The 1,153,433-nt window shown below is 40.7% G+C and overlaps 7 protein-coding genes, 1 non-coding gene and 1 pseudogene across 17 annotated transcripts; 4 read left to right on the top strand and 5 right to left on the bottom strand.

The window, feature by feature from the left end:
- Positions 1–120,538: 120,538 nt before the first annotated feature.
- LOC126161640 (dnaJ homolog shv) lies at positions 120,539–152,098 on the bottom strand. Its single transcript, XM_049917607.1, has 5 exons — positions 151,947–152,098; positions 151,262–151,643; positions 135,544–135,686; positions 134,905–135,317; positions 120,539–121,950 (listed from the first exon to the last, which is right to left on the bottom strand). Exons 1-5 carry the CDS (start codon positions 152,072–152,074, stop codon positions 121,886–121,888), a joined length of 1,131 nt encoding a protein of 376 aa, XP_049773564.1. The 5' UTR covers positions 152,075–152,098; the 3' UTR covers positions 120,539–121,885.
- A 42,667-nt stretch (positions 152,099–194,765) lies between these two features.
- LOC126161638 (alpha-methylacyl-CoA racemase) lies at positions 194,766–344,738 on the top strand. Of its 6 annotated transcripts, none has more exons than XM_049917603.1 (6): positions 194,766–194,832; positions 280,588–280,699; positions 280,776–280,914; positions 288,141–288,284; positions 303,085–303,328; positions 344,150–344,738. In XM_049917603.1, exons 2-6 carry the CDS (start codon positions 280,592–280,594, stop codon positions 344,658–344,660), a joined length of 1,146 nt encoding a protein of 381 aa, XP_049773560.1. In that variant the 5' UTR covers positions 194,766–194,832; positions 280,588–280,591; the 3' UTR covers positions 344,661–344,738. The 6 variants fall into 6 exon arrangements, with proteins under 6 accessions (XP_049773560.1, XP_049773562.1, XP_049773558.1 ...); XM_049917605.1 differs by having other exon boundaries at positions 194,813–194,836; XM_049917601.1 differs by lacking the exon at positions 194,766–194,832 and adding an exon at positions 253,555–253,867.
- Positions 340,955–341,027, bottom strand: Trnaa-cgc (transfer RNA alanine (anticodon CGC)). The gene has a single exon. It is a non-coding gene; the product is annotated as a tRNA-Ala (tRNA).
- A 4,660-nt stretch (positions 344,739–349,398) lies between the features above and the next one.
- On the bottom strand, positions 349,399–495,944 carry LOC126161637 (2-oxoglutarate and iron-dependent oxygenase JMJD4). The gene is made up of 5 exons (XM_049917600.1): positions 495,561–495,944; positions 439,028–439,176; positions 438,788–438,936; positions 385,755–386,022; positions 349,399–351,495 (listed from the first exon to the last, which is right to left on the bottom strand). The coding sequence occupies exons 1-5, from the start codon at positions 495,799–495,801 to the stop codon at positions 351,076–351,078; spliced, it is 1,227 nt and encodes a 408-aa protein (XP_049773557.1). The 5' UTR covers positions 495,802–495,944; the 3' UTR covers positions 349,399–351,075.
- Positions 495,945–496,031: 87 nt separating this feature from the next.
- Positions 496,032–579,448, top strand: LOC126161636 (2',3'-cyclic-nucleotide 3'-phosphodiesterase-like). Of its 3 annotated transcripts, XM_049917597.1 has the most exons (6): positions 496,033–496,221; positions 496,591–496,774; positions 513,880–513,971; positions 518,346–518,702; positions 542,595–543,025; positions 575,614–579,448. In XM_049917597.1, the coding sequence occupies exons 4-6, from the start codon at positions 518,395–518,397 to the stop codon at positions 576,240–576,242; spliced, it is 1,368 nt and encodes a 455-aa protein (XP_049773554.1). In that variant the 5' UTR covers positions 496,033–496,221; positions 496,591–496,774; positions 513,880–513,971; positions 518,346–518,394; the 3' UTR covers positions 576,243–579,448. The 3 variants fall into 3 exon arrangements, with proteins under 3 accessions (XP_049773556.1, XP_049773554.1, XP_049773555.1); XM_049917599.1 differs by lacking the exon at positions 513,880–513,971 and having other exon boundaries at positions 496,032–496,221; XM_049917598.1 differs by lacking the exon at positions 496,591–496,774.
- A 29,801-nt stretch (positions 579,449–609,249) lies between these two features.
- LOC126161635 (mRNA (2'-O-methyladenosine-N(6)-)-methyltransferase) lies at positions 609,250–769,956 on the bottom strand. 2 transcript variants are annotated; one of them, XM_049917595.1, is made up of 12 exons: positions 769,680–769,956; positions 769,216–769,457; positions 768,958–769,110; positions 731,261–731,400; positions 731,031–731,185; positions 715,083–715,314; positions 674,082–674,202; positions 673,740–673,881; positions 663,526–663,704; positions 622,821–623,092; positions 616,100–616,369; positions 609,251–610,731 (listed from the first exon to the last, which is right to left on the bottom strand). In XM_049917595.1, exons 2-12 carry the CDS (start codon positions 769,417–769,419, stop codon positions 610,467–610,469), a joined length of 2,133 nt encoding a protein of 710 aa, XP_049773552.1. In that variant the 5' UTR covers positions 769,420–769,457; positions 769,680–769,956; the 3' UTR covers positions 609,251–610,466. The 2 variants fall into 2 exon arrangements, with proteins under 2 accessions (XP_049773553.1, XP_049773552.1); XM_049917596.1 differs by lacking the exon at positions 769,680–769,956 and having other exon boundaries at positions 609,250–610,731; positions 769,216–769,669.
- Positions 769,957–770,089: 133 nt separating this feature from the next.
- Positions 770,090–869,074, top strand: LOC126161634 (trithorax group protein osa-like). 2 transcript variants are annotated; one of them, XM_049917594.1, is made up of 7 exons: positions 770,090–770,439; positions 770,553–770,629; positions 795,410–795,491; positions 823,535–823,724; positions 823,944–824,050; positions 836,044–836,851; positions 865,168–869,074. In XM_049917594.1, the coding sequence occupies exons 1-7, from the start codon at positions 770,380–770,382 to the stop codon at positions 866,976–866,978; spliced, it is 3,135 nt and encodes a 1,044-aa protein (XP_049773551.1). In that variant the 5' UTR covers positions 770,090–770,379; the 3' UTR covers positions 866,979–869,074. The 2 variants fall into 2 exon arrangements, with proteins under 2 accessions (XP_049773551.1, XP_049773550.1); XM_049917593.1 differs by having other exon boundaries at positions 823,517–823,724.
- A 37,610-nt stretch (positions 869,075–906,684) lies between these two features.
- Positions 906,685–907,743, bottom strand: LOC126153360 (cAMP-dependent protein kinase catalytic subunit 1-like). Its single transcript, XM_049916066.1, has one exon. The coding sequence runs from the start codon at positions 907,741–907,743 to the stop codon at positions 906,685–906,687; it is 1,059 nt and encodes a 352-aa protein (XP_049772023.1).
- Positions 907,744–1,014,629: 106,886 nt separating this feature from the next.
- On the top strand, positions 1,014,630–1,014,747 carry LOC126163596 (5S ribosomal RNA; annotated as a pseudogene).
- The last annotated feature ends 138,686 nt before the right edge of the window (positions 1,014,748–1,153,433 follow it).

Genomic DNA, 1,153,433 nt, shown 5'->3' with positions numbered 1-1,153,433 from the left:
GTTGCCAGTTGACATGGGAATGGCAGAAATGAAGACGAACTGCAAGGCGTTGCGTCAAGCGGGGTACTCGAATTGGATGTCTGGGTCGTGCAGTCCTTTGTCGCAACCTGTCTGATGGGACACAGCGGCTCCAGTAGTCCTTCTGAGATTATCTTCCAGTGCTCTGGCAGTATCCGTACGATACCGCAACACACAGATCGCCAGATATCGGTCTTCACGTGGGGTTGTAATGCGCCGGTGACCTTGTACAACCCGCCTCGTGTACTGACCTCTCTCCATGCAGCGTATCCACAGCTTATGGATGACACATGAAGAGGTATTGGTGTCTGCAGCGACATGACCGGAAGTCCAGCCTCTCTGGATTAAACAGACTGCCCTAGAAACTCGCACTGCATTAATATGTCGCATTACGTTTGCTTGGTTGAATACAACGTCCATACATGACTACTGCCATCCGTGTAACTCACTAGAAAACACTGGGACATCGATAGTCACTTTCTTATGAGGGGTCACCTCACACTGTAATGCATAACACACCAACAGATAGCGAATGATTTTAACTTTGCCAACACCGAAAGCGAAGATCAAAGCCATTCAATGAGACCACAGGTACCACCTACATCAAAATAGTTTTAACATGTCATGCGGGATACAAGTGTGCACCTAATTCATTTGAACAGTGGCCGCCCTCGGTAGCTGAGTGGTTAGCGCGACAGAATTTCAGTCCTAATGGCCCGGGTTCGATTTCCGGCTGGGTCGGAGAGTTTCTCCGCTCAGGGACTGGCTATGGTGTTGTCCTAATCATCATCATTTCATTCCCATCGACGCGCAAGTCGCCGAAGTGGCGTCAACTCGAAAGACTTGCACCCGGCGAACGGTCTACCTGGCGGGAGGCCCTAGTCACACGACATTTACAGTTTGAACAGAGTATAACTTTTCTGTTAGTGTCAGGTTTCTTGTTGCGTTTACTTCAGATAGTGCTGTGCTAGAATGTAGTATTGTCTGCCATTTGTAAGCTGCCATTTGTCGCTGTCGTGGGCTGTACACCGCACAGGCTTCAGCTGCGGAAGAGCGACTCACTACTAACATCACATCCTCTTTGTTCCCATAACTTTCGGTCACACATACACATACATACACACACATATAAACTGGTGTTACCTTCACAATTTGCTTATTAGATTGCAAGGATCGCGTACAGCGTCGCAGGAATCAGGCCAAGGGCGTCTCAAGCTCAGTGTTTCGGTTTCTGGATGGCAATTTGAGCGACGACACCACTCTCGAGGAGCCGGAGCGATAATAAGCATGCACTCGACAAAATCTGACGCGTCGAAACTCGAGAGCGCGGGTCGATACCTGGCGCCCTTGGCACGCTAGGGCGCTGCAGCCTCTGGCTAGCGATTGGTTCCGCTAGCAGCGTCTGCCTGTGATCATCGGCTCTGTTCGCGGCCGTTGCGAACCGGAAAGAAAACGCTTTGACACGACCAGCCAACAGCGATCTTCTCTTGCTGCGGCTGCCAAGGAACGGCGACTGTTTCAACTGCCTGTACCATCATCGCGATCATATGTGTATAGCGTTGTTCGTAGTCGACCACGGCTGTTAGATTAGCATATACGAGGGATAATAATACAGTTTTAATCATCACATTGAAAAAACATCACTTAACTATTTTTTCTTCATTTTTGCAGGTATGTGTCTGTAGGCGTGGTATGCAATGATATCTTCGCGTCATAACACCTTAGCACGTAGCAAGTGGGCGAAAAGCGATTGAGCAGCCCATTAAGTGGAGATGGAATGTATAATTTTGTTTTGGGTCTCCTTGCGGCGTGCTACGGTGCTGAGACGTGGGGATTTCAAAGCGTGCCACATGTGCAGACAGCTAATTGCAAACTGAAAAATTAATTTTTCGAGGTGATAGTTAAAATCTTGTGAAAACGTGTCGTGTGTAGTGATGTAAACAGAAACGCCACCCCAATCATATAAAGAACTGGTAAATACAGGGTGACCCAAAAGTCCGTTGATATTTGAAAATGCACTAATTCACGGAATAATGTAGGTAGAGAGGTAAAACTTGACACACACACCTCAAATGACATGAAACCAAAACCGAATGCAAAAACTGGCCGACATCTGACGCTGGACAGCAACACGTCAGTGACGCTGCAGGAAAATCGTGTATAAAATAAGCTGTAGTGAGAGAGGGAGTCATCTCATCTCCAGCCTGGCTGATAAACACCTGCTAGGAAATACGTGTGCTGACAGGTTACGTCCGTCAAGCTAAGCCTCCCAGGTCTCCAGACCTCAATCCGTGTGATTATTGGTTGTGAGGTTACCTGAAATCACAAGTCTACCGCGATTGTTGGCTCTTAAGACAACATTCGACGGCAGTTTCTCAGCACACTTGCCGATATGCCGTACACTGCTGTTCACAACACTGTCCCTTGACTACAGGCTTTGTTGATGAATCACGGCCGGCACGTTGAGCATTTGTTACAAACAATACCGTCTGCGCTAAAAATCAATTGATATGCTAATTATTGCTTTTGTACCATATGAAGCTCCAATGAAGGAGAGGTGCTGCAGACGATGTTAAGGTGTTAGCAAGACACTCGCGTCGGTCGTATGCTGCCATAGTCCGTCAACGCCAGATTTCGCCGTGCTGTCCTAACGGATACGTTCGTCGTACGTCTCGCATTGATTTCTGCGGTTATTTCACGCAGTGTTGCTTGTCTGTTATCGCTGACAGCTCCAAGCAAACGCCGCTGCCCTTGGTCGTCAAGTGAAGGCCGTCGGCACTGCGTTGTTCGTGGTGAGAGGTAATGCGTAAAATATGGTATTCTCGGCACACTCTTGACGCCGTGAATCTCGGGATACTGAATTCCCTAACGATTACCGAAATGGAATGTCCCATGCTTCTAGCTCCAACTACCATTCCGCATTCAGAGTCTGTTAATTTCCGTCGTGCGATCATAATCAAGTCGGAAACTTTTAATATGAATCACCTGAGTTTGTCTACCATGAAATTTTACGTCTAAGTTCTAGGAATTAAAGGACCTGCATTCATTAGTGCAATGCTAACCAATAAAATTTCAACACTAGAAAGAAATGGCTCTGAGCACTATGCGACTTAACTTCTGAGGTCATCAGTCGCCTAGAACTTAGAACTAATTAAACCTAACTAACCTAAGGACATCACACACATCCATGCCCGAGGCAGTATTCGAACCTGCGACCGTAGCGGATGCTCGGTTCCAGACTGCAGCGCCTAGAACCGCAAGGCCATTCAACACTAGAAAGGCTAGCAAATGACGAGACTTCACGTATTATGATGTACATTATAGTAACAAGAACACATGATTGAATTTGTAGATTATTTGGAGGTATACAGAATACGAAATATGGCACATAGAGCTACCATCTCTGGCAGCAACAGTGGCTCTAATCCATTCGAACTGAGCTTGGACGATAGATATAGGTACGCCATTCAAACTCTGGCACTTACAATTACTGTGTCTCGCGAGTGGTGATGAGCCAATCTCTTGAGAACCGATGACCAGATGTTGTCAACGGCAGAAAGGTCAGGAGAACATGCTGGCTAGGGCAACAGTCGAACACCTGTTTCGAGGTGTGTGAGGGCAGCATGGGCAACAACCGATCTTGAGTTATCTTGTAGAAAGATAACGTGAAGGATACCTGGAAGATTTCTTTTTTTGATACTCTAGTCAACAACTGTTGAGTCTGAACTACATATTCCTACAGGAGATAGTACTGGTCAAAACTAGAAGAAAAGTTCCTGTAACGATATGTCTGAAAACATTACCTGTGATGTATTTATTGTAAAATGTCATCTCATGGCCATACCTGTGTATTAGCCCTGTTTCACTTTATAGCGGCCTCAGCCAGTTCCCGCTTGCAGAGGGAAGCGGGATTTTGTTCGGCTAAAAATGATGGACGGCGTTTCCCTAATCCTGCTGTATGGTGTTGGTTGCAGCTTGCGTGGCGGGCTTGGCGAGAAAGTATCTTATGACAGCGGGAATGTCCTACCAGGAGGCAGTACCTGACAGAAGTGCTCTAAGCAGGTGCAGGGGAATGGTCAGTGACGATTTCTACGTTTTATTTTAGTTTCCTGAGCGACTAAAAGGCCTACAGTTTAAACAATTTCGTGGAGCGGTGGGAACAATTTCGTGGAGTGGCGGGGAACTCACGAAATCGCGGCAGCCGTTCGGCGGTCCGTGTGACCTCTGGGGCAGAGGTGGTATGTTTGGAGTGTATTCTGGAAGGCTGGGGTTCGAGATCAGCGTGCTTACGTACGTACAATACGGAAGACTAAGAGTATTCGTTGTGCGTTCTCGTGCGCGGGCAGTGGCTTCTGCTAAGACATTTTCCGGTTGTGCTTTGTGAATGGTGAGGAGTAACAGTGCTATATTGAGAACTGCATTACAAGAGGTGTGGGCAAAGGACGTACTATAATGCTGAAGACTAAAAACGGGAAAAAATCATCTGTAACGTAGATAAAATCGAATACCGGTGCTTTGGAAGGTACAAACATTTCTGGTCTTGCTGCCTCTGGTTTGTGGGTTTATCTGTGTGTCTTTATTTTGTAAAGAAACAATTTATTTTTGTGATACTTTCCTTAAAATAGTTTTCTGTTATTATCATTTGTTTCTTTAGGTTTACTTTTAGCACTAATCATAAGTTTTCGGTTCAATTCTCATATTTCAATACCAGCACAGAGTGTTATTTCACTGTTATTTCACTATTCTCACAGGGCTCTGATACACACCGTTAATTTACCATATTTTTTCCATTTTTAATTAGCAATTTGTTGTTATATTGCTATTGTTTGAACCATTAATAATAAACTGTGCTTTTTTGTTTATTTTTCTTTCAGTACCGTTGCGCACAGATTATTCTAGTTATGTTTAGCGAGTTTCTTCTTCTGTCTCCAGTGGGCTTTTCAATGACCAGTGCCTCGGCCTTGGCTACAGTACCTCCCTTGTCCCTGAAGACACCTGCGCTTTTTACTTCCGAGAACTTTGCTCTCTTACCTCCATCGAGCAACCCCTATGCTCTGTTCCCCCATCCTCACTGGTCTAGAGTCGCTAATGTTTAGCGGTGGCATTCTTGCGAGCTTCACATCCGAATACACTAAGCTACAGAGTCATGTATTTCAAGACACAGACATTCATATAATACTTCTTTTGGATACCTGTCTCAAACCAAGTATTCCCACATATTTGTTCAATCTAGACGGCTGTACTTTGTAAGACATGACAGATGTAGCCGACGAGACGCTGGAGTAGGGGCGTAGATAAGCTCTGATTTATTACCTACTGTGCAATAAACAATCAAAAATAATGATGCTAAACAAGTGGAATACATGTTCATAGAGATCAAATCCCTTAACAGAAAGTGCCTGATATGTGTCCTCTACAACCTCCTAAAGTAGGAAGGTTTGCCGGCATTGAAATTGCTCTTTCAAGTCTCGGATCGACATACGAGCATATAATTATAACTGGTGACATACATTTTCTATACAATAGTGCATCGAGTGTGGAATTTAAGCGGATGCTTTCTTTTTCAAACGCGTCCTACTTCAGCTTGCTGCTACCCATCATACAAACAGTAGTCAAACTAGATACATTTGGAACGAAATAACCAAAAAAAGTAATTCTAACTTCTCAAATATCAGTATCTGGCATGTCCGTCCACGACATAAGCAGAAGTGGACGGAATCAATCACGTTTTGAGAAATGCAGAACATAGGCGTGGCCATACGTTAACCGAACACAGAAAGAGACCATCTGTCCTATGGAAAAACCTGCGCCGTCTTGGTATAGGCAAAGTAAAAGCTGCAGATGATCCCATTGTGCCAGCCGATGAACTGAAACAGTACTTCACATTATCTACGATCACAATTGAAACACAAACGAGATATGGACTCATCTGAAGCATGTTGCAACACTATAAAAAAAACCATCATGCTTATCAGATCAGCATCTACTGGACATGACGACATCACATTTCAAATGATGAAGCTTATTATTGACCAACTACCGCCCACTATAAAAGATATCTTGAACCACTGCTAAATCACAAGGGTTTTCCCTGAAGCCTGGAAACAGGGGCTAGTCAAGCCATTACGTAAAATGAAACGTTGCCACAGCACCCTCTGATTACCGATCTATTTGCATTCTTTCTACGCTGTCGAAGGCCTTGTAATGCATAGTCTACGACCAGCTAACGAACTACCTAACCACAAACAACACACTAGACGATACTACAGCGCAACTACCTTAGTAGAGGTAACAGGCGACCTGAAGCTTGCCATGGAGCCATAGGAGGCAACTATGATGTGCTTCTTAGATTTTAGCAAAGCGTTTGACACTGTCGACTACAACATTTTACTTGCCAAACTTAGCAGCCTAAATTCATTGCTAAGTGCAGTGCAGTGGTATCGCTCATACCTGACATCTCACTAGCAATAAATCACCCCCGGCACCACAAAGACACAATGGAACCAGGTAGAATCAGGCGTCCTCTATGGTTCGGTATTAGGTCCCATACTAGTTTCGTTGTCAGTGTTTTCCTTGTTTAGTGAACTTAATGGGCTCATGTTGTGCTTTTAGATTAAATAAATCACTCATTTCACAACTCGTGCCTCGTCATCTCCGTGCTGATACCGTGATAGAGCTGTACTATGCCTTCAAAACAGATAAGCTAAACCGGGTCTCTTGCCCGTGTTCATATATAATCGAAAATTAGTAGTTAGCTTAGCAATGGATCGTGCGCTCAGCCATCGTCGTCTCGCTGGAACTGGCGTTCGGGTGAAGTTGTCTCAGTGCACCCCGGGTAGGGCTGCCTCTGATGACCATGCGACCGATCTCGTTCCCTGTTTCACTGTTGCTGTGGTAATCATGAGCGATAGATGTATAAGAGGGAGAGAGCTGGCGATGGCGCCAGCCGATTCATATCGATTCCAGCCTCGGTGCCGCGGCGCGCCTGCAGATACACGGGCGCCAGACCCGGCGCGCTCTCCAGCCTTGCGGGTTGCGACCCTCACAGGTGCCAAGGCGCTACTACTAAAGTGCTCCCAGCTGGCTACTAGTCAAGCAGAACATGCAAAATGTATCTTTGTTTCCTATCTTCAGGAAAAATCTGTATTGACCCCTTCCTGCCTTCCCATCACTACCATATTTCATAGCAACTGCGTTTACCATTTTTAAGTAATTCGACGTGGGAAAAGAGGATATAATTTATTAGTGAAGCTCACAGATAAAAGTCTACACCAAAATTCGCGGTTATTGCAACATCAGAAAACACATGTAACTGAAATGCACTTTTCACTACAGATCGGGTACATCGATTGTAGTAGGAAACACTTCGCAGCCTTAGTTGGATTTGGTTGTTTCGGGGAAGGAGACCAGACAGCGAGGTCATCGGTCTCATCGGATTAGGGAAGGACGGGGAAGGAAGTCGGCCGTGCCCTTTGAAAGGAACCATCCCGGCATTTTCCTGGAGCGATTTAGGGAAATCACGGAAAACCTAAATCAGGATGACCGGACATGGGATTGAACCGTCGTCCTCCCGAATGCGAGTCCAGTGTTTAACCACTGCGCCACCTCGCTCGGTATCCCAGCCTTAGTTCCCAAAACTAATATATACTACCCCTTGATATTATTTAAATAATGGTTATATCTTACCTAATTTCTAGAAGTTAACTTTATTGTGAAAAAAGTACTTTTTATTATTTTTTATACATTCTTCATTGGAATAGTAATAGAAACATTTTTTTCAGTAGGCGATAGTGCATAACTGCACTGAACGCCTGTTGGAAGTCAAGGAACACAGTATCAACATGGGCACTGATATCTACTGCTTTCTGTATCTGTTTGGAACAGTTTGTTAAAAGTAGGTTCTTAAATGTATTCATATGTAACTCCCTAATAGAGTATTTTCCAATCATTGTTCATATGGACCTTTCGTAATGTTCTGGTGTCAGGAATACTAGTTTATAAAGACGCTCTATGTTTTGAAAGCTACATTTTTATGGGCATTACCGTAGCATGTAAGTCAGGACCAGCATTCGATCAGACGAACACAGGAAACCTCCCGAAATCGGCCTGTATTGTCCGGTATAATGTATTTTTTACAGAATACGACTGAATCAAGGCGGTTCTCGTCTCTCCAGTCTGACACGTCTTATGCAGCCTTATCTACTGATATTTCCCGTCGATCTCGGTAATGTTAGTTCTACGGTTTCGTAGCTTCGCAGGCAATCATCGAATCATCGTTAGAAACGCGAGAAAAATTTTTACGAAAGCAAAAGTGTATAGGCCAGATTCTAAGATGGGTGAGGGCCTCTCCTCCCTACTCCCTCCTTCCTTCCATCTTCTTCCGTTCCCCCTTGCAAATGTCTGTATTCTCTAGTATGATTCCAGTCACTTTCATCGAATGTAACTTTGCATCGCCCCGTGGCACCAGAGTAACTAGAATTTAATGGCACGCACAGATTTTAAGAAACCTTCTTACTCAGTACCCTATAGCCTGCTGTATCGGATAGCTCTATAGATGCCAGGGGCAGGCACTTCTGGATGCAGTATTATCCTGCTTACTTGGAACTGTCTGTCGTTACCGGAAACTGATGGGCCGTTCTTGCTTTAGGTTAGTTTCAGGATACCAGAATGAGATTTTCACTCTGCAGCGGAGTGTGCGCTGATATGAAACTTCCTATCAGATTAAAACTGTGTGCCCGACCGAGACTCGAACTCGGGACCTCTGCAAGGTTCGCAGGAGAGCTTCTGTAAAGTTTGGAAGATAGGAGACGAGATGCTGGAAGAAGTAAAGCTGTGAGTACCGGGCGTGAGTCGTGCTTCGGTAGCTCAGATGGTAGAGCACTTGCCCGCGAAAGGCAAAGGTCCCGAGTTCGAGTCGCGGTCGGGCACACAGTTTTAATCTGCCAGGAAGTTTCAGTTTCAGGATATACTATCTTGGTGGGACAGGAAGCGAAAGATTGTTTAAGATTTTTTGTAAGTTGTACAGAAACCGTATTGCAATTATAAGAGTCGAAGGTCATGAAAAGAAGTAGTAGTTGTGCCAGATATTATTCATGCTGTATATTGAACTAGCAGTGAAGGATAAGCTGAACTTAAGGGGGAAGAAGAGGGGAAAACTGCGAAAGCGACGAATTTAAAAGTCAATGTAGTCGCACTGTATACAATCCGGTTTTATATTTCACATTTCTCAGCAATATATATCATAAACAAAACAAAATTCAATATCATTTAATTATTTTTGGCGCGCTGAAGACATAATACAATTATCTGGTATAAACTGTAAGCATACGGGCAGTCGCAGACAATTTCACATATTTTCGCACTCAGATTGCAACATAATAGTGACTTATTTAGCTTCACAATCGAAAAGACGTTTCCGCAAAAATATGTTGATCGAAATTGGAAATTTGGAAATTTTTGGTAAGATCTTATGGGAACAAACTGCTGAGGTCATCGGTTAATCTAACTTAAACTAACTTACGCTAAGGACGACACACACACCCATGCCCGAGGGAGGACTCGAACCTCCGACGGGTGAAGCCGCGCGGACTGTCACAAGACGCCATAGACCGCTCGGCTACCCCGCGCGGCTTGTTGATCGAAATCTTTTATCACGTTTGCCACGTCATTACGGAGATATGGAAACTCTTTCTGAGGAAAACAAACCTTAGACCTCCTGGACAGTTTTAACGTAAAAGAATTTGTCTTGTAAACGGGAATACATTGAAGATCAGTGAGTTCCATTTGCGCATGCACAAGGGCGCTTTCAGTTTCAACTGCAAACGGTCTCGTAAACAGACGTAACATTGGCAGTGTCCTCAAAACGTTTTCAAAACAGCCCTTGTAATTCTTTCAAGGCCACAATGAATTTTTCAATCCTGGCGGTTTCTTTACGTGAGCTTAGGTAAATGGACTGTGTTTTTTCTGAGAAATTATCCCTTCCACAAGGCGATTAGCTTTTTAAATGCATCTCCATCAAATCAGAAACAATTGTTTCTCACTTTGCAGTGTCTTACTGCGGGCAGTGTGCAGTGAAACCCAGTTAAAATGAGAGGTCTGCAATCCATTCCGGGTGACCTAATTAAATTGACCAACGTACTTGGCAGTATCATATAAAGTTTCCATATTCTGAGTTCAGTTCCTTCGAAAACTGTTTCATCTGATCACCAATTTCATCACGTGCTCCAGGGCTGAAAATTTGGCGCAAAGTGCTTCTTGATGTACAGAACGATGAATCCCGTCTGTGGATGCAATTTTTTGCTCTTTCATCGTCAACTGAGTCTTTAAATTCTTTCTGCATTGCGTTGTAATGCCGTTTCATAGCAAATTTCTTACAGCATTCAACTTAAAGTGCCCAAAATCGCTCGCTTGAGCTCTTCGCTGGGAAAGTCGCACTCCCCACTTGATTCCCGTAGTGTTTCGCTATTGTCTGCTTTTCCATTCGATTCTTTACGGCATAATAGCTGTTGAGGATTCTTATCCTTCTAGCCCATCATTCCCAGTCTATTTTAAAAGCTTGTGACGATAAATCGCTAGATTTCGTCTTTTTGTGCAGACAGCCACCGGACTTGTGATCTACTTTTATACCACACACAAGTAGCGAAGCATAAACAGCGCTGATACCGCGATTCTGCTGAACACAGGAAAATCCCGGCGACGGAAAAACGCCATGCCGCAATGCTAAATGAAACGTTGCGTTTCCCTTGGTGTCATTTGAAAGCTTATAATTCATGTGGTTGTCGGCAGGTTGCAACAGTACCGAACTATTTTGTGCTACAGAGTTGCTCTTCTAAACAGCATCCCATACGAGCAAACCAGTTGCATCCTTACCTGTGGTTATTCACACTTTAGGTACCTGAGCTTTGTACTGTTCTATTTAAAAAGAATGGCTGGATGTAGTCATAGGTTCAAGCAGCGCACGTCTGATTTCATGCCCCGCAGCTAATTCACTGCAAATAATAACCTGTAGCTGTGATACTGCACTCAAAAAGTCTATGCATTAGCTAGAATTGCAAGTTAATAAAGTAGACAAAAATATAAAATAAAAGTTAAATGAATAATTTAATAACAAGGGTTCTAATCTAACAAATGATGTGGACGGTGGGGAACAAGTTCAATAATGTTTATTCACAAATGGACATCTGAATAAATGTGAAATGGTCCTGTGATAATCAAGTATAATATAGGCAGAAATACTATTCTAAAATCCAGTAAAGTTACATCCAGTGTGTCACGAGAATGACAGCAAAACTAATTATTCATCAAAGATATGTGAAAACTGAGTCCATTTTGTAATCACAGTACACGAAATATTCATCTGCTCAAAACAGTTCAGAGTTCAACACGATAATTTAAAATTAACACATGTGATACAAAGAATAGTAATTCATACTCTTTCTGTCCTCACTTCCACAACAAAAGTGGAAAAACGTAAAGGTCTACTCTGGAGCACATTCAGTCCCCTGAAAATACAACGTCGGTTCAAAAGTTAAAGTATGGTAGCGGCTGTTCACCGCCCAGAATCAATCACCTATACGACTGAATCACACACGTTACGATACGGAGGTCTGCCTTCTTACAGCATTCAACATAAAGTGCCCAGAATCGCTCCCTTGAGCTCTTCACTCGAAAAGTCGCACTCCCCACTTGACTCCCGTAGTGTTTCGCTATCTTCTGCTTTTGCATTGGCTGAAAGCTGTCCTCACCAAAAATACGTTGTTCTTTCATCCTAAAGACATCCTTTGACTCAAATTGACCACTTCTCAGAGTAAACTAATGTATGACAACAAAATTTAAATAAAAGTATTATAAATATTCGGTCACATTCACATCACTCACAATAATTACAAACAAAGGTTTGTTGATAAATAAATAAGCTAGTATTCTTGCGCCAGTGTGCTCACTTTAAATGGCAACGAATTTTCGTTAATATTGTTTAAATAGTTATTTAGGCCTGCTTGTCAGAATACATCTTTTGGCATTTGTTTACAGAGGTAGTGTCAGACAGCACATGTGATTGACCACTTCTTAAATAACAATGATTTTGTAGTATCAATTGTAATTAATATTTAAATAAATTTTCTAGCAAAATAGTAAACTGTTCATTAAATAAATCCACAGGTATGATAAAATGTGAGGTATTCATTCTGTATTCATTTGTTGTGTGAGTGTAGAGGATACAATGTTCTGACAAACATCTGCATAGTGAAAAGACATTTGCGTAACATTACAAGGTGCAGCTAGCTCGCTCGCTCGTTCATTATCCATTGTACGTCGTAATGGCGACTACGCAGCAACAAAAGGAGTTTCCGATCTCCGTTTCAAGAGATATAGCTATAATGTAATGCTATCATTTGAGACATCATATGCTGAAACCGCATGAAGCATTCAAAAGTTGTTAATTCGGGGGTTCATTGTGAAAACGTTTACCGCTGTGAAATATTAACTTCTGTAGTTTTAGAGATATTGAAATACTGTTGTCATTAAATATGCCTCATTTTACTGAGATCGCAAATGCCTTCATGTTTGCTTTCACACTTGACTATAAATTATTGCAGATTCTCAAAGAGCTGTAAGAAGCCGTCTTTCAGCTCGTCTGACAGCCTTTCTGGTGCCTCTCCTGCACAAAGGCCCTGCGAGCAACAGACACCCAAATTCCCAGCTTTGGGATTCACCCACTTCCAGCGACGCTGCTCGTCTTTGCACCTGACTCGCCTAGCCGAACCTGCCGCGGTGCGGCTGAGTTCTGGTCCCGCTCGAGTTCATCGCTACAACAATTTCACCTTACCTCGAACCAGTTCTAGGCGGACGAATAGCTCGCTTACATACGCGTAACACTACAAGGGGCAGCTAGCTCGCTCTCTCGTTCATTACCCACTGTTCTTCGAGTGATGATGGCGACAACGCAGCATCAAAAGGCGTTTCCGATCTCCGTTTCTGCAGGTGCAGCTCAGTTGCAGCTATGAGGTGTGATGTTCGTCGTGAGAACGTTACTGTACCTCAGCACATCAGAGCATTCGACGATGGTACCAGCTGTCTCAGAACACTGGTTGTTTACGTACGGGGGAAACCACAGGTCAGCCCAGTGTGCTCGTTCAAGACAGAGGCGTTCAACAGTTCTGTAAGAAGTCCACAGAAGTCTACTCCTCGTGCAAGCCGAGAGTTAGCCATTCCTCGTGTATCTGTCTGGCGTGTTTTTCAGAGAGATTTGTGTTTCAAACAATACGGGATTCAGTTGCTACAAGAGCATCATTTATTTATTTTTATCGTATGGCAACGCACAGTAGTTATACATAGAATTTGAAAACAAACAAACATAAAATCGTACTGATGGTGAGAAATAATAACTTGTAGCGTTTTGTGGATTTATTCTGAGCGAGGAGATGGAAGATAACAATTTGTTTTCACACTTAGTTTTATTGTGATGCAGCTGCGTTCCATTTAAATGCAAAACCACCATAACATGAGAATATGGGGAGCACAACAGTCAAGTAGGGGACCGATGGTTAACATGGGGCACTTATTGCTTCTCGGTTTTGCTGTTAGACAGCGGACACATGCAAAGCTTTGAGTAAAGCGCACACATCACTCCGCCACTTGCACTTGAGTGATGTAGTGTAGAAGCTGGCGAACTGTGTAATTTTCAGAATCAGTTTATACTTCTAAAGGTAAGAAGTAATATTATCACACTAATATTAATATTTAAGGAGATCTTTTTTTTTAAAGGTTGCAAGTGTTTTGGAAGGCGAAACGATAGAAAGGACTGCTGGCGAGTGGTTTAATGTTCCTAAAGCAACACTGCAAAGGAGATTAAAATACGTTGTAGGTAATTAGCAAACATCTATGACTCTCCATAGGGGATTTTTCAAAGAAACATTTAGAGAAAATTACAAAGAAATGCTTGTAGCACACTGGAGATTTAGATTGAAGGTTAATGCCGCTACTTAAAGAGTTTCGGAAGCTGGCTTACGATTTGGCTGAAAATTTAAAAATTGCTTCACAGATTTAAAAGAAATGGACTGATAAAGATTTCTGTCAGAACTGCATTACGTGACAAATTAGTAAGGAAACAAGAAAGTAAAACGTTAAGTTCGAACAGCCGGCGTAACTCATTTACGCGGAAGTATTAACAGCTGCCAGTCAGAAAGTGTAAACATTTAAACACTGTTACTCGGTCAGTAAGACAGCAACTTCGACATTCTTGAGAGAGACTTCGAACGAGCTCAGCAGAACTGCCTTCGTGACTCTCGTAACGTTATGTAGGTAGGACGCAACATCGCCTAGCATGGGTCTAAGCAGTGAAGACACTCTGACAAATTCCTGAGGCAAATGTATCGGAACTGAAGGGCGCTGAGAACTCGAGAAGATCAGAATAGATTTGGTCATTACGAATGACGTGGTAGAGCGAAGCCTTTCCTCGACGATATCAATACTCCACCCCTACCAGCTCAGAGCATTCGATAAGTAGGACCAATGGCGTTCATCGTTAGCACTCGACTCTTTGGCTATGTTATGATAACATCTTGTGTGTGAGATTGTTATAGTGATGGTCTCAAATTTGCTGCCTTATGAGATCAGCGATCCGTAGCCACAGATGATGAAGTCCAGCAGCGAGTACTGAAATCATGACAGCAGGCAGCACTGATGGGTGGTCCGCGGATCTACCAACACGGCTCCGGTCCGGGTAGAAGCTGCCCTAAAACTCCAGCGGCGCGTGAGTCTGGCGGCCCGTAGTCCTGGCGGGGTAACTTCACCATTCAGCACGACATCGCGGCATTCGACATCGAGGTCTACCTGATGGGACAACACAGGGAGGGATTGAGTACTCCCCGAAACGGCGTGTGAATCGTACACTCACATCGCGGATATCACCAGGCCTACCGACGGGGCGTGGCTACCCCGCCAGCAGGAGACAAACCGCGGCACCGGGCACCCGTAACACCGCTATTGGATTCAGCGGATCTCTCTCCGTATTACGCAGCCAACAGTCGTCGCAGAAGACACAGCAACGACCTGTATTCTGAGTAATAAATAGAACAGTACTGAATACTGGTTTAGTGCGTCTGACGACGCCACACTGGTCGTGCATCCTCACAAGACAGTAGGGGTTTCCAGCTCGGTAGTGGGCGTCCCCTCAACTATATGAAAGAAGCACCCGGAACTGTCTTAGAGATAACCTCAGTCCACAAGTTTAATGCATTCACAGTTTCAATTGATCCCAGGTTTAAAGGTTTTTAAACAAGCTATTTTTATTATATTGTACCTTTGATAGTTAAATAATTTGTTTGTGAACCATTTTATATTTAAAATCTATTATTTTATTAAATGGTCCTTACTATCCGACACTCTTCTTAACAACCCGAATTGTAAATCTTGGAAAAACATTTCTCGCTGTGTGTCGGTTTGTTAAGAAATGCCGGCCGCTGTGGCCGTGCGGTTCTAGGCGCTTCAGTCCGGAACCGAGAGACTGCTACGGTCGCAGGTTCGAATCCTGCCTCGGGCATGGATGTGTGTGATGTCCTTAGGTCAGTTAGGTTTAAGTAGTTCTAAGTTCTAGGGGACTGATGACCTCAGATGTTAAGTCCCGTAGTGCTCAGAGCCATTTGAACCATTTTTTGTTAAGAAATCTTGTTTTCCACCATTTACACCAAAACAAATGTTCAATCAAAAGATTTTATGCAGTTACAAGTCACTTCAAAACAACAAAAGTTTTATACCAATTTTGGCCTAAGTGGCCCATACTAGCCGTCGTCCACATACCAAAGTCGAACACTAGGGACCCCCATAAGCTATAGTCTACGTGATTTACTTTGTCTTCCCACAAAACATTTACGGCCCGTTCTTTTTCTATAAAACGAAGGTTACAGAAATAACGTATCTGGAAATATTGGAGATTTTGCTGTTTCCCCAATTGCGAGAATTAGCTGAACATTTTAGTTTTCCACAGAACGAAGAGCTATCGCCCTGACACCCACATGAAGAGCATTTCTGAGCAATGACTTGCCTCCGCGATGGATCGGCCATAAGAAACGTACGGGTCTCGCATCACAGCATTGTCCTCTAAAGTAGCCTTACTTAATGGCATGTGGTTGTTCTATGGGAGATTGTGAAAGACTCCCTCTACGCGCCTCCCATTCTAACAACTTTGAGTGAAGTGCGACGCAGCCTCACAACAGCCGTAAATACCGTAACGCCATAAATGCTCGCAAAAGTATGAGACGAGTCTGGCTGTCGTCTGGTCGTTTAGCGTGAGTCCAGTGGACGGCTCACTGGACAGTTGTGGAAGATAAGTTAAAACTTTAACCCTCAACGTATCAGTAAAAAGTATACCTGTGTTACATGTGCACGAATTTAAAGAAACACCCTTGCAAAATCAGTCGGTTCCTTTGAAAATAAAAACCCCGCAGTTCTAAGCGTGACTTAAAGTTCAAGTGAAATGAGGCCGTTTGGACCTACAGAACAGATTTGTGACCTTTTTCATGGATCAGACTGTTAAGTCAATACAAGCCTGTTTATCGCTGCGGTAATAATTTGATCTGATAATGTCCGGAAAACCGAACCGGAAACCGATATTAATAAGATACCATGTGACAATGTCAAAATTTATCCCAACACGTAGTTAAGTACTGTTTCCTCTCATAGTTGAAGTGTGGTGATGAAATGGACTCGAATCCGGAACCTTGCCTTTCGTAGGCAATACTCTTACGAAATAAACTATCCAGTCAAGACTCATGACACTTCCTCACAGATTTACTTCATCCAGGATCTCACCTCCTATCTTCCCAACTTAACAGTAGCCTTGCTGAACACCATACTGCATATTGTGGAGAAATGGCGTAGCCACAGGCTGAGAGATTGTTTCCAGACTGAACCTCCACTTTGCAATTGAGTCGGCGCTCGTTTTGAAACTCCAGGAAAAAATCCCCCCTGGACTCTAGCTAAACTATTTCTTCGCAATCTCTTCTTTCCAGGAGTGTTAGTCCAGCAAAGTCTGCAGGAGAGCTTCTGTGGAGTTCGGAAAGCAGGGAGAGGGGAGAGGGGAGGGCAGTGCTGCACGTTAGAACACAGACTTTCGCCACTTACTAGCTCTGTAATGGAAGCTAATAAATTTTATTATTCAGTTTTGAAGTGATACAGTTCACTTTATGTGATCTGAATCTTCTTTTAAATCACATTTATTCCAGAAAATCAAGGTTTTCCCAAATGTCAAAAATTGTTCCAAGGTACAACATAGTCAACCGAGGAAAGCTTGTCAACACGGTATTTAATAATGTGTGTTTACACTATTACTCTAGACACACCAATATTCAGTAAGTGAAATAAAATTAAGAAATAGTGTTACCTAAATCCAGTTACAAAAAATTGCTCTGAGCACTATGGGACTTAACATCTGAGGTCATCAGTCCCCTAGAGCTTAGAACTACTTAAACCTAACTAACTTAAGGACATCACACACATCCATGCCCGAGGCAGGATTCGAACCTGCAACCGTAGCGGTCGCGCGGTTCCAGACTGAAGTGCCTAGAACCGATGGCCACATCGGCCGGCTAAATCCAGTTACAAATTAAAACATTTTGAAATAGATACTGTTGGCAAATAACACAAATTTCCATTTTAGAGACAGGGAAAATTGTAGAGACATTAAAACAACATATTTGCAAATGTTACGTGTTACATGGTAAAAACATCTTTCGTTTCAAGGTACATGATGGTGTACGACTAATGAAGTATGGCTTCGTGGTCAATAAGTTTGGTAACTAGTTTTAGAATTATACAGAATTTTCTCACCATAAGATTCTGTAACTTAAGAATTAATAATATCCTCAAATATATCGTTAGCACTTAAGTATGTAGAATTCGTAACATTCAAAAAACGCTGCACTAAATTCAACCACACGTCCCACAACAATAAAAACAATAGAAAATTCCGGTAGCTGCTTATGGGGGTCTCTAGGGCACAGTCCTTGATGAGACTCTAAAATCGGTTACTGTGGCCGGCCGCGGTGGCCGTGCGGTTATAGGCGCTGCAGTCCGGAACCGTGGGACTGCTACGGTCGCAGGTTCGAATCCTGCCCCGGGCATGGATGTGTGTGATGTCCTTAGGTTAGTTAGGTTTAAGTAGTTCTAAGTTCTAGGGGACTGATGACCTAAGAAGTCCCATAGTGCTCAGAGCCATTTGATCCACCATTCGGTTACTGTGTTGAAACACTGACCAGGAAACATCAAGTCTTCCAAGGTACACTGTCCTCCAGATACAACACTCCTGTAATAATTATTATTATTTGAAAAATTTTGGGTTCAAAGCACGAAACGGAATTTGGAAATTGAGATTCAGCAATTAGTTGTACGAAAACCTGTAATAGATACAATGAGGTGGAGGATTACATGTTGTGGCCATTTGAAAAGAATAAAGAACAAGAGACTGACAAAAAACATATTCACCTTCTTTGCCAGAAATACAGAAAAACATTTTATGGTTTATAGGCGTTAAGAAAGATCTACAGGGATTGGGAATAAAAGAAAAAGACATAAAAAACAGATATTAATTCACGGAAAAGGTAGAAAAAGCCAAGGATTTCCAGGAGAAAACACAAAAAAAGAGTGGAGGGAGAGAGACAGAAGAAAAAAGAGAACAACAGGGAGCAAGAATAAGGAAGTATTGGAAATCCAACCAAAAGGAAAAGAATATGCTGTCATAAATCAGATAATGGCAATACGTTCTACTAATGTACTACAGATACTGAAGCGTAAATACGAAGGATGTCTGGTTAGATGTAAAAGACGGTCTGAAGGCCGTAACGTTACCAGATGAAAGAAGTGCATGAATAAACAAAATAAATAAATTATGAAAGTCTGGACAGATACTGGACGGCAACTGACTACTAATGGTGCCGTCGTACTATATCTGGAGTTTTCTCTTATTTACGCGGATTACAGGTTATTTACGTTTAGGGTTATCATCCAGTCGTTGCACCAATTACTGAACTTCTGTAGCTCTTGCCGCATTTCGTAAGTTGTCTGGCCACGTGACGTTGTAGGAGTGCAGCATCTGGCTATACTGTGCACTTTGCTCGGTAGATTGGCTTCTTTAGAGTCCGTGTTATCCTGAAGTTATTGCGTGGCTTATTTACGGTCTGTGCTCTCCTGAAAAGTTATTGTGTCAGTTACGAGTAATTATTTTTAATGGGACATCGTCGAGAGCTTTCGAGAATGCATGTGGTTGGCTGTCTTTAACGATAACTATTCAAATATGTAGTTGTGTGGAGGTGCACAAGCCGCCGCTTTTGTCAAATATCGAATAAAGTGACGTTTTAAAACCGCTGCTGCACAGATAGAATTTACATGAGCTGTGAAGTTAGTAAAGTACTACGTTTCAAAAGACGCGTGTGCTAGCAGTAACGCCTATAGTTAGTGGCAAAAGTACAGACAGTAAAATGTTGCCCATTGTTAGTGTGAAACTAGAACCTCAACTACAAATTTGTAAATTACGAGCCAGCGACGTGCCTTGTTCCATCTCGGAAGGATAAATATGATAAAGATTGAAACAGTGTTACTGTCTGCTACCTATAGCATTGGCTTAAACTGTTTTCGTTTCAGAAAAATCTGCCACTTGTTCGCTAATAATATGAACAGTCATTGATATTAGGCATGTCATGGTCTAGAGGAGTGCATTTTTTCAATGTAAAACTAAATCTGACGTACAACTATTCAGATGTTTAGCATGATTACTCAGTCAGATGATAAGTGGCGCAAACACTGGCAAATTTAAAATGCAGACCTGACAAAACGAGAAAACGTGGTATCGTATAGTTCGAAAATATCAGTGACACACATTTGGAATCGGTCAATTCACACAAATAATCGAGCGCAACTGATTATAAGGATGTAAAATGGGATAATCACAGAGGCTCAGCCGGTGATTCGCGCACTGTAATTTATCTCCTTGCTTGTAAATAGGAAGCTTCATTCCATACGTCTCACATATGTCAACCCTGGCACCAAGTATTCATAAAATTTGCAAGTCTATGCTTTAGTTGATCAGACGTTTACATAATCAGCTCCATGTTTATATTATTAATAGTGCCCGGAGAGGTTTTGGTTTTCGTTTCTTGGATAACCTTTTGCAATTCCCCCATTGTTATCAGGTCTCCAGTGTCATTGGAACTTGTTTTTATTTCTCGTTCTTTTTCACTATCTCCGTATACATTTACAGTAGTTCCTCTTAGAACATTATGTCAAGTTAGATCTCGTTCTTGTTTTTTCAAGCGCTTCAACGATTTCGTATGCTTTGTTTCGTCTTCCGTGAATATCATGTTCCATTTCACAAATCGATCCCAACTCTCCCGTTTAATTTTTCATATTTGTTTCTTTATTAGATGTAGATTTACGTTTATGAGCCTCTCTGTAATTCATATTACTAGCAAATGGCAAAGTTTTTCAGTGCGCCTCCTTTTTTTATTTTATTAATTTGCTAATATGGTCGTTCCAAATCGTTAACCCCCTTTTAGAATATTTCTGCACTGACAGAAAAATATCGCAACATCAAAACATAATTAATGCAGAGTAATGAAATTTTGGAAATACATTTGTCTAGGTAAAATATTTAAGTGATTAACATTACAAGATCACAGGCTAATGTAAGCGCGAGATAAATCATTGCAAATGTGAAACGTTGGTACGTTAATAACCGGGGTAACCGTTAGAATATTAAATGCAAGATGCAAACGTGCATCCTGTTGTGTTTTACAGGTGCTGGATGTCAGTTTTTGGGAGGATGATGTTCCATGTCTGTTGCATTTGGTCGACCAACAACAAGGACGGCTAACACTGGTTGTGGATCAACCTGGAATTGTCATCCGATTATGCCGCATAAGTGCTTGATTGGAGCCAGATCTGATTAACGTGCAGGACCAGGCAACAAGTACAGGGTGACACATGGGAGACGGACGGCTTTGAACTGTGTGTACTGAGGGCGCGGTGGTGTGAGGTGTCGTGGTGGGGATAGTTCTGATCCACACAAAACGCCATTTCATTTACTCAGTCACTATGGAGCAGTGCGACTTGCAACGTCGAGTGTTTGTCTATGACAGTTTGGTGAAAAGTGGTGAGTCTACTATTGCGATGCAGCGATTGTTTCGTGCGCGGTTTAATGTCGGCGGCGGTCTAGCGGTTCTGGCGCTGCAGTCCGGAACCGCGGGACTGCTACGGTCGCAGGTTCGAATCCTGCCTCGGGCATGGGTGTGTGTGATGTCCTTAGGTTAGTTAGGTTTAAGTAGTTCTAAGTTCTAGGGGACTTACGACCTAAGATGTTGAGTCCCATAGTGCTCAGAGCCATTTGTTTAATGTCGGTCGACATGAAGCTGTTCCGAGCCGCAACACAATACTCAGATGGATGGAAAACTTCAGATCAACTGGAAACATACTGGATAAGAAGCATCCTGGCCCGAGACGCAGAGTGACGACACCAGAAAATGTTGAAAGGGTAAGGCAAGTGGCAGTCAGAAGCCCAGGACGGTCAGCTAGACGTCATGCTAGTGAGTTACGAATCAATCGTGAATCGGTTAGACGAATTTTGCATAAAGAACTAAAATTCCATCCCTATAAAATTCTCATTGTCCAACAACTTAATGAAACTGATTTTGCTGTACGACAAGACTTCGCTTACAGAAGGCAAATGATTTTGAGACCGAATGAAAATTAAATTTTATTGATGAGCGATGAAGCTCATTTTCATTTAAACGGGACCATGAATAAGCAAAACCTACGTTACTGGGCTCCAGAGCATCCACACCTTATCCACCAGCGTCCTGTACACTCAGAAAAAGTAGCATCCTGGTGTGCTCTTGGCTCTGTTGGCATTATTGGACCTTATTTTTTTGAAGAGAACGAGGCCACAGTTACTGTTAATTCGGTTCGTTACATTCGTATACTTGAAACATTCTTGAAACCAGAACTAAGAAGACGACGAATCTCTTTAAAACGCGTTTGGTTCCAGCAGGATGGAGCAACATCGCACACGGCAAACACCTCAATGACAGTTCTTAGACAGTTCTAGCCGGATTATCTCACGTTTTGGCAATGTTCCTTGGCCTCCCAGGTCTCCCGACTTGTCAGTAATGTGACTTTTTTTCTGTGAGTGTACCTTAAGAACTGTGTCTATAACCACAAACCACGAAATTTGGACGAGTTGAAGAATGCAATCATTCAAGAAATTGCTGCCATCCCTGCAGGGATTTTAGTCCGTGTGATGGAGGATTTTGAGAAGAGACTTGATCCTGCATTCAAAATGATGGACATCACCTTGATGACATTATTTTTCACAAATAACTTTGTTAACTAAAATGGCAAATAATGAGCTTTGATTTTGTGTAAATGAACATGCATTAATTTTAAAGTTGACTGAGTATTATTTCATTAAAAACCGTCCGTCTCCCGTGTGTCACCCTGTAGAAACACTGTAGAGCATGTTGGGTTACAATAGCGGTATGTGGGCGAGCGTTATCCTGGTGGAAAACACACTCTGGAATGCTGTTCATGAACGGCAGCACAACAGGTCGAATCACGAAACTGACGTATAAATTTGCAGTCAATGTGCGCGGAATAACCTCGAGAGTGCTCCTGCTGTCATACGAAATCGCACCGCAGACCACAATTCTAGGTGTAAGTCCAGTCTGTGTAGCACGCAGACAGGTTGATTTCAAGCCCTCAGCTGGCCTCTTAACCAATACAACGCCATCAGAGGCACCGAGGCAGAACCAGCTTTCATCGGTAAACACAACAGATCTCCAACCTGTCCATTATAATTATCCGGGCTGTTATGCCGTGGTCGGTTGATGAATTCTGTGGTGATTCCCAACGTTTCGTCTCCGACTGCGGGAGACATCTTCAAGGGGGTCCGTAGCTCGATGGAAGGTCCAACACACCCACTGGCTCGCTACTGACTGCCGCTAAATTCCGTGTCCGCGCGCTCCCGCGCCGCGGCGTGACGTCACGTGTTTTGAAAACGTCAGTGCAATTGGCCGCTGTCCGTCGCCGTCGATCGCCGTTGCCATCACCCAGTAGTGGACGGGTGGTACACATCTTCTTTAACACCGGCATCCATATACCGTTTAATTTCACGCCCTCCTCCTTTCGGTTGAAATTATTTGGATGTTTAGCGATTTCGATTGCCTCCCTGTAGAGCCTTTCGTAATATCCGCTCGTGGCCGCTACTACTTGCGTCTCCTCGAAACGAATATTGTGGTTCCCTGGCTGGAAAGCATGCTCCGCAACAGCTGATCGTTCCGTTTCTCCTCTTCTACAATTTCCCTTGTTCTCTTCCAAACGTTTAGAAACAGTTCTTTTAGTGGTACCCACATAAACATCACCACAGCTGCATGGGATCCTATACACTCCAGCTTTTTCCAATGGTTTGCGAGCGTCCTTGGCAGGCTTAAGGTATTCCTGTATCTTCCTGGTGCGCTTGTAAATTACGGTAATATTCCGCTTCGTCAAGATCCTCCCTATTCTTTCCGTTACATTTTTAACAAACGGCAGGAAAACCTTAGATTTTGCAGTAGCCTGTACGTCAGTATGATTTCTGCGTGGCTGCCTCAACGCACGTTTTATTTCGGCGGACGAATATCCGTTCTTCATTAGTCCATTGTGGAGATGTTCCATCTCAGCGTCGAGCAACTCAGGTTCACAAATATTTCTAGCTCTGTCCGCTAACGTCTTGATAACACCCCGCTTCTGTTGTGGGTGGTGGTTCGAATCACCACAGAATTCATCAACCGACCACGGCATAACAGCCCGGATAATTATAATGGACATGATATTTCCGGCCGTGAAAGTCTACATTTTAGATCTCCAACCTGCCGTCCAGTGATCTCTCGCTTAACACCACGGAAGTCGCAAATTGGGGTGGTTTGTGGTCAGCGGAATGCACGCTGCAGGGAGCTGTCCTTGAAGTAAAAGTTGGTTGTGTCACTGTGGTGCCAACTGCCGCATATGCAGTTCGATGCAACAGAGCCATACGCCGAACACGATGGTCTTCCCTTTCGATAGTGCCATGTGGCCGTCTCGAGACCTCGTTCAAACTCAGTGAGGTGTCAATAACGGCGTCTTTGTCGCCTTAAAGGTACTCTTAGCCAACGTCAAGTCACCACGTCCGATTTCAAAGGTAACTAACGCTCTCGGCCGTTACAGCGTGTATTTAAAGCAAACCTGATTTGCATTCTCATAGAGGCGCTGCTAGCGCCAGTCTTATGGGACTGGTGCGGATTTTGAATAGACATCATCTTTCAGATGTAGAAACACGCCTACCAACTTTCGTTTACGTCGCAAAACTCCTTTTTGGTGTTCCGAGTCAGTGTATGGACGTTCCTAATGCTTCAGCGGCTGTTTGCATCGTAATATGTACACTCCTGGAAATTGAAATAAGAACACCGTGAATTCATTGTCCCAGGAAGGGGAAACTTTATTGACACATTCCTGGGGTCAGATACATCACATGATCACACTGACAGAACCACAGGCACATAGACACAGGCAACAGAGCATGCACAATGTCGGCACTAGTACAGTGTATATCCACCTTTCGCAGCAATGCAGGCTGCTATTCTCCCATGGAGACGATCGTAGAGATGCTGGATGTAGTCCTGTGGAACGGCTTGCCATGCCATTTCCACCTGGCGCCTCAGTTGGACCAGCGTTCGTGCTGGACGTGCAGACCGCGTGAGACGACGCTTCATCCAGTCCCAAACATGCTCAATGGGGGAAAGTTTCGGAGATCTTGCTGGCCAGGGTAGTTGACTTACACCTTCTAGAGCACGTTGGGTGGCACGGGATACATGCGGACGTGCATTGTCCTGTTGGAACAGCAAGTTCCCTTGCCGGTCTAGGAATGGTAGAACGATGGGTTCGATGACGGTTTGGATGTACCGTGCACTATTCAGTGTCCCCTCGACGATCACCAGTGGTGTACGGCCAGTGTAGGAGATCGCTCCCCACACCATGATGCCGGGTGTTGGCCCTGTGTGCCTCGGTCGTATGCAGTCCTGATTGTGGCGCTCACCTGCACGGCGCCAAACACGCATACGACCATCATTGGCACCAAGGCAGAAGCGACTCTCATCGCTGAAGACGACACGTCTCCATTCGTCCCTCCATTCACGCCTGCCGCGACACCACTGGAGGCGGGCTGCACGATGTTGGGGCGTGAGCGGAAGACGGCCTAACGGTGTGCGGGACCGTAGCCCAGCTTCATGGAGACGGTTGCGAATGGTCCTCGCCGATACCCCAGGAGCAACAGTGTCCCTACTTTGCTGGGAAGTGGCGGTGCGGTCCCCTACGGTCCTGCGTAGGATCCTACGGTCTTGGCGTGCATCCGTGCGTCGCTGCGGTCCGGTCCCAGGTCGACGGGCACGTGCACCTTCCGCCGACCACTGGCGACAACATCGATGTACTGTGGAGACCTCACGCCCCACGTGTTGAGCAATTCGGCGGTACGTCCACCCGGCCTCCCGCATGCCCACTATACGCCCTCGCTCAAAGTCCGTCAACTGCACATACGGTTCACGTCCACGCTGTCGCGGCATGCTACCAGTGTTAAAGACTGCGATGGAGCTCCGTATGCCACGGCAAACTGGCTGACACTGACGGCGGCGGTGCACAAATGCTGCGCAGCTAGCGCCATTCGACGGCCAACACCGCGGTTCCTGGTGTGTCCGCTGTGCCGTGCGTGTGATCATTGCTTGTACAGCCCTCTCGCAGTGTCCGGAGCAAGTATGGTGGGTCTGACACACCGGTGTCAATGTGTTCGTTTTTCCATTTCCAGGAGTGTATTTAATATTTTTATTAATCTCTACAAAGTGTAAGAAATAATTTCTCACGTTGTCTTCTTTTCTGTTATATCTATCGAACAGGACTGCGGCAGTGCGAAGCCCATCTTGAGTAAAGCGAAGACGATCTGCGGAACCATCCTCTGTATAGTCGCTATCGCAGGAGCTTCGACTAGGAAGACTACGTCATCCTTGGGCATTGTTATTTAACTGTTATTAAAATAAATGAACTGAAATAACGGAATTGTTGAGCTTATGTTTAAAGTGCCTCTGTGTTGCATTTGATGTGCTGTTGTAAAAATGGTTTGTGGGGAGAAAGGGGGAGGGGGAAGAGGGTGACGCAGTACACGTTGCTCCGCACAAGCAGACGCTTTTCTGTCATTGTGCGTATGATGTCAAAGTGGAACTCTTCGCGCCCGTATTTGTATGTTAGAGGCTGTATGGTTTCGTGAGTGTTGTTTCCTCTTAGTTGCTCTTGTGTTGTGGCTTATCTGTAAGTGAAGGTATTATGATTGTGTGCAAGCAGTTTCAGTTTGTGCTGTAATTCTCACAATCGCAAAACCAAATCATTTTCATGCTTCCCCTCGCGAAGCAAGTCTGCAAAGGATTTGGCTGTCGGAATGCTGTAGAAAAGACGCTGTGAATGTTGAAAATGCTAGAATACGCTCTCGCCATTTCAAAGAAACTGATTATGTTAGAGGCTAGCGTTCGGAGCTGCTAAATTTACTGCAGAGATGAGTGCTTTAGGGCGATGCATTTCCGTCGTGTAATTTGCCTTGTAATTGTAACGCCAGTGTTAGCACACCACATGGAGCAGAAGGAGGGAGGAAATCTTTCAACAAATGTGAGATCCATAGAAAAAGCATAGAGACTTTGCAAAATCTTTCACCACAGAGGAAGAGCGCCGATAAATGTACATTTACAGATGTTCCGGGTGGTTCAGATAAAGCCAGTTTACAGAATTACGAGCGGTGTTACAGAGAAGAAATGCTCGTATGAAAAGCATGTGCATAAAACTGCAAGATCGTGCTAAAAATCTTCGAAGCCAGTTGTAATCAACGAAATGTCCTCACAATGAAGAAAGTAATAAAAAATGCACCTATGTCTCTTGAAATTAATCGAATACCGGGCAAAATATTTTCACCCAGTCAAATCAGAAGTTTTTCACAGGGTCAAAACGGATTCTATGAGTCGAAGAGGACATCATTTTGCAAGTCGATTTCTTTGCGCACCGTTGGGCGGAAAAATTAAATTTTTTTCAGGAAACAATTCGAATGCCGTCTAGCTGCAGTATCAATCCTGCATTCTTGGGTAAGCCCCAGTTTCAATTGCCACCTGGTATTTTCAGTGAAGTTCTGGTTTGATTAGGTAATTTAAATGCTTTCCAAACTAAACCGTTGCAGAAAATTGGGCTTAACTTGAGCAACGGCGCAGTAGATTCGATTTTTCAGGGCGGCCAAGTTGTTTGGTAAGGGAAAAACATATATATACGGTCTTTAATGAAGCCCCAGAGAAAGAAATCCAGTAATGTCAAGTCTAGAGAGCGAGGTGGGCATGTGATTGGCCCTTCACCGACCTGGGAAGCGATTATAGAGAAAACATCGAACTTCTGTGAGGAAATGAGATGGTGCCCCGTCTTGCTGGTAGTAAATCATCCCATCTCGGTCATATTCATCGATCGGTGGAATTAAAAAGTTTTCAAGCATATCCATATACACAATACCAGTGACCGTTACCTCCATGAAGAAGAAAGGGCCATACACTTTCAGTTTGCTAAAGGCACAGAACATTAACTTTGGGGCTATAGCAAATGTCTTCCAGCTGTGCACTATGCTGGCGCTCCTGGTGGCGGAATGATGTACTGATGCACTGCATACATCAGACTTGACGTTGTTTGCTACAGCATGACACAGCTACCGATTCTGTTAATTATATCAATAAATTCCTGTATTATATCAAAGTTGTAAAGCCATCTTTGAGTCGCCTGCACTTCGCGCTTTTTTTTTTTTTTGCAGGTTTTAATCGCAATGCGCTTGATTTTTTTTTTTTTAATCAGCAGTGTCTGTTTAAAATCTAATTACATTACTCGATCTAGAGGTGACATTCTAACAATAGCAGAATATCAATTTACATTTCATTATTTCTGTAGGAACTGAAATGTACCATAAATACGTCCATAAATGCGCGGTTCTCGTGTTATAGCGTTGTTCCCGAGTCAGACGCTTTGCCTTAGTGACGTCAGCGTAAGCCAGTAGCAGCACAGAATACTTACCGCCCAGCCTTATTTTTCTACGAACTTTGATCGTAAAGAGATGCTGTTCAGTTGTACTTCAGATTATAACTGCTGCCTTTGCAATTATAGTTGAAACTTCATTCAGTAAACATAATTTATTTTTTGTAATGAAAAGTATACATATAGTATCAAGGAAAAGTGTATTTGTTTGAAGATACGGAGTTACAGTGACTTTTTAAAATTATAGAAATTCGTTTTAGTTAAGATGCAGAAAGACGTCGGCACATATAATGGAAAAGTGTTCGGCATCGTTTAACCAGCTACTCGTAAAAGCGCGAAAGATTGGTCTGAGTAAAATAATTATTATCTATATGTGTAAACCAATTCCAGTTTGGACAAACCACTAAATAAATATGAAAATTTTTGATTGTTAAGAGCAAACGGCTCTTGAAAGAATATCTGCTTTACTTTGGCTTCTAGCATATAAACTTCTTAGCCATCACAACTTAAAAGAATTGACAAATATAGCAAGGTATAATTTCGCCTTCGTCATACATACGTTTTAGTGTATAGATGCGTAAATTTGTCCTAAGACTGAAACTGTTATATGTGATCAATTAGACTAATAGAGACAGTTGACAGCTAACCTCCTGTTTGTATTAAAACAGTCAATTTAGTTCATTGATTAAGTTCAATGACCATCATTCCTTTTAGATTGTTATGCAGTAAACCTGACTGTAGCGTCGCACGCACTCCTGGTCGTATATCCAAGTACTGGGATAGTGAAAAGTGGCTGGTAGTAACCGAGGTTCGAGAGCTCCTTTCAAAATTTGAGTCTGTATTTCTCGCAAAGCTTGCACTGAAATAGGATGTGATTTACATGGTCAATTGTGATGGCATCACACGGACAGTAAGGTGTCTCCAGTACGCCGATTTCATGGAAGTGTGCCTGGAAAGATCTATGGTTCAGGCGTGTTCTCGCAATGTAGGGCCTTTGCTATTATTTTCCTTGGTTTTCTGTACTTTACAAACCATGTTCTGTCTTGGTATGAATCATTGTATAATTGCATAGCATTTACCTCTTGTGTTTTGACTTTCGTCCTGTTCTTCCTGCCACGAAAAAATCGCTTGTTGTTTAAGTTTCAGGAGGTAATCTATGTATGGGAGTTACATGTCCAAATGTTTTTCGCTGGTAATTGCATCCCTCGCTAGTAGATCCGCATTGTCACTGTGTTTAGTGTTGGAATGAGATTTAATCCAAAGTGGCCAAAGTGGCCAAAGTGCCTCATGGATGACTGTGATGAATGTTTGGACATTGCAGTGTTGGGTTTGTGTTGTTACTGAAGGGAAGGGAGAGGGTGAAACCCGAAGCCTACTTCTCTCGAATAACACCAAGAGGGAAGCCGAGCTTAACGTCCTAATCCGTCCGTAATACTATTCAGCATTATAATCGCGGAAAGGGATACGACAAAGGCATTGCATATCACTTTTTACACTACTCCGAGTATTACGAAGCTGAGCCAGGACCAATAGTTCGACGGACTAGTGAAATTAATACGCGCTATATCAAGACAGTGTGCCACGAAGGAGCGCGTAACACTCCAAGAATCGGTAGTACGTGACAAAACTTACTGGACTGCGAGCGATAGCAGGCTAACAAAAAAAGAGAAAATCATATATATACATAAGGAAAGCAGTACGCCGAACGTCGTTCGATACTGGAGCCAGAGCGGAAAATCAGTACGTCGGAAAAGACTGACATTGGAGTGGAAAAGGATTAGTGAGTGTTTCCACCACAGTAGACAGTTAAACAAAAGTACAGACAATTTTTTTTCGCAAGAAATTCTTATACAGCATGAGTTAGCGTAGTGTACTGCCAATGTTGGCAGCATAAAATTGTCACGTGACATTTGCATAACGCCGTTTGCTTACATTTTGAGCTAAGACTGCACGTTTAATATTGGACTAACTTGCCGCATTTTTACGCATTTATTTACTGGTAACAGAAAAAGTGAATAATTGTTGCTGTTACGGATACAAGTCATGGAAATGGAAGAGGATGTAGATGAAGATGAAATGGGAGATATGATACTGCGTGAAGAGTTTGATAGAGCACTCAAAGACCTAAGTCGAAACAAGGCCCCGGGAGTAGACAACATTCCATTAGAACTACTGATATCCTTGGGAGAGCCAGCCCTCACAAAACTCAACCATCTAGTAAGCAAAATGTAAGATACAGGCGAAATACCCTCAGACTTCAAGAAGAATATAATAATTCCAATCGCAAAGAAAGCAGATGTTGACAGATGTGAACATTACCGAACTATCAGTTTAATAAGCCACGGATGCAAAATACTAACACGAATTCTTTACAGATGAATGGAAAAACTGGTAAAATCCGACCTCGTGGAAGATCAGTTTGGATTCCGTAGAAATGTTGGAACACATGAGGCAATACTGAGCCTAAGCCTTATCTTAGAAGATGGATTAAGCAAAGGCAAACCTACGTTTCTAGCATTTGTAGACTTAGAGAAAGCTTTTGACAATGTTGACTGGAATACTCTTCTGAAGGTGGCAGGGGTAAAATACAGGGAGAGAAAGGCTATTTAAAATTTGTACAGAAACCAGATGGCAGTTATAAGAGTCGAGGGGCATGAAAGGGAAGCAGTGGTTGGTAAGGGAGTGAGACAGGGTTGTAGCCTGTACCCGATGTTATTCAATCTGTATATTGAACAAGCAGTAAAGGAAACAAAAGAAAAATTCGGAGTAAAAATTGAAATCCATGGAGAAGGTATAAAAACTTTGAGGTTCGCCGATGACAATGTATTTCTGTCAGAGACAGCAAAGGACCTGGCAGAGCAACTGAACGGAATGGACTGTGTCTTGAAAAGAGGATATAAGATGAACATCAACAAAAGCAAAACGAGGATAATGGAATGTAGTCGAATTAAATCGGGTGATGCTGAGGGAATTAGATTAGGAAATGAGATGCTTAAAGTAGTAAAGGAGTTTTGCTACTTGGGGAGCAAAATAACTGATGATGGTCGAAGTAGAGAGGATATAAAGTGTAGAATGGCAATGGCAAGGAAAGCGTTTCTGAAGAAGAAAAATTTGTTAACATCGACTATAGATTTAAGTGTCAGTAAGTCGTTTCTGAAAGTATTTGTATGGAGTGTAGCCATGTATGGAAGTGAAACGTGGACGATAAATAGTTTAGACAAGAAGGGAATAGAAGCTTTCGAAATGTGGTGCTACAGAAGAATGCTGAAGATTATATGGGTAGATCACATAACTAATGACGAGGTATCGAATAGAATTGGGGAGAAGAGAAATTTGTGGCACAACTTGACTAGAGGAAGGGATCGCTTGGTAGGACATATTCTGAGGCATCACGGAATCACCAATTTAGTATTGGAGGGCAGCGTGGAGGGTAGAAGTCGTCGAGGGAGACCAAGACATGAATACACTAAACAGATTCAGAAGGATGTAGGTTGCAGTAGGTACTGGGAGATGAAGAAGCTTGCACAGGATAGAGTAGCATGGAGAGCTGCATCAAACCAGCCTCTGTACTGAAGACCACAACAACAACAACAACGGATACAAATCGAAAAACGTCAAAGGAAAAAAATAGTTTTCATAGCTAAGAACCACAAAGGTAGAATTCCAGTTGCGATACTGAAGAAAGCCGCTGTATGTATTGAAAATATTGAGACACAGTGTAATGAACATTAATATCGTAGGGCCAATTTATGTAACTGTGTGGCAATAATATTGGGCTTGGATGGATGACCTTCCGCCGAGCACTGTTGTCAAGCGGGGTGCACTCACCCCTTGTGAGACAAGTTGAGGAGCTACTTGATTCAGCAGTTGTGGCTCCGGTCACGAAATCTGACAACGGCCTCGGGAGAGCTGTGTGCTGGGCCCATGCCCCTCCTTGTCCACATCCAATGACGTCTATGGCTGAGGATAACAAGGCGGTAGGCCGGTGCCGTTGGGACTTCAGAGACCTGATCGAACGGAGTAATTTTTTTATGCCCGTTGATGCGAGAACAGTTTTCAATGATCTGAACAAGAACATGATGCAGATTACGTGTCTAAGGGAGATTCGTAACACTATAACAATGAATACTACCGTGAAATTACAATGAAATGAATACCCCTAGCTGCATACAGGCGTTGATATGTCAGCGGGAACAGTTGAAAATGTGTGCTCCGACGAGGATTCGAACCCGGGACCTCCTGCTTACAGGGCAGACGCTCTATCCATCTTTTTTTTGTTTTTTTGTTTTTTTTTATTCGGTGTAACAATAACAAACATAAACTGCTTCTAGCATTTTTTTTAATATATAAGACGATGACTTTATAAAATAAATTTTTTCTGGGAAACGTAAGTAAGTGGACTTTTTTTTATTTTACATGATAGTGAAAAAAATAAAATAAAATATCCTGCTTCTGTCAGTACAAAAGAATAACGGTCTACGTTCCTCTTTTAGGCGCGTACCTCGCTAATCCCGTCATACCTCGCGTCGGTGTCGGGTACGTCTTCACGTGTGTTTGTGGATCCTCTCCACTGTCCTGGTCCTTTCTTGTTCTGATACTTATAGACAATAATTACATTCACCTACCCGGGACACCCCAACTGGGTGTGGGATCAAGCAAGGCACTCCCTAAAAAATTTGCGTAATATGTTCGATATCTCGGATGTCTCACAAGCTGTGAGTGATGTTCCTGTAGTAAGGCCCAAAAGTCAAGCACATTCTTACTGCCGTCTCGGGAAAGATAACGCACAGTCAAACCTCGAATCCAAGGCAATGCGTTTGTCTTCGTTCGGGGATAATATGTCCTATCTGGGAGAAGTAGTGTGCGTGGTTCTATTGTTCGCGGCCCCACCCGAAGGAGGAAGGCGATCATTTTTTTGACCAAACACCATACGTCCGCCGAAGGACCGCATATCAGGCGATGCTCTTCAGTGTCTATAACATTGCACTGCGGACACAGTGGCTCGTCCGCCATATGAATTGTATGCAACCTGGAACGAGTCACATATTTCCCATTTACCACCTGATACCACAGTGCGCGCGTTCCCGTACCAAGGTGTGGGTGGTGCACTGTACGCCATACCACTGACCACGTAACTGTTGGTTGGCGGCGCTCTACGACATTATTCGGCCGTCGTCGAGTCAAGATGTGATATATATCACGTGCCGTTGCCGTCCTGGTAGTCGGTAGTTCCATATGTACATAACTGTGTTCCACAAAGAAGGTTCGCATATGGGCAAGCGATGGTGAGATGTGAGCCACCCCTACCGGAGCCGAACGAGAAGGTGGAGCGAGTTCGTCTATCAAGCTGCCCGTCAGACTTGTCTGGTGTCGTGTCCACATCTTTATCATTGTGGTTACATAAATAGCCACTGCTCGGTCGCGTACGTGGACTAGTCCAAGACCTCCACGACTACGAGGAAGGGTGAGGGTTTCGTATCCTACCTTAAAAAGCAGACCTGTGCTCACAAAATATCCTAGTGCCGCCAGAATTCGGCGGGCCAACACCACCGGCATAGGAAGAACTTGTGCCAGGTGGGGGATGCGAGAGGCTAGATAAGTGTTGGCAAAGGTGACCCGTTGTATCATATCCAGTGCCCTTAACCTGTGACTTCGGACACTCGCACGAATTGTTTGCAGAAGATGTCTGTATCTCAATGCCACCGTGCGTCGAACGTCTGTAGTGAAGATAATTCCTAGGCATTTCATCTTGTTGATCGACTGTAATGGTGCTACACTTCCTGTCGGGAGTCCTCTTCCGATGTTCATCGCTCCCGGCTTTGCCATGTTCAGGTGACTTCCCGTAGCCATACAATACAAATGAATCCAATGCAAGGCCGCTCTTGCCTCGTTGCCTGACCGTGCTAAAAACACTAGGTCATCTGCGTATGTTCGGCATATAAACTTGTTGTGCCTTATCGTCATTCCTTGGAGTTGATTCCGGAGCCCGCTAAGCAGCGGCTCTACAGCGATGGCATACAATATCGTTGACAGCGGGCACCCTTGTCTGACCGATCGTGAGATGGTGATGGGCCCCACCAAGCGTCCATTGATGAGCACTTTGGATGCGGCTCCGTGGAGTAGTCTCATGACGACGGTGACAAAACTTTCCGGAAACTTCATTTTCGTCATCACGTCCGTGAGATAAGCATGACTCAGCCTGTCAAATGCGCGATCGAAGTCTATCGATACCAATACACCCCGGAGACGACATGTTGAAGCCAGTGCGATAACATCGCGGTAGTCGCTGAGTGCCGTTTGTATATTGCTATCTCCTCCTAGCTGGGTTTGATCGAGTAAAATCACTTGGCGTATTACGCGTTTAAAGCGTGCTGCAAGTATCCTGGCGTAGATCTTGTAGTCGCAATTAAGAAGGGTCAGTGGCCGGTAGGCCTGTATCCCTGTGCAGCCAGATGGTTTGTGGATGGGGATGATCATTCCTTCCACGAAGGAGGGTGGAAGAGGCACGTTGGGAGACATCAATTCGCAGTACATGGCAGTCCATCGTGGAATCATGAGATCTTTAAATGTACGATAGAACTCTAACGGAAACCCGTCGGGCCCCGGCGATTTGTGCGACGCTTCCTTATCAATCGCTTCCATTACGTCGTCAACTGTGATTTCACCTGTTAACTCCAGTTGGCCGATTCGTCGAGACATGCGGAGAGCGTTCGTCGGACCTCATGAAAGGCTGCCTGATCGTGTGCCGCTTCTTCATAGAGATGACCGTAGTGTTCCACGAAAGCGTTGGCAATGTCTTTTTGCGTTGTCATGCGGCGACCATCTGGCAGTACGACCGTCTGTATTAAGGTTCTGCGGCTACGTTGTTTTTCTCTGATAACGTGATACATCGACGGGGATTCTCCACGGACTCGTTCAAAGGCCCTTGCACGGATTGCGACACCCTCCAGTCGGCGGCGCGTTATGGAAACTATTTGGGCCTGTGCTCGTTTTATACCGGCACGAAGCTCCTGTGAAGGTGCTTGTACAGAAAGTTCGCGGAGCATCGTGAAATAAAATTCCGTCGTGTATCGCCTCCACATCATCTGCTCTCTTCCGTATGCAATTAACGCTCGGCGCAATGCAGGCTTAACACATTCCAGCCACCACTGCAAAGTCGTCGGATATGTCGGGAGGCGTCGTTCACACACGTGCCAAATGTCTTCGACTAAGCGTCTGCACTCAGGTTCCCTAAGGTGTGCTGTATTCAGTTTCCAAACACTGCGACTCCTCCACACTTGTTGACGACCCAGGGAGACCGTGCTTATATATGCTATGTGATCTGAAAAGGCGACAGGCCACAATTCCGCATCGAGGATCGCAGGTTCGAGACGACGTGTTACGTAAATGCGATCGAGACGACTTGCAGAGTGACTCGTGACGTAGGTGTATCCACGTCTGCCGCCATGTATCTTCTCCCACGAATCAATGTGATTCATGTCCTGTATGAGTTGCCGCAGCTTCGGGCATGAAGTATAACGTGGGTGTTGATCTTTTGGTGCGAGCACGCAGTTGAAGTCGCCTCCAAATAAGACATGTTCATACCGACCTGAGAATAGTGTTGCAATCTCCTCTGCGTAAAATCGGGCTCGGTCGCGCCGTCTGTCTGACCCCGACGGCGCGTAAATGTTAACGAGCCGTACTCCCAGCATTGTGAGCGCCAGTCCTGGCGCTGACGGCAGGTACACCACGTCCTCGGCTACTATGCCGCTACGTAGAAGTATCGCTGTTCCGCTGCCGCCGTCGGTAGTAGGTGTAATGTACGTATCGTACTCATAGAGGTCGGGGAAGCTCTCAACACATACTTCCTGCAGCAGAACGATGTCGACGTCTGACGCATGCAACATGTCTCTTAATAATTGCAATTTGACAGGCGTTATGATCGTATTAATATTAACAGAGGCTGTTCGATATGCCTGCCGCTGTTCCTCAGTGCGTAAAGCGCACATGAACGCTTATATTAATTTGTGTGCTACTGCCCGGTGACATGCTGTCTGTGCGTCAGTCTGCATCTTCTGCGCGGTTAACATCCGGTGGACGCAGCACTCGCCATTGCGGGTGCGTCGTCGGTGTGGGTGTCAGTATCGGATTCGTCGGCCCAGTTCCTGTGCTGGAGGTCCAGCTCCCGTCGTGTCTCTCCGGCCGGGCTGGCCGAAGGCGGTGGCGTTGCCGCGGTGGGTGGAGGGACTCCTTCCGTCGGCTTTCCGTCCGGTGTGTCTGTATGCAGCCCCTGTGGAGCATGATTCGCGTCGTACTGCTGTGTGGGAGGTAGAACCTCCCGTTGCGCATCCGGATGCACTGTATCGACGTTACACCCAAGTCCATCTGACGTGGACTGCAGTAAGCAGGTATCCGACGGCGCTAGCCGTCGTTTCTTGTGGCGCTTCGACGATCGTTGTTTGCGCGTGTGCGCCTCCGTATCCGAGTGCGGAAGTGACTCCCGGTGCTCAGGGACGAAAGCAGCTGTCGGCACAACAGCAGGATCAATTTCCATTTCACCTACCGATCCTTTCCGCTCGGTTAAGTGCGTCGTCGGCGCCGGAGCGGCAGAGGTGTGCGTCGTTTCGTCACTGGAGGCTGTCTCTGCCGCAGTCGGTTGCCGTAAACTGTCAGGATTCTGTAGCTGGTCATTCTTCGGGATGGGATGCGTTCGAAATGCGTCCGCATACGTTAGTGGCAGCGGCGTCAACGTGGACGGAGGTACGGGTTCGCCGTTTGGAACTTGCACTATCCTCCGCTGCATACATTCGGAACGGACGTGGCCCTCTTTCCCGCAGCCTGAGCATGTTTTGGGTTGTCCATCGTAGATGATCGTCCATCGTAGATGACTATAGCTCTGCATCCGCCGATGAACAAGTACGAGGGTACATGTTGTGTCAGTTCGATTCTGATTTGACGCACCCCATTGAGAACGGGGTAAATCGTGAAGTTGGACCATTTTTCCTCAACGTGGCTAAGCACTCTTCCATATGGGCGTAAGGCGTCAACGACCAAGTCAGACGGAACCTCGAAGGGAAGTTCGAAAATACGTATGTTTCGTAAGCCCAGTCCTGCATGATCAATAGTTACTTCTCCAACATGTCCATCAGAGTGACGAAATTTGAGTCCATGTTTAGTATCTCGGATGATTCTGTCACATACTGCATCGTTAATCAGCTTGACGTAAACAACACTGCTCACTGTGGAGAGGTGGATGCCGATAAGTTCGTTGTAGTCAAGTTTAACTTCGTCTCGTAGGAACCTTTCTATTTCGTAGGCTTTCGGTCTCGCATATGCATTCGAAAAACTAATCTTGAGGGTCGACTTTCGGTATGCATGTGCCATTCTATATCGAGCCGTCTAAACGCACGAGTACGCCGAAGAGGTAAACAACTGCGCGAGCGCGAACTTCTCCGGCAGGAACGTAAACAGACGTCCGTGCCGTAGCACCGCCGAAGGCAGACTTCTAGCATTTGTAGACATAGAGAAAGCTTTTGACAATGTTGACTGGAATACTCTCTTTCAAATTCTGAAGGTGGCAGGGGTAAAATACAGGGAGAGAAAGGCTATTTAAAATTTGTACAGAAACCAGATGGCAGTTATAAGAGTCGAGGGGCATGAAAGGGAAGCAGTGGTTGGTAAGGGAGTGAGACAGGGTTGTAGCTTGTACCCGATGTTATTCAATCTGTATATTGAACAAGCAGTAAAGGAAACAAAAGAAAAATTCGAAGTAAAAATTGAAATCCATGGAGAAGGTATAAAAACTTTGAGGTTCGCCGATGACAATGTAATTCTGTCAGAGACAGCAAAGGACCTGGCAGAGTAACTGAACGGAATGGACTGTGTCTTGAAAAGAGGATATAAGGTGAACATCAACAAAAGCAAAACGAGGATAATGGAATGTAGTCGAATTAAATCGGGTGATGCTGAGGGAATTAGATTAGGAAATGAGATGCTTAAAGTAGTAAAGGAGTTTTGCTACTTGGGGAGCAAAATAACTGATGATGGTCGAAGTAGAGAGGATATAAAGTGTAGAATGGCAATGGCAAGGAAAGCGTTTCTGAAGAAGAAAAATTTGTTAACATCGACTATAGATTTAAGTGTCAGTAAGTCGTTTCTGAAAGTATTTGTATGGAGTGTAGCCATGTATGGAAGTGAAACGTGGACGATAAATAGTTTAGACAAGAAGAGAATAGAAGCTTTCGAAATGTGGTGCTACAGAAGAATGCTGAAATTATATGGGTAGATCACATAACTAATGACGAGGTATCGAATAGAATTGGGGAGAAGAGAAATTTGTGGCACAACTTGACTAGAGGAAGGGATCGCTTGGTCGGACATATTCTGAGGCATCAAGGAATCACCAATTTAGTATTGAAGGGCAGCGTGGAGGGTAAAAGTCGTCGAGGGAGACCAAGACATGAATACAATAAACAGATTCAGAAGGATGTAGGTTGCAGTAGGTACTGGGAGATGAAGAAGCTTGCACAGGATAGAGTAGCATGGAGAGCTGCATCAAACCAGCCTCTGTACTGAAGACCACAACAACAACAACAACGGATACAAATCGAAAAACGTCAAAGGAAAAAAATAGTTTTCATAGCTAAGAACCACAAAGGTAGAATTCCAGTTGCGATACTGAAGAAAGCCGCTGTATGTATTGAAAATATTGAGACACAGTGTAATGAACATTAATATCGTAGGGCCAATTTATTTAACTGTGTGGCAATAATATTGGGCTTGGATGGATGACCTTCCGCCGAGCGCTGTTGACAAGCGGGGTGCACTCAGCCCTTGTGAGACAAGTTGAGGAGCTACTTGATTCAGCAGTAGCGGCTCCGGTCACGAAATCTGACAACGGCCTCGGGAGAGCTGTGTGCTGGGCCCATGCCCCTCCTTGTCCACATCCAATGACGCCTATGGCTGAGGATAACAAGGCGGTAGGCCGGTGCCGTTGGGACTTCAGAGACCTGATCGAACGGAGTAATTTTTTTATGCCCGTTGATGTGAGAACAGTTTTCAATGATCTGAACAAGAACATGATGCAAATTACGCGTCTAAGGGAGATTCGTAACATTATAACAATGAATACTACCGTGAAATTACAATGAAATGAATACCCCTAGCTGCATACAGGCGTTGATATGTCAGCGGGAACAGTTGAAAATGTGAGCTCCGACGAGGATTCGAACCCGGGACCTCCTGCTTACATGGCAGACGCTCTATCCATCTGAGCCACCGAGGACACAGAGGATACTGCGACTTCACGCACTTATCTCTGGAACGCCTCCTGTGAGACCCACATTCCCAACTTATTGTCCCGCGGTATATTCATAGTGCCCCTTCCCATGGATAGAGCGTCTGCCATGTAAGCAGGAGATTTCTGGTTCGAGTCCCGGTCGGGGCACACATTTTCAACCGTCCCCGTTGACTTATATCAACGCCTATATGCAGCCAGGGGTATTCATTTCATTGTAGTTTCATTCTAACGAGCTGCATGGTCACCGATGGTATCTGTTCTTTCGCACATGTCCGAGATAACAGGTATCATCTTCATATATGAATACTACCGTTTTCACGGGATGAACGTAGAGGGTTGAGATGCAGGAATACTGCACCTCCGCTCGCGATAGAGCCGTAGTATAGATGATTTGCCGTTGCCTTCTTCCGACCTGCGATGAAGTGTCAACTGTGTTTCCGGGTCGTGTGGATGACCGTGTTAAGTGTTTCGACAGCGCAGTGTTAGGTTTGCGTTGTTGACGAAGGAAGGGGAGAGGGTGAAACCCGATGCCGGCACTTAGCCTACTTCTCTCGAATAGCATCATGAGGGCCGACGAGCTCAACGTACCCATCCGTCTGTAATACTATTCAGCATTATAATCGTTGAAAAGGATACTACTCCGAGAATTACGGAGGTGAACCGGGGCTTATAGTTCGACGAATTGCTGAATTTAATACACTATAACATACAGCATGCCGAGTAGGAACGCGTAACGCCCCAAGAATTGGTAGTACGTCACAGAACTTGCTGAACTGCGTGCAACAGAAGGTCAGCCGGAAAAAAAAAATGCGTGGTGTGATCAAAAAGTAACGGGCATCTTTTAATTTCGGTGTCTTTATAATGCGATTTTCCATTTTTATGTTGGTATACATGTTCCTGATATATGTTTGCATTTTCGGCTGTTTTGAATATTTAGTGTATTGTTGACAGTCGAAAAGGTTATACGTGTTTTCGAGTGCTCAGTGACTGTTACTTTCGAAAATGATGGATCAAAGAATTTGTGTTAAATGCTGCTTGAAAAATGGAATAAAGTGCACCACCGGATTCGAAGTGTTGAATGTGGCTTTTGGCGGATCTACTACGAGTAAGACAAGAGGTGTCCCCCCGGTTAGCCGTGCGATCTAACGCACGGCTTTCCGGAGTGGGAAGGAGCGCCTGGTCCCCGGTACGAATCCGCCCGGCGGACTTGTGTCGAGGTCCGGTGAGCCGGTCAGTCTGTGGATGCTTTTTAGGCGGTTTTCCATCTGCCTCGGCGAATCCAGGCTGGTTCCCCTTATTCCGCCTCAGCTACACTATGTCGGCGATTACTGCGCAAACAAGTTCTCCACGTAGGCGTACACCACAATTACTCTACCACGCAAACATAGGGGTTACACTCGTCTGGTGTGAGACGTTCCCTGGGGGGGTCCACCAGGATCGAACCGCACAATAAGCCTGAAAGAGGGGTTCGGTGTGGGGCGGCGGAGGGGTGAAGTGGACTGCGGTAGTCGTCGTGGGGTTGTGGACCACTGCAGGTGCGGCGGGGACGGAACCTCTCCGTCGTTTCTAGGACCCCGGTTAACATACAATACAATACATACAAGACAAGAGTTTACGATTGGTATAAACATTTCAAAGAGGGCTGAGAAGACGATGACCGCCCTGGACGCTCTAGCTCATCAGTTACTGACGGCAGTGTGGAAGAAAAAAAGAAAGTTGTTCTGTAAAATCGCCGAATCACTGATGATGGCATATTCTTTGACTCATACCAGGTATTTTTTATGTTTTGGTCACGACACCTGTAGCAGCAAAGTTTTTTTTTAAGAAATTGTTGAATTTAGAACAAAAACGACTTCGCACAGACGCCGCTTAGGAACTGCTGAATGAAGTCGAAACGACCCAGAACTTCTAAGGAAAGTTATAAGAGGTAACAAAACATGAATATACAGGTATGACGTCGAAAACAAGGCCCAGTCGTCCAAATGGAAACTGGGTGAAGAGCTGAGACCTAAAAAGATTCGACATGTTCCAGCCCATGTGAAGTTCCTTCTCACTGTTTTTAATTGCAGTGGGATAGTGTATTATGAGTTCCTGCCTTATGGTCGTACGGTCAATAAAGAAAACTACCTGGAAATTATGCGCCGTCTCCGTGAGATAATCCGAAGAAAACGACCAGAATTGTGGCAACACCAGTCGTGGAAATTGCATCGCAGTACTGCACCCACTTACACCTCCAGTGCTTGTTCGTCATTTTTTTTTGTCAAAAAACGAAAGCGTTATGTTGCCTCAGCCACTGCTCATCGGACGGTGCCCGCTACAACTTCTTTCTATTCTCGAGGCTGAAGAGAGCCATGAAAGGACGTCGTTTTGCTGCCATTGAGGAGATGGAAACAGTATTGCTGAAGCAGAACACCATAACGAGAAATGAGGTCCAGAAGTGCTTCCAAGATTGGAAAAAGAGCTGACAAAAGTATAGTACATTTCAGGGGAATTACTTCGAATGGTTCGAAGTTAATGTTGATGAATAAATAGAGATTCTTTAAGAAAAACAAAAATTCCCGTTACTTTTTGATCACACCTCGTATACCTAAGTGAAGTAGTACGCCGAACATCATTCGACATTGAAGCCAGAGCGGAAAATCCGTACATCGGCCGAGACCGACAGTGGAGCGGGAAAGCATTAGTGAATGTTTGCACCTCAGTCGCTAGTTACACAAAACTGCAGTCAATTTTTCCCCAAGATTTGCGCATACAACAGGAGGGAGCAGGATGAAGCATAGTGTACTGCGCAAGTCGAGAACGTCAAACTGCCACGTGACCTACTCATATCGCCGTTTGTTTACATTTTGAACTAAGACTGGCAGTTTGGCTCAAATGGTTCTGATCACTATGAGGCTTAACATCTGAGGTCATCAGTCCCCTAGAACTTAGAACTACTTAAACCTAACTAACCTAAGGGCATCACACACATCCATGCCCGAGGCAGGATTCGAACCTGCGACCGTAGCAGTCGCGCGGTTCCGGACTGAAGCGCCTACAACCGCTCGACCATCGCGGCCGGCTACTGGCAGTTTAATATTAGACTTATTTTCTAAGTTTTCATACATTTGGTTATTCGTAATAGAAAAGGTTAATTATTGTTGCTATTGCTACAGATACAAGTAGAAGTATGTCAGAGGAGAAAAAGTTACTTACCTAAGAACCACAAAGGTAGGATTCCAGTTACGACACCAAAGAGTGTCGCTCTGTGTGTTGAAAATATTAAGACACTGTATAATAAACATTAATATCGTAGGGCTAATTTGCGTAAATGTGTGGCAATAACGTACTCGTGAGACGAGTCCTGATGTAAGAGTGTGCTGCCAATCAATCCACTAAACGCATACACATTTGGAGTAGTTTTCACCCGCAGATGAGGTTTATATGTGACAGCCTGGGTCACTGCCTCTAGAAATACAAAAATCACCAAACCATCGTGCTTATTTTAAAGTAGTCACAGTAGGAAACTGTAGTACTAATATATATCCCATGGAGAATAAGTATGTGTGATTAATAAATTAGCTCTCGAAAACTAAACGTGTGGCACTAGACAGGAAAAAAAAAACGGATAAATTTCGCCCCTAAAATATTTCATTGTGTGATAAATCGCTAATTTCCTGCATGCCACAACTCAAAATTCGAAGTTAATTACGGGCAATTTTCACTTTGGCCTACTAGGAAAACATTCCCCAATGGCGCTGTAAAAGAAGTTACGAAAAAAGAGACTCGGAATACCGTCGCGTGCATTCTAAAGCTTATTAAACAGTAGTGGCCATCCCTTATTTTCTTGCAAGAAAAAATAGCAACCTTCGAGCTGTGACACTTATCGCAGTCAAGTGAAAAGTCCTTGCACTTATCTCTTCCAAAGCTTTAAGCCAAGTTCATTGCAGATATCGAATGCAAATTATTAAGATGCCAATGAAACAGGTTTACTTTTGAACGGGAACTGTGGTCGCTAGTGATGTAACAAATGGCATTCAAAATTTGCAGATCCCCAACGAAAAACCTTACGCAGTACCGTAGTCACGTGTCTTTTGGGGTCAGTGTAGAATGGTGACAAAAAAATCCGTTGTGCGCATATGCACGCTCATTTCCTAGATATTCCTACTGTCCGGAAATTGGCGCAGTGATGAGGTAGGGCAGCTCAGGTGCCGACGTGTCAGAGAGACAGAGTTACAGTACCTCGTCTGCGGCGCGGGGCGCAGCGCGCCGTGTGCGCCGCCGGCCGACTCCGACGCCGTCGCCGGGCTGTGGGGCGGCGCGGCGCTGCGGCTGCGGCTGCAGCGACGGAGCCGACTGCCCGCTGCGAGCAGACATCGATAGTCGCCGCTGCCGCTGCTGTCGCCGCCGCCGCCGCCGCCGCCGCCAGTGCGCAGTCGCGCGTCGCCATGGCGACGCCTGCCGGAGCTCAGGTGCGAGCAAACACTTGCGCGGGGAGAGCCAGCGCCATTGCCGAACCACTGCCGATTTCTGAGCTCACGTACAAGCAACACGTGGCAGCGACACCGCTCGTTCCAAACGTGTTACGCAACTTGCGATTTAGCTTCGTCCCAGGTTTGCAGTTCAGCTGTGCCTTACATGTTTTACTGAAATCTCACCCTCTCTCTCTCTGTCTCTCTCTCTCTCTCTCTCTCTCTCTCTCCACACACACACACACACACACACACACACACACACACACCATCTACACTGCTGGCTATTAAACTAGCGAAACAAGCGACGATAACAAATAACGAACTTTGTTTGCTGTGCATTTTTTTTTTTACATTCCATCGTTAATGGAGTTGTCGTCTACTGAGAGCGTCAGCAGATTAACACTGTGTTCTACAGCTTTTATTTTCTTTTTATCACGCCGGTGCATAACTTCGCAGCATGTTTGTTTTGCGCCACGCGGGATTAGCCGAGCGGTAGTGCTTAGATAGCTCAGTTGGCTCATCACCTGCCTGTGAATGCAAAAGCCTCAAGTTCGAGTGTCACCCCGGCACACAATTTTGCCGACACGGTAGCTCAGCGTGTGCGGTCAGAGGGTTAGCTGCCCTCCGTAATAAAACGGATGTCTTACGACGTCCGCCCCGAGCAGATGCAAAGGAGAAGAGCGAACAAAAAAAAAAAAAAAGGAAAGAAAAAAGCGGTCTAAGGCGCTGGAGTCATGAACTGTGTGGCTGGTCCCGGCGGAGGTTCGAGTCATCCCTCGGGCATGAGTGTGTGTGTGTGTGTGTGTGTGTTTGTCCTTACGATAATTTAGGTTAAGTAGCGTGTAAGCTTAGGGACTGATAACCGTAGCAGTTAAGTTCCATAAGATTTCAAACACATATGGACATTTGTTTGTTTAGCATGTTGGTATTCCGGCTGCTATGGGTTTATCTGTCGACTGTCATTTTTTATTTGCAACTCACTGACGCTATTTGGATTTACATATTGTCATTTTGTCACTGGGGGTGAGTGAATGGGAATCGTGGACGCTAGAAAATAGTGCCACGTGGAGATATGGGATCATTCCCACATATTGTTCTGTTTGAGTTCAGTAGAGGGCTGACAGCAGCGGGGGGAGCCAGCATAACTCAGTAGAAATACCATTTTCGATTGGAAAAGGTGGAGTAATTTTGTTTTCAGGTACGTTGTGTGATTACACCTCTCGTGAAAAATCCAAGTTTTAGATCTTTTCTCATTTGTGTGCTATCCGCCATCTTGAAAAAACCGCTAAGAAATGTCACTGTTTTCTGTTTTTCCTCAGTAACTCGCTTTCAGTGCATTTTAGGCAAAAATATGCCATTATCTGTTTTACAGAGAGTCGAATTTTCTGTGAGTTTCATATGTAACGTATTGGAAAATTCGGAACAGCTACTGAGATCGAGGCTGCGAAAATCTGTAAAAATGTAAAGAAATCGCAAAAAGTTCACCTATTTCTACATCATACTCCGCAAAGTCACCTAATGGTTTGCGGCGGAGGGTGCTTTTCGTACCGCTGAGCCCTCCCACCCTGTTCCAATCGCGAATAGCGCGTGGGAAGAATGATTATCGGTAAGCCCCTGTATTCGCTCTAATTTCTGGAACTTTTCATCGTCATTACGCTAGGCGTTTGTGGGGAAGTAATATATTGTCCGAGTCTTTCCGGAAGGTAATATCTCGAAATTTCAGTAGTGTATCTCTCCGTGATGCACAACGCTTCTTTTGTAATGTCTGCCAGTAGAGTTTATGGAGCATCTCCACAACGCTCTCGCGCCGATTCTGTGACGAAAGCGCTGCTCTTCGTTAGATCTTCTCCATCTCTTCTATCAGTCCTGCCTACGACAGATCATAGGCAGATGAATAATACTAAAGAATCGGTCGAACAAGCGCCTTAAAAGCCACTTCTTTCGTGGATGAGTTATATTTCAGTAAGATTATTCCTATGAGTCTGAGTGCGGCATCTGCTTTTTGTGTGGGTGAAATCTTATGGGACTTAACTGCCAAGGTCATCAGTCCCTAAGCTTACACACTACAGGGCTATTACAAATGATTGAAGCGATTTCATAAATTCACTGTAGCTCCATTCATTGACATATGGTCACGACACACTACAGATACGTAGAAAAACTCATAAAGTTTTGTTCAGCTGAAGCCGCACATCAGGTTTCTGCCGTCAGAGCGCTCGAGAGCGCAGTGAGACAAAATGGCGACAGGAGCCGAGAAAGCGTATGTCGTGCCTGAAATGCACTCACATCAGTCAGTCATAACAGTGCAACGACACTTCAGGACGAAGTTCAACAAAGATCCACCAACTGCTAACTCCATTCGGCGATGATGTGCGCAGTTTAAAGCTTCTGGATGCCTCTGTAAGGGGATATCAACGGGTCGGCCTGCAGTGAGCGAAGAAACAGTTGAACGCGTGCGGGCAAGTTTCACGCGTAGCCCGCGGAAAATTGGCTCATGCCACTACTGGAGACCGACAGCGCCGACTTCATCTTTCAACAGGATGGTGCTCCACCGTACTTTCATCATGATGTTCGGCATTTCTTAAACAGGAGATTGGAAAACCGATGGATCGGTCGTCGTGGAGATCACGATCAGCAATTCATGTCATGGCCTCCACGCTCTCCCGACTTAACCCCATGCGATTTCTTTCTGTGGGGTAATGTGAAAGATTCAGTGTTTAAACCTCCTCTACCAAAAAACGTGCCAGAACTGCGAGCTCGCATCAACGATGCTTTCGAACTCATTGATGGGGACATGCTGTGCCGAGTGTGGAAGGAACTTGATTATCGGCTTGATGTCTGCCGAATCACTAAAGGGGCACATATCGAACATTTGTGAATGCCTAAAAAACCTTTTTGAGTTTTTGTATGTGTGTGCAAAGCATTTTGAAAATATCTCAAATAATAAAGTTATTGTAGAACTGTGAAATCGCTTCAATCATTTGTAATAACCCTGTACTTAACCTAAATTATCCTAAGGACAAACACACACACCCATGCCCGAGGGAGGACTCGAACCTCCGCCGGAACCAGCCGCACAGTCCATGACTGCAGCTCCTCGGACCGCTCAGCTAATCCCGCGCGGCATCTGCTTTTTCCACTATTTGTTTTATGTGATCGTTCCACTTAACGCAGCTCTGGACAGTTACTCCTAGGTATTTTGCGGTAGATACTGTTTCCAGCGGTTTGTCATCAATAGTGTAGCCGTAAAGTAGTGGATTTCGTTTCCTATGTATGCGCAATATGTTACATATACAGGGTTATTACAAATGATTGAAGCGATTTCACAGCTCTACAATAACTTTATTATTTGAGATATTTTCAAAATGCTTTGCACACACATACAAAAACTCAAAAAGTTTTTTTAGGCATTCACAAATGTTCGATATGTGCCCCTTTAGTGATTCGGCAGACATCAAGCCGATAATCAAGTTCCTCCCACACTCGGCGCAGCATGTCCCCACCAATGAGTTCGAAAGCATCGTTGATGCGAGCTCGCAGTTCTGGCACGTTTCTTGGTAGAGGAGGTTTAAACACTGAATCTTTCACATAACCCCACAGAAAGAAATCGCATGGGGTTAAGTCGGGAGAGCGTGGAGGCCATGACATGAATTGCTGATCATGATCTCCACCACGACCGATCCATCGGTTTTCCAATCTCCTGTTTAAGAAATGCCGAACATCATGATGGAAGTGCGGTGAAGCACCATCCTGTTGAAAGATGAAGTCGGCACTGTCGGTCTCCAGTTGTGGCATGAGCCAATTTTCCAGCATGTCCAGATACACGTGTCCAGTAACGTTTTTTTTCACAGAAGAAAAAGGGGCTGTAAACTTTAAACCGTGAGATTGCACAAAACACGTTAACTTTTGGTGAATTGCGAATTTGCTGCACGAATGCGTGAGGATTCTCTACCGCCCAGATTCGCACATTGTGTCTGTTCACTTCACCATTAAGAAAAAATGTTGCTTCATCACTGAAAACACGTTTCGCATTGAACGCATCCTCTTCCATGAGCTGTTGCAACCGCGCCGAAAATTCAAAGCGTTTGACTTTGTCATCGGGTGTCAGGGCTTGTAGCAATTGTAAACGGTAAGGCTTCTGCTTTAGCCTTTTCCATAAGATTTTCCAAACCGTCGGCTGTGGTACGTTTAGCTCCCTGCTTGCTTCATTCGTCGACTTCCGCGGGCTGCGCGTGAAACTTGCCCGCACGCGTTCAACCGTTTCTTCGCTCACTGCAGGCCGACCCGTTGATATCCCCTTACAGAGGCATCCAGAAGCTTTAAACTGCGCATACCATCGCCGAATGGAGTTAGCAGTTGGTGGATCTTTGTTGAACTTCGTCGTGAAGTGTCGTTGCACTGTTATGACTGACTGATGTGAGTGCATTTCAAGCACGACATACGCTTTCTCGGCTCCTGTCGCCATTTTGTCTCACTGCGCTCTCGAGCGCTCTGGCTACTTTATTAGGGACAACGGTATCATATACGAACAGCCTTAAAGAGCACCCAACGCTTTCTACCAGATCATTTATAAATATTGTAAACAGTAACGGTCCAACTACACTTCCTTGGGATACTCCGGATATTACCTTTACATCTGTCGATTTTGTTCCGTTAAGGGCGACGTGTTGCGTTCTATCTGCAAGGAAATCTTGATTCCGATCGCAGATCTGCTTCCATACTCGATAGGCTCGTAATTTTTCATTAAACGGCAGTATGGAACGGTATCAAATGCCTTCCTGAAGTCAAAGAACACAGCGTCAACCAGAGCGCTGTTGTCTACGGTGCTGTGGATCTCGTGGAGGAACAGAACGAGCCGAGTTTCGCAGCATCTCTGTTTGCGGAATCCATCTTGATTTTTATAGAGGAGATTTTTCACTCCCTAAAAACGTCATAACCCTTGAGCTTTAAATATGTTCCATAATTCTACAACAGACTGACGTCGACGATATCGATCTATAATTGTGTGCATCTGTCCTACTGCCCTTCTTAAAAACGGGAGTGGCCTGCGCCTTTTCCCAGTCGTGAGGTACTCTTCGTCGCTCAAGCGATCTACGGTGAAGTACTGCAAGAAGTGGAGCAAGTTCTTCCGCATAATCGTTTTGGAAACTTATAGGTGTTTCATCTGGTCCTGACGCTTTTCCACTAATAAGCGATTGTAGTTTTTACATTCCGCGATAGGTTAACTCGAGATCTGTCATTTCGACGTTCGTATGACGGTTGACAGGAGGGACAGTGTAACGATCTTCATCGGTGAAACAATTTCGGAAGACCGTGTTCAGTATTTCGGATTTCTCTCTGCTATCTTCCGTTTCGGTGCCAGTACGGTCACTGAGTGACCAAATAGATGATTTTGACGCACTTACTGATTATACATACAATAAAAACCTCTTAAGGTGTTCACTCATATCGGTTCACAAAGTTTTACTTTCAAAGTCATTGAATGCTTCTTTCATTGCTCTCCTTACGCCTATTTTTGCTTCCAGAATGAAATTTCCACTCTGCAGCGGAGTGTGCGCTGATATTAACCTTCATGGCAGATGAAAACTGTGTACCGGACCGAGACTTGAACTCAGAACCTTTGCCTTTCGCGGGCAAGTGCTTCTGTGAGGTTGGAAAGGTAGGAGACGAGGTACTGGCAGAACTGAAGCTGTGAGCAAAAGAAGCCATCCGCCAAATAAGCAGAGGATGCCCTCAGAACCAAAGCGGCAGGCGTCACTCATGCCGACGTGTGCCACTATACACAGCCGGTTGCACTCATGGCGCTCGATAGCCGCCGGCAGGTCGTCTTCCACATCACGGACGAGACCCCCCCCCCCCCCCCCCCCGGCAAACACGTATCGTGCACACTGGCTTTCTTTCCCGCTTTGCCTGCTATTTCCGTGAGGGGCTGTATCACCCGCCTAACACTGAAGCTCCCAATGACAAGCACACCCAATCTGTGCACTTGTCTACTGGGCAAGAAAATCGGTCGCTGGCCCAACAGGAGAGTCAACCCGTGCTGGCTCACAGTTATCGACAATGTGTAGCACCTCGTACCTGCTGCTAAGGTGCCAGGAGCCAGCCGCGCTCTCTGCCAACTCTTTCGCCTTCCGCGCAGTTACACGCGAACTCACCACTGTCAGCCACCCACTCTCGAGTGAGGACGGACCGGTCACATGTTGCGCATCAGAAGATGCAGCGCCACCCGGGTCACCAGCGGATTCCAACGGCACCGAAGATGTTGCAGTTCTCGTCACCAGCGCCCCGATGTTCGCTGCAACTTTGAGCATTAGCCAACACAGCTAACAGCTGTTTACGGACAGCAGACAATTCTCCTTGGTCCTCTCACAACAAGCATAGTCCCTAGCCATATCGTAGTGTGTAAAAAATAGAATAAGATCTCAAATGGCGCTACTGAGTTTGGTATGTGCGCAAAATGTAACGAGGAAAATGAAGAAACACTAAAAATTGCTCTGCAGATTTCTCACTATACCCTGAAACTGTAAGCTCTTAAACAGAAATAAATTTCTATACTGAAGTGGATGTACCTACAGTTACCTGTTACTATGGCTCTGAGCATTATGGGACTTAACATCTATGGTCATCAGTCCCCTAGAACTTACAACTACTTAAACCTAACTAACCTAACTAACCTAATGACAACACACAACACCCAGTCAACACGAGGCAGAGAAAATCCCTGACCCCGCCGGGAATCGAACCCGGGAACCCCGGCGTGGGAAGCGACCTGTTACTAGATACTCTGCTTAGCCAAAGGATACTGCACGAGATATGTACGCAAACTATAATGCACTGATCTAAACTATATGCAGTGTACCAGCACGAGGTTTAAACTTAGTGCCGAGATGAGGATCTTCTGGCGGCGGGAAAATTACACTAGGAAGCCGCCTTACACAAGGATATGCACCAAGATTTAAGCAAAAACAAAGAGAAATTTGCTAACCACTAGTCCACAAAGTAAAACACACAAGTATAGTTCACTTCTTGGCAGAAGCACGTAAAAAAAAAGTACAGAAACTAAACTAAATTACTGTGTATCAGACAACTGCTGCTGCAGCTACCGCTGCTGGCGCGTCCGCTCGGCTCGGCGTCTGTCAGGGGTTACACCTTAATAACTTTTTGTTAATGCAGTTTTGTACAGAATGGATAATAACCAATGTTGCAGAGCATTTAAGCCGCCCCGAGTGGCCCCGCGGTTTGAGGCGCCATGTCACAGACTGCGCGCCCCCTTCCGCCGGATGTTCGAGTCCTCCCTCGGGCATGGGAGTGTGTGTCGTTCTTAGCATAAGTTAGTTTAAGTAGTGTGTAAGTCCAAGGGCCGATGATCTAGGCAGTTTGGTCCCTTAGGAATTCACACACATTCGAACATTTTAGAGGATTTAATTTCCTTCAAGATTCAGATAAAATATCTGAAATTACTCCCTACACGCGCTGAGAAACGTTGCATTAACAATTATATACCACTTTTACTATAACTGTTAATTTAACATTACGTATATTTTTTATGAATACTGAAGGAAATTACTCCTCTACAACACAGCTTATTATACATTCTACATTAAATGCATCAACAAAATGTTATTAAGGTGTAGCCACTGTTACATCTAACTTTTTGCGATTTCTTGACATTTTTACGGATTTTCACGGCCTCGTACCCCTGCAGCTGTTACCTAATTTTCCAACAAGACATATATCAAACTTGCAGGAAATTTAACTCTCTTTAAAATTGATACTAGAATTTTTGCCTAAAATTCACTGGAACCTATTTACTGAGGAAAAGCTGAAAAAGGGACATGGACTTTTTTTTTCAGAGTTGCGGCTAATGTACGAGGGAGAGAAAGTCTAAAACTAGGCTGTTTCACGAGAGGAGTAATACTTACAACATACCTGGAAATCAAAATTACTCCACGTTTTGTAACTCAACCCCATTTTCAAGCTTCCCGATGTGGCCGAGCGGTTCTTGGCGCTTCAGTCCGGAACCGCGCTGCTGCCACGGTCACAGGTTCGAATCCTGCCTCGGGCATGGATGTGTGTGATGTCCTTAGATTAGTTAGGTTCAAGTTGTTATTGGTCTAGGGGACTGATGACCTCAGATGTTAAGTCCCATAGTGCTTAGAGCCATTTGAACCAATTTTCAGAGCCATTTTTACTGGGCTATAAACATTAGCGCCTTGTATGGGGCCAGCTGGTATGGCCGTGCGGTTCTAGGCGCTTCAGTTTGGAACCGCGTGGCCGCTACCGTCGCAGGTTCGAATCCTGCCTCGGGCATGGATGTGTGTGATGTCCTTAGGTTAGTTAGGCTTACGTAGTTCTAAGTTCTAGGGGACTGATGACCACAGATGTTAAGTCCCATAGTGCTCAGAGCCATTTGAACCATTTTTGACCCTTGTATGGGGATAATGCCATGCCTTCACCGCACGAAAATGGTTGTCTCGTTTCAAGAAGAATCGTTTTGATATTTAGTGACTCCCCACTCTCAAGAAAACCTTAGGTGTTTGATGAAGATCGTTCAAGCGCATTAATCCACAATGGTCCACATTAGTGTACTCGAGAACTGGCAAATTTGATGAACTGTGATCATCCTACCATCGTGCGACGTTTGTGTGCAACGGTGAAGGTTCAAGAATCGGGTGTATGGGTACTGTATGCTCTTAGCCAGGGGTCTCCAAACTACGGGCTACACCAAGAAGATGACGTGCTACAGATGCGAAATTTAAGCGACAGGAAGAAGATGCTGTGATATGCACATGATTAGCTTTTCAAAGCATTCACACAAGGTTGACGCCGGTGGCAACACCTACAACGTGCTGACATGAAGTAAGTTTCCAACCGATAACTGCTACACAAACAGCAGTTGACCGGCGTTGCCTGGTGAAACGTTGTTGTGATGCCTCGTGTAAGGAGGAGAAATGCGTACTATCACGTTTACGACTTTGATAAAGGCCGGATTGTAGCCTATCGCGATTGCGGTTTATCGTATCGCGACATTGCTGCTCGCGTTGGTCGAGATCCAATGACTGTTGGCAGAATATGCAATCGGTGGGTTCAGTAGGATAATACGGAACGCCCTGCTGGATCCCAACGGCCTCGTATCACTAGCAGTCGAGCTGACAGGCATCTTACCGGCATGGCTGTAACGGATCGTGCAGCCACGTCTCGATCTCTAACAGATGGGGACGTTTGCAAGACAACAACCATCTGCACGAACAGTTCGACGACGTTTGCAGCAGCATGGACTATCAGCTCGGAGACCATGGCCTGCCGTTACCCTTGACGCTGCATCACAGACAGGAGCGCCTGGTGTTCTCAACGACGAACCTGGGTGCACGAATGACAAAACGTCATTTTTTCGGATGAATCCAGGTTCTGTTTACAGCATCATGATGGTCGCATCCGTGTATGGCGACATCGCGGTGAACGCACATTGGAAGCGTGTATTCGTCATCGCCATAGTGGCGCATCACCCGGCGTGATGGTATGGGGTGCCACTGGTTACTCGTCTCGGTCACCTCTTGTTGGCATTGACGGCACTTTGAATAGTGGACGTTACATTTCAAATGTGTTACGACCCGTGGCTCTACCCTTCATTCGATCCCTGCGAAACCTAGATTTCAGCAGGATAATGCACGACCGCATCTCGCAGGTCCTTTCTGTATATAGAAAATGTTCGAATGCTGCCCTGTCCAGCATATTCTCCAGATCTCTCACCAATTGAAAACGTCTGGTCACTGGCGGCCGAGCAACTGGCTCATCGCAATACGCCAGTCACTACTCTTGATGAACTGTGGTATCGTGTTGAAGCTGCATGGGCAGCTGTACCTATACACGCCATCCAAGCTCTGTTTGACTCAATGCCCAGGCGTATCAAGACAGTTATTATGCCAGAGGTGGTTGTTCTGGGTACTGATTTCACAGGATCTATGCACCCAAATTGCGTGAAAATATAATCACATGTCAGTTTTAGTATAATATATTTGTCCAATGAAACCCGTTTATCATCTGCATTTCTTCTTGGTGTAGCAATTTTATTGGCCAGTAGTCTATATCCTCCACTGCTAGTGCTGCCCCCTGATGTCTGTGAGTGGTTGTCGCACGATAACTTCGAACATAGGTTGTGGTATAGTAATGTGATCGGACCGTGTAAGGTACATACACTGAAGCGCCAAAGAATCTGGTATAGACATGCGTATTCAAATACAGAGATTTGTAAATACAGAATACGGCGCTGCGGTCAGCAACACCTATATAAGACAACAAGCATCTGACGCAGTTAGATCGGTTACTGCTGCTGCAATGGCAGGTTATCAAGATTTAAGTGAATTTGAATGTGGTGTTATAGACGGCGCACGAGCGATGAGACACAGCATCACCGAGGTAGCGATGAAGTGGGGGTTTTCCCCTACGACCATTTCACGAGTGTACCATGAATATCAGGAATCAGACATCGCAGCGGCTGGAAGAAGATCCTGCAAGAACGGGACCGACGACGACTGAAGATAATCGTTCATCGTGACAGAAGTGCAACCCTTCCGCAAATTGCTACAGATTTCAGTGCTGCGCCATCAACAAGTGTCAGCGTGCAATCCATTCAACGAAACATCATCCATATGGGTTTTCGGAGCCGAAGGCCCACTTGTGTACCCTTGATGGCTACACGACACAAAGCTTTACGTTTCGCCTGGGCCCGTCAATACCGACATTGGACTGTTGATGACTGGAAACATGTTGCCTGGTCGGACGAGACTCGTTTCAAATTGTTTCGATTGGATGGACGGGTATCGAGACAACCTCATATTCTATGGACCCTGCATGTTAACAGGGGACTGTTCAAGCTGGTGGAGGGTTTGTAATGGTGTGGGGCATGTGCAGTTGGAGTTATATGGGAGCCCTGATACGTCTAGATACGACTCTGGTAGGTGACACGTATCTCAGATCACCTGCATCCATTCATGTCCATTGTGTATTCCGACTTCGGCAGTTCCAGCAAGACAATACGACACCCCACTCGTCCAGACTTGCTACAGAGAGGCTCCAGGAACACTCTTCTGAGTTTAAGCACTTCCGCTGGCCACTAAATTCCCCAGACATGAGCATTATTGAGCATATTTGGGGGGCCTTGCAACGTGCTGCTGAGAAGAGATCTCCAACCTCTCATACTCTCAAGGATTTATGGGCAGTCCTGCAGGATTCATGGTGTCAGTTCCCTCCAGCACTACTCCAGAAATTAGTCGAGTCTGTGCCGCGTGGTGTTGCACCACTTCAGCGTGCTCGCTGGGGCACTACATGATATTAGGCAGGTGTACCAGTTTTTTTTGGCTTTTCAATGTATAAAAATGCTGGAGTACCATTGGATTTAGATAATACCTGTTTCATTATACTGACGTTCTGTACAGTTCGTTCTGTTTGTCTGGATATTCATGGTTCTGAGTAATCTAACGTAACAAATGTGTCAGAACAATAGTAGTTGGGAGACAGTGGAGTGAAAGATTCTGTATGTATAAGACTGTGGCCATTCTAAGCTATTTTTCGATGCAGTAATGATGTGTGTTGCTTATCTCATTCTGATTTATTACCGGTCTTGTTGATGTCATTGTCATCGTCGTCGTTGTTTATCAGTTTTCATCTTCGTCTGATTCAGCAAGTTCTATTAGGTTGATTGAGATTGGTATATTTTATGTTAGTCCTTGGAATCGAGCCGTGCGGCTTAGCTTCTTTAGAAATCCCTGGGTCTGTATGTCCATTGTTTGTTCACTTCTCAGGCGTTCTTGTTGTGGTGGAGGCGCTCTCGTCGTGGCGGCAGCTCGATTTCAGCGACAGAGGCTGCGACAGGGCACGATGGGCAGTATGGCAGACAGAGATATCGATGCAGGACAGTCAGGTAGAGAGGATCTGGCCAGATGGAAGTGACAGCATGAGTTAGGACGCGACTACCATAATGGACAGGAGGCGGGCCCATCGTTTTTCAGAACGAGATTGCCACTTATGTTTCATATGGTAGAACGGCATCATTGTCCGCCCTTTTCTTTTTTTCCACTGCCTAGTGACCTCGTTTAACTTCTGTTATTTGGTGGAGTGGCTTCACTGCTCTTATCCTGGACACAAATTTTGATCCTAGTTACAAACTCTGGCTTCCGGTTTAACTGTTTGCTTACATGAGTTCCTGAGAGAGTTAGCCTAGAAAGTGTCACCTTGCTGGCAGTTGTTTTATATTTATTCATTTAATCTCAAGGCTGATGCACTGTTCTATTCTAGATATTTCCTGACAATTTCAGGGTAAAGGGTGTGTATCATTAACCCACCCTTGAACTGTCCAAGTTGCTGCCTTCTCCAGACCTCACCTGAATTGATCGGCTGTCAACTTTAATCTATGCATCTGTCGGCTACCCCTTAAGTTGCTCTGGTCTCTGTAACGTCTCTCTTGTATTTTGGTTCGATACGGCCGCGTGGGATTGCGGGCCTTGGTTTCTACCTAATGTCTTTTGAGTCCGTCCCTGATAGCTCGGTCCTTCCATAGTGACTGTGGTTTCACAAAGGCACTGTGCTATTTCGCACTGTGCTATTTCGCTCCCGTGTGTGTTCATTGAAACTACTTCTCGACTAATGGTATCGAACCAGCCTTTAATACACGCCTTAGTGTGTTCCAGTTTTGCTGGCGTGAGAGCCACACCTTATAGAAGACGACACCAGTCTGACAGGGGGGAAGGATGATTGCACCTGCGACAACCGAGGGAAGACGGCTCTGTAAACGGCTCACCGAATCAAGAGTTACGTAAATTAATTATATATAACTGAAAGCTTGCGTTGAAGGTGTATTTTGGACGTGTTACTCAAATGGTTGTTCTTCTCTTAAATGGGTAATACCTTAAGAATTTTCTTTTTTTTTTAACTTAAGGAAATTGTAGATTTTATTAAATGTAGTCGAATAATTTTGATTTTAATATTTTATGCAGCCATACATAAGTCGACGCTTGCCTTGAAAGCGTATGTTGGGGGTGTCTCTTCAATGGTTGTTTTTATTAAGTGGTTAATGCCTTTTAAAAAATCCTGCTGTTTTTAATTGAGAGAAAATGTAAGTTTTGAATGTTAACACTTCTCTTAAGAATTGGGTAACTGTGAACCCTTCTGAAGCGCTTGATTTGGCCTGTGGGTTATGCTACGTGTTTTTTATTTAAATTATTTTTCTGAAGACACCGGGAACTTTTTTAATTGAAAAATTTTGGTTCTTGTTTAAACAAAGTGTGTAAATTGAAGAGAGAAAAATGTTTACCCTTACCCTTGCCTAGCCGTTCTACGTTCCCTTGGCCTTGTTTCTAAAACTTATTACTTTTCGTTTGGCCACTTCAGGAATTCTTCAGCCATGAGGTTTGTGTATAATTCTGCGGTTTTTTTTCTGCGCGGGGAGGAAGGGGGGGGCCGAGGTGATATATTTAAAATGTTATTTGGCGTTTGTCTTTAGCATGTCTTGCTTGTTCGGCAGAATAAGTTGTCTATGTCCTGTCCTGACTAACGCAGGTTCAGTTGGAATTGAGGTGATCCCTGCTGCTTCATATATGATGCTGTTTCTGAAAACAAGTTTGAGTGTGCTTCTGAATAGTCGTGTTCAGTTGTAAAGAGGTTGTGGATAATCATGATAGTAGAGCTAGTAGTGCAGATCATACTCCATAATGTGTCAGATGGACGACATGTTTATATGAATGGCTTTAGTGTCGGAACAGACATGGGTACGTTCTTGTACACTGGAGTCATGGGATAGCGATACGCACATCTACAGACGGCGATAGCATCGCGTACACAAAGTACAGAAAGGCAGTGCAGTGGTGAAGCTGTCATTTGTACTTAGGTGACTCGTGTGAAAAGGTTACCGACGCGATTATGACCGCACGACGGGAATTAACAGACTTTGAACATGGAATGATAATTGGAGATAGACACATGAATCATTCTATTTCGGACATAGTTAGGGAATTCATTGTCAACAGTGTGCCAAGAATGTCGCGTTTCAGGTATTACCTCTTACCACGGACAACGCAGTGGCCCACGGCCTTCACTTAACGACCGGGAGTAGCGGCGTTTGCGTAAAGTTGTCAGCGCTAACAGACAAGCAACACAGAGCGAAATAACCGCAAAATTCAATGTGGGACTTACGTCGAAGGTATCCGTTAGGACAGTGCGGCGAAATTTGGCGTTAATGGTCTATGGCAGCAGACGACCGACGCAAGTGCCTTTGCTAACAATACGACATCGTCTGCTTTGCCTCTCCTGGATTCGTGACCATATCGATTGGATCCTAGACGACTGGAAGACCGTGACCTGGTCACACAACTCCTGATTTCATTTGGTAAGAGCTGATGGTAGGATTCGAGTGCGGCGAAGACCCACGAAGCCACCGACCCAAGTTGTCAACAAGGCACTGTGTATGCTAACGGTGGCTCCATAATGGTGGTTTTTTTTTGGTGAATGAGCTGGGTCCTCTGGTCCTACTGACCTGATCACTGACGAAATGATTATGTTCGGATACTTGGAGACCAGTTGCAGCCATTCGTGAACTTCATGGTCACAGACATGTCAGTGGGCCACAATTGTTGGCGATTGGTTTGAATGGCGTTCTGGACCATTCGAGCGTATAATTTCGCCATCCAGATCGCCCGACATGACTCCCAACGAAAATTTATGGACCATAATAGAGAAGTCAATTGGTGCACAAAATCGTGCACCATGGACACTACCGCAGTTATGAACGGCTGTAGAGGCAGAATGACTCAGTAGGTCTACAGAGGACTTCCAACGACTTGTTAAGTCCATTATTTCTCGCGTGGTAAACTTGTGATTTTGAACGTGAACTCTTCGCTATGCGTGAGGCGTTACGAAGTTCAGAGTCGTTGCCTGTCTCGTGAACTAGAAACTGGTTACGTAACCGTGTTTGGTCACTCACTGTGAAGCACTAAACATTCAATTTAGTCATTCTATATTTTGCTTGTTGGCGTACCCTTAGAACTGAGTCTGTATGAATACTGAAATTCTTGTGTCCACGTGTATCTTGAACGCCAATTGCTCTGTTGCCTTTACATAATTAATTTGAAGGCAATATAGACAATTTAATTGCATTTCTGTTACTCATATCTACTTTCCCAAGTCATTATTTAAATATTCAAATATATATTGCGCAACAGAATTAAAGGATCTTTTCGAAACCCCGTAATTCCCACCCTCTACGACGCTTAAGTTTGGAAGTTTGGCTCAAAGATGCGTATAACCTTTCTCTGTAATGAAGGAAAAGCGTGGAGCCCTGCGACGTCACCCTCAGGCTCGACGACGCTTCAAACGCTAAGCTGTCGATACTTACTGTGGTTTGCGTACTGTAAGACCTTCGGTACACACACCATCAGATTATTTGACTTGTTGCTCTAACGAAGTAGTCGAGTGTCAGCAATATGTCTCGTGGTCTTATCGTGGCGTGTTTATCTTCTGCCGTTAGGTCAGACGATAGAAATGCCACTTGCACGCTTAGAGTAGCAGATTGACGGTGCCAACTTTAAACAGAACTTGATTTATTTTCACACACATTTATTAAAATAATAAAAAGCATAGACATTACGTAACTTAATTCTGGATGCTGTTTACAATTGACAATCTAAAGTTCCTTTGGTCTTGGTAAGTTAATCTTATTCTCACATATCTCTGATACTTGACAAAGTGTCTATACATTTATCTTCATGGCTATGTACAGGAATATGATAATCTTATTAGGCGTAGACTGAAACTTGACTATAGACTGGTACAGACTAATGCAGACTGGTGCAGACAAATGCAGACTCGTACAGACTAATGCAGACTGACTAATCGGAGGTCTGTACACTCATTATAATACCTCATGCCTTCAGGTATCACTGCGCAACTGTGATCCGCGAGGAGAAAAGGTTCTACGTTAGCAGCAATCTCATTGGCTGCATTACATATTAATATGCGGATCGGCGAAAGCAGAATTTGGTCCGTCTCTAAGGCAGCGCCATCTCGTAGTGCGGAGATGGACGAGCACTGTACCTGCGCTGTTGCGCTTAGCGGGGCGCACTCTAGTGGGAAAGTTGTGTACATGCTGACTATGCGGAACTATGTACACAACGAAACTTCCTGGCAGATTAAAACTGTGTGCCAGACCGAGACTCGAACTCGGGACCTTTGCCTTTCGCGGGCAAGCGCTCTACCGACAGAGCTACCTACCTATGACACGAGGTACTGGCGGAATTAAAGCTTGAGGACGGGGCGTGAGTCGTGCTTGGGTAGCTCAGTCGGTAGAGCGCTTGCCCGCGAAAAGCAAAGGTCCCGAGTTCGAGTCTCGGTCTGGCACACAGTTTTAATCTGCCAGTAAGTTTCATATAAGTGCACACTCCGCTGTAGAGTGAAAATTTCATTCTATGTACACAACACTTACGAAAACAAGGCCACAGCTCAGAAGTTCGTGTGACGTGTCAGGTGAGTGAATAGCGTCACATTGGCACCAAATTTCATCATACTTATTCCCAGTGGCACCTTGGACGTGTCACACGCTCGGAAAGTCATCACAGCCCCTCTTACCCATACTTCACCCCTTCATTTGATGCATCTGCGATGGAGGACAGAACAGCGACGCGCAGCGTTGAAATCACGCAGCTCTGTTCTGAGTGGCTGAGGAAAACATTAAAAACGCACTGACGCTCAGAATCGACACAAAAAGCCTTCAGGGGTGGCATAAATGGCGTCAGTGAAATCAGCCCTTCGCCTGGGACGTTGATTTACGGTCGAAAACGACAGTTCGCGGCGCGATGAGCAACACCAAGATGTTCTTGACAACCTTTGACACTGTGACACCATCTGGCATTTCACTCCTTCTCTAAGGACATTGCGGGGTTGCGTCGAGATGGAACGTGATCGCGCCCGTTTGGAGCGCAGAGCGACTGAAAATTTTGATCTCATGCGTAAGTTGGAACCTCTGGGGACACTTCAAAACCATTCGACGAAATTTGTGTGATTCTAAGCAGCTAAGGCTTATGCTATCTTAGCGCTTCCATTTTGTGTCCTTCTGTGTTATGATCACCGGGGGATGCGACATTGACTCATGTGTGAATAAAACAGCAAAGGGTTCCTCTAAGACCCCCAGTTCGGCAAAACCCTCAGTAGCACCCGCCCACCTCCGAGAATTTTAAAAATGTACAGACAGAACCCGTGTTGAGAATACCAGGCACCTGTAAGCAGCCTGCACTGCTGCTCTTTCGGCGCTACAATGCTGTTCTTGCCTCGGATAGTAGGCCATCAGGAACTGGAAGGTCTCGAATGGGTTGCCGATCGCTTCTTCCGTTGATACGCCACACAGACACAAACCTGCAGCGCTGAAAAACTATAAGCTCCTTTAACTGCCTTAGATCACCTTTAAATTTCGTCGAATGATTTTAAAGGGTCCGTGATGGTTCCAAACTGTACACGAGAGCAAAAATGAAGGTGTGTTCCAAACAGGTGCAGTAGCGTTCGATGGTGGTGCAGCCCACAAAGTCCATAGAGAAGGGCTGAAACACCCGAGGGTGTCAACAGTGTCAAAGGTTGTCAAGGACGTCTTGCTGTTGCAAATCGCATTGCAAACTGTCGTTTTCGACAGCGAAATGTTCGGCAATCAACGTCCCAGGTCAAGGGGTGGTTTCATAGACGCTGTTTATGCCACCCCCTGAAGCTTTTTGTGTTGTCTCTGGGCATCAGTGTGTCTGTAGTGTTTTCTTCTCCCACTCACAATAAAACCGCATGATTTAACTCTTGGCGTCGTGGTTCTGACCTCCATTGCTGTGGCTTCAAATGTGGGGTTGAAGTGTGGCTGAGAGTGGGTAAGAGGATCGTGTGACACGTTTACAATGACATTGGGCAGAACTGCGCTGAAATTTGGTGCCAGTGTGACATCATTAATACCCTTTTACACACCACAGAGGAAGGTTGTACATATCTTTGAGCCAAATTTGAAACTTAAGCATCGCAGGGGGTGGGAACTACGGGTTTTCCAAAAAATGATCCTTTAACTTTTTGTGTAGCGAATTTCTGGTGCAGCTTTTTTATCTGATCGCCATCTTAAGCACACATATTTGAGGAACCCCCTTTTTGTCTACTGATGATTGCAAACAGTGCAGATGATAAAATAATTAAGCTTCTGATACTGGGGATATTGTTGGAGGGTCATGTTTTTGAAGTAACAGTCCTTTTCAAATTGGAAGTACTGTAATTTTGAGATGTGATTACTTTAAGGGTTTTGATTATATTTGAAATTTATCTGCAGGTATGTTTTTAAATGTCATTACATTCTCGTCAGTTAGTTTTATCTATATTTTGATTACCATTTTTATGTTATTTTTGGACTGGTCTCAATGCTTTTATAAATCTTGTCATCATGTTTATAATTATTTGTAGTTGTTTCTGCATACCACCTGTTATTTATAACTGGCAGACTATGGGGGGCATGGGCAAGCATTCACAGAAATTAGTCTTCTGATGATTTTATACATTTACCTTTTTACTACTGGCATGTTATACTTAGTAATGATGATCTAGCGATTTTTGTATTTTATTGCAGTCAAGACTATTCAAATATTTATTTAAGTGCACAAGATGGATTACAGCACAGTTCATACTCATTCTGTTCCACAGAATTGCCCCCATTACCACACAAAAATTTATTTGTTGCTTATTTAGCCTGACCAGATTAGGGCCTTCAGTCTCGTAAACTGACATACAGCTGGGAGAGCGGTGTGCTGACCACATGCCCCTCTATATTTGCATCCAGTTATGCCTGTGGGCTGAGGATGACCTAGCAGCCAATCCGTAATGTTGGGCCTTCATGCCTTGTTCGGGTGGAGTTTAGTTTACTTTCTTCTGAGCAGGAACAACACATACCAAAGATACTTTTAAAAATTTACAATAATAATCATGGAAGAGATACTAGAAGGTATCAGATAGATTATATAATGGTAAGACAGAGATTTAGGAACCAGGTTTCGAATTGTAAGACATTTCCAGGGGCAGATGTGGACTCTGACCACAATCTATTGGTTATGAACTGTAGATTAAAACTGAAGAAACTGCAAAAAGGTGGGAATTTAAGGAGATGGGACTTGGATAAACTGAGTAAACCAGAGGTTGTACAGAGTTTCAGGGAGAGCATAAGGGAACAATTGGGGAAAGAAATACAGTAGAAGAAGAATGGGTAGCTCTGAGGGATGAAGTAGTAAAGGCAGCAGAGAATCAAGTAGGTAAAAAGACGAGGGCTAGTAGAAATCCTTGGGTAACAGAAAAAATATTGAATTTAATTGATGAAAGGAGAAAATATAAAAATGCAGTAAATGAAGCAGGCAAAAGGGAATACAAACATCTCAAAAATGAGATCGACAGGAAGTACAAAACTGCTAAGCAGGGATGGCTACAGGACAAATGGAAGGATGTAGAGGCTTATCTCACTAGGGGTAAGATAGATACTGCCTACAGGAAAATTAAAGAGACCTTTAGAGAAAAGAGAGCCACTTGTATGAATATCAAGAGCTCAGATGGAAACCCAGTTCTAAGCAAAGAACGGAAAGCAGAAAGGTGGAAGGACTATACAGAGGGTATATACAGTGGCGATGTACTTAAGGGAAATATTATGGAAATGGAAGAGGATGTAGATGAAGATAAAATGGGAGATACGATACTGCGTGAAGAGTTTGACAGAGCACTGAAAGACCTGAGTCGAAACAAGGCCCCGGGAGTAGACAACATTCCATTGGAACTACTGACGGCCTTGGGAGAGCCAGTCCTGACAAAACTCTACCATCTGGTGAGAAAGATGTATGAGACAGGCGAAATACCCTCAGACTTCAAGAAGAATATAATAATTCCAATCCCAAAGAAAGCAGGTGTTGACAGATGTGAAAATTACCGAACGATCAGTTTAATAAGCCACAGCTGCAAAATACTAACGTGAATTCTTTACAGACAAATGGAAAAACTGGTAGAAGCCGACCTCGGCAAAGATCAGTTTGGATTCCGAAGAAATGTTGCAACACGTGAGGCAATACTGACCCTACGACTTATCTTAGAAAATAGATTAAAAAAAGGCAAACCTACATTTCTAGCATTTGTAGACTAAGAGAAATCTTTTGACAATGTTGACTGGAATACTCTCTTTCAAATTCTAAAGGTGGCAGGGGTAAAATACAGGGAGTGAAAGGCTATTTACAATTTGTACAGAAACCAGATGGCAGTTATAAGAGTCGAGGGGCATGAAATGGAAGCAGTGGTTGGGAAGGGAGTGAAACAGGGTTGTAGCCTGTACCCGATGTTATTCAATCTGTATATTGAACAAGCAGTAAAGGAAACAAAAGAAAAATTCGGAGTAGGTATTAAAGTCCATGGAGAAGAAATAAAAACGTTGAGGTTCGCCGATGACATTGTAATTCTGTCAGAGACAGCTAAGGACTTGGAAGAGCAGTTGAATGGAATGGACAGTGTCTTGAAAGGAGGATATAAGATGAACATCAACAAAAGCAAAATGAGGATAGTGGAATGTAGTCGAATTAAGTCGGGTGATGCTGAGGGAATTAGATTAGGAAATGAGACACTTAAAATAGTAAAGGAGTTTTGCTATTTGGTGAGCAAAATAACTGATGATGGTCGAAGTAGAGAGGATGTAAAATGTAGACTGGCAATGGCAACGCAAGCATTTCTGAAGAAGAGAAATTTGTTAACATCGAGTATAGATTTAAGTGTTAGGAAGTCGTTTCTGAAAGTATTTGTATGGAGTGTAGCCACGTATGGAAGTGAAACATGGATGATAAATAGTTTGGACAAGAAGAAAATAGAAGCTTTCGAAATGTGGTGCTACAGAAGAATGTTGAAGATTAGGTGGGTAGATCACATAACTAATGAGGAGTTATTGAATAGAATTGGGGAGAAGAGGAGTTTGTGGCACAACTTGACAAGAAGAAGGGACCAGTTGGTAGGACATGTTCTGAGGCATCAAGGGATCACAAATTTAGCATTGGAGGGCAGCGTGGAGGGTAAAAATCGTAGAGGGAGACCGAGAGATGAATACACTAAGCAGATTCAGAAGGATGTAGGTTGCAGTAAGTATTGGGAGATGAAGCTTGCACAGGATAGAGTAGCATGGAGAGCTGCATCAAACCAGTCTCAGGACTGAAGACAACAACAACAACAACAACAACAACAACAACAACAACAATAATAATAATAATAATAATAATGACAATAATAATAATAATAAAACATCCAACACATGGCTAAGAAAAGGCAATATATACAGTGAGACGGAAGAATTCATGATTGCAATACAGGATCGAACATTAAACACCAGATATTACAGCAAGCATATTATTAAAGATCCCAATACAACAACAGATAAATGAAGACTTTGCAAACAACAAATAGAAACAGTAGAACACATCACAAGTGGATGTACAATACTAGCAAATACAGAATACCCCAGAAGACATGACAATGTAGCAAAAATAATACATCAACAACTTGCCATACAACATAAACTAATAAAACAACATGTTCCCACATACAAGTATGCACCACAAAATGTACTGGAGAATTATGAATACAAATTATACTGGAACAGAAACATAATAACAGATAAAACAACACCACATAACAAACCTGACATCATACTCACCAATAAAAAGAAGAAATTAACACAACTAATCGAAATATCCATACCCAATACAACAAATATACAGAAGAAAACAAGAGAAAAAATTGAAAAATACATCAAACTGGCTGAGGAAGTCAAGGACATGTGGCAGCAGGATAAAGTTGACATTATACCAATTATACTATCAACTGCAGGAGTCATACCACACAATATCCACCAGTATATCAACGCAATACAGCTACATCCAAACTTATATATACAACTACAGAAATCTGTAATTATTGATACATGTTCAATTAGCCAAAAGTTCCTAAATACAATGTAACACATACCGTACAGTTAAAAGGAAGTCACACTTGATCAAGGTCTGCGTCACTTTCCATTTTTAATCAGACATAACGTCTGAGAAAGGAAAGAAATTATAGTAATAGTAACAACGATAATAAAGACAACAATAACAATCATAATAATAATAGTAACAGTAGTAGTGGTAAAGGGCATTTAGAATGATACAGATTAGTTTGCAACATTAATAGCCATGTTTAGTAACATCAGAAATGGAAATGATAAAGTAAGATGAAATGACAGTGATAAAATATAAATAGAGAACTTTGCCTGCAATGGGAAGGGAAAAATTGTGGGCGAGGTCAGACTGACAAGAGTGAGCTTCTTTCTAAGCTCAAAAGGAAACACTTTCTTCATATTTCCATAGTGAATGTAGTGATGCTAACAACTTCTTACAGACTGGAGAATTATCCCCAAATTCTTTGCAGAAGATGAAAATAATGTTTCTGTGTCATTTAGGACGAAGTATGGAAGAGGTTCTCTGCACTGAGAGATATTCCTTATATATTTAGTGAGCAACTAATATTGCCAGTGTTTTAGATGGGTTAAGTTTGAAAACTACATTCTACACCCTTTCTGGTAAGGCAAGTAAATCAGCATTCACATAGTGGATGGCTGTATGGCTGTGCACAGGTTTGTTGGGCTTGCACATAGATATAACTGAAGGTCATCAACATACAGATGATATTTGCAGTTAGAGAGAATAGATGGCACTTCTTTACCATATAATGAGAAAAGTAATGGCCACAGTACTGATCCTTGTGAGGCCCCTGCCTGATACTACTTCCTTCCATAGTGATAGTTTTGTTCCAATCATTACATGCTGTTGGCAGGATGCGAGGTATGAGTGGAACCATTATACAGCACTTGAATAAAAATTTTGACTTGACAGTTTAGCATGTAGAATGCCAAAGTTGACTGTGTTAGCAGCTTTGCTGAAATCATAAAAAAACACAATAATGGAATGTAGTCGAATTAAATCGGGTGACGCTGAGGGAATTAGATTAGGAAATGAGATGCTTAAAGTAGGACAATAAATAATTTAGACAAGAAGAGAATAGAAGCTTTTGAAATGTAGTGCTACAGAAAAATGCTGAAGATTAGATGGGCGGATCACATAACTAATGAGGAGGCATTGAATAGAATTGGGGAGAAGAGAAATTTGTGGCACAACTTGACTAGAAGAAGGGATCGGTTGGTAGGACATATTCTTAGGGATCAAGGGATCACTAATTTAGTATTGGAGGGCAGCATGGAGAGTAACAATCAAAGAGGGAGACCAAGAGATGAATACACTAAGCAGATTCAGAAGGATGTAGGTTGCAGTAGGTACTGGGAGATGAAGAAGCTTGCACAGGATAGAGTAACATGGAGAGCTGCATCAAAGCAGTCTCTGGACTGAAGACCACGACTACAACAATAGTCACCTATTATTTGTTCATAGCTTGTTTCAGTTCATCAGTCACTTTTGTAAGAGCAGTTGTGCTGCAATTTTGCCAGATACCAGACTGGTACATCTAAATTATTATTTTATGTTAAATAATTAGTAACAACAATGTAGGAAAAGATAGATTGCTACTGACTGTAAAGATGACATGTTGAGTTGCAGACAGGCACAATTAAGACACTTCCACATAAGCTTTCAGCCACAGCCTCCACTAGAAAAAGAAAAAGAAACATACACCATTCATTCACACAAACAAGCACATATGACTGCCAACTCGGGCAGCTTGGACCAGAATGCAACTATCACATGGAATGGAAGCAGCAGTCTGGAGGAGGCAGTAAAGGGGAAGGAATAGCAGTGTACAGGTGGTGAAGAAGAGGAGTGCTGTCTGGCAATGTGTGCATGGACTAGAATTCCAATAGATGCAGCACCAGGAGGTTGTGGGCATGGAGGTGGGGAAAACGGTGCAAAAATGGAGAGGAGTGGCATAAGACAGGTGCGTGTATTGGCAGAGGGCAGCAAACAAAGAGGGTGGGAGATGAGAATGGGTAGGAGGTGATAGGACAGATGGGTTGAAACTGTTGGACGAAGAGTGTAGGGACAGTATGTTACCATAGGTTGAGGCTGGGATAATGATGGGAGTGGAGAATGTGTTGTAAGCATAATACCCATTTGCAAACTCCAGAAATAATTAATAAGCTATTCATAAACTGTATATTCTAAAGACTTGTAAAATTCTGGTGGAATGCAAATGAGCCTGTAGGTTATAAGTCTCTGCTTCCAAGCTATTGGTAAGATCAGAGAATGGTTAAAAATGTCCATTATTTTTTGCAGTAGTGGATAGAGGAGAAAACTGATTATCTGAACTGCAATATTATCATGTCCTGTGGCTTCTGAACGAATTTGTGCCATTGGTCTTCCAACCATGTTAGGGGATACTGGCTTCAGAAAAAAAAATTCATTTGTACCAACCACTGAAGCTTTAAGGGAATTGATGGTTTGTGCCCTTGTGTGTTGGTCAAGTAAAGAGGTTGGTTTGGCAAAATACTCTTTTGGATCCTCAACAGAAATTAAAGGTTCAGCTGTAGATTTGACTTTGCTTATTCCTAGACCTTGTATATTTTTTCCCACAGGACAGCAGGTGTGTGAAGGTCCTCATTTAGTGAGAGTAAATATCTGAGTTTTGCATTTCTCACAGATTGCCTAACTCAGTTGCATAGTTGCTTGTAGGTGAGATAGTTATCAGAGGTTGGGTCCCATTTGTAAGTCCTGTGTGCTGCATCTCTGACACTCGCAAGGTGTTTGAGGTGGCCTGTAAGTCATGGTGTCAGTTTTCTTCTTACTCATACTGTTTTTACAAGATCATGTTTCTCATACAACTTACTGAGTTTCTCTGTGAAATTAGATACTCCATTATTTATCTCAAAGTTACTTCCTACTTTTGTTTGTCAAGAAATATCACAGGTGTTAGCCGTAAGCTCAGATATAATCATGCATTTGAAATCTCTAAAAATCTCCATGTGTGGGTTGTTCTTTGGGCACTGTAATGTGTAAATCATTAACTAATAACATGGATCCAAGAAGCAGTCAACAGCAAATTGAATGTGCAGTGTTGTGCTACAGAGGCCATCGCTCTCGACAAGAATAACGAATACTTTGGAGAATCAACCACAAAATGTCAGATCAATAAAATAATGCATCAGCAGAACAAGAGCAATGTTTTTTTAGGACAATAAAACCTTCCACCAGTGCAACACCAGATTCAAGTGTATGTGTTTCATACATGCCTCAAAGAGACTTCAGTCCACATGGGAATAATTTATTACTTTTGCATTATAATGTACAGGGTTTAAGAAACAAAATAGATGCTTTTGAATCATTTCTCACAGAACTATCTCCACATGTAGTATCAGTTACAGAACACCAGTAACCAGTGAACAACATTCAATATTGCAAATTAGAAGGCTACAACCTAGCTACCTTCTACTGTAGAACACATAATAAAGGTGATGGTGTTGCCATGTTGCCATCTATTCAAGAAAATGTGAGTTCATAACCACCATGGAAAAAGTGCTGTGGGGGAACAATTTCTGTGTTGACAAAGATTTTGAAATCACAATTCTTAAACTCACATTTTGCACTGTTCCTTTCTATGGTGTATATAGAGCCACCTGTGGAAATTTTGGTGCTTTTCTGAAATCATGTTAACAGAATCCTCCATTGGTTCTTGGTAGAACAACATTATAATATATGAAAAACACTAGTTTGCTTTTGTTCTACAGTAATACTTTCATTGTGTGAACCAGATTTCGGCTTACAAGGCCATCTTCAGACATTAACTGAGTATTGTCACCACAGAAGTTACAATATTTGTAAACAACATTAGAAGAGAAGTTATACATCTAGAACATTTATATTGAAGCAGAAACATACAGTAAGTAACATCTTTGACAGTGTGTTGGTAATGCAATTAAAAACTGAAAAACTGAACAGTACGTAAATAAAAACAGAGTAGACAAGAAAAAACTTTAATACTAAATAGGAACTACATGCCTACATAACAGTTTTTATTAATAATCAAAACTAATAAAATAAAATAAAATTAGTACTTGACAAGGCTACTTCAGAAGGTATAAATCATGGAGAGTGATACACAAACCAATTTAAAGAACAAACAACATCAATGTGACTAGGGAATACATAAGGAACTTAAGCAACATCAATAAGATAAACATAAATAAATAAATGCATGAAAATGGAGGAGTTTGAAGGAACATACAGTAAATGCAACCTTTGAGAGTGTGGTGGTACTGCATTTTAAAAGATGAAAAGGCTGAACAATACACAAATACAAAAGGAGCAAACAGGAAAAACATGAACATTATACTCAAAACTGTGGCTATGTAACAGTTTGTATTAAATAAATGAACCAAGTAAAATATAAACAATATTTGATGAGACAACTACAAGATGTATTTAACATGGACAGTAATTTAAGTACCAGTTAAAAGAAAGATTTATCAATTGAAACTACAGTCTCTATGGAATACATAGATAACTTCAATAAAATAAAAGAATATAATGCATACAGGACAATGGGAATATGTAGGAACAGACAGTGTGGGAAGTAATGAAAAAAACAAAGATTATATGAAGTTTAGGAGAGGGGAAGTGTTGAGCAATATCTGGTCACTTAGGATTAGATCTTGACTGTGATCTATCTGTTTGTTAATTTTCAGAGCTTCTAGCAGTTTGAGTTTATGGCCTTTGTTTGCTAAGTGAAGGACTTGGCACACTGGCTGGTAGTTGTGACCCTCACTCAGTACATGCTCAGCAAATGCAGAGTCAGAATTCTGCAACCTTCAGCTGTGTTCATATTCAGCCAGCCTAGTTGCTATGTCTCTGCCTGACTGACCAATGTAAAGCTTGTCACAGTTAGAACAGGTAATTTTGTATACCCCACTGTTGGTTAATAACCAGATCTTATCTTTGCTATTGAAAAGCCAATGGGCTGTTGTGTTCTTAACATAGCAGGAAAGCCTATACTTGCAGGCTTTCAGTGCTTTGGCTACAATGTGTGATACCTCTCCTAGATATGGTAATGTACACCATTTCTTGCAGAAAGTGGATGCGGAAGCAGATGGGGCATAGTGGAGGGTTATAATTTTCCATTTTTGTTTCCCACATAAGAAGTGGTCAATAAGAAGTGGAGTGCAGCCATTGGTTGTGGCAATAAATTTTATTGTATCTAATTCTGTTTGAAACTCATCTCTGGACATGGGGATAGATATGAGACAGTGTACCATTGAGTGGAAAGCTGCATGTTTGTGAGCTATGAGGTGTTTTGAGCAAGAAGGTATTACTGGTCTGTAGTAGCTTTTCTATAAATTTTGAAATAATGGATGTTTTTACTGATGTCAGTGGTGAGATCTAAAAAGTTTATGGATTTGTTGCCAATCTCCATTTTGAACTGAAAATTTTTATGTTGACTGTTTAGGTTTTTCAAAGGTTTTTCTGAAATCACTTGATGGAGTTTTAAGTAAATTAATGTCAGGTTGTAGACATGTAAATCTTGTCACATTGGGAGATCTGAACATCAACACTTTACATGATGATCAGGAAAGCAAACCTTTTACAGATGTATCTTGTCTTATGGGCCTAAACACCTTCTTGGACTAGTACCCACCAGAATAATTAACAAACATAGTAGTTCAATTTATCATGTTATTACAAATTATGGTCACATCATCTCAACAGGTATCATAAATGGTAATCTCTCAGATCATTTGGACAAACACTAGTGCTAAAATGTAATATCAAATTCAAACCAAGAAAAATGTATGAGCACAGGTGAATACTATATGCAAACAATATTGTTACACTAAGACATAGTTTAAGCCAGGAATCATGGGAATCAGTTATGATTGTGTTCAGAAATTCTGACTGAGCACTTAAATAGAGCCATGCCATTAAAAAAAGTGAGTATCCTGAAAAATCAACCTTCAAAATCAAAACCTGTGCCATGAAATTTTAAAACAAAAGATCTGAAAGAAAAAATGGAAGGCATGTATAGCTTACACCGACTGGCTAACTCAAAGTTACATAAAAAAACTCTACAAGCAGTACAAATGCAAATACCGCAAAGAAGTCAGGAGATTGCAATCAGAAAGAAACAGCCAACCTATATGAGGTTCAGATAATGTTTCAAAGACTTGCTGGTCAATTGTAAATAAAATCAGAAACAGTGAAACAGAAACTAAAATTAATAATGTACAATTAACTGTGAATAATGATGATATCTCTGATCCCCTTCTAGTCAGAAATATTTTTAATAAATACATCATAGATACTGTCAAATGATGTCTCTATGAGACAGGATATACCGCACACACTTGAGTCCAGTAACAAACAGAACTGCAGTACACTACCCGCACTAAGCACATATGACATTCTACAGCTTATTGATAGCCTTAGAATAAAAAAATCAGCAGGATTAGATGAAATTTCTCCATCTCTATTGAATAAATGCAAGCATGAACTAATGAAAACACTATTTCATCTAATAAATCGTGTTCTTGGACATGGTGTGTTCCATGACAAGTTGAAACTGGCTGTAGTTAAACCAATACACAAAAATGGGGAAATAAAGAATATACAGAATTACAGACCCATTGCCCTAATCTCAACTTTCACAAGACTGATAGAGAAAATAATATTAAAAAAAGAAAACATCCTGGAACATTACAACAATGCTGATATTTTGATTTCCAGAATGGTTTTAGCCGAGGCCAAAGTACCAATGTCAGCAGCAGTACAATTTGTCCATCATGTACTTGAAAAAATAAATGAAAAATTGCAAGGAGCAGTAGTATTCCTGAACCCCTCAAGGGCTTTTGACAGGGTACGTCATGATGTGCTCTTATCAAAAATTGCTAGAAACATATTTAAATGATGGACAGCAGTGCACAGAGGTTATACACGCTAATGGAGAAGTACTGGAGAGGAGATCAAGCATAAGATATATACATTTCTGTATTCCTCAGGGTTCTATTTTGGGCCCATTCCTATTCATATGCTATGTAAATGATTTCTCTAGTTCTCCTGACAACATGCAATTGATCACTATGTATGCAAACAATACATCTGGTGTCTGCTATGCAGACAGTGAGCCCAGGCTGGTTGAAGAGACACACAATTTTACTGAAAAGGCAAGAGCTCACTTTGAAAGAGGCAACCCAAAAGTAAACATAGAAAAAATTAATATTATTCATTTTAAACCAAGTGGTCCAAACAGACAAGATATTGTAATTGATGAAATTTTACCAAAAACCTGTACAGACATACCAAAAACCTGTACAGTTTGTAAATTCTAGGATTTATGCATGCTATAACGTCCAGTTGAACACATATATCTCGAAACAATACAACACATATAAGTCACTGAGCAACTTGACAAAGCAATACATGTGAACATGGTAACATTCGAATGAGCACTGAGTCCAAGTCTAGCGGCCGCTGGCTGGCCGCTTAGGTGGCGCGGCTGCTCCATGGCTGGCAGACAGTGCCGCATGTAGACGACACGCGTAATTGCGCGGTGGCACTTTGAATGATTGGCGAGTCACAACAATGCATAGATGATCAACTTTCGCAGAAGCAGTAAGCTGATCATGTCTGTAAAAAAATTACACCCAGTCTGTATGTATTAAGAAGATTATCACCATATCTTAATTCTGAAACCCTAAGGACAGTATATTATGGATTATTGTACCCTTTCTTGTCTTATAGAATAGTACTGTGAGGTGGGACATGCCAAACTAATATGAAAATGGTTTTCATACAGCAGAAGTGAGGCTTGACGATCATAGCAAGAGCAAAACCAGGAGCTTCTTCCAAACCCCTATTCATTAGACATAATATTCTCACAGTTTATGCCATGCACATACTATAAACTATAATGCTAGTGAAAGAAGACACTAAGATCACAAAAAGAAACATGGACATTCACAACTATGAAACAAGGCATAGAAAAGACTTCTTTGTGGTTAACAGAAGATTAACTTTAATAGTGAAAGGCCCTTTGTCAAAGGAGCAGTTTTCAATAACTTGTTACCAAATGAAGTTAAGACATTGACAAGGGATACTTTTAAGATGCGAGTCATGTAGTGGCTTATCCAAAAATGCCCTTATAACTTGAATTTATCGTGAATTATAATGTAAGAAGAAATAATGTAAACTAAAAAATTGTAAGTGTAAAAAAATTATACTTAGCTGAAAAGGCACATGCATGTAAAATTACGTGTTATGAGCAATAAATTGAAATTTAAAATTTGCTGTCACCCTAGCCACTCAAGTGGCAACTTTTGGAGATGCCAAAGGTAGGGTCTCCCATGCTCTGTCTAGAAACGCTACACAGTTATTATCAAGAGAACCAACTGAAGCTGAATCCATTGAAACACAAGTCTGTGTCTCCCACCTCAAAGAGAGACATACAGCAAGACAACTGCAAGTGATCTGGGTAGGTAAGCAACTAGAACACTGCTTCAGTCCCATATATCTAGAAGTAACTCTTGACTGAGCACTCACCTACAGAATGCTGGAGGTCAAGTAGTCCCCCATTCGGATCTCCAGGCAGCATGTCACCACCAGGAGAAACAAAACTGGTGTTCTACAGATCAGAGTGTGTAATGTTAGCTCCCTTAACTGTGTAGGCAGGTTAGAAAATTTAAAAAGTGCAATGAATAAGTTGAACTTAAATATAGTGGGAATTAGTGAAGTTTGGCGGTAGGTGGAACAGGACTTCTGGTCAGATGGATACAGTACTATAAATACAAAATGAAATAGAGATAATGCAGGAGTGGGTTCAATAATGAACAGGAATGCAGACAGCTACTCTGAACAGCATACTGAACACATTATTGCCAAGAGAGGCAAAACGCCAACACCCACCACAGTAATACAAGTTTACATGCTAATTAGCTCCACAGATGATGAAGAGATTGAAGAAATGTATGGTGAGATAAAAGAAAATATTCAGATATTTAAGGGAGAGAAAAATTAGTGTTGGGGGACTGGAATTCAATAGGGAGAAAATGATGAGAAGGAAAAACTGTAGGTGAATGTGGACTGGGTGAAACTCAGTAAGGCCATGGGCATTAGGAATGTTAGTGTACTGCTATCGAATATTACCTTTCCAGATGTCCAATGGATTCCAAACTAACAACCTCCTTCCTAGTCTCCATGACCAACTATATCCTCACCCACAATTACTTCTCCTTTGGAGGCATTACCTACAAACAAATCCACGGTACGGCTATGGGCACCCACATGGCACCATCCTATGCTAACCTATTCATGGGCCATCTAGAGGAATTCTTCCTAAAAACCCAGAATCCTAAACGCCTCACCTGGTTCAGATTCATTGATGACATCTTTGCTATCTGGATTGAAGGTGAGGACACCTTATTCAAATTCCTCCAGAACCTCAACAACTTCTCCCCCATTTTCTTCACCTGGTCCTACTCAACCCAACAAGCCACCTTCCTAGATGTTGACCTCCACCTCAGAGATGGCTACATCAGTACCTCCATCCATATCAAACCTACTAACCACCAGCAATACCTCCACTTCGACAGCTGTCACCCATTTCATACCAAGAAGTCCCTTACGTACAGCCTAGCCACCCGTGGTCATCACATCTGCAGTGATGAGCAGTCCCTCTCTAAAATATACCAAAGGTCTCCCTGAAGCCTTCACTGACCCTAATTATCCTACCATCCCTGTACAAAAACAAATCTCCTGTGCCTTATCTTTCCAGTCTCTCACCACCTCCCAAAGCCTCACAGCCTTATCTTTCCAGTCTCCCACCACCTCCCAAAGCCCCACAGTCCGGCCACAGAGGAGCATTCCCCTCGTAACTCAGTACCATCCAGGACTGGAGCAACTGAATTACATTCTCTGCCAGAGTTTCGACTACCTCTCGTCGTGCCCTGAAATGAGAAATGCCCTACCCACTATCCTTCCCACCCCTCCTACCGTGGTATTCTGCCGTCCACCAAATCCACACAATATACTCGTCCATCCTTACGCAATCCCTGCTCACAATCTCTTACCTCATGGCTCATACCCCTGTAATAGACCTGTCCCATATATCCTCCTATCACCACCTACTCGAGTCAGGTCACTAGCATTACCTATCACATCAAAGGCAGGGCTACCTGTGAAACCAGTCATGTAATCTACAAGCTAAGCTGCAACCACTGTGCTGCATTCTATGTAGGCATGACAACCAACAAGCTGTATGTTCACATGAACGGCCACCAACAAACTGTGGCCAAAAATGAAGTGGACCACCCTGTAGCTGAACACGCTGCCAAACATGATACCCCTCATCTCAGCCTGTGCCATACGGATCCTTCCCACCAACACCAGCTTTTCTGAATTGCACAGGTGGGAACTTTCCCTGCAATACATCCTACAATCCTGTAACCCTCCTGGCCTCAACCTTCATTAGTCACTGTCCTCACTCATCCAGCCCCCTCCCTGTTCACATTCCAGCACTACACAGCCATCATTTCACTGCCACACCCAGTCTTTTAATTTCTTTTATTTCTATTTCTCTCCTTTCCGCTACTTACCCCCTCCGCATCTTCTCTCCTACCCTCCGTTTAAACTGCAACACTTCACTGTCCGCCACTCCCACCATACTATCCCTCCTCCTCCCTGCCCCAGCCTACTCCTTACCCCCACCCAGTCGCCACTCCCATCATGCACTGGTGCTGCTGATCACAATGTAGTTTCAGCTCTCTGTGACTGCAGATGTGTGTGCAAGTTGTGCTTGCATGAGTGTGTGTGTGCGCATGTGTGTATGTGTGTCTACTGCTGACAAAGGCCTTAGTGGCCAAAAGCTATGATTGTGTGAATCTTTTTATTGTGCCTATCGCGACTCAGCATCTCTGCTATATGGTGAGTAGTAACTTTCCTTCTCTTGTATTGTTACAGTCCATCCTGGATTTTCCATTGTTTGATATTACTATAAAGAGTCACCTTAGAAATATCTTGCCCAGCAACTGAATGCATTCATGTTGTTTAATCATTACTAATCTGAGTGGAAGCTGAGAAAACTGCTCCCATATTTTGTATGTTTTCCTGCACTTTTTTTATACATACCATTAAGCATATATTACTAACAGAATTCCTCGTCAGGAGTAAATACACAGTATTACTGTACCCAGAAGACAGAGCTCTTACAAAAGAAAACAAGGAAGATCACAAGAATCTAAAGGTTAAAGATACCAGTGATACCACACTCAATAGTGCCCATAACAAAGTATCTGCATGAACGTTTCTGGAAGTGCTAAAAACATAATTCAAGGTTTTTGTAAAGAAAGAAATAACTACCCTTTTATTATGAGAGCTACCTGGAAACCAACCTTCATTTTCATTTAGGATGGGAAATGGCAGGAGAGAGGAGGTAGGGGTGGTGGGTACTTTCAAACACAACAAACATGCACTATTCACATACAACAACTGTTCACAATTAATTGCAGCTGAAAATCTTTCCAAACTCCTTCAGTGACAAAGGTATTGTTATCTTTTTTTTTTTTTTTTTTTTGGGAGGTGGGGGGTGGAGGGGGGGGGATGCTGAAAGTATTTTGTATATCAATTTTATGAAATGAGGAAGGTCAATCAATTCTGAAGCATACTGCAAAACATTACAAAAGGTAGGAAGAACTGATTTGTCTCTCAACTACAGTGTTGCACTTTAACACTCTAATGGTCAGTCACATTCTGCCTCAAAAATGCGAGAGTTAGAGCATCAGTTCAAATGAGATGTTTCTAAACATTTGCCCTACTGCCCAAACTATGCTCCAGCTGATTTTTGCTATTTGTGCAGATGAAAAAGTGGCTTGTCCCTTCCGTACAACCTAGCCACCCATGGTCATCGGATCTGCAGAGACGAGCAGTAACTCTCTAAATATACCGAGGGTCTCACTGAAGCCTTCACTGACCATAATTATCCACCCATCCTTGTACAAAAACAAATCTCCCGTGCCTTATCTTTCCAGACTCCCACCACCTCCCAAAGTCCCACAGTCTGGCCACAGAGGCGCATTCCCCTCGTAACTCAGTACCGTCCAGGACTGGAGCAGGTGAATTACATTCTCCGACAGGGTTTTGATTACCTCTCGTCGTGCCCTGAAATGAAAACCGTCCTGCCCACTATCCTTCCCACCCCTCCTACTGTGGTATTCCGCCGTCCACTGAACCTACACAATACACTCATCCATCCTTACACAACCCCTGCTCCCAATCCCTTACCTCATGGGTCATACCCTGTAATAGACCTAGATTCAAGACCTGTCCCATACATCCTCCTACCACCACCTACTCCAGTCCGGTCAGTAACATCACCTATCCCACCACAGACAGGGCTACCTGTGAAACCAGTCATGTGATTTACAAGCTAAGCTGCAACCACTGTGCTGCACTCTATGTGGGCATGACAACCAACAAGCTGTCTGTCCACATGAACGGCCACCGACAGACTGTGGCCAAAAAACAAGTGGACCACCCTGTTGCTGAACACACTGCCAACATAATACCCCTCATCTCAATGCTTCACAGCCTGTGCCATATGGATCCTTCCCACCAACACCAGCTTTTCTGAATTGCTCAGATGGGAACTTTCCCTGCAATACATCTTATGTTCCCGTAACCCTCCTGGCCTCAACCTTCATTAGTCACTGTCCCCTCCCTGCTCCCATTCCAGCACTACACAGCCATCATTTCACCGCCACAGCCAGTCCTTTAATTTATTTTTATTTTTATGTTTATTTCTCTCCTTTCCGCTACTTACCCCCTCCCTCCTCCACACCTTCTCTCCTGCCCTCCATCTAAACTGCAACACTTCACTGTCCGCCCCTCCCACCATACTATTCGCCCCCCCCCCCCCTCCCCACCCCAGCCTCCTCCTTACCCCCACCCAGTCACCACTACCATCATGCACTGGTCCTGCTGCTCGCAGTGTAGTTTCAGCTCTCTGAGACTGCAGATGTGTGTGCAAGTTGCACTTGCGTTAGTGTGTGTGCATGTGTGTATGTGTGTCTACTGCTGACAAAGGCCTTAAAGGCCAAAAGCTATAATTGTGTGAATCTTTTTATTGTGCCTATCGCAACTCAGCATCTCCACTAGAGGTTATTTTTAATTAGCTATCAAACATTTCAGTAATAACTGCAAATCAGTATGACGAAAGTTAAGTCCAAAGTAATATATTGGCCAGAGATAACATTTATTGTGAAAGAGAGTTGTAAATGCGGCGAGAAGGAAATTCAATGTGTCTACAATGCTTGATCATGGAAATGTTAGTCGCCTGCTAGCTTGCTTGCTATCAAGTCATGAGAGAGCACCACTTGTTATAGTACTACAAACAGAATGCTACGAGATTGTTTCTGTTAAAAAAAAGTACAATTGCATGATAGTGATGTGTGGACTTTGTTCTCAGTTTTTCTGACTTGAGAACTTGAACTGAAGTGATATTCTGATAGTGTATGATGAGATAATGAACTTTACTTATTGGAGACATTATTGATGGACTCAACATTCATCAAAGTGAACAGTTACAATGAAGAATGGACATTAGTATCAAAGACTGCAATACCCGATTAGCCTTGAGTAGGAAACATAAATATGACCACACGAAGATAATACAAATACACCGATTGTAAGAGTTGTAATTGTCACGATCACCGAATTGAAAAGAATCATAATTGATCTGATCCATCTCAGTGCGTGTGGCATGGTGATTATAAACTAACTGCTAAGAAGGAATAATAAAAATTGTTCATCAGTAATGGAAATCTCATGTGTTGACTTCATCATTAATTGAACTGTGTGATAGTTGATAATCAAAATAATTGTGAACATTTTAATTGAAAGAGTGACTTGGTGAACATTGAGCATTGAAAGGAGTGTTTTGCTGAAACAATATTGCGACATATGAAAGCAAGATAGCATTATAGGTTATCTCTGGATTTGCGTCATGCCATAGTGAACAGTTCTACCTAGCAACGAAATAACAACTACTGATACTGAACCACAAATGAATTTTTCCTCACTTCAGTGGTATGAAACAAGGCTGGTGATGAATGATTCACTCAATACTGCAATAACTAACTAACCGGGCATAGCAAATCATCATAAAACCATAACAGACAATTAAAATCAGCAGTTCGCATAGCTGAGAAGACTGTGCGGACTCGCAAACGGACTATCTAACATAGATACTAAGATAGTGCAGCAGCAAGGTGCTATTGAAGCCAATTTTAGGGAACAACTACAAATCTTTGAAAATAAATTTGCAGAACAGCTAATGTAGTTGAGGATGTGGAATCTAGATTAAGTAAACGGGAAAAAGGAGGAAGTAAAAATTATCGACCATGTAGATAAAACACAGGAAAGTGTCGGTAATTTATCAGAGCAATTTGGAATACTATTAGAAAGGATTAATTCACTGGCAGAAACTAATAGTAATATTACAGATCATTTAGGTGAAATAGAGACTAAATCAGCTAAGAAGATAGATAATTACCTATTAGGTCAAAGCAAAAAGTTCAAAGAAGATCTCTCTGCGTGGATAGAGCTTAAGACCATAGAGACTGACGAAAAGGTGTGATCCACACTTAAGACCATGCAGAAAGTAGTGGAAGAATAGGCCCAGAAGGGTAACAAGTTTATAAATACTTTTGTTAATGAATTTAAACAAATTAAAAATAACACTCTCAAAAGGTAGTTTTCCTTGAACATGCAAGCAACAATTTGGTAGTGGCACTAAGCCAGAAAATGAATATATATGTAGCCAGTCAAAATTTAACTGCAAGAGGAAACATCCGCAAACACAACTTTGCGCGTATACCAGTGAACCGTGGGAAATAAACACACAATCGGATATAGAGGATGATCCCTATGTACTACGAAGTTGTATTTCTTCATTAGGGGTTGAACACAGTATTTTCAAGAGTAGACAATTCCTAGTTTTCTCTAGTGAAAAGAATAACATTAACCCAAAGGTATTTATCAATTCTTTTAAGAGAATATTTCCACGTAGTCAGACCGAGTTTGACAAGATCCAATTCATAGTGTCAAAAAATTATAGGAGAAGCTGCATTGTGAGCCGCTGAAATAAGCGAAACCTGCAATACATGCTCCGAGTTGGAGAAACTATTCTTAGCAAAATATTGGTCATTAAGTCAACAAGAGTGTTTACGTAAAGTGGTTTATCAGCCTGAGTTTTACAGTCCAAAGAAAGAGACCTTAAGACAATATTTTGAGCATTATTTTAACAAGACAAGATATTGGACTGAACCAATTTCGAGTCATGAAGTCATTAGAATATTAAAAGGTAGATTACTGTTCAATATAAGAGAGAAACAAAACAACAGCAATAATTATTATTCTAGGAATAATGGAGCTAATTGTCAATGGAGTCAGAATAAGAATAATAATAATCGTTCTCCAGACTTCAACGGAAATAACAATAATCCTCAAACTGGTAGTGGACAGATAGATCACATCCCAAAGAATAACCAGAATGGGAATGCGAATTACAATTATCCTAAAAGTTCATTCGTAGAAAATAATAATCAAATGGCAGGACCAAGTAGTTTTCAAAGGGTGAATTTGGTATCAACGAATAGGAAAAGGAAGTTTGGGGGGCAGCAATCGCCAAACCATACATGTTGTGACAATGGCCGAAGAAACAACTGTGCTCCCATGGAACCACCAAATAAGTCCATTTGGGGAACATGTCAAATGAATAACGTAGGTTGGAGAATTACCAATATTACAGGCACATCCTTTGAATCTAATAGACCTATACCATTAATGGATGGAAGAAATGTGGTGATAGACAGTGCATATCCCCAAAAGGTAAATGAAGTACATTTGGTAGAAGTGCATGAACCACAAAGGAAACTGAATGACGGATGGTCAAACGAGAACCAATCATTTTAGGCCTTCCTCGGATGGCGGGTAATGAGAAGGGAGGCAAGCTTTGTGAATCCATAAACATCCTTAGGCATAACAATGAATCAGATATAAGAGAAGATCTAATGAATGAACCAAGGGCTGAATTAAATAAGAAAGGGTATACTTTAAAGCTATTGTGGTAGCAAAAATCAATAAAATACAGGTAAATATACTAATTGATACGAGGTCAATGCTTAGTGTAATGACAATTAATTGCTTAAATGTGGTCAGTCAACAGCAGAAATTACTCACTTTGCCAGTATCAGGATGCACAGTATCAGGGGCATTTAGCGCTAAGGCGCAAAGGATAATTAAGCAGGTACGGGTAGCAGTGGAGCTACAAGGAGTCAAAATAGAATGTACTTTCTTGATACTATCCATCATGTTTACACCGTGCATATGGGGGATGGATTTTTTGTATGATTGTAGTGCAGTTCTTGATATTAAAGAAGGTGTCTGTACTTTGATTGTTAAAGACAAACCATTGAAGGTAACATCAATGAAGAAAAGAGTTATGTCAGGGAAATATTGTCAGCATTTAATTGTTAATTGTTTTCTGTCAGATGCTCTACATTGTCTGAATAATGACCATGTTAAGCCAACTGGTGCTGAGGCTGATATGTCGAGCATCGATGAGAAAGTCCAGGAATTGGAATATTTATCTACACAGTAACAAATAGAATTAAGAGAGGTTTTAAAATTATATTTACCAGTATTCAATAAAAAACCAGGTGTGATTAAAAACTTAGAGTATAATATTGAAACTTAGCCGTATACCATATTTTGGAAAACAACGTATTCAGTTCTGTGGTCAACAAGGGAAGCGGTAACTAGAGAAATAAAAACGATGTTGGACTGGGGAATTATCAAGACCTCAATGTCCGAATATTCTAGCCCACTATTAGCAGTAACAAAGCCTAATAGTGGTCTACAATGCTCAATCGTGGAGATGCTAGTCGCTTGCTAGCTTGCTTGCTATCAAGTCGAGAGAGAGAACCGTTTGTTACAGTACTACAAACGGAATGCTACGAGATAGTTTCTATTCAAAAAAAGGACTATTGCATGATAGAGATGTGCGGACTTTGTTCTATTCAAAAAAAGTACTATTGCATGATAGAGATGTGCGGACTTTGTTCTCAGTTATTCTGACTTGAGAACTTGAACTGAAGTGATATTCTGATAGCGTACGACAAGTTAATAAACTTTAATTTTTGGAGATATTATTGTTGGACTCAACATTCATCAAAGTGAACAGTTACAATGAAGAATGGACATAGTATCAAAGACTACAATACCTGATTAGCGTTGAGTAGGTAACATTAATACAATGACACAAAGATAATACAAATACACCGATTATAAAAGTTGCCGTAATTCTCATGATCACCGAACTGAAAAGAATCATAATTGATCTGATCAATCGCAGTGCATGTGGCGTGATGATTATAAACTGACTGTTAAGAAGGAACAATAAAAATTCAGTAATGGAAATCTCATGTGTTGACTTCATCATTAGTTGAACTGTGTGATGATTGATAATCAAAATAATTGTGAACATTTTAATTGAAAGAGTGACTTGGTGAACATTGAGCATTGAAAGGAGTGTTTTGCCGAAACAATATTGCGACATATGAAAGCAAGATAGCATTATAGGTTATCTCTGGATTTGCGTCATGCCGTAGTGAACAGTTCTACCTAGCAACAAAATAAAAACTACTGATACCGAACCACAAATGAATTTTTCCTCACTTCAGTGGTGTGAAACAAGGCTAGTGATGAATGATTCACTCAATACTGCAATAACTAACTAACCGGGCATAGCAAATCATCATAAAACCATAACAGACAATTAAAATCAGCAGTTCGCATAGCTGAGAAGACTGTGCCGACTTGCAAACGGACTTTCATATATTACGCGAGGAACAATTTTCTTTAAGACATTTTCAGGTGCTGTTCCACATTGTCCAACGGGGACAACCATAACTGCATGTCGCATCTCCTTTCCACCAACCGAGCTGTAGCAGTAGCTGCTCAACATCAACAGCGACAACAAAAGGGGAGAGGGGACATCACAACTCCCAAGAACCAGCCACAAAGGAGTGTCTCTTTCTTCAACCAGTGCAACCCCAGACAGGAAAGGCTGAACCACATCCCTCACCAGTTTCATTACCTATCATCATACTCTGAAATGAGGGACATCTTACCTGAGATACTTCCCAACCCTCCTAAAGTGGTGTCCCATCACCCATCCAACCTCCACAACACCCTAGTTTATCCCTTTGCCATTCCCAATCTCGCCCATCCCAATTCCAACCTGAAACCCAACTCCTTCCCGCAAGGATCATATCCCTGTGGAAGACCCAGGTACAAGACCTGTCCAATCCACCCACCCAGCACTTCCTGTTCCAGTCCTGTCAGAGGTTTATCCTATACCGTCAGTGAGCAGGCACCTGTGAAAGCAGCCATGTCATTTATGAGCTCTGCTACAATCATTGCACAGATTTTTATATTGGTATGGCTACCAACCAACTGTCCACTGCCAAACTGTGGCCAAGAGCAAAATTGACCACCCTATGGCACAACATGTAGCTGAACAAAACACACTTAAGTTCAATGGCTGCTTTAGTACCCAAGCCATCTGGATCCTCCCTCCTCCACTAGCTTCTCTGAACTGTGAAAATGGAATTTATTCTGACAACACATTCTCCACTACCATACTTAACCCGGCCTCAACCTATGGTGTCATACTGTCCCCACACATTCCACCAAACAGTTTCCACCTGCTCTGTCCTATCATCTCCTCCCTGTTCTGGTCTCCTACCCTGTTCTGGCAACACACCTGCCCACCTCCCTTCTCCTCTCCTTTTTCACTATTTTTTTCCACACCTCCCTGCCTCACAACCTCCTGACGCTGCACCTGCTGACATTCTAGTCCCTGCACACTCCAGCAGACAGTGTTCATCTCTCTTCCCACCCATAAACAACTATCCCTTGCCCACCCCCTCCAGAGTGCAGCTTGCATCCCACATGATAGTTGCATTTCAACCTGAGATGCTGTAGTTGGAACTCATGTACATGAGGTGTGCTTGCCTGTGTGTATGAATGGTGTGTCTTTCTCTTTTGCTGATGAAGGCTGTAGCCTAAAGCTTTATGTAAGTGTCTTTTAATTGTGCCCATCTGCAACTTATTTGTATTCTTTACAGTAAGTAGCAATCTGTTTTTTCCTACATTGTTGTTCATGGTAATTGTCACATGTTTTAGTGACCAGTTCTGTGTAAGTGTGTGGCAAACTGCTTGGAACACCCACATGTCATCAAATGTAGCTATGATGTATCATACCTGTGAAAGCATAACTGTCCATCATGTAGTATTTTATGACATATTATAAATATTTCATCTTTTTGTCAATGTTACATTATCTTAAGATACACTACATAGCTTTCTTGCTGTTTATTAAATGATCTTCTAATGTTGAGATTGTCTTTACACTTCCTAACAGTTACTAACTTTCCAAGGTGCTTGTTGCCACAATGTTTTCTTACAGTCTGAACCCTGACACATGTACTGACTACTTAATTCAATGTGGGTGGGAAGAGAATATAAGTGACTCCACATTTTAAAGTTTCTGTGAACCTTCATGACCCTCACGCCAACATGACTTTATTCAGTTACAACATTATAGATGAAATGAATTGTTTTATGATTCTTTTTTAAACTTTGTCACACCAGGACCACAGTGGTCTAATTATTTGTCTGATTGAAACACAACTTACATCTGTTACCTCACACTTAACGAGTTAATACCTGAATGAGCCATTAAATTACTACTTTGCCTTTTCTAAATGAAAGATACCACTTCTTACCCATCTATATGAAGCTTATCCAGGGAATATGATTGCCAATGTAAACTTTACCTGAAGGTCACAATTTATAGTGCCTTAAAATCTTAGTATTTTTCATTCCTGCTCAATGTAAATGTCAAGTGTGTGTGTGTGGGGGGGGGGGGGGGGGGGGGGGGGAGGCGGGGGGGTCTATTGTTCATGAAGGCCTTAATGGCCAAAAGCTTTAATTGTGAGAGTCTTTTTGTTGTTCCTATCTGCAACTCAGTATCTTTGCTATATGGTGAGTAGCAACTTTCCGTCTCATAATATTGTTACATTCCATTTCTGGATTTTCCATTCTTTGATTAATTATTATTTATCCTTTTTGCCGTATGTAACTAATTCAATGTGAATCAATTATCTAAAACATGTTTATACTAAAATGTCTACTCAAAGGTTTTAGGGGTGGAAGTAAAATGTATATAAATTGTCTGAATCACCTAAACTCTACCTAGTTATTATAATTCAATTCACTGACTGCACTCAAAAAATATAGTTTCTTATAACTGATAAATTCTACATTTGATGATTGACTGACCTGAACAGATACAGATCCAACTGTGTCACCTACAGGCAAATTTACGCTATGTGCTTCATCGAGTGAGTAACAGTGATTTCATACTTTAAATCATACCCACTGTTTATTCAAGAAATAGGATTTTACTACTGATTTGCAGTCTCATTGCATAATGATGTAATTGAATTAGCACACTTATTAGATGTGTTTAATGATGGTAAAATGTATTATGTCCTGGAAAGGAAAGCATGATGACGTATAATTGATCCATTGACACTGACTATCATGCTGTGGCGCTATACAGGATGTATCAAGAAGAATCACCCAATTTGGCCCATCTATATTTCTAAAACTAATGAACATATACAATTAATTTTGTTTTTTGATGTTTTGTACATCATGGAGTTCCACATGGGTCAGTCCTTGGTCCTCTCCTTTTTATTATGTATATTAATGACCTAGCCCTGTCCTCAAACAGTGCTAGCAATATCACAAGGTTTGCAGATGACACAAGTATAGTGATAGCCAGCAAAACCTCCACTGACATAGAGTTAAATACCAATCAAGCACTTGCAAATGCTCTGAACTGGTTCACAGCAAATTCTCTAGCAATAAACCTCAGTAAAACAAATTACATGCAGTTCCAATCCAGTTACATAAGCCAAGAAGAGATTAACATTGCACATGAGAGCCAACAGTTACAGAGCATTCAGTGCACAAAGTTCCTCGGAGTTCACATAGATAACTGGCTCAACTGGGAATTCCACATACAGCAAACACTTAAAAAGCTTAGCTCAGCAACATTTGCCATCCGAATAATCTTCAAAATTGGAGACATCAACATATCAAAGTCTGCATATTTTGGCTACTTTCATTCAGTGATGTGCTATGGAATAATCTTTTAGGGCAACTCACCAGTATCAAAAAAAATTTTTGTAAGCCAGAAAAAATTTGTCTGAATTATATGTAGTGTTCCTCCAAGAACCTCATCTCGCAATCTTTTTAAACAGTTAGGTATATTAACCACTACCTCACAATAACTCCTCTCACCCTTGGCTTTCAAACTTCTCAATTCCTCTGAATATGAAACAAATGAGGCATACCAACATTATAACACAAGACGGAAAGGTGACATGCTCTGTGAACGGAAAAATCTCTCTCTGGTACAAAATTGGGTAAAGTACACAAGTACAAAAATCTTTAACACACTCCCAAGTAATATAAAGTGTCCAAAAGGAAAGAAAATGCTATTTAAAAAAATCTAAAGGAATTCATACTGGAAAAATGTTTCTACTCTGTAGATGAATTCTTCAGAAGATATAAATAATTTGAGTAGTAATTCAGATTATTTCCTTTGTCACTGTATCTGTATTGTTTTTATCACTATTGTTTTTTTATATTGTATTGTTTATTATCTCTATTATATTGTTGCATTGTACCAGTTTTGAATCATTCATCTACCACGTGTAATATACCAGTATGTATTGTATTGTATGATACCTATATTGTATCTGCTTTGACTCGTTCCACATCCATGCGTAATCATGCCATACTGGATCTATGGAATATGTATCTCAAATAAAATAAAAAATAAAAGTAGGTGTTCAATATGTCCCCCCTTGAGATGCATGGCATATGTTAATGCAGTATTCAAATTGTTCCCACACTGCAGCAAGCATGTCTTCAGTTACAGCTGCTGTTATGCGATGTCTCAGTTCATTCATTGTTGTTGGTAATGGAGGCACATAAACACAGTCTTTTATAAACCCCCCAAGAAATAATCACATATAATCATGTCTGGTGACCTTGGAGGCTAATAATGTAAGGCTGAATCATTTGGTTCAGTGTGACCAAACCATTGTTCAGTTATCCTTTGATTTAAAAACTCCCACAGTTCCAGATGCCAGTGTGGTGGTGCCCCATCCTGTTGGTAAATGAAGTCGTTCAAATCAGTCTCCAACTGTGGGAAAGAAAGCTCTCCAGAATATCAAGGTGTATGCTTCCTGTAACAATATTCTCAGCAAAGAAAAATGGACTATACACCTTTTCCCATGAAACTGCACAAAACACATTAAATTTTGGAGAGTCCCTCTCATGTCGTACAACTTCATGAGGATGTTGTTCCATCCCCCTTATTCTCACATTTCCATTTAAATGAAATGTTGCCTCATCACTAAACACTATGCGTGGAAGAAAACTGACATCCTCCATCTTGCCAAGAATGAAGTTACAAAACTCCACACATTAGTGTTTGTCACCTTTACAAGAGCTTGCAGTAGCTGAATTTTGTATGGTTTCATGTGTAAATGTTGACACAACACATGCCAGATGGACATCGGGGGCATGTTGAGCTGCACAGGTAATGGATTTCTGCAGACTCCTTGTGAAACTATGGCAGATGCATTCGTCATCTCTGTCAGACATTCGGGGACGGCCTGGCGATTTGCCTTTACACAAACAGCCTGTTTCTCAGAACTGTTCATGACACCATCTAATACTCTGTGCTATATGAGAATCCACATCATACCTAGTACAAAAACCACCCTGAACAGTTATTATTGACCCGCACTGTATAAAATGTAGAACACAAAATGCTTTCTGTTGTCCCTACACCATTATTACTAGAACTGAAATGGGTGCACACTGCTGCTACCTAATAGGGACCATGTAAAACTCAAGAGTTTGCTCTTTCCAACAGTATGTTGTTCATGCACGTATCTCAAATAACATAAAAGCTATATTTTTTTTCATTCAATGACTCTTTTTGATACACCCTGTATACTGCAGAATGTCATTGCACCTATACGACAATATATTTTAATACATGCCACTGCACCCAATACAACACTGAAAATTATTATAGAGAAATGATAAAGCTAGAAAGTTTATTATAACAGAGGTGTGATGGAAATACACTCCTGGAAATGGAAAAAAGAACACATTGACACCGGTGTGTCAGACCCACCATACTTGCTCCGGACACTGCGAGAGGGCTGTACAAGCAATGATCACACGCACGGCACAGCGGACACACCAGGAACCGCGGTGTTGGCCATCGAATGGCGCTAGCTGCGCAGCATTTGTGCACCGCCGCCGTCAGTGTCAGCCAGTTTGCCGTGGCATACGGAGCTCCATCGCAGTCTTTAACACTGGTAGCATGCCGCGACAGCGTGGACGTGAAACGTATGTGCAGTTGACGGACTTTGAGCGAGGGCGTATAGTGGGCATGCGGGAGGCCGGGTGGACGTACCGCCGAATTGCTCAACACGTGGGGCGTGAGGTCTCCACAGTACATCGATGTTGTCGCCAGTGGTCGGCGGAAGGTGCACGTGCCCGTCGACCTGGGACCGGACCGCAGCGGCGCACGGATGCACGCCAAGACCGTAGGATCCTATGCAGTGCCGTAGGGGACCGCACCACCACTTCCCAGCAAATTAGGGACACTGTTGCTCCTGGGGTATCGGCGAGGACCATTCGCAACCGTCTCAATGAAGCTGGGCTACGGTCCCGCACACCGTTAGGCCGTCTTCCGCTCACGCCCCAACATCGTGCAGCCCACCTCCAGTGGTGTCGCGACAGGCGTGAATGGAGGGACGAATGGAGACGTGTCGTCTTCAGCGATGAGAGTCGCTTCTGCCTTGGTGCCAATGATGGTTGTATGCGTGTTTGGCGCCGTGCAGGTGAGCGCCACAATCAGGACTGCATACGACCGAGGCACACAGGGCCAACACCCGGCATCATGGTGTGGGAAGCGATCTCCTACACTGACCGTACACCACTGGTGATCATCGAGGGGACACTGAATAGTGCACGGTACATCCAAACCGTCATCGAACCCATCGTTCTACCATTCCTAGACCGGCAAGGGAACTTGCTGTTCCAACAGGACAATGCACGTCCGTATGTATCCCGTGCCACCCAACGTGCTCTAGAAGGTGTAAGTCAACTACCCTGGCCAGCAAGATCTCCGGATCTGTCCCCCATTGAGCATGTTTGGGACTGGATGAAGCGTTGTCTCACGCGGTCTGCACGTCCAGCACGAACGCTGGTCCAACTGAGGCACCAGGTGGAAATGGCATGGCAAGCCATTCCACAGGACTACATCCAGCATCTCTACAATCGTCTCCATGGGGGAATAGCAGCCTGCATTGCTGCGAAAGGTGGATATACACTGTACTAGTGCCGACATTGTGCATGCTCTGTTGCCTGTGTATGTGCCTGTGGTTCTGTCAGTGTGATCATGTGATGTATCTGACCCCAGGAATGTGTCAATAAAGTTTCCCCTTCCTGGGACAATGAATTCACGGTGTTCTTATTTCAATTTCCAGGAGTGTACATTGAACTTTAACATCATATAAGAAATAAGAGAAAGGAGAGAGATTAGTTCAGAATAGCAAAGCTAAACACTATGGAAAAATGTTGTGGATGTCCTTGTGTATAGAGAGTTCAATGGTAGATAAGTAACTGTCTGTGAAGAAATGGATCATATAATAGAACAATGTATAAAAAAACCAGACAGCCTTATAAAGTCTAGGATAATGGTATAAATATTTGTAAAGTATCTAAACTCTAGATAATTGTTTGGATTTTACTTGAAAGGCCATTGGGGAATCAGTTTCAGCTTCCTGCACGACACTCTCTCATTGCTTTTTCTCTGACTGAGCTGCTACCATATGGCAGTCTCATTTTATCATTACACTATTAGAGTAATAATAAGAGTGTAGGAAAAAATGATTGCTATTTATTGTAAAGATGATACATTAAGCTGCAGACAGGCACAATCAAAAGACACTTACATATTAGCTTTCGCCCACAGCCCTCGGATAAAGAAAGAGAAACACACATGCCACTCATTCACACAAGCAAGCACACCTTACGCATATGTGACTGCCAACTCTAGCAGCTTGGACCAGAATGCAGCTATCATGTGGAATGGAAGCAGTAGCCTGGAGGGGGTGGGAAAGGGGAAGGTATAGCAATGTATAGATGGGGGGAGAGAGAAGCACTGTCTTAACACTATTGTTAATCTTTCCACCAAAGCTCTTGGCTACATAGATGTTTCAGTCCTATCCAAGGGCCTCACCTTTAGTCCTACACTCCCTCCCACCAATGCCAACCTGATTTCAAAACTGAACCATGCCTCTCCCAGTTCATACTGCCATGATTGACCCCCCCCCCCTCCTCCTCCCCTGCCACACAACTAACCATCCACTTGTCACCTTCCAGAAATTCCTTACCTCCAACTTAGCCTCATAGTCGTTCCCCAAGTCCCTTCCTCAGAACACCAACCTTTCAGTGGAAGAAGGAATAGCTGTACGTAACCTCACATCAAATCCTGACCTAATCACCACACCAGCAGATGAGGTTCCACCATTGTTGTTATGAATCACAGTAACTACCTGGTGGAAGGCCTCTGCCAATTATCTAATTCCTCCACCTACAAACTCTGCAGAGTGATCCCATCCCAGAAGTCCAACACAACTTCCAATCCCTATTTAAAGCCTTAGGCTCTTCCCAGAACCTCTCCCCTGAATCCATTTCCCTCTTCACTCCTATGACCTCCAACACACCAACCTTCTACATGCTCCTCAAATCCACAAACCCAGCAATCCTGGATGCCCCATTGTGGCTGGTTATTGTGCCCCCACTGAAAGAATATTGGCCTTCACTGACCAGCACCTCCAACCAACTGCCCATAACCCAGATTTCCACATCAAAGACACCAACCACTTCACTGTCTCTCCAACATCCCCATCTCTTTACCTCCTAGGGCCCTGTTCATCACTGTTGACACTATCTCCCAACACACCATTTGTTTTATTTTGTTTTATTTTACCAACATCCTTCATGCCAATGGTCTTACTGCTATTGAACACTACCTTTCCCAGCATCCTTCAGACTCCAAATCCACTACCACTTACTAACTATATCCTAATTCACAGTTACCTTTCCTTTGAATGGAAGGTATATAAACGATTACATGGTGCAGTCATGGGCACCCACATGCCACCCTCCTATGCCAAAACTTTTATGGGCCATCTAGAGGAGACCCTCCTAGCCTCTCAAAATACTGAATCCCAGACTGGTTCAGGTTCACTGATGATATCTTCATGACCTGGGCCCAGGGCCAAACATCCTATCTTCATTCCTTCCAAACCTCAACACCTTCTCTCCCATGCATTTCACCTGGTCCTCCTCAACCCAGCATACCACATTCCTAGATGTTGACCTCCTCCTGTCTTATGGCTCCACCTGCACCTCTGTCCACATTAAACCCACCAACCACCAACAGTATCTGCTTTTCAACATTTGTCATACCTTTCACATCAAAGAAGTCCCTCCCTTATAGGCTTCCTACCCAGGGATGGTGTATCTGTGTTGACAAGAGCTCCCTTGCTCAGTATGCTGAGGGTCTCACCAAGATCTTCACAGACAGGCATTATCCCCCGGACCTAGCCCATAAACAGATCTTCTGTGCCATTTCCACTCACACCCCAAATCCTCACACTACCCCAAGAACCAGCCACAGAGGAGTGTTGCCTTCATCACCGAGTACCAAAACGCATTGGAACAACTGAACCTCATCCTTGATACCTATCATCATGCCCTGAAGCGAGGGAGATCCTACCCAAGATACTTCTCATCCCTCCTAAAGTGGTGTTTCTTCATGCACCCAACCTCCACAGCCCCCCTCATTCAGCCCTAGCCACTACCAACCTCAATGCATTGCCACAGGTATCATATCCCAGTGGAAAATCCAGGTGCAAGACCTGCCCAACCCATCCACCCAGCACTTCCTATTCCAGAACTGTCACAAGTTTATCCTACCCCACCAAGGGCCAGGCCAACTGTGAAAGCAGCCATGTCACATACCAGCTCTGCTGCAATCTCTGCACAGCTTTTTATATTGGTATGACTACCAACCAGCTGGCCACCACGAGGAATGGGCACTGTCAAACTATGGCTATGAGTAAAGTAGACCACCGTGTGGCACTACATACAGATGAATACTTTATTTCAATCACTGCTTCACTACCCGAGCCATCTGGATCCTTCCCTCCACCACCAGCTTTTCTGAACTGCACAGATAGAAATTATCCTTATAACACATTGTCCACTCCTGTAATCATCCCAGCCTCAATCTATGGTGTCATCCTATCTCCAAATACTCTTCCAAACAGTTTCCATCCGCTGTGATCTATCACCTCCTCCCCATTCTTGTCTCCCTCTCTCTTTTGTTTGATAACCTCTGGCAATGAACCCACCCATCTTTCGCCACTCCACTCCTTTCTCGCTCCAGTTTTGCTACCTCGTGCCCCTCAACCTCCTGACACTGCACCTGTTGGCAGTTTGGTCCCTGCATGAGGCATGCTTGCTTCTTTGCCTGAATGGTGGGTGTTTCTCTTTCTTTTTCTGATGAAAGCTGTGGCCAAAATCTTATGTGTAAGTGTCTTTTAATTGTTCCTGTCTGCAACTTAATGTATCATATCTTTATGGTAAGTAGCAATCTACCCTTTCCCACATTGTTATCTCAACTTGAAGTTTCCATTGTTAGACTAATAATAATTGCATGAAAGTCATAATGTATTTCTTTAATACTATCATTGTTCCCTGTCCTAAACTTGGTGGTTAAATATTTTTACTGCCTCTATTAATGGCAAATGTCAAACTCAGTTTGATGTTACTAATAAGATGATGCTATTGAACAGCTGCTATTGCTGCAGCCTTGATTGCACATCACACGGCCAATAAAAGAACCTGCATTTACTTTAAATTCCTGTAACAAGGTCTAATACTTTTTAATTGAATGTTGCAATGCAAAGCAATGCTAGCACTGAATTACTGATATTTGTTTTCACTATCCTACATCAAGCTCTTAAGAATAAGAAACAGTCACTGATTACATCGATTTCTACCTCAGCTTCTGTCATTAACAGAATTCCGCTTTCTCTTCTTGCCAATAATCATATAAAATTAACTTTTGTTATTATACAAGAGAAAGAGAAATTACAATGGCAAGATCACATCATAACAAGTAGATATTTTAGATTATCTGTTTTTATGTTTCTTGCCCAATGCACTGGTGGAGATGAGCCAATATGGGAAAAAATGCTAAAGAACAGCTGAATGGAGCAGAGAATAAATAAAAAGGAAAGAAAATAATTCACAAGAAAAAGAAAGAAAGGGAAACTGTTATTCAGAATCTACATCACATCACTACTTAAGGAAAGGACAACAGTTCTTTTTTGCTTATCCATTACAAATTTAAAAATCTTAATGTCAAATTATATAATTTTTCCTGTTTAGTGATTTTTTAGCCACAAGATGGCTATTTTAGTGATATGTAGCACACAATGGCAAAGTCACACCATCTTGTTATATGCACGACACTTAATTATTGTTAACTTATAAGCATAAATGTTAAGCACCATTACTGAGTAGATGCTCTTTCAGGTGATAATTTATTCAAAATTCTTGTTGATATTTTTACTTACTTTTGTGTTATGGTAAAAACAGAATGCATTACCAAAATGGCTATGGAAGAAAATTGTAATATAGAGATTAAAACAGACCAGAGTGATTTTACTAATATAGAAATTGAAAAGTCATGCATTTCAGAAAGCAATCTACAATCACCCTCTGAAAGCAACAAAAATACTGTAATTGATGATCGTCAATATCAAGTTGATATTTACAAGTACAATCCTTCAGGTAATGTAATTGTTCAGCTCAATAATGTTCCACATGAAGTAAATGTTCCAATGAATGATACATCACATGACATGAATATCCAAACAATTAATAATTTCATTGATTCAATTATACAAATATTACAAAGTTATCAAACAATGAAAGAAAGTATAAAAGGTCTTAAAACTGAACAACAAATGAACTTTACCAACATCGCAGTGTGATTAGAAAAGATCCAGTGATATAACAAAACTGATTATTGATTTTAACAAGTTATCATTGTAGTGTAGTGCCTTAACAGGTAAGTTTCACAGCTTAAGATGATTTATCAATGTCTTCTGGAAGCTATACCTGCTTTCTCTATGGGACAAAAACAAAAAATACTGTAGGACACTTAGAAAATAAAGTTGATACTTTTGTCAAGAGCAGGGGGATTAAATACAGACACAAAATGAAAATTGGTGCCAGGACACTGTTGTTCACTTTTTGCAATGGCTTTCACACAAGAATGAAGAATTAGTAGCAAACTCGATTCAGAATTAGAATGTGTCATAAATAAATCAGTCAGAGCTGCTATGTCCAAAAGGGACAATATTGGTGAATCAATAAAGTCAGACTTAACTGAAAGAAAATCTACTTTAAGCAAAGGTTTACCAGAATACCATGCCCAAGTTACAATGCAGATCACTACTCTGCAACAGGAATTCTGCACAGTTAAAGGAATAGGTCAAGACACCCCACAAACTGCTAATAAAATGTGATAGTTACAATAATCCTGCTGAGTATTGTGCAATGTACAATAAAAATGAATTCCAATGATTTATCATCAAACTGCAAAAAAGGGGTTGCACGTTTACTAGCCTCTATCCAACTTGAAGACAGTTTACTTAAGCACAGACAATTCCAGGTCTTTCACTGTTTAAACATACCCCACTTTCAGTTGTGTTCATAAAAGCTTCAGAGGTGTGCTACCTCAATCCTAGAATGAACAACAAAAGGTTCACTTCACAACAGGCTATATTAAGAGTGATGGGATCCTTTAGACAACTCAAATGGCTGAATCTTGTCAAACATATGAACAATTAGAGAAAATTTTTACATAAATATTGGTAAGGATGCATGCAGAAGAGACTCAGGAAACAGGTATTCAATTCTGAACCATTTCATGCTAAACAGGGTAGCCTCTTCAGATATTTTGAGAAGTACTTTGACAAAACTTCCTAGGTATTGGGAAGAGCCAATTTCTCATAAGTTGTGCTGAGAATTCTAAAGGCAAAGTTGCCTTTAGACCTCACAAAAAATTAGTAAATGTACGGGATGATAACTTAGAACATATTATGTACATACTTGACTCCACAGACCTGGTATATTAAGATGTATAGGTTAGTCATAATAACAGTATTGGCTACAATAGTGCAACCAGCAACAACTCAGCTGCGCATCAAAAATCACAATTCAGGCTGACCAAATGGCTACTGTGCTAGCTAAGTGATGTCACTTCCTATGTTGCTCTGCAATGACACACAGTGTACTGACCACTGCCTGTCAAATTTGAATAATGACAGAATAAGATACACTAATCAGTATCATCCTGGTTACCATTGAAATGTGGCAGACAGTTTTACAGAAATAACACTTACGGTTAGTGGAATTCATGTACTGCAAACCAGAACCAGGAGAATATGAATACTCATCCACAAAATAATCAGATACACCATGTTCCATCTGATAGTAGTCACCAAAATCAAAGCTAGTCACTAACCATTGTTGAAGTGACCAATGAGCCACAGCCAGCTACCAATAACCAAGCTTCATCAAACTAATCCTTGCCTCATTAAGCACTCCAATGACAGTCATTTCATGTGCTGGGGCAATCACACTAACTTGTTAAGATCTAATGGCAAAACTGATACAAGAGATGAACTGCATACGGATCAACACGTTTTCTCATCACCCGTAAGTATTGTTCAAGCTTAATGAAGGCCATACTTGGGAAAATTTGTACTTCAATTATTCTACGTACAGATGCCTCTGTTAATGTTATATCATAGAACTTGATCAACAAGATTAAGGAGATTAAAAAGTGCCGATTTACCCAGTGCAGAACTGTTGTGTAACCAGAGCTCTGGCTGCAAAACTGAAACTTGTCAAATGGCAGACACAAATGGTTGTTATAACTAGAAATCAAGTTATGCTATGCCAGTTCCTAATTTTGAGCAGTCTCAGTCAAACATTTCTTGGCATGGAGTTTTTCCAAGAAAAGTACGTAAAATTAGATTTTTTAAGATAAATACTATTTGTGCACTGAGGACAAAAATATCACAGTTGATTTAATACAAACCCCAGTATAACATGGAAATTCTATCAGAATTTTAAGATAAAATTTGTGAAACCAAAGAGTGCTCCTGAAAATAATTCTTCGAGTCTCTGTGGATAGTGTGAAAACAACAAAGCTTATACCTATGATAGAGTAATGGACTAATCATAACTCCATTCAGAACAACTAAAATTAAGCAATACACTTATGAAAAATTTACATGTATTTGATGAAAACTAGGTATAAAAATATGTATGTGTTCTATGTGGACGTGATGCCACATCACACATTTTGCCAAAAATCGTACTGCAGCACATGGGCAAAATGAGAGGCTGTTGTCCGAGAAATAAAATGAATGCTTCACTGGAATGCCATTGAACCGTCTCACTCCCTGCACGAGGTGCATTCAAGTTCTAAGGCCTCCGATTTTTTTCCCTGGACTGGAAAGAGATAGAAACATGCACACTGCTTTAAAATGAGGCCGCGTTCATTGTAAATATGTCCCAGAGATGGCAGCAGCGTACAGCCGATGCAATTTTACCGCCAGCGGCGAGAATGAGAAATGTTTTAAATACTTAAAATGGCGACATTTTCCTTACTTGAACAGCGTGCAGTCATTCGTTTTCTGAATTTGCGTGGTGTGAAACCAATTGAAATTAATCGGCAGTTGAAGGAGACATGTGATGGAGTTATGGATGTGTCGAAAGTGCGTTCATGGGTGCGAGAGTTTAATGAAGGCAGAACATCGTGTGACAACAAACCGAAACAACCTGGGGCTCGCACAAGCCGGTCTGACGACATGATCGAGAAAGTGGAGAGAATTGTTTTGGGGGATCGCCTCCAGAGTTGGCATTTCTGTGGGTTCTGTGCACACAGTCCTGCATGACGACCTGAAAATGCCAAAAGTGTCATCCAGGTGGGTGCCACGAATGCTGACGGACGACCACATGGCTGCCCGTGTGGCATGTTGCCAAGCAATGTTGACGCGCAACGACAGCATGAATGGGACTTTCTTTTCATCGGTTGTGACAATGGATGAGACTTGGATGCCATTTTTCAATCCCGAAACAAAGTGCCAGTCAGCTCAATGGAAGCACACAGATTCACCGCCACCAAAAAAATTACGGGTAACCGCCAGTGCTGAAAAAATTATGATGTCCATGTTCTGGGACAGCGAGGGCATAATCCTTACCCATTGCATTCCAAAGGGCACTACGGTAACAGGTGCATCCTACGAAAATGTTTTGAAGAACAAATTCCTTCCTGCACTGCAACGAAAATGTCAGGGAAGGGCTGCGCGTGTGCTGTTTCACCAAGACAACACACCCGCTTATCGAGCTAACGTTACGCAACAGTTTCTTCGTGATAACAACTTTTAAGTGATTCCTCATGCTCCCTACTCACCTGACCTGGCTCCTAGTGACTTTTGGCTTTTTCCAACAATGAAAGACACTCTCTGTGGCTGCACATTCACCAGCCGTGCTGCTATTGCCTCGGCGATTTTCCAGTGGTCAAAACAGACTCCTAAAGAAGCCTTCACCACTACCATGAAATCATGGCATCAGCGTTGTGAAATATGTGTACATCTGCAGGGCGATTACATCGAGAAGTAACGCCAGTTTCATCGATTTCGGGTGAGTAGTTAATTAGAAAAAAAATCGGAGGCCTTAGAACTTGAATGCACCTCATACTGTAGTTCATTATTAGCAATCAATAAGCCTTGTGGCCAAAGTCATTTAGTCCTGGGTGCATGTGCCATTAACAGAATAATTGTACCAGTCTATACAACCTGAAAATTTAGAGGGTCTAATGGAGAAGTTTCACAGTATATGCTTTCTGATGAGCATTAATCTCAAAGCTCCCTACTGGCAACTTCTATTGTCACTTCTATTGTCTAATGAATCTAGGAAATGTGTGGCTTTTGTCCATATTGGCAGAAGTTACCATTTTGTGTATTACTCTTTGAGCTCATTGTAAGTTATGGTATGTTTATTCTTGCACCAGACCTGATAGATAAAGTGGCACTATCTGTAGACAACATCTTAATTGCTACAACTATGTGGGAGGAACATCTTGATTTATTTGATGGAACATTATGTAAATTTCAACACTGACTGTCTTGGGACCAAAAATCAGTCCTTTATATATCCTCACAATAATAGGCACTGAAACTATACATTGTTTGATGTTTAAGTTATGGAAATTACGATTAAAACATAACTCATTCAATTAACTGAATACCTCAACAAATTCCTTCTTTTTAACAGTTTCTTCTATCACAAAGGTTAGGCTGAATTATTGTTTAAATAATGAAATTAACCAATATAGTTATACAAACAATACTTTTGACAAAGCTGGTAATTATTTTGGAATTAATTAAGGGCTGGCTTTGCTAATACGTTTTCAAATAAAACCAAATAAATACTTTAAGAATTCTAGTAGTTCTTCTTCCAAATGTTTATGATTAGTACACAATTTAAATGTGTTTATAAGTCAACAATAGAATTTAAGTCACTAAACAATTACTGATTTCACCCTACAACAAAAGTATTAACTAGGAATGGTCAAAATGAACTGGGAAATTAATTACATACATAAAGCTAACCACAAAATTAGACCTGGTGCTATATTCTCTAAGCCTGAGGGCCAACCTTTTTCTTTTATGGAAATGCTGATTATACTCATGCATGTTAATGGTAATTATTCAAAAAATTAAAATAAACTGATTTTAAGGAGGCAGATGGCAAAACAAGAGAGGAAGTAAAGAGATTGTAGCTAGCTTCATCACACATTTTGTGGTGTCCTTGAATCCATTTCAGTACATCATCATGTTGTTTGGTCCATTTTGCATCCAGTCCTCTATTTGCACATTGTCTTCTTCAGTTTAGTTCACCAACCACAAATGGTTTTTCTCTGTTGGTGAAGGGCTGAAATGCTGCTCAGCTGTTCTGTTTCCATGTTTGTCTGCCTATGCTATTACTTTCAATTTAAAGCCACATCATATGAATTAACACAAATCATTTTCATTTCGAGTTCACTGGCACCATAGATTGCAATGACAGTGTTCTGGGTTGCTGGTGGCCAGGCATGAAGCAAAGAGTGTTAGCAAGCTTGTGAATCCCCGCAACTGACGTTCGTCGTATTGGTGCACTGCTGCTGCCAGTTGAATACAATTTGCCAGATAGAGATAAGTTTCCCGTGGCATCAAATAAATAGCCATTTTTAAGACTGATGGGAATTTCAAGTCAAACACTGAAAATTTTTATATTAATTTCAACTATGAGATGCACCTGAATTTTGGAGGAAATTTTTCGAAGAAAAAAAAGGGTGTTTTATAGTCCATAAAATACAGTAATAAAATTTTATGGGAAGTATGAAGGTGTACCTTTTACTCAATTCACTTAGCACATTGAATTGTTCTTGTAAGGAATTCCAGCACGTCAAGGAAGAAAAATTTAAGTACCAGAGTTACACCACCCATCCAAACTGTTTGTATTTTGTCAATTTTTAACTGTGACAAACTTATAGAAATTATTTCCATTTATAAAAAAGAGGTTACATCTCACCTGTCTGCGGTGCTGTTCATGGAGTGAGGGGCATCAAATGCATTACCCAGTCTCAGTCCTCCCAAAATCTGAAGAGTCCCAGAGGCTTAAATTGTCACCCTATGCAACAGACATATGTCACCTGGGTGTTATAGAATTTCAGATGTTTCAAAGTAAGTCAAACAATGCATTAAAGAATATTACTGTTCTAGACTTTTGGACATGATCAAACCCATTCCATCAGATCTATTCACAACTATCTTGGAAGATATATTGTGGACATGTGGTATGTGGCTCCACTCAGTGCAGCCCACTCTTCAGTTGCCAGTGATTCCTGAATGGAAAAGATTTATCCAGTCTGCCAGTAACACAATCAGTGGTGAGAGAACACAGTAACTTTTTGGTCATTCATTAATTCACCACCATGTGACTAAAGCACAATTATAAGGCTTTATAATATGCTGTCAACAACATATAGCAGCAAGGTGCCAAATTTAACAATCAAATCCCTTTCCAGTGACACTATGTGTCACTGACAACATAACACTTACAAATTAAACATATGGAAACACATTTTACATAAAAGCTCTCATAACAACTGTAAGTAAGTTGCCATTTAATAAACTGAAAATAACATCACTATATAATCATATGCTCAATGAAGTTATTTTGTCTATTCACATACAATAACTGGACAGAAAATGACAGGGAGGTACAGTCTGTCTGTGAAATGACAATGGGTGTGCACTCATAGTGGAGAAAGTCACCTTTCCCAGAAGAACACTTCAGCTGCCATACAGGATGACTAAGAATCAATTTTCTCTCTAGTAGTGTAGAACAGAGTGCAGAGATTTACGTAGATTCCATCTACATGTATTAGTATTGTTACACTGCAGAAATGTACTGTGGGAAAATGCAAAATTTTCTCAAACTCAGACAGCATTAAGCTGAGACAAGCCAGGCCAACACTCCAGGCCACAATCAAAACAACAAACAGGCAGAGAGCCGGCTTTGCAGAAATCAGGACAAACCTGGAGGATACTGCCTCACCTCTTGCAAGCGAGAGACTGGACTCAAACTCAGCAATATGATCTGAGAGAGAAGAATATATCACATTATTCCAACAGCACAGCTTGATTTTGCAAGAGAGTGTAAAACTTTCACAAGAACACCTATCAGCCCACTAATGTGGAGGAAATGTAACAAACTGAAGCCCTGAAAGCCATTCTTGCAAAATAGAGGAGTGGCAAAGACTGCTGCTGATGAGCCCAGAAAGAAGGCCACAGGTATCCAAGTGGAGAAGGAATTAGCATATTTCATCAAAATATAAGAGGTATTATAGAGAAAGTTAGTGAACTGATCATAGATGTTGAATCTGACATTCTTGGTATATCGGAGCACCACTTAAATAATTTTACAATTCAGAGGCTTCCTTTACCAGGATACAAGTTGGCTGGCTGTTCTTTAATGAGTTCCTTGCAGAGAGGGGGAGTAGCCATGTACATAAAAAACAGCATTTCATTTGAGTCTGTAGACGTATCATGGCACTGCACTGAGCAGGTATTTGAATGTTGTACAGGGGCAGTTGAATTTAGTGAAACTTAACTTCTGATTGGTGTTGTTTGCGGGTCCCCTAACTCTTAACTTCAGGGCATTTCTGCTCAAGCTGGTTCACTTTATAGGAAGTACCAAAAATTAGTTATATGTGGTGACTTCAGTATTAATTTTGTATGTGACTGTGCAAGGAAAATGATGTTGGTAAATCTCCTAACTCATATGATCTGATGTAGATTGTGTTTTTTCCAACCCAGGTGCAGGGGAACAGTAACACAGCCATGGACAATATCTTTATTCATTCTTCATTACTAGATGGGCATTCTGTTAGTAAAAGGGTGAATGGCCTTTCAGGTCACGATGCACAAATTTTAACACTAAAAGGCTTTTGTACTGAAACAAAAGTTACATATAATTACAGCCTATGTCCCTGGGCAGTTGATAGACCTGCAACCAGGCACCTTCCCAGGTGGTGGATAGGGGAGTGCCTCTTAGATATAGGTGGTACCAAGAAAATGAAGCTGGCCAGTGTGGCCGAGCGGTTCTGGGCGCTTCAGTCTGCAACCGTGCGACCGCTACGGTCGCAGGTTCGAATCCTGCCTCGGGCATGGATGTGTGTGATTTCCTTAGGTTAGTTAGGTTTAACTAGTTCTAAGTTCTAGGGGACTGATGACCTCAGATGTTAAGTCCCATAGTGCTCAGAGCCATTTTGAGAAAATGAAATACTCGGGGCAGACCAAAACTATCAGTAGTGTCGGTTCCCACAATGAGCGGCTACAAAAGGCTTCTGTGTCGCATGTTAGTGGCGGCCTCAACAAACCTCCTGATCTGGAAAATCAGGTTGTACTCAGTAACACGCCAAAAATCCAACCATTAAACATCACAATAGAACAACGAGGAAAATCTCACTACCCCGGGCCCCAGCCAATAGACTGGAACAGTCGTGAGCATTGGATTCCGGGGTCTCACAGACATCATGAGAAGAATTGGAGCTTCTCAAACTCCCTCAAGACAAAAAGAAACACTACATCACAACACTCAATGTGAACACACTACTCAAGACAGGCAAGTGAAACAGCTCAGAGATACTTTAGACAGGTTCAAGATCAAAATTTGCACACTACAAGAAACAAGATTCCCAGATGAAGACCATTTCAGCACAGGGAACTACAGAATATACAAGGGAAAACCATTGGTACACAGGAACAACCTCAGGCCCTATGGCATAGGATTCTCAATACAGATGCAGTAATTGACTTCACATCGCCTAACAAAAGAATCAGCCCACTCACAATTAAGTCGGCAAATAGGGCATACACGACCATAAACATACACACACACACACCAACAAATGACCACAATAGGAAGGACCCAGACACCATTGAGGACAGTAATGGAGGAGACAATCAAGAAAATACCTACACACTGAACTAAAATTATTCTAGAGACTTCAATGCAAAACTAGGAAAAGAACAAAAATACAGACACATTACTGGAAGACACACGTCATACTGTGACACAAACCTAAACAGGAGAACCCTGATAGAATTCTGTGAGACCCATGACCTCAAAATCATGTCAACGAACTTCAATAAAACCCATACAAAAATTAACCACAAGGAAACTCCCAAATGTCAAAAGAGAATTACAGACCAGCCATGTCATAATACAAAGAGAAGCACAGAGGGAAATCCAGAATATCAACACATGAAAGGGCTTCTTTGACTCAGATCACCATCTACTACAGATAAAGACACACCTAATCGCTAGAGGAAACAACAGAAAACTAAGATCATTAGACCAGACCCAGAATATCTAACACTCAACCAAGGGAAAATACTGGAGAAAATTAAGATAGGAACAATGCAAAGCTGGGAACAGCTATCAGGAAAGCTTCATGAACCCATGAAATTAGCAATAGCACTGAGAACCAGGAGCCACACATGTGACCTAGCAATCGAAAGATGAATCAACACATGGAAGAAGTTCAATAGCAACAATACACCAGAAAACTGGCATGAATTTCTCAAAACACAGAAACAGACAAGTAAAATTATCTGTAAAGAAAAATGAAACTACAACAAACAAAAACTAGAAGAGATAGAAGCAGACTTCACAAGGAACAACAAGAGGAATTTCTACAGGACGTTCAGAAAGAAACAGTATGAAATACCAAGCAGCAAACCTCTGCTTTAGGAGGCCAGACAGTACACTAGAGACCAATACCAAGAACAACTGTAACCTCCTAGCGAAGTACTTTGAGAAACTCCTAAATGCAGAATAACCAAGAGACAAACTGGTCACAGAGGTATCCGCACCAAACCCAGATAGCGAACCGCCATTGACAGAAGTAGTAAGAGAAATCATCAAGAACCTCAAGAACAATGCAGCACCAGGAGAGGATGGAGTGATCATGGAATTCTGGAAGCTACAAGACCCAGATCTCACAGAACACATACACAACATCATGAAACAGATATGGGAAACAGAAGAGATACTGAAAGAATGGTGCACAGCACTGGTATACCCTCTACACAAGAGAGGGGATAAGTCAGACCCAAACAACTACATGGGCATCTCACTGTTACCTGTCACATGTAAGATACATTTGAAAGCACTGCTAAGTATATTAGAAAAGCAAACAGACCACCTGACTGGCAAATACCAGGCTGGGTTTCGTAAACAAAGGTCGTGCACTGAACAGATATGGAACCTTAATATGATACAGCAACACAAACAGAAAATAACCATCACCTTCATCGACTTCAAGAAGGCATACGACTAAACAGACAGAGAAACCCTCTTTACAATCCTGAAAGAATACAGAGTAGTTAGAAAGACACTAACCATAATTCAGCAAACACTAATAAACACAGCATCTAAAGTGGAGTTCTGTGGAGAGCTCTCAGAACAATTCAAAATCAGAACAGGATTCAGACAGGGCAACAGTCTCTCACCATTGCTGTTCAACATAGTACTGGACAAAATAGTGAAGGAACGGGAAGAGACACAGAAAAAGAGTCCAGTTAGGAAAAGTAAGAGTCAAGTGTCTAGCATTCACAGGTGATTTAGCCATCGTAACGGTATGAGAAACAGAAACAATAAGAGCCATAGAGGAACTACACGAAATTGCAGCCAAGACCAGACTACAGATATCTTACGAGAAAACACAGTACACAAGCACACAAGAACACTGATCACTACACACAAAATATGGGACAATACACAGAACAGAAAATTTCAAGTACTTAGGAGAAAAATACAGATTACAGGAAGAAATAAGTTACCTAATGAAGAGAGAAGAGCGAAACTAGAGAAGGGCTACAAACTGACTTGGAATAACTACAATAAGAAAGCTGTCTCACAAAATGCCAAGCTATGACACTATGAGACAGTGGTACTACCAGAAGCACTATACGCAGCTGAGACCACAGTAGTATAAGGACAGACACAAATCAAACACACAGAGAAGACGGAATGAAAAATAATCAGGAAAATATTCGGGGCAATGCAAAAAGACGGGGTATGGATAAAGAGGCCAGCTGAAGAATATATGAACACACAGAGAAAATAACAGACCAAATCAGGAAATGAAGGCTACAGTTTTATGGAAACCTTGGCAGAATGGCACCACATAGGATAACGACACGTGGGATAACGAGACAGATCTTGGGCTGGGTTAGCACAAGGAAAAACAACAAATGGATGAATGAAGTAAGAAATGACATGGAACAACACAACATCACACATGAACCAATACAAAACAAAACACTCTTTAAAAACCTGATCAGGAGAAACAAACTACAAGAGAAATCACACAACAAACGAACACAATGGACCGAACAGAGATGACAAGAACACAGCCAGAGGATGAGAGAACACTGGGCGTACAGGAAAAAAGAGAAGACAAAGAGAACACAGGCTCTAAAGTGGACCAAAGAACAGAAGCAGAAACACAATGCACAAATGAGGGAAGTTTGGGCATAACATAAAGAGAAAACAACAGGGAAATGGTCATGAAGTTTAGTCTTAATTTGCTCTTCAAGAGCATAACACAAATATTATTATTATTATTATTATGGACTATGTAGGAAAGCTAATCCGTCGACAATATAGAATTTTTTAAACCTCATTTAGGAACAAAAGTGGCAGGATTTTTAGAGTGCTGATAACATAAATGACAAATATAATGCTTTCTTTAAGACATTTCTCATGCACTTTGAGAGCTGCTTTCCATTACAACAGGGTTCTAGCAGTAAAAGGCAGCCTGGGTGGCCGACTAGTGGGAACAAAGTGGGAATTATATCAACATGTTAAAAGACGTCACAATCAAGCTACCATAGCCCATTATAAACAGTATTGTAAGGCACTTAAAAATGTTATTAGGAAGGCAAAGAGTATCTGGTAAACAAATAGAATAATTAATTCACAGGATAAAATCAAAACAATATGGTCAGTTGTGAAGGAAATGTCTGGTCAACAGCACAAGGTTGACAATATAAAGTCAGTTCATAGTAAAAATATTTCTGTTACTGGTAAGTCAGATATACTTACAGTACTAAACAATAATTTTCTGAACGTTTCTGGTGAATTAAATAAAAACTTAGTTTCTACAGGGAATCATATAACACTCTAGGAAAACACTTTTCGAGACTGATGTCTGAGATACTCCTCTGTGATACTGACAAGGGGGAGATTGAGTCAGCAATTAATTCCCTGAAGACTAAGGACTCTCGTGGATATGATGGAGTGCATATCAGAATATTAAAGTACTGTGCTGCATATGTTAGCCCTATACTTAGCCATATTTGTAATTTTTCCTTTAAGAATCGTCAGTTTCCTAAACGATTAAAATACTTAGTAGTAAAGTTGCTTTATACAAAGGGAAAAAGGGATAATGTAGGCAATTTTAGAACTGTTTCTATGCCATCAGTATTTGCTACATTTGTTGAAAGGGCTTTGTATGTAAGAATAAACAATCATTTTATATCACATAATTTGCTATCAAATGTACAGTTTGGCATTAGAAGTGGTTTAACAACTGAAAATTCTATATTCTCTTTTCTCTGTGAGGTACCGGATGGGTTAAACAAAAGGTTTTGAATGCTAGGCACATTTTTTAGTTTAACTAAGGCATTTGATTGTGTTGATCACAAAATATTGCTCCAGAAGTTCGACCTTTATTAAATACAGGGTGTAGCTCACAATTGGTTGACCTCTTAGTTTAAAAACAGACAGCAAAAGGTCATTATTCACAGTGTTGAGAATGGCTGTGATGTGGGGTCTGAGTGGGCCATGGTTCAGTGGGGGTGCTCCAGGGACCAATGTTGCGGCCAGTCCTGTTCCTTATTTATATAAATGGTATGCCGTATAGTATTACAGGTAATTCTAAAATATTTCTGTTTGCTCATGATACTAGCTTGGTAGTAAAGGATGTTGTGTGTAACATTGGCTCTGTTTCAAATAGTGCAGTTCATGACATTAAGTTCATGGCTTGTAGAGAATTAACACTAAAATAATCACAGTAACACTCAGTTTTTATAGTTTCTAATGCACAATTCAACAAAACCCAATGTTTTAATTTCACAGAATGGGCATATGATTAGTGAAACTGAACAGTTCAAATTTCTAGGTGTCAGACAGATAATAAACTGATTTGGAAAGTCCATGTTCAGGATCTTGTTCAAAGACTTAATGCTGCTATTTTTACTATTTGATTGGCATCTGATGCAAGTGATCATTTGACATGAAAATTAGTGTACTTTGCATATTTTCATTCACTTATGTTGTATGGTATTACATTTTGGGGTAACTCTTTCCATCCTCAAGGATGTTTTTGGTTCAGAAATGGGCAGTCCAGGCAATAAGAGGTGCAAGTTCGTGAACCTCTTGTCAACCCTTGTACACTAATCTGGGTATTCTGATATTATATATTCCTTACTGTTGTTTCTTATTTAAAATATCAGCTTATTCCCAGGAATTAGCAGCTTTCACTCAGTTAATACTAGGCAGAAATCCAATCTGCATTTGGATCGCACTTCCTTGACTCTTGTGCAGATAGGTGGGCAGTATACTGCAGCATCCTTTTTCAATACCCTACCACAAGAATTCAAAAATCTTAGCAGTAATCCACACGTTTTCAAATTGAAACTAAAGAGTTTCCTCATGGGTCACTCCTATTCTGTTAAGGAGTTTCTTGAAAAAATAAGCCAATTCCCGTGTTATATTGTTATTGTGTTTACTAAAACTTGTGGCTTGCCTTTTTTTTGGTTCACAAACATTTCATTTAATCTTTTATTACCTTTATGTAATAATTTCATGTACTGACACATTCCATGATCTTGGAGATTTGGTCCTCAGTTTGGTCCTACGGAAATAGACATGTAAAATAAAAAAAAAATTTAAAAATCTTTGGTCATCGTCAGCTGGCCAGATACACTACTGGCCATTAAAATTGCTACACCACGAAGATGACGTGCTACAGACACGAAATTTAACCGACAGGAAGGAGATGCTGTGATATGCAAATGATTAGCTTTTCAGAGCATTCACACAAGGTTGGCGCCGGTAGCGACACATACAACGTGCTGACATGAGGAAAGTTTCCAAACGATTTCTCATACACAAACAGCAGTTGACCGGCGTTGCCTCATATAATGTTGTTGTTGTGCCTCGTGTAAGGAGGAGGAATGCGTACCATCACGTTTCCAACTTTGATAAAGGTCGAATTGTAGCCTCTTAGTATTGCGGTTTATCGTATCACAACACTGCTGCTTGCGTTGGTCGAGATCCAATGACTGTTAGCAGAATACAGAATCGGTGGGTTCAGGAGGGTAATACGGAATGCTGTGCTGGATCCCAACAGCTTCATATCACTAGCAGTCGAGATGACAGGCATCTTATCCGCATGGCTGTAACGGATCGTGCAGCCACATCTTGATCCCTGACCCAACAGATGGGGATGTTAGCAAGACAACAACCATCTGCACAAACAGTTCGATGACATTTGCAACAGTCAGCTCACAGACCATGGCTGCGGTTACCCTTGATGCTGCATCACAGACAGGAGTGCCTGCGATGGTGTACTCAATGATGAACCTGGATGCACAAATGGCAAAATGTCATTTTTTCGGATGAATCCAGGTTCTGTTTAAAGCATCATGGTGGACGCATCCATGTTTGGCGACATCGCGGTGAACATACATAGGAAGCGTGTATTCGTCATCACCATACTGGCGTATCACCCGGCATGATTGTATAGGGTGCCTTTGGTTACATGTCTCGGTCACCTCTTGTTCGCATTGACAGCACTTTGAACAGTGGACGTTACATTTCAGATGTGTTACGACCCATGGCTCTACCCTTCATTCGATCCCTGTGATACCCTACATTTCAGCAGCATAATGCACGACTGCATGTTGCAGGTCCTGTACAGGCCTTTCTGGATACAGAAAATGTTCAACTGCTGCCCTGGCCAGCACATTCTCCAGGTCTCTCACTAATTGAAAACACCTGGTCAATGGTGGCCAAGGAACTGGCTTGTCACAATACGCCAGTCACTATTCTTGATGAACTGTGGTATCATGTTGAAGCTGCATGGGCAGCTGTACCTGTACACGCCATCCAAGTTCTGTTTGACTCAATGCCCAGGCATGTCAAGGCCATTATTACGGCCAGGTGTGTTTGTTCTGGGCACTGATTTCTCAGGATCTACGCACCCAAATTGCATGAAAATGTAATCACATGTCAGTTCTAGTATAATATATTTGTCCAATGAATACCCGTTTATCATTTGCATTTCTTCTTGGTGTAGCAATTTTAATGGCCAGTAGTGTATAATGACATTGCCTCAGACAAGCAGTAATAAATACTCAGGCCTCTAAGCCTTGATATCTTTACATTGCATTACACCAACTACGAGGCCAAACCAGTCATGCCCTGCCACCGTTCACCAAGATGACCTCTACCTTCGAGACTGCTGCTTCTCTGGTCTGCTCACAGCCACTGATGAGGAGACTTGGAGAATTCTACCTCTGGCTTGCTAAGCTGAACTGATGATGTTAGATGCACCATACACCTGTTGCAGTACTCAGGAGGTGCGCTAACCACAGCTGCTCTCAACTGGTACCTCCAAGCAGTCAACAACATCCTGGCCTTCTATGGTGGAAGGGTTACACTGTTGTTCATCTCCACATCGTGCAGTCGATGTCGTCCTCAAAAGTACTCTGGAAGTACACAGATGCTGTCCTGGGCAGCAATACCTGCTGACAGGTTACAACAGCCACCAGGGAGGCCTACTGCCTGGCCAACACCGTATTTGCATGAGCGGCTGCCTGTGGGCAGCGCCCTCTGTGAGACTGCTGAGACAGCATCAGCATGTTGTTCCATGGCCGAATGCTACACTGCAGCTGGCATGGGTGCCAACACTAAGATTGTACATATTAATGGCATAAATGCTCATTCCACTAACGTATCATTAGCACCCAGTGTGCTGACCAGCCTGATCCATTAGGCTCTACACTCCCTCATCCCAGCAACAGTAGGTGTCTCAACCCAGACCCCTTCTTTTTCTTTTGAGACTTCCGTCTTCTGACTGGCCCACCATGAATTATTCTCCTGTGCCAACCTCTTCATCTCAGAGTATCACTTGCAACCTACGTTGTCAAATTGTTTGCTGACGTATTCCAACCTCTGTCTTCCTCTACAGTTTTTACCCTCTACAGCTCCCTCAAGTACCTGGAAGTTATTACCTGATGTCTTAACAGATGTCGTGCCATCCTTCCCCTTCTTCCTGTCAGTATTTTCCATATACACTCCTGGAAATGGAAAAAAGAACACATTGACACCGGTGTGTCAGACCCACCATACTTGCTCCGGACACTGCGAGAGGGCTATACAAGCAATGATCACACGCACGGCACAGCGGACACACCAGGAACCGCGGTGTTGGCCGTCGAATGGCGCTAGCTGCGCAGCATTTGTGCACCGCCGCCGTCAGTGTCAGCCAGTTTGCCGTGGCATACGGAGCTCCATCGCAGTCTTTAACACTGGTAGCATGCCGCGACAGCGTGGACGTGAAACGTATGTGCAGTTGACGGACTTTGAGCGAGGGCGTATAGTGGGCATGCGGGAGGCCGGGTGGACGTACCGCCGAATTGCTCAACATGTGGGGCGTGAGGTCTCCACAGTACATCGATGTTGTCGCCAGTGGTCGGCGGAAGGTGCACGTGCCCGTCGACCTGGGACCGGACCGCAGCGACGCACGGATGCACGCCAAGACCGTAGGATCCTATGCAGTGCCGTAGGGGACCGCACCGCCACTTCCCAGCAAATTAGGGACACTGTTGCTCCTGGGGTATCGGCGAGGACCATTCGCAACCGTCTCCATGAAGCTGGGCTACGGTCCCGCACACCGTTAGGCCGTCTTCCGCTCACGCCCCAACATCGTGCAGCCCACCTCCAGTGGTGTCGCGACAGGCGTGAATGGAGGGACGAATGGAGACGTGTCGTCTTCAGCGATGAGAGTCGCTTCTGCCTTGGTGCCAATGATGGTTGTATGCGTGTTTGGCGCCGTGCAGGTGAGCGCCACAATCAGGACTGCATACGACCGAGGCACACAGGGCCAACACCCGGCATCATGGTGTGGGGAGCGATCTCCTACACTGGCCGTACACCACTGGTGATCGTCGAGGGGACACTGAATAGTGCACGGTACATCCAAACCGTCATCGAACCCATCGTACTACCATTCCTAGACCGGCAAGGGAACTTGCTGTTCCAACAGGACAATGCACGTCCGCATGTATCCCGTGCCACCCAACGTGCTCTAGAAGGTGTAAGTCAACTACCCTGGCCAGCAAGATCTCCGGATCTGTCCCCCATTGAGCATGTTTGGGACTGGATGAAGCGTCGTCTCACGCGGTCTGCACGTCCAGCACGAACGCTGGTCCAACTGAGGCGCCAGGTGGAAATGGCATGGCAAGCCGTTCCACAGGACTACATCCAGCATCTCTACGATCGTCTCCATGGGAGAATAGCAGCCTGCATTGCTGCGAAAGGTGGATATACACTGTACTAGTGCCGACATTGTGCATGCTCTGTTGCCTGTGTCTATGTGCCTGTGGTTCTGTCAGTGTGATCATGTGATGTATCTGACCCCAGGAATGTGTCAATAAAGTTTCCCCTTCCTGGGACAATGAATTCACGGTGTTCTTATTTCAATTTCCAGGAGTGTATTCCTTTCCTTTCTGATTCTGTAAAAAACCTTCTCATTCTTTTATTTATAAGTCCATCTAATTTTCAATATTCATCTGTAGACCACATCTCAAATGCTTTGATTCTCTTCTGTTGCAATTTTCCCATAGTGAATATTTCACTAGCATACAATGCTGTGTTCCAAACGTACATTCTCAGAAATTTCTTTCTCATATTAAAGCCTATGTTTGTTACTAATAGGAATGCCTTTTTCACCAGTGCTAGTCTGCTTTTTATGTCCTCCTTGCTCCATCCATCATAGGTTATTTTGCTGCCTAAATAGCAGAATTCCTTAACTTCGTCTACTTCATGACCAACAATTCTGATGTTACATTTCGCACTGTTTTCATTTCTGCTACTTCTCATTAGTTTCGTCTTTCTTCGACTTGCCATTAGACTCTTCATTCCATTAAACAGATCATGTATTTCTTTTTCACTTTCACTGAGGATAGCAAGGTCATCAACAAACATATCACCGATATCCCTTCACCTTGAATTTTAATTCCACTCTTGAACCTTTCTTTAGTTTCCATCATTGCTTCTTCAGTGTATAAATTGAACAATAAGAGTGAAAGACTACATCCCCATCTTATACCCTTTTTAATCTGAGCATTTCGTTCTTGGTCTTACTGTTCCAGCTTAGCTCTTGTAGATACTGTATGTTACCCGTCTCTCCCTATAGCTTATCCCTATTTTCCTCAGAATTTTGAACATCTTGCACCATTTGACACTGTCGAATGCATTTTCCAGGTTGACAAATCCTATGAACGTGTTTTGATTCTTCTTTACCGTTGCTTCCATTATCAACCACAATGTCAGAATTGCCTCTCTGGTCCTTTACCTTTCCTAAAGCCAAACCGATCATCATCTGACACATCCTCAATTTTCATTTCCAGTCTCCTGTGTGTTATTCCTGCCATCAACTTGGATGCATGAGCTGTTAAGCTGACTGTGCGTTAATTCTCCCACTTGTCAGCTCTTGCAGTCTTCCAAATTGTGTAGACCATATTTTTCCAAAAGTCAGATAGTACATTTCCAGATTCATACATTCTACACGCCAACATGAATAGTTATTTCGTTGCCATTTCCCCCAACGTCTTCAGAAATTCTGGAATCTTTTGCCAATGGAGAGGTCATCATGACTCTTTTTGAATTGCAGGCCACACAACCTGTGGATGTGCGTTGTGTGTCTTTAATGCAGTGATTTCTTTTGCCTTCTGCATTCTCATGTCATTGATCATTGCTGATTCTTCCGCCTCTGGGGACAGTTTCCCACCCCAAGGGCAAGAGTGTGCCCTAGACCTCTGTCCTGTCCTGTCCTCTGCCCTCTTTGACAAGGCTGTTAGCAGAATGAGTGTGACTTCTTATGCCAGAAGTCTTTGGCCGCCATTGCTGATTTTTATTCAGAATTTAAGTGGTGGCTGGGTTCGAACCTGCGAACGAGGATGTTTCGATTGCTAATCAAAGACACTACCCCTACACTATGAGCTCATGGTCCCAGACACCTACAGTATTAATAACAACTCATATCTGCTTTTTATGTAGCGTTAGTGTCAACAAACTTTGTGGAAAATGAACACCACCCCCAACCCCCAGGCATGTCTGTGCACTGAGTCACCTGTGATTCATAACGAATGCTGTGGAGGGTCAAAATAACTTTGTAAAACACCCTGTAGTCACTTTTTGTGATGTAGTGGGGCACACCGAGTGGAGAATCATCTGCTCGATCTTCAGTTTGCAGACGTATGAAGGAGGGAAGTACATGAACACAATATGGTAACCTACTTTCCCTTGCACTTCTACACTACTCATCCCCCCTCCCCCTCCCTCTCAATCCTGTTACACTTGCAGAATACAATTTATCCCTTAATAGAGCTCTAGCACACTCGGATGTGGTATAGGCCTATAACATTTGTTTTTAATCCGCTTTATTTAATGAAAAACATTAATTTTGTACCGTTAGAATTACTTTTTTTATGATCTACAATTTTTTCATCCCCTGCAACACGGAAACCGTTAGACCTTGAGAAAAAATGAGTAACACCTTTATCATACAGAATTTAATGTAGTTTAATTTTGTTCAAGGAAAGATTTTCGTTAGAAGCCAGCTTTTGAGATACAATAAAAAAATAAGACATTGACTTTTAATCCACGTTCACAAACACACTTGAAAAAAAATTTCACAATTTTAGTGAAATATTTCAATGTATCTTAAAGATACTGTAGTCTTGATCTAGCAGTGCTTTCTTTGATATCTCTACCTGCTATCGATGGGTCTTTCATTGGACAAATCACAATTAAAGCTAGCTAGTAGCAGTTGGTTTGAAGCAGTGTACATTGTTCCGTTTTTTCCACACATAGGATTTATTACATAGCAATGTCTTCTGTATTCCTGAAAACCTGCTTCACTTCTGTCTTACTCTGATTGATTGAGTTAGTAACATGCGAGTGGGTTAATTTTTTCATCAGGACTTTCTCTGCAAATATTAAGTCTTTTATAAGCAAGGTAATTTTTCTAATTGGGTTTTGTATATTGACTGAAGCAGTTGCATACACCAAGTACGTGACATGCTCTATCACATGCATAAGCGTATATAATTTTACAGGAAAGATCTGTCAGATGAATTGCTACTGACGTGGCTAGAAGAACCACTAGATGAGAATATCCACAGGTGGTGTCTTCTGACGCGCAATCTGAACATGAAGAAACTGACACAGCAACTTAGCAGCTGGACAGCGATTCTGAAACTGCGTCAATAGTACCTCCAACTTCGGCAAACCATGATCCATATTAGGGAAGGGATGGAAAACAAAATGGTTCAAGAATGGGGCGGCTTCTGCAAAAAGTTTGTCAGAATACTATCATACTTTTTCCAGGGTTAAAGGGGGAAACAAAAAAATGCATTGCTGGAAATTATTTCTTCCAGACATTGTAATTGACACAAACAAAGATCTTTTACACAGTATGGTAGCAGCTTGTTCACAGAGTACTTGAGATTGTCCACATAAAATTTTGGAGAAATATCAGCTCTCTGTGTTTTATACATATCTCACAGACATGAAAAAGTCACAAGAAGGTGAATCTAACTCAGAGTGGTAAAACAGAAGTGAGGTTCACATTAGTTGTTCACTACCTATAATTGTGTTGAAGTACTGTTAGGAGAGATGATGTGAATGGAATGCTAAACTATGACCATTACATAAATAAATATTTTTAGGTTAAACAATATACATGTTTCATTTAATGACCAATACATATTTATAATTTATTTGTAATAATGAAGAACAAATTTACTTGATAAATGTAGTTTTGTATGGAACTTCTAAAAACATAAAAGTTACCTTTGTTAGAAAATACCTAACATGGAAGTTATTGCTTGACCACAACAGGTGTGAGCAATTGTGGATTAAGCACCCCCCACCCCACCCCAACAGTCAGTATTTTCAGTATATTGTTCAGGACACTCCTTCTACTGTTGTGTAAAACTTTCCAACTACACGATTTCCAATCCTAATCGACCTATTCTGGTCTTTGTTGACTGGGCTGAGTATAATGATTTTGGTCTTGTAACATGGACAATTATCCTGCTGGAAGATACTTGAATGTCCCCAGTAGAATAATACTGCAGGTGCAGGCCAGTGGGAAACAGTGTTATTCTACTGGGGAGCATTATTATTCTACTGGGGAGCATTATTATTCTACTGGGGATATTCACCTATCTTCCAGCACGGTGCACATTTCAAGCAGCAGTTCATCTGGATGGTGGCACATTCTGAAGTGAGCATCCACCTTGTGTAACAAACAAGTGATTTGTCTGACCAGGTGATAAGTTTGCATTTATCCGTGGTCCAATCTCAATGCTCCGAAGCCCACTGCCATCTCAATTGAAGATATCGTTATATCAACAAAGGAAGATGTTAAGGTCACCTGCTATAGCAGCACCATGCTCAACAATGTGGTCTAACTGTTGTGCTCCAAAACATTTGCGCCTGCACCAGCACTGTTTGTCATTAAATCTGCCACAGATCATTAACTATCTTGCTTTAAACAGCAGGTAAGCCTCCAGTCTCCACATTTTCTGGTGAGACATGGATCTCCAACACATTGTTACCTGCTGGTGGTTCCACTGCCTTTCCAGTTTCCGTAGATGGTCATGACACTAGCACATGAACAGCCAACCTGATTCACCATTCCATAGATGCTTGTTTCCCAGCCAGTGGGTCACAACAATCTGCCCTTAAGTCAATGGACTTGCGGCCTATGTCATGACTAGAAGGATTTCCTCATTCATCTCTGCTATACTTTTATTACCAAGCAAAGTGCACACAGTGCAACCAGGCAGCATTCAGTCTTGAGGTGGGCAGTGGCCGTAATGTTTTGGCTCATCAGTTTATGTCATACTCTGAATATTAAGCATCATTCTGTGTATTGTCTCTCTCTTTTTTTATTTCTTTTCCTACCTTCATTTGAAATGTTACCCCTGAACAAATTTATTTCAATCTTCCACAACATATCTGTCTTTAGGTAAACATGCAGTTTGTTAAAGCCAAAATTTAATCAAACAGTTCTGCATAGTTATTCTACCCCATTTTCTATAATCAACTAATTAAAAATCAAACATCAAATAATGCTCTCCTAGATGAAACTGACATTTCTGAAAGGAAATATTCAGGAACTTAACTTACATGATTTAGGGAAATCATTGGAAAAGCTGAACCCAGATGGCTGAATATGAACTGCTCTCCTCCAGAATGCAAGTTAAGTAACATATCCCTATGGCCCCTCTCTTGGTTTTGTAGGAGATATAAGAGTAAACAGGTAGTGGAGATTATAGAGACTTCTAACCTCTGTTTTTTGTATCCAATTTGTAACTCAGTTCTAATAAAGAATGACATTTTTGAGTGCATAATCACACACAAATTTATTGACGAAATTAAGTAATTTATGTATTATTGTAGTGTACACTATGTGTGATTATGTACGAAATATGATACTACTCAAATGCCCTCTATGACTGCAAGCGCACACTCATTTCAATGAAATTTTTCCATAACCTCCTGGCAAACTTGCACCTCTAGTTCCAAAATTGCATTGAATCTTGGCCTAAAGCTCTGGAAGTAAACAGGTTTTGCTGACACATACACTCAAGATATAAAATGACCTCACAGAAAGAAATTACATGGTGTCAAATTACAAGATCTGAGTGGCCAATTCACATCATTGTTGTGAGAAATAACCCAGGCAGGGAACTTCTCTCATAAGGAGGTCACTGTTGCTATCAACGTGTGACAAGTTGCGCCATCTTGTTGAAACCACTCCTCTTCAGCATGCACATGATCCAGTTCAGATCACAAACTCTCCCAACATATTGCAATAGCATTCGCCATCCGCTGTTAATGTGTTTCCAGGACCATCTTCAAAGAAGTGCAGCCCTGTGAAGCCCTTAGCCCAAAAGCCACACCACACAATCACTCGTTATGGATGTAACATCTTCTCCAGAATTACTAGAGGGTTTTATGTGCCACAAATCCTGTAGTTTTGCTTCTTCATGAACCCATTCAGCAAAAAGTGCATCTCATCAGTGAACATTATTTTCTTGATGAAATTGTGTCCACTATCTGTTTCACAAACACTCAATGGGCAAAGGCTTGGGTCTTTTCATGATCAATTGGCTTCAATTCTTGTCAGTTGGATTTTTTAGGCCAAAAGGTGCAGATTATCTATCAGAATTCATTGCATGCTGGTGCTGGGAATATCCAATTATTGTGAATGTTAGCGAACAGATTGCAGTGGGTTTACAGCAACATCATCACTCACAGCAGTGATGTTTCCCACACAAGGGCTAACAGGCGGATGGTCCAAGGGTTTAATACCCATAACCAAACCAGTTTTCTTAAATTTAGCAACCAGTCTTAACACAGTCAACTTATTCGGTGTATTTGGTCAATCATTCCACAGAGTTGCGAAGTCTGTCACATTCACCACATTTTTAATAAGTTTTCACTTTGACAACATGCTGTCCCATCATGGGCTGCTCCATAGGTAAAAATCATGCAATGTTCGGGCACTTCCAACTTATGATAGGATGTTTGGAAAGTTCATGTGCAATTACAACCTATGTTGGAAATGACGTCAGTGGGCGGCTATGCAAGTCTGAATCAGCTTAATTTTATTGAAAAACATTTTCTGCAGATCTAGTTGTGACATGCTTCTTACATATGTAGTTGTTTTCATTTTTAAGTCCTGAAGCTGTATGTGGACAATTGTGATAAACTACAGATTTTGCTGCTCCCCAAAGGAAAAAGCCTGGTCGAGTAAGATCCAGCAAGTGAGTTGGCCACAGGTCTTTTGAGATCACACGTTTCCCAAAAACTCTTCCAGAAGACACATAACGCAGTTAGTTGTGCATGCAGTAGCAGCATTTTGTTGAAACCATGAGTACTAATTTTGTCTTCCTTTACAACATCAATGAAATCATGTATCATTTACCATTAAACAATAACGTCCACTGTTCATGGTCTCTTCAAAAAATACAGATCCAATAATGCACCATCTGGATTTTGCTACTCACACTCCATTTTTTGCTCATGTAATGGCGTTTCAAGCACAGCACAATGATTTTCTGTTGGCCATAATCAGGTGTTTTGTGTGCTAACATAACCAGTAAGATGGAACCAGAACCTTCTGTATAGAACACGACATCAAGGATATGGCATTCCTTTCCATAAAAGATGTAAACCATTTGCAGTTAGGGATTTGCTTTTCATGATAAGCATCTTTCTGTTCTTGCACAGCTGTAATTTCGGGGCTCTACGAATTTGTTCTGGATCTAACGCTCAACCTGTTTCTTGAAATTTCTCTGTAAGTCGTTATGGTACGATGAGATACAGTTGTTTTTGGGAACTTTTTAGGAAACCTCTCCCGCACTAAATCTGTGTATTATACCAACTTTTTTCTTTTTATTCTCTTCTACAATAGTGATGCAATTAAGGAAGTGTTCTTTTTCTGAAAGCTGAGCTACTTTTCTCCTTTGTCATTATGTTGTGCACCAGGCATGCATTCAACACTGCCATTACAATGCAATGAAAAGCCAGCTTTCTTCACCAATTAATTGTACTGTGTGCAGTGCCCCAATGTCAAACATTGATGAAACAGGTCACTCCACTCAGCAACTGCCACAGCTTTCATTTTAACAGTGGATGTCTTTGTTGTGATATTCTGCACTGTAGTTGTGTGTCTCTATTACCCTTCCAGTGCAATGCAAGAACACTTCTTTTGTGGCAGAAGACCTGTTCTCTTCCTTTCACCTTTGCATCCTTTAGTACTTTTGGAATTTTCTCCTCATAAGTAAACATCTTGAAATCAAAGCTACACAACACACAACATGCTGGAAAAAGAGTCAGCAAGTCCGCTAACATCTACAATTTGAGAGTAAAGAATGTTTCAGTACTAATGAATTTTTATCCAGATGCCAGCTGCTATCAACATGTAAGTCTGTATACCCAATACATGTTTGCAGAAATCAAAATGTATATTTAACACTGTGGAAAAACATGTTAACTGGCAAAACATAATATTACATCCACTGCACTTGCTTATTTCCCATATTATTCTAATATTACATCAACCATATAACAGTGTTAATGCTTTGTTGCTGTATCCACTGTGCATTGATTCTGCCAACAAAGATGAGTAGCTATGACACAAGAAAAAGATGAAACAACAGGAAGGCACAAGTGGATTAAAATTTTGTGCATTTTCACTGAAGCAGTAACGGAACATTGACAATACAGGTATCACAGTACTGGACAGATAAACCTTCCTTAATTGAATGTCTAGTTGCAATAATTTTTGCTTGGCTTTAGCATTAATTTGTAATCCGTATGCAATGGAAATTCAGAATCATTCAAACAGTCTTCAATACAACAGTAAATGTCATATTTATTCATACTGTCGATGCACACGTTCATACATTTTTCAAACACAAATAGTTTAATTTCAGTGGTGTGACCTAGGAAATGTTTGATTTGAGCATAATCTCCAATTAGGCTCAAAAAACATCTCTCTCTCTCTCTCTCTCTCTCTCTCTCTCTCTCTCTCTCTCTCTCTCTCTCTCCAGTACAATAATACAACAAAAAATTGTGTATAAATGGTATAGGGATCCAGTCGTTAAGGAGATCTAGTATGGCATATCAGTCTGTGGCAGTAACTTATTTGTGTGTAATAAAGAGAAGGCTTGTCTCACAAAACTGCAGGAACTATAATAAATCATCCTCAAAGGCAGTATGCAATGGAAGCAACAAAATACAGAGTTAGAAATCAAAATTATAAATTCTGTATGAAAATTTCAAAACAGCAACTATAAATTGATTTATAGATTATTTAAACATATTTGCAGCATTATAACTTTCATTTCTAAAACAATTACAGTCATAACTGTGTTATGTTGTGAAATTTCACACTTACTACAAAATTCTTCACAAAGCACCTTTTCATAAACATGGCTGTTAAATTAATGTAAGATTATATGTGAGAACTAAATCTCACTAGTAAACACACAGTCAGGTACAAAGGGATTCTTCAACAGAAAGTGAAACACTCTTGTACATTTAAAATTGTGAAGGTGTTTGGGAATGTGAAAATGTACTAAATGATGGGTCTCAATTCAATGATTGCAACAATTGTTACAAAAATTTGCAAGACTGAAGTAATATTATATCAGAAACATCTCCCATTCAAATGACTTGGTACATAGCTGCTTTAACACAAATGCCCAACAATTTCACTTCAAACATTTCTGACAGCTCCATAACAATAAATAAGCTACAAACTTCTGCAATTCATGCCGCAAAAACATAGAACTAATATCAGTTACGGTGCTCTACAACAAACAGGAGCATCATGCTTCAATGAATCCACATTTACCAAAGCTCCACTGTGAAGCTAAACAAGTTCTCAAAATGAAATCCCATTGTCTGTAAGGAACATATTGTATACAGCACACTACTTGGCACACGCAAATTACAAATGTACACAAGTATCTTGCAGCTGTTTAGGTCCTATACATAAAGTATCACATCAATACGCATGGTATGCAACACTGGTACATGAAGTTCACAATATTCAAAATACTTTCCATGTTTTATTCACACACTCCACACTTTCATTGACAAGATTCTCACACAATTGTCATTATTTCTTGAAAATATGTACAGGAAAGCATTTTCACAATGCCTTTGATTCAATTACAATAGTTGCAGATTTATCATCAAAATCCACGGAGACCATTGTACACTTTGTTATTTGAATTTTGGTTCAATATTCTCTTTATATCTGAAAAAAAAAACAGTTATTTAGATATGGTACACCATGCCAGGTATTACAGTTATGTTATATCACATTGGAAAATCATGGGTAGGACACAAGTAACAGTTGTAAACTAGTTTATACACCTAGCTTGTGTGCCTATCCACTGTTCAATGGCTTAGTTATGGTCCTTTCTAATATCATGGCTGATAAAGTAATAGACAAAACCCTACACACATCAGCAGGGTACTCAAATACTCTGTTCATAACATGTACAAAGGTGATAGCTGTGGCAATGAGCACTGATAAGCATATAAACAAGACTGAAAATGCTGCTAAGCTTTTGGTCAACTTCTTTCAGAGCTAAATATGAGCTACATTGTCCTCATATAGCAGCTCAGCTGACATTATGAGGTTATGTCAGATCAAGTGATGTGAGAGAGGAAGAAAGAGAGGAAGGGGAAGGGCAGGTTGGAGCAGAGCGCAGCTGAGGGCTGGATGGGACAGCCAGCAAGAGAAGATGATGAACATGTGGCACTGCTAGTGCTCCATGGCTCAGGTAGGTGGGAGGGGGGAGGAGGAAGAGAGAGACGATACGTCCTAGAAACATCTTGAAGTGAAGGAATGAAATGGGAGGGAAAATCAGAGTAGACAAAGGTCTCACCACTGTAATGATGAACCGTGTACGTACATGACAGAAGGTACCCCCAACTGTCTCTCTCTTCCGTGTGGAAGCCCTACCAAAGAGCTCACATCATAGAAGTCCAGCAAACTCCAGTCCCTACTGAAATCCCTAGGCCTCATTCAGAACCTCTTCCACCAACTCCATCTCCGTCCTCAGCCCAACTAACCACTTGCACGCTCACTTCCTACATTTCAAAATCACTTAGACCTAATCATACCATTGTATTGTGCTCCCATGGAAACAATCTTGGCTCTTACTGGCCAACACTTGCAACACACCAGCTGCACCCTAGCTTTCCATATTTACAGGAACCACTTCTGTCATCATCCCTCAACCGTCCCCATATCACTTCCAACAGGATACTGAATCATTACTTTTGATGCCACCTAAATACACAACAATATTCCCCATGTGCATGGTCTTGCAGTTGTCAAACACTACCCCTCCCAACACACCACCTCATACTTAATACATCAGGCCAACTAAATCCTTACCAACAACAAATGTCTTTCAAGAGCATGGCATACAACTAAATCTGCACCACAGACATTGGAAACTGCATATGCCAACTTGTTTACAAGACATCTATAAGATTCCCTCCTAGACTCACAAGCCCATCTTCATGATTCAGACCTCATTCTTCCACAGCCTCAGTACCTTCTCTCCTACATATTTCACACAGTCCTTGTAAGCTCAATGTACCACATTCCTGGATGTTGACCTCGTAATGAAACTGGACAATGTCTCACACTCATTTTTAGTACATCAGTTGATACATCACGTTAGTAAGCAAACTGATACACATATTTCACTTGTAATATGCACAAAGTCCTCATTCTCTGTCTGTTACCAGCAAGTTTGTTTGTTACCAGCAAGTTTGTTTGTTTTATTTTAGGGAGCAAAAACAACTGGGGTCATACACGCCCACTTCAAAACTATAGACAGGGTGTATATGTGGACAAGGAAAAAAAATTCCCAGATTTCCTGCTTAAAATTACACTTTCTCCCGGGTGAAAATACACTTTTTCCATGTTAAGTGACAGCACACTCTTATTCGGCACTGTAAAACTCATCAGTCCTTTGAATGTTTATGGTTTCATATACCAGAGTAGAATTTCCCGGCACTTTAGAAAACGAAACTCAGGAGGAAAAACACGTTTTGAAAGACCTTCGATGTACAGCAACATGTATGCTGCATATTTTCGTATTACGAAGATATAAATTCGAATTCCACCAAACACTGCAAGTCACTTTCCGAAGCCTTGAAATCGAGATTGCGATGCACTTTTTTAAGCCAGTCATAGCTCATGTCATGTGATCTCGCCAGCTGATGACAGCACAGGACACGTGATATAGTCAGCCAATAGTAAGATCACTGTTACGTAGCGTGAACACACAAATAAGAAAAGTTAATGGTTTAAATTAATATACATAGTATTCACATATAATATTGGTTTCGAAAATTAATAAGTTGAAAGAGAAGCTCAGCTTCCACATATAATGTTGATCTTTTTTGCGTTTGTTACACTTTAAGATACATCACACAAATTTGCCAGTAAAATTTTTAATAACGACGTAAATCTCTGATCTTCTGGGCTCAAAATTCTTCTAAATGGTCATCCACAAAGAGTTGACTTTTAAATGAGAGTCAAACGCTTTGTGATTTAAGAAATTCATCGTACATTCTCGCACATAGCTCATCTTACGTAAAAGGAAATCTGCGTTCAATGTAACGCTTTTCAAACCACCATTCGCAATATTTTCCCGCGACCTGTTAGAAATAGGTTCGTTTCAGCAGTTGCAAGAGAGCGCCAGATAACAGGCGTCACCGCGCTTGGGCACCTACGATGACGCAGGAAGCCCATATGTTCGTATGTGTCAAACATTAAAAGATCTTAAATTATGTCATAAAAGAAACAAGACATCAGAGGATATTTCAAGAGTGTTAGAATTTCGTGAACCATACTAAAACGCATAATTCGGCTTAAAATGCACGTTCCTATGTAAATTTTCTTGGAGTACCAGTACTGTATTATCTCATGTTTTGGTTCTTTCAAAAAATGGTTCAAATGGCTCTGAGCGCTATGGGACTTAACATCTGTGGTCATCAGTCCCCTAGAACTTAGAACTACTTAAACCCAACTAACCTAAGGACATCACATACATCCATGTCCGAGGCAGGATTCGAACCTGTGATCGTAGCGGTCGCACGGTTCCAGACTGAAGCACCTAGAACCGTACGGCCACACTGGCCGGCCTTTGGTTCTTTATTATGGCATAATGCCATACATGCATTTGCAATGTAGCGAACAGTTGAGACTAGCAAATAGTGTGAAATTAAACACTTCATTTCAAATAAATTGACTGCCTCAACAGAAATGATTAATAAAAGCCAAATCTCTTTAGCAAACTGGCATAAATAACTGCATTGTTCTGTAAGGCGATTAATGTTTGACTGTCAGAAAGGTGGAAGTAAAATCTAAAACTAATAACATATTTTAGCTTTCCGTAATTACGCAAACGTATTTTAATTCATTTGATAGCTCCTGGCTACAAAAATCCATTTTGTTATCATTTAACGTGAGAACAATAAACGGAGAGGAAACAACAAAAATCACTGAACGTCAACACCTGTCACGTGGAGAAGACCCACGTCCCCACCACAACTCAGACTGCTCTGTGCATCAGCCCCAGATTTACTAATTTCCGAACCGGGGCAATATTAAGTAGCGGTGCCCAGCCACACTTCTGTAACCAAAAGCGGGAGAAGGTACTTCTCATACGCGACTCAACTGCGCATGCACAAGAGCCCGCCCGCAACTGCTCAAACGAATCTAATTTAAACAGTTGTCACGCCACACTCATCGGAGGCAATTTGTTGTTACAAAGCATTGCATAGTCTTCCTAAAGCCTTTGACACAGTTTGCTGTTGGCATACGCTTTTATGAGCACTGTTTTGTTGTTGTATACGGCGCATTTCCTTTGCAACTTAAGTTTTATTTTATTTTTTTCTCTCGTTCATGTTTTGTTGCTGCAGTATTATTCTGCAGTAGCGGGATACAGTAATATTCTTTGTTAGAGTATTGGTTCTTATCACTCAAAATCACAAAAATTTAACTGAAAACTAAAACAATGAAAAATACCCAGAATTCTAAACAATTCCCAGGTTTTTCCCGGTTTTCTCCCGGATGAAAAAATTCCCGGGTTTTTCCCAGATCTCCCAGTTGTCCCGGGTTGTATACACCCTGTATAGAACATAAAAACAGTGAGGAGTTAAAAAAAAAAGAAAAGACTAAATGTCAATCCCAATTGACATAAGACAGCTAAAAATCAGTGTTGCAGAGAAAGAGCTACTAAAGACACCATACAGAAACAGAGGTCCAAAACTAAAAATTAAATGGTCTTTGCCACATTGCTTTGATGGATAAAAAGTAAAACGCGTTCGACAGCCCACACGTCATTTGCTAAAACGGCTGATACCTCATATGGCAAACCCAAGCAGGAACGTAACTGGTAAAAAAATGGACACTCCGTCAGGAAGTGGTGGACAGTTAAAACTTGGGTGCAATGTGTAAAAAGTGGTGGGAGAGCGCCACTTATCTAATGATACTGGCTAAAAAGGCAGTGCCCAATAAGCAGCCTAGTAAAAATGACCACCTCCTGGCAGGAGGGCTGAGAGGAGGTCGTCCAAGCCGCTGGGAGAGGCTTAATAATCCTGAGCTTATTCCCATGAAAGGAGGATCAATGGCGATGCCAAAGGCACACCACCACCTGATAGACAGGAACAAAGAGATCATCAGAGGGAACATAGGAACTCGCGGGTTGAGGTACGAGGACTGCAGTCTGGGCAGCAACATCAGGAGACAAACATGACTAGGAACCCACATAAACTGCACAGTGGCTCCACCAGGAGCAAGCAAATGAGCTTTCCTTGACCCGTTGCACTAAGGGATGGCCGGCGTACAGAGACTTTGAAGGGTGCTGAGAGAGTCTGAGCAGATGACACAATTGAAAAGTCGATGTCACCGGGTGCAGTCCGTGGCCTGATACAAGGCGACGAGCTCAGCTGTTAATACTGAGCAGTGTGCCGGAAGCTGTATCTAAATACGTGGGCGCCAGTGATGAAAGCACACCTGACACCACAGTCAGTCCAAGAGCCATCAGTGTACACAAAGGTGCTATCGCAAAATTTCATGCAAAGGTCATGAAACTGAAGGCAATAGAGCGAGGCTGGAGTAGTGTCCTTAGGAAGCCAATGAAGACCAACATTAACACGGGCCACTACACAAAGCCAAGGTGGTGAAGGGTTCACATCCACCAGGAAAGTTGCAGGTAGTGTGAAGTTGAGCTGCTGAAGAAAGCACTGAAAGCAGACTCCAGGAGGTAACAGAGAAGAGGGACACGCCCCACACTGGTCGTCGAAGAAATCATCAAAGAAGGAGGTATAGGATGGGTGGCCACACATGGCAAACAAATGGCATGCATACCTGCTGAGTAGAAAGTCACAGCTGTAGGACAGTGGTAGATCAGCAGCTTCAGCAAACAGACCGTGAACTGGGTTAGTGTAAAAGGCACCAGTGGCCAAATGGATGCCATGATGATGAACAGTATTGAGACCGCGTAAGAGGGACGGACGTGCAGATGCACAGACAAAGCACCCATAGTCTAGTTTCGAACGGATAAGGGACCGGTACAAACGGAGGAGGATGGTTCGATCGGCACTCCAGGAAGTACCATTGAGGACATGTATGGCACTGAGGGACTGCATACAGCAGGATGCCAGATAAGACACATGGTAGGATCACGAGTGTTTCGTATTGAGCATGAAGCCCAAGAATTTCGTAGTTTCAATGAACAGAAGGGCAACAGGCTCAAGGTGTAAAGATGGTGGGAGAACTCATTTGCACCGGCAGAAATTCATACAGACAGTTTTGTCAGTGGAAAAATGAAAGCCATTGTTGATGCTCTAGAAGTAAAGACAACCAAGACATTTCTGAAGATGTTGCTCAGTGAGACAGGTGCGTGGAAAACTGCAATAGATGATAAAATCTCCAACACAAAGGGAGCTGGAGATGCTTGGTGGGAGACAGGCCATTATGGGGTTAATGGTGATAGCAAAGAGGACGACACTCAGGACAGAACCCAGAGTCACACTGTTTTACTGGATGAAGGTGTCCAACAATGCACACACCTTGAAAACTCAGTCTTTTAAAAATTCCTGAAGGAAACAGGACAGGCGGTCACGGAAGCACCACGTATAAAGAGTACTGAGGATACCAGTTCTCCAGCTGGTGTCTAGGCCTTCTCCAAATCAAAAAATATGGCCACAATCTGAGATTTCCACAGAAAACCATTCATGACATGGGTGGACAAAGTAAAGAGATGGCCAACTGCAGGACACCGTGCTCAAAATCCATACTGTACAGTCGTTAGTAAACTATGAGACTCGAGCCAACATACCAGCCATGCATAGATTACACATTCCATCACCTTGCAACTGCAACTGGTGAGAGAGATGGGGGGTAGCTAGAAAGAAGGTTTGCATCCTTAGGGGGCTTAGGTATGGGTATGACGGTGGCTTCATGCCAAAATCCAGGAAATGTGCCCTCTGTCTAGGTGCGGTTGTATGTGTTAAGCAGAAATTGCTTGCCCACAAGAGTAAGGTGCTGCAACATCTGAATGTGGACAGCGTCTGGCCCTGTGGCAGAGAATCGGGATGAAGTGAGAGCATGATCTAGCTCCCTCATAGTAAAGGTGGCATTGTAGCACTTATCCCTCCACTTGTATCTGAAGGAGGAAGGCAGGTTAATAGTGGGAACAACTCGAAATTTCTGCAAAATGGCGGCCCAAGGTGTTGGAAATAGCAACAGGGCCCACGATAACATCGTCTGCTACTGTCAGGCCAGAAATTGGCGAATGTATCTTGATCCCAGAGTGCCGTCAGAAGTTGACCCACATGACAGAGGAAGGGGTGGAACTGTTGAAAGAACTAGTGAATGAAATCTAGCTAGCTTTTTTGCTATCCTGAAGAACGTGATGACACTTTGCACACATCTGTTTATAATAAATACCGTTTGCAATTGTAGGATGACTGTTAGAAATGCGGAGATCACATCTCCGTGCACAAAGTGCGTCACGGCATGCCTCAGTCCACCAAGGGACTCTGACACAGCATGGTAAAGAGAAATGCGAGGAATGGAATGTTCTGCAGTGGTGAGGATAACGTTTGTGAGATATTCCACCTTGTCATCACAGCTGCAGAAATCCTGTTCTTCAAAAGTCACCAGGGAGGAGTAAAGCTGCCAATCAGCCTTAGCAAGCTGCTGTTTGGGTGTGCACACAGGTGGGGAAGGAGTCAGCAAACAGATAGCATGTGGGAAATGGTTGCTCGGTGAAGTGTCAGAAAGAACGCACCATTCACGATGATGGGCAAGCTGGGCAGTGCAGAAGGATAGGTCCAAATGGGAAGAGGTGTGCGAGGCATCGGAAAGGAATCTGGGTGCTCCAGTGTTAAGGCAGAAGGGATTGAGTTGATTAAGAAGATCAGCCAAGAGGGCACCTCTCTGACAGGTTCTGGGAGAAGCCCAAAGGGTATGATACGCATTTAAGTCACTGAGTAGCTGAAATGGGGTAAGTAGTTGCCCAATAAGCTGAAGGAAGTCCACCCTGGTGACATCAAATGACGGAGGGACATAAATGATACAGAGAGAAAAAGTCACATGAGGAAGGAAAAGGCTAACATCAACAGCTTGAAGATGAGTAGTCAGGCAGATGGGTTTACTACAAAAGTAATCCCATATGAGCAGCATGACATCCCATAAGATGGAATGCTGACCTCAAGGGGAGCGTCAAAATGAACTGGGAAGAAATGTGAAAGCTCCAAGTGGCCGTGAAGATGCAATTTTGTTTCCTGAAGGCAGAGTAAAAGAGGACACTGTGATGCTGAAAGCAGCCGTAAATCCTCTCTCTGGGACCCAAGACCGGGAATGTTCCACTATAGGAGAGTCAAGATGAGGATGAGATGAAGGGGTATCACCTCGACAGCTGCCGAGCGACAGCTGCGAAAAGTCACTACTACAGGGCGCATGCAGGAGGATCGTGCTCCATAAGGTCTACAGAAGCACTGGCTTGCTTGTGCTGTCGGTCTGTGGAGTCCAACGCAGAAAAACGGTGATGGTGCACACTGGCGACACAGAGGCTGGCAAGACTAAGGTATCACATGGCAACACTGTCCAAGAGGATCTTCAAGTCAGTGAAGGAGAAGACCATCTGCCTTTCTGGTTAGCAAAAGGAGACTCAGATGATGTTTGGCTGGAGGAACGTAGAAAGTCTTCACAAGAGTATTCCTTTAGTCCTACCAGTTCTGTACCTGGTGGCTTTTCCCCTTGAGACGAGAGTTTGTGGCTGGATGGGGGAAAGCGATGCTAGCTTGACACTGGGCCATTTCGCAACCTCAGAGCTGAAATTGAAGTCGCATGTCTGCATGACCATGTCCTTCATGGATCGAGGGGTAACAAGAACAGAACTATAGGTGCCAGATGGGAGAATACAGGGTTTACAACTAGCCAATAACTTGCGAATCGACTGGGTAAGGCACTTTTCCTTTACCCGGATCTCTTGGACAGCCCAATCATCAAGACACACGGGGCAATCACAAGAGGAGGCTGCATGGTCGCCATTGCAATTGATACACCAGGGAGATGGGAATGGATAATCACCCTCAAGCGCATTCCTACCACAGGTTACGCATTTGGCTAGGTACCAACAAGACATTCTAGTGTGGTTGAAACAATGAGACTGGTAGCAACGCATCGGGTTTGGAATGTACGGTCAGACTGTGATAATTTCATAGCCTGCTTTGATCTTGGACAGAAGCACCACTCTATCAAAGATGAGAACAAGAGTGCAAATGAGAGCAGGATTTCACAAGGCCAGCAATTGCATCAACACCTTTCTGAAAAATAAATGGATTTACTGTGGCAAAGGACTGACTGTCTTCAGTACGTGAGACCACAAGGAACCGTGGTGCAGCTGGAATGGTCTGAATCAATAGCTTCATTATATTTACATTTCGTAGACACTGACTGTGAAGATGATTGGCTCATTGCAAGAAAATCCCCCACGATTGCCAGCATCTTCGATGGCACACTCCTTCCAATTGGTGGCCCCCTTCACAATGAGGTACACCAGCCTTAGGTGATTGTTCACACCTTCGAAACACGTGATGGAGGGACCAATTGGCCATTTGGGAAGTTTGTGGCTCAGGCAATCACCTCTCCTTTGGCATGGCCTGCACCAGGGGGTACACGCGACCCCTACCTGTCGACCTGGAGCTGGGAACTGCGCATTACCCAATCACCTGTCATGCATCAGATGCATGGGCCAGCCTTTAGGAGCACACAGGGAAGAAGAAGAAAAAGAGGAACCTCAAATGTTGAAGCAGAGTAACGAGAGGAGAAGGTAAACAAAGAAAGGAGTAGGGAACAAAAAACTGTGGTGAGACTGTTATTATGCCAGTGACAGACAATGCAGAACATTCCCAGTAACACCCCACACGTTCCCCAAGCAAGGGGAAAAAAGAGTAGCAAGAGGATAAACATGCAGCACGGAAGCGGAAAGATGCTGCAATGGCTGCAGCCCCGTGGTAGCCAAGCACGAACCCACGAAAGAGTGGCAAGCCCCCTGGGAGACTCCTACCAGGTCATTTATTTATGTATGCATACTACGTGTGTCTATGTAAAATGCTTTTGAGAACTGCATATTCATTACTTGAAAATTCTGTATGATTTGTTTATTATTGATATATTTAATTCTTTTGGATATTTTCTTTATTATAACACATTTACAACTGATATGATTCATTACTGATTACTTAATCAGCTTGGGCAACTGCTTTCAATAATCGAGTATCATAATTAGTCTAGCTGTGGCCAGGAGAGTGTGAGTGTAGGGGTCTGTGGTAGTGTTTGCGAGTGTGTGTACCTTTGCTAGAAAAATAGCTAGTGTTTGAAAGTTAGTGCGAATGCTGTTTTCTGTTACATGTGTCTGTACTCCACGCATCAATTCGATATGGGTGAGTGGTTGTCTTTCCTTTACTTCATGTACTGCTCAAGCTAGTGATTCTCATTACTGTTTTCAAAGAATTACATAGTGATCAGAAAGTACCTCTTAAAGTGGCAGTACAATATTTGCTGACTTAATTTGAAACTTTTAACTTTCAGTAAATAAGGGAGTGGTAGTTAGAAACTACACTTCCCCAGTGACTCCACAAAACCCTCTGTCCACATCAACCCACCAACAATCAACAGCACCTCCCATTTTGATAGCTGCTATCCGTTCTGCAACGATGACCAATCCTTTGCAAAGTGTGCTGAAACTCTTACTAAGACATTAAGACAGGTGGCACTACCCTTCATGACCAGTCTGCAAGCAAATTTTTTGTGGCGTCATATCCACATAATGCTTCTAATCCTCCAACCAACCATACGGATCAGCAGCAGATGGATCAGATAACCCTCCCCCTCCCAATTACCCATATCACCCTACACAGAAAGAACTTAATGTCAGTGGCCAAGCTTTACGTAAGAATCACTCATTAGAAAGTGGGAAGGATTGTGGGTTAGTTTTTCCTAATTTCTGAGCACAGAAATTAGAAATTGGGAATAACTAACCCACAATCCTTCCCACTTTCTAATGAGTGCCACACTGTGTAAGGGAGTAAGCAGATTTTTAATATAGTCTGGTGACAATTTATCATCTTTTCTTTATATTTCCACTGATTTGTAGTTATTTATTATGATTAATTACAGTATCATTTTGTTGTTGTTCCACTTGAAGGCAAATACAACTGACTGGTTACCACACAGAATTTTCTTTTTTTACTTCTTTTAGCAAATATAACAACATTTTGCTACATGTACAGTCGTTGATATGAAAAAATACTCTGTTCTTTGTATTCTGACCCATATTCATTACAAAAAAAGTTCTTTCCGTGCTGTCAATTTTGAATGCAAGATGCCTAATTAATATAAGGTTGAAACATCTTTGCAAGAGTTGCATGGGAGGGAATTACTATACTAGTATAATAAATGCACATTTCAAATGCATAAGTAAAATTATCTTCATCTGAGAAGAAACAGACTAAAAAAGAAAACAATGTATTTAACACCTATTCTTTTGTACGGCAAAGGCGACCATTGTAATTAAAAACAAATTATTTTATATGTAGAGGAGGACACTTAATTTGACTTCACTTGATTTCAGGCCTTTCCAGGATTGAAATTATTATGAAATCTAGACCTTTAGCTGCTTACAAGCACTGATAAATATCAATGGGGACAGTTGAAAAACTTGTGCCCTGACTAGGACTCAAACCCGGGACCTTCTGCTTACATGGCAGACGCTCTATCTGACTGAGCCACCGAGGACACAGACAATAGTGCGACTGCAGGGATTTATCTCTGTCACGCACCCCGTGAGACACACACTTTCCAACTTTCTGTCCACACACTACATTTGTAGTGCCCCTGGCCAGGATTGGTTCTGAAAATTTAATATTTTATGCTCATAGCCACTTTGTAAGAGACTGATTTGTAAACTTATTAAACTGTTCAGAACCACACAGCTGTTACTAGATCTACTTTTTTTTTTAATACTAGGAAAAATAATTTTGAATAGGGGTTTTGTGTAATCTGCAGTAACTATCTTCAAATGTAAATGTGGCTCATTAATCAGACCTTGATTTAAATGATTTTTTATGCACAAGCATAAGGATTTTTCATGTCTATGATGGAAACCAATTAATAAATGTTCCACTGATGACCTAGCTGTTTAGCAACCTCCACCATAAAGCATCATCATAATAGTAAATGCTCAGAATTTTAATCGCACATGGAAACATTATTTAAAAGGCTGAAATAATTATTCATTTTAAAGCCTACTATTCTGTGCTGATTTTTTGGCATCCCATTTTAATTTGGCACAAATCACCACCATTTTATGGAGTTCAGCATTTTCAACTATTCCTGACAAACGTTGAAGGAACCAAAACCAAAGTTCAAACATAACAGTTCTTACAGAAAAGATTCAGTACAGGATACAGTTTTGCAAGCTCTATCATATTGCACATGATTCCTTAACAGATTTAATTTTCTCAGTTTTTCAGAAGTCAAGTCATTTTGAGTTTATCATTCAGCTTCAACTAAACCTTCTGTTAACATATAACAATAGCTGCATAAAGTGTAACGCGTGATAGTGGTAGTCATCAGAACCTCTCCCAAAGTGTTATTCTGCCACTCAAAGAATCTAGGAAATCTCCTTATCTGTCCTTTTCTAATACTTACTCTCAACTTCTTCCCACATGTGTCTTACTCCTGTGGAAGAGCTATCCTACGCACACACCCAGCAAATCCTACTCCAGCTCTAACAGACATGTCCTTCCTTATCAAAGTAGAGCCACCTATGAAAACAGTCACATTATATACCAAGTCTGCTGTAGCGTTTGCACAGTCATTTATTTTGCAAGGCAGACAATCAACTGTCCACTTAGATGAATGGCCGCTGCCGAACCGTGGCCAAGAGCAGAACTGACCACCCAGTGACAGACCATACTAAACTTCACGGCTGTTCCACAACCTGAGTCACCTGGCTCTCCAAACCTCCCTAACCTCCCCTTTTCACCTCCGCAATATTACCAGCTTCTCTGATGTACGTAGAGGGAGGACTTATCCTGACTATAAGTCCTTTAATCCTGCAACACTCCAAACCTAAATTGCTGTTAGCTGCTGCCCCACATCCAATCCAACATTTGCCCCAACCCCTCTCCCTCCCCCTGTACACTCATTATACTCCTAACCCACTGTTCCATTTCTTTTTGGGCCACACGCAACCCCTCGTGACTTCACCAAGATGAGTTCACCAGTACCACTGTCCTACAATGTTCTCTTGCTATCTTCCCCTCCCAACCTTCAGCCACCCTTCCTTCTACCACTCAATGCCCCTCCTTGCTTCTCTAACCCACTCGCATGATACAAACCCTCACCCACTCACCCGACACAGCTCCTTATACTCTAGTCGAGGTGTAAAGCTGGGACAATGTAGTCGCCCAAGACAATGTAGCCCTTCAGACGAGTTTTTTTTCTGCACTAATTAGCTCTGAAAAAAGCTTAGTTATGTTATCGATCTTTTTTAAGCGCCCATAGAACACTCAATGCCTCAACTATACATTTACTTCTTCAGTTATTTGTATTCCATCCAAGACTTTCCATTATCACACAGAAATAACAGGTTTAGCTTACCTTCCCTCTGTTGTTCTGATAACTCTGTCTTCGGGAATTCAATATCAAATGTTATATACAATGTCCCATGCAAATTGTTATTTTCATAATTTGGCATTCCTTCTCCTTTCTTGCGAATTCTTGCTCCAGGCCACGTTATTTTATCTCTTGTTATCTGCACTTTATGGCCATCAAGATGCTCAATGTCCATTGAAAATCCCACCAAGGCATCTTGCAGTGATAGTGTAACATTTGTGTACAGATCATCACCTCGACGTTCAAACACTGGATGAGGCATTGTATTGATTTTCAAAATTAAATCACCAGGTTCACCATCAAGGTGAGGTTCTCCTTCAGCTACAAACCTAGTTTCTTGCCCATCAACCATTCCAGGTTCAATTTCAATCTCCAGAGTTCGTTCCTCATTAACCAACCTATCCAAAAAATGGAAAAGGATACTTGCATTAATACATATCATGCATCACAGAAAGAACACCCATTTATTGCATTTTTTATCTTTCTGCAACAATACCTTAACTAAAGCAGACATCAATCCGAAGATTGTTTTGAAGACCATGGTGCACTTAATTTTTAAAATGCTAATAATCCAATTGTCGCTTATAATTATTGCTTCCATATAACCTATAATATTGTGCTTACTTAACATTGGGGCATTCATCACAGACAGTCTGTTGCATCATCTGAAACCTTCCAGGTCCAAGATGCCTGGTGACCATCTCCTGGCGACAATTACATTGTCTTGTCCCTCTAGCTGGTTTCATAACAGGTTTATTCCTGGTAATCTAAGACAAAAAATTCATGTCCATTAATACATTATATACAAACTAAAATACTATATTTAAAGAAAAGAAGAAACAAAATGTTTGCCAACAACAATAAATACATCACAGTGAATAGGTTGATTAAAGCCCCCTGGACAAACCTACAATTACAATATGGAGTTCCACATATTCCTCATCGGTTAGCATACTTACATTTTCCTAAATTTTTTGCTGCTACCATAAACTTACTTCCTGAATGTTCTTTTGCTAAAAATGTATTACATTTTCTATAACAACCCAGAAAACTGGGGAAGAAAATCAGCATTCAGGAATTAAGTGTCCATACCTGACAGAAAGGTTATCGAGCAAGACTGACAGAGAGGGGGGAAGTGGAGAAGAAGAGAAGAAGTAATAAAATTGGAATAAACATGCACCAGGACAATACCAAGTACTCAGCTACTTTATTTATAAAAGAACAGAAGAAGTGAACAGACTAGCAAAATTGCGTAACAGAATCAAACAGCAAGGTGGTCACTTTCTGTAAATTCATTTCAATCATTGAACATTTAACTCAATTTTGTAAGTTGAGAATCATTTTTATTTTTTACTAGCTGAATACCCAGTGTTGCCTGGATATGAATGTAGCATAATTCTATTACTCTGTCCCTTACTCCCCCCCCCCCCCCGCCTCCCCTATTCATTTCCTCTGAACCCCACTCTGCCCATCTCCTTCAAAACCCCTCTCTTTGTACAACTCCTCCAACCCCACTCTTTGTTCATTTCCTCCTGTCCCTCTCTCTGTGCATCTCTCCTCCTTCCCTCAGTCTGTCTCCTCCTTCCCACTGTCTCTCTCTCTCTCTGTCCATCTGCTCCTCTCCACTGTCTCTCTCGATCCATCTGCTCCTCGTCTCTTTGTCCAGCTGTTCTTCCCCTTTTATCTACTCCTCACCATCCGCATCTACCCCTTCCCCCCTCTCTCTCTGTTCATACCCTTCTCCCCCCTGTCTGTCCATTTCCTTCTCACTGTCTTTGTCCACCTTCTCCCCCATCTCCATGACATCTCCTCCTTTCCCTTTTTCTCTGCCCATTTCCCCCTCCCCTACATCTCTCCTCCTCCTCCTCTATTTCTGTGTCCATCTCTTCCTCCCCCCTCCCCTCATTCTGTCTCCATGTTATCACCTTCTTACCAGTAGGAAGTTGCTGGTCCTTACCCTCATAGTATTTCTTTCCAGATAGTAATATGTGTACCAAGTCTCGTAGAAATCAATTGATCAATTATGATGTTTGTAGTTTGTCCAATTTTTCTGACTTTCGTTTGTAACTGTCCAATTTTTTTTCTATGGCCATAACCAACAAAATAAAAACACAAGTACTTTGTGTATCTATTGTTGGAATCATGTGTCATGGTGTCCAGTTCATATGAAAATCCCATAGAAAAAATCTCTTTCAGGTTTTCCTGAATTTTCTAATTTCCTGGGCAAGTTTTCCAATTTTTTCCCTAAAACTTATTTGAATTATTAGGAACTTTTTTTAAAAAATTAGTCAAATTGCTTCAGCTGTTCTCAATTGAAGCACTTACCACCAAACAGCATTTAATTTTTATTTACATATATTGAAAGGAGGGGCTAACGATAAGAAAGGGACAGAAAATAAGGATAGGCGTACATGAGTACGGAACCCAACAGAAGAAGAACAGGGCAGAGTACCTCACAACAGTGAAAAAACTCTCCCAATGGATGTGCCAGTAACATTGGAGGAGGACTGGGGTAGATTTAAGAAGGCACTAGTAAGTGCGGTGGAAATAGTACACGGGAGGACAAGCTACAGAAGGTGGAATGAAGAAATGAAAAATGTAGTGCCATGAAGAACAGCGCCTTTCTGGTTAGTTCCAGAATAGGATAGTATAGACAAAAATAAGAATACCAGACAAGAAAGAAACAGACAAAAAGATCTGTGGCAGAGAAGAGAAGAATGTGTGGATGGATGAGTGGACTAGAATGATGTAAGAAGATAGTGATGGTACAAAAAAGGTCCTATAAGGTAAAATTATAATAAAGATTACCTAGAGAGAGAAAATGAGAAGGAATTCAAGATCATGTTGGGGAGTATTTTGAAAAATGCTTTGACGCAAATGGAGACCTGGGTGAGCAGGGAGAAAATGAGGAGAAAGGAGAGGAACTGCAAACAGAAGAAGACAACACGAAGAGCAATGCAAGGTGCTTTGACAAAAATGAAAGGAGGGTGGCTCTATCAATGATAAAAATTGTGTGGAAAGAGAGGTGACCCCAGAAGACGAAATGAAGGAATAATTGTCACTATCTTCAAGGAAGGTAATAGGAAAGTGTATAGAAACTATCGAGGAATCACGGTCATGAGCCTTTATGCAAAGATCTTTGTGAACGTTTAGAAAACACGAATTCGAATAAAATTAGAAGGAAGACTGACAGAAGATCAACATGAGTTCACAGCAGAAAGGTACAGAGCAGATCTAATTTTCACTGTAAGGCATCAACAGGAACAACACTATGAATATGGACATTGGACATTGAAAAACCATATGACAGTGTATGCAAAAATAAATTATGGAAGTCCTTGGAGTACAAAGGAGTAAAAAAGCAGACTGTTAAGGATAAGAGAAATGTACAACAAGAGTGTGCTCTAAGTAAAAATGGAAGGAAGGCGATCACATTGGCTGGAAGAGAAGAATGGCTTAATGCACGAAAGACCACTCTCACCACACTCTCCATTGCGATGATGGATGAGATAATGGCCAGAGTGGCACGAGTAATTGGTGAAGGAAAGATGAAAGCAGTGGTGCTTGCACACTACTTTACGATTTGATAAAACAAGGAAAAGGAAGTGCAGGAGCAGTTGGATGTACAGTAAAAAATAGTACAATGATATGGGATGAAAGTCAGCATAAGTAAGTATGAAATAATTATCACAACCAGAAAGAAGGAGAGAATCATGACTGGAATAACAATTGGGGATGGTGGAGTGTTTCATGTATCAGGGAACCTTAATGAAAGAAACAACATAGAAGTAAATGAGTGAAAAAGATAAGCAGAAAAATTTCGGCAGACTGTACGAATCTTAATATGAAGCTAAGGTATTCCTCAAAACACCATATGGGTTACATATTGGGTGAACTATGTGTGAGGAGTATGTCTCGGTGACATGGGTGATGAAAGAGAGAGAAGCAAAATGCAAGCTAGTGAGATGAAATTCTTTAGAAATAGTACTGAAGTGAGAAAGATGGATAAGTTAATGAATGTGAAGATCACAGAATTAGTTAACAAGGAGACAATACAGGAAAGGCTAGAGGGATCACAGCTTAGATGTTATGAACATGTTAAGCAAATGAAGAAGATGAGAATACCCAGAAAGATACACAAGATGAAAAGGAAGGGAAAAAGACAAGGAAGACCGTAAGACAGGTAGCTGAAAGGAATAAAAGATTGCATGCAAAACAAAGAAGAATACTGGGTTAAGGTGCAGATGGACAGATGGTGGGAGGACAAGATGATTGAGAGGCTGCTGTTCCAAACAGACCCAACTAGCAGCTGGAAACAGTACAAGTTGCTGTTGACCTACTGAATATGAGATGTTTGGTAAACAATATTTTTAACTACACTTTAAGTTTCCTTGACTGTTTTATATAAGCAAACTGCAGCATGGTCACTAATATATTTGTGCTGTAGTGATTTTTTCCAAGCACAAAATTAAGTACTAGTCTTCCTTTAGACTGACTTCAAATAATTAATTACTTAAGATTGTCACATGATGTCAATTATCCTCCTGCCAGCAATACAGTAATCAGAAACTGGAATTCTTGGCCCTCATTCTGTTGCCACTTTCACTGCATAAAGAATTGTTCCTCCCAGTTCTCAAACAGAAAATCCTTCTGCGCAAAAAAAATTTCATGTATTTCAGATAAAACTATATCTCTAGCCCTAATTAAAATTAAGAACAAGTGTCTGCCACGCTTAGCAACACTATAGAGATACACCATATGTGAATTTCAGATTGTGTGTGTATGTAGGAGAGACTTTAAACCATATATTTGCTACGAGTTAAATATTGACAAAAATCTCAATTTTCTGAAGCTTGTAGATAACAAATGCAATGTGGCATGAAACTTTAAAAGGTCCTTTTGCTGAATCAGGTAGTTCACACAACCAACAAGAATAATATAAACTACGTCAATGAGTCCAATAATTTTTCTGATGTGGTGGCTGGTTGCTGACAATGCTAGTTGCAACACTGTTGCAAGTTTGGAGCTTAAATGTCGATTCCAACTAACTTAAATTGGTCTACACGTATTGAAAGTACTTTATTTACAATTCCAGTTGAAAACTTGGGAAACACACAGAGAGCAGATATGAAATATAAGGTATACTACCGGGTCTGCCTTGCCTTATCGTTCTGCTTTGCAGGGCAGCCTACATGTCACAGGCAAGAATATGTTCTATGTTGCGTTGGAGTAGTATTGGCCTGTCCTATCGACCTCCTCTGTAGTGCACCCTATACTTCAGGGGCAAAAAATGGTTTTCCAACCACTGACACTCAGGCTGCCCTTCATGATGGCCTGATTGTCGGAGTAGTATCGGCGAGCATTATCGACCCAGCTTGCAGGAGCTACATGTGTGTAAGGGCGAAGTTGAGGGAAGTTTGCAGTGGATAGAGGGAACAAATAGGAACAGAGGGTGGCAGGACGGGATGGACAAAGAAAGGGGTTTAGAAGGGGATAGATAAAGAGACGGGGAGGAGGTATGTTGTGTGAGTAGTATCAGCATGCCTTTCAGGGCCACATGTGCAAATGAACACCGGTAAGCAGTAGGAGGCGAGGCAGACGCTTAGTGAGAAAAGTAGACAGGATGCGGTGGACACAGGAAGGCAGAGGAGGAGATGGACAGACAGTTAGAGGAAGGAGGTAAAGGTCCAAAAAAGGAAGAGGAGGTGACGAGCAAAAAAAGGAAGAGGGGAGGAGGTGGAGGGGGGCAGGCAGTGACGGGCCAAAGGAAGGAAGGAGGTGACGGGCCAAAAGGGGGGGGAGGAGGTGGTGGAGGTGATGTGCCACAAGGGGGGGGGGAGGAAAAGGAGTTGATGGGACAAAGGGGGGGGGGGGGGGGAGGAGACGATGGGCCAAAGGGGAGAAGATACAGTTGAGGGGGAGGGGAGGAGGAGGACTAGGATGGGGGGGGGGGGGAGAGAGAGAGAGGAGATAGACAGAGAGAGTGTGAAGGAGCACATGTACAGACAAAGGCGGAAGGATGAGGTTATCAAAGAGACAGGGGGAGATAAAAGAGATGGTTACAGAAAGTGGGGAAGGAAGAGATGTGTGCAAGACGCGTGACAAAAGCATACTGGTGAAAAGGCATGTACATACTAGCCTTTCCCCCAGAGCTCTCCTGCGTATGCATTCAACATGTACATTGAACACAGAGCCTCCTCCCCTTCTCTGAAACCACCTCTTTCTGTCTCTGCCTGCCCACCTTATTCTCCCACCTTTATCCATCTCCTCCTTGCCACTTTGTCTCTTCACCTCCTCCTCCCTCGCTTTGTCCATTTCCCTCCATCGCTTTGTCCATTTCCTCCACCCCCTCTCTCTGATCATATCTTTCTCCCCTCCCTCTGTCCATACCCTCCTTTTCCCACTTGCCCACTATCCTTCTACACCTTCCACCCATCCCATACATCTCCCCTTCCTCTTCCCTCTCTGTCCACGTCCTCCTCGCAATCATTGGGTTCATCCCCTCCTCCACCCATATCAAACTGTCCCCAGCCATGTTCATTGGCCCATTTAACCCCTGCAATACAGTTCAATAAAGTGGGACAATACTCTTCCCACAACCTGCCTGCCACACAGTGCAAGCTGTACACCAGGGGCTTGAAAAATCATTTATTTGCCCCTGAAATACAGGCAGCATGCAGAACAGGTTAATATAGCACACTGATACTATTCCAACACGATATGTCTGTCACACAGGGCACCTTACATGTCAGACACTGGGAAACCTGCACCTGACATGTGGACTACCATGCAAAGCAAGTGGATTTGGAAGGTCAATACTGTTCCCACACAGTCGTGCAAGGCAGCCTATATGCCTGGGGCAGGAAAAGACTCATTTTGCCCACATCTCCGCTGTATTGGAGCTAGGAGGTTATAAATACCACAGTGCTGATACTTGTGAGGTCTGCTGTTTCTGTGCCAAATGTGGCTGCAATCGAGCCAAACCCAATTCCAACACTATTTGGCACAGAAATAGCAGGCCCCGACACACACACACACACACACACACACACACACACACACACACACACACACACAGATAGAGAGAGAGAGAGAGAGAGAGAGAGAGAGAGAGAGAGAGAGAGAGAGAGAGAGAGATTTAAAACTGTTTGTCTGAATGTCTGGCGAAATACACATCGGATTAAAAAAAAAGGAGTAATAAACGTTGTTCACATCCATTAGCATAATGTTCAAGTCCCCTGCACAACTCTCGGGCGTGGGCAAGGGGGGAGGGGGAGGGGGTGGTCACTTTGAAATCTTAAATAGGACTGCTCATTTTTTATTGCAGATTTGGATTCTTCATGAAAAAATATGTAACTTTTGTATGGAACATTTCTTTCATTTCATGACAGATGGCACTGTAATTGGCAAACATGGAAATGAGGTGACAATTGTTGCAGAACAGTAATATCTTAAACAAATATACATCCGATTAAGACGATTGAAGTACTTTTTTGATAATGCTACCATGTGACACCTCCACAATTTAATGAAGCACAGACCATGAGAATGCACTCACTCCGTGGTCACACTGTGCCAGTGATTCGGACTGTACATATCTCATCACGATTGTTCCACGATGTTAATGATTGCAGTAAGGTTCTATGTCAGTGCCGCGTATTTTCAGGCTCATAAAAATGTTGTTGAAGGTCGTCAAAGGCATGCTACTCTGTTCCCTGATATGATTGTTCCATCAGCAATGACGTTTCGCAGTACTGTCCACCAGTTTACTGAAACGGGAAGTGTTAAACCTAGAGAAAGAGTTCAACTGTGGACTGTGACAAACAAAAACAACAGAGTGAGCGTTTTAGCTGCGGTTGCCGCAAATCCTCACATTAGTTCTCGGCAAACCACAAGAGGTTCAGGAATTTCACAAAGAAGTGTTCTCAGGAATCTCACAAAGAAGTGTTCTCAGGAATCTCACAAAGAAGTGTTCTCAGGAATCTCACAAAGAAGTGTTCTCATGAATCTCACAAAGAAGTGTTCTCATGAATCTCACAAAGAAGTGTTAAGTGTTCTCATGAATCTCACAAAGAAGTGTTCTCATGAATCTCACAAAGAAGTGTTCTGCACATACTGCATTCATACAAATGGCATCCATTTCATTTATCGCTGCGTGAAGAACTGCATGGTGACAAACATCAACACCCATGGAGTGTCAACACTTGGTGCAGTATTTTAGGTACGCAGGCAACTTTCCTGCACTTCGTAGAAGGTAATGTACAGTGACATTGTGGACGATGTTTTATCCACAATAATGGACAATGTTCCACATGTTCACCCGATTTGACTTCTGCCAATTTTTTCTGTGGGGATGGCTAAAATAGAGAGTTTACATGGATGTACCAACAACCCCTTAAGAAATGCGGCGGTGAATTCACAATGAAAGTGCAAATATTAGTGCAGAGACATTAAAACATGTTGGATTGTCATTCACACACTGAGTTGCAATGTGTAAGAAGCAATGGCATTGAAACACTTGTGAGAGGCAAGGTGACTCAGTAATCAAGGACCGCGAGCTAGTGAGAGGCACGGGGACTCACAGTAATCAAGCATCGCGAAATGGTAACACTAAATGTAGTCCAAGAATGCATTGCGGGAGGGCAGACAATGTCACATGTTAGCATTTTCCCCAATATCAAATAATGTACTTTGATTTTCTGAACTGGATGAGCATTTTTGTGAGATATTACTGTTTTCCGACAATTTTCATCCCATATTCATATGTGCCGATTACGACGCTATCATGAAACTAAAGAAATGTTTCATACAAAAGTTATATATTTTTTCATGGAGAATCCAAATCTGCAATATGAAATAGGAGTTGCTATTTAAGATTTCAAAGTCAGACCCCCCTCCCCAGGGATGGTGCAGGGGAGTCGAGCGTTATGTTAATGGATGTCCCTCTTCGAGGTGAACAACATTTATTACCATTTTTTTTTTAATCTGATGAGCAGAGAGAGAGAGAGAGAGAGGCGGGGGGGGGGGGGGGGGGGGAGTGAAACACAATGTGCATGGGCTCTACACAACAATGACAAAAGAGAGGAAGATCAGAGTGTGATGTGTGGTTGATCTCCAGGGGTATCAGAATCACAGCACAAACTTGAAAAAAATTTCATGTCTACTGTGATGGAGGCATCCTGGCACTTGCCATAATTTATGAAAACCATGGAAAATCAAAATGTGGATGGTCAGACATGGTAACCGTACCATTCTCCTCCCCAATACAGGTCCAGTGTCTGAATCACTATGCTGCCTTGTTAGGTATAAAAACAAGTAGGGATAGGTGATCTCAAGGCATAACTAGATATACTTGGTATTAAAGGAAAACAAAGGGACAGTTAACCTCAAGAAATAACTACATATGGATGATACACTATTTAGACAAAAATGTTGTGCTACAGGCAAATATTGAAGATCATGTAGCTAATAAGGGGGTACTGAATAGAATTGGGGAGTCAAGAAATTTGTGGCACAACTTGACCAAAAAAAAAAAAAAAAGGATCAGTTGATAGGTCACATTGTGAGAATCAATGGACCACCAATCTAGTATTGGAGGGTAGTGTGGGGAGTAAAAATTGTAGGAGGAGACAGAGAGATGAATACAGCAAACAGATTAAGAAGGATATAGGTTGCACTGGTTATTCAGAGATGAAGAGGCTCGCACTGGATAGAGCAGCATGGAGGGGTGTATCAAACCATTCTTCAGATGGAAGACCACAACAACATAACTAGATATATACAACAACTGAATATTGCAATACACCAAGAGTACATGACTGATGAAAAAGGTTAATGAAGATGACAGGGAATATTTAAAATAAGCAATGTAATAGGATCCCACTGTCTCCCATGGCAAACATAAATAATATAAAGACCACTGGATTCCAGCTGGGCAAGTTTATGAAAAATTAAATGTAATGTAGCAAAAGAAAAGAAAGAAAAAAATATAATCCACAGTAAAGGTGGTCATTCTGGAACAGAGGTATAGAAAAGTTTCGAACAAGTCTTTGACATATTCACGATCTAGCACTGAACAGTCCATCCAAACAGCATTCATAAAGATCTAGGCAATTTTATTTGTTATGTAAGAACATTTTTACTGCATAAGCTGTACTTATAATAGTCACTCTAGTGTCTGGACAATTTCCACTTCTTTGTCATTACTAAACATGTATAATTAATTAGATGATGTCCCACACCACATAAAATAAAGAGAGATTATCAGGACAGGATTGTGAACAAATACCACAAAAGCAGCACATCCAGTGGTTCACATGCACTGTCACCAATATAATACCATAAAATGTATATACACACTCATTTTAACTGTGGACTCCAGGGTGCAAAAGCAATCCACTATTTTGTAGTACAATAACTTCCTGCTCAACTCATATCTCTGTCCATCCAACGTAACTTTACCAGCAATATTAGGAAAAGGATATTTCTTCCAATGCACAACGCAATAACTGTGTCTAACACACTCAGCTGTCACCACATAGTGGCTTATGAAGCCAAAATCTAGTTATTGATTAAATAGAAATTATTGTATAATGTCAAGGAAGTGTTCACTTTTCCATTCTTAGCAACCAATAGATTCTCAGGCCCACCTGATCAGCAACAAAAAAAACAAAAAAAAAATCTTTGTATCACTAGACACAACTGAGGTGTATCTGAGGATTTATTGTAATTTATGTTGCTGTCAAACTGTATAACTAAAAGATAAATAATGGCAATGATCAGCAGTTAAACATAAAAAAGATAAGAAAGTTAATTTTTTTTAATCATTGATGGAATGCAACAATGTAAGTCAAGTTGATAAATAAATTTGCCTCTGACTGGAAAAATAATCTTCAATTTCTTTTTATTGTGTTACAATCACAATTCAGAGCTACCAGCCCCATCCTCAGATGCATTTGGTATACACACAGCTAATCGACATGAGGTATGTTTTTCCTATAATCAGAGCTTGCTGTCGACAGTGTTCCAGCAACAGTGTCTGACTGTGTCCACAGTCCAAATTGGAAATAGAGCTCCTCATTGGTTGGCACCAGACTGCCCCTCCCCAGACGACAAATCTCAAGAGTAAAAAGTCATAAAACAAATTCAGATAACAGGTATTATGTGATATGACAAATCTTGACAGTTACTCAAATATACAAAGAGTTCAAGAGAATTTCATTAATGTGCAAAGATATGATATGACAGTTACTAATCACCACTAAAGTTATCATTATTTCAGACAAGTGTTTAATAACCAGCCACAAAAATCTTGGATTGTTTGCCTGGCAACACAAAAGGTCTTAGTGGAAAAAAAGCAAATCTTGAACTAAAACCATTTCCTCATGTCAACTTATTCCCTATAGACAAATTTTTATTTAAATCTAGTCACAAATTTAATATACAAAACAAGAATCTTCATTTTTATTGTTACATTTAAGTATATTTTGCCTGGGTCACAAATAGTGCCCAAGACAAATATATGGTCACTTTTATCGAATTTAAGCCAGAGTGCAACTTAATAACCTGCAAATGGCTAGCATCCAGCCATACTCACAAACAAATCCTGCGTATTAGTAACTGGACAAATGATGTATCGAACTAACACTTTGATTATTATTATTATTATTATTATTTTTTGGGAGGGGGGGGGGGGAAGGTGGAGGGGGGGGGGGTTACAATATTATTTGTGGTTAAACAGTTACTTGTGTGAGCTATTATTGTGATTTAAGGGTTGCATGTGTATTATCCTGTATTTGTGTGGTATATTTGTTTGGTTTCTTATCATACTGTGTTTGTGATAGGCTCATTGATATTTCAATAGTGATTGTGTATTGAGACTGTTCTGTATTAGTCATGATTTCCGTATTTTTGTAACAGACGCAACAGTTTTATCTTGTGAACAAAAGTTCTCACAACAGGTGAGGGACCCTGTGTCAAGTATTCAATTCTGCAGAAATTAGGAGTCATCAGCAATTACTGTAAGTAATACATATGTAGCTACTAATATGAAGTTGAGCAAGGCCCTCTTTCAAGAATATCTGATGCTGACACTGGTGGTCATTGTCATGTTGACTCATTTTCTTTACAAAATCATCTGCCTGCTACATCATGCATGAATCTGGGGTTGCTTGTGGTGCTGTTGTTGACTGGCTTTCTTTATGTTGAGAGGTTTGTGAGGAATTTATTAAGTATCGGGATTTAATGGATGGGGTGGGGGAAAAGGTTCACAGACTTTAAATTGATGAACCACATTTTAGGAAGAGAGGGAGTGGAAGGGGGCATGATGTTGTTGGCCTTGTGTCTCTGGACCAGTTATTTCAGGTAGGAGTTGTGCAAAGGTTGTTCTTATGGTAGCAATGAATCATACTACACAGGTTCTCACATCTTTAATAGAAGAGTATTTAGCAGAGGTGGCAACTATGATGTCTCATGCATTTTTGTCTTACAGGGGGTTGGGTCATAGGTGGCACAATCACTTGGTGGTGAATCATAACATTAAATTTAAGAATTATGAGACTGGAGTGTGAACCAACACTATTGAGGAATACTGAAGAGCCATTAAATCTGTTGTTGAAAGGGGTAAGAGGTGGTACTCTGTTCTTCAGGTCCATTTGCAAGAGTATTGTTGGAAAACAAGCATTCTGGAGAGGTTTTGTGTGTTTCAAGTTTTTATGAAATTATTTGGGAAAATGTACAGGCCACGTTTTCAGTTGAGTGTGGTTGGATTTTCTATTTTTGTAGTTTTTTGTATTTTGGTCCTTCTTTCAAGAGGTATGAAGGGGAATTTTTAACAGCTTTTGTTTAGTTGGGTGGAGAGGGTGGCTGGTTAGTTTGGCTCGGTTGAGGGAGGGAGCAGTTTGATTGGGTTGGTGCGGTGTGTTGTCTGTGTTCCTTGTGGAGAGGGTTCCAATAGGTGTGGGAGGTGTTTCATGGCTTGGCATTCCATTCTGTTAACTGCTGTGTATTACTATTGTTTTGATTCTTGTAGATTAAGTTGTATCTGAGTAGTTTAGTTTTCACTGTATTTTATGGTTTTTTTTTGGTGATGTATTGGTGTCAGCTTGATCTTTCACTCATCTGTAATTCCATGTCAAGTATGTTACATTTTTCTAATGAATCTAGTTTCCTTATGTTTTAGTTGCTTTTTCATTTTTGTTGTTAGCATCTTACCTTGTGTAATACACCTGAATTTATTTTTTCAATATTGCACTACGTTAGATTTTGTTATTTTATGTGAAGAGTGTGAGCGATCTTTAAAGGATTAGTTTTTTGGCATCTCTGTACTTCAGCCATACAGGTAAATTTTAGTTTCTGATTTCACATTCCATTTCTTTGTGATTAGTCATTAGAAGGGTATTGTGATTTTCTTTACGATTTACTTTTTTGGTATCTCTCTCTGTAACTGTGCTACACAGGTCAATTCTAACAGTCAATTCCAAGCTTTGTTACATTATGCGATTTTTGGCAATATCTTCTTCCTATCACTGTCGTTTTTCATGTATTTTACTAGTAATTAAGTTAGTTCTTAAGTTATATGTTAGTTTCAAGCCACCCAGAACCCCATTTTCTCACACTTGTCCTGTTTCTATATTCATTATTAACAGCTCCCACAATTTTGTAATTCGTGATTGCATTTTGGTACTGTGGAAACTTATGAGTATTTATTGCCATTATGAAATTCTGTGCATTTTTCACCAGTGGGTCCAGTACGATGCCACTGATCAAAGCTGGAATCATATGCTAGAATTTATCCTTGCAAACATGTTACCTTCAAGAGTTTTACTTCTATTTAAACAATGAAAAGTCCAGAGACATTATCTGCATCCCCTGACTTAAGTTCAATGACAAATGTGGACCACCTGTATCACAATAGTACAGTTAACATATACAGTATTAAGTGTAAATATTGCAGCAGGGTATCAACAACATCATGTAATAGCTAAAGAAGAAAGAAAAAGGATACAAGGAGCACTGATTTAGGTCCCACTTAGCCCAAGTTCTAAATCCCCTGTCCAGCCATCAAAATTTCCCTCGGCCAACTCTACTCTTCTCTCTGAAGATGTAAAATAAAAATCCAAAAGCTAGTAGTACTGCTATCTATATTTATTTGTTTTTATTGACTGTACTGTGAGTTAAACTAAGAGCAAGTACGGGAGTGAGAAACTGATGACAACAAATGCACTTCTGGTAAAGGTATTAGAACTACTGTTACATTTCAGCTGTGTAACTTAAGTAAGTTTAAAGTCAAATGTAGCCAACTGACAAACATTTACCCAATTTGAGCAGTCCAAAGCCTAGCTATACAATGCCTAACAACCCTGGGTAAAAAAGGAACTTCCACCACTAGTACAAGAATAGCTCAAAGAAACTATTACTCAATATGCAGTACTATCTCTTTATTTTATTAAAAAAAATTAAAGGGAGAACAAAAAAATAATGTAATTAAAAGTGCTTACATTAATACAACAAACACCCATTTTGCATTACACAACAGCACAGCAGGTACCAACCTTAGAGGCATTCATCAAATACTTGTCATAAGATATTACTGTAATGTCAAACTACTCATCAGCTTTCCACCTGCTGAAGAACACAGCATGTAAGAAATACAGTATATTTTGATAGTCACAGTAGACTGGGTGTTACTATAAAAAAAGTGGGTAGTCACACGTGTGAAAGCATGTAACAACATTCCACATAATGCTAAGGCAGACCAGTTAGCAAAACAAGCCGAGTACAAAGAGCAAAGACATCTTGATAAAGTCCTAGCATTCTACTTCACATCCTACTTAAAGCAATAAATTGTAAGAAGAATGTGCAGAACAATGGCAAACATATTATCTGGATTAAGTACACCACTACACAAACATATACAACCACAGATCCAGTGCTGAGACTGGTGCATAACAATGAAACGCCCCTAAAAAATATTCTACAACCATTCTGCGACTGAGATGTAATTATGTATGCTAAAAAAAGTGTTGCCATGAATATAACAAACTGCTTCTACCATAAAGAAGATAAAACACACTGTAAAAAGTTGTCAACCTGAAATATAGTTTGAACACCAGGCACCTATGGGAGATAAGATGCTCTTCCCTTGGTCTGATCTTTGAGTTGACTTACCCAGGCAGTTTCAGGGGGCCTAGAAATAATATAGACTCCAGGCCACAATGTGACTTGGTACTTTTCAAACTAACAAAGCACTTCCAGAGGTGAAAGAAGTGATACAGAATACATTAATTCTAGGAAGGACTCACATCATATAAACATGTACAAATACGTCTCTTGAAATTAGTGAATTTAAGAAAATGGTTGTGAGCTTGCGTAATTAACTATTAAGTGACCCAGGTACACAGCTGACTTCTACAGAGACCAAAATGCACAGCAATACACAATCATATCTAATCAATTAAAGAAGGACGTAAAAAAAAAATTTATAACAGTATGTAGCAATGAAACTATGTCACACAACTAAAACCTATAAGGGAAGAATATATATATATTTGAAGATATGAAATGCTGAATTAGTTTCCAATGACAAAATGAAAATTTAAAAATATGTTTTGGTCAACCTGCTAAGTCTCTCTGAATTCAACAGTTTTCAAGAAAGAGCCTTTTTTAATACGCTCAATCTCCCATAGATAACATCCAAAAATCTAGCAGCTCAACTAATATAATCTACAGCTTTACAAATAAAGGAGAATTCAAATTTTTACCAAATCTGCAACCGGTTTCGCACCACTTATCGGTGCATACTCAGGCAATCTGTACAAAAACTAATATAATAAGAGCTCATATAAACTATTCAATCCCCCAATTCTGATATGTAAATTAAACTTTTAAATAGCCAGTTTTTTTTAATGAAACACGAAAGTACTCACACTGTTTATAACATATGTTACTGTGTCTTGACGAAATTCACATAGACCCTAGTTCCCTGGATCACTTTTGATAGTGTTGTGTTTTGAGCAGATCTGATCAATTACATTATACTTACTCTGGCTATCTGCAAAATTGTACTACAAAAACTGTTTTGGGAGGGGTAGGTAGTGTACGAAGCCTCAGTCAAGACAAATATACAAACATTCTGAAAATTATTGAGTAACAGCAATATAAGCCCATTCAAACAGGTGATGAGAGCTGGTTCCTGTATGCAAATTAATTAACTAAGAAAACCCCAATCAAACATGCAATATTTCTGTAACACATATTCATAAACAAAAACCTGCAGGTAAAATGAATAAATAGATCACAAACAATGAAGATCGAAATTAACAATAAATTAGGTATAACTTACTTCCACGAAATTTCCACTATATAGTTCTTCCAATGTCACATACAAATCCATAATAATGGTAGCACCTTTAGGTGTTTCTTGCTGGTTGCTAGAACCTCCTCCAAAAAACCCAAAATCCCCAAAAAAGCTTGCAAATGGATCGGCGCCATTCATCATGCCATCCTTCTTCAAACACTCTTCGCCACACTGGTCGTATTTCCGCCTCTTCTCTTCATCTGAGAGAACTTCGTACGCGGCACCAAGGTCTTGAAACTTTTGTGAAGCATCAGGGTCATCAGGATTTTTATCCGGATGGAGCTCCTTAGCCAAACGGCGATACGCCTTCTTGATTTGATTTAAGTTTGCACTTCGTGATACTCCCAATATGTTGTAAAAATCACGTCTGCAATAAATAGTTGAAAGATTACAACAGGACTTCCTTAAACATGCACAACCTGCTGGGCACACCACTAGTGAAGGTACTAATAAGTGTGTTAGGAACCGTACACGCGCATACAACTTAATTAGTGAGAAATTTTCATTTTGTTAAGTGATACAGCTAATGCATTTTTTATTCTGATAAAATACTCCACGAACATGTGATTTACGATTCACTGTGTACAGACACACAACGTAAAAAAAATACTGCAGATATAAAATGCAGCTCCTCTACAAATAAGGTTTAACGTGTACTTTACATACTTACCCTGCCAGTACTATCAGTACATTAAAAAACAAATTTACACATAGCAGAAGACACACACCCGCAGATGCCATCCTCCCGCACGGCACAGTTGTTTTGGTTGGATGTGTTTGATGTTGATTGGTCCACATGCTACAGAAGCGCAAACGACGTGGCGCAAAAATGATATTCAATGACAGAAGGAAGTTATTGTTATTTCCATGTATTTTGCCATTTCTGTTCAAAATATTTGTAAAATAGTAATAATGTAAACGTAAAATAGTAATAATGTAACGTATTTTCACCGTACAAATACAAATTCTGTTTAATATTTTTTATCCGGAATGTTGTCAGTACTATGAATAGTCAAACTGTCAAAGCCGTCGATTGCCTTCTACAGCAAGATACAAAAACCGGAAAACTTTATCAACGAAAAATGAGAAATCTATCGAAATAACGAGAACATTGAATATGTTGACAACAGATCAGTTTTACGATACATTTTAACATAGATTACGACTGCAGAGAAAAATTAAAGAAACAATAGCTCTTATTGTCGATATACCGATTCCCCGTGTTACTTGAAACACTTTGGAAATTCGCAGATATGTAGTGAGACATACTTCCATGTAAATAATATAATCAGAATCATCAATTTGTAAATATCTTAAGAATATATGTGTTTAGTTAAAATGTGAATGTACATATACAACTTCAATAGACAAAGCCAAGTGCATAGCACACATGCTGAAAGGCTAATAAATAAACATCTTAACATCCACAACACAATCACTCATATGGGATTGTGAAATTCTGAAAAATTATATTTTCTGACTTTCTTCTTTGTTGATCTTTAAGCTCAGCTCTGGTTTGTTACTCTAGTATAGCCATCACTACAACAGAGATCATCTTCATAATTGATGGCCTGAACATTGTGTGAATACCATGTAGAATTTATATACTCAGCAAATGGCTTCATCATCAGAAAATAATATTACAATTATCTGTAGCTACAAACTAAAATTCAGGCTCAGAGGACATTCTTGAATGTAAATAAATAATCACACTTTAGATATAGAATCATTCAAAAAAGTAATTTTAACAAGCATGTTGAGATAACAAAGATTTATGAAAATGACATCACCAGCAACAGGATAGGCTGTGTTTGTGTGTTTATGTTTTAATAAAATTACGTGCAATTTCATATGCTGGCTTGCAGGAATGAAGTTTTCAGAGATAACTGTTCAGCTCTAAGATTGTCAACAATATTAAGGATATCTAGAGGGTAATCACTTCATTTATTCACTTCAGTTACTTGCTAAGTCTACTGCTCCTCCTATGGTTGTTCAATATAACACACAAAAACCAAGAATTATATTGCATACACTGTGATGCAAACATTAAAAACAAGTTAACAGAAAATCGTTTCAAGTTACTCCACCATTTCAAGTAACTGTATTTTATGCTAATTTGCTTTTCCTTATTTCTTGTCTGATGTATAAGTAATTTTAACATAATTTAATCCACACATACAATGCATACATAGTCATATAAACAGAGATTAGAAATTCCTACCCTATGCATATAACTGTGGATAATCACTCATTCATTGATTACATTGGTATATGTCCCATAACAAAATACCTCAGTGAGCTCACAGGAGGAGCCTTCAGATGTCTGAAACAGGTAAAAGCATACCTTAACAAAAGACAATCAGATCATATCAGCCTAGACCATAAACTTTATTACACTATGCCAATTAGGTGTGTATTACATTGTCAGAGGTTTGAATTTTTTTATGGCAGCAGTGACCACACTGCCTCTAATTAAATATATCACAAAAGTACAGCAGAACACTATAAAATCTTTTATAAAAAGTATTTTATAAAATATCTCTTGACAAAGTTATTTAACAGCATAATAGTGCCTTAATACTATTTACACTTACGCCATTTAAATGTAAACAAGGACTTATATTAGAAAGCAAGTGGCTAGTTGGGAAAAGGTTGCTGTTTTTTCATATAAATTAAATAACTGACATTTATCTAGTGTTGATAGGTATTAACCTATCAATACTAGTACATCTGATTAAACTGTTATTTTTTGGTCAGACCTTTCCTCTTCATCTTAAGTGTAGAGTCCAGTTTACAATATATTACTACTGGTCATTACAATAACAATGAACATTGCTGCCGACCACTGTGGCCAAGCAGTTCTAGGCGCTTCAGTCTGGAACCGCACTGCTGCTACAGTCACAGGTTCGAATCCTGCCTCGGGCATGGATGTGTGTGATGTCCTTAGATTAGTTAGGTTTAAGTAGTTCTAAGTCTAGGGGACTGATGACCTCAGATGTTAAGTCCCATAGTGCTTGGAGCCATTTGATATGATCATTGCTACATGCCATGTGACTGCCACGAAATCTACACTCCTTCAATCCAGATAAAACGAAGGAGCAGCTGATGAGTAATGTTTTTAAGTTTCTATTGAATTGATCATTATTCCCAGCTTGTATATTTCTTTCATCCATTTGATAATGTCAGCTGCAAAAATGTACTGTGATATTGGACACTGTAGTACCCTCTACTACAATATTAAAAATACATTTACATACTCAGCAGTACACTTCTGGATCTGAAATTTCTGTTCAGTACAACAATACTAGAAAAGAATTTTTCGTCTTGACTAAAGGAGTAGTTTTCAATGGTATACAGTTTTAGCCCCAAACTTTATTTACAATACAACAGTACACTGGAGGGATTGTTCGCCTCTCAGCATACAATAATATTTTGTGAGTTACTGTACATCATTCACATCTCTTCAAAAGAATAGAAATAGTTTTGTAGCAGATATGCACTAAGTGATCTCTGAACTAACTTTATCAACAGTGATCTTAATATGTACAGGTAATTTATAAAATAGCTCAGTTCCCAATTCAAAGTCCCTTTCCGATGAAAACTGAGTTCACATGTAGCAAATACAGTTTGTCTGCTTTCTTGGGCTACAATTGTGGACACCACTATTTATTTGTTTATTTATTTACTTATTTCGGCTGACATCAGCACTAAGATATTAGTTTTAAGAAATTTCATGAATATAGGGGCAAGATAACAGTAACATATCTAGTTTTCTATGAGGATGATAACGTTCTTCAAACTCAGCCACATCCTGCTGCATACGTTGGGGATTTCAATAGTCATCATGAACAGTGGAAGTATAAAGACAATGATGCAAATTGAGAAGCACTAGCAAAATGGGCAGAAGACGAATACTTATACGATGTATTCGATGCTAAGGATCGGTTTACGTTTAGATCAGCTGCCTGGAGACAGGAATACAACCGTGACCTGTGTTTCGTCTCGTGCAACAACAGAGACCAACCTCTCATGGCCTGGCATAGAGTTCTGTCCGACTTTCCACACAGTCAACACCGTCCAATCATAATAGAGGTAGGAACTCAAATTCCCCTAATTACCTCTATTCCTCGCCCATGATGGAATTTTAAAGAAGCCAATTGGACTGGGTTCTCCACAGATCTGGACAAATGTTTGAGATGGATACCACCAACAAGCAAAAATTACCAAAGATTTGTTGGTGCCACGATAAGCACGGCCAAGAAGCACATACCAAGAGGGTACCGCAAAGAATACATCGCTGGATGGTCCCAAACCAGCGAAGAACTATATCAGAGCTTCCTTGAATCCGGAGATCAGGAAATAGCGGATGAACTGATTCACAGCTTGGATGCTGCCAGAAGACAAAAGTGGATGGCAACTATAGACAGCCTCAATTTCCAAACATCTAGCAGGCAAGCATGGTCACTACTGAGAAAACTAGGTAGCAGCCCACTAGCACAACGACAAAAAGCAGCTGTAAGACCAAATGCCATAGCTGCACATCTAGTTAACACGTCTAGCACACCAAAGGCTAAAACTCATACAATCCAAGTGAAGCGAGAACTCAAAATCTTAAAACATGAAGCCACAGAAACTGAACACTCTCGCCCTTTCTCTAGCGAAGACATAAAAAAAAGCTTTGAAAGATGTCAAACCAACAAAGACACCAGGTTTCGACAACGTTCACCCTGAATTCATAATAAACTGTGGCAAGTATACAAAAGTATGGCTGGCTCAATTTTTCACAAACATAATGCAAATTGGCAATATCCCACATGAACTCAAACAATTTAAGGTAATAGCTATTCTATAGCCTGGGAAGACAGCTGACAACCCAAAAAGCTACAGACCAATTTCCCTGCTGTCTGTAATTTACAAATTACTAGAGAGGCTTATATACAGGGTGTCCCAGCTATCTTGTCCACTCAAAATATCTCTGGAACAATAACAGCTATTGGAAAACGACTTTCACCGGTATCAATGTAGGGCTGGGGCCCATGAATGTACATTCTAAAACGTAAGCATATGTGTTTTTTAACACAAACTTATGTTTTTTTAAATGGACCTTGTGGTGTCACCGCCAGACACCACACTTGCTAGGTGGTAGCCTTTAAATCGGCCGCGGTCCGTTAGTATACGTCGGACCCGCGTGTCGCACTGTCAGTGATTGCAGACCGAGCGCCGCCACACGGCAGGTCTAGAGAGACTTCCTAGCACTCGCACCAGTTGTACAGCCGACTTTGCTAGCGATGGTTCACTGACAAATTACGCTCTCATTTGCCGAGACGATAGTTAGCATAGCCTTCAGCTACATCATTTGCTACGACCTAGCAAGGCGCCATTACCAGTTACTATTGATGCTGTAAAACATGTACCGTCAAGAGCGCTGTCCACCAAATGGATTAAAGTTAAGTATTCCAGTAGCTACGTACGTTATTGGCTATTATAATTACCTTGTCCTGTTCCAGACCACACGCCAGCCTGCGTGAGCTTAAACGCGTGCCTTTCGGCTTCCTCCTAGTGGATTGGCTGTCTTGCCAATCCACAACAGACCTCCTACATTTTTTCTTCAGCAATCCATAGCATGACAAAGCACATACACAATGGAGTTGATTGCATTGCAATATTCCCATTAGATCCCGAGATATTAAGACGCGAAGTTGACGCTTGAAACACCCGACATGCGCTGCTAGCGCACGCCCTGAGGCTCAGGCGTGAACCCCATGCTGCCCGTAATCGCGATGTGATTGACATGCGTAATCACACTTCCATACTTATCAAGAGGTCCGAAACGAATAATGCGGTCTGCTGCCATCCTGCATTAACGTCGTACATTCCAGCAGGTATTTATACCATAGGCTAGGGGTGATGCTGTTCTGTAACATATCTGTGTACCGCAACGTTAGTCACAAAGTTAATTTCGCTTATCGTTAATCCGTTACTAAAAAGGTAATGCCGTCCAACGTTAAAACTTTACTTTACTGTAGATCTAGCGCAAGTGACAGTTAATCATTCACTCGTAATAGTAAAATTCATGTTGATGGTTTTAGTGAAACGAGCAAGTGGACTAAAAGTTTTACTGTTGTTTAGGTAAAAATGTTTTGATTTGGGAAGTTCAGGTAGGACATAGAAGATGAATGTAAACATGGTTCAAATCGTGCACTATGGGACTCAACTGCTGTGGTCATCAGTCCCCTAGAACTTAGAACTACTTAAACCTAACTAACCTAAGGACATCACATACACCCATGCCCGAGGCAGGACTCGAACCTGCGACCGTAGAAACAGCGCGGTTCCGGACTGGAGCGCCTAGAACCGCACGGCCACCGCGGCCGGCAATGTAAACATGTTTAACCAATTAGTTTTATTATCACATAACTATCAATGTTATGTTTATCTAATGCGTTAAATAACAAATTGTTGCAAACAAATGTTTCTTAACATCACTGGGTAAAATGGCCCGTTGTAGAAACTTCCACTGTGATACCAGCACTACATACTAAACATAGCGTTCACATCTCATGCTCAAAGTGATGTCCATTGTCTTGCATACATAGTTTCACTCTGCGGATGAAGGATGCCCTACTTCGTGCTACTGTTTCCTCTTTTGACAATAATGCGTTGCTTCATGTCCTCTGGTGTTGTTGGTTCATGTTGGTAAACAGCATCCTTCACTGCTCCCCAAAGAAAATAATCCAGCGGTGTAAGGTCCGGAGATCGGGCAGGCCACCTAACTGGGCCACCTCGTCCAATCCACCTACCAGGGAACTTACGGTTCAGAAGTCATCGTGCTCGTAAGGCGTTATGTGCAGGGCATCCGTCATGCTGATACCACATGACCATTCTCCGGTTCAGAGGTACAGTGTCGAAGAGAACAGGAGGATTGTGTCGTATAAATCTGGAGTATTGTCTGCCATTTTGGGTGCCATTTATAAAGAAAGGTCCGATAATGGTATCTCCAATAATCCCACACCAAACATTAACTTTCCACGGACGTTGATGCTCTACCTGACGGAGCCATTTGGATTGTCTGCGGACCAATAATGCATATTCCTCATATTGACAATTCCTTTGTTGGATAATGATGCCTCGTCGGTAAAGAGAACATCTGCAAAAAAATTTGGATTAGTCAGAAGTTTTTGCTGAGCCCACTGACAAAATGTTACCCTATTGCGGAAGTCACTTCCATGAAGATCCTGGTGTAAATGAACATGGCGCTTCCCGTTTCACGTAGACGAGATGTGAGACGACCAAACATCTGGCGCGTAGGCGATGGCTTGTCAGGGAATCGTCTTCTGTACAGTCGTTCTGCCTGAACAGCATTTCGTCCACCTACAACATGGTACAGTACAGGTATGTAGAGTAGGGTAGAAAACAGATTAACTTAACAATCATAATGTTCGCTAACAGTACTATCAACAAACAAGCAATCTCATAACGTATTTCCCGTCAACGTACATTCTCCATAGATCAGCAGCATTTCTACCATATCTTCATGTGTGTACATTATACTGTACAGTATAAGTTCCACAACACAACGTTTATTCACAATGTGTACTACCTCCGTGCCATCACTAGATTACTCTCATGCACGACTATACTGGCAAGTGGTGTACTGCACGCCAAAGCAACAACAAATGGGATGCTCGGAGGGTGGTGGAGTACAGGAGTTTGCATGGGTCGCTAATCATAAACAAGGCGAAGTGGTAACTGTGGCAGTAGTGGGAACTACGTTGGACACTTGACTAGGTAGAGCCAGGCCCTGCGCGACAGGCACAATGGGTCATATAACGCATTAGGTAAACCTTATTTTGGGTGTGCAGGATAAATAAGACAACCTGACGGGTGTACACCGATCGGTACTGGTTCATATTGTGTACGTAGATACGTAAAACGTGCAAGAGGGAAACCATTATGTGCTTATGAGAGTTGATGGCAGCAGACCGTATTATTCGTTTCCGACCTCTTGATAACGTATGGAGGTGTGATTACACATGTCAATCACATCGCGATTACGGGCAGCATGGGGTTCACGCCTGAGCCTCAGGACGTGCGCTAGCAGCGCATGTCGGGTGTTTCAAGTGCCAACTTCGCTTCTTAATATCTCGGGATGTAATGGGAAAATTGCGATGCAATCAACGCCATTGTGTATGTGCTTTGTCATGCTATGGATTGCTGAAGAAAAACTATAGAAGGTCCGTTTAAAAAAACATAAGTTTGTGTTAAAAAACACATATGCTTTCGTTTTAGAATGTTTCCAAATACACTCCTGGAAATGGAAAAAAGAACACATTGACACCGGTGTGTCAGACCCACCATACTTGCTCCGGACACTGCGAGAGGGCTGTACAAGCAATGATCACACGCACGGCACAGCGGACACACCAGGAACCGCGGTGTTGGCCGTCGAATGGCGCTAGCTGCGCAGCATTTGTGCACCGCCGCCGTCAGTGTCAGCCAGTTTGCCGTGGCATACGGAGCTCCATCGCAGTCTTTAACACTGGCAGCATGCCGCGACAGCGTGGACGTGAACCGTATGTGCAGTTGACGGACTTTGAGCGAGGGCGTATAGTGGGCATGCGGGAGGCCGGGTGGACGTACCGCCGAATTGCTCAACACGTGGGGCGTGAGGTCTCCACAGTACATCGATGTTGTCGCCAGTGGTCGGCGGAAGGTGCACGTGCCCGTCGACCTGGGACCGGACCGCAGCGACGCACGGATGCACGCCAAGACCGTAGGATCCTACGCAGTGCCGTAGGGGACCGCACCGCCACTTCCCAGCAAATTAGGGACACTGTTGTTCCTGGGGTATCGGCGAGGACCATTCGCAACCGTCTCCATGAAGCTGGGCTACGGTCCCGCACACCGTTAGGCCGTCTTCCGCTCACGCCCCAACATCGTGCAGCCCGCCTCCAGTGGTGTCGCGACAGGCGTGAATGGAGGGACGAATGGAGACGTGTCGTCTTCAGCGATGAGAGTCGCTTCTGCCTTGGTGCCAATGATGGTCGTATGCGTGTTTGGCGCCGTGCAGGTGAGCGCCACAATCAGGACTGCATACGACCGAGGCACACAGGGCCAACACCCGGCATCATGGTGTGGGGAGCGATCTCCTACACTGGCCGTACACCACTGGTGATCGTCGAGAGGACACTGAATAGTGCACGGTACATCCAAACCGTCATCGAACCCATCGTTCTACCATCCCTAGACCGGCAAGGGAACTTGCTGTTCCAACAGGACAATGCACGTCCGCATGTATCCCGTGCCACCCAACGTGCTCTACAAGGTGTAAGTCAACTACCCTGGCCAGCAAGATCTCCGGATCTGTCCTCCATTGAGCATGTTTGGGACTGGATGAAGCGTCGTCTCACGCGGTCTGCACGTCCAGCACGAACGCTGGTCCAACTGAGGCGCCAGGTGGAAATTGCATGGCAAGCCGTTCCACAGGACTACATCCAGCATCTCTACGATCGTCTCCATGGGAGAATAGCAGCCTGCATTGCTGCGAAAGGTGGATATACACTGTACTAGCGCCGACATTGTGCATGCTCTGTTGCCTGTGTCTATGTGCCTGTGGTTCTGTCAGTGTGATCATGTGATGTATCTGACCCCAGGAATGTGTCAATAAAGTTTCCCCTTCCTGGGACAATGAATTCACGGTGTTCTTATTTCAATTTCCAGGAGTGTATGTACATTCATGGGCCGCAGCCCTACATTGATACCGGTGAAAGTCGTTTTTCAGTAGCTGTTATTGTTCCAGAGATATTTTGGGTGGACAAGATAGCTGGGACACCCTGTATAACAGAATTAGCCCAGAATTGTTCAGGTCGATCCCAGTTGAACAGGCAGGCTTTCGGCCAGGAAGAAGTTGTACTGACCAGGTGTTGTCACTCACTACTTACGTTGAGGCGGGATTCCAGAGAAAATTGAAAACATCAGTCGCCTTTATTGATCTTTCAGCAGCTTACGACACTGTGTGGAGAGAAGGCATCATGTACAAAATTCTTCAAGTAATTCCTTGCAAATCTATAGCACGCTTAATAGACAGCAAGCTCAATGATAGGGTGTTCCAAATAAGTATGGACACTGACTACAGATCCATCAAAAAACTAAAGAATGGTTTACCACAAGGATCAGTGCTTGCACCACTGCTGTTTAGCCTCTATATTGCAGACCTGCCGGAAACATAATCAAGAAAGTTCGGGTATGCTGACGATTGGGCCCTCGCTACAAATGTAGCACAATTTAAGCATCTGAGGATATCGTAACGAAAGACCTGAAGATAATGGGTGAATATTTCCGTAAGTGGAGACTTCAACCATTTGCTTCCAAAACAGAGGTTAGTTTCTTCCATCTCAACAACAAACTCTCTGGAAAGGAACTCAACATTCGATTTGAAAACACCGTTCTCAGGCATAATAAAACTCCGAAGCACTTGGGCATGATGCTGGACAGAACACTATCTTTTAAAGAGCACCTAACAAAGACAGCCGAAAAATTAAAGACAAGAAACAACATTATTCAAAAGCTCTGTGGTACTACCTGGGGAGCAACAGCCTCCACTCTCTGCACCTCTGCTTTAGCAATTGTATTCTCGGCTGCCGAATACTGTGCTCCGATTTGGCTAAACAGCTCACATGTAAAAAAGGTGGATGTCCAGTTGCATAACACTCTAAGGATGATTTCTGGAGTAATTAAACCCACTCCAACGCAATGGCTCCCAATATTAAGCCACATCCCGCCGCCACACCTGCGACGTACTGACGCCCTTGTTCGTGAATACAAAAACATCGTGGGAAATCGAAGCCTGCCAATCCACCAAGGCACTGAGGTTGCAAACACTAATAGGCTTCGATCTAGGAACCTGCCAACAAGAACAGCAAGGAGCTGTGTACAAGAAGTTTCAGTATCACAAATGCATGGTCTGAAAAATGGAACGCATGGCAAAATCATAACATGCCTTGCGTCACACAAAAGCCACCTGGTTTTGACCTACCACGCAAAACGTGGTCCACTCTAAATAGGATTAGAACTTGTCATGACAGATGTGCTTACTTCCTGTATAAATGGGGTAAAATACCATCCCCTCAGTGTGACTGTGGAGAAAGTCAGACCATCAGCCACATTGTTGAAGAGTGTTCCAGAAGAGCCTATAATGGGAGCCCCGACGACTTCCTGCTCACAACTCCAGAGTCGATAGATTATATTAATAGACTTGATGTTTGTTTATAATCTGTAAACTTTGTTATATTAGTAATGTTGGTTTGCAATTATTAATGTTTGTTATATTAGTGATTTCTCTGTTTGTTTCTTATATGTCTGTATTGCCATACGATAAATAAATATGAGGATGATTAAAATGAAAATCCCAAAAAGCTCCATGAAGTTTCGAAAAATTGTGTGATAGTGTTGGTAGGTGGCAGTTGTGTTCTTTGAAGTTCAGAAAGTGACTGACAGGTGGCTGAGTGATGCTACAACGCAGGAGAAGGCAGCAGCGTCCACAACAAGATGGCTGCCCAACTGTCAACATTCTCAGAAAATAAGCAGCGATCTGTGATGCGTTTATTGCGTATCGAACATGTCCAACCAATAGAAATTCATCACACAATGATAGTGCAATACAGTGATTCGTGTTCATTGTTGCAGCACGTGTACAAAAGATACAGAAAATTTAAAAGTAGTGTAACTTCTGTAGAGAATGCTCCAAAACCACAGCAGCCTGAACATGTAGTTATGGATGAGAATATTGCGACATTGGAAGTGCTTGTAAAGGAGAACACGTGTGTAACTGAACGAAATGGCCATAAGTCTACAGATCAGTATTGGTTCAGTGCAGAATATTGTTCACAATGCACTGCACATCAATAAGGTGTAAGACCATCACATCAATGCTTTTGAAAAATTTCTGCATCATTTCCATAGAAAAGATGACGCATTTCTGGGAATAACTGTTACAGGAGGTGAGACTTTGGCCCACTATCACCAACCAGAAACGAAAACTTTAAGCAAGTAATGGCGTCACACCTCATCTACCGAAACCAAAAAAAATTTGCCCTCAGCTCTCTGTTGAAAAAGTCACCCTCTTTCTCTCTGGAGCATTACATGGATAGGGGACTGATGGTAACTGGTGCAACTTATTCAGACATGTCTTTGCCCTGCAATCAGGAGTAAATCATGGTGACTTGTGACTTCAGGAGCATTGCTACACCCTGACAATGCCTGACAGCATACAGCCCATAAGACATTTGAGACTGTCCAGGAAATTAAATCTGGATGTCCGGTACATCTTCCTTATTCATTAGACCTCGTTCCTAGTGACTTTCAACTGTTTGGTGCATTTAAAAAAGCAATAGGAGGCAGACATTATATAAGTGATTAAGAGGTGAAAACCATGCTGCACGATTGACTACACACATGACCAAAACAATTCTTTCATCATAGTATCTACGCACTTCCAAAGCAGTGGAATACATGCATTCAGTGCCAGGGAGACTATGCTGAAAAATGACATGTAAGTTTTTGGTCATTGTTACAATTAAAAATATTATAGCACATTTAAGGTTTTCATTTGAATCGCCCTCATAAATATGTGATTCCCTATTTTTTCCACCTTTTTTGCAGGTTATTCTACTAATAGCTCTCTTTTGCTTTTTGCTAGTATTTATTGCTGTTGGTGAGTTTTCCCAGAAGATGAGTCAGTGTGATGAGTGGCTATATAAAAATGAGTAGCATGCACTTTTTGCAGCACAGGTATGTAAGATTCCAAGTATTTTTCATGGCACCAAAGTTCACATGGAGGAGAAGGGGGGAAACTATTTTCTTTTTTTCTTCTCTCGGGGATCGCTAACCTGCTGGCCAAAGATCACAGTTGTAGCTTATACTTCATTTTTATTGTATTTTCACACCAGTAAAAAACATGAACATTATTCCGATGATCTGCAACGTCTATTAGTGAACTGTTATTACACCGGTACAACCTACATCATCAGACTAAACATTTTTCTAACAACGAAATAAATGACATAGACTGCATGCATCTGCCTATGCTGTAGCATTTATGAATGGAAGTTGCACCAGCAGACTAAGCAAACATCTTCTCTCATGGTTAAGGAAAGCTGTAGTAGACCAAATGTTGGTTCCCATAATTCTAACCATGATACATAACAGCCACTGCACTATTCTAAATGTGAAAATGGCTATGGTAACCTCACAAGTAGTCTCATTTGAAGATTTATTTATGGTTCTAGACACATAACACATTTCAGAGCTTGGGCAAGATTACTTGGCCCATGCACAGTAACACACTCTCATTCCCAGGGATGGGTAAGTCTACACCTTTCTTCTTAAGGACGGGGGGTGGGGGGGGGAGATTTAACTCAGTTTGCTGTTGTCTGCTGAGCTGTGTGCTTCATCTGTTATAAATGAAGTGTTCTCTGCCCACCTCAGATACACTGCGAGAATGGAGGCATGCACATGTCAGCTGCTCTGCAACCTTTCTCAAACGATTCTAAAGAAACTATTCAGTAAAAAAAAAAAAGAAAACTGGTTCTCAGGCAGCTCATTAACTCATTTGTCAGCTTCATGGTCGACTGTCTTCCATTCCATTAACGGTCATAGTCATTGTGCTGTTTCTATACCATGTAAGGTACTGAGCTATATTAGAATAGTTTGCTATGAAAAACAGGGGTCGCTACGAGTCTGAGTTAGGTTCATGCTACATCACATATTGCTGTATAGAAACTGGGGTGAATATATTGAATTCTTCTTTAAACTTGAGAAGAGATCTACACAGTAGTTGACCTCAGTATAAAGGCATGGATATTAACAAGAAAATTAACGATTTTGGTTGAAATAGTTGTGCAAAATGTATATGGAATGACATGAAATTCAGTATTGCGACAAATTTGGTCAAATGGTGCGCATTGATGTCAGTAGTAGAGTATAAAACAATAAATCAATGTTTTGGGTGGCAGAGGTTGGAACTCAGCATAAAGGCAGTCAGCTCTAAGCCATGTCAGTGTGTGCATATGTTCCTTTACTGCAGATAGGAAACACACAATTAGTGACTGTGGATGTTGAATATATAAACCACAATTGTGACAATGCCATACATAAAACGTTTATCATGTGATTATATGACAATGAAATGGGACATTCCAATCGACAAATTCTCAAGAAGATGAGCTGTTCATGTACAGCAATTGATATTGTCATTAGATTAGGCGCACAATGTGGACAGAATGGAAAATATGAGCAAAGTGGAAAATTATCTGAGGCATAGGAAGGGTTACTTTTGCACAAAGCAAGAGGCTAAAACCGTTATTCTTCTCAACTTGTTGCTCATTTACTGTTGCCAGTAACTGCCAGACGTTGTACGACAAATTTTGTCACACAAGAAACACTTTGCATTCAAAAACAACTGCGGAAACCTGCATTAAGACCCAAACATAAAAACGCTAGATTGGAGTTCTCTGAAAAACGTGTCATAGACTTCAGAATGGGATAAAGTGATCTTAATTGATGAGAAGAGGTTTAATGTAGATGGTCAGGATGGATTTCAGCATTACTGGCATGATCTGAGAAAAGAGCACTAGGAAAGAATGAGGACAAATTTTGTTGGTGGAAGTATTATGACTTGGACAGCATCCTGCGCTAAAGGTAAATCATGCATTGCTTAGCTAAACACGAGGACGAACTCTAATATGTACACTACCATACTAGGAATAGAAGTGATTAGAATGTGTGAGGACCTAGGAGACGAAAGTCTAATGCTTTAACAAGATAATGCATCTGTGTATGGTTCTGTTAGAACCAAAAAATGATTTGAAGATAAGGAGATCGATGTCTTATCCTGGCCTGCAAGTAGCCCAGGTCTGAACCCCGTGGAAAGCATCTGTAGAATACTTGCAAGAGCTGTTAATTACAATAGAAGGCAATTTGAGGCGATATAGGTGAGCTGAACAGAGCGATACAAGAAGAATGGGTGACAATATCACTGCAATAACTACAAACCTTAAGAAAATCAATGCTGAATATAATTTTTGAGACAATTAGGAAGAAGAGAGGCCTGACAGAGTACTAACAATGCAACAACATCATAACAGGACAGTAAGTATCTTAACATTAATTGGCGTTCAGGAAATGCTAAAGCCTTTCTTATTACTTGTGCTATGAAAGAAACTTTGTAATTCCATTATGATAGTTTATATTTTATATGTATCTACTACTTCCACAGTAAATTCTATCATGTGTGCTTCAGACATTGTACTATTACTTTCATGAATCCCTGCATTTAGAATGATTTACATTGCTGTCTTTGTATCTATCACCAGTCTCAAGAAAATGAACTGTATGTAGTGCACTTGGTTCAGATCACATGTGCTAATGATAGAGTGGAAGCGGTTCGAGATTCTAAAACAAATTTTTGGCAAATGATAGCATGTAAAGTAAAGAATATTTTGCTGAACAGCTAAACTGTGAAACTTTCTTATCTACTGCAATATATGAGTGACTCCAATTGTTTTCAATTAAGTAGTAGTAGTAGTGTAGTAGTAGTAGCTTTACCCATCTGTCGATCTCTTTTTATAGGGATATAGCACATGTCAATGTATTTATAAGTTTAGACCAACTTAAAATATGGTATTCGTATACACATAAATTTACAGACTTCTAGTTAGACATAATCATTACATTTACTCCTGGTACTTTTTTTACAAATAACTTATTAAATAATGTAATGCCACACCGTTCACTCATATCTCACTATCAGTCACTGTACACACTATACACACATTATTTCACAACACTTCACTCACTACACACACACACACACACACACACACACACACACACACACACACATACACACACACTGGTGATCTCTAGGCCATTTTCTGTACCGCAGCTTGCCATTTGCTATCCTGGAAAAGTGAGTCAGCATCCCTCCATAATGAGTGAGATGTTGAACTCAGAAAGAGGAAGAGGTGTTAGTATTGTGCTATGCATAGCTTGGGCATAAGTTTTTCTAGAAACGAAAAAAAGAAGGAAAGAAACATAAAGTGAAGGTGTCATGTGGAATGTTGGATGTTTTATAATCATCATTATTATTATCAATTTGTACAACATTTTTTATCAAACCCCTACTCTGTTTTAGCTAAGTAATCCTTCAATGTGTAAAATGTATTGCATAACAGGTACATTTTAGCTGCCTTTTTAAAATAACTGTATTTTTGCAATTTCTTTAATCTCTTTTGGTAATTTATTGTACAGTTTAATTCCTTGGTGGAAAATGCTGTTTTGAGTTTTATGTTTATTTTTCCTTGGTAAATGTAAGTTGAGTCTATCTCTTGTTGCATAGTCGTGGACAGAGCTGTTTGTGCAGTAATTTGCAATGTTATTTTTGATGTGTATAACTGGCTGCTAAATGTATTCGCATGGAGCAGTTAAAATCCCCAGTGTTTTGAATAGGTCTTTACAATGAGCTCAACTAGTATTTTTGGTTATTATTCTTATGGTTCTCTTCTGGAGTTTGAAAATTGTTTTCATATTTTGTGCATTTGTTCTCCCCAAAAAATAACGTAATTATTTTAAGGGCCATCAACAGCTGGTAAGAAGTGAATTAGTACGAGTTTATAACAACATTTTTTATTTTTGTATTGTGCATAGTAAATTATTATCCTTACTTGTTGATTAACAGCAGACTGTTTCAGGATTGTGTCACAATTGTAACTGCATTACTATGTTAGTGAGATGAAATTATATAAACCCCACTGTGTTTTTGGAAAAGAGACTAATTTTGGCATGGCAACAAGAGAAAGAAAGAAAATGTACAAGACAGGTGAAAATAAATCTTTCTCTCTATTGCAGTTCCAGCTGTGTTTTAAAACTAAATTTTTGACATATTACTGGTAATATGATCTATTCCAGACTCACTAGCTGTAGTTTACAATTTCTGTGTGGAAGCCATTTGTCTAAAGAATTCAGCATAGAACTAAACCCCCAGTACCACACTGTCCCATTGGCAAGGGAAGCCCCACAACTACCATCTGTGAAGCTAGGGCCCACAACAACCATCTGTGCAGCTAGGGCCAAATAATGTTGTGTGTACTCTACTCTGTTTTGAGTTCATGGGTTCAATGTTTACTCTATTTTATGTTAGTTTGGTTCCACATAAGCTAGAACTTACTGTTAGGCTCTTTACAGTCTTCAGAATAATTTTGCTGATTAATGCAGACTCTAGGATTATACATATATACAGGGTGATTCAAAAAGAATACCAAAACTTTAAAAATGTGTATTTAATGAATGAAACATAATATAACCTTCTGTTATACATCATTACAAAGAGTATTTAAAAAGGTTTTTTTTACTCAAAAACAAGTTCAGAGATGTTCAATATGGCCCCCTCCAGACACTCAAGCAATATCAACCCGATACTCCAACTCGTTCCACACTCTCTGTAGCATATCAGGCGTAACAGTTTGGATAGCTGCTGTTATTTCTCGTTTCAAATCATCAATGGTGGCTGGGAGAGGTGGCCGAAACACCATATCCTTAACATACCCCCATAAGAAAAAATCGCAGGGGGTAAGATCAGGGCTTCTTGGAGGCCAATGATGAAGTGCTCTGTCACGGGCTGCCTGGCGGCAGACGATAAGGTTTCATACCTAACCTTTTTCGTAGGACTCTCCATACAGTTGATTGTGGAATTTGCAGCTCTCTGCTAGCTCTGTGAGTCGATTTTCCTGGGCTGCGAACAAATGCTTGCTGGATGCGTGCTACATTTTCATCACTCGTTCTCGGCCGTCCAGAACTTTTCCCTTTGCACAAACACCCATTCTCTGTAAACTGTTTATACCAACGTTTAATACACCACCTATCAGGAAGTTTAACACCATACTTCGTTCGAAATGCACGCTGAACAACTGTCGTCGATTCACTTCTGCCGTACTCAATAACACAAAAAGCTTTCTGTTGAGCGGTCGCCATCTTAGCATCAACTGACGCTGACGCCTAGTCAATAGCGCCTCAAGCGAACAAATGTACAACTAAATGAAACTTTATAGCTCCCTTAATTCGCCGACAGATAGTGCTCTGCTCTGCCTTTTGTCGTTGCAGAGTTTTAAATTCCTAAAGTTGTGGTATTCTTTTTGAATCACCCTGTATATTCTTAATTGCTGAATGAAAGAAACTTAGAGAAACAGTTTAAATACTGTTGATCATAAGTTTGTTGTTACAAGCCCAGCTCCTCTGTTGAGTTTTAGCAGTATTTATTATTTCCTGATGTCATTCCATTCTTTAAACCTTGACTATTACTGGTGTATCTGCGAGCAGTGTTGTCTTATGTTCTTCTATATTCAGATCCTGATCATTTATGTAATAAGAGTAGAGGTCCCCAATACAGAACCTTGAGAGACAACATAGTGGGTGGTTATAAGTAAACTGGCAGAGTTTCGGACGATGCGGTACGGGCAATGTTCATCACAGGAATCTATGACATCGCAGGTGCTGTGTCGTTAGAACGAGACACAGCCAGGACAAAAGAAGCACAGGTGCAAAATGTGAGCTGGTGCCATTGCCATAGGGACTCACCATTTGTGCGAGTTCTAACGGTGCCATGGACGGCGCTGACGATGAAGGTATCGACTTCGCCTGGTCCAATTGCCGGCCGAGTACAATCCGCCAATGACAGGACAACGGATACTATCCTTCAGATCCAGAAGAGTCAGGGTACATCCCTGATAGACACAGATATCCCCACAGGGGATCTGGGAAGCCACATATCTTCCAATTGTCTAGGAATGATGCGGTCATCACCAAAGGCTTCTCGAAGAAAATCTTTCACCTGGCAAGCGACATGTGTCGCCACATCATGCATGAAAATAGTGGTGTGAACAGAGTTGCTTTCTTGCAAGGCTGAAATCACATGCTTCACATGGAGGTCCTTGAAATGTGCAGATGTGACTGTACACCTAACAGCCCCGCAAGGTGTCGTCTACTCGAAGAAAAACAGACCAAGAATGAAACGGCTTACTTAACCACACCATATAGTCACATAAGCCAAGTGTAGTGGATGTTCCTGCACAACATGTGGCAGAGTAGAACCCCGTATGTGGCAGGTAAGTGTATTCACAGTACCATGCAGAGTGAAAGGTGGCTCCTCCATTCTAAGAATATTCCCTGGCCACATGTCATCCATTTCCATGCATGCCAAAAATCGAAGGGAAAGTAACGGCGTTGTTGCCTATCTTGGGCGTTATTTGGGTGCACATTCTGAATCTTGTAGGGATACCAGTATAAAGTGTGACACAAAATCTTCTGAACTATTGATTGCGGAGAGGCAATCACTGTAACACAACTCAAGCACTGGTTGCAGAGTATAAGGCATGTGTTGCACGCTCAGCAACTTCATCAACAACTGTGATGGGAATAGGCCGCCTCCCTCCCCCTCCTGCATGACCTAATTCGCCTGTTTCTTCAAACTTCTTGATTTCGTACTTTCTTTTTCACACCTATTGTGTCTGTGATATTCCCGCCACGTAGCACTGCTATTGCTGCCATTCTGATAAAACGACTTTACCAATAGTGCACAGTCATTCTTCTCAATAGCCACTGCGTTGCTGACTCCTCCAGCCAGCAGCAGTGCACTGCGAAATAAGCATCTGTGGCTTGGATGTGACACAGTAGTTCAAACCAATTCCACCTCGCCATAGACCCCCCCCCCCCCAGTTTCAAAACCTACAGTACCTAATCTGAGACCGCGATGTTATTGACCATACACTTCGAATTTCTCACAAAAAATGTAGATTTCTCCCTTTTACACAAGTTATTTGGGGCTTTTTCACATCGCTTAAATATCGTTACTTGGTGTGAGAATCCTATAACAGTATGACATAGGGTACATTTCCTCTACGTATTCTCTCATCAAGTAGAAAAAAATGTGTTCCAATCAGCTTAATATCTGCTCTTCATGCATCATAGGACTAGAAAATTCAACTCATTTTTAGCTCATCACGGAGTTCTAAGATCTACCTCTGTCATAGGATATCTCCTCCCTTTCGAAAACCCTAAGGTAACCAAATGTCTTGCCACACACGAAGTCCCTTAAGATAACAGCACAGAGAAGTAGTAAATATCAGGTTTACACTACGTATAACTTTATAAATTTAGTAATACATCTGATTTTATTACGATGATTGTCTCTCCCTGTGCAGGTGGGAGATTGAAATTTCGTTAAAAAATATCGCCGCGACGAAAGAAATGCCTGATTACCGCTCCAAGTCAAGAACCATATCCATGGCGCCCTAGCCATCGCCTCCACCTGCCAGACAACATGTTATAGATTTTAAATTGGTAGGCCAATTAATTAGACTGATCAAGAGAGTCGCTTTACATGGTGAGTAATTTTTCTTTTCAGCAGTTGGATTGCACTCACCAGGTTGTTAAAATGAGAATCCCTGGAGGGAAGACAGTGTTCTTTTGAAGTAACACTATTGAGAATCGACATTTGAAGCTGACCACGGAAGGATTCTACCACCGCTACGTACATTGCCACGCGGGGTAGCCGAGCGGTCTCGCTACAGTTCGCGCGGCTTTCCCCATCGGAGGTTCGAGTCCTCCCTCGGGCATGTGTGTGTGTGTGTGTGTGTGTGTGTGTGTGTGTGTGTGTGTGTGTTGTCCTTAGCGTAAGTTAAAGTTAGATTAAGTAGTGTGCAAGCTTAGGGACCGATGACCTCAGCAATTTGGTCCCATAAGACCTTACCACATATTTCCAACATACATTTCGCCGAAGGAGCGCGCTATTAAAAACACTATCACAAAGTACATGTTACAGTCATCCTGTATAAAAAGCGGTCTTGGTTCTATAGGCACACACAAGAGTCGCTGATAGCGTTACGTTTTCTGGTAGAAACGCCGCCGTCTGCAATTTGCAACCAAGTCTATCCATTCAGCCACATAATTGCATTGGATCCTATAGAGATGTATTTTAAAGATCATATTTGTGCCACTCTCATATCTCGAAACGAGTCACCTTTTTCAAACGTATCTGCTGAGAATCCCATACAGCAATAACTCCAGCGTGGTTTTTTAGACAGTCCCTGTGCATCTTGTAACAGCTCCTCAGTCTCTACCCCACCCTCCCTGCAGTTATGTCCGTGTGATCATGACAATTTCATCCGGAACTGAATGGAAGTCAGAGAGTACTATATCTGAGACGTTCTGCCACCTTGGAGAAACAATGTGAGTTGAGTTAATGCGACAGAAAACCGAGTTTGACCATTCGGTGTAAAATGGGTACATGTTGTCGTAGTTCTTCCAACAATGTGTGATGTGTAAAGCCAATGCCATCAGTAGCCAGAGATGTGACAGTATTACTGCAGGTTACCACCGCCCCCAGTAACCTTCGTATTGCACACAGAAGTCATGGCCCAATGTTAAGTAATACTGCTCATGTGTGAGATAGTACTGCCACCTCGCCTTGACGCCACCTCTCTAGAATGTCTCCTCTCTCCACTATGAAGATGTGTATATGTAACATCAGTCTATTCTCCTCCTCCAGAAGGCTCTATCAGTTTTACTGATTTTTCTCAGAGCTGATTCCATGGTATTTTTCTCTAATTTTATGTATTCTTGTTCAGTTTCCGTAAGTTTAGTTGGTTTTCGCGATTTTACATATTTCATCGTATTTTGCTCAATTTTTTCGTATCTCATATAATTTTTTCGTGTCAATACCAGGTTTTCCTCGAATTTTACTGATTTTATGTCATTTCTCGTGTTTTTCGTCAGTTTTCCTTATGTATGTGGTCATATTATTGTCACCCATGTGCTGCTTGATTTTCTACGTGAATATTTGCAAATCTTCTGCACCAGCCTACTAAAAGTGCCTAAGGCTTGCCCTGTCCCCGATGATCCCCCACTCATGCATTTTGGATAGGACGAACACGAATAGTAGAGAAACAGTCACTTCGTACCTATATGAAACTGAAGACTCGATTTATGTCCAGCGTGTAACAGAGGAATGGAGTACTTCGTGGACATCTTCGTTCGTCTAGAGGAGAGTACCAAAGCAGGTTTTCCATCGATGGACATGTTTCATCGTCACACATGAATTGGACGTCCTCTGATGACACTGGTATGGAGAGGTTTGCTGTTAACGATCGCAGATAGATAGTACTCTAAGTCACACACAGAACAATTAATTATATAAGAGTCGATCGCAGGTTACACCACACAACTCATACACCATGAGAGAACAACGGAAAAATCGTTAAAGGCGTGTTAAAAGACCTGCAGCAACAACTCTGTCTCTAGAATGGGTCATCAGTCTACCATTACATCATAACTCGTCACAACCCATCTTAAACGATCGCACCATCTACTTTCTATCATTCTTTAATCCGGATCCATGACAGTTATGAGGAAGATAACTCTGTTTTCCAGGAAAGCATCAGAAACAGCAGTTAACTTGCATGTTTCACTATTACCTCAACAGATACACAGTACAATGTTGTTAAAAAACTATACAACAACTGTTTGTAAGGTATTTGTTAGCTGACACCGCATGGAGAGTACAAAGAAGCCCTATAGCAAATACTGATTGTTAAGGTTGAAAACACCTCAATTGTCCTGTACAGGGTCAAACACGCGATCCATTCTGTAGTTGTATACTGTAGTCACACCAGCTGGTAATGCAATACTCTTCAGCTAAGGCACTTTCTAAAAATTTATAAGGTGGTTGCTAATGAATTTGGCGTCACACCTCGGCAACATTATTGCTCTACATTTGCTGGTCATACATGTTAAACAATCTGTTCCAACTGTCTTATAGCTGTCGACGAAAAATGATTCTTTCCCTCGTTTCCAGTGCTTCCATGTCAACTTTTTCTCGTATTGCTCTTGCTATCACGTACTAGTCTCCTGTACAGTACAAGAATTTTCCTGCACCAAGCAGAGGAAATGCAATAGTCCGTCAATTGCCCCCCCCCCCCCATTCTACCTTAATTTACACATGCTTTCCATCTTTTATCGTAATTTTATAGATTTTATGTCACTTCTACTCATGCGATCATGATATCAAATGGTTCAAATGGCTCTGAGCACTATGGGACTTAACAGCTATGGTCATCAGTCCCCTAGAACTTAGAACTACTTAAACCTAACTAACCTAAGGACAGCACACAACACCCAGCCATCACGAGGCAAAGAAAATCCCTGACCCCGCCGGGAATCGAACCCGGGAACCCGGGCGTGGGAAGCGAGAACGCTACCGCACGACCACGAGATGCGGGCTGATCATGATATCACTTCTCGCCACGTCTCCTAGAATTGCTTGTAAATCTAGTGCAGTTATCAACACCTTGTACAAATGCACTGTTTTACTGGTCGGGCGGTATAGTGTAACACTGTACTCGATTGCAGTCAGTCACCTCTAACCACATATTCTACAGTTGCAGTGCGTTTGCTTGTTTTCTGTTAAGTCTGTGTCAGTGCTTGTGTCGCAGATGGCTCCAAAGTCCCATAGTACAGAGGTGGCGGCGTCAAGGCGAAACGGCAATATTATTGCGCACATGAGCGATACAGCTTAACATCGGGCTATGACTTCTGTGTGCAAGAGGAAGTTTATCGGGGGCGGTGGTAAACTGCGGTAAGACTGTTACATCTCTGGCTACTGATCGTACTGTTTATTTCCTCGTAACATGTCACTGTTTCTTGATATGCATTTTTGGTTGTCGATGATCATTTTATAGGGCTGTTGTGAACATATCATAATTTCCGAACCGTAACTGGTTTGAACTTTGTAAACAGCAGGCGTCATACACCTCTGGAAATCCATGTAGTGTTTGTGTTACAAAGAATCGAAGGTTGGTTGGTTGGTTGGTTTGGGGAAGGAGACCAGACAGCGTGGTCATCGGTCTCATCGGATTAGGGAAGGAAGTCGGCCGTGCCCTTTCAGAGGAACCATCCCGGCATTTGCCTGCAGTGATTTAGGGAAATCACGGAAAACCTAAATCAGGATGGCCGGACGCGGGATTGAACCGTCGTCCTCCCGAATGCGAGTCCAGTGTCTAACCACTGCGCCACCCCGCTCGGTCGAATCGAAGGTTTCTTTGGTGTGCAAGGTAGTAGTTTTAATACTTTACAGTTTGTCACCATAGTTTATCATAGAGAAACTTGCAGAGAGAATGTACGTCATGCACGGGGAATATATTAAGTGCAGAACAATGCAGCCTTAGGAATGTTTGTGTTTACGTTCCACGATCATTTATCTCTTACCGATACCTACTTGGTATTGACCCCAGGCACTAGAACGATACTTCTGAATTGACGGAGCAGTTGATTTACATAAAATGCTTCAAACTACATCCGTCTGGAGATCCATCATGCATAAACCACACATTTCTTCTTCATAAACGTCTGTTATGTCGTCACAACACTCTGATATCTACTATACACGGATAAGGGGTGGTAACCTCCTCGATATGCACGTCTGGAGAGATCACGTGCACTTGGATGGGCGCCGTGAGTAAGATTCGCGGGGAAAAGTCTTCGCTAAACAGTAGTTATGGACTCGGTTCACTTTGTTCCTTCACGAGACCTGGGAAGTAGTGCATATAGTAGCCTCTTACTTCTAGTCAGCTGTAAATTACGTCGGTCACAGTGGTGCAGGGAAGGTTGCTCAAAGACAATGTGGGGAGATCTTTCAGTCTCCAACTTTATCCTAAGAATGCGAGAATGCTCTGTGACTCTCATCGCATAGGGAAAGATGGGCAATCGTAATCGAAATTACGCACTATGATCGAAGTGCTAGAAATATGTAGATCGGTATACAGAATTAACAATGAATGTATGTACTGCACAGTCATCTACCCACATTCGCAATCTAATACGTGGTACTCACAAGTATGCAGCATTGAAATTACGGAAAACCTTGAAAAATTGATTGCACTATCGACTCTGATAAATATTACAGCACATTGTCCCTCATCAACGGTGTATTTTTCCATCCCAATCGTCCGCTGGTACGCTGTTGACTACCACATAATCATTGACTGACATCACTTGTTTGAGAGGAGAGAGAGTCTTAGTGGGAGCAACATCCTTCGGGATGACCTGCACTGAAATAGTGATGGCATACATGACTTCAATATAAGGGATCAATCGAAATGGAACGCCTAGTCATCTGCTACCAATTCACTCTGAAAGATAACTTTAAATGTAGAGGTCATCATTTACCCTCAGACAGCTAGAAAACTCTACCAATTTTCAAATGTCGCGATGTTTTCCACATTTTTTGTCAATAAGAAACACCGCCTCTGTCTTTTGTTTCAATCATTGTGTGTGCGTTGTGGAAGCAGTAGCAGCCTAATTTACACCCTGCTATGTATAGTTTTCTGTGAGAGCCAGTGGATCGAGAAGTGTTAATGTCAGTTTAGAACATGATGCAGACCTTGAAGTTGCGACGGTGGTGTATGCAGCTGTAGTCATACACCGCTCGGATGTGTTACATTAGAAAAAAGCAGTGTATCATACAACAACACAGGGACCTTTTCTTGCGGTGGATAGTCTGTGGGGTATGGTCCTCCTACACCACAGGTGACGAAGCTATACACTGGCTGTGGAAGCGATGTCCATCACGAGCCACCTGCTCCAATGAACGGATACTTGTGTATTTAAAAGGATAGCCACATATGGTCAATGCTGGCACACAGGCGGTATTTGTTTTCGATATACAGGGTGTTACAAAAAGGTACGGCCAAACTTTCAGGAAACATTCCTCACACACAAAGAAAGAAAACATGTTATGTGGACATGTGTCCGGAAACGCTTAATTTCCATGTTAGAGCTCATTTTAGTTTCGTCAGTATGTACTATACTTCCTCGATTCACCGACAGTTGGCCCAATTGAAGGAAGGTAATGTTAACTTCCGTGCTTGTGTTGACATGCGACTCATTGCTCTACAGTACTAGCATCAAGCACATCAGTACGTAGCATCAACAGGTTAGTGTTCATCACGAACGTGGTTTTGCAGTCAGTGCAATGTTTACAAATGCGGAGTTGGCAGATGCCCATTTGATGTATGGATTAGCACGTGGCAATAGCCGTGGCGCGGTACATTTGTATCGAGACAGATTTCCAGAACGAAGGTGTCCCGACAGGAAGACGTTCGAAGCAGTTGATCGGCGTCTTAGGGAGCACGGAACATTCCAGCCTATGACTGGAAGACCTAGAACGACGAGGACACCTGCAACGGACGAGGCAATTCTTCGTGCAGTTGACGATAACCCTAATGTCAGCGTCAGAGAAGTTGCTGCTGTACAAGGTAACGTTGACCACGTCACTGTATGGAGAGCGCTACGGGAAAAACCAGTTGTTTCCGTACCATGTACAGCGTTTGCAGGCACTATCAGCAGCTGATTGGCCTCCACGGGTACACTTCTGCGAATGGTTCATCGAACAATGTGTCAATCCTCGTTTCAGTGCAAATGTTCTCTTTACGGATGAGGCTTTATTCCAACGTGATCAAATTGTAAATTTTCACAATCAACATGTGTGGGCTGACGAGAATCCGCACGCAATTGCGCAATCACGTCATCAACACAGATTTTCTGTGAACGTTTGGGGAGGCATTGTTGGTGATGTCTTGATTGGGCCCCATGTTCTTCCACCTACGCTCAATGGAGCACGTTATCATGATTTCATACGGGATACTCTACCTGTGCTGCTAGAACATGTGCCTTTACAAGTACGACACAACATGTGCTTCATGAGCGATGGAGCTCCTGCACATTTCAGTCGAAGTGTTCGTACGCTTCTCAACAACAGATTCTGTGACCGATGGATTGGTAGAGGCGGACCAATTCCATGGCCTCCACGCTCTCCTGACCTCAACCCTCTTGACTTTCATTTATGGGGGCATTTGAAAGCTCTTGTCTATACAACCCCGGTACCAAATGTAGAGACTCTTCGTGCTCGTATTGTGGACGGCTGTGACACAATACGCCATTCTCCAGGGCTGCATCAGTGCATCAGGGATTCCATGCGACGGAGGGTGGATCTATGTATCCTCGCCAACGGAGGACATTTTGAACATTTCCTGTAACAAAGTGTTTGAAGTCACGCTGGTACGTTCTGTTGCTGTGTGTTTCCATTCCATGATTAATGTGATTTGAAGAGAAGTAATAAAATGAGCTGTAACATGGAAAGTAAGCGTTTTCGGACACATGTCCAAATAACATATTTTCTTTCTTTGTGTGTGAGGAATGTTTTCTGAAAGTTTGGCCGTACCTTTTTGAAACACCCTGTATATATCGGAAGACGGGAACGTAGTAAAATCTGATCGAGTTCTCTACCGGGTGACGTTAGTGGAGTTTCTATAGTTGGTAGTTTTTTCTCTCTGTTCGATGGTACAAAATAACGATGGTAGAGAGAATGGTTGGATGACATACGCGACTGCACCCTGAGTGATGCATATTTCCTTCAGACTTCTTATCTGTATGTAGTTTGGAGACATACCTCAGTGCAATAGCAAAATCATCATCCTTCTTCCAGTTCTTGTAACTGCTCATACTGTCTTTTCTAGTACCTAGCGCTGCAGGAGAAAGCTTAGTTTGGCACTGCCCTTACACATCGTACACGGTTGGCGGTGCTACGAGAGCACGTTCCCATTTTACGCCCAATGGTCAAAACATGGTCCTGTCGCAATAACTGAGCTCACACTGTTTCTCCATGGGAAACAGAAGGTCTTAGATATAGTGCTCTTCCTTTCAGTTCAGACTTAAATTGGGACAATGATATGGACGAAGATGCAGGGAGCTATTACAAGATGCACAGGGTCTGTCTAAAACACCGCACTGGAGTTTATGCTGTATGGTATACTTAGCAGATAGTTTAGAAAAAGGTGACTTGTTTCGAGGTTTGAGAGTGGCATGAACATGATTCTCCAGTGGCTTTAATCATTAAAAGAAGTCTCCATAGAATCCAAAGCAAGTATGTGGTTGATTGGATAGACTTAATTCCAAATTGCAGACGGCATTTCTACCAAAAAGCGTAACACTATCAGCGACTCTTGTGTGTGCCTATAGAACCAAGACCGCTTTTTGTGCAGAGTAACTGCAACATGGTCGTTGTGATAGTGTCTTTAATAGCGCGGTCCTCACGCAAAATGTATGTTCCCGGCGGTAGAATCCTTCTGTGGTCAGCATCATATGTCGGTTCTCAATACTGTTACTTGAAAAGAACATTGTCTTCCCTCCAGGGATTCCCATTTTAACAACCTGGTGAGTGCAGTCCAACTGCTGAAAAAGTAAATTACTCGCCATGTAAAGTGACTCTCATGATCAGTCTAATTAATTTGACTACCAATTTAATATCAATAACATGTTGTCTGGCAGGTGGAGGCAATGGCTAGGGCACCATGGATATGATTCTTGACTTGGAGCGGTAATCAGGCATTTCTTTCGTCGCGGCGATATTTTGCAACGAAATTTCAATTTCGCATCTACACATGGAGAAACAACCATCGGAATACAATCAGATGTAAATACTGAATTAAATTGATACATAATTGTTGTTGTTGTGGTCTTCAGTCCTGAGACTGGTTTGATGCAGCTCTCCATGCCACTCTATCCTGTGAAAGCTTCATCATTTCCCAGTACCTACTGAAGCCTACATCCTTCTGAATCTGCTTAGTGTACTCATCTCTTGGTCTCCCTCTACGACTTTTACCCTCCACGCTGCCCTCCAATGCTAAATTTGTAATCCCTTGATGCCTCAGAATATGTCCTACCAACTGGTCCCTTCTTCTAGTAAAGTTGTGCCACAAACTCCTCTTCTCTCCAATTCTATTCAATACCTCCTCATTAATTATGTGATCTACCCATCTAATCTTCAGCATTCTTCTGTAGCACCACATTTCGAAAGCTTCTATTCTCTTCTTGTCTAAACTATGACATCATAGTTATAACTTCTCTGTGCTGTTATCTTAAGAGACTCCGTATGTGGCGAGGCATTTGGTTACCTCAAGGGAGTTCGAAAGGGAGACAGAGGTAGATCTTAGCATTCCGTCATAAGCCAAAAAGCGTTGACAATTCTAGTCCTGTGATGAACGACGAACATCTATTAAGCTGATTAGAACAGATTTTTTTCTACTTGATGAGAGAATACTTAGAGGAAATGTAACCTATGCCATACTGTCACAGGATTTTCACAAAAAGTAACGATATTTAAAGCGATGTGAAAAAGCCCCAATTTCTTCTGTCCTCGGAAATAACTTGTGTAAAACGGAGATTTTGTGTGAGAAATTCGAGGTGTATGGTGAACAACATCGCTGCCTCAAATTGGGTAAAGTGGGTTTTGTAAACTGAGGAGGGGGGGGGGGGGGTCGGTGTATATCAGGGCGGAATCGGCTAGAGCTACTGTATACGTCCAAGCCGTACCTGCTTGATTCGCAGTGCACTGAGGATGGCCGCAGAGGCGGTTACGAGGAATCGGCAGCCGGAAGTAACGGATTAGCTCAGCATGTGAAGCGGGTTAGCTCAGCATGTGAAGCGGGTCTATGTACAAAGAATGCGCCTATCTGCCTGATCTGGTCCATGGTAGCGGGGGCTGGTGAAGTGACCAGTGAACCGTGAATTTACACTTTCAAAACTTTTTCTTAAGAAATTTACTTTATTTACTAACTCCCGTGGACTCGTGTGGGGACCTCTCATGCACCGACGCTCAAGACGGACTAGTCATCTTGTGTCCCAGTGCGCGACCGACCAACCGATCGATCCGACCGCCAATGACCATTGCCTGAACAAACTCGAGCAGACTGGCGGCCTAAGACATACTAGCACTCCGGACGACAGACAGACATTGACTGCCCCACACGGCTAACCAACTGACCCTCTCTGCCCCTAGCAAGCTCATAGCGCCCCTTAAATGCACGTGAACAGGCAACCTTTCTCCTTTCCCACCAGAGGGAGACACCAAAGCTGCGATTGTCACAGCGGCGCCACCGCCAGAAACGGAGGGCGACTGCTTCACACTACGCGCTGTGGCGCGCTCTTCAAAACAGCAATTTTTACCAAGGCTCAACCAGTCTGCTGGGAGAGCAGTTGGAGAAGCGGATATATGAGTTGTGTGCGAGAATACTCAAAATGATGGGTGTTTACGCTGTATGTATTGATAACTTCTGAATTCCTACCACTCCAGTCATCACCTTCTGAGGCCATGGATGGTGCACTCTGGCTTACATGCACTTCCACCTCTGTAGCTGCGGCCACGACGGAAGTTTTCAACGATCTCTGAGCGTTGGCACAGGTGGCATATGACAGGATTGGCGCACTGCGTGTGGACCTCGGGACATGAGCATGCGGGATGTGCGAGTGTTTCAGCGATCTCCGACATCTAACCACGACAACTACTGCTATAGACTGGTTCGTGGTTAAAGTGGTCGTGTTTAGTGCTTCTCAATCCATTGCAGTGGAATTTGTCTTGTAGTGGTATTTGCCGTTGTGTCTATTCGGTCATGTAGAAGGCCCTTCCTCCTCCTTTCGAATGTAGGAGAGAGAACGAATTTAGGAATTCTGTAGCTCTTGAAAAGTCTAATCGCGACGTCAAATTCCCGTGTGACTGCGACCTCGGGCACCTATCCATGACAACGTATTACTACGGATTGGGTCGAGGTTTAGGTGTGTCCTGTTTAGTGCTTCTCAATACATCGCAATGGACTGTCTTGCAGCGGTATTTGCTGTTATTGTTACTATTCCTTCATGTGGTAGACCCTTTCCTCCCTCCTTCTTCGCGATGCTGTAGCAGAGAGAATCAGTTTAGGAATTCTATAATTCTTTAAAAAGAAAATACACTTAGCAGACCTGTAGTGGTCGGAAATTCCATAACCATGACGTATGAATTCATGTCGAAATTTGAAATTCCCACTATCTTTTCATTCGTCTTCGCTTCAAATCGTGATATCAAATAATAATAGGTTTGGATTATTTAATGAAATTTCTCGTCAGAAATATAACACTGTTGTTTATGCATGCAAACTGCTGTGCAGTGTCGATCTTTTTTTTTTTATTTCGAGCAGTTTTAAACCGTGTGAAGCAAATTGTTTGAACGCCTATATTAACGATTTAATCAATATTTCCTGTGCCACATCTTCTGAAGCAACATTTGTGACTTCTCGTGGATCTGATATTCGGCACCAGAATTAATAACTGCTGAAGCAGTTCGTGACGTGTACCACAGGAAAAGTGCACCAGGAAGGCTGGGGTAGTTTGGAGTACACGGCGGAATGAAATATCCCATGCCAGTTGTTACGTGATCTGCAAAGCAAACTACAGCTCTTCCTCTCAAACTCTCTCTCTTTCTTTGTAGGTGGCTATCTTTTCTAAGGCGTATTTCGAGTCAGCCTGCTATTAATTTTGTGACATCGTCAGTTTGTGTGTGTTCACAAATAGCTACCGCGACCGCCTTATATTCCCTACATGACGATTATGCGACCGGAAATTAATTATTAACTTCGGTAGTATTTCATGTATTTGCTTTGAAAGAAGGCGTCTTTCACGTGCTCTGGGATCAGACAGGTTGGTTCACACATGCAGAAACAGGACGTCACTTGAGATTTGGAGCCAACAACAGTGTGAGGAGCCAGGTGGTTCTTCCAAGTCCCTCCGGCTCGCCGTGACTCTGGACAGCCTGCGCAGGTGGCGAGACGCGAAAAGGTATTTCAGATATTCCTGAGACACTTGAACAGCCTCCATGCCAACATAGCATTTACCATGGAAGTAGAAAAAGACAAGAAACTGCCATTTCTAGATGTGCTGGTCACAAGGGACGGCGAAAACCTGGGACACAGCGTGTATCGAAAACCGACACACATGGACCGATACCTGCACAAACTGTCAAACCACCACCCGAGCCAAAAAAGAGGCATGATTAGTACGCTCGTAAAGAGAGCAGGACGAATATGTGAGCCTCAACACCTCAAACGAGAAATGCAACACCTGGAAACTGTTCTGAGGAGCAATGGGTACTCCACAAATTACATTAGAAGTGTAACAGAGCCAAACACTCGGCGAAGTAAGGAACCAGAAAAAGAACTGTCGGGTACGGCCTTTCTGCCATACATTCCCAGAGTGACGGACAGAATCGGCCGTATATTGCGCAAACACGGCGTAAAGACGATTTTCAAACCGACAAGGAAGATCAAAGAGTGTCTTAGATCGGCGAAGGAGAAAAGAGACCCACTTGCAATGTCGGGAATATACCGTATACCTTGCACATGCGGAAAAGTTTATGTCGGAATGACTGGACGATCCATTAACACCAGGATCAAAGAGCATAAGCGACATTGCAGGTTGGGGCAGGTGGAGAAATCGGCCGTGGCAGAGCACGCACTGAATGAGACCGACCACGTAATAAAATTCTCCGACACGGAAGTTCTGGCTGTAGAGAAGCACTATCACACGCGCTTGTTCAGAGAAGCTGTAGAAATCCAAAAACACGCGAACAGTTTCAACAAGAAGGAGGAAAGCCTTAAGGTAAACGGATCCTGGCTTCCCGTACTGCAGCGAACGACCGTCGCAGGTAGCAAGAGGAGAACCGCACCGGAAATGACCGTGGAGAAGCCCTCGGACGTTGGCGCGCCAGGTACATATAGTCTGCGGCCGCGAGCTCGCCTCCAGTTCACCACCGGCAATGGAGGGTGAAGCTTTGACAATGCCAGCCACTCGTGCTGGCGAAACGTCAGAAAAATCATTAGATGAACGTCGGCCGAAGAACCCGAGACAGAAGCCAATAGGCAGTTTGTCAACAAGTGGCCACGAAAGCCTCAACAATTTTGTATTTCAGATATGAAACTTCCTGGCAGATTAAAACTGTGTGCCGGACGGAGACTCGAACTCGGGATCTTCACATCAGCGCACACTCCGCTGCAGAGTGAAAATCTCATTCTGGAAACATCCCCAAGGCTGTGGCTAAGCCATGTCTCCGCAATATCCGTTCTTCCAGGAGTGCTAGTTCTACAAGGTCCGCAGAAGAGCTTCTGTGAAGTTTGGAAGGTAGGAGACGAGGTCAATTATTCAAAAACAGTCTTAATCGCATTTATTCTTCTTATTATTATACCGCCAACCGGTTTCAGCGCAACGTAGGGGTCATCTTCTGGGTGTTTACACCATTTGTCGACTGCTGGTGGTGTCACTCCTGTCTACATAATGGCAGGAAACTATGTTATGTAGACAGGAGTGACACCACCAGCAGTCGACCGATGGTGTAAACGCCCAGAAGATGACCCCTACGTTGGGTTGAAACCGGTTGGCGGTATCATAATAATAATAATAAATGCGAATTTTTGTATAATTGATTAATCATACTAATCGCTGCTTCATCTCCACAACCATGTTGTCCAAAACTCTAGGAGACGAGGTACTGGCAGAATTAAAGCCATGAGGACGGATTGTGAGCCGTGCTCGGATAGCTCAGGTGGCCAGCACGGTAGCTCGCCCTCTGTAATGGAAAAACTGAGTAAAGGAATCAACGATCAAACTGAACAGATGTCTTGTGACGTCCACCCAGACCGAACGCAATGAGCAATACCGAACAAAATGGAAGAAAATAAATAAAAAGGTGGTAGAGCACTTGCCCGCGAAAGGCAAAGGTCCAGAGTTCGAGTCTCGGTCCTGTACATAGTTTCAATCTGCCAGGAAGTTTTATATGAGCGCACACTCCGCTGCAGAGCGAAAATCGCATTCTATTTCAGATATCTTTAAGTGATCTATGCGGTTTAATTATGTGTTTCCTTACAAGAATTGTTTAAATATTCCGTACACCAACTTGCAGTGGCGGATACATAAAAACCTCAAGATATCTTGAGCTACCTTTAATTTTACCGTAATAAAAAATAATCAAGTCACATGCCAAGTTCAAGAAAGTTTTATTTTAACTGATTATACACAGATATAAGACAATGCTATCTTATGATATAAAAAGTTACAGTTGTTCTCTTCCTTAAATGATGAATTCTATGCGCGCGTTCTTCTGGCAAATTGGTTAATTACATCGTCAATAGGACAATCAATGTCAGGGTGAGCGTTCAACAGAGCTACGCCATTAAGTCGATTCCTATGTGCCAGGCAGAAACGTATAAAATACGCTGACACGGACACGCGTGCTACATAGGAAAGTAGAACTACTCGATATCTCGATTCAGTCAAGTCGACTAACAAAAGAAACGAACGAATAGAGGATGGGGTGAGTGGCAGGGGCGGCGCGGGTGGCAATGCAGGCGGCCCCCATATGTATTAGCCACTGCCACTTTGTATCCAGTAATTTATTAAAATAAACAATATTCCACATATTTTCTATACAGTTTGAACAATATTCCATAGACTGCAATCGATTTCCCGCCAAATTCTTTAAATAAATGGATAAACTATAATCCGCATACTGCCATACATCCCATAAACTGTTTAAATAAACAATATTAAACACGTTGTCTAAATTGTTTAATCAGTATTACATAGACTTCAACCGATTTCCGTCCAAATTCTTTATACAGGGTGATTATAATTAAAGGCAAACTTTCAAACCGCTGTAGAAATAACACTACTGGTCAGAAAGACGTCAAATTGCAACAGAATGTTATTCGAAAAGGGGGAAACGTATAGCAGAAGAAAGATAAATAGTTACAAAATGCAGCAATAGATAGTGCTGTAAGTATCATAATTTAATAGTGCTGTAAGTATCATAATTTAATAGTGGTCGACTACAAGTGACAAATGAGTCATACAACTATGACTAAGGTGTACGTTTGACGTTAAACGAACTGTACTGCTCAGTGTGCATGGGTGTACAGGTGTGATACCGTTAGTTACGTAAGCCCATCCACCACGGCAACGCCATATCACTTCGGATGGGAAGAATCGGTTTTTTACTGTCCTGAGGCCAAAAACCAGATAAAAAGCATCACTCACATCGATTTTTTATTGTGCTGAGGCCAAAAACCGCATAAAAAGCATCAATCACATCAGCTTTTAATTGCGCTGACCCCAAAAACCGCATAAATATCATCAATCAAAATCAAATCGGATTATTAATTTTCGTGTGACTGGTGCAAAACATGTTCAATATGCTTGGTTCAAATGGCTCTGAGCACTATGGGACTTAACTTTTGAGGTCATCATTCCCCTAGAACTTAGTACTACTTAAACCTAACTAACCTAAGGACAGCACACACATCCATGCCCGAGGCAGGATTCGAACCTGTGGCCGTAGCAGTCGCACGGTTCCAGACTGTAGCGCCTAGAACCGCTCGTCCACTCCGGCCGGCTGTTCAATATGCTGTAAGCGGCTCTAGGCACTATGGGACTTAACACTTGAGGTCATCAGTCTCCTAGATTTAGAACTACTTAAACCTAACTAACCTAAGGACATCACACACATCCATGCTCGATGCAGGATTCGAACCTGCGACCGTAGCAGCAGCGCGGTTCCGGACTGAAGCGCCTAGAACCGCTCGGTCACAGCGGCCGGCTCAATATGCTATCCACCGTTTTCCGCAACAAGTCGAAATCGAGAAGCAGCATGTTCCACAACTGATCGAAGAGTTTCTAGGGTCACCTTCACAATGTGCTGCGCAGTGCGTGCCTTCAATGCAGCTAAGTTTGCAATCGGAACACTGAACAGAACATCTTTCAGAAAAGCCCACAGCCAGAAGTCACACGGATTAAGATGAGGTGATCGGGACGGCCAGGCTGTAGGGAAATGGCGGCTGATAATTCTAGCATTACCAATATGGCACTTCAGCAGCTGCTTAACTAGGTTTGCAAAGTGCGGAGGTGTGCCATCTTGCATAAAAGTGATCGCATCCACACGCCCACGCTGTTGGAGAGCTGGAATGACGTGGTTTCGCAAAAGGCACTCATAGCACTTACCAGTGACAGCATATTACCAGTGACAGGACCGGAAGCACCTATCTCTTCGAAAAAATATGGCCCTATGATAAATGATGCCATAAACCCGTACCACACACTGACCTTTTCAGGATGAAGCCGTACTGATTGATTTGCGTGTGGATTTTCCGTTGCCCATATTCTGTGTATTGACATATCTTGTCAGATGGAAGTGGGCTTCGTCTGTCCACGAATCTTCCACGGTCAATCATTGTCCACTTCCATGCGAGCAAGAAATTCTACAGCAATGGTCTCCCTTGCTGGCAGGTCAACAGGAAGCAACTCGTACACATGGGTAATTTTGAATGGATAGCAAAAAAAGATGTTTCGTAGGATTTTATGCTCCATGCTCAGGAGTATGTCCAATGTTCGGGCAATTCTCCGTGCGCTACACGTTTGCACACCTCTATTCGTCTCCTCCCGCATTGCTGTGGGCACTGCTTCCACTGACGGCGAATCGTTTCCTCCCTCTACCAGGTTGCACACCAAAAGAAACCGTCTTTTCGAATTTCCGAATCATTTTCTCCAGACTCAAGGCAGTCATCGGATTAACGCCTTTTTTTCAAACCCTTCAGTGTCCGGAACTTCTGCAGAGCGACGTGTGCACTGTCATCATTCTTGTAATACAGCTTTACAAGCAGAGCGCGATCCTGCATTGAGACAATCATTGCAAACGTCGCAGACGCGCAAGGAGGAAAAGCCTTGTACCAGTCGTGTTTATACCAACTTCAGTGGATCGTGCCCATGAAAAGTGATTACACTTACGTATTCTGACACATACAGCGTCATCTATTGATCAACTTTCACACTATTTTTCTTCTTCTGCCATACGTTTTCCTCCTTCTCCGATAATATTCCGTTGCAATTTGACGTCATTCAGACCAGTGGTGTTATTTCTACAGCGTTTCGAAAGTTTAGCTTTAATTATAATCACCCTCTATAAATAAATATACTATATTCCATACATCGCCCTGTATCCCATAAATTGTTTAAATAAACAATATTCTACATATTTTCTAAATTGTTTAAACAATTAAACATACACTGATATCGATATCCCATCGAATTCTTTACATAAATAAACAAACTACACTCCTGGGAATTGAAATAAGAACACCGTGAATTCATTGTCCCAGGAAGGGGAAACTTTATTGACACATTCCTGGGGTCATATACATCACATGATCACACTGACAGAACCACAGGCACATAGACACAGGCAACAGAGCATGCACAATGTCGGCACTAGTACAGTGTATATCCACCTTTCGCAGCAATGCAGGCTGCTATTCTCCCATGGAGACGATCGTAGAGATGCTGGATGTAGTCCTGTGGAACGGCTTGCCATGCCATTTCCACCTGGCACCTCAGTTGGACCAGCGTTCGTGCTGGACGTGCAGACCGCGTGAGACGACGCTTCATCCAGTCCCAAACATGCTCAATGGGGGACAGATCCGGAGATCTTGCTGGCCAGGGTAGTTGACTTACACCTTCTAGAGCACGTTGGGTGGCACGGGATACATGCGGACGTGCATTGTCCTGTTGGAACAGCAAGTTCCCTTGCCGGTCTAGGAATGGTAGAACGATGGGTTCGATGACGGTTTGGATGTACCGTGCACTATTCAGTGTCCCCTCGACGATCACCAGTGGTGTACGGCCAGTGTAGGAGATCGCTCCCCACACCATGATGCCGGGTGTTGGCCCTGTGTGCCTCGGTCGTATGCAGTCCTGATTGTGGCGCTCACCTGCACGGCGCCAAACACGCATACGACCATCATTGGCACCAAGGCAGAAGCGACTCTCATCGCTGAAGACGACACGTCTCCATTCGTCCCTCCATTCACGCCTGTCGCGACACCACTGGAGGCGGGCTGCACGATGTTGGGGCATGAGCGGAAGACGGCCTAACGGTGTGCGGGACCGTAGCCTAGCTTCATGGAGACGGTTGCGAATGGTCCTCGCCGATACCCCAGGAGCAACAGTGTCCCTAATTTGCTGGGAAGTGGCGGTGCGGTCCCCTACGGCACTGCGTAGGATCCTACGGTCTTGGTGTGCATCCGTGCGTCGCTGCGGTCCGGTCCCAGGTCGACGGGCACGTGCACCTTCCGCCGACCACTGGCGACAACATCGATGTACTGTGGAGACCTCACGCCCCACGTGTTGAGCAATTCGGCGGTACGTCCACCCGGCCTCCCGCATGCCCACTATACGCCCTCGCTCAAAGTCCGTCAACTGCACATACGGTTCACGTCCACGCTGTCGCGGCATGCTACCAGTGTTAAAGACTGCGATGGAGCTCCGTATGCCACGGCAAACTGTCTGACACTGACGGCGGCGGTGCACAAATGCTGCGCAGCTAGCGCCATTCGACGGCCAACACCGCGGTTCCTGGTGTGTCCGCTGTGCCGTGCGTGTGATCATTGCTTGTACAGCCCTCTCGCAGTGTCCGGAGCAAGTATGGTGGGTCTGACACACCGGTGTCAATGTGTTCTTTTTTCCATTTCCAGGAGTGTATATACTACACAGTCTTGTATCCGACAAATTGTCTAAATGAACAATATTCCACACATAGACTAAATTGTTAAAACAATATTCCATACACTGCAACCTATTTACCGGCAAATGGCCAATCAGATGAGTCATTTTCCCGCCGTTTTCCATGTGGGGGAGTGGGGGGGGGAGGGAGAGCTGGGGGGTTTCCCATAGTGGGAGGAGTTAATTACTTGATTGATTTAATTATTTAATCAATCAAATTGATATCAAAAGTGTGCATGTAGCGGTAAGGGGTTTCCCAGAGGGGCGGGGGAGCAGGAGGGGGAGAGGGAGGAGGAGAGGGAGGGGGAGGGGTGTTTTTTTTCTGATAACCACTTAACAGAACATGTTAAGGACCTGTCAATTAAAAGGACGGACTATCTCCCAGTGTCATAATACTCTTAGCAGAACCACGTGTACCAACCGATAGACCACGCTGTATTGTAAGATGATTATTTGATTTTACTGATTAGGTTTTGACTATTGACGACAGAAAAATTATTTCGAAAAACTAGGGACTTTTTTATTTTATCGCCAATTGTCAAAACCTAATGAATAAAATCAACGATTTGCTGTGTGCTCATAATGCTAATTCTTTTCACTGATATTACGAACCTTCATACTAATGTACCTGTTCAAACAACTATAGACAGCATTAAAAAAATCTACATACTTTTAAAAAAGATATTTCTTATGAGCAAATCACTGACCTTATTCGTCTGCTAGGCACAGTAGTAAAATATAGGTATTTTGATTTCAGTGGCAAACTATACCATCAACCTGGCCGCCTGGCAATGGGTAATCTACTGGCCAATATTTTCATTAATTCGCTAGAAGAAAAATTCTTGATTAATTTTTCAGCTACTAAACTGGATATTGTGCCATATTCTCGGTACGTAGACGACATTTTGATCATATTCAATGGTTCCTGGGAAGGTGTTGAGCATTTGTTTGAAATTTTTGATAGCCTTCAAGCAAAAATCAGCTTGACTTGTGAATTAGAAAGTAATGATCGTCAGCTACGATACTTGGACCCCGTATTGCCATAGACAACGACAGACTTCCATTCGGCACTATTCGAGAAGTCACTAATAGAGATCAGATTATGACCGCTAGTTCAGTACGTCCTCATTTCCATAAAAAAGCATTTTTCTATTCAGTCATTCATCTTGGAGTTTCTGTGTCTTCGTCACCAGACAAGCTTAATGATGAGATGGATTTAATAAAGACTATTGTAGTTAATAACAGTTACGATTCTCTTCAGAGTTAAAACTGAAGCCAAAATGACTCTTTTAGGCATCAGTGCTGTTTCTGACAGTAACGAGTACAAAAATGTTTTTTCGATTCCATTGTTAGGGCCTGTTTCTTATAGAACTGCAGTTAATAACATTTATGAACGATCTTCAAAGTTAAAACTGACGCTAAAGTGACTCCTTTAGGCATCAGTCCTGTATCTGACACTAACGAATATAAAAAATATTATTCGATTCCAGTTTTAGGACCTGTTTCTTATAGAATTCTTCGTCTTATAGTTAAATAATATGGATTCAAAGTTGCCTTTTCTATAGGCAATAACTTGCAGAAAAACCCTATTCGCAATCTCAAGACGCTGTTGCTCCTATACACAGTTCAGAAGTTTATAAAATCACCTGTGATACTTGTCATGGTTATTACATAGGATAAACTGGAAATTTTTCATTGTCAAGTATGAAGAAGATTTACTGGGTAAAAGTGGCACTAATGTATATAGTTACACTTTTGCTGATCACAAACAGAAAAGTGTTGAAGAAATTTCCATTTTACTTAGGGAAAAGAAAGGTCAGCCTCGACGCACTCGAAGAGCTGGAGATTTTGAAGCATCTTTCTAAGAACGATGGCCTCATCCTCGACGAACAATTACAGTTACTTAACAAACATTTTTTCAATGGCTTTAATCCATTACTTTTGATTCCTCTATTTTTTTACTACGCTCTACTGCCTGTAGTTCTGAAACATCTTTTCTTCCAATCTCATATAGATATTAGAGATGGGGGATCCGCTCTTGAACTAATTCATATAGTTCAATCTTTCGAAGGAGTGAACTATCAGTGATTCAGAAAAAAAGAACGGTAGCCCCAAACGTTTCCCACGGCAGAGAGAGAGAGAGAGAGAGAGAGAGAGAGAGAGACGGAGCATATCAGCAGCGCCTCTGCTGGTCAGAGCACAGTGCACGCCACACAACACAGCCAGCGCCGGCCTCTGCCCTGCTTCTACCTTGGCTGCCTGCATTGTGCAGTGCCCCATTGGATTTTGTGTTTCACATATGCCGTGCCGTCTCTGTGCGTCGTCTGCAGTGTCTGGCGCAGCTTAACTTCGCATCGCACTCTGTCGGCGATCGTTTCAGTCGCACGTCCTGCCCTCTGGGCAGTTGATGCGAGCAACAGCACAGAGAGCCACCTAGCGGATAACATAGGAACTACTTGCAACAACCTGCTCGCAAGGGAACGGACGATTTGTCTCGGTGCGGGTGAGTTCACCGCTCCCCCCACCCTCGGAACTCGCCCGCTCAACGCTCACCCCACTGTCTTGACTCTAGCCAGAGCGTTGAGCAAAGCGACTCAGGTGTCACTGTGGTCTCTGCGGTCTCAGCTCACGTAGTAATACAGCTTGCAGCTCGACCTGCTCGACTCAGCGCCTCTGCATCGGAGTTCATCCCTACTGGATATTGTTCTTCGTAGTAATACCGCTATGTATATTACATTATTATGTTATGTATACATCAATTGTTTTATTTTATTTTTATTTGTTTAAACTGATTAGATTAGGTTCCTGATGACTCCTCTTACAATAGGATTTTTATTATGGACACTCGAATTTACGCTTTAATTATGAGCGAACCGATAAACGTATCGCAAAATGTGATACACCAATATTTTCCTTGTTTTATTCTGCGTAAGGCTATATGCAGCACTTTCGTTTTACAGTCAAATTTATATTTTTTTTCTTATTCTGGTACGGATTTTGCGATTTTAGGCGTCTTCGGAAGGAAACGTTCACTTTAAAAATATATGGCTTGCGATGTATTTGTATGAGGTTAATGAAATTTTAATACATTATAGCCAAATATATTGTTAATGTAAATCTCAAGTTACAACATTTTCCGATCACCCAAAAAACCACGATAGTGCAAAATAAATCAATAATCAAAAACTTTGTCATATCGTGGAAATTTCAATAAACAATACAAAACTCTTACTCATTATCTGTGTTACTTCAAAACAGGATCAAATAAGATCAAAATACAGGTATAGTACTGGAATAAACCAAGTTTAAAGGGCAATGTGCCTTCCATTTATTTTCTATTGTAAATGAGTGGTGAGTCATGAAAAAGAGCTAATTCATTTCAGGGAGTGAACAGTTCTGATCCAATCTCTGAAAAGAACAGTTTTGCCCATCTCTAATAGATATGCATTTGCTTTTTGGTCTGTGCAGCTGTTTGTGTAAATATTCTACAATATTCTGTACTTTGTGTAATTGGCATTTCCTAAAGCCCAATAGACGGTTCTTAGCACTACATCATACATCATTTACTTGACTACTTTGTACTTTCAAAAATATATTAAGCTCTCATCCTTTGAATATGGTGTTTTCATAATTAACTGTCTTTTAATTCGATTATTCCCGTTATAATGTTTCAAATGGGCACTGTCCGCACCAGGTAGGCGGCGCAACTTGTATCTTGTTTTCGTAGCAGCAATGTAAGCCACTGAGACGCTCAGTCTGACGTTGTTCCTTGCAAGGCGTATGTGCCAAAGACTGTGACGTTTTTTTTAAATTTTTGACTTGAGTATGTTTGCTCCAAAATTTGACTATTGCCTTCTCGCAGTGTAATTTACGTAAGTAATCTTTCTATGTTATGACATTTTTCATCTTGGCTAATGTTTCCGTCAAACTTATTTTTCTATTATTATTTTATAGGGCTTTAAATTTTTTATTCTGATAAAGACATCCTTAGAGGTGTCGAAAATAGATAAATATATTAAAAATTATTTTCAACCAGCTCGCTGTGTTATTATTCCACTGAAAATTTTCTGCAGAGCTATCACTTACAACAACTGCTGTGACAGTTTACGTGCAAAATGATCCACACAGTATCAAATCTTCTGGGCCCACAGTTTAAGGGAAGAGCTCATACTGCAAATGAGGAAAATCGAGCAATGGACTAAGCAGCATCACTAAGGAATTTACTTCTACTTGACTCCGGAATTATTGTGCCAAAATTTAGCGGAATTTTGAACTAGTGATGCTTTCTTGTCGGAAAATTACCCGTGGGCTGCTGCTAATCACATGTCTCCATAGAGCTGGTGGAGAAAACTGTGAATTAGGCAAACGCTGCGACAGAACACAACTGGTCCACTCATGGTCGGATTCACACAAGACCGAAGCAGTTTGGCTCCGGTACGGAGAGAAACACTGGCGTCAGTGCAGTGGGACCTCAGATACAGTTCTAATCTGACATATACACAAGATCCTCCAGAAAATACTTCTCTTTTATCGGATAATGATTCAGTGTAATGGCCGCCCGCATATTTCGAAGTTTGTAAATTTTTGTGTCATATCATCTCTCTGTTCGAACTTTGAAGAAATGCTGTGATCTTTTGTTGCTGCAATTATATCTTCCAGCCAAAATGTAAAACTATTGCCTTGAATAAAGAAAACAAAACAATTAAATAACACTATTGACTTTAAAACAACTGTTTTACACAAAAAAGTAAATTGTGAGCCTTTTTAATATAGTAAGTATTTAACTCTGTCGCGTCCATCCATTCGGATCATAGAAAATCGTTACGAGACGGCTTAAATCAACTTCTTGTTTTAAAGCAATCTTACTAAGCCGGCGCATCTCTACTGCGTTCGCACGCCACCCGTTGGACGAAGCAGCTCGGTGCCGCAAGCAGTGACGTAATCACGTGCGCCTGCTGCCGTGTTTCAGTTGTGTTGAGGTTGTCCGACGGCACACACATCCTGCCACCACAGCGGTAACTGCAGCCGAGCAGCCTACGTTAAGTGTAAGTAAGTGCCTGTTGATCGTGTGTTGCTAAGAAATATCCGCATTGGTATCCCTTAAGGTAGTCCGAAATCGCCAATGTCCTCGTTAATCAGTAGCTAGCCTAAAAAACAGATTTAACTCGCAAAGGCGTTTACGGTTCGTAAGCTGATCTGCTTCAAAATGCAGTATTTGTGAAGTTAAAGCCAGATCATTCCTGTGAAAGAATCACGGCTGAAAGCTAAGGGTGATTCCAAGAGGTGAAATAATCGAGGTTACGATCGCACTAGCTTGACTAGTGTGCGAACAATTGTCCTCTTTCACACGCAAGAGTTCAGCGGTACGGCGAACTGCTTTGTGCTGTGGTAACCGTTTTTTCACACGATCCAGCAATGAGCCGCGCCAGTAGCTGTGTGTCGGCGTGCCCAATTACATTGTTCTAAGACATTCTTATGTAAATTAGGGTGCCAGATCTGTTACGGGAGTACACGGCTCTGGTACCAATCACTTACCTTATCATTGTGATTATGAAATCTCAGTAGTCTGGCCTATGTATTTGATTCACAAATTATGTATTGTAAAAGTGTGATTGCATGTAACCTATCGTTCACTACATTTTAGACCATACATTACAGCATATGAAATGTTGCTGAAAATTTGGAAAAGTTTTTAAACTTAAATATCAGTGCATTTCTATCGCTGTAATGTGACAAGCAGACCTATAGCAGGTTTGAGGCGGGCAGTCATTTCTACAGTGGTAGATGAAAGTTCAGTGCTTTGTCTGCTCTGGACAATGGCTCCAGAGGGTCCACTGGGTTCGTTCCATAAATAAAAAAAAAAAAGAACAAATGTGAGTAGGACTAGCGCTTCGAGGGCTCCGTACAAACTTAGTAATCATATAGGTAAGTCGGCAGTAGCTTTCAGGAGTGAGTTTGTCAGTATTAAAAAATGTGACGTAAACGATCGCATCTTTTGACTTTGAAGCTTAAATTTTTAATAATGCCAAAGGCTGTTGAACTTAGTACTTGCGTGTTTGTGAATTCCTCACGGACCAAACAGCTGAGGCCATCGGTCCCTAGACTTACACACTACTTAAACTAACTTATGCTAAGAACACACACACACACACACACACACACACACACACACACACACACACACACACACATGCCCGAGGGGAGACTCGAAACTCCGGCGGGAGGGGACGCGCAGTCCGTGACATGGCGACCTTAGTATTTAACATAAATGTCAACTTGTAGTTGGGTCTTAACAGACGGACAGACACAACAGCAATAAGAATGTTTGAGACATTACAAATTAACAATTTTCACGTTTTTTCCTATGCTTATACTGTGAAACCTTGCTCCTTGCCAAATATCAATTCTAGGTCAACGGGAACTATCCTATAGGTTTTTCTGAGTGAGTTTGACAGTGTCAAAACATCTGACGGACATGGCCGTTATCTTTTGATTGCATTGAATAATAAGAAGATTAAATGTTTTGTATCGCCGAGAGACTGTAAATTTCAAGCTGATACCTCTACTAGCTCCTGAGAAAAAGGGGCTCAACAGACGGGCTGGCGGACAGACAAACGAACAACAAAGTGACATTGTAAAGATTCCGTTTTACGGATTAAGGTACGGAGCGCTAAAAAGAAAATGGTTCGATGCTTTTTAGCTGCGGTTTGAAGGGGTTAGAATAAACAAGAACAAATTATTTTTAATTTCTACTGGATGTCTGTTAAGTTTCGACAAGCTGCGTTATCGGTTGAAGAAAAATCTACAAACTTTGATGAAAAGCAATATGAACTACAGTTTGACAAACAGAGTGTCTGATTTCAGAGAGTACTACTTTTGTGCATGTCTGCAATCTTGCACCATAGCACAGGTCTTTTCTGTACCAAAGCAATTAATTTCAACATCCACTTCCCACGAACAGGAAAACATCGTACACACAACAAAGAATGGATGTGTTCTGTATTATCTGCCCGTAGCCTCTTTCATCGCGTTGGTTGAAGACTGCTAGTTGCCTGACATATGTCACTATAGGCAGACAATGAACTATACTCAGCGTAATACGGAACGATTTTGCAAATTAATCACTAATAGCGGTCCAACAACACCCATTTCAATGGCGTGTATGCGGTACAAATTCACTTGCAATAGCATGTCCCATTGTACATTATCCCTGGAACACTAAAGGGGGAAAATGTTACATTGCTCCTAACCATCGTAAATTTCAGTGTTCCAGATTTATGCAACGTCAATCATAATTCATAGGTTATGCATTAGTTACTTACAGTTATTAGATCTCCAATGATATGTTACGTACCAAATTAAGTAGAAAATGCTCTGCTTTATACCCTACCGCAATAGCTTGCGTGCGGAGGTGCTTGTGACACACCGCCTTCAGTATGCGGCCAAGATGGCCATTTGCATCTATCATAAAGCGGGATGCGTTACGAATGGGGAAATTGAATTGTGTTACACGACGGTTTCGATTGATAATAACCTTCTATTGTACTGTTAACTTTTTACCATAAACAAATTTTACAGAATACCACATAGTGCTGCCTATAACTGAGCTATGTGGTCAGCAGTTTAATTAAACCTTAACCTATGCTGTATGACCAACTGGTATATCAGAAAACTTCTTATCCTCTAACAATCATAGTGTCTCGCGCTGACCCTTACAAACATCCCCTGCGACAACTCGCCAAAGACTATGCCGACAGACTACCAGCGCCCTCGGCGATGAATACAGAGCAAACAACCCCACTGTTGAAGCCAGAGATGCAGTTTCTTATTCTCAACTCACCCACATAACTGTTCGTTAGGCTCGTATGCATACACGGACATTCCGACGTAGAGAAGTGCTAACATGCGACTCTTGGTTTTGGTGACAAAATTATGCAAACTACTCACATTGTCTACGATCCGTCCATATTCTTTTTCCTCTGACTGGCCTTTTTTATAGATACTTACAGCTCTTTGGAAATGTTATTAATGGCTTCATTTCAACGACAGAATCTATGTGATGACACTGATTTGTAGCGTAGCCTGAGGTCTACACCGAGCAAGGTGGGGCAGTGGTTAGCACACTGGACTCGCATTCGGGAGGACGACGGTTCAATCCCGCGTCCAACCATTCTGATTTAGGTTTTCCATGATTTCCCTAAATCACTCCAGGCAAATGCCTGGATGGTTCCTTTGAAAGGGCGCGACCGACTGCCTTCCCTGTCCTTCCCTAATTCGATGAGACCGACGACCACGCTCTTTGGTCTCTTCCGCCAAACAACCCAATCCCCGAGGTCTAAGTTACTTTGGAAGGTGATAATGTGGTTGCGAGTTGGCGAAACCAACGGACGTGAATATGGATTCTTGGTCGAGAGCGTTAATTACCTTCGAGACTGGTCGTGGTGCGTTGATCAGTCAAGAATGTCTTTAAGGCGACGAAGATGCCATTATCAGCACCTCACTGAGTTGCAGCGAGGTCGTAATAATAGGGCTACGAGATGCTGGATCTTCATTTTACGATACTCCAGAAAAGCTTGGCGGAAATGTAGCCACTACTCACGATTGCTGGCAGCGGTGGTCACGAGAATGTACGGTCTCAAGAAAACTGGGCTCCGGACGGCCACGTGGCACTAAAGACAGGGAAGACCATCGTATTCGGCGAATGGCTCTGGCACATCGTACTGCATCTGCAGCAGCAATCTGAGCAGCAGTTGCATAAAAAGTTCTCGGTTTACTTGCCGCGTCAAATTTGGATAAAATCCCAAGCTTTCGATGACTACCTCCGTCATCTTCGTCAGGGGTAAAACTGACTGTCGTGGACCGGTGAGGCTTCCGCTTTTATAAGCAGTGGACGGCTTCTCATTGGCTGGATGACGTCACGGTGAAACCGATGCGTACTGAGGTGGCGGCCTCTATATCCATAGATTTTGTTTGCGCGCTTTATCCAGCGTTGCTTGCAGCGCCATCCATCGCAACAGGCGGAGAACTGCGAGGAATGTAAGAAGTCTCCCTCTGCGCTCTTTCTATATCAATTGCGCGCTTCCATGCATTGCTGAGTGCATAACCGGAATCTCTGTTGAAATTATTTTCACAGAGTCTAATTTCAACTGCTTCCCTGATGACAGAGTCCCAATAGTTTGAAGCGTGAGCAAGTAGTCTTGTTTCATCTAATAAAATCTTATGTTTATTTAACAAACTGTGCTCAGCCACCGCTGATTTTTCTAGATACCTGTATTTCAGGTGACGCTGATGTTCCACACTGCGATCGGCGACAGTTCTTATAGACTGGCCCACATAACTTTTGCCACACTCGCAAGGAATGCTGTAAATTCCCGGTACTCTCAGGCCAAGATTATCTTTCACGGGTCGCAGCATTTCCTTAATCTTCCTGGGTGGCCGGAAGACTGGTCTGATTCCTTGCCGGCTTAGGACTCCGCCGATCTTGCTGGTCGTTGCACCGCAGAATGGTAGCCGCGCGATGTGTTGGTCCTCTTGATCGGTTCGAACAGCGTCCTTTCTTGGTTTCTTCGCCAGAGTAGATCTGATATCACGATCAGAATAACCATTTTTTATGAATACCGTCGTCAGATGGTTAATCTCAGAACCGAGATGATCCTTGTCCGAAATAGTCCTTGCTCTGTGTACCAAGGTGTTCAGCATAGCTCTCTTCTGAGCTGGGTGGTGAAAACTACGCGCGTTTAGATATAAATCTGTATGCGTCGGTTTTCTGTGCACGGAATGTCCGAGACGTCCATCTGATTTTCGCTCCACCAGTACATCTAAGAAGGGTAACTTTCCATCCTTCTCCACCTCCACTGTAAATCTTATGTTCTGATGTATACCATTCAAATGTTCAACCAACTGCTGCAGTGCCTCATTGCCATGTGGCCAGATTAAAAAAGTATCGTCGACATACCTGAAGAAGCAGGATGGACGTAAGGGAGCACTGTTCAACGCTCGTTCTTCGAAATCCTCCATGAAGAAGTTAGCTATGGCTGGTGACAGCGGCGAACCCATGGCTGTTCCGTCAATCATTTCATAATATTTTCCACCATACAAAAAATAGGTGGTCGTCAAAGTGTGTCGAAATAACTTTAGTATTTCAGGAGAGAAATGAGCAGCCAACATTTTTAACGTATCTTCCACTGGAACCTTTGTAAACAAAGAGACCACATCTAGGCTGATCATGATGTCATTCGGACCTATCCTCATCTGCTTTATAATGTCAACAAACATTTGTGAGTTAGTAATATGATGGCTGCAGTGGCCGACTATAGGTGCTAATAATTTGGTTAAGTATTTTGCCAACCGATATGTAGGAGACCCAATAGCACTAACAATAAGTCTCAACGGAACCCCATCCTTATGGACTTTGGGTAGACCATATAACCTGGGTGGCCTTGGTGCTCTTGGTCGTAGATTCTTGACTAGTTCTTCTGGGAGGCCAGAGTTTTTCAGTAGCTCCCCTGTCTTCCTACTAAGTGCTGCTGTGGGATCCCGTTTAAGAATACGGTACGTGGCATCTTCCAATAATATGGCCACTTTCTTATGATAATCGGTAGCATTGAGGATAACTGTGGCATTCCCTTTGTCGGCTGGTAGTACAACTAACTCTTCGTCTTTCCCCAACGATTTCAATGCTAGTTTCTCCACTCTGCTCACATTGGGCTTAGGAGGCTTGGCTGTTGCTAAAATCCGACTAGTTGCAAGCCTTACCTCATCTGCTGCCTCTTCAGGAAGGTGCCGAACCGCTTGTTCTACTCCACTGATAATCTCGGCCACAGGTAGCTTTTGTGGAGCTGGAGAAAAGTTCAGTCCCTTACTGAGAACCGAGATGGTGGCGTCGTCAATTTCCTTGTCGGAGAAGTTGATAACAGTGCGATGTGCGTCGCTGGACCCAGAAGTTCCTTTTCTCCGGTTTAGGCGCACAAATTTATCAGCCTGTTTTGCTGTAGTCTTGCTTAAATTAGCTCGCTGATGTGCAGCCAAGGTCGTGTCTACCCATTCCCAGTCCCAAGGTGACAAAACTGCAGACAAAAACAGATGGCAACTATATAAAGAGCGAGCGTTGGCATCCAGTTCATACCTCGTATGATGTATCCTCTCCCTGACGATCGCATGACTTGTCTTCCGCAAAATTCTATTCACTGCAGCAGTTCGGATGTGATGTTTGACAACTGCGAAATTTGGTACAACCTCCTTGTCACGACAACGTTGTAGAAAAGCCAGATTACTCAGCAGCTGTGACTGTTTCAAGCGCAGTTTCTCCAGCCGACGAACGCTGCGCGCTACATCCTCCCCGTAGAGGAAACTAATATGACTACGAAGTCTTTCGCGACGGAGTCCTTGCATAAAAAGTTCTCGGTTTACTTGCCGCGTCAAATTTGGATAAAATCCCAAGCTTTCGATGACTACCTCCGTCATCTTCGTCAGGGGTAAAACTGACTGTCGTGGACCGGTGAGGCTTCCGCTTTTATAAGCAGTGGACGGCTTCTCATTGGCTGGATGACGTCACGGTGAAACCGATGCGTACTGAGGTGGCGGCCTCTATATCCATAGATTTTGTTTGCGCGCTTTATCCAGCGTTGCTTGCAGCGCCATCCATCGCAACAGGCGGAGAACTGCGAGGAATGTAAGAAGTCTCCCTCTGCGCTCTTTCTATATCAATTGCGCGCTTCCATGCATTGCTGAGTGCATAACCGGAATCTCTGTTGAAATTATTTTCACAGAGTCTAATTTCAACTGCTTCCCTGATGACAGAGTCCCAATAGTTTGAAGCGTGAGCAAGTAGTCTTGTTTCATCTAATAAAATCTTATGTTTATTTAACAAACTGTGCTCAGCCACCGCTGATTTTTCTAGATACCTGTATTTCAGGTGACGCTGATGTTCCACACCGCGATCGGCGACAGTTCTTATAGACTGGCCCACATAACTTTTGCCACACTCGCAAGGAATGCTGTAAATTCCCGGTACTCTCAGGCCAAGATTATCTTTCACGGGTCGCAGCATTTCCTTAATCTTCCTGGGTGGCCGGAAGCAGTTGATGCCACAGTGACACAACGAACTCTTACAAATAGGTTACTTCAAGGACAGCTCCGAGCCAGACGCCCCGTGGCGTGCATTTCGGTGGTCCCAAGCCAGCGCCATTTGCGACTTCAGTAGTATCATTGATTCCTGGGCATTCATGTTAATGCCAATCATGATTAAGATATTTGCTATAAACTGCCTGTATTATACGTTAATATGCAAATAGAAAGAATATATCAGATCAACTGAAGTTTGTTCTTGTAGTAATTTATTTATTTCTTTATTTTATTTTGTGCTCTGATGTTGTCGCCAGTCCGATTAAAAGATTTGCCCTTATATGTCAAGATCTTTGTTACAAGTAACAGTTTTAAAGCGCATGCTGGATACTGGAAAAGTCTCGCTGTTCAAAAATGGTTCAAATGGCTCTGAGTACTATGGGACTTAACATCTGAGGTCTTCATCTACATCTACATCTACATGATTACTCTGCAATTCACATTTAAGTGCTTGGCAGAGGGTTCGTCGAACCACAATCATACTATCTCTCTACCATTCTACTCCCGAACAGCGCGCGGGAAAAACGAACACCTAAAGCTTTCTGTTCGAGCTCTGATTTCTCTTACTTTATTTTGATGATCGTTCCTACCTATGTAGCTTGGGCTCAACAAAATATTTTCGCATTCGGAAGAGAAAATTGGTGACTGAAATTTCGTAAATAGATCTCGTCGCGACGAAAAACGTCTTTGCTTTAATGACTTCCATCCCAACTCGCGTGTCATATCTGCCACTCTCTCTCCCCTATTACGTGATAATACAAAACGAGCTGCCCTTTTTTGCACTCTTTCGATGTCCTCCGTCAATCCCACCTGGTAAGGATCCCACACCGCGCAGCAATATTCTAACAGAGGACGAACGAGTGTAGTGTAAGCTGTCTCTTTAGTGGACTTGTTGCATCTTCTAAGTGTCCTGCCAATGAAACGCAACCTTTGGCTCGCCTTCCCCACAGTATTATCTATGTGGTCTTTCCAACTGAAGTTGTTCGTAATTTTTACCCCCAGGTACTTAGTTGAATTGACAGCCTTGAGAATTGTACTATTTATCGAGTAATCGAATTCCAACGGATTTCTTTTGGAACTCATGTAGATCACCTCACACTTTTTGTTATTTAGCGTCAACTGCCACCTGCCACACCATACAGCAATCTTTTCTAAATCGCTTTGCAACTGATACTGGTCTTCGGATGACCTTACTAGACGGTAAATTACAGCATCATCTGCGAACAACCTAAGAGAACTGCTCAGATTGTCACCCAGGTCATTTATATAGATCAGGAACAGCAGAGGTCCCAGGACGCTTCCCTGGGAAACACCTGATACCACCTCAGTTTTACTCGATGATTTGCCGTCTACTACAAACTGCGACCTTCCTGACAGGAAACCACGAATCCAGTCGCACATCTGGGCCCGCAGCTTGATTAGAAGTCGCTTGTGAGGAACGGTGTCAAAAGCTTTCCGGAAATCCAGAAATACGGAATAAACTTGAGATCCCCTGTCGATAGCGGCCATTACTTCGTGCGAATAAAGAGCCGGCTGCGTTGCACAAGAACGATGTTCTCTGAAACCATGCTGATTACGTATCAATAGATCGTTCCCTTACAGGTGATTCATAATGTTTGAATACAGTCCCCTATAACTTAGAACTACTTAAGCCTAACTAACCTAAGACATCACACACATCCAAGCCCGAGGCAGGATTCGAGCCTGCGATCGTAGCAGCAGCGCGGTTCCGGACTGAAGCGGCTAGAACCGCTCGGACAGCGGTCGGCTGCATCCATATCGACCGATAAGCAATAGTCATGGCGATACATTAAAGCGTGTTCCATCTTTTTGTCATAGGCGGTTACACAGGTTATTAATTTCACATCTGTAATGGCCTGTCTCTTGATTACTTTAACCTGTGATCTTGCAACGTTAATCACTTGTATGTATTACATAGACAAACATATTCTCGGAATTTCATTACCCTGCATTAATAATGTCTTGGTGTTGAGATTCTTACGTCAGTATAAAATACTGCTTCAGCCTGTTACAAGTTATAAATCACTGATTTTTTCGTACCTCTTAAAAGTCTTTTCACGTGTCGTCTTCACATTTGGAGGCAATACTGATATTGTCTCTGCAGTGAGCTGCAAATTCTTTCAAACTCCTCCGTATCATTTCGCAGATATTGAAGGGACCGTAGAATCCCTGCTCCAATTCTTGAACCATATCAGTGGGAGTGCTGTACAGTGACCCCAGTCAGAAAAACCCAGAGGACTGAGCTAGGGATACTTTGGGGGCCAAGGTACAGGCTGTATTTGACTACAGGCTGTATTGGACCCATCCATCTTGAACCAAACTGATGCGTTAGATGTCTTATATTAGCAGTAACATGTCTCGGAGCCACTTCATGCGTCTAGCACATACTCCAGCGTTGCGCAAAGTAACTTAGGACTTGGGTGTGTGGTGTTTTTTTTTTTTTAAATATACTCTCTTGTGAAGATTCACAAATCTGTTGTGAGTTTTGCACCACATCTTGGCGGGAAGAGCAAAGACTTTTCAAAAACTTAAGTACTGTATGTGATAGCTTGTATGTCACCTGAAATCGTGAAGACGTAACGTTCTCAAGATTAAGAACAGAGCTCGCATTGCCACTTAATTTATTTGTGTCGTGTTCATGTTCGATCACGACCGGATCTGAGACATAGCAACTACGAACAGAGAAACCTAAGGGATCAGACAGAGCTGGAAATTTTCTTTGCTATACTACACCACACATTAAAAGAAATTGGACTTAAATCACAAACAAGGTAAATGGCAATGCGCCTTCTGCCTTAACTAAGACGTTTGCCGACATGCAGTCGCTCCGTGGTGTCTGTATGAAAACTATGAAAACGCCGTTATTTCTGTTGCCATTAATAGGAGATGGATAGCATACAAATACTTAAAATAATAAGCAGGCACTACAGCATTTGTGAACACAATAACCAGTTTAATTACCTTAGTCAGTATTGCTAACAATAGGCTCCGTAACATTTCAATTTTCTATATTTAAAATAAAGTTCTTTAACATTTTCGACATTTCATATTAGCTGCACACACAAATTCTTACATAGCACTGAACAATAGTAATATTTTATAATAACTAATTAGTGATTGCGGACCACGCCACATACGCGTCCGCCGTCTTTAAAAAATACTTTAGGACTGTGGTAACAGAAGAGGATTAAAATTCTTCAGCTGTCAAAAAATAAGAAGCACAAAATGTCGCCATCGATACAATTTGTGAAGAATTCGTATTCTGCGCCGTGGCGCGTAAGAGATTGTTTGAAATAGCAGGTGGTCGCTGCTCAGCGACGATCTAAGAAATTTTTACACAAATTGTATGGCTTTTATGATCCTGCATGGTTAGATTATCGAATGTAAGTTTATTTACGCTGTCGAAACAGATACTAATATTACAGGTAAAATTTGAACCCAGTTAGATGGGGACTCAATCGAAAACTCTACATTTCAAATACATTTGTACCAGCTGGGACAATATTTCATACTGAAGTCAGTGGCGGTTCCTAAACAAACGTTCGTAATTATCTCACCAAAGACATGTTTGCAGGCCATTGTTTACTGGAACGTTTGAAAGCTGATTCGAAATAAATTCGCAAATGCAAATATGTTAGCTTGAACTGTATTAGGCAGAGATATACTACTTATTAGTGAAAAATTTGTGTCGGACTGGACACGAACTCGGATTTCCCACTTATCGCTAGCAGTCGTCTTCTACTTCCTTATACCATTGGAACCTTGCACGGATACCCGGAGTTGTTAAGGTGACCGCTCGTGATAAGCGGGAAATCCGAGTTATAGTCCTCGTCCGGCACAAATTTTCAAGATATTCGCAACTGCAAATTTATTTAGAATTAATTTCGTACAGAGGTCGATCGTCAATGTGAACAACAGACAGACATTAACCACGGTCTTCAGCAGACGACGTACTTGCTGAAGCAAAGATCCAGCGTGAGTATCGATATTCTTGAAGCACCTCTTTGCTAGTCTGGGGTGAGATTGCCTAACGAGTCTTTCCGGTGGCACAGAAGCGCCTGGTGGGAATAGACACTATCTGTACGACCACGTGACCAAGGTGATCCGGTACTGATGGGCTGCTCCTCAAGCTGTGAGTAACGTAATCTCCTTATTCCTTGTACGTGCTCCGCGAAAGGGCTTTTGCTCATTCCTATTGCTTTCTTTATTTGGTTATACTGAAGACACATTCAGGCTGTATTACAGCCACAGAATTTAGATTAGATGGTTTTCGCGAATCTTCTGTCTTGTAGGTACCTCTTTAAGCAGTTAGGCTTTTTAACTGCACGGTCGCAATACATACGAGAGTTATTCGGAAAGTAAGGAACGATAGGTCGCGAAATGGAAACCACAGTGCAAAACAAAACTGTTTTATTTGCAACAGTTAGCTACAACTTCCAGCTACTTATCTCCATAGTCGCCGATCCGACTTAGACATTTGTCTTAGCTTTGTACCACCTTTCCAATACCCTCGTTAGAGAAGGCAGCCGCCAGTGCTTTCCGCCAATTCTCTACGCTGGCCTACAGCTTGTTGTCTGTGCCACAATGTTGTCTTCATAGCCAGCGGTTCATGTGAGCAGAGATAAAACTCAGAGGGAGACAATTACGGGCTGTATTGTCGGTAATCAAACATTTCCAATTGAAAACGATGCAGGAGCATCTTCATTACCCCTGCAGAATGTGGCTGATAATTGTCTTGAAGAAGAAAACGCACGACAGTTATGTTGGCTGCATAGCTTCAGGCGAAATTTCTCACCAGGCCCTCGTACTTGGGGGGAGACACTATTGTTCTAGCTATCTTTATGTGCTCCCTGCGCGCTCAGAACTAAAAAGAACGACGTAATACTAGAGGCACTGCGCAACACACCTCTGCAAAACTTCATCGGATTTTCACAGTGGTTTCCATTTCGCGACCGATCGTTCCTTACTTTCCGAATAACCCTCGTACGATGGCATTCAATAAGCAATGAAACACATTTTCTTTTCGCCGACAATTTCGATGGAAAAAAATGCGGAATTTATTGTGGGACATCGTGAAATGTTTCGCTTCATCCTCTGTAGTTTCATGAAGTTCCTATAGATGGCGGCGCTATTCATAGCTTTCACAATGGCGACTGCAACGGAGACGCATTCCAAACAGAGAGCCATCATTGTGTTTCTTTCGGCGGAAGACCAGAGCATCGCAAATATTCGTAAGAGCTTGTAGAATGTCTACGGAGACCTAGCACTGAACAGAAGTACGGTGAATTACTGGGCGAGGCGTGTTGTCACCATAACAAGGTTGCGCAAACCTGTCCAACCTCCGGCGTGCCCACGAGCTGCCAACAGCTGTGCTACTGATACTAAAATGTAGACTTTCATGGCCGGAAATGTCATGTCCATTATAATTATCCAGACTGTTATGCTGTGGTCGGTTGATGAATTCTGTCAATTCCCAACGATTCGTCCCCGTCTGCGGAGGACATCTTCAAGGGGGTCTATAGCTCGATGGAAAGTCCAACACACCCACTGGCTCGCTACTGACAGTCAGTAGCGAGCCAGTGGGTGTGTTGAACCTTCCATCGAGCCACAGACCGCCTTGAAGATGTCCTTCGCAGACAGGGACGAAACGTTGGGAATTGACAGAATTCATCACCGACAATGGCATAACAGCCTGAATAATTACAAGAGTTAGCTGTGCTACTCTCAGGAAATTGAAGCAACGACTGCAGCGTGTTGGTCACCACAAAGAGTGCAAACGCACTTCTCCTTGAGAATGCTAGGCCTCATACAAGTTTGCGCACTCGAGAGGGACTTGCAGAACTTCTCTGGACTGTTCTTCCTCATCCATCCTACAGCCCGGATCTTGCACGTTCCGATTTTCATCTGTTTCGCCTACAGAAGAATTCACTCGGTGGGACGCAGTACGTGAATGATGGGACGGTTATTGATGCAGCAAGATGTTGGCTCCGACGTCAACCAGTAGAGTCTTACCATGCAAGGCATACAGGCCCTCCCAGTAAGGTGGCATAAGGCCGTCACACTGAAGGGAGATTATGTTGAAAAATAGGGTTTTGTAACCAGAAGAGTGTGGAATAATTGGTGCTTTGGAATCCTGAATAAAGCCAACCTGCTTTCCGATAAAAAAAAAATGTTGCATTACGTATTGAAGGCCCGTCGTATATTCGCTAAGAAATTCATCATAAATTATCCATCACAATTTGATAAAAACGGTAATGTACATATCTTCAACACTATAACAAAAGAATGTCCGGTATTACCGATTATTAAAGATGTCTTTAGCTTAGAAAGAATTTCAAAACACAGCAAAAAAATTTTTTGATCATTTGCCCAATGACCTGAATTGTGTCACAGGTATCAAAGCAAGTTTTAAATCTAATCTCAAATCATTGCTTCTGGACAACTCCTATTCCAGGGACGAATTTGTTTGAAAACTGGTAGCATGTGAAGAAACTTCTACTTAAGTGTACTTCCATGAGTACGATTTAAAAAAAAAATGGTTCAAATGGCTCTGAGCACTATGGGACTTAACATCTGAGGTCATCAGTCCCCTCTCTAAAATGTAGAAATAAGACATTACAATACAGCAGTGAAACCACAATGTATATATGCAAGCGAATCTTTAGCATTAAACTATAATTAACATAACTTAGAAATACTTGAAAGGTGAATCATTAGGAAAATACTGGGCCCACAGAACATTATAGAAGGTTGGAAATTACAAAGTAACGTTGAAATTTACCGAAATATTGAAAATATATCAGAAGTAATGAGAAACAAAACCAAACAGATCTTCAAATATTTTTTGTGGAATAAAAAGTCAACAAGTAGGATTTACGAAGTAAAAAAAGGATTTAGAAAGAATATGAAACCTGAAGACACAGCTGACAGAAGTGTTTAGGATAAAAGTATTGAATATAGAAGGATTCCTAGGTAAGGGAGTGAACAAAATTGGTGTGAAGTGGTTGGAAGACAGAAAGGAAAAACATAGTGAACAGATGGAAGAGTACTGGAAGAAAAAAGAACATTGAATAAGGAATTCAAAGTGGCACGTCGTCCTTAGTTGGCCCATCCAAGAAGAAGAGGAGTAAATAATGGTGGTGATTCCGTGACAGTCTATCAGAAGGTGAAGATTATCAAAAGCTGATTATTCAGTCTACACAACAGCAGGACCACGAACACTGAGGTTTTCTTGTAACTGAATCACTAAATTTACTGGCAAGGGGAGGCTACCGTCGACGATCCACAGATTTCGACGTGATTTAACGCACTGATTAAGGCTCACTCAAAAGCAACTCTTGTAAAAGGGTTTGGGTCATTAGGCCTTAGTTCCCGAAAACACATCATTGTGTATTATCGTTTAGTCTCTTTCTGAAAAATTTGGTGATAAATATCATAAAAGAATTCAAAGCATACAAATCTTCTACACCTTGCGTATTAAGACACTTTGGCGCATGCATATTATTTGTTTCGCCTGAAAGTTCGCGGAAAATGAACTAGGATCATAACCATGAAAACGCGTTAGTGTGTAATTAATTAGGAAATAGACTACTTGAATGATAACACGAAACAAAACGCCTAAGATTATCCATAACTTCATATCGTATTATTCTTACTTACATTAAATTATCTTTCAATTCTTGCACAAAGTAAAGTTAATCTTCAATTTTATTAAATGTTATTAATTATGCGTGATAAATAATCGTTCTAATCGCTGCACCAATTTTCCACATGGAAGTAGTAAAGCACTTAAAAGTGATGACTGTATGTTGTGATCTTTTGAAAACTCAGTTCTAGTGGTTTTACGGACACATTTAGAGAGACTAAATGGCTTAATTTCTACATCTACATCGTACTTCGCAAGTCACCTTATGTTAAATGGCCGAGGATACTTCTAGTACCATTAACTGGTTGCCCCACCTGTTCCACTCGCCAATGGCACGTCGGAAGATCGAATGTCGGTAAGCCCTGTATTTCAGTTCCACTCCTAAGTGTGATAAAAATAACTGGCAAAAAGTTGCATGGGGCCTGGTTCTCTATTTCCTTATATTATTTATCCCTGCGGTGTTTTTCTCGAATGTTATGCAATCACAATGTGAGAAATATTTAAGTGTTTAGCAGATCCAGAACATTTACGGACTGCATGCACGGAAAACTAAAACTCCTAATGAAAGTTGGAAGTCTGTGATACGGAAACGTTGCCCTATGACATTTATTTCTACAACTGCTGTTGAAATTGCAGCGTTGATACATGTTTAATTTTTAACTGTGCTAGTTTTGGAAGACTACGAAGTCTACAGAGACTAGAATTTGATCCAGGAGCTTTCACACTGTCGATATTGAAGGAAATCGATAACAGGAGAACTGCTGCAGCTTACATTATTGCTACCACAGTCTAACATAACAGTCGCGACACTCACTGCAGTAAAAGTTGTTACCGTTCGGCAGATGGAGTGACACTAGCGCTCCAAGTGGCGAGTAAGGTGAACGTCAGACGCGTCGTAAGTATAATGTTTGTTTTGCACCATTTCCTACTTAATTTACGAAATACTTGAGTTATTTTCTTGCCTCCAAGAGTTTGTGTAGTGTCAGAAGGCATATATATTTCTAAAATGATTCTAAAATAAGCGCAAGTATGGACAAAAACCGTGACTCGAGCGGCACGCTACAACACATTCGTGAAGAAACACTTGTGACGTTAGATAGAACTGCAGCTTACCACGTTGATATCAAAAGAATATAAACACACAGATTCACACGTAAGAAGCACAGACATGTACCTCTCCATGCATAAGCGATCGACAGCTCATTTGTCGTTCTGTAGGCGTATTGTGTTTGTCATTGTCGTCGCCTGTTGCCACAAGTACGACCTTCATCTTTATATTATTCTAAGTGGGACAAGCAAATGCCAAATAGTGGGAGAAATATGTTGAAAACATTATAATGAGCTGATTACATTACATTTCATGCAAAACCAAATATCTGAATAATTTATTTTCAAACAATCTGTCAGTGAACAAGGTGCTAACAAAAAAATGTCACCACACGAAGGAAGCAAGGAAAATTAACTGACTATCAACAGAAAGGAATGAAATACATACCAAACATTGCACTTAATCTAACCACTTAATCGTAAAAGCAGGTCTGTGTTGACGATTCACACGAATCTGGCACTGATACATGGAGAGTTGAACTGGCTACTTCTGTGTCATAGGACTGTTTTACAGCTTTAGATGGATTTTCGAATCTTTGTGGCAGTTTCCTCTTCGTCAGTTGACGTGGCTTACTTGGGATATCAAACAGTGTGGGTACTGCATTCCACACGATTTTATTATTGTCTGCGACCATGAACTGATTTTGTTCGAAATGTAGCGAACAAAATCTAATATTGCTATAGAGGTAAACTGGGTCTTTTTTCATAAGGCTTCTTGTCTGCTATTAACTAGCCGTTTTCTGCTCCTTAAGCGAAACACTAATCACTAACACGCATGTAGTTTGCAAGTGAATCCTGACGATACCGTTTAGTTACATGATGGTATATACCCCTCAGGATCCTTAGGAAACCTAAAAAAAGACAGCTGTCGTGTCTTCTTCCTGTTGTTGCTGCAATTTATTGCGCTACAATCGCTCCCGCTTGTAAAGACCATTGTAGGAATCAAAATAAACAACTACTATTCGCTTTCACGATCGCGCTGAACTCACAATTTAAGTTACTGGCCGCGTGGGGCGCTGCTGGCGCGGTAGGCAACAAAATCGAGGCGAAGTGTCGCGACTGTTACGTTAGACTGTGATTGCTTCTCACTTTGAAAATTCAGTTAACTAAAGAAGCCTAGCAAAGAAAGGACTGCTTGAGAATGAAGAGGAGAATGCATAAGATATGCACTACTCTCTCTCTCTCTCTGTCTTTTCTCACTGATCACAGGCCCTGCAGACCACGCGCTGCATCAGCGATCCACCGCCTTCTATCTCTCACAGCCTCTCTCCACCCAGCGGAAATTCCTAATGCTGCGATGTACTTCTCTGTCATCTTTCCACCTTGTACGAGGTCGGCTCAATGGTCATGTTGCCTGGAGATTTCCTTCAAATGATTTCTTGGTGATTCTGTTGTTTTCCATTCTGGCCACATGTCCAGGCCATTGCAGTCTCCTACTTTTTGATTTCTGGATGATAGTGGGTTGTTTCATTAACTGATAAATTTCATTGTTCTTTGGGATTCTCCATACGCCATTCTCCAACACAGGTCCCCAGATTTTTCTCATTACTTTTCATGCACTATTCACCCATATAAAATAAAGGCTATTGTAAACGCTGTCAAATAATTGCTTCAGGTTTCCCATAACTTAAATTTTCGATACTTTATGTACCGCTCCCTCACAAATCACTGACGTTATAATACTTACGGTTAGCATGCCACTACTCAATACTACAGTGAAACATTGTGTGGGAGGTATTTTCATTTAATATGATAATAAGACATTTATGAAAAAGATAAGCCTAAAATTTGGTGCATTTTTCAGATATTTGGGCAGCTATAAAAATTCTATTAGACAGATGAACGGTGTATCAAACTTTCTACAAAAATGCATTAATTTCGTTCTGATAGATTTCTGAAAAAGGGACAGTTTTACTCAACTTTTTGAAAAAATTCCGCTGTTTATAATTAAACTGATATAAATTCAATCAGCAAGAAAACTTGTGTGTATGCATATAACATTTCTTAAAAACTGTGCCAAATTTATTTACTGTCTTGAAAAATTTGGGTTTTGTAAGATGTTTTCAAAGTGTTGCAATTTCGCAATGTCCCCCCTTGAATTGAGTGCCTACAGAATATCATCTCAGCTATGTGACTGGATACCTGATTTCCTGTCAAAAAGGCCACAGTTCGTAATAACAGACAGAAAGACATCGAGTGAAACAAGTAATAACTAGCGTTCCCCAAGAAAGTGTTACAGATCCTCTATTTCCAGAATGAGATTTTCACTCTGCAGCGGAGTGTGTGCTGTTATGAAACTTCCTGGCAGATTAAAACTATGTGCCGGACCGTGACTCGAACTCGGGACCTTTGCCTTTCGCAGGCAAGTGCTCTACCATCTTAGCTACCCAAGCACGACTCACGACCCGCCCCCACATCTTCAATTCCGCTAGTACGTCGTCTCCTACCTTCCCAACTTCACAGAAGCTCTTCTGAGAACCTTGCAGAACTAGCACTCCTGAAAGAAAGGTAGGAAGGTAGAACACGAGGTACTGGAAGAATTGTAACTATGGGGGCGGGTCGTTAGTCGTGCTTCGGTAGCTCAGATGACAGAGCACTTGCCCGCGAATGGCAAAGGTCCCGAGTTCGAGTTTCGGTCCGGCACACAGTTTTAATCTGCGAGGAAGTTTCAGGCCCTCTGTTGTTGCTGATCTACATAAGCGATTTAGGAGACAATATGAATTGTCCTATTAGATTGTTTGCAGATGATGCTGTCATTTACCGTCGTGTAATGTGATCAGATGATCAAAACGAATTGCAAAATGATTTAGGCAAGATATTTGCGTGGTGCAAAAAGTGGCAATTGACTCTGTCATGAAAAATGTGAAGTCATCCGCATGAGCAATAAAAAGAATCCACTAAATTCCAATTACACAAAAAATCACACAAATCTAAACGCTGTAAACTCGACTAAATATTTAGGGATTACAGTTATAACTTAAACTGGAACGATCTCATAGGTAATGCTGTTGGGAAAGTGAACCAAAGACTGCGATTAATTGGCAGAACACTTAGAAACTATAACTGGTTTACTAAAGACACTGGTTACGCTACTCTTGTCCTCCCTCTTCTGTAGTATTGCCGTGCGATGTGGGAGCCACATAAGATAGAACAGACGGAGGGCTGCTTGATTTGTATCATAGCGAAATAGGGAGACAGTGCCACACATATAATGTACGAATTGGAGTGACAGTCACTAAAACAAAGGCGGTTTTCTCTGCGACAGGACCTGAAATGTGAATCACCAACTTCCTCCTCAGAGTCCGAAAATACACTCCTGGAAATGGGAAAAAGAACACATTGACACCGGTGTGTCAGACCCACCATACTTGCTCCGGACACTGCGAGAGGGCTGTACAAGCAATGATCACACGCACGGCACAGCGGACACACCAGGAACCGCGGTGTTGGCCGTCGAATGGCGCTAGCTGCGCAGAATTTGTGCACCGCCGCCGTCAGTGGCAGCCAGTTTGCCGTGGCATACGGAGCTCCATCGCAGTCTTTAACACTGGTAGCATGCCGCGACAGCGTGGACGTGAACCGTATGTGCAGTTGACGGACTTTGAGCGAGGGCGTATAGTGGGCATGCGGGAGGCCGGGTGGACGTACCGCCGAATTGCTCAACACGTGGGGCGTGAGGTCTCCACAGTACATCGATGTTGTCGCCAGTGGTCGGCGGAAGGTGCACGTTCCCGTCGACCTGGGACCGGACCGCAGCGACGCACGGATGCACGCCAAGACCGTAGGATCCTACGCAGTGCCGTAGGGGACCGCACCGCCACTTCCCAGCAAATTAGGGACACTGTTGCTCCTGGGGTATCGGCGAGGACCATTCGCAACCGTCTCCATGAAGCTGGGCTACGGTCCCGCACACCGCTAGGCCGTCTTCCGCTCACGCCCCAACATCGTGCAGCCCGCCTCCAGTGGTGTCGCGACAGGCGTGAATGGAGGGACGAATGGAGACGTGTCGTCTTCAGCGATGAGAGTCGCTTCTGCCTTGGTGCCAATGATGGTCGTATGCGTGTTTGGCGCCGTGCAGGTGAGCGCCACAATCAGGACTGCATACGACCAAGGCACACAGGGCCAACACCCGGCATCATGGTGTGGAGAGCGATCTCCTACACTGGCCGTACACCACTGGTGATCGTCGAGGGGACACTTAATAGTGCACGGTACATCCAAACCGTCATCGAACCCATCGTTCTACCATTCCTAGACCGGCAAGGGAACTTGCTGTTCCAACAGGACAATGCACGTCCGCATGTATCCCGTGCCACCCAACGTGCTCTAAAAGGTGTAAGTCAACTACCCTGGCCAGCAAGATCTCCGGATCTGTCCCCCATTGAGCATGTTTGGGACTGGATGAAGCGTCGTCTCACGCGGTCTGCACGTCCAGCACGAACGCTGGTCCAACTGAGGCGCCAGGTGGAAATGGCATGGCAAGCCGTTCCACAGGACTACATCCAGCATCTCTACGATCGTCTCCATGGGAGAATAGCAGCCTGCATTGCTGCGAAAGGTGGATATACACTGTACTAGTGCCGACATTGTGCATGCTCTGTTGCCTGTGTCTATGTGCCTGTGGTTCTGTCAGTGTGATCATGTGATGTATCTGACCCCAGGAATGTGTCAATAAAGTTTCCCCTTCCTGGGACAATGAATTCACGGTGTTCTTATTTCAATTTCCAGGAGTGTATTTTGTTGGTGCCCAGCTGCATAGGGAGATATGACCACCATAATAAAATAAGAGAAATCAGATATCGCACAGAAAGATTTAAGTGTTCGTTTTTTCCGCGCGCTATTGGAGAGTGGAACGGTAGAGAAGTAGCTTAAAGGTGGTTCGATAAATCCTCTGCCAGGCACTTAATTGTCAATTGCAGAGTAATCATGTAGACGGATATAGAACAAGCACCTTGTAAGCCACTTGTTTCCTGTGTGAGTTACATTTCCTCAAGATTATTCCTATAATCTGAGTTTTGTATCTATTTTTCCCACTGTCCTTACGTGGTCATTGTGGTGTCACCGCCAGACACCACACTTAGTAGGTGGTAGCTTTAAATCGGCCGCGGTCCATTAGTACATTTCGGACCCGCGTGTCGCCACAGTCAGTATTTGCAGACCGAGCGCCACCACACGGCAGGTCTAGAGAGGCGGACTAGCACTCGCCCCAGTTGTACGACGACTTTGCTAGCGACTACACTGACGAAGCCTTTCTCTCATTTGCCGAGAGACAGTTAGAATAGCCTTCAGCTAAGTCCATGGCTACGACCTAGCAAGGCGCCATTAACCATATCTGGAGAGAGTCTCATTTGTATAGTCAAGAGCGATGTACCTCAAGGATGAATTAAAGTTAAGTAAACAGACGATACGTACTTTTCTTTAGTGCATTCATAATGTATACTGTTCCAGACTTCACGCCCGTCTGCGTTAGATAGCGTGCATTTCGGCCTCCTCTATCTACAAGGTGTTGGCACATTTGCCAACACATCAGTCATCCCACTTAAGATCGCTCTGAATAGTTACTCCTAGATATTTTACGGTAGATACGGTTTCCAGAAATTTCTCATAAGTAGTGTAGTTGTACAGCAGTGGTTTTTTTCGTGACAGTTACGTCCAGCGTTAACTGCCAGAGCCTAGACCATTCATCAATCTTCTGCAGGTCATTCTGCAAATCGATATGGTTTTCTGGTGATGCTGCTTTGTTATAAACAATAGCATCATCTGCGAACAGCATTAAAGAGCACCAGACCCTTTTTGCTAGCTCATTTATATACGTTGTAAACGATAAGTCATATCACACTTCCTTCTGGTACTCCGGAAATGATCTTTACGTATGTTGATTTTGTTACGTTAAGAGCGACGTGCTGACTTCTATCGACAAAGAAGTCTTCAATCTAATTGAAAATTTGGTCTGGTACTTGATATACTCGTATTTTTTTCACTAAACGGTGGTGCGGTACGGTGTCAAATTCTGTCTTGAAGTGAAGAGACACGGCATCAACCTGAGCGCCGTTGTCTACGGCGCTATGGATCTAATGAAAGAACAGAGCGAGCTGAGTTTCGCAAGATCTCTTTTTGAGGAACCTATGCGTCTTTTATAGAGGAGATTTTCGTTCTCAAAAATAAATCTTATGGTCATCAGTCCCTAAGCTTACACACTACTTAACCTAAATTATCCTAAGGACAAACACACACACCCATGCCCGAGGGAGGACTCGAACCTCCGCCGGAGCAAGCCACACAGTCCATGACTGCAGCGCCGTAGACCGCTCGATTCTCCAAAAAATCATAATTCTTGAGCAAAAAACATGTTCCATAATTCTGCAACAGATTGATGTCAATGATTTGTCAATAACTGTGTGCACCTGCTCTACGGCCCTTCTTAAAAACTGGAATGACCTGAGATTTCTTTTTCCCAGTAGCTACGTACCCTTCGTTGCTCTAGCGATCAACGGTAAACTGCTGCTAAAAGGTGAGAAAGTTCAAATAGCTTTTGTAGAGTCTTATAGGTATTTCATCTGGTCCTGATGCCCTTCCACTAAGCGATTGTCCGTTGCTTTTCTGTCCCACGATCGGTTATCTCGGTGTTTGCCATTTCGACGTTCATACGATGACTGAAAGGAGAGATTACATTACGATCTTCCGCCTGCGAGGGCACATGTGAGGCGATTGATAAAAGAACGGAAGAGAGCTTCCTGGAAGAAATTCACGACTTCCATTAATCGATTCACTTCCCCTGCGCACTTTTCGGACTCAATAAGGCGGATTTTAGGCATGGGCAGTACAGGTCCACTTACGGGCTTGTCAGGTAATTGGATGTTGGTGGACAAGCCAGAAGACATGGCTCAAGTTTTAGCTGAACACTTTTTTACTATCACTACGTCATTCAGACAAGCTTCTGCTTTTCAGGTGTTCCGTAGGACTGTGGAGATGAAGTAGCTCCATTTCTTCTCGCATAATAAAGTCTACACCCTACCGTTCTTCATGTCGGAACTGGAATCAGCTGTCTCCGCCAGAGACACAGCTCCAGGACCTGATGAGATTATTATGCCATGCTTCGTCATCTGTGCCCTGACGCGAAAGGACACCTCCTCTCTTGTTTCAATCAGATCTGGTTTGATGGACAGTACTCCACGACTTGGAAGGAGGAACTATTAATTCCATTCTGGAAACCAGACAAGAACCGTGGCGCCCCTAATAGTTACTGGAGTGTAGCCCTTGCCATTTGTACGGGCAAGACTCTTGAACGAATGGTCAACCGCCGCCTCATCTGGCTACTCAGATCCCGAGTCACCTGAGCCGCTCCCAGTGCAGTTTCAGGCGTTATCGTTCCACCCTTGATAACTTAATTCTGCTGGAGACGGCGATACAGGGGTCGTTCTTACACCGAAACTATTTGCTTTGTGTGTTTGACCTCGAAAAAGCATACGACACTACTTGGAGGTATAACATCCTTCGCTCCTTTGCCAACTTCATGAGTGAGGACTATGTGGATGCTCGCCACTTCTTGTCCAATTCTTTATCAAGGAGCGGCGTTTTCGATATCGCGTGGACTATGCCTTATGTGACTGCAATGTTCAAGAGAACGGGGTCCCCCAAGGTGGTCACATTGTTTGTCAGCGCTATCAATGGCATTTCCTCCACAGTCAGGAGCCCTGTTAAATGCTCTTTGTTTGTGAATGACTTTGCAATCTTCTACTCTTCCTCTGATCTTGCGACGACGACGAGGCAGCTACAACTGACTATTAGGGGGCTGGAAACCTGGGCCCAGATAACTGGTTTGCGGTTCTCACCTGAGAAGACTGTGTGTGTCAATTTTAATTGTGCTCGTCGACGTTTTAACCAACCAGAGCTTACAACGGGGGACCGTATTTTACTATTTCAAGACACAGTGCAATTTTTGGGTTTATTATTTGACTCGAAATTAACATGGCTCCCACACATGAAAGACTTACGAACAAAGGGCTTCCGGTTCTTGAACATCTTGAAATGCCTTAGCGGAAAAACATAGGGAGCTGATAGGTCCCACCTCCTGCAGTTTTAGAGGGCATTTGTTCGATCACTTTTAGATTATCGCAGTGTGGTTTACGGATCAGTCTGTACTTCCCACCTTAAGATGCTAGACGCTCTCCAGTATGACAGCATTGGGATATTGACTAGAGCCTTCGGACTAGACCATTTCAGAGTCTGTGTGAAGAAGCTGATGAACCATCACTCTGGATTCAGCGATGTATCCTTTTGGCTCGACAGGCAGTGAAAATCTCAGCGTCACCTCAGCCATTGGAATTTAGAGCAGTGGTCCAACGGTTGTTTAGGAATTGGCCCCATGTGACCAAGCCATGCGACTTTGGCAACATGTACCCTGTATACTGATGTTACGGAAGCCCTCAGTATTGATGGAGATGTGCCTGTCATCCTCGATGCCGCTGATTCCAGTGTTACAAGAGTGATGAAATTTTGTGAACAGTCAGACCTCATCCCTAAATTGGTGGCGAAGGAAGGCAGATTTTAATACATTATAAACTGCTCTGCATGTGGGGACAGCCTTCATCCCCACCCATGAGATTGGCAAGATGACTTTTCGCCAGGGCGCTGATGACCAAGATGTTGAGCGCCCCTCACCTCAAATCATCATCGTTACGATCTTCCGCGGTGAAACAATTTCCTTGTGAGATTACCTTTTCCGAAGGCAAGAGTCATACTGGAGTAATTTATCACGTTAGATATTATTCGCGTATGTGGTGGCAGTATTCTGCTGCGTTGACTGATAGTCCAATGTGGCGAGTTATGTCATTGCATCATTCATTCCATAATAGCCTATGGAAGTACTTTGTTCAACCTCAGCAAACAGAACCACCTCCCTTTGACTTCAGCCTCATCAACAGTGTCATTTGCGACCGAGTCATTGCTTTTGTGGAGGCAGGGCATTCGACGACGCCGGAGACTGGGACATGGTACGGCGTTCCTAAGCTCAAAACGCAACGATGACTACTACTAAAACGAAATCGTGGTACTGGAGAACCCAGTAAGAATGTGTAACACTGGTTCAGAACAACGACATTGTAAACATATCACGGCAAAATCTTTTTTTAACGCGGTGCAATTAAAACACACTACTGCTAGTCCTGGGTCGGCAGACACTGTTTGGCGTTCGTTCGGGAGGTTGGAGCACGAAGTATAGGAGTGGCCGTCAGGGGATAATAACCAGCTCTACTGGCTAGCGTTTGTTGAGGAAACTAACTATCTGTCGTGACTGGCGAAATGAAACATTTTAGATAGTTAAAGATTTTCCATAACGGATGATGCTCCATTAAGAACATATATGCAGCATTATGTTAGTTTCGACCCCAAATACAGGGTGTTAAAAAAAACTATCCAATATTTCAGGGTATGATAGTATGCATCAAAACATAACAAAAATGTGTTGTGACCACAGGTCCTACAAAGCATAATTCTGACATAGGAACACGTGTTTGTAGGAGGTGTTCTTGTGACGTCATCCATGGCAATACATAACTTGTCATACTACAGATGACTACCCAATAATTAACGTTAACTACAACACATTGCATGGTGTACTGCGACGTAGGAAGGCTTCACGAACATGTGTTTGTAGATATGAGGACCATTGTTGCATTGACGCTCCATGTCATACCAGGGTCAAAAACACACTGGAATACTGCTGTGTAGTATTGATGTAAACATTAGTTGGCTCAGTAGTCTGCAGTGAGTTGTGTGATTGTACTGTAGTCTTGTTACATCTGTTTACTTTCACATACATTTCTCCTAACTCTGGATGTGTACTGTGATGTTTGACCTACCTACAGGTCATGTTTAAAACACATGTTATTGTAATGTTTGTGGTGCGGTACAACATGTTTTCTCTCCTGCAGAAACTCTGACGGAACATAACAATGCATGCCTTTTATTCTGCAAGGGAAATGCCACTCAATAAGATTTTGGGAGCTATGGCTGTTCACACGAGGTCGTCTCTGGATTTTATCGACTGTAATGTGTATCTCCCACCCATTGGTGAAGTGTCTCAGATCACATTCTCTGCACTGATATCTCAGATCCCCACACCATTCCTTATTTTGGATGACTTCAGTGCCAACAATCCATTGTGGGATGAAACTATGACCACTGGCGACAGTAAAATTATGGAAAGTTTGCTCAAAGAGCACTATCTTTGTCTCTTTAATGCTGGTGCTGCCACACATTACATTGCTACATATGGCTCTTATTCAGCTATTGGTCTTTCCATTTTTAGCCTTTTTCTACTCCCCTCCATCCACTGTAGAGTCCATGATGACCTGTGCGACAGTGATCATTTTGGGATCGTCCTGTCCCTCCCTCAGCATCACTGAGCTGGGCATCCAGTCAGATGGGCTCTCAACAATGCTGACTAGGATGACTTTGTCTCTACCATAGCCTTTAGCAACCCACCACGTGGAGGTATCAGTTTGGCTGTCCAGAGCATGGGTGCAGTCGTTGTATCAGCAGCAGACTTAGTGATACTCTATTCCTTAGGATCCCCCTGTCAGGAGACTACCTTGGTGGACTTTAGAAATCGCTGTGGCCATTAGAGATTGCAGACAGGCTCTCCAACGCTGTAAGTGGCATTCATCGATGGAGCACCTCAATGCCTTTGAACAACTCCATGCCCAGGTCTGATACCTAACAAAATAACAAACAAGAATACTGGGAATGGGATGTTATTACAATTGGGCCACATACCCCTTCTTCGCAGGTTTGGATAGAGTTTTGATACCTCTATAGACACTGGCCCACACAGGTGTACCATGTGTCTCCCTGAATGGATGTGTCTTCACTGACACAGACACTGACACCATTGCCAGACATTTCGCTCTGCATTGTGCTTGAACGTCTGCATGTGAGAAATATCAGCCTGTGTTTCGTGTCTTCAAACAGTGAATGGACCGAATTCACTTACTTTTCACTACTCATCACCTATACTCTAGGTCCTAGAGCCATATAAATCTCCATTCAGTGAGTGGGAATTCTTCAGTGCCATAGCCATTCGCCTTGACATGGCACACAGGTCAGAGTACATCCGCAGCCAAATGATCAGACCCTATTGGTGGATCGCCAATGTCATGTTCTTGCCGTTTTCAACCGCTGTCTCCTTCGACTTGCAATAGGCTTATGACACCACATGGCATCATCACATTCTTGTTACCGTACATGAGTGGGGTCTCTGGAGCCTGCGCCTGATTTTTGTCTGAAATTTACCATCACACTGTGTGCCCCTTTTTATAGTGGCTATAAAAGGTCTAGCTGCTGTGGAGTCTACAGTGTCATCCTCCTTGTATGCCAACGATATGTGAATTAACTATTGCCTCTCCACTATGGGTGTTGGTGAATGCCAACTGCTGGGTGACATATGAAAGGCACAGTCCTGGGTTCCCAAACATGGAATCGGGTTTTCAGCCATCAAGATGTGTCATGCGCTTCTGTCGCCATCATACTGTCTGTTCTCAACCAGAACTCTACCTCGATGACCAATTGCTCAATGTCATGGAGTCTTAGTACTTTTTTGGACTGGTCTTTGATGCCTAGTTGACATGACTACACTATATCGCCAACTTAAGCTGAAATGCTGGTGACACCTCAATACTCTTCAATGACTCAGTAATACCAACTAGGGCCCAGATAAGTTCAGCATCACTGCAGATGCTGGACCTGATACGCCATTGTGAGGTCTGACTTCCAGCATATGTCTTATGGACCAGCCCTACGAACAGCCCACTTATGGGCAGGAATCCCTCCACTACAGATCAGGTGTCAGCAACTGCTGCTCAGTTGTACTATACACATCATTACTCCCATGACCATCTGATCTAACATGTACGTTTATGTGGTAGCAAGATCCACCTCCTATAACAGAGACTCAGGACTGAAATCACAACTGTTCTGAACGTAAGTTCCTCCACTGTCGTCTATTTATAGGGAAAAACTGTTTATCCCCCAACAGTGTGTATTTCGTCCTCGAATCTGTCTCGACTACATGTCTCATGACTACATGTTTTTTCGCCGACCGTTTCTGGCTGTCCATGATGCTTTTCTGGGTTCAGAAGTGGTATACACTGATGGCTCTACAGTTTACGGATGAACCAGTGAACTAGGACTCCTACCAAACAGATGCAGTGTATTCACTGCAGCATTGACTTTCATCAGTTGAGCCCACAGTCGCATTCGTTTTTGCATGAGGCGTTCTTAGTCAGCGGTAACTCCTTGAGTAGTCTTCTGGCTATCATCCAACGCTACTCTCAACACCCACTGGTTATGACTAATCGGGATCAATTTTCTAACTTCCATCACGCTGGATGGTCGATCATCTTTGTCTGGACTTCCTTGTCATGGTGGGATCCCAGTGAATGAACGTGCTGACTGACTGACCACGTTGGCTACCAGGGTGTCAACTTTGGAGATGGATGTACCAGAACTGGACTCACAGTAGAATCTACACTGTCAATTTTTGGAGGCTTGGAACATGGGTTGGTGAACTCTGGTTTCTCCAAACAAACTGTGACGAATAAAAGGGATGACAAACATATGGCAGTCTTACCTTTGTGCTTCTCAGAGGGAATCTACTGTTCTAATGGCTTTGCATTGGCCGCACTTGGATGACACATAGCCACACCCAACAATGTGAGGATCAACCACACTGTTGGTGTGGTGGCCATTTGACAGCGGCCAACATCCTGCTCTAATATGGCCACCTTACGGCGAAACCTTGAACTTGCTGGCACACTGCCTCTCATTCTTGAGGTCAACGCTAAAGTGGGTGAATTGGTTTTACATTTTGCCCATGACGGTGGTTTCTACTCCTCTCTGTGAGGTAGATCCCCTGTCAGCCACTTGAGAGGTTGGGGGAGGTGCGTGCCCTGTTGGTTACACTGACCCAGAGTGTCCATGGCTGCCCTAGCTTGATTGTGCATCTTGTTTCCTGTCCTTCTCACCGTTTTAACTCTTCATATTCTTTTACATCTGTCGTTGGTTTACTATCTTGTCGTCGTCGTCCTCTTTCCTGAGATTTTATCAATTTGTCTGTGTTGCAAGCTTTTTCGTTGTAGTGGGCAGTGAGATTCAAAAGGTGCATCTCCCATTGCATAACATGCCTCAAGGGTCTCCAGATGTTTGCTGGAAGCACCTTTACGCTCATACCCATCTCTCACTTTTGCTAGTTTCTGTCTATTGGTTTTATTGATTCTCATTTGCAATGGAGTTCATGAAGATTTTTCTTCTGTCTTTCTTCTCTGAGGACTCTTCCCAGCTTGACACATGTAGGATGGAGTTACTGATGAGCACACAACATGGTCCCTTTAACTCCAAACTAATCTAATCATTTTTGGACTGTCTCCCCAGCTGCTTACCTGCTGGCAGTAAATAAGAGATATATCACCACCTCATAGACTGCGTTCCTTGCAGACTGCAGATGGTCATTAAAGTGGAATACCTTTGAACAGTATATTAAGAGTTAAAGGAACCAATGGTGTACTCTATGGAGGGTCGAAAAATCTTAAGATATGTGAACTATTTGTTCTGTTAGTTTCATATTTCTACAGGTTGAACATATTAACACATTTCACCAACTCAATTACATTCTCCACCAGTGTTTAAACTACCTCTCCTCATGCCCTGAAATGAGAAATGCCCTGACCACTATGCTTCCTACCCTTCCCACAGTGGTATTCCGCCATCCACCAAACCTACACAATAAAGCCCATGCTGCCAACCCATTACCTCATGGCTCGTACTCCTGTAATAGACTGAAATGCAAAACGTGTCCCATACATCCTCCCACCACCACCTACACCAATCCAGTACAAACATCACCTACCCGATCAAAGGCAGGTCTAACCTGTGAAACCAGACATGTGATCAACATGCTAAACTGTGCTGCATTCTATGTGGGCATGACAACCAACAAGCTGTCTGTCCACATGAATGGCCACCGTGAAACTGTGGCCAAGAAACAAGTGGACCACCCTGTTGCCGAGCACGCTGCCCTACACAACATCCTTCATTTCAGTGACTGCTTCACAGCCTGTGCCATATGGATCCTTCCTACCAACACCAGCTTTTCTGAATTGCGCAGGTGGGATCTTTCTCTGGAATATATCCTGCGCTCCTGTAACCCTCCTGGCCTCACCCTCCGTTAGTCATTGTCCTCACCCATCCAGCCCATTCCCTGTTCCCATTCCAGGACTACACACCCTAATTTCACCATCACACACAGTCTTTTTACTTCTCTCCTTTCTGCTACTTCCTCCCATCTTTCCCCTGCCCTCTCTCTAACCTCCTGACTGTACCTAGCTGCCTTACCCCCTCTCCACCTCGTTCCTGCAGACTCCTGAGCAGCACTTCACTGTCTCCCACCCCTACCTTACCATGTCTCCGCCTCCCCCCCACAGCTTCCTCCTTACCCCCACCCCACTTGCCACTCCCACCATGCACTGCTGCTGCTACTGTTTTCACAGTGTGGCTTCAGCTGCCAGATGGCAGCCACGTGTGTGTGTGTGTGTGTGTGTGTGTGTGTGTGTGTGTGTTTCATCTATTTTCGACAAAGGCATCTCCGCTACATGGTGAGTAGCCACTTTCATTTTCATAATATCGTAACTATTTATGCATATATTCGTGTCTGTATTTACAGGCAAGATGTGAAGAAACTAAAAAAAAATCGTGCAGAACGTTCAGGAGACGAAGGTGGTTTGCCACAGTTAGTCTACTTGACCATGGTACGAGGTACTGACATCCCTTACAGACATGACTCCACAGCAGACAAAAAGTAAGCAGAAGAAACAAACCACATCTCAACAAGCCGACGCACTATTGTCAACAGCTGTTACAGATACCCAGAGTGCTTCAAATAACGAGAGCAACCAGTGTTCATCAGAGGCTAACTGTCTGTGGCTGTTGGAAAGTTCAAAGGGCAACAGCTAAATGCCTCCACCCTCACTCTCCTCACACCCAGACAACCAAAATAAGAGACCAAGGAAATCTACAAATTCGGAGTTACTCAATACAGAAAAACAAAAACTGAAGCTTAAGGAGCAACAAAGGTCAAAAGGAGAAACGCAAGATGACAGTTATCATTTTGTTCTGAGTTTGTTGCCTGTTGGACGAAAACTATCACCTGAAGCTCAGTTGACCTAGAATCAAAATGTAGCAGATTTGATTAGAGGGATTGGAACATTGTTCACCCCCTTCAACTGTACATACTTTCATTATGGAACCTGAAATCAAGTTGAAAGCGTCGTTTTAAATCGAAATCGTCTGGAAACTTTGATACTTTCAGTGAACTGCCACGAGCATTATTTCGACGTCATTTTAGCTATGTTATAATTTAGAAAATGTCACATACTGTAAATTTCAGATGGTAAAATGCGGTTTGTAAATTTAACTGTGTGTACTTACCTGATAATGACCATAAATTTCTCTTCAGAGGTAACAGCCTTCCTGAATTTTGTTTCGCTCCTGTAATCTACTTCAAACAGACGACGCAATAAAATCAAACACGAGGGTTACTCGGAAAGTAAGGAACGATCGGTCGCGTAATGGAAACCACTGTGAAAATCCGATGAAGTTCTGCAGAGGTGGGTTGACTGTATCACTTTTATGCCCATCGATCGCGTTACGTCGTTCTTTTTAGTTCTGAGCACACAGGGAGCACGTAAAGATACCTAGAACAATAGTGTGTCCCGCCAAGTACGAGGGCCTGGTGAGAAATTTCGCCTGAAGCTATGCAGCCAACATTACATAACTTTCGTGCGTTTTCTTCTTCAAGACAAATCTCAGTCGCATTCTGCAGGGGCAATGAAGATGCTCCTGCATCTTTTTCAATAGGAAATGTTTGATTACCCACAATACAGCCCGTAACTGTCTCCCTCTGAGTGTCATCTCTGCTCACATGAACCGCTGGCTATGAAGACAACATTGTGGCACAGACAACAAGCTGTAGGCCAGCGTAGAGAATTGGCGGAAAGCACTGGCGGCTGCCTTCTCTAACGAGGGTATTGGAAAGGTGGTACAAAGCTAAGACAAACGTCAAAGTCGGATCGGCGACTATGGAGATAAGTAGCTGGAAGTTGTAGCTAACTGTTGCAAATAAAACAGTTTTGATTTTCACTGTGGTTTCCATTTTGCAACCTATCGTTCCTTACTTTCCGAATAGCCCTCGTGTCTCTGTACTCGTTTTGAAGTTATTCCAAAATTTGTCTTCATCTTTTGTCAAGCCACTGTACCAATAATGGAATTGTCCTATATCCCCCCTCCCCACTCTCCTTGTCAATTTCATGCACCCATTCACGACTGCCTTGCATTTTGAGAATATTGTTTCCTACTAAAATCGAATTTAGAGGGCCGAAGAAAAACGACATAGTCCCAAGAATGCTCAGCAACTACTACTCCTCAATGGCCTGATCGCATCATCACATCACATCGTGTTGGGTAATATTTCATATCGCTTTGCACCACGGGCAGAGTATGCTGGGGTTAAGTCTCATGGCAGGCTCAATCGTCAGTTTTGTCAAATGCAAATGGCTACCGCTCGAAGCAATGTCTGACAGAAAACTTCGTCACCACTCACCAATCTCAATCTTTCGAATCATGGAAACAATAACGAACGAACTACCACTAATCCAAAAGATTATATCTGCTATCAACAAGACATGCTCATAGGCTCCAGTGCTAGAACATAAGTAGCTATAGTAGCCATTTTCCACAGTAAATGCATCCCAACAATAAGAATTGACATACCAGAAGTGTTCTCCAAAACCCGAACCATCGTCCTCAGTTTTACACGAGCTACACACCACCAACATTCTTATGTTCTTCCACAAGAACATCTCCCAAAAGAAGTCCTAGACTTCATGAAGAGCCAGGCTACTTCATCATGAGAAATCCGAATGGGCGACAAGAAAATTTCAGCGACATACGCGCAACTGAAATGCCTACATATTACTGCAGTTCTTACAAAATGACACCGCAGTCGGGCTCCAATACGACTTCTTTATACTTATTAATCACAAAGGATCAAAAACACCAGACCCATTTTAGATCACTCATATGCAGGCAACTACTACTTCCCTAGCTATGCGACTGTATTGGAAGCGACCATCTGCGCCTAATTCTTACAGCAAACCTACTGCAAAAGACGAAGCTACAAACAGCGAAAGCCTATCGTAGACCTCGAAAACATCGATATCAAGAGGTATTAATAGGAACTTAGCCAAAATACTTCCCACCGTCTGGCACCGACGGCATCACTGGGCAGCACCTACGCATTGCTCCACGAAAGTTTACCAAAAGCTTACGAACACAGTCCAATGCTAAACTCAGTCAAAAAAATGGAAAAATTCAAAAATTGCTTTGCCGTCAAAACAGGGAATCTCCAGATGATCAGCTGTTCTGTATGCCCATTACTGTCCTCCCTGTTATAAGAAACTGCTACGAATGCATCGTCCTAGCTCGCTTCTGAAAATATGCTAAAAGGCGAAAAATCGCGATCTACTCCCATTAATACAAGCTGTTTTCAGGAAAGGACATGGTGCAGTGGACCCCATCTTGGGAGTATGTAGTGGGATGATTAGTGCCTTCAGTATTGCAGATTATGCATCAGCAGTTTTCTTGGTAAAGAATGGCATCAAGGGCTCTACTATAAATTTATCAAAGTGAGAATATCAACGCGACTTATCAATATCTTAGCCATCATATTCGATAAAAGACCATCAAGAGTCCTTACAAATAACATACCATCTAACATGGTTACCTGCCAGCTGGCATTCCAGAACAACATATACTTTCACCTCTCTTATATAGATATTACACTGGTGATATGTGATGGCCTGATACTATTTGCTCCCATCCCATGCACGCTCATCAAAAGAACTGAACCAACAAAGAGAAAAATTTATAGATTTTCTCAAACCTAGGCTCAACATTTGGAAGGTAAAACCAGATGCGCTGAAGACACAAATGGACGTTTTATGACATTAAATTTAAGGATGACAACCAAAGCAAAACACCAGTGAGGTGGAAGAAAGCATTTCAAACCTAGACGTCACATCATAAGATATCATGGAATATCTTGATATCACTTAGACAAAACTTTAAGCTAGACCAAGCACATGACTGATACGATCGCAAAAATAAACAGAATAATGAGCATGATAAGGCTATTCCATAAAGGCAGAGTAAATACGGAGACAATTATACGCACTTACACGAGCTTTGTGAGATTTCTTGTATAACATACTGTGCCGATTTGAATGGCCAATAAGATACCCCGAAAGACAACTAACAACTGAGAGAAGGATATTAAAGCTGGATCTTCTAAGAAACAATATAAAGCAGTCACCCATTACGCAGCAGCTGAACAGCAAGTTACGTACTTGGCTTTTTCTGTATTAATGTGTAGTTTGTCTTGAATTCGCTGAGTGTTTTTCTGTTTAAGATATGTAACCTCGCGAATTTGTAAAGCGTAAATTCACGCAGTCCATAGCACGATTGTCATTTCTTTTGAACGGCTAGCTACACAGCTCAGTAAGGCGTCAGACTCCATTTGTGACACGTCGGGAGGGTACCAAGATGCAAATTTGTTTTCTCTGTGTGCCTTTATAATTTACTTCTTATTTTTGCTGAGAATAGGATGTGTGGACGCTGTGTGCAGACGCAGGAGGAGCTGGTGTTATTTCGCACACAGCTGAAGATACTTTTGGCTATGGTCAGCAGTCTCCACAATGGAACAATAACGGAAAATCTGGTGTGACGCGTGAGACACCCAACGGGCTCTGTTGCCGGGGCACCTCCCATTGTACCCATTGTGGTAGATCCGCAAGGTGAGTGGCGGGTGGTAAGGCATTTGCTTCACTCGAGGCAGAAGGTCAGTGTGGAGACTGGCCATCTGGCCTTGCCCATTTACCCTGTGAGCGAACAAAAGGCCATTCTGCAGTTTCCAAGCAGCACAATGGGGCAGATGTTCTCTAGTTATTGGGGGCTCCAATATTGGTTGCCTTATGGGGACCCTTATGGAAATAGAATTCAGATTCCGAAAGAAATCCAATGTGCACTCAATATGACTGCTGGGGATCCTGACCTGAAAAGTGAAGGCAGCCCTACATGCGGCTATTGAGCATGCAGGGTGCATTTGTTTGCAAGTTGTGGCTCATGTCGGCACCAGTGACGTGTGTTGCTCGGGTTCTGAGGCCATTTTCGGTTCATATGGGCGGCTAGCGGAAGTGGTGAAGACTGCTGGTTTCTCACACGGGGTGCAAGCAGATGTCGCAAATTGGAGCATTGTTCCCAGGGTTGATAAAGGTCCTTTGCTTTGGGGCCGAGTGTAGGGTCTCAACCAAAGGCTTCAGTGACTCTACGATGGTCTTGGCTGCAGATTTCTGGACATCCGCTAATGGGTGGAGATTTGTTGAACTGCTGTTGATAGGTCAGGGGTGTATTATGCAAAGGAAGCAACTACCTGCATAGCAAATACTTGTGGAGTGCACATGGTGTTTTTTTGGCTAGGCAGTAGCCAGAGGTGCTTTGAACACTCGCCTTTCGAGAAGCAGAGAGTAAAATCAGACCACATTCAGAGTAAAGATACTTAAACTTTCAAATTTTATGAGTAAATTGTCAAAATACTCGTAACAAAATTCTCAAACTTACTGCCCTCCATGAAATTTGTCGTGTTCAAATTATTCTCTGGATCAAGAGCTGGCTGAAACCCGAAGTAGAATACTATCAAATATTTACCGAAGAATGGAACATATATCCAAAAGAGAGTTTAGTCATAATAGGAGGGAAAATGTTCTTTGCAGTTGGCAAAAGTATTGTCTCTGTTGAGGTCAAATATATGTGTGACTGAAGTTATCTGGATGCGTATAACAGATCTACGTGAAATGGAGTCAATTGTTGTTTGGTTTTAGCGGCCTCCCAATTCCATTGTGACAGTCTGTCATTAAAGGAATCGAATATAGGCTGGAACATCTATACAGACTTGTAAAGCACCTATGAACACGTTTTCTGAAAACTTTCTGGAGCAGCTACTTAGAGAACCCACACAGGAGAGAAATATTTTAGACTTTGTAGCTACAAACAGGCCTGACCTTATGGATGGTGTCAGTGTAGACAGGGTTCAGTGATCAATCGTGATGTTATCATGGTGACAATGGTTACTGAAGTGTGTTTTTGCTAGAAAGTGCAGATAATCAGTTGTTAGCACCCAAATTAGACAATGAATGGACACCATACAGCTCCAGTATGATGGGCGTAGAGGAATTATGGACAGTTTAAACGGATTGTGAATCGTATGTGCAGAGGTAATGCCAAGTAAGGGATTAAGGACGGAACAATGACAAATTTCAGAAAATGCTAAGGAAGCAAAGAATGTTCCACCCTCAGTTCAAAGGAGAATACAAAACGACAGGCTAAAGTTAATAGAGATTTGTGCGTCTATAAAAAGAGAAGCATCCAGCAAATATCACCATCATGCCTTGGCAAAAGATCTTGTCGAGAACCCGAGAAAAGTCTGATCCTACGTAAAGTTGCTCATTGGTTCGAAGGCTTCTGTCCAGTCACTCATTGACCAGTCTGGGCAGAAGATAACAAAATGAAATCTAAATTTTTATATTTCTCATTTAAAAAATTGTTTACATGGGAGGATCGTACAAACATACCTTAGTTTTACTATCAGACAAACTCCCGTATGGAGGACATAGTAATAGGCACTCCCAGGCATAGAGACACAACTGAAAGAGTTGAAAACAAAGAAGTCACCAGGTCCAGTGGAATTCCACTTCGATGTAACAAGGAGTATTCTTCAGCGTGGGCCCCTTGCTTTGCTTGCATTTATCGCGAATCTCTCGCCGGCTGCAAAGTCTCAAAAGTCTGGAAGAATGCGCAGGTGACTCTTGTGTTGAAGACAAGGATAAAAGAATGGACCTGAAACATTACAGACCAAGATACTTAACAACAGTTTGCAGCGGAATTCTTGAAAATTTTCTAAGAGTATGATAAATTTCCTTCAGACACAAGAGCTTCTGTCCACAAATCAGCATGGTTGTAAAAAGCTTCATTCATGCGAAACGCAACTTGCCCCATTTGTCACGTGATGCTCTGCGAACCGTGGATGGAGGGCAACAGGCAGCTTCCACATTCCTACATATCTGGAAAGCATTTCAGACACTGCCCCACCACAGACTGTTAATGAAGGTACGAGCATATGCAATAGGTTCCCAGATAAGTGAGCGGCTCAAAGACTTCTGAAGTAATCCAGTATGTTGTCCTCGACAGCGAGTTGTCATCAGACAAGAGTACCGCTAGCAGTGTCCCAGGGAGGTGTGAGAGGACCGCTATTATTATACAACGTATATTCGTAAATGATGTGACAGACAGGATTAGCAGCAAATTGTGGTTGTTTGCTGATAATGGGTGTATGGGAAGGTGTCGTCGTTGGGCGACTATGAGGATACAAGATGACTTGGACAAAATTTCTAGTTGGCACAATGTAGGGCAGCTAGCTCTAAATGTAGAAAATGTAAGTAAATGCGAATTAGTGGGAAGAACAATCCTGTAATGTTCGAATACAGCATTAGTATTTTGCAGTGTGGGGGTCGCCGCGATGGCCGCTGGCTACCTAATTCGGAGAGAAATCCGCCGAATCAAACAGCGGACTGAAGGCTGCTGAGGACGCTGCAGTAGCTCAGAGTGGAAGTCGATGAAATCCTGGTGCGGCGGTTTGCCGCCCTCTGGCGATGTAGGCACGCCTTGTCGTTAATCCTCCTTGCAGATGATGATGGCCGCGATGTATGTGTCGATTCACACGCCGTTTCAGGAAGTAGTCAGTCACTCCAAGATCACTGCTCACAGTGTCCTATTAGATGGACCGCGATGTCGGATGCCGTGATTTCGTGCTTAATGCTGAACCTGGCCAACCTGTATGGCAGGCCGCCGGACTCGTGCGACGCTGAAATTTAGGGCAGTTTCTGTCCTAAACTGGAGCCATGTTGCTAGAACCCTGGACTACCCCCCAGTGCCAGCTGCTGTGCTGACTTCACTACTGGTTGCTGGAATTCATTGCCATGGCTAAAGGTCGTTGATCTTCTCGTAAGGCAGCAAGTGCCAGACCAACGCTATAACAATCTCACACAAAACATGTTACCATACCATAAGCAGAGGATCAGTGCGAACGACATGTACGCCATCGATCCAGCTAGTGGGGATGGAATATTTATGACGTTGAGGAGGCGCTCCACTCCACGACGTCATTCGTAATGATTGAATCAGTTCTACTCTTCTCGAGCTGTCAGCAGTCTTCATTTCCACTAAATTTGCTTGACGAACTTGTTACAGTGTCTTCACTGCTTAATCAAACCCCTGCTAGGCAATGCTGCGTCCTGCTTAGTGTCTCTTAAACAATGTTAAAGGCGCGTGTCCACTAGCAAGTTAACTTCGGCAAGTCGGTTGCAGAAGCTACTTCTGCAAGTTTCGTCAGCTTGGAGAAGTAGCTTCCACAAGCTAGTGTAAACGGTTGTCCGTAGCTTGCTGCCATTACTTACTGGACTTGCCAGTTGCGGAAAGTTTTTTCGTAACTTTCAGAAGTGTATACAGTATGAAATGTCAGTCTTGAAGTTCGTATGAACAAGTGAAAAACACAATGGCTTATTCAGCGAATGGAGTGTTTTCCCGTGTTGTGGAACACACAACACATGGACTTTAAAAATCGGTTAAAAAAACAAGACGCATTGGAAATTATTGCGTCAGAATTCGTCACTGCAGAGCCAGAAATACGGAAAAAATCCACAATTTGCTTACGCAGTATAATCAAGAAATAAATAAATCGAAGAAAAGAAAAAGTGGACAAAGTTCAGACGACTTATATAAAAGTAAATGGGGAAATTTACGTTTCGTTCCTACACACGAAAGAAACCGAAGATAGTATGGTAAGTGAAACAAATTTAATATTCTGCATATAGTATTTATTACTTTTATTACAGATGTATTTATGTTTACACTCTCATCAGAAATCAATTGAAATTTAAAGGCGTCTGTATTGCCAGGCTACTTCCCCTTGTGGTGAAACAAAGTAGTTTGTGAATTCATTTCTAACTTCCTTGGCCATCTGTGGCCAATTATGTATGTATTGGTACCAGCGGTATATTCGTTTCTGTCCTTATGTCTTTGCGCCATGCTCCTTGCGTCTGTAAATCTTGAGAATCAAATGTGCCAGGTGGGGCATAAACGGAATTTCTGCTCTCTTCTGTGAGAAAAAAGTTGTGAAGAGCACAAATCGCTTTGACAATTTGCCTCGATATCTCTGGGTTTAGAAGAATTTCGTAATACTCGAAAACGTGTGCATATAAGCCCAAAACGTTTTCAGACACATTTCTTACTCTAGAGAGCCGATAGTTAAACACGCGATTTTGCACTGGTTGGCCTCTAAAAGGGTAGGGCTACATAATATATATTTTTTAGAACAAATGATCAGCAACAATGACGTAAGGTATCTGTGCAGTTCTACCAGGTAAATTTCGAGGAACTGATAAATTCAAAGAATTAGACTCAAGACATTCTGACAGTCTACAATTATTAAAAAAAAAAAAAAAAAAGGGTATGATTCCTGCTTCGGGTGCAGGACGTCCCGGGTTCAAATCCCGGACGAGCCCTTGCGTTTTGTACAACGGTGTGGTAACAAATCGCATGGTGGCGGCTGTTTCGCGCATTTCCAGGCCTCCAAGTCAGCGCTAAAATCCGACAACCAGTTCTGAAACAGTTTCATGTTTCATTTGAGCCCTGTGCACTCTGCTGGTGGAACGTTTGAAGTTGATTTAAATGGTCACAGTACAGATTGTAGCAAGTGTCTTGCTGAGTGCGACGAAAACGGGTTTCCGCCCGCATCGAACCGGGGACCTTCTGCGTGTTAGGCACGGCGCCTGGGCTCGGCGGCTGCTGCTGCTCTTTCTTTCCTTAAGAGATACCGTCGATTCGCGCCGTCGTTATTGCAAAAGATGTCACCAAAGGCAATCGCTTCGTTAGCGGCACGACACCATTACTGCCCACATCGAAGTATATAACTCTGTAGTCAGGTCCAATCAGTGCCAATAGTACAATATCGTGGTTGCCTTTATAATTAAAGTTCTTTCTTGGGAGCCTGTATATGTTTTCCATCCACAGCGCCAATAATGTTTGGAAAATCCCATCTATTCTCAAAATCAGTAGCGATTGGTAACCATTCTTCTTCTGTTGAGGTACCTAAAATTATAGAAAACAAAATTATACCTGAAATGTATCCCTTTGAAGATAAATATTACATTACAATGTTTGTTTTAGGGATCAGAAAATGGCAGGTAAGATAATGAGTGTGAGACAGATACAGTCTAGGGAAAAGCACAGGAAAGAAGAATTTTGAAAAGAATAAAAAAATACTGAGGAAAATTCAGACACTATTCTAAACAAGGCAATAGAAGCGATGCACAAACCCGTTGATGAACATCAGGTGTTTGGAGACTGTGTCATCGGAATTAAGGTTATTAACACAAGTGTCAATTCGAAAAAAAATTGAGAACGATAATACAAAAGGCAATACTCGAAGTATCTGAGGAAGATAAAACTATAACTAATTCTTGGATGTCAGGTGAAAGCAGTTTCATCTGCACACCGTCAGAGAAAGTAATTATTATTTCTGATACTACACAAGTGCATCATCCACAAGGTAACTGTTTCGTAAATTTTCTGCTTAAGCGAATTATTCGAGAGAGTTACGAAATATCAAAATACTAACCTTCAAATATCCTCTTTTCAAACATTCATATAGAGCCACACAGCAGTCCGTAACAACTCGAGAGATTGTGCAAACGGGCACTCGGAAAAGGAACATCGAAGAGTGAAAACTATCGCCCAAAAATTTTAAAAAAGTAATTCGGTTAAATAAATATAAATGTACGACTATTGACGTTAAATATTTATTTGACATTTACGTGTTTTGTTCTCTTACCTATGGCTAAAAATTGAAGAGTAATTAAAAGACGATCTTTTGGTGATATACACTCCTGGAAATGGAAAAAAGAACACATTGACACCGGTGTGTCAGACCCACCATACTTGCTCCGGACACTGCGAGAGGACTGTACAAGCAATGATCACACGCACGGCACAGCGGACACACCAGGAACCGCGGTGTTGGCCGTCGAATGGCGCTAGCTGCGCAGAATTTGTGCACCGCTGCCGTCAGTGTCAGCCAGTTTGCCGTGGCATACGGAGCTCCATCGCAGTCTTTAACACTGGTAGCATGCCGCGACAGCGTGGACGTGAACCGTATGTGCAGTTGACGGACTTTGAGCGAGGGCGTATAGTGGGCATGCGGGAGGCCGGGTGGACGTACCGCCGAATTGCTCAACACGTGGGGCGTGAGGTCTCCACAGTACATCGATGTTGTCGCCAGTGGTCGGCGGAAGGTGCACGTGCCCGTCGACCTGGGACCGGACCGCAGCGACGCACGGATGCACGCCAAGACCGTAGGATCCTACGCAGTGCCGTAGGGGACCGCACCGCCACTTCCCAGCAAATTAGGGACACTGTTGCTCCTGGGGCTCCTATCGGCGAGGACCATTCGCAACCGTCTCCATGAAGCTGGGCTACGGTCCCGCACACCGTTAGGCCGTCTTCCGCTCACGCCCCAACATCGTGCAGCCCGCCTCCAGTGGTGTCGCGACAGGCGTGAATGGAGGGACGAATGGAGACGTGTCGTCTTCAGCGATGAGAGTCGCTTCTGCCTTGGTGCCAATGATGGTCGTATGCGTGTTTGGCGCCATGCAGGTGAGCGCCACAATCAGGACTGCATACGACCGAGGCACACAGGGCCAACACCCGGCATCATGGTGTGGGGAGCGATCTCCTACACTGGCCGTACACCACTGGTGATCGTCGAGGGGACACTGAATAGTGCACGGTACATCCAAACCGTCATCGAACCCATCGTTCTACCATTCCTAGACCGGCAAGGGAACTTGCTGTTCCAACAGGACAATGCACGTCCGCATGTATCCCGTGCCACCCAACGTGCTCTAGAAGGTGTAAGTCAACTACCCTGGCCAGCAAGATCTCCGGATCTGTCCCCCATTGAGCATGTTTGGGACTGGATGAAGCGTCGTCTCACGCGGTCTGCACGTCCAGCACGAACGCTGGTCCAACTGAGGCGCCAGGTGGAAATGGCATGGCAAGCCGTTCCACAGGACTACATCCAGCATCTCTACGATCGTCTCCATGGGAGAATAGCAGCCTGCATTGCTGCGAAAGGTGGATATACACTGTACTAGTGCCGACATTGTGCATGCTCTGTTGCCTGTGTCTATGTGCCTGTGGTTCTGTCAGTGTGATCATGTGATGTATCTGACCCCAGGAATGTGTCGATAAAGTTTCCCCTTCCTGGAACAATGAATTCACGGTGTTCTTATTTCAATTTCCAGGAGTGTAGGTTGTCGCAGATTTGTATCCTGTTTCCGTGTATTTGATTCTACAATTGAGAAGAGGCGTACAAAACTTGCAAAAGACATTCTCAAAAAGTTTGTAATCTGAGCAAAATTCTCTAATTTCAATTCGTTCAGTAGTGTTTCTTGGAAACTTAAGCATGAACGCCTCTGTATCCATTTCTTTACCCAAACACTTCTCTTTTTCTTAAATTTTCGTTTTTCGTCGCGCTTTTTCTTTAACAATACAACAACACTGGCGGCTGCTCTGGTTTGTGCACACGACATTGTAATCTACAACGCGAGTACTTGCAGTAAGTTCGTGAAATTAATTTGCCGAAGCGACTAGCAGAAGTCAACTTGCGCAAGTTTTCATACTAATGTAAACACCTCAGCAAGTACTTGCAGAAGTTACTTGCTAGTGGACACGCGCCTTTATGAAGACAGTTCATTCTTCATTTTTGTAAAGATTTTTTGCTGAGCTCGCTCGCAGCCTCGCTCAAAAGTGTCGAGGTTGTTGTCTTCCTGATCGAGTAACAGTTTTGAAATGTTTAAGCTTCCCAGCGTGGGATCTAATGTATTATTCGGGTAGGTTATGTTGTCGGATAGGTAACACACTAAAACGTTTCTCGAGCCAATGCAACATTCGTCAGATTATTGTAGTTTTTGTGGTACCTGTAATCGTAGCCGGAAGCTGAAACTTTGTTCTCGCTGTATCACACATGATTCCATTTACTTATAATCCACTTTGTTTTAAGTCTAATTTAGTCATTCTCATAAATGTCTTACTGTACCAATTCACTATTTAACCAGTGACTGCTAGTCCACTAAAAATGTGGTTAGGATGTTGATACTACTTTTTTACTCTATGGTGCTTCCATATTTCCTAGGAACAACTCAGTTTGGCACGATCATTTGTCAGATCTAACCACTTGCATCGGATAAATGGTGACAAACTCCTTGACACCATTGCAAAGGTTTGCTATCACGATATATGCAATGCTTTGTTTTGACACAAGTAACACTTCATTAGTTTGCATTGTATCCGCTTATTGATAATTTTCCATTTGACTGGATACAGATGGACTATGAATCATTGGTAATGAAAATTTAATAATGTTCAAATGCGTGTGGATTCCTTTGGGTCCAAACAGCTGAGGTCATCGGGCTCTACACTTACACACTACTTAAACTAACGTATGCTAAGAACACACACACACACACACACACACACACATGCCCGAGGTAGGACTCGAACTCTAGCAGGTGGTGCCGCGCAAACCGTGACATGACGCCTCAAACCGCATCGCCACTCCGCGAGGCGAGAATTTAAACTTGCAGCTGGAAACTGTGCGTTAATATACACCTTAGCTCGATCTGAATAAACCTTAACTATAGAAATGTGAAAGCTGAATGCCATATTGATTTTCACTAATGAATAACATGTATTCCTGTTAGAAATTCTTTTCCCACTTGCTGCAGTCCCGATAGAAAATGTTGTGGTGTCAACAACGTTGTACTTAACTATTCCTATGAGGCATGATATATTGCTTCTTGTACCACTTCAATTTCTATTCTCCAATGGCTGGATTTTAATCACCTCTGCTTTACATATCTGCAAGAATATTGTATCCGTAATAGCATACTTTGATGTCATCTTCGACACCACTTAGGAGAAAGGAATTACCATAAATCCTCACCTTTCTCAGGACTAAAGTGTATGTCATAGAAAACTGCTATAGCAAACAAACAAAACCAATCTAGGTAACCCAACACAAAATTAAACACAGTACACTGCTGTTTCATCACTTATCTATAGATCTAATCTCATAAGTTATGCAATGTTCTACTCTCATTTTGTGTGGTAAGTTCTTTTTCTGCAGTACTGCAGTAATGATGTAGGTATTTGCAGGAACTGTGCCCTTTAAAGGTTCAAGTCGACTAATTTACAACCGATATTTTCGTTAGGAACTGCAACTTGAAATGTGACTGGTGAAGTCATCTGTACTGCTGGGAAGAGTCCTTGAAAGTTTATCAAGAATTTCTTGGTTTTACCCTTTGTGGTATATTAATTTGCTAGTAGCACACTTTGTCCTAATCTGCACTGTGGTAATTTACTCGTACCTTGTCCAATTCGCTCTTGATGTTCCAGTGCCTTCTTATTTGCATGTTTCACTCACAGCTAAATTTCTCTTGATGTTATAGTGAATTGCTTCAAATGTTCGCCCTGAGTTCCAATTTTTGGCTACACTAATTCAAAAGGTGATGGAATCTCTCACCCATACACTACTATGCATGGTTAAAAACTTGTACCTCTGTGGATTTTTTAGTTGTATGCACTCACCACAGCCTAAATAGAAATCCCAGTCTAAATGTGGACTATTCACATAGTGACTTAACATCTTCACTATGGTACAGGAGACTTATTCCAACTGACCATTAGCTTCTGGGCAGAACAGACTAGTATGTAGTTTCTTTACTTTCAGTAGACAACAGAACTGTTTCATCACATCAGGCACAAAGTTAGTTCCTTGACCTGTGACTATAGTTTCTAGCACACCAAACTTAAGTATACCATTGTTAACCACATCTTGAGCTACAGTGCTTCCTTTTTGGTCTGGTATTGCTATACAAGATCTCTTGAAAATAGCCGATTATCATCAGTACATACTTACTATCCACTAAACTTTTATTGAAAGGTCCTAGTAAATAAATTCCTATCATTTGAAAAGGTTTTTCCAAATCTGGTAATCTCTGAAGCTGTATCTATTGGCGAATCAAATCTGTTCATTGAACACATTAAATGTAATTTTTTACATATTGCTCCACATCGCCAAGTTGTGTTCATCTTTCTGCAACTTGTCTGTTTGACATTCTGTAGCTACTACTTGCACCTTTTTCAAAATTACTAAATGCAATCCCAATACTTGAAACACTGCAATTCTCTTACTGAGTATATCTGCATTCATGTGCATGACACCAGGCTTATGAACTACTTCACATTGAAATTCACTAGATTACAGTGCCCATCTTATTAATAGATTTAAGGGTCTTTTAGTTCTAATAACCACTTCAAGGATGCATAGTCTGTAAGAACTTTAAATTTAGGCTGTATAGGTAGTAGTGGAGTTACAAAATAGTATATATCGAAGCTAATATTTGCTTTTCTGTAGTAGAATAATTAGGCTCAGCATTATCCAGCTGGCAAGATGAATAAGGTACCACATGTTCTTCTCCAACTACAGTTGGATGTAAAATCACACCCAAAGCTGTGTTGCTTGCATCTCATGGTAATATGAATCATTTAGTAAGATCAGAAAAATTAATACACGCTCTGAAGTCAGTATCTCTTACAGACTTTGAAATGCTGCATCCAGTGGAACATAACCACTTTTCAGTAACCTAGTCAATGGCTGCACAATTTCCACAAAGCCTTTGACGAATTTTCGGTAATAATTTGTCAATCGAAGAAATGATTGTTTGTGGAACTGAAGAACCATGTGGAGATGAGGATCTGCCCTCACCCCTTGCTTAATAATAAGCCCCACATAAGTAACTTGTAAAGGGCAAAATGACATTTGTCAAAGCTTAATCTGAGACAAGCTGTTTTCAATCTATCACATACCAGTACTTCATTTAGACACTCTGACTATTCATCTGGATCTATTGGAAAAACGATATTGTCATCGCAATAGTCCATCCTTTTTTTATTTTAACCCTCAAAGGACTCAATCCAATAAGCGCTGAAATGCTGTGGGTGCGTTTTTTAACCTGAAAGGCGTTCTGGGATACTTGTGATGACCAGACAGTATTGTAAAAGCTGTTTTTGGCCTGCCTTCTGGACCTATTTCAATCTGGTGGAACCCACTCCTTAAATCTATTGTAGAAAATAATTTACACTGCCCAGTTTATCCAAAGTTTGTTATATTAGTAATCATATATGCATTGGGTACTGTATGCTCGTTTGAAAATCTGTAGTCGCAACAGAATTTATATTTTCTTGCTCTGCCAGGTGACATCTTTGGCATGATTACTATACTTGCTAACCAAGAACTATTTCTGTGCACTGTTATGCCTTCTTGATATACAAACTGTTCTATTAATGGCTGCAGACGTTTTGCTAACCTACCATGCTTATGGTGAACTGATGCATGATTGCCTTCTGCAAGACAATGCTGTATTATGGGCGTGACTGGTGAAGAACCTTCTGAATTAAACAAATCTCTGTACTGAACTAACAATGACTCCATGACTGATTGATCATTATCCTGTAAGTGACTAACTTTGTTATGTAGTTATGTATGTTATGAAAGTGGAAGTGAGTGAGAGTCAGTGATAATGAGTCTATGGCTATGGCAATGACAAGGAATATTATTTATTTATTTATTTATTTGACTCTTCAGCATCTAATGGCCATTTAGTCAGCTAAAACCTAAGTAAGAGCCATGTAGTGTAAATGACAAATTGATTACATAACAGCAATAAAATTATAACAATATTAACGATTAATATTGTTGTATGGGCACAAATATAAATAACGATTCACATACACATTTAACAAAGGTGTTGAACATCCTGTGTATTAATTTTACCCAGCACAAGTTAACAAAGAAACCTAAAAAAGGAACACTAGAAGCACCACTGTCCACAGCCTTAATTGATATAACTATACATATAAAACAGAGATTAACATGACATTTAACATAGTTCCCAGTGCTGGGTTATAATTACAAAAAGGAAGACAGAGATAATGACAAGAGAAGAGGCGGCAGCAGCAGTGAGAAGGCATGAATGAGATAGTACCAGTAAGAGGGAGCAAGAGTCAGACAGTGACAGTGAGAGAAGACAGTAGTAGTAGTAGTAGTAGTAGTAGTAGTAGTAGTAAACTGTGACTGTGAAACAGATTATAGTTACAGTTAGAGAACTACAAAGACATAATGACTGTGAGATTGGCTGAGTGAATTAGTGAGAATGTGCAAGTGAGAATGATGGATATGTGCGACCTACACTGAGGTGACAAAGGTACAAGATAGCATTATGCACCTATACAGATGGGGAAGAATTGCGTACACAAAATACAAAAGAGCATTGCATTGGCAGAACTACCATTTGTACTCAGATGATTCATGTAGAAAGGTTTCTGACATGATAGTGGCCACACAACAGGAATTAACAGACTTTGGACATAGACTGATATTTGGAAATACATGCATGAGACATTCCATTTTGTAAATCATTAGGGAATTCAGTATTTCTAGATCCACAGTGTCAAGAGCGTGCTGTGAATACCACATTTCAGGCATTACCTATCACCATGGACAATCTAGTGGCCGACGGCCTTCACTTAACAACCGAGAGCAGTGGTGTTTACGTAATGTCAGTGCTAGTAGACAAGCAACACTGCCTAAGATATTCACAGAACTCAATCAGGAACATATGACGAACGTATATGTTAGGACAATGCAGTGAAATGTGACGTAATGGGCTGTGGCAGCAAATGACTGATACGAATGCCTTTGTTAATAGCACAACATTGCCTACAGCATCTCTCCTGAGCTCGGCACCATATTGGTTGGCCCCTATGTTGTTGTTGTTGTTGTTGTTGTTGTTGTTGTTGTTGTTGTCTTCAGTCCTGAGACTGGTTTGATGCAGCTCTCCATTCTACCTTATCCTGTGCAAGCTTATTCATCTCTTGGTCTCACTCTACGATTTTTACCCTCCACGCTGCCCTCCAATGCTAAATTTGTGATCCCTTGATGCCTCAGAACATGTCCTACCAACCAATCCCTTCTTCTAGTCAAGTTGTGCCACAAACTCCTCTTCTCCCCAATTCTATTCAATACTTCCTCATTAGTTAGGTGATCTACCCATCTAATCTTCATTCAAGAAGAAGATTAGAAGATTAGGTGGTTGGACCCTAGACGACTGTAAAACCTGGTCAGATGAGTCCCGATATCAGCTGGTAACAGCTGATGGTAGGGTTCAAATGTGGCACAGATCCCACGAAGCTGTGGATCCAAGTTGTCAACATGACACTGTGCAAACTGGTGGTGGCTTCACAATGGTGTGGGCTGTTTTTTTCATTGAGTGGTCTGGGTTCTCTGGTAAAGCTGAACCAATCATTGCCTGGGAATGTTTATGTTCGGCTACTTGGAGATCATTTTCAGCCATTCATGGACTTCACTTTCCCAAACAATCATGGAATTTTTATGAAAGACAGTGCACCATGTCAGAACGTTCTGGACTATTCGAGTGATTGATTTGGCTAACCAGATCACCCAACACGGATACCATTGAAAATTTATTGGACATAACTGAGAGGTAGGTTGGTGTTCAAAATCCTGCATCAGCAACACTTTCGTGATGATGACGACTACAGAGGCTGCATAGCTCAATATTTCAGCAGGGGACTGTCAATGACTTGTTGAGTCCACGTCACGTTTAGTTTCTGCATTACGTTGGGCAAAAGAAGATTCAACGTGATACTAAGAAGTATCCCTTGACTTTTGTCACCTCAGTGTACAGCGATGAACTAGGGGGTGTGAATAAATTTCAGTTAAGAGAGCGTATGGGGGTGGGAGGTGAGTTGTATGATAAAAAGAACACGAATTTTTTCGCAAACCAAAATTTTTGGGAAAAGTTTTAAAAATGCTGAGCAAGGTAGAGAGTGAGACAGTGGGTACTCCACTTTCCAGTCAGCCTTTTGAAAAGGAGCACGTTGGTCTTTTTTATGCTCTGACTGCATTTTTCCGCTGCCTCTAATGTTGAATCTTCTCTTGAAGAACACTTTGACAATCCCGTGTTGTTCATTTTTTCTTAGGTAAGGGATAAATTAAATAGTCGCATATTTTTGGTTACTCAACATACTCAATGCTTGAAAAAATAAACAACAAATAGTGGTTTTTTTTAACACGGGAGAAATCTAGTGGCTGTGTTGCTTCTGAGCTTTTTAGTAGGAAATCCTATTTCACAGTTGGTGACACTGTAATCATTAATTTTTTCGTTTGTAGACAGAGTGACCAACTTCACGACACTCTCGCCAGATCTAGCGATTCTGAATTCGATCTGGGATCTAGATTTTACATTTTGTGCCATGTCCCATTTCTTGAGTTTTTAAATGCTGTTTAGTGACTAATCTGCAGTTTTTTATAGACTGGCAAGAAATTGCAAGTTTCAGTTGGACATGAAATACGAAATGACTGTCACAATTAACTTTTTTTCATAAAAGCATTTACCTCAGCTTTCATGGTCAACCGCCACCAGGGAAGACCCTGTTTCGTTGATTCAGCTCCCTCCTCCTGGCAACCAATAGAAACAGTATAAAACTGCCATAAGCAATACTTGGTTATTTTAACACTGCATGAAATCATACCTCACACATGTATAATTTGTGTGTGCACGCTTGTGGGTAGGGGATGAGGGCGGGGGGGGGGGTGTTGCTACCCAGTATCTGTATTTATATACATACTCCGAAAGCCACAGTGGAGGGTACCATGTACCACTACTAGTTATTTTATTTCCTGTTCCGTTCACAAATAGAGCAAGGGAAAAACGATGATCTGTATGCCTCCGTATGAGCCCTAAATTCTCTTACATTGTCTTCGTGGTCCTTACACAAAATGTTCTTTACTTGTTTTAATACGAGTCTTAGCTGTTAATTAGTGCATTTTTCTTTTATACTTGCTGTTCATGCCTATATGTTGTCGTTATTAACAGCATTTATTATTTCATAAAAAATTCGTTGTCACAAGTCTAGAGCTGAAAATAAATATTATACACTGAAGCGCCAAAGTTATGTAGCCAAAGTTATGTAAAAAGGCAGAAAACGACGCTGTGGTCGGCAGTGCGTGTATAAGAGCGTGTGTTGGCAGGTTATCAAGATTTAAGTGAGATTGGAGGTGGTGTTATAGTCTGCGAACAAGCGATGGGACACAGCATCTCAGAGGTAGCAATGAAATGGGGATGTTCTCGTACGACCATTTCACGAGTATACAGCGAATATCAGTAATCCGGCAAAACATCAGATCTCTGACATCGCTGCTGCCAGAAAAAGAACTGGACCACCGACAACTGAAGAGAATCGTTCAACGAGATAGAAGTGCAACCCTTCCACAAATTGCTGCAGATTTCAGCACTAGGCCATCAAAAAGTGTCAGCATGAGAAATATTCAACGAAACATCATCGATATGGATTTTCCGAGTTGAAGGCCCATCGTGTACCCTTGATTGCACGATACAAAGCTTTACGCCTCGCCTGGGACTATCAACACTAACATTGATTGTTGATGACTGGAAACATGTTGCCTGGTCGGGTGAATCTCGTTTCAAATTGTATCGAGCAGATGGACGTGTACGGGTATGGAGACAAGCTCAAGAATCCATGGACCCTGCATGTCAGCAGGGGGCTGTTCAAGCTGGTAGAGGCTCTGCAGTGGTGTGGGGCTTGTGCAGTTGGAGTGACATGGGACCCCTGATACTTTTAGATATGACTCTCACAGGTGAAACATACGTAAGGACTCTGTCTGATCACATGCACCATTCAAGTCCATTGTGCATTCCAACGGACTTGGGAAATTCTAGCAGGACAATGCGACACCCCACACATCCAGAATTTCTACAGAGTGGCTCCAGAAAAATTCATCTGAGTTTAAACACCTCCGCTGGCCACAAAACTCTCCAGACATGAACATTATTGTGCATATCTGGAATGCCTTGCAACGTGCTGTATAGAAGAGATCTCCACCCCCTCGTACTATTACGGATTTATGGACAGACCCACAAGATTCATGGTGTCAGTTCCCTCCAGCATTACTTCAGACATTAGTACAGTCTATGCCAGGGTCGTGTTGCAGCACTTCTGCGTGCTCGTGGGGGCCCTACACGTTATTGGGCAAGTGTACCAGTTTCTTTCGCTCGTCAGTGTATTAGGTTGCACAGTAACAATACCTGTCATAATTGAATAACAAAAGCGGCGCATTAAAGTTTAGGGATTACACAGTAGTAGCTGTAGGCCTAATAGAAGGGAGAAAAATACAAATCCATTCTAAAAACTAACGTTTCTAAGGAAGCAGGTATAAGATGGAGGCGCAACACACATAGTAGAGAAGAGGGCATTAACTGCGCTTTCTTCAAATGTGGCGGGGCTATAGCCTGTATTTCATCATACAATAAATAGCGTATCCAGATATTATACTAAAACTAAAAAGCTAACACCATCCAAACAGGCCTTTAAGGGCCAATGGAACCGACTGGCCGCCATGTCATCCTCAGTCCTTAGGTGTCACCGATTGCAGATATGTAGGGTCATGTGGTCAGCACACCACTTTCCCAGCTGCTGTCAGTTATCATGACCGGCGCCACCACTTATCAATCAAGGAGCTCCTCAATTGGCCTCACAATGGCTGAGTGCACCCTGCTTGCCAACAGCACTTGGCAGACTGGATGAGGACCCATCTGCGTGCAAGCCAAGCCTGACATCACTTTGGAGATCTGATGGAAACCGGTGTTGACACTGAGACAAGGCTGTCGGCATACTACGACCAAGAAAGACTTATTTTTTTAGTGTGCAGAACCTTCGATCACGAATTTTCATATTGTGAAGGCTCTAACTTGAATCAATAATTTTTGAAATTTGAAAGCAGAACTGTCAGACCACACAAATTTTAATTTGTGGATATTATGTCAATGCAAAGTTACATATTACCACGAAAAAGTAAAAGAGTTAGTAACATACATCATTCACAAGTGTTTTTAAATACCGCTTCAGCGATTATGATGCCAGGTAGTGGGAGCCATCACATTGAATGCAGTAAAACTAACTATGGAAACTCCCCATCGCACCCCCTGAGATTTAGTGGTTAGATGACCCAGTGAATAGCTTGTCAAAAACTGAACACAAATCAAGCGTGAAAACAGGAAGAAGGTGTACTGGACTGTGAAGCAAAATAGAAACAGTGAACAGTCCAAGCTCAAGATTTGCAACATTGAGCAAATTTGAACTGCCGAAGTGTTGCAGTTATGTGGTCATGGTGCTGGACTGCAATAGGGGAGGCCTGTGTTTTTCCCCACAAAATTATAAACTGTCCATCCTGTCATTGATAGATCTGTACACTGTATTCAGATTATTGTCATGGTGTAACATCAATTTGCAATAGCATGCTGTAAGGAAGGGACCTCCAGATGTATGTACCTTCTATTTGCCTCACACAAGGACCACATATTATTCCTCTTGAATTCCTTTGTTGCAACATAGCAACATCTGTTTATTTGTTTTAATTTCTGTGAAAGATCTATGCAGCATCTCACCTACTCTTACCATTCATCACATTTACTTGTGATGGTAATATATTCTTAGCACATGATCCACATTGTATAACCAATGTATAGTATGACAACTGCCAAGACTATGGGAGAACAGACAGATCCGTTACTGGACAGACAGTTGATAGATTTGTGGAAAAAAGGCATAAAGGAGATCTGAACACGAATCTACCACTTTACTGTTCAACACCATGACCACACAACCATAATGCTATGGCTTTTGCAGTCTGCTTGGTGTTGTATATTGTAAGTTTGGACCATTCACTGTTTCTATTTTGCCTCTTTTTTCACAGTTCAGGACACGTCTTTCTGTTTTCATGCTTGATCTGTATTCTGTTTTTAACAGGGTATCCACCGAGCCATTTCAACACTAAGTCTAAGGTGAATGTGATAGGGGGTTTTCTTTGTAACATACACTTTTAAACACTGTGGAAGCAGTTCCTTTTATACTAATTTCCTCAGAACACTGATTTAAAGGCACTCTGGAGCTTAGCTGAAAGAATGTGATGTTTAACATCAAACTGCACAAATAAGTGAAATGTTGCAATACAACTGTGAACTGCTGTGGTCTCGAGAAAATTTTCAGTCTACTCTAAGTACACTTATATGTTTCCTGTACCATACAGAATCGCAATGGTACAGCACCCTAAGCATATTAGGGAACTGACGTACATCAGATGACAATGAAGAAGTACAATTTCATATGATAACTTTTCCTCTGTTAGATGGTTTACATTATCACACGATAGGGGTAAACAACATAATTTCTGCAATTGCAGTTTTGTGTGCCTGTTCATAGTCACTGTGGGCATCCCTTTTTGTCAGCCACATGAACCAGAGTTGCCCTGTGATACAAGGACATACATATTTTCCCTGGGTTACCACCACTTGACACCAAAAGCTTAATGTTTAATTTATCAGCACTCAGGGCCTTAGTTCTTAGCATGGAGTCAAAGCGACAGTAAGAAAATAAATTTAGTTCTCATTCGCTGCTTTAAGAAGGTGGTTAGTATTAATAAAGTTATTGAAAAGGGTAAACTGCAGTACCTGCAAAGATTTGGAACAGAGTGGCTAAAAAATGAACACTATAAAAAGTGGTTGTGTATGGTGGAGGGAGACAACACAAAGTGCTATTATAAGTATTTTTAAAGTGCATGTTTAGGCATAATTACGTGATTTAACTATCAAGCATAAAAAGGCAGAAGCACCTTTCTGTGATCCACATCAACACATGTTACCATTCAAAACAATGAACATTGCAAGTGGAGACACAAATTGCATTATTCATTTCAAAGCAGTATTCTTTCAGAGTAGTGCGTTTTCTATAAACTGAGTTTTTTGTATAGAAGGGGTGCCAGTGAACTGAAGTTACACAGTACAAAATGTGCTGCTGTCATTTGCAATGTCATAGCACCACATTTTGAGGAACAGTTGTTAAAAGGTATTGGTAATAAGGTTACTGCTTACTCATTGATAAAAGTAATGATTGTTCAGTTGTAAAATTATTAGGTATAGCCATCAGGTACTGTTCACAAACAAAGAAATGCATTGTTACAACCTACTTGCAGTTAATGCAACTTAATGAATGCACCACTGCTGCTGCTCTTATCTCAGCCTTAAGGACTTGTATAAAGGGCAAATGTTTTAATTTTGCGAAATTAATGTCAATTGGGAGTGACAGTGCATCGATGATTACTAGTGTCAACAATGGCGTGTATGCCAAGCAGAAATCTGAATTTTCTCGCGCGCAGCTAATTAAATGCATGTGTCATTCTGTACAGCCAGAAATTTCCCATGACACTGCAGAATTTCTTGCTAGGAACTTAGATTTTCTAATCAGAGAAACCTACAAGAAGTTCTCTCATTTGTGAGTTGGGCAACTCGCATACAAGTATGTGTATGGAACAGTTAATGAAAGAGAACTCACTTTGAAAATTTAAGTGCAAGCGAAACTCATCGGCTGTTCATCACTATGTTTAAACTGGACCCCAAAGCCGGTTTTCGTAGCATGATTTTTCAATACCGCTTCTGGTTGGTCACGTAAACACTCAGAAATCGTTTTTGAAATCCAGATCTAGTTGTCGGTTTTCTATTCTCACACTCGATTTTCGCTCCCTTGTAAACGCACAACCGTTTTTTAAAAGTGCTTCGGTTGTCAGATTACGTCATGTTCTCAAAATATTCAGCTAATATGGATGGAGTTACTTTTATTTATTTACTTACTTATTTTGTTATTTACTTGTTGTGCAGTAAAGGAGAACCAGAAATATTACACTGAGCATGAAGCTGTCTACCTCTAGCAACTAAGTGCAGAGAAGTAGCGACTGTGCTAACTAAATCAGAACAGCTGTTTTCCATATGTAACTGGACTAGCAAATCCGCTTCACATCAACACGTAAACATGACAGCAACAAACGGTTACTGAAATTCGGTTTTCGTCTTTCAGATGTGTCGCATGTAAAGGTAGAGAGTTTCTGTAGCAGCGAACAGAATACTTAAACAGTCACTTGAGCTGAAAACTCATTTTAGTGTAGCTAGAATCAGTAAGCGTTGTTATCCCGAAGAGATCTGATACCAAATGTATGCAGACCGTCGTAATTATTTATTTATTGTTTTTCTTAAGTCGATACTCTAGAGTGTTATAGCTAGTTCATACGGCAAACTAAAACTTTGAAAGTGAAAATCAGGATCCCACAAAACTTCTAGATGATTTATTGCTGCTTATTAAATCTCTTATGTACAGTAATTGTGCTTCCGGATTAGATAGTAAACAGAAAGAACTGAAAGATCGTTTGGATACAAAACAGTACTTTGGCAATGAATTTGACTGAAGTGTCTCCTGAAATATTTCTTCAGAGAGTTGGGAGGGATATGCGTGAACGGTGTCTGTCTGGGCCTGTAAAACGGTCTGTATATGGAATATCATAACTGTTTACAGGCGGTAAAGATATATTAGCATCTGTTGAATCACAGTGGAAAAATTTACGCAGCGTAGTGGCAAGAACTGAATGACAGATTAGATTAGATTAGATTAGATTAATACTAGTTCCATGGATCATGAATACGATATTTCGTAATGATATGGAACAAGTCAAATTTTCCAATACATGACATAATTAAGTTAATTTAACAACATACTTAAGTTATTATAACAACTTTTTCATTTTTTTTGTGTTTTTTATTTTTATTTTTTTAAATATTTTTTTTTGTTTTTTTTTTTAATTTATATCTAAAAATTCCTCTATGGAGTAGAAGGAGTTGTCATTCAGAAATTCTTTTAATTTCTTCTTAAATACTTGTTGGTTATCTGTCAGACTTTTGATACTATTTGGTAAGTGACCAAAGACTTTAGTGCCAGTATAATTCACCCCTTTCTGTGCCAAAGTTAGATTTAATCTTGAATAGTGAAGATCATCCTTTCTTCTAGTATTGTAGTTATGCACACTGCTATTACTTTTGAATTGGGTTTGGTTGTTAATAACAAATTTCATAAGAGAGTATATATACTGAGAAGCTACTGTGAATATCCCTAGATCCTTAAATAAATGTCTGCAGAATGATCTTGGGTGGACTCCAGCTATTATTCTGATTACACGCTTTTGTGCAATAAATACTTTATTCCTCAGTGATGAATTACCCCAAAATATGATGCCATATGAAACAACGAGTGAAAATAGGCATAGTAAGATAATTTACTAAGATGTTTATCACCAAAATTTGCAATGACCCTTATTGCATAAGTAGCTGAACTCAAACATTTCAGCAGATCATCAATGTGTTTCTTCCAGTTTAATCTCTCATCAATGGACACACATAAAAATTTGGAATATTCTACCTTTATATGCTTCTGATTAAGGTCTATATTTATTAATGGCGTCATACCATTCACTGTACGGAACGGTATGTACTGTGTCTTATCAAAATTCAGTGAGAGTCCGTTTACAAGGAACCACTTAGTAATTTTTTGAAAGACAGTATTGACAATTTCATCAGTTAATTCTTGTTTGTCAAGTGTGATTACTATACTTGTATCATCAGCAAAGAGAACTAACTTTGCCTCTTCATGAATATAGAATGGCAAGTCATTAATATATATTAAGAACAACAAAGGACCCAAGACTGACCCTTGTGGAACACCATTCTTGTTAGTTCCCCAGTTTGAGGAATGTACTGATCTTTGCATATTATGAGAACTACTTACTTCAACTTTCTGCACTCTTCCAGTTAGGTACGAATTAAACCATTTGTGCACTGTTCCACTCATGTCGCAATACTTGAGCTTGTCTAGCAGAATTTCATGATTTACACAATCAAAAGCCTTTGAGAGATCACAAAAAATCCCAATGGGTGGTGTTCGGTTATTCAGATCATTCAAAATTTGATTAGTGAAAGCATATATGGCATTTTCTGTTGAAAAACCTTTCTGGAAACCAAACTGGCATTTTGTTAGTACTTCATTGTTACAGATATGTGAAGCTACTCTTGAACACATCACTTTCTCAAAAATTTTGGATAAAGCTGTTAGAAGGGAGATTGGACGGTAATTGTTGACATCAGATCTATCCCCCTTTTTATGCAAAGGTATAACAATAGCATATTTCAGTCTATCAGGGAAAATGCCCTGTTCCAGAGACCTTTTACACAGGTGGCTGAGAATCTTACTTATCTGTTGAGAACAAGCTTTTAGTATTTTGCTGGAAATGCCATCAATTCCATGTGAGTTTTTGCTTTTAAGCAAGTGTATTATTTTCCTAATTTCAGAGGGAGAAGTTGGTGAGATTTCAATTGTATCAAATTGCATAGGTATGGCCTCTTCCATTAACAGCTTAGCATCTTCTAATGAACACCTGGATCCTACTATATCCACAACATTTAGAAAATGATTATTAAAAATATTTTCAACTTCTGACTTTTTGTTTGTAAAGTTTTCATTCAATTTGATGGTAATACTGTCTTCCTGTGCTCTTGGTTGACCTGTTTCTCTTTTAATAATATTCCAAATTGTTTTAATTTTATTATCAGAGTTGCTGATTTCAGACATGATACACATACTTCTGGATTTTTTAATAACTTTTCTTAATATAACACAGTAGTTTTTATAATGTTTGATAGTTTCTGGGTCACTACTCTTTCTTGCTGTCAGATACATTTCCCTTTTCCGGTTACAAGATATTTTTATACCCTTAGTAAGCCATGGTTTGTTACAAGGTTTCTTACAAGTATATTTAACTATTTTCTTGGGGAAGCAGTTTTCAAGAAAATAGTTAAATATACTTGTAAAAAACCTTGTAACAAACTATGGATTACTAAGGGTATAAAAATATCTTGTAACCGGAAAAGTTAAATGTTGTGTAGACGTGTAATATTATAGACTCCAGAGAAAAAAATCTTTTCCAGAAACTAGCAGATTTCGCGGTAAATGTTAATCACTCCCACATTCTAATGCAGATGTCGAATGTATGTTCAGTTTTGTAAATAAGACGAAATCAAAAAAAGTACAGGATGAAAGTGAGGACATTACATTGCGTATTGTGTGACAAATATGCACTAAAAACGGAAAGCAACGGTTGCTATTCATATGAAATGCCGAAAGAGCTGTCTCAAAGGATAAGGGACAATCATGCAACTCTCTATCAACAACTTCAACTTGAGAATCAGCTTTAGCTCTATTCTTTGGACAGCGAATTCGAGGAAATATAATTGAGCACGAGGTGGTGACAGCAGAGGATAACAACACGTTTAAACAAGAACCCTATGTTTAATTTTAAGACAGTGTTACAATTTTAGTACTTACTGAACTAAAACTTATTAAAATCTATATTTGTGTATTACACATTCATTTGCACGTTTTGTAACATATTTGAGCGATAACTTTTTCCTATGTTTATTATATGCACAGTAAAATTATTTATTGATGTCAAAAATGTAGCGGCTTTCTAGAGATTTTTTATGTTCAAAATGGTGACAGGTAGAGCTCTCAAGTTGGTCACCCTGTTCAGGTTTTGTGTGCCGTAATACGTTTGTACGGTGGACAAATGGTTAGGTGAAATTACAGTGAAATCAGACCTTTAGTTGCTTGCAGGCGCTGATAAATAACAACCGGGACAGTTGAAAAAAAATGTGCCCCGACCGGGACTCGAACCCGCGACCTCCTGCTTCAATTGGTTAGGTTTCATAACTTTGGAAACGAAAGGAACTCTTTGTGGAAGGAGGAAATATTTTATAATAAAATTTTCGCGTAGGGGATTGCTGTGTTGATATATATTTAAATCGTTAAAACGCATGCGTTCATTCTACCAAATTCTGTAGTATGGCGATGAAGTTGATTTCAGCTTGTAGAGCGTAGGTATCTCAATCTGAAATGTGTTACGTCAATTAATCAAGGACTTTCACCTCGTGTCATTAATACGATAAAAAAGATAACAATGATACGCAAAGTTTGACTTGAGATCCATAGTACAATGAGGCGCACTTTTTGATGCGATGACTTGTCGTGAGGTATGTGTGTTAATCGTCTGCTACTGTTTGTTGTCGTTCAAGGAAGTAAATTACCGATATTAATAGCAGAAATTTGACATGTGTGCATCGTTTGTTGTCACTCGTGCGATTGTGTGGCAAAATTTAACTGAAGACTTAGTGGCGGGAAGACGAGATACGTTTTAAAAAGGCTCTCGGGATTAAATCCACTTCCGACTTGAGTATGTTGCCCTATTGCATGCGAAGGTTTTGTAGTACCGTTAATGTTATGTAGCTGTCAGTGATCGCAGTGGTTTTTTTTTCATAAACTGTCAAATTACTTTTTGGCAAGGATATACAAAAAGGATGAGTTGCTTATAAACCAAGAACTGGTCATATTTGAAGAAAAAATTGTTAATCCGAGCTTGCAAAATAAAATTATCTTCCCTTTGACACAAACTAACTAATTACTATATGTAACTTTGTTTCCTTCCACCATTTGTTGTGTGTGCCTGTTCACATAAAGCCAAAGCATGTTTGGAAAGTCCACAGGATAGAATCCTCAGTGAGTACACAAAAAATTAACCCTGTCGCGTCTCTAAATGCAGTTTTAATGGCTATCACAAACTGAAAATACTTGCTCGTACCTGAACTGTAAGTTTATCGGACCATGTGTAATCTCCTGCCTTCAGTTCGTTTTCCAAAAACTTCTTGCTTTAAATTTTGTCTTTTTAGGTTTAATAATACATTCGTGGCACTACAACTACTGAACATGTAACTTTGTTCATCAGTAACTCTCATGTTGGAGAGTTATTTGTGCTGACACATTAAACGTTTTTGAACTAAGTGCAAAGCAAATGCATAAATAAAGTGTTGCCAATTCTTAAACAGCTTTAGTCATTTTCTTTTTCCTATGTTTATTCCACTCTGCCTTTCAAAAATCACAAATCCCATATGCTTTATAGTTGTCAATAGTTGTGCGTTTGAAGGATTTTTGACAGTCTTTGAAAATTGCCGATTTGCTTCCAGAAATTAAGACTACAGTCAAGTAGAAGAATAATGTATATGAAATTGAGTGGAATATCTTATAGAGATAATGCACTGACAGTGACCCTTATGCATTTTGTATGTTAAGTTTGAAAACACTTCAAGTATTGTGGTACTTGACCTGAGGTACCCAATTTGAATCCTGTTGCAGGAAGAAATTCTAGTTTAAATATTATGCTGAAGGGAGGAGAGCTGCTGTTTCAAAGTCCCTAATCACCAGATGATTTACTTAAGTCCTGGCTCAAACCAAATCCTCTACAGTCTCTTGTGGAGTCAAAAGTTATGCCTGATCCATAGTGCTGTTTGAGAATAAAAGAGCCATAATATCACTAATAACTACCACAACAGCAATTAGTTTTGTGGTCTGTGAGCATGCCCCCGCTGTATCCAGTTTTTTTGCAGCCAGTCACTTTTCAGGCTATTGTAATTACAACTATTATACTGGTTGTTGGGACCTGAGCCTTCTTTTGTTCTTTTCATCTCTTCCCATCCACATATATTTAAAATTGTCATGCTTTCTGAGTACATGCTCATTCCAATTTTTTATCCTCTTTAATTACAACCAGTAGTTGCTTTTCTTCTCCCACTCTCCTCGGTGTTCTCAGCACCTCTTCATTTATCACTGTCCACCAGTTTGGCTTTATTTTCCACACCAAATCCACATTTCAGAAACCTCAAATTGCTTCATATCTTCTTTCCTATTCATGTAAGTTTTGGCTCTATATTGTTGGACACTCCAGAGAACACTTCATTAATCATTTCCGTAATCTTGTTTACACACAGCGCAGAAAATGCCTTTGGATAATACCAATTTTGCTGTTGCTATTTCTGATTTAATGTCTGTTGTTCCACCAGTTGATTTAGTCTCCATTTAACATTATTTTTATCCTTTCATCTTGTCTTTTTACTTTAATTTACTGATTGCTAATTTTAATCCTTTTCAACTTTTTTGGCCATCTCCACCACTTGTTGGAGTTTGTAGCCACTCCGGATTAGGAAAACCGTATTGTCTGTGAATCTTGAGCATTAACTACATTTTTTGGCCTCTTGAGTTTTACCCTCTTGATCGTTAAAAAACATTTAAAAAAATGTTTCAATGTATGTTGAAGAGTGTAGATGATAGACAAAAACTTTGGCTCTACATAATGAAGAGTGTGAGGTCATCACATGAGCGCTAAAAGGAATCTGTTGAACTTCGGTTACACAATAAATCAGTCAAATCTAAAGGCCATAAATTAAACTACATACCTAGGAATTACAATTGTGAACAACTTAAATTGGAAAGAACACATAGAAAATGTGGGGAAAGCAAACCAAAGATTGTGTTTTTTCGACAGAACACTTAGAAAATGTTACTGATGTACTAAAGAGACGGCCTACACTATGCTTGTCCGTCCTCTTTTGGAGTATTGCTGGGCAGTCTGGGATCCTTACCAGATAGGATTAACGGAGTACATTGAGAAAGTTCAAAGAAGAGCAGCACATTTTGCATTATCATCAAATCGAGGGGAGTGTGTCACTGACACAATACAGGATTTGAGGTGGACATAGTTCAAACAAAGACTTTTTTTGCTGTGGCTGAGTTTTCTCACAAAATTTCAATCACCATCTTTCTCTTCCGAATGCAAAAATATTTTGCTGACACCGATCTACATAGGGAAAAGCGATCATCATAATAAAATAAGGGAAATCAGGGCTTACACGGAAAGATATAAGTGTTCATTTTTTCCACTCGGTGTTCAAGACTGGAATAATAGAGAATTATTGTGAAGGTAGTTCCATGAACCCTCTGCCAGGCATTTACGTACAATTTGCAGAGTATCCATGCAGATGTAGATTTACATCTTTCCCTGATTCTATCCAGTTAATATTCTTTTCTTTCAGTTCTACTGAAGCTTTTTGGCTCATTTACGAGTTTATAAGTGAACTCAGTTTTCCTTCAATGCATTCATAAGATTTTTCCCAGTTCATGCTGTTGAAAGCTTCGTCAAATGTAGATACACATTCTTTTTCTTCTCAGTAAATCTCTCTCTTAGACTGCTTAAAAGCCCATTTCTTTTAAATCAAAATCTGTCTTCAGATGTTCCTTCCATTTTTATTTTCAGTGTCTATTTGCGGTTCTTAAACATCATCAGCATGAGAAATGAACCTGGTGGTTCAGTGTGCACTACTTTTTCTGATTCCCTGTTTCTTCCCTTGAGATTGTATAAGTTGCTACTGCTACCATTCTTTGTTGCAGTTAAAACAACCTTTACTTCCTCTACTAAGATGATGACCCCATGTCCTCCTCATCCACATCATTCAAAGACTCAAGTTGAAGCTTTGTACTTCATATCATAAAGCTGTTGCAAGTCTCATTTTTGTAGGACTCTCTCACAAACGTTGTGCATTTATTATTATTATCATTATTAATAATTTTTGCTAAATTCTCAAATCTGTGTTTGTATCATATTGTATATCTCAATCTTTAATACAGGATATCATAACGTATCTTCCTTTAAAGTACCTCAATTTCCTTCCATTCCACTTCATGCCACTTCTTTCCTGGCATGTTCAACTCATATCTGCAATTCATTATCTAGTCTTCTACTCATTCTCTTTGGTATTCCTTTTCTTGTCTGAATTTTCTTCTCCTGTCCATTGTATAAATCACTTCTTGTGTTTTTTGCTCATTTTCCATTCACATATCTTATAAATTTCTTTATTTGTGTTGTTCCTCCCTTAACCCTACTTGGGCTGTTCTTTGACAATGTCATGTATGCATGCATGCCTGCTTAGAGCACTGATCACTTCATTCGAGATATATCAGTATATATTTTCTTTCCCTTGCATAATTCTGTCTACATCAAACTTCCTTATTGTTGTAATCCTTTTCATTTTCTTTAGTTTTGTTTTTTATTTTGGCTTTTCATAAACTGTGATTACTATTAGTATTATTTGCCCTGGTAATGTGTGCACTTTCTGAATTCCATTTATATACCATTGATCCATCTGTATGAAGTTAAGCATTTTAGACGATGATACAACACTAACTGTTAACGAAAATACAAACACATGGAATAGGTTCCCAGATATGCGAGTGTGTCAAGACTTGTTAAGTGACAGAACCCAGTATGTTGTCATTGATGGCGAGTGTCCATCAGAGACAAGGATATCATCAGGAATGTCCCAGGGAACTTTGATAGGACCACTATTATTTTCTAGATACAGTAATGATTTAGCAGACAGGATGAGCAGCAATTTGTGGCTGTTTGCTGATGATGCTGTGGTGTTTTTGATGATATCATCGTTCACTGACTCAGAGGATACAAGAAGACTTGGACAAAATATCTAGTTGGTGTGATCAGTGGCAGCTAGCTGTAAATGTAGAAAAATATAATTTTTTACAGATGAGTAGGAAAAAATACCCATAATGTTAAAGAGTATAGCATTATTAGTGTGTTGCTTGACATGGTCACATCAATCAAATATCTAGGTGTAACGTTGCAGAACAATATGAAATGGAATGAGTGTGTAGGGATTGTTGTAGGGAAGGTGAATAAGTGACTTCAGTTTTTTGGGAGAATTTTATGAAAGTGTGGTTCATTTGTGAAGAAGACTGCATATGGGACACTATAGTCTGATTAAATTTACTTGATAGTTGGCACTTCACGCATTGGAGTTGGTTTCCTCCAATTGGCTTGCTCAATGTCATGCCTGAACCGTTCGCCGTTGCCAAACTGCCACAACCATCAGTCAGTTCACTTTCTGTTCCTTGTCAGACATTCTTTCTTGATGTGTTTGAATCTGAAACCATGGATCTGGCACTTTTATTTTGTATTTCATCATACATGATAACTACATCACAAACCACACACACACTATATAATGATGTTAACGAAATACACAAATTTCATACACAGCACTAACTAAACACCACTGGATACTTTGGCAGAAGACATGATTCAGCATCACATGTGCGGTATCATCATAGAGATCATAGAGCTTACATTAGATAAGTTTTGTATGACATTGCGTGAAACTAAGTTTTTGAAGGCTGCAATTCATAATTGTGACCAGGTGTTCACAGTAAAAAAATATAACAACTTGACTCAGTGATGTACTTTAACGCAACGGTTAGTGTAATAACTTGTCATGCTTAAGGTCACAGATTCACATCTCATCAAGTGTCATGATAATTTTTTAATGTCTAAATCTAATCAAAAGAGTTTGATTATCATTTTTATTCAATTAACTGGTTTAAATGTAACTTTTTTATTTCTATTTCTTTTGCCACATCATTTTCGTAATCACATTGACTTTTTTACTTGATCTTATTTTTCTACCTATCATTATCTTTTCATCTGGAATCTGCCTGTGTCGCCTATAATCTGTAACAAAGTGCCAGCGAGGACTGCTCGTCGGTTGGTAATGTGGCAGCTCATGTAGCCCTTGAGAGGACAGCTTTAGGTTAACAATGATAGCAAGAAATCACAGTTTGCTTTTAGCACTGAAACTGAAGTTTTTTCTGTCTTGGTTTGTTTGTAGAGGTTAGCTTTAATAGCCATGAACAAAGCGATCTTGATTTTAGTTCTGCTGCAGACTGTTGACCACCACTTTCTTGGATAGTGGATGGTTGTGGTTAGCTTAAGATATGTGTTTAAATTTAGGGCTACAAAAAGAGTGTGCTACAGCAGGTTAGTCATTGGTTGCCTAAAATCAGCTGTTGACAGAGCATCTCTCATTTCCAACATACATTGCTGCATCCACTTCCCACATTGCTCGTCACACATTAACAGCATTTGTGAACTGACTTGCTGTGTTTTGTGTGTTATTTATAAACGGCAGCCAATGTGGCAACACTGTAGTGGCAAGTGACAGACAAAAACTATCAAGTAATTTTAAACGGAGTATAGTGTAATCCATTGTTGAGTACTGTTAGAGTGTTTGGGATACGCATCAAGTCGGATTAAAGGAGGACATTGAAGCATTTCAGAGGCAGGTTGCTAGATTTGTTACCAATAGATTCAAACAACACGCAGGTATTATGGAGATGCTTTGAGAACTCAAATGGGCCACTTGATGGAAGGCGACATTCTTATCAAGAGGCACTATTGAGAAAATTTGGAGAACCAGCATTTAGGGCTGACTGCAGAACTTTTCTACTATTGCCAATGTACATTGTGTGTGCAGACTCTGAAGATAAGATTAGAGAGATTAAGGCTCAAATGGAGGCATACAGTAATTTTTACCATGCTCTATTTGCAAGTGGAACAGGAATGGAAATGACTGGTAATGGCACAGGGTAATCTCTGCCATGCACCATACGGTGGTTTGCGAAGTATGAATGAATGTAGGTGCTGATGTAGAATTTGATTTATGAAGTTATCTCCAGGTGGCTTGCAAGTGTATAATGTACTTTTATGATTTATGAACTAATACTAGATATTCCCCCCCCTGCAGAAATCAATCAGCCGCTCATCCATGTCCTTTCCTAATACAACCGCTTATGTGCTATGGCTCCTGTACTCTCTTCTCCAACAGTAGCATTCAAATAACTCATCACTACTGTGCAACAACTGCAAACTCCAAACTTCCTTCATAATTCTCTCTATAGTGGTATGTTTCCTTGATGAGTTGGTGCATATTCTTGGATAATTAAAAGATCATTTTGTGTACTCATGTCACTCACATACCTTGTACCATAGATTTATAAAACATTTCAGACATTACAAAATCAGCACTCTGTAATTCTCCACATTATCATTGGTTCTTTTCCATATCACTGTATAGAATACTTCTGGCATATCAAGCAGTGCTCAAAAGTAAGCCACCAAGGTGCATGCTCATCTGTATTTGAAAATTGAGAAGTATCCTGGAATGGGTAGATCACGTTACAATGGTGATCCACCAAGCTACCGATGAATCCATCCTGAAGTCTTCAGACTGTCTAAATAACCTGTGGCCTGGTAAAGTAAAGAGTGCCACTCCTGCAGCCACGGTCAGGTGGTTGACCCTGTGCACATTCGAATGCTGACCAACAGCAGAGAATCCAGATGGCATGGTTCCAATGACAGTGTATTAGTAATGAAGAGTAAATCAAGAATTCTTGAAATTATTGAACCAATTCACTATGTCAGATTAAGCCACCAGAACTATTTATGTAAAGCACATTTACCCTACCATGGAAGCAAATGTCTGCAGGCAACAAGGCCATTTGGGATCTGTGCAAAGCAGGACCTAATGGCACTTGGTATGTGAAGAGTACAAATTCTAATCCAGGGTTTGAGCCAACTTTTGTCCTGGTTACAGAAAGGGGCCAGAGTTATTTTATACTTACTGAAGCATACGGGTGTAACTTCTCCGTGATATGTTTTTAACTTAGAATTTTACAAGATATTGAATCATCTCTTCTACATATGGGTCTAAACAGGGGATACTGCTGGATGTTCAATGGTTTTTCCCAAGAATGTCCTCCAAATTGATTCACCATGTGAATTAATTCTGTTTGTTTTGGTATTATGTAATATTTAAAGGACACTGAAGAAGGTGGGACATATCTGTCCTATCTGCTCTGACTGACTTAGTGCTCCTGCCTCTATACAACACATATAATCAGCAAACAGATATGCCCAAAACAGCCATGGTTACCTGCTCTGCTTACACAGGCTGAGGAATGAGCTTTCATTCTGCAGGATATCAGGTTAGTTAGCAGATGTTGCAGCCTGTTAAGCATGTACTCAAAATCACATTGCTCAATGTGCCATTCTCCTGCTATTGAGGTACAGAGCTGTGTGTCAGTGGCTAAAAGTGATGGACAATAAGCTGTTGCTGTTAAAATCAACTACACAACAATGACATACTTCCTGCCAGCCACTGTGGCGAGATGTTCTTTTCGTTTGACTACAGGCAGGGCATAATCCAATGACATGGCTTCCTGCTTGGGTTTTTTGAAGTAATGAGCCACTCGTATTTCTCAGAGTTATGTTTCTCTGATATTCTATAGCTTGATTAGGATTTTAAAACAAAAAACACACACACACACACAGTGAGAGAGAGAGAGATTCACTTATCAAAGCCTTCGAACGTGAGAAGTGCAGTACTTACCGAAGCATTTCAAGGACTATTTTTCTTTGAATCAAAGTGGCTTAACTTGTTGCAATACTTTAGTTGTAGAAAACAGAAGATCACTTTGACAAACACCACCAAAAGAATAAACTAAACTCAGAATGGAGGAATTTAACTGCACAAATAATACTCTTCTAGTGATTTTAAAACAGTTTTCTAAAACTGCAGTGTTTGTTGGTGACACAGGCATACTAACAAATTGCCCATATTCAGCCATACATGAAGTAGTCCTAATGATAGCTGAACATGCTTGCAACTGGTTTACAAAGAACAATTTGTCTTAGTCCCACAAAGACTATTGTTGTAAAATTTCGAACAAATAGAAATTACCAGCTAGAATAGACACAATCAATCATATACTAAGTGAAGCACTAAGTGTGACTTTCCTTGGGACCCAGCTAATAAGGCATCAACACACAGAAAAATTGTTCAAGAAGCCCAGGGCCAGTGTATGTTACACTTAGTCTCTCTCATTACATTGATTTGAAAACCAGGGTATTGGCTTCTTACAGTTTTGTCATAATTAGTGTATTTCTTTTAATTTTACTGTGTTAAACTGAACTTGAGTAATGTCTACTCATTCCACATCTCTGAAGGTTCTCTTTCATTCAGCTGTCTGTGATATTGCCACATACTGTGCATCATGTTCATCAGTATAGTGGCCTAGCAGTTATAGTCACTGGCTAGTGGTATGTAGGTCACTAGTTTGAGTCCCGCTCCTGCAGTTATATTTGATTTCTTGAAGGTTCTGGGACCTTCTTATTTATCAAATATTGTAGGTCACTAGAAAATTCCATATATGTATAAATAAGAGCACTCACTACTGAAGCAGCAAGTGTGCTCCCTAAATGTCTCCTCAGGGTGAAGTATTAGTTCTTGTTGACAGCCCTTCTCTTATTACGGGTCCTATGTCACACTGTTTGTTGAAGATACCAGATATCATACACGTCGACATTGCCATGGCCCCAATAAGACTATATGAAAGCTGTGTCCTTCATGAGCAGGACCCAAATACAAACAATACATTCCTCCTGCATTCCCCATTGTCAGAGCACCACTGAATACTAAAACATTGGTGAGTGATTTGCACATTAGGGTCCCGCCAGTATTTTCATTAGATGCTGGCCAGGGTCTGATGAAATAGCTTAAAAGAATTTGACGGTACTGCTAAATACAATGGGTGGTTGTCTACTTTTACTTGGGTGGTACAACCCAGTAATGGTTTGTATACAGTGAGGAAGAGCTCAGGAGCTGGAACAACTGTCAAAAAAGAATAGGAACGGCAATTCATGGCATAACATAAATTTGAGACATGATGAAGAGAGTGAATTGTGACCTGCTGAGGACTGTAATGAAGAAGTTAACATTGAACCATGTGGATATAAACAGGACTGTGCAACACAGATAGGCCTTAAACAACAAAATATTACACTGCGGAAAGAGATTGAACAAAAAGTGATTGTGAACAGTAAAAACCTGCCAAACTCAAGCAAACAAATTGGGACGTTGTCTCCCATACAAAAAATGATCAAGGGCACTAGTTCAAAAGAAAGCATAGCAGTCCACAATAGTATTTTTGAAACATGTGAACTTCCCTCAAAAAGCACAGCTAAAATTGATCTGTTTACAGATAGTCAAGGACAAGGAATAGCCACCGAATTAAGTAATAGATGTATTTACAAAATTAACACCATTGTGAAACCATGTGCGAATTTCAAAGCTGTGACTGCAGTAAGCCATGAAAAAGTATTGGAATTGAGCACAAATGACTTCTGTTTTCCTCACTGGAACATACGGCAAAGGAACTCACGATTTCTCTTAAGCAAAGATTGCTTGAGTTCATAAACACAAATGTGATTGTTTTTTCAATTGCACATCACCATGACCTACCAGACTGGTCCTGTGTAAATGAAGAGCTACAAAAAGCAAACAAAGACATTCAAAATATCTGCAGAGGGTTTAAAAATGCAACATTCATGGATATAAGTGAACTTGGAAGAAGATTCCACCCAAATCATGGCCTCCATCTCAACAGAGTGGGAAAGAAATTCATTATTTGCAAGATTTTAGAAACAGTAGGTCAAAAACTACACCTGAAGCAGGATAGCCATACCTCTCAACGACAAATGTGTTGTGTCTAATTCTATAAATAAGAAGTTTATGGTAACAGAAGTGACATCTCTCTAGGCTGGAAGTGGACCATTTATCTCTGTGCCAGATGAGACTGAAAACCATCAAATGCAAGCAGCCAATGAGCCTGAGCAATCTAAGAAAATCTGCACAAATGATGGGGTGCAAGAAACCAACAACAGCACCACTAGAGAGGCAGCCACATGGATGAACATCTCAGGAGCAGAAAGCATTCCGAAGTCAAGACAGTTGTATGTATCTATTGCTCTCCAAATGGGAACTTTGAGGTATTTATCAATAAACTTGAAACATTACTAAATAGAATACATGTAGGCAAGAAATCAATAGTACCCTGTGGGGATTTCAACATTGACTTTCTTGCAACAAGCAGGAGAAAAGAACTGTTGCTCAACCTAACAGATACATTCAATTTAAAACAAACAGTTACAGCCCCAACAAGAATTACGAAAACTTCATCCACTACTGTGGACCAAATATTTGTTAACACACCCTATACTGCAAAATGTGTAAACACAAATTATAGTGATCTTGAAGCTCAAGTGGTAAACCTCTGACTGTTTACTACCCAGACAAAACCATAAAAGGACTGTGACTGGAAGTAGTTTCAACACACAAAGCATAGAAATATTCAATCACTTGTTATCAAGAGAAACGTGGGAAGAAGTTTCTCAGTTGCATGACATGAACAAAAAGCTTGAAAAGTTCTGACATCTTCAGTTATTATTTTGAAACAGTATTTCTCCTCAAAACACTGGTGACAAGGAACACAAATGTAAAACCAAAGTCATGGATAACAAGAGGCATAAGTCTCAAATAATTGGAAAAGAAAATTGGTCAGTTACAGAAAAAACCACAACATATCCTCTCTGCTCAACAGTTATATCACAAAATATATTCAAGTGTATAGAAAAGTCATACATCAGGCAAAAATAATGGCTAATGATAAGTTTATAACAGAGACAGAAAATAAAAGCAAAGCAATCTGGAAAATAATAAAGCAGGACAGAACTAGGAAAAAGGAAAATATCACACTAAACTGTGACAACAAGAGAATTACTGACCTGCAGCAGATTGCAAATCTCTTCAGGCAGTACTATGAAGACAATAGAAATAACCTAATAATTAATAATAAGAAAGACTGCCCAATTAACCAACAGAATAAAGTAAATTCTTGCCTCCACTCAATCTATCTCTACAACACATCCCCGAATGAAATTATTCACGCAGCAAAAACCTACAGAAAACATCCTCAGGAATTGATAGTATTCCATATTTTATCATAAAGGAATGTATTATAAACATTGCAACAACCCTTGCAGAGATAATCAACTTGTCTTTCTCAAGTGGAATCTTTCCTGAATGTATTAAAATTACCAAAGAGAACTATATTCATAAAAAAGGTGACAAAGCAAATTTGGAAAACTATAGGGCAGTCTCATTATTGTCAGTTTTTGCCAAACTCGTTGAAAGAATCACTTATAACAGATTAATGGAATTTCTGGATAAGAACAAAATCCTTGCTGATGCCAAACATGGCTTTCGGAAACATAAATCTACAACCAGTGCTATATATAAGTTCTTACAGAATACTCTAGAAGCACTGGATAATAAACAAAATGCTGCTGGTATTTTCTTAGATCTGAGTAAAGCTTTTGACATTTTGGGCCACAGAATCCTGTTGGAAAAACTCCAAAGGTATGGCATTAGAGGCACTGCATTAAAATGGTTCTCCTCATACCTGACAAATTGCTTTTCCTTCTGTATATAAATGACATAGATGTAAGCATAGAATTACAACTAAATATTTTGTGTACAGATGACACAAGTACAATCCTTACAGGGGATACACGAACACAGCTACAAGAAAACTTAAATAAAGCTACAGACCAGCTAAATGCCCCACTTTCAAGAGCCTTCCATCCTCCCTCTTCCCTGTCTTTTTATTCTAGAAGATTGTAAATATGTGGGGACAAACATCAAAGAGATAAATAAAAACTGTAATATACATGAATGTAACACCAGGCAAAAAGGAAACTCCATGTTCAGTCAGTACAGACAACAGCCTATAAACCTCCAGTACAAATAGTGCAATACAAATGTAAAATAGTCTGCCACATAAAATTAAAGTTATTACTTCATTTTCTCTGTTTCACAAATCCCTAAGGGCATTCTTATTAGATCACTGCCTCTATTCAGTGGTAGAATTCTTAAACCATGTGAAGTACAACAGACATAAAGCTAGAATATGCAAAAATTGTTACTGCTGCTAAACCAAGAATAAATATAATTGATTTATTGTACTATTAAAATAAATGTTGAAGTTACGTGTAACCTGTGTGTGTGTGTGTGTGTGTGTGTGTGTGTTTGTGTGTGTGTGTGTCATGCAAATGACATCCAACAATCTGTAGAGATTTATTGGATGAATAAATAAATTACCACTTTCATCCAAACTTTCAATTCAAATATTCTTCCAGAACACAAAAGTGTGTAGAGTGTAATAGCAAGGCAACATTGCAGCCAAAGAAGGAAAGAGGTGTATGAAGCACGAGTGTTATATGCGACACCAGACTTCTGTGTAAACCACTAGGTATTCATCCTGACTGGAGAATGAATTGATCGGTTTTTCTAGAAGAAAACAAAATTCAAGAAATTAAAGTGACCAAAAGAATTCTGCATACTGAGACAAAAAGGAATATAAGACCCTATAACGTCCAGTTTTCACAACTTCCTTTGCGTTTGCTCTGAGAAAAGGTGTAACAAAGTCAGTGCTACCACACAAACACAGGTGAAAGATATTGGCACAAGCAAGTGCACGTGTAAATGTACCTGCAACAATTACATTGTTGCTAAGCCTGCAGCTGATCTAGTATAGTGTAACATGGAGTGCACTAGCTTGGGAGACAGTAAGGTGAGCCAGACCAGGATCGAGTCCACATGGCAGATTGACTGTGGCTGGTGCACTGGCCAGCCTGAATGTGGTTCCTAGGTGGTTTCCCACACTCATTTAGGCAAATGCTGGGCTGGTCGCAAATTTCTGTATCAGAAAATATGATTCACAAGGAGTTAAAACATGATCGCACACTGAACAAAGTTTACATAATTCGTGGATGGGGGTCCATGCACATGACTCTCCTCTCTTAGGTAACTGGCCACTGTGATGACAGAAAGGGCACCTAACCACAAAGTTAAATAAATTTAAATTTTTAAATCATGAGTGCAACAGCTACAAAATAGCAGGTCAGCAACTGGAAGCAGTTAATACCATAAATTATCTGGGAGTAAGCATTAGGAGTGATTTAAAATGGAATGATCATATAATGTTGATCGTCAGTAAAGCAGATGCCAGACTGAGATTCATTGGAAGAATCCTAAGGAAATGCAATACGAAAACAAAGGAAGTGGGTTACAGTACGCTTGTTCGCCCACTGCTTGAGTACTGCTCAGCAGTGTGGGATCCGTACCAGATAGGGTTGATAGAAGATATAGAGAAGATCCAACGAGAACAGCGCGCTTCGTTACAGGATCATTTAGTAATCGCGAAAAGCGTTACGGAGATGATAGATAAACTCCAGTGGAAGACTCTGCAGGAGAGACCCTCAGTAGCTCGGTACGGGCTTTTGTCAAAGTTTCGAGAACATACCTTCACCGATGAGTCAAGCAGTATATTGCTCCCTCCTACGTATATCTTGCAAAGAGACCATGAGGATAAAATCAGAGAGATTAGAGCCCACACAGAGGCATACCGACAATCCTTCTTTCCACGAACAATATGAGACTGGAATAGAAGGGAGAACCGATAGAGGTACTCAAGGTACCCTCCGCCACACACCGTCAGGTGGCTTGCGGAGTATGGATGTAGATGTAGATGTAGATGTTACTTCAATGATTACAAAATCAAATTAGATATACCAAGAACTTGGCGTATCTGCCCACTTATCAGTATGATTATGTACCCCTCTGGCCTGGATGCATACATTAATTCAGACAGGAAGGGTGTCATAAAACCATTGTATCATCTCTTGAGGCAAACTAGCCCACAACTATTGTAACTGCTCCTAGATATCCTTGATACTGGGACAAAACTGAAGTTGAAGCTGGTCCTACACATGTGCTATTGGTAACGGATCTGAGGATCTTGCTGGCCACAGGAGTACCTTAACATCATGCAGACAGTTCATAGAGCTGTATGCCAAGTGAGAATGTGCACTTTCCTGATAAAAAAATGGTACTATGATACCGCCAGATGAGAGGTAACACAGGAGGATGCAAGATGTCTGTGATATAATGATGTGCCATCAAAGTTTGTTCAATCACTACCAACTCTGACCTGAGCTCATACCCAATAGTCACCAAGGATAACACCATTGTGCCTTTATGGAACACTGGAAGAATTGGGCCTCTCCCCAGGCCGCCTCCATACTCTCAGATGAGGGTCATCTGATGTAGTGGAGAACCATGATCCATCACTGAACACAATCCAGTGCCATTCATCAGTAGTCCATGCTTCTGTATCATAGCACCACTCCAAATGCAGTGTGTTGTGTTAATGGCAGCCTAATCATTCCAGCTACTGCTAGTCTCTGACCAATGGTGCAAGTTAATATAGACTGTACAGGGAGTCCATTACTTGTTTTCAGATAGCACACCCTGATGTAAAGGGTGTTACAGTGTGTTGGGTGCAAAATAAGTTGATCCTTTCTTACGGTAGTCAGATATGGCCAACTGGAACCGTAACAAAAGTAAACTTGCCCTCACACTCCCTCTGGGCTACTGTCATATCCAAATCCTTATGAATCTGGATACGGCACGAATCAATTAGATGGCAAAATAAAATGAGGCCTCCAACACCTGTCAGGTGCCAATAACACTGTCTCAATTGAATATGTGCCATCTCTGTGTCCTTCATAGTGATCACTAAACATCCAATGCTGTTGGCATTTGCATACCTATCAGGACATGTAACAATGCCAAAAATGAACACTAAAGCTCTCCAGTGGCCATTCTACCTGTCACTGAGAAATGAATCTCTAATCATTTACATACTAGTTAATGGAGTGTATGTGTGTGAAGGAATATTGACCTCTGACCATTTCTTCTGGGTGCTTCAGTTTGTCAGGTAGTGTATGTACTCTCAATGTTAACGTCTCAGTGGATGTTTTCCTGCTCATTATTGCTGTAGCTTCTCCAGCATTACTTATGACAATCGTTCATTGGAGCAAAGGAATCCAGGGTCTGCATATCTTGAGGTTTTCTTCTGTCTTATTAAAACTATTGTCATGTTTAAGAACTTCAGTGGCTTCCTTGAACAAATGTTAGTGGTGCTTCTCCAGAGCAAGGGCTTGTATGTCAGAAAATTTTATTACATGGATGGTCTCACACATCGCAAGCACTCCTAGCTCATTGACATATAAACTGGTGAAACTTTTGTCCACTGCTTCAGCCACACATTGAAAAGACTGGCACAAGCACAAAGGACTTGGGATATTTCATTGAGAAATGAAGAAACAGAAATGTGGACCCGATGAGATGCTAGTCAGCTTTTCTGCTGTTACGTTTTTTACCAAAGTGGCACTTAGTGGCTCTCTGTAGCATATCAATTCCATTTTTCCTACAGGATTTCACCAGGCTGTTTCATGCATGTCTTACCATGAGCTACTTGATGTGGAATGGTGATTGCTCTGAGCAGCTGAAGGGTGTTACCATGGGCAGTCCACTTTGTCCTATTGCAATTTCTTCATCGAGAATTTCAAAAGACAGACACTGGACTTGGCACCTTGTAAGCCTAAGGTGTGGTACAGGCACATCATGTGGATCCATGTTGAGGAACAACTTGGTAACTTCTTAAGACATTTGAACTGTTTCCATGCCAACATTAAATTTAGTATGGCGGTAGAAAAGTGGTAACAACTACCTTTTCTAGATGCTCTAGTTATGAAGAACGGTGAGAACCTGAGCAATAGCATACATCAAAAGCTGACACACATGGACTGATACCTGCAAGAACTTTCAAACCACCATCCAAGCAAGAAAACAGGTATGATAAATATGATCATAACAAGTGCAAGATGTGTATGTGAGTCATAGCACCTCTGATGCAATATGCAACACCTGGAATGTGTACTCCACCACTTATATAAGAAGTTTCATGAAACAACATGGAGGAATAACATGCCATAAGAAGAAAGGTTGGGTATGGCCTTTCTGCCATACGTCCCCAGGTTGATGGATGGAATCAACCATATTATTATATAAATATAGCTTGCAGACTACATACAAGCTTATGAAGATAATCGGAGTGTGTCTTAGATCAGCAAAGATCGAAAGAGATCCACTTGCAGTGATGGGTCTATACTGCATATCATGTACTTGTGGAAAAGTCTGTATTAGAATGACCATGTAATCCGTCAGTACCAGGATCAGTGAACGTACGGTACTGCAGTTTGGAACAGGTGGAGAAATTGGCAGTGGCGAAGCACACACAGAGACTGACCATGTAATAAAATTTGCTGACATGCAGGTTCTCACTGTGGAGCAGAGCTACTTCATCTATCTGTTACGGGAAGCCACTGAAATTTATAAACATGACAACAGATTTAATAGAAAAAAGAAAGCCTCTATATAAACAGAACCTGGACACACACAATAGGTACACACAAAAGTCAATAAGTGCAGGCTATGCCACGAGGGTGATGAAACTGCACCACATTTAATTTTCCAGTGAGAAGTGTTGGAGGCCAAAAGACAGTATATTCAGGTCATTAATTCCTGAAGGAACTGTCTCTAATAAATAATTATAAAAGAATTCCTACTACTCTTTAAAAGTACTGACTGTCTTTTCTAGAATTACAGGGATACAAATTGCACAATGAACTCAGTTTTGGTGTGGACAATGATGGGCTATGACCATTGTCGTCTTCCTGTGTAAATCAGTCAGTCAGTCAGTCAGTCAAAAAGGATCATTAACTATCTTTCATTCTACCTGGCTTTTTGTGTCACACGTTTGACAGTAAGAGGAGTAGTAGGACGACAACTTGCTTCATTAACATATGTATCCAATTCCATTTCAGAGTTATAATTGTCAGTTAATACTAATTTTGTCATATCTGACAGTTTTGTGAAGATTTCTGTAGATTTTGGGTTTTGTTGTGGTGTTGACTGCCTGCATAAGGTTGAACTGTGTTGTGGATCTAGCTTTATGGTTGAAGTTTGTCTTTGAATTTCATAGAAATCTCTGTTGAAACTGCTTTAGAAGTAATATCAAACTTAGTTCCTCTTTTACTGAGCATTAGTCCTGTCTAGGACAGGATCTGTTGCACTCATGATTTAAAAATTTAAATTTATTTAACTTTGTGGTTAGGTGCTCTTTCTGTCATCACAGTGGTCAGTTACCTAGGAGAGGAGAGTCATGTGCATGGACCCCCATCCACGAATTATGTAAACTTTGTTCTGTGTGCGATCATGTTTTAACTCCTTGTGAATCATATTTTCTGATACAGAAATTTGCGACCAGCCCAGCATTTGCCTAAATGAGTGTGGGAAACCACCTAGGAACCGCATTCAGGCTGGCCAGTGCACCAGCCACAGTCAATCTGCCATGTGGACTCGATCCTGGTCTGGCTCACCTTACTGTCTCCCAAGCTAGTGCACTCCATGTTACACTATACTAGATCAGCTGCAGGCTTAGCAACAATGTAATTGTTGCAGGTACATTTACACGTGCACTTGCTTGTGCCAATATCTTTCACCTGTGTTTGTGTGGTAGCACTGACTTTGTTACACCTTTTCTCAGAGCAAACGCAAAGGAAGTTGTGAAAACTGGACGTTATAGGGTCTTATATTCCTTTTTGTCTCAGTATGCAGAATTCTTTTGACCACTTTAATTTCTTGAATTTTGTTTTCTTCTAGAAAAACCGATCAATTCATTCTCCAGTCAGGATGAATACCTAGTGGTTTACACATATCCTCTCAACCCATGAAGTTTCATTTCATTTCTTCCTCCCCTCCTGTGCACATCATCCTCTCTCTCTCTTTCTTTTTCACAGGCAGTGTATAACCTCTGGCCACAGACTGAGCTCCAGTCTGCTACCAACAATGGAGGCTGAATTTTTAAAAATGTCAGTCAGCCACTCATGCTGGCAAAATGTCAGAAACAGATGTCTCTGTGAAAGTGACTACATATGCGGACACCACTTAAGGATGAAAGGTGCAGCATGCTACTTATTCATTGTAAAGAACCTTTTGCTGAAACCTGCACTGATAAATGTACATTCACTAGAAGTGGGTGTGTGAAGTCTACAATATGCCACACTAAAAAGATTACTTTGCAATACAGAATCAGCAACCAGCAGTGACGGGAGAGAAGCTTGCAGCTACAGAGAATAACCATACAGAAGCTGCACATTTCAACATTGTCAGATTCCAAGTTGAAGCTGCATGACACACACTTGAAACTCTTAAGATTTGACAGCACAAAGATGATTGTTTATGGCCACAATTGCAGGAGAAGGAAACCAACCTGAAAAGAAAGAAAATGGCATTATAGCACTGCATCTCAGCTTTGGTGATGCATATTTTCAAGCATGCTATAATTTGTTGATATACTTTCATGATATTCATGTGGTTTGACGAGGATTGCTGATTGCTGTGAAAAATAAAAACTGGTAATCTGCCCAATAACTGTGATTTTGTTGGCTGAACATGGATTTCTGAAATGAAATGAAATATTGGTAAACATGTCTATCAGGACATAATTTTGTGCTTTAAGAGAATAATTTATTTCTGCTGTTCATGACTTATTTCACTAAAACCTAATAAAAATCAAATATTGCACACAATAAAATGGTAATATGTAGCTTACTCTTACTGCATCTCAAAAAAATTGTATGAAATATAATAAAGCTTGCTGTTGTTTCAATTATTAAAATTAACCTTACATGACATATTCTACTTCTAAATACATACACCTCAAACTGTTGTGAAGTACATGGTAGAGGCTACTTAGCATGGTACACACGTTAGTTGTACACACGTTAGTTTCTTCCCATTAGAGTCACTGCACAGAAAGAGTAACTGCTTAAATGTAGTGCAGCTGTAATTAATGTATTTTTGTCTTCACGGTCCTTATGAGAGCAATATGTAGGGCAGTGAAGAATTTCTCAAGATTCTTCACTTAATGTGGCTTCATCAAACTTTGTAAGTGGGTTTTCATGGGATAATTGGCATCTATCTTAAAGCATCTACCAAATGAAGTTTTTCAACACTTTTGTGGCTCTTTCTTATGTGTCAGACCAAGCTGTGAACATTAGTGCCACCCTACTTTGTATACATAGAGTATTGCTTGTTAGTCCTAATCTGGTATGTATCCCACACACTTTAGCAATATTCTAATATGGGACACACAAATGACACATAAGCAATCTCCTTTACAGACTTACTGCATTTTCGTAGTATTCTGATAATGAACTGGCCTCCTACCTGCTTCACACATGACTGAGTCTAAGTGATCATTCCATTTCATACTCCTTCAAACTGTTGCTGCCAGGTTTTTGTACAAGTCAGCTGATCCTAATTGTGATTCACTGGTGTTGTAGAGGGGCACTACTTTTCAGCATTTTTGAAGTTTATGCTTTTACATTTCTGTACATTTAAAGCAAGGTGCCTTTATTTGCACCACATTGAAAACTTATCAAGATCTGATGGGATATATGTGAGCCTTTTTTCAGGCAGTATTTCATTTATAGATAACTGCATCGTCTGCAAAAATTCTGAGGTTATTATTAATATGGTCTGCCAAATCATTAATATACACTATGAAGAACAAAGATACCAACACATTTCCTTGGCATGCCTGAAGTTTTCTACTTTTTCATTGATGACTCTTAATCCATGAAAACATTTTGTGTCTCACCTGACAAGGAATCCACAATTGAGTCATATTTTTTTTTATTTATTTTGGAATACTCCATTTCATTGTAGTTTTGTTAAGAATCATTGGTCTGGAACAAGTCAAATGTTTTTTCAGAAGTCAAGAAATATTGCATCCACCTGACTCCCTCAATCCATGGTTTTTCGGATGTTATGACAAATGTGCAACTCGGGATTTACGTGATAGATATTTTTGGAACCCATGATGGTTGGCATGAAGCAGGTCATTCTGTTGAAGATAAGTCCTTATGTAAATACTTTAGGAGTAAAGGAGAGAACTCACTAAAGAGAGAACTCACTAAAGAGAGAAGTGTTGAGTCACTCCCCAAACTCTTGCTCTATTATCCAGATCATCTTATAACCACCTAACTCTTGCACTCATCAATTATCTGCATCACTTCCCGTTTACCTAACACCATCCCTACTCCAACTGACTCTTGCTCCATGCTTTTCAGTGAATGGTCTCCTTTCCTACAAAAAGATAACACTTCTGAGATCAGAATATGTTCTAGAATTCTACAAGAGATGGATGGCAATGAGTTGGGATGGAAATTTTGTGGATCATTTCTGTGACCCTTTTTGTGGTGTGGCCTGAGCTAAAGTCCAATTATTAGACACAGTTTTCTGTTCAAAGAACCTACAATATATTGTTGTTAAAATGGGAGCTAAATCGATTGTAAATTCTGTAGACACTAACAAGGATTCCATTGGGTCCTGGGGCTTTGTTTTTATTTCAGTGATTTTTAGATGTTTCTTAACACCACTGACACTAATGTCTACATCATGCATCTTTGCAATGGCGCAAGAAGCAAATTGGGCAGTACCTCTGTATTTCCCTTAGTAAAGGAACATATGTAAAAGGAATCCAGCATTTCTGCTTTTGCTTTACTACCATCAATTTTAGTTCTTGTGTCATCCATGAGTGTATAGTTGCTAACTTTGGTGCTACTGATAGCTCTTAAATATGACTTTCTGAGATCTAACAAAAAGATTCTGCTACAGTAGTAACTGCTGACTTCAAGCATTGCCCTCTTGACGGCCAAAGTAATTTCATTCAGCATATCTTTCTATAGCAATAATCTTGGTCTTACACCTATTATGTAACAGGTGCTGTTTCTTTAGGTTGACTGTATATGAAGGAGGGTCCACCCTTCATGAAATGTTCTACTACATATTTATCTAATCAATACATGCTCAACTATTCTTTTAAACTTGAACCAAGGTTCTTCTACATGCTCATGGCCAGAGTTAAGCATTTTGGATTCAGTAATGCCATTCTCCAATACAGTGTGTGGAAAACTTAGAGTGACAACAAAAATTGAAATTGCTTCTTTAGTCACATTACTTGGAAAATAAAATTAAAGCTCTCAGTGCAATAGATGATGATGAACCATGCTGTTGACTATATATAAATCTATCGAGAACTTTTGATGCTATCTGTCATCAGTCAATTATTGAGAAATATTGTTAACATGTCTAGGAAATGGCATGAACTGTTTCAAGTTTTGACTGCGAGACAGGTATCGGAAAGTACAGGTGTGCTATAAAGATGAAATATGTGACCCATCATTCACAAAATGAATCTATCAGACACCCCAAGAATTTTTTTGGGTCCATTGCTGTCCTTAATTTCTGTGTATGTTTTCTCTGCCCAGATGGTATCAATCAGTTTATTAAGAAATCAAGTAAAGATTGTCACAGGAATAGTCCATGTAAAAAACAGAAAAAATATAAAAACTGTGTGAAGGCAACAGTTTGGTGTGGGGGGAATGAGCTACAGCCTTGCAGGGAAGGACAAAATTAATGCAATAGTACAGTCTGGTTTCTGTACAAATATATTGTCCTTATATCTTAAAAAGAAAGTTGGGAACATCAATTCATATTCATCTAAAATGGTAAAAAAAATCATAGAAATCCTAATCAAAAAGTAGTTGTGATCTCAAAAAAATCAGCTAAAGACAGCAGGAGCACGGGATCAGAATGTGGTGTCATTAGGCTCCTTCTCACCACAGGCAGGTGGACTTTTGGGTAGCACACAATGTCGTAGAGGAGAGGACTAGAAGTGAGAGGTAAATCAGAGGATGGTTGTGGAGAAGATGTGAGAGTGCAAGATGAGTGAAGTTAGGGTTTTGGGGCAAGTGTGGAGTTTGGTGTGGGGAAGAGGCTAGCAGAAATTGAGGCAAAGATGATTAGGGGATCAAAGGATATAATATGATTGTTTCATGCCCATGTGTAGCTTACTGACATTTGTGGTAATTTAAAAAAGAAAGACTAATTCTTAAAACTGTAGAAGATCTTGTAATGTTTGCTAACATTTGAGACATTCAAATTGCAACCTATAATGCACCATGCACTAGCCATTACAAAAGCTATTGTTCCTTTTAGGCTGCAACAATGCTTTTCATTACCTGACTTTCTATTAGTGACAATATTAGTTAGATTCAGTATTGTAACATCTGCATCTTCAAAGCAAAGTTTATTGATGATACAAAGATCATTCTATGTGGCCAGCTGGCAAACTCTGTTCCCATTGTGCTAGGGACTAACTTAGCCACATCCTGGGGGATGTTTCCAGAATGAGATTTTCACTCTGCAGCAGAGTGTTCGCTGATATGAAACTTCCTGGCAGACTAAAACTGTGTGCCGGACCGAGACTCGAACTCGGGACCTTTGCCTTTCGCGGGAAAGTACTCTACCAACTGAGCTACCCGAGCATGACTCATGTCCCATCCTCACGTGGGCGTGAGTCGTTGATGTTGTTAAGTCTATTATTTGCAATTAAACATGTCATAGTTCTAGGTAGTCTGTAAGTTCACTTACTTGCAATGTCTTTCCAGCATTGTGCAACAGTACTGGTAGTCTATTTCTTTTTTTGGCAGTCCTGGAAGATACTTCCAGAATTCTGTTTGGTGGCCCACATTTGTGTGGGAGGAATTGTGTTGTCAGACAGCTCCCTACCTATTCTGATAATGTAATCCAGTAAATTTTCTGAAATAAAGTTTATAATGCACAGAATCAGTAATTTACAGTGATGATGAGTGGTTCAAATATATTTTATAAATAATGTATTTCCAGCAAACATGTATTTTATGTAAAAGCAATTCTGAACCATTGCTCCAGCTCTAAGATCAGGTGGTAAAATGTTCTTCCAGCAAGTCTGTGAAGCTACAGGGGTTGTTTCACAAGATGGCAACAGTCTTTTCCTTTATTTTATGCAGAAAATGGTGGCCTTCTTTACTTTCAAGACCAGTGCCCACAGAGTCAATGCTCCGTAGGTGTTGTGAGCTGAATTGGCATGTAATTCTGTAGGGAGTCTCCAAAACAGCATCAGAAGTTTTGCGTATAAAGGCAGGTCAGGTGGAGCTGGTGCCGCATCCTCCTTTGCCAGTTTGTGGTGAAGAACCCCAGCTGGCTGCAATGGATTTGCCCACTTGCAGCGTTGAGCCTTTGCATTTGTCAAACTTCAGCCACTTCTGTTTCACAAAGGATCCACCCTCGTGTGTCTTTCACCACTCACTGCACCCATGAAGAAATGCTCTCATTGGTCGTCTTTCAACCTACTTATTTACACTAATATTTTAGACCACAGGTGGGCAACCGGTGGCCCGTGGGCCAAATCCAGCCTGCAATTGATTTCAATCGGGCCTGCGAATGATATCCGTGGGAGAGGGCAAGACGCTCATACTGTGCTCCACCAAGGATGCATTTTCTGGTATTCCTGCCAATACTCGGCTAGGCTCAGCACAGGTTTGCAGCTCATGCTGCAGACTAGTGAAAGTCTTGCTTAAAGACTCAAACAGAACACAGCCTGGTGACACATCTAAGGCCATGGTGCTGAACAAACTAGTTCTCTGTTGTCAGTTCATGCGTGAAGTTCTGTGCTAGTTATTTCTTAATTTTGTGTGAGTGTCTCTGTGTGTCAAGTTTATTCACAAAATGGTTGGTGTTAAGAAGAGGAAAGTAAATGCTGAATGTCATCAGTTCCAGGAAAAATCAACTGAGGATTACTTCTTCACATGTACAGCAATAATGAAACTGTTTGCTTGTTGTGTAGTGAATCATTATCTGTTGTAAAAGAATATAACATGAAAAGGCAATTTTCTATGAAACACACTGCTCAACTACAGCTAACAGGATGACTGCAGAAAGACCAAATTAAGTTATTAATTTACAATTTGGACAAATGGGGACACAGTGCGACAGTTTGATTAAAGCTAGTTTTATAGTGAGCAGAAGCATTGACAAGCCATTAAAGCATTTTTCTGAAGGCAAATTTGTGGAGGAGTACCTTTGGATGTTGCAGATGTACCATGTCCTGATAAAAAAAAAGTTTGAACAAATAAGTTTGTCATGATGAACAGTAGTTTGTTGAACTAGGTTGATGGCTGGTGACATTAAAAAAAGTTTGCATGACCGTGCTGCCACATTCAAAGCATTTTCCATTGCTTTGGATGAGAGCACTCATTTGTCAGACACAGCTCAATTAACGATTTTTGTTCGTGGTGTAGATGTGGACTTCAAAATAACAGAAGAATTACTAGCATAATAGTCATCAAAAGGAACCACTGCTGGTGAAGATGTTTTTCATGAAGCTGGTGTGAGCAATTTTGGCCTTTCTGTGCAGTGTAAACAACATATGAGTTGTGCATACAATTAGAAATGATACAAATTTCACATAAATGTCAGGAGGCCCTCACAACTTCAATACTATTGTCAGTATGTCAATATAATGACCATCTGAGGGTGAGTGTTATCTTGTTATTAATACTATAAATATCGAGGAACTGTACTGATGTCATCCAAAATATTCTCAGTATTACCGACATGTGTTGTGTGGGAGGACAATTATTATCAGTTTGACCAATTGCCATTCTGTTCACATGTTTACAGTTCTTTCTTGCATAAACATTAGCAGCTAGTTCTTGACTGTTGTGGACATATTAGAACACTACAGCTGTTGAAATTGTGGGTAATTTATAATGAATTAGTGGCAATCAGTTATTTTTATAGGAATTTATTTCTCCATGATGACATTTCAAGAAGCCTGGCATCCCATCTTCATATAATTTCATTTATTTACATGTCATGAGCATAGTTTCTTTACTAACAGAGTTGCAGAATTTTCCAATGGAAGTTTTAAACCAGCCATTGCAAAAAGTCATAGAAAAAGACGCATTGTTTACGACGCACAAATAAATGAAAATGTGACCAATGGATGAACGTAAAGTTACATTCAACAGTGTTATTTTCGTATCATAATTTGTTGGTGTGGCTTGTTGGGAAAGAGGTGTCATTCATATTGGTCCGTTACCCCTTAAATACTAATGTCACAGGCCCATTAGTTTTGATCTTGTGTTAGGAGCACTGCTGCCATGTTATGTGGCCTGCGAGCTGAAATGTGTGTGTGAATCCAGTCCATAAGTCACCAAAGTTTGCTCATGCCCGTTTTAGTCCCTTGCGTGACTCAGAATAGCACAAAATTTATTCTAAATGTTATTTGTCTAAAATAAAAATAAAATATTAGTTAGTAATAAATGCAGCAGTATAATAGTCTATACAATAACATAAAAGATTCCTGTTTGGTACAATATCTGAGAAGCAAATTCAACGACAGGCTCTTGTTCGATCTTAACAATGGTCACTCTCTATGTCTTTGTTTCAAGTGTAAAAGACTTGAAGGCATCCATCTTTGTACCCTGCAACAGTACTGCACCATATTTGACAACGAGGAAAAACACTTGTCAAAGTAGAGTAGAATAGTTCTTCTGGAAATGAGCTTAACCAAAGATTGAGGATTTTGTTAACACACTACACAGATACTCATGATTATGAAATACAAGTAAGGTTAAACATTGATACAAAAATGCATGTGATAGCTTTGTGTTACAAAAATGCACTACAGCAATAAAACTTTTATTCATTGTGTTGCACAATTAAATCAACAGAATCCTTCAGTTATAAAGATGTACAACAGTTTGAACATGTTGATAGCTACAGCTTTTACAGTGCTGATGATTCTTTTTTTGTGCAGTGCTTTCATTCCAATCTTTATAAGCACTTTATAATTTCATATTTTTTACTCCAGCTCAGCAGGTGATTGTTAAAACATATTGTTATGCTGTTGATTGATTCTACCAAGCAGCAACAAATAAGCAAGTGATAATGCACATAAATTTCTTTGGTCTTAAAGGAGTATCTCCGTCTACTGTGATACAGTGATCTCAGATTTTGTAAGCTTTATAGGTTCTTGTTCATAACTACCACAAAGCGAATTAATATTTTCCCTAAGATTTTATAAAAAAATTTATGAAATCAAAGGAAACAACAAAGTCATGCTTTTGCATCAGTTACAGTATCAAAAAGACTTTTTTTTTCAGGAGAATGGCTCTCAAAGGACTTCATGTTGTTGAGCTGGCTGGCCTTGCTCCAGCACCATTCTGTGGTATGATTCTGGCTGAATTTGGAGCTACAGTTGTCAGAATAGATAAGGTATTATCGCTAACATTCTTTATCCATTATTCCATACCTCAGTTTATAATGACTCAATAAATATTTATTAATGCAGGTCAGTGATGGAAATGTATTTGAATGCATAGCAAATGGAAAGAAGTCAGTAGCAATTGACATAACTCATCCTAAAGGAGCAGCAATTTTCAGACACTTATGCAAAACTGCAGATGTTCTGATAGAACCATATAGAAAAGGTATGTACTGTACTGTATAAGTAGCATTAAAAAATCATCCATGATATAATTTTTCACCTGTTCGTATAAACAGAATCAGTGATTGTTATATTTATAAATACAAAGTATTATATTGCCCATTTACTTATCCATGCTGTGAAATGCACAAGCACAAACAGAGTGAGGTGAAGCAGTGGTTAATGCACTGGACTTGCATTCTAGAGGATGATGGTTCAGATCTGCATCTGGCCATCAAGATTTGAGTTTTCTGTGATTTTCCTAAATTGCTCCAGGTAAATGCCAGGGTGGTTGCTTTGAAAGGGCACAGATGATTTCCTTCATCATCACTGAAACAGCCCAAGCTTGTGCCCCATTTCTAATGATGGACCTTGGTGTTAATGAAGCAGTAAATCCTTATCTTCTTCTTTTTACAAAAGCCCAATGTCTAAGGTGATCAGATTTTGCTATAAAACTCATAAAAGTTTTGTCATATTCAGTAAACACTTTCACAAAAATATGAAAAAGGGAAATACTTATGAATAGTTGATTGATGTGTGGTGCTGACACACACTCAACAGCCAGGGACTTAACTACCTTATGAGCTAACACTCCATTTATTGAGTAAGAACACATACTCACACTTACAATTGTGTGATCAAGACTTTACTGTAACTATTTAAGTGCTGAACAAACACACACTGATGACACCACTTAGCTTCGGATTTCTTGTTTGAACTGGTTGAAATAATTGTGAAATATAATGCTATCCATAGTTTTATCATAGGTATACAGTCATCTATTAATTCTACAGGAAAAAACATATACATATGGCCACTGTCAACTATTAAATTTTTGTTGGTTCCGCCCATGTATGATGGGCAGTCATAAAGCTTAATCAACACCTAAAAAAATAGTTATTTAATTATTTTTCGTTTGTTTGTAGGTACATGTCTACAGTCCTGGTACACAATGAAATCACCAAAACAAAAAAACTGTAGCATGCCAATATAGTAGCCAAAACAAAATGGCACAACCCACCTCTGTTTTGTCAGTGGTCTGTGCTATTATATTTTGGCTCCTCCGGAGGCCTGCTGTGGTGCTTTGGTGTGGGGATTTCAATGTGTACCAGAACTGCTGACATGTACGTGCAAACAAACAAAAAATTAATAATGTAACTTTTTTTTTCAAGGTGATAACTTTGAATTAATGACTATCCCTCTTACTTGCTGGGCAGGAAATACTGTGTTTATTTTGTACGTGTATCATATTTTATTGTATTAGCTATGTCATCTTTACACAGTTTTAAACGAAATATTGTAATACTTCTCCTCCGGGCACTGTGGACAAGAGGGGACACTTAAGCCATAACTGGTATAACTCGTGTGTGAGTGTGTGTGTGTGTGTGTGTGTGTGTGTGTTTGTGTGTGTTCTTTGTTTGTTTCATGCATCATTTTCACGATAAACCTTAATGATGTGGAATGGGTCATTTTACATACATACCGAAACTTAAGTTTTAAATATGGCTACATTTTGAACATTTATAAAATTATTGTTCTTGTTTTTTTTTTAAAAAAAAAATCTGTAGATTTGAGTTAATAATTCCTAGCAACCTTTTACATGTTACACTAATAGAAATTATTTTGCAGAATAGAAGGAATTTTCTAAGAGAAACTTTTTTAGTATTTTTCAAAATTTTGCTTTATCTGTTAGACATTTTATATCACTGAATAAATTATCAAAGATTTATGTTGCAGCACAAAGGGTCCATTTTATGCTAGAAACAACCTTAATGTGGAGTAATGAATATCATTTTTCTTCTGGTATTGTAGTTATGTGCATCATTGTTTCTTTTGAACTGCAGTGGATGATTTACAACAAACTTTGTGAGGGAATAAATATGGTGTGAAGCAGTTGTCAGACTGACCAACTCCTGAAACAATGTCTACATGATGATCATAGGTGTGCACCACATATTGCTCTTACAGCACATTTTTAGTAATGAAGACTTTAAGAAAGAAAGACGAGTTGCCCCAGAACATAATTCCAGATGTCACTATTGACTGAAAATATACGAAATATGTCTGCTTACTGATTTGTCTCTTCCCAAAATTTGCAATGATTCCAAGTGCAAATGTGGCTGAACTAAGTTGTTTTAGGAGTTCCAAAATGTGCTTTTTTCCATTTTAAATTCTCACCAACATGAACATATTAGAATTTTGAAGTTTTCACCCTATTTATTATTTCCTCACCATTTGTTGCACTTATCATTGGTGTGGTACCCCTAAATGTGCAGAACTGACTATCTTGTGTCCATTTGAAATTGAGGGTGAGATCATTTACAGAAAACCAATCAGTGATACTTTTAAGAACATTGTTTACTAACTGTTTCTTCTGTTTCTGCATGTATTCTTGGACTGATTACAATACTAGTGCCATCTGCAAGAAAGACTAATTCTACTTGTATATTAAGCAGAAGATCATTTACATATATGAGGAACAATAGTGGGCCTAAGATTGAGCTTTGGGGAGCCCCATATGTGATTTCCTTCCAATCAGAATATTGTCCATGGTCTGCATTGGTTGAAATACGAACTACAACTTAGACTATGGGCATTCAGTGTGATCCGTTGCATGAATTTTTAAGCATCTGACTGCATTTCTTCACAGCATATGTGCATGAATTTATTAGGACTCTGTTACTTTAAGTTTTTAACTGAGAATACAACAATTTTGTCTAGTTCGTGTGTCCACGAAAGTCTCTGTTAATAGTGCAGCACAGTTTATCATTAAAAAGAGAATTATCTTGTATACGTACAAACTAGGTAGAGTTGATAATTTAAATTCTTTACACTTATATTCACAGGATTCTTGAAGTTTTAGTTTCCCTATGCATCTGATGGTTTTCTTTTGAAGTTTTAAAATGCTCATAATACATTCATCTGCTATTCCTCCCCAACTGGTATACAGTACAATGCGCATGGAAAGATAAGCCTGTAGTAAAATTTAAATAATGTTTCTGTATCCATTACAGAGGACATTTTCTTTTAAAAATATGTTTATACTTCATTATACTTCATTTGGAGTGGATCGTGGAAATGTTGTTTTTCCACATCAGAAATTTGTCACAACTTTTCAAAGAACCTATTACAATCCACCCTTATGTCTGTACCCCCAATGCTAAGAATAAGATACTCTGAGTTGTTGGTCTGGTTTGTTCAAAACTTTGTGCATGCTGTTTTCTTTTTATTTATGAGTAGGTTATTTTCTCTGAAATACTTTGTGCCATTTGTATTTCCTCACTGGCTCATCTCTCTCTAGTTCCTTTACTGTCATTACACACTAGTAGAGTTGTCATGGGCATACATGATCACCTTGCCATTTACTGGGCATATCACTTACATAAGAGTAAGAGTAGAGATCCTAGTACTGAACCCTGAGCTACTTCATATGTTACCTAAAAAAAAATCAGAATAAACACTTTTTCAAAATTACCAGAGTTATGGCTTTATTTTTCGGTGCTGCTGTATATTTTCAAGGAAAGTTTAAATGTTGGAAGAATTCACTCTTATGCCATAGCAGAGCATATTTCTCTCGAAGAATTCTCTAATTCAGTACAAGGTAAATTTTTTAAGATGATCATGAAATTATCCGTTTTACTATTTTTAGACTGTACCCATCTCACATTTTTAAGCAACTATATTACTTGTTAGTTACTAATTTTTTATAAACCGGGTGAGGATCCAGTGCCATGTTACAGCTTACTCTTGGCAGAATTAGTTTTATGGTCAGATAAGCCAATGGTGATATTGTGCAGTCACTTGCATGTTTCATAGATCATAATTGTGACCACTCACTATGATATGAAATGAATCAGTTTCATGATTATAATATACATTCTCATTGAAATCTCTCTCTCTCTCTCTCTCTCTCTCTCTCTCTCTCTCTCTCTCTCTCTAATAGGAAAAGTAATGTATGTCCAAAATCTGATATTGATATTGTCCATAATGCAAATGTTGCAGAGCCTACATGTTAAGATGATCTGTAATATGTGACACATTTTAAGATTCTTATGAATATAAATACCTAAGAATTTAGAATAATCTGCTTCACTATTTATTCACTCCCATGTATTGTTTATAATGATGTGGTCAGGTGTTGTGCATTACAGAACTGCATGTATTGTCCAGCGACACTCCACTTGTATATAATTAGTTACTAAAAACAAAGATGATGTAACTTACCAAATGAAAGCATTGGTATGTTGATAGAGACACTAACAAAGACAAACACACACACACACACACACACAAAATTCAAGCTTTCGCAACCCACGGTTGCTTCATCAGGAAAGAGGGAAGGAGAGGCAAAGACAAAAGGATGTGGGTTTTAAGGGAGAGGGTAAGGAGTCATTGAGTTCGGGCAGATGTCAGTCGAGGCGGAAGTACAGAGGCAAAGATGTTGTTGAATGACAGGTGAGGTATGAGCGGCAGCAACTTGAAATTAGTGGAGGTTGAGACCTGGTGGTTAACAGGAAGAGACGATATATTAAAGGGCAATTTCCCCTCTCCGGAGTTCTGATAGGTTGGTGTTAGTGGGAAGTATCCAGATAACCCGGACGGTGTAACACTGTGCCAAGATGTGCTGGCCGTGCACCAAATCATGTTTAGCCACAGGGTGATCCTCATTACCAACGAACACTGTCTGCCTGTGTCAGTTCATGCGAATGGACAGTTTGTTGCTGGTCATTTCCACATAGAAAGCTTCACAGTGTAGGCAGGTCAGTTGGTAAATCATGTGGGTGCTTTCACACGTGGCTCTGCCTTTGATCGTGTACACCTTCTGGTTTACAGGACTGGAGTAGTTTGTGGTGGGAGGGTGCATGGAACAGGTTTTACACTGGGGGCTGTTACAAGGGTAGGAGCCAGAGGTTAGGGAAGGTGGTTTGGGGATTTCATAGGGATGAACCAAGAGGTTACGAAGGTTAGGTGGACGGCGGAAAGACACTCTTGGTGGAGTGGGGAGGATTTCATGAAGGATGAATCTCATTTCAGGGCAGGATTTGAGGAAGTTGTATCCTTGCTGGAGAGCCACATTCAGAGTCTGATCCAGTCCCGGAAAGTATCCTGTCACAAGTGGGGTGCTTTTGGGGTTCTTCTGTGGGAGGTTCTGGGTTTGAGGGGATGAGGAAGTGGCTCTGGTTATTTGCTTCTGTACCAGGTCGGGAGGATAGTTGCGGGATGCGAAAGCTGTTTTGAGGTTGTTGGTGTAATGGTTCAGGGATTCAGGACTGGAGCAGATTCGTTTGCCACAAAGACCTAGGCTGTAGGGAAGGGACTGTTTGATATGGAATGGGTGGCAGCTGTCATAATGGAGGTACTGTTGCTTGTTGGTGGGTTTGATGTGGACGGATGTGTGAAGCTGGCCATTGGACAGGTGGAGGTCAACGTCAAGGAAAGTGGCATGGGATTTGGAGTAGGACCAGGTGAATCTGATGGAACCAAAGGAGTTGAGGTTGGAGAGGAAATTCTGGAGTCCTTCTTCACTGTGAGTCCAGATCATGAAGATGTCATCAATAAATCTGCACCAAACTTTGGGTTGGCAGGCCTGGATAACCAAGAAGGCTTCCTCTAAATGACCCATAAATAGGTTGGTGTATGAGGGGGCCATCCTGGTACCCATGGCTGTTCCCTTTAATTGTTGGTATGTCTGGCCTTCGAATGTGAAGAAGTCCTGAGTCAGGATGAAGCTGGCTAAGGTAATGAGGAAAGAGGTTTTAGGTAGGGTGGCAGGTGATCAGTGTGAAAGGAAGTGCTCCATCGCAGAGAGTCCCTGGGCGTGCAGAATATTTGTGTATAAGGAAATGGCATCAATGGTTACAAGGATGGTGTCCAGGGGTAACAGATTGGGTAAGGCTTCCAGGCGTTCGAGAAAGTGGTTGGTGTCTTTGATGAACCATGGGTTGCAAAAGCTTGAATTTTGTGTGTGTGTGTTTGTGTTTGTTAGTGTCTCTATCAATATACCAATGCTTTCGTTACATCAGCTTTGTTTTTAGATATATTTTCCCCACGTGGAATGTTTACCTCTATTATATTTAACTAGTTACTAACTTTGAAGTGTCAGAATTAATAAAGAAATAATCAACTGAGGGATGGGTTGTAACACACATTTGGGTAGCTGTGGTGGATGAATTTTCTAAATTATAACACTCTCAAATACTGAGTAGATTTTCACGATAGAAATTTTTGCATATGGAATCTATTAAAATCAATGCACATACGGGGTGAGCCCATGTCCAGTGATTGATAAATGCAGATGATGATTAATCTGAGTAGTGCAATTTCTACTATATAGTGCTCTGTGTTTGTCATCACTTAAAGACTACATTAAATTGTAAGCTGACTCTTGATAGAATTCATCTTCTTCTCCTGTAATCAGTTCTTTAGAATTTTTCTACAAAATGGCATCCTGACAGTGAACAGTGAGCAACATATTTGTCCCTGTCAATACTCAGCATTACAGACTGTAATACATTGTATTAATTATTTTTATTACCCAGCAAGTTATGGTAAAATGTAAATCATTTGGTGGATTAATGGCAATCACTCTCCAAATAGCAAGTGTCAAGTTGTTGACAGGCACACAAAACACATACAGTACACTGGCTGAAATAAAAATTTGTCCAAAAGCTAGCAAATTTTCATTCTTTTATGTGTACCTGTTGCAATGACTCAGTGCTTCAACTATTTGATGTTTGGTCTCATTTACTCCAAAAGTATTTTTATAAGAAGGTTATATTACTTTTCTTGCCTCAACCCTTTACTTATTTCTTGAAGTATTGTATAACTGTATGAAATGGCATACATAACTGTTTCAAGCTGTCTGTCACAAGACCCCAGTGTATGTGTATCAGTAGCATGGAATAGGATGAAAACAAGATTACTCACCACAGGATGTTTACTTATTTGAGAGTACCTGCTGTGTTCTGGTACACTGCTCAAAATGAATATATCAAAGACATTAATCAGAACTAACTTTGTAATAGAAACTAGTTGTTATCAGTAATTTATGGGTAACTAATGATTGTTGACTTGCAGCTGGTGATGTGCTTTCAGATGAAATATCATCCTTCAAAGTTTCGAAATATCCATAAAACTGATTCTCTTTTTTCTTAAAAAGATATGTTGCTAGTTCAAAGTGAAGTAACAAAATAGTTTTCCTAAAGTTTATCTGTATTCCATTTATGATAGGTGTGATGGAAAAGTTGGGACTTGGACCAGAAATACTGCTTTCTGACAATCCTTCTTTGATATATGCCAGACTTACAGGATATGGTCAGAGTGGCACCTATTGTGAAAAAGCAGGACATGATCTAAATTACGTGGCAATGAGTGGTAAGTAATGTTTAAGTCAGTAACTTATTAAGTAAAATGTGTTCAAGAAAATTAAATTCAAAAGTTTCTGCTGCAATGACAAATTGAAAAGAAATTCAAATTTTTAATTACAGCTAGCTTTCTCATGTTTTGAGGAGGTTCTCTTTGTGCTGCAATTACAATTTAAAATATGTTTATTCTGCACTGAGAGGGAATGTTACACGAACATTTGACAATATAAATTCTGATTATAATATGGTGCTGGGAATGCTGGATGGAAGATAAAAATCATGGCAGGAAATGACTCACACCAACCTATTGTACAATTCATTATGGTCTGTGTAAAAAGATTCAAACTTTGATATTAGCATTATGTGTTCAAAACAAATTCTTGCTTTTGTTGCTTCTCATAGTGAAAACTAATTTAGGAATTAAGAATGATGTAGCATCATTTAACCGCATCATACACTGCCGGGAAGGTAGGCATACAACCTGCTATTAGAGCAAAAATGGTGGCAGGTATTCCAGGCAGGGCAACATCTTGGAGTTTCTTCCAGCAACTGCTGGGGTGTGAACGCATTGCGTTTGGCAGTGCAAATGCCTGTTTGATACAGTGTCACACAGCACACACTGCAGAGTCTGGTTCACTCTGCATTAGTGTGTCCACAAACACACCCTTGTGTTTGGTACTGTGAGAAGTGAATGGGGAATCGAGTGCTTTTCTTGGGAGGAAAGGGCAGACATATACTGTGCTTATGGCACAATGGATAGAAATGCTCTCACTGCTCAACAGTTGTGGATTCAGCAATTTATGAATCAGCAAGTGCCAAATCCATGCACATTCACTGCCACCCACAGCTGCCTAAGAGAGATAGGTGCATTTCAGTTGTCCACTAATGTATTGTAATGGCACCTGTGCTTTTAAGGTCATCATTGAAACCCAGTAAATTCATTTTGCGATGCAGATACGAAGGCTGGACAGATGCGGTCATTAATGCACAGTGCATATGCCAGAGTTTGAAGAGAAGTTGATAGCACTACTGCAAAACACACCCTGAACGAGCTCACTGAGTGTTGCTTGCAAAGTGGATGTAAGCCGTTCCACAGTGTGCCATGTCTTCAAAAAGTTCTAGCACGTAACTTAGAAGATTTTCCACATTTCATCGACTTCTGCCAGTGGTTTTTGCAGAAGTGTGCCATTCAACCTGAATTCCCACACTTTATACATTGTACGGATGAGGCATCCTTTACAACCGAAGGTGTCTTCAAGAGCCACAAAATGTGGGCTTGGAAAGATCTGCACGTTACCTTTGTTCATGGTTATGAGGAGCACTTTGCTGTCATTGTTTGTGCTGGTTTGGTAGGTAATAATCTGATTGGTCCATACATGCACCCAGATGACTAAATGCAAACAAATGCTTAATCTTCTTTAGAAAAACACTGCCAAAATTCTTCAAAATGACCCACTCAACATGCAACAGTATTTGGTACAATGATCAAGCAATGTGAAATAATTTGTATGAGACCTTCGTTGAGAAGTGGATAGGGTGTGGTGAGCTGGTGGCATTGTCTGCATGTTCCCCCTGATTTGATGCCCCCTTGATTTTTTTCATCTGGGGATAGCTGAAATCTGTTATTTATAAAAGCCCTATTGATATGGATGAAGAGCTGATAGCACAAATTATGGCAACCTTTGATTCACTCTCACTGTGCCAGGTGCTTATCAAAGGGTGAAACAATCACTCCGGCATTGTTGCACAGTGTGGATTCAAACAAGAGTGCATAATTTTGAGCATTTATTTTGTAAATACACTACTGGAAATGGAAAAAAGAACACATTGACACCGGTGTGTCAGACCCACCATACTTGCTCCGGACACTGCGAGAGGGCTGTACAAGCAATGATCACACGCACGGCACAGCGGACACACCAGGAACCGTGGTGTTGGCCGTCGAATGGTGCTAGCTGCGCAGCATTTGTGCACCGCCGCCGTCAGTGTCAGCCAGTTTGCCGTGGCATACGGAGCTCCATCACAGTCTTTAACACTGGTAGCATGCCGCGACAGCGTGGACGTGAACCGTATGTGCAGTTGACGGACTTTGAGCGAGGGCGTATAGTGGGCATGTGGGAGGCCGGGTGGACGTACCGCCGAATTGCTCAACACGTGGGGCATGAGGTCTCCACAGTACATCAATGTTGTCGCCAGTGGTCGGCGGAAGGTGCACGTGCCCGTCGACCTGGGACCGGACCGCAGCGACGCACGGATGCACGCCAAGACCGTAGGATCCTACGCAGTGCCGTAGGGGACCGCACCGCCACTTCCCAGCAAATTAGGGACACTGTTGCTCCTGGGGTATCGGCGAGGACCATTCGCAACCGTCTCCATGAAGCTGGGCTACGGTCCCGCACACCGTTAGGCCGTCTTCCGCTCACGCCCCAACATCGTGCAGCCCGCCTCCAGTGGTGTCGCGACAGGCGTCAATGGAGGGACGAATGGAGACGTGTCGTCTTCAACGATGAGAGTCGCTTCTGCCTTGGTGCCAATGATGGTCGTATGCGTGTTTGGCGCTGTGCAGGTGAGCGCCACAATCAGGACTGCATACGACCGAGGCACACAGGGCCAACACCCGGTATCATGGTGTGGGGAGCGATCTCCTACACTGGCCGTACACCACTGGTGATCGTCAAGGGGACACTGAATAGTGCACGGTACATCCAAACCATCATCAAACCCATCGTTCTACCATTCCTAGACCGGCAAGGGAACTTGCTGTTCCAACAGGACAATGCACGTCCGCATGTATCCCGTGCCACCCAACATGCTCTAGAAGGTGTAAGTCAACTACCCTGGCCAGCAAGATCTCCGGATCTGTCCCCCATTGAGCATGTTTGGGACTGGATGAAGCGTCGTCTCACGCGGTCTGCACGTCCAGCACGAACGCTGGTCCAACTGAGGTGCCCGGTGGAAATGGCATGGCAAGCCGTTCCACAGGACTGCATCCAGCATCTCTATGATCGTCTCCATGGGAGAATAGCAGCCTGCATTGCTGCGAAAGGTGGATATACACTGTACTAGTGCCGACATTGTGCATGCTCTGTTGCCTGTGTCTATGTGCCTGTGGTTCTGTCAGTGTGATCATGTGATGTATCTGACCCCAGGAATGTGTCAATAAAGTTTCCCCTTCCTGGGACAATGAATTCACGGTGTTCTTATTTCAATTTCCAGGAGTGTATTTGAAATAAAGGTATGAAATGTCAACACCATCTCTCTGAAACCACACTGCGAACCGCAGCACCAGTGCATGATAGGAGTGGCGACTGGGTGGGGGTAAGGAGGAGGCTGTGGCGGGGAGGGGAAGGGATAGTATGGTGGGAGTGGCGGACAGTGAAGTGTTGCAGTTTAGATGGAGGGTAGGAGAGAAGGTGCGGAGGGGGGAAGGTGTAAGTAGCAGAATGGAGAGAAATAAAAGAAATGAGAAGAAATTAAAAGACTGGGTGTGGTGGTGAAATGACGGCTGTGTAGTGCTGGAATGGGATCAGGGAGGAAGCTGGATGGGTGAGGACAGTGACTAACGAAGGTTGAGGCCAGGAGGGTTACGGGAACGTAGGATGTATTGCAGGGAAAGTTCCCACAATGCTGCATCTACATCTGTACATATACTCTGCAAACTGCTGTTAGGTGCCTGGCAGAGGGTAGTTGCCATTGTACCAGTTATTATGGTTTCTTCCCATTCCATTCACATATGGAGTATTGGAAGGATGTGTGTTTAAATGCCTCTGTGCTTGTAGTAATTATTCTAATAATATTCTCATGATCACTAAGTGAGTGATGCACAGGAGATTGTAGTACATTTCTAGAGTCATCATTTAAAGCTGGTTTTCACAACTTCGTTAACAGACTTTCTTGGGAAAGTTTACATCTATCTTTTAAGAGTCTTCCAGTTCAGTTCCTTCAGTATTGCTGTGACACCCTCCCATGGATCAAAGAAACCTGTGACCATTTGTGCTGCCTTTGTTTGTATAAGTTCAGTATCCCCTGTATCCCCCAGCAAGGGCACTGCTGGCGGGCAGTGTGGTCCATCTATCAAGTTTTGATGCGTGCGCAGAATAGTTACAGCGTGCTATATATTGCAAAAAGGAGGACGTTTTCACCAGTCTGCGACGGCTCACCTGAATATGACTGGCAGGTGCCCAGTTGAAATATCATGCGAAGTATTAAACGACGACCGGCGCAGGCCCAAAATTTGTTTGAACAGTCAAACCACTGGGAAAATTTTAAAATTCACAACAAGTGAACTGATGTTTTCTCTAAAGTTTTTGGTTACCTTAGGAGATGAATTTGGTGGGCGAGAGAAGGATCCAGTTATCATTTTATGCCCACCCCTGATACTGAGTCTTGCCCACTCACATACAGCTTCAATTTATATCTCAGTGGATCTGAGTTTGTTGTCTACTGCGACAAAAACACCACCCCCATTTCTCATTTTCCTATCCTTTTGATATACATTTAAATTTTCCCCAGAAATCTCGCTGCTATCACTTTCAAGTTCCAACCAGTTTTGTGTACCTAATATTATGTGAGTTTCACCACTTTTCATGAGTGCTTCAAATTCTGACAATTCATTGCAAATGCTTCATCATTTTACCATTAGAATTTTAATAATCACCTATACAAGGCATTTCTTTTGATCTTATGCTGATGCTTGTGGATTTACTACAGCTATCATTATCTGGATCAGATGGAGAGGTGCTTAATCTAAAAAACCCTTGTGTGCACTCTACACACAGTCAACTACCTTAGTAGCAGCCTCTGATGTGTAGTGAACACCTGACCCATATAGGGGGACTCTACAGTATTCAAACATATGACACAAGTCCAGGAAATTGCAACCAAACTTGTCACAGAACATTCGGAGTCGCTGGTTCAGTCCTTCCATTTGATGCAGAACCATGGTCCATGATTAGTTCTGGGGAAAATGCTTTAATTGTGAGCTTTGTGGAAACCTATGTCCAATGCTGGTCTCTTCAAATTTTTTGCCAGTCACTGGAATGACTGAAGTATGACCTTGGAGCCCAGCAGTAGGCATATTTGTTCCAACGTGCACCACAATCTGCAATTGGTTGCACCCTGTTCCCTCATTGTTCACCGAGAGCCTCTTCAACTAGAGATGGGCAAAACTGTTCTTTTCAGAGATCGGATCAGAACTGTTCACTCCCTGAAATGAACTAGCTCTTTTTCATGACTCACCACTCATTCACAATAGAAAATAAATGGAAGGCACATTGCCCTTTAAACTTGGTTTATTCCAGTACTATACCTGTATTTTGATCTTATTTGATCCTATTTTGAAGTATCACAGATAATGAGTAAGAATTTTGTATTGTTTATTGAAATTTCCACGATATGACAAATTTTTTGATTATTGATTTATTTTGCACTATCGTGGTTTTTTGGGTGATCGGAAAATGTTGTAACTTGAGATTTACATTAAAAATATATTTGGCTATAATGTATTAAAATTTCATTAACCTCGTACAAATACATCGCAAGCCATATATTTTTAAAGTGAACGTTTCCTTCCGAAGACGCCTAAAATCGCAAAATCCGTCCCAGAATAAGAAAAAAAAATATATAAATTTGACTGTAAGACTAAAGTGCTGCATATAGCCTTACGCAGAATAAAACAAGGAAAATATTGGTGTATCACATTTTGCGATACGTTTATCGGTTCGCTCGTAATTAAAGCGTAAATTCGAGTGTCCATAATAAAAATCCTATAGTAAGAGGAGTCATCAGGGACCTAATATGATCAGTTTAAACAAATAAAAATAAAATAAAAACAAATGATGTATACATAACATAATAATGTAATATACATAGCGGTATTACTACGAAGAACAATATCCAGTAGAGACGAACTCTGATGCAGAGGCGCTGAGTCAGGCAGGTTGAGCCGCGAGCTGTATTACTGGGCGAGCTATGACCGCAGAGACCAGAGTGACACCTGAGTTGCTTTGCTCAATGCTCTGGCTAGAGTCGAGAACGGTGGGGTGAGCGTTGAGCGGGCGAGTTCCGAGGATGGGGGGAGCGGTGAACGGCCACCAGTCACCCGCTCCGAGACAAATCGTCCGTTCTCTTGCGAGCAGGTTGTTGCAAGTAGTTCTTATGTTCTCCGCTAGGAGGCTCTCTGTCCTGTTGCTCGCATCAACTGCCCAGAGGGCAGGGCGTGCGACTGACACGATCGCTGACAGAGTGCGATGCTAAGTTAAGCTGCGCCAGACACTGCACGTGGCAGAGCACGCACAGAGACGGCACGGCATATGTGAAACACAAAATCCAATGGGGCACTGCACAATGCGGGCAGCCAAGGTAGAAGCAGAGCAGAGGCCGGCGCCGGCTGTGTTGTGTGGCATGCACTGTGCTCTGACCGGTAGAGGCGTCGCTGATATGCTCCGTCTCTCTCTCTCTCTCTCTCTCTCTCTCTCTCTCTCTCTCTGCCGTGGGAAACGTTTGGAGCTACCGTTCTTTTTTTCTGAATCACTGATTGTTCACTCCTTTGAAAGATTCAACTCTATGAATCAGTTCAGGAGCGGATCCCCCATCTCTATCTTCAACGTGTTGAATGAGGCCCCCAAGGATACACGCTGAGTGCACTTGGTGTCCTTTCCTGCCTTTGCAGCCATTTCCCTGAGGGCTACCATCATTTACCGTATATTTGAATTGCTTACAATTAATAGATCCCTAATTAATAGACCCCTGCCCCCTAATTAATAGACCCCTACCCCTTTGTATTCGCATCCTCTTGACATCAGAAAAAACAGGTTTCCCAAAACAAGTGAGGTGAGTCCCACTGGCTCAGTTTCAGTTTGAGACAGGATCTCAAACTTATTGCACGCTGTGTCCTCCCTGGTCCCTGTGCACACTGTACAGGATGCCTGAATCTACCATTGACATGCCTGTCACAGTCAAACAGACAGCTGATGACAGATTCTATGCTTTCTGCAAAGGAGACAGGATTCACAGTAGTGGACTGTACTTGAGGTCCTTCTGGTACCGGTTTCACATGCACACAAATCTCAGAAGCTCTTCCAGCACACCAGTTCACAGCAGCTGCCAATCATTTGACAGTTGTCTGAATTCCAGCTGCTTACAAATGTCAACCAACTCATCCCATGTTCAAGAACAACATTCACAGTGTGGCTGCATTTTGACTGGTGCAGTGTATTACAAGGCACTGAACAAATAACTTTAAATCAAACCCACTGAGTGTCTTTCAATTTGTTGAGCTACAACATTGCTTATTTCACATGAGAAATGAAGCAAACACACAAAACAAGATTTCTGTTAAGGCAACACAAAAACCTGTGGTAAAAGCTACCAGTTTCCTAAAACATTTTGAGATTATTATAGTTGCTAGAAAACTCGAAAACCGAGTTAATTTATGATAAATGCAGATGATACATGCATTCCCTTTTTAAGGGAAAACTAGATGTAACACAATATGTTAGTTAGAATATCAGCTACAGTAACTAAATCACAAATGCTGATTTACTGCAGATTGTTCATAGATTATGCAAAGGACAGTAGTAGCTTCCAAAAATTCTAAAAATGCATGTTTATTTGCTTTGATATACAATGATATTCAGCAGTGATGTAGTCCTTAGCAGGACTGTGAACCACAAGCATTGATTCGCTATGAAAAAATTAAGTTTCCAAAACACTCGTACTGGTAACTTACAATGACCAGAAGTTCTCAAAAATGACATAATTGTGCAATGAAATTAGAGAATGATTGTTGTGAATGAGGCTAGGCATACTGTTCTCAAAAATTTTAGAAGAGCACAGTTCCATTTAAGCCTACAATTGACAATAACAATAAGAGTTTGCGGTACTCGCATATGTTTGAAATTTCATAATATATCACAATGCAAAGGGGTCTTCATATGATTAGTGAAAGATTAGGCAGAAGCAACGGAAACAGTAAAATATGTGAATCTAGAACTTCAAATCGACACACGAATCTTGTACATGTGATCTCACACAAAGGTAAATTCCAAAGTAAGCTTTTATGGAGAACTGTATGACTCATTCTCCCAGTCCTCTCATTTTTTTACTTTCATTTTAGAAACATCCTGCATAAAGAAAATAATAAAATGAATTACGGAATACTTAAAGTGAATATAATTCTAAGTCAGATCCACTTCATGTTTATTGCTGCCTAACAACTACACTCACATTATGAAGTAGGCATAACATTGCTGACACTTACTGAAACAGGATAGAAATATATTTCACAGTCAATCAGATGCAGTTAGTGGAGACTTCCTTGAAATATACATACTCTCAAGAAGAAATAAACTGTTGTAGGAAATACATTGCTTTTTTTTTATTGATATGCTATTTCCCTGGTTGTTTCATTGTTCCCTAGATAAAGTTCGTAACAATAATACTAATGATGATGATGATGATGATAATGATAATAATAATTATATGCTGGCCACTTACAGGTTTTTTTTCAATGACTATCTCTATTTAAAAATTCCTCTTTGGTAAAGAGAGAACTGTCAGGGAAACATGTTTAATATATATTTAAAAACACCTCTGCTATCTGTCATATATGTTATTCCTGTGGATATATAGTTGAAGAGTTTGTTAGCTGCATACTTTACTTCTTTCTGTGCCAAAGTTAGCATTAAAGGGTAATGCAAATGATTTTTCCTTCTAGTGTTGTAATTGTGAATATCCCTCTTATTCTCAAATTAGGACGGATTGTTGATGGCAAATTTCATAAGCGAATAAGTGTACTGTGAGGCTGTGGTTAATATTTCCAGTTGCTTAAAGGGGTACCTGCAAAATGTGAGTGAATTCCGTACTTAATTCTAATTGCTTTCTTTTGTGCAATGAATATATTTTGCCTAAGTGAGCAGTTACCTGAAATATTACCTATAAGATATCAGTGAATGAAAATATACAAACTATGATAACTTACTGACTTCTGTAGCCCTACAAATGGGAATTATTCTTGTGGCAAAAGTATCTTGAACCTAAATGTTGTAGCAGATGTATTATTTGGTTTTTCCAGTTTAAATTTTCATCAAACCTAAGAACTAAATTTTCTACCATGTTTATTATTTCTTGTTGACATACTAGGTTAATAGGAAGTGGGACATTTTTGACAGTATTAAACAGAATTAACTGCATTTTTTTCATAATTTAAAGCTAGCCCATTTGTGCAAAACCATTCAGTAATTTTCACAAAAACATCATTTATTATGTTCTCTGTTGATGCTTACTTCTCAAAATGCATGTATCATCTGCAAACAGATCTAACTTGGCCTCCTTATTCAAATAAAATGGCAGATCATTAACATAAAGCAAGTACAGCATTTGGTCAATAATTGAGCCGTGTGGCACTCCAATTGTAATTTCTCCGATGCAGATGATGCGGCAACCCTCATTGTATTACTAGGACATCCTAGAGTAACTTTCTGTTGGCTGTGAGCCCCAGGTGGTGCCAGTAAGTTTACATATGATGTTCTTGGCAGATACTTCTAGATTTGTTTCTTGGAAATGATCTCTCAGTGTAAGAATGTGGTCCAACTTTACTCCCAGGTATTTTGGAGTATTGTAGTGGCGTAATTATTGTCCTCTCCAGGTCTGTAAAGGACACAGTTTAGGCACTTTTGGTTACAGGATTTGGTATCCATGAACATGTATCCCACTTTTTTATCTTATAATTGTTGAATTTGTGTGGTAAGATAGGCAGTAAATCAGAGCTTATGTACACCTATACTCCACATCCTCATCTGTTACATCTGCCATGTGTTAGGAAGAAATGGTCAATTAGATTTATGGAACTGGTGGGAACGTTTGGTTTGAGCCAGCTCTGTGATAGAAGTATTAGGTAGATTTCTATATCTCGATAAATAAGGTGGAACTCATTAAGATGAGATGGAAGAGATCAGACGTTTGCATGTGTGACATGGTGCGTAGTGTGTTCAGGTAGAGTGTGCATGAGGACACTGCTGGTTGATATGACATCTGGCTTTGGGTCAGTGCCCACACAGGAATGTGCTGGGGTGGAGGATGCTGGAGATGAAAGCAGCTCAGGTAGTTTCTGGTTCGATGGACGTATTGTGCCCAAAGTCAGCTGGGTTTGCAGCACTCCTGAGAAAGCAGAGCGATGGTAGGAAAACAACTCTCACTATACAGAGCAAAAATAATTGACATGCAACAGTATTAAAAGTAAGGCAAAGAGAATAAAAACAGATTAATGGCACTAATGTTGAGTAACATCAATGATGACCATAAATTGCTGAATAAAAATGAAAGCAACAATAAGTTATTATACTAACTGGCAATGTGAATAAGAAATAAAGGAATAAGCAATGAGGTAAAGCAAACCAGTTAATATGTTAGTAATCTACAGTTGACTACAGAAACAATATAAACACACATAGAACTAGCTGCAACAAGAGTTGACAGCTTCTTAACCCCTAAAGCACAGGCTTTTAAGTTCATTTGCATTGTACATTGAGCTTCTTCCGTCATCTGTCTTATAGTTGTTCACTTTTTGTACTGTCTCCCATCAAACACAAATAATAAGTGTAAGACGGTGTATAAAGAGAAGAATATGCATCAACAAGCCACTATGTGACAAAGACTTAGCACTATAAAATATAAAATTACAGCCAAAGAAACTACTCTGTATATCATTTGTCTTTTCTTGAGTGAAAGTCACTTGTTTCTTTTCTAGATGAGTTCTTCCTTCTTCTCTTGTTGCTTGACTGGTAGGATGCATCTTGTCATGTAAGGAGCTTTATGTTAATAACAGTGTTTTAAGTCAAATGTGGTTGTTGTTATTGTGGTCTTCAGTCCTGAGACTGGTTTGATGCAGCTCTCCATGCTACTCTATCCTGTGCAAGCTTCTTCATCTCCCAGTACCTTCTGCAGCCTACATCCTGCTGAATCTGCTTAGTGTATTCATCTCTTGGTCTCCCTCTACGATTTTTACCCTCCACGCTGCCCTCCAGTACTAAATTGGTGATCCCTTGATGCCTCAGAACATGTCCTACCAACCGATCCCTTCTTCTAGTCAAGTTGTGCCACAAACTCCTCTTCTCCCCAATTCTATTCAATACCTCCTCGTTAGTTATGTGATCTACGTATCTAATCTTCAGCATTCTTCTGTAGCACCACATTTCAAAAGCTTCTATTCTCTTCTTGTCTAAACTATTTATCGTCCATGTTTCACTTCTGTACATGACTATACTCCATACAAATACTTTCAGAAAAGACTTCCTGACACTCAAATCAATACTCGATGTTAACAAATTTCTCTTCTTCAGAAACACTTTCCTTGCCATTGCGTCTACATTTTACATCCTCTCTACTTCGACCATCATCAGTTATTTTTCTCCCCAAATAGCAAAACTCATTTACTATTTTAAGTGTCTCATTTCCTAATCTAATTCCCTCAGCATCACCCGACTTAATTCGACTACATTCCATTATCCTCGTTTTGCTTTTGTTGATGTTCATCTTATACCCTCCTTTCAAGACACTATCCATTCCATTCAACTGCTCTTCCAAGTCCTTTGCTGTCTCTGACAGAATTACAATGTCATCGGCGAACCTCAAAAGTTTTTATTTCTTCTCCGTGGATTTTAATACCTATTCCGAACTTCTCCTTTGTTTCCTTTCCTGCTTGCTCAATATAGAGATTGAATAGCATCGGGGAGAGGCTACAACCCTGTCTTACTCCCTTCCCAACGACTGCTTCCCTCTCGTATCCCTTGACTCTTATAACTGCCATCTGGTTTCTGTAGAAATTGTAAATAGCCTTTCGCTCCCTGTATTTTACCCCTGCCACCTTCAGAATTTGAAAGAGAATATTCCAGTCAACATTGTCAAATGCTTTCTCTAAGTCTACAAATGCTAGAAACGTAGGTTTGCCTTTCCTTAATCTTTCTTCTAAGATAAGTCGTAGGGTCAGTATTGCCTCACATGTTCCTACATTTCTACGGAATCCAAACTGATCTTCCCCGAGGTCGGCTTCTACCAGTTTTTCCATTCGTCTGTAAAGAATTTGCGTTAGTATTTTGCAGCTGTGACTTATTAAACTGATAGTTCGGTAATTTTCACATCTGTCAACACCTGCTTTCTTTGGGATTGGAATTATTTGCATTAATTTTCAGTTCCATCACTTTTGAAGTGACTTATAGATATGATAATTTTATGTTTTTCTTTTTTTCTTTTCTCCTTGCAGTCACATACTTGAGAGATCAATCCCAAGGTTACCATAAAATATAGGTGAGAAAGTACACTTCACTCTTCACCATTGCACTTTCATCACCTCACCCATACATTGTGTGGTAAACCCGCAGTTACCACTACCTTTCGCTGTCCACCTTGCTCCACATCTGTTTGTTGCACAGTGTGCCAGCTGCATGTGCAACTACCTGCGCCAGCAAACCACAGATTTTACTTGATGCACTGAGCTATGGCTCTCTAGCTGTGGATGTAGGGATCGACACCAGAGGTTCCACCATTGGCCTCAAGTGCAAGTGTACAATACTGACTGTGCATGCCAATTCAAAACTAATGCTACCAACATCAGTGATGTCTACGCTTGTCTATATGTAGGCCAATGTGAGCTTCCTAGCTCAGTCCACACCATGCCTTCAACTGTTACTTATTGTGCAGCCTTCAAGATTTGGATGTTGTTATGCTACTGACACTGTATTACCTGTGGGCAGTTTCATTTTGTTGTACTTTGTGCAGTTGTGTGTTGTAGCCTATCAATAAACCAATTTGACAGCCAGTGTTCATTTGCGCTGTGTGCTACAACACATCATGTAGTTCAAATAAAATCTTCACCTACTGTCAGACCTGACTTCATTCTGCAGATTTCAATTCTTTTCCCATATGACAGAAACTTCACTAGTGTGGGTCTAGGTTTCACAGGATCTGGCATCCTGCATCCCACTCAATGACTTCTGTCGATGTTGTTCATTGTCACCTGCAGGCCTAGCTTCTTAAATACAAGATTCAGCACTATTTGATCTGTGATCTCTAGAATCTTGAACAATCTGAGATTATTGCATCTCTGATATTGTGCAAGCTTGTCAGGTTTCGTGGTTAACTTCTATTTGAGCAATCATGCTTTATTGTCAGTTTCTTTTAATGATTTGTTGAGAGCACAGGCATCACTCTTTAAAGTTTTCTGCATTTTTTTCCATTACTGGTGCAGTGGAAGATACGGCATGGGAGATCAACTTGCAACTATTTGGTAAGGTAACGTTTATCTGTGATAACTTTGATGAGAGCTGCACCATACAGGAAGTGAGATTGTTTGTCACCACAGATATAGTGTCAACAGATGACAAGGCTGGGGTAGGGGAGTGTGTGTGTGTGGGGGGGGGGGGGGATGGACAAGAACAGTTCTTTTTGGTGAGGAAGATTGACAGTTGTCAAACTGAATGAATGTTAGTCCAGTATAGAGAGTTAAAAGAGACCAAAGTTTTTGTAAACCATCAAAGAAGGCGACTTCCTGCACAGAAGAGTAAAACAAATTAGAAGTAATATGTTGTACTGAAGGAGTGATGGAAAGGGTGTCTTGGCTCTGAGTTCAGATCATAATAATAGTCATCCATTAACCTGGATCAAACTAGGTACTACGATTGTGTGTACTTGGAAAGGATTCCCTTTGATGGTCCATAAGCATTTTAATATAGAGAGGTACTGTACAGGTGCCTATGGCTTGTCATGGATATGTTTGAAAAACTATTGTTTTGTAGTATGCAGATGTTGAGGCAGATAGTGTTGATGATAGCAAAGACAATGCCACTGGAGTGTTTATAGGGAGATGATATCAACAGTAACAAGCAGAGCTCCTAGTGGTAACTGAATAACAACTTTGGAAAGTTGGTGGGGGGGATCAGTTGATGCCTTTATTGTAGGAACATATGCTGCTGACAATGTGCTGAAGATGTCCATATTTTAAAATATTCATAACTTCGTGATTCAGCTAGTTAAATAACCCATTAAACATAATGTTTTGTGGACTCCACTTCTCATTGTACAGTGTTTCCCTCATTTTATTTTACTTGATTATGATAGTTAGGTTTCTATAATTTTATTTATTTTCTTCTTTTATTATGTTTTTGATGAATATCTGAAATAGGCGGACTTATGTATTTAGAAAACTGTACAGTAGTACTTACATAAGAAGTACAGTAGTATTTAGTAATATTTACAAGGGCACAGATGAGAAAAAAATGTTTATGGAAGCTTATTATACAGTAACAGACAATAATGTACTTTAATAATGAAGTCCAGAATATTATATATGCCTGTACAAAAGGACACAGTCTAGTATGATTGTGGTTTTATTCCACACAAAGGTGACTGCACAAATGCTCTTCCAGATTCAGTGTATTAAGTTCATGAGTTTTACACAACCTTATTATAAATTCTCATTACACAAACTGAGGGCTTGTAGTGGCAACAGAGTATGTTTAAATCACGAAATGCTATTTTAAATAGCATTGAATTTGTTCTGAAAGATATGATTAGCTCTGAAACATCTTTCAGAATTGGCATACATATTGGGTAAGTGCATAAAGTGAAGTGAACAGAGTTAAAAGGAACATTCCCTGTGTAAATTAGTTTGTGAATAAAAACTTTATTCCCACATTTTATTGAAATGTGGTCACACATTATCAAAACAAATCAAACAACTTTATGTATTTTATTATTATGTACAAAATAAACAAAATTGTACAATCTGAACTATGCTTTCATATGATCACTTTCAGGATTATTGCCATTTCTCGGCAGGAAAAATGAGAAACCAACACCACCACTCAATTTACTTGCTGATTTTGGAGGCGGTGGCCTGATGTGTGCTTTGGGTATTGTAATGGCATTGTTGGAAAGATCTAAATCTGGAAAGGGACAAGTTATTGATGCAAGTATGGTAGAGGGTGCAGCATACTTGGGTAGCTGGATTTTACGTTCCCAGCATTTGCCTTTCTGGGGGAATTCCCGAGGAGAAAATCTGTAAGTCCATCTCCTCATAAGGAGAGTTGCTTTTAGTAAATATGCTGATAAGCTTCAATGGTTTATGCTTTCAAGCTGTTCATACACTTGTGTTTTAGCCATCATTACATTATTATCCATATGTTCACACTGTATATTTTCTGTGATACAAACAATAGCACATTAAATGCTAGTGAAACTAGGTATTTACAAAAAAATTATAGCACACATAATGTTCAAGAATCTCTTAAGTGAGGAAAAAGCTTTCAATTGATAAATTTTAATTTGTCCTTAAAAGGATTTCCATGATTTGCTCCATATCATTAGACAACATTTTTAAAGAAATGTATCAAAAAGAATGGAGACAAGTGGTTAACTGATGTTTTTCTGTTTTTATATTTTCACAAAAACAGATATTATTAAAAATATGTTTCAATCTCAGGTCACAAGTGGTATCTTTGTGACATCCAGTATGTGTTATTATGATATGTATTCAAACTGTGGAATAACAATAATATGAAAACAATAGGTTGTTACTCACCACATAGATAGGGCATTGACTGCCAGAAAGGCACAAAGAAAAATACTGCTGAATATTATTCAGCTATCAGATTAAGTCCTTAACCAGATGTAGACAACAAAAAACACACACACTCACATAAGCACCAGTCTCACACACATGACCACCGTTGTCTCTGGATACTAAGGCTTGTGACTGTTGATTGCATCTGAAGTGAGCATAGATCCTTGTTTTGGTGGTAAAGGGGGCTAAGAGGAGGCATGGGGTGGGGAGGGACAGCAGGTTAGAGGTGAGGAAAGATGCTGTGGGAGCATGCAGGGACAGAGTCAGAATAATGGGTTGCCAGGTGTAGCTTTAGGAGGTTCTATTGGAGGGGGAGATGACAAAAGAGGAAAGGAGACCAAGTAGGGAAGGGAAAAGGACTTTGTAGATGTCAGTAAAAACTTCTTGGTTTTCAAGCCATGTCAGTTCGAATAAAATCTCAAGCTTTCGATGGCTAGCTCTGCCTTCGTCATCAGGATTATAACTACTGAATGCCATGGCTGGCACTATTTCCTTCTTATATATCTACAATTATAGCTGCTGGCACCAATCAGAGAGGGCCGAAATAATGTGTGCATTGAAGGTGAGTTGGGCAGCTCATAGCACCTCCAGCATGCTGCAGGACCGAGTGTTGTCCAGCGGTGTGAGGGGCCAGTGCCACATCTGAAACTGCCACTCCTGCCTCCCTACAACTATTAAGCATCTGTCGTTGATTCCTTTTGACATCCAAAGCCTGCCTCCATGTCCTGCCTAGAGTGTACCCTGGTCTCTGTTGAAATTGTTGCTGTTCATTCAAATCTCAGCTGCCTCTTCTATATTAGAGTCTGTCTGTTGGTGCATGAGCCAAGACTCTTGTTTTCTCAGATTGTATTTTGTGACCGTTTTCGAGGCAATGCTCAGCTATGAGCAACTTGTTGAGCTCCCTTTGCTTAATATGTCTCTTGTGCTCAGTACAACACTCTGCAACTGTACGCATTGTCTGGCCTTTATAGATGCTGCCACACTTGCAAGGGATACCACACTCAACAGGCACATGAAGAGCTATGTGATCTTTAACAGGGTGCAACATATCTTGGGGGTGGGCGGAACACTGGTCCCAATCCACGTTTTTGCAGTACACTTCCTAACTTGCTGCTTGTTGCCCCACAGTATTTCAGGAAAGCTGCCAGCTTGGCTGTGTCTGCCGATTCACAGGGTGTCCTCCTCCTTCAGCAACAACTTAAAGCATTTGCAATATCTCTTTTGCTGTAGCCATTCTCCCTGAACACATGTCTCAAGTGCTGCAATTCAGACTGTAGGCTGCCGTCATCAGAAATAAGTTTGGCTTTGTGTATTAATGTGTTCAGCACCTCTTTCATGTGTACAGGGTGGTGAAAACTACCAGCAATCAAATATCGATAAGCCTACCTCCTGCCTTCCGCTCAATTAAAACACCTAAGAACAGTAGCTTGCCATACTTTTCCATGTCAGTGGTAAATTTAATGTTGGAATGGACATCGTTCATGTGATCCATGAACTGCTGCAGTGTATTTTTACTGTGAGGCCACATCAGGAATGTGTCATTGATGTACCTAATGAAGCAAGATGGACGCAACACCACAGAGTTCAGAACTTGCTCCTCAGAGTGCTCCATGAAAAAATTTGTCACTTTATATTAACAGAATCTTCTATCGGTTCATCGTAGAACATTATAATAAAAGAAAAGCACCAGTTTGCTTTGGGTCTACAGTATTAATCTTTATTGTGTTAACCGGTTTTCGGGTTACAAGTCCATCTGAAGTCATTTACTAAATATTGTCACTAAAGAAGTTACAATGTTTGCAAACAACATTGGAAGAGAAGTAACATGTCCAGACTGAAGCAGAAACATACAGTAAGTAACATATTTGACAGTGTGGTGGTAATGCATTGAAAAAGTAAAAAATTGAACTTCAAATAAATAAAGTGGAGTAGACAGGAAAACTTTAACACAGAATAGGAACAGAATGCCTACATAGCAGTTTGTATTAATAAACAAAACTAATAAAATAAAATAAAATTAGTACTTGACAAGGCTTCATCAGGAGGTATAAAACATGGAGAGTGATACAGAAACCAATTAAAAGAAGAAACATTTAGCAATGTATCTACAAAATACATAAGGAACTTGTGAAATATCAATAAGACAAACAGAAATAAATAAATACAGGAAAATGGAAGAGTTTAGGGGAACATACGCAGTCTTTGAGAGTGTGCTGGTACTGCATTTTAACATTAACTTTATATTCAAAACTGTGGCTATGTAACAGTTTGCATTAAATAAATGAACCAAGTAAAATATAAACAATATTTGATGAAGCAACTACAAGAGGTGTTAAACGTGGACAATAATAAAAGTACCAGTTAAAAGAAGGCCTTAACAATTGAAACTGCAGTCTATATGGAATACATAGACAACTTCAATAAAACAAAAGAATACAGCAAAATAGGAATATGTAGGAACAGATAGTGTGGGAAGTAATGAATGACAGAGATGATTATGTGAAGTTTAGGAGAGGGGAAGTGTTGAGCTGTGTCTGGTCATTTAGTATTAGATTCGGACAGTGAGCAAGATGTTTGTTAATTTCCAGGGCTTCCAGCAGGTTGAGTTTATGGTCTTTGTTTGCTAAGTGTAGTACATGGGACACTAGCTGGTAGTTGTGACCCTCACTCAGAACATGCTCAGCAAATGTGGAGTCAGAAGTTTGCAGCCTCCAGCTGCATTCATGTTCAGCCAGCCTAGTTGCTATGTCTCTGCCTGACTGACCGATGTAAAATTTGTGACAATTAGAACAGGTGATTTTGTATACCCCCACTGTTGGCTAATAAATGGACCTTATCCTTGCTATTAAAAATACACTGGGCTGTTGTGTTCTTTACATAGTAGGAAGCCTATACTTGCAGGCTTTCAGTGCTTTGGCTACAATCTGTGATACCTCACCTAGATATGGTAGTGTACACCATTTCTTGCAGACAGTGGACGGGGAAGTAGGTGAGGCATCGAGGAAGGGTACAATTTCATGTTTTTTGTTTCCTGTGCAAGATGTGGTCAATTAGAACTGGACTGTAGACATTGAGGTGGCAATAAATTTTATTGTATCTAATCCTACTTTAAAATCATCTCTGGACATGGAGATTGATAAGAGGTGGTGTACTATTGAGAGGAAAGCTGCATGTTTGTGAGCTATGGGGTGTTGTGAGCAAGAAGGTATTACTGTGTCTGTAGTTTTAGTTTTTCTGTAAATTTTGAAATAATGTGTGTGTGTACTGATGTCAGTGGTGAGATCTAAGAAGTTTATGGATTTGTTGCCAATCTTCATTGTGAACTGAATATTTTTATGTTGACTGTTCAGGTTTTAAAAAATGTGGTCCCGGTCGCCTACGGTGGACTGAAAGCCCGAGCGGTGACCTCTCCAGTTGTCAGGATGCTAGGAGATGGCTGTGGATGCATTAGAAACTCCAAAGAAACATTATTAATTCATAACACCTTTATTCCTGCTGAATACAATGTGGCTTGGTGATATCAACGACCTTCCCGAGTCCTCGCTGACTCGTAGTGATGACACCAGCTCCGGGCAGCACAGTCTTGCTAGTGCAGCGCCGCATACTGTGACGTAGCGGAGGAATGCCCTTACTTCAGCCGCGCATGGCTGGCGGCGCCCGGCTGGGCGGCCGACTCAGCTGTGGACAGCAAACTGTTGCGCGTGGAGGCTCCGGGTTGGAGTCCCGACGCTGTCGGCACGAGAGGCATTATCGTAGTGCGGAGTGTACTCCATCCCACCCCATCTTCTTCCCTGCTCCTCCTGCTGGCTCGTCCGCGGTGGACGGGCGGAACGGGCTGCAGTCCCCCAGCGTCGTCGGCGCACCCGGTTGTGACGGCGGATGCATAGGGCCTAGGCCCCGCACAATCTCGACGATGGCTCACTGATGTGGTCAGCATTGGCGGCGAGCGAGTCTGCCGTGATGTCTGCTAATCCTGAGTTGATGATTGACAGCGGCAGAAGAGAGGACCAGAGCTGGTAGTGTCCCCTCGTTTCTGCTGCTGGATGGGCCACCCTCACTGTAACACCTCCTTAATAAAGGTTAACATGTCGATAACTGAGCTGAGCGCTACGCAGTGACCCAGTACACATCTAACTCAAGTCTAACTGCGAGTGCCTTGTTGCTATCAAAGCTGGCGTATTTAAAGGAAGCACGAGCGATGTCCTGACGACATGCTCGTTTGTAATGACCGCATTTGTTCCACTTATACTGCTGATTCATCTGTCGTACTCGCCCCTTAGGTGTTCTTGCGACAGAGTTACGTGTTGTTATGGCAGACTTACGTGAAGTTGTGAAATGCAGTACAGCTGACGCTATACCTCTGTCTTGCACTGTACGAAAGTCTCCGTCTAACACAAACCTGCGTGCTAAGCAATTCTCTCTCGCCTGTTGTGTGTAACCAGGCCATTGCCCCTGCGTGACGACACATTCCGATATATGTGCAATCCTCTTAGCTCTTGGCTAACCTACTGCCTCTGGCTCTCGGCATAGGCAATGAAACTTTGACAATATTCCACATTTCCAACTCTTTACTATTCCGCGACACTACAGTGTTGAGTTTCTTGTAGTACAAGTCCACATCCACCACACATCATCTACATATATAAACCAGTATTTGATATTTGCACTCAAAGGTACTGTTTGTAAAAAATTTTGTTCAAAATGGTCCATAAATATTTCAGCCAACAGTGGACTAAGAGGGGAACCCAAAGCTAAGCCATTAAATTGTTTATAAAGAGTCCCTTGGAACTGGAAATAATTCTGTGCCAAGCATGTCTGAGTAGCCAGCCTCAAGTTATTCAATTCCACAGGAATTACAGTAGACTTGTGCATCAGCTCTGTCAGAATATCAATGCATCCACCACTGGTATGTTGGAAAACAAACTATAGACATCAAAGGATACTAATGTATCACTGTGTGAGACAGATATACCTTTTAACTTATTTATTAGATCCACGGAGTTTGAGATATCATGCTTTGGTTTGAATTTAGTCTTGCTCTTAATTAGGACATCCAATTTACTAGCTAGTTTGTAAGATGGAGCAGTGAATGATGATACAACTGGATGAATAGGGACAGCTTGTTTATGCAGTTTAGGAAGCCTATACGTTCTAGGAGGCACTGGGCTCATATTAGTTAACAGTTTGGCTTCAAACTCGGAATATACTTTTGCATGAACTGATTGCATCCTCTTTGAATAATTTAGTAGGATCTTTAGGAAGAACTTGGAAGCCTGTGGTATTCAGGAGATCATTAACTTTATCCACATAATCACATTTTTTCAAAAGTACTATAATGTTGCCTTTATCAGATTTTGTGGCAATGATATCTTGGTGTTGTAACTTCTGTTTTAAGGACTTGAGGGCGTGAAAGTCAATAGACTGTGGGGTGTTACACAAAAATCTGGTTTCATTCTTTAGTGCATGGGCAACTAAATATTTTGCAGTGGTGTCTTTCATTAGAGCATATTCAGTATCTACTTTCATAACATCCATTTGTTTTTCTGATGGAGGGTGGGGAGAAACATATTTAAAACCTTTCTCAAGCACTTTTTTGTTCATTTGGAGACAGAACCAAGTTCAGTAGGTTAATTACGCATTGGGAAAACTTTTGTTTACAATTTGAGGTTAGAGGTGCACTCATCACTTTCCTAATCATAGATAATTTCCTGTTCTACCGCAAAAATATGTATTGTCACCGCAGGAGACATGTTGCTGTGTCATCCTTCATTCCATAATATTCATAGTGGTACGAGAAGTATGTTGCCATTAGAACATGATGCAACAACCTGACAATTCCATATCGAAACTTAAGCCGAAAGATCGTGCATGTCTTGTACTGGCACCCTCATAAAAAGTGACACCACATCCAGACTAACTATTACATCATTTCAACCAATTTTCATTTGCTTGAGCCTTTCAACAAATGTCTGTGAGTTTCCAACATGGTGTTTACAATGACCCAGTTTCATTGCTAATAATCCTGCAAGATATTTTGCCACTCTGTAGGTGGGTGACTTGATTGCACTAACAATGAGTCTGAGGAACATGTTCCTTATGTATCTTTGGTAGTCCATAAAGCCTGGGAGGTCTGGTGGTGCGAGGCATTAATTTCTTCACCACTTCATCTGGTAAACCAGATTCCTTTAATAGCTTCCCTGTCTTCCTGACTATGGCCTTTGTCGGATTGCAACTTAGCTTCTGGTACGCATCATCTTCTAATAAATGTTGCTAGCACCTTCAGGTCGTAGTCTTCAGTGTTCAGAACCACAGTGGCATTCCCTTTGTTGGCTGGCAAGACAACCAAGTCATTGTACTCATGAAATAAGTGTAAGCCATGTTGTTCCTCCTGGCTAATATTTGATTTTGGTGGCTTAGCTTTCAATAGTATATGGCTGGCAGTTAGTCCAATGTCCTCAGCTGCATCGTGTGGGAGACGCTCAGTTGCAGAGCACTGTACCAAGCACAAGAGACATATTAAGCAAAGGGAGGTTGACAAGTTTGCCACAGCTAAGCAAGGCCTTGAAAACAAACACACAATAAATTTTGAGAACACAGGAGTCTTGGTTCATGTGTCAACATACTGGGACTCGTTATAAAAGAGGTGACTGAGTTTAGAATGAACAGCAACAATTTCAACAGAGACCAGAGATACACACTGAATGGGGCATGGGGGTGGGCTTTGGATGTCGAAAGGAAGCAATGATGGATGCTTAACACTTCTAGGGAGGCAGGAGTCGTAGTTTCAAACATGGTGCCAGCCCTCATGCCACCTGATGTCACTCAGTGCCATGGCGGGCTGGAGCAGCTATGGGCTGCCTCACCTTCCATGCACGGCGTTGTTTCGGCCCTCTCTGATTGGTGCCAGCAGCCATAATCATAGGTATATAAGTAGGAAATAGCGCCAGCCCTGGCAGTCAGTACTTTTGCTCTTAATGACTGTGGTGGAGCTAGCCATTGAAATCTTGAGAATTTTATTTGAACTGACGTGGTTTGAAAACCAAGATTTTATACAATTGTGCTGCTCATGCATCAACATACTGGGACTCCATTATAAAAGAGGCGGTTGATATTAGAATGAAAGCAACAATTTCTACAGTGACCAGGTCTCACAATTAATAAAATATTCTCAGCTATTATGCCATGATTGAATGCATTTCACTTTAAAACTCAATGTTTCATCCCCATTTGTGGAGGATGAATTGTCGGGTTTTAAAGTGAAAGCCATTCAACCATGGCACAATAGCCCGAAATATCTTATTAATTGTGACAATTCTGGCCCTGAAAGTTTACATTTTATGGAGACCAGGTGGGTAGGGCATGGGGGCAGGCTTCGGATGTCAAAAGGAAGCAACGGTAGATGCTTAATACTTGCAGGGAGGTGGGAGCAGCAGTTTCAAATGTGGCGCTAGCCCGTTGGGCCACCTGACATCACTTGATCCCGCGGGGGTCTGGAGCTGCTATGAGCTGCCCAACTCACCTTCCACACGTGCATCGTTTCAGCCCTCTCTGATTGGTGCCAGCAACTGTAATCATAGGTATATAAGCAGGAAATAGTGCCAGCCCCGACAGTCAGTAGTTTTACTCCTGATGATGATGGTGGAGGTAGCCATTGAAAGCTTGAGAATTTTATTGTAATTGATGTGGCTTGAAAACTGAGAAGATTTTATTCGGTCATGCCGCAGCAAAAGACTTTGAGGGCACTGTATAGATGTGTTAGCAGGATAGACGGCATGCATAGGGCTGAAGTGGGGGAAGGGAAGGAGATAGACAGTTAGAGGATAGGGACTGCTGATGGTAAGGCTAGGGGGTTCTAGGATTGGAGAATATGTTGAAGGGAGAGTTCCCACTTGAACAGTTCACTAAATCTGGTGTTGGTGGGAAGAAAACACAGCTATTGAAGTCAAGCACATTGTTTTGGACAGTTGGCTGAGCAACTAAGTGGTCCAGTTGTCTCTTAGCCACAGTTTGACAGTGGCCATTCATGCAGACAGATTTCTTGCTATTTGTCATGCCCACATATAAGCACCACAGTGGTTGCAGCTGAGTTAGTAGATCACATGGTTACTTTCACTAGTGCCCATGCCTCTGATGGGGTAGGAGATGCCTGTGGCACCACTGTAGTAGGTGGTAGTGGGAGGTTGTGTGGGACTGGTCATTCATTTACATCTATTACAAGGATATGAGACATAGGTCAGGTGGATTGTGAAATACCACTGTGGGAGGGATGGGGAGGCTATTCCTCATTTCAGAGCCGATAAGATTTAGCCACAAAACCTAGCAGGTAATGTGATTCAGTAGTCCAGTCCTGGAAGGTGCTGTATCATGAGGGGGGGTACTCTTCCATGGGTGGATAGTGGGTATGTGCAGGACAGCAGGTAATTGGGAGACAAGGCACAGAATATCTGTTTCTGTATAAGGTGGGGAGGGTAAATTCATTCAGAAGGCCTCAGTCAGACCCTTGTCATATTTGGAGATGGACATCTTGCCACTACAGATGCGACGGTTGTAGGTGACTAGGCTATATGGAAGGTACTTCTTGGTGTGAAATTGGTGGCAGCTGCCAAAGTAGAGGTGTTGTTGGCAGTTGATAAATTTGATATGGATGGAGGCTCCATCTCCGAGGAGGATGTCAACATCAAAAGAGGTGACTTGCTGGGCTGACAAGGAAAGATTCCTCTAGAAAGACCATGAATAGCTTGCATAGGGTGCTGCCCTGTACCAAGAATTTGTTTGTAAATCATGCCTTCAAAGGAAAAATAATGGTGGATGAAGATATATTTGTTCATGGTGACCAAGAAGAAGGTTGTAGGTTTGGAGCAAGTCAGCCATTGCTAAAGGTTATGCTCAGCAAGGCCATGAGCATAGGGGATGTTAGTATGGAGGGAGATGGCATTGACAGTGACATGTGGGATGTCAGTTGGTAAAGGAAGGAAGATTAGAGTTTAACACACCATAGAGAGTGCAGTCATTAGAAATTAATCACAGGCTTGTATTACAGAAGGGTGGTGAAGGAAATTGGCTGTGCCCTTTACAGAGGAACCATCCTGGCATTTACCTGGAGTGATTTAGGGAAGTCAGAGGAAACTTAAATTTGGATGCCCTCCCAAATGAGAGTCCAGTGTGTAAATCACTGTGCCACCACATGGATAGGTGGTAAAGGAACAGGCACTGTGGAGAGATGGTAGAGGAAATGGTTGGTGTCTTTTATATATGAGGGTAGGTTATTGGCATTAGGCTGAAGATGTTGGTTGACAAGGGTAGAGATTCTCTCTTTGGCGGTGCAGTAACCAGCCACAATGGGGTATCCTGTATGGTTGGGTGTATGTACATTAGGAAGCATGTAGAAAGTAGAAGTGCACGGAATGATGGGTGTAAGAGAGCTGAGGAGAGACTGGAGATAATGCTGGATTTCTGGAATGGCATCACAGTGGCAGAGCTTATATATGGATGTGCCTGACTGGTGACAGTCTCACCACCAGGTAATCTGTGCAACTCATAACCACAGTGGTGAAGTCTTTGTTGGCAGGTAGAATTATAAGGTCAGGATCAGTTTGCAAGTGGAACTGTTCTTTCTGTGATGTGAGGTTGGTTTTGATGTTGAATTTGAGGAAGGATGGGGAGGAAAGGTTACAGATTAGGAAATTCTGTAAAGTTAACAAGGGATGACTTGGTGGCAGTGGGAGGGGGGGGGGGAGACTACAGTTAAATGGAGCAGCAAAATCGCTCAGACAGGTATCAGTATTGGTTCTGAATTGAATCTGCCTTAATGACACCATTCCAGAAATCCAGCAGCATCTCCAGTCTCTCCTCAAATCCCTAAGTCCATCCTATAACTTCTCCCCTGAGTCTGTCTCCCTCCTCACCACCACCACCACCACCACCACCACTCCCTCCACACCTATCTTCTACATGCCTCTATCCACCCAGAACACCCATAATCTATGGTACAGCAACTGGCACCTGCATGGCACTGTCCTATGCAAACCTATTCATGGGCCCTATAGAGGACTCCCTCCTAACCACCCAGAATCCAAAACCACTCACCTGGTTCAAATTCATTGACAGAATCATTATACAGACCGAGGGTGAGGACACCCTAAGCACATTGTTCCAGAACCCCATTTGCTTCACCTGGTCATCCTCAGTCAACTAGCCACCTTCTTCAATGTCAACCTCCACCTCAAGGATGGCTACTTCACTACCTCTGTCTACATCAAACCTACCAACCACCAATAGTACCAGCCACCAAATCCACACCAATAAGTCTCTTCCATAGAGCCTAGTCGCCTATGCTCATCATGCCTGAAATGATGAGCAATCCTTTTCCTAGGATGCCTGTTATGTCCGCACAATAACACCACAAATATTCCGTGATAACCAAATTTACTTGACCTTGTGTCACTCAAAACAAAACTTAAGTTCTACTACACAAACACTTCACTGGCTGTAGCGCCAAGGAGAAATCAGAGTCACTAGTAGAGAATACAAGTCCAAACCACTGCCAACCAGTCGATACCGACGCATCCCAAGTTTCCAGCCAGGGAGGCCACAGTACGGTTCGGTCGTCGTGAATCCAGCAGCCGGGTAGTAACACAGTCATCAGCGAAGATTGGACTGGTTAAAAGGGCTCAGGGAGCTCGCTTAAATCCGCAGGTCCGGCCAATCAGAGTGTTGGTAGATGGTGACCTTATACGGTTGCTCACTCTGGTGGCAAGGGCAGCGCCGTCAGGGTAATCCGTATCGATAGTGGTGTGTATGCTGCCGCTAACCCTGCAACGACGCATTCACTTGCACCAGTTGTTGACATCAAGTGCGGCGCCAGTGGTACTCGCTGTATGCCACGTGTGTTGTAGCACGCCATGCCAAGTTGACGGCTGCTGTGCGGCGGCCAATACGACAGTGTCAAAGGTCTCACTGTGGCCTGCAGACCAAAATTACCATTTCAAGCTTGTCCAGAAACATATCTGCCATGCTCTGTCTCCTCGTTCACTTATGATTACCTCCATACCAGTTGTCTGGCCACAAAGGAGCACACCCTGTTACTCAGCACCACCCAGGACTGGAGCAACTGAATCACATCCTCAGCCAGGGTTTTGACTACCTCTTATTGTGGCCTGAAATGAGAAATATCCTCCACACCCCTCTCACAGTGGTATTCTTCAGTTCATCAAATCTTGTCCATCCTTATTCTACCCCTGCTTCTAAATTCTTGCCCCATGGCTCATATCCCCACAGTAGACCTAGATGCAAAACCTGTCCCATACATCCTCCCACTGTCATCTACTTTAGTCCTGTCACAGGCATCCCCTATCCCGTCAGAGAAAGGGTCACTTCTGAATGCAGTCATTACTAACTTAGCAGCAATGACTGTGCAACATCTGACATTGGCATCACAACTAACAAGCTATCTGCCCACATGAATGGTTACTGCAAACTGTGGCCAAGAGACAGCTGGATCACCCAGCTACTGAGCATGCGACCCAACATATTCTTGACTTTGGCTGCTTCATAGCCTGCCTGTGGCATCTGGATTCTTCCAACCACCACCAGCTTTTGTGAACTGCACAGGTTGGAACTCTCCCTGCAAAATATCCTTTGTTCCCTTAAACCCACAAACCCACTGGCCTCAACCTTCACTATCCCTGATATCCGCCTGCCTATCCCCTTCCTTTCCTTCATTCCAACTCTACACACATCTGCTACCCTGCCAACAAATCTGCATAATCTTTCACCTTCCCTACTTTTCTCCTATTCCCTTTGCTCCCCCACCTTCCCTCTCCACCTCCACCTCCACCCCCACCTTCCAAAATGCCATCTGATGCTGCACCTAGGAACCCATTATTCTGCACATCCCTGCATGCTCCCACATGCATTAGTAGCATCTTCACTCATGCCTACCCTCAGTCCCTCTCCCTCCCAACCCCAGTCTTCCTCTGTAGCCCCACTACCCAGTCCAGCCTGTTGAGCCTTGTTACAGCATTGACCATATGTGTATTATTTGTTGTTTATGTCTGATGAAGGATTATTCAGATAACTGAATAATATCCAGTATTTATTTTCATTGTGCAAATCTGCCACACTAAAACTCCCCTATATGGTGAGTATGTTATATATTCAAATAAACACTGTTGCATATAGAAATTAATTTGGTTTTCTAGTGTATTGCAGTCCCCTTTTTCTTCTTTTTTTTTATCTGCTGCTGATGATTTGTACTAAGTTGAAACCATTAAGGATATAACTTCTGTTGCCTGAGGCTGAAATATACAACTTAAGAAAAAGTTAAAAGATTGCCACAGTTTCCTCAAGGCAGTAGCCTAGTCTGTGTACATAAAGCAATGTTTTCCTGCAGGATGTATGTTGTGGTCCATAGCTCTTTTATTATTCAGTATCATATGATGATCATTTCTAGTTCATGAAATGTAGTGGTGAATTTGTCCATTCATGATGCTAACTCTTACACTCTACATTATGAACATAGGCTTACAGGCATACACAAATTATGTTGTTGTTGTTGTTGTTGTTGTTGTGGTCTTCAGTTCAGAGACCGGTTTGATGCAACTCTCCATGCTGCTCTATCCTGTGCAAGCTTCTTCATCTCTCAGTACCTACTGCAACCTACATCCTTCTGAATCTGCTTAGTGTATTCATCTCTTGGTCTCCCTCTAAGATTTTTACCCTCCAGACTACCCTCCAATACAAAATTGGTGATCCCTTGATGCCTCAGAACATGTCCTACCAACTGATCCCTTATTCTCGTCAAGTTGTGCCACAAATAAAGTCAGTAAATTATTCTTAGATTCTTAGTACAATTTTTCCTTCTAGATTCATGTTTTCTTGTATTAGCAATTATTCTAACCAACCAAACCTGATGATGTAGACTGCAGATGCCTCTCTTCAGATCTGAATCCCACATTGCAGACATGAGTGGTGTATCCATAGTACATTTATCATAGATCAGATGGAAATACTATAATTGCAAAACATTTTAAGAAGTAAATATTGCAGCTTGTTTTCTGAAAGATGCATCTGATATGTTCTTTCCTTGTCATATACCCATTCATCCTGTGTATGGATAGGGCAAATAGATGATAAACTTGAGTTTCTCAGTACCAGAAAATGAAAGAAGAGGGGCAGACTGAAAAAAGCTGGAATGAAAGAAGAAAAATGTTACAATCTTCAGAGATAGGCACAGCAAACCATCCCTGCCACTGTGAAATTACTCTGAAAGTATGTTGCTTTTCCCCACGTTTTGGAGGACTGAGGTGTTCATCAACCTTATAGAATAGACTTTTCTAATGCAGCCTGAAAATTGGTTTCAGCTGTCTGCTGTTCAAAGCAGTGCCTGTTGTTGACACTACATTTGAGCCCCTTTCAAAATTTCTTCATAGGTGTACCCAACATTGATTCCTCAAGCACCACAAGAATAACAATAGTTTAATTCTCCATTTACGTATGTTGGTAGTGGGTGAAAAGCATTAATTCTTGGCTTTGTCAGGAACTATTATGTTGTGGACTGATCATATACAGAAAAACTGTTTATTTTTGAGTGTTCTATGTATTCCATTTGAACGAAAATGGATCCTACACCATGGTCTTTGACCATAAATTAATTACAAAAGATTCCTAAGATCACAATTCAGACACCCTTGAAAATTTTCTTGACATCTGTATCCATTTCCAAAATATAGAGGTTGAAAGTTTCTCTACTTCTACACATAATATTCAGCATGAGGCAAAATCTAAATAATAAATAACCACAGCAAACTGCCCAAATTTTAAGGGTATATTCGTTAGACATTTATCTAGAAGAGCCATCTCCGTATTTTCAAAAATCTGAGTGAAAAGTGGTGTACCAGCTGCCTCATCTAGCTTCCTCAGCAACTTTAAAATTTTTCCCTAACGTTTTGGCATGTGAACATATTCGCGCAATTTTATGCTGAGAGAAAGACAATGGCACAGGGAAAGCGATGGCGAAGTAATACGAGGGCGGTTCAGAAAGTAACCTCCGATCGGTCACAGTGCGGGTTGTGGGGGGAGTAGCGACGCCATATGTGCGTTCACGCACTCAACAGGTCAGTCGGCATCAAGCCGTGGTCGAGTGAACGTCGTACCTGTGCTAGTTTAGTTTTTGTGGCAGTTTGAAATGTGTGCTGCAATAGAAAACCCCGCCAAATGTGAAGTGCGTGCTGTCATAAGGTTTTTTACAGCCAAAGGATATTCTGCAGCAGCTATTCATCGTGAGCTTTGTGCCGTGTACGGACCAAGAGTTATGAGTGAAGGAGTTGTCCGTGAATGGGTACGTTTATTTAAAAGTGGACGAGAAAATGTTCATGATGAAGAGAGGAGTGGTAGACCATCATTGGTGACTGACGAACTCGTTCAGACAGTTGATGCAAAAGTTCGTGAAAATCGACGTTTCTCAATGTCGGAGTTGTCTACTGGTTTTCCACAGATTTCTAAGACTCTCTTGTACGAGATAGTGACAGCAAGATTGGGTTACCGTAAGTTCTGTGCACGATGGGTGCCCAAAATTCTTACCGACCACCACAAAACTCAAAGAATGGCCTCTGCATTAGACTTTCTGTCACGTTATGAGGACGAAGGAGAACCATTGTTAAACAGAATTGTGACCGGTAACGAAACCTGGATTAAGTACGTGAACCCTGAGACAAAAGAACAATCAAAGATGTGGGCACATTCAAATTCGCCTACCAAACCAAGAAAAGCCTCGCAAGATTTTTCTGCCAGAAAACTGATGGCAACGGTGTTTTGGGATGCCAAAGGGGTGTTGTTGGTTGAATTCATGGAATGTGGTACCACCATTAATCAAGACGTGTACTGTGAAACAATAAAAAAGTTACGACGGGCTATACAGAACAAACGCCGTGGTATGCTGACTTCCGGTATCGTTTTTTTGCACGATAACGCCCGTCCTCACTCTGCTCGCAGAACAACGGCCCTTCTTGAGTCCTTCAAGTGGGATGTTATCAACCATCCACCTTACAGCCCAGACCTGGCGCCAAGTGATTATCACCTCTTCATGCATTTGAAGAAATGGCTCGGGTCACAGCGGTTTGATGACGACGAAGAGCTCAAAGATGCGGTCACAGGCTGGCTCCAGGCACAAGCGGGTGATTTTTATGCAGAAGGAATTTCAAAGCTTGTGAAGAGATACGATAAGTGCCTCAATCGCTATGGAGACTATGTAGAAAAATAGTGCAAAGATGTAGTTGTAAGATGTATATATTAAAATATTTTTATTTAACTTGGTGTATTTTTTTAAATCAACCGGAGGTTACTTTCTGAACGGCCCTCGTACATAGTAGAAGATAGTAGGCAGTGGTTGTGTTATAGAAAGAGCAAAGGAGACAGTGACAGTGAGATGAAACTGTAGTAATGGGGCAGAACAAAAGGGACTGTGTTGTGACACAAGAGACAGTCGGAGAGAGGCAGACAAAGAGATAATGACAATGAATAGAGCTGAAAGAGTGAGTGAGCGAGAAAGTGCAGCTGGGAGTGGATAGATATGAGCAACTTACAACAATGAACTAGTGGGTATGAGTGAGTTACTGTTATGGGAGCTTGTGGAAGTTTGAGGGGAATTGCATGGTGTGTGTGGCTTTTTATTTTTTTAACTTTTTTATTTGTATTTTAGTTTTTTAAAGAAAGAAACAATATGATCACTTTCCAAAATTTTTTAGAAAATTTTTAAAGGCGCTGAGGAAGGTAGAATGAGGCAGCTGGTACCTAACTTTTCAGTCAGTCTTTTAAATAAACAGGAATATATTCACATTTTTTGTGCTCGATATGAGCATTTTTCTGCTGGTGGTTACATCAGTTATGAAATTTCATACTTCCTGTTCAGTCTGAACATTTACCAATCTTAGCAAAGTAATTATTTGCAATTTAGACACCACCTTCAAAACTTTACTTTATGTAGCTGTTAATGCAAACATACTATTCAGAGTTACTCTTTGGAAATTATGAATCGAGAATAAAACAATAATTCCAAGTAGGCAATGATCATTTATATTTTTCTAAAAGTCTGTTTTGCAAGCCATTGGTGAGTAGGCTGCATTTTATCTTGTACTGGGATGATGTTAAAACTACAGTCTTGCTTAGCACTGGTAACTGTTCCAGTTTATTTGCCTGATCTCTTCACATAAATTACAAAGCATATGTATTCTTCTTTTTGCATATATGTAGTTTTATGGCACTGGTATGTGGAAGTAAGTAATGTAGTATGTGGTTATCACACACAGTCCATTACCATCACAATAAACTGTAAAGTAAGCTGTTTGAATCCTTACTCTATAACAATTATACCTTCAGTTGTCTCATCAGGCAATCTGTATTGATTTAAGAGATCCTCTGTACTCAGTACAAATTTTGGCTAACATGAATACACTGTACATCTTCCATTTTTAACAAGCTGTCTGCCAGCTCACTCTCACTCTCTCTCTCTCTCTCTCTCTCTCTCTCTCTGTATTTGAGTGTATATATAATGATTAAAGAAGGGAGGGAAGAAGATAGGGCTGGAGGTGGGTGTGGGGCAGAAGAAATTAGGAAAGGAAGATTGCAAGATAGATGAGAATTATTTTTACAACACATCCTTCTATGTAGTTCACAGAAGCTCATATTGGGGACGATCCATATGGCACAAGTTGTGAAGCAACCACTGAAATGGAGCATGTTCCACCACTGGATGGTCAACTTTGTTCTTGTTCTCAATTTGGCAGAGGCTGTTCTTTCTGGTGTACCGATAGCTGCTGGTCGTGCCCACATATAAGGCTGTGCAGACATTACAACAGAGCTGGTATATGCAAAACTGCTTCCATGGGGGGTCCTGCCTCTCATAGGATAGGATATGCGTGTGATAGGGTGGAAGCAGTACATGCTGGGTGGACACTGTGGGCTTTCAAATAGAAAATGTGGTGTGGCCCTCGACTTGTACCCTCAGACTCAGAGTTGAAATATTAAAAGTTTTGGCTGGTTTCATTGTCTAGGGGCTGGGATACGTAGTTGCTGCATTACAAGCCAAATACTGCTGAGTCTACAGGATACAATATGAATATACAAATGAATCGAATGGTCGAAGGTTCCTATCACTTGGCAATTGTGAATTTTGAACGTAACATAGAAATTTATAAATGAAAGATTGCAATTAAATAAAATCTGCAGGTACTATTTTTAACACATTTAAATGATGAATATGATAGCAGAAGGACCTTTAAGTATGCCGTTTATTACTGCAAAACACTTATTGGTGTCGATGGTCCAGCATTAAATAAAATATAAGTTGAATAACAGGGAAACAATAGAGTCCTACTTCACGTAATTAGTTATGAGCAGCAACATAGCTCATGAAATATTCACTTCTAAACGCATACTACATCTTCACTGCAGAAGCCATGGAAATCTCACAAGTGCCACAAGTCAGCACTACGAAATATTTCTATCTCCCGCGACCACGCGCAAACTGCTCAACACTCCACATAGTTCCTGCGAAACCAACAGTTGCTGCTTCCCATCCAGCACTCCCCGTGTCCTGTCTGCAACCCAATGGTCCTCCCCCACTTCCATGCAGTCTCTCCATTCTTCGGTAGTCGCCTACCGTAGTAACAAGCGCTGTGATTGACTAGAGCGCTCCCGCCATGTCTCCAAGCCAACGCACGCTTACTGATATATTGAAACACATACAAAATACTGGATATACATTTAAATAACTTGAAATTAAATAAATATTCCTACGGCTGGACCATAAACATGCTCTAACACACATTATTAAATCCATAAATAAATCAAATAAACATATATCAAAGGAACAGAAACAAAAGCAGGCCAGTAGCCTAATGTCTCTGTGCTTTCTAAAACACAGTAAATATTTGATCAATTTATTCATGAATAGTATATATCGGATATAAACAAAGACAGACGAATAAATATATTTATAAGCTTGCTACTACTGTGTTTTCGTGTAACTTTGGAGTTCTTATGGCCTGACGTGATCAATAGTAATTGGCCACTTTGACCTCCAATAACTCGTGTACAATTCAAGTTACATGCCTGTAATTCATACCAATTTAGGTTTGCACTAATAGCTTTCTAAACACACATCAATTGACAAAATCAGATGAACCATTTAGATTTTGGAAATTCATTGCTGGGTGTTAGTCAGATACTAAAGTTTAAACTAATAAAGATATTGAAAATCTGATTACACCATCAGAATCATCATGCAAATAATGGCAATGGGTAATGGGTAATGTACATGCTCACATGGATTTTAGCATGAAGTATAGCTCAACTAACATCAGTCTTTTGACCAGGTGCCTCACAGAAATCGTGTCTGCCTCTGAATTCTGAGCTCCACTGTTTATCGTGACAAATCTGTCTACAACGAAAATCAAAAGTAGAAACCCATCAACAAACCATTTCCCAAAACCAACCAGGATACTTGCTAAAGATTCCCTCCAGTAGAAAACGATCGTTTAAGAACAAAGTCACAAGGCAAATGACTGAATCACACTAAGCTCAAATTTCCACAAGTTCTTATAATTGACTTTAATAAATCCTTCCTACCTCCATGCACCAAAAAATGCATGCACATACAATTACAATTTTAATACCCTTCGAATTGACCACTAAATTCTTTGCCACACTCTTATACAAAGCATAAATCAATACGTATTTTACTTAAATCCATGAGGTCACTGACCTCCACACAACCTCAGTGCGTAAACTTGCCCCTCTTGCACATGTACAGTGCCACAACAAACTAACAAATTACTAATGAATCCCCAAGTAAAACATGTAAAATTATCCCTCCAAAATTAATACCACTAGTTACAATTTAGAACAGCTTTTTCATTCCCCCCCCCCTTTCTCTATATACAGCCTCAACTCCGTCACATTTCTTAGACCCAAAGGTGTCCCTGAGACAGGGTATTTTAAATGGTATGCATTTGGGTGAGGGCACTCTGCCACAACAAATGGTCCATAGTATAACTCAAACAATATGTTGATCTCCCTGTCCACTTTGCTGGAACGCTCTTTGGTGTGTACAAGCACTTTGTCCCCCACTTTGTACTTCATTGGTTTGCATCGCCCATCGTGTTGCCTTTTCCTTTCAGTGGCAAACTTTCTCACGTGGGCCGTTACTGCCTGCTCTCTTTCAGCAGCCAATTCAGCTTTTCACGGCAGGAATTCTACCGTTTCTGTGAGTACGAACTTTGGTTTCACATCGTTCATGACTTCCAAAGGTGAGTACTCTGTAGCCTTACTTTTTACACTGTCAAGTACATCCTCAAACACACTCACATACTCCACCCACTTGGAATGACGATTGCTGGCAGATGTCCTACATAAACATCCTACTTCTCACGTATACCATTCACACGGTTTGCACACAGTGTTGTAAACGGATATTTGGATATGTTGCACAGCCTGGTCATTCATGAACATGTTCTAATCGTTCAGAGTAAACTGTGATCCGTTGTCAGACAACAGCCTTACTGGTTTTACAATATTCTTGAAGAAATCCTCCTCCAGTTTGGCGATCAGAGTTTTAGTGTTTACTTTCTGTATCAGATACAGTTTAATGAAGTTAGAGAACACATCCACCACAGCAAAGATGTACTTCATCCTGCCACATCCTGTGGGTAGTGGGCCAAAGTTGTCCACAGCCAGTAACTCGCCCACATTAGTAGGTACAATGTTTTGCATTTTCCCATATTGTGTGGTCATGCAGTATTTGAACAATTGGCAAAGGTCACACGCCACCAGCTGTGCACGGACCCATCTGGCCAGGTTATTTATGGGCGCTTATTCCTCGATGATTTCGGTGCACTTTTCGGCCCCGTAATGTCCATGACTTAAATGGATGTAGTCTATTAACTGTTCCACATACCTATTGGGAAAACACAGTCTCCATTTGTCTGTCTCGTCATCTTTCTGCCGGAATAACACTCCCTTGTGTATCTTAAAATATTTGGGTACTTTCTCATATCCCTTGCTGTCGAAATTCACCTTAATGTGGTTCAAATCAGGATCATCATTTTGTGCTTGCCACATATCTTTTGCACACCTCACGAATTTCTTTCTCCCCCACTACCTCCTTCATATACAGTAGCTTAAATTCGTTCGGCTCCTCCCTTCCATCGTCTACCACCCCCACTGGTAATCTGGACAGAGCCATCAGTAACACAATTTTCTGTGCCCTTGATGTAGCAGATTTCATATTCAAATTGCTGCAATAACATTGCCCAACGCATTAAGCGGTCGTTCAGTATCCTGCATCCTGCAGTCCTGCAGATAACCCAGCGCCTTGTGGTCTGACAGCACTGTCACTTTTCTGCCCTCTAAATACATGCAGAATGTCTTAAATCCATACACAATCGCGAGCATCTCCTTCTCCAATATGCTGTATCCCCGTTTGTGCTTATTTAGCATAAGGCTGGAGAATGCCACATTACAGTGTTGAATTTTTCCATTGACTAGCTTTTCCTGAAATAGCTCACAGCCTATTCCCTAGTCCAAACTGTCTGACACTAAACAGAAAGGGAGATTCATATCCGGGTAGCACAACATCTTACTATTGCACAATTTGTCTTTTATACCCTGGAATTCCATTTGACATTCCTCGTTCAACCTCCAAGCTGCATTTTTCTTCAACAATTCGCCTAAATTCAGAAGATTCATTCCTCCCTCCCCCAAGAATTTTCTGTAGAAACCACACAAGCCCAAGTGTGACTTCAGTTATTTCCTAATTTTGGGTCTATTACATTCGGCAATGGACTTTAATTTTTCAGAACTAGGTAAAATTCCTTCTGAAGTAAGGATATGCCCAAGGGATTGAATTTTCTGCTCGAACAAACTCACATTTTGCGAGTTTTAAAATCATATCACCTCATCTCAGAGCCGTGAGTACCTCCTCCAAAACTCGACAATGCTCATTCCACATTTCTGTAGCGATCAATATATCATCTACGTGCATCACGAGTTTGCTCATTAGACCCTCCCCAGGACTTGACTCAACTCTCTTACAAAAACTGCCACAGAAATTGTAAATCCGGATGGTACTACCCTAAACTGGTAGCTTCACCCTTCAAAAAGGAAAGAAGTGTACCTTCTGTCTTCCTCTGCCAACGGGATCTGCCAAAATCCCAAGGTCATACCAACACTGGACATTAAATTGATATTATTAAAATTCTGTAGCAGTTCCTCCATATTGCCTGGCTGGTCTAATTCCCTTACAATTACTTTATTTATTTTTCTTGCGTTTAATACAATTCTGACCAAGTTATCACATTTTTAACAATAATGATAGGATTACAGTAATCGCTCCTACATTGTTAGACTATACCCCAATCCAACATTTGTTTTAATCGAACTCTGATGGCATCCCGATCAGCTATAGGTATTACATACAGTTTGTACTTTATTGGTTTGTGAGGTTTCGCTTTTATAGAGTACTCAAAATTGGTAACTTTACCAGGTCGATCCAAGAATATGTCCACGTTGCGATACAACAACCCACACAACTCCTCCTTTACTCCTTCTGATATAGCCTTGACTGCATCAATCACTTCCTTAATTCTGTTATGCATATCGACTTCCTCACTCCAAACCTCAGTAACAATGGCATGAGCAATCTGATTTTCACCTGTTAAAAGTCTTTTAAATTTTACTTGCCCTTTTTCATTCTGAAATTCAAATTCTGGGTACTTCCCTACACAATTAAGCGAAGTATTGTATTTGCACAGGAAGTCAGTTCCTAGAATTACCTCCTTTACCAGACCACTCGCTACAAAACATTCTATCTCTATTTTCTCCAAATTTAAATTCTAAAAGTATTTATTGTCTTATTGGCTTACTCATACCACCAACTGCCATTTTAATCTGAATGCTAGTGACTGGGAAGATTACTAGTTTCCTATTTTTGATCATGTTCATAAAACTTTGACACCGCTGACACATTACTACCTGAATCTAGAAGTGCCTCTAGAATTTCTTTGCTAACTTTAATTTCAATAATTAGCTGTACATTTACCATTTCCTTTCATTCTAAATATTTCTCCCTTAATAAATCATTTTCTACGTCTCGTCTCTCCTCTTCCAATTCTAGAGTACACACATCCTGTTCTATCCATCCCTTAATCTCATGTTCATCCCAAAATAATTCATTAAATATTTCCTTCACCCCAAATTCATTCCTTCCCTTTTCTAAACCTCTAGCAATTTTAAACTTCTCTCATTTCCACATATTCAGCAGTAATGACCGTAACGTTCTACCGTACCAATGCCAATCAGTCACACTAAAATCACACTCCTCCTTCATATACCAAATCATACAAACTTCATTACACAAAATATCCCCATCTACACTATTTACTTCAGCCCTCTCTAAATTTTCTGTTAGTTCTTCCACATCTTTTGCTGATTCACTACCCACAGCATGCACAACTTTACTGTTTCTCCCCTCCAAAATATTGACACTAGTAGCTTCAACAAAATTACACATCAATTCACTGTTAAACACTTTATCTTCCTAAAATAATACATTGATGCCTAAACCATCATCACCATAAATATTCATCTCAGCAACCTTATCTGCTGATACAACATTTAAATCATTACATAAATTCACATCAGAAACCTTACTTTCGTCCATCAACACATTAACTTTTTGTGAATTGAACACAACTTTATCCTCCACTGCTACATCACATAAATTGCTGCTGCCTTGTCATACAATTTGGGACTTCCAGACTTGCTACATTCCGCTGTGGTCAGACAAAAATCAGCACACACTACCATTTCTACACACTTTTCATCCAGATTAAACCTCGATCCTACTTTACATACATTCTCACATTTATACTCTGACGAACATTTTAGATCCACAAATTTATCAATAAGTTTCATTTTGCCTTCATTCGTGACTAGAAACGCGTAAATTTCTTCCTCCAAAGTATCAATACCAGTAGCTTTTACATTATTACATAAATTACCATTACTTGGTTCCTTTAAACAGAAATTATCTACCTCTGCCAATACATTTTTATCTTCAAATGCTGGTGAGACCAGTGCTAAGCCTTCCTTTGTAACATTGACACTTTCTGCCGAAACACAATCACCCTCACTTTCAGCTGGCGAGACCAAAGCTACGCCACCTGCACTAACATCAATGATTTTCGCCAACTCACAAATACTTGCTACTGCAACACCATCCTTACTGCAATTGCTACTATTTGTTAATACCTCTTCAGTACTCTTCACACAATTTGCTTTCACAAAATTCATCTCCTCTTTAACTTATTTTTGAACCACTGAATGTTTCCATGCATCACCATTCACACGCTCATTCATTACACATCCATAACTTACATCATTCCCCGCAAATTCATTCCTATTACTTTTACTTAAATCTCTGCTTCCACCACTTATGCCTGCTTTTATTGAAAGAGCCACCTATATAGCCATCCTCCATATTACATATTCGTCGCCTTTCTCCACACCTGTCAACATTTCTACCATTACGATTATCTCCAGTTCTTTTCATCGCCTGTTCAGATCGCCATCCTCGGACCTGAGATGTGGCGAACATCAGTTTCCCGACTGGTTGTTACACGACTACACTTCGCACGAATTTCCCCCGTCAAATATGCATTCTTTACTTGGGTCCTATTCTTGGAAGTTATCACTCCTGTTCAATCTCCAACCATCCTGCTCATTCCAGCTACTATCTCCCTTGAGAATTCCTTTGATTTCTCTCACGATTATTATTTTGGTGATGATTATTTGGATTCTCATTTTGATAACTACCACCCGGTTTGCTCTAAGGTTTGAAATTCAAAGTCTTCTCTAATTTTTCTACGAATTCTAGAAATTCGTCCACAGAATCACACGGACTATGGACAAGATCCCACTGCAAATTTTCGGGTAATAGCCTTCTTAACATGGTGATTTCCATTAAAACCCCCAATAGATGTTTCGAATGCATAAGCTTGCGAAGTTCGTGCTTGCAAAGATCTCTCATCGTCTCATTACCATACCTGTAACTCGGCCCATTTAAAAATTCATTTTGGATCCACGTCCAACTGACTGAAAACACTGCCTGGAATGCTGCTCATGAATTTTGGCACAGCAGGTTGAATCACCAGATGTACGTACAAATTTGCTGTCAGAGTGTGTGGGATAACTACGGGAGTACTCCTGCTGTCATACAAAATTGCACCCCAGACCCTAACTACAGGTGTACGTCCACTGCGTCTAGCATGCAGACAGGTTGGTTGTAGGCCCTCAGCTGGCATCTTTCTAAGCAAGATATGGCCATCAGTGGCACTGAGCCAGAACCAGCTTTCATCAGAAAACACAACAGACCTCCACCTTGCCCTCAGATGATCTCTTGCTTGACACCACTGAAGTCGCAAATGGTGGTGGTTTGGGGTCAGTGGAATGAACACTACAGGGCATCTGTCTCAGATCTGCCCTTAAAGTGATTGGTTTCTAGCAGTTTGTTGTGTCACTTTGGTGTCAGTTGTTGCTCAGCTTACTGCTGCAGATGCAGCACTATGTACCAGAGCCATACACCAAACAGAATGATGTTCCTTCATGGTAGTGTCACATGGACGTCCTGAGCCCGACCTTCTTGCAACCATACATTCTTGTGACCAGTGCTGCCAGCAGTCATGTACAGTGGTTAGATTCCTGCCAAATCTTTCTGCAGTAGTGCAGGAGGACCATCCAGCTTCTTGTAGCCAATTACACAACTTTGTTCAATATCAGTGAGGTGTTGATAATGGTGTCTTTGTCATCTTAAAGGTATTCATGACTTATATCAACTCATTGCCTCCAATCTAAAAGGTAACTAATGCTCACGATCATTACATTGTGTACTTGAAGCAGACGTGATTTGCATTGTCATAGTGGCGCTAGTAATGTCACCCTTGTGTGACATGCTCGAAATTTTAACAAGCATCATCTTTCATATGTAGAAACACACCTACCAACTTTTGTTCATGTTGCACAGCTCCTTCTTGATGCTGCAATCTTTTTCCATCAGTGTATTTTAAATATCCTTTTTATGTAATTTCTGCAAGGAATGGCTATCAATTACTATTTTATCTGAAACTTTTAAACTGCTGATCCTACCTTTTATAATCAGGATTGGCTTGTTTTCTGAAAGAAAATAAGAAAATGAGTGAGTCTCTCTCCTTCCCAGGTTGGCGTAGCTTGTAGAAGGACATAAGTTCAATGCAGACCAGTTATCACTAATGTAATGAAGGAAAAGTATTCAAGAAAACAGTGCTATTGTTGATGAAATGAAATAAATTCTGACATAATCCACAGCTGGGCACTGAAATGACTTTACTGTTAACGGGTGAAAACTTGTGCCAGACTTGGACTTTAACTTGAACTCGGATTTCCCACTTTATGTGAACAGTCACCTTCACTGCTTCGGCTATCTGAGCACACTTTCTGTCTGACCCAAATTTCCCACTTGTCACCACTATTTACTTACCTCCCCCTGTCCACCATACGTATATAAATATATACGACTTGATGCCCATTAAGATAATTTCAGTGCAAACGTACACTCTTTCATGAACTCTCGCAGAAATCCAGTGTGATGTGGGCAAGTAGTGAGTATGCTGGATGGGGCACTATGTAAGCAGTGTGTGAGATGTTGGGAATTTGGGTTGGACGGAAAAAGTGCTCAGGTAGCCGAAGCAGTTATGGTGACCGCTCACATAAACTGAGAAATCCAGATGCAAGTCCTGATCCAGCACAAATTTTCACTTGTCTCTGCAGTCCCCATTTGTGGCCGATGTCAGAATTTTTCATTTCATCATCTAAAAGTACAACTGCAGGATCAAGAAGTCCAAAAGAACACACACAGTGCGTAATAAGTGGTATTATTCATTGACTTATGGAACCAACATATTGTTACTATGATTGCATGCAAATCAATTCATACTGAGTATAAAATGTCAAGGCAAGCTATTTCATTCTCTGCTCTTATTGGAAAGTGACTCATGACTAATAATACTAATGTGAGCCAATGTAATAAGTCCTAACAGTATCCCTACCATAAATGATGCGAGAGCTTGCATGGAGAATTGTGTCCAATGCAGTCCACAAACAGTAAGTTGAAGTATAAAACTCATTTTGTTATAAATTACTTGTGCCAAAATATTTAAAAAGCCATATCTTAATCATCATATCAATGCTAATAATAAACCTGTAAAACTATCATGTCTGTCTGTTTGAACCTGCTTCTCTAAAACCGTCAGATGAACTTTCATAGAATTTTCGCAGGTAAAGTGAGCATAGCTTGGGGCACCATGTAGGCTTTAGTTCCTCAAAATTGGATTGTGGAAAAAATATGTGATTTAAAGTTTTATCTAAAATCATCATATCTGTCTGTTTCTCTGTTTGAACATGCTAATCTACAAAATTTGCTTTACCATAGCATGGGGCATCGTACAGGTTTCATTTCATCAAAATGTTATCATTTAAAGAAAAAAGAATACCATAAATGAAGTTCTGTTCATACTAATATTATGAATGCAAAAGTAACTCTGTCTGTTACATTTTCACAACCAACCAACTGTACAGATTTCGATGAAATTTGGTATGGAGATAGCTTGAATGCTAAGCAAGAACATAGGCTTCATTGGGACATATTTTAATACAATTTTAAGAATATTATATGAATTAGGGAAAAATATTTACTCTTTGGAAAAGCTATTTCTCTTTGATTTTTATTCTTTGCCATACCTATGAAAATGCTTTTATTGATTGATAAGTGCTATGTGATAGGATTCAAAGCATGAATACAATGATTATACAATCTGCAATGTGTTTAATCCATGCTTTCACAGTATTTGTTGCATAATGTACATGTTGTACAATGTAGAGCTACTTCATTATCACAATGGAAACAATGGAAAATCCAGGATAGAATAATGACAATATTATGAGGAGGATACATTGCTATTCACCATATATTGGATATGTTAAATCACAGACATGCACAACAAAAAGACAGCTTAACAAGTAAACTTTTGGCCTAAAGCCCTTCTTCTGAATTAGACAACATACACACACTCATTCAGTCAAACACAATTCACACATACACGACCATTGTCACTGATTGCTGAGGACAGACTGTACATACAGTAGCTTATTTACTCACAGTCATTCATCATAAAAAAAAAAGCTACTGATATGCGGGGCACCCATGGATAATAGCTAGTCTGGAATAAATTTTAGTATACTATGGGCTTAGACTACTTATGATAATTCTCAGAAATGAGGAACATAATCTTTCCCAAAGTGGTAGTTCACTATACATCCAAACTACTTGTACAAAACTTCTTGGTCCATCCTTATGCCATACCTACTCTCTCAGTCCCTTGCAACAAAATTCACTTACTCCTTAAAGATTTTTGTTGCTGACAATACATTGAAGTGTCAAAGAAACTGGTATAGGCATGCGTATTCAAATATAGAAATATGTAAATAGGATGTATACAGTGCCGTGATCTGCAATGCCTATATAAGACAAGTGTCTGGCGCAGTTGTTAGATTGGTTACTGCTGCTACAATGGCAGGTTATCAAGATTTAAGTGACTGTGAACATTGTGTTGTAGTCAGTGCATGAACAATGAGACGTAGCATCTCGAGGCAGCAATGAAGTGGGGATTTTCCCACACGACCATTTCAAGAGTGTACCATAAATATCAGAAATCTGGTAAAACATCAAATCTCTGACATCGCTGTGGCTGGAAAAAGATCCTGTAAGAACGAGACCAATGACGACTGAAGAGAATCGTTCAACATGACAGAAGTGCAGCCCTTTCACAAATCGCTGCAGATTTAAAGGCTGGGCCATCAACAAGTGTCAGCATACGAACCATTCAATGAAATATCATTGATATGGACTTTTGGAGGTGAAGGCTCACTTGTTTACCCTTGATGACTGCACAACACAAAGCTTTACACCTTGCCTGGCCCTGTCAACTTCGACATTGAACTGTTGATGATTGGAAACATGTCAGATGAGTCTCATTTCAAATTGTATCAAGTGGATGGATGTGTACGGGTATGGAGACAACCTCATGAATCCAGGGACCCTGCATGTCAGCAGGGGACTGTTCAAGCTGGTGGAGGCTCTGTAATGGTGTGAGGCATGTGCAGTTGGAGTGAAATGGGACCCTTGATACGTCTAGATACAACTCTCACAGGTGACCACACGTAAGCATTCTGCTGATCACCTGCATCCATTCATGTCCATTGTGCATTCCGATGGACTTGAAAGGAATTCCAGCAATGCGGCATCTCACACTTCCGGAATTGCTACAGAGTGGCTCCTGGAACACTCCTCTGAATTTAAACACTTCCACTGGCCATCAAGTTCCCCATCCATGAACATTGTTGGAATATCTGGGATACCTTGCAATGTGCTGTTCAGAAGAAATCTCCACCTCCTCACACTCTTACAGTTATGGACAGCCCTGCAAGAGTCATGGTGTCAATTCAATGCAGCACTACTTTAGACATTAGCCGAGTCAATGCCACATCGTGTTGCAGCACTTCTGCGTGCTCGTGGGGGCCCTAAATTATATTCGGCAGGTGCACCACTTCCTTTGGCTCTTCAGTGTAGAAATCAAATTCAGCTGCACGGTAATGTAGACAGTAACAACACAAGGCAAAAAATAATTTTCATGCAGAGTTTGCCTCCTCATCTAGGTTTCAGAATGGACTTATGTCCTCTCTGTAGTAAACATGAAGCAAGAAATTGGTAATCCCTATCAATTCAAAAGAAAATTAAAAACATACCTCATTAGCCACTCTTTATACAAATTCTGTGATTCAGGGGTTGAAATACACTCCTGCAAATTGAAATAAGAACACCGTGAATTCATTGTCCCAGGAAGGGGAAACTTTATTGACACATTCCTGGGGTCAGATACATCACATGATCACACTGACAGAACCACAAGCACATAGACACAGGCAACAGAGCATGCACAATGTCGGCACTAGTACAGTGTATATCCACCTTTCGCAGCAATGCAGGCTGCTATTCTCCCATGGAGACGATCGTAGAGATGCTGGATGTAGTCCTGTGGAGCGGCTTGCCATGCCATTTCCACCTGGCGCCTCAGTTGGACCAGCGTTCGTGCTGGACGTGCAGACCACGTGAGACGACGCTTCATCCAGTCCCAAACGTGCTCAATGGGGGACAGATCCGGAGATCTTGCTGGCCAGGGTAGTTGACTTACACCTTCTAGAGCACGTTGGGTGGCACGGGATACATGCGGACGTGCATTGTCCTGTTGGAACAGCAAGTTCCCTTGGCGGTCTAGGAATGGTAGAACGATGGGTTCGATGACGGTTTGGATGTACCGTGCACTATTCAGTGTCCCCTCGACGATCACCAGTGGTGTACGGCCAGTGTAGGAGATCGCTCCCCACACCATGATGCCGGGTGTTGGCCCTGTGTGCCTTGGTCGTATGCAGTCCTGATTGTGGCGCTCACCTGCACGGCGCCAAACACGCATACGACCATCATTGGCACCAAGGCAGAAGCGACTCTCATCGCTGAAGACGACACGTCTCCATTTGTCCCTCCATTCACGCCTGTCGCGACACCACTGGAGGCGGGCTGCACGATGTTGGGGCGTGAGCGGAAGACGGCCTAACGGTGTGCGGGACCGTAGCCCAGCTTCATGGAGACGGTTGCGAATGGTCCTCGCCGATACCCCAGGAGCAACAGTGTCCCTAATTTGCTGGGAAGTGGCGGTGCGGTCCCCTACGGCACTGCGTAGGATCCTACGGTCTTGGCGTGCATCCGTGCGTCGCTGCGGTCCGGTCCCAGGTCGACGGGCACGTGCACCTTCCGCCGACCACTGGCGACAACATCGATGTACTGTGGAGACCTCACGCCCCACGTGTTGAGCAATTCGGCGGTACATCCACCCAGCCTCCCGCATGCCCACTATACACCCTCGCTCAAAGTCCGTCAACTGCACATACGGTTCACGTCCACGCTGTCGCGGCATGCTACCAGTGTTAAAGACTGCGATGGAGCTCCGTATGCCACGGCAAACTGGCTGACACTGACGGCGGCGGTGCACACATGCTGCACAGCTAGCGCCATTCGACGGCCAACACCGCGGTTCCTGGTGTGTCCGCTGTGCCGTGCGTGTGATCATTGCTTGTACAGCCCTCTCGCAGTGTCCGGAGCAAGTATGGTGGGTCTGACACACCGGTGTCAATGTGTTCTTTTTTCCATTTCCAGGAGTGTATTAAGTCAGCTATGGTGCAAGCACCAAGGTTAGTTATAAACTGCATGACAAGTAGTAATGTAATATAAATAGGACTCAGTATTTATATAAGTAAAAAATATTTTCTTTGAAAAATACAATTGTAATGAAGTACATATTAAGCTATTAGCAGATGAACAGGAGGTGTACAGTATAACCTAAGGATGTAGTAGCTTCTTTCAACCTAACAGTTTTCTTACCCATTCAATCTGGAAAAAAATGCTACTGAAACCTATCTTTCATTAAAAGAAGGGTATGGAAAAGACTGTTTATCATGTACACAAGTTTAGGAGTGATTCAAGCATATGCAAGATGGCTGAGTAGAAATTGAAGATGACTTGCACCTGGGACACCCTTCAACATAAAAAATAGATGAACATATCACAAAAGTAGGTAATCTGATTCAATCTGACCATTGGTTTAGTATTTGACTGATTGCTGAAACTATAGGAATTGACATAGAATGTCTAAAGGAAATTTCACATAACGAATGTAACATATGAAAGGTGTGTGCGAAACTGGCGCTGAAAATTCTCACGTTTGAACAAAAGGAAGCTCATCAAAATGTTTGTATCTACACACTAAACAGCACTGAAAATGATCCTAATTTCTTGTAGAGAGTGATAATATGTGGTTTTATCCTTATGACCCAAGAAACTAAGTGCCAATTCATGCATTCATTGAAAGGGCCAAATTTCAACAAGAGCAAAAAAAGCTCGAATGAAAAAACTCGGGATTTAGAGTGATTATAATTGTTTTTGTAGATATTCAGGGAACTATCTATATTCAGTGGGTACTTTAATGACAAACTATTAATTGGCATTACTGACTTGAGGCTCTTGCTCAGCTCCATGACAAAATAAAAAAAAAATAAAAATAAAACTTGAATTGTGGAGAACAAGTCTTGTGTTTTGCATCAAGACAACACACTGCATTGTCTGTTAAGAGGGTTACAGGGAAGTACAGCATCCCAGTGTTAGACCACTCACCTTATTCAACTGACGTAGCACCATGTGACTTTTATGCATTCCCCAAGGGCAAATCTGCGTTAAATGGAACAAGATTTCAGTCCACTGAAACAATGAAAAAAAAAATGGCACTCATCATCAAGGAGCTCACAGGGTAAGACTTGCAGCACTGTTTCCATCAATAGAGAATTCACTTCCGAGCATTGCAGGGATAGAAGAGGGGATTATATTGAACTTGATAATAATTAAATGTATTTGATTTTGAAATAAATTTTTTTACAGAAATAGCCCCATTATTTTATAGCCACTCCTCATACATCACATCACTGAAATAATTTGTTTTGTTTTCATCCTAAATCAAACATTAAAATTAGTATTGTCTAATTTTCCTCTCCCCTCCATTCTCTCCTCACCCACTCCACCTGATACAATTCCCCATCTCATATGACCTGTAATGCTAGTACAATGTATTTGATGGGATGAAAGTGAATGTGTATTCTCTAACAATGGAAAGTCCAGGATGGAATAACAATAATATCAAAAGGATAGAGAGCTACTCGCCACATAGAGGAGGTGCTGAGTCACACACAGGGACAGTGAAGACTGCTAAAATATTAAAAATTTTGGACCAAGTCCTTCTTCAGCAGACACTTGGCCACTGCCTCAGGGCACCGGAGCATCCCCTGAGACAGTGCCCAAGTGTGTGTGAAATGTTCTTGTGTGACTGTGTATGTGCTTTCTACTGCAGAAGAACTTTGTCCAAAAACTTTAATATCCTAGCAGTCATTTTCATTGCGCCTGTCTGCAGCTCAACACCTCCTGTGTATAGTGGCTGTTGCAGAGCTGAGATTACATGCCTGTAGCTGTAGCAGTTCATCTAATTTAGTTTAGTCCTCGTTCCTCATGTACATCTGTGAATAAGTGAAATTTACCTGTCCATTTTATTGAACTTACTAGTATTTACTAACTTACTCTAAACTTTTTGTTTAAATTTTAGTGAATTATCTTTATACGAGGTTACTTTCTTGGGTAGTACAGACTAGAGGTAGCTTAGCAGCAGAACTTAGATTGCACCAGTGTTTTCTTGGATTAGTGTTACGTTACTTGTGGTTCAGACAAAAACTGAGATTAAAGATGGGTACAGACCATGCTGGTTGTGCACAGATGCAGGCATTGGCCTCTAGTCAATAAATAGCTGTGCTGGCCACAGCTGACAGACTTCAGGTTGCTGCCCTGGGCTGCGGTGGCTTTGCGGCACCTGAGATGAATGGTTTGGCACTTCTGTAACCTATAGCACTGCCTGGTATCCCAGGTGCTGTTGCGTCTTCAGATTCACATGCCCCTACCAGTTGACACTTGCCTGACAGTGACTGGCGAACAATGGCAGTCACAAATCTCTTGGTGGAAGGTGAAAGTGGATTCTGGCTTTATGGCTGTACCCTTGTGCATCGAAAATGGGTTTGAGGTATTGCCCACTGCTGAAAGTACATCTGAAGGTCTGGACAACTGCAGAGGGTGGGATTGCTTGTCATTGGGAGCTCCAGTGTTATGCAGGTGATGGAGCCCCTGAAGGAAATAGCAGGCAGGTCGAGAAAGGAGGCATGTTCACTCTGCTTGCCACGGGGTCTCATCTGAGATGTGGTGGAGGCTCAGCTGGCAGCGATTGAGCATATTGGGTGCACCTGGCTGCAAATTATAGCTCATGTCCGCACAAATAACACCTGCTGGGCCATCCTCAGTTCCTACAGGCAGCTGGTGATAAGGTGAAGACAGCTAGCTTTGGTCTCAGAGTGGTAGCAGAGCTATTGTTACATAGCTTCTTTCCCAGAACTGATTGTGGTCCTCTGGTTTGGGGCTAGGTGGAAGGCTTAAACCAGAGGCTCTGATTATTCTGTGCAATCTTGGATGCCAGTTTCTTCACCAGAACTATTGGGTGGAGAAATGTAGGACACCCTTCCCCCTCCTTAACAGGTCAGACATGCAAGAAGTGGCTATCAGGTTAACAGAGTACAGGGCTATTACAAATGATTGAAGCGATTTCATAAATTCACTGTAGCTCCATTCATTGACATATGGTCACGACACACTACAGATACGTAGAAAAACTCATAAAGTTTTGTTTGGCTGAAGCCGCACTTCAGGTTTCTGCTGTCAGAGCGCTCGAGAGCGCAGTGAGACAAAATGGCGACAGGAGCCGAGAAAGCGTATGTCGTGCTTGAAATGCACTCACATCAGTCAGTCATAACAGTGCAACGACACTTCAGGACGAAGTTCAACAAAGATCCACCAACTGCTAACTCCATTCGGTGATGGTATGCGCAGTTTAAAGCTTCTGGATGCCTCTGTAAGGGGAAATCAACGGGTCGGCCTGCAGTGAGCGAAGAAACGGTTGAACGCATGCGGGCAAGTTTAACACGTAGCCCGCGGAAAATTGGCTCATGCCAGAACTGGAGACCGACAGCGCCGACTTCATCTCTCAACAGGATGGTGCTCCACCGCACTTCCATCATGATGTTCGGCATTTCTTAAACAGGAGATTGGAAAACCGATGAATCGGTCGTGGTGGAGATCATGATCAGCAATTCATGTCATGGCCTCCACGCTCTCCCGACTTAGCCCCATGCGATTTCTTTCTGTGGGGTTATGTGAAAGATTCAGTGCTTAATCCTCCTCTACCAAGAAATGTGCCAGAACTGCGAGCTTGCATCAACGATGCTTTCGAACTCATTGATGGGGACATGCTGCGCCGAGTGTGGCAGGAACTTGATTATCGGCTTGATGTCTGCCAAATCACTAAAGGGGCACATATCAAACATTTGTGAATGCCTAAAAAAACTTTTTGAGTTTTTGTATGTGTGTGCAAAGCATTGTGAAAATATCTCAAATAATAAAGTTATTGTAGAGCTGTGAAATCGCTTCAATCATTTGTAATAACCCTGTACATGTGGTGTGCACATGGAGATTTTTTAGAATAGAGAAATCCCTTCACAGGTCCAATAAGATGCTTTCTGTGTGCAGACATGGTAGATTTCAATTTGACAGATCAGAGAAAGCAAATGTTAACATAGTATCAGCTAATGCCTGATCTATTGAAAGGTATCAGAAATAGTCTCACTTATAAATAGTAACAATGTCCACATAGTACTAAGGACAGAAATCACGCTGAGACCAAATGTTATGAGAAATGAAATTCTAAACTCAGACTGAAATATACAGGGTGATTCAAAAATGCATGTAAATATTTCAAGGGTGTATTTGTGAGGTAAATATAAGACAAAAATGTTCTATACAATTTTTTCCATACTTGGCTTATTACAGAGTTATGAACAAAACAGGATAATACATTCAATACAACGTAAGGTATTTAATTCCCAGAGTTCACAGTTTAATTACAGTGCATTTGGACTAACAACGCAAACTGATAAATAAACGTGACGTAACAAACTGAAACAATTCCTCGCGAACACTGTATTAATTTAGGTCCTGTTGATTGAACTACAGCAATGCACAATAACTAAGGAAAATTGAAGCATTTTACAGACTGTACTGAACTGTACTGTATTTGCACAAATCTTAATGCAATGCATGTTCAAAATGCTGTCCCTGAACTTGCAGACAGACCCATGCTCATCGCATCAATGATCTCTGCACATTACACAGTCCGTTCAACTCTCCACGAATAATTTCACAACCACCTTCAATTCTTTGTTGTAGCACTTCTCTGTTCGGTACTGCAGAAGAATACACCAATGTCTTTAGTCGGCCCCATAAATAAAAGTCTAAAGGGTTCAGGTCAGGTGATCTGGCTGGCCAAGCAATTGGTCCTCCGCGACCTATCCATCGATGTGGATACGCAGAATTGAGGTACGCCCTTACGTTGCGGCTGTAATGGGCGGGAGCACCATCGTGCATAAACCACATGGTGGCTCGTGTTGCAAGAGGGACATCCTGTAACAATCCAGGCAATTCTCCCTCCACAAATTCGCAGTACGCGTGCCCATTCAGCCTTGGAGGCAGAACATGAGGTCCGAGTAAGTAATTCCCCACAATACCACACCAAATGTTTATGGAGAATTGATGTTGATATCCACGCACAATTCTCGCGCCAGGATTCTCGACAGCCCACTGGTGCATATTATGCGAATTGATTACACCCACACGAGTAAACATGGCCTCATCTGTGAATAATATCCGCCGAATGAACATTGGATCATTCAAATGACGCTCTTGTAACCACTGGCAGAATTGCTGACGGCGAGGACAGTCTTCAGGTGTCAATTCGTGCACTTTTTGCAGGTGAAATGGATGCAACTGTTGTCTCCGAAGCAGCCGCCATACAGTAGATTGTGGAAGTCGTACAGCTGCACTAATTTGTCTCGTACTGATAGATGGATCTTGGTCTACCAGGTCCAAAACATGTTCCTCGACGTTCACTGCATGCTCAAGTGGTCAACCTGAATGCGGCCCAGGACGAATGCCATACTCCCGCATACGTCTGTCCACAGATACAAACGTCTGATGACTTGGTAACCGTCTTCCTGGAAACAGCTCACTGTACCTTCGTCTTGCTGCAAGTGCATTTCCATCTGCTGCACCATACACAAGGTGCATATCAGCATACTCACTGTTTGAGTACATCATGTGCACGAAACCTTTGGCCTTCCGACGATGAATGAACGACAGGACGTACTTTTCCGTTACCAACAACATCAGCGCCATCTTCCGTACAGTAGGAGTAAACATCACGTGCAAACAAAAACAAACACTATTCATGCAGTTTCGAATCAACTGTTGGGAGATACGTATGTGAATTACGTACCAGAATATGGCATCCTGCTGCTTGCACTGCCGTCGTTTTGATACGGACATGACTTTCGTATTTAACGATAACTCTGGAATTAAACGTTTATGGAAAAACATTTATAGAACATTTTTGTCTTATATTTACCTCACAAATACACCCTTAAAATATTTACATGCATTTTTGAATCACCCTGTATATCACAAAGCTAGGTTGATACTGAGATTAAAGATGGATAGGGGTCATGCTGGTTGTGTGTGGATGCAGGGGAACTGGCCGCTGGTTAATAAACAGCTGGAAGCTGTATTGGCCACAGTTGACACACTTCAGGCTGTGGTGGCTTTTCAACACCTTGTGGCTTGTCCAGACCTCTCAGAGAAATCGGGCACCACGCCAACAGGTGAAGCACCTATGCTAGCTCAGATGTACTTTCAGCAGTGGGCAATACCTCAATGTGTGCTTATAGGGATAAAAAATATGATAACACTGAGTGCTCTTAGTACAGATACAGAACACGAAATAATTTGGCTGAAGATAAGTGTTAAAGGTGGGCCAAACATGTCATTGGATTCTTTTATAGGCCGCCTGCCTCAGCAGCAGCAGCAGCTTGGAGAATATTTTACATAAATTTCCTGGCCAGTATAGTTTTAGGTGGTGATTTTAACTAACTAGCTATAGACTGGGAGACTCAAGTGATTCAGACAGGTACTAGGGGTAGTGTGAAATCGATCAAAGAGCATAAGAGGAGGAGGAGGTTAGTGTTTAACGTCCCGTTGACAACGAGGTTATTAGAGACGGAGTGCAAGCCCGGGTTAGGGAAGGATGGGGAAGGAAATCGGCCGTGCCCTTTCAAAGGAACCATCCCGGCATTGGCCTGAAACAATTTAGGGAAATCACGGAAAACCTAAATCAGGATGGCTGGAGACGGGATTGAACCGTCGTCCTCCCGAATGCGAGTCCAGTGTGCTAACCACTGCACCATCTCGCTCGGTCAAAGAGCATAAAGTGATTCATTAGAGAATGGACTCATGAAGGTAATATCTTCGATCTGCTGGTGACATACAGAGCTTAGCTTCTCAACTCAGTTGGCACAGAACCGGGAACCTTGGATCATAAGGCCATTACAGTTTTGCTGAATATCGCTATAATAGGTATATAAAGAAATGTAGGAAGATCTCTATGTTTAGCAAGAGTGACAAGATAGCTTTCAGATTAGCTGACTGGTCAGCATGAAAATTTCATCTCCAGTAATGACAGTGTTGGGCATCAATGAATAAATTCATCCAAGAGCGTCATGCAATATGCTTTAAACAGGTATATGCTGAGCAAAATTGTGAGGGATGGAAAAGATTTCAGGTGGTTTGATTACCATGTTAGAAAGCTTCTCTGGAAGCAAAGTGAGCTTCACTGCTAATTTAAACACAGCCAGATCCTCACAGACAAACAAAAAATAAATGAAGTCAAAATTAGCATAAGGACAGCTATGTGTGAACCGTTCAACAAATTCGAAAGTAAAATTCTATCTACTGACTTTACAGGAAACCTAAGAAGTTCTGGTCTTATGTTAAATCAGTAAATGGATCGAAGCCATCTGTCCAGACACTCTGTGACCATAATGGCATTGAAACAGCAGATGACACAGAAAAGGTCGAAATACTAAGTCTTTTTCCACAGCTGTTTCACAGAGGAGGATCATACTGTAGTCCTTCATATAAATATTCACACAAATGGCAAAATGACAGCTGTCTAAATAAGTGATAAGGGATAGAAAAGCAACTGAAATTGCTCAAAAGATGAAAGGCCACTGACCCGATGGGATATCAGTTCAGTTCTACACAGAATATGTGAAAGACCTTGCTTCTCTTCTAGCAGCAGTGTACTGTATGCATTTACAGGAGTAAAGCATTCCTAATGATTGGAAAAAACCCAGGTCATTCCTGTTTTCAGGAAGGGTCGTTGAACAGACGTGCAAAACTTTAAGCATATATCTCTGACATCAGCCTCTTGTAGAATTTTGGAACATGTTTTATGCTTGCATATTATGATGTTTCTGGGGACCAAAAACCTCCTGTAGGAATCAACATGGATTCTGGAAACAATGACCATGTGAAACCCAACCAGCTGTGATCATGCAAGAGACTCAAAAAGTAGTAGATGCAAGTGTCCAGCTAACTGCCATGTTAGTTGACTTTAAGAAGGCACTCAGTACAGTACCACATTGCCACCCTAATAGACAAAATAGAAGTGTAGAGAATATCAGACCATCTGTGTGACTGCATTGAAATGTTTCTAGCAAACAGAATGTAGCAAGTCATTCTGAATGGACAGAAGTCTTCAGGTGTAAAAGTAACTTCAGATGTGCTTAAAGAGAGTGATATAGGACCATTATTTTTTCAGAGTATATATATGTGACCTAGTAGACAATGTTCCACGAGGCTTTTTGCAGATTACAGAGTTGTAGACAGAAGTCGCAATGCTAGAAAATTGTATTGAAATGCAGGAAGCCATGCAGACGATAATAACTTGATGCAGGAAGTGGCAGTTGACCCCAACATAAACAAATGTAATGTATTATAAATGCATAGAAAGAAAGACACTTTATTTTATGATTACATGATTGCAGAAAAATCACTGGCAGCAGTTACTTCCATAAAATATGTATGAGTATGAATATGGTGTGATTTGAAGTGTAATGAACACACAGAATTAATTGCAGGTAAGGCATATGTCAGACTGAGATTAATTGGAAGAATCCTCAGGTAATGTAATCCATCAACAAAGGAAGTAGCTTACAACACTTGTTCGACCAATACTTGATTATTGCTCATCTGTCTGAGATCTGCACCAGATAGGCTTGACAGAGGAAACAGAGAAGATCCAAAGAAGAGCAGCACATTTCACTACAGGTTCACTTATAAAGTGCAAAAGCATTATGGAGATGCTCAGCCAACTCGACTGGCAGTCGCTACAGGAGAGGTATTCATTGCAGTATGGTCTAATGTTAAAGACCTGAGAGCTCACATTCCTAGGAAGAGTCAACCAATATATTGTCTCCTCCAATGTATATCTCGGAGAAAGATCATGGAGATAAAATTAGAGAGATTCAATACCGCACAGAAGCTTACCAGCAACTGTTGTTGCTGTGAACTGTACACGACTGGAACAGGAAAAGGAGGAAGTGACAGTGGCACACAAAGTACCCTCTGCCACAAACCGTAAGATGGCATGCTGAGTATAGATGTAGATATATGTGCTGAAGAGCAATCTATCCTTTCCTAATCTGTTAGCTCTGATGAATACTCCTCCAAAAGCTTAAAAATATATTTAGTCTTGCTTTATGCCTGTTAATCACTGTCTGTCTCATGCAAGTGGTGAGTTGCTACCTATACTTTTTTCTTTATTTATATTCCCCCAAAGTCTTTCCACTACTGTATTTATTTCTAACTTGTATTGCTTTTAAGACTGCGGTACAAAAAGGGACTTTTCCTTAAAGATTGTGATCTAGAGGATGTGGTATCTTCAATATTGGGAGAAGGACATTTTGCAACTCCCTGTAATGATGACCCATTGAGTTGCAGAGAGGCACGATGAAAAGACTGTTACACATTATAGCGTTAAGCTGAAGCCTTGTTCAGCAAAAGAACACACACACACACACACACACACACACACACACACACACACACACACACACACACACATACTTTCACACAAGCAAGCTCTTCTCATGCACTTGTGACCATTATCACTGGCACTCTGATCAGAGCTGACAATGGTAGTGATCATGTGTACATGAGTTGTGTTTGCTTTTGAGTGTGTGTGTGTGTTCTTTGCTGAAGAAGGCTTTGGTTGAAAGCTATAATGTGTAACAGTCTTTTCGTTGTGCCTCTCGGAAACTCAATGGGTCATCTCTACGGTGAGTAGCAATCTATCCTTTTTCTAATATTGTTGATATTCCAACCTGGAGTTTCCATTGTCAGATGTAGTATCTTGTAGTAAATAAGAATTTTTATTGTATTTCTTATATTCTTCAATGTAACTTTGTGTTTATTAACTTGACATTGCACAACTAATGGAAGTTACTAATATTGTATTTTATGCTCCTTGCAGGTTAGACACTGGTGTACATTTTTATGAAGTATATGAAACAAAAGATGGAAAGTACATGGCTGTTGGTGCTATAGAAAGTAAGTTCTATGATGAACTAATCAAAGGATTAGGTTTGTCTAGTGAAGAATGCCCACAGATCGGTGATTTCAATGAAGCAAAACTGATTTTTCAAGAAAAATTCCTTCAGAAAACACAGAAAGAATGGGTCAAAATATTTGATAGCCTTGATGCTTGTGTCACGCCAGTCTTATCACTCGAAGATGTTGCCACACATCCACATAATGCAAGCAGAAAGGCATTCATTAGCCCTGCAGATTCTCAAGTACCTGTTCCTTCACCTGCACCACGGCTTCTCAGAACACCAGCGATTTCCTTGGCATCACAGCCTCAACCAAAACATGGACAGCACACTGTGGAAATACTTCAGAGCCTCAATTACAGTTCTGATGAAATTATGTCTCTACATAAAAATGGAATTGTTAAATGTGACATGGGAAGATCTAGGATATAATTAAAAAAAAAAAAAGGTTATGTTCTCAGGTGTACATTATGGAAGTGTTTTTATGCAATCTATATGAAAAATAAAGAATAAAGTATCACCTGTGTCTTAACACAACTGTCTTATGAAAATGCTAGCCTAAAAGAAGTTATTCACAGATTTTTAATATATTTTTGGACTTCTGCAGCATTAAAAACCTTAGCATACAAATGAGTAGTAATTGCAACATTACATGTTGGAAACATCAAAAAAGAGCCACAAATATACATATTTATTTATCAATTCAGCCTCACAGTGGAGGGTCATATCACCAACAAAATATTAAGACACTTTTATACTTTATAAATTTGATAAGACCATGCTCAATGAATTGTTTCTACTCTCATACTGTAGGTAATTAATTTGAAAACTCAGTTTTATATTTTGTATTACACTCAACACTGGATAAGAGCACTTGTAAGTAATTAAATGAAGTTTTGTTTGGAGCAGCAAACACTTTCTAAAAAATTTATATCAGTTCAAGGTGCCCATCACTGTTGGCCACTGGCCAGGGCAAGCATATATGCCCCCGTTCAGCTGGTAACTTTATTCCATTTGAACCATGCATTCATTCAGTGCTGTCCCTGTGCCAGTCATCAGTAGAATGTGCAGCCAATTAGCTACAGCTTCATTTAGCAGCACCATCAACAAATGAAGATCTACGAGCCATCAGGAGGCCGTGATGGTTCCGGTTTCAAATTGGATTTGCTGGGTGAGGCCACCCATCATGTACCATTGCCTGGAATTCCAGCACATCTCGGAGAGTACTGGGTTCAATTATGTATTACACCCAGCCTCTTGGGCTGTGCTCACTGTACACCAACTCTGTTGTCTAACTACACTTGTTGTTGGGCAGACTCCTGACTTGCAGCAGCAAGGGCACTGTAGCCACCAATGCTGTTCTGCTGCCACAACATTCTGCTGCCACAATATTCTGCTATCACAATTTACTAAATCACTGCCCACTATCCATGGCTGCTTCTTGGGCCACAGTCATCAACCTCCAGTACGGAAGCTTATTAATAAACAATGTTGTTGTTGCGTAAGCATTGTTGTTGACTCTGCACTTGCCTCTCAGTACACTGGAGATCCCATCCCACAGCTACCTTCCTTCCCCCCCCCCCCCTCCCTCCCTCCCTGGCTCCATACAAACACATGCAACTTTGCAGACAGCTGCAACACTGGTGTCGGTAGCAGTCATGACACAAGCACGATACCATTACACTTGGAAAATGCTGCATTGTTATGACATTACAAATAATTTTTCCACAACCAATATTCTTGTTCAACATTTGTGACTTACTTGTAACTTCTTCACTTCTCCATTACAAAACTTTTCAGTAACAAATGTGTCAAACTGACCAAAATATCAACTGCATATTGCCAAAACTGCTCCTGCGGTCACAGCCATAATCACTTACATAACATTTCAACAATGTAAACAATCTTATGTCTTATTAGAAATGGTATTTCAAGGATTTTGCAATTAAAAAACTTATACAAAATAATTTAGCCACCAGATGCACAGTAAAAAACATAAAAAATTGTTTCATAGTTAGTTTGTAAAATAGTATCTTTGAGTACTAAACATTACATGATGAGTATTTTTAACAATAAATAATAAAGTTTGCAAATCCGAATTGATGTTGAATTTGCTTAAAATAGTGGTAGTGCCATTCACCAATCCCAATTTCCCTATACAAAATACACTATCCCAATTGTATTTAAAACTAGTAATTACCCCAGGTTTACTTAAAGAAAAATTGTTTGTCTTTTGTAAGGTTTGAAAAAAAATTCTATTAAAGTATTTTCTACATTGTCTCAAATATCATTAAACAATAATTAGTATAAGTTGAAAATCAAGACATGACCATAAATTTATGCAGCCACAAAATAAAATTTCAGTGTATAGTAGTGTATATTTACTGGATATATTGTATGCAGCAGGTGAATCTTCACCTGTTATATTACAACAGGACAGATTGTTTACTTTTCATACTTTCTCTTAATGTCATTATATCATGAGTGATGCCAAAAACTTTGTGACTGACTGCTATTATTAAAGAGAGCGGTGTGCTGACCACATGCCCCTCCTATCCGCATCCTCAACTGAGGATGACATGGCAGTCGGATGGTCCCGATCGGCCACTTGTGGCCTGAAGATGCAGTGCTATTATTAAATAATACTAACTTACCTGGGTACAGTGGTTTACCACTAAAGTATTGTCATCATGTTTTTCTTCTTTTTCCTGACCATGACCCCAGTGTCTCCATATGGTCAGCACTTTAATCTGGATTTGGCAGTGGTAGTGGGTGGCCAGTTGCCTACCGTCACCACCCCTTCTCCTTAGGACAGAACTTGTGTACTCCATCTGTCTGTGTCTAGAGTGCCATCTCGTCCAAAAGTGTGAGAATGTGCTCGAAACATTTGCAAATTGTGTAACTGAGGCAGGATGTGGGTACCAGCTCGGTATTCATATACTCCAATACAGGAAATCACCTAAAAACCACATCCAGGCTGACCGGCACACCAGATCTCATTGTTAATCCCCTGGGCAGTTTCGATTAGGGTGCCTCCCCAAAACTTGGATGTGGCATGCTAACCTGCATAGGTATCTGGGTAGGTCTGACATAAGGGTTTGACAGATAATAATAGTCACACTCTCAGTTTGCCTTCTTACTAAGCACTCAAAAGGGAATCGGACTGGATTAGAGGCACAAAGTGTAGTGGGGCTTAAACAAGAGTAACTGAAACTCTTCAGGCTTTCCCGGCAATCTAATGACATCTTGGGTTGTCGGGTGTTCTGCCGTATATCAGCGTCGTACTTGCATGATATTTCGGTCACGTAGCTCGTAACCTTCATCAGGTGCGACCTGAGACTGCTCCTCGAGTGGACCTGGTCCAGTATTTTGGCCTATGGCCTTCCCCCTCCACCATACCACCACAATACTGGACCAGGTCCACTCGAGGAGCAGTCTCAGGTCGCACCTGATGAAGGTTACGAGCTACATGACCGAAATATCGTGCAAGTACGACGCTGATATCCGGCAGAACACCCGACAACCCAAGATGTCAAGAGTAACTGATCTTAGAATCACATGCGACACTTATTAGGGCCTTTAACATATAAATTATGAAAAACATGATACAGAAATTCGTACATGATTGTTTTAAGAAACCTAAGCTCAGAATGGTGAAGACACCTCCGAAGTATGTACACTTGTTCTTTTATTTTATATAATGTACATAAGTATTGGCAACACATTGTCAAGTTATGCAGGCATTCCATATGCAATTACATCAGTAGCTGAACAGGAACATTATTTCCATGACATATTCTCACTCTGCAACAGAGTGAAATGTGTGCAGATTTGGAACTTCATGGCAGATTAAAACTGTATGTGGGACTGGGGCTTGAATCCAGGAACTCTGCCCTTGATGGATAAGTGCTCCGCTAACTAAGGTATCTAAGCATGGCTGATGAGCCATTATTCTGGAAACAATTCCCTATGCTGTGGCTAAGCCATTCACCACTATATATCCTTTCTTCCTAGAGTGCTAGTCCCACAAGCAAATGCAGGAGAATCTCTGTGAAGTTTAGAAGACAGGAGATAGTTACTGGCAGAAGCAAAGCTGTAAGACAGGATCATACATTGTGCTTTGTTAGCTCAGTTGGTAGAGCACTTACCCACAAAATGCGACAGTTCTAAGGTTGAGTCCTGGTCCTGCATATAGTTTTAATCTGCAGGAAGTTTCAGGAACATTTTTTTGTGAGTAACTCAACTCTGATATCCCCTTAGAAACCTATGTGATGCATTAAATCTAGAAAAGTAATGATGCTCTTCACTCATTTAAAACATTAGTACTGCATGACAGATACCGGAAAACAGTCATGTAAAATCCCTGGGTGAATGAATGTGGAATAAACAAAATGTCCACTACCCTTATTACATCGATTGAACAACAAGAATGCTGTTTATGATTTTCAGCATCAACTGTTTTCATTTTTATTAACACATAGTGGTAAAGTTTGGGATCTCTCAGTATACAAACTCTATTTTGCATTCCATTCCTTGTTGTGGTGTGGGACATTTTTCTTGGGTCGTACTGTGGGGGTTGCAAATAAATTTGTTTGACAAAAATAAGTCATTAAGTCATAAGGCTGTTATGCAGTTATGAGATGAAGGATATTTATGTTTTACGGCATTTTATCATGGTTTGGGCAGAAAAAATACAACAAAACATTGTCTTATTGTCTTTACTTTGCATTCTGTAAAGTCTTTGAGAAAGTATATACAATTTCACTGTGAGCATCTTTGACAATTTTGTCATAAAAAAATACAATTTTGCTCTTAAAATGTGTGTCTACACAATTAGTTTGTTAATTTTATTTTACAAATAATGTCTTGGTATTGTTAGACAAGATTATCGCACCTGCTCTTTTAGAGAAACACTGACTACGAAATCTGCCATCTTGTGGTTAACTGGCTGGAGTAGTGTGTGTGTGTGTGTGTGTGTGTGTGTGTGTGTGTGTGTGTGTGTCGGAAAATAAGATAGTTTGAGATATAAGCAGCAATTTGGAAGACATTCTCAAGTGTGTTTCGTGAATCTGTTATTAGTCTCCTACTGAAGATATATTATTGAATAACCAGTCCTTAAAATACTATGAAAGTTCAAAAGGAAAGGGGGAGGGGGAGGGAGTGGGGGGACAGCAGCTGAATATTGCAGGGACAATTCATCAAACAGTATATAAATACTGAAATGACAAAGAGCAACTAATTATCTTATTTACTAATTGAAACTATGACATTTGATTGCATTTGTTATTTTATGTTTTGTATTTGTTTGTGAATTGTCTTCTTATGCATAATCTATGCTGTGGTTTGTCTACAGTAAAATGAATCAGCATTACTATCCTGCTGTATTCAGCACATTTGACAAGCACGGTGCATGAGGTAATTCCTAATAGTGAGAAAAGGTGCTAATTGAATGATCAGATGGAGACAGGCATTTCTATGAAAGCAAAATTGCAAATTAATATAAATGTACAAACTGTTCTGCCTACCAGCACTTTGTCGTGCCTGTCCACAACCTTTATTACATCGATTGAACAACACGTATACTGTTTATGATTTTCAGAGTAAACTGTTTTCATTTTTATTAACACATTGTTCAAAGCTATTTGGAGAGAATTTGAGATCTGTCACAATTACTGTACATAAGTTAAACAGTACATGCTGTTACTCTGCTACATTGAACTTGTAATAATTAGGTTGGTCTGTGTATCAAACTCAAAAGTACTGTTTAGGAAAGTTCTTAGTCTTTCTCCATTTTATATTACAATTTTCTTGTAAAAGGAAGGAAGGAAGATTAGGGTTTACCATCCTGTCGATGCCGAGGTCATCAGAGACAGAGCACAAGCTCAGAATGTTTCAAAGATGGGAGAGGAAATCAACTGTGTTCTTTCAAAGGAACCATCCCGCCATTTGCCTGGAGTGTTTTATGGACATCACAGAAAACCTGTACCAGGACAGTCAGATCCTATGAAATGCAAGCCCAGTGTGCTAATAACCACACCACCTTGCTCGGTTTTCATGTACATACCTTGCAGATATATTATGAGACAAATACATCAACAGTTTCAATCCTGTTTTGTTTTTACAACAGACTGTCATGAATTTGCATATAATCATGAAAGAAAGAGTATAAATGCTGTACTATTACTTTCATAACCACGATAAAGTGGAAGATGATGATAGTACATGAAACTGGTTTTTGCTGCTGAAGTATTAAATTAGGAGCTCCAGTCATTGTTTCTATGCAGTACTCTGTAACTGAGTGATGAGGCTTTGGCAAGTCTCTCTGTGTGAAATTTCATGTGACCTGCTAAGACTATCATTACAAAGCTGATAGTTGCTAATGATGTAAGTAAACCAGTACTGCAGTTTTCCTGCTGTGAGAGGATTGTATGGGATGAGGAGAAAGGAGGAGGGGAGCAGGGCAGTGTATTAGACAAGGGTGGCTGATGGCTGGAAGAGAGTATGTGGGCAGCACACAAAAGTATGGAGGAGGTGATAGAATAGAGAACGAGGGAGCATATGGAGAAGAGGGTGTGAATGCAGGATGGGTGAAGTTAGGGTGAGTGAAGCTAGGGTGAGTGAGTCTCTCTCTCTCTCTCTCTCTCTCTCTCTCTCTCTCTCTCTCTCTCTCTGTGTGTGTGTGTGTGTGTGTGTGTGTGTGTGTCTATTATCACTGTCTTTGGTATGTTTCCCAGTTGATCTTTTCCATGTGTTCAGTACTTCAGACTCCTCTGCAAAACAATGTTATGAACCATGTTGCAGTATTGAAACTGTCACTATGGCACCATCTGCTTTCCCTCAGCTGAATTTATACCACTGAATTTATTTCAGACAACAGGTCTTTTGGTTTCTGTACATCCAGTTCCTTCAGTGCAATTTCACAGTCAGTGTCAGAGAGGAAGAGGTTCAAAACTTCATTTATCTTAAGCAAATCAAAAACAATATGATTTCTGCCAATTCTCCAATTTCCATAAACTATTAAATCATCCTTTCCATGAAGAGACTCAATTCTTTTCTTGCTAATATGTAATAAAAACCTATAAAATTCTTCATAGTCTAACCCAAAAGAAGCTCTAAGCATTATTTGACAGTGGCTATTCCATTCCTCCATTTCCTTGCAATCTTCTATTTCCTTTTTCACAGCAGCCAAATGATTCTTCAATGACAACCACATTGTTTTGATGTTGCAGCCATTAACCCAGTTGTGATTGATGGAAATTGTGTCTTTCTGCAACAATATCACTGTCTGAGAAAATACATTCAAATTTATATAGAAAATTTAAAATAGCAAAAAGTAAAAGAAAATAATTGTTTATGTATGTCACACAAGTTATTTATGATTACAATTAGATGCAGTCATATGCAAAATGGTTCAAGATATTATAGCCTCACACCCTACAATTATCCAATCTTTCCTGCCATCTGAGAAATGCTTCACTAGCAAAAAATTTACATTTCTAGTATATGTTGGTAGTGTTTGAAAATAGATGGAAGTATTAGTGATAGTGGAAGCTTGAGCCAGGCCACGAACTGCACTCAGGTACCCTAATAGCTAAGGCAACTTTTCTCGATAAGTGTGAAATACAGAATTGATCCTGGCACAAATTTTCAATTGTCACTACGTATTTATTACAATCCATCTTCATAGAAATATTTGTTTACATCACATGTAAACCAGTTGTCTTAATTATCTGTCAATAACAGGAAATGACAAAAGAATATCCTGAATCAAAAACATGAACCAAATAGTTGATAGTAACATAAGAGTTATCAATTAGCACAAAATATCCACACATAGCAAATGTACACTGATGAGACACAGCATTATGACCACTGCCCACCATGTTGTTGGATGCCGCCTGGTGGCATTGCAGGCACGTGACTTGGTAACAAAATTGTTTAATAGATATGGATGGGGATCACCTTAGCGAAGATGGGGGGAAATCCATCGTGGTGAGCGACTTTGACAAAGGCCAGATAATTATTACATACAGCCTGTGAACGAATATCTCAAAAATGGTGAAGCTGGTCAGATGCTTGTGTGCTACTGTTATGAGCATCTACAGAAAGAAGTAGCACTATGAAACTGCAACTAGGCGCTAATTGGTTGGAAGTCCATAACTCTTCACAGAATATGGGGTTCAGAGGCTTGTCTGCTATGTAAAGTAGGATAGATGGTGATCTATGGCATCTCTGCTCAAAAAGCACAATGCTGGTGCAAGCACAAGCGTTTTGGAGCACACCGTTTGTTGTAGATTGTTGAACATGGAGCTCTGCAGTAGACCATCCCTACGTGCTCACATTCTGACTCAATGACATTATCATTATGATTGCAATGGACAAGAGACCATTGGGATTTGAGCATCGATCAATAGAAATGTGTTGGCTCTTCAGGTGAATCATATTTTTGGTAGTCTACGTCGATGGTCACCTCCACAAATTCCGAAATCGAGCTGAACAGCGGCTCAAAACCTGCAGTGTGCCTCAGACCCAGGCTGATGGGACCAGTATGATGCCATGGGAGACATTCTCCTGTGCTTGGATGGAACCTGTGGTAGTAATTAACGATATACTGACAGCTGTCAACCACCTGCATCCCTTTATGCTTGATGTCTTCCCCGATAGCGATTACATCTTTAAGCAGTTTAACTGTCAGTGTCTCGGAGCCAGAACCATGCTTCAATGGTTTGAGGTGCATTATAGTTTACTCACACTGATGTCTCAATGACCAAAATCGCCTGTTGTAAATCTTATGGAACCCATCTGGATCACTGTCACGCACCATCACTGTGTACACAAATCAGCGGCATGTTATTTACACAAATTACATGACCTGTGCATTGACATCTAATGCCAAAACCTCCACAACCCTACTGACAAACTAACATAACCTTAATATGCAGAAATAGTGATGGATTTTGTTCCAAAGATGGACAAACAAGCTGTCAGGAGGTGGTCATTATGTTTTAGCTCATCAGTGTACAGGTGTAATAGGCGGGCAGAGCCGTATGGTGACAATTTGTCAGTAAATTTATGCCACACACAGATATTAACTAGAGCATCAGTAATATAAAATTAAACAGTCCTCTTTGAATTTTCTCATGCGCAGAATATTTTTTTAGACTCCAAATGGTATCTCTTGATATTTTCGACATGATGATCTGTTTTACATGCCTCACTGTGCTCTGTGTGTTACATAATTGATGCTGATAATAACTACACCCTGAAAATCACTGCAATACAAATAGCAGATGGCATATTTATTGCAACATATATTTAATTTCCTTCTTATTTAATTCAGATGTAGATTGTGGAAAGAATGACTGCTTATAATTCACAGTGCTACTTGTTATTAAAAAAATTATCTTTACAATCTCTCCAGGACCAATAGATAGGACTGTTGAAGAAATATCATAAATTCCAATCTGAAAAATGGTTATTGTAGTATCTTAAATACATTCCTATGAGATTTTAAGTATCTTTCTTTGAGTGGCTGCCCATTTGAATTTCTTCATATTTTTATTACACACTCAATGAGTCAAACATGCCTACTGTCCTTCGTTGTACATTCTTGGTGTATTCTATCAATCTAGTTTGATAGGTCTTGTAATCCTGCTGGATGCATTGAGTTAAAATATGGAATTATCGACAAGTGTTATTACATCTACACACAGCGAGGGCACTACCTTCACAGAAAACAGCATCTCCAACTGGTCAATCGCATGAGACCAGTGAGCTAGCCAGTTCAAGCCCAAGTGGCAAAAAATGACTCCATCCTCTGTGAGTCAGTCAATGTTATGTTCTGATCTTAACTGATGCTTTCCTAGATGACAATACTATATTTATGGACTATTCAGGTTATCGAATCCAACTGCTCTTACTGTTGTGCAAATATACTAGGCCTGCATTTGTGATAGCTGGAGTGAAGTTATACTTTGGTGCCTACGCTGAAAGTTTAATCAGAGATGTGGTAAGTAACCTGTTTAGCTTGCGATAAAGATTTTTGTACACAGAGTTTATGACAGTTCCACCCCTCTCAAACAAAATTGTTAAACACTACATGTGCTTTTGAAGTCGCACAGGTTGCACAGCAGGTGTTTTCTTCTGATTCCAAAATCTCCACTATAGCTCTGGCAAAAACACATCAGTGTAAAAGACTACCATGTCAGATTCTAATGCAATAAGCATGTCCTACACAGAGGCAGACTTTGAGCCCCATTGTGTTCTACATCAACATGTATTATATTGAGATGGGGGTTTCAGTTGTTCCTGAGTTGTCCAGACTTTTACATTGCATCCATTCCACAAAGTTTTCATTATGAAGCAAAATGCTGCAGTTGGTTTCACAAAGGAAAGATTGCAAAGTTATGTCAAGATGTGATAAGTATCAGACAATGTCCTTTGCCCACCGTGATTAATATTACAGACACTGACCATGTGGAAGCATCCAGAAAGATACTGTTAAATACAGAATTACAGAAAATGCCAGTGATGTTTCTTTTTGGTACTGGTGCACAGTCTCAATGATAAATCAGTCTGCTATTTCAGCATTTGTGCTCTGCCATTTGACAATGTGCAAACAAAAATGGATGTACGGACATCATGAGTTTCCACTGTTAGACCAGGTACAACTTTCAGTCAAACATAACAAAGTTACTCAGACACTGAAATCATGTCTTCAGTCTGCACCCTGTTTCCGATCTAACAGTCTCACTGTTAATTCTGGCTACAGGTGCTTCACTGCATGGCACTGAGGCCATCCTGCCTCATAAGCTTGCCAGTGGTGCTGTACAATCTAGTGTTTGTGTCCAAAATATTAAATCTGGGTAGGAATGTTGCTCACGAATTGGGAAAGAGGTGCTGACTATCATTTTTGGCATACACAAATTCCTTTTTCTTTCTTTCTTTCTTTTTTCTTTCTCTTTAAATGCAAAAGTTCCATCTAACTACACATCATAAACCATTATTACCACTGTTTAGGCTGCATCTTAAGTTCCAAGAATGCTGCATCTTAAGTTCCAAGAATGCCTGCATCAGTGAGCCATGTGTTTATCAAACTATCAGCACTCTACATAGTACTGACTGTCTACCTTGTCTCAACTTCCCCTGGATCTTTAAGTGGACCTGGACTTCAACTGGCAGGAAACAGTCTGTTTCCAAATGTACACCCACACAGAGCAATTCTTAGAAGATTTATCAACCAGTTCTAGAGATGCGGCAGTAGCATTCAGTCATTACCAACTTCCGCAGTGGATCTTCCAGTTTGAACATATGGGATGACTTTACCACACCAACACCAGCACCTTCATGCAATGACATAAACTTCATCTTCATCAGGATATCTTGCTAGTAATGCACAAAGGTGAAAACAGCCCAGTTGTGGCACCAAAATCCCTGCAACAACGGGTGTTGCAGCCACTCAACCAGTTGTATTTGGGGTCCACCTGGGTGAAGCAGCTGGCTTACTGCTATGTCTACTGACCACACATGGATGACAATGTCAAGCAGTAGTTCAGAACTATACAACCTGCCAAGCGCATCAGTCAGGCTACCCCCCCCCCCCCCTCCCTCCCCTGCCCCTTCTGTGCCAGACAAGTTGGCGTAGTGTTACTCAAGCAAAGGTAGGTCATTGTCCTACCTGTAATTCAAAGTCCACAGTTTTCTTGACCTATACATAATCACTTATGTTCACATATCACAACACATTTTTACTAACAAGTGTTTGTGTTGAGGAAGCAAGATTAGTGTTTAATGTTCCATGAATGACAAATCATCAGAGATGGAGCACACACTCAAATTGGGGAAGGAAATCAGCTGTGCCCTTTCATGTAACCATGGCTGTATTCATTCTAAACAATTTAGGGACATCACAGGAAACCTAAATGGTGGGATGGCTGGATGGAGATTTGAATTGTCCTCCCGAGTATGAGTTCAGGGTCATCCAGGGCCCTACCACTGTGCATCATCACATAGTGCTATTTGTATGGCAACACTATCTCATTAATCATGCAATCAGACACTATGACACAGAGTTGAGGCAAAACTGTTTGATATGTAGTGTTTTAACACTACTGCATTGTAACCTCAAAGATATGCAATGTAGGATCAGTCACACAGAAAACAAAACATTCACTCTGCACCACTGCAACATATCATTGGCTGCTAAAAAAGAATACTTGATTGTAATATGACTGTTGCATTCGAAGAGATTTCAGGATTGCAGCCAACCATCGTAAACTTCACTCCGCGAAATTTCAATTAGACACCTGCCAGTCATCTTCAGATGAGCCATTGCAGAAAACATAATTTAAATCTCAAATGACTGTTGTCTTCTACATCAAGAAGAAGATGTGCACATGCATCTGAAAATTTAAATCTACATCTACGTTTACATTCTGCAAATCTGCATGTTAGAGGGTGTACTTGTGCACATGCATCTGAAAATTTAAATCTACATCTTCGTTTACATTCTGCAAATCTGCACGTTAGAGGGTGTACTTCCGATTGAACCACATATTATGGTTTCTTTCTATTCCATTTGGTAATAACTGAAACATAGGGGGCTCCAGTATACTCTTAGTTTTCTCACTGAATATAGGGAATTTTGAAATATTCTTCATAAAATAGGTTACCCAATCTAGCCCTGTTGGTCAACATGAGACATTGCAGTGATATGTACTCTCACTGATCTCACTCATTCAAAGTTCCTAAAGTCATGGAATTACAAGAGTTAATTAAGATAACAAAAATCTCATCATGGTCCAAGCTCGAGATAAGATTTGACTGTGTGCTATAGTCAGAACTGACAGTAATGGGTGATGACTATGAGGAGCCATTGCCATGTGGTGTGGTGATGGAGCATCCAAAACTGGCAGGCATTATTGTGGGGGTTCAGAACCAGGCTTTGGGAACTCTGGAAGGCTGGTGTAAGAATATACAAGGAGTAACAACTAAATATTCGACACCTTGGTGGTGAACAGGAGGACCTGTTCCAGGCTGTGCAGCTCAGGAAAGGAAAATGGTCCCTCAGGAAAACATATTGTGTAAGAGTTAACTGGGATAGAAAATTATTTCAAATGCTGTAATGTAAGCATCTCCACTGGAGGAACAGATGTAAGAATCTATATTTACATAAAGGGAAAATATTAATAAAGTGGATTGGCTGATGTCACAGTAGCCCAAGAAACTTAGAAGTGGGTGTGATGGACCATTGTTTGCAAGAATGTGTCAGGTGTTGACAGAAGGAGAATGTGTGTCAAATGGCAGCTTCACATGGTTTGTGTAATAAGCTTGTCTTTGTTCATTTTCAGTTGCCTAAGTCTGATTAAGTACTGTTGCATAGGCTGTGGTTTTAAATGGAATTAATAAAAGTATAATGTGATAATGACAATATAATAAACAGAGGCAGGGTAATGTACGAAGCTTATGTCGTGTAATGAGCCTTCACTCAAACATACAGTCAATAAGTTACATGATCCTAATTATCTACGAGGTCTGTCCAGAAAGTAAGTAGTTTTGAGAGGAAAAAAAAGGGGGAGGGAGAGGCAGAGAGAGAGAGAGAGAGAGAGAGAGAGAGAGAGATCCTCATGAAACATTTTTTTCTTCAAACCAAAATTTATTTCTACAACAAAGAGCATTTCTTGATCTTTTTTTTTTTTTACATAGTTGCCACAATTGCTCAACCATTTGTCATAGCGACAAACCGGCTTTTCTATGCCCTCGTCATAGAGAATGCTGCCCCGGAAGACAGCCACTGCTCAAGACCATTTCTTGCATTCTGCTTGTTGAGCTCCTTCTCAGATGTGAAACCATCAGTGTGGTACGATACTGTGAAACAATGAGAAAACTTTGGAGCAAAATCAAAATATAAGGCGTAGAATGCTCAAGCAAGTCATTGTGTTGGTTCATGACAACACATGCTCACATTCTACTGGTGTCTCTCAAAACCTTATTCAGTAACTTGGTTGAGAGCAGTTTGATCACCTGCTATATGGCCATGATCTCACACCTTCTGCCTGCCATTTGTTCTTGAACTTGAAGCACAATTTGGAGGAAATCACTTTGATAGCAATGACGACGCAAAAAATGGTGTTCAGCAGTGGCTGTCTTCATTGGCAGCACCTTTCTATGAAGAGGACGTTCTCTATACTTTATACAGATCATTTGTTGCTGATGGCCTTCTGATCATGAGTGCGAGTTTGGAACAAGTCTGGCAAAGTGTGGTTCGTGAGCCATGCCCCTCCAGTGAGCGCTTCCCTTCAGACTCATGCACTGCTGGCATGGCCTTGTCACTGCCACACCAGCCAATTGCAAGGCCAACTGTTGATTATTGTGAATCATGAGCCCTATATGTAAATGTATCAATACATAAATTATTAAAACTTTGATTTGAATTTCATTATATGTGGCAAGGTTTACTTACATTAATGGGATACTTAAATATATAGGCTAGATTTTTTTGACTTGGTCTTGACAAAATCTGCGTATCAACTTCAGTTTGTGTTGTAGTGAAGCAAAGTTGATGTACCAATAATTCATTGTTCACTACTGCATGCTGAATAGGTTTAATGTACTTTCACATATATATGTTGGTCCAAAAGATGATTTTATTTTAAGACTGAAGTCATCAAGTTACGGGTAACGATTTTATAGCACGACTTACAAAATTTCAGCTTTTCTTACAGTTCTGGATAGTATGAATGGATATTTTTTAATTCCACATATCTTCTTGAAGGTCAATTTTCCAAATGCTTTGAAGACTAATCTTCATTGCATTATCAAAGAAAATGACATCCACTTCAAGAGATTTAAAATCTTTAAAATGACTATGAAACTTTTGGAGGCTTCATCAATAATGGAAGTAAATCTTGAAAATTTTAGTTCCTTGTATTCTTGTTTCAATGCATAGTATAACTTGAGAAATAAAAACGATTATTCTTATTTAGTTTCTATTTAAACAATGTATGTTACACTGGAATCCATTTGCAGCAAACATATCAGAACTATTGCATTCCTTTTGTTGAAGTCATAAATTCAAATTATTTATAAATGATTTTTAAAAACTGTTAGAAATGCTAATCTATAGCAAAAATTGAATCGTACAGTTTATTTTCAAATCCTGTAGTATCTGATTTCACTTCTTTATTTATAAACTTGAAACATACTTTTCTCAGTACAAAATTTTTTCCAAAAATTGGCCGGCCACAGTGGCTGAGCGATTCTAGGCGCTTCAGTCTGGAAACGCGCGACTGCTACGGTCACAGGTTCGAATCCTGCCTCGGGCATGGATGTGTGTGATGTCCTTAGGTTACTTAGGTTTAAGTAGTTCTAAGTTCTAGGGGGCTGACGACCTCAGATGTTAAGTCCCATAGTGCTCAGAGCCATTTGAACCAATTTCCAAAAATTGTTTACCTTGTCAATGAGATACTGATACATTTCCTCCACATATTATGTTCATAATATTTGGAGGTCTGTTACAGGGAGATAGCTGAGAGGCTCATATCTCTGTAATAGACCTAGATGTGAGACCTGTCCCATACATCCACCCATCACCAGCTACTCCAGTCCTGTCACAAATGTCACTTATCCCATCAAAGGCAGGGCTACCTGTCAAACCAGCCATGTGATCTACAAGCTAAGCTGCAACCTCTGTGCTGCATTCTATGAGGGCATGACAACCACAAGCTGTCTGTCTGTATGAATGACCACAGACAAACTGTAGCCAAGAAACATCTTGACCATCCTCTTCCTGAGCAGCTGCAAAAAATGATGTCCTTCATTTCAACAACTGCTTCACAGCCTGTGCCATCTGGATCCTTCTCACCAACACCAGCTTTTCTGAAATGCGCAGTTGTGAAATCTCCCTGTAATATATCCTACATTCCTATAACACTCCTGGTCTCAACCTTCATTAGTCATTGTCCTTACCCATTTGGCCCCCTCCCTGTTCTCATTCCAGCACTACACAACCCTCTATTCCACCAATGCACATCCTTTCAAGAACATTTTCATTTAAAGGACCGGTGGCACAACTACTGAGAGACAACATTAATCTACAGAGGCCCCCTTGGATCCTTAGATCTGTTGCCCCATTTGAGGAACAATATCAGACCTGATACAGTGTTTGTTTGTAGTAAGAACAGTGTGTAGAAGTGACTTTTAATAGAAAGTGGCACAAGTGGTGTTTACATATGCTTCTTTTAGATGAAGTGAAGAGCATTAAAAAAAATACTGATAGTGTTTATGAACAAGCGACTGTGAGAATATACTGTAACAAAGTGACTTTTAGTGGCATATTATCAGAAGTCCACATTAACAACTTACTGCGCAAGGAAACTTTGGTAAAGCACTTTAGGTGGGAACTTATGAAACATTCAAGTGACTTTTACCGGAGTGTACACTTATGTAAAGAACAAGAACATGACTGAGTGAAAGGTACAATGACAGGTAAAAAGTTTTTGGAACAAACTGACTATTTTGAAAGATAACTGGAGCTGGACAGTGAGGCAGAACAACAGAATAAAATCATGGAAATTATGAATAACTTGACCAATCTATAGGAGAGGGAATGCTGAATACTGGAGCAGCTGAAAGGGCAGGCATCTTGAAAACTGGACCAATTCCATGTTTGACATGCTGTAGCAGGTGGCAAAGCAGATGTTACCAGATAGTACCAAAAAGTTCTGGAGGTAGCATTGCTGAACTCATCAGGTAGCTGTATTTAAATACCACTGTTTAATTCAGCATGCGATTTAACTCTATAAAAATGATATGAAGAAGAGCGTTAGTGGTAAGAAAACTGTTGATGTAAAGGAATCGGTATAATAGTGTAACGGTTGTACCTAATTTTCTCATTAATATTGAAATTTTAAATGATACTGAGGTAGATAATGGAAGAAGTTCAAATGACAAGGGCTTCACCCACTAATGGGAAAAAAGTATGTGCTGAAAGTAGCTATGAACTGATACATCACTGTAATGTCAAGCAAGAACTTGTCAGTGACCAACTGTTTTAAAGTTAAAACAGAACAAAATGGTGGTATGGATAATAGTATGGCAATGGTAATAGCTTTGCTTAGTAATTTAAACAAAAAAATAAATAAACTAAAACGAGAAAATATTCAAACATGGGTGAAATAAACTGGGATATTGGCAATATAAAGAAAGAGCTGGGGGTTGTAAATGAAAATTTAACAAAATTTGACCAAAGAATTGTTGAAGTAGAAAGTAATTGTGAGAACCAGTTGAGTGAGGCTTATATAGAAACAGATTCTAAATTGGAGGAAGTAGCCAATCATTTAAAGCTAGTTAGGAAAATGTAACAATATGTAGGGATGGGTTGGAAGCAGTAAATGCTAACTATCAGGAAGTTCATGAGGATAACAAAACTTATGGTGACAAAAATAAAGATGATTTGAAAGCACAGTTAGAAGAGACAAAACAGGGAAAAATTCAATTCCAAATCTGGAAAGTAAAGTAGAAAATAAATGTATTTCTATAATTAAGGACAGTCTGTTGGGGGTTAATGAAATCATGAATTCAAAATCTACTGAACTTAAAAATAAGGTGAACCACAGTGTTGGTTGAAACAATTACTCCGTGCCAGATGTTTCATCTTTCATTATTTGTAAGAAATGTAACAATTTTGAACCTTGTGGCAATGTACACCTAATGGACTTTATTAGAAAATTTGATGATTTACCCAACAGATGGAATGAAAGAGAAAAAATGTCTTTTGTAGATGTTTTTATGAAAGGGGATACTTATGGTTGAGCAGCAGAAGTAGCAAGTGAATGTGGTTCTTGGGAAGAATTCAGAAAGGTCTTCCTAAAAGAATATTGGTCCAAACTAGAACAACAGAACATCTTTGGGGTAGAGACAAATATGACCACAAGAGAGGCACAATAAAATTGTTTAGTCAGTTTAAATAAACAAACTCAAATATATTGATCAGGATTTGGGTAGTGAATCATTTATCTTGGGGTTAGAAAACAAATTGCTCCAAAGAGTGAGAGAATTACTCTTGTCTGCCCTTAGAGAAAATTTAAATGATTTTTAACTTATATGGGAAGAGTAGAAAAAGCTAAACTAATTTTGGGGAATATGAACCCACTTCATCAAGGGAAAATGGGAGTAGCAATTATTACCAAATGAATAGGATCAGTAGATCAGATGACCAAAATAATCACTGGGATAACTGGAGAAGTAACAGTAACAGAAGAAGTAAGGACAGATATAGAAAATCGGGTAACTGGAATGGAAGGAGAAATGGTCATACAAATCAGGGTCAGGGAAACTAAGATTTGCACCAGTTAAGGGTCAAACTTGGGAAAAGGGTTGCAATGAGCAATAGAATTTCAAATATAACACTGGTTATGCACCAAAAAGTAGTGGAATTAAAAAAAGGACAATATCAACCCTATCTAACAGGTTAAGTTGAAAATGAAAATACAGTTCCACTGTTACAAATTGAAAACAATGGCAATCAAGAGGAGATACCAGAAGGTAAGTCCATACAAGGAGCACCAACTTTTGAAGTGTCTGGCTTTGTGGTCTAATAATAATGAAGAAAATGATCAGTTGGTTAACCAAATGTTGAATGATAATGATAGTGATACCAGTAGCAGTTCAGAAGATGAGGTGAATGATGAATCGTAAAGTAGTGATGATGAGGAAGAAGTAATTGAATTTGTTTATTATGAAATTAAAGTAATTTAATTACTAAAGAGAGAGTAATTCTGAAAAATTGGGATTTAATGAAGAGACGAGTACATATGTAGTAGATAGTGAGAAGGATCCTGCTATGTGTCACTTGACTTCAGCTGAAAACAACTTTGGTCATCCAGGTGACAGTTTTTCCAGAAGAAAAATAAATAGGCTTGGTGTATGAACCAGAAATTTCAGAGAATAACAATGAAATATGTAATCCTTTGGTTATGCCTAAGGTAGAAGAAGTAGTAGTTAAGTGCCTTTTGGACAGGGGGAGTGAATTAAACACAATATCTCAAGCATTTTTGGGTTCTATAAAAAAACAAAGGGGAGTGGTTGCCATGATGGTTTCTAGGATTCGTATTATTGGTGCGACTGGAAAAATGTCAAAGAACATTAAAGAAGAGGTAATGTTAACCACAGAAATGGCCGACGAAAGGTAATATGTACTTTTCAGAAGTGGGTTTTTGTGCAGATGGAATGTCAAAATTGATTTTGTTGCTGTAAAATTTTCTTTTGATTATAGTGGTAATACAATTCAAATAAATTTGCCTCGTAAAGTGGATAACGTGAAACATGTAGAAGGAGATTTTCTTCTAAGGTTTCTTGCTGTGGATAGTGGAAATAATAAGAGAGGAAGAGAAGACTATTGAACTTATCAGGGAAAAAGTAGAACACATTGATGGTTTAACAGTAGAACAAAAGGATTATTTAGCTAAAACATTAATGCAAAATAATTATGTAATCTCTGAAAAACCTGAATTAGTAAAAAAAACTTTGAGTGTAAATTAAAATTTAAAGATCACAAACCCTTTTTTTTTAAAGAAACCTTATGCAATACCATTTTCAAGAAAAGAGACAGTTAAAAGGGAAACAGAAAACAATGATTTCATGGGGAATTATAGAAGGATCTGATAGCAGATACAAAAACCCTTCAGTAGTAGTTGGCAAAAAGAATGGGGGTGTGAGACTAGTACTGAATGCCAAAAGACTAAATGAAATTGTGTTAAGAGAAAATGATAGGCCTGCTAATATACATGAAATTCTACAAAAATTCCATTGTCCAAAATTTTTAACTTCTTTTGATGTCAATTATGGGTAATGAAGTATTTGTTGTCTAAGGAATCAGGACTTGCACTGCTTTCCTAAATGACAGTAAGTGTTATCATTATTGTGTGGTGACTTTTGTACTGAACGTATCAGTTTGTATATTTGTCAGGGCTATGGACCAGGTGATGTGTAATGAATCACTAAATAGAATAACTGTTGATGTAGATGACATACTTATTGCAAATTCAAGCTGGTTTGAGCACTGTAGCTAAATAGATGAAGTTTTATGGCTATTCAAAAAGGGGGCCATGAAATTAAATGTATCCAAATCAGAGCTGGTTAAAAAGGAGATTGCATGGGACAGATAATGAATGAAACGGGAATCCATCCAGACCCCAAGAAATTAAAGGTTATACAAGATTTTCCATCTCATAGGAATAAAAACGAACTGAAAGCCATGTCGAGCTAGTTTGGTTTCTACTATAAGTTTGTATGTGATCAGTCATTTAGTCACCCACGTTTAGGGAATTTATTAAAGAAAAATGTAGTTTGGAATTGGACAGATGAATGTACAGAAACTTTTCAAAAATTAAAAGATCAATTGGTTAATAGTAAAATGCTGTATCATCCAGACTTTCTTTGCTGTTCTGTAGGAGTACTCATGCTAATTATTGTGGGACGAGGGTAGAAGTTTTTCAACTTGTCAAAACAGAAAACACAATTAACATAGGACCATACATAGCCTTTACCAGTCAAATGTTGCATTCTCACAAGAAAAATTATGGCGTTTCAGGGCTAAAAGCATTAACTGTTATATTTAGTTTTCAGAAATCTGAGGGATACTTATTAGGATACAAAACAATTGTTTATACTGATCACAGAGCTTTGAGTATTTTGCAGTAGTACAGATTGAAGCAGTACAGGTTGACAAGTTTGACCATGTGGTTGCAACAATTTGACGCAGAGGTAATACACATAAAAGAAAAGGATAATATTATAGCTGATGCACTGTCCCATTTATCAGAAGGGAGAAGGGGTATCATCCAAGAAACAGAAAGGGATTTGATAAAAATATTCTATATGCAAGGATTGAAGGAAGAAAAAACTATTAGAAGAATTTGCAAATACACGAGGAGAGAGCAAAATGCAGACCCCGAGATAAAACTTGTTAGACAATATTATAATTCTCATAATTTTCCAAAAATAAATAATATTATCTGATTGATTTTTAGAAGGAAGTCTGTAGAAAATCAGGAATGGAAATTACAGTATGTTGCCCAGAGCACATGTGGATACTTTGACTGATTACATGCATGAAATTATAGTCATTATGAAACAAGACATTCTTATGCTGAAGACTTCCGGCATAAAAAGTCACCCTTATTCAGCCAACGGCCTTGTCAAAGAGGGCGAAGGAACGGACAGTGGTTCAAGGCACTCTCTTGTCCTAGGGCTGGGAAACTACCCCTAAAGGCAGAAGAATCAGCAATGATGAACGGCATGAGGATGCAGAAGGCAATGGAAACCACTGCATTAAAGACACGTAATGTGCATCCACAGGACATGTGGTCTGTAATTGGAAAAGTGTCATGATGATATCTCCATTGGCAAAAGATTCCAGAATAGTCCCCCATTTGCATCTCTGGGATGGGACTGCCAAGGGGGAGATGACAATGAGAAAAAGATTGAATAATCAACAGAAGGATAATGTTCTATGAGTCAGGGCATGGACTGTCAGAAGCTTGAACGTGGCAGGGAAACTAGAATATCTAGATATAGTAGGGGTCAGTGAAGTGAAGTGGAAAGAAGACAAGGATTTCTGGTCAGATAAGTATAGAGGGTAATATCAACAGCAGCAGAAAATGGTATAACAGGAGTAGGATTCGTTATGAACAGGAAGGTACGGCAGAGAGTGTGTTACTGTGAGCATTTCATTGACAGGGTTGTTCTTATCACAATCGACAGCAAACCAACATTGACAATGATATGACAGGGTTGTTCTTATCAGAAATGACAGCAAACCAACACCGACAATTATAGTTCAGGTATACATGCCAATGTCGCAAGCTGAAGATGAAGAGAAAGAGAAAGTGTATGAAGATATTGGAAGTATGTAAAGGGGGATGAAAACCTAATAGACATGGGGGACTGGAAAGCAGTTGTAGGGGAAGGAGTAGAAGAAAAGTTTACAGGACAATATGGGTTTAGGACAAAGAAAGAGAGAAGTGAAAGATTAATTGAGTTCTGTAACAAGTCTCAGCTAGTAATAGTGAATACCCTGTTCAAGAATCACAAGAGGAGGAGGTATAGCCAGCCGGGATGGCCGAGTGGTTCTAGGCGCTACAGTCTGGAACCACCCGACCACTATGGTTGCAGGTTCAAATCCTGCCTCTGGCAAGGATGTGTGTGAGTCCTTAAGTTACGTAGGTTTAAGTAGTTCTAAGTTCTAGGGGACTGATGACATCAGCAGTTAAGTCCCATACTGCTCAGAGCTCAATTTGAGGAGGTATACTTGGAAAAGGCCGAGTGATATGGGAAGATTTCAGTTAGATTACATCAAGGTCAGACAGAAATTCCGAAATCAGATACTGGATTGTAAGGCATACCCAGGAGCAGATATAAACTCAGATCACAATATAGTAGTGATGAAGAGTACACTGACGTTTTAAGTCATTAGTTAGGAAGAATCAATACGCAAAGAAGTGAGTACAGAAGTACTAAGGGATGACGAGATATGTTTGAAGTTCTCTGAGTCTATAGCAGTAAGGAATAGCTCAGTAGGCAGTACAGTTGAAGAGGAATGGACATCTCTAAAAAGGGCCATCACAGAATTTTGGAAAGAAAAGATAGGTGCAAAGAAGGTAACTGCGAAGAAACCATGGGTAACAGAAGAAATAATTCACTTGATTGATGGTTGGAGGAAGTACAAAAATGTTCCGGGAAATTCAGGAATACATAAATACAAGTCGCTGAGGAATGAAATAAATAGGAAGTGCAGGGAAGCTAATATGAAATGGCTGCAGGAAAAATATGAAGACATCAAAAGAGAAATGATTGTCGGAAGGATGGACTTGGCATACAGGAAAGTCAAAACAACCTTCAGTGACATTAAATCAAGGGTGGTAACATTAAGAGTGCAATGGGAATTCCACCATTACATGCAGAGGAGAGAGCAGATATGTGGAAAAAATACACTGAAAGCCTCTGTGAGGCGGAAGATTTGTCTGATGTGATACAAGAAGAAACAGGAGTCGAGTTAGAAGAGATAGGGAATCCAGTATTAGAATCAGAATTTAAAAGAGCTTTGGAGGACTTAAAGTCAAATAAGGCAGAAGGGATAGATAACATTCCATCAGAATTTCTAAAATCATTTGGGGAAGTGGCAATAAAATGACTATTCACGTTGGTGTGTAGAATGTATGAGTCTGGTGACATACCATCTGACTTTCAGAAAAGCATCATTCACACCATTCCGAAGATGGCAAGAGCTGACAAGTGCGAGAATTATCACACAATCACCTTAACAGCTCATGCATCCAAGATGCTTACAAGAATAATATACAGAAGAATGGAAAAGAAAACTGAGGATGCACTAGATGACGATCAGTTTGGCTTTAGGAAAAGTAAAGGCATGAGAGAGGCAATTCTGACAATTCGTTTAATAATGGAAGCAATACTAAAGAAAAATCAAGACACGTTCATAGAATTTGTCAACCTGGAAAAAGTGTTCAACAATGTAAACTGATGCAAGATGTTCAAAATTCTGAAAAAAGTAGGGGTAAGCTATAGTGAGAGATGGGTCATATAAAATATTTACAACAGCCAAGAGGGAATAATAAGAGTGGATGACCAAGAACGAAGTGCTTGTATTAAAAAAGGTGTAAGACAAGGATGTAGCCTTTCACCCCCACTGTTCAATCTGTACATTGAGGAAGCAATGATGGAAATAAAAGAAAGTTTCAGGGGTGGAATTAAAATTCAAGGTGGAATGATGCAATGATACAATTCACTGATGACAATGCTATCCTGAGTGAAAGTGAAGAAGAATTACATGATCTGCTGAACAGAATGAACACAGTCTAATGAGTACACAGTATGGATTGAGACTAAATCGAAGAAAGATGAAGGTAATGAGAAGTAGTAGAAATGAGAACAGCGAGAAACTTAACATCAGGATTGATGGTCATGAAGTAGATGAGGTTAAGGAATTCTGCTACCTAGGCAGTAAAATAACTGATGTTGAATGGAGCAAGGAGGACATCAAAAGCAGACTAACTATGGCAAAAAAGGCATCCCTGGCCAAGAGAAGTCTACTAATATCAAATATCGACCTTAATTTGAGGAAGAAATTTCTGAGAATGTATGTCTGGAGTACAGCATTGAATGGTAGTGAAACATGGACTGTGGGAAAACCGGAACAGAAGAGAATCGAAGCATCTGAGATGTGGTGCTACAGATGAATGTTGAAAATTAGGTGGACTGGTAAGGTTCTGTGCAGAATCGGATAGGAAAGGAATAGGTGGAAAACACTGATAAGGAGAAGAGACAGGATGATAGGACATACGTTAAGACATGAGGAAATGGCTTCCATGGTACTAGAGGGAGCTGTAGAGCGCAAAAAATGTAGAGGAAGACAGAGATTGGAATACATTCAACAAATAATTGAGAATGTAGGTTGCAAGTTCTACTCTGATATGAAGAGGTTAGCACAGGAGGGGGGGAACCAAGAAAATTGACAGCTAAAATACAAGAGACAGCAGAGGACCTGGAAGAGCATTTGAACGGAAGGGACAGTGTTTTGAAGGGAGGATACGAGATGAACATCAACAAAAGCAAAACAAGGATAATGGAATTTAGTCGAATTAAATTGGGTGATGCTGAGGGAATTAGATTAGGAAATGAAACACTTAAAGTAGTAGATGAGTTTTGCTATTTGGGGAGCAAAATAACTGATGATGACCGAAGTAGAGAGGATATAAAATGTATACTGGCAATGACAAGGAAAGCATTTCTGAAGAAGAGAAATTTGTTAACATCACTTATAGATTTATGTATCAGGAAGTCGTTTCTGAAAGTATTTGTATGGCGTGTAGCTATGTATGGAAGTGAAACATGGATGATAAATAGTTTAGACAAGAAGAGAATAGAAGCTTTCAAAATGTGGTGCTACAGAAGAATGCTGAAGATGGGTAGATCAAATAAATAATTAGGAGGTACGGAATAGGTTGTGGAGAAGAGAGATTTGTGGCACAACATGACTAGAAGAAGGGATCGGTTGGTAGGACATATTCTGAGGCACCAAGGAATCACCAATTTAGTAACTGTTTTAATATTTAGCAAGGATTATTTACTCCAGATTTGGGGCATTGGATCCAGTCAGAAAAGAACACTTGCAAAATTTGTAATAGTAGTCTGATCACTTTCTTATGTCATTCTTTTGTTCTTGATAAAAGTATTACAATTACAGGTCAATAAGTAATCTTTAATAGCTCTGTTGCAGTAGGTTTCACATATACAGATTCTGCTTTAGTGACATTCTTCCTTTGATACCCTAGTTCTGGTCCAACACTCCCTTCAGAGATCCTTTTGCAGTTGCTTTAGTGTTATCTGTATCTTTGAAAACCATTAGTACCACTTCACTTATGGCCTTACCGGTATGGCTTACAGTCTTCGTCAAAAGAGGCAAATTTCATTGTTCATGTTTACAGTGTATTTTGTTAATTTTCTGAATATGTCGTGCTATTTTTAAAATTCTGCAAGGTAGAGGCTAGTTCACAAAAATTATTTCAATTATTATTATTATTATTATTATTATGTGTATTTCTATTTAAAAGCCTCATCAGTGGAGGCAAGATTCATAACATAAAACCCAAACAAATCAATACATATCTCTCTCTCTCTCTCTCTCTCTCTCTCTCTCTCTCTCTCTCTCTCCATCCCCCTCTTCGCATGCACGCGCGCGCGCACACACACACACACACACACACACACACACACACACACACACACACACACACAAAAGAACATACTTAGTGTATTCTTAGGCATGTTTATCGTAAGTTCTGATGAACTTAAATGTTTGTATTTACAAAAATTTTGCTCAAAAATAGAAAAAAAACTAATAGGTTTCCTTTGACTAATAAAAAGTCAATATATATTACTTCTACCAACAAACTGAATACTGTGTATTTTATATAAAAATATCTTCTATTTTTTTAAATGAAAGAATTATCTTACTTTGTCATGCTTGGTATTGATTCTGTTTACTTATATATTTCTGATAACTATTTTGCATTATGAGTGAAGTTAAATAAATCATCTGTTAGGAGTTTAGGGAAAAGTTTCAGTGATAAGGTTTCTTATGCTGCTGTTGAGGCACAACCACAACTGTCCATATCTGCCAATTCACATGATAAATTATACTGGTGGGTGGTTGCCGTTGCATGTTCCTCAGTTATTTTTCAAAGCCCTGCCATTTTAATTACTTACTCTTTTACCCTATCATTGAATCTATTCTTTCTTTCTTCTTGGTTGATGAGAGGGGACTTAGGCTAACCCTCTTCAGCATTATCACAGCTTTGTCTTCCCCCGCCCCCCCCCCCCCCCCCCAAAAAAAAAAAAAAAAAAAAAAAAAAAAAAAAAAGGCATTGTGCTTCTCTTGTAGCAGGAGCAGTGTTCTACCAAAACTCCTTGAAGTGATACCATTCAAATGTTAGAATAATAAATTTTGATAAAAGAATATTGTCTAGTGATTGTGTAGTGGTGGGTATGGACATTCTATATAAAACCATCAAGTGATGTTGTGAAAATGTTAGTATTTTGTGTATGGACAATGAAAAGTAGGTGAATAACTTTTTTCTTCTTTGCGAAGGATAATAATAACTGAAAATTTCAGGGTACAAATAAAATGTGGAGACAGGCAAAGAAAGAGGGCCTCAGTTACAAACGTTTACAAAATATGTGACACAAAACTGAGTTCACTGACACTGAGAAGAGGATGATTGGAGACTAAGATTTGCATTAAAGGAACATTTGAGTCCTGAGGGTAAAATAGGGACAGCTTCCAAACTATCCAACAGTTTATACGATTATTATTTTGGGGGGGGAGGGGGGCTAATAAAAGGTTTATGTACATATTTGTGCTTGTATTGGTATGTGTAAGATTAATTTTGTGAATGTAATGGCTTTTTATTTTTTAAATAAGAAACTGATTATGGTTTATTTTGTTTTTGTTTCATGTGATCATGAGTCAATACTGCTGCCGCTGGCTCAGACTGGGAAATCTGGGAAATGTAATAAGTGTAGAGAAGGTGAACTGGTGGAAAAATGACAGCTATTCATAGTAATTTGAATTTTGTAATTCTTTTAAATTTTAATTCTGCTGAATACTGATAATATGACACAAATAAAGACATTAAATTTTGCAGATGACCAAAGTCCAATGTCTCCAGTGACGTTTCACTGAAATTTGAGATATAATATTCAATATATTGACTTCACATGGTATAAAGGTAATTTTTTTTACCATGGAATTATCCAGGTTTTTATTTCATAATATCCACCTGTATAATTCCATGGGGTGGGGAGGGTGACAAAGCTGATTTGGCCCCCACCATCCTACTTCATCTTTTATACTCCTAATTTTAATAGCCAGGGTCTGTACTAGTTTTTTTCCTCCTCTTGCTGTCATTCTTCTCAAAAATTTTGATGACAGAATCCATTATCTGGGCACTAATTAATTTCCATTGTGAAACTATTTACTCAGGTTACACAATTCACTGTTCTGAATGTTTTGTATTAATTAGTTTTGCTGGAAATAATGTATTTCAAAAGTTATTTTATTTCAAAGTTTTTGATCTAGACAGCACCCTTAAAAAGGGCCGATAAAAGGATTCAGAAAAGTAGCTCATCTCTAAACTGTAGACCAATTTTTGCTCATTTCAATTATGTGTTTGTTTTATCACAAACCTATTTCATTCAGGAGATATAATTAACCAAAGATTCAACCACCCCAAACTTTCCACTCATATTGTGACCAAACCACTATAAATTTCTGGAATATGTTAACATACATCAACATATTATTGCTGTGCTAAATTTTCTGATCCCAATGATAGCAATACCAAATACATAATTGCCATAATTAAGAACTGCATAATTTTTAATGCACACATTCTAATAATCAGTATGGATACCATACTTAAAAGTTAATAACTTCCACAGTGTAAGTACAACTTGGTTCTGTATATTTTAATAGCTACTGCTCGTATCAGTAACTTAATTAACAAAGTCTGACAGTAATTATTACATCTGTTTAAAAAGGAATAATTTGACATAGGGAAATTTAAAACAGTAGTCAAATAAACAAAATCACATAATATTCTAGCGCACTTCTATATACGAGTGAAACATGTAGTATCGTGATTACGCTTCTTGGAGTTAAGTCATGGTCAGCATGCAACTTGCTCCAGGATCTCAGTATTCTCTAAACTGTGTGTTCTAATGTTGTTGTTCAGCCTAGCTTTGGGATTATTCAAGGATCTGAGCTGTGACTATCAGAATGTCATCAGCAAACCTCAAAGTTTTTATTTCCTCCCCATCGATTTTAATTCCTACTTCCTACAGGAAGCAATACACTTTTCTAATTTTCACACTGTATATGCCAAAAGGAGGAGAATCATGAATTAATTGGCACATTGTAATTCTGTCAGAGACAGCAAAAGACCTGGAAGAGCAGTTGAGTGGAATGGACAGTGTCTTGAAAATGAGGATATAAGATGAACATCAACAAAAGCAAAACGATGATAATGGAATGTAGTCAAATTAAATCATGTGATGCTGAGGGTATTAGATTAGGAAATGAGACACTTAAAATAGTAAATGAGTTTTGCTATTCAGGGAGCAAAATAACTGATGCTGGTCGAAGTAGAGAGGATATAAAATGTAGACTGGCTATGGCAAGGAAAGCATTTCTGAAGAAGAGAAATTTGTTAACATCAAGTATAGATTTAAGTGGCAGGAAGTCTTTTCTGAAAGTATTTGTATGGAGTGTAGTCATGTACAGAAGTGAAACATGGACGATAAACAGTGTAGACAAGAAGAGAATAGAAGCTTTTGAAATGTGGTGCTGCAGAAGAATGCTGAAGATTAGATAGGTAGATCAAGTAACTAATGAGGAGATACTGAATAGAATCAGGGAGAATAGGAATTTGTGGCACAACTTGACTATGAGAAGGGATCAGTTGGTGGGACATGTTCTGAGGCATCAAGGGATCACAAATTTCATACTGGAGGCAGACATGAAGGGTAAAAAACATAGAGGGAGACCAAGAGATGAATACACTAAGCAGATTCAGAAGGATGTAGGTTGCAGTAGTTATTCAGAAATGAAGAAGCTTGCACAGGATAGAGTAGCATGGAGAGCTGCATCAAACTAGTCTCTGGACTGAAGACCACAACAACAACATTGCTTCCTGTACCACGTGCAATGAAGTTATGGAACAGCTCAAAGTTGTGGCACTGGATGTTAAGGTGTGGGCTAGGAATGTGTGGCTCTGATCGTATGCATCAGATCATGTGCCAGTTGTCATCTTAGTCACCCCATTGGAATTGCAACTTAAATGAGAGCTACAGTTCTTCTACATGCTCATGCCAAATGCTAAGGTTTTTGAGCACCTCCTTGAGTTAAGACACTACTGGCCCTTTATCGACCTACTGGGGATGTAAACTTTCTACTTATTCTAGTTGCCCTCTTTTGCTCTGGTAATAGTGGTTGCTTCAATTACCTCACAGTCACTGTGGACATCCTTAAAGCAATCAGGTGTATTTGTTCCCTTAGGCCTAATATATTTTTGTCATGAATGGGCTTCCAAACTGTGTGATCTAATGAGGAGAACACAGCAAGTGCCTTAACCTGATTTCCCAAAAACTTCCGTAGGTGGAAGAGTATTCAAAATAAGTAAACACACATTTCAACTCTTATTCGTAGGTACTTGACTGTTCTGAAGAAATGACAGTCAAAGTTTTTTATTAATTTAAATGCCTTTCAGAGCACAATAATGTCAGTTGAAATAGTAGTACAGTAGCTAGCATCACGGCCTCTCACTTTTGCGCCCCAAGTTCGAAAACCGATTATTGCTATTATTTCATTTTTTTTTATTCCTCCATTTATCTGCATATGTCTGTAGAAGGTTAATACAAGAACATTTTTTATCAAGTTAGGAGATACAAGGGCGTTACATTAATTGTAAAATTACAACTGGGTTTCACACTGTCATATGTTTATTACATAATACATGTATGTGTGCATTTTCAGGGGTTACAATCTTTTTAAATTGTGATATTCCTATAATTCATTCTTATATCAATTCTTATATGTTTATTGTTCAGGAAGATTTGGTGCATTCCCTCGGATGATACTGAATGTAGAAACATTGGAAACATAGAAATTCCGAACACTGTGAGCACTGGCAAGTTAATGACACTTTTTTACATGAATCTCACTCGGGAAAGAAACATCATTAACTTTGTTGAAGATTTCATGTGTTGGCAATTATTTCACAGCAAATCACTATGGATCACTTTTCTGAAAACTGGGACTTGCAACTGAATTATGAATCAAGAAATACTACAGGAATTTTACTAAAAACAATTTCAAATAATTTTCTCATTCAATTTTTTTTTTAATTCATTCACCAAATATATAGTTAGTAGGACAATGCTATTTCAATATACCATGGAAAACATATGTGTAGCAATCTTCCACAGACACGGGTAAATAAATGATAAACAAAAATAAAAATGATAAGTGGGTTTCAAACATGGGAGCAAAAGCATGAAGCCATGATGCTAGCCACTATGCCACCATTTTGGTTTGAAGCATTTATTCACTAAAAGGCACATAAAGTACTTCAAAAACTTTGACCGTCGTTTTCTCAGAAACGGTCGAGTATCTACGTATAACCTGAGATACGTGTATGCTTATTTTGACTGCTCTTCCACTGAGGGAAGTTTCTGGAATATCAGGTTACAACACTTGCTGCGTTTTGCTCTTAAGTAGTTTTCAAAGAAAGCATTTAGTATCATTTCACAGGATGTCTTGTCAAGCCCACCACTTACAAAAGTGCAGTTCCCCAATCAATTGTTGGGGGGTTAAAATCTCCTCCAAAGGTGACAATATCACTGGGGAACATACGTATTAGAGAGATGTGGTTTCCTTTACAGTTTTTGTTTATATCTGGAAGGGAGTCTGTTAGTTGATATATTAATCCAGTTTATAGTCACACTTGCTATTTTGGCTTGGGCAAACAATCTAGCACACAGTTTCAATTCTTAACTGAGTGGATTTGAGTTTCTCCCTTACTCAATGACTACACCACCTCCTTTTGCCTGTCCTTTCAATGTACAATAAGATTTACTGCAAAAATCTCACAGCTGCCAATTCAGGCTTTGGCCAGCTTTCTGTACCTAGTATTACATGAGCTCCATTTCTTACAGGAATCCTTCAATCCTGTGACTTTGCTGCTAATGCTTTAACAGTCGATTACTACAATTTTAATAAACCTTTCTTTGTGGCCATTTTCTTGTACATCAGACAACTATCATTATCTGTAATGGATGGAGAATCACCTCATCTAAAAAAGAACCTTGTGTGCACCCCACATACTGTCAGCTACTTGGCTAGCAGCTTCTGATGTGTAGTGCACCCCTGATCCAATTATGGGGACCCTACAGTTACAACTCTATGGTGCACACCTGCTCTCTCAATGGTTGCCAGAACAGACTCTTAAACATTAGTGAGGCTGCCAGGCATACACAAAGAGTGTGTAAGGGGGTCCTTCTTACCCCTTGCCATTATTTCCCTGAGCTGTATCATTACCTGCTATACATCTGATCACTATTTTAAGAAGATGGTGGCCAGTTTAAAAGTATTTAATGCATCTAACTGTGTGCAAACAGTAAGAAGAAGATACCAAAACTAAATGAACATGTATCCATGTACAATACATAAACTGCTGACAAAGCAAAATGAGGCTAAAATTCTGCCAGAAACAGGGCTCTTTTCTGATAAATGGTCTACAGTTACCAAGGGCAAAGCTAAAAAAGTGCTGCAAGAAGAAACCAGTGTTACTAAGTTTAAAATCAGGGATTCAGAAACACAAGTGACTTGCTATGAATAAGAAGTAGTGAAGAATCTGAATTATGTTTCATATGGAAACACACAATACGTCAGGCCTACAATAACTGCTTCTAAAGAAGATAAAGTTCTTATCATATTTGATAGTCAAGATAAGAACTGTGGGAATATAGTAAAAGACAAATTCGGTAATAGGGTGTGCAAAGTATTGTAAAACCTGGTGCTCCAATTAACGAAGCTGTAAATACTGTGGACAAATTACGTGAAAACTTCTCAGTAAATGATGCATTGATTGTTATTGCGGACTCAAATGACAATGAAAAACCTCTGGGAGAATTACAGAGAAATTTGATGGATTCTCTCGACTGCATACTGAAACAAACAAAACGAACATCATAATTCACCCAGTACCTCTTAGACATGACATCCAAGGCTGAATGGAAGAATCAAGACTGTGAATCATGTCATGTTAAATAAAATCAATATTGATACAAATGTGTGTAGGAAGAGAGACTGTCTGTGAATCCCAAAATCAAACGATCAGAAAGAAACGAATATACGTCTCATGGACTCCATCTAAACAAATGAGGAAAGATTCACACTTGCAATAGGCTTGCCTCTTTCATACACATGGCAAAAATAGAAAAACCCAGTACAGAAATATAGCATATACAAACACACAAACAGTTAAAAAGTGACTGTCTTGAAGTGAAAGTACCACACAAGAAAGACAGACCATTATGGACCAGTATCTAAACAGAAAAAAAAACAGCAACACACTTACAAAGCTGAACTTCAAAACACAAAATACAGCACCAAGAGAATCATTAAAGGAAAGATGGGGGAAAACAAAATGTAATTAAGTGCAAAATGGCAACATCTCAACAGAAGAAAGGCAGAATCCCACAGCTAGTGAAAAAACAAGCCACAAGTAAAACATGAAGAATACCATCCCAGGAAAAAAATGAGGATTTTTTTCCACTTGAGTGACTAGTGTAAAAAGTGAGGTAAGTGATCAAGCAAGAAACATATGTATTCTGAGTTGCAGATAGGCGCCACAAAAAAACTGTCACAAATAAAGCTTTCACCCGTAAGGCCTTCGTCAAAAATAGATGACACAAGATCACACACACACACACACACACACACACACACACACACACAAAAACACAACCCTCAAGACTCAGGCAACTGAGCCACACTGCTAGAGTGGCTATAGTTGCCTGAGACTGTAGTCATTTATGTGTGAGTTGCATCATTTGTGTGTGTGTGTGTGTGTGTGTGTGTGTGTGTGTGTGTTGTGCGCGCGTGTGTCTACTGTCCATTTTTGATGAAGGCCTTACAGGCCAAAAGCTTTATTTGTGACAGTCTTTTTTTGTTGTGCCTATCTGCGACTCAGCATCTCTGCTATATGGTGAGTGGCAACTTTCCTTTTTCATAATACTGTTACATTCCATCTTGGATTTTCCACTGTTTGAAACATATTTATTCCCTGTACCTAATTTTGAATTGCTCCACCAGGATGTTCAATCACTGTACAATAAACTTAATGAAACAGAAATAATATTAAATTATCTGAATGATATTTCTGCCCTGTGGTTTACTGAACCCCGGCTTAAAAAAGATGCATCTGAGCTAACATACTTCCCTCAGTTCAAACTTGCAAGCATGTCTTGTAGGAAAATATCAAGTCATGGGGGCTCCTGTATATATGTTAAAGGAAATATTGAATTGTGCAGTTTAACTAAATACAATAATCTGTCCAGAGGAAAAGATATAGAACTTCCTATAGTTGAATTACCAAGGTAAAATACAATTATTATTTGTGTGTATAGGTCATCAGATGGGGACAAAACGTGTTTTATAATCTCATGTAGGAATTTCTGGGAGAAATTCACTCTCCCAAGAAAAATATAATTATATGTGGCGACTTCAATACTAATTTCTCACAATCCAATAAATTCGAAGATGATGATATAAATTTACTAAAGTAATTCAATGTAAGCTAAGCTGTAATTGAACCAATTTGAGAAACAACAACCCCTGCATCTATCATTGACCAGATTTTGATAAATACATGCAAATCTGTCTATAGCACACAAGTGGCACACACAGGTCTTAGTGACCACTGTGCTCAAATTCTTACAATGAATGCTGCAGGAAACTCAAAACTCAATGCAATAAGATGCTCTGTCTATATCACACAAGTGGAAAACACAGGTCTTAGTGATCACTGTGTTCAAATTCTTACAATGAATGCCACAGAAAACTGAAAACTCAATGGAATAAGATACACTGTAATACAAAAAATGTGGAATATTTTTGTTTTCTCCTGAAGGGTGAAAACCAGAATAATGTGTACAACTGCAAGGAACCAATGAAAAATATAAGTTTATGGCCACACATAAGCATTTCTTGAAATAGCTTTTTTCAAGAAAACAACATTTAACTCTATTCAAAAAACAAGCAAGTGAATTACAAAAGGGACATCACGTCAAAATAAGAGGAGATTGTATGAGTACTCCAAACAAAATACTAGTCCTGATTTTACTACCTATTTCAAAAGATACAAATGAATACTATCACAAGTTATCCATTTCAATATAGAGTTTATTATGGATAACAGTAAGCTAACTGACACCAGACAAGTGGCTAGTGCATTCAACCATTATTTTTCAAACAGAGCACAGCAGTTGATAACTACACATCATAACAAACAGCCAGATAGAAAGAGAATACATTCAGCTCAAAAAATTCATCCAAATACATTATTCATGTATCCAGTGATACCCAAGCAGCAGCCAAAAATCATTAAAGGACTGCCTAGTAGAAATAGTACATTCATTCATTTGGGAGCGATTATTTCCAAATAGTCTTAAAACTGCAAAAGTTACACCTCTGCATAAAAAATGTGCAAAATGTGAAATTTTTGATTACAGATCAGTTTCAGTTTTGTCAGGCATCAGCAAAATTATGGAAAAAATGTTCCTTAGGAGATTAATAGGCTTCTTAAAGAAAGGCTGATAAATGACTCACAACACGTGTTCAGAGCTGGAATGTCAACCCAGTCACAATCTTCGCCTTTTAAAATGAAATATTAAAAGTACTGGTTGATAAGCAACATGTATCTGGAATATTTCTTGATCTTAGTAAAGCCTTTGATGTTATTGATCATGAAATTCTCTTGCATTAGTTAAGTAATTATGGCAGTAGAAGCCAGTGTGAAAGATGGATCCAATCATACCTCAACAATTATCAACAAATTACAGAAATAAAATACAAAGACAGTGAATAACAAAAAATTCTAGTTTTTGCAGAAATGTGATAAAAAATCAAGTATGGAGTCTCACAAGAAACAGTGCTGGGCCCTGTCCTACTTCTGCTGTATGTAAATGACTTGGCTGGTAACATACATGATTGAACCACAGTGCTCTCTACAGATGACACTAATATTCTAATTGAATCACACAGTGAAGAAAATCTGCAGGAAATTGCAGCATCAGTTATGCATAGCTTAATACAGTGGTACAAGATCAATAGGGTCATCATAAATTCTGAAAAAAAAGAAGAAAAAATGGTGGCAATCAACTTTCATACAGTGCAAAACCTCCATCCTGCAAACCCTGTTTCCACTACTGAAGGCAAAAATGTCTCAAACATCAGTCATACAAAATTTTTAGGCACACATATTCAGGAGGATTTGAAATTGGAAATGCACCTTCACTAACCTTAATAAGAAACTGAATACACTAGTGGATGCTGCAGGAACTGGCACTCAAAATACAAGCTGCACATCAATGGTGACAATGTATAAAATTTTACACATGGGAGCATTTCAAAAATAAATAAATAAATGAACCTATTCAAAAATAAATATGGTATACATGCATATGAAACTAGGAAGAAGCTGAACTTACACATAAACACAATAAGCACAAACTTGTGCAGAAGAGCAGTGTATCATGCTGGAGTTATGTTATATAACCATATAACTTCATACTTAAAATGCCTACCAAGATTAAATGTGTTTAAGGTAAAGCTGAAATAGTTCTACTCTGTCCTGGAATTTCTGAAACATCATTATAAGTGAACCTCACTTACCAAATAGTGTTAATTATGTATTATAACAATGAAAATAATCCATATTTGACAATATAATGTAATTGAATAGATAAAAAAATCTACTCACCATATGGTGGCAGGAGAACACATAGGTAAAAGAAGGTTATGCTTATGCAAGCTTTCAGATCCAGTGACTCCTTCTTCCAGCAGAAGGGTTGAAGGGGAAGGAAGAAGGGTGAAGGAAAAGGACTGGAGAGGTTTAGGAAAAGGCGCAGATTTTGGAAAAGTCACCCAGAACTGTGGGTCTCGGGGAGGCTTACCAACGGGATGAGAAGGAAAGACTTATTCTTGAGGACTGCACTGGATGAGATTTTAAAACCTAAGAGCTTAAAGGTGGAAGACAGGGTAATATGCAAGACATAGATTACTTCTAAAATACCATGCATGAGTTAATAAAGAGTGAAAAGCTTAGTACATTGTACATAACAGAGATAGGAAGGGGGGTGGCGAACAATAGACAGGTCAGAAAATGAAAGATGTAGAAACCTAAAATGGAGTGAAGAAAGGAGTGGCTACTGTGAAGAAATGTTGACATGGAAGAATTAATGTAAATTAAGGCCATGAGGGTGGAAAGATCCAAGGATATGATGTAGCAGTAGTGCTCATCTCCAGAGTTCTGAAAAACTAGTGCTGAGGGAAGAATCCAGATGGCACAGGTAGTGAAACAGGCACTGAAGCCATGGCTGTCATGTTGTAGAGCACGCTCTGCAACAGGGTATTGTGTGTTGCTGGTATACACCCTCTGCCTACACCCATTCATCCTAACTGATAACTTGGTGATAGACATGCCAATGTAAAAAGATCTGTGTTCCCTAAAAGCTGATGACTCCATCAGCTGACAAAGGATCTACCACTGTGGTACTTGACCAACAGAAGCATATTAGTGAAGATCTATGCCAGCTGTCGGACACCTCTACATACAGCATAAGCTATCAAGATCACACTCAAACTGACCCGCAGACCCTACTTAAAACCTCAGGCCCCTCACAAGACTAACACCTCAATTCAAAGAACTTCTTACCCCACCCAAACCACACACCCCCACCTTTTACCTTCTTCCTAAGATCCATACACCTGATCATCCTGGCCGTCCTATAGTTGCTGGCTTCAAGGCACACACTGAATGTACACTGAAGCGCCAAAGAAACTGGTATAGGTAAGTTTATTCAAATGCAGAGACATGTAAATAGGCAGAATACAGCGCTGCAGTTGGCAGTGTCTAAATACGACAACAAGTGTCTGGCACAGTTGTTTACTGCTGCTACAGTGGCAGGTTATCAAGATTTAAGTGAGTCTGAACGTAATTTTACAGTTGGAGCAAGAACGATAGGACACAGTATTTCCGAGGTAGTGATGAAGTGCGGATTTTTCCATATGACCATTTCAGGAGTGTACTATGAATATCAGGGATCCAGTAAAACATCAAATCTCCAACATCGCTGCAGCCGAAAAAAGATCCTGCAAGAACGAGACCAACGATGACTGAAGATAATTGTTCAACGTGACATAAGTGCTATTCTTCCACAAATTGCAGTAAATTTCAATACTGGACCATCAACAAGTGTAAGTGTGTAAACCATTCAACAAAACACCATTGATAAGGGCTTCTGGAAGCAAATGCCCACTCGTATAGTCTTGATGACTCCATAATGCAACGCAAAGCTTTACACCTTCCTGGGATCATCAACTCTGACATTGGACTGTTGATGACTGGAAACATGTTGCCTAGTCGGACAAGTCTCATTTCAAACTGTATCGAGTGGATGGACGTGTATGGTATGGAGAATCCATGGACCCTGCATGTCAGCAGGGGACTGTTCAAGCTTGTGGAGGATTGTAATGCTGTGGATATGTGCAGCTGGAGTGATATGGGACCCCTGATACGTCTGGATATGACTCTTGACAGGTGACATGTATGTAGGCATCCTGTCTGTTCACCTGCATCCATGTCCATTGTGCATTCCGATGGACTTGGGCAATTCCAGCAGGACACTGCGATGCCCCAAAATACAGAATTACTATAGAGTGGCTCCAGGAAAACACATCTGAGTTTAAACACTTCCGTTGGCCACCAAACTCCCCAGACATGAACATTATTGCGCATATCTGGGATGCCTTGCAACGTGCTGTTCATAAGAGATCGTCACCCCCTCCTGCTCTTACAGATTCAGCCTCACGGTATCAGTTCCCTCCAGCACTACTTCAGACTTTAATTAAGTCCATGCCACATCATGTTGAGGCACTTCTGCAAGCTCGCAGGGCTCCTACACGATGCTAGGCAGGTGTACCAGTTTCTTTGGTTCTTCATTGTATATCTGCTTTAGTTGTTCAGCACCTGCAACCCATAATATACAGGCTTCCCTCCTATATTAAAGACACAGACAATTTCCTAGATCATTTGAAATCTGTGCCTGTCCCACTCTGACCACACACATTGCTTGCCACTACTCATTGCCACCTCCCTCTATACCAACATTTCCCATGTATTTTGTCTGTCTGTAGCTGAACATATCTTCAATCTGCACCAACTTGATTCCAAACCTATGATGTCCTTCCTAATTACTTCAATCAACTTTATACTCACCAGCAATTACTTTATCTTTGAAGGGCAGACAAACAAACAGATCAAGAGCACAGCCACGGGAACCAGGATGGCTCCTTCCCATGCTAACCTTTTCATGGGCCACTTGCAAGGGGCTTTCATAGGATCCATAAATCTTCAGCCCCTAGTTTGTTTTAGGTACACTGATGACATCTTTGCTGTAGGGATTTATGGTGAGGCTGATCTGTTAAAATTCTTGGAATCTCTAAATATATTCTGCCAATTAAATTTTACATGGTATTATTCTGAATCCAATGCCACTTTCATTAAGTTGACCTCATCTTCACCAAGGGTCAGATACACTTCTGTTCATATTAAAACTATTAAAAAACAACAGTACTTACATTTTGACAGTTGCATTCCTTTCCATGTCAAACTTTTCCTCCCTGCACCCTTGGCATTCAAGGCGAATGTATTTGTTTGGATGCAGGCTCTTTACAGTAATACACCACCACACTCAGCTCAGCCTTCACTGGATGTAATTTCCCCACTGGTCTAGTTCAAAAGCTGATTTTCTGGGCCATCAAATCCAATCCTGGTACTGCTGATACTTCTAAAAAAGAACCTCTGAGCACACCACTTGTCACTCAGTATTACCTTGGTCTTGAATGTATTAATCAGCTACTTTGATTTCCTAAAGTGAGATTGATTCTGCCTGATATTTTTCCCACCACACCTGGAATAGCTTTCACTGCCTTCCCAATCTCTGCAATATCCGTGTCAGACCCTATTCCTTGCCCCATTCACCCACCTACACCACTTATACCAGCCCTGTAACTGGTAAAACATACTATCAAAGGGAGAATTACCTGTGAAATGACATGTCATATACCAGCCGTTACGTAAACACTGCTTGATCTTTTACATCACATGACTGACACCAAGGTATCAGTTAGGATGAATGGGCACAGGCAGAGGGTGTATACCCCCAACACACAATATTCCATTGCAGAGCATGCTCTACAACATAACAGTCATGGCCCCAGTGCCTGTTTCATCACATGCACCATCGGGATTCTCCCCCCAGTCACCAGTTCCTCAGAACTCTGCAAGTAGGAACTAGCGCTACAACATGTCCTTGGTTCTCACCACCCACTTGGCCTTAATTTACGTTAATTTCTTCCATATTAGCATTTCTTCAGGAACTACTCCTTTCTTCACTCCGTTTCGGTTTTCCATATCTTTCATTTTCTGACCTGTCGGTTTTTTGCTATCCCCCTCCCACATCTGTTATGCACAATGCACTTAGCTTTCCACCCCTGTAACTTGTGCATGACATTTTAGCAGTTATCTCTATCTTGTATATTACCCTGTCTTCCACCTTTAAGCTGTCAGGTTTTCAAATCTCGTACGGGGCAGTCCCCAACACTCAATCTTTCCTTCTCATTGCGTCTGGTAAGTCTCCCTTGACCTGTAGTTCTGGGTGACTTTTCTGAACACTAACCTCTGCTATAAATTTAAAAGCAATGCAATATGTCAATTTGCCAATTAATATTAATATGCACTTCGACCGTGTTGACCATGCAGCCACAATGACAGCTGTAATTGTAAATTAATTATGTTTACCATTGTGCTACAGTATAAGAACAAACAATGGACTAAAAATGATTCTTGGACTAAATAAAAAAATAAAATGCCAATGATTATTTGACCCCTAGCTTTTGCTTTCACTTCCCCGTGGCTCCCCCCTGATGTGGGACACAGCTGGCTACCGCACAGATGAAGTGTTTAACACTGGCTCAGTTTCAGTATGAGTTGGAGACATCATCTCAAACCTGTCAATAAGGCACTTACTCGTCACTCAGAACTTATATGTCAAATAGTTACAGATCCTTTACTTCCTACGGAGGATGCAATATCCATAAGAGAGTATCATATTTGAGGTATTTTTGGTGTCTCTGATATGTGACTCCCTGTAGTTCACCCAGTACACCCATACACAACATCTTCCAGTAATTTGACAGCAAACAGAGCAATTTGTAGCTGCTTGCAAACAGCAGCCAAGTCATTCAGTGCTTGCAAACAGCACTCACAATGGGGCTGCATTCTGATTGGTAAAATGTATTTTTCAACAGCAAACACCTGGCGACTAACTTGAAATTAACATTACTGATTCTTTTCCGTTTCAGGATCTGTTACAGTACAAGAATTACAAGTTCTATTTCAAACTGAAACTACAATGGCCAAAGGTGGTTTTGTTTTGTAATGAGAGAAAAAATTGGGATAAAATGTATTGAACCCTTTGAAGCTATTTGGAAGTTTGTGACTGGAGCTTTTAGTTTGGTAAGTTTAAGCTTACTAACAGACTCACAGAATAAACTCATAAATGATGGAATTTGAGATAAAGAATGTGTATGCACAACTGTTGAAGGGGGCACTGGAACATAATATGATGCTTATACCATGCGCAAAACACAATATTACAACACAGCAGTCTGCTTTGTATGAGTTACATTTCATCATGATTGTAGGGTACTGAATACATCTTTAGAACAAACTTGTCAATGAGTGGAAAAAGGTGGAAATATTGCACTTGTAAATATATAAACACAATCTATCATGACGCTCAAAAGTTTTTGTATAAATCAATGAAAGGTAACAGCGAAAAGACACAAAAAATATTACAATAAAAAAACACAATCTACCATGACACTCAAAAGTTTTTGTATAAATAAATTAAAGGTAACAGTGAAAAGACACAAAAATATTAGAATCTAGAATGCCAAAGTAAATTTATCTGACACATGTGGTCCCACTTGTACACAAAGAAAGAAGAGGTTCTTTTATAAAGAGGCAGACTTCAAGTTTTATGTTTCTATTTACAGTTTAGGTATAAAATTTCTGCATATTAGATGTCTGGATTACACACCATGTTCCAAACTTGATGATGCCAGCCAGAAGGAACAAATACTGCTTCACCGGCTTGCTGTAATATTTCATATGGAGGATTTAATTTTTTATATTCTGGAAACAAATCTTCATTTTTAAGTTCATCACTTGTACAGTCATATGGTAAGTTTCCAAACTTATTTCTTAAAAAACTTTCCTGTCCTGGAGGAAACAGCAACCATCTCTTCTGACCGCAAATATTTACAGACCAACTAAATGATGTGAATACATCAGCATGAAATGGAGTCCTACAAAAGAAAAATGTTGTCCATTAATATGTATATCAAATACTGATTATTTTAAGAACAGATACAAACAGTATGGTTTCAAGTTCCTGTACCACTAAAACAATTTAATATACTGTGCTGTCAGCTATTAGTTTTGACTCTCCTCAGTGCATGTGGACAACCTCACAGACTTGGAATAACTGATGATGAATTTAACAAGGTACAAATTTATTTAAGTCACAAATACAGTTACTGTTTTGTTTTTTCCCTATTTTCTTTACTATCTACTGTATATCCAATATTGTACTATTACTTGTATCACACATCTGTATCTTTCTGTCTCGCTGATGATGTTGCGTATTTTGTGATAAACATATTCATAAACCTTTGAAATGTGAACATTCATTACTTTTTTGCAGTTTTCTATTTAATGTGAAAATAATTAAATCATCAAACATTAATCAAATGCGCCTTTATAGCACTATTAATTTTAAAACTGCCTCAATTTTATAGAGTATAATGCTTCAGTAAATAACTGTCACACACTTCACTTCGTAAGAAAATTATACAGAAGATGACTGTCTTTAGGTACTGAATTACATTGTCATTTCTCACTAGTAACTGTCTTTTGAAATTAATATATGCTGATTTCCATTAATAAGTCAATTACTGAAATTCATCTCCAACCAACAGATCAGCAGCCTTTAACAATAAATTCATTGTTGTTCATCTCTAACATCAGCGTACTTTATTCCTTAGCCCTGTCTACCTTCTCCCTACCTGCTGCAGACTGGCTTCTGATTTGGCATTGTGAGATGAGTGCAAACCAACTTTCACTCACACTTTATTGAAAGGGGCAGCTTTAGGGTACTGAATCACATTTTCATCTTAAGAATAAAGGGGATCACCTCATATTCTACAGCATTCTGCAGGTGTATTCAGTGGTTGTTGTGACGGAAGTAGCTAATGGAATGTTGAAAATAGCCTATTCCCCCCTTCCTCCTCACAGTGTGCCAGGTGTTAACCCAACTTTTTGATTGCATTTTTCTACATGAAATTTTGATGAGCAAACCAATCATCTTCTTCAGGTGCTGTGGACTATGGTATTAAGCACACTCGCCGCCTGGATATCAACCAGACTGCGAAGTACTGTTGGTGCCGCATTGCTATTTACAGCAGAGTTAGAATCCTGGCTCTGCTATGCCCTTTAATGCTAATTTGTGATTTTGGAGACTGCACTGTTATTCCATGAACACATATTCTCTCAGATTTTGTCAACTCAGATGGAGCAGACAGGCTATGAGATCTTAATAAATTGATGTCTGAACCCAAATCTTGATTATGTTCGAATCTCCATTCCAGTTGTAGGTTTTCTGACGTCTTTATTTTGACAGACTCTATGGCACAACACCAACAATACTTCACAGTCTAGTTTGGGTCAACCAAGATATCATACTAGAAAAATTCAAATTATAAAAGACACTCCCAGTGATCTTGTGTGAGCACATTCCAGTGACTTTTACAATTAGTTTATAGAGACTACAATTAACTTAAAACAAATGGTGCAAATTGCATGAGACACTGATGAAATCAGACTTCAAGTCTTAAAAAAAGTTTTGATTAACACTGAAAAACAACAAAAGTGCATTCTTAAGGTTCAACAGTATAATTCTTACTACCATGCCTGGAAATAAGGACCAATACATACACAATCCTACCCACCCCTCGAAAAACGGTATTCCACAGCCCACACAGTCTACAACATATCCTAGTCCATCCCCATACCACACCTTGACAAAAACATCATATACCAGTAGAAAATTAAGGTGCAAGATCTGTCCAATGCAATGACCCAGCGCATCCTACTCCATTTCCATTACAGGCATATCCTATCCCATCAGAGGCAGTGCCAACTATAGAAGGAAGGAGTTTAAGGGTGTTCAACAGTGAGGTTATCACTGAGGACCAATTGTGGAAGCAACTGTATCATATACCAGCTCCACACATGAGTCACTGATGTCTGCTTTGAATGCTCTTTCCAGCATCACAGAAAAATATACAGTTTTATTTTTAAAAAGTTGGTGTATAATCTGACAGCTACAAACATTAAAAATTGCATGTGTAGGCCAGAAAATTTGCCACATTGTCCCCTTGAGCTCGGTAACACCTACACCTCAACATACTCAATGATTCTCAATATATTTAGCATGTCTGGTTTTAATTGTCTCATCTTGTATAAGCCAGATGGCCCAACTACAGAAGTGGCTAACCTGTTGAGATGGTCTACGTGGAGCAGAGACTGAAGACTAAAAACCAACAGAATGTCAGTACTTCATCATTCTAGAAACTGAAACTTCACTTGACATTTCAATTGCAATTTACAGTTAGAAAGTGAAAATGGGCTCTGCAGTGTGAATAACTGCACAAAAATGTTCACAACAATTATTTTCTGATTAACACTCTACAGTGGTGAACAGTAAGGTTTCAGCTGTCTTGTATGAGAGAAATTGTGTGGAAAAATCTCACTATAGAGCACTTGGATAGTTCTAGTAAATATTGTTTCCAAATCAGTTTAAAAAGGAAGATTTTATTCATATCCATCCCTAAGTCCAAACTGCTTTTATCCACCTCGTCCTTTATCTAGACAATGCTTTTGCCAACCACCATTCCCAACTACTGTCTGTTCAGAATCCTCGACCATCCAGCACCTGGATCTTCTTGCTCCCTCAGTGTAATTCTTCTTGAAGCCAGCCATAAACTTGAACAAAACACTTCACACCAACTGTGGATGCACCCTGTTACTAAAATACTTCAAAAGTGGTGTCCCTTTCATATCCACTATCCACAACAGGATGGATATGGTGTTATGGGCGCTCAACAGTGTAGTCTTTAGCGCCCGAATGGAAACAACAATGGACGAGTGTCACTAAAATGCAGCAAGTGCAAAAATAGGACTAAAATTAAAGGTGACAGTCTACATAGGCAGTGTGCACGACAACAGTAGCAAAGTGGAAAGCAGCACATAAAGAGGAGAACTGCAAGAGACCGTAGGGGAAGGGGTTAAAAAGAAACACATAGCACATGCTTGGAAATGGCCTATTACAAGAATAAAAAGGGGTGGTCAGCCACTAAAATTTCCAACCTAAAATTTTAGGCTGAAGCCCAGAAACATCACAGTACCTTAAAACTTTCTTGACACTCGCCTCGTCATCGGCTAAAATTGAGAGCAGATCCCCACTAATATTAACTTCCGCCCTGACAGAACGATATAAATCACACTCAACTAAAATGTGGCGTACAGTGATTCGTACGCCACAGGCATCACACAGCGGGGGTTCCTCTTGCCATAGTAAGAAGCCATGCGTAAGAGGACAGTACCCTATGTGAAGACGTGTAAGGGTCACTTCGTCACGCCTAGGTGACCGGCAGGAGGAACACCACAGCTGGATGGTGGGTTTCACCAACCGCAGCTTATTTTCCCTCACCGCCAGCCATTCCTCCTCCCACAATTGCATATACTTCCGCCGCAGCACAGAAACGACACCTTGCAAAGGAATAGAACATTGTGTCACCTCCGGTAATCTGCAGGTGTCCTTGGCAGCTCTATCAGCTTGTTCATTTCCCCGTATACCCACATGCCCTGGCACCCAGCAAAAGGACACTTGCTTGCCCTGTCATTGGAGGATGTACAGTTGGTCATAAATCAGTTGTTCCAACTTCTCTGCTGGGTACAGGTTCTGCAGTGACTGTAATGCGCTCAGTGAGTCAGAGCAAATTAGGAAGTGTTTGCCCGGAGTACACCGTATCTGCTCCAATGCCTTCAGGATCGCGTGAAGTTCTGCGGAAAAAACAGTGTATTCCTGGGGAAGGCAAATCCTGATGACATGTTCGGGGAACACTACTGAGCAGCCAAGAAAATCCCCCTGTTGGGATCCATCAGTGTAGACTACTGTAAAATCATGATGTCTATCGAAAATGTTAAAAAACAAAGATTTGAAAGTGAATTCTGATGTACTGTCTTTCTTAAAATTTGCCAAATCTAAAATCAGTGTGGGCCTCTGGAGGATCCAAGGTGGATATCTGCTCCAACCTCGACGTGAAACATTAAAACCGGCTACACCCATCTCTAAAATGAACAAATCCCATAGGGCCTTGTTGCTCGTTGCCAGTTGCGAAAAAGCCTTTCCAGTGGAGGCCGAGCAACAGTGTGGTATGCAGGTGTGTATGGTGTGGATAATGTTTTATAGGCCTGGTGCACCATTAGTAGATGTTGCCGGAGGTGAAGTGGCGGTTCACCTACCTCTGCACAGAGGCTCGGTATGTGGCTCGTTCTGAATGCCCTAGTGGCCAACCAAATCCCCTCATGGTGCACCACATCCAACAGCTTCAAATAAGTGGGTCTTGCAGACCCATACACCGTGCATCCATAATCAAGCCGGGACCACACGAAGGCTCTGTAAAACTGGAGCAGACAAGTCCTGTCTGCTCCCCATGTGTGGTGACTACGACATTTTAAAATAGACAGCGCCTTAAGAGACCATTTTTTCAGTTCCTTAATGTGTGGCAGCCACGTAAGCTTAGAATCAAAAGTGAGGCCCAGAAACTTCACCGTGTCTTTAAAATTCAGAACGGTGTCCCTCATCCTCAACTCAAGCAAGTCAAAAACGGAACAAGAACGGTTAAAAAGAACACACACCGACTTATCAGTTGAAAACTTAAAACCACTCTTCTGTGCCCATTCATCCAAACATCGCAGAGTGAGTTGCAACTGACGAGTCATCGTTGCAAGGCTTGAAGAAGAGCAAAATACAGAGAAATCGTCCACACACAAGGAACACTGCACAGAACTTTTCACAACAGACGTAATACTATTAATAGCAATAGCAAAGACCGTCACACTTAAAACACTACCTTGAGGGAAACCATTCTCTTGTTCAAAGTGACTAGACAGTACATCTCCGACTCGGTACCGAAAATAACGTGGCAACAGGAAGGACCGAATACAATTGGGAAGACATCCACAAAAACCCCGTTCGTGGAGCTGCCTGATGATAAGATGCCTCTAAGTAGTGTCGTATGCCTTTTCAATGTCAAAAAATATTCCCAACAGGTGATGATGGCGCAGGAAAGCCTGTTGTATAGCCACCTCCAGGAGGGCCAGGTTATCAAAGGTGGAGCGATACCTCCTGAACCCACACTGAAAGCGACTAAGGAGTTGTCTGGATTCTAACATCCAGACAAGGCGGTGGTTGACCATCCACTCCAAGCTCTTTCCCACGCAGCTAGTGAGGGCAACACTACGGTAACTACTCGGGCACGTGCGGTCTTTCCCAGGTTTTAAAACAGGAATTAAAATAGCTTCACGCCACGAGTCGGGGAAGCGACTGGACATCCAAACAAGATTAAAAAGTCGGAGGAGGATTTCTTTATTTCTCCATGTGAGGTGCCGCAGCATGCTATAGTGGATTCTATCCTGACCAGGGGATGCATCACGAGCCCCACACAATGCAGAATCCAGTTCCCACATGGAAAATGGGCAGTTGTACTCTTCTGTATTGGGTGAGCGGAAGTCAAAACTGTTCCTCTCAGCAGCCACTATGTGGGGCTGGAAAGCTGGACTCTGACTGGCGGTTGCAGTAATAGCTGCAAAATGAGCTGCCATAGACTGGGCAATATCTTTTGGGGTCATTTGGAGAGTACCATTCCACATTATAGCAGCCATAGGGCACCTCCCACCTTTCCCAGAAATCCTCCTGATGGTCTCCCATACAATGGAACTTCGTGTAGAACGATTAATGGTGTTCAGGAACTGCTGCCACGACCTCTTCTTGCTCTCTCGTATAATCTGATGACACTTTGCCCTCGCCACCCGAAAGGCTGCAAGGTTCTCTACAGTTGGCCGGCATTTGAACCTATGCAGAGCTGCCTGCCTAGCCCTGATTGCAGAGCGGCATTCGTCGCTCCACCAAGGGACAGGCTGCCGCTTCGGTTGTCCCTTGGACTGTGGGATGGACGCTTCACTGGCGTGGTGGATCACTTCAGTAATATGATCCACCCATTCCTGGACACTGACCTGATGTTCAAACTGGGCTAGTTGACTATACAGTACCCAGTTGGCTCTACTGAGCACCCATCGAGGTGGTTTCCTTTCCGGTTCCACTGCATGTGGCAGGTGAATCCAGATGGGGAAGTGATTGCTGCCGTGTAAGTCATCAACCACTTCCCATGCAGCAGTGTGGGCGATGGCTGGAGAGCAAAGCGATAGATCAATGGCAGAGAACAACCCAGTTGCAATGCAAAAATGCGTGCTTTGACCTGTATTTAGCAAATAGGCACTGGAAGACAGAAGAAGCCTCTCGATTGCACTACCCCTGGGGCAAGTACTCACAGAGCCCCAAAGCATATTGTGTGCATTAAAATCACCACAGAGGATGAAGGGGTGGGGGAGCTGTGTAAGAAGATCACTGAGAGCCTCTTCGTCGAGCACATCATGTGGGGGCAGGTAAAGCGAACATACTGTTAGCATATGACGCACATGTACTAATATTGCAACTGCCTGTAAATTTGTCGTGAGGGAGAGAGGCGAGGAGTGGTAGTCGGTGTTGACGAAGATACCTACTCCTCCTCGAGCTCTCTGTCCACTCAGGTCGTCCTTTTTGTGGAGGACGTAACCACGTGGCTCAGGGGTGTATGTTTCACTGAAATTTGTCTCTTGCAGACATACACACATAGGTCTATCCTGAATCAACAGACGTAGTTCCTCCACATGTGTCCTGAACCCTTGCAGGTTCCATTGTAATATGGGAGCCATCATGGTGGTTGTATTTTCTGCCTCTCTTTCTGCCGAGGTGGGGAGACTGCAGCGGGTGGAGGCTCAGTCTTGGGGTGAGATGATTGCCCCATATCTCAGACTCCATGAGCTCTGGGGAAGAGTCTGATGAAGCGTCTAGTGGGACCACATTAACATGATCCGAGGGTTTACCAGCCGATTTAATCTGTTGGTGCTGCTTCACATGTGTTTTCCTTTGTTTAGAGGACTTTGCTGGAACTGGAGCTGGGTTGTTTATGACCATGCTGGGCTTTGGAACAGCCTCAGCAATCGGAGATGCCTGTGGCTCTTCAATATTAGCTACTGTACCTTTCTCTGCTGTTCGAGGAGGGGCTACAGGCTCTGATACACTTGTTGACTTGCAAGTGCACTGACATGTGCAGATGTTCGTGCCAACACTAACAACCTCAGTCTGTGTAGATGCATCAACTTTTGGAGGCGGCTTCTGAACAATGGAAGCAAAAGACGTAATGAATGTGGGGGGCTGCATAGCATTAAAGATCTTTTTGCCTTCACTGTAGTGAATATGCTTAGTTGTTTTTATTTCTTGTATTTTACGTTCCTCTAGGAAGATTCTACAGTCCCTACTCCAAACAGGGTGGCTTTCAGAACAGTTTATACATCTGACAGGCAACGAACAGTCAACTCCATCATGGGCAGCCTTACTACAGTTGCCACACATTGCTTCTCCTTTACACCGTAGAGTTGTATGCCCAAAACGCTGGCACTTAAAACAGCACATTGGGTTTGGGACATACGACCGGACGTTTAGTCGAAGAAATCCTGCCTTGACGTGTTCTGGGAGTTTGGGTGTACTGAAAGTAAGAATGAAGGAGTCAGATTTCACCAGGTTCCCATCCACCCTTTTCATGATTTTCTGAACGTCAACAATTCCCTCCTGAGCCCACTCACTCTTTAATTCTTCTACAGGAATGTCAACGAGATCCCTACAGGTAACAACACTCTTACTGGAGTTCAGGGTGCTGTGAAGCTCTGTATCGGTTGTGTATTCCCCCAAGCTTTTAGCTGTTTGAAGGTTAACTGCTTGCTGAGCAGTTGATGTTTCAACAAGCAGTGTCCCATTCCATAAACGCTTCACTGATTTTACAGTTCCAGCTATTCCTTCTAGACCCTTTTGGATATAGAATGGCGAAACCTTTTCAAAGGAACCCTCTTTCCTTTTTATTATTAAAAACACATTCTGGTTGTCAGTATGTTCTCTGTTACTCTGAACTGCTGTACGTTTGCTGACGCCTGAGTCAGGAGGACTGGCTAACCTAGCCCTCTTGTTGGATTGGGCGGTAGTGCCTACCAGCGGTCCACCCATCCCACTGGCCAACGCAAAATTAGAAGGAGGAAAAGAGGAAGAATTCGTGGTATCCATGGTCATCCCACGAGCAGCTAGGGAAACTTATGTCCATCCAGACAGAGCCCCGCATGCCTGGATAAGTCTTGTACAACTGAGGTGCAGCAGGTTCCACAGCGGTTGACCGCTAGTGACTGTTCCACCTCAACAGCCATGCATCTTATCGGCGCGCAGCACACCTTAAGATTGAAGGGTTTTTTATAGAGGTATGTACCGTCCTCGTGATCCAGGCAATCAAGCCAAGATCCCCGGTCCCTACGACACACAACGTTCCACCGTTGCGCCACACGGTGGTCGCTGAAGCATGCCCAGAGCTTACGGTATCAGCAGACTGGTGGTGCACACCAGTCCACAGCTCGAGGACCCCGGGTTCGCCAAGCCCATACCCAGCAAACTAATTCTGAGCCCCGTGAGGGATATCCACAACAACTTCCACTCCTATCCAACTAGTGTATTTTGATCGCCATATTTAACCTCCCAGTCCTATCATATACAATATTTACCTGATTGTAAGACAAAGTTTTTTTCCCAGATTTGTCATTCAAAAAATGAGTAGGTGTATGTTAACTGTTTAGGCGGAGAAAGTTCAGAATTTTAATTAGTCAGAATACATTAAAAATAAAGTTTTCTCAATGAATTTCTTAAAAAAAGTGTGTCGTCTTATATTCATGGTCGTCTTATAATTGGGTAATATACTATCAGGCCAAAGGCCAATCACAGCTCCAGCACCTTACAATCCCTGCCCCAATTCAGTCCTAAACCTCTCATCCAGACTGCTCTCCAATAAAAGGAAGCCCATTATTTCACAAGGCATAACAGTTAATTTCCCAGCCAAATTCAATCCCACTGCCTTGGACAAGGATCTCATCCCATTTATTTGTACCCCCAATTGGAAATGCCATTTCACTGGCCAGTTCCAACCCACTGCCAGAGCATCAAACCCTGCCATGAAGAATTCCAATCCAAATCCCAAAGAGACCTCCCTCCTCTTCTCCAAAAGTACCCATATGGATAAGTTTTACTGTTTTAAGAAGCTAGGGCATAAATTAGAATCTTTGATTAGAACTTGTGAAATCTGTCAGAAAATGAAAGAGAATATGCTCATGTGAAATACAAAATTTATCTGATTATTCCTAAGTCTTACACGATCTCACAGCAGCAGATTTTTTTGGACCAGTTCCAAAAGCAAAGGGAGGAGTGTCATACATTTTGGTCATCATAGAGTGTCGGTCAAAATATGTTAAGCTATATCCCATCAAAAAAGCAAATACGCAGACAGTTATACACCGTTTATAACAATACCATCTAGAAGTAGGTAAACCAAAACGGATTCTTATGGATAATGGTCCACAATTCGTGAGCAATGAATTTAAAGAATTTCTAGTGTGGGAAGGTATTTGTCAAGTGTTAATATCCAACTACAACACATACTCAAATCCGTGTGAATGAGCAATGAAGGAAATTGGAAAACTATGCCGTACCTACTACCATAAAAAACATACTTTATGGGCAATGAAAATTAAAGACTTTGAACTTATTCTAAATGACTTACCACATTTATTGACTGGGTTGACACCTTTAGAAGTAATAGGCAAACCCGTTGTAGGAGAATCTCTCATTAGATATTTTAGTTGGCCTGAACAACCGAGTGTAAATTACGAAATGAACCAGGAAATAGTTTATAGAATTTAGTTGAAAAGACACAACAAAGAGTAAGTAAACATAATGGAAAAGCTGTTGAAGCTCAGTACAAGGTTGATGACCTATTTCTGGTCAAACAACGTCTTCAAAGCTCTGCCTTGAAGAAAGAGACACACAAGTTTTTCCAAAAATATGAAGGACCATACGGAGTACAAAATGTAATACATCCCAAGACATTATTTTTAGTGGATCCTATAACTAGATCAGAAAAGGGAAAGTACAATGTAAAGGATGTATAGTTGTACAGCCCCCAGGGACGTTAACATTCTGAGTTAACAGGTGGAGTGACGACTGTCACATCCTGAGTTTTTTTTTGTGTTTATTCCAAAATAGTTCCCTGCACCGAATTCCTTGCAAATCTTAAACTATTCTGTCATCTATTCCTAAAATCTTAAATTATCTTATAATCTTATATATTAGAAAACCAGATATGACAGTCAAATAAAAAAACAATCCTAGAGAATCACAGATAAAAAGTGATATTTAGATAAAGTAAACTGAATGGAATATTATGTTTGGAGAAAATATAATATTGTGTGACTAGTTGAACAACTAATATATCGTAGTATATAGATTTTCTATATTGTATAGAATATTTTACACCTTTTGTGAGACTTGATATAAATGGGAGGGTTTGTATTACTAAAAAGACACACATCACACCTTTCACACAACCCTCACAAACAAGTGTGCCTGGTTCTTCATCATTTGCCATTTCCATAGGGTTGCTAAGTTTTCCTTCGGGGACCTCAACGATGAAGGTGGGAATGTCCGTTCTATAGGAGACAATTCACCAAACCTCCTCTGGCATCTCACTCCAGTACCTGCGAGGTATATATATATATATATATATATATATATATATATAAACAAAGATGATGTGACTTACCAAATGAAAGTGCTGGCAGGTCGACAGACACACAAACGAAGACAAACATACACACAAAATTCAAGCTTTCGCAACAAACTGTTGCCTCATCAGGAAAGAGGGAAGGAGAGGGAAAGACGAAAGGATGTGCTATAAAATCCACCGTTTCCAGTTCACAAACAGTTCCTTTCAGCTATTAAACAACCTTTTCGGCTAGTTTTAATATCTTTTGCTTTATTTCCATTTCCGTTTTTCTCACATCATCGATCATTTTTAGCCGCTTCCCACAGGTTTTAACGTCATTATTTCTTCATCAGACAATTGTTAGCTTCATTTCCATAATCTGCCACCACCAAACCACCCTTTTAATACATCCTCACGTAGTTTTTTCGAAATTTTCCCGTATTTCTCCACCCTTTAACGTGTTTTGGCGGCAACACAACCACCTAACCTTATGCACATCATTATCTACCTACACAAGTTCACCACAGGATCAACATAGCCCAGCTCTAACCAACCCTTTTTCGCCTTTTTTCACACCAGATCTCCATTTGCTTTCTAGTTTTACCTTTATCTCTCCACATATATTTTTATATTTATTTTCATTTTCATTTCAGCCTCGTGTTCCACTTTCCACCTTCTAGTACCATGTCACCCTCACAACACCTCCACAACGACCCCATCAAGTTTTATTTACATTCCCTCCGCAAACATGCCTTCGCCCTAGCCAGATCACACTCCCATATTTTATTTTCTCAGGCTTGTCTGACATTTGGCATCACCCCCAAAGGCCTCACACTTAAAGTTCCCATCTCTGGCTGCAACCCTTCTTTCCATCAGTCCCTATACCAGTTCCAAACCGAACAATCCATTGCCCTCACCCACCTAATCCTTCACCTACACATCCACTCAGCCAATCAACACACCCATCAACTCCTGTCCCTAATAAAAGTCCTCAATCTTTCCTCTCCCACATCCACACCGCTTGTTCAGAGCATCCTCCTACAGGCCAACCGCAAATTAGAACAGCATGCCACCCTCCACCTTAAAAAACTATCCAATCTCCTGGTTTCCCACCTCTGGAAAGGCAACTCACTCACCCTTCACAACCTTTCCAGCAAACCTCAACCTCCTCTCATTGCACACAAACCCAGTCTCTCCCATCTACTCAATCTCCCACTTCCAGCTCCACTCCCTCCAAAACCTCAAAATTCCAATCAACACAATCTGGAACCACAACACCCCAATTCAGTAGTTAACCTCTCCTCCAAACCTCTCTCCCAATCCGAAACCTCTGTCCTATCCAAAGGCCTCACCTTCAGCCCCACTCCCAGATTTAACCAAACAGCCCTTGTCAATGATTTACTGTCCTACACCCGTACTTTCTGCTGGAAATATCACTTTGCCACGAATAAAAATGATCCTAATCCTACTCCTAATGATCCAACTCCCCAAGATACTATCCAAATTGAACCCTGCCTGGAACAGTTCCGTCCTCCGTCACAGCTGGACCCACCTCCTCTTCCTCAATATCACCCTCTCCTAACCTTCCAGGAATTTCTGACTTCCAGCCTTGCCTCTCAATCCTTCTTAAAAAACCTTAATCCTACTCCCAACATCACCACTGCTGAAGCCCAGGCTATCCGTGATCTGAAGGCTGACCAATCCATCGTCATTCTTCCGGTGGACAAGGGTTCCACGACTGTGGTACTTGATCGTCGGGAGTATGTGGCTGAGGGACTGCGTCAGCTTTCAGACAACACTACTTACAAAGTTTGCCATGGTAATCCCATTCCTGATGTCCAGGCGGAGCTTCAAGGAATCCTCAGAACCTTAGGCCCCCTACAAAACCTTTCACCTGACTCCATCAACCTCCTGACCCCACCAACACCCCGCACCCCTACCTTCTACCTTCTTCCCAAAATTCACAAACCCAATCATCCCGGCCGTCCCATTGTAGCTGGTTACCAAGCCCCCACAGAACGCATCTCTGCCTACGTAGATCAACACCTTCAACCCATTACATGCAGTCTCCCATCCTTCATCAAAGACACCAACCACTTTCTCGAACACCTGGAATCCCTACCCAGTCTGTTACCCCCGGAAACCATCCTTGTAACCATTGATGCCACTTCCTTATACACAAATATTCCGCATGTCCAGGGCCTCGCTGCGATGGAGCACTTCCTTTCACGCCGATCACCTGCCGCCCTACCTAAAACCTCTTTCCTCATTACCTTAGCCAGCTTCATCCTGACCCACAACTTCTTCACTTTTGAAGGCCAGACATACCAACAATTAAAGGGAACAGCCATGGGTACCAGGATGGCCCCCTCGTACGCCAACCTATTCATGGGTCGCTTAGAGGAAGCCTTCTTGGTTACCCAGGCCTGCCAACCCAAAGTTTGGTACAGATTTATTGATGACATTTTCATGATCTGGACTCACAGTGAAGAACTCCAGAATTTCCTCTCCAACCTCAACTCCTTTGGTTCCATCAGATTCACCTGGTCCTACTCTAAATCCCATGCCACTTTCCTTGACGTTGACCTCCACCTGTCCAATGGCCAGCTTCACACGTCCGTCCACATCAAACCCACCAACAAGCAACAGTACCTCCATTATGACAGCTGCCACCCATTCCACATCAAACGGTCCCTTCCCTACAGCCTAGGTCTTCGTGGCAAACGAATCTGCTCCAGTCCGGAATCCTTGAACCATTACACCAACAACCTGAAAACAGCTTTTGCATCCCATAACTACCCTCCCGACCTGGTACAGAAGCAAATAACCAGAGCCACTTCCTCATCTCCTCAAACCCGGAACCTTCCACAGAAGAACCCCAAAAGTGCCCCACTTGTGACAGGATACTTTCCAGGACTGGATCAGATTCTGAATGTGGCTCTCCAGCAGGGATACGACTTCCTCAAATCCTGCCCTGAAATGAGATCCATCCTTCATGAAATCCTCCCCACTCCACCAAGAGTGTCTTTCCGCCGTCCACCTAACCTTCATAACCTCTTAGTTCATCCTTATGAAATCCCCAAACCACCTTCCCTACCCTCTGGCTCCTACCCCTGTAACCGCCCCCGGTGTAAAACCTGTCCCATGCACCCTCCCACCACCACCTACTCCAGCCCTGTAACCCGGAAGGTGTACACGATCAAAGGCAGAGCCACGTGTGAAAGCACCCACGTGATTTACCAACTGACCTGCTTACACTGTGAAGCGTTCTATGTGGGAATGACCAGCAACAAACTGTCCATTCGCATGAATGGACACAGGCAGACAGTGTTTGTTGGTAATGAGGATCACCCTGTGGCTAAACATGCCTTGGTGCACGGCCAGCACATCTTGGCACAGTGTTACACCGTCCGGCTTATCTGGATACTTCCCACTAACACCAACCTGTCAGAACTCCGGAGATGGGAACTTGCCCTTCAGCATATCCTCTCTTCTTGCTATCCGCCAGGCCTCAATCTCCGCTAATTTCTAATTTCAATCTGCCACCGCTCATACCTCACCTGTCTTTCAACATCATCTTTGCCTCTGTACTTCCGTCCCGACTGACATCTCTGCCCAAACTCTTTGCCTTTACAAATGTCTGCTTGTGTCTGTGTATGTGTGGATGGATATATGTGTGTGTGCAAGTGTATACCTGTCCTTTTTTCCCCCTAAGGTAGGTCTTTCCGCTCCCGGGATTGGAATAACTCCTTACCCTCTCCCTTAAAACCCATATCCTTTTGTCTTTCCTTCTCCTTCCCTCTTTCCTGACGAGGCAACGGTTGGTTGCGAAAGCTAGAATTTTGTGTGTATATTTGTGTTTGTTTGTGTGTCTATCGACCTGCCAGCGCTTTTGCTTGGTAAGTCTCATCATCTTTCTTTTTATATATATATATATATATATATATATATATATATATATATATATATATATATATATATATATATATATATATATATATCTGGTTACCAAGCCCCCACAGAACGCATCTCTGCCTACATAGATCAACACCTTCAACCCATTACATGCAGTCTCCCATCCTTCATCAAAGACACCAACCACTTTCTCGAACGCCTGGTATCCTTACCCAGTCTGTTACCCCCGGAAACCATCCTTGTAACCATTGATGCCACTTCCTTGTACACAAATATTCCGCATGCCCAGGGCCTCGCTGCGATGGAGCACTTCCTTTCACGTCGATCACCTGCCACCCTACCTAAAACCTCTTTCCTCATTACCTTAGCCAGCTTCATCCTGACCCACAACTTCTTCACTTTCGAAGGCCAGACATACCAACAATTAAAGGTAACAGCCATGGGTACCAGGATGGCCCCCTCGTACGCCAACCTATTCATGGGTCGCTTAGAGGAAGCCTTCTTGGTTACCCAGGCCTGCCAACCCAAAGTTTGGTACAGATTTATTGATGACATTTTCATGATCTGGACTCACAGTGAAGAAGAACTCCAGAATTTCCTCTCCAATCTCAACTCCTTTGGTTCCATCAGATTCACCTGGTCCTACTCTAAATCCCATGCCACTTTCCTTGACGTTGACCTCCACCTGTCCAATGGCCAGCTTCACACGTCCGTCCACATCAAACCCACCAACAAGCAACAGTACCTCCATTATGGCAGCTGCCACCCATTCCACATCAAACGGTCCCTTCCGTACAGCCTAGGTCTTCGTGGCAAACGAATCTGCTCCAGTCCGGAATCCTTGAACCATTACACCAACAACCTGAAAACAGCTTTTGCATCCCGTAACTACCCTCCCGACCTGGTACACAAGCAAATAACCAGAGCCACTTCCTCATCTCCTCAAACCCGGAACCTTCCACAGAAGAACCCCACAAGTGCCCCACTTGTGACAGGATACTTTCCAGGACTGGATCAGATTCTGAATGTGGCTCTCCAGCAGGGATACGACTTCCTCAAATCCTGCCCTGAAATGAGATCCATCCTTCATGAAATCCTCCCCACTCCACCAAGAGTGTCTTTCCGCCGTCCACCTAACCTTCGTAACTTCTTAGTTCATCCCTATGAAATCCCCAAACCACCTTCCCTACCCTCTGGCTCCCACCCTTGTAACCGCCCCCGGTGTAAAACCTGTCCCATGCACCCTCCCACCACCACCTACTCCAGTCCTGTAACCCGGAAGGTGTACACGATCAAAGGCAGAGCCACGTGTGAAAGCACCCACGTGATTTACCAACTGACCGGCCTACACTGTGAAGCACTCTAGGTGGGAATGACCAGCAACAAACTGTCCATTCGCATGAATGGACACAGGCAGACAGTGTTTGTTGGTAATGAGGATCACTCTGTGGCTAAACATACCTCGGTGCACGGCCAGCACATCTTGGCACAGTGTTACACCGTCTGGGTTATCTGGATACTTCCCACTAACACAACCTGTCAGAACTCCAGAGATGGGAACTTGCCCTTCAGCATATCCTCTCTTCTCGCTATCCGCCAGGCCTCAATCTCCGCTAATTTCTAATTTCAAATTGCCGCCGCTCATACCTCACCTGTCTTTCAACATCATCTTTGCCTCTGTACTTCCGCCTCGACTGACATCTCTGCCCAAACTCTTTGCCTTTACAAATGTCTGCTTGTGTCTGTGTATATGTGGATGGATATGTGTGTGGTTATAATAGAAGGAAACATTCCACGTAGGAAAAATATACCTAAAAACAAAGATGATGAGACTTACCAAATGAAGGTGCTGGCAGGTCGACAGACACACAAATGAACACAAACATACACACAAAATTCAAGCTTTCGCAACAAACTGTTGCCTCATCAGGAAAGAGGGAAGGAGAGGGAAAGACAAAAGGATGTGGGTTCTAAGGGAGAGGGCAAGGAGCCACCCCAGTCCCGGGAGCGGAAAGACCCACCCTAGGGGGAAAAAAGGACGGGCACACACCCGCACACACACACATATCCATCCACACATACACAGACACAAGCAGACATAATTCAAGCTTTCGCAACCAAAGGTTGCATCGTCAGGAAACAGGGAAGGAGAGGGAAAGACGAAAGTATGCGGGTTTTAAGGAAGAGGGTAAGGAGTCATTCCAATCCCGGGTGCGGAAAGACTTACCCTAGGGGGAAAAAAGGACAGGTATACACTCGCACACACACACATATCCATCCGCAACATACACAGACACAAGCAAACATTTTCATGAGTATGTGCGGATGGATATGTGTGTGTGTGCGAGTGTATACCTGTCCTTTTTTCCCCCTAAGGTAAGTCTTTCCACTCCCGGGATTGGAATGACTCCTTACCCTCTCCCTTAAAACCCACATCCTTTTGTCTTTCCCTCTCCTTCCCTCTTTCCTGATGAAGCAACCGTTTGTTGCGAAAGCTTGAATTTTGTGTGTACGTCTGTGTTTGTTTGTGTGTCTATCGACTGCCAGCACTTTCGTTTGGTAAGTCACATCATCTTTCTTTTTAGACATATTTTTCCCACGTGGAATGTTCCCCCCCCTCTCACTCTCTCTCTCTGTCTCTCTCTCTCTCTCTCTCTCTCTCTCTCTCTCTATATATATATATATATATATATGGAATGACTCCTTATCCTCTCCCTTAAAATCCACATCCTTTCATCTTTCCCTCTCCTTCCCTCTTTCCTGACGAAGCAACCAGGGGTTGCGAAAGCTCGAATTTTGTGTATATATAAGGAGTCATTCCAATCTCGGGAGCGGAAAGACTTACCTTAAGGGGAAAAAGGACAGGTATACACTCGCGCACACACACACACACACACACACACATACCCATCCACACATATACAGACACAAGCAGACATATTTAAAGGCAAAGAGTTTATCTTTGTTTTCCAATCCGCTCCCGGGATTGGAATGACTCCTTACCCTCTCCCTTAAAACCCACATCCTTTCGTCTTTCCCTCTCCTTCCCTCTTTCCTGACGAAGCAACCATTGGTTACGAAACCTTGAATTTTGTGTGTATGTTTGTGTTTGTTTGTGTGTCTGTGCCAAGATGTGCTGGCCGTGCACCAACCCGGAGGGTGTACACGATCAAAGGCAGAGCCACGTGTGAAAGCATCCAAGTGATTTACCAACGGACCTGCCTACACTGTGAAGCTTTCTATGTGGGAATGACCAGCAACAAACTGTCCATTCGCATGAATGGACACAGGCAGACAGTATTTGTTGGTAATGAGGATCACCCTCTGACTAAACATGCCTTGGTGCACGGCCAGCACATCTTAGCACAGTGTTACACCGTCCGGGTTATGTGGATACTTCCCACTAACACCAACCCGTCAGAACTCCAGAGATGGGAACTTGCCCTTCAGTATATCCTCTGTTCTCGTTATCCGCCAGGCCTCAATCTCCGCTAATTTCTAATTTCAAATTGCCGCCACTCATACCTCTCCTGTCTTTCAACAACATCTTTGCCTCTGCACTTCCGCCTCGACTGACATCTCTGCCCGAACTCTTTGCCTTTACAAATGTCTGCTTGTGTCTGTGTATGTGCGAATGGTTATGTGTGTGTGCACAATCCATAGCCCTCACCCACCTAATCCTTCACCTATACATCGACTCAGCCAATGAACACACCCGTCAACTCCTATCCCTAATCAAAGTCCTCAGTCTTTCCTCTCCCACATCCACACCGGCTGTTCATAGCATCCTCCTACAGGCCAACCGCAAATTAGAACAGCATGCCACCCTCCACCTCAAAAAAACTATCCAATCTCCTGGTTTCCCACCTCTGGAAAGGAAACTCACTCACCCTCCACAACCTTTCCAACAAACCTCAACCTCCTCTCATTGCACACAGACCCAGTCTCTCCCATCTACTCAATCTCCCACTTCCAGCTCCACTCCCCCCCAACACCTCAAAATTCTAGCCAACACAATGTGGAACCACAACACCCCAATTCAGTAGTTAACCTTTCCTCCAAACCTCTCTCCCAATCCGAAACCTCTGTCCTATCCAAAGGCCTCACCTTCAGCCCCACTCCCAGATTCAACCAAACTGCCCTTGTCAAAGATTTACTGTCCTACACTCGTAGTCTCTGCTGGAAATATCACTTTGCCATGAAGAAAAATAATCCTGATCCCACTCCTAATAATCCAACTCCCCAAGACACTATCCAAATTGAACCCTGCCTGGAACAGTTCCGTCCTCCGTCACAGCGGGACCCACCTCCTCTTCCTCAAAATCACCCTCTCCAAACCTTCCAGGAATTCCTCACTTCCAGCCTTGCCTCTCAATCTTTCTTGAAAAACCTTAATCCTACTCACAACATCACCACAGCCGAAGCCCAGGCTATCCGTGATCTGAAAGCTGTCCGATCCATCATCATTCTTCCGGTGGACAAGGGTTCCACGACCGTGGTACATGATCGTGGGGAGTATGTGGCTGAGGGACTGCGTCAGCTTTCAGACAACACTACATACAAAGTTTGCCAAGGTAATCCCATTCCTGATGTCCAGGCGGAGCTTCAAGGAATCCTCAGAACCTTAGGCCCCCTACAAAACCTTTCACCTGACTCCATCAACCTCCTGACCCCACAGACACCTTGCACCCCTACCTTCTACCTACTTCCTAAAATTCACAAACCCAAACATCCCTGCCGCCCCATTGTAGCTGGTTACCAAGCCCCCACAGAACATATCTCTGCCTTCAACCCATTACATGCAGTCTCCCATCCTTCATCAAAGACACCAACCACTTTCTCGAACACCTGGTATCCTTACCCAGTCTGTTACCCCCGGAAACCATCCTTGTAACCATTGATGCCACTTCGCTATACACAAATATCCCGCACGTCCAGGGCCTTGCTGCAATGGAGCACTTCCTTTCACGCTGATCACCTACCACCCTACCTAAAACCTCTTTCCTCATCACCTTAGCCAGCTTCATCCTGACTCACATCTTCTTCACTTTTGAAGGCCAGACATACCAACAATTAAAGGGAACAGCCATGGGTACCAGGATGGCCCCCTTGTATGCCAACCTATTTATGGGTCGCTTAGAGGAAGCCCTCTTGGTTACCCAAGCCTGCCAACCCAAAGTTTGGTACAGATTTATTGATGACATCTTCATGATCTGGACTCACAGTGAAGAAGAACTCCAGAATTTCCTCTCCAACCTCAACTCCTTTGGTTCCATCAGATTCACCTGGTCCTACTCCAAATCCCATGCCACTTTCCTTGACGTTGACCTCCATCTGTCCAATGGCCAGCTTCACACATCCGTCCACATCAAACCCACCAACAAGCAACAGTACCTCCATTATGACAGCTGCCACCCATTCCATATCAAACGGTCCCTTCCCTACAGCCTAGGCCTTCGTGGCAAACGAATCTGCTCCAGTCCTGAATCCCTGAACCATTACACCAACAACCTGACAACAGCTTTCGCATCCCGCAACTACCCTCCCGACCCGGTACAGAAGCAAATAACCAGAGCCACTTCCTCATCCCCTCAAACCCAGAACCTTGCACAGAAGAACCCCAAAAGTGCCCCACTTGTGACAGGATACTTCCGGACTGGATCAGACTCTGAATGTGGCTCTCCAGCAGGGATACGACTTCCTCAAATCCTGCCCCGAAATGAGATCCATCCTTCATGAAATCCTCCCCACTCCACCAAGAGTGTCTTTCCGCCGTCCATCTAACCTTCGTAACCTCTTGGTTCATCCCTTTGAATTCCCCAAACCACCTTCCCTACCCTCTGGCTCCTACCCTTGTAACTGCCCCCGGTGTAAAACCTGTCCCATGCACCCTCCCACCACCACTTACTCCAGTCCTGTAACCTGGAAGGTGTACACGATCAAAGGCTGAGCCACGTGTGAAAGCACCCACGTGATTTACCAACTGACCTGCCTACACTGTGACGATTTCTATGTGGGAATGACCAGCAACAAACTGTCCATTCGCATGAATGGACACAGGCAGACAGTGTTTGTTGGTAATGAGGATCACCCTGTGGCTAAACATGCCTTTTTGCATGGCCAGCACATCTTGGCACAGCGTTACACCATCCGGGTTATCTGGATACTTCCCACTAACACCAGCCTATCCGAACTCCGGAGATGAGAACTTGCCCTTCAATATATCCTCTCTTCCTGTTATCCACCAGGCCTCAATCTCTGCTAATTTCAAGTTGCCGCCACTCATACCTCACCTGTCATTCAACAACATCTTTGCCTCTGCACTTCCGCCTTGACTGACATCTCTGCCCAAACTCTTTTTCTTTAAATATGTCTGCTTGTGTCTGTATATGTGTGGATGGATATGTGTGTGTGTGTGTGTGTGTGTGTGTGTGTGTGTGTGTGTGTGTGTGTATACCTGCCCTTTTTTCCCCCTAAGGTAAGTCTTTCCGCTCCCGGGATTGGAATGACTCCTTACCCTCTCCCTTAAAACCCACATATATATATATATATACTATGATGATCGTACATCAAGTATACATAAAAAGGAGGCATGAGTAATGAAAGAGAATGCAAGCAAGATTGGAGTTTGTCGTGATGCTTATTTAAGACAAGTCAGTGTAACAAATACTCTGATAAATTGATGAATAGTAGGATACTGTTACTTGAATTATAGGTAGAGATAGTATATTTCTTTTTCTTCCTCTTTTTCCTTCACTCACTTTCATTCTTTTCACTTTTTATTTTCATCTTTAACTCTCTCTTTGGTTTCTCCTCAACTCTTTTTTCAGATTGTCTCCTTATTCTTAATTTCACTGCTCATTCAACTTCTCATTTCTCTTCCTCTCAACCCATCTCTATTTCTCACTCTGTCTTCCTATCACACACGGACTGAACCCAGAACAGAGCTTATCAGTGTACTATCCTTAGCCTTGAACTCTTAACACATAGCCCTCCATCTTTGTCTCCCTATCATTCTTACAACAGGTGGATACATCTCAACCAGGGTTCTGAGTGATCTGCCCCTTCTTCCCAACTTTCCAGAACATATCCTTTATTGGTCTCTCAAGAAGGAACTAACAGATCTGAATGCTATAGTTTTTTCTTATTCTAAATGTGTAATTTAGCATCACACTAAAGAGACCAAGTATTCTATTAAGAATGAATATAATACTCTCCAAGGGGGGACAAATGAAAAGAAAAAAAACATGGCACAGACCCCGAAGGAATTATCACTGGTCATCAGTATTCAATACGAAGCAGGACTCATCACTGAAGAAATTCTACTCCAGTCAATGAGATTCCAGGATGAAGATGTGTCTGAGAACAACATGTACAGCAGTGGGAAACCAACATGACTGTCACCAGCCAAATGGCTTGACAACCAGGAGTGATCATCTATGGTGCCATTTCATTTCACAGCAAAACCCCTTTGGTTGTCATCTGTGGCACCCTCATAGCACAATGCTATGTCACCTAAATTCTAAACCTCATTTTGTTGTCATTCATGGCAAACCATCCTGGGCTTGCAACAAGAACAAAGCGAGAATTTCTAGTCAGCTGCTGTGGCACTTCAGTCTGGAACCGCACTGCTGCTACGGGCACAGGTTCGAATCCTGCCTCGGGCATGGATATGTGTGATGTCCTTAGGTTAGTTAGGTTTAAGTAGTGCTAAGTTCTAGGGGACTGATGACCTCAGATGTTAAGTCCCATAGTGCTTAGGGACATTTGACAATTTCTACTGCTTTTATTCACACCTACCAAACCCTAAATTGGTCATCAATGTTTCCATATCTATTCCCAATTGAGAACATTTGGAACATCATGAGCAGCGCCCTTCAACCAGTTTGGGATTTTGGTGATCTAACACAGCAACTTGACAGGTTTTGGCATGCTATCCCTCAAGAGTTCATCCAACAATGTTATCAAACAGTGCCAGGCTGAATACCTGCTTTCATAAGGGTCAGAGGTGGATCAATGCATTATTGACTTGAATTTTGATTTTTTTTCTGTACATGTACATTAAATCCACTGATTACCATCCCATTTGGATAATTCCTTCGTGGAGAGTTGTTTTTCTGTCTTAGAATGCACATGTTTTGAGTCATGCCTTGAAGTTTCCATAATATAGAATTCATATGTCTCACACATATGAAAACATATGCAAATGTTTACAAAAAGTGACTCAGCTAAACAATGAGAGGGGATGGCGGGCACAGCCCTTCATTATGTATTAATGAGGATTAAAATCACTAATTTCAATCACGATATTCATGCCATTGCAGTGTTAGTACCCATAAGGTAATAATATACGTGGGCCTCTTTGAAGGGAACAAACCAAATCATGCACTGAAGATAAAGTGTGACTCAAAATCTGGCAAACTGTTGACTAAATGTACAGAATGGTCCATTGGCATGGAACTACCATTCTAAAACCAAAACAGGTGGATGAACAAAACTTAAAAGTCAAGCAGTATGAGATGGTAGAGTGGGAAAACTGCTGAGGCTGTTATCAACATGGTGGCCATTTCTCAAGCTGCTTTCGTAGATGTAACTCTCACAAAGTGAACTGTTTGAAATTATTTAACAAATTACCACCTACACACTCAATACACCTTTCAATAACTTTAAAAGTAAACTGAACAAATGATTAATAGACAATCCATACAACAGTCTTACAGAATTCTTGGATATTTGTAGAATAGAAATTGATTGCAATGCTGTACAATTGATTAATGTAGCGTAAATAATTTGTACTTGTAATGTAAACACTAGCTAATATAGTAATTTCTTATGTATCTTGACATCATTTATGCCTATTTCACTGCATGTGGTCAATGACAAATAAAACATCTGAATCTTGTAATTTCAAATGGGAAGGGTTCGTATAACATACCAAACAAACAGAGATTTACACAAGGAAAACAATGGTATCTTTCATATGAACATACCTTTATTCATTCTCGAGTTATGTCACTTTTGTACAGATGTTAATGACAACACATAGAGGCTATGGGATGTGCTTGATGTGTTGTCACCATGTTGTAAGGTCACTGTTATCCAGTTCATCGATTCCTCACAGAGTTTAACCAAAACACGTACTGGAATTTGAGCACAAGCGTAAAAATCTGCCCCATGAAATGTGCAATGGTTTTGATCTTCACCACATACAAAATTGTCTCCACATGTCCCCAAAGATAAAAATTAAATGATCTTAAATTTGGAGAATATGGTGGCCACTCCATGGAACCTCTATGACGTATCCATTTTTGGAGCAACAGAATATCCAGCTATTCCCACATGGCTAGCCTGTGATGAGGTGGGGCACTATCATGTTGAAAGAAATTTGGAAATGTCCCATCTTCAGACAGAAGCGATGGCAGCACATCTGTTCCAATACTTGCAGATAAAGGACTGCTATCAGTGTATCCTGAATAAAGAAGGACCCAACAATATGGGAACCCCATATGCCATACCAAACAACCACTTTCAATATACCAGCTATCTTTAATGGATCCATCCAGAAAGTGTTGACATATTACTAGTATCTAAATTTCTGTTTATTTACCTCTCCCTTCACACAGAAACCAGCTGCATCTGTAAGCAGTATGTCTTAGGGCAATTATGATTTTCATCCAGCTCACGTGTTACCTATTCTGAAAACTGAACTGAATAATCTGCATTGTCCTCAGTGAGATCCTGGAACATTTTTATTTTGTAAGGTTGTCAAAATTCTCATTACTGATGAAGAGCTAACCCTAGTCTCCTGCAAGATGCAGTGAGTACTATGCTCTGGACTCTTACTAAATGCTGTCAAAACTGCAGTTGATGCTGCTTCATCTACAGTCATTTTTGAATGTTCAGCTTTTGCTTTCTCTGAGGCAGAGCCAGTTTCATAGAACCTGAGAAAAGTTTCACCACCACACTGTGAGTAGTGAGTGGTCTGTCTGGATGGCAGTGATTGATATTGACACGGGTGCTCCTTCCTTCTGATATCACTACGATCTCAGTGTATTCTGTTTGTGTGAATGCTGTCAGCTTTCATGTAACCTGTAAGGAAGAAACATTAGTCATAACTCAAGAATGAATACAGTTATGCATATTTTTTAACTTTCTGATATGTCACATTGCCTCCTTTCCCTTTCAAAATTAAGAGCTTCAGCCAAGATGAGAGCTTCCAAAATGGCCTACTTGTTGGTAACAAAGCCTCAGAAATTTTACCCCTCTCCCATTGACTTTTACATTATGTTTATCCACTTATTCTTGTTTTAAAAGGATGGTTTTGCGCCCTGTTTCCTACATCTACATCGCCATGATTATTGTGATGTTCACACTTAAGTGTTCGGCAAAAGGTTTTAAAGAATCACTTTCACACTATTTCTTGACCGTTCCAATCTCAAACAGCATGTGGGAAAAATGTGCACCTAAATCTTTCTATGCAAGCTCTTATTTCTTTTATTTTATTACTATGATCATTTCTCCCTACGTAGATGGAAGTCAACAACATATTTTTTGCATTTAGAGAAGAAAAATTGTGATTAAAATTTTGGCAAAAGGTCACACCTTTCTTTTGACTGCCACCCCTACCCATTTATTATATCTGTAACACTCACTCTCCTATTTCGTGATATTACAAAAGAGCTGTACTTCTTTAAACTTTTACAATCTCCTCCATCAATCCTATGTGGTGTGGATCTCATAACTTGCATCAATGCTCCAAAGGAGGACAGACAAGCATAGTGTAAGCAATCTCTTTAGGAGATATGTTGCGTCTTCTATGTGTTGCTTCCATGTATCCCCTGTTAGACCTATTTGCTATGGATCCTGTAGACTTTCAGCAATATTCTAGCATGTGTTGCATGAATGTTTTGTCACCAATCTTATTTGTAGACTGACTGCAGTTTCCTAGTATCCCACAAATGAACCTAAGTCTGCTAACTGGTTTACCTTTGACTGAGTCTGTGTGTTCTTTCCATTTAATGTCCCCAAAAATTGTTAGAACCAGGTATTTATATGAATTGACTCCAAATAAGACTCGCTGATATTGTGGTCAGAGGGTGCTAATTTTCTTAGTCTTCCAAAGTGCACAACTTTACATTTCTGAACATTTAAAGCAAGATGACGGTCTATGCACCAATTTGAAATTTTATTGACATCTGATTGGATATTTGTGCAGCTTAGTAGATAACTGCATCATCTGCAAAAACTATCGAGTCTGTAATATCAATAATATATTATATGAACAGCAAGGATTTCAACACATTTCCCTTGGGCATCCTAAATTTATTTCTACATTTGTTGCTGAATCTGTATCCTCAATACAGTCACAAATTTTGTTTGATACCCCCAAAAATGTAATTTGTACTACCTTTTCCATGTGTGAATGTGTCATGACCAGCTCTATAAAGGTCATCTTATTTATTTGTCAGCTCTATAGTGATTTTTTTCATTTACACGTATGCTTTATAAACAAAATGGCTGATTATAATACCACCTGCTCAGAAAATATATTTATTGGAATTGTAATATTAGCAATAATGAACCAAAAATAATAATTTGCTACAGCACCAGGAAACAGCAGTGATTTTCACACATTCACTGTGAGTTGCACATATGGTGCATAATAGCAGTTTGTTTGGTGTCCCATATCTAGTACTTAATTGTGGAGTCCACTTTTGGGCTCTTTCTTAAATGTTTGCTAGGTGCTGAAATTTTTCTTTGCCTTTCGTTGTTCTGCACTTTTGTCTGGGTCCATCTTTATTTTATTTTTTTAAAATACACGATGCAAACATTTCACAGCAAGTAATGGTCAGCTACTTTGCCTCATACTTTATTAGTTTTCTTGACTGGATTTTCTTTTGACAAATGTTTGGCTTCTGAATATCGTTATTCTAATAGAATACTTCATAGTTCTATTAGAAGTCTCATTATGTTTTACTCAACTTATGAGTGACAGACACTACACTCATTAGCAACACACTTGTCTTTTTTGCACTCTTGTTCCTTTCAAGAGATAGATCATACAATAAACTCCTTTTACAGTCACATTATTGGAACTGATCCCCTTTTTTTGTCTTTTTATGAAGATGTCTGATAATGCTGTATTATTGACATAGTGTGATTCTTCCAAGAAGCAATCTGACTTCTTAGATGCCTTCCAATGTTTGCAAACAGTAGTAGCAGATGCAGTGTGAGTGAAGTTTCACAAGCTGCTGAAAAATGTGCTCAACATGCAGTTTACGTACGAGAAAATCGACAGCCCCCAAATGTCAGCAACTGTAATGAGTAAGTGGCATATAGTTCAACCTGCTGACTTACAAACACTCCAATTTGCAGGTGCAGAAAACCAAAAATCAGCCTTGTTACAAGGGACTCCTTTTGCATGTTTACAATTGTTTTTCTGTTCACCACTAATGAAACAAACCCGTACACTAAACACATTTTGCATGGAAGCCAAGGGGTCAACTCAAGAGCAAAAAAGTGGAAACTGTAAATTTATTCCACATAATGCTCAATAAATCACATATTTTTTATAACAGGTGCAGTGAGGCCTACACAATGAACATACATGATTTTCATATGTTTCAAAACTGCTACCTGAACACCACACAATGCCCAAAGTCATTTTTTTTTTTCATTTGCCAGCGTACTTGCCAAAGAACACAAACAACAAAATGCAAAGATAATTCTGCAAATTTTGCAGGGAAAAGAAGAAAATTAGAATAAGACCCCAGTTTTAGCTGCCCTTTAAATCCTAGTATCCCAAGATTCTGCATGACATCTTATTATTGGGAATTCTGTGGTTACTATTGACTCTCACCTATGATTATCACATTTCTGATCAATTTAGAACTGTATTCTTGTAGTATTTTTCTTTTTAACAAATTGTGTACTTCAAATTTTTTTATGTTACATAAGAATCATGACAACAACAACCTAATAAGTTCCTTTATTTTTTTTAATTCTTGACCGTGATACCTTCTAAAACTAATCAGATTTCTTCTTCACCAAATCTTGCACATAAATCAGAAAAGCCACACCACTTTTTAATCTTCAACCAAATAACACATGTTGTCCAAGTTGAATTACTAACTTGTATACTGACATCTTAAATATACATCAAAGAGACCTTCCATTAATCCTCATGATCAGCCACAGATTTCACTTGTTTCGCCTAACATAATGTCCTTTGTTCACATATTTAATCTTAGGAAGTCGGTACAACTTCAAAGCAGGTTGGCAATCTGTGGAACTTCTATTGTCATGCCTGAGCAGTTACTTACTCACACAAAGTTTCTGTGATCGCTGTCTTATGCTGAAGATGCACGTCATCCCTCGACATGACTTGTCACATGCAAATAAAAATAACAACCCCAAATAATACCTGTACTTTCATATCTGATACCTTATTTTATAAAATTTTTGTTGTGAGTATCACTTGTCAAAAAGAAGACAGAGGAATACACACCACTCCTCTGGAATAGTGTATATCACCATATACAACTCCCCCCACCCCACACTTTGACTTTGGCGAATGATGTATATACATCTACTTGCTCTATGTCCTAAGTAGTTTTTTCCATTTTTTTCATTAAATAGCCTTTGTCTATTAGTAATAAACTCTTTTGATACATGTCCCCATCTATAGTTATCCATAACATACCCAATCTGCTAAGTATGTTTTTTGTAATAATCCATTTGCATCTCTATAACTGCTGATATATTAGTAAATTAATAGCAACTATCCATGTCAATTCAACCAATCTGAGAGAATGTTCTAGCTGATAGTCTCAGATTTGGCTGAAATTTAGCACACCAATGCTACCAATTGTGGAACACTCATGTACAAAATTTTAAGTTCCCCTGCCAATTAGTTCCAGTATTATGGCTTGTGAAAGAAGGTGGCGTGACCCGGAAATTGCAACCCGCATCTGGCAATCTATCTTCAGACCCAACTTCAGGTCTTAATAAATTTGAAACTATTCCGCACAGTCCAGTGAATTTTTTACAACCCAGTAACATCCACTTACCAGAATGAGATTTTCACTCTGCAGCGGAGTGTGCGCTGATATGAAACTTTCTGGCAGATTAAAACTGTGTGCCCGACCGAGACTCGAACTCGGGACCTTTGCCTTTCGCGGGCAAGTGCTCTACCATCTGTGCTACCGAAGCACGACTCACGCCCAGTACTCACAGCTTTACTTCTGCCAGTATCTCGTCTCCCACCTTCCAAACTTTACAGAAGCTCTCCTGTGAACCTGGCAGAACTAGCACTCCTGAAAGAAAGGATATAGCGGAGACATGGCTTAGCCACAGCCTGGGGGTTGTTTCCAGAATGAGATTTTCACTCTGCAGTGGAGTGTGTGCTGATATGAAACTTCCTGGCAGATTAAAACTGTGTGCCCGACCGAGACTCGAACTCGGGACCTTTGCCTTTCACGGGCAAGTGCTCTACCATCTGAACTACCGAAGCACGACTCACACCCGGTACTCACAGCTTTACTTCTGCCAGTATCTTGTCTCCCACCTTCCAAACTTTACAGAAGCTCTCCTGCGAACCTGGCAGAACTAGCACTCCTGAAAGAAAGGATATAGCGGAGACATGGCTTAGCCACAGCCTGGGGGATGTTTCCACAATGAGATTTTCACTCTGCAGCCGAGTGTGCACTTATATGAAACTTCCTGGCAGATTAAAACTGTGTGCCTGACCGAGACTCGAACTCGGGACCTTTGCCTTTCGCGGGCAAGTGCTCTACCATCCGAGCTACCGAAGCACGACTCACGCCCGGTACTCACAGCATTCTGGAAACATCTCCCAGGCTGTGGCTAAGCCATGTCTCTGCTATATCCTTTCTTTCAGGAGTGCTAGTTCTGCCGGGTTCGCAGGAGAGCTTCTCTAAAGTTTGGAAGGTGGGAGACGAAATACTGGCAGAAGTAAAGCTGTGAGTACCGGGCGTGAGTCGTGCTTCGGTAGCTCAGATGGTAGAGCACTTGCCCGCAAAAGGCAAAGGTCCCGAGTTCGAGTCTCGGTCGGGCACACAGTTTTAATCTGCCAGGAAGTTTAACATCCACTTAGACAACACACTCTATGAATCAAAACACCAACAACATATTTCTAAGGGAAAATAAAAAATTCCAAAATGCGATTAAAGAAATGTAATGCATTAAAAGGTATTGCCCTCTATGCCAAATATAATTCACTCAACAAGGGTATAAATTTTTTTGTGGTAAGCTTAATGTGGCCTAAACACACACAGAACTCATCATGCCCATATCAGTCACACAAACAGAGTTACATGCACACGAAAATACAAATATTTGAAAAATTACCTGACAAACATGGATTTTCTAAGTGTGGTAGTACAAAAGGGACAAGTGATATCCAAGCCAAATTTCAAACACTGCATAAGTAGACCATAATATAATATGTGGCAAAATTTCAAATTGTTATTGCAAGGCATTTGTGTACAATAAAAGTTGACAGAGATGTATTTGGTTACATTTCTTTTAACACGATTTAGCAAGTAATAGTGATGATGCAGACAGCTTGTTTCAGATAAAGCTGCAGCAATTGTTGGGAACCATTAGGCAACAGAAAGTTAAACAATGGTAGTTTTCAGGGACAGAATGAGTTATTGTTAGGCAGGAACAACAAAGGAAACAAGCAACAATTACAGGTTACTCATGTTTTTAAGATTGTAGTTCAGACTGGTCAATACTGTTGTGGAAAGTCAGTATGGAGGCAGAAGAGTGTACAAGTGGTGCTTTTGTTCAAACAAGTTCCAGTATTGGTAGAGCACAAGCATCTGAATGTCATAAAACAACATATGAAAAAAAATGTGGCATTCACTTTGTACTGTATGATCTGGATGAATCGGACCAAGATTTGTTGCTATGGAGATCCGGGATACACCCTGTGGGCACAAAAAGTACAGTTCCAGGAAACTTTAGTGTTTGTTATCATCCTATGAAAGTGTTTCTGGATAAGTATTCTTTCCTACAAAGAAGTTGTTCTGATCCATTTCGGATTCATAAGAAGACAGTGAAGTGTAGCCTCAGAGAAATTGATATAAAATCAGTATTGAAAGTGAATCAGTGCATGGGACTTAACATGAAACCAGGACAAAAGTAATGTTCCAGGTGTGTTACACTGCTAAAGAATATTCTGATAATTTACATGACAGTGACGAAGAGTATCAGCCACCTACAACCACAGCAGATGAGCAATACTTCAGTGGCTGCTCTTGATTTGTCTCCCATGAAGACACACAAAGTTGGGAAAAGAAACAGGCCCAGCTATGGTAGAAGAAAACTACAAGAAGCTCAAACGGAATTAAAACACAAAATAGCTGACACACTAATGGTGGAAGAGGAAGAACTATCTGCTCCAAAGGAACAGAAATCATGCCAGAAATGCTCTGATTTGGGCAAAATTGTGCATGATTTGAAAGAAAAATGTGCCATATCCACACGCCAGAAAAAAGTAGCTATTCTTACCCTTGCACCTTCCAGTTGGTCTATTGACTACATTGCAAAGGAATTCAATGTTTCTACATATATGGTAAAGCAAGCTAGGAAAGTAAAAGCAACCCAAGGAGTGCTTCCACAACTTCAGCAGGCTCAGGTTAAGCAATTCTTTTCAGAAATAAAGATGCTAGTGTCGGAGTTCTATGAAAATAATGACTACAGCCGAATAATACCTGGAAAAGAAGACTATGTAATGGTGAAAATGGGAAATGTATGTGTACAGATGCAAAAAAGACTGTTGCTATGCAACATATCAGAACTATATGTAGAATTCAAGGAAAAGTATCACAATACCAAAGTAGGTTTATCATCTTTTTTCAGTCTTCAGCCAAAATGGGTTGTGCCTGTAAGTGCAAGGGGCACACACAATGTTTGTGTATGTGAGACCCATCAAAATGCTAAGCTGATGTTTGCTGCTATAAAGGATTCTGGTCTGAATTACATAGGTGCAATGAAGCTGCTAGTGTGTGACATCAGTTCCTACCAGTGCATGATACACAAGTGTGAAAAGTGTCCTGGTAAGGCAAATCTTGCAGAAAACATGAATAACAAACTTTATGGTGAACTCCTTATGGATGATGATGGACTTGTTTCTTATAAACAATGGACGCACATGGATCACACAAGTCTTGAAACAAAGCAAAGTACAGTGGAAGATTTTGTTGAAATGTGTTGTCAAAAAATGGACAGACTGACCACACACAGCTTCACAGCAACAGCACAATCAGCTTATCTCCAGTTTTCTCAGGATAATTTGAAACAAGATGAAATTATACTAATACTAGACTTTTCTGAAAATTATGCATTTATAGTTCAAGATGCTATTCAAGGATATCATTGGGACAACAGTCAAGCAACTCTCCAGCCATTTGCGATTTACTATAGGGGTGAATCAGGTGATGCGTCTGTCATGAACCTGCGCGTTTTTTGTGACTGTTTAATTCATGATGCCATTGCAGTACGTGCCCACATTCACTCTGTCATGGCATATGTGAAAAACAAGCTGCCTCACATACATTTTGCGAAAAACTTCAGTGATGGGGCAGCTAGTCAGTACAAAAACTGTAAAAATCTCAAAAATTTATGCACACATTACCATGACTTTCAGATTCACGCAGAATAAAATTTTTTCGCAACAAGTCATGGTAAAAATGTATGTGATGGTATTGGTGCTACCATTAAGCGCATGGCATCACGAGCTAGTCTGCAGCACCCTACAGAAGGTCACATTCTAACACCTCTTCAATTATTTACCTGGGTACAGAAAAATATCTCTGGCATACAATCATTCTATGTTTCAAACGATGAGGTGAAATCAGTCGAACAGTTGCTAAAGAGCAGACTAGAACACGCTAAAACTGTTGCAGGCACAAGGAGCCATCATCACTTCTCTCCAGCGGACTCTGACAATGTGCAGATGAGCAGACTGTCCGGTTATAACTATAGGTTCATGCACAGCATGTGTCTTCACAGTGTGTCTGACTCAGGATTCAGAAGCAAAAGCAGCAACATACAACCAGGTTGCTATGTTATTGCTGTTTATGATGACAAATGGTACTTAGGATGTGTTGCAGAATGCTGTGAAGCAGAAGGTGATTGTATTTGTGAACTTCATGGAACCAGCAGGACCAGCAAGATCATTTCATTGGCCACATTTGGCAGACAGGTGTTGGATTCCTTTTGAACATATTCTTAAGACAGTTCCAGTTCCTACCACAGTGTCAGCAAGGCAGTACAATTTGCCACTCAATGTACAGAGTACAATATCTAAAGTGTGGGAGAACTGTTCGAAGCACAATCGACTGGTTTTTAGCAGTTAAAGTGCAGTAAACATTAATAATAGGTTGTGTTAATCTGTCTATATGTTGTTGCTTAGTGATTAAACAGTTGTGGGAGAGGATAAGAAGAGGCAGAACAGTTTACGATATGTTTTTACAAAATTGTGTTTTGGAACAATGGCCACTTCACCAAATACATCTGTCAACATCCATTGTACACAAATGTCTTGCAATAACAAGTTGAAATTTTGCCACATATTATATTATGGTCTACTTATGCAGTGTTTGAAATTTGGCTCGGATACCACTTGTCCCTATTGTGCTACCACACTTAGAAAATCCATGTTTTTCAGGTAATTTTTCAAATATTTGTATTTTCGTGTGCATTAACTCAGTTTTTGTGACTAATATGGGCATGATGAGTTCTGTGTGTGTTTAGGCCATGTTAAGCTTACCACAAAAAAATTTATACCCTTTTTGAGTGAATTATATTTGGAAAGAGGGCAATACCTTTTAATGCATTACATTTCTTTAATCGCATTTTGGAATTTTTTATTTTCCCTCAGAAATATGTTGTTGGTGTTTTGATTAATAGAGTATGTTCTCTAAGTGGATGTTACTGGGTTGTAAAAAATTCACTGGACTGTGCGGAATAGTTCCAAAGTTATTAAGACCTGAAGTTGGGTCTGAAGATAGATTGCCAGATGCGGGTTGCAATTTCCGGGTCGCACCACCCTCTTTCACAAGTCATAATTCTGGAATTAATTGGCAGGGGAAACTAATACTTTGTACACAAGTGTTCCACACATGATAGAATTAGTGTACTGAATTTCAGTCAAATCTGAGACTATGAGCTGGAGCCCCTGGTTGAACTGACATGGAATGACCCAGGGAGATAATGTACTTCCCACTTGCACATATTATTTATTTCATCCTGGCAAATACTACAAAATGAATAACAACACTGTTATAGTTGAAGTAATATGGCTTTACACAAGCACAGTGTATTGGTTTTCATGACAAATCTTAGAAAATTAATGACAACTAACTATAGTGAGAGTTAGAGGCCCTCATGTTGAAGTCACAAGGAAGCATCTTCAAAACATTAATCTCTCATAAGTGCAGTAACAGACTCTGACTACCCTTACACTTCATAATGGGTTTTATATTCGGTTTAACACTTAACTTAGTGAAATTACATTCTGGGGTCTTATAATCTTAAACTTAACTCTCATCCCTTTGTCCTACTTGATTCTGTAATATTTCTGCGATATAATTTCAGACACTCTTCACATTCATAATATTTTCCTATGCTTAACTTCTTTAATTCAACTCAACTTACAATTCAAGCTGATTTTATTTTGCACAATGTTGAATTCCTCAAGAATCACACATTCCATTGCTATTTAAATTACCTCATACAACATTTCCTCAGGCACATGTACATCTCATTTCACATAAACTTTTATCCATTTCTCATCAGAGATTGTGTCCCTAGATACAGAATCCTCTAAACTATCCCACACCTTGCCAATGATGTAGGAAACCCTTCCTTGGTATACTACCCTATCTCATACCTCACTACAACTATTTATAATTGTTTGGGTTCACCACTCTGTTTCAAACCCACACCCTCTCCTCCTATTCATACACTTTTCCCCCCATGACACTCTTATTACTCTTACCTTGCAGAAAGGAAAATTAAACCACCTTTTTGTCATTTAATCTTACATCAGTCCTTTAAGAACTCATCTATCCCATTGTAGTCAGCAAACCTTGTTATTAAGTTACTCATTTTAAAATTATGTTACCATGCTATAAATATTATTTTAGTAGCATATGAACACATTATAATTATTATTTTAATGATATGTGAAAATCATAACTGTTTTTGGTGGTTGACTATCTTACTGATTCTTCCTCTTCTCAATGTGATGTTGCTAACATTTGAAAGCAAAAACTAAAACCAACAGCAGTGCAAACTGAAAAAGCATACTCGTCACAATTAACTTAACTGTACCATCAAGGAGAAAAAAATTAAGGAAAAGTCGCAACATGTCTTTGACAGAGTCAGTTTCTGTGGTGAATGTGTAATCGTAACTGTTAGTAATCAGTGCAAGCATGAAATAAAACATATATAGCAATCTTGTTTTGACAGAAAAGTATAGCACATGACTGTATAACCAAGTCTGTACAACAACTAACTTCTTTTCATTAATTTACTTTTTTTTAAAACCACATACCGATAGCAAAAGAAATTACAGACAGATATATACATTTGTAAGAGGGTCGGATTCACTTTATGGAATAAGAAATACGAAGAAATAAAATGTTCAGCTCAGGACTTTGTTGGCATCAGCTAAAAACTGACAAAGAATGTGAACTCCCTGAGGGAGCACTAAATCTGTTGGGTGGTTTTTTGGTTCTCTTTACTAATACATCCTACAGTACCTTTTCCACTATAGCTCCAATTTCAACCATAATGCTACTTTTACATTTTGCACACACTCTATCTTTCAATTCCATAGCTAAAGAGAAACCACGTAGTTTTTTTAAACAGGAACAAAACTAACTCTCCTTTCATTAGTAGCTCATTTGCTTACTGCTACTGTTAAAAGTCATAATTACATAGTTTCCACCAAAATCAAACATCCAACATCAATTAATACATGACAACCAAAGTAATTTCAATTAATTTTAAATTTTTTATAAAAGTATTTAGATTTTTTACCACCAGTCAAGCTGCAGTTTTGTAAAAATTTAAAAGGCTCTCTCAAACAGATTCCTTACATACCATAAAATTTAAATATATTTGCTTTCCAGTTAAGATTTTTGCTTCTCTTTTCTCAAGATCAACTGACAAATGAGGTGTAGAAATACATGACTCTGTTTTTCCTTGAATGTTTTGTACAGTCATATCACTTACACGTTCCTCCAATTTTGAGAAACTGAACCTGAGACAGCTATTATTTGTGTCTTTGCATCATTCTACAATGCTTAGCTTTACACTAGTATCTGATATTTGTTTGCCTATTTCTGCAAATTCTTGTTTAGTAGACTCTTTAATTTGTTTTATATCCATCGTTACTCCATTAAACTGTGTGTTTACTTCATTCTTCACTAAATAACTTTCTTTAATTACCTTAAACTGCAATTTAACTTTTAAATCTAATGCAGTGGATTTAAATTTTCATATTTTTCGATTTATCTCGAGCTTTTCCTGATGTGACTCGACAATATGTTCTTCTAACTTATTGTTTATTGGTCTAATTTGAACATTCATCTCAACAAAGCCTTTTTAAAACTCAACACGTGTGGCATTTATATTAACATTAGTTTGTTCTATCTGTGCTCCTTCATCAACCCTGGTTTGCCTTATCTTCTCATTAATTACATCTGACATTTAATTTTCAGATCTTATCTCTGCATCTGACTTGAACTGTTTTTCAAAAAATCATTCAAATGCTTTTTCATATTTCTGGTTAGTATCAGCATACAATCCAAACAATATTTCACATACACCACTTACCCCGTTCACAAAAGTTGCCTATAATTGTTTAGGAAATCACTCATTTGCTGTGCTACAAGTCGCATTGTAAGTGCCGCCATAACTATCAGTAATGCAGTGAAGTGGTTGCACATTCGTCTCTTGCACTGCAAATCACTGCATAGTTGCAGACTGCTCAGTGCAACTGGTCACCATCTGACAAAGCAGCTGTTGGTCTTCCATTTTGTTATCTTAAAAGAATCCTCTTGGATGGATACAATTCTGTGACTTTTCATTGAATGTCATCAGCAACAAATTTCTTGGTAAACTGCTTTTTGATGCATAGATTAACATTTGCACTTTCTTTCTTCAATCAATTAATTATTTTATTGCCACAGGCAACATCACAGTTTCACAATAGTTCTTCATGTAAATTGGTTTCTCTTCTTAAATACTTTCTTTCAATAACCAACAATACAATGCGACCAACAATAACCATCAATACATTGCATCCTGGATTTTCCATTGTTTGGTTCTTTCAATAACCTTCATTTTTAATTCTGGTTTAATATTTCTTGCTTTTATCACCTTAACGTTCAAGGACTGAAAGATAAAGAACTTATCATAAATGAGTTTGGTCTTGATAACCAGTTTGATATTTTTTGTCTGAGTGAACACTGGGCTAATGAGAATGAACTTGCAATTGCCAAATTTAACAATTTTAGTATAGTAAATAGCTACTGTAGGAAAAAGCACATTAGAGGTGGTGTGGCAATTTATTCCAACCAGTCACGCAATTGTACAATAACCAAACTAGACCTAAATTCCTTGTGTGATGAACAGCACTTTGAAGTTACGGGTATAATCATTAATAGTCATAAGCTAATAGTAGTATCCATGTACAGATCACCAAAGGGAAGCATTAACATATTTTTAGAAAAAATGGACATGCTATTGAGTGAATTAAGTAATATTAAATGGCTACACTATGATATTGCAATAGGAGGTGATTTGAATGCTGATTTTGATGTTACTAAATGTAAGGGTAGTGTTGCAGATCTGGAAAACTTACTAAGACAATACAATTTACATCATGTTAATAACAGGCCCACAAGAAACAAAGCATGTTTAGATAACATCTTTGTAAACTTCAAGACCACTGAAAACACATGCGAAGTTGTAGTGTTCCCATTCTCTGACCATGACTCCGTATCTCTAAATTATGCAAGTAAAATTCCCATCAATAGGATAAATGCAAACAGACCTGTCCCAACAGTTGTGATTACCAGACCTGTAACTGAGGATAAAATTAACACATTTCATAATTCCCTTGCTGACAGAGACTGGTTTGGCCATTGTAGTGCGATCGACATTACACTTCAAGTAATGACCTGCCAGCCAAAATAATATTTGATAGATTTTTTAATGCATTCTTGACCCTATTTAACTATAGTATTCCCATAAAGAAAATCAAAATAATGGACAGCAGCCACAAATCCAGATCTCAAAACAGACAAAATATATGGTACACTAAACAGCTGACAGATCTAAAGAAACAAGTTATGTTACTGTACAACATATACAATAGTATGAAGTCTGACTGTGCCAAATCAGCCTATGTGGAATGCAGGAATGAATACAAAAAAGCCATCCTGCAGGCCAAAAAAACCTACAATGCCAACAGCATACATAATTCCACCAATAAATGCAAAACCGCTTGGAAAGTAATTAACAGTGTTGCCACAGATACTAAAAAAGACAAAATTAATATCCCACCACAAACACTCAATGAGTTTTTTATTAATTCAGTGAAAGAAATAGGAGACACAATTATCAAACCAGACATTAGTCCATCTGAGTTACTCTCCCAAAATTGGGGTAGACAGTCACTAAATACAAGCATGCTAATCTTCTCCGAAGTAACGCCTAGATATGTACAAGGGGTCATAAAACAACTGAAATCATCTGATAGCTTAGATATATATGGCATATCATGCAACCTGCTAAAAAAAGTGTGTGATTGCATTCTGTACCCTTTAACCCGTTGCATAAACAAGTGCTTACTTGAGGGATATTTTCCTGATGAGTTAAAACTGTCTAGGGTCGTCCCAGTATACAAAAAGGGAGATAAAGACTCTCCATCTAGTTACAGGCCTATTTCAATAGTACCCGCATTCTCCAAGGTAATAGAATGCATCATGTACCAACAATTATCATCTCACTTTGAGAATCTAGGAATAATTAATGCTACACAATACGGGTTTAGGAAGAATCTGTCAACCATTGATGCAATCAACACGGTAGTCAGTTATATCCTCAAAGTTTTTGAGAACAAAGGCTTTGCTCAGGTCTCATTCTGTGACCTAAGCAAGGCCTTTGACTGTGTTGAGCACACGCCACTACTAGAGAAACTAGAATTCTACGGCATCAAAGGAAACAGTCTCAGACTATTAAAAGCTTACCTCAACAACCGTAAACAGGTAGTTTGTGTTGGTAAGGAAATGTCAAACATAGAAAATGTTAAAGTAGGTGTATCTCAGGGATCTGTACTGGGGCCCTTCCTGTTTCTGATAATGATCAATGTCCTCCCCTCGTTTATTAGATCCACCACTGTATTGTATGCAGATGATACGACTTTTCTTCATAGCAGTAACAATCTTAATTATCTTAAAACCTGTGCTGAAAATACACTCACTAATGCAGCATATTGGTTCAGAGCAAATGGTTTCCTGCTAAATGAAAATAAAACTCAGCAGATAATCTTCACTTTAAGAGACAAGCCACTATCTGATGACCCTAGTTCTGTTAAATTCCTGGGAGTTTATTTAGACGAAAAGCTATCCTGGGGCCAACATGTAAACTATATTAGTAGTAAGCTATCTAGAGTAATTTATTTATTAAGACAACTCAGAAATTGTGTACCTGAAACATACATCAGATCATTTTATTTTGCATTTTTCCAAAGTATAATATCCTATGGCATTATCTTGTGGGGTAACTTTAGTCATATACATGACATCCTATTATTGCAGAAGAAAGCCATTAGGATAATTACAAATTCTTCGCATAAGGCTCACTGCAAACCCTTATTTACCAAACAAAAAATTATGACTGTAATAAACCTCTATGTATACAATGTCTTAATCTTTACAAAGAAGAACCTACAAGATTTGAAACGTAGAGAAAATGTACATTGTTACAACACAAGAAGCGTCAAACACATATACACGCCTTACCACAGACTATCAAAATCAATAAATAGCTATGAAGTCACAGGGCACAAACTATTTAATAAGCTGCCACATGCCATACAGGATCTTCCTGAACATACATTCAAAGAAAGACTGCATGAATGGTTTATTGCCCACCCATTCTATGATATCAATGAATTCTTCAACTGTAAAATGCAGTAATCCAACAGATGATCCACTGTACATTTATTGTAATATAAGCTAAAATATTTCAGTAGTCAATACCTTATCACACTGTATTATAAATTGTAACTTCATTTGACGTTATCAATTGCTGTAATGGCCTAAAGACAATAAAATCTTTATTATTATTATTATTATTATTAATATTATTCTTAGTGGTGTACATCAGTCTCCTGTTTATTTTAAGTTGTCACACACCCTGCACTTGGGCACTACAAATGAAGTGTACTGGTGTGTAATACTAATTAGCTCTTCTTAAAGTTTTATTCTTGACTGTGGTATCTCCTAAGACTAATCAAATTTTTTCTTTGCTGAATCTTGCACTCGAATAAGAAAAGCTATATCACATTTTAAACTTCACCCAAATAACATGAGATTCCTGTTGAATGTCCACCTCAGGAACTCGAGGCACCTTCAAGACAGGCCAGTGACTGGTGGAGCTTATGTTTTTACATCCAAGCAGTTATTTCCTCTTCTGAAGTTGTTGTGATTGGTATCTGATACTGAAGATGCATGTCACTCCCTAACATGGTTCACCACATGCAAATTAAAATAATAATCCCACTCAATACATTTCATACCTTATTTTATTTTTATTTTAGTTGTATCATTCACCAATAAGAAGATGTAGGGATATGGATCACTCCTCTGGAGCAGTACATACCACTACAAAGTGTTATGCAAATCACAGGCAAATTCTCAAATAAATTACATATTTCACTGAAGTTGTATGTTATTTTCATATCTCTTAAAAATCACATGACATTGTTGTGAAAAAAGGCTTAAACTGATGTTACTGAACAAAAAAAAGTATTACTGTGAAGATGTTCCACAAAATTCTGCTTGATAATGTGAATGCTATAAAATGATGATTATTATGGAGGACAGGAGTTGTTGAGTAATAATGTGACATCCACCTCTATATACATACTCTGCAAACCACTGTAACATACATGGCAGATGGTACTTAGCATAGTAGTGCATGTTAGCGTTTCTTCCCATTTCAATCACTTATGGCGTGTGGTTAGAATGACTGCTTAAATGCCTCTGTGGATGCTGTAATTAGTCTAATACTATCTTTGCAGTCCCTATGGAAGTGATACATAAGGAGCTGAAGAATATCTCTAGAGCTTTCACTTTTTAGAATTTTATAAGTAGGCTTTTGCATGATAATTTCTGTTAATGATCCTACCAGTTCAGGTTTTTCAACATTTCTGTAGTACTCTTCTGGTGAGGCACACAAACATGTTACCATTCATGTTTACATTCTTTGTATACATTCAGTATCCCCTGTTAGTTGTATTTGGAACAGGGTCCACACACTTGAGCAGTATTTTGACTTGGGAAGCATAAGTGATTTTTAAGCAGGCTCCTTTGTAGACTGATAGCATTTTGCCAGTACCTTCAACGATTCACAAAAGTGGTACTTGATGCTCTTGACAAAGATCAGAATGTCACAGACATCATTTTAGATTTTTATAAGGCTTTTGATATTACTGACCATAAGATTGTACTAAATAAAAAAATATGCAAGAAACTTCCACAAGTAATCATAGACAAAAACAAAACACAAGACTTCAAGTGATACTCTTTGTTTGGAAAGTGTTTTTATACTGTAAAGGACTGCCTGAATTTATATGTAAGTATGTTGACAAATGTGTTAATCATTAACACTTATGTTTAAGAAGCATCTTACAATACAATCAAAACAATACTGAACAACTAGGAAACCTTCAGTTCTTTAAGGAATTGAACTCCCAAGTGTAAAACAGCTTCAGACATCTGATTACTTTACAAATGAGTTAACGTGTTAAATATTTGATGTTAAATATATACAAGAGTAAAAGTTTGAAATTATGTTTAAAAATTGTTGGAAGTCGCTTAGTGCTCTCATTGTGAAAGACTGGATGAGTATAGTCTGGGTAATTTGCACCCTGTTTTAAGCAAAACCTAGTTTTTCATGCATCTCAGTGTTTATGATGTCATATCTCCTGAAGTGTGTCGTATAATGATATAATTTTGCATGTCCATCCAGTGGTATATGTGGATACTGTCTGCAAAATGTGTTACGAACAGAATTAGAAGTAAAGAAGTAATAAATTATAAGTCATGCTGGATTCTGAAGCTATACTGGACGAACAGCAAAAATGTAGTATGCAATAAACTTTTTTCCTTTGATAATTTTGTGAGAGATGCCAGCAAGAAAAAGTTTTGTAAAGGTTTGAAATTATGTATAAAGATTGTTGGAAATCATGTCAGCAACCCTCATCCTCAGCTGTGGAAAGTTTGAAACAGAACATGAACAGTTAAACAGAACTCTCACAGGTTTCTTGGTTGAGAATTTAAGAGCTAGGAAAGCCTGTTGCATAGCCGTTTCCAAGAGGGCCATGATATGAAAGGTAAAGCGATATCTCAAGAACCTAAACTGAAAGCAACTAAGAAGCTGCCTGCATTCTATTATCCAAACAAAATGGCAGCTGTCCATTCACTCCATTATCTTTCCCATACAGCTAGTGAGGGCAACAACCCATATCCGGCCATCCAGATTTAGGTCTTCCATGATTTCCCTAAATCCCTTCAAATAAATGCTGGGTTGGTTCCTGTGAAAGGGCATGGCCAACTTCCTTCCCCATTCTTCCCTAATCTGATGGGACCTATGATCTCACTGTTTGGACTTCTCCTCTAAATCAATCAACCAACCAGCCAGCAAACCACCCAACTACAATAACTATTCACGTATCTGTGGTCCTTTCTGGGAACTAAAAGCAGAATTAAAATTTCCTTAGCCAGGGAAGTGTTGTGACACTCGAATGAGGTTAAAAAAGGCACATGGGATTTGTTTGCTCCACCATGTGAGGTGCCGTAACATACTATAATGGATCCTACCATGATCAGGTGACAAGTCATAAGCCGCAGATAATGCAGAATCCAGCTCCCATGTGGAGAAAGGGCAGTTGCATTCTTCATCAGTGGTGGAACTGAAGTCTCAACTGCCCCACTCAGCAGCCACTCTACGGTATCAAAATGCTGAATCCTGACTGGCAGTGGTGGTAAGCATGGCACATTAAGCTGCCACAGTCTTCGTAATGTCTCGTGTGTTGATCTGGAGTCTTCCACTCCCTATTATAGCAGCCACAGGCACCTCCCTCATCTCCCAGAAATACTGCTGGTGTTTTTCCACATGACTGTTTTCTTAATCAAATGGTTTATGGTGGCCAGGCTATGTTGTTCTGATCTCATCTTGCTCTCTACAATAATTTGGCGACATTTTTTCCCTTGCTACCTGAAAGGCTGTGAGGTTCTCCACAGTTGGCCAACATCGAACACATGGGCTAAAGAGAGTGGAATGGATGCTTTAGTGGAGTGGTGGATCATTTGTTCCACAGAGGAAGATCACACCGTAGTTCGTCCTTAAATCATCACATGAACAACAAAGTGACAGATATTGAAATAAGTGACCAAAGGATAGAAAAGCAACTCAAATCACTCAACAGAGGAGTGTCCACTTGCTGTGGTGGGATTCCAGTTCAATTCTACACAGAGTATGTAAAAGAACTTGCCCCTCATCTAGCAGCAGTGTACCATAGGTCCCTACAGGAGCGAAGCATTCCAAATGATTGGGAAAAAGTGTAGGTTATTCCCGTTTTTAAGAAGAGTTGTCGAACATACACAAAAAAAAGTACAGGCCTATATCTCTGACATCAGTATGTTGCAGAATTTTGGAACATGTTTTATGACTGCGTATTATGACATTAGTAGAGACCTAAAATCTCCTGTGTAGGCATCAATGTGGTTTCCAAAAACAATGATCGTGTGACCAGCTTGCTCTGTTTATCCAATAGACCTAGAAAGCAGCAGTAGATAGAGGTGCCCAGGTACATGCCGTGTTCCTTGACTTCCGGAAGGCATTCGATACAGTTCCATACTGCCGTTTGATGAAGAAAATACGAGCGTACTGAATTTCAGGCAAATTGTGTGATTGGATTGAAGAGTGTCTAGCAAAGAGAACACAGCATATCATTCTGAATGGAGAGATATCTTCAGATGTAAATGCAACTCTGGGCATGCGGAAGGGAATGTTATAGGACTATTAGTTTTTATAATATGTATATAGACACATACACGATTTAGTAGATAATGTTGGATGTTCCATGAAGCTCCTCACAGGTGATGCTATTGTGTACAGGGATGTCACAATGCTAAAAACTTGGTGCAAAATGTAGGAAGACCTAGAGGATCGACATTTGGTGTAGGGAGTGGCAACTGGCCCTCAACATAAACAAATGGAACATACTGCAAATACATAGGTTGAAATACACTTTATTGTATGATTACACAATTACAAAGCAATCACTGGAAACAGTTAGTTCCATAAAATAAATAGCAATATCTACAGAGCAGTGGTTCATGGTGTGGGTTCCTGTAGTCATGTCCTAGTTCATGAACCACGGGCAACGTATGAGTGGCCAAGTAAGTGGTCCCGACAGTCGGGATACCAATTACTTTGGAATAAGGCTGGGCATCTCGGACATATTCTGAGTCGTGGTCACCTTTGTGCTCATACGGCAAAGACTACCAAATCCACCGGTTAGTCCCTCAGCCGTTAGGGGTAAAACCCAATGGGACTCGGGGCAAGTAAGGCTAGCAACCTGCTTCCCTGGTACTTTAAATATGATGCTGGCAACAGAGCAAAATGCCTCGGACCTTTGGAGGTGATGGAGTCCCACCTCTAACTGACAAACCAGGGACTCCTAAGATACGACTTGGCAAACAAATGGTAATGAGATGGGGAGCTATTAATATCAATGGGGGCTACTCTGGGAAGAAGGTAGAGCTGGCAGAGGCTGCAAGTAAGATGGGGCTGGACGTTTTAGCTGTTAGTGACATTCGGGTAAGGGGTGAGAAAGAAGAAGAAGTGGGAGAATACAAGGTCTACCTGTCAGGAGTCAAAGCAGGAATAGCACAATGGGGTGTAGGGCTTTACATCAGGAAAGAAATGGAACCCAGCATAGTTGCAATAAGGTATGTAAACGAACGACTGATGTGGATAGATTTGACAGTGTCTAGCAAGAAAATTAGGATTGTGTCAGTATATTCGCATTTTGAAGGGACAGATCGAGATAAGATGGATAGTTTTTATGAGGCACTCAGTGATGTAGTTGTTAGAGTGAAGGACAAGGACAGTGTTCTGCTCATGGGTGATTTTAACGCCAGGATTGGAAATCGAACAGAAGGGTATGAAAAGGTTATGGGTAAATTTGGAGAGGATATGGAGGCCAACAGGAACGGGAAACAACTCTTGGATTTCTGTGCCAGTATGGGCTTAGTAATCACAAACTCCTTTTTTAAACATAAGAACATTCACCGGTATACTTGGGAAGGCAGGGGAACCAGATCTGTCATTGACTATATAATAACAGATCAGGAATTCAGGAAGGCTGTGAGGGACACACGTGTATTCAGGGGATTCTTTGATGACACTGATCATTATTTAATCTGCAGTGAAATTGGGATTGTGAGGCCGAAAGTGCAGGAGGTCAGGTCCATATGTAGGAGGATAAGAGTGGAGAAACTTCAGGATAAGGAAATCAGGCACAAGTACATAACAGCGATCTCAGAAAGGTACCAGTTAGTTGAATGTAGCCAATTACAGTCATTGGAAAAGGAATGGACAAGGTACAGGGACACAGTACTAGAAGTGGCTAAAGAATGTCTTGGAACAGTAGTGTGTAAAAGTAGGAAGAAGCAAACAGCTTGGTGGAATGATACAGTCAAGGCAGCCTGTAAAAGGAAAAAGAAGGCGTATCAAAAATGGCTACATACCAGAACCCAGGTAGACAGAGAAAGTTATGTTGAAGAAAGAAACAAAGCCAAACAGATAATTGCAGCATCCAAGAAGAAATCATGGGAAGACTTTGGAAACAGGTTGGAGACTATGGGTCAAGCTGCTGGAAAACCATTCTGGAGTGTAATTAGCAGTCTTCGAAAGGGAGGTAAGAAGGAAATGACAAGTATTTTGGACAGGTCAGGAAAACTGCTGGTGAATCCTGTGGATGCCTTTGGAAGATGGAGGGAATATTTTGAAGAGTTGCTCAATGTAGGTGAAAATGCGATCAGTAATGTTTCAGATTTCGAGGTAGAATGGGATAGGAATGATGATGGAAATAGGATCACATTTGAGGAAGTGGAAAAAATGGTCAATAGATTGCAGTGCAATAAAGCGGCTGGGGTGGATGAAATTAAGTCGGAACTCATCAAATACAGTGGAATGTCAGGTCTTAAATGGCTACACAGGATAGTTGAAATGGCCTGGGAGTCGGGACAGGTTCCATCAGACTGGACAAAAGCAGTAATCACACCAATCTTTAAACATGGAAACAGAAAAGATTGTAACAACTACAGAGGTATCTCTTTAATCAGCGTTGTGGGTAAAATCTTCTCAGGTATTGTTGAAAGGAAAGTGCGAGTATTAGTTGAGGACCAACTGGATGAAAATCAGTGTGGGTTTAGGCCTCTTAGAGGTTGTCAGGACCAGATCTTTAGCTTACGGCAAATAATGGAGAAGTGTTATGAGTGGAACAGGGAATTGTATCTATGCTTTATAGATATAGAAAAGGCATATGACCGGGTTCCTAGGAGGAAGTTATTGTCTGTTCTACAAGATTATGGAATAGGAGGCAAACTTTTGCAAGCAATTAAATGTCTTTACATGGATAGTCAGGCAGCAGTTAGAGTTGACGGTAAATTGAGTTCATGGTTCAGAGTAGTTTCAGGGGTAAGACAAGGCTGCAACCTGTCTCCACTGTTGTTCATATTATTCATGGATCATATGTTGAAAACAATAGACTGGCTGGGTGAGATTAAGATATGTGAACACAAAATAAGCAGTCTTGCATATGCGGATGACTTAGTTGTGATGGCAGATTCGATTGAAAGTTTGCAAAGTAATATTTCAGAGCTAGATCAGAAATGTAAGGACTATGGTATGAAGATTAGCATCTCCAAAACGAAAGTAATGTCAGTGGGAAAGAAATATAAATGGATTGAGTGCCAAATAGGAGGAACAAAGTTAGAACAGGTGGACGGTTTCAAGTACTTAGGATGCATATTCTCACAGGATGGCAACATAGTGAAAGAACTGGAAGCGAGGTGTAGCAAAGCTAATGTAGTGAGCGCTCAGCTACGATCTACTCTCTTCTGCAAGAAGGAAGTCAGTACCAAGACTAAGTTATCTGTGCACCGTTCAATCTTTCGACCAACTTTGTTGTATGGGAGCGAAAGCTGGGTGGATTCAGGTTACCTTATCAACAAGGTTGAGGTTACGGATATGAAAGTAGCTAGGATGATTGCAGGTACTAGCAGATGGGAACAATGGCGGGAGAGTGTCCACAATGAGGAAATCAAAGAAAAACTGGGAATGAACTCTATAGATGTAGCAGTCAGGGCGAACAGGCTTAGATGGTGTGGTCATGTTACACGCATGGGAGAAGCAAGGTTACCCAAGAGACTCATGGATTCAGCAGTAGAGGGTAGGAGGAGTCGGGGCAGACCGAGGAGAAGGTACCTGGATTCGGTTAAGAATGATTTTGAAGTAATAGGTTTAACATCAGAAGAGGCATCAATGTTAGCACTGAATAGGGGATCATGGAGGAACTGTATAAGGGGGGCTATGCTCCAGACTGAACGCTGAAAGGCATAATCAGTCTTAAATGATGATGATGATGATGATGATCTACAGAGCAATATGAAGTGGAATGACCACATACAAAATTAGTTACGGGTAGGGCAGATGCAAGACTGAGATTCATTGGTCGAATCCTCAGGAGATTTTCTCCATCAACAAAGGAAGTAGATTACAAAACACTTACATAGTTGTGTTTATCTTTATATGATACACTTCTTTACTTCTGTATGCATCCTCTTTGGTTTGAAGCTGGCACAGTGCTTACAGTAGAATATCTTTGGCTTCCCTCTGATGACCATGCCTCCATCCTTACTACCCTCCCTGTTTACCTTTCCCTGTTGTTTCATAACCTGGGTTGTGAGTAACTGAATCCACTTTCCCTTCTTCCCTTTTTCTCCTCTCTCCTCCCTGATGAAGGAACAAAGTTCCAAAAGCTAGGAATGTAAATTTTCTGATCTGTTTTGTGTATCTATCGGCTGTACTGAGCTGAGGCAAGTACTGGCCAGCCCCTCTATCTCTTTGTTAGTATTTGTAAAACACTTACTCAATCAGTACTTGAATACTGCTTGTCAGTCTGTGATCTGCACCAGATAGGGCTGATAGAGGAAATGGAAAACATCTGAAGAAGAGCAGTACATTTTGTTACAGGTTCATTTAGTAAGCACAAAAGCATCACAGGGATGCTCAGTTGGCTCCACTGGCACATACTCCAAGAGAGTTGTTCTGCACCATGGTAGGGTCTAGTGTTAAAATTTCAAGAGCGTATATTGCTAGAAGAGTCAACCAATACATTGCTTTGAGGATTACCAGCAATTGTTCTTCCTGCAAGCCATATTCAGCTGGAACAGGAAAAGGGGGAAGTGATAGTGGTACACAAAGTACCTGCCACCATATACCGTAAGGTGGCTTGCAGAGTATAGATGTACATGTGATTCACCCTTTCCTGGACAGTGTCGTGGTGTTCAAACACAGCAAGTTGGCTGTAAAGCATCTAATCTGTCCCACTGAGGACCCAGTTAAGCGGCTTTTTTTCAAGTACCACTCTGCAAAGGTGAATCCAAATCAGGAAGTGATCACTTGAATGCAAGTCATTGGCCACTTCCCATTGAGTGATGTGTGTGAGAGGTGGGGAGCATGCTGCGAGACTGATAGCAGGGAACAACCATGAAGTGTGTGTTCCACCTCATGCACACCATGTTCAATAAATGTGCACACGAGAAAGTTCTCAATTACAGTACCCCTCAGGGAGGTGGTTACATGGCCCCAAAGCACATAGTGTGTATTTAAATCATAACAGGGGATGAAAAGTTGGGGGGACTGAGTAAAGAGGTCATGGAGAGCCTCCTCATCTAGCACCTCATGTGGGAGAAGGCCTAGAGTCAACCAACTATCAACCTACAATGCACATGCACTGTTACAGTGATTGGTTGAGGCTGGTTGTCAAGTAGAGAAGCAAGTAATGGTAGGCATTGTTTACAAAACCAGCCACTCCTCCTTTAGATCTCTCTCCACTTAAGTTGTTCTTTTTGTGAAGAATATAGCCATGTAGCTCAGGGGTGTCAGAGAATTTAAAATGTGTCTCTTGAAGGCAGATACACATTGTCTATCCTTAGCCAGTAGATTTAGTTCCTACAGAGGTGTCCACAAGTTCCACTGAAGTATGGAAGCCATCTTAATGGTGAGGTTTCGCTCAGTCTTTCCTCTTGTTATTGCTCTGTGATGGGAAGATGGCAGCACAGAGGGGTTACTTGGGGGACTCAATGGTTCTCTATAAACCAAATGAGGTTCAAACAGACTGGCCTTGTATTTGGGAGGGTAGAGTCTCTAATGTTCATCCACCCATACTGATTTAGGACCTCTGTAGTTTTCTGAAATTACTTCAGGAAAATACCAAAAGTTCTGACTATAAAGGTGTAGCCGACTACCTATCCCATCCTTGTCAGACAAGATCTGTAATTAAGATGGGTGGAACTTTAATAGTAGCAACCATTTATTTAAAACTTATGTAAAATATATACATGTTTCAAAGTTTTGGTGTCATTCAAAGTAGTCACCAGCATTGCGTATAACCCACCACCGGTGATGAGGAAGTTGTAGGATACCCTTAGCAGCACCAGTTGTGGTGATACTTTGAGTGGAGCGGCCTATTGCCCAATGAACCGCTGTAACAGTTCCAAAGCAAATGCCATGAAGTGCTTCCATCAGTTTAGGAATGAAGTTAAAGTCACAAGGGCTTAAGTCTGGGGAGTGTGGTGGTGGGTGGACTGCACTTCCCATCCCAATCAATCCAAGAAATCAGTCAAAATTTACACCATATGCACCTGATGTTGTCCTGCAAAATGACAGGCAGGTCCTGCAGAAAGGTCACCACTTCTGTCTCTAAGTTGTTCACTTTTGGAGCACAACCTGCGATCAATTGGCTGTCTCACTAGCTACCTGCAGTCAATGGACCCTGTCACCTTCGGTCCAATTGTGGTCTTACTGTACACTCCCAGATCAAAAAAATTTACGAACTAAGTGCATATTCTACCAAGCAAAGGGCCTGGTCAAATCACACCTACTATCTGACAAACTCAGTTCTCATTCATGCAACATGCCTGTCATGTTACAGAATATCTTTCTCACAGCCTTCACTGTCTGCTACCAATTTTGCTTGCATTACGCGACAGTATATTTTCTGTAGGAATTTCACAAGTTCAGGTCACAGGGTTTTAAAAGCCGTATGACAACTAGTTAAAGAAATCTGGTGAAAACACTGGTTAGTGCTACAAGAAGGTAAGGCTTCATACATCTGCAGCAAATGTTTTAAGAGGTTCAACAGTTAAAAGAAACCTAGTTGGAGGTTTATGAAGTAACATTAGTACCTTAATAGATGAGATTCTTTTGGGTGCTACATGAAGATACATTTTATAAGTATTTTGGTTGACAGTCTCTTGTAATTGCAAACAGCCTGTTGGATAGTTGAGGAGGAGGAGAAAGAGGACGAAGGGGCATGACTGACGTTTGTATTTGACATCCTATGTTTTTCTGGATAATACCATAAACTGGAGGTTAAAACATAACAGTTATACAATTAATGGGGCTATGACTTCATAAATACAAAATATATCCCCTTGAATGATGAAAAAGTACCAGTTTGGTTTTGTAATTTTTTGTACACTAACATTATACTTGGTGTTTGTCCTCTATGCCGCACAACAGAACAGTCTGCCTGACTGCTTTCACCACAGTGGTGTCGAACATATATGGAGCCACCACTGTAGGACAAGTTCAAGCAGAACTTTGCAACTCAGCATGCCAGTGTCAGCATTCATATGTCCATTGCGGTCTGCAGCATTGGTGGTTCTGATCAATGGAAGTCGATGCAATGGCTTGTGTACCACGAGTCCAGCCTGCCTGAGATGATGTCAAACCGTCAATTCAGAAATGTCCACACTCGTTGCAGTACTCCAACATCATGCCAACAGTATGGATGAAGCTACTCTGTTCGTTAAGACTAAACAGACAAGGTGGTGATCATATCACACTGTGACCACGTAGTCTAGCCCAGTACGCCATTGGTGCTGAGTACGGCCGCCCCCTCTACACTGGTTCCACATATGCCTCACTGTTGAAGCAGTGTGCTCTGTACGAGCTGCAATGCCAGAGAATGAGAGGCCCACCACCTGAACCCCGATCTTTCTGACCAGTTTGAATGAACTCACATGTTGATATTCTACACTGTGATGACGGTGAGGCATGGTGGCACCTGATTACACTTTTGCACTTCTTACGATGGCTCTGAACTGACTGAGCATTGCATAATGGTGATCTGTCTAGTCATGCAAAAGAGGGCACTGTTGGGGCTACGTGCACACCATCTCTCTGCCTTTTAAATTACTTATTATGGTTCCGCTGTTCTACACATTCTTTTACCATGGTGTGCTGCAGACCATGCAGGTTTTATATTTGTATCAATAAAGAAACACATATTACACATGCAGTACGATTAACAGTCATTAATTTCTTCATGGTGTGGATTTTTGTGTCAGACAGCCGAACACGTGGAACATTTCAAAAACTGCAATTATTCATTTTCACAGTGCTTTTTGAAGTATTCAGGACATTGTAACTGAAGTATTCAGGATGTTGTAACTGAACGTAAGAGATATTCTATATTCCTTTTATGTAGTATTCAATAAAGTAGAAGTTTAATTAACATAAAATGATCATTTCAAAGCATTGGCTGCCAAAACCTCAACAAATTGGACATATAATGGTTGGCAATGTATAACAAAGATGAATCATCAATGAAAAGTCCAGGATGGTATAATGTCAATATGAAATAGGATAGATTGTTGCTCGCCACATAGAGGAGGCGATGAGTTATAGACAGATATAATCAAAAGCAGACTAAGCTATCAGACATAGTCTTTCTTCGGGTGTAGAAAAGCCACACACATATTCACACCCGCACAGCTCACATACACATGGGCACTGTCACTTCAGTAATGATGCCTTTACACCTGGAGATGAAAGTGGACACGTGTGTGTCCATTGCGCATGTATGCATGGGAGTAGTTTTTCTACATTTGGGAAGGACTTTGTCGAATAGCTTAATCTACTTTTATGTGTATTTATATATCTAAAAACAAAGATGATGTGACTTACCAAACGAAAGCGCTGGCACGTCAATAGACACACAAACAAACACAAACATAGGCACAAAATTCTAGCTTTCGCAACCAACGGCTGCTTCGTCAGGAAAGAGGGAAGGAGAGGGAAAGGCGAAAGGATGTGGGTAAGGTAAGTCTTTCCGCTCCCGGGATTGGAATGACTCCCTTAAAACCCACATCCTTTTGTCATTCCCTCTCCTTCCCTCTTTCCTGACGAAGCAGCCGTTGGTTGCGAAAGCTAGAATTTTGTGCATATGTTTGTGTTTGTTTGTGTGTCTATCGACGTGCCAGCACTTTCGTTTGGTAAGTCACATCATCTTTGTTTTTAGATATATTTTTCCCACGCGGAACGTTTCCCTCTATTATATTTATGTGTATTTAAATGCACCTGTCTGCTTCTCAATCCCTCCACTATGTGATGAGTAGAAATTTGTTCTTCATCACATTGCTGTTAAGAATGAAATGTCATTTACATAAAGGCACCACTTTCACTGACTAAACTATATTAAAATTGTTCTGTGTGTGGCTTTTAGTCTTACCATGAACCTTTAGGACCCATATACACAAATCTATAATCATCATTTTTATTTTTATGGTCATAATAGTATTCATTAAGCCAATCACTGGCAAAATACTGAGGAGTGCGGTAGATCAAATGTTGGGGAAAGTCTCTTGTGAAATGCCAGTCCTAAAAATCAAACACATTTACAAATTAATTATTTTATAAATAGTGAATGAGCTCAATCTTATAAAGTTACAGTACAACTTGAAAGGCACACCTTTAAGTAAAAGCACGGCATTGTCTCTGGGTAGTCATTTCTTATATAATCTGACCAATAATCAAGGTAATCACAAAGTTTAAATGTGCTTTTTTCCTGGACATTATAGTGTCTTCTACCACAATCAGCTACAGGTACTTCAGTTTGCCCTGGAAGAGAAGAATAAGTAGAAATGTTCATCATGAAAGATAAACTGTATTATTTATAATAGAAAATTTTAAACTCATTTGCATTTTAGATAAAAAAGAGACACTTTGCAACACTTAAATTTATATTCTTCGTCAACAAATTCCTTTTTTCCAGACATGTTTTTCTGGCTACTGTCAGTAAGCATATAATATTCTCTCTATTTCAGTCACCTTCAGTTATTTTGCTGCCCAATTAGCAAAACTCATCTACTATTTTTAGTGTCTTGTTTCCCAATATACATTTCCTAACCTTTACTGATTGCTCAATACACAGACTGAATAACATGGTATGCAGGTGGCAACCCCATCTCATTCCCTTCTCGACCACTGCCTCCTTTTCATGACCTTCCTCAACATCAGATCATTCTTTTTGACTAGATTTCATTACCTTTGTTTTACCTTTGTTGACATTCATTTTATAACCTCTTTTCAAGACACTATCCATTCCACTCAACTGATCTTCCAAGGCCAATGCCATCTGTCATGAATTTAAAATGGCAAACGTGAACCTAAACATTTCTTCTCTCTTAATTTTAATTTATTCTTCAGTCCCTTACACATCACTTTCATAGGAATTGGTTAGTAAAGTAATTACAGCACACACAAAGGCATTTAGACAGTTATTCTTCCCAGGTTCTATACACAACTGAAATGGGAAGAAACAATAATATGTAGTACCATGCTAAATACCCTCTGTTATGCATTTCAAAGAGAAATGTATGTATTTATGTATATATGTATGAAGATATATGTGTAACTTCCTTTTCAAAGTTTTCCTTAGTTTCCTTTACTGATCGCTCAATGCACAGATTGAATGACATGGTCTGCAGGCGACAACTCCATCTCATTCCCTTCTAGCCACTGCCTTCTTTTCATGCCCTTCAACTCTTACAACTGATGTCTAGTTTATGTACTGGTTGTAGATAACAATTTGTCCCCTGTATTTGATCGCCACTATCTTCAGAATTTCAAAGAGTTTATGTCCTTGTCAACACTATCAAAGGTTTCTTCCAGGTCTCCAAAGGCTAAAAATGTAGGTTTGCCTGTCTTCAGTTTACGTTTCAAGATAAATTGGAGCCCAAAGTGGTCTTCACCAAAGTCAGTTTGTACCAGTTTTCCACTCTTCTGTAAATAATTTGTGTCATATTTTGTGTGGCATAAACTGATGGTTTGAAACAATGGAAAATCCAGGATGGAACAATGACAATAACGGAAAGGTTACAATGCTAGTCACCAGAGGCTGGAGATGCTGAATCACAGAGAGGCACAACAAAAAGACTGCTAAACAAGAAAGTTTTTAACCAAAAGGTCTTCTTCTTGATTAGGTAACACACACACAAACACACACACACACACACACACACACACACACACACACACACACACACATATATATATATATATATATATATATATATATATATATATATAGAAGGAAACATTCCATGAAGGAAAAATATACCTAAAAACAAAGATGATGTGACTTACCAAATGAAAGTGCTGGCAGGTCGACAGACACACAAACGAACACAAACATACACACAAAATTCAAGCTTACCTTAGGGGGAAAAAAGGACGGGTATACACTCGCACACACACACATATCCATCCACACATATACAGACACAAGCAGACATATTTAAATAAATGTCGCCGCTCATACCTCACCTATCTTTCATCATCTTTGCCTCTGTACTTCCGCCCCGACTGACATCTCTGCCCAAACTCTTTGCCTTTACAAATGTCTGCTTGTGTCTGTGTATATGCGGATGGATATGTGTGTGTGTGCGAGTGTATACCTGTCCTTTTTTCCCCCTAAGGTAAGTCTTTCCGCTCCCGGGATTGGAATGACTCCCTACCCTATCCCTTAAAACCCAAATCCTTTTGTCTTTCCCTCTCCTTCCCTCTTTCCTGACGAGGCAACCGTTGGTTGCGAAAGCTAGAATTTTGTGTGTATGTTTGTGTTTGTTTGTGTGTCTATCAACCTGCCAGCGCTTTTGTTTGGTAAGTCTCATCATCTTTCTTATATATATATATATATATATATATATATATATATATATATATATATATATATATATAGCATGGGAGGTGTGGGGGATGCTGAAGTGCCTAGACAGAGACCAGTAAAAAACAGAAGGCTGTGTAGTGCTGGAGTGGGAACTCAGAAGGGGGTAGTGACTAATGAAGGTTGAGGACAGGAAGGTTACAGGAACATATGATGTATTGCAGGGAGAGATATACCTTTGCAATTCAGAAAAGCTGGTGACATATGAAGGATAAACATGGCACAGGCTGTGAAGCAGTCACTGAAATGAAGAACACGGTGTTGGACAGCAAGCTCAGAAACTGCGTTGTCCAGCTGTTTCTCAGCCACAGTTTGTCGGTGGTCATTCATGTGGACAGACAGCTTGTTGTTTGTCATGCTGATGTAGAATGCTTCACAGTGGTTGCAGATTAGTTTGTAGATCATATGACTGTTTTCACACATAACCCTGCCTTTAACAGGATAGTTGATACTTGTGACCGGACTGGAGTAGGTAGCGCTGGGAGGATGTATGGGACAGATCTTGCATCTAGGTCTATTAAGGAAATATGAGCTATGATGTAAGAGGTTGAGAGTAGGGGTTGAGTAAAATTGGACACGGATATTGTATAGGTCTGTGAGTGGCAGTATACCATTGTGGGAGGGGTAGGAAGAATAGTCAGTAGGACATACCTCATTTCAGGGCATGAGGAGGGGTAGTTGAAGCCCTGGCGGAACATGTGATTCAGTTGCTCCAGTCTTGGGTGGTACCAAGTCATGAGGGGAATGCTCCTTTGAAGGCACAACCTACAAACAAATCCAGAGAACGGCAATGGGCACCTGCACTGCATCATCCTATGCCAACGTATTCTTGGGCCATCTACAGGACCTTTTTCCTAATCAACCAGAATCCCTAACCCCTCACCTGGTTCAGATTCACTGAAGAAATTTTTTGTCTGGATCAAGGGTGATGACATTTATCCACATTCCTCCAGAGCCTCAACACCTTCTCCCCCATTCACTTCACCTGGTCTTACTCAACCCAACAGGCCACCTTCCTCAATGTTGATCTCCATCTCAAAGACGGCTACATCAGTACCTCTGTCCATACCAAACCTACCAACCACCAGCAATACCTCCCCTTTGACAGCTGCAACCCATTCCATGCCAAGACATTCTTCCCATGCAGCCTAGCCACCCATGGCCATTGCATCTGTAGTGAAGAGCATTCCCTCTCAAAATGTATCAAGGGTCTCACTGAGGTCTTCATAGACTCCAGTTACCCTCCCAACAGTATACAGAAACAGACCTCTCATGCCTATACCTCCAGTCATCCACCACCTCCCAAATTCCCATCGTCCAGCAACAGAGGAGTGTTCCCCTAGTGTCTCAGTACCATCCAGGACTTGGGCAACTGAATCACATACATGTTCCACCAGGATTTAGACTATCTCTCTTTGCGCCCTGAACATTTTTGTACTTCCTCCTTTCAGTGACTAACTGAAGTATTTGTTCTTTTACATGAGGAATGTCCTACCCACTAACCTTCCCACTCCTTCCACCATGGTATTCTGCTGCTCACAAAACCTACACAATATCCTCATCCATCCCTACTCAACCCTTGCTCCCAGCCACTTAAGTCATGGTTCACATCCCTCTAATAGACCCATAGTGTAGCGGTAGCATCTTTGATTAGTAATCAAAATGTCCTCTGTCCTCGGTTCAAAACCCGCCACTGAAATTTTGGTTAATAATCAGCATTGGTGGCCGAAGACTTCCGGCATAAGAAGTAATTCTGCCAACGGCCTTGTCAAAGAGAGCGGAGGAGCAGACAGAGGTTCAGGGCCCTCTCTTGTCCTAGGGGTGGAACCTTGCCTCTAAAGGCAGAAGAACCAGCAATGATCAACGGCACGAGGATGCAGAAGGCAATGGAAACCACTGCATTAAAGACAAGTAACGCGCATCAACAGGACATGTGGTCTGTAATTGGAAAAGTGTCATGATGATATCTCCATTGGCAAAAGATTCCATAATAGTCCCCCATTTGGATCTCCGGGAGGGGACTGCCAATGGGGAGATGACAATGAGAAAAAGATTGAATAATCAACGAAAGAATAACGTTCTATGAGTTAGCGCATGGAACGTCAGAAGTCTGAATGTGGTAGGGGAACTAGAAAATCTGAAAAGGGAAATGCTGAGGATCAATCTAGATATAGTAGGGGTCAGTGAAGTGAAGTGGAAAGAAGACAAGGATTTCTGGTCAGATGAGTATAGAGGGTAATATCAACAGCAGCAGAAAATGGCATAACAGGAGTAGGATTCGTTATGAATAGGAAGGCAGGGCAGAGAGTGTGCTACTGTGAACAGTTCTGTGATAAGGTTGTTCTAATCCGAATCGACAGCAAACCAACACTGGCATCAATAGTTCAGGTATACATGTCGATGTGGCAAGCTGAAGATGAATAGATAGACAAGGTATATTGAGGATATTGGAAGGGTAATACAGTACGTAAAGGGAGATGAATATCTAATAGTCATGGGGAAATGGAATGCAGTTGTAGGTGAAGGAGCAGAGGAAAAGATTACAGGAGAATATTGGCTTGAGACAAGTGATGAGAGAGGAGAAAGACTAATTGCGTTCTGTAATAAATTCGAGCTAATAATAGCGAATACTCTGTTCAAGAATCACAAGAGGAGGAGTACCCTTCTGAAAAGGCTGGGTGATATGGGAAGATTTCAGTTAGATTACATCATGGTCAGACAGAGATTCTCAAATCAGATACTAGATTGTAAGGCGTACCCAGGCGCAGATACAGACTCAGATCACAATATAGTAGTGATGAAAAGTAGGCTGAAGTTTAAGACATTAGTCAGGAAGAATCAATGCGCAAAAAAGTCGGATACGGAAGTACTAAGGAATGACGAGATATGTTTGAAGTTCTCTAAGGCTGTAGATAAGACAATAAGGAATAGCTCAGTAGACAGCAGAGTTGAAGAGAAATGGACATCTGTAAAAAGAGCAATCACAGAAGTTGGAAAGAAAAACATAGATACATAGAAGACTGCGAAGACACCATGGGTAAAAGAACAAATACTTCAGTTAATCACTAAAAGGAGGAAGTACAAAAATGTTCCGGGAAACTCATGAATACAGTTCACTGAAGAATGAAATAAATAGGAAGTGAAGGGAAGCTAAGACAAAAATGTGAAGAAATTGGAAAAGAAATGAATGTCGGATGGACAGACTCAGCATACAGGAAAGTCAAAACAACCTTCCGTGACATTAAAAGCAAGGGTGGTAACATTAAAACTGCAACAGGATTTCCACTGTTAAATGCAGAGGAGAGAGCAGATAGATGGTAAAAATACACTGAAAGCCTCTATGAGGAGGAAGATTTGTCTGATGTAATAGAAGAAGAAACACAAGTTGATTTAGAAGAGATAGGGACCAAGTATTAGAATCAAAATTTAAAAGAGCTTTGGAAGACTCAATGTCAAGTAAGGCAGAATGGATAGATAACATTCCATCAGCATTTCTAAAGACACTGGAGGAAATGGTAACAAAATAACTATTCATGCTGGCATGTGGAATGTAGGAGTCTGGCAGTATACTATCTGACTTTTGGAAAATATCATCCACACAATTTGGAAGACTGCAAGAGTTGACAAGTGTGAGAATTATCACACAGTCAGCTTAACAGCTCATGCACCCAAGTTGATGACAAGAATAATATACAGAAGAGTGGAAAAGAAAATTGAAGATGGGTTAGATGATGATCAGTTTGGCTTTAGGAAAGGTAAAGGACCAGAAAGGCTATTCTGACACTGTGGTTGATAATGGAAGCAACTCTAAAGAAGAATCAAGACATGTTCATAGGATTTATCAATCTGGAAAAAGGATTCGACAATGTCAAACGGTGCTAGATGTTCGAAATTCTGAGTTAAAATAGATGTAAGCTATGGGGGAGAGACAGGTAATATTCAATATCTATTAGAGCTAAGAAGGAACAGTAAGAGTGGAAGACCAAAAACGAAGTGCTCAAGTGCTCAGATTAAAAAGGGTGTGAGACAGGATGTAGTCTTTCGCCTCTATCCTTCAATCTACACTTTGAAGAAGCAATGGTGGAAACTACAGAAAGGTTCAAGTGGAATTAAAATTCAAGGTGAAAGGATATTAATGATACGTTCGTCGATAATACTGCTATCCTGAATGAAAGTGAAGAAGAATTACATGATCTGCCGACCAGAATGAACACTCTAATGAGCACAGAATATAGACTGAGAGTAAATCGAAGAAATACGAAAGTAATGAGAACAGTGATAAACTTAACATCAGGATTGATGGTCATGAAGTAGATGAAGTTAAGGAATTCTGCTATCTAGGCAGTAAAATAATTAATGTTGGATGGAGCAAGAAGGACATCAAAAGCAGACGAGCAATGGCAAAAAGAGCATTCCTGGCCAAGAGAAGTCTACTAGTATCAAACATAGGCCTTAATTTGAGAAAGAAATTTCTGAGAATGTATGTATGGAGTACAACATTGTATGGTAGTGAAACATGGAATGTGGGAAAACCGGAACAGAAGAGGATCGAAGCATTTGGGATGTGGCGCTACAGAGGAATGTTGAAAACTAGGTGGACTGATAAGGTAAGGAATGAGGAGGTTCTACACAGAATCGGATATGAAAGCAATATGTGGAAGACACTGATAAGGAGAAGAGACAGGATGATGGGACGTCTGTTAAGACATGAGAGAATGACTTCCATGGTAGTAGAGGGAGCTGTAGAGGGCAAAAACTATAGAAGAAGACAGAGATTGGAATACATCCAGCAAATAATTGAGGACGTAGGTTGCAAGTGCTACTCTGAGATGAAGAGGTTAGCTCAAGGAGAGGAATTCGTGGTGGGCCACATCAAACCAGTCAGAAGACTGATTGGGAAAAAAAAAAAAAAAAAAAAAAAAAAAAAAAAAAACATTTGACAATGGAATCCCCCATTGCCCTCTTAATGTTTCCACACTTGTTAATTTCACTGAAGGTTTTTGTGACTTTTCGCTATGCTGAGTCACTCCTTCCAACATTCATTTCTGATAAGGTTCTGCGCAGAATTGGAGAGGAAACGAATATGTGGAAAACACTGATATATAGAAGGGTCAGGATGATAGGATACCTGTTAAGACATGAGGGAATGACTTCCCTGATACTAGAGGGAGCTGTAGAGGGCAAAGACTGTAGAGGAAGACAGAGATTGGAATACATCCAGCAAATAATTGAAGATGTAGGTTGCAAGTGCTACTCTGAGATGAAGAGGTTGGCGCAGGAGGGGAGATGCAAGACCTGTCCCGTAAATCCGCCCACTACCACCTACTCCAGTCTGGTCACAAGCATCACCTATCCCATCAACTGCAGGGCTACTGTGAAACCAGTCATGTGATCTACGAGCTAGTCTGCAACCACTATGATACGTTCTTCGTGGGCATGACAACCAGAAAACTATCTGTCTGCATGAATGGCCACCAACAAACTGTTGCCAAGAAACAGTTGGGCCATCCAGTTGCTGAGCACGGTGCCCGACACTACAGTCTTCATTTCAATGACTGCTTCACAGCCTGTGCCATCTTGATCCTTCCTACAACATCAGTTTTTCTGAGTTATGCAGGTGGGAACTCTTTATGAAATACATCCTATGTTCCCATAACCCTCCTGGCCTCAATCTTCGTTACTCACCACCCTTCACCCGCCTGTTCCCACTCCAGCACTACACAGCGTTCTATTTCACTAACATACCCACAGTCTTTTTACTTCCCTCCTTTTCTGCTCCTCCCCCACACCCCACTCTGCCCTCCTGCTAATATTCTGACTGCACATAGCTGCCCTACCCTGACCTTTTGGCTGAAAGTTACTCACATTCAGGAGGTTGACTGTTCAAACCTGCGCCTGACCATCCTGATTTAAATTTTCCATAATTTCCCTATACCACTTGAGGCAAATACCGAGATGGTTCCTTTGAAAGGGCATGGCCAATTTCCTTCCCCATCCTTCCCTAATCCAAGCTTGTGCTCCATCTCTATGTTGATGGGATATTACACTCTAATCTTCTCCTTGGCTGAAAGTTTACTTGTTTAGCAGTGCTTTTGTTGTGTCTGTCTGTGACTTGGCTTCTGCACTATATAGTGAGTTGTAATCTATCTATTTCTTAATATTTTCATTGTACTGATGGTTTGGTAATATTCATTACTGTCAACATCTGTCCTCTTTGGAATTGAGATTATAATAGTCTTCTTAAAGTCTTATGCTATCTTGCTAGTTCCATATATCTTGTACACCCGGTGGAATAGTTTGGTCATGTTTGGTTCTAAATGTTGTTGAGAGATAAAAACGCAGAAGTAGCCACAAGGCACTAATATATATAAATTAGTTCTTACTTGAAGATTTAGAACTGATGAGGAGTGTGTGAACTGTACAACAGTGTGCAGCTTGGCTGATGAACTGAATAACGGAATCTCTCATGAAGAGAACTCCCTCATTCAGATCCATCATCTGTGGCAGTTATGGGGACAATAATGCAGCATGGAAAACTGTTCTGTCATGGTAAAGAAGTAGCATCTGTACTAAACTTATACAGAGGAACAGCCCTGTCACACTATTCTTTGAGAACTGAAGTTTCATGGAGTATATGTAAAATGAGTACCCACCACGCACCTGTTAAGCAAAATGTTCTTTGCGATATCATGCATCAGTAAGATGTTGATGGAATATTTTTGCAGTATATTTCTGGAGATGAGTCATTGGTACATTTTTATCAACCACTAGAATGGAATGGGACAAAGTAATGAATTAATGAATGGGAAGTACATTGGATCAAATTAAGCAACAATTTAAACATTTTGTAAGATGATGTTTATACCATTTAAACATTTTGTAAGATGATGTTTATGCCAACATAAATGAAAGAGGCAAATATTTAACAAAGGCACTTTGATAAAATTCGGCAAGGGAAACTAAAATGTTGTGGTATTAAAGGGCTCTCCCTTGCTTGGATAGAGTACCGGTATATCTAAATAACAGAAAACAGATTGTCATGTTAGCAAATGATACGACAGAAATAAGATTAAATTTCAGGGAAACATTAAATACAGTCTGCTGCAAGGTTTGATGCTTGGCTCACTCCTTTTCTTGATCTGTAGAAATGATTTACTGAGGATTCTTCAAAAACTGTAATATTCGCTGATCACCCAAGTATACTGATAAAAGGTCCAAACACAGCCACACCAGAAACAGCCAGCAGAATAGCAAAACTGGTTTACAACTGGTTCCCAACTAACAGCTATGCTCAAAAACTCATACTCAAATAAAAACACCTTACAAATACCAGAAGTAGAGATCAATGGTCATACACTGGATGAGGCTCAGTATGTGAAATTCCTGGGTGTCCAGATGGAAAATAAAATGGGTGTCCAGATGGAAAATAAAATGATGTGGCACCGGAATGTGGGTAAATCAACCAAAAAGCTTAGTTCTGGCTAGCTTGAACTCAGAAATCTCTCTCACTGTATTGACCTGCAGACAAGATTGCTAGCATATTTTCACTCATGTCTGTCCTACTGCATAATCTTCTGAGGCACTGCAGTGAAGGTGAAAACAAAATTCGTTCTACAAAAGCATGCTGTAAGAATATGTGTTATGTTTGTAACAGCCGTCTGCAGTGGCTGAGCGGTTCTAGGTGATCAGTCCGGAACCACGCAACTGCTGCGGTCGCAGGTTCGAATCCTGCCTCGGGCATGGATGTGTGTGATGCCCTTAGGTTAGTTAGGTTTAAGTAGTTCTAAGTTCTAGGGGACTGATGACCAAAGATGTTAAGTCCCATAGTGCTCAGAGCAATTTGAACCATTTGTTCGTAACCAAACATCTTCCAGAAGCCTTTTCAAGGACCTAGGGATTCTTAAACTTAGATGTCAAAACATACCTTACCTAATGGTATTTGTGGTTAACAATAAGAGTAGATTTAGGATGAACTTAGCAATTCAGAATCACAATATTAACTCTCTCTAGGGTTCAGAATGGAGTTTTATATTCTAATGTAGAGGTCTAAAACAGGATACCAAAGGACATCAAGCAGAAAACAGAACATCCTCAAATGCGAATGAAATTACACATTTTCAGAGACTTTACTGGTCTCATATTGGTATGATTTTATGTATACAGACTGAAGCGCCATGTGAAAATTTGTACCAGGGCTGGGAATTGAACCTGGGTCACCTGCTTCCCAGTCTTGGTACAAATTTTCACTCGCTGCTTCAGTCTATATATGTAAAAATGTCCCCAAATATTTAAAAACAAAGTAAAAGAATACCTCTTTAGCCACTCCCATAAATTATCAGAATACTTTGACTCAAGACTGTAAGTTTCTTACACCTCTGATAGTGGTCTGTGAAAGGTTGCGTAAATGTTCAAAGTATTTGGTAATAATAACAGCTGAATGGCAAAGAAAGAGGAGCAGTGGTATTTATTAAAGTACTCTATCTGTTTTTCTCCCTCCATATACATATATATACAGGGTGTTTCAAAAATGACCGGTATATTTGAAACGGCAATAAAAACTAAACGAGCAGCGATAGAAATACACCGTTTGTTGCAATATGCTTGGGACAACAGTACATTTTCAGGCAGACAAACTTTCGAAATTACAGTAGTTACAATTTTCAACAACAGATAGTGCTGCGGTCTGGGAAACTCTATAGTACGATATTTTCCACATATCCACCATGCGTAGCAATAATATGGCGCAGTCTCTGAATGAAATTACCCGAAACCTTTGACAACGTGTCTGGCGGAATGGCTTCACATGCAGATGAGATGTACTGCTTCAGCTGTTCAATTGTTTCTGGATTCTGGCGGTACACCTGGTCTTTCAAGTGTCCCCACAGAAAGAAGTCACAGGGGTTCATGCCTGGCGAATAGGGAGGCCAATCCACGCCGCCTCCTGTATGTTTCGGATAGCCTAAAGCAATCACACGATCATCGAAATATTCATTCAGGAAATTAAAGACATCGGCTGTGCGATGTGGCCGGGCACCATCTTGCATAAACCACGAGGTGTTCGCAGTGTCGTCTAAGGCAGTTTGTACCGCCACAAATTCACGAAGAATGTCCAGATAGCGTGATGCAGTAATCGTTTCGCATCTGAAAAATGGGCCAATGATTCCTTTGGAAGAAATGGCGGCCGAGACCAGTACTTTTTGAGGATGCAGGGACGATGGGACTGCAACATGGGGCTTTTCGGTTCCCCATATGCGCCAGTTCTGTTTATTGACGAAGCCATCCAGGTAAAAATAAGCTTCGTCAGTAAACCAAATGCTGCCCACATGCATATCGCCGTCATCAATCCTGTGCACTATATCGTTAGCGAATGTCTCTCGTGCAGCAATGGTAGCGGCGCTGAGGGGTTGCCGCGTTTGAATTTTGTATGGATAGAGGTGTAAACTCTGGCGCATGAGACGATACGTGGACTTTGGCGTCATTTGGACCGCAGCTGCAACACGGCGAACGGAAACCCGCGGCCGCTGTTGGATCACCTGCTGCACTAGCTGCGCGTTGCCCTCTGTGGTTACCGTACGCGGTCGCCCTACCTTTCCAGCACGTTCATCCGTCACGTTCCCAGTCCGTTGAAATTTTTCAAATAGATCCTTTATTGTATCGCTTTTCGGTCCTTTGGTTACATTAAACCTCCGTTGAAAACTTCGTCTTGTTGCAACAACACTGTGTTCTAGGCGGTGGAATTCCAACACCAGAAAAATCCTCTGTTCTAAGGAATAAACCATGTTGTCTACAGCACACTTGAACGTTGTAAACAGCACACACTTACAGCAGAAAGACGACGTACAGAATGGCGCACCCACAGACTGCGTTGTCTTCTATATCTTTCACATCACTTGCAGCGCCATCTGTTGTTGAAAATTGTAACTACTGTAATTTCGAAAGTTTGTCCGCCTGAAAATGTACTGTTGTCCCAAGCATATTGCAACAAATGGTGTATTTCTATCGCTGCTCGTTTAGTTTTTATTGCCGTTTCAAATATACCGGTCATTTTTTAAACACCCTGTATATACAAATTAATGAAGGAGTAACCATAATTATCAGTTTGAACAGATTAGCAATAGCCATAATTTGTTGTTAGTATATTTCACAAAAGCAATGGTTTCTTCTGTCTGTTGATGTATAACTTGTTATTGTTGTTGGTGGTGGTGGTAGTGGAATGTATAGGGCACTCAACCATAAGGCCATCAGCGCCATTACCAAATGAGGTGGGGATGAACATGGGTATTTTTCTGTTACTGGAGGGTATGGTTATAATTCGCAGCCATTCGGCTACATTGTATCCCACTCAAACTTCAATATAGAAGCCCAAAAGACATATGCCTCAAGTCATTTTATGGTTAAAATTCACAGACTCTACCTACACAACAATTAAAATAATGTAGCAAGGAACCATGTCTGCTTGATCAATAGAATAATAAAAGAGGTAGCAATCGCCCTGGAAACATATTAAAATCTTCTAAGAAACTATAAGACTGGACATCACATGGAATATTAAAACACAAATCACATTCAATTCATTGTCCCCTAAAAAAGAGAGCAGATCAGTGGGTAAGCTAATTGCAGATCTCATATCTTGATATAAAACACATTCTGTTAAAATGTGGTTTAGATATACCCATACACAACAAGCACTGCATACTGGTGGATTATGCCACTGGAGGAGGAATCCATGAAGCAGAGGACAGTGCCCCATAAGGATGCACGTTAAAGAGTACTTCTTCCATCACAATGGCCAAAAGGCAGAAAAAACATGGCTGTGTCACTCATTTCACTGAAAGCAACTTGTTATTCTGCAAGCCCACTCAGCCATCCTCCCACAGAGACATGATCCTGTACCTCAAAAGTGAGAAACTGCATATACAAGGGCAGTAAATTTGGTAAATATATTTTCCAAGCAAGCATTCTTAACTGCTTCATCTGTTGTTTCATTACCATGAATTCCCATGTACACTGGAACCTAGCAGAATGACTTTTCTTGCTCTAATTTTGTAAGTGGAAAAGGGTCTTGTGGATCATCTGAAGTATAACTAGACTTGTTCCACATCCCTATAGGCTCTTCTTCATAATAGAATTTACAGAACACAATATGTGAATGAATAAATGGTATGCATTAACATCAAAATATATTTTAAGAATGAAGAAATCAAAACAAAAGAAAATCTCAAACAGAAAAAGGCAAATAATTAAAGAGAAGATCAGAGTTTCAAGTAAATGATAATATGAATATGATACAATATGTTCAAACAAAATTATTGACAAATGTCTGCAAGAGTATGTAAGATGGTGTTGTGACTCGCCAATCATTCAAAGCGCCGCCGCGCAATTACGCGCGTCCTCTATGTGCGGCGCTGTCTGCCAGCCATGCAGCAGCTGCGCCATCTAAGCGGCCAGCCGAGCAGCGGCCGCTAGACTGGGACTCAGTGCTCATTCGAATGCTAACGTGTACACATGTCTTGCTTGTCAACTTACTCTGTGACTTATATGTGTTGTGTCGTTCTGAAATATATGTGTTAAACTTGACGTTATAACAGATGGTACCATGAAAATTTGATAAGACGAACAATAAGAATATGAAGAAAACAGAGAAGAAAATTATGTTGGGTAGCACTACTGTACTTATGGTTACCAAGTTCTGGTGTGCAGTTGTTTAAGATTTGTGTTGTTTATATTATGTCTGCAGTTAAGATGTGTCTTTATAAGTTCTGTGTTATTTACTTCCGATAAGACAGATAAATAAAAACTATAATCAAATAAGATGACAAATAATACAGTAACTGACATAAAGGAGAAAATTGATCAAGCATTTTAATAAGAAGCAAGGAAAGATCCTAGGAAATGATAGTGACTCAGTATATATGGTTAAAGCTGGAGGAAAAGTAGCACAATATTTGAAGAATGGTTGCAGAAGAAGACAATTCCTCAAAACTGGTAAAATGTTGAATTGTTTTACTTCACATAAAAGGAGACAGAAAAAAAACATAAAAAACTATAGGCCTATCAGCTTACTCTTCATAATGTACAAGATACTCATTAAAATAATAAAAAAAGAAAAAAAATAATATAAGCAGAAGTAGAACGACAAAGAAGAAGAGTAAAGGAACAAATTGTGCAGAGTAGAAAAATAACAGGGAGATAGGAGGTTTGTTGGGCAGCAAAGGCCTAAGGGTGGAATGGGGTGTAGTAGGTGGATACAAGTGGATGACAGGGAGAAGTGGAAACTGAAGAAGGGTGGAGTGGGAAGCAGAGGTGTTGGGATGGGAGTGTGGGGAGGGGTGACACTATGGACTGCATTCCTCATGGAGTAACTGCTGAAGCCAATCACATTATGCATTATCTTGCACAACCTGCTACACGCCAGCATGATATAATCATTGATGCCATTCACCTGAACGTGTTACTTGTTTATTAATGCTCATACTAACATAAATAGTTCAAAAGAGGTTTTGCACCACCCTTACCACATGATCGTATCTATATTCTGCATACCACTGTGAAGTGCATGACAGAGGGTGCTTTCCATTGTACCACAAATTAGGGATAATTCCCATTCCATTCACATATGGATTGCTGAAAGGAAGATTGTTAAAGTCCTCCGTGATCACTGTTATTAGTCTAACCTTGACTTTGCTCCCCTATGGGTGAAATATTATTTGGAAAATAGCATTTACAATCTCATTGTGTACAGCTCGAAAATGAGCTATGCTCGAAACTGGTAGCAATAAATAAAAAAGATACATAGAAAAGCAACTCTTGTGGAATGTTATTACAACACATTTTGTAAGAAGGCATTTGCGGAATATATGACTTATACCTTCAAGAGTCTGCCAGATCAGGTTTTTTGGCAGTTCTGCAATGCTCTACCATGAGTAAGAAACTCCTGTAACCAGCTGTTCTGCCTTCCTCAGTACAGATTCAGTATCACTAGTTAATCCTATTTGGTGTGTGATTCACATACTTCAGCAAAATTCTAGTATAGTATGCATGAGTGTTTTGTAAGCAGTCTACTTTATAACTGCATTTTCTCAATATCTTACCATCTGTCATCAATGAATTTGAAACAGATGATCTGTTTATGATTCTGGGAAGGTTTTCTTGTAAAGGCATATGAAAGGGTTAGCACAGGGCAGTGTCATTCTAGAGGCCATGACAGAATCACAAATTTACTTGTAGATAATACCTTCAAAGAAATTGTTGTAGGTGAATATATAGGCAGTCATGAAAAACTAAAAGAAAATTGGAGGCAAGACTATATACCTGGTGGTTAAAAAAAGGGGGTACCATCCAAAGCGGTAAACCATTAACGGCTGACGACAATGAGCAGGTAGTGGTGGGGGATCACCACCTAACAAATGACGATGTCTAAAATGACAGTGCCCAATATGCAACCTAATTAAAATGATCTCATGGCAAGAGGGCTGAGAGGAGGTTGACCAAGTTGCTGGGAGAGGTTTCATCACCCGGAGATTATTCCCATGCAGAGAGACACTACCTGTCAACAGACAGCAACATGTAGATTATCGGAAGGAGTGGAGGGGCTAGCGGGCTGATCTAGGAGGACTGCAGCCTTGGTAGCAGCCTTGTTTCCCATCAGACCAACAAGACCAGGAACCCACATAGACATCACAGCAGCTTCCTGAAGAGCAAGCAAGTGGAAGCTTTCTTAGACCCATTGCACTAAGGGGTCAACTATGTACAGCACACACAGGCTCTGATGGGCACTGAGAGAGTCAGAGAATATGACACTATTAAAAAGCCTGTGTCACCGAATGTACTGTGTGGCCTCATAGGCAATTTCAGTTAGGCTAATCAGTCGATAGCTATCAAGAGACGTTGCGTGCTTCCCAGGCTTAAGAATGGGGATAATTATGCTGTCTCACCATTGTGAGAGGAAGACAACCCATGAGCCAAATGCAGTTGATGACCCTGAGTAGATGTTGCCTCTGGGTAATATGCTAGTGTTGGATCATCAGGTTGTGGATGGAATCCGGGTCTGGGGCTGTGTCATGTGAAGAGATAAGAGCCTGCAAGAATTCCCATTCAGTGAAAGGTTCATTATAGGTTTCAGCTTGGTGGGGCTTCAATCTCAGGGGGGTTTCTTCAACATGTTGTTTCTGCTGGAAAAAAAGTAGCAGGATAGGAAGAGGACGCCAATGCTGTTGCAAAGTATGTTGCGAGGTGGTCTGCAAAGACCAATGGATCAGTACGCAAGCATCCTGTAGGATAAGACCCTGGAGAGTTGATTGTCACTGGTGACCCAGAAGGCTACAGAGCTTAGATCAAACCTGGGAGGAAGAGGCATATGTCCCCAGGGAGGAAACATAGCATACCCAGCATTCCTTTTTACTTTGCTTAATAAGGTAGCAAGCCTTAGCATGGACATGCTTAAAAGTAATAAGGTTGGTCTGTGAAGTGTGTCGTTTAGATCAATGTAGAGCCCGTCACTGGTCCTGGATAGTGACTGCTACATCCTTGGTCCACCATGGTAGTGGTTGACAATGAGGGAGACATGTGGATAGGGTGATGGCATTGGCAGCAGCATGAAGAACCATGACAGAGATGTCTTGCTCAGTGACATGAATGCAATCCAAGAGAGAGGTGTCAAAGTGCACAGAAAATGTATATAAAGGCTAATTGGCTCTGTGGAATGCCCAATTTGGGCCTTTCTGCTTGGTAGTGGCAGTGGAATGACAGAACAATTGGAAAGTGGTCACTGTCACAAAGATCATCAAGGGGTGACCAATGTAGTGAAACCACAAGAGTAGGAGAGGAATCACGAGATTGATAGCAGAAAAGGTGCCAGGAATGGCACTGCAGTGAGTAGGAGAACCATCATTGAGGAGACACAAATCAAAGTCTCAAATAAGTTGGTCAATTAGAAGACCCCTACCTGTTGAAGGGGCACTCCGCACAGGGGGTGGTGTGCACTGAAATCCTCGAGGAAGAGAAATGAGGGTGGGAGTTGCTGTATCAGGATAGGCATTTCAACATAAGGAAGGGGCCTACATGGAGAGAGATAGACACTGCAAATGGTGATTGCTGGGGTCGTTCACATTCATACGGATGTTGCTTCCAGGTTGATACGAAGGGCAGTGCAGTCACTAATGACACTGTATAATATGCATATTTGAATCATCAGCTGTTTTTTATTTTAAACCCAAATTCTACTGGTTTCAGCCTTGGACCATCTTCACGGATGAAGGGTTAAAATAGTTTAAGCCACCATATTGCCTTAGTCATTACTCAAAATGTGTAGGGAGATAGACATTGCAAATGGTGATTGCTGGGGTTGTTCACATTCATATGGTTGTTGCTTCTAGATTGATACAAAGGGCAGTCCAGTCACTAATGACACTGTACAATAAACCAAATTCTACTGGTTTCAGTCTTGGACCATCTTCATGGACAAAAGGTTAAAATGGTTTAAGCCACCATATTGCCTTAGTCATTACTTACATGTGTAGAGCATGTCATAAATATAAATATGTTGTTGTTGTGGTCTTCAGTCCTGAGACTGGTTTGATGCAGCTCTCCATGCTACTCTATCCTGTGCAAGCTTCTTCATCTCCCAGTACCTACTGTAACCTACATCCTTCTGAATCTGCTTAGTGTATTCATCTCTTGGTCTCCCCCTACGATTTTTACCCTCCACGCTGCCCTCCAATACTAAATTGGTGATCCCTTGATGCCTCAGAACATGTCCTACCAACTGATCCCTTCTTCTGGTCAAGTTGTGCCACAAACTTCTCTTCTCCCCAATCCTATTCAATACTTCCTCATTAGTTACGTGATCTACCCATCTAATCTTCAGCATTCTTCTGTAGCACCACATTTCGAAAGCTTCTATTCTCTTCTTGTCCAAACTATTTACCGTCCATGTTTCGCTTCCATACATGGCTACACTCCATACAAATACTTTCAGAAATGACTTCCTGACACTTAAATCTATACTCGATGTTAACAAATTTCTCTTCTTCAGAAACGCTTTCCTTGCCATTGCCAGTCTACATTTTATATCCTCTCTACTTTGACCATCATCAGTTATTTTGCTCCCCAAATAGCAAAACTCCTTTACTACTTTAAGTGTCTCATTTCTTAATCTAATACCCTCAACATCACCCGACTTAATTCGACTACATTCCATTATCCTCATTTTGCTTTTGTTGATGTTTATCTTATATCCTCCCTTCAAGACACCATCCATTCTGTTCAACTGCTCTTCCAAGTCCTTTGCTGTCTCTGACAGAATTACAATGTCATCGGCGAACCTAAAAGTTTTTATTTCTTCTCCATGGATTTTAATACCTACTCCGAAATTTTCTTTTGTTTCCTTTACTGCTTGCTCAATATACAGATTGAATAACATCGGGGAGAGGCTACAACCCTGTCTTACTCCCTTCCCAACCACTGCTTCCCTTTCATGTCCCTCGACTCTTATAACTGCCATCTGCTTTCTGTACAAATTGTAAACAGCCTTTCGCTCCCTGTATTTTACCCCTGCCACCTTTAGAATTTGAAAGAGAGTATTCCAGTCAACATTGTCAAAAGCTTTCTCTAAGTCTACAAATGCTAGAAATGTAGGTTTGCCTTTCCTTAATCTTTCTTCTAAGATAAGTCGTAAGGTCAGTATTGCCTCACGTGTTCCAGTATTTCTACGGAATCCAAACTGATCTTCCCCGAGGTCGGCTTCTACTAGTTTTTCCATTCGTCTGTAAAGAATTCGTGTTAGTATTTTGCAGCTGTGGCTTATTAAACTGATTGTTCGGTAATTTTCACATCTGTCAACACCTGCTTTCTTTGGGATTGGAATTACACTCCTGGAAATTGAAATAAGAACACCGTGAATTCATTGTCCCAGGAAGGGGAAACTTTATTGACACATTCCTGGGGTCAGATATATCACATGATCACACTGACAGAACCACAGGCACATAGAGACAGGCAACAGAGCATGCACAATGTCGGCACTAGTACAGTGTATATCCACCTTTCGCAGCAATGCAGGCTGCTATTCTCCCATGGAGGCGATCGTAGAGATGCTGGATGTAGTCCTGTGGAATGGCTTGCCATGCCATTTCCACCTGGCGCCTCAGTTGGACCAGCGTTCGTGCCGGACGTGCAGACCACATTAGACGACGCTTCATCCAGTCCCAAACATGCTCAATGGGGGACAGATCTGGAGATCTTGCTGGCCAGGGTAGTTGACTTACACCTTCTAGAGCATGTTGGGTGGCACGGGATACATGCGGACGTGCATTGTCCTGTTGGAACAGCAAGTTCCCTTGCCGGTCTAGGAATGGTAGAACGATGGGTTCGATGACGGTTTGGATGTACCGTGCACTATTCAGTGTTCCCTCGATGATCGCCAGTGGTGTACGGCCAGTGTAGGAGATCGCTCCCCACACCATGATGCCGGGTGTTGGCCCTGTGTGCCTCGGTCGTATGCAGTCCTGATTGTGGCGCTCACCTGCCTGTCGCGACACCACTGGAGGCGGGCTGCACGATGTTGGGGCGTGAGCGGAAGACGGCCTAACGGTGTGCGGGACCGTAGCCCAGCTTCATGGAGACGGTTGCGAATGGTCCTCGCTGATACCCCAGGAGCAACAGTGTCCCTAATTTGCTGGGAAGTGGCGGTGCGGTCCCCTACGGCACTGCGTAGGATCCTACGGTCTTGGCGTGCATCCGTGCGTCGCTGCGGTCCGGTCCCAGGTCGACGGGCACGTGCACCTTCCGCCGACCACTGGCGACAACATCGATGTACTGTGGAGACCTCACGCCCCACGTGTTGAGCAATTCGGCGGTACGTCCACCCGACCTCCTGCATGCCCACTATACGACCTCGCTCAAAGTCCGTCAACTGCACATACGGTTCACGTCCATGCTGTCGCGGCATGCTACCAGTGTTAAAGACTGCGATGGAGCTCCGTATGCCACGGCAAACTGGCTGACACTGACGGCGGCGGTGCACAAATGCTGTGCAGCTAGCGCCATTTGACGGCCAACACCGTGGTTCCTGGTGTGTCCACTGTGCCATGCGTGTGATCATTGCTTGTACAGCCCTCTCGCAGTGTCCGGAGCAAGTATGGTGGTTCTGACACACCGGTGTCAATGTGTTCTTTTTTCCATTTCCAGGAGTGTATTATATTCTTCTTGAAGTCTGAGGGTATTTCGGCTGTTTCATACATCTTGCTCACCAGATGGTAGAGTTTTGTCAGGACTGGCTCTCCCAAGGCCGTCAGTAGTTCCAATGGAATGTTGTCTACTCCGGGGGCCTTGTTTCAACTCAGGTCTTTCAGTGCTCTGTCAAACTCTTCACACAGTATCGTATCTCCCATTTCATCTTCATCTACATCCTCTTCCATTTCCATAATATTGTCCTCAAGTACATCGCCCTTGTATAGACCCTCTATATACTCCTTCCACCTTTCTGCCTTCCCTTCTTTGCTTAGAACTGGGTTTCCATCTGAGCTCTTGATGTTCATACAAGTGGTTCTCTTATCTCCAAAGGTGTCTTTAATTTTCCTGTAGGCAGTATCTATCTTACCTCTAGTGAGATAAGCCTCTACATCCTTGCATTTGCCCTCTAGCCATCCCAGCTTAGCCATTTTGCATTTCCTGTCGATCTCATTTTTGAGACGTTTGTATTCCTTTTTGCCCGCTTCATTTACTGCATTTTTATATTTTCTCCTTTCATCAATTAAATTCAATATTTCTTCTGTTACCCAAGGATTTCTACAAGCCCTCGTCTTTTTACCTACTTGATCCTCTGCTGCCTTCACTACTTCATCCCTCAAAGCTACCCATTCTTCTTCTACTGTATTTCTTTCCCCCATTCCTGTCAACTGTTCCCTTATGCTCTTCCTGAAACTCTGTACAACCTCTGGTTCTTTCAGTTTATCCAGGTCCCATCTCCTTAAATTCCCACCTTTTTGCAGTTTCTTCAGTTTTAATCTACAGGTCATAACCAACAGATTGTGGTCAGAGTCCACATCTGCCCCTGGAAATGTCTTACAATTTAAAACCTGGTTCCTAAATCTCTGTCTTACCATTATATAATCTATCTGATACCTTTTAGTATCTCCAGGGTTCTTACATGTATACAACCTTCTATCATGATTCTTAAACCACGTGTTAGCTATGATTAAGTTGTGCTCTGTGCAAAATTCTACCAGGCGGCTTCCTGTTTCATTTCTTAGCCCCAATCCATATTCACCTACTACGTTTCCTTCTCTCCCTTTTCCTACACTCGAATTCCAGTCACCCATGACTATTAAATTTTCGTCTCCCTTCACTATCTGAATAATTTCTTTTATTTCATCATACATTTCTTCGTCATCTGCAGAGCTAGTTAGCATATAAACTTGTACTACTGTAGTAGGTGTGGGCTTCGTATCCATCTTGGCCACAATAATGCGTTCACTATGCTGTTTGTAGTAGCTTACCCGCATTCCTATTTTCCTATTCATTATTAAACCTACTCCTGCATTACCCCTATTTGACTTTGTGTTTATAAAATATAAATATATGACACAGGAATTTGAAAGCAAACTTCCAAATACAAATTGTATCCCCTGTACACAATTTGTATTTGGATGTTTGCTTTCAAAATCCTGTGTCATATTTACATTCTTGAAACACACTACACATTTTAAGTAATGACTAAGGCAATATGGTGGCTTAAACCATTTTAACCCATCATCCGTGAAGATGCTCCAAAACCGAAACCAGTAGAATTTAGGTTTAAAATAAAAAACAGCTGAGGGTTCAGATGTGCATTTTATACATTACTTAATGGCTGTTTAAAACTAATGACATTGGTGTGAACCAAAGTGCAGACCCTTCCTCATACTACCTCGGGGCCAGCATGGTTCTGACAGAATGCCTGACAATTACGAAACATTGGAGAGTGGTCATCATGGAAATGTGTTTCTTGAAGAGCATGACAAAATGCAGAATAAGAGGAAAGAAGCTATTGTATTTCTGGTACGGGTCGGTAATATCTGTTGCGATTCCACTGGATTATCGTGTGGCAAGAGTCCAGGTTAGACATAAACAACCCAAGGGGGTGGTCATTGTCACCGGGTCACTGGTCATCACCGACATGGAGAGGGTGACATCCATAAAAACTGGGTCCGATTAGGAATGAAAAGAAGGGGGCGAGGCCCCCCGGGATGCCGGGGAAGCCTCGTCCTTGGACTTGCACTGCTTCTTATTCTCCCTCAGTAAAGGAACAGGTGGCAGCGACTTGCAGATTGAACTGAGAGTGAACGGCTTGGGGCCCTCAGAGTGTCGGTCCCTCATCCAACCTGAACTTCCTATCTTGAGAACACTGAGGAGGAGCGTTCTGAGAGGGAGCTCCATCCCTAGCAGAAGCCAGAGAAGAGGATTTCTTCTCTGGCTGAGGAGGTGGAGGAGGAGGAGCAGTTCCTTGAGAGTGGAACAGGTGGGAGGGGGGAGGAGGAAAGGGAAGGGGGGCAGGTTGGTCGTAAGGAGGAGGGGAAGACATAACTGAAGCAAAGGTCGATGGTATCGCATTGCGAGGACATGTGGCCAAACTTCAGGCAACTGAAGCAATTCATGGGAGATGGAATATACTGTTTGATGTCGCATCTGTATACCATTACCTTGACCTTCTTTGGCAGAGTACCCCCCCTCCCCTCCCTCTTAAAGGCCTGGAAGAAAGCGCCAGTGTATACACGATTGTCCTTAGGGCCTCTCTGGACACGTCAGATGAAATTAAAGCCATGTTGTTGGTTGGTTGGTTTGCGGGATTAAAGGGACCAGACTGCGATGGTCATCGGTCCCTTTTTCCAAAGAAATTAAAACCGCCCAAAGAGAAGAAAAACGAACAGCAGGAAAGATGTCAGACGACACGGGACAAGAAAGACTCCGACAGAGATCAGACAAAACAAATTAAAACACACAGAGAGTGACGGTGGTTGGCCGACCACAGAGAAAAAAAGAGGAAAAGCCAACCACCAAGAACACATTAAAAACTCAGGTTAAAATCAGAGGCTAAAAACCAGAATCGACACTAAAAAACATGAACACTCAGATTAAACGATAAAAACCCCCTGCCCGAATAAAACGCAAAACTAAGTCCACCATGGCAGAGTCATCTAGTAAAAGGGCAGGGAGCGTATCAGGCAGCGCAACTGTCTGCCTGAGCACAGTTAAAAGCGGACAAGTTAATAAAATGTGCACCACTGTCAAAACCGCCCCACAGCGACAGAGAGGCGGGTCCTCACGATGCAATAAATAACTGTGAGACAGTCGGGTGTGAGATGTCTGCTAAGCAGTCAGGCATAGAGGGAGGCCTTCTCACTGGCAGAACTTGTCTTTATAAGAAGGTAATGGGGGAGCCAGATCTTATCTTATTTAAGGACTCAACTTCACTGAACTTTTCTTCAATGTGTTCCACAAAAAAAGGTGTTTGGTGATGGCTAAAGTCTCCCCATCAGTCCTGGTACAGATCAGTAACTGTGAAAAGAGTTTTGCCCCAAGTTGGTGGACCTAGCTCTCCTTCTAGCTGTAGCCAAGGTGGGAAAGGCCAGGAAGGCAGAAACAGGATCTGAGGCAGAACTATTTGTAAGAAGAGACACAGCCATGAAAGAGTGGCCAGAGTGTTTAACACGTTTCATATGCCAAACTTCTGCCCTGGTACTGCCCACTCTATCTTGTGGGTGCCACAGCTACCTGACATGACGGTCATTTCTGGGAGTTCCAATGCCTCAAAAAGAAAGGCAACCACTCCTAGGCTTTCACAAGGTGTTAGCAGCACAGGTACCAGCAGTGCAATTCCTGTGTTGTCTGGGGGCTCAGCCAGATGGAAACACAACAGCTCCACTACATAGACTGGCTAATGGGCTGGTGACCTAGGAAGGAGGCAAAAGGGCTGTGGTGGGAAGGGTTGGCGAAGGGTGGAAAAGGAAAGGGAGAGGAGGAAGGAGGGAGAGGAACCCATGCCAAAGACGCCAGGGAGGGAGTTCTTCCCCATCTGGCTCATACTACAGATTTCAAATTTAAAGATGGACGTCATATCCCTAAGGCCAACCAAAACAGAAAAGCCGAAAAGGAGGAGGAAAAGCAAACAAACCAAAACTGCAAGATGAAACAGTCAGGAGGATAGCCGGGCTGACATAAATAAGAATAGCAAGAGAGAGAAAAGGAAAGGCAAAGTGAAAGGAATAAGGAAGGGAGGGAGAAGGATGGGCAAGGTAACGCAGGTTGGAAAAGAAGAAAGCCTACAATAGCTCAGGGACCTGTGCGTGCCACAAATGCACACACAAAAGAGTTGTGGGCCACCTGGAGGACAATGGATTTTTTATGGGGAATGTTCAAACTATAGTTTAGTGTGAAAATGGGGATTTTGATCAGTGATGTTAAGGATATATATATATATATATATATATATATATATATATATATATATATATATATATAAAACAGTTGTTGTTACAAGTTAGTTGGCTTCGCCGACTCAAAAACAGCCACCTTGCAAGTTAACACAGGCCTTGAGCTATGCTTCAATTCAGTCTGTTAGCACAGTCTTAGCAAAGGCATCGACTTGTACATAGGACTTAGAACCATTGTCTTGCACAGATGCCCAGTCCGCAGGCTGCGGCCGCACTGGACTACAACTGTCTTAGACCAAGCGACATCACCAAGGGCCGAGCAGTGCTGGTACGCATGCACCCTTGTGCTATGGGCTTGGCAGACTCGCGAATTGAGACGCACGCCATGGGCCGCAGCCGCACTGAGTGCGGCTGTGATGTCACTGCATGGACCGGCCAGTGCCGTGAGTAAGGTCGGTGCGCTACGGCCTACAGGCTGGTGCTACCGCTGATCGCCGTCGCGAGTTGCGGTCTACGAGCGCCGAATAGAGCAGTGCTTGTGGAGTGGTGCGACTTCTCCATTTCTTTCACAGAAAATGCGCGCGGAAACTAAACGGCGTGCGCAGAAGAAGAGTATGTCAAGAAAAGAGGGAGTAAAAGAAAAACTAATCAGTGGTGAGTACGGAACCACACAACCTGAAACGAATCTTAATAGTTTATTAAAGTTTCATTTGGATAGTATTTAAACCAATAGTAGGTGGCGATGGAAAAGACGTTGATTTTGTTTGCTGTTCGCTGAGAAATTTACGCTCATGCTAAAGGGTCAAGTGACACTTCGCACATTTCTCGCCATCCATGCCTGTCGAATAAATAACGCTCTTCTGTGTATGAGAAACAGCTTTCTGAACCTGCTCAGGAGATAATTGTCGATAAATGCACAGCTATGTGTGAGCGACGCATAAAGTCGTGCGGAATTATAGGCGGTGAAGGTTTTTTTCATCTTGTCCAGACGTTAGCCGACACTGGAACGACTTACGGAAAAGTAACCGCAAAGGCTATTATATCTCAGCCCACAACTGTGTTGCGGCACACGGCCGACTGTGCCAAAAGCCTAGAAGATATAATTATGGCTGAGCTAATTGTTCATGTAACAGAAGGTAAGTGCCCAGCAGCTACAGGCAAGTGGACATGCAGCGCAGGAAGAAACCAGTATCTGACATGTACAGCCTCCTATTTTGTTGACTGGACTCTCAAATCTCATATTTTGTTTGCAATCTAGTTTTCATATGAACCAAAAATAAGCGATAATATTCAAAGAAAGCTGGTGAATCGATTTATGGCTCTTAGTATCCACGACTCTGCTCTGAACGACATGCATTTTACGACTGATCAAAGTGCCAACATTGTCGCTGCACTGTGAGATTATTCATGACTGAAATTTTCCTGTCATGTGCTAAATATAGTTCGATGAAATTCTTTTAATGCAGAGTATATACTCACCAATTGTCTTCATAAGTTCATTGTCCTTCGACCTTGGCAAATGAACAGTCACTTACGCAAAGTAAAGTGGCCTTCTTAATGCGCTTGACAGAACTCTGGAACAGCCAACAATGCGCCGTTGACAATGTTAGAATAGATAGAAAGCCAATATTCGGCATCGTGCGAAAAGCCCTCAGAGAAAGGACAAATAGTTCGAACTGAAGGAATTGATATCACGCTGATGAACGAACTAATTTCTCTTCTCACGGTATTTATGCTATTCTATTATCATAATACTTACACGTTATCGTTTAGTTTATAGCTTTTAAAATATGACGATTTTTGCAGCCCTTCATGGAGTCATACAAGGAATTAGAGCTGGAGAACACCCACATTGAATTTTCTCTTGCCAGGAAAGATGACACTATTACAGCATTTGAATCAGGCGCCCCAGAACAGAGAAGCCTCTGAATAAGACTTTACGTAAACACCTCAAATTAAATTGTCTAGAGGTGCCACGAGGTAGCAACTTTTCTCTCGCCACCGCTTCATCATTTAAAAAGGTATCCGATGGGACATGAAGTCATGGCAGATGTAACACGTGCTACGCATTTATTGCCATGTTAATAGTTCCTCAGTGGCCAGTTCCAAAGGGAAGAGATGACTCTCAGTCGAAACCAAGGTCGGTCACAGAATCGAGTATAAGCCTCATGGGTTCAGAGTCAATGTTCCCTCTCCTAAAGGATAGCCGAATTTATGTGAATACTTTTATCAGATCGCCCGATCAAATTTGTGAGCTAAGTCAGCAGAGCCCTGAAATTGAGTGAAATAATTCAAATACCTTCAACAACAGAACATTTGGTTTTATTTTCCATAACCAGACAGAGTAAAGAAATTTGCTTTGTGAGAAGGTGTTGATGACAGTCTTACTCCATCTTCCCGGAAGACGAGCGAGCAAAATTTTCCGACTCTTCAGAATATCGCCAGAAATATACTGTGTAGCCTATACAAGCATCTAGCTCTGCTTCCGACAGATTTTAGTTCTGCCTGTTTTATTCTCAACGCAAGACGGTCCCTTTTACAACCGGACAATGTAGATGCTCTTCTTCTTATTCATAGTAACTGTGCCTGAAACAAGTGAGTGAAAAAGTACGCTAAAACTCTTTTGGTACATTAAGTTTCATTTTCCATTGTTTGTAGCAGCAGAAAAGTTTTCGTTTATTGCACATTTTGTTGCGTATGTTTGATTTACGTACACTGTTTTTCAAATTAGTTTTGAATTTTTAAAATGAAATAAATGTCACTTTACTTCCAAATTATTACAGAGCAGCAGGGTCAATATTGGCAGCTTAATTTCAGCATCAAGTTATCATGTTTTAAATTTAGCGTTTAGAAAAATATGTCATTTTATTCAAATTGTCTTGATTCACAGAATGGTCGGGGACTAGTATTGTTAGCCAATAAACAGATTGTAATAATAATTAGAAAGTTCATTTTTGTGCAACCATACACTTTATTAAATGGAACCATTCCTATTGGCATTGACAAACTAAAAGTAGGGTAAATTAGAATGTCAGTGGCGTTTGTTGCAGGATTTTGGTGCGAGTCGTTTATGACATCGTGTTTTGAAAAGTTTCCACACCGAAATTTGTTTGCGCATTCAATCTGCGTAGTTCCTAGGGTACAAGTTATGTTTGCTCACAAGTGTGCTCGTGTGTTTCTTGAGTGCACTGCGACTTGCTAGTCAGTGTGCGACAGTCCACGCAGTATGTTGTGAGTGTACGATCAGATTTACCAATGCAGAAAAAGCCGACATCTTCGTGGTATGAGGAATGTTGGAAGAATGCACTTTGTTCCTGTACGGTGTATGTGGCAAGATATCTCAACAGACGTCAACCATCTCGGCAATTATTTATCAACCTCTTCAACCAATTACTTGAAAGTGGTAATACATACCTAGTCAACGTAACAAAAGGAAACAATTGGCGACGGAAGAGGTGGAAATTAATGCTCTTGCTGCTGTTGTAATTGATCCGCATGTTAGCTCCCGCGTAATCGCACGAGGAAGTGGCATTAGTCATGCAAGTGTCCTATGCATTCTCCATTGACGTAGGTTCCATCCCTCACACCTCTCTCTCCATCAAGAGCTGTATAGAAATGACTATGACACTCGTGTTAACTTGTGTACATGGGCTTTAACACAGGATACTGCAGATGTGTCTTGTATTTGTTTAGCGATGAAGCCACGTTTACCAGTCATGGCCAGGCAAACCTCCAGAACATGCACTATTGGTCTGTTGACAATCGCAGTTGGCTTCGTCAGGTGGAACATTAGTGTCCATGGAGTGTAAACGTGTTATGTGGGATACTGAACCATCGGCTCACAGAGCTGTTTTTCATATAAGAACACTGAACGTCCACAAGTACTGCAGCCTCCTAACAGACAATCTTCCACAGATGCTAGATGTTCCTCTACAGACTAGGAGGAACCTGTGGTACCAACCAGACGGCTGTCCGGCCAATTGTGCACGAAGTACTACAGCATGTCTCCATGAACTGTTTCCAAATCGTTGGTTTGGACGCAGAGGACATGTAACATGGCTGGCCCGTTCCCCAGATTTGGCGCCTGTAGCCTTTTTTTCTGTGGGGAAAGCTGAAAGACGCTGTCTACAAGGGCTTACCAACTACGTCCGATGATGGTATGCAATGACATATTACAGCGGCCTGCTTGACCATCTCCCCTGAAATACTAGCACGCGTGCTGCAGTTGTTCCTTAGAAGACTGGAAGCGCGTACTGCTGCTGCCGGTGGTAATTTTGAACACAACCTGTGATGGTCAGTTGCCTCGTTACTGGCCAGAATCCACAACACTAGTGTATGCACTTGTGTTGTTCTTTAGTGGTTGCCACCAGAGGTTTGTACAAGAGTCAGTGTGGGAACTTTTCGAAATACAATATTTCGTAAGCGATTCGCACTAGAATACTGCAACAAACAACACTGGTATTCAGGGCCGGCCTTAGCCATCCAGGTGCCCCGGGCGAGTCGTCCAGTTGGCGCCCTTTATTGTATAAATAGCGAACCTGGCAGTGCTTTGCAACACGGTATTTGACTGTTTTCTAGAAATCGTCTTAAGTGGTTAATGGCGTCATCTTATGATCATAACATGGTTTTTTCCATCGTAAATTTGAGTATTTTATTTTTTTAAATGGAAATGAAATCCAAATAATCTGAAAGCCCGCTAAGACGCTCCATGTGAGTCTTGTGTAGCCTGTGACATCAGTCCAGCATGCTGCTGTCGCTGCCGTAACAGTCAGTATAGCAGTGATATATTGTTTGGGCATTCACGTTTTGGGAAATTGTCTAAAAATATTGCGTAGTACTGCACTGTACATCTACAAAAACTCCAGACAATTGTTTTTGCGTGTTCCAAACAAAGAAAAGATGCGTAAAATGTGATTGAAACAGGCTCGTATATCCCAAATATTTCTTTTCTTTTCTGAAGCACCCCTGTACTAAAGCGAACAAAACAAAACAAAAATTATTCAAATTGGTCAAGCCATTTCTTTGTTTTGGTGCGACTAGCACACAACAATTGATTTTTATATATAGGAGGTAATATGTATAACGAAAAAACACTAATTTTGAATTGGGTACCATATTTTTATTGAATTTAATATAACTGTAAGCCATAAACCTATATTTTCTGTCAGTCCGACCGGTAGTTTCTGTTGTGAACGAGAGATGGTGCGGCTGCATGGGATCTTCCTTGTTGCAGTTCTTGAAACAAATAAGAGAGGCGCTTTGGTAGAGCCCGTGCTAGCCCGCGTCAAACATGGATGGTTGCAGACAATACGAAGATTGCATTCAGCATGATTTCTCTTCTGCTACCCCGAATTCATCGTGCATTCGTGAGATTAGCGACGTATGTTGAATGAGACTGAATAATATTTTAGTTTCGCAAAATGGGTGATTGTAAATTGTATTTTTTTTTTTTTTTTTTTTACATGCGTTTAGTATGTGGCGCCCCTTGGGCCCCGGCGCCCTGGGCGACCGCCCGGGTCGCCCCACCCTAAAGCCGGCGCTGCTGGTATTCTCACTTAATTTCAACAGGCATTGTTCCATTTTAATACGTGTATTTTTGACAAAAAAGCTGCACATCAATAACACTTTCCACTTACACAATATTTGCCCAACGGTAATCACAAGAATTTTAACCAATACTCCCACTTCACTAACACAAACTCGGGAAAACTCCCCTTTATAAGATAAGGCGACACTGATCTCTCACAGTGTCCTAGCAACAGTGGACACCGAAAAATCCTGAAGGAGATCCGAGCAGAAGGGTCGAAACGTCGATTATTTTAGAAGGAAATACGACGCGGCCTAACAACCGAGATTTTAACTTGAGTGACAAACCACGAAAGCCTGCAGACTTAAGTACAGATACTGTTTGCCGATTTCTAATGTAGAGTCACCTTATCAGAACTAAAAATCCAGTAGTATCTTGTTACGAAATAACATGTAAAATCGTCATCAAACATTCACTGTTGATACTAAAATATAACTAACGACGTGAGCAAGACATCTGTGAGGGGAAAAAAGCTTTCAGCGATAATGCAGGTGACGGAGCAGTGGAAAGCGCATGTTGCACAGTGAAGTTCGGCGTGTTGCGTGCGCCCCTTCGGTAGTGCAGCACTTCGGTGGGCTGCTGCAGCCCAGAGCCACGGGCTGGCAGATGGCCGCGTTGAATGCGGCGGGCTGGGGTAGCCGCGGGCTCCATTACTGCGCGGCGAGCTACTCTGCACTGCTCTGCTGAGAACCCTAAATGGATCAAGGATGCACTACAGATCTGTAACTGCTCTTCCAGTGGCTCACGCTGTGTGGATGCACACAAGAGTTCACTTTTAGATTTGGGGGCACCCTCTACACAGTCGAGATAACGATGATTCCATTAGACCCAAGTACAGGGTGTCCCACAGAAAACCGGTACGCCTCACATATCAGTTAACTATCACTAATTGAATCGCTTGTGAAGTAGCAACGCTGTCTCGAAAGTTGGTTACACTGTATTTTATCGGAAAGTGGAGTGCAGCCGTGTGTTCGTGCGTCAGTTGTGAGGAGCTCTTAATGTTGTGTTTTAAAGACATGGGGGAGTTTGCATTAGAACAGCGAATTGATAGTGTGGAGTGTTACATAATGACAGGCACTATCAATGAATTTAAAGAAATGTTTCAAGTAAAAAATCCTGGTAGGAAACTTCCCACAACCGTGCTGTTTCGTTATCTGTATGAGAGATGGAGGTCTGTGGGTTCTGTTCAGGATATGCAGAGGAATAGGCAACCGACAGTGAGGACCACTGAAACTACAGACAGAATTTGCATGGACATCACGAGAAGTCACCGAGAGTCTAATCGACTAGGTTATTGAAGCAGGTAGGTATATCTCATACATCGTGTCATCATGTACTAAAAGATATGAAATTAAAAGCCTATCATGTGAGTGTGGTGCAAGAGTTGAAATTTGAGGATCAGGGAAGAAAGAGTTCATTATTGTCACAGGCTGTTAACATTAATCGGTAGCCATTACGTGCACCACTTGCTTTACTTCATGTCAAATGAGAACCGATTTCATTTGTCAGGTTATGTTAACTCCCAGAATTGCAGAAACTATCCACAGGACAACCCACATACTGTGCATGAAAAACCACTTCACTCAGAGAAGATAGGTGCTTGGTGTATGTGGTGCACATTGTTGTTGTTGTGGTCTTCAGTCCAAAGACTGGTTTGATGTAGTTCTCCACGCTACTCTATCCTGTACAGGTCTCTTCATCTCAGAGTAACTACTGCAACCTACATCCTTCTGAATCTGCTTACTGTATTCATCTCTTGGTCTCCCTCTACGATTTTTACCCTCACACTTCTCTCCAGTACTAAACTGGTGATCCTGTGATGTCTCAGAATATTCCCTACCAACCGATCCCTTCTTCTAGTCAGGTGCCACAAATTTCTTGCACCCCAATTCTATTCAGTATCTCTTCATTAGTTACGTGATCTATCCATCTAATCTCCAGCATTCTTCTGTAGCACCACATTTCAAAGGCTGCTATTCTCTTCTTGTCCAAACTGCTTATTGTCCACATTTCACTTCCATACATTGCCCCACTCTATACAAATACTTCTGAAAAAGACTTCCAGGCACTTAACTCTATACTGGATGTTAACAGATTTCTCTTCTTCAGAAACGCTTTTCTTGCCGTTCCCAGTTTACACTTTATATCCTCTCTACTTCTGCCATCATCTTTTTTTTTTCCTGCCCAGAAACTCATTTCCCCTTTAAGTGTGTCTTTTCCTAACCTAATTCCCTCAGCATCACCTGATGTAATTGGGATACATTACATTATCCTTGTTTTGCTTTTGTTGTTTATATTTGTCCTCCTTTCAAGATCCTGTCCATTCCATTCAAACTTTTCCAAGTCCTTTGCTGTCTCAGAGACATCAGCAAACCTCAAAGTTTTTATTTCTTCTCCCTGGACTTTTAATTACTAATCCAAATTATTCTTTTGTTTTAATTCCTGCTTGCTCGATGTACAGACTGGATAACATCGAGGATAGGCTACAACCCTGTCCCACTCCCTTCACAACCACTGCTTCCCTTTCATGTCCCTTGACTCCTGAAATGGCCGTTTGGTTTTTGTTCTAAACAGCCTTTCGCTCCCTGTATTTTACTCCTGCTATCCTCACAATTTCAAAGAGAGTATTCCAGTGAACACTGTCAAACACTTTCTCGAAGTTGACATATGCTATAAACTTGGCTTTTCATTTCCTTAATCTATCCTCTACGATAAGTCATAGGGTCAGTATTGCCTCACGTCTTCCTACATTTCTCCGAGGTCAGGTTATACCACGTTTTTCCATTTGTTGATAAAGAATTCATGTTAGTATTTTGCAAACATGACTTGTTACAATAACAGTTCAGTAATATTCACAACTGTCAGCACCTGCTTTCTTTGGAATGGAATTATTATATACACTCCTGGAAATTGAAATAAGAACACCGTGAATTCATTGTCCCAGGAAGGGGAAACTTTATTGACACATTCCTGGGATCAGATACATCACATGATCACACTGACAGAACCACAGGCACATAGACACAGGCAACAGAGCATGCACAATGTCGGCACTAGTACAGTGTATATCCACCTTTCGCAGCAATGCAGGCTGCTATTCTCCCATGGAGACGATCGAAGAGATGCTGGATGTAGTCCTGTGGAATGGCTTGCCATGCCATTTCCACCTGGCGCCTCAGTTGGACCAGCGTTCGTGCTGGACGTGCAGACCGCGTGAGACGACGCTTCATCCAGTCCCAAACATGCTCAATGGGGGACAGATCCGGAGATCTTGCTGGCCAGGGTAGTTGACTTACACCTTCTAGAGCACGTTGGGTGGCACGGGATACATGCGGACGTGCATTGTCCTGTTGGAACAGCAAGTTCCCTTGCCGGTCTAGGAATGGTAGAACGATGGGTTCGATGACGGTTTGGATGTACCGTGCACTATTCAGTGTCCCCTCGACGATCACCAGTGGTGTACGGCCAGTGTAGGAGATCACTCCCCACACCATGATGCCGGGTGTTGGCCCTGTGTGCCTCGGTCGTATGCAGTCCTGATTGTGGCGCTCACCTGCACGGCACCAAACATGCATACGACCATCATTGGCACCAAGGCAGAAGCGACTCTCATCGCTGAAGACGACACGTCTCCATTCGTCCCTCCATTCACGCCTGTCGCGACACCACTGGAGGCGGGCTGCACGATGTTGGGGCGTGAGCGGAAGACGGCCTAACGGTGTGCGGGACCGTAGCCCAGCTTCATGGAGACGGTTGCGAATGGTCCTCGCCGATACCCCAGGAGCAACAGTGTCCCTAATTTGCTGGGAAGTGGCGGTGCGGTCCCCTACGGCACTGCGTAGGATCCTACGGTCTTGGCGTGCATCCGTGCGTCGCTGCGGTCCGGTCCCAGGTCGACGGGCACGTGCACCTTCCGCCGACCACTGGCGACAACATCGATGTGCTGTGGAGACCTCACGCCCCACGTGTTGAGCAATTCGGCGGTACGTCCAACAGGCCTCCCGCATGCCCACTATATGCCCTCGCTCAAAGTCCGTCAACTGCACATACGGTTCACGTCCACGCTGTCGTGGCATGCTACCAGTGTTAAAGACTGCGATGGAGCTCCGTATGCCACGGCAAACTGGCTGACACTGACGGCGGCGGTGCACAAATGCTGTGCAGCTAGCGCCATTCGACGGCCAACACCGCGGTTCCTGGTGTGTCCGCTGTGCCGTGCGTGTGATCATTGCTTGTACAGCCCTCTCGCAGTGTCCGGAGCAAGTATGGTAGGTCTGACACACCGGTGTCAATGTGTTCTTTTTGCCATTTCCAGGAGTGTATTTTTGAAGTCTGAGGGTATTCTGTCTTTTTCATACATCTTGCTCACCAGATGGATGGAAGAGTTTTGTCGTGGCTGGCACGCCCAAGGCTATCAGTAGTTCTAATGCATTATTGGCCCAGTTTTCAATTACACCTTAAACAGTGCTAGATATCTAGAGATGTTTGACTCCTATGCACAATTAACAGATGCAGAGAAACTGTGGGCAGTATTCCAACAAGATAGAACAACTGCCCACACACTTACAACCAAACTAAGGCCCACATCACCAACAGAGTCCTTGAAGACAGACGTGCCCAGACTTAACACTGTGCGATATTTCTTTATGGGGTACACTAAAAAGCAAAGTGTATGTTGTTAATTTTCATGCAAAATTACAGTGTGTTGTTGGTAATGTCATCACACAAAGGCAGCGACACCTAAATGGCTGTGGCCACCACTTTCAGCATCTCTTATAAACAGGTAACAACATGTTTTTGAATGTTACTATTATTCATGCTTTTTTAGCTAGGCATGCTGGTTTTATGCGTGACATCCTGTGTTGTAAGACTCAAAGATATGTGCCACACATATAAGACTATTAAAATTCTAATGATCGAAAGAAATTGCAGCAAACAGAGTTTGAAGGACTCTTAAAAAGCAGTGGCACTCACTGAATACGAGTTACAGAAACTGGCTAAAGCCTGTAGTTGAGGGCGGTGAGATTATTGGGGTAAATCTAATTGTATGCCAAAGGATATGCTAATGGGAAATGGAGATGGTGTATCTGTTGCAGAAGACAAGAAGCTCAAATCTGCCAAGATAGAAATTGAAGGTGTATGTAACAATGTTTGGGCAAGACTCAGTATCAAGGATGGAAATAACTTGTAACTGGATCTTTCTGTACAGCACCTGCTTTATCCTCAAATCTAAGTGAAAAGATCACAGAAAATATCAGCTTGCTAGCGTATATATTCTCCAACCATACTGACATCACTGGAGGAGACTTTAATCATCCAACAATTGATTGTTACAATTTTTTATGTTGTGGGGGTGACACGACATCTTCTAAATAAATACTGAATGCCTTCTCTGAAAACTATCTAGAGCAGGCAGTCCAAAAGCTAACTCATGATGAAAATACATTGTATCTGATGGCAACAAATACACTTAAACTCTTTGGCGACGTCAATATTAAAACTGGTATCAAAGATCAACAGGTGGTTGTAGCATCAATGATTATCAATGTACAAAGGACAACTAAAACAAATAGAAAGATTTACACATTCAGCAAACCAAATAAAGGGCCAATAGTGTCATATCTCAACTAGGAACTTGAAACATTTACCTCTGGACAGGACCATGTAGAGAGATACTGGCAGAATTGAAGCAGCATCAGCGGCTCATCAGTTGGACCTGGATAACGCTAATGGTTCTGTGGCTCAAGTGTAAAAGAATAGTTGACCAATCAATGCCAACATATGTGGCACAAACTTGAAAGAATGATTGACCTTGCACTTGACATGCTTGCAATTTGCACCTAATATAACAATTCATGACTGAGGGGGAATCCTCCATGTATACAGTCACAGAAAAGAAACTTTTAAAGGCACAGTGACTACAACATAATAGATGTAGAACAAAGCATAGGTCTCTAGATAGATGTGCTGAATGAAATGCATTTGGCTGCCATGAAGGCAATGTGGTATTTTGGCAGATACCTACAGTTTCAGTGTTGGCAAACAAACATCACTTATCACGTCTTTCATGTGACTCCCAGTGCTGACAGGAAGGATGGGTCTGTTTCCTGTTGCAAACAAAATTATTTTTAAAGTGGAATTTTGCATGCTCACTTGATACAGCAGTCCCAGAATCAGTCTTATGTGACAATTGTTTCATTGATGTATTAACAGGGACAGTAAAACATGGTGAATATCAATAATCCAGCAAGCACTAATACATTGCGGCAGCAGTTAGTGCAGGCCACAACAGTGCTGTTGAGTTGGAGTATTGGTGGTTGTTCTTGTTTTACTGTTAATACATACTGATAAAACAAATATTGCACTATACTAATTTGGGACTGCTCTATCAAGTGGACATGTAAAATCCCACTCTTTTTTTTTTTTTTTTTAAGCAGGAAACAAATCGACACTTTCCTTCGACACTGGTCATCACATGAGATGCATGATGAGCAATATTTGTTCAGACATCAACTGCACCACAATTTGTTTGCATGCCTGCATCGAACTTTGTGTGAGTATTGGTCATTACACAGTGGCAGGGTATTACGAAATGGCAGTGAAAAAAGTGTTTTCGATGCTGTGGAGACTAATCCAAGCATCCCAATGACCATCCTGCACATGCGCATTTTGCAGAGTGGCCTCTGCATCAAAGCCGCCGAGACGTGCATTTTCCACCTTATGTATCATTCACTGATGCAGCCACATACGTTAGGAATGGCGTATTCAGTTGCCACAATGAGCATTTATGGGCACCAGAAAACCTCCACAGTGCGCAATACCACACAGCTTCACAGGTAATGTGTTGACAGGTGTGGTTGACAACTTCTTAGTCGGGCCGTACCTTTACTCTCCAACTTGACTGCTACAAATTATCAGATCTTTCTGGAAAAAGTTAACCCGGCTTGCCTGATGTTCCAACAAATGTAAGGTGCATCATGTGGTTCCGACATAATGTGGTACCTGTTAATTTTAGACTGACTGTTTGTATGCATTTGAACAGGTCATTCCCACATCAGTGGATTGGGTATGGTGGATTGGTTCTTAGTGCCCATGCTCACTGGATTTATTGAGGTTTGATTTTTTTCCATGGAGAGCTATGAAATCTCTCATGTATCACAAGCCTGTGGAGTCTGAAATGGATCTCACTGCAAGACTTGTCTACAGAGATGCTACAATCAAAGAAACCCCTGCCATGTTTAAGCAAGTCTGGCAGTCAGTGCTCCATCAGTGTCAGGCATGTTGCCATCTGATAATGCAAACTTCAAGCATCTGTTGTAACATTAGCACTGTATTCACGATGAACGCCATGTGTACATATTCAGTCCAATAATGTTTCAAATGAACTCTCTCTCTCTCTCTCTCTCTCTCTCACACACACACACACACACACACACACACACACACACACACACACACCTCTGAACACAGTCTCTGACTGGTGAGGCCAGACTCAGCAGTCAGAGACTGCGGTCTAGTGTGGGTGAATGGCATTTGCGCCTGTGTGTGTGTGTGTGTGGGGGGGGGGGGGGGGGGGGCGCTTAGTCTATTCCTGATGAAAGGCATTGTTGGCCAAAAGCTTCCTTTCTGACAGTCTTTTCGTTGTGCCTATCTGCGACTCAACGTCTCCACTCAACGTTTTAGTTGGGTATTATTTTTTGTATCAGTTGACATTGATTTCTGTGTGCACTGAATGCTTTTTGTAGGGAAAGTTGTTCTGAATTTATGAAGTACAGGGGAAAGCTGGAGAGGGTGCTTGTGGAAATAGAAGAGTCACAGATTGCAAAAAGAAGTTCACTCCTCGTTGCAGTTTCTGGGTGTGGGTGAGGGACTGTTGTGTCAGGGCTGGGTTTCCAGATGTTCTTTTCTGGTTGTTGAGAATAGGACGAAATGAATATGAGTGAGTTAGATTGAGGATGCAACTAAATTGAGAATACAACTAGATTGAGGATACAACTATGTTTTCTGAGGCCTTTTCTTCTTATAGGAATTTAGTGAAAAGAAGGTTTCAACATTTAGTGGCAAATCACAGTATTCTATTTAAGAATTATAGTACAATTAGTACTAGTAGTAGTATAGTAGAATTATAGTACAATTTAGTATTGGAAGGCAGCGTGGAGGGTAAAAATCATAGAGGGAGACTAAGAGATGAATACACTAAACAGATTCAGAAGGATGTAGGTTGTAGTAGGTATTGGGAGATGAAGAAGCTTGCACAGAATAGAGTAGTATGGAGAGCTGCATCAAACCAGTCTCTGGACTGAAGACCGCAACAACAGCAGTACTGGGGCTCATAATAATAACACTGAGAGGTATTGCGGGCTTTTAAATCTGTGGTAGTGAGGATGAAGAGGCACTCTCACACCTTGCAGTTTCATTTAGATGAGTGCTGATGGCAAAGATTGTTCTAGATAAGTTTTGCCCATTTCATTGTTTTTCACGTTTCTGAGGACTATAAAGAAAATGTATAGGCTGATATTTATTAGGTGAATAGAGGGCTTTCGTGTGTGGGGGGAGGGGGTGTGTGTTGTCTGAGGTGCATGGGAAATGGTTGAGGTTGGGTTTAGGAGTTATTCAGGTGTTTTTAAGGGTCCTGTGATTCAATCAGTAAAAACGGAACCCTTATAGGATCACTCTGTTGTCCGCCTGTCTGTATGTTTTCCTTAGGAAAGGGTGACAAATCACGTTGAAATTTATGTCACATACTAAGACCTATGTTCCATTGGCAGTGTAAAAAGTTGAAGCTTCTAAGTCAGCCATTTATGCCACATACTTTGATACTCGCAAACTCACTCATCAAATCCTATAGGGTACTTCCCGTTGGCCTGGAATCATGAAATTTGGCAAAACGAAAGATTTCACAGCACCACTACAGAAAAAAAATCCAAAAACTGTAAATCTGTAAATATATCACACGATTTTTTTCTGACACACTGTTCGTCTGTCTGTTAAGACCCCCCCCCCTTTTTCTCAGGAACGGGTAGACGTATCAAGACAAAATTTATGTCATATACTAAGGGCCATACGCCCGTGGTGGTGTAACAGTTTTAAACTTCTAAGTCAATGCAATCAAAAGATACGCCCATTTATGTCACATATTTTGATACTCACAAACTCGCTCAACAAAACCTACATGTAAGAAGTGAGGTTTCACAGTACAAGTAAAGGAAAAAACCCAAAAATTGTTAATTTGTTGTAATTATACCACAAAAAATTATTTCTTTTGTCATTATTTTTCATCCCAACCTGAAATGCCATATCTATGTGCAGTAAGCCCATCTAAAAATCTGATGATGGATAGGTTCCAAAATGCGTCATAAGAGCAATAAAGTCATTCATTGCCTGATGATTGACTTTTACCACTGCGACCCAGTCAGCCCACATGGAGAGCTACTGATTGTTATAACAATGGTCACCTGACTCCTGCATGACTTCATGTTAGATTTATATTATAGAAATTAAAATATTCTCGAAAATACTAAAATCTCTGGGGCTGATATCTTGCCAGTATCAATGTCAATAACAGGCAAAATTATTCATATTCTATATTCTTGGAATGGATGAACTGTCTACATACAAAATTAAGTTTGTACGGAACCCTCAATGTGTGAGTCCTACTTGCTCCTCGCCATTTTTATTTAGGATTGGTTCTTTCTTTGTGTTTTTAAAATATAAATGTTGTCAATTTTTATCAGTTATATTTTGTTTTGGGTATTAAGTTTAGTATGTGTATTAGTTGGGGCAAGGGGGTTTGGTGTTTTCGGGAAGGCTTTTTGTGTGGGTGGTATGGGTAATACTGAGGATTTTTTTAAAAGTGTGTGTGTGTGCGCGTGCGCACGCACGCATCTGCGGAGGAGGGGTTGGTCAGCCTAAATTTATGTGATGATGGCTTTGTCATGCATGTATTTCTTTGTGGTTTTATTTATTTCTTGTCTTAATAAACTGATGAGCCAAAACATTATGACGACCTGCTTAAAAGCTTGTTCATTCATCTTTGAAATGAAATACATCACTGATACTGCGTATCAGGGACCCGACAGTTTATTGGTAGATTTGTGGAGATATGTGGCATTAGATGTCTATGCACAGGTCATGAAACTCGTGTAAGTAACAGGCCAATAATTTGCGTACATGGTGATGGTGTCTGTTAGCGATACAATTGGGTTTCATAGGATTTACAATAGGTCGATTTAGTTGCCGAGACATTAATGTGAGTTCATTAAAATGCCAGTGTAGCAGGGTTATGGCTCTGAGAAAATGACAATTACGCTTCTGAAAGATGACGTCACTGGTGGGGAAGGCATCAAGTAAGAAGGGATGGTTTGCTGCTGTCATTGTGTCTTTGATTACTACCACAGGTCCTATGAAAGCACAGGAGAATGTCTCCCATAGCATAATACCATTCCCATGAGCCTGCGTCTGTTGTGCGCTGCACGTTTTAAGCCATTGTTCAGTTCGAGGACAGTGTTTGTTGAGACAACCATAGATGTAGTGAAGCAAAAATGTGATTTAGTCGAAGAGCCGACACATTTCTATTGACTGATGGTCAAATCCTGACGGTCACACGCTCATTGCAATCGTAACTGATGTCATTAGACCTGGCAAAGTGGAATTAAATGCTTCAGTTAATTCAGAAAATGTTCTAGGCTTCTATAGCAGATAGACATCAATGAGATAGGACTGTAACTTTGTTGATCTCTTCTAATATTCATCTAATACACATGTGTGATATTTGCTTCCTTCTCATCGTTGGGCTCAGTTAGGGGATCTATGGTATATTACAGTTACAATGGGAGCTAACTCAACAAAAAATTGTGCACAGAATCTTACAAGTATTCTATTGGTCCTTGGAGCATTGCATTGATTTTAGCTGTTTCTCAACACCATTGACACTAATGTTTATATCAAGATCCCAAGAAACCCATACACAGTACCACAAATTTCACTGGACTTCACTGAAGGTAAACCAATATCAACGACACCTGCCAGCCACAGTCCAACACAGTTATCAAACATTAACAAGAAAAACCTTAAAATCGATGAAAACTTGCATCATGACTGATAACTATAAACAGAAATACACGATTAGCCAAAACATAATGACCACTGCCCACCGCAAAGTTGGATGCCACCTATTGGTGTTGCAGGCATGTGACATGGTAACAAAAGTAAATAAGCAGAGCAGACACGAACAAAGGATCACCCTTTTGAAGATATGGGTTGCAAATGGGGAAATCCATTGAGATAAGCGACTTTGACAAGGGCAGATTATTATTATGCAGAGTCTGTGAATGAGTATCTCAAGAATGGCAAAGCTTGTCAAATGTTCGCGTGCTATTGTCATGAGCATCTGCAGAAAGAGGTAGCACAGCGAAACTACCACTATGCTCTAAATGGTTGGGCTCGCACGACTCTTCGCAGAATGTGGGGTTGGGAGGCTTCTCTACTCTGTAAAGTAGGGTAGATGGTGATCTGGGGCATCTCTGCCAAAAGAGCACAATGCGGGTGCATGGAAAAGTGTTTTGGAGCACACCATTCATCGTACATTGTTGAATATGGAGCTCCACAGCAGACCAGCCCTAAATGTTTAACACTGGACACTATCTTGCAGATGGACAGTGTCACTATATGAAGGTAACTGAATAGAATCAACCACTAGGATCCACCATTGAACTCATGATGTGGCAATATGTGTTGCTCCCTGTAGCACTGTCAACCTGGCACACATTGCTCTCTTTTGATGGTGACTGTTGTTAGTTGCAACCAAGAAAGTGTGAACATAAAAAAATCTGTAGTGCATCCATAACCTTCAGCGAGTGTACGGTTCAGCTCAGCTTGTATTTCTGCTAATAAATACATTAATCAGTATGCAGATCAATTTTGTTTGCATAACTGCAACAGTGCGTAGTAAACAAGTCTGTATTTGTAGTGAGAATGTTGTCAGACGTAGGACATATAAATATAAGAAAGCTTGCATACTTTCAGTCTACTTTACCATATGGAATCATATTCTGGGGTAACTCGTTAAACCGAGCAAACATTTTTATCGTGCAAAAGCTTGTAATAAAAACCATTTGTGGTGTAAATTCAAGATCGTGTATTCAAGGAACTTTGTATTCTAACCAGTGCTGCTAAGTATATTTATTCCTTAATGGAATTTGTTGCATGTAATATATCTCTATTTCCAACCAACAGCTCAACATACAGCATCAATACAATGAATCAGAACTGTCTAAACAAAGACCTAAAATCACTTACCTTTGTCTGGAAATGGGTCCAATATTCAGGGACACACATTTTCAATAAATTGCCAGCAACCATTAAAAACTTGGTTTCAGATAAAGCACAGTTTACCCAGGGTTTGAAAGACTTTTTGACGACCAACTCCTTATACTCTCTAGATGAATATCTTAACAGGAACTGTTAGACCAGACTAGGTAAAAATGTCGGTTACATATCAGTTTTGAGAGCACTTGGTCAAATAGTCAAGATTAGATGTTTTGTGTATGATAAATATATTAAAAGTGCACAATTATGTTTCATTCTGACAATGTATTAATTCTGTAAATATTAACAGTTCCAGTTTACTGGAATGTTTTCACCTATTTTGACAATCCCCTGATAAATGATCAGTATAGGGTGTATTATATTCAAATGTTTTATGTTTTTTATGTTATACTTTCTGACATGTTACACACCCATGAGAATCATTTAATTTATTGATCTATGGAATGAAAATCTAATCAAATCTAATGTTCTCACCTACATTTGAATGATAACAAATTAGTGTTTCCTTCATTTTGTTTTGTTCTAGTTCCTTGTGCTACTTTGAGTGTTGTAATCGAGTCATTCTCGTATTTTGAAAATGGACAATGTAAAGTGATGACTTATGAAGAATTCATGACTCTAGAATGTCTGTCTGGTGGTGAAGATCGCTTAGATTTCGACAATTCGGATAATAGTAAGCCTGAGGCTACTAGAGGAAATGCTACAAGCATCTCAAGATGCAGAAAAATTAAATCATTCAAAGAAGTGCTTTGATTCCTAATGAACCTGATATTGGAGCATTTGGAAATGTGATTCTTCTTGCACGGGAAATTCCAAGGCAGTCAGAACTACAGGATCTATTTTAATAGGTAACATATCAATATAGAAGGCCGTTCCATGCTAAGTGGTCTAATTTTGGAAAAAGTTCTTGCATGACCATCAAATTTTGCTGAAATTTTGTGTGTTCCCGATGAGCTTCAGTGAAGTTTTACTTTCACTAATACGGTACAGTAATTGCGGAGGTATAGTCCTTTGTTTAACCCCATAGTCCACCTATCAACAATGCACATTCGAATTTTTGGCAACATCCAGACAAATCACCTCCACCAATGTTACCTGAAGAGAAAGAAAACTAGGCCTATGCCATCATGTACAACTTTTTGGGCTCTATGGAATGAAATCTTAATAAAAAAAATACTTCCTGGCAATTTTCATATGGATAATTTGAAGCAAAGTTGGCTGCAAAATAGATGCTCGAAAATAATGTGAAGTTTATAGTTTTATATCTTCGGAAGTTATTGCAGGGTAAATCTGGAACTTTGGATGTACTACCAAAGATCTTAGAATATAAAATTTCATTCTCCTACTGCTTTTCAACAGTTTACAAATTGAGGACAAAGTTGATGATTTTTCTAAAACCTACAAGAGCTATTTTGGTCCACTTAAAGAAAAAAGTCTTCTGTAAACTCTTTTAAACCATTTTCTAAACCACCTAAAAAGCTATATTTGGTTTTCCAAATACTTCAGTTGATCGACAAAAGAGAAAAGTACAAAAATGTTCAGGGAAATACAGAAATCCAAGTCACTGAGGGGTGAAGTAAATAGGAAGTGCTTGAGAGCTAAGATGAAACGGCTGCATACATGAAAAATGTGAAGAAATCGAAAAAGTAATAATTATGGGCAGGACTGACTCAGCATTTAGGAAAGTCAAAACAACCTTCGGTGAAACTAAAAGCAAGTCTTTGCAAAAACAGACATAATATCTTATGGGATAACAGCAATCAGTGATTTTATAATGTTACTTAAAATCTGTCTTGATTGCAAGGTTTTTTTTTTTTTTTTTTTTTATTCATATGACCGGTTTTGGTTCATTCAGAACCATCTTCAGATCTGATATTTCAGTTACAGGAGTAACCCATCCAAATCCAGCAACTTTCACACAACTTTCACATGCTACGTCACATGTGACATTCAGAACCATCTTCAGATCTGATATTTCAGTTACAGGAGTAACCCATCCAAATCCAGCAACTTTCACACAACTTTCACATGCTACGTCACATGTGACATAGCATGTGAAAGTTGCTGGATTTGGACGGGTTACTCCTGTAACTGAAATATCAGATCTGAAGATGGTTCTGAATGAACCGAAACCGGTCATATGAATAATAAAAAAAAATTTGCAATCAAGACGGATTTTAAGTAACATTATAAAAGCAAGTCGATTTAGAAAAGATGGGTACACAGTACTAGAATCTGTATTTCTCCACCTGCCCAATTGACCGTGGCAGAGCATGCGCTGAGTGAGACCGACCATGTAATAAAATCCTCCGACACGGAAGTTCTAGCTGTAGAGAAGCACTATCACACCCGCTTGTTTAGAGAAGCTGTACAAATACACCAACACGGGAACAGCTTCAACACGAGAGAGGAAAGTCTTAAAGTAAATGGATCCTGGCTTCCCGTACTGCAGCGAACGACCGTCGCAGGTATTAAGAGGCGAACCACACCGGAAATGACCTCGGAGAAGCCCTTGGACATTGGCGCGCCAGGTACATATAGTCTGTGGCCGCGAGCTCGGCTCCAGTTCACCACCGGCAATGGAGGGCGAAGCTTTGACAATGTCAGCCAATCGTGCTGGCGAAATGTCAGTAAAATCATCAGACAAACGTCAGCCGAAGAACCCGAGACAGAAGCAAATAGGCAGTTTGTCAACAACTGGCCACGAAAGCCTTAACAATTTTGAGCATACTAATAGTTCTCTATAACATGAACTCAATCCAAAAAAACATCTGGAAGTCTGCTACGAGCTTCACCAAAATTTACACAATGTGACAATAGTGTAAAACCAGAAGGCTATTTATATGACGTGTGCTGCAGTTGTTGTGTACCAATTTTACTACCGTGATCTCTGCCACCTTGGTAATGCTTAACCAAATAGCAAAGTTTACAAACAGTTTGATTCTGTAGTTATAGCAGAACACCAGATTGAAATATGTCACAATGAGTCACGACAAAAGACACTCCTTATCTGAAGTTTTTTGAGTTATCAGATTTTACTTGTTTCTAGTTATCAAGACTTTCGAGATTGCTTTTCCCAGGGAGAACGAAACAAATTATTGAAGAATATGATAAAAGGTGTTGGACTTAATTTGAGTGCCAGCAGAATATGGGCCCATTTTAAATGCACCTCTGCCTTGTCATCATTTATTAGTGCCTTATATGATAAGTCATTTTAAGTTTTTAGAAAAATCGTAAACTTTGTCCTCAATTTGTAAACCGCTGGAAAGCATTAGGAGAATGAAATTTTATATTCTAAGACCTTGTTTGTATTGGTAAGACAAAACATACAAAATTTCAGATTTATCCCACAATAACTTACGGGGATATAAAAATTTAAACTTCACATTATTTTCGAGAATCTGTGTTTTTTTTTTTTTTTTTTTTTTTTTTTTTTTTTTTTTTTTTTTTTTTTTTTTTTTTTTTGCTTGACTTTACATCAAATTATCCATATGAAAATTGCTTGGGAAATCTTTTTTACTATTTCACTTAAGAGAGACAAAAAAGTTGTACATGATAGCCTAGTTTTGTTTCTTTCAAGAACATACTGGCGGAGACATAATGTCTCTGAACTGCGAAAACTCATGGGTGCACAGTTGTAGCTGCACTATAGAGTCCAACAAATGACTGTATCTCCAGAAGTATTGAATTAGTAATAGTGAAACTTTACCATTATTTACAGGGAAAATGTGTGATTGTTCATACAAAATTTCATCACAATCCGTGACAGTCGTGTGGAAACCTCTAGTCTAATTGGCATGGAATGACCCTAGATTTAGTGGTATACCTATTCAAGCTAGGGATTCAGCGTGTAGGAATGATTGTTGCAGGACTAGTTGCATTTATTAATTGCAACATAAAAACACACTGTAACTCATACAATTCCTTTACTAGAAAATTAAGCAACAGTACAGCATAAAAAGAAATGAGGAAACACAGGTCAGAGACTGTGCCAGAGATAACAACTACAAATGGCAATCACTCACACACAGCATTACACTGCACGTAACACTGCACTTCACCACTGCCCCCTTAGCATCAACGGTACTTTCTTTTGAAACAGACATGTTGTCCCAACCGGGTTATAACGGGTCATGCACAGGCTGCTGATGGTGCGTTAGAGGTAGCCTCAGACGTCCGTTGAGGCTGACATGTGACGTGCTTGGAGTGGCTGGAGCTTCGGTCATGTCCTTCTTGTGTGGAGATGCGTCCGTACCAGTTTAGGAAGCGCGGAAAGCTGGTTTGAGCCTGTCGACGGAGATGGTGGTTGGTGTACCCATCACACCGACATTGACTGTCTTGTCCTCCCTACTGATGACACGATAAGATCCATCGTAGGGTGACTGCAGCGGCTTGTGTACTGCTTCATGCTGCAAGAAGACATATTGGCATTCCCACAGCTCGTCAAACACAAATGGGTGACAGGTCTGCTGATCCCTTGGAGCAACGGGGCGTAGTTGCCAGATTTGTGTATGCAGCTTTTGCACTAAATCTGAAGTGTCAATGCAGTTGTCTGGCACATCAGCAAAGAACTCGCTGGGAAGTCATATTGGCAGGCTATAAACAAGTTCTGCAGTTGTGGTTTTCAGGTCTTCTTTCAGCGACACACGGAGACCCAGGAGGACAATGGGCAACGTCTCTGTCCACTGTAGTGAGTTGTGACATTGAAGCGACACTTTCAGTTGGCGGTGCATGCATTCAATTAAACCATTTGCTGACAGGTGGTAAGCTGTAGTTCTAATGCGCCTTGTACCCAGTAGAATAGAGAGTGTTTTGAACAAATACAACTCAAATTGTCTTCCTTGGTCTGTTGTGCTTAATAACGGCACTCAGAAAAAAGCGATCCATCCCGTGAAGAATGCAGTCCCGACACTTTCGGCGGTGATGTCGGTGATTAGGAACACCTCGGGCCAGCGTGTAAAATGATTGATGGCTGTAAGGCAGTAGGTGTATCCTTCCGATAGTGGGAGAGGTCCTACTAGGTCTAGGTGGACATGATCAAATCTCTGGTTTGGAGGAAGAAATGTGCCAAGAGGTGACCTAATGTGCCAGATAACTTTATTCCGTTGACAGGCCACACACTGTCGCACATATTGCTTGCAATTTTTGTCCATGTGTGGCTAGACAAAAGTTCACTTCACCATGCTGGTAGTGGCTCGTATTGCAGGGTGCGACAGTTATGTAAAGAGGCAATTGCCTGTTGGCGAAAGTCAATAGTCACAAAAGGTCTCAGTTTGTTGGTGGCGACATCACAATACAGCAGCATAGCTGACAGTGACAGTGTAATACAGCGGAGTTGTATGCCTGATGGTTGCGCCAACAAATCTTGGAGCTCACTATCAGATTGTTGCGCTATGGCGAGAGCTTCAAAATCAACTGCTTCAGTGATTGCTTCAATCCCGGAGAGTGCATCAGCTGGCTCATTTAGTTCTCCTCCAAATTGGACAATATTGGTGGTGAACTGTCCGATATAATCAAGGTGTGGCAGCCTTCTCAGGACAGTGGCGGAAAGCATATATTAGTGGCTTATGGTCTGTGATGAGAGTGAACTGCTGTCCTTCCAATATGTGACGAAATTTCTTAATAGCAGCATACGGTTTGCGGTCATATGTAGACAAATTCTGTTGAGATGGTGATGATAGCTTTTTACTGAAAAAGGCTAAGGGCTGCCAGTGCCCATCTATTTGCTGTTGCAGTGCAACACTGATTGCAGTTACAGATGCATTGAACATCAGGGCGAGAGGCGCCTGTGGAACTGAGTGTGCTAACAATGTAGCTTTTGCAATGGCAGTCCTCAGCTTGTTAAATGCCAACTCAGACTCACTGTAGCACTGGAGTTTGTCTTTCGGCTTCGGTGAAACTTGCAAGAACTTGTTCAGTGGAGTAGCTAGGAAGGCACGATTGTGAACAAATCTACGGTAAAAATTTTGTTATGCCAAGAAATCTACGTAATTCTTTAACCATTGTAGGCTGGGGAAAATTCAGTATAGCGTCTACTTTCTCCTGTGGCGGCCGTATGCCTTGAGCGTTGATAGCGTAGCCTATGAACTGTACATCAGCTGCTCCAAAAAATGCACTTTGACGGGTTGATAAGCAGGCTATGTGCATGTAAACGAGTGAAGATCTGTCATAAGTGTGATAGGTGTTCTGCCTCTGAATTTGACGTGACCAAAATATTGTCAATATACACATAACAGAAGTCTAAGTCATATGTCACTTCATCCATGACCTGTTGAAATGTTTGGGCAGCATTGCTAAGTCCAAAAGGCAACGGGTAAATTCAAAGAGTCCGAACGGAGTGTAGACGGCAGTCTTAGCAACGTCGTCAGGTGCCTCAGGTAAAACGCATGAACTCAGTCCAACGTCAAAAAGATTCGCTTACCGGGGACACTGAAAGTAAAATCTTTGATATGCGGGACTGGGTACCGATCTGGAATAGTTCTGGCATTGAGCTGTCTGCAGCTGCCGCATGGACGACATCCGTTATTCATTTTTGGTACCATGTGCCGAGGAGATGACCAACTACTGCCTGATGAGCGGCAGATTCCTTGTGCTAGCATGTACAAAAATTCCTGCTTAACTATCTTCAGTTTTTGGGGTGTCAAGCAGTGCAGTCGAGCATGTAGTGATGGCCCAGGTATAGTCAAAATATAGTGCAACGTTGAGTGCTGCACAGGTGCCTCCCGCCACACACCATCAGGTGGCTTGCGGAGTATGGATGCAGACGTAGATGCTAGTGTGGGAGTTTGGCATGTGATCCCTGGGAACTGTCTGAGGAGCTCTATAAATGGAGAATCACTAGTAACCACTCGTACTGCTATGTCTTTCACACAATGCACTCGATCTTGGCTTGCTAGGTTGGTAGTTGTGTCAAGAAGGCTTAGGCGTCAGTGACGGAGGTCAGGCAGGAGTCCATAAAATGATGAAAAAACTGCTCGAAGTATGGGGTACGTCACATCTGCTACGACAAATTGCCATTCAAATTTGTGCCGCAGGCCCATGTTCAAAACTAATGTGACACGACCATACATTGTTATTGTGGAACCATTGGCCGCGAAAAGGTGGCAATCATCACATTTGCAATGTGGCACACAGGCAGATGGATAGACTGTCAAGTCAGCACCCGTGTCTACCAAATACTGTAAATTTGTGCTATGTTCTGTTACAAGCAGTCAACGGCTGCCATCTGAAAAGCCAATGGCCGTCATCACTGATTTCCTGCTGAGTTTCCCTGTTCACACGGCAGTTTACACTTGCATGCCTCGGAACCATACTGTCGGTGATACTAACACATTCTTGTTGACAAAGGTGGGTGGCTGGGCTTATCTGGTGAGCGGTGGCGACGAGGTCCGAGGCTGGTAGTCTGGGTCCGAAATGCAGCTACTTGCGCGGTTAGATCGGCAACCTGTGCTTGTAGCGCGGCGTGAGTGTTATCTGCCCGAGGTTGTGAGCAAACCGTTGCGACGCATGTGGATGGATACATTTCCACTATGCGATCCGCAGTCTGCGCGAGTGCATCCAGATCACCGGCACATACTGTCAATATTTTTCTGCGACTCGGGTAGCAGACGCGATAGCCAAATATTCCGCAAAATGTCGTCACTGACCACATTGCTCGCTAATGTACGCAGTTGGCATAGTAGCTACAACGACGTGCGATTGCCTAGCTCCTTTGTGTGGAGAAGCTTCTCCAATCTCTTCGCCTCAGACTGCGAGAGCCGGGTTAATCAGAGCATTCTTGATGGCTGTGTAATGACCAGTACTTGGTGGTGACGCCAAAATATCTTTTACTTCTACGGCCATACCTTCATTGAGTGCAGCAACTACATAACTGTACTTTGTTTCGTCTGCAGTTGTGTGCGCTAGCACAAACTGACTTTCTGCTTGAGCAAGCCACAGCACAGGATTCTGTTGCCAAAACAGTGGCGGTTTTACTGTCATGTGATTAATTACTGCACCAGTATACACTTCTGCAGTTGGTGGTGGGTCTGCCATCATGAATTACGGCGAAATGGAACACGGAAGTTGCACGATGCAGCTGATGCGGATGTTCATATTTAAAGCGACGCGGCACAATACGGAGTGTTAGAGTTTGTCAAATTTCATGATAGTGACCATTGGACATCATGTCGGGGTCACCAATGTTGCGGGACTAGTTGTATTTACTTAATTGCAACATAAAAACACAGTGTAGCTCATACGACTCCTTTACTAGGAAATTAAACAACAGAACAGAATAAAAACAAATTAGGAAACATAAGTCAGAGACTGCGCCAGATATGATAATTACAAATGGCAATCACTCGCACACAGCATTACACTGCCCGTAACACTGCACTTCAACCTAAAGGAACTGGATACCAAACGGTAAATTTCAAAATGAAAAGGATCTGAAGAAAGAGGTACATAGGTATTCTGAAGAATCAATTACTACCACTGACAAAGTGCATATTTCCTCCATTTTGTATAAAGACAATAGCATTGTCCATTTTCTGCCTACATTTGCTGGCAAGTTGCCAAAATTTGAAGTGGAACGGTTTGACAGGCGGGAGAGAGAACACAGAGTGGTACAATGTCTGCTATGTTTCTGTTTACAGCTCACAAATGGTAAACATAGATAGCAACATTGGGAGATGTCATATAAAGATTACATCTAAATAATGGTATTTAAATCTGTTTCTCCTCTGATTGATGTAACTTTAATATATTCGTGGATTCTCTACAGAATGATACTCACTGTAAGACGAACAGCAGGCATGCCAATGAACCAGAAGTAGTTTATAACTGAATTGGCTAAAACTGTAAGCCAGACTGGTGCTGGAGCAAAAAAGCGAGATACACCAGGCAGCACAGATCCAATAGAGATCATCAGGGATCATCATTATCTCCAAAGGATGTAAGATTACATAGAGGTAAGATTACATAGAGGTAAGATTACATAGAGGTAAGATTACATAGAGGTGCAAATTAAACTTACTTTTACATAAAGGAAAAACAGCTATCTTGTATTCTATAGTATCTGAAGCCATGGGCTGTTCATCTAATTTCGACAGTACTACTGATTATATCATAACTGTTGTTCATTTGATCTTTACAACTATGTTTTTATACTTAACCAAAGTTTATTAATAGTGTAAATGTCATACGATTTTGCACGAGTGCAAAGTTTCATGTATGAGTCAAATGATAAGTTACACACAGTTTTGCATCAATTCAAAGAGTATAAACACTTTTTTTCCCTCAGAATTAAGAATGCATCTATTCACTTTTTTCAACATTTTCTCCTGTAACCCTGAACAATTTCCAATAAAGAAAATAATTTGGTGAAGAAAAAGTGGAAGAAGGGTTAACTCCCACACCAATGCAAAGGTGAATGAGATAGATATTAGTGTCAATGGCATTGAAGAACGACAGAAATTACTAAAGCTGAACAAAGGTCCTGTTGGAATCTGTGAGATTATATTCAGAATTCATGACAGTGTTAACTAGAGTATTTTGTATAACTGTTGAACAAAACCCAGTGCCTAGTACTTGGAAAAATTTTCCGTTCATGTTGGTTTACATGAAGAATAGCTGAAGACATCCACAAAACAATCACCAAATATCATCATCATTAGCATGTTGTAGAATTTTAGAAACTATTACGAGCTCACACACAATGAGGTGCATCAAACAGAATGACCTCCTCCATACCAACCAGCATGGATTCTGAAGACTCTGATCATGTGAAATGCAACTTGCTCTTTTCTCATGTGACATCTTGAGATCCACGGATCAACACACTCAGACAGATGCAGTTTTCTTTACTTCCACAAAGCATCTGCCTCAGAACCAAACCGACACTTATTATCATGCATATGATCACCAGGGTACGAAATGAAATATTTGATTGCATTGGCGATTTATTTGTTAGGAGGCCACATCATGTAATCTTTACAGGGAGAGTCCTCGACATACTCATCTTCAGGTATGCAACAGGGAATTTGGTTGGGGTGCTTTCTGTTCATGTACCAGTATGTTAATGACCTAGTAGACAATATTAGTAACTTCGTTGTTGTTGTTCTCTTCTTCAATCCAGAGACTATTTAGATGCAACTCTCCATGCTACTCTATCCTGTGCAAGCTTCACACAGCTTTATGAACTTTACCACATCATTGTCTTTATAGCAGTCATATGATCTCAGTTTGTTATCACCCTGCTTAGTAATTGTCCATGTTTCTATGCCGTAAGTAAGTACTGGGCGTATCAGCATTTTGTAAAGTTGGCACTTTGTCCCTCGTGATATAGGCTTGGATTTAAAATATCGGAACAGTCCTATATTTCTGTACAAATTTTAAATTGCCTTTTGCTCCCTGCATTTGACCCCTGCCACCTTCAGGATTTGAAAGAGAGTTTTCCAGTCAACATTGTCAAAAGCTTTCTCTAAGTCTACAAATTCTACAAACATAAGTTTGCCTTTCCTTAAACTATCCTATAAGATAAGTCGTAAGGTCAGTATTGCCTAATGCGTTCCAACATTTCTATGGAATCCAGACTGATCTTTCTCAAGGTCAGCTTCTAACAGTATTTCCATTCGTCTAAAGAAACCGTGTTAGTATTTTGCAGCCGTGATTTATTAAAAGTATAGTTTACTCATTTTCACACGTCTGTCAATGCCTGCTTTCTTTGGGATTGGAATTATTATATTCTTCTTGAAGTCTGAGGCTATTTCACCCGTTTCATACATCTTGCTCACTAGATGGTAGAGTTTTGTCAGGGCTGGCTCTCCCAAGACTATCAGTAGTACTATTGGGGCATTGTTTTGACTTAGGTCTTTCAGTGTTCTGTCAAACTCTTCACGCAGTATCGTATCTCCCATTTCATTTTCATCTACGACTTCTTCCATTTCCATAATATTGTCCTCAAGTACATTGCCCTTGTATAGACCCTCTATATACTCCTTCCACCTTTCTGATTTCCCTCTTTTGCTTAGAACTGGCTTTCCATCTGAGCTCTTGATGTTCATACAAGTGGTTCTCTTGTCTCCACAAGTCTCTTTAATTTTCCTATAGGCAGTATCTATCTTATTCCTAGTGATATATGGCTCTACATCCTTACATTTGGCTTCTAACCATCCCTGCTTAACCATTTTGCACTTCCTGTCAATCTCATTCTTGAGAATTTTGTATTCCTTTTTGCCTGCTTCATTTACTGCATTTTTATATTTTCTCCTTTCATCAATTACATGCAGTACCTCTTCTGTTACCCAAGGATTTCTACTACCCCTCGACTTTTTACCTACTTGATCCTCTGCTGCCTTCACTATTTCACCTCTCAAAGCTACCCATTCTTCTTCTACTGTATTTCTTTCCCCCGTTCTTGTCAATCATTCCCTAATACTCTCTCTGAAACTCTCTAAAACCTCTTGTAGTGTCAGTTTATCCAGGTCCCATCTCCTTAAATTCCCTCTTTTTTGCAGTTTCCTCAGTTTTAATCTGCAATTCATAACCAACAGATTGTGGTCAGAGTTCACATTTGCCTCTGGAAACATCTTACAATTTAAAACCTGGTTCCTGAATCTCTGTCTTGCCATTATGTAATCTATCTGAAACTGTATAGTGTCTCCAGGCCTCTTCCACATATACAACCTTCTTTCAAGATTCTTAAACCAAGTATCAGCTATGATTAAGTTTTGCTCTGTGCAAAATTCTACCAGGTGACTTCTTCTTTCATTCCTTACCTCCATTCCAGATTCACCTACTACTTTTCCTTCTCTTCCTTTTCCTACTATTGAATTCCAGTCCCCCATGAATATTAAATTTTCATCTCCCTTCACTATCTGAATAATTTCTTTTATCTCATCATACATTTCTTCAACCTCTTAGTCATCTGTGGAGCTAGTTGGCATATAAAGTTGTGCTACTGTGGTAGATGTGGGCTTCGTGCCTATCTTGGCTACAATAATGCATTCACTATGCTGTTTGCGGTACTTACCCATACTACTACTATTTTTTTAAAAATCCATAATTAAACCTACTCCTGCATCACTCCTATTTGATTTTGTGTTTAGAACCCCATATTCACCTGACCAGAAGTCTTTTTCCTCCTGCCACTGAATGGCACTACTTCCCACTATACCTTACCTATCCATTTCCCTTTTAAAATTTCAAACCTACCTGCCCAATTAAGGGATCGGACATTCCACGCTCCAATCCATAGAATGCCAGTTTTCTTTCTCCTGATAACGGCCTCCTCTTGAGTAGTCCCCACCTGGAGATCCAAATGGGGGATTATTCTACCTCCGGAATATTTTACCCCAGAGGATGCCATAATCATTTAACCATACAGTAAAGCTGCATGCCCTCGGGAAAAATTACAGCTGTAGTTTCCCCTTGCTTTCATCCGTTCACAATACCAGCACAGCAAGGCTGTTTTGGTTAACGTTACAGGGTCAGATCAGTCAATCATCCAGACTGTTACCCCTGCAACTACTGAAAAGGCTGCGGCCCCTCTTCAGGAACCACACGTTTGTCTGGCCTCTCAACAGATACCCCTCCATTGTGGTTGCACCTCAGTACGGCTATCTTTATTGCTGAGGCACACAAGCCTCCCCACCAACAGCAAGGTCCATGGTTATTGGGGGTAATTTAGTAACTTTAGACCTTCAACATTAGTAACTTAAGGTCTTCAGCTTATGTTGGAGTTATCTGTAAAGAAGTAGGTTACTGTCTGAAAACAGCAGCAACAATATTCAGTTACATCATGGTAAGATTGTGAAATGGTGCAAAATTGGCTATTTGCTTTATATGTTGAATAATGTAAAATTGTGCACTTCACAAAATGCAAAATCCTATGGCTACACTATCAGCAAGTCATAACTGGAATCAGCCAACTCATACAAATACCTGGGTGTAATAATGAGTGTGAATATGAAATAGACCAATCACAGAGGCTCAATCACTGGTAATGCACGTAGTAGATACAATTTCACTGGTACGACACTGGAAATTGCAGATTGTTTGCAAACATGATTACATACAAAACACTTATATGGCCCATGGTAACATACTGCTCCAGTGTATGGGACTTTGCTATACACTTTAAGTCTAATAGGTGATACACAAAGACTTTACTGAGAAGGGCAACATAAATAGTCACCTGTTTATTTCGACTCACGAGAAAGTGCAATGGATATGTTGAAGCACACTAACTAGCACTACTGTCCTGCAAAAACCTAAGATATTAGTTAGAATCACTAGTGTTCAAGCAATTAATTTTCTTATGCTCCAAATGCAAATGAAATTGGAAGACGACCTAATACAGTGGTACTACATAAACCCATAGAGGTCTAGCACAGAAAAAAAAAACACGATCAAAGTCAGCACCCACAAGAGAGAAACAATGTATTATAAACACAAAAATACAAGCGAAATATACAACTACAACATTCCGGCGACGATGGTTCCAAAATAAACAAAACCTTTTTCAATACTAATCAACTTGCGCATCCTAATAACACAAAACAAAAGAAAATTGGTGGTGATAATATTTACTAATACATCACACCATTCAAAAAAGCTGATACAAAGTATTGAGATTCATATTTTATATTACTGTGTTCTTGATACTCACAAATAACCGTTCCAGCTTCGAAGAACTAAAAACGAGTAATATATCTGCGAATTTTTTCTTTACAGTGACAAGATTGTTTTGCAGTATAGTCTTAGGTCTACGTTGGGTTGGAAGTTGAAAAGCTTTTCTTCGCGTTTGTACGTAAACTGCCTGAGGAAACGGAGGGGCCCGGCTGTACGTGTCTATATCCATTGTTAGTTCGTTTACACACGTTTTCTTTTGGATTGCCAGAACAGTTTGAATGAATGAATGAAGCACCATAAATTCGCGGACACTCATCAGAGAAAAAACACGAAAGCTTACCAAAATTTTCTTTAAGGTACGAAAACATGGGTTTATCATCTTTAACCCACTTTGTAGCGCTCTCCCATTCCTTTGTAAAATTACCCTTTATTATTACGGGATAATTTTTCAACATAAAATTCTCGAAGAATTCTGCATATGACAAATCATCTCCTACTAGTGGTATTCCGCAACTGGTCTGGCTACAATTTGATATTTCACTCTTTATATCAACTACAGAAGCTTGCTCTACGTTACACATTTCTGCCACTTATTTTCCACTCCGTGAACAAAACACATACCACCCGTAACAAAACAAACGCAGTTCTCAGCTTTCAGTACTGTTTCGTTCACGCAGCACTTTCAAAGGCTCTGATTATCCTATATATAGCAATTAGCGGGATCAAGGAGATCGTAATGTGGTAACACAGCCGAGTAGCCGACTATGATTGTGGGATAATTATAATCTTTGAATGTAATGTATGCACTTCGGAACCACATCATACGAAGTTCATTGACAAAAGCCGTTTGTTGGTGATTTGTGTTTATGTTGGGTTATATGTGCGAAGCATTTTTTTTTTTTTTTTAATGAATTATGCGGGTTTGAGCATCATGGGTTAGAAGCTACTTATATTTCTCAGAACTCCATACTGACTGGATAGTGCCACTGTCATAACAATAGGTAAAAAATTATAGTACTTAAAATAGTTGAATGTTATGAATTTTGAGTAAGACTTCAAATTTTCCAGATTGAAGGCAGGTAGTTTTAAGCCCTTCTGATAATGCCCGCGATATTGTCGGTATTTTAGTATTGTTACATCCTGTCCTCACATTATTTTGTTTGCTTTGTTTGGCATAAAGTGTGTGTCATTGTTACACTGTTGTAAGTTTGCTGTAGCACAGCAATTTTAATAAATATCCAAGCGTACATGGTTGAATTGTCTGCTCTATAAAGTCGGCTGTAGGCTTCTGCTGTACACGACTGGATTCGTACAGTACCACCGAACATTATATTTAACAGTCAACTAAAATAATGATACAAATGTTGCAGGGTGACGACAGTCGTATTTAAATGCCTGTATCTACGCATACACTTCCGTGCTGTCGGACAGGAGATGTTTCAAATGCGAGGAACGAATTTAGAAATACAAGAGCAGACAGAGATATTTTAAGAGAATTAATACAGAATTACATAAGCGGAAAGAGATGCATTAAAACAGCGTGTGCATGCTACGGTAAGATGTTTTGTTACTAGTGTTCAGTGTGGTGCCATAATCAAACAATGTGGAAAAACTGCGACCTTTTCACATTATTTAATTTCATGTCCAGAAATTGCTGTATAGAGTAGTGGTTGCCATACAACTATAAAGTAATTTTGTGTTGAAGTTACTTCACTATCTGTTAAATTCTTTCACGTGATAAGTGGATAAAGTTTTTATGAGCCACCTCTTTTGTTATAAGTATGAATGTTACTGTTATTTTTAAACTGCAATTGTTGACAGCAAACAGCATAAGGGGATAAAGGTGCTGTTAGTCTTGTTATTGTACACAACAGTTGAAAGAACTGCCCACCTATTGTCCCATTACACGCTTCTGTGTGCAACATTAACTTTCATCCCCAACGAAATATTTCCCAGTATATTATGTAACACAATGTTGAAAAAAGATAATTATTTTTTTGTCTTCAAAGTCTGCTATTACCCATAGCGCAGAAGTTGAAGAGCTAACGCACTTTTTTTTAGGAATGTGTATGATAAATGATTTCATGTTCAGATTTATCAGAATAAGAATTTAAAATATTCTTTTACATTTATTAATTTACACTAGTTCATTATTTCATCAAATTATGTGGTCAGGCATTGTGCAGTACAAAACTGCATGTTTTTGGTTTTATTTAAGTTCAGTGACATCCCATTTGCAGAGAACCATTTATCAATTTTCAAGACGATTTTGTTTGCATTTTCAGTCTCTCTGTTAGGTGCGATTATAATACATGCATCAGTCACAGATTGAAATGTTTCTGCTTCTTGGATGCTCACAGTTAGGAAGTCAAGAGAGGCCACCTCAAATGTACCTAGAATAAATAGCTGTATCAATGTATGGTTTCAATAAGTTAAGGTGGAAAATTAGACGAATTTTCTGTTTTAATCAACTAACTTTTAACGTTTATAGCTGTCAAATTATGACACCATCATTATAAAATGGAACTAGCCTGCGTACTTCTTTCTGTGACATTGGGAAGGACCTTTAAATAGGATTTCAGTGACATAACATGCTTGGGATAATAAGATATCAATGCGTCAAATCCTACACTGCTGCAGGAAAAGGCGATCCCACAAAGTCTGCTCCACTGTATCAGATGTAAGCAAATACATAACTTGAGAACAGCTACCGTATCTATTATGATAATGACTGCCATCTCAAGTGCTCAAAATCTGCATCTACATACATAGCCTACTTCGCAAGCCACCATATGGTGCCTGGCAGAGGGTACCACGTACCAGTACTAGTCATTTTCCTCCAAATGAGCCCTCATTGCACGTATCTTCATGATTCGTATGCGAGATGTATGTTGGTGGCAGTAGGATCCTTCTAGAGTTAGCTTTAATTGCCGGTTCTTTAAATTTCCGCAGTAGCTCTTCTAGAAAAGAATGTCGCCTTTCCTCCAGCAATTCCCATTTGATTTCCCGAAGCATGAAATGTTGGGATTACTGAAGAATGAGATACAACCTGACAGCTTTGACCGATGGCATCAGATGTTAGATGATGTACTGCACAGGTTTAACAGCAAAGATGAATGTTGAGAAACAAAGGAAAGCATGTCCAGCTCATCTCAGTCTACACAGCTTTATGAACTTTACCACATCATTCTCTTTATAACAGTCATATGATCTCATTGTTTGTGATCACCCTGCTTCGTAATTGTCCATGTTTCTATGCCGTAAGTAAGTACTGGGCGTATCAGCGTTTTGTAAAGTTGGCACTTTGTCCCTCATGATATAGGCTTGGATTTAAAATGTCGCAACAGTCCTATATTTCTGTACAAATTTTAAATAGTCTTTTGCTCCCTGCCTGTGACCCCTGCCACCTTCAGGATTTGAAAGAGAGTATTCCAGTCAACATTGTCAAAAGCTTTCTCTAAGTCTACAAATTCTACAAATGTAAGTTTGCTTTTCCTTAAACTATCTTCTAAGATAAGTCGTAAGGTCAGTATTGCCTAATGCGTTCCAACATTTCTATGGAATCCAGACTGATCTTTCTCAAGGTCAGCTTCTAACAGTTTTTCCATTCGTCTAAAGAAACCGTGTTAGTATTTTGCAGCCGTGATTTATTAAAAGTATAGTTTACTCATTTTCACACGTCTGTCAATGCCTGATTTCTTTGGGATTGGAATTATTATATTCTTCTTGAAGTCTGAGGGTATTTCACCTGTTTCATACATCTTGCTCACTAGACGGTAGAGTTTTGTCAAGGCTGGCTCTCCCAAGGCTATCAGTAGTTCTAATGGGGCATTGTTTTGACTTAGGTCTTTCAGTGTTCTGTCAAACTCTTCATGCAGTATCGTATCTCCCATTCCATTTTCATCTACGACTTCTTCCATTTCCATAATATTGTCCTCAAGTACATTGCCCTTGTATAGACCCTCTATACTCCTTCCACCTTTCTGATTTCCCTCTTTTGCTTAGAACTGGCTTTACATCTGAGCTCTTGATATTCATACAAGTGGTTCTCTTGTCTCTACAAGTCTCTTTAATTTTCCTATAGGCAGTATCTATCTTATTCCTAGTGATATATGGCTCTACATCCTTACATTTGGCCTCTAACCATCCCTGCTTAACCATTTTGCATTTCCTGTCGATCTCATTCTTGAGAATTTTGTATTCCTTTTTGCCTGCTTCATTTACTGCATTTTTATATTTTCTCCTTTCATCAATTAAATGCAGTACCTCTTCTGTTACCCAAGGATTTCTACTACCCCTCGACTTTTTACCTACTTGATCCTCTGGTGCCTTCACTATTTCACCTCCCAAAGCTACCCATTCTTCTTCTACTGTATTTCTTTCCCCCATTCCTGTCAATTGTTCCCTTATGCTCTCCCTGAAACTCTGTACAACCTCTGGTTCTTTCAGTTTATCCAGGTCCCATCTCCTTAAATTCCCACCTTTTTGCAGTTTCTTCAGTTTTAATCTACAGGTCATAACCAATAGATTGTGATCAGAGTCCACATCTGCCACTGGAAATGTCTTACAATTTAAAGCCTGGTTCCTACATCTCTGTCTTACCATTATGTAATCTATCTGAAACCTGTCAGTATCTCCAGGCTTCTTCCATGTATTCAAACTTCCTATTATGATTCTTGAACCAAGTGTTAGCTATGATTAAGTTGTGCTCTGTGCAAAATTCTACCAGGCGGCTTCCTCTTTCATTTTTTATCCCCAATCCATATTCACCTACTACATTTCTTTCTCAATTCCTACTATCGAATTCCAGTCACCCATGACTATTAAATTTTCGGCTCCCTTCACTGTCTGAATAATTTCTTTAATCTCATCATACATTTCTTCAATTTCTTCGTCATCTACAGAGCTAGTTGGCATATAGACTTGTACTAATGTCGTAGGCGTGGTCTTCGTGTCTATCTTGGCCAGAATAATGTGTTCACTATGCTGTTTGTAGTAGCTTACCCATTCATTATTAAACCTACTCCTGCATTACCCCTATTTGATTTTGTGTTTATAATCCTGTAGTCACCTGACCAGAAGTCTTGTTCCTCCTGCCACCCAATTTCACTAATTCCCACTATATCTAACTTTAACCTACTCATTCCCTTTTTAAATTTTCTGACCTACCTGCCCAGTTAAGCGATCTGACATTCCACGCTCCGATCCGTAGAATGCCAGGTTTCTTTCTCCTGGTAACGACGTCTTCCTGAGTAGTTTACCTCCGGAATATTTTACCCAAGAGGATGCCATCATCATTTAATCATACAGTAAATCTGCATGCCCTCGGGAAAAATTATGGCTGTAGTTTCCCCTTGCTTTCAGCCGTTCGCAGTACCACAACAGCAAGGGCGTTTTGGTTAGCATTACAAGGCCAGATCAGTCAATCACCAGACTGTTGCCCCTGCATCTACTGAAAAGGCTTCTGCCTCTCTTCAGGAACCACACATTTGTCTGGCCTCTCAACAGATACCCCTCCGTTATGGTTGCACCTACGGTACGGGTATCTGTATCGTTGAGGCATGCAAGCCTCCCCACCAACGGCAAGTTCCTTGGTTCGTGGGGGGGATTTATTATTATTATTATTAATTTTTTAAATTTATTATCTATGACTTGAAAATGAAGACATTTATTTCTGTGAGTTAATTTTAATGTCATTGGTCAAAGCTGACGCGTTGTCTCCCATTTTTTTGTTGACCCGAAATATACTTGAGGTCAGCAGTGTAAAGCAATTCTGTACAGGCGATACTGCATGTTAAATTGTATTTGGTGCAGCACAGGCCTGTGTTGCTTGGCGTTTCATGTCTTCAGAAGTTATCAGTATTACCTTGTAAACCTCTTTTAATTTTCTCTGTAGAGAAAAGTTAGGTGTTAAGTTTGATGGTTTTGCAGGTTGCGTTGTGTTTCTTCAGTGACTGACTCAGTGATCTTCAGTGTTCTGCTGCCTGTAATTATGTGTATGGAATAGGCAGGTCACATCCATCATGGTTTATTAGAGGCCATGTGTCTAGTGGGATGTCTTCCAGTAACTGTGGCAGCACATCTGTTAGGAACTTGGGGCCTGAAGTCCCATAAATAAAATGAATGAATGATGCCATTATTGGAAAGGCAGCAGTTTACATTGAGTGACTTAAGAACGTTGCCAGCTGTGCAGTGTAATTTATTCTCTTTTCTTTAACAATCTTGCAGGACAAAATCTGAAGTTGAATACTGTAGTTATCTTCTTTAATTTAAGGGGAAAAATTGATTATGTGCGTAAAATGGTATTCTTGCATAATTTGAAACATTGCAATAGTATTGTGAAAGTTCATTATTAATTTCTTATTTAATGGTGTTAGTTTGCTCTTCTTTCTTCCCTACCTTTTATATGTGTGTGATCTGGCACAAAAATTAATAAACCCATCCAGAATGTTTTGTTTGCAGTTGCAGAGAGTCATTGGGAAATGGGTAGAATATAATGCAGTAATATTAGCAGATAGTGTAGTGCATAACATAAGAGAGATGTGTTTTTCCCACCTGTAATAAAACACAGTACTTAGCAATTGGAAACACAGCACATGTCAAAATGTCTGTTTATTAGTGCAAGATAATCAAGGCATCAGTGAAGGTCTGTGTTTTAAATATGTAGGACTGAAGGGATACAAAGATATTTCTTTGCTAGTATGGCATTCAGGAACATACGTTGAAGCTGGGTGCTGCTGTCTTCATTGTCAGTAATATCCACTGTCATTGAAAATAAAAGACTAAAGTTTATTTAATTTGCTTATTTTCACTCTCTTATGCGGTAAGGTATTGTAATGTAACTGAATGCAGTTGCAAAAGTAATTCTTATATCTGTAAAGGGCTTGTAAAATGATTTATGTTGCCGTTACATAAGGGTCAGTCCAAATGAAGTGGTTTTTAAATATTTTAATTTTTTATATGTGCTTACCTATAATTGAGAAGTTCAAAACAGTTTAAAAAAAAAAATTCCGGTCACCTTTACTGAATGGCAGCCATTTTTGTTTGTAAGCGCGCAACAATGTTTCAGTTTAGAGACGTTAGCAAAAATATGAATATCTCTGCACTGAGTTAAGTTACAACATTACAATTGACATGATTGTTTTCAGAAAAGTGTCTCTACAACATTATCGATTACACAAAATACCCTAAATTCAAAAATAACCAGTCAAAATGACCTCCAAAATTTGTTATCCAATTTTCAAAAATTCGCATTTCAGGCCCAAAAATAACAAACAGGGAGTGATTTATGGGAATCTGTTTTTTTCCTATAGTTAGATATCATACACTACTAGTCTCATATAGAGCATGAACACTTATGTTTCCTTAATTTTTTATGAATTTTTGAAATTTGAAAAATTTCATTTTTTTTGTAAAGTTTGGGGTTAGTTATTCCAGGTGGGACTGAATATAAAAACATGAATTTTGCACAGTTTGTACACCTATATAATAGCAACGTACTGTAAAAATTTCAACATTGAAATCTGACTATGAACAAAGATACGAATTTTTTGAAAATGAGAAGATAATTCACATTACTATGAAACTGATCTTATGGCTGTTGCCTATTCATGTGTGATATTGGCGGGATATAATCAATTATTATTGAAGTAAGGTACTGAATTATATACAAAAAGTGGAAACATCACTGAAATTAACATTTATATTATTTTGAAATACTTAAAATAAATATTTTCAATTGACGTCCTTCGAGATTGAAACTGTTCCTAAACCTGGTGGTGAATGTTAAGAACACTTACTTCTTCAGACAGCTGCTGTGATTAAGAATAAGACCTCCCAGTTGCTGTGGTAAGTTCAAGCACTGAAAGTTTCCTTAAAACATTTTTCATTGATATCCAAACTTTGTCACTAGTAGATTTCTTGAATGGCGTCCTTGGACCAGCAGGGTGGTAAAAATGCACAAAAACATCATTGTTTTCAAAACTTATTCTTTCAACCTCTGCAAGCCACCACTGCCCATCATACACACATGCCACTATGTCATTCCATGTTCAAGACAGAGATGTAATTTTACTGACACAATGATGATCATAAATTTCGGTTTCTAATGTTACAACTAAGTTTTCTGCAGTGCCAAGCAATTTGTGGAAATGCCTTGTTCATTTTATTGCTATACAGTTTTCAAATCTGGTTTGAAGTGTTGTTTTCATATGCAGAACCACTTCTCCTTTCTTGATCATAAAATAGGTAATGCCTTTAATATTATCCTTGCAAAAGACATACATGTCCTGTACTGTGAGAATTTGGTCTGTGGTTGGTCTTTGTAGGCTGGCTTTACTTACTTCATGTTTTGTTGTACCTCCTACTCCATCCGGTGCACTTTTACCATGGCAAATGCAAAAAAGTTCCATTCAGCCTCCAACCCAGCCTACTTTGTGGTTGCAAAGATTTGAAAAATTATTTTTGTTCTTATACTCCCCCCATGAACCATGGACCTTGCCGTTGGAGGGGAGGCTTGCGTGCCTCAGCGATACAGATGGCCGTACCGTAGGTGCAACCACAACGGAGGGGTATCTGTTGAGAGGCCAGGCAAACATGTGGTTCCTGAAGAGGGGCAGCAGCCTTTTCAGTAGTTGCAGGGGCAACAGTCTGGATGATTGACTGATCTGGCCTTGTAACATAAACCAAAACGCCCTTGCTGTGCTGGTACTGCGAACGGCTGAAAGCAAGGGGAAACTACAGCCGTAATTTTTCCCGAGGACATGCAGCTCTACTGTATGATTAAATGATGATGGCGTCCTCTTGGGTAAAATATTCCGGAGGTAAAATAGTCCCCCATTCGGATCTCCGGGCGGGGACTACTCAAGAGAACGTCGTTATCAGGAGAAAGAAAACTGGCGTTCTACGGATCGGAGCGTGGAATGTCAGATCCCTTAATCGGGCAGGTAGGTTAGAAAATTTAAAAAGGGAGATGGATAGGTTAAAGTTAGATATAGTGGGAATTAGTGAAGTTCGGTGGCAGGAGGAACAAGACTTTTGGTCAGGTGATTACAGGGTTATAAATACAAAATCAAATAGGGGTAATGCAGGAGTAGGTTTAATAATGAATAAAAAAATAGGAGTGCGGGTAAGCTACTACAAACAGCATAGTGAACGCATTATTGTGGCCAAGATAGACACAAAGCCCATGCCTACTACAGTAGTACAAGTTTATATGCCAACTAGCTCTGCAGATGATGAAGAAATAGATGAAATGTATGACGAGATAAAAGAAATTATTCAGGTAGTGAAGGGAGACGAAAATTTAATAGTCATGGGTGACTGGAATTCGTCAGTAGGAAAAGGGAGAGAAGGAAACATAGTAGGTGAATATGGATTGGGGGGAAGGAATGAAAGAGGAAGCCGCCTTGTAGAATTTTGCACAGAGCATAACTTAATCATAGCTAACACTTGGTTCAAGAATCATGAAAGGAGGGTGTATACATGGAAGAAGCCTGGAGATACTGACAGGTTTCAGATAGATTATATAATGGTAAGACAGAGATTTAGGAACCAGGTTTTAAATTGTAAGACATTTCCAGGGGCAGATGTAGATTCTGACCACAATCTATTGGTTATGAACTGCAGATTGAAACTGAAGAAACTGCAAAAAGGTGGGAATTTGAGGAGATGGGACCTGGATAAACTGAAAGAACCAGAGGTTGTAGAGAGTTTCAGGGAGAGCATTAGGGAACAATTGACAGGAATGGGGGAAAGAAATACAGTAGAAGAAGAATGGGTAGCTCTGAGGGATGAAGTGGTGAAGGCAGCAGACGATCAAGTAGGTAAAAAGACGCGGGCTAATAGAAATCCTTGGGTAACAGAAGAAATATTGAATTTAATTGATGAAAGGAGAAAATATAAAAATGCAGTAAACGAAGCAGGCGAAAAGGAATACAAACGTCTCAAAAATGAAATCGACAGGAAGTGCAGAATGGCTAAGCAGGGATGGCTAGAGGACAAATGTAAGGATGTAGAGGCTTGTCTCACTAGGGGTAAGATAGATACTGCCTACAGGAAAATTAAAGAGACCTTTGGAGAGAAGAGAACCACTTGTATGAATATCAAGAACTCAGATGGCAACCCAGTTCTAAGCAAAGAAGGGAAAGCAGAAAGGTGGAAGGAGTATATAGAGGGTTTATACAAGGGCGATGTACTTGAGGACAATATTATGGAAATGGAAGATGATGTAGATGAATATGAAATGGGAGATAAGATACTGCGTGAAGAGTTTGACAGAGAACTGAAAGAGCTGAGTCAAAACAAGGCCCCGGGAGTAGACAACATTCCATTAGAACTACTGATGGCTTCGGGATAGCCAGTCATGACAAAACTCTACCATCTGGTGAGCACGATGTATGAGACAGGCGAAATACTCTCAGACTTCAAGAAGAATATAATAATTCCAATCCCAAAGAAAGCAGGTGTTGACAGATGTGAAAATTACCGAACAATCAGTTTAATAAGTCACAGCTGCAAAATACTAACGCGAATTCTTTACAGACGAATGGAAAAACTGGTAGAAGCCGACCTCGGGGAAGATCAGTTTGGATTCCGTAGAAATGTTGGAACACGTGAGGCAATACTGACCTTACGACTTATCTTGGAAGAAAGATTAAGGAAAGGCAAACCTACATTTCTAGCATTTGTAGACTTAGAGAAAGCTTTTGACAATGTTGACTGGAATACTCTCTTTCAAATTCTGAAGGTGGCAGGGGTAAAATACAGGGAGCGAAAGGCTATTTACAATTTGTACAGAAACCAGATGGCAGTTATAAGAGTCGAGGGGCATGAAAGGGAAGCAGTGGTTGGGAAAGGAGTGAGACAGGGTTGTAGCCTCTCCCCGATGTTATTCATTCTGTATATTGAGCAAGCAGTAAAGGAAACAAAAGAAAAATTCGGAGTAGGTATTAAAATTCATGGAGAAGAAGTAAATACTTTGAGGTTCGCCGATGACATTGTAATTCTGTCAGAGACAGCAAAGGACTTGGAAGAGCAGTTGAACGGAATAGACAGTGTCTTGAAAGGAGGATATAAGATGAACATCAACAAAAGCAAAACGAGGATAATGGAATGTAGTCAAATTAAGTCGGGTGATGCTGAGGGAATTAGATTAGGAAATGAGACACTTAAAGTAGTAAAGGAGTTTTGCTATTTAGGGAGTAAAATAACTGATGATGGTCGAAGTAGAGAGGATATAAAATGTAGACTGGCAATGGCAAGGAAAGCGTTTCTCAAGAAGAGAAATTTGTTAACATCGAATATAGATTTAGGTGTCAGGAAGTCGTTTCTGAAAGTATTTGTATGGAGTGTAGCCATGTATGGAAGTGAGACATGGACGATAACTAGATTGGACAAGAAGAGAATAGAAGCTTTCGAAATGTGGTGCTACAGAAGAATGCTGAAGATAAGGTGGGTAGATCACGTAACTAATGAGGAGGTATTGAATAGGATTGGGGAGAAGAGAAGTTTGTGGCACAACTTGACTAGAAGAAGGGATCGGTTGGTAGGACATGTTCTGAGGCATCAAGGGATCACAAATTTAGCATTGGAGGGCAGCGTGGAGGGTAAAAATCGTAGAGGGAGACCAAGAGATGAATACACTAAGCAGATTCAGAAGGATGTAGGTTGCAGTAGGTACTGGGAGATGAAGAAGCTTGCACAGGATAGGGTAGCATGGAGAGCTGCATCAAACCAGTCTCAGGACTGAAGACCACAACAACAACTGACTACCACTTCTGTTTGAAAAGTAATCGGCTTCTCAGCCTTGCGAAAATTTTCTTTTATGTTGTTTATTACATACTTTTTAAACACGTGTGCAGCCAAAGTGTTGTGCTCCAAGTAGAATGCAAATTGAAGAACTGCAAACTTCATCTTTCTCATTTTTAAAGTAGAGAATAAATGGATGCACTTTTGCATGGTCATTGACCCAGTGCTACCCTAGTATTGCATCATCAACCACGAATGTAAAATTTTCTGCAAAATCAGCTTGCACTATGAGTTCAGTTTCATGAAGTTCTGCCTTTTTGTACTTCAAAAACTTACTTTGGACTTCAGAAACATAGTGGTGACTTTTGAGTTCTTTTAAGTTATCAATTAAAGATTGCAAGTACTCTTCCTGAGATTTAACCACTGTTATCATTTCTTGCCTGTCAGTTGTGACCCACTGTTCGAAGGTAATACTGTCTGGCATTTTATCATCATATTTGTGAAACAGTTCAATAACAGTTCCCTTACCAGGGCATTTATTACACAAACTCGTCATGCATTCATAACTGTTAAGTGTCTCAAACCATTAAATCTAGTAACTCTTTGTAGTTAAGACCACTGAGTTTTGCACCCACAATCATAAGTTTGACATTTTGATGATATAAACAAGCACATGTCTGTTCCTGAGGATCCAACCAAAGTACACCACTTAGGGCGGAGGTCACAATATTTTGACCTTCCAATTTTGCATTCAGGATGAGAATTTTTGAAAGCTACATAAAGTTCATTTAAATTTGACAGCACTATTCGTTTCTGCTTTGTTACTTTTAACTCAATTTATAACAACTCTTTTGCTACCTTTGCAGCCTGGGCACACACTACTGTTTTCATCATCTTCAAAAAACTGCTGGATCTTTTATATTGTTTCTTCACCTATACCTGCTCCTTTCTTCTTTCCTAAAACTGGAAGAATGCCTTGCTGTTTCACTAATTTTTGGATTAGTTGAACCAAACAATGAGAAATGTTGAATTCCTTTTTTTTTTCTCTTGACCATGAGTTGGGGAGCAAACTTAAAATTTTAACTTTTTCCTCTTTAGATGTCAGTGAACATTTAATTTTTAATGTCTCTATGAAGCTCAAATATTCAGTGTCAGATGATGCTGGTGGTAGGTTTTCATCTTCTTTAGCAGTAATGTTGGTAAATGTATTATTAAAGCATGATTCTAAGTCTCTTTCTAATTTTGTCTGAAATTTGTTGTACCTTATTTTCAATAGCTGCTTTTCTTTTTCTGCTACTTAATTTTATTATTTTTGAAGCAGGAGATACGTCTAACTTAGAACAAGCAAAATCCAATATGCTAACAGTTTCCTCATTGGGAATATAAATGCCATTAACAAGGTTACATGATTCAGGTTCTGGATTCACAACAAATATTTTTTAGTAACAATTTGGGCACAGGGAATTTCCAGGAATTACATTATGTTTCACTGGGGGGGGGCTGTTTCACTCTCGCATAACAAGGACAAATGTCCATGTTTTATTTCTGTCAAACCTTTAGTAATAGGCTTTTTATGAACTTTAAGTGGATCACAGCACTTTCTTCCAAATATATTTCTTCTCGTGATACTTATACACTAATGATATGAATATAGAGGGAAACATTCCACGTGGGAAAAATATATCTAAAAAGAAAGATGATGAGACTTACCAAACAAAAGTGCTGGCAGGTCGATAGACACACAAACAAACACAAGCATACACACAAAATTCAAGCTTTCGCAACCAATGGTTGTCTCATCAGGAAAGAGGGAAGGAGAGGGAAAGACGAAAGGATTTGGGTTTTAAGGGAGATGTCTGCTTGTGCCTGTGTATATGCGGATGGATATGTGTGTGTGTGCGCGAGTGTATACCTGTCCTTTTTTCCCCCTAAGGTAAATCTTTCCGCTCCCGGGATTGGAATGACTCCTTACCCTCTCCCTTAAAACCCAAATCCTTTCGTCTTTCCCCCTCCTTCCCTCTTTCCTGATGAGGCAGCCGTTGGTTGCGAAAGCTTGAATTTTGTGTGTACGTTTGTGTTTGTTTGTGTGTCTATCGACCTGCCAGCGCTTTTGTTTGGTAAGTCTCATCATCTTTCTTTTTAGATATATTTATACACTAATGATATAGAAGAACTTACTCGAAATTTAAACAAAGTTTATGTAACTTCATCAAAGTCATTGACATTTTTCAAGCTTTTTTAAACTGAACCGTAAACTGTTTTGTGACACACTTCACTTGTTATCAGTCCAACAGAGCACTGTTCATCCATGTTATTGCATTCCAGTTAATCTCTCAAAATTAATTACAAATTACACACAGAACAAAGCACATAACACATTCTACACTCTCGATGAAGTATGTACATCCACTCTAACCGAGGTTTCAGAACATAACAGATACCATGCATCTCTCGTTTTTTTCTTTATACCTTCTTTTTCACCGTTCTTCGTTCCCCTCCCTCCCCTCTTTCAGATTTCTGTGTTTTTCTACTTTCCTAATTCTCAGTTGTACATCTTTGCATTGCCCTTGTTATTCCTCCACTGAATCTGGCACAAACGCTTTCCAGTGTACCATCGCTCACCTCATACTGTCTGTGACTTCTCTCCCTTCATCTTTGCCTATCTTCATCCTCACTGCAGGTGGTCCTTCTTCGAGTGGGGTATGAGTGTCCTGCCTTCCCCTTTTAACCTTCTGTACTTTGTTTCTCTCTCCTCCTCAAGGGAGGAACAAATTGTTTTAAGAGCTAGGATAGTGTCATCACTTGCACTGTTAAGTTTAGCAGTACTAAACATGTCGCATTCTGCAGCTAAGTACTGGCCTGCAGTTCTGTCTCTTGTTCTTAGTCTTCTTGTTGGAATTTTCATTATTATTAGGACAGATTGCTACTCACCATATAGTGGAGATGTTAAGTCACTGATAGGCACAACAGAAAGACTGTTAAACAAGTAAGCTTTCAGCCAAAAGGCCTTCTCCTGAATTAGACAAAACACACACACACACACACACACACACACACACACACGACCACTGTTTCTGTCTGGCCTCAGCAGCCAGAGGCAGAGGCTATGTGTTTGCGAGTTGGCATTTGTGTGAATGTGTATGTGTGTATGTTGCCTAATTCAGAAGAATGCCTTTTGCCGAGAAGCTTACTTGTTTAGCAGTCTTGTTTGTTGTGCCCGTCTGTGACTCAGCATCTCCACTACATGATGAGTAGCAATCTATTGTTTCCATAATATTGTCATTATTCCACCCTGGATTTTCCATTGTTTAATAGAATTTTCCTTTGATACCAATAATAATTATAATAATAAGGTAATTTTATAATAAATAGTTATCCTGATTTCATAAAAAGTTTGCTGAAGACATGAAAATCCAGGGTGTATCAAAAAGAATCATACGAATTAAAAAAAATTGTAACTATTATGTTATTTGAGATATGCGTGTGAACAGTGTACTTTTGGAAAGAGCAAACTCTCAAGTTTTACACGGTTCCTGCTATGTAGCACCAGTGCGGGAATTTTTAAATCAAAGGATTACTGAACGATGGATTGCTCGTACTGGACCAGATTACATTACTGACCTCAAAGGACACCGTACCTGACTGTATGTGATTATTTCTTGTGCGGAGGGGGGAGGGGGGGTTATAAAAGACTCTGTGTATGTGCGATTGTTACCAACAACAGTGAATGAATTGACATTGCATAACAGTGACTGTGGAAGCTATAACTCAAGACATGCTTGCTACAATGTGGGAACAATTTGAAAACTGCATTGCCATATGCCATGTATCTCAAGGGGGCATGGTATGAAAAAAAATCTTTTTGAGTTTCACATTCATAAAGAAACAAAATTCAGTGTCTATGTATATAGTTTCAGAAAGATAGACATGCCAAATTGGATGATTCTTTTTGATACATGTTGTATTTTGTATCTGATCCTTTGGGAACAGACCATACAGAGTAGAAGCCCTCTTCCCTTTTGACAAGGATCAGTTGTAACCAGTCATGCGGGGCTACAGGTGGATTGTGATATGTATTACAATGTAAGTGTTTGTGGTAACCCAAAAGCTATTAATGTCAGTACTGGGTTGCCATCCATTAAAATCTTCTCTAGAGAAAGATATATCATGTGTAAACATCACTTCATGTCTGAGTTCTGGATCTTAGAGTTAATTGGTGCCAAAATACACCGCAGAACTACATTCAATGAGCTTTGTTACTACAAGTTAGTTTCTATAGAATAACATCATGACAAGTGTGGAACATGAATCCTGATCATATGCTCAATCTTACTTGTAAGTGATACCTTGTGTACTGATGATGTACATTCGTTATCTGTTGTATCAACAAATTATTGTTCACTTAAGGATTGTTGATAATAGTGTTCACTGCCAGGAATGCATCCATATTGGCTACAATCTATTTCAAGAATTGTGTTAGAAGGGTAACAAAATTCCCCTAGACAGCAATTCAGTTGTGGGACTATTTTAGTATTGGGTATTGTGCTACACCGTGATACGCTCCTGATTGGCATTTCCATCAGAGCCCACAAACACTTTGCAGAACTCATTGAAATGAAACATAGCAAAAAAAAATTTTCTTTACAACTACATGACATTCTCTTCAGTTTCTTTCTGCTAATGCTTCTTTCAGTCAGTTTTAATCAGAGGGGTTTGTAGCAAAAAAGTGTTTCCACAGTACAAATTCAGTAAAGGAAGTAGATCCTTGACAAGTCTGATGTGACTGAATTTGGTGTGTGGGTTGAAAGTTAGAACTATCACAGGACTGAAACCTGTGTGGGATTAACATTCTTGGTGGATGGATTGACAACAATGCCCTGGGTTTGTTTGAGTTATGTTTTTTTATGTTTGAGGAGTGCTTTGTGGGAGGAGGCAGGTAAAAGAGGGTAAGATGTGAGTGTTAATGTGGGTTGACTTGCAGGTTTGCTGGAGGTAGGACAATTCTTGTGTAGCAGGGGGGCAGGAGATGGGGGTGGCCATTTAGAGATTTTCCATTCCAGCTTGCCTTTCTGACAATTCCAGCTGTCACATCTCTGAAACCTCCTTCCCTGCATTCCATAAAACCTAGAACCCAAACAAACACAGGACAGTGTTGTCAAGTTAAACATGAACCCTTTTGCAGGTCATGGGGAATATACTTCCCACTAAATGTATTTCTTTACAGCCTTTAAGGGAATATGTGTCACCACTTCCGTATGCTCCTGGCATCTAGTCGCAGTCTGCTGCAACAGCTACAGTTTATGTTTGTTTTGAAATATAGCCTTCAGGACTGTGGGAAGTATATGTCCCACCAAATAACGGTGTTTAAATGGTTATTGGGAAATATGGTTACTACCAAAGTAGTTTCTGGAAGGTGCTTGGGAAGTATACTTATTACAAAATTAGTCTGTCATTTGTGGTCCTTGGGAAACATATTTACCACTAAGTTAGGGGTAGCCAAAAGATTTTGGGAATACGTCTTAGCCTCTGTCTATGCCTGACATCATGTGGTAGTACACTGCACCGGAGGTATGAAAACTGTTACAGCACTAGTTTCTGTTTGTCATGAGATCACTACTGTTGTTGGAACATGTTGCTTTGTTTCTGTGATATACATTATTGTGACCTGCATCAGCTCGTATCTTTATTGTATGATAAAGTTTCAAGGATTGTTTTCACATTGTGGTAAATAAGCTTTAATATCCGAAGCAAATATTTTTTTAAATTAAGTAAAAGAAAACATAAAGTAAACACAGAAAATGCTGTTCCTTATTTTTTTTACGTGTAATGGCAACACATAACAGCTTACAAGTGGGCAATCCATTTACCCCCATCGTCTTAAAACCTAACAAAGGTGCTATGGTGATATATGTACCACCATAGTTTTTGGTCCTAAATCATAAAAATAAAATTATCAAAAAATAAATATAATCAGTTGATCACAATTGTAATAGGATAGAACAAAAATTATCTCCACTGAGTTGCCATGAAAAATGTCCCCTAAAAGGGTTAAGAACCTCAATCCCACAAAATTTTCAATACTCTCCTAAGGTCTCACTTTCAGCTCCAGACCCAGATTCCATCACCCTGTGCTGATCAAGGATGTGCCCCCTTCACTCAGACCTTACAAGGGAAACACCTTTTTAGCTGCAAACTGCTCCACGAAAAGCTAACCATGCCTCTCCTAGATCATACCACTGCCCTATCGTGACCTAACCATACTCAGATATAACAGCCACCTGGTTAACTTCAAGGAACACTTTACCTCCAACCAGCTTCATGTTCCTCTCCCAAATGTCTCAAATCCAGTGTAGGAAAAAAGCAGTCACCTACAATCTTAAAAGAGACCATGGTGTGATCATTCCTCCTTCCGTATAAAGGCTCCATACAGTTGTTCACAAACCACAGTTCTTACCTGACAGAGGGTCTCCATGAAATGTCTGATTTGGTTTTCAAGATTTGTTCAGAGATACTATTAAGATGCTTTTATTATTATTATTTTTCAACCCATGACAATTCATGTTATTGTACAGTAATACCCCGACTGACATTGCCCCATTTTACAAAAATCTGGAGTTAATGGCCAGCCGCTGCGGCCGAGCGGTTCTAGGCGCTTCAGTCCACAACCGCTATGGTCGCAGGTTCGAATCCTGCCTCGGGCGTGGATGTGTGTGATGTCCTTAGGTTAGTTAGGTTTAAGTAGTTCTAAGTCTAGGGGGCCGATGACCGCAGAGGTTAAGTCCCATAGTGCTTAGAGCCATTTGAGTTTTGGAGTTAACGCGATATTGCTGTTTGAGCACCACGCATCTCTCTTCATGCTCTCAGCCCACAAAGTGTTTGGCTTACAACAGATTTGGTCTTGTTACTTGCAGGTATGTGTTATCCATGGAGCTGGCTTGATTGAGAGATTCTAACTGTGCCATCCAAACGAAGCAGAACTGATTCATTTGCAGCAACAAGAAAAGTAAGTCATTATCATTGGAATGTGCACTTAACATTATCAAAGACTTCAATGCAAAAATTAAAATTTGTGAACTGGTAAAAATCTGTGAATTAGTAGAGAAGTTTGATCTGCTGGAATCAACTGTAGAATAATTATAACAGATGTGAAAAATGCTCAGTCTTTGAATTCTAGTAGCATTCGGGTGGAAACAATGTTAACAGTTATTGTGTGGTAATCAAGTACGAGTGAAAAATTGTCCTGTTGATTAGAACATGGTGTGCTTTCAAGCTAAGCTGATTTTTGAGAGACTGAAAGTAGTTCAGGAGATGGCCAAAGATAAAACGTTTAAAGCTAGTAATGGTTGATTTAGGCAATTCAAAAGTTGTTATAATTATTGTAGCATCGCAGAAAATGAAGCACCAAGCACTGTTAAAGAGACTGTGCATCTCTATTCAGAGAAGGCAATGATAGAAGAAGATGTCTGTACCAACCAAACCATTTTCAGTGTAAATGAAACTGATCTGTTCTGGAATAATATGCCTAAAAGAATTTTATATAGTGTGTAAAGAGAAAAACCTTTTAAGGTTGCATAGCATCCAAATATCAATTGACGGTGACAGCTGGTGTGAAAGCAGCTGGTGTGAAAGCAGCTGGTGATTGCAAATTAAAACCTCTCTTCGTTTACCACTCATGAAATCCAAAAGCTTCAAAAAATTAATGTAAAGCTGGGTTGCCCTTGATTTGGAAGTTAAATGCTAAAGTTTTGGTGACAGCTTCCCTTTTTGAGGACTGGTTTGGTCATCACTTCACACCTGAAGTGGAATGTTATTGCCAGTTAACACAGATTCCATTTGAAGTGGTTCTATTAATCAACAGTGCACGAGGTCATCATCCTGTTACTCTAATTAATTCCGATCTACACGTAAAAGTTTTACTTTTGCTGCTGAATGCAATCAGCTTCTTCAACCAGTGAACCAGGGAGCCATGAAAACATTTAAAGCTTACAACATGAGATGATAGTTTGCACATCTGCGTGAAGGTAACACTAACTTTAAATGGAATCTGGGAAAACCGCCCCCCCCCCCTCCCTCATTTTTTTTCTCCTACCACTGAAACCCAGGGGGAATCAGCACCAGGTTCTCATGAAATTGATAATGTGATGGAGGAAGTGGTCAATCTTGCCAGACAATTAAATTTAATGGTGGATAGCGATGACATTCAAGAACTGTCAGTTTCACACAGTCAGTTTCTGACAACTGACGAGCTTACAGAAGTGCTGAAGCAAAAGCAAAACATCGAACAGTGTGATTCTTTAGACATAGTTCAATCAGAAGATCAAATGATATGATAAATGCAAACTTGAGAGAAGGCCCCAGTGAAATTGAAAAAGGGTTAAAAATTTTAGACGAAATAAATTCCAACAAAATTTCACTTCTGCTTCATAATTGTGCTAAAAAAAATTATTGGCATGGTATGAGGAAATTTTGCTCAAGGGAAAAAATAGACTTTTCAGACAACATTATTAGTTTTAATGAAGCTTTTTATGTCATAATAACTTCGGTTTACATTGTTGCAGTGCATAATACTTTACTGTAATATAATTTTGTTATATTGTTGAACATTTTATTAAACATTTTTCTTCTAAATCACATAGTTTAATAATAATAATAATAATAATAATAATGATAATGATAATGATAATAAAATGATAATAATCCTTGTAATACATCTGTGTCAAAGTCATACTATACCAAAAGTCCAGCATAACCTCCAATTTCCACTAAAATTCCTTGGATCACCTCCAAACTTCTCTCCAAAATCCATCTCCCTGTTCATGTAAAGTATTCCCCACCCCCCTGTACTTTACAATACCTTTTGTACAGTTTTTAAAATCTACAAACATAATCACTCTGGACATTCCCTTGTAGTTGGTTACTACTCCCACAAAAGGAGGTTACTACTTCCACAAAAGGAAGTTTCTAGTTGACCAACAACCCATTACCCACATGCTAACTTCTTGTAACAATGATACAGACTACTTTCATTTGTCTATACCCATTGTTTTTGTGCCATTAAGTACTAATTCTCTAAATGTCCTGCTGACTCCAAATTCACAACCTCTTTCCTTATAAACTTAACTGTCCCTATCCTTATCCACAAGTATAGAAATAAATCAATGAGACAGCTGCCTGCATCCACACAGCACCTTCGTATACCAGTCTGTTTGTGGGCCATCTACAGAAAACTTTTTTAGACATGTAAGATGCTAGAAGCTTTTTCTTGTTTAAGATCATTGATGATCTCTTCTTGATGAGAACCCATTCTTTCACAGCCTTAACATTTTCATGCTTATCTGTTTCACTTGTCCTCTTCATCTCAGTGTACCATCCTCTTGTGTTTCCATCCCTCCGATAACTAAAAAAAACTCACACAGAAAGCCAACCAACCATCAACATTTCCTCTATGTTGATAGCAGCCATTCCTTCCATGCTACAAAGTGTTTCCCTTACAGCCTAGCCACTTATGGATGCTGCATCTGCTGTGTGGGTCATCAATCTTTTGGCCAGTATGTTGAAGCACACAAATGCCCATAAAACTTCCAACTAGCCCCACAATCCCTCCATATTGCACATTATCACCTGGGACTGGGAAAAGTTCATCACTTCATCTGCCAGGTTTTCTACTACCTTCCATCCTGCTCTGAACAACCTACCCACAATCTTTCCTTCCTATTCTAATGTAGCGTTCTGCCGGCCACTCAGTTTATGAATCGTTGTAGTTCATCCTTGTGGCACACCTACCCTAAAGCCCTTGTTACAGGGGTCATCCCTGTGAAAGCCCACGTAATTTTTACCCACCCAGTACATCCTCTTGTCTGGTATACCGTGCCCCATCAGTGGCAGGGCCACCTGGAAAAGCAGTCATGACATATACCAGCTCTACTGTAATTTTTGCACTGCTTTTAATGTGAACACCCAAATGGATGGCTGTCACCAAACTGTAGCCAACAACAAAGTTGACCACCCAGTGGCAGAGTATGCTGCTGTGCAAAACATGCTTAAATGCAGTTGCTGCTTTACAACTTGTTCAATCTTCATAATCCCCCACAATATCAGCTTCTATAAAGTATGCAGATGGGAATTGTCATTAGAATACATCCTTTGATTCTGTTCTCTTCCTGGCCTCAATCTCTGTTAGCCCCCTTCCCAAGCCTATCTCCATCCCTTCCCCCATGCTCCCAGTTGAGTCCATTAATCTACATCCATACCATTCTCTCTGAGGTCTCCCTGTTCCTGTGTGTTCTATCCTCCTCTCCCTTGCCTTTCCCAACCCACTCCTCTATTTGAGTGCCGCATGTAAGTAAAGTCATCCTCTTTTCCCTAACTCCTTCCAGCCCCTACCACCCTCTTTATTCCTTTCACCCGTTCCACCATTTACAACCCACACTTCAATCAATCTGCAGTGCTGGGACAGTCTAGCTTTACATGTGTTTGTGTTTGTCAGCTGTAGTTGTTTGGTGTTCAGTGCCTTTTAAAAACCTCTCTTCTGTCTCATCTCATTTGCTCCAACCTATTTAAGACAAGTATACAAAAACGTTTCCAATAATTTGAGTAGCAAAAAAAGCAGTGGTGGCAGATCAGCAGCTTGTACCAACAGAGCTAGCAGAGAAGCACAGTGAAGAAATGAGGAAGCAAGAAGTAAAAGAACAGTTACATTACTATTTTGCTGTTTACACCCAGATATAATCTGATTACTACAGGATTTTGATAATCAACTTCTTTATTTTTTAATTGTTCCTCTGGTAGTTTGATACCGCTGCTGGAGACTAAATTGTCTGGAAGGTTAGTGTATATTTTGGTATACAGTTCATTGTCCATTCATCTTAAGGGAAAAGAGAAAGAACAGTAAAGTTTTCTGTCATAGCTTTATTTTGTTTGTTTGACAAAACGTGATATCAATGTTGAGTTGGTGCCTGATTTTATTCAGAGACAGTACTCTGGTTGTTACCATATGACAAATATGTTGGAATTTAACTGTAACCAGTTACTTGTAATCTTTCTCAGCATTTTTTCAACTTATAATAAATTGTATTTCGTTTATTAGTTGGTTAATCAGACCATTAGGCAGTATTGAAGTAATGAATGTATCTTTAATGGTTTGTCAGTTATTAGGTATTTATGTTGCATTTTTGTTTTGTTTTTTGGCTTTCTTGTAGGTATTGTTTAAAATTCAGATTGTATTATCTACCTTAACCATTTGACTTTATTACTGACCATAATGTTTGTTTTTTTCTGTTTTATGTGACTAAGTGTAGCATAAAAATAGTTTGCACTTGACGCTTTAATGTTTCCTTTGTTCACAATTCTGATTATATAATTTTAAAATTCTTTACAGGATTTTGCATTTAGAACTTTGATCAGTTGAGTACACTTTTAATTTAAAAATGGGTCTGATATTTGGTAAAGCTCAAGATGAAGTGCAAGTTAAAAACAAAACTGTAGAAAATGCTACAGAACAGTGCCATCCGGCAACTGTTGAACCAGAAAAGAAAGTATCTACAAGTAAACAGTATTTAAACTTCACTTTTTTGATTGATCCATCTACAGTAGATTACATACGCACCTCAAAAACAATATTCATTTTACGCGGCCTTGCTGGCAGTGGAAAATCAACAATTGCAAAAGAAATTGAAGAGACATACAAAGGTGCTGTAATATGCTCCGCAGACCAATTCTTCACAGTCAGAGGCAGGTTAGTACTGACACAGATGTTATGATCATTTGCAGATCATTGTTTATAATGTTGATTATTCAAAAGACAATAAAAAATGATGCCAATTTGAAACTAACACTGCCATACAGGCAGTCATAGTAACTAAATAAATTTTTTTTTTTGACATGACTTGCCACCAACTAACACAGAGGGCACTACATTAAACTGTCTCTTATCTCCTTACGACTGTGCCCAATGTAATGTTACAGGTATGAATATGTAAACTTTCGTCATTCCGCATCTGCATATGAGCTTCAAAAGGCTAAAAAATGAGGTCATGAAAATAAAGAAATATTTCATAGGTAACTGGTCACAGCTATCCTTAGTTGGACTTCATGTAATATATAGTCATGATGTTATATAGTGTCCATTATGGATGCACGTAATTTGAATATTCATATGTAATAAAACTACCGCTTGTCAAGTTAATTAAGTTTTACATTTCAATGTTCAGCATACTTTCATGTTATCACACAACAGTGTTGTATGAGGCACGTCTAAAAGGTAACTCAAATTCCTATCCCAAAATCAGATACTGCCACACGTTAGTTTGAATCAGTGTATCGGTTATCTTTTAGGTCTACAGAAAATGTCAGTTCAGAGTGTTTGTTTTGTGATCACTGTTTGACATTTTTAGTAATTTTTCATTTGCGGATATGAAAGAGCAGTGAAGTAATATAAAATTTATATCTAAAATACTCTTAGGTGTTATTGTCAGAGGGTAATTTTCTTTTGAAACTTGTAGCAAAGTGTAATTGACTAGAAGGGATGATTATAAATTTACATTATTAAGTAAAGAGATTTTCGGGATTTGAAAACATGAGGTACACCAATATTTATGTGCATTATATTGTGCCCTGGTAACATTATTACACGTACGAAAAACAGTGTACATTATAAAACTTGTCACGGGCAGTTCATGGTTCTTACGACATGCAGTTTCCATTCGTTGGCAACATATAAATCATCTATATCAGCAATATAGGATGTGGAGTGGGTACTCATACATTGGAACAGGATGTTCAGCATAGTTTTCCATAACACCTGCCACTGCTGGATGAGCTCCATTTGGAGGGCAGTAATGGTCTGTGATACTGGTATTGGAGCTGAAAATTTTTGGCCTACAGCATCTTGTGTATGCTTTGTCTGATTTAAGTGTGATGAATGAGTTAGCAACTTTACACGTGTTGTCTTCATGTTCCAATAACTCTTCCACCAGAATTACCCTGTGTGGTCAAACTTTATAATTGATTAGATAAGATAAAAAAAAAAAAACTACTGGTACCATGATGCTATTCTCTTCACAGTGTTAACCAGATAGACCCCCCCCCCCCTCCCCAACAGCCATATATCTGTACTGTAGGTGTGACCACAGTGGAGGGGTATCTGTTGAGAGACTAGATAAATGTGTGGCTTCTAAAGAGGGCAGCAGCCTTTTCAGTAGTTTCAGGGGCAACAGTCTGGGTGATTTAACTAAACTAAAACTAAAGTGACCTGACTGTGCTGGTACTGTGAACAGCTGAAAGCAAGAGGAAACTACAGTTGTAATTTTTCTCAAGGGCATGCAACTCTACTGTATGATTAAATGATGATATTGTCTTGTGTAAAATATTCCAGAGGTAAAACAGTCCTCCCATTCAGGTCTTTAGGCAGGGACTACTCAGGAGGATGTTGTCATCAGGAGAAACAAAACTGGTGTACTGTGCGTTGGAGTGTGGAATGTTAGATTCCTTAAGAGGGTAGGCAGGCGGGAATTGTGAAATTCAGTGACTGGAGGAATAGGATTCTTGGTCAGGTGAATACAGGATTATAAATAAAAAAATCAAATAGGGGTAATGCAGTAGTAGGTGTAACAATGAATAAGAAAATAGGAATGTGGGTAAGCTACTGTGAAAACAGCATAGTAAACAAATTATTGTGGCCAAGATAGACACAAAACCTTCTTCCATTACAGTAGTAATATTTTATATGCCAGACAGCTCTGCATAAGATAAAGTGACTGAAGAAATGTGTGATGAGATAATAGAAATTATTCAGATAGGTAAGGCAGACGAAAATCTAATTGTGATGGAGGAGTAGAATTTGATAGTGGAAAAAGGAAGAGAGGGAAAAATACTAGGTGAATATGGACTGAGGGAAAGGAACCAAGGAAGAAGCAATGTGGTAGAATTTTGCACAGCTAACACTTGGTTTAAGAATCGTTAAAGAAGGTTGTATATGTGGAAGAGACCTTGAGGCACCAGAAGGTTTCTTGTTGATTATATGATGATAAGACAGAGGCTTAGGAAGAAGATTTTGCATGTAATCGATGAAAGGAGGAAATATATAGATGCGGTAAATGAAGCAGGTGAAAGTGAATACAAATATCTGAAAAATGAGACTGACAGGAAGCACAGAGCAGGAATGGCCATATGATAAATGTGAGGATATAGAAGTCTATATCACAAGGGGACAGATAGATGTCACCTACAGAAAAATTAAATTAGCCTTTGTCAGAAAGAGGTGCAGCTGTATGAATATTGAGAGCTCAGACAGAATACCAGTACCAAGCAAAGAAGGGAAAGCTGAAAAGTGGAAGAAGTACAGAGTGAACAGAAATAAAAGTGACAAACTGCAGGGACAGATCCGTGACTGGAAACGGAAGAAAAACTGCCCTATGAACATGTGTCCAGAAATTGACAGTGTGCATGCAACAAGAACAAAGTGTCCCAGAACACAGTACAGTGCAGCATTGCATCCACATCACAACAGATGTTCAATGTGGCTTCCATGGGATTACAGGTGATAGGGATACTAACAGTTGTCATGCACGATACGCACAATCGTACTCTGGCTTACAGTATGTTGGCGGGCCACTTGCCTGGAGCTTGTACTAGAGTTTGTCTCAATATCCTGTAGAAACTGGTCCTCCAAATCTGGTGTAAGCACAGTCCACTCCCTCCCTGCATGTTCGCCAGTCTCAAAACACCCATGATCACACGAATGCCCCAAAAAAGGCTTGAAATGTTACATGATTTGGATAGTGTCTGTGAGGATACTTGTTTTGGTACAGCCGTGCTGCCTTTCAGCTGTTTGCATCTTGGCTGGTTTCCAACTTGAATACCGGATCATTCTGCTGCTTACAGTATGCTGACCGAGCGTGGTGGCGCTGTGGTTGGACACTGGACTCGAATTCGGGAGGACGATGGTTCAATCCCGCGTCCGGCCATCCTGATTTAGGTTTTCCGTGATTTCGCTAAATCGCTTCAGGCAAATGCCGGGATGGTTCCTTTGAAAGGGCATGGCTGACTTCCTTCCCTAATCCTATGTGACCGATGACCTCACTGTCTGGTCTCCTTTCCCAAACAACCCAACCCCAACCCTACAGTATGCCGCGACAATCACAAAAGGAACATATGGCATGCCAGGGGAACTGTCATTTGTCAGTGCCATCTACTGTCGCAACAATGCATTTGTGGACACATATTCATAGGACCTTTTTTCCTCCATTCTCAGTCAGGATTCCAACCCTGCAGTTAGTCAATTTTACAAGGGAGATGAAGTTGAAGTTGATATTATAGAATGGGAAGAGGATGTGGATGAAGATAAGATGGGAGCTGTGATACTGTGAGAAGAATTTGACAGAGCACTGAAAGAGCTGAGGGGAAACAAGGCACATGGAGTCGGCAGTATTCTGTCAGATCTACTGATAGCCTTGGGAGAACCAGTCATGACAAAACTATTGCGTGTGGTGTGCCAGATGTAGGAGAGAGTTGAATGGAGTAATTCCAGTTCCAAAGAAAGCAGCATCTGACAGGTGTGAATATTACCAAACTATCTATGTCATAAATCATGGTTGCAAAACACTTACATGAATTCTTCGCAGAAGAATAGAAAAACTGGTGGAAGCCAATGTTGGGGAATGTCAGTTTGAATTCCAGAGAAATGTTGGAATACATGAGGCCATACTAACCCTACAACTTATCTCAGAAGGTATGTTAAGAAAGGCAAACCCATATTTATAGCATTTGTAGACTTAGAAAGCTCTTGACAATGCTGACTCTCTTTGAAATCCTGAAGGTAGCAGGGTAAAATAAAGGGAGTGAAAAGTTATTTACAACTTGTACAGAAGCCAGATGCCAGCTATAAAGAGTCGAGGGACATCGGAGGGAAGCTGTGGTTGAGAAGGGAATGAGACAGTGTTGTACGTTATTGCCAATGTCACTCAATCTGTATATTGAGCAATGAGTAAAACCAAAGAAAAATTTGGGGTTGGAATTTGAATTCAGGGTCAAGAAATAAAAACTTTGAGAATTGCTGGTGACATAATTCTGTTAGCGACAGGAAAGGACTTGGAAGATCAATTGAACGGAATGGACTGAGTCTTGGAAGGAGGATATAAGATAAATATCAACAAAAGCAAACCAAGGATAATGGAATGTAGTAGAATTAAGTCAGATGATGATTAGGAAACGGGACACTTAGAGTAGTAGATGAATTTTGCTATTTGGGCAGCAGATTAAATGTTGATGGCTACAGTAGGGAAAGCAGATTGGCAATGGCAATGAAAGTGTTTCTGAAGAAGCGAAATTTATGAACATGAAATATGATTTCAGTGTTAGGAAGTTTTTTTTTTAAAGGTATTTGTATGGGGTGTAGCCGTGTATGGAACTGAAACATGGACAATAAACAGTGTATACAAAAAGAGAATAGAAGCTTTTGAAATGGGGTGCTACCGGAGAATGATGAAGATCGGATGGGTAGGCCATGTAACTAATGAGGAGGTAATGAAGATAATTGAGAAGAAAATAAATTTGTGGCACATTGTGACTAAAAAAAAGAGACTGGTTGGTAGGACACATTGAGACGTCAGGAGATCACCAATTTAATATTGGAGGGAAGTGTGGAGGGTACAGAATCATAAGGGGACACTATGAGATGGATACATTAAGCAGATTCGGAAGGATGTAGGTAGCAGTATTTATTCAGAGATAAAAATCCTTGCACAGGACAGAGTAACATGGAGAGCTGCATCAAACTAGTCTTTGGGTTGAAGACCACCACCAACAACAGCAACAATGATGGAGTAGAATTTGTTCCAGGACAATCCAGACATGTAGAGCAGGGCTTCCCAACCTTTTCATCTGGTGGACCCCTTCTTCAGTCGAAAATCCATGGCAGACCCCTAGTCAGTCAAGTGCATAGTACCTCCCGCCGCGGAAGTTGAACACGCGCCAGAACAAATGGACGTAGCCAGCCCATAGAGGGCTCCGCGTCCGCTACAGCTCTTCCGCGCAGCGGCTCTCATGCAGCGAGGGCGCCACCCCCACACGACGTGCAGACCGCGCCCAATAGCTGCTCCCTCCGGTTTCGTATATAGGGACCCGCTCTGCCCTAGTCCAGTCAGTCTGGTACTCGCTTTGGATTGCGTCTCTATCTCGGCGGTACTGCGTTCTGGTCGTTGCTCGTTGTTGACATTTGCCTGGCACTGGTTCAGAGTGGATTTACTGATGGTGTTTGGTTTCTACAAGCCTCCATTGTTTATCTTTTCCTTGTTGTGTCAGTCATAGTCGGTCGTTGTTGGTTGTCGTTGGCCTGTCGTCCGACTCGTCCTTGTGTTTACCCGGTGGTGCGTGCTCCATCGCTGGCGGCTTACCCGCCTGACGGCTCCGATCCGCAGCCCAAAGCATTCCCGTGGTTGGTTTTGGTTACTACATTGGCGACGAGGTAAACGGAACATAGGAGTATGGAAGAGAAATTACTCACTCTCTTAGAGCAACAGCAGCAGCTCATGCGACAGCAGCAGCAGCAGCAGCAGCAGTTGGAGGTCTTTCAGACGTCGGTGCAGTTGCTCTTGGACAGGGTCAATAAGCGGGATTCCCTCCCATCTCCTCTCCCAGGTGCCCCGCTTTCAGACACGTTCCCAAGTCCGCCGTCGTTCCCACTGTTCAACGATGCAAAAGAGGATTGGGAAACATACCTGCATCATCTGAAACAACATTTCACGGTCTTTCAGGTGTCGGATGACTCTCTGCAGCAGTCATTATTCTTGCCTTGAGCCTCACCGGACACATTTATTTTGCTCCGCAAGTTGGCACCATTGGCTGACCCCGTGGCACTCTCCTTTCACGAGATCTGTGTGTTGCTAACTATTATTCCCAGTGCTACCACATGGTTGCATCTCGCTTGGAATTCCATCATTACCACAAGCAGCCGGGTCAGTCCGACCGTTCCTGGGTGACGAATTTGCAAGGCCTCAGCCACAAATGCAACTTCACGTGCACCAATCAGCAGTGCAAGGCGTCATATGCAGATTCGTTAATTTGAGATGTGGTCATTCAACTGGCACTCGATCTAGAGGTCCGCACTGCGGTGTTAAAGTTGGACAACCCCTTGTTGGAAGACATTCTGCGTATTGCCCATTCCTTCAAAATTGCTCAAGCGACGAACAAACGTCTCATGGCGCAGCCCCTGGTGACAGCGGTCGAGTCCACTTCCCGTTCCGCTCCTTCCCGCCGTCGATGGGGCGCAGTCTCCAGAGGGCACCGCCATCAAGGTTCCTCGCTGTCTGACGTCTATGGCGTCCGAACCGCCGGCCGCCCCTCAACGTCGGCCGCATGGCCCTGTCCCGTCGTGCCCCCAGTGCTTCTCGAGCCGACTGTCCCCATCGCTGGAAGACCTGTTCGCTCTGTGAGAAAGAAGGCCACCGTCGATCAGTCTGTCGTAGCCACTCGACCCGTCCCCGTCCCACCCCTGCAGGCCAACAGGAGGCCGTCCATGCTTTACACGCAGTCGACCCTCGGACTGACACATTGGCTCAAAAGTTATTCCTCACCCTACACATCTTTAACGAGGACGTCCGTTTCCAGGTCAATACGGGAGCCACCGTTTCTTTGGTCAATCTGGCGACGTATGCACGTCTCGGGTCACCAGAATTGTCCCCACCCTCTCGGAGGTTGGTCGCCTACGGCGACGGTTCCATCCCTCTCCCTGGACAGTTTTCTGTTATGGCCATCTACAAAAACGTTCCCCGGCCCCTTACCCTCTTTATGGTGGACCACCCGTCGGCTTCGGACATTTTCTGGACTAGGTGCGTTTACACGGTTTGGCTTTTCCATTCAAGACGAAGTCCAGTTCGTTTCAACTACGGTTCCATTTCAGGACCTAGACGATCTATGTGCGTCCTTTTCCTCCCTGTTTTCAGCAGACCTGAGCTGCGCTTCCGATTTCCAGGCACACATCACTTTACTGCCGAACGCATGGCCGCGCTTTTGTCAGGCTCGGCCTATTCCGGTAGCCTTGCATGTGGCCGTCAAGCAGGAACTTGATCGGCTCCAAGCTGCGGGGGTTATTGAGCCAGTGCAATCGAGTGCCTGGGCAACACCCTTAGTGGTCATCAAGAAACCCAATGGATCACTTCGGCTTTGTGGGGATTTTGGGGCTACAGTCAACGCTCAGTCTTTGGTCGAAAGTTATCCCATTCCTCGACAGGAAGACCTTCTCGCCAAACTGGCAGGTGGCGAGTACTTTTCTAAGATTGATCTGGCAGAAGCCTGTCACCAATTGCCGTTGGATGAGGAATCGCAGGCCATCATCGTCATCAACACACCTTTCGGTCTCTATAAATACAAGCGTCTTTCGTTTGGCATTTCCTCTGCCCCTGCGATTTTCCAGTGGTATCTTGAGCAATTTACACAACCAATACTGGCTTGTGTCAATTACCTCGATGATAACTTATTCGCGGAGCGCACGCGCCAGGAACATCTGTGCAACCTCAGTAACTTATTTCACGCCCTGCAGGCTGCGGGTTTACGTTGTCGGCTGGAGAAGTGCGGTTCTTTTCAACCGGAAGTGGAGTACTTAGGACATTGGCTCAGTAAAGATGGCATTCACACTTCGGACAACAATGTCTCAGCCATCGATGCCCTTCCCCGTCCACAAAACTTATCCGAACTCCAGGTATATTTGGGGAAAGTCAATTATTACTTAAAGTTCTTACCCCAAGCCGCCCACGTCATGCATCCCCTAAATTGCCTGCATCGCAAAGGGGTACCTTACACGTGGACTTCTGCCTGCGATCAGGCTTTCACCCGCCTGAAGACGTTGCTGAAAACTGCCCCTTGCCTTACGCCTTTCTCTCCGGATCGTCCCTTGGTGGTGGCCGCCGATGCCTCACCGTACGGGATTGGGGCAGTCCTGCCACACAGGAATGAGGGTGGGTCGGAACAACCTCTGGCATATGCATCCAAGACATTAACCACTGTGCAAAGGAATTACTCTCAGATCGAAAAGGAGGCTCTTGCCATTATTTTTGCAGTTCAGAAATTTTACATATACATGTTTGGGGTGCAGTTCACCCTCCTCACAGATCACAAGCCCTTAGTGTCGCTTTTCGGGCCCCATTCGCACCTCCCAGAATGGACGCCTCAGCGTCTTCAGTGCTGGGCGTTGTTCTTGCGTAATTACACTTACACCATCTGCTATAAGCTCACCAGTCAACACTCTAATGCAGATGCCTTGTCACGTCTCCCAACAGGACCCGATCCGGCGTTCGACCAGCAGGAAGTCCTGTGGTTCCACATCGATTCTGCCCGCTGAGAGACTCTCGATGGATTTCCTCTGACGGCTACGCAAATCGCCGCTTCCACGCACAGGGACCCCATTCTGCGGCAAGTCCTCCGCTATGTGACCCATGGTTGGCCTCCCTACCTTACCCGACGTTTGAAAACTGACTTCAGCCCATGGCGTCACGTCTCACACAGACTTTCGGTAATGGACAACATCCTCCTGTTGTCCATGGACTCGGATGCCCATCGGGCGGTCATCCCTCCGGACTTACGCCACCGAGTCGTGCACTTATTACACCACGGACACTGGGGGATGTCTCACATGAAGGCGTTGGCTCGACGACATGTCTATTGGCAAGGGATAGATGGAGAGCACCTGGTCCGTGGTTGCACATTGTGCGCGCGTCATCAGGCTAGTCCTCCACAATCTTTCACACCCTGGCCAACACCCAGCCAACCCTGGGACAGGATCCATCTAGATTTTGCAGGCCCCTTCTTAGGCTCCATGTGGCTCCTCATCGTTGATGCCTATTCCAAATACCCATATGTGGTCCGCATGGTGTCCACCACCACTGACGCCACCCTCACCACCTTGGCCCAGGTGTTGGCCATTGAAGGCCTTCCTCACACGTTGGTCACAGATAACGGGCCTCAATTCACGGTGTTCTCGTTCCAGAACTTCTGCTTAGCTAACGGTATCAACCACATTCACCCACCCCCCTTCCATCCTTCATCCAATGGCGTGGCAGAACACCTGGTCCGCACTTTCAAACAGCAGGTGATGAAATCAGTGGATCCGTTGGCCACCACCTCGGCCCTCACCTTGTTTCTAAGCACCTACCGCACTACGCCGGTGGCCGGTCATAGTCCTGCCGAACTCCTTCACAGGTGACAACCTTGGACCCTCCTCCACCTATTTACACCATCCCCTTCTGGGCCCCACTCTCGCCCCTCCCAGCACTACGCGCCGGGCATGGCCGTGTGGGCCTGCTCCTATGGCAGCACACCTGCATGGACGCCCACTACGGTGACGGCGGCTCATGGGCGGCGTGTGACGACCGTACAGACATACAGCGGGCTCGAGCGTCGCCACCATAACCAACTCCGCCCTCGGGCTCTCGCCTTGATTCCTCCCACACCGCCTTCCCTGCTTCCTGGTGCAGACACGTCCCTCGAGGCGGAGCCCTTCCCTTCAACCTCCATATCCTCGCCGGCTCTGCAGACACCCCTTCCGCCTCGCCAGGGTATAGAGACACCCTCTGACCCCCTGCCCTCTGGTGACACCCTGATGGATGCCACAGACAGTCTGCCCTCCCCTCCCCCAGTGGTCCCCTCGGATGTATCACAACCCGTGCCCTCGTTCCGCCCGCCTCGGCGTTGTCCGGGGCATTTCCGCCCCTATGCACCAATTTCGGGGGAGAGGGATCTAGTACCTCCCGCCGTGGAAGTCGAACACGCACCAGAACAAATGGACGAGGCCAGCCCATAGAGGGCTCTGCGTCCGCGGCGGCTCTTCCATGCAGCGAGGGCGCCACCACTACACCACGTGCAGACCGCGGCCAATAGCCGCTCCCTCCAGTTTCGTATATAGGGACCCACTCTGCCCTAGTCCAGTCAGTCTGGTACTCACTCTGGATTGCATCTCTATCTCAGCGGTACTGCGTTCTGGTCGTTGCTCGTTGTTGACATTTGCCTGGCTCTGGTTCCGAGTGGATTTACTGTTTGTGTTGGTGTTGTGGTTTCTAAAAGCCTCTGTTGTTTATCTCTTCCTTGTTGTGTCGCTCTTAGTCGGTCGTTGTCGGTTGTCGTTGGTCTGATGTCCGACTCGTCCTTGTGTTTACTCGGTGGTGCGTGCTCCACTACCGGCGGCTTCCCTGCCTGGTGGCTCCGATCTGCAGCCCAAGCCGTTCCCGCGGTTGGCTTTGGTTGCTACAAAGAGCATAGTAACATTAAATTTCAGAGCGAAACCCATGGGAACTGAAAGCTTCTTAAAGCAAATGCCATGTTCCCAATGCCCCCACTCCGGAAGTATCAATAGTCTTTGGTTTAGAGATGAATGAAAACACCTTGAAATTAACGATCCAATTTGAATTCCAACTGTATCCAGACACTTACTAGTGGATTTACTCCATTTATTCAGCACACTGTAGCCTGATTAAAATTTCTTGGTAATTGACATTTCACTCGCTGGAGCTGCCGCTTGTGGTCTGTTCACTTCCACTGTTTGGCTACAGTTGTGCAAGGAGCATGCATATTTTGTAACAGTTGTGTGTGTGTATGTGTGTGTGTGTGTGTGTGTGTGTGGTTTTTGTGAAATCCGAAGAAAAAAGTTCAACTGTATGTAAAGTCTATGGGATTTAACTGCTGAGGTCATCAGTCCCTAGTCTTACACACTATTAACCTAAGTTTAACTTCCGCTAAGGACAACACACACACACACACACACACACACACACACACACACACACACACGCCCGAGGGAGGACTCGAACCTACGGCGGGAGCAGCCACGCAATCCACGATGACATGGTTTCAATGCATCTAGCGCCGTGAGCCGTCACACAAACGACCCCCATATTGTTGTGAAACAGTCGATCAGAGAAGTCGCATTCTCCGTCACTAAACTGTGTAAGCGTTCTCACTTAGGAACTGCAAAGGCTTCTCGGGAATATGACCTGAAGTAAAACTACACATATTTTTCACACGAAAAAAAAAAAAAAAAAAAAAATTGATGAATTTGATTTTCACATTTTTATTCAATAATTTTACTCCTTATTTTACATGATTTGGTGAAAGGTGGCTGGCGGACCCTCTTGAAAGGGCTGGCGGACCCCTAAGGGGTCCGCAGACCACACGTTGGGAAGCCCTGGTGTAGAGGATGAAACTGATTCCAATATACACTGCCACTCAATTGTGTATAGAAACTCTTTGGCCTGCACATGGTTAACTCGATATCACATTTGCTGGGTCATTGCTGATGAGACGCAGTCTGATGGGAGATACGGAACCCAGATGCTGCTACAAAGTCTCTGCTCAGAGAAGTTGCTGTTCCTGGTTAAATGTTTTCAGAATTTTAAGGCAGTGATACAGGGTCACTCCACGTCAAAGGGAGCAATATTAAAAAGTATCCCCACTCGACTCTCTCCAAATCTAATGAAATTTTGTGTGAAGGTTCTATATGATCTTTGATGTTTATTTAGTGGATTTCAGTCCAGTATCTTCAGTGGTTGAAGTTTTAGGGGCTTTTAAAGAGAGGCTACTCATCTTCGCATCTCATACGAGGGTGCAAATGTGCCAAGTTTGCTAGGCTCTTTTAAAAGTTCTAGCAGACATTTGATCATTTGATTTAATGTACATAGACAGCTTAATCACACCTTGGCAAAAATTAGGAATGTAGCCACACCTAAATATAGATACAAAGCTCTAAAGTGGCTAAAAAATTTGTCGTGCTATTGCGAGAGCCAAGGTTTGACCGACCACTGCTACTTTTCATATGAACCAATCACACCAAAACCTCAGAGGGTTATTCCTACCTATTATGTCTATATGTGGATCAAAGTTAATTGAGATAGGATATCTAGATGAAAAGATATGCGTCTACAAATTTCGCCAAAATTATATACGTGCAAATTTTAGGGTATTTTGGGGGGGGGGGGGGTAATAACTCAAATGAGTCTTGTTTGGTCCTTTTTTCCTTACCACAGCTGGAAAGAGCATGCTTTAAGCTTTCCAAGCTCTATTGTGTAATTTCTGAATCTTGCATATTGATGAGTAAGAATACCTATCAAAAACAGGGAAAATGAATTATCGATAAATACAAAAAATTTATACAATTTGAAGTTGTAAATTAAAAAAATTTGTAACTGTAGTGTCTTTTAATAGTAGTATTTGCCTGTGGTTTTGGGAATGTAACTATGCTGATAAGAAGTGTTTTTTACATTATTTTCCAGTATAGAATATAAATATAGTAAAACCTCAGAAAATGCTCTTCAGATTATAACATCTAGAAGATCGCGACGATTAGCTATTTTACTTTAGGACACCCTACAAGTCTTGATGGTGCACATATATATTGTCAGCCACTTTCCATCAGAATTATAAAGCAGCATTAGTTTTTTGATGCTCTACTCTTGTAGCAGTGAGACATTGCTGAATCACCACTTTCAATTGTTGCTTTCGTTATTGTCAGTTTTCCCGGTGTCAGTCTTGTGCACAGTGTAATTTATGCTGTTGACTTACAATCTTTAGTGTTGAATCTGAGTGTTTGAATTATGAATAATCATTGTAGCTGAAGGTAAGCTCTGAAACAAGATGTTTTGATATGCTAGATTGTATATTTTTTATACAAACAAATCTGAATCTGCTATGCTTCAAGCCAGGATATTCACGAGCTTTCAAAATTGATTGTTATTTGTTAATAAACTATTGTACAAAAAGAACCAAGAGACCTATGCACTCTGCTGCTACTTTGGTGGATCAGATGGAGCTGATTAACCCATTGCAATGCTGATAGGCCGAAGTTACTGACTAATGAAGTTTTTAAACCTGGTCAGAAAATTTGTACCAAATGTAGACATGAAGTGGACCAAAAAGAATCATCCCACCAGGATAACCAAGAATCACCATCCACGGAAGATATGGATGTTGTTGATGCTTGCTTTACTGTTTACTTTTTCTTTCTTCGTTCTTTACTTCATTATCATCACATGGAGAGTCACCACTAAAGCTTCAACGGATCAGCAAAAGGGATTCAGTGGGATAGATAAAGTGCAAGGTTCTGAAAGCCCAAGGCAGCATTACTACGGTAATTGCCACTGATGCTGGTGTGAGCAAAGTAGATATTGCACAAATACAAACCAAAGAGTGCCAAAACTGTAAAGATACAGACATCTTAATTGAAGAACTTAAGATTAAACTTCATACTTCAAGTAATTGCAGTAAAGTTCAAATTTTGATCCTGGCCTCAAATAGCTGGACTATTGAAAAACTGGTTAAAGAATTTGCTGTTCTAGCTAAAACGGTGAAGAAGGCTAGGAAACTAGAGATGCAAGATGGGATTTTGGCAACACATGCAAACCGAAAATGTCCTCACTTTTTTTTTTAAGATGATGTTTTCTCATTTATGTCTCGACAAAGAGGATTGTGTTGCAGTAAGAATAAATGGGGAAAAGATTCACAAGCAGAAATGCCTGCTCCTTTGTAACCTGAAAGGAATGTTCATTGCTTATTGTAAACAACATGGAAATCAACTAAGCTTCTCAAAATTTTGTAAGCTTGGGCCCAAATGGTGTACTATAGTTTGTGCATCTGGATCACATTCAGTGTGTGTATGTGCAATTCTTCAAAATGTCAAATTAATGTTGGCTTCAGAAACACCCAACCAAGTTGACGACAAGGATTTGATGAAAAAAACTATGCAGTTTGGAATCAAAAGATGATGTGCTGCAATGTTTTGAGGAATGTCCAGGAAAAATGCAACTAGAAGCTTTTTTTGAAGATGTTTTTAAAGACTGTGACCCTGAAGAAACAGTAGAATACAAGCAATACAATATTGACAGAGATACCTAAGAGACATGTCAGAGAACTGTTGAATATTTCATGGAGGCACTAATTTTGAAAATTACCGGTTTGAGAAGCCATAACTTTCTGTCAAAACAAAAAGTTTATACCTTAAGCAGCTAAAAAGAAATCTTGCAGAAAATGAATTAATTATATTGATGGACTTTGCTGAGAATTCTTCATTTGTTGTTCAAGATGCTTGCAAGGATTTCATTGAGAGAATAGGCAGGCCACATTACATCCATTTGTTGTCTATTTTGGTAGCAAAAAATGTCAAGAATATTAGCATTTGTATGATCAGCAACTGTCTCCCTCATGATACCACTGCTGTTCATGCCTTTCAAATAAAGTTAATAGCATATTTAAAAACAAAGATTGAAAACATTAAGAACAATTATTACTGTAGTGATGGTTCAGCTGCTCAGTATAAGAATTTTAAAAATTTCATCAATTTATGTCTGCACGAAAAGGATTTTTGCATCACTGCTGAATGGAAATTTTTTTAACATGCCATGCTAGTCTTCAGAGGCCCTTAGACAACCAAATATTGACTCCATTGATTTATTCAAATTCTGTAATGTTGGTATTCTGGGCATAAAGTTTTTTTATGTAGCAAAAGAAGAGATTGAAAAAATTCTGCCTGATCAAGAAACAAGGTTTTCCATGGGGCATGCAATACCTGTGACAAGAGAAAGTCATCAATTTAAGCCGATTAATTGCAATCAGCTCAGAGTAAGCAGAGTTTCCAGTGACAGTACAGCATTCACAGTTCATGCCTTCGAAGCAGATGAAGAAACTCCAGCAATCTCAATTGCAAGTTTACAACCAGGACAATATGTTGCATGTATGTATGACAATTTTTGGTGTGTTGGAATGTGTGTGAAATTTCACATGAACAGCAAGATGTCCTCATCAACTTTATGCACCCACATGGTTCTGCTTATTCCTTCCACTGGCCAGCTGCTAAAGACACCTGCTGGATTCCTGAGCAACATATTTTCATGACTTTTTAGAAGCACCATCAACATCATCATCAGGAAGACAATACAGTTATCCACAATCTGCCCTTGACAAAATTTTAGAACTGTTCGACCAAAAATGGTACTGACTGTTAGCATTTTTGTTTTGCAAATTTTCTGTGTAGTGTATTACACTTGTTCTTAAGATGTGTTAAATTAATGTTTGAAACTGATTTATATACTGGAAAAAAATATTAATTGTAGGACTTAATCAGGAAAATATTTCACTTTTCAGTCTTCTCAAAGTGTTAAAATAGTAAATTTTGAAACATATTCTTACTCATCAAAATGCAGGATCCAGAAATCAAACAATATAGCTTGGGAAGCTTAAAGCATGCTCTTCCAACTATAGCAAGAAATAAAGGATTGAACGAGACACATTTGAGATATTTCCTCCTAAAAATAACCTAAAATTTGTACATAGAAAATTTTGGCCAATTTTGGAGAAGCATAGCTTTTCATCTAGGCGTCCAATCCTAACTAAATTTGATCCATATATAGAAATCACAGGTAGGAATAACCGTCTGAAGTTTTGGTGTGAGTGGTTCATATGAAAAGTAGCAATGGCTCTCAGAATAGTGCGCTGAGTTTTTTAGCCACTTTAGAGGCATGTATCTGTGTTTAGGTGTGGCTAAATCCCTAATTTCTGCTATGGTGAGATTCAGCATAAAACGTTGTCTATGTATATTAAAGCAAATGATCAAATGTATGCCAGAACTTTTCAAAAAGCATAGCAAACTTGGCACATTTGAACCTTCGCATGTGATGCGAAGATGAGTAGCTTCTCTTAAAATCCCTAAAAATTCAACCACTGAAGGCATTGGACTGAATTTTGGTGTACAACCATCTAAGACCATATAGAACCTTCACACCAAATTTCATTAGATTTGGAGAGGGTCAAGTGGGGACACCTGGTCCCCTTGACATGCAGTGACCCTATAATATGTGGCCAGCCATGCCAGTAATGTCATTCAGTGTTTCCTCCTTATTGGAATATTTTCCACAGCTGTGAAATAGACACAAGAGCCTTCCAATTTAAAAATTACGTCTTGCTTAGTATGGCCAGTTTTTCGATTGTTAATCATGTGCTGCTCATACCTGACGTTATCCAAATGTTCTCCCATTGCTTCCTTGTGTGACTCTCATACTGTGTGTCAAATGAATCCAACATGTTAGAACAGAAGTAATCAATGTGGTCCCTACTTCCCATTAGTGGGCATTCCAGCTTGCCTGATGGACACTAGGTGGTAGGGATTTTGAAAACATTTTCAGTAGGTTTTCATAAAATTTTAACATAAAATATAAGTCCTGTAATTATTATTGAGTGCTTTAACTTGCAGGAATTCTGCTTTGTGAAAGTTGTAAAGTAAAATTATTTCCCTACATTATAAATCACCATTTCTGTGGAATTAGTGGGTGGCTAGAAAATTTTACTACGAAAAGGGCTTCAAAAGTGAGCAGAGGCAGAAAAAAGTTTGTCTATCTCTGCAGTATAATGAGCATCTATATTAAAATTAATTATAATAAATTATCTACAGCTACAGAATCAAGTATATTGTTCCTGACAGTGTTATAGGCCCCATCATTGCATCACTTTTCTTGATCTGTGGAGATAGAGACTGGTTCACTTATATGAAGCTGGCTCCCATGATCTGTCTATTCACAGCGAGTGTTTCTTGCCTCTTTACATGTGCATCCTCTTCCAAAGGCTGTCTTCCTTTGCTTTTCTGTATACACTCTACTAATCTCTCCTCTTCAGTGTACCATCACATATTCCTCCTTTTGACATTATCATCCTTTCTTTATCTTTTGTTTCCATTGGTATCTTGTGATTCCTTTTAGCGTCTGTGTCTGAAGCTCTGTAGTCAGCACATCTGAGTGCCATGCACAGGTCCTGGGTTCAGTTCCCAACCCAGTACTGCTAAGAATTTTTCCTTGGTGTGATGACTGGTGTCCATTCTGCTTCGTGAATCCAGTGGAGAAGCTATTTGAATGAGAATTAGAGACTCCAAGGTCTGGGAAGCTGACAGTGGCCGGGAGAGCAGCGTGCTGGCCCCGTGCTCCTTCATACCTCATGCAAATGATACCATATGGCAGAGGATATCATGAGGACATGATCAACATCATGTGGTCCTCTAGGCCTGGTCACAAAGTTAGTTAGCTTTAAGGTAGATTTCACACAAAAGTTTGAGAATCAAGATTTAGAAATATACTGTAGGGAGAAAACTGGCTGTGAATATTGCCTGTCATCCACCACCATTAACTGTTGTAAATACAGTGTGTACATAAAGTCTGGGAACACTTTCAACTATTTATTGCACAAAAACTAAACATTGTACAGATGTCATACATATTGCATTTTGTAAAGAAACTCTGAAAGTTTTTTTCAAACATTTGATATGCGAAGCACCGATTTCTTTGGACTCGTTATGAATGTCTCTCGTATGCACTCCACATCCGTTTCACTCACACTGGGATGTCCACTTCTCTTTGCCGGGCACAAGCAACCCGTCCTAACGAATTTGTTGTGCCAGTGGTAAATGGCCTTCCTTGTTGGTGGCTTCTTACCATACTTGGTTCTAAACATCCGATGAATAGCTGTAGCACACTTGTTTTTGTCGAACTCCAGCACACAGAAAGCTCACTCTGCACCTGAACTTGCCATGTTTGTGACTAGTGCTGACTATTGGCAAATTACTAAACTATGCTGTGGTGGTATACGGTACGTGATATCTGTACAGTGTTTGGTTCTGGTACAATAAATAATCAAAAGTGTTCCCAGACTTTATGTACACCCTGTACTCTCAGAAGCTTTGAGCTTCACTCAGCAGGCTGATAGTGATTGTGGCAGCGGCGGCGGCCGTGGCGGCGGTGGTGGTGGTGGTGGTGGTGGTGATGCCGCCAACGATGATGCCGACTGCCGCCAGCATACACTATGCGTATAGACCACGAAGATAAGATATGAGTAATTAGGGCTCAACAACAGTCGTGTTTCCCTCGCTCTGTTTGCAAGTGGAAAAGGAAAGGAAATGACAAGAAGTGGTATGGGGTATACTCTGCCATGTACCATACAGTGGCTCACAGAGTATCTGTGTAGATGTAGGTGTAGATAATTTTATGGTGGTATGTTAAAATTGTAGCCATAAAGCTCCAATGACAGAAAAATGTACCTCCATAATAGTAGAACTATACAATTCAAGCAGGTTGTCATTAGACAGTACTTCACAAATGTAACTGCTGAAATACTGCCTAATGACAAGCAGAGTTATTTGCATGGTTTTACTATTTGTTGTTGTTTTGGTCTTCAGTCCTGAGACTGGTTTGATGTAGCTCTCCATGTTACTCTATCCTGTGCAAGCGTCTTCATCTCCCAGTACCTACTGCAACCTACATCCTTCTGAATCTGTTTAGTGTATTCATCTCTTGGTCTCCGTCTATGATTTTTACCCTCCACGCTGCCCTCCAATACTAAATTGGTGAGCCCTTGATGCCTCAGAAGATGTCCTACCAACCGATCCCTTCTTCTAGTTAAGTTGTGCCACAAACTTCTCTTCTCCCCAATCCTATTCAATAACTACTCATTAGTTATATGATCTACCCATCTAATCTTCAGCATTCTTCTGTAGCACCACATTTCGAAACCTTCTATTCTCTTCTTGTCCAAACTAGTTATCGTCCATGTTTCACTTCCATACATGGCTACGCTCCATAGAAATACTTTCAGAAACGACTTCCTGACACTTAAATCTATACTCGATGTTAACAAATTTCTCTTCTTCAGAAACGCTTTCCTTGCCATTGCCAGTCTACATTTTATATCCTCTCTACTTCGACCATCATCAGTTATTTTGCTCCCCAAATAGCAAAACTTCTTTACTACTTTAAGTGTCTCATTTCCTAATCTAATTCCTTCAGCATCACCCGACTTAATTCGACTACTTTCCATTATCCTCGTTTGGCTTTTGTTGATGTTTATCTTACACCCTCCTTTCATCACACTGTCCATTCCGTTCAACTGCTCTTCCAAGTCCTTTGCTGTCTCCGACAGAATTACAATGTCATCGGCGAACCTCAAAGTTTTTATTTCTTCTCCATGGATTTTAATACCTACTCCAAATTTTCTTTTGTTTCCTTTACTGCTTGCTCAATATACTGATTGAATAACATCGGGGAGAGGCTAGAAACCTGTCTCACTCCCTTCCCAACCACTGCTTCCCTTTCATGCCCCTCGACTCTTATACCGTATTTACTCGAATCTAAGCCGCACTTTTTTCCAGTTTTTGTAAGCCAAAAAAACCGCCTGCGGCTTAGAATCGAGTGCAAAGCAAGCGGAAGTTCTGAAAAATGTTGGTAGGTGCCGCCACAACTAACTTCTGCCGTCGAATATATGTAGCGCTACACAAGCATGCTTTGTGGGAACAAAGATAAATACTGGCGCCAAAACCTTCTTTTTTTTCTCCGCCCCGAGTTTCGACCACTGCATTTTCATTCATTGTCCAACGAAGTAAATACAAATTCCGTATTGTTCATCTTCGAATGTAGCAGAATTTCAATGTACTACGAAAATCCGACTGGCAAGACTGTTAGGGATGTTTGTCAATATGGCCAACTCTACGTTCCGAGTTTTTTCCTACCCGTGAGAAGAGATGGTTGCTAATAGGAACATGATGAAATGTGAATCACATGCAGTATTTTCTTCACCATAAGAATAATACGAAAATAAACATTTTGCCATGTATTCTTTCGTGTTTGCTGCTCTCATTTAAATCCTGTCTGCCTAATAAACTACGAAACTAGAGTGAAACAACAGCAAACGCGGAAGAATATACGTATCGTGTCATGTTTATATTTGTATTATTCTTATGCCTAATAGTGATATAGTCAGAAATGAAGCACGGCAACTGACTAGATTTTAAATGTAAGATGACTAATTTCTGTGCAGAATTTGATGTACTAAAGAAGCGGCCGCAAAGATTTTCAAACGGAGAAAAATTTGCGCCTAACTCTCGTTCAGAACATGTTCTATCATACGCAGTCTATTATTTGGTTCTTGTTGATCATTATCAAAGAAAGCAGCAGTGTAAGTAACAACAAACTGCAGTCTCTTGCCATTGTTTCGCACAAAAGCAAGTCATGCCGCGAGCGGCGACAGGCCGTACACACGCACTATCAGAATGCGACAAACAATGCATGACACAGTACAGTAATGCATTTTCAGCTTAGAGTGACGTAAACACCTATAACAAAGAAAACGGCACTTATTAGATCAAAGCAAAATAAGCAATAGATTCAAACCAGATGAAGCACGTGAAAAAGGAAGGGTACCCGTATAAATACGGACGGAGCGCCTGAGGCATAGCAATGGCTACCTGGTAAAGCTTAATTGCTAAGCTTACGACTCGAATCAAACTACTGTAGCTGTATAGTCTTTCATTCGACCTAAATTGTGTCTCGTATTACAATGGACCAACTTTGTTTCGATTTGGAGGCGCGGCCTAAAACTTTTCTCTCCCCTTGAATTTCGAGTCTCAAATTTCAGGTGCGGCTTAGATTCGGGAAATATTTTTTTTCCTTTATTTCAAGTCTCATTTTTCAGGTGCGGCTTAGATTCAAGTGCGGCTTAGATTCAAGTAAATACGGTAACTGCCATCTGGTTTCTGTACAAATTGTAAATAGCCTTTCGCTCCCTATATTTTACCCCTGCCACTTTTAGAATTTGGAAGAGAGTATTCCAGTCAACATTGTCAAAAGCTTTCTCTGAGTCTACAAATGCTACAAACATAGGTTTGTCTTTCCTTAATCTAGCTTCTAAGATAAGTCGTAGGGTCAGTATTGCCTCACGTGTTCCAGTATTTCTACAGAATCCAAACTGATCTTCCCCGAGGTCAGCTTCTACCAGTTTTTCCATTCGTCTGTAGAGAATACGCGTTAGTATTTTGCATCCGTGACTTATTAAATCTTGCTCACCAGATAGTAGAGTTTTGTCAGGACTGGCTCTCCCAAGGCCGTCAGTAGTTCTAATGGAATGTTGTCTGCTCCCAGGGCCTTGTTTCGACTCAGGTCTTTCAGTGCTCTGTCAAACTCTTCACGCAGTATCATATCTCCCATTTCATCTTCATCTACATCCTCTTCCATTTCCATAATATTGTCCTCAAGTACATTGCCCTTGTATAGGCCCTCTATATACTCCCTCCACCTTTCTGCTTTCCCTTCTTTGCTTAGAACTGGGTTTCCAGCTGAGCTCTTGATATTCATACAAGTGGTTCTCTTTTCTCCAAAGGTCTCTTTAATTTTCCTGTAGGCAATATCTACCTTCCCCCTAGTGAGATAAGCCTCTACATCCTTACATTTGTCCTCTAGCCATCCCTGCTTAGCCATTTTGCACTCCCTGTTGATCTCGTTTTTGGGACGTTTGTATTCCTTTTTGCCTGCTTCATTTACTGAATTTTTATATTTTCAGCTTTCATCAATTAAATTCAGTATTTCTTCTGTTACCCAAGGATTTCTACTAGCCTCATCTTTTTATCTACTAGGTCCTCTGCTGCCTCCACTACTTCATCTCTCAAAGCTACCCATTCTTCTTCTGCTGTATTTCTTTCCCCCATTCCTGTCAATTGTTCCCTTATGCTCACCCTGAACCTCTGTACAACCTCTGGTTTGGTCTGTTTATCCAGGTCCCATCTCCTTAAATTCCCACCTTTTTGCAGTTTCTTCAGTTTTAATCTACAGTTCATAACCGATAGATTGTGGTCAGAGTCCACATCTGCCCCTGGAAATGTCTTATAATTTAAAACCTGGTTCCTGAATCTCTGTCTTACCATTATGTAATCTATCTGAAACCTGTCAGTATCTCCAGGCTTCTTCCATGTATACAACCTTCTTTTATGATTCTTGAACCAAGTGTTAGCTATGATTAACTTGTGCTCTGTTTAAAATTCTGCCAGACGGCTTCCTCTTTCATTTCTTAGCCCCAATCCATATTTACCTACTACGTTTCCTTCTCTCTCTTCCAGTCACCCATGAGTATTAAATTTTTGCCACTCTTCACTATCTGAATAATTTCTTTTATTTCATCATACATTTCTTCAATTTCTTTGTCATCTGCAGAGCTAGTTGGCATATAAACTTGTACTACTGTAGTAGGAGTGGGCTTCTTGACTATCTTGACCACTTACCCGCACTCCTATTTTTTAGTCTTTATTAAACCTACTCCTGCAATACCCCGGGCTTCGTGTCTATCTTGGCCACAATAATGCGTTCACTATGCTGTTTGTAATAGGTTACCCGCACTCCTATTTTTTTATTCATTAATAAACCGACTCCTGCATTACCCCTATTTGATTTTGTATTTATAACCCTGTATTCACCTGACCAAAAGTCTTGTTTCTCCTGCTACCGAACTTCACTAATTCCTACTATATCTAACTTTAACCTATCCATTTCCCTTTTTAAATTTCTAACCTACCTGCCCGATTAGGGATCTGACATTCCACGCTCCGATCCGTAGAACGCCAGTTTTCTTTCTCCTGATAATGGGGGACTATTTTACCTCCGGAATATTTTACCCAAGAGGATGCCATCATCATTTAATAATACAGTAAAGCTGCATGCCCTCGGGAAAAATTACGGCCGTAGTTTCCCCTTGCTTTCAGCCGTTTGCAGTACCAGCACAGCAAGGCCGTTTTGGTTAGTGTTACAAGGCCAGATCAGTCAATCATCCCGACTGTTGCCCCTGCAACTACTGAAAAGGCTGCTGCCCCTCTTCAGGAACCACACGTTTTCCTGGCCTCTCAACATATACCCCTCCGTTGTGGTTGCACCTACGGTACGGCTATCTGTATCACTGAGGCACGCAAGCCTCCCCACCAACGACAAGGTCCATGGTTCTTGGGGAAGGGTTTTACTATTATGGATGTGAATTTTATCTTTCATTGGCACATTTTTAGTTTTTAATGTATCTCCACAACATTATATGTAACCAGTGTAACCATTGATCTTTCGAAGAAGACTTTTTAAGTATGTCAAAACATAGTTCAAGGAGTTTGAATGAACCCTTCATTTCTGCAACTGATTGGCTGTGTTCCACTTCATCCTCATCTCCACTATAGTGATATATGGACATGTACATTCAGAAAACCCAAAACTCAAATGTATGAATTGCAAACTAATACGCTTTAAATTTTTAGCGTCATGGAGAAGTGCTCATTAATTTTTCATTTCATTAAGTTTGTAATATGTGAGCTTGTGGAAGTTAGTGTTTTGTTGTTTGAAAAATAAAAAAAAAAAAAAACTCTTATTGGAATATTACATGGAGGAGAAAGTAATTTATATTCAAATTGAAGCCCACTCACAACTGCCATGCCCCACTCTCCTCCCACCTTCTTCTCCCTTTCTAAAATGAAAATCAATCAAACTGAAGTTTTTAAAATGAAGACAACAAACAGAAATATTTTCTTTATGTAAACTAAATGCTTTTTAAGCATCTCTGGCTCAATAAAGAAAATCCTCCTTTAAATGCTTATATGGAAGGAGAGGTGGGGGGGGGGGGGGGACTATTAAAAAGCTAGATAGCACATCATCTTACAGTGTTGAATTTTTGTATCTCATGACTAAGTTAATGTAGAAGTTAATGCAGTCAATACTAATTGTACTGGTGTTCTGGTTCCCTCTCCATTTTTTTCATTCAGCTTTTCAAGTGTAGTTTTATTTGGTCAATTTATCTGTGATTCATGAAAAATTGATTTCAGGTACATGTTTAATCCAAAGAAGCTGAGAGAGGCTCATGAATATTGTCAGGAGAAAGCGAGACGTGCTTGCATAAGAAATGAAAATGTTATAGTTATTGATAACACTAATGTTCAGAAGTGGCCAATGGAGTACTACTTTCTGTTAGCATTTAAAACTTGCTATACTGTTGTCCTAGTGGAACCACAGACGCCGTGGAAAGATGATCCCCTTTTTTTATCAATTAAGAATCAACATAATGTACGAGAAGAGACTATTCAGAAGAAATTGGAACAGTGGGAAACAGTCTTGCCACTTTATTTTGGCTGGTTTCTGAATGAATCTGATTCTCGTATGCTGTTACTTGTTGGCCAGGCGTATCTTGAAGAGTGCCTGAAGTTACCAGAATTTGAAGAAGATTTCCAGAGTTTTAGCTCATTGGAAGATAAGTCAGGTAATCACTTTTCATCATTTTTAAAACTATGTTTGGTCTCTTGATATTATATACTGTCACACAATTCCACACATCCAGAATGTCATTAAAATGTAGATTGTTGAGAAAAATAAGTAGATTAGTCAAATCAAAACAAAAGTAAACTGTGATTGTATGTTCTCATACTAGATAAATTGCTTATACATTGCTTGTGACTATTGTTTCCTAATGGGAAATTATGACAAATAACAAATATATGTATAACTTTACAAATGTGTTTCTGTGCTACCTCTGTACTTCAGATACGAACAACCAATTTGGCTCGTATTTGGCAGGTTGCTTGTGTGCAACCTAAAATGAAAGACTTAAGATATTTTGGCTCAGTATCCTACCTCCCCCATTTTGAGACAACCCATATCTAAATTTTGTGACACATAATTGACTAATTGGAAGGATTGGTAGATATTTGAAATTGTGGTTCACAAATGCGTATTTTCCCACAAATTGGAGAAAGAAACTGTTACGAGTGCTGTTTATGCACCCATAAGGTGAAGGCTGTTCAACGAAAGTACCACTAGTTTACCAACCAAGGGATCTGGCTGGGGAGGATAGAACCTTTGTTTGATTCCCAAATGCATTCTGCAAGTATATTCCCCCCTGCCCCTGTTGTAATTGATAGTAATAGGAGGGTTAATAACATGATCAGTAAGTAATAATTATAAGATAGGCAAATAAATTTTTCATGTGACATGGATTAGTAAAGAATTAAAATTTTAATCGTGATTGCCTTACAATGGCTCTTTCACACACACTGTTAAATGTCCTCAGTTTCCTTCAGTTAACTACAAGGGTGGTACTTGTCATGGAAACATATGAAGCTATACATGTGTCACCAAGAACATCTAATGAATGAAATCTTCGCACAATTAAATCGTTCCTTCAGAAAATTTTGCAAAAAACAGTATTCGTTTACATTTTAAAATATTTCATTTTATTATTATTTTTATTATTTTGAGCTTTTCCTCATTACAGAGGCTTATCTTCAACATAATAATTTACTTGGAAATTACAATACAAACAATAAACGTTCTTAAACTATACTCTCAAAATATTTCTCCAGGTGTTTCGATCTTGCGTGTCCTCTTCCTCTGCGCCCATTCTCCTCATTGTGTGCTGTACATTTTGGAGCCAGGTGGTCACAGGTCGTCCTCTTCTTCTTCTCCCCTCCGGTTCCCACTCCAGTATCAATTTTGGTATTCTGGCTTCCTCCATTCATTGTACATGCCCGTACCACTGTAATTTCTTCCTATCCATTACGTCATATATTCTTTCTTTTATTTCCATTCTCCTTATTACTTCGGTGTTCCTTATCTTTTCTTTCCTGGAGATTCTTGCCGATCTTCTCCAAAAGTCCATCTCTAGAGCTTGTAATTTTTTAATTTGCTTCATGTTAATTGTCCAGGTCTCCGCTCCATACAGAACCACACTCTCTACCCTCCGTCCGCTACTAATTCTTTTATTGATTTCTGACTCTGATTTTCCCTCGATTTCTAAAATGGATCCCAAATAACAGAAAGTGTTTATCTTTTTGATTTTCTTTCCTTCAATGTATAGCTCATCTGAATCATTAGTCAAGTATTCTGTTTTTTGGTAATTAATCTTCAAACCCCAAGTTTTGTATGCTACTGCTAGTTGATTGCACATATAGTTAGCATCCTCCCCATCTTGTGCTACGACTACTTGATCATCAGCAAATAATAAATGATGTAGGTAAACTCCATCTCTTATTTCTAAACCCATACTATTACATTTACGAGACCATGTTCTAAGGCTAATATCTATATAGATTTTAAATAATGATGGTGACATGGGACAGCCCTGTAAAAGGCCTTTGCTTGTTCTAAATTTCTGTGAAAGTTTATTACCAACTTTCACTTGGCAAATGTTATCTTTATACATCTGTTGTATTATTTTAATCAAGGAAGGTTTATGTTTGCCATATGTAGTGCTCTCCAAAGTAATTTTCTTGGAACAGTATCATACGCTTTTTCTAGATCTATGAAAATTAATCCTATACTTTTTGATTTTTCCCTATGTTTCTCCAAAATCTGTCGTAATGTGAAAATATGGTCTACACATGATCTCCCAGCCGTGAATCCACATTGTTCTTCTTGGGTTCTAAAATTTTTTTCCAGTTTGTTTTTAATTACTTTCGCAAAAATTCTCATTAATGTGTTTGTAACACAAATTCCTCGATAGTTTGAACAAATTTTGTGATCCCCTTTCTTAAATATTGTATTAATGTAACCTAGCTTCATCTCGTTGGGTATTGAATCTCCATGTATCATTTTGTTGAAGAGCTGTGTTAACAGTTTCACAATTTTGTCACCACCATATTTCAGACACTCCAGATTGATATTGCCTGGTCCCGGTGATTTACCATTCTTTCCTGTTCTCAACGCCTGAAGTACTTCACTTTCTAAAATATGGATCTCATCATCTTCATGTCCTTTATCTTCCCCTGTTCCTTCTTCTAGATATTCTTCTCTGTCCTCATTTAATAATTTTTGGAAATACTCTTCCCATTCCTTTTGTGTTATCAGTTGGAGATTAGTTTTGCTTTTTGTATCCTGTCGAAGCCCTTTCAATACTGACCATGCTTCTTTTGCTCTCCCATATCCTAATTTGCTATTCACCTTGGCACATGTTCTTTCCCATGCTTAATTTTTTGCCATCCTTATTTTTTCATCACTTCGTTCTTCTTTTCCTTGTATATTGACCTTGTTTCTTCTGATTTATCATTCAACCACTGAAGGAACGCATTTCGTTTTTCTGTAACGAGGACCTCTAGTTCCTCTGACCACCACTCTGCTGCACGGTTGTGGTTGCTATCTTTTTTACCCAACACCTCTGTTGCTATGATTTTCACATTAGCTTTTATATAGTCATATATTTCCTCTGTACTTCCTTCAATGATTCAACCAGTCTCCTTTCCATCCTGGCCGCAAAGAGTGTTCTGATACTTTCGTCTTGTAGGCTGTCAATATTAAAAGGTAAATTTTCATCTTTCTCAGTCTGGTTCGTTTTATTTATGTTACTTGTATCACTCCTTGCATTCTTCCATGCCCAGAAAGACGTCATTTTAACTAGATAGTGGTCTGATCCACACTGGGCTCCTCTATAAGATCTGACGTCTACTGCCTTGAAACTACTTGTTTGCCTAATGATAATATAATCTATTATAGAACGAAGTTCTTTGGTGTTCTGTTGCCAAGCATATTTATGAATATCCTTATGTTTGAAAAATGTGTTGGTAATTTTTAGATCAAATTGTTCACAAATTGCAATCAATCGTTCTCCATTGTCATTATATTCGTCCTCTCCATGTTTTCCTACTATTCTACAAGATTCTCTAATTCCTACCCTTCCATTCAGATCTCCCATGATAATCAGTTGCTTTCTTCTTGGGATTTTTTCAATAATCTCCCTGAGGGTGTCCCAAAATGTATCTTTCTCCTTATCTTTTGTGTCGTACGTGGGTGCATATACGCCAATAATCACAACTTCCCTAGCAAATAATGTCATTTCAACAGTTATTATACGTTGATCGATGAATGTCCAATTTGTGATTCTTTCTTTCCATGATTTCTTTATCATAATGGAGACTCCTGCTTTGGCTCTTACTGCTTTTGATACCCCACTCCAGATATGTACATAATTATCCAGTTCTTCTTCTCCTTGGCCTTTCTTCTTTGTTTCAGAGAGTACGACAACATCCATGTTGAACATGTCAAGTTCTGCAGGGAGTAAATTTATTTTAGTGGAAATACCTTGCACATTCCAGCATCCAAACATAATTTTCCGTTTCTCATTGCCACTTTGTCGTCCAAAGTTCCAATTTTTCCGAGGCATATTATTAGGTTTTTTAGCATTTTTATGTTTTTATGTGAGTGAGGAGCTGGCCCACTGCACAACCCCCAACCCGGAGGACCAGGTAATTTTTACTCAAGGTTTTCTTCCTTTAGCCTTTGATAAGCCAATATCATACTACAAGGCAGCAGTTGCTAGTTTTGGTCCACCCCGGGTATTTTATTTCCCAGGTACCCACCATATCTGGTGAGCATTCCCCTATCCGCCACCTGGGGAGGCGCCCGATGGGAGACCAGCAAACTCCACATGGGATATTTCATTTTTGTGAATTAATTTTAGTGTATAACCCTTGGTTTACATTTTAAAATATTTCATTTTTGTGAATTAATTTTAGTGTGTAACCCTCATATTACATAACCTGAAAAATCGATTCAGAAAGTTGATTATGAATTATAGTTTGAATCATTGTTGCACCCATGCAGTTGTGTAATCCCACTTGGTTTCCAGAAGCGCACTGCAATTTTGAAACTAAAATTCTGTACGACACTTCTCCTTAAATGAGCATAGCGCAGTTGGCTGTTGATGATCCTTTGGAAAGAATATGCAGCAATATCACTCGCAGTTGTTTTCATACAGTGAGATTTGACATTTTAATTCTTTACTAATCCAAGTCGTTAGTGAAATTTATTTGCCTACCTTGTTATTATTCCCTACTGATTATATTACTAACCCACCTATTCTTACTAATTTTGATAGGGATGAAACTATTAAAAAAAAAAAATGTGCAGAGTGCCTTGGTTGCTACATTAGTGACACTTTCATTTACTAACATAAACCTTTCTGGGATATAAGTGGCAGTCTTAACTTTTTGTTTCTTTGATTTATAGCAAAATTTGCATTTGCGGGCCACGTATATGATAATGAACAGTGCTCAGTTTTCAGTTACCTGCAGATCCTGTCACTTTTGATTCAGTTGTATACCCGGAACGTTAGGGACAGTTTTCTAAAACCCAGAGGTGTGTTGAGCCAAAATATCTTACACTCATCATTTCATCCCCATTGACCCGCAAGTCGCTGAAGTGGCATCAAATCGAAAGACTTGCACCCGGTGAATGGTCTACCCGACGGGAGGCCCTAGTCACACGACATTTACATTTGTCTTTCATTTTGTACACAAGCAACCTGCCAAATATGATCCAAATCCAGTTACCATATTTACTCGAATCTAAGCCGCACATGAAAAATGAGACTCGAACTCAAGGAAAAAAAAAATCTCGAATCTAAGCCGCACCTGAAATTTGAGACTCGAAATTCAAGGGGGGAGAGAAGTTTCAGGCCGCACCTCCAAATCGAAACAAAGTTGGTCCATTGTAATATGAGACACAATTTAGGTCGAATGAATGGCGATACAGCTACAGTAGTTTGGTTCGAGTCATAAGCTTAGCAGTTAAGCTTTACCAGGTAGCCAGGTTTCTTATTTTTCTTTGATCTGATTCGTGCCGTTCTTTTTGTTATAGGTGTTTACGTCACTCTAAGCTGAAAATGCATTATTGTATTGTGTCATGCATTGTTTGTCACATTCTGATAATGAGTGTCGCTCGCGGCATGGCTTGCTTTTGTGCGCACTACCGCCGCTTACAATTAAAATAAAAAGAGAAATCGTCTCATTAGCGAAACAATGGCAAGAGACTGCTATTTGTTGTTACTAACACTGCTGCTTTCTTTGATAATCATCAACAAGAACTAAATAATAGACTGTGTATGATAGACGATGTTCTGAACGAGAGTTTAGCGAAATTTTTTCTCCGTTTGAAAATCTTTATTTACTGACGCAGAGGTTTTGGCGCCAGTATTTATCATTGTGCCTGCAAAACATGCCTGTGTAGCGCTACATATATTCGACGGCAGAAGTTAGTTGTGGCGGCACCTACCAACATCAGAACTTCCGCTTACTATGCACTCGATTCTAAGCCGCAGGCGGTTTTTTGGATTACAAAAACCGGAAATAAAGTGCGGCTTAGATTCGAGTAAATACGGTAGTTGTCTCTGTCTAAGGCGTCTCCTTGTTAAGGAGGGAATGTATTTTTTATTGTACCATTGTTGAATATTTTCCACATTACATATGTGAATAATGTACATGGGAAGTGTGCATTAATTAACACTATGACTTCAGTCCATAGGAAGCTGTTAACTGTATTATTTGCAGAAACAGTTCTTAAAAAATTCTATGTGTGTGCCTGCAGAAAGCTTTACCTGTTACTTTTAATGTAAACTACTTTTTTGTGTACATTACAATGCTTAGAACAGAGCAAGCTAATGATACGAAACTTATTGGTCTATGAAAATAGTTTACTGTGTGTGAATGACTGTAATTGAACAGTGCAGTATATATGGTCAAATTAAGTTTCTAGAGGATTTTTGGGATTAGTATAACACTGTTCCCTAATTGTACATGTTACTGTGGCATTACTACACTTCATTGGCACAAGAGGATCTCATATAATCAAATTGCAGAGTTTGAACATTACTAATGATAAGCTTTTACAGATGTAATGTGCTTTGTTAAATTCATACAGAACACAATGCTATCAGGTATCTAGATGAGTCAGAAATTTAGCAGTAGATAAAGTAAGGTGTTAGCACCAGGCAACAGAAGACCCATGCCTTGATGGCGAGAGGAGGCCAAAGAGCTTCATCTTAAATGTCAGCACAGTGTTAGATTTCTGATCATGTGACTCAATTGGTCAGTGCTTAAGTGCCAGACTATGGTTACAAAGGTCTGGAGCTAAGTCCCCAGTCATCCAAGGATTTTTATCCCATAACTTCTGTTTCTTTCATGTTTGTCAATGTTGTTGTGAAAAATCCAGAGTTGCATTCTGAGTCCACATTAAACTATAGGCCACTTTATAACTGACTGGGCAAGTTACTTCAGAGATCAAAGGAAACCCAGAGCCAGAGATCAAAGGAAACCCAGAGCACAGTACCTCAAATAGGACCATGCCTAGAAAGCATTGTGGCGCCCAAAACAACTTTCTTGTTTACCTTATAAAGATAAGTCTGACCATACAGTTCAGTGGCACCTATTATGATCTTGTATGCACATTTTATTAGTTATTTATTGCTCTATTTCACTTTTAAGCTGCTGTTGTATTGCTAAGTTGGATTATGAGTTACACAATATATAGTATATAGTATGAAATTGAAAATTTGTAAATTGTTAACTATTTTCTAGTGCAATTTGTAGAATCAACTGAAATTTTAAAACTACTATATTTACTCGAATCTAAGCCGCACTCGAATCTAAGCCGCACCTGAAAAATGAGACTCGAAATCCAGGAAAAAAAAATTCCCGAATCTAAGCCGCACCTGAAATTTGAGACTCGAAATTCAAGGGGAGAGAAAAGTTTTGGGCCGCACCTCCAAATCGAACAAAGTTGGTCCATTGTAATTATTAGACACAATTTAGGTTGAATGAATGACTATACAGCTACAGTAGTTTGGTTCGAGTCATAAGCTTAAAAGTTAAGCTTTACCAGGTAGCCATTGCTATGTGTCAGGTGCTCCGTCCGTATTTATACGGGTACCCGTCCTTTTTCACGTGCTTCGTCTTGTTTGAATCGATTCTTATGGTGAAGAGAATACTGCATGTGATTCACAATTCATAAAAGTTCCTATTAGCAACCATCTCTTCTCACATGTAGAAAAAATTCTGAACGTAGGGATGTTTGTCAATATGGCCAACTCTAACAATCTTGCCAGTCGGATTTTCGTAGTACATTGAAACGCTGTAACATTCGAAGATGAACAATACGGAATTTGTGTTTACATCAATGGATAATGTATGAAATTGCAGTGGTCGAAACTCGGGGCGGAGGAAAAAAAGCTCGTCCTCCACCCCTCCCCCCCCCTTTTCTTTTTTTCTTTTTTTTTTTTTTAATATGATGCAGAGGTTTTGGCACCAGTATTTATCTTTGTGCCTGCAAAGCATGCCTGTGTAGCGCTACATATATTCGACGGCAGAAGTGGTCGCACCTCCCAACATTTTTCAGAACTTCCGCTTACTTTGCACTCGATTCTAAGTCGCAGGCGGTTTTTTGGATTACAAAAACCGGTAAAAAAGTGCGGCTTGGATTCGAATAAATACGGTAAATGATATACATAAAGTTTGAATAGGTACTTGAGAGCAGAAACATGATATGCTGTTTTAGAGTGGAAGGAAGAATCTTACTGACTGTAATGATTCTCAGAGGAGAAGCTGTTAGGTTAGATGAGAGTAAATAAAATTTGTGTTAATTTCTTCTGTAGCTACTGATTTGGGAATTGGTAGTGGCTGGAAATGGCAAATAATAAATTAATTACAGTTGTAGAAATCAGTCATCCGACCATAGTCAGTTCCTTGCAGTCACAGAGGCAGAATTAAGTGTCATTAAAGTCCTCCGTATCTTGACGCATAGGTTTCTCCTACAGGGGGAGAAATCACCAGTGTGAAGTGCTTGTGTTGCAGTGCTGACAGTGTGACATGCTTTAGTGAATATGTTCTATTTGTTGGCAGCAGTGCAGCCCCACAACAGCCTAAAGATTTGCCGTCTATTTTAGATGGTGACATAGCACACATTTTAAAAGTTGTGAATTAACATGACTGTTCCCTAAACCCCCCCAGTGGGTCCGGGGGTAAGAATAGGCCCGAGGTATTCCTACCTGTTGTAAGAGGCAACCAAAAGGAGTTTCACTCGTTTCGGCCTTTATGTGAAGGTTCCCTGTAGGGTATGACCTCCATTCTTCAAAATTTTCCTGAAGAGCGAGCCAATTGGGGAAGGGCACCGTACATGGTGCGTTGTGTCCATCGTGCATTGAGATCTTTAGCCCACTTTCTCGTCGTCGCATTTCAGTCCCACTCAATCTCCATCTCTTGTGCGAAGACACCTTCCTGGGTCTGTTTTCCGCCATGCGCTATGCAGTGTCGCTTTCTGCATTGATCTAAATTGGAAATTATTTTGTGTTAGGTCTGCTACTGATGTTCGACTGAATGGATAAGAAATGTTTTATTAGTATTTTTAGCTCACTCAAACAAGGAAAACATTTGTGGCTGCTAATAACCTAGACATTAAATGCCTGAAACCACATAAGTAGCAACCATCACAGGCTGGACACTGAATCAAGCATACCTGGACAACGTTTGTAAACTTAGTCAACCCTGCTCAGATCTACGAGTTTAGAGTTTGAATTACCCTTCTGGCTCCATTCCTAAATATCACTTATTCCAATATTATTACTGTTTTGTACACATTTGACTTTTCAACATGGTAACAGGTACGCCTTACAGTTACATTCAATATAAAAAATAGTATCGTATTCAACACACTATAAGATGCTACAGACTTTAAGACACACCTGAATCCTTAAGTTTCTTAGATAACATTTTTACAATTTTTATTATTAGATTGCAAAGCGAGACTACTGAAAATCATCATCTGAACTTTCTTCTTCTTCTTCAACCTCCTCCCCCCCCCCCCCCTCCTCTTCACCTATTCCTCTTCGTTGTCATCATGGGGCTCTTCATATACAAGATGGTCTTCACTGCCATCAAGAGCATTACATATGCCACACTTCTTGAAAGATTTAACAATAATGTCATCTCTCACTCTTGACCAGAGGTTCCCAACAAAATTTTCTCGAGGACCCCCTCATCTGTGAAAGCACTGGCTATAAAATAACAATAGGCGATTGTTGTCTGAAATGCAAGTTCTGTGTAAAGTGACTTGTCAGTTGTCAGCTGCAAAGAGGCAGCGCGCGCAGTCTAATGGCATAAAGCAGAACTATTTGCCTCTATCTAATTCTAGTTTTGCACTAGAGTGTGCTAGTGTCATTTGGCTCTAGAAAGATGCTAGAAGCAGAAGTTCACTAAAGTTCTGCTCATGCAGCAAGCGGCCAGAACAAAAAAATCTGTTATCATACGAAATATGAGTTGTTGTTGTTGTTGTTGTTGTGGTCTTCAGTCCTGAGACTGGTTTGATGCAGCTCTCCATGCTACTCTACCCTGTGCAAGCTTCATCTCCCAGTACTTACTGCAACCTACATCCTTCTGAATCTGCTTAGTGTATTCATCTCTTGGTCTCCCTCTACGATTTTTACCCTCCATGCTGCCCTCCAATGCTAAATTTGTGATTCCTTGATGCCTCAGAACATGTCCTACTAACCGATCCCTTCTTTTTGTCAAGTTGTGCCACATACTCCTCTTATCCCCAATTCTATTCAATACTTCATCATATCTACCCATCTAATCTTCAGCATTCTTCTGTAGCACCACATTTCGAAAACTTCTATTCTCTTCTTGTCCAAACTGTTTATTGTCCATGTTTCACTTCCATACATGGTTACACTCCATACAAATACTTTCAGAAACGACTTCCTGACACTTAAATCTATACTCGATGTTAACAAATTTCTCTTCTTCAGAAACGCTTTCCTTGCCATTGCCAGTCTACATTTGATATCCTCTCTACTTCGACCATCATCAGTTATTTTGCTCCCCAAACAGCAAAACTCGTTTACTACTTTACGTGTCTCATTTCTAATCTAATTCCCTCAGCATCAACCGACTTAATTCGACTACTTTCCATTATCCTCGTTTTGCTTTTGTTGATGTTCATCTTATACCCTCCTTTCAAGACACTATCCATTCCGTTCAGCTGCTCTTCCAAGACCTTTGCTGTCTCTGATAGAATTACAATGTCATCGGCGAACCTCAAAGTTTTTATTTCTTTTCCATGGATTTTAATACATACTCCGAAATTTTCTTTTGTTTCCTTTACTGCTTGCTCAATATACGGATTGAATAACATCGGGGAGAGGCTGCAACCCTGTCTCACTCCCTTCCCAACCACTGCTTCCCTTTCATGCCCCTCGACTCTTATAACTGCCATCTGGTTTCTGTACAAATTGTAAATAGCCTTTCGCTCCCTATATTTTATCCCTGCCACTTTTAGAATTTGAAAGAGAGTATTTCAGTCAACATTGTCAAAGGCTTTCTCTAAGTCTACAAATGCTAGAAACGTAGGTTTGCCTTTCCTTAATCTCTCTTCTAAAATAAGTCGTAAGGTCAGTATTGCCTCACGTGTTCCAATATTTCTACGGAATCCAAACTGATCTTCCCCGAGGTTGGCTTCTACCAGTTTTTCCATTCATCTGTAAAGAACTCGCGTTAGTATTTTGCAGCTGTGACTTACTAAACTGATAGTTCAGTAATTTTCACATCTGTCAACACCTGCTTTCTTTGAGATTGGAATTATTATATTCTTCTTGAAGTCTGAGGGTGAAGTCTGAGGGTATTTTGACTGTCTCATACATCTTGCTCACCAGATAGTAGAGTTTTGTCAGGACTGGCTCTTCCAAGGCCGTCAGTAGTTCTAATGGAATGTTGTCTACTCCCAGGGCCTTGTTTCGACTCAGGTCTTTCAGTGCTCTGTCAAACTCTTCACGCAGTATCGTATCTCCCATTTCATCTTCATCTACATCCTCTTCCATTTCCATAATATTGTCCTCAAGTACACCGCCTTTGTACAGACCCTCTATATAATCCTTCCACCTTTCTGCTTTCCCTTCTTTGCTTAGTACTGTTTTTCTATCTGAGCTCTTGATATTCATACAAGTGGTTCTCTTTTCTCCAAAGGTCTCTTTAATTTTCCTGTAGGCAGTATCTATCTTACCCCTAGTGAGATAAGCCTCTACATCCTTACATTTGCCCTCTAGCCATCCCTGCTTAGCCATTTTGCACTTCCTATCGATCTCATTTTTGAGACGTCTGTATTCCTTTTTGCCTGCTTCATTTACTGCATTTTCTCTTTTCATCAATTAAGTTCAATATTTCTTCTGTTACCCAAGGATTTCTACTAGCCCTTGTCTTTTTACCTACTTGATCCTCTGCTGCCTTCACTACTTCATCCCTCAGAGCTACCCATTCATCTTCTACTGTACTTCTTTCCCCCATTCCTGTCAATTGTTCCCTTATGCTCACCCTGAACCTCTGTACAACCTCTGGTTTGGTCAGTTTATCCAGGTCCCATCTCCTTAAATTCCCACCTTTTTGCAGTTTCTTCAGTTTTAATCTACAGTTCATAACCAACAGATTGTGGTCAGAGTCCACATCTGCCCCTGGAAATGTCTTACAATTTAAAACCTGGTTCCTAAATCTCTGTCTTACCATTATATAATCTATCTGATACCTTCTAGTGTCTCCAGGATTCTTCCATGTATACAACCTTCTTTTATGATTCTTGAACCAAGTGTTGGCTATGATTAACATATGCTCTGTGCAAAATTCTACCAGACGGCTTCCCCTTTCATTTCTTAGCCCCAATTCATATTCACCTACTGTTTCCTTCTCTCCCTTTTCCTACTCTCGAATTCCAGTCACCCATGACTTAAGTTTTCGTCTCCCTTCACCACCTGAATAATCTCTTTTATCTCATCATACATTTCTTCAATTTCTTCATCATCTGCAGAGTTAGTTGGCATATAAACTTGTACTACTGTAGTAGGCGTGGGCTTCGTGTCTATCTTGGCCACAATAATGCGTTCACTATGCTTTTTGTAGTAGCTTACCCGCAGTCCTATTTTTTTTATTCAATATTAAACCTACTCCTGCATTACCCCTATTTGATTTTGTGTTTATAACCCTGTATTCACCTGACCAAAAGTCTTGTTCATCCTGCCACCAAACTTCACTAATTCCCACTATATCTAACTTTAACCTGTCCACTTCCCTTTTTAAATTTTCTAACCTTCCTGCCCGTTTAAGGGATCTGACATTCCACGCTCCGAACCGTAGAACACCAGTTTTCTTTTTCCTGATAACGACGTCCTCTTGAGTAGTCCCCTCCCGGAGATCCGAATGGGGGACTATTTTACCTCCGGAATATTTTACCCAAGAGGACGCCATCATCATTTAATCATACAGTAAAGCTGCATGCCCTCGGGAAAAATTACGGCCGTAGTTTCCCCTTGCTTTCAGACGTTTGCAGTACCAGCACAGCAAGGCCGTTTTGGTTAATGTTGCAAGGCCAGATCAGTCGATCATCCCGACTGTTGCCCCTACAACTACTGAAAAGGCTGCTGCCCCTCTTTAGGAAACACACGTTTGTCTGGCCTCTCAACAGATACCCCTCCGTTGTGGTTGCACCTATGGTACGGCCGTCTGTATCGGTGAGGCACGCAAGTCTCCCCACCAACGGCAAGGTCCATGGTTCATGGGGAAGATACGAAATATAGTTAATATATTTTTTATTCTAATAGCATCTTGCGAACCCCTCTGGCATAGCTCGTGGACCCCTGGGGGTCCGTGGAACACCTGTTGGGAACCACTGCTCTAGACCGTGATTGTTTTATCCACTGACACGCTTGTTTGATTAGGTCATTTCAAAGCTCCCTTCAGTATGAATTTGTGTTGGGTTTCATACATCATCCATTTGTTAATTTCCTCTCTCAAATAGACTTCAAATGGTTTATTTACGAAGCCATGAAGTGGTTGCAGTTGTGGAGTAAGTTGTCCTATAATAACAGCAAGCTTTATGTTTCCCTATCTCAGTTTTCCTTGTTTTGTTTGTGAAAAATTATCGTTGGATTAAGTTTAGTACCATCACAACAACACAAAAGGATTTTTTCATGTCCACTTTTTTATAGTTATAGTTGTAGCACCTTCCATGGCAACAGTTCTGTTACTTGCCATGCCAAATGTCAGAGTTTCATCCATGTTAACTATTTGGCTTAGTTTCACACTGGTTTTCTTTCGTTACTAAATGATAAAGTGATCGAAAGATAATTGTTTCTCTTCATGTTGTGGTATCATTTTCCAAGATATTTTGGTTCATATGCTAAGTCCATGATGCTTCATAAACCTGTAGCACTGTCCAACTCCACCCTTAATCATTTTTGTATTGATTACAATACCATCTTCTAGTTTTGACCATTTTGCATTCAGTCCTCTGCAGCACTGCGATGTACATACTACAGGCAGACGTGGCAGAATGATGGTATTGGCTGGAGTGTCACATGGTACACCGGTCCCTGCCACTGTGCATCAACCCACCACCTCTGCAAACCTCTGCAGTGTTGGTACATCAGTTAAGACTTTTCTGTTTGTTTTATTCCAGTCTGTGATCTCAAAATAATTCTGTCCTCAGGCTATTGATTTCAGTCAGTGGTGACCACCTTCAAATCTGTAATTTCTCAGACTTTCCTGGCGATTTTGTGACACCTCATTGAATCGGGTGTACTGCCGGTGGTCTGCGTTTTTCTAACACAATATTTCGACGTCGTACCTCGGTGTCTTCATCAGGTGCTTCCTGTGACTGAACAACAGGCTGACCGTGTCCCGTATTTATGTCTGGACAGTGTCTGGCACTCCCTACGCCGTCCACTCCCGCTGCGACCGTGTCGGTTGGTCGCCAGACGTTCCGTCTTCTGTCCATGCCCGCATCCACTGTTTTCCCCAGTGGAAACCATTTCATGGCGTACCCTAAGAGGTCCGTGCCTGCCAGGTGCATTCCCAGCACTGTGCTAGAAACGCACTTGGTGGTTGCAGACCTAGTAGGGTACGTCATGAAACGGCAGCCACCGGGGAAAACAGCGCAAGCAGGTGCGGACGGAAGACAGAACATCCGGTGACCAACCGACACGGTCGCAGTGGGAGCGGACGGCCTAGGGAACGCCAGACACTGTCGAGACATAAAATACAGGACACAATCAGCCTGTCGTTCAGTCACAGGGAGCACCTGATGATGACGCTGAGGAAAAACGTTGAAATATTGTGTTAGAAAAACACAAACCACTGGCAGTACACCCGATTCAACGAGATGTCATCTTCAAATCTGTTTAAAAATAATCTATTACAGTAAGGCTAGAGTGACATTGTCAAGAAATACAAACAAAATCAACTAGTCATTGTGGAACATTACTAAAAATATGTTATGAACTACCGTATTTACTCGAATCTAAGCCGCACTTTTTTTCCGGTTTTTGTAATCCAAAAAGCCGCCTGCGGCTTAGAATCGAGTGCGAAGTAAGTGGAAGTTCTGAAAAATGTTGGTAGGTGCCGACACAATTAACTTCTGCCGTCGAAATTATGTAGCACTACACAGGCATGCTTTGCAGGCACAAAGATAAATACTGGTGCCAAAACCTCTGCGTCAGTAAATAAATTAAAAAAAAAAGTGGAAGACGAGCTTTTTTCTCCGCCCCGAGTTTTGACCACTGTATTTTCATACATTATCTAACGAAGTAAATACAAATTCCGTATTGTTCATCTTCAAATGTAGCATCGTTTCAATGTACTAAGAAAATCCGACTGGCAAAACTGTTTGGGATGCTTGTCAATATGGCCAACTCTACATTCTGAATTTTTTCCTACCTGTGATAAGAGATGGTTGCTAATAGGAACTTTTATGAATTGTGAATCACTTGCAGTATTCTCTTCACCATAAGAACAGTACATTTTGCCATGTATTCTTTCGTGTGTGCTGCTACCTCATTTAAATCCTGTCTGCCTAATAAACTACGAAACTAGAGTGAGACAACAGCAAACGCGGAAGAATATACATATCATGTCATGTTTATATTCGTATTATTCTTATGCCTAATAGTGATACAGTCAGAAATGAAGCACAGCAATTGACTAGATTTTTAAATCTAAGATGACTCTAATTTCTGTGCAGAATGTAATGTACTAAAGAGGCGTCTGCAAAGGTTTTCAAATGGAGAAAAACTTCCGCTAGACTCTCGTTCAGAACATCTTCTATCATACACAGTCTATTATTTGGTTCTTGTTGATCATTATCAAAGAAAGCAGCGGTGTAAGTAACAACAAATAGCAGTCTCTTGCCATTGTTTCACTAATGAGATGGCTCCTCTCTCTCTCTCTCTCTCTCTCTCTCTCTCTCTCTCTCTCTCTCTCTCTCTCTCCTCCCCCTTCCCCTCCCCTCCCCCTCCCCCACCCTCCCTCCCTCCATCCCTCCCTCCCTCCCTCCCTCCCTCCCTCCCTCTCTCCCTCTCCCTCTTTTAAAAAGCAGCAGTAGCGTGTACAAAAGCAAGTCATGCTGCGAGCGGCAACAGGTCGCAAACGCTCATTATCAGAATGCGACAAACAATGCATGACACAGTACAGTAATGCATTTTTAGCTTAGAGTGACGTTAACACCTATAACAAAGAGAACGGCACGTATCGGATCAAAGAAAACTAAGCTATCAATTCAAACCAGACGAAGCACGTGAAAAAGGAAGTGTACCCGTATAAATATGGACGGAGTGCCTGACGCATAGCAGTGGCTACCTGGTAAAGCTTAACTGCTAAGCTTACGACTCGAACCAAACTACTATAGCTGTACCGTCATTCATTCGACCTAAATTGTGTCTCATATTACAATGGACCAACTTTGTTTCGATTTGGACGTGCGGCCTAAAACTTTTCTCTCCCCTTGAATTTTGAGTCTCAAATTTCAGGTGCAGCTTAGATACGGGAAAATTTTTTTTTTCCTTGATTTCGAGTCTCATTTTTCAGGTGAGGCATAGATTCGAGTGCGGCTTAGATTCGACTAAATACGGTAACCATAGTGTTAGCTGAGTAACCATGTGAATGGTTACCTGAAGGTTTGGGGAGCAAAACCAGTGGACTTGCCAATTGTCTAGTTTGTATGGGCGCAGTAGCTCCGCTATCTTGCAATTCTTTAATTTCAACAGCGACTTTGTCCTGTAATGCAGTGGAAACTTTTCTGGGCTGGTAAAATTTCGGTTGAGCATTGTCTTTCATATTAATATGTACAACAAAATTGTTAGCCATGCCTAAACCTTCAGAAAAGGGTTCAGGGAATTCTTTCAGCAAACGAGCTACACAGCCGTTGGCATAGAATGCAGTCACTGACAACACATTGTCCTGAATTTGAAAGCCAAACAAATCAAGGCCAAATATGTTCTCACAATCACATGATTGTAGCACAGTGAAAGTCACAGTCCATGTATGCGAGTGATACATGGCAGGCAAAGTACATTTTTCGAGAATGGGAATGTCTTTCCCATTATAAGCTGCCAGGTGGTTGCTATTTTTAGACAGGCATGGGGAGCTTAACAGTTCATATGTGCTACGATTCAGCAATGTAACAGTTGCACCCATGTTCAACTGAAATGTCACATGTTTTCCACTAATATGCAAATGAATAAAAAATTTGATATACTGGTGTAGCACTGAAGAAACTGTTTGCTTGCTAGTTTTGTTAATGCCTGCAGCAGACTTTCAATACACTGCATTTACTATATGGGCCTTGTGACTAGATTTTTGTGAATGGGCAGAATTCTTACGTTTGTTCTGTTGCAAGTATACAGATTGCAAGTGACCTTATTGCCACAAGCGTAACACTGTGCTTGTCTGGACAGGCAATCTTGCGTTTTTGCTATGAATAGCATCGAGGGCATGACTTAAACCTGTTCACCAACGTAGCTGCCTGTTTAGAACCTGTTCACCGACGTAGCCGCCTGTTTAGAGAAATTTTTATGTGGATTGGCACTCGTGTGCTGTTGGTGCTTATTGGGCCAGTTGTGAGGAAGGGATGACTCATCCCGACAAATTGGTGGCTGTTCAAATTTATCAGCTGCTACTCACCTGAATCATACAGATCTGGAATTTGCACTATGTGATGAAATGATGGATCTGACTGTTTCAAGATCTGTTCTCTAAGTTTGACATCAGTTACATTGTGCAATATCACATCATGCAACATAACATCTGAATATAAAATACTACAAGCCCGTTTAAATTTGCATTTCCTTGTCATATCCTGCAAATCTGTTACTCGCGGTAAGGTTGTTCTGACCTTTTCTTGCAGTGAAAGAATTGGTACCTAGCTGCCACTACATTCACTTAGCGATCATAATAGTCAGAGAAACTACAATCTGATCATAGTAAAGTTCACTCGGAGTGGCGTTAGGGAACAGTTTGTGAATGAGGCGAAAGACTGCACTTCCTACTGTTGAAAAAGGTAATGTTGTTTCACAGTATCTGATATTATGTTAGCAATGATGTGGGGTTCATACTGTTGCAACCACTCCAGTCATTCCGCTTTGCTTTGTGTTAAACTGGTGAAAAGGCAGTATGGCACTTGGAGCTACATTTGTTGCATGCATTGCGTTTGTAGCCTGGTTGGTAACTGCTGTACCATGTTTAGATGGGTTGCAATCTTCTGTGTCTGAAACTGAAACACCTATGTTAGCGGCGTTGCATCTTTCGCTTGCAGCTGAGGCGGCTGAGCAGGGGGTGGGAGAGGTTTGTTGCCCTTTTTGGAGTAGGCAAAAGCAATAAACAGACGATGCAAGCAATAAAAATAATTACACAAGCAAAGAAAATTTTTGCAGCACCAACCTGAAAGCACAGAATATAAAAAACACTATAAGACACACGGAAACGTAAACATAGCCCTGCAAAGAAAAGACAAGGTAGAATTAAGGCGCCAGCAAAACACGAAAACTTTTGACAAAACAAAATCTGTGGTAGCTTGTGGCTCTGTTAACAGGTTGTCGCTATGGTATTCATTCACCTTGTCGCCAATCTTGTTGTGTCTAGGAATCCTGCCTACTTGATTCACTAGACAATCAATCAAACAAGTTCTATTAATGACTTTTATTACAATAAGAAAATTACAAGTACTTAACTTTGTTAAATGTGTTGCAAGCACAGGGCGACATACAAAATAATCAGTCTTCTTCCGAGTAGGCAAATACAAGTCTGTGCTACATAGAGAGCCCTAACAAAGTGACTAACATTGAAGCTGCTATCCAAGTGGGCCGCCACTAGATGGGGATGGCACTTATGCCCTATTCACCTAGGGGCCACTGCTGTTGAGTTGTCATCCTGGAACGGATGTCGGTCAGCATGTGATTGGCTGACCCTTTCTCGCAGGCTTCTCTGCTTTGTCATTGCTGATTGGCGTGCCAGCGCTTGACTATATGTCATAACACATAAATTGCCAAGAGGTCCACTACTGTTCAATTTCACTATTGGTGTTAAATCATTAGAAACATTAATTGCTGCAAACACCTTGCACTAACTATCCAGAATTACTTAATATAAGAAGATCACATAAGTCATAGGAAAAACAGCTGTCAAGTTGAGATTCATTTGGAAAATCTTAGGGAAATGAATTTCATCCATGAAAGAATTGATTACAAAACACTTGTTCGACTGGTTTTTGAGAGTATCGTCATCCGCCTCGGACTGTTACCAAGTGGAATTAATGAAAAGAGATACAGAGAAATCCAACAAAGAACAGCATGTTTCATCAAGTGATCTTTTACTGGTTGTATGAGCATTAAAGAGATGTTCAGCAAACTCCAGTAGCAGACACTACAGTTGAGACTTTGTGCATTACAGAGAGATTTGTTGTTAGAATTTTGAGAGCTTACGCTCCAAGCAGAGTTGGACAACATATTACTTCCTCCCACATATGTATCACAAAATAGCTATGATGAGAATATCATAGATATTGGAACTCATACAGAAGTTTGTCAGCAATCATTTTTCCTGGACACCAATTATGAATGAATTAATGAATGAATGAATGGAATAGCAGCTCCTTCTGCGAGTCCTTAGATGTGGAAAATCCAGAAATTGCTTCTTCCAGTTAGTGGAAACATTGTATTGCATCTTGTTGCAAGCACTCGCAGAACTTAACCAGTTGCTGGAAGTTTTTGTAAAACTTGGAAAAGTTTTGTGTTCAGTAGTGGTATAAAATATTAATGTCAAAAAGAATAATAGTTCAAAGACAGAGGAACAAAACAAATGCGCCATTGGAACTCGTAAGCATATTTGATGTCGTAACAACAATCAAATATATAACGTGAAAGCAGTATTGTCAATGAAGAACAGCACTTACCATTGAAAGCACATTTGTTACATGCGGGTAAAGCAGTACTGAAGTCCTAGATGGAGAGTGCTCCCATTTATCAAATGTATGAGAGATACTAAATAACAAATAATTGCTGGTGACAGAGTTAGGAAAACAATAGATTGCTTCTTACTGTAAACATGATCTATTGAGTTGCAGACAAGCACAACGAAAAGACTTGTACATGTTATAGCTTTCGTTCAAAACCTCCTTCAACAAAGAAAAAAAAGCGCGCGCGCGCGCACACACACACACACAAGCAAGCAACCACATCTCACACATGCATGACTGCTACCACTGGCAGTTCTGACTGGAATGCGACTGTCATGTGAATATGAATCGAGAGTGAGGTTGAAAGGTGAGAGGGATAGCGGGATGCAGGTGGAGGGAGAGACGAGTAGTGTCTAGCAGGGTGTGCAGGGTTACAGACTGTCAGGTCCAGTGTCAGGAAGGGGGGGGGGGGGGAGAAGGGGAAAGGACGTGCAGGTACATTGGCAGATGGTGGCACACAAAGAGGGTGAGGGAATGTGAAACGGGTAGAGGCGATAGGACAAGGGGGTGGAAACTAGTGGATGGAGAGGGTGTACCAAGATGTTTTTGGAAGTGGAAAATGTGTTGTAAGGATAACTCCTGTGGGTGTTTTTGAGAAAAGCTGGTATAGAGGGGAGGATCCAGATCTCCTGGCTTGTGAAGCAGCCATTGAAATCAAGGCTTTTGTGTTCAGTTGCACAGTGCGCCACAAGGTGATCTTCTTTACTCATGGCCACTGTTTGACAATCAGTCTGGGGGACAGTTTGTTGGTAATCACACCAATATAAAAAGCTGTGCAATGGTTTCAGCAGAGTTAGTATACAACATGGCTACTTTCACAGGTGGCCTGGCATTTGATGGGGTAAAATAAGCTTGTGACAGGACTGGAACAGAAAGTGCTTGGTGGGTGGATAGGGCAGGTCTTGCACCTGGATCTTCCACGGGGGAATGATCCCTGTGGCAAGGGGTTGGAATTGGGAATGGGATAGTGATGGACTAGGATGTTGTGAAGGTTGGGTGGGCGAAGGAACTCTAGTTTATGAGGATGGAAATGATTTTGGGTAGGATGCCCCTCATTTCAGGGCATGATGATAGGTAATCAAAGCTCTGACAAAGGGTCTCAACCAGAGGCTTCGTTGACTCTGTGACGGTCTTGGCTGCAGATTTCTAGACTTGCACCATTGAGTGGGGAATTGTAGGACGCCCCTAGATAGGTCAGGGGTTCACTACACAAAGGAAGAGGCTACTCGGGTAGCAGAGTACTTGAGGCGTGCACACGGGGTTTTTTTAGGCTAGGCAGTAGTGCGAGGTGTCCTGATGAACACTCACCAGCCGACATGCAGGCAGGGAAATCAGGACACGCTCAGTGTAAAGACACTTCAGCTATCAAGATATTAGCAGTAAATTTTCAGAGTGTTCGGAATAATGTTCCTGAATTTACTGCCCTCCAGGAAGTGTGTGGCACGCAAATTATTCTCGGGACTGAGATAAGAAGTTCTGAAATATTTAGTGAGGGTTGGAACGTGTATCGGAAAGACAGATTAGACACCGTAGGAGGTGGTGTCTTCATTGGAGTTGACACAAATATTGTGTCTACTGAGATTGAAGTAGAGTGTGATTGTGAAGTTATCTGGACACGTTTAACAGGGCTAGGAGGAATAAAGTTAATTGTTGGATGTTATTACCGGCCACCAGGTTCCACCGTGACAGTTCTAGAATCATTCAGAGGGAGTCTACACTCTGTTCAAAAATGGTTCAAATGGCTCTGAACACTATGGAATTTAACTTCAGAGGTCATCAGTCCCCTAGAACTTAGAACTGCTTAAACCTAACTAACTTAAGGACATCACACACATCCATGCCCGAGGCCTGATTTGAACCTGAGACCGTAGCGGCCGCGCAGTTCCAGACTGAAGCGCCTAGAACCGCTCGGCCACACTGTCCGGCCTACACTCTGTATCGCAGAAGTACCCGGATCATGCTATATTAGTTCGAGGTGACTTCAACCTACCTAGTATAGACTGGGATGTCTATGGATTCATTACAGGTGGTACAGACAAGCCATCGTGTGAATTACTTTTGAACACATTATCCAAAAACTGTCTTGAGCAGCTAAATCGACAGCCAACGCGTAATGGAAACATTTTAGATCTGGTAGCCACAAACAGACCAGACCTCATTGACAGTGTCAGAGTTGAAACAGGGATTAGTGATCATGATGTTGTCGTTAGGACTATGGTTACAAAAGTTAAAAAGTCGGTCAAGAAGGCTAGGAGAGTATTCTTAGTAGAAAGAGCAGATAAGCAGTTGTTAGCATCCCACTTAGTAAATGAATCGACTTCATTTACTTCCGGTACGATGGACATGGAAGAATTTTGGGCGAATTTTAAACACATTGTAAATCATGCATTGGAGAAGCATGTACCGAAAAAGTGGTTTACGGACAGAAAAGACCCACCGTGGTTTAACAGCGCAATTCGGAGAATGCTCAGAAAGCAAAGACAGTTGCACTTGCGGTACAAGAAAGATCGGGAGAATGAGGACAGGCAAAAGTTAGTAGAGATTTGTGCTGCTGTAAAAAGAGTGATGCGCGAAGCATACAACCACTACAACCGTCATACCTTAGCAAAAGATCTTGCTGAAAACCCAAGGAAATTCTGGTTTTACGTAAAATCGGTAAGCGGGTCGAAGGCTTCCATCCAGTCACTCACTGATCAGTCTGGCCTGGCAACGGAAGACAGCAAAACGAAAGCTGAAATTTTAAATTTAGCATTTGAGAAATCTTTCACACAGGAGGATCGTACAAACATATCATCGTACAAACATATCACCGTTTGAGTCTCGTACAGATTCCTGTGTGGAGGACATAGTTATAGACATACCTGGGGTTGTGAAGCAGCTGAATGGGTTGAAAATAAATAAATCACCAGGTCTGGATGGGATTTGAATTTGGTTTTACAGAGAGTACTCTACTGCATTGGCTCCTTACTTAGCTTGCATTTATCGCGAATCTCTTGCCCAACGTAAAGTCCCGAGCGACTGGAAAAAAGCACAGGTGGCGCCTGTATATAAGAAGGGTAGAAGGACAGATCCTCAAAATTAAAGACCAATATCCTTAACATCGGTTTGTTGCAGGATTCTCAAACATATTCTCAGTTCGAATATAATGAATTTCCTTGAGACAGAGAAGTTGCTGTCCATGCATCAGCACGGCTTTAGAAAGCATCGCTCCTGCGAAACGTAACTCGCCCTTTTTTCACATGATATCTTGCGAACCATGGATGAAGGGTATCAGACGGATGCCATGTTCCTTGACTTCCGGAAAGCGTTTGACTCGGTGCTCCACTGCAGACTCCCAACTAAAGTATGAGCATATGGGATTGGTTTCCAAATATGTGAGTGGATCGAAGACTTCTTAAGTAATAGAACCCAGTACATTGTTCTCGATGGTGAGTGTTCATCAGGAGCCGGCCGCGGTGGTCTAGCGGTTCTGGCGCTGCAGTCCGGAACCGCGGGACTGCTACGGTCGCAGGTTCGAATCCTGCCTCGGGCATGGGTGTGTGTGATGTCCTTAGGTTAGTTAGGTTTAAGTAGTTCTAAGTTCTAGGGGACTTATGACCTAAGATGTTGAGTCCCATAGTGCTCAGAGCCATTTGAGTGTTCATCGGAGGTGAGAGTATCATCTGGAGTGCCACAGGGAAGTGTGGTAGGTCCACTGTTGATTTCTATCTACATAAATGATCTTTTGGATAGGGTGGATACCAATGTGCGGCTGTTTGCTGATGATGCTGTGGTGTACGGAAAGGTGTCGTCGTTGAGTGACTGTAGGAGGATACAAGATGACTTGGACAGGATTTGTGATTGGTGTAAAGAATGGCAGCTAACTCTAAATATAGATAAAAGTAAATTGCAGATGAATAGGAAAAAGAATCCCGTAATGTTTGAATACTCCATTAGTAGTGTAGCGCTTGACACAGTCACGTCGATTAAATATTTGGGCGTGACATTGCAGAGCGATATGAAGTGGGACAAGCATGTAATGGCAAGTGTGGGAAAGGCGGATAGTCGTCTTCGGTTCATTGGTAGAATTTTGGGAAGATGTGGTTCATCTGTAAAGGAGACCTCTTATAAAACACTAATACGACCTATTCTTGAGTACTGCTCGAGCGTTTGGGATCGCTATCAGGTCGGATTGAGGGAGGACATAGAAGCAAATCAGAGGCGGGCTGGTAGATTTGTTACTGGTAGATTTGATCATCATGCGAATGTTACGGAAATGCTTCAGGAACTCAGGTGGGAATCTCTAGAGGAAAGGAGGTGTTCTTTTCATGAATCGCTACTGAGGAAATTTAGAGAACCAGCATTTGAGGCTGACTGCAGTACAATTTTACTGCTGCCAACATACATTTCGCGGAAATACCACAAAGATACGATAAGAGAGATTAGGGCTCATACAGAGGCATATAGGCATTCATTTTTCCCTCGTTCTGTTTGGTAGTGGAACAGGGAGAGAAGATGCTAGTTGTGGTACGAGGTACCCTCCGCCACGCACCGTATGGTAGGAATGCGGTGTATGTATGTAGATGTAAATGTAGATGTGGTTCAGTTGTTTCAGTCTGGGGTGGTATTGGGTGACACAGAGGCCACTCTTTTGTAGCTGGCTCTTGGAGATGTGTGGGGATTGGGGATGTGTGGGGGAAATGAAATGGCATGGGAAGTCTGCGGTCTGGAGATGGGTGCCGGTCTGTGAAGGCCTTGGTGAGAACTCAAGCATATTGGGAAAAGGATTTCTTGTCACTGCAGATATGCCATCTCCATGTGGCAAGGTTGTAAGGTGGGGATTTTTCGACGTGGGAGGGATGGCAGCTGTCAAAATGTAGTTACTGTTGGTGGCTGGTGCGTTTGATGTAGACAGAGTTGTGGATGGAGCCACCAGAGAGGAGGAGGAGGAGGAGGAGGAGGAGGAGGTCAATGTCTAGGAATGTGGCATGCTGTGTTGAGGAGGACTAGATGAAGTAGGCGGGAGAGAAAGGTGTGAGGAATGAGGTTAGGGTGTCTTAGCCTCTATCCAGGTCATGACCCTGAACCAGACCAGGGGTTTGGGAGACTGGGAGGGTTTCTTCTATATGTCCCATGAACAGGTTGGCATGGGCCTTAAAGGTGCGAGCATATGGGTAGAAGGACGGATCCTCAAAATTACAGACCAATATCCTTAACATCAGTTTGTTGCAGGGTTCTCGAACATATTCTCAGTTCAAATATAATGAATTTCCTTGAGACGTAGAAGTTGCTGTCCATGCATCAGCACAGCTTTAGAAAGCATAAAAGGGTAAAGTTGGTCAACCTGGGCCATCTGGATCCTCCCCTCCACCTTTAGCTTCTCTGAACTTTGCAGATGAGTGTTATCCTTATGGCATATTCTCCACTCCCAAAATTGTCCCAGCCTTAACCAACGGTAACTTATTATCTCCATCCCTCCACACAACAGTTTCCGCCCCCTTGTCCTATCACCTTCCCCCTTTTCATGCTTCCCTCACCCTCCTTGTGCACCGCTTTCTGTGTACATACCCACCTGTCCTTTCCTCTTCCCTGCTTCTCTCGTTTGCCACTCCTCTCCTCTTCCACTTCCTCTTCCACTTCCCCTTCCGTGTCCCACTTCTGATTGCTATTCATAAGACAGTAACATTTTGGTTGGAGCTGCCAGTGATATAGGTCAGGTGTGTGTGAGGTATGCGTATGTTTGTTAATGTGTGTTTTCTTTGCTGAAGAACGATTTGACCTAAAGCTATAATGTGTAAAATTCTTTTCGTTGTGCTTGTCTGCATCTCAACAGGTCATCATTATGGTGAATAGCAATCTGTCCTTTTTCCTAATATTGTTGATATTTCAACCTTGAGTTTCCATTGTCTAAGAAATTGCTGGTGCTTAGGTCTGAACTGGTGGGCCACAGCAGGCAAATTAACCATATTAACTGCTATGCCATGTTGCATGTAGAACAGCTTGTGGCATCACTCACGCTGCTGCGGAAGTAATGCCCCACTGTTTCAGAAGTTCTCATTGAGGCTAACTACAGCACCCTGGATGTAGATCTTGTTCTAGTTCTTGTTGATGGTCTTCTGTATGGCATCACAGTTGGATCCTTGCTTTCTGGTTGTTCTGTCACATCCTCTTCACTATGCTGAACTTTGCAGACGGACCCTCCCACAAAGGTTGGTGATCGTCAAAGGGTCTTTAGTTTCCTTGAATGAGAAACCTCTTTCATCAGTCTGAGGCTCAGGACTATAATGGTGCCTCATACAGGGTGTTTCAAAAATGACCGGTATATTTGAAACGGCAATAAAAACTAAACGAGCAGCAATAGAAATACACCGTTTGTTGCAATATGCTTGTGACAACAGTACATTTTCAGGCAGACAAACTTTCGAAATTACAGTAGTTACAATTTTCAACAACAGATGGCGCTGCGGTCTGGGAAACTCTATAGTACGATATTTTCCACATATCCACCATGCGTAGCAATAATATGGCGTAGTCTCTGAATGAAACTACCCGAAACCTTTGACAACGTGTCTGGCGGAATGGCTTCACATGCAGATGAGATGTACTGCTTCAGCTGTTCAATTGTTTCTGGATTCTGGCGGTACACCTGGTCTTTCAAGTGTCCCCACAGAAAGAAGTCACAGGGGTTCATGTCTGGCGAATAGGGAGGCCAATCCACGCCGCCTCCTGTATGTTTCGGATAGCCCAAAGCAATCACACGATCATCGAAATATTCATTCAGGAAATTAAAGACGTCGGCCGTGCGATGTGGCCGGGCACCATCTTGCATAAACCACGAGGTGTTCGCAGTGTCGTCTAAGGCAGTTTGTACCGCCACAAATTCACGAAGAATGTCCAGATAGCGTGATGCAGTAATCGTTTCGGATCTGAAAAATGGGCCAATGATTCCTTTGGAAGAAATGGCGGCCCAGACCAGTAGTTTTTGAGGATGCAGGGACGATGGGACTGCAACATGGGGCTTTTCGGTTCCCCATATGCGCCAGTTCTGTTTATTGACGAAGCCGTCCAGGTAAAAATAAGCTTCGTCAGTAAACCAAATGCTGCCCACATGCATATTGCCGTCATCAATCCTGTGCACTATATCGTTAGTGAATGTCTCTCGTGCAGCAATGGTAGCGGCGCTGAGGGGTTGCCGCGTTTGAATTTTGTATGGATAGAGGTGTAAACTCTGGCACATGAGACGATACGTGGACGTTGGCATCATTTGGACCGCAGCTGCAACACGGCGAACGGAAACCCGAGGCTGCTGTTGGATCACCTGCTGCACTAGCTGCACGTTGCCCTCTGTGGTTGCCGTACGCGGTCGCCCTTCCTTTCCAGCACGTTCATCCATCACGTTCCCAGTCCGTTGAAATTTTTCAAACAGATCCTTTATTGTATCGCTTTTCGGTCCTTTAGTTACATTAAACCTCGGTTGAAAACTTCGTCTTGTTGCAACAACACTGTGTTCTAGGCAGTGGAATCCCAACACCAGAAAAATCCTCTGTTCTAAGGAATAAACCATGTTGTCTACAGCACACTTGCAAGTTGTGAACAGCACACGCTTACAGCAGAAAGACGACGTACAGAATGGCGCACCCACAGACTGCGTTGTCTTCTATATCTTTCACATCACTTGCAGCGCCATCTGTAGTTGAAAATTGTAACTACTGTAATTTCGAAAGTTTGCCCGCCTGAAAATGTACTGTTGTCCCAAGCATATTGCAACAAACGGTGTATTTCTATCGCTGCTCGTTTAGTTTTTATTGCCGTTTCAAATATACCGGTCATTTTTGAAACACCCTGTATGACGGATGAAGGGTCACAATCCTTGACTTCACGCACAATGTCTGGTAATTGAGAGAGGATATGACTTGACATGCAGTAGTGCTTCTGTAACATTTCTGAGAGTCCCCCTGTAAATACAGACATAAAAATCCATACCAAGTCCCCAGGGTTGGTATCTCATTGGTTGGTGTTTGGTGTTATAGTGTTCTATCCTTCTTCTGGCCCTCCAGGGTTGTATGTGGGCTAACTGTTCTGTTGACAAGGTGTTCCACATAATCATTCGGAGTATGTTCTGGTTGAACCGCGAATGGTGTATGCATTGCCTTTTTGGCCTCACAACTGTATAGCAGAAAGAACGTTGTGAAGCCTATAGTGTCTTACTTCACTGTATTATATGCGAATGTCTCGATACGCAATATCGATTTATCTGTTTGACATTAACATACATTGAGAGGAAATCTGCCAACCTGTCTTTAAAAGAGTGAAGCAATTCGTCTGGATGGTGAGTTCTTGCATGATGATGCAACGTGAAAGTACCTCTGATATTAGTCATGGCTGGAAAACTTTTTAATGAACAGATATCATCACATGGAGTGCTCCGTGCTTCAAAATGGTGTTTTCTACCAAGAACAAGCATAGGAACTCGGGCTCAGGTTTAAAAGAATAGTTGACAATACACTGGATAGATATTTAACCAGACCAGTAGAACAGCTCATAATGGGAGGGAACCACCATGGTATACAACCACTGTAAATAAATTTATAAAGAAATAGAGATTACTTCATAATAGGTGTAAAACAAAATGTAGGGCTATAGATAGAGAGATGCTGAATGAAACGCACTTAGCTAGCAAGAGAGCAGTGTGTGATGACTTCAGTCACTACTGTAACAGAATATTGTCAAGAGATCTTTCACAGAACCCAAAGATATTCTGGTTGTATGTAAATGCTGCTGGTGCCAACAAAGTTAGTGTCCAGCCGCTAGTGAATGAGACAGAAACTGAAATTGAGGGTAGCAAAGCAAAAGCTGAAATACTTAACTCCATATTTAAGTGTTCCTTTACAAAGCAAAACATGGGAGAATTGCCCCAATTTAATCCTTGTACCACTGAACAGATGCATTAAATAAGTACTAAAGCCAGTGGTGTTGAGAAACAGCTGAAATCTTTAAAATTGAGCAAAGCTCCAGGGCCTGATGGAATCCGTGTCAGATTCTATACTGAATTTGCAGCTGAGTTAGCCCCTCTTCTAACTATAATGTGTTGTAGATCCCTCGAACAAAAAACTGTGCCCAGTTCTTGGATGAAGGCAAAGGTCACACAAGTCTATAAGAAGGGTAGTAGAAGTTGTTCACAAAACTATCATCCAGTTCCCCTGATATGGATTTGTTGTGGAATCTTATAACAAATACTGAGCTCAAATGTAAGATGTGATTTGAAGAGCATGACCTCAATGACAACTAGCATGGATTTCAAAAACATCTATCATGTGAAACCCAACCGCACTTTTATCATATGACACACTGAAAGCTTTATATCAAGGCAACCATGTAGGTGCAGTATTTCTTGATATCAGAAAAGCATTTGACTCAGTAATGCACCAACGGTAATTGTCAAAAGTATGATCATATGGGATATCAAGTGAAATTAGTGACTGGATTGAGGATTTTTTGATGGAGAGGACACAGCATGTTATCTTGGATGTAGAATCATCGTCAGATACTGAAGTAGCTTTGGGTGTGCTCCACGGAAATGTATTGGGACCTTTACTGTTCATGTTGTATATTAATGACCTTGTGGACAATATTAATAGTAAAATCAGGATTTTTGCAGATGATGCAGTTATCTACGATGAAGTACTATCTGAGAGAACCTGCATAAATATTCAGCGACATTGAGACAATATTTCAATGCAGAGTAGAGACTGGTAACTTGTTTTAAATGTTCAGAAATATAAAATTGTGCATTTCAAAAATGAAAAAAAAGGTCGTATCCTATGACTATAATATCAATGAGCTACTGTTGGAATTGACCAACTCATACAGATAGCTGGGTGTAACACTTTGTAGGGATATGAAATGGAATGATCACATAGGTTCAGTAGTGGCTACAGTAGGTATAGACTTTGATTTATTGGTAGAATACTGGGGAAGTGTAATCAGTCAACAAAGGATATTGCTTACAGATCACTCATGCAACTGATTCTAGACTGTTGATGAAGTGTGTGGTACCTGTACCATATAGGACTAACAGGGAATGTTGAACATATATAGAGAAGGGCAGCACCAGTGGTCACAGGTTTGTTTAATCTGTGGGAGTGTGTCTTGAAGGAAGTGAATTGGAAAACACTCGAAGATAGATGTAAACTATTCCAAGAAAACCTATTAACAAAGTTTGAAGAACCGGCTTTAATTATTATTGTAGGCATATACTACGATCCTCTGTGTATCTCACATGGTGTCATGAAGATAAGGTTATAATAATTACTGCGCACATAGAGGCAGTCAAACGTTCTTCCCGTGTTTCATATGTGAAGGGGACAGGAAGAAACCCTAATAACTGGTACAACGGGATGTACCCTCTGCCAGTTTCTGTAGTTTCGACAGTGGATACAGCTTTGGTGACAATGTAGTGAATAATATAGTTAGTGCAGACTATTATCCATCAATTCTCTTTTATCTTCTTCAGTACTCTCACCTAGAGGTTGATTTCCATTAGGTGGAATGGTGCTGCTGCAGATGGAATTGGTACCAGGTGTTTCAGGTAATTGCAGCATGTGTGTGCATTGCTGGCATTCCTTACAGTGGCTCTCATTGTGTCTAATGGATTGGTAGAACCTGACGAGTGATACTGCATCTGATTCTGTCTGAATGGTTTGTGATATAAATATGGCTGCAACTTGATGATGGCCGAAAAAATTGTGTAAGACACTCTTTCTTGGCTGCAGGATAATTCATCTTGGACTTGGAGAGTATGCTGGAAGAATAAGCGATCACTTTTTCAGCCCCTTCCTTAATTTGTACTAGAACTTCACCTATCCCGTAACTGCTAGAATTGGCATACAGCTTTATCCCTGCATGTTTGTCCTGCAATGCACTGGAGATGTTAGCACCTCCCTTGAGGACAAGGAAAGATTTTTTTGCACCTTGTTCCAGGAAAATTTGGCATCTCCCTTGTTTGGTTCTTGCAAGGGATGTGCCTTAATTCAGAAGTCCTCTTTGAACTGCCATTAGTACAGAAACATTCTGAGAAAGCATCTCACATCACAAATGTGTCAGCGAATCTGAAATCTGTCAGTGATCTTATTTTTTCTGGATTGGAACAGACTCCATCACAAGTAACCTTGCACCCCAAGATTTTTATTTTTTGGCTGACAAAGAGGCCCTTTTTCTGTTTCAGGCAGAGGCCTGCAGTTTGAACGCACTTCATCAAAGCTCTCAGGAAGTTAAGTTGTTCTTCAAATGTCTTTGAAAAAATGACTATGCCATCCATGTAGCAAAGACATATCATTCATTCCAGGTGTCGAAACAGGTTGTCCATCATTCACTCAGAGATGTCTGCAGCATTACATAGTCCAAACAGCGTAACTTTGATAGAGGCCATTCGGAATTATGAAATCAGTCTGTTTCCAGTCATTGTTATTAACCTTGATTTACCAGTATCCGTTTTGCGTGTTCATAATTGAGAAGTACATTGCTCCTTTCAAGCATTTAAGGTGTCATCACTGTGCGGCACCTCCACCTTGTTGTTGTTTTAAGGGCCTTATACGCTTGTATTACTAAACCAAATTTACTTTTACAGGTGGTTTGGAACATAGTCTTTTTAATGAAAACAGTTCAAAAGAGTTTGTAGAAGATGTTTTTACTTGTTAATTTATTAAGCTGAATAAAACTAACCGTATTTGGCATTTTTACAAAAATCATGAACTGTACTCTCAGTTTGCAAACTATTAGTAAGAAGTAGGAGAATCAAATTTTATATTCTGCAACCTTGTATTGATAAGTTATTGCGAAAAGTTTCAGGTTCATCCTGCAATTATTTCCGGAGATGTAAAAAGTTAAACTTCAGATATCTCGTAGTGTGTATTTTTTGGCTGACTTTGCTTCAAATTATCCACAAGAAAATTGCTCAAGAAACCTTCTTTTATCATTATTTCACTTGATAGAGCACAAAAAGTTGTACAAGATGGCCTTGTTTTGTTTCAGGAGAATATTGCCAGAAGAGTGGTGCACTTTTGATAGTTGTGGTGTGGCATCAAACAAATGTGTATATCTGTGGAAGTAAAACTTTTACTAATGTCCAGTGGGAACATGTGCAGATGTACACACTAAATTTGACCAAAATCTGTGAGGCCATGTGGAAACTTTATCCAAAATTAGACTATTTGACATGGAATGGCCCAGATAAATCTTGCATAATAGCTATAATAATAATGGATTAGATTAATTTGTGCTTATACAGATATGTAGGAACAATATTCCTTCCTACATATGATCTACAAATGGAATACAGAGGGGGGAAATCATTCTGTTGCTCTAACTACCCTTGTGTGCAAATTATTTGGTCACTTACCGAATGCAAATTTCATTGTATGTTGATGTTTTCCTTAAGTTATTTATTGGTATTAGGTTAGTGATTTGCCTGCTCAAGATTAATAAGTGAAATTGATGCCTTTGTTAACACTGTTATGGCAACATTAACACTGTTCTGGCAACAAACGCAAATCTTTCGATTAAAATTTTGTTTCACTCAGGTTGCTGAAAGCAAAATAACAGATTCTTAACTGGATCAGAAGCATCATATGCAGTTAATCTACTAATTTCCTCATGCTTTGATATCTCTTACAACTTTGTTGCATAATAATTTTGATTAATTAGTCAGTTAATCAGTTTCTGCTTAGCATTTCTGCTACATTCGTTGTGATATGGCTGTAGTAAATGACAGTAACCTACTATTTTCAGAGATGTTGGAGTACTACACTAAGAGGGGTAAGCTGTTACACTGCACGGCAAAGTTCTGTAAGTGTGGAGAAGTTCCAGATGCTGTGGAATATTCGTCAAAACGTGATGTTCTAGAAGCATATGGAAAATGTTATGATTTGAATGTAGTTGGATTTGTGATAACTCCAAGGACATTTGGAGCGCGAGTGAAGCTTAATTCTGAAGAGATGAAACTATGGGGAGGAGAACTGTCATCAGCCACATCTTCACCTCAGAATTCACCTAGAATGAAACAGAAAAGGAATGCAGATCTTTACATAGATGTCAGGGACAGAGAGAGCAAACATGTACCAAATTGTCAAGCATCTCTTATTTGTTTACCAGAGACTGATATTTCATTGCAGCCAACCAAAGGATTTGGTAGTAAAGCTCATATCACACTGGGATGTGCAGATGGGATACAGCCGGTCACAACAGGTTTAGACCTACTTAATGTTATTGATTGTGAAGCATTGTCACATGAAGGAGGTGAGTCTGTCAAAACATTTACATTTTCAAGGGGTATTCTGAGAAATTATGGACAATCAAGGTGGGTACTGTATCCAAACCAAAAAATTTTGGTGAAGTCAGTTTTTACGGGAAATTACTAGATATCATGTTGCTAATGGGATTTATTAAAATATTTGGTACAGTTACAGCCATACACTTGAGCTATCAAAAGAGTGTGGGAATTTGTATGTAGAATGTCAATAAGTTGTAGTGTGGAATGGTAAAACATGCAAGAAAAGTCAAACTATTGATATTTTTATTTCAAGGTTTGTCACGAAAATAAGTGTCATTGAATTCTTGCAAGACATTTCTGTCTGAAAAAGAGTTGTGTAATGCCACATAGTTTGATACTTCATTTATTGCATCACAGTCACTGGCTAAAAAATTTTTAATTACTAGTGTCTGTCAGCTGAACTGTCACTGCAGTTTCTTCTTTTTCTGATATAGAGATTTCTGAAGAAGTGCTTGTGAATAGGACATATTTTATTGGGGGGGGGGGGGGGATTTGAATGTTTTAACTTCTTAACATATGGTACAAACAGTAAAGTCTTGGAAACAGCTTACTTTTCTTGTGAGGTACAAAATGACCTTTTTGCATTCCACTCCCCCTCCCCTTGTGATAAATACCTCTTTCAGTGCTTTCATAGCTTCACTGGAGACAGGATGGAAGATATAGTTTGCACAATGATTTTGCTTCGGATTGTTACTTAATCTGCTGACCGAGACATTGAATAAAACTTTTGAATTTGGAAGATAAAAATAAAGTGATTATTCTGCACATCAGTGAAATGTGGTTTTCGTGATACAGTACAAGTAACAGCAAACTCATTGAAAAGATTTATAACAGGTTATTGAAGTAGTTAAGATCTAAATTACATTGCTTGTCTGCATAACTGAAATATGAAAATGTTGCTTCTCTCTCTCTCTCTCTCTCTCTCTCTCTCTCTCTCTCTCTCTGTGTGTGTGTGTGTGTGTGTGTGTGTGTGTGTGTGTGTGTTTTGTTCTTGGTTCATTGTCAGTCAGGTCTTAGCTCCGATCATTTGGGCATCCACAGCCTTTGTTTGTAATTTGTGACATCTACACCGTGTAGAATATGACTCAGACAAATTGTTCTGTTTTTAAGTCACTCAGCATGAGTGTATTACTAAATTTTTGCCTTTATTCACTGATCTCTTCTTGTGTCATAAATCGGAGAGTTTATGTTTTTATCTAGTTAAAAAGTTCAGTTGTTATGGTAGTTAATAATTAAGAAAATAAGTGACTGAAGATGATAGATGGCTTGCAAGGTCAAATATCAAGACTTATATGGGGCTGCAAATGGACAATTAAGATGAGCTATGGGCCTGAACATAAGATTAAATATAGTCTTTAATGGATTGGGGTGTCTGCATAAAGTGGACACCTTGTAGTGGGAAAGTGTGATATATGTAGTTCTGTACTCTTATCGTATACAATGACTTATGCAAAAAAGAAACAGAGCCCTTAGACAGAAATTTGAGCAAAGTGCTTCAGATGTGGGATTTATTTGATCAACAAAAATATTACTATTGGTCCATGAAATCACTACTTTTAAAATTTTACCCATCTACATTCCCTGAGATATAATCTTTAAACTATTTTCTTTTAGATGTGGCAATTGACTATGCATTTTGATATATTGTTTCTGCAGCATCTAGGTAATTGTACTTTTATTTTAAATCACTGTGATATCAGGCAGCATTAATTTAAGCCTTCTGTATTGGATGTGTGCGTAATGCATGTGTATGAGAATTATGGCATTCATAACCTAACAGTATGAAAGCAAAATTTCTTTCTCTTGCTTATTCTTCAGTAATGTATCCAAACAAATATTTGGATGTCATAATCATTGACTCATTCAGAAGCAGTATGCATAGAATAAATGCCTTCCCAACAGAAATATCAACCATACGCCAGACCAGTCTTACCCACCACCTTCCCGATTTTCTCTCAGTTGCAAAAAGCTATTTATAGACTCTATATGCATACACTCAAAATTATATTTTAATATTTCCAGATTTTTAGTGCACAGCCTTTGGCAAAGTGAAAAAAGTGTCAGTTCTGTTCTAAGTTGTACACCACTGGCTACTTTATATGGTAGTTACCATGGTGTAAATTATACCTTTGTTAAAATCTGACTCTACTGCTAGTTCTGTGTCTTCATCAATTTGGGTAAAAATACAGTAAGATGTAGGGTAGATGTGAACACTGCCTAACTATATATGTAAATGTAATATTAAGTTTTATTCTGGAAAGTGTGTACAGACTGAAAAAAACTCATTGTCTAACAATGACACAGATATTACTTACATATTTTTTAATTTTTTTTAAAATTTTAATTTTAAATGGATTGAATAATATGCTCTGATAACTATTGCAAGAACTGTTAAATACAAAATAGTGCCATTGTTGAAATTTTGTGAGAATTTTGCACAGTTGTATAATTATGCAAAATGTATGAATTAGTTTACTAGGTGTAGGAAGGAAACAGCCATTTTCCTGTTAAGTTGTGTGTTTATGAAATTGTGTTTATATGTATCCCTAAAGTTTGTGCAAAATCTATATCAGAATATTTGGCTCTGATATACCTTACTTCTTGAACATGTGTAATTTTGATTTATGCACTTAAGTAAGGGTAGTTACTACATATTTTCTGTCCCCCTCCCTCCTCCTCCTACATGTAACTCAATATTTTCTCATAACTTGATCCTTTGAGTGTCGCAGATGCTGTACGAAATAGAGATTCAAGATTTCAGAAAAATTTAGATAGTATATTTTCTATACTTCTAACTTTCGTATAAAATGGAGAGCGCTACATTAATTTTGAGTAGCTTTGTAGATGTATTAGTCAGTTGCTTTCTCATTGCCTATGATTAAACAAAGCTCTTAATAAGATTTAAATCTGAGAAGTGCACTATTTGTGGTTTGCTGTGTCTTGTTTTTGGATGCTATTTCATAATTGTACATATTAAGTATTTCCATTTCTTCCCATCTCCACATTTTATACATATTTTAGAAATATGCCAGTTCGTTCACAAAGCGTACAATCGTGTATGCTATTGTATTGAGGAAAAATGTCTTCAAGTATAAAACCATTTGGGTATAAGGCTGTGTCATTTTAAAATGTTAAAAGCAACTGTAAATTTAAGTGGTCTAATAGCTAAAAGGGTTTTCTTCAGATGGATACTGGCTGTGCAACCTTACATGCATACATCATGTTTTCAAGATGTCTGTGTTTATATATAAAGGTAAATATGTTGAAAAGTAAATAAAAAGTGTGTACTGCCAGTTTCTTCTATTACTTTTTTTTATGCCCATTGTCTTAATTTATTTTTCCGTATGAGGTTGCAGCTTCAGTAACTGTTCTCCCTTGTAGGTACTGTGCAGAGTTTAGACAAAGACCTTTGGAATAAAATACGAATTTCTGTGTTTTTACAGTAAATTCCTAGTCATTATTATTATCCTTTATAATTATGTATGTTTATGCTATTACCCTTAAAGTTTGTGTTTAACAATCGCTAAATTGTCCTTGGCCCAGAATCTACTTTAAAATGTAGGTCCCCCTGTAACTGGCTGGGTAAGTGAGATCAGAGGTTGATAGAAGGCAATGGCAGACCTTGTCCAACAAGATCATGCCTGTTCAAGTACTGTGGTGTTCAAAATCGTTTAGATTGATGACTGCTTTACTAAGTAAGTTCGCAAGATAGGAATCCTGTAGAATTTTTTAAGAAGATAGAGTACACGTGTCTAGTTACCATACACAATTGAAAATATGTCAACAACAGTGTGTCAAAAATGGCATCAAGAGAATAGAATAATTTAACATTGAAGACAGTAGTCTTGAAGAAATTACTATGTTTATGTTAAGTATTGTTTCCAGAGAAAAACCAAACATTAAGTATAGATTTAGATCTGACTACTCAATTACCTACAATAGTTTTCATTCTTTAGGTGATTAAAAGATGAGAAAAGTTTTATTTTTGCAGAAAGCAGATTTATAAAAACTATATTTGTTTTTCTGGTTCAAATAAAAATCAGAGAAGCTATATTCATTAAGGTGATAAATTCTGCTGCTTTAAGTAATAAGCAGTGCATATCTATGAATGAAGTATCTAAGTGAATTAATTCTTATTATGATTATTACCATTATTGAGTTTCCTTTTTTTATTAAGTGCAAATGCATATTCATACATGAAGTTGCACATTGTAAAATAAAGTGGTTAATTCCCTGTCATTGACCCCATCACTTTTGGTGGTCATGTTTGTTGCTCTAGCAGAAAATTACTGCTAGCGGCTACTTAAACATCTCAAGCAAACAGATGAGTCAGGTGGTTCAGTTGAAATTTCCAGAGAAGAATGCAATTACTCACCACGGCGTATCTCGGAGAAACTTTTCATTTTTTATTTATCTATTTATTTATTTATTTATTTATTTATTTTAAAAAAAAAGAGCGAGCTCACCAAAACTGCTACAGTGGATTTAGAAAAAAGATCCTCTTTCATTGTTGTTACAGTTTGTCCGACTGACAAACTGTATTTATTTTTCAAGTTTTGTGGAAAATTATTTTTAGGACAAATGCTGAGGAAATTATGAATGAGGTGTTACAGAAATGGCATGTAAATATTTTATAAAAAATTTTGCACTTCTATATAGATCTTTTTCCCTTTTTTTAATTTTTGGCTTTGTATGTGCCACATGTACATCTTGCATAAGATTTTACATTTTATTATCAATTAGTATAGTATGTACAGTGAAACAGTAGATCCATGGAGGAACTACAAGAGGCTTTGAATGGCGTGAAGAACAGAAAAGCTATTGGAATAAATGCAGAAGTAATTAAATATGGAGGGTTACTGCTAGTTAAAATACTTTTACAATTAATAAATGAATATTGGATGAACTGTAAGATCGCAGACCCTTGGTATACAGCAGATGTAATCTCTCTTTTCAAGTAAGGGAAACGTAACGACTGTGGAAACTAGCATGGTGTCAGTTGCCTAACACTGACTACAGACTGCAGTCAAAGATAATCAATAATCACATGAAAAATATCACAGAAGCTATTATTTATGAAGAACAGAATGGATTTAGAACAGGTCGTTCATGTTTAGGCAATGTGATTGTAATTGAAAACATTATAGAAAAACGCGGAGAATTTAATATAGAAACTCATATACGGCCTTTATCGACCTTGAGAAGGCTTTTGACAGTGTGTGTCATGATAACCTATGGAAGATAATGTCTGAATGTGAATATTACCACCACCTATTGGAAGTAGTGAAAAATCAGTACAAAACTACATGCATTGTAATAAACACAGGTGAAGATTGATTAGAAAAAATAATTATTAGCCAAGGTGTTACACACAAGTGGACTGTTGCCCACCCTTTTCAATATTTACATTGGCTGCACTCTTAGGAAATGGAAATGTGAAGTAAACAAAGCAATTAAGATAACAAATGAGGAATACATAAATGTACTTTTCTTTGGTGATGTCATTATTATTCCAAAGCATAAAGATGATCTCCAAAGTGCAGTATACCAGCTGCATAAAGTTTGTGGGAAGTACAACTTTAAAATTTCTAGTAATAAAATGAAAATAATGGCATTTGGAGGAAAATATCCAGTCAGATCACTAATTGTTTTGGATGATATAGTTTTAGAACAAGTGCCTCAAATCTCTTATTTAGGCTGTGCTATAAGTTTTGATATTGAAAATAAAATACACGAATTCCAAGCTGTCTGTGGTGCCATTTGCAAAACATGGGGCCATATAGTATGAAAAGATACCTTCATGAAACTCTTTAAGTAATGGCAATTCCTGTATCATCCTATGGAAGCAAAAGCTGTGTTATCACCAAAAAATAAAATTCAAATGGCAGAGATGAGTTTCCTAAGAAAGGCGAGGACCTGCACAAGAAGAGACATGCTTAGTAATGAAGATATTAGAACAGAATTAAATATTTTCAGCATGAATGAAAAAATCCAGAAAGATTGTGAAGTTAAAATGGAGACAATACCTCATGAGAATGCCAAGTTACAAAATTCCCCAGAAGATCATCACTTACAAGCCATTGAGAAAAGAGATATTGGAAGACCTCAAAAAAGATTAGACTGATTTTGTTTGTGAGCTTGGAACAGGCAACAGCCTAATCCTTGAAAGGACAATGACAACGACAACAATGATGATGATGATGATGTATATGCCACACACAGTTGCTTGATTATTCCTTTGATAAAAAATACTAGGACAGTTATCAAAAGTTTCACATTTTAAATCCCAGATAATTCTCAGTTTTTTTTCTTTATTAATTTGCTGTTACTTTCACTTATGGTGAATCTTTTAAAATGTAAAAATGTGATAAGCCTTTGATTAAATTCCTCCATAAACTGGAGTCATCAACATCTAACTTGTTGAAAAGCATAAGAAGACAGGAAAATAGCACTTCCACTAGAACTGTAATGTTGAACAATCCCTCTCCTCTCAGATGTACAATTGCTTTTAGTTGCTCAATGTCAGTGGACAGTTTAGCTGCCTGGGACAGCCTAGCCATGCATGTTTGTGTGCTTTTGGTGTTCCGTTAGTTCCAGAAACTTAACATTGATTACAGTCTTGTTTAAGTTCCTGTTGACAATGGAGAATGATTATTTTTAATCCTTCTATTATTTCTGTTTCACCAATCCAGAACTTAAACTGTTTCGTTAATATAGTTTTAACAGCATGCAGGCAGTGTAACTACGATTTATAAGTTGCTACTTAATATAAAATTAAGAAATGCGTCTCTTATTTCAGGATAACCAATATTCACTTGAAATTAATTGATACGTGCAGTGGAAATACATTTAGTCCAGTTAGCATGCTATGATGATGATGTATATGCCACACAGAGTGGCTTGGTTACTCCATTGTTTAAATACTAGGACAGTTATCAAAAGATTCAAGTTTCAGATACCAGTTAATTCTCAGCTTTTTTCATTATTAATTTGCTATAAAAACATGTCAACCATTGCCAAGTTACGGAGATCCAGAGTTTCACTCAAATTGTTAACTGCATGTACAGTTAGGAAGTAAACATTCAGTTTGAAAATCAAGTTCAGTTTTAGGATAGGAGGACAAGGACTGATATAAGTTATTTACAGTATTTATTCTTTGTAGAACTACTGCTGCATGCACGTCTTAACAACCAACTCAAATCAATCCAGTCTCAATCCATAGATTTTGTGTAAGCCAATACCTCTGTCGAATAAAATAATATATTTAATTTATTAACAAGTTTGAAGCACATTATGGCTTGCTTTTTACCAAAAGTGTATGAAAAACTATTGTAGAACAAATTCAACAGACCTGAAGGTAGCTCAGCTATTGAAACCAAACAATTATTTATCAAAAACTGAGACTGTTTTTAAATAATACAAGGAACGTGACACATTAAGCAAAATTTTTCTTGTTCTAAGTGTGTGCCATGTTATCTATTTGATGACACATGATGACGGACTTTATTATATCTGATACAGTTACTGAAAGAAACCACAATTGTTTTAATTAGTATATTATTTTTACTTTTACTAATTTATTTAAAATTTGGTACTTCTTTTTAGTTTCACTTCTGTGCCCATTTGAACTCCACTAACCCCCATACAGTAATTTACACTGATGACCTAAAATATTATAACTACCTGCTTAATAGCTTGTTTGTCCCTTGGGACTGAAACACATCTGGATATCAGGGATCCAACAGTTTGTAGGTAGGTTTGTAGAGTTATGTGACTTTAGATGTCTACACATAGGTCATGTAATTAGTGTAAATAACGGGCCTCTGATTTGCGTATGCTGTGATTGTACCCGACAGCGACCCAGATGACTTCCATAGGATTTACATCAGGCAGATTTGGTTGCTGGGACATCAATATGAGTGCACTATAATGTTCCTCAAACTACTTTAGCATTATTCTGGCTCCGAGGAATGGACAATTATGCTGCCAGAAGATGACATCACTGTCAGGGAAGATATCAAGCATGAAAGGACACAGGTGGTTCGCAGCTTTAAGGGTGTGTTCGATTACTACCACAGATTCCATACACGTGCGGAAGAATGTCTCCCATAGCATAATACTGCTCCCACCAGCCTGCGTCCGTGACGGGCTGCATGTTTGGAGCTGCCGTTCACCTCGATGACGGTTTTTGTGGAGGTGACCATTAACCTAGTGTACCAAAAATGTGATTCACATGAGGAGCCGACATGTTTCCATTGATCAATGGTTGAATGCAGGTGGTCCCTTGCCTGCTGCAGTTGTAATTGATGATGTCAACATGTGAACATGTAAGGGTGGTTTGCTGCGGAGCTCTATGTTCAACAATGTAGGATGAATGGTGTACTCCAAAACACTTTTGTGTGCATCAGCATTGTGCTCTTTCAGCAGAGATGCCACAGATCACCATCTATGTTACTGTACAGAGCAGACAAGCCTCCGAACTCCACGTTTTGTGAAGAGTCGTAGATGTTTATCTATTTAGTGCCTAGTGGTAGTTTCACTGTCCTTCTACCTCATTCCACAGGTGCTCACGACAGTAGCACCTTAACATTCGACCAGCTTTGTTCTGTTCGAGATACTCATTCACAGGCTTTGCGCAATAATAGTCTGCCCTTTGTCAAAGTCGCTTATCTCATTGGATTTCCCCATTTGCAGCCCATATCTTCGCTGGGGTGATCCCCCGTCCATGTATGCACTGCTTACTACCATCTCATGCACTGTCAGTGCAACCAGGTGGCAACCAATATCTCGGTGAGCAGTGGTCATAATGTTTTGGCTTATCAGTATAATAGTGCTGACTTCGTATTCTATTTGCTGCTAGTGTGTTGGTAGGAGAACTGCTGTTACACCTCTGTTTGAGCTCAAATTTCTCTAATTGTAGTGCCATTGTATATGTGAGGGGGAAACAAAATGTTTGTTTTGACTCATCTTGGAACAACATTTGCACAGTTGTAACAGTAGGCATTTTCATATTGCAAATATTTGTAATGTAGTATCTCTCACTGAGATTTTTACATATTTTATGACGTTTAGGTGCTGATGAAACTTTTCTCTTGTGGGTGGATTGCACTTTCTTAGTATTACTAACAATGTGCCAGAAAAATGAAATACAATTAAAAATACAATTCCGAAAACCTTTGAAGAAGAGACTGGAGAAGTAAAGAAGCTGTAAAATGGGAAAGAATAGTTTGCATCAAGTGCATTAGGTAAAATGGATAAATATAGGAAATAGAAGAATGCTCTCTCTACAGAAGACAGAAAAAAATCAGTAAGCAAAATTGAATAATGAAGTAAGATGATCAACTGATGAGGCTAGAGAGAAATTAGTAAGGAATCAGTGTTGAGCAGATTGAAGAAATGAAAAAGCAAAGAGAATTAGAAGCAATGTACAGAAGAGTTAATACAAAAAAGTGTGCATACATGGTTTACTCATTACAAATGGGAAGATGACATGCTTCCATAAAGGAGAATAAACAAGTATGGATTACATATGATGGAGAATTATGAGAGGCACAAGATCATTACTAGTAAGATTGAAGCATGAATTAGAATGTGACAAAATGGGCTGTGGGCTAAAGATCTTTAGATGTGAAGTGGAGAAAGCCATTAAGAATCTCATAAAAAAGACAGTAGGCTGTAACTAAATGCCAGTCGAAGGTCTAAAGGACTTGGGAAACGGAGCAGTATCCACACTGACCAACCTTATCAATAGAATATATGGTGAAGAGGTTTGTCTTGAAGATTTGGTATTCTAGTGTTTTTATCAAAGAACTACAATGTCAAAGATGCAAAGATAATAAGACAGTTAATTTCCTATGCCACTACAAAGGCTGTTTGAAGCCTTGTAATTGAAGATGATGAAGGAAATTGAGGAAAACTTGGCTAAGTGTCAGTTTGGACTTAGTAAAGGGAAAGAAACACAAGATGCTATCGAGGTTTGTCTTGAAGATTTGGTATTCTAGTGTTTTTATCAAAGAACTACAATGTCAAAGATGCAAAGATAATAAGACAGTTAATTTCCTATGCCACTACAAAGGCTGTTTGAAGCCTTGTAATTGAAGATGATGAAGGAAATTGAGGAAAACTTGGCTAAGTGTCAGTTTGGACTTAGTAAAGGGAAAGAAACACAAGATGCTATCCATTGTTTGAGACTATAACAAAGAAGTTAACAGAGATGCTTGCATCTGTTTCAGTGACCTGGGAAAAGCCTTTTGCAGAGAGGACTTGTGTATTCTACTGAAGACCTTGAATGATATTTAGTAGATGAGAATGACTGGAGGCTGATAAACTAACTCCAAGAGAAAAAAAAGTCACCAATACTGTACCCTAATTGTGCTGAGTTATTAGTTATTTAGGAAGTTTGGCAATTGAAAATAGAAGCTGTGTGGAGGAAATGGGAAAAAGAAGTTTCAAAAGTACTTGAATAATTCTAAAATTTGGTTATGGATAAACATGTTAAAAATGCAATTGACTGAAAGTGATGGATGAAGAAGCATTGCTAAGCTTTAGAGAGGAAGGAAAGCTATTGAAAATATTAGGAATGAAGGATAGTAGTACAAAGAAATTGCCTGAAAAGAAAAGCTGTTGAAGGAAAGATAGTAGGGAAGAGAGGGAGAGGAAGAAGAGAACTTGAAATACTGGATGACATTAAAAATAGAGTTGAATTACTAGCAAATTAAGGAAGAGGGATAGAGTAGATGAAAATTGAGAGACTCAGTACCTGTCATTAGGCAGATGTACTAAAGAAGAAATATTCTTACAAACTCACAATCTGACCTCTCTCTTGGGAGGTCATAGTACATATCAAAACTCACTCTCTTGCATTTGGAACAGAGAGAAAAATCATCTAAATGAAAGGGCTGCATTTCCTCCACTAGTCACAACTGGCAGAAATCGAGACTGGCACAGACATCCCGATGCCACCTGCATGTATGACATCAATGGGTGCTGTACTACTATGTGAAAGTCAGTGAGAAACCACCTCATTTAGCACATTCGAATGTTTACTAAAAATCATGATGGCTTCTTCCTTGGAGGAATATACTAGAGATAAAATTAGCTATTTAGGTGAGAACTACTTAGGAACAGCTATCAGACAAAAGAGAGTGGTAATTAAAATGGGCACGTAAAATGTTACAATGTTAAGGCATTTTGAAAAACTACAAAATGTAAATGGTAATGATTCAGATAGATATAAGCTGTTTTCAAAAAGAAACCAAGCTTTTGAAATAGTATGCCAACCTGCAGAGGGAGGGCACTGTTGCTATTGAGCACATTTAGCAAAAGGTTTGGACAACAAACTGCTACAGCCTCATTTCACTGTGACCATTAGTTCCTGAGCTACAGCCTTACAGTTGTTGAGTGGGTGGACAAAGGGTCATCTTGTCCAGCAAAACCATGCATCAGTCTGGTCAAAGATCGAGATGATGGTTGGTTGGTTGTGGTCATGTTTTTTTACTGCAAAGGCATTGTCCATTTAGGAGTTTGTACCACCTGGTCAGATGGTAAACAAGGAAGTCTACCAGCAAATATTAGCACGTTTCAGTGATGCTGTGTGCAAGAAAGGCCTGAATTGTGGAAAAACCAACTTGGATATTTCCTCATGACAGTACACTGGCACACATGTCACTCCTTGTTCCCAGCTATCAAGCAAAACATCACATTACCATTGTGCCCCATCCACCATATTGTCTAGACCTAGCCCCTGCAGACTTTTCTCTGTTTCCCAAACTTAAAACCACATTGAAAGAATGCTGTTTTCAAACCGAAGAAGAGACTGTGAACAGTGCAACAAGAGACTTGTGTGCCATTCCAGAAAATGCATTCCACCATGCTTTCCAAAAGTTTATACTTCTGTAAAACAAAGATCAGTTATCCAAGTATTGAGATTGATAGTGATCATAACCTAGTACTAACAAAATGCCGGTTGAAAAACAGCAAGAGTGGATAGATGTGAAAAATTACTGCAAAATTAGTGTAGTATCACATGCTTGAAAAGTACCTACACAGAAGACAGCAGCACTTTTGGGTTTCATCAAGATGACTTGGTACGCCACAAGGTTGGTGTTTACAAGATACCCTGCTAGTGTTGCCTTTCATTCACCAGGCAGGCAACATCTGCAGACCACAAGAGATGCATGGAATTGTAATTTGGAGGAAGTTTTCGATGATGTGGAACGCAAATGGAAAGAAATATTTTCCTTTCTTGAGTAGTGGTTGTACTATCAATGTGGATAGAAGTAATTGACATGTTTCAGTTCTCAAGTGATCAGTATCTGAATCAGGTGCTAATGAAATGGAAACCAGTTGGTGGCTGTAATAACATATAAACAAAAGGAAAACTAAGGTAATGGTGTGCACAGCAGATGGGCATGATGGATAGCTTAAACTTATACTTGGACAAGAAACTCTTGATGAGAAAGAACAAGTTTTGCTAACTTGGAAGTAGAATAGTTAAAAAGAGTGTGATGTAAGGCAGACATTGTAGGATTGGTTGCAGGAAGCAAAAGGGCATTGTTTAAAAAGAAACAGCTGCTAATATCTAAAAATATAAAAGTTGAGACCAAAAAAGATTCACGAAAAGCTACAAGTCTATGAAAGGTTATGTTACAGGAGACTGTGTAAGATCAGATGAATTGACTGAATAACAAATAATGTGAGGGAACAGTTGGGCACATAAGTCATTGCTGAAAACTGTAGTTGAAGGCATGGTCAAAGGAAAGAACTGGAGTGCAAGTCCTAAACATGAACATTAAGGAAAATCATTGATGATATAGGATGCAGCAGCTAAGTGTAAATGAAGGCAACAGCTGGTGAGCAACAGGAATGGAGATCATCTTAAAACAGGCTTGATGAACATAACAGCTGTATTTTTTGTGGGGCTCGACAGCTAAGTGGTGAATGTCTCGCTGCATATCTGAAAAGTCAAGAGATTCAACCTTTAGTTGGCTGGTCATAGGATTTTTCTGTCATTTGTTGGCTCTGTGATTTGTGCATGTGAAAAATACAAAGTTGTGCCACAATACAGAGTCCACATTAGACTGTATGTACTTGCAATTACTTCATTTTCTGTTCCATTCTTCTTCAAAAGACACAAGAAGTTTTGGCGTCAATAAAGGATTTGAAACATTTTTGGTGTGCAAAATTAATCACAGTATATACAAATAATAGTTTTTATCCCAAGTTTGAACTGAATCATCACCTTGGCCTCCTTATTAAGAGTTATAATTATACTTTATTAGGAAGCTTTTATTTTTAAAAGCATGAAAAAACAGTCTTTTGGATGATTTCAGATTATCAATACAGTTGTAATGTCACACATTCAGAAAGATCTGTATGTGGTACTTCTTTAAGAACCCAACAACTTGCCAGTGGTTTTTCTCTTAGATACTCATGGTACATCCTTGATGAGGTGGCATATAGGAAGCCCAATGCCTGTGTGACCTGAGAGAAATGTGTCCCATTTGTCTGATTGTGATGAAATGTCCTGATATTGCATGTGTTCGCATCCAATGCCTGACTGTCACACTAATGCCAAGTACAAAACTGACATTTCAGTCACAAGACATGCCGAATTATTCTGCTTGCTCTTTTGAGAGGATCACTGTATTGACTGTTCAGCAACTGTTTCTAGCACAATTGCTCTTTAGTGTAGAATAAGAGCAGAAGAAATGTTGTGTAATATAGAAAATAAATGCTGAGGGGACAAAGCCAACACTTTCACCAACCAGTGACACAGAAGAAAACTACTAACTCTTGCTTTTTTTAGTTTAATTTTGTTTTTGTCCTAGAAATATGACAAGCATTGCTTGAATCAAATGTTCATTTGAAGCACTGTAAGCAAGCCTCTTGGCCCAATACCCCTACCCCCAGCACCCTCCAATTTCTTGAGGATGTTACAAATTTTATGTGTGTAAATCTTCATGCATACACTGCTGCAGAAAGAAATATTCATGCCCTAAATCTGTAATTATTATTACTTTGCTTTACAGTTATGTTTCACAATGTCATTGCCATTGTCACTACCGAACAACCTCATTAATTTATTATATTTAAAAAGAAAGATGATGAGACTTACCAAACAAAAGCACTGGCAGGTCGATAGACACACAAACAAACACAAACATACACACAAAATCTAGCTTTCGCAACCAATGGTTGCCTCGTCAGGAAAGAGGGAAGGAGAGGGAAAGACAAAAGGATTTGGGTTTTAAGGGAGAGGGTAAGGAGTCATTCCAATCCCGGGAGCGGAAAGACTTACCTTAGGGGGAAAAAAGGACAGGTATACACTCGCACACACACACATATCCATATGAGGATGGATATGTGTGTGTGTGCGAGTGTATACCTGTCCTTTTTTCCCCCTAAGGTAAGTCTTTCCGCTCCCGGGATTGGAATGACTCCTTACCCTCTCCCTTAAAACCCAAATCCTTTTGTCTTTCCCTCTCCTTCCCTCTTTCCTGACGAGGCAACCATTGGTTGCGAAAGCTAGATTTTGTGTGTATGTTTGTGTTTGTTTGTGTGTCTATCGACCTGCCAGCGCTTTTGTTTGGTAAGTCTCATCATCTTTCTTTTTAAATATATTTTTCCCACGTGGAACGTTTCCCTCTATTATATTCATTAATTTATTATTAATTTATCAAGTTTATTGTTAAGATTGAATGCCTGTTAAAACTTTATTGACATGAAAAATTAGCCACAGTGTTTGCAACAGACATAATTCTTCAACGTGACCTTTCTTCCAGGAGTGGTAGTACAGCAATTATGCCAGAGAGCTTATGTGAAGTTTGCAAAGTAGGAACGAGCAGTTAGCAGAATTGAAGCTGTGAGAGCGAGTCGTGGTCCGTGCCTGGCTAAGTTGGTAAGCGCATTGTCCGTGAAATGCAAGGTTCTGGGTTCAAGCCTCGGCTCGACACACACTTTTAATCTGTCTAGAGATTTAATAATTGCAGATTGTGCATCCTCAACTTACATCACATATACATCTGTGAGTATCTCTGTAATTCTGTAGCTGTGAAGCTCCATTCAGCACTTCTTTTCAGACTATTTCCTCACATTAACAAATGTGTTATTAATATTTCGTTTTCTGTGGCTAACTAATATGTTTGTCTCTTATCTTCTCTTGCTGCTCCTGTCATGATGTAATTTTCCAGGAAAACATCTGTTACTATAGACAAAGTACATTTAGTTTGTATGCTGGCATCCAAGGTTTACAATTTACCATACTGATTGTATTATTTGTTTAAAGTGTGTACAATCACTTTGTATTATCTCTGTGTTAGATGCTCTGTGTTGAAGAGATATTAGTCCTTAAACTTAAGTCCATTTAAGATCCTGTGACTATCTCATTATCAGTATTTTTTTTCTGTGTTACAAAATCATTACAGATCCCTCGTCTATTGATATTCAGATCCATTCCACTCTATTCAGTTTCTCTTATCGAGTCCCTGCTCATATGCTCATGTTTTATACATTTCTGTTTCCTTGTAATGTTACACTATCTGCATATCAGAGGTTGACTGAATGTAGTTTCCTTCACAAAGGTCTCAGTGTTGGAAAATGTATGCTGATCTTATGCGCTGTCAACATTTAGGCATGTTGTTACTTACAGTATATAGTGCCCAGGAGTACGAGCTGTGTGCTCTGCATTTACCAACTGTGGAAACAAATGCCATTTCATGTGTGAATGCAAATTCTCACACCAGTGTGATTGAATATCATCATCTTGCTCTTCCATATATGGCTACATGTCCTTATCATGTAGTTATTTATTGTTAATGTTAGTACTGACAGCTTTTAAACATATTAAGAGCCTGAGAGGTCATTTTTTCATATGGGTACTCTTCTTGTTTGAGGTATCTTCAACTGAATCTCAGTTGAAGCATACAGTGGTGGATTGCAATTTAAATATTTTTGTGTGAAAGCAGTCAGTACAGGTGATGCTTGCATTATGTCTACCTATATACTGTGCATGATCATGTACAGAGCAGCAAGATGACTGCTTTATTGATTCCATGTGTGCTGCAATTAGTTTAATCTTATCTCTGCAGTTCTTTTGAGCGTGATAGAGATAGGTTGAACTATATGCCTTGATTCTTCACTTAATACTGCCTTTTTGCCCCTTTTTTAAATAGTTTCCGTACAAGTAAGCAAGCTATCATAGGTTGATTGGCATCTATTTTCAAATTTCTGCTAATTCACATTTTTCAGTATTTTGGTGACACTGTACTGTGAGTCTAGCAGATCTGTGATTATTTGTGCCACTCTACTTTGTGTATGTTCAATAAGCTCTGTTAGGTCTATTTTGTATGTGTCTTATGCACTAGGATAAGGTGGGATGGGATCCACAAACGAATTGTAAGAATGACTGCATTTTCCAAGTGTTTTGCCAATGAACCCAAGTCTTAACACCTGCTTCATCTAAGACTGAACTAATGTAATCATTCAATTTCATGTTCCCACAAATTGTTACACTCAGGTATTTGTAGGAGTTGATTGATTCCAGTTGTTACTCACTCGTATTGAAATCATAGGATACTACTATTTTGCATTTTGTAAAGTGCGGGGCTTTACATGTCTGTACATTTAAAGCAACTTGTCAGTCTTTGCACCACTTTGAAATCTTATCGAGATCTGATAGGGCATTTGTGCAGCTTTTTTCAGACATTTATCATAGATAACTACATCATCTGCAAAGAAACTGAAGTTACCATTAATGTTGTGTGTCAAAGCATTAATACACAAATTTATATCAAAAAACATTTTACTTTTACAAGAACTCTGTGTCAGAAACTCGCATTGCATTTTGTCGCATTTAACCCATTTCTGCCTGAATTAATTTTCACTTCTGAATTTTACAAATGAGATATTTATTTGTTCCTTATCATTGATGGAATGTACTATAACAAGCTAAACAAAAAAGTAATTCATGTTCCCACGAGGGTAACATATATGTCACACTAGGCAGATCATATATTTTAAGTGAAATATAAGACAGTTAATAAAATAAAGCAATGTATGTCATTTATATTACATGTAGGCAACAGCATTCATTTTCTGTGATAGTGGTATTAAACAATGCACGAACCAACATCACATTTGCAGCACTCTGTTCGTGGCGTTCCTTTGCAGTTTTCTGCAGTGCAGCGTTTTGTTTTTTTCTATAGCACCATAGCTACCAGATGATTTTTTTCGCCGTATCTGATGTCATGCAGCACTCTACCTTAATATAATAATGAAAACCTCAGGCACCTATCAAGGACAACACCCAAACCATGCAACCCCACCTTTTACCTTCTTCCTAACATTCACAAACCCAATCATCCTGGGCATCCTATAGTTCGTGGCTTCAAAGCACCCACCGAACGTAATTCTGCCTTAGTTGATCAGCATCTGCAACCCATAGTACAAAGACTCCTCTCCTATATCAAAGATGCCAATCATTTCCAAGATTGTCGGTAATCTGTGCCCATCCTACTTCCACCACACACCTTGCTTGTCACCATAGATGCCATCTCCCTCCATACCAACATCCCCCACATACATGGTCTGTCTACTGCTGAACATTTCCTCAGTCAGCACCCACCTGATTCCAAACCTATGACATCCTTACTACTCACCTTAATCATTTTTATACTTACCAACAACTGCTTCACATTTGAGAGGCAGACTTACAAACAGATCCATGGTACAGCCATGGTAACCAGGATGGCTCCTTCCTACACCAACCTTTTCATGGGTTGCTTGGAGGGGACTTTCCTGGGATCCATCGGCCTTCAGCTCGTGGTTTGGTTCAGATACATTGACGACATTTTTACCATATGGACTCATGGCGAGGCCGATTTGTTAAAATCTCTGGAATCTCTGAATACTGTCTCCCAATAAAATTTCACATGGTCCTATTCTGAGTCCCACGCCACTTTCTGTGATTTTGATCTCGTCCTCACCAAAGACCAGTTACACACTTCCGTCCACATTAAACCTACCAACAAACAACAGTACTTACATTTTGACAGTTGCCATCCTTTCCATGTCAAACATTCCCTTCCATACAGCCATGGCATCTGTGGCAAATGTATTTGTTTGGATGCAGACTCTTTACAGCAATACACCACACTCACTTCAGCCTTCACTGCACGTAATTACCCCACCAGCCTAGTTCAAAAGTAAATTTCCTGGGCCATCACATCTAATCCTGGTACTGCTGACCCCTCCAAAAAACAACTTCGGAGCACACCACTGGTGACTCAGTATTATCCCAATCTGGAATGTATTAATCAGCTACTTCAACAGGGGCGTGACTTCCTAAAATCATGCCCTGCAATGAGATCCATTCTGTCTGAAATTTTGCCCACCACACCTCGAATAGCTTTTCACCGCCCTCCCAATCTCCAAAATATTCTTTTCAGATCCAATCCTTCTGCACCCATCTCCCTACCCTATGGCTTGTGCCCCTGCGAACATCCCCACTGCAAGACTTGCCCTTTGCGCCCTCCTACCACCACTTACACAAGGGTTGGAACTTAAATAGTGGCAACTGTTTATTCACAACCGATACAAAAGAGTTACATGTTTGCACCTATTACTGTCCTTCAAAGTAGTCACTAGCATTGTGTAGAACCCATTGCCAGCGATATGGAAGGCGTAGTATACCGTTAGCAGAGCCTGTTCTGTTGATGGTGCGAATGGAGCGGTCTACTTCCTGTCGAATCTCTGGAACAGTTCTGAAGCGAATGCCACCAAGTGGTTCCTTCATCTTTGGAATTAAATTGAAGTCACAAGGACTAAGTCCGGGGAGTATGGTGGATGGTACAGTACTTCCCAGTCCCATCGACCAAACAGAGCAGCCACAGCTTGTGCTGTATGCACCCGCACATTGTTGTGCAAAATGATGGTGGATTGTGCAGAAAGTGTTGCCGCTTCTTTTGCAAAGCTGGTCACAGGTGATGTTCCAAAACGAACAGTAATACTGTGCATTTGATTCCAAAGATGATGGAACCACTTTGTGGCTCTCTCTTCAGAACTGTTCCAGAGATTCAACAGGCAGTAGACAGCTCTATTCGCACCATCAGCAGAACAGGCTCTGCTAACACTATACTGTGCCTTCCACATCGCGAGCAATGGGTTCTACACAAAACTGGTGACTACTTTGAAGGAGAGTAACAGGTGTAAACATGTAACTCTTTTGTATCGATTGTGAATAAATAGTTGCCACTATTTAAGTTCCAACCATCGTAACAACCCTGTAACTGTCAAGACATATACTATCAAAGGGAGAGCCACCTGTGAAAAGACACATGTCATGTACTAGCTGTTATGTAAACACTCTTCAGCCTTTTACATCGGCATGATTAACACCAAATTATCAGTTAGAATGAATGGGCATAGGCAGAGGGTGTATACTGGCAACACACAATATCCTATTGCAGAGCATGTTCTACAACATGACACATGACCTTGACACCTGTCTCACCATATGCGCCATTTAAATTCTTCCCCCAGACACCAGTTTCTCAAAATTCCACAGGAGGGAACTAGTGCTACAACACGTCCTTGGTTCTCGCCACTCACCTGGCCTTAATTTATGTTCATTTCTTCCATCTCAGCATTTCTTCACAGTAACTACTCTTTTCTTCACTCCTTTTCAGTTTTCTACATTTTTCATTGTTTTACCCATCTATTTTTTGCCCCCCCCCCCCCTCCCACCTTTGTTATGTACAATGCACTTAGCTTTTTGACTCTTATTAACTCATGCTTGGTGTTTAAGCAGTAATCTCTGACTGGCATATTACCCTGTATCCCACCTCTCTAAGCTCTCGGGTTTTCAAATCTCGTCCGATGCAGTCCCCAAGAATGTTTTGGGTGACTTTCCCAAAGTCGACTCATTGTCCTAGACCTCTCCAGTTCTTTTCCTCAACCTCTCTTCCTTCTCCTTCAACCCTTCTGCCTGAAGAAGGAGCCACTGGCTCTGAAAACTCGCTAATTACAATCTTCTTTTGTGTGTGTGTGTTTTGCCACCACGTGGTGAGTAGATTTTTTATCTATCCAGTTAAATTACTCTACCTTAATATGGATTACCTGCAGGGTGATAAGGACCTCTAGTGGTTGTTGCATTGAAAGTCAGGTAACATTTCATAATGTAGTGCTAAAATGGCAGTTGTGCCATATTCGTACCTGTTTTTCTGTAGAGAAGCCACGCATTATGTACAGACACAACCAGTAGCCACGTAAAAACTGGCCACCTCTAATACTCACTGTATATAACACTATATTTTCATCCACTTGGTCATTACGCTCTATATTTTTGTTGCCTTCTCCAATAACATGGGGTCCCGGTACAAGTATTCTTTTCTTCTTTTGTCTTGAATATCAACTCACAGAGCTCACTGGATTGATCCCATGGTTGGTCAAAGCAACTGTTGCTGCAGAATTATCTAGTCATCTGGTAATAATCATTCCACTTTCCTTGCTCCTCTTGTGATCAAAATCTCCTCTCTTATTTCTTTTGGACATTGTCTGAGGAGTAAGTTGACATTCTTTAGGCCAACGATTGTGACGAATAGTGCCAGTTGCACCATAACATCGTTATTTTAGGTGAACCAACAATGTTGGCAAGATAAACAGATTGTCAAAATAAAACCTGTAGGGCAGATTTTTATTTTTATCAGGAAGTGAATCAATCATCTGAACCAAAGGTGCAGCACATTTTCCAAATGCTTTCTTGTACACTTTGTTTCTTTCTTTCTATATTTGAAAATCCACTAGATAACCAGTGTTTGTGTTTAGGCACCATGCTTTGTACCAAAATCTAATGGGTTTATGTTTCAGAAATTGTTTGCATCCACGCATGCCAAAATGCTTTATTATGCTCTCATCATAATCCAAATCTTGCTCAGGCTGAAAGTGGAGAGAAAACACATTTCTTAACATTCTGTTAATCATCTCTCATGTTTAATGGAAGATCGTTGATACATACTGGCCTTCAAAGTAATCACTAACACACTTCTGAGCATCAGTTGTAAAACTGTTGGAATCTCGGACATCCAGCAACATGTGATCATGATGCTTCGAGAGATTCCACAAGAACTGTTTGCTGTCAGAAATGTGTTGGTGATTACCTTGATGGCCAGAAAATGTATTTTGCTTGTAGCTCTAAGTAGAAATATCAAAATATAGGAAAAGACAGATTGCTACTTACTGTAAAGAAAACACGTCAAGTTGCAGACAGGCATAATTAAAAGATATGTAAAGCTTACAGCCACGGCCTTCATCAGTAAAAGACACACACAAACACACACACACACACACACACACACACACACACACACACACACACACACACACACAAGCAAGCGCACCTCGCATGCACACGACCACCAACTCCAGCATCTCGGGCCAAGATGCTGGAGTTGGTGGTAGTGGATGTGTGGGGTGTGCTTGCTTGTGTGTGTGAATGGCATGTGTTATTTTACTTATGAAGGCTGTGGCCGAAAGCTTTATGTAGGTGTCTTTTAATTGTGGCTGTCTGCAACTTGACATGTCTTCTTTACGGTAAGTAGCAATCTGTCTTTTCCAACATTGTTACTCTTGTTTTCTGTAATTTCTGAGACCATTCACCAAATTTTTCAGATGCACCTTGTATTTCAAGAAAGGCATCCGACACAAAACAGAATTGATTGGCGACTCCATGGAGTGTAGTGTGCACCATGACCAAATAGTGGATAGAATTGGGAGGAAAAACAGCATTGGCCATATTTTGTTGTTTTATTGTCAGCAAAATTGATTTTCAGTCGCTTAATGACCATCCTCAGTGCCAAAAGTTAAAAATTTTCATATAACGATCAGATAGTATAAAACAGAAAATCACAACTACACCTGCGTGTGAACATAACAGTCGGTATGAACATACCTGTAATATACAATTAAAATTGGTAGGCACTGGTATCAAGCTATAACCACAAGCTTAGAGCGATCACATAAACTGAGGCTGCTGTTTACATGCACCTGTACAATAGACCTCGGTGTGACAGGGCTTGAAACGCCCTCTATGTGACGTGTCATGTGAAGATTTAATATTACTGGTTTTGCAAGATATTAACACAGAATACCTCTTGTGCATTTGTGAATCATGAAGTAATTCAAATTTAAAATGTACGTAAAAAACCTAGCAAACAAAGGGGGAAGGAAACATTTAAAATATACTGGCATATTGTTTGTAAAAAACCAACTTACAAAACATAAAACAGATCGATAATAAGTTGTCAGAGTGCAGGACAAGTAAAAGAGAAAAAGAAAACGAAAAAGAATAATATATGAATAACATGAACTGAGGTATAACACAGCTTTTTCAAAAACATAGTACCCACCATCTGGCTTGGAAGTTAGAAGTACAAGGTTCGTGATTTACGTAAAATGTTACGTTAAGACTAAGGAGTCAAATATATAAAAATAGTAATAGTACGAAGATGCCTTACGTAATAATTAAAATGCCGTGAAACACAATATTCATTACAAAAAAGTTTTGAAGGTGTAGACAAACAATTTTGTTATCATATTTAACAGACATGATGATGTACCTCTCATTTGTCCCTTTGGACAAGCTAACATTATTATAATAATGGTTATACACTTCCGCACAAGCACTGGGTCAGAACTCATACATACATGACATCTAACATACACGGTTGCTTAATGTAAAACATAGCACCCACAATTTGGCGTGGGAAGTTAGAAGTATATCGGTCTTGATTTACGTAAAATATTACGTTAAAACTGAGGAGTCGAATATATAAAAAAGTACTTCTAACTTCCCACGCCAGATGGTGGGTACTATGTTTCTTAAAAAACTGTGTTATACCTCATTTCATGTTATTCATATATTATTCTTTTTCGTTTTCTTCTTCTCTTTTACTTGTCCTGCACTCTGACAACTTATTATCGATCTGTTTTATGTTTTGTAAGTTGGATTTATACAAACAATACGCCAGTATATTTTAGATGTTTCCTTCCCCCATTGTTTGCTAGTTTTTTTTTAAGTACATTTTAAATTTGAATTACTTCATGATTCAAAAATGCACAAGAGGTACTTTGTGTTAATATCTTGCAAAACCAGTAATATTAAGTCTTCATGTGACACGTGTCACATAGAGGGCATTCCAAGCCCTGTCACACCGAGGTCTGCTGTACAGGTGCATGTAGACAGCAGCCTCAGTTTATGTGATCGCTCTAAGCTTGTGGTTATAGCTTGATACCAGTGCCTACCAATTTTAATTTTATATTACAGGTATGTTCATACTGACTGTTATGTTCATATGCAGGTGTAGTTGTGATTTTCTGTTTTATACTCTCTGATCGTTATGTGAAATTTTTTAACTTCTAGCACTGAGGATGGTCACTAAGTGACTGAAAATCGATTTTGCTGACAACAAAACAACAATATACGACCAATGCCAATTTTCCTTCCAATTCGATACAAAACAGAATGCTGTAGTATCTCTCCCTTACCCATCCCCATTTAACATGGTCCCAGTCAGATTCAACTCTCTTCCGTGTCTGTTGAGACCGGAAGACAGTTTTCTATTTAATACTTTCCAAACATGAACTGAACCATTGTTAAGCTTTTTCCGTACTCCCATAATGTTCCAACTTCTGTAAAAGTGTTCCATGGTCCACACAGTCAAGAAAATATCGACTGCCCTCAATCCGTTGTTCAGTCCTAATAACTTTTACTCTTTAGTTATTTAATAGTTGATTCAGTTTCTTATTTGTTAGTTTCCTGTTGCTGTATATGATATAATTGTCTCCAGACACCTGCTTAAGAGTTCTGTATATTTACCTGCACCAATAAAATTTTGATTTAACTTTTCGACTATTGATAAAAATATATATAATATTTTGCACGATTCTGCTAGTGACTAACAGTTTCATTCTCACATAAAAGAGGGATAGTGTGTTAAGCAGCAACTTTCTTCCCTTATTTATAATGAGCTTCCCAGTGTTCAGCCAAGCTCTTATTTCCATTTTGCGGACAGTATTTTGATGACCGAGCCAGCCGTCTTCCTTAGGTGCTGCAAGTTTTGCTATTATGTGTACTTGCTGCCTGGACTCCAACCAGACTGTGAGCAAACCTCACAGCACCTGAAGAAGACAGCTGGGTTGGTCATCGGAATATTGTGCAGATAATGGAAACAACAAACTGGTTGAAAACCCGAAGCACACTATTAATCAGTCACACCGAGGAATCCTGAGAGGTCACATTCTGCCCTAACACCTCTTTCACAATTAACCTCGTGGTATAATGCATTATCTTAGCCTGTCTGGTGACATTCTTTAGCAATTTGCAGTATTGTTTGTTGTGAAGTTCTATAATGTACTATGGCTGTCCGTCATATTACGATACAGCTATCATTTCATCCTACACGGTATTCTAATGTCATTAGTTATCCAAACTGTTTGCTTATTAGTACTGCATATCTGCCTGAATTTTTAATGGGAAAGACCAATCAAAGTAAAAGTATATAATATTTAATGTTCTGGTTGTCTGTATTGTGAATTTGTCACTAAGTTCAACCTTTGAGGCTGGCTTTAAGTTTTTGCATTGCAAGGTCACTTATTTAGTACTTTGGGATATGACAGTACTCAGTTCCTTTCAGTATTACTATCTGTGCATTATGATCTGACAGGCCATTTACTAAAATTTCTCACACTGTATGTGTTAACTAGAGCACTATCTGTGAAGATTTTGTCTATGGGCATGCTGCTGTTTCCCTGTAGTTGGAAAGTAGTTGGAAAGTAGTTGGAAAGTTCACTGCGTGTGCCAGGTTGTAAGATTCAAAGAAATCCATTAACATTCTTTTGTCTGCAGAATCACTCAGAAAATTTACAGTGAAATCCCTACTCGAAATTAGCCCAATGTCTACCTCAAGGATTGAGCCTACCTCAGCACTAAGTCGGAGAGGGAAACCCTGCAGTGTTAACTGGTGGAGGAGGGAATTGGTAGAGGCCAACAATCAAAAGTTTTTTCTTAGAAAATTCAGCTATGCCTGTAGCAAAACTTTCAAATATATTTACAATAACATAACTCATCTACTACGTCGATTGTTTATTTCCTAACATAATTGTCTTGGTACCAGCTGACTTAATTTGACTCACTCCATTACTGGTCTTTGACTTTTGTTGACATTATCTTATACTATCCTTTCCAGATGCTTTCCATTTAAGTTCAATTAATGTTCCAAGTCCTTTGCAACCAGGGGCTCCATCTATTCCTACGACAGTTTTGCCTGCAGATTTTTGGACCTGCATTAAAAGGTGGAGAATTGTAAGATTTACGTATATAAGGTCAGGGGTGCACTTCATAGAGGAAGCAGCTACTCGAATAACAGCACATACAAAATAAAGGTAATGTTCATTGCAATCAACAAAAATACATTGCCTATCCAGATCAAAATTGAATTTGACTGTGAAGTTATCTGGGCAGCAGTGACTGGTCTGGATGAACCCACATTAATCATTGGATGTTTGTGCTGGTCACCTAATTCTGCTGTAACAGTTATAGAATCATTCAGAGAATTTCATGCTTAGTAATGCGGAATAACCTAGTCATGTTATGTTAGTTGGCAGTAACAATAACAACTGAGTATAGACTGAGACATCTGTGGATTTGTTGGAAGACAGACAATTTTGCGAAGTATTTCTAAAAAAATTATCCGAAGACATCTTGAGCAACTATTTCGACAACCCACACATCTTGGAAATTTTTTAGATGTTCTAGCTACAAGTAGTGTTATCGACTGTGTCAGTATATAGACAGGGATTAGTGATCACAATGTCTTCACAGCCATGATGGTTAGAAAAGTTAATAAATTGTTCAAGAAGGCCAGCGGGGCTCTTATGTTGGGAAGAACAATAAGTAGTTGTTAGCGTTGTCCTCAGGCAGTGAATGCGTATCTTTTACTTCCAATTCGATGATGAATGTAGTGGAATTAAGAGCAAAAGTTAAATTGATTGTAAATTGTGCTCTGGAGAAGTATGTGCCGAGTAAGTGAAATAGGTGTGGAAAAGACTCGATGTGGTTTAACAACAGAATCTAAAAATACTGAGAAAAGAACAGAGATTGTTGAACTCTCGGTTTAAAAAAAGAAGACAGAAATATTGATGCCAATAGTTATTAGAAAATCTTGCATCAGTAAAAATGACAATGTGTGAAGCATATAATTTCAGTCATCAAATGTTAGCAAACATCTTGCCAAGAATCTTAGAAAGTTTAGTCCTATGTTAAATATCTATACAAGGTAGAAGGCCTTCTCTTCAGTCATTCATAAGACTGTCTGGTGTGACAAAAGAATACCCATACCTGCCAAATTTCAAAAACAGAAATCCAGAAGATCCCAAATTGCAAAAATTTAACACATGCATGCGTCGCAAGGTGTTCTAACATAGTGAGAGAAGACTACACAGAAAGAGATTACAGATACTGTTAACACATATAACGTAGGCTACATTTTAAGATCACTATTTTTGAACTCTGAATTAGGTACTTACATAAGTTACTTGGTGATGAGTGTTCATTTTTCGTCACTTAACATTGGGAACAGTTTACACACTACACAAAAATGAGCTTTTCACCTCATGATCTTGCAAGCCACAATATGAGGAACACTGTCAAAACTACTAAACTGAACATTTACTTACACTTATTTACAAAATATTCTCAAGTTCACAGAACACTGGCTATATACCCTCACAGGTTATAGAGGAGAGATGAAGATTAGTAGCTTTCTTCAGAAATTCTGAAGGAAAACTATTCATGTAACATGGACCGCTGATTCTTGTTTTCAAAACAGAAATGGAACCCAGAGTTTCATTCGACACGGACTACCTAAACTGATTCAGATTCTTCTTCACCGAGCTGAACACACGCTCACATTCAGCATTGTTGTGCGGTAAGAGTCAAAACATAAAGCATTAGCCTGGATAAGCTATCATACTTATGAACACCATCAGCTCCACGAATGCTCACCAAGCGAGTCCATTTGGTACCATCTGTCAAGTTCCCACTCTCAACAGTAGCAAAGTGTTTAATGGATTTATCATGATTTATTAACTTATTAATTCAGTTCTTTCTCCGTAAGCAATGTTTATATCACACGAACACATGGAACAGAACGTGAATGTTTCATCTTTCTGTGATCCCGTAATACACGGAAATTCAGCAGAATGTGCATCCCTGAAAGACTGATGATATCATTTCTTAGTTGAACTCATCACAAATACACTAAATCGCACAAAAATTTGTCACGCAATTGCACGAATACCAGAACATACAGCAAACACTGCATAAAAGCAAGCATAAACAAACCTTTCCTGCTAACATGCAGTCGAAGCACAAAGAGAATGAAACAATAACCTGTTGAGATGTGATTATCGATAGAACATTTGATTGACTTTTGGTGGCAGTGTTTCAAACACATACAGTTAATCACAAAATTGCCGCGATATTCTGGGAGAAGAGATTATCGACAGTATTATCAGTTGACTTTCCATTGAATTTCAAACAGTCGCATCTCAGAATAGCAGCTATTTATCGAAAGTCAGAACTGAAATGCGATATGAATGCAGTGGGCGGGAAAAAGCCTGGGAGATGAAAATCCGAAAAAATACGATGTTCAACATGAAAACCGGAAGACTACCCAAAAATTGGGTAATCTTCTGGGAAAACCGGAAAACTTGGCAGGTATGAATACCGCAAAAGGTAAGTTAGAGTTTTACGTTTTGCTTTTAAAAAATCATTCATGCAGGAAGATCATAAAGACATACTGTTGTTTGGGTGCTGCAGTAACTCCCATATGGACATATTGAAAAGTACCTGAAAGAGTTGAAACCAAATAAGCCACTAGGTCCATATGGTCTCCCAGTTTGGTATTGCGGCTTCCCAGTTTTGTTTTGCAGAGAATACCGTTCGACATTGGCCCCTTACTTGGCTTGCATTTATCACGAATCTCTCACTTAAGTGGAAGTCCCAAGTGAATGGAAAAAAAGTGCAGTGACTCCCAAATATATGTTGAAAGAATGGACCTGTAAAATTACAAATGAATATCCTTTCTGTTAATTTTTGGCAGAATTCATGAGCATATTCTAAGTTCAAATATGAATCTGCTTGAGGGGGAAAGCTTGTGTCCATAAATTAAACCAGATTTAGAAGGCATTGATATTGCAAAACTCAGCTTGGCCTACACTTGAACAATAGCCTGTAAATCATGGATGAAAGGAAACGGGCAGCTGCCGTACACCTTGGTTTCCGGAAAGCATACAACACAGTGCCACAGTGCAGATTGTTAACAGGGGTCTGAGCATATGGAAAAGATTCTCAGATATGTGAGTGGCTGGAAGACTTTTGAAGTAATAGAATCCAGTATGTCATCCAGAAAGGTGAGTGTTCATCACAAAGTTATTGTTAGGAGTGCCCAGGGGAAGTGAGAGGACCACTGTTGTTCTCTATACACATAATCAATCTGAAAGAGAGGGTGAATACCAATGTGTGACTGGTGACTGTTTTCTGATAATGCTTTAGTGTGTGGGAAAGTGTCGTACTAATATAGGAGGCTACAGGAAGACCTTAACTGAGTTTCTATTTGGTGAGATGAATGGCAGCTTACTCTAAATGTGGAAACATGTAATTTAATGCAGATGAACCGTAAAAACAAGCCTGTAGTGTCCAAATACTTGTTGCAGTCACATCAGTTAATATCTAGGTGTAATAATGTTGCAAAGCAAAATGGAGGAGAACAAGCACATAAGGTTGGTTGGAGGGAAAGTGAATGGTGCACTTCAGTTTATTGAGAAGGAGACTGCATATAGAACACTCGTACGACCCATTCTTGAGTACACCAAGAGGGCTTGGAATCCCAGCAGCTTGGATTATAGGAAGACACCAAAGCTATTCAGAGGTGTTCAGCTAGATTTGGTACCAGTATGTTCATTTAACGCCAGGAGCCTTGCCGCAGTGGTAATACCGATCCCCGTCAGATCACCGAAGTTAAGCGCTGTTGGACTCGGATAGCATCTGGATAGGTGACCATCCAGTCTGCTGAGCACTGTTGGCAAGTGGGATGCACTCAGCCCTTGTGAGGCAAACTGAGGAGCTACTTGATTGAGAAGTAGCGGCTCCGATCTTGTAAACTGACATACGTCCAGGGGAGCAGCGTGTTGACCACATGCCCCTCCATATCTGTATACAGTGACGCGTGTGGGTTTAGGATGACACAGCGTCCAGTTGGTACCGTTGGGCCTTTATGGCCTGTTCGGGTGGAGTTTAGTTTTTTATTTATAGTGAATGTTCAATTAATGTGTGAGTATTACAGAAATGTTCCGTGTACTCAAATGGGAAACACTGAAGGGAAGATGATGATCTTTTCAAAAAACACTGCTGAGAAGAATCTTTTGTTACATACTGCAGAAAAATCCTACCGCCACTGAAGATCGTCTTGCATAAGGACAATGAAGATGACAAGACAAGATAAGAGAAATCAGGTCTCATACAGAATCATTTAGACATTTACTTTTAACTTCCTCCATTTGCAAGTGGACCAGGAAAGCGAATAATTAGCAGTGACACAGGCACCCTCCACCTTGCAGAGTATATACATAGATGTAGATGTCTAACAGAATTACATTGCTGCTGATAAATCTTAAAGTTTTTTTCCTGTCAACCTAAATTTCAATTCCTTTCTTTCAGATTACTCCACAATTTTGTTTACTGCCTACTTTATGTACAGATTGAATAACTTTGCAGATAAGATACTACACTGTCTCTCTCCTTTTTTAACTACTGCCTCTTTTTCGTATTCTTCAAACCTTGCTGCACAAATTGTAGTTAACCTTTTGCTTTCTGTATTTTATTCCAAATAACTCCACAATGACACAGTGTGTGTTGCAGTCAACATTGTCAAAAACTTTTTCTGTATTATAGAGTACTATAAAAATCCCACAGATCTTAGCCACAAACAAATCTTCTGGGCAGTATCATCCTCTTTCCCCCAAAGTGTCCACTAACACTTGCTTCACTATAAAGCTTTATTTAGATCCTCCCAATTTATAATAGTTTCCCTGACCTCTGAAAACTTCCTCTCCAATGTCTCCTCAGATTCTGATACATTTTTGGAAATATACTTCATTTATTTACACCTCTCTCTGCTCACTGAATAAGGAAAAAGCTAGGATTAGTTCTTCCCCCTTGAAATGTGTGTGTGGGCAGTACTGTAATTTTGCCTCCTTAAGCTAATTACCAGCCAACCATTCTATCTCTCTGTTATTTACACTTATGGCATTTGCAGACCATAGTGTTGACATGCTTGCATAGCGATGAAATGATGGTTCAATAATCATTTGTTAAGGTATGTATAATGCCAAGAACATCCCTTTCCTAGTGTTTGTGATGAATAGTAGTTTCTGTGCAAAAACTGAACTGAATATCAGCTTCATTTCCTGTGGGATACTCCGAATTATGCTTGATTAGACTGAATTGAAAAAATAATGCACTTAATACCAAGATTTTAGATATTTTTATGTTATCATCACAGTTTTAAAGTGCCCACTAAATGGTCAGTGTTATTGCTCTCAATATTTCCAGATGTGCAATAATTTTGAATGAATGTGGGTTGGGTTGAGAAGCTGTTCAGTAACATTGAGATCAAAAACTTTTGGAATATATTGTGCCCCCAGAGAAATATTGTACCTTTTGTGGGCATTACGACAATATCACATGCTTTGTTGAAGTAGAGTCTGTTGTTTACACACTGAAATGAGTTCAAACTCAGAGAGAAAAAAAATCATTCATATGAGAATACATCTAAAGATACCAATCATTTCTGGCCTTATATGTGTTAGGGTTATTAGAATTTAAAAGCCAGAAAATTAAAAACTTATACTTTGGAGTTGTTTTTTACTAAATTTAAGAGCAAACAAAGGTGTTAGGGTTATTAGAATATAAAAGCCAGAAAATTAAAAACTTATACTTCGGAGTTGTTTTTTACTAAATTTAAGAGCAAACAAAGGTGCACCCATCTCCAGTAATTTATCAAATATCGGACTATCAACACCTAAAAAAGTTCTGAAAATCATTTATTTCATTTAATCTCAGTGCTCTCAACAAGTTTTTGTGAGCGAATGCCTAAGTCTCAAAATTTTTCATTCAGTCTTTTTCTGCTTGTAGCAAAATAGAGCAATTACCACAAGAGGATTGATTGTCCAACATTTCACACTAGAAAATATTGCACAAAAAATTGTTGCACAATACTACTGTCCATATTTGGGCCACTTTAATGGAGCACATATTGAAGAATCAATGAGTGGTTCTTTCGTAAGTACTCAGTGATGTAACCAGATTTTTTTCAAGTTTTGACCCACACATGGCCGGCCGCGGTGGTCTCGCGGTTCTAGGCGCTCAGTCTGGAACCGCGTGACTGCTACGGTCACAGGTTCGAATCCTGCCTCGGGCATGGATGTGTGTGATGTCCTTAGGTTAGTTAGGTTTAGGTAGTTCTAAGTTCTAGGGGACTGATGACCACAACAATTAAGTCCCATAGTGCTCAGAGCCATTTGAACTTTTTTTTTTTTTTTACCCACATATGAAATTTTGATTTAAAATGGAGAACTGTAGTGGATTCTGAAGACAGTAGAATGCTGAGATAGGATTGCAGGTAGATGTCTCATTTAATACTCTCTAAAGCAGATGTTTGCAACTTTTATACTTCCATTCTCCTGATACAGAAATGCAAGAAAGATTTAGTGTCATGCGTACAAGGGCAATGAAAATATAGACTCAAAAACTAATGAAGCTGTAGGTACACAGTTACTTTACTTCTCTCCTGGAGACTGTCATCTTACTATCAAGCCAAAGTCCACCCATTCCCAAGATGGGGATTGGGGGGGGGGGGGGGGTCAGGTAAAAGAAAGTAACTTCTTATTGGTGAAACGAATGTCCTGGCCACATTATACATCTCATCTATTATGGGATGAAGCAATCCTTTCTGTGGTTCATTATATAGACTTTATTATAATTCCAGTTTTGGATCACAATATTTATTTGTAATCAGTTAATTAATTTCGGTTGGTAATGACCATCTTCAGACCTAATGACCATCTTCAGACCTCTTAGGTCTGTTGCATTACATATATCATGCCATTACATGTGAAGGCACAGTCAAAATCGTAAGCCATTTCTGATTTGTCAAACAAATAAAATTATGGTATATAAAGAGCACCCAAGTGTGCACATGAAGAGAGACTCATTGTATTGAGATGCATGTATTTTTGCTGCTTTGGGAGAATTTACAGTTTGTGTTGTTCATATTTCAGTACACCATAGTTTACAGGAGATTCTTTTGAAGCCGTAAATGCAAGTAGGAAACTGCCCTGTACTTTAGCTGTTGAGATGAGGGTGCTTTTTTATGTGGCAGCTCCATGTGAACATTAAACCACACTCACTCGAACACAGAGCTGCAATATGCACCTGTTCACATGATTTTATGGCATATTGTAACAAGATATTTTTAACAATCCAGGAAAAGACAGATCGCTATTTACTGTAAAGAAGACACGTCAAGTTGCAGTTGGGCACAATTAAAAGACACATATTTTGACATGTCTTCTTTACGGTAAGTAGCAGTCTGTCTTTTCCTACATTGTTGATAGTCCTGCCTGGAGTTTCCATTGTTCAATGGTATTTTTAGTGTTTTTATCCACACACAGCTTGTGCAGGCACCAAAGAATTTTATTTTATCCACAAAGCATATGTACCGACTAGAGAATGGCTCAAAATTTCAGTCCTCTTTTACTCTTGCTATGGAAATACAAGGAGGATGTAGCAGTCATCTTCATACCTGACAATGGACTTATACCTATGAAAACCAATTAGGCTGAAAAATGCATTCTTTTTGTCACCCTTCTGAAATTACAAGGGCAAATGTGTAACTTTCATAATGAAATAAATGGACACAGGGCTGTGACCCACTTTATATAATTATCAGACATTTACAGAATGACTATATTGAAGAAAAGAAATAGGTATATGTTTGCATTATATATATTTGTGTTCTTAGAACAAATCTATCTTCTTTACACTTTAACATTTGTATCTTTTTACAACCAGTGTGGACATTTTTATATGTACAGATAAAAATTTCCTATTTTAAAAAAAATATAAGTATAATGCTCACATTTGGAAAACAGGGTGTTCCCTACTTTAACTATTAAAATATGGACAGTTGCCTTCTAAGTGTCTTCTAATATACATCTTCACTTGTGGTGCATTTTATATCAGATCTCTCTTACTTTTACAGGAATTAATAACTATCAACATTTGCACAGTTCAGCAACCATTTTTAAAACACATTGTGCAAGGAAGGTATGTGGGTTAGTAGAAACATTGCATAAAATTCCTATGAGCAACATGTTAGATTATTCAACTATCTACTGAGAAATCTTCACTTTGTATACATATATAAAATAGATTCTGCTGTTCATTTTATCAGTAAATTTACAGAATCTATTTTACTAAAAAAAATATAATTTATTTTATTTACAGTAAAATATTTACATTTAAAATTCATAAAATTCTATATACATTAAGAAGATGAACATGATTATCTAGATGTAACTGAATATAATACAAAGACTAGCACACATAAGAAGTCATGGGTCAAGTGATCACAGAGTAATATAAAATTAACAAGGAAAAGATCACTTGGAAATAGAATTGTTCTGATTCATACACTTCACTAACAAAAAAAGAAAATATCAGTTAAATTTATCTTAGAACAGTTAGTTTCAAAGATCAGGTACATGTAAGATGTCTTATGACTTCAAGAAAAAAAATTGCTTAAAATTATTTAAAAATGCCATTATCACGTTTATGTTGCATTGACTACTTTAAAGGACGCAAACAAGAGATGATAAAAATACAGATGCTGCTGTTCATATTGAACAGTTATAGTACCAGTCCTGTGGCTGATTGTAAATAAGCTTACGAATAATGCCTTCGATTTAAAAAAAAAAATCTGCTGAGCGATGATGATATAAAATACATTAAAATCAACACTTATAAAAGAATTATGAAATTAGGTGTCCTTGCTAGAGATCAAAACTTACACATCACTGCTGATGACAGAAACAGAAAAACAAAAAATTTTTCTGCATTAAGTCTGTCTTAGTCAGTTTCTTCGTACACCCTAATGTGTATTTTCAATATCACATGTGTATTCTGCAGTGCTAGGCGCTAAACAGGCCTCTGGTCTTGCACAACAATTGGAGGTTTGTCAGGTGTTTGTGGTGAGGGTACAGTTGTTGGCACTGGTTCAACCACATTATTTCTCTGTGGCGAAAGTAGTTCCTGACGATCCCTTTCCCTTTCTCGTCCTGGCCTGAATGCTTCCAATAACGATTCTACTCTCTCTTCCGTTGGACCCCATCGTTCGTAGCCAGCATTATTCTGTAGCCACACAACTAGTGTCCCATGTGGAGATCTGACATTCATGTCGCTCCTACAAAAGTAAATAATTCTGTTTTAAAATGGTATATATATTTGTAGTTAGTAAATTTATTATCATACAAAATTAATGACAGAATGAGTAAGTTTTAAACATTTTCCCATTATTAACTTCTTTTTGTTTGTGACAACCATACAAAATCACACTATAACGGTGGCAGGAAAAAGTGGTAAATTTTATTTGCAAAGATAACATGCGAGTAAAGCCCGCACTACATTGGTATATATGTATTGAAGCTGAACATTAAGAGTGATAGAACTGTGAGAGCTCCCTGCTTTTCACTGCAGGTGTTCGGCTATGTGTTATTCCATTAAAGCAAGTTTATATGAAATGGACAATTCATTAAGACAAGCATTTGGAGTAATATCTTGTCCAATTGCCGCTCTTGGGCTAGACAAGCTGAATCACATGTTTTCAAACATTGTTGGGTGATGACAAATGGTTTTATGGGTCACCTTGCCATGATGAACTGTTGCTGCATAAACCAATTGTCTTAAGTGTGACTGCAAATAATAATCCAAAATATTATGGTCATGGAATACGTTCTTTCCTACCAGTCTGACATGGTATGTATTATTTATAGCTTGTAACTGATATACACTTAACCACCATCATGTATGAATCACATACAGCTTTTTATTTACAGGGACAGCCCTTAAGCAGTTCTGGAATAGTGTCCTGAAAAATTTTGTTCGATACTTGTAAGATGTGCTGGGAAACCATACACCATCTGATCAAAAGTATCTGGAAACCTTTTAATGGACATTAATATGTGATGTGTCCCCCTTTAACCTTTATTGACAGCTTGGGCTCTGCTGTAAGGTGCCAGAATGATTTTGGAGGAATGGCAGCCCATTTTTCCTCTAGAGAGAAAATGAGAGACGGTAGTAATGTTGGACACTGGGATCTGGAGTGAATTCGATGTTCTAACTCATCTCAGAGGGGTTCCAAGAATGTTATTGACCACAAATGCTCAAATGCTCATTTACAGCTCAATGCATTGTCATGCTAAGTCATTGTCTCTGAACTGTTCTTCTACTGTTTACAGTACATTATGCTGAAAAATTTATTCATATCCTTCTGCATTTGTTGTTCTCTTAAGCACAGTAAGGGGGTAACACCTAACCACGAAACCGCCCCCTCCCCACATACCATAACACCAACTCCTCTGTACTTCACTATTGGCACTACACATGATCATGTTACCACAGGGTTCAACATCATTCATCACACCAAGTCACTCAGTTCCAGTCATCCTCTAGCCAGTGGCAGTGTTCTTTACACCAGCTCAACCATCATTTAGCACTGACTGCAGAAATGTATGGATTATGAGGGGCTGATTGACAATTATAGCCCATTCTTTTTAACTCCCTACAAAGTCCTAACTGGACTGCTGGCAGTACTTTGGAATTCACTTCCAAACTCACTTCCTTCCACTGGTTCATGCAATTTGTTATGATCGCCCTCGGCAGTACTTGATGGTCCCTTGTCTGTGAGTGCATGGGGTCCTTGTCTTGGTTTAACTGTGGCTGGGTTGTTCCTTCACAGTTCCGCTTCATAATCACTTCACCAACAGTCAACTTGGGCAGCTTTAGAAGGGTTGAAATGTCCCTCATGGATCTGTTACTCAGGTGACACCCAGAGACTAGTCACTGAACTCTTCTGCTTCCCTACTAACAACACAATACTTCTTGCTGGTCCAACGCTCGTGACATCCAGTGGTCAGTTCCTCATTACATAGGGGTGGCCAGATACTGCATGTACGTTAAGTGAGATGGTACTGTGGTAATACGTTGGACTAGCATGTAAGGTTGGCTGTTCAAACACCTGTCTGGACATCCAAAAATTCAGGTTTTTCCATGTTTTAAATATATCACTTGAGAAAGGTGCCAGGATGATTCTTTTGGAAAGGATGTGGCCACTTTTGTTCCACAGCCCAAGCTTATGTTCCATTGACTGGTCAGTGAACCTTAAGCTTCCTTTCATTTTAACATACAGACCTACTAGAGGTCACCTAGTATTCCTACTCACACATTAATAGCAAAGTATGGGTACTGAATATCGTGTGAAGTACTGTTCATGTGTTACTGTGATGTGTTGTGCATAGGTACTTGACATCAGCTTACAGAACATACTCTTCCTGGTAGGGCATAAGAGCAAATCTTGGTCAATTATTTATGGTGCTGCCTGAAAATGCTTTTTGATGGATTCACACAGCACCACTGCCTCCATTTAAATGGCCTCATATGAAAACAATGTCTGCTTGCTCATAAGATAAATATCCATCATGAATAAATCAGATACTCACAACTACAAATACAGTGAAAAATTGGTGTAAAATACGGGAAAATGCGAAATGTGGGGAATAACGTTTTAAGCTGTAAAAGGTAATATAGGATGCCCCCTTTCACTTTATGTGTGATATATGTACATAACAAGCATCAAAAGAGTTGTCAGGGACTTGTTTATTATCTAATGAAGGTTTGTTATCTAACAAAAACACTTATGTAACTGGAACTGATAACTGTCTGTAGGAATATTTGACTCAGTTTCATGTGTCATAATCGATGTTTTTTGGAAGCCTGCAGCTGTCACTCATTATTTAAATAATGAAATACTGCACTAGTTGCATATTTTTTTATGCTTATGCCTGTTTCGAGAATTTTTTCTCGTTGTCAAGTGCAAATATGTAAATTAGTATTATTTGTGGTAGTCTACATCTCTTTCACTGTAGTCGTCGTCTTGAGGTTATGTAGAAAAACACACACACACACACACACACACACATTGTTTGTTTGTGTAACATCACAAAAAATACACACGTAAATTCGAGAATAAATTCTCAAGGCGTGTTTCTCAGCATGAATAAAATACGTAACGAGCGTTGTGTTTAAACTAAAAACATTTGAGCAACGAAAAGTGAATGATGGTGTCAACTAGCACTCCAAGGGGCCATATGCCGAATCACGCTATATGGTTCGAGAAAGGTGTCGTGATGATCACAAAACCGCATTTGCGCAGTAGACACAGTGTGGAAATGGTTGTGATTGGCCATGATATCTTCATTCGATGAACCTAGTTACTCCCATCAGCCACCACACCAAGTAGTGCTTGGTAGCGTAATATTCGTAAACACTACTGGACAGCCAACATCATGCCAGTGTCATTTTTTCTCCTTAAACATTTTTTCGTAATGCATAAATTGTGGGAAAATTATAAATGTGTTGACAAAATGTGGTGCAAATTAATATTGTGGGCATAGGAAATTTGACAGGACCAATAAAAAATGTCGTAAGTGGTGGGAAAACGTTAATTCCAGGAACATTAAAGTGGAATTATGCTGTACCTCAACAGATATGTCAAATGTAAACATAGCAACACAGTAAGAGTGCTGAATCATCATATTGATAAATATCAGTAATGTAACCCTATTTTTTTTTTATTTGCTATAATCTTAGGTGATTAGCCTTTATCTTAAAACCTGCTAAAAGCAAACTTTCATTACTAACAAATGTTTCCATGGATACTTTTCTCCTCCCAAAGTTTGTAAAGACATTTTTGATATGCAGGTATGTGTAGTTTGGACTTATGGTTTAAAATTGTCAAGTTCAAAAGGACAGAAATTTCCAGTCTCTTGAATTCAATCATATAAAAGACCAGTCTGTGTATCTAACAGCAGCCATCTGTACCATTTACTGGTAAGATAACCAAAGCAACTGGTCATTGTTTTAACAATAAACAATATTGGAATACTAATACATATTGTTAGTGCTTGCACTATATGATCACTTGTTTGGATGATAAAATATTCTTTCACAAGTGTCTTGGTCTGCATTTCTGAGACTAAACAATCATCACGGAATTTTTTTTTTTTTTTTTTTTTTTTTTTTTTTTTTTTTTTTTTTTTTTTTTTAATATCTCACAAGGGAAGTCTTCAGGGGTGGAATCTACTTTTTTTGAAATAATCTGCAAGTATCACAACCTGCAGCCATTCAGCAAAAAAAAGGAGGGGGGGGGGGTGCCATTTGCAAGTAATCAATGAAAAAGAATTCTGTAGTGATGCACTACAGCCTTACAAATTATGGTGCTATCCATATTGGCAGTTTAGTGTGGTGTGGTGTTTAAGATCCTTTCCTGATATGTTGTAGGTTCAAATCCCAACAAATGCTTCTAATTTTTTATTTATAATTCTTTGCTGCATTATTTTAATCATTGTGAATTGCACTGGTTTCCAGGGTTTGTGAGTTGGGCTACTCTAATTTCAGGAATTTAGAGTCCAGAACTCAACGAAGGCACCGCAGACATTCCTGTGCTCGTAAAGAAGCTGGATCCATAGTTTTTGTTTGCCTGTCAATATTTAAACGTTTAAAATGCTGATCTATCAGTTAAAAACAAAGGAAAATATATTTTTGACACAAGTGCACACTTCCATTGTAACAAGTATATGTTTTTGGTTGTATCAAATTCTTGTTTTGCTATGGACAAAGTTATGCAGATGAAAGAAGGGATTATAAATAAAACTGAATTCAAGTAAAATAAGGAACATAAATAATAATGTGGACAAAAACATAAAATGATAATAAAACTGATGAAATTAAAACAGAAAAAATAATTAAAATCACAGTCACAAAGATTCCAAATTCAAACAAAGTGTAATAGGAACAAAGAATGAGAACAAATTTAATACAGTGGTTAAAAAGACAGCAAAGAATTAAAAATAAAAATATAAACAAATCAAAATAACGTTTTGAAAAGATTTAAAAAGCACCTAATGGGATAGAAATCCACAACCTCTGTCATGTCAGGATAAGATATTAACCATTACACTACGTTGCTATTGCAAAAGCACTGTTTCTCGCCCCTGCGGACCTCCCCTTGTCAGAAAAAAACACAAATTATAATAAGATAATCAACTTCTAAAAATACACAGTATATTTGGCAATAAGCCTCAGATTAAGGTAACTTTCTGCTTTACACAGTTTGAAAAAGCTACAGAATAAGGGCACATATATACTGTCTTTCCATGTCCTCAACTGAGTTCTCAGAAGTAAAATTGAAATTTTGGATATCTGTCTCACTGTGTGCTACTTCCAGGTAGAAATTAAAAGACAGATGATATTTAAAAACAGTCCATATGCTTAACACTTAGTTTTATATTTAACAGGATAGGTCTGGCTATGGAGGCAGGTAGCAAAGAAAGACAGAAAACAATCACATGATGTATTATTTTAATCACTAAGTCTCTATTACTTTTCATAGCTTTACATGCAGGATAAATGACACTATGTTTATACATTCGTGCAATTTATCATATAACAAAGAAAGCAATTTTTTTTAATAATTCATGCAGTGAATAACTTACTTTGCTTTTATATGTTGTAGACCATTCCGATATTCATGTTCAAGAGCTGGTACGACTACTTGTTTCCTCTTAAAATGGCTTGCTTCAAGTTTAAGCAGTGCATTTGGTGCTGGCTCTCTGTATTCTGGGATAAATACGATAAAGGAAAGAGCTTCTGGGGATTCTGATAGAAGCCTTTCAAAATGATTCACCATTGCTTCCATTAACTCTTCACAGAAAGGAGGATTCGCTTCAAATGATCCACTGACAGGTTTGAAGTCTAATATTGGACTGAAATCAAAATGTTAAGATTAAATGTGCATCAGCCTGAAAGATAGTCAGTTTACTTATATTTTCCTATGAGTAGGTCCCAACAATTCATTTCCAATTTATGTCTATTGCTCTTTAGCAAAGAATACAACCTTCTAGAGAATATATGTTCATTCTATGGAATGCTAATGACTGATATATATTTGTAGATGTATATAGGGACTTACAAAAGTTACACATGTTCATGGCACATTGTCAGCAGTGTGTTCTGGGTTTCCTGCAGAGAGAGTTCTGCTGCTGTCAGGTATCTGCTTATCAGGGAATGAGTGAAACAATGTGGCAACTGGAAACATACTCTGAAGTTGAACTATGCGGGGCAGTACAATGCTTGTAGGGAAAACATTTAAATCACAACACGGATTCGTCATGAAATTCTGGCAGCATACAAACTAAATGCAGTGTCACATCCAGCAGAATTGAAATGGTCCCACTAATTTGACAGGGGCCACACAAACACGAGTGATGTTGATTGGAAAGGAAGGCCTGTTATACTGACATATGCAACAATATCCAGGCAATGAGATTCTGAAGTGATACAGATATTCACACAGCAATTCTTGTATAGCGGAGTGGAGTTCTGTCGTTCAGGAATTGAACGACTGGTAGAATATTCCAACCATTGTTTGCATATATTGGTGACCATGTTGAAAAATTGTGCCATATCTGTGTTACTTTTAAGTGACCAAAAGTTACTTGGTATTCCATAATGTTAACTTTTGAAGATGCCTCATACTAACAGACGCTGCAATTGAAAATTAAATTACTTTCAAAAGTGATTAGTCCATAATGGTTGTTATTGTGTTGGACAGTCGACTTTTGTCACCTGCAAATGCATAAAACAGTTGGTACTTACCCCTAATTAAGAGTGTATGGATCAAAATAAAAAAATCTTGAAATTGTGAGTATGTCGCCACCTTCTTACGAATAGGTAATTCTCATGAATATCACTACAGCACTAAGGAGATTCTTTCATCTAGTATGCAAGTTTCATAGCAAAGTATTTCATATCACATTTCCAGTATATTGGCACTTAATAAAATAAACAATGGTTTATGAAAAAAAAAAAATACAGCACAAAACTGGAACTTTCTTTTTTGTCAAAACAGTAGTAGTAGTAATTTTTGAACAGCAAATCCTTCCCTAGATGGCATAACTTGAGCTAACTTCCTTCATATTTATGAAACTTCTTTGGCAATATCAGTTCCATAGATGTAGAGAGCTGTGCTAGAATTACCTAAGGCTCTACCGAAAAGTTTTATCAGCTTGGTTCTTTCAATGTTATCAAGAAGTATATGCAGTCTACATTAACATTTGTGAAAATTACAACACCCACGAAGATGGATCCAAACTCAGAGGATGAATAGGACAGTGTATCAGCAACAAGAGATGAAGGAGATGATCTCGCACATTTACAGTTAGCTACATTCTCTTTTGTGTGGCTGAAAACAACACTGCTATGCCACATTTGATGTGGGAGGAGCTATCGGATGACGAGGAAATGTGAAAGAAACTGCTGATGCATCTTACCACAGGATGTAATATCAGCTGCGAGATATTTGTAACAGGGCAAAAGATCTCGCGACAATATGTTTCTCATGCTGTTACACAAGTGACACATGTAGGGGGATTAAGGAAGGAAGGAAGGAATATCAGGAAACATCCAATGACATTAACATTTTGGGTCCTGAGCCATTGCGCGCGGGTGTCTACCATAAAGACTGGCCGATTTTAACGTATTTTAAACTACTACAACTCATGAAAGCTTTCAGTTATAGCAATAAAATTACTCTTTCTCTTGAATTAATACATATTTTTGACAAGCGTTATAATAACAACATTGTTTTTGAAAAAAGGAAAAATTGGTCAAAGGTATATTCACTGTATTTTCTAGAAGGAATTTTTTTTTTAATTTTACACAAAAATTGTAATTATGATGGATACAGTAACCTCCTGTAACTATTTTAGGATCCAATTTTGCTGCGCAGCATTTTGCACAATGCTACTTTACATTCACTACCCTGGTAGCTTCTGTCTTTTCACCACACTTTGCCAGAAACTTCCGTATTTCCATAAGTGTAACTCCTTTCCACCTTGATAATGAGCAGGTGGGTGAAACGGAATTTGTGCTTCGTAATTTCCTGATACATTGTTGAGCATACAGATTAGTTTGTTTCATCATACTGTCTCTCAGGAAATATGAAAAAAATTCTAGAGGTGCACTGTTCTGGTCTAAACTGACAATATTGCATATTCCAAATTGTCCTGAGAATAGATTGATATCTGGTGCATGATCAGTAGTCGTCCAACCTTCCTCAGAATCGGCGTGGCGCGCACGTCTCGGCTTCCCCCTCGCTGTTAGTCTCACTCGTTCTTCAGGCACAATATCGACGGGATTACTTGCTGCTGAATTGCTTGGACACCTGCTCTCCTCTTCTGAGTCTATCAGAAGAGTAGTATTTGCAAATAAAATCATAATTACATACTGAGAGTTTTTTCAGTGAAAATCTGAACAAAAATTATAGATGTTTTTTTGTCAGAACTCTTTACCTGAACTGCCAGAAACTTCTTCTTGAACACAGTCCACATCATCATCAGAGTCATCTACAATATCTTCCTCTGAAAAATCAACGTCAATTGCTTCTAAGTCACGATATAACTCGTGAGCAATTTCTTCGTCCGTCAGCCACGCTTCGCCATGTCGACGCTACTGAGACCGCGCGGGACAAAATCGCTGCTTACAAAACCCGACAAATAAAAAGGGAAGCACATCCTTCCACAGCATGCCCGCACTATCTAGTGACCAATACTCGAACTAAGTCCATGCAGCGCCTCCCAGACAAGCGGGAGCCGTAAGAACACACAAAGGAAAGAAGGGGAAGAACGAGAACACGCGCCCGTAAAATTACGGGCGCTGGGCTTTCGGGCAGGTTGCACATGCCCGTATTTTTACGGGCGTCGGCGCCTAAGTGTTAAGGTCATTACAGACTGAGCACTAATTCAGACTGTTTCAAGAATGGGGATGAAAATTGGTTATGCACTTTCAAATGAACCATCCTGGCATTTGCCTTGAGTGATAGAAAGATCATGGAGAACCTAAGTATGGATGGCAGGATGTAGATTTGAACCGTTGTCTTCTTGAATGTGAGTCCACTCCCACAGGGTGCGAACCAATCAACAGATGGTTGTATGCAGTGACATTGGTGAATCACCTTAACATGAGCATTCTAGGTGATAACCACCAATTTTTCTGTATTGCTGGTTCATGTAAACTGCAGGTTCGAGTGATGGCACACACAACATTGGTTTCTGGCTAATGTAAAAAATTGCAAATGGTCTCAGACAACAGTAGTAAATAGAATACTATCATGAAAGGTTGAATAACAAAATACAGTATAGTCTACGGTGGTGAATACTGGTTAGACTTTAATGATACCATTATGATGACTAATCAAGCAGCCTGCATTTTTTGAGTGACATAGCAAGCAAACAAATGCAGTGGTTTGAGCTGCTACTTGATACAAGAAATAACAACTCCTGCCTAGTGACAGCAATATGACCAGTGGCCACTGCAGCCTGCAATTGTAAAAGTCTTCTTCAAAGAATAACAAGATGCCAATGTTTGCCTGTGCGCTGAAAATGGAACATGTGTTCAGGTTAGGCTATCAAGGGCAAAGTGGGTGGGGGGAAATTCCCCTTCCATATTGAGATGTTAAGAAAACGATTGCAGTTAACAGCTTCACACCATACTGAATTCTGAAAATGTGAGAGGTTGTTCAGTCCTGTAACTAACCACTTGTGTATTGCCATATTCCTGGTCTGTGGTACAAAGTTCATTTCAGTTACTGGTAGCTTATTTAGTTGACGAAATGTTAGTTTTGAGGGATGCTCAAGAAGCTGGTTCTTTTCATTACCCACAGTGATCGATCTTGGTTTAAGGATACTATTGGACTAGTGTGCTGTATGGTCCCTAAGATGATGGCCTTGTGGGCAAACATACAGAAACAATAAACTGAGAATCTGTTTACTACCTTATACTTTAATGGTGTCATGATTCATTGTAAAAGTAATACTATCGTAAGCATGTACATACATAACTGGAGACATTGTAATCGACAGCAGTATAATGGGTTAAACAATTCTTTTTTGGTTTCCATCTATCTTTTCTTTTGCCTTCTCCGTTTTTTGTAAGTAATTTGACTTACTGTATGCATCCTGCCACTCTTTGAAGAGATCTACACAGCTATGTTGGCACCACCATTACTTCATAGAATGCACTCTTCATTAATAATGCATGAATTACATATTAGTGAAATAACCAATATTACAGACAATAGCAGATATGAGAAAAATTTCATAAAGTATCAAAGCATATGAGAATTTCATCTACTCAAAGAACACAACTTTATAAACCTATTAGACTTTTGTAATGAAATATCAGACAGTGTGAAGTGTTCCTTGAGACTATGACAGAATTCTTGGAAAATCCTTGAATTTTATGAAGAAAGTCAATATTCCTAGGTATTTAATCACAACTTTCCCTCACTGAATCACTTTTTCCTCTGTGAGTCAAGCAAGGAAATTATATTTAATAGAGTTGTGTGATCAAAGAGTGAGAATAGTTCCTTACTGAGTGAACAAGAACTAACATGGCCCCTTTCCACAGCAATAAAAATGAAACAAAGGATGATTAAAATTGACTAGAATCACTCAGTATTCTATTAGGCGGATACCAAAATTTTTTGGAACTGCTTTGGTAGGGTAAAGATTCCCAAAAGGAATCTTTTGAACGAGAATATTCTACAGAATTATTTGATTCGTTCTTCATGCTGGGATCAGCAAACATTATTGAGTAAGTGCTACTGAAGCTTAGCAAGTATGCTCAATGAGCAGAAGCAAACTATTGATAGAGCCATTGAATAATATGATATTATGTCACATGTTTTTCTAAATGAATATGTATGACACAGTATACATGCACATTGTCCTCCAGGTAAATTATTTTGCTACTGCAGATGGAAAAGTGAAATTTCGTGGCTGAAATGGAATAGGCTGTGGAACATATTTTGAATCCAAGACAAGGTCACTTAACAGTGTGGCTTGTTTTTGAAGAAGTTAATCAGCTAAAGAAAAATTGCATAATAATCATGTTTATTATTTCATGGCTAACTATGTAATGTTTTTGATGTAGGTTTTCTCCAACAATGCTGTTATTCTCAGGGTGATGTGTTACTACTTTATAATACAGAATCCACGCAGTGTTAAATTTTCATTACTAAGCTGATGACCAGAAACAGTTGGTGTATGAACTGCCCCACCAACTTCAGCAAATTGGAAAAACCTGTATAGTTTTGCACACTATCTATAAAAAAATAGACAATAGTATTAATAACCAGTACCACAATTCTTCTCTGCAGCTGGATTTTCAGTTATGTAGAATCATTTAATTACACGTTTACCCATATATAAGCTCCAAAATGAAAACTAGTGAGACATTTTTGTTGTTATTTCTTTAATGGACATTAGGCTATGGTCCAAGGCTTAGTTCTATGTCTAACGTTTCATCTTCCAGTGCTGGAATATCATCGGAGGCTTTAACAACTCAGAAAGCAATTACAATCTTAAACAAGCTCAGCAAGCCCATACTTATTCAGGCAGGGGGGGTGGTTCATGATGTCATCAAACTGCTGGCTAAAGTCGTGGAGATGTGCCGGCACATGTTACAAAGCTTTATGTAGTACTAAAGCCCACAATTTGCCTTACTTTCTGTTCTTTTCTGTTATAGTTGCTTTTGTGGTTTTGATTTTCTATGGCTTCTCCGTAAATCGTAGCGTAGTAAAGATTCAATTGTGATAGAAGCATTGACAGCCACCTCAAGGAACACAAGAGTAATTGTTTTTTGGGTAATATGGGTGAATCATAGGTAGGAGAACATGCACTGGAACCAGGGAACCATCAAATTTAATTTCTCTGATACCACGGTTTTATCAAGATTTATTACTATTATCAAGATTCAATACTATGCCAGGATATACAGAGGGGCCATAAAAATTCAAAGACACAAAAACAACTTTAACAGAAAAGGAGGAGGACTGAAATAAGATGATTTTTGGGCCTTAGTACTAAATAAAGCTCCACAAACATGCTCGCACGACTCCCCTAATCTCAGGCACCAGTCTGATGATGTCACAAACCAACCGTTACCTGAATATGTATAAACAGCTCGGCTTGATGATGACTCCAGCATTGGAAGACAAAATGTTAGGCAAGAGAAATATGCCTTGAACCACAATCTAATGCCCATAAAACATATATCACAAAGAATGCAAATACCGGCTGTGAAAGCCTCATATCACTAGAGAGACATTTCATGAATTGATGCCAAGATACATTAAGATAATAACAACATTCTTACCCTCTTGATCCAAAATATGAATCAGTGTCTGGAAATGCAGAACAATACTGCCTGAAGTAGCAGTTCAGTGGAGATGCAAAGCATTCAAATGTTACACCAAACATTCTATTCAAGCACTCAAGTACTGTGATAGGAAGTGATCCTTGAGTTGGTTCATCATCTTTGCTTGTTGCACCAATGAATGTGTTGTACCGCTTCAACAAACACCATACACGTGGCAAAAAAAGTTCGAATTTTTTATCATCAAAGCAGTTATACCTATAAAGTTGTTCCTGTAATGACAAATTATAACTTGATTTTTTTATTTAAAAATACATACATAAGTCAGAACAGTACACACATGAAAGAAGAGGTAAAAAACACTGTGTAAATCAAATGAGAGCAACAGAATGGAAAAGGAAAGAAAAACTGATGTTGTGATTCAGAGTGAAATAGGTTAAATGAAGAACCTCCCTTTGTTAATTAATTAGATGTTCTGTAGATCAGCTGAACAAGTCTTTTATTGAAATATTGTGCAATGAGACAGTTCACAGGATGTGTGTGTACTTGTGGAACTGAAGCCACCGTAATCAAAAGGAGCATAAAGAGTTAAATTGTTTCACCCATCGTTTCTTTTGGCATCAAACCTATCTATTTCGGATTATTTACTGTTCAGTCATGTCTTCAGTAATTCGCCTAAGCTACATCCATTCTTGATACACTAATCATGTATATTTATCCTGTAAACTGATTCATTCCACATCGTTTTGATGAAAAAATCATTCAAGTGATCTACTGAACATGTAATTAACAAACAAACTTGCTTATTTTACTTTTTCAGGGTTTTACTACAAAATCTGGCAGGAGCCATGTGATGGTCCACTTTCTATCTGTGGTACTTTGCACATACATGTTAGTGTCACTCTCTTACTACCTATATATATTCTGCGCTCTGTTGTGTCAGTTTGTACACATACAGACTGTAGGCAATAATTATCAACCAAACAAAAGCAATATGCAACTTTGAAAGCACAAGTAATTCCTCAGGCCATCTGTGCACTCTTAATTCAACAAAATTGTGTGTGTGAGAGAGACATATTATATCATATTAACACTGAACATTCAGCAGTTGTGTGTCTTGTTCATCACAGCAGTGGGTCTTACAAAGTGAACCTACAAAATTCGATAACTAGAATATTTGGTAAACAGTTTTAGGTATCAAATTGAAGTATCTGGCTAGTGATTGTATACAAAGGAGCAAGTGACTCTTAATAACAATTATCTACAAAGTTATTGGCATACTCTTTTAAATTACATTAGAAACCTCTTATAAATAGAAGTTTAGTGTTATTACATTTGTTAAGGTTTTCTAAATCCAAGTTCCAAGGCATTAGACTGTCCCTCCTCCACTGAAGGTGCAAATTTTGCTGAACTGGACTTCATGCCTTTGAAAGTGATGACTGACTGAAATTCACTAAGGATAGGAACTCCACCATGAATTATTACAAGAATTGCTAATGTTTTTTCGAGGTATGGACAGCACTACAGAACTTGATATATAACACCTATGTTGCTTGTGTGTACCATGTTTACAAGTCAACAGGAATTGAAAAACATAAAGCCACCTGCTATTCTGAACCAACAGCTGGAACTTGTTGCAAATCATACCAGATGAAGTAACAGTTTGCAGTAAATTGTTATTTCATTGACATCTTTTTCAGAGAGGGTTCGTGTCTTGGCAGGGTGCTCCAACTTCCATACATTTTACACTTTTCAGCTTGCAGGCCTTGCATGTAATTTTGTGTTTCAACTCCTTGTTGAACAAATGGGGGATTTTAAGACATAGAAGTACGCTATGCAATCAAAAGTATCCAGACACTTGGCTGAAAATGACTTACAAGTTTGTGGTGTCCTGCAATCGGTAATGCTGAAATTCAATATGGTGTTGGCCGACCCTTCACCTTGATGACAGCTTCCACTCTCGCAGGCATATGTTCAATCAGGTACTAGAAGGTTTGTTGGGGAATGGCAGCCCGTTCTTCACGGAGTGCTGCACTGAGAAGTATCGATGTCGGTCAGTGAGGCCTGGCATGAAGTCAGCGTTCCAAAACGTCCCAAAGGTGTTCTATATGATTAAGGTCAGAACTCTGTGCACACCAGTCGATTACAGGGATGTTATTGTTGTGTAACCACTCCACCACAGGCTGTGCATTATGAACAGGTGCTCGATCGTGTTGAAAGATGCAATTGCCATCCCTGAATTGCTCTTCAAAAGTGGGAAGCAAGACAGTTCTTAGAACATCAACGAAGGCCTGTGCTATGATGGTGGCATGCAAAACAACAAGTGGTGCAAGCCCCCTCCATGAAAAACATGACCACACCATAACATCACTGCCTCCGAATTTTGCTGTTGGCACTACACACGCTGGCAGATGACGTTCACCGGGCATTTGCCATACCCACACCCTGCCATCAGATTGCCACATTGTGCACCATGATTCGTCACTCCACACATTTTTCCACTGTTCAATCGTCCAATGTTTATGCTCAGTACACCAAGCGAGGCATCATTTGACATTTACCTGCGTGATGTGTGGCATATGAGCAGCCGCTCAACCATGAAATCCAAGTTTTCTCACCTCCCGCCTAACTGTCGTGGTACTTGCAGTGGATCCTGATGCAGTTTGGAATTCCTGCATGATGGTCTGGATAGACGTTTGCCTATTACACATTACGACCCCCCTGCAACTGTCAGTCAATCAACAGACGAGGTCGGCCTGTACGCTTTTGTGCTGTGTCACTTCACGTTTCCACTTCACTATCACAACAGAAATAGTGGGCCTAGGGATATTAAGGAGGGGGGAAAATCTCGTGTACAGACATATGACACAAGTGACACCAATCACCTGACCACGTTCGAAGTTCTGCAGAGTGCCCCACTGTGCTCTCTCACTATGTCTAATGACTACTAAGGTCACTGATGTGGAGCATGTGGCAGCCGATGGCAGCACAATGCACCTAATACGAAAAATGTATGTTTTTGGGGTGTGCGGATACTTTTGATCACTCAGTGTATTAAGCCACTGTTCTTCCATTTGTATAAATTGGAGCTTCTATTGATCTGTTAAAATATCATGGCATTTTGTTTGTTTAGTCAAATAAAATTATATGGATTATTTACTCAATTAAAATATTACAGTGTGTGTGTGTGTGTGTGTGTGTGTGTGTGTGTGTGTTTTTTTTCCATCCTCTGGTGATGGACCAGTGCCATACATTCCTTATCAGTAGCAGCCATTAATTTTTGCCACAGCTACTCCATAATAGTTTAACAGGAGTCCTGCTGATTGATTAAGTAGTTGACAACTCAACTTCCAGAGCTGTTTCAAATGCTAAATGCTGCACACTGCTGCCTCTTCTGTATTTTTGATTTACAGGTTGGTTGTCAAGCAGCATTGAAGGCAAAACACTTACTTTGGTTAACAATGTTTATCATCCCTCATAGCTTGAGTGCTTCCTTAATAATGCTGTCCCAAAAACCATTAGCTGGGCAGATTTCAAAATTGAACATGTGCTATTTCATTAAGCTGTTCTTGGCTATAACAAGTTTATTTTCCTGTCCAGATTATACATTGTAAACATGTTCTGTGCCATGAGGCACAGCCTAGTTGTGTTTGTCTGATGTATGGGTTTTTCATATTCATGCAGTATGTGATAGACCCCAGATGTACGAAGTAGAAGGTTATCTTTCACGCTACCCAGAAGGTTTCTTATTTTGGAGGTGAGTGAAATACGGGTTTGATACCTCTCTTAGACAGACTGTACACACTGGCACTTTGCCAGACGATTTGTGTGTGTGTGTGTGTGTGTGTGTGTGTGTGTGTGTGTGTGTGTGTCATCTTTGTTAACATGTAAAACGTTTTTAAATCAGAGCAAATGATGTATTATCAGATTAAAATCCCCCCCCTTTTTTAATGGTGAGATTTGAGAGATCAGGGAAATGTTGCCACCACAACCTCCATTCATTAGTCAAGGTGAATCGCATTCAGTATTTGCCTTGGTTCAGGACAACCATCATCCTGATACCAGATATCCCTACATATGATGAGGGGTAAATGTTCAAGATTTACTAGCAAAATGTTTTTAAGGAACCTGATGTGATGGTATTTTCAATAAAAAGAAAGTCCAACTGTGAAGATTCCAACTGGTACTTCCATACTCCTCTGTCACTGAATCAAACTTGTCAGAGACAGTGAAGATTCAGTACTGCCCAGTGATGCAAATTACATAAATTTATGTGTGAATATCAGTTTGTTATTCATCAGGATGCGTACAAATATCACACTTTCAGTTTTATTAGTGTGTATTATTTAGCATACATGTAAGTCATTTTTTTTTGTTTGGGACCGCCTAATAAGACATTTTGTAAGTCTGTAATTATTGTTTCAACATGAAGCAGTTTTTAGGCCATTCCGTTGTTGTTCTGGCTGTTTTTGGTGTGGATGTGTTGGAGTTTATCAGTACACATGTACCATGTTGAGTGAGCTTTTTAAGTAAATAATTTGTGCTTCAAGAGAAATCTATTGATTTTTACAGGCATCAAAATAAACTTATGAAACAAAAGCTGCTGCTAGAATTCACCTGCTGTTGAAAGCTGACAATGTGAAAAGGACAGCATGTCTACATCAGTCTGTTTATGAGAATAACCTCAACAAAACAAAACTTCCACATGCAAAAAATGGTTGCAAGGCATTGTTGGCTGGAAGACCCAATCTGAGGTTTGGCCACTTGGTACAAGTATTTCCATTAAATCCCACTTTAGTGATTGCAGGTCAATGAAAGTGAGATGAAATGATGAGGACAATGCAAACACCCAGTCCCCAAGCAAAGAAAAACTCCGACCCAATCAGGAATCGAAGCCAGGATCCCAAGATCTAGAGGCAATGCTAACCACTAGACCACAAGCTGTGTACTTCACATATAACTACCAAGTAATTTCAGGGAATCAGTAAATTTTCTCTCAGTTTTTTTCCCCATTATAAAACAGGCCACTTTCTTAGGTATTGTAGTTTTAGCTCTAAATAGATCTTACAATCATTGTTATTGATGAAAGGAAAATATCATACAGAAATGTGAAAAGTATACAGACAGACAGGTGTGTTGGCTAGTATTTACCTTATCTCAGTACAGCTGACACTAACAGAAAACTGACAAAAATAAATAAAACCTAGCTTTTGGAAACTTGCTCCCTCTTCAAGGAGGAGAGAGGGGGGAGGGAAATGCATGAGAGTCACAATCTGTGTTATGAGGTAACAAAGAAGGTAAACAATAATGAAAATACATTAGACTAGTAAACCTGGTAATGCATTGAAATTGCTAAATCGAGGGATTGTCCTTAAAATAATGAGATTGGTTCTGGTAAAAAGAATTAATTGATCTGGTTGCTGTGTATTGTTAATTTTTTTCAAAATAGTCTCATTGGGTACAAGTTGTTTGTGGATCACCCCATGCTTGTCAAATAAGGCCTTGGAATTTGACATTCTCCCTTTCTTTGGGGATTTAGAGATTTGAGGTGTGCTCGCCAAGATTCGGTGCTTGGTTTCAGGATCATACTGCAACACCCATAATTTGTCAGATGTTGGTACGTTGCCAAGAAGTTTGGTTCACCATACAACTATTCCAATATCTCACAGGAAATGTCAACTTGCAGTATTTGTTCATCACTGAACACTGTAGTTACCAATTTTGCCCAAGCCTTCCACATGCTCAGATTTTGTGAACCATCATTTTGCACAGTTGATGTTTCTGGTGATTAATCTTACATTCAAACAATGGTCAGATTCCATGAGATTTTTCACTTTGGCCACATTTTTGACCAAACCACTCATTAAAGTGCATCCAGATCACTCCATGTCTTCAACGGTCTCCCATTTTTGAACCACTGGAAAACCTGGGCCTGTGAGAGTGCATTGTCTTGCACCATTCCATTGTTGTTTTACAGTTGCAAGCCTGTGCCTTTGGCTTCATTATTGCTTTAGCTAACACAATGATAATTTGTGTTGTCATACATTCATGTGAGCAGCAGTATAAAATAAACAGTGAGTGTGTCCACTTAATGTACAAAGTACGCCACAGCTTGGTCATTTTTATTTTGTTATCTTTTATGCTCGGCAAAATATTACCCATAACAAGCAGGTTCAGTCATTTTTATTTTGTTATTTTTTATGTGCAGCAAAATATAGCACATAACAAGCAAGTTCTTGTATTCTGTGCAGGGCAAGATCAAAGCTGATTGACAAAGAGCTTGAGTGGCTACTCAAGGCCAGGTTTCAACACTGTACCAGATGAAGACTCCGAGATAGAATAGTAACTTATCACACAAAGTAACTGCAATTCAGATTCTGAATAAGAACAATATGGTGACTGAACAGTCACACTCTCCACTGGTGATATTTTTATTGAGAGGGAAACATGTAAATGGAATAAAAGCTGTGGTAATGTGACCACAGAAACAAAAAGAAAGATTGTTGCAAAAGAATTTCCTGGACCTAAATATGTTGCTTTAGGGGCCACAAGTGAAACAAGAGGCTTTATGGACAATACTCACCATGGAAATGTGTTACCCGTTTTGACGTAACCAGCAAAGTATGTTTTTTTTTAATAAGCAGATGCTTGCTCATACATTCTTTACAATAATATTGAAGTGTACTGTGGGAAACAACCAGCAGGATCATACAATGTTTCAAGTTCTCCGTGTGATGTAGGATGGCTTATTAGTCACACTGAAGGCTCCAGAACAAACATTACAATGGATAACTGGTACACCAGTTATTCCTTAGCCGCCGCCTCATTGAAAAAGTGGTTAACATGAATTGGTCATTGAGAAAAGAGAGAGACTATGACAAGAATTTTTGCCAGAGATAGGGCCATCCATTCCTCTTTGTTTGGTTTTCAGAATGACATGATGTTAGAGCATATGTACTTGGGGGGGGGGGGGGGGGGGGAGGAGGAGGAGGGCAGTTTAACTTGTTTCAACCATACTCAATTTTGGAACCATTGCCAAGTTACAGGTAAACCAGAGATAGTTTTGTGTTACTATGTAACAAAGGGAGAAGTCTACATAGAAAACCAACTGGTTGGTGTGTATTCCATTGCACAGGTGACGAAGGTGACCATTGGTCATATTCTATCATGTAATGCAGATGCCCTCGAAGTGAGGGCACTAGCTTTTCTCCAGCCTTAATATGCTGGATTATTTCACAAGAACCGACCAGTAGAGCATGTCAGCAGGAATGCTTAGAAAACTAATGAGTAATGTTTAATCACACAGCCCTTCAAGAAATTGATTGTTAACTACAGCCACTGTGACTGTCCACTTGAGTTCTGCCAGATTTACGGAGTCAGTTGAAGGGTAGTGAGCTAGAAACTAAATTCTAGTTCATGTTCAGTGGAAATAGTTAATCATATTTAAAAGAAGTGACCTAAGTACTGGATAAGTGGCTGATTCGCAGTGGCAACAAGAGAGCCCATGGAAGCGATTCACCCAGCATTTCTTCTCCTTAAAAAATATACAGTCCTTATAAGGAGAAAAGATTCAAATTTTAACAAAATGCATTCTTCTTTTGCATATTCCTTTGTTCTGATCAGCAAAGTTAGTTCTAAATGCAAAACCAAAGTCCATAAGCACCAAGTTGATTGTCCGACCCTTACAAGCATTCTTGTGAATAATGAGGAATGACTTCAATACGTTCTTTGGATATTTTAGCGAGTGATAGCTTGACGCCTATAACACTATTCACCAGCAGACAATACTTTTAGGCCACATATCTAAATCCATTGAATTTTCTAAGAGCAATGGGCCACAACTAAAAGGAAGTGTCAGATTCCTCAAGAAACGGACATCAGTTCCTTAAGAGCATCCCCAGAGGTATCCTACTTAAGTGCAAAATCCAAATCACCACACTTTATTGGTGAGAAATTAATTCTCCCGCAGCAGCTGTCGAAACGTGGAATCATGGATGGAGAAAGGTTTGGTGAGAGTCGAGACCACTCTCATACGATCAGAAATCAGTTGCTACCACATCTTCATCATAGCCCAAAATTAGTCCTGTAACTTAATGACAATACTAACATTGGAAATCTTTTCCAGCTTTGTGTTTTTGTGAATTACTGTTATGAAAATGAAATGTTCGAGGGCTGTGGATTTTTTAAATCTCTGGAGGGGAGGACTACATGTGAAGATCTTTCCTTTCTTGTGAACTCCTTTTCTGTTGGTATTACATAAGCATGATGCTCAGGGAGGAAGGCATTGGCTTACACTCATGGCTCTGTTTCTGGATGAAAAATGCGTTCTAATATTATGCTACTTGTTATTGCAAATGAAAGCTCGACTGGAACTGAAGTAGCTTGAAATGAATGGGCAAATTGTTTGGGGTCATTGGTATGAGAGACCTTCCCAGCTGCTGGATCTGTGACAGTAGTAGCTTCAATGACAGGGCAGTATTTCACATAGTTTTAATCTGCAAATGGTAAGGATTACAAAGTTTTGGGAGATTTAGTTACCATAGTAGTATTGTTTGTAATGACAAGCCAATAAAACATACACTCCTGGAAATGGAAAAAAGAACACATTGACACCGGTGTGTCAGACCCACCATACTTGCTCCGGACACTGCGAGAGGGCTGTACAAGCAATGATCACACGCACGGCACAGCGGACACACCAGGAACCGCGGTGTTGGCCGTCGAATGGCGCTAGCTGCGCAGCATTTGTGCACCGCCGCCGTCAGTGTCAGCCAGTTTGCCGTGGCATACGGAGCTCCATCGCAGTCTTTAACACTGGTAGCATGCCGCGACAGCGTGGGACAGCGTGGACGTGAACCGTATGTGCAGTTGACGGACTTTGAGCGAGGGCGTATAGTGGGCATGCGGGAGGCCGGGTGGACGTACCGCCGAATTGCTCAACACGTGGGGCGTGAGGTCTCCACAGTACATCGATGTTGTCGCCAGTGGTCGGCGGAAGGTGCACGTGCCCGTCGACCTGGGACCAGACCGCAGCGACGCACGGATGCACGCCAAGACCGTAGGATCCGACGCAGTGCCGTAGGGGACCGCACCGCCACTTCCCAGCAAATTAGGGACACTGTTGCTCCTGGGGTATCGGCGAGGACTATTCGCAACCGTCTCCATGAAGCTGGGCTACGGTCCCGCACACCGTTAGGCCGTCTTCCGCTCACGCCCCAACATCGTGCAGCCCACCTCCAGTGGTGTCGCGACAGGTGTGAATGGAGGGACGAATGGAGACGTGTCGTCTTCAGCGATGAGAGTCGCTTCTGCCTTGGTGCCAATGATGGTCGTATGCGTGTTTGGCGCCGTGCAGATGAGCGCCACAATCAGGACTGCATACAACCGAGGCACACAGGGCCAACACCCGGCATCATGGTGTGGGGAGCGATCTCCTACACTGGCCGTACACCACTGGTGATCGTCGAGGGGACACTGAATAGTGCACGGTACATCCAAACCGTCATCGAACCCATCGTTCTACCATTCCTAGACCGGCAAGGGAAATTGCTGTTCCAACAGGACAATGCACGTCCGCATGTATCCCGTGCCACCCAACGTGCTCTAGAAGATGTAAGTCAACTACCCTGGCCAGCAAGATCTCCGGATCTGTCCGCCATTGAGCATGTTTGGGACTGGATGAAGCGTTGTCTCACGCGGTCTGCACGTCCAGCACGAACGCTGGTCCAACTGAGGCGCCAGGTGGAAATGGCATGGCAAGCCGTTCCACAGGACTACATCCAGCATCTCTACGATCGTCTCCATGGGAGAATAGCAGCCTGCATTGCTGCGAAAGGTGGATATACACTGTACTAGTGCCGACATTGTGGATGCTCTGTTGCCTGTGTCTATGTGCCTGTGGTTCTGTCAGTGTGATCATGTGATGTATCTGACCCCAGGAATGTGTCAATAAAGTTTCCCCTTCCTGGGACAATGAATTCACGGTGTTCTTATTTCAATTTCCAGGAGTGTATATACAACTCTCCTGTTTTCTGCTAAAATTAACGAGGAAAAAACAGCACATTGTTGTGTATACAATTTTTGTTTAAAAAATGTGAGTGAAACAACATGTCTCAAGGTTTAAATGCCTTGTCGTTGTGTTAAAAGTGACTGCAAGAAAGAAAACGAAACCGCCCATGTTCACAGCTCAGCATTTTATTTCGTGCAGTCGGTTTTAAAAGAAGACCAGAACATTGTTGTTTAAAGAAATATACAGCCTATAACAATCCAAACATTTGTTGGAGTATCACATAAAATTTGAAATGAATCAGTTAAGAACTTTACAAGATTTTTGCCAACAATGTATACACTAATAGCAACAAACAGACCTGACTTCTCTACGTAAGACCACTTCAAAATTCTATCAGTGACAATGAGCAGTTGTAGCCACAGTGATTATCACAGCACAAGGGGCAACTAAAATTAATGTTCAATAAACTAAACAGAGGGATAATAGTGTCATAATAGAAAGAAGAGATCTTAACTTATAGTTCTAGGAGTGGGGATGCACAAAATGCAGTTCAAATTTACGAAAATAATTCACCAAGTGCTGGACAGAAGTGCACTCAGAATAACAGTTCATGAAGGGAGGGACACACTGTAAAGAAAGTGACTACTGCTCATAGGTGTAAACAGACAGGGTTATTGATTGATAGTGACCACTGCTATCATCAGCAGCAAACTGTATCATGATTTCATATACTGAGAGTTGAACTTCAAAATGAACAACTCAGTAACAATCTAGATGACAGAACTTGAAATGAATTTACAGGCAAGTAATGAATATTAAGGATAATAAGTAATAATGATCAGAAGAGTTATGATGAAGAACTACATGAGGCAACGAATTACCTAGAAGTGTTGAAGATTGAGTAAGAATAGCATCTAGTGGAATAGGATCCTGAGGGGAATAGTTTACCTCTGAAAGAAATAAAAATGGAAAATCACCAGGAAGAGTTAGAATTCATGAGACAAATGTAGTTAAAATAAGTAAAACTAAAAAATTACATACAACCTTACTTACAAACATAATTGTGGTTTCCCATTTTCATTCACATTCACCAACTCAGTTGCACCCAAGCACGCAGAATGCAAAATCATGAATTACATCAGTGTTAAAATATGATATCAAAATCCTCTTTGATGTGCGCAGAATAAAGGCTATAAGGATGAATTTGGAAAATGTAGCTTATTGATTTATAACAACCTCCTCCACCACAATTTTAGGAGGCAGTCATACTTTTTACAAATCTTAATAACTGCACCACATTCCTCTGATCATCCAATAAAACAAAGAACAGATCAAATGGTAAACTAGCCTCTGTGCCCTTGTCTGCATATAAAATAAAGACTTGGTTGCCTTGATGCAAAGCTTTCAATATGTCGTGAGAAAAGTGGGAGTTGGGTTTCACATGACTGATGTTTTCGAAATCCATGGCGGTTGGAAATTGAGGTCGTTCTGTTTGAGGAATCTGTCATCTCTATAACTGTTTATAATAAGTGCATCAAATTGACACTATTTTGGTGTGTTATTCCAGTGGATACACCGAACATTATTAGTGGCCCTCTTACTCCCAGGAATTCACAACACCACCAAGTCTCTGCCCCAAAGCATAAATTGGCCCCAACAGCAAGTGACTTCTACATCACGTCAAGGCTGCCCTCTCCTGTTACTGTTTACACAACATTTGCACAAGCAACGGATCAGAGGGTGCACAGTGAATGCTTTCCACTTACATATTACTTGAGAAGTTACTAAACATAATGGCCACTTGTAGCTGTCCTGAAGGCTCATATTGGAATGGAGTATTCCTAAGAATGACACACTAAAAAGTCCTTTCCAGCCATTCTTCTTTTTACCAACACAATTGTGAGCATCAACAGTGAGAATGTAGTATGCAAGAGGAAGGGGGGGGGGGGGGGGGGGAGGGGACATTGAGCCATGGAATTTTGAGTACGTGCTTCCTTGGATGCCACATTCACTAACTCATTTCCCTGAATTCCCGTATGCATTGGTACCCAGGAGTGGACCATGTCCTTCCCTATACACTGTAGGCAGAGTAGGGAGTTCTGGATGTCTTGATTATTTTAACTGATAGGCAGATGCATTTTATATATTTAAGAGCATTCAAGGAGTCTGAGGAGATGAGAAAAAGATTGGATTAATTCTACATCACATACAGCAAATACATTTGGTATACAAATGTGGAGGACAACTTTAGGCAAAATCACTGAGCAGTCTACAAGCTCTGATTAGACTCATCTGTGAACCTTCAGTCATACAATACTGAGCTAAAAAATTACCATAGAGCACCATCCATCCTGTACCTCAGTAAGCCTAAAATAGTGCTGAGACTCTTCAGATACTGAGGTGACAGTCAACTCCAATCTTGGCTTAAAGTTGGCAAGTGTCTGTAAAGAACCCCAGAAAAAAGGATGTTGAATTCAGTTTCAAAGGTAAGTTATATTTTTGTTTGCCTTTTGTCTATGCAGATTAACATTTTCTTAGCCAGAAATTCTGAAATTATGGGTACAACAATTCACAGAGATAACTGGTTCCCTGCTGTGTACAGTACACTATGCAGCCAACATTTCACACAAAATTGCTACCAAGTAAGACCAGGAGCATTAATAAGATTGTTTAGAGACGATTCTAAATATCTGCAGAAAAAGATGGTTGCAAGGAGACAATTGGTTCAAAAAGAAACTGTTACTACTCGCGTAAGTTAAATACGAGGTGCATTCAAGTTCTAAGGCCACCGATTTTTTTTCTCCGGACTGCAAAGAGATAGAAACATGCGCATTGTTTTAAAATGAGGCCGCGTTCATTGTCAATACATCCCAGAGATGGCAGCACCGTATGGCAGATGGAATTTTACCGCCAGTGGCGAGAATGAGAACTGTTTTAAATATTTAAAATGGCGACGTTTTCCTTACTTGAACAGCGTGCAATCATTCGTTTTCTGAATTTGCGTGGTGTGAAACCAATTGAAATTCATCGACAGTTGAAGGAAACGTGGTGATGGAGTTATGGATGTATCGAAAGTGCGTTTGTGGGTGCGACGGTTTAATGAAGGCAGAACATCGTGTGACAACAAACCGAAACAACCTCGGGCTCGCACAAGCCGGTCTGACGACATGATCGAGAAAGTGGAGAGAATTGTTTTGGGGGATCGCCGAATGACTGTTGAACAGATCGCCTCCAGAGTTGGCATTTCTGTGGGTTCTGTGCACACAATCCTGCATGACGACCTGAAAATGCGGAAAGTGTCATCCAGGTGGGTGCCACGAATGCTGACGGATGACCACATGGCTGCCCGTGTGGCATGTTGCCAAGCAATGTTGACGCGCAACGACAGCAGGAATGGGACTTTCTTTTCGTCGGTTGTGACAATGGATGAGACGTGGAAGCCATTTTTCAATCCAGAAACAAAGCGCCAGTCAGCTCAATGGAAGCACACAGATTCACCGCCACCAAAAAAATTTCGGGTAACCGCCAGTGCTGAAAAAATGATGGTGTCCATGTTCTGGGACAGCGAGGGCGTAATCCTTACCCATTGCATTCCAAAGGGCACTACGGTAACAGGCGCATCCTACGAAAATGTTTTGAAGAACAAATTCCTTCCTGCACTGCAACAAAAACATCCGGGAAGGGCTGCGCGTGTGCTGTTTCACCAAGACAATGCACCCGCACATCGAGTTAACGTTACACAACAGTTTCTTCGTGATAACAACTTTGAAGTGATTCCTCATGCTTCCTACTCACCTGACCTGGGTCCTAGCAACTTTTGGCTTTTTCCAACAATGAAAGACACTCTCCGTGGCCGCACATTCACCAGCCGTGCTGCTATTGCCTCAGTGATTTTCCAGTGGTCAAAACTCCTGAAGAAACCTTCGCCGCTTCCATGGAATCATGGCGTCAGCGTTGTGAAAAATGTGTACGTCTGCAGGGCAATTACGTCGAGAAGTAACGCCAGTTTCATCGATTTCGGGTGAGTAGTTAATTAGAAAAAAAAATCGGAGGCCTTAGAACTTGAATGCACCTCGTATATTACAAGTTAAAGAGGGAGGGGTGGGGGTGGAATAACACTACAAACATCATTTAGTTCCAACCAGCTCTCACAGCTCTATTTCTAATAAATAGCAGAACTTCTGGATGCAAGACAAATGTTCTTAATTCTGAATCAACTGTTTTTTCCCCCCTGCCAAATTTGAAGTATGACCCTGTTCAGAATGAAAATATTGATTTAAATGGTGCTCGAGTGACACGCAGTTTGAATTATTGTAGTACTCTGAATTATTAAATTGTAGTAATTATATTAACAACATTTTGTATTACTTAGCAGGATTTATTGTCAAAAAGTATTGAAAAATTTAAAATGTTGTGAGTGAGGCCAGATTGTTAATATCTGAGAATGTCCGAGTAAGTGACCATACGCATTGCAAAAAGCCTTTATTTGATCCAACTGCTTTTACTCAGCATGTTTGTGGAAAGATTAATGCTCAGTGTGTGAATTTGGTGTCATACTATTTTTCTGTTAATTAAAAACAAATTTTTAAATATGTCAGGGTGTCTACTACCCGGGAAAACCGGGAGATCCGGAAAAACCCAGTAATTTTTTCATCCGGGAGAAAACCGGGATAAAGCCGAGAATATTTTGGAACTTCGGGATTTCGTTTTTTTTTTTTTTTTTTTTTTTTTTTTTTTACTGGTAAGAAACAATATTCTAACAAAGGATAAAAAATACAACAACTAAACACAGTGCTCATACAAGCGTCTGCCAACAGCGAAATGTGTTAAAGGCCTTAAGAAGACTGTTCAGTGCTTCATAACAACAAATTGCCTCCGTCTCCGATGAGCGTGACGTCACAGCTTTTTAGTTTAGATTCGTTTGAGCAGGGCGGGCTCATGCAAATGCGCAGTTGAGTCGCGCATGTGTACTACCTTCTCCCGCTTCTGGCTACAGAAGTGTGACTCTATAAGTAGCAGTAGCTGCTGCAGCAAAATGCTACCCAGAAAAATTTTACTGGCGCGTGCAAGTTGCCAGATTCACAGGGGGCAAACCGGGGTATCTACCCCGGGCGGCAATTTCAGGGGAATGGGAAGGGGCCGCCAAATTCATATTCTTAAGGAAAAAAAAACCTTGTTTCACAAAGTGTCTAGTATCCATTGCACGTTGATCTGTTGGTTATTCATATGATTTTGAAATGCATCCATGTTGGTTTTTGAACATTTTAGAACATATTCCAAGTTTATTTCTGAATGAATCATAAGTTGAATTTTGAATGCGGTATAGTGTACGTCATGTATCTGCCAGGGGAATCCCGTCGTATCTACAAATAAATTTTCCTGCAGACAGAAGGGGACAGGGCTATACGAGCTGAGCGGAATAAACCTGAACGGGTGAATGGCAATCGCAGTTTGTTTATGTGGTTCACTGTGTTTGCGAATGATCAGCATTGTTATAATTACCAGCGAAATTCATAGATTCAGACTACCAGAGTGGAAATAAACGACTAACAGGAATCATAGGTAAGAAAGATTACGTAATTTCTTCTTGGTGTATCCAAGAAAATCAAATTTTGTTTGAAAATTTTTGGCCAGACCACTACACTAGTAAGGACCAGTTGTACTGTTCCCGGTAGCAGCCACCTGAGTAGCGCGGAAAATGCGTTGTATGAACACGTAATAACGTCTAACTGGAGAATAAACGCGGGATAACTAAACCGTTGATCGTGGCAGGTCTAGCGAAGTTAACCAGAGAATAAGTTACAGAATTAGTGATGACAAGATTGTTTGGTAGAACGAGGAAGGAGAAAAAACAGGGACATCGTACAAATTATGGAAGAATAACACGATTCCAAATTTATATGAAAATTTCACACTGCTTCTTTTCGATCTCATGCTTGAAAAGCTGGAGCTTATGAATGAAATGTGAAACTATTTCCGAACACAAAACTTTTTCGTTATAGTAGGCCTAATAGGCATTTGATATTGGTACTTTTTGAATTATATTTTCTCTTGTTATAAAAATGACCATTTGTGCCAAAACAGTTTCGTTTTTTTGGTGTCTTACAGTAGCTGCAATATTAGACAGGCCTATTTCGTTTTATCTAGCAGACAGTGACAAAATACACGTAATCAGATTGAGAAACCACACAGGCCTTGGGTACTGTTTGTATTAACAGCTTTTTCAATATTAGACATTTCTTTTTTTCTTGCAGCAAAACATTTGACGACCTTTGATGAGGTAATAGATTCTTTCCCAGAAAGGAAAGCACGCCATGTAAAGCTGTAATTAGGTTGGAGAGAAAAAATGCTAGGACTTACGGACTGAAGAAATGTGTACTGTCTTGCTTGTCTCTTCTACTGGTTTCATGTATCTTATATTTAATTTTATGTCACACGAAAAAGCAAGTTATTAGCTATAGGCAATAAAGAATGCAAATTTTCTGAAGAGTTCATGTTCTCCCGGTTACAAATTATCCCATTCACTATTGATGGAGAGTTTTTTTTTCCTGTGCACAGAGCAGTCTCAGTTAGAATTGGAAAGTGGATAATCTCCACATGACCGGCATTTCCGTTTAGTGATTTTGCTGTTTCCTCTTCGCTTATTGCTGTCACGTCAAGTGGAAACAAAATGGATTTCTGTGGCCGGGAGCTATCAAGTGAATTAAAATACACTGACATGAATACAGAAGGCTAAAATATGTTATTAGTTTCACATTTTATTTTATTTTATTTTATTTCCACCTTTCTGACAGCCAAGTATTAATCGCCTTGCAGAACAATGGAGTTATTTTTGTCGAGTTGCTAAAGAAATTTGGCTTTTATTAATCTTTTCTGATGAGGCAGTCAATTTATTTGAAATGAAATGTTTCATTCCATACTACTGGCTTGTTTCAACTGTTCGCTGAATTTCAAAAGTGCATGTTTACATCTTCTAGCACGTATGACATTATGCCATAATGAAGAACCAAACATTAGATAATACAGTACTGGTACTCCAAGAAAATTTACATCCGAATCTGCACGAATGTGCACTTTAAGACAAATTGTGCGTATTAGTATGGTGCACAAAATTCCGATGCTCTTAGAGTATCCTCTGATGTCTTGTTTCTTTTATGACAATGTGAGATCTGTTAATGTCTTACACCTACGAACATACGTGCTTCAAGCATCTTAGCAGCTGTGCAAGCGCAGCGACGCCTGTTATCTGGCACACTCTGGCAACTATTGAAACGAACCTATTTCTAACAGGTCGCGGGAAAATATTGCGAATGGTTATTTGAAAAGCATTATTTTCAAAGTAAATTTCCTTTTATGTAACATGAACTATGTGCGAGACTGTACGATGAATTTCTTAAATCACAGAGCGTTTTACTCTCATTTACAAATCAAGTCTTTGAGTGCAAAAATTTAGGAAAATTTCCAGCCCAGAAGATCAAGACATATATGTCTTTATTAAAAATTTTACTGGCACATTTGTGGGATGTATCTTAAAGTGTAACAAAAAAAAAAGATCAACATTATATGTGAAAGCTTAGCTTCTCTTACAGCTTATTAATCTTCAAAACCAAGATAATATGTGAAAGCTCTGCTTTTCTTGTAGTAACAGTATATATAATTTAAACCATTAACGTTTTCTATTTGTGTGCACACCCTACTTAAGTGATAACACTATTGGCTGACTATGTCACGTGTCCTATGCTCGAATATCCTCTGCCATCGGCTGGCGAGATCACGTGACATGAGCTATGACTGGCTACAAATCACATTGCTGTCTTGATTTAAATGCTTCGGAAAGTAACATGCGGCGTGTGGCAGAATTTAAATTTAGACTTTCGTGATACGAAAAGATGCAGCATACATGTTGCTGCACATTAAAGTTCTTTCCAATTTTTTTTTTTTTTTTTCCCTTTCACTGAGTTTCTTTTCTAAAGAACCGAGAAGTACTACACCAGTGTATAAAACCATAACCAATCAAAGGACTGATAAGTTTTACAGTTACAAGCAAAGTATACTGTCACTTAACACGGAAAAAGTGTATCTTCACCCGGGAGAAAATGTAATTCTAACTGGGAAATCCGGGAATTTTTTTTTCTTGTCCGCGTATACACCCTGTATGTGGAACAGCTAACTCAAAAACTTTTGTAACTAGTAAATTTCAGGGAAAACGTTGTTCTGTGCAACAGCATCTAACAAAATCAAACAATGGAGACTCCAAGTAGTTGAGATCTAACAAAAATCATTTTGTTTACAAATTTGTAGTATAAATAAAAGTAAATGGTTAATTGAATATCGTTTACCCTTAAATTTTGTTCATCCTTTTCCACAAAAACAAACAGAACAAACAAAAACTGCAGAATGTTAAATACTTTGTAAGCACATAATGCATTTTATTCCTAATGAAGGTCTTCTAACTTGTAATTTGATGTCTGATGAAGATTATGACCAAGTTACATAAATGTTATGCCTCCCAGGAATTTTTACTTCAAATTTTTCTGCTAATGAAAAAGGCAACACGAAGAGAATATTTATTTATCAATAGTACTTTATTTTATATGGGTATTCAATGTTCAAAAAATTGCTCGATTGAGCAATTACGAAATCAAACATACAAATTTGATATAAAATGTGATACATTATGCCTATGATATTGGCAAAGTAAAATTTACTTGTCTACTTGCTAGTCAGCTGTATAGTGATAATTGGATGGACAGGGTCAGATATACGTCCACCAATATGTTGAGCATGACGATTCCATAATACACAGTACTACTTCCAGATTACCTTTGAGCTCACTGGGCTAGCCTAAGACCCTCATGGTGGATAGTTTCTATAGTCCTGATGTGTATAGGTCTCACTGATCCATAAACTGTAAATCTGTAAACTAGCAGGGATCATACAAAAGATTTATAAAACTGTAGAAGACACCTCATCTGCTCCCCCAAGATATGCGGCTAAGGCACTTCAAGATTTTCAGTATTTTAGGGGTTTGGTCTTCAGATGTGGTAGCCATGACACTTTAAATCAAATATAAGACCCAGAAGCCACAGTGAATCTTTAAAATGTAAAATGATGTGCCTCATTTTCAGATATCATATTTATGCACAGAAAATTTAAAATCAGTAAGAACAGCCCACCCTTCTGACCTTCAAAAAGCAAGTAAAAGGTGGTGAGTTGCTATTGCAGAGCTGGAAGAGGAACCAAACACCACAGAATCATTTAAAAACAAGGAACGTTGAAGGGCGTCAATGGAAGTGCCCCAATGACGAAGCTGACACAGGTAGTTTTGCTTCCTCTAAGTATTATCATACAGACATCAAATGAAGGGTCTGGTTGTCAATAATGGATCTGTACCTCCTGAACCCACATTTCAATGGTAAGGAGTATCTAGTTCCCAAATCGAAAAGGGCAGTTATAGGACTTACAATGAGAGGTCTGCAGTGGTGGGATCAACTTTTTGAAACTGTCTACACAGTGATGTAGATTTAAGAGCCAAGGAATCACATCCTGTAGCCATAAAAAATAATACTAATTTAAAAATTGGTCGTAAAGCATAATGGTTAAGGTACTGACTTAACACGTAAAATGATGTGGCTTCAACTATTGTCATGGTTTATATGCAGTTTTTTTATTTGTACTTATTTGTCTTGTTATTTTATTCAATGCATTAAATTCTTCAGTTGCTCTACTTTTCTTTCTATCATTCTTTTCCCACTTTGAACCTTCATGCAGGTGAATTTAATTACTTTTAATGTTTAAACATTAGAAAATGCTTGTCTGTTGATTAAAAGACAAGACAAATATTTGTTTTGACTGCGTAATGGTGTCAAGAATGTATTTTTCGTTACAAAATGTACATAGCAATTATCATACAGACATTTAAAACAAATTCTCAATGCACTATGGACAAAATAATGCGGATGGTGATTTAAACAAAATTGGGGATTAATAGTAAAATTTAATTCAAGCAAAAGGAGAAATAAAAACAATGAAAGCAATAACATGGACAAAAATGTAAGATAATAGAAGTTAATATTAACAATAATCAAAATCACATGTATAAAGATTCCAAGGGAAAAAGACTGATAGGTGGGAAAATGAGAGCAAATGATGTATTTTATATTAAGACTAACATGGCATGACAAAAAATAGAAAAAATACATCAAAACCAAGTAACTGAATAAAAATAATGATCATATAATTTCAATAAATTTTTAAAAATAAAAAATTCAATGCAATTCACAAGATTTGAACTTGCATCCTTTTGCACGTAAAGTCAGTACCTTAACCATTACGCTATGCAACCAGTCAATAAATAAATGCTATTTTTAAAGCTTTACAGATTAAGCAAAATTCTGATATATATATTATATATATTTTATCAGTTGCTGACAAGCAAGGGCCTGCCAGGGTGAATGCCTGCACAATGTGATTCCTTGGACCTTAACCTATATTGCTGTGTAAATTGTGTAAAGAGCCAATCCTGCCAGTGGGAACATCTCCTTGTTAGAGTTTTTAGGCCTGAAGTCAGGCCACTCTCCATGATCACATGGGGGATGTGATACTGGATTAAGGATGGCAGTAAGAGCAGTTGGGACAAAATACTGTACCATTGGTTGAGTGTTGTTTGAGACACTTCTTCAGTAAAGGTCAACTGGCCCACTATCCCTTTCAAAAGTTCTTCTAATGGTGCCCCGTACTTCAGGTGATGTAGCGGATATATTTAATGAATTCAGGAATTCTTGCTACACTCTCTTCTAGCTCTCCTGATCAATACAACAATATTTGGTCCTCAATGCCCAAAAGGTTATGAGGTTCTCTATAGTAGGTCGGCATCTGAACCTTTTCAGAGCTGCCCACATAACTCTTGAGTGAAAGCAGCACTCCTCACTCAACCAGTATCTTAGTATATAGTCTGAAGACATTGTTATACACTTCAGGAAATGGAAAAAAGAACACATTGACACCGGTGTGTCAGACCCACCATACTTGCTCCGGACACTGCGAGAGGGCTGTACAAGCAATGATCACACGCACGGCACAGCGGACACACCAGGAACCGCGGTGTTGGCCGTCGAATGGCGCTAGCTGCGCAGCATTTGTGCACCGCCGCCGTCAGTGTCAGCCAGTTTGCCGTGGCATACGGAGCTCCATCGCAGTCTTTAACACTGGTAGCATGCCGCGACAGCGTGGACGTGAACCGTATGTGCAGTTGACGGACTTTGAGCGAGGGCGTATAGTGGGCATGCGGGAGGCTGGGTGGACGTACCGCCAAATTGCTCAACACGTGGGGCGTGAGGTCTCCACAGTACATCGATGTTGTCACCAGTGGTCGGCGGAAGGTGCACGTGCCCGTCGACCTGGGACCGGACCGCAGCGACGCACGGATGCACGCCAAGACCGTAGGATCCTACGCAGTGCCGTAGGGGACCGCACCGCCACTTCCCAGCAAATTAGGGACACTGTTGCTCCTGGGGTATCGGCGAGGACCATTCGCAACCGTCTCCATGAAGCTGGGCTACGGTCCCGCACACCGTTAGGCCGTCTTCCGCTCACGCCCCAACATCGTGCAGCCCGCCTCCAGTGGTGTCGCGACAGGCGTGAATGGAGGGACGAATGGAGACGTGTCGTCTTCAGCAATGAGAGTCGCTTCTGCCTTGGTGCCAATGATGGTCGTATGCGTGTTTGGCGCCGTGCAGGTGAGCGCCACAATCAGGACTGCATACGACCGAGGCACACAGGGCCAACACCCTGTATCATGGTGTGGGGAGCGATCTCCTACACTGGCCGTACACCACTGGTGATCGTCGAGGGGACACTGAATAGTGCACGGTACATCCAAACCGTCATCGAACCCATCGTTCTACCATTCCTAGACCGGCAAGGAAACTTGCTGTTCCAACAGGACAATGCACGTCCGCATGTATCCCGTGCCACCCAACGTGCTCTAGAAGGTGTAAGTCAACTACCCTGGCCAGCAAGATCTCTGGATCTGTCCCCCATTGAGCATGTTTGGGACTGGATGAAGCGTCGTCTCACGCGGTCTGCACGTCCAGCACGAACGCTGGTCCAACTGAGGCGCCAGGTGGAAATGGCATGGCAAGCCGTTCCACAGGACTACATCCAGCATCTCTACGATCGTCTCCATGGGAGAATAGCAGCCTGCATTGCTGCGAAAGGTGGATATACACTGTACTAGTGCCGACATTGTGCATGCTCTGTTGCCTGTATCTATGTGCCTGTGGTTCTGTCAGTGTGATCATGTGATGTATCTGACCCCAGGAATGTGTCAATAAAGTTTCCCCTTCCTGGGACAATGAATTCACGGTGTTCTTATTTCAATTTCCAGGAGTGTATATCACCAGACTGGCAGATCAGCATTGTAATGTGAGTCACACATTCCTGAATGCTATCCTGATGTTCAGATACAGCTAGTTAGCCTTGTTGAAGGTCCACTATGGCATATGAACTAGTGCAATATCTACCTGCAAGTTAGTGTTGAAGAGAAGAGGTGAGGTGTGGTATTTTGTTGTTGTTGAATATGGCCAAACAACTTCAGCCCTCTTCACACTAATGTCATCCTTTCTGTGGAGGCAGTTTCCTCTTAGCAGAGGGAAGCTTTTTTTAAAAAGATGTCTCTCAGAAATATAGGCACAATGGCCTCCCCTGTGCTAATTGTTTCAGCTTCTCTTATGTGTGTCCTGGACCTCTTTAGGTCTTGCAAAGGTATGGGAGACATTTTATTGGTGAAGTTTTTCTATATCTACTTTTTCCCTTGTTGGTGAGGTATGATGATACACTGAGGGTGACTATCCGAATATTTAATTCAGTGTGTCTCATTCTTGTGTTAAATGCCAGTCAGAGAAATGTGCTGTGGACTGCACCCACACCTGCCATAGGGGAAAATAACATCTTTGTGACTAATGGTCCTAGGTGAAAGAAGTATGTATTGTGCAACAGCATATTGAAGCCGGAAAGCAAGACTTACCTTTGTACTCAGGAGCAAAAGTCTTGGAATCACCAGACACATCAAAGTAAACTTGTCTAGTAGGTTTTTACAACAGCAAAGTGTTTCTTTGCCTCTGTAATGTGATAGCTGTGGTTTCTGGATGATGTTATCGTGGAAATTCACAGGGATGGGCCTAGTGCAACATTGAGAAGTGGCACGGGAGCCAAGTGACCAATGGGCACTTGGCTTTATGGATTTCAGTGAAATGGCCGATTCAGTGAAATGGCCGATTACAAGAGAAGGAAGGTGGAAAGTGTTTTAGTGCAGAAGCATGAAGGAATGTGAGTAGTCACAGTGTGAAACAAGGTGAGAGGCAATATGAGTCAGCACGAAGGAAGAGATGGCAATTTTACATGGAGCAGCAGATTGACACAATGAAAGGCAAAGTGCTGATGGGGAAACTTTCTCTAGTTTATTTACAGGTGGTAGTAAGTAATTCTGTTTGGTAGAATACAGAGGATATGTAGGTTTTCTGTTTAACTAGAGGTCAGGAAGGACGTGGTCCAATGATCTTACTGGGGCTAAATTAAATCTCCCATTTCAATGTGTGTAAAAATGTAGAAATGTTAATTAACTGAGATCAATAAAACAGTCCGCTTCTTGTGGTCTCCCGGTAGCGTTCTTACATTCCGAGCATGGGGTCCCAGGTTCGATTCCCAGCAGGGTCTGGGATTTTCACCTGCCCCTGAGATGACTGGGTGTTGTTGTGTCATCTTCATCATCATCATTCATCCCCATTACGTCAGAGGAAGGCAATGACAAACCACCTCCATTAGGACCTTGCCTAGTACGGCGGTGTGGGTTTCCTGCATCACGTCAAGAAGCATGGAACTTCATTTCCATTTCCTATAAAACACCTTCACTTTTAATTTAAACAAACAATGGAAACTCCAGGTAGAAATATCAACAACGTGGGAAAAGACAGACAGCTACTTACTGTATAGATGACACATTTAAGTTGCAGACAGGCACAATTAAAAGACATTTACACATAATTTTCAGCCACAGCCTTCGTCAGCAGAAGAGAAACCCATACCACTCATCCACATGAACATGCACAGTTCACGCATACATGACTGCCAACTCCGCCAGCTTGGGCCACAATACAACTATCACATGGAAAGGAAGCAGCAGTCTGGAGGGGGTGAAGAAGGGGAAAGAATAGCAGTGTACCGATGGGGGGCAAGAGAAGCACAGACTGGCAGAGGTGCAGGGACTAGAATGCCAGCAGATTCCTATATAGTAACAGGTTTCCCCATCTCCCTGCCGCACAAACTCCTAACGTTGTGCCTGTTGGCATTCTAGTCCCTGGACACACTGCCAGACATCACTGCTCCGCCATCTCTAATGACCTCATTGTAGAGGGGCTATTAAACACAAATCATCTCCTCCTCTTCCCTCCCCCCCCCCCCACCCACCCATGCACTGCTATCCTTTCCCCTTCCCTGCTGCCTCCAGACTGCTGATTCCATCCCAAGTGATAGTCGCATTCTGGTCCGAGCTGCCAGAGTTGGCAGTCATGTGTGCATGAATGAGCTTGCTTGTGTGAACGAATGGTGTGTGTGTTTCTTTTTCTGATGAAGGCTGTGGCCAAAAGCTTACGTGTAAGTACCTTTCAATTGTGCCTGTCTGCAACTTAAAGTGTCATCTTTACAGTAAGTAGCCACCTATCTTTTCCTACAGTGTTCACTTTTAATTTACACTGGCATTTTAATAGCTAATCTTTTCATCTTTGCTTTTAGGTGCTTTGTGATGTCATTTCTTTTTCAATGTTCCCCATAGTCTTAGTGTGTGATTATCTAATTTTAGTTATAGTAATCAGTCTGCCAGTACTGATTTCCCTAGAGTTCACTAATCTTACAAATGGATGCTGGGTCTTTGAGACTGTCAGAGGAGCCTATGATTCCTATTTAAAAATCACCCTTAACTCACGGAATGAATCTTTCATAGCGAGTCTTGGAACCAGATTGATTGCATTTACAGATGAGTTGTGGGAGGAAGAGGCAGCTGACTGTTAATATCTCTATTCAGGTAGCTACATAAAGGGGTAGAACATCACAAGAAAATGCACATATATGGCAACAGAAGTTTCAGAGGATGGGCTCATTGGTATCCTCCTGACAGACTTAATATACAGTTCCATGTACGGACACTTCGGACTCAACATAAAGGCAGGGTGAACTAATGGCTCTTGATTTGTATTTCTCTGTTGCTGTTTACTATTTTGGTGTGTGTATTCCAGTGGTGTTGTTGGCAGTAAAACTAATACTGTACAGAAATCAGTTGTTTGGTTTGGTTTTGTTTTGTTTTAGGGCACAAAAAACAACTCAGGTCATATGCGCCGAATTCAAAACTATAGAACTCAAAGACAAAGAGGAGTTAAGAAACGACTATACGTCCGTCCCAATTGACGTAATAGAAGACACTAAAAACAGGCATGTGAAAAAAGGGCTAACAAAGATACCATACAGAAACGGAGGTCCAAAGCTAAAAATTAAATGGCCTTCGCCATACTGCTTTGGCGGATAAAAAGTAAAACACAGTCGACTGCCTGTGCATCATTTGCTAAAATGGCCGATAACTCAGACAGCAAACACAAGCGGGAACGTAAACGGTTAAAAAACATGCATTCCATCAGGAAATGGCAGATAGTTAAAATTTGGGCACGATGTGTACAAAGTGGTGAGGTAGCACCACTTATCAAATGACAATGGCTAAAAAGGCAGTGCCTAGTTAAAATTACCTCTTCCCGGCGGGAGGACCAAGAGGAGGGCGTCCAAGCCACTGGCTGAGGCTTAATAATTCTGAGTTTATTCCCATGAAGGGAGGACCAATGGCGATGCCAAAGGGACATCAGCTCCTGACAGATGGCAACATAGAGATCATTGGGGGAATATAGGAACTAGTGGGCTGAGGTACGAGGACTGCAGCCTTGGCAGCATCACAGCCTTGTTTCTTAGCAGACCGGGATGACCAGGAACCCACAGAAACATCACACTGGCTCCACCAAGAGCAAGCAAGTGACAGTTTTCCAGGACATGCTGCACTAAGGGATGCGCAGTGTACAGCGCACATAGACTTAGGATGCTGAGTGAGTCTGAGCAGAGGAAACAATGAAAAGGCTGTGTTCCCAGATGTATTCTGTGACCTGATACAGGGCGACAAGCTCAGCTTTAAATGCTGAGCATTGTGCTGGAAGCCGATATCGAAAGACACGGGTGCCAACGATGAAGGCACACCCAACCCCACAGGCAGTCCGAGAGCCATCAGTGTATACAGAGGTACTATTGCGAAGTTCCATGCGAAGATCATCAAACTGAAGCCAATAGACCGAAGCTGGATCAGTGTCCTTAGGAAGCGAATGAAGGCCAATGTTAACATGGGCTGCTTCACGAAGCCAAGGTGGTGAAGGGTTCACGCCCACTGGGAAAGGTGCAGGTAGAGTGAAGTTAAGCCGCTGTAGCAAGTGCCAAAAGTGGACTCCAGGAGGTAACAGAGAAGAGGGACGCACCCCATATTGGCGAGATCAAAGGAATCATCAAAGAAAGAGGCATAGGATGGGTGGCCACACATGGCAGACAAACGGCATGCATACCTGCTAAGGAGGAAGTCACGGCGGTAGGACAATGGTAGTTCAGCAGCTTCAGCATACAGACTCTCTACCGGGCTAATATAAGAGGCATCCCTGGCCAAACGGATGCCACGATGGAGGATAGTGTAGAGACGGTGTAAGAGGGATGAACATGCAGATGTATAAACAAAGCACTCATAGTCAAGTTTCGAACAGACTAGGGACCGGTACAAATGCAGGAGGGTGGTTAGCTTGGCACCCCAGGAAGTACCACTGAGGACACGTAGGACATTGAGGGACCACGTACAGCGGGCTGCCAGGTAAGACACACAGGAGGACCAAGTGAGTTTCCTATCGAACAGAGAAGGGAAGGGTATCACCCAAGCCTCCTCCAGTTGTTTCTGATAAGAGGAAGGCAGGGTGACCGTGGGAAGAGCTCGAAACTTCGAAAAATGGCGGCTCGAAGTGTTGGAGATAGCAATAGAGTTCCCAATGACATCGTCTGCTGCTGTCAGGCTGGAATTGGGGAATGGATCTTGGTCCCAGAGAGCTGATGGAAGTTGGCCCACATGACAGAGGAAGGGGTAGAATTGTTCAAAGAACTAGTGAATGAAATCCAGCTAGCTCTTCTGCTATCCCGAAGAACATGATGACAATTTGCACTCGTCTGTTTATAATGAATGCAGTTTGCCATCGTAGGATAATGGTTAAAAACACGGAGAACACTTTGCCGTGCACGAATTGCATCAAGGCATGCTTCAGTCCACCGAGGGACTGGGACATGACATGGTAAAGAGGAAGTACGAGGAATGGAATGTTATGCAGCAGTAAGGATAATGTTTGTGAAATATTCTACCTCGTCATCACAACTGGGGAAATCTTGTTCTTCGAAGGTTGCCAGGGAGGAGTAAAGTTACCAGTCAGCCTTAGTAAGCTGCCATTTGGGTGTGCACGCGAATGGGGTAGGAGTCAGCAAACGGGTAGCACATGGGAAATGGTCACTCGAGTAGGTGTCAGAAAGAATGGACCACTCAAGATGATGGGCATGCTTGGCAGTGTAGAAGGACAGGTCCAAATGGGAATAGGTGTGTGAGGAGTCCGAAAGGAAAGTGGGTGCTCCAGTGTTAAGGCAGAAGAGGTTAAGTTGGTTACAAAGGTCAGCCAAGAGGGCACCTCTCTGGCAGGTCCTGGGAGAACCCCAAAGGGGATGATGCGCATTACAGTCACCGAGTAGCAAAAATGGGGGAGGTACCTGCCCAATAAGCTGAAGGAAGTCTGCCCTGATAACATTCAATGACAGAGATACGTAAATGGTACAGAGGGAAAAAGTCAGGTGGGGAAGGAAAAGGGGAACTGCAACAGCTTGAAGATGGGTAGTCAGGAAGATGGGCTGACTACAAATGTCATCCCATATGAGCAGCTACAAATGTCATCCCATATGAGCAGCATGACGCCCCCATGAGAAGGAATGTTGACCTCAGGGGGAAGGTCAAAACGAATCAGTAAGAAATTGGAAAGCTCAAAGCGGTCATGAGGGCGCAATGTTTCCTGAAGGCAGAGTACAAGGAGACACTGTGATGCTAAAAGCAGCTATAAATCCTCTTTGTGGGACTAAAGGCCACGAACATTCCATTGAAGGAGAGTCATGATGAGGAAGAGATGTAAGGGTGTCACCTAGGGGGGGGGGGGGGGGGGGGGGCGAGTGACAGCTGGTGCACAGTTGCTACTACAGGGCACAGAAGCAGGAGGATCCGCTCCATGGGGTCCACAGTAGAGATGGGGGATCCGCTCTTGAACTAATTCATAGAGTTCAATCTTTCAAAGGAGTGAACAATCAGTGATTCAGAAAAAAAGAACGGTAGCTCCAAACGTTTCCCACGGCAGAGAGAGAGAGAGAGAGAGAGAGAGAGAGAGAGAGAGACGGAGCATATCAGCGGCACCTCTGCTGGTCAGAGCACAGTGCACGCCACACAACACAGCCAGCGCCGGCCTCTGCCCTGCTTCTACCTTGGCTGCCTGCATTGTGCAGTGCCCCATTGGATTTTGTGTTTCACATATGCCGTGCCGTCTCTGTGCGCCGTGTGCACTGTGCAGTGTCTGGCGCAGCTTAACTTCGCATCGCACTCTGTCGGCGATCGTTTCAGTCGCATGTCCTGCCCTCTGGGCAGTTGATGCGAGCAACAGGACAGAGAGCCACCTAGCGGATAACATAGGAACTACTTGCAAAAACCTGCTCGCAAGGGAACGGACGATTTGTCTCGGAGCGGGTGAGTTCACCGCTCCCCCCCCACCCTCGGAACTCGCCCGCTCAACGCTCACCCCACCGTCTCAACTCTAGCCAGAGCGTCGAGCAAAGCGACTCAGGTGTCACTCTGGTCTCTGCGGTCTCAGCTCACGCAGTAATACAGCTCGCGGCTCGACCTGCTCGACTCAGCGCCTCTGCATCGGAGTTCGTCCCCACTGGATATTGTTCTTCGTAGTAATACCGCTATGTATATTACATTATTATGTTATGTATACATCAATTGTTTTTATTTTATTTTTATTTGTTTAAACTGATTAGATTAGGTTCCTGATGACTCCTCTTACTATAGGATTTTTATTATGGACACTCGAATTTATGCTTTAATTACGAGCGAACCGATAAACGTATCGCAAAATGTGATACACCAATATTTTCCTTGTTTTATTCTGCGTAAGGCTATATGCAGCACTTTCGTTTTACAGTCAAATTTATATATTTTTTTTTCTTATTCTGGTACGGATTTTGCGATTTTAGGCGTCTTCGAAAGGAAACGTTCACTTTAAAAATATATGGCTTGCGATGTATTTGTATGAGGTTAATGAAATTTTAATACATTATAGCCAAATATATTGTTAATGTAAATCTCAAGTTACAACATTTTCCGATCACCCAAAAAACCACGATAGTGCAAAATAAATCAATAATCAAAAACTTTGTCATATCGTGGAAATTTCAATAAAAAATACAAAATTCTTACTCATTATCTGTGTTACTTCAAAATAGGATCAAATAAGATCAAAATACAGGTATAGTACTGGAATAAACCAAGTTTAAAGGGCAATGTGCCTTCCATTTATTTTCTATTGTAAATGAGTGGTGAGTCATGAAAAAGAGCTAATTCATTTCAGGGAGTGAACAGTTCTGATCCAATCTCTGAAAAGAACAGTTTTGCCCATCTCTAGTCCACAGAAGCCGAGTGACAGCCAGTGCAGAGTCGCTACTACAGGGCACAGAAGCAAAAGGATCATGCTCCATGGGGTCCACAGAAGCATATGCTTGCTTGTATGGTCGGTCTGTGGAGTCGAACACTGAAACACAGTTGGTGCTGTGCCAGCCGGGCTAAGGTATCACGTGGCGACACCATCGAAGAGGATCTTCAAGTTGGCGAAAGAGAAGACACTTTGCCTTTGGTGGACTTCTTCGAGCCTTTCTGCTTAGAGGAAGATTCGGGTGTTGTTTGGCTGGAGGGACGGAGGAAGACTTCACAGGGGTACTCCTTCTGTCCTTTTTGGTGGCTGGAGGGACGGAGGAAGACTTCACAGGGGTACTCCTTCTGTCCTTTTTGGCCAACCGGTTGTGAAGCTGGTGGCTTTGCTCCTCGAGGTGAGAGTTTGATGGCTTGTTGCAGTCACGTCTGCATGGCTATGTCCTTCATGGAGCGAGGGGTAACAAGAACCGAATTATAGGTGCCAGACTGGCCAGTAACTTGTGAGCGACTGGGTATGGCACTTTTTTCTTTACCCGGATCTCTTGGACAGCCTGCTCATCAAAATACATGGGACAATCCTGGGGAAAAGAGGTGGATAATTGCCCTCATGTGCATCCCTACCACAGGTTAAACATTTGGCTGGGTGTTGAAAAAACATTCTAGTGTGGTTGAAATGATGACATTGGTAGCAGTACATCGGGTTTAGAATGTACGGCTGGACTGTGATAATTTCATAACCTGGATTGATCTTGGACAGAAGCACCAATCTATCAAAGGTGAGAAAAAGAGTGCGAGTGGGCACTAAGGAGGAATCTACCTTTTTCATTACACGATGGACGGCAATGACACCCTGATCAGAGAGGTAAGATTGGATTTCGGCCTCAGTTAGACTGTCAAGCAGTGTAAATTACACCATGGGAAGAATTCAAAGTTCTATAGGCCTCGACACAAACAGAGTAGCCATGGAGAAAGGAGGCAGCAAGCAGTTGTTACACTTGAGAATCAGAAGTAGTCTCCAAAAGCAAAGTGCTATAGGGTAAATGAGAGCAGGATTTCACAGGGCTGGCAATTGCATCAACACCTTTCTGAATAATTAACGGATTTATCATGGTGAAGGACTGGCCGTCTTCAGTATGTAAGACCACAAGAAACTGTGGTGCAGCGGGAAGGGTCTTTGGATTACTAGCCTCATAACGTTTACGTTTCGTAGATGTTGATTGGGAAGATTACTGACTCATTGTGAGAAAATCCCCCTTGATTGTCAGTGTCTCCGATGGTGCGCTACTTCCAACTGGGGGCCCCCTTCACAAGGGAGCACACCCACCTTAGGTCATGTTCACACCTCCCAAATACCTAACAGGGGAACCAATTGGCAATTTGGGAAGGTTGCAGCTCAGGCAATCACCCCTCCCTGGGCCTGGCCTGTCGACTCGCGACTGGGAATTACGCATTACCTGTTACGTGTAAGATCTGTGGGCCGGTCTTCAGGAGCACACAGGGAGGAAGAAGAAAAAGAGGAACCTCAAATGCCAAAGCGGAGGAACAAGAGGAGAAGGGAAACAAAGAAATGAAAAGGGAGTGAGTTGGGGTTGGGCTGTTTGGGGGAAGAGACCAGACAGCAAGGTCATCGGATTAGGGAAGGGTAGGGAAGGACGTCGGCCATGCCCTTTCAAAGGAACCATCCCGGCATTTGCCAGGAGCGATTTAGGGAAATCAGGGAAAACCTAAATCAGGATGGCCGGATGCAGGATTGAACCGTCGTCCTCCCGAATGCGAGTCCAGTGTGCTAGCCACTGTGCCACCTCGCTCGGTGAAAAGGGAGTGAAAAACAAAGGTGAGACTGTTCTTACGTCAGTGACAGACAATGCAGAACATTCTCAATAACATCCCAGACATGTTCCCCAAGGGAGGGGGAAAAGAACAGCAGGAGGATAGACATGCAGCACAGAAAGGAAGAAATGCGGCAAAGGCTGGGGCCCCATGGTAGCCAAGCACGAACCCGCCAAAGAGTGCCCCCTGGGGGCAAATCAGTTGTGAGCATCATTTTCTGTTAGCTGGTAATGCAGTCTTGTTAGGATGATATCAGTATGATGGATACCATTACGATAACCAACAGATTGCACTGACATCTGTTGCAACATAGTGACTCTGTTTGTGTAACTAGACAGTGTATTGATTTGGGCATGTTGACTCAACACCAACCTCAACAGTCTGTGCTTTGCCACTTGGAACTGGTACAATGATATGCTCTTCTCTGCACTATCCCACTCAATTATAGTATGGAATACTAGGAACAACAGCTGGTGTTACCTTTCAAACATTCTTACTCAATCACAGTGGTGCTTAAAAACTCTACAAGGTGTGCAAACAACAATGGTAGTACCACATTATGCTGATGCAAGACTTGGCAACAGAACAAAATTTTATTTGCAGAGTGTAGAACCATATGGAAAACAAGTACCTATATGAGGATGGATCACTGCTCACAAAATAAACAAGCAGTTGAGCTGCAAACAGGCTGTTAGGAGAGGTTGATTACCTGTTGAGTTTCCAGGCAGTGTCTGGTAAAAACCAGTTTCTCTCCAAAACACGCACACACCCACAGTTCGGAGGAGTTTTCCCAGTTCTGCACGTAGGTACGTTTGAATATTTTATTTTGGTTGTTCCACTGTGATACATGTACCTTTGTGAACTTATCATTTTTGAGAACGCATGCTGTTACAGAGTGATTACCTGTAAATACCACATTAATGTAATAAATGCTCAAAATGATGTCCGTCAACCTCAATGCATTTGCAATACATGTAACGACATTCCTCTCAACAGCAAGAAGTTGCCTTCCGTAATGTTCGCACATGCATTGACAATGTGCTGACGCGTTTTGTCAGGCATTGTCGGTGGATCATGATAGCAAATATCCTTCAACTTTCCACACAGAGAGAAATCCAGGGACGTCAGATCCAGTGAACGTGCAGGCCATGATATAGTGCTTCAACGACCAATCCACCTGTCACCAAATATGCTATTCAATACCACTTCAACCGCATGCGAGCTATGTGCTGGACATCCATCATGTTGGAAGTACATCGCCATTCTGTCATGTAGTGAAACATCTTGTAGTAACATTGGTAGAACATTCCGTAGGAAATCAGCATGCATTGCACCATTTAGATTGCCATCGATAAAATGGGGGCCAATTATCCTTCCTCCCATAATGCCGCACCATACATTAACCCGTCAAGGTCGCCGATGTTCCACTTGTCACAGCCATTGTGGATTTTCCATTGCTCAATAGTGCATATTGTGCTGGTTTACATTACCGTTGTTGGTGAATGACGCTTTGTCACTAAATAGAACGCGTGCAAAAAATCTGTCATCGTCCCCGTAATTTCTATTGTGCCCAGTGGCAGAACTGTACACGACGTTCAAAGTCGTCACTATGCAATTCCTGGCACTATACAATTCCTGGTGCATAGAAATATGGTACGGGAGCAATCGATGTCGATGTAGCATTCTCAGCACCGACGTTTTTGAGATTCCCGATTCTCGCGCAATTTGTCTGCTACTGATGCGCAGATTAGCCGCGACAGCAGCTAAAACACCTACTTGGGCATCATCATTTGTTGCAGGTCGTGGTTAACATTTCACATGTGGCTGAACACTTCCTGTTTCCTTAAATAATGTAACTATCCGGCGAACGGTCCGGACACTTGGATGATGTCGTCCAGGATACCAAGCAGCATACATAGCACACGCCTGTTGGGCATTTTGATCACATAGCCATACATCAACATGATATCAACCTTTTCAGCAATTGGTAAATGGTACATTTTAACACAGATAATGTATCACGAAGCAAATACCGTCTGCAAAGGCGGAATGTTACTTGATACCACGTACTTATATGTTTGTGACTATTACAGCGCCATCTATCACAAAGCGAAAAAAGAGGTCCAACTAAAACATTCATATTTCTTTACGTACTACACGAATATGTAATAAAAAATGGGGGTTCCTATTTTTAAAAAATGCAGTTGATATCCGTTTGACCTATGGTAGCGCCATCTAGCGGGCCAACCATAGCGCCATCTGGTTTCCCCCTTCAAGCTAGATGAGTTTCGTTCTTTGTAGTTTTTTCATTTGATGCTTATTTCGTGAGAAATTTGGCCTGGTCGCTATCAATGGACCACTCTGTAGATATAAAAGCACTGATACAAAGGATGTGATTCAGCTGTTCCAATCTGGGTATTGCGTGATGAAGCTGGTTCTTGGGGATTACCAGATGGTGGTGGGAACTGAGAAAGATGTAATCAGAGGCTGGTGGCAAAGAAGTGTTTCCATTGTAGGGATTGAGAGAAAGGGAGTAGGTATTTCACAAACCCAACATGGTTAAATCTGGGTGTAGAGCTGAAGGGGAAGCCACTGGACAGTACTGAAATTTTTGTGGGGCTGAGGATTTTGGCGGAAAGGTTAACGAAAGTGATCCAGGATTGTTTCGGCTCTGGATTGAGTGGAATGTTGCTAGGGAGTTTTGGAGGATGTGGCAAGTTGGAAAGGTCAGCTAGGCAGGGTCTGGGTGCTACGAGGGGTTGATGAGGAGGAACACTGTAGTAGGATAAGGGTTGGGTGGTGCCCCAAAGCAGTAGAATGTCAAAAGGTTGGATTATTTAATGGGGATGGTGTCTGGAACACTCTTCCAGGAGCCGGAAAGTAAGACCCTGACCAAATCATCCTACCTGCACACAAAGGTACCACCAATGTTGTTATGAAGTGCAGTGACTGCCACATCTTATTGTGATTCTTCCACCTATAAATTCTGCCAGAGTGCTCCCATCTCAGAATTGTCCAACATTACCTCCAATCCATGCTTAAAGCCATATGCCCTTCCCAGAACCTAATCCTTGAATCCATTCCTCCTTACCCCTATGACATCCTGTACACACATTCAACATGTTTCCAAAAATCCACAAATGCAACAATCCTGGATACCCCATTGTAGAACAAATGCAACAATCCTGAAAACCCCACTGTAGCTGGTTACTAAGCCCCCACTGAAAGAATTTCGGGCCTCATTGACTAACACCTCCAACTAATTGCCCAAAATCTAGCCTCCCATGGCAAAGATACCAACCACTTCCTTCACTGACTCTCCACCATCCCTATCCCTATCCCTTTACCTTCTGCATCCTTACTAATCACTGTTGACATCATTTCCCTATAAACTAACATCCCTCCTGTCTATGGTCTCACTGTTACATCTTCCAGTGTCCTTCAGACTCTAAACCAGGGCTTCCCAACGTGTGGTCTGAGGACCCCTTAAGGGTCCGCCGGCTCTTTCTAGGGGGTCCGCAGCCACATTTCACCAAATCGTGTAAAATAATGAGTAAAATTATTGAATAAAAATGTGAAAACGAAATTCACCATTATTTTCGTGTGAAAAACGTGTACTTTTATTTCAGGTCGTATTCCCAAGCAGCCTTTGTGGTTCCTAAGTGAGAACGAATACACAGTTTAGCGCTGGTGAATGTGGCTTCTCTGACTGACTGTTTCGCAACAATACGGGGGTCGTTTGTGCGCCGGCTCACGGCGCTAGATGCGCTGAAACCTTTTACGCATGCGCGGAGCGAGCTTTGTCGAAGAAGCTCCACAGTTAGATTTATTGGCCGGCCGTGGTGGCCGAGCGGTTCTAGGCGCTTCAGTCTGGAACCATGTGACCGCTACAGTCGCAGGTTCGAATCCTGCCTCGGGCATGGATGTGTGTGATGTACTTAGGTTAGTTAGGTTTAAGTAGTTATACGTTCTAGGGCACTGATGACCTCAGATGTTAAGTCCCAAAGTGCTCAGAGCCATTTTTTCGGATTTATTATGTGAAAAGGCTGCAAGTACTCCATTGGTTGCAATATCCTGTGGAAGTGGAAGAACCAAAAAGTGTAAGTACAACGAAAGCTATTTAGAAATGGGCTTTATGGAGACAAAGAAGGGTAAAGCTCAGTGTGTAATTTGTGTGCGAGACCTTCCGAACAGTTCAATGGTTCCAGTTAAATTGCACAGTCATTTTGAAGGTACTCACCTGGATTTCCAGGCTAAAGACATCGATTTTTTCAAAACGAAGAGTGCCGAACTAACTGCTTCTCAGCATTGCATGAAAACTCATGCAAAAACAATTAATAAAAATTCATTAAAAGCTTCTTTCTTGGTTAGTTATCGAGTGCCAAAAACAGGCAAAGCTCATACCATTGCAGAAAATCTCATAAAGCGGTGTGTTAATGATATTGTTTCTTGCATGCTAAGCAAATTGGGAACATGGCACGTGCATTAAGCAGGTTTCAGTTCCCATGGGTTTCGCTCTGAAATTTAAAGTTACTGTGCTCTTGACTGACTAGGGGTCCGCCATGGATTTTCGACTGAAGAAGGGGTCCGCCAGCCCTGCTCTAAACCAACTACATCATTTGTAATACATCTTAATAACTTTATGCTGACACACAACTACTTCTCCTTTGAAGGGAACGTATACAAATAAAACTGAGGCACAGCCTTGGAAACATGCATGGCACCCTCCTTCACCGACCTGTTTATGGGCCACCTAGAGGAAACCTTCCTGGTCTCCCAAACCACTAAACCCCCGGTATGGTTCAGGTCTATCAAAGATATTTTCATGTTCTGGACTCAGGGCCAACACGCCCTATCCTCATTCCTTCACAACCCCAACACCGTCTCTCCCATTTGCTTCCTCTAGTCCTCCTGAGTAGAAGCCGACCTCGGGGAAGATCAGTTTGGATTCCGTAGAAATACTGGAAAACATGAGGCAATACTGACCTTACAACTTATCTTAGAAGAAAGATTAAGGAAAGGCAAACCTACGTTTCTAGCATTTGTAGACTTAGAGAAAGCTTTTGACAATGTTGACTGGAATACTCTCTTTCAAATTCTAAAGGTGGCAGGGGTAAAATACAGGGAGCGAAAGGCTATTTACAATTTGTACAGAAATCAGATGGCAGTTATAAGAGTCGAGGGACATGAAAGGGAAGCAGTGGTTGGGAAGGGAGTAAGACAGGGTTGTAGCCTCTCCCCGATGTTATTCAATCTGTATATTGAGCAAGCAGTAAAGGAAACAAAAGAAAAATTCGGCGTAGGTATTAAAATCCATGGAGAAGAAATAAAAACTTTGAGGTTTGCCGATGACATTGTAATTCTGTCAGAGACAGCAAAGGACTTGGAAGAGCAGTTGAACGGAATGGATAGTGTCTTGAAGGGAGGATATGAGATGAACATCAACAAAGGCAAAACGAGGATAATGGAATGTAGTCGAATTAAGTCGGGTGATGTTGAGGGTATTAGATTAGGAAATGATACACTTAAAGTAGTAAACGAGTTTTGCTATTTGGGGAGCAAAATAACTGATGATGGTCGAAGTAGAGAGGATATAAAATGTAGACTGGCAATGGCAAGTAAAGCGTTTCTGAAGAAGAGAAATTTGTTAACATCGAGTATAGATTTAAGTGTCAGGAAGTCGTTTCTGAAAGTATTTGTATGGAGTTTAGCCATGTATGGAAGTGAAACATGGACGGTAAATAGTTTAGACAAGAAGAGAATAGAAGCTTTCGAAATGTGGTGCTACAGAAGAATGCTGAAGATTAGATGGGTAGATCACATAACGAATGAGGAAGTACTGAATAGGATTGGGGAGAAGAGAAGTTTGTGGCACAACTTGACCAGAAGAAGGGATCGGTTGGTAGGACATGTTCTGAGGCATCAAGGGATCACCAATTTAGTATTGGAGGGCAGCGTGGAGGGTAAAAATCATAGAGGGAGACCAAGAGATGAATACACTAAGCACATTCAGAAGGATGTAGGTTGCAGTAGTTACTGGGAGATGAAGAAGTTTGCACAGGATAGAGTAGCATGGAGAGCTGCATCAAACCAGTCTCAGGACTGAAGACCACAACAACAACAACAACAACAGTTCTCCTGACCCCAGTGTTTCACCTTCCTGGATATTGTCTTCCACCTCTCTGATGGCTCCATCCACACATCTGTCCACATTAAACCCACCAACAACAGTACCTGTATTTTGACAGCCACCATCCCTTCCACACCAAAAAATCCGTCTCATATAGCCTGGACACTTGAGGGTAGGATATCTGCAGTGACGTCCGCAGCTCTTGGTTGAGTGGCTAGCATTGCTGCCTCTGGATCATGAGGTCCCGGGTTCGATTCAGCCGGGTTGGGGCTTTTCTCTGCTCAGGGACTGGGTGTTTGTGTCATCATCATCATCATCATCATCATCATCCGGGACAGTAGATAGATTGGACTGTGTAAAAATTTGCAACTTTTTACAGGCACTGATGACCACGCAGTTGAGTGCCCCACAAACCAATCATCATCTCAACATCATATCTGCAGTGACACGAACTCCCTTGCCCTCATGCTGGTCTTGCAAACACCTCGACAAGACAGACACTTTTTCCCAGCCACAGTCTGCAACAGATTTCCTGTGCCATACCCCCACACAGCCCCAATCCTCCCCACCCCCAGGGACCAAAAAGGAGCACCATCTTCGTCTACCCAAGATCCTTCCTAAAGTGGTGTTCCATTGCCCAACCAACCTCCACAATGTCCTAGTCCATCCCCATGACATTCCCAATTCCAGCCCCTTGCCACAGGGCTCAAATGCCTGTGAAAGATACAGATGCAGGCTTTCTCTTTCCACCCAACAAGCACTTCCTATTCTAGCCCTGTCACAGGCTTACCCAACTCCATCATGGGCTGGATCACTGTGAAAGCAGCTATATAATATACCAGCTCTGCTGCAATCATTGGTCAGCTTTTTATATTGGTATGACTACCAACGAGTTGTGCACCTGGATGAATAGCCACTTACAAACTATGGCACAACTTGCAACTGAACATAACATGTTTGATTTGCTTCACAACACAGGCCATCTGTATCCCCACCCACCAGCTTTTCTGAACTGCAGAAATGGGACTTACTCTTAGAAAACATACTCCACTCCAGAGATTATCCTGACCTCAACCTATGGTAACCTACTGCTTTCATACACTCCGTCTACGTCTCTCTCCTGCCTCCCCCACCCTCATTCTCTCACCACCTCCATTGTGCGCTGCTCTCCGCCAACGCACCTACTAATCTTTTCCTCTTCTCTCCTCCTCTCCCTTTCTGTTCCTCCCTTCCCCATTGCACCTGTCAGCTTTGTCCTGCCGCCATCTAGTCCCTCTCCATGCTGTGCCACACAGCACTCTTCTTCCACCCTACCCCCTCCCCCAATTGTAACATGCTATCTCTTCTCCCCCCCCCCCCCCCCCCTCTCCTCAGGGCACTGCTTTTGTTCAATGCAACAGTTGCATTCTTGCCGGAGACAGCAGTCAGTCACGCGTGCATGAGGTGTGTGTGTGTGTGTGTGTGTGTGTGCGCGCGCGCGCGCGCATGTTTGTTTTCTGAAGAAGGCTTCAGCTGAAAACTCATTTACAAGTATTTTTGTTGTACCTGTTTGCAACTCAACGTGTAACCTTTAAAGTGTATTTATACATCCATGCACCTTGCGGCTAGTCACTGTGCAACTGTGCTTATGCCACACGCAAGTAGAGGCATAGGTGTAGGTGCAAGCCTCTTCCTGAACATGTGCATGTGAGTGATTCCTTTCACACCTATGTTCACAGTGGGTACCTCTTCTTCCGTATGAGGCAAGCTACAGTTGTGTGGCAGCTGGCTGCAAGGCACACAAGTGTAAACACACCTTTACAGTGAGTAGCGATCTATCCTTTTCATACTGTTGTTGACATTTAATTATATGTGATACATCTGCCCTAATCTTACTGTCATGGAAGAATGGTACAAAGTTGATGTGTAGGGTGGACTGAGTGAGGAAGATGTTCATACATAACTTTCAAAAGCTGTAACCCCCACCACACTTAGTCACGTGCTGATGCTAGTATTTGGGAAAAAATTAATTATTAGTAACTTATGTAATCATACATCTTCTGAACTAGTGATTATAATAATGATTTTTTAAAATAATTTGGTATCAAGACTGAAACACTGCAGAACCAGTTGTTTTGCCCCTGAAAATTTCATTTTACACTTCTGGGAATAATTACCCTCAGGTCGAGAACAACGGATGTACTGTATTATGCTGTAGCAGGTGTGCTGTAACTCTTGTCTATATGACTCAACACATGGGAGGACCTTTTTAACCTCTGGAGTAACTCAGAAGCAGAAGCGACCATTATCTCTATGCCCTTCATACTGCATGGTTATTGTGAACAACCAACAGTGTTTTCATATTTCCATGACAATGATGCAGTACTCTAGACACCTTCAACAGGATTCTAATCCAGAGAGAGTACTGGCCACGTTATTCCTACACATTGTGGTGTAATGTCAGCCAACTAATTTCTACATGAAAAAGATTAACAACTACAAAAATTATATGATGGCCACAGTGTCAGCATACCACAACAAAAGGTCAATGGAAAGCTCTTTCCCATACCTTTGATCTGTCAATGATTTGTTTGGGGTGACATGGAGCTGTAGGCCAGTATTGGAATATTTTAAAGACTAACTTGTGATTATTACTAGTGTCTCTTCTCACTCCACATTTTTATATCACTAATCCAATATTCTCTACCACCACTTGCTGTCATGTTTCACTAATTATTTTACTTTCTCATTTACACAAAACAGCAATGCCTCAAAACAACATTACTTACTTTTTAATACAAGGTGGTTTCTCTTCTTTATAATCTATTATTGACATAACACATACGATACCTACACAATCTGAAAGTAAATATCAGTTTTAAATAAACAACATGTAAAACTGTACCAGCTTTTGTAAGTGGGCTGCATTAATCGTTACTGTTTCCATATGGTAACGCAGCAAAGCCTGGTCTCTTTCCAGCAAATAATCTATCTGTGGGAGACGAGGGCACGGTGGTGTTGCGAACTGCACTGGATAGCACCATACTTTTCGCAAATTTGCTACCTGCACCGGAGCAATTACCTCTGGAAAAAAAAAAAAACCAACATTTTTTGTAAGTTTTACAATAAGTAGTAATTTAATATTAGGCCTAATTATTTTAGCTTACACTCCTAAATTTTTATTCATTTGTCACTCTGCAGCGGGAGAGGAAGTCCAAATTTTCAAATAATTCATTTTCCTAACTCATCTACGAAAAAGTTCTTGTGGATAAATATGAGAAAAACAAAATCAAACAATGGAAAATCCAGGATGAGATGTAACAATATTGTAAAAAGGAAAGTTGCTACTCACTAGATAGCGGATGTGGTGAGTTGCAGATAGGCACAACAAAAAGACTATTCCAAATATTGCTTTCGGCTAGTAAGGCCCTAGTCAAAATTAGACTACAGACACACACATACACAATCATGCAAATGCAGCTCACACACACACAACTGCAGTCTCAGGCAACTGAGACTCCAGTCATGATAGTGTGAGATACGTCTGCGTGAGTGTGTACGTGTGTGTCTGTCATCTAATTTTGGCGAAGGCCTTGCTGGCTGAAAGCTATATTTGTGACAGTCCTTTTTATTGTGCCTTTCTGCGACTCAACATCTCTGCTATATGGTAAGTAGCAATTTTCCTTTTCACAATATTATGAGAAAAACAAAAACATTTGAACTTCACACAGGAAGTTGCAAGAACACCAAATACCTGGGAAAACTAGAGCAATCTGAAAATAAAATGTTTTCACCCCTACCAAAAAAAAGAAGCTTGTTGGGGGGAGGGGGGGGGGGCTAGGCGTACTAAGAGAAAAAAATGTAATGATATAAGCTGTACAGGAGATCAGATTCACAGATGAATGTTGTTTTGAATCAGAAGGCTTTAGAATATTCAAAGGAAAACCTGGCAAAAGAGTCACAAAAAATATACCACATCTAGGCACTTGCTTTATTGTCAACCAGAAAATGATTGACTCAGTCTTGGATTTCTCTTCAAGTTGTGGAAGAATGTCAACACTGTCTTTCAAATCTATGAATAAAGCTTTTAAAACAGTAAATTTCCGTGCTCCCACAAATGAATCAAACAAAACAGAATCAGAATCAGTCGGCAAAATTTGGGAAAAACTTGAAGAAACAATTGACAAAGTTCCAAAACACCATTCCATAATTTTGATGAGCGATTTAATGCACAAATTTGTAGAGAAAAAAAGTATAAGCAAATTGTTGGTGGCTACCCTGCACATAAAAGAACCAATAAAAATGGTGAGCGACTAATTGATATTTGTAAGAACTGTGGTGATCTTTTAAAATCCACAGCCTTCAAGCGTCTACTTCAAAAAGCCAAAACTTGGAAACACCCTAACGCAATGTTTGGAGAATTCCAGCTGGACCATGTAGCTATATCTAAAAAATCCACCAGGGAAATTTTAAGTGTTAAAGTTTTGAGGAATGGCAACATTCATTCTGATCATTACTGGTCTCTGGTAAAAATGAATATCATCCCAGACAGCTGAAAGAACCTTTCCAACATTTCAAGAAAAAACAGACCTCCAAAATTTGATATAAGTAAACTGAGAGATGTCAACAACAAATTTACAGAAACTCTACACAGAAAACCAAATAAAACAGACTGGAACAGAATTAAGGAAGCCATGGTACAATCAGCCACTGAAACTATACTGACCAATGAAAAATATAAACACCCATGGTTGAACGAAGACTGTAATGAAGCAACTGAAAAGTGAAGACAGGCTTGGATAAAATGAAATAGCAAGAAAACCTCCAAAAATCACGAAAACTTCTTGAAAGTTAGGAAAGATACATCAAAAGTATTGAGAACAACTAAGAGACTCTTCAACAAAAACCAAATTGATGAAATAGAAGCAAATTTTAGAAGACATCACACTCGGGAATTTTATAAAGCCTTTCAAACACAACTATTGAAGTTTAAATCTCCTACGTTACATATAAGAGGACTCGATGGAAAACTAAATTTGAATAACAAATCATGTGCTGCAGCTTTTGGAAATTACTTTTCATCCCTACTGAATGCTGAAAATCCAAATGAAAAACTTGATTTCTATCCTACTGTTCCTCCTGCAGATAGTCCCGCTCCCACATTAGATGAAATCATGAAAATTATACAAGGCTTGAAAAATAACAAATATAGAGGTGAGGATCACACCTTGGCTGAAATGTGGAAATACGCAGATCATGATACACTAAAACATCTCCATGATATCATAGTGAAGATTTGGGAAACTGAAACTTTACCTCCAGATTGGGCAGTAGCAATTATTCACCCACTTCATAAAAAAGGTGATAAGAGTGATCTGAATAATTACCGAGGAATCTCTTTGCTACTAACGACATACAAGATCTTTTCCAGACTGTTGTTAAATAGAGCTGAATCAGTCTTAGATCAACAATTAGGCGAATATCAAGCTGGTTTCAGGACATCAAGATCCTGTACAGAGCAGATCCATAACCTGAATCTGTTATATCATACGCTAAATCAAGATCAATAATGTTTGTTGTGACCTTTGTCGGCTTTCAAAAAGCGTATGACTCAATTGATTGAGAAACAATAAAGAACACCCTTGCTGCCGAATTTGGTCTATATAGGAAAACAATCAATCTGATAAGTGCCACTTTAAATAACACAGTGTTAAAGGTCAAGTTCAGAGGTGAACTATCAGAACCATTTGAAATTTGTACATGGGCGAGACAAGGTGACCCGCTCTCTCCATTGCTTTTCAACTGGGTTCTGGAAAAGATACTCAGAGAGTGGAAAACAACCGTACCATCAGGTTATGGGATTCAAATTGGACACAAAAGAAATGGCCTCAGTGGAAACTGGCTTTTGCTGAAGATCTGGTACTCATTGCAAATAATATTGACGAAGCTAAGGTTCAAGTGTCCAGCCTACAATCAATTTGCTGCTAAGACTTGTCTAAAAATAGCCGTTGTTGTTGTTGTTGTGGTCTTCAGTCCTGAGACTGGTTTGATGCAGCTCTCCATGCTACTCTATCCTGTGCAAGCTTCATCATCTCCCAGTACGTACTGCAGCCTGCATCCTTCTGAATCTGTTTAGTGTATTCATTTCTTGGTCTCCCTCTACGATTTTTACACTCCACGCTGCCCTCCAATACTAAATTGGTGATCCCTTGGTGCCTCAGAATGTGCCCTACTAACCGATCCCTTCTTCTAGTCAAGTTGTGCCACAAACTCCTCTTCTCCCCAATCCTATTCAATACCTCCTCATTAGTTATGTGATATACCCATCTGATCTTCAGCATTCTTCTGTAACACCACATTTGGAAAGCTTCTATTCTCTTCTTGTCCAAACTGTTAATCATCCATGTTTCACTTCCATACATGGCTACACTCCATACAAATACTTTCAGAAACGACTTCCTGACACTTAAATCTATACTCAATGTTAACAAATTTCTATTCTTCAGAAACACTTTCCTTGCCATTGCCAGTCTACATTTTATATCCTCTCTACTTCGACCATCATCAGTTATTTTGCTCCCCAAATAGCAAAACTCGTTTACTACTTTAAGTGTCTCATTTCCTAATCTAATTCCCTCAGCATCACCTGACTTAATTCGACTACATTCCATTATCCTCGTTTTGCTTTTGTTGATGTTCATCTTATATCCTTCCTTCAAGATGCTGTCCATTCCATTCAACTGCTCTTCCAAGTCCTTAACAAAACTGAATTCATCACAAACATCAAACATGCTCCTCCTCGTATTGAAATACAAGAAAAAATCAAGCAGGCAACGAAATTTAAATATCTCGGAGAAATAATTACACATGACAGTTCATAAAATGCAGTTGTAGAAAGTAGGTGTTCTAAACTAGAAGATGCCTTCCATCTGTGCAAAGACTTATACTAATTATAACACCAAATTAGACCATCAGCTTTGTATCCATCAGAGTGTGTAAACATGATGAAGAAAGTCCACAGCGAAAACTTGAAATAAAAGACCAGAAAATTTTGACAAAAATCCTTGGCCCTATCAGAGAAAACGGAGAATTCCACCAAAGACACAACTGTGAATTATACGAACATACAGAAGACGTTGTTACCAGCATGAGGAAGCAGAGAATGGTGTTTTTTGGTCATCTGGAAAGAATGAACCTGCAAAGACTTACTCATCGCATACATTCATCAATTTCAAAAACAAAATCGTATTCAAAATGGGCAAGCCAAGTTAAAAAGGATTTACAGGAAGCTGAAATTACATTTGATGACATTCAGGATCAAGAAGTTTTCAGAGAAAAAGTCAAAATTACTAAAAACCTTATTTTGCTTACTACGCCAGTTCCACGTCCTGCCTACAAATGGTCAAAACAGAGAAAAGCATTTTTTACGATGGCACCAAAGTTGTTAAGAAAAGGCCAACACATTCTGGGATGCATTTTAAAATAATCTAGAGAGATCCAACCACATGATGAGCTGACAGTGGTTTTCAACTAGGTAACCCTTGAGACCCAGCCCAGAGCATGCTTAAAGTACAAGAACAGCCTGTAAGAATATCCAGTCATGCCACGCTAACTACGTAGATGCATCTTCTCCACATTAGTAGCATCCTAACCCTCAGGGTAGCAGCACAGAGACTGAGCATCTCAGCTTGTGTCCTGAACTTGCATTGATTACCACAGTTCTAAGATCGACAACAGGAGGCAGAGGACATATACGATTGTGCCTGTTTAAAGAAAGGCCAGACATAAGGATTGCATGAAGAGAGCAACAAGTCAACTTGCTGTAATACTGGATCATTTGAACAATGCCGTCCAGCTTTGCGGATTACCCAAGTACATTTAAAAATGAAACTTTTCCTGTATATATGTAAGAAGGAACATTTTATAATTACAATGGAAGATCAAAATTTCATGCACTATGACTTAAGTGAATGGTTTCACACCTGCCTATAAATGTACATAAGTGTATGAATTGTGCAAAATCTGAATTTTGCGAATTTAGAATAACTTACTTGTAGCTGTGGTATATGACACCTTGATTGAATGTGTGAAGTTGTTAGTCATATGTGATGTAGAGTGAGAGAAATCTATTAGTTTCAGGAATGTGATGGCCAGCTTGGATAGGCAGACTTGGCTTGCAGACACATGGTCCGGAAAACACGACAGTTGATTCTTCTGAAGTTACATATACATTTTCCAACAGTTACATTCACAGGCAAAAAATTCACCTTATTTCTGACGTTTCCCCTCATCAATTTCATCAATTCGGAAATCATTGCCAACTGTTTGAGTTCGCAAAGTCATTTATGGCAATGGAGTGTACATGGTACTGGTCACAAGATGGGGCCTTGTAATGGTGTAGGAGGCAGGAGGCCTGCTCAAGCACCACATTACAAAACATATTGTTTCCAGCCCAATAACAGCTGCAATTCAGAATGCAGATGACTTTATAAGAGTGGTGAAGTCATAAACATAAACATAAACAGCCTTCATTCTGTTGCCCAAAGAGGAAGCTAACAAATTCCACCCGTACAAGAATGGTCCAACCAGGGTACTCTGGTGAAAGAAATCCAGGAGACATGTATGGACTTAAGTTACGGGTAAAGTTACACTGCACAACCTTAAGGAGGAAGAAAGAAGAAATTTCATATGTCCAAACAATATCTCAGAAACACCAGGAGAATATTCAAATTTGTGGACTGGGTGTATATTGTGACTGGTAGATTGCAGAAGTTACAGTTGTGAGTTAAATGAAATTATCATGAAGTTTGTGCTACAACATGTCCAGGCTGCAGGATATAGTTTTCCAGCTGCGAGGCAGCAACACTACCACGAGTGCTCACTTTCAGTTTACCATGTTTTGAAGACTGTAGGTACACTAGTTCCCATTGGTTCTCCAGGAAGGCATCATCAATGTCAAAGGAGGATACTGACTCAGCTGAACATTTATTTAAATAATTTAATTGCAAATTTTGGTTCTGAGCAAAGTGCACAAATGGCCAACTGTTTGTAAGTGTACCTCTTGAAATATGGATATGCATTTTGAAGCTTTTAATATTCAAGAATTGAAAAGCTTTGTCAATAAGACTAGATTTTCATTTCATGACACTGAAATCTGAGAATATGGCAATGACAACTAGTTCAATGCATGGCATTGTTAAACTGGAAAGCATAAGTACTTCTGTGCAGAAAATGTAGTACTGTATGATAATAAATAAATAAATACATAAATAAAAATTAAAAACATTGGAATTAACATTTTTGGATAAATAATACTTCTAAATTCTACGAGAGACACATATTTTCAAACTGGGTGGTTATAATTAAACTTTCCCTATTTAACAAGTTATAACATAGAAACTAATTACTGTACACGTATCAAACTTGGTAGCATTAATGTTCAGAGTATGGGGATGCATGATTTCCACATATTACAGAGTTCCAACTGTTGTGATCAGTCACCCTGATTCATAGTCTCACACACCTGACCAGCGCAGTGCACTTGTTGACGTGTCAACATAAGGTTGGACAAAAGGAGCAGGGCATTACTGGCAAAACTCTATTATCAAAATAATTGTAATGCTGCAGCTGCACTTCAAGAATATAGCTGGCTGAAAGGATTATGGAAGGGTCTTCTTTCTCCACCTGCTGTGTGGAGCATGATGAAGTAGTTCGAATCAACTGGAGAACTGGGCGTCGCTCTGAGAAGAGGCTGATGACTGGTTGCACCACAGGTGGCTCATGAAATCACTGTCTCTATGGCAGACAACACTATGTACAGTTCCCGATCGTCATGCAGTGCATGTGCTGTGTCACGACAGTTGAACATCCCTTGGTCCACTGTATGGAAGGTGCTCTGAACCCTTCTCAAATGGTATCTGTGCAAGATCCATTTCGTACAGCAGCTAGTGCCACAGGACCACTCTAAAGACAGATGAAGCTCATTTTTCGCTGAAGCGTGAGGTGAACACACAGAATTGCTGAGTGTGGAGATCTTCACCTCCAGTCACTGTGCATGAAGTCCTCTGTACGGTGAACGTGTCACCGTATGGTGTGGCTTCACAGCTGCACTCATCATTAGCCCAAAGGCGTGCAGTGTTACTAGCCAGTGTTACTGAGATATGCTTTGTCAGCATTTCATACCCACCCTACAGGAGAGAGATACATTGAACTCAACAGTTTTAATGCAGATGGGGCCCCACCGTACATTGCTCATCAAGTTCAGCTACTTCTCCGAAACACATTTGGAAACAATCAAATTATCAGCCGATCGGTTATAAATGCTTGGCCGGCATGATCACCTGATCTCACTCCCTTAATTTCTGGTTGTGGAGCTACCTCAAGGACAGGGTTTACCAGGGGGACATTCACACATATGCTGATCTGAAGACCAGCATATCAAGAGAGGTAGCCAGCATACCTATGGACGTACTTCGTTCTGCTATGCAGAATGCAATCCTGCACTTTCAGCCTCTTCCGGACACCAATGGGCACCATATTGTGCGCCTTTTGTAGCAGTAATAGTACCAGTATGTAATGGTATGATGCACCATGGCAGCACATTAAAAGTGTTTCAGTTAAATTGATTCTGCATTATTTCTCTTCCCCATGTCCTTGAAATTAATGCTACAAAGTTTGGCATTCATACGGTAATTAGTTTCAATGTTATAATGTGCCAAATAGGGAAAGTTTAGTTATAACAAGCCGGTATAAAAACTGGTCCAGCGATAACAGCATTTTAAAATATTATATGCAAGGCACAATCTTTAGTGGCTCTTATGTCAGGCCACAAATTTTTTGGGGAAAAAATTTTTATTACTTTGCCCTGAATTTTAACATATAGTCTATTATTATCAATAACACCTGTGACAATGGAGTTAAGATGTATTCTTTGCCTGCCAGAATCAAGATGGATGCTGAACATTATTTGAAACTTAACAGTTTAAATCACATCTTCTGTTATATAGTTAGTGGTTGTAAGTAATTTTTCTTACCCAGTATCGCATTTCTAAATGCTATCTTTCCTTCCATCTTCAAGTACACTTTTAACCAAGAATTTTTTTTCCTTTTCTTCGACTTAATGTTGGTGTTTTTTATCTCTCCATGAATATTACTTATGACTACAAATAGCTGTCACATAAGAAACAACACCTTGGACAGTTTTAAACATGATTATCTCAGATTGGCTTGCAAAATATGCTACAGTTATTTAAAAAGTACAGTAATGTGACAAACACAGTGCTGTGCAAAGACGTCCTCTTGCCAAATCCCATGTACAGGCTTTTTTCATATATTTATTTCTTAACTGTGAAAAATACACATTAAATACAGTATATTAATGTGAAGTCTAACAGAGTCTCAACCATTGGAGGTAAAGCATTTATCACAAAAAATACTACTGTTCGAATCTTGGAAGTTATTATGGGAAAACAACAATGCGGCAGACAAGACACTGCAGCCAGCCATAACTTAGATCATGTCACTACTTTTCCTTGCAACATTTTCTGTTAACAAAACATTTGTTCAATTCATCCAGTTCAAATAAATGAGAGTGACATCTATATTTAAATTGGGATTGCAATAAGCTGTTTCAAGTGCACAAAGTACACAAGAAAATTTAGTACTGAAAATGACTGTTCTTCTTAGACACAGACGACTGACTGTCATTCGTGAACTGTTTCATTGCTAGTTTCAAATGAAACTGTCAAGAATGGTGTGAGTAAAGAATTTCATGACTGTTCTTCTTAGACACAGACGACTGACTGTCATTCGTGAACTGTTTCATTGCTAGTTTCAAATGAAACTGTCAAGAATGGTGTGAGTAAAGAATTTCCAATACACGAAATGAGACCATCATATTGTGCCTCAAGTCGTATGCAACAAATGTCAACATTGCAATCACAGATGTGCAAGATTAAAAGTATTGCTGGAGCAGATAAAAATCAGTTCTCTTCAAAAAATAGGGCGACTATAAATTCTTAGTCCATTTCTATGAAATAGCAGATGTACTTATACAATGCGTATGTTTGTTTATTGTCAATTTATGTATACATTTTTGTCACATTTCAACATGGCCTCCATCTGTTTCAAAGCATTGCCCCCATTGTTGGAAGAGCATACCTGAATACATTCTGAAACATACATCTTATGAAATAGTGAATGCTGGAACCCAGATTGGAGATCTTAGAGCCTAGAGATCCCTTACCTTTTTTATACACCACTTAGCTTTATGTAACTCCAAGGAAGAAATCCAAATGTGCATATCTGATGAATATGATGGGCATAATCTTGTTGAACCTCTGCTTACCCATCGGTTGGTGTATCTATGATTTAGGCATTCGCTTATTATGAGAGCAAAAATGAGGGGGTGCTCCATGCTGTTGGAAGACAATAATGCCTTCTTGCTGAGACTGTAGTTCCAGGAATTGCTCCAGCATATCAATGGAAATGTTTCCTGAAATTCTCTCTTCTATGAAAATGATGGATCCATCGACTGAAGTCTTTGTGAATCCAAACCACACAGTCACTTCTGGTGTGTCTCTTTGACTCGTTACACACCATCACAATTTATTGTACAAATGGCCTGTGGAACATTTGGCTCATTACCTGGTCTTTTACTTTTCCACAGATGTGGAATGTGGCCTCATCAGCAAGCAAAATGTGATCCCAGAGATGCTCATTGTGTCCACCTTCTACAAAATCAACATGTACTTTGGCGGGCTGCATAATCTTTGTGGTGTAAATAAAGAAGCTCCTGAATGTGGAACACTGCTTGCTTTAGTGTGAAGTATAAAACTTTTAAAATAATTGATTCCGACACATCTACTTTGTTGCTTAAACAACAATTTGATGCATTCAGGTTTTTGATTGTTTCTCTGATTTGCTTAACAGTCTCGTGTAGTACTGGACACCTCTCAGAGCATAATTCCCCAACAATCTTTCCAGGTGTTTGGAACTTACTGACAAGTAACCAGATATTTGCTGTGCACAGATGACAAGTCAGCAGCTTTAATTTCAATATCAAACTGTTCTCAATATGTGGTCAGTTACAGTCACTAGATGTTTTAACTCAATACTCACCAGATATTCCATGTTCTTTAAGAATTTCAATGTGCTTGTCCTTCACTTTCTTGGCATATTCTACGGATAAGTGATATATTTTCAAACAGATCCCCTCAACTGATGATTTCACGGCTTCTGTAAGATGTGGCTGACATTGCCGCTGCAACAACATGCAAAAAAGCAACACAGTTACATTTCTTATAATGGACTGTGGAGTGCATCTATCATTAATTTCGCAGAGTGAGGAAAAGGGGAGTAACACACACACACACACACACACACACACACACACACACACACACACACACACACACACACAGAGAGAGAGAGAGAGAGAGAGAGAGAGAGAGAGAGAGTTACCTTCAAATGTGCCAGCCTGTCCTGGAAGTCGTCATAGGTGGCACCAACAGTTCGTCGAAGCCACTGAAATGTATCTTCTGCATTCCATTTGACAACTTTACGGCTTTCAGATGAGGCATTCCTGCACATAGAGAAAAGGATGCCATCATTAGCATCATAACATAGATTACTGAACTTGAAAAAAAAAAAGATGACTGCCAAGAACCTGTAATATGACTTTATTTACTCACATCTGGTTTCAATAATACTATCATCTATCCATCAATCTAATCAAGTCATACTGGTTTGCAACAGTGAGCCATTTTTACGACTCCCCATGAAACATTAAGCTTTGTACAAAGCTTTTCTAAATGTGCTTGTACAATTTGGAAGGTGGTGGCAGTTGTGATCACTACACTGTAGATGTGCAGCTCCCAACACTTATCATCTCATTCTAGCTTCTTTATCTCTGCATGACTATCATACACTTCAATAATACTATGAAATTGGTGACCATCACAATAGGCATATACATCATATTATACTCAGAATACATTTCAATGCTGCAGTGTAAATATTAGTCTCAAATGTGTTGTTTGTGGGAGTTCTCTAGCCAGTGTGCAGTAGCCTGCACTAAGCATAATGTGTTGCATGCTAGGAGAGAGTGTGCAATAACAAATCATCAACGTAGTTCCTGAACAAATTTTCTTTTCATGTCATTCACTACAGATTTGTCTGAGAATGAACATAAATGTTAACACAAGGCAACTATAACTGCTATGACTGACCAGAGATCAAAACATGCCTGATATGCTGCTTGGCATCATGGGCAAAAATAAATCTGCAAATTACACAATACATCTCTGTAATACTGTCTCAATTAGTGTGTGGCAACAGTACCAACTGCTCCAGTGCTTAAGTAGAATTTCTCCAAAATGACCTCTTATTCACCGTGAAATACCTCTCTTATGTCCCCTGACATAATGCTGTCCAATGGAAGATTATTTTGTGCAAAGGTCTTAGCCTGGGCAAATGGACACAGGAAGATTATTAAATGAGACAGTCTAACAACTGTCCAGCAACACAGAAGTTGTGAACCTGGTGTCTGCATGCATCAACAAGCATATGGTGTGATGTTTCGCGTTATTCTTATCACCACCAGTACCTCACACTGTAACAAGTGGTAATTTCACATGTATTTTCTGTTGTAACTGCGACCGGAATGGTTGCGGGGTGGCTGAGAAAGCGCGTCTGGACTAAACGAAGAGCGGCCCGTGAACAAACAAACAAACAGAATGGACGGACACAAAACGACGGATGATCGAGAGAGACCTTACAATGATAACATGCAAGAAGCAACGGGGTGAAAGAGACAACCAAATGAATCCAAGATGTCCACTAGTAATGAAAACAAAGAACGGTAAACACATTGTCTGTTGTCGAGGCGATATGTCAAGATGTACGCAACGATTAGACTCACTGGCTGAGCGAGAGGCAGGTGCTTCAATACTCGATTGGGGGGACCGCTATTGGCCGCTGGGATCACATGTTCCACTGTGGCGCCCTCACACCAAATGTGTGCCAGGAGGTGTGCGCCACCATGGCTTAAGGCGCAATGCTGCAGAGACCTCTACGGGTCTTCGACGTCCACGACGTCTCTTTTTGATTTTCACACAATTCTCATTGTCTTTTCTTTTCTAGGACTTCTTACTCACTATTTGCAGCTTATCTCTCTTTTGATTGTTGCTGCTCTTGTGTATCTTAATTGGGGTTTTATTTACAGATTACATCATATGCTTTGTTTAAGTAAATGTTCGTCTAATTATGGATTTCTTATATTAGCAGCTGAGTGTAATAAATTATTTCAGTAAAAGCAAGAAAATAAAGATTTTTCCCTCTTTTACGTACACACAAAACACACAAGTAGCTATATGACATAGGTGCAGTGATTCGCAAGGAGATATTTACACGAACATTTAGCTCCTTCTAACGAGTATTCTCACAATAAAAAGCCCTATTTTGCTTAATGCGCTGGGTACTGTACTCTTACTTTGTTAACATCAAAAGCTTAGAAACATTTATATTGAGCACAAAACTTGCAGTTGTTAATAAAATGATGATCTATATAAGTCACATGGATTATAAAGATGGATGTGTGTTCCACATATACTCCCAAATCACCAGATCGATTTCAACCTGACTTGATGCACATACTGCTTATTGTCTGGAATGAATTACTGCGGGAGTGAGAACCACACAGCCCCCACAGGGGTAGGAGTGGGTGTGTAAAGATTTGGTAATGCCTGACATCCTGGCTGCCCTGCAAGACTGGCGTGTTGTGCAGGTAGTAACAGAATGCGTTCCAGGCAGAGAAAGAGGGAAGGAGGAGGTGGAAGAGAGAGGGAGGATACAGACAGCTTTCAAATGGTGTGAAAAATGTATAACAACAGTGGATAGTGCAATGTACCTGCACGCACTGTCAGTACATTTCTGCTTCCAACAATAAGTTATTACTTCAGCTCTGATCAACACTGTTAAGTTGTCTATCTTGATATGGGGGATTTACTATTTTTATATTTCAGTTTTAATATAAACGTATTAATATAGCTGTAACTTAAAAATGCAAAAATATCAACTGAATTATTTGTGATAGGTAAGCATTATTTTTAGATGCAAACATAATTCTGAGAGCAACATTCATAATTAATTCAGTTACACCAATACAACTTTTTATAGCAATATGCTATGACTTCATGGCACAGTTGATGTTCCACTCCACTGAGCAGGTGTAAGCTGCAGCAGAGAGGGCACAAGGATCTATGGAACCTGCTGCCACTGGTTTTGACGAAAGTGTAACCGTGGCTACTAAGTGCAGTCTGGCAGGGAGGAGCAGAATGGGTAGGACATGAAGCATGTGCTGAGGAAGACCACTGGTGGCTGAAATGGATGACAACACACAGATGGCTGCACCACGGACTGAAGTCTGTGCTTGGAGTGCATGGACAGTGATTGCACCTTGTGCTGTGTGTCCTATATGCAGGGCTCTCCCAAGTGGCACCATCATATTTGATAGGCCTCTGATTTGTTGTTTGGACACTGAAATGTTCGGGTGTACTACCCAGCAATGTTATGTATTTTAAATCATGAGTGTGGTGTGGGTTTCCTGTTAATGTCACCAAACACTGTTGCTTTCATTCCCCCTGCCCCCTTCCTTTTTGATGACTTTGAGAAATTCACACTAGAGCTCAGTTATTCTGTGGAATTTTTGTAATGGAACATTTGAAGTGCAGTTTAATTCTACTGTTAATTAAGTTGTAGGAATCAACAAGAATGTGTTCTGTGCAGAGTAAGCAATATAAAAGAAGGGAACTAACTTTTCAATTTACCTGGCTGCTTCAAAGACATTTCAATCAAAACAGCTTGACATATCACATTTTTTTACTTGTTATTTTTAGTTCCCATGCCGTGTAATATAATGCATCACGTCATGTAAAACGACATGATACATGATGTCATGTAATGTAACAGGACACATGCAATCTTGTCACCCAACATGGATGGCATCTGTCATGTTGTACAATATGACACAACGTGTCATTAAAGTTTAGGATGCATGAAGTCCCACACTGTGATTCTTCTTATTATAGATGCAGCCCTGCTATTGGATATTTCCTACTGTACATGCATCCCACTCTAGAACATAAATTTGTGTATTATTTGCTCTTACATCCTTCACCGTACATGTAACAGGGAATGGGTTTGGGGGAGAAATGGAAAAACTTTTTTGAGCTATTAAATGTATACTCTCATGTATGCTCTTCAGCCATATGGGCAACTCTTCTGGATTTTGGCCACAGGATCAGGGACTTCAGCCTATAAATTGCAAGATGCAAGTATGCCTTAACACCTTGCAGCTAAGAGAGCTCACTGGACTGGGAAAGTAGGGTTAACTTGTAAACAAGAGCAAATATGTCAAGATGTTTTGATTTAAATGTCTGTGGAGCAGCCAGATAAGTCAAAAAGAAAGTTCCCTACTGTTTCATCTCTAACTCTGCCCAGGGCATATTGGCCCTCTTTTGTGTTGTGATGAGCACATTTTTCATTCTGGTTTCCCACTTTTACTCTACCATAATTCTGACATTAAACCACGATAGCCTGGCAATCAACATAGATTTATGTTGACTTTGGCAATGACTGTTACAGTAAAGGTTTTTTTTTTTATTGTCTTTCAAACTGTGTTGCTGGAGCTGGGCTTTGTTTATCTGGATCCTCTATGGTTACATTCCTGGTATGATTGAACCTGTCCAGTATAGCCTATTATGTCCTCAGAGCACAAAAGCCTCACAGCCACGTCAAGGTCACATGGCTAAGGGAGGCTTTTCGTTTACTTAGATTTTTTCTTTTTTTTATTATTTGGTTTTATATTTTTAATTTTGTTTAATTTTTTCTGCTGGTTTTTATTGTTTTTGTTTGATAGTTAAGACACATTTTATTCACATACATGTGAGACTGTACATGCACAGATATGAAAAATAACTAAAAATACTTAATACAGAGGACAAAATAACAGTAGACATAAATATAATACCAAACAAAATATTAAATACTGTTAGAAGTTTATGATACTAATGGATGAAAATAGTTTACATTATGTAGATAAACTTATGGTACGACCATATTACACAGATTCATCAACTTAAAATTTAAAATCAAGGAACCAACACTAGAAAAACTCACACGAATAATTACGCAGGAAACATTGCAAAAACCAATCTGAATAAAGTTTGAATAGGATTGCCTGAAATAAACAGAACAACTGCACAACAAAATTCTATCAACTTTTCAATTCTGTATGAAAACTGATGAACTTGTTTTGTCCAAAAATAAATTTCTACAAGACAGCATAGTAGTTTCTGAAGAACATGCAGTAAAACATTTTCTATTGGTTAAAAATAAAGTGACCTATTTTCTAACAATTATTTTTATAGCAATTTTCTAGTTAGTTTAATTTTCTGTGTGGTCACTGATAAAGCTTTAAATGCTTGGTCCAACAGTATATAACTTTGTACAGGGCTGAGCATAATTCTGGCTTGGTCATACATTGTTTTGTACGTCCAAAGATTTTTCAATTATCTTAAGCCCTGGGTAATAAAATCTGTAATGTATAAACAAATAAGGGGTAATCAACTTTAATAGTCAGTTTTTTTTAATTATATCCAAATACAGTGCTTAAATCAACACATTTCTACGAAACAGTCTCACGTGCAAACACAATTTTTCACACATGAAACCTGAATGATAAAAGATTTTGCAAATGCTTCTTATAATTACTGTAAGAACATATTTTTCATCATCATCCATATCACTTAAACCGCTTCAGCATGTGCAATCTGCATAAAATCATATTTTACATGCATCTTTCGTACAGCTTTAGACAGCTATATTGTGACCACAGATATAGCTTTCACAAAACAACACGACCATTAATCACATGTATTTATCTACCCCCTAACAAAATTTGAAGCAGTTCGCAAAAGTTTGAAACACAGAAGTGTCATGTGCAAAACAACTCACAAAAATATGTCTTTTGCATGTAAAATATGAATGCATTTTTTTAATTTTTTGATTAATTTTAAACTGTTTCTGCACACTCTATTCATGTAAGAAAGAATTTTACATGCTACATTTAGCTTGACTTTAAAACATTGTATCTTGACAATGGATAAAGATTATTGGATAAAAAATTTCATTTATCTCCCCAAAAACCATATTTTTTGTTTGTGAAATCCAAACAAAGCAAGACATTTTCAAACGATTAAAACTTATCTTAGACCTAGATCTGATTCACTGGTGGGCCAAATTTGAACCAGCAGTCTTGCTCCAGTCCAGAGTTATTTAAGTGTGCTGGTTTTGCACCTAAAATCCAAATGGTGCTGTTGGCTGAGCATTAATTTCAGCCCAATTAAAATCTTTTGCAAAAGGAACTGATCAATTGACAAATTTGCCAGGGCACGGTTTCTGTTCATCATTTAAATACTGATTATTATATTGTAACACAGCTACAGTAAGACAGATGTTTGAATATCTGCACAAATGGCCACTGGTCTAGGCTAGACCTAAAACTTTTCACATGTTCCTAGATGAAATAGGAACCGAGCACCAAGGCCCTTGCATTCTGTAACAATTGTTCAGAACTTCTGCACAATCGAGCTGAGAATTTAATTAAAGGGAGCCAGTAAAGGTTCTTATGACTAACGTGATCACTTTTATATAAATTACTTTTATATAATTTTTTTGGAATTGCTTGACTTGATAGTAAAATAGTGTGAATGTTAAATTATATTTAAACCCTCACAACTCGGTATCAGTTCCATTCCCCATTCTATTGCTGCTGCTAAAATCAACATTTCAATGGTGCTGAGTGCGGTTGTGTGTTTCAGCTATTGTGTAGAATAAACTGGTGAGAATTTGTATCTTTCTACTCCTGTGCTGTTACAACTAAGGCTGTTAGTGGTGTCCAGGATGAGGTGGCGAAGGAACACCAGGGAGCCACCATGCGTAAGCAGGTCATGGCAGCTACAGTGCCTGAGCTGACCCAACAGCTCCAACAGATATTGGGAGAATCAGTTTGGTCAACTTTTAGGGGCCAAAGTAACCTAGTATTGGCAGCACAGAGGTTCAATTAACTCCGGCCAAGTTCAATTCCCAGTTAAGGAGGGTAGCGCGTTAGACAAATCATTTGTTTAACTTGGAAGATCCTATGTAAGGGCATGGCAGTGATGCGGTAGGGTGTCTCCAGGCAAAGATTGTGCAGCTAAAGTTAATGTTACATGACACTCAATAGCTTTGATATAGGGCAATATGACTGTACTAAACATGGAGTAGGGTGGTGAAGGCTGTCAGGATCAGGAATTAGCAGCCTTTGTGTAGATGCTGGCCAGAGTGACAAACAATTTTCAATGTTGCCTCATTTACTTTTGGGAACTATGAAACAAGAATAAATGTTATTGGTTGATACAATTCCAGACACTGTTCTGTTTTTGTAATTGCTTGATGTCACCCAATGGACAGAAACAAATGTTTGGGCTCAAGAATACTGAATCCACAATAAAGGGGAGTTTAGTTCGGCAAGAGGCTAGAGCTATAAAACCATTGAAACAGTTGAAGACTTTCACAGACATCTTAGCCAATAGGAAATCCTCACCAAGGTAAATGTGACTGACTGATAAACATTACTGAAGTAAAGAAGGCGATAGGGAATCCTTTTGCAAATACATGAACAGAGTGGAAACTGTAGTAAAGGTCTTGTGTCTTTCTTAAACACAACAGGAAGTCATGTCAAACATTGTACAGGAAACTAATCCACCGAATAGGCCGTGAATCACCTCTGCCCAGTGACTCAAGAGCTTTATGAACATGGAAGCCTGGCTCTTAAAACTGAAGGGGTTAAGTGTGTCAGTCATTGTTGAGGGTCGGGAGTGAAGTGACTACTGTGTGTAGGGTGTCTAAAAGACAGTGCCTATAAAAGCTTGATAACAATAATATTTGGTTTGAGGGGCACTCAACTGCACGGTTACCAGCACCCGTACAAATTCCCAATCTTTACACAGTCCAGTCTTTCCACTTTCATGAGTGATGATGAAATGATGAGGACAACACAAACACCCAGTCCCCAGGCAGAGAAAAGTCCTAACCAGGACAGGAATTGAACCCGGGACCCTGTGATCCAGAGATAGCAATGCTACCCACTAGACATTGTAGACGTGTTTGTCCTCAAGACGCACAGGATAATGGAAAATCAAGGTGATGTCATCGCAAGGTCGCAACTCGGAGAAGTGGGTTGGTCACTACTTCTAGTGAGGAAAAAGGGACGTATCTTGTCAGCGGGATCAGACCTTTTCAGATACTATGAAATTAATAACAAGCTACTTTCCTTTTAGACACTGGTAGTTTTGTTACTGTCTTGAGGGAGGGCAGGTTCTGATCTCACCAGTCTGTATGTGTGTGGTCTGAGATGAACTCAGATCCTGTCTTATGTCAAGGCTAATTCCATAACACTGACTGTGTTATGAAGGTAAAACAGTTTATTCAAGACTTTATCTGGGTTATTACATTATTGATTTAATTTCCAAGTTGAGGGAAGATTACTTTACATTAAATTTTATAATAAACATCACACCTTTTCATTTTGCAAACAAATGGAGTTTCCATTAGTCTCTGTTGGGGTGAAGGAAGTTGTTGATCGATACAGAAGGATCATGTACAATTGCCTCAGAAGAAATGGCTGAGTGTATTACACAGTGAATTCACAGATGTATTGACTGATAAATTAGAGTTAACACATCTCAGTCAGTATAAGATAGAACTTACACATACGGCTGCAGTGAGAAAAACACCTTATGATTTATCTTCTCCAAGTATGAAGGAATTGAAGACTCTTGTAATGTTCTATGCTGGCTATCATGATATCGAGTGGTGATAAAAAGCTTGCTTGGGAGCTACAATTTCCTATTATTCATTTACTCATCTTGTTATTTCTTCACACTCACCAGTATTTCTGAGTCAGACTTTCTTTCTCAAAGTGCTGCAGTTGCTGCTCTAAGTTTAGAACCTCACAAATACAGTAATATTGACTATGCCGCCCAAAACATTCAACAGACACTGAAAAAAAAACAATAATACTTTCTCAAAAAGCCAGGTAAAGAGGATGACCCAGAAAAATCCAAAAGCACCCACCCTAAATGCCCTACCAAAGGTTCACAAGGATGTTGATGTTGTTGTTGTTGTTGTGGTCTTCAGTCCTGAGACTGGTTTGATGCAGCTCTCCATGCTACTCTATCCTGTGCACACTTCTTCACCTCCCAGTATCTACTGCAGCCTACATCCTTCTGAATCTGCTTAATGTATCCATCTCTTGGTCTCCCTCTACGATTTTTACCCTCCACGCTGCCCTCCAGTACTAAATTGGTGATCCCTTGATGCTTCAGAACATGTCCTACTAACCGATCCCTTCTTCTAGTCAAGTTGTGCCACAAACTCCTCTTCAACCCAATTCTATTCAATACCTCCTCATTAGTTATGTGATATACCCATCTAATCTTCAGCATTCTTCTGTAACACCACATTTGGAAAGCTTCTATTCTCTTCTTGTCCAAACTGTTAATCGTCCATGTTTCACTTCCATACATGGCTACACTCCATACAAATACTTTCAGAAACAACTTCCTGACACTTAAATCTATACTCAATGTTAACAAATTTCTCTTCTTCAGAAGCGCTTTCCTTGCCATTGCCAGTCTACATTTTATATCCTCTCTACTTCGACCATCATCAGTTATTTTGCTCCCCACATAGCAAAACTCTTACTACTTTAAGTGTATCATTTCCTAATCTAACTCCCTCAGCATCACCCAACTTAATTTGACTACATTCCATTATTCTCGTTTTGCTTTTGTTGATGTTCATCTTATACCCTCCTTTCAAGACACTGTCCATTCCGTTCAACTGCTCTTCCAAGTCCTTTGCTGTCTCTGACAGAATTACAATGTCATCGACGAACCTCAATGTTTTTATTTCTTCTCCATGGATTTTAATACCTACTCCGAACTTTTCTTTTGTTTCCTTCACTGCTTGCTCAATACACAGATTGAATAGCATCGGGGAGAGGCTACAACCCAGTCTCACTCCCTTCCCAACCATTGCTTCCCTTTCATGTCCCTCGACTCTTATAACTGCCATCTGATTTCTGTACAAATTGTAAATAGCCTTTCGCTCCCTGTATTTTACCCCTGCCACCTTTAGAATTTGAAAGAGAGTATTCCAGTCAAAATTGTCAAAAGCTTTCTCTAAGTCTACAAATGCTAGAAACGTAGGTTTGCCTTCCCTTAATCTTTCTTCTAAGATACGTCATAAGGTCAGTATTGCCCCACGTGTTCCAATATTTCTGCGGAATCCAAACTGATCTTCCCCGAGGTCGGCTTCTACCAGTTTTTCCATTCGTCTGTAAAGAATTCGTGTTAGTATTTTGCAGCTGTGACTTATTAAACTGATAGTTCGGTAATTTACACATCTGTCAACACCTGCTTTTTTTTGGGATTGGAATTATTATATTCTTCTTGAAGTCTGAGGGAATTTCGCCTGTCTCATACATGTTGCTCACCAGATGGTAGAATTTTGTCAGGACTGGCTCTCCCAAGGCTGTCAGTAGTTCTAATGGAATGTTGTCTACTCCCGGGGCCTTGTTTCGACTCAGGTCTTTCAGTGCTCTGTCAAACTCATCACGCAGTATCATATCTCCCATTTCATCTTCATCTACCTCCTCTTCCATTTCCATAATATTGTCCTCAAGAACATCGCCCCTGTATAGATCCTCTATATACTCCTTCCACCTTTCTGCTTTCCCTTCTTTGCTTAGAACTGGGTTTCCATCTGAGCTCTTGATATTCATGCAAGTGGTTCTCTTTTCTCCAAAGGTCTCTTTAATTTTCCTGTAGGCAGTATCTATCTTACCCCTAGTGAGATAAGCCTCTATATCCTTACATTTGTCCTCTAGCCATCCCTGCTTAGCCATTTTGCACTTCCTGTCAATCTCATTTTTGAGGCGTTTGTATTCCTTTTTGCCTGCTTCACTTACTGCATTTTTGTCTTTTCTCCTTCCATCAGTTAAATTCAATATATCTTCTGCCACCCAAGGATTTCTACTAGCCCTTGTCTTTTTACCCACTTGATCCTCTGCCTTCACTATTTCAATTCTCAAAGCTACCCATTCTTCTTCTACTGTATTTCTTTCCCCCATTCCTGTCACTTGTTCCCTTATGCTCTACCTGAAACACCGCTGGTTCTTTCAGTTTATTCAGGTCCCATCTCCTTAAATTCCCACCTTTTTGCAGTTTCTTCAGTTTTAATCTACAGTTCATAACCAATAGATTGTAGTCAGAGTCCACATCTGCCCCTGGAAATGTCTTACAATTTAAAATCTGGTTCCTAAATTTCTGTCTTACCATTATATAATCTATATGAAACCTTTTAGTATCTCCAGGGTTCTTCCATGTATACAACCTTCTTTCACAATTCTTGAAGCAAGTGTTAGCTATGGTTAAGTTATGCTCTGTGCAAAATTCTACCAGGCGGCTTCCTGTTTCATTTCTTAGCCCCAATTCTTATTCACTTACTATTTTTCCTTCTCTTCCTTTTCCTACTGTCAAATTCCAGTACCCATGACTATTAAATTTTCGTCTCCCTTCACTACCTGAATAATTTCTCTTATCTCATCATACATTTCATCAATTTCTTCATCATCTGCAGAGCTAGTTGGCATATAAACTTGTACTACTGTAGTAGGTTTGGGCTTCGTGTCTATCTTGGCCACAATAATACGTTCACTATGCTGTTTGTAGTAGCTTACCCGCACTACTATTTTTTATTCATTATTAAACCTACTCCTGCATTACCCCTATTTGATTTTGTATTTATAATCCTGTATTCACCTGACCAAAAGTCTTGTTCCTCCTGCCACCGAACTTCACTAATTCCCACTATATCTAATTTCAACCTATCTATTTCCCTTTTTAAATTTTATAACCTACATGCCCGATTAATGGATCTGACATTCCACGCTCTGACCTGTAGAACGCCAGTTTTCTTTCTCCCTACCAAAGGTTCACAAGGATAATATCCCATTAAGACCCATCATTAACTTCCGAAATGCTCCATCCTACCACCTAGCCCAACAAACACAAACACAACTGAAAAAACTGTACATGTTTGATAACAACAAGAATCTGGAAAACTCAAAGGAGTTAATAGACAGAATCAAGAACACACACATACCGGACACAGCAACCCTCATAACATTTGACATCACATCAATGTACACTTGCATTCCAATAAATGAAACAATCAACATCATCACACAAAGATTAAAACAACAAGGAAACATACCAGACACACAAATCAATGAAATAACAAACATACTAAAGACCATAACATCACAAAATTATTTTGTATTCAACAAAGAATTTTATTCTCAACACCAGGACTGCCAATGAGATCACCAATCATTGGCCTCCTAGCTAACATGTTCATGAACAACCTGGAGAACATGACCTTCAGACACATAATAAAATCAAAGAACTACAAAGTTATATGCTGGTACCGTAATGTTGATGACATAATATGCCTGACTGATGAACCACATACACACATAGAACAGCTACACAATGAAATAAACAACTTACACCCAAAAATTAACTTCACATTAGAAACAGAAACTAACAACACACTACAGTTTCTAGATCTCACCACAAAAACAAACAACACACACAACTTCACAATATTCAGGAAACTGACAACCTATCAAACCACCCATTGACACATAAGCATGCAAACTTCAGATTCATGCTCCACAGATTAAACAGAACACCCATGAACAAACAGAATTACACACAAGAACTAAACACAATAAAACAAATAGCAATAGAAAATTGTTATACTACCCATATGGTAGACAAGTTAAATAAAAAAATATTCAAACAGTAAAAAAATGAACACATCGCACACACACAAATCCTCAACCAGCACAGAACAACACAAAACACAAACAATGACCATACACAAGACACAACAGATCAACAACACACACACAAAATGAAATGCCACATACTCACCTACAATAACAAGATTGTTCACAGAATAGGCAACATGTTAAAGAAACAGGGACTCCAAATAGGACACAGGACGGAGAACACAACACAGAAAAAGATCAGAACACAAGAAACACCCATGGAGAAATTTAACAGATCAGGAATATATGAACTCACATGCAATACTTGCCAGTCAGTATACATAGGACAAACATGCAGAAACTTCAAAACAAGATATCTGGAACATCCCGGAGCTTTAAAAAGCAACAGCTCCCATAGCACATTTGCTGACCACCTTATAGCCAACAATCGCCACCCAACCACAATAGAAACAGACTTAAGAATACTAAAACCCAGCCACAGCCTATACAGCAAACTGACCACTGAGGAAAACTTCCATACACAGAAGGCAATAGCAGAAGGAAAACAGGTCTTAAACGAATACAATACACTCTGCAAGGGCACACTATTTAACACATTAAAGGAGCTTTACAAATAAAAACAGCACAAACAGATAAAGTCTGCTTTGTTTGCACACACACACACACACACACACACACACACATGAAAGATAGATACACTAAAATCTGCGGAGACACACCATTTACACACAAAAGGAATACCATATAAAAGACAACACACACAGCTAAGAAGCACACAGAAAACAAACACACACACACACACACACACACACACACACACACACACACACACACAAATAAAATGCAAACAAAATTCAAATTTGGTACAGAACTCTCTGGTGAACAAATGAACACTGACTGGGCTGGGACACACAACAAACCACAATCACACTGTGTTCTGGTGTAATGAAAAGTGTTTTACTACGTTATTTGTGGAAAATACTTGTTATAGTTACGTATGCATCACAACATCTCAGCACGATGTGGAGAATGGAAGTGCTTGCCACGAAAACGTAAGCAAAAACGAAAATAGGAGCGAAAACATTGCGAAAATCTAAATTACATTCTAGAAGACAGGTTAACGCCCAGCAAAAAACTTTCTCATCAACATTGTTTAGTTGCAGATGACAAGCTACCTGTAGTAATTAACACAAAAGTGACCCAGAAAATTCATGCACACCAAATATAAAGGTATTTACAAAAAGAAACAATCTGTTGTTTGAACTAAACTGCACATAATTTTATAATCATTTAACAAAAATGTTCACATTGCAGAATAAATAAAAACAAAAACCCACTGATGATGGCATAGTGGTGCTGAAACATGTTTGGGTACTGAGAAAAACTGTGTTTTGCATATCTGGCAGATCTCACATCCAAAAATTTTAACTGCAAACACGGCCAATACAAGGAGCTGCAAATCAAAAAGATGGATACTACTTGTTCAAGATTCGAACTGAATATTAGAAATCATTCCTGTGATGTCAATGTGATTGTCACAACTGTTCTTCCATGGCTCACACATTATCTCCAAAGCATTGACTGAACGACACAGAATAAACTGCCCAACTAGCAGGTACAGCAGAGTTAGTAAGATTGCTATTGTTGCCCCTGCTTGCAGATACACTGCATCCAACCACTCCAGAATACATGCACATAAAGAAAAGCTTATGAACTGCAGGGTATACCAATTCATTACTTAAATAAACATTTTATGATGATAATCATCATTCATCATTTCAGTAGACGCTTGTGTAACATCGTACATCATTTCAGTAGATGCTTGGTAACAAGTCACTTCATCAAAGTGATATGTTACACTACAGATTCCTCCTTGAAGGCACATGATGTCATTGCTATTGCAAAAGTCATAAAAGCAACATTTTAAGTTCAGAACTAATTTCAACGTTTTTAACTAAAATTATCGACAGCTTTTATTTATTACTTGTTTTTTTTTCATTTTTTATTGTGCACAACTACAACTGTAACTTCACCTCATTTGTTTACTACATGTAGAATTCCCACAATGAATTATAAGCCATTAATCATAACCATACATTTGACCTAACATCTCTTTCATTAAGTCCCTATACAGCTATATCAGGCACTCATTCTCTCACTGTGAATATGAATCCTTAGATAACAAATATTTATTACCAATATGGATCATTACACAGTTTTACAAGTGTCCATACTTCATTTAACAAACTATATTTCAGGAAGAACTCTGGTCATATTCATTACACCTTTGAGAAACACTGGATGTGTGCTGCTCTTCTGGCAAGCCTGTGAATACAGGTTTTGATAAACGAATATGAGAAGATTGGACTCTCAATTATCGAAAAGAGGAAGGACAACTGTAGTACTCCAGGTCAAAAAGAAAGAAAGGAAAAGAAAGACTAGAATGTTAGAACCTAAGAAAGAAATAAGGTAGACCTCAAAGACTGATATCCCCCCCTCCAACCCAAGGATCCTGACCTGGGAGATTATTCACTCATGGGTCGCAGAATGAAGATTTTCCTCAATTCTACATAATGAACTCCATTGGCTTCTCCTCACCAAACCCAGAAAAGCCTACTATTGATGCCTAGAGAAAAGGATAGCAACAAAACACAGTAATCACTTTTTCAGCAGCAAACCCAACTTCAAATTAAACCAATTCCATAGACTAATTAATAAAAACCCCCAAGAAAAAGAATAGAAATTCCTCTAATACAAACTTTTTGCAAACTAAATTCCCACTTCCCCATGAAATAGTATATGAAACTCTACATAACTTACAGTGCTGTAATGGCATATTGTCCTGTGTAGGTTGTTATAGGAAAAACAATATCCATTGCTAAGAGGCTGGTTTCCTCATCAGTCACTTATGAGATACATTATAACATATAGAAATAAGCAATACTTTTAGTATTTATGGAACAGCTATTGAACCAGAGGAGTCACATGTTCTGACCAATTAATTGTTCAATTGCTGAAGTAGCATACAAAACTCAGACACTTGCATCTTTATTATTCCATCTTTAAGTTAGCATACTAAGTAGATTAACAAACTCAGAAGTTCTTCTACTTTGCTTCCTTGGAGGAACCTCATAACTAGCAGTACCTACTTCTGTAGTACCTGTCAAGATACACCTCTTTCCGCAGAAGGATTACTGCTACACACTCATTTAACCTTTCACAGTGATAGTGTCCTTACTTATGTATTCTCCTTTCTCTCTCTCAGATATAGATCATCCTCTTCATCTAGGTTCACTTATCCTATCCAACACCCCATCATGCAAACAGATTAGACTACCATATCCTATTAATCTACATCTACATCTACATCTATACTCCGCGAGCCACCTTACGGTGTGTGGCGGAGGGTACTTATTGTACCACTATCTGATCCCCCCTTCCCTGTTCCATTCACGAATTGTGCGTGGGAAGAACGACTGCTTGTAAGTCTCCGTATTTGCTCTAATTTCTCGGATCTTTTCGTTGTGATCATTACGCGAGATATATGTGGGCGGTAGTAATATGTTGCCCATCTCTTCCCGGAATGTGCTCTCTCGTAATTTCGATAATAAACCTCTCCGTATTGCGTAACGCCTTTCTTGAAGTGTCCGCCACTGGAGCTTGTTCAGCATCTCCGTAACGCTCTCGCGCTGACTAAATGTCCCCATGACGAATCGCGCTGCTTTTCGCTGGATCATGTCTATCTCTTCTATTAATCCAACCTGGTAAGGGTCCCATACTGATGAGCAATACTCAAGAATCGGACGAACAAGTGTTTTGTAAGCTACTTCTTTCGTCGATGAGTCACATTTTCTTAGAATTCTTCCTATGAATCTCAACCTGGCACCTGCTTTTCCCACTATTTGTTTTATGTGATCATTCCACTTCAGATCGCTCCGGATAGTAACTCCTAAGTATTTTACGGTCGTTACCGCTTCCAATGATTTACCACCTATGGCATAATCGTACTGGAATGGATTTCTGCCCCTATGTATGCGCATTATATTACATTTATCTACGTTTAGGGAAAGCTGCCAGCTGTATTCACACTGTATTCATTTTACTCCTCTGTACATCCTCATTCATTACTTAACTATATGCTATTGTAACTCTGAAAGCTCTCCTATGTGTCAGCAAACATACCTGGACATTAGCCTGCCATATTTAGTCTTTACAGATAATGGAGTATCTCCTGTGATTCCCCTGTCAAAAGCAGCAGTGCTACCAGCCAGTAACACTTAAAAGATATAACTCATCTAGGTTTTGTAGTCCGCCTTCTGTCCAATGTTTGCTAATTTCTGTAACTTGCTAAATAAGAATGTAAAGCTCTGTCATTTGTTAGACATAGTTACCTCATAGTGTACAAATTAGTTATTTTATCATATTACTTGTAAGGTACAGGATAGTTAAAAAGTAATTAAAGTTTTAAAGAAGATAGAGAAAAACCTAAAAGACTGCTTTATGGAAATCTAAACCTGAAGAAATACAGCAGACAACTCAATATCTAATGTGTATCATCTGCTAAATTAATGCAGGATGTGAAATTTATCTGAGGCATGTTTCCTAGGACACACTACTTTTGATGATATCATTTATTTTAAAATTTGGGACACTTTACTTAATATTAATTCTTGCACTTGACATCAAGCTTGTTGTTTTAGAAGCTTCTTAACTTTTCTTTAAATTGCTATTAGATATTGTGGTGTCACCGCCAGACACCACACTTGCTAGGTGGTAGCCTTTAAATCGGCCGCGGTCCGTTAGTGTACGTCGGACCCGCGTGTCGCCACTATCAGTGATTACTGAGCGCCGCCACACGGCAGGTCTAGAGAGACTTCCTAGCACTCACCCCAGTTGTACAGCCAACTTTGCTAGCGATGGTTCACTGACAAAATACGCTTTCATTTGCCGAGACGATAGTTAGCATAGCCTTCAGCTATGTCATTTGCTACGACCTAGCAAGGCGCCATTACCAGTTACTATTGATGCTGTAAAACATGTAGCTTCAAGAGCGATGTTCACCATTTAATGATTAAAGTTAAGTATTCCACCAGCTACGTCAGTTTTTTCTACAGTCTAATTTCCTTGTCCTGTTCCAGACCTCACGCCAGCCTGCGTGAGCTATAACGTGTGCCTTTCGGCTTCCGCTCATACCGGTTGGCTCTCTTGCCAACCCACAACATTTGGCAACGAGGTCAATCCGCATTCTTATCGATATTGCCCTGATTTACTTGTGTGATGGCTTTGCCACAATCTCCAGATGTACTGTCCGAATTTTATCGCTTACAGAATCAGCAGATGCAGGCCTTACTGGATGCCCTTGGACAGCTCGTCCAGAGTCAACGTGCAATGCAAAACGACGCGGCAGCCACCGCTCACGCAGCCACGACACGCAGTTGCACCAACTTTTCGTCCTTTTGATGCTGCACTGGAAAGCTGGACGGAGTGGTCACGCCAATTTGGATTCCATCTTGCCGCCTACAGAATTCAAGGCAATGAGCGGCAGCCTTTTCTCCTTTCCTCCGTCGGGGTACAAACGTACCGTGTGATACTCAAATTATTTCCCCGATGCGACGTCGCAACTCTGTCCTACGACAAAATTTTGTCTGCATTAGATGCGTATTTCAAAGAATCAGTCAATGTAGTTGCCAAACGGTATACCTTCTTTCGTACAAAGCGTGCGGCAGGTCAGACTAATAGGGAGTGGGTTGCAACCTTGCAAGGCCTTACTAGTGATTGTGCTTTTGAGTGTCAATGTGGACTCCCTCATTCAGATACTATGGTACGTGATGCAATTGCACAAAACGTTTCTGATATTCGTATACTGGAACAGATTTTGAAACTAGTCAATCCCTCTCTTCAACAAGTGATGGATATATTGGATCGGCAGGACACACTTGACTTTGCTCAGGAATCATTTGAAACTTCGCCACCCGTGTGTCAGGTAAACCGGTCCGCCGGGCGAGCTGCACGGAACAGTAAACAGTCCTCGCGCCCGGCCGTGCCAAAGCCGCCTGGCTCTCAGCCACGTGTACCGCGCCGGCAAGCAAATGCAGTGCTAAAATCATCCACGGTGTGCTACTAGACATTCGCGTGAGAATTGTCTGTCACGCCAAGCTATTTGCTTTTTCTGTAATAAAAAAGGACATGTTCAAAGTGTTTGCCAGAAAAAGCTCTGATCGGAAGCTCAAAACCATTCCAGGCCCTTTGCTTTGCGCCGGAATCGGAATCGAACCAAGGATACTCAGGCTCGCGACACTTTGCCCATGGAAATTCATATAGTTCATTCCACTCCGCCCAGTGCCACTCTCTCTAACAGTGACTGTGTTCGTCCCACAAATAGTGTGAGTCGACATCGCAGGAACTCCCGTCAAGTCGCAAGTGATTTTGTACCAGTGTCAGTTCACGTTGCATGAGACAGTCGCTCTTGTCGTGAACAGGACAATAAACTTTTTGTGGACTTGGACATTAACGGCAAAGTGATACCATTCCAGCTCGATACCGGAGCTGCAGTTTCACTGATCAATCAAGACACTTACAAACTGCTGGGCACACCTCCGTTGCATGCCACAAATGTTAACTTACGTACCTATTTAGGTCGCGGGATCCCTGTGTTAGGACAGTGCAGCCTTCTTGCAACATACAAGGGACAAACAAAACTTGTGTCATTTTACGTCCTTTGTTCTTCTTCTGCAGTGAACGTGTTTGGTTTCGATTTATTTCAGTTGTTTAACTTGTCTATAGTAAATCAGGTCCTATCAGTGAACTAGACTGTGCCTTCAGACAGTGTTTCTCGTCTATGTGAAGAATTTGCAGACATTTTTGCACCGGGCCTCGGTTGCACTACGAACTATAAAGCACATTTAGAACTGAAAGTAAACGCAAAACCGAAATTTTTCAGAGCGCACAATGTTCCCCACGCATTGCGTGATGAGGTCGCAAAAACATTACACGATTTGGAATCACAAGGTGTAATTGAACATGTGCAGGCTTCTCTCTGGGCATCACCCTTAGTAATTTTACCAAAACCTTCGGAAAATTGAGACTTTGTGTGGACTTCAAGGCAACAGCGAATCCACAACTAGTGATTGCAACTTTTCTTTTACCCCGCCCGGAAGATCTTTTTGACAAACTGTGCCGGGGTAAATATTTTTCGAAGTTGGACCTAGCAGATGCGTACTTGCAAATACCGGTGGACAAAGAATCCCAGCACGTTTTGGTGGTTAAAACGCATCTTGGTTTGTATCGATTCAAACGACTGCCATTCGAGTGTGCATCCGCCCCTGAATTGTTTCAGCAATATTTACAAACTGTTTGTGCGTCGGTCCCTACTGCAGCAAACTATCTGGACGATATTGTGATCTCCAGAAAGACGGAAGAAGAACATTTAGCCAATCTCAGAACATTATTTCAGGTCTTGCGACAAAATGGTCTTCGCTTGCAGGACAAATGTGTGTTTTTTGCTCATGACTTACCCTATCTGGGACATGTACTCACTGCCCAAGGCATACATCCCAGTCCAGAGCACCTCCGTGCTATACAAGACTTGCCTTCGCCACAGAATTTGAAGCAGCTACAGAGTGTGCTGGAAAAAATTAATTATTATAACCGTTATATCCCACACACCTCTTCCATTTCAGCTCCGCTTCATCGCTTACGCCGTAAAGGTGTTCCGTTCGTCTGGACGACAGAATGCGAACGCGTATTTCGCCAGTTGAAATCGGCGTTGCTTTCCAATACTTGCCTTATGCCATTCGATCCCCGGAAGCCCCTTTTGTTGATGGTGGATGCATCGGATTTTGGGATTGGTGCTGTGCTTGTGCACAAAGATGGTTCGCACGATCGCCCTATTGCCTTTGCGTCCAAATTGCTTTCGTCTGCACAAAGAAATTATTCACAGATCGAGAAAGAAGCATTGGCTCTCATATTTGGTGTTACAAAGTTTCATGATTTCTTGTATGGTCGTCACTTTACTATCATCACAGACCACAAACCTTTGACATCGCTTTTTCATCCAACCAAGCCTGTACCTCCACGTACAGCGTAGAAATTCATTCGCTGGTCTATTTTTCTCTCACAGTACCGCTACGATATTTTGTATCGGTCCACTGCTAAACACGGAAATGCCGATGCGTTGTCCCGTTTGCCTGTTGCTAAATGCTACTCAATGGCCTTTGTCAAAGTCACTGATCGGGGATCCGTTGGTTCACCGATTTTTTGCTCACAAGGAGAGACTTTTTGTACGACGTGGTGTTTTGCAGTTGCGTTCTGATAATGATCAGTCCAGGGTCGTGGTCCCACGTTCGTTACAGTCCTCTGTCTTACAGCTTCTCCACCAAGGACATTGGGGTATAGTGAGAACGAAACAACTTGCTCGTCAGCACTGTACTTGGTTTGGAATCGATGCCGCGATTACGAATATGTGCTCTTCTTGCATGGTGTGTGCCGAACAATAACCAGCACCACCGTGGAAATTCTTTGCATGGCCAAAAGCCACTTCCCCTTGGCAACGCTTACACATCGATTTTGCTGGTCCATTCTGGAATGCTCGATGGTTGGTTGTGGTAGATTCATTCAGTAATTTTCCTTTTGTTGTCCGGATGTCTTGTACGACGTCATCTGCCACCATCCAAGCATTATCCGCTATCTTTTGCATCGAAGGTCTTCCATAGACTATTGTTTCCGACAATGGCCCACAATTCATGTCCGCAGAATTTCAGTCATTCTGCAAGCCCAATGGTATTCCACATCTGATGTCCGCGCCATTTTCGCCACAGTCAAACGGTGCCGCTGAACGTTTGGTCAGGACTTTCAAGTCACAGATGCTGAAGTTGGAAGAGTCGCATTCTCGGGAGGACGCGATATTGCTCTTTTTGTCCTCGTATCGCTCTCAGCCTCGAGATGGTCGCTTGCCGGCTGAGTTGCTTCACAGTCGTCCTCATCGCACCTTGATGTCTTTGCTACATCCGCCACATCAGGTTCCTGTGCAGTGGCAGACACCTGCTTTTGCCCCAGGCGACGTTGCCTACTACCACCACTATCGAGGTTCACAGCGTTGGCTCGAAAGGCGCATTCTTCTCTACCTCGGCCGTGCAATGTATCGGGTTTTGGGGGCCTCTGGTGAGGTGCGTCGGCATCTCAATCAGCTGCGCCTCTGTCGTCGCACGGGATCTGCCGCTCCCGGTCTGCTTTCAGCGACGGTGCCATCTGGTCTGCGCCCTGGGGACCCATCTTTTGGCTCGCCTCAGCCCCGGTGTTACCGACGCTGCCTTCCATTTTGCCCCATGGCGACGCACTGCCGCCGCCGCCTGTTCTTCCGCCGGTGAGGCCCGCAATGGACGCGTCGCTGCAACCGCCAGGTGCCTCCCTGGGTCACGCGCCGCTGATCGCTTCCCGTGACCAGTTGTCCTCCGGCATGGAACTCTTGCCCGCTCCGGACCATATGTCGTCTTCGCCCGTCGGTTGCCCCGGCCCGATGGAGGTTGACCCTTCGGCCTCTCCTGTCTCTCTACGGGCGCATACACTGCATGTTGGCGTGCACCCTGGAGCAGGTTTTCAGGCGTTTCCTAGCTCCCCTCGGTCCGAATGGCAGGGTGCGGGTGGCACAGCCTCGCCTGTAGTTAGGCTCCCCACCTCATCGCATACGTCAAAATGAGGTCCTCCCCACGGCGGGCGGAAGCCTTATGCCACAACCGTGCGCCGATTTGCGGGGGAGGAATGTGGTGTTACCGCCAGACACCACACTTGCTAGATGGTAGCCTTTAAATCGGCCGCGGTCCGTCAGTATACATCGGACCCACGTGTCGCCACTATCAGTGATTGCAGACCGAGCACCGCCACACGGAAGGTCTAGAAAGACTTCCTAGCACTCACCCCACTTGTACAGCCAACTTTGCTAGCGATGGTTCACTGAAAAAATACGCTCTCATTTGCCGAGACGATAGTTAGCATAGCCTTCAGCTATGTCATTTGCTACGACCTAGCAAGGCGCCATTACCAATTACTATTGATGCTGTAAAACATGTACTGTCAAGAGCAATGTTCACCATTTAACGATTAAAGTTAAGTATTCCACCAGCAACGTCAGTTTTTTCTACAGTCTAATTTCCTTGTCCTGTTCCAGACCTCACACCAGCCTGCGTGAGCTAAAACGCATGCCTTTCGGCTTCCTCTCATACCGGTTGGCTCTCTTGCCAACCCACAACAGATATTTCTAGCCAAGAAAAGAACTTAAACAGCGGTTCGCAAATGAATTTTCTGTTCAACGCTTCATCTGAGGAAATTCCAGTTGACACGATTACCCAAGTAGTGCGCTTCATAGAACAATATGTACGAGATAATCTTCCAATTGCTTTCATTATATTTGCAGATGGGTTGGATTGTGGGTGATATTTCGAAATAAGTACGTTTCACACCTTCCCCTGTTAAAAACTCTTTGAAAGTATTACTGTTACACAGAGTTCAATTATTAGTGAGTAAGTAATTTGGTTTGCCCACATCATCAAAATTATCTCTTAGACAACTGATTTGCTAATTTTATGGGAAGACTACAATAAAGTTCATTGGCAAAGGGAATGCAATCAACAAGTTATCTGCAAATTATTTTCCTTAACCTTCTGATGTAAATCACAACTTATTAATACTCTTTTTATTTATCTATTCAAATTTTTAAAATGATAAATCTTTGTCATGTGTTGGATGCACTTTTGTATATTGAAATGCCCAAATCCTCTGTTTATGGACCAAATTAGATCCTCTACTGCTATTTTAGGTTAACTTCCAATGATATGACTTGTCACACTGTCTCCAAAACACTGTTCAAGTATCTCATTTGTTTATAGTACTATTCTTCTGCCAAAATATTCATCAGTTTTCAGCTTATTTTTTACTTTTCTGGCCAATATTCACACCTTGTTGTTCGTGTAACTGAATATTTACTCTAAATATAGTGTCACGAATTTCTGTTTTTGTTCCTGTATTTATTCCCACAGGTAGTTGTGACACTATGCTTTGTGAACCTCTCATATAATCTATTTTTAATTGAACTACTGTAAAAAAATACCCCTCTCATTAATCTACTGTACAGTAATCTACTCTCCATTAAAAATGATAAGGCCTGTTGACCTGTGTATATTTTTTTGTAAGTCTCAAACTATGGACAACAATTCTTTTTCAGTAGCTGTATAATTTAATTTATGTTTGCTAAGACCTCTACTTGCAAGAGCCATTGTATTATGTTCTCCCTTACTGGGATCTCATTTCCCACAAAACAACTCATGCTCGAGTCCATATTCAGATGCATCTGTTCCCAGTTTGAAAGATTAATGCGTTTTAGGATGACTCACAATTTTAGCTTCCAATAGAGCCTTCTTGATGTTGTTGAACACTTCTGTTACATTTTCATCCCATGCATACTGAGACTGTTGTTTCAAAAGATTCAAGAGTCATTGATCCTTCATAGATTGACCGTTTTACAAAATGTCTATAGAAGCCAGTTTAACCCCAGAAACGACATAATTATTTTACATTTCATAAAGCTGGGCAATCTTTTAATGCCTGAATTTGTTCCACACTGGGTTTTATCCCTTTCACTCCTACAATATGATGTAAAAACTTTCTTCTCTTACAAAATGAGGTTTACTTTATTTTATTATTATGCCATTATCCTGCAATCTTTTTAATGTTTTAATAAGCAGGGTGCAATGTTCCCTTCATGGTTTTGAAACCAATAGTAGATTGAAACTTCCTGGAAGATTAAAACGGTGTGCCAGACCGAGACTCAAAGTCGGGACCTTTGCCTTTGCGGGCAAGTGCTCTACCATCTAAGTTATCCAAGCACAACTCATGCCTCATCCTCTCAACCTTATTTCTGCCAGTACTTCGTTTCCTATATTCCAAACTTCACAGAAGCTCTCCTGTGAACCTTGCAGAACTAGCACTCCTGGAAGCAAGGACATTGCGGAGACATGATTTATCCACAGCCTGGGGGATGTTTCCAGAATGAGATTTTCACTCTGCAGCAGAGTGTGCATTGATATGAAAACTGTGAAGTTTGGAAGGTAGGAGACGAGGTACTGGCAGAAGTAAATCTGTGAGGACGGGACGTGAGTCGTGCTTGAGTAGCTCAGATGGTAGAGCACTTCCCTGCAAAAGGCAAACTTCCCAAGTTCGAGTCTTGGTCCAGCACACAGTTTTAATCTGCCAGGAAGTTCCATATCAGCACACACTCTGCTGCAGAGTGAAAATCTCATTCTGGAATAGTAGATTATCCACAAGCATTGATAGTTCCTGGGTTAACTCATTACCCAAAGCTTTGTCTAGGGCCCATACAAAAACTGCTACATATATATTCAAAACCAAAGGGGAGTATCCTAAACTGGTAAGACTTTCCATCAAACAAGAATGTCATACAAGGTCTAGAGTCTTTGTGTAGTGATACCTACCAGTACCCATGTCTCAGATCCATTGAATTAAGAAACTTTGTTTCGCTGAACTTAGATAGTAATTCTTCCATACTAACAGGTCTATCTCTCTCTGTGTTGATTTGTTTATTCAAAGTCCGAGCCTCTAATACCAAATGATGCCCCATTTAGTCTTCTCACTGCCAACAAAGGATTATTATATGCACTCAGATTATGTTCTGTAATATCACTGTCAATCATTTTCTGTATTTCTTCTTGGACTGCTAGGTGAAGATTTGTAGACACAGCATACAGTTTGTCGGGGAAAAAAGGAAAAAGCTTATCATCCTTTACCTTACAGACAAGTATAGTCTCTAATCACTCCAGGTTTGTCCAAAAATACTCACTGATACTTAAGTAATATTACCAATAGTCTCTTTCTCTGTTCGTGGGTTAATATGTTACATTCCTGTGATTCAACTAAGATATTTTCTATTAGTTCATCCCTTGCTGTGAACTGTCTCTCCATTGCTACTGTACCCACCTCCATAGTTGAGGTCACTAACGCAAGCTTGTGTGGTGGCGCTCACTCGACGGTAAGCTGGTTTGAATCCTGGTGGTAGATGAAATTTTCACTGCTAATATTTGGTGAGAAAGGGAAAGAGAGTTGGTGGTGCAAAGCTCCTGGTCAGCATTCCTTGTGTCAGTGTCCTGGATTAAAATTCCAAACCTCTCTACAGTGTCTCATGAAGTGGGGATATGTAACATTGCTGATGGTGATTTGTCCATTGAATGGGGACATTAAGCTTGGTGACACCCTAGGTGCTCTTGACAAGGAGTAGGTTATTTGCCAGGTCTCACCCTCTCCATTCCTGCATCACCTCTGACGCAATCACAACACAACACAACACTACATTACACACACCCATTAGTCACCTCCACTTAACAGTACTGACTAATTTTTCAAAGACACTTCATAGGTACACTTATATTTTCAACTTATATTTTTGCGATACTACTCTGTTCCTTTATTCATATCAAAATCAAGTGAAACCAAGCACCCAGTCTACACAAGCAGTACCACTAAACTGTGATTTGGTACAACTAAGTAAAGATTCTTTATAGGTAATGGTAATCTGGTTTCTTCTTTAATAAGCTTTCCTTTGCTCCCAGTTATTTCAAAAACATGAACTCCAGTTATGGGTAGTGCTGGACAATATTATTTGTACTCGTATTTACCATTAACTATTGTGATAACAAAGAGTCCTCACTCCCAGAATCTAAATGAATATCCAATTCCCTGTCAAAAATATTTCCTGATACAATAGGTTTCATTTACTCCTTTTCCTCTTGATTTCCTTCCTTCAACAACCACTAACGCATATGCCTAAATGTCGTTACAACTACTAACTTTTCCACATGAGGAATTACTGTTTCACTGTCACATCCTGGATACTAACCCAGGCTCCACAACATTCATCGTTTCCAAACGAATGGCTCAAACCCGAATCGTATGAAGGAGTATAAGAACATTTATTGTTCATATACTTGTAGAAACTGTCAGGGATGGGTTACCTGCTGGACTCTTTCACCTATCATTATTATGCTCCCTTATTTTACAAAATTTACTTTCATTCTTTCATTGAAATAGTGGTGGATAACAATTTCCTTCATTGTTATCTGACTGACTATTATCTCTGTTGTATAAACATAAAAAGTCATTAACAGTTGACCATCCCAAATACCAAATCTCCCTGCTTCCATGATAAGTTAATCTACCCACTAAAACTTTAACTAAGCCACTCTCCTCTACTGAATAGGTCTCACTCAGTATAAGTATTATATATTCCCCAACTCTTATTATAATACTATTGGTCAAGAAGCTCATGTGTCAATTTTTGTTGAGTGCTGGGAAACCAGTATTTCTTTTTAAACTTTTGCTGAAAATTGAACCAAGATGTACATTCTTCAGAATGAGCACTTCCCCACTCAGCTGTGTCACCCTGTGAATAACTTAGTGCAAAATCTATCCTCTTTTGATCAACCCAACACTTTGGTAAAGCAGTTGTATCTCCCCATCTGGCTTAAACTTGGGGAATTCTTTGGACAGATTGGCTCCATTTCGCAGCTGCAACTCCTCTATCAGCTCTGCTGATAGTCCACTATTTTCACTAAGCCACCTTTAATTTAAATCCTCCTTAGTTTTAGTTAATTCATGACAAATTTTCTGCAGTTCGCTCTATTTCTAACTGTTTCTGCATCAGAATGATGTGTCCCGACAAACAATTCAATCTTTTCTCATACATTATGATCGGTTAAATCAACTACATGCTCCTCTCAGCTAGTAAAACTACAGCCTGAAATAACAGAACCTCAGATAACAGCCACATCCAAATCTTTGCTTTGATCCAACACTCTTAATCTTACTTGTGGGCCTGAGATTTGTCTGAATGCTACATTAAAGTCCTGATCAGTTAATTCTCTTGATTATTCTAAGTCCTTGCCCACATCTCTAAATTGCTCATTCACTTCTTTACAGACTAAATTATATTCTTTATTTACCTCAGAATTTAACTCCTCTGTTAAGGTGGAAAGTTTCATCTGCTACGGTGAATCTCGTTTTTCCTGACAGGACTTGTTAATGTGCTGCTCGAGTGTGGTATTTGTTGTTTCTATTTAATTTTTTTAATTCTGATGCATTATTCTCAGTACTAGCAGTTAGTTTTGCTACATAAGTACTTAATTGCACACTAGAAGTTTTAAACCATTGTGGCAGAACTTTTGCATCCACACCTCTAATCACCATTGGCATACAATAAGTACAATAACATGTGCATAATTAAACTTATCTTAATACTGTAATAATGCTGGCCACAATAATGCTGTAGTACACCAGAAAACTATGTTTGTGAAACACCAAAAAGAAATTCGAAATTAAGTCAATTTGGATTTTACACAGCTCACCACATTTTATTTTGTAACCTGCCACGTCAGAATGCCGACAGGAAGATAGATCGATGTGAAGGCCAGACCGTGCTGCCAAAAATGACAGCACATCAGGCACAGCCACTGCCACTGGTTGATGGGCCACAGCAGCAATCCTTGATGCCTGCTGTTAACTCATCGTGGGACTAGTGATACAACAGAAGCCCTCTGAAGTCACAGCGACAAATTTTCCAATTCATGAACTAGTTAGTTTCTTCATTGTGATTGTAGTCAAAGGATTTAATAATTGTTCGACTACTTAAATATCCTCAAAATTCCTAAGTCGCAGTGCTATCAACTGCTTTTGCACTGCAGCATAATCTGGCTGTTGACCTCCGTTGCTAAGGACAACAGTTATCAACTCCAGTAAATCTTCATGGAAACATTACCAATCTTCTTCAACAATTTCAATTTCTGGTTATTAGTCTTACTCTTTATCAGTTTTATTCACTCAAATGTCCAAATTTGTGTGAAATCTTATGGGAATTAACTGCTAAGGTTATCAGTCCCTAAGCTTACACACTACTTAACCTAAATTATCCTAAGGACAAACACACACATCCATGCCCCAGGGAGGACTCGAACCTCCACTGGGACCAACCGCACAGTACATGACTGCAGCGCCCTAGACCACTCGGCTAATCCCGCGCGGCTTTTATTCACTCCTAGTAGTATTTGTTTAGGGTTTTGTCACAGCCACTAGTTGTGATGTTCCTTGCTGGTTATAGTGATACTGAGTGGTGAAGTAAAGTTTGCTGGGGTGCTACAATTTCCTATTTTCATTTGCTCACCCAGTTATTTCTTCACACTCACCAATATCTTTCAGTTGGAGTTCTATTTCAAAATGCAGCAGTTATTGCTGGAAGTTAAGAGTACAATCCAATATCCAAATTCTTGAAATAAATGCGTCATACATTGCAGTCTCATTTACAATAACTGTACATAACAAAGTTTGCTTATTATTTGGAACACCACAAATACGTTAATATGGACTATGTCCAAAATGCCTGCTCAAGATTTCAACTGAATACAGATGAGTTTTATCTCTTGTTCCCTTGAAGTCATTGTGACTGTCACAGCTGCTGTTCTTATACAATTTGCATCATGTCTCCAAGGCAAGATCTGATGACATGGAATAAACTGCCCAACTGGTAGGTACCACAAACCTAATAAGATTGCTATCATCTTCCCAGCTTGCAGATACATTGCATCCATCTACTGCAGACATCATGCACATAAAGAAGGGGAAAAAATCCAAATGTCGGGGAATACCAATTCATTACTTAAACAAGCTTTTTATGGTGGCAATAACCATTCATCGATTCACTACATGCTTGTGAAACACATCACATAACAAAAGTGATATGTTACACTAATCTAACAAAGGAAATGATCTGCCCCTCCGTATCACCTTATTCAGCACCTATTTTCTTGGCGCTGAAGCCTTTTGGCAATTCTATGCTGGTGGATTATTGCAAGCTAAATGTGGCGTTCCTCAGTTCTTTTCCACTGCCTGATCGGCACACCTGTTTTCTTTGATTTGCAGGGGCACAAGTTTTTATGATCTTGTATCAACCAAGTTTTACATGAGATTCTGCTCGATGAGGGTTCCAAGATATTACAGTATTCATTACTGACTGGAATCTCTTCGAATTTAATCGAGTACCCTTCAGCCTCTAAACTGGAGCTGCCATTCTGTCCCAGTCACTGGACCTGATATTTTGGGATATCAAATTTAACCATGTGCACTACTACCTAGCCCATTTAGTTATTTTTAGCCACAACCAGGAGGAGCAAGTCCATCAGTTGTGGGAAGTGTTTGCTTGATTAAGCAGAGCAGGTTAAATGGTGAAAACCAAACAGGTTAGCTCTTTGACTGCTGTGGACGAGTTAACTCATCATGCTCCACCCCACCCAGGTGCAGCAGAGAAATTTGAAGTCGAGGCATTCTGCTGGCCCTCTCGCTGCTGCAAATGAGTGTAAGTGCACTGAGACACTGGAAACTGGGTGTTCTACATGTGTTGACATGCAGTGCTGAGTTTTACACACCATTCTTCCAGAGCTTCTCTGTGTTCTGGCTGCATAGTTCGAGTGTGTATCTATGTTCACTGCTGTGGTCCCTCATTGCACATTCTGTCATTGCCTTGCATTTTTTCATCTGTATTAACTTCACATTCTTCTCTTCTATCAAAGAAATGTCATGTCACCACAGCTGCACTGATAGAGAGACTGTGAAAGTGGAAAGATACTGGGTTTGAGGAACTTTATTGCTTTGTTTCTATCTATCTTCTAATGGCTTAAGTTAAAAAGTTGATCCAGAGATATACATTTATACACTTCAGTTTTCAGCGAAATTCTGTCTTGTGAGAGAGTTTTATTTTACTTTTTGAGAAAGCTACACTTTGGTGACATCTCTGCAAGTACTGGAGGTGACTTTAAAATTGGGCACACTGTCAGTAAAGTTTGTACAACGTTTCACAGCATATTAACCATATCAGAAGCTTTGCACTGATAATAGTTTCTTGTAGTTCAAAGCTCAATTATCTTTTTAACTTTTTATTCCATTCCAGTGAAATAGATTCAGAGTAAAGGCATTAGTGCTACATGATTGTCAGGCTGGATACGGGTTTGATGTCATTGTGTGTGTGTGTGTGTGTGTGTGTGTGTGTGTATGGTCTATTCTTGACAAAGGCCTTAATGGCCAAAAGCTTTATTTGCAACTGTCTTTTTGTTGTGCCTATCTGTGACTCAGCACCTCTGCTATACGATGAGTAGCAACTTTCCTTTTCATAGAATTGTTGCATTCCATCCTAGATCTTCCTTTGTTAAATGCTCACTTGCAGCCATATTTATTTGATTTTGTCACTTTCTTGGACAACGAATCTGGTCTGGAATGCCCTAATTTCTTTGCGGCTAACTTTTCCTGATAATTTTCTTTTTTGTTAGTGCTTAATACAAGTTCAACAGGGTTCATGTTGACACTTCACAGGAAAGCCAATTCCTGTACAGTAGACAACCAAATCCAAACACAAGCAGTTGTTTGTGAAAATGATTAAATTCAAGTAGTATTAACTACCAGCAAGGTCACTTGAGTCGAAAACAAATGAGGCACTGAGAGCCATAAGGCCGACCTTCTCCCCCCTTTGGTCCCATAGGAACTTACCACCACCACCACCACCACCACCACCACCTCACCACCTCCTCCTCCTCCTGCTCCTCCCCCCCCCCCTCCCCTATTTAAGTGAATATCAGAGAAACCAGTGGGACAGCTTTTTGTGAATGTTCATATACATCTAAAATTTTGGACTACAGTACAGATAAACCATAAGATCAATAGATGTCAGAAGCACAATTAAATGCCACCATCTCATAATCGACAATGATGTGTTTTATTGTTCTCAGAGTCTCAAATGGATTACTCTATAATAAAAACCAAAACTGAATGTACCATATCTCATTCAGAATCCCACAAAATAGGTTTTCTTCCAGTATAACATATACTGATGTCCAATCTAATTTTAGTGTGATTTCACATATCTGTGGAGTGTGCTATCACCTAGCAAGATCTATGGCAAACGTAGATATACAGTCTGCTGCAGTGTGCTACCACCTGGTAGCATTGATGTAAATTAGTAATTGAGTCGTAAGGGCTAGCAGTTCACACCATAAACTGTGCACATTGTTTATCAAATCTGTATGTATTTGGCCCTTACAGCAATTACATCATGCCAGTTGTGCATGCGCAGAAGCTTAAAGATGCACAAGTGAAGTTGTGCTCAAGACCCTGATGCCAAGTTTCACAATTACTGCATCTACATCATGTTTAATAGCATTCCAAGAAAAATAACCGATAAATCCACAAGGTGTCAAAAGTTAGGGTGTTCACATGCTCTTCTGCTCTTACACAGCAGCCACCACTGATATTGTATAGTAAAGCCGGGAATGATCATCACCCCACCGAGTACTGCGCTCAATTCAGGGCATTCAAGTAGTTACATTTTGGGTTTGCTGTGAGCCACTCTACCACCACTTCATATTACCCGAAACCCACATTCGCTGAGAAGGTCATATGGAATTTTCATGTTTGCTAATCATGTACTATCACCCTTGAGATGAAAAACTGGATGATGTTGATGATGATGATGATGATGATGAGATGGGTTGAAGGGGCACTCAACATCATGGCCATCAGCGCCCTGATGAAAAATCAACATGAAATCATGGGTGGGGACGAAGGCTGTCCCCACATGCAGAGAAGTTTATTACGTACTAAAGTCTGCCGCCCTTCCCCACCAGTTTAGGGATGCGGCCTGATAGTTCACAAAATTTCACCACTAGGTTAACACTGGTATCGGTATATGAGAGGATGGTCGGCAGATCTCCTGCGAGACCAAGGGCTTCCCTATTATCGTATACAGGACACATGTAGCCACAAAATGCTGAACTGAAAGCGGCACGCCACAAGCTTCACAGAAAGGTGGATCCTCCCCCCGGAGGAGGAAGCTATGTGTGAAAGGGCTATGCCCGATGCGCAGTCTGGTAAGCAAAACCTCCTTCCAGCGGTGAGGCTGACACGAAATCAGCCAAGCTTTTGTGGTCAGTTCGAGTGACCGCAGTTTGTTGTTGTCCGACCCCTGCAACCATTCAGTCTCCCACTGGCACATGATTCATCTGTCATAAAATGAGATAACGGCATGCAACGGGATGGGACATTGATGGACAGCACCATCCCAACATGCTTCCTTGGCAGCTTTATCAGCCATGTCATTACCCTGTATCCCAACGTGGCCAGGTACCCAGCAAAAGATCACCTCCTTGCCACTGCATTGGAGCCGCTGTAAGCAGTCATGGATGAGCTGAATCAGCGGGTCTACCAGATACATTTGGTGACGCGCTTGCAGTGCACTAAGAGAGTCAGAACAGACAAGAAAACTCATATGGTGATGTTCGTGAACCCTCTCCAGTGCTATTAGAATGCCAAATAACTCCACATCATAATTTGTAAATTGTTCTGGAAGACACACTTTAAAAACGCGATCAGGGAAAATGACAGAACAACCGAGAGCATTCCCTTGCTGGGATCCATCTGTATAAATAACAATAAAACTATGGTACATACTTAAAATAGACAAAAACAATGTTGTAAAAACCATATCTGGAGTACAATTTTTCGAGTACTGCGTCAAGCTTAGAATTACTTTGGGCTGCCGAAGACACTAAGGCGGCAGTGCGTTCCATCCCTGTATGTGTATTTTCATGCCCGAGAGATCCGGATCCTTGAAGCAGGCCGTAGCACGTATACCAAATGGCTGGGTCGCATGGGGCCGATTCCTGAATAGTCGTTCAAAGGTGATTTGGATCACTGAACTAAATGCCAATGCCTGGGGTGACGCTGAGATTTTCAGCGCCTGTCGAGCCAAAAGGATACATCGCTGAATCCAGTGTAGTGGTTCACCAGCCTCTGCACACAGACTCTGAACTGGGCTGGTCCGAAAGGCTCCAGTCAATATCCGAATGCCCGCATGGTGGACAACATCTAACATCCTGAGGTAGGAAGGACGGGCCGATCCATGGACCAAGCTGCCATAGTCTAAGCATGATCGAACAAATGCCTTATAAAACTGTAGGAGGCGGGATCTGTCAGCTCCCCATGTTTTTCCACCAAGGCATTTCAAAATATTCAACAACCAGAAGCCCTTTGTTCGTAAGTCTTTCAGGTGTGGGAGCCATGTTAATTTCGAGTCAAATAATAAACCCAAAAAGCACACTGTGTCTTGAAATAGTAAAATACGGTCCCCCATTGTAGACTCTGGATGGTTAAAACTCTGACGAGCACAATTAAAATTGACACACACAGTCTTCTCAGGTGAGAACTGAAAACCAGTTATCTGGGCCCAGGTTTCCAGCCTCCTAATGGTCAGTAGTAGCTGCCTCGTTGTCGTCATAAGATCAGAGGAAGAGTAGAAGATTGCAAAGTCATCCACAAACAAAGAGCATTTGACAGGGCTCCTGACTGCAGATAAATGCCATTGATAGCGATGGCAAACAATGTAACACTGAGGACACTGCCCTGGGCACATCATTCTCCTGAACATAGCTATCACATATGGCATCACCAATGCGATAATGAAAACACCTGTCCTCGAGAAAGGATTGGATCAGAAGCGGCAGGCGTCCACGTACTTCCCATTCATGAAGTTGGTGAAGGATGTTGTACCTCCAAGTAGTGTCATATGCTTTTTCGAGGTCAAAACACACACAAACTAAATTGTTTCGGTGTAAAAAGGACTCCCGTATCGCCGTCTTCAGTAGAATTAAGTTGTCAAGAGTAGAACGGTAGCACCTGAAATCACACGGGGAGTGGCTCAGGTAACCTCAGGATTCGAGCAGCCAGACGAGGCGGTGGTTGACCAAGCGTTCAAGAGTCTTACCCATACAACTAGTAAAGGTGACACTCCGATAACTGTTAGAGGCGCTCCAGTCCTTACCTGGTTTCCAGAATGGAATTAAGATTGCCTCCTTCCAAGTCATGGCGTACTGTCCATCAAACCAAATCTGATTGAATGAAGAGAGGTGCTGACCTTTTGCTTCAGGGCACAGATGACGAAACATGGTATAATGGATCTCATCAGGTCCTGGAGCAGTGTCTTTGGTTGCAGATAAAGCTGATCCCAGTTCCCACATGGAGAATGGAAGGTTGTAGACTTCTTCATTACGTGAGAAAAAATTGAGCTTCCTCATCTCTGCAGTCCGACAGAATACCTGAACAGCAGGAGATTGTCTGGATGACTTAGTAACAGTAAAGAAGTGTTCAGCTAAAATGTGAGCCATCTCTTCTGGCATGTCCACCAAGATCCCATTATTGGACAAGGCCGTAAGGGAATGCGGACTACCCTTGCCTGAAATCTGTCTTATTGATTCCCAAAAGTGCGCAGCGGAAGTGGACCGATTAATGGAAGTCGTGAATTCCCTCCAGAGAGCCCTCTTCCGGTCTTTGATCACTCGCCTTGCATGTGCTATCACAGACCTGAAGATTGTCTGTAGTTGGACACCATTTGAAGTACCAAAGAGCTGTCCATCTGGCCCTAATTGCCAATTGACAGTCGTCATTCCACCACAATACAGGCCATCGGCCGAGGTGGTTACTTGACCTGGGGATAGGCTCTACGGCATCCCTTTGGATCTCATGAGTGATATGGGCCACCGCCTCTTGTGCACAATCCTTTCATTCAAAAATAGCCTGTTGACTGTACTGTAACCAATGTGCCCTTTGTATCATCCACCTGTGTGGTCTCCTGCTGGTCACTGTCCTAGGCGGCAGACGAATCCACACTGGGAAGTGGTCACTAGAATGTAAATCTGGAGCCACTTCCCACTGAACTGAATCTGCAATAGCTGAGGAACAAAAGCAAAGCTCAATAGCTGAAAAAGACCCTGTAGCTGTGGAAAAGTGAGTCATCTAACCCGCGTCCAGAAGGCAGATATCCTCAGAATGGACAAGTCACTCGATCAGTCTACCCCTGGAGCACATTGTGGGCCAAGCCCCACAGCACACTGTGGGCACTGAAGTCCCCCACAAGAAGGAATTGGCGCGGGAGTGCCCGGAAGAGGTCTGCCAGTGCGTCCCCATCCAAAGTGTCATGGGGGGGGGGGGGGGGGGCAGGTACAAAGAACACACTGTGAAAACAAATGGTGAGAAAACTTTCACAGCAATTGCTAGGATTGTTGTGGCAAGAGGGACAGCAGAGGAGTGGTATCTGTCATCAAGAAAAATAGCCACTCCACCTTTAGCCCTGCCTACAGTAGTATCGTATTTCCTGTATATGTGGTAGCCCCATAATGTAGGTGTGTCTGTGACTTTAAAATGCGTTTCTTGTAAGCAGATGCAGAATGGTTTATCCTGGACCAGCAGCTGCAATTCTTCCAAATGTGAGCGATATCCAATCAAATTCTACTGCAACACAGAAGTCCCTATGGAAGCCACTGGTTAGCAATGATGGTTCTTTCCTTTCTCCCTCATTGGGGGAGATTTACAGGGAAGGTCAGGGGGAACGTTATCCGGTTCCACGTTCTCTAGTTCTTCAAGAGCATAGTCGCCATCAAAAAGGGAGAGCGTTCGTGGATCCGAATGCTTACCTACTGCTTTCTTGGACTTAGAACTACTTTTAGAAGAACGCTTTTCTTTACTGGCAGGAGGAGAAGGCTGCCTGGGTTGCTGGGATGGCTTAGGTGGCTTCTGAAGTTGGGGAGTGGTATGTGGCTAACACTTGGTTCAAGAATCATAAAAGAAGGTTGTATACATGGAAGAATCCTGGAGATACTAGAAGGTATCAGACAGATGGTAAAAGAGAGATTTAGGAACCAGGTTTTAAATTGCAAGACATTTCCAGGGGCAGATGTGGACTCTGACCACAATCTATTGGTTATGAACTGTAGACTAAAACTGAAGAAACTGCAAAAAGGTGGGAATTTAAGGAGATGGGACCTAGATAAACTGACTAAACCAGAGGTTGTACAGAGTTTCAGGGAGAGCATAAGGGAACAATTGACAGGAATGGGGGAAAGAAATACAGTAGAAGAAGAATGGATAGCTCTGAGAGATGAAGTAGTGAAGGCAGCAGAGGATCAAGTAGGTAAAAAGACAAGGGCTAGTAGAAATCCTTGGGTAACAGAAGAAATATTGAATTTAATTGATGAAAGGAGAAAATATAAAAATACAGTAAATGAAGCAGGCAAAAAGGAATACAAACGTCTCAAAAATGAGACCGACAGGAAGTGCAAAATGGCTAAGCAGGGATAGCTAGAGGACACATGTAAGGATGTTGAGGCTTATCTCACTAGGGGTAAGATAGATACTGCCTACAGGAAAATTAAAGAGACCTTTGAGAAAAGAGAACCACTTGAATGAATATCAAGAGCTCAAATGGAAACCCAGGTCTAAGTAAAGAAGGGAAAGCAGAAAGGTGGAAGGAGTATATAGAGGGTCTATACAAGGGCGAGGTACTTGAGGGCAATATTATGGAAATGGAAGAGGATGTAGATGAAATGGGAGATACGATACTGCGTGAAGAGTTTGACAGAGCACTGAAAGACCTGAGTCGAAACAAGGCCCCGGGAGTAGACAACATTCCATTAGAACTACTGACGGCCTTGGGAGAGCCAGTCCTGACGAAACTCTACCATCTGGTGAGAAAGATGTATGAGACAGACTTCAAGAAGAATATGATAATTCCAATCCCAAAGAAAGCAGGTGTTGACAGATGTGAAAATTACCGAACTATCAGTTTAATAAGTCACAGCTGCAAAATACTAACGCGAGTTCTTTACAGACAAATGGAAAAACTGGTAGAAGCCGACCTCGGGGAAGATCAGTTTCGATTCCGTAGAAATATTGGAACACGTGAGGCAATACTGACCTTATGACTTATCTTAGAAGAAAGATTAAGGAAAGGCAAACCTACGTTTCTAGCATTTGTAGACTTAGAGAAAGCTTTTGACAATGTTGACTGGAATACTCTCTTTCAAATTCTAAAGGTGGCAGGGGTAAAATACAGGGAGCGAAAGGCTATTTACAATTTGTACAGAAATCAGAGGGCAGTTATAAGAGACGAGGGGCATGAAAGGGAAGCAATGGTTGGGAAGGGAGTAAGACAGGGTTGTAACCTCTCCCCGATGTTATTCAATCTGTATATTGAGCAAGAAGTAGGGAAACAAAAGAAAAATTTGGAGTAGGAATTAAAATCCATGGGGAAGAAATAAAAACTTTGAGGTTCGCAGATGACATTGTAATTCTGTCAGAGACAGCAAAGGACTTGGAAGAGCAGTTGAACGGAATAGACAGTGTCTTGAAAGGAGGATATGAGATGAACATCAACAAAAGCATAACGAGGATAATAAAATGTAGTCGAATTAAGTTGGGTGATGCTGAGGGAATTAGATTAGGAAATGAGACACTTATAGCAGTAAAGGAGTTTTGTTATTTGGGGAGCAAAATAACTGATGATGGTCGAAGTAGAGAAGATATAAAATGTAGACTGGCAATGGCACGGCAAGCATTTCTGAAGAAGAGAAATTTGTTAACATCAAGTATAGATTTAAGTGTCAGGAAGTCATTTCTGAAAGTATCTGTATGAAGTGTAGCCATGTATGGAAGTGAAACATGGACAATAAACAGTTTGGACAAGAAGAGAATAGAAGTTTTCGAAATGTGGTGCTACAGAAGAATGCTGAAGGGACTGGTTGATAGGACATGTTCTGAGGCATCAAGGTATCACAAATTTAGCATTGGAGGGCTGCGTGGAGGGTAAAAATCGTAGAGGGAGACCAAGAGATGAATACACTACGCAGATTCAGAAGGATGTAGGTTTCAGTAAGTACTGGGAGATGAAGAAGCTTGCACAGGATAGGGTAGCATGGAGAGCTGCATCAAACCAGTCTCAGGACTGAAGACCACAACAACAACAACAACAACATGTGGATTAGGTGGTAAGTCTACTGCTGACGGCTTCCAAGTGACTTCAGTTGCAAGTGGAGCATTTCCCCCACAGGTACAGCGACAAGTGCATGTGCTCGTACTTGAATCTGTGGTCTGAGTTTGTGTGAAGGAATCACACTTAGCTATTGGTGTTTTAAGGGCTGACACAAAAGAAGTTGCAAAAACCGGTGGTTGCATGGCTTTGTAAGCCTTTTTAGCTTCATCATAGGGTATGCGTCTCTGTACTTTCAACTCCTGAATTTTCTTTTCCTCATTGTAAACCCCACACTTTCTGCTCTACACTGGGTGATCCCCAGAGCAGTTAACACATTTCAGAGGAAGTGTACAAGTAGTCCCTGACTCGTGAGTGGAGCCTCCACAATTGCCACATGTAGCCTTCCCGTTACATCCCATAGTGGTATGGCCAAACCTTTGACATTTATAGCAGTGCATGGGGTTAGGAACAAACGGGCAAACCTTAAGGCAGATATAGCCGGCAAGGATATATTCCGGTAATTCGGGATTACTAAATGTTAGAATAAACGTTGCCGATTTTTCCAATTTGCCATTGACTCTCCTCATATAATTCTGCACCTCTTTGACGCCCACATTCTTCCACTCTTCACATAACTCCATGGGGTCCATCTCCATTATATCGGAGCAGGTAACCACGCCCTTACTATAGTTAAGGTTGTTATGCAATTCAGCCTCGATTGGGTAGTCACCTAAAGGCCTTAAATCCCAGAAGATTAGATACTTGGGTGGAACTAGTAGTTTCCGCCAAAAGCGTTCCATTACCTAGTCGTTTGACACTTTACAGAGACCCAGCAATACCTTCCAATGCCTTGTTAATATAGAAAGGGGATATCTTCTCAAAGCTTCCCCCATTTTGCTTAATTACAATAAAAGTGTTATGGCACACTAATGCCCTATTACTATTACTCGGAGACTTCTTTTCAGGAGGACTGACCAACCAACCTCTCTTTGAGGAGCGGGTGTAGGTGTTGCCTGATGGTACACCCATCTTGTCAGGAGTAGTAGTTTCATGAGACAGTTCCATAATGATCCCACGAGACGCTAGGGAAACAACCAACGACCCAGGCAGAGCCCTGAATGCCTGAGCCTGATTCAACCAGAGTGCAGCAGGTGCCCCAGAGGTTGCTCGGTAAAGACTCTTTCACCTCAACAGCCATTCACCTCCTCAGCATGTAGCACACTTGAGGTTGAGGGTTTTTTTTATAGAGGTGGGTACCTTCCTCACAGTCCAAGCATTGAAGCCAAGACCCCCGTTCTCAGAAACAGACAACATTCCACCGCTGCGCCACATGGTGGTCGTTGAGTATGACCAGAGCTTATGGTGACAGAGGACTGGTGGTGCTTACCAGTCCCCAGCTCAGAAACCCTGGTGTCACCAAGCCCTTACTCAGCAAACGAATGCTGAACCCTGAGGGGGAAAAATTGGAGTGGTTGTGTTCAAACACTGCCAAAGTTGAGGCACATAAAGACAATCCAGTGGAACTTACATTTACTGGCAGCTGAATTCACCACTGTCTAATTTATGATCTACTGATGAATTAGTACCTACTGAGAAAGCCCTAGAAGAGACTCAGGAAAAGTGGCATCGGGCAGGAAAAACATTAAAGCAGCCCATAGGCATCATAGGCAAGAAGCTTACATGAGGTATTTTGCCAAGGTTAATAATGATGGGGAAAATCTTACGAGAGTTTCAGGAACCTTACCAAATTCCTGAATTTGTACCTCCAGTGACAGTTCTTTCAAAGGACATTGCAACAGCAAGGAAGTGTCTAGATCACATTTCCCAAATCAAACCTTCATATGGCTTGGTCAGTATTATAATTAATGTATTACATGTACATTTGTTGGAAACATTTTTGTAAATTTCTTAAAGAAAGGGGGAGGGGGGGGGGAGGAGTGCCTAGTCTCAGGAGGAAGACTGTGCAAATGAATTTATGGCATAGCTGAGTTTCACCTCACTTGGCACGTGGTGCCAGCAATGAGAGTGGAATGCTAGAAACTGAATGTTTCAATGAAATAGTGGGAAACTACAAAGATAATTTTTAATGCAATTTAGAAAGTAATGAAAAGTCCTTTTTTCCCCAGAAACTTACCATCACACCTACTGCAAGTACTCTGCAAGATCTTTGCGCCAATGCAGCCTCTCACACCTCATTACTGTGTACAACAAAAACAATGGGAGCTTTTCTATCACATTTAAATGAAAACAGATTGTTGAAAAAGAAGAAGCATCACTTATTTTCACTTATTACTTCCCTTTATCAGAATGAAGAACAAATGTAATCTACTTTTGTTAACAGTTTCTGTTAACTGTTTATGATAGGATCTAGAATATTAATAGCAATTTAGTCCTTGTTTCATGGACTCTCTTATCTTTCACTTACAAATTAGCTTTCAACCCATTCACTCTCTACATCATCTTTAAAACAAGTGTTGAAATATAGCTTTTTAAAAATATTATAATGGAATTCTTAAATCAGAAATCTTTATAAGGAAATACTGCAAGATTTTCTTCGTTTACACAATGCTACATGGGAACTGCTTCAAACATGGACAAAATTTACCTTGATTCAATTGTCTTCTTTGCAGCTTCAGCATAACGTGAAAGTTGTTTTCTTGCATCTCCAGTAAACTTGGGCCGTACAAGCTTTATTGGTATATCATTCATTATTTCCCTATACATAGAAGCCGAAATCTCTGGAAAACAATTACTTGGAAGCAAAGGATCACAACCTGTGTCAATAACTTTTCTCTCCATTAGCCAACGATTAAATGAATCCTTAGGTGCATCGATTGCTGGAAAAAGAAAAGAAAGTATTGTTCAATAAATACTTAAAAATAAGAATAACACATAGAACTGATTTTTTGAAACACTGATGCTTCCTATGTAAAAGACCTATTTGAAAAATATTAAAATTAAATCATAATATGAATATCATATAGAAAGTGGCTTAGTTAAAGCATGTAAGTAATGTGTTGAAACCATCACACAGAACTACATTTATGCTGTGTGTGTGTGTATGTGTGAGGGGTGAGGGGAGAGCAGGTAACTCTTACCATATACACCAACAAAACAGCAAGAAGTTCTATCCGTTGAGGAGTTTCATATGATCTACTTCCCTTCATACAAGTTCTACTAGGTTTACGACAACCATTAACATTTTTATAAACACTTACAGATTGCAAAATCTCATCTTTTACCCCCTATATATCCTTTGAGATCATGATTATATTTGACAACCATGATGGATGACAAAAAAACATGGTAATGATAGAAAAAGTCAAGGATAAAACATGAAAAAACAACAGAGGAATTCAAGAATTATGTAAGTAGTAAAGACTGGAAGGAATTACACAATACAAATGGTTTAAATGGAAAATATATTAATTAGTCTGCTACTGTGAAACCTATTACCCTAAAAGATAAGTATTTGCATAATCTTGGAAATGCTGTGCCCCTTACATTTGGCACCCAAAAACTGTCCATGATCCAAAGTGCTGATATAGCACATCTCCCCACCCAGATTTGTATAACTCGGCAGCAGTAATGACAATAATCTCCCGACTATCCAAGTCTGCTTTAATCAGCTTGCAGATTATTTGTGCATAGTTCAGCAGTTTTTCAAAAAATTAAAAATTAAGCCTTATTTCAATAATTAGAAAAAAAAATTCTTTTGGAATACAAATTTCTGGTTGTTATAACATCCACAGTGACACCTATGAACTTGGATGTGATCAAAAGATAACATGAAATGTGTTTTCGGTAGAGAATGTGAGCATAGATAAAAAAAACTGGGAAACACATTATCGTGCACATCAAGGCATTGAAGTGCTTTACTGTTATTAGAGAATGCAGGACAAAATCCATTTCACTAAACCACTGTTTCAACTCTCCAAAATATGGGAACTACAGTCAAGGAAAAAGTAGATGAAAAAAATACTTTTGCTCATGTTGAGCCCACATCTGACATTAGCCTTAATGATTAATGATAACCACCTCATTTGTATTTGTACACACTTATTGTGTTATGGTCGGTTTTGTTTCTTTGAACATCGTCAGCAAAACTCAAAAGATGTTCAAATAATAAATGTGTAACAATAGCTGACATGGTTTTCATTAATCTTTGACATAAATGAAAAAATAAGCAGAAAGTGAACTGAAAGTAAGTGACACAAAACAAATTGTGTAATTGTATAAATAAGTTGTCAGTTTCCAGTGGGTAATGTGCAACTAATGTAGAATGTTTCATTAACACAATAAACAGCAGTTTCGTGTATTACAGATGATCTATGTTTCTTGGTTATCTGGGCTTTGCATTAACCTAGATAATTGGGACTTTGGTGCACAGCAGGCCATTAAAATGCTGCCTCAGGGCAAAGGCAGCCAGGACCACTCATGAGCTCGTCTGTGAGCAGGTGCAGATAGCATAGGATACTCATCATGTAGTCCTATTGCAAGTGCTCTACACATGCATGAGCCACTTGGCCATTCTCATGCACAGCTTCTTGGCCAGTGCAGTATGATTGCGTAGGCTACAGCTCGGCTGCCAGACTGCCCACACATCAGCCATTTCCCCACTGCTGATTGTGAGTGCCCGACTTCCTATGGGACAATATTCTACTGACTGTGACACCAGAAGTGCTATATCTTCAATGCAGTAGTTATCTGTACAACTGTTCATAAGCATGTATTTAATTCTAGGTCATCAGAATACTGAAACATGTGTTTTAACTGGTAAAAACTGTAGCAGTGAACACAGTCCAAGGGAGGGGGGAGAGGGGAGAGAGGGAGAGAGAGAGAGAGAGAGAGAGAGAGAGAGAGAGAGAGAGAGAGAGAGAGGAGCTTTTAAACGAAAATAATGAGTTGATTGCAGATGGCTCCCAAGCTGCAGACTATTTTTATACTTCACCAATTATCAGATAATATAGGATTGGATAGTGTCTTAGTGGATGGCCTATACTTGTATGTTCTAAGAAAGAATTCCAAAAGTTTGATAAAATTTGAGTATATCTAGTAGTAGTTTTTAATGTCATCAGCAGTAAAAAAAAAATCACCTCTAATTATTTACAATGAAATACAAAATAAGCTAATGTTGTTCATCTTCACATAGTAATATACAACACCGCTTATGCAATGTTTCACAACAGACATAAATACTTTACCATCAACCCATTTTGCAGGAAATGAGATACAATGGTAAAAGTTACTGACCTCCTGCTATCAGCATTAACAAAAATGAAAATGGTATGTATAAATACTGAATATTGACCTCACTCAGTACGAAACAACAACATTAGTACCATTTTACATCGAAAAAGCTTTTGAGCACTACTTTTCTAACAAAAGAACTCACATTCTCTCTCTCTCTCTCTCTCTCTCTCTCTCTCTCTCTCTCACACACACACACACACACACACAAACACACACACACACACACGTACACTCATACACTCACATGACCATGGTAGTAACACTGATTAATTATTGATACTTGATCACTGAAAGCAGTTGATTGAGTTGATGGAGGTGGGGAGGGGTTAGGGAAGGACACAAGGAAAGGGTAGCAGGAAAGAGGTGGGTCTTTGGACAAATGACTCCATCTCTGCACAACAACATAAAAATACTGCAGAGAGTAGAGCAAAGAGAGATGTAGGAAGGAGAGTAGCAAAAGAGGGGGGCGGAATGAGAGAAACGGAGAAAGGTGTAGATGAAGAGGGATAAAAGGAAGGTAGAGGGGTTGAAAAGAGGGGAGAGATGAGAGGTGAAGATAGACAGATAGATAGAGAGAGGGGTGGGGGGGGGGGAGAGAGAGAGAGAGAGAGACTGCCCACATTCGGAGAGGGGGGAGGGGGAAGAGTGATGGGAGAATGGCATTGCATGTTCTGGATGCAGAAGGACTGATGTGGACAAAAGAGAGAAGGGAAAAGGAAAGGTGAGGCAGTAGAACAGGTTAGCTGAGTTAGAGAAACTTGTGCTGAAAAGGAGTATCTAGATGGCACAAATGGTGGTGTAGGGCCAACATGGGAAGCAAGCTCTTCTGGATCCAAATGCAATCAAAAATTGCCAAATAACATTAATGACTATCTAAGTTGTCATGGGCATTACGAGATCAGAGGAAAAGGTGGCCACAGTGAGGAAGACATTCAAGTGAAGCCCTTCAAAATCAACAAGGCAGGCTGAAAAAGTGACTGGCGTTACATGCTATGCTGTGCATACAGTTCTCCACAAAGAGTAACATTACGGACTGCGAAAGCTGCGTTATATCAAAATGACTGCAATAGCGAGAATTTTGTGAAGGGATGCTCACATGGCATGAAGATCTGCTAGACCTGTTGGAAAAAATTATGTGGTGTGATGAAGCTTTGTTTCATGTAGGGGTTTCCATTAAGTGTCATGGTAATTGATGAGTGGAAGATGGTCCCAAAGAGGCATTTGCAAAAATGCAGCAGGGCAAGACAAAAGTAACTGTTTGCATTAGATTAACTTCTCGCCACATTGGTAGACACTATCTGTTGGGACATAGTATGAATGCTGCAAGATACCCACAAAAGTTAGAAAACTTTTTAAGGTTGGTTGGTTGGTTGGGTTGGGGAAGGAGACCAGACAGCGTGGTCATCGGTCTCATCGGATTAGGGAAGGAAGTTGGCCGTGCCCTTTCAGAGGAACCATCCCGGCATTTGCCTGGAGTGATTTAGGGAAATCACGGAAAACCTAAATCAGGATGGCCGGACGCGGGATTGAACCGTCGTCCTCCCGAATGCGAGTCCAGTGTCTAACCACTGCGCCACCCCGCTCGGTTTAAACTTTTTAAGGTCTACACTTTCTGAATGGGGCAAGTCCCATGAACTGTTATTAATGTAAGTTGGATCTCCCTCTCATAAAACCTTGCCCATAAGACAAAGCCTTGATGAATGCTTCAAAGGATGCTAGAAAGGTCAAGGATGTCCCACAGTATGGTCACCTCACTACAAGTGATTCCTTTCTATGGGCTAAGGAAGAAGTTTATAAGCAAGCCACAAATTCTTGGTGAACTTGAGAAGAAGATCCATGACATCATAGTTGGTGTTTGTGTTGAGTTCTTGAGGAAGGTCACAGCAAATGTACCTGTTCATTTAAGACAATGTCTAGAAAATACTGGAGCACATACTGAGTTGTAACTTTGGAAAAGATAACCATATACAATAAACTCCATGCGAACAAAAAACTGAGTATATATCTTGTTGTGACAGTGCCACGAGATTTAAAAGTGCCGCTACGTCAGTACGCGAACACGGCGATAGAGGCGCTCCGCAGCTCGGCTGAGCGCGGGAGCGCCACCTAGCTATGAACGGCACTGGCCGCATGTCACGGCACGGCAGTTGAGTGACAGATACGGAGTTGGTAGCATGAAACTAACTAGTGTTTCTACGTTTGTATTATTAGTGAATTAAAGGTTATAACACTTTTTGGCGACGAGGTCGGATATTTTTTTTCCTGCGTTGGGGAATTGTGCGTTCGTGTCTGGGCAGACATGGAACAGCTTCTGCAAGCGCTCATTGAACAACAAACACAGCTGACGGCTGCTATTCAGGCGTTGTCGACGTCGCTTACTCATCGTCTGTCTTCCTCTTCTCCGCCTCCGTTCCCTCCTTACGACGAGGCCGCTGAAGACTGGGAGGATTATGAGAAGCGCTGGCGGCAACACTTCTTGGCTTTCGGCGTTGTCGACGCTCCTATGTGTAAGTCATTATTTCTATCTTGGATTTCCCCACGGATCTATCAGCTGCTATCTCAGTTAGCCCCTCTGTGGGAACCTGCCTCTCTGTCCTTCCAAGAAATGTGTGACTTATTGTCTAACTATTAGCGAAAAAACACCCACGTCGTTGCCGCCCGCGTGGCGTTCTACCGGTGTCGTAAACAGCCCCATCAATCTTACCGGGCTTGGGCGGCGGAACTACACGGTCTGAGTAGGAAATGTCAGTTTGTCACGGACACTCATCATGAGTCTTATGCTGATTCAATGGTTAGGGATGTCATTCTACGGCTTGCTCCTGATAAAGAAGTTCGGCAACGTGCCTTACAACTGCCAAACCCGTCGTTGTCAGAAGTTCTAAGCATCGCTCAATCTTTTGAAGTGTCTCACGCTGCTGGTGCGCAAATAGACGCATGGTGTGATGTAGGCGCTATACAGACCACTTTCGACACGGACAATTTGCCTGTTTCCCAAGGGACCGACGATGTGGCGGTGGTTCACTCACGTCAACAACGTCACGTTGGGCCGCCACGCTCGCAGCGAAAACAGCAGCCACAGAAGCAGGTTCGTTCCGCACTTCCTTCTTGACCACGTTGTTTCGTACAGCATGACAGGGCCGCGTGTCAAAAACGTTGGGCCACGTGTAATTCATATAGGAAAAAAGGCCACATTGCTTCTGTGTGTCAGTCCCCTAAAGTTCCTGTCGACGAGGACGAGGCATCGGACATGGATGTTAACTGTGTGCTTTCTCAAACAAATAAGTTGTCTGTTACTGTTCGTGTTCTGGATAAAGACATTCGCATGCAAGTGGACACTGGCTCTGCAGTAACTCTCATTAATTCTCGCACGTATTTGGAGTTGGGCTCCCCTCCCTTGTCTCCAGTTACGCGCAATCTGAGAACTTATAATAAACAGAAAATTCCTATCGTTGGCCAGTTTGATGCTTCCACTGCCTACAAGTCTGTTGTTCGGCCCCTCACGTTTTATGTGGTGTTTTATGTGGTGGATCATGCGGGCACTGAAAATCTGTTCGGTTATGATGCTTTCCAGTTGTTTGGGTTCTCCATTGATGATGATGTGCACCTCATATCTGAGGATATTCCGTATCAACGGCTGAATGGCTTGTGTTCTGAATTCTCGTCCGTGTTCTCTGCTGGTCTGGGTCGTGCCAAGGATTTTGAAGCCCACATTACTCTTAAACCTACAGCTCGCCCTAGGTTTTTCCGGGCACGCCCTATTCCGATGGCGTTGCATGCACCTGTCAAGGCTGAGATAGACAGGTTAACAGCTTCAGGGATTCTCCTTCCTGTTACCTCCAGCGAATGGGCATCGCCAATCGTGGTGGTTTCTAAACCAAACGGGAGTCTGCGATTGTGTGGCGATTTTAAAGCCACTGTCAACGCTCAGAGCCTCATTGACACTTATCCTCTTCCCCGTCCTGAGGAGTTATTTACCAAGCTCGCTGGGGGCCAGTTCTTTTCCAAACTTGACTTATCGGAGGCGTACCATCAGTTGCCGTTGGATGCGTCTTCCAAGGAATTTCTCGTCATCAACACTCCTTGTGGGTTGTACCAGTACCAGCGGTTACCATTTGGTGTCGCTAGCGCACCAGCCATTTTTCAGCGGTTTTTGGAACAGCTCATGGTTTCCGTTTCTGGCTGCATCAACTACCTGGATGACATTGTTGTCACGGGGGCCTCCATTGAGGAGCACCTTCGCAATTTGCGTTCATTATTTCGGGTTCTGCATTCGGCTGGGTTGAAGTGCAATCTGGACAAGTCACAGTTCTTCCAACCCTCCATTGTGTATCTTGGTTTCCACTTGTCCTGTGAGGGTATATGTCCTCTACGTCAGCACGTTGCGGCCATTACCGCTCTACCCCGGCCGTCTATGGTCAAAAAACTTCAGGCGTTTCTAGGCAAGATTGCTTATTATCACAAATTCATTCCATCCGCGGCGGCGGTGGCTCATCCTCTGCATCAGCTGTTACGCAAAAACGTTACTTTCTGTTGGTCCGCCGATTGTTAGCAGGCTTTTGTCCGCCTGAAGGCCCATTTGCAGTCGGCGCCTTGTCTTGCCACATTCCGTCCGGGTCAGCATTTGGTTCTGGCGACTGACGCGTCACAGTATGGCCTAGGGGCTGTTCTCGCCCATCGGTATGAGGATGGGTCGGAACGACCCATCGCCTATGCTTCCAAGACTCTCAACGACGCCCAACGGCGTTACTCTCAAATCGAAAAGGAGGCGCTCGCTATTATTTATGCTCTAAAAAAGTTCAGCGTTTCTTTGTATGGTTCTAAGTTTCACCTCATCACCGACCACAAGCCGCTGGTCTCTCTGTTCAACCCCTCGGCGTCGCTTCTGGATAAGGCAGCTCACCACCTGCAACGTTGGGCCTTATACTTGTCTCGTTTTCACTATGAGATTCACTATCGCCCCACGGCCCAGCACGCCAATGCTGACGCGTTGTCGCATTTGCTGATGGGCCCTGACCCGGTTTTCGATTGAGATGATCTACTCTGTTTCCACATTGATGAGGAAGAACGTCATGCGGTCGAGGGTTTTCCGCTTACAGGTTCACAGGTCGCGTCGGCTACTGCGTGGGACCCGGTCCTGCGACAGGTGATCGGTTTTGTTCAACGGGGTTGGCCTGACAGGGCCAAGGGCCGGGCATCGGATCCCCTTCGCAACTACCATGCCTTGTGCCTTCGTCTGTCTGTTCGTGAGGGTGTTGTTCTTCTGGCCATGGATGGCGCATCTCCACGGGTCGTGGTGCCAGCTTCTCTTCGCAAAGATGTTCTCAAACTATTGCATAAAGGCCATTGGGGGATTTCTCGGACTAAGTCCCTGGCCCGCAGGCATGTTTATTGGCCCGGTATCTATTCGGACATCACCCACATGGTCGCTGCGTGTGGTCAGTGTGCTCAACAACTGGCTGCACCCCGTACAATGCCCTCTCTGTGGCCTGATCTGGCGCAGCCATGGGAACGGGTGCACGCTGACTTTGCCAGCCCCTTCCTCGGCACTTATTGGCTACTGTTGATTGACGCCTTCTCGAAGTTCCCGTTTGTTGTTCGATGTCCGTCGCCCACCACTGCGGCGATGATGCTGGCTTTGTCCAAAATCTTTGCGCTAGAAGGTCTTCCATCCACGATTGTCACGGACAATGGCCCTCAGTTCTCTTCGCAGGCCTTCCGTGATTTTTGTACTGGACAAGGGATTCATCATGTTACAGCACCGCCCTTCCATCCCTAATCGAATGGGGAGGTCGAGCGCCTTGTCCGCACTTTCAAAAGCCAGAAAAAATTCCTAACTGATTTTTCTACCGATGACACTCTGTTGCAATTTCTGAGTTCTTATCGCTTCACGCCTCTGGGTGATCGCAGCCCTGCTGAACTCTTGCATGGCCACCAACCGCACACTCTACTGCACCTGCTTCACCCTGTCAGGCCTAGTACTGTGGCCCCTAGTGTGGGAAAATACTCGGTGGGCGCCGACGTGTGGGCACGAGGGTATGGATCTTGCCCTAAATGGATTCCAGGGGTGGTCAAGGCTCTTCGCGGCCGCCGGCTTTGTGAAATACGTACGGACGACGGCATGGTTGTTCGCCATTACGACCAGATGCGCAAACGAGTGGTGGCCACGCCGGTGCCACCGCCCCTTCTTTCGCCTCCACCAGCCCGAGAAGCCAGTCCTGTCGCTGCCGCCGATCTCCTGTGCGTGTTGCTGCAGCCAACGTCGCTGCCGCTTCCGAGTACGCCGGAACCGGCCCCAGTCGCGACGCCGCCTTCTCCGGGACCCATCTCGCTGGAGCACACCCCAAGGTCCACGACACCTATGGATGCAGCTCCGGAGTTTTCACCCATCATCTCGTCCAGGAGGCACGTTCCACGCACAAGCTTCCGTCCTGGACATTTTCGACTATATTCCCGTGTTTCTCCGCGGGATCTTCTCGGGGTCTCCCAAGAGGCCATGGATGTCTCCGCAATGTCCGTGTCTCCAAGACAGTGACTGTCTTTTTTTTTCAAGGGGGGAAAAGTGTTGTGACAGTGCCACAAGATTTAAAAGTGCCGCTATGTCAGTACGCGAAAACGGCAATAGAGGCGCTCCGCAGCTCGGCTGAGTGCAGGAGCGCCACCTAGCTATGAACGGCGCCAGCCGCATGTCACGGCACGGTAGTTGAGTGACAGATACGGAGTTGGTACATGAAACTCACTAGTGTTTCTACGTTTGTATATCCACGCAAATTATTAGTGAATTAAAGGTTATAACATATCTATAATATTTTACGAGGAAAAAATATTAAAAAAGGTAAGTAACTTTCTAGGCAACCTGCACTGTGGTGAGACACTAGATATGCTTTTGTAAAGGCTAGTTTTTCCTTATTGTAACAGATATGAATAAATCGCCAATTTTTCTTTACTGTTGATCAGGATCTAAGAGGACTCCAATGCTTATACTTGGTGATTCTGCTCAACATTTTAACTACAACAGCTGAAATGTGCTCATTGTAATGCAGATTTAACACCATTTTATGCCAAAGTATCTCATAAAGCTTACTGTGATAAATTTGGATCATGCAGCTTATATGTTACGACACAATTACTTTTTTATGCTAATTTTTCTCCTGATTATCCAAATAGTTACAGACTTATTCAAGATTAAAGAATATTTCAAATATGTATTCATCAATTTTGTCTGATTTTCAAAAGGCTATATAAAAGTTAATTTTCTCAGCCATTGAGTTTTGGAAGTGGTTTGTATGTTCATTTAGATTGTTTCTCGCTATTCTGGAATGCACTGTCACACCTTTCACCATCTATGAATGTGCAATTTCTTTCAAGGAGATATATCCAGCATTTTTACATTCCACAATTGAAAACAAAATCAAGTGGAAGATAGAATGAAACTGTAGCTTGGTGGATGTTCAATGCTACATTTAAGTGCAGTATAGCATTGGTTTTGGAACTAATTCTGCATATCACCTGACAACATTTTATGGTACTTTCTGAGACACCAAACTCCTGTATCACTTCTTTTGTAGTCCAACTTTGGAGTGATAATATCCAAATCTGCAATTTCTCTCACTGCTCTGAGAACTGCAACTTTTCTGTTCTTTACTATAAGCCTATGATCTAAGCAGTCAGGACATGCCTTATTTGTGCTGCATGTTTGAAAATCTTGTAGATCAAAACCCTCAGTAGCAGTAATATTACATGCATTTGTTTCTTGAATTTCTCTAATCTTTCTTTTTGCATAATCTGGCAGCTCTCATTGACACATGTAGAGATTTTAGAGGAGAGATTCTGATGGATGTGCTGTTTCTGCTTTATCTTCTGACTGTGATGAACCTGGCTTCCTCCCACCCCCCCCTTTTTTTTGCTGCAAATTGTTTTTGACATGTTGGGCAAATTTTCTGACCAGGTTTAATATTGATCTTTGTCATCACTTTCAACTGATAAGTTATTTTCAAAGTAACAACCAATAATCCTTTTTCACAGAATGGTTCTTTAGGATTACAGCAGAATTTCTGTAGACATTCATACATATCCAAAAATGCTTTGTGATGAAAGCATATTTTGGCATTTTCACTAATACAAAATCCACTTCTTTGGTTAAGTAATTTTTTGCTGTTGTGCAGAAAATTCTTTGATTTCTCTGGAGCCTTTTGGTTATGCAAAAGTTTTCAGGTGATATGCAGAATAATCCTCAAAATCAATGCCACACTGCATTGAAATGCTGCCTTGGAATATCAATCTGTCTACAGTTTGATTCCAATTTCCACTTGACTGTTTTCAACTGATGAGTGTAAAAATGCTGGCTACGTCTTCCTGAAAGAAACTGAAGGTTCATAGATGTTGAAAAGTGTTGTGATGAATTCCAAAATAGCGAGAAACAATCTAAATGAACAGATAAACCATTTCTAAAATAAAAGGTTGAGCAATTTAATGTTTATATCACGAAAATCAAAGACAATTACTAACAGATTTTACATCACTTTCAATTGTGCATATTCAAAAACTCCGCACAGTCAGCATTCCTAATAGCAGTCAAAGCATGTTTTTAAACTTCTTTATTATCACTGGACTGGTTTGACTCAAAACTGAAGCAAATTTTACCAGATGTCTTCAATGATTCAAGGAAAAATCAAACCTGAGAGGATCCTTTTGAGATACAGCCTTTCGAAAATTTGACAAAACTGAGAAATTTGCTTTTTGAACTGACTTTAATCTTGGATAAACCTGTAACTATTTGGATAATCAAGAGAAGCATTAACATGAAAAAGTCATTCTGTCATAAGATACATGCTGCCAAAATGTGATGCAAATACACTCCTGGAAATTGAAATAAGAACACCGTGAATTCATTGTCCCAGGAAGGGGAAACTTTATTGACACATTCCTGGGGTCAGATACATCACATGATCACACTGACAGAACCACAGGCAACAGAGCATGCACAATGTCGGCACTAGTACAGTGTATATCCACCTTTCGCAGCAATGCAGGCTGCTATTCTCCCATGGAGACGATCGTAGAGATGCTGGATGTAGTCCTGTGGAATGGCTTGCCATGCCATTTCCACCTGGCGCCTCAGTTGGACCAGCGTTCGTGCTGGACGTGCAGACCGCGTGAGACGACGCTTCATCCAGTCCCAAACATGCTCAATGGGGGACAGATCCGGAGATCTTGCTGGCCAGGGTAGTTGACTTACACCTTCTAGAGCACGTTGGGTGGCACGGGATACATGCGGACGTGCATTGTCCTGTTGGAACAGCAAGTTCCCTTGCCGGTCTAGGAATGGTAGAACGATGGGTTCGATGACGGTTTGGATGTACCGTGCACTATTCAGTGTCCCCTCGACGATCACCAGTGGTGTACGGCCAGTGTAGGAGATCGCTCCCCACACCATGATGCCGGGTGTTGGCCCTGTGTGCCTCGGTCGTATGCAGTCCTGATTGTGGCGCTCACCTGCACGGCGCCAAACATGCATACGACCATCATTGGCACCAAGGCAGAAGCGACTCTCATCGCTGAAGACGACACGTCTCCATTCGTCCCTCCATTCACGCCTGTCGCGACACCACTGGAGGCGGGCTGCACGATGTTGGGGCGTGAGCGGAAGACGGCCTAATGGTGTGCGGGACCGTAGCCAGCTTCATGGAGACGGTTGCGGATGCTCCTCGCCGATACCCCAGGAGCAACAGTGTCCCTAATTTGCTGGGAAGTGGCGGTGCGGTTCCCTACGGCACTGCGTAGGATCCTACGGTCTTGGCGTGCATCCGTGCGTCGCTGCGGTCCGGTCCCAGGTCGACGGGCACGTGCACCTTCCGCCGACCACTGGCGACAACATCAATGTACTGTGGAGACCTCACGCCCCACGTGTTGAGCAATTCGGCGGTACGTCCACCCGGCCTCCCGCATGCCCACTATACGCCCTCGCTCAAAGTCCGTCAACTGCACATACGGTTCACGTCCACGCTGTCGTGGCATGCTACCAGTGTTAAAGACTGCGATGGAGCTCCGTATGCCACGGCAAACTGGCTGACACTAACGGCGGCGGTGCACAAATGCTGCGCAGCTAGCGCCATTCGACAGCCAACACCGCGGTTCCTGGTGTGTCCGCTGTGCCGTGCGTGTGATCATTGCTTGTACAGCCCTCTCGCAGTGTCCGGAGCAAGTATGGTGGGTCTGACACACCGGTGTCAATGTGTTTTTTCCATTTCCAGGAGTGTATTTCACAACAAGAATTATGAGCTACATTGACAGTGAATTGTGATAAATCTGCTGTACACTGGGAATGTGTTCAGCTACTGGTCTGTTACACCTAAAAAGTTGAGCACAATCACCATGTTCCAGCATGGGAGTCCCATTAGATCATGACCAACAGTAAATCAAATTGGGTGAGTTATTCATATCTGCTGCAATATTGAAAAACTAGGTTTTGCAAAACATGTCTAGTGGCTCCACCACATTACTTGTTGAGCCTTAATTTGGTATAGTTTCATGTAAGACCTGGGAAAATTTCATCAATATTGGAGAGGGTTGAGCAGAGACTTTGTTAAAATTTAGGCCACTTGACATGAAATGACCTTATACCTAACTACGATAATGACATTCCAGAATTTATTCCAAAGGACGCGTGGAAAGTCATTCAAAATGTGAAGGAAGGGAAGGCATCGTATGATGGTTGTGTTTCAATATAAATGATTAAAGCTGACAAAAGTTACAAAAAAGGACACTGCAAAATTATTTAAAGAATGGTAGAGGAAGAAAATTCTTCACAAACAGGACAACCCTGTAATTACTCTCCTTCATAAGAAAGGAAAAAGACAGAACATAAGAAAAACTATTGCCCTATCTGTCCCCTACACATTAGATACTACATAATCACCCAAATTATCACCAAGAACATAGAAAAAAGGTGTGAAATTTTGATAAGGCACAAGAACAAACTGTCTTTAGTAGTGCAAGTAGAACAATTTACCCTTTCCTAATCACGAATGAATAATGAGTAAGAATTGCCATTAAGTATGGGACTCATTAACTTTGAGAAAGCTTTTGGTAAAGCTTTTGATTCACTCTCAACATAAATCTGTGTTGACATCTGTTCATAAATAAGGCCTATCTTAGTAAAGTGGAAAAGATACACAACAATGCTAGATCTTCCATTAGACTCCCTAAAACGAGAAAATGAAGAAGGAATGTGTGTTAATGTAATGTATATAAAGCACCTTCATTTTACTTAGGTCACTGTATGGTTTGTTTTAAATGCAGATAAACTTCGACAACAAACTGAAGCACTGAATAACTTTAATCAATATTTACTGATAATTTTGAAATGTTATTGTGAGATACAGGCTTTCAATGGTAAAACATATGAAATCTGAGGTGTGGTTAGTGATGTAACAGGAGAACAGGACTTTTATTGAGGTAAATGCATCATAGCTGGATCAAGGAGGTTCTTTTCTGAATTTCAAAAGATAAGAAAAGACTGAAATGGAGTACTGGTGGAAAGTGTGTAGATGGCATTAGAAGTCAGTCGGAAGCAACATGGCTAAAAATTGTAATGCTTGCAACAGATTAGCAGAGGTCATTATCTAGCAGAGGCTGTGAAATGGGTGATGAAATTATCACCACTAAGAATATTTTGTGATGCAACTAAGGTGTATGATTGCGTATCATAAAAAAACTTACAATATAATGGCACAATAAAAAGATTCACACAATCAAAGCTTTCAGCCATTAAGGCCTTTGTCAACAGTAGACACACACACACACACACACACGCACGCGCACGCACACACGCACACGCACACACACACACACACACACACACACACACACACACACATAAACACAACTTGCACACATGCCTGCAGTCTCCGAGAGGTGAAATCACACTGCAAACAGCAGCACCAGTGCATAATGGGAGTGGCGACTGGGAGGGGGTATGGAGGAGGCTGTGGCGGGGAGGGATAGTTTGGTGGGAGGGCAGACAGTGAAGTGTTGCAGTTTAGATGGAGGGTAGGAGAGAAGGTGTGCAGGGGGGAAGGGGTAAGTAGCGGAAAGGAGAGAAACAAAAAGAAATTAAAAGACTGGGTGTGGCAGTGAAATAACGGCTGTGTAGTGCTGGAATGGGAACAGGGAGGAGGCTGGATGGGTGAGGACAGTGACTAATGAAGGTTGAGGCCAGGAGGGTTACAGGAATGTAGGATGTATTGCAGGAAAAGTTCGAACCTGCGCAATTCAGAAAAGCTGGTGTTGGTGGGAAGGATCCATATGGCACAGGCTGTGAAGCAGTCATTGAGATGAGGGATATCATGTTTGGCAGCGTGTTCAGCAACAGGGTGGTCCACTTGCTTTTTGGCCACAGTTTGTCACCTACATAGAATGCAGCACAGAGGTTGCAGCTTAGCTTGTAAATCACATGACTGGTTTCACAGGTAGCCCTGCCTTTGATGGATAGGTGATGTTAGTGACCGGACTGGAGTAGGTGGTGGTAGGAGGATGATGGGACAGGTCTTGCATCTAGGTCTATTACAGGAGTATGAGCCATGAGGTAAGGGATTGGGAACAGGGCTTGCATAAGGATGGACGAGTATATTGTGAAGGTTCGGTGGACGGCGGAATACCACGGTAGGAGGGGTGGGAAGGATAATGGGAAGGACATTTCTCATTTCAGGGCACGACGAGAGGTAATCAAAACCCTCGTGGAGAATGTAATTCAGTTGCTCCAGTCTCGGATGGTACTGAGTTACGAGCGGTATGCTCCTTTGTGGCCAGACTGTGGGACTTTGGGAGGTGGTGAGAGATTGCGAAGATACGGCAAGGGAGATTTGTTTTTGAACAAGGATGGGAGGATAATTACGGTCAGTGAAGGCTTCAGTGAGACCCTCGGTATATTTTGAGAGGGACTGCTCGTCACTGCAGATGCGACGTCTACGGGTGGTTAGGCTGTGCCTATCGTGACTCAGCATCTCCACTATATGGTGAGTAGCAACTTTCCTTCTCTCGTATTGTTACATTTCATCCTGGATTTTCCATTGTTTGATTACAATATATTGGAATAGACAAATCAGATTTTTGAAAAAGAAAAAAAAAACAGTAAATAACTTAGGATAAAAAAGACCACTCACTAAATAGCAGGCACATGCATGACCCCCCTCCTCCCTACACACACACACACACACACACACACACACACACACACACACACACACACACACACACACACACACACACTTATTTATCTCCAATATTATTTTGTTACACAAACCTTCTCTCGAATGACACAGTTCTTCATAACACTGCCGCAGCTTCAAAGCCAAATTACATCTGTAAGCTTCAACATCTGGGTGTGGGTGAGGTATAACAATTGGAGGTCTTTCATAAATAACAGCATTTGTTGGAACCTCTAGATCCCATGGTCCACTGGAAATATAAAATAATTCAAATAAACATTCCTTGCAAGTTCACATGTGGATATATGGCTGTTACCAGACTTACGCTAAAATGAACTTCTTCATAACCGGACTCCCCACAGCTTCTTCTGATGCTCTCCTCTTAATTGCAACAACTGCTGGCGGACCATTTACCATTGGAGGTGGTGGATTACATATTCCCAAAGGATCCGTGATTGGATCAAACTGCATAACAATAAGTGCATTTTAATAGCACAACAATTGAATCACCTCTTACAATTCTAGAAAACTACCAAAGAATCCAAAAAAATCCTTACTTTAAGGCTAACACCACAAAATAAAAGAAATGTTTAAGGGGAAGTTGGTAAAATGGAATAAGATCTATATGGCAATTCTTCACAATAACACAACATTTATTTCACAATGAAATTCTTGCATGGTTGATGTTCTGCACCTTGTAATTGTGCATTAAAAGACATCTTGCTGTATGTGGTGAGTTACATTCAAAAATATTTAAATGCCAGATCACAATGATGATGGGGTATATGCCCAAACGCTGGTCTGGAAGTTAAATATTTTGAGATGGAGCTCATGGTGTACAACAAGATGTCTTTTAACAAATTAATTTCACTCTCAACTTCTCTTTGGAGATTCACATTCACAAGGACATAAGTACTGCTTTTGATTAAGAAAGAATTACAAAAACAAAAGAATTTTGCTCATTAAATAATGCTCATGGAGTAAAAAAAAAAAAAAGAGAAGCATATAATTAACTGTTGGTGGGTTACTGACAATTTTTATATGGGGAAAGTAAATGGAATGATCTTTTCACCTGTGATCTGAATTATTATCTTTGGTGGATGGTTGCATGATTTATGCCCAAAGAACTCTTATACCATGACTATTGTTAAAAACAAAGGAAAACTTTGTCATTATGGATAAGTAACAGTTCACCTTAATACTCAAAAGTTTATCTGACAATAACACACATAAAATCAGAGCAGTGTAGAGCTGCAGATAGCAATAAGGCAAAATGTAGGGTAGGTGACTGCACTGCACTCAAAACTGCCAAATTAGGCAAGAGATTTAACAGAAGCTGCATATTTGGCATAATTAGACTAGATGCCTTCAACAGCTTCGCTGCTCTGGAGACTGGATAAAATGACACACACAACCCAATAAGTTCAGGAAAACTTTGATAACACATGGCAAAAGAGCAGGTTGAAGTACATAGTAATCAGAGGGCTAACATGATCTTGGAAGCCCTTCTGCTTGGGAGAAGCTAAGGTAGAGGAGTGAGAGTTAGTACAGAACCCTCTGGGCAGGGAAATATGAGGTAACTGGCTAATTTAGGGTCTCAATGGAAATATCTCAGTATATGTTGTTGTTGTTGTGGTCTTCAGTCCAGAGACTGGTTTGATGCAGCTCTCCATGCTACTCTACACTGTGCATGCTTCTTCATCTCCCACTATCTATTGCAACCTACAGCCTTCTGAATGTGCTTACTGTATTCATCTCTTGGTTTCCCTCTACAATTTTTACCCTCCAAGCCGCCCTCCAATACTAAACTGGTGATCCCTTGATGCCTCAGAACATGTCCTACCAGCCGATCCCTTCTTCTAGTCAAGTTGTGCCACAAATTTCTTTTCTCCCCAATTCTATTCAATACCTCCTCATTACTTTTGTGACCTAACCATCTTATCCTCAGCATTCTTCTGTAGCGCCACATTTCAAAAGCTTCTATTCTCTTGTTGTCCAAACTATTTATTGTCCTTGTTTCACTTCAATACATGGCTACACTCCATACAAATACTTTCAGAATAGACTTCCTGACACTTGAATCTATACTTTATGTTAGCAAATTTCTCTTCTTCAGAAACACTTTCCTTACCATCGCCAGTCTACATTTTATATCCTCTCTACTTCAACCAGCATCAGTGATTTTGCTCCCCAAATAGCAAAACTCATCTACTACTTTAAGTGATTCATTTCCTAATGTAATTCCCTCAGCATCATCTGACTTAAAGCAACTACATTCCATTATCCTTGTTTTGCCTTTGTTGATGTTCATCTTATATCCACCTTTCAAGACACTGTCCATTCCGTTCAGCTGCTCTTCCAGGTCCTTTGCTGTCTCTGACAGAATTACAGTGTCATCGGTGAACCTCAAAGTTTTCACTCCTTCTCCATGGATTTTAATTCCTACTGCGAATTTTTCTTTTGTTTCCTTTACTGCTTGCTTAATATACAGACTGAATAACAACGGGGATAGGCTACAACCTTGTCTCACTCCCTTCCCAATCACTGCTTCCCTTTCATGCCTCTTGACTACCTCAGTATATAAGATAATGTAAAGATTATGCAACTGACAATAACATCACACCCATTGTTGGGAATGCAAACTGTCAAGCCCATAATGAAGCATTCTGTCAAACATGTAAATGCAGAGTTTCATGAGTTGCTCATCATGGACGTGACTGACATGTGGTACAGTGGACATCTGAATATTTCCAGTACGAGATTACATGTGTAACTAATTTCCAGACACATTCAGTGTGTAACAAGAACACTGTCTCCTCAAACACTAAGCCTTTCTCAATCAAATTTTTGCTAAATCTCCAAACACTCACTTTACAGTTGCCAGTGGGTCCAATGACATCATCTCTGAACTTAACAACTCTGTACACTCAGAGACTAACATTGCAAGACTCCATCACTGCCCAGCTATAGCCATAAACTCGTCACTTGAGTCTTGTGATAACAGAAAGTCTACTAGCATGATGATTATTAAATACCAAAACAATAACTGATACCACCCACCGAAAAGCAGAAGCATTGAGTGGTTAATAGGTATATATAAAACGAAAGAAAACTTTCTAGCTTTCAGAGTAATCATTTTTTGAGTTAGATATGCACTAATTCCATGGTATTTTTAACAGGAGTCATCTGTACTAGCGATGTAAAGATATTCAAAATCTGAAGAGTGCTTTATGGAAAACCTGCACCATACTGGAGTCACATGAGCTGCGAGGCAGTATGGGTTTGCAGACAGAAATTCTTATCTGCAGATGTCGAAGTTCATTCCAGAGATTTTTCTACGTTATAGTTACATTTCAAGATCCTCTGCAAACAATTCTAATTTTCAGTGTCCTAGGGTCAATTACATCTGCTACGTGCATGGGCTTTCTTCTGTAGCTCTCATACACCTTCTGCTATACACGCAAGTTATTGTTTACTCTTTGTAGTGTAATAAATAAGAAGAGCCGTGTTTCGCAAAAACCTTTCCAGAATATGGAATTAATGTGTTTGCTGCAAGGGTGCCAAGCTTTCACTTGTAATATGGTTGGGACTTATACAGATACAGATAGAATTTCACAAAAAAAGAATCCTGAATTACAAAGGTCCCATGTCACAAAACAGTCTTTGGTCCTAGCCACATTATCACAGACACAAAAGCGGTAATGAAGATGGGAATTATCTCAAGCCTACTAAATTGACGAAGTCTAAATCGTGCTCACCAGAAGTGATTAATCTGTAAACCTGATACCAAGTATTGCCATTGCTACAAAAAACTGAGTATATCATGAGAAAAAAATTGCTCATTCACCACAAACTCCACTGCTGGAAACCATTTCCTACCACAGGCAGCCCTCCACTTCCAGTGCTTGTTAGTGTTAATTCTTGAAAATAGGTATCGGTGCTTAAACAATAAAATTAATTTAGTTTTCCCTTCACTTCTCAGGGCTTATCACCATATTTTTTTTTTTTACAATTTTTGTTAACACAGATCACTTAATGGACTGTGCCATTAAAGGTAGCCTGCTCCCTCACTTGTGTGCCACCTGCATTTCTTATGTAACAAATCACTGTCCTAGGGAGCATGCTAAGTTCTCTGTGCTAATGTGCCCATGTCTCCTTGACTGGAAGAAAGTAAAATAAAAAAATAAAAAATAAAAAAAATCCCCAGCTGTATTTAATGTGGGGTGTGACCAGAAATGTAACACTTTCCCCACGAATAAGCATTTTTGAAATCAAAGTAACTTCAATTTGGAAAAATAAACTCACACTAACTTTTTCTACAAATTAAAGGGACCACCTACATTTCATAATGCAATGCACTTTAGTATGTTATACCCAATGACTGCATCTTACAAATGTTGTTAAGTAGGGTTGTTTTTTGCCCTTGTGACACAAATATAATCATAATACAGGGTGTATCAAGAGGAATCATCTGATTTGGCAAGTCTATATTTCTAAACTAATAAACATATACAATGAATTTTGTTTTTTTACGAACGGGAAATGCAAAAAGTCTTTTTCATATTTTTTTCATAGGTGTTCAATATGCCCCTCTTGAGATGCATGGCATATGTCAATGTGGTATTCAAATTGCCCCCACACTGCAGTGAGCACTTCTTGATTTACTGCTTCCATAGCTGCTGGTATGCGATGTCTCAGCTCATTCATTGTTATTGGTAATGGAGACACATAAACAGAGTCTTTTATAACCTCCACAAGAAATAATCACACACAGTCAGATCCAGTCAACTTGGAGGCTAGTAATGTAAGGCTGAATCATTTGGTCCCAAGCGATCAATCCATCGTTCAGTAATCCTTTGATTTAGAAAGAACTGAAGTGGGCACACACTGCTGCTACCTAGCAGGAACCATGTAAAACCCTAAGTGTTCGCCCTTCCCAACAGTACAATGTTCACACACATATCTCAAGTAACATAATAGTTATGGTTTTTTTAATTATTAATTGGATGACTCTTTTTGATGCACCCTGTAAATATCATCACTGAATCACTTTTTGAACAACAGCAATCCTTCTTTTGTCAACGATCTTTTATATACTGTGCAACCTAATATGCTTATTTGGATGACATACTGCATAACATTTTCTAAAGTTTACCTCAGTATGGCCAGACCTATGGAAATAGCATCCTATGCCACATCATCCCATTGAAGCATAGCCAGACTTATGGAAATAGCGTGCTATGCCACACTATCCCGTTGAAATGGTGGATTCATGTTTCATCCACAGTTGTAAACTGGCGTGCAAAAGCAACTGAATTATTCCAAAAATATGTAAGAAATTGCAGAGAAATTCAACTTACGTTTGTTTTTTGTTAGTATTTAACAAATGCATCATACATCTTTGTGCAAAGCTTCTTTCTATATAAAACTAGTGATCTGCCTGGGCTTTGCACAAGTAGCACTAAATATCTACGATTGGACAATGTGTTTGGTGCAGAGGCAATTTTGTTTATGGGCCACTGTGTAGAGTTATGATTAAAATTCTAGAACAATGTTAGGTAACTGAATATCATTCACTTTCATATACAGTAGACTCTTGATTACCTGTAGTGACTGGAGACTTGAAAACTGTGGATACTCAAATTGCGCAGATAATCCACAATTAGAGTACACAGTACTGTATTAGGACTGTTAAAACCAAAGTCAATTACAAAGTCATAATTAATGTTCATAGTAAATTCTACTTTATTCATCATATGAGTAGCATCTCTGAAAATATTGCACTTATAAAGAATACAGTACAACACAATTTCATATTACACTATGCTTTTCTGAATTGATTTCTGTCTCAATGATGTGGCTTGTCTTTTATAAAGCACAGTTCTTGCCATTCCAGGTAGTCCAGACGGCCTTCAGTCCACTAAAGTGTTGATGCATGACTGATTAATATTTCTTGAATTAGAGGAATGTTATCATCTTTGTCACTGTCATTCAACTCCTAGGATTTCCCTCGTACATACTCAGCAATAGCACTGACAATCAGCATCACTTGAGCTAGCTCTGTGAGGTTGAAGTTAAACCATTTAGAAACATTTTCTTTGTCAACAGTTTCACACTGCACAGTACTATTCAAAACAGCAGCTGACGTTGCTAATGAGCAGTCTTCTTCGTCATTGTAATTATTGATTTCATCGATTTTAGGGTTAACGTTTCTCCATGGTTCATTGTTTTACCTTACAACATGCCTTCAGCACTTTATAAGTAGCATCTAGCACTGTTAATTGTTTACAAAATGTTTCAAGATTGCTGCTTTCATCAACAGGTTTTGCAGTAGTCTTCCTCAATAAATTTTATTCATGGCACCAATGACATGCTGTTTCAATGACTGGATTAAGACTACCACATTAGGGGGTAAATGTTTTACAGATATGATGACTACCTTCTTCCACAACAATTATAGTCCAGCTCTATGGATTTTTTTCCTTTTTTGGGTCAAAATTACAATCCTGTATGAAATACCCTCCTTGCCATGTTTCATCAGTACAAAGCACCTGGTCATGGCAACATTCGTATGAAGCAACCTCTGCCACACAACACTGGTAGGATGTACCCTCTGTCAAACAACCTTGGTACAGAACACCCTTTGCCACATAGCACTAGTAAGAAGCAGCCTCCACCACACTATATTGGTACCAAGCATCCTCTGCCATGTTACAAAGCACACTTTGCACATTCGTACAGAGTACCCTCCACTAAGCAACATCAGTACGAAGCATGCTCTGCCATGCTTTCATAATATATAAGGTTGATTCTAAGGAGCTGCTAGATGGCATTAGGGCCATTTTCACAGTGGTAGGGGGCTTTAATTCTTCATAGTTCAACCAATTGCACAAAATACTTGTAAATTTTAGAGAGAAACTTTTCTAGTGAATCACTCACTCTATTAGAGAAAACATTATCAACTTCTCTACAGTAGTTCCTGTGATTAGCTCAAACATAAAGACATAGACTGTGGTGTGGAGCCTTAATTTATATATGTGTAGATTGAAGATGTACCAATTTTTTTGTTGTGATGTGAGGGAGCACTCTAAAGTATCAGGAAGAGCGCTGCCCTGGTTGGAGCCTGTAAAGTAGCATTTTTCTTGCTAGAGGTGTGTTGTGCAACTCCTTGATACTTGCAACAGTTTTCCTATATCAGCGTGTGTGTGTGTGTGTGTGTGTGTGTGTGTGTGTGTGTGTGTGTGTGTGTGTGTGTGATTTCAGTACAGGAAGTATCACTGCCAAATTTATGCTTTGGGTTCTCACTGACCAGCACAAGGAGGCATGAGTGGAAGCACAATCTGCTCTGAAAGAACATTTCCCAATTAATCCAAGTATTTTTCCCACTGAAAACATTATTGTTGCCTTCCGAAAAGAAGCTTCAAAAGGCATTCAATACACTACATACAAAGTTTGCCAAGGCAATCCCATTCCTGATGTCCAGGCAGAGCTTCAAGGAATCCTCAGAACCTTAGGCCCCCTACAAAACCTTTCACCTGACTCCATCAACCTCCTGACCCCACCAACACCCCGCACTCCTACCTTCTTCCTAAAATTCACAAACCCAATCATCCCGGCCCACCCCATTATAGCTGGTTACCAAGCCCCCACAGAACGTATCTCTGCCTACGTAGATCAACACCTTCAACCCATTACATGCAGTCTCCCATCCTTCATCAAAGACACCAACCACTTTCTTGAATGCCTGGAATCCTTACCCAATTAGTTACCCCCAGAAACCATCCTTGTAACCATTGATGCCACTTCCTTATACACAAATATTCCGCACGTCCATGGCCTCGCTGCGATGGAGGACTTCCTTTCACGCCGATCACCTGCCACACTACCTAAAACCTCTTTCCTCATTACCTTAGCCGGCTTCATCCTGACCCACAACTACTTCACTTTCAAAGGCCAGACATACCAACAATTAAAGGGAACAGCCATGGGTACCAGGATGGCCCTCTCGTACGCCAACCTATTCCTGGGTCGCTTAGAGGAAGCCTTCTTGGTTACCCAAGCCTGCCAACCCAAAGTTTGGTACAGATTTATTGATGACATCTTCATAATCTGGACTCACAGTGAAGAAGACTGGACTCACAGTGAAGAAGAACTCCAGAATTTCCTCTCCAACCTCAACTCCTTTGGTTCCATCAGATTCACCTGGTCCTACTCCAAATCCCATGCCACTTTCCTTGACGTTGACCTCCATCAGTCCAATGGTCAGCTTCACACGTCCGTCCACATCAAACCCACCAACAAGCAACAGTACCTCCATTATGACAGCTGCCACCCATTCCACATCAAACGGTCCCTTCCTTACAGCCTAGGTCTTTGTGGCAAACGAATCTGCTCCAGTCCGGAATCCCTAAACCATTACACCAACAACCTGAAAACAGCTTTTGCATCCCGCAACTACCCTCCCGACCTGGTACAGAAGCAAATAACCAGAGCCACTTCCTCATCCCCTCAAACCCAGAACCTCCCACAGAAGAACCCCAAAAGTGCCCCACTTGTGACAGGATACTTTCCGGGACTGGATCAGACTCTGAATGTGGCTCTCCAGCAGGGATACGACTTCCTCAAATCCTGCCCTGAAATGAGATCCATCCTTCATGAAATCCTCCCCACTCCACCAAGAGTGTCTTTCTGCCGTCCACCTAACCTTCGTAACCTCTTAGTTCATCCCTATGAAATCCCCAAACCACCTTCCCTACCCTCTGGCTCCTACCCTTCTAACCGCCCCGGGTGTAAAGCCTGTCCCATGCACCCTCCCACCACCACCTACTCACGATCAAAGGCAGAGCCACGTGTGAAAGCACCCACGTGATTTACCAACTGACCTGCCTACACTGTGAAGCTTTCTATGTGCGAATGACCAGCAACAAACTGTCCATTCGCATGAATGGACACAGGCAGACAGTGTTTGTTGGTAATGAGGATCACCCTGTGGCTAAACATGCCTTGGTGCACGGCCAGCACATCTTGGCACAGTGTTACACCGTCCGGGTTATCTGGATACTTCCCACTAACACCAACGTGTCAGAACTCCGGAGATGGGAACTTGCCCTTCAGTATATCCTCTCTTCTCGTTATCCGCCAGGCCTCAACCTCCGCTAATTTCAAGTTGCCGCCGCTCATACCTCACCTGTCTTTCAACAGCATCTTTGCCTCTGTACTTCCGCCTCGACTGACATCTCTGCCCAAACTCTTTGCATTTACAAATGTCTGCTGGTGACTGTGTATGTGCGGATGGATATGTGTGTGTGTGTGTGTGAGTGTGCGAGTGTATACCTGTCCTTTTTTCCCCCTAAGGTAAGTCTTTCCGCTCCCAGGATTGAAATGACCCCTTACCCTCTCCCTTAAAACCCACATCCTTTCGTCTTTCCCTCTCCCTCCCTCTTTCCTGATGAAGCAACCATTGGTTACGAAAGCTTGAATTTTGTGTGTATGTTTGTGTTTGTTTGTGTATATATATCTGTGTGTGTGTGTGTGTGTGTGTGTGTGTGTGTGTGTGTGTGTGTGTGTAGGGGGGGAGGGTGGGGGGGAGAGACAGTGACCATGTATGCAAAGGGGGAGAAGCTTCGACTATCTGTTGGTCATAAACAATCTAAAACAACTATGTGGTACACATACCTATTCATTTGAATTTAACATATGCTAAAGGAATATTTTAAAAAGCCACATGAAAAAAGTACTCTGCACATAAAGCAGACACACAACAACAAGTTTTTTCTTGTGAGTGTGTATAGACAGGGAAAAGGGTGGGGGGGAGGGCGAAATCTATCGTCATTCTTCTGACAAGTGTGGTGGCAGGCATGTAGCAATATCATGTCCATGTAGCACCTACACGCAATGGCTTCCATCTTTCACTGTATATATTCAAATTACTACCTTCTACAATTTTTGCTCTTTATGGTTCTAATACAATGGAATTTTCTTCCCTGGTGTCTTAACACATTACTAATAATCCTGTTCTTGTTTCTAGCTCAGTGTTCCACATATTTCTTTCCTCACAGATTCTGCAGAAAATTTCCTAATTTGTTGTCTTATCAGTCCATTCAGTTCTCAACATCACATCTCAATCATGTTGATTCTCTTCTTGTCTGGTTTTCTCGCAGTGTACAATTCAATGCTTTATTGCAGGTGTACATTCTCCAATATTTCTTTCTCAATTTAATGCCCACATTTAACCAGTTAAGACTTCTTTGGCAAGGAGTGCTTGCTTTGTGTCCTACTCTATTCCTTTCTTTGTCCATCATGCCTTTTGTTTTCGACATCGAAGAATTTTAGAACTTTGTTCCCTATTCTGTCCCCAATTTTGTTGTTAATCTCACTTCTGCTGCTTCTCAGTACTTCAGTCTCTGGTTTACTTTCAATCCATTTTCTATGCTCACCAGACTGTTCACTTAATTCATCAGGTTCTGTAATCCTTTCTCACTTTTGCAGAGGACAGCAGTGTCATCAGTGAATTTTATCACTGACATCCTTTTACAATGAATTTTAATCCCACTCCTCAACCTTTCTTTTATTACCTATACTACTTCTTTGTTATACAGGATGAATATAGTGGAGGAAGATTGTATCCCTGCCTTACACACTTTTTAATCTGAGCTGTTCTATCTTGGTCTTATATTCTTATTGTTCCGTCTTGGCCTTGCACTTGCAATGTACCACCCATCTTTCCCTATAGCGGATACCTATTTTTCTGAGGATTTCAAACATCTCACACCACTATACGGTTGTTGAATGTCTTTAAAAAAAAAAAAAAGGGGGGGGGGGATGGGGAAATCCTGTGAAAGTGTTTTGGTTTTTATTAAGTCTTGCTTCCATTAACAAGTGTAGCATCAGGACTCCCCTTCTGATGCCTTTATTTTTAATAAAGATAAACTTCTTTTTATTTCATAGATTTTCAATTTTCATATGTTTCCAGTCTCACAGATTCTACACATTAATCTGAATAAACATTTGGTTACCAATTCCACCAATGGTTTTAGCAACTCCAAAGGAATGTTAGGAATTCCTTATGTTTAGTCTGATAAGTCTGATACCATATGTTATGTTATTGTGCAATGTAAACATATGAAATAAAACCTTAATTTCACTGACATCAAGCCGTTCTTTTTCTGGGAAATTATACCCTTGTGTTTATAATTTACTTACTTGGATTCTACAACTAATCTGTTAGAATATGAGTGTCTTTTTACCCGATAAATTTACTGATTTGAGTATAACACGAAGTAGGTTATAACGGAGCTACTTGAAACGAGCCACAGTTCATTGCTATAAACACTCATTTCCCAACTGCCTATATACTGGCAAAGTTGAGAGGTATCTCAAACAAAAATTAGCCTTATTATTTAATCAAACAGATAAAAAGTCTACTCGTCGAACGGCAGAAGAACACAAACATAAAAGACTGTTGTAATAGGCAAGCTTTCGGAGCCAGTGGCTCCTTGTTGAGGCAGGAGGATTGAAGAGGAGTGAAGGAAAAGGACTGGAGAGGTCTAGGAAAAGGGGTAGTTTTTGCGAAAGTCACCCAGAACCGCGAGTCAGAGGAGACTTACCAGACGGGATGAAAAGGAGACTGATTGGTGGGGACTGCATCAGACAAGATTTGGAAACCTGAGAGCTTAAAGGTGAAAGACAGGGTAATATGCAGACAGAGATTACTAAGACACCATGTATGAGCTAATAAGAGTGAAAAGCTAAGTGTATTGTACGTAACGGAGGCGGGAGGGACGTGGTGAAAAATAGATGGGAAAGACAGTGAAAGATGTAGAAAACTAAAATGGAGTGAAGTAAAGAGTAGTTACAGTGAAGAAATGCTGAGACAGAAGAAATTAACGTAAATTAATGCCAGGCGGGTGGCAAGAACCAAGGACACGTTGTACTGCTACTTCCCACCTGTGGAGTTCTGAGAAACTGGTCTCTGGAGCAGAGTTCTGAGAAACTGGTGTCTGGGGGAAAAATCCAGATAGTGCATGTAGTGAAACAGGTGCCAAGGTCAAATATATTGGCTATAATGTCCAAAGTTCATATTTGTGTGTTACATATTTGGAAATTACAAACAACAATATTATGCTTATTTTCAAACTCTTGTTTTCTGCAAATTGTTGGTTTCAAATCAGACATTAAAATGTCTACATCTACATGGTTACTCTGCAGTTCACACTTAAGGGCCTGGCAGAGGGTTCATCGAACCATTTTCGTACTACTTCTCTACCATTCCACTCTCGAACAGCACGTGGGAAAAAGGAACACCTACATCTTTCCGTTTGAGCTATGATTTTTATTATTTTATTATGATGATCATTTCTCCCCATGTAAGTGGGTGTCAACAAAATATTTTCACATTTGTAAGAGAAAGTTGGTGGCTGAAATTTCGTAAATAGACCTCACCGGAAAGAAAACTGCCTCTGTTTCAGAGACTGCCACCCCAATTCACGTGTCATATCAGTGACACTCTCACCCCTATTGCACAATAACTCGAAATGAGCTGCCCTTCTTTGCACTTTTTCAATGTCCTCTGTCAATCCTACCTGGTAAGGCTCCCACACTGCACAGCAATATTCCAGCAGAAGACGGACAAGTGTAATATAGGTTGTCTCTTTAGTGGGTTTGTCGCATCTTCTAAGTGTTCTGCCAACAAAGCGCAGTCTTTGTTTCACCTTTCCCACAATATTATCAATGTGGTCTTTCCAATTTAAGTTGCTCGTATTTGTAATTTCTAGATACTGAGTCAAATTGACAGCCCTTAGATTTGTGCAATTTATCGTACACCCAAAATTTATCGGATTTCTTTTAGTATCCCATGTGGATGACCTCGCACTTTTCTTTGTTTAGTGCCAATTGCCACTTTTCGCACCATACAGCAATTCTCTCTAGATCATTTTGTAATTGGAATTGATTGTCTGATGATTTTACTAGACAGTAAATTACAGTGTCATCTGCAAACAATCTAAGGGGGCTGCTCAGATTATCACCTAGAACATTTATGCAAATCAGGAACAGCAGAGGGCCTATGACATTACCTTGCAGAACACCAGATATCACTTCTGTTCTATTCGATGATTTACCATCTATCACTACAAACTGTGACCTCTCTGAGAGGAAATCATGAATCCAGTCACACAACTGAGACGATACTCCATATGCACGCAATTTGGTTGCAGAGTGAAAAATCTCATTCTGGAAATTTGGTTAATAGTCGCTTGTGAGGAACAGTATCAAAAGCCTTTTGGAAATCTAAAAATATCGAATCAATCTGAGATCCCTTGTCGACAGCACTCATTACTTCATGGGAATAAAGAGCTAGCTGTGTTGCACAAGAATGATATTTTCTGAATCTGTATTGGTTATGTATCAATAAGTCATTTTCTTCAAGGTGATTCATAATGTTCGAGTACAGTATATGCTCCAAAATCCTACTGCAAATTGAGGTCAGTGATATGGGTCTGTAATTCAATGGGTTACTCCTATTTCCTTTCTTGAATATTGGTGTGACCTGTGCTACTTTCCAGTCTTTAGGAACAGACCTTTCGTCAAGTGAGCATTTGTATATGATTGCTTAGAAAGGCGCTATACTCTGAAAGGAACTGATTGGTATACCATCTGGACCAGAAGACTTGCCATTATGTGATTTGAGTTTTTCGCAACACCTAAGATATCTGCTTTTATGTCACTCATGCTAACAGCTGTTCTGGTTTCGAATTCTGGAATATTTACTTCGTCTTCTTTCATGAACATATTACAGAAAACTGTATTTAGTAATTCCGCTTTAGTGGCACCATCATCGGTAACATTTCCATCGCTATCGCGCAGTGACAGTATTGACTGTTTTTTTGCCACTGGTGTACTTTACATACGACCAGAATGTCTTCGGGTTTTCTAGCATACCTTGAGACAATGTTTCATTGTGGAAACTATTAAAAGCATCTCGCATTGATGTCCTCGCTAAGTTTCGAGCTTCCATGAAACTTAGCCAGTCTTGGGGATTTTGCGTTCTTCTGAATTTGGCATGCTTTTTTTGTTGCTTCTGCAACAGTGTTCTGACGTGTTTTGTGTACCATGGTGGATCAGTCCCGTCTCTCACTAACTTATGCGGTATGAATCTATCTATTGCTGTCGATAATTTATCTTTGAATTTGAGCCATATCTGGTCTACACTTACATAATTAGCTTGGAAGGAATGGAGACTCTCTTTTAGGAAGGCATCAAGCGAATTATGTGCTGTTTTAAATAGATATATTTCATTATTTTTAGTGGTTTCGGTTGATATGGTTTTGAGCCTCGCTACAAAGACCTTGTGTTCACTAATCCCTGTATCCGTCATGACTCTCTCTATTAGATCAGGATTATTTTTGGCTAAGAGGTCAAGTGTGTTTTCGCAACCATTTACAGTTCGTGTGGGCTCATGAACTAACTGTTCAAAGTAATTCTCAGAGAAAACATTTATTACAAGTCTCCAGCAATTGTAACTGTATGAGTGGGGTACTTATTTGTAATTAGATTCAAGTTTTCTTTGAACCATTCAGCTATTATATTATCTGAGGCGGGGGTCGGTAGAAGGAGCCAATTATTATTTTGGTATGGCTGTTGAGTAAACCTCTACCCACAGTAATTCGCAGGAACTATCTATTTCAACTTCACTACAAGATAAACTACTACCAACAGACACAAACACACCACCACCTACTTTATTTAATCTATCCTTTCTGAACACGGTTTGAGCCTCTGTAAAAAATTTGGTAGAATTTATCTCCAGCCTTAGCCAGCTTTCTCTTCCTATAATGATTTCAGCTTCAGTGCTTTCTATCATCGCTTGAAGCTCTGGTACTTTTCCAACACAGCTACGACAATTTACAACTACAATACTGACTGTTGCTTGATCGATTCTTGTCGTTTCTTTGCCCTGTACCCTTTGAGACTGGAGCCCTTTTGATCTTTTCCGAGACTGTCTAACCTAAAAAACCACCCAGTCCACGCCACACAGCCCCTGCTACCCGTGTAGCTGCCTCCTTTGTGTGGCGGACACCTGACCTATTTAGCGGAACCCGAAACCCCACCACCCTATGGCGCAAGTCGAGGTACCTGCATTGTTAATGCAAAATGTGTGTGCAATCTTAAAAGAAAAAAGGAAACAAAGGTAACTGATTGCCTTAAAAAGGGCAGTACACTGTAGTATGCATTATTGTATTCCCTTTTAAAGTCAAATCAACTGCTTAAAAAACAAACAAGGCTGTCTGTGCTGTGACTGTAGAAAACTAGAAAATTACATTCCAAAGATGTGTTACTTTTTTACAGTACAGTACAGTGCCAGACTGAGATTCATTGGAAGAATCCTAAGGAAATGCAATCCGAAAACAAAGGAAGTAGGTTACAGTACACTTGTTCGCCCACTACTTGAATACTGCTCAGCAGTGTGAGATCCGTACCAGATAGGGTTGATACAAGACATAGAGAAGATCCAACGGAGAGCAGCGCACTTCATTACAGGATCATTTAGTAATCGCGAAAGCGTTACGGAGATGATAGATAAACTCCAGTGGAAGACTCTGCAGGAGAGGCGCTCAGTAGCTCGGTACGGGCTTTTGTCAAAGTTTCGAGAACATACCTTCACCGAAGAGTCAAGCAGTATATTGCTCCCTCCTACGTATATCTCGCAAAGAGACCATTAGGATAAAATCAGAGAGATTAGAGCCCACACAGAGGCATACCGACAATCCTTCTTTCCACGAACAATACGCGACTGGAATAGAAGGGAGAACCGATAGAGGTACTGAAGGTATCCTCCGCCACACACCGTCAGGTGGCTTGCAGAGTATGGATGTAGATGTAGATATTGAATGATAGTGTATTTGTTATTAATTTTTTGGGGGCACGTGTGTGAGATATTTTCAATGTGGTTAAGTGTGAGAGATATTTTTCATGGGTTAGGTAGAGTACATCACATGTGTACAACGTTTTAAAGAGAAATATAGGAAAAATTGTAGGCCTTCATGTAATTTATGTATAAAATATTGTCTTCTCATTTTGCTACTGCTGATTAATTTTTGTAACACAGTAACTGGAACGAAGTTGTGCCACTCACGACTATTATACCATGCACCATTTACAGCAAATTTAAAACACACTCAACATTTTATCGTGTTCATTATCCAAGACTATGTTCAACATTATTGAACAATTTACATTGTTGTTACTTCTTCCCTCACTTATTAAAGGTTTTTACATTTTCTGGTATTTTACTGATGTACGTACTGCATAAAAAAGAAAAATTCTTCTTCAGTCTCTCTCTGCAAATACTATAGTGTAAATACTGTAGGTGTACTGTATTTCTGCTACTTTTTGACAGCCCAAAATTTACAGATATGAAGATCGTCGGCCCATTCAGTGTCATTACAACCAGTTCTACTTGCAGCTTGATATGGACTTTTGCATAAGAATATAAAGACTCAATTGTAATCTCTACAAAGGAATGTGTAGTCTTCATGAAAACTATTTTTACTTCTAGATTCTGACTGTGAATTGCAAAGTTCACTCTATATTCACTCTTGCTACTAACCACAAATACAATTAGGGAGTACGGGTATTGACTCTTCAGTGCAACAATCTCCAAGTATCTGAAGAGACTTCAGCACAATGTTCAGTATAAGCTTTAGATGACATTTTTAATGTATTTGTGTCTAAAATCAGACATTTTTCACTTTAGCTGCATTGTCCCAGGAGATTATGCCAGAGGGCAGTAGTGAGTGAAAGTACGCAAAGTCAGCAATTCTGTTTGCTGGTCAACGCAATTAGAGAGATTTCTTAGAACAGCAGTTAGAGAGATTTCTTAGAACAGAATAGGAAAACATGAGCTTTTTGGTTAACACTAGGAGGACCAATGTTAGTGAACTACCTGGAAGAACCACTATTGGTCTGTTTGGCCGATGACATTTACCTTTCTTTTTTTTCAGTTTAACTTGTTAAATTAAATGTTGCTAGTGTATTTTGGTCACCCTATTGATGTGTTACGCTTAAATTTTTTTCTATAGCAACTATAATTATCTAAAGAAAAAAGAATTGGAGTAAAGACTACAGCATAAATAAAATATTCACAGAAACTAAACTATATCACTTCACTTACAAATCCAAATAAACATACAGTGAAGTGCCACAAAAATTGGTACACCTGCCTAATATTGTGTAGGGCCCCCGCAAGCACGCAGAAGTGCCACAACACGATGTGGCATGGACTCAACTAATGTTTGAAGTAGTGCTGGAGGCAGCTGACACCATCAATCCTGCAGGGCGGTTCATAAACGCGTAAGAATATGAGGGGGTGGAGACCTTTTCTAAACAGCATGTTGCAAGACATCCCATGTTGTTGTTGTTGTTGTGGTCTTCAGTCCTGAGACCGGTTTGATGCAGCTGTCCATTCTACTCTATCCTGTGCAAGCTTCTTCATCTCCCAGTACCTACTGCAACCTACATCCTTCTGAATCTGCTTAGTGTATTCATCTCTTGGTCTCCCCCTACGATTTTTACCCTCCACGCTGCCCTCCAATACTAAATTTGTGATCCCTTGATGCGTCAGAACATGTCCTACCAACCGATCCCTTCTTCTGGTCAAGTTGTGCCACAAACTTCTCTTCTCCCCAATCCTATTCAATACTTCCTCATTAGTTACATGATCTACCCATCTAATCTTCAGCATTCTTCTGTAGCACCACATTTCGAAAGCTTCTATTCTCTTCTTGTCCAAACTATTTACCGTCCATGTTTCACTTCCATACATGGCTACACTCCATACAAATACTTTCAGAAATGACTTCCTGACACTTAAATCTATACTCGATGTTAACAAATTTCTCTTCTTCAGAAACACTTTCCTTGCCATTGCCAGTCTACATTTTATATCCTCTCTACTTCGACCATCATCAGTTATTTTGCTCCCCAAATAACAAAACTCCTTTACTACTTTAAGTGTCTCATTTCCTAATCTAATACCCTCAACATCATCCGACTTAATTCGACTACATTCCATTATTCTCATTTTGTTTTTGTTGATGTTCATCTTATATCCTCCCTTCAAGACACCATCCATTCCATTCAACTGCTCTTCCAAGTCCTTTGCTGTCTCTGACAGAATTACAATGTCATCGGCGAACCTCAAAGTTTTTACTTCTTCTCCATGGATTTTAATACCTACCCCGAATTTTTCTTTTGTTTCCTTTACTGCTTGCTCAATATACAGATTGAATAACATCGGGGAGAGGCTACAACCCTGTCTTACTCCCTTCCCAACCACTGCTTCCCTTTCATGTCCCTCGACTCTTATAACTGCCATCTGGTTTCTGTACAAATTGTAAATAGCCTTTCGCTCCCTGTATTTTACCCCTGCCACCTTTAGAATTTGAAAGAGAGTATTCCAGTCAACATTGTCAAAAGCTTTCTCTAAGTCTACAAATGCTAGAAACGTAGGTTTGCCTTTCCTTAATCTTTCTTCTAAGATAATTCGTAAGATCAGTATTGCCTCACGTGTTCCAGTATTTCTACGGAATCCAAACTGATCTTCCCCGAGGTCGGCTTCTACTAGTTTTTCCATTCGTCTGTAAAGAATTCGTGTTAGTATTTTGCAGCTGTGGCTTATTAAACTGATTGTTCGGTAATTTTCACATCTGTCAACACCTGCTTTCTTTGGGATTGGAATTATTATATTCTTCTTGAAATCTGAGGGTATTTCGCCTGTTTCATACATCTTGCTCACCAGATGGTAGAGTTTTGTCAGGACTGGCTCTCCCAAGGCCGTCAGTAGTTCCAATGGAATGTTGTCTACTCCGGGGGCCTTGTTTCGACTCAGGGCTTTCAGTGCTCTGTCAAACTCTTCACGCAGTATCGTATCTCCCATTTCATCTTCATCTACATCCTCTTCCATTTCCATAATATTGTCCTCAAGTGCATCGCCCTTGTATAGACCCTCTATATACTCCTTCCACCTTTCTGCTTTCCCTTCTTTGCTTAGAACTGGGTTTCCATCTGAGCTCTTGATGTTCATACAAGTGGTTCTCTTATCTCCAAAAGTCTCTTTAATTTTCCTGTAGGCAGTATCTATCTTACCCCTAGTGAGATACGCCTCTACATCCTTACATTTGTTCTCTAGCCATCCCTGCTTAGCCATTTTGCACTTCCTGTCGATATCATTTTTGAGACGTTTGTATTCCTTTTTGCCTGCTTCATTTACTGCATTTTTATATTTTCTCCTTTCATCAATTAAATTCAATATTTCTTCTGTTACCCAAGGATTTCTGCTAGCCCTTGTCTTTTTACCTACTTGATCCTCTGCTGCCTTCACTACTTCATCCCTCAAAGCTACCCATTCTTCTTCTACTGTATTTCTTTCCCCCATTCCTGTCAATTGTTCCCTTACGCTCTCCCTGAAACTCTGTACAACCTCTGGTTCTTTCAGTTTATCCAGGTCCCATCTCCTTAAGTTCCCACCTTTTTGCAGTTTCTTCAGTTTTAATCTACAGGTCATAACCAATAGATTGTGGTCAGAGTCCACATCTGCCCCTGGAAATGTCTTACAATTTAAAACCTGGTTCCTAAATCTCTGTCTTACCATTATATAATCTATCTGATACCTTTTAGTATCTCCAGGGTTCTTCCATGTACACAACCTTCTATCATGATTCTTAAACCAAGTGTTAGCTATGATTAAGTTGTGCTCTGTGCAAAATTCTACCAGGCGGCTTCCTCTTTCATTTCTTAGCCCCAATCCATATTCACCTACTACGTTTCCTTCTCTCCCTTTTCCTACACTCGAATTCCAGTCACCAATGACTATTAAATTTTCGTCTCCCTTCACTGTCTGAATAATTTCTTTTATTTCATCATACATTTCTTCAATTTCTTCGTCATCTGCAGAGGTAGTTGGCATATAAACTTGTACTACTGTAGTAGGTGTGGGCTTCGTATCTATCTTGGCCACAATAATGCGTTCACTATGCTGTTTGTAGTAGCTTACCCGCATTCCTATTTTCCTATTCATTATTAAACCTACTCCTGCATTACCCCTGTTTGACTTTGTGTTTATAACCCTGTAGTCACCTGACCAGAAGTCTTGTTCCTCCTGCCACCGAACTTCACTAATTCCCACTATATCTAACTTTAACCTATCCATTTCCCTTTTTAAATTTTCTAACCTACCTGCCCGATTAAGGGATCTGACATTCCACTCTCCGATCCGTAGAACGCCAGTTTTCTTTCTGCTGATAACGACATCCTCTTGAGTAGTCCCCGCCCGGAGATCCGAATGGGGGACTATTTTACCTCCGGAATATTTTACCCAAGAGGACGCCATCATCATTTAATCATACAGTAAAGCTGCATGCCCTCGGGAAAAATTACGGCCGTAGTTTCCCCTTGCTTTCAGCCGTTCGCAGTACCAGCACAGCAAGGCCGTTTTGGTTATTGTTACAAGGCCAGATCAGTCAATCATCCAGACTGTTGCCCTTGCAACTACTGAAAAGGCTGCTGCCCCTCTTCAGGAACCACACGTTTGTCTGGCCTCTCAACAGATACCCCTCCGTTGTGGTTGTACCTACGGTACGGCTATCTGTATCGCTGAGGCACGCAAGCCTCCCCACCAACGGCAAGGTCCATGGTTCATGGGGGGGTAGACATCCCATGTATGCTCAATAATGTTCATGTCTGGGGAAGTTTGGTGGCCAGTGGAAGTGTTTAAACTCAGAAGAGTGTCCCGGAGTCACTCTGTAACATTTCTGGACCTATGGGGTATTGCATTGTCCTGCTGGAATTGCCCAAGTCTGTCGGAATACACAATGAAGATGAATGGATGCAGGTGATCACACAGGATGTTTACATATGTGTCACCTGTCAGAATCATATCTAGACGTACCAAGGGTCCCATATCACTCCAGGTGCACATGCCCCACACCATTACAGGGCCTCCACCAGCTTGAACAGTCCCCTACTGAAAGGCAGAATCCATAGTTTCATGAGGTTGTCTCCATACCTGCACACGTCCATCCACTCAATACAATTTGAAACTAGACTCGTCCGACCAGGCAACACGTTTACAGTCATCTACAGTCCAATGTTGGTGCTGAGGGGGCCAGGTGAGGTATAAAGCCTTGTGTCGTGCAGTCATCAAGGAACACGAGTGGGCCTCCAGCTTCGAAAGCCCATATTGACGATGTTTCATTTAATGGTTTGCACGCTGATACTTGTTGATGGGCCAGCACTGAAATCTGCAGCAGTTTGTGGAATGGTTGCACTTCTGTCATGCTGAACAACTCCCTTCAGTCATCATTTGTCCTGTTCTTGCAGGATCTTTTCTGGTCACAGCGATGTCGGAGATTTTATGTTCTAGTGGATGCCTGATATTCCCAGTACACTCGCAAAATGGTTGTATGGGAAAATCCCCACTTCATCACCACTTCAGAGTGGCTTGTCCCATCGCTTGTGTGCCAACTATAACATCACGTTCAAACTCCTTTAAATCTTGATAACCTGCCGTAGTAGCAGCAGTAAACGATCTAACAACTGCACCAGATGCTTGTGTCTTAAATTGGTGTTGCCATTTGCAGCAATGTACTCTGCCTGTATTCTGTATTTGAATACAAATGCCTGTACCATTTTGTTTGGCACTTCAGTGTACAATTATAAAATACCATTTTTTATCTCTATGACTTGTTCTCAATTAAACCACAAACAGGCCATAAAAATATTTTTATTAGGAAATATAAAGAAAATTTTTTACAATACAAGAAAATAACATTGCCTTTCTCTATAACATGTTTGCTGGCAAAGTCACCATCTTTATCAAGACACTTTGCACGCCCACAATGAACACTTCCCACACATGGACAAAAATGAATTTATTGGACTGCACAGGCATATTTTTAGTTTTGTTTGAACTTCTGCATTCTCCTATCTGGCAAGTTTTCAACACTGGTACTTTACATATTTCAGTAGTCACAGTGAACGTATGAACAGGCCCTTTCCTTGCTTATAAATACAAAGAAAAGAGTTCTTCTGTTATTCTGGTAAGAAACATTCACCAGGTAACTTTTTCTCCTGTTGTCTCTTTGTGAAGGATCTATGTGCTGATTCTGGTAAGATCTAGTATGTTGAAAAAGATATGCGCAGGCCATCTGTGGGAGCCATACTGAAGGGTGTGCAGACAAGACATACGGTTGAGAACAATAGTTCCAAATTTAATGGAATTGTAGAAGCTCATCTGGATGAAAACACTGACACATCATAATAATGAGGGGCACTAAACTTCTGCACAGCATAACATATTGACAGAGCACAGCAACTAATGTATGTCCAATGCTCCACTATGTAAAATGTAAAGAAAAAGAGGAAAAGATATCACAACAATGAAATAAAATAAGCTAAGTGGATGTAACAACCCATTATTACGCCTTTTAGAGACATGAAACCTAAAAAATATTGCACTGGTCAGAATGACTGGCTGCTGTCTTGTAAGGTAAAAATTCTAACAATTCATTCAGCTTTTGTAACAGATGTTTGTCTTTTACAGAAATTATAAACCTCCAAAGCACATTAAAAGTCATGGAATACAACCCCAGTAAAGTAAAACTTCCTTTGTTTATTAACTAATTAACTATTAAACAACACTCACCAGACAGACTGAGTGTCAATTTATCTGCATGCTGGCACCATCTCAGTGCCTCGTCTATTTGGATGACCAGGAACTTCACTCATGTAAGCTCATCTAGTGTGTGCCCATCGATTTCTACTTCTGGTACCCATAGGCAATTTTAAGCTTTTTGGAATTGCATAATGTCAGTTCTTGTAGAACAGTAGGAGAATCAGTTGTACGGTTGTTCTGCTATTCTATTGGCTGTGTCTGGTGTCAATGTTTTTGGTCCTTTATCAATATACTTGTGTCAGCAAACATGAAAGATTTTGACATGTCCTCAGTGACAGAGGCAAATCATTTAAGCAGGTCTAGAACAAGAGTGGTACAAACGACAAATCTTGTGGAACATAATATTTTGTGTTTCCCCACTTTGAATTTAGTCTTATTTAATTTGCTTATGTGAACCTCTGTTTTCTGCTGTTATAATAAGACCCTGCTCATGCAATGGAAAGGTCTTAAATGTCACATTATTTTAGTTCCCTGGTAGAAGTTTATGATCCACACACCCGAAGGCATTGGTAAATCAGTGTAATTTTTCTTATTTTGTTTTACAGAAATTAAGTTTGTGAGATCATCTATTGCTTTCTCAACAGAGCAGCCTTTATGAAAGCCAAACTGAGCTGTTGTTAAAAGTTATTCTTAGAAAGATAGCAAAATACTATGTTGTACACATCCCTCTCAAATATTTTCCAGGACACAGGTAAACGAGTTTATAATTACAGGGCAGATGCTTATCTATTCATTTACAAACAGGTGTTACTACTGCATACTTAACTCTTGCTTTCATACTAAAAATACTGCTGTAGTAGGTCAGACAACTTAATATTTTGTTACATTTAACATTTTAGTCTATGGCTGATATTTGATGTTTGCATTTTTTTGCTGGCCAAGTCAAATGAAATGGAAGATGGCAGAGATTGTAGCACATTGTATTCTCGTTTCAGGCCTGGTATAAGAGTTCCACCTAATGATTTTTATTTCTTTTACTTTTGCCCTCTTTCCTGCATACAAGGACAACCACTACTCTACAATGTGTGAGTGTCAAAAAAGTTGCCATGAACCTGTGACACACGACAATGTGTTCCTTGCAATTGGATGGTTCATGGACTGATCCTCTGAATTTATCACTGGTAGGTTTACTTTTGCATACAAAGTATTCTGGCCATACTAGTGACATAAGAAAAATTGCACTGTATTACACTTACACAGATGAACATTCAGCATATTGTGACATCACTTGACTAAGAAAGTATTAAAGTAATAAAATTTTCTAATTCACTATTTAATCATTTGTGTTTTCCTCGCAACTATTTCTCATTTAGTTTCCCATTCTTCTAACAGTTCTTCACTTTTCACATCTATATGCTCTTTGCAAGTCACAATTCACTTAACATTTCTGTAACAAGTTAAACTGTTTGCCAGAACACTACTTGATTCTGGAACCCTCGAATTAACCAGTTACTTTATCTGTTCATGCTTCATGGAATGACTAAAGATTTCAACTTGTCATTTGTTTCCCTTCTTACATTTCAAGAGCCTCTTATGCTACAGTGACAATATAACACCTCCGGGAGAAAGAAAATAGAAGAGCACTTAGTGTGACCAAAATCTCTCTTGAAGATTTTAATCAGTCAGCAATGTGTGCACATACTAATTGGTTGCACACTGTTCATGTAATTTTTACCAGTGTATGAACTTTCTGCAAAAATGTTGATCGTAGTCTATCTTCTACATAGAATAAACTATGTGATCTCACAACACACTTACTTCAGTGAATGGCATTAAGGAGTTTATTCCTGATGGCACAGTTGGACTGATCTGAAATGAAGGGCCTGCAATCTGATACTTCCCCAGTAGCTTAATCACTTTTAAAGTATCAACTAATTTCTAAAGACCTCCCAATATAGATAAACATGAAATTTCCTCAACAATTCAGTCTATAGTGTTTTAACAAAAAATTGCCTTTTTTAGACATTTAATCCTTACTTTCAAGAGGGCATTTGTAGCCTGTGAATTCTATGGATGAAATGAGCATTACAATCCCCTTGCCTGAAGAGAACTAATATCTCATCAATGAAGACCAAAAAAGCTAAATTGGGGGAAAAACTGTGTACTCATGAATTTTTGCACTGTGCTAGGAGGAAATGTTCTGAACAACATGCTTAAAGACCTGGCCCGTGGTATGTGAGCATTGGGGTGGGGGCTTTTAAGGGTAGCTTTTTACATTTTTCTTGAATAAGTCGAAAACTGTGGATTCCAGTGAAAGTTTTTCCCAGTACAAAATTAAACTACATTAAATTTTTTTACAAAAAGAGGTCCTATTCATTTTTTCTCTAAGACTAACAGTTTCCTCATTGCAAAGGATGGAAAAAAATGCAGATTATTAAAACTATTGCTTTAATGGTATAAAATTAATGTTTATCTTTAAACTCGGAAGGTTAAAAACAAATACTAAACTATGTACTGTGTCTAAGTGCAGCACAGCCATATTAAGAGCTAAGTTGTGCCGGGGGTGAAATGGTGTGAAGTGAGGGGTGGGGGAAGGGCTATGTGGCTTGAGAACTGTGTCCACATGCTTCCCTCCTTCATAGGTCTGCAAACAGAAGATTGCAGATGATTTCCCACTCTGTTTGTCCCACCATGTCACAAGAAGCAACTACGTGGTGTCTGACAAAGTTATGTCGGCCGTCCACAATGCACCTTATGAATCACTGGCAACACGGTATGCATACATGCCCAGTGGATATTTATTTTACACAAATGTGTTAACACTTCATAGAATGCAAGTTGAATTACTAATAACACCAACAAAAGAAATATACGGATAGAATTTACATAAATCACAGCGCACTGTTCTACACTGCTATAGTGGAAATTGATTCTTAGTCTGCTGTATGGTAGTGTAGTGTACTTCCAAGAAAAGCAACTTCCCCCATTATCAGTAGTGCTCAGTTTTCAGTTTACAGACAGACTATACCTCCTCAGCACATTCCCTGTCCAATTCTTGTATGTGAGTAGCCACAACAACTTCACTAAGTTCATGTTTGTAGAGAAGAGCTATTTATCCTTTACTGATTACTTATTTGTAGTTGTTAAGAAGCTAGTGTGTAAAAAAAAAGGTCAAAAGGTGAGCTGACAACTGTCTACCAGACTAAAGAGTCTGTCAATATGTATTCGACAATGTCAATTTCATTGTCTCCACTGGCAATGTCAGGAATACTTTTCACACCTTGAGAGGTATCAAATGCGTCATCTCACTCTCAGCTCTCTCAACATCTGAAGAGATTCAGAAGGTTAAACTGCATCCCTCTACCACAGGTCACCTACATGTTATAGAACTTCAGATATTTCAACATAAGTCAAGCAACACATTACAGAAAATAATGTTCTACATCTGAACGTGACCACTTCCACTGCATCATACACAGTCACATCCATGTTGGAAGATACAATGTGGATGTGTCTAAAGGCAGCCCACTCTACAAGTGCCAGCAATTCCTGAATGGAAAAGATTTCTGCACCCTACAAGCAACACAATGAATGGGGAGAGAAGTGCAGTAACTATCCGGTCATTCACTAATTCACCATCAAGTGATTACAACACAAATATATGGCTTTACAATATGCTGTCAACAACATACAGCAGTAAGTGTCACATTTTTCTATCCCTTTCCCACCAACACTACAAGATCACAGAAACATCTCACTTACAAGTTAAACATTTCCCAGCCATTGTTCACAGGAACATGTTTTACATAAAAGCTCACTTCCCACCTGCAAAAAATACTCACTCAATAAACTGAAAATAACTCCATTATACAAACATGAGCTCAGTGAAGTAACTTATCTACTCACATAAGCAACCTCGACACAAAATGTTGGGAAGATATAATCTGGCTGCAAACTGAAAATTGGGCAGTGCTTGTAGTGGGGAAAATTGCCTTTCACAGAACGTACAGCTGCCGGAATCACCTGCTCGAACTTCAGTCTGCAGACATATGAAGGAGGGGACTTGCATGAACGCAATCCAGCACTCTCCCTTCCCTCATGCTTCTATCTCACACATTCATCCCTCTTCACCCTGTTACATCCTCAGAACATAATTTATCCCTTAATCCAGCTCTAATGCACTAACACAATTTAATATTTGTTTTTAACCTACTTTTTCATTTAGAGGTAAAAATTAATTTTATACTGTGAAAATAATATTACTGATTTTTCCACCCCACCTGCAACACAGAAACTATCAGTCCCACAGAAAAAATGAATAGGACTTCTTTTGTAGGAAATTTAATGCAGTTTAATTTTATACTCGGAAAGATTTTTACTAGGTGCCAATGTTTTTGAGTTATTCTACAAGAAATTCTACAAGAAACTTTAAAAAAAGGATTTTATTATGTTGTTCCCTGACACTCCCTCCTAGCACTGTGCAAAAATTTGCAAGATATGATCCCCCCTCCCCCAATTTTCCTTCATTGTCTGAACTACAGTGCCACTGTAGCCATCCACAAGTCATGACTGAAAGGCTCTGGAGGAAAACCAAGTCCTGCATGAGGCATATGATTGGTTCATGTCCTGTACTATTCTTACACTAGCAAATGTGTGCATTTATTATTAGAAACAAGATGAAGACTAAGAGTAAGAGCATCTGATGATGTAGTTCAAACAAAATAACCTAATGGAGGATCAGGAGAGCAGAATTTTAGTTGGTCCCTCCCCCTCTTTCAATATTAGATTTCAGAAGTAGGTACAGAAACTGTGGATTGGGAATAAAAGGGTAATGCACAGGCTGACAAAAATTTTGTGTTTAGCTCAGTGAAAACATGAGAGTAAAAATAATATCTGTTGAGAATAAGAGGTAACTGTTTTACATGCGCACTCAAGAATGTTTAATTACTGTGTATGTTGTAGTATGTTACCATTACATCACTGCAGTTACAATGTCTGTGTTTACATAGTGTCTGTATCTTCACATTACATGTGTGCATGTCTGAAGGAACAGACACTTTTCTGACAACTGTAGCTGTGATAATTATTACAAAATGGATTTGCATTTCGTAAATTTGGATTGACATCAGCTGTTTGTGACAATGAAAATTTGTGCCAGACCAGGACTCAAACCCACATTTCTCACTTATCATTAGCACTCACTTTAACCCCTTCAGCTATTCGAGCATGCCTCCAGGACTCCGTAACACACTGAAGTTTGGGTTGGTCTGGAGATGTGCTCAGATAGCGAAAGAGGTTAAAGCTACCATTCGCGATAAGCATGAAATCCGGAGTTCCATTCCGGCTCAAATTTTTATTTGTCACAAACAGTGGACATCAACCCAGAGTCACAAAATGCAAATCCATTTCATAATGTAATCATTAAGTTTAATCCAAGTACATACATGGAGTTATATTATGTCTACAATCTTCAAAATATTACTTTCATTGTTGGGTTTGAGTGAGGATCAAAGTGTCACAGACAATTTTAGGTTATTATTATTTGCACCCTATTCGTGTTATCATCAACCATCAGAAGCTCTTCTGGAACTGTTATTGGTTTTACACACTTTCATGAAATTTTAACTGGTAATTATTCAAGCTTTTCAAAAGTAGAGTGTGGCAGATTAATTTCTGTCTTCCCACATCACTCTGATATGGTATAAAACAAGGATTTTTTCAAAAGTAAGGTCTATTTTGCAGCAAAAACAAAACTAACACAGATATTGCCAACTTTGTTTTATTTCATTTGGCTAGTTCTCTACATATTATTCTCCACTGTTTAAACATTTTCAATATTGTTTTACTAACTTGTTTACCTCCTCTTGCGCACATGAATACAACTGGTCTTCGACTGATTTTTCATTTCTTCACTGATGTCAACAGCTGACCAAAGAAAACTCTCTTCAGTTAGAAAAACAGACTGTACACTAAGTGCAAGGTCTACACTTAGAGGTCTACTTGCTCCCGTCCCAAGGATCTGATTTATTCTTGAGTTTGAGGAGCACAATGGGGTTTTGATTCGAGATGCAGCAACAAAACATTAGATGCCAACTGATTATGTCATTAAATACTGTATGGCATATGGCATGCTGGAGCTTCCTCAAGGTTGCACAGTATATAGCTGAATTCATTGTTGTCCCTTGTGGCATTAAGTGGATTACCAGGACACCAAAACTCTTCCAAAACACAGATGCCAATAATTTTTAGGTGGAAATTGTCTGTTTGGGTTTCATTTTGGCTCAGGACACCAAAACTCTTCCAAAACACAGATGCCAATAATTTTTAGGTGGAAATTGTCTGTTTGGGTTTCATTTTGGCTCAGGAATACATGTGATGCCATTCCACTGAGTTATGTGAAAATCTAAATCTGGAATTTATTAATGAAAAACAGAAACTAATATGAGTCCATGACCACTGTTGTTGCGGTCTTCAGTCTGAAGACAGGTATGGAGGTCTCCACAATAGTCTATCATGTGCAAACCTCTTCATCCCTACATAACTACTGTAACCTATATCCATTTGAATCTGCATCTGTAGTCATCCCTTGGTCTCCATCTGAAATTTTTACCCCCCACTAACACACACACTTCCCTCCATTACCAAATGATAATTTATTAATGCCTCAGGATGAGTTCTGTCAATGATCTTTTCTTTTAGTCATGTTGTGCCATACATTTCATTTCTCCCCAATTTGGTTTGGTCCTCCCTCATTCGTTACTTGATCTAAACATCTATTCTTCTGTAACACCACATTTCAGAAGCTTCCCTTCTCTTCTTGTGTGTTATATTTCCCTGCAAGCCTATACTCCGACACTGAAATTCATATCAGATATTGAAAAAGTCTACTTTTTGAGAAATGCTTTTCTTGTTATAGTCAGTTTGCATTTTATATCTTCTCTGCTTTGGCATCATCAGTTATTTTGCTAATCAAACAGAAAAATTTATCTACTACCTTTAATGCCTCATTTCCTAACCTAATTCCCCCAGTATTGACTGAATTAATTTGACTACATTCCTTTACCCTAGTTTTACTTTTGTTGATGTGCATCTTGTACCTTATTTTCAAGACACTATCCATTCTGTTCAGCTACTCTTCCACGTCCTTTGTTGCTCCAGACAGAATTACAATGACAGCACCGCACTTGAGGGTTTGCCTTCTTCTCACTGAACTTTAATTCCCTTTCAAATTTCTCCTTGGTTTCCTTTCTTGCTTATTCAATGTACAGCCTGAACAAACATTGGGGATAGACTATAATCCTGTCTTACTCCATTCTCAACCTTTGCTTCCAATTCATTTCCAATTCACACCCCTGATTTTTATGACAGCAGTCTGGTTTCTGTACACATTGTAAATAATCTTTTGCTTCCTATATTTTATTCCTACTATCTTCAGAATGTCAAAGAATGTATTCCAGTCAACAATGTCAAAATTTTTCCCTGAATTTACAAATTCTATTACAGTAGGTTTACTTTTTGTCATCTTATCTTCTATAATAAGTTGTAGGGTCAAACCCAAACTGATCTTCCTCCAGTTTTTGCCATTCTTCTGTAAATAATTTTTGTTACCATTTTGCAAGGGACTAATGGTTTGGTAGTATTCAAAACTGTCAAGACCTTTCTTCTTTGGAATTGGCATTATTACATTCTTCTTGAAGTCTGCGGGTATTTCACCTATCTCATATACCATACACATCAGGTGCAGTGGTTTTGTTATGGCTCGCTCTCCCATCTCAATAATTCTGACAGAATGTCAATTAGTTGAGGTGCTTTGTTTTGACTTAGATCTTTCAGCACTTAGGTAAATTTTTTACATCTCCCATCTCATCCTCATTTACTTTTTCTTCCCTTGCTGTACTGTCTTGAAGTTCACTCTCTTGTATAGCCCTTCGACATATCCCTTCCACCTTTCAGTTTTGCCTTCTATACTTGGTACTGGCTTGCCACATGAGTTCTTGATACTAATGCAACTGATTCTCCCTTCTCAAAAGGTTTCTATTTCTCCAACAGATGGCACCTACCTTTCCAACAATCATTGATGCTTATAAGCTCAACAGTCCGTTATCCATTTTTACTTTCTGCCAATCTTATCTTTTACATGTCTGTATTTCCTTTCACCTGCTTCATTTGCTGCATTTTTATATTTTCTCCTTTCATAAATGAAGTTCAATATCTCCTGTGATAGCGAAGATCCATCCAGGGGCTTTTCTTTTCACCTATGTGGTCCTCTACTGTCTTCACTACTTCACCTCTCAGAGCTACATGCTCATCTTCTTCCATATTCCTTTCCCCTACATCACTCAACAATTGCCTATTGCTCCCTTTGAAGCTCTCAACAACTTAGTTCTTTCAACTTATCCAGGCTGCACCTGTTTAATTTTGTACCTTTTTACAGTTTCTTCAATTTTAATCTACAGTTAATAATCTAAATTGGAACAGAGTCATCAGCCCCTGGATATGTATAACAGTTTAAAATCTGGTTCCAGAAACTGTGCTTTACCATTACACAACCAATCTGAAACCTTCCAGTGCCTCCAAGTCTCTTCTGTACATACAGCCTTTTTGTATAATTCTTAAACCAAGTGTTAGTGTGATCAAATTATGATCTGTGCAAAATTCTACACGTCAGCTTCCTCTTTCATTATTTTCCACCAGTCCATTTTTCCTTTCCTTTTTTTCCTACCATCAAATTCCAGTCCCTCATCACAATTACAATTTTGTCTCTCTTAACACAAGTTGAATAATTTCTTTAACCACATCATACATTCTTTCAATTTCTGCTTTAATCAAGTCATATTGTTTTTAAATTTCTTCATCTGTGGAGTCAGTTGGCATAAACACTTGTAGTATGATCTATGTATTTATTTATGTATGTATGTATGCATGCATGCATGTATATCTTGGGTACACTAATATGTTCACTACATTGTTCATAGTAGCTTAACCACACTACTATTTTCTGATCCACTATTAGATTTTATTTAGTATTTAGAATGCTATTCTCACCTGATGAGAAGATCTGTTCTTCTTCCCATCACATTTCACTAAGCCCCACTACATCTAATTCAAACTACCTGTTTCCCTCTTTAAATTCTCTGAACTACCTACCTGATTAAGGAATCTAACACTCCTTGCTATGACCCATGGAATACCAGTTTTGTTTTTCTTGGTGAAGAGAGCCTCCGGAGTAGCCCCACCCTGAATACTTTGCCTCTGGAGTATTTTGCTCAAGAGGATGCCATCATCATAGAACCATACAGTAGAGCTGCATGTCTTTAAGATAAGTAAAGGTTGCAGTTTTCCCTAGTTTTCATCAATTTGTAGTACCGTTGCAACTACTGCAAAGGCTTCTGCCTCTCTACAGAAGCCATATGTTTGTCAATGTGATTATTATGTATACGCCTGACAAAAAGAAATGCAACCCCTCTGGTCAGTATGCATGCACTAATTCAATTGGATAAAGAGTCATAATACCATTGTATACTCACGTGAGGCACGCTGGCTGTGTGCCTTATGTCGACAAGCATTGCCTTGTTGAAAACTAGCACCATAATACTGTCACATGAGAGGTAACACAGATGGATACAGGATGTCCACGACATACAAGTGTGCCATCACGATTTCCTCCAGTAACTACCATCTGTGACATGAAGTCATACTCGATGGCTTTCCATGACATGATGTGAATAAAAACACTGTGCCTCTCCAGAACTGAAGAATTAGACCTTTCCCAGGTCACTGCTGACAGAGCTCATTTAGGATAGTGAAGAAATGCAATTCATTGTTGAAGAGAATGTGATAATTTTCCTCAGCAGCTCAGGCTTCCTGGCCATGGCACCACTTCAAATGCAGCTGCTTGCGTTGCACAATGTGACGATCCTACAGTCTGGTGGTCAGATATGGTCGAATGGAACTTTGATGATGAGTATTCCAGGTGTCATGCATTCCATTTCAGGCCAGTCACATCCAAATGCCCCACAAATCTGGATATTTCCAGATTCAACCAGCTGGACAAATTGACACCCACAATAAGGCCTCTTTCAAACTCTGTAAGGTACTGATAACACTGTCTCACACAAGTATGCAGCATCTCTGTATCTTTCAAAGTGGTCACTCAGCACCTGATGATGTTCATGTCTCATTTATACCCTCTACAAGGCCTGGCACAAACATTAATAAAAAAACAACACTAGTGCACTCTGGTGGCCATTCCACCTGTCACTCTAGGTGCAATAATTCTCTAATCATCTACCTGCCAAAAGTCTCAGGGTGCAAGATGTTACGCTGACATCTGATCATGTCTGTTGGATGCTTCACTTTTTGACAGGCAGTATGTGTTAAAATACTTCTTGTCTTGATTACAAAATAATTATTATTGCTCTGATGGAAGCCTTTGAACTCAAACATACAGAGATCTAGCAAGAGTTGAAACATGCGACGGACAGTAATAAATTTATTTGGAGACCTAGGCAGTATGTTTTAATAACTAAATCTGGAAGGCCAGAGTGGGATTAGAGTCCAGTGACCACACAGTTTAGTATAGTTTAGATCAGAATATCAGCAACTACTAAATTTTAGCACACAGAGGGCACTTATCATGTACACATCTAAAACAGAGCGAAAGGGAAGGAGTATTAGATTTACATGTTGTAAATGCCACACTTCTTAGAGAGGAAGTGCAATCTCAGAATGGAGGGGTGAGGATTTTGGATTAGGTCTTCTTTCAAGACTGCACCAATATTTCCCATAAATAATTCTGGGACATGGGTCACAACGTACCTGAGACTTCATATCTCAGCCAATACGCCAACAATGTCTGACACCTAGCTAAACAGTTTAAAATGATGAAAGCTTAATAACATATAATTAGTAAAATAGCGAGTCAGTGAGATGACTGATATTGCCTATTTCTAAAAATCTGTTTTATATTTGGTCTAGCATCTACCAACAAGCATCATAGGCCACGAAGTTCCTTCCATTCCTCTCTGTTGTTATTATTATTACCACAGTCAAAAATACTTGTAAGTTGTAGCAAATGGAATTTCTAGCCTTAAAATTCTCTGATAATAATGGATACCAACCACCAAGCTTTTGCTACCATAATGTTAGTTATGTTTTAATAAAATCTGTTTTTAGTGGAGTGTTTTATGAAATCCAAGAAATTGTATTTTGAATCAAAATTCACCATGTGAAAATATTCATTCACTGAAAATGGTCTTACAGCAAAGACATTTTATTCTTGATTTCGGAATTTAGGAACATAGTTGTTAACAGATTTTATTACTGATGACAAGTGACAACTACTTAGTTTTGTAGTCAAGCCTTAGTATCCAGAGAGACAGTTGCTTTGTTTTACTACATCAGAAGAAGTACTTTGTCTAGCTCATTATATGAAACAGTGTTCTTTCAATGTGCCTGTCTGCTGCTCAATGCCTCCTCTATGTGATGAGTAGCAATATATCTATGCCATATTGTTATTTAGTGCTGGATTTTTTTATAACAGAAAATCTGGGATGTAATAACAACAATATGAAATGGAAATGCTGTTGTTACTCACCACATAGAGAAGGCACTGAGTCGTAGGGAGAGAGAGAGACACTGAAAGAATGTTGCCCCCTCCCCCCCAGACACATACAAATGGATAATATGTGACCACTTCAAACACTCACGAGTCCACAGCATCAATGAATTTTTCAAGGGAAGAAATTCGAGTCTATTCTGTAATGTCCTCCAGCTTCCAAGAAGTTTCACAAATGTTAATGAATGTTTACAAGCGTTCCAGAATACTCTCAAATGCTCTAAAGTGCAAGTTTATGGGATTATTGAGAGAAACTCTGAGGGTTCTGTACAAATTTATTTATGTACCTATGTGGATGATAATAATAATAATTTCGTGTGGCTCAATGGCTTGGTGCAAGCCTTTTTATTGGACACCACTTCGGCAACTCACATATCCTTCCTGTTATCCAAATGGGGAAAGTGGACCTACAGTTTAATGTGGAATTGGAACCATGTGTTGTTTTGGTGACTCCTCGCATCATTGAGAAGAGAAGGCCAAGTTAAAACAAAGACTAAAGAATCCATAGTCTGATTGAGATTCGATCCTGCAACCTCTCAGTTTCCAGGCAAATGCTTTACTGCTAGACCATCAGGCCTGACAGGTATGTAGATAATCAAACAATGGAAACTCCATGTAGGAATATCAACAATCTAAGACAGACTGCTGCAGTAGACTGCTATGGTAGTTATTCACTTAGGAGTTACATAATTCCAATCTCACATGTTTATGAATCTCTCTATACCATTCTTGGATTGACCTATGTGCAATCATTGCACTCAACACCATTTAGAGAGGGGTCATTACACTAAAGCTTTTTGTAACATTTCGGTTTCTGTTTGACAGATACATGTGTCTCAATGGAAATATAACTGTTGTTAGTGCAGACTACAATCATCTGCTTCAAAAGTTGTGTACACTACTTCAATTGCTCAGTGTAGTTTTTGGCTGATTCATTCTGAGAGCCACACAGACATCTGAAGATGCAATTACACAATTTTGAAATTGATAAAATAATGTCAATATTTACATCACAAATAAGTACAAATGAGTGGAACATTCCACAGATATGTTGTTACTGAATAAAACTGAATGTCCATGAGATCTATGTGAAAATGTGAATAAAAATGTAATGAACAAGGTGTACCATAGATATTATTCAAAGTGAGATGGTATATGTTACACAGATGGTACCTAGGATGTTTTCATTTGTATTTATCAGTTGCAAATGTTGGTGATACGTTTTGTTTATTATATTTCATTTGAGGGAGTATGTGATAGATTTGGGTCCAAAAAATCGATTTTTCAAAACTGTTATTTTCTTAATTTACAAATTTTAATGTATGCTTTGTATAAATTTGATCTTGATATTAGTATCAGGAATGCTTTTGAAATATTAAAATGTTAAGCTCTACACTTGCAGCCACTTCCAACTTTTCATACATTCGGGAAATGGTGTGGGGAGTCTTCTTATCTCAAAGCTGTAACAGATAATAAACAGTACAACATTCCAATAGAAAAGCTGGAATGTGGTGGCCACATTCAAAAGAAATCTTCAGTTATATTATGGGAGAGCTAGAAGGAAATATACAAGAAATTTAGAGGCAATGGAGCATGTGCTGTGTGGGCAATGTACTTTCACAAGCCATACACTGACCCAAACAAATGAATACTCTGTGACCAAAAGACGAAAGGTACAATACAATTTTAAAAAACCTTTTTCACATAAGCACTACATACAACCCAATAAAAAAAATCTATTTGCATTAGCAATCACTGCCAGAACCTATTATGAATGCAATTAAGTCTGCACTGAGGTTTCTTGCAAATTCTGATTTTCTGAGGAAGTGACTTGAAGACAAAACACATACTTCGATGAAGTAATAAGCGTACCTGGTGTAGAGAAACAACTGAAAGATCTGAAAGCAAATAGATCACCAGGTCCGGATGGAATCCCAGTTCAATTTTGCAAAGAGAACTCTATGACACTAGCTTGCATTTATCATAAATCTCTCACCCAGCATAAAGTCCCAAGCAACTGGAAAAAAGCGCAGGTGACTCCACTATATAAGAAGTGTAACAGAATGGACCCGCCATGTTGCAGACCAATATCCCTAACTTCTGTTTGCTGTAGAATCGTTGAACATATTCTCCGTTCGAATATAATAAACTTCCTTGAGATTGAGAAGTTTATGTCCACAATCGGCATGATTTTAGAAAGCATCACTCATGCGAAACACAGCTTGTCCTTTTTTCACATGATATACTGGGAATAACGGATGGAGGGCAACAGGCAGATTCCCTATTTCTAGATTTCTGGAAAGCATTTGACATTGTGCCCCATTGCAGGCTATTAACAAAGGTACGTGCATATGGAATAAGTTCACAGAGATGTGAGTGGCTTGAAGACTTCTTAAATAATAGAACCCAGTACATTGTCCACGATAGCAAGTATTCCTCAGAGACAAGGGTATCATCAGTAATGCCCCAGGAAAGTGTGATAGGACCGCTGCTGTTCTCTATACACATAAACGATTTGGCAGACACGGTGGCAGCAATCTGTGGTTTTTGGCTGATGATGTCATGTACAGTAAGGCGTTGAAGTTGAATGGCTGCATGAAGATACAAGACGACTTAGACAAAATTTCCAGTTGGTGTGATGAATGGCAGCTAGCCCTAAATGTGGAAAAAATGTAAGTTAATGCAGATGAGTAGGAAGACCAAACCCGTAATGTTCAGATACAGTATTACTAGTGTAGTCATGACATTTAAATATCTGGGCGTAACGATGCAAAGCAATACAAAGTGGAACGAGCATGTGAGAACTGTGGTAGGGAAGGCGAATGGTCGACTTTGGTTTATTGGGAGAATTTTAGGAAAGAGTGGTTCACCAGTAAAGGAGACTGCATTAAGACACTGGTAGGAACTATTCTTGAGTGCTGCTCGAGTGTTTGGGATCCGTACCAGGTTGGACTGAAGGAAGGCATTGAAGCAACTCGGAGGCAGGCTGCTAGATTTGTTACTGGTACATTCAAGCAACACATACATGTTACAGAGATACTGCGGAAACTCAAATGGGAATCCCTGGAGGCAAGGTGACATCCTTTTTGAGATACTCTATTGAGAAAATTTAGGGAACTGGCATTTTAAGCTGACTGCCAAATAATTCTACTGCCACCAACATACATTGTGCGTATGGACCACAAAGATAAGATCTGAGAAATTAGGGCTCATACGGAGGCATATCAATAGTTGTTTTTCCCTCGCTCTCTTTGCAAGTGGAACAGGAAAAGAAATGACAAGTAGTGGTACAGGGTACCCTCCACCACACACTGTATGGTGGCATACACAGAATTTATATAGATGTAGATGAATAAAATGCAAACGAAAAACTACACTGATAATTTAATTTTGATTAGACGTTCAAAAACAACATTCAGTGGACTTGATATACTAAAAATAGGTGTCTATAATGTTGTTTATGTTATATAAATAGCTATGGAGATGACTACACAAGTTCAGATGTATAGATAAACTAACAGTACTGTAGACAGTATTCTATACTATAAAAAGCTATCACAAAAGCCATCAACTGAACGGAAATCGAAGGTGAGCGAAAAAACAAGCATATAATGATATTAAAATATACTGTTTCCTTTGCAATGCAATCCACAAGAGTGGTTACAGATTTAACATCTAACATATAGCTCTGAGTAACAGAGGAAAATTAACTACCAAGTTGTATAACTACACAAACCTGTTGTTTTGGAAGAGGCATCTCCCATAGTGATGCTCCTGTCAATTTATTCCAGAAATATGGTCTGTTCTCTCTTTTACTCCAGAACTTCCGCCAACCCTGATGTATCAGTTCTGGTGGTAAGTCATCAATGAATCCTCCAACAGGAATTCCCTATTTTAGAAGTGAATATATATTAAAGAAACGAGAAGAGTACCTTTACGGAGTCATGTTTTGCATAACGAACAGATGATCATATAATAATGATAATTTTGTTACCTGGGGGGTCTGGGGAATTTGAGGCAATGGTGCGGTATGAGGCATAGCATTTTCAAGGTCCACTCCTGGAGGAATCTTGATGGGTGTTGGAACAAGAACCGATAAATTTTCTGGATGATGTGGATGTGAAAGCGGTTGTACCTGCGTAACAGCTTCCCATGTTGATGTACTGGGTATTTCTTGCTTGCCGCCGATATCATTCATCGCGTTGGAAACAGTAACCTCAGTTCACTAATATTAAGCTAAAAACATACAGATAATAACTGCAACAAGTTTCAGACACACACTTTTCTTTATTTACACCGTAATAATTGAAAGATTTTCCATGCTCGATCAAAAAAGGCGAAACTGTCGATTCCAAGTTGTGTGTCCGGCAGCACAAGAAAGCAGTAATTTAACAATATTTATAAAATTACTGATACTTTAATTAATAGTAAATGAAAATTGAATTCAAAATCACTCACTTCCAGTACAGGAAAGCATTAAAGGCGAAAGTTCTAGTCGATAACGCGCATCACTATTGTCAAACTACGTGACCACTTTGTTTACAAACTTTTGACACGTAAATATAAATGCAAAACAAGCGATGAAAACTGCGTACACCGCAAAACTTAATACAGGTACGTCTTCCCTGTACCTATTTACAACTTTTCGGTGATACAAACCACGGTTTAACGTCAAAAACAGGGATTTCATTCATCTTTTTCGCAACCCGTTAAAGCGTACTTCACCCAAGACGACGCCATTTGCTCACAGCTGAAGTATGTCACGTGATCAGAACGAATTCCTGGCGTTGGTAGGGAATATTTTGAAAGGAATGACGGGAAGTATTAAAGATCTTATTTGATATTGCCAACGAAATAAAACAATATTTACGTTACAGAGGCACTCAGTTGATAGTCAGAGTGTGACAAAAGCAAGCGCGCAACACTTCCTTTGATGGAAAGGATGATTACATCGCTATAATTTTTTGTATCATTTTTGGTGAATCCGATAGAATTTAGAGAGTTGCAGACATAGCATTTGTTGGGTTGACACCAGCCATTTCGTTTTCACTCAGTGTTTACGGCTTTGTGCGTTTGTGACGATTCGTGGGAAGTAATTGTGTAGCGATAAATTTTAAACTTTCGTTCTTCGTTGATTAGTTTTGTTGTGAAGAAAACCATGTCTGTCGCCTTCGTACAGCGTGGTAGGCCACCGCCGAATCCCATGCAGATACAGAAGGTGAAGTACAGTATACGCACCAAGTTTACAATCGCTTACAACAAAATGTTAGATTTACTTCTGACAAATAAAGTTGAAGATTGCAGATTCGAAGATCGTCTATACTGTTACAGATGTTGGATGAAAACTGCCACCTTATTCAGACTATCCAAGAATATCAGAGCAAGGGAAAAGCACAGGAGTGCATGCAGTAAGTGATTCTCTCCTTCATTTGTGTTTGTGTGTAAACAGTACCATAATATTAGAAATTAAAGTATACATAGGTATGTAATTATTTACACATAAAATAGTGCTTTGATGTTGTCTGCTTGTTCCTTACACCCCGTTGGAGATACCCTTAGTACCAACCATACCACTTCTCGCCCTCCTGTTAATCCATGTATATCATGTACATTTCCTTTTTGCTAGCACGTGTATTATGGAAGAGTGTATATACTTTGTATATATTGTGAACACATATTTGTAGTAAACAATCCCTTTGGTGCCTATGGTTTCTTCACATTCCAAACCTGAAGTTTGTATTTTTTTTTCCATCTGACTGCAGAAGAACCAGAGATATATGCTCTGCCTTTATTTTAACTTTTGAAGAATATGTTTAAAATATTAGTTACCATAACATAAAATATAGCACTGATCCAGCCAGGTAGACAACTTTCCAGACCTAGATAGAGTAGTACTGGGTCAGCTAAACAAACCAATACCAGATGTTGGCGACATCCAATAAAATTGTCATGTTGTGGACTGTGGCTTCTTACATTTGCAACAGAAAGAGAACAGAATACTGACAATAGTTTCTGTAATCAAACAATGGAAACTGCATGTAGGAATGTCAACAATGTAGGAAAGACAGATTGCTATTTCCTATGAAGAAGACATGTCAAGTTGCAGACAGGCACAGTTAAAAGACTCTCACAAAAAGCTTTTGGGTACACACACACACACACACACACACGTGCGTTACTGACAAATGCTGTGGCTGAAAGCTTTGTGTGAGTGTGTTTTAATTGTGCCTGTCTGCAACTTGAATAGCTTTTCTAATGTAGATTGCTGTGGCACACTATATCCATAGCACAGTGCAATGTCTAGGTTAGGTTGTAATGTGACAGTTTGGTTTTGAGTTGGCAAGAAATCTTAGATGTGGTGACATTCTGAACTATAGCATAGAGCACAGTGAACAATTAGGATGAAGGGTGACAACCTGGGTAACACCTAACAGCTCTTCTTTTTATTTTTAAAATAGACATGTACTTTAATGATATAATAGGTCTATAATACACTCCTGGAAATTGAAATAAGAACACCGTGAATTCATTGTCCCAGGAAGGGGAAACTTTATTGACACATTCCTGGGGTCAGATACATCACATGATCACACTGACAGAACCACAGGCACATAGATACAGGCAACAGAGCATGCACAATGTCGGCACAAGTACAGTGTATATCCACCTTCCACAGCAATGCAGGCTGCTATTCTCCCATGGAGACGATCATAGAGATGCTGAATGTAGTCCTGTGGAACGGCTTGCCATGCCATTTCCACCTGGCGCCTCAGTTGGACCAGCGTTCGTGCTGGACGTGCAGACCACGTGAGACGACGCTTCATCCAGTCCCAAACATGCTCAATGGGGGACAGATCCGGAGATCTTGCTGGCCAGGGTAGTTGACTTACACCTTCTAGAGCACGTTGGGTGGCACGGGATACATGCGGACATGCATTGTCCTGTTGGAACAGCAAGTTCCCTTGCCGGTCTAGGAATGGTAGAACGATGGGTTCGATGACGGTTTGGATGTACCGTGCACTATTCAGTGTCCCCTCGACGATCACCAGTGGTGTACGGCCAGTGTAGGAGATCGCTCCCCACACCATGATGCCGGGTGTTGGCCCTGTGTGCCTCGGTCGTATGCAGTCCTGATTTTGCGCTCACCTGCACGGCGCCAAACACGCATACGACCATCATTGGCACCAAGGCAGAAGCGACTCTCATCGCTGAAGACGACACGTCTCCATTCGTCCCTCCATTCACGCCTGTCGCGACACCACTGGAGGCGGGCTGCACGATGTTGGGGCGTGAGCGGAAGACGGCCTAACGGTGTGCGGAACCGTAGCCCAGCTTCATGGAGATGGTTGCGAATGGTCCTCGCCGATACCCCAGGAGCAACAGTGTCCCTAATTTGCTGGGAAGTGGCGGTGCGGTCCCCTACGGCACTGCGTAGGATCCTACGGTCTTGGCGTGCATCCGTGCGTCGCTGCGGTCCGGTCCCAGGTCGACGGGCACGTGCACCTTCCGATGACCACTGGCGACAACATCGATGTACTGTGGAGACCTCACGCCCCACGTGTTGAGCAATTCGGCGGTACGTCCACCCGGCCTCCCGCATGCCCACTATACGCCCTCACTCAAAGTCCGTCAACTGCACATACGGTTCACATCCACGCTGTCGCGGCATGCTACCAGTGTTAAAGACTGCGATGGAGCTCCGTATGCCATGGCAAACTGGCTGACACTGACGGCGGCGGTGCACAAATGCTGCGCAGCTAGCGCCATTTGACGGCCAACACCGCGGTTCCTGGTTTGTCCGCTGTGCTGTGCGTGTGATCATTGCTTGTACAGCCCTCTCGCAGTGTCCGGAGCAAGTATGGTGGGTCTGACACACCGGTGTCAATGTGTTCTTTTTTCCATTTCCAGGAGTGTATATGTATGGATACAAATGCAATAAATGAAAGCGAAATGGCGTGGGCAGTTATGATCTGTTCTCTTAAAAAACTATATTAGTACCCTCATATTTGATTTTCTGGCTTTAATTTTACATTACAGTCTCCTTAATTAAAACCAAGTTTACAGAAAAAAGCCATTGAGGATACCGCTAAAGAAGTTATGCCTCATCCTAATATCACATCAGTCAATAGAGCAGTTATGTCAACCTTTTCAGGGAACAAACATTTCCATCAGTTTTATTTGCTTCGTATGATTGTACTTTCATTATATTTGTATTATTTCTCTCATACTGCCCTACATTTAAGACTTTTTTACTGTGCAAACTCTGCTGGTACCAAGTAATTTATTTGTATTCCTAAAATCATCATCTACAAGTTCATATTTTTTCCAGGCTCTGATGACCTAGGTCTTTAATGTCAGACCTACCTTGTAGAAAAAGCTTCACTATTAGAAGATTCATTCTTGCAGCCTTGCATTTAATTCTTTGTCTATTTTCTAAAATTTCGTTTTATTTAAATCCACCTTTCACTAAAGTCTAATCTCACAAAGACTTCCAGTTCAACTCCCCTCTTTTTTTTTACCCAGTTTGGGGAAAATGGCAAGACATCTCATAATGGCCTTCACTGATTCTTGCTTTAGAGTTTTTTACTTTTTCTGTTGTAGGCTTTGTCTTCCATGGTTGTTTTCCATGGTTGCACTATGCTCCTGTCCAGCTGTGTTATTCACTTCACCATGCAGAGTACCAATCAAAACATTCAGGTTCTACTGGTTAGAAAGAGTACACCTACTATGATGGAAAATGAAATAACCATGCAAGGTAGGAAACACTTCCCTGGCACTGTAGTGATGACACAAAGCACAAGAAAGGAAGGACACAAACAGGATGAGAAGAAATGATTATTATGCTCAGTGTTACTGAAACCAGGAAATAAGAACAAAAACAGAAACAGTAGTCATCAAAGGAGGTGTGATGCAGGCCCTGCATCTCCAGCATATGTAAGATCTGATATTCAGGAAAATATAGAGCATCTCCTGATATGCCTCAGCAGCTGCCATAATGGGTGCAGGTTTTGCAGTACTTTTAACCATACATATCCCCAGAGGATACAGTCAAGGCAAGTGAGGTCTGGCAATCTTTGTGGCCAATGCACCGGACCACACCGGCCGATCTTGTGTTGACGATACATCAAGGCTTTAATGTGAGCGGCCCCCATCACTCAGAAACCCAGCTAAGGATAATAAACATGTTGTCTCACCCAGTTCATGTCCCTACTTTCTTGTGTTTAATGCTACCAGTACCACGCCAGGAAAGCATTTCCAACCATGCATTGCTATGAGAGTTTTCATTAATTTGGTATACTCTATCTATCCTGAAAGTTTGTGATTGCTGTGCTGACACGCCCTGTTTATTTAGTCTCTTGTGAAAACATCTGAACAGTTAGGTTATTCATAATAGCCAAATAATTCCGTGAAAAGTGCTTTCAGGTTTTCATGAGAGGAACTGTTGATACTGATTCATGAAACCCTTGATCCAGACAATTCCTGCAATTTTAGTTAGGCACATCCCAACTATGTTGTGTGCTTAAGTGCATTGTTATATTCAAGCTGTCTTGTTTTCCATTGTTCATATTTTTAATCATAAAGCTCATGTTCTTCATTTGCAGTGAAAAATTGGTGACTTGTATGACAACAAAATACCAATTTAATGCTGTTGGTATCTGATTATTGTATCTTTGCTAAATGTCAACTGCTCTACTGTTTCCTAATTTGTCAAGAAAAGCAGAATAATACATCCCACATTGATATGCAGCAGTTCTAAGAGAGACAACATCTCTTACTGCTTTCATGGCTCTTCGGCCTTCTGATTTAGTGAGCTTCTTTTTGCAAGTTCAAACCATGATACCAAAGTCTAAAAGGAAGAAAAAAAAAACTTACTTTGCAATTATCTGCCATGTAATAGCACATTTCAACAGTATTGACATCTACTCACAAGAATTTGTTGAAATCTGTCCTGTGTGCACCCATTTAGCTTAAAGTACTATTACTTCTTTTAGAAAATATATTTAAAGTAGTTTATAGTATATAATCTTTTAAGGGGGTGGATGGATCTGATTTACTTCAGTCAGTGTTAAAGGACAAAAATGCAATATTGAAAAGAGAACTTATCTTTATTTCTTCAAAATATGGAACAATATTCATTGAAGGCAATCATTTCATAGATAATAATAGAGAGAGGCCTATGGTCATCTTATGTCTTTTTGTCAAACTTGATTGTGTACATGTTGACCAGAGTTTCCAATGTTGAAATGTGCTCCCTCACCTGTACACAAGACAAACTGAGTGTTTGATGGACATCCCAGGCTTGGGGTATCCATGTAATTAAATTATTGGTAAGGCATTTCATATTAATTAGATCTTCTCCTGGGGATACCACCTTATTGGGGTATTTACGTTTTGGATGGATTGTTTTGCTGCTTACATGAAACTGAGAGGTACAATGGCCATAACATGACCATTGGTAGGGCATATTATGCCAGGCAGGTCCCAGCAGGTGAGTGAGACAAAGTGTGTTTCACCAATCCCATGTTCCATCTGTGCAGCTTAACCCTACACACCATAAGTGAGAGCAATCCAGACTTCAGTTTGTGAACAAATACAGAAGGGCAAATTTCCAAATTGCACAGAAGACAGAATGGAGAGTAGACATCTGCAATCTCCCATACAGACCAATTTACTTTCTTCAGTAGAAAATTGACTGAAACAGACTAACCATAATATGATTCTGCTTTCCTGGCATATTTGTGCAAAGTGAGTATGTGGATATCCACCCCCATATTTTATACTTCAATTAAAATAATTTTATGATCAACAGATTGCAGAGGCGGAGGGAGGAGGAGTTAGTGGCATGTAGCCAATGCAACAAAACAGGCAACACAGCAAGAACACGTGTTGTCCAGAAAAGAACTATGATTTACATGCCAAAACGTCAATTACAAAATTATTTTAAGTAAAGTATAGAAGCTATTGTAGTTGGTTAAAACTGCTGTGAGCTCCACTCTTCCCAATTTTAACACTAGACATGTATCTCACAAACACGTTTTCAGGCTTGGCAAACTCATGTACCATGATTAGGGTTGCTGGAAGCTTTGTTGCTACATGTAAGTTCATATGATGTCTGTAACTTGGCCTCTGATAGAATATGTTGGAAGAAGTGGGCTGTGGGAACTAATGCAGTGTATCCGCAACAAAAAGGATGCCAAGCTACTTACACACCCACACCTTGCTACATAAAGATTGGTTAAAGCAAAATATCTAGACCAAGGGAAACTTGACTGATACTGCTCATTCCTTATACTGACCATAAACTGCAGGGCACTTAGAAAGGTAAATAGGTTACTGGAACTGGAAGCGTAACTAAATAACATCATGTGGTGTGTCATTGGGGTATCAGAGATGCAAAGAAAATAAGAGGATCAGATACAGCTGCAGTCAGGAAATGTCCTGTACTAAAGAGGTGTGTACAATGGCAGGTACTCAAGAATGTGTTTTATTATTGACAAGAAAATTAAATTGATTAAATCTTCTTGGGTTGTCAGCTGGGGTTATCAGCTGAGCTGAGGAGTTGTGTTGTTGCAACATTTTGACAAGTTTCCTGTTTGTTATCTTCAGGTGGGTCCATGTCCAGTTCATTTGTTTATAGGCTAGTCACTAGGCTGCAGACTCCTGGTGAGAAAATTGTATGCCTTTGGGAGAAATGTTGCATTCAGGAGTGGGGTTCTAGCTGTTGAGTCCTGTTGTTGCTTGTCTATTCCATCCACTGCCTCCATTACTTTCATGTCAGCAGACCGCTGATGTATTTTTGTTAACACCACATTCCATGCAGAGCTAAGTTTTAACTACATTATTACATCCATTTTGGTTAGAGAACACTGCAGCAGTTTCTGTAAATTACACTGTAGGAAATTCTGCAACCAGCCACAATTGCAGTGTTTCCTGCAGTGTAATTCATTTTTAAGTACTGTCCTTGTTGACAACATCATCAAGTACTCTTATTTTCACTGCCTCTTTGATCACCAAATCCCAGGACACATTGGCATGGCAAAATGATACCCATGAGAAGATTCCCTAGAGTTACTAGCGTGTCACTTCAGCAGTGACAGTGTGAAACTATTTTGATACGCACTCACCACAATCCATTTCCAAACTGGTTGGAAAGTCCTGTGAAAAGATAGATGGGTCACAGAGCGTTCCCCTCTAGCACTAGGCATTGCTAACTTATGTACAGAACACCTTGAGGAAACAGTTCTCGAGAAAGAAATGCGGACAACACCTTTGAAATATGGCCTCTTGGTGAAGAAGACCTACAAGAATTCCTGTGCCACCTTGACAGCATACATGACAATCTCAGGTTGTAAAGGGACATTCTCCTCTAGTGTTACTTTTCCTCAACAGTAGTAGTCAATACCAGTAATATTTTTCGAATTTTGGACAGGTCAGTGTTACCTCAGCTGTTTCTCTGAAAAATTTTATACACAATATGTCATATTTCAAGCATAAAATTTATGAAAAGGAATTACTTTATTTTTGTTGTTACAATTGATATGTACTAGCTGTGAATGTAAAGTTAAAATTGTGTTTTTAGGAACATTTAAAATCATGAATTAGTTGGCACACTTAAAATTTCTGTTATTAATTACACAATTTAGTACTGTTTATCATGGTTTTTTTCTGGATTCATTTATAAAATAATAATTGAACCTAACAGAAATTCATTTGTCAAGAAAAATTGTAAACTCATCGGAATATTGTTATTACCGCAGAGTGAAGGAGTTTCAAGCATTCCTCTGATGTGATTGGACATATTTTATATTTTGGCCGAACAATGTATAAGGGGCATTTAAATGAATCCCGATTACTAGTGTAAAGTGATGGTAACAATTTTATTAACTCAAAAATGTAGTTATACACAGTACGCATACTCAAAAATAGTCACCAAGACTGTTGGCACATTTATCCCATTGCAACACTAGCCAGTCGATTCCATCCTTGAAGAAGCTAGTAGGCTGCTGTCAGATCCAGGCGTGTACCCCGTCACACACTTCATCGTCCATTGCAAATCAATGTCCGCTAATACCCAGTAACCAATGGATCTCATCCACAGTGATTCTGCAGTTGTCCAAGACTAAAGCATTCACTTCAGCAACCATTTCCAGTGTGATGACACGATGAGCCTCTCCAGGACGAGCATAATTTTCCTGTGACTCACACCCCTCAATGAATCGTTTGTGCCATTCCACAACACTAGAACAACTCAGGCCGTGCTCACCATACATAGCCTTCATTCGTCAATACACTTCATGGCCTCCAACTCCCTCCACTGCCAAAAATCGAATCACCCCTCATTGTTCCTGCTTACTCGCCTACATGTTCGGTAGTGGATGGTAACTTGTGTGACCACCTTCTCTTCGGTGTGAGACAACATTAGTGCTATGCAACATCAAACGGTACCCACGCGTCGGTCTCCCTACCAATAGATGGCGTCACTATACGCGCAGTTACATGGTGTCACATGTAAGGCAAAGGTAGACACACTGACCAGGTTTCATTTGAATGAACCTTATAGAATTTCGGCTTTGTTAATGTAAAAGTTCAAAAGGCAGCATGATATGGTAAAATTAAATTAAATTAACGTAAAAACAAAAATTCTGCAATGGCATTTTTCAAAATCATTTAGTTCAGTTGAACCATGAGAACTTAAAATGTGAGAAATTCAGCTTCAAGAATCAGGCCCCTAGACATGAAGAACTGGGGTCAACTGTGCAAGAAAAGATAAGTAAAAAGTTTATTGCAAATCTTGCTCCTCTTGAATCTTCAGAAAAGACTTCACCATAGTGGACAGTAGGAACATCAAAGAAGGAGGGGTAGATTACAGGGTCTACCCTGGGGGCGGAAGAAACTGGATGTCTACCATTCCTAGACTGTATGAAAAAGAACAACACTGATGGCAGTTTGGGACAATCTGTCTACAGTAGGAAGGCATACATGAACCAGTATCTAAATAACAATAGGTTCCACTATTCAGTGCAATGCAAATCTTGCCCAACACCTTGGTACACAGAGTTACAGCATCTGCATGTAACCTTTTGCAAGAACAGATCTTTTCAGTTGAGACAACAGTTTCCAACTGAGCTCTGCATGTCATGTCATGTTAACAGAAATAAGTCAGGTATGTCTCGATGTGGAGACAGCAAAGGCTTTGGGTGGAATAGACAGGCAGCACCAGGACTCAGCATCTGGACCCCTCAAACGCACTGGGGCACCTCGACTGATAACTCAAGAAGATTCATCTGTGAAATTTGTCAAGAAAACCTGCATTCCCCCATAACAAAATTAAAGATCAAATTGTTGATATTGACACAATCTCGGACAAAAAATAAAGAATGGTACTAAATATAAATAAAAAATACAGAAAATAGTACATGTTTGTAGCGCATCCATCCCTTAGCTTGACAAGCAAGTCGAACATCTTCATGAGGAATTAAGAGAATTAAAGTAATTCACAATATACAATAAGAAATAGTGTAAAAATAGAGAACGAGTTGAAAATGACTCTTTATTGGGGAACATTGGATCAATATCATGAACAGCAAGACGAAATGTATGTTTCAAACACATTTTTCAAGAAAAAACCCAAGCAGAAAATGGACTTGAAATGGATCAAAAGGAATTAAGAATAAGATTGACAGTGTACTATCAAACAAGAACCAAATTGTACAGAGTGTATCAGTTTTAATCCAGTGCACGATCTCTTAGTGATGAGGTGCAAAGTAAAGCTAGATACTGAGTTAGAAAGAACTAAACACATTAACCGCAAATCCAGTTTTATTGGTTAAAAAAAAAAAAGGGGGAGATGTAAAAGTTGAAGAATATCTTCTAAAATTAACAAATACTTTTGAAACTCTAGATAATGAAGACACTGTAGACTTAAATATGAGAAAGGAGGCTTTATCAAATATTATTCTGGAAACAACTGCAGATGTTGCAGGAGTTACGAGAAACTAACAAAAAGACAGCTGACAAAGATGAGAAAACAATTCAAAGTAGATGATAATGGAAGTCAGGTAGAACTGTCAGAACTAAACAAAACTGTACGGAAACGTTAACAGAAGTATGTCAGAAAGTATAAAGAGAGAATTGTAAGGGATATAATACAGAGCAACAGAAGTACAAGGTGGTGATAATTGAACTTTCGCTACTTGAGAGGCTCACCCATGTAAAAAGAGCGACCATAGGACAATTAAACTTTGTGGAAACATTTGTAAGAACTTGCGGAAGAGAGGTAACAAATAAACCATTGTAAGAAACGCAATTTAATTTCCATATGAGTGGGGAACAAACAACTGCATACCATGTTTGGTGTATGTTCCAGATTACAAATGTCACTGTCTGCATCCATGACAGCCTTGAACCGCACTAGAAATTACTCCACTGCTGCCTGAAACATCTCTGGTGGGATGTTGGCTGCCTCCCTTGCTATTTTCATCTTTACCCTCCAACATTTGTTGGTGTCCTGTTGATAAACCCTGCCCTTCAGGCTTCCTCTCATCCAGAAATCGCATGGGTTCATACCTGGTGCTCTTGTGGTCATGCAGTTTGGGATAATTGGCTAATTATTTGGTTTTCTCTAATTGTTTTATGGAGTAACGGAGCAACCTCATGAGCAATGTGAGATGTAGCTCCACTGAGCATCAAAACAATTGAGTCCAGTATACCTCTCTCGCGTAGAGTAAGGTTCACATGTTCGCGAAGCAGATCACAGGAATGTATGCTGTTCGCACTGCATGCACTTGATCCTTGTGGTTTGAGTTCCTCCAAGAAAAATGACCAAACGTGAACTGTGCCATGAAGCACACAAACACAGTGTGACACATTCACTAAGCAGGGGAACTTCATGAGTGTTCATTGGCAATGACGATCCCCAAATGTGACAGTTCACCGCCCCAGTGAGAGTAAAGTGTGCTTCATAACCCACAGAATGTTACAAGGCCACAAGTTGTCAACTTCAGCCCTTGCAAAAAACAAGTGAGCAAAATCTGCTCGAAAAGCTACATCTCATGGCAAAGTTGGAGAGTAATGTGAAGTGTGTATGGATACCATTTCACAGTTGTTTGCAGCACATCTCTAACCTTGGGCCATGGAATGTTCAGCTTTGTGACAAGCTCGAGCACTGCTCGAAAATCACAAATTGCCTCCAACATTCTCAGCCATGGAGACGGTAACTTCTTTAACAGTTTCTGGTGCCTGGTGCAATTGGCTGCCCCCCCCCCCCCCCCCCCCCCGCCCCCTTCGAGCAGTTGCCAAGTCGTCAGTTAATGTCAACTTTCAAATCAAGTTCTAGAATGCCAGTGTGGAAAGAGGTCCCCCTTATATTCCTTTAACACATTGATACTTGCGAAGTGCTGCAGCAATATTGCTGCTTTGTTTTGATAAAATAGCTATATGAGGCATGCGTTCAAAAGTAAGGTGACTATATTTTTATGAAAAAATATTTATTTATTCTTCAATATTCCTGTTGTTCCCTTCAAAGTAATGCCCCACAGATACAATATACTTGTGCCAAGACTTCTTCCAATCCTTGAAACACTTCTTATAAACACTATTTGGTACTGCCTTAAGTACTTCCAGCGATGCAAGTTTTATTTCCTCAATCATTGAAAATCTTTGCTCTTCATAGGTCTCTTCAGTTTTGGGAACAGGAAAAAGTAGAAGGGGTCCAAATCCAATGAATATGGTGGCTGAGGCATGATTGTCGTGTTGTTTTTGGCCAAAAAATCTGTCTGCAAAAGAAATGAATTGTTTTTCTACAATTCAGGTCGTTTTTTGCGTATTACTTCTCACAAATGGTGCATAACGTCAAGATAATACTTTTCATTGACAGTACGACCTTAAGGCAAAACTTCATGATGCACTATGCCACAGTAATTGGAAAGAAACAGTGAGCAAAACTTTGACATTTGATCAAACTTGGCATGCTTTTTTTGGTCTTGGCTCTCCAGGATGCTTCCATTGAGACAATTGAACTTTGATTTCACTGTCATAACCGTAAACCCATGTTTCGTCACCAGTTATGAACCTTTTGAGCAAATCAGGATCATCATTGATGTCATTCAGGAGCTCCTGAGTGATGCTCATGTGACGGTTCTTCTGATCAAAATTGAAAACTTTTGGAACAAACTTCAGTGACGCAAGTCTAATGTGCAAAAAATTGCGTGACACAAGCCAACCGATATGCCAACATCCTCAGAAATTCTCTTATGGTAATTTTCCAAAACAATTTTCTTTACAACTTCAGCATTATCATCTGTTGTTGATGTGCTGGAGCGTCTAGAACAAATTTCGTCATTTGCATCTTCTCAGTCAGAGCAGACTCGCCGTATGACACTGTCAACTGTTTTAGAACACTTGATTCCATTTTTCACACATAATTTGATGCAAATTTTTTGCTCCATTTTTTATAATAATCAAAAATCATCGAGCACGCTAAAACACATCCAACTTTTTTTCTCTGTCAAACAAACAAAATATGCTGTACACTTGAAACTGTGAACGTATGTTCGGGACATGTGTACCAACATAACAGAAAAAAAGAACAATAATCACATGTACATTTTCTGCGCAGTTTGAAAATTCATCTTACTTTTTGAACAGCCCTTATATAAGTAAAGCCCTGCTCACCTTGTCCAGGTATGTGTTGAGTTCTGCAACTGTAATGCACACTGATGGCTGGATTTCAACCCTACATCCCTTACCAGTACCAGTGCCTGATGTCAAGTCATGACAGTTACATTACTGACAGTGCAAAACGTGGAGCGTACAGTCTGAACATCATTCCTGTTAAGTTGGGTAACCATAAGGTAAATAGTTCTCCATCCACACTGGCTCAAGTAGTAGAAGTTAAATTACAACCATAATGTATAATGAGAAGAAAACAGGCATATAAACGTCATATTACACCAATCAGAATGTCAGATGTCACTCTTATAATGAACCAGGAAGCTATACAAAAATTGTTTGAGTTTTCTAAAGAAATCTATATAGTACGCTTGTAGAAACTAATCCTAGATAATAGACTTCTGAGATTGAGTTTATTCCAGAAATTTTACTAGCTGATTTAGGATTGTAAGCAATTTGGTGCTTGGGAAGAGGAAAACCCCTTGAAATGATGGGATAATAGTGAAATGATAAAAACAGGGGGAGAAATGATGAAATTGGAATTTTTGCACTGCCGTTTATACTATGGGTGTATAAAAGGATATCAGGTAGTTGAAATAGTGCTATAGTTAAAAATGCTGAAATTTTTGTAATCAATAAGAAATGGAGAAAGGAAACTGTGAAGGACTACAGGCCCCCATTGGCCTTGTTTTCATTGGAATACAAGATTTTTACAAAAAAATCCATACTAATTACCTAGAAAAATTTAAGACTTTAACTGGGGAAGGAACAATTATCTCTAGAAGTGGGTATATCTGCAGATTGTCAGTGAAGTCTTAGAAAGAAGCAAAGAATATCAGATGTCACTTTGTATGGGTGTTGGCTGTATGACACTGTTTGACTTTGTCACAATAACATTTTCAGCGACTGAAAACCAAAGACCAAATTCTGCCTACATTGGTTTATTGAATAATATATGCAACTAGGTGACAGCTTCCAATTACATCAAGAGAGTGAAAAGTTAGGAATTGTGAAAGGAGTTATGCGACATAACTCCATTTCGATTAAACACTTTTCTGCCATGTTGGAAGAGATCTTCAAATCATTAATCTGCTTTCAAGCAGGGACAGCATATTTTATCCAAACCATCATTGCTTTACAGATAACACTGCTCTGCTTGCTTCAAATCCAATGGAACTTCAGCAAAAGATGGAGGAATTGAACTGACCAAGTTAGAAATTGGCCTGAAGATTAACTTCAGTAAAGACAACATAAGGTACAATCAGTATACCAGTAGGAAAATAGTAAAGATCAGTAATGAACTTACAGAAACAACTGACAATTTTTTATAATTTGGACACATGAAAATAACAAGCAGATGGACACTTAAAAAAAACAAACAGGAGGACTTGGAGTTCATGTGGGAAACTGAATGCTGTATTCAAAAGTAAATTCCCAGTATGCATTAAACGGAAAATTTATAACCTGTGTGTCCTCTTATTCTTGTATACATAAATGATCTGATGGATAGGGCAGGTGAGCAGCAGTCTGGGACTGTTTACTGATGACAGTGTAGTGTATGGGAAAGTGTTGTCATTGAGTGACTGTGGAGTCATTCCATGTCAAATCAAGACACCTATTTTACCTCACCCTCTTAGATTTTGCTCAAAATTGGTATACTTATAGTGGGCACTGAGACTAAGAAAAATACCAAATTTCAATTTTTTATCTCAAACCATTCCTGAAATATGGCTATGTAAACTTTTCAAAAACCAGCCAAAAGTGTGTGAACGGACTTTTTTTAAATTGTCCTAGGAGCTGCCCTAATTGAGCTAGAGAACTGGGAAAGGTGTCATTTTGTAGCAGTTTGCATGCTCTTTCCAGGGATATACAACAAAACAAAGCTTCTAATTAATAACCTTTTTCAAAATACTAATTAATATTTTGATTTAATTTTAATTTTTTTTACAAAAAGTACATAACTGAAAATTTCCAAAATATTTCCATAACTACTTCATACTATTGTAAATCACATGGCAAAATATAAATCTGGAATTATGATGTGTTCATTGTTAAAAAAAATTTATTCCGGACTCTTGTTTTTCACTAATGGCCCTAGTTTGACCAAATTGACCTTTAACAAACAGGAATTTCTTTAAAATATACTGAAAGGTAAGTAAAAAAAGTATTAGAAATATCAAAACATCACCTTATTAAACCAAAACTAATCAGCATATTTTATAATTAAGTTGATTGCTTATTTTAATTTCATACAACTTCACTAACAGTATATTAACTGATATAAAAAAACAAGAAATTGAGCATTTAACTACAAACTGAAATGAAGTATGCATAAGTACAAGTATTTACATAATAGTTCTGGTCCATGATGTTCAATTAAGTTTTCATGAAAAGAGTCTTTTAAAATTTTACGTATGACAATTTCTCCTGGGCAGTATTCACAGTTTCCCATGTTGCAGTCAACTGATGATGGGTTGCAAAGCATTTTTGCAATGCACTGCTTATAATTGTTTAAGCTGCTGTTTATTACTGTATTTAGTTTGGCATTTTCTATCATTAATTTTATGTTTTGGTGAGTTGTGCACACACAGATAGTGTGTATGTGCCACTGCGGCCAGCTGATACACTATGTTTTGGTCTCAACTCAGCAAATTTAGAGAAACCTATTTTTATGTTAGGAAATTTGTCTTTAAAATGCTTGTAAGCTTCTTTAAGGTTACACAAAATAAGTCTTTTTGATATTTTTGTTTTATTTCCACTTGTTTCTGTAGTTGTCTCACAATCTTTAATACCTGGCATTGCCCTGCTAACTTCATCATTTTCATAAAATGAATGTACAGTTTTGACAGTTTCTGTTGGTAAACACTTCCCTGGTTTTGGGTTTGGACCATCCATGAATCCTTTCTCTTTCAAAATTTTTTTGGACTGCCAAACAATGTAATTAGGAGCATTAAATTCCCTCATTATTTTCCTGACACTCCACTTTTCAGGTAAACTTGTAAGAATCATTAGTTTTTTTGCTCTACTTATGGAATTTTTAAAGTGTCTTTTAAAATTTTCAAGAACGGATTCATCAATATCAGTATCTGACGAAGAAGTTTCAGAAGCAACAAAAAGTTTACTTATCATTGATGAGATTTTCTTCACTTTTGATTTGGCGTAATGCCTAGATGTTAGTTTTCTCTTGTCAATTGGGGACTAGTTCTTGAAGTGTTGTGTTAAATGTTTTAACAGCTACTGAAGTTGGAGTGAAGTTCAGGGTCTTGGTCTCGGATGATTATTTTTGATCCAGAAGATCCTTCTTCAACACTTTCATCAGTGATGGGCTCTGGTGTATTTTTCAATTTGGTTACATCTTTCCTACATTTATCACAAATCTTGGCACCACTTGGTGTTTGAGGAAATAATTTGGGCATCCATGTTGTGACATTTCTCAGTTTTTTTCTGTCTCTAATAAAATGATTTGACTTCTTCAATGGATTACAACACTGTACTCTTACAGCACTGCACTTTTTACTTGGTTCCATATTTATACAAAAACCACTTATAAACTGTCCTTCAATGTATAGATTTACTTAAAAATGAACTATTAAATATAATAGATACAGACTGGTCAACACAAGAGGTAACAGTTGATTTGCACTAAAACCATAGTGCACAATAATGTAGGCACACAAAGCCGTAGAAGGTAACAATGCAGACTACATCATCTCAACAATGGCTCCAGTCTCTGAATTATTGTACAGACATCAAGCCCTATGTATACGGTCCTCTACTGACGTACTACATTAAAGGTCAGTTTGGTCAAACTAGGGCCATTAGTGAAAAACAAGAGTCCGGAATATTTTTTTTTTTTTTTTTTTTTTTTTTTTTTGACAATGATTCCATCATTTATATTTTGCCATGTGATTTACAACAGTATGAAGTAGTTATGGAAATATTTTGAAAATTTTCAATTATGTACTTTCTGTAAAAATATTAAATCAAAATATTAATTACCATTTTGAAAAACGTTATTAATTAGAAGCTATGTTTTTTTGTCTATCACTGGAAAGAGCATGAAAAATGCTGCAAAATGACACCTTTCCCAGTTCTCTAGCTCAATTAGGGCAGCTCCTAGGGCAATTTAAAAAAAGTCCGTTCACACATTTTTGGCCAGTTTTTGAAAAGTTTACATGACCATATTTCAGGAATGATTTGAGGTAAAAAATTGAAATTTGGTATTTTTCTTAGTTTCAGCACCCACTGTAAGTATACCAACTTTCAGCAAAATCTGAGAGGGTGAGGTAAAATTTTTATTTAAAGTGTGTTAATTTGACATGGAATGACTCTGTAGGATGATACAGGATTATTTAGACAGAGTATATATATATTTGGTTGATGAAGGACAGCTAGCTCTAAATGTTGAAAAAAGTGTATTAGTGCAGATGAGTAGGTCAAACGATTCTGTAATGTTTCAATACTATTAGTGGTGTGCTGCCAGGCACAGTCAAGTCAGTTAAATAACATTGCACAGCAAGGTGAAATAGAACAAGCACATAAGGTCAATAGTAGGGAAGATGAGTGGTTGACTTCAGTTTATTGGTACAATTCTAGGAAAATGTAGCTCGTTTGTAAAGGAGAGCACATGTAGAACACTTGTGTGATCCATTCTTGACTGCTCAAGTGTTTGGCATCCCCACCAGGTTGGATTAAAGAAGGACATTGAAACAATTCAGAGATATGCTGATAGTTTTATTATTAGTAGGTTCTATCAACACAAAAGTTTTACAGAGATGCTTTGGAGCTCAATCAGGAATCCCTGGAGGGTGACTTATGTTCTTTTCACAAAACACTATTGAGAAAATTCAGAGAACTGTCATTTTGGCTGACTACAGAGCAGTTCTATTGCCACCAATGCACATTCTGCTGATGGACCACAGAGACAAAATAAGAGAAATTGGGGCTCGTGTAGAGTCATGTAGAACCCCATTTTTCCTTTGTTCCATTTACAAATGCAGCAGGAAAGTGAATGACTATTAGTGGTACAAGGAACCCTCCATTATGCACCATATGATGCTGATACTGAGTAAGTGTTTAAGGAGACCAAATAGCCAAGGTCATCAGTCTCCTATTCACCCCACAGGGCAGAAACACTGTACTCAGTATGTCTATGTATAGAGTAAATTCTGCGTGCAAGTGTGAGGTTTTCTAAATATTTGCATATTATCAGAGTCAAAACATGTAAACCAGCCCAGTATTCACCTACTAGGATGTGGGAAACAACATCTAGGCTGGCCACTACACTGACCCCTTGTTGTTAACCTACCAGGCAGATTCAGTGTGGGGGCCGGCATACCTCTCCGTCCCAGAAGTGGTCAGATTAACATGCGTGGCTACCCATGTGGGTGTGGCGTGTGAAGTATATATGAAGTCGTAGATGTAGATGCAGCCAGTACTAACATAGATAAGTGAAACCTGGACGAAAAATTGACAGCTGTTCAACAACCAAAGGAATAATGCATATTGAACTCTTGTGCACTCATTATACGAGGGTTGGAACTTAAATAGTGGCACCTATTTACTCACAACCAATACAAAAGAGTTAAATGTTTGCACCTGTGACTGTCCTTCAAAGTAGTCACCAGCATTGTGTAGAACTCGTTGCCAGCGATGTGGAAGGCGTACTACCTTTAGCAGAGCCTGTTCTGTTGATTGTGCAAATGGAGCGGTCTACTGCCTGTCAAATCTCTGGAACAGTTCTGAAGCAAATGCCATGAAGTGGTTCCTTCATCTTCAGAATCAAATCAGTCACAAGGACTTAAGTCTGGGGAGTATGGTGGATGGTACAGTACTTCCCAGTCCCATCGACCAAACAGAGCAGCCACAGCTTGCGCTGTATGCAACTGCCAGAATAGGTTGAGAAATCCGGCATTGCTCATAGAATTTCAGCAAACCTCTTAGTGTGCAGCATTGTCCTCAGAACTGATTGTGGCTGCCCTAGCTCTGCACGTAGTGGAAGGGTTGAAGTAGAGACTTTAAAGCTTCTGTTACATACTAGGCTCTGACTTCGTAGACTTGTACCATAGGCTTGAGAACGGCAGGGCTCATTGTTGCACTATACAGCAGGAACTACAACCTATGTAACTGACAAGTGTTTGGGATGCGTACAAGGGTTTTTATTTGGTTGTTCTCCATCCAGTGCACATAATGGCAACAGTATAATAAATGGAACTAGGTGATGAAGACCCAAAGAAACATCACACACCCATGAGACTATAAGAATGTTACTGATCAGCTGCCAAAGCATTCACTACGAAGTGCCAGGGTGTGGAGCGCACACAATACTACAGATGTGATTAAAGATGAGAATCGATAGCAATGAATTAACACATCCAAAGGGTATGGTAGTGAGAAAAGAGGAAGTGTATCCATTGTAGTAGAACAGAGTAAATTCATGAAAATGGGAATTAAAACATTTTGTGAGATCATTTTGCCAAGACTAAGTATCTAAGATGGGAAAAAACTTAGGAATGGGTGCCTTTTTGCCAACTAAACATGCCTCAAGATGGTACTGACAATTTCAAAGAAAACCTTGGCCTGCTAGTACATACATTCGCCAATCAAACTGTCATCATTGGAAGAGACTTTAATCCTCTAACAATCAATTGGGATGATTACGGTTTTGTCAGTTGTGAGTGTGAGAAAAGTTATCCTATGAAACATTCTGAAATGGTATCTCTGAAAATTCTTAGAACATATAGTTTGAAAGCTCACATTTTCGAGGGTATCCACATTGAAAATGCTATTTCATGATGTAGTTCTGTCAACAATTATTACTAAGTACAAAGGACAGCTAAAAGAAGTAGACAGGATATATATTTTCTGTGAACTAGATGAAGAAACAGGTGTGTCTTATATAAAGGAGTATTTTCTTACTTGTCACTTCTTTTTCCGTGTGTTTTTTCATTTAGGAAACTTTAATTTTTGGGTACTAGTAATAGTGTTCCATAGATTTTGTGTTCGTTTTGAATACAGTCCAGAGACAGTTAGTGTTTATTTTCAATGTTTCCAACAAGAAGTGTCTAGTAACCACAGTTAGTCAGTTATCAGCCACCTTTAGTGAATTAGTAGTCTAGTTAAAAATTGATTACTTAACTCTCTACAGTAAGTTGTTGATTTCTTAGGATGGATAGGATGTGTGACTGCTGTGTACAGATGCAGGAGGAGGTGGCCACTGTTTGTGAACAACTGAACATGATGATGGCCACGGTCAGCCATCTTCAGGCTGCTGCCTCAGAGTTGGTTGGTTTGGGGAAGGAGACCAGACAGCGTGGTCATCGGTCTCATCGGATTAGGGAAGGATTGGGAAGGAAGTCGGTCGTGCCCTTTCAGAGGAACCATCCCGGCATTTGCCTGGAGTGATTTAGGGAAATCACGGAAAACCTAAATCGGGATGGCCGGACGCGGGATTGAACCGTCGTCCTCCCGAATGCGAGTCCAGTGTCGAACCACTGCGCCACCCCGCTCGGTGCCTCAGAGTGTAGCGGCAGTGGGGAGTCTGGTGCGTCGCATGGTACACCCCGGGTGTTACATGCTTCACCCACGGTCCCTGCTGTCGAGACATCTTCGCGGGTACCAGGCGCGATTGGGTCACCTGCTCCCCAAGGGGAGTGGCGGGTTCAACAGCGTTCACGTTGCTTGAGGCGGAGGGTCAATGTGGAGGCTGGCCATGTGGCACCGCCCACTCTGCCTGTGAGTGGACATGTGGCTGCTCCTTCAGCAAGGTCCGAGCAGGCACACAGGGGGAGGGGTTTATTAGTGATTGGGAGCTCCAATGCTAAGCCGGTGATGGAGCCCCTTAGGGAAATAGCGGAAAGGTCGGGGAAGAAGGCCAGTGTTCACTCTGTCTTCTTTCCGGAGAGTCTCGTCCGAGATGTGGAGGAGGCCCTGCCGGCAGATATAGAGAACACTGGGTGCACTTGACTGCAAATTGTTGCTCAAGTCGGCACCAATGACTCCCGCCTTCTGGGTTCAGAGGTCATCCTCAGTTCATACAGTCAGTTGTTGAAGGCAGAAAGCCTCACTCGCGGGGTGGAATCGGAGATAACTATTTGTAGTGTCGGGTCGTTCCCAGAACCGATCGTAGTCCTCTGGTTTGGAGCCGAGTGGTAGGCTTAAACCAGAGGCTCAGATAATTCCACGGAGATCTGGGGTGCAAATTTCTTAACCTCCGATATCGGGTGGAGAAATTTAGGGTCCCCCTGAATCGGTCAGACGTGCACTACACACAGGAATTGGCTACAAGGGTAGCGGAGTACGTGTGGAGTGCACATGTGGGTTTTTTAGGTTAGAGAATTCCCTCCCTAGGCCCGACAAGATGCCTCCTGAGATGCAGCAAGGTAGCAGTAGACAAAATGCAACAGGGAATGACAATATTAATGTGGTAATAGTAAACTGCAGGAACGTCTATAGAAAGGTCCCAGAACTGCTATCATTAATAAACGGTCACATAGTACTAGGGACAGAAAGTTGGGTGAGACCAGATGTAAACAGTAATGAAATTCTAAATTCAGATTGGAATGTATACCACAGAGACAGGCTGGACAGTGAAGGGGGAGGCGTGTATATAGCAATAAAAAGTGCAATAGTATCGAAGGAAATTGACAGAGATCTGAAATGTGAAATAATTTGGGTGAAGGTCACGGTTAAAGCAGGCTCAAACATGGTAATTGGATGTCTCTATGGGCCCCCTGGCTCAGCAGCTGTTGTGGGAGAACACCTGAAGGAAAATTTGGATAATATTTCAGTTAGATTTCCCGACCATGTTGTAGTTTTGGGAGGAGATTTTAATTTACCAGATATAGACTGGGAGACTCCAATGTTTATAACGGGTGGCAGGGACAAAGAATCAGTGAATTTTTTTTTATTTTTTTTTTAAGTGCATTATCTGAAAAGTACCTTGAGCAGTTAAACAGAGAACCAACTCATGGAACTCGTGGCGATAACATATTAGACCTTCTGGTGACAAATAGACCTGAACTATTTGAAACAGTTAACGCAGAAAAAGGAATCGGCGATCATAAAGCAATTACAGCATCAGTGATTTTAGCTGTAAATAGAAATATTAAAGAAGGTAGGAAGATTTTTCTGTTTAGCAAAAGTGACAAAAAGCAGATTTCAGAGTACTTGATGGCTCAACACAAAAGTTTTATCTCAAGTCCAGATAGTGTTGAGCATCAGTGGTCAAAGTTCAAAACTCTTGTACAGTATGCATTAGATGAGTATGTGCCAAGCAAGATCATAAGAGATGGAAAAGAGCCACCGTGGTGCAAGAAAAGAGTTAGAAAACTGTTACCGAAGCAAAGGGAACTTCACAGCAAACATAAGCATAGCCAAAGCCCTGCAGACAAACAAAAATTACACAATTCAAAATGTAGTGTGAGGAGGGGTATGCGAGAGGCGTTCAACAAATTCGAAAGTAAAGTTCTATATACTGACTTGGCAGAAAATCCTAAGAAATTTTGGTCTTATGTCAAAGCGGTAGGTGGATCAAAACAAAATGTCTGGACACTGTGACCAAAATGGTACTGTAACAGAGGATGACAGAGTAAAGGCCAAACTACTAAATGTCTTTTTACAAAGCTGTTTCACATAGGAAGACTGCACTGTAGTTCCTTCTCTAGATTGTCGCACAGATGACAAAATGGTAGATATCGAAATAGATGACAGGGGGATAGAAAAACAATTAAAATCGCTCAAAAGAGGAAAGGCCGCTGGACCTGATGGGATACCAGTTCGATTTTACACAGAGTATGTCCTACAATATACATTAATGACAGAAACTTAATCACTTGAAAATAGCATAAAAGGGTGAAACCTGGGTCGTAATTAAGTAAATGTCAATCCAGTCAAATGGTGGAGTGTTCATGTAAAAATTATTGTATGCCTGTTGCTCAGCAACAACAAAAACTGTTAACTGTCATCTTGTTTTTCGGGAGAAACTCCTTTGTGATCAACGCAGTGCATGACCTCGTATTACCATGGTGGAGGAGTTGGTGCTTCTACCCTGCTTTTGTCAGACAAAAATCACCTGACATGTCACATAAGATGGGCTCTTGACATTGCATATATGTCCTTTATGGTTTGCATATGATTTTCCATCACTGCTGTATTCCACACAGGAGTGAAATTTTCAGGAGTAATACTGCTTGACAGCCATCCTGAATGGGATCATCATCAGACTGTGTTCTGCCATCTTAAAAATGTTTAAGACAGTCATAAGTTGTCTATGATCTAAGATGTCTTCCCCAAATGCTTGCTTCAGCTTGTCATATGTTTTGTAGAAATTTTTCTGAGTCTGAAACAAAAGGTTATGCTCACTCATTGATCACAGTCACCCGCCATCATTAGTATTGCAAGACACGCAACTCAAGAGAATGGAGAAATGTACACTAAAACTAAAAGCAACCATTTAGCACAAAACTGCTTGTACTACTAACTCTCAAAGGATGTATTATGTGCCAACTGGTGGCGTTTCATGGTACAAGCTAGACTTCACCAACTGCACATACATTCTGGAAACTTTTGGGTTGCACACCTTATATTTGCTTATTAAGATTATCATAAATAATCAGTAACTAGAAGAAATTTCAACAGTCATTACTTGTTACTAAAGCTGATACAGGATTTGGGGTGTACATCATTAAAACAATGGTGTTTCTCATTATGGTGGCGTCTTCTCGAGGAATTTCAATCACAATTTTCTCCTCCAAAAGTGAAAATATTTTGTTGACACCGACCTACACAGAGACAAATGAGCATCATAATAAAATATGGGGAATCAAAGCTCGCACGGAAAGATATAGGTGTTAGTCTTCTCTGCATACTCATCTAGAGTGAATAATAGAGAATTTTGTGAAGGTGGCTCGATGCACTCTCTTCCAGACACTTAGTTGTGATTTGCAGAGCATCCAAGTAGATGTAGATGTAGATGTCAGTAGCTCATGAAGGCATTCAGTGTGCAGCAGGAAAAATCTCTGGTCATTTGCCCAATAACATGATACTATCTGATAAGGACTAAAGCAAAGTAAAAATCTAATTGCAAATAATTTTTTCTGGACACTATTCTCTAGAAGAATTTTTTTAGTTGGATATTAATAACATGTGTAAAAACAAATATATCACTATTTCAAAAGTGAACATGTAGCCATAACCACTTACAAGCCATGTACATACAGCATGCAAACTGACTTGTTTTGCTTGATTTTGAAGAAGTCAAATGTATTATAGCCTATGTGGAGCTGATAACATTAATTTTCAATGACTGATTTCTAAGCACTTCAGAGAATACTAATACAGTAATATCCAAAGGAAAAAAGCTCTGTTACACATATCAAGAAACATAGCATAAACATTTAAGCAATTTCATGTTACCTTTCATTTCTACTAAAGAAATCAATAAAATTATAATCCCTAGAGAAAGAAACTAGTATAGACTGATAATAGTTTGCGGAAAATATTAAAGCATAAAGGTTTAGTCAACCTCCCATAACCAAGCCAGTGTCATATGCATAATTTATTGCTTCTAAAACCAATTCTTAGCTGAACATAAGTATACTGCCATTATACTCTTTTATAAGATGACTGTTAATCAGGCATTATTAATAGTACTTCTGATTTATACACATTTTGTAATCATGTTACAATTTTTATAAGCAGTTGTGTGTGCTACTCATGCCCTGCATAATCTTATTGGTGGAAGCTGATTTTGTGCCCAGCCAGTAAGAGATTTGTAAAATTGTTTTTGTTTTCATATGAAGCTCTGTGCTGTGTTCTCTTAAAAATTCAAGATCCTGTTGTGAATTTATCCATTGTTGGCCAAGAGTTTGCTTGTCAATCGTGTGTTCATAGCCTTTAAAAAATATCTCCCACTTTTTTTATTCAGAGTGGCATATCATGTACCTGATGTTTTTGCATACTTGATGGGTAGGCTTCATCCATCTTCTTTTTTTTTTTTTAAAGTACAGTGGGAAGTCACCACTTTGACCATCAACACAATGAAACATCGCAATATAGGATCTAACATTATTTACAATGACTGTAAAAACAAGCCTTACCATTTGCTAGTGGTTTTGCCATTTGCCTGTGACTGAAGTTTATCACAGGTACATTTGCGAAAACTAAAAGTTGTGCCCTGATTTCTAAGTAAACTATAATTAATTTTGCAGCATGTTTCTTTGTAAATATTTTTGTGGGCCTGTAAAGAACATGGAATAATAAAACTGCCACAGTTATCCAGTATCAGAATTACATTTTACAACTTGTATTTGCAAACTTGGCTGTTATGGGGAAACTTTCATATTTCTACTATCTACATTCACAAGCATTGCAGGTTCTCTGGAGTGTATTTTATTGTAATCACTGATGTTTTGATTTTCTTTGATTTATATGAAAAATCAAATGTCTTGTAAAATATTTAATCAGTTTCCATTTTGTGTACAGTTACAGTGACTTTTTGTATCTTTTTTTCTCCTTAGATACCAGCAAATACTACACCGTAATCTGGTGTACCTTGCGTCCATTGCCGATGCCAATCAGAACATCCAAGCAATTTTGCCTGTAAGTTGGTACTGTTGTTTTTTCAATGCTGGTACTGTTGTTTTTTCAGAACTGTAAGACAGTATTATTGTTTTTTGCCTCTAATTATGAGCAGTTACTGAAGCATGTGTTTAAAAGTATTCTGTATGAACAGATGCGTATTGACAATAAACTTGCAAGTATGTCAAGATCCTTGGCTTCAATATTTAATTCACTGTATTATTATTGATAAAATTGAAGCTCCAGCAGGTGAATTCAAATCAGTGGCAAAATGACAGTATGATGTCAAGTCTCAAATCTAAAAACTTAAGTCCTTTGTTAAACAGTAAACATAATTTGCTTAAAATCCCCCACCACTCCCCACAGCCTTTGTAAGGTCTAGGTGTGTGCCCATGATGTTTTTGTGTTATTGTAGATATTTCTCCAGTCATTAAATTTTTCCCAGTATGTATTTAGTTGCTTCTAATTCACCAAAACCATTTCTAAACTTTATTCTATGTTTGTGTTTGCAGCCGGACTAAATGGAAATATTATTCACCTAAACTTAGTAAGATATGGAGTTACTTATGTAAAAAAAATGTTATCACAATGGTACTTTCCAGTTAGTTTCATGCTCCATGGATTATTCACACAATAAATCGTAATGATGTGGAACAAGTCACTTTACATTCACACTGCAAATTAATTTGTAAATTTGACTACAAGCTGAACATTTATAAGTCTTTTTTTTTCGTATTATTAAATATACAGGTGTGAGTTAGTAATCCATACCCACAACTTTTGTGCATTACAGTAATGGAAATAATTCTACAGGATAAAAGGAGTTGTCTAGGGGAAACTTGTTCCATTCCTTTCCAAATTTTACTTTGCTCTCTGGCAGACATTTTAATCACTGTAGTGGATTATGTACAACAAACTCATGAGGGAATAAATGCACTGTGAAGCAGTAGTCAGAGTGCCCAATTTGTTAAACAAACAATTGAAAATTCAGGATGGAGTAATGGCAGTATTATAAAAAGGATAGACTTCCACCTATCATTTAGAAGAGATGCTGAGTCACAGACAGGCACAACAAAAAAGACTGCTATACATGTGACCTTTAAGCCAAAAATTTTCGTCTGAAGTACACACACACACACACACACACACACACACACACACACACACACACAAAAGAACACTTCTCTGAGCACTGAGGCTAGGCTGCAAGCAACAACATGTGATGGGAGAAGCAATCTAGGTAGGGGAAGGGGGGGGAGGGGGAGGCAGGGACAGGGAGGACTAGGGATAACATGGTAGGGGTGGGGTACATTTAAGAGCTACTTGTGGGAGCATGCAGAGACATCGTGGGAATAGGGTAGGGTAGCTAGGTGCGGTCAGGAAATTAGATGAGGGGAGGAAGGATGGGGGAGAGGGAGTGGAAAAGGAGAGGAGGAGGAGAAAGAGGTGAAGGACAGGGACTAACAAAGGTTGAGCCCAGGGGTGGATGCAGGAACATAGGATATATTGTAGGGAGAGTTCCCATCTGCACATTTTAGAAAAGCTGATGTTGTTAGGAAGGATCCAGATGGCACAGACTGTGAAGCAGCCATTGAAGTGAAGAATGCTGCATTGGGCAGCATGTTCAGCACCTTTTGGTTAGATATTACTTCATCCGTGCGTTGCCTATTTCTAAATGGTATTCTCAGTAGAGCAGTTCTTCTGAAATCCAAACTGTGATTTGCTTAGAATATTACATTTACTCAGGTGAGATAGGTGAGTTACTGTTCTTAAATGCATCACCTTCTGAAAAATTTTGGAAAATGTCAACAGTGAAACAGGTCTGTAGTTACTGATGTTTCTCCTGTCACCTTTTGTAAAGAGGGGTTTAACAACAGCATATTTCAGTCTCTCTGAAATGTCATGAGTTAGTGATGCATTACATATTTCAGATAAGACAGGGCTTATTATATGGGAACAAATCTTCTGTTCTGTATTGGAAAAACACCATCCAAACCAGATGAGTTTTTGTTTTGAGACCATATATAATTTTGTTAATTTATAAATTCATATGACTAAATTTTATGAGAGCTGCTTTTTCAGTATACTGCTGTGATTTTTCTTTTGAACTGTTTGTTCCTATACTTTCTACTATAGTTAAGAAATGATTATGAAATATATATGGTACCTGTGATTCATCATTTACAGCCCTACCATCCAGCTCAATAGTGATGTTATCCTAGCCTGTTGTTGGTTGTCCTGTCTCTCATTTCACTATATGCCATGTAACTTTAAGTCTGTTGTCAGGATTATGACTTCTGACATTATGTGCATTGTCCTTGATTTCTAATAACTTTTCTTAGTGAATTTGAGTAGTTTTTGTAGTGTAAAACTACTCAGAGAGGGACTTAAACAGGTTATCATCAAACCACTTCATGAAAGCAAGACAAAGCATTAGTAAAGAATTACCAACTGATCTCATTACTGCCAGTATTTTCAAAATTTTTGGAGATCATGTACAGTTACTTCATACACACTTATTGCAAGAAAATGTATTAAGTAGCAAACAGTTTGGATTTCAAAAGTCACTGCCATACTAGTCCACAGCTCGACATCTGGTGGCCAATATTGCTGGCTCTGGATCACGGGGTCCCGGTTTCGGCTCCCGGCCGTGTTGGGGAATTTCTCTGCCCAGGGATTCATTCATGATGATGGCTAGATTGGACTGCGTAAAAAATTTGTGTGTGAAAAAACTGGGACTTTGTACAGGTGCTGATTCCCACACAGTTGAGCGCCCCACAAACCAAACATCATCATTGTCATCATCACTGCCATATTTACATTGATAGGATACTAGAAAGAATAAAGCAGAAATTACTATCATTGGCAATATTTTGTGACTCGATTAAAGCTTTTGCTTTTGTGAACCATACTATCCTCATGAAAAAGGAAAACATGATTTTCTGATTCACAGAATGACAGAAAGCAAAGCATATTAGTTCCATTTCAATCACTTATCATCATTCAGATTCTGTTTTGTATCCTCTGCTTCTGCTTTATGTAAATGATCTTCCACCAATCCTGTTACTAAAAAGGCATCAACAAATGGTTCATCACATATGGATTACCATTGAATTTTGACAAAGTTCAATACATAAAGTCCAGCGCGTGCTCTGTAGAATTCCATAATCTGTAAAAATAGTTTGGAACACCAACTACCTAGAGCTAATTAAGCGCCTTAGTCCAGTTGTATTGGCAGTACACGTAACTGCTGCCCTATTGAGGGAGATCAACATTTTATTTTTAAATGGGTAACCTCCATTTTTATTGTAGATTTGGATTCTATGCCAATAATAGCTAGGGTTTGCAAAAAAACATTATTCTATATTTTACCATTGACTAATGAGTTATGAAAATTTAACTTCAAAGAATATTATTCTCATAATGCAGAGGTGTGTTATAAGATTCATATCTTGTGTTATCCTAGTTCTAGAACATAGTGCACATGCCTCTTCAAAACACTTGGTACTTTGATAGCTGCTTCACAACATATTCATTAATGTCATTTGTCATTAACAGTATTTATCTCTTCTCAAAAAATAGTGAAAAGTATGACAGCAACAATAGGACAAAAACAACCTCCACAAAGATTTGAAGGGGTTAACATTAGTACAGTAAATAGCCAGATGCATGGGTACACATGTGTTCAGTAACCTGCCAGAGCACATTGACTACCATATTACAGGGTGTTTGTTTTAACATGGAACAATTAAATATCCTGAAAAATAAGTATTACCCAAAAAAATGTTCCAGGTCAAAAGTTAATATTTTCAAGAGGGACATTTACCTGTGCTAAAATTGTACCGAACCCTCCCCCTATTGGAGAGGTCCACATTTTATTTTCAAATAGGAACTCTCCATTTTCACTCCATATTTGGATTCAACACCAAAAATACATAGGGTTTACTAGAAACATTATATTCAATCTGTGATAGATTACTCTTAATTGACAAAATTTGATTCTTCCGGTTTTTGCAATAGAGAACCAAGCCATTTGATTATGCATAATGTTTTCAGTAAAAATGTAAACTTCTGTTCTAAACAGTTGATGTTACTGTTAAAATTCTAGTTTTGCAAATTTAATTGTTCAGGAAAACTTTTACTTCTAGACATTTAAAAGTCTGGCAAATAAACTTCTTTTTACACAATGTAGTTTTCTGTTCCCTTCGGGGTTGATTTCAGTGAGTCCTCACACCATCAGGATGCTTAATTTTGGCGAGTCCCCTCGAATCTCATCAGCAGGCCAGCAGGGTGACTGATTTTGATGTATTCTTCCCTCCAACTGTCGTAACTCTCATGCTGATTACAGTACCACTGACCAGGAATGGAAAAAAGTTGTTGCAGATAAACTCGAGGTATTTTTTGGTGTAGAACTCGAATCTACAATTAAAGAAGTGGTGGGAGGGGGAGATTAGTAAGTGACAGTCATATGTCCCCTTTGAAAATATTAACTTTCATCTGGAACATTTTTTCCATACAATGTGTGGTTACTGAGATATTTAGTTGTTCCAAGTTAAAACAAAGACTCTGTATATACACTGAGATGACAAATGTCATGGGATACCTCCTAATATTGTATCAGACCTCCTTTTCCACAACATGATGCAGCAACTCGACGTGACATGAACTCAAGTTATTGAAAGTTCCCTACAGAAATGTTGAGACATGCTGCCTCTACATCTATCCATAATTGAGAAAGTGTTGCTGGTGCAGGATTTTCTGCTCTAAGTAACCTCTACATTATGTCCCATAAATGTGATCAAATCATTTGCTTGAATTGTCCAAAATATTCTTCAAACTAGTTGCGAACAATGGTGACCTGCTGACAGAGTGTATTGTCATCCATAAATATTCCATTATTGTTTGGCTGCAAAAGGTCTCCAAGTAACTGAACATAACCTTTCCCAGCCAATGATCAGTTCATTTTGACTAGAAGACCCAGTCCATTCTATGTAAGCACAGCCTACACCATTATGGTGCCACCATCAGCTTGCAAAGTGCCTGTTGAAAGTCTGGCTGCACAGCTTCATAGGATCTCCACCATGCTTGAATCCTACCACCACATACCAACTGAAATTGGGTCTTATCTGCCCAGGCAATGGTTTTCCACTCATCTTGGATCCAACCGATACAGTTACGAGCCCAGAAGTAGTGTTGCAGGCAATGTCATGCTGTTGGCAAAAGCACTCACATAAGTCATCTGCTGCCATAGCACATTAATGCCAAATTTTGATGCACCGTCCTAATGGATACATTCATCGTATGTCCTACTGATTTCTACAGTCATTTCATGCAGGATTTCTTCTGTGTTAGCACTGGCAACTCTACGCAAACTCTGCTGTTTTCTGTCATTGAGTGAAGGCTGTGGGCCACTGCTTTATCCGTGCTGGAGGTAATGTCACACAATTATAGCTTTCGGCCATTAAGGCCTTTGTCAGCAGTGGACACACACACACACACACACACACACACACACACACACACACACACACACACAACTTGCACACATGTCTGCAGTCTCAGAGAGCTGAAACCACACTGCGAGTAGCAGCACCAGTGCATGATGGGAGTGGCGACTGGGTGGGGGTAAGGAGGGGGCTGGGATGGGGAGGGGGGGATAGTATGGTGGGAGTGGCGGACAATGAAATGTTGCAGTTTAGGCGGAGGGCAGGAGAGAAGGTGGGCGGGGGGGGGGGGGGGGGGGGTAAGTAGCGGAAAGGCATTACCTACAAACAAATCCGCGGTACTGCTATGGGCCCCCGCATGACACCATCCTGTGCTAACCTATTCCATGGCACCATCCTGTGCTAACCTATTCCATGGCACCATCCTGTGCTAACCTATTCATGGGCCATCTAGAGAAATCCTTCCTAAAAACCCAGAATCCTAAACCACTCAACTGGTTCAGATTCATTGATGACATCTTTGCTATCTGGATTGAAGGTGAGGACACCTTATTCACATTCCTCCAGAACCTCAACAACTTCTCCCCCATTTACTTCACCTGGTCCTACTCAACCAAACAAGCCGCCTTCCTATATGTTGACCTTCACCTCAGAGATGGCTACATCAGTACCTCCATCCATATCAAACCTGCTAACCACCAGCAATAACTCCACTTCGACAGCTGCCACCCATTCCATATCAAGAAGTCCGTTCCGTATAGCATAGTCACCCGTGGTCGTCACATCTGCAGTGACGAGCAGTCCCTCTCAAAATATACTGAGGGTCTCACTGAAGCCTTCATTGAACGTAATCCTTGTACAAAAACAAATCTCCCCTGCCTTATCTTTCCAGTCTCCCACCACCTCCCAAAGTCCCACAGTCCGGCCACAGAGGAGCATTCCCCTCGTAACTCAGTACCATCCAGGACTGGAGCAACTGCATTAGATTCTCTGCCAGGGTTTCGATTACCTCTCGTCGTGCCCTGAAATGAGAAATGTCCTGCCCACTACCCTTCCCACCCCTCCTACCGTGGTATTCCGCCATCCACCAAACCTACACAATATACTCATCCATCTTTACACAACCCCTGCTCCCAATCCCTCACATCATGGCGCATACCCCTGTAAGAGACCTAGATGCAAGACCTGTCCCATACATCCTCCTACTCCAGTCCGATCACTAACATCACCTATCCCATCAAAGGCAAGGCTACCTGGAAACCAGTCATGTGATTTAGAAGCTAAGCTGCAACCATTGTGCTGCATTCTATGTGGGCATGACAACCAACAAGCTGTCTGTCCGCATGTACGGCCACCGACAAACTGTGGCCAAAAAACAAGTGGACCACCCTGTTGCTGAACACGTGCCCAAACATAATATCCCTCATCTCAATGACTGCTTCACAGCCTGTGCCCTAAGAATCCTTCCCACCAACACCAGCTTTTGTGAATTGTGCAGGTGGGAACTTTCCCTACAATATATCCTTTGTTCCTGTAACCCTCGTGGGCTCAACCTTCATTAGTCACTGTCTTCACCCATCCAGCCCCCTCCCTATTCCCATTCCAGCACTACACAGCTGTCATTTCACCGCCACACCCAGTCTTTTAATTTCTTTTTATTTCTCTCCTTTCCACTACTTACCCCTTCCCCCTCCACACCTTCTCTCCTACCCTCCGTCTAAACTGCAACACTTTACTGTCTGCCACTCCCACCATACTACCCCTCCCCGTCCCAGCCTCCTCCTTACTCCCACCCAGTCGCCACTCCCATCATGCACTGGTGCTGCTGCTCGCAGTGTGGTTTCAGCTCTCTGAGACTGCAGGCGTGTGTGCAAGTTTTGTGTGTGTGTGTGTGTGTGTGTGTGTGTGTGTGTGTGTGTGCTGCTGACACAGGCCTTAATGGCTGAAAGCTATAACTGTGTGAATCTTTTTGCTGTGCTTATTGCGACTCAGCATCTCTGCTATATGGTTAGTAGCAACTTTCCTTCTCTGATATTGTAAAATTACCATTCCATGTTCAAAGTCTGCTAATTCCAATTGTACAGCCATAATAGCATTGGAAAGCCCTTCACGTGTATCGCCTGAGTACAAATGACAGCTCCAACAGTGCACTGCCCTTTTGTATGTTGTGTACGTGCCACTATCTACGTATCTGCATATTGCTATTCCATGACTTCTGTCACCTCAATGTAATGTGGTGTAGTTTAAGAGTAAATTAATGAACTTTCTGTAGGGTATCTCCTTCTACTCCATTGAAGAGTATTTACACAGACACTCTAAATTTAATGTTTTAGGTTATTTTCTGATTAGAATAAGCACTGCAATGCACAGTTCTTTTTTTTATGTTACATTATTCCATTGACTTGTATAATGTGCAAAGCCAAATAACCTTTAAAAAGTTATCAAGAGTGTGCTGTTTGTCACACAGTGCCCCAGTGAACTCTCGCCATCACAGCCAGGCTAGTGTGATTATTTAGTTCTGTCATATTCCTAATGATGTTATCCTTTTATGTGTATCAGATTTGAAATATTCAGTTGGAGTCTGAATTTACTGAAGTGATATTACCATGTCTGGACTTTCTGCTGCAATTCCCATCCTTTAAAAATTGTTACATACTTTCATGATCATAGAGGTTCAAGGATTGTTGTGCTCAAAGTCTCGTATAATGGTGTCTACATCCAAGATATCAACAACAGCATTCTAGGTAGAGCACATCTGCAAAAATTTGAAAATAAAATGTTGACCTCCCTCAATAGGGTAGCAATTATGTGTACTGCAGATACAACTGGACTGGACTCCTAAATCCTGTGGATAATTTAACCATATATTTGGTACTTTTTTAAAGTTTTGAGAAAAAAATTGTTTGTGTTAATTTTCAAGTGCCATTGTAGCTTCCTTGATGTACTGAAACAGTTAAATAAAATTATTTTTATTTATTTTAAATTATTATTTTTTATTTTATTTATTTTAAATTTAAAAACTCAGCTGTGTCCATCCAAAGACTAAAATATTACTTCATTTTTATGTAAACATACCTGTATATGTGTCATAAAATTGAAATGACAAAACTTGTGTAAAAGTTTTCCCCCACTTGCATTCAAGCTAACAACAGCAAGAAGCATGTGCTGTCCCACTTCACAGTTATTATGCAACTGCTGTATAAATTCCATACGATCACTCTTTTTTTTAACTCTGGCTTTCTTGTCTGTTTGTCTGTTCAGTAGAGATTTTGCAGTTGATTTTAAATTAATGTCATTGATCTAGAAACTTTAAACTTTCAACATAGCTCAGAACTGGATGACAATGCAGTATTAACTCACTTTCTTATCTGGTGTTTGGTGGAGGATACTTTGTGTACCACTGCCATTTACCCCTTTGTTCTTGTTCTAGTCACAAATGGGTTGTTGGAAGATCCATTGGTGCTACACCTCCATGTAAGCTCAAATCTCTTGTCGCCTTCATAGTCTTTTGCAAAATATGCATACAAGGAAGCACTGTGTTGGTTGACGTAGGTGAAGACAAACTGAAATACAACTGAAATTTGTCACATGTTTCGTTGTAATCTCTTCAAAATGTTTGAAATCAATTGAAAAATTTCACCCACACAGGACTAAAATGCAGAAAATAATTAATTGAATAAAAATAAGTTTTTAATACAACATGTTTTTAATTTGGACTAAAAAGTACAAAATAATTTCTCTAAGCCCCAAACAGATTCCTGATCCCTTACAGATACTCCTGAAAATTTGAGATTGTGTATATTTAACAGCTACAAAAATCCCCATAAGAGTTTTTATGAAAAACATGGGGTGCATGCAGTACATAATTGACACATGAATAGTTCACCTCCATACTATTATAAGTTGCGTGTGCTCAATGGTTTTCTTTTCAAATCTTACAGTTGTTTTCAGAGCTATTAAAAATTCACAATCACAAATTTTCAGGACTATGTGTACAGAATTAAGAAGCTGTTTGGGACTAGGAAAAATTATTTTATACTTTATAGTCCAATTTTAAAAAAAATTCTGTTTAAAGCAGTTTTTTTATTTAAAAAATTACTATGTTATTGGTCTGATTACTGGTTTGACGTGTATTCCTCTCTTGTTCGAACCTGTTTATCTTAGAATAGCACTTGCATCCTTCGTCCTCAGTTATTTGTTGAATTTCTTTCGCTGCAGTTTTTACTGTCTGCTGCTCTCTCTAGTACCTTAGAAACTGATGTTTTATCACATACCTTGTCATCCTGTCCCTTCTTATTCACATTGTTTTCCATATATTTCTTTCTTTGCTGGTTCTGCAAAGAACGTAACCTCCTCACTCCCTTTAATTTTCAAAGTCCTTGTATAGCACCTCATTTAAAACACTTTTATTCTCTTCTTTTCCAATTTTCTCATTGTCTTTAATTTACTACCATACAATGCTGTGCTCAAAAAATACTTCAACAGATATTTCTTCAACTAATTAAGGCTGACATTTGACACTAGCAGACTCCTTTTGACCTAGATGCACTCTTTGACTGTTGTAGTCTGTTCCTCCCCCCCCCCCCCCCCCCCCCTCCCTCTCCTTGTTTCATCCAGCAAGTGTCATTTTGTTTCCAGGGAAGTAGAATCACTTTGGCTGCTTCATGGTAACCATTTTTGATATTCTACTACTTTTCTATTTTTATCTGTTCTGCTACTGCTCCTTCTTATTTCCATATTTTTTCAGTGTAATTACTTTCACAGCACTGATGGATACAATTTCTCAATTTATTGCATTAAGAGGTGACAGAATTTATTCCTGATGATACCATTAAATGAAATTCCCAGTTTTGAAGATGTTGATGGTTATCATAAAATCTTTTGCCATTGTTTTTCTTGATATGTACATAATTTCTTCATCCTTCCTTCTTCTTGCCTTATCCAGTCTATGTTTCCTTCTCTCCGTCTGACATTTATAACCTTTATATAGTTCTTGTTATTTTATTCCTTCTGTAATAACCCTAATTTGGCTACCACATGTTTGATAAATTTCATCTTTTGTATGTCTTGTAATTATTTGAAGATTGTTTTATCCTTGGTACTGTTTCATTTGTATGTTCTGTGCACATCTTGCCATTACTATGCCAGCCATGACTCATGATGCCAAGGATTTCCCTTGCTGTTGTCGTAACATTGTATAAATGATGACCACAAACCTTTATTCAAGGCAATGTTAAAAGCTTGGGTGTAACTTTACTACACAAGGCTTCTTCCTGGTCATACACAATCTAATTTTTTTCTAGATTTGAAGTCCTTTTATACTGCGTATATTGTGGTTACAAACAGCTTGTATAGTAAGTTGAAGTGGACAAAAGAGTTAACGTTTGTGCTTGATACTATGGCAAAATCACATTTCTGCAAAAGGAGAAAATTTATCTAATGGATATCTGGACTGCGCCTATAGCTGATGAGATGGTTGTTCTAATGCCAAACACAATAAGAAACACGGTTATGAGAAGCCAATGACTACTTATTTTGTCACAGTGTGACAGCACAACTTAGATAGTTCAGTACAGGTACAAAATAAGCTGGACAGAGTTGATTCTTTACAATATAGAGGATATTTGACTGCCAGGGACTGTTGACTTCCTGTTGCAGGTGATTGAGGTGCCATCCACAGTTGGTGATCTCTGTGAAGGTGGCAGGAGTCACTGAACAGGTGAATGGCAGTAGTGGCAGATGTGTAGTAATGTGTGGGTTAGTACACTCCTCCTTCCTTACAAAAGGGGAGGGGAGGGTCTGGCAAGCTCCTCTTTGACATTCTAATGGTTCACATGTCCGTAGTGTCAGAAGCAGTTTTTCTGGGCGTGCACGGGTCCTGGTCTGCACGAACTAGCATCTAGGGGCAGAAGTAATGTGAGCACTGGTATGGGTGCCATCCTCCCCCTTCCTGAGAGTGGGCGGACAACCCTGGCAACCTGCAGGCAGGGGTCATGTTGACATTGGAACCTGTGCTTGAGGTCATTTAAAACACTTTTATTCTCTTCTTTTCCAATTTTCTCATTGTCTTTAATTTACTACCATACAATGCTGTGCTCAAAAAATACTTCAACAGATATTTCTTCAACTAATTAAGGCTGACATTTGACACTAGCAGACTCCTTTTGACCTAGATGCACTCTTTGACTGTTGTAGTCTGTTCCTCCCCCCCCCCCCCTCCCTCTCCTTGTTTCATCCAGCAAGTGTCATTTTGTTTCCAGGGAAGTAGAATCACTTTGGCTGCTTCATGGTAACCATTTTTGATATTCTACTACTTTTCTATTTTTATCTGTTCTGCTACTGCTCCTTCTTATTTCCATATTTTTTCAGTGTAATTACTTTCACAGCACTGATGGATACAATTTCTCAATTTATTGCATTAAGAGGTGACAGAATTTATTCCTGATGATACCATTAAATGAAATTCCCAGTTTTGAAGATGTTGATGGTTATCATAAAATCTTTTGCCATTGTTTTTCTTGATATGTACATAATTTCTTCATCCTTCCTTCTTCTTGCCTTATCCAGTCTATGTTTCCTTCTCTCCGTCTGACATTTATAACCTTTATATAGTTCTTGTTATTTTATTCCTTCTGTAATAACCCTAATTTGGCTACCACATGTTTGATAAATTTCATCTTTTGTATGTCTTGTAATTATTTGAAGATTGTTTTATCCTTGGTACTGTTTCATTTGTATGTTCTGTGCACATCTTGCCATTACTATGCCAGCCATGACTCATGATGCCAAGGATTTCCCTTGCTGTTGTCGTAACATTGTATAAATGATGACCACAAACCTTTATTCAAGGCAATGTTAAAAGCTTGGGTGTAACTTTACTACACAAGGCTTCTTCCTGGTCATACACAATCTAATTTTTTTCTAGATTTGAAGTCCTTTTATACTGCGTATATTGTGGTTACAAACAGCTTGTATAGTAAGTTGAAGTGGACAAAAGAGTTAACGTTTGTGCTTGATACTATGGCAAAATCACATTTCTGCAAAAGGAGAAAATTTATCTAATGGATATCTGGACTGCGCCTATAGCTGATGAGATGGTTGTTCTAATGCCAAACACAATAAGAAACACGGTTATGAGAAGCCAATGACTACTTATTTTGTCACAGTGTGACAGCACAACTTAGATAGTTCAGTACAGGTACAAAATAAGCTGGACAGAGTTGATTCTTTACAATATAGAGGATATTTGACTGCCAGGGACTGTTGACTTCCTGTTGCAGGTGATTGAGGTGCCATCCACAGTTGGTGATCTCTGTGAAGGTGGCAGGAGTCACTGAACAGGTGAATGGCAGTAGTGGCAGATGTGTAGTAATGTGTGGGTTAGTACACTCCTCCTTCCTTACAAAAGGGGAGGGGAGGGTCTGGCAAGCTCCTCTTTGACATTCTAATGGTTCACATGTCCGTAGTGTCAGAAGCAGTTTTTCTGGGCGTGCACGGGTCCTGGTCTGCACGAACTAGCATCTAGGGGCAGAAGTAATGTGAGCACTGGTATGGGTGCCATCCTCCCCCTTCCTGAGAGTGGGCGGACAACCCTGGCAACCTGCAGGCAGGGGTCATGTTGACATTGGAACCTGTGCTTGAGGTCATGAGCTGGGGAGCTGCAGAGGCCAGAGTAATGTAGACAGTGCTGGCAGGAGAGCAGCAGGTACTGTCCACAGTGTAGGCAGTCCCAGTGTTGCTGGAGGAGGAGTGCGCGTCATTGGAGGAGGCCCTAGTTGGTGCACATGAAGCCATGCCCTAGCCCCCTTTCACAGGAACAGGCATGGCAAGGGTGTTGTGAGGCCGAGCTGTGTCGCCCTTTTGTGGCTGGGCCACCTCTGGAGCAATTGAGCACTGGAAGAGGCATTAGCATGGCTGTCCGCTGAGAGGGTGACAGTGCCCACCCAAGGGTGCAAGTGATTGGAGTTGTGCGCCCCAAGACACTCGTCAATGAACACCATGAAGAAACCCGTGCTATTTGTGGATGGTGCCCAGATTCCAAAGCAGGTAGCATTTGGATGCTCAGGCCTTAACAGGAGATTGTGGCACAGATCATTATGACATCAGTGCCACTGCAGGACCACTGCCTGGGTGCAAGACATGGAGAAGCATTCGCTGCTGCAAGCCATGCAAGAGTTCAACCGGGCTCTTGACCTCAACTGGAGTCGTTCTGTAAGAACTGAGAAGAATGTAAGGGCCTCTGTCAGTGGCCAGTCCATGACATATTTGCAATTTTAATTTGACCGTCTATCTGCTGTCTGATGATTTCTGGGATGGCACTGGGCCTGGTTTCATGTTTTCTGCTCTTGTCCTGTGGAGGTGTAATGTTTACAATGTGCACTACATGCTTTTTGCTGATCCCATATACTAAACTGAATCCTGCCTTGCATAGCATAAATTCCTTTGTTCCCATCCTAACCTATAAAGAAACAATATAGTGTGAAATTCCACTACTTTGCATAGCGACATATAAATAGCCTTACATTTCTGAAAGTGTTGCATTTCACATGTACCTTATACTCAAAACTGTAAGCTCGACAAGCCCCTGTCCCTTGTGTGAGTCTGTGCCTCACACTCCTATGTACCATTATTAGAGCACTTAAATATGAATCTTCTTGTCCTTGAGTTTCTATTTCACAAGAATATGTCAAGATGTCACTTTTCTCATCATCCATAAGTATTGAGAAGCAGTTTCCCTTGCACTTGCAGTCTTGAGCAGGCTTCCTGCTTGGTACAACTTTTCCAGTGACACTTGTATATCATTCACGTCCAGCATATTTCAGCTTCCTCAGATTCCTTTTCTGCTTCATTAGATTTCTAAATTGATTTCTACCACTTTGATGACTCACATTTATATTTTCCTGTGAACATTCAGTATCATTACTGGGTATAAATTCACTGCCTGAGTCTGCATAAGCTTCACTTACATCACTATCATCCACTGCCATTTCTCCAACTAGCTGCTGGAGAAAGCAAAGCAACATGCGCAAAGTCAGAATGTGCTTCTCCCTCCTGAGCAACTGCTGAACCATTTTGGGCAAGAGGGAGGTACATCCTAAAGGTGCCTCAAGTGCAAGAGGTAGTAAAGTTTTAATTACATGTATTACCATCAGTTTCCAGCAGATCTATTTCATTCTTGCATCAAAGATGCAACTAATTTTATTGCACGTATAGGTGCAATAAACAGTTTTTAGTGGATTTTTGAGGTACCCCATCTTGCACCAACTCTTCAATTGAGGACCATTCTCCAAAACCACCATTAAAGGCAAGCCTTTAATAGAACAAAACGCTGGCAGCGCCTTGACTGTCTCGTCTGCTGCCGCCATTCACTGTGGGCAGCACACCACCCAGTCTGTTCCCATCCATCATGCCGGCTTGGTCTCCAGCTGCTCCAGAAGTGGCTGGCCCAGCCACATGTGGGTGACACAGCTTGGACTCCCGGCAACTTTGCCATCCCTGCTCTTGCGGAGGGGGCAGGGAGTGGGGGCACAGCTTCATCAGTGCACTGACAGACACCTCCTCTACTGATGCAACACCTCCCCCAGTGACGTCAGCACTGCCTACACTGTGATCAATGCCTGCTGCTGGTACCTGCCAGCCTCCTGCTGTTGCTGTCTACAGTACCTCAGGACACTGCAGCTCCCCAGTCGATGACCTCTAGTGCCAGGACCAACGTCAACATGACCCCTGCCTTCACGGTGCCAGGGTTGTCCATCTGCTCTAAGAGACGGGGAGGAAGATGCACATGCCAGTGCTCATGCCACTTCCGCCCCTATACACTAGTTTGTGCAGACTGGAACCTGTTTGTGCCCAGAGAAACTGCTTCCAACAATCTGAACACGTCAACCATCAGGGCGCCACCGAGAGGAGCTAGCCAGCCAACCCTCCCCCCCTGCCGCCCTGTCCCCCTTTCTTAAGGAAGGAGGAGTGTAGTAACCCACACATTACTACAAATCTGCCACCACTGCCATTCAGCGGCTCCAGGCACCTCTGCCAGAGACCACTGACAATGGGTGGCAGCTCAGTTGCCTGCAGCAGGAAGCCAGTGGCCCCTGGTGGGCAAATTCCCTTTATATTGTAATGTGTCAGCTCCAACTGACCTCTTTTGTATCTGTATTGAACTGTCTTGTGTTGTGCTGTCACACCATGATGAAATAAATAGTTGTTGGTTTCTCATAACTGTGTTTCTTATTGAGCCTTGTTTTTGAATTTTGTGATGAACATAAATCCACAGCTTAGTTGTTACTGATTTTAAGGATGGAGATCCTAATTGGAGATACATAGGCTGATTAATGATAGAGACTGAGGCTCCAGTATAAGGAAGGAATAATGTGGGAGTACTATGAATCATTGCCAGCAGCATAAGGCAGCATTATGCTACCCTTGATTCTATGATGTCATTAATTTTCATTGGAGCACTCGACTAATGATTACGTGGCTGGCTCATACAGACATCTCCTGTGTGACCCTGGTGAAAACTGTGTTGATGGACATCATTATAAAGTAGGCAACTACATCTTGTGCTTGACAAAAGCTTTGGGTTTTTAGATAACTGAAATGCTTGCTTGTTACTCTGGACACTTAATGTTACTGCCTGTAAATGAAATGCTAAATGCTTTTGATACACTTCCCAGCCGTCTTGAGTTTCATTGAACACTTAGGAAGCCAGGAATGCAAGAAGCGATTGTAGACATGCAAGGTCCAACAGCTTCTGTAAGGGCTTATGCTGTAGCTTGAGCTGTGATTTCCAGAGCTCCAAAAGTGATGGTCCATAGTAGTTGAAACACTCGGCAGAACGACCTGACAAGCTCTATTCTAGCATGGGGTGGAATGCAATTATCTAGCTACTGTTGTACTGCTTCTTCCACAACACAGAATTTTTTAAAATAAGCCTTACTATTTACAATTAATGCACAGAAAGTAATAGTTCCTGACTATTCTGCAAACATACCACCTCATGGCCAGTACAGTACTTTGAATGTTTATTGAATAACTCACACATCACTATTTGAGAACACTGGAGATTCGAGTGGGAAACACTCAGATATGAACCACTCCCTTGATGCACCCATATGCCATTAGTTTGTTCAGTTAAAGGATAATTAATGGTGGAACAGTGAATGGGGAGAGTCCCGCATAAGACAGACAGGCAAATCTGTTTGCTAACAAAGTGTCACCAGTGGGTAACAACAGAGTCCTAATCATATTAGGAGAAAACCATACTGGGCAGAGTCATCATCAGTAGATACACTGGAGTGTTTGCTGTAAAAATCGGCAAATTGACAACTGAGAGGGTGGCAGTCCACTGCAGCCATTAAATCTTCCACAAGTGTTTTACCATGTGATCTGGCATTGGCAGATACATCTTTCCACACAACCTAGCAACCTTGCTACATGCATGCTTAATTCTGTCGAGCGATCAATCCAGCTGTCTGATGGGATTACAAGAGTTAGTATTATAGTATGCACCCAGTTACTTATACTGTCATGTACCTATCATGAATCCATGCCCCATAAAAATACAGGAAGATAAATATTCCATCGACATTGAAAATGAAGTTTGAAGTAATAATAGTAATATTTTTTCTGAAGCCAATAAAGTAAACAGTTACACATTGTGTATTTCCAGTTTGGTCGTATCAAATAACAATTGAAGTAGCCCTTTTTTTTCTTTAGAAATTTTGTGTGGATCTAGGTGTAACTTTACTTGGAAAATTATAGTGTAAGTGGGCTAAAAAAATACGAGATTGAAAACTTCAAACAAGGAAGGAACTGTAGTGATAAATGGGAAACCAAAAATCCAGAAAATTGTTAGCAACTGAAGCAATTTCTAGTTCACACAGCAAAGGAAACAGTTCTCTGGACAAAAAAAAGGGGGGGGGGGGGTTATGCGTGGTGGAATTTGGAATGTTATGAATCGGTCACAAGAAGACAAAGTGCATAGCAAAAATTGAATAAAGTCAACAAGGTTCCTTGAAACTAGGAAGGAGACAGCCAAACATCAGAAATACCAAGAGAAATTTTAATGAAAACCTATTAATACAAAATGAACAATACTAGAACATATCCTGTCTACTATGTATACTTCTTTCTTGTAAGTCCCCTGGCCCCAACCTTTGCTAATCCCTGTCCTTCACCACCTTTCCTGCTCTCACTCTAGCACTACCAATGCCATCAGTTCCACCTATACACGTACTAGTCATCTCTGTGTCTCTTTTGTCGTGTCCCCTTTTCCCTCACCCAGCACAGCCTTCTAACTCTGCGCCTAACAGCTCTGCCCTCTCTCCACCATGCTGCTGCTGCACGCACACTTCATCCACCCCTACCCTGCTGTCACTTCCCTTCCCCACCCCATGACTGCTTCTTACCCTCATCATGGATTGCTGCTCACATCAGATGCGGTCAGGTCCGGTCAATTGTAGACAGTAGTCATGTGTGTGTGTGTCATGCTTTATGAGTGTGAGTGTTTTCTGTTTCTGAAGAATGACTTTTTTCTGAAAACTAAAAGTTCAGCAGTCCATTCGTTGTGTCTGGCTGTGACAATGGATCCTGTATGTGGCAAGTAACAATCTATCCTTTTCACATTGTTAGACATTTCTATAAGACTTCCAAAAGCAAAATAAGTAAATAATCTCTATCAAATCTTTGCTTCAAAGATCATAAATGGAAAAATGGCACATAACAACCAAGAAAACTGTGAAATTTTAGCAAAGTATTTTAAAAATTATTAAATTCTTTAAGTCCTAAATCAAATTTAACTTTGTAACGAAGCAAGCTGGGATCTTTTTACTTCCTCTCTTGTTTTGCCATCTGCCTCCTTAAATTCATATTTTATTTTTGACTAATTACCATTAGCATACATGAGTATAATCTGCATTTCCATTAAAAGAAAAAAATGTTGGCCCTCAGGTTTAAGAAATATAGCACCAGATCTAATTTTGTGCTTAGTTTTGTGTATGTACTCAAGTTCCTAATTTATTTTGACTATTCCTAGTTAATATCTTTTGTTATAGGGTGAAATCAGTTTCATGGCTTAGATTCCATTGTTAACTTATAAACAAATATAAATTGTGAACTAATTATAAACATTTGGAAGAAGCCCACTAGGATTCTTAAAGTATTTATTTGGATCTATTCGAAAATATATTAGCAAAACCAGCCCTTAATTAATTCCAAAGTAATTACCAGTTTTGTCAAAAGTGTTGTTTGTATAACTATATATGTTAATTTCATCATTTAAACAAGTAATTTGGCTTAACACATGCAGTAGAAGAAACTGTTAAAAAGAAGGAATATTTTTATATATTCAGTTAATTGAATGAGTTCTGTTTTAATTATAATTTCTGTAACTTTAACATTGAACAATGTATAGTTTCAGTGCCTGTTATTATGAGGATATATAAAGGCCTGATTTTTTGTCCATAGACAGTCAGTCCATGGCTGATTTTCAGATGAGAAACCTGTATTGGTTAGTTCCAACAACAATGCATCAACTTAACTGTGAAATAAGTGTAACACAAATAGGCCCTGTGTTAAAATAATGACAGTGTCTGTTCAATAGTGCCACACGAACTGTATTATTCTCCAAGAACAGTGTGGTTGGAGTTTCACTGCTCATAGATGTCCAATGATAAACTATTGTAGTGGTATGCTGACATTTGCCTGCAAACTATTAATGAGGCTTATCAAAAGTTAACCAATAGTGAACTGGCCATATTAACTGTGTTATATTGGGGGGTTGTGAACAGTGAAAATAAAGAACTGTGAAGTGCAACTGTCGCCTACATAATTTACAGTAGTCAGTGTTGAACTTCCACCCCCCACTTTTCAGTCAGAATAGCAACGCAGTATGTCGACACCGAGGACTATCAACAAATAAGTAAAGTAGGTGAATGTCACTCACTCTCAGTACCTGATTTCATATCACACACTGAAAGGCAAAATGAAGGAAATCATCAGATCCCTCAAAAACAATAAAGCACCAGGGGAAGGTCCCATAATAACAGAAATTGTCCAAAGTATTTGTTTACCACAAGAGATTCCTGAAGACTGGAAGACAGTCTAGATCCACTCATTGCACAAAGCAGGTGATAAAACTATTGTGAACAACTACAGAGGCATTTGTCTCCTATTGATTACATACAAAATCTTATAAAAACACAAGTAACTAAGGCAAAACAACAACTTGACATCCAAATTGGTAAGTAACTGCCTGATTTTAGAAAGAAAGAAAACATCTTTTTGAGAACAGATTTGCCCCTATCTGTTCATCAGACTCAGTGAAAACAGCCAATTGACAGATAGAATTGCTGAAAGAACAAGCTGAAAAAGCAGGCTTACAAATTGCCTTTGAGAAAACGAAATTTATGTCTAACATTAAGGATGTGCCAAGATAATGAAGAAAAAATATGATAAAATTGAGAGAACTGCCAGATTCAAATATCTAGGAAAAGTAACTGAACTGTATGCTTTGGATAAAGAAGCCATTAAGGCAAGAGTTAGTAAGATGAAAACAGCATATTACCTGACTAAGAATGTATTTAATAAGAAAATCAGTATCCCTCAATGCTAAACTTAGACACTACACTACAGCATTTCACACAGAAGCTTTTTATGCAACAAAATGAATAGCTCTAAACAAAATGGTGATTATGGAAGCACTGGAAATCATAGAATGAAAAACACCAAGGAAAATTTTGACACCAGTTATACAGTAAACACAATGCAGGTGTTGTAATACTGGATTTCATACGTGTATCGAAAAACATTACAGACACGATTTGGAAAAGAAAAGCTTTTTTCTATGGCCGTGTCAAAGGATGAATCCCAACCACAAAAAGATTACTGCCACTCAGTAATAAATTGTAAGGTTCTAAAGATTTCCACAGAAAACCCAAGATGAATTGATTTGAAGAATTGTATGACTCTCATGAAGATTGTGTAAAACCTATGACTGAATCAGAAGGCCCTTAATCTTATCCGCAAGACAACACTATATCACAAGTAGAGTTCAGAGGAACACGTTCAAGAAGTTTTTAAATCAATACAGGGAGATGGTGTCTCACCTCTTCTCTTTAATCATGCACTGGAGAAGATAATAAAAGAGTGATTAGAAGGAGTTATTTAGACAGAGACTTGCCAGTAGTATCTCTCTCAGGCACAAGTGCAGTGGGCTCAATGTTGATTTCCTGGAATTTGCTGATGACCTGCCACATCACTCTAATTCAATAGAACCTCAGCGAGCTCAATTTTAGTAGACAACAAGCAGCAAAGGTGGGACTAAACATGTCACTTTAAAAAGACAAATTACATCGCAAACAGCAGTGATTGTCCTTGCACACTGCACTTGAAGCAGGCAGAAGGCAAAAAGCAGCATATTTAAATATGTGGGAGAATGGCTGGACCCCAGTCTTTTCAAAAGAATAACTTTATCAACATAAGCAAACAAGCTGTAACTGGCCTAACAGCTGAATAAGAGCACTTATAACAAAAAAATCTCTCTCATAAAAATGAAGCACTATGTTATCCACCGTGAAACCCTGTACGTTCCAGACTGTGTAGTAGTGAACAGGGAGGGTCTCACAGATATACGTGAAATCCAGGAGAGAAAGAGATACTGGGACTAGTCAGAGAAGACGGCAAATACAGGGTGCATCAAAAAGAAACATCCAATTTTAAAAAATCTTAACTATTATGTTATTTGAGGTATGTGCATGAACAATGTACTATTGGAAAGAGCAAACTCTCAGTTTTACATGGTTTCAACTAGGTAGCAGCAGTGTGCGCCCACTTCAGTTCTAGTAAAAATAATGTTGGGACAGCAGAAAGCATTTTGTTTTGTACATTTTGCACAGTGCGGGTCAGTAATAACTGTTCAACATGACTTTTCATATGAAGCATGGTGTGGATCCTCCTACGGCAATGAACATTAGATGATGGGATGAACAAGTCCGAGAAATACCATATTTACTCGGATCTTAGCCGCACACGAATCTTAGCTGCACTCGAATCTAAGCCGCACCTGAAAAATGAGACTCGAAATCAAGGGAAAAAAAATTTCCCGAATTTAAGCCGCACCTGAAATTTGAGACTCGAAATTCAAGGGGAGAGAAAAGTTTTAGGCCATACCTCCAAATTGAAACAAAGTTGGTCCATTGTAATATGAGACACAATTAGGTCGAACGAATGACGATACAGCTACAGTAGTTTGGTTTGAATCGTAAGCTTAGCAGTTACGCTTTACCAGATAGCCATTGCTATGCGTCAGGTGCTCCGTCCGTATTTACACGGGTACCCTTCCTTTTTCACATGCTTCGTCTGGTTTGAATCAATTGCTTATTTTTCTTTGATCTGACAAGTGCCGTTCTCTTTGTTATAGGTTTTTACGTCACTCTAAGCTGAAAATGCAGTACTGTACTGTTTCATGCATTGTTTGTAGCATTCTGATAATGAGTGTTTACGAACCTGTCGCCGCTCACGGCATGGCTTGCTTTTGTGCACGCTACTGCCGCTTTTTAAAAAGAGAGAGAGAGAGGAATCGTCTCATTAGCGAAACAATGGCAAGAGACTGCTATTTGTTATTACGTACACCACTGCTTTCTTTGATAATGATCAACAAGAACCAAATAATAGACTGTGTATGATAGGAGATGTTCTGAACGAGAGTTTAGCGAAAATTTTTCTCCGTTTGAAAATCTTTGCAGACACCTCTATAGTACATTACATTCTGCACAGAAATTAGTCATCTTAGATTTAAAAATCTAGTCAATTGCCGTGCTTCGTTTCTGACTATATCACTATTAGGCATAAGAATAATATGAATATAAACAGGACATGATATGTATATTCTTGCGTGTTTGCTGTTGTCTCACTCTAGTTTCGTAGTTTATTAGGCAGACAGGATTTAAATGAGGTAGCAGCAAACACGAAAGAATACATGGCAAAATGTTTATATTCATATTATTCTTATGGTGAAGAGAATACTGCATGTGGTTCACAATTCATAAACGTTCCTATTAGCAACCATCTCTTCTCATGTCCGCCGCTCGTGGTCTCGCGGTAGCGTTCTCGCTTCCCGAGCACGGGGTCCCGGGTTCGATTCCCGGCGGGGTCAGGGATTTTCACCTGCCTCGAGATGACTGGGTGTTTGTGTTGTCCTCATCATTTCATCATCATCCAGAAAAGTGGCAAAAATTGGACTGAGCGAAGGTTGGGAAATTGTACGGGCGCTGATAACCGCGCTGTTGAGCGCCCCACAAACCAAACATCATCATCTCTTCTCACAGGTAGGAAAGAATTCAGAACGTAGAGTTGGCCATATTGACAAACATCCCAAACAGTCTTGCCAGTCGGATTTTCGTAGTATATTGAAATGCTGCTGCATTCAAAGATGAACAATGTGGAATTTGTATTTACTTCGTTGGATAATGAATGCAGTGGTCGAAACTCGGGATGGAGAAAAACGCTCGTCTGCCACCTTTCTTTAAAATTTATTTACTGACGCAGAGGTTTTGGCGCCAGTATTTATCTTTGTGCCTGCAAAGCATGCCTGTGTAGCGCTACATATATTCGACAGCAGAAGTTAGTTATGGCAGCACCTACCAACATTTTTCAAAACTTCCGCGTACTTTGTACTCGATTCTAAGCCGCAGCCGGTTTTTTGGATCAGAAAAACTGGAAAAAAAGTGCAGCTTAGATTCGAGTAAATACGGTAGGTTGTTTGTGTAAAGGAAACCGCCAGGCCGTCCACAAGTATCTGACACAGACATCGAATGCATCTGTCATAATTTCACAAGAAGTCTCCAGAAATTCGTTTACCATGCAGCTCGACAGCTCAACGTGCCCCCAATGTCTGTCTGGCGTGTGTTGCATCAACATATACACATGAAACCATACAAAATGTGAGAATATGGGGTACAGAACGACTACATGTAGTTGCACAGCATGAGAGCGACTCTCCAAAATTTAATGTGTTTTGTGCAGTTTCACAGGAAAAGGTGTATGGTCCATTTTTCTTTGCAGAGAACACTGCTACAGGAAGCACATATCTCAATATGCTTGAGAACTTTATTTTCCCATAGTTGGAGACCAATTCGAAAGATGTTATTTACCAACAGGATGGGGCACCGCCACACTGGAATCTGGAAGTGCGGGAATTTTTAAACCGAAGGATTACTGAACGATGGATCGGTCGCACTGGACCAAATGAAAAGACTCTCTGTGTCTCCATTACCAACAACAATGAATGAACTGAGACATTGCATAACAGCAATTGTGAAAGCTGTAACTCAAGACATGCTCACTGCATTGCGGGAACAATTTGAATACTGCATTGACATATACCATGCATCTCAAGGAGAGGTGTATTGAACACCTATGAAAAGATGTGAAAACAGCTTTTGAGTTGCCTGCTCATCAAAAAACAAAATTCATTATATATGTTTATTAACTTCAGAAATATAGTCGTGCCAAATGGAATTATTCTTTTTGATGTACCTTATATAAAGGATGACCAGACCAGGAGCTCTACAAATACTGTGAAAAAATTGTGGACATGACAAGGAAGAAATGTCTCAACTTACGTGGACGTGTCTACAGCATGCGTCCCAGCAGGTTAATCATTCGGCTTCTCGCATATTGGCAAAAGCGGAAGACTGAGTCACCATGGTTGATGGAAGTGATAAAGATCTGCAGGAATTGGGAAGTACAGACAGATACTTAAAAGACTGGACACCTTGTGGGAGAATGCTCAAGCAAGTGAAGTTCCAGGGCTAATTACCAAGAAAGAAGACAGGTGTCCTCTGGACGAAGGAAGTGATGAAATAACACAGAGAGAGTGTGCAGCTGCTGAATGAATATCAAAACCACTCCAAACACGCTGGTTGAACGTCATGGTCCTTAGTGGGCCTGTACAAAACAAGAAGTAGTAGAAACAATGTTGTTTATGCAGTACGGAAATATATTAGTGCAACAGATGAATACACATAGTTGTGAAATATAGCTAAGTTTATATGTTTTGTCCTTACTCATTCTGTTTTTGTACTTGTTTGTTACTATAGAATCGGTTAACGTGAAGTAGTATTGAAAGTCAGTTCCAGAACAGTTTTTAGCAGCGAGATGCATAAATCATTGGAACTATATGTAAGCCATTTTCACAAATTATGCTGACTGACTTGACTTATTTGATTGATTGTTACATGTTGTTGGGAGCATTGTATGGAAACTCGTCCAATATGTCATAAACTGGGTGAAAGAGATGTACCGTGATAAGACAACAACTGCAAGACATGAGTCAGGACCAATACAGATATATCACTGCACTTCCATTGAATGATACAAGCGTGTTGTTATATGTGGTTTTTATTTCATTGTTGCAGATATATTGGACAGCACATACTCAGTTTTCATGTAATGTTTGTAGACATCTTCTTTCTGCCTATTTGACACATGCTGAGTATCCAATGTTGCTCGGATATGTATTTATTCCAATCGTCTCCTTCCTCCTCACTCTGTCCATCTCCTCCACTCCCCCTCTATGTCCATCTCCTTCACCTCCCACTGTCTGTCCAGCTCTTCCTACCCATCACTCTGTCAATCTCCTCCTACCCCTCTCTCTGTCCATCTGCTTGTCCCCCCTTTGTCCATGTCCTCCTAGCCCTCTGTACATTCCCTCCTACTCCTCTCTCTGTCAATCTTCTCCTCTCGTCTCTCTCTGTCCATCTCCTCCTGTCCCATCTCTCTGTCCATGTCCTCCTCTCCCCTTTCTCTGTCCTTTACCCACTCCCTTATCTGTCTTATCTCCTACTTCCTCTATCTGTGTCCATCCTTCGCTCTTCTTTCTCCACGTTGTCACCCCCACCCCAGTAGGGTGCTATTGGTTCTCAGTACCATTGTATTTCTTTCCACATTGTAACTAATCTGTGTACAAAATTTGGCTGAAATCATTCCAGGGTTTTAGGATGAGCTTTCTACCCACGCTATTGCTCACCTATGAGGGTAATCTCAAAAGTTAGGTCTCCTATTTTTTTACAAGTACAGAACTCTGTTTGTGTGGCAGTTGGTCACTCTGTTATGAAGAATGCTTCACACACTGTGTGTAAACATGCACATGCCGCACTGAGGCACTCAGTCTTGGCTTGGCAGCCATTGAGAATGGAGCTCCCATTGGATGTTACCGCCAAGTGCGAATTGCACGCAGTTATTTGGTTTTTGAACGCAAAGGGCACTGCGCCGATTGATATCCATCGCCAGTTGACGGAAGTGTGTGGTGAGTCGTGCATGGATGTCAAAAATGTTCATAAGTGGTGTACAGAGTTTGCAGCTGGTCAGACCGAAATACACAATGAACAAAGGAGCGGGAGACCGTCAATTTCTGAGGAGACTGTGTTGAAGGTTGAGCAAAGCACGCGTGAAGATCGGCGTATCACCATGGATGATCTCTGCACGTTGGTTCCTGAGGTTTCCTGAAGCACCACTCACAGAATTTTAATGGAAACATTGAACTACCAGAAGGTGTGCACAGGATGGGTGCCACGCATGCTGATTGAGGACTACATGTGGCACTGAGTTGATGCTTCCTGCACATACTTCACCACCTTACAGCTGAATAGGGGAACAGGATAACTTTGAGGATTCAATTGTCACGGGTGACGAAACCTGGGCATACCACTTTACACCTGAGACCAAGCAACATTCATGCCAGTGGTGGCATCCTTCTTCGCCAAAGCTGCGGAAATTAAAACAAAGGCAGTCTGCTGGTAAAGTCATGAAAACCGTTTTTTGGGATTGGAAAGGTGTATTGGCTCAAATGGCTCTGAGCACTATGGGACTTAACATCTGAGGTCATCAGTCCCCTAGAACTTAGAACTACTTAATCCTAACTAACCTAAGGACATCACACACATCCATACTCGAGGCAGGATTCGAACCTGTGACCGTAGGGGACGCGCGGTTCCAGACTGAAGTGCCTAGAACCGCTCAGCCACCACGGCTGGTGGAAAGGGGTATTGTTGGTCAACTTAATGCCCACTGTGACCACAATTAACACTGATAGGCACTGTGAGACTGAAAAAACTCAAACGGGCAATTCAGAACTGGAGAAGAGGAATGTTGAGCAAGGGCATACACATTCTTCATGAGAATGCTAGCCACACATCGCTCGGCAAACCGTTGCTCTCCTGCAACAGTTTCAGTGGAACATAATCACCCACCCACGCTGTAGTCCTGACCTGTTCCCTAAGTTAAAAGAACATTTAGCTGGAAAGCGATTCAGCTCTGACGACAAGGTGAAAGAAGAGGTTCATAACATTCTGAACAGCATACTGGCGAGCTGGTATGACATGGGCACACAAAAACTGCCACAGGGTCTACAAAAATGCGTCAACAGAAATGGTGATTATGTCAAAAAATAGGTAAGTGTTCAAGCTGTCAACTGATGTAAACCATTGTAGAAATAAACAGGTCTATGTAATTTAAAAAAATAGGAGACGTTACTCTTTTGGGACTACCCTCGTACATGCATGTCAGGTGTATTTCATATGTATTTGTACATGTATTTGTACATGTATTTGTGCATGTATTTACCTGTATCTCCAGCAATTTTGCCCTGCAGTTTTATTTTCATGCAGCTCGATGTTTGTGACAGTGTATCTCCTAAACTGTGTGTTGTAGTACTATATATATTTTTGTAAGTACATTCAGAAATGTATGTGGAAACTGTTTGCAAAATGTGTTGTGAATAACATTAGTAATAAAGAAGTAATAAATTAAAACATTATGTTTGATGCAGCAGCTTTTCGTGCATCTCAGTATATGATGTCATATCTCTTGAACTATGTGTCATACAGTGGTACATTTTCGTAGGTACATTCAACAGAATATGGGGATACAGTCTGCAAAATGTGTTACGAATAGTGTTAGTAGCTAAGAAGTAATAAATTTAAATGTAATGCATGATGTGACAGTTTTTCATGCATCTCTGTGTTTATAATGTCATATCAGATATCGTGTTTCATGCAGCACTTTTACTGCATGAACAGCAAAAATGTAGCAAATGACAAACTTTTTTTCCTTTCTTCATTTTGTGATGGTTGTCAGAAAAAGCTTTGTAACGATTTGTAATTATTTTAAGTTTGTTGCAAGTCACTAAGTGCTCTCATTCTCAAATACTGGGTGAATAGAGTATAGATACTCACACGTCATGGGCCATTGCTGCTTTTTCATACCCACCCCGCCCCTATAATAGATAGATCATTCTTATTCTTACACTGATTGTCTCCAAAAATAAGTGATAAGTGCGCCAAGTTTGATTGAAATCGGTGCAGTGGTTTAATAGTAGATGTGGAAGATATGTACACATATACATATGTATGTACATCCATTTTTATAATATATATGGATTCAATGTTGTTCAGAAGCAGGACTAAGCCACATCCATAAAACACATTGTTAAATGTACACGGTATTATCAGCTACATTTTGTGAAGGATAGTGTCCATTTAGCATCAACACAGTAAACCTTACTTTTTCTGAGTTGTAAGGAAATATTTTTTAATGTATCTATAGCCTCCAGGTGCTCCACAGCATGGCATGCATGGACCACCACCTTCAGGGCAGCCAGGTGGGCCAGGTGGACCTGGTGGACCTGGTGGTCCCTCACCAACACCGAGTGGTGAGATGCCTCCAAATACACAAGGGCCTATGCAGGCTTTCCCACAGCAGCAGGGAGGCTACAGAGGTCAGATGATGCCATCGCAGCAAGCGATGCCCCAGCGTAAGCATAGTATTATATGTCTTTTCTTTGTACTAATTAATATGTATCAAGTTTCTTATTTTAAATCTTCTCCTTTTAATTTTTGCTTGTCATTCCTGAGAAGCTTCAGGTAAGATTATTACACTTTTACTAAAAGCTAGATACACTAACTTCCTCATATTTAGTTTCCTTGCTTGCTCTGTGAATCATACTTTCTTCTATTGGAAATTACACTTATAGGACCTGGAGCAACATCCGGACCACAACAGTATCGAGGAGCTTATCCTCAGCAGGGACCGCAGGGCTATCCAGGACAGTATGCAAACCAGTCTCAGGGTCCCCCACAGGTAAAGATACGTATATTGTAAGTGACCGATTTAATTTTGTGACTCAAACAATCACAGCTGTAACATCAGCAGCAGTATAGGTCTAACAAAATTATCTGTATTTCTTTCTTGATAACAGAAATGGGACAGGATTTGAGAAGGTGGACTTCCATGTTGTGGAGCCAGGGTAGTTATGTTTCTAGATTTGATTAAACTTTTCACTAACATACATTTCCTTTCCATGTTAATCTACCTTTTTTAAAAGTTTAAATCTCTGTAAATTGAATGACAGAACACCGTAACATTATTATAAATTTGTTTTTCTTCTTTTCTTAAAGTTGTAAAAAAATTTCAAACATTTATATTGTTAAATTATTTTAGTTACAAACTAGTGCCCTATATGTGTTCCCCTTTACTAAAATTCTCCCAGTATATTGATATCGCCCATTTGACTTTTCTACTACTATCCTTATGTGCTCGTTCCGTTTCATTTCGCTTTGCCACATTACAACTATATATTTAATCAACAGAACTGTATCAAGCAGCACACTACTAATGCTGTATTCAAACTTTACAGATCTGTTTTTCCTGCCTATCTGTATTAACTAGCGTTTTTGTACTTTTATAGCTAGCTGCCATTCATCACATCAACTAAATTTCTTTCCAAGTCATCTTGCATCCTCCTACAGTCGTACAACCCATAAAGACTCACCATCATTATACTCTTCACCCAAAAAAACAATATTCACTATAGAAAAGTGCCTGTACACATTTCCAGGCCACCATTTTCCTAGAGACATGGAGTCTCAGCTTTATATTGAATAAGATACAAGCTGAAGTGACGAATTAAAATTTGTGCTAAGGTCAGAACTTTAACCCAGGTTTCATACTTACTAGGCAGATGTGTTATCCACGTCGCCACCCTAGCACTGCGGCTAACACAGCTGCACAGATTACCCTAGTCCAATGCCCTCCCTAACAGAAATTCAATTCACACCTCAGTCCACCTTCATTTTCGCCTTCTGAAGTCGTCTGTATTGCCAAGGCTCTCCGATATTGAATAGTACTCCAGCTTTGTATACAGGGTGTTACAAAAAGGTACGGCCAAACTTTCAGGAAACATTCCTCACACACAAAGAAAGAAAATATCTTATATGGACATTTGTCCAGAAACGCCTACTTTCCATGTTGGAGCTCATTTTATTACTTCTCTTCAAATCACATTAATCATGGAATGGAAACACACAGCAACAGAACGTACCAGCGTGACTTCAAACACTTTGTTACAGGAAATGTTCAAAATGTCCTCCGTTAGCGAGGATACATGCATCCACCCTCCATCGCATGGAATCCCTGACGCGCTGATGCAGCCTTGGAGAATGGCGTATTGTATCACAGCCGTCCACAATACGAGCACGAAGAGTCTCTATATTTCGTAACGGGCTTGCGTAGATAAGATCTTTCTAATGCCCCCATAAATGAAAGTCAAGAGGGTTGAGGTCATGAGAGCATGGAGGCCATGGAATTGGTCCGCCTCTACCAATTCATCGGTCACTGAATCTGTTGTTGAGAAGCGTACGAACACTTCGACTGAAATGTGCAGGAGCTCCATCGTGCATGAACCATGTGTTGTGTCGTACTTGTAAAGGCACATGTTCTAGCAGCACAGGTAGAGTATCCCGTATGAAATCATGATAACGTGCTCCATTGAGCAGTACATACTGACGAAACTAAAATGAGCTCTAACATGGAAATTAAGCGTTTTCGGACACATGTCCACATAACATCTTTTCTTTATTTGTGTGTGAGGAATGTTTCCTGAAAGTTTGGCCGTACCTTTTTGTAACACCCTGTATAAAGGGGAAACCCTGCTTGTCCAACAGTAATAAAGAAGCATGAGTCAAGTCAATATTCACTCCACACTGTATATTTAAACTCTGCGCTATTGCAAATACATGATGACTCCATTTATAACGCGAGCAGTACACCACCTTATTCAACAAATATAACTTGAGATGCCACACCCTTTCTGTGAAATTCTGCTTAATGTGGGAGGCTTCCAACTTCAATGAATGAATTTATGTAAATATGTGACAGCTAGCTTTTCTTCTTGCACCCGACTGAAATGATCAGTGTGACACAAGGACACTGTCATAACCACACTTACAAAACAACGAATATAATGGAACACACAAACAGAGAAATGAAGGTGCTGCTGTAGTGATAATTGTTGTCAGTTAACTGTGTGGTATAGAAAGTAGATATGTATGCCAGTTTCTCAAGTATGTTTCCCTGTGATGATGCACAGAATAGGTGAACAGAATAGGCTTGCTGACGTACACACCCTCAAAAACATACATTTTCCATATTTAGTGCATTGTGCTGCCACCTACTGCTAGGTACTCCATACTAGTGATGTCAGTAGTCATTAGACATCGTGAGAGAGCAGACTGGGGCATTCTGCGGGACTCAAGGACTTCGAACATGGTCAGGTGATTGGGTATCACTTGCATCATACATCTGTATGTTAGATTTCCACACTCCTAAACATCCCTAGGTCCACTGTTTCCAATGTGATAGTGAAGTAGAAACGTGAAGGGACACGTACAGCACAAAGCGTACAGGCCGACCTCGTCTGTTGACTGACAGAGACTGCCGACAGTTGAAGAGAGTCATAATGTGTAATAGGCAGACATATATGCAGACCATCACACAGGAATTACAAACTGCATTAGGATCCACTGCAAATACTATGACAGTTTGGCGGGAGGTGAAAAAACTTGGATTTCATGGTTGAGCGGCTGCTCATAAGCCACACATCACGCGGTAAATGCCAAACGACACCTCGCTTGGTGTAAGAAGCATAAACATTGGTTGATTGAACAGTGGAAAAGTGTTATGTGGAGTGACGTATCACGGTACGTAGTGTGGCGATCCGATGGTCGGGTGTGGGTGTGGCAAATTCCCAGTGAACGTCATCTGCCAGCATGTGTAGTGCCAACAGTAAAATTCAGAGGCAGTGGTGTTATGGTGTGGTCATGTTTTTTTTATTTTATTTTATTTTTTTTACACCTCTCATTGTTTTGTGTGGCACTATCATAGCACTGGTGTACGTTGCTGTTTTAAACACCTTCTTGCTTCCCACTGTTGAAGAGCAATTCGGGGTTGGCGATTGCATCTTTCAACATGATCGAGCAGTTGTTCATAACGCCCAGCCAGTGGCATAGTGGTTACACAACAATAACATCCCTGTAATGGACAGGCCTGCGCAGAGTCCTGACCTGAATGCTATAGAACACCTTTGGGATGTTTTGGAACGCCGACCGCCGACTTCATGCCAGCCCTCACCGACCAACATCGATACCTCACCTCAGTGCAGCACTCTATGAAGAATGTGGTGCCATTCCCCAAGAAACCTTCCAACACCTGATTGAACATACACCTGTGAGAGTGGAAGCTGTCATCAAGCCTAAGAGTGGGCCAACACCATATTGAATTCCAACATTACCCGTGGAGGGCGCCACAAACTTTTAAGTCATTTTCAGCCAGGTGTCCAGATACTTTTGATCACGTGGTGTATGTTAACAGATCACTACAGCAAACATTTATACTGATTATTATGAAAAAATGTTAATTGCTGTACAGGCTCATGGCATATAGGGATGTGAACCATAACTGGAGTTCAATGATTTGTAAAACTGACTAATACTTGAATGTAATGCTTAATAATAGCACTGTTGTATGAAGTCTCAGTTAGAGGTAGCAGTCAACTGAATGGAGTCTACTGCTCTGTTTCACTACAGACTCAGTTTTAAACTTGTGAGTTACAGTAAATTCATGTAATCTTTCATATTGCTTACAAATTAATTTGCAGGTATTTCTTTAAATAGCAATGTAGTGTTCTAATGAAAAGTGAAGGTACCATCTTTCATAAACTGTAATGTTCACACTGCTACTTTATGTTGACTGTAAAGTTCTAACAGCAAGATAAATCAGAGCGATGCAAATGGGCAGTTATCGTCTGAAGCAATATTGATACTGTCCTGTACATTTGGTGCAATTTTATATGATGTTCAGTTAAGGGTTTGTTTTGTGCAAAAACAGCAACACAAATGGTGATGGATTGGTGATAGGTGAGTAGCAGGTGTAGCCTATGTTGTGAAGACTACATGGTTCCATACAGTGATGCTCTGCTGTTTGTGAATATTGCTGAGGTGGAGCTAGATGGTGATGGCAGTTTCGTTGATTTGGAAAATTAATTACTAAAATAGAAATTAATTAACAGCTTCTCTGGCATGTTGTTTGGTAATTAAACACACAGTAAATAAAGGATTTGAACTGTTTCCTAAATGTGCAAGATGGGATAAGTTGGATCAATGCTATGAACAGAGATCTTCACTTCTAAAAGTGGCAACTGCTCATTAGTGTATTTGAACATCAAGACTATGTTTTATTACTTTGGCTCCAAATTAAATGTTGGAATCTTAGGCCTCACACACCATTAAACACAGTTTTGAACAAAACGATTCACAGTTCGCAGCACAGTGCACAACATGTCAAATGCCCCTCATAAATCCATAGCACAGTAAAATACACAGTCTCTAGTTTGTTTCAATTTTAACATTATTAGTTTGGTTTGTTGCCTGTCTGTATCACAATATGATAGCAGCCCCATAATTAGATTACTGATGAACTGTCCTGGAACTAACTCACTGTCTCTCTGGCATTTGCAAAACTTTTACAAAGATATCATTTTCCCTACTGGGCCAAAGCTTTCAGAAATACATATACAGTATACATGGATACATTTAGAATAATATTAAAATTCAAAATAACTCTATTAATTTACATAAAAGTTTCACATCACATATTCACATAAATAAGATTAAAAAATCAAACAATGAAAAATCCAAGATGGAATGTAACAATCCAGAGAAGGAAAGTTGCTATTCACCATATAGCGGAGATGCTGAGTCGCGATAGGCACAACAAAAAGATTCACACAAATAAAGCTTTTGGCCATAAAGGCCTATGTCAGCAGCAGGCGCGCACACACACACACACACACACACACACACACCTGCTGTCTCAGAGAGCTGAGAACACAAGATTACAAAATAATTAAAGAAAATCTAAAAGAAAGAAAATAAAGGAAATATATACAGTTTTAAGATGTTTGTTAAAGGATAACGGATTAGTGGGGAGTCTATTACACAAGCATCAAAGGAAACTAAAAAATGCCCGTCTCAGTGTTACGCTTTACATCTTTTCCCATTCCATGAGAGAAAGTTTGATTTCCAGTTTCTCCCAAATCTTCATTTGCCAACAAAGATCTTATCAGTGTGACATTAAAGATATCCCTACATTTACCTAATGAAATATTGTTGCCCATCATCAATTTCTGTCAGATCAACAGTGGTACCCGTGGTACTGTAAGTGGCTAGTGCTGTAGGGTTACAGCTAGTGCAGACACTCAAGTGTACAACTATGTACTTCAGTTCCTAAACTAAGGGGTCAACATTTAAAAAAAAGAAGAAGAAGAAGACCTGTTATGCATTATCACTGATTTCCTCCTCCGAGTCAACAGATCCAAAAGTTTGGATCTCTGGAAATCTCTAAGATATTTCTCTTATTATTCAATTGTCTAACTCTTGAAGTATTTCCAAGAAGCATATTTAAAACAATCACACACAAACTAGGTGTACTGCTGCTGGGAAATCCAGTCTTTCTCATTGTTTTTTCCCATTGGCCTGAATGACCAATATAATAATAATAATAATAATAATTGTTAATAATTAAATAAATAATCAATTAAAAGGAAATCTGCTAAATGAAAAGTAAAATGAACCTAAATATTTCACACGCACGCACACACTTCTCTTTCTTAGTCTCTATAATGAAAATTATTTTTTGTCAGAAAAATCACGCAATATTATCAACTATGTAAAAAAAAAATCACCTCATCCTTAGTTAATTCTACTATTTTTTACCTTTTTTTATTGTTTGAAGTGATGCTCGGCAGACTTGTGGCGTGCTGAAAAACGTTTAAGTTGAGTTTCTATAATTTCAGGGAAATTACTAACTGTCTTCTCGCCTCGCGAGAAAACTCAGAATAGTTTAATTTAATTTCATGGGTATCATATTGGCAACGTAAGAAAAAATGTAGTAAAGCAAAATCTGTAACATTTATAAATTGGGGCTTGATGATTGTTACTATGAAATGAAAGCAGAAATGCCAAATTAAACAATTATTATTTAATGAAAGAAGCTTTTTTATACAGACATCTGACATCTCATGCATTAATCTCACAGTTTTGGACATAACAAAGAATTTTTGCCATATTCCGGTGAAATACGTATCAATTACAATACTCTTAATCCGACTCTGGAGCGAAAGAAAAAAGTATTCATAGTAAAGTCATATCAGTAATCGCAGTTGGCGATAATAATGGCACAATTAAACAAATTCCTAACAGGAATACAATTTTAGTTCATTTGAACAAAGTGGAAGAAAATAAGAGTCTGATAGCATAAATGATGTCGGAAAGGCGCACGACTAAAGAAGAGAAAGAAAAGACGAGTGCGCATTCTTATATAGAACAAAAGTCAGATATGATAATGCTGCGCCACACTCATTATCCTGGGCATACATATTCACTGACTTGCAGTGCAGTTCATTGATGCAGTGGTTAAATTATATCTTTAACTCTTGATATTTCGATAGGAAATGAAAATAGTATGTTGTTATGTCGCGGCAGGGCACAGTGTTAACACCAGCCCTTCCATTTAACTTTTCATTAACCTATGCCACTCTTCTCTCCAAGGAAAGATAAACAAGTTGTGAAAGCTAGGATAGTTCCTTGTACTTTTATTTGTATTTATCACCATTACTAAAAATTTTGTGTCTTGAATTTAAACATTTGACAACATCTCTCTCTCAATTTTACAGTTTTCTCGAGGGAATTTTTCAAACATCTGTAGATGAATGATATATGTCACATTTAGCATGTAGGCACTTAAAAAGTAAGAGAATCACACTTGATTTCAAACATTTCCGCTTGTGGTAGTGGTACAAAATTTAAACCAGGAGCCTGAGTACGTACTCGTGCACTAAGAGTCACTTGTGACCTAAGAGTGCCTGTACTGGAAACATGGTAGCCCAGACTACACTAACCAACTAAAGTTTTTCCAATAAAAGTGTTTCTTGACCATTGGTTGTATCGCTGCATTTATGAACTGTGACTATGTTTGTAAGGGAGATACCAAGTTACTAGAACAGAACTTCTATACCTTGCAAATCTAATGGTATTCTTTTAAAATGACAATCATTATTCAACTAAATAAAATGTTAGGTGAAGCCATCACAAAATTATTTAAAAAATGGCATTGCAGCTGCTGACACTGTCACAATGACGATAGCCTAATGCTGTTGTCGAAGTTGAAGTGATGCAGTCTAAGACCTCAAACGGAAATACTTTGATACAAATAATCAATACTCTTGAGGAATATGTTAATCATAATGTTCATATTTGTGTCAGTGCCAAAGACACTCAGTCTAGTTAAATGCTGAGTGGCCAGTGGGAGGGGGGGGGGGGGGGGGGGGGGAACAGCTGCCAGTCAGACAAAGAACAAATCTATTTCTACAATAATATGTCAGTTAAGTGAAACAAATCAAAAGCAAAAGAATGTGCTGATCATATGTGCTTTTCGTAGCAGAGAATATGAATTAACAAAATGGGCAGATTTTACAGCTGTAATAGAAATGTTTTTGGTGGCACCACAAGTGCATAAAACTGATGCTTACAATGATGATTCAATGTAATCACATAATGATACAGGCAAATAATATTCAGGACTTCTAATTTGAAAAATAGTGGGATAGATGGAACATACAAACTTTCATGTTATAAATGCTAGTGAGAACCATCTGGAAACCATTCCTAAAATTTTGCTTCCGCATATAAACATACCATTTTTTCAGAATATTGATAATTGTGTAATTGCAGAAAGGGTTTGTTGTTTTAGATATAAGTGTGAACTCAAAGGAAGAAATTGGCTAAATTTCAGTCTGCTTCTGATAACAAAACTGTTCAAAAGATTTGGGAGGCCATACCTTTACATTGATGTGAATGAAGTACAGAAACATCTGTATGAAAGCTTCCCACATCAGCAAATTACTTCAAGGGCTTTTCAGTCCCAAAAATGAATTTACCTTTTGATACAATGAAATATAACAACAAAGAATGTGTGCTACTCAGTTTCCATTAATTTTGTTGTCTAGAGTGGGGCACTTTACAGTAGCATCAGTGATGAATATTTATTAGTGACTGCTTTAATAGATCTGTCTGTATCAACTGGATGTACTTGTCACATAGAGTTATCTGCATTCCTTACTTATACAAAATAGACGTATTTTCTACTTGTCAGTTGTTTTTATTTCAAAACGACCAGTTTTGGGCAATGTCATCATCTTCAGATCATGTCTTATAGTTATAGAATAACCATTGTTGTAATCAATTCATTCTTTCTGCATTAGACGTGGTCTACGATGTGCCTTAAGGGGCTTGTGGAAGTGACATTTAGTTTATGGGAGGTTACTGAGAAACCCAAAAAAAGTATTTTTCAAAATTTTATTACTGTTGGCAGCAGATATCTGAATAACTAACTGCAGCAAATTGCTCAAATTTTAATGGCATATTCTCTAGGCATTTATCTATATGTGTCATCTTCTTGTTTTCAAAAATCTTTGTCTGTTGTCAAGAAACACCCCAAAAACATGGCTTTAGGGTACCAAAACTGTGCTGTGGATTCCAAGACAGCTATGCACAGCAACTGGGCTGAAATGTTTAAGATATATTCCTAAGATCCCAATCTCTAAGAGCAGTGAAAATTTTCTTGATATTTTTTAACCGTTTCCAAGATTCAGATGTTCAAAGTTATCCCCGTTGCACATGTAAAGTACACATTTAACATCTGGTGTGAAGCGAAACATAGTTTATAAACACAGAGAAATGTACTGTCAGTTGTCTCCATTATCATCAGAAGGATTTTGGGAACCCCATGTTGTTCTGAAACACATGCAAAATTTTTGTGCATGTAACATTTGGTCTGAGCTATAAATTTAGATTTGTGTTATTTCAATTTTGCTGACCTATAAAGTTCTTTTCATATAAGTAGTATGTCCTGCTTTAGCAAGGAAAGGAAGAGAGCCAATGGAAAAATGCTCCTTTCGGAGCACAGAAAAGATGAATACACTCCTGTTTTTTTTTAAAAGACTCTGACTGAACAGTGGGGTACCACCTGTTTCATTCTACCTTCCCCAGCCCATTAAAATTTTTTCCAAAAACTTCGGCATACTAATGGATTTGCAGTTTTTAATACTAAGATAGAAGGAGACAGTGGCAGTGGGAAAGAGACAGAAAAGTAATAAATACTGGGAGGTAGTAGATAGTGCTTGTGGTACAGGAGTAGTGGAGGACACAGTGGCAGTGTGAGAAAAAGAGAGGGACACAGTGAAAGTGGAACATAGTTGACAGTGACAGAACAGTGCTCGGAAAAGAGTGAAGGAGACAATGCAAGTGGGAGAGGAATAAAGAGAAGGAGATAGTGGAAGTGAATGAGAACCAGTGATAGTGACAGACAGAGTGTATGACAGTAACAATGAGAGAAAGAGAGATATTGATGGTGAGAAGAGACAGCAGCAGTGGGATGGAAAAGAGACAGCAGCAGTGGAATGGAATGAATGATATATTAGCAGTAAGAGAGAGAAGAGGGAGACAGTGACAGTGAGAGGAGACATAAGCAGTAGGACAGAGCGAAGGAGACTGTGGCCACGAGATGAGAGACAGTGGCTGTTTGAGAGACACAGAGAGATAATGCCAATGAGTTGGGCTGAATGAGTGAATGAGAATGATCAAGTGGGAGTGGATGGGTATGAGCAACTTTCAGTGGAGGCCTAGTGGGTGTGAGCAAGTTACAGTTATGGGAGCTTGCAGGAGTGAGAGATGAGCTGCATGTTAAAAAGAGCACAAATATGTTTGCATGCCAAAATTTTTGAGAGAATTTTTAAAGGTGCTGAGCAAGGTAGTTTTCTGCTGTTGTTTTATGTGGATTTGTTGTATATTGTAATGAAATGGCAACTAATATAGGGAGCACCTCATACTATGTATGACTTACACTGTGGCTGGCTGTGTAGTTTTGTGAACTGAGCAGATTAAAGTCATTTTAATAATGTGCACAGACAAGCTTTCTGGGTCTGAATGACTCACTACTAAATGGTATGTTTGTCTTGTCACGTAATATTTAAACTGAGCAACTGCTAAAATGCTTCTTGTTGTAATCAGTTCAAATATCTGATCCCTGTGTTTCTTATTCTTTCTAGCACTGATAATGGCTATGCTGTAGCTGAAATCCAGCTACATCTGCAATAAAATGTAAATTTATATGCAGCTGATTACTGTGTTCATCCCTGATTGTAATAAAAATATCATTTGACAACTATTGGGTTGGTGCATATGTTTGAAACATTTTCCCAACATGTATACATAACAGAGACTTAAGGCATCAATATATTCTCCTTCACTATTTACAATCTATTTCGAATCCGCAACTATAGAAATCACGTGGTTTAAAGGCAAAGAACTCTAAACTCTCAACCCATGTTAGGAGTGCATTTTCATCTGGAAAGGAAGTTCCGTGATGGTTGTAAATGGAGAGCATAAAAAGTGAAAAATCGCAGGACACAAGATCAGGTCAATAAAGTGGTTGTGGAAGGACTTCCCAACCAAACTCCTGTATAGTTCTTTTTGTCAGTCTAGCAAAATGTGGGCGTGTTACTGTGGAGTAACTTCACTTCATGAAGTCTTCCCATGCACTGTTCTTGGATGGCATCTGCAAAATGTCTCAGTTGTTTACAATAAATGTCAGCAGTGATGGTTGCGGAAGCAATTCATAGTACACCACCACATCACTGTTCCACAAGATTCATATTACCTTTTGTGGATGGTTGCAGGTCTTTATATAGGGAGTTGCTGCTTTGTTTGGGGTCAGCCATTCCCTTCTTTTCCTTATGTTAGCATAAAGACACCATTTTCCATCAACAGTAACAATACAGGATAGGAATGGTCAGTGTTGTTCATGAGCCAGTTGATGACGAGCAAGGAGAGGTGCACATATGGCCACCTGCTGATTTTTGTAATTTTGGCTTTGAGCATGCATACCCAGACACCTGATTTTTGGACCTTTCCCATAACATGTGAAAATCTTGTACAATGGTGGAATGGTCACAGTTCGTCTCATTTGCCAATTTTCAAGTACAATGATGTCTGTCATTGTGGATTAATGTGTTTAAATTATCTGCACCAAACTCTGAAGATCTTCCTGAACAGGGAGGGTCACTAGTGTCATAACAATCCTGCTTAAAATGAGAAAACCATTTTCTCGTCTTGCTGTGTCCAGTGGCATAATCCCCATACATAGTGCAAAAGAATATGTCAGAAATGTTCTGATTTCTCCCATTTGTAACATCCACAGTTCCACTCACTATCTTCAAATGACAAAATGATACTACATAAACTCAAACAGCAAATGAAAAAGACAGGTGATAAAGAAACCCATAGCAACCAGGGAACAAACATGTAAAACAAAAATGCTACGAGCTTGTATACCAACCTAATGAAGGGGACACCTTGAATACAAACGCAATTCTTACCGCTTGTTACTCTGTAACTATGAGAAATGATCTGTAGATGGATGACATTGCTAAAAACGAATAATTTTTAGATAAAAATGGTGACTGGCAGACAGAAAATAAGTCTATTTTGTATGGATCTCTCTTTTCTAGCCACAGAGTATCTGTTGAAATACGAAGTATATTTGTGTTGATAACCACAGCAGTATTCATACACTGCAAATTTAAAAGCATATTAAATATTTCTGGACCTACTTTTTATCATTCATTTTGTGTGAATTAATTTTTCTCGCAGATTTGATGTATTTTATGATATTTTTAACAGAGTTACGGTCCTCCAATGGGACCCCAGCAGGGGCCACAAGGGCCCCAGCAGGGACCACAAGGACCCCAGCAGGGGCCACAGGGACCCCAGCAGGGGCCACAGGGACCCCAGCAGGGGCCACAAGGACCACAGCAGGGGCCACAGGGACCACAGCAGGGTCCACAGGGACCACAACCAGGACCACAGCAAGGCCCACCATCACAACAACAAGGGCCACCGCAGCAGCAGGGCACTGCACCACCATCACAACCACAACCACAGCAGCAGCAGCAGCAGCAGCAGCAGCAGCAACAACAACAGGCCCCAGGACAATCACAGTCTGCACCACCACCACCACCTCCACCACAAGCAACACAGGGATCTGCACAAACACAACAACAAGGTCCTCAACCACCACAGTCAACTACTGGTACTGGGCCACAGCAGATGTCTGTAAACTCTGCCCCACAGCAGGGTAGTAGTTACCCACCAGGTGCACCAAGTACCACATATAGTGGGCCTTCATCACAGCAACAGCAGCAGCAACCACAGCAGCAAGGTTATGGGCAAGGAGGAGCACCACAGCAAACACCTGGTTCCTTGCCATCGCAGCAGCAACAGCCACAGTCACAACAGCAGCAGCAGCAGCAACAACAACACCAACAACAGCAGCAGCAGCAACAGCAACAACCACCACCTTCCCAGCCTCAGGCACAACAGCAGTTATCTGGAGGATATGGACCGTCACCCCCTACCACTACATCTGTTGGTACTGGTCCCAGCTTCATCAGTCAGGGGCCTGGACAACCACCTCAGGGTAGTAATTACGGTATGAACATAAATGTGTATTCTCATTCTAATTTTCCTGTCTTTTTCTTTTAAATTAATTGGGGTAAATTAGTGAGAACATGATAAAATTCAAGTAGGAATGCGGCAATGTTGCAACAGAATTTCGTTGTGTCTAAATTGTTTCTGATAAAATTATTTGTTGGCAAAGGAATATGGACAGAATAGTACTTCCTAGACAACTTGGATTTTAAAGGATTTTACAGTCAGGCTTGTAGACAATGTATAAAGACATCAATATATTGCACTAATAGATTTTGTATGATTGATATTAGTTCTGTTATTTTGGAATCGGGCACAAAAAAAGAAAGGTGTTTGGGGGCATGTCAGAACAGAATGCGGTAGCTTTTCATTTGAACAGGTTCATTCAAAGTATACGTAAATTAGTTGCCATACATGAAATTTTGCAGTTAGCCTGCCCTTTGAATTCATAACACAGTAGTGGAAACAAAAAGACATGAGCAATCCAGGAGGTAATGAAAAAAGAGCGGCATGGAATAGTTTGTTAAATGATGGTGAAACTGTAAGAAATAAAGTGATTTATTCACTGTACAGTGCCATATACAGGGACGTCAAAAAAAGGGAAAAAGATAACAAACAAAACGTAAGAACAGACAAACAAGAAGCTGTGGATAAATGATACATGATATGTAGACACTTAAAAAGACATAAAAATGTCACTAGATTTCAAATATTTCCTCTTGTGACTGTAATACTAAGTTTAAAAGAGGAGCATACTAATGCACTAGGAGTGACTCGTGATCTATGGGTGCCTGTACTGGAAGTAACCTGATTATTATCAGCCGTTTTGCTCCTTACCCACAGTGGGGTCATAATGTCTGTACAATTTATTTTTGATGATGTTGGCAACAATTTTATATGCTGAGTTGAGTAAGCTTATTCCTTGGTAGTTATCACAATTTTTCAGGTCTCCTTTTTTGAACATAGGAAGACCTTTGAATTAGTCCAGCTGGGGGTATATCATCTTGTGACCTGACATATTTACAAAGCTTAGGAATCTGTCTATAAATGACGTTATTGCACAATCAAACAGCTCTAGATCGACTGAATTGTCTCCTGTGGCTTTATCAGTAAGTGTGTTGTTCCCTTGAAGAGAATACAGCCAGTTTTATTCCTTATTCTTGTCCAGTCTGGCAATGTGCTTCACATCTACTGATCTCATTGTTTACAGAACAAGCTTTGATTAACCTTTCTGTTGTATTCATGAATGAAGGTAGAACAAATAACAAAAGGCATGAGTAATCAACACAGTTTATCCCTTTGCCAATGAAGAAAGAAAGCAGAACTACACATAACTTAAATGAGTGGCTAGCTCTACCATGGAGACAGTTAATATCAAAGTCTATGGATGACACCAAGTAGAAGGAATTCCGAAATAGTCTAGCTCCAAGCAGAGTCAAAGTCCAGTTGATGGCGATCCAAGTGTTATGGCATTGTGGTAACATCAATAGCAGAATCCAGGATGAGACTGCCTGAGTGTGGTTCCATGTGTGCTTATGGAGCTCTGGCAGCATAGGAATATGCCCACCATTGGTGAGTCCAGAGTGGCGGGACACGGCGTTATTGGAGCAGCACTGGTGTGCAGCTATTTCGTAAGGTGATGCCAGCCGGCTGGGTGTTGCCAAGATTCCGCAGAGGCAGCTATGTGCAGGGGCCATGCCTGCACTGTTAGGCTGGGTAATGCTGCACATGAGACGGAAACACCTGACCCATGGGCATTGTGATGTGTGACCTGTACCCATGTGGTGGCAGGCGCCATGGTGTAGGCACTGATGATACCACACTTTCCCACAAAGTGCCTCACAGGGATGGTGTACTTTGAGAGGCCATGACGACAATGGGGTGGTCCGGGCTGGAGGCAGGGCGATGAGGTCAGACTAGGAGCTGGTTTACCTGCATTCCAGCATTCGCTGCACAGGTTCCCAGAAAAACTGGTGGCAAAATGCACTTGCTGCCCTTCCTGGTGTGAGCAATCCCCTGCTGATACAGGCAAATCCACATCCAGGGGCATGTTGGTAGTCGACGGTGAAGAGGACAGTGGCTGAGATGACAAGAGGACTGGTGTTTATGGTGGTGACCGCAGTGGTGGTGATGCCGTAGAGTGCAATGATGGAGGCAGCAACACCAGGGCCTGTGTTGGTTGAGCCTGCTGTGGTGGAGAGTGCAGCACCCTTGGCCAAGGTGACTAGGGCGGTGATGAATGTGGCTGTGATGCAGAAACCTTTCTGGTAGCGCTAGGCAGCTGGTATGTTACCCGCAGGGGGAGAAACTGTCTGCTCAAACATTCTCCGGAACAGAAAGGTCTGCAGCTGGATCACGAACAGCACGAGAGCACAGCTGATTCTGGCGTCTGTGATGATGGTATCCTGATCCACCCTGAATAACAGGGGTTACTCTCCCCACAGATTTGACTATAATCCCAGGTTCCCATGAATAACCACCATTAAAGACCCTGATATACACTTTGGCATTGGCCTGGAATTTTGTGAAAGACAGAAGAGTGCCTGTGGACTGAGGAGGATGAGGAGGTGCAGTGTACTCCTAAGACATCTGCCATGCAGAAGTTCAGCCAGTGACTAACCTCCCTGAGGTGGCCTACATTACATTGAGAAGAACAGGAGCAGAGCATTTTCCTTGGAGTGGGGCTGCCTTAATTTCAAAATCTGTACCTCAAAATTATGCATGACTTGCTCCATGTCACTGTTAGATTGTGGTGAAAAGGGTGTTCATCTGATGTGGGTGATTGCATTGGCATTACAAAGAGACATGTATTCAGCTGAAATCAGTTGCAGGTCATTATCAGATACAATAGTAGTTGGTAATCCTCCTTGGAAGAATATAGTCACTATAGCTCAAATTGTGCTGGCCAACATTTTGGGATGCATAGGGACCACAAAATGAAATTTGAAAAAAGCATCCAGAACGAGAAGCCATCACAAACCCAAAGTGGTCCTGTGAAACCAATACGAATTCGTTGCCAGGGGTGTCTGGTTGGGGCCAGTCAGACAATTGCTGATAAGGAGCAGGCAGGTTCTCAGTGCATCACTTGCAATATGTAATCATGTGTCCATACCCAGCCATATGCAGTGCCGTCTGGCCACTTGCTTCATACAGACGATGCCCCAATCTTCTTTATGAAGTAAGTCCAACAGTTGCTGCTGCAGGGATACTGGTATCAGCAGCCAGGTCTGTTCATTAGGTGTGTGTAGGAGCCAACTCCATTTTGGACCAAAAAGTCATCCTGTTGGGAAACCCAACACCTAAGACACTCATTGGGAGGTAACTTCCTATCCACAGCCCAGCCTGACTAAATAACCTGGTGAAGGAGCTTGAGGGTACCATCCTAACCTGTTGCCATAGCACTTTTACGTTGGTCAATTACAGAGGCAAGCACTGTGGCTTCGTCGATCTGGTCAATGTGAAAGCAAGCAGTCTGAGAAGAATTAAACTCTACATCTGATCCTATAGGTAGATGAGATAAAGTATTCACATTGCTGTGGCATACCAGAGAATTTCATAAATGACCAGGGTAAGCACACAATGTTGGAGTTTTTTTGCTGTCTGGACAGGCACAATTTTGTCTGGGTGGAATAAATTGGTGAGAGGCTTGTGGTCCATTACCAGGAAAAAATTCCATCCTTAAAGACATTGATGAAACTGGGAAATGCCTTAGATGATTGCCAAGGCCTTGTTCTCTAGTCGACTACACTTCATGTGAGTTTTGTTAAGCCACATGATCTTTGTTAAGCAGTTTCAGTGTGAGAGCAGTTGGGTGGTCTGTGGCGCTGATGTTGTGGGACCGAACTGCCCCAGTGCTGTAGGAGGAGGAATCTTCTGAAAGAATCACAGGTTTCATAGGATCAAAGCAGACAAGACATCTGCTGCACAGCAAGACTTTTTTAATGTCTGGAAAGCCGTTTCTTGCTGACACAGCCAGACAGGGGGAACATTTTTCTGAGAAAATGAAAGGGGGCTGCAATCTGAGCAATGTTAGGGATGAAGCGAAAATAATATGAGAACTTGCAGAGGATATCTTCGAGTTCAACAAGATTCTTCAGAGAAACAAGCTTCCAAGCATTTGGCAGAAGGGTAAACACTGTGGGAGTCATTGGCGTGATTGAGGTATTCCATTTGGGTACAGAAAAATTTGCATTTGGAGTCCTGCGTTGGTGAGGGTTTAGAAGAGGCATTCCGGGTCCCAGAAGTGCTCCTCTGAAGTACTACCACAGATGACAGTGTCCAGATATTTGAAGCACCAAAGGATCTTCGACATCAGTAGATCTAAAAACTGTTGGCAGATGACCGGAGCAGAAGTTCTGCCAAAGGGTAGTCACTGGCATTGGAACAGCCGTACGTGAGTGTTGATTACAATGAAGGATTTCATCACATCATCTGACTAGAGTTGCACATAAGTGTCCTTGATATCAGTCTGCAAGATGAGCATGTCCCCTTGTAATTTGTCCATTAACTGTTTGCAGTGAGGGAGAGGGTGCAAATCCACAACAGAGTGTGCATTGATGGTGGACTTACAATCTGTGCAAAGATGGAGTTGTCGAATTGATTTTCTGACAATGACGGTGGGTGACAGCCATTGACTGCAGAGATGGGCTTGATAACCCCCAGGTCCTGCATATGTCTCAAGTCTGCCGCAAATTCCTCTCTGATGGCATGGGGGACATCTTGTGCTTTGATGAATCGTGGTTGGGCAGTATCTTTCAAGGTAATGCGGGCAAAAAAGTTTTTTGCCTCATCCAAAGTGTCCTGAAATAATTGATGGTATTTGTCATATAGCTTCGTGATGCTGTCTTGGTGGACAAGGCAGTTGTTTGTTGCCATATAATCTGAGATTTGGAGGTTGAAGATGTCAAAGGAGTTGAGGCCAAAAATGTTATAACTGTTGTAAGAATGAAGTACTGTGACTGGGATTGCCTTAATTGTAGATCTGTAGTGCCACTGTAGAAGACATGCAGAGGGTAGTATGCAGTCCCCATTGTACGTGTAGAGAACATGTGTTGGATTTTCGAGCCGTGGGGAGCCGAACTTTTTGAACATGCACCTATTAATCAACATAATGGATGCCCCAGCATCCAGCTACATTTGGACATCTCAGTTTTGAATACACAGCTGAATAAAAGTTTCTCTGGCTCACAAACAACTGTAGAAAGATGCTGAGGGGGACTGACAGCCCAGGATGATTCATGCATAGAGGAAATGCTGTAGCAGGTTTGAACAGGAAACAACTCCTCAGAAACCAAATGGTTCAGGAACACCACATCATTTGACACTGACTTGATTGACATCCATGCTTCAGAATTGTGGGCAGCCATGTTAACACATGTGCCTCATAATTTCATTGAGCAAATGCCTCGGATGTGCCTAATCTGTTTGCAAAACAGACAATTGTTTCTGTGGAAACAGCAAGTGTCCCTACCCATGAGAGATGTAGCTATGAGGGCAGAATTGCAATTTGTCTGCCGATGCACAGCAGCTGCAGGCATGCCATAGATTGTTTACAGGGCCCAGCAGAACTGCTATATGGAGAAGACTGACAGATGTCAAGAGCTCTCACCACAGGAGGTGACATTGCCATTGTCAAACAATTACCTCAATTATATGAATGACATCCTCAAGTGAGGGGTCTGATAGTTTGAGGGTGTGTGTGCAAAGTCTGGAATCAGTAATATATTCAACAATAGAGTCCCGAAGGTCGTGCTACATAACTCCATGAAACATTGCCAATGGGACTGGGTAGATTGTCACTTCATTCACAAGAACTGATACCGCACAGTGGCGACCAACACCTGGGAGTCGAAATACTTATCAAAAGCAATAATGACCTTTGGGAAAGGAGCCAATACAGGCTGAGTAAGGGGCAAAAGCTTAATGCAAATGCACAAAATGTCTATGCCAAACCAAGAAAATAAATATGAACATTGAACATGAACCAAAATGTTGTAGGCCACAAAGTTTTGAAACAGCTGGAGGCTGTATTTGACTCACCCCTCTGTGACTGAATCAAACTTGTGAAAGGAGAGCTGATTGGTGTCTAATGTCTTTGTCATAAACCTGTGTGACATGTTGTAGCAGAGCTTGATGCAGAAGCTGTTTGTCCTCCAACAGCAATGTCACCTTGTCCATGAGTTGAATGAATTGCATCAACTGAAATGTAAGAAGTTCATGTAACAATAAGGGTTCCTCATGCTCGTGATAATGATGGCATAAAAAAATAAGTGACAAGTTAAGACAAGATCCAAGAAAGAAAAATAACCATATAGGAACTCTCTCAAAACTTAAAGCTAAATACCGTCCACTCATGAATTGCACAACAGTCTTGCTGGAGGCGATTAGACACAGAACTGGAAAGTGAGGGTGTACTACAATGTCAAGAATTGGAAGCCAACACAAGAACCAGCCTCTTTTGCCACTAATTTATTGTATCCATGAATGGAGGTACAACAAATAACAGAGTTTGTGAGTAACAAACACAGTTTATTCCTCTACCAACAAAGACAGAAAACAGAATTACACACATCTTCAGTGACTTGCTAGTGCTGCCACTGGGATGGCGATTAACAAAGTCTGTGGATGAACTGGAGATCAGAGTACTAAGTAGAAGAAATCCTAAAGTGTTGTGGCTTTGTGGTAACAGCAATGGAGGACTCTAGGATGAGACTTCCCTGACTGTGGTGCTGCATGTGCTTATGAAGCCCTGGTGTGGTACAAATATGACCACCATTGGTGATCCATGGTGGCGTGATACGACATGTTTGGAGCAGCACCGGCGGGAGATATTTCATGAGGGCACACTTCCCAGGTGTTGCTATGATACTGCTGAAGCAGCTATTTGCAGAGCCTCTGCTCGCATTGTCTGGCTGGGTGGCACTGCTCATGAATCGGAAACTACCAGCTGTGGGCTGTGTGACCTGTAACTTGCGGCCGTGTGGCAGCAGGCGTCATGGCGTAGGCATTGATAATACCACACTTTCATTTCTATCTTAGTGTGAACTAAATCACAAACAAATCTCGTATCTAGAAATGTTTAGTCAAGAGTCACCTCTCAGCTCAACATTTAACGATTAATGTAAAGTGATTATGATCAAAGTTTATAATTTACGGAATAAAGATGCCTTTTTCCGTTTTCATCTCTATACAGTGCGCATGTGGCCACACGCACAGATATATACATCTGTACAGCTACATACTACATATTATTGCCTGAATATATTGTGCTGGCACTCCAGCTTAACTGGAGTTACAGATTGTGTTGAGCAGAGTGGACAAGGCGGGAATGTTGGCATGGGGCAGGAAAAGGGGTGAGAGTGGAGAGTCATTGGGAAGGGTGACTGAGGGCTGAGACGGTGAGGTGCCAGGTGAATGTGATAGGAATGGACACCGGTGAGACAATTCTGGTCACAGGTAGGAGGAGCCGTGCACAGGTAGGTGGAGAGGAATGGAACAGAGGAAAAGGAGACCAACTGCCGTCTGCCAAAATACTTTTGTCAACCTATCCATCAAAAAAACTCTGTACTACAGAAGTTTCAGTCATATCCAATGGCCTTATCTTTTAGCCTCACACGAAAAATCAGCCAAGTTGGATTCATCAAAGACCTACCCTCCTCCATTCAGTGGAAGCACTCTTTTGCCACCAACTCCTCCAGCCAAAGCCAATCAGAGCCACCAGATCTAACTGTGACCCTCATCCTCCCCCACCCTAGCATTCCATCATTACCTTCCATGAATTCCTTACTTCCAACTTTGCCTCACCCTCTTTCTCCCAGGTCCCTTACCATAAAAAATAGTGATCCCATCTCAGAAGTTTACCATATACTCAAAGCCCTATAAAATCTTTATGCCTATCCCAGAATTTCTCTACTGAATCCATTTTCCCCCTCCTTATCTCAGTGACCCCCTCGCACACCCACCTCCTGTATGCTTTCCAAAATCCATTAAAGGCAACAGTTGTAGACATCCAATTTGTAGCTGCTTACTATGCTCCCATTGAAAGACTCTTCACTCTTATTAACAAATGTCTCCAATGAACTGCCTGGAGCATAGTCGTCCACATGAAACACATGAACCACTTCCTTTACTGGCTCTCGACTGTCACCACCCTGTTAGTATCTGGATTCCCACTCGTCACTGTCAATGCCACCTCACTGTACACCAACATTCGTCATGCCTATGGCCTTGCCACCACCGAATACTGCCTCTCCCAATGTCCTTCCAATTCCAAAGCCACATCACCTCATTTGTTATGCATCGAACTACATCCTCACATGTAATTACTTGCCATTTGTGGGGAGGAAGTACAAACAGATCTGCAGCATAGTCGTAAGCACCTGCATGACACCCTCCTATGCCATCTTGTTTACATGTCATATAGAGAAAACCTTCCAAGCCAAACATAATCCCAAACTGCTTGTCTGATTAACTGATACCTTCATCATACGGACCGACAGCCAAACCACACTATCCTTATTCTTCCATGACACCAACACTTCTCTCCCATCCATTTCATGTGGTCCTAGTAAGCCCAGTGTGGCACCGTCCTGAACATTTGTTGACCCCAACCTCTTTGATTGCTTCATTCAAATCTATCTCCAAGTCAGGCCCACTAACCCCTACCAGTACTTGCATTTTGACAGATGTCATTGCTTTCACATCGCAAAATCACTCCCATATAATCTGGTCAGCACGGGACAGTATATATACAGTGAGGAAAAATCTCTTGCCCAGTGTTCTGAAGGCCTAGTAAGGCTGTCACAATCAGTCAATTTCTTCCAAACCTCATCTGCGGACACATTTACCACACACACACACACACACACACACACACACACACACACACACAAAATAATTACACAGTATCATCCTGGACTGGGGCAGCTCAACCATATCCTTTTCCAGGGCTTTGACTATTTATCTCTGTACCTGGAAATGAGAAACATCCAACCCACCACTTCCAAAGGAGTCAGCTATACCAGTTAAACAGTTTTATTTTCAACCCAAGAAATAAATTCACAGATTTGGGATGAACACAATAACAAAATTCTGAAGAACAAAAGTAAAAGCTTTCTTGATTGAATGAATGCTCAAATAATCTGAATTCCGCAAAGTAATAGTCACAGGTTGAATCTCTTTAAAAGTCTGTGGGATAAAACTTGTAATACTGGCACCAATTCCGGTGCTTTCCAATTGTAGGAGTCCTCTCCACTCTGCAGCATCCCATACGGCCATCCCACTTCACAGTGAAATCAAAGAGTAGTTGATCATGGTAGCATATTGTCCAGGAGAAGTCTCTCCAATGCAGCTGGCTACATTGGAACTGCTCAATGCCAGTGGGGCATGGGCCTTAAATAGTCATCTTGTGGAGTAACACTTCTGTTTGATTGACTCTCACTTAGTTTCAGCAGAAGTAGGAAATAGTTTGGCATGTGTGCGCTGATCAGGGCTGTGTTGTGCCTTTGATCTGCTCCTGGACTGGCTACTGGTGTTACCACAGCAGGAGCGATCTGAATTGAGTAACGTATACATAGGCAAAGTCAATTACTCTACTATCAGTGGTTCCTAACAAGGGCTTCAGAGTGTAGCTAGAACTGCCAGGCTACTCTTGGGATGCATTATTTGCCAACGATTTTGCGTCAGTGGACCAGTCCATGTTACATGACTGCAGCAGCACCCTATGTGGTATGAAGCCTCAGTACCTCTGACCTTTTCTCCACTGATTTCCTGGTGTGGGAGGGAGGGGGGGAGCAAATTTTTATTTTGGTGGGAGCCAGAAGTGGCTTAGGGGGTGAAAGTGGTTCCACCTCAATCACTGGTCGTTGTTGACTCTCATTTGGCACCAAAAATAAGGGTAGATATTGTAGCAGTGGCAAGCAGGCTGTTGGGCAGAACTGTCCTAAGTGTGGTTGTGTAACTCATGCTCAGTCAGTTACTGAGGGGAAGCGGGGGAGGTGCACTTAACTCATTGCCTTCAGAGTGGATTGCAATGCCTTACTGTGTGCTCCTGGTGGCTGCAACCTGAAGCATTTGCAGTTCTCTATTGCTGCCACCACTACCAGCTTTGGTCCACCTGGGGTTCTGGCAGCTAAAAGTGCAATCCCATATGTGGTAGCCTCATGAATGATGGTAAGATTGTGTGGGTAGGCAGTGCAGTGTGCGACTCTGTAAAATTATGGCTGGACTACATTTGTTTATGGGGACGGACTAGTAGGTTGTGAGGAAGCTGGTGAGTGCTTCCCTGGATTCAGCTGTTATCATCCTCTTTTGAAAGGCCTGACCAAGAGTAGGTGATCAATACCACCACATTTACAAAAGTCTTAAAACACAGGTGCCATGAATTGAAGGCTATGGTCAGAAATCAGGGTGTAAGACTCTCCATTGCAAATGTGATGGAGAGCACACTGACAGTTACCAGTGACACCATTGATTGGAATGGTCTTGTGAAATCAATATGCACCCATTGCCAGGGGTGGTCAGGTTGTGGCTAAGGGCTGAAAACTGTGCCATTGCTGATTGATTGTGGGTACAGTGCTTACGGATCCAGATTGTATGTCCTATGGTGGAAGCAACACCAGGCCAGTACACATGATGCTGCACTATTCTGCACATTCTCTAATGTGGGGTGTGAAAAGTGTCAGTATGCAGGGTCAGAGCTAGGGTAGAATGACCACCTGGCATGGAGATTCATCTGTGGCTAACAATAAGACATGATCGGTTGCACCATGTGGGATCAGCACCCTTAGAAAGGTATTCCAGTCTACAGCACTGTACAACAGACAACACCATGCAAAGTAGCAGATTACAGTCTGTTTCTGCTGCTACTTCTTGTGCCATAATTGGGAATTCATTGAGATGAGTCACTGCTAAGGCAAACCACAGCACTTAGTGCCTGTCAAACTCAGCATCTGGGCTGCATGGCATGTGGGAAAATGAGTCTGCTTTTGAGTGCTGCATGGTGAGCCTGTAATGGATCTCATAGTTAATAGTTAGGAAGAAACAATGCCCACTGTTGAAGCCACTTCGCCATCTTATCAGGAAGTTTCAAGTGGAGACCGAATAGTGAAATGAAGGACTTGTGCTCGGTAAAGTTTAGTAACACATAAATGTGAAGATTCTTGGTACCATGTATGTTAGTCAATACCTCATTCTCAATTTGCAAATAATTTTGCTGGGCTACATTTTATGTCTGACATGCAAACACAAAGGACTATTTATGCCATCAGCATAATTATGGGACAGCACTGCACAAGTGCTGCATCAGTGGCTAGCGTTAAGCATTCGCCTTGATGGAATATTGCTAAACAAGAGACTGATCTAAAGCAGTCTTCAAATCATAGGAAAGCTTTGTGGCATACCTCTGACCACATGAAATCAACTCCTTTTTTATGCAGTTCATTAAGTGAATACAAAATTTGGGCCGGGCTGGGAAAGAATATCGCATAATAATTAACTTTGCCTATGAACGACTGTAGTTCTTAGGAGGTAAGTTACAGATGGTGCTCACATGATCGTGTGGGGCCATATGTCATTGTACTTTACACTTGACTCAAAGAAACTATATTTGTCGAGACAACATTGCAGACCACTCAGACATCAATTGTAGATTTTGTAGGTGCTGCTTCATGTGACCATGATAATTAGCCAGTCATCCAAATAATTAACACTGTTAGGGGTGCCTGGGATGAATTCCTCAAGGTACCTTTGAAATATTGTGGGAGTGCTTATGACACCAAATGTCAGTCTGCTGTAACGATACATGGTGAATGGTGTATTACTTACTAAAAACTGTTATGTCTGATGGTCTACAGTTGATTTAAATTAGGAGTCAGCAAGATGGATCTTGGAAAAATAATGACCTCCAGCCAATTTGCCAACAAATCCTCTCACCTAGAAATTGGATATAGATTAGCTTGAGCATTAGTGGTAGACTTACATTCGCCTCAGATTCGAAGTGACCAATTTGAATTCTTAACTACGACTGTGGGAGTATATCATTGGTATGTTAGACTTGACTAGATGATGCTGGGAATATGACTTCCATCCTTTTCAGTCTATATAGCTCTGACTTAACTTGATTGCACATGGTGGAAGACACTGGACGTGCTCTACAATACTTAGTGTTGATTGGTCAAAGGATAGGTACTCTTGGAACCCTGTTGCACAACCTGATGCAGGTTCAAACAGTCCCTTATTGTGCGCACACAATGTATCAAGTTCTTTCAGTGGAATCATGGTTGGAACCACATTTATTTGGTATTGAATTTGGAAACCGAAAAGTGCAAAAGTGTCTAAGCTCAAAAATATTGGCTGTCATCCAAGAGTTTACAACCAGCAAGGTTAGTTGCCAAGCAGCATTCATATACTTAGCTTGGTTCATGATCTGACTGTGCAACAGTATCAACTATCGATTACATGTCACCATTCTGCACTGAGGAAACTGAGGGGAGCCAATGCACCAGTAGGTACCCACATTAACCAGAAGTGGCTGCAACTGTGTCAAACTGGTTCTGCCTCTGCTTGATTAATGTCCAGCTGCACCATGAGTTTGTGTGTCCCATCTTCTGCTGCTTGTGTTGGTATTAGCAGGATAGCGTGCAGTGCGCTGGCAGCCATTGTTGTCATGTGTCGGCCAAGGCAGGCACATGCTAGATGCTCCAGTTTGTGGTATACAGAACAGATGACATCACTTAAAGGGCAGCTACATTGTTGATGCCTTGGGCCATGGTCTCAGCATGATTTGACTGCATTAACTTCTCTGGGAATCATTGATAATGACACTTGAGACATGCCGACAGTGGGCAGAGTGCTTCTGTTCATGCGCATCTACCAGCAGTGAGGGTGGCGGAGCACTAAGAACTGCTCTAACTACTACATCCCATCTCACCGAACTATTGGCCTATCAGTTTCTTTGTGACTCAGACAATAAGTTTGTCATCAGTTGAAGGTGAACACAGTGGCGACTAGCACTATTAAGAAAGTCAACACTAGAAGTATCGTGAAAAACAGATTGCACTAATTCTGTTGCTACGTGAGATTTGGCAATTTTTCGCATATCACTCAGGGTTGGATATGGTGACTTTAAAGCCTTCATGGTAACTTGTGTGTCAGGAGCTAGAAGTATAATATCATCATGGATTAATGATTCCACATATGATGTACCACACTGTTTACAGGACAAATTACACTTGTATGGTAAGCCTTCAAATCAGCAGCCCCTGCTACATATGTTTGCTTACATTGCTTAACACATTGATGACATTTGACCCAAGTTGTAACTATGCAGGTTTAGTGACCGCAATAGTCAGTCAGCAAACCACAATCATCATAAAATCTCAAACTAGTGGAGTCTGAGAGTAGGTGTAGTTTTCGCACCACTTCATGCTGTTTATTACTGGAAGACAGTAAGGGTGCAATGTGATATCCAGAGTTACTTATATCACTTGCTTTGCAGTGAAAAACAAAACAATGTAAATAGGCCTCCAAACTGCCATTTGCGTTGTCACAACAAGAAAATGAGAACTTATTGGTTTTGCGATGGTTGTAACAGCAATTTCTGTTGTTGCCACTGGCCTCCCCATTCCTTTTCTTGCTGTTGCAACTGCAACTGCTGCTGCCAGAACTTTAGAAACTCACTTGAAAATTGCAAAAATTTTTGAAACAAGTGATAATAAATTGCCAGTTGCAGAAAAAAAACTTGGAAGAAAATATGTAGTATGTTGTTCAGGATATATTGCCTCACAGTGAACAGTTACTTAGTGAGAAAGTCCTTGTCACCACATTTATATCCTCCTCAGCTTAGGTAGAACATAGTTTATGATAACTCATACTGGCAGTGATGTGGACACCAAGAATAAACAGGCGGTTTCTGCGGGTGGAGTTCACGAAGCGAACAGCCAGCCAGAAGCAAAGTTCAGAATGTGACATAAGGGTATGTACAGAGAAAAAGCAGGCTACCTGCACAGGGGGAATAGCGCAAAGCAGCTTGACCCAGTGCGGGAAATATCCCCTTGTTATCCAATGAGCTAGCGGGCCCGTGGCTGCTGGCTAGCTGGCGGCTAGCCGGAATGAACGAGACATCATTCACCCGCAGGTTGGCAACACTCTGCACTAACAGAATCAAGATGCACGCCCTACAGTCTTCCTCGAACGATTTTACAGAAACTGATCGGTAAAAAAAAAAAAAAAATAAATAAATAAATAAAGAATTTTTTTCATGTTACCTATAGCTTTGTATATCAGCTTCATGGTGAAGTGCCCAAACTTTCGATAATGGTAATACTTAGATGATATTCACATCTAAGTACGATGCTGGGCGGAATTTAAAAAAGTTTGCAATGAAAAATGTGGGTGGGTATGATTTTTCATTTGGTGCATATTACACCATGTATTGCTGCAAATGAAGTTTAGCTTAGATACTGAAATTGTTTTTTAGACTTGGGAGGAGGTCTCTGTCTGTCTCCAATCTCGACCACATGCACATGGAAATGAAATAGTCATAACATACCTCATATCTCCTAAATTGTTTGAGACATCGACGCGAGATTTTGGCAAGTGGTAGCATGTGAAGAGGAGAGTGTTTTACTATATGATTAACATAGGGAACTTTCTTACCTACGGTGATATAACAGAAGCTAGGGTTTATTTTTTCCAATCCAGAACTAATTTTTTAAGAGTATTAGACAACTATTGAAAAGAGAATTTGCTAGTATGAAACTAAATGTGAAATTTCTTACCTTGTTTTACACCAAACCAACAAAATGAAGTTTTCCATAAGCTTTTGGCCAAACTAGTCATGTACTGCATTGTAAGAAGACTCTGTTTATTGTCAGATAAGTTTGTGCAATTTATACCGTATTATAACAGAAAAAAGAAAAAAAAGCCATTCCTCATAATTTATGTTGTTTCTTCATATAAGAAATAGTTAACAATTCAGACAAAAATAATTTGCCAATTCTGTTGCAGTTTTGGCCAAGTCCTGTATTCCATCATATTTTTAATAGCGAATGACTGGAATTGAAACTTATCAAAGGGGATATATTTTCTTAATGAGTAGTATCAAGTGGTTCATAAAGTAATGACTGTCATGTTCTTGTAATAGTGTTATCCACAGAGACACAGGCACCTGACTTGTTATTTCATATAGAACAATACTGCATTTTTGCTGCAAAGTAGAAATGACCCAATAAAAACTCTTTCGTAACTCTGAAGCTGTGAAGACCGTCTTGCAGAACTGTTCGTCAAAGTCAGTATCACTGATGAATTAAAAGATATTTGTAGTAAGAAGATTCCCTCCCTCACTCTATGCGGGGATAGGAATGGAAATACGGTACACTATTTGCTGTACCTTTTCATGTGTCAAATCTATCTGAGGTGTAGAAAGAAAATCCTTTGGTAAGTTTCAGCCCCAGCTGTTCATTATTAAAGAGACACTGTGTTATAGGCTTTCCCTGAAATTGTAACAGAACTGGCAATTTATTTTCACCACTAATTATGCTTTTCAGAAAGAGAGAAAGTTAACAAGTCAGGCCAAATAAATTATTCCTTTTGTTGCAACTTCAGATTAACCTTGTAACCCAGTGCCTTTTCAACAGGGACAGGGGGTACTGAAACTTAGTAAATGATTTTTCTTCTGCATCTTAAGCCTTCTGAAACAGTGGTTTATTAACTGAGGAACAGAGGATAAATCAGGTTGATAACTTACAAGAAGTACATCCTTGATACGAAAATAAATGTGCAATTTCTTAATTATGTTGTTGCATAAACCCACAGCAAATCTCATTTCACTGTTGATGCTCCTTAAAAATTACATTGTTCCCTTACTTCATGAACCACTTGAAACTACTCCTTAAGGTTAGAATAGATCATAAGTATATACAATCTATCTTTAACAGATTAAAAGATAATTATGGTGGAAAAGTTCACCACTTCACTCTGAATGGGGATAGCAACAGATATACTGTACACTGTTTGCTGCGAATTATTTTCATATTTCTCAGATAAAAAATTGGGAGAAAATCGTTTTGTAAGCTTCCATTCCAGTTGTACATTATTACAATCCACCAGGCACTTAAATGTGATTTGTGGAGGATCCATGTAGATGTAGAAAATATGATGGATTTCAGGATTCCACTAAAATTGCAACAGAATTGGCAATTTATTTGTGTCTGAATTGTTAACTATTTCTCATTGAAGAAACATCATCAATAATGAGGAACAGCTACATTTCTCTTTTCGACAGTTTTAATTTTGCTTTTCTTTTTGCTAATAATATGGTAAAAGTTGCACTAACTTACCTTGCAATACCTATTGCAACAAAATCGTGAAACAGGGTGTCTTATGAAAATGTGATAGGCGACTAGGTTGGTCGATAGCTTATGGAAAACCTCATTGTCTTGGTTTGCTACAAAAGAAATTTCAATTTAGGTTCATACTAGCAAATTCTCTCTTCAATAGTTGTTCAAGACTCTCTAAAAATTACACTATTGAATTGAAAAAATAAAATAAAAACCATAGTTTCTCCTATATCGCTGTTGATAAGAAAGTTCCCTGTGTTAACCATATAGCAAAATACTCTCCTCTTTGCATGCTATCACTTGTCAAAATCTCGTGTCGGTATCTCGAACAGTTGCAAGAGATGTGTTATGAATATTTCATTCTCGTGCGAGTACGATTGGAAGCGATCGTGCTACATTAATTTCATTTTATTGACACTGGAGGCAGGTGCAGTCCTCCTCTCAAGTCTAAAGAAAGAGTCAGTAGCTTAGCTAAATTTCATTGGCAGCAAGATATGGTGTAATATGCACCAAACACAAAATCGTAGTGCCCCATACTTTTTTTTGCAAACTTTTTTGAATTCCTCACAGTGTTGTACTTAGAAGCGAATATCATGTTAAGTATTACCGTTATTGAAAGTATGGATCCTCCACCATGAAGCTGACATATAAAGCTATAAGTAACATGAAATTTTATTTTATTTTATCAATTAGTTTATGTGAAATGTGTGAGAAAGACTACAGAGCTAATGGAGTGCACATAACATTCTACCCATAAGGGCACTGCTACACCTTGACTAGCAGGCAAACCAGCGTTCTTTGTGTGCATCAGTAGGCGTGTATAACTGTGCTGGCCAGTGCGGCGAGTCGGCACATAGACTACTGGCTTTCTTTTTGTTCTCACACTAAGCATGCACAAACAGTCTGGGAACAGTCCAAATCGAAAAATGCAAATACGGGCAAGATCAATTGCTTTACTATCAGTGGCACAAACGAAAGCATCTGAGCATATGGAGAACTGCTGGACAAAGTTTGGGGTAGCAGTATTTACGGACACTGTTGCATCAGTGGACATTGCCACATTGGTGATGGCAACCCCTGTGGGAGCAAACTGCAACCAGGAATTCCAGGTATCTCTAACCTTTTATCCGTGTCAATACTTGAGCTGGGTGGGGAATCCAAGTCACTGTTGGATACTGAAACACCCAACCAGCACATTGTCCATCATAGGCTTCTCCTATCCTATCGTGCCCTATTAGAGGCTGGATCACCTGTAAAAGAGCAGGCACATCATATACCAGTTGTGTTGCAATTTCTGCACAGCATTTTTTGTGGGCATGATCGATCGCCAATGAACTGTCCACCAGAATGAATGGACCAAGAGCAGAGCTGACCACCCTGTAATAGAACACGCTGTTGATCACAACATATTCAGTTACGCTAACTGCTTCACATCGCATGCCATTTGAATCCTTCCTCTCAACACCAGGTTCTCAGAATTACATAGATGGGAGTTGACCTTTGGGCTCAATCTCTGTTAGTCCCTGCCTCTGCCCCACATTGACCTACATCTCCTCCACTGTCCCAGGACCTTAACTTAACTCATCCTGCGTACGCACCCTCTTCTCGTTACTTTCTCCTTCTCCTGTTCAATCTCCCGCTTCTAACCCACTCCTCCATGCCATTGTGCACTGTGTATAACTGCACTTGTCAGTGGCCAGAATTAACTCACCATAGCCCCATTGCCACATTCCTATCCCTTGCACCTGCTGATTCTCCCTCTCAGCAATCTGCCACCTTTCCAGAAACCTCCCTCCCACTCCCTGTCTCCTACTTTTCCCCCAGTGTCACCACCTGAGACAACGCCACACCTAGCCAAGCTGAAGTGCTGGCACAGTATAGTTAGCTAGGGTAGTGTGGTATACAGATAGGTGTAGGTATGGGGGAATGTGCTGTAGTAGAGGATTTAGCTTAAAGCTAGCAAAGTTTCCTGTCTTATTTATGTGCGTTTTAATGTCTCAGTGCCTCTACTTACTATTTGATGAGTTGTTACCGTACTCCTTAAATTATTCACATTTCACCAGGACTTTCAATTATGATATTTATAACTGAAGTTTAATGTTTTATTCGATGTTTTAAGTTGAGTAAGTAACTATTTGTATTAAAGTACAAACTACAATATAACTCGTAACTTTATCTAAATGGATTAAATAAGTTAGCAGGCATATTGTGTGTTATATATTTAAAACATAGTAGTACTGTCGAACTACAACTCAACATTTGTTGAGCATGAGGGTTGTGGCAGAGGGCACAGGGTATGCTGCAGGGGGGACAGAATCTCCGCATCCATGTCCTGTAAGTACACAGTGCAGCCAACACAAATGTGTGGTTTGAGCTTCCAAGAAATCAGCAATGTGCATGACATAGGTGATAATCAGTTAAGTACTACTAAATAATGCAGTTAAGTAGTGCCACAAGACACAGACAGTGGCATCACAGCTCAGCGACAAAACATACAATGCAGTCAACACTAATGTGCATTTCGTGCAGCTGTTCCAACATCGTGTGATCGGCCTCATCTTAGTGCGGCTGTTAGGTGCTTTAACATGGGGCCTGGGGAGGGCACTGATGGCAGAGGTCATGGGTCACATTTCAGCGGTGTAGTTGATGAGCCTATCAGTAGATCGGGTTTCACTAGGCATGGCCTGCACCTCAATAGGTATGGGAAGGGGAGGCTGGAAAAGCTTATAGGTGACAGTGTAGTGGGTGGTGGCGGGATCATTCATGGAAAAATTTCTGTAGAAGTTGGTGTTAGAGCTGCACCTTTTTTAGATTGAAGTCAGCTGATAGGTATATCTGCTTAGAGAAAGTCCCTCTAACTAAGGGCTCACCTTCAGAGGATGTCATGTTTCCAAATAGAGAAGGAGTTAGCATATTTCATCAAAATATAAGACGTATTAGAGATAAAGTTAGTGAACTGCTTATAGATATTGACTCTGAAATTATTGGTATATCGGAGCACCACTTAAATAATTGTACAATTCAAAGGCTTCCTTTACCAGGATACAGATTATTTGGCTGTTTTTCACGGAGTTACTTGCAGGGTGGGGGAGTGGCCGTGTACATAAAAAACAGTATTACATTTCAGTCCATGGCACTGCTTGAACAGATATTTGAATGTTGTGCAGGGGCAGTTGAATTTAGTGAAAATAATCTTCTAATTGTTGTTATTTACAGATCTCCTAACTCTAAATTCAGAGCATTTCTGCTCAAGCTAGAAAGGGTTCTTGATTCACTTTATAGGAAGTACAAGCAATTAGTTACATGTGGTGACTTCAATATTAATTTTGTATATGATGCAGCAAGAAAAAGGATGTTGGTAGATCTCCTAAATTCATATGATCAATGCAGACTGTGTTTTTCCCAGCTAGGGTGCAGGGGGACAGTAGCACAGCCATAGACAATATTTTTATTCATTCTTCATTACTATATGAGCATTCTATTAGTAAAAGGGTGAATGGCCTTTCAGACCATGATGCACAAATTTTAACACTAAAAGGCTTTTGTACTCAAGCAAATGTCACATATAATTACAAATGTATTTAGGAAAGTTAATCCAACAGCAATAGTGAATGTTTTAAACCTCGTCAAGGAACAAGAGTGGCAGGATGTTTGTAGTGCTGATAACATACATAACAAATACAATGCTTTCCTTAACACCTTTCTCATGCTCTTTGAGAATTGCTTTCCATTAGAACATTCTAAACGGGGTACTAGCATTAGAAGGCAGCATGGTTGGCTGACTAGTGGGATAAGGATATCGTGTAGAACAAAGCAGGAATTATATCAAAATGTTAGAAGTAGTCACAATCAAGCTACAGTACCCCATTACAAACAGTACTGTAAGGTGCTTAAAAATATTATTAGGAAGGCAAAGAGTATGTGGTAAGCAAATTAAATAGCTAATTCACAGGATAAAATTCAAACCATATGGTCAGCTGTGAAGGAAGTGTCTGGTCAGCAGCACAAGGCCGGCTATATAAAGCCAGTTCGTAGTAAAAATATAACTGTTACTAATAAATCAGATATATTGTTATTTAGAAGAAGATGTAATTGGATGAATCACGAACACTAACTTCACTTAACGAAGGTTTATTCAACATTTGCACATACAAGAGTGTGGGGCGAACTGCCTCTGGCCAGAACACATACGGACGGTATGTATACAGTTACAGAACATTCCAGTGCAATGATTCTTGATATTACGTCTAGAATGTCCTTGAACCGAATATAGAAATTAAAATTTTACGGTTGAGGTGAGTTTTGAACTCGCGACCCTCCATGCAACAGTCCAATATCATAACCACTACACCACAGTGACGATGCTACTCAGTTTCTTCTGCAACATTGCTCTCTCCTTAAGAGAACAGCATCTCGGTGTTAATGTCCTCCTAGTCCAGGAATGAGTCATCAGTCCTGCATACTCCGACTCCCGATGACTGATGTTCGCCCTGCCGGTGATCTTCTTAGAAATTCCTTTGCCGCTACGCTCTTTGTCACCTTTCCACTTGTTACCTGTTGGTGGAGCTTCGAATTTACCCTGGGTTGCAAGGTCCTTATAGGGCTTCATTCGTAGGACGTTGACCGTATCTCTGATCCTTCATTGTCTTGTGTCGGGGTTGAAATCTTCAACTTCATAACTAACATCAGACAACTGTCTTACAACCTTATAAGGTCCAAAGTTGCGCCTGAAGAGCTTCTCAGAGAGACCAACCTTCCGAATAGGAGTGAAGATCCAGACAAGGTCACCAGGCTGGTAGACAACAGGGCGGTGGCTCGCATCATACCTTCGATGATCATTTTCTTGAACCTGCAGCGTGCGCAGTCAAGCTAACTGCTGAGCTTCCTCAGCTCTGGTTAACACCTGGCTGATGTAGTCGTCGTCCACGTCATCAGGATGTAACGGAAACACAGTGTCCATCGTCGTAGTTGCTTCACGCCCATGCACCAGGAAAAATGGCGTAAATCCTGTGGTGTCTTGTTTGGGGGTGTTGTAGGCAAACATCACAAAAGGTAGCACATCATCCCAGTTGCTCTGCTCAACATTGATAGCATGTCAGCCAAGGTCTTATTAAGGCATTCAGGAAGCTCGTTAGTTTGCAGATGGTAGGCAGTCGTCATGTGATGAGTAACATTGCACCAACGGTTTATCTCTGTCACAAGATTCGATTGAAAAACTTTCCCTGAATCTGTAATGAACGACCTTGGGGCACCGTGTTTTAATACAATGTCTTCCACAGTGGATTTGGCTACCTCGAATACTTCGGCTGTTTTCATGGCTTTTGTAATGGCACAGCGTGTCAGATAATCAGTGCAAACAATAATCCATCTATTGCCACTAGCAGACATTGGAAATCATCCAAGGAGGTCAATCCCAACATGCTGGAAAGGCGTTTCGGATGGTGAAATTGGTATGAGTCGGCCAGGTGGTTTCTGAGGAACTGCCTTTCTCCACTGGCACTCTCGACAGTGTGACACATAGTGACGGACACTACTATATAAACCTGGCCAGAAAAATCTCTTATGGATCCTATCATATGTCTTAATAAATCCTAAATGTCCGGCCACAGGTGTGTCATGGAATTTCTGAAGAACATCTAAGCGCATGTGTTTAGGAATCACTGTTAGCCACCTCTTTCCAAACAGATCAGAGTTTTTCTTGCAAAGTAATCCATTAACTACTTTGAATTGTCCCTTCACATCCTCTGACCGATTTAAGGCAAGAATAATTTGAGATATCTTGGCGTCTTCCTTCTGCTCAGCAGAGAGATCCTGGAGTTCAGCGAGACAGTCACTATCTTCATCAAAGTCTTGATGGTCTTACCCAGGGTGTTTTCTTCCACTTTTTTATACTATGGTAATGTCATACTCTTGAAGATGTAATGCCTACCTGGCGAGTCGTCCTGTTGGATCCTTAAGACCTGTCAACCAACAGAGTGAGTGATCGTCTGTAACAACTGTGAATGGTCTTCTGTAGAGACACTGTCAAAATTTGCACATGGCCCATATCATAGCAAGACAGTCTCTTTCTGTAGTTGAGTAGTTTCTCTTGGCTTTTGTTAGTGTCCTAGAAGCATAGGCTATAACCTCCTCTTTTCCATCTGAAATTTGCACCAGAACAGTACCGATTTCATACCCACTTTCATCTGTGTGTAGTTCTGTAGGTGCTGTCTCATCATACAGACCAAGTACAGGGTCAGTTGTCAGAGCTTTTCACATCACGTCGAAAGAATCTTCTTGAGCAGATAAATTTAGCATCAGCTTTTAACAACTCTTCGAGTGGGCTGGCTTTGATACAAAAGTCTTTGATAAAACAACGGTAATCAGAACATAATCCGAGGAATCTGCCAGGAAGTTTCATAATCCAAGGAAGCTTCTCACATCTCTAATATTTTTAAGAATAGGAAATTCCGTTATAGATCTCGCCTTTTCTGGGTACAGCTGCACACCTTCGTTTGACACAGGGTGCCATGTATTTTGATTTCTTTTGCTCCAAAGAGACACTTTCTTGAATTAAGTTTCAGTCCCCCTTGTTGGAGACACTTAAGAACAGCCCTCACTTTTTATGTGTTCATCAAATGTCTTTGAGAACACTATAATGTCATCTAAATAACAAAGACACATCGTCCACATCAAGTGACTTAGAAGATTATCCACCATCCATTCAAAAGTTGCTGGTGCATTACACAAACCAAACGGCATTACCTTAAACTCATACAGACCCTCAGGGGTGATGAATGCAGTTTTCTCATGATCAGCTTCATCTACTTCGATTTGCCAGTATCCCAAGTACATGTCCGTGGTTGAGAAAAACTTAGCCCCCTTCAGACAATCTAGTGTATTGTCAGTTCGTGGAAGAGGGTAAACATCCTTTTTAGTTATCTTATTAAGCTTCCTGTAGTCAACACGAAAGCACCAACTGCCATTCTTTTTCCTGACAAGAATCACGGGTGACGACCATGGGCTCTGTGAAGGCTGAATGATGTCATTCTTCATCATGTTCTCTACGTCGTCACAAATTATTCGACGTTCCGTTGGTCACACACAGTAGGCTCTCTGGCTTATTAGTTGATGGTATCCAGTGCTAATCCGGTGCTTCACCATCGATTTATCTCATTTGCTCTTCACCTGTGGATTGAAGCATTCAGAGAACTCTTGAAGAATGGCAAGTAGCGTCTTCAGTTGTTCCTTAGTGAGATCTGGTGATAGTTGAGCTAGAAGATCTTGTCTCATTGTGGTAGTGCCAATTTCGCCCACAGACATGGGTGGCTTCTATGACACTCAGCTGTTCTGCAATTAACGGCTCAGCATTTGCTACACACAAACGTCTTGGAAGGATGTGCAGTTCTCGGCGACAGTTAACTATTTACAGTTCACAATTAAAGGAGATGACAGAAACTGGGATGACAAAGTTATTCTTCAGTGATATGCTTCTCTTACATTCCACTACAAGATCCATGGGTTGATGCATGGCATGACACATGACAGTTACCTTTCTAGCACTGACTGCAGGAATGATCACTTCACCCAGCACACATAGTCTCCACACACTCGGATGCGCATCTTCCTGTCCATAGTATCTCATCTCGTCTAGCATAATCTTTGAGCGACCACAATCTATAATTGCCTGAGAAGCTTTCAAGAAGTCCCATCCGAGAATGATGTCGTGACTACACTTGTGTAAGACAATGAATTCTAAGGGCTGTGAATGGCCACTTATACCCACACGAATGATACATCTTCCTGTAGGTTTTACATGTTTCCTATTAGCCACCTTCAGCAAAGATGTCTTGTTGTCGACAAATACGGTTTGCTGCAACTGGCAATGGTACTTCTCCGAAATGACCGACTATGATGCTCCAGAGTCCACAAGAGCTTGGGCTGGTCGGCCATCCATGAAGATTTCGACATAGTTTCCTATCATTTTTGTAGTGATCGACGCTGGAGGATTTTTCTCTTCGGCGGCCTCACCTCCAAGGAAGGACGCACCCTTTAGTTTTCTAGGTTGCAGTGGCTAGGTGATTGGCTGGAGCTTCTAAACAGCGATGGAGACCTTTATCAGCATGTTGGGGAGCATCCTCTCCAGTGGTTAGTTTGCGACGATGGTGACCTACGTCATCCTGCACCCACATCTTGTTCATCTTCATTGTCTCGGAGTTGACGTCGACTAAGATCGGTCTGCTGTCTTCTGGCACAGGTGTCATCAAATATCCAATGCCTTTCTCGACAATAGTGCACCACATGTCCCGGTCATCTACAGCGGTAACATACTGATTGGTTATCCTGGGTCCTCCAGACGTCAGTCTTCCTTGGTGCCCAAACAGATTCCTCATTGTAGGAATTTAACTCCACCTGGGTCTTGACTTTTTCACCGTTTTAAGGGGAAATGAAGGACGAGAGATTCGGTTCAATGTCTGTTCCACTTTCTCCCTTATGATCTCTTGAAGCATCTTCGTTTTTTGCTCGCCGTGCAATCCAAGTGCCTTCTGAACTTCCTCTCTCACTATCTGATCAAGAACACGTGTGAAATCAGTATCTTCCTCCATCGCAGAAATCGATACGACATTTGAAAGCCGTTCAAACTTCTTGCGTGTAATTCTTTTTTGATGCATTGTCTCGATATACTGGCACCATTTTATGTAATCATCTGCTGTCGAAACCTCCTTCAGGAGTCGAGCTTGATACATGTGCTCAGCAACACCCTTCATGAGATGTGCAACCTTATCTTTCTCTTTCATTTTAGGCTCCACTATTTTATACAACTCAAAGACATCTTGAATGTAGGATGCTGTCGTTTCTCCTGGACGCTGTGCCCTGCACTGTAATTTATCTTCAGCCTTGCAGTTCTGTCGTTATGTGTTGCCAAAATACTTGAGCAGTTCCACCTGGAATACTTCCCAGCTTGTGAACTTCTCCTCATTGTTCTCATACCATTGCTTGGCAGTGCCCTCAAAGCAGAAAAATACATTAGCCAAACACATGGTGTAACCCCATTTGTTAAATCTGGCTATACGCTCATATACCTTTAGCTACTTGTTTGGATCTTGGCCATCATCACCAGAGAACCCGGAAGGATGTCTCATGTGGTGGCACACAATTGCTGTCATCATAACGTCTTCTTCTTCTGTCTCCGATAGAGTGCAATCTGTGGAATATGGCTCGAACTTGGGTTTCTCGCCACGTAAACTGTCGTGGCCTGATGGGAGCCACTGTGTCATCAATAATGTGCGCTATCACAAGTTCCAATACCCAGCATCTCCACCAGAATAATGTCACGTAGAAGAAAGTGTAATTAGATGAATGACGAACACTAACTTCACTTAGTGAAGGTTTATTGAGCACTTGCACATACAAGAGTGTGGAGCGAACTGCCTCTGGCCAGAACACATACGGTATATATACAGTTGCAGAACATTCCAGTACAATGATTCTTGTTATTTGTGGATACTTCTAGAATGTCCTTGAGCCAAATATAGAAATTAAAATTTTACAGTTCGTGCAAAATTTTACAGTTCCATGCAACAGTCTAGTATCATAACCACTACACCACAGTGACAATGCTACTCAGCTTCTTCTGCGACAATACGTACAGTATTTAAAATAATTTTCTGAGCATTGCTGTCGAATTAAATAAAAATTTAGTTTCTACAGGGGTGTCTTAAATGCTCTGTGATACAGACAAGTGGGAAATTGAGACAATAATTAAGTCACTGAAGACTTAAGGACTCTCATGGATATGATGGAACGCTTAGCATAATGTTAAAGTGCTGTGCTGTACATGTTAGCCCTTTATTTAGCCAGATTTGTAATTTTTCCTTTAGGAATGGTCAGTTTCCTGAATGATTAAAGTACTCAGTAGTAAAGCCACTTTATAAAAAGGAAGAAAGGAATTATGTAGACAATTTTAGACCTATTTATATGCCATCAGTATCTGCTCAAGTTATTGAAAAGGCTGTGTAAGTAAGGATAATTGATCATTTTATATCACATGATTTGCTATCAGATGTACAGTTCAGCTTTAGAAGTTGTTTAAAAACTGAAAATGCTATATTCTCTTCTCTCTCTGAAGTAGTGGATGGGTTAAACAATAGGTTTCGAATGCTAGGCATTGTTTTTATTATTATTATTATTATTATTATTATTATTATTATTATTATTATTATTTAACTAGGTCGTTTGATTGTGTAGATCACAAAATATTGCTCCAGAAGTTGGACCCTTACGGAATATGGGGAGTAGCACACCTCTTACTTCAGCACCAGACAGGAAAAGGTCATTATTCAGTGTTGAGAATGGCTGTGATGTGGGATTTGAGTGGGGTACAGTCGAATAGAGGGTATCCCAAGTATAAGTGTTGGGGCCGCTCATGTTCCTTATTTATGTAAATGATATGTCCTCTACTATTACAGGTAACTCTAAAATATTTCTCTTTGCTTATGACACTGGCTTGGTAGTAAAGAATGTTGTGTGCAACATTTGCTCGGTTTCAAATAGTGCAGTTCATGACTTGTAGAAAATAAACTAACACTAAATCACAGTAAGACTTCAGTGACTACAGTTTCTAACACACAATTCAACAAAACCCAACATTTTAATTTCACAGAATGGAATATAATTAGTGAAACTGAGCAGTTCAAATTTCTTGGTGTTCAGATAGATAGTAAACTGTTATGGAAAGCCCACGTTCAGTATCTTGTTCAAAGACTTAATACTGCCATTTTTACTATTCAAACAGTATCTGAAGTGAGTTATTGTTTGACACGAAAATTAGTCTACTTTGCTTATTTTCATTCCCTTATGTTGTATGGTATTATATTTTGGGGTAACTCTTCCCATTCTAAAAGGATATTTTTGACTCAGAAACGGCGGTTCAGGCAATAAGTGGTGTAAGTTCATGAACCTCTTGTCGACCCCTGTTCACGAGCCTGGGTATTTTGACATTGGCCTCTCAATATATATATTCTTTACTGTCAATTCTTGTTAACAAGATTAGCTTATTCCCAAGAATAAACTGCATTCAGTCAGTTAATACTCGGCAGAAATCAAATCTGCATTTAGATCGGACTTCCTTAACTCTTGTGCAGAAAGGTGTGCAGTATACTGCTGCATCCATTTTCAATAAGCTACCACTTGAATTAAAAAATCTTAGCAGTAATCCATGCACTTTCGATTCAAAACTGAACAGTGTCCTCATGAGTCACTCCTTCTATTCTGTTGAGAAGTTCCTTGGAAAATACCTTCTTGTTGTATTGTTGATTGCGTTTACTTTAACTTATGGCTTGTTTTTTGGGTTCATAAATATTTTATTTTTTATTTCTTTTATGTTGTAATTTCATGTACTGACATGTTCCATGGCCTTGGAGATTTGCTCCTCACTTTGGTCCTATGGATCTCGACGTGTAAATAAATAAATAAAAAACCAGCTAGTGGTATGCTGTACAGTTGGCAATGTACAACTGTACAGCATAAAGTCTTCCAACTGTTACCAGTCAGAACTAGGGAGTCCACAGGGCATATTACAGTTCCCACATAGTAGGTATTTCTTCTTAAAAAATTGTCTGTAGTAGTAGCGTTGTGGTCTTAAAAAGAGACAAATAGTTCTGTTGTTGGTCTTTGTGTTGTCTCTAGTGTTTTACTCCAAATTTATGTACATTGTATAGTGGTAAAACATTGGTGTCTTCCACCAGAAGGAACCTATTCTTTGATTATTTAATCGAAACTGTGAAATATACATTGTTATTGCCACATAAAAATTTGCTCAAAAACATGATTTCTTTGTACTAGTTAGCAAATTTCTCACTGCTATGTAGTAAATTAAATGCTATGTTACACTGTCATATGAAAATCAGATTAGTCACAAATAATTAAATGCTTTTCTCAGCAATAACAAAAGTTCAAGTGATAACAAAATATGTAGCACAGATTTTTTTTTGTTTTACAGGCAGTGGGCCCACTGGACCAAATTTACCTTCACCATATGGACCACCACCTCCAGGATCTGGACAGGCATTATCACAGTCAACACCTAGTGGCTATCAAGTGTCAAGTGGTACACCATCTCATCAGGCTAACAGTGGCTACAGTCATGGGCCAATTCCTACAAGTCAGCCACAACCAGCTTATGGGTCTGCTAGCTCTCAGACAAGTTACGGACCAGTGGCACAATCATCAACTCAGACAGGACAGGTTGGACCCCCATTTAACAGCACTGGCCCTAGTCCAGGATCTGGACCTACAAGCAGCAACTTCCAACCACATCAGGGACATCCATCACATCCGTCACATCCATCTCATGGACCATCATCACAGCAGCCACCATCACAGCAGCCATCATCGCAGCAGCAGCCACCACAGCAACAGTCCCAACAAACACAAGCTCCAGGAAATTATGGAGGTCCAGGGAATGGTCCGTCAGGAAATTTTGTACCTCCATCTACTCAAGCCCAAGGCCCTTCTCAGACATCAACTAGTACATATGTGGGCCGCTCAAGTCCAGGTCCTGGAGTAGGAGGCTATGGCTCTTCTGCTGCAACCTCACCACCCTTTACTGGATCTCCTCAGACAGCTTACTCACAGACTGGAACTACTACCAGTTCTGCACCATCAGCTTCTACTCAAACTTATCCTCAAGGGCCTTCAGCTGGTCCACAACAACAAAACTATCCTGCCACCACGCAGTCCAGTAGCAACTACTCTCCTTCCGCACAGTCTGTTGCCAGTGGATATACTCCAACAACTCAAGTTAGCACTTTTCCACCTTCTACCCAATCTGCTACTTACCCTTCAACATCACAGTCTGGTGGATATCAGGCTTCATCACAGTCAGGTGGAGCGATATATTCTATTTCATCACAGTCAAATGCTTATCCTCCATCATCACAAGGAGGAGTCTACTCCACTTCGAGCCAGGCTGGTGGTTACCCGCAGTCATCACAGGGAAGCAATTATCCACCTTCTACACAGGGTGGAAGCTTCCCTCCAACGAGCCAAACTACTTATTCTTCACCATCACAAGGTAGTAGCTTTCCACCCAGCACACAGGCTAGCAATTATCCTCCAAGTACTCAGAGTAGTGGGTACCCTGTCACAACTCAGTCCAGTGGGTATCCTACGACGACACAGGCAAGTGGATACCCTCCAACAACTCAGTCCAGTGGGTACCCTCCAACAACACAAACAAGTGGATTTCCACCTACAACACAGGCCAGTGGCTATCCGCCAACAACACAGTCTGGAGGGTACCCTCCAACCACTCAGTCAAGTGGATATCCTCCAACTACACAATCAAGTGGGTACCCTCCAACTACACAGGCAGGCTATCCACCTGTGACTCAGAGTGGGTACATGCCTCCACAGCACCCACCGAGCACTGCTCCTGGACAGGCAGGCTTTCAGCCCCCTGGAGGTCCAGGTGGACCACAGGGTCCACCTCCTGGTTCAGTACAGAATCCTCCTAGTGGTTATGGCCTCCCACCTCTCCAGTCACATCCAGCCACAACTCAGACCTATGTTCCGCCACCTCCCCAGGCTGGACAGCCACAAGGTTACCCTCCTCAGCATGGCTACCCATCTCATGGACAACCTGGGTATGGACCACAGTCATATCCTCCTCCACCAACACAAGGGTATTCCCAGTATCGTCCGCCTTCAGGCCAAATGCCACCTCCTGGGCCACATGGCCCCCCTCCTCAAAGTCAGTATGGTGGATATGACCAGAGCAGGTTTCCAAGTTACCAGCCACCACCACAGTAATTGTAACACCCTTGGAAGATTTTGAGTCACTTCCACATATCGAGTATTGGTGTGAAGAAGAGAAATGAGGTTTCCTCCTTTTCATTGCTTCAGCTATTTAAACACCTCAAAGTGTGTAATTAATTATGTAATAACATTGACTTGACTTTCAGAAAACTTCCATGAAGTCTATAATTACATGATATACTCACTTTAATATGATATAGACCAGTTAAGCTATGCAGGCAGTGTTTTCATGTCCCCATTGCTTTACTGGAACTGATTGTTTTATTTCTTATTGCTTGCATGCAGGTGTAAACTATTTTTTGTTACTGTTTTGTTCAGTGACAATCGCTGAAATGTATTCTTTGCTTTTTATACTGTGATTTATTTTTTTGTGCGGTGTATCTATTCTGTTTAAACAGAAAGTAAATTTTACTGAAGTTAATAACAGTATGTGGATAGCTATTTTTTTTATAAAGGTCTATATAACTAGTACCTGATGAGATGATCTACTTGTGTGCAGAAGGACAAAAAATTATATTCTATAGTAAACTATACTTGTTCTTTTCATATTTCATTTGTTCATATCAGAGCTGTGTAAGATAGGAAAAGAGATTAGAGAGAACAGTGATTTCATTTCCACCTCCTCATTAAAAAGTTACCAGGGGGTCAGATTGTTGTTTTGAGGGGTACCACTGCTTAATGTCGTCTTTATAGTGATGGAAAAGTGATGTGCATGAAACAAAGAATGATGGTTAATTGCAGTTAATCCAAACTGCTGTATACATCATCTACATGATTACAAAGCTTTCCTTGGTCATGTTGGCCAAGTAAACAAGAAATATGATGATGACATTTGAATAAATGATAACTACAGGATTTGTGAAAAGAATCCTTGAGAAAATTGAATTTGGTTGAAATTAAAAGTAAATATTTGGATGTGAGATAAACAGAACTGTAGTTGCAGTGAAGGCACAGAGTAAAAAAGCAGGTAGAAAAAATAAAAGATGAGGAAATAATGTATTATTTGAGTCCTGTAGGATGAGAAATGATCACAGAGCAGGTGTCTATGAAAGAATAACTTGCTTTTGTAACTTTATTTATCTTGACTGGTTTTTCTACTTTCTGTCTCTGTTGTCATGCCCATTGCTCACACTCTGCATTAACTGTTGTATTTTCGTTATATTCTAACAAGAGGTCACATTATGTGTTTAATTTTTTCATTGGCTTAAGTTTCAGTTTTGATGAAACCATGCTTTGGTGCTTCTATGTGTATGCATTATCAACAAGATCATTGCCCATTTGTAGCCAGATATTCTGTTCTTTTTCTGGAATAATTTGTTGATCCTTAGTATTTCTCTTTCAGAGAAATAATTTTTGGTTTGTTTTGTGGATAAATTGCTTCTATATGGCTTTTCATGCAGTTTGACTTTGTGAGCTTTGTTGACATGTTTGCCAGAAAAGGCCTATTCTTCCTGACATTGCAGTTTTAAGAAAGTAATTATGCTGCAGTATTTAAATAGAGCTATGTTTCTGTGTTGTGACTTCAGTGGTAATTAGGTGTTATAAAATGTAAGTATGTATGCTACTTGACAAGATTATTGGTCCTTTATACAGTATGTCCAATACAGTATGTGAATTACATATAGACCTAAAAATGATCTGCAACTACTCCATGTGTATACTTACTGACACTTGGAGGTAATACGTATTTATATGTAAAATATGTTTATTTACATGCATACTTTTTACTCATTTTCCTCTAAGATATGTAAAAGGAAATTATTATGAGAATAGCTGTCTGTAATGTTTTTGTGATACTCATCACCATTGCTAATGTAGTAACTAGGTGTTGCTGTACATGATATTAAATGTGTCTTTTTAAATGTAACTAGTGCAAAATATTCTGGTTGTATTAGTTTGCTTCTTTACATTTGAATTAGTGTGTTCTGTTATTGTAGGAGTTCTGTGTCTTAAATGTGTGTAATCCAGTGTTCCTTTGTTTGTTTGTGTATTGCATGTGTGTGTATGTGCTCATCTAGTTGTCCATACGTTTAGTGTTGATGATGTAGCAGGCAATTCAGTGAATAAATAAAGATGCCACTCAAATAAAACGGGAGAAAAATATCTTCCAGAAGGAAATTGTGTTTCTCTTACTTTTTGTTTTAATTTATTATTATGTAAATTGCATTGGAAGAGGAAGAAAAGCAGTGACAGAGCAGCTTCTAAAGCTTTAACATAGTTTTGTTGTTTCACTACGTATTATGGACAACTAGGAAATGTGCATTGGTAGCCTTATAATAGCATTGGTCACAATAAAATTATAAAAACACTGCATTTAAGCATTTGAGAATTTAGAATGTAACCAGACATTCAGTATTTTCAAATTGACATTCATTTGCAATATATTTTATCCTTTATTCACTATTGATATCGAAAATTAATTTTTTCATGTTTGAAAATATTATTAGGAAGTTTTCAAAATTTAAGTAATGAGAACTATCCAGAAAAAAAATGATTATTTCTGCAAACAGAATAGTTATTCAGGAATGATGCTTGATAATGTTAAAATAAAACTAAATAGAATTTATTTTATGCATTTTAATTGCAGTAGGGTCTGTTGCCAAAAGGAATTTTTGAATAACAACTATCTGCCACAAGACACATTTTTGGTTGCCTAACCATTGTATAGGTTGTCCCAGAAGGAATGATCAGTATTCAGGGATATAACAGGAGCTATTGTGCAAAGCAAAGAAGTTTAGTAAATGTGGGCTCTAAAATGGATACTTCATGAGCTATGAGCAGATCTTCAGCTTTGATACTGAGAAACAAATCTCCTCTACTGCAAGCGCCTTGCTTTCTATAATTTGAGAGGAGGTAATATGGAACAAAACAAAAAAGAAAAATCTGATAAAAATTGGCTCTAAAACGCATACCTTAAGAGCTATGACCATTTGTTCGATATAAGAGATGTATTTCACAGAAATTAAGGTGAAGCAGTGCTCACAGCTCTTAAGGTATGTGTTTTAGAGCCCATTTTTACTAGAGTTTTTGGCTTTGAATGATCATTCCAATCATATCCCTGAATTCTGACCATTTCTTCTGCAACACCCGCTAGAACCAACCATTTTCCTGTGAGTTATCATGATGCAAGTTTTGCCAAAATCTGGTAATTAATGATTTCAGATGTTTTCTTATAGTATTTTTGTTTATATTCAACACTGAAAATTTTCAAGTTTATTTGACTGGAAGTCAATTACTGAGCTTTATTTTACTGAACAATCTTTACAAAAAGTTTGCTTGTGAGGAATGTTTGTGTATCATTATTACTTAACTATCAAGTTTCTTTTAATGCTGTTGGAGCATCATTCTCCTGAACTTATACTCTAGTGTGGTGATACTTCTGTATATGTCAGAATGGCCAGGCATAGCTATCAATTCAAGATTTTATGGCAGTTAATGTGCAAACTGCAACTGTGCCATAATATGCAAATGCAACAGAACATTTGTAAAAGCTCTCACTTTGCCTCCAGATGTCCACTGAGTGGTGTACAGTGGTAAGACAACTGAAATCATATTTATGTGTAAATAATTTAGGAGTAAAGGACCACTTACTAGTGAGCTAGAGCGCGCGCGCGCGCACACACACACACACACACACACACACACACACACACACTCTCTCTCTCTCTCTCTCTCTCTCTCTCTCTCTCTCTCTCTCTGAAGCTATCCGTGCTACACATCCTTTGCTTCTATAATCCTCCTGCCTTCAGTCTCTGCTAACCCATTGCCCCCACACCCTCTACCCAACAATTTCCCCCTCCTCTGCCTTGTCACCACCTCCCAATCCATGCCTTCATGTCATCTTCAATGTGTGCCGCACCTCACTCCTATTCCTGTTTCCCACTTCGTTCATTCTCTACCCACACCATCCTACGCAACCCCTGCCCCACCCTAGTCCTTCTGCCAAATGCAGTTGCAGTATTGTGTGTTGAACTGACAACAATGTAGGACAAGTGCATGTGTGTGTCTGGGGGGGGGGGGGGGATAGTGTGCATGCTCTAGCTCATCAAATGATATTCCCGAGGGAGGACTCGAACCTCGAAGGGGAGGGGCGGGGGGGGGGGGGATATCGTCTGAAAGCTAGCAAGTTTTCTTTTGTGTGTACCTATCGATGACTGAACTTTGTACTGAACCCATAGTCAAGAAGATGATGGTTTATGTCCCCATTCCGCCATCTAGATTTTGGTCTCCTGTATGTTCTCTAAGTCCCACTTAAGGCAAATACTGGAATGGTTCCTTTCAAAATGACATGATCAGATTCCTTCCCCTATCTTTCTGAGTATATGCCAAGTCTCTAATGACCTGGTCATCAATGGGACTCTAAACCGTAATCTTCTTTTTCTTATTTCAGATGCCAATTGAAATTCTCTGGCTAGAGTTCCCATCTCACTAACTTTTTTTTGTAAAGTCCCTTTATGAAAAATGGAATATTCTGTGGTCATCTGTCTCTATTTACTGGATGAACGTGTATAACTGTATGAACTTAAGTAACTGAATCAGTGAGTTGGAAATGGAGTCATGTCCCAGTAAGTAAATTTTTGAGAAGAGACAAAAAAACTCTTTTATTGCATAGTGGGTTTAAGCATGGTGTCGTGGAGTTGCCATGTTGCAGTTGGCCCCAGGGTTAAACAATGTACACCATTACAACATACTTTAGCAATCTACTGTGCTCAGTAATTGAGTTTGAAAGTACTGGAGATGACTCCTTTCAAATCTGATGATTAGGCATCTAGTGTTCTGTTTGCAGCAGAAGGGCTGTGTTATACAAGTTTATGTTGCTCATAGTCATTAAAGCAGTAGCAATAAAAGAGTGTATAATGTGCATACAGGTATATTTATAATGTGTCCAAAATACAATTGCAAGCAAAATACAGCAAAGCAGACAATGGTGGGTACGCTTTGTCTTTATCTTGGCTATCCTTTGCTGGCCACTGGCAGATACTGTCATAAAATGGTTTTTGCTCATAAGGTGCATATTGTAGAATTCTCTTTACATTGTCTGGTTCCATCTTTATTGGAACAAGTCCCCTGTAAGCTTCTTTATATGGATCCGTTCTCTAACACAATGCCCTTCTAACAAACACTTCTGTTGATGGGACATGAGTCCCTGTTTATCAAATGATGTGTATTGACATAAAGAACAGTTATGTCCAGTAAATGTAATTTGAAAGAAAAAGTGGACATGACTCCTTTTCCAACTCATCTATTCAGTTATAATAAGTACATTTAAGCAGGTGTGTCTGTTAGCTGGATTCAGCCTATAAAATGAAACTGTTTCTCCAAAACATCACAATGTAAATCTGACAATTTCTTACCTTATCCCCACACATTGTACACTGACCTCCTTCTTAGTGCTACTTTGGTCTTGCATAGTAAAGTCCACTTACGTTCTGTTTGTGTCAGTGTCAGTACAACCCATTGCTTCATAGTAGTACCTTCAGGAAATTAATTGCACCATTCCAATGGGCCCAACACTTATCTTACACATTACTAACTAGTAAGTAACTGAACATGTACATAGGCCATGAACACAAGGTAGAAACAGCCTAGTTGTATACAGGTTATCAATGGGTAGAGCAATATCAAGTTATGAATGATGGCACTTTAATGTATAAACCAAATCCTGTACAACTGTGCTTTGCCATGGATTACTAGTTTGAAAACAGGTAATACCATTGATAAAACTACCAAGTAAGGTGGTGTTTCAAGTAACAGTATTATGAAAAGGAAAGTTGCTATTCACCATATAGCGGAGATGCTGGGTTGCAGGTAGGCCCAACAAAAAACTGTCACAAATAAAGCTGGGAAAAAAAAGGGAAGTGCCGGGGAGGGGGAGAAACAGTTGGGTAGGGGTGGTGGACAGTGGAGTTAAGTGCTGCAGGTTAGACGGAGGGCAGGTGAGAGGTGGGGAGAGCAGGGGGGGGGGGGGGGGGGAGGGAGTGGGAGTGAGTAACAGAAAAGGAGGGGAGTAAAAAAGACTGGGTGTGATGGTGGAATGAGGGCTGTGTAGTGCTGGAATGGGAACAGGGAAGGGGCTGGATGGGTGAGGACAATGACTAATGAAGGTTGAGGCCAGGAGAGTTGAGGAATGTAGGATACATTTCAGGGAAAGTTCCCACCTGTGCAATTCAGGAAAGCTGGTGTTGGTGGGAAGGATCCACATGGCACAGGCTGGGAAGCAGTCATTGAAATGAAGGATATCATATTTGGCAGCATTCTCAGTAACAGGGTGATCCACTTGTTTCTTGACCACAGTTTGTCGGTGGCCATTCATGCGGACAGAGAGCTTGTTGGTTGTCATGCCCACATAGAATGCAGCATAGTGGTTTCAGCTTAGCTTGTAGGTCACGGCTGGTTGCACAGGTAGTCCTGCCCTTTATGGGATAGTTGATGTTTGTGAGTGGACTTGAGCAGGTGGTGGTGGAAGGATATTTGGGATGGGTCTTGCATCTAGGTCTATTACATGGGTATGAGCCATGAGGTAATGGGTTGGGAGCTGGGGTTGTGTAGGGATGGATGAGTATATTGTGTAGGTCCAGTGGTTGGTGGTATACCACTGTGAGGTACTGACATAGCCATCTTTGAGGTGGAGGTCAACATCTAGGAAGGTGGCTTGTTGGGTTGAGTAGGACCAGGTGAAGCAAATGGAGGAGAAGTTGTTGAGGTTCTGGAGGAATGTGAATAAGGTGTCCTCACCCTCGATCCAGATCACAAAGATGTCATCAGTGAATCTGAACTAGGTGAGGGGTTTAGGATTCTGGGTGTTTAGGAAGGATTTCTCTAGATGGCCCATGAATAGGTTGGCATAGGATGGTGCCATGTGGGTGCCCATAGCCATACCCTGGATTTGTTTTGTTTGTAGGTAATTCTTTCAAAGGAGAAGTAATTGTGGGTGAGGATATAGTTGGTCATGGCGACTAGAAAGGATATTGTTGGTTTGGAATCCGTCAGGCATTGGGAAAGGTAGTTTTCAATAGCGGTAAGGCCATGGGCATTAGGGATGTTAGTGTAAAGGTAGGTGGCATGAGTAGTGATGAGCAGGGCACTGTGTGGTAAAGGAACGGGAAGTGTGGAGAGACAATGGAGGCAATGGTTTATCTTTTATACTGCAGGGTAAGTTCCGGGCAATTGGTTGAAGGTTTTAGTGTATGAGAGCAGAGATTTCTTGGTGGGAGAATAGTAACCAGCCACAATGGGGTGTCCTGGGTGATTGGATTTCTGGACTTTAGGGAAGTATGCAGAAGGTAGGAGTGCAGGTAGTGGTGGGGTTAGCAGAAAGATGGACTCTGGGAAGATTGGCCTAAGGATTTGAGGAGTTACTGGAAATCCTACTGGATTTTTGGACTGGGTTCACTGTGGTGAAGTATTTGACAGCTGGCGGTTTCCTTCTGCCAGGTAATCCTTGGTGGTTCAGAACACCAGTCGTGGAGCCTTTGTCCGCAGGTAGAATTATAAGGTTGGGATCAGTTTTTAGATGGTGTACTGCAGTTTCTTTCTACAGATGTAAGGTTAGTTTGCATGTTGAGGGAGTTGGGGTATGATTGTGAGGCAAGGTTTGAGGTTAAGAAATCCTGGAAAGTTAACAGAGTAATTTGGGGGCAGTGGGGATCATGGTTGGATGGAGGAGTGAACTGAGTTAGGCAGGGCTCAGCATTGGTCGTTGGTTGAGTTGGTGGCAAAAAAGTGTTTTCACTGTAGGGACTGAGAGAAGGTCTTTAACAAGTCCCGCATGATTGAATTTGGAAGTGGACAAAAGGCAAACCCTTTGGAAATGACTGATATTTCTGTGGGGCTAAAGCTTCTAGAGGAAACATTCATGACTGTGTTACAGGCCTGTTTAGGTTCTGGATTATGTGTGGTGGTGGGAGGGAGTTTAGGAGGGTGGGTAAGTGTAGTACGTCTGCAGGACAGGGTTTGTCAACTATGAGGTGACTTGGGGGAGGTTTGGAGGTGGTTGCTGAGGTGGTGGACAGTGGTATCAAAGTGGGAGTAGGAAGTGAGCCAGTTGGAAAGCCTTTTGAGGTGGTGGTGTGAATGTTGCTCTAGTTCCTGGAGGGCAAGAGTTGCAATGTATGTTATGGGTTTCAGGGATTTGGGATTGCATAGCAGAAGAATTTTGCAGATAGAGAGAAGGTATTGCAAGGTGGTTTGGGCTTGGTGGACATGGTTTTGCAGGACTATGTTGGTGAGGGCTAAGGATTGGCGGAATTAGAAGTGTTGGAGGTCATTGTGGATGGAGGCAGCTGGAGATGGGTGGCCATTTGGAGGGCTTCCATGAGCTAAGCAACAATGCAGGAATAGTATGTGGGACTGAGTTCTAGCTAGGGATAAGGAAACTTTTCTGTATTGATGCAGGTGGACAGAGCAAGCATCCATGGTGGTGCAAAAAATGCGAAAAATTACTTAAATAACATAAAATAATGTCCGAAAAAATTGCAGAAATACAAATACATGTGAAAAATCAGGAGAAGGATTAAACATCTGCAAAAGGGGGAAGTGAGATGAAATGTGAGGGAATCGATGATAGCAAAAGGCAAAAACTCACTAAAATAAACACACACACATTTATTATTTGTATCTTTTCTTTGATCTCATTGTGACAACATGCCAATTTTAGTGAGTTTTCAACTTTCGCTATCATTGACTCCCACACATATTTGAGTAAGATTTTTTTTATATTATTCTGTGTTGTTTGTGTAATTTTTTCCACCACAATGGATCCTTGCTCCTTCCATCTGTATCACTACAGAAAAGTTATATAAGAAAACAGAAGAAGGCTGTAGACTACAATCTCTTCAAACAACTGAGAAATTGCCCAACCTTGCAGCAGACATTAGAAAAAGACGATTAAAATTTTATGGGATTGTCTCTAGGCTTCCCAAAACAATACTTATGCATGAAATTCTTAGGTACACAGAATTACTTAAAACTATATCCTGGGTACAAGAAGTCAAAAGGACCTACAAAAAGCTCTGATAAATTATTCAGATATTTTGAACAGAAAGTTATATAAGCAGAAAGTTGACGTACAGGAAGCTGTCAGAGAACGAAGCTCCAAAGAAAGGAGGAACAAAATGGACAGAGGAAAGGAAGAGAGCCCATGCAGAAAAAATGAGAGCAGTTGGGGAGGGGTTCATAGGTTGAGAAACAAGATCCTGTGGCACTGGAAAGGTGCGGAAAATGACATGTGAAAATACGGCACAGTGGCGCAGGGAGAGGCATGCCACCATCCTATGGTAACCTATTCATGGACCATCTAGAGGAATATTTCCTAAACACCCATAATCCTAAACCCCTCTCCTGGTCCAGATTCATTGATGATATCTTTGCGATCTGAATCTAGGGTGAGGATGCACTGTCCACATTCCTCCATAATCTCAACAACTTCTCTCCCATTTGCTGCATCTGGTCCTACTCAACCCAATACCTTTCCAGATGTGGACATCCACCTCAAAAATGGCTACATCAGTACCTCCATGCATATCAAATCTACTAACCACAAGCGATACCTCCATTTTGACAGCTGCCATCTGTTCCATACCAAGAAGTCCCTTCCATACAGCCTAGCCACCCATGGTCGTCGAATTTACAGTGATGAGCAGTCCCTCTCGACATATACAAAGGGTCTCACTAAAGCCTTCAAAATCCCCAAGATTGTGCAAAAACAAATCTTCCATGCCTTATCTTTCCAGTCTCCCACCACCTCCCAACGTCACACTGTCCAGCCACAGATTAGCATTCCCCTTGTAATTCAGTACCACCCAGGACTGGAGCAACTGAATTACATTCTCTGGCAGGGTTTCAACTACCTCTCATTGTGCCCTGATATGAGAAATCTCCTGCCCACTATCCTTCCCACCCCTCTCACAGTCGTATTCAGCCGTCCACCGAACCTACACAATATATCATCCATCCCTACCAACCCCTGCTCCCAACCCATTACCTCATGGCCCATACCCCTGTGATAGATCTAGATGGAAGACCTGTCCCATACACCGTCCCACCACCACCTACTCCAGTCTGGTCACGATCATCAACTATCCCATCAAAGGCAGGGCTGCCTGTGAAACCAGCCATGTGATCTACAAGCTAAGCTGCATTCTATGTGGGCATGACAACCAACAAGCTGTTTGTCTGCATGAATGGCCACAGACAAACTGTGACCAAGAAACAAGTGGCCCACCCTGTTACTGAGCATGCTGCCAAACATGACAACCTTCATTTCAATGACTGCTTCACAACCTGTACCATATGGATCCTTTCCATGAACACAAGCTTTTCTGAAATGTGCAAATGGGAACTCTCCCTACAATATATCCTACATTCCCGTAACCCCCTTGGCCTCAACCTTCATTAGTCATTGTCCTCACCCATCCAGCTTCTTTCCTGTTCCTATTCCAGCACTACAGAGCCCTCATTCCACCATCACAGCCTGTCTTTTTACTTCTCTCCTTTTCCACTACTCCCGTCACCTCTCGCCTGTCCTCCGTCTAACTTGGAGCACTCCCACTTCACTGTCCGCCACCCCTATCCTATTATTCTTCCCCCTTCCCGCCCTAGCCTCCTCCTTACCCCCACCCCAGTTTTGTGTGTGTGTGTGTGTGTGTGTGTGTGTGTGTGTGTGTCATCTATTTCTGATGGAGGCCTTACTGGCTGAAAGCTTTATTTGTGATTCTCTTTTGTTGTGCCTATCTGCGACCAGGCATCTCCACTATATGGTGAGTAGCAACTTTCCTTTTCATAATATTGTTACATTCCATCCTGGATTTTCACTTGTTTGGTGTATTTGTTTAGATATCAGGAAAAGGTTCACACCTCACCTACCACAAGATGGTGCCACATGGGAAGTCTTACAGGAAACCTTGACCAATAAAAATGCGGCCATCCTGATTTAAGGTTTTCCGTGATTTCCTTAAATCACCCCAGGCAAATGTTGGGATGGTTCCTCTGAAAGGGCACGGCCGACTTCCTTCCCCATCCTTCCCTAATCCAATGAGACCGATGACCTCGCTGTCTGGTCTCCTTCCCCAAACAACCCAACCGCAATCCAACCAATAAAAATGAATCTAAATGTGCAAACTAGATGTGTAGCAAAAAACTAACATTAAGATATCCATTGTAGGAACTGTCACTGTTAGTTCCATGTGTTCCAAATTAAGCATTAATTTGTAAGTGACAATTATTCAAGGTCTTGTCTCATATATGCTAGTGGCACATGTGACAACAGATCTATAGATATAATGAGAGAAAAGAATGAGATATTCAAAGTGATACATTTGCTCTAAATACAAATTATATTTCTATGAACGATAAGTGGACATTCTTGGAAAGGAAAGTGCATGTCTCTTGATCACTAGATCACAATCAAGAATTTGTCATAAACAAAATGGGATATACTGGTTCACTGTACAAAGCATATATTATTAAAAGAAGACAGTCATAACGATCAAGGAGCTGCAAAACAAATCTCATCTCCATGCAGTAATCTCAGATGTTCCTATAGGCACGTGTAACAACAATTTTTCAGAGACGTATAGTGAATGGAAAATGGACAACATTTCAGCAAAGGAAGAATTGTTACAGAAGATGGTGAAATGATTTGTCGACAGTCTTGCATGCAACATATCGGAAGTACTGGTAAACTATGTTAATGACAGTGATCATGTTTCTGGCATTGTAAAACCTGAAGCAATTTTTGACAGTGTTGTTGTGAATGTAAATGAAGAATGCTCCAATCTCACAAGTAATAATGGTCGTGTCGGAAGTTCCATGCGGCTTTTCGTGTATGATGCTGTAATATACAGAGAAGTTGCAGCATTAGAAAATTGTAGCGAAATGCAGGAAGATCTGCAGCGGATAGGCACTTGGTGCAGGGAGTGGCAACTGACCCTTAACATAGACAAATGTAATGTATTGCGAATACATAGAAAGAAGGATCCTTTATTGTATGATTATATGATAGCAGAACAAACACTGGTAGCAGTTACTTCTGTAAAATATCTGGGAGTATGCGTGCGGAACGATTTGAAGTGGAATGATCATTTAAAATTAATTGTTGGTAAGGCGGGTACCAGGTTAAGATTCATTGGGAGAGTCCTTAGAAAATGTAGTCCATCAACAAAGGAGGTGACTTACAAAACATTCGTTCGACCTATACTTGAGTATTGCGCATCAGTGTGGGATCCGTACCAGATCGGGTTGACGGAGGAGATAGAGAATATCCAAAGAAGAGCAGCGCGTTTCGTCACAGGGTTATTTGGTAACCGTGATAGCGTTACGGAGATGTTTAACAAACTCAAGTGGCAGACTCTGCAAGAGAGGCGCTCTGCATCGCGGTGTAGCTTGCTCGCCAGGTTTCGAGAGGGTGCGTTTCTGGATAAGGTATTGAATATATTGCTTCCCCCTATTTATACCTCCCGAGGAGATCACAAATGTAAAATTAGAGAGATTAGAGCGCACACGGAGGCTTTCAGACAGTCGTTCTTCCCGCGAACCATACGCGACTGGAACAGGAAAGGGAGGTAATGACAGTGGCACGTAAAGTGCCCTCCGCCACACACCGTTGGGTGGCTTGCGGAGTATAAATGTAGATGTAGGAGCTGCTAATAATGTCTATAGAAATGAAGCTAGTGCCTTTATTACAAATTTCCTCACAGTGCTGCAATTCCTGCTTTTCACCAATGTAACTGTAACAACCTTGCCTCGCAGGCAAGATCCATAAGACTGCTTGAGTGTACATAGAGAAAATAGATTAACTGATCTGAAACTGAAAAATCTCTTTGCAAAATTTATTAATGTTGGGAGACATTAGTAGTTATGAAAGAAAGTGCTTAACATGGCGTGTATGTATTTCAATAAATGTTGCGAAAGAGTGCTTGCTTCTGACATAAGCAGTGCTGCAGAGGAGATTACTCTTTTTAACAAAATCAGAAGTAAATCTATTGTGAGCTGGATGCTCCTCAACAGAGAAACAAATAAATTGGACCAGTTCTCGCGAGTTTTGGCCCGAAACTAACAAAGTATCACTGGAAAGCAATGTAAAAATTCAGACCCACAGAAGTAAGTCAGTGTATTAGTAGACCAGTCACCAAACTTTGAACTCGGACAAAATTTTAATTACTTGAACAAGGAAGTGTTATTAGAAACCAGATGCGTAGAACTTGTGGACTCCTATAGTGGACTCCTATTAGTTGTTAACATATACTTTAACCCTGGCTAGTCAATCACATGTGCATTTCTAGACAAATGTGAAACTTTTATGAGTAGGATGCTTGCAGAAGAGTTGTATAAAAGATCATTTGTGCTTACTTTTAGAAAGTAAGAAGATCTGAAGACAGATTTGCCAGAATTTTTTAGGACCTGGTATCTACAAATGACCTGATACCAAATTTTAGTCAGTACACTACAGTAACAGAATCTGCTGTAACATATATAGGAATATTGTAAGCAGTGTCAATTATGGTGTTACAGAAAATTCATTTTAAACAACTTGTGGATATCGGTCCATTTGGCTGTTTTTTCCTCATTGCTAAATTTAGATAGCACCTATTAGTGAAAAAAGTTAGGAGCTTTAGTCAACAAAATGTGAATATATTTGCGTCTAAACAGAATAAAACTGGTTGGTCATTCAGTAAACAGAACCTGCAGTGCCTTTGTATCTGAATTCATGGGTTTATTCAGCGAAGGTTTCCCCTTCATAGAAGTATGCAACAGTGACTGTAGACTGTAAGGAAGGGGAGCCACTCAGCAATCAGTTGCAGTCCCATTAGTTTTTATTATCCTTTCATATCTAGATTTCGACTATAAATAGCAGTCATCAGTGCATTTGAGTTATGATCCAGCAAACTCGCAGCAGTGTGTGTCACCATACGATCTTATTGGTGTAAAGGCAGGAGGAAACTACCTACACACCACTAATATTGTATGGTGACAGGTACTGCCGTAAGTTTGTTGGGTTGTAACTCAAAAGCACTGAAGATGACTATTTATAGCCGAAATCTAGATATGCAAAAGTAATAAAAACTAATGGGACTGCGACTGATTGCTGTGTGCCTCTCCTTCCTTAAATACAGTAAAACAAACTCATGGACAATTAAAGGCATCAAGATCTGTAGATTCGAAAGAGGAAGCTGGATATAGAAGCAAACAGCTAATGTGATGTAGAATTTCTGAAGTATGTAAGCAAATGCAAATGAATATTTGACAGTCAAGACACACAAAACAAATGGCAAACAGCAAATTCATATTAGTTGCCATAAACAAATCACATGTTGTTTTGCAGATTGTCAAGTCTGAAGCAGAGGCTCAGAAGACTACTCACTTTAATCCCAAATTTGAAACTGTCAGAAGCTCCAGACAGACCTGTGAAGAATGCAACGTGTACTTTATAACTTCAAATAAGTAAATAACTTTTCTCCCCCTTCTTACGATGTGTGATCAAAAAGTGACAGGGAATTCTTAATTTTGCAGATTTTATATATCCGATTGTTTGCATGTTCATCTGTTTTGAACATTTAGTAATTGTTGACAGTTGAAAAGGTAGTACATGTTTTTGAATGCTCAGCAAATTTTTACTTTCTAAAAATAAGGATCAAAAAATTTGCATTACGTATTGTTTAGAAAATGGAATAAAGTGGAGCTCCATATTCAAAATGTTGCCTGTGCCTTTTAGTGAAACTTCTTCGGGTAAGACAAGAGTTTACAAGTGGTATAAATTTTTCAAAGAGGGTTGAGAAGACTGTGAACATGACAATGCCCGGATACACTTTCACATCAATTACTGATGACAATATGGATCTGGAAAATACTGAATTACCATCAAAGATGTTGCTGATGACAGTGGCATATCCTTTGGCTCATGTCCAGTAATTATTTTGGATGTTTTGAGCATGAAACATGTACCAGAGATGTTTGTTTTGAAATTGTTGAATTACGACTAAAAATGACATCAGGTAGACATTGCTCGGGAATTACTGAATGAAGTCAACAATGATCCAGAACTTCTAAAGAAGGTTCTAATAGGTGATGAAACATGAGTATATAGGTATGACACTGAAACTAAGGCCCAACCATCCCAACTGCCTGAAGAGCCAAGACCGAAAAAAATTCGACATGCTCGATCACATGTGAAGGTTCTTCTCACTGTTTTCGATGATGGTTAAAGATCCTTTAAGAAAAAAAAAAAAAAAAAAAAAAAAATTCCCATTACATTTTGATCACACCTCGTAAATCCCAACAGAATGCAGCAATGATCTGCAGAATTTAAATTCACTCATGTTTTTATTGTGAAGCAGCTAACATTATAATATCCATAAAAAACTTAAACCTGTAGGCTGGGATGAAATTGAAACCAACACAATTAAGGCAGGTTGGCATAATAGCCCCTCTGCAACATAACAATTCAGTCAACTGATGATGGTTGCTTCCCCTACAGGCTGAAATATGCATCTACATCTACATTTATACTCCCCAAGCCACCCAACGGTGTGTGGCTGAGGGCACTTTATGTGCCACTGTCATTACCTCCCTTTCCTGTTCCCGTCACGAATCGTTCGCGGAAAGAACGACTGCCGGAAAGCCTCTGTGCGCGCTCGAATCTCTCTAATTTTACATTCGTGATCTCCTCGGGAGGTATAAGTAGGGGGAAGCAATATGTTCGATACCTCATCCAGAAACGCACCCTCTCGAAACCTGGACAGCAAGCCACACTGCGATGCAGAGCGCCTCTCTTGCAGAGTCTGCCACTTGAGTTTGTTAAACATCTCCGTAATGCTATCACGCTTACCAAATAACCCTGTGACGAAACGCGCCGCTCTTCCTTGGATCTTCTCTATCTCCTCTGTCAACCCAACCTGGTATGGATCCCACACTGATGAGCAATACTCAAGTATAGGTGGAATGAGTGTTTTGTAAGCCACCTCCTTTGTTGATGGACTACATTTTCTAAGGACTCTCCCAATGAATCTCAACCTGGCACCCGCCTTACCAACAATTAATTTTATATGATCATTCCACATCAAATTGTTCCGTATGCATACTCCCAGATATTTTACAGAAGTAACTGCCACCAGTGTTTGTTCTGCTATCATATAATCATATAATAAAGGATCCTTCTTTCTGTGTATTCACAATACATTACATTTGTCAATGTTAAGGGTCAGTTGCCACTCCCTGCACCAAGTACCAATCCGCTGCAGATCTTCCTGCATTTCGCTGCAATTTTCTAATGTTGCAACTTCTCTGTATACTACAGCATCATCCGCGAAAAGCTGCATGGAACTTCCGACACTATCTACTAGGTCATTTATATATATTGTGAAAAGCAATGGTCCCATAACACTCCCCTGTGGCATGCCAGAGGTTACTTTAACGTCTGTAGACATATCTCCATTGAGAACAACATGCTGTGTTCTGTTTGCTAAAAACTCTTCAATCCAGCCACACAGCTGGTCTGATATTCCGTAGGCTCTTACTTTGTTTATCAGGCGACAGTGCGGAACTGTATCGAACGCCTTCCGGAAGTCAAGGAAAATAGCATCTACCTGGGAGCCTGTATCTAATATTTGCTGGGTCTCATGAACAAATAAAACAAGTTGGGTCTCACACGATCACTGTTTCCGCAATCCATGTTGATTCCTACAGATTAGATTCTGGGTTTCCAGAAATGACATGATACGCGAACAAAAAACATGTTCTAAAATTCTACAACAGATCAATGTCAGAGAAATAGGCCTATAGTTTTGCGCATCTGCTCGACGGCCCTTCTTGAAAACTGGAACTACCTGTGCTCTTTTCCAATAATTTAGAACCTTCCATTCCTCTAGAGACTTGCGGTACACGGCTGGTAGAAGGGGGCCAAGTTCTTTCGCATACTCTGTGTAGAATCGAACTGGTATCCTGTCAGGTCCAGTGGACTTTCCTCTGTTGAGTGATTTCAGTTGCTTTTCTATTCCTTGGACACTTATTTTGATGTGGATCTGCAAATTTGCATTATGTATTGTTAAAAAAATGGAATAAAGTGCAGCTGCATATTCAAAGTGTTGCCTGTGCCTTTTAGCAAAACTTTTGACAACACATCATACGAAGGGGGAGAGAAGTCATTTACTTATTTGAAGTTATAAAGTACACATTGCATTCTTCACAGGTCTGTCTGGAGCTTTTGACAGTTTCACCATAAGTTTCTAATTTGGGATTAAATTGAGTAGTTTTCTGAGCCTCTGCCCTATTCATAAAAGGACTAGACAGAATGAGATAGGAAATTACCACCTAGTACTAGTACTATAAATTTCTTTCTAAAATATCCAAGTGAACAGTGTGTAATCAGTTAGAAAAGTACTCCCTTTGTCAGAAAAGTTCCAGTGCAGCCTTTTTTAGAAAATTTCGCTTACCAAGTAATGATCCTAGCTCCTATCGAAGTACTCCCCTTGGCTATCTATACACAGTTGCCAACGTTTCTGGAGGTCTTGGAAGCAAGCAGGGAAGTTATCAACTGCAATGCTTGTAAGCTCATTTGTCACAGCCTGTTGGATGTCTGTGATATGCTGATGAAAGCTTTCTTTCCAGTCACCTTTACACTCGCATAAACAAGAAAAAATTACTAGGTCAGAGGTCGAGCGAATGTGGCGGATTTGGGGTGGCAATAGCAGAATGTCTGGTCAGGTACTCATAAAACATAAAGCAGTATGGGGTCTTGCATCACCATGCAGTAAGAAACGTTTATGAGAATGTCACAAATCAGAGTGGCAAGATCAAATTGCTTGTCGCAAACTTTTTAAGGTTTCAGTGTCAAGAGTTTGGTTCACTTTTTCACCTGAAAGAACATACTCATGGTGAACTGATCCTTTACAATCAAAGAATGCGATCAACACTGTCTTTGTTCTCAAAGATTTTTTTTTTTCAAGGCTGATGATTCAGGACTCTGCCATCCAGTACTTTGACGCCTTGTGTGAGGGTCATACTGGTAGCACCAACTTTCATACCCAGCAAGAATCTTTGACAGGAATGTGGGATCATGTCTGGCTCTATCCAGTAGTTCAGCAGAAGTTCTTTGCCCCACTTTCTGTTTGTCTGTAAATGTTTGAGGGACGAGTTTTGCATTAAGTATCCATTTCCCTAAATCTTCACATAAAATTGTGTGACACACGTCATGATTCAAATTAAGTTATCGCAAAGTTATGTGATGGTCTTCTTGCAATAACTGCCCTACAGGCCCCATGCTGAATTGGTATGTGCTGTAGACAGGCAACCAGATCTGGGATCGTCTTGCATGAATCTCTGCCTTCAAAACCTTTCGTGCCACTCGAAAACATGACTCTTCGAAGTGCCTAACCTGCATATGCTTTCTTAATCATTGTCCATGTTCCACTAGGCTTTTTCTCGAGCTCAATGCAGAACTTAATGTTCACTGTTTGCTCACAATCGGCATCCATTGTGTCGCCATAATTAATGTGCAAAGAACCTAAACAGTGTGTTGCTAAGCACAGCCCTGCCACCTAGTGATTTTGTGCAGAAACATGGTCAAGGTCATTTCAAGGAAGCACACATACCAGGTAAGATAACAACATTTGTTCCTTTTTAGTATTGCAAACTCAAAAATAAGAAAACCTGCCCTGACAAAGGGAGTATAACAGAATTTATGACATTATTCTGAATAATCAGTACAGATTTAGGTAGGGATGAAGTGCTGTGCATGCTTTTGATGAACTCGTCACTAAAAGAAGGAAATGTCTTGGTAACAAGCTGTGCGTATCCAATGTCTTTTGCGATCTCACTGAAACATTTGACATAGTAAACCATAAGCTGTTGTTCCACAAAATGGCAACTTACAATTTCCATAGAAAATCTTTAAGTTCTTTCTCATACTATCTCAAAAACAGAAAACAGGATATTCGTGCAACAAAAAGGTGAAAGTGCCTAATTGGAAGGAGATACAAGTAGCTGTACCCCATACGTTTATATTAGGACCATTACTGTTTCTGTATTATGTAAACAAAATGTCATATAAAATAAACTTGAAACAATTCTGTACATAGGTGATTCAGCAGCAGTAGTTTGCTGCAAAAACAATAAAGAACTAGCACAGAATACAAAACAAGCTCTTCAAGAACTTACAGGTTCAATACATAACAATGACACAAAACTGAACCTTACAAAAACACAAATTGCACATATCAGGACCAAACTAAATCCTGAATATATACCACAGTTCAATTATAAGGGCAAATAGTTGATCACTGCAAACAGTTAAATTTTTTGGAGTTTATATAAACAAAAACTTGTCATGGACTGTTTAGTGAAGTGTTTAAACAGTTTTGTTCATGCAAGGAAAGTTCTAAATAATGTAACAGATTTAGCTGTCAAGAAAGTTGTTTATCATGTCTATTTTACAATGGTAGATCGATAAGTACCCGATCCAACAAAGAAAACACAAAAATTTTGGAATAAAGTATTTATTTTTCAATATAATCTCCTTTCAGCTGTATACACTTTCAATACCCTTTTTATAATGAGAACTGTCTAACTCCTCAAAATAGCCATTAACTGCTGACATAACAGCTTCATTTGTTGAAAATATTTGACCACCAAGCCATTTTTTCAAGTTTGGGAACAAAAAATAATCTGAGAGGGGTTAAATCTAGTGAATAGTGTGCATGAGGTAGCAGTTTGAACTTTAATTCATTAATTTTGGCCATTGCAATAATGAACTTGTGAGCTGGTGCATTTCCTGAAGGAACAACACTCTTCTTGGCCACATTCAGCCGTTTTTGCTTGATTTCTTTGCCCAAATGTTGCAATAAATTCGCATAATATTTGCCTTTGATAGTTTTTCCTTTTTCAAGGTAGTCAATGAAAATTATCCAATGCGCATCCCAAAAAACCTGCACCATGACCTTGCCTGCATATGAAACGATCTTCGCCTTCTTTGGAGTGGTTCTCCAATTTGTGTCCATTGTTTTTATTGTTCTTATGTCTTGGGAGTGAAGTGTCGGACCCATGTTTCATCCATGATTATCAAATGATGCAGAAAATCAGCTTTGTTCCAGCTAAAATTCGCTAAACACTCAATTGAAACATCTTCACCATACTGTTTGTGCTCGAGTGTGAACAAACATGGCACAAACCTTGTGTACTGTTTTCTCATGTCCAAATTTTCATATAATATGCGATGTACTGCACTTTTTGAAATTCCTGATATGTCTGCAGTTCGCGCACTTTCAGGCAGCGATCATCCAGTACCACTTTATGGTTTTTTTTTCACCATTTCTGGAGTCGTCACCTGATTTAGTCGACCACTGTGATGCTTGTCGTGGCAGCTCGTATGGCCTTGTTGAAACTCAGCAACCCAGTATTTTACTGTTGTCAATGAAGGAGCAGACACTCTCAAAATAGAATCTAGCTCAGCTTTAATATTGGTTGAGGGCTTTCAAAAAAAAAAATATTGTATCACATAATGATGACCAATTTTCTCCATTTTCACAAGTTCACTCACAATGTTCACTATTGATGGCTGGCAAACAAATACTAAACAATGTGGTGTCTTCAATCTTGAGACATATGCTTCATAGATCATATACTTTCTAATCCAGAGATATTTTTCAACAATGATTGCTGTCTCTTGGTAAGGCGGGTAGTTATGGGACTATCTGGTGTTAGATATGGAAAAATTTTTGAGATGTTGAAAAAGCAAATCACCTCAGTGTGTGTACACTACGGGAAACATCATCGTGGTTGAAATTGATTCTGATTGTGAAGATATCTGGATGCAAGTAACTGACGTAGGTGAACTCAATTGAATCGCTGTAACAGTTGAAGAATCATTCAAAGAAAGTCTATGTTCAGTAGCACAGAAGTATTCCAACCATGGAGTTTTAGTTGGAGGTGACTAACATAACCTAATTAGTATACACCATGTAACATCATAGATTAAGGGTTGACCTGCGACAGCAATCGCCAAACTTGCGTACGGGCCGCTAGACGCCACTGCGAGTGCTAAGAGTGCATTGCAATCGCAGGCGCATGGGTTGCGTATGGGCTGCGAGGTGCTGCCACGAGCGCAACCGTATATAAGTGTCAACGGAGTTCAGCCAGCTCTCATTTTGTTGGCATCTCATTTTTGCCTATTCTCTTATTTGCTTAGTTGCTTAGCTCTTATTCGTTTATGGGTCATGTTATTGTGCTTTCTTTCAGCCATTCTGATTGTTTTGATTTACTCCCAGTTGAGAAGTGCTAATTTTGGCATTTCACTTTTGCATATTTCTCATCTTGCTAATAATATGCTCCTTAGCTTTTCACAGTTGAATTGATTAACATAGACTCGTGTACTGTTTGTTCATTTTAGCCTGTTCATATTTTGATGTTCTTTAAATACTGCAATAATTATCGGAAGCATTTCTTCCCTTGAACTTGTGTAAAGTATTCTCGATGTAGGATTTGTTCTGTGACACAGGTGTAAGGTTTTGAGGTTTTGAGTATAAATTATATTCGAAACTGTGCTTTAAAAGGGATTTATTTTTTCAGTTTGTACTACATCAGACGACAATTTTGTGATATGAGGGAGAAATTTGAGGGGGGAACCCATGGAAATAGTCTTAAGTGATCCCATTTAAAAACAAAAATTTGTGTGACACTGAAAGACGTGATACTGTAGGCACCGAAAATTTATATATATAAAATTATATGTCACAACTAGGACATCTATGGATTCATAGCAGTCAGTCTAGTGAAGTAGTTCTGAACACATTTTCCAAAAACAGTCCTGAGTAGCTAGTTCAACAACCTGCCACTATGAAAATAATTTAGACCCGGTAGCTACATACATACCCAATCTCGTGGGGTATAACGCAGAACCCATGCCCAGGGTTACGGGTGAAGACCTTAATGGTCTGCAGTTCTCTTAGGTTGTTCACAGATGATGCTGTAATTTACTGTCTAGTAAGGTCATCCGAAGACCAGTATCAGTTGCAAAGATTGCTGCATGGTGTGGCAGGTGGCAGTTGACGCTAAATAACGAAACGTGTGAGGTGATCCACATTAGTTCCAAAAGAAATCTCTTGGAATTCGATTACTCGATAAATAGTACAATTCTCAAGGCTGTCAATTCAACTAAGTACCTGGGTGTTAAAATTACGAACAACTTCAGTTGGAAAGACCACATAGATAATATCGTGGGGAAGGTGAGCCAAAGGTTGCGTTTCATTGGCAGGACACTTAGAAGATGCAACAAGTCCAATAAAGAGACAGCTTACACTACACTCGTTCATCCTCTGTCAGAATATTGCTGCCTGGTGTGGGATCCTTACCAGGTGGGATTGAGGGAGGACATCAAAAGGGTGCAAAAAAGGGCAGCTTGTTTTCTATTATCAGGTAATAGAGGGGAGAGTGTGGCAGATATGATACGCGAGTTGGGATGGAAGTCATTAAAGCAAAGACGTGTTTCGTCGCGGCGAGATCTATTTACGAAATTTCAGTCACCAACTTTCTCTTCCAAATGCGAAAATATTTTGTTGAGCCCAACCTACATAGGTAGGAATGATCATCAAAATAAAATAAGAGAAATCAGAGCTCGAACAGAAAGGTTTAGGTGTTCGTTTTTCCCGCACGCTGTTCAGGAGTGGAATGGTGGAGGGATGGTATGATTGTGGTTCGATGCCAAGCACTTAAATGTGAATTGCAGAGTAATCATGTAGATGTAGATGTAGATGTAGATGTAGATGGCAGTGACGGCGGAGAAGGAAGACTTCGGAACGGCGTAGCTGGCAGATGAGGCAACCCTCCTTTCTGGGGATTAAATGAGAAGGGAACCACTGCCTTGTGATGGAGGAGAAATTCCAAAGGCTAAGGGAGACAACCCCAAAAGAAAATCCTTTCTTGCGTTAGGTCTAGCAAGCCAGTAGGAAAGTCTTGATAAATTGCTTTCAAAACACAGACGAGCCTCGGAACGAACCACTCAGGATTTGACCCCACTGCTTCTTCAAGTACTGGTGCAAATGATGGGAGACCTGATGATATTCATCAGTACAAGAAGATGAAACCAACTGGACTAAAAAATAACCTAAATATTGGCACCCTTAATATATTAACCCTCAATGGAAAAATGTAAGAAATGACAGATGTACTAACAGAGAGGTAGTTAGATATATTGGGATTAAGCGAAACAAAGTGGAAGGGAAAAGGTGAGAAGAATGTGAGAGGAGGAGAAAAACTGTACTGGAGTGGGAATAACAGGTCTGGAAGAAATGGTGTGGCAGTGATGGTGAATAAGAATGTACAAAGCTGTATTGAAAATGTGAGATATATATCAGACAGGATCATAACCTTAAACCTGAGATTCCAAAAAGAAACACTGAAAGTAATCCAGATTTATGCACCTCAAGTGGGATGTAGTGAAGAAGAGAAGATCGACTTTGAAAATGTATTAGAAAACCATATAGAGAGTGCTAATATAGTGATGGGAGATTTTAATGCACAGGTAGGCAAAGACGGAAAGGTATTTGAGCAAGTATTGGGATGTTTTTGATATGGAGGCAGAAATGAAGAAGGGGAAAGACTCCTGGATTTGTGCCAGAGGAATGGAATGAAAATAGCAAACAGCTGGTTTATGAAGAGAGAAAGTCATGTTATCACCAGATACAGTTGGGATGGAAGAACCAAGAGTGTAATTGATTATATTCTAGTAGATAGGGAATGGGGAGAGAAAGTAACAAATGTGAAGGTAATTCCAAGTGTGAGTCCAGATGGAGACCATAGATTACTGGTGGGACAATGGAAAATGAATCAGTGTGTGAAAAATAGAAAACAGAAGAAAGTGATGAGAATACGGGATTGGAAACAAGGAGAGTGAATGTGCTGAGAAGTGCAGAGAATTAATCACACAAAAATTTCCAAAAGAAGTTTTCTGCAATGTAGAAAAAGAATGGAGTTTATTCAAAGACACTTTAGTCGAAGCAGCACAAAAAGTATGTGGCAGAACATCTGGAAAGGAAAAAATAAGACAGACAAGTTGGTGGGATGATACCACAATCCAAGCAGTTAGAAGAAAAAATGGAGCATGGAGAAAGTGGTGGAAAACCAAAAATGACGAAGACCATAAAAGATATATAGAGGAAAAGAAGAAGTGCAAAGAAATAGTGGAAACAGCAAAGAAAAAGGCATGGGAAGAGTTTACAAAAAAACTTGAAGAAGATGTGAAGAGCAATAAGAAAATGTTCTATAAAATGATGAAAAATAAAAAGAAGGCTTCTGAAGTACCAGTAAAGATGGAAACAGAGGACGGTACCATTATTGAAGATCCAGGGAATATAAAAGATCTCTGGAAAGAACACTTTAACAAGCTGTTAAACACTGAGGAGCAGGTACATGAGGAAACAACAAATAATGGAGAAATTGAGAGAAGTTGGGAAGCAGAATTAGGACAAATTACACGAGAAGAAATGGAAAAAGCTGTGAAGAAGCTGAATGGGGGGAAAGCCCCAGGACCTGATGAAGTATCAGTGGACATGATAAGAGCAGCAGGTCCAGTGGGAATGCAGTGGCTGTATAGAGTGCTATCAAGCATGTGGAGAAATAGTACGATACCTGATGACTGGAGAACAGGAGACATTGTTCCCATCTTCAAGAAAGGCAATAAAAGACTTTGTAAAAACTACAGAGGAATTTTACTAAATCGAATAAGTGAAAAGATAGAAAAGGAGCTGAGTGAAGAACAGCAGGGTTCAGGAAAGGAAGAAACACTATCGACCTGGTATTTTCTATCCATCAACTGATGGAAAAAAGTTGGGAGTATAACAAAAGGGTGATAATGGTTTTTATAGACATAGAAAAGGCATACGACTCAGTTGACAGGGAAAGACTCTGGGAATAAATGCAGAAGATAGATATAGAAGATGGATACATTAATGTTATAAAGACAATGTATAGAGGACACAATTGTAGAATTAGAACACCATTGGGGAACTCTGAAACTTCGAAATAAGACAAGGACTTAAGCAGGGAAGTATTCTATCTCCTGCACTTTTTAATGTTGTGATGGAGGGAATGAATAGGGCAGTTAAAGATATAGTAAAAGAAAAAGACAAAAAGATGATTTTTGCAGGTGATATGGAATATGGGGTGATAAAGAGGTAGATGTACAGTTACAGCTTGATGCGTGGAGGGAAATAATGAAAAGGTATGGATTAAAAATAAATAAAGATAAGAGTGAAATAACGGTATTTGGAAGAGAGAAAGGGATCAACGGAAATATTACCTTGGATGGAGAACCCCTCAAAGTGGTAGAAAGTTTCACTTATTTAGGGAGTGAAATATCCACGGATGGAAGAATAACTAACGAAATTAATATTACGTTACAGAAGGGAGGCAATTTCTACCAAACAATAAAACACCTGATTTGGAATAATGAAGTTTCAGAAAGAGCAAAACTCCTTATGTATAAGAATTATTACATCCCTATTGTCACCTATGGTGGAGAAACATGGACAATGACAGAAAGGGACTGGAGCAGACTGCAAGCAGGGGAAATGAAATTTCTCAGAAAAGTTAAGGGAAAAACAAGAATGGACAGAGTAAGGAATGTAGAGATTAGAAAGGACCTTAAACAAGAAAGTATGAGAGAAGAAATTGAAAGAAAGAGATTAAGATGGTATGGGCATGTTAAGAGGATGCATGGGCAGAGACTCCCCAAAATTATGGAAGAACTAAAGATGGGAAAAGACCTAGGGGCGCCCAAGAACATGGTGGAAAATGGGAGTGAGAATATCTGTAGAAAGGAGAGGTGTGACCTGGCTGCAAGTGGAGGAAGAAAAGTGGTGGGAGGACCCAGCCAAATGGAGAGGACTCATCAGCACCCAGACCCGGCAGTATCTGGAGTGGGATTCAGATATAGATAGATAGCTACAAACATGCCTGCCTTGTCAACAGTGTCAGTATAGAGACAGGGATTAGTGATCATGATGTCATTATAGTGACAATGGTTACTGCAGTTCACAAATACATCAAGAAGGCTAGGAAAGTTTTTATGCTGTATAGATGAGATAAGCAGTTATTAGCATCCTACTTAGACAACAAACTATTATCATTTAGTTAAATTATGATGGATGTAGGGGAATTATGGGCAAAGTTTGTACTGATGGTAAATCATGCTCTGGAGAAGTATGTGCTGAGTAAGTTAATAAGAATGGAAAAGACATGCTGTGGTTTAATAACAAAATTTGGAAAAAGCTGAGGAAGCAGAGTTTTGCATCCTTGGATCAAAAAAGGATGTAGAAAAGTTGATAGGCAAATCTTTGTAGAAATTCCTGCAACTATAATGATATCAATGCATGAGGCATAGAACTAATATCACCATCATACATCAGAGAAAGATCTTGCTGAGAACGAGAGAAAATTCTAGTCATGTATAAAACCATTAAATTGGTCAAAGACTTCTATCCAGTCATTCTTTGAGCAGTCTGATGTAGCTGTTGATATACTTTCCGGGATGTGAGGTCGTGGTCCAAGAACTTTTCTGCTCCTATAGGAGCAGTTTTCCTTTTGCTGTCTTCTGATGCTACATCAGACTGTAGAATGAAGGCCTTCACGACCGGTTGACATGGCTGTTGATATACTTTCCGGGATGTGAGGTCGTGGTCCAAGAACTTTTCTGCTCCTATAGGAGCAGAAAAGTTCTCCTATAGGAGCAGAAAAGTTCTTGGACCACGACCTCACATCCCGGAAAGTATATCAACAGCCATGTCAACCGGTCGTGAAAGCCTTAATTCTACAGTCTGATGTAGCATCAGAAGACAGCAATAGGAAAACTGAAGTTTTAAATTTGACATTTAAAAAAGTCATTCACAGAGGTGGATCATAGAGCCATGTCAACCGGTCGTGAAAGCCTTAATTCTACAGTCTGATGTAGCATCAGAAGACAGCAAAAGGAAAACTGAAGTTTTAAATTTGACATTTAAAAAAGTCATTCACAGAGGTGGATCATAGAGACATGCCACCATTTGACCATCACACAGACTTCCTGAGTTTGAGAACCAACTGAAAGAGTTGAAAACAAATAAGTTTCCAGGTCCAGGTGGCATCAGAATTCAGCTTTACAGAGTAGTCCTCAGTCCTCAGCACTGGTTCCTTTCTTAGCTTGCATTTATCATGAATCTCGTGCCCAATGTATAGTCCTAAGCGACTGGAAGAAAGTGCAGACATAAGAAAAGTAAAAGAATGGATATGGAAGATTACAGACGAGCATCCTTTGCTGCAGAATTCTTGAGCATATTCTAAGCTTGAACATAAAAAACATTCTCTTTCTACAAGTCCGCATGTATGTAGAAAGCAGTTCTTCTCTTTCCAAGCAGTCATCCCGACTTGTGGGGTCTGCTGTTATGGTTAACCGGATTTGGCATGTTAATATTAAGGGGTGGCTGGATGCCCTTCCTGTCACCACCCCATACCCCCCCAGGACGGAATGTGTGTACCCCAACTGTCTGAGGACGACGGTTCAATCCCGTCTCCGGCCATCCTGATTTAGGTTTTCCGTGATTTCCCTAAATCGCTTCAGGCAAATGCCGGGATGGTTCCTTTGAAAGGGCACGGCCGATTTCCTTCCCCATCCTTCCCTCACCCGAGCTTGCGCTCCGTCTCTAATGACCTCGTTGTCGGCGGGACGTTAAACACTAATATCCTCCCTCCTCCTCCTCCCAACTGTCTGCATCTAGTGTGATCCATGGAATAGTGCAAACGTGTGTTGCAAATGTCTGTGAGTCATGTAACTGAGGTGGAATAAGGGGACCAGTCTGCTATTCACCTAGCAGGATATGGAAAACCTCCTAAAAACCACATCCAGGCTGGCCGGCACACTGGCCCTTATCGTTAGTCCACCGGGCGGATTCGATTCAGGGCCGGCGCGCCTACTGAGTCCAGGAAGCAGTGCATTAGCGCTCTTGACTACCCTGGCGGGTATGGATTTAGAAAGCACTGCTTCTGTGAAACTCAACTTGCCCTTTTCCACAGGATATTGTTAAACACAGGTGAAGGACAATAGACAGATTCCATGTTCATAGGTTTCCAGAAAGCATTTGACACATTGCTCCACTGCAGACTGTTAGTGAAGGCATACAGAATAGGTTCCCATACATGTGAGGGGCCCAGTGTCTTCTTACATAATAGAACTCAGTATATTGCCCACAACAGTGAGTATTCGTCAGAGACAAGGGTATCATCAGCAGTGCCCCTGGAAAGTGTGATAGGACCACTCTTGTTCTCATATACACAAACGATATGATGGACAGAGTGAGCAGCAATCTGCAACTGTTTGCTGATGATTCCGTAGTATAAAGGAAAGTATCATCACTTGAGTGACTGTAGAAGGATACAGGATGACATAGACAGGATGTCTATTTGGTGTGATGAATGGTGGCTTGCTCTAAATTTAGAAAAATATAAGGTAATGCAGATCAGGAAGAAAAACAACCCTATAATGTTTAAATACAATATTGGTGGTGTGCTGTTTGACACAGTCTTAACAGTTAAATATCTGTGCATAATGTTGCAAACTGGTATGGAATGGTATGAGCATGTAAGGGCAACAGTAGAAAAGAAGAATGATAGACTTTGGTTTATTGGGAGAATTTTGGGAAAGTGTAGCTTATTTTGTAAAGAAGATCATTTTTAGAACACTAAAGTGATTCTTGAGTGCTTAGGACTCCACCAGGTCAGACTGAAGTATGACACTGAAGCACTTCAGATGTGCTGCTGCTAAATTTGTTACCGATGTGTTCGAGTGACATGCAAGTATTACAGAAATGCTTCATGAAATCAAATGGGAATTCCTGGGCAGAAGACAATGCTATTTTTGTGAAACACTATTGAGGCCTAAACGGGGCTGGTGCAAGCCTAACTGCTGCCCTGTGTGAGCTGCAAAATTGCCACCTACCCATTTTTAAAAGATGTTTGTGTAATATTAAAATCTGTCAATTTTTTGGTAGATGAGGAAACCTGATGTGAAAAGTCAGTCATATAATTTAAACAAATATACCTCTTGAAAATAATTTTATGGCTACTGTAAATGAACCTTTTTTTACAGTTGTATACCGATAATGTATGCTGCAGAAAACAAAATATAATAACAACACAATTTAAAATTTTCATATTAATTTGCTTTGAACAGTAATGCGTACCATAACAATTTATTTTGCATTGAACAAAATAAAAAACAACACAGTAAAGAACTAAGCAAATGAATATTTTTTAAAAAATAAGACAAACTGTACCTTCCTGACATTCGCTTGCACAAAACCTTTCACTCAGTCCTCATAATTTCAGTCCTCTGCATGCCCATGCTCAACTGATACGGTTGCAAGTTCACCTAAATGAGTTTAGCTTATTGTACAGGTGAACTGTTGGAGCAATGTTAACATTGGGTCAAAAATTATATCTTCCTATATACTTCAAAGTCTCTATTGGATATATTCACCAAACACTGAAAGCACTGCATGTTCTTCCCTCAACTCCGGTGCATCAACATCACTTGACTCATTGTCTTGCAAAACCACTGCGAGGTTTCTACACTTTTCATCCAGGATTTTAGGTGATGTATTCTTCAACTTGCCATTGTGCAGAAAATCAAAATGAGACCTCAACTGAGTAAATTTCTCATCCACAGATGTGGTGATTACATCTAAAAGATGTGCTTTCATCCTTTCAAGCAGTTCCTCTGCCTCAGAAACATTTATGTCAATGCTTTGGAAGGACTACATGGGTGTGAAGTAGTACATCAACCAGATTACCAGAGAATTAAGAAAGGTGTAATTTTTTATTTGATTTCCAAGTGCTGAGGCTTTGTGAGTGGTCAAGCCATCGAATTCTTCTCATAAGTGAACAAGCACATCATAAACTCCTCCAATTTGAAATCTCAGGGGAGTAAGTGCAGCGATGCAGCTTTCCCACCTAGTATCACTCAGCGGCTTTAACATCAGTGCCAAACGGAGGACAAGAAGAAATCATACATACTCTTCATTGTTGAAAACATGGAAACAGCTTATTGGGAAGATATAGTGGAATCGTTTACAGCAAGAGTCAGTGAGTGAATGCTATATGGTAAATAGAATGCTCTCTTGTTCAAACCTAAAATTCTTTTCCGGAGACCAGATTGCTTTCCCTTCATGTTTGCCCAGTTGACATACCCTTGACCTCTCATAGTAACCAACGAGAGTTTTTCATCTTCCATGAACTTGAGTACAACCTGCGCCAAAGCGGAGCTTGAAGAACCAGCCATTGGAAGAAATCCCAGAAAATGCTCACAAATTACATCATATGCACCTTACAGTTGTGTTTCCTGGATGAAATGTACCATGATTGTCGTCTGCTCAACATTTGAATTATCTGATGTACAGTCCAGATGGACACTGTAATACTTTGCAAATTTCATCATTAATAAAATGGTGTTGGTTATAGATGACCCAGTTAGATGAATTATTTCATTCTTTGTGTCTTTTCCTAGATGATGATTACCCTTGTTCTCCCCTTGCTTTGTTCTGTGCAGGTACCCCCTCATCACAGCAACAAACTTTCCAAATAATTCAATGAATTTCAAGATGTTTCTGTTGTCATGTGAAAGTGTGTGTCTCTCTCTGTCCTCTCAAAGGCAAACATTGCTGACCCAGGATGTTTGTCATTGCTATTAAATGCTGAAGAACATTTTTCCAGTGTTTGTTTTCAGCATTCAGTAGCCTTTGATGAGGGCCATCAACAGCACTTGAATTTTTTGGTCCTTCCGGAAGCATGATACACTTTTTGTGTGAATTCAAATTTATAGTACACTTCCCATTACTTTTGGGATAAAAAGCAATGTCTTGCCAGTCACTTATATCAATCTTTGCAATTTTTACTGAAGACCACTAAAAAAAGTTTGCAATGAAAGCAAAAGACGGCGTCCTTGCTCTTTGCATACTTTTTCTAGATGCTTCAAAAAATAGCAGTAATGTGCTGGGTTGAAGTGCTGTTTGTCCATGTTTTTAGGACATTCTTCAACTTCCTTAAGGGCCTCTCATGACCAAAGTGATTCAAATGCAATCATCAATAATATCCGGCTATCTTCTGGGATCTGAGTCAATTGTGTCATCACATTTGGGCAAGCCTTCACCACATCTGTGGTAGTGACTACTGCAGCTGAAGTCCCTCCAGTACTTTCTGAGTCAGGTTGCCTAATTTCAGTTCTGCCTGATAAGTCATTCTTGCAGCTTCCCTAATAAAGCAGGTCTCTAGTTGAGTGGAAGCCTGTCGAATGTCTTGTGGATTACCACTGTCAGCATTGCTGCTGTCTTCGGTGCTCACAGGGATGTTCTTATCAGATTCGTAGTGATGTCCTGAAGATGAAGACTTAGCTTCAGTAGTTTCATTAGTTTCTTTGGTCTGTGGGACAGGACCCATTTTTCAAGCCTCCATGGTGCTATTTCATTTCTCTTTGACTTGAGTAATATGTTCTACCAACCGGTCCCTTCTTCTAGTCAAGTTGTGCCACAAGCTCCTCTTCTTCCCAATTCTATTCAGTACCTCCTCATTAGCTATGTGATCTACCCATCTAATCTTCAGCATTCTTCTGTAGCACCACATTTCGAAAGCTTCTATTCTCTTCTTGTCTAAACTATTTATCATCCACGTTTCACTTCCATACATGGCTACAATCCATACAAATACTTTCAGAAATGACTTCCTGACACTTAAATCTATACTCGATGTTAGCAAATTTCTCTTCTTCAGAAACGCTTTCCTTGCCATTGCCAGTCTACATTTTATATCCTCTCTACTTCGACCATCACCAGTTATTTTGCTCCCCAAATAGCAAAACTCATTTACTATTTTAAGTGTCTCATTTCCTAATCTAATTCCCTCAGCATCACCTGACTTAATTAGACTACATTCCATTATCCTCGTTTTGCTTTTGTTGATGTTCATCTTATGTCGTCCTTTCAAGACACTGTCCATTCCGTTCAACTGCTCTCCCAAGTCCTTTTCTGTCTCTGACAGAATTACAATGTCATTGGCGAACCTCAAAGTTTTTATTTCTTCTCCATGGATTTTAATACCTACTCCGAATTTTTCTTTTGTTTCCTTCACTGCTTGCTCAATATACAGATTGAATAACATCGGGGAGAGGCTACAACCCTGTCTTACTCCCTTCCCAACCACTGCTTCCCTTTCATGCCCCTCGACTCTTATAACTGCCATCTGGTTCCTGTACAAATTGTACATAGCCTTTCGCTCCCTGTATTTTCCCCCTGCCATGTTTAGAATTTGAAAGAGAGTATTACAGTAAACATTGTCAAAAGCTTTCTCTAAGTCTACAAATGCTATAAACATAGGTTTGCCTTTCCTTATTCTTTCTTCTAAGATAAGTCGTAAGGTCAGTATTGCCTCACGTGTTCCAATATTTCTACGGAATCCAAACTGATCTTCCCCAAGGTCGGCTGCTACCAGTTTTTTTATTTGTATGTGAAGAATTCGTGTTAGTATTTTGCACCTGTGACTTATTAAACTGATAGTTCGGTAATTTTCACATCTATCAACACATGCTTTCTTTGGGATTGGAATTATTATATTCTTCTTGAAGTCTGAGTGTATTTTGCCTGTCTCATACATCTTGCTCACCAGACGGTAGAGTTTTGTCAGGACGGGCTCTCCCAAGGCAGTCAGTAGTTCTAATGGAATGTTGTCTACTCCCGGGGCTTGTTTCGACTCAGGTCTTTCAGTGTTCTGTCAAACTCTTTACACAATATAGTATCTCCCATTTCATCTTCATCTACATCCTCTTCCATTTCCATAATATTGTCCTCAAGTACATTGCCCTTGTATAGACCTTCTATATACTCCTTCCACCTTTCTGCTTTCCCTTCTTTGCTTAGAACTGGGTTTCCATCTGAGCTCTTGATATTCATACAAGTGGTTCTCTTTTCTCCAAAGTCTCTTTAATTTTCCTGTAGGCAGTCTCTATCTTACCCCCTAGTGAGATAAGCCTCTACATCCTTACATTTGTCCTCTAGCCATCCCTGCTTAGCCATTTTGCACTTCTTGTCAATCTCATTTTTGAGACGTTTGTATTCCTTTTTGGCTGCTTCATTTACTGCATTTTTATATTTTCTTCTTTCATCAATTAAATTCAATATTTCTTCTGTTACCCAAGGATTTCTACTAGCCCTCATCTTTTTATCTACTTGATCCTCTGCTGCCTTCACTACTTCATCCCTCAGAACTATCCATTCTTCTTCTACTGCATTTCTTTCCCCCATTCCTGTCAATTGTTCCCTTATGTTCTCCCTGATTCTGTATACAACCTCTGGTTTGGTCAGTTTATCCAGGTTCCATCTCCTTAAATTCCCAACTTTTTGCGGTTTCTTCTGTTTTAGTCTACAGTTCATAACTGATAGATTGTGGTCAGAGTCCACATCTGCCCCTGGAAATGTCTTACAATTTAAAATCTGGTTCCCAAATCTCTGTCTTACCATTATATAATCTATCTGATACCTTCTAGTGTCTCCAGGATTCTTCCATGTATACAACCTTCTTTTATGATTCTTCAACCAAGTGTTAGATATGATTAACGTATGCTCTGTGCAAAATTCAACCAGACAGATTCCTCTTTCATTTCTTAGCCCCAATTCATATTCACCTACTATGTTTCCTTCTCTCCCTTTTCCTACTCTCGAATTCCAGTCACCCATGACTATTAAATTTTTGTCTCCCTTCACTACCTAAATAATTTCTTTTATTTCATCATACATTTCATCAATTTATTCATCATCTGCAGAGCTAGTTGGCATATAAACTTGTACTACTGTAGTAGGCATGGGCTTCGTGTCTATCTTGGCCACAATAATGCATTCACTATGCTATTTGTAGTAGCTTACCTGCACTCCAATTTTTTATTCATTATTAAACCTACTTCTGCATTACCCCTATTTGATTTTGTATTTATAACCCCGTATTCACCTGACCAGAAGTCTTGTTCCTCCTGCCACCGACCTTCACTAATTCCCACTGTATCTAACTTTTACCTATCCATTTCCCTTTTTAAATTTTCTAACCTACCTGCCCGATTTAGGGATCTGACACTCCATGCTCCGATCCATAGAATGCGTTTTCTTTCTCCTGATAATGACGTCCACTTGAGTAGACCCCACCCGGAGATCCAAATGGGGGACTATTTTACCACCAGAATATTTTACCCAAGAGGACACCATCATCATTTAACCATACAGTAATGCTGCATGCCCTCGGGAAAAATTACGGCAGCTGTTTGCAGTACCAGCACAGCAATGCCATTTTGGTTAGTGTTACAAGGCCAGATCAGTCAACCATCCAGACTGTTGCCCCTGCAACTACTGAAAAGGCTGCTGCCCCTCTTCAGGAACCACACGTTTGTCTGGCCTCTCAACAGATACCTCTCCATTGTGGTTGCATCTACGGTATGGGTATCTGTATCACTAAGGCACGCAAGCCTCCCCACCAACGGCAAGGTCCATGGTTCATGGGGGCGGGGTTGTTTAAACTACTTTCTTGAAAATGTATCTCTGCGCTTTGGCTGACCACAAACGAGTGTTTGTAATAAGTATGAGGAGCAAGGGGTTAAAATATGAATCTCAAATTTGTGTGACTCTGACAAGGCAGCACTCATTGAGGAACTTGTGGTTCTCAAAGACTGTTGTAAGAAATTTTATTTTAAAATATAAGAAGCACAGGAAAAACATACAAACAATATGCTGTACTAGAAGCGTGTTTCAATTTTATATGGAACCTTTTTTTGTAGCATATATCATGACAGGAAATATTCTATTATAAGCAACTGTAGTATTAAGAATCTTAAAGACATTAAAACCTATTTCTTTACATTATATGAAGGCAGTATCCAAATAAGGCATGTTCATTTCTGCTTCATTATTTTCAGAATAATAGCCTCTCATCAGTGAAAGAACTCTGTATTTTCCAGACAAATGAAGGGGTCAAATTAAAAACCTTAGTGTTGTTCAACTTACACTTGCTCTGATTCATCTGGGAATGTTTTGTAAGACCATTCTTATTTTAACAATGAGGCCATTCATTTATGAAATGAAAAGTTAGAAGACCAGACAGTGTGTAATTGCAAGAACAAAATAATACCTCAATCAAGTATGCTAGCATAAATAATAAATTTGCTGAAAATGCAGTCACTTCTAATGATCTTCCAAACTTAAAAAGACTGGTGGCCAGAATATTATTAGAGGACCTGCTGCTCAACAGCCATACGCAGGGTAAAAAGCAAAGAGAAAATAATGTTTTCTCCAGTGCAGTTTAGTATTTGCGAGTTCAAACAATAAACCTGGATTTGTATGTGCTAGATTTTACACTGGCAATGAAGCTACTCAGCATTTTCTTCACAAAAACCTGGCACTGTATCTGGAACACTGCTCAGGCGAAAGGCACTCAATGTGAAAATTTCCATTACCATTAAAAAACCTCAGAACATTCAAGAAGAGAAGCAGAACATACTGACACAACACAGTTATTCTATAAAGATATACGAATGGTCATCTTGTGACAAGGAATGAGCTGAGGACAAGGTTTGACAAGGTGATGCTGTATATATCTGAAGTTCTACCTTTAACTTTGGGGGTTCACTTTGAAATATCTGCTATAAGACTGAAATAGCTCTTTATTAAGCTGTAATAAAGGTTACTGAAAGCAACTCCATTTTGTCTCTTTAATGTGGAGTTATTTTATCTTATAGGACTTTGGTTAAGCAGGATGTTTACATTAATGCTTCATTTCCTGTTGCATTTCAATATATTGCATTTTTTTAATACTACAAACCAGTAACAAAATGCTGCTTCCTATGGAGTGCCTTTCAATTCTTTTTATAGGAGTGGCTGCTGTATGGAGGGGCACGTGGTCAACACACCACTCTCCCGGCCATTTGGCTGACTTGTCAGATCATGGAGCCACTACTTCTCATTCAAGCAGCTCCTCAATTGGCATCATGATGCTGAGTGCAACCCATGGCTGTCCTCCCACAAGGTAAAATCCTGGGCAGTAGCAAGAGTCAAACCTGAGCCTTCTGCAAGACAGCTACCTACACTGATCACTCACCTATGGAGGCAGGCTACACCTCAAATATGCACTATTAATCTTCTTGAGCATTAAACTGAGCCCAGGAAAAAGGCTATAAATATTACTTAGTTACTGAAGGAGAAAAATGTTTTATTCTTACAATACTGTATTTTTCTCTGAATTCAATCACTATCATGTCATGTCATCTACCATCGCACCACAGTATGAACTGTTCCATATCATAAATAGCTGTTACATGAAGAATACAAGATGACTGCTGAGCAAATGAGGCACATGTTGCATCATCAGACAGAGTACCAGTAGATTATTGTCCGAATGTGCAGTAGTTTCAACGATTCAAGATGTCTGGCAACTTGCACCCAACAGCTATCTTGAAGTAAGTATAACTTGTATCCACAGGGTCATCAAATCAGAAGATGGATTTTGATTTTACTGGCTAAATGCAAGATAAGTGACTGCATGGAGTAGCTAAATGGGTGAACTTTGGTTAAGTAAAATAAGTATTGAAAGAAGGTTTCTGGCTACAGTACTGGTACGAGAATTACCAATAATATGAAGTCAGCATTGTTGAGAACAGCATCATCTTTGATAAGCAGCAGTACAATGAAATAGTTAATTAAGATTCATCAGAACAAAAATGCTATGTACAAGTGGTAGGAATTAACTGAGACACTTATTATTTAGCTGCCATTGACTGTGTTGGGGAAAAAACACTTTAGTACTGAGTGGAGAACTTGTGGAAGTATATGTTCTGTTCAGTATAACTGAACCTATGACATGGAAAGAAGACTGGTAAAATGGAACAATTATAAATACAGAGCAAGAGAATCACGGATAATGGAGGAAAGGGAATAGAATTATTTGCAACACAAACGTACAAGTAACTCAAAGAAACACCACATAAGAATTAATTCAGCCTCAGAATTATGAGCAACATTATTACAAAACTGACATCTGCAGAAATGGATAAGATAAACCAGTGACATCACAATGGAAATATCATCACAAGGATGACTGTATCACAGGAGAGGCTACAGCATGCAGCACAACACACCATCAGAGCTGCTAAAGGAGGCAATAAAGCAAGTAAATATGCTCACATTTTGTATTCATTAACAGTTACTACATTCACTCACACGAAATACTGCATCTGTTTAAGCTGCTGGCAGCAGCAGTGATGAATGAGGTAGCAGTTGCTCGTCTCTCATCAATTAACAAGCAGCTATGCCAGCTACAGCACTGTGCTGAACATATGAGCTTTCAGTCAGAAGGCTTCTTCTACTTTAATGTAGGAGAAGGACTCATGGCCAAAATCCCAAAAGTATAGCAGTGTTTTTGTTGTGCCTATCCACAACTCAACATTTCCTCTAGATGATGAATAGCAGTCAGTCATTTTCATGATACAATAGTTATTTCATCCTGGATTTTTATAGGATGTATTTAATAGTCTATAGTGAATAAAAGAAAGTGATGTGAGTACATACACAATAATTTCAGTTTGAGTTTTCTGCCTTGGTTTGTTCTGTAACATTTTCTAAGTAAGATTACAAGTGCTATGTTACCTATCCAGTGATAAAGAAGTTTTAACATAGCTGTCTTCTGTTACTTGAATGATACTAGAAAGTCCTGGGTGGAACACATATAACCAAAGGAGTAAGGATAACCACTCGTTGTTTAGATGAGATGTCAAGCACCAACAGGAACTTCAAATAGGCAAGAAATATTGCTGAGCTTTCGGTCAGTCTCCTTCTTCAGAGCTATCTAATACAAAATGTACATTCACATGCATGTCTATATTGCTTCACCTGAATAGACTGTTCTTATGCACAGCTCAACTACTTGTTGACATGTCATGCCTCAACTAAATGGTGAGTGGTTACCTAGTCTCCTTCTATTATTTGTCTTTTGTTGCTGCATCATTTCAAAGGGTTGCTAACTGTGTCCTTGTAGCACATGCTTATCAGTTTTTTGCTGCCCTATTGTGTCAGTGGTTGATTCAGTGATTCAATAATTCAGCAACTGATGTGAATTAATAGTAATTTCATTGCTGTGTACAAGTGCTTCATTACTGTTTTCTGTACCGTCAGGATGTAAGTGCACAAAACCTACAAACATCTTTACTGAAGTGCAGTTTGAATTAGTAGCATGTTACTAATGAATATTTTTAATCTAAATGTGGAATAAAGAATGAAGTCTTAATTATGTCTTCTAGTAACATTTGACATCTTTACACCACTTTCTATAATCTATGTAACAGTTTCTGGTGGGAACCTTATGATCCCCAATTAACGCATATACACTCTTGATCCACAAATGCTCAAAAAACTGAATTTTGGTAGCAAATTTTAATCATCTACTTGTATACATAGAAGAACTACAATGAATATTCAGGAACTAATCCATAATGGCAATCTGTATATCCTGTGACATCATAAAAAACTGTATACTTGGGATTTAATTTTTTTAAATTGCAAGTAGTAGTGATGCTTCAAACCAAGGGTGTTTTAAACATCATAGTGGGTTACTAGACATGGTCCTATTGGAGGTGGTATATCCTGGCCTCAATCTTTAAACTGATTTACTCAGTCAATTATAGGAGATCCCACAGTTAACACAGTCTCTGGACCACCATGGAACTTGGCATTTTACACATTTACAAATCATTTCCAAAGGCAAAGAAGTTATAAGTAGTAGAAAAAAATCCTATGACTGACTGGGTCTTGAACCCCAGACCTTTTGATTGGCCACATGGCACTTATACACTTATTAGCCACAGTTGGCTATGGAGATATGACACAGTGGTGCAAATATTTGTGATATGCAAGAGTTCTTTGCACCTGACAAAGGTAAATCAGTATAAATGATTCATTAAACATGTTGTTGCAGTTATGATGGTTCTAAGAGACTAACAAGACAGACAATATTCTGAACAAGACAGAGACAATACAATACAACAACTACAGATTTACATCCCAAGCAATGTTTTTTAAGTAAAGTTCAGTGTATACTGCATATGCACAACTGCTTTAAAACTTTTATTAGTGATAATGTGAATAACACTTACATTTTCTAAGCAAACTATTTAAATATTTTGTTTAATATTCAGCACAATTTGGAACAAATATTTGTTATATAACAAAATTACAACGTTACAGCAATCATCTATACTATATAATAAGCATCTATACTATTGGTTACACACCATAAACATGCAGTGTTACATGCAACAATGTATATTAAAATAAAACACACTACACACACACACACACACACACACACACACACACACACACACACACACACACACACACAAGAATCATAAAGAGGAATATGTGATGGTGCATCTTATCTTAGGAAATACATATTCTAACTACAAAAACAGGGATTTAACGTATTTTATCATGATCACAATAACTTCCATGATAAATTGTAAGACTGTCAGTAATTTAACACTGCAGTCATTAGGGAACTGTCATATTACTCATCCACATAATCTACAGGAGGAAATTTTGTCAACTGATTACTTTATAAAAATAATACCACCCATCTCCCTTTCTAAGCTGAATGACAATTCTGGTTTTATTTAGAAATCTCTAAACTCTCTTGCATATCTGTCTGTCCCCGACTGCTTCAGAGGCTCCTCTCTATATTGGTCAAAGTTGCTTGAATCCCCAGAAGATTTTAAAGATGGTACATATGGGGGTTTGATTTCTCTGTTTAAGATTTCCAACCAGTTAATACTATTGAACCATCTGTGATTCTTAATGTCATCAACACCATTTTTAAGATTACCAAACCTTCTGGTAACATCAACCTGAAGCAAGTTTTTTATAAGGTCTTTAACGTCACTACCGAAAGAAGGTGCATTTCGATACTTGCCCGATAGTATTTTTTCATAAATCTTCATTGGCTCTTTGGCATAGAAAGGTGGAAAGCCAGCACTCATTTCATATACAAGAACACCAAAGGACCACCAGTCAACAGCCATGCCATATCCCTTACTTAAAATAATTTCAGGAGCTATGTATTCTGGTGTGCCACAAAGTGTCCATGTTCTAGAACTTATAACTTTGCAGAAACCAAGGTCTGTAACTTTTAAGTAGCCAAATCTGTCTATTAAAATATTTTCTGGTTTTAGGTCACGATAAATAATATCAAGATAATGCATGTATTCTAAAGCCAAAACTACCTGCGCTGCATAGAATTTTGACTGTGTTTCTTCAAATTTTCCACTCTTTCGGAGAAGAGAAAACATTTCACCACCAGATACAAATGGCATCGCAAAATAAATATAATTACTATCCATAAAAGAATATTCTAGGTAAACTATAAAAGGGAATCGGAGAGCCTGGAGTATCTTCTTCTCATTTAATGTATGTTCTATTTGTCTTAGTTTAACGATTCTTGATTTATCCAGAATTTTAATAGCATAATAATTTCCAGATCCCTTATGTCTGACAAGCATGACACGGCCAAATGAACCAGTGCCTAGAGTTCTTATACAACTGAATTCTTCAATAGACATGGTGGTCGATACTTTCTTGTTGAAGGTATTTTCAAAGTGATTTTTTGACTTTTTCAGGAACTCTTCATAATCATTAATTATAGGGAATGAATCATCTCTTTCAGTGTTTAGACTCATCTCGTTTTCACTCATTTATTGCTGAAAAAAGAAACAGACCACATAATCTCAGTATAACTGTCCACTCCAAATTCTCTATTTTTTTTCTTTTTGGAAATGTAAGACATTTTTCATAAATAAATATTACAGATTATTAATGCAATAATCAATCATCACAATAATATTTACTATTAAATTTAGTTTTATAATTCTGAAAATATAATATCTGTAGTGCTCAATTGTAAAGTAAAACAACTAAATAAAGATAGGCAATGAAACTTACAGAAATGCATCTACACATTTCTCAATACACATGGCAGTCCTTTACATCCATAAAACTCTGTAAGAAGCATTATATCAAAAGGAAAATTCACTTGACAAAACTATGAAATTATGAGAAAAAAGAATGTATGAATCACATTGCAACATTGCCACTCATTTGTGATAATGGTTTCCATGTTGTCACACTTCATACCAAGTTCAAAATTGTTCAAGTGATAATAACTTTCTTCAGAACATGAACAGTACTTTACATTGTTTTCTGATAATGGTTTATTATTGGGCCACAGTGAAGATTTTTTTTTTTTTTTTTTTTTTGCACAGAATCTCATTCACTATTAAGCTCTCTATGTCACTTCCATATTTTTGATTACTAAATAGTCAATGCTGTCTGCTACAGATTTTCAGAGGACTTGACATTTCCTTGAAGCACAGGAGCAGGTAGCAATTCATGTTCAGTCACTGTGATAGTATGAGGAAACAAAAAGTCAAATTTTGCATAATATGATCAGGACACATTTTACCTGTTTGCATAAAATTTTTTGTACAGAAATGTACATGTGTATTAGTCCTCTTGTCTATAAAAGCAACTTATGCATAAGACAATGCACAAGTTGTTGTTCCCTCTGATGAAGTGATCACAAATATCAATGTTTTCGCACAGTAGTTTACAGGATGATGATGATATGACATGGTTGTGTGCCCATACTGAAACTTTATAATTGTCGGTAAGGGTCACAAATTATTAAAATGTGAACTGCAAAATTAAACATAAAGAATGCCTCAATCACGCATGCACGTGAGCGTGAATGTGCACACATGCACACACAAAACAAAAAATAACGAAAATCACATTGTTATACCCAAAACTTATAGTAAAAAAGGGAAAAACAGGCAGTGGAAAGAATTAATATAATACAACAGATGGCTAAGGCTGGGTGATTGCAGGAATATGAGGGATGAGCCAGTCACTCTGCTACACACTAAAATCTCCAGCTTAGAAGTTTACATCAGAGTCGAAACACTTAACAAAATTTTAAGAGCTTTACCACATACATCATCAGCTAACATAGAGAACAGTTGCCTACCTAAATCTGCTTCTGCCCGCTTATCACAATATAAGACGCACTCATTTAAAATGTGGCACACAGTGATATACCAGCCATAGGCATTACAGATTGGGGGTGGGGGAGAGGGGGGTGTCTTCTCATGTGAGTAGGAAGCTATGTGTTGGGGACAGTGGCAAATTCAGAAGTTGGTCAGGATCAGCTCATCCTGCTGGAGTGGCTAGCATGAGGAATGCCACAGCTAGATAGTTGACTTCACCAACCTTAGCTTATTGTCCCTCCATACCAGCCACTTCTCTCCCACAATTTTGTGGGTCTCTGATACCCTAGTGAAATGACAGCATCCAGTGAGATAAAATATTGTGTCACATCATGTTCTCTGCAGGCCTCCTTGAAAGCTTGGTGTGTTTGTTACCGTATTCTATAGACTATAAGATGCTGTGGACTATAAGATGCACCTTAATTTTTAAGCAATTTTTTTAAATAAAAATTTTACCATTTTTATTATTAGAGTGCAAAGCCTCACTAAAAAAAACTCTTAGTTTATAAAACAGAACTGGCCTTTAAACTCCCTGAAAACTGACATCTGAACTTCCTTCTCCTTCTTCTTCTTCTTCTTCTTCTTCCTCTTCATCATCATTGTTGTCCTCTTCATATTTAAGGTGGTCTTCACTGCCATCAAGAGCGTTACTTATGTCACACTTCCTGAAAGATTTAACAATAATGTCTTCTCTCACTCTAGATCATGACTTTTGTATCCACTGACACACTTGTTTGATTGTTTTAAAGCTCCTTTCAGTGTGAATTCATGTTGGGTTTCATTCATCATCCATTTGTGCCATTCCTCTCTTGTATACACTTTAAATGGTTTATTTATGGAGACATCAAACAGCTGCAATTGTCATGTAAGTCCTACCAGACTAACAGCAAGCTCTGTATTTCCCTGTCTCAATTTCTCCTTCACAGAATTTTTCAAATTGCTACTAAACTTATCTAGCACAAGAAGAGAACTCTACTTCAATAAAGCACTTTTCCTTCTCTTCCACACTCTGTTAATCCATAATTTTGTACCACCAAGGCCGGCAAGTATGGCCGAGCAGTTCTAGGTGCTTCAGTCTGGAACCACACGACCACTAAGGTCAGAGGTTCGAGTCCTGCCTCAGGCATGGATGTGTGTGACGTCTTTAAGTAGTTCTAAGTTCTAGGGGCTGATGACCTCAGATGAAATCCCATAGAGCTGAACCATTTGTACCAGCAAGGTCCATCCAGCCCTTGTCATGTACATGAAAAACACCACCTAGTGGTATTTCAGAAGGTTTTGGCAATGTTTTGTGCTTGAAAAGTTTAGTACTTTCTATATTTGCTTTTGGCTTAGTTCCACACTGGTTTTCTTTTTATGTTAAATAATAAAGTGATGGAAAGATAATATCTTCTCTTCGTACTCTTTTGGCGTTTTCTGAGATACTATGGTTTTGGTTTGCATGCTAAGTCCATGACATTTCATAAACCTGTAGCACCAACCATCTCCACCCTTAAAGTCTGTTAAGTTGCACTGCAGTGCTAGCTTATGAGCTTGTATTTGAATTATTTGTGTATTAATTCAAATGCCATTTTAAGGGTGCCCTTGAATAGAATTCAATATTTCATCTTCTAGTTTTGTCCATTGTGCACATTTAGTCTTTCTCATTTTTTTCAGTTCTTCTTTACTATCCCATCAATTGCAAATGGTTTTTTCTGTTGGTGGAGGACCAAAATGCTGCTCTGTTTCCATGTTCTTAAGCATATGTTATTACTTTCAAATTATAGTCCATATCATAAGAATACCATTCAGTTTTTTATGCTATGAAACAAGTTACTAACAAAAATATTGTACTACAACCAATAACACAAATCACTTTCAACAGAAGTTCTCTGGCACCGTAGACTGCAATGACACATCGTAGCCTAGATACTGTTCTGGGATTATGATGGCAGGACAGGATGGAGACAGTGTTAGAAAGCTTGTGAATCCCCACAACTCATGTTCGTCGCATCAGTGCACTGCTGCTGCCAGTTGAATCCAGTGTTGCCAGATAGGGATAGGTTTCGCGCAGCATCAAGTATATGGCCATTTTTAAGACTGGTGGGAATTTTAAATCAAACACTGTACATTTTTATATCAATTTCGAGTATAAGATGCACCTGAATTTTGGAGGAAATTTTTCGAAGAGAAGGTGTGTCTTATAGTCCATAAAATACAGTAATTTCCCCAGCAGAATGATACTTGCTTTTCCTATTGTTGAGGAAAGTACAGTTGTTGGTGTATTAACTGGACTATTTTCTCTGTTGGGTACACATGCTGCAGTGACTGTAGGCCACTAAGAAAATCAGAGCAGATGAGACACAGTTTGTCCTGACGGTGCCTCATCTACTTGAGTGCCATCATCATTGCTTGGTGCTTAGCAGTACATACAGTATATTCACAAGGAAGGTGAATCCTCAAGGCATAGTTGGGAACACTACTGAACAACCAAGGGAGCCCCTTTGTTTGGAACCATGAGTGTAGACAACTTTAAAACTTTGATGTCTGTCTAAAAAACAGCGATTGAAATATAAAATCTGGAGTGCAGTCTTTCTTATAATTCATCAAGTCTAAAATAATTAAATAATTCTGTGCCCCTGGAGGAGCCAAGGTGCAGATCTGCTCCAACCTTGAAGTAAAACTTTAAAATCAGCCATATCCAAAAGGCAATCCTTCATGTCAATTGTATATGGCTGTGTTGCTCTTTGATGATGAAAAAACCTTTCCATTGGTGGCTGAGCAGTGGTGTGGTGTGCAGGTGTGTTTGTGTTGAACATTGTTTTATAGGCCTGTCAGACTAGGAGGAACTGCTGCTTGAGGTTGAGTGGTGGCTCACTAACTTCAGCACAAAGATTCGTATGAGTCTAGTTCAAAAGACTCCAGTAGCTAGTCTAATTCCTTCATGACACATTAAGTCCAACATTTTTAAATAAGAGGGTCTTGCAGACCCATATGCCATGCATCCATAATCAAGCCACATGAAGGCTCTGTAAAAGGAGCAGACAAGTTTGTTCTGTTCCCCTTGAATTTTGGCTGTTGTTGTTGTGGTCTTCAGTCCTGAGACTGGTTTGATGCAACTCTCCATGCTACTCTATCCTGTGCAAGCTTCTTCATCTCCCAGTACCTACTGCAACCTACATCCTTCTGAATCTGCTTAGTGTATTCATCTCTTTGTCTCCCTCTACGATTTTTACCCTCCACGCTGCCCTCCAATACTAAATTGGTGATCCCTTGATGCCTCAGAACATGTCCTACCAACTGATCCCTTCTTCTGGTCAAGTTGTGCCACAAACTTCTCTTCTCCCCAATCCTATACAATACTTCCTCATTAGTTATCTGATCTACCCATCTAATCTTCAGCATTCTTCTGTAGCACCACATTTCAAAAGCTCCTATTCTCTTCTTGTCCAAACTATTTATCGTCCATGTTTCACTTCCATACATGGCTACACTCCATACAAATACTTTCAGAAATGACTTCCTGACACTTAAATCTATACTCGATGTTAACAAATTTCTCTTCTTCAGAAACGCTTTCCTTGCCATTGCCAGTCTACATTTTATATCCTCTCTACTTCGACCATCATCAGTTATTTTACTCCCCAAATAGCAAAACTCCTTTACCAATTTAAGTGTCTCATTTCCTAATCTAATTCCCTCAGCATCACCCGACTTAATCCGACTACATTCCATTATCCTCGTTTTGCTTTTGTTGATGTTCATCTTATATCCTCCTTTCAAGACACTGTCCATTCCGTTCAACTGCTCTTCCAAGTCCTTTGCTGTCTCCGACAGAATTACAATGTCATTGGCGAACCTCAAAGTTTTTATTTCTTCTCCATGGATTTAAATACCTACTCCAAATTTTTCTTTTGTTTCCTTCACTGCTTGCTCAATATACAGATTGAATAACATCGGGGAGAGGCTACAACCCTGTCTTACTCCCTTCCCAACCACTGCTTCCCTTTCATGTCCCTCGACTCTTATAACTGCCATCTGGTTTCTGTACAAATTGTAAATAGCCTTTCGCTCCCTGTATTTTACCCCTGCCACGTTTAGAATTTGAAAGAGAATATTCCAGTCAACATTGTCAAAAGCTTTCTCTAAGTCTACAAATGCTATAAACATAGGTTTGCCTTTCCTTATTCTTTCTTCTAAGATAAGTCGTAAGGTCAGTATTGCCTCACGTGTTCCAGTATTTCTACGGAATCCATACTGATCTTCCCCGAGGTTGGCTTCTACTAGTTTTTCAATTCGTCTGTAAACAATTTGTGTTAGTATTTTGCAGCTATGGCTTATTAAACTGATTGTTCAGTAATTTTCACATCTGTCAACACCTGCTTTCTTTGGGATTGGAATTATTATATGCTTCTTGAAGTCTGAGGGTATTTCGCCTGTTTCATACATCTTGCTCACCAGATGGTAGAGTTTTGTCAGGACTGGCTCTCCCAAGGCCGTCAGTAGTTCCAATGGAATGTTGTCTACTCCGCCTTTTTTCGACTCAGGTCTTTCAGTTCTCTGTCAAACTCTTCACGCAGTATCATATCTCCCATTTCACCTTCACCTACATCCTCTTCCATTTCCATAATATTGTCCTCAAGTACATTGCCCTTGTATAGACCCTCTATATACTCCTTCCACCTTTCTGCTTTCCCTTCTTTGCTTAGAACTGGGTTTCCATCTGAGCTCTTGATGTTCATACAAATGGTTCTCTTATCTCCAAAGGTCTCTTTAATTTTCCTGTAGGCAGTATCTATCTTACCCCTAGTGAGATAAGCCTCTACATCCTTACATTTGTCCTCTAGCCATCCCTGCTTAGCCATTTTGCACTTCCTGTCGATCTCATTTTTGAGACGTTTGTATTCCTTTTTGCCCGCTTCATTTACTGCATTTTTATATTTTCTCCTTTCATCAATTAAATTCAATATTTCTTCTGTTACTCAAGGATTTCTACTAGCCCTCATCTTTTTACCTACTTGATCCTCTGCTGCCTTCACTACTTCATCCCTCAAAGCTACCCATTCTTCTTCTACTGTATTTCTTTCCCCCATTCCTGTCAATTGTTCCCTTATGCTCTCCCTGAAACTCTGTACAACCTCTGGTTCTTTCAGTTTATCCAGGTCCCATCTCTTTAAATTCCCACCTTTTTGCAGTTTCTTCAGTTTTAATCTACAGGTCATAACAAATAGATTGTGGTCAGAGTCCATATCTGCACCTGGAAATGTCTTACAATTTAAAACCTGGTTCCTAAATCTCTGTCTTACCATTATATAATCTATCTGAAACCTGTCAGTATCTCCAGGCTTCTTCCATGTGTACAACCTTCTTTCATGATTCTTAAACCAAGTGTTAGCTATGATTAAGTTGTGCTCTGCGCAAAATTCTACCAGGTGGCTTCCTCTTTCATTTCTTAGCCCCAATCCATATTCACCTACAATGTTTCCTTCTCTCCCTTTTCCTACTACCGAATTCCAGTCACCCATGATTATAAAATTTTCATCATCCTTCACTATCTGAATAATTTCTTTTATTTCATCATACATTTCTTCAATTTCTTCATCATCTGCAGAGGTAGTTGGCATATAAACTTGTACTACTGTAGTAGGTGTGGGTTTCGTATCTATCTTGGCCACAATAATGCGTTCACTATGCTGTTTGTAGTAGCTTACCCACAATCCTATTTTCCTATTCATTATTAAACCTACTCCTGCATTACCCCTATTTGATTTTGTGTTTATAACCCTGTAGTCACCTGACCAGAAGTCTAGTTCCTCCTGCCACCGAACTTCACTATTTCCCGCTATATCTATCTTTTACCTATCCATTTCCCTTTTTAAATTTTCTAACCTACCTGCCCGATTAAGTGATCTGACATTCCACGCTCTGATCCGTAGAACGCCAGTGAAATCTCCTGATAATGACATCCTCTTGAGTAGTCCCCGCCCGTAGATCCGAATGGGGGACTATTTTACCTCCGGAATATTTTACCCAAGAGGACGCCATCATCATTTAATCATACAGTAAAGCTGCATGCCTTCGGGAAAAATTATGGCCGTAGTTTCCCCTTGCTTTCAGCCGTTCGCAGTACCAGCACAGCAAGGCCGTTTTGGTTATTGTTACAAGGCCAGATCAGTCAATCATCCAGACTGTTGCCCTTGCAACTACTGAAAAGGCTGCTGCCTCTCTTCAGGAACCACACATTTGTCTGGTCTCTCAACAGATACCCCTCAGTTGTGGTTGCACCTACGGTACGGCTATCTGTATCGCTGAGGCACGCAAGCCTCCCCACCAACGGCAAGGTCCATGGTTCATGGGGGGAGGGAATTTTGGCTAAGATAGTTTAAAATACTGAGTGTGTTGAGGAACTGTCATTTCAGATCCATAATGTGTGGCAACTATGAACTATTGGAGCCAAATGTGTGGTCCAGAAACCTTACTGTGTCTTTAAAATTTAGAAGTGTCCCCTATCCTCAATTCAGGTAAGTTTAAAACACAATGTGAGTGGTTAAAAACAACACAAACCTCTGCTCTCCATCCATTCCTCCTACCGTCAAATGGTCAGTTCCAACTGATGAATTGTTGTTGCAAAGGTCAAGAAGGAACAAACTATAAAAAGTCACCAACAAGCAAAGAACATTGGACAGGGCCAAATTCATTTTAATCTTCACTGTGGTGAAGACAGACGCCACCTTTATCAGAGAGACAGCCACTGTGATGATTTGGCTCTGTTTAAATGATGCCACTGAGCCTTATACACATTCAACTAAATGACAGTTTTGGTGAAAACATGGCCCTACACAGATGTTCTACTGTTTTCCTGTTTACGCGTCATGTGTGACACGGCAGGAGAGCGATGCCCACAAAAGAAGAGGTATTATTTACATTTAATTTAAGTGTATACACCGCGAGTGCCATATGACAAGGCTTATCTCTCGATGCCGATTTGTATTTGGTGTCCCTAAGTGGTAATCTGCAGTTGTCTGCTGTTGGCTGAGCGATGTGCAGTTATGTTATACAATTAACAGCTATGACAAAGACAGTCAAACTTAAGATAATACCTTGAGGAACACAATTCTCTTACTCCAAGTGGTCAGAGAGGACATCACTGACTCGATATTCAAAATAGTGCGGTAAGAGAAAAGATGATATAAAGATGGGAAAACATCCACAAAACCCCCATTCATGGAGCTGTCCAATGATACTGTGCCTACAAGCAGTATCATAGGCCTTTCTGATGTAAAAAATACACACATTACGTGAAGCTGGTACAGTTAAGCCTATTGTACAGCTGCTTCCAGGAGGACCAGGTTATCAAAGGTCAAGCAACATCTTCTGAATCCACACTCAAAGTGACTACGAGGGTGCCTGAATTCTAAGATCCAGGCAAGGCAGCAGTTGAACATCTGCTCCAAGATCTTTCTCATTCTTTCTCAGACAATTAGTGGGGGCAACACTATGATAAGACTTGAGTATCTATGGTCCTTCCCCATGTCTCCACGAGTCGGGGAAGTGTCCTGACTCCAAAATGAGATTAAAAAAGCTGAAGAGGATTTCTTTGCTTTACCCTGTGAGGTGCTGCAACATACTATAATGGACCCTACCATGATCACGGAACATGTCACAAGTTGCAGATAACACAGAATCCAGCTCCTACATGGAAAATAAGTAGTTGTATACTTCATCAGTGGTGGAACTAAAGCCCCAACTGCCCTCTAAGCAGCCACTCTGCAGCTTTTCAGATGAACCTTCTAAATGTTTAACAATAAGAAATACATTATCTACCACACAGAATGTAGTCTGTTACTATTAATACTTTCTCTTATATAAGCAGACATCTTGGGTGGACTAGCCACAAGAGGCCTCTTTGGGCTTGGGTTTCAATACTCCCACTGAACCACCTAAACCACTGGGTTTTGTATGTCCATCCTTTTGGCAGGAGATCTCTGGGACAACGGCTGTTTACTATCGTGACGAAATAAAACACCTACACCTGTCTATATGATTTTATTTTATTTTGTTGCTACCAGTTTCAACACTTCAGTGCATCATCTTCAGGCTGTTTTAGATGCGCTATAGGTTGATATGAGCCCCATACATAGCACCCCAGTTGCCAGCATTACTGGATACACAGATAATGTGTCTGCACTCCAATCATCAACTGCAATTTATGATTGGAGTGCTGACACATTATCTGCATATCCAGTAATGCTGGCAACTGGTGTGTTACATATGGGGCTCATATCAACAAGTACCGGATCTAAAACAGCCTGAAGATGACGCACTGAAGTGTTGAAACTGGTAGCAACAAAATAAAATAAAATAAAATCATAAGGATGGCTGTAGGTGTTTCAATTTGTCACAAACCACTGGGAGTATTACAAAGAGATGTAGGCTTCGTGGACATCCCCTGAGCATGTAGGGAAGTAAATGTCCAACCAGACAGAGTCCTGTTCACCTCAGTAAGCATTAGATAAATGAGGTTAGGCAGCTTCCCCAGAGGTTGCCCATTAATGACTGTTCTGCAATGACTGTTCTGCCTCAACAGGAATGTGCCTCATCAGTGTGTGGCACATCTTGAGATTGAGGATCTTTTTACTTGATATTTATACCATCCTCACAATTCATATGTTGAAGCCAAGATCCCTAATTCCTTGTGACACACAACGTTCCACCACCATGCCACAATGTGATTGCTGAAGCACGCCCAGAGCTTATGGTTACAGAAGGCAGGTGGCACTTCCCCAGCACAGGAAACCCAGTTTAACCAATTTCATACCCAGAAAGTGAATGCTCAACTCTATGAGGTACTTGCCATTTACAACAATCCATGGGGAATGTGTGGCTTTATCAGCAATACAATCAACATGGCAAGCATCACCTCTGTGGTTTGCATGATTCTCTAGACATGATCCTGATGACCCATTTTTGCAAACTGAATATGCTTATAACTGCTTTCAAGCTTTTTACATTTTGTTGGTACCACAGCATAGTATATATCAGTATAAGACATTATGGAAATGAATGCTTCAATAAAGTAATATGTTGTTTTAATATTTTACACGACAGTCTTGTTTCACCTTATTGCCATTATGAAGTGGCATTTAGTTGGAAGTGACAACCATATTTCATCTATATAAAATCTTTCTGTCTTGTCTCGGTAAGAATAATATTTCTCACAGTTATGAAACGTAAAAATACATGAAACTTCCTGGAAGATTAAAACTGTGTGCCCGACCGAGACTCGAACTCGGGACCTTTGCCTTTCGCGGGCAAGTGCTCTACCATCTGAGCTACCGAAGCACGACTCACGCCCGGTACTCACAGCTTTACTTCTGCCAGTATCTCGTCTCCTACCTTCCAAACTTTACAGAAGCTCTCCTGCGAACCTTGCAGAACTAGCACTCCTGAAAGAAAGGATATAGCGGAGACATGGCTTAGCCACAGCCTGGGGGATGTTCCCAGAATGAGTTCGCATGAGAGCTTCTGTAAAGTTTGGAAGGTAGGAGACGAGATACTGGCAGAAGTAAAGCTGTGAGTACCGGGCGTGAGTCGTGCTTCGGTAGCTCAGATGGTAGAGCACTTGCCCGCGAAAGGCAAAGGTCCCGAGTTCGAGTCTCGGTGGGGCACACACTTTTAATCCGCCAGGAAGTTTCATATCAGCGCACACTCTGCTGCAGAGTGAAAATCTCATTCTGGAAACGTCCCCCAGGCTGTGGCTAAGCCATGTCTCCGCTATATCCTTTCTTTCAGGAGTGCTAGTTCTGCAAGGTTCGCATAAAGCTGTGAGTACCGGGCGTGAGTCATGCTTCAGTAGCTCAGATGGTAGAGCAGTTGCCCACGAAAGGCAAAGGTCCCGAGTTCGAGTCTCAGTCGGGCACACAGTTTTAATCTGCCAGGAAGTTTCATATCAGTGCACACTCCGCTGCAGAGTGAAAATCTCATTTGGTAAAAATACATTTTTGGCAGATATTCTAACAGTTCAGTTTTGACAGTACTTTCCTATGATGCTACATATTTACGTTTGAGTTTCCCCAAAATGTGCCTCACATATAAGGTGAGAATGACATTAAGCGTGATATGCACTCTTTACTGTTTTCTCACTACAACAGAATTTTAGTGAGCAAAAAAGATAGCAGGTTTTGCTTAATTTTGCATTCTGATACACCATATGCTAATTGTATTTGAAATTGGTTTGCAACTGTAATCCTAAATATTCAGTTTCTGTACTGTTACCAAATGGTTCATCATTGACAGTGACAAATGGGATGTGCATATTCTTGTTTAGAGCAATGTGAAATTATTTTACTGTTTATTATGAGCTGATTTGTCTGGTATCATTTGCTAATTTGTTTTATGTATCTGCTGTAATTCTTCTTTACTTTCCCCTGTAATACAACTGTGGTGTCATAAACAAATATGATAGATTTATGAGAATCTATAGTTAAGCTTAGACCATTAATGTATAAAAGGAACAGGACTGGCCCATTACTGATCCTTTAGTTACACCATATTTAATTAGATTATACTCTCATAAGTGTTTGAAAGTTGATAATAGTCTGCTTGATGCTTACTGCTTATTCATAATTACTTAGGAAGGAACTCAACCAGTTGTTGAACAGATCTCAAACCCCATACTATTCAACCTTTGACAGTAAACTTGGAAAATGAAGATTAATGTATGAGTGTGAATCAAATATAAACCGGAATTTTTGTTTTCCACATCATTCTGTAAATAGTAAGCAGTGTGCTCTCTGGTAATTGTTGCTTTCATTTCCAATTATTGTTTTCAACGGCTAGAACCTTTTCATACCATTACTTTACTCAAAATCAAATTGTCAGAACAAGAGGTACTGTCATCCGTTGCACAATACATTACAATCAAGTTTCTCACAACAGAGGGCATAAAACTGTCCAAAATTTTGAAAATACTTGTGGCACTGTTTGGGAGAAACACCTTGAGAAAGACTCAGGTGTTCACATGGCAACCACAGTTTTTATGAAGACAAGAAACAGTTGAGAAAGCAGCTCACCACTATCACCTGAGGCCCAGCATGACTGAGAACAATATTCACTTTGTTAGCAAGCTTACTGAACAAAATTGCCAAACAACAGTTGCTGGAAATGCTACCAACATTGAAATAAACTACAATAGGACTCAAATGATCATGACTGGTAAACTACGATTTCAGAAAGGCTCCAAAAGGTGGGAGCCTTGTCTTCTCACTGTAGAGCAAAAATTTAATTGTCCTGAGGTGCACAAACAATTACTGACATGCTACCAAACTGAAGGAGAACATTTTTGCACCAGATTGTGACCTACAATGAATGTGGGTGCACCATTACATCCCAGAATTTAAAAAAAAGCAGCATTTAATAATGCAAAAAGGAAAAATGTTCAACAGCCAAAGTCAGAAACCTTCTTCCCACGGGGAAGGTTTCTGCAATAGACCTTTTTTATTTTAAAGGAGTTCTTCCTGCTGATTTTCTCAATGAACATTGTACTGGGAATGCTACATACTACTGCCAACTGTTGGATCAGACAAAATGTTCATATCACCAGAAAATGTGCTCTTTCCAATCTGGAATGTGATCCTACTTCATTGGATCAGGGGAGACTTGTCGGATGGGATGAAAAGGGAAGACTGATTGTCGGGAACTGCACCAGATGAGATTTGAAAACCTGAAAGCTTAAAGGTGAAAGATAGGGTAATATGCAAAACAGAAATTACATGCATAAGTTAATAAGAGTGAAAAGCCAAGTATGTAACAGAGTTGGAGGGGGAACAGTGAAAAATAACAAATCAGAAAAATGAAAGATGTACAAAACTAAAATGGAGTGAAGAAAGGAGTAGTTACTGTGAACAAGTGCTGAGATGAATGGACTGACATAAATTAAGGCCAAGTGAGTGGTTAGAACTAAGGATATGTTGTAGTGCTAGTTCCCATTTGCGGAGTTCTGAGAAACCGGTGTCCGGGGGAAGAATCCAGATGGCGCATGTGGTGAAACAGGGACCGAGGTCACAACTGTTGTGTTGTACAGCATGCTCTGCCTACATACAACCTCTGTCTATGCCCATTTGTCCTGACTGATAACTGGGTGGTAGCCATGCCAATGTAAAGGGCCAAACATTGTTTACATGACAGCTGGTATACGACTTGTTGTTTCAAAGCAGCTCTCCCTCTGATACTATATGTTTTGCCAGTTACAAGGCTGCAATCAGTGGTGGTAGGAGGGTGTATAGAGCAAGTCTTGCAGTGTGGACGGTCACAGACATAGGAGCCATAGGGTAGGGAGATGGGTGCAGAGTCTGACAAAGATATTGCGGAGATTGGGAAGGCGGCAAAATCCTATTCTAGATGTGTGGGCAAAATCTCAGACAAAATGGATCTCATTTCAGGGCACAATTTTAGGAAGTTGTGGCCTTGTAGAAGTAGCTGATTGGTACATTCAAGATCAGGATAATAATGGGTGACAAGTGGTGTGCTCTGAAGTTGTTTTTTGGAGGGATCAGCAGTACCAGGATTGGATGTGTTGGCCTGGGAAATCTGCTTTTGAACTAGGCTGTTGGGATAATTATGTCCAGTGAAGGCTGAAGTGAGGGTGGTGATTTATTGCTGTAAAGAGTCTGCATCTGAACAAATACATTTGCCTTGAATGCCATGGCTGTAGGGGAGGGAATGTTTGACTGGCAACTGTCAGAATGAAAGTACTGTTGTTTGTTAGCAGGTTTGATATCAATGGAAGTATGCAGCTGGACATCATTGAGAATGAGATCAACATGAACAAAAGTGGTGTGGGATTTGGAATAGGAACGTGTGAAATTTAATTGGGAGAAGGTATTTAGAGATTCCACGAATTTTAACAGGTCAGCCTCACCATGAGTCCATACAGCAAAGATGTCATCATTGTATTGAAACCAAACCAGGGGCTGAAGATTTGTGGATCCTTGGACTTGCGGATCCTTGTTCCCATGACTGTACCCCTTATCTCTTTGTATGTCTGCCCCTCAAAAGTGAAGTAATTGTTGGTAAGTATACAGTTGATTAACATGAGCAAGATGGATGTCATAGGCTTGGAGTCAGGTGGGCATCGACTGAGGAAATGTTCAGCAGCAGACATACGACATACATGGGGGATGTTGGTATAGAGGGAGATGGCATCAATGGTGACAAGCGGCGTGTGTTGTGGGAGTGGGATAGTAACAGATTTCAGACAACCTAAGAAATGTTTGGTATCTTTAATATAGGAGGGCAGTCTTCATATTATGGGTTGCAGGTGTTTGCCAACTAATGCAGATATATGTTCGGCGGGTGCTTTTCAGCCAGCAACTGTACGACGACCAGGATGATTGCGTTTGTGGATCTTAGGAAGAAAGTAAATGGTGGTTGTGCGTGGATTGAGGTTTAAGTCCTTGTGAGGGGCCTGGGGGTTTTAGGAGGGACTGCAGGCCAGTTTGAATCACAGGGAAGGATTTTGACAGCAGACACTGTATGTAGAGACATCAGACAGCTGGTGTAGACCTTCATAACATACTCCTCTCGGTCAAGTACCACTGTGGTAGATCCTTTGTCTGCTGGGAGGATAATGATGGAGTCATCAGCTTTTAGGGAACATACAGTCTGGAGTTCTGCAGAGGACAGGTTAGGGTCATGTTGTAGGGAAGGATTGTGAAGAAATGCTGGATGTGAGGAGCTCTTGGAAGAATTGTAGGGTGATGGTTCTGAGGTAGTGGTGGTGGATCAAGCTGGGATCATAGTAGGAACTGTTCAAGACAGGGTTGAATGTCAAGTTTGCTGTTGAAAGGTTACAGGACTGGGTTGCAAAGGACTTACACCTCAATCCATGTGCCCCCACCTTTTACCTTCTTCCTAAGATCCACAAACCCAATCATCCTGGTTGTTCTATAGTTACTCGCTTCAAAGTACATACCGAACATATATCTGCCATAGTTGATCAATACCTATACACCTATAACCTATAGTACAAAGACTTCCCTCCTATATTAAAGACACCAACCATTTCCTACATCATCTGAAATCTACATCCCACCACACACATTGCTTGTCACCAGTGATGCCATCTCTCTCTATACCAACATCCCCCCCCCCCTCCTCCTCCAAGTGACCCACAAAAGGTTGGCACAGGAAGGAACCACCCTTGTTCCCATGGCTGTTCCCCTTATCTCTTTGTATGTCTACCCCTCAAAAGTGAAGTCATTGTTGGTAAGTATAAAGTTGACTAACATGAGCAAGATGGATGTAATAGTGTTGGAGTCAGGTGAGCATTGACTGAGGAAATGTTCAGCAGCAGACATACCATGTCTAGGGCTTTCCTGGGATTCGTAAGTCTTCAGCCCCTGGTTTGGCTTCAGGCTTTCCTGGGATCCGTAAGTCTTCAGCCCCTGGTTTGGCTTCAGTACAATGAGGACATCTTTGCTGTAATGAACTCACGGTTAGGCTGACCTGTTAAAATTCCTGGAATCTCTAAATACCTTCTCCCAATTAAATTTCACATGGTCCTACTCTGAATCCCATGCCGCTTTCATTGATGTTGATCTCTCTCTAACAGTTGCCACCCTTTCCATGGCAAACATTCCCTCCCAAACAGTCTTGGCATTTGAGGCAAACGTATTTGTTTACAGCAATAAATCACCACTCTCACTTCAGCCTTCACTGGACATAATTATCCCAACATCCTAGTTCAAAAGCAGATTTCCTGGGCCATCACATCCAACACCGTTACTGCTGATCCCTCCAAAAAACAACTTTAGAGCACACCACTTGCCACCCAATATTATTCTGATCTTGAATGTATCAATCAGCTAGTTCTACAAGGCCACAACTTCCTAAAATTGTGCCCTGAAATGAGATCCATTCTGTCTGTGATTTTGCCCACCATATCTAGAATAGTGTTTCGCCACCCTCCCAATCTCTGCAATATCCTTGTCAGACTCTGCACCTGTCTCCCTACCCTATGGCTCCTATGCCTCTGACCATCCACACTGCAAGACTTACCCTATACACCCTCCTACCACCACCGATTTTAGTCTTGTAACTGGCAAAACATGTAGTATCAAAGAAAGAGCTGCCTGTGAAACAAGTCAAATACCAGCTGTCATGTAAACACTGTTTGGCCTTTTACATTGGCATGACTACCATCCAGTTATCAGACAGGATGAATGGGCATAGACAGAGGCTGTATACAACACAACAATCATGACCTCGGTGCCTGTTTCTTCACATGTGCCATCTGGATTCTTCCCCCTTCTCAGAACTCTGCAGATGGGAACTGCATGTCCTTGGTTCTCACCACCCACCTGGCATTAATTTACGTCAGTTCCTTCCATTTCAGCATTTATTCTCAGTAACTACTCTTTTCTTCACTCCATTTTAGTTTTCTCCATCTTTCATTTTTTTGACTTGTCTACTTTTCACTGTCCCCTCTCCCACTCTGTTACATACAATGCACTTAGCTTTTCACTCTTATTACACTACTGGCCATTAAAATTGCTACATAATGAAGATGATGTGCTACAGATGTGAAATTTAACTGACAGGAAGAAGATGCTGTGATATGCAAATGATTAGCTTTTCAGAGCATTCACACAAGGTTGGTGCCAGTGGCAACACCTACAACGTGCTGACATCAGGAAAGTTTCCAACTGATTTCTCATACACAAACAGCAGTTGACCGGTGTTGCCTGGTGAAACATTGTTGTGGTGCCTCATGTAAGGAGGAGAAATGTGTACCATCACGTTTGCGACTTTGATAAAGGTCAGATTGCAGCCTATCGCGATTGCGGTTTATCATATCGTGACATTGCTGCTTGCGTTGGTCGAGATCTAATGACTGTTAGCAGAATATGGAATCGGTGGGTTCAGGAGTGTAATATGGAATGCTGTGCTGGATCCCAACAGCCTCGTATCACTAGCAGTAGAGATGGCAGGCATCTTATCCGCATGGCTGTAACGGATCGTGCAGCCATGTCTCGATCCCTGAGTCAACAGATGGGGACGTTCGCAAGACAACAACCATCTGCACTAACAGTTTGATGATGTTTTTTTCAGCAGCATGGACTATCAGCTTGGAGACCATGGCTGCAGTTACCCTTGAGGCTGCATCAAAGACAGGAGCACCTGTGATGGTGTACTCAACAACGAACCTCGGTGCACGAATGGCAAAATCTCATTTTTTCAGATGAATCCAGGTTCTGTTTACAGCATCATGATGGTTGCATCTGTGTTTGGTGACATTGCGGTGAACTCACATTGGAAGAGTGTATTCGTCATCACCATACTGGCATATCACCCGGGGTGATGGTATGGGATGCCACTGGTTACACGTCTCAGTCACCTCTTGTTCACATTAACTGCACTTTGAACAGTGGACATTACATTTCAGATGTGTTACGACCCATGGCTCTACCCTTCATTCGATCCCTGCAAAACCCTACATTTCAGCAGGATAATGCACGACTGCAGTTGCAGGTCCTGTACGGGCCTTTCTGGATACAGAAAATGTTCGACTGCTGCCCTGGCCAGCACATTCTCCTGATCTCTCACCAATTAAAAAAGTCTGGTCATTGGTGGCCAAGCAACTGGCTTGTCACAATACGCCAGTCACTACTCTTGATGAACTGTGGTATCGTGTTGAAGCTGCATGGGCGGCTGTACCTGTACTTGCCATCCAAAATCTGTTTGACTCAATGCCCAGGCGTATCAAGGCCGTTATTACGGCCAGAGGTGGTTGTTCTGGGTACTGATTTATCAGGATCTATGCATCCACATTGCGTGAAAATGTAATCACATGTCAGTTCTAGTATAATATATTTGTCCAATGAATACCAGTTTATCATCTGCATTTCTTCTTGGTGTAGCAATTTTACTGGCCAGTAGTGTAACTTGTGCATGGTTGTATTAGTAATCTCTGTCTTGTATTTTAGCCTGTCTTTCACCTTTAGGCTCTCAGGTTTTCAAATCTTGTCTGGAGCAGTCTCCAATAATCAGTCCTCCGTTTTCATCCTGTCCGATAAGTCTCCCCTGACTTGGGGTTCCGGATGACTTTTCTGAAATGTACGCCTTTCCGTAAACCTCTCCAGTCCTCTTTCTTCACCCCTCTTCCTTCCCCTTCAACTCTTCTGCCAGAAGAAGGAGCCACTGGCTCTAAAAACTTGTAAAAGTTAAATCCTTTTGTGTGTGTTCCCCTGCCACAGCTTGTTGAGTAGATTTTTTTTATCTATCCATTTATATTATACGAATATAATAGAGGGAAACATTCCACGTGGGAAAAATATATTTAAAAAGAAAGATGATGAGACTTACCAAACAAAAGCGCTGGCAGGTCGATAGACACACAAACAAACACAAACATACACACAAAATCTAGCTTTCGCAACCAATGGTTGCCTCGTCAGAAAAGAGGGAAGGAGAGGGAAAGACAAAAGGATTTGGGTTTTAAGGGAGAGGGTAAGGAGTCATTCCAATCCCGGGAGCAGAAAGACTTACCTTAGGGGAAAAAAAGGACAGGTATACACTCGCACACACACACATATCCATCCTCATATACACAGACACAAGCAGACATTTGTAAAGGCAAAGAGTTTGGGCAGAGATGTCAGTCGGGGCGGATGTACAAAGGCAAAGATGATGTTGAAAGACAGGTGAGGTACGAGCGGCGGCAAATTGAAATTAGAAATTAGCGGAGATTGAGGCCTGGCGGATAGCGAGGAGAGAGGATATGCTGAAGGGCAAGTTCCCATCTCCGGAGTTCTGACAGGTTGGTGTTAGTGGGAAGTATCCAGATAACCCGGACGGTGTAACACTGTGCCAAGATGTGCTGGCCGTGCACCAAGGCATGTTTAGCCACAGGGTGATCCTCATTACCAACAAACACTGTCTGCCTGTGTCCATTCATGCGAATGGACAGTTTGTTGCTGGTCATTCCCACATAGAACGCTTCACAGTGTAGGCAGGTCAGTTGGTAAATCACGTGGGTGCTTTCACACGTGGCTCTGCCTTTGATCGTGTACACCTTCCGGGTTACAGGACTGGAATAGGTGGTGGTGGGAGGGTGCATGGGACAGGTTTTACACCGGGGGCGGTTACAGGGGTAGGAGCCAGAGGGTAGGGAAGGTGGTCTGGGGATTTCATAGGGATGAACTAAGAGGTTGCGAAGGTTAGGTGGACGGCGGAAAGACACTCTTGGTGGAGTGGGGAGGATTTCATGAAGGATGGATCTCATTTCAGGGCAGGATTTGAGGAAGTCGTATCCCTGCTGGAGAGCCACATTCAGAATCTGATCCAGTCCCGGAAAGTATCCTGTCACAAGTGGGGCACTTTTGGGGTTCTTCTGTGGAAGGTTCCGGGTTTGAGGAGATGAGGAAGTGGCTCTGGTTATTTGCTTCTGTACCAGGTCGGGAGGGTAGTTACGGGATGCAAAAGCTGTTTTCAGGTTGTTGGTGTAATGGTTCAAGGATTCCGGACTGGAGCAGATTCGTTTGCCACGAAGACCTAGGCTGTAGGGAAGGGACCGTTTGATGTGGAATGGGTGGCAGCTGTCATAATGGAGGTACTGTTGCTTGTTGGTGGGTTTGATGTGGACGGACGTGTGAAGCTGGCCATTGGACAGGTGGAGGTCAACGTCAAGGAAAGTGGCATGGGATTTGGAGTAGGACCAGGTGAATCTGATGGAACCAAAGGAGTTGAGGTTGGAGAGGAAATTCTGGAGTTCTTCTTCACTGTGAGTCCAGATCATGAAAATGTCATCAATAAATCTGTACCAAACTTCGGGTTGGCAGGCCTGGGTAACCAAGAAGGCTTCCTCTAAGCGACCCATGAATAGGTTGGCATACGAGGGGGCCATCCTGGTACCCATGGCTGTTCCCTTTAATTGTTGGTATGTCTGGCCTTCAAAAGTGAAGAAGTTGTGGGTCAGGATGAAGCTGGCTAAGGTAATGAGGAAAGAGGTTTTAGGTAGGGCGGCAGGTGATCGGCGTGAAAGGAAGTGCTCCATCGCAGCGAGGCCCTGGACATGCGGAATATTTGTGTATAAGGAAGTGGCATCAATGGTTACAAGGATGGTTTCCGGGGGTAATTGGTAATGAGGATCACCCTGTGGCTAAACATGCCTTGGTGCACGGCCAGCACATCTTGGCACAGTGTTACACCGTCCGGGTTATCTGGATACTTCCCACTAACACCAACCTGTCAGAACTCCGGAGATGGGAACTTGCCCTTCAGCATATCCTCTCTTCTCGCTATCCGCCAGGCCTCAATCTCCGCTAATTTCTAATTTCAATTTGCCGCCGCTCGTACCTCACCTGTCTTTCAACATCATCTTTGCCTTTGTACATCCGCCCCGACTGACATCTCTGCCCAAACTCTTTGCCTTTACAAATGTCTGCTTGTGTCTGTGTATATGAGGATGGATATGTGTGTGTGTGCGAGTGTATACCTGTCCTTTTTTTTCCCCTAAGGTAAGTCTTTCCGCTCCCGGGATTGGTATGACTCCTTACCCTCTCCCTTAAAACCCAAATCCTTTTGTCTTTCCCTCTCCTTCCCTCTTTCCTGACGAGGCAACCATTGGTTGCGAAAGCTAGATTTTGTGTGTATGTTTGTGTTTGTTTGTGTGTCTATCGACCTGCCAGCGCTTTTGTTTGGTAAGTCTCATCATCTTTCTTTTTAAATATATTTTTCCCACGTGGAATGTTTCCCTCTATTATATTCATATCATTAATTTGAACCCAACAATCACGTTTGTTATTGTTATTGTTATTGTTACTGTTGCATTTCGTAGTCTTTTCTGTCATCTTATTTCCTCCTTCTGTTTTTGCCAGCAGTTTTACTTTCTATTCACCTTCTCCTTTTTTACCGTAATCCAGTATACAATTTTATCCCGCCGATATATACTCAATAATACGTAATAATACGTAACCCACTTCCAAACCAAAATTTTTTTTTTTTCCCGCTTTCAACACTACCGCTGCTATAGTTCACAAACAGTTCCTTTCAGCTATTAAACAACCTTTTCGGCTAATTTTAATATCTTTTGCTTTATTTCCATTTCCGTTTTTCTCACATCATCGATCATTTTTAGCCGCTTCCCACAGGTTTTAACGTCATTATTTCTTCATCAGACAATTGTTAGCTTCATTTCCATAATCTGTCACCACCAAACCACCCTTTTAATACATCCTCACGTAGTTTTTTCGAAATTCTCCCGTATTTCTCCACCCTTTAACGTGTTTTGGCGGCAACACAACCACCTAACCTTTATGCACATCATTATCTACCTACACAAGTTCACCACAGGATCAACAGCCCAGCTCTAACCAACCCTTTTTCGCCTTTTTTCACACCAGATCTCCATTTGCTTTCTAGTTTTACCTTTATCTCTCCCCATATATTTCTATATTTATTTTCATTTTCATTTCAGCCTCGTGTTCCACTTTCCACCTTCTAGTACCATGTCACCCTCACAACACCTCCACAACGACCCCATTAAGTTTTATTTACATTCCCTCCGCAAACATGCCTTCGCCTTAGCTAGATTACACTCCCATATTTTATTTTCTCAGGCTTGTCTGACATTTGGCGTCACCCCCAAAGGCCTCACACTTAAAGTTCCCATCTCTGGCTGCAACCCTTCTTTCCATCAGTCCCTATACCAGTTCCAAACCGAACAATCCATTGCCCTCACCCACCTAATCCTTCACCTACACATCCACTCAGCCAATCAACACACCCATCAACTCCTGTCCCTAATAAAAGTCCTCAATCTTTCCTCTCCCACATCCACACCGCTTGTTCAGAGCATCCTCCTACAGGCCAACCGCAAATTAGAAAAGCATGCCACCCTCCACCTTAAAAAACTATCCAATCTCCTGGTTTCCCACCTCCGGAAAGGCAACTCACTCACCCTTCACAACCTTTCCAGCAAACCTCAACCTCCTCTCATTGCACACAAACCCAGTCTCTCCCATCTACTCAATCTCCCACTTCCAGCTCCACTCCCTCCAAAACCTCAAAATTCCAATCAACGCAATCTGGAACCACAACACCCCAATTCAGTAGTTAACCTTTCCTCCAAACCTCTCTCCCAATCCGAAACCTCTGTCCTATCCAAAGGCCTCACCTTCAGCCCCACTCCCAGATTTAACCAAACAGCCCTCGTCAAAGATTTACTGTCCTACACCCGTACTCTCTGCTGGAAATATCACTTTGCCACGAAGAAAAATGATCCTAATCCTACTCCTAATGATCCAACTCCCCAAGACACTATCCAAATTGAACCATGCCTGGAACAGTTCCGTCCTCCGTCACAGCGGGACCCACCTCCTCTTCCTCAAAATCACCCTCTCCTAACCTTCCAGGAATTTCTGACTTCCAGCCTTGCCTCTCAATCCTTCTTAAAAAACCTTAATCCTACTCCCAACATCACCACTGCTGAAGCCCAGGCTATCCGTGATCTGAAGGCTGACCGATCCATCGTCATTCTTCCGGCGGACAAGGGTTCCACAACTGTGGTACTTGATCGTCGGGAGTATGTGACTGAGGGACTGCGTCAGCTTTCAGACAACACTACTTACAAAGTTTGCCAAGGCAATCCCATTCCTGATGTCCAGGTGGAGCTTCAAGGAATCCTCAGAACCTTAGGCCCCCTACAAAACCTTTCACCCGACTCCATCAACCTCCTGACCCCACCAACACCCCGCACCCCTACCTTCTACCTTCTTCCCAAAATTCACAAACCCAATCATCCCGGCCGTCCCATTGTAGCTGGTTACCAAGCCCCCACCGAACGCATCTCTGCCTACGTAGATCAACACCTTCAACCCATTACATGCAGTCTCCCATCCTTCATCAAAGACACCAACCACTTTCTCGAACGCCTGGAATCCCTACCCAGTCTGTTACCTCCGGAAACCATCCTTGTAACCATTGATGCCACTTCCTTATACACAAATATTCCGCATGTCCAGGGCCTCGCTGCGATGGAGCACTTCCTTTCACGCCGATCACCTGCCGCCCTACCTAAAACCTCTTTCCTCATTACCTTAGCCAGCTTCATCCTGACCCACAACTTCTTCACTTTTGAAGGCCAGACATACCAACAATTAAAGGGAACAGCCATGGGTACCAGGATGGCCCCCTCGTATGCCAACCTATTCATGGGTCGCTTAGAGGAAGCCTTCTTGGTTACCCAGGCCTGCCAACCCGAAGTTTGGTACAGATTTATTGATGACATTTTCATGATCTGGACTCACAGTGAAGAAGAACTCCAGAATTTCCTCTCCAACCTCAACTCCTTTGGTTCCATCAGATTCACCTGGTCCTACTCCAAATCCCATGCCACTTTCCTTGACGTTGACCTCCACCTGTCCAATGGCCAGCTTCACACGTCCGTCCACATCAAACCCACCAACAAGCAACAGTACCTCCATTATGACAGCTGCCACCCATTCCACATCAAACGGTCCCTTCCCTACAGCCTAGGTCTTCGTGGCAAACGAATCTGCTCCAGTCCGGAATCCTTGAACCATTACACCAACAACCTGAAAACAGCTTTTGCATCCCGTAACTACCCTCCCGACCTGGTACAGAAGCAAATAACCAGAGCCACTTCCTCATCTCCTCAAACCCGGAACCTTCCACAGAAGAACCCCAAAAGTGCCCCACTTGTGACAGGATACTTTCCGGGACTGGATCAGATTCTGAATGTGGCTCTCCAGCAGGGATACGACTTCCTCAAATCCTGCCCTGAAATGAGATCCATCCTTCATGAAATCCTCCCCACTCCACCAAGAGTGTCTTTCCGCCGTCCACCTAACCTTCGCAACCTCTTAGTTCATCCCTATGAAATCCCCAGACCACCTTCCCTACCCTCTGGCTCCTACCCCTGTAACCGCCCCCGGTGTAAAACCTGTCCCATGCACCCTCCCACCACCACCTATTCCAGTCCTGTAACCCGGAAGGTGTACACGATCAAAGGCAGAGCCACGTGTGAAAGCACCCACGTGATTTACCAACTGACCTGCCTACACTGTGAAGCGTTCTATGTGGGAATGACCAGCAACAAACTGTCCATTCGCATGAATGGACACAGGCAGACAGTGTTTGTTGGTAATGAGGATCACCCTGTGGCTAAACATGCCTTGGTGCACGGCCAGCACATCTTGGCACAGTGTTACACCGTCCGGGTTATCTGGATACTTCCCACTAACACCAACCTGTCAGAACTCCGGAGATGGGAACTTGCCCTTCAGCATATCCTCTCTCCTCGCTATCCGCCAGGCCTCAATCTCCGCTAATTTCTAATTTCAATTTGCCGCCGCTCGTACCTCACCTGTCTTTCAACATCATCTTTGCCTTTGTACATCCGCCCCGACTGACATCTCTGCCCAAACTCTTTGCCTTTACAAATGTCTGCTTGTGTCTGTGTATATGAGGATGGATATGTGTGTGTGTGCGAGTGTATACCTGTCCTTTTTTTCCCCTAAGGTAAGTCTTTCCGCTCCCGGGATTGGAATGACTCCTTACCCTCTCCCTTAAAACCCAAATCCTTTTGTCTTTCCCTCTCCTTCCCTCTTTCCTGACGAGGCAACCATTGGTTGCGAAAGCTAGATTTTGTGTGTATGTTTGTGTTTGTTTGTGTGTCTATCGACCTGCCAGCGCTTTTGTTTGGTAAGTCTCATCATCTTTCTTTTTAAATACATTTATATTATACTATCAATAATTTATTGTTTTCATTGTTATATACAGCATACATCCCTACAGTCCAGATTTATCACTCTGTGATTTTCATTTGTTTGGACCACTAAAGAAAGCAGCTGGAGGATACAGATTTGACAACAACGGGGCTGTCAAAGTCTTAATGTGCAAATGGCTGCTGTCACAGCCATGTTCATTTTACAGAAATGGTATCAAGAAACTTCCTGTCTTGTGGGGAAAATGTGTTTCCTGTTCATGAGACTATATATAAAAATAAGTTCATGTGTATGAATTTTTTTTATGCTTAAATGAATATATGTATAATAAAAATCTGGTTTATATTTGATTGACCCTCGAAGATGAGTGATGAAAACCTCTCAATTAGTGGTGAATTTTTGATTTTTTACTGACTCTGTCCACTTTGTTTGTTTAAGGTCCCGCCTGTGAATAAATTGTGGCAACTAGCTGAGTGTAGGAACATGTGCATTGCTATGATGATATCACAGAAAACATTGTCTTGGTGTCCGCTAAAGGGTTCCAGGTGTAGGATGACCAATGAGGCTCAGTGGTGACATCATTAGGTTTAAGGGTGCATGCCTGTAAATAATGCCTGTAAGTAATACTTAAAACAATCACATAACATTAATTAAATGAAAATGAATCTAATCAAAATAACACAGTTAAAATAGCAAATTGCTTAAATAAAAGGAGAAAGGTGTGCAAAAACTATTCAAAATTATGTAAAGAGCTACATAAAATAATTCTAAAATTTCTGTTACAATCATTGGTTACAACGTCTCAACATCTTATGAACACCTGGAAACAAATGCAAAACTCTCATACGTTCAGTACCATCAATTCAAAATACAGGGCAAGTTTTCACTTAGACTTCAGGTTGCCATCTCATTAGAAAACTAAATGCACTCCAAATACGTTTTGTATATATGTCACAGGCACTGCAAGCTCATGTGCCCTCATGTCACAAGAATGAAGTTTCCCATTCTGCTGTGGGGCTGGAAACAGCTAACTGTGACAGGCTACTACATTTTACCTATTGCATCTCATCATCTCTCATTTTCAGCCAGCACCCCTCCACTTAATACTAATACAAATGAAACTCCTAATTATACAGTTTCTCATTCATTTGGATTTCAATGAAGAAGTTCATAAGATTTTGGTTTGAAGCAGAATTGCTGGCCAGTACTTTCAGCAGGCAAAATGTTTAGTACCACTAACAGACCTACATAAAAATGGAAGTAACAACAATATTCTATACTTCAGAACTAGTCATTCCTTCCACAGGGAGGAGAGAGGGATAAGTTGGAGAAGATTAAAAAGGAAGGGCACCCACTCAGACAACATGGTGAGATGGAACTATCAGTAGTACTCGTCAACAGAGTAAACACAGTTGAGAGCATGCAACGAAAATAACTGTAACACAGTGACAACCAATGTCAACACATAGCAATGATAATTTAAATTACATGAACTTCACAGCATCTTATGCATGTATAATGCAGACAAAAATTACACACAAATTAAGAAATTTATTGAAATCCCACTCCTTGCTCGGAGCACCACTACCCACAAACACCTATCCTAACCCAGTTAACACCATCATCAATCCCTCATAGCTCCCAGAAGCTACCATGACAACCTATTCTACACTCCTGGAAATTGAAATAAGAACACCATGAATTCATTGTCCCAGGAAGGGGAAACTTTATTGACACATTCCTGGGGTCAGATACATCACATGATCACACTGACAGAACCACAGGCACATAGACACAGGCAACAGAGCATGCACAATGTCGGCACTAGTACAGTGTATATCCACCTTTCGCAGCAACGCAGGCTGCTATTCTCCCATGGAGACGATCGTAGAGATGCTGGATGTAGTCCTGTGGAACGGCTTGCCATACCATTTCCACCTGGCGCCTCAGTTGGACCAGCGTTCGTGCTGGACGTGTAGACCGCGTGAGACGACGCTTCATCCAGTCCCAAACATGCTCAATGGGGGACAGATCCGGAGATCTTGCTGGCCAGGGTAGTTGACTTACACCTTCTAGAGCACGTTGGGTGGCACGGGATACATGCGGACGTGCATTGTCCTGTTGGAACAGCAGGTTCCCTTGCCGGTCTAGGAATGGTAGAACGATGGGTTCGATGATGGTTTGGATGTACCGTGCACTATTCAGTGTCCCCTCGACGATCACCAGTGGTGTATGGCCAGTGTAGGAGATCGCTCCCCACACCATGATGCCGGGTGTTGGCCCTGTGTGCCTCGGTCGTATGCAGTCCTGATTGTGGCGCTCACCTGCACGGTGCCAAACACGCATACGACCATCATTGGCACCAAGGCAGAAGCGACTCTCATCGCTGAAGACGACACGTCTCCATTCGTCCCTCAATTCACGCCTGTCGCGACACCACTGGAGGCGGGCTGCACGATGTTGGGGCGTGAGCGGAAGATGGCCTAACGGTGTGCGGGACCGTAGCCCAGCTTCATGGAGACGGTTGCGAATGGTCCTCGCCGATACCCCAGGAGCAACAGTGTCCCTAATTTGCTGGGAAGTGGCGGTGCGGTCCCCTACGGCACTGCGTAGGATCCTACGGTCTTGGCGTGCATCCGTGCGTCGCTGCGGTCCGGTCCCAGGTCGACGGGCATGTGCACCTTCCGCCGACCACTGGCAACAACATCGATGTACTGTGGAGACCTCACGCCCCACGTGTTGAGCAATTCGGCGGTACATCCACCCGGCCTCCCGCATGCCCACTATACGCCCTCGCTCAAAGTCCGTCAACTGCACATACGGTTCACGTCCACGCTGTCACGGCATGCTACCAGTGTTAAAGACTGCGATGGAGCTCCGTATGCCACGGCAAACTGGCTGACACTGACGGCGGCGGTGCACAAATGCTGCGCAGCTAGCGCCATTCGACGGCTAACACCGCGGTTCCTGGTGTGTCCGCTGTGCCGTGCGTGTGATCATTGCTTGTACAGCCCTCTCGCAGTGTCCGGAGCAAGTATGGTGGGTCTGACACACCGGTGTCAATGTGTTCTTTTTTCCATTTCCAGGAGTGTATCTGCCACATCCCCCACAACTCCCTCTAAACATCCCAAAAGCAAACAGAGCCTAAACAAATAAAAAACACTGTTGTCAACCTACCCACCGAAAAATCTCAATCTTACAGAAGGTACAATCCTGTACTGTAAGACTTTCAGTCTTACACCTAAGTACAGTCATGCTGAACTCACAGTCCTACTCTGTTTTTCCAAATCCCAACAGAGGAAACACTTTTAGCTATGTTATAATCCAATGGCATCACAAGATTGTACTATCCCACCTGTGAAAGCAGTCATGTCATATATCATGTGCAATTTCTACATAGCATTTTACGTGAGGTCCACCTGAATGAATGGCAACCATCAAACTGTGGCCAGGAACACTGGTGAAACATGCAGATGAGCACAAAATGCTCAATTTCAGTGGCTTCTTTAGAAACAGTGCTGTCTGGATCTCCTCCCTCTGACCAGTTTTTCTTAACTACATCATGAGTGTTATCCTTGCAATACATTCCTCATTTCTGAGATCCCCCTGGCAACAGTTTTCATTAATGCCCTGTCCCAGGACTGCAAGTTCACTCATATTACATCTGCTGTGTCATCTGAACAAGAGGCAGCCAGGGTAAAAAAAAAAGCACCACAGGCACTAAGATGCGAGTTGGTGCCAGTGCCTAGAGTCTCACTGCTTGCACAAGTTCCATCAGCACCACAGGCGGTGCCGACAATAAAGATATTGACTTCGTCTTGGCCAATTGTTGGCTGAGTACAATCCGACCATGACCAGATGTCAATCGACAGAAGCCTACTTGGAAGATAGAAGAGCAACTCTCACCCACTTGGTTATAGATCATCGTCCAGAGCCACCTTAGACAAGGAATTTTGTTTAGTGAACTCTTACAAGTGAACAGACTGTTGTAAATTGCATTTACTATGTACTGTGAAGTTTACCTACAATTATTTGCACCTAGTCATTGAGGGCTTTATTTGCATTATATTACATGCAGTATTGCAGACTTCATTATTCAACAAGTCAGACAGAGAGATAAGTAAACCTTTTTAATTCAGTTTTGTGAGTTTGTTGCTAATTTGTTGGAATGTTGTAGAACACTCATGTTACCTGACCCTGGGGCATAGCTGAGTAATAGTGGCAGGGAGAAATTATCTCAGCAGTGTACTGCACCAGAAGCCATTCCACAAACTCAGCCTACTGTAACAACGGTGGTAACTCAGCCTCCACAGCAGTAGCAATGAGGTCTTTACAAAACTGGTGACGAGGGCTTGCATAAACATCGGCATCCTCTTTCCCACGATTTCCTCTTCTGCTGCTGTATCACCCTGTCTCCATCCATTTCTCCACATCAGCTTTCCCATGTGCTGCATGTACTTAACAGGTGCCTATGAACTTGTTGTATTCCCATCCCATACACCTGTTGCCTCCGTGTGTGTGTGTGGGGGGGGGGGGGGGGGGGGGGTAGTATGATCAAATGTGCATGTGTGTTCATCAACAACTCAATGCCTCTGCAATTCTGTGCATTTTTATCTTTATTTGTATTTGTATTTATTGTATTTTTTTGCATGGAGACACCAACTGGTGTCTTTTGCAAACGTCATAGCATTTTTTTACAAGTTTAGTACAATTTATATATATATATATATTTTTAAAAAGAAAGATGATGAGACTTACCAAACAAAAGCACTGGCAGGTCGATAGACACACAAACAAACACAAACATACACACAAAAATCTAGCTTTCGCAACCAACGGTTGCCTCGTCAGGAAAGAGGGAAGGAGAGGGAAAGACAAAAGGATATGGGTTTTAAGGGAGAGGGTAAGGAGTCATTCCAATCCCGGGAGCGGAAAGACTTACCTTAGGGGGAAAAAAGGACAGGTATACACTCGCACACACACACATATCCATCCGCATATACACAGACACAAGCAGACATTTGTAAAGGCAAAGAGTTTGGGCAGATATGTCAGTCGGGACGGAAGAACAGAGGCAAAGATGATGTTGAAAGACAGGTGAGGTATGAGCGGCAGCAGATTGAAATTAGAAATTAGCGGAGATTGAGGCCTGGCGGATAGCGAGAAGAGAGGATATGCTGAAGGGCAAGTTCCCATCTCCGGAGTTCTGACCTCCACCTGTCCAATGGCCAGCTTCACACGTCCGTCCACATCAAACCCACCAACAAGCAACAGTACCTCCATTATGACAGCTGCCACCCATTCCATATCAAACGGTCCCTTCCCTACAGCCTAGGTCTTCGTGGAAAATGAATCTGCTCCAGTCCGGAATCCTTGAACCATTACACCAACAACCTGAAAACAGCTTTTGCATCCCGTAACTACCCTCCCGACCTGGTACAGAAGCAAATAACCAGAGCCACTTCCTCATCTCCTCAAACCCGGAACCTTCCACAGAAGAACCCCAAAAGTGCCCCACTTGTGACAGGATACTTTCCGGGACTGGATCAGATTCTGAATGTGGCTCTCCAGCAGGGATACGACTTCCTCAAATCCTGCCCTGAAATGAGATCCATCCTTCATGAAATCCTCCCCACTCCACCAAGAGTGTCTTTCCGCCGTCCACCTAACCTTCGTAACCTCTTAGTTCATCCCTATGAAATCCCCAAACCACCTTCCCTACCCCTCTGGCTCCTACCCCTGTAACCGCCCCTGATGTAAAACCTGTCCCATGCACCCTCCCACCACCACCTATTCCAGTCCTGTAACCCGGAAGGTGTACACGATCAAAGGCAGAGCCACGTGTGAAAGCACCCACGTGATTTACCAACTGACCTGCCTACACTGTGAAGCGTTCTATGTGGGAATGACCAGCAACAAACTGTCCATTCGCATGAATGGACACAGGCAGACAGTGTTTGTTGGTAATGAGGATCACCCTGTGGCTAAACATGCCTTGGTGCACGGCCAGCACATCTTGGCACAGTGTTACACCGTCCGGGTTATCTGGATACTTCCCACTAACACCAACCTGTCAGAACTCCGGAGATGGGAACTTGCCCTTCAGCATATCCTCTCTTCTCGCTATCCGCCAGGCCTCAATCTCCGCTAATTTCTAATTTCAATCTGCCGCCGCTCATACCTCACCTGTCTTTCAACATCATCTTTGCCTCTGTTCTTCCATCCCGACTGACATATCTGCCCAAACTCTTTGCCTTTACAAATGTCTGCTTGTGTCTGTGTATATGTGGATGGATATGTGTGTGTGTGCGAGTGTATACCTGTCCTTTTTTCCCCCTAAGGTAAGTCTTTCCGCTCCCGGGATTGGAATGACTCCTCACCCTCTCCCTTAAAACCCATATCCTTTTGTCTTTCCCTCTCCTTCCCTCTTTCCTGACGAGGCAACCGTTGGTTGCGAAAGCTAGAATTTTGTGTGTATGTTTGTGTGTCTATCGACCTGCCAGCGCTTTTGTTTGGTAAGTCTCATCATCTTTCTTTTTAAATATATTTTTCCCACGTGGAATGTTTCCCTCTATTATATTCATATATATATATATATATATATATATATATATATATATATATATATATATATATATATATATATATAATAGAGGGAAACTGTGTGTATGTTTGTGTTTGTTTGTGTGTCTATCGACCTGCCAGCACTTTTGTTTGGTAAGTCTCATCATCTTTCTTTTTATATATATATATATATATATATATATATATATATATATATATATATATATATAGTTATAATAGAAGGAAACATTCCACGAAGGAAAAATATACCTAAAAACAAAGATGATGTGACTTACCAAATGAAAGTGCTGGCAGGTCGACAGACACACAAACGAATGTTTGTGTATGTTTGTGTTCGTTTGTGTGTCTGTCGACCTGCCAGCACTTTCATTTGGTAAGTCACATCATCTTTGTTTTTAGGTATATATATATATATATATATATATATATATATATATATATATATATATATATATATATACACACAATAATTTATTTTAGTTTAATATTAATATTCACTTAAAGAGTATAAACACTTGTCAATCAAGAAATGTTTCAGTTTCACTTTGAATAAGTTCCCTTTGTGGCACCTTATAGAGCTTGGTAATCTGTTGTACCATATTTGACCACTAATGCATGGACTATGGTCTGTTGTTTTTAATTTTGTTCTTTGTCTGTAGTAGCAGTCTTTATTTCTTGTATTATAGGCATGCGTATCAGAACACTTTGTTTCTTTGTTTTGATGTGTCACAAAAAATATAATTAATTTGTAAAGATACAGTGAGTAGACTGTGAGGTATTTATGATGAACAAAGATTTCCCTGCATGAATCTCTATACCCTAATCCATAGACAATTCTGATTGCTCTTTTCTGTAGGGTTAATATTCTGTTCATATGTATGTTGGCAGCACAACCCCATATCTCTATCCCGTAATTAATCTGTGCAAAAATGGTTCCCTAATAAATTGTTTTTAATGTCTGATGTGGAACTACTTTTGATAACTGGCTGATTAGATGTAATGAACTGCTGATTTTATTGCATAAAAATTTGATATGGTTTACCCATCTTAGATTTTCATCTAGGTGAATACCTAGAAATCTGCAGTCTTCTGTGTCCACTACTTCAATTCCACCTATGTTACTGATAGAGGTTTGGTGTGAGTTTGTAAGTTTGAATGGCAATAACTGAGATTTACTGATATTAACTTTCAAACCTTGATCTTGGAAATAAGTAGTTATTTGCTGTAGTCCCTCAGTTGCTACCAACGTTAACTCATCATTTTGTTTACCAAGAAATAGCAGTGAGGTATCATCTGCATAGGTTACCAATTGGGAGTTGAAAGGTTGCTCTATATCATTTATGTACACCAGGAAAAGGAAAGGGCCCAAAATTGAGCCCTGGGGTACACCTTGTGTGACTGTCTCATATTTGGACTGGACATTAATGATCTGATTATTGATTTTGTAAGTCAGCTTTGTACACTGCATGCGGTTAAATAAATATGTAGCCAGCAATTGCACGGATGCAGCATTTACATTGTATGACTCAAGTTTACTTAAAAGTAACTCATGGTTTACCGAGTCAAAGGCTTTAGTAAGGTCTAGAAATATGCCAGCTGTTTGCATTCCTTGATCAAGGGCACCATACGTTTTGTGAAGAAATTCCGCAGTTGCTGTGATAATGCTATGATCTTTTCGGAATCCGTGTTGTGTCTCTGTTAGGAACTTATTTTTCAAGAAATAGTCACTAAGTTGTGTCAGCAGCACAACTTCAAATACTTTGCTGAAGACAGGTATTAATGATATGGGCCTGAAATTTGAAACCTCTTCCTTGGATCCTTTTTTATGCACTGGTTTAACTGTGCTCCATTTCAATACATTTGGAAATTTATGTTCTCTGATACTGCAGTTTACCAGGTGGGTGATTATTTTAACTAATTCCTTATTACATTTTTTAATCACGATACTACTCAAACCATCCCATCCAGATGAGAACTTATTCTTTAGGTTATTTATTATCCTGCCTATTTCTTTTTCACTTACTTGTTTGAATTCAAAAGGTAGCTCTTCAAAAGGGTAGAGCTTTACCTCACTACTAACAACTGTGTTATTAATTGGACTAACAGCTGCAGATATAAAGTATTTATTGAAAATATTGCAGACTTTATTAGGATCTTTAATTGTGTTTCCTTCATGTCTTATAATTAAAGTTTCAGTTTCTGGCTTTGGTGTGGCTTTGCGAAATTGATTTATAATTCTCCATGAGGTCTTGGCTATATTGTCTGATTGAGCTATTTCACTGCTGTATATCTGTTTTCTTAGATTTGAAAGCTCTTTCTTAAAGATTTTCTTGGCTTCGTTGTACTTGGCCTTAAAAACCTGCAGGTTTGTTGACTTGTGTAACACATCCAGGTCCTGGATGTTTTGCCTGAGTTTTACCATATTTGCTGGAAGTATCAGTCTGTTGGTTTTTGCATTTTGGTTATGGGTGAACACTCTTTATTCTTATACACAAGAGAAAGAAAGAAACACTGATGAGATATTGAATGAAAGTAATTTTCCTTCAGAATCAGCGAATGATATGAAGTAGTGATGGAAGGTACGTAAAGAAATTTAAGCGTACCTTCATAGCAGTTGTGAGCTAAGTAAATCACTTTGCTAGTTTAAGGGAAAATCAGAATAACAAAGTGCTTACTAAACATCACAATAATAACAATAATTATAATAATATTTATTCAACATCGAATAATCATCACAATCTCAAGAAGAACTCCGTCCAAACAGACCTCGGAAGGTCTAACGGTACCAACTGACTGCCATGTCATCCTCAGATGACAGGTCTCCTAATTGGCCTCAGATGGGCTGAGTGCATTCCCCTCACCAACAACCCTTGGCAGAACTCGATGGTCACCTATCCACATGCTAGCCAAGTCTGATGCCACTAAACTTCAGTGATCTGATGGAAACATGTGTTACCACAGTGGCAAGACGATCGGCAACAATCTCATGACTAATGCAGACATCACGCAGATTATTCCTTTGAACACCTTAGGTAAGAAAAATAAAGTTTACAATTTATAAACAAAGGTTTTGAATTTGACAATATACTTTACATTTTAATATGTTTAACATTTCTTAATGTATATGAAACAGTGTTACATTTTTTCTGTCATCTGACTGCTTGTGACAAATATTTACAAAGGACAACATTTCTATTTATTTTTCATGAAGACAAAAAACTCAGAATAAAATGGATTTTCTATTGAAATTTTTCTGATTTAGCCTTTTAATTTGATAATAGGAAGGGCTGTTAAATTTTTAGGAAGGGTAAGTGTATCCTACTGTAAGACACAAACAACAACACAGCAAGAATGAACCAAAGATTATTCCTCTTCCACATACAAGTGACCAAGAGCTGAGAACATAGACACAAATATAGAAACAATCCAGGTACTGATATGAGCAGCTGCTGACAATAAGTATAAATACAATATTAGGATGAGTGCCTACTACACTGCACTTATAAACAGGGTGCTCTGGTACATGGCACAGTTGATGTCATGCTGTATGCACAAGGTATGTGGCCCACTGCAGGCGGCCTTCGGTGGCCAGCCTGCACTGATGCTGTTGGTGGAATATTCAAAGTGTAGCGCACTAGCAGTCACAAAGAAGGAAATTCTGGACCAGAACCGGTGTGTAGGAGACAAATTGGTACAGCCGTGGACATGCTTGTTGCCGCTCCCCTGCAAAGTACCATAAGAGAACTGGTGACTAGGGTGTTGATAGCATGGACATCCGGTTGCTTGATGTCATTTAGGTGTTGGCCCCTTGGTCGGGAGGCACTGGGGATACCAGTGTTGAAGGGGCCCGAAGGTGCTGGCCCACCTGAGGGTGGAATTGCCGTGGCAGCGAAGCATCGTGCAAAGGCCCGGCAGTAGGTGCAGGAGAGCTGGAGCCCAGAAGAGAGACAGGAGGTGGCAACATCCTCAAGGAGGGCAGGTCCACCTCTGCAGCAGGGATGCCCCATGTGGTTGGGACAGGTGCTAAGGGAAGAGGCAGAGGTGGGGGACCCATGCCCCTTGCAGTGGTGCAAGGACACAGCTGGTCGTGGTAGCACGCCACTAGCCCATCACTGGTGTGCACCATTCAAAGGCAGCAGCCTCAGTAGCTGTGGATTATGGACAGAATACTTCGATAGGCAGCAGAACATGAGATCCCAGAGATGGAGCCAGGAATGAGCTGCCATGAGGGCCATGCCAAAAGCATTGGTGGGGCAGGATGGGCCTTGCAAGAAAGTGTGTGGCTGGTGACCATGGAGCATCTTGACCAGACTTTGATCCCCTGCCTATGTAAAGAAACCTGTAGGAACTCAAGAAGCATGTAAACCAACAACCAGGAAGAATTTAGGAAGTGTACCACAAAATCAACATGGACATGTTCCCATAGGTACTGTGGTGAGGGCCATGAAGAAGGCATTGCCCACAGCCCCACATGTTGGGTACCACACTAAGAGCACGCCATGTCAAGATGTACAATTTCACAATCGATGCTGTGCCAAAACATGTTACAATGTCCCAGTAACTTGGTACTTGAGGTCCCACCCAGTCCCTGATGTAAGAAATTAAGCACATGCTGCCAACGATGGAGGACAAAATAGTTATGCAAAGGATCAGAGGCCCTGACCAAAAGCCTGTCTGGCCAAACATGCTGAAAGAGGTGAACAACTTGAGGCAAAACAGGATTGGCAGCAACAGCAGCTACAAATCCTGAACTTGTAATAGGAAACCCTTCCACTATATGCTGTGCCTCAGCATCTAACAAAAAAAAAAGGAGTTCATCCTCATAAAAAGTATTATTCAGCCCAATAGTAAATGGGACATTGCATCGACCCTGCAATGTTGCTTGACAGGCCAAAAATGTATTTCAAAACTGTAGTGAGATAGAAACAAGGCCCAACCTTGGAGGCGATGTGCTGCTTTGTTGGGCAATGAAAAAGAAGGATTAAACAATGAAACCAAGGGCTTATGGTCAGTAATGGGGTGGAACTTAGACTCACGCAAGAACACATGAAACTTTTTGTGAGTGTAGATGATAGCATGTGCTTCCTTTCCAACTTAGGAGTAGCGCTGCTTAGTGAAACTGATAATTTTGTTGCATAACCTATTGGATGTTCAGAACCATCCTCATATCAATGTGCGAAAGCAGCCCCAAGTCCATACTGAGAGGCATCCACAGCCAAAACCAGATGGTAGCCACGATGGAAAGCAGCCAACAACAAGCAGACCAGTGTCTGCTGAAAAGAAATATTCTTGTGCAGTAACTTGTTGAGCGACTGGGCCAATTCAGATGCACCCAGAAAAAATTTGTGATAGTAATCAGTTTTACCTAAAATTGCTTGGAGCTCTTTGACATATCAAGAGTCATTCAGAATCCTCATCCAACAGAACCTGTCAATAGGCTTCTGACAAATCAATTCTGGGAATAAATGGGCCCCAGGTGAGTGTAGCCAATCACTCATCTGGATGGGGCAAAGGGCTGGAGTCAATGATAGAGGGAGCGTTAACCGAAACTTTAAAGTTGCTGCAGAGGTGAAGCTGACCGGTCAGTTTTTTAACAGTCATGAGAGAGGTTAGCAACCTCACTCAATGTAATAGGATATGACCTCCAGCAATGTCAGCCTGTTCAACTATGATTTCACTTGATCGTGCAAAGCCACTGGAATAGGGCGAGCGAAAATGCACGACCATACTGTAAGGTTTCAGGATAATGTGGGCTTTAAAATTAGTGGGGCAACAGAACCCATTGCAGAAAAGAGACAAGAACTCAGAACACAGAGAACCTAATTGATAGTAAGGGGCCTGATTGGAAAAAAGGTGCATCATATCCATGATGGAAAAACTGAAAGCATTGAAAGCACCCAGACAGGACAAATTTGCGGTACCAATATCATCTACTACCAAAAAGTCAAGGAGCAAACCACAGATTTATACACAGTGGGAACCATAAATTGTCCCAAAGTTGGAGTTTGCTACTTGTTGAAACTCACCAAATGTCAAGTTATTGGAAACAATGCAGGAGATCCCAAATCCACATAAATTTGTGAGTTCGGTGAAGTCACAGCTGCATCCATGTCCACTTGCAGTTTGAGCACTTTGTCAATCGCTTGCACTTTGATAAACACTTTGTTATGATTCACAAGCACTGGAGACACACAGTTAACATCCATGTCCACATCTGCATGAAGGGGCTGGGAATGACACATAGATGCTATATGTCCTTTTATTCTACAGTTGTTGCAAGGTGCCCAGCACTTAGGGCACAGGACCTGTTGCATTACATGAAACAGTATGGGTGAGATGGAAGTGCACAGCCCTGTCATTGCTGTGGTTGTTGTGGGGCATGTCACTTTCTAGTGCAGCATGGAGGCTGCTTTTGTTCAGCTGCCACATCATGCTCTCCCCGAGAACAGACTCACGCCCAATGGTCAGAAACAGGGGCCACTATGGCCATGTTTCACCAATCCTCAATCTCATCACCAGCAGCACAAGATTCCTTGAAAGACAAAACAATATTTAATACTTCAGTCGAAAATGGATTCTCGACTGTAGTGCTCGATGACGGACTTCCTTGTCATGAGCCAACTGAATGATTGTGTCACAGACCTTAGAATCAGCAAAGTAATCACGATAACCATCAGTAACAAAATGACATTTGCAACTGAGACTGTGGAGTTCAACCTCCCAAGCCCAGTAGGACTAATGGAGCTATTTGTGCCAATGATAGAACTCTACATGTGCTGCAATGACAAGCGATTGTTTACACTGATAACTGGGTAACATTTCATCAAATGAAAGCAACACAAGTTCCTGGAATGGGGCTAACTGTCACATTTGGTAGGTTTGAGGAGAAATCCAAGAAAGCCTTACATATGTTTGCATCAGTGCCACTAAAAATGAGAGGGTATTGCTGAAGCCACCTCTCATAAGCCTCCCAGTCTTCGGCCACATCATCATAATGGAGACGGCAGTGAGTATGCTGACAGCATGGAAGCCTGCATAGTCAATGTGTCCAACAAGTTTGTGACAGTGATTGTAAGAGCATGCAGCTGCTCAAGAAGTGATTGGAACCGTGCCTCCATGGACACAAGAACCGAAGGAACAACCACCTAAGTAACTGGAACTGAACACCACACTTGTTGCCAACTGTAATGTACTGTAGAACATAAACAACAGTGTGACCACAATGCACCAAAGTTTATTCTTCTTCTACATACAAGCGAACAACAGTTGAGAACACAGACACAAACATAGAGACAATCCAGGTACTGATATGGGCCGTTGCTGACAATAATCATGAACACAATATGAGGGTAGTGCCTGCTGCAATGCACTTATAAAGAAGAGGGCTCTGGTAGACAGCGCAGTGGATGCCACACTATGTGCATAAGTCATATGGCCCACAGCAGGCAGCCCCTGGTGGCCAGTCTGTGCATATGCCATTGATGGTATATTCAAAGTGTAGCATGCCATAGCCAAACCTGCGGCATGTATCCGAGTATTAAATACAGGGCTACAGCAGTAAACACACAATTTTGGAAACAGGTTCTGACGTGAATGTCTGGGTTTGGCAACACAAATAATTCTGACAGCTTTTTCCACAGCGTTTAGTTTGGTATGTGTTCTTGCACCCCATAATTCTATGCTTTAGTTCACACCACAAAAGAAAATATGGAAAAATCTTCTGCTAAGGAAACAAAATTACACAAGATGGAGAGAAGCACACACACACACAGAGAGAGAGAGAGAGAGAGAGAGAGAGAGAGAGAGAGAGAGAGAGAGAGAGAGAGAGAAACCAGACTGGTGCAGATAAACGAACTTTTCTTAAAAACAGAGCTGTACTTGTATTAATGTCACTAAATGCTGTAAGTTTATGGAAATGAATGCCTGAAGCACACAAATGAATGATTATAAGTGAACAATGGAAAGATAAATAAAAGAAGAAGAGACTGACATGTGTATCTTATATCTTTATCAACAACAAACAATTTTACAATAATATGAAAAAGATGGTTGCTACTCACCATATAGCAGAATTGTTGAGTTGCAGATAGGCACAACAAGAAGACTGTCAGAAAGTGAGCTTTTGGCCAACAATGCCTTCGTTGAAAATAGACAACATACATGCACAAACTCATGCAAATGCAGCTCAGACACACACGTCTCTGGCTGCTGAAGCCAGACTGCGAGCAGCAGTGCATGATGAGAGAGGCAACCAGGTTATGGGGGTAAGGAGGAGGCTGGGGGGGGAAGGGAGAGGGGGAAGAGGGTAGGGGTAGGGGACAGTAAAATGCTGTTTGTGGGAGTGTACACGGATGAGGTAGAGAGGGTAGGGCAGGTGGGCAGTTAGGTGCAGTCAGGAGGTTAGACAGAGGATGGGGTGGTAGCAGAAAGAGAGAAATAAATAGACTGAGGGTGCGCTGGTGGAACAGAGGGCTGTATAGTGCTGGAAAGGGAACGGGAAGGGGTTAGGTGGGTAAGAACAATGACTAACAAAGGTTGAGGCTAGTAGGGCTATGAGAATGTAGGATATATTGCAGGAAGAGTTCCCTTCTGCATAATTAAGAAAAGCTGGTGTTGGTGGGAAGGATCCAGATGGCACAGGCTGTGAAGCAGTCATTCAAATGCTCAGCAATGGGGTGATCCAGCTGTTTCTTGGCGACAGTTTGTTGGTGGCCATGCATGCGGATGGACAGTTTGTTGGTTGTCATGCCCACATAGAATGCAGCACAGTGGTTGCAACTTACCTTGTAGATCACGTGACTGGTTAGACAGGTAGCTCTGCCTTTGATGGGATAGGTGATGTTTGTGACTGGACTGGAGTAGGTGTTGGTGGGAGCATGTGTGGGACAGTTCTTGCATCTATGTCTATTACAGGGGTATGAGACATGAGGTGAGGGGTCGAGAGCAAGGATTGTGTAGGGATGGACAAGGATATTGTATATGTTCGGTGGGCGGCTGAATACCAGTTTGGGAGGGGTGGGAAGGATAGTGGAAAGGACATTCCTCATATCACGGCAAGACTAGAGGTAGTTGAAACCCTGGTGGAGAATATGATTAATTTGTGCCAGTCCTGAGTGGTACTGAGTCACGAAGGGAATGGTTTTCTGTGGGCGGACAGTGGGACTTTTGGAGGTGGTGGGTGACTAAAGAGATAAATCATGGGAGATCTACTTTTGGACAAGGTTGGGAGGGTGATTACAGCCTGTGAAGGCCTCAGTGAGATCCTCAGTATATTTCAACACAGGCCACCTGTCACTACAGATGTGACAACCAAGGGTAGCTAAGGCTCCATTGAAGGGACTTCTTGGCATGGAACAGATGGCAGCTGTCAAAGAAGAGGTACTGCTGGTCGTTAATAGGTTTGATTTGGACAAAGGTACTGATGTTGCCATCTTTGAGGTGGAGGTCAATATTGAGGAAGGTGGTTTGTTGGGTTGAGTAGGACCAGGTGAAGCGAATCGATGAAAAGGTGTCGAGGTTTTGGAGGAATGTGAATAGGGTGTCCTGACGCTTGATCCATATCACAAAGATGTCATCAATGAATCTGAACCAGGTGAGGGGTTTGGGATTCTGGTTGTAGATTGGCATAGGCATAGGTTGGTGATATATGGGTGCCCATAGCCACATCCTGGATTTGTTTGTAGTAATGCTTTCAAAGGAGAAGTGAGGATATAGTTGGTTAAGGTGACTAGGTAGGAGATTGTTGGTCTGGAATCTGCCAGGCACTGGGAGAGGTAGTATTCAATAGCGGTAAGGCCATGGGCATTAGGGAGGTGGCATCAGCAGTAATGAGCAGGTCACTAAGTAGTAAAGGAATGGAGGGAATGGTTGGTATCTTTTATATAGGAGGGTAGGTTGTGGGCAATAGGCTGAAGGTGTGGCCTACAAGACCAGAGACCCTTTCAGCAGGGACACAGTAACTGGCTATAATGGTGCAACCAGGGTGGTTTGGCTTTGCGCTTTAGGAAGCATGTAGAAGGTAGGAGTGCGCGGAGTGGTAGAGGTGAGGGGAGAGATGGACTCCAGGGAGAGGTTCTGGGGTAGGCTTAAGGATTTGAGGATAGACTGGAAATCCTGCTGGATTTCTAGAATGGGGACACTGCAGTAGAGTTTGTAGGTGGATGAAACTGACAGCTGGGGTGGGGGGTCCTTCTATCACGTAATCCTTGCAGTTCAAAACAACAATGGTGGATCCTTTGTCAGGAGCTAGGATTATAAGGTCAAGATCAGTTTTTAAATGGTCTGCAGATGTAAGGTTAGTTTGCATGTTGAGGGATTTGGGGAATGATGGTGAGGCAAGGTTTGAGGTTAAGAAATTCTGAAAAGTTAACAGGGGATTATTTGGTGACAGTTGGGGTGGATCACAGTTGGATGGAGGAGTGAATTGAGTCAGGCAGGGTTCAGCACTGGTCTTTGGTCTACTTGGTAGGATTGAAGGCAAAAAACTGTTTTCACTGTAGGGGCCAGGAGAAAGAGAAAAGGTCTTTAACAAGTCCTGCATGACTGAATGGGAGTGGGGCAAACAGTGAGGCCCTTTAAGGCCTTATGCTTATTCTATTTATTTATATGAATGCATGGTAATCTGTTCTTTCAGACACGTAATTTTATGACAGCTGCTTATCACATATTAATGGATTTTGACCAAGAAACTGAAGGCATATTCAGAAGCTGCATCAACATGGGGACAGATCCAGTTTACTCAAGCCATGTGGCAATGTAAAGATTTTTTCCAATGATATATTTTATGAGACATTCTTCCAATCTGTCATAAATAACTTAAGCATTGCCAGTTACTGCTCTTTCATCATTTAAAACATACTATACACAAAATGACTAACAAGGATATAAGTGTGTATCACAATGATGTATGAAGTAAACCAATGTTGCAATAGTAATTTTATCCCCTTATTCTCAATAGACAATAATGGGAAAGAAACTTAGGGCACAAAATGTGAAACAATAACAATATGAAACTTAGGGCACAAAATGTGAAACAATAACAATACATAAACAGATCATTCAATGTCATAAAATAAGGGTACCTACAAATACATATGGATAGGGACATATGACAAGCTGAGAAGAGAGGCATAAGATTTCTTTATGCAGCTTGAATTAGATGTAGTTTGTGTTAAATATTCTCAAGTGGTTGTAAATGGTTGTCCATGCATTATTGTAAAATCTTGTGACTTTCAAAAGTTCTTGAGAACACTAAGTTCCATATGGTATATATTCTAAATGTAACTGAATATCCATTGCAAAACTATCTTTCATACATTTTGAGATTAGTGGTGTAATGTTTTAGCTTTTAAACAAGCTGCTGAATGATGGAAATTGCTCTAAAGAAAACGTTTAAAAGGTTTCTTCAGAAACAGCGGTCAAATGGATTGCATACTGAACTACTTGTATGTCAGCTGTGGGAAGCTCTTTTTGAGAAATCTGTTACAAAACTCTCTTAGTGAGAGAGATAAAGAAAGAAATTGGGAATCCTCACCAAAGCACAAGAAAATTAAAAACTATATATATTTAGCTGCACCTTCTATAAATTACCTGATTAGCTAGTTACCTGTTGCCTATGAGGTAAGTATCTCCCTGTAAAGTTGTATGACAAGCAATAGTACAATGTAAACAAGCCTATGTTGTTACAGATGTAGGAAAGCATTCTCTTCAAAAATACCAATGCATTCAGATAAATGTTAAGTTTGCAGTAGGAGGCAATCAACAACAGTTTAATATATATGAGGAAGTAGTGGATTTCCTTCTAAGTTTCTTGGTTACTTTTACCTGGTATAAGCACACATACTATCAAGCACTACAGTGACAGTTCATGTTGACACAGTGAACATATTAACTTTCTAAGATTGCTCTGCTCTTTTTGTATGTGTACTGTGATCATTCTGCATCCCAGAATATTCTTCTTTATGGTATCTGCAGAACAGAGAATGAATGAATGAATGAATGTCATTGTTGTGCTTGTTGATGTCTGTAAATATGTATGTTATATGATTCAAAATGAAAATCAGACATGAATAAAAAACTGAACAAGCTCCTAAAAAGAGTGACTGTGAGCAGAGGTAACAAACAAGTAAAATGCAAATCTGTTATCATTCTGAAGATGGGTTTGAGCAGGCCAGCATTATATAACAGGCACAGTCCTCCTGGAGGTACAATCTTGCTGTCCTCTGATCTTTCAACAGGCTTACTCAACTAGTTTAGGGAGATCTTCAGTTTAAAGTAGACTCTGAACCCTGATGCAATTTGTTATTTCTCATATTTGCAAATCATTGGCAGAGACGAAAGAGGTAATACAAGAGATGAAAAAATCCTCGGACTGACTGATGATTGAACCCTCGACCTTTGAAATTGTAGACTGATTGTTACTCAGTTAGCCACAAGGTCAAACTAATAAATACACAGATTAAAACATATTGCAATCAAACTTCTGATTCACGGAATGCATAAACAGTTACATCAACAGGAAAAAGGTCTCGTAACCTTAGATAGAATAAAAACATGGCACGAGTATGGAATCAGGAACAGCAAGTTGTTTATAATCTTGGAAAGATGATCGAATGTGTAGTATGATGTTCTGGTGGAGTCATGATATGCTTGGCTTTAGAAGTTAAGGAGTGATATTGGTCCAATGTTGTCAAACATCCTTTTGAGTTCAGGGTGTATAAAGTTTGATGGGAAGCTTGTATTGTTGTGATGACAGTTGGTGGAAATCCATTACCAGTCATTACTTGCAATGTATCTATTGATAATATGATAACTTCATGCAGTGTGAGACATGGACTCATACTGTTGTTCTTTGTGTGAAATGCTTTATCAACTTAATTAAGAGAATGTAAGGAAGGAGTTAGTTAGTTATTTGCATGTCCCACGGACCATAATTGTGACCTTTCACAATGATGTGGAATGAGTCAATTTTACAATTACAGTGTGCTTTCTGAGTGATGATTGTCAACAAACTGACCACTTACATGATTGTTACCTTAAACTATAGATTTGTTCGAGTGGTTTGTAAATAATTATGATCTCTCTCTCTCTCATAGGAAGGATAAAGTTTGACTGGGGAACAATACACTATGGAGTCCAACATTGTTCTGTCCTTGGTGGCCTACTATTTCTTGTATATACTAATCATCTACCTCTGTCCTCCAGCAAAGCAAACAACTTCACAAATTATGCAGATAACCTAAGCATTGCGGGAGACAACAAAACATCCACTAACTTAGATTTTGATGGCAAATAATTACTTGCAGATGTTCTGAAGTGCTTTGCACTAAACTCTGTAGCTAAAAATCTCAGTAAGACTAATGAGATTCAGTTCCATTCTGTTCACAAAAGCCCACAGGTGATTAATATTGCATATGAGAGTCAGCAAATCCATAAGATATGCTATTCAAAATTCTTTGGTGTCTGTGTAGATAATAGACTTAACTGGGAACGCTATATCCTCAAAACCTTGAAAAGGGTTAGTTCAGAAATACTTGCTTTGTGAATAATGTCTAACATTGAAGATGTCAATGCCTCAAAATCTGCTTATTTTGGCTGCTTCTGTTCACTGATGTGTAATGGAATGACCTTCTAGGCCAATTCACTGCTATCGAAAAAGTCTTTACCATCCAGAGTTGTGTGTGGAAAGCCTCCAAGAACCTCATGCCATAATCTTTTTAAGCAAGTAGAGATACAACCACTATCTCTTAATATCTCTTTTTGAACATGCTATTCATGCTTCACATTTCTCAATGTGAAACAAGTGAGTCATACCATCTTCATGACATAAGAAGCCACATCATTCTGTTACTTTCATGTTCCATGGATCATTTTGTGCAATAAATTCTAATGATGCGGAATGAGTCATTTTACATTCACATCAAAAATTAATTTGTCAATATAGTTACATGCTGAACAAATATGTCTTTTTACTTTTCTTAAAATATACAAATGTGAGTTAGTAATTCCTACCCACCATCTTTTACACACTACAATAATAGAAATTCTTCTACAGGATAGAAGGAGTTATCAAGGAGAACTTTTTCAGCTTTTTTTTCAAATTTTACTTCACTGTCTGTCAGACATTTTATAACCTGGGGTAAGTGATCAAACATTTTAGTTGTACCACTGTGCACCCTTTTTTGGGCTAAGGACAAGCTTCATGTGGAGTAATGACTGTCATTTTTCCTCCTGGTATGTACATCATTGTTCCTTTTGAAAAAAATTGGAAATTTGCAGTAAATTCCTGTCGGACCAAACTGCTGAGGTCACCAGCCCTAGGATTACACACTACTTAATCTAATTTAAACTAACTTATGCTAAGGACAACACACACACCCATGGCTGAGGGAGGACTCGAACCACCAATGGGGGGAGCCGCACAGACCATAAAAAGGCGCCTCAGAGTGCACGGCTAACCCATGCAGCTCCTTTCGAACTGCAATAGATTATTTACAACAAACTTAATGAGGGAATAAATATGCTTTGCAGCACTAGTAACAATGACCAAATCCTTAAACAGATATCTACAAGATTATTGTGGGTGAGCACCACATGTTATCCTTATAGCACTTTTTTAAGCTATGAAGACTTTCTTTCTTAAAGAAAAATTCCCCAGGAACATTATTCCACATGACATTGTTGAATGAAAATATGCAAAATATCTGAACTTATTTCTCTGTCTCTCCCCAAGATTTGCAATGACTCTATGCGTGCCTAAGAATTCCAAAATGTACTTTCTCCAGTTTAAATTCTCATCAATACAGACAGCTAAAAATTGTAAAGTTTCCACACTATCTATTATTTCCTCACCATGTATTACACTTATCATTGGTGTAATACCACTAGACGTGCAGAACTGAATATGTTAGTCTTTTTAAAGTGGAGAGTAAGATCATTCACAGAAAACCAGTCAATGGTACCTTTATAACACTGTTTACCATTTCTTCTGTTTCTGTATGTATGCTTGGATTGATTAAAATACCTGTATAACTAATTCTGTTTGCTGTATATGAGATGGAAGATTGTTTGCATACATGGGGAACAACAGTGGATCTAAGATTGAGCCTTGGGTAACCCCACATGGATTTTCATCCCAGTCAGAATAAGTCCACTTACTATATTGTTTGAGTTATTAAGTACAACTATCTGCATTCTTTTGGTTACATATAACATTATCCATTGGTTGGCTATACCATCAAACTCATAAAACTTCAGTTGATCTAGAAAAATACTGTGATTCATACAAATGCCTTAAACAGGTTGCAGAAAAATCAACCAGCACTATTTTATTATTTAATGCTTGTAAAATTTGGTGAGTGAACATGTAAATGGCATTCTCAGTACACCACATCTTCTGGAATCCAAACTGTGATTTACTGAGAATATTATTATTGCTCAGCTGAGATACTATTCTAGAATACACCACATTCTCAAAAATTTTGGAAAATTATGTCAGCAGTGAAACAAGTTGGTAGTTATTGACATTTCTCCTCTCTCCTTTCTTAAAGAGAGGTTTGACAACAGCATATTTCAGTCTTTTTGAAAAAATGCCTTGAGTTAATGATGCATTACATATTTCAGATAAGCTTAGTCTTGTTGTGTGGGAACAAATCTTTGGAAACACCATCAAAACCAGATGTGCTTTTATTCTTGAAAGAATACATATTTTTCTTAATTTCAGGAGAGGTTGGTGATACATTCATATGATTGAATTTCATGTGAGTTACTTTTTCAACCCATTGCTATGATTTTTCTCTTGAACTGTTTGTCCCTATACTTTCTCCAACATTTAACAAACACAATTTACAGAACATAGTACTTTATAGAGCAACATGTAAGATAAAATGAAGTTCAGGGTGAGCATAGCATTGAACACATTGACTGGACAACAGTAATACAGGTTACAGAATAGGACAAGAACTTGTTTGTAATCATTTAAATAATACTGTTTCTTTGGCGGCTCACCAGAGTGTGCCTAGAGCCAGCCCAGGTAGCCTCTATAAGCAGGCCTGTGAACTGTATGGATGTGTGATCATTTTCTATCTGTGACTCATCATTTACAGCCCTTACTTTCAGTTCAATAGTGATGTTATTCTGTTCTGTGGCTGGCTGCCCTGCCTCTCATTGCACTACTTAAGTCTGTTATCAGACTTACTGTTGTGACTCGCCAATCATTCAAAGTGCCGCCGCGCGATTACGCGCGTCCTCTACGTGTGGCACTGTCTGCCAGGCAGCAGCCATGCCACCTAAGCGGCCAGCCGAGCAGCGGCCACTAGACTGGGACTCAGTGCTCATTTGAATGCAAAAGTGACTTATATGTGTTGTTGTGTCGTTCCGAAATATATGTGTTAAACTTGAAGTTCTAACACTTACTAATTTCTGACATTATGTGCATGTTCCTTTATTTTTTTAATAATCTGTCACAGTAATACTGAGCAGTTTTTGTAGTGTGAAACTACTGTACTTGTTCTTGCCACCAGATATATTTCGATTCTCCTTTCACAAGGTACTTAAATCCCTCTTGTGGTCCATAGTTTTGTATATGGCTGTTTAATGTCCTGTTTAATGTCTTACCTAACCCTGTGATTACATGGTGCTCAGATAGGTGTAGGTTGTCTATCTCTTCAGAGCTCTCTAAATTTTCCAAACAGACAAGAAGCTCTTCTACCTTATTACTCAATCCTCTAATATTTTTATGAAACAAGCTAACCTTACTTTTCTGTGCATTCTTGAGCCTTTTGTGGGATTCTTCTGCTATTTTGATTTCTTTCGAAACAGGGTGCCTGAATCCCAATTTTAACGCAAAAAGGGTACCTCTCTTACAGCAGTAACCACATGGATATTGCTTTGTGTGATGTTGGTCCCCTGTATATTATCTGCAAGAAGCTCAGCCAACCATCATTTCCTTTCCAGTTCAGTTGTAGGCTGTGTCCAGTATATCCACAGCTCCCAATTGTATCTACAGACTCTGCACTCATATAAGACTTCATTTCAATTAGCAGCAGCCCGCTCAACCCATTGTTCTAACAGGGCGGTGTCAGTAAGGTTTGTCACGGCGCTGCAGGACCTCCAAAAAACTTACATTTGTGTGTGTACGGCTACTCCTACTTCATCCAGGTCACCCCTAATGCTGTAATTACTGTCCTTAGGCATTGTGTTTCCAATTTTAATATCTTTTGCTGTTTTACTTACACCTTATAAATCACATTGTTTGTGTGATGTGATGTAAGTCAAGAAAATAGTCTTTATACTTTATAAATCATAGTCTGTGCTTAGATAATAGCTTAAATTTGTATTTACAAACTCCATGTTTGATTAATAGTATTTGTTGGTTGTATTTTTGATTGTTAATTTGTATTTTAACTTCTGTATGTGATTATTAATGACATGAACATATTAATGAATTAACTGTTTTGAGTCATTGCTGATCCACATGCTACCACATAATAATGGCCTATGGTATATGTATCACAATAAATAAACAATCTCTCTCTCTTTCTCTCTCTCTCTCTCTCTCTCTCTCTCTCTCTCTCTCAAACAACACATAAATACCATATCATTCTTACCATACATTCAGAAATTCTTCTTTGGAGCAGGAGAGTTAGCTAGCAGATATGGTTTCATTTTGTGTCTGAAGTTAATTTGATCATATACTAAATTCCTTACAATGCTGAATAGGTGGTCAAATATTTTTAATCATGTGAGACCTTTGCTTTCCCCAGGATATACAATGCTCAAATAACTTATGGGAATGCAACCGGGTGACATCATTGACAACCACCAATATTTTGAACACACACACACACACACACACACACACACACACACACACACACACACACACAGAAAACAAACAAACACACTGTAAACACTAGTGCAGTCACAAAACCAAAGATGACATACATCAGAAGTTATTAATAATGAAGTTGCTAATCAACAAGTGAGCTATCAATTCTGTCCCTCTGTTTTTTTACATGTGAGAGAGCAGAATTTCATGCAGAATTTAAATAAAAACCGCCATCTCTATTTATAACATTACTTGATAATTTAATTTCAAAAGTTTCCTTACTAACACTATCCCAATAGCTGGAAGTGCATGCCAAAATTTAAATGAAAACCACCCTCTCTATTATAAGGCTACTAGCTAATTTGATATCAACAGCTTCCTTAATGACAGTATCCCAATAGCTGGAAGTGCATGCCGGAATCTCCGTATCGTTGTGTTCCATAGGTTGACTGGTGCCAAGACAATTTTCTGCAATGGCGGATTTGCTTGGCTGTTGTAACTGTGTGTCTGCTGCTTATACTCAGTACACAGATCCCCCACAGTCCTTACAGTCTGGCCAATATATGACATGCCACAACTGCAGGGAATATGCAAACCGAGCTCATAGTTTACAGAACCTAAAAGGACTCTGATCTTAAATGATTATAGGGAATGCATTTGAATGACTCTGATGTCCTAGTAAGTTTGATCTCTCTCTTCACTCATGTTCCTCTGTCCATTGCGGTTGATTGAGGTTAGGTTTGGTGCTGAATTAACAAACCTATTTCAGTGTGTGTTGACTTTCACTTACTTTTTATTCAATGGCCAGTACTACAAGTACAAAGAGGGAGTTGTGATAGGAAGCCCGTTGTCACCCATTATTGCCAATTGTATAGAAGATTCAAGGAACATGCCTTGGAGTCAGTGGCTTTGAAACCTGTGAGTTTTTTCAGATATGTAGATGATACTTTTGTTGTTTGGCCTCATGGCAGTGAGAATTTAAACAGCTTGTTAGAACACCTGAATTCAATTCACCCGAATATTCGTTTCACGATGGCTGACTTCCCTTCCTTAATGTGTATGTCAGGAGGAAGGGCATGATATGTTGGGACATGCCATTTATAGGAAGCATACTCATACTGACAGGCTGATAGTTGTCACCATCTTGCTCAGTGTGAAGGGGTACTTCACACCATGGTTCACAGGGCCCATCTCATCTCACACCCTGAGAGTTTGTCAGCTGAGTTAGTCCCTTTTGAAGTCACCTTTTGTCAGAATGGTTATAGTGAAAGACAGATTAGACATGATTTGCACTATCGACCAACTGTGCACTGTGTTAGTGATGATAATACCTAGGTGGCACCAAAGTCTATGGCACCGAGTGAGGTGGAGTGAGGTGGTGCAGTGGTTAGCACACTGGACTCACATTTGGGAGCAAGATGGTTCAAACTCATGTCTCACCAACCTCTAGATCACTTCAGGCAAATGCCAAGATGGTTCCTTCGAATGGGCACAGCTGACTTCCTTCCCCATCTTTCCCTAATCTGATGTGACCAATGACTTCGCTATTTGGTACCCTACCCCAAATCAACCAACCAACCAAAATCTTTGGTCTTTCTGCATTACGCATGGAGCTTTTTGAACAAGAGTGGTCCTATTTTGCAGAAATATTATGTGAAACATGTTTTCAATCACCATCTAAGATTAGGATCATTATAGGTTCCATAAAGGATGAACTTAACTTGTGTAAGGTGGATGTCTACCATATTCCTTACAGTTGTGGCATGTCATACATTGATCAGACTATCAGAACTGTGGAGGACTGGTGTATTGATCATAAACGGCACACATGCTTACAACAGCTGAGCAAATCTGCCATTGCAGAACATTATCTTGGCACCGGTCATCCTACTGAATACAACACGAAGATTCTGACATGCACTTTCAGCTAATGAGAGAATGTTACTAAAAGCTTTTGAAATTAAATTAGCAAGTAACCTTAAAAATAGAGTTGGTGCTTTTGTTCAAATTCTGCCTGGAATCCTGCTCTCTCACTTGTCAGAAAACAGAGGGCCAGAGTTTATTATATGTCACCCATTTTTTTGTTCATTCCACTATCAACAATTTCTGGCATCAGCCATCTTTGGTTTGTGACGGTAGTGTCTTTGTGTGTGTGTGTGTGTGTGTGTGTGTGTGTGTGTGTGTGTGTGTGTGGAATACACACTTACTTGCTGTAGTTTTGCCTAGAAAACAGTAGGGTGTGCTCCTGTCGATGTGTCTCCTGGCTGCATTCCTGTAAGTTACATGAACATATTAATCATTTCCAAGCCAAACTAAGGATGTGAGGTGGAGAGTGAAAGCCATTTCTCATTCTAGTATGACATTTATGAATGTCAGTGTTATCTTGAAACTGTAACTGATTGCTATTGACAATGAACTTCCTTAGGCACTAATTGTATGGTTGACTTCTGTCAGAATACCCAACTGTTTGAAGCGCTGTCAACAAGAGGTTCTAAACATATTATCCTTTTCCTCAATGTTGAATTACGCCAAGTGCCATTAAGTTATTAGTAAATGAACACAAGAAAACTAAGTCAAATTAAGCCACTATTTGGCACTTAAATCTCCAACATATGATGTCATCAATAATGTGAATGTTGGAGAGCTTAGATGTTTAAATGGCTTTGTGACATGTGAGTTCCATTTCAGGTTCTTATCAATACAAACATCAAAGCATCTAGAATATACTGTTTCATTTATTCATTTGCCCTCAGGCATTATATTTAATTGTGCAGTCAGGCCTTATGCAGTACTTAATTGCATGTACTGTGTTTTATTTAAGTTCAGTTACATTGATTTTCAAGAACATATAATTAACAATTTTTTAAGAGTTACAGTTACTGCATTAAGCTTGATTATAATACTTGAATCATCAGCAAAGAGAACTATTTCTGCTTTTTAGATATCTGATGGAATGTCATTTATATACAATAAGAACAAGAGTGAACCCATGATCAGTCCCTGTGGTAAACACGTAACAATTATTCCCCATGCTGAAGATGCTGTTTCATTGTGTACACTCCCTCAGTTTTGTAATGTGACACACTGCATCCATTTAGTTAGATAGGTGAAAATTAGTAATTAGTAAAATCTCTGATATCATAATATCTGAGAATCCCTGGGAGAATACTGTGAACTGCACAATCAAATGCTTATGATAAGTCGCAGAAAGTACAAGTTGGTAATGTTTTGTCATTTAAGGTTTGTATGATCTGGTTCATGAACTGAATAGTAGCATATTTTGTGGAGAGACACTTTTGAAATCCAAACTGAATGTCTTATTATGGGAGAACTGTGCAGGCCTGTTATATCTGTCATACATAATCTTTCCCAGTAGCTTTTAGGAGTAGTGAGAATGGTCAAATTTATTAATATACATCTCAACACCTTCCTTGCATAGTGCTATGACAGTAATGCATTTCAGTCTGCTTTGACACACCCCATGTGATATATTTCATATGTAACTGAATACATTGCATACACATTAAGAACAGGATTTTAGCAAATGTTAAAAAATATATTGGCTCAACAACTTGTTTATAGTGTAAAACACTAAGATTCTTTTACTTTTTATTATTCTGATGATGGAAGCTTGACTTCCGAATCGTGTCATCTTAGTGTTCTACACTATAAACAAGTGGTTGAGCCGATATATTTTTTAACATTGACATTCACAACCACGACCTCTCATCCAGTATGGATAAAATCAAAGGATTTTAGTAATTTATTTTGAGATATTATCAACTCTTTAGATGTAGTTAATTACATTATTAATTTGTTTGGCAGAGCATCAAGTAGCAGTGGAACAGCATGCATGTGGCATTGTTACTTGTATGTATTCTATCAATGCATCACTTGAATTGTCCATGCCGACATTCTGAGCTACCTCCAGAAGTGAGTTGTCTGTTTCTTTAACAATACAATCCCAACATTCTTTAAGTGATTTCACACTTTCTCTTTTAACTATTTCCTAAACAGATTTTAATTTTATTTGTCTGAATTATTAATTTCAACATTATACTGAGGTAATTTTGTTGGTATTCCAATAACCATGATGGGTTAATGTTCAATTTTCAATCAATGTTAAATCTCTATTATAACCCAAAAATAAATAAATAAATAAATAAATAAATAAATAAATTAGTGTGTTCCATTAAACATCTGCAGATTTTAGTCAAGACTTCTCCAGTGGTTTAGGTATGCAGACAAGCTAAACGGAAATGGACATCTGATGCAATATATAATAAGGTATACATCAAACCTGGTACTACGAGAATCAAAACAGTCTAGAGCAGTGCTTGTTAGATGTTTTTCCTCAAGAGCCAATACTGATAATGTAGTGCAGCATGTTGGGCCACATATGTTCCATTCTTATTGTTAGTAACTGAAGAGTGGAAAAGTTAACTGCCAAATCTCATGCTTTTCAGGATAATGAAAAAAACAATATATTTCTTTTTGTACATCACTTATTTGTAACCAAAAAACTTGAGAAGATATTCTAATACCACAAATTTCTGGTGCTTACATCACCAGTGCACAAAATAATGAGACAAATGAGAAAATAAAAATTTATTAGAAACTGTCCAACACATACCTGGAAATTGGCTGGTTCTAAGATCTAATTACGATGTTTTGTTTCAAGTATCATTAATATAGAGGCACTACATTTTATCTCTGGTAATACTATTATAGAAATAGAGCATGAAATTTTAACTAGTAGAATTGAAGTCAACAAAAAAAACACATTTCTTTTAACTTTTTTACAAAGAATAAATTAAGTAAATTCAAAGAAAAAATATCTCAGCATCAATTTTGATTTCTCACACAATTTAATTCTTGGCGTCAGCTGTTGCAAAGTTTACTGTATAACTCCCTATGTTGTTGAGGATGAAATGGCAACATTGTCAGCAGGTCTTTCTGTTTTACAAATGATTAACACAGCTGGTCTTTCAGATGAAATGTGGCATGGCATACATCTGCAACGGTCATTCCTCTTTTAAATACATTGACATTTTTCAACTGACCTGTTTCAAAGTAACTTTTATAAAGCTTTTTGAGGTGGGCGAATATGAGGCACTGTGACCGCACTGATGCTACATTTGGTAGATTTCATACCCTGCGTTGACAACAATGTTTCAGAGCATCTTTGATTTTAAATAAGTCAGATGTATGCACTGGAATTACATGGAACAGATTCATAGCTTTAGCTGACTCATCAGTCTTGCATGACACTTGTGGAACAAAGGCCTTGCTCATCTTTTTTCATTTCTCTTTAATTGCAAAATCTCTGTCACAGTTCAAAAACCTATTCTCACTCACCATAGAAATAAATGTTAGCACCCAGGTTACATGGAGATCTTGATGTATGGCATTTGAAACTCCTTTGGGTATAACTGATAACACATGAAGGCTGTACACCATCTAGTAACAAATGTTTCAAACTATTTTCTCTATAACCTGACGCTTTAGTGTTATGACCCCCCCCCCCCCCCCAAACAGATTAACTATAGTAAAAAGCAGCTACAGGTATAATACAAAATTTGACACAATGGTTCAGAACAAACAAGCTAATAATAAATAATGAAAAAACAGTGACAGTCAATTTCCACAATTCACAGAAACTACATCCTGCAAGACCAATTTTTAAAATTGATGGAAAAACTGTCTCATCTGTGAGCGCCACAAAATTTTTAGGTATACATATTCAGCAAAACCTAAAATGGGAGACATATCTTAACCATGTAAATAAAAAGCTAAACACACTTACGTATGCAGTAAGAATCCTCACACAAAATACAAGCCATCCATTTGTGATCACAATGTACCATGGCAGTATTCAGTCACCGCTGATGTACGGGATCATCTTTTGGGGGAACTCCGTAGGTACAAACAAAACATTTAGGCTACAGAAAAAGATTGTTAGAACAATAAACCATGCTAAGTACAGAGACTCCTGTAGACCAATATTTAAAATCTTAGTATACTGCCTCTTCCTTGCTTATATATGTATGAAATATTAAATTTTACAAAAGGAAGTATTTTAAAAGATGGAAATATCTTCAGGTATAACTGTGATTACCACCCTCATGATACTAGGCAGAAGCATGACTTGCATGTCAATACAGTAAGCACAAACATTTGTAAGAGAGGAGTGTATCATACTGGCATAATGCTGTACAATCACATGCCATCCTATTTGAAACATATTCAAAATTTACAAAAGTTTAAAGTGAAACTGAAAGAGTACTTGCTTGAGCACTGCTTCTATTCCGTTTCCGAGTTTTTAGAGTACCAGAAAAGTGTAGTGTAATTGCTCAAATATTCTTAATAAGTCTATCATTTTATTTTATTATATTAAATTTGTCATCAATATTCAACATGTATTGAATAATTTTAAATTATTTATCCTTTCAAAATAACAATGTGTATGATGATGTATATACTGTACCAACCTGACTTTTCCTACACCATTTGTGCAAAATATGTACCTAAACATGATTTACAAGACCAATAAAGAAATACAAATACAAATACAAAATACAAACAACATGATAATATGGCTGTCAGCCCCCAAGTACTCAAACTTCATGTCAACTGTTCTCTGTTTCAGGTTGCTGCCACCTCAGTGACCCCAAAGTTGTGACACTGTTAAGGTCTGAAGAAGTGTTACTGTGTTGTCTTTCTGTGCGATGACTAACTCAAAAATGGTTCAAATGGCTCTGAGCACTATGGGACTTAACATCTATGGTCATCAGTCCCCTAGAACTTAGAACTACTTAAACCTAACTAACCTAAGGACATCACCCAGTCATCACGAGGCAGAGAAAATCCCTGACCCCGTCGGGAATCGAACCCGGGAACCCGGGCGTTGGAAGCGAGAACGCTACCGCACGACCACGAGCTGCGGACGATGACTAACTGATTAATGATAGTAGCTGTATTCAAATCATTATGCTGCATGAACCATGATGACAAATGTTTTGAACATAGTTTTTCTTCTGCTCATTGTATTGTATTACAGTAGATTTAATTTAATTTTGTGTCCATTGCTGCAAACATGTACTGTGCTTGAAGATGATCATCTCTGTAATGTGCATGCATCACGAATTCATGTTACTTCCCTGTCCTTCCACAGCAGCTGATTGGTGAGAGTCACGAATGCCCTTGAGTTGTCAGTACTCAAAGATAAACAGTAAAATATTCCCACCCACGCCAACCCCTCCGAAGTAGCTGCAGTAGTTACCCCTCTGATGCTGAAGAAAGCAGACAACTTTGCTTAGCTCAAGGCTGAATTCAGTGAGATCAATTAAAATTAATGACAACTTACAATATTACTGTCTCTTAAGTATTTGTTACTGAGCAAGAGACCTACATTCTTTTAATTAGTTGATGTTTTCAGATTTGGCTGTTAGCTGCTTGTTGCACATTATTATGAAATACAGCTGACTACTGGGGACCACATGAATACTTGATTTGAACTGCATGTGGTCCATGGGCCACAATTTGATGATCACTGGTCTTGAGGTTCCCTCATGAGAAGGTAATGGCAGGATTAATTTAGAGTTCCTTGGGTCATGAATAACATGTTATACAACTATTTTTAACACTCATGTAGTTGAAGTGAAGGAGTTCTTTTTTAACTTGAAAGTAAAATAACACATTATGAATTAAACAAGGGATGCTGATAGAAGCAGTCTCGTGCAGCCAAAGACAGCATTTCTCACCAAAAGAAGTGTACTAGTACCAGACACAGACTTTGCCTGAGAAATAAATTTTTGAGAATGCACAGTTGGACTGTAGAACTGTATAGAAGTGAAGACTGTGGGACAATAGGAAAGGAGAGAATCAAATGGTCTGATAAGTGGGATCATACAAGGACATTGAAAATTAAGTGGACTTATAAGATAAGAAATGAATAGATTCTCTGCAGAGTTAACAAGGAAAAGAATACATGGGAGACATAAGTAGCAGAAGGACTTATGTTAATAAGTTCCATTGCACTAGAGGGGGCTGCAGAGAACAACAATTGCAGGGTAAGGGAAAGATTAGAACATATGCAATGAATAATTGAGGACATTGGGTGCATTATTCTGAAATGAAGAGATTGGCAAAAGAAAGGTAATCATGGCAGGCCATGTCAACCTGGTAGAAGACTGATGACAAGGAGCGAATATTGTGTGATTGTGGTTTTGTGTGTGTGTGTGTGTGTGTGTGTGTGTATGAGGGTTGATCACGGGAATTAACCTTTACCTACACAGCAGTGTGCTTACTGTTATGAAACTTCTTGAGAGATTAAAACTGCGAGCTGGTCTAGGACTCAACTCCAGACCATTGCCTTTTGTAGACATTGGTCTTACCAACTGACCCATTTGGAAGTGAAAGTATTATTTTAGCGGTAGTCATTACTATTTTATTTAAAGTGAATGTAGAGAGAAAACTGTAGACAGTAAACATAGTGTATTGTAGAATGGTAGGCAATAAGCTGTAAAGTAAATAAACACATGTAGTGAAACTAGGTCACGAGTTGTGCATGGATAGCCATGTTGGCAAGAACATTGCCAATGCCCTCTCCCTCCCCCCCCCCCCCCCCCCCCTCCCAAATAAAAAAGGGGAGGGATGCCATAGAGAGGGATTTGAATCACTGATGACAAGATTGAATTTTACATCCACTCTCTGGAATACACTAGGTTTGTCAAATTATTTGAGTGTGTGCCACTTTGTGTTCATCAAACATAGACTATGTCTGATATGCTTGAGAGAAATTTTGATCAATGACTGGTTTGATGAGATGATGGATATAGCTTGGCTCAAAATTTCACTGTGCGCATTAAGCAAGAAAGAGCTTTTGTTACAATTTATCACACTGTATTGCAAATTTCCACAATTGTGGAAACCACACTTGAGGATAATGCAGTTACCAAAATGGTAGAGGTTCCCAGCCTTACATTATGTGGGAAAAAGTTAAGAAGAAAATGAATACTCTATACATGTCATACGAACGGGAGCACAATAAAGTAAAAAACTCAAAGCTCTGTGGTTCTTCCACAGATAATGTATATGTTTCCATCTTGCAGTATTTTGGTGAACTTTCATCTCAGGTCTGAGTAGAAGAGAATAGATTTTCACATAACTGTCTTCTTTTTCAAAGTGAGTGCAACACAATTCTAACAAATTATCAAAAGTTTGACTGTCCATTTGGAGAAAGTTGATGTAATCATCAGGTTCTGAATGTGATATTCCCTTTAGCAGATTTTCTGGGGTATATGTATCTCTCACTTTCAGCCTTTTCTTGGACTAGGATCTTATTTTCTTTCCCCTCTTTATACACAATGCTAAAGTCAATGAAAAAAATGCTTTGTATTACTAGTGTTAAAATACTTTGCAACACAATATGCATGGTTTGACAGCTGTTTCAAAGATTGGGTTAAATTTGACGAACTTTGTTGGTATATCTGTGTTCTTGTTTGACTATTTCATGGATAGGAAGCAGTGAATTTCACAAACAATTCTGACCATTACCACAGGCCTTAAGTTATTAGCTCAGTCTTTTCATATCTCTTGGAATCCAGCAAAAATTTTTTGGTCCATCTAACACATATACAGTATGGCTGCCCACCTCCATTTAATTTTCGCTAGAGTCATAATTATATCTTCCACTTGAAATGCAGCAGTCTAATTAAAACCTGATTTCATAGACTTTCCCGGTGTAATAACTGCTGATATTCTTCACAGGTTTGCAGCCGGATCATGTCATTATCTGGATGATGACATGATCCGGCTGCAAACCCGTGAAGAATATCAACTAATTAAAACCTATTTAAACATGAAAATGTTAACCATAAACAGTAATTTCTGACATAGAGGTGTATGGAAATATGTACTTGTGAAAAAGTTATGAAGAAAATAATTACGGAGAAAATATGCAGTGTGGAATTGGTCTGATGAATGCCAGATAGCTTTTGGCAGAATTAAGAAAGAATTGGCAGAAAGTGAAATCCTCCATAGACCTGATTTATCTTTACCATTTTCTTTGATGACAGACAGTTGTGATTATGGACTGGGGATACATTTATTCCAAGAGTAAGAAATTAACAGGAAAATTGAACACCATTCTATAGCATTTGCAAGCAGAACCTTACAGAAACAGGAGAGAAATTACATGATAACTGAAAAGTTGTATGGGGATTCAAAAAATTTAAAAATTATTTGCTTCGGCATGAAGTCTAAGTTTATACAGATCATAAAGCATTAACTTACTTACAAGAGTGTAAACTGTACTTGGGAGAATTACCAGGTGGTCAATATTCTTACAGCAGCTTAAATACACAGTTCATTTTATAAAGGGTAAGGAAAATGCCATCGCTGATGCCCTGTCAAGAATGCCAGTGGGAATGAAAATGTGTTACATAAATACTTACGTGTAAAGTGTATTATTGCAACCTTAAATATGTATGCCTTGAAATGACTTTCAGCCTGTATATTTATAACTTGACTTGTCCAATGTTTTATGCTTAAGCTGCTATGTAGACAACAGGACCAATAAAAAATACAATACAATACAATATGATTCTTAATGAAAACTGGTTAAATTTCTCCAATATCTTATTGAAAATATTCTGGTGACCACTAATGATTCATGTGTAATGAGTAGCAGAGCAAAAACTAAAGATTGAGGATTTGTATTCAATGTATAGTTCTGGTTCTTGCAGACATCTACCTTCAATTGAAGTGTAGTTGATTCATTAATACACAACTGATGAGGAAATAAATATTTATCATACCTTTAGAATGGCTGAACTAACCATTTTACTCCTGATATTAACTCATTCATATTTAACCACTGGTACTTTACCCTTGCCTTAACCTATGTTGGAATTTACCTTATCTGTGCCCAATGTTATTTACTGTCTGGTCTGATGTTGCTACATCATGTCTAATGTGGTGATGACCAATGAGAAATCAGTCAACTAGTTGTTGAGCAGTATGTATTCTGGAAGTAACCTGCTGGTACTTAATTTACCAATGTAAATCTGATTCTACAGTGGCATGTGGCTATGGTGGCTCTCAGTCTCTACAAGAAGATGCTGAAAAATTTGGGATGACGACTTTCAAGCTATGAGGACAAGGTGCCTTCAACAGTTATTGTGGGCAAATCCCTTTATCCGTCCTTGTGGTTTCCTGACCTGAAATGTTCATGTCGGTTCAGTTGCTCTAAAGTCTGAGTTTGACTTGTAAAGAAATGAGGATGTTTGATCCTACAAGTGGTACAGTCATTGTGTCTAAGTGCATTTCAACAGTTGAAAACTAAAATATTTTTTTCCATGAAAATAGATGTCTGAAAGGCTAACAATTACTGTTCCTTGTAAATTACTTGACAACTTCCTTTACATGATACAATGCATACTATAATAATCTGTTTAATCTGGTCTATCTAGACTTAATATAATGATATACAATTACATGCAATATAATTCTTTTAATCACCCATTGCCAATGTATTCTCAAACTTATGAGTGTTTATTCATACACGCTACTGTTTGAAATATTTTCTACCTCTACTAAACACAATGATATACTGTTACATGCAACATGGTTCTCAATAATCACTTATTATCAATGCTCTATTCAAAGAAATATACTTACTTTAATTAATCTACAACTTACAGGCACATATACACTCCTGGAAATGGAAAAAAGAACACATTGACACCGGTGTGTTAGACCCACCATAGTTGCTCCGGACACTGTGAGAGGGCTGTACAAGCAATGATCACACGCACGGCACAGCAGACACATCAGGAACCGCGGTGTTGGCCGTCGAATGGCGCTAGCTGCGCAGCATTTGTGCACCGCCGCCGTCAGTGTCAGCCAGTTTGCCGTGGCATACGGAGCTCCATCGCAGTCTTTAACACTGGTAGCATGCCGCGACAGCGTGGACATGAACCGTATGTGCAGTTGACGGACTTTGAGCGAGGGTGTATAGTGGGCATGCGGGAGGCCGGGTGGACGTACCGCCGAATTGCTCAACACGTGGGGCGTGAGGTCTCCACAGTACATCGATGTTGTCGCCAGTGGTCAGCGGAAGGTGCACGTGCCCGTCGACCTGGGACCGGACCGCAGCGACGCACGGATGCACGCCAAGACCGTAGGATCCTACGCAGTGCCGTAGGGGACCGCACCGCCACTTCCCAGCAAATTAGGGACACTATTGCTCCTGGGGTATCGGCGAGGACCATTGCAACCGTCTCCATGAAGCTGGGCTACGGTCCCGCACACCGTTAGGCCGTCTTCCACTCACGCCCCAACATCGTGCAGCCCGCCTCCAGTGGTGTCGCGACAGGCGTGAATGGAGGGACGAATGGAGACGTGTCGTCTTCAGCGATGAGAGTCGCTTCTGCCTTGGTGCCAATGATGGTCGTATGCGTGTTTGGCGCCGTGCAGGTGAGCGCCACAATCAGGACTGCATACGACCGAGGCACACAGGGCCAACACCCGGCATCGTGGTGTGGGGAGCAATCTCCTACACTGGCCGTACACCACTGGTGATCGTCGAGGGGACACTGAATAGTGCACGGTACATCCAAACCGTCATCGAACCCATCGTTCTACCATTCCTAGACCGGCAAGGGAACTTGCTGTTCCAACAGGACAATGCACGTCCGCATGTATCCCGTGCCACCCAACGTTCTCTAGAAGGTGTAAGTCAACTACCCTGGCCAGCAAGATCTCCGGATCTGTCCCCCATTGAGCATGTTTGGGACTGGATGAAGCGTCGTCTCACGCGGTCTGCACGTCCAGCACGAACGCTGGTCCAACTGAGGCGCCAGGTGGAAATGGCATGGCAAGCCGTTCCACAGGACTACATCCAGCATCTCTACGATCGTCTCCATGGGAGAATAGCAGCCTGCATTGCTGCGAAAGGTGGATATACACTGTACTAGTGCCGACATTGTGCATGCTCTGTTGCCTGTGTCTATGTGCCTGTGGTTCTGTTAGTGTGATCATGTGATGTATCTGACCCCAGGAATGTGTCAATAAAGTTTCCCCTTCCTGGGACAATGAATTCACGGTGTTCTTATTTCAATTTCCAGGAGTGTATTATACTATGATGTGCTGTCACATGCAACCTAATTCTCTGTAATTATTCATTGTCTAAAAGGTAAACTGCTTTCTTGTGGCATATAGCCTACCCCAGCTATTATTAACATCATATCATAACTAAAACTGATTCTATTACTCTGCTAACAACTGTTTATTTATACTTCTTGCCACTTGAAAAACATATATCTTTTGTCTTTGCCTTATATAAAATTTTGTAACATTATAAACACATGAAATATGTCCTTGAACTTAATGTAAGACTTATATATGCCATGACAATTGGGGAGGAAACTTATATATCACTTGGCTGAGATTCCAGCAACTTTAATTTTATTTATCAGACCTGCCTCTTGCTTAATTTTGAAAATGTAACAAAAATTTCTTTTGTCATTATCACACTTGACTCTGTGGTGTTTAGCAAATGTATTGATGCACATGAAAGTACTTCACATAATGTGAACATTGTAACACTTGGATGATCTGCCCAGTAAGGTAGTTGACTCTGTTTATTTATTGATATGAGATATGCTGCAATTTGATGCATTTGGCTACCTTATTTCCATATTTTCATGTGTATATCAGAGGAACACAATAATTCTGTACCTCACTTTAATATTTTCATGTTTATACGTGTCATTTACTCTGTCCTGCAGAATGCTAATTGTTCACCCTTCGTTGATCAGTCAATATGGAGTGTTGGGATTAATTTTCGGGGACTGAGAAGGTGAAGCTGTGGCAAGCCCATTCTGCAGGGAATGCCAAACACTCTTCTCCCTCCGGCGCCACAGTGAAGTACTGAAACAGTGGGGGTCCTGGGTAGGGGGGGTTTCCTGTCTTTGGGGTCTGTCGTCTGTTCTTCTTCAACTCCAACACTCCGAACCCTCTATTTCATTTCTTACTTCTCATTAGAGTACCAAGCTATCCTTCCCTCTGTCCACATGCAGATGTCTCTATTGCTGAGACCCTTGTAGTTTACCGTGTCAGCTTTATTAAGCGACTGACACCTATTTTATAGGAGGAGATGGGGAACAAGCTAGCATTTCTGTGTTATTAGATGTAATTATACTCTGTGAGTCTATATTATTCATTTATGTCTGATTTTATTGTATGTTGTCACCAAATTGGTAAAGATTTTACTTATGTATTTATTTTGCTATATACCAGCAATTGAAATTGTGAACACTCACTTATATGCAAGGATGCTTTGTCACTGTATTGTCATGAGGAATGACTTGCTTATACTATTCTCTGTCACGCAATTACGTTTCATGTGTAATGCTGTTCTAATCTGTGGGGTGTATCATCTTTTCTTCTTCAACTCCAACACTCCGAATTTTCTATCTCATCATATTATAAAGCTATTCTTCCCCTTGTCCACATGCATATAACTCTATTGCAGAGATCATTCTAATTTACCGTGTCAACACTTGTCATTGTTGACTAAAGCCTATTTTATAGTAGAATCCAAGAAACAAACTAGTATTTCTGCACTATTGAAGATACTGAATTTACTTATATATATATTAGACATATCCATCCGCACATATGTGCGGATGAATATGTGTGTGTGTGTGTGTGTGTGTGTGTGTGAGTGTATACCTGTCCCTTTTTCCCCCTAAGGTAAGTCTTTCCGCTCCCGGGATTGGAATGACTCCTTACCCTCTCCCTTAAAACCCACACCCTTTCATCTTTCCGTCTCCTTCCCTCTTTCCTGATGAAGCAACTGTGGGTTGTGAAAGCTTGAATTTTGTGTGTGTGTTTGTGTTTGTTAGTGTCTCTATCAACATACAAATGCTTTCGTTTGGTAATTTACATCATCTTTGTTTTTAGATATATTGCTCAGCTCAAACCAACTTACCAATGTATAAAAACTATTCATATTATTGCCATGAAGTATTTGTCATTTATGTACCAATTCACAAATGTATAATGCTCAACCATAATTCTCGTGATGTATCTAGCACTTATGAACCAATTACCAATGTATAATATTCAACCATATAATTGTCATGATGTACCAATTATTTATGATTCATTTATTGTGTATTCACACCTAAGTGGTGAACTTACCAATGTATCTCATTTATGATTCATTTATTGTGTATTCACACCCGAGTGGTGAACACATACCTATATATAAGGCCCAACCACATAGTTATTGGTGCTGTTTCAATTACATATAAAACACAACCGATATGATGTATTAGTCACATACTCAAGTTATTGTATATTGCCACTCAAAGTAATACATAACCACACTCTTATGTCTCATTCCATTATTGTTAGCACTTACTGTGAAGGGAAAAACAGCAACTGTGTTGCACAAATATTCCTGAAAATATACATCAATTAATGTTTGAATGATTGTAAAGGTGGGAAAGTGGCATTGGAAGTGTCTTGACAAATGAGAAATGGAAAGATTGGACATTGGTCAGACATTTCATTCTATCTATATATGTAGGGTGAATTATGTTAACTGCTGAGGAACTATACTCCAAGAATTTACTTGTGCTATATTATAATAATATATTTGTTATTTGATACTGTATGTAAATCTCAATATAAATTACAGAGAATAGTGCCGAGGTTGTACACATCTTTCGCAAATTGTTTGTTCCACCAATTGCTTGTAAAATGAGACCTGTTACGTAGATCTGTCAGAAAAGGTTTTGTTCAGCTTTCAGTTTCACAAATCCTTTTGAGGGTTGTTGAAATGCAACAGTCTAATTAAAACCTATTTAAACACATAAATTTTAACCATAAACAGTAATTTATGACATAGAGGTGTATGGAAATACATACTTGTGAAAAAGTTATGAAGAAAATAATTATGGAATCTTAATTACACTAATGTGTAGAAGTCCATTAATTGGTAGGAATATTTTATATGATATGAATCTTCTGTAATTAGTAAGTATAACAAGTGTATTGTTAACATTTGATACCTAAGCATTTATACACACTTCAATTTATATAGAGACTAGAATTCACTCATGTGTTTAATGTATAAGAGTCAAGGTAATCATTGAAATATATCATTTGTTTTAGGATGAGAGTTTTAATTGTTAATTAATCAAATAATCATTTTAAACAATGCTGAGGATTGTTCAGGATTGTTACGAAAGTATGAATAGTTATGGCCATGTTGGCAATGTAAGTAAGTACTTTATGTGGTGTTGGACAGAAAGCATGTAGCTTGTTGTGCATAATTTTATTTCATTATTGTAAGTATGCTACAACTTATTTTAGATTTGTCAAGATGCTTTTAATTAATTTGAGATTATAATAAATGTACAGTGGATATTCCTAGATTCATAATTTAAAGCTAGTTTTTGACACTTTGTGAATAGGCTTTCTCTGTATACTTTGTGTTTATATTAAAGTGTTTCAGAGTATAGTTTCTTCTGCATGTCTTGGCACTCTGTTTCAGATCAGACAAACCTGTGAACACTTGTGCTTCCCTTCTTTATCTCCATTCAATGTAAGCTCTGTCTAGTAAAGGTCCCAAACACTTGAGCACTATTCTAGGATGGGTCACTCGAGTGTTTTATAAGCAAATCTCCACTTTATATAGAATGCATTTCCCTAGTATTCTACCAAGAGCCAAAGTCTGCCATTGCTTTAACTACAAGTGAGCCTATGTGATCTTTCCATTTCATTCCATACACATTTTTTACCTAGATATTTGACTGAGTTGAAGACTTCAGTTGCGAATAATTGATATTGCAGTCATAGTATAATATGTGCTCTTCTTATTTTTAAGTGCACAATTTTAAATTTCTACACTTTTAAAGCAAGCTGCCAATTCCTCCACCACTTTGAAATCTTGTTGAGATCTGACTGAATATTTGTGCAGCTGTTTTCAGATTGTACTTCATTACACAGAACTGCATCATCTGCAAAATGTCTCAGGTTATTAGCAATATTATCTGCAAAGTCATTAATACACAACATGAACACCAAGTGTCCTACTGAATATTGCTGGAGCACCATAAGTTAATTCTTCATCTGCTGATGACTCTCCAGCCAAGATAACATACTGCATCCTCACTAGCAAGAAATTCCGAATCTTATCAAAAATTTTGCTTGATACCCCAAATGAATGTACTTTTGAAAATAAGCTGAGTCAAATGCTTTTTGGAAATCAAGAAACACTGCAGCTACATGACTGCCTTGACTGATGATTTTCAGGACATAATATGAGGAAAGTGCTAACTGGGTTCCACATGATTGATGTGTTTGGACTCCATCTGACTGGTCATTTTGTTTGAAATACCTCATTAGCTTTGAGCCCAGAATATGTTCTGATAGTCTGCAATAAATAGATGTCAAGAATATTGCTCACTATGAAAATCTTGTTGAAGTTACAGTTTACTCTGTGCCTCTCTATAATATGCTAATGTCACTCAGTTCCTTGCCAGTATTAGTGTTTCACCACGATTTGTTTAATGTATGCGGCTGTGTATACATTACATTGTGCCAAATAAAATCACATTTTAATGACATACAGCACCTTCTTTCATTTAGAGTTCACACTCCAGCACTGCCCCCTCCCCCCACACACACATACACACAGAAAATACCCTTAACAACATGCCTGGGCCTCTCACCACTTGCGACATTTCTACCACATTTCCAACATACAAGTAGTCCCCTCTAAAATAACAAAATTTTCACAAGTTTTAAACATGGTGACATTCTAAGATATTGTTTAAGCTAAATTTCATTGTTCTTAATAAAATATAAATATCTTGTTTTACTCCTACAGAAAATTCTCCATGTCACGTAAAGCATGGATATGTTACAGTCAAAACCTGTTTCTAGTTAGAACACGTTCTTACTAGTTAAAACTAGTTTTTACTGAGCCACTTCATCAAAATGCATTTTGCCTAGTTAAAACTACTTTTAACTGACTTTTGCTTTTGACCAGCAATAAATTCTAGTTGTAACTAAGGCTATCAGTATCAACTAGTTTCAACTAGTAAGAATGCGCACTAAGTGAACTAGACAGGACTAGTTTTCACTAAATTTATTTAGGGGCAAATATTAAAATTAAGAGCAACTACGTGTTGATTGAAATTTTAAAAAAACTGCATTTTTGTATTGTGCAATGCAATTTTTATTGGAATATTGATCATACATCCTAACACATTCAAGACAGTGAAAACAAGAAGGTGCCAACATGAAAATGGAAAGTGTTGCTGCAAACTGGATGATTAGATTAGATTAATACTTGTTCCATAGATCATGAATACGACACTTCGTAATGATGTGGAACGTGTCAGGTTAATAAAAGATGTTTTTTTTCTTTTTCTCCCTTAATTTATATCTAAAAATTCAGTCAATGAGTAGAAGGAGTTGTCATCTAGAAATTCTTTTAATTTATTTTTAAATATTAGTTGGCTATCTGTCAGGCTTTTGATGCTGTTTGGTAGGTGACCAAAGACTTTTATGGCAGCATAATTTACCCCTTTCTGTGCCAAAGTCAGATTTAACCCTGCATAGTGAAGATCATCTTTTCTCCTGGTGTTATAGCTATGCACACTGCTATTACTTTTGAACTGGGTTGGATTATTAACAACAAATTTCATAAGTGAATATATATACTGTGAGGTTACTGTGAGAATCCCTAGATCCTTGAATAGATGTCTGCAGGGTGACTGTGGGTGGGCTCCAGCAATTATTCTGATTACACGTTTTTGAGCAATGAATACTTTTCATCTCAATGATGAATTACCCCAGAATATGATACCATACAAAAGCAGTGAATGAAAGTAGGCATAGTAAGCTAATTTACTGAGATTCTTATCACCAAAATTTGCAATAACCCTAATAGCATACGTAGCTGAACTCAGACATTTCAGCAGACCATCAATGTGTTGCTTCCAGTTTAACCTCTCATCAATGGACACACCTAAAAATTTTGAAAATTCTACCTTAGCTACAGACTTCTGTTCAAAGTCTATATTTATTACTGGAGTTGTGCCATTTACTGTATGGAACTGTATATACTGTGTTTTATCAAAATTTAAAGAGAGTCCGTTTGCTGAGAACCACTTAATAATTTTGTGAAAAACATCATTTACAATTACATCACTTAGTTCTTGGTTTTTAGATTTTATTACTATACTTGTATCATCAGCAAAAAGAACTAACTTTGCATCTTCATCAATGTGGAATGGTAAGTCATTAATGTATATCAAGAACAGTAAAGGACCTAAGACCGAACCGTATGGGACCCCGTACTTGATAGCCCGCCAGTTTGAGGAATCAGTTGTTGTTTTAACATTACATGAACCACTTATTTCAACTTTCTGCATTCTTCCAGTTAAGTATGAATTAAACCATTTGTGCACTGCCCCACTCAAACCATAATGATTTAGCTTATCTAAAAGAATTCCATGATTTACACAATCAAAGTCCTTTGAGAGATCACAAAAAATACCAATGGGTGATGTCCAGTTATTCAGAGCGTTTAATATTTGATCAGTGAAAGCATATATAGCATTTTCTGTTGAAAAACTTTTCTGAAAACCAAACTGACATTTTGTTAGTACTTTATTTTTACAAATATGGGAGGCTACTCTTGAATACATTACATTCTCAAAAATTTTTGATAGAGCTGTCACAAGATAGATTGGGCGGTAGTTGTTGACATCCGACGTATCCCCCTTTTTATGCAATGGTTTTGCAACAATGGCATATTTCAGTCTATCGGGGAAAACACCCTGTTCCAAAGAGCTATTACATACGTGGCTGAGAGTCCTACTTATCTGTGGGGAACAAGCTTTAAGTACCTTGCTGGAAATGCCATCAATTCCGTAAGAGCTTTTACTTTTCAGTGAGTTTTTTATTTTACTGATTTCAGATGGGAGAGGTTGGTGGAATTACAGTTGTTTCAAACTGCACAGGTATGGCCTCTTCTATTAGTAGCCTTGCCTCTTCTAGTGAAGATCTAGATCCTATTTTCTCCACAACATTTAAAAAATGATTATTGAAAATATTTTCAATTTCTGATTGTTTGTTAGTACACTTGTCATTCAGTTTCATGGCACTAAAGTCTTCCTGTGCTCTTGGTTGCCCTGTTTCCCTTTCAATAATATTCCAAATTGCTTTAATTTTATTATCAGAGTTCCTGATCTCAGACATGATAGACATGCTTCTGGACTTTTTAATAACTTTTCTTAGTACAATAACTTTTATAATATTGAACAATTTCGGGGTCAGTACTCCCTCTAGCTGTTAGATACAGTTCTCTTTTATGGTTGCAAAGTATTCTTATTCCTTTAATTAGCCAAGGTTTTATATATGTTTTCTTGGAATTGTGTTTAACTATTTTCTTGGGAAAACAATTTTCAAATACCCTTAAAAATGTATCGTGAAATAAGTTATATTTCAAGTTTGCATCGGGTTCCTTATACACTTCATCCAAGTCTAGCTGCTGTAGGCTTTCCCTAAAGTTTGCAATATTTATATTGTTAATTGAACGCACTGCTTTGAAAGTCTGATTTGATATACTGCATGGAGCTATGTCATGTACTGTAACTAGCTGTGCACCATCATCTGAAAGACCATTCTCAACAGGATAAGCATTTATGTCCTTAAACTTATCTTGGTCTATAAAAAAGTTATCTATCAATGTACTGCTGTTCTTTATTATTCGAGTAGGAAAATCAATGACGGAGCTCAAATTGAAAGAACTGAGTAATACTACAAGGTCATTCTTCCTATTACACTCTTTCAGGGAATCAACATTGAAATCCCCACAAATGATAATTTGCTTCCCCCTGTCTGACAGATAGCACAACAAAACATCCAAGTTTTCTAGAAATAGCTGGAAATTCCCTGAGGGGGACCTATACACTGTTACAATTACAAAAGTGCCATCATTTAGTTTAAGTTCAGTGGCACATGCTTCCATATGTTGCTCTACACAAAATTTTTTAGTTTCTAAATTTTTTACACTGTGGAAGCTTTTGACATATATGGCAACTCCTCCTCTCATCATATTATCTCTACTTACATGTGCAGCTAATTTGTACCCATTGATGCTAACCTTTTACATATCAGTGACAATGTGATGCTCAGACAGGCATAGTACATCTATTACATTCTCAGTTTCTATATCTTCTAAACAAAGTAGAAGCTCATCAATTTCATTCTTCAATCCCCCAATGTTTTGATGAAGTATACTAACATTATTTTTCACTTTACTTTTGTGAGTATCTTGAACTTTTTTAACATCTTTAGTATTTGCCTGGCTGAGTTTCCCACTGGACACTGATCTTACACTAAAAAAGAGTTTCCACCATGAGATGTAGTTCCTCCCCCCTTTAAATTTCCTGCTATCAGCCCAGCCAGTTTACCCTTCCCTTTCTTGTTGAGGTGTAGGCCATGTCTAGTATAGTCCCACCTACAGAGTAAATCAACAGGAACCACACCAATGTGTGACCCTGCATCAGATCCAAGTAGCCGTTTCAACTCCAAGTTAACTCTCCTGACAGAAGAGCTCAAATGAGGTTGGTCATGGTGCTCCAGAACCGACACAAACCCAACACTGGTATGACTCGATGTTGATGCAATCTTTGCCAGGATACACTCTATGCTGTACCCCAGATCTCTGTCAATACTGCTGCCCGGCCCACCCACAATAACCATGGTATCTTCCTTAGTAAAGCCTCTACATAGTGAACCTAAATCCTCTGTAACCTGCCCCAGTCCAGCACTATGGGAAAAACATAAGAAGAGAAACGCGTGTGTATTGTGAAGAGTGTGATGTTGGATTGTGTGCAATACCATGCTTTGAGCTATACCATACAAAAAAATATTCTTCAAGAAACTGTGTTTCCTTTAGATCTACCACTAAAACCCTTCCCCATTATATAAAAATTAAAAATAAATAATTTTTAATTCTGCAACAGTGTTACTACGGTGAAAACCTTCGAATTGTTAAGTATTCAGTTGTTAGATAATCACTTGCCCCCACAACAGTCACACATAAGCGTGTCAAATATGTGCCGCTACAATAAGTGCTAGAGGCGCAGAAAGAATTACATGTGTGGGAACAGTTCTAGGCACCAAAATTCCCTGCCTGAGCAGCGCTGCAGCGGCTGACAGTAGCCTGCCCCTGGGTGCTTTTCGCCACAACAAACAACAAGGTCGATGAGTTAAGCACATGCAGATCAGCTTGTACATATTTATTACGGCAGATCTAAATCAAGAAAGGTGATGAAAAGAAGAGTTTGTGAGAAGGATGTTAGAGATTGAAGAACACGACAAAAGAGAAAACCACTACAATGTTACGACAAAAGAATCTTACGATAAATTTGTGGACGAAATTGAAGAAGCACAATCAGCTGAGAAAAAGACACAGAAGCAGTACAGAAGATTAAATTGATTCAAGGTTATTAATGTTTGGGGACCAGGACGTTAGTGACAAGAAAAGAGCCTGTGAAGTAGTACTTATGTGTCAAAGAAATTTTCGACATTATTGAAGCAGCTCATCAGGCTGTTGGTCATGGAGGTCGAGACACAATAAAGGTTGAAACTTCAAGAAAATATGCAAACATAACATTGGAGATGATGAACATTTATCTGTCTATGTGTGAAACTTGTCAGCGCAAAAGGAGCATAAAGAAAAGGGTGCATGTTTCGAAGCCTATACCTCATTCAGAAATGAACAGTCGTTTCCAAGTTGATCTGATCGACATGCAAACTCAAGAAGATCATGGATTTAAGTATATAATGGTGTATCAAGACCACTTGACAAAATTTGTTTTGTTACATGCACTGAAAAGCAAGAGGGCAGAGGAAGTGGCACATCATTTAGCAGATATATTTTTGACATTTGGTGCTCCTTATATTTTACACTCTGACAACAGCAGAGAATTTGTTAATTCTGTCATAAACGAGCTGGCTGTATTTTGGGCTGAGTGTAAATTGGTTCACGGAAAACTGAGGAACAGCCAAAGCCAAGGTTCTGTTGAACGTGCCAACCAAGACGGTGAAAAAAATATTGGCTTCATGGATGCAAGACAACATTACCACCAACAAGTCAAACGGTCTTCACTTTGTTCAGTTTATGAAAAATGAAGCATATCATTCTGGTATCGAAGCAAACACCTTACAAAGCTATGTCTGGCACAGAACCACAAGTAGGGCTTATCACTTCGAGTTTGCCTCTAGATGTTATTAAGGAGATACAAGATGAAGATGATCTTAAAGAGGCTTTAAATAAAATTAATGTGGTAGACGCAGTAAATGTGACACCTGATGAACTGGAACTATCACATGACTTAGAGGAGATAGCAGTTATGGCTAGTAGCAATGGACAGATTACAGCTGCAGCCAGACAAGAAGATGCAGAAGCTTTGCCCAGTACAAGTATACAGTCTCCAACAACAGCAGCAGCCAATCAAGAGGATGCTGTAGCTAGTAAGAGTGTAGAGCCTCAAATAACTCCAGCTTGTCACAAAGATCCAGAAGCTGAAGCTATTATGAAATGACAATCTCAAATATGAACAGCTAGAGAAAACGCTCATGAAAACCTGATGAAACAGGCCAAAAGAATGAAAATGGCTTCAAATTCAATACATGCCACTGTAGAAATCAGTGACAATATAGTTATACCGATTCCTGTTATCGACAGAGCTAAAGCAGATCTCCCCAATATTACTGGAATTGTTCTTCAGAAAGATGAACAGGGCTTGCACAAGATTGGAAGGAAATATGGGATACTCGACAAATTGTATTGCACGTATGTATTGCTGAATTGATTTCAATAATTAAGGACAAATGTCAGACATATTCATTACTTCATTGATTTAATGCTCTCAAAATGTTGCTAACTATTCAAGTAATTAATTAACATTTTAAGTTTTAATACTTACATTGTAATATATTTTATAATATGTATTAAGTAGTTAATCGCCTTTCAAAAAAGCTAATTAAGAGTTCCCTTCCAGATCCGAATTCGACGTGTCCAAAGAGAAATTCTTGCTGAAGATGCGCCAGAGACAAAGGTATCATTAAGAACTGCTGCCAAGATGGTAGCCTTAGGATCAGGACAAGGATTTGTTCGCTGTGTAAGAAGGCATGTATTTCAAAAAAGTGCTTTTGTAGGAAAAAAAAGAAACCTTTGTAACTCAAAATGTCATGACAGTTTGCCTTGCAATAGCAATTGTTAAATATTTTTGTTACATGTCTCTTTTATTAAGACTCTAGCAACTTTTGTCAAATGTGTGAATAATTAATATACTTTTACTATATGATTATTTTGTTTCCACTTTCATAACTAATACTGTCAATATGGCTCTGTAATGTTCCTTAAAATGTTTCTTCAGTGTATGGTTATTTTTGTATTGCTGTAGTTAATATTAATGACTTAAATGTATGATCAATATTCTCAATAAATATTGCATTGCAAAATACAAAAATGCTGTTTTTTTTATTTTAATCAACACATAGTTAATTTTAATATTTGCCCCTAAATAAATTTAGTGAAAATTAATTCTGTCTTACTAATTGAAAATAGTTGATACTGATAGCCTTAGTTACAATTACAATTTCTAGGCAAAATGAGTTTTGACGAAGTGACTCAGTATAAACTAGTTTCAACTAGCAAGAACGCATTCTAACTAAAAACGGGTTTTGACTGACACATACATTTTTGCTCATGTGCCTCTGTAGTGCACGAATACCCTACCCAAGAGTACCGATTTCTGGTGAAAGCACTGATGTTATTGAAAAGTTACAATTAGCACCAGAGATTTTGGTCAAACATGAATAAATATTCCAATATAAAATAAAATGAATTGTAAATAAAACATAAGGTGTCAACTAAAAAGTAAACAAAACTAAAATATTTACAACATATACAGATAGCATTATCCTACATGCCAGAGATGTAGAAGATACTTCAAATTACTTTCCGTGCAATGTCAAATGGCTACATACACAAAAATACACATTTATCTTTTAAAATTGTCAAGATTGTTAAAAGGTACAATGAATGGCTTTAAAATGAGTTTACTCTTATACCACGCAGAATTTTTTCAAGCAACAAACATATGACATCTTTGTGTCAATTTAATAAATAAATAACATAAGGAAAGATGGATTGCTACTTATCATAAAGAAAATGCACTAAGTTGCAGAAAGGCCACAGTCTTCATCAGCAAAAGATAAACAGAGAAACACACACCATGCATGCACAAAAGCACGCACACTTCATGCACACATGGCTGCCAACTCTGGCAGCTCAGGCCAGAATTTTCATAATTAAATTTTTTCTTTGTCCCTGCAAAGCACACATGTATGAACTTTACACCAATGAAGCAAATTTTATGCACTTTTGTGTACCCTGCTCTCAGTTTCACTATTACGGCAAAAGCTTTCAACATTCACAGATTCCTCAGGTTTCATCAGTATTGCCTCTTCCAGTGATAAGCCAATAGTTCACCCCAGTGTTCACTCAATGACATTCCAAGTATCTCCCTATGCATCCACAAGCAAAATGTGACTCCATAACAAAAGAAATGAGCTCAGTATTAGTTTCAGTCTGCAGTCCATTCATCCATCCTCACTCATACACATACTTGGACCTCTAAATGTCAATCAAGACAAGATATTCAAATAAAACTCCCAATCACTGAAATTTTACTATGACAAGCCATCAACAAAACAAAACAAAGCACAAATCATACCTTTTAGTTGGGATTCAGTTCTCAAACTAACATAAAAAATTAATAATAATTCCCAGCTGTGATATCATAACTGTTCTCTCAGCATCAATAAAACTAAAACTCTAACTGCCATACCTCACAAGAAAAATATCCACTAATAACCCGAACTATACCTCTCATACAAATCAAATGATTCATTTTACTCTCCTGCTGTGTCTATAACAACCACATGTAAGTTAAAATCTAAACAACAACAAAAATCTTCAAATGCACACTTGACAAAGTCACACAAAATATTCAAACAGCACAGACCACAGAAACAAAATTATCTTTTCCCTTTTAAAATGTACAAAATGTTTTCTTTACATCCTACATTTTGTCTGTGTAACTTGATAAATACACAGCACATAACTGAATTTATTACATGATGACTGATGAAATAATAACCTTTTCTCAGAGCTAATACAGAATCCTTACCCTCCAAAAGTAGCTCTCTCTCAGTCTCTCCAGCCTTCCTCACTTCAAGGTATTACATCATGAACCTCATTCCTTATAAAACTTTGTCTCAGACTCTAAAGGCCCATAAAATAATTCAAAAAATTTCTTTCTCTCCCTGTTGTGCTCACCTGACTTCTTCTTTGTTCTCATCAATACCAGACCCTCAACTCTTATTTCTATTACTTTCATCTATCTATCGTATTTTTGCTTTCTTTGTATTGCTGTTATCTCCATGTTCTGCCTCATAAATGTTTCCAACTCTTCTCTTGTCACTTCCTTCTGTGGACAGAAATGAATGTGTCCTGAGAACAGATTTGGTGACTTTGTGTCAAACTCCACCACCCATGCTAAAACCCCTTTGAGCTATGTCTCACACAGTTCATTGTGGTTTCAAAATCTTTTAGATATTGAACCCAAGAGTGACTTTTACTGCTGCAATGTATCTTGCAGAGTCTTCCCAAATCTTTCCTGCATCGTTCTGCAGGAATACCTGAAGGATGGTATACTCTCATATTCTTATATGCTTTATTCCTGCAGTGTCTATAACTTATTCCAATCATTACTAGTGAACTGGGGTGCATTGCTACTTAGGGTACAGCAATCAACCAAAAATAATCTTGTGTGAACTTGGAGGTCAGACCCTTACTGGTTGCTTATTTGTTTGTATACAACTTGATGTAAGGGGTGATCAAATAGTTTCTGTTCGAAGACTGTACAGTCCAGAAATGGTATGCCAATCACAGAAAATCACCGTGAGCATTGACGCAATCATTCCACTGATGCATCACGTTGAAGATACTTGTCTGATAAAACATTATGTCCTACTGTATGAAGAAGTCCGTAACTGTGTGCTACACATCCTTGTACAACAAGTATCATTGATGCTTCAAGGCCTTTGTCAAGGGACTGAAGGTGTGATAAGTAATCACATGGGGCAGATCAGGACTATAGGGCAGGTGTTAGAGTGTATCCCATTTGAGTTGGTGTAACTTCTGTGTCACAAAATCTGCGGAATGGGGACGTGTGTTACCATGAAGCAGAAGCAAAATGATGGTTTACTACAGACTTGCTGCTCTGTACACATTCTTCATTCTCTGATGGATGTCTAGCACTGCTTGTCCTTGGCTGTCCTTCAGCAGCCAAGGAAAGAATAACAGCATACTAGTCCTCTTTGGATGCATTTGGTAGTAACATTGGCATACTTCATGTTTCCAAATTTACTGCACACACATCATAAAGACACAAATGACATACTAATCCCTTGCCTATGTGTCGGTGCTTTCAATCAAGAGTCAAACTATGTTGCACATACGCTGCAGAAAAGCCCTCAAACAGAAACTTTTTGGTCACTCTTTATATGTTCACTAAATACATCCACTACTACAAAGATGCATTTGCATCCACCTCTTGCAGTTGGGAATGGCCCCAAAAGATCAATTGCTAGCAGATGTCTGAAATTCTCTGGTATTATATGTTACATGTATCCCTGACTTTGTGCTTGGTTAACCTTAACTCTCTCACAGATGTTGCAGCTCTCAAGTTGTTTTCATAATCGTCTGACCATTATTGAATACAGTTTTTTCCTTTATTACTTCAGTGCATTTTTAAGATCTATAGTGTCATAGCCCAAGTGCTGAATTACATCATTGTCATAGTCCTTCAGTAAACGTAACTTCCACTCGTGACTGTTTTCATTTCTCCTTCTGAACAAAGGTCCCTTATGTATTTTGTAATATTTATCCAAATTCTCCTCTCCTCTACTTCCCAGGCAACTCTTTACCTACTGTAGGTTGGGATCCTCATTGTGTGATCTTCTCATGTCCTTACATACTCCACTGATGTTTTTCTTACTTGGCAAATCTTTTATATGTAATATTTTAAATTCTTTGTTTTCACCCTCTTTGTCCCATAAAATATCTCCCTTTCCCACTGGCAATCTTGAAAAAGCACCATCCACAGCATTCTAAGTCCCCTTTATGTATTGGATGATATAATTAAATTGCCGTAGGAACCCATCTCATTAATCTACTGTTCAACAATTTACATTTATGTAAATAGCTCAATGCTTTATGGTCAGTGAAAACAATCACCTCATCACCCCATAGATATTTTCTGACCTTGGTGAATGCCCACCGCACAAATGCTAACAAATCCTTTTCAGTGATACCACAGCTCCACTAATGTTTGGAAAGTGTTCTTGACGCAAAAGCTATATTCCTCAGTTCCTTGTGCACATCTACCATTTTTTTGGTGACACTGCTACCCTCATGCCGTAGTCACTGTTGTCAGTACATAAACAGTTAAGGCAAGATTGGATCCGGGTGGTATAGTGATCCACTGTAACTCAAGCTATTCTTTATTTCCTGAAAATCTTTGGTGCAATCAAAGTCCTAATATGCCAAATGTTGGAAGTGGATACAGGATATCGACATCCAACTTCTGGCATGTTCCAACTTTGATTCCTGATAGGTTTTCAGTAGAAATTCCACATTCCTAAAAAGGATATGACTTGTTTTTCACTATTAGCGATAGGGCACTTACTTACAACCTCTACCATGTCTTTCTTTGGCAACTTTCCAATGGATGTGATAACAGGTCACAAAAATTCTCTTTCTTGCAAACTCACACTTGTTTAGTTTTATCTTCATGCCACCCTTTCTACGAGCACTTAACATTTTCAATAAATGACAGTGACTTTCCCAGTACACAGATGCCAGCAAAATATCATCAACGCAGACTGTCATTTGCTCATAAGTTCCCTGCATAAAACAAATTCTAATGCCCTTATGAAAACTGCCAGAGACATGTTTAGGTCAAATGGAACTATCTTAAATTGGTAACATCTGCCCCATACGAGAAAGCAGTATATTACCTACTCTTCTTAGCAGGGGCATTTACCAGACACCAGTTATCAAGTCAACACTTGATTTTATTTCAGCATGGTGGAGTTGATAGAGCATATCATCCATATTTTCTGAATGATAAGTTTTCCTACAGATTATGGTATTCTGCTATTTAATGTCCAACACTAGCCACAGTAGATTCATCCCTCTTCCTATGGCTTTTCCCCATTATTTCTCTCCACAATTCTTTCCAGTTCAGTTTCTACTGCTTTAGAGCAATTACTTTTTTTTTTTTTTTTTTTTTTTTTTTTTTTTTTTTTTTTTTTTTTTTTGGGCGAAAAACTGCTATGGTCATTAGCGCACAGTCTGTGACTTAGGAAGCAGTAAAAAACCGAAAACGGAAACCAGCAGCAATGGGAACGAAAGTCATAAAACTGGAGAAACTAAAAGCAGAAGGAAGGCTTAAAAATCCACTACAGAAAGGGGTTGGTTGTCCCAAAAAAAACTTCAAATGACTGACGTCATTTCACTGGCACGAATGAACTCTAGAACGCGATCGGCCGAGCGCGTGTCATCTGCTAAAATTGACGATATATCAGGCGACAGCTGTAGACGGGCGTGTAACGGATTAAAATAGGGGCACTCAATTAAAAGGTGTCTTACCGTCCACAGCTGAGAGCAGTGGGGACAACTATATTGCCGCCGGATCACGTTGTGCAAATTCCACAATATTTCCTCAGAGCAACCATCCGACACCTTCAGGTGGTTCAACCTTGCTCGTGGCTAGGTACAACTGAGGGTATCCGCACACTGACGCCCCATTTTTAGAACACGTTTTCTAAAAACGGGGCGTCGGTGTGCGGATACTGTCAGTCATACCTAGCCGTGAGTAAGGTTGAACCACCTGAAGATGTCAGACTGTTGCTGTAAGGAGATATTGTGGAATTTGCACAACATGATCTGGTGGCAAACCCTTGAAGACTATTTACAACACATCCACTGGGAAAGCTTGAAGAGTCACACGTTATCAGTGTTTATCCCAGCTCAGACCTCAGATGTGATACCTACTCATTACCCCAGTTGAGAAATCTATCTGATCCCCCCAGACAGCCCTTCAACAGGATCATACTGTGGCCTATTATAATCTTTTCAATCATTTAATCACCAATTTCTTCTACAATCATTCCTGGAATCTCTGTGAAAGTTTTTGTTGTTTTCTCTGTAATTCCTGCTGTCACTTCATCCCAGATTGAGTTTCACTGCAGAAGGAAACAACCGCATCAAACCTATCAAGCATGGGCAGCTGAACTCCATGGGTTAAGTCAGTACTGTAATTTTGTGTCCAAAATGGACAAAGAGCTGTATGCTGATCAGATGGTGAGAGATGCTAACATTCATTTATAGCTGGATTGTGAGGTATGGGAGCGTGCTCTTCAATGTGAAAATCCATCCCTCTCCAAGGTTTTAGCTATTACACAGTCATTTGAAGTCATTTGAGGTGTTACAAGCTGCGGGTAACAAAACTGAGTCATGGTGTGAGGTGTCTGCAATTCAACCCTCTCCTCCACACCAAGTTTGAGACAGTTTGCAGGGGAAGACATGATCACATCATGGTGGTCTGCACACAACCACAGGGTCAAGACGGTTGCCCTCGCTCCCAGAGCAGCCGCACCAACAAAGTATACAGGCCAGTATACAACATATGCATTCCACAACCCCATCCTGCCCTTATTGTTTCATTAACCATGAGCACCCAGACCGATACCATACCTGGACGAACTTTTTGCAAAGTTATCAGCTGGTCAATGTACCTCAAAAATTAACTGATTAGATGCCTATTTAGAACTCACTTTAGATACAGAATCACAATGCATGTTAGTTGTCAATACTCCTTTTGGACTCTACCAAACGCCTTTTGGCGTCGCCAGTGTTCCTGGTATTTTTCAATGTTTTTTGGAATGACTTACAGCTGTGCCAGGTTGTGTGAGTTACTTGCATGACACTGTAGTTTCTAGTGCCTCCACTGAAGAACATTTACAAAATCTCTGTACTCTTTTCTCTATCCTTCAAGTGGCCAGGCTGATGTGTAATTTAGAAAAATGTCAATCTTTTAAACCTTCTATTGTTTATCTTGGGTCTGAAGCTTCTTGCGAGATTCTCAAATCCATGCATCTACATGTTTCTACTATTGTGTGGCTTCCATGCCCCATGTCAGTCAAAGAACTTCAGATTTTTCTAGGCAAAGTCACCCTCAACTATAAATTTTTGCCTGGGTCAGCGACAATCATGCAGCAATGCTACACATAGGGATTCAGTTTCACTGGCTGATCGCTGGCTTGTGAAACCATGTTTTCCGTCCTTAAGACCATGTTGCAGTCTGCTCCCTACTTAGTTACATACCAACCAGGCCTCCACTTGGTCCTCACAACGAGCACTTCACAGTATGGTTTGGGGGTGGAGCTAACTCATTGATATCCCAATGGCTCCAAGTGGCCTACTGCTTATGCCTCAGAAATGCTGACTCCTGCTCAAAACAGGTAATCTCAGATAGAAAAGAAAGCTTTGGCCTTTGTATATGCTATGAAGAAATTCCATGTTTTTCTCTATAGTACCAAATTCCACCTTGTCTCTGATCAAAAAACAAAAAAAAAGGATTCCTTATTCAGACCTTAGCATCATTACCAGATCAAGTCACACATCACATTCAATGTTGCGCTCTTTTCCTTTCGCTTTACAACTATGAGATTCATTTCTGCCCTATGAATTGACACACAAATGCTGATGCTTATCTGCCTGCTGGCTTGTCTGGGCCCAGGATTTGATCAGGAGGCATTGCTTTGTTTCCACATTGATGTCGCCGCACAGTAGATGGTCAATGGTTTTCCTGTAGCTGGCACATGGAACACAAAGGCTGTAGCTTCGGATCCCATTTTATGGAAGATCATAATATTCGTACAACATGGCTGGCCAGATTCACCACCTTCTTGTGGATCCGACCCCTCCATAATTATTACATCTTTTGAAATTGTTTCTTTTTTGTGGGTGGTGCTCTACTTTTAGACAAGGATTACGCAGCCCTTTGAGTAGTGATCGCCTGAATGCTTTGTTCGGAGGTTCTCCATTTATTACATGGAGATCACAGGGGTGTATCACACACAAAATCGGTGGCCTGTCGATACGTGCTTTGGCCTGGCTTGGACAATGACATTACCTGCCTTGTTGCCTCCTTTTTACAATGTGGGACACACCAAGCAGCTCCCCAGGTGTCGTCGTCTCCTTGGCTGATGCTGTTGTATGTTGTTTCTTGTCTTTCCAATTCCACAGCTGCCACCACCACAGCCTTGTCCAAAATTTTTTCACCCGAAGCCTTGCCCACGATGTTAGTGTCCCATAATGGTTCACAACTTTCATCGCAAATGTTTGCGGCATTTTGTGATTCCCACGGTGTCCATCACATCCTTGCCTTGCTGTTCCATCCACAACATAATGGTGAAGTGGAATGACAACATAATGGTGAAGTGGAATGACTAGTGTTGACATTCAAAACTGAAATGAAAAAGTATGTTACCAACTCTTTGTTCAACATTGCCTTAGTCAGTTTCTCTCCTTGTATCGTTTCATGAATTTGGCAAGAAGAGCCTGGCAGAGCTATTTCAAAGATGCCAGCTGAGGACATTGCTACACCTCCTGCGTCCTCCACCTGGACATCAACCCGTGCAACCACTGCACCTCTTCCAACCGAGTGTGGATGTCTGGGCTTACGGTTTCAGATGTCATCCTAAATGGATTCCAGCTGTCATTGCCAGACATCGGAGGCAGTATTTCTCTGGCATCCACCAAGGGGATGGCCTCTGTTCGAGACACTGTGATCAGATTCGACTTCACATGGATGGCCGGGCATCACCAGATGTCACACCGCTGCCTCTGAGTGCATCCACATCAGGTGTCACATCACCTGCTGCTGCCAGTTCTCCACTCCAGTGGAGGTGAGGGCTTCTGACACCATTGCACCATTGCCAGGGATTCCATCACCTGTCCCTGAGCAACCACAGATACCAGTGTCATCAGCACCGCGAGCACTGTCACCAGAGCCGATGCCCGAGGCTGACATGGAAACAGCCCCAGCATCGCTGATTTTGCCATATTGTTTGATATGGGAAAGCGGGTGTTCGAGGGTCACTCCTAAAGAAATGCACACTATTTTTTTTTAAATCCACCTTTTATTCTACACGTTTGAAAGTTTTACAGTGTGTAGATACATCCTTTAGGAACAATATTTTCATTTCTCCACATAATTTCCATCCCTCTCAACTGCCTTACACCATCTTGGAACCAGCACCTGTATACTCGCACAGTAAAATTCTGGACCAACCTGTTGGAGCCGCTGTTGGCAGCGTGCACAAGGGAGTCATCATCTTCAAACCTTGTTCCACAAAGAGAGTCTTCAGTTTTCCTATCCCAATGTAGCATGACAATTCGTTCACTGTGATGCCTCTGTCAGCAGCCACCAATTTGTTAACTCTCTGCACATTGTCTGGAGTGTGTGCAGTACGAGGCCTGCTGCTGCGAGGACAATCCTCAATAATGCCGTGCCCGATTTCATCATGTAACCTGCTTGCCCACCGACTAACTGTACTGCAATCGACAGCAGCATCTCCGTACACCTTTTTAACCTCTTATGGATGTTTCCCACTGCCTTGTTTTCACAGCACAGGAATTCTATGACAGCTTGTTGCTTCTGACGAACGTCAAGTGTAGCAGCCATCTTGAAGGCATTCTGTGACAGCGTCACTCACGGGAATAGGTTGAACTAAGTTTGAACACAAGCTGGAAGGATGTATCTACACACTGTAAAATTCTCACATGTGCAGAATGAAATCTGTATTTTTACAAAAATAGTGTGCATTTCTCTTGGACTGACCCTCGTAGAATGTGTCTGCATCCAATGCACTTCAGACTGTACATTCCTGTTGCAACATGGCACCTTACCCAGAGCCCAGTGGACAAGGACAACATTGACATCTCAAAAAACTATGATGACCCTAAGTGAGGAGAAATGCAGTGACATGCGCACGTACTTTCAAATGGCTGGTAGCACTGCTGTGTCATCTGCAGAGTGTGCTTAGACGTGTTTGTGAGCGTGTGTATGCGTCTGTGTTTGAGGTCACCATCAGGGCCTGCAACGGGCCCTAGTCTATTTAAGTCTAGCCAAGCTATACTCGGCCTCAGTTCTCTAAGTGTACTGCTACAGCTCTTTGTGTATGTAATTGGTTTCTGCTGAATGTTACTTAAATACTGTGTTCAAATTGGTAATGCTTCCGTGGAATAAAGTTGTGTTCAGTCTAATGGTTGTGCTGTACCTATAACTAATTACAACAGAGGATAATTTTAGTCTGCCTACAAAATTTGGCAAGATAGTTGAACAGTCTACATTGTGCACATTTTGTAAGTTTTATGCCATTTGGCTTACTATTTTTGCTCAAAGTAGCACTCGGGTTGTCAATAAATTTTGTTGCAGCAAACTTTCTCCCAAGCTGAAGGAACTTGATCTCTTTGTGTAGTTGGTTTAGAAGCCTTTTCTTTTGTGACATTATTGTTTAGTAGCTTGTTTATAAAATTTGGTAGCCTCACCACTTTTCTGTTTATAGTTTTTGAGACACACAGGGATGAAGTTGCCTGAAAACAAAGTTGATGCGAAAGTAAGTAGGGTAATTTTTGAACTGTTGTACCTGACAAGGGATGCCTGATTCATACTTTCATTAACTGCTATTTGAAAGAGCAAGTTTTTCTCTACTAAGTATTAAATTTCCATGAATGCTTTTTTCCTTTAAGGTGTTCAATTATCCAGTAAAGCTTCTCAAGCAAATGACAAATGGATCATCCAAGAAAAATATGGAAGGACATGCGAAAAATTAATTTTTACAAAACTTAGTCCTTTCTCACATCAAATCAACACTAAAGTTCTACATTTCATTGTTTTTCTACCAATTTGTTCCAGAAAAAACAAATTTGGGCATATGACTTGGTGAACATGAGGTATAAATATCTCCAAAAACTATAACAGAAAAATTTGCATGTTCATAGCCACATTTTGTGGCCTCCTTTGTTTTTTTGGAGGATGATAATGCAAGTCACTAACTGCATGCTGTTGAAAAAATAAGTGAAGCACTAATTGTTTCCTCAGGTGCATGATTATACTGGCTTTTGGTTATTACACTTCACAGAATGTGATGTCCCATATTCAACATAAGAACTATGAATATTTATGATCCATTAAGCTTATTCTGTGAGTTTTGAGCTTTTTAGTATCATATGATGACATGAGAAAAAAGAAATAGGGTCATTCCATATCAAATCACCCAATAAAAAATAAATTTTACACCCACCTCCTTAGATTTTCATGAAATTTGGCTCAAATGGTTCTAATACCATCCTGACAACACCTGCAATTTTTTTTGCTGTATCTCTTACAGTTTTTTTTTAATAAATTTTTAAAGTTTTTATGTTTTGCGTTTTCTGAACCTTCGTAAATGGTCAGTTTAATTTGTATTCAAAACTTTAAATTTGCTTATCTTAAAAACTCTTTTAGATAACATGATGAATTTTTGCAGCAAGTTTATTTATTATACATATTTGAAGATAAAAATGATGCTATTAAAATATATTAATATTTTCTGTGAAAAAAAAATATATATATGTATTTTTTTCTTTTTTTTAACGGATGTTTTGTTTTATAAGAATTGCAATATCTCAAGTCTCAGACCTGATAGAATGCTCAAATTTGTTTTAATTTACTCTTAAACATATAGGCTACTTGATAAAACAAAAATAATGATGGCTTTTTAACATGTTTATTAATTATAGTAGATTACATTAGAATTATGTACAAAGATAGTTTACTTACGACACTTATGTATAACCCAACTGATTGCTTGAAACATTGAATTTTTTGAGTAATTTTGTCTTTTTAATAGACATTAATGCTGATTCAAACTGTTTTTCCACTTCATCCAAGAGCTTTCAGTTCTTTTGATACAGTCTTTTTTGAAGTAATACATTCTCCCAGTGCCGCTTGATTGAGGTGCGTCTACTACACAGACTATGTGCTCCAAAGGCACTATGCAGGAATCTTCTCTTTCAGGCCAATAAAATGATGCAGCGGGTCCTGAAGGACGTAGAAATAGAATTTCTGCATCTTCTTCATCATTGAATATTGTTTTTACCAGTCCAAAGTACCAGTTACCATCATAATTTGCAGCCACATAGCAATTTATGGATGGTTCAACACGAACCCAATCAGAAGAAGAATGGAAAGAAAAGACTAAGGAGGGTTTTACACTATCTGTAGTCCTTCTAATTTCAAGGTTGTTTGTTGGAAGTGGTCTGAAGTTATGAAAACTTCTAGTTCCAGGAATGGTTCGGGTTGCTGAAAAACGTTTTTCTAGTTTTAACCGTAGCAAATCAGCTTCTTTTTTGTCAATAAAGTGAAAATGAATGTTTTCAATATTTTTTTCACAAAACTTATACACATCGATTGCTGTCATTATTTGTTCTTTGTCTGAAAGCTGTAGACTGGCTTTCCTTAAAATTCTTTTAATAGTTCCTCCTAGGCCATCACAAATTGACTTCCCATGACTTGTTGCAAAAAAAGAGTGTTGGGCCTTCAAATTAAAGTCTCTCAAGTGTTCAGTCAAATTTTTAAAACTGTTTCTGTTTTTGTACTGCCCAGCACAACCATCTGTAAAGTAGTGAACTGAGTCAATGTCAGTATGATGTAATGACAGCCACTTTGTAATTTCTTTTTGTACAAAGTTAACAAAACCAGTGTCATGTTCTTGGTCATCACTAATAAAACAGTGGTTGGAAACAAAAACATTGTTTTCCTCATTTCTTAGAAAAACTCCAACTGGGTGTAGAGTACAACCACCTCTATTCCAGTGGTAACTTTGGATCTCATTCTGTATAACAAAGGAATAATTTTCACTGAAATCCATCACAATAATTGCTGTTTTGGGTGGTGGGTCTTCTTTCAATCTTTTAAACGCTGCTGATTGGGATTTTGCTATAAACGAGTGTGGGGTGAGCTTTTCCAATGACCTAACCAATAAAGAAATGTAGTCTTCAACACTGATAGACTGTTTGATCATTTCTGCCCTGTCTGTGTTAACCCACTGACTGATTACAATTTCTTCTTCTAAATCATAATCTTTACTTAGTTTTTCAGTTAAGCACTCTGTTAGCGCAGTATTTGCAGGACAGCTGTTGCAATGATGTAGCATGCAGTTTTGGTTTCCTGTGTTGCACACAAGCATCTTAATTAGGTCTTTATAAGATTCTTCAATTTTCACAGCATCCAGTAATAGTTTAACATTCTGGTGGATACTGCATACACATACAGTGTGTGTGCCTGCAGCACCAGCAAGGATACACCATTTAGGTCTCAAGAAACAAAATTTCGAAAATCCTACTTCTACCTCGGGATTCTCCCATTTGAAAGAATAATAGAGTTCTCTCAAGTTACACAAAATGAGTCTTTTTTGCATGTACACATTTTTTTGAACACTTACTTTGTCTTTTGTTCCAGGTAGCACTCTGGAACTTTCATCCTTTTCATAAAAATCTGTTACAAGTCTTACTGTATTTTCAGAAAGAGTTTTACCTTTTTTTGGACCAGGAGTTTCCAAAATACCCTTTTCAGATTTTAGTTTTCTAGCTTGTCGCACCATGTACTCACTTACATTAAATTCTTTCATCACTTTATTTCGAGTCCAAGAATCTGGAGCCAAGGTCAGAATCTGGATTTTTCTAGACCTCCCAACAGATGAAATCTTCTCTTTCATAAGAGAAATCATTACATCAAAATCCTTTGCTTTCTCAACCACACTTTTATCTTCTTCGTCATCATCAGAACTTGGTGCATCATATTTTAATGCTTTTGAAACCGCCTTTTTTGCAGTCTTTTCAATACTGCTAACCTTCCTTTTAAAATAAGACCCTTTACTTTGTTCTGACAAGCCATGAAGCTTTATCGGTGTTAAACCTAAATAATCAAGAGCAATGTTTGTTTGTACGAGGGATTCATTTCTGGATTCCAACGATTCTAATTCAACCATGACTTCATCATCTGTTTCACTTTCATTGACTTCAACTCTTAATTTTTCCTCACAAAAGTTACGGCATGTTGAGCAAAGCTTTTGTCCAGGTTTTATGCTAATATTTTTTGTCAGTAATTGTTTAGAAAGATCCAAGCCTACACTTCTCAACGATTTTTTGATGGGCTTTTTGTGTTTTTTTAGTGGGTCTACACATGTTGTTTGATACTTTTCAAAAACATTTAAAAAGTAGTAGCTGTGGTGTGAACATATATTCTTAAATTCACACAGATTAATTCCAGATCGTAAGTGGATAAAATCTTTTTCTTCCTCACTCAATTCTGATACCGGTTGTAACTTTTTTGAAGGTGTGTAGGTTGTTTGGAAACAGTCAGATTTTTTAAATAACCCTACACTACAGGTTTGAATATCTGACATACTGATTTCACTTTTGGTCTGATTACTGTTCTGGTTACTTTTATAGGATATTGGAAAAGAATCTCTGTAAACTAAGCAACCGTACTTACTGAGAGTTCGAATAAACTTAATAAAATACTATCCAAGCACTATTTAACACTGTAATAATTTTTTACTTCAAAACACAGGAGTAACAATACAAAATCCAAGTGTACATTGTTACTCCAAGAAGACAAAAACTTATTTTCGGTGTCTAAGTCACTTGGCATTTTTTATTTTTAAAATATAATTAATATTATTTTAAAAATTAGATAACTATTAAACAGGTTAAAAAGCCAACATAATTTTTCTTTTACCTAATAGCCTATACAATTAAGAGTATTTTAAAACAAATTTGAGCTTTCTATCAGGTCTGAGACTCTAGATATTGCAGTTTTTGTAAAACTAAACATCCGTTAGCTAAAAAAATAAAATAAAAAACTTATAAATTTTTTTTCATTTGGAAGAATTTAATATATCTTTATGGTAATTTTTTTAACATTTAGATATAATATACAAACTTATTCCAAAATTTCATACTGATATCTTGAGTATTCTTTAATATACAAATTTTTTTAGTTGTGAGGACACGTTTAAGTTACAATTTCCGACTGCTGAAACAAAGCCAAATCTAAAAACTTTAAAAATTTATAAAAAAAACTATAAGAGATAGAGCAAAAAAATTTTACAAGTGCTTTCAGGATGATAAAAGAAGTAATTGTACCAAGTTTCATCAAAATCTGACATGGTTGGTGTCAAGGCCTGGGTGACTTGACATGGAATGACCCAATAACTTTAAAAATTGAAGCAAACTTTCATCTTGTTGCTCACATAATGATATTGCTTTGCAAAACTAAGGAATTCATAAAGTTAAGAAGATTTGCGAAAGTATTATTTTGGTAACTGGATGCTTCACTTTGTCATTTGCTGCTCTATAATTCCAGTAACAGTCTGGTAAATGTTGGAGGAACTGTTGTTAAATCAATTTTTCTTCATCAAAGCCATTTTGTTGACAAAATTTGAATCTCTGTGACGATCAAGCTGTAATATTTTTTCAAAGATGTATCATCACAATCAGAAAGATTTGAAATAGCAAATCAGCTGAAAAATAGCAGCAAATATAGTCCAATTTATGACGGTCAATTTGTAACCATCAAAAGTATTTTTGGAACATCACAGCTTCTGAATTACACTATCTGGCAGACATAATGGTAGATTAGATTAGATTAGATTAGAGTAGTACTTGTTCCATAGATCATGAATGCTACACTTCGTAATGATGTGGAACGTGTCAGGTTAATAAAAGGTGTTTATACAAGATATTACATTACACAAAATATTACATGACACTTTTTTTTGTGGGGGTTTGGGAAATTACCCACTCACTATATCCAAAAATTCATCTAATGAGTAGAAGGAGTTGCCATTAAGAAATTCTTTTAATTTCCTTTTAAATGCTATATGGCTATCTGTCAAACTTTTGATGCTATTAGGTAAGTGACCAAAGACTTTCGTGGCAGCATAATTTATCCCCTTCTGAGCCAAAGTTAGATTTAACCTTGAGCAGTGAAGATCATCCTTTCTCCTAGTGTTGTAGCCATGTACACTGCTATTACTTTTGAATTCGTTCGGATTGTTAATAACAAATTTCATAAGTGAATATACATATATTGTGAGGCTACAGTGAAGATCTCTAGCTCTTTAAATAATTGTTTGCAGGATGATTTTGGATGAGGTCCAGCAATTGTGCTGATTACACGCTTTTGTGCAATGAACACTCTTTTACTCAATGATGAGTTACCTGAGAATATGATGCCATACGAAAGCAGAGAATGAAAATAGGCATGGTAAGCTAATTTACTCAGATGTATATCACTAAAATTTGCAATGACCCTAATAGCATAAGTAGCTGAACTCAAACGTTTCAGCAGATACTCAGTGTGTTTTTTCCAGTTTAACCCCTCATCAATGCATACACCTAGAAATTTTGAATATTCTACCTTAGCTACCAATTTCTGATTGAAGTATATATTTATTAATGGTGTCATTCCAATCGCTGTGTGGAACTGTATATACTGTGTTTTGTCAAAGTTTAATGAGAGCCCATTTGCAGAGAACCACTTAATGATTTTCTGAAAAACATCGTTTACAATTTCACCAGTTAATTCTTGTCTGCTGGGTGTGAGAACTATACTTGTATCATCGGCAGAAAGTACCAGCTTTGCATCTTCAGGAATACAGAATGGCAAGTCATTAATATATATTAAGAACAGCAGAAGACCCAAGACCGAACCTTGCAGCACCCCATTCTTGATTGTTTCCCAGTTTGAGAAATCACCAGTTTTTTGCATATTATATGAACTGCTTATTTCAACTTTCTGCATTCTTCCAGTTAGGTATGATTTAAACCATTGGGGCACTGTCCCATTCATACCACAGTACTTGAGCTTATCTAGAAGTATTCCATGATTTACACAATCAAAAGCCTTTGATAGATCACAAAAAATCCCAACGGGCGACTTCCAGTTACTCAGAAAATTTAATATTTCATTAGTGAAAGTATATATAGCATTTTCCGTTGAAAAAATCCTTCTGGAAACCAACCTGACATTTTGTTAAAACTTTATTTTTACAAAGGTGTGAAGCTACTCTACAATACATTATTTTTTCAAAAATTTTGGATAAGGCAGTCAGAAGAGAGATTGGGTGGTAGTTGTTGACATCAGACATATCTCCTTTTTTATGCAGTGGTTTAACAATGGCATACTTCAGTCTATTTGGGAACATATCCTGCTTCAGAGAGCTATTACATATGTGGCTAAGAATCCCACTTATTTCTTGGGAACAAGCTTTTATTATCCTGCTGGAAATGCCATCAGTTCCATGTGAGCTTTTATTCTTGAGAGAGTTTATTATCCTCCTAATTTCAGCAGGAGAGGTGGGTGGAATTTCAATTGTATCAAATGGTGTGGGTAAGGTCTCTTCCATTAACTGCCTTGCTTGTTCTAATGAACATTTAGATCTTATTTTCTCTACAACATTTAAAAAGTGATTATTCAAAATGTTTTCGACTTCTGGCTTGTTGTTTATCAAGTTTCCATTCGCTTTGATGGTGGAAAAGTTGATAGGAATATGCAATCAATCTTTATACAAAATTTCTGGAAGGAAAGATACTATTTTTAAGATCTGATCTCATGTCGAAAAATATTAATTACTGGTTTATCAAATGAAATTTGTTATAATAAGTTACACTAGGCCACATTTTCAATTCATGGATTTCTATGACAGTTCTTAATTAGCAGTGAAACTTAACTGATAAAAGCAACTGTCACACTTTACATAAATATTATTGTTCATGCTGCTTTTTGGTCTGCAACTGTCATGAATCTATGTCAATTTATGTGTGAGCTCTCACTTATAGGTGGCACACAGTATTTCTTTTGCTTTGATTACATACTTGAAAAATTTCTGTGATATCATGGGAAAGGCCATAATAATCTAATTTGTACATTAAATTGATGAATAAATCAGAAGTTGCTGCAGTCTTTTTTTCCTTGGTTAAATTGAGCATATAGTTAAGGTACACTAATGGTGTTGGTGGCTCTTCCACTCCGTGTCGCTGTTAGCAATTTGTTTTCCCTTTGTTGTAGTCAATCTGGTGATAATATAGTGTAGCCAATGAAAATCGCTGAGTCTAATTACTTTTTTTTAGTGGAAAATACAAATTGATGACTTTTGTTTTTGACAATTATTGAGCTGGCTATCATGGATTATGAAGTCAGTTGCTGGTTTTTGTATGTATTTATTATTTTGTATATTTCTCAGAATATGGCAAGGTTTCTTGGGATATTGTTTCATATTCCAGTGTTATATTTTTTTTTGTTATGAGTTGGTGATATCAATGAATGTGACTGGAGGAAAACTGAGTCTGTTGATGGATTGATCTCCAGTTTAGCCCAAATATCATTTCAAAAACTTTGTTCCAAACTGTCTCGATTTCGCAGGTTGTGGTTATGCAGGACTCCGAGAGTACAGTTTCAGTTTTATGAAATATTCTTCTTTTATATGACATCCTGCACAATATAATCCACTACGCCACCATGTAATTTCATACTTTCCTCATCATGATGGCATTTATTGAATGCCATTTTCTCATTGGTTCTGACATCTTGTCTAATCACCTGAATCATTATTTATCATGCTCACCTCCCACTATTCACCGTGCAAACAGTTAACAACTGCAGAATGGCAATGCAAAAGCCACCAACACCATACATACACTTTTACCGAACATTTTGATATAAAAAAGTAAGACCTACACGTATATTTTTAAATTGTATGAGACAACAAGTCTGAAGCAGTGGGTCTTAATTATTATTTATATGATTTCCACTGCTTGCCTCTGGTTGGTTAGCAATTCTGTGGGTAGTTGGATCCTGAAATGAAAACTGTTGGGATTTCTGACTAAATATATTATGCTACCGCAATTCTGTGAACTCCGTACATTTTCACATGGCATTCTGAAAACTATGGATCAAGGCAATCAAATCGATGCTGGATTTCTTTACTTCCAAAATGCATCTCTCTGTACCAAATCAACGTTTATTAACAAAAGCTTGATCATCTACATCCATACTCTGCAAGTCACTTGACAGAGTGTGGCGAAGGGTACCTTGAGTACCTCTATAGGTTCTCCCTTCTATCCCAGTCTCGTATTGTTCGTGGAAAGAAAGATTGTCAGTGTGCCTCTGTGTAGGCTCTAATCTCTCTGATTTTATCCTCACGCTCTCTTCGCGAGATATACGTATGAGGGAGCAATATACTGCTTGACTCCTTGGTGAAGGTATGTTCTCGAAACTTCAACAAAAGCCCATACTGAGCTACTGAGCGTCTCTCTTGCAGAGTCTTCCACTAGAGTTTATCTATCAGCTCTGTAACGCTTTCGCAATTACTAAATGATCCTGTAATGAAGCGCGCTGCTCTCCGTTGTATCTTCTCCATCTCTTCTATCAACGCCACTAGTACAGATCCCACACCGGTGAGCAGTATTCAAGCAGTGGGCGAACAAGTGTACTGTAACCTACTTCCTTTGTTTCCGGACTGCATTTCCTTAGGATTCTTTCAATGAATCTCAGTCTGGCATCTGCTTTACCGACAATTTTATATCGTCATTCCATTTTAAATCACTCCTAATGCCTACTCCCAGATAATTTATGGAATTAACTGCTTCCGGTTGCTGACCTACTATATTGCAGTTAAATGATAAAGGATCCTTCCTTCTATGTATTCGCAGCACATTATACTTGTCTACATTGTGATTCAATTGCCATTCCCTGCACCACGCGACAATTCGTTGCAGATCCTCCTGCATTTCAGTACAATTTTCCATTGTTACAACCTATCGATGTACTACAGCATCATCAGCAAAAAGCCTCAGTGAACTTCCAATGTTATCCACAAGATCATTTATATATATTGTGAATAGCAATGGTCTTACGACACTCCCCTGCAATACACCTGAAATCACTCTTACTTCAGAAAACTTCTCTCCATTGAGAATGGCATGCTGCGTTCTGTTATATAGGAACTCTTCAATTCTGTCACACAATTGGTCTGATAGTCCATCTGCTTGAACGCCTTGCGGAAGTCAAGAAACACAGCATCTACCTGGGAACCAGTGTCTATGGCCCTCTGAGTCTCGTGGACGAATAGTGCGAACTGGATTTCACACGATCGTCTTTTTCGAATCTCATGCTGATTCCTACAGAGTAGATTTCTAGTCTCCAGAAAAGTCATTATACTCGAACATAATACTTGTTCCAAAATTCTACAACTGATCGACGTTAGAGATATAGGTCTATAGCTCTGCACATCTGTTCGACGTCCCTTCTTGAAAACGGGGATGACCTGTGCCCTTTTCCAATCTTTTGGAACGCTACGCTCTTCTAGAGACCTACGGTACACCACTGCAAGAAGGGGGGAAGTTCCTTCGCGTACTTTGTGTAAAATCGAACTGTTATCCTATCAGGTGCAGCGGCCTTTCCTCTTTTGAGCGATTTTAATTGTTTTTCTATTTCCCTGTCATCTATTTCGATATCTACAAATTTTTTGCCATCTGTGCGACAATGTAGAGAAGTAACTACAGTGCAGTCTTCCTCTGTGAAACAGCTTTGGAAAAAGACATTTAGTATTTCGGCCTTTAGTCTGTCATCCTCTGTTTCAGTACCATTTTGGTCACAGAGTGTCTGGACATTTAGTTTTGATCCACCTACCGCTTTGACATGAGACCAAAATTTCGGCCAAGTCAGTACACAGAACTTTACTTTCGAATTCATTGAACGCCTCTCGCATAGCCCTCCTCACACTACATTTTGCTTCATGTAATTTTTGTTTGCCTGCATGGCTTTGGCTATGTCTATGTTTGCTGTTAAGTTCCCTTTCCTTGCGTAGCAGTTTTCTAACTCAGTTGTTGTGCCACGGTGGCTCTTTTCCATCTCTTACGATCTTGCTTGGCACATACTCATGTAATGCATATTGTACGATGGTTTTGAACTTTGTCCACTGATCCTCAACACTATCTGTACTTGAGATAAAACTTTAGTGTTGAGCTGTCAAGTACTCTGAAATCTGCTTTTTGTCACTTTTGCTAAACAGAAAAATCAACCTACGGTACCTTTTTTAATATTTCTATTTACGGCTGAAATCATCGATGCTGTAACCGCTTTATGATCGCTAATTCCCTGTTCTGCGTTAACTGTTTCAAATAGTTCGGGGTCTGTTTGTCACCAGAAGGTCTAATATGTTATCGCCACGAGTCGGTTCTCTGTTTAACTGCTCAAGGTAGTTCTCAGATAACGCACTTAAAAAAATCCACTGGATTCTTTGTCCCTGCCACCCGTTATAAACATTTGAGTCTCCCAGTCTATATCTGGTAAATTAAAATCTCCTCCCAAAACTACAACATGGTCGGGAAACCTAACTGAAATATTATCCAAATTTTCCTTCAGGTGTTCTCCCACAACAGCTGCTGAGCCAGGGGCCTATAGAGACATCCAATTACCATGTTTGAGCTTGCTTTAACCATGACCTTCATCCAAATTATTTCACATTTCGGATCTCGGTCAATTTCCTTCGATACTATTGCACTTTTTATTGCTATAAACACGCCTCCCCCTTCACTGTCCAGCCTGTCTCTGCGGTATACATTCCAATCTAAGTTTAGAATTTCATTACTGTTTACGTCTGGTTTCAGCCAACTTTCCGTCCCTAGTACTATGTGGGCATTGTGACCGTTTATTAATGAGAGCAGTTCTGGGACCTTTCTATAGTTCCTGCAGTTTACTATTACCACATTAATATTGTCATTCCCTGTTGCTTTTGCCTACTGCTACCTTGTCGCGTCTCAGGAGACGTCTTGTCGGGCCTAGGGAAGGAATTCTCTATCCTAAAAAAAAAGCACATATGCACTCCACGCGTACTTCGCTACCCTTGTAGCCGCTTCCTGCGTGTAGTGCACGCCTGACCTATTCAGGGGGACCCTACATTTCTCCACCCGATAGCCGAGGTCAAGAAATTTGCACCCCAGATCTCCGCAGAATCGTCTGAGCCTCTGGTTTAAGCCTTCCACTCGGTTCCAAACCAGAGGACCGCGATCGGTTCTGGGAACGATACTACAAATAGTTACCTCAGATTGCACCCCGCGAGCGAGGCTTTCCGCCTTCACCAACTCCGCCAACCGCCTGTCTGAACCCAGATGGCAGGAGTCATTGGTGCCGACATGAGCAATAATTTGCAGTCGGGTGCACCCAATGCTCTTTATCGCCGACAGGGCCTCCTCCACATCCCGGATGAGATGAGGTGATATCAAACAAAATTTGTGACTGGGCTGAGGATTTATTGATTTTTTTTTCGGGGGGGGGGGGGGGGCGCTCAGATTGTGACCTTTGATGGAGAGTCATCAACAGAAGTGGGAAAAACATAGGATGTTTCCCAGGGAAGTGTGTTAGGGTCCTTTCTGTCCATTTTGTATATTGGCGACCTGGCAGACAATGTTAGTAGTACAACCAGATCCCAACCTCTGACATTTTGCAGAAGATGTAATGAAGTAATACCTGAAAAAGCTACACAAATACCCAGTCCGCTCTTGATAAGATTTCAATAAGGTGAAAAGATTGGAACTTGCTTTAAATAAAAGTGCTGGAATGTCAAATCAGAGTTAGTGATAGTTGCTGAATGTATAAGAACATTGTAACTCAACTTTAGATGTTATTTCTGGTGAAAAAAATAAAAAATAAAACACAAAAGTCATCCACATGGCAAATCCTGAGCTCTATCAAAAAAGCAAACGCTGTGTGTACTGTGCTTGCAAACACCAAACAAGGAGCTACAAGTTGCAGAACAGCAGGCAGCTACAGCGTTACAAATGCAGTCAATAAAAAGTGGTATTGATTATGATATTTTAATATATTATGGTACATCAACTGAGGATGGATGAAAACCCTAAGTGCACCTCAGCATAAACAAACTTATATAAAAAGAGGCTGGTAGGTGTATTTCTTCGAGTAATTTAATCCACAGTCACACAGTTCAACAACCATTTTCATAGATAAATTAATGGTAAAGTGTTGCACTTCACAAATTGAGAAAAATAGTATCTTATGACTAAAACTGATGAGTACCACAATCAATGTAATCTGCCAACTGAAACAAATACGAGTGTAACAACTTTTATGGATATGGAACTGAATGACAATTTGTGTGAATATGGAAGGGAATGATACAAAAACTCAGCTGTAAAGGAGGTGGAAGGCTTTGGTTCACTGTCAGGATACTGGGCAATCGAAGAGGGGCAGCACGAATGATCACATTTATTTTGCTCGTGGGAGAATATCAGTTATACGCTCACAAAAATACACCCCGAGGAAAGTAAAACCTGTACTGCCAGACGCTTGAGGATTATGTAAATTGTCACCACTATTTACAGTTTCAAGACTCAGTATTAAGTGAAGAATCTGGAAATACGCTTCAGCCTTAACGTAGGGACCGCGAAGACAGCATTAAACTAATTACAGCATTTGAACCGTCATTCTTCCCGCGTGCCAAACGTGAAGAAACCCTAACACGCGGTACAACGTGTTTGCAGAGTGTGTACGAAAATGTAAAAAACCGTTTTGCACTCTGATCACGAACGAATGTACTGCGTCGGGAATTGCAACTGAGTTCAAGTAAAACAAAATTCACTGTTTCTTCATTTAAAACATTTTTACATTACCTTTCACAAAATAATTCCAGTCTTCGAAAAAAATACAGGCAATCAAACACAACAATGAGTTCTTCTATCGACTTTTTGCTTTCGAGAAACAAAGATATTTCCGAAATCGTATCATCTATGTTAACAAACCGTCTTCGGCTGTCATGATAGTGGAATCGTGGTGAGTCTTTTGTAAATGAATCGAAGGGGTACACGGTTGTTTTCAGATAAGAATCAACCGTGGATGGCTGTTCGGAATGTTTTTTTGTGTAATGTACAGTACATAAAAAAGATGTAGGCCTAAGTTCGTTAATATAAATAATTGAAGGCGAGTAAAGTCGGACGAGTGCTGATCTAAAACTGTAAGCTGTGAAATATATTCATAGTATATTAAATTGTTAGAAATTGGTCAGCCATTAAACAAATATTGGTGTGAAATTTAATCCGTACAACCGGCCCTAAGACACACAAACCAATAAATTAATGTAAACGACATGTGTAACATATTGAATGAAACCGATAAGATCATCGTAGTAAACGAATCGTATTGCAGAAAGTACCAGTTCGAGTGCTGTCGACATTGCCGAGAAGTTATTTGTTGTAAGTTCTATAGTCGTCGGTAGCGATAAACTTCCAGTCACTCACTCATAATACGAAAATAGATCATGTGTTACTGTTGCTGCATGAAGTATTACCGCATTTTAATCATTCAACGGCCATTAACGGCCAGACTGCGTCAAGCTTAAAGTACAGAAAGAATTAGGAATATACGGCACATATAATGAAATATAAAATACATCAATAAAACATATTAAGAAAGTTTGTAGCTTAATAGTAAAACATACATGTAATGGTTAACTTGCAGGTAGTGTAAATTGGTAGCTAAGTATCAAAATTTCATTACTCATCATTTGATAACACTATTTGGTTTAGGTACATCAACCCGTACCACAAGTTCACACTGCAAAAAATATCAACTAAAAAGATCAATAAGATCCTGGTTCAATCCCGTCTCCGGCCATCCTGACTTAGGTTTTCCGTGATTTCCCTAAATCGCTTCAGGCAAATGCCGGGATGGTTCCTTTGAAAGGGCACGGCCGATTTCCTTCCCCATCCTTCCCTCACCCGAGCTTGTGCTCCGTCTCTAATGACCTCGTTGTCGACGGGACGTTAAACACTAATATCCTCCTCCTCCTCTTCTGCTAAGAAGTGGTCGAGGGAGAGTGGTGTCTGAACCAGTAAAAAGCTACCTGGGTAGTGAATCCCACGTACCGGTAATTAGTATTTTTACGTCAAGTGGAGGGCTCTGCGATGTCACCTGTGTATTAGTCTGGGGAAACATCTTTTGAACGAAAGTCGTGGAATGGTTATTGGGAGTGCTGGGAACAGTTTTCATACATGGGCGTGACTGATGCATCACACCTCACAGCAAACACAGAATGATCTACATCTGAATGTTTCCTGAAAAAGTTTGCTGGCACCATGAATTCCAGAATGAAAGCATTCAGTACAACCAGGCCAGTATCTGTCCTGTTGCTATGATTTCAAATATTTTGACTAGGTATTTCGGGGTAAATATTTCTGGACAACAGAGCTGTCGAATAACTGTAGGTACACCACAATAATAAATGGAGAAACAAAATATTGGCAGCCGAGACAGCTCGAAGAATGACAATCGTAATACCTACATCTGAACTTTACCGGCAAAACATAAGAAGTTTGTGCTATAAGGAAAATGAGCTTCTCAAGGCATATAAAAATATGAACGTATTTCTGAAAATGTACTATGCACAACATAATATCGTCTCAAAGTACAGACCCTAAGTGGATGCAGCTAGATGAATACAAGGTACCACAATACTGTAGGTGTAATGTGGGAAGGTGTAGGGGGGCTATATAGACAAAAGTGAAATAAGTCCCAGACAATACACTTGTGTGAATACTGCATTGGACACCTGTTTGGGAGGTCAACAGCAGTAATAGATTTGGAATCACACAAGACGGCAGTTCTGACAAACAGTAGATATTTTAAACTTCATTAAGCAATTAGACTCAGTAGAAATAACTGCGAAGTGATTGTGTCTAGAGATTTAAAGGTAGATATCATGCCAGTTCTGGTCGAGGGTACCTAAGGCTACTGATGTCCAGCTTTGGTTTGACCTCCACAAGAATAGAAGGACATAGTACAACATTAATTGATATCTTATTTCTAAATTCATCTGTCTTTAATCAAATAGATGCAAGCCGCATAATAAATGGTTTATCTGACTATGATGGTCAAATGCTAGAAGTAATGCATCCCATCCATCAGGTTTAACTAAGAAAGGCAAAGTAAAATTTTACAGAATTGTAAATGCTGACTATTATACTACCGAGACAGAATGTACTGGATGAAAAATTGGAAAGTAGTTTATCAAGGGTTCACAGCAGATGAGAAATGTAATTCTTTCCTAAAAATATTCTAAAAACAATATGAATCCAGTTTTCCTTTACAATAGCTCAGGAACACCTACAGTGGGCCCTGTGAAAAAAAGATGGCTAGCATCTGGGATCAAAGTATCTTGTGCTAGGAAGACCAAGCTTTATTTAATACAGTGCTCTAATCAAGACTTGAAAGTGCATTGTTGTTGTTGTGGTCTTCAGTCCTGAGACTGGTTTGATGCAGCTCTCCATGCTGCTCTATCCTGTGCAAGCTTCTTCATCTCCCAGTACTTACTGCAGCCTACATCCTTCTGAATCTGCTTAGTGTATTCATCTCTTGGTCTCCCTCTATGATTTTAACCCTCCACGCTGTCCTTCAGTACCAGATTGGTGATCCCTTGATGCCTCAGAACATGTCCTACCAACCGATCCCTTCTTCTAGTCAAGTTGTGCCACAAACTCCTCTTCTCCCCAGTTCTATTCAATACCACCTCATTAGTTATGTGATCTACCCATATAATCTTCAGCATTCTTCTGTAGCACCACATTTCGAAAGCTTCTATTCTCTTCTTGTCTAAACTATTTATCATCTATGTTTCACTTCCATACATGGCTACACTCCATACAAATATTTTCAGAAATGACTTCCTGACACTTAAATCAATACTCGATGTTAACAAATTTCTCTTCTTCAGAAATGCTTTCCTTGCCATTGCCAGTCTACATATTATATCCTCTCTACTTCGACCATCATCAGTTATTTTGCTCCCCAAATAGCAAAACTCCTTTACTACTTTAAGTGTCTCATTTCTTAATCTAATTCCCTCAGCATCACCTGACTTAATTCTACTACATTCCATCATCCTCGTTTTGCTTTTGTTGATGTTCATCTTATGTCCTCCTTTCAAGACACTGTCCATTCAGTTCAACTGCTCTTCCAAGTCCTTTGCTGTCTCTGACAGAATTACAATGTCATCGGCAAACCTCAAAGTTTTTATTTCTTCTCCATGGATTTTAATACCTACTCCGAATTTTTCTTTTGTTTCCTTTACTGCTTGCTCAATATACAGATTGAATAACATTGGGGAGAGGCTACAACCCTGTCTTACTCCCTTCCCAACCAATGCTTCCCTTTCATGTCCCTCGACTCTTATAACTGCCATCTGGTTTCTGTACAAATTGTAAATAATCTTTCGCTCCCTGTATTTTACCCCTGCCACCTTCAGAATTTGAAACAGAGTATTCCAATCAACATTGTCAAAAGCTTTCTCTAAGTCTACAAATGCTAGAAACACGGGTTTGCCTTTCCTTAATCTTTCCTCTAAGATTAGTCGTAGGGTCAGTATTGCCTCACGTGTTCCAACATTTCTACGGAATCCAAACTGATCTTCCCAGTGATCAGTTTCTACCAGTTTTTCCATTCGTCTGTAAAGAATTCGCGTTAGTATTTTGCAGCTGTGACTTATTAAACTGATAGTTCGATAATTTTCACATCTGTCAACACCTGCTTTCTTTGGGATTGGAATTACTATAATCTTCTTGATGTCTGAGGGAATTTCGCAGTTTCATATCAGCGCACACTCCGCTGCAGAGAGAAAATCTCATTCTGGAGTCTCATACATCTTGCTCACCAGATGGTAGAGTTTTGTTAGGCCTGGCTCTCCCAAGGCTGTCAGTAGTTCTAATGGAATGTTGTCTACTCCCGGGGCCTTGTTTCGAATTAGGTCTTTCAGTGTCCTGTCAAACTCTTCACGCAGTATCATATCTCCCATTCCATCTTCATCTACATCCTCTTCCATTTACATAATATTGTCCTCAAGAACATCGCCCCTGTATAGACCCTCTATGTACTCCTTCCACCTTTCTGCTTTCCCTTCTTTGCTTAGAACTGGGTTTCCATCTGAGTTCTTGACATTCATGCAAGTGGTTCTCTTTTCTCCAAAGGTCTCTTTAATTTTCCTGTAGGCAGTATGTATCTTACCCCTCGTGAGATAAGCCTCTACATCCTTACATTTGTCCTCTAGCCATCCCTGATTAGCCATTTTGTACTTCCTCTCGATCTCATTTTTGAGACGTTAGTATTCCTTTTTGCCTGCTTCACTTACTGCATTTTTGTATTTTCTCCTTTCATCAATTAAATTCAGTATCTCTTCTGTTACCCAAGGATTTCTACTAGCCCTCGTCTTTTTTACCTACTTGGTCCTCTACTGCCTTCACTATTTCATTCCTCAAGGCTACCCATTCTTCTTCTACTGTATTCCTGTCAACTGTTCCCTTATGCTCACCCTGAAACTCTGTACAACCTCTGGTTCTTTCAGTTTATCCAGGTCCCATCTCCTTAAATTCCCACCTTTTGCAGTTTCTTCAGTTTTAATCTACAGGTCATAACCAATAGATTGTGGTCAGAGTCCACATCTGCTCCTGGAAATGTCTTACAATTTAAAATCTGGTTCCTAAATCTCTGTCTTACCATTATATAATCTATCTGAAATCTTTTAGTATCTCCAGGTCTCTTCCATGTATACAACCTTCTTTCACGATTCTTGAAGCAAGTGTTAGCTATGATTAAGTTATGCTCTGTGCAAAATTCTACCAGGCGGCTTCCTCTTTCATTTCTTAGCCCCAATCTATATTCACCTACTACGTTTCCTTCTCTTCCTTTTCCTACTGTCGAATTCCAGTCACCCATGACTATTAAATTTTCGTCTCCCTTCACTACCTGAATAATTTCTTTTATCTCATCATACATTTCATCAATTTCTTCATCATCTGCAGAGCTAGTTGGCATATAAAGTACTACTGTAGCAGGCGTGGGCTTCGTGTCTATCTTGTCCACAATAATGCGTTCACTATGCTGTTTGTAGTAGATTACCCGCACTCCTATTTTTTTATTCATTATTAAACCTACTCCTGCATTACCCTTATTTGATTTTGTATTTATAACCCTGTATTCACCTGACCAAAAGTGTTGTTCCTCCTGCCACCGAACTTCACTAATTCCCACTATATCTAACTTTAACCTATCCATTTCCCTTTTTAAATTTTCTAACCTACCTGCCCAATTAAGGGATCTGACATTCCATGCTCCGATCCGTAGAACGCCAGTTTTCTTTCTCTTGATAACGACGTCCCCGCCCGGAGATCCAAATGGGGGACTATTTTACGTCTGGAATATTTTACCCAAGAGGACGCCATCATCATTTAATCATACAGTAATGCTGCATGCCCTCCGGAAAAATTACGGCTGTAGTTTCCCCTTGCTTTCAGCCGTTCGCAGTACCACAACAGCAAGGCCGTTTTGGTTAGTGTTACAGGGCCAGATCAGTCAATCATCCAGACTGTTGCCCCTGCAACTACTGAAAAGGCTGCTGCCCCTCTTCAGGAACCACACGTTTGTCTGGCCTCTCAACAGATACCCCTCGTTGTGGTTGCACGTACGGTACAGCTATCTGTATCGTTGAGGCACGCAAGCCTCCCCACCAACGGCAAGGTCCATGGTTCATAGGGGGGGCGGAGGGGGGGAAGTGTATTATAAGTGGTATTAAAAAATTCTGTGCATCATCAGAAAGGCCAAAACCACGCACTATTCACAAAAATTGAAATTTCAAGAGAAAAACATGACAATTTGGGGAGGTATTAGACATTAAACAAATAAACTTGGTAATGCAAATGAGACTGAGCTACCAGATGGCAGTAGCAATGAGACAGATGACACGAAATTTAAATAATTGGATACTAAATTCAGTGAATTCTTCCTAACAGTGGTTGAAACTACAGGGACAAAATTACTGTAGCGCCTAGCACCGCTCGGCCACTCCGGCCGGCGAAACTTAGTATGAAGCTAGTATAAATACTGTTTTTTGTTACATGTTTCTATGCTCCTCACCTCAGACTAGTAAAGATGACTGGCGAAAAAAGTGTTTATTGTACAGAAACATGCAATAAGAATATAATGTAACATCGATAACGGAATATCTTGCAGAAACCTCCTCAGAGATCTACGGAGTCAAAGGATATGTTTGTGCCGCAGCCCTGATGCTGGCACCTCACTGTTCGCTTCTGGCACATCGCACGTTGCTATCCGCTGGGTCCCTTGTTAAATTTACGCTGCAGCGTCGCTGCTCACTAGGAATAATTATCCTGCAGCAGCTCATATAACAAGCAGACTGCTAGCATAGTCAAACGCGGCACTGCTGGAGTGACCTTGAACCAGCCAGTCATGGTTCATGTTCCAGGACATGGCGATGGTCAAGGTGTGAAACACAAATCAGCTTGATTTCATCGCCTGGCCACTTTCCGTAGCGAGCAGTGATGGTGCCGGTTAAATGAGCCGAGAAAACTCAGTTGGCGTGATTCATCATCGCTGTGATGTGTCGGCGAGCAGGGAGGTGGCAGCATAAACGAATCCTTACATTTACGTGCCAATACATACACAGTGGTGACAAAAGCCATGGGATACCTCCTAACATTGTGTCGGACCTCCTTTTGCTCGGCATAGCTCAACAACTCGACGTGGCGTGGACGCAACAAGTCATTGGAAGTCCCCTGCAGAAATACTGGGCCATGCAGTGTCTATAGTCATTCATAACTGCGAAGTGTCGCTGGTGCAGGTTTTGTGCGTGAACTGGCCTCTCGATAGTATCCCATAAATGTTTGATGGGATTCATGTCAGGCGATCGCAGTGGCCAAATCATTCACTCGAACTGTCCAGGACTTCCTTCAAACCAATCTGGAACAATTGTGGCCTGGTGACATGGAGCGTTGTCATCCACATAAATTCCATCGATGTTGGCTGCAAATGGTCTCCAAGTAACATAACTATTTCCAGTAAATGATCGGCTCACTTGGACCAGAGGACACAGTCCACACCATTATGGAGCCACTATCGGCTTGTACAACGCCATGTTGGCAATTTGGTTCCATGGCTTCATGGGGTCTGCGCCACACTCCAACCCTACCATCAGTTCTTACCGGCTGAAATCGGGACTGATCTGACCAGACCACTGTGTCCCAATCATCTAGAGTCCACTAATATGGTCACGAACCCAGGAGAGGTGGTGCAGGCGATGTCATGCTTTTAGCAAAGGTACTCACGTTGGTCATCTGTTGCCATAGATCATTAACGCCAAGTTTCGCCTCTCTGTCCTAACGCTTACTTTCGTCGTACGCCCAACATTGATTTCTGCTGGTATTTTACACAGTGTTGCCTGTCTGCTAGCTCTCATAACTCTACGCAAGCGCCGCTGGTCTCGGTCGTTAATCGAAGGCCGTCGGCCACTGCGTTGTCCATGGTGAGAGGTAGTGCTCTTGACATTGTGGATCTTGGAATACTGAATTTTCTAACGCTTTCCGATGAGATGTCCCACACGTCTAGCTCCAACTGCCATTCAGCGTTCAAAGTCTGTTAATTCCCGTCGTGCGGGCATAATCACGTCGCAGACATTTTCGCATAAATCGCCTAAGTACAAATGTGTATCCCCATGGAATTAAAGCACTGTAGTTCTAGCCACAGTCGGGCCAGTTAGGTCTGACCGAACGCCATTTCATCTTCAACTAATAGCATCATCGAGATGTAGTACCGGGCGGGGGTAGCGGGGTAGAGTCAGCACACTACACTCCTTGCCTTTCGCAGATTAGTAGACTTATTACTCGGTCAGGTAGATCCTCAGTTGGCATCACATGGCTGAGTGCAGACCGGCTACATAACCTAAATTACGAAGTTTGGAGACTTTCGAGGAGAAATAAAAAAGCAAATACAGAAGAATCTTCACCAAGGACTAGAAGAAACAGCAGAATGAAAGGGTGAAAAAACACTGGGCAGAAGAAAATGAAACACCACCGGAAATAAGAAGAAAATATGTGTATTACGAAGAATGAAGATTAAATTTTTTCCGACTAGAAATATAACTCCCCCGTATCCATCATATCTGTCGTTTCTAAATATTGTTAACCGTTTGTCCTTCGAGTGCACATTGTCAGTTTTTTTATTTATTAGCCTTCAATCGCACCCACGCAGCCAGTCCAAACATACAATATCTTAACACTGTAAAACAAACTGCAATTCCTTGGCGAATAATGCAGAAAACCAAACACACAACAAAGTAATACAGACGAAAATACATTAGCCCTGTAAGATAACACTCAAATTTCCAACCAACACACTAAACCCCCTCCCCCCCCTTCCCGCCTCTTCCACTACCCTCTCTCCCCACCCCTGCCAAACACATAAACACGACACGTACCCAAAAGTTACAGCTACAGTTCAAGTTTTTGTAACTCCATTTTGTGTAAATGGAAGGAGACTTTGGCTGGTCGATGACTTGAAGAAAAAAAAAATACCTACAGCTGTTGAATAATTGTGTTTAGCGAATAGTATCGGTGCCTCGTCGGCACCATCTTTACGCCCTTATGCGCGAAACTGGGTACTCATTCAGTCGTTTGCACTATTATAGCAACCACTGTATCAAAGTGCATTCTGTAGGCTTCTAAAAGCACCCCTTACACTTCTAACAAGTTATCGTTAGAGGTGCGAAGGGTCTTCATCGACTGAGACGTTTTTGAAGTCTACAGAACCCAACTGGACATTATGGTCCCAGACAACTGGATGAGTTACCTACGTTCGTCTATAGGAGGCTAAAGACGGTGCCGATGAGGGCACCGATACTGACGGCTAAATAAAATTATTCAATAGTGCTGTTGGTATTTGTTTTCTTCAATTCAGTTCCAACTTGTAAAACAGATTCCACTAGCAATTCGTAAATGTCTAAATTCTCCGTAAGCAAGAGGATTAAAACATAAGAAATATGATGATACATGCAGATCAACTTTGTAACCAGCCAGTTGGTCTCTCTACTGTATCGAGAGACGCTGAAGAAGGTGTGATTAATGTCCTGGAGCTCCCCACAGTCGCGATGTGGCAATGGTCGAGTCTATATACTTAAGTGGAAAAACTAATGGGATAACGTTATGCAGATATAAAGATGGTAGCAGTATCGCGTAGGCCAACGGCCTTGCAGCAGTGGTGACACCGGTTCCCGTCAGATCACCGAAGTTAAGCGCTGTCAGGCTGGGCTAGCACGTGGATGGGTGACCTTCCGGTCTGCCGAGCGCTGTTGGCAAGCGGGGTGCGCTCAACCCTTGTGAGGCAAACTGAGGAGCTAGGTGAATGAGAAGTAGCGGCTCCGGTCTCGGAAACTGACATACGGCCGGGAGAGAGGTGTGCTGACCACATGCCCCTCCATAGCCGCATCCAGTGACGCCTGTGGGCTCACGATGACACGGCGGACGGTCGGTACCTTTGGGCCTTCATGGCCTGTTCGGGAGGAGAGAGGGGGAGAGTATCGCGTAGACAAGGTACAAAAGAGTATTGCACTGGCAGAGCTGTCGTTGTACTCAGATGATGCATGTGAAAAAATTTCGGACGTGATTATAGTCGCAAGACGCGAATTAAGAGACTTTGAACGCAGCATGGTAGTTGAAGCTAGACGCATGGAACATTGCATTTCGGAATTACTTGGATTGGAGACCATTTGCAGCCATCCATAGACTTAATGTTCCCAAACAGCGATAGAATTTTTGTGGATGACAATGCGCCACGTCAGACCATTCTGGACAATTTGAAGGAATGACTTGGCCACCCAGTTCGCCTGACATGAATTCCGTCTAACATCTATGGGATATAATCGAGAGGTCAGTCGTGCACAAAGTCCTTCATTGGCAACACCTCCGCAATTACGGACGGCTATAGAGGCAGCATGGCTCAATATTTCTGCAGGGGTCTTCCAAACGCTTGTTGAGACCATGTCACGTCGAGTTGCTGCACAATACCGGACAAAAGGAGGTCCAACATGATATTAGGAGGTATACCATGACTTTCCATCATCTCAGTCTAAAGGTGACTGAATTTCAAATTAGTGCCGGCCGCGGTGGTCTAGCGGTTCTAGGCGCTCAGTCCGGAACCGCGCGACTGCTACGGTCGCAGGTTCGAATCCTGCATCGGGCATGGATGTGTGTGATGTCCTTAGGTTAGTTAGGTTTAAGTAGTTCTAAGTTCTAGGGGACTGATGACCACAGCTGTTAAGTCCCATAGTGCTCAGAGCCATTTTTTCAAATTAGTAATGATAAACAGGTTTTAGAAATGACTGCTGTACTGGCAGGCGATTTGCACACACTAGCAATCAAGCTGCCCCATTTGTACATAATGGTGCTGGCGTTCCGCTGTACACTAGTAACAGGCTCAAGCTGTCCTCCTCATGCCCAAGTTTCTGCAACCACATGGTCACGTATATTCAACCAGCTACCAAAGAATTGTATGCCTGAAGGAGCTTTGAATGCATACAGTCACATACGTACGACCAGTTAAGTGGTTTCAGTGGTAATGAACTAGAAAAATTCTACTGTTCAATCAACTTAAAGCGAGCTTCCTCAGTCTCAGAGAGTCCTGTTGATTGGATGAGGCAACTCCCCTGGGCGCTGACTTTCGCGACTTCTGAAGGATTTGTCACTGCTGAAGGTAGCTCCCCATCGCCCTTGGCCAAGGGACAACGGTCAGGCAGATCGGTCTACACTCTCTGTAAGCAGGGCACCACTATAGCGACCCGGGGAGATGCTTTTCGGGAAATTTTAGGTTGGCGGCAGGACCTATACCTCCCGAAGCCAGGTAGGTTAGCGGGTAACAGGACCCACGTCTCCCGAACTATCTTAATGACTTGCAGGTTACAGCCCCGAGACCTCCTAGCAGTATGTGGGCTCATGTCTCAGTCTACGGCAGATCTGTTTAGAGAGAACATGTCCTCTGACGCGCTTACAATTTCAGTAAGCAGAATGAGAGGGAAAATATTACTGAGGGTTAACACCTTCTCGTTTCAAAAACTGTTGAAAAGTGGTGTTGCTCGATGGACGTGCAACATGATTGTTTCTGTTGAGCAGATGGATGTTGTGGGGATTCAAGAAGACCACAATCTCGCTGAAATACCTTGCGACAAAATTCAGAGGCAAAAAATAATTTGTAATCTGAAGAGAAAGGCCACAGAAGATATTTGTGAAACCAACAAAGGTAATTTACAAACAGTTAAAATGAAAAAATACGCCAGAAATAACAATCAGAGATGTTGACAGCTTTCGTAAATCTATTTATAAAGCTAAGCGGAAAATTCTGCTGAAATTGCCGACGAATGTTGAAGACATTCATGTATTATCAACACGCTAAATGAGGAAACTACGAAGGGACAAATTCTTTTGTTAGAAAATAAGCCGAGAAAAAGGTTGTAATATTTTGTGAATCTGTAGACTAAACGACAAGAAAACTTCGTCGTTATCAGTATGTTTTTCAAACAGTAGTCGATAAATGTAATGTCTAGTTCTGAAATTTCCACATCAATGATGTTTTCAGACTTTGAAGACAGCGTAGTGAAAGCTGGAAGTGAAATGGACTGATATAGGAATCCCAGGATGCAAATTTCTTTTAAACCAGAGCTGGTGGCAAGAAAATACAAACACTGGGACTTGCACATGACAGTTACTCGAAATTGGAAGGTTTCTGTCTTATTTATTTGGTTTGCCTATGGTGGATCCTGGTATAATTGGTAACTTGTTGAGAATTTCATGTCAGTGACGCCTCCATCAGAAAAATTGCAAACGTTTTGTGATTACTTAGTGGAAATTTATTTAGAAGAAAACGAACTCTTTCCTCCATTTTTGTGAGTAGAAATTAAGCTGTCATAGATAATAACCAATGCTTGTTCAAGTTATATTCCTGCAGTCCAGACATTTATAGCTTTTTCGAAGTGATGAGGCAAATTCAGCTCTATCCTAAAACCGCAATAAATTAATAAAGAGCAGATAAAAAAACAATAATCCAGACTTGAAATTAATGGTACGGCAACTGGCAAATTTTAAAACCGGAAAGAAAGTGATTTCAGATGTACAGTCATGCTCAAAAGTATCTGAACGACCTGAATTGCATTTAGCCTGATTCGCATGCAACCCACATAACGCAGCTGTCTAGCAGGTCCTCTAATCGCTCCTTGGTACAGTCGTTTGACTATTGAAAATGGTTCCAACAAGTCACCACTAGAAAACACTGCTCTGTATCGCAATAACTCTAGATGTAAAGTAATACTACGATACTACAAATATCAGGGAACACCTTATCACAGACAAGACTGTCCTTACGGCTTGTAAGCTCATATTTATTACAATAAATGACATACCTGAAATGTTACCACTCTCATTATTACGTCAGATAGGTAATGCACGTAGTAAGTTCGTCGTATTCATGATTTCCTCTTCAAAGTAACATACCGTACTTATTATTTAACACAAAATGACATTAAAAATTTAAGTTATTCGCGAGCAGCTAGTTGAGAATATATATGAACTTCAAATGATACGACGAACCGTCTCGTTCTGCATATGGATTCAAACCCAGGTCATGCAGACTAAGCAAAGATTTCGTGACTGACGGAAACTAACAGTCATTCCTGATTAGGCATACAGAGAGTGATATACCTCGATTTTAGACAGTATCAATTAGCAAATACCAACTTTAAATTACATAACGCAAACATTTTTAACGGCCCCGAATTCCTACCCAGCTCCTATTGTCCCTGTTAACGAACTACGAGAGATGTTAAATATTGCTTCTTAACAAGTAACTTATTTGAAATGCCGTGAGGTAAACCTTTGTGTTGGACAGGGATTCGAACCCAGAACCTAATCGGATAGATATCGAAGCACAATCAACTGTGACATATCGCATTTTCTCGGCAGTAGCTAGATGTTTTAAATGAAACGACGAGACGAAACATTAATTTTTTCCTTCCCAGGACTCCAACCCGTCACCTATCGCTGTTATATTCTCGAGAAAACGAACGTTAAGTATGGGTTTGTTACACCAGCAGCGACATGTGAGCGTGTTTGAACTAGAAATAATATGACGAAGAGTTCAGTGCTGACCGGGAATAGAGCCCCACACATATCGTTGTTGACTACACGCAAAGAGACGTCAGCTACCGAATTTTTCTCCACCAGCAGCTCGGAATAACATTTTGAACCTACAGTGATCTCGCAAATAGTTCTGTGTCTCACTGGAAGTCAAAAACGTCAAATATCGTTAGTATTGACAACGAATGAAAATACATTAAAAATCGAAATTATTATCCACCAGCAGATAGGTGTTCTCATGCTAGATCTTGATAATACATAATGAAATCTTTAGTGCCGTTCCAGGATTCGAACCCATTCACGCGCAATATGTGGAGATGTTGAGGAATCTGCAGTTTTGAACAAACAACAAATTGTAGCCGAGCTGTATTGCAACGAAGGGAACAAATTCTGCGTTAAGGGCGGTCTGAGTTGCATTCCCAGTTCAGAACCAATTTTATCGACATACAGAAGCTCAGATAAAAGATGGGATAAGTGTCCTGTGAGCCTACATAGCGTTTGTTCCGTCACTAGAAATAAATGACTAGTATAAGAAAGGTTACTGGCGATAGAGTTTCTACATGTCGGCACTCTAGACTTTCTTGTAGCTCAACCTTACGTCTATTTGGTAGAGAAGGAATATCATTTTTAATGTGAATTTCAGACCACAATGCCATTCTGACACACAGGCTCCCTGTATCAATTTGCAACATGTTCAGTAAATTCATTTACTTGGTTGACCAAATCACCATGAACTAGCTGCCTCGGCTACCCAGTGGATACATTCAACTTTATTTTGTAATCACCAAAATAAAATCACGGAAATGCTACCAACACAGAACCGCCAACAGTGTAGAATGCAGAAATTTAAATAGGAAGTGTTCCTTTCCACTTGAGCTACTCTATTGCGCTATCTGTTTGTTGAAAACTTCGTGCAGTGCAAAAGAAAAGGTTTAACTGTTTGTCTCTCATAAGTTTTGACCTGGCCATATGCATTATCCCACAGTGCTGTGGAATGCAGAAGTTCTGAAGGACTTGTTCTTCAGGAGCTGTTACAGATTTCTCTCGCCTAGTAGCGTAATGGTAAGTATCGCGCACGGTAGGTAACATGTCGCTAGTTCGAGTATATTCACTGCCATATTTTTTAAAACGCAATTCTGCTGTCTGCTAAAGTTATCAATCTAATGGAACTTGTAACATAATTCCCTTCACTTCTCAACCAAAAATAGTCGTATGTGGAAAGAGGGCTAACTTCTGCGACATTTTGTTCATTTCAGGTTTAATAGACAGCCAGACAGTAGATGCATCTCGAAACTTTTGTATGATGCATGGGTAGAGCGCATTGTGCCAAAATACGTCGGAAAAGTATTTTCTACATTAGCTATCGTCTGGTAGTAGCATTTTCTTCTTCTTCAAACCTTGTTTGAGAGCTTTAACTCAGAAGAAGTTTTGTACGTGCTTGGAACCAATAAACCGCATGTGCATTTTCAGACTGTTATGATAACATCAAAGAATTCGATATATCCTTGTTGATTAATTTCTCTTTCATGTTTACTATTGTTTTAACAACATTAAAAGAGATGTTACGAAAATTGTGAACTGTATTATAAAAAACGAAATAAAACTACCCACAATAACCTTACGACGAATGTCTGTTTTAATAAAACTGAGTATCTGTACACAAGCGTGCCTCTATCGACACGTATTGGTAAAATGCTACTCACTTAGATTTTGATTGGATTTGTGTTTAATTGGTATGCTGTGTGAGATGTATCCAAATGTGGCATTTCATAAATAAAGTTATGTATTCCTAGAAACCCAAAATTTGCTTGTCAGCAGCGGAAAGAGGCGTTACCTGTTGTGCAGCAATGTAAGTTTTTCACCATTGCACTATGAGCCGAAAGTATTTTCTTGCTGTTTCCTTATCGATGTTTGATCTGACTGTTTGTAGCTCTTTCATGGAAGGGATAAAAACGCTACACTCAGTGAGACTGGAACTGTGAACCACAATAGACGCTGCTCCACAGGTCAGCACGTTACCACAGAGGTGGCGAAGAATTATGTGTCTTAGCTTCCTCTTACGAGACCAATAGTGGCTAGAACTCGTAAACCGCTATTTGAAGAACGAGTTTAGTTGCGATTTCCACGTGCAACGACTTTCCTGGGCTGAAAACCGTAAATTTAAAATCTTTTGTTACACCTCAAGCGATAACAACTCAGATTATTCAATGGAAATGACATCTAAAATCAAGTGAACTTTGAGTCTTAATTCCGTGCACACCAGGAAGTAACTCGTCGACACAGAGTTGCCAAACATACATTGCCTTGTTGCCAAATCTCAGTTACAATACCAGCAGGAAGAAGATGAACAGATGCGATCTTACAGCGGGCTGGGAAGTGAGCATAGCTGGTGTCTCCAAGTCGCGGCTGCTATGGCCTGGAATACGTAATGCGTCTGATTCGCATTTCTGTAACTAGGTTTAGGGACTGGAGCGTAGTTACTAATAATACTCAGAACTGACTGCAAACTAAGCATCATAAATCAGTAACTCTCATAGTTGTTTTTATATTTCTTTCGTAAGTGTACTCAAAACTAAGAAACTCATTCACATACGTTTTCATGCCTCGCCGATAGTCGAGCACAACAAACAAGTAAGAATAAAAAAAGAATGTGTGTGTGTGTGTGTGTGTGTGACAGAGAGAGAAAGAGATAAAAATCAAAAAGAATGAGAGAGAGAGAGAGTAAAAAATTGTAAAGAAATTGTATCGTGGTATGTAAAGAAAACTTCCATTAAAATGACACGTTCCACATCATTACGAAACATCGTGTTCATGATCTATGAAACAAGAATTAATCTAATGTAATCTAATCTAATCATATCATATTGATGACTAGCCATGAAGAGTTATGAATTACCGAACTTTTTGGCAATACCAGTAACCAAATGTAAAATTGAAAATAAAAGACAATTTTTGTAATAAACCAGGACTTCTGTCAAGACCCTTTCGTCCCTGTTAACTAACCACGAAAGACGTCTGATATACCTCTGTTCTGATGTAACAAAGTGTGCATGCATTTAAAGATGAAGTGCATGATGTAAAGTTCTGTGACAGAGATACGAACCCATCATGGTTCCTTTCCTGTCTACGGAATCCTTTTCAGGTTAATATCAAACATTAGCAATTACTCGTAGATTACATTAAAACTAAAGTAATTGGCGAAGACGTTACTTGACAACAAAAACGCGCTGCCTTTATTCATTTACTTGCGCCTAGAAGTGGCTATGGAGTACTGCCAAACCAAAAGGCAAGAGATCTTACTGCCTTCCGATATACGTCGCTGCCATTCTTCCGTATGATTTGGTTGACATGACCTGTTTCAGGTTGTGTATGACAGACAATGTTTTAGAAAATCAATTGTTTTCCTTTGCAATAAACAGAAAGATGTTCATTCTAAGTATCCAAGTACAAAATTTTCGCAATATTAGTTCAAATTTAATATTCGCTTCTATAATGTAGGAAAGTATTTCACAGTTGCAAAACTCGCATCCGACTCATTGACCTTACACTTAGTCGCTGACCATAAATTCTAGCTCAGAGTGGCACCAGATTAAGTAACCTAATATAGCGAAGACTGTTTGCCAGTGCTCTTTCTCACTGGAAAATACGCACTTCACTCATTGTTCTCCATAAGTACACTGTAACAGTAATTTCTGTGTGTATGCAATGCATACAGATTAGAATTTAGTGGTGTTCTCTCTTCCACTTCTGTAGACAATATGCCTCACCTAAACGGGCCCTTTGTCATTACAGGCCCTGGGCAGTAATGTTCTTATACTGACAACCTGACTGTTCGTTTTACCTGATTTTCAAATCATTTAAATAAAACAACATGACCTTCCAGTGGGAGACATTTCGTCCTCTTTTTCCTTCTGTGAAATTTATCAGTAAGCTTTTTGCCTTCCAACCAGCGAAATGCGACAGAGTACAGCCGGTGAACGATTCACTAACCACGATTAGTGCCGTTAAGACGACTTCTTTAACCATGTCGTAGCTAAAGGAATTTAGTTTCTTCTTAAATCGTCTCAATCAGCAATGTTTACAGACATCTCAAATAGGAAAAAGCTCATTATCCAGGTACGAAGGTTGTAAAAAAAACTTCCCACAGTTTGTATCAGGTTGATCTTTTCGTCTGATAGCACTGCGTAAGTATTTCGTCTATGAGGTATCACAAGTAGTGTTCCTGTAGCTGTGGGAATCATTGGTTGAAAACGTGTTTAACACCAATGTGTACAGTACTGCTAAATATTCTAAATGATTATCAACCTAAGTCTGAGTACATCCGCAAACTGAAGCGAATTTATAATATCGAAGCTAGACTGTGTATCCTTGTCTTCCTTGAGTGGGCACTGGAAGGCGTTTACACACACGTATACAATACTATGAGTAGTTCGAACGCTATAGTTAACGTTGCTCTCATAAACTACGTTTGTTTTTTAATTCTTCTGGGTCCTCAGCGTGCAATATGTGTTGTAGATACAGTCTTAGAGCAAAAAATTGAGCGCCGAGTCGTTCACGTAAGGTGGGCAAAACAGTGATGCTCCTCTCAGAATCGTTTGTCCGGCAATATGCTCGATCTGACAACATTGTAGACTGTGGCACTTCCCAGAGGAAGTTTTGACTTCAGTCTTAGTACTTTATTCTTGACTACAGCCGTAGTCTTGAGGTAAAACGCGAGACTAGCTAATACGATTTCTGGTAACTAAAAGCACACGTCGACAAAGTTTTTATCGCCCCTTTCCTCCCGGTGCTGAAGCTATGAGTGTAATCCAAGCGAATCTACAATAGATTTCGCTTTCTGTCACACTGCTAATAACAGTTTGGTCCAACAATGTCTTAGCAAAAGATTTCTTTGCCGACCATTTGCCTCTGAACACCGCATGCGTCTGAATTCTCTGGGACCCGTTTGCTGCCTACCGGCGGGGGCTGAGACACTGCATTGTCTCGCCTTCTGCCGACAACGTCTGCTCCACTCCGCACTCTCAACCATGTAAAGTGCTTTAATGTTGTTGAGTGGTGACCCATAAAATCTGTCTACGATTTGTTCAAATGGCTCTGAGCACTATGGGACTTAACATCTGTGGTCATCAGTCCCCTAGAACTTAGAACTACTTAAACCTAACTAACCCAAGGACATCAGACACATCCGTGCCCAAGGCAGGATTCGAACCTGAGACTGTAGCGGTCACGCGGTTCCAGACTGAAGAGCCTACGATTTGTGTTTCATTCTTGATAGCAAAGGAGGCACGAAACCGTTCTTATTTGATGATTATTTTATTACACTATAATGCAATACATCAATGTGGCACAGAATTAATTTCATTGTTTCTGATCCAGCGTACTACAATTAAAGCGCCACAATCTGCTCTTTTACCTTTCAAGGGAGGTTCCTCAAATAATTTATTATTGTCATGGATTCATATGTGTTAGTTAAGGCACAGAGAGTAAATACAATGAAATGTGTTTGATTTCTTTCTACAATAAGAGATAGTCTTCTGCAAAATATCAGGTGTTATCAAAGAGAAACATTTTTCTCTTTAGAATGAGATTTTCACTCTGCAGCGGAGTGTGCGCTGATATGAAACTTCCTGGCAAATTAAAACTGTGTGCCAGAACGAGACTAGAACGCGGGACGTTTTAATAGAAAAAAATATATATATTTAAAAAATATTTATTATGCCCCCTCCCCCTATGAACCATGGACCTTGCCGTTGGTGGGGAGGCTTGCGTGCCTCAGCGATACAGATGGCCGTACCATAGGTGCAACCACAATGGAGGGGTATCTGTTGAGAGGCCAGACAAACATGTGGTTCCTGAAGAGGGGCAGCAGCCTTTTCAGTAGTTGCAGGGGCAACAGTCTGGATGATTGACTGATCTGGCCTTGTAACAATAACCAAATCGGCCTTGCTGTGCTGGTACTGTGAACGGCTGAAAGCAAGGGGAAACTACGGCCGTAATTTTTCCCGAGGGCATGCAGCTTTACTGTATGATTAAATGATGATGGCGTCCTCTTGGGTAAAATATTCCGGAGGTAAAATAGTCCCCCATTCGGATCTCCGGGCGGGGACTACTCAAGAGGATGTCGTTATCAAGAGAAAGAAAACTGGCGTCCTACGGATCGGAGCGTGGAATGTCAGATCCCTTAATTGGGCAGGTAGGTTAGAAAATTTAATAAGGGAAATGGATAGGTTAAAGTTAGATATAGTGGGAATTAGTGAAGTTCGGTGGCAGGAGGAGCAAGACTTCTGGTCAGGTGACTACAGGGTTATAAACACAAAGTCAAATAGGGGCAATGCAGGAGTAGGTTTAATAATGAATAAGAAAATAGGAATGCGGGTAAGCTACTACAAACAGCATAGTGAACGCATTATTGTGGCCAAGATAGATACGAAGCCCACACCTACTACAGTAGTACAAGTTTATATGCCAACTAGCTCTGCAGATGACAAAGAAATTGAAGAAATGTATGATGATATAGAAGAAATTATTCAAATAGTGAAGGGAGACGAAAATTTAATAGTCATGGGTGACTGGAATTCGAGTGTAGGAAAAGGGAGAGAAGGAAACGTAGTAGGCGAATATGGATTGGGGGTAAGAAATGAAAGAGGAAGCCGGCTGGTGGAATTTTGCACAGAGCACAACTTAATCATAGCTAACACTTGGTTTAAGAATCATGATAGATGGTTGTATACATGGAAGAACCCTGGAGATACTAAAAGGTATCAGATAGATTATATAATGGCAAGACAGAGATTTAGGAACCAGGTTTTAAATTGTAAGACATTTCCAGGGGCAGATGTGGACTCTGACCACAATCTATTGGTTATGACCTGTAGGTTAAAACTGAAGAAACTGCAAAAAGGTGGGAATTTAAGGAGATGGGACCTGGATAAACTGAAAGAACCAGAGGTTGTACAGAGTTTTAGGGAGAGCATAAGGGAACAATTGACAGGAATGGGGGAAAGAAATACAGTAGAAGAAGAATGGGTAGCTCTGAGGGATGAAGTAGTGAAGGCAGCAGAAGATCAAGTAGGTAAAAAGACGAGGGCTAGTAGAAATCCTTGGGTAACAGAAGAAATATTGAATTTAATTGATGAAAGGAGAAAATATAAAAATGCAGTTAATGAAGCAGGCAAAAAGGAATACAAACGTCTCAAAAATGAGATAGACAGGAAGTGCAAAATGGCTAAGCAGGGATGGCTAGAGGACAAATGTAAGGATGTAGACGCTTATCTCACTAGGGGTAAGATAGATACTGCCTACAGGAAAATTAAAGAGACCTTTGGAGATAAGAGAACCACTTGTATGAACATCAAGAGCTCAGATGGAAACCCAGTTCTAAGCAAAGAAGGGAAAGCAGAAAGGTGGAAGGGGTATTTAGAGGGTCTATACAAGGGCGATGTACTTGATGACGATATTATGGAAATGGAGGAGGATGTAGATGAAGACGAAATGGGAGATACGATACTACGTGAAGAGTTTGACAGAGCACTGAAAGACCTGAGTCGAAACAAGGCCCCCGGAGTAGACAACATTCCATTAGAACTACTGACGGCCTTGGGAGAGCCAGTCCTGACAATACTCTACCATCTGGTGAGCAAGATGTATGAAACAGGCGAAATACCCTCAGACTTCAAGAAGCATATAATAATTCCAATCCCAAAGAAAGCAGGTGTTGACAGATGTGAAAATTACCGAACTATCAGTTTAATAAGTCACAGCTGCAAAATACTAACACGAATTCTTTGCAGACGAATGGAAAAACTAGTAGAAGCCGACCTCGGGGAAGATCAGTTTGGATTCCGTAGAAATACTGGAACACATGAGGCAATACTGACCTTACGACTTATCTTAGAAGAGAGATTAAGGAAAGGCAAACCTACGTTTCTAGCATTTGTAGACTTAGAGAAAGCTTTTGACAATGTTGACTGGAATACTCTCTTTCAAATTCTAAAGGTGGCAGGGGTAAAATGCAGGGAGCGAAAGGCTATTTACAATTTGTACAGAAACCAGATGGCAGTTATAAGAGTCGAGGGACATGAAAGGGAAGCAGTGGTTGGGAAGGGAGTAAGACAAGGTTGTAGCCTCTCCCCGATGTTATTCAATCTGTATATTGAGCAATCAGTGAAGGAAACAAAAGAAAAATTCGGAGTAGGTATTAAAATCCATGGAGAAGAAATAAAAACTTTGAGGTTCGCCGATGACAGTGTAATTCTGTCAGAGACAGCAAAGGACTTGGAAGAGCAGTTGAACGGAATGGATGGTGTCTTGAAGGGAGGATATAAGATGAACATCAACAAAAGCAAAACGAGGATAATGGAATGTAGTCGAATTAAGTCGGGTGATGTTGACGGTATTAGATTAGGAACTGAGACACTTAAGGTAGTAAAGGAGTTTTGCTATTTGGGGAGCAAAATAACTGATGATGGTCGAAGTAGAGAGGATATCAAATGTAGACTGGAAATGGCAAAGAAAGCGTTTCTGAAGAAGAGAAATTTGTTAACATCGAGTATAGATTTAAGTGTCAGGAAGTCATTTCTGAAAGTATTTGTATGGAGTGTAGCCATGTATGGAAGTGAAACATGGACGGTAAATAGTTTTGACAAGAAGAGAATAGAAGCTTTCGAAATGTGGTGCTACAGAAGAATGCTGAAGATTAGATGGGTAGATCACATAACTAATGAGGAAGTATTGAATAGGATTGGGGAGAAGAGAGGTTTGTGGCACAACTTGACCAGAAGAAGGGATCGGTTGGTAGGACACGTTCTGAGGCATCAAGGGATCACCCATTTAGTATTGGAGGGCAGCATGGAGGGTAAAAATCGTAGGGGGAGACCAAGAGATGAATACACTAAGCAGATTCAGAAGGATGTAGGTTGCAGTAGCTACTGGGAGATGAAGAAGCTTGCACAGGATAGAGTAGCATGGAGAGCTGCATCGAACCAGTCTCAGGACTGAAGACCACAACAACAACATTTATTATGTAAAATGAATGAATGAAAATGGGGAAGGAAATGGCTTTAAATATTTTTGTTATTTACTCTTTCAGTTGGAACTTTGTTGTAGAACCCCTTTTTTATGTGTGGTAATAAAAATTCATTTAGACAGAATTAAGCAGATTTAAAATTACGTGAACTTTAGCAACCCTCTCATGCTAATTAATTCAAACTAACTGATTCATTTATGACTTCGAAAATTATTTAAATTAAATTTTTTACGTATTTCGGCCTTGGCACACATTTTCTAAATGCAGTGGGTTTTTAAATATTTACTGAATTCATTCCCGGCGTTAGCTATGGAACACAAGAGTGTCTCTGTTAGTATAAAATGGTTAAATATTGCCAGGCCGACCTGAACGTTTAATTATCATTGACAAAACGCACTTCACTATTCGTTTATTTGCTTTAGAAATTGAAAGAACCAACAGATTAACAACTTCAACGTTAATTATCCGCCTATGAATGCACAAATGTAAAACCAGTAATAAATTCAGTCAGCCTCAGGATCACTGCAAAAGAAAAATATTTCGTAATTCACTGCTAATTTTACCTGCTCCAGATTTACGGGTTTGGTTAATTTTATAGCGGAACAATTTTTTAAATGTGCCGCCGCTGCAAATAGTTCGGTCGCGGCACAGCCCAGCAACACCAACGATAATCGCTAAAAGTGCTGGAAATTCTTTAAAGAACTGTTATAGATGACATGGGCAAGCTAATTTACATCAGTAATACACAATTTTGATAAATTATAATGTATTTGGACCACAACAATAATTAAAATTACACACCTTTATAATTTCTCCTCTAATGGCGGCTAAAGACAGATACAGACAAAAGAAGTCTACTCATGCATATAATGCTACGTCACAGGTTCCTCTCTCTCTCAGCTCTCGAGGAAGACGACAAAGAATGCACATTATGTAGTGCTATTTATACTGTTGCTGACAACATTATTTTCCTCTGTGGCTATATTTTACATTTTTTCATCGTAGATATTAACATATTTCTTAATTACATTATGAGTATAGAAATATTACAATCATAAATACATCGAGAATATTATTACAGAAAATATTACAATAATAACCAACGTCCTTTATACAAAATTAAATAATAATTTTTGTTAAACAATTACAGTACATACGAATTGCTTCATAGCGGCGTACATAGTACAATTAAACGTCATTTCAGTTTATTAACAGAGTGTGTGCTGCCAGGGAACGTTACAATGTTTGCCTTTCACGGGCAAGTGCTCTACCATCTAAGCTACCCAAACAGGACTCACGACCATTCCTCACCGCTTCAATTCTACCAGTACCTTGTCTCCTACCTTCCAAACTTCACAGAAGCTCTTCTGCGAACCTTGCAGAACTACCACTCCTGGAAGATAGGATATTGCAGAGACATGGCTTAGCCACAGCCTGGGGGATGTTTCCTTTCCTCCAGGAATGGTAGTTCTGCAAGGTTCGCAGAAGAGCATCTGTGAAGTTTGGAAGGTAGGAGACGAGGTACTGGGAGAAATGAAGCTGCGAGGACGGGACCTGAGTGGTGCTTGGGTAGCTCAAATGGTAGAGCACTTGCCTGCGAAAGGCAAAGTTCCTTAGTTCGAGACTCGGTCTGGCACAAAGTTTTAATTTGCCAGGAAGTTTCATTTTTCCCTTTAGTTTCAAATTTTACTTTGCTGTCTGTCAGACATGTTACATCAGACATGTTACATTTGGTAAGTGATCAAAATTTTGGTTGCAGTACTGTGGACCCTGTTTATGATACAGACAACCTTAATGTGGGGTAATGAATGTCATTTCTTTCTTCTGGTATTGCAGTTATGCACATCACTCTTCCCATTGAAGTGCAGTGGATTATTTATAATAAACTTCAGGAGGCGGGTAGACTGACACTCACACACCGTATAGCGGAAACCACATCTCGATGTAGTTGTTCTTCCTCTATTTTGGTTGGCCCGTCTTAACTATCCATGTTTCCCCTTGTATAGTCACATATGTGATATATGATGGTTGGTCTACAGATGCTACTACGTTTACACCTACATACCCCGAAAGCCAGTGTTCAGTGCATGGTGGAGGGTACTTTGTACTTCTGCAAGTCATGATTTTCCTATTCCTCTCACAAATGGAGGGACGGAAAACTGATTGGCTTTACGTCACTGTATCAGCAGACATTTCCTTATGTAGTATTTCCTGTCATTGTCTTGTTTTCTTGAATTATTTCAATCAAATCTCAAGAATTATCTCTGTAGTAATGTAAGTAGCCTGTTTATATGTTTCTATGTTGGCAGTGCTATAGACTGTAATTAATATCGCTGACAGTACTCTGCCCCCTCGGTGAGGTTGGACGGACTTGCAGCTAGCAGTTAGCAGTTAGCAAGCAGACAGTGATGGCCTTGGACATGATCTGTTAGTGGAGACTCAGTGTTGGTAGGACATGTATTGTAAAATGAGGGTGGATGTAGTTGGTAATGTTTGGGTAATGGAATTATTGACAACTATGTAATTTTTGGAACTGGATCTTACATGAATAAGATCCATTAAATAATAATTTTATGAGCCACATTCTTAAAAAAGAGCACTTGGAAAGGAAAAAACGATAAGTAGGAGAAGAGACTAGTAAAAGGAACTGCATACATAATTTTTTTTTCAGGGACTTGGTAATTTTTTTTGGTAGAATAAGTTGTTGTGGTGCACCACTTTAGTGTTAAGATGTGATATAAAATCATTGTATTTCTCATGGGAGATAGAATAGATCTTGTTCCTTGTGCTGACCCTTTGCATAGCTTTGATGATCACAGATACACATATGCTATTGTAAGCTTACAGATATTTCCCTTATCTGCATTGCTGTCTTTACTATAATATTTTTTCTGTTTGTGCTTTCTCATGTTTAGGTATAAGTTATTGAATTTGCTGTTGCTATCTGTTGGGCAATGTCCTACTGTATTTTACTCTGTATTACTGTGATAAGTCAGTTTTACCACTGATTTATTTTTCTTGTTTACTGCATATTGCCTTATATTAGTTGTAATGTTGCATTTGCTTTACTAATGTTGATATGCTGCTGCTGCTTGCTTTGCCACTTTGCATTTTTGTCATTGCCTCATTCTCTAGTTTATGTATCTGATCTCAGTAGATTTAAGTTAGCTTAAGAGGAGGTATGGTATATAAGAAAATGAGTTATGATGAGTTGGGAAGAAATGCATTGAGAAGCTATAAGAAAAAGGTTTGACAAAAAGTATTGTATAACGAGGAATAATTATTTTGAAAGAGGAAATGAAGCAGTTTTGGTTAAATACGGATAAATAGGATTTTTCTTTTGTGGAAACAAATGTTGAAGCAAGAGTAGTTGGCGAGAATCAAATGAAGTTTTAGTTGGAAATGAAAGTAAAGATTTGATGATGAGGAATGCTGTTATCCTCAAATCTAATCTCTGTTTCTGTTCCATGTTCTTAACATTAGGAAGATCTTTACACATTATTTATTCTGTTATGCTTCTACCGACATTCTCATTTTTCATTCATTTACTTATGTCATAATTCCGGTAATACTCGTATATATGCTTATTTTTATCCTTTTTGTAAAGCCTGTGTTATTACAAATGTTATTTGTACTATCATGGTCTTTACTATAATGATGTTTTCTTTATATTTGTGCATTCCGGAGGACGACGGTTCAGTCCCGCGTCCGGCCATCCTGATTTAGGTTTCCCGTGATTTCCCTAAATCGCTCCAGAAAAATTCTGTGATGGTTCCTTTGAAAGGGCACGGCCGACTTCCTTCCCCATCCTTCCCTAATCCGATGAGACTGATGACCTCGCTGTTTGGTCTCTTCCTCCAAACAATCCTATCCTTTACATTTGTAATTGTATTCATATGCTGTAAGACTGTAATTGTATAGACACCAGTTCTTCGGAATAGCTAAGTAGTAGCGATTCATTTTACTGCACACAATTGTCTGTTGGTCATACTATATATATAAAATCACAGAGATTATATGACTGTGTTAGTGCTTGCATGTGTGTTGATAAATCGGCAAGGGATTGGCTAACAGCGTTGCTGGTTGTAAGAATATTGCAAAAAAAAAAAAAAAAAAAAGAAAAATAGAGTGCACAAGTGGGTTCATGGACTTGCTACATTATCCTCAAGATTCTTATGATTGTGCACCCTCACAGTCGCAATGGATGGCTGCTGTTCATTTCTACAAGGACTACAATGGGTCTGCACCTTTGGTGGCCCATTACTACCACAATCTCTACAAGGAATACTGTGGGTCTGCTCTATGGTGACCCACCAATTTTACCAATATTCTTCAAGACTTCGACTGACTCTGCTGTGTGTCTGCTCTGTTGTGGCCCATTACCAATCTTCTCTACTGAACTCTTCATATCAAGAGTTAGCACTGTGTTTCCATGGGGAGGACAACACTACTTATTCAAGACTGTATGGTTGTCCACTAATTACGTGTGCATTTTCTTTTACTGCTCAGCCTTTGTCCATAAAACTGGCATAGACTTCTGCTGAATTAGAACTGTCTTTAGGGACTGTGAGGAGAATTTTTACTTTATTGACCAACAACATATTACTTAACCTTTGTGTGCATCTGATCTATTTCATATTGTAAATATAATTTTTTTTAGCAACTTAGTCTTGGTCACTGCCCATAAAACTTTGTAAAATTTTTTGAGGGGAGCAGGGGTGCTATTAAGTAGCCTGTTTACATGTTTGTATGTTGGCAGCGCTATGGACTGTAATTAATATCGGTGACAGCGCTCTGCACCCTCGGTAAGAGACCCTGTGGTTGGACGGACTTACAGTTAGCACTTAGCAAGCAGACAGTGATGAGCTTGGACATGATCTGTTAGTGGAGACTTAGTGTTGGTAGGACATGCATTGTAAAATGAGGATGGATGTAGTTGGTAATGTTTGGGTAGTGGAATTATTGACAACTATATAATTTTTGGAACTGGATGTCACATGATTAAGGTAAACTCTACCAAATACACTATTTGCTCTTCAACAAAATCTTTCTTTTGCCAACCAAATGCCTACTAGTAGTTAGAGCCTATAGCAGTTAGAATCTTTTTATTCAGCTGGATGTAGTTGCTGCTTGCTGCAATTGCTGTAGTTCGTGTAATGAACATTTTCTGTGAGGTAAGTGACTTATGAAATGTATGGGTTATTGTTAGGATTTCTTTTAATTTAGGGCCATTCTTTTGAGCTAATCATTTGAAGTCATGTGGTCATTACAGAGCAGTCAGATTGCGCTGGGCTTGTATATTGTGGGTAATAAATGAATAGTTTAAGTTTGAGTTGCCTTTGACAGGCAAAATTCGGTAGGTCAGCATTTAAATAAAAAGAAATAATTAAAGACTTAGCTTCAGTACTTTCGTAGTGATCGAACCGGCTCGTAATAAATCTAGCACCACATACCTAAACTGCTTCGACGTCTTCCTTTAATACGGCCTGGCAGGAATTCCAAACACTAGAGCAGTACTCAATAAGGCAACGAGCAAGCGTTCTGTATGCCATGCATTTTACGGAAGTGCTAATTTTCCCATAACTCTCCCCAATAAAACTTAGTCGACCGTTCACCTTCCATGCTATTGTCATTACGTTCTCGTTGCATTTCAAATTTCGCAACGTTACGCTAAGATATTTCCACTGCGTATTTTTTGTGATATGCTGTAGGCGCTTGAGTAGGTAGATCACATTAATCACTCAGAAAAAGATGTGGACATCGGTGGCCTTCTAAAGTTATGATTAATTGTTTATGACGAATTTCTTTAGTGGTGTCGGTATGGACATAAGCTTCTTCCAAAAATGTGATGAATTGTTTACGATGAATTTCATTAGTGAACACATATACACAGCGAAAATGCAGTTACAATACCTAACTCCTTGAAGAGATACCTAAGAGATAACTGCAGGTGAATGCCTTAAGCTATTCTTACTGCTCGCTTTTGTGCAATCAATATTTCCTTTCTAAGTGATGAGTTACTCGTGAAATTATTCCGTAATTCATTAGCGAGAGAAAATACGCAAAATGTGTCAGGAAGTTGATTCGTTTGTTTCCAAGACCAGCAATTATACGGAGAGCAAAAGTAGCTGAGCTTAATTGTTTGAGCAGCTCACTAATACATTTCTTCCAGTTCATGTCTTCACCACTATGTACACCTAAAAATTTAGGAAATTTTACCCTTTTACTAACTCCTGCTCATGTGCTATATAATTTTTTTTCGCATGACTATTTGTTGTAGAGAACTGAATACAGTACGTTTTCTCCAACTGAGGTAGAGTTCATTTTCAGACCACCAATAAGTAATTCTTTGGATAATATCACTTTCTATTGATTTCTCGCTAACAGGATTCATAACACTAGTGCCATTTCCAAAAGGTACCAGTTCTGCTTGAGGAACGTTAAGCGGGACGCCATTCACATACATAACGAACAAGAGTGGAACAGAACTAGAACCCTGTCGGACTCTGTAACTTCACCATCGTCGCTGAAATTTTCTGTCCTTAGAACACTGCTGAATTATTCAGTATAATTTTTTGTGTCCTGTTGGCTAACATGATTCAAACAAGTTGCTTGTAAAGCCATAGTTTCATAAAACTTAAGTTTCTCTTAGTAATTAACATGGTCTGCTTTTTTAAGGGCAAATAAAAAAAATCACTGAGGAAATACCTAGGCGTAAAGTTGTGAATAGATGTGAAATGCAAGGAGCACGTAATGACAGTTGTATGGAAGGTGAATGACTGACTAAGTTTTATTGAGGATATTGGGGAGAGCTATGGGAAAGCGTAAGAGCTCCCATAAAAGGTTGTTTGGAATTTCTACCAAGTCATATTAAAGGAACACAGCGAAGAAATTTAGATACATGCTGCTAGATTTGTTACGAGCCAGTCCGATTAGTACGAAAGTACTTCAAAAATAATTCTTGCTATTTGGTGGGAAGCCTTGAAGGAAACAAGACAATAATGTGATGCACACAATAAGAGAAATGAGCGGTGGTACAGCGACCTGAAGCCAATCACTATTCCGTCCCTCCATTTGTGAGAGGAGCAGAAGAAGGATGACTAACAGACGCACAAAGTATCATCCATCATGCACTGAACACTGGCTTGCGGAGTATGTAAATGTAAATGTAGAAGTAGCTGTCTATTAGCAACTGTGGAACAACCGGCGAGTTTGACCTAGAGAACAATACACGGACAGCTAAGACAAGCCACCCAAAATAGAGGAAGAGTAAATATATCGAGGGGCGGTTTCCGCTAAATTATAACTTACCATATGGCAGATTTTCTAAAGCACACAAGTATTTTTTAACGTTTATAGTTACAAAATTACGGCATCGACCTTTAATCGAACTATATGTTTTTTCTATGGCATTGGAAAGAACATTGCAGATGTAACATGTATGGAACTTGGTCAGCTAATAATAAAACTTATCAAAATAATATAGTAATGGATATGCTCGCTGCGGCGCTTTGGTCAACATGTAAAATGTATCTAAATGAAGGAGTAATATGTATCCTGACAGGGCCCGCTATGTGATGTGTTAGTATTAGTTACTCTCTCCATTAACTGCGCCTGTCTAGACTGTATGAACTGGGTTGGATCGCAATATAAAAGATAGTTGCTTTATTTTTGTTACTTTTCTTTGAGTTCTTATTTGACTTACTAGGTGAGATATCCTGATTTGAAGCTCATAATATCTCTTATGAAACTCAAGGAAAGGTCTTACGTCATTTAACCCTTTCACGTACATGGGACACATTACCTTACTAAATGGACTGTAATCACAGTTGATGTGCTGCAGATGCTCTGCTTGAAGCAGAGATATTTGTTTTCTTTAATATCGTACATCTTTGGAGGCAACAATTACTATAACTACCATTAGTTGTCGGTTATTGTTGGTGGTTCTCACTTCGAGCAGACACACAAATTTGTTCACTTATTGTGTGCGTATTGTGTTCTCTGCCTTACTGTCAAAGCTTGAAAGTATATTCAAGTAAGTTTCTCTTTTACTTTAGACCATTCATTTAGAAAATAACTGTATTTCATCAGTGGAAATCTTTATTTTCATTCTTTGGGACATAGTTGTCCCAGTGTACCACAATGGTAATTTGTATACTTGGTTTTGAATGTTATTATAGAAGATCCTGAAAAAGAAACACGTAACCCACCTAGCAAAAGAAGGCATACAGACGAAATATCAGAATCAAATGCTGAGGTACCTGATTCCCTTATACCTGATTCCCTTCCAAATTTACCAGAATTTAAATGGTCCAGAACTTACCAACCAAGACAGTTCAGTGGTAACATGAATCATGAACATGAAAATTGTGAAATGCCACAGCCATCTGAAATTTTTTCTTCCACTATTGGCCCAAAAGATTTGGTGCATGATATATTAATTCCTGAAAGTATTCGGTATGCAGAACAATCAGGCAACGTATTCAGCACAAATGAAGATGAAAGCAAGGCATTTCTTGGTATGAACCTAGTAATGGGGTACCATGTTCTGTCTACATTTAAAAGCTACTGGGCAACTGAACCCGATTTAGGTGTTCCTTATATAGCTCAGATGATGCCACAATATCGGTTTGAAGAGATTCGAAAGTACTTACATTTTTCCAACAAAGGAGATCAGTCAATAAAGGAAGACTGCACATACAAAGTGAGACCTGTGATTACCCATTTGAACAAAACCCTCCAGGAATCTCTTAGTGCAACTAGTGCTGAATCTGAAGATGAGCATATGATCAGATTCAAAGGACATAATATTATGCGACAGTGTGTCAAAAATAAGCCAGTCAAATGGCGTTTCAAAATGTGGTGCAGATGTGATTCGGAAACTGGCTACCTATTTGAGTGTGATTTATACACTGGCAAAAAAAAAAAAAAAAAAAAAAAAAAAAAAAAAAAAAAAACCTCAGGTAGGGCTTGGTGAGTCAGTAGTTCTGCAACTGACAAAATCACTACCCGGACTGGGATGTGAAATTTACATAGATAACGTTTTTACTCTCCAGCTTTGCAGTATTACCTTGGTTTACAGAATGTCAGATCATATGGAACAGTGCGCACCAATCGTAAAAACATCCCAAAGGCATTCCCTCCAGACAAGGAAATGAAAAGAGGTGATTCATACAGTCTCAGTAGCAATGGTCTGATAATCCTCAAATGGATGGATAACAAGCCAGTTTTTCTACTGACTAATTTTATTTTCCCAATACCATGTACGACAGTAAAGAGGTGTCAGTCTGGTTCTTCTGAAAAAAACAATGTTCAGTGTCCTCTTATGATAAGAAAGTACAACAAGTGGATGGGAGGGGTGGACCTTATGGACCAGAAGAAAGTGACTTATGAGATCGACAGGAAGGCAAAGATTAAGTATTACCTGAGAATTTTCGATGATCTTCTTGACTTTGGTGTAAGCAATGTGTATGTAATATATTCAAAATTGGCAGAAGAATCAGGATTCAAATCAGCACTATCATCCCTAGAGTTCAGACAATGCATTGCGAGAAATCTAATTGGAAATTATTCAAGTCGACAAAGGAATTTATCAACAGTAGTGAAAAAATCAAGAAGGTTGCAGACCAGTTGCAATCCAAAGAGTCCAGAGCACCAAATGATAAAATCAGACATAAGGAAGAGATGTGTTCATTGTGCTTCAAAGTGTGTTGAAAATCACACAATATTTGTGAACAGTGTGGTGTTAATTTATGCTTTACTTCAAGGAGAAATTGTTTTGCAGAATTTCACATCAAATAGACAACATATACACAGCCTCTGTAATTTTTCGTTGTGTTCTGTAACCGTCCTTTAAGGACCACAGGGACAAATACGTCCCAGCTTTTTTTTTTGCAGTACAAATAAAAATGTTTGAAATAATAAAATATTTTGTTTATAAAACCTCCAGTTACCACAGAGATACAAAAAATTTTAATCACAAGCACTTTAGTTTTCTTATGTACCTGAGAGGGTTGAATCACGCAATGGAAAAATCAGAATACAACATCTACTTTTACCCATGTAAACCTCTCTTGTTACACAGGGTGAGTCACTATTATTGACACCAAGAATAACTACGAAAGTATGATAGGAGCTGAAAAGTTTGCGGGACAAAAGTTGCATGCGACAAAGGGAGCCGTAAAATGATGTTGATTTTTTGTAGCTAGGTGGGGTCGCTTTAGAGATATGGTCAATTTGGATTTTTTTAAATGGGATGCTATAGCTTGGTACTTATTTTCTGACAGCTGCTATCGAGACGAATCCAATGATGAGCAACAGTAAGGCCTTTGAGGGTCAACGAAGGTCATAAATTTGGCATGAACGCCCAGTTACAGAAGGTGTTTGAAGTGATGACCGCTGGTATCAATGCAGTGCTGCAATCTTCTTATGGTGGATTGAGTGGTATTCCTTACCACATCGGCACTTATCGAAGCACATGCTCTGACAATTCTCTCTCACATATCTCCAGGTGTAGTTGGAATGTCTTTATTAACAATGTCTTTTGCGAATCCTCACAAGAAAAAATCCAGAGGCGTCAAGTCTGGCGAACGAGCCAGGCACGACACATCTCCTCCGCGTCCAATACAACGATTTGGGAATTGTCTCCACAAATGAAGAAATACATCATGAACATTCGCTTGACTCGACGATACTAGTCTTACTGTTCCTGTTAGTATTGTATTGAGAAACAGTCGAATGGCGTTTACATGTCAATGGCACGTTAGATGGCTGCGCAGTATTCAGCGAATATTTACTATTTGCATAATATACGAGAGAGAACTGTTAGAGCATGTGCTTCGATTAATGTCAAAGTGATAAGGAATACCCCTCAATCCATGATAAGAAGATATAAGAAGATTGCAGCACTGCATTGATACTAATGGCCATCACTTCGAACACCTTCTGTATAGGGACGTTCATGCCACCTTTGTGACCTTCGTTGACCTTCAAAGACCTTACTGTTACAAATCATTGGACTCAGCTCGACAGCCGCTATCGGAAAATAAGTACCAAACTATAGAATCCCATTTAAAATTAAAAAAAAGAACAAAGTTGACCTTCATATCTCTGAAGCGTCCCCTCCTAACAACAAAAAACCAACGTCATATTATGCAACCTTTGTCCCAAAAAACTTTTCAGCTACTATCGTACTTTCGGAGTTATTCTAGTGGCAATAGTTAGTGACTCATCCTGTATAACATTGCGTTAAAGATTTGACGGGATTGTAACTTGAGTTTCTTTTAAATATTCCATTCAACTGATTTTTTCGAAACTCATGATGAATGATGTACATAAAGAAAATGTACTCAACAATATAATGTACATGTATATTCTGCACTTTAAATAAAAATAAATTCGAAGATATATCAACACAGAATAGCTAATCTTTTATAAGAAGTTCATATTATTGCACAGGACTATGTGGTTGGCGATGGAATGAATATGCTCACAAAAAATTGGGATTAGGATAGAAAATAACGTAATCACAATCTCATAAATTAAAGTGGTTCTTGACTACCAGTAAGTAACTGCTGCCAAATTTAAGTCATACTCAGTGTAGAAATCATGGCTCAATCCAGAGCACATACTAAAACGTGAACAATACATTAAATTACACGTCACAAAAACCAAGAAAATTAATGCACTTGTGTAGGTACTCGTTGTATTCCACAAGTTTAGATCTATTAAATCATTAGCAAAGTACTGAATTTGGATCTACTGTGAATAACACATGGCTGAACATGTCTGTTTTGCACACAAAGAAAACCTGTATATTCCACAAGATAACTTCAACCTCAGTGCAGAAACCCACACATATATTGTATCACTGCAAGTACGGGTATTACCTGAAGATTAACGAAAGAATGAACTGAGTTTATACCACCAGTAATGTGGAGTCATGGCTGAACAAAGCCACTAACTTTTAACTCCCTACAAATCATGAAAAATGCAAAAAACCTGCACCACATTTTGCAGAATTCTATTTTGCATATTTACTTTATACATTGAAATCAGTTCCACATTACTAAGTAAACAACTAAATCATCTTTGTGACTGTAATATCAAGTGCTTAAAATGTTGACCTTGAACACTGATACATGCTGTAATTGGATTTCGAAGAGACAGTACCGCACGCCGAATTTCATCTGGTCCCTTCACGGCACAGGCTCGTATTGAACAAAACGTTCTCGGCAATCTTGCTGAGTCTAAATTTGACGGGGTAAGTTTACTGAGACCTTTCTTTCTAATAACTCCGTCACGGAAGACTTCATAGCCAGGTTTGTCTTGTACAGCATTCCTGTCATTGCTGTTTCCTTGTAGACACGTTATTTTAATCTTCACTGTACCTAAAGTGTACAAGTGTTAGATCTGGTCAGTCTGCAGGCCATTTTGTGTCACCAATGACCTATCCAGCATCTCCAAATATTCTCTTGAGACGGTCTGTAATTATCTATGTTAAATGGGCGGGAGAGTAATCGCCTTATGTCGAATGAGATATCTTCCAGCAACAGCAGCAGTTTATCTATAGGGAAATGTATTCACTAGTGGCTACTTAGAATCCCATCAATAAAACTGGACCCAATGATGCGATGCTTGATATACTAATACCACACGTTGACAGCTCGAGTCGTTTATCCTATTCTCTCAGCCAACGTGAATTTTCAACTGACCGGTAATGCACGCTCGAAAGATTGATATGTCCATTGTCTGTAAACGAAGCTTCATACTGAAAAAACTTTGCACAGGAACGCTGCATTACTGTATAATTTAGTTGACACCATTCGAAGAACTGTAACCGATTTTGAAAGCTATTGCCATGTAGCTGTCCACAGAGCGAAATGAGGAAAGTCGAAATGATTTGGAATGCAATCTACGTAGAATACTCCTTTGACCCCGCTCTAACATTCAAGCTGCCTCGTAGAGACGTGTATGTCAGTTGTACTTCTCTAATCCATTGCTGCTGTTTTTTGTTGGCATATTTTGTACGTCAAAACTTCAATTTCTTTAATTTTTCCATTATGTTTAGAAAGAAAGGTCGCGAAGACTTGATATGATCAGGATATACTTCATCATTCAATTGAACTGCTGACGAAACACTTTCGCCACGTCTGCCCTAATCTAAAACATATCTGCTCTCTCGACTGTCCGAATGTGCGAAACTCTGAATAGCTTCACGAACAAATCATCTGGTTGGAATAGCAGCACAACAGATCACAGAATGATGGATGGGCTTCAAGTGCGCATATAAATACACGAAACGTAACTGAGCTACGTGATTACTTATATTGGGTGCAGTAGGGAACACGGGATATCGTCTTCTGATGTCGCTTTTATCCTGTTACTGTTAGATCATGTTTCACATAAGTTATATCACTGACGCACTATATTAACTACTTAGATCCGCGATTCACAGTAGCGTTCGAGTTTTTTGTCTTTGCATATTTCACAGTCGATTAAAAACTCGCTTAAGCAATTTCTGCCGCCTTTGTTACGAAGAGGAAAGCGGAATGGGATGAATTAATTATGTCTCTACTGAGAACATGTCAGATGCCATTACCGGCTATGAGAATAGTCTGTTCAGTTTTTTGTAAGAACGTTAGAGAGAAGTCAGTAAAGTGAGTTAATACACAATTCTGGACTTGCCTACGTAATTTAACATAGTTACTTAACCAGTCCGTCAGTTAGAGTAAAAAAGAAATTCAACTTGCAATGCAATGGTATAACATATATTGAGTGTATGAAAAGGAATCATCTGATTTAAAAAAATCATAACTATTATGTTATTTGAGATATGTGCTTGAACATTGTACTGTTGGAAAGAGCAAACTCTCGAGTTTTACATGGTTCCCGCTAAGTAGCAGCAGTGTGCGTCCACTTCAGTTCTAGTGAAAATGGTGTCGGGACAGCAGGAACCGTTTCGTGTTCTACGTTTTGCACAGAGCGGGTCAGTAATAACTGTTCAGCGTGACTTGTATACTAAATATGGTGTGAATTCTTCTACAGCACAGAACATTAGGAGATGAACAATTCCAAGAAACAGGTTGTTTCTGCAAAGGCAAATCGCCCCGAGTGTCTGACACAGACGTCGAAAGCATCCGTCACAGTTTCAGAAGGAGTTCACAGAAATCCGTTCACCGTGCAGTTCGATAGCTCAACATGTCCCCAATGTCAGTCTGGCGTTCTTTCTGTTGACGTTTACACTTGGAACCATACAAAATCCAGCTACTGCAAGATATTCGTTAAGGTGACAGACAACAATGTGAGGAGTTCTGTAATTTCGTTTTTGCCAAGACGAAGGATGACAATTTTGTTCCACGCTTTGTGTTTAGTGACGAGGCAACATTCAGTTTGAATGGAAAGGAGAACCGTCATAAAATGAAAATATGGGGTACGGAACAACCACGTGAAGTTGTACAAAATGAGAGAGGCTCTCCAAAATTCAAAGTGTTTTGTGTAGTTTCACAAGAAAAGGTGTATGGACCACTTTTCTTTGCATAGAACACTTTTACAGGAAGCACATATCTCGATATGCTTGAGAACCCTTCTTTTTCCATAGTTGGAGACTGATTCGAACGACTTTATTTACCAACAGGATGGGGCGTTGCCACACTGGCATCCGGAAGTGCGGGAATTTTTAAATCAAAGAATTACTGAACGACACATCGAACGCACTGGACCAAATGATTCATCCTTACATTACTGGCCTCCAAGGTCACCGTACATGATTGTATGTGATTATTTCTTGTAGTCGTTTATAAAAGACTCACTTTATGTGCCCCTGTTACCAACAACAATGAATGAACTGAGACATCGCATAACAGCACCTGTGGAAGCTGTAACTCAAGACATGCTCTCTGCAACATGAATACTGCATTGATATATGCCGTGCATCTCAAGGGGGGCATATTGAACACCTACGGAAAGGCACGAAAAATAAAACTTTTTGAGTTTCCTCTTCATCAAAAAACAAAATTCATTGTACAAATTTATTAGTTTCAGAAATTCAGATATACGAAATCGGATGACTTTTTTTATATACCCTGTATCGTATTTGCCTCTCACAAATACATTCAGGTTGGTACCCATACTGAAATTTAAACAAAATACAGAAAGAGGAATTAGCAGTAAAATCGGAAAAGAAGTATATAACTGGAAACAAAATTATCTGATAATTAGCACCAGACGTGTAGGACGCCAAATGATGAATGTTGTTCTGAAACCAGAGAATGGACAGACTAAGAAGTGATTTCTGAATATGAGGAGTAGTTGTGGGATGCGAGAAGCAATTCCAATCAATCTAGGTACACATATGACTTATTATCTCGGATAACACTGCAGTAGAACATTCATAGCCTCTCTGTATGGGACGAGTGGGGATGGGACAGTGATAAAACTGAAAAATAATCGAAAATGACTGATATTATTGCCATTTCCATGGTCACTGGGGTCACTGACTGCTTACTATAATGCATTTATTCTTCTAAGACGTGCAAATAAACTCTTTTTACATAGAGGCAAATTTGATTTCTTTTACTATCTGATGTAAGACTGGGATAAATAAGTAACTGGTCAGTGACAGGCAGTCAACAGGTGTCAGGTATGTGACATACATATATTAATACGATACATAACAGGCTGCAACAGCAGCTTCAAAAATGGTTCAGAAAGATATAAAACGTGGTAATAAACCAGATTCCAACATTAAAATGATTACTTTATCTCTTATGAATGTCTCCTAAATAATACGTCTGCTTAGACTAAACAGCTACATAATGTCCTATGGATTAAATGTCCTTTGATGATAACAATACAAGAACTGGAAGTGTCGCATGTTGTTTCAGATAGCTAATGTTCATAGTAACACCGCTAACAAGTTGGGCATAGGTATTAGCACGCACAAGCACGGTTTGGTTTAGCGAAAAAGCCCACTTTCATTTGTATGGGTTCATCAATAAGCAAAATTGGGGCATTTGGGGGATGGGAAACCTCACTTCGCGATCGAGAAGTCTCTTCACCCTCAGGAGGTGAGTGTTTGGTCTGTAATGTCCAGTTGTCCAGTCACGGTGTAATCAGTGCGATATTCCTTAATGGCACGGTGACTACGGAATGGTACATTGAGGTTTTGGAAGATGATCATCCCCATTATCCAAAGTGACCCTGATTTTGACGAGATGTGGTTCATGCTAGATGGAGCCCGAGTCCATCCAAGCAGGAGAGTGTTTCATGTCCCGGAGGAGGCATTTGGGATGGCATTCTAGCTCTGAAATACCCATTTTTAGGGCTAGAGTACTTGACTTACTAATCACCCAGTTAAACTGTCTTTGCCAACCACAATCCACCAAGTGGAGTAGTAAATAACCTGTTAGTGGTTTAGGGTATTCAATCTACACTACTGGCCATTAAAATTGCTACACCAAGAAGAAATGCAGATGATAAACCAGTATTCATTGGACAAATACATTATACTAGAACTGACATGTGACTACATTTTCACGCAATTTGGGAGCATAGATCTTAAGAAATCAGTACCCAGAACAACTACCTCTGGCCACAATAGCAGCCTTCATACGCCTGGGCATTGAGTCAATCAGAGCTTGGATGGCGTGTACAGGTACAGCTGCCCATGCAGCTTCAACATGGCACCACAGTTCATCAAGACTAGTGACTGGTGTATTGTGACGAGCCAGTTGCTCGGGCACCATTTACCAGACGTTTTCAATTGGTGAGAGATCTGGAGAATTTGCTGGCCAGGGCAGCAGTCGAACATTTTCTGTATCCAGAAAGGCTCGTACAGGACCTGCGACATGCACACCTGAAATGTAATGTCCACTGTTCAAAGTGCCGTCAATGCGAACAAGAGGTGACCGAGACGTGTAACCGATGGCACCCCATACCATCACGCTGGGTGATACGCCAATATGGCGATGACGAATACACACTTCCAATGTCCGTTCACTGCGATGTCGCCAAACACGGATGCGACCATGTTGATGCTGTAAACAGAACCTGGATTCATCCGAAAAAATGACGTTTTGCCATTTGTGCACACACGTTCGTGGTTGAGTACACCATCGCAGATTCTCCTGCTGTGATGCAGCGTCAAGGGTAACCGCAGCCATGGTCTCCGAGCTGATAGTCCATGCTGCTGCAAACGTCGTCGAACTCTTCGTGCAGATGGTTGTTGTCTTGCAAACGTCCCCATCTGTTGGCTCAGGAATCGAGACGTGGCTGCACGATCCGTTACAGCCATGCGGATGAGATGACAGTCATCTCGACTGCTAGTGATATTAAGCCGTTGGGATACAGCGCAGCGTTCCGTATTACCCTCCTGAACCCACCGATTCCATATTCTGCTAACAGTCATTGGATCTCTACCAACGCGAGCAGCAATATCGCGATACAATAAAGCGCAATCGCGATAGGCTACAATCCGACCTTTATCAAAGTCGGGAACATGATGGTACGCATTTCTCCTCCTTACACGAGGCATCACAACAACGTTTCACCAGGCAACGCTGGACAACTACTGTTTGTGTATGATAAATCGGTTGGTAACTTTCCTCATGTCAGCATATTGTAGGTGTCGCCACCGACGCCAACCTTGCGTAAATGCATTGAAAAGCTAATCAGTTGCATATCACAGCATCTTCTTCCTGTCGGTTAAATTTCGCTTCTGTAGCACGTCATCTTCGTGGTGTAGCAATTTTAATGTCCAATAGTGTGTTAACTTAATTACAAGCTCTGATACTGAGAGTAGGCGACATATTTCGACCTAGGTTGCGATATTTAGAAAAAGAAAATAGAGAGGAGGTGGGATTTCTTCAGTGCTGGCTCAGGACGACGAGGTATGTGACGACAACAGCGATCGCAGAGACGAGCAGGCGGCGGTCGATGAGGACCAACCCGGCGGCCGTGAAGCGCAGCGGCGGGCCGTGCAGCGTGAGGCGCAGAAAGCGGTCGAGCTCGACGCTGGGCCAGTCGGAGAGCGCCCAAGCCCTCAGCAGCAGCACGCCGGTTTCAGCCGCCGCTTCAGCTGCCGCGGCACACGCCAGCGAGATGGCCGCCAGCCGGAGGCAGTGGTAGGCCAGCCACAGCGCCGACGTCGACACCGCCTGGCTGAGGGCCAGCCCCACGCGCTCGTGCGGCCCCGCCACCATCCGCACGATCTCGTACGAGCTGCACAACGCGCCTGCCACGCAGTAGGCCACTTCGACAGCCAGCGCCCAGCCGAAGTGCCGCTGCAGGAATTCCGCCGCCTGCGCAGAGGCCATGTACGCCTCCCGCAGCCGGCGCAGACCACCTGGACGCGCAGGCGGCAGCAACGATGACAGCCCTCCGAACAACGCGCGCATATCGGCCACACGGAGGGGTGGAAGGGATTCCCTCAGGCTGGCGTTTACGCTCTGGAACCTCTCCCACAACTCTGAAATCAGACAGACGAACTCTAGCGTTATCAAAGACTCGAACAAGGTATGAACCATGATTCCGAGCGTCATGTGAATTTCTCCAATCCCTAACCCTGTGGTCCCACACACGAGGAACGCCACTAAAAAATAAACGACCAGTAGCAATTTACCGAGGGCTTTTCCATTTCGTCTTCGGCAGCCAATCAGGCAAGAGTCTACAAGCTTGAGAGCCTCGATGTAGGACTGTAAATGACACAGTCCAGTCGAACTGCATACTGCGTACATGACCAGCACTTTCAATCTTCCTAACCACTCCTGTGCAATGTACGCTACTGTTTCAATATCCCATTCGCGGAAATGCCACCGGGCATGGCTGTAGCTCATCTCTGCCGTGAGAAGCATCATCGTGAACAGCCAGAGAGACTGACGATTTAGCAGCCTCTTCACTCGACACTGCCTCGGTTTCAGCCATCGCATTTCGAGCCTCGTTTTCGTTTCCAGTGGTGCCAGGCCAGCCGCTTTCCACACCGCATACATCGTTGCAGGAATGTACCGAAAACTCGCTATGCAACTTCCTTGCATAGTAGTTGCGTTCGTGTGTCTTGCTCGAGGTAGCTTGAGATACCACAATTAACTGAAAAGCTGTTGCAGTGTGTGATCCGCTTTATAGAGCCTCTCAATTAATTTGCGTCTGTTTAGCTAAGTCGCCATTGATTTTCTGGAAAATTACTTGTTTTCCTTCGTTTTAATTTGGATATTGCCTGCATGTGCTGACTCCATCGCAAAGGAAGCTGTCCACTTCACTGCCAAAGCTTGTAATGTTCTTATCAAGGGTAAATTGGATTAAAAATTTGCCATATGTCTTTGAAGTTGCTACTAGTACGTAAAATCCCACTTCGTTTTTAATTTTCATGAGATTTAATCAAGTGGCTGTAGTGAAAGACTTCGTCATTAAACCTCATCCCAACAATTTTGTGACTATTTCTTCAGTATAGCACAGAAAAAATATAAATTTACCTTCTTTGCTATTAATTAATTAGATCTGATCGCAAAGAGACGTTTGAGATTAGCTCAAATGACACATTGCAATTACTTATTGCTGAAGCAGGTTCCAGTGGAAAATTAATCAACTTCGTATTACGTATACTCCGATTTTTGGGACGTTCTGATGTACCTGTTAGATAATTAGGAATGGGAAGATACAGCTTATTTCCAGCTGTACCTCCGTGCTGACATTTATTCTGACTTGTAAAATGATTCGATGACTGACCTATTTGTCTGCCCTTGAGAGTATGCACTCACTTTCTTGATTGATAGCTAGACAGATTTGACCAACACTTTGTGTCCCAGTCCAATCACTTACAAAAGAAATGAATTACTTAAGTGTTGCTGGTAGAAGAGAAAATCATGACCTGCTGTCTAAAATTTGCGTCTGTTCCAGACCATGAGAACATCTATGTATAATTAACAGCACATGAGAAGGGTATTTAAATAATGTACTGAAGAATAAAATATGTGACCCAACTGTTCAGCATGAAAATCGAGGGGTGTAAAAGCATCACGTCGAAGTGCAAACGAAGAACTATTCAAGTTCTGAATGAAGTTCTGTCATATTGTGAAAAGAATATCATCATTATTCTTCCATCAGGCTTGGTGGACCAATGGTAAGGCACTTCCTTGCAATTCGAAAGAGCACGAGTTTGAATCCTGGTCAGATCACAGAATATTTCAATCTGTCTTTAACGTAGCATTTACTTCTCACTTCTTACTTTTCCAGAAATTAGACACTGTTCATATTCCATGTTGAACTGTACGTCCCCCCCCCCCCCTCCCTTGGCCCTTGAACATTGTTTTAACCTCTCGACTGCTTGTTCTCACATTGGTTATCCCCAGGTTACAGCATGTCAAACAGATCGCACAATCACCTCTAGTTGTACTTCATTGTTCGCCGCATTCTCACAGTTTGGCGCTTCCAGTGATAAGGACTGCCAGCTCGATACTATGTAGTGGGGACTTCCTGCTCCTTGTCATTCTGGGTCGGGCTTGCGTGCTGTGCACATCCGATTGGTGTTGCATTGCATCTGGTTTGTATCACTGGAGGAACACAGGCTCAATAATGACGAAACGACGATACTCTAATCGAAGCTACTTTCTCATTTACACTGATCAGTCTGAACACCATGATCACCGACCTACTATCGATATAAACATGACCAGGTGATAACAGCATCTCCTGGCGACGACACATGGACAGAGTCAAGGTGTTGTCTGTGTGTAGAATGGGGAAGTTGCACGGTCTATCTGAGTTTGACCGAGGGCAGATAGTGATGGCCTGGAGGCTCGGCATCTACATTTCTGAAACTGCATGACTTGTCGGGTGTCCGAGGAGTGCTGTGGTGAGTATCTTCAACACCTGGCGAAACCAAAGTGAAACCATGTCTAGACGTCAGGGGGTTCGGGTGGGCATCCATCATTACAGATATCGGACATTATAGTCTGCATAGGCTGGTAAAACAGGACAGGCAGCAAACTGTGGCGGAACTAACATCAGACTCTAATTCTGAGCAGAGTAAAAATGTGTCTGAACACACAGTGCACCGAACACTCCTAATGATGGACCTCCACAGCCGATGACCCCTGTTTGTGCCAATGTTAACACCACGACATCGGCAACTACGACTGAAATGGGTGACTATCAGCATTGTATGTTGGCACAGTGTCAGAATGTTGCTTGGTCTGATGAATCCTGGTATCTTCTTCGTCATGAAAATGGGAGGACCCGAATCAGTAGTCTTCCAGGGGAACAGCTCCTTGACACCTGTACTGCAGCACAGTTCTGGTGAACATTCACGTAGGCATCTATGGGTCTAGTGGATGTCGTGCAAGGCACCATGACGGCCAAGGAATATCGTACAATGGTTGCAGACCACCTACACCCATTCATGAGCATCATGTTTCCCAATGCCAGTGGCATTTTCAACAAGATAATGCGCCATGTCACTAGGTCAAGAGTGTGATAGAGAGGTTCCAGTTCCAATTGATGTGCTGGCCCCCTACCATACCAGATCTGAACCTGATTGAATACATCTGGGATGTGATCGAACGTGGCGTTAGAGCTCATCACCCCCCTCCCCGGGATTTGTGGGAATTAAGCGACTTTCGTGTACAGATGTGGAGCCAACTCCCTCCAGCGACCTACCACGGTAAGTGGCCATAATGCTCTGGCTTATCGGTGTGTAGGAGTTTGAAGACACTTGGCATAGAACTGGCAGGAGCCTCTAATCTGCAACAAATTATTGAAGGCCTCCATGTTTTCAGATTATGTCACTTAAATGATTCTGCATTTGTGAATGGAGCATTTAAAGGAAGTGCATGGATGAGAGCAGCTATGTTTGGGAAATCATTCAGGCTTTGGAGGACTGGAAGCGTCTGAAAACGGTGTTCTGGCATGAGCTTCAGATGGACCTTTACAACTCGGAACTGCATCTGCAGGCCAGCCACTCATGCAGTTCTGCAGCTGCAGTGGTGCTGGCGCAGCGCCCTGCAATACCATATTGGAAGTGGTTGACAGGGTTGCTACACAGTATTACACAATGCAGCGTTTCCATGTCATGGGAGCCTACCTGCTATCATAACAAACCTGATTGGAGGGAGTATAAATGCTCCCAGCTCAGTCAGTAGCATTATTCCTTTAGTGTCAAGCATTCGACTGGAGAAGTCTCCGTACCAGTCCTCTGTTGAATCCACAACCAAGCTACTCCAGCTTCATTGAGCAGCATCTATAACTTGCTCTCGTTTTGGGTGTCAGGATGATACAGTTCGGTGACGGCATAGCAATAGTAGCCGAGAGTGAACAACAATTGAGTTGCGTACTTAATGAAATGCAGAGTGTGCTAGACGATTACATTAGTATGCACATAAACTAAAGGAAAGCTAAGGTAATGTTGTGCGCCATATGTGAAAATGCCGGATGACTACACCCATCAACAAGAGTTTTGCATACGAAATCGTTATTAAACTAAAAGTTATCTTGTTACTCTCTCTTAGGCGTATCCTCTCGCAACAATAGAACTATTGTGGAAATTAGTCAAACAGTATTACTTGTATTAGCAACGACTCGAGAAAATACCCCGTAATAGAGAATACCTCGAAACCATTCAATTTGTAACACACGTAACCAAGAACATAAGGAATAAATCCAATGTAAGTGGTCTCAGAACAAACTATAATAATAAATAGGGACATTAGCGACAATAGTACACAGTCAAAAGTATTACACATTCATGTGTAGCTTCTCTTAGCACCACCAAGATTGCTTTTGATAATGTGTATAAGAATATGTAAAAAACTGACACACACCATTTAATATAGAAGGCTTACCACTACTGTATGTGCTTACACTATCTGCTGATTTGTTACCATTTGCAAATGGAAAACTTGACCTGAGCACAAACAAACGCACCCATACTCTCTCGAGGCTCAGGTCAAAATGACGAAGAGGATTCAACATCGATTTCAGTGTACGCAACACTGTTGAAATAAGCATTGGGCACTCGTCTAGTCCTACTTCGTTTTCATTACACCTCAGAATTTTCTAACACTCATCTAAACACATTTCCTTTTAAGTTGAGGGTCATTTTTATGTATTCCTTATAAGTGATTGATAGCAGATCATTTGAGTAGACAATTAAACAGTGAGTAAATATTGACGCCTAACTAGGTCTGTTCCTGCTTTCAAAATTTAAAGTTCGTATGAAGATTCTTGTGCTCACTGACTGCACAAGGTTTAGGCCCACATCCAAAAGTAACCAATGTAACCTGGTTGATCCACCACAGCCAACAACCAGGACACGGCTCAGAAATTTAAATTGGGCTAGAACGTCTATAGGGTAGGACGCTTTCAGCCACCAGCCATCAGGTTTTGTAATTCACAAGCGGGCACCCAACGGAAACCAAACTGAGTCTTCCAATGAGGTAACTGCAGCATCCACACGTACGGCTTATTAAACCTTGTGTTAGGCAACTGATGAAAGGTTCTGGGTTAAAATTAGCCAGTCCTACCTACTGTCAAGGTTAGTTATTCCCACCCACCACACCAAAACTGAGTCCACGGTTCTCGAGTGCCAAATACAAACCGACACCAGGGCTTCCCAGGCTCTCAGTCAGTTAGTGGCTGAAGGGGAAACCCCAGCCACATAAATCTTCCAGGAACCAGAAGAGTGTAAAAATTCCCACAGTTCAACCCTTAGCAGTTGGCCTTCTGTATTCGTAATAGGCCAACGAGAATTACAACTAGAAAGGCAAAACTGTTTGGTATAAGTTTGTCCAACAAGTAGACGAAGGCAGTTCCACAACATTAGAGACTTCTCGCACAAGCGACGAGGATAAAACATTTGGTGCTCAGGTTTAGTAAACATCCGCAAGACTTAATGATCTGGAGCTGTTTATATGGGCATCGAAATACACACTTATTGACATCTACTCCAGTACCAGCAACACAAACGGTTTTGTCAGTCAACATATACAATCTGTGATCCACTTTGTATAAAAATTGCACTCATTCAGTGCCTCGACGCGTGAACCCGAATGAGAACAGAAAGTCTTTACGTTGTCCGTAGTGTTACGGACTTCCGGAAGCTTGCCCGGGAAGGCACAAAACCCAGCCAGAAACTGCTTCCGAGTTCAGAGGTCTAGGCGTTCGCGCAGAGAATGCAATGCCGTCAAATCCTATGAGGGAAGAATGTGGATTATTCTGGCAGTCGATACACCGTAATTTTTTTTCTCCTCCGTACCATGAATCTTAGTATCCGTGTAAGCAGCGCAACATGCTGTAAAGAATAAGCAGTCAATACAAGCCAAAAATTTAATTTGCTTAACGACTGTCGACCTTACCAGCACTATCAATATCAAATGAACCTTTCAAATTACGAAGAATCTAGCTGCTGATTCAATCTACAGAAAACTTCACACAATGGAAAAACTACGCAACGATATAATTTCCACTTCTGACAGATTGTTATGAAGTTGGAGAATATCAGAAACATAGGCGTATTTTAGTGCGGTATGGAGGTTTAAAACCTTAGCCTCTGAGAATATGGTTGAAACAGTATCCCTTCCGTTATTGAGTTGGTATTACCTTACTGCTTTTAAAACGATTCTATTTTCGTAAGGGCGTCACGTATCTTACAAGACATTCACAGTTTGGTGTATTCATCTTTCATTCACTGACATTACACAAAACCTATACAGAGAAACGTTGAATAAGCTTTCCATACATCCTTTAGAACACGAGAGTACCTGCTGCCATTTAATGTGCATTATAAAAAGCTTTAAAACAGTTGTCGTGAGATTGAAACTCAGAGACGTTTTATTTTACTACAAGTTCCGCTGATACTAATAGCAGCAGAGTTGCTAGAACGTGGTCGAGTTAGGGTTTGACTTTGTACTAAATTTACCTTAATGAGAACATACGATGTACAGAATGGTACATATTCAGTGACGTAACGTCTTAATGCAGGAAAATAAATGTGGTATCTTATACAACAAAACATAAGAATTGATTAAGGTGTGTTTATAGAGAACACAAGCAGCCACGATACCGGCTTTGGCCGATTATGCTCATCTTCATATTGCTACACTTTTTTCAATGCATTGTCAGAATCACCAGCAACATGTCGTCTGCTCTTTTTCTTACAAATTTCTAGCAGAAGTGTTTAAATGTAAACAGCACGAACATATTGTATAATAACTATATCACACAAATAATTCACAATATTCCTCATGAAATTTTCAACTTCAGATATGTACTTTACATTTAAAGTTTTTGTCGTTCTCTACCATCAATCCTTAACTGAATAACAACCATTGAGTTCAACAAGATCCAACACGGGTAGAATAACATAAGAATATATATTTACACCAACACAAGGGATTCATTCATATTAGTCCTCACGTCTAGTGAAGTAATGTATCAATACATGAAAATTAACATAGTATAATTATAACAAAAAATAAGAATTTGTATTTGTACATATATTAATTGCGCATCTACGAAACACAACAAAAAATGCTTAGCAGCATGCTCTTTTACTCCTAATAATTGACCGATTGAGTGAAAGGAATTTTCCAGCAGATGTTCCTTCATTTAGCTTTTTAAGTCTGGCGTTTTGATGTCTGTCGATACAGCATTTGACACGTTGGTTCAAATGGCTCTGAGCACTATGGGACTTAACTTCTGAAGTCATCAGTCCCCTAGAACGTAGAACTACTTAAACCTAACTAACCCAAGGACATCACACACATACACGCCCGAGGCAGGATTCGAACCTGCGACCGTAGCGGTCACGCGTTTCAAAACTGTAGCGCCTAGAACCGCACGGCCACCCCAGCCGGCATTTGACACTTTGGTTCAAATGGCTCTGAGCACTATGGGACTTAACTTCTGAGGTCATCAGTCCCCTAGAACGTAGAACTACTTAAACCTAACTAACCCAAAGACATCACACACATACCCGCCCGAGGCAGGATTCGAACCTGCGACCGTATCGGTCACGCGGTTCAAAACTGTAGCGCCTAGAGCCGCACGTCCACCCCAGTCGGCATTTGACACTTTCGCACCTGTGTTGTTTTCTCCTGCCTGAGCAAGAGTGAATTTTAATGCTGTGCAAGTCCTATTTCCATCTCGCATGGTGACTGTTATACACAGTAGCAGTTTTAAAGAGAAAACAGTCTTTAATAACGAATCATAGGACGAAGAAGATACATTATGATGCTATTGTAAAAACCAGTAGTTTCCGGAACAGGCGGCCACCATTCTCTGCTCTCTTCTGAGCGACGATTACTGTTTTTACCTTACGTGGAATGCCCCAAAATATGATGCTAATAGACAAAAGTGCATAAAGTATTCTAAGTCATTCTAAGCAAACAATCCTGCACTCGCACTTGCATGTGGAAACAAAAGTTGCTGAAATCAGTTAGGGGAGTCTGCTTACAAGGCAGACTGAGAAAAGTGTTGCAGATGTACGAGATACTATGAAAGTTATTGGTTCTCGAATGCAGTCTATGTAACTGCTTCTCTCGAGAGGTTTTGTCATATTTGTGATATATCAGTCGTTGTGTCGCATCATAAGTAAACTTACTGGCACAAAAAGTGAAGCACCCAGAAGGGGAGAAGGGAAGAAAATGGAACTTCAAGGGTTGAGAGGGTATATGTTGTCATTTCACCGGTTACGAAATCGAGTCAAATTTACAAATTTGGCAGTATTAGTCAACTTACCAGTATAACAGATGTAATAATTATAATTAAAACAACAGGGTGACAATGATACTGAAGTTACGAATATTTCGATTTTGACGTTTCAGTGCTTCTGGCATGGATGCACGCACTGTTTCATTTATGAAAGATGTCATAAAGCGTATTCTGTTGAAAAATAACTCCACGATATCTTCGCATGATAGGTAACACAATGTATGCTGCAGCAAGTCTGTGAGATATGGTTGTGCCGTCAGAGCTCCCTCTGTCACTACCAGCGGTGACCTGAAGCCACACACGACGGCTTCCCACGCCACGACTCCCGGAGCAGCACAACAGTGCCTCTCCAAGATATTAGAAGAATGGGACTTGCTCCACGTCGCCGTCATACGCGCCGATGGTGGTCACCCAGGGTAGTGCAGACCGCGAACCACTGTTGAACACAATGTGAAACCAGAATGAGATTTTCACTCTGCAGCGGAGTGTGCGCTGATATGAAACTTCCTGGCAGATTAAAACTGTGTGCCGGACCGAGACTCGAACTCGGGATATTTGCCTTCCGCTGGCAAGTGCTCTGCCATATGGTAGAGCACTTGCCCGCGAAAGGCAAAGGTCCCGAGTTCGAGTCTCGGTCCAGCACACAGTTTTAATCTGCCAGGAAGTTTCACAATGGGAAGCCGTTCATCAGCACTCAATGGTTCCCGGTCACGGCAACAATACAAACACAACCGTTTGTGTTGTGGCGTCGCCAGCAGGCCCTGGTTTGACTGCTGGTAGCCTCCGACGAATGGCGCGGGACGACGCACAGTATTGCAGGGATTCGGTTACTACTTCTGGGATGGCAGACGCAGATGTGAAGGGGTCCGATGTGCTTGATGCCAAGTACAGTGACCCTCCCTTGTAGTGGTCAGATGTGATCGACCAGAACGGATGCTAACACCTGCGCTCACGTTCTCACGGAGTCCACAAATGGGCCGCTGTAACATTCTTATGTCCTCCAGATCTGTACAGGGTGGGCCGCGGTAAATTGCTGATTTGGAAATGAAATAAAGAAATAATGAACACTTAGAAACTTACATTTTTATTTTTCTCCTACTGGACAGTAATGGAAGTCTCTAATTACACGGTGTAAAGAGTATGTCTGCTAAATGTCTACCTTCTCAATCCACACATTACCACAGTCGTTTTCTGTATTTTCCATGAACTCTTTCAAGCATGTCTCCTGGTATTCTTGTAATTTCAGCCTCAATATTGTTCTGTAGGTCTTCCGGGGTGTTGGAACGGTTGCAGTACACCTTTGACTTCAGGTAGCCACAAAGAAAAAATTCGCATGGGGCTAAGTGTCATGAACGAGCGGGCCATTTGAGATCCCCCATTCGAGAAATAAATCTTCCAGGAAACATTTGCCTCAAAAAATTAATGGTAATGCCCGTCTTGTTCAAACCAGGTGTCCTGTAATTACACTGCCTCGAAAGCCGACTGGAAAAGCTCTTGCGCCGTAGTTAAGTAACGATCCGAATTCACAGTTACAGCACGACCATTTTCCTGAAAAACGTAAGGGCCAGTGATATCTACTCGTGATATGGCGCACCACACAGTGACGCGGTCTGAGTGCAGGGGTCTCTGGTGAATTTGCCTTTGGTTCTTGTCGCTCCAGTACCGCATATTCTGTTTGTTTCCACACCCACTACACTTAAAATGTGCCTCATCAGAAATGAACACATCTGCGCCACGAGATATGGTTGCAAGCATGTCTTCCCAAGATGTTCTTCGTGTTACATAATCCAGAACTGACAATTGCTGGACCACGCACTGTTTACACGAGTGAAAATTCAATTCACTATGAAGAACCCGGTAGAGAGCGTCTTGCCAAGAGCAAGTGCGTGTTTCCGAGCATAGCGCTTTGCAGATTGTAGTACTGCTGCTCTAGCCCGTTCGACATTTTGTGATGTAACGCTTCTCTCAGGTTCTCTTCGTACAGATGACACATCCCCCGTTGTTCTGAATACATTTACCCGATTTAAAAGTTATTGCCGCTCAGGAACATGTCCGCGTGCGGGTACTGTGAGTCGCAAATGAAAAGCACTCTGCACTGCAGTGATCAAATGGGAATTCGAGAAATACACTTCAACACAAAATGAGCGCTCCTCACGTGTCCATTGCATAATCGCAACGGAACAACAATGAATACAAACCTCCTGTCGGCCACTATAAATCATGCCCACTCTCCCCTTTATTCGACCAACAGTGCAGCCACAACACGAATTCTAAAAAAGCACTTTACTGCCCCCCACCCTGTATATTGAACAGTTCGACCATATGATCAAATGGCAACAACAAAGAGGTTCATTTCAGTCTCTGTCATATGCTGACAGCAACATCTCACACGAGTAAGCAGCTTCTCCATGCCCTTCAGAGTAATCACTGATGTGAAGCTGTACACCCTCTTTATATACCTACCAGGCTTGGTAGCAACACTGACTGTTCTACCTGTCACAGACAATCGCAAATCTAATCACTAACGTACCTGTGGATGGTGTGTATATCTATGAAGTCACATCGACCTCCAAACGTGCTACGATGAATCATAATATTGTTTTTTCTTTCTGCGTTCTTTTTATGTAAAGCCAAAGGTAAAGTAACGAATTTTTTTGTGGGAAAGGTAACGTTTTGATACAAAAAAAGAGAAGAGGTACGCTCTTCAATTGATTAATTCCAGTATCTTCACCTGTTTGTTTCTAGAAGTGGTAGCGGGCGGGCGTATGACTATCTCCGCCGTACCAGTATTGTTTAAAAATGTATATTCCAATCGTATGTTAAAAAGTGTTATAAAAGTTATTAGGAAGGCCAAGTTTATTCATATGTTTACTTCAATCACACCCGTCTGTTCATCATTTCGCCCGCGCCGAGAACGCTGCATCAGGAGGTTCGAAGCAGACAAGAGGAATTTGCGTGAGCAGCGGAGGGGCGATCCTGTGTCAGCATTGTCATAATCAGAGCTATGCACTATGGAACTAATGTGAAGCAGTACGTAACAAACAATCTGAATATTGATCTTAAATGTATTGACATTGAAGGTCTGTTGATATTAGTACCAGTTAAAATTCACCCAGGATATGTGTACAGATTTATAAATAACCTTCCAGTTTCTTTCAGTTATTCTTTCCAATCATGTTTTAAAAAATTATTCAAGCAGCAATTATTAATGAGTTTCTATTATTTTGCCCCCACACATATGACACTATTCACTGCCATCCAGTGCATCCTAAAAATAATTTATGAGTAGAGCGAAGTTTAGGTTCTGTGAGCTGGTAAATGAGTGAAAATCTCCCAGTCTATATATCAGTATTTTACCGCTGTGTGATATTGTTGAGTCGCATAAACGTCAAATACGGGTGTCCTGTAAAGGAGTAAGAAATTTAATGAATTTAGAGACATCAGATTTATTTGTACTAATTATTTATTCAAACCAAGGCCGGTTTTGGTATTTTAAAATTCCATATTCAAGAGTATGAAATTATTGTGTTTGGTAACACATAACAAGCGGTGGGCCAGTCAGTGCAACAGTGCACAGTTGTAGTTGGCATTCCTACCGTGCGGCTGCCGTGCGGCGGACAGTTTCCGCCAACATGCAGTGATTTTTATTCATATAAAAGTCAGTATTTAGGGGTTATTGTAGTTAATGCTTAAAAAATAAACCAAAAAGTGGAAAACTCGAAGAAAGGACCAAATATAGGTTACAAGATGGTGTAAAATATTACAAAAAATTATTTCATTTTAATTACAATTATTTATTTTGTAATTTTTTTATAACTTAATTTACAAGTTTTCATTTTCTTATTCTTTTTCATCTTCTGCTTCAACTGAATCGTCATCATCCTCAAACACTGTTTCCTCATTATCTGCATCTGCATCTGAATCTTCATAGTCTTCCGCCACAGGAACAAAGAGGGCAACGGCTTCTGGCGACAAACTCTTCAGTTTCTTTGGCGAAGATTTGCATAAGGAAGAAACGTAGGGGTCTGTCGTTGCCAACAATCTCCTGAACACGTCTTCCATAGTCTTAACTCTTGAAAAATTTCGAGAAAAACTCAGGCGATATTGCTTTATCAACTTATTGATTGATTCCTGAGCATCCTCTGATAGTTAACCGATGGGTAAAATGGCCGAAGAAATAATGTCTGGACCGTGAATCAACAATCTATGGACTGCTGTTGGCATGTTGTACCAGGGGTATTCTTTCACGTAGTGCCTGGCAGTTGCTAAGGCGTATGCTCGAAACTTTTCAACGTCGATCTGACGTCCGCTCGAAATCGTCTGCAAAATTATGTGGAAATGATGGATTAGTTCTTCGGAAACTCCAGTTATCAGCGCTGATGTTGGAGTGTTATCCAAAAAACGTCGAGCGGTGTTTTCCGTCATTTGTACTTGTTTCGGCATGTCAATTACAATTCCAAGCTGCTCTTTGAAAGCTTTTTGAATGTTGGCTTTCAGTATTGCTTTTTCCTCTTTATCTTCTGCTTTACGTGCCTGCCACTTTTTTGTTTTCATTTGGTATGCCAAATGAATACAACATTCAAAACATCGAATCCTGGCATGAAGAGTTGATAGTCCGTACTGCAGATAATCGGCGGTAACTTGTTTTTTGAAAACATCATCAATGTTATTAAATTGGGCAGAGAGCGCACCGTTGTGCAGATTTCGTGTTGGTGATAGCATTGCACACTAGAGATGGGGGATCTGCTCTTGAACTGATTCATAGAGTTGAATCTTTGAAAGGAGTGAACAATCAGTGATTCAGAAAAAAAGAACGGTAGCTCCAAATGTTTCCCACGGCAGAGAGAGAGACGGAGCATATCAGCAGCGCCTCTGCTGGTCACAGCACAGTGCACACCACACAACACAGCCAGCGCCGGCCTCTGCCCTGCTTCTACCTTGGCTGCCTGCATTGTGCAGTGCCCCATTGGATTTTGTGTTTCACATATGCCGTGCCGTCTCTGTGCGTCGTCTGCCGCGTGCAGTGTCTGGCGCAGCTTAACTTCACATCGCACTCTGTCGGCGATCGTTACAGTCACACGTCCTGCCCTCTGGGCAGTTGATGCGAGCAACAGGACAGAGAGCCACCTAGCGGATAACATAGGAACTACTTGCAACAACCTGCTCGCAAGGGAACAGACGATTTGTCTCGGAGCGGATGAGTTCACCGCTCCCCCCACACTCGGAACTCGCCCGCTCAACAGTCACCCCACCGTTCTTGACTCTAGCCAGAGCATTGAGCAAAGCAACTCAGGTGTCACTCTGGTCTCTGCGGTCTTAGCTCATGCAGTAATACAGCTCGCGGCTCGACCTGCTCGACTCAGTGCTTCTGCATCGGAGTTTGTCTCTACTGGTTATTGTTCTTCATTGTAATACCGCTATGTATATTACATTATTATGTTATGTATACAGCATTTGTTTTTATTTAATTTTTATTTGTTTAAACTGATCAGATTAGGTTCCTGACGACTCCTCTTACTATAGGATTTTTGTTATGGACACTCGAATTTACGCTTTAATTACGAGCGAACCGATAAACGTATCGCAAAATGTGATACACCAATATTTTCCTTGTTTTATTCTGCGTAAGGCTATATGCAGCACTTTCGTTTTACAGTCAAATTTATATATTTTTTTCTTATTCTGGTACGGATTTTGCGATTTTAGGCGTCTTCGGAAGGAAACGTTCACTTTAAAAATATATGGCTTGCGATGTATTTGTATGAGGTTAATGAAATTTTAATACATTATAGCCAAATATATTGTTAATGTAAATCTCAAGTTACAACATTTTCCGATCACCCAAAAAACCACGATAGTGCAAAATAAATCAATAATCAAAAACTTTGTCATATTGTGGAAATTTCAATAAACAATACAAAATTCTTACTCATTATCTGTGTTACTTCAAAATAGAATCAAATAAGATCAAAATACAGGTATAGTACTGGAATAAACCAAGTTTAAAGGGCAATGTGCCTTCCATTTATTTTCTATTGTAAATGAGTGGTGAGTCATGAAAAAGAGCTAATTCATTTCAGGGAGTGAACAGTTCTGATCCAATCTCTGAAAAGAACAGTTTTGCCCATCTCTTGAACTGACTGATCCGACCGCATGTTATCTGTTATCAAATACATTAATTTTGTGCACCTGAAGATGAGAATCTCGAAACTGTCGTGGTTTGAATTAATAATTAGTACAACTGACGTGGATCTTTCTAAATTACACTACTGGCCATTAAAATTGCTACACCACGAAGATGACGTGCTAAAGACGCGAAATTTAACTGACAGGAAGAAGATGCTGTGATATGCAAATGATTAGCTTTTCAGAGCATTTACACAAGCTTGGCGCCGCACAGTGGGTCAGAATCCCAAAAAGCTGGTCAAAATATAAGTAGTTGTTCAATTTGTACCAAACTTAGTATGTAAGGGTTTACGGAGTTTCTGATTAAGAATATGATATCAAAAAGTGAAAAAAACAAAATGGCGGACCCAAGATGGCAGGCTCTATGTACACTACTATCATTTTTACGTATAAAAGTAATTTTTAGGGAATAGTTACTGATGATGACAGAGTTCAAAAAATTTAAAAATGGTGGCTCCAAGATGGCGGTCAAAATCTATGTCTTTTTATTTATTTATATTTATATATTTTTATTCATATAAAAGTCAGTATTTAGGGGTTATTGTAGTTAATGCTTAAAAAATAAACCAAAAAAGTTGTAAACTCGAAGAAAGTCCAAATATAGGTTACAAGATGGTGTAAAATATTACAAAAAATTATTTCATTTTAATTACAATTATTTATTTTGTAATTTTTTTATAACTTAATTTACAAGTTTTCATTTTCTTATTCTTTTTCATCTTCTGCTTCAACTGAATCGTCATCATCCTCAAACACTGTTTCCTCATTATCTGCATCTGCATCTGAATCTTCATAGTCTTCCGCCACAGGAACAAAGAGGGCAACGGCTTCTGGCGACAAACTCTTCAGTTTCTTCGGCGAAGATTTGCATAAGGAAGAAACGTAGGGGTCTGTCGTTGCCAACAATCTCCTGAACACGTCTTCCATAGTCTTAACTCTTGAAAACTTTCGAGGAAAACTCAGGCGATATTGCTTTATCAACTTATTGGTTGATTCCTGAGCATCCTCCGATAGTTGACCGATCGGTAAAATGGCCGAAGAAATAATGTCTGGACCGTGAATCAACAATCTATGGACTGCTGTTGGCATGTTGTACCAGGGGTATTCTTTCACGTAGTGCCTGGCAGTTGCTAAGGCGTATGCTCGAAACTTTTCAACGTCGATCTGACGTCCGCTCGAAATCGTCTGCAAAATTATATGGAAATGGTGGATTAGTTCTTCGGAAACTGCAGTTATCAGCGCTGATGTTGGAGTGTTTTCAAAAAAACGTCGAGCGTGTTTTCCGTCATTTGTACTTGTTTCGGCATGTCAATTACAATTCCAAGCTGCTCTTTGAAAGCTTTTTGAATGTTGGCTTTCAGTATTGCTTTTTCCTCTTTATCTTCTGCTTTACGTGCCTGCCACTTTTTTGTTTTCATTTGGTATGCCAAATGAATACAACATTCAAAACATCGAATCCAGGCGTGAAGAGTTGATAGTCCGTACTGCAGATAATCGGCGGTAACTTGTTTTTTCAAAACATCGTCAATGTTATTAAATTGGGCAGAGAACGCACCGTTGCGCAGATTTCGTGTTGGTGGTAGCATTGCACACTTTACCATCTACCATGGTCATGCTTAAATTGTATTGAATGAAAATGTCTTTCCCATGAATAACTGTTTCGAATGACTGGAGTTGTTCGATCTGTTTGTCGTAATACGCTTTCTCATTTAAAGACGTTTGCTCTGTTTCCTTTGTAAATTCTAACTTCAGTCGTCTGCAAAAGAGGGTTGAAGACGGCTTCGGATTAATCCATAAGATATTTTCTTCTTTAGTTTCTTCATTTACTCCTGCAAGTTTCAATGGAACAAGCGAAGTGAAAAATAAAGTTGCATCTGAAATACTCGAATCTGAAAACTTCATTTTATACATACTTTGCCTGGAGGTTCCGTCAAAGCCCCACTTACAAATAAGGGCCATATTAGACATTTCCGAATCACTCATATGTAAAATATCGTCTCGTTTCAGCAGTAGAACACGTTGAACAGTGTGGTCTATCAAAGCTTGCAACCGTACCTCAGCTTTTGATTCGGTAAAAGTGAGGGTTACGTCTGGAGGGCTGCAAGCTTTTTTTTCTACCAAAACAGCTGAATACGGTGGATATAGTGTGTTTAAGCCTTTCCCTTTAGCCCCATTCCTCAAATGCTGGTAAGACTCTTTCGACAATTTCAAGTCGAAAAGGAGTGCTAGACCTTCATTTGCATCATATGAGGATGGCGATGATGTTGAAAATCGCAACCCTGCCTTGTATTTTTTCACCTTGGATGGACTTGAGAGTGTGACGTCTTTCACAATCTTCGCAGCATTTAGGTGCCCCGAAGATCGAAGACTCATTTGCGCGGCGAACGATAATTCGACAGGACTGAACTTCGTACGAATCTCCTCAGTTCTCCTTATTTTAGACCTATCAGATAATGTTTCAAATTTTGTGGCAGGTCGGCCTGTTGATTTAGTCACACTTGCAGGTTTCGAATCAATCGGAATATATACTATTGTATTTAACCAGGTTTCGTTCTTCTTGAAAAAATATCCTTGTTGCCGAGTTGCTTCCTTATACTTGCTTCTTAACTTTGTTAACAAAATCGAAATGGTAGGCCTCATATCATAGGGAATTTTAATTGTATGTCCACTATTTTCTGTCAACGACCTTTCCAAATGTTCTACGACCCCTTCCAAATCATTTGACAAATACTCTTTTGTTATTAGAAATATCTTTCCTCGAAAATCCGATTCTGGAATACCCAAGATCAGATGAAACTGAAATTTAAAAAAAAATCTGTGTTACACTTTTCGTCATTTTTCTAATTATGTTATTCTTTACAATGCTTCTACGTGTCGATTGTGATTTAAATTGTACAAATAAAACTCATAATTAGTTGATTCTACTGTCATTTTTGAAGATGTCTGAACAATGACATTTTGCAAGTGTCGCTTAAAACGCGGCTCAAAGCCAGAGTCGAAACTAGTCGCAGGATTTGAAGCTTAATTTACAAAGGTAATAATATATACTTGCGTACACAGCGCAAAAGAAAGCGGAATGTCGTGGAATTCGTAACTTATCTCTATTTTTTAAGCGCATTTTACGATTTTGTCATTCATTTCCCTGTAGTACGTTAATTGAAATGTAAACGTGCATAATTGATGATTTAATATTAATACAAGTGTTTTTTCACTAGTACATACCTCCTGGAATACATTCCATATTGAAAGTATTGGTTTCACTTGCACAAAACATAAATAACTTCCTTCAACAACACGACTGTTTTTGTAGCCTGTCCAGCTGTAAGCACGCTAACAATGAACTGCCACATTTGACCTGAGATATTACCGAACAAATGAACATCTGGTCATCCGCACAGCCGGCATTCAGTTGTCCCAGCATTGCTGCTGCCAACCTGATAATCCAAAATCCCCATCTTTAAACTTTTTCCTTCCTTTTTGGCCACGTTTTCAAGATTCTGGCCCACTGTGCGCCGGTGGCGACACCTACAACATGCTTACATGAGGAAAGTTTCCAACCGATCTCATACACAAACAGCAGTTGACCAGCTTTGCCTGGTGAAACGTTCTTGTGATGCCTCGTGTAAGGAGGAAAAATGCGTACCAACACGTTTCAGACATTGATAAAGGTCGCATTGTAGCCTACTGCGATTGCGGTTTATCGTATCGCGACATTGCTGCTCGCGTTGGTAAAGATCCAATGACTGTTAGCAGAATATGGAATCGGTGGGTTCAGGAGGGTAATACGGAACGCTGTGCTGGATCCCAACGGCCTCGTATCACTAGCAGTCGAGATTACAGGCATCTTATCCGCATGGCTGTAACAGATCGTGCAGCCACGTCTCGATCCCTGAGTCAACAGATGGGGACGTTCGCAAGACAACAACCATCTGCGCGAACAGTTCGACGACGTTTGCAGCAGCATGGACTATCAGCTCGGAGACCATGGTTGCAGTTACGCTTAATGCTGCATCACAGACAGGAGCGCCTGCAATGGTGTACTCAACGGCGAACCTGTGTGCACGAATGGCAAAATCTCGTTCACCTCTTGTTCGCATTGACGGCACTTTGAACAGTGGACGTTACATTTCAGATGTGTTACGACCTGTGGCTCTATCCTTCATTCGATCCCTGGGAAACGCTACATTTAAGCCGGATAATGCACGACCGCCTGTTGCAGGTCCTGTAAGAGCCTTTCTGGATACAGAAAATGTTCGACTGCTGCCCTGGCCTCACCAATTGAAAACGTCTGGTCAATGGTGGCCGAGTAACTGGACCGTCGCAAGATGCCAGTCACTACTCTTGATGAACTGTGGTATCGTGTTGAAGCTGCATGGACAGCTGTACCTGTACACGCCGTCCAAGCTCTGTTTGACTCAATGCCAGGCGTATCATGGCCGTCATTACGGTCAGAGGTGGTTGTTCTGGGTACTGATTTCTCGGGATCTATGCACCTAAATTGCGTGAAAATGTAATCACATGTCAGTTCTAGTATAATATATTTGTCCAATGATTACTCGTTTACCATCTGCATTCCTTCTTGATGTAGCAATTTTAATGGCCAGCCTTTCAGTTGCGGATGTACTACAAACCAAATCTAGTGGAATAATAAAGTGGCAGTGGATACATGTTAGTTTCCATGATCGGCGTAATCCAAATATGAGATCATGTGGAGTGAGCAAAATTGTTTAGGATATTAGACTGCGTCATGAAAAACTAAAATCACTGTAAAACGGACGTTTCGCTCGTGTTTGGAGTGAACCTCTTTACAGTGGCTAAACTGCTAGGTTGTGTTGACGGTCTTCCCAGTATATACCATCCAATTTTGTATGTCACTTGACAACGACATCACATTCTGGTATCTCAATGGACATTTATAACTCAAAATTCCTTTGAGGGTAGGTGAACGGAAAGCTAACGCCTGTGTTACTCTAGCAGATGATTCGCAGGCACCAGCGAATCAGCAACTTGTACTCACTGGCAGCCTCTTCTTGCTATAATATGTCGATGACGCACAGCAGTTGTCCTATGGTTGCTTGTTTATTTTGCTGGGTCACTCTGATGTCACCCATTACAAAGACCGTCGGAACATCAGCTTTGTATCTTATTTCATAAAATTGCGGCCAAACATTTGCAGGGTTTTAATCTAAATGTTTTAGAATAGTTGTGAAACAGGAGATAGACAGCCATAAAACAAGAAAATATTCTTCGTAAAACCAAACAGTTCGTAGGAAAACTCTCTAACTGTTGGTTCAAGATCTGTATGTGCATGTTATTGCCATTGGCTGCTCAAATGTGAAAAGAAAAAAGCGTAGACAATTTCCGGTTTTTCTAAGTCGTTTTAACATAATGAAGCCCCTATCAACAACAGTGCCATTCCTGCACTTCTATGAAGCTATCAAAATACACAGTAACCTGCGTTTATAACCTTTAGCGCGTTATCAGGACTACTCACTTTAATTTCCATGTGAGTGTCTCCCAAACTTTGCTGCATTCTCATTATGCATTCTCTTCCAGGTGTAGTCGATGTCATGTAAAGACTTTGTTTTAACTCTAATGTACTTGCTGAAACGCATCAGGCTGTAGCCAGCCTCGTGTTTCACTCTGTTTTTTCATTTTTTTTCATCCAGCAAATTAGATTCGTGATATGACCTAACAATTTCTTCTGTAATAGCAAATGTAGATGCAAGAGAGAGCATCATTGTCCGTCAGAGTGTGTGATGATTGCTGCAGTTACGCTTTTCTTCTTTTTGATTATAATATGCATAGCTAGTTCGTTTCTTTAGTGGTTACTTGGGAGTGCTGTGGTGTGGCCCAGAGGTTCCCATTAACCGCAGCATCAGGCGGGGGTCAGGGGTGGGGACACAGGTCAGTCCTACCAAATCAAAGGCCATCCCATCTAAAATGTCTGTAAATTTTCCTTAAGCAACACGACACAAAGCCATGCCTAGGGAGGAGCCCTGTGTCTCCCACGCTGCAGTGAGATGTTATCTGTTCCATGGAGTGAGGAAAGAGGGCACTCAGCCCATTCACTGCGGCCTAAGGCGGCGCAGGCTTCGACGGAATAGCAACACTGGCAGTGTGTACCTGGTGGGCTGTGAGTTTATTGAGCGCCATTAGATCTCGCCTTTGTGGCAAATAGGCATAATTCCTCCAGAAGGCCTTTTATCCCCCGCGAAGTCCCAGAGCCTGGAACAGATAACATCTCACTGCAGCGTGGGAGACACAGGACTCCTCCCTAGGCATGGCTTTGTTTCGTGCTGCTTAAGGAAAATTTACAGACATTTTAGATGGGATGGCCTTTGATTTGGTAGGCATTCACAACCTTCGGGAACGGCGATTTGCCATACGTTGGCGCTCGCAAGTTCCAGAAAGTTGCGTTGAACATTCTAGAATATGGCTGCGGGAACGTTGTTAGAGGATTTTCAATTGGGAGAATTAGAGATGCGGCCACGAATTGGCTTGAAATTCATAAGAGCACTGTGGCGTTCGTATTTGGGTGGAGTTCTACGATCAGGCAGTTTCTCGCTTTTGGGCTGAATCATTCATGCTGAGCCCTTTTTACATTCCAGGCGGAGACGCCTCATGAGCTTTCGGTGCAAGAGAGCAGAAGGGACGCAGCATGCCAGAGTACAAAACTACCTTCAACCTTAGCTCACCTTGTCTCACACGTTTTGTGTGTTGCAGCATTGTGACGAGTACAGTACTCATACATGATGATAGGCACGTTTTCACACATTAATTAATCATTTGCTTTCGAGGTGACGTCTCGTCCATGACTTTCGAGGTGACTAACCAACCGATGCAACCACCACCACTGACTTAATTCCGCATTTAAATTCATCCAGAGCAAAATCGCATGTTCTTTATCATTTCAGTTTCATCCTGTTTGAGCACTCCCACTCATTCCTTTTCTGGTGATTACTTATTATTACAATTTTGAGATAAGTACCCACGCTCATGTTCTCCAGGCCAGGTATTTGTTTCAGTGTTTGTTTTGATTATTACATGAAGTTAGTAACCAAAAAATGTAGATGATCTGGAAACCTTGTCTCGTTCCAGTAGTCGATAGTTTCCATCACTACTCAGTAATGATTAATGTTTATCAGGACACACAGCCACGGTTCACATGTCCAGATCATCCTTCCTTCCGTTTCCTTCCACACAGAACTTTTCATTATCTCTCGACACAGTGCATTTCAGTGGCAAATTGATAGAGTATAGCTTACCCCAGTCGCACGTTCCATTGCTTATGTGAGTATCATAAAATAATCTTACATCAGTGTACAGGTTGTTTCTATTGTGAGGTTCCACTGCCGGTGTTTGTATCTTTGTGTCAAGCTGATGGCAGTATTGTTGTTGTCTTCAGTCTGAGAACTGGTCTGACGCAGCTCTCCGTTCTACTCAGTCCTATGCAAGTCTCTTCGTCTCTGCAGAACTTCTGCAACCTACATCCACTTGAAATTCTCTACAGTTTTTACCCTTCAAACTTCCCTTTATTAACAAAGTGACGATTAATTGAAACCACAGGACGTGTCCTACCAAGTGATCACTAATTTTATCCGCATTGAATTACAAATTTCGTTTCTCTCTAATTACATTCAATACAACTCTCCATGGATTATGGATCTTGCCGCTAGCAAGGTGACATACATGCTTTAGCGATTAAGATAACCGTCCCGTGAGTAAAACAACAATGGAGGGATATCTGTTGAGAGTACAGACGAACATGTGGTTCCTGAAGAGCCTTCTTAATAGTTGCAGGGGCAATCGTTTGGATGATTGACTCACCTGGCCTTGTAACATCAACCAAAACGTCCTTGCTGTGCTGGTACTGCGAACGGCTGAAAACAAGGGGAAAATCATTTACCCCAAAGACATGCATCTCTGCAGGGTGGTTAAATAATGAGGGTGTCCTTTTGGGTAAAATATTCCCGAGGCAAAATAGTCCACCATTCGGATCTCCAGGCGGACTGCTTAGGAGGATGTCGTCATCGGCACAGAAAAAAACTAACATTCTACGGATCGGAGTGATCAATGTTAGATCCCTTAACCGGGCAGGTAGGTTAGAAAATTTAAAAACGGAAATGAATAGGTTGAAGTTAGATACGGTGAGAAGTAGTGAAGTTAAGCAGCAGGAGGAACAGGATTTCTGGTCCGGTGAATGCAGGGTTGTAAATACAAAGTCAAATAGGAGTAACGCAAAAGTGGGTTTAGTAATGAATAAAAAATAGGACTGCTGGTAAGTTACTACGAACAGCATAGTGAACACATTGTTCTAGTCAAGATAGACACGAAGCCCACACCCGCCACAGAGATTGAAGAACTGTATGATGAGAAATTATTCAGATAGTTAAAGGAGACGAAAATTGAATTGTGATGGGGGACTGAAATTCGATATACGAGAAGGAAGAGAAGTAAAAATAGTACGCTAATATGGACTGAGGGAAAGGAATGAAAGAGGAAGTCACTTGGTAGAATTTTGCAGAGTGCATAATTTAATCATTCCTATCACTTGGTTTAACAATTGTAAAAGAAGGTCGTGGAAGATACCTGGAGACACCGGACTGTTTCAGATTGATTATGTAGTGGTTAACCAAAGATTTAAGAATCAGATTTTAAATTGTAAAACATTTCCAGAGACAGATGTGGGCTCTAATCACAATTTATCAGTTTGAACTGTAGATTAAAATTGACGAAATTTGAAAAAGATAGGGCATTCAAGAGATGGGACCTGGACAAGTTGAAAGAACCAGAGACTGTTGAGAGTTTCAGAGGGAGAATTAGGCAACTGTTGAGTAGAACATGGGAAAGGAATACAGTAGAACACGAATGGGTAGCTTTAAGAGATGAAATAGTGAAGGCAGCAGAGGATCAAATATGTAAAAAGACAAGGCCTAGTAGAAATCTTTGAATAACACAAGAAACCAGGAATTTAATGGATGAAAGGAGAAAATTTAAAAATTCAGTAAAAGAAGCAGCTGAAAGGGAATACAAACATTTAATAAAAGAGATTGGCAGGAAGTACAAAATTGCTAAGCAGGAGTGGCTAGAGGACAAATGTAAGAAGCATTTTTCGCTAAGAGAAGGATAGACACTGCGTACAGGAAAATTAAAGAGACTTTTGGGGAAAACAGAAGCAGCTGTAAGAAATCACGAGCTCGGATGGTAAACCAGTCCTAAGCAGAGAAGGGACAGCTGAAAGGTGGAAGGAGTATATAGATTGTCGTTAAAGGGAGGAGAAGTTGAAAGCAATATTATAGAAAGGGAAGTGGACGTAGATGAACATAAAATGGCGGATACGATGCTGTTAGAAGAATCTGACAAAGCTCTGAAAGATCCAAGTCGAAACAAGGGCCCCGGTGGTAGACGATATTCCGTCAGAACTACTGACAGCCTTGTGAGAGGTAGCCATGACAAACTCTTCCATCTGGTGTGTAAGATGAATGAAGTAATATCAATTCCGAAGAAAGCAACTGCTGACAGATGCGAAAATTACCTAACTATCAGTTTAATAAATCATGGTTGCAAAACACTAACACAAATTCTTTACAGAAGAATGAAAAAACTGGTAGAAGACCACCTCGGGAATGATCAGTTTGGATTCCGGAGAAATGTAGGAACACGACTTATCTTAGAAAACAGGTTAGGGAAAGGCAAACCTATATTTATAGCATTTTTAGACTTAGAGAAAGCTTTTGATAACGTTAATTGGAATACTCTCTTTGAAATTCTGAAGGTAGGATGGGTCAAACACAGGAAGTGAAAGGCTATTTACAAATTGTACAGAAACCAGACTGCAGTTATAAGAGTCGAGGGACACGAAAGAGAGGCAGTGGTTGAAAAGCGAGTGAGACAACATGGTAACCTATCCACAATGAATTTTGGAATATGAACTAAAGTTTCTGGGAGAAGAAATAAAAACTTTGAGATTTGCTGATGATATTTTAATTCTGTCACAGACAGCAAAAGACTTGGAAGAGCAGCTGAACGGAATGGGCAGAATTTTGAAAGGAAAATGTAAGATGAAGATCAACAACAGCAAAACAAGTATAATGGAATGCAGCCGAATTAAATCAGGTGATACCCTAAGGGTATCAGGTTAGGAAACGAGACACTTAAAGCAGTAGATGAGTTTTTCTATTTGGCCAGCGTAATAACCGATAGCCGAAGTAAAGAGGATATAAAATATAGTCTGAGAATGGCAAGAAAATAATTTCTGAAGAAGAGAAATTATTTAATATCGAATATAGATTTAAGCGTTAGGAAGCCTTTTCTCAAGGTAGTCCAGAGTGTAGCCATGTAAGGAAGTGAAACACGGACGATAAACAGTTCAGATAAAAAGAGGGTAGAAGCTTTTGAAATGGGGGCTACAGAAGAATGCTGAATATTAGATGGGTCGATCATGTAAATAATGAGGAAGTACTGAATAAAATTGACGAGAAATCAAATCTGTGACACAACTTGACAAAAAGAAGGGATCAGTTGACAGGACACATTGTGAGACAATAAATGGTCACCAATTTGGTATTGGAGGGAAGCGTTGGTGATAAAAATCGTCGATGGAGACCAAGAGATGAGTGAAGTAAGCAGAGTCAGAAAGATGTAAGTTGCAGTAGTTATTCGGAAATGAAGAGGCTCGCACGGGATAGAGTAGCATGAAGAGCAGCATCAGACCAGTCTTCATCTACATCTGCATCTACGTGATTACTCTGCTATTCACAATAAAGTGCCTGGCAGAGGGTTCAATGAAACACCTTCATGCTGTCTCTCTACCGTTCCACTCTCGAACGGCACGCGGGAAAAACGAGCACTTAAATTTTTCTGTGCGAGCCCCGATTTCTCTTATTTTATCGTGATGATCATTTCTCCCTAAGTAGGTGGGTGCCAACAGAATTTTTTCGAAATCGGAGGAGAAAACTGGTGATTGAAATTTCGTAAGATCCCGTCGCAACGAAAAACGCCTTTGTTCTAATGATTGCCATTCCGATTCACGTATCATGTCTGTGACACTATCTCCCCTATTTCGCGATAATACAAAACTAGCTGCCCTTCTTTGTTCTTTTTCGATGTCATCCGTCAGTCCAACCTGATGCGTATCCCATACCGCAAAACAATACTCCAGAATAGGGCGGACGAGCGTAGTGTAAGCAGTATCTTTGGTAGACCTTCTAAGTGTTCTGCCAATGAATCGCAGTTTTTGGTTTGCTCTACCCACAATATTATCTATGTGATCGTTCCAATTTAGGTTATTTGTAATTGTAATCCCTAAGTATTTAGTTGAATTTACAGCCCTTAGACTTGTGTGACTTATCGCGTAATCGAAATTTAGCTGATTTCTTTTAGTACTCATGTGAATAACTTCACACTTTTCTTTATTCAGGGTCAATTGCCACTTTTCGCACCACACAGATATCTTATCTAAATCATTTTGCAAGTCGTTTTGATCATCTGATCACTTTACAAGATGGTAAATGACAGCATCATCTGCAAACAATCTAAGACGGCTACTCAGATTGTCTCCTATGTCGTTCGTATAGATCAGTAACAATGGAAGGCCTATAACACTTCCTTGGGGAACGCCGGATATTACTTCTGTTTTGCTCGATGACTCTCCGTCTTTTACTACGAACTGTGACCTTTCTGACAGGAAATCACGAGTCCAGTCGCACAACTGAGGTGATACTCCGTAGGCACGCAGTTTGGCTAGAAGACGCTTGTGAGGTACAGTGTCGAAAGCCTTCTGGAAATCTAAAAGTATTGAATCAATTTGACATCCCCTGTCGATAGTACTCATTAATTCATGAGTATAAAGACATAGTTGTGTTTCATAAGAACGATATTTTCTGAATCCGTGATGACTATATGTCAATAAATCGTTTTCTTCGATGTGTTTCATAATGTTAGAATACAGTATATGTTATAAAACCCTACTGCAAATCAACGTTAGTGATATAGGCCTGTAATTCACCGGATTATTCCTACTTCCCTTTTTGGGTGTTGGTGTGACTTGAGCAATTTTCCAGTCTTTAGGTATATAATTTCTAAATATGGAGCTATTTTATCAGCATACTCTGAGAGGAACCTGACTGGTATACAATCTGGACCGGAGGCCTTGCTTTTATTAAATGATTTAGGCTGCTTCGTTACTCCGAGGATATCTACTTCTATGTTTCTCACCTTGGCAGTTGTTCTTGATTGGAATTCAGGAATATTTACTTCGTCTTCTTTAGTGAAGGAGTATCGGGAAACCCTGTATAACAACTCTGCTTTAGTGGCACTGTCATCAGTGACTTCGCCGTTGTTATCGCGTAGTGAAGGTATTTATTACGTCTTGCCACTGGTGTGCTTTATGTATGACCAGAATCTCTTTGGATTTTCAGCCAGACAGAATTTCGTTGTGGAAAATACTAAAAGCATCTCGCATTGAAGTATGTGCTATATTTCGAACTTCTGTAAAACTTTGCCAATCTTGGGGATTTTGCGTTCATTTAAATTTGGCATGCTTTTTTCGCGTCTTCTGCAATAACAATCTGATCCGCTCTGTGTACCATGGGGGGATCAGTACCATCACTTATTAATTTATGTGATATATATCTCTCAATTGCTGTTGATACTACCTCTTTGAAAACATTCCACAACTTTTCTACACTTACATGATCAGATCGGAAGGAATGAAGACTGTCTCTTAAAAAGGCGTTAAGAGCATTTTTATCAGCTTTTTTTTTCTATTTGATGGTTGTATGTGTTACGGTATTCAGCCTAGCAGCAACTGCCTTGTGGTCGCTAAATCCCTCTATTCGTCACAACACTCACTATTTGTCCAGGATTATTTGTTGCTAAAAGGTCAAGTATGCTTTCGCAACCATTTATGCTTCGAGTGGGCTCATGAACTAATTGTTCAAAATAATTTTCTGAGAAAGCATTCAGTACAATTTCGGATGATGTTTTATGCCTGCCGCCGACTTTAAACATATAATTTTTCCAACATATCGAGTGTAGATTGAAGTCACCACCGACTATAATTGTATGAGCGGGGTACTTATTTGAAATGAGACTCAAGTTTTCTTTGAACTGTTCAGCAACTATGTATCCTGAGTCGGGGGGTCGGTAAAACGATCCAATTAATAGTTTAGTCAGATTGTCAGGTATAACCTCTCCCCATATTATTTCACATGATCTATCTACCTCAATTTCGTTACAAGGCAAACTACCTCTGACAGCAATAAGTACTCCACCACCAACTGTATTTAATCTATCCTTTCTGAACACTGTTAGATCGTTTGAAAAAATTTCGGCTGAACTTATTTCCGGCTTTAGCCAGTTCTCTGTACCTACAACTATTTGAGCTTCTCTGCTTGCTATTAGGGCTTGGAGCTCTGGTTCTTTCCCAACACAACTACGACAATTTACAACTACAATAGCAATCGTTTCTAAAACTACCTTAATGTGTTTCACCTTCCCACTTTTAGGCGAACGCTCCTTCTGTGGTTCCCTGAGACCATCTAACCTAAAAAACCACCCAGTCCTTTCCACACAGCCCCCGCTACCCGTGTACCCGCCTCATGTATGTAGTGGACTCCTGACCTATTAAGCGGAACCCAGAAACCCACCAACCGATGGCGCAAGTCAAGGAATCTGCAGCCTACACGGTCACAGAACCGCCTGAGCCTCTGATTCAGACTCTCCACTCGGCTCTGCACCAAAGGAACACAGTCAGTTCTATCGACGATGCTGCAGATGGTGAGCTCCGCCTTAATCTCGGAAGCAAGACTGGCAGTCTTTACCATTTCTGCAAGCCGCCTGATACCAGACAGAATCTGATCCGATCCAAAGCGACACACGTCATTGGTACCGACATGAGCGACCACCTGCAGTTGGCTGCACCCTGGACTCTTCATGGCATCCGGAAGCACCCTTTCCACATCCGGAATGACTCCCCCCGGAATGCACAAGGAGTGCACACTGGCTTCCTTCCCCTCCTTGGCAGTCATGTTCCTAAGGGACCCCATTTCACGCCTAACGTTGGAGCTCCCAACTACCAGCAAACCCACCCTCTGTGAATGCCCAGACCGTGCGGGCCGAGAAGCTTCCTCTGGAACAGGCTGCCATAACTACTGCAGTTGATTCAGGTTCAATTGAAGTAACTGTAATGTCAGAAAGTTCTGACGATGAAGATGAGACACTTAGAACAAATTCTAATGAGGTGGTCTGGGGGCCAGTTACGGATAAAAATATGAAAAACTTTACATTTATTCATTCCAGTTCTGGTGTAAATACTTCTGTTGCACAAGCTCCTAAAGGCAAGACACCACATGATTTCTTCAAATATATTGTAACTGATGAAATTTTAGAATATGTGACTCAACAAACTAATTTATAAGCAAAACAAGTCTTAGAAAGTCATTCAGTAAGTGCTAATTCACGATTGAAAAAGTGGACTGTCAGCAAAAGTGAAATTGAACAATTTATAGGATTTTTGTTATGGAAGTCAGTAAATGTAAAACTGAGGATTCCAATTATTGGTCAAGGAATATGCTCTATCACAATAATGTAGAAAATGTTATGTCACGCAATCGTTTTGAACTGCTTTTACGTATGTGGCATTTTTCCGATAACAACCAGTGCCCACCAGGAAACCGCTTGTTTAAAATTCAACCTCTTATTGATAAATTACTGCAGAGATTTCAAAGTGCAGTTGTGCCAGAGAAAGACGTTTGCACTGACGAAACACTTGTGCCATTTAGAGAAAGACTAAGTTTCATTCAGTACATAAAGAATAAGCGTTATAAATTCGGAATTAAATTGTTCAAATTTTGTCTAAATGGTGGCTACACCTGGAATATGAAAGTTTACTGTGGGAAGAATGCGAATCCTGGTGTTCCTCTTGCCACTTGTGTTGTTATGAGCCTTATGAGTGAATTACTAAATGAGGGCAGAATCTTATATACAGACAAATTTTACACAAGTGTTCTTCTAACACACCAGCTTCTTGAACAATCAACACATTTAGTTGGTACTCTAAGATCAAACAGAAAACTGAATCCTCAAGATGTTGTACAGGCAAAACTGAAGAAGGGGGAACACAAAGCAAAGGAAAGTACCACAGGTGTAGTAGCACTTAAATGGAAAGATAAGAGGGATGTTCTGTCCTGAGTACTGTTAATGGAGAAGAAGAAGCACAAGTTCAAACCAACAAAAAAAAAACAGCAATGATAACTAACTATAATCAGTCTAAGTCTTTTATAGATCTTTCTGACCAAGAAATGAAAACAAACTGCATGGAAATGTAAGAATTGTGACTCATATTATTGCGTAGAGTGTTTTTTCATAAAGCACAACGCATACAGGTGTTAGAAAAAAACAATGGAATGATCCAAACTTTTCAGTTTCATTTTTGTTGCAATTAGAGTTGAAGAATGTAAATAAAACTGTATGTGATTTGCAATCTACCGTGTAAGTAATATGTCAAAATAAATAATAAATAAATAAGAAAAAGAAAAAAAGTCCAATACGAATGAGCCGTGTGAGTTATATATAACTCACGAATTCAAATGTCAATAATTTCTCTTGAGCTCTTGAAAACCGTTGGCCACGAACATGATTTGTTACTGGGGCCATACCCTACTATAACACCGAGTCACAGCACGCTCCTGTGAGTTACAAATGCACCACGGAGCTTTAACTGGAAAAATGTCCGTGAGTTGTATTTACTTCACCTGGCCCGAAGAGAACACTTTCTGTGAGTCATATTTAACCCACAAGGCAGTCAATGTGTTAAAGAAAATGCATGTTGAGAATACCAGTTCGTTTAGCGTTATCCACAGTGCGCTAGGAGAATGCGAATTGATTCACACTTCAAATATATTCGTATTTACATATTTAATATATTTTGTATTTTTAAAAATATTCACAAAATTTCTTCATTTACATCCGAATACATACACTGAAGGAAAAAAATCGCAAACCATGGAGTTGTTAGACATACATGGAAGCTGGTAGGCGTGTTTCTACCTCTGAAAGATGATGTCTGTTCAGATATCCTGCCAGTCTCGAAAGATTGGCGCTCTTAGTGCCACTATAAAGATGCAAATCAGGTTTAGTTTAAATAGACGCTGTAATGGTCGTGTGCGTTAGTTACCTTTGAGATTGGACGTGGTGAATTTACGTTAGTGAAGAATGCACTTAAGGCTACAAAGGCGCCATTATTAGCACCTCACTCAGTTTGAATGGAGACGTATAATAGGGCAATGAGAACCTGGATGTTCCTTCTGCGATATTGCAGAAAGACTTGGTATAAGGTGGCCAACAGTCCCAGGTTTTGCAGGACCCTCCCGCAAAGGTGTTTATGATCTTGCATTGGAAAAATTAACAAAAAAGTCGCAAAAAACGACTACTATGTCTGGCATGTCTCGCATTTCGGCAATTCTCAATTCCACCAATCACATCTTACTTGCATGTGCCATAGGAAGGATCAGTGAACTTATCAACACAGAATCTCTGTGTTACTTTGTAAAATAGCACTCGTTGTCAAGCGCAAGTGAAGGAGAAATAAATATAGCATAAGAATATTATAGGCAAGGTGGAAAAGCGTAAGTATAGCTCCCGTGAGAAGTTAGCCGATTGGTCCGTTACGCATGAGATGTGAATGGGAAGTTATCTGGTTTTACTTGGAGCAGGAATGTGTGAGGGCGTAAACAACCTACAATTGCGCGTGCCTCGTACCAGGCAGATGCACATGAATTTAACACAGATGCAGTGGCGGATGCAGAAAAACCTCAAGGAGAGGTCGCTGAGGATATCTTGACTATCTTTACTTTTACCGTGATAAAAAGTAATCAAGTCACATGCAAAGCTTAAGAAAATTTTATTTAAACTGATTATACACATATACAAGACAATTCCATCTTATGATGTAAAAAAGTTACAGTTGTGGTTCTCTTCCTTAAATGATGAATTTTATGTGCCTATTCTTCCTGGCAAATTGATTAATTACATCATCAACAGGACAATCAATGTTAGGGTGAGCGTTCAGCAGAGCTAAGCCATTAAGTCGATCCTCCTCCATTGTCGACCTCAGCCACGTCTTTGTACACCGCAATGTTGAAAACTTCTTTCTACTGTAGCAATAGATGCAGGTAGACAAGCAAATATTTTGTACAGAGTGCCGTGCGGTCTAGGGCGCCTTACCACGCTTCGCGCGGCTCCTCCCGTTGGAGGTTCGAGTCCTCCATCGGGCATGGGTTTGTGTTTTGTCCTTAGGGTAAGTTAGATTAAGTCGTGTGTAAGCCTAGGAGGCGATGACCTCAGCAGTTTGGTCCTATAGGACCTTACCACAGATGTTAATGATGCACAGCGTGTGCAAAGTAGGATAGTCAGATCTGGGACAAACAGACAACGCTTGCACAACAAAATCACGATCATTAAGGGCGTTTAGACTCTTTTGCTTGTAGTGAAGAATCTCTCCCATTAGTCTCTTTAATCACAAAGAGTGATTCTTCTTCAACTAGTACTTTTTCATTATTCATTCTGTTGTGTCTAGACAAGACAGCCTAGACACAATGAGAGGAAGCCGAAAGGCACACGCTTAAACTCACGCAGGCTGGCGTGAGGTCTGAAACAGGATACGTAATGAATGCTATAAAGAAAAGTACGTAGCTTCGGGAATACGTAACTTTAATCCACATTTGTAGAACATCGCTCTTGATGATACATTAATAGAATCTCAATATCTATACTGGTAATGGCGCCTTGCTAGGTCGTAGCAAATGTAGCTGAAGGCTATGCTAACTATCGTCTCGGCAAATGAGAGCGTAATTCTCAGTGAACCATGGCTAGCAACGTCGGCAGTACAACTGGGGCAAGTGCTAGTACGTCTCACTAGACCTGCCGTGTGGCGGCGCTCGGTCTGCCATCACTGACAGTGGCGACACGCGGGTCCGACGTGTACTAGCGGACCGCGGCCGATTAGAAGCTGCCACCTAGCAAGTGTGGTGTCTGGAGGTGACATCACACATTCTTTCTGCTTCTGAATGTAAACTTGCTTCCTATTCGGCGAATAGACCGTATTTATAACAATACGTATCGAAGGTACTCTGTACAAGAAAACAGTGGAATATTCGCGACTTTTCAGGAACAGATGCCAGACAGAATAACGTATCGAGATCACTAGAATGGCCGCAACTGATCTCATAGGTATGTGTTAGCTATCTATGTGCCAGACAGAAACGTATACAATACGATGACGCGGACGCGCGTGCTACATGGAAAAGTACAACTGCTCGATAACTCGACTCAGTTGAGTCGACTGACGAAAGAAACGAATGAAAAGTGTGCTGGCTGACTGGTGGGGGCTTGGCGGGTGGCAGTGCGGGCGGCCACTGCACAGATGTAACATGCATTCTTGGAAGCGAACCATAAAGGCCTTCATGTTGAAATGCTGTACTTATTTGTAGAAAAAAAATAAAACTGAATTAAGGGTGCTGTAACACAAAGCAATTAGCATCAGAAAAATAGTGAACGCTGTTAGATCTCTGAGGTTGTCAGTGATCTGAAAAATAGGACCTTCGACGCGAAGCGATTGTTTAGGAGTTTAAATTAATCCGTGGTTTGACTCGACATTGTTAACACTGTTTGTCTCGCCAAGTTTCTCGAAGTCATCTGCTTGTTTTAGGTACTATTAGCAAAGCCGATGACAGAGAACAAGCGAAGTTGTAAATTCACGCAAGATTTACAAAAAGAGTTCTATTTTTTATAGAAGTGTTCAACACATTCTGAAGTACGGTGCAGTATATGCAAAGGGATGTTTTCCGTTGCTCATGGGGGCCAAAACGATATGCAATGACATTTCATCTGACCAGCTTAAAAAAGCGCTGACCTCTGCAAGTCAACTTACTTCCATCAAGAAAAATACGGCGATCAAAAACTTACAAGATCCGAAGGTTTCTGGGCCTTCCATGCGGTAAGTCATGGCTGTGTGTGTCGCCTTATAGGCGCATGACCTTGAAGCGGACTTAGCCGCTGAGCGAGACAGCCGCGCGAGTGTGCGAGAGAGAGCGCAACACGGGCCCTAGTATTACTAGGCCCGTGTTGCTTAAAAATCAAGTTGGTGATAACGCAACCGGAAGCGATAAGGCGCGCTGGCGCTGTGCGCGCGAGTGGGGGCAGGAAGTTCGCATCCTGTTCTGAGGCAGCAGCATGCTCATTCGACTCGAGGCAGCCGCACGGCGCACACAGCCATGCCGTACCGCCGTAGAAGATATGCAAGGAGGAGCAGAATGCCAATTTACAAGATAGTGATACATTTTCAATAACACAAAATGAGACTGGTCAACAGGAGTTGGCTGTGTGTGTCGCCTTATAGGCGCATGACCTTGAAGCGGACTTAGCCGCTGAGCGAGGCAGCCGCGCGAGTGTGCGAGAGAGAGCGCAACACGGGCCCTAGTATTACTAGGCCCGTGTTGCTTAAAAATCAAGTTGGTGATAACGCAACTGGAAGCGATAAGGCGCGCTGGCGCTGTGCGCGCGAGTGGGGGCAGGAAGTTCGCATCCTGTTCTGAGGCAGCAGCATGCTCATTCGACTCGAGGCAGCCGCACGGAGCACACAGCCATGCCGTACCGCCGTAGAAGATATGCAAGGAGGAGCAGAATGCCAGTTTACAAGACAGTGGATACATTTTCAATAACACCAAATGAGACTGGTCAACAGGAGTTGCTACAAGGACCTATTACTTTTGTTGGTCGCAAGATTCAATTTTCTTGTACTACAACAGAAGTAGTTAGTGGTCTCCCTCTACGATTTTTACCCTCCACGCTGCCCTCCAATACTAAATTGGTGATCCCTTGATGACTCAGAACATGTCCTACCAACCAATCCCTTCTTCTATTCAAGTTGTGCCACAAACTTCTCCCCAATCCTATTCAATACCTCCTCATTAGTTATGTGATCTACCCATCTAATCTTTAGCATTCTTCTGTAGCACCACATTTCTAAAGCTTCTATTCTCTTCTTGTCCAAACTATTTATCGTTCATGTTTCACTTCCATACATGGCTACACTCCATACAAATACTTTCAGAAATGACTTCCTGACACTTAAATCTATACTCGATGTTAACAAATTTCTCTTCTTCAGAAACGCTTGCCTTGCCATTGCCAGTCTACATTTTATATCCACTCTACTTCGACCATCATCAGTTTTTTTTCCCCTAATAGCAAAACTCATTTACTACTTTAAGTGTCTCATTTCCAAATCTAATTCCCTCAGCATCACCCGATTTAATTCGACTACATTCCATTATCCTCGTTTTGCTTTTGGTGATGTTCATGTTAAATCCTCCTTTCAAGACACTGTCCATTCTGTTCAACTGCTCTTCCAAGTCCTTTGCTGTCTCTGACAGAATTACAATGTCATCGGCGAACCTCAAAGTTTTTATTTCTTCTCCATGGATTTTAATACCTACTCCGAATTTTTCTTTTGTTTCCTTTACTGCTTGCTCAATATATAGATTCAATAACATCAGGGAGAGGCTACGCCCTTCCCAACCACTGCTTCCCTTTCATGTCCCTGGACTCTTATGACTGCTATCTGGTTTCTGTACAAATTGTAAATAGCCTTTCGCTCCCTGTATTTTACCCCTGCCACCTTTAGAATTTGAAAGAGAGTATTCCAGTCAACATTGTCAAAAGCTTTCTCTAAGTCTACAAATGCTAGAAACGTAGGTTTGCCTTTCCTTAATCTTTCTTCTAAGATAAGTTGTAAGGTCAGTATTGCCTCACGTGCTCCAGTGTTTCTACGGAAACCAAACTTATCTTTCCTGAGGTCGGCTTCTACTAGTTTTTCCATTCGTCTGTAAAGAATTCGTGTTAGTATTTTGCAGCTGTGGCTTATTAAACTGATTGTTCGGTAATTTTCACATCTGTCAACACCTGCTTTCTTTGGGATTGGAATTATTATATTCTTCTTGAAGTCTGAGGGTATTTCGCCTGCTCCATACATCTTGCTCACCAGATGGTAGAGTATTGTCAGGACTGGCTCTCCCAAGGCCGTCAGTAGTTCCAATGGAATGTTGTCTACTCCGGGGGCCTTGTTCCAACTCAGGTCTTTCAGTGCTCTGTCAAACTCTTCACGTAGTATCGTATCTCCCATTTCGTCTTCATCTACATCCTCTTCCATTTCCATAATATTGTCCTCAAGTACATCGCTCTTGTATAGACCCTCTATATACTCCTTCGACCTTGCTGCTTTTTGACAGTATCAATTAGCAAATACCAAATTTAAATTACATAATGCAAACACTTTTAACGGCCCCGAATTCCTACCCAACTTCTATTGTCCCTGTTAACGAACTACGAGAGATGTTAAATATTGCTTCTTAACACGTAACTTATTTGAAATGCCGTGAGGTAAACCTTTGTGTTGGACAGGGATTCGAACCCAGAACCTAAGCGGATAGATATCGAAGCACAATCAACTGTGACGTATCGCATTTTCTCGCAGTAGCTAGATGTTTTAAATGAAACGACGAGACGAAACATTAATTTTTTCCTTCCCAGGTCTCCAACCCGTCACCTATCGCTGTTGTATTCTCGAGAAAACGAACGTTAAATATGGGTTTGTTACACCAGCAGCGACATGTGAGCGTGTTTGAACTAGAAATAATATGACGAAGAGTTCAGTGCTGACCGGGAATAGAGCCCGACACATATCGTTGTTGACTACACGCAAAGAGACGTCAGCTACCGAATTTTTCTCCACCAGCAGCTCGGAATAACATCTTGAACCTACAGTGATCTCGCAAATAGTTCTGTGTCTCACTGGGACTCAAAAACGTCCAAAATCGTTAGTGTTGACAACGAATGAAAATACATTGAAAATCGAAATTATTATCCACCAGCAGATAGGTGTTCTCATGCTAGATCTTGATAATACATAATGAAATCTTTAGTGCCGGGCCAGGATTCGAACCCATTCACGCGCAATATGTGGAGATGTTGAGGAATCTGTAGTTTTAATAAACAACAAATTATAGCCAAGCTGTATTGCCACGAAGGGAACAAATTCCGCGTTATGGGCGGTCTGAGTTGCATTCCCTGTTCAGAACCAATTTTATCGACATACAGAAGCTCAGATAAAAGATGGGATAAGTGTCCTGTGAGCCTACACAGCGTTTGTTCCGTCACTAGAAATAAATGACTAGTATAAGAAAGGTTACTGGTGATAGGGTTTCTACATGTCGCCACTCCAGACTTTCTTGTGCCTCAACCTAACGTCTACTTGGTAGAGAAGGAATATCATTTTTAATGTGAATTTCAGACCACAATGCCATTATATCTTCTTCACTTGGTGTAGGCAGAAGAGAATGGAATCTGTCTCTCCCTATCTAAAATCACTAACCGACGTTGGAATCGAACCCAGACCATAGATATATGAACCTCTCATCAGAACAACAGACCACCAAACCCTCTTCTGCATGGCTCATTTTTCTATCATAACACTGGTGTGTCACACTGGCTGAGAATTCTGAGACACAGGCTCCCTGTATCAATTTGCAGCATGTTCAGTAAATTCATATCCTTGGTTGACCAAATCACCATGAACTAGCTGCCTCAGCTACCCAGTGGATACATTCAACTTTATTTTGTAATCACCAAAATAAAATCACGGAAATGATACCAACACAGAACTGCCAACAGTGTAGAATGCAGAAATTTAAATAGGAAGTGTTCCTTTCCACTTGAGCTACTCTATTGCGCTATCTGTTTGTTGAAAACTTCGTGCAGTGCAAAAGAAAAGGTTTAACTGTTTGTCTCTCATAAGTATTGACCTGGCCATATGCATTATCCCACAGTGCTGTGGAATGCAGAAGTTCTGAACGACTTGTTCTTGAATTCAGGAGCTGTTACAGATTTCTTTCGCCTAGTAGCGTAATGGTAAGTATCGCGCACGGTAGGTAACATGTCGCTAGTTCGAGTATATTCACTGCCATATTTTTTAAAACGCAATTCTGCTGTCTGCTAAAGTTATCAATCTAATGGAACTTGTAACATAATTCCCTTCACTTCTCAACCAAAAATAGTCGTATGTGGAAAAAGGGCTAACTTCTGCGACATTTTGTTCATTTCAGGTTTAACAGACAGCCAGACAGTAGATGCATCTCGAAACTTTTGTATGATGCATGGGTAGAGCGCATTGTGCCAAAATACGTCGGAAAAGTATTTTCTACATTAGCTGTCGTCTGGTAGTAGCATTTTCTTCTTCTTCAAACCTTGTTTGAGAGCTTTAACTCAGAAGAAGTTTTCTACGTGCATGGAACCAATAAACCGCATGTGCATTTTCAGACTGTTATAGATAACATCAAAGAATTCGATATATCCTTGATGATTAATTTCTCTCTCATGTTTACTATTGTTTTAACAACATTAAAGGAGACCTTACGGAAATTGTGAACTGCATTATAAAAAATGAAATAAAACTACCCACAATAACCTTACGACGAATGTCTGTTTTAATAAAACTGTGTATCTGTAAAGAAGCGTGCCTCTATCGACACGTATTAGTAAAATACCACTCACTTAGATATTGATTGGGTTTGTGTTTAATTGGTACGCTGTGTCATACACAAGATGTATGGAAATGTGGCATTTCATAAATAAAGTTATGTATTCCTAGAAACCCAAAATTTGCTTGTCAGCAGCGGAAAGAGGCGTTTCCTGTTGTGCAGCAATGTAAGTTTTTCACCATTGCACTATGAGCCGAAAGTATTTTCTTGCTATTTCCTTATCGATGTTTGATCTGCCTGTTTGTAGCTCTTTCATAGAAGGGATAAAAACGCTACACTCAGTGAGACTGAAACTGCGAACCATAACAAACGCTGCTCCACAGGTCAGCACGTTACCACAGAGCTGGCGAAGAATTATGTGTCTTAGCTTCCTCTTACGAGACCAATGGTGGCTAGAACTCGTCAACCGCTATTTGAAGAACGAGTTTAGTTGCGATTTCCACGTGCAACGACTTTCCTGGGCTGAAAACCGTAAATTTAAAATCTTTTGTTACACCTCAAGCGATAACAACTCAAATTATTCAATGGAAATGACAGGTAAAATCAAGTGAACTTTGAGGCTTAATTCCGTGCACACCAGGAAGTAACTCGTCGAGCACAGAGTTGCCAGACATACATTGCCTTGTTGCCAAATATCAGTTACAATACCAGCAGGAAGAAGACGAACAGATGTGATCTTACAGCGGGCTGGGAAGTGAGCATAGCTGGTGTCTCCAAGTCGCGGCTGCTATGGCCTGGAATACGTAATGCGTCTGATTCGCATTTCTGTAACTAGGTTTAGGGACTGGAGCATAGTTACTAATAATACTCAGAACTGACTGCAAACTAAGCATCATAAATCAGTAACTCTCATAGTTGTTTTTATATTTCTTTCGCAAGTGTACTCAAAACTAAGAAACTCATTCACAGACGTTTTCGTGCCTCGCCGATAGTCGAGCACAACAAACAAGTAAGAAAAAAAGAGAATGTGTGTGTGTGTGTGTGTGTGTGTGTGTGTGTGTGTGTGTGTCTGTGTGTGTGTGTGTGTGTGACAGAGAGAGAGAGAGAGAGAGAGAGAGATAAAAATCAAAAAGAATGAGAGAGAGAGAGAGAGAGAGTAAAAAATTGTAAAGAAATTGGATCATGGTATGTAAAGAAATCTTTCATTAAAATGAAATGTCCCACATCATTACGAAATATCGTGTTCATGATCTATGAAACGAGAATTAATCTAATGTAATCTAATCTAATTATATCATATTGATGACTAGCCATGAAGAGTTATGAATTACCGAACTTTTTGCCAATATCAGTAGCCAAATCTAAACTTGAAAATAAAAGACGACAGGTTTTGTAATAAACCGGGACTTCTGTCAAGACCCTTTCGTCCCTCTTAACTAACCACGGAAGATGTCTGATATACCTCTATTCTGAAGTAACAAAGTGTGCATGCATTTAAAGATGAAGTGCTTGATGTGAAGTTCTGTGACTGAGATACGAACCCAACACGTAATCGGATTGTTACCTAAGTAAAATCAAATGTTTCGTATCGGTTTTTCTTACGAGCTGCTAGGTGGTTGAATCTCAAATAAGGATACAACCTTTTTTGCCTAAGCGACAATCGAACCGCACACCTACCGCGCATCCTCAAATATAGCTTAAGTATCAGTTGCTTACTCACCAATAGTAAGATGTGTGCGTGTTTGACCTGAAATAACGACACCTATTGCGATTGTTGGCAACAGATGAACAGACATTAAAAATGTAGGTTAATTTTCACTAAAGGCCGGTGTGTACGTGATAGGGCTTGAAATGAAATTATGAATATTTTTGTACTGGATCAGGATTCGGACCCACTACAATAGAAGATTGCAGTCTTGAGAAAAGGAACGAAATGATTGAACATACTGTTCCGAGAGATTCAGATCCTCGAAAGAGGATATACGAATTCGAATCACAGTCCAGCACCAAATTTTTCAACGTCTCTAGTTGAATCAAGTACAAGTAAAGTAAGAGCCCTTTTCCTTTAAATGGCTATCGGTTCATCAAATAAAATAAAATTTTCTAATGTAAGCAAGTTTACTGGTGACTATATTTCTGTTTACCATGACTTCCGCTGTGTCATTTCCCAACGTAAACCGGCTCTGCTCAGTTGGTAATGAAGGAACGTGATGTTTAATGCGGATTCTTGGTTATAACGTGTTTCTCTTGATGTTACCAGGGGTAAAGTAAATCTGTTTGTGCCTCTTAAAAGTAAATGCCTGAACCCACGTATTACACCTGTGATAGTTCGTTCTGCCAGACCATTGTGGCCACATTTCCGAGCCCCAGGAGTGTGCTGTAACAGATGATGTGCTTAGCTTACAAAATTAGTCACGATGGAGAAAACGCTAGTATATTAAATGGTTAAGTAGAAGCAAGCTTCTGAAGCGGAGATTATGCTATTCTCATGTCAGCAGGATGCAAAGTCTCTTCTAGGCATCATAGGCTCGATGTGAAGCCATTTTGAAATTTTCACAAATTCAGAAAATTTCTTAGTTCGAGAAAATCCACTGGGAAGTGTGAAGTTACGGATAATTCGATTATTACCGTCATTATTACTATCATTTTTTTCATACCGCTGCTGGAACACTGTACTTGATCATGTGATGCCTTTTGGTCACTATAGAAGTAGTTTCCCAAGAACAGGTTCTTTCCCTGTCTGCGGGATCCTTTTCATGTTAGTTCAAAATGGTTCAAATGGCTCTGAGCACTATGGGACTCAACTGCTGTGGTCATAAGTCCCCTAGAACTTAGAACTACTTAAACCTAACTAACCTAAGGACAGCACACAACACCCAGCCATCACGAGGCAGAGAAAATCCCTGACCCCGCCGGGAATCGAACCCGGGAACCCGGGCGTGGGAAGCGAGAACGCTACCGCACGACCACGAGATGCGGGCTTTTCCATGTTAGTATCAAACATCAGTAATTACTCGAAGATTACATTAAAACTAAAGTAATTGATGAAGACGTTACTTGATAACAAAAACGCGCTGCCTTTCTTCATTTACTTGCGCCTAGAAGTGGCTATGGAGTACTGCCAAACCAAAAGGCAAGAGATCTTACTGCCTTCCGATATACGTCGCTGTCAGTTCTTCCATATGATTTGGTCGACATGACCTGTTTCAAGTTGTGTACGAGAGACAATGTTTTAGAAAATCAATTGTTTTCCTTTGCAATAAACAGAAAGATGTTCATTCTAAGTATCCAAGTACAAAATTTTCGCAATATTAGTTCAAATTTAATATTCGCTTCTAGGATGTAGGAAAGTATTTCACAGTTGCAAAACTCGCATCCGACTCATTGACCTTACACTTAGTCGCTGACCATAAATTCTAGCTCAGAGTGGCACCAGATTAAGTAACCTAATATAGCGAAGACTGTTTGCCAGTGCTCTTTCTCACTGGAAAATACGCACTTCACTCATTGTGCTCCATAAGTACACTGTAACAGTAATTTCTGTGTGTATGCAATGCATACGGATTAGAATTTAGTGGTGCTCTCTCTTCCACTTCTGTATACAATATGCCTGACCTGAACAGGCCTTTTATCATTACAGGCCCTGGGCAGTAATGTGCTTATACTGACAACCTGACTGTTCGTTTTACCTGATTTTCTAATCATTTAAATAAAACAACATGACCTTCCAGTGGGAGACATCTCGTCCCCCTTTTCCTTCTGTGAAATTTATCAGTAAGCTTTTTGCCTTCCAACCAGTGAAATGCGGCAGAGTTCGGGCGGTAAATGATTCACAAACCGCGATTTAGTTCCGTTAAGACGATTTATTTAAACGTCACAAGACTGCACATAGGTGCAATCGATTTTGAGGAGCAAAGTGTTTGTTGTCTTACTTTTGTGACAGGTGGGCATAAGAGGCTTCCAAAGACTTTTTATTGTACTGGAATAATATTTTGTCACAAAGTAACAAGGTAAGTGTTTTATACATATATATTTTGTAGGAAACTGTAATCGTGATGGAAAATTATACACCTGAATGTTTGATACAACTGGTAGGAGAAAACGCTGCATATTATCCAAACCCCGCGCCTCCTTTTCCATGTCCTCCTATGACACGAGCACGGGTTTCTCCTCGCATACCGCTACAGAGCTGTTCCTAGCACAGCTGAGAATTGGCAACATCGTCACAAACATTAGGCAACACTGTGACAGTGCAATCACTTCCGCGTATGGTACTGAATTGACTCGCTAAATTCACTTGATATTCCCTTTCTATTTGAATGACTCGTGCTATATAATCCTCATGTAAACTAAGACACTGAGACAGAAAATTCAATTTTTTGCCTAAAGACATGCTATTCCTCACATAAGTGACAACTTTTATTATCTTTCACGATGCGTTATGAGGCTGAGCGATAAATACCATGATGAGAGTGGCGTACAGGCAGCAGTGTGTCCGTAGCCCAGTGGTACTGCCAGTGTCTTAGGTCAGAATGGCTCAATCAGTCGTCAGTTGTAACCATGGTAGGGGCCAGCGTATGCAAGCTTTTTTTTCTGATATATTTTACGTGTTTGTTGTAGTGGTCTTCAGTCCTGAGACTGGTTTGATGCAGCTCTATATGCTACTCTATCCTGTGCAAGCTTCTTCATCTCCCAGTACCTACTGCAGCTTACATCCTTCTGAATCTGCTTAGTGTATTCATCTCTTGGTCTCCCTCTACGATTTTTACCCTCCACGCTGCCCTCCAGTACCAAATTGGTGATCCCTTGATGCCTCAGAACATGTGCTACCAACCAATCCCTTCTTCTAGTCAAGTTGTGCCACAAACTCCTCTTCTCCCCAATTCTATTCAATACCTCCTCATTAGTTATGTGATCTACCCATCTAATCTTCAGCATTCTTCTGTAGCACCACATTTCGAAAGCTCCTATTCTCTTCTTGTCTAAACTATTTATCGTCCATGTTTCACTTCCATACATGGCTACACTCCATACAATTACTTTCAGAAATGACTTTCCTCATACTTAAATCAATACTCTATGTTAACAAATTTCTCTTCTTCAGAAACGCTTGCCTTGCCATTGCCAGTCTACATTTTATATCCTCTCTACTTCGACCATCATTAGTTATTTTTCTCCCCAAATAGCAAAACTCCTTTACAACTTTAACTGACTCATTTCCTAATCTAATTCCCTCAGCATCACCCGATTTAATTCGACTACATTCCATTATCCTCGTTTTGCTTTTGTTGATGTTCATCTTATACCCTCCTTTCAAGACACTGTCCATTCTGTTCAACTGCTCTTCCAAGTCCTTTGCTGTCTCTGACAGAATTACAATGTCATCGGCAAACCTCAAAGCTTTTATTTCTCCTCCATGGATTTTAATAACTACTCCGAACTTTTCTTTTGTTTCCTTTACTGCTTGCTCAATATACAGATTGAATAGCATCGGGGATAGGCTACAACCCTGTCTCACTTCCTTCCCAACCACTGATTCCCTTTCTTGTCCCTCGACTCTTATAACTGCGGTGGTGGTGGTGGGTAGTGTTTAACGTCCCGTCGACAACGAGGTCATTAGAGACGGAGCGCAAGCTCGGATTAGGGAAGGATTGGGAAGGAAATCGGCCGTGCCCTTTCAAAGGAACCATCCCGGCATTTGCCTGAAACGATTTAGGGAAATCACGGAAAACCTAAATCAGGATGGCCGGAGACGGGATTGAACCGTCGTCCTCCCGAATGCGAGTCCAGTGTGCTAACCACTGCGCCACCTCGCTCGGTTCTTATAACTGCCATCTGGTTTCTGTACAAATTGTAAATAACCTTTCGCTCCCCGTATTTTACCCCTGCCAACTTTAGAATTTGAAAGAGAGTATTCCAGTCAACATTGTCAAAAGCTTTCTCTAAGTCTACAAATGCTAGAAACGTAGGTTTGCCTTTCCTTAATATGTCTTCTAAGGTAAGACGTAGGGTCAGTATTGCCTCACGTGTTCCAACATTTCTACGGAATCCAAACTGATCTTCCCCGAGGTCAGCTTCTACCAGTTCTTCCATTCGTCTGTAAAGAATTCACGTTAGTATTTTGCAGCTGTGACTTATTAAACTGATAGTTCGGTAATTTTCACATCTGTCAACAGCTGCTTTCTTTGGGATTGGAATTACTATATTCTTCTTGAAGTCTGAGGGAATTTCGCCTGTCTCGTACATATTGCCCACAAGATAGTGGAGTTTTGTTAGGCTTGGCTCTCCCAAGGCTGTCAGTAGTTCAAATGGAATGTTGTCTACTCCCGGGGCCTTGTTTGGACTTAGGTCTTTCAGTGCTCTGTCAAACTCTTCACGCAGTATCGTATCTCCCATTTCATCTTCATCTACCTCCTCTTCCATTTCCATAATATTGACCTCAAGAACATCGCCCCTTTATAGACCCTCTATGTAGTCCTTCCACCTTTCTGCTTTCCCTTCTTTGCTTAGAACTGGGTTTCCATCTGAGTTGTTGACATTCATGCAAGTGGTTCTCTTTTCTCCAAAGGTCTCTTTAATTTTCCTGTAGGCAGTATGTATCTTACCCCTAGTGAGATAAGCCTCTACATCCTTACATTTGTCCTCTAGCCATCCGTGCTTAGCCATTTTGCACTTCCTGTTGATATCATTTTTGAGACGTTTGTATTCCTTTTTGCCTGCTTCATTTACTGCATTTTTATATTTTCTCCTTTCATCAATTAAATTCAGTATCTCTTCTGTTACCCAAGGATTTCTACTAGCCCTGGTCTTTTTACCTACTTGATCCTCTGCTGCCTTCACTATCTCATTCCTCAAAGCTACCCATTCTTTTTCTACTGAATTTCTTTCCCCCATTCCTGTCAATTGTTAAATTTCCACAGAATCAATTAGGAACTCCCTGCAGACATTTGCTAACAGCGGCTCTAGCAACTTTCTTTTCCTCTGGGTAGCTTCAAATATGGGCAATTTTGTCTCCTTAAATCCAATTGAATATTTTAAATATCACTTGTGAACAGCATTCACTTCTCCATTAATTAAGGTATAGACCTCAAAACTAGCAATTTGCCTGAGTAGCTATAGAGCTGGTTCCGATAGGTATTGACACAATCGTTTGCATCCACTTACCATAGAGAATCGAAGAAAGAAAACAAACACATTTCATTGTATTTACTCTCTGTGCCTTAATTAACGCATGTGAATCCATGACAATAATAAATTATTTGAGGAACCTCCCTTGAAAGGTAAAAGAACAGAATGTGACGCTTTAATTGTAGTACGCTGGATCAGAAACAATGAAATTAATTCTGTGCCACATTGATGTATTGCATTATAGTGTAATAAAATAATCATCAAATAAGAACGGTTTTGTGCCTCCTTTGCTATCAAGAGTGAAACACAAATCGTAGGCGCTTCAGTCTGGAACCGCGTGACCGCTACAGTCTCAGGTTCGAATCCTGCCTTGGGCACGGATGTGTCTGATGTCCTTAGGTTAGTTAGGTTTAAGTAGTTCTAAGTTCTAGGGGACTGATGACCACAGATGTTAAGTCCCATAGTGCTCAGAGCCATTTGAACAAATCGTTGACAGATTTTATGGGTCACCACTCAACAACATTAAAGCATTTTACATGGTTGAGAGTGCGGAGTGGAGCAGACGTTGTCGGCAGAAGGCGAGACAATGCAGTGTCTCAGTCCCCGCCGGTAGACAGCAAACGGGTCCCAGAGAATTCAGATGCATGCCGTGTTCAGAGGCAAATGGTCGGCAAAGAAATCTTTTGCTAAAACATTGTTGGACCAAACTGTTATTATCAGTGTGACAGAAAGCGAAATCTATTGTAGATTCGCTTGAATTACACTCATAGCTTCAGCACCGGGAGGAAAGGGGCGATAAAAACTTTGTCGACGTGTGCTTTTAGTTACCAGAAATCGTATTAGCTAGTCTCGCGTTTTACCTCAAGACTACGGCTGTAGTCAAGAGTAAAGTACTAAGACTGAAGTCAAAACTTCCTCTGGGAAGTGCCACAGTCTACAATGTTGTCAGATCGAGCATATTGCCGGACAAACGATTCTGAGAGGAGCACCACTGTATTGCCCACCTTACGTGAACGACTCGGCGGTCAATTTTTTGCTCTAAGACTGTATCTACAACACATATTGCACGCTGAAGACCCAGGAGAATTAAAAAACAAACGTAGTTTATGAGAGCAACGTTAACTATAGCGTTCGAACTATTCATAGTATTGTATACGTGTGTGTAAACGCCTTCCAGTGCCCACTCAAGGAAGACGAGGGTACACAGTCTAGCTTCGATATCATAAATTCGCTTCAGTTTGCGGATGAACTCAGACTTAGGTTGATAATCATTTAGAATATTCAGCAGTACCGTACACATTGGTGTTAAACTCGTTTTCAACCAATGATTCCCACAGCTACAGGAACACTACTTGTGATACCTCATATACGAAATACTTACGCAGTGCTATCAGACGAAAAGATCAACCTGATACAAACTGTGGGAAGTTTGTTTTACAACCTTCGTACCTGGATAATGAGCTTTTTCCTATTTGAGATGTCTGTAAACATTGCTGATTGAGACGATTTAAGAAGAAACTAAATTCCTTTAGCTACGACATGGTTAAAGAAGTCGTCTTAACGGCACTAATCGTGGTTAGTGAATCGACCACCGGCCGTACTCTGCCGCATTTCGTTGGTTGGAAGGCAAAAAGCTTACTGATAAATTTCACAGAAGGAAAAGGAGGACGAAATGTCTGCCACTGGAAGGTCATGTTGTTTTATTTAAATGATTAGAAAATCAGGTAACACGAACAGTCAGGTTGTCAGTATAAGAACATTACTGCCCAGGGCCTGTAATTACAAAGGGCCCGTTTAGGTGAGGCATATTGTCTACAGAAGTGGAAGAGAGAGCACCACTAAATTCTAATCTGTATGTATTGCATACACACAGAAATTACTGTTACAGTGTACTTATGGAGAACAATGAGTGAAGTGCGTATTTTCCACTGAGAAAGAGCACTGGCAAACAGTCTTCGCTACATTAGGTTACTTAATCTGGTGTCACTCTGAGCTAGAATTTATGGTCAGCGACTAAGTGTAAGGTCAATGAGTCGGATGCGAGTTTTGCAACTGTGAAATACTTTCCTACGTTATAGAAGCGAATATTAAATTTGAACTAATATTGCGAAAATTTTGTACTTGGATACTTAGAATGAACATCTTTCTGTTTATTGCAAAGGAAAACAATTGATTTTCTAAAACATTGTCTGTCATACACAACCTGAAACAGGTCATGTCAACCAAATCATACGCAAGATTGGCAGCGACGTATATCGGAAGACAGTAAGATCTCTTGCCTTTTGGTTTGGCAGTACTCCATAGCCACTTCTAGGCGCAAGTAAATGAAGAAAGGCAGCGCGTTTTTGTTATCAGGTAACGTCTTCACCAATTACTTTAGTTTTAATGTAATCTACGAGTAATTGCTAATGTTTGATATTAACCTGAAAAGGATTCCGTAGACAGGGAAGGAACCATGATGGGTTCGTATCTCTGTCACAGAACTTTACATCATGCACTTCATCTTTAAATGCATGCACACTTTGTTACATCAGAACAGAGGTATATCAGACGTCTTTCGTGGTTAGTTAACAGGGCCGAAAGGGTCTTGACAGAAGTCCTGGTTTATAACAAAAATTGTCGTCTTTTATTTTCAATTTTAGATTTGGTTACTGGTATTGGCAAAAAGTTCGGTAATTCATAACTCTTCATGGCTAGTCATCAATATGATATGATTAGACTAGATTACATTAGATTACTTCTTGTTTCATAGATCATGAACACGATATTTCGTAATGATAGGGGAACGTTTCATTTTAATGAAAGATTTCTTTACATACCATGATTCAATTCCTTTACAATTTTTTACTCTCTCTCTCTCATTCTTTTTGATTTTTATCTCTCTCTCTCTCTCTCTGTGACACACACACACACACACACACACACACACACACACACACACACACATACACACACATTCTTTTTTTATTCTTACTTGTTTGTTGTGCTCGACTATCGGCGAGGCACGAAAACGTCTGTGAATGAGTTTCTTAGTTTTGAGTACACTTGCGAAAGAAATGTAAAAACAACTATGAGAGTTACTGATTTATGATGCTTAGTTTGCAGTCAGTTCTGAGTATTATTAGTAACTATGCTCCAGTCCCTAAACCTAGTTATAGAAATGCGAATCAGACGCATTACGTATTCCAGGCCATAGCAGCCGCGACTTGGAGACACCAGCTATGCTCACTTCCCAGCCCGCTCTAAGATCACATCTGTTCGTCTTCTTCCTGCTGGTATTGTAACTGAGATTTGGCAACAAGGCAATGTATGTTTGGCAACTCTGTGCTCGACGAGTTACTTCCTGGTGTGCACGGAATTAAGCCTCAAAGTTCACTTGATTTTACCTGTCATTTCCATTGAATAATCTGAGTTGTTATCGCTTGAGGTGTAACAAAAGATTTTAAATTTACGGTTTTCAGCCCAGGAAAGTCGTTGCACGTGGAAATCTCAACTAATCTCGTTCTTCAAATAGCGGTTTACGAGTTCTAGCCACTATTGGTCTCGTAAGAGGAAACTAAGACACATAATTCTTCGCCAGCTCTGTGGTAACGTGCTGACCTGTGGAGCAGCGTCTGTTATGGTTCACAGTTCCAGTCTCACTGAGTGTAGCGATTTTATCCCTTCTATGAAAGAGCTCCCCCCCCATGAACCATGGACCTTGCCGTTGGTGGGGAGGCATGCGTGCCTCAGCGATACAGATGGCCGTACCATAGGTGCAACCACAACGGAGGGGTATCTGTTGAGAGGCCAGACAAACATGTGGTTCCTGAAGAGGGGCAGCAGCCTTTTCAGTAGTTGCAGGGGCAACAGTCTGGATGATTGACTGATCTGGCCTTGTAACATTAACCAAAACGGCCTTGCTGTGCTGGTACTGCGAACGGCTGAAAGGAAGGGGAAACTACAGCCGTAATTTTTCCCGAGGACATGCAGCTCTACTGTATGATTAAATGATGATGGCGTCCTCTTGGGTAAAATATTCCGGAGGTAAAATAGTCCCCCATTCGGATCTCTGGGCGGGGACTACTCAGGAGGACGTCGTTATCAGGAGAAAGAAAACTGGCGTTCTACGGATCGGAGCGTGGAATGTCAGATCCCTTAATCGGGCAGGTAGGTTAGAAAATTTAAAAAGGGAAATGGATAGGTTAAAGTTAGATATAGTGGGAATTAGTGAAGTTCGGTGGCAGTAGGAACAAGACTTTTGGTCAGGTGATTACAGGGTTATAAATACAAAATCAAATAGGGGTAATGCAGGAGTAGGTTTAATAATGAATAAAAAAATAGGAGTGCGGGTTAGCTACTACAAACAGCATAGTGAACGCATTATTGTGGCCAAGATAGACACAAAGCCCATGCCTACTACAGTAGTACAAGTTTATATGCCAACTACCTCTGCAGATGATGAAGAAATAGATGAAATGTATGACGAGATAAAAGAAATTATTCAGGTAGTGAAGGGAGACGAAAATTTAATAGTCATGGGTGAGTGGAATTCGTCAGTAGGAAAAGGGAGAGAAGAAAACATAGTAGGTGAATATGGATTAGGGGGAAGGAATGAAAGAGGAAGCCGCCTTGTAGAATTTTGCACAGAGCATAACTTAATCATAGCCAACACTTGGTTCAAGAATCATAAAAGAAGGTTGTATACCTGGAAGAATGCTGGAGATACTAAAAGGTATCGGATAGATTATATAATGGTAAGACAGAGATTTAGGAACCAGGTTTTAAATTGTAAGACATTTCCTGGGGCAGATGTTGATTCTGACCACAATCTATTGGTTATGAACTGCAGATTGAAACTGAAGAAACTGCAAAAAGGTGGGAATTTAAGGAGATGGGACCTGGATAAACTGAAAGAACCAGAGGTTGTACAGAGTTTCAGGGAGAGCATAAGGGAACAATTGACAGGAATGGGGGAAAGAAATACAGTAGAAGAAGAATGGGTAGCTCTGAGGGATGTAGTAGTCAAGGCAGCAGAGGATCAAGTAGATAAAAAGACGAGGGCTAATAGAAATCCTTGGATAACAGAACAAATATTGAATTTAATTGATGAAAGGAGAAAATATAAAAATGCAGTAAATGAAGCAGGCAAAAATTAATACAAACGTCTCAAAAATGATATAGACAGGAAGTGCAAAATTGCTAAGCACGGATGGCTAGAGGACAAATGTAAGGATGTAGAGGCTTGTCTCACTAGGGGTAAGATAGATACTGCCTACAGGAAAATTAAAGAGACCTTTGGAAGGAAGAGAACCACTTGTATGAATATCAAGAGCTCAGATGGCAACCCAGTTCTAAGCAAAGAAGGGAAGGCAGAAAGGTGGAAGGAGTATATAGAGGGTTTATACAAGGGCGATGTACTTGAGGACAATATTATGGAAATGGAAGAGGATGTAGATGAAGACGAAATGGGAGATAAGATACTGCGTGAAGAGTTTGACAGAGCACTGAAAGACCTGAGTCGAAACAAGGCCCCAGGAGTAGACAACATTCCATTTGAACTACTGATGGCCTCTGGAGAGCCAGTCATGACAAAACTCTACCATCTGGTGAGCACGATGTATGAGACAGGCGAAATACCCTCAGACTTCAAGAAGAATATAATAATTCCAATCCCAAAGAAAGCAGCTGTTGACAGATGTGAAAATTACCGAACTATCAGTTTAATAAGTCACAGCTGCAAAATACTAACGCGAATTCCTTACAGACGAATGGAAAAACTGGTAGAAGCCGACCTCGGGGCAGATCAGTTTAGATTCCGTAGAAATGTTGGAACACGTGAGGCAATACTGACCTTACGACTTATCTTAGAAGAAAGATTAAGAAAAGGCAAACCTACGTTTCTAGCATTTGTAGACTTAGAGAAAGCTTTTGACAATGTTAACTGGAATACTCTCTTTCAAATTCTGAAGGTGGCAGGGGTAAAATACAGGGAGCGGAAGGCTATTTACAGTTTGTACAGAAACCAGATGGCAGTTATAAGAGTCGAGGGGCATGAAAGGGAAGCAGTGGTTGGGAAAGGAGTAAGACAGGGTTGTAGCCTCTCCCCGATGTTATTCAATCTGTATATTGAGCAAGCAGTAAAGGAAACAAAAGAAAAATTCGGAGTAGGTATTAAAATTCATGGAGAAGAAGTAAAAACTTTGAGGTTCGCCGATGACATTGTAATTCTGTCAGAGACAGCAAAGGACTTGGAAGTGCAGTTGAACGGAATGGACAATGTCTAGAAAGGAGGATATAAGATGAACATCAACAAAAGCAAAACGAGGATAATGGAATGTAGTCAAATTAAGTCGGGTGATGCTGAGGGAATTAGATTAGGAAATGAGACACTTAAAGTAGTAAAGGAGTTTTGCTATTTAGGGAGTTAAATAACTGATGATGGTCGAAGTAGAGAGGATATAAAATGTAGACTGGCAATGGCAAGGAAAGCGTTTCTCAAGAAGAGGACTTTGTTAACATCGAGTATAGATTTAAGTGTCAGGAAGTCGTTTCTGAAAGTATTTGTATGGAGTGTAGCCATGTATGGAAGTGAAACATGGACGATAACTAGTTTGGACAAGAAGAGAATAGAAGCTTTCGAAATGTGGTGCTACAGAAGAATGCTGAAGATAAGGTGGGTAGATCACGTAACTAATGAGAAGGTATTGAATAGGATTGGGGAGAAGAGAAATTTGTGGCACAACTTGACTAGAAGAAGGGATCGGTTGGTAGGACATGTTTTGAAGCATCAAGGGACCACAAATTTAGCATTGGAGGGCAGCGTGGAGGGTAAAAAACGTAGAGGGAGACCAAGAGATGAATACACTAAGCAGATTCTGAAGGATGTAGGTTGCAGTAGATACTGGGAGATGAAGAAGCTTGCACAGGATAGAGTAGCATGGAGAGCTGCATCAAACCAGTCTCAGGACTGAAGACCACAACAACAACATGAAAGAGCTACAAACAGTCAGATCAAACATCGATAAGGAAATAGCAAGAAAATACAGGGTTATTACAAATGATTGAAGCGATTTCACAGCTCTACAATAACTTTATTATTTGAGATATTACACACATACAAAAACTCAAAAAGTTTTTTTAGGCATTCACAAATGTTCGATATGTGCCCCTTTAGTGATTCAGCAGACATCAAGCCGATAATCAAGTTCCTCCCACACTCGGCGCAGCATGTGCTATCAATGAGTTCGAAAGCATCGTTGATGCGAGCTCGCTGTTCTGACACGTTTCTTGATAGAGGAGGTTTAAACACTGAATCTTCCACATAACCCCACAGAAAGAAATCGCATGGGGTTAAGTCGGGAGAGCGTGGAGGCCATGACTTGAATTGCCACCACAGCCGATACATCGGTTTTCCAATCTCCTGTTTAAGAAATGCCGAACATCATGATGGAACTGCGGTGGAGCACCATCCTGTTGACAGATGAAGTCGGCGCTGTCGGTCTCTAGTTGAGGCATGAGCCAATTTTTCAGCATGTCCAGATACACGTGTCGTAGAAAAAGGGGCCGTAAACTTTAAACCGTGAGATTGCACAAAACACGTTAACTTTTGGTGAATTGCGAATTTGCTGCACGAATGCGTGAGGATTCTCTACCGCCCAGATTCGCACATTGTGTCTCTTCACTTCACCATTACGAAGAAATGTTGCTTCATCACTGAAAACAAGTTTCGCACTGGACGCATCCTCTTCCATGAGCTGTTGCAACCGCGAAAATTCAAACCGTTTGACTTTGTCATCGGGTGTCAGGGCTTGTAGCAATTGTAAACGGTAAGGCTTCTGCTTTAGCCTTTTCCGTAAGATTTTCCAGGCCGTCGGCTGTGGTACGTTTAGCTCCCTGCTTGCTTTATTCGTCGACTTCCGCGGGCTACGCGTGAAACTTGCCCGCACGCGTTCAACCGTTTCTTCGCTCACTGCCGACCGACCCGTTGATTTCCCCTTACAGAGGCATCCAGAAGCTTTAAACTGCGCATACCATCGCCGAATGGAGTTAGCAGTTGGTGGATCTTTGTTGAACTTGGTCCTGAAGTGCCGTTGCACTGTTGTGACTGACTGATGTGAGTGTATTTCAAGCACGACATACGCTTTCTCGGCTCCTGTCGCCATTTTGTCTCACTGCGCTCTCGAGCGCTCTGGCGGCAGAAACCTGACGTGCGGCTTCAGCCGAACAAAACTTTATGAGTTTTTCTACGTATCTGAAGTGTGTCGTGACCATATGTCAATGAATGGAGCTACAGTGAATTTATGAAATCGCTTCAATCATTTGTAATACCCTGTACTCTCGGCTCATAGTGCAATGGTGAAAAACTTACATTGCTGCACAACAGGTAACGCCTCTTTCCGCTGCTGACAAGCAAATTTTGGGTTTCTAGGAATACATAACTTTATTTATGAAATGCCACATTTCCATACATCTTGTGTATGACACAGCGTACCAATTAAACACAAACCCAATCAAAATCTAAGTGAGTGGTATTTTACCAATTCGTGTCGATAGAGGCACGCTTGTGTACAGATACTCAGTTTTATTAAAACAGACATTCGTCGTAAGGTTATTGTGGGTAGTTTTATTTCAATTTTTATAATACAGTTCACAATTTTCGTAAAGTCTCCTTTAATGTTGTTAAAACAATAGTAAACATGAGAGAGAAATTAATCATCAAGGATATATCGAATTCTTTGATGTTATCGTAACAGTCAGAAAATGCACATGCGGTTTATTGGTTCCATGCACGTAGAAAACTTGTTCTGAGTTAAAGCTCTCAAACAAGGTTTGAAGAAGAAGAAAATGCTACTACCAGACTATAGCTAATGTGGAAAATACTTTTCCGACGTATTTTGGCACAATGTGCTCTACCCATGCATAATACAAAAGTTTCGAGATGGGTCTACTGTCTGGCTGTCTGTTAAACCTGAAATGAACAAAATGTCGCAGAAGTTAGCCCTCTTTCCACATACGACTATTTTTGGTTGAGAAGTGAAGGGAATTATGTTACAAGTTCCATTTAGATTGATAACTTTAGCAGACAGCAGAATTGCGTTTTAAAAAATATAGCAGTGAATATACTCGAACTAGCGACATGTTACCTACCGTGCGCGATACTTACCATTACGCTACTAGGCGAGAGAAATCTGTAACAGCTCCTGAATTCAAGAACAAGTCCTTCAGAACTTCTGCATTCCACAGCATTGTGGGATAATGCATATGGCCAGGCCAATACTTATGAGAGACAAACAGTTAAACCTTTTCTTTTGCACTGCACGAAGTTTCCAACAAACAGATAGCGCAATAGAGTAGCTCAAGTGGAAAGGAACACTTCCTATTTAAATTTCTGCATCCTACACTGTTGGCAGTTCTGTGTTGGTATCATTTCCGTGATTTTATTTTGGTGATTACAAAATAAAGTTGAATGTATCCACTGGGTAGCCGAGGCAGCTAGTTCATGGTGATTTGGTCAACCAAGTAAATGAATTTACTGAACACGCTGCAAATTGATACAGGGAGCCTGTGTGTCAGAATGGCATTGTGGTCTGAAATTCACATTAAAAATGATATTCCTTCTCTACCAAGTAGACGTAAGGTTGAGCTACAAGAAAGTCTGGAGTGGCGACATGTAGAAACTCTATCACCAGTAACCTTTCTTATACTAGTCATTTATTTCTAGTGACGGAACAAACGCTATGTAGGCTCACAGGACACTTATCCCATCTTTTATCTGAGCTTCTGTATGTCGATAAAATTGGTTCTGAACTGGGAATGCAACTCAGACCGCCCTTAACGCAGAATTTGTTCCCTTCGTTGCAATACAGCTCGGCTACAATTTGTTGTTTGTTCAAAACTGCAGATTCCTCAACATCTCCACATATTGCGCGTGAATGGGTTCGAATCCTGGCCCGGCACTAAAGATTTCATTATGTATTATCAAGATCTAGCATGAGAACACCTATCTGCTGGTGGATAATAATTTCGATTTTTAATGTATTTTCATTCGTTGTCAACGCTAACGATATTTGACGTTTTTGACTCCCAGTGAGACACAGAACTATTTGCGAGATCACTGTAGGTTCAAAATGTTCGTTTTCTCGAGAATATAACAGCGGTAGGTGCCGGGTTGGAGTCCTGGGAAGGAAAAAATTAATGTTTCGTCTCGCCGTTTCATTTAAAACATCTAGCTACTGCCGAGAAAATGCGATATGTCACAGTTGATTGTGCTTCGATATCTATCCGATTAGGTTCTGGGTTCGAATCCCTGTCCAACACAAAGGTTTACCTCACGGCATTTCAAATAAATTACTTGTTAAGAAGCAATGTTTAAACATCTCTCGTAGTTCGTTAACAGGGAAGATAGGAGCTGGGTAGGAATTCGGGGCCGTTAAAAATGTTTGCGTTCTGTAATTTAAAGTTGGTATTTGCTAATTGATACTGTCTAAAATCGAGGTATATCACTCTCTGTATGCCTAATCAAGAATGACTGTTAGTTTCCGTCAGTCACGAAATCTTTGCTTAGCCTGCATGACCTGGGTTTGAATCCATATACAGAACGAGACGGTTCGTCGTGTCATTTGAAGTTCGTACATATTCTCAACTAGCTGCTCATGAATAACTTAAATTTTTAATGTTATTTTGTGTTAAATAATAAGTACGGTATGTTACTTTGAAGAGGAAATCATGAATACGACGAACTTACTACGTGCATTACCTATCTGACGTAATAATGAGAGTGGTAACATTTCAGGTGTGTCATTTATTGTGATAAATATGAGATTACAAGCCGTAAGGGCCGTCTTATCTATGATAAGGTGTTCCCTGATATTTGTAGTATCGTAGTATTACTTTACATCTAGAGTTATTGCGATACAGAGCAGTGTTTTCTAGTGGTGACTTGTTGGAACCATTTTCAATAGTCAAACGACTGTACCAAGGAGATTAGAGGACATGCTAGACAGCTGCGTTATGTGGGTTGTATGCGAATCAGGCTAAATGCATTCAGGTCGTTCGGATACTTTTGATCACGACTGTACGTGCAAACTAAGGGTAAAAAATGTCTCAAAATCAGGTGAAGAGGCCGGCCGGTGTGGCCGTGCGGTTCTAGACGCTTCAGTCTGGATCCGCGCGACCGCTACGGTCTCAGGTTCGAATCCTGCGTCGGGCATGGATGTGTGTGATGTCCTTACGTTAGTTATGTTTAAGTAGTTCTAAGTTCTAGGGGAGTGATGACCGCAGATGTTAAGTCCCATAGTGCTCAGAGCCATTTGAACCATTTTTTTCAGGTGAAGAGTGACCGAGATAGAGATTTAGTGTTCCATACGCATCAAAGGTTTTACGCGATTTAGAAACTGTCTATAACGATCGGTTTCCTCCCAAGATTATTAGTTTTCCTTCGTGGTAATTCCACTAAACCATGCGGCTAATTTTCGCGTTCCTTCCTTATGCGTCGTATTGGAGGAGGCTGACGTTTGCATAAATTGCAGTCCTTTGATTGGGACTGGTAATATTAGCCAACAGTTCTTTTTGGGTTGCCTCTTTATTACGAGATGTAATAACATTAGAGACGATCGAACGCTCGTTACTCCGCAAATACCTCCTCTTCCTCATATTCTGCACATTTTCTTGCAATGCTAGATGATTATCCATCACTTCCGGAAAACGAAGTATATCAGTAAGTATACAAAGTTAACTGACTGACATTGGCAACTAAGATCAGACGAACTGCACGCCGATCTACACCTCTAGACAGGTAACGGGCAACAGATTTTGGGTGCCCCTGTAGGCCGGTGGCAGCGTTCTTCCGGGAAAGGCCACTTCCCCCACCAAAAGCGCTGCTCGCTCTTAGGGCCGTCCACACGCAACGATCTGTCAGCGCAAATGTCTGCACACATCACCTCTGCGCAGACAGATCGTTGCGTGTGGACTGGGCTTTAAGTTTACAGACAGACGTGGGAAACACCTTCTGGGATGCCGTTATGAATGGCAGCGCAACAGGTCGAAACGCCAGATTGACGCACAAATTTGCAGTCAAGGTGCGTGGCTTAACCACGAGAGTGCTCCTGCAGTCATCGCACCCCAGACCATGACTCCCGGCGCAGGTCCAGTGCATCTTCCATGCAGACAGGTTGCATCCAGGCCCTCAACTAGCCTCTTCTAACCGACACATGGCTGTCACTAGCGTCGAGGCTGAAAGCATAACTGACCTCCACCCTGCTCTCCAATAAGTTCTCGCTTGACACAACTCAAGTCGTAAATGGCGCTGATCTGGGATTAGTGGAATGCCACGCTGCAGGGCATCGCGCGGTTCTAGACTGTAGCGCCTAGAACCGCTCGGCCTCCTCGGCCGGAATGTGCAGCGCACACCACACCAACTATTTTTCTTCCTAAGCCCCCATGAAGTTTGAAGAAAACGTTACATTCTCCTTCACATCGAACTTCACCAAAATTTGTATTGGCATTATCAGCATAAATTCCAATCACTTTCCCTTTAAGGTTGTGCTTTCCAAGAATGTTCATTAAAGAATCATATATAGTTACAGCAGTTTCGCCAGGTAAATTCAGGAATCTAATATTTTGACGTTAATTGCAGTTGTAGGATGGAAGTACCACACTAGCAATGGAAATATTTTGACGTATTTATGGTTTGAAACATCTGTACATATACAGATAAATGGGACCATTAAGTCTAAAGAATACGGCGCAATCACACTCTTTACACCTGCCTCGCACTTGGTTTTTCGCAGCGAAACTTCCTTTCAAATGCTTTTTGAATTAATATAGAAGTGCACTGCATCGATCTAAAACTCTGACTGTGACTTACCGCATGGAAGGCCCAGAAACCTTCGGATCTTGTAAGCTTTTGATCGCCGTATTTTTCTTGACGGAAGTAAGTTGACTTGCAGAGGTCAGCGCTTTTTTAAGCTGGTCAGATGAAATGTCATTGCATATCGTTTTGGCCCCCATGAGCAACGGAAAACATCCCTTTGCATATACTGCACCGTACTTCAGAATATGTTGAACACTTCTATAAAAAATAGAACTCTTTTTGTAAATCTTGCGTGAATTTACAACTTCGCTTGTTCTCTGTGATCGGCTTTGCTAATAGTACCTAAAACAAGCAGATGACTTCGAGAAACTTGGCGAGACAAACAGTGTTAACAATGTCGAGTCAAGCCACGGATTAATTTAAACTCCTAAACAATCGCTTCGCGTCGAAGGTCCTATTTTTCAGATCACTGACAACCTCAGAGATCTAACAGCGTTCACTATTTTTCTGATGCTAATTGCTTTGTGTTACAGCACCCCTAATTCAGTTTTATTTTTTTTCTACAAATAAGTACAGCATTTCAACATGAAGGCCTTTATGGTTCGCTTCCAAGAATGCATGTTACACCTGTGCAGTGGCCGCCCGCACTGCCACCCGCCAAGCCCCCACCAGTCAGCCAGCACACTTTTCATTCGTTTCTTTCGTCAGTCGACTCAAGTGAGTCGAGTTATCGAGCAGTTGTACTTTCCCATGTAGCACGCGCGTCCGCGTCATCGTATTTTATACTTTTCTGTCTGGCACATAGATAGCTAACACATACCTATGAGAACAGTTGCGGCCATTCTAGTGATCTCGATACGTTATTCTGTCTGGCATCTGTTCCTGAAAAGTCGCGAATATTCCACTGTTTTCTTGTACAGAGTACCTTCGATACGTATTGTTATAAATACGGTCTATTCGCCGAATAGGAAGCAAGTTTACATTCAGAAGCAGAAAGAATGTGTGGTGTCACCGCCAGACACCACACTTGCTAGGTGGTAGCTTTTAAATCGGCCGCGGTCCGCTAGTACACGTCGGACCCGCGTGTCGCCACTGTCAGTGATGGCAGACCGAGCGCCGCCACACGGCAGGTCTAGAGAGACGTACTAGCACTCGCCCCAGTTGTACAGCCGACGTTGCTAGCCATGGTCCACTGAGAATTACGCTCTCATTTGCCGAGACGATAGTTAGCATAGCCTTCAGCTACATTTGCTACGACCTAGCAAGGCGCCATTACCAGTATAGATATTGAGATTCTATTAATGTATCATCAAGAGCGATGTTCTACAAATGTGGATTAAAGTTAAGTATTCCCGAAGCTACGTACTTTTCTTTATAGCATTCATTACGTATCCTGTTTCAGACCTCACGCCAGCCTGCGTGAGTTTAAGCGTGTGCCTTTCGGCTTCCTCTCATTGTGTCTAGGCTGTCTTGTCTAGACACAACAGAATGAATAATGAAAAAGTCCTAGTTGAAGAAGAATCACTCTTTGTGATTAAAGAGACTAATGGGAGAGATTCTTCACTACAAGCAAAAGAGTCTAAACGCCCTTAATGATCGTGATTTTGCTGTGCAAGCGTTGTCTATTCGTCCCAGATCTGACTATCCTACTTTGCACACGCTGTGCATCATTAACATCTGTGGTAAGGTCCTATAGGACCAAACTGCTGAGGCCATCGCCTCCTAGGCTTACACACGACTTAATCTAACTTACCTTAAGGACAAAACACAAACCCATGCCCGATGGAGGACTCGAACCTCCAACGGGAGGAGCCGCGCGAAGCGTGGTAAGGCGCCCTAGACCGCACGGCACTCTGTACAAAATATTTGCTTGTCTACCTGCATCTATTGCTACAGTAGAAAGAAGTTTTCAACATTGCGGTGTACAAAGACATGGCTGAGGTCGACAATGGAGGAGGATCGACTTAATGGCTTAGCTCTGCTGAACGCTCACCCTAACATTGATTGTCCTGTTGATGATGTAATTAACCAATTTGCCAGGAAGAATAGGCACATAAAATTCATCATTTAAGGAAGAGAACCACAACTGTAACTTTTTTACATCATAAGATGGAATTGTCTTGTATATGTCTATAATTAGTTTAAATAAAATTTTCTTAAGCTTTGCACGTGACTTGGTTACTTTCTATCACGGTAAAAGTAAAGGTAGCTCAAGATATCCTCAGCGCCCTCTCCTTGAGGTTTTTCTGCATCCGCCACTGCATCTGTGTTAAATTCATGTGCATCTGCCTGGTACGAGGCACGCGCAATTGTATGTTGTTTACGCCCTCACACATTCCTGCTCCAAGTAAAACCAGATAACTTCCCATTCACATCTCATGCGTAACGGACCAATCGGCTAACTTCTCACGGGAGCTATACTTACGCTTTTCCACCTTGCCTATAATATTCTTATGCTATATTTATTTCTCCTTCACTTGCGCTTGACAACGAGTGCTATTTTACAAAGTAACACAGAGATTCTGTGTTGATAAGTTCACTGATCCTTCCTATGGCACATGGAAGTAAGATGTGATTGGTGGAATGTGAGAATTACCGAAATGCGAGACATGCCAGACATAGTAGTCGTTTTTGCGACTTTTTTGTTAATTTTTCCAATGCAAGATCATAAACACCTTTGCGGGAGGGTCCTGCAAAACCTGGGACTGTTGGCCACCTTATACCAAGTCTTTCTGCAATATCGCAGAAGGAACATCCAGGTTCTCATTGCCCTATTATACGTCTCCATTCAAACTGAGTGAGGTGCTAATAATGGCGCCTTTGTAGCCTTAAGTGCATTCTTCACTAACGTAAATTCACCACGTCCAATCTCAAAGGTAACTAACGCACACGACCATTACAGCGTCTATTTAAACTAAACCTGATTTGCATCTTTATAGTGGCACTAAGAGCGCCAATCTTTCGAGACTGGCAGGAAATCTGAACAGACATCATCTTTCAGAGGTAGAAACACGCCTACCAACTTCCATGTATGTCTAACAACTCCTTGGTTTGCGATTTTTTTCCTTCAGTGTATGTATTCGGATGTAAATGAAGAAATTTTGTGAATATTTTTAAAAATACAAAATATATTAAATTTGTAAATACGAGTATATTTGAAGTGTGAATCAATTCGCATCCTCCTAGTGCACTGTGGATAACGCTAAACGAACTGGTATTCTCAACATGCATTTTCTTTAACACATTGACTGCCTTGTGGGTTAAATATGACTCACAGAAAGTGTTCTCTTCGGGCCAGGTGAAGTAAATACAACTCACGGACATTTTTCCAGTTAAAGCTCCGTGGTGCATTTGTAACTCACAGGAGCGTGCTGTGACTCGGTGTTATAGTAGGGTATGGCCCCAGTAACAAATCATGTTCGTGGCCAACGGTTTTCAAGAGCTCAAGAGAAATTATTGACATTTGAATTCGTGAGTTATATATAACTCATACGGCTCATTCGTATTGGACTTTTTTTTCTTTTTCTTATTTATTAATTATTTATTTTGACATATTACTTACACGGTAGATTGCAAATCACATACAGTTTTATTTACATTCTTCAACTCTAATTGCAACAAAAATGAAACTGAAAAGTTTGGATCATTCCACTTTGTTTCTCTAACACCTGTATGCGTTGTGCTTTATGAAAAAACGCTCTACGCAATAATATGAGTCACAATTCTTACATTTCCATGCAGTTTGTTTGCATTTCTTGACAGCTTGCTCTCGTCCAAATTCATTCTTCATTTTTTCATAGCACACTGTACACCTACGTCTGACTGCTGCCATGTTAACAAGTGCACAATCGGCAGGTAACGCGGTGGCTTTGGTGAGAGATGTCTCAGGTTCATAGGCATCTTCTGTATGGAGTAGTCCCAAAGTCACTTCCTGTTTGAATTCTGTGATTGAGATCTTCTTGTTGATGTATCGGTAAATCACATGAGTATTTAACAGTGCTGACCCTGTCAACAATTCAATTGCAAGCTTCCTGTACACATTTCAGAGCCCACCTTAGACAATGCGAGTACGACTTCATTTGGTCCGAAAGATCTATAAAAGACTTAGACTGATTATAGTTAGTTATCATTGCTGTTTTTTTTTGTTGGTTTGAACTTCTGCTTCTTCTTCTCCATTAACAGTACTCAGCATCAGAACATCCCTCTTATCTTTCCATTTCAGTACTACTACACCTGTGGTACTTTCCTTTGCTTTGTGTTCCCCCTTCTTCAGTTTTGCCTGTACAACATCTTGAGGATTCAGTTTTCTGTTTGATCTTAGAGTACCAACTAAATGTGTTGATTGTTCAAGAAGCTGGTGTGCTAGAAGAACACTTGTGTAAAGATTGTCTGTATATAAGATTCTGCCCTCATTTAATAATTCACTCATAAGGCTCATAACAACACAAGTGGCAAGAGGAACACCAGGATTCGCATTCTTCCCACAGTAAACTTTCATATTCCAGGTGTAGCCACCATTTAGACAAAGTTTGAACAATTTAATTCCGAATTTATAGCGCTTATTCTTTATGTACTGAATGACACTTAGTCTTTCTCGAAATGGCACAAGTGTTTCGTCAATGCAAACGTCTTTCTCTGGCACAGCTGCACTTTGAAATCTCTGCAGTAATTTATCAATAAGAGGTTGAATTTTAAATAAGCGGTTTCCTGGTGGGCACTGGTTGTTATCGGAAAAATGCCACATACGTAAAAGCAGTTCAAAACGATTGCGTGACATAACATTTTCTACATTGTTGTGATAGAGCATATTCCTTGACCAATAATTGGAATCCTCAGTTTTACATTTAGTGACTTCCGTAACAAAAATCCTATAAATTGTTCAATTTCGGTTTCGCTGACAGTCCACTTTTTCAATCGTGAATTAGCACTTACTGAATGACTTTCTAAGACTTGTTTTGCTTACAAATTAGATTGTTGAGTAACATATTCTAAAATTTCATCAGTTACAATATATTTGAAGAAATCGTGTGGTGTCTTGCCTTTGGGAGCTTGTGCAACAGAAGTATTTACACCAGAACTGGAATGAATAAATGTAAAGTTTTTCATATTTTTACCTGTAACTGGCCCCCAGACAACCTCATTAGAATTTGTTCTGTGTGTGTCATCTTCATCTTCAGAACTTTCTGATATTACAGTTACTTCAATTGATCCTGAATCAACTGCAGTAGTTATGGCAGCCTGTTCCAGAGGAAGCTTCTCGGCCCGCAGGGTCTGGGCATTCACAGAGGGTGGGTTTGCTGGTAGTTGGGAACTCAAACGTTAGGCGCGAAATAGGGCCCCTTAGGAATATGACTGCCAAGGAGGGAAAGGAAGCCAGTGTGCACTCCTTGTGCATTCCGGGGGGAGTCATTCCGGATGTGGAAAGGGTGCTTCCGGATGCCATGAAGAGTCCAGGGTGCAGCCAACTGCAGGTGGTCGCTCATATCGGTACCAATGACGTGTGTCGCTTTGGATCGGATCAGATTCTGTCTGGTATCAGGCGGCTTGCAGAAATGGTAAAGACTGCCAGTCTTCCTTCCGAGATTAAGGCGGAGCTCACCATCTGCAGCATCGTCGATAGAACTGACTGTGTTCCTTTGGTGCAGAGCCGAGTGGAGAGTCTGAATCAGAGGCTCAGGCGGTTCTGTGACCGTGTAGGCTGCAGATTCCTTGACTTGCGCCATCGGTTGGTGGGTTTCTGGGTTCCGCTTAATAGGTCAGGAGTCCACTACATACATGAGGAGGGTACACGGGTAGCGGGGGCTGTGTGGAAGAGACTGGGTGGTTTTTTAGCTCCAAGCCCTAATAGCAAGCAGAGAGGCTCAAATAGTTCTAGTTACAGAGAACTGCCTAAAGCCGGAAATAAGTTCAGCCGAAATTTTTTCAAACGATCTAACAGTGTTCAGAAAGGATAGATTAAATACAGTTGGTGGTGGAGTACTTATTGCTGTCAGAGGTAGTTTACCTTGTAACGAAATTGAAGTAGATAGTTCATGTGAAATAATATGGGTAGAGGTTATACCTGACAATCTGACTAAACTATTAATTGGATCGTTTTACCGACCCCCCGACTCAGGATACATAGTTGCTGAACAGTTCAAAGAAAACTTGAGTCTCATTTCAAATAAGTACCCCGCTCATACAATTATAGTCGGTGGTGACTTCAATCTACCCTCGATATGTTGGAAAAATTATATGTTTAAAGTCGGCGGCAGGCATAAAACATCGTCCGAAATTGTACTGAATGCTTTCTCAGAAAATTATTTTGAACAATTAGTTCATGAGCCCACTTGAAGCGTAAATGGTTGCGAAAGCATACTTGACCTTTTAGCAACAAATAATCCTGGACAAAAGTGAGTGTTGTGACGAATAGAGGGATTTAGCGACCACAAGGCAGTTGCTGCTAGGCTGAATACCGTAACACATACAACCATCAAATAGAAAAAAATGCTGATAAAAATGCTCTTAACGCCTTTTTAAGAGACAGTCTTCATTCCTTCCGATCTGATCATGTAAGTGTAGAAAAGTTGTGGAATGTTTTCAAAGAGGTAGTGTCAACAGCAATTGAGAGATATATATCACATAAATTAATAAGTGATGGTACTGATCCCTCCATGGTACACAGAGGGGATCAGATTGTTATTGCAGACGCAACGAAAAAAGCATGCCAAATTTAAAAGAACGCAAAATCCCCAAGATTGGCAAAGTTTTACAGAAGTTCGAAATATAGCACATACTTCAATGCGAGATGCTTGTAGTATTTTCCACAACGACATTCTGTCTGGCTGAAAATCCAAAGAGATTCTGGTCATACATAACGCACACCAGTGGCAAGACGTAATCAATACCTTCACTACGCGATAACAACGGCGAGGTCACTGATGACAGTGCCACTAAAGCAGTGTTGTCACACACGGTTTTCCGAAACTCCTTCACTAAAGAAGACGAAGTAAATATTCCTGAATTCCAATCAAGAACAACTTCCAAGGTGAGAAACATAGAAGTAGATATCCTCGGAGTAACGAAGCAGCCTAAATCATTTAATAAAGGCAAGGCCTCCGGTCCAGATTGTATACTAGTCAGGTTCCTCTCAGAGTATGCTGATAAAATAGCTCCATATTTAGAAATTATATACCTAAAGACTGGAAAATTGCGCAAGTCACACCAACACCCAAAAAGGGAAGTAGGAGTAATCCGCTGAATTACAGGCCTACATCACTAACGTTGATTTGCAGTAGGGTTTTATAACATATACTGTATTCTAACATTATGAAACACATCGAAGAAAACGATTTATTGACATATAGTCACCAAGGATTCAGAAAATATCGTTCTTATTAAACACAACTATGTCTTTATACTCATGAATTAATGAGTACTATCGACAGGGGATGTCAAATTGATTCAATACTTTTAGATTTCCAGAAGGCTTTCGACACCGTTCCTCACAAGCGTCTTCTAGCCAAACTGTGTGCCTACGGAGTATCGCCTCAGTTGTGCGACTGGACTCGTGATTTCCTGTCAGAAAGGTCACAGTTCGTAGTAATAGACGGAAAGTCATCGAGTAAAACAGAAGTAATATCCGGCGTTCCCCAAGGAAGTGTTATAGGCCCTCCGTTGTTCCTGATCTATACGAACGACATAGGAGACAATCTGAGTAGCCGTCTTAGATTGTTTGCAGATGATGCTGTCATTTACCATCTTGTAAAGTCATCAGATGATCAAAACGACTTGCAAAATGATTTAGATAAGATGTCTGTGTGGTGCGAAAAGTGGCAATTGACCCTGAATAAAGAAAAGTGTGAAGTTATTCACATGAGTACTAAAAGAAATCAGCTAACTTTCGATTACGCGATAAGTCACACAAGTCTGAGGGCTGTAAATTCAACTAAATACTTAGGGATTACAATTACAAATAACCTAAACGATCACATAGATAATATTGTGGGTAGAGCAAACCAAAGACTGCGATTCATTGGCAGAACACTTAGAAGGTCTACCAAAGATACTGCTTACACTACGCTCGTCTGCCCTATTCTGGAGTATTGTTTTGCGGTATGGGATACGCATCAGGTGGGACTGACGGATGACATCGAAAAAGAACAAAGAAGGGCAGCTCGTTTTGTATTATCGCGAAATAGGGGAGATAGTGTCACAGACATGATACGTGAATCGGAATGGCAATCATTAGAACAAAGGCGTTTTTCGTTGTGACGGGATCTTACGAAATTTCAATCACCAGTTTTCTCCTCCGATTTCGAAAAAATTCTCTTGGCACCCACCTACTTAGGGAGAAATGATCATCACGATAAAATAAGAGAAATCAGGGCTCGCACAGAAAAATTTAAGTGCTTGTTTTTCCCGCGTGCCGTTCGAGAGTGGAACGGTAGAGAGACAGCATGAAGGTGTTTCATTGAACCCTCTGCCAGGCACTTTATTGTGAATAGCAGAGTAATCACGTAGATGCAGATGTAGATGAAGACTGGTCTGATGCTGCTCTTCATGCTACTCTATCCCGTGCGAGCCTCTTCATTTCCGAATAACTACTGCAACTTACATCTTTCTGACTCTGCTTACTTCACTCATCTCTTGGTCTCCATCGACGATTTTTATCACCAACGCTTCCCTCCAATACCAAATTGGTGACCATTTATTGTCCCACAATGTGTCCTGTCAACTGATCCCTTCTTTTTGTCAAGTTGTGCCACAGATTTGTTGTCTCGTCAATTTTATTCAGTACTTCCTCATTATTTACATGATCGACCCATCTAATATTCAGCATTCTTCTGTAGCCCCCATTTCAAAAGCTTCTACCCTCTTTTTATCTGAACTGTTTATCGTCCGTGTTTCACTTCCTTACATGGCTACACTCCGGACTACCTTGAGAAAAGGCTTCCTAACGCTTAAATCTATATTCGATATTAAATAATTTCTCTTCTTCAGAAATTATTTTCTTGCCATTCTCAGACTATATTTTATATCCTCTTTGCTTCGGCTATCATCAGTTATTACGCTGGCCAAATAGCAAAACTCATCTACTGCTTTAAGTGTCTCGTTTCCTAACCTGATACCCTTAGGGTATCACCTGATTTAATTCGGCTGCATTCCATTATACTTGTTTTGCTGTTGTTGATCTTCATCTTACATTTTCCTTTCAAAATTCTGCCCATTCCGTTCAGCTGCTCTTCCAAGTCTTTTGCTGTCTGTGACAGAATTACAATATCATCGGCAAATCTCAAAGTTTTTATTTCTTCTCCCAGAAACTTTAATTCGTATTCCAAAATTCATTGTGGATAGGTTACCATGTTGTCTCACTCGCTTTTCAACCACTGCCTCTCTTTCGTGTCCCTCGACTCTTATAACTGCAGTCTGGTTTCTGTACAATTTGTAAATAGCCTTTCAGTTCCTGTGTTTGACCCATCCTACCTTCAGAATTTCAAAGAGAGTATTCCAATTAACGTTATCAAAAGCTTTCTCTAAGTCTAAAAATGCTATAAATATAGGTTTGCCTTTCCCTAACCTGTGTTCTAAGATAAGTCGTGTTCCTACATTTCTCCGGAATCCAAACTGATCATCCCCGAGGTGGTCTTTACCAGTTTTTTCATTCTTCTGTAAAAAATTTGTGTTAGTGTTTTACAACCATGATTTATTAAACTGATAGTTAGGTAATTTTCGCATCTGTCAGCAGTTGCTTTCTTTTGAATTGATATTACTACATTCATCTTACACGCCAGATGGAATAGTTTGTCATGGCTACCTCTCACAAGGCTGTCAGTAGTTCTGACGGAATATCGTCTACCCCCGGGGCCCTTGTTTCGACTTGGATCTTTCAGAGCTTTGTCAGATTCTTCTAGCAGCATCGTATCCGCCATTTTATGTTCATCTACGTCCACTTCCCTTTCTATAATATTGCTTTCAACTTCTCCTCCCTTTAACGACAATCTATATACTCCTTCCACCTTTCAGCTGTCCCTTCTCTGCTTAGGACTGGTTTACCATCTGAGCTCGTGATTTCTTACAGCTGCTTCTGTTTTCCCCAAAAGTCTCTTTAATTTTCCTGTACGCAGTGTCTATCCTTCTCTTAGCGAAAAATGCTTCTTACATTTGTCCTCTAGCCACTCCTGCTCAGCAATTTTGTACTTCCTGCCAATCTCTTTTGTTAAACGTTTGTATTTCCTTTCAGCTGCTTCATTTAATGAATTTTTAAATTTTCTCCTTTCATCCATTAAATTCCTTGTTTCTTGTGTTATTCAAAGATTTCTACTAGGCCTTGTCTTTTTACATATTTGATCCTATGCTGCCTTCACTATTTCATCTCTTAAAGCTACCCATTCGTGTTCTACTGTATTCCTTTCCCATGTTCTACTCAACAGTTGCCTAATTCTCCCTCTGAAACTCTCAACAGTCTCTGGTTCTTTCAACTTGTCCAGGTCCCATCTCTTCAATGCCCTATCTTTTTCAAATTTCGTCAATTTTAATCTACAGTTCAAACCGATAAATTGTGATTAGAGCCCACATTTGTCTCTGAAAATGTTTTACAATTTAAAATCTGATTCTTAAATCTTTGTTTAACCACTACTCAATCAATCTGAAACAGTCCGGTGTCTCCAGGTCTCTTCCACGACCTTCTTTTATAATTGTTGAACCAAGTGTAAGGAATGATTAAATTATGATCTGTGCAAAATTCTACCAAGTGGCTTCCTCTTTCATACCTTTCCCTCAGTCCATATTAGCGTACTATTTTTACTTCTCTTCCTTTTCGTATATCGAATTCCAGGCCCCCATCACAATTCAATTTTCGTCTCCTTTAACTATCTGAATAATTTCTCATCATACAGTTCTTCAATCTCTGTGGCGGGTGTGGGCTTCGTGTCTATCTTGACTAGAACAATGCGTTCACTATGCTGTTCATAGTAACTTACCAGCAGTCCTATTTTATTATTCATTACTAAACCCACTTTTGCGTTATTCCTATTTGACTTTGTATTTATAACCCTGCATTCACCGGACCAGAAATTCTGTTCCTCCTGCTGCTTAACTTCACTACTCACCGTATCTAACTTCAACCTATTCATTTCCGTTTTTAAATTTTCTAACCTACCTGCCCGGTTAAGGGATCTAACATTGATCGCTCCGATCCGTAGAATGCTAGTTTTTTTCTGTGCCGATGACGACATCTTCCTAAGCAGTCCGCCTGGAGATCCGAATGGTGGACTATTTTGCCTCGGGAATATTTTACCCAAAACGACACCCTCATCATTTAACCACCCTGCAGAGATGCATGTCTTTGGGGAAAATGATTTTCCCTTTGTTTTCAGCCGTTCGCAGTACCAGCACAGCAAGGACGTTTTGGTTGATGTTACAAGGCCAGGTGAGTCAATCATCCAAACTCTTGCCCCTGCAACTATTGAGAAGGCTCTTCAGGAACCACATGTTCGTCTGTACTCTCAACAGATATCCCTCCATTGTCGTTTTACTCACGGGACAGTTATCTTAATCGCTAAAGCACGTATGTCACCTTGCCAGCGGCAAGATCCATAATCCACAGAGAGTTGTATTGAATGTAATTAGAGAGAAACGAAATTTGTAATTCAATCTGGATAAAATTAGTGATCGCTTGGTAGGACACGTCCTGTGGTTTCAAGTAATCGTCACTTTGTTAATAAAGGGAAGTTTGAAGGGTAAAAACTGTAGAGAATTTCAAGTGGATGTAGGTTGCAGAAGTTCTGCAGAGACGAAGAGACTTGCATAGGACAGAGTAGAACGGAGAACTGCGTCAGACCAGTTCTCAGGCTGAAGACAACAACAATACTGCCATCAGCTTGACACAAAGATACAAACACCGGCAGTGGAACCTCACAATAGAAACAACCTGTACACTGATGTAAGATTATTTTATGATATTCACGTTAGCAATGGAACGTGCGACTGGGGTAAGCTTTACTCTATCAATTTGCCACTGAAATGCACTGTGTCGAGAGATACTGAAATGTTCTGTGCGGAAGGAAACGGAAGGAAGGATGACCTGGACATGTGAACCGTGGCTGTGTGTCCCGATAAACATTAATCATTACTGAGTAGTGATCGGAACTATCGACTACTGGAACGAGACAAGGTTTCCAGATCATCCACATTTATTGGTTACTAACTTCATGTAATAATCAAAACAAACACTGAAACAAATACCTGGCCTGGAGAACATGAGCATGGGTACTTATCTCAAAATTGTAATAATAAGTAATCACCAGAAAAGGAATGAGTGGGAGTGCTCAAACAGGATGAAACTGAAATGATAAAGAACATGCGATTTTGCTCTGGATGAATTTAAATGCGGAATTAAGTCAGTGGTGGTGGTTGCATCGGTTGGTTAGTCACCTCGAAAGTCATGGACGAGACGTCACCTCGAAAGCAAATGATTAATTAATCTGTGAAAACGTGCCTATCATCATGTATGAGTTCTGTACTCATCACAACGCTGCAACACACAAAACGTGTGATACAAGGTGAGCTAAGGTTGAAGGTAGTTTTGTACTCTGGCATGCCACGTCCCTTCTGCTCTCTTGCACCGAAAGCTCTCGAGGCGTCTTCGCCTGGAATGTAAAAAGGGCTCGGCATGAATGATTCAGCCCAAAAGCGAGAAACAGCCTGATCGTAGAACTCCACCCAAATACGAACGCCACAGTGCTCTTATGAATTTTAAGCCAATTTGTGGCCGTATCTCCAATTCTCCCAATTGAAAATCATCTAACAATGTTCCCGCAGCCACATTCTAGAATGTTCGACGCAACTTTCTGGAACTTGCGAGCGCCAACCTATGGCAAATCGCCGTTCCCGAAGGTTGTGAATGCCTAACAAATCAAAGGCCGTCCCATCTAAAATGTCTGTAAATTTTCCTTAAGCAGCACGACACAAAGCCATGCCTAGGGAGGAGTCCTGTGTCTCCCACGCTGCAGTGAGATGTTATCTGTTCCAGGCTCTGGGACTTCGCGGGTGATAAAAGGCCTTCTGGAGGAATTATGCCTATTTGCCACAAAGGCGAGATCTAATGGCGCTCAATAAACTCACGGCCCGTCAGGTACACACTGCCAGTGTTGCTAATCCGTCGAAGCCTGTGCCGCCTTAGGCTGCAGTGAATGGGCTGAGTGCCCTCTTTCCTCACTCCCTGGGGCTTGGGACTGACCTGTGTCCCCACCCCCGACCCCCCGCCTGATGCTGCGGTTAATGGGAATCTCTGGGCCACACCACAGCACTCCCAAGTAACCACTAAAGAAACGAACTAGCTATGCATATTATAATCAAAAAGAAGAAAAGCGTAACTGCAGCAATCATCACACACTCCCACGGACAATGAGTAATGCCGGAAATGCATATCCTCCTATTTCCATCTATTGTACTATAAATTTGTTTTCCTTATTTTTGTTACCTGAATATATAACATTTCTGTGTCTTCGTATATTGTAATTGTTTTACTATTTGTATATATATATTTATGCATTTATGTCGATGTATAATTGGTTTGTTTTGTAAATATTATTTGTATTTTTACGCTGGGTCTTGCCTAGGGAAAACTATGCTATCGAACGAATACATCGATAGGTCGTGTGAAGAATCAAAGTGTGTAGGATCTTTGGTAGTGTTAACTCTGCCGCATGGAGCGCGGGCAGGGGTAGTCTGGCTGGAGTAGCGAGTGGAGCAGGTGTGTTGTGTGACGCTCCCGCGAGTTGCCGCGCTTTCGGGGTTTGGCAGCATGTAATTGTGCTCGACTTGTGATGATAGTTTCTGACATGGGGTCGCGGACGGGAAGAATTATCTGGCGCACATCAAGAGCCCGTTTTGTCTGGTGACCGTGTCGAGAAGAAGGCGCGCCAACATCCAGCTCCTGCAACAGCGACGGCCGACAATGAGTGACTGTCGCCATATCCTCGATCGACGGCTTCAAACCTTGAATCAACCAACAAGGAAGACTGGAAGCACATAAAGTTTTAGAACTGTATGGCAGACCTCAGCTTTTCAAGCTTTTAAAATTGTTGCATCACAAAATTACAGCAACTTAGCATGAACCTTTGTTGCTCATTGTCCCAATTGCATTGCCAAGCAGGATCCCTTCCTTTTCCGAAATGAACCCGAGTGTCGTTGAAATTCAAACGCCAGCATTAAAGTAATATAATACAATTTCGCTGCTTTAATTTCAAAGTTCAGTTAAAGTATTCATAGCTGGCTACAATAGTTAGATTACACTAGCACAAATTAAGAGTGCGAGTTTTGTTACCGTATTTTAGCTTACTTGTGACTGCAGCTCAGCTTGGTACGTACTAAATTTTAATATTGTTAATTGTTCTGAATCATTTAATTCAAGTTCAAAGTTAAATCTCTTATTTCTAAATTGTATATATTCAAGTAGCTTTTTAAAATGATTGTTGAGGTAGTCCAAGACTAACCGTATTTTACTGAATGTCGATGTGCTTCAGAAAGAAAGCTCACTATTAACTTCAGTCACTAAATTAACTTTCGATTTTCCGGTTTTATTAATTCTTTTGCTAAATTAAGTCAGAGTGTAGCGAAATTTATTACTTCTGACAAACTTTCAGTTTTCACACTACACTTGTCAACCTTCAGTTGCCACGCTTCTAGTGCTAATTATATGTGTAATAATCTTTCTTTTTCAGTTACTATAGTAATTGTCCTTAGGACTGGCGACCGTAATTTCCCCAAAATCCCAAATATCTAATTACTACTAGTTGATTGTTAACGTAACGGCCACACATTTACTTTCTTTATTAACTTTACCCCTATTTCAAAATTAATTTCCACCAGTTTCATTAGCATTTTTCCTTTCATTTAGATGTAACCCTTTCCTCCCTCTTTACCGACAAATTAACCTCAGTGACGATTGCTTTTCCCAAATTTCCATTAGGTACACGCGGTTTAATTTTTCACTATCATTAAGGTCGATAAGTGAGGGGGAGGTTACACGTGGCGACCTGGTGACAGGACCATCTTCGGATTTGTGGTTGTTCTGGACACGAATTTTGCATTGCGCAAATCTCGTAACAAAGTACTGGTTACGTACAGGCCGTTACGTCAGCGAGAATAAGTAGTGGGAGTAATCCTAATTATATTTGAGATTTGGCATTTATATTGAAAATTATTAAAATGAGTGAAGGCAACAATTGCCAAAATTTGGTAGTCTTGGATACGGAACAATCGGTCGAACAGTGGGAAACGCGCACCGCGGTACCCATTGTTCAGGGGCAGGCGGCTAGCATGAAAGACGCGACCGCCGAAACGCAACAAAGAGCAGAAATGGAATTCCAAACTTTAGAAAATGTTTCGGAATCGGAAGTGAAAATCAAATCTGAATCCCTTGATGACGAATACGGGGGGACAATTAAAGAGGAAGCCGCTACGGAAGTAAAACCGGTAGTTTCCGGGAATTTAACTGATTTATTGAATGTTTTGATTAACGAAATCAAGAGTCAATCGGCCAAGCAAGAAGCTCAGGCTGCCAAGCAAGAAGCTCAGGCTGCCAAGCAAGAAGCTCAGGCTGCCAAGCAAGAAGCTCAGTCTGAAAAAATTGAACGGATGCTAGACAATCAGAAGAAAGCTATTAACGTTGTCAACAACAATGTTGGAGTTGTTAACATAAAAGTTGATAAAATCAAAGAAGATATTGTTGTAATTAATACCGAAATCGGTAATCTTAAACAGGAAATGATAGGCGTTCAGGCGGAAATTGCGAGCATAAATACTCGTTTTTATTCCGAAATTAGCAGAATCGAGAAAAGTATAGGAGAATCAGTTGCTCCGATCATCGAGACTAAGGTGACGGAACAAATTCAATTAGTGAAAAAAGAGGATCAAAAGAAGGTGGAAACTTTAAAGGCTTTAGTATCCGAAGTAGATACCAAAGTGACGGAGCAGGCTAATACCTGCGAAGAGAAAAAAAGGGAAGTAGAAACGCTTGCGACAACCACTTGCCAAGTAATTACGAGAGTGTCGGAATTAGAAAAGAAACTTGACGAAAAACAGAGCTATGTGCCAATCTATGCACATAGTTCGGAATTGTAGACGAAAGAGGAGCGGTTCGACCTCTTGAAAAAAGGCGGTATACACGCGACGGATTTCATTAAGAATTGTGAAAGAGTTTTACCCAGATCATGGACTAATGAGAGAAAAATTAATGCGATTATTGATGTGTTGGCTGGTGATGCCAAGCGTTGGGGCTTAAACCTCAACATTACGAACCTGACTTTTGACGAATTTAAAAATTTGTTTCTGGCTGAATACTGGTCAGAGCAAAAACAGCAAAGTGTCTGGCGCGAATTTGTCGTATCGAGGCCTTTCGATGCGAATTCGCCCGGTTCGATGAAGGAGTTTTGTGAGGGCTGGATCCGCAAGTTGGAATATTTGCGTGATCGCCGCACGGAATCCGAAATAGTCTGGGAACTCTACAAAAAGCTTCCAGATGATACAAAACGCTACGTAGGAAGCAATTACAGGACAATAAATGATTTACTGGAAAGAGTGGAGGTCGAGGACAATTGGCGCAATAATCGCGATAGTGGTAGAGGCCGTGGTAACAACAACGGGTACCACAGCAACCACAACAACGATAACCATGGGAATAATGCATACCGCAACCATGGCAGCAATAACAATAATGGTTCGGACCGTAATAACAATCGGTACAATGCAAATAATAACAGGAATGACGGAAACCAGTATCATACTAACGTGATACGGGCTTCACAGTATAGTAATAACGCCAGAGGGTGTGATCAGCCGCCTCAGCAGCATCCGGGGAGCGTATATGCTGGGACGAGACAGGGAAACCATTAGCCGCGCCGGTGAGGGGCCGACCGGGCGTGGAAAAATTTTGTCGGCCCAATAACAGGAGAAAACCCAGGTGTCGTCGTTATGAAAATTCCGTGTGGAATAATCAACGGCGGGAGAGTGTGCCAGTGTTAGGAGAAAGGAGTGCGCCCACAAGTAGTAGATCAGCTGTATACACGGCAGTAGGAAGTATATTCACTGTCAGTGAGAACAATTTAAGTAATGTTCCGGAAATCGATTATAAAGTGGCAGCTGTAATACCCACAGCGGAACTGGAGATTGAGTTTAAGAATGATTCGCAAGTGTTGAGAGAAGATCAGATGTCGGATAAAACGTCCGTCATCGAGCGAGGGGATGCAGAGAGGGATGAGCTCTGGTTAAGGCAGTTTGGTCGCTTATACGACGAATTAAGAGATTATTGGGGCCTGTACGGGAGAAGTGATTATGGGGAGTGCGGGCAGGATTTGCTGCGTCTCGTCCCACAGGAAGATAGTATTTGTGAAGTGATAGAAAGTTCTGGCCCTAACTGGCAGACTTTACTAGAAATAGTTGATGTTAACGGGGAGCACGAGCAAGATTCGTCGTGTTTCGTCCCGCAGGAGTTAGATGTTGAAGTAGTAACGGAAAGTTCTGGCCCTAACCGGCAGAGCTTACTGAAAGTCGTAGTGGTAGAAGTAGCCGACCCATCCGACGCAAACCTCCAGTTTAAACATTGCGAGAGTATTAAGGAGAAAGATTACAAAAATTTTAGTGATAGCCGGACACGATTGGTAGAAAAGCACGTTGATTACAGCGTGTATGAGGTTAGAGCTGACTTTATACGGTCAGACAGTAGCAGTGTGGGTTTCGCAGATCCTGAGGAAGTAATTGCAGATACTACTGGGCACATTCCTCCAGGTAGATTGGCAGATGAGATCAGTCTGACCAAAGAGGAATCAACGAAGGTGACAATTAATGAATTGATAGCAAAGCAACACTCACTAGTTGACGAATTACAGGAAAAGGTTTCGGTATTGGAGGCGAAGCTACAGACTAAGCCTCAGGACAAACGTGTTGAAATTAAAACTGTATGTGAACAGAGGCTGAAAAAGCCGCCAGATAAGCCGGATTTAGGATAAAAGCCGGATGGTTTTTTCTGGAATGACCTGGATATAGACGAGGATTTACTGTGGGAAAATAAAGAAACAGTCGAGGACAAGTGTAGACAGATAGTAGTGTCTGTTAATATGCACGGCCTACAGCTAAACGTGTTGATTGACACCGGCGCAGAATTGAGTGCTGTATCTGGAAAAATATTTCAGTTACTGAAAGACAGACCTGGCATCGTAGTTATGCCACTAACAGGAGTGAAAATTATCGGTGCTACTGGGAAGGCCAGTAAACCAGTCACAAAACAGATTTTTGCCCACTTCGAGATATGTGGGGCACGATTTGAACAAGAGTTTGTCGTCGTGCCAGACTTAACTATGGAAGTAATTATCGGGTTAGATTGGCTATTAAAGTACCGTGCAGTGATTAACTGCGAGAGCAAAACTTTGACATGTATGTCACTAGATAAAACAATGGTAGTTGGGTTTGACGAGGCAGGAGACGGTGTGCATAGGCAATACCAGCCTATACACATTGTTAACTGGCCGGATGACATTGACGTAGGAATGAATTTGAACTGCCGTAACGTGAGGAATTTCGGCATTGACAAAAGTGTAGAAAGTGAATTGGAAGAGATAATTAAATTCCCTCCACGGATTGACATTAGTATTGGTCTGAAAAAAGATCGTTTACGAGAAGTAATGAAGCTAAATTCCGATGCTCGCACACGCTGTCAAGACGCTAAAGCGCGTTTTGCTAAGTTTGCAATCGGAGACTTAGTACTTGTAAAAGCTCATGAGAAATCGAGTGAGATAGACAATGAAATCTCTAAATTTAAGTTTGTTTATAATGGACCATATAAAGTCATTGGTATACCTCACACAAGTGCTTATTGCTTAGAGTATCCAAGCTCTGGAAAACTATTAGGTATACGGAACATTGTAGGCTTGAAATTGTACCAACCTAGGATTGATTAATACCACAGAATGGGTAATTTGTACAGTATGTAAATATAGAGTGTAATATTTCACGATTTGCTAGATTTCCATGCTCTTGCCTGACCAAGAGGACATTAAAGAAGTTGTAATTAATAAGAAATTAATTTTGACTAAATGATTTAAGAGTAACTGATTAGTAATCATCTGAAAAATCCAAGCTGCTAGTATAAGTTTTCAGCTGAGTCACAGTAGATTAAGGAATGTAAATATGCTTTTGTAACTAACTGTCAGATTTCATGAATGTGTGTTTTACTAGTCATTGCCGATGTACTTAGACGCTGTTTTAAGTTTCAGGCTAGTACATGCGTGTGATGATGGACAGTGTTGAGTTATCCACTGTGATAGTATTAAGGGACTCCTTGAGATTACTCGGGAGTGAGTTTTTCCGAAAGAATTCAGTGAAAGGGACGTTCTGGAAACGCCATTACAAGGGCGAGTGAGATCAAGCGTGCCGCACAGGCGGGCGCGACAATACTGGCAAGGCGGAGCCGCTGTCGGCTCTTATGTCGCTGTTGGCTCTTGTGTCGCTGTCGGCATTCTTTGTACTTGCGGGTACGGAAGGCGGAATTGTTTTTCTTCCTGGACAGCTGAAAGAATTCTACTGTCAATATTTACGGTTTTTTCGATCTGCTGAATATTATTTTCTTGTTCAGCATTAAGTGGACTCTCATGGCAAGAGCATTAATTATGAAAAGGTTATATAAAATGTGTATTCTATGTAATTAATTATTAATTTGCGTATTTTGATATACCTGTTTTTTATGACCATGTACTCTGGTTAATTTTGTAAATAGAATTCCATTTCTTGATACTGTTAGGAATTTTGATGATTTTAGAATAGCTAAACCATTTTCTAAGTTTTCTATGTATTTTAATATGTTGTCAACCTGTTTTATATTGATCAAGATGACAGAGTGGAATAAGATTAGGAGTGTCTCCACTCAATTATTATCGTCTAAAAATTGGTTTATGGTTAATTAGGCGAATGCTAAATTTTGTTGATGTTTTGAGCATATGCATTTCCACTGTTTCTTTTTTGGGACATTTTCTGAGTCTGTTTAAGTTACACGAACATCCTCAGGCAATGTGGGGCATGCGTAACGCCGGAAATGCATATCCTCCTATTTCCATCTATTGTACTATAAATTTGTTTTCCTTATTTTTGTTACCTGAATATATAACATTTCTGTGTCTTCGTATATTGTAATTGTTTTACTATTTGTATATATATATTTATGCATTTATGTCGATGTATAATTGGTTTGTTTTGTAAATATTATTTGTATTTTTACGCTGGGTCTTGCCTAGGGAAAACTATGCTATCGAACGAATACATCGATAGGTCGTGTGAAGAATCAAAGTGTGTAGGATCTTTGGTAGTGTTAACTCTGCCGCGTGGAGCGCGGGCAGGGGGAGTCTGGCTGGAGTAGCGAGTGGAGCAGGTGTGTTGTGTGACACTCCCACGAGTTGCCGCGCTTTCGGGGTTTGGCAGCATATAATTGCGCTCGACTTGCGATGATAGTTTCTGACATGGTGTCGCGGACGGGAAGCATTATCTGGCGCGCATCAAGAGCCCGTTTCGTCTGGTGACCGTGTCGAGAAGAAGGCGCGCCAACATCCAGCTTCTGCAACAGCGACGGCCGACAATGAGTGACTGTCGCCACATCCTCGATCGACGGCTTCAAACCTTCAATCAACTAACAAGGAAGACTGGAAGCATGTAAAGTTTTAGAACTGTATGGCAGACCTCAGCTTTTCAAGCTTTTAAAATTGTTGCATCACAAAATTACAGCAACTTAGCATTAACCTTTGTTGCTCATTGTCCCAATTGCATTGTCAAGCAGGGTCCCTTCCTTTTCCGAAATGGACCCGAGTGTCGTTGAAATTCAAACGCCAGCATTAAAGTAATATAATACAATTTCGCTGCTTTAATTTCAAATTTCAGTTAAAGTATTCATAGCTGTCTACAATAGTTAGATTACACTAGCACAAATTAAGAGTGCGAGTTTTGTTACCGTATTTTAGCTTACCTGTGACTGCAGCTCAGCTTGGTACGTACTAAATTTTACTATTGTTAATTGTTCTGAATCATTTAATTCAAGTTCAAAGTTAAATCTCTTATTTCTAAATTGCATACATTGAAGTAGCTTTTTAAAATGATTGTTGAGGTAGTCCAAGACTAACCGTATTTTACTGAATGTCGATGTGCTTCAGAAAGAAAGCTCACTATTAACTTCAGTCACTAAATTAACGTTCGATTTTCCGGTTTTATTAATTCTTTTGCTAAATTAAGTCAGAGTGTAGCGAAATTTATTACTTCTGACAAACTTTCAGTTTTCACACTACACTTGTCAACCTTCAGTTGCCACGCTTCTAGTGCTAATTATATGTGTAATAATCTTCCTTTTTCAGTTACTATAGTAATTGTTCTTAGGACTGGCGACCGTAATTTCCCCAAAATCTCAAATATCTAATTACCGCTAGTTGATTGTTAACGTAACGGCCACACATTTACTTTCTTTATTAACTTTACCCCTATTTCAAAATTAATTTCCACCAGTTTCATTAGCATTTTTCCTTTCATTTAGATGTAACCCTTTCCTCCCTCTTTACCGACAAATTAACCTCGGTGACGATTGCTTTTCCCGAGTGAGTAGTCCCGATAACGCGCTAAAGGCTATAAACGCAGGTTACTGTGTATTTTGATAGCTTCATAGAAGTGGAGGGATGGCACCGTTATGAAAGGGGCTTCATTATGTTAAAACGACTTAGAAAAACCGGAAATTGTCTACGCTCTTTCTTTTCACATTTGAACAGTCAATGGCAATAACATGCACATACAGATCTTGAACCAACAGTTAGAGACTTCTCCTACGAACTGTTTGGTTTTACGAAGAATATTTTCTTGTTTTATGGCTGTCTATCTCCTGTTTCACAACTATTCTAAAACATTTAGATTAAAACGCTGCAAATGTTTGGCCGCAATTTTATGAAATAAGATACAAAGCTGATGTTCCGACGGTCTTTGTAATGGGTGACATCAGAGTGACCCAGCAAAATAAACAAGCAACCATAGGACAACTGCTGTGCGTCATCGACATATTATAGCAAGAAGAGGCTGCCAGTGAGTACAAGTTGCTGATTCGCTGGTGCCTGTGAATCATCTACTAGAGTAACACAGGCGTTAACTTTCCGTTCACCTACCCTCAAAGGAATTTTGATTTATAAATGTCCATTGAGATACCAGAATGTGATGTCATTGTCAAGTGACATACAAAATTGGATGGTATATACTGGGAAGACCGTCAACACAACCTAGCTGTTTAGCCACTGTAAAGAGGTTCACTCCAAACACGATCAAAACGTCCGTTTTACAGTGATTTTAGTTTTTCATGATGCAGTCTAAAATCCTAAATAATTTTGACACTCCACATTGTCTCACATTTGGTTTACGCTGATCATGGAAACTAACATGTATCCACTGCCACTTTATTATTCCACTAGATTTCGTTTGTAGTACATCCGCAACTGAAAGGCTGGCCATTAAAATTGCTAGACCAAGAAGAAATGCAGATGGTAAACGGGTAATCATTGGACAAATATATTATACTAGAACTGACATGTGATTACATTTTCATGCAATTTAGGTGCATAGATCCTCAGAAATCAGTACCCAGAACAACCACCTCTGACCGTAATGACGGCCATGATACGCCTGGCATTGAGTCAAACAGAGCTTGGATGGCGTGTACAGGTACAGCTGTCCATGCAGCTTCAACACGATACCACACTTCATCAAGAGTAGTGACTGGTGTATTGTGACGAGCCAGTTACTTGGCCACCATTGACCAGACGTTTTCAATAGGTGAGGCCAGGGCAGCAGTCGAACATTTTCTGTATCCAGAAAGGCTCGTACAGGACTTGCAACAGGCGGTCGTGCATTATCCTGCTAAAATGTAGGGTTTCTCAGGGATCGAATGAAGGGTAGAGCCACGGGTCATAACACACCTGAAATGTAACATCCACTGTTCAAAGTGCCGTCAATGCAAACAAGAGGTGACCGAGACGTGTAACCAATGGCACCCCATACCATCACGCTGGGTGATACGCTAGTATGGCAATGACGAATACACGCTTCCAATGTGCGTTCATCACGATATCGCCAAACACGGATGTGACCATGATGGTGCTGTAAACAGAACCTGGATTCATCCGAAAAAATGACATTTTGCCATTCGTGCACACAGGTTCGCCGTTGAGTACACCATCGCAGGCGCTCCTGTCTGTGATGCACCGTCAAGGGTAACCACAGCCGTGGGCTCCGAGCTGCTAGTCCATGCTGCTGCAAACGTCGTCGAACTGTTCGTGCAGATGGTTGTTGTCTTGCGAACGTCCCCATCTGTTGACTCATGGATCGAGACGTGGCTGTACGATCTGTTACAGCCATGCGGATAAGATGCCTGTAATCTCGACTGCTAGTGATACGAAGCCATTGGGATCCAGCACAGCGTTCCGTATTACCCTCCTGAACCCACCGATTCCATATTCTGCTAACAGTCATTTGATCTTTACCAACGCGAACAGCAATGTCGCCATACGACAAACCGCAATTGTGGTGGGCTACAATGCGACCTTTATCAAAGTCTGAAACGTGATGATACGCATTTCTCCTCCTTACACGAGGCATCACAACAACGTTTCACAAGGCAAAGCTGGTCAACTGCTGTTTGTGTATGAGAAATCGGTTGGAAACTTTCCTCATGTAAGCACATTGTAGGTGTCGCCACCGGCGCACAGTGGGCCAGAATCTTGAAAACGTGGCCGAAAAGGAAAAAAAAAGTTAAAGATGGGGATTTTGGACTGTCAGGTTGGCAGCAGCAATGCTGGGACAACTGAATGCATGCTGTGCGGACGACCAGATGTTCATTTGTTCGGTAATATCTCAGGTCAAATGCGGCAGTTCATTGTTAACGTGCGCGCAGCTGGCCAGGCTACAAAAACAGTCGTGTTGTTGAAGGAAGTTATTTATGTTTTGTGCAAGTGAAACAAATACTTTCAATATGGAATGTATTCCAGGAGGTATGTACTAGTGAAAAAACACTTATATCACTATTAAATCATCAATTATGCACGTTTACATTTCAATTAACGTACTACAGGGAAATGAATGACAAAATCGTAAAATGCGCTTAAAAATAGAGATAAGTTACGAATTCCACGACATTCCGCTTCCTTTTGCACTGTGTACGCAAGTATATATTATTACCTTTGTAAATTAAGCTTCAAATCCTGCGACTACTTTCGACTCTGGCTTTGAGCCGCGTTTTAAGCGACACTTGCAAAATGTCATTGTTCAGACATCTTCAAAAATGACAGTAGAATCAACTAATTATGAGTTTTATTTGTACAATTTAAATCACAATCGACACGTAGAAGCATTGTAAAGAATAAAATAATTAGAAAAATGACGAAAAGTATAACACAGATTTTTTTTTAAATTTCAGTTTCATCTGATCTTGGGTATTCCAGAATCGGATTTTCGAGGAAAGATATTTTTCTAATAACAAAAGAGTATTTGTTAAATGATTTGGAAGGGGTCGTAGAACATTTGGAAAGGTCGTTGACAGAAAATAGTGGACATACAATTAAAATTCCCTATGATATGAGGCTTACCATTTCGATTTTGTTAACAAAGTTAAGAAGCAAGTATAAGGAAGCAACTCGGCGACAAGGATATTTTTTCAAGAAGAACGAAACGTGGCTAAATACAATAGTATATATTCCGACTGACTCGAAACCTGCAAGTGTGACTAAATCAACAGGCTGACCTGCCACAAAATTTGAAACATTATCTGATAGGTCTAAAAGAAGGAGAACTGAGGAGATTCGTACGAAGTTCAGTCCTGTCGAATTATCGTTCGCCGCGCAAATGAGTCTTCGATCTTCGGGGCACCCAGATGCTGCGAAGATTGTGAAAGACGTCACACTCTCAAGTCCATCCAAGGTGAAAAAATACAAGGCAGGCTTGCGATTTTCAACATCATCGCCATCCTCATATGATGCAAATGAAGGTCTAGCACTCCTTTTCGACTTGAAATTGTCGAAAGAATCTTACCAGCATTTGAGGAATGGGCCTAAAGGGAAAGGCTTAAACACACTACATCCACCGTATTCAGCTGTTTTGGTAGCAAAAAAAGCTTGCTGCCCTCCAGACGTAACCCTCACTTTTACCGAATCAAAAGCTGAGGTACGGTTGCAAGCTTTGTTAGACCACACTGTTCAACGTGTTCTACTGCTGAAACGAGACGATATTTTACATATGAATGATTCGGAAATGTCTAATATGGCCCTTATTTGTAAGTGGGGCTTTGACGGAACCTCCGGGCAAAGCATGTATAAAATGAAGTTTTCAGATTCGAGTATTTCAGATGCAACTTTATTTTTCACTTCGCTTGTTCCATTGAAACTTGCAGGTGTAAATGTGGAAACTAAAGAAGAAAAGATCTTATGGATTAATCCGAAGCCGTCTTCAACCCTCTTTTGCAGACCACTGAAGTTAGAATTTACAAAGGAAACAGAGCAAACGTCTTTAAATGAGAAAGCGTATTACGACAAACAGATCGAACAACTCCAGTCATTCGAAACAGTTGTTCATGGGAAAGACATTTCCATTCAATACAATTTAAGCATGACCATGGTAGATGGTAAAGTGTGCAATGCTATAACCAACACGAAATCTGCGCAACGGTGCTCTCTCTCTGCCCAATTTAATAACATTGACGATGTTTTGAAAAAACAAGTTACCGCCGATTATCTGCAGTACGGACTATCAACTCTTCACGCCTGGATTCGATGTTTTGAATGTTGTATTCATTTGGCATACCAAATGAAAACAAAAAAGTGGCAGGCACGTAAAGCAGAAGATAAAGAGGAAAAAGCAATACTGAAAGCCAACATTGAAAAAGCTTTCAAAGAGCAGCTTGGAATTGTAATTGACATGCCGAAACAAGTACGAATGACGGAAAACACCGCTCGACGTTTTTTTGAAAACACTCCAACATCAGCGCTGATAACTGGAGTTTCCGAAGAACTAATCCACCGTTTGCATATAATTTTGCAGACGATTTCGAGCGGACGTCAGATCGACGTTGAAAAGTTTCGAGCATACGCCTTAGCAACTGCCAGGCACTACGTGAAAGAATACCCCTGGTACAACATGCCAACAGCAGTCCATAGATTGTTGATTCACGGTCCAGACATTATTTCTTCGGCCATTTTACCCATCGGTCAACTATCGGAGGATGCTCAGGAATCAACCAATAATTTGATAAAGCAATATCGCCTGAGTTTTTCTCGAAAGTTTTCAAGAGTTAAGACTATGGAAGACGTGTTCAGGAGATTGTTGGCAACGACAGACCCCTACGTTTCTTCCTTACGCAAATCTTCGCCGAAGAAACTGAAAGTTTGTCGCCAGAAGCCGTTGCCCTCTTAGTTCCTGTGGCGGAAGACTATGAAGATTCAAATGCAGATGCAGATAATGAGGAAACAGTGTTTGAGGATGATGACGATTCAGTTGAAGCAGAAGATGAAAAAGAATAAGAAAATGAAAACTTGTAAATTAAGTTATAAAAAATTTTTAAAATAAATAATTGTAATTAAAATGAAATAATTTTTTGTAATATTTTACACCATCTTGTAACCTATATTTGGTCCTTTCTTCGAGTTTACAACATTTTTGGTTTATTTTTTAAGCATTAACTACAATAACCCCTAAATACTGACTTTTATACGAATAAAAATATATAAATATAAATAAATAAAAAGACATAGATTTTGACCGCCATCTTGGAGCCACCATTTTTAAATTTTTTGAACTCTGTCATCATCAGTAACTATTCCCTAAAAATTACTTTTATACGTAAAAAATGATAGTAGTGTACATAGAGCCTGCCATCTTGGGTCCGCCATTTTGTTTTTTTTTCACTTTTTGATATCATATTCTTAATCAGAAACTCCGTAAACCCTTACATACTAAGTTTGGTACAAATTGAACAACTACTTATATTTTGACCAGCTTTTTGGGATTCTGACCCACTGTGCGGCGCCAAGCTTGTGTAAATGCTCTGAAAAGCTAATCATTTGCATATCACAGCATCTTCTTCCTGTCGGTTAAATTTCGCGTCTTTAGCACGTCATCTTCGTGGTGTAGCAATTTTAATGGCCAGTAGTGTAATTTAGAAAGATCCACGTCAGTTGTACTAATTATTAATTCAAACCACGACAGTTTCAAGATTCCCATCTTCAGGTGCACGAAATTAATGTATTTGATAACACATAACAAGCGGTCGGACCAGTCAGTGCAAGAGCTCCAAATCACTGCATGTTGGCGGAAACTGTCCGCCGCACGGCAGCCGCACGGTAGGAATGCCAACTACTACTATGCACTGTTGCACTGACTGGCCCACCGCTTGTTATGTGTTACCAAACACAATAATTTCATACTCTTGAATATGGAATTTGAAAATACCGAAACCGGCTTTGTTTTGAATAAATAATTAGTACAAATGAATCTGATGTCTCTAAATTCATTAAATTTCTTACTCCTTGACAGGACACCCGTATTTGACGTTTATGCGACTCAACAATATCACACAGTGGTAAAATACTGATATATTAGACTGGGAGATTTTCACTCATTTACCAGCTCACAGAACCTAAACTTCGTTCTATTCATAAATTATTTTTAGGATGCACTGGATGGCAGTGAATAGTGTCATATGTGTGGGGGCAAAATAATAGAAACTCATTAATAATTGCTGCTTGAATAATTTTTTAAAAAATGATTGGAAAGAATAACTGAAAGAAACTGGAAGGTAATTTATAAATCTGTACACATATCCTGGGTGAATTTTAACTGGTACTAATATCAACAGACCTTCAGTGTCAATAGATTTAAGATCAATATTCAGATTTTTTGTTACGTACTGCTTCACATTAGTTCCATAGTGCATAGCTCTGATTATGACAATGCTGACACAGGATCGCCCCTCCGCTGCTCACGCAAATTCCTCTTGTCTGCTTCGAACCTCCTGATGCAGCGTTCTCGGCGCGGGCGAAATGATGAACAGACGGGTGTGATTGAAGTAAACATATGAATAAACTTGGCCTTCCTAATAACTTTTATAACACTTTTTAACATACGATTGGAATATACATTTTTAAACAATACTGGTACGGCGGAGATAGTCATACGCCCGCCCGCTACCACTTCTATAAACAAACAGGTGAAGATACTGGAATTGATCAATTTAAGAGCATACCTCTTTTTTTTTGTATCAAAACATTACCTTTGCCACAAAATAATTCGTTACTCTACCTTTGGCTTTATATAAAAAGAACGCAGAAAGAAAAAAAAAACAATAATATGATTCATCGTAGCACGTTTGGAGGTCGATGTGACTTCATAGATATACACACCATCCACAGGTACGTTAGTGATTAGATTTGCGATTGTCTGTGACAGGTAGAACAGTCAGTGTTGCTACCAAGCCTGGTAGGTATATAAAGAGGGTGTACAGCTTCACATCAGTGATTACTCTGAAGGGCATGGAGAAGCTGCTTACTCGTGTGAGATGGTGTTGTCAGCATATGACAGAGACTGAAATGAACCTCTTTGTTGTTGCCATTTGATCATATGGTCGAACTGTTCAATATACAGGGTGGGGGGCAGTAAAGTGCTTTTTTAGAATTCGTGTTGTGGCTGCACTGTTGGTCGAATAAAGGGGAGAGTGGGCATGATTTATAGTGGCCGACAGGAGGTTTGTATTCAGTTGTTGTTCCGTTGCGATTATGCAATGGACACGTGAGGAGCGCTCATTTTGTGTTGAAGTGTATTTCTCGAATTCCCATTTGATCACTGCAGTGCAGAGTGCTTTTCATTTGCGACTCACAGTACCCGCACGCGGACATGTTCCTGAGCGGCAATAACTTTTAAATCGGGTAAATGTATTCAGAACAACGGGGGATGTGTCATCTGTACGAAGAGAACCTGAGAGAAGCGTTACAACATCACTAAATGTCGAACGGGCTAGAGCAGCAGTACTACAATTTGCAAAGCGCTATGCTCGGAAACACGCACTTGCTCTTGGCAAGACGCTCTCTACCGGGTTCTTCATAGTGAATTGAATTTTCACCCGTGTAAACAGTGCGTGGTCCAGCAATTGTCAGTTCTGGATTATGTAACACGAAGAACATCTTGGGAAGACATGCTTGCAACCATATCTCGTGGCGCAGATGTGTTCTTTTCTGATGAGGCAGATTTTAAGTGTAGTGGGTGTGGAAACAAACAGAATATGCGGTACTGGAGCGACAAGAACCAAAGGCAAATTCACCAGAGACCCCTGCACTCAGACCGCGTCACTGTGTGGTGCGCCATATCACGAGTAGATATCACTGGCCCTTACGTTTTTCAGGAAAATGGTCGTGCTGTAACTGTGAATTCGAATCGTTACTTAACTGCGGCGCAAGAGTTTTTCCAGCCCGCTTTCGAGGCAGTGTAATTACAGGACACCTGGTTTGAACAAGACGGGCATTACCATTAATTTTTTGAGGCAAATGTTTCCTGAAAGGTTTATTTCTCGAATGGGGGATCTCAAATGGCCCGCTCGTTCAAGACACTTAGCCACATGCGAATTTTTTCTTTGTGGCTACCTGAAGTCAAAGGTGTACTGCAACCGTTCCAACACCCCGAAAGACCTACAGAACAATATTGAGGCTGAAATTACAAGAATACCAGGAGACATGCTTGAAAGAGTTCATGGCAAATACAGAAAACGACTGCGGTAGTGTGTGGATTGAGAAGGTAGACATTTAGCAGACATACTCTTTACACCGTGTAATTAGAAACTTCCATTATTGTCCAGTAGGAGAAAAATAAAAATGTAAGTTTCTAAGTGTTCATTATTTCTTTATTTCATTTCCAAATCAGCAATTTACCGCGGCCCACCCTGTACAGATCTGGAGGACATAAGAATGTTACAGCGGCCCATTTGTGGACTCCGTGGGAACGTGAGCGCAGGTGTTAGCATCCGTTCTGGTCGATCACATCTGACCACTACAAGGGAGTTTCACTGTACTTGGCACCAAGCACATCAGACCCATTCACATCTGCGTCTGCCATCCCAGAAGTAGTAACCGATTCCCTGCAATACTGTGCGTCGTCCCGCGCCATTCGTCGGTGACTAGCAGCAGTCAAAGCAGGGCCTGCTGGCGACGCCACAACACAAACGGTTGTGTTTGTATTGTTGCCGTGACCGGGAACCATTGAGTGCTGATGAACGGCTTCACATTGTGAAACTTCCTGGCAGATTAAAACTGTGTGCCGGACCGAGACTCTAACTCGGGACCTTTGCCTTTCGCGGGCAAGTGCTCTACCATATGGCAGAGCACTTGCCAGCGAAAGGCAAATATCCCGAGTTCGAGTCTCGGTCCGGCACACAGTTTTAATCTGCCAGGAAGTTTCATATCAGCGCACACTCCGCTGCAGAGTGAAAATCTCATTCTGGTTTCACATTGTGTTCAACAGTGGTTTGCGGTCTGCACTACCCTGGGTGACCACCATCGGCGCGTATGACGGCGACGTGGAGCAAGTCCCATTCTTCTAATATCTTGGAGAGGCACTGTCGTGCTACTCCGGGAGTCGTGGCGTGGGAAGCCGTCGTGTGTGGCTTCAGGTCACCGCTGGTAGTGACAGAGCGAGCTCTGACGGCACAACTATATCTCACAGACTTGCTGCAGCATACATTGTGTTACCTATCATGCGAAGATATCGTGGAGTTATTTTTCAACAGAATACGCTTTATGACATCTTTCATAAATGAAACAGTGCGTGCATCCATGCCAGAAGCACTGAAACGTCAAAATTGAAATATTCGCAACTTCAGTATCATTGTCACCCTGTTGTTTTAATTATAATTATTACATCCAGGACTTGCACAGCATTAAAATTCACTCTTGCTCAGGCAGGAGAAAACAACACAGGTGCGAAAGTGTCAAATGCCGGCTGGGGTGGCCGTGCGGTTCTAGGCGCTACAGTTTTGAACCGCGTGACCGCTACGGTCGCAGGTTCGAATCCTGCCTCGGGCGTGTATGTGTGTGATGTCCTTGGGTTAGTTAGGTTTAAGTAGTTCTACGTTCTAGGGGACTGATGACTTCAGAAGTTAAGTCCCATAGTGCTCAGAGCCATTTGAACCAAAGTGTCAAATGCTGTATCGACAGACATCAAAACGCCAGACTTAAAAAGCTAAATGAAGGAACATCTGCTGGAAAATTCCTTTCACTCAATCGATCAATTATTAGGAGTAAAAGAGCATGCTGCTAAGCATTTTTTGTTGTGTTTCGTAGATGCGCAATTAATATATGTACAAATACAAATTCTTATTTTTTTTATAATTATACTATGTTAATTTTCATGTATTGATACATTACTTCACTAGACGTGAGGACTAATATGAATGAATCCCTTGTGTTGGTGTAAATATATATTCTTATGTTATTCTACCCGTGTTGGATCTTGTTGAACTCAATGGTTGTTATTCAGTTAAGGATTGATGGTAGAGAACGACAAAAACTTTAATGTCTTCCCAAGATGTTCTTCGTGTTACATAATCCAGAACTGACAATTGCTGGACCACGCACTGTTTACACGGGTGAAAATTCAATTCACTATGAAGAACCCGGTAGAGAGCGTCTTGCCAAGAGCAAGTGCGTGTTTCCGAGCATAGCGCTTTGCAAATTGTAGTACTGCTGCTCTAGCCCGTTCGACATTTAGTGATGTTGTAACGCTTCTCTCAGGTTCTCTTCGTACAGATGACACATCCCCCGTTGTTCTGAATACATTTACCCGATTTAAAAGTTATTGCCGCTCAGGAACATGTCCGCGTGCGGGTACTGTGAGTCGCAAATGAAAAGCACTCTGCACTGCAGTGATCAAATGGGAATTCGAGAAATACACTTCAACACAAAATGAGCGCTCCTCACGTGTCCATTGCATAATCGCAACGGAACAACAACTGAATACAAACCTCCTGTCGGCCACTATAAATCATGCCCACTCTCCCCTTTATTCGACCAACAGTGCAGCCACAACACGAATTCTAAAAAAGCACTTTACTGCCCCCCACCCTGTATATTGAACAGTTCGACCATATGATCAAATGGCAACAACAAAGAGGTTCATTTCAGTCTCTGTCATATGCTGACAACACCATCTCACACGAGTAAGCAGCTTCTCCATGCCCTTCAGAGTAATCACTGATGTGAAGCTGTACACCCTCTTTATATACCTACCAGGCTTGGTAGCAACACTGACTGTTCTACCTGTCACAGACAATCGCAAATCTAATCACTAACGTACCTGTGGATGGTGTGTATATCTATGAAGTCACATCGACCTCCAAACGTGCTACGATGAATCATATTATTGTTTTTTTTTTCTTTCTGCGTTCTTTTTATATAAAGCCAAAGGTAGAGTAACGAATTATTTTGTGGCAAAGGTAATGTTTTGATACAAAAAAAAAGAGGTATGCTCTTAAATTGATCAATTCCAGTATCTTCACCTGTTTGTTTATAGAAGTGGTAGCGGGCGGGCGTATGACTATCTCCGCCGTACCAGTATTGTTTAAAAATGTATATTCCAATCGTATGTTAAAAAGTGTTATAAAAGTTATTAGGAAGGCCAAGTTTATTCATATGTTTACTTCAATCACACCCGTCTGTTCATCATTTCGCCCGCGCCGAGAACGCTGCATCAGGAGGTTCGAAGCAGACAAGAGGAATTTGCGTGAGCAGCGGAGGGGCGATCCTGTGTCAGCATTGTCATAATCAGAGCTATGCACTATGGAACTAATGTGAAGCAGTACGTAACAAAAAATCTGAATATTGATCTTAAATCTATTGACACTGAAGGTCTGTTGATATTAGTACCAGTTAAAATTCACCCAGGATATGTGTACAGATTTATAAATTACCTTCCAGTTTCTTTCAGTTATTCTTTCCAATCATTTTTTAAAAAATTATTCAAGCAGCAATTATTAATGAGTTTCTATTATTTTGCCCCCACACATATGACACTATTCACTGCCATCCAGTGCATCCTAAAAATAATTTATGAATAGAACGAAGTTTAGGTTCTGTGAGCTGGTAAATGTGTGAAAATCTCCCAGTCTAATATATCAGTATTTTACCACTGTGTGATATTGTTGAGTCGCATAAACGTCAAATACGGGTGTCCTGTCAAGGAGTAAGAAATTTAATGAATTTAGAGACATCAGATTCATTTGTACTAATTATTTATTCAAAACAAAGCCGGTTTCGGTATTTTCAAATTCCATATTCAAGAGTATGAAATTATTGTGTTTGGTAACACATAACAAGCGGTGGGCCAGTCAGTGCAACAGTGCACAGTAGTAGTTGGCATTCCTACCGTGCGGCTGCCGTGCGGCGGACAGTTTCCGCCAACATGCAGTGATTTGGAGCTCTTGCACTGACTGGTCCGACCGCTTGTTATGTGTTATCAAATACATTAATTTCGTGCACCTGAAGATGGGAATCTTGAAACTGTCGTGGTTTGAATTAATAATTAGTACAACTGACGTGGATCTTTCTAAATTACACTACTGGCCATTAAAATTGCTACACCACGAAGATGACGTGCTAAAGACGCGAAATTTAACCGACAGGAAGAAGATGCTGTGATATGCAAATGATTAGCTTTTCAGAGCATTTACACAAGCTTGGCGCCGCACAGTGGGTCAGAATCCCAAAAAGCTGGTCAAAATATAAGTAGTTGTTCAATTTGTACCAAACTTAGTATGTAAGGGTTTACGGAGTTTCTGATTAAGAATATGATATCAAAAAGTGAAAAAAAACAAAATGGCGGACCCAAGATGGCAGGCTCTATGTACACTACTATCATTTTTTACGTATAAAAGTAATTTTTAGGGAATAGTTACTGATGATGACAGAGTTCAAAAAATTTAAAAATGGTGGCTCCAAGATGGCGGTCAAAATCTATGTCTTTTTATTTATTTATATTTATATATTTTTATTCGTATAAAAGTCAGTATTTAGGGGTTATTGTAGTTAATGCTTAAAAAATAAACCAAAAATGTTGTAAACTCGAAGAAAGGACCAAATATAGGTTACAAGATGGTGTAAAATATTACAAAAAATTATTTCATTTTAATTACAATTATTTATTTTAAAAATTTTTTATAACTTAATTTACAAGTTTTCATTTTCTTATTCTTTTTCATCTTCTGCTTCAACTGAATCGTCATCATCCTCAAACACTGTTCCCTCATTATCTGCATCTGCATTTGAATCTTCATAGTCTTCCGCCACAGGAACTAAGAGGGCAACGGCTTCTGGCGACAAACTTTCAGTTTCTTCGGCGAAGATTTGCGTAAGGAAGAAACGTAGGGGTCTGTGAATTATTTGCGTGACATAGTTATTATACAATATGTTCGTGCTGTTTACATTTAAACACTTCTGCTAGAAATTTGTAAGAAAAAGAGCAGACGACATGTTGCTGGTGATTCTGACAATGTATTGAAAAAAGTGTAGCAATATGAAGATGAGCATAATCGGCCAAAGCCGCTATTGTGGCTGCTTGTGTTCTCTATAAACACACCTTAATCAATTCTTATGTTTTGTTGTATAAGATACCACATTTATTTTCCTGCATTAAGACGTTACGTCACTGAATATGTACCATTCTGTACATCGTATGTTCTCAGTAAGGTAAATTTAGTACAAAGTCAAACCCTAACTCGTTCCACGTTGTAGCAACTCTGCTGCTATTTGTATCAGCGGAACTTGTAGTAAAATAAAACGTCTCTGAGTTTCAAACTCACAACAACTGTTTTAAAGCTTTTTATAATGCACATTAAATGGCAGCAGGTACTCTCGTGTTCTAAAGGATGTATGGAAAGCTTATTCCACGTTTCTCTGTATAGGTTTTGTGTAATGTCAATGAATGAAAGATGAATACACCAAACTGTGAATGTCTTGTTAGATACGTGACGCCCTAACGAAAATAGAATCGTTTTAAAATCAGTAAGGTAAGTGCAACTCAATAATGGAAGGGATACTGTTTCAACCATATTCTCAGAGACTAAGGTTTTCAACTTCCTTACCGGACTAAAATGCGCCTATGTTTCTGATATTCTCCAACTTCACAACAATCTGTCAGAAGTGGAAATTATATCGTTGCGTAGTTTTTCCATTGTGTGAAGTTTTCTGTAGACTGAATCAGCAGCTAGATTCTTCGTAATTTGAAAGGTTCATTTGATATTGATTGTGCTGGTAAGGTCGACAGTCGTTAAGCAAATTAAATTCTCGGCTTGTATCGACTGCTTATTCTTTACAGCATGTTGCGCTGCTTACACTGGTACTAAGATTCATGGTACGGAGAAGAAAAAAAATTATGGTGTATCGACTGCCAGAATAATCCACATTCTTCCCTCATAGGATTTGACAGCATTGCATTCTCTGCGCGAAGGCCTAGACCCCTGGGACTCGGGAACACTTTCTGGCCAGGGGTTTTGTGCCTTCCCGGGTAAGCTTCCGTAAGCCCGTAGTGTGGCAGTGGTGACAACGTAAAGACTTTCTATTCTCATTCGGGTTCACGCGTCGAGGCACTGAATGAGTGCAATTTTCATACAAAGTGGATCACAGATTGTATATGTTGACGAAACCGTTTGTGTTGCTGGTATTGGAGTAGATGTCAATAAGTGTGTATTTCGATGCCCATATAAACAGCTCCAGATCATTAAGTCTTGCAGATGTTTACTAAACCTGAGCACCAAATGTTTTATCCTCGTCGCTTGTGCGAGAAGCCTCTAATGTTGTGGAACTGCCTTCGTCTACTTCTTGGACAAACTTATACCAAACAGTTTTGCCTTTCTAGTTGTAATTCTCGTTGGCCTATTACGAATACAGAAGGCCAACTGCTAAGGGTTGAACAGTGGGAATTTTTACACTCTTCTGGTTCCTGGAAGATTTATGTGGCAGGGTTTCCCCTTCAGCCACTAACTGACTGAGAACCTGGGAAGCCCTGGTGTCGGTTTGTATTTGGCACTCGAGGACCGTGGACTCATTTTTGGTGTGGTGGGAGGGAATAACTAAACTTGACAGTAGGAAGGACTGGCTAATTTTAACCCAGAACCTTTCGTCAGTTGCCTAACACAAGGTTTAATAAGCGGTACGTGTTACCTCATTGGAACACTCAGTTTGGTTTCCGTTGGGTGCCCGCCTGTGACTTACAAAACCTGATGGCTGGTGGCTGAAAGCGTCCTACCCTACAGACGTTCCAGCCCAATTTAAATTTCTGAGCCGTGTCCTGGTTGTTGGCTGTGGTGGATCAACCAGGTTACATTGGTTACTTTTGGATGTGGGCCTAAACCTTTTGCAGTCAGTGGGCACACGAATATTTGTACAAAATTCAAATTTTGAAAGCAGGAACAGACCTAGTTAGGCGTCAATATTTACTCACTGTTTAATTGTCTACTCAAATGATCTGCTATCAATCACTTACAAGGAATACATAAAAATGACCCTCAACTCAAAAGGAAATGTGTTTAGATGAATGTTAGAAAATTCTGAGGTGTAATGGAAACGAAGTAGGACTATACGAGTGCCCATTGCCCATTTCAACGGTGTTGCGTACACTGAAATCGATGTTGAATCCTCTTCGTCATTTTGACCTGAGCCTCGAGAGAGTATGGATGCGTTTGTTTGTGCTCAGGTCAAGTTTTCCATTTGCAAATGGTAACAAATCAGCAGATAGTGTAAGCACATACAGTAGTGGTAAGCCTTCTATATTAAATGGTGTGTGTCAGTTTTTTGCATATTCTTATACACATTATCAAAAGCAGTCGTGGTGGTGCTAAGAGAAGCTACACATGAGTGTGTAATACTTTTGACTGTGTACTGTTGTCGCTAATGTCCCTATTTATTATTATAGTTTGTTCTAGGACCACTTACATTGGATTTATTCATTATGTTCTTGGTTATGTGTATTACAAATTGAATGGTTTCGAGATATTCTCTATTACGGGGTATTTTCTCGAGTGGTTGCTAATACAAGTATCACTGTTTGACTAATTTCCACAATAGTTCTATTGTTGCGAGAGGATACGCCTAAGAGAGAGTAACAAGATAACTTTTAGTTTAATAACACTTCCGTATGCAAAACTCTTGTTGCTGGGCGTAGTAATCCAGCATTTTCTCATATGGTGCACAACATTACCTTAGCTTTCTTTTAGTTTATGTGCATACTAATGTAATCGTCTAGCACACTCTGCATTTCATTAAGTACGCAACTCAATTGTTGTTCACTCTCGGCTACTACTGCTATGTCGTCAGCGAACTGTATCATGCTGATACCCAAAACAAGAGCAAGTTATAGATGCTACTCAATGAAACTGGAGTAGCTTGGTTGTGGATTTAACAGAGGACTGGTACGGAGACTTCTCCAGTCGAATGCTTGACACCAAAGGAATAATGCTACTGACTGAACTGGGAGCATTTATACTCCCTCCAGCCAGGTGTGTTATGATAGCAGGTAGGCTCTCATGACATGGAAACGCTGCATTGTGTAATACCGTGTAGCAACCCTGTCAACCACTTCAAATATGGTATTGCAGGGCGCTGCGCCAGCACCACTGCAGCTGCAGAACCGCATGAGTGGCTTTCCTGCAGATGCAGTTCCGAGTTGTAAAGGTCCATCTGAAGGTTCCTATAAATGCTCCATTCAAAAATGCAGAAACATTTAAGTGACATAATCTGAAAACATGGAGGCCTTCAATAATTTATTGCAGATTAGCCAGTTCTATGCCAAGTGCCTTCAAACTCCTACACACCGATCAGCCAGTGCATTATGGCCACTTACCTAACAGACAGGATGCCCATCTTTGGCACGGATAACATCGGCGATGCGTCGTGGAATGGAAGCAATGAGGCTGTGGTAGGTCGCTGGAGGGAGTTGGCTCCACATCTGTACACGGAAGTCACTTAATTCCCACAAATCCCGGGGAGGGGGGTGATGAGCTCTAACGCCACGTTCGATCACATCCCAGATGTATTCGATCTGGGTCAGATCTGGCGTGTTATGGGGCCAGCACATCAATTGAAGCTGGAACTGCTCTATCACACTCTTGACCATGTGACATGGCGCATTATCTCGTTGAAAAATGCCACTGCCACTGGGAAACATGATGCTCATGAAGGGGTGAAGGTGGTCTGCAGCCAGTGCACGATCCTCCTTGGCTGTCATGGTGCCTTGCACGACTTCCACTAGACCCATGGATGCCTGCGTGAATGTTCCCGAGAACATAATGGACCCACCACCAGCTTGTTCCTGTGCTGCATTACAGGTGTCAAGGAACTGTTCCCCTGGAAGACTACTGATTCGCGTCCTCCCATTGGCATGACGAAGAAGATATCAGGATTCATCAGACCAAGCAACATTCTGACACTGTGCCAACATACAATGCTAATAGTCGCCCATTTCAGTCGTAGTTGCCGATGTCGTAGTGTTAACATTGACACAAGCAGGAGTCATCGGCTGTGGAGGACCATCATTAGGAGTGTTCGGTGCACTGTATGTTTAGACACATTTTTACTCTGCTCAGAATTAGAGTCTGATGTTAGTTCCGCCACAGTTTGCTGCCTGTCCTGTTTTACCAGCCTATACAGCCTATAATGTCCGATATCTGTAATGATGGATGCCCACCCGAACCCCCCGACGTCCGACGTCTGGACATGGTTTCACTTTGGTTTCGCCAGGTGTTGAAGATACTCACCACAGCACTCCTCGGACACCCGACAAGTCGTGCAGTTTCAGAAATGTTCATGCCGAGCCTCCAGGCCATCACTATCTGCCCTCGGTCAAACTCAGATAGGCCGTGCAACTTCCCCATTCTACACACAGACAGCACCTTGATTCTGTCCATGTGTCCTCGCCAGGAGATGCTGTTATCACCTGGTGGTGTTTATATCGATAGTAGGTCGGTGATCATGGTGTTCAGACTGATCAGTGTAAATGAGAAAGTAGCTTCGATTAGAGTATCGTCGTTTCGTCACTATTGAGCCTGTCGTTCCTCCAGTGATACAAACCAGATGCAATGCAACACCAATCGGATGTGCACAGCACGCCAGCCCGAGCCAGACTGAAAAGGAGCAGGAAGTCCCCACTACATAGTCTCGGGCTGGCAGTCCTTATCACTGGAAGCGCCAAACTGTGAAGATCGCGGCGAACAATGAAGTAAAACTAGAGGTGATTGTGTGATCTGTTTGACATGCTGGAACCTGGGGATAAGCAATGTGAGAACAAGCAGTCGAGAGGCTAAAACAATGTTCGAGGGCCTAGCGAGGGGGGGGGGGGGAAGGGGACGTGCCTTACCACTGGACCACCAAGCCTGATGGAAGAATAATGATAATATTCTTTTCACAATATGACAGAACTTCCCCAGTTACGTAAATTTCATTCAGAACTTGAATAGTTCTTCGTTTGCTCTTCGACGTGATGCTCTTACAGCCCTCGATCCTCATCCTGGGCCGGCCGGAGTGGTCGAGCGGTTCTAGTCTAGAACCGCGCGACCGCTACGGTCGCAGGTTCGAATCCTGCTTTAGGCATGGATGTGTGTGATGTCCTTAGGTTAGTTAGGTTTAAGTAGTTCTAAGTTCTAGGGACTGATGACCTCAGCAGTTAAGTCCCATAGTGCTCAGAGATATTTGAACCTCATCCTGGCCAGTTGGGTCATGTATTTCATTCTTCAGTACATTATTTAAATACCCTTCTCATGTGCTGTTAATTGTACATAGATGTTCTCATGGTCTGGAAAAGACGCACATGTTAGAGAGCAGGTCATGATGTTCTCTGATACCAGCAACATTTAAGTAATCCATTTCTTTTGTAAGTGATCGGACTGGGACACAAAGTGTTGGTCAAGTCTGTCTAGATATCAATCAAGAAAGTGAGTGCATACTCTCAAGGGCAGACAAATAGGTCAGTCATCGAATCATTTTACAAGTCAGAATAAATGTCAGCACGGAGGTACAGCTGGAAATAAGCTGTATCTTCCGATTTCGTAATTGTCTAACAGGTACATCAGAACGTCCCAAAAACTGGAGTATACGTAATACGAAGTTGATTAATTTACCACTGGAAACTGTTTCAGGAATAAGCAATTGCAATGTGTCGTTTGAGCTAACCTCAAATTTCTCTTTGCGATCAGGTCTAATTAATTAATAACAAAGAGGGTTAATTTATATTTTTTTCTGTGCTATACCGAAGAAATAGTCACAAAATTGTTGGGATGAGATATATTGATGAAGTCTTTCGCTAGAGCCACTTAATTAAATCTGATGAAAATTGAAAACGAAGTGGGATTTTACGTACTAATAGCAACTTCAAAGACATATGGCAAACTTTGAATCCAATTTACCCTTGATAAGAACATTACAAGCTTTGGCAGTGAAGTGGACAGCTTCCTTTACAACGGAGACAGTACGTGCAGGCAATATCCAAATTAAAACGAAGAAAAACAAGTAATTTTCCAGAAAATCAATGGCGACTTAGCTAAACAGACGCAAATTAATTGAGAGGCTCTATAAAGCGGATCACACACTGCAACAGCTTTTCAGTTGATTGTGGTATCTCAAGCTACCTCGAGCAAGACACACGAACGCAACTACTATGCAAGAAAGTTGCATAGCGAGTTTTCGGTACATTCCTGCAACGATGTATGCGGTGTGGAAAGCGGCTGGCCTGGCACCACTGGAAACGAAAACGAGGCTCGAAATGCGATGGCTCAAACCGAGGCAGTGTCGAGTGAAGAGGCTGCTAAATCGTCAGTCTCTCTGGCTGTTCACGATGGTGCTTCTCACGGCAGAGATGAGCTACAGCTACGACCGGTGGTATTTCCACGAATGGGATATCGAAACAGTAGCGTACATGGCACAGGAGTGGTTAGGAAGATTGAAAGTGTTGGTCGTGTACGCAATATGCAGCTCGACTGGACTGTGTCATTTACAGTCCTACATCGAGGCTCTCGTGCTTGTAGACTCTTGCCTGAGTGGCTGCCGTAGAAGAAACGGAAAAGCCCTCGGTAAATTGCTACTGGCCGTTTATTTTGTAGCGGCGTTGCTCGTGTGTGGTACCACAGTGAGAGGGATAGGAGAAATTCACATGACGCTCGTAGACGGGGTCCATACCTTGTTCGAGTCTATGATAACGCTACAGTTCGTCTGTCTGGTTTTAGAGTTGTGGGAGAGGTTCCGGAGTGTAAACGCCAGTCTGAGGGAATCCCTTCCACCCCTCCGCGTGCCCGAGATGCGCGCGTTGTTCGGCGGGATGTCGACGTCGCTGCCGCCTGCGCGTCCAGGTGGTCTGCGCCGGCTGCGAGAGGCGTACGTGGCCTCAGCTCAGGCGGCGGAGTTCCTGCAGCGGCACTTCGGCTGGGCGCTGGCTGTCGAAGTGGCCTACTGCGTGGCGGGCGCGTTGTGCAGCTCGTACGAGATCGTGCGGATGGTGGCGGGGCCGCGCGAGCGCGTGCGGCTGGCGCTGAGCCAGGCGGTGTCGACGTCGGCGCTGTGGCTGGCCTACCACTGCCTCCGGCTGGCGGCCATCTCGCTGGCGTGTGCCGCGGCAGCAGGAGCGGCGGCTGAAACCGGCGTGCTGCTGCTGAGGGCCTGGGCGCTCTCCGACTGGCCCAGCGTCGAGCTCGACCGCTTTCTGCGCCTCACGCTGCACGGCCCGCCGCTGCGCTTCACGGCCGCCGGGTTGGTCCTCATCGACCGCCGCCTGCTCGTTTCTGCGCTCGCTGTCGTCGTCACGTACCTCGTCGTCCTGAGCCAGCACTGAAGAAATCCCACCTCCTCTCTATTTTCTTTTTCTAAATATCGCAACCTAGGTCGAAATATGTCGCCTACTCTCAGTATCAGAGCTTGTAATTAAGTTAACACACTACTGGACATTAAAATTGCTACACCACGAAGATGACCTGCTACAGACGCGAAATTTAACCGACAGGAAGAAGATGCTGTGACATGCAAATGATTAGCTTTTCAGATCAGTCACACAAGGTTGGCGCCGGTGGCGACACCTACATCGTGCTGACATGAGGAAAGTTTCCAACCGCTTTCTCATACACAAACAGCAGTTTACCGGCGTTGCCTGGTGAAACGTTGTTGTGATGCCTCGTGTAAAGAGGAGAAATGCGTACCATCACGTTTCCGACTTTGATAAATGTCGGATTGTAGCCTATCGCGAATGCGGTTTATCGTATCGCGACATTGCTGCTCGCGTTGGTTGAGGTCCAATGACTGTTAGCAGAATATGGAATCGGTGGGTTCAGGAGGGTAATACAGAACGCCGTGCTGCATCCCAACGGCTTCGTATCACTAGCAGTCGAGATTACAGGTATCTTACCCGCATAGCTGTAACGGATCGTGCAGCCACGTCTTGATTCCTGAGTCAACAGATGGGAACGTTTGCAAGACAACAACCATCTGCACTAACAGTTCGACGACGTTTTTTCAGCAGCATGGACTAATCAGTTCGGAGACCACGGGTGCGGTTACCCTTGACGCTGAATCACAGACAGGAGCGCATGCGATGATGTACTCAACGACGACCCTGGGTGCATGAATGGCAAAACGTCATTTTTTTGGATGAATCCAGGTTCTGTTTACAGCATCATGATGGTCGCATCCGTGTTTGGCGACATCACGGTGGACGCACATTGGAAGCGCGTATTCGTCATCGCCATACTGGCGTATCACCCAGCATGATGGTATGGGGTGCCATTGGTTACACGTCTCGGTCACCTCTTATTCGCATTGACGGCACTTTGAACAGTGCACGTTACGTTTCAGATGTATTACGACCCGTGGCTCTACCCTTCATTCGTTCCCTACGAAACTCTACATTTCAACAAGATAATGCACGACCGCATTTTGCAGGTCCTGTACGAGACTTTCTGGATACAGAAAATGTTCGACTGCTGCCCTGGCCAGCCGATTCTCCAGATCTCTCACCGATTGAAAACGTCTGGTCAGTGGTGGCCGAGCAACTGGCTCGTCACAATACGCCAGTCACTACTCTTCATGATCTGTGGTATCGTGTTGAAGCTGCATGGGCAGCTGTACCTGTACACACCATCCAAGCTGTATTTGACTCAGTGCCCAGGCGTATGAAAGCCGTTATTACGGCCAGAGGTGGTTGTTCTGGGTACTGATTTCTCAGGATCTATGCTCCCGAATTGCGTGAAAATGTAATCACATGTCAGTTCTAGTATAATACATTTGTCCAATGAATACCGGTTTATCATCTGCATTTCTTCTTGGTGTAGCAATTTTAATGGCCAGTAGTGTAGATTGAATGCCCTGAACCACTAACAGGTTATTTACTACTCCACTTGGTGGATTGCGGTTGGCAAAGACAGTTTAACTGGGTGATTAGTAAGTCAAGTACTCTAGCCCTAAAAATGGGTATTCCAGGGCTAGAATGCCATCCCCAAATGCCTCCTCTGGGACATGAAACACTCTCCTGCTGGGATCGACTCGGGCTCCATCTAGCATGAACCACATCTCGTCAAAATCAGGGTCACTTTGGATAATGGGGATGATCATCTTCCAAAACGTCAATGTACCGTTCGGTAGTCACCGTGCCATTAAGGAATATCGCACTGATTACACCGTGACTGGACAACTGGACATTACAGACCAAACACTCACCTCCTGAGGGTGAAGAGACTTCTCGATCGCGAAGTGAGGATTCCCAGCCCCCAAATGCGCCAATTTTGCTTATTGATGAACCCATACAAATGAAAGTGGGCTTTTTCGCTAAACCAAACCGTGCACGTGCGTGCAAATTTCCATTCCCAACTTGTTAGCAGTGTTAGTATGAACATTAGCTATATGAAACAACATGCGCCACTTCCAGTTCTTGTATTGTTATCATAAAAGGACATTTAACCCATAGGACATTATATAACTGTTTAGTCGAAGCAGAAGTATTATTTACGAGACATTCATAAAAGATAAAGTAATCACTTTAATGTTGGAATCTGATTTATTACCACATTTTATATCTTTTTGAACCATTTTTGAAGCTGCTGTTGCAGCCTGTTTTGTATCGACTTAATATATGTATGTCACATACATGACACCTGTTGACTGCCTGTCACTGCTCAGTTACTTATTTATTCCAGTCTTACATCAGATAGTAAAAGAAATCAAATTTGCCTCTATGTAAAAAGAGTTTATTTGCACGTCTTAGAAAAATAAATGCATGATAGTTAGCAGTCAGTGACCCCAGTGACTATGGAAATGGCAATAATATCAGTCATTTTCGATTATTTTTCAGTTTTATCACTGTCCCATCCCCACCCGTCCCATACAGAGATGCTAGGAATGTTCTACCGCAGTGTTATCCGAGATAATAAGTCATATGTGTACCTAGATTGACTGGAATTGCTTCTCGCATCCCACAACTACTCTTCATATTCAGACATCACTTTTTAGTCTGTCCATTCTCTGGTCCCAGAGCAACATTCATTATTTGGCGTCCTACACGTCTGGTGCTCATTATCGGATAATTTTGTTTCCAGTTATATACTTCTTTTCCGATTTTACTGCTAATTCCTCTTTCTGTATTTAGTTTAAATTTCGGTATGGGTACCAACCTGTATTTATTTGTGAGAGGCAAATACCATACAGGGTGTATAAAAATGTCTTGAGTTATAGCTTCCACAGGTGTTGTTATGCGATGTCTCAGTTCTTTCATTCTTGTTGGTAATAGAGGCACATAAAGACAGTCTTTTATAAACGACTACAAGAAATCACATACAGTCATGTACGGTGACCTTGGAGGCCAGTAATGTAAGGATGAATCAATTGGTCCAGTGCGTTCGATCTGTCGTTCAGTAATTCTTTGATTTAAAAATTCCCACACTTCCGGATGCCAGTGTGGCAACGTCCCATCCTGTTGGTAAATAAAGTCGTTCGAATCAGTCTCCAACTGTGGGAAAAGAAGGGTTCTCAAGCATATCGAGATATGTGCTTCCTGTAGAAGTGTTCTCGGCAAAGAAAAGTGGTCTATACACCTTTTCTTGTGAAACTGCACAAAACACATTAAATTTTGGAGAGTCCCTCTCATTTTGTAAAACTTCACGTGGTTGTTCCGTACCCCATATTCTCATTTTATGACGGTTCATCTTTCCATTCAAACTGAATGTTGCCTCGTCACTAAACACAAAGCGTGGAAGAAAATTGTCATCCTTCATCTTGGCAAAAACGAAATTACAGAACTGGACACATTGTTGTCTGTCACCTTCACGAATATCTTGCAGTAGCTGGATTTTGTATGGTTTCATGTGTAAACGTCGACAGAAAGCCCGCCAGACTGACATTGGGGACATGTTGAGCTGTCGAACTGCACGGTAAACGGATTTCTGCGAACTCCTTGTGAAACTGTGACGGATACGGAAGCTTTCGACATCTGTGTCAGACACTCGGGGATGGCCAGGCGATTTGCCTTTGCAGAAACAACCTGTTTCTTGGAATTGTTCATCTCCTAATGTTCTGTGTTGTAGAAGAATTCGCACCATATTTAGTATACAAGTCACGCTGAACAGTTATTACTGACCCGCTCTGCGCAAAACGTAGAACACGAAACGGTTTCTGCTGTCCCGACACCATTTTCACTAGAACTGAAGTGGACGCACACTGCTGCTACTTAGGGGGAACCATGTAAAACTCGAGAGTTTGCTCTTTCTAACAGTACACTGTTCAAGCACATATCTCAAATAACATAATAGTTATGATTTTTTTAAATCAGATGATTCTATTTGATACACCCTATATATGATATACTATTGCATTGCAAGTTGATTTTTTTTACTCTAACTGACTGACTGGTTAAGTAACTATGTTAAATTACGTAGGCAAGTCCAGAATTGTGTATTAACTCACTTTACTGACTTCTCTCTAACGTTCTTACAAAAAACTGAACAGACTATTCTCATAGCCGGTAATGGCATCTGACATGTTCTCAGTAGAGACATAATTAATTCATCCCATTCCGCTTTCCTCTTCGTAACAAAGGCGGCAGAAATTGCTTAATCGAGTTTCTAATCGACTGGAAAATATGCAAAGACAAAAAACTCGAACGCCACTGTGAATCGCGGATCCAAGTAGTTAATTTAGTGCGTCAGTGATATAACTTATGTGAAACTTGACCTAACAGTACCAGGATAAAAGCGACATCAGAAGACGATATCCCGTATTCCCTACTGCACCCAATATAAGTAATCACGTAGCTCAGTTACGTTTCGTGTATTTATATGCGCACTTGAAGGCCATCCATCATTCTGTGATCTGTTGTGCTGCTATACCAACCTGATGATTTGTTCGTGAAGCTATTCAGACTTTCGCACATTCGGACAGTCGAGAGAGCAGATATGTTTTAGATTATGGCAGACGTGGCGAAAGTGTTTCGGCAGCAGTTCAATTGAATGATGAAATGTATCCTGATGATATCAAGTTCTCGCGACCTTTCTTTCTAAACATAATGGAAAAATTCAAGAAATTGAAGTTTTGACGTACAAAATATGCCAACAAAAAACAGCAGCAATGGATTAGAGAAGTACAACTGACATACACGTCTCTACGAGGCAGCTTGAATGTGTGAGTGGGGTCAAAGGAGTATCCTACGTAGATTGCATTCCAAATCATTTCGACTTTCCTCATGTCGCTCTGTCAACAGCTACATGGCAATAGCTTTCAAAATCGGTTACAGTTCTTCGAATGGTGTCAACTAAATTGTACAGTAATGCAGCGTTTCTGTGCAAAGTTTTTTCAGTATGAAGCTTCGTTTACGGACCATGGACATATCAATCTTTGGAGGGTGCGTTACCGGTCAGTTGAAAATTCACGTTGGCTGAGAGAATAGGATAAACGACTCGAGCTGTCAACGTGTGTTGTTAGTTTATCAAGCATCGCATCATTGGTTCCAGTTATATTGATGGAAGTAGCCACCAGTGAATACACTTCCATACAGATAAACTGCTGCTGTTGCTGGAAGATATCTCATTCGACATGAGGCGATCTATGTGGAAACAAATCGATTACTCTCCCGCCCATTTTACGTAGATAATTACAGACCGTCTCAAGAGAATATATGGAGATGCTGGATGGGTCATTGGCGACACAAAATGGCCTGCACGCTGACCAAATCTAACACTTGTACACTTTAGCTGCAGTGAAAATTAAAATAATATGTCTACAAGGAAACAGCAATGACAGGAATGCTGTACAAGACAAACCTGATTATGAAGTCTTCCGTGACGGAGTTTTTGGAAAGAAAGGTCTCAGTAAACTTACCATGTCAAATTTAGACTCGGCAAGATTGCCGAGACCTTTTTATTCAGTACGAGCCTGTGCTGTGAAGGGACCAGATGAAATTCGGCATGGGGTACTGTCTCTTCGAAAGCCAATTACAGCATGTAACAGTGTTGAAGGTCAACATTTCAAGCATTTGATATTACAGTCACAACGATGATTTATTTGTTTACTTAGTAAAGTGGAACTGATTTCAATATATAAAGTAAATATGCAAAATAGAATTCTGCAAAATGTGGTGCAGGTTTTTTGCATTTTTCATGATATGTAGGGAGTTAAAAGTTAGTGGCTTTGTTCAGCCATGACTCCACATTACTGGTGGTATAAACTGAGTTCATTCTTTCGTTAATCTTCAGGTAATACTTGCACTTGCAGTGATAAAATATATGTGTGGGTTTCTGCACTGAGGTTGAGTTATCTTATGGCATATATGGGTTCCCTTTGTGTGCAAAACAGAAATGTTCAGCCATGTGTTATTCACAGTGGATCCAAATTCAGTACTTTGCTAATGATTTAGTAGATCTAAACTTGTAGAATACAACGAGTACCTACACAACTGCATTAATTTTCTTGGTTTTTGTGACGTGTAATTTAATGTATTGTTCACGGTTTGGTATGTGCTATGGATTGAGCCAAGATTTCTACACTGAGTATGACTTAAATTTGGCAGCAGTTACTTACTGGTAGTGGAGAACCACTTTAATTTATGAGATTGTGATCACGTTATTTTCTATCCTAATCCCAATTTTTTGTGAGCATATTCATTCCATCGCCAACCACATAGTCCTGTGCAATAATATGAACTTCTTATAAAAGATTAGCTATTCTGTGTTGATATATCTTCGAATTTATTTTTATTTAAAGTGCAGAATATATATGTACATTATATTGTTGAGTACATTTTCTTTATGTACATCATTCATCATGACTTGAATAAATCAGTTGAATGGAATATTTAAAAGAAACTCAAGTTACAATCCCGTCAAATCTTTAACGCAATGTTATACAGGGTGAGTCACTAACTACTGCCACTAGAATAACTCCGAAAGTACGATAGTAGATGAAAAGTTTGTGGGGCAAATGTTGCATAATATGACGTTGGTTTTTTGTTGCTAGGAGGGGACGCTTCAGAGATATGAAGGTCAGCTTTGTTTTCCTTTTTTTTTTAAATGGGATTCTATAGTTTGGTACTTATTTTCTGATAGCTGCTGTCGAGCTGAGTCCAATGATTTGTGACAGTAAGGTCTTTGAAGGTCAACGAAGGTCACAAAGGTGGCATGAACGTCCATATACAGAAGGTGTTCGAAGTGATGGCCATTGGTATCAATGCAGTGCTGCAATCTTCTTATATCTTCTTATCATGGATTGAGTGGTATTCCTTATCACTTCAGCACTAATCGAAGCACATGCTCTAACAGTTCTCTCTCGTATATTATGCAAATAGTAAATATTCGCTGAATACTGCGCAGCCATCTAACGTGCCATTGACATGTAAACACCATTCGACGGTTTCTCAATACAATACTAACAGGAACAGTAAGACTAGTATCGTCGAATCAAGCGAATGTGAATGATGTATTTCTTCAAACAAGTCGATATGCTTCTCATGTGTGGAGAATGGCAACAAAACTTAATGAGAGCTAGAGACTTATACGCTGAAAGATATCCTCAACGTACTCACCCTACACGTCGCAAATTTATAAACTGAGAACAACTGGATCTTCAACGCATAGGAAACATATCCGGCAAAGGAAAGTTACTAAATAGAAAACAGAAATTGGTACTCTTGCCACTGTGGTTCGAGATCCTTATGTTAGTTACCGTCAAATCGCAAGGAAATCTGGCATGAGCCAGATAAGTGTTGTTCGTGTTCTGCATCGCCATGAATATCATTCTTACCGTATCAGTCTCCACCAATAATTAACTGGTGCGAATTGTATGCGTCACACTGAATTCTGCCGATGGGCTCAACTTCAGATTCCGAGGGATGACACATATATTAATTTGATTTTATTTACTGACAAGGCTATATTCACGAACCATGGAAATTTTAATTTGCATAACA

The sequence above is a fragment of the Schistocerca cancellata genome, chromosome 2 (assembly GCF_023864275.1).
Source record: "Schistocerca cancellata isolate TAMUIC-IGC-003103 chromosome 2, iqSchCanc2.1, whole genome shotgun sequence".
Lineage (NCBI taxonomy): Eukaryota > Metazoa > Arthropoda > Insecta > Orthoptera > Acrididae > Schistocerca > Schistocerca cancellata.
The sequence above is the reverse complement of the archived record's forward strand: the minus strand, read 5'-3'. Positions and strand labels throughout refer to the sequence as shown.

Excerpts from the sequence above, each read along its gene's own strand:
- LOC126161640 (XM_049917607.1), bottom strand. The coding sequence starts at position 152,074 with ATGTGGACCAATCAACATCAAACACATCCAACCAAAACAACTGTGCCG. Across the intron at positions 151,644-151,946 it reads GTACTGATAGTACTGGCAGG|ACGTGATTTTTACAACATAT; the intron begins GTAAGTATGTAA and ends TATTTATTGCAG. Across the intron at positions 135,318-135,543 it reads GATGAATGCCCCAATGTTAA|GTTGGTTAATGAGGAACGAA; the intron begins GTAAGCACAATA and ends TTTTTTGGATAG.
- LOC126161638 (XM_049917601.1), top strand. The coding sequence starts at position 253,836 with ATGGCGATGAAGTTGATTTCAGCTTGTAGAGC. Across the intron at positions 253,868-280,587 it reads TTGATTTCAGCTTGTAGAGC|GAGAATGGCTCTCAAAGGAC; the intron begins GTAGGTATCTCA and ends TTTTTTTTTCAG. Across the intron at positions 280,915-288,140 it reads GATAGAACCATATAGAAAAG|GTGTGATGGAAAAGTTGGGA; the intron begins GTATGTACTGTA and ends CATTTATGATAG.
- LOC126161637 (XM_049917600.1), bottom strand. The coding sequence starts at position 495,801 with ATGTGTAACGTAGAGCAAGCTTCTGTAGTTGATATAAAGAGTGAAATA. Across the intron at positions 439,177-495,560 it reads GTACCTTAAAGAAAATTTTG|GGCAAACTGAAGTACCTGTA; the intron begins GTAAGCTTTCGT and ends CTTCTCTTCCAG. Across the intron at positions 351,496-385,754 it reads ATCATCAAGTTTGGAACATG|AAAGACACAATTTCCATCAA; the intron begins GTGTGTAATCCA and ends ATATTGTTGCAG.
- LOC126161636 (XM_049917599.1), top strand. The coding sequence starts at position 518,395 with ATGGGTCTGATATTTGGTAAAGCTCAAGATGAAGTGCAAGTTAAAAAC. Across the intron at positions 518,703-542,594 it reads TTCTTCACAGTCAGAGGCAG|GTACATGTTTAATCCAAAGA; the intron begins GTTAGTACTGAC and ends AATTGATTTCAG. Across the intron at positions 543,026-575,613 it reads CTCATTGGAAGATAAGTCAG|AGATGTTGGAGTACTACACT; the intron begins GTAATCACTTTT and ends TACTATTTTCAG.
- LOC126161635 (XM_049917595.1), bottom strand. The coding sequence starts at position 769,419 with ATGAATGATATCGGCGGCAAGCAAGAAATACCCAGTACATCAACATGG. Across the intron at positions 715,315-731,030 it reads ACTGTGTCATTCGAGAGAAG|CAATCGATGCACCTAAGGAT; the intron begins GTTTGTGTAACA and ends TTCTTTTTCCAG. Across the intron at positions 674,203-715,082 it reads AAGAAGACAATTGAATCAAG|GAATGCCTCATCTGAAAGCC; the intron begins GTAAATTTTGTC and ends CTCTATGTGCAG.
- LOC126161634 (XM_049917593.1), top strand. The coding sequence starts at position 770,380 with ATGTCTGTCGCCTTCGTACAGCGTGGTAGGCCACCGCCGAATCCCATG. Across the intron at positions 823,725-823,943 it reads GCAGCAAGCGATGCCCCAGC|GACCTGGAGCAACATCCGGA; the intron begins GTAAGCATAGTA and ends TTACACTTATAG. Across the intron at positions 836,852-865,167 it reads ACCTCAGGGTAGTAATTACG|GCAGTGGGCCCACTGGACCA; the intron begins GTATGAACATAA and ends TTTGTTTTACAG.
- LOC126153360 (XM_049916066.1), bottom strand. The coding sequence starts at position 907,743 with ATGAGTCTAAACACTGAAAGAGATGATTCATTCCCTATAATTAATGAT.